Source organism: Apiospora aurea, assembly GCF_038362705.1.
Source record: "Apiospora aurea strain CBS 24483 chromosome Unknown utg000005l_segment0_segment0, whole genome shotgun sequence".
Lineage (NCBI taxonomy): Eukaryota > Fungi > Ascomycota > Sordariomycetes > Amphisphaeriales > Apiosporaceae > Apiospora > Apiospora aurea.
The window spans coordinates 3,296,809-4,141,841 of record NW_027117392.1 but is presented as its reverse complement, the minus strand read 5'-3'; the positions used below and the strand labels follow the sequence as shown (position 1 = coordinate 4,141,841).

General features: G+C 53.4%; 274 protein-coding genes across 274 annotated transcripts; 133 read left to right on the top strand and 141 right to left on the bottom strand.

Moving 5' to 3' along the window:
- Positions 1 to 1,374: 1,374 nt before the first annotated feature.
- PG986_007839 (uncharacterized protein) lies at positions 1,375 to 2,181 on the top strand (the record flags this gene model as incomplete). Its single annotated transcript, XM_066844061.1, has 1 exon — positions 1,375 to 2,181. One exon carries the CDS (start codon positions 1,375 to 1,377, stop codon positions 2,179 to 2,181), a length of 807 nt encoding a protein of 268 aa, XP_066700173.1.
- A 1,047-nt stretch (positions 2,182 to 3,228) lies between these two features.
- PG986_007838 (uncharacterized protein) lies at positions 3,229 to 3,532 on the bottom strand (the record flags this gene model as incomplete). The annotated part of the gene is made up of 2 exons (XM_066844060.1): positions 3,229 to 3,288; positions 3,359 to 3,532. The coding sequence occupies 2 exons, from the start codon at positions 3,530 to 3,532 to the stop codon at positions 3,229 to 3,231; spliced, it is 234 nt and encodes a 77-aa protein (XP_066700172.1).
- A 1,120-nt stretch (positions 3,533 to 4,652) lies between these two features.
- Positions 4,653 to 5,543, bottom strand: PG986_007837 (uncharacterized protein; the record flags this gene model as incomplete). Its single annotated transcript, XM_066844059.1, has 3 exons — positions 4,653 to 4,984; positions 5,043 to 5,205; positions 5,286 to 5,543. 3 exons carry the CDS (start codon positions 5,541 to 5,543, stop codon positions 4,653 to 4,655), a joined length of 753 nt encoding a protein of 250 aa, XP_066700171.1.
- Positions 5,544 to 6,504: 961 nt separating this feature from the next.
- PG986_007836 (uncharacterized protein) lies at positions 6,505 to 8,302 on the top strand (the record flags this gene model as incomplete). The annotated part of the gene is made up of 2 exons (XM_066844058.1): positions 6,505 to 6,987; positions 7,055 to 8,302. The coding sequence occupies 2 exons, from the start codon at positions 6,505 to 6,507 to the stop codon at positions 8,300 to 8,302; spliced, it is 1,731 nt and encodes a 576-aa protein (XP_066700170.1).
- Positions 8,303 to 8,565: 263 nt separating this feature from the next.
- PG986_007835 (uncharacterized protein) lies at positions 8,566 to 9,402 on the bottom strand (the record flags this gene model as incomplete). Its single annotated transcript, XM_066844057.1, has 1 exon — positions 8,566 to 9,402. The coding sequence occupies one exon, from the start codon at positions 9,400 to 9,402 to the stop codon at positions 8,566 to 8,568; it is 837 nt and encodes a 278-aa protein (XP_066700169.1).
- A 667-nt stretch (positions 9,403 to 10,069) lies between these two features.
- PG986_007834 (uncharacterized protein) lies at positions 10,070 to 11,444 on the bottom strand (the record flags this gene model as incomplete). Its single annotated transcript, XM_066844056.1, is given in 4 exon segments — positions 10,070 to 10,735; positions 10,835 to 11,293; positions 11,310 to 11,377; positions 11,435 to 11,444. The coding sequence occupies 4 exon segments, from the start codon at positions 11,442 to 11,444 to the stop codon at positions 10,070 to 10,072; spliced, it is 1,203 nt and encodes a 400-aa protein (XP_066700168.1).
- A 1,465-nt stretch (positions 11,445 to 12,909) lies between these two features.
- On the bottom strand, positions 12,910 to 14,856 carry PG986_007833 (uncharacterized protein; the record flags this gene model as incomplete). Its single annotated transcript, XM_066844055.1, has 3 exons — positions 12,910 to 13,780; positions 13,848 to 14,241; positions 14,310 to 14,856. 3 exons carry the CDS (start codon positions 14,854 to 14,856, stop codon positions 12,910 to 12,912), a joined length of 1,812 nt encoding a protein of 603 aa, XP_066700167.1.
- A 1,585-nt stretch (positions 14,857 to 16,441) lies between these two features.
- PG986_007832 (uncharacterized protein) lies at positions 16,442 to 17,772 on the bottom strand (the record flags this gene model as incomplete). Its single annotated transcript, XM_066844054.1, has 2 exons — positions 16,442 to 17,604; positions 17,685 to 17,772. 2 exons carry the CDS (start codon positions 17,770 to 17,772, stop codon positions 16,442 to 16,444), a joined length of 1,251 nt encoding a protein of 416 aa, XP_066700166.1.
- Positions 17,773 to 18,543: 771 nt separating this feature from the next.
- PG986_007831 (uncharacterized protein) lies at positions 18,544 to 20,723 on the bottom strand (the record flags this gene model as incomplete). Its single annotated transcript, XM_066844053.1, has 2 exons — positions 18,544 to 20,304; positions 20,373 to 20,723. The coding sequence occupies 2 exons, from the start codon at positions 20,721 to 20,723 to the stop codon at positions 18,544 to 18,546; spliced, it is 2,112 nt and encodes a 703-aa protein (XP_066700165.1).
- A 1,332-nt stretch (positions 20,724 to 22,055) lies between these two features.
- PG986_007830 (cytidine deaminase) lies at positions 22,056 to 22,683 on the bottom strand (the record flags this gene model as incomplete). The annotated part of the gene is made up of 2 exons (XM_066844052.1): positions 22,056 to 22,197; positions 22,316 to 22,683. 2 exons carry the CDS (start codon positions 22,681 to 22,683, stop codon positions 22,056 to 22,058), a joined length of 510 nt encoding a protein of 169 aa, XP_066700164.1.
- Positions 22,684 to 23,815: 1,132 nt separating this feature from the next.
- On the top strand, positions 23,816 to 25,432 carry PG986_007829 (uncharacterized protein; the record flags this gene model as incomplete). Its single annotated transcript, XM_066844051.1, has 2 exons — positions 23,816 to 23,858; positions 24,792 to 25,432. The coding sequence occupies 2 exons, from the start codon at positions 23,816 to 23,818 to the stop codon at positions 25,430 to 25,432; spliced, it is 684 nt and encodes a 227-aa protein (XP_066700163.1).
- A 539-nt stretch (positions 25,433 to 25,971) lies between these two features.
- Positions 25,972 to 27,231, bottom strand: PG986_007828 (Alpha/Beta hydrolase protein; the record flags this gene model as incomplete). The annotated part of the gene is made up of 2 exons (XM_066844050.1): positions 25,972 to 26,871; positions 27,001 to 27,231. The coding sequence occupies 2 exons, from the start codon at positions 27,229 to 27,231 to the stop codon at positions 25,972 to 25,974; spliced, it is 1,131 nt and encodes a 376-aa protein (XP_066700162.1).
- A 1,112-nt stretch (positions 27,232 to 28,343) lies between these two features.
- On the bottom strand, positions 28,344 to 30,554 carry PG986_007827 (uncharacterized protein; the record flags this gene model as incomplete). The annotated part of the gene is made up of 4 exons (XM_066844049.1): positions 28,344 to 29,529; positions 29,588 to 30,051; positions 30,133 to 30,244; positions 30,331 to 30,554. The coding sequence occupies 4 exons, from the start codon at positions 30,552 to 30,554 to the stop codon at positions 28,344 to 28,346; spliced, it is 1,986 nt and encodes a 661-aa protein (XP_066700161.1).
- A 2,760-nt stretch (positions 30,555 to 33,314) lies between these two features.
- PG986_007826 (succinate dehydrogenase flavoprotein subunit) lies at positions 33,315 to 35,651 on the bottom strand (the record flags this gene model as incomplete). Its single annotated transcript, XM_066844048.1, has 4 exons — positions 33,315 to 33,534; positions 33,594 to 34,817; positions 34,873 to 35,201; positions 35,607 to 35,651. The coding sequence occupies 4 exons, from the start codon at positions 35,649 to 35,651 to the stop codon at positions 33,315 to 33,317; spliced, it is 1,818 nt and encodes a 605-aa protein (XP_066700160.1).
- Positions 35,652 to 36,561: 910 nt separating this feature from the next.
- On the bottom strand, positions 36,562 to 39,736 carry PG986_007825 (uncharacterized protein; the record flags this gene model as incomplete). Its single annotated transcript, XM_066844047.1, has 6 exons — positions 36,562 to 37,209; positions 37,273 to 38,295; positions 38,430 to 38,825; positions 38,876 to 39,184; positions 39,329 to 39,483; positions 39,583 to 39,736. 6 exons carry the CDS (start codon positions 39,734 to 39,736, stop codon positions 36,562 to 36,564), a joined length of 2,685 nt encoding a protein of 894 aa, XP_066700159.1.
- Positions 39,737 to 41,583: 1,847 nt separating this feature from the next.
- PG986_007824 (uncharacterized protein) lies at positions 41,584 to 42,684 on the bottom strand (the record flags this gene model as incomplete). Its single annotated transcript, XM_066844046.1, has 2 exons — positions 41,584 to 42,202; positions 42,266 to 42,684. 2 exons carry the CDS (start codon positions 42,682 to 42,684, stop codon positions 41,584 to 41,586), a joined length of 1,038 nt encoding a protein of 345 aa, XP_066700158.1.
- An 833-nt stretch (positions 42,685 to 43,517) lies between these two features.
- PG986_007823 (uncharacterized protein) lies at positions 43,518 to 44,023 on the bottom strand (the record flags this gene model as incomplete). Its single annotated transcript, XM_066844045.1, has 3 exons — positions 43,518 to 43,658; positions 43,723 to 43,874; positions 43,939 to 44,023. Coding segments are annotated over 3 exons (378 nt in total), but the record flags the coding sequence as incomplete, so codon positions are not given.
- Positions 44,024 to 48,594: 4,571 nt separating this feature from the next.
- On the top strand, positions 48,595 to 51,605 carry PG986_007822 (cell wall proline rich protein; the record flags this gene model as incomplete). The annotated part of the gene is made up of 2 exons (XM_066844044.1): positions 48,595 to 50,112; positions 50,142 to 51,605. 2 exons carry the CDS (start codon positions 48,595 to 48,597, stop codon positions 51,603 to 51,605), a joined length of 2,982 nt encoding a protein of 993 aa, XP_066700156.1.
- Positions 51,606 to 53,229: 1,624 nt separating this feature from the next.
- PG986_007821 (uncharacterized protein) lies at positions 53,230 to 53,511 on the bottom strand (the record flags this gene model as incomplete). Its single annotated transcript, XM_066844043.1, has 1 exon — positions 53,230 to 53,511. One exon carries the CDS (start codon positions 53,509 to 53,511, stop codon positions 53,230 to 53,232), a length of 282 nt encoding a protein of 93 aa, XP_066700155.1.
- Positions 53,512 to 54,071: 560 nt separating this feature from the next.
- Positions 54,072 to 55,044, bottom strand: PG986_007820 (basic proline-rich protein; the record flags this gene model as incomplete). Its single annotated transcript, XM_066844042.1, has 2 exons — positions 54,072 to 54,326; positions 54,379 to 55,044. The coding sequence occupies 2 exons, from the start codon at positions 55,042 to 55,044 to the stop codon at positions 54,072 to 54,074; spliced, it is 921 nt and encodes a 306-aa protein (XP_066700154.1).
- A 4,290-nt stretch (positions 55,045 to 59,334) lies between these two features.
- On the top strand, positions 59,335 to 60,492 carry PG986_007819 (uncharacterized protein; the record flags this gene model as incomplete). The annotated part of the gene is made up of 2 exons (XM_066844041.1): positions 59,335 to 60,402; positions 60,472 to 60,492. 2 exons carry the CDS (start codon positions 59,335 to 59,337, stop codon positions 60,490 to 60,492), a joined length of 1,089 nt encoding a protein of 362 aa, XP_066700153.1.
- Positions 60,493 to 61,648: 1,156 nt separating this feature from the next.
- Positions 61,649 to 62,385, bottom strand: PG986_007818 (ubiquitin-conjugating enzyme E2 4; the record flags this gene model as incomplete). The annotated part of the gene is made up of 2 exons (XM_066844040.1): positions 61,649 to 61,986; positions 62,238 to 62,385. The coding sequence occupies 2 exons, from the start codon at positions 62,383 to 62,385 to the stop codon at positions 61,649 to 61,651; spliced, it is 486 nt and encodes a 161-aa protein (XP_066700152.1).
- A 2,288-nt stretch (positions 62,386 to 64,673) lies between these two features.
- PG986_007817 (bZIP transcription factor) lies at positions 64,674 to 65,628 on the bottom strand (the record flags this gene model as incomplete). The annotated part of the gene is made up of 2 exons (XM_066844039.1): positions 64,674 to 65,192; positions 65,464 to 65,628. 2 exons carry the CDS (start codon positions 65,626 to 65,628, stop codon positions 64,674 to 64,676), a joined length of 684 nt encoding a protein of 227 aa, XP_066700151.1.
- A 7,587-nt stretch (positions 65,629 to 73,215) lies between these two features.
- Positions 73,216 to 73,500, bottom strand: PG986_007816 (uncharacterized protein; the record flags this gene model as incomplete). The annotated part of the gene is made up of 1 exon (XM_066844038.1): positions 73,216 to 73,500. One exon carries the CDS (start codon positions 73,498 to 73,500, stop codon positions 73,216 to 73,218), a length of 285 nt encoding a protein of 94 aa, XP_066700150.1.
- A 77-nt stretch (positions 73,501 to 73,577) lies between these two features.
- On the bottom strand, positions 73,578 to 73,820 carry PG986_007815 (uncharacterized protein; the record flags this gene model as incomplete). Its single annotated transcript, XM_066844037.1, has 1 exon — positions 73,578 to 73,820. The coding sequence occupies one exon, from the start codon at positions 73,818 to 73,820 to the stop codon at positions 73,578 to 73,580; it is 243 nt and encodes an 80-aa protein (XP_066700149.1).
- Positions 73,821 to 74,618: 798 nt separating this feature from the next.
- PG986_007814 (salicylate hydroxylase) lies at positions 74,619 to 77,016 on the bottom strand (the record flags this gene model as incomplete). The annotated part of the gene is made up of 6 exons (XM_066844036.1): positions 74,619 to 75,163; positions 75,208 to 75,552; positions 75,623 to 76,015; positions 76,078 to 76,333; positions 76,400 to 76,798; positions 76,858 to 77,016. 6 exons carry the CDS (start codon positions 77,014 to 77,016, stop codon positions 74,619 to 74,621), a joined length of 2,097 nt encoding a protein of 698 aa, XP_066700148.1.
- A 957-nt stretch (positions 77,017 to 77,973) lies between these two features.
- PG986_007813 (uncharacterized protein) lies at positions 77,974 to 79,236 on the top strand (the record flags this gene model as incomplete). The annotated part of the gene is made up of 4 exons (XM_066844035.1): positions 77,974 to 78,472; positions 78,573 to 78,838; positions 78,932 to 79,012; positions 79,150 to 79,236. 4 exons carry the CDS (start codon positions 77,974 to 77,976, stop codon positions 79,234 to 79,236), a joined length of 933 nt encoding a protein of 310 aa, XP_066700147.1.
- A 422-nt stretch (positions 79,237 to 79,658) lies between these two features.
- Positions 79,659 to 80,721, bottom strand: PG986_007812 (uncharacterized protein; the record flags this gene model as incomplete). The annotated part of the gene is made up of 2 exons (XM_066844034.1): positions 79,659 to 80,184; positions 80,264 to 80,721. The coding sequence occupies 2 exons, from the start codon at positions 80,719 to 80,721 to the stop codon at positions 79,659 to 79,661; spliced, it is 984 nt and encodes a 327-aa protein (XP_066700146.1).
- Positions 80,722 to 82,549: 1,828 nt separating this feature from the next.
- Positions 82,550 to 84,376, bottom strand: PG986_007811 (ATP-NAD kinase; the record flags this gene model as incomplete). Its single annotated transcript, XM_066844033.1, has 1 exon — positions 82,550 to 84,376. One exon carries the CDS (start codon positions 84,374 to 84,376, stop codon positions 82,550 to 82,552), a length of 1,827 nt encoding a protein of 608 aa, XP_066700145.1.
- A 2,807-nt stretch (positions 84,377 to 87,183) lies between these two features.
- Positions 87,184 to 88,089, bottom strand: PG986_007810 (uncharacterized protein; the record flags this gene model as incomplete). The annotated part of the gene is made up of 3 exons (XM_066844032.1): positions 87,184 to 87,585; positions 87,671 to 87,828; positions 87,894 to 88,089. 3 exons carry the CDS (start codon positions 88,087 to 88,089, stop codon positions 87,184 to 87,186), a joined length of 756 nt encoding a protein of 251 aa, XP_066700144.1.
- A 520-nt stretch (positions 88,090 to 88,609) lies between these two features.
- PG986_007809 (uncharacterized protein) lies at positions 88,610 to 89,893 on the top strand (the record flags this gene model as incomplete). Its single annotated transcript, XM_066844031.1, has 1 exon — positions 88,610 to 89,893. One exon carries the CDS (start codon positions 88,610 to 88,612, stop codon positions 89,891 to 89,893), a length of 1,284 nt encoding a protein of 427 aa, XP_066700143.1.
- Positions 89,894 to 90,100: 207 nt separating this feature from the next.
- Positions 90,101 to 92,702, bottom strand: PG986_007808 (carbohydrate kinase-like protein; the record flags this gene model as incomplete). The annotated part of the gene is made up of 5 exons (XM_066844030.1): positions 90,101 to 91,091; positions 91,143 to 91,369; positions 91,477 to 91,549; positions 91,612 to 92,288; positions 92,358 to 92,702. 5 exons carry the CDS (start codon positions 92,700 to 92,702, stop codon positions 90,101 to 90,103), a joined length of 2,313 nt encoding a protein of 770 aa, XP_066700142.1.
- Positions 92,703 to 93,746: 1,044 nt separating this feature from the next.
- On the top strand, positions 93,747 to 94,677 carry PG986_007807 (uncharacterized protein; the record flags this gene model as incomplete). Its single annotated transcript, XM_066844029.1, has 2 exons — positions 93,747 to 93,891; positions 93,980 to 94,677. The coding sequence occupies 2 exons, from the start codon at positions 93,747 to 93,749 to the stop codon at positions 94,675 to 94,677; spliced, it is 843 nt and encodes a 280-aa protein (XP_066700141.1).
- An 821-nt stretch (positions 94,678 to 95,498) lies between these two features.
- On the top strand, positions 95,499 to 96,695 carry PG986_007806 (uncharacterized protein; the record flags this gene model as incomplete). The annotated part of the gene is given in 3 exon segments (XM_066844028.1): positions 95,499 to 95,759; positions 95,779 to 95,893; positions 95,953 to 96,695. The coding sequence occupies 3 exon segments, from the start codon at positions 95,499 to 95,501 to the stop codon at positions 96,693 to 96,695; spliced, it is 1,119 nt and encodes a 372-aa protein (XP_066700140.1).
- Positions 96,696 to 97,281: 586 nt separating this feature from the next.
- PG986_007805 (uncharacterized protein) lies at positions 97,282 to 98,423 on the bottom strand (the record flags this gene model as incomplete). Its single annotated transcript, XM_066844027.1, has 4 exons — positions 97,282 to 97,927; positions 97,995 to 98,059; positions 98,117 to 98,310; positions 98,369 to 98,423. The coding sequence occupies 4 exons, from the start codon at positions 98,421 to 98,423 to the stop codon at positions 97,282 to 97,284; spliced, it is 960 nt and encodes a 319-aa protein (XP_066700139.1).
- A 1,247-nt stretch (positions 98,424 to 99,670) lies between these two features.
- PG986_007804 (uncharacterized protein) lies at positions 99,671 to 100,529 on the top strand (the record flags this gene model as incomplete). The annotated part of the gene is made up of 2 exons (XM_066844026.1): positions 99,671 to 99,733; positions 99,933 to 100,529. 2 exons carry the CDS (start codon positions 99,671 to 99,673, stop codon positions 100,527 to 100,529), a joined length of 660 nt encoding a protein of 219 aa, XP_066700138.1.
- A 745-nt stretch (positions 100,530 to 101,274) lies between these two features.
- PG986_007803 (u3 snoRNP-like protein) lies at positions 101,275 to 103,149 on the top strand (the record flags this gene model as incomplete). Its single annotated transcript, XM_066844025.1, has 3 exons — positions 101,275 to 101,570; positions 101,594 to 102,068; positions 102,160 to 103,149. The coding sequence occupies 3 exons, from the start codon at positions 101,275 to 101,277 to the stop codon at positions 103,147 to 103,149; spliced, it is 1,761 nt and encodes a 586-aa protein (XP_066700137.1).
- Positions 103,150 to 103,280: 131 nt separating this feature from the next.
- On the bottom strand, positions 103,281 to 103,773 carry PG986_007802 (uncharacterized protein; the record flags this gene model as incomplete). The annotated part of the gene is made up of 2 exons (XM_066844024.1): positions 103,281 to 103,472; positions 103,561 to 103,773. 2 exons carry the CDS (start codon positions 103,771 to 103,773, stop codon positions 103,281 to 103,283), a joined length of 405 nt encoding a protein of 134 aa, XP_066700136.1.
- Positions 103,774 to 106,547: 2,774 nt separating this feature from the next.
- Positions 106,548 to 110,487, top strand: PG986_007801 (uncharacterized protein; the record flags this gene model as incomplete). The annotated part of the gene is made up of 3 exons (XM_066844023.1): positions 106,548 to 109,054; positions 109,210 to 110,004; positions 110,058 to 110,487. 3 exons carry the CDS (start codon positions 106,548 to 106,550, stop codon positions 110,485 to 110,487), a joined length of 3,732 nt encoding a protein of 1,243 aa, XP_066700135.1.
- A 736-nt stretch (positions 110,488 to 111,223) lies between these two features.
- PG986_007800 (uncharacterized protein) lies at positions 111,224 to 114,765 on the bottom strand (the record flags this gene model as incomplete). Its single annotated transcript, XM_066844022.1, has 5 exons — positions 111,224 to 112,426; positions 112,479 to 112,912; positions 112,966 to 113,509; positions 113,562 to 113,704; positions 113,763 to 114,765. The coding sequence occupies 5 exons, from the start codon at positions 114,763 to 114,765 to the stop codon at positions 111,224 to 111,226; spliced, it is 3,327 nt and encodes a 1,108-aa protein (XP_066700134.1).
- A 2,957-nt stretch (positions 114,766 to 117,722) lies between these two features.
- On the bottom strand, positions 117,723 to 118,491 carry PG986_007799 (DNA replication complex GINS protein; the record flags this gene model as incomplete). Its single annotated transcript, XM_066844021.1, has 3 exons — positions 117,723 to 117,816; positions 117,879 to 118,399; positions 118,465 to 118,491. 3 exons carry the CDS (start codon positions 118,489 to 118,491, stop codon positions 117,723 to 117,725), a joined length of 642 nt encoding a protein of 213 aa, XP_066700133.1.
- Positions 118,492 to 119,125: 634 nt separating this feature from the next.
- PG986_007798 (phosphoribosylaminoimidazolecarboxamide formyltransferase/IMP cyclohydrolase) lies at positions 119,126 to 121,041 on the top strand (the record flags this gene model as incomplete). The annotated part of the gene is made up of 3 exons (XM_066844020.1): positions 119,126 to 119,268; positions 119,349 to 120,828; positions 120,886 to 121,041. 3 exons carry the CDS (start codon positions 119,126 to 119,128, stop codon positions 121,039 to 121,041), a joined length of 1,779 nt encoding a protein of 592 aa, XP_066700132.1.
- A 933-nt stretch (positions 121,042 to 121,974) lies between these two features.
- Positions 121,975 to 125,373, bottom strand: PG986_007797 (uncharacterized protein; the record flags this gene model as incomplete). The annotated part of the gene is made up of 3 exons (XM_066844019.1): positions 121,975 to 124,391; positions 124,469 to 124,845; positions 124,925 to 125,373. 3 exons carry the CDS (start codon positions 125,371 to 125,373, stop codon positions 121,975 to 121,977), a joined length of 3,243 nt encoding a protein of 1,080 aa, XP_066700131.1.
- A 4,560-nt stretch (positions 125,374 to 129,933) lies between these two features.
- PG986_007796 (uncharacterized protein) lies at positions 129,934 to 130,972 on the top strand (the record flags this gene model as incomplete). Its single annotated transcript, XM_066844018.1, has 4 exons — positions 129,934 to 129,966; positions 130,020 to 130,622; positions 130,646 to 130,780; positions 130,835 to 130,972. The coding sequence occupies 4 exons, from the start codon at positions 129,934 to 129,936 to the stop codon at positions 130,970 to 130,972; spliced, it is 909 nt and encodes a 302-aa protein (XP_066700130.1).
- A 505-nt stretch (positions 130,973 to 131,477) lies between these two features.
- PG986_007795 (uncharacterized protein) lies at positions 131,478 to 135,018 on the top strand (the record flags this gene model as incomplete). The annotated part of the gene is given in 3 exon segments (XM_066844017.1): positions 131,478 to 131,543; positions 131,558 to 131,915; positions 131,975 to 135,018. The coding sequence occupies 3 exon segments, from the start codon at positions 131,478 to 131,480 to the stop codon at positions 135,016 to 135,018; spliced, it is 3,468 nt and encodes a 1,155-aa protein (XP_066700129.1).
- Positions 135,019 to 135,563: 545 nt separating this feature from the next.
- Positions 135,564 to 137,460, bottom strand: PG986_007794 (uncharacterized protein; the record flags this gene model as incomplete). The annotated part of the gene is made up of 2 exons (XM_066844016.1): positions 135,564 to 137,248; positions 137,310 to 137,460. 2 exons carry the CDS (start codon positions 137,458 to 137,460, stop codon positions 135,564 to 135,566), a joined length of 1,836 nt encoding a protein of 611 aa, XP_066700128.1.
- An 813-nt stretch (positions 137,461 to 138,273) lies between these two features.
- On the top strand, positions 138,274 to 140,908 carry PG986_007793 (uncharacterized protein; the record flags this gene model as incomplete). The annotated part of the gene is made up of 4 exons (XM_066844015.1): positions 138,274 to 138,414; positions 138,475 to 139,689; positions 139,750 to 139,866; positions 139,922 to 140,908. 4 exons carry the CDS (start codon positions 138,274 to 138,276, stop codon positions 140,906 to 140,908), a joined length of 2,460 nt encoding a protein of 819 aa, XP_066700127.1.
- A 1,132-nt stretch (positions 140,909 to 142,040) lies between these two features.
- On the bottom strand, positions 142,041 to 144,498 carry PG986_007792 (Translation initiation factor RLI1; the record flags this gene model as incomplete). Its single annotated transcript, XM_066844014.1, has 8 exons — positions 142,041 to 142,277; positions 142,324 to 143,679; positions 143,790 to 143,948; positions 143,988 to 144,028; positions 144,097 to 144,205; positions 144,260 to 144,271; positions 144,353 to 144,377; positions 144,479 to 144,498. 8 exons carry the CDS (start codon positions 144,496 to 144,498, stop codon positions 142,041 to 142,043), a joined length of 1,959 nt encoding a protein of 652 aa, XP_066700126.1.
- A 2,272-nt stretch (positions 144,499 to 146,770) lies between these two features.
- PG986_007791 (SNF2 superfamily protein) lies at positions 146,771 to 150,490 on the top strand (the record flags this gene model as incomplete). Its single annotated transcript, XM_066844013.1, has 4 exons — positions 146,771 to 147,193; positions 147,248 to 147,274; positions 147,322 to 147,430; positions 147,516 to 150,490. The coding sequence occupies 4 exons, from the start codon at positions 146,771 to 146,773 to the stop codon at positions 150,488 to 150,490; spliced, it is 3,534 nt and encodes a 1,177-aa protein (XP_066700125.1).
- A 23-nt stretch (positions 150,491 to 150,513) lies between these two features.
- On the top strand, positions 150,514 to 151,781 carry PG986_007790 (chromodomain helicase; the record flags this gene model as incomplete). Its single annotated transcript, XM_066844012.1, has 2 exons — positions 150,514 to 151,487; positions 151,547 to 151,781. 2 exons carry the CDS (start codon positions 150,514 to 150,516, stop codon positions 151,779 to 151,781), a joined length of 1,209 nt encoding a protein of 402 aa, XP_066700124.1.
- Positions 151,782 to 154,415: 2,634 nt separating this feature from the next.
- PG986_007789 (uncharacterized protein) lies at positions 154,416 to 155,035 on the bottom strand (the record flags this gene model as incomplete). Its single annotated transcript, XM_066844011.1, has 2 exons — positions 154,416 to 154,752; positions 155,025 to 155,035. 2 exons carry the CDS (start codon positions 155,033 to 155,035, stop codon positions 154,416 to 154,418), a joined length of 348 nt encoding a protein of 115 aa, XP_066700123.1.
- Positions 155,036 to 155,663: 628 nt separating this feature from the next.
- On the bottom strand, positions 155,664 to 157,706 carry PG986_007788 (uncharacterized protein; the record flags this gene model as incomplete). The annotated part of the gene is made up of 3 exons (XM_066844010.1): positions 155,664 to 156,835; positions 156,957 to 157,205; positions 157,310 to 157,706. 3 exons carry the CDS (start codon positions 157,704 to 157,706, stop codon positions 155,664 to 155,666), a joined length of 1,818 nt encoding a protein of 605 aa, XP_066700122.1.
- A 1,853-nt stretch (positions 157,707 to 159,559) lies between these two features.
- On the top strand, positions 159,560 to 162,918 carry PG986_007787 (mediator of RNA polymerase II transcription subunit 16; the record flags this gene model as incomplete). Its single annotated transcript, XM_066844009.1, has 8 exons — positions 159,560 to 159,741; positions 159,796 to 160,153; positions 160,215 to 160,467; positions 160,515 to 160,951; positions 161,001 to 161,508; positions 161,560 to 161,841; positions 161,897 to 162,112; positions 162,197 to 162,918. 8 exons carry the CDS (start codon positions 159,560 to 159,562, stop codon positions 162,916 to 162,918), a joined length of 2,958 nt encoding a protein of 985 aa, XP_066700121.1.
- Positions 162,919 to 164,748: 1,830 nt separating this feature from the next.
- Positions 164,749 to 165,854, bottom strand: PG986_007786 (Mitochondrial nicotinamide adenine dinucleotide transporter 1; the record flags this gene model as incomplete). The annotated part of the gene is made up of 2 exons (XM_066844008.1): positions 164,749 to 164,975; positions 165,008 to 165,854. 2 exons carry the CDS (start codon positions 165,852 to 165,854, stop codon positions 164,749 to 164,751), a joined length of 1,074 nt encoding a protein of 357 aa, XP_066700120.1.
- Positions 165,855 to 167,353: 1,499 nt separating this feature from the next.
- Positions 167,354 to 168,039, top strand: PG986_007785 (uncharacterized protein; the record flags this gene model as incomplete). Its single annotated transcript, XM_066844007.1, has 3 exons — positions 167,354 to 167,487; positions 167,640 to 167,802; positions 167,944 to 168,039. Exons 1-3 carry the CDS (start codon positions 167,369 to 167,371, stop codon positions 168,037 to 168,039), a joined length of 378 nt encoding a protein of 125 aa, XP_066700119.1. The 5' UTR covers positions 167,354 to 167,368.
- A 1,429-nt stretch (positions 168,040 to 169,468) lies between these two features.
- PG986_007784 (uncharacterized protein) lies at positions 169,469 to 170,934 on the bottom strand (the record flags this gene model as incomplete). The annotated part of the gene is made up of 5 exons (XM_066844006.1): positions 169,469 to 169,752; positions 169,810 to 169,890; positions 169,953 to 170,003; positions 170,060 to 170,688; positions 170,762 to 170,934. 5 exons carry the CDS (start codon positions 170,932 to 170,934, stop codon positions 169,469 to 169,471), a joined length of 1,218 nt encoding a protein of 405 aa, XP_066700118.1.
- Positions 170,935 to 172,787: 1,853 nt separating this feature from the next.
- On the top strand, positions 172,788 to 174,130 carry PG986_007783 (DNA glycosylase; the record flags this gene model as incomplete). Its single annotated transcript, XM_066844005.1, has 2 exons — positions 172,788 to 173,231; positions 173,276 to 174,130. 2 exons carry the CDS (start codon positions 172,788 to 172,790, stop codon positions 174,128 to 174,130), a joined length of 1,299 nt encoding a protein of 432 aa, XP_066700117.1.
- A 6,420-nt stretch (positions 174,131 to 180,550) lies between these two features.
- PG986_007782 (uncharacterized protein) lies at positions 180,551 to 181,810 on the top strand (the record flags this gene model as incomplete). Its single annotated transcript, XM_066844004.1, has 2 exons — positions 180,551 to 180,602; positions 180,663 to 181,810. The coding sequence occupies 2 exons, from the start codon at positions 180,551 to 180,553 to the stop codon at positions 181,808 to 181,810; spliced, it is 1,200 nt and encodes a 399-aa protein (XP_066700116.1).
- Positions 181,811 to 183,208: 1,398 nt separating this feature from the next.
- On the bottom strand, positions 183,209 to 185,063 carry PG986_007781 (uncharacterized protein; the record flags this gene model as incomplete). Its single annotated transcript, XM_066844003.1, has 3 exons — positions 183,209 to 184,092; positions 184,207 to 184,826; positions 185,011 to 185,063. 3 exons carry the CDS (start codon positions 185,061 to 185,063, stop codon positions 183,209 to 183,211), a joined length of 1,557 nt encoding a protein of 518 aa, XP_066700115.1.
- A 795-nt stretch (positions 185,064 to 185,858) lies between these two features.
- Positions 185,859 to 187,736, top strand: PG986_007780 (uncharacterized protein; the record flags this gene model as incomplete). Its single annotated transcript, XM_066844002.1, has 5 exons — positions 185,859 to 186,382; positions 186,448 to 186,472; positions 186,531 to 186,567; positions 186,664 to 187,535; positions 187,644 to 187,736. The coding sequence occupies 5 exons, from the start codon at positions 185,859 to 185,861 to the stop codon at positions 187,734 to 187,736; spliced, it is 1,551 nt and encodes a 516-aa protein (XP_066700114.1).
- Positions 187,737 to 188,580: 844 nt separating this feature from the next.
- Positions 188,581 to 189,204, bottom strand: PG986_007779 (uncharacterized protein; the record flags this gene model as incomplete). Its single annotated transcript, XM_066844001.1, has 1 exon — positions 188,581 to 189,204. The coding sequence occupies one exon, from the start codon at positions 189,202 to 189,204 to the stop codon at positions 188,581 to 188,583; it is 624 nt and encodes a 207-aa protein (XP_066700113.1).
- A 2,038-nt stretch (positions 189,205 to 191,242) lies between these two features.
- Positions 191,243 to 192,661, bottom strand: PG986_007778 (Cytochrome P450 monooxygenase BOA3; the record flags this gene model as incomplete). Its single annotated transcript, XM_066844000.1, has 3 exons — positions 191,243 to 192,171; positions 192,236 to 192,583; positions 192,637 to 192,661. 3 exons carry the CDS (start codon positions 192,659 to 192,661, stop codon positions 191,243 to 191,245), a joined length of 1,302 nt encoding a protein of 433 aa, XP_066700112.1.
- A 3,558-nt stretch (positions 192,662 to 196,219) lies between these two features.
- Positions 196,220 to 198,368, bottom strand: PG986_007777 (F-box protein; the record flags this gene model as incomplete). Its single annotated transcript, XM_066843999.1, has 4 exons — positions 196,220 to 196,479; positions 196,561 to 197,998; positions 198,063 to 198,098; positions 198,150 to 198,368. 4 exons carry the CDS (start codon positions 198,366 to 198,368, stop codon positions 196,220 to 196,222), a joined length of 1,953 nt encoding a protein of 650 aa, XP_066700111.1.
- A 3,739-nt stretch (positions 198,369 to 202,107) lies between these two features.
- On the top strand, positions 202,108 to 203,444 carry PG986_007776 (mitochondrial metalloendopeptidase OMA1; the record flags this gene model as incomplete). Its single annotated transcript, XM_066843998.1, has 3 exons — positions 202,108 to 202,735; positions 202,805 to 203,235; positions 203,304 to 203,444. The coding sequence occupies 3 exons, from the start codon at positions 202,108 to 202,110 to the stop codon at positions 203,442 to 203,444; spliced, it is 1,200 nt and encodes a 399-aa protein (XP_066700110.1).
- An 889-nt stretch (positions 203,445 to 204,333) lies between these two features.
- Positions 204,334 to 204,762, top strand: PG986_007775 (cytochrome b5; the record flags this gene model as incomplete). The annotated part of the gene is made up of 2 exons (XM_066843997.1): positions 204,334 to 204,430; positions 204,605 to 204,762. The coding sequence occupies 2 exons, from the start codon at positions 204,334 to 204,336 to the stop codon at positions 204,760 to 204,762; spliced, it is 255 nt and encodes an 84-aa protein (XP_066700109.1).
- Positions 204,763 to 207,210: 2,448 nt separating this feature from the next.
- Positions 207,211 to 207,834, top strand: PG986_007774 (uncharacterized protein; the record flags this gene model as incomplete). The annotated part of the gene is made up of 3 exons (XM_066843996.1): positions 207,211 to 207,342; positions 207,617 to 207,698; positions 207,752 to 207,834. 3 exons carry the CDS (start codon positions 207,211 to 207,213, stop codon positions 207,832 to 207,834), a joined length of 297 nt encoding a protein of 98 aa, XP_066700108.1.
- Positions 207,835 to 208,091: 257 nt separating this feature from the next.
- Positions 208,092 to 208,423, top strand: PG986_007773 (uncharacterized protein; the record flags this gene model as incomplete). The annotated part of the gene is made up of 2 exons (XM_066843995.1): positions 208,092 to 208,159; positions 208,285 to 208,423. 2 exons carry the CDS (start codon positions 208,092 to 208,094, stop codon positions 208,421 to 208,423), a joined length of 207 nt encoding a protein of 68 aa, XP_066700107.1.
- Positions 208,424 to 209,017: 594 nt separating this feature from the next.
- Positions 209,018 to 210,282, bottom strand: PG986_007772 (uncharacterized protein; the record flags this gene model as incomplete). The annotated part of the gene is made up of 3 exons (XM_066843994.1): positions 209,018 to 209,062; positions 209,143 to 210,182; positions 210,261 to 210,282. 3 exons carry the CDS (start codon positions 210,280 to 210,282, stop codon positions 209,018 to 209,020), a joined length of 1,107 nt encoding a protein of 368 aa, XP_066700106.1.
- Positions 210,283 to 211,397: 1,115 nt separating this feature from the next.
- PG986_007771 (uncharacterized protein) lies at positions 211,398 to 213,638 on the top strand (the record flags this gene model as incomplete). The annotated part of the gene is made up of 3 exons (XM_066843993.1): positions 211,398 to 211,739; positions 211,800 to 213,089; positions 213,195 to 213,638. 3 exons carry the CDS (start codon positions 211,398 to 211,400, stop codon positions 213,636 to 213,638), a joined length of 2,076 nt encoding a protein of 691 aa, XP_066700105.1.
- A 1,229-nt stretch (positions 213,639 to 214,867) lies between these two features.
- Positions 214,868 to 216,882, top strand: PG986_007770 (uncharacterized protein; the record flags this gene model as incomplete). The annotated part of the gene is made up of 4 exons (XM_066843992.1): positions 214,868 to 215,195; positions 215,287 to 215,386; positions 215,446 to 215,458; positions 215,536 to 216,882. 4 exons carry the CDS (start codon positions 214,868 to 214,870, stop codon positions 216,880 to 216,882), a joined length of 1,788 nt encoding a protein of 595 aa, XP_066700104.1.
- A 390-nt stretch (positions 216,883 to 217,272) lies between these two features.
- Positions 217,273 to 218,655, bottom strand: PG986_007769 (uncharacterized protein; the record flags this gene model as incomplete). The annotated part of the gene is made up of 2 exons (XM_066843991.1): positions 217,273 to 218,316; positions 218,608 to 218,655. 2 exons carry the CDS (start codon positions 218,653 to 218,655, stop codon positions 217,273 to 217,275), a joined length of 1,092 nt encoding a protein of 363 aa, XP_066700103.1.
- A 1,263-nt stretch (positions 218,656 to 219,918) lies between these two features.
- Positions 219,919 to 220,191, top strand: PG986_007768 (uncharacterized protein; the record flags this gene model as incomplete). The annotated part of the gene is made up of 1 exon (XM_066843990.1): positions 219,919 to 220,191. The coding sequence occupies one exon, from the start codon at positions 219,919 to 219,921 to the stop codon at positions 220,189 to 220,191; it is 273 nt and encodes a 90-aa protein (XP_066700102.1).
- A 2,317-nt stretch (positions 220,192 to 222,508) lies between these two features.
- PG986_007767 (uncharacterized protein) lies at positions 222,509 to 223,036 on the top strand (the record flags this gene model as incomplete). Its single annotated transcript, XM_066843989.1, has 2 exons — positions 222,509 to 222,677; positions 222,870 to 223,036. The coding sequence occupies 2 exons, from the start codon at positions 222,509 to 222,511 to the stop codon at positions 223,034 to 223,036; spliced, it is 336 nt and encodes a 111-aa protein (XP_066700101.1).
- Positions 223,037 to 223,742: 706 nt separating this feature from the next.
- Positions 223,743 to 224,372, bottom strand: PG986_007766 (uncharacterized protein; the record flags this gene model as incomplete). Its single annotated transcript, XM_066843988.1, has 1 exon — positions 223,743 to 224,372. One exon carries the CDS (start codon positions 224,370 to 224,372, stop codon positions 223,743 to 223,745), a length of 630 nt encoding a protein of 209 aa, XP_066700100.1.
- Positions 224,373 to 225,315: 943 nt separating this feature from the next.
- Positions 225,316 to 225,904, top strand: PG986_007765 (uncharacterized protein; the record flags this gene model as incomplete). Its single annotated transcript, XM_066843987.1, has 2 exons — positions 225,316 to 225,450; positions 225,788 to 225,904. The coding sequence occupies 2 exons, from the start codon at positions 225,316 to 225,318 to the stop codon at positions 225,902 to 225,904; spliced, it is 252 nt and encodes an 83-aa protein (XP_066700099.1).
- A 1,371-nt stretch (positions 225,905 to 227,275) lies between these two features.
- PG986_007764 (uncharacterized protein) lies at positions 227,276 to 228,133 on the bottom strand (the record flags this gene model as incomplete). The annotated part of the gene is made up of 1 exon (XM_066843986.1): positions 227,276 to 228,133. One exon carries the CDS (start codon positions 228,131 to 228,133, stop codon positions 227,276 to 227,278), a length of 858 nt encoding a protein of 285 aa, XP_066700098.1.
- A 4,355-nt stretch (positions 228,134 to 232,488) lies between these two features.
- On the bottom strand, positions 232,489 to 234,206 carry PG986_007763 (uncharacterized protein; the record flags this gene model as incomplete). The annotated part of the gene is made up of 2 exons (XM_066843985.1): positions 232,489 to 233,902; positions 233,956 to 234,206. The coding sequence occupies 2 exons, from the start codon at positions 234,204 to 234,206 to the stop codon at positions 232,489 to 232,491; spliced, it is 1,665 nt and encodes a 554-aa protein (XP_066700097.1).
- A 641-nt stretch (positions 234,207 to 234,847) lies between these two features.
- Positions 234,848 to 237,826, top strand: PG986_007762 (uncharacterized protein; the record flags this gene model as incomplete). The annotated part of the gene is made up of 1 exon (XM_066843984.1): positions 234,848 to 237,826. The coding sequence occupies one exon, from the start codon at positions 234,848 to 234,850 to the stop codon at positions 237,824 to 237,826; it is 2,979 nt and encodes a 992-aa protein (XP_066700096.1).
- A 1,110-nt stretch (positions 237,827 to 238,936) lies between these two features.
- On the top strand, positions 238,937 to 240,319 carry PG986_007761 (uncharacterized protein; the record flags this gene model as incomplete). Its single annotated transcript, XM_066843983.1, has 1 exon — positions 238,937 to 240,319. One exon carries the CDS (start codon positions 238,937 to 238,939, stop codon positions 240,317 to 240,319), a length of 1,383 nt encoding a protein of 460 aa, XP_066700095.1.
- Positions 240,320 to 240,752: 433 nt separating this feature from the next.
- PG986_007760 (Endoglucanase 1) lies at positions 240,753 to 242,091 on the bottom strand (the record flags this gene model as incomplete). The annotated part of the gene is made up of 2 exons (XM_066843982.1): positions 240,753 to 241,442; positions 241,513 to 242,091. 2 exons carry the CDS (start codon positions 242,089 to 242,091, stop codon positions 240,753 to 240,755), a joined length of 1,269 nt encoding a protein of 422 aa, XP_066700094.1.
- A 1,341-nt stretch (positions 242,092 to 243,432) lies between these two features.
- Positions 243,433 to 244,691, bottom strand: PG986_007759 (mRNA splicing factor rna helicase; the record flags this gene model as incomplete). Its single annotated transcript, XM_066843981.1, has 2 exons — positions 243,433 to 244,168; positions 244,216 to 244,691. The coding sequence occupies 2 exons, from the start codon at positions 244,689 to 244,691 to the stop codon at positions 243,433 to 243,435; spliced, it is 1,212 nt and encodes a 403-aa protein (XP_066700093.1).
- A 573-nt stretch (positions 244,692 to 245,264) lies between these two features.
- On the top strand, positions 245,265 to 245,749 carry PG986_007758 (Acylphosphatase; the record flags this gene model as incomplete). Its single annotated transcript, XM_066843980.1, has 4 exons — positions 245,265 to 245,276; positions 245,336 to 245,366; positions 245,440 to 245,522; positions 245,600 to 245,749. The coding sequence occupies 4 exons, from the start codon at positions 245,265 to 245,267 to the stop codon at positions 245,747 to 245,749; spliced, it is 276 nt and encodes a 91-aa protein (XP_066700092.1).
- An 887-nt stretch (positions 245,750 to 246,636) lies between these two features.
- Positions 246,637 to 248,278, bottom strand: PG986_007757 (uncharacterized protein; the record flags this gene model as incomplete). Its single annotated transcript, XM_066843979.1, has 3 exons — positions 246,637 to 247,059; positions 247,105 to 248,004; positions 248,165 to 248,278. The coding sequence occupies 3 exons, from the start codon at positions 248,276 to 248,278 to the stop codon at positions 246,637 to 246,639; spliced, it is 1,437 nt and encodes a 478-aa protein (XP_066700091.1).
- Positions 248,279 to 252,945: 4,667 nt separating this feature from the next.
- Positions 252,946 to 255,874, bottom strand: PG986_007756 (uncharacterized protein; the record flags this gene model as incomplete). The annotated part of the gene is made up of 2 exons (XM_066843978.1): positions 252,946 to 254,867; positions 254,920 to 255,874. 2 exons carry the CDS (start codon positions 255,872 to 255,874, stop codon positions 252,946 to 252,948), a joined length of 2,877 nt encoding a protein of 958 aa, XP_066700090.1.
- A 4,596-nt stretch (positions 255,875 to 260,470) lies between these two features.
- PG986_007755 (uncharacterized protein) lies at positions 260,471 to 261,264 on the top strand (the record flags this gene model as incomplete). The annotated part of the gene is made up of 5 exons (XM_066843977.1): positions 260,471 to 260,490; positions 260,553 to 260,625; positions 260,727 to 260,833; positions 260,887 to 261,116; positions 261,176 to 261,264. 5 exons carry the CDS (start codon positions 260,471 to 260,473, stop codon positions 261,262 to 261,264), a joined length of 519 nt encoding a protein of 172 aa, XP_066700089.1.
- Positions 261,265 to 261,947: 683 nt separating this feature from the next.
- Positions 261,948 to 263,027, bottom strand: PG986_007754 (ChaC-like protein; the record flags this gene model as incomplete). The annotated part of the gene is made up of 2 exons (XM_066843976.1): positions 261,948 to 262,512; positions 262,969 to 263,027. The coding sequence occupies 2 exons, from the start codon at positions 263,025 to 263,027 to the stop codon at positions 261,948 to 261,950; spliced, it is 624 nt and encodes a 207-aa protein (XP_066700088.1).
- A 1,493-nt stretch (positions 263,028 to 264,520) lies between these two features.
- PG986_007753 (uncharacterized protein) lies at positions 264,521 to 265,838 on the top strand (the record flags this gene model as incomplete). The annotated part of the gene is made up of 4 exons (XM_066843975.1): positions 264,521 to 264,561; positions 264,811 to 264,829; positions 264,948 to 265,287; positions 265,375 to 265,838. The coding sequence occupies 4 exons, from the start codon at positions 264,521 to 264,523 to the stop codon at positions 265,836 to 265,838; spliced, it is 864 nt and encodes a 287-aa protein (XP_066700087.1).
- Positions 265,839 to 266,519: 681 nt separating this feature from the next.
- Positions 266,520 to 267,107, bottom strand: PG986_007752 (uncharacterized protein; the record flags this gene model as incomplete). Its single annotated transcript, XM_066843974.1, has 1 exon — positions 266,520 to 267,107. One exon carries the CDS (start codon positions 267,105 to 267,107, stop codon positions 266,520 to 266,522), a length of 588 nt encoding a protein of 195 aa, XP_066700086.1.
- A 167-nt stretch (positions 267,108 to 267,274) lies between these two features.
- PG986_007751 (uncharacterized protein) lies at positions 267,275 to 268,438 on the bottom strand (the record flags this gene model as incomplete). The annotated part of the gene is made up of 1 exon (XM_066843973.1): positions 267,275 to 268,438. One exon carries the CDS (start codon positions 268,436 to 268,438, stop codon positions 267,275 to 267,277), a length of 1,164 nt encoding a protein of 387 aa, XP_066700085.1.
- Positions 268,439 to 270,561: 2,123 nt separating this feature from the next.
- Positions 270,562 to 271,598, bottom strand: PG986_007750 (Citrate lyase subunit beta; the record flags this gene model as incomplete). Its single annotated transcript, XM_066843972.1, has 2 exons — positions 270,562 to 271,481; positions 271,553 to 271,598. 2 exons carry the CDS (start codon positions 271,596 to 271,598, stop codon positions 270,562 to 270,564), a joined length of 966 nt encoding a protein of 321 aa, XP_066700084.1.
- Positions 271,599 to 273,483: 1,885 nt separating this feature from the next.
- On the top strand, positions 273,484 to 275,135 carry PG986_007749 (uncharacterized protein; the record flags this gene model as incomplete). The annotated part of the gene is made up of 3 exons (XM_066843971.1): positions 273,484 to 274,045; positions 274,190 to 274,264; positions 274,384 to 275,135. The coding sequence occupies 3 exons, from the start codon at positions 273,484 to 273,486 to the stop codon at positions 275,133 to 275,135; spliced, it is 1,389 nt and encodes a 462-aa protein (XP_066700083.1).
- Positions 275,136 to 276,179: 1,044 nt separating this feature from the next.
- Positions 276,180 to 276,903, top strand: PG986_007748 (uncharacterized protein; the record flags this gene model as incomplete). Its single annotated transcript, XM_066843970.1, has 2 exons — positions 276,180 to 276,291; positions 276,326 to 276,903. 2 exons carry the CDS (start codon positions 276,180 to 276,182, stop codon positions 276,901 to 276,903), a joined length of 690 nt encoding a protein of 229 aa, XP_066700082.1.
- A 374-nt stretch (positions 276,904 to 277,277) lies between these two features.
- On the top strand, positions 277,278 to 278,267 carry PG986_007747 (phenylacetyl- protein; the record flags this gene model as incomplete). The annotated part of the gene is made up of 2 exons (XM_066843969.1): positions 277,278 to 277,544; positions 277,827 to 278,267. 2 exons carry the CDS (start codon positions 277,278 to 277,280, stop codon positions 278,265 to 278,267), a joined length of 708 nt encoding a protein of 235 aa, XP_066700081.1.
- Positions 278,268 to 279,666: 1,399 nt separating this feature from the next.
- PG986_007746 (uncharacterized protein) lies at positions 279,667 to 280,578 on the top strand (the record flags this gene model as incomplete). The annotated part of the gene is made up of 2 exons (XM_066843968.1): positions 279,667 to 279,769; positions 279,884 to 280,578. 2 exons carry the CDS (start codon positions 279,667 to 279,669, stop codon positions 280,576 to 280,578), a joined length of 798 nt encoding a protein of 265 aa, XP_066700080.1.
- Positions 280,579 to 284,893: 4,315 nt separating this feature from the next.
- Positions 284,894 to 285,401, bottom strand: PG986_007745 (uncharacterized protein; the record flags this gene model as incomplete). Its single annotated transcript, XM_066843967.1, has 2 exons — positions 284,894 to 285,123; positions 285,161 to 285,401. 2 exons carry the CDS (start codon positions 285,399 to 285,401, stop codon positions 284,894 to 284,896), a joined length of 471 nt encoding a protein of 156 aa, XP_066700079.1.
- A 4,064-nt stretch (positions 285,402 to 289,465) lies between these two features.
- On the bottom strand, positions 289,466 to 291,008 carry PG986_007744 (uncharacterized protein; the record flags this gene model as incomplete). Its single annotated transcript, XM_066843966.1, has 2 exons — positions 289,466 to 290,262; positions 290,339 to 291,008. The coding sequence occupies 2 exons, from the start codon at positions 291,006 to 291,008 to the stop codon at positions 289,466 to 289,468; spliced, it is 1,467 nt and encodes a 488-aa protein (XP_066700078.1).
- Positions 291,009 to 298,621: 7,613 nt separating this feature from the next.
- PG986_007743 (uncharacterized protein) lies at positions 298,622 to 298,858 on the bottom strand (the record flags this gene model as incomplete). The annotated part of the gene is made up of 1 exon (XM_066843965.1): positions 298,622 to 298,858. One exon carries the CDS (start codon positions 298,856 to 298,858, stop codon positions 298,622 to 298,624), a length of 237 nt encoding a protein of 78 aa, XP_066700077.1.
- A 4,638-nt stretch (positions 298,859 to 303,496) lies between these two features.
- Positions 303,497 to 306,705, bottom strand: PG986_007742 (serine threonine-protein kinase prp4 protein; the record flags this gene model as incomplete). The annotated part of the gene is made up of 5 exons (XM_066843964.1): positions 303,497 to 303,532; positions 303,647 to 303,859; positions 304,384 to 304,752; positions 304,804 to 305,717; positions 305,769 to 306,705. 5 exons carry the CDS (start codon positions 306,703 to 306,705, stop codon positions 303,497 to 303,499), a joined length of 2,469 nt encoding a protein of 822 aa, XP_066700076.1.
- A 996-nt stretch (positions 306,706 to 307,701) lies between these two features.
- On the top strand, positions 307,702 to 308,073 carry PG986_007741 (uncharacterized protein; the record flags this gene model as incomplete). Its single annotated transcript, XM_066843963.1, has 3 exons — positions 307,702 to 307,723; positions 307,812 to 307,901; positions 307,979 to 308,073. The coding sequence occupies 3 exons, from the start codon at positions 307,702 to 307,704 to the stop codon at positions 308,071 to 308,073; spliced, it is 207 nt and encodes a 68-aa protein (XP_066700075.1).
- An 803-nt stretch (positions 308,074 to 308,876) lies between these two features.
- On the top strand, positions 308,877 to 310,084 carry PG986_007740 (uncharacterized protein; the record flags this gene model as incomplete). Its single annotated transcript, XM_066843962.1, has 3 exons — positions 308,877 to 309,542; positions 309,613 to 309,843; positions 309,926 to 310,084. 3 exons carry the CDS (start codon positions 308,877 to 308,879, stop codon positions 310,082 to 310,084), a joined length of 1,056 nt encoding a protein of 351 aa, XP_066700074.1.
- A 147-nt stretch (positions 310,085 to 310,231) lies between these two features.
- Positions 310,232 to 312,730, bottom strand: PG986_007739 (uncharacterized protein; the record flags this gene model as incomplete). Its single annotated transcript, XM_066843961.1, has 2 exons — positions 310,232 to 311,472; positions 311,524 to 312,730. 2 exons carry the CDS (start codon positions 312,728 to 312,730, stop codon positions 310,232 to 310,234), a joined length of 2,448 nt encoding a protein of 815 aa, XP_066700073.1.
- A 583-nt stretch (positions 312,731 to 313,313) lies between these two features.
- PG986_007738 (Quinate permease) lies at positions 313,314 to 315,762 on the bottom strand (the record flags this gene model as incomplete). Its single annotated transcript, XM_066843960.1, has 10 exons — positions 313,314 to 313,472; positions 313,604 to 313,820; positions 313,886 to 314,022; positions 314,085 to 314,356; positions 314,418 to 314,489; positions 314,636 to 314,754; positions 315,008 to 315,090; positions 315,129 to 315,244; positions 315,381 to 315,437; positions 315,603 to 315,762. 10 exons carry the CDS (start codon positions 315,760 to 315,762, stop codon positions 313,314 to 313,316), a joined length of 1,392 nt encoding a protein of 463 aa, XP_066700072.1.
- Positions 315,763 to 316,466: 704 nt separating this feature from the next.
- Positions 316,467 to 317,632, top strand: PG986_007737 (uncharacterized protein; the record flags this gene model as incomplete). The annotated part of the gene is made up of 2 exons (XM_066843959.1): positions 316,467 to 316,689; positions 316,746 to 317,632. The coding sequence occupies 2 exons, from the start codon at positions 316,467 to 316,469 to the stop codon at positions 317,630 to 317,632; spliced, it is 1,110 nt and encodes a 369-aa protein (XP_066700071.1).
- A 455-nt stretch (positions 317,633 to 318,087) lies between these two features.
- PG986_007736 (uncharacterized protein) lies at positions 318,088 to 319,047 on the top strand (the record flags this gene model as incomplete). The annotated part of the gene is made up of 3 exons (XM_066843958.1): positions 318,088 to 318,307; positions 318,365 to 318,449; positions 318,501 to 319,047. The coding sequence occupies 3 exons, from the start codon at positions 318,088 to 318,090 to the stop codon at positions 319,045 to 319,047; spliced, it is 852 nt and encodes a 283-aa protein (XP_066700070.1).
- Positions 319,048 to 319,204: 157 nt separating this feature from the next.
- PG986_007735 (nucleoside-diphosphate-sugar epimerase) lies at positions 319,205 to 319,393 on the bottom strand (the record flags this gene model as incomplete). Its single annotated transcript, XM_066843957.1, has 1 exon — positions 319,205 to 319,393. The coding sequence occupies one exon, from the start codon at positions 319,391 to 319,393 to the stop codon at positions 319,205 to 319,207; it is 189 nt and encodes a 62-aa protein (XP_066700069.1).
- Positions 319,394 to 337,849: 18,456 nt separating this feature from the next.
- PG986_007734 (uncharacterized protein) lies at positions 337,850 to 338,610 on the bottom strand (the record flags this gene model as incomplete). Its single annotated transcript, XM_066843956.1, has 3 exons — positions 337,850 to 338,045; positions 338,108 to 338,384; positions 338,577 to 338,610. 3 exons carry the CDS (start codon positions 338,608 to 338,610, stop codon positions 337,850 to 337,852), a joined length of 507 nt encoding a protein of 168 aa, XP_066700068.1.
- Positions 338,611 to 339,049: 439 nt separating this feature from the next.
- PG986_007733 (Versiconal hemiacetal acetate reductase) lies at positions 339,050 to 340,202 on the top strand (the record flags this gene model as incomplete). Its single annotated transcript, XM_066843955.1, has 4 exons — positions 339,050 to 339,063; positions 339,139 to 339,475; positions 339,549 to 339,662; positions 339,720 to 340,202. The coding sequence occupies 4 exons, from the start codon at positions 339,050 to 339,052 to the stop codon at positions 340,200 to 340,202; spliced, it is 948 nt and encodes a 315-aa protein (XP_066700067.1).
- Positions 340,203 to 341,556: 1,354 nt separating this feature from the next.
- On the bottom strand, positions 341,557 to 343,196 carry PG986_007732 (uncharacterized protein; the record flags this gene model as incomplete). Its single annotated transcript, XM_066843954.1, has 3 exons — positions 341,557 to 341,638; positions 341,698 to 343,102; positions 343,175 to 343,196. 3 exons carry the CDS (start codon positions 343,194 to 343,196, stop codon positions 341,557 to 341,559), a joined length of 1,509 nt encoding a protein of 502 aa, XP_066700066.1.
- Positions 343,197 to 345,664: 2,468 nt separating this feature from the next.
- On the bottom strand, positions 345,665 to 346,759 carry PG986_007731 (Protein kinase-like (PK-like); the record flags this gene model as incomplete). The annotated part of the gene is made up of 2 exons (XM_066843953.1): positions 345,665 to 346,591; positions 346,733 to 346,759. The coding sequence occupies 2 exons, from the start codon at positions 346,757 to 346,759 to the stop codon at positions 345,665 to 345,667; spliced, it is 954 nt and encodes a 317-aa protein (XP_066700065.1).
- Positions 346,760 to 348,847: 2,088 nt separating this feature from the next.
- Positions 348,848 to 349,234, bottom strand: PG986_007730 (uncharacterized protein; the record flags this gene model as incomplete). The annotated part of the gene is made up of 2 exons (XM_066843952.1): positions 348,848 to 348,966; positions 349,018 to 349,234. 2 exons carry the CDS (start codon positions 349,232 to 349,234, stop codon positions 348,848 to 348,850), a joined length of 336 nt encoding a protein of 111 aa, XP_066700064.1.
- A 2,462-nt stretch (positions 349,235 to 351,696) lies between these two features.
- PG986_007729 (uncharacterized protein) lies at positions 351,697 to 353,561 on the top strand (the record flags this gene model as incomplete). Its single annotated transcript, XM_066843951.1, has 6 exons — positions 351,697 to 351,981; positions 352,041 to 352,254; positions 352,370 to 352,746; positions 352,836 to 352,964; positions 353,041 to 353,213; positions 353,291 to 353,561. 6 exons carry the CDS (start codon positions 351,697 to 351,699, stop codon positions 353,559 to 353,561), a joined length of 1,449 nt encoding a protein of 482 aa, XP_066700063.1.
- Positions 353,562 to 353,944: 383 nt separating this feature from the next.
- Positions 353,945 to 355,263, top strand: PG986_007728 (uncharacterized protein; the record flags this gene model as incomplete). Its single annotated transcript, XM_066843950.1, has 4 exons — positions 353,945 to 354,165; positions 354,269 to 354,617; positions 354,702 to 355,009; positions 355,116 to 355,263. 4 exons carry the CDS (start codon positions 353,945 to 353,947, stop codon positions 355,261 to 355,263), a joined length of 1,026 nt encoding a protein of 341 aa, XP_066700062.1.
- Positions 355,264 to 355,360: 97 nt separating this feature from the next.
- PG986_007727 (uncharacterized protein) lies at positions 355,361 to 355,627 on the top strand (the record flags this gene model as incomplete). The annotated part of the gene is made up of 1 exon (XM_066843949.1): positions 355,361 to 355,627. The coding sequence occupies one exon, from the start codon at positions 355,361 to 355,363 to the stop codon at positions 355,625 to 355,627; it is 267 nt and encodes an 88-aa protein (XP_066700061.1).
- Positions 355,628 to 356,200: 573 nt separating this feature from the next.
- PG986_007726 (uncharacterized protein) lies at positions 356,201 to 357,469 on the bottom strand (the record flags this gene model as incomplete). The annotated part of the gene is made up of 1 exon (XM_066843948.1): positions 356,201 to 357,469. One exon carries the CDS (start codon positions 357,467 to 357,469, stop codon positions 356,201 to 356,203), a length of 1,269 nt encoding a protein of 422 aa, XP_066700060.1.
- An 847-nt stretch (positions 357,470 to 358,316) lies between these two features.
- PG986_007725 (Carboxylic ester hydrolase) lies at positions 358,317 to 360,176 on the bottom strand (the record flags this gene model as incomplete). The annotated part of the gene is made up of 1 exon (XM_066843947.1): positions 358,317 to 360,176. One exon carries the CDS (start codon positions 360,174 to 360,176, stop codon positions 358,317 to 358,319), a length of 1,860 nt encoding a protein of 619 aa, XP_066700059.1.
- Positions 360,177 to 362,549: 2,373 nt separating this feature from the next.
- Positions 362,550 to 364,555, bottom strand: PG986_007724 (homeobox transcription; the record flags this gene model as incomplete). Its single annotated transcript, XM_066843946.1, has 2 exons — positions 362,550 to 364,172; positions 364,229 to 364,555. The coding sequence occupies 2 exons, from the start codon at positions 364,553 to 364,555 to the stop codon at positions 362,550 to 362,552; spliced, it is 1,950 nt and encodes a 649-aa protein (XP_066700058.1).
- An 11,337-nt stretch (positions 364,556 to 375,892) lies between these two features.
- On the bottom strand, positions 375,893 to 376,942 carry PG986_007723 (HAD-like protein; the record flags this gene model as incomplete). Its single annotated transcript, XM_066843945.1, has 3 exons — positions 375,893 to 376,398; positions 376,583 to 376,692; positions 376,836 to 376,942. 3 exons carry the CDS (start codon positions 376,940 to 376,942, stop codon positions 375,893 to 375,895), a joined length of 723 nt encoding a protein of 240 aa, XP_066700057.1.
- Positions 376,943 to 377,717: 775 nt separating this feature from the next.
- PG986_007722 (uncharacterized protein) lies at positions 377,718 to 379,390 on the top strand (the record flags this gene model as incomplete). Its single annotated transcript, XM_066843944.1, has 2 exons — positions 377,718 to 377,742; positions 377,814 to 379,390. 2 exons carry the CDS (start codon positions 377,718 to 377,720, stop codon positions 379,388 to 379,390), a joined length of 1,602 nt encoding a protein of 533 aa, XP_066700056.1.
- A 1,126-nt stretch (positions 379,391 to 380,516) lies between these two features.
- PG986_007721 (uncharacterized protein) lies at positions 380,517 to 383,042 on the bottom strand (the record flags this gene model as incomplete). Its single annotated transcript, XM_066843943.1, has 2 exons — positions 380,517 to 381,058; positions 381,119 to 383,042. The coding sequence occupies 2 exons, from the start codon at positions 383,040 to 383,042 to the stop codon at positions 380,517 to 380,519; spliced, it is 2,466 nt and encodes an 821-aa protein (XP_066700055.1).
- A 91-nt stretch (positions 383,043 to 383,133) lies between these two features.
- On the bottom strand, positions 383,134 to 384,705 carry PG986_007720 (uncharacterized protein; the record flags this gene model as incomplete). Its single annotated transcript, XM_066843942.1, has 1 exon — positions 383,134 to 384,705. One exon carries the CDS (start codon positions 384,703 to 384,705, stop codon positions 383,134 to 383,136), a length of 1,572 nt encoding a protein of 523 aa, XP_066700054.1.
- A 1,873-nt stretch (positions 384,706 to 386,578) lies between these two features.
- Positions 386,579 to 389,563, top strand: PG986_007719 (uncharacterized protein; the record flags this gene model as incomplete). Its single annotated transcript, XM_066843941.1, has 4 exons — positions 386,579 to 387,496; positions 387,544 to 388,280; positions 388,338 to 389,201; positions 389,311 to 389,563. 4 exons carry the CDS (start codon positions 386,579 to 386,581, stop codon positions 389,561 to 389,563), a joined length of 2,772 nt encoding a protein of 923 aa, XP_066700053.1.
- Positions 389,564 to 389,978: 415 nt separating this feature from the next.
- Positions 389,979 to 392,274, bottom strand: PG986_007718 (amidohydrolase; the record flags this gene model as incomplete). The annotated part of the gene is made up of 5 exons (XM_066843940.1): positions 389,979 to 390,617; positions 390,647 to 390,774; positions 391,555 to 391,816; positions 391,855 to 392,051; positions 392,247 to 392,274. 5 exons carry the CDS (start codon positions 392,272 to 392,274, stop codon positions 389,979 to 389,981), a joined length of 1,254 nt encoding a protein of 417 aa, XP_066700052.1.
- Positions 392,275 to 394,250: 1,976 nt separating this feature from the next.
- Positions 394,251 to 395,913, top strand: PG986_007717 (disulfide-isomerase; the record flags this gene model as incomplete). Its single annotated transcript, XM_066843939.1, is given in 4 exon segments — positions 394,251 to 394,397; positions 394,476 to 394,692; positions 394,760 to 395,675; positions 395,695 to 395,913. 4 exon segments carry the CDS (start codon positions 394,262 to 394,264, stop codon positions 395,911 to 395,913), a joined length of 1,488 nt encoding a protein of 495 aa, XP_066700051.1. The 5' UTR covers positions 394,251 to 394,261.
- An 820-nt stretch (positions 395,914 to 396,733) lies between these two features.
- Positions 396,734 to 397,486, top strand: PG986_007716 (uncharacterized protein; the record flags this gene model as incomplete). The annotated part of the gene is made up of 3 exons (XM_066843938.1): positions 396,734 to 396,888; positions 396,979 to 397,084; positions 397,400 to 397,486. The coding sequence occupies 3 exons, from the start codon at positions 396,734 to 396,736 to the stop codon at positions 397,484 to 397,486; spliced, it is 348 nt and encodes a 115-aa protein (XP_066700050.1).
- Positions 397,487 to 398,973: 1,487 nt separating this feature from the next.
- PG986_007715 (uncharacterized protein) lies at positions 398,974 to 400,557 on the top strand (the record flags this gene model as incomplete). The annotated part of the gene is made up of 1 exon (XM_066843937.1): positions 398,974 to 400,557. One exon carries the CDS (start codon positions 398,974 to 398,976, stop codon positions 400,555 to 400,557), a length of 1,584 nt encoding a protein of 527 aa, XP_066700049.1.
- A 989-nt stretch (positions 400,558 to 401,546) lies between these two features.
- PG986_007714 (uncharacterized protein) lies at positions 401,547 to 402,970 on the top strand (the record flags this gene model as incomplete). The annotated part of the gene is made up of 2 exons (XM_066843936.1): positions 401,547 to 402,851; positions 402,875 to 402,970. The coding sequence occupies 2 exons, from the start codon at positions 401,547 to 401,549 to the stop codon at positions 402,968 to 402,970; spliced, it is 1,401 nt and encodes a 466-aa protein (XP_066700048.1).
- A 752-nt stretch (positions 402,971 to 403,722) lies between these two features.
- Positions 403,723 to 404,937, top strand: PG986_007713 (uncharacterized protein; the record flags this gene model as incomplete). Its single annotated transcript, XM_066843935.1, has 1 exon — positions 403,723 to 404,937. One exon carries the CDS (start codon positions 403,723 to 403,725, stop codon positions 404,935 to 404,937), a length of 1,215 nt encoding a protein of 404 aa, XP_066700047.1.
- A 447-nt stretch (positions 404,938 to 405,384) lies between these two features.
- On the bottom strand, positions 405,385 to 407,105 carry PG986_007712 (uncharacterized protein; the record flags this gene model as incomplete). The annotated part of the gene is made up of 6 exons (XM_066843934.1): positions 405,385 to 405,973; positions 406,018 to 406,232; positions 406,327 to 406,637; positions 406,699 to 406,735; positions 406,816 to 406,911; positions 407,004 to 407,105. The coding sequence occupies 6 exons, from the start codon at positions 407,103 to 407,105 to the stop codon at positions 405,385 to 405,387; spliced, it is 1,350 nt and encodes a 449-aa protein (XP_066700046.1).
- Positions 407,106 to 410,336: 3,231 nt separating this feature from the next.
- On the top strand, positions 410,337 to 411,305 carry PG986_007711 (uncharacterized protein; the record flags this gene model as incomplete). The annotated part of the gene is made up of 1 exon (XM_066843933.1): positions 410,337 to 411,305. The coding sequence occupies one exon, from the start codon at positions 410,337 to 410,339 to the stop codon at positions 411,303 to 411,305; it is 969 nt and encodes a 322-aa protein (XP_066700045.1).
- An 834-nt stretch (positions 411,306 to 412,139) lies between these two features.
- On the bottom strand, positions 412,140 to 412,685 carry PG986_007710 (uncharacterized protein; the record flags this gene model as incomplete). The annotated part of the gene is made up of 2 exons (XM_066843932.1): positions 412,140 to 412,428; positions 412,516 to 412,685. The coding sequence occupies 2 exons, from the start codon at positions 412,683 to 412,685 to the stop codon at positions 412,140 to 412,142; spliced, it is 459 nt and encodes a 152-aa protein (XP_066700044.1).
- Positions 412,686 to 414,665: 1,980 nt separating this feature from the next.
- On the bottom strand, positions 414,666 to 415,925 carry PG986_007709 (WLM domain containing protein; the record flags this gene model as incomplete). The annotated part of the gene is made up of 1 exon (XM_066843931.1): positions 414,666 to 415,925. One exon carries the CDS (start codon positions 415,923 to 415,925, stop codon positions 414,666 to 414,668), a length of 1,260 nt encoding a protein of 419 aa, XP_066700043.1.
- A 527-nt stretch (positions 415,926 to 416,452) lies between these two features.
- Positions 416,453 to 418,718, bottom strand: PG986_007708 (uncharacterized protein; the record flags this gene model as incomplete). The annotated part of the gene is made up of 5 exons (XM_066843930.1): positions 416,453 to 416,998; positions 417,053 to 417,916; positions 417,969 to 418,030; positions 418,090 to 418,420; positions 418,470 to 418,718. The coding sequence occupies 5 exons, from the start codon at positions 418,716 to 418,718 to the stop codon at positions 416,453 to 416,455; spliced, it is 2,052 nt and encodes a 683-aa protein (XP_066700042.1).
- Positions 418,719 to 419,742: 1,024 nt separating this feature from the next.
- On the top strand, positions 419,743 to 420,805 carry PG986_007707 (amino-acid transporter arg-13; the record flags this gene model as incomplete). The annotated part of the gene is made up of 2 exons (XM_066843929.1): positions 419,743 to 419,862; positions 419,915 to 420,805. 2 exons carry the CDS (start codon positions 419,743 to 419,745, stop codon positions 420,803 to 420,805), a joined length of 1,011 nt encoding a protein of 336 aa, XP_066700041.1.
- A 553-nt stretch (positions 420,806 to 421,358) lies between these two features.
- On the bottom strand, positions 421,359 to 422,062 carry PG986_007706 (uncharacterized protein; the record flags this gene model as incomplete). Its single annotated transcript, XM_066843928.1, has 2 exons — positions 421,359 to 421,822; positions 421,951 to 422,062. 2 exons carry the CDS (start codon positions 422,060 to 422,062, stop codon positions 421,359 to 421,361), a joined length of 576 nt encoding a protein of 191 aa, XP_066700040.1.
- A 1,831-nt stretch (positions 422,063 to 423,893) lies between these two features.
- On the top strand, positions 423,894 to 426,706 carry PG986_007705 (Zinc finger protein; the record flags this gene model as incomplete). Its single annotated transcript, XM_066843927.1, is given in 4 exon segments — positions 423,894 to 424,026; positions 424,149 to 425,185; positions 425,199 to 426,122; positions 426,176 to 426,706. The coding sequence occupies 4 exon segments, from the start codon at positions 423,894 to 423,896 to the stop codon at positions 426,704 to 426,706; spliced, it is 2,625 nt and encodes an 874-aa protein (XP_066700039.1).
- Positions 426,707 to 431,722: 5,016 nt separating this feature from the next.
- On the top strand, positions 431,723 to 434,117 carry PG986_007704 (Zinc finger transcription factor; the record flags this gene model as incomplete). The annotated part of the gene is made up of 4 exons (XM_066843926.1): positions 431,723 to 432,472; positions 432,536 to 432,771; positions 432,823 to 433,159; positions 433,212 to 434,117. The coding sequence occupies 4 exons, from the start codon at positions 431,723 to 431,725 to the stop codon at positions 434,115 to 434,117; spliced, it is 2,229 nt and encodes a 742-aa protein (XP_066700038.1).
- Positions 434,118 to 435,837: 1,720 nt separating this feature from the next.
- PG986_007703 (uncharacterized protein) lies at positions 435,838 to 436,413 on the top strand (the record flags this gene model as incomplete). Its single annotated transcript, XM_066843925.1, has 1 exon — positions 435,838 to 436,413. The coding sequence occupies one exon, from the start codon at positions 435,838 to 435,840 to the stop codon at positions 436,411 to 436,413; it is 576 nt and encodes a 191-aa protein (XP_066700037.1).
- Positions 436,414 to 436,775: 362 nt separating this feature from the next.
- Positions 436,776 to 437,366, top strand: PG986_007702 (uncharacterized protein; the record flags this gene model as incomplete). The annotated part of the gene is made up of 1 exon (XM_066843924.1): positions 436,776 to 437,366. One exon carries the CDS (start codon positions 436,776 to 436,778, stop codon positions 437,364 to 437,366), a length of 591 nt encoding a protein of 196 aa, XP_066700036.1.
- A 14-nt stretch (positions 437,367 to 437,380) lies between these two features.
- Positions 437,381 to 438,755, bottom strand: PG986_007701 (glycoside hydrolase; the record flags this gene model as incomplete). Its single annotated transcript, XM_066843923.1, has 3 exons — positions 437,381 to 437,557; positions 437,648 to 438,250; positions 438,354 to 438,755. The coding sequence occupies 3 exons, from the start codon at positions 438,753 to 438,755 to the stop codon at positions 437,381 to 437,383; spliced, it is 1,182 nt and encodes a 393-aa protein (XP_066700035.1).
- A 1,211-nt stretch (positions 438,756 to 439,966) lies between these two features.
- On the top strand, positions 439,967 to 441,188 carry PG986_007700 (Protein PER1-like protein; the record flags this gene model as incomplete). Its single annotated transcript, XM_066843922.1, has 4 exons — positions 439,967 to 440,092; positions 440,185 to 440,230; positions 440,313 to 441,072; positions 441,131 to 441,188. 4 exons carry the CDS (start codon positions 439,967 to 439,969, stop codon positions 441,186 to 441,188), a joined length of 990 nt encoding a protein of 329 aa, XP_066700034.1.
- An 852-nt stretch (positions 441,189 to 442,040) lies between these two features.
- Positions 442,041 to 443,392, bottom strand: PG986_007699 (HNRNP arginine N-methyltransferase; the record flags this gene model as incomplete). The annotated part of the gene is made up of 5 exons (XM_066843921.1): positions 442,041 to 442,519; positions 442,579 to 443,020; positions 443,092 to 443,111; positions 443,197 to 443,210; positions 443,313 to 443,392. 5 exons carry the CDS (start codon positions 443,390 to 443,392, stop codon positions 442,041 to 442,043), a joined length of 1,035 nt encoding a protein of 344 aa, XP_066700033.1.
- A 788-nt stretch (positions 443,393 to 444,180) lies between these two features.
- On the bottom strand, positions 444,181 to 445,941 carry PG986_007698 (crossover junction endonuclease MUS81; the record flags this gene model as incomplete). Its single annotated transcript, XM_066843920.1, has 1 exon — positions 444,181 to 445,941. One exon carries the CDS (start codon positions 445,939 to 445,941, stop codon positions 444,181 to 444,183), a length of 1,761 nt encoding a protein of 586 aa, XP_066700032.1.
- Positions 445,942 to 447,231: 1,290 nt separating this feature from the next.
- PG986_007697 (phosphoacetylglucosamine mutase) lies at positions 447,232 to 448,933 on the top strand (the record flags this gene model as incomplete). The annotated part of the gene is made up of 2 exons (XM_066843919.1): positions 447,232 to 448,770; positions 448,838 to 448,933. 2 exons carry the CDS (start codon positions 447,232 to 447,234, stop codon positions 448,931 to 448,933), a joined length of 1,635 nt encoding a protein of 544 aa, XP_066700031.1.
- Positions 448,934 to 449,389: 456 nt separating this feature from the next.
- PG986_007696 (Riboflavin synthase) lies at positions 449,390 to 450,237 on the bottom strand (the record flags this gene model as incomplete). Its single annotated transcript, XM_066843918.1, has 2 exons — positions 449,390 to 450,111; positions 450,207 to 450,237. The coding sequence occupies 2 exons, from the start codon at positions 450,235 to 450,237 to the stop codon at positions 449,390 to 449,392; spliced, it is 753 nt and encodes a 250-aa protein (XP_066700030.1).
- Positions 450,238 to 451,503: 1,266 nt separating this feature from the next.
- On the top strand, positions 451,504 to 454,000 carry PG986_007695 (Anoctamin-10; the record flags this gene model as incomplete). Its single annotated transcript, XM_066843917.1, has 5 exons — positions 451,504 to 451,609; positions 451,744 to 451,897; positions 451,977 to 452,280; positions 452,345 to 452,773; positions 452,828 to 454,000. The coding sequence occupies 5 exons, from the start codon at positions 451,504 to 451,506 to the stop codon at positions 453,998 to 454,000; spliced, it is 2,166 nt and encodes a 721-aa protein (XP_066700029.1).
- Positions 454,001 to 454,550: 550 nt separating this feature from the next.
- On the top strand, positions 454,551 to 457,036 carry PG986_007694 (DNA polymerase IV; the record flags this gene model as incomplete). Its single annotated transcript, XM_066843916.1, has 3 exons — positions 454,551 to 455,059; positions 455,083 to 455,596; positions 455,624 to 457,036. 3 exons carry the CDS (start codon positions 454,551 to 454,553, stop codon positions 457,034 to 457,036), a joined length of 2,436 nt encoding a protein of 811 aa, XP_066700028.1.
- A 556-nt stretch (positions 457,037 to 457,592) lies between these two features.
- On the bottom strand, positions 457,593 to 459,322 carry PG986_007693 (ammonium transporter; the record flags this gene model as incomplete). The annotated part of the gene is made up of 4 exons (XM_066843915.1): positions 457,593 to 458,179; positions 458,253 to 459,013; positions 459,073 to 459,137; positions 459,203 to 459,322. The coding sequence occupies 4 exons, from the start codon at positions 459,320 to 459,322 to the stop codon at positions 457,593 to 457,595; spliced, it is 1,533 nt and encodes a 510-aa protein (XP_066700027.1).
- Positions 459,323 to 462,186: 2,864 nt separating this feature from the next.
- Positions 462,187 to 464,261, bottom strand: PG986_007692 (Di-copper centre-containing protein; the record flags this gene model as incomplete). Its single annotated transcript, XM_066843914.1, has 4 exons — positions 462,187 to 463,398; positions 463,457 to 463,726; positions 463,779 to 463,909; positions 463,976 to 464,261. 4 exons carry the CDS (start codon positions 464,259 to 464,261, stop codon positions 462,187 to 462,189), a joined length of 1,899 nt encoding a protein of 632 aa, XP_066700026.1.
- Positions 464,262 to 466,239: 1,978 nt separating this feature from the next.
- PG986_007691 (uncharacterized protein) lies at positions 466,240 to 466,763 on the bottom strand (the record flags this gene model as incomplete). Its single annotated transcript, XM_066843913.1, has 2 exons — positions 466,240 to 466,534; positions 466,597 to 466,763. 2 exons carry the CDS (start codon positions 466,761 to 466,763, stop codon positions 466,240 to 466,242), a joined length of 462 nt encoding a protein of 153 aa, XP_066700025.1.
- A 3,188-nt stretch (positions 466,764 to 469,951) lies between these two features.
- PG986_007690 (uncharacterized protein) lies at positions 469,952 to 470,854 on the bottom strand (the record flags this gene model as incomplete). The annotated part of the gene is made up of 4 exons (XM_066843912.1): positions 470,759 to 470,854; positions 470,560 to 470,632; positions 470,471 to 470,490; positions 469,952 to 470,357 (listed from the first exon to the last, which is right to left on the bottom strand). The coding sequence occupies exons 1-4, from the start codon at positions 470,806 to 470,808 to the stop codon at positions 469,952 to 469,954; spliced, it is 549 nt and encodes a 182-aa protein (XP_066700024.1). The 5' UTR covers positions 470,809 to 470,854.
- Positions 470,855 to 474,596: 3,742 nt separating this feature from the next.
- Positions 474,597 to 478,386, top strand: PG986_007689 (DNA-directed RNA polymerase I subunit RPA2; the record flags this gene model as incomplete). Its single annotated transcript, XM_066843911.1, has 3 exons — positions 474,597 to 475,058; positions 475,125 to 476,210; positions 476,314 to 478,386. The coding sequence occupies 3 exons, from the start codon at positions 474,597 to 474,599 to the stop codon at positions 478,384 to 478,386; spliced, it is 3,621 nt and encodes a 1,206-aa protein (XP_066700023.1).
- A 2,476-nt stretch (positions 478,387 to 480,862) lies between these two features.
- PG986_007688 (uncharacterized protein) lies at positions 480,863 to 482,575 on the top strand (the record flags this gene model as incomplete). The annotated part of the gene is made up of 3 exons (XM_066843910.1): positions 480,863 to 481,062; positions 481,129 to 481,135; positions 481,289 to 482,575. 3 exons carry the CDS (start codon positions 480,863 to 480,865, stop codon positions 482,573 to 482,575), a joined length of 1,494 nt encoding a protein of 497 aa, XP_066700022.1.
- Positions 482,576 to 483,572: 997 nt separating this feature from the next.
- PG986_007687 (vacuolar membrane protein-domain-containing protein) lies at positions 483,573 to 484,833 on the bottom strand (the record flags this gene model as incomplete). Its single annotated transcript, XM_066843909.1, has 2 exons — positions 483,573 to 484,232; positions 484,309 to 484,833. 2 exons carry the CDS (start codon positions 484,831 to 484,833, stop codon positions 483,573 to 483,575), a joined length of 1,185 nt encoding a protein of 394 aa, XP_066700021.1.
- A 2,321-nt stretch (positions 484,834 to 487,154) lies between these two features.
- Positions 487,155 to 487,403, top strand: PG986_007686 (uncharacterized protein; the record flags this gene model as incomplete). Its single annotated transcript, XM_066843908.1, has 1 exon — positions 487,155 to 487,403. One exon carries the CDS (start codon positions 487,155 to 487,157, stop codon positions 487,401 to 487,403), a length of 249 nt encoding a protein of 82 aa, XP_066700020.1.
- Positions 487,404 to 487,486: 83 nt separating this feature from the next.
- On the bottom strand, positions 487,487 to 488,233 carry PG986_007685 (uncharacterized protein; the record flags this gene model as incomplete). Its single annotated transcript, XM_066843907.1, has 5 exons — positions 487,487 to 487,587; positions 487,661 to 487,788; positions 487,858 to 487,914; positions 487,980 to 488,003; positions 488,196 to 488,233. 5 exons carry the CDS (start codon positions 488,231 to 488,233, stop codon positions 487,487 to 487,489), a joined length of 348 nt encoding a protein of 115 aa, XP_066700019.1.
- A 1,288-nt stretch (positions 488,234 to 489,521) lies between these two features.
- On the top strand, positions 489,522 to 490,406 carry PG986_007684 (uncharacterized protein; the record flags this gene model as incomplete). The annotated part of the gene is made up of 1 exon (XM_066843906.1): positions 489,522 to 490,406. One exon carries the CDS (start codon positions 489,522 to 489,524, stop codon positions 490,404 to 490,406), a length of 885 nt encoding a protein of 294 aa, XP_066700018.1.
- A 758-nt stretch (positions 490,407 to 491,164) lies between these two features.
- PG986_007683 (uncharacterized protein) lies at positions 491,165 to 492,019 on the bottom strand (the record flags this gene model as incomplete). The annotated part of the gene is made up of 2 exons (XM_066843905.1): positions 491,165 to 491,861; positions 491,931 to 492,019. 2 exons carry the CDS (start codon positions 492,017 to 492,019, stop codon positions 491,165 to 491,167), a joined length of 786 nt encoding a protein of 261 aa, XP_066700017.1.
- A 1,659-nt stretch (positions 492,020 to 493,678) lies between these two features.
- PG986_007682 (26S proteasome regulatory subunit 7) lies at positions 493,679 to 495,176 on the bottom strand (the record flags this gene model as incomplete). The annotated part of the gene is made up of 5 exons (XM_066843904.1): positions 495,110 to 495,176; positions 494,962 to 495,053; positions 494,597 to 494,903; positions 494,265 to 494,576; positions 493,679 to 494,236 (listed from the first exon to the last, which is right to left on the bottom strand). Exons 1-5 carry the CDS (start codon positions 495,110 to 495,112, stop codon positions 493,679 to 493,681), a joined length of 1,272 nt encoding a protein of 423 aa, XP_066700016.1. The 5' UTR covers positions 495,113 to 495,176.
- A 512-nt stretch (positions 495,177 to 495,688) lies between these two features.
- PG986_007681 (T-complex protein 1 subunit delta) lies at positions 495,689 to 497,350 on the top strand (the record flags this gene model as incomplete). The annotated part of the gene is made up of 2 exons (XM_066843903.1): positions 495,689 to 495,742; positions 495,800 to 497,350. 2 exons carry the CDS (start codon positions 495,689 to 495,691, stop codon positions 497,348 to 497,350), a joined length of 1,605 nt encoding a protein of 534 aa, XP_066700015.1.
- A 402-nt stretch (positions 497,351 to 497,752) lies between these two features.
- On the bottom strand, positions 497,753 to 498,145 carry PG986_007680 (uncharacterized protein; the record flags this gene model as incomplete). Its single annotated transcript, XM_066843902.1, has 2 exons — positions 497,753 to 497,923; positions 498,122 to 498,145. The coding sequence occupies 2 exons, from the start codon at positions 498,143 to 498,145 to the stop codon at positions 497,753 to 497,755; spliced, it is 195 nt and encodes a 64-aa protein (XP_066700014.1).
- A 591-nt stretch (positions 498,146 to 498,736) lies between these two features.
- Positions 498,737 to 499,594, bottom strand: PG986_007679 (uncharacterized protein; the record flags this gene model as incomplete). The annotated part of the gene is made up of 1 exon (XM_066843901.1): positions 498,737 to 499,594. One exon carries the CDS (start codon positions 499,592 to 499,594, stop codon positions 498,737 to 498,739), a length of 858 nt encoding a protein of 285 aa, XP_066700013.1.
- A 2,759-nt stretch (positions 499,595 to 502,353) lies between these two features.
- On the bottom strand, positions 502,354 to 504,978 carry PG986_007678 (uncharacterized protein; the record flags this gene model as incomplete). Its single annotated transcript, XM_066843900.1, has 7 exons — positions 502,354 to 502,969; positions 503,255 to 503,717; positions 503,815 to 503,891; positions 503,954 to 504,063; positions 504,211 to 504,219; positions 504,305 to 504,466; positions 504,784 to 504,978. 7 exons carry the CDS (start codon positions 504,976 to 504,978, stop codon positions 502,354 to 502,356), a joined length of 1,632 nt encoding a protein of 543 aa, XP_066700012.1.
- A 1,472-nt stretch (positions 504,979 to 506,450) lies between these two features.
- PG986_007677 (L-psp endoribonuclease family protein) lies at positions 506,451 to 506,944 on the bottom strand (the record flags this gene model as incomplete). The annotated part of the gene is made up of 3 exons (XM_066843899.1): positions 506,451 to 506,771; positions 506,829 to 506,842; positions 506,902 to 506,944. The coding sequence occupies 3 exons, from the start codon at positions 506,942 to 506,944 to the stop codon at positions 506,451 to 506,453; spliced, it is 378 nt and encodes a 125-aa protein (XP_066700011.1).
- A 1,207-nt stretch (positions 506,945 to 508,151) lies between these two features.
- Positions 508,152 to 510,616, top strand: PG986_007676 (mannosyltransferase pmti; the record flags this gene model as incomplete). The annotated part of the gene is made up of 3 exons (XM_066843898.1): positions 508,152 to 508,409; positions 508,486 to 510,127; positions 510,183 to 510,616. The coding sequence occupies 3 exons, from the start codon at positions 508,152 to 508,154 to the stop codon at positions 510,614 to 510,616; spliced, it is 2,334 nt and encodes a 777-aa protein (XP_066700010.1).
- Positions 510,617 to 512,160: 1,544 nt separating this feature from the next.
- On the top strand, positions 512,161 to 514,059 carry PG986_007675 (endochitinase 42; the record flags this gene model as incomplete). Its single annotated transcript, XM_066843897.1, has 3 exons — positions 512,161 to 512,705; positions 512,827 to 513,396; positions 513,489 to 514,059. 3 exons carry the CDS (start codon positions 512,161 to 512,163, stop codon positions 514,057 to 514,059), a joined length of 1,686 nt encoding a protein of 561 aa, XP_066700009.1.
- A 353-nt stretch (positions 514,060 to 514,412) lies between these two features.
- Positions 514,413 to 515,289, bottom strand: PG986_007674 (uncharacterized protein; the record flags this gene model as incomplete). The annotated part of the gene is made up of 3 exons (XM_066843896.1): positions 514,413 to 514,840; positions 514,926 to 515,134; positions 515,207 to 515,289. The coding sequence occupies 3 exons, from the start codon at positions 515,287 to 515,289 to the stop codon at positions 514,413 to 514,415; spliced, it is 720 nt and encodes a 239-aa protein (XP_066700008.1).
- Positions 515,290 to 516,797: 1,508 nt separating this feature from the next.
- Positions 516,798 to 517,414, top strand: PG986_007673 (uncharacterized protein; the record flags this gene model as incomplete). Its single annotated transcript, XM_066843895.1, has 2 exons — positions 516,798 to 516,854; positions 516,980 to 517,414. The coding sequence occupies 2 exons, from the start codon at positions 516,798 to 516,800 to the stop codon at positions 517,412 to 517,414; spliced, it is 492 nt and encodes a 163-aa protein (XP_066700007.1).
- Positions 517,415 to 518,521: 1,107 nt separating this feature from the next.
- Positions 518,522 to 519,827, top strand: PG986_007672 (uncharacterized protein; the record flags this gene model as incomplete). The annotated part of the gene is made up of 5 exons (XM_066843894.1): positions 518,522 to 518,625; positions 518,697 to 518,787; positions 518,854 to 519,018; positions 519,158 to 519,559; positions 519,654 to 519,827. The coding sequence occupies 5 exons, from the start codon at positions 518,522 to 518,524 to the stop codon at positions 519,825 to 519,827; spliced, it is 936 nt and encodes a 311-aa protein (XP_066700006.1).
- A 1,245-nt stretch (positions 519,828 to 521,072) lies between these two features.
- Positions 521,073 to 521,830, top strand: PG986_007671 (uncharacterized protein; the record flags this gene model as incomplete). The annotated part of the gene is made up of 2 exons (XM_066843893.1): positions 521,073 to 521,231; positions 521,291 to 521,830. 2 exons carry the CDS (start codon positions 521,073 to 521,075, stop codon positions 521,828 to 521,830), a joined length of 699 nt encoding a protein of 232 aa, XP_066700005.1.
- Positions 521,831 to 522,449: 619 nt separating this feature from the next.
- On the top strand, positions 522,450 to 523,268 carry PG986_007670 (uncharacterized protein; the record flags this gene model as incomplete). Its single annotated transcript, XM_066843892.1, has 1 exon — positions 522,450 to 523,268. One exon carries the CDS (start codon positions 522,450 to 522,452, stop codon positions 523,266 to 523,268), a length of 819 nt encoding a protein of 272 aa, XP_066700004.1.
- Positions 523,269 to 523,861: 593 nt separating this feature from the next.
- On the top strand, positions 523,862 to 526,357 carry PG986_007669 (uncharacterized protein; the record flags this gene model as incomplete). The annotated part of the gene is made up of 5 exons (XM_066843891.1): positions 523,862 to 523,961; positions 524,070 to 524,274; positions 524,355 to 525,511; positions 525,605 to 526,131; positions 526,241 to 526,357. The coding sequence occupies 5 exons, from the start codon at positions 523,862 to 523,864 to the stop codon at positions 526,355 to 526,357; spliced, it is 2,106 nt and encodes a 701-aa protein (XP_066700003.1).
- Positions 526,358 to 526,809: 452 nt separating this feature from the next.
- Positions 526,810 to 527,838, bottom strand: PG986_007668 (uncharacterized protein; the record flags this gene model as incomplete). The annotated part of the gene is made up of 1 exon (XM_066843890.1): positions 526,810 to 527,838. One exon carries the CDS (start codon positions 527,836 to 527,838, stop codon positions 526,810 to 526,812), a length of 1,029 nt encoding a protein of 342 aa, XP_066700002.1.
- Positions 527,839 to 529,150: 1,312 nt separating this feature from the next.
- Positions 529,151 to 530,667, bottom strand: PG986_007667 (ATP-dependent RNA helicase eIF4A; the record flags this gene model as incomplete). The annotated part of the gene is made up of 5 exons (XM_066843889.1): positions 530,621 to 530,667; positions 530,279 to 530,422; positions 529,958 to 530,218; positions 529,859 to 529,935; positions 529,151 to 529,804 (listed from the first exon to the last, which is right to left on the bottom strand). The coding sequence occupies exons 1-5, from the start codon at positions 530,655 to 530,657 to the stop codon at positions 529,151 to 529,153; spliced, it is 1,173 nt and encodes a 390-aa protein (XP_066700001.1). The 5' UTR covers positions 530,658 to 530,667.
- A 1,040-nt stretch (positions 530,668 to 531,707) lies between these two features.
- PG986_007666 (uncharacterized protein) lies at positions 531,708 to 533,530 on the top strand (the record flags this gene model as incomplete). Its single annotated transcript, XM_066843888.1, has 4 exons — positions 531,708 to 532,045; positions 532,202 to 532,764; positions 532,851 to 533,130; positions 533,188 to 533,530. The coding sequence occupies 4 exons, from the start codon at positions 531,708 to 531,710 to the stop codon at positions 533,528 to 533,530; spliced, it is 1,524 nt and encodes a 507-aa protein (XP_066700000.1).
- A 1,126-nt stretch (positions 533,531 to 534,656) lies between these two features.
- On the top strand, positions 534,657 to 536,024 carry PG986_007665 (uncharacterized protein; the record flags this gene model as incomplete). The annotated part of the gene is made up of 2 exons (XM_066843887.1): positions 534,657 to 535,208; positions 535,269 to 536,024. 2 exons carry the CDS (start codon positions 534,657 to 534,659, stop codon positions 536,022 to 536,024), a joined length of 1,308 nt encoding a protein of 435 aa, XP_066699999.1.
- A 2,206-nt stretch (positions 536,025 to 538,230) lies between these two features.
- Positions 538,231 to 540,549, top strand: PG986_007664 (uncharacterized protein; the record flags this gene model as incomplete). The annotated part of the gene is made up of 3 exons (XM_066843886.1): positions 538,231 to 539,168; positions 539,222 to 539,908; positions 539,970 to 540,549. The coding sequence occupies 3 exons, from the start codon at positions 538,231 to 538,233 to the stop codon at positions 540,547 to 540,549; spliced, it is 2,205 nt and encodes a 734-aa protein (XP_066699998.1).
- A 1,224-nt stretch (positions 540,550 to 541,773) lies between these two features.
- On the top strand, positions 541,774 to 543,045 carry PG986_007663 (uncharacterized protein; the record flags this gene model as incomplete). Its single annotated transcript, XM_066843885.1, has 1 exon — positions 541,774 to 543,045. One exon carries the CDS (start codon positions 541,774 to 541,776, stop codon positions 543,043 to 543,045), a length of 1,272 nt encoding a protein of 423 aa, XP_066699997.1.
- Positions 543,046 to 543,423: 378 nt separating this feature from the next.
- On the bottom strand, positions 543,424 to 545,224 carry PG986_007662 (uncharacterized protein; the record flags this gene model as incomplete). Its single annotated transcript, XM_066843884.1, has 2 exons — positions 543,424 to 544,884; positions 545,102 to 545,224. The coding sequence occupies 2 exons, from the start codon at positions 545,222 to 545,224 to the stop codon at positions 543,424 to 543,426; spliced, it is 1,584 nt and encodes a 527-aa protein (XP_066699996.1).
- A 932-nt stretch (positions 545,225 to 546,156) lies between these two features.
- PG986_007661 (Proline iminopeptidase) lies at positions 546,157 to 547,644 on the top strand (the record flags this gene model as incomplete). The annotated part of the gene is made up of 3 exons (XM_066843883.1): positions 546,157 to 546,208; positions 546,265 to 546,999; positions 547,088 to 547,644. The coding sequence occupies 3 exons, from the start codon at positions 546,157 to 546,159 to the stop codon at positions 547,642 to 547,644; spliced, it is 1,344 nt and encodes a 447-aa protein (XP_066699995.1).
- A 922-nt stretch (positions 547,645 to 548,566) lies between these two features.
- Positions 548,567 to 550,559, bottom strand: PG986_007660 (carboxylesterase; the record flags this gene model as incomplete). Its single annotated transcript, XM_066843882.1, has 6 exons — positions 548,567 to 548,572; positions 548,652 to 548,722; positions 548,806 to 548,863; positions 548,934 to 550,139; positions 550,227 to 550,311; positions 550,393 to 550,559. 6 exons carry the CDS (start codon positions 550,557 to 550,559, stop codon positions 548,567 to 548,569), a joined length of 1,593 nt encoding a protein of 530 aa, XP_066699994.1.
- A 654-nt stretch (positions 550,560 to 551,213) lies between these two features.
- On the bottom strand, positions 551,214 to 554,465 carry PG986_007659 (DEAD/DEAH box helicase; the record flags this gene model as incomplete). Its single annotated transcript, XM_066843881.1, has 9 exons — positions 551,214 to 551,248; positions 551,301 to 551,406; positions 551,459 to 551,648; positions 551,726 to 551,953; positions 552,004 to 552,447; positions 552,500 to 552,723; positions 552,779 to 552,936; positions 552,986 to 553,466; positions 553,518 to 554,465. 9 exons carry the CDS (start codon positions 554,463 to 554,465, stop codon positions 551,214 to 551,216), a joined length of 2,814 nt encoding a protein of 937 aa, XP_066699993.1.
- A 4,811-nt stretch (positions 554,466 to 559,276) lies between these two features.
- Positions 559,277 to 564,568, top strand: PG986_007658 (Lid2 complex component snt2; the record flags this gene model as incomplete). The annotated part of the gene is made up of 5 exons (XM_066843880.1): positions 559,277 to 559,284; positions 559,333 to 560,237; positions 560,306 to 560,789; positions 560,853 to 562,716; positions 562,811 to 564,568. The coding sequence occupies 5 exons, from the start codon at positions 559,277 to 559,279 to the stop codon at positions 564,566 to 564,568; spliced, it is 5,019 nt and encodes a 1,672-aa protein (XP_066699992.1).
- A 636-nt stretch (positions 564,569 to 565,204) lies between these two features.
- On the top strand, positions 565,205 to 566,014 carry PG986_007657 (cytidine and deoxycytidylate deaminase zinc-binding region; the record flags this gene model as incomplete). The annotated part of the gene is made up of 5 exons (XM_066843879.1): positions 565,205 to 565,276; positions 565,359 to 565,445; positions 565,529 to 565,622; positions 565,698 to 565,869; positions 565,948 to 566,014. 5 exons carry the CDS (start codon positions 565,205 to 565,207, stop codon positions 566,012 to 566,014), a joined length of 492 nt encoding a protein of 163 aa, XP_066699991.1.
- A 116-nt stretch (positions 566,015 to 566,130) lies between these two features.
- PG986_007656 (uncharacterized protein) lies at positions 566,131 to 567,070 on the bottom strand (the record flags this gene model as incomplete). The annotated part of the gene is given in 4 exon segments (XM_066843878.1): positions 566,131 to 566,614; positions 566,634 to 566,796; positions 566,850 to 566,898; positions 566,984 to 567,070. 4 exon segments carry the CDS (start codon positions 567,068 to 567,070, stop codon positions 566,131 to 566,133), a joined length of 783 nt encoding a protein of 260 aa, XP_066699990.1.
- A 449-nt stretch (positions 567,071 to 567,519) lies between these two features.
- PG986_007655 (26S protease subunit rpt4) lies at positions 567,520 to 569,044 on the top strand (the record flags this gene model as incomplete). Its single annotated transcript, XM_066843877.1, has 5 exons — positions 567,520 to 567,730; positions 567,812 to 568,198; positions 568,263 to 568,719; positions 568,788 to 568,883; positions 569,020 to 569,044. 5 exons carry the CDS (start codon positions 567,520 to 567,522, stop codon positions 569,042 to 569,044), a joined length of 1,176 nt encoding a protein of 391 aa, XP_066699989.1.
- Positions 569,045 to 573,787: 4,743 nt separating this feature from the next.
- Positions 573,788 to 576,177, top strand: PG986_007654 (glucosamine-fructose-6-phosphate aminotransferase; the record flags this gene model as incomplete). Its single annotated transcript, XM_066843876.1, has 6 exons — positions 573,788 to 573,814; positions 573,880 to 573,928; positions 574,010 to 574,241; positions 574,325 to 575,819; positions 575,875 to 575,899; positions 575,957 to 576,177. The coding sequence occupies 6 exons, from the start codon at positions 573,788 to 573,790 to the stop codon at positions 576,175 to 576,177; spliced, it is 2,049 nt and encodes a 682-aa protein (XP_066699988.1).
- Positions 576,178 to 577,503: 1,326 nt separating this feature from the next.
- Positions 577,504 to 580,743, bottom strand: PG986_007653 (cortical protein KAR9-domain-containing protein; the record flags this gene model as incomplete). Its single annotated transcript, XM_066843875.1, has 1 exon — positions 577,504 to 580,743. The coding sequence occupies one exon, from the start codon at positions 580,741 to 580,743 to the stop codon at positions 577,504 to 577,506; it is 3,240 nt and encodes a 1,079-aa protein (XP_066699987.1).
- A 5,070-nt stretch (positions 580,744 to 585,813) lies between these two features.
- On the top strand, positions 585,814 to 587,436 carry PG986_007652 (uncharacterized protein; the record flags this gene model as incomplete). The annotated part of the gene is made up of 1 exon (XM_066843874.1): positions 585,814 to 587,436. One exon carries the CDS (start codon positions 585,814 to 585,816, stop codon positions 587,434 to 587,436), a length of 1,623 nt encoding a protein of 540 aa, XP_066699986.1.
- A 927-nt stretch (positions 587,437 to 588,363) lies between these two features.
- Positions 588,364 to 589,283, top strand: PG986_007651 (Proteasome subunit beta type-7; the record flags this gene model as incomplete). The annotated part of the gene is made up of 3 exons (XM_066843873.1): positions 588,364 to 588,393; positions 588,459 to 588,609; positions 588,676 to 589,283. 3 exons carry the CDS (start codon positions 588,364 to 588,366, stop codon positions 589,281 to 589,283), a joined length of 789 nt encoding a protein of 262 aa, XP_066699985.1.
- Positions 589,284 to 590,492: 1,209 nt separating this feature from the next.
- On the bottom strand, positions 590,493 to 593,517 carry PG986_007650 (DEAD/DEAH box helicase domain-containing protein; the record flags this gene model as incomplete). Its single annotated transcript, XM_066843872.1, has 2 exons — positions 590,493 to 591,572; positions 591,634 to 593,517. 2 exons carry the CDS (start codon positions 593,515 to 593,517, stop codon positions 590,493 to 590,495), a joined length of 2,964 nt encoding a protein of 987 aa, XP_066699984.1.
- Positions 593,518 to 593,588: 71 nt separating this feature from the next.
- Positions 593,589 to 595,733, bottom strand: PG986_007649 (bloom syndrome protein; the record flags this gene model as incomplete). The annotated part of the gene is made up of 1 exon (XM_066843871.1): positions 593,589 to 595,733. The coding sequence occupies one exon, from the start codon at positions 595,731 to 595,733 to the stop codon at positions 593,589 to 593,591; it is 2,145 nt and encodes a 714-aa protein (XP_066699983.1).
- Positions 595,734 to 596,481: 748 nt separating this feature from the next.
- Positions 596,482 to 597,450, bottom strand: PG986_007648 (uncharacterized protein; the record flags this gene model as incomplete). Its single annotated transcript, XM_066843870.1, has 2 exons — positions 596,482 to 597,145; positions 597,272 to 597,450. The coding sequence occupies 2 exons, from the start codon at positions 597,448 to 597,450 to the stop codon at positions 596,482 to 596,484; spliced, it is 843 nt and encodes a 280-aa protein (XP_066699982.1).
- Positions 597,451 to 600,362: 2,912 nt separating this feature from the next.
- On the top strand, positions 600,363 to 602,086 carry PG986_007647 (uncharacterized protein; the record flags this gene model as incomplete). The annotated part of the gene is made up of 4 exons (XM_066843869.1): positions 600,363 to 600,489; positions 600,554 to 600,591; positions 600,644 to 600,723; positions 600,778 to 602,086. 4 exons carry the CDS (start codon positions 600,363 to 600,365, stop codon positions 602,084 to 602,086), a joined length of 1,554 nt encoding a protein of 517 aa, XP_066699981.1.
- A 1,002-nt stretch (positions 602,087 to 603,088) lies between these two features.
- PG986_007646 (uncharacterized protein) lies at positions 603,089 to 603,927 on the bottom strand (the record flags this gene model as incomplete). Its single annotated transcript, XM_066843868.1, has 2 exons — positions 603,089 to 603,639; positions 603,702 to 603,927. The coding sequence occupies 2 exons, from the start codon at positions 603,925 to 603,927 to the stop codon at positions 603,089 to 603,091; spliced, it is 777 nt and encodes a 258-aa protein (XP_066699980.1).
- A 3,649-nt stretch (positions 603,928 to 607,576) lies between these two features.
- PG986_007645 (KH domain-containing protein) lies at positions 607,577 to 609,115 on the bottom strand (the record flags this gene model as incomplete). Its single annotated transcript, XM_066843867.1, has 2 exons — positions 607,577 to 608,500; positions 608,561 to 609,115. 2 exons carry the CDS (start codon positions 609,113 to 609,115, stop codon positions 607,577 to 607,579), a joined length of 1,479 nt encoding a protein of 492 aa, XP_066699979.1.
- A 2,432-nt stretch (positions 609,116 to 611,547) lies between these two features.
- On the top strand, positions 611,548 to 612,582 carry PG986_007644 (uncharacterized protein; the record flags this gene model as incomplete). The annotated part of the gene is made up of 2 exons (XM_066843866.1): positions 611,548 to 611,661; positions 611,716 to 612,582. The coding sequence occupies 2 exons, from the start codon at positions 611,548 to 611,550 to the stop codon at positions 612,580 to 612,582; spliced, it is 981 nt and encodes a 326-aa protein (XP_066699978.1).
- Positions 612,583 to 614,049: 1,467 nt separating this feature from the next.
- Positions 614,050 to 616,160, top strand: PG986_007643 (uncharacterized protein; the record flags this gene model as incomplete). The annotated part of the gene is made up of 5 exons (XM_066843865.1): positions 614,050 to 614,069; positions 614,137 to 614,581; positions 614,643 to 615,220; positions 615,292 to 615,558; positions 615,620 to 616,160. The coding sequence occupies 5 exons, from the start codon at positions 614,050 to 614,052 to the stop codon at positions 616,158 to 616,160; spliced, it is 1,851 nt and encodes a 616-aa protein (XP_066699977.1).
- Positions 616,161 to 616,516: 356 nt separating this feature from the next.
- PG986_007642 (prefoldin subunit 5) lies at positions 616,517 to 617,377 on the bottom strand (the record flags this gene model as incomplete). The annotated part of the gene is made up of 4 exons (XM_066843864.1): positions 616,517 to 616,569; positions 616,654 to 616,881; positions 617,091 to 617,261; positions 617,347 to 617,377. The coding sequence occupies 4 exons, from the start codon at positions 617,375 to 617,377 to the stop codon at positions 616,517 to 616,519; spliced, it is 483 nt and encodes a 160-aa protein (XP_066699976.1).
- Positions 617,378 to 617,871: 494 nt separating this feature from the next.
- On the bottom strand, positions 617,872 to 618,915 carry PG986_007641 (uncharacterized protein; the record flags this gene model as incomplete). Its single annotated transcript, XM_066843863.1, has 1 exon — positions 617,872 to 618,915. One exon carries the CDS (start codon positions 618,913 to 618,915, stop codon positions 617,872 to 617,874), a length of 1,044 nt encoding a protein of 347 aa, XP_066699975.1.
- Positions 618,916 to 619,462: 547 nt separating this feature from the next.
- Positions 619,463 to 621,718, top strand: PG986_007640 (uncharacterized protein; the record flags this gene model as incomplete). The annotated part of the gene is made up of 1 exon (XM_066843862.1): positions 619,463 to 621,718. The coding sequence occupies one exon, from the start codon at positions 619,463 to 619,465 to the stop codon at positions 621,716 to 621,718; it is 2,256 nt and encodes a 751-aa protein (XP_066699974.1).
- Positions 621,719 to 621,927: 209 nt separating this feature from the next.
- Positions 621,928 to 623,388, bottom strand: PG986_007639 (uncharacterized protein; the record flags this gene model as incomplete). The annotated part of the gene is made up of 1 exon (XM_066843861.1): positions 621,928 to 623,388. The coding sequence occupies one exon, from the start codon at positions 623,386 to 623,388 to the stop codon at positions 621,928 to 621,930; it is 1,461 nt and encodes a 486-aa protein (XP_066699973.1).
- Positions 623,389 to 624,074: 686 nt separating this feature from the next.
- Positions 624,075 to 625,303, top strand: PG986_007638 (uncharacterized protein; the record flags this gene model as incomplete). The annotated part of the gene is made up of 7 exons (XM_066843860.1): positions 624,075 to 624,126; positions 624,269 to 624,426; positions 624,484 to 624,586; positions 624,663 to 624,676; positions 624,751 to 624,988; positions 625,086 to 625,180; positions 625,253 to 625,303. The coding sequence occupies 7 exons, from the start codon at positions 624,075 to 624,077 to the stop codon at positions 625,301 to 625,303; spliced, it is 711 nt and encodes a 236-aa protein (XP_066699972.1).
- A 149-nt stretch (positions 625,304 to 625,452) lies between these two features.
- On the bottom strand, positions 625,453 to 628,092 carry PG986_007637 (M protein repeat protein; the record flags this gene model as incomplete). The annotated part of the gene is made up of 4 exons (XM_066843859.1): positions 625,453 to 625,988; positions 626,048 to 626,411; positions 626,471 to 627,022; positions 627,064 to 628,092. 4 exons carry the CDS (start codon positions 628,090 to 628,092, stop codon positions 625,453 to 625,455), a joined length of 2,481 nt encoding a protein of 826 aa, XP_066699971.1.
- Positions 628,093 to 630,277: 2,185 nt separating this feature from the next.
- PG986_007636 (alkaline ceramidase-like protein) lies at positions 630,278 to 631,724 on the top strand (the record flags this gene model as incomplete). The annotated part of the gene is made up of 6 exons (XM_066843858.1): positions 630,278 to 630,373; positions 630,451 to 630,706; positions 630,796 to 630,935; positions 630,996 to 631,200; positions 631,270 to 631,416; positions 631,570 to 631,724. 6 exons carry the CDS (start codon positions 630,278 to 630,280, stop codon positions 631,722 to 631,724), a joined length of 999 nt encoding a protein of 332 aa, XP_066699970.1.
- Positions 631,725 to 632,210: 486 nt separating this feature from the next.
- On the top strand, positions 632,211 to 632,751 carry PG986_007635 (uncharacterized protein; the record flags this gene model as incomplete). The annotated part of the gene is made up of 3 exons (XM_066843857.1): positions 632,211 to 632,240; positions 632,311 to 632,477; positions 632,577 to 632,751. The coding sequence occupies 3 exons, from the start codon at positions 632,211 to 632,213 to the stop codon at positions 632,749 to 632,751; spliced, it is 372 nt and encodes a 123-aa protein (XP_066699969.1).
- A 2,377-nt stretch (positions 632,752 to 635,128) lies between these two features.
- PG986_007634 (uncharacterized protein) lies at positions 635,129 to 636,626 on the top strand (the record flags this gene model as incomplete). The annotated part of the gene is given in 3 exon segments (XM_066843856.1): positions 635,129 to 635,186; positions 635,206 to 636,290; positions 636,390 to 636,626. 3 exon segments carry the CDS (start codon positions 635,129 to 635,131, stop codon positions 636,624 to 636,626), a joined length of 1,380 nt encoding a protein of 459 aa, XP_066699968.1.
- Positions 636,627 to 636,971: 345 nt separating this feature from the next.
- Positions 636,972 to 638,031, bottom strand: PG986_007633 (uncharacterized protein; the record flags this gene model as incomplete). The annotated part of the gene is made up of 2 exons (XM_066843855.1): positions 636,972 to 637,906; positions 637,989 to 638,031. The coding sequence occupies 2 exons, from the start codon at positions 638,029 to 638,031 to the stop codon at positions 636,972 to 636,974; spliced, it is 978 nt and encodes a 325-aa protein (XP_066699967.1).
- A 546-nt stretch (positions 638,032 to 638,577) lies between these two features.
- PG986_007632 (Dor1-domain-containing protein) lies at positions 638,578 to 639,914 on the bottom strand (the record flags this gene model as incomplete). The annotated part of the gene is made up of 2 exons (XM_066843854.1): positions 638,578 to 639,001; positions 639,055 to 639,914. The coding sequence occupies 2 exons, from the start codon at positions 639,912 to 639,914 to the stop codon at positions 638,578 to 638,580; spliced, it is 1,284 nt and encodes a 427-aa protein (XP_066699966.1).
- A 1,553-nt stretch (positions 639,915 to 641,467) lies between these two features.
- Positions 641,468 to 642,748, top strand: PG986_007631 (trafficking protein particle complex subunit 2; the record flags this gene model as incomplete). Its single annotated transcript, XM_066843853.1, has 2 exons — positions 641,468 to 641,950; positions 642,017 to 642,748. The coding sequence occupies 2 exons, from the start codon at positions 641,468 to 641,470 to the stop codon at positions 642,746 to 642,748; spliced, it is 1,215 nt and encodes a 404-aa protein (XP_066699965.1).
- Positions 642,749 to 644,471: 1,723 nt separating this feature from the next.
- On the top strand, positions 644,472 to 645,949 carry PG986_007630 (uncharacterized protein; the record flags this gene model as incomplete). Its single annotated transcript, XM_066843852.1, has 3 exons — positions 644,472 to 645,519; positions 645,599 to 645,750; positions 645,881 to 645,949. The coding sequence occupies 3 exons, from the start codon at positions 644,472 to 644,474 to the stop codon at positions 645,947 to 645,949; spliced, it is 1,269 nt and encodes a 422-aa protein (XP_066699964.1).
- A 450-nt stretch (positions 645,950 to 646,399) lies between these two features.
- On the bottom strand, positions 646,400 to 650,114 carry PG986_007629 (cytoskeleton assembly control protein sla1; the record flags this gene model as incomplete). Its single annotated transcript, XM_066843851.1, has 4 exons — positions 646,400 to 646,425; positions 646,475 to 648,295; positions 648,377 to 649,814; positions 649,917 to 650,114. The coding sequence occupies 4 exons, from the start codon at positions 650,112 to 650,114 to the stop codon at positions 646,400 to 646,402; spliced, it is 3,483 nt and encodes a 1,160-aa protein (XP_066699963.1).
- Positions 650,115 to 651,305: 1,191 nt separating this feature from the next.
- PG986_007628 (uncharacterized protein) lies at positions 651,306 to 654,510 on the bottom strand (the record flags this gene model as incomplete). Its single annotated transcript, XM_066843850.1, is given in 3 exon segments — positions 651,306 to 651,765; positions 651,840 to 653,581; positions 653,596 to 654,510. 3 exon segments carry the CDS (start codon positions 654,508 to 654,510, stop codon positions 651,306 to 651,308), a joined length of 3,117 nt encoding a protein of 1,038 aa, XP_066699962.1.
- A 1,020-nt stretch (positions 654,511 to 655,530) lies between these two features.
- On the bottom strand, positions 655,531 to 657,083 carry PG986_007627 (uncharacterized protein; the record flags this gene model as incomplete). Its single annotated transcript, XM_066843849.1, has 4 exons — positions 655,531 to 655,892; positions 655,924 to 656,167; positions 656,211 to 656,495; positions 656,823 to 657,083. The coding sequence occupies 4 exons, from the start codon at positions 657,081 to 657,083 to the stop codon at positions 655,531 to 655,533; spliced, it is 1,152 nt and encodes a 383-aa protein (XP_066699961.1).
- Positions 657,084 to 658,944: 1,861 nt separating this feature from the next.
- PG986_007626 (Protein phosphatase PP2A regulatory subunit B) lies at positions 658,945 to 660,735 on the bottom strand (the record flags this gene model as incomplete). Its single annotated transcript, XM_066843848.1, has 6 exons — positions 658,945 to 659,208; positions 659,297 to 659,562; positions 659,617 to 660,274; positions 660,399 to 660,496; positions 660,575 to 660,615; positions 660,695 to 660,735. The coding sequence occupies 6 exons, from the start codon at positions 660,733 to 660,735 to the stop codon at positions 658,945 to 658,947; spliced, it is 1,368 nt and encodes a 455-aa protein (XP_066699960.1).
- Positions 660,736 to 663,193: 2,458 nt separating this feature from the next.
- Positions 663,194 to 664,180, top strand: PG986_007625 (uncharacterized protein; the record flags this gene model as incomplete). Its single annotated transcript, XM_066843847.1, has 1 exon — positions 663,194 to 664,180. The coding sequence occupies one exon, from the start codon at positions 663,194 to 663,196 to the stop codon at positions 664,178 to 664,180; it is 987 nt and encodes a 328-aa protein (XP_066699959.1).
- Positions 664,181 to 665,608: 1,428 nt separating this feature from the next.
- On the top strand, positions 665,609 to 668,058 carry PG986_007624 (Dynamin central region; the record flags this gene model as incomplete). Its single annotated transcript, XM_066843846.1, has 3 exons — positions 665,609 to 666,955; positions 667,053 to 667,688; positions 667,756 to 668,058. The coding sequence occupies 3 exons, from the start codon at positions 665,609 to 665,611 to the stop codon at positions 668,056 to 668,058; spliced, it is 2,286 nt and encodes a 761-aa protein (XP_066699958.1).
- A 618-nt stretch (positions 668,059 to 668,676) lies between these two features.
- On the bottom strand, positions 668,677 to 670,044 carry PG986_007623 (ran GTPase-activating protein 1; the record flags this gene model as incomplete). The annotated part of the gene is made up of 2 exons (XM_066843845.1): positions 668,677 to 669,765; positions 669,850 to 670,044. 2 exons carry the CDS (start codon positions 670,042 to 670,044, stop codon positions 668,677 to 668,679), a joined length of 1,284 nt encoding a protein of 427 aa, XP_066699957.1.
- Positions 670,045 to 671,067: 1,023 nt separating this feature from the next.
- PG986_007622 (acyl-protein thioesterase) lies at positions 671,068 to 671,697 on the bottom strand (the record flags this gene model as incomplete). The annotated part of the gene is made up of 3 exons (XM_066843844.1): positions 671,068 to 671,151; positions 671,223 to 671,520; positions 671,555 to 671,697. The coding sequence occupies 3 exons, from the start codon at positions 671,695 to 671,697 to the stop codon at positions 671,068 to 671,070; spliced, it is 525 nt and encodes a 174-aa protein (XP_066699956.1).
- Positions 671,698 to 672,316: 619 nt separating this feature from the next.
- On the bottom strand, positions 672,317 to 673,312 carry PG986_007621 (uncharacterized protein; the record flags this gene model as incomplete). Its single annotated transcript, XM_066843843.1, has 1 exon — positions 672,317 to 673,312. One exon carries the CDS (start codon positions 673,310 to 673,312, stop codon positions 672,317 to 672,319), a length of 996 nt encoding a protein of 331 aa, XP_066699955.1.
- Positions 673,313 to 676,000: 2,688 nt separating this feature from the next.
- Positions 676,001 to 680,638, top strand: PG986_007620 (uncharacterized protein; the record flags this gene model as incomplete). The annotated part of the gene is made up of 4 exons (XM_066843842.1): positions 676,001 to 676,831; positions 676,881 to 677,385; positions 677,441 to 679,254; positions 679,385 to 680,638. The coding sequence occupies 4 exons, from the start codon at positions 676,001 to 676,003 to the stop codon at positions 680,636 to 680,638; spliced, it is 4,404 nt and encodes a 1,467-aa protein (XP_066699954.1).
- A 1,973-nt stretch (positions 680,639 to 682,611) lies between these two features.
- PG986_007619 (uncharacterized protein) lies at positions 682,612 to 684,547 on the top strand (the record flags this gene model as incomplete). Its single annotated transcript, XM_066843841.1, has 3 exons — positions 682,612 to 682,920; positions 683,003 to 684,319; positions 684,461 to 684,547. 3 exons carry the CDS (start codon positions 682,612 to 682,614, stop codon positions 684,545 to 684,547), a joined length of 1,713 nt encoding a protein of 570 aa, XP_066699953.1.
- An 832-nt stretch (positions 684,548 to 685,379) lies between these two features.
- PG986_007618 (amino acid permease) lies at positions 685,380 to 687,519 on the bottom strand (the record flags this gene model as incomplete). Its single annotated transcript, XM_066843840.1, has 5 exons — positions 685,380 to 685,497; positions 685,542 to 686,450; positions 686,517 to 686,726; positions 686,790 to 686,997; positions 687,081 to 687,519. 5 exons carry the CDS (start codon positions 687,517 to 687,519, stop codon positions 685,380 to 685,382), a joined length of 1,884 nt encoding a protein of 627 aa, XP_066699952.1.
- A 1,347-nt stretch (positions 687,520 to 688,866) lies between these two features.
- PG986_007617 (Rad51-domain-containing protein) lies at positions 688,867 to 690,058 on the top strand (the record flags this gene model as incomplete). The annotated part of the gene is made up of 3 exons (XM_066843839.1): positions 688,867 to 688,953; positions 689,016 to 689,163; positions 689,247 to 690,058. 3 exons carry the CDS (start codon positions 688,867 to 688,869, stop codon positions 690,056 to 690,058), a joined length of 1,047 nt encoding a protein of 348 aa, XP_066699951.1.
- Positions 690,059 to 690,910: 852 nt separating this feature from the next.
- On the top strand, positions 690,911 to 694,517 carry PG986_007616 (uncharacterized protein; the record flags this gene model as incomplete). Its single annotated transcript, XM_066843838.1, has 4 exons — positions 690,911 to 691,538; positions 691,592 to 692,951; positions 693,005 to 693,627; positions 693,682 to 694,517. 4 exons carry the CDS (start codon positions 690,911 to 690,913, stop codon positions 694,515 to 694,517), a joined length of 3,447 nt encoding a protein of 1,148 aa, XP_066699950.1.
- Positions 694,518 to 694,858: 341 nt separating this feature from the next.
- Positions 694,859 to 696,194, bottom strand: PG986_007615 (retromer subunit PEP8; the record flags this gene model as incomplete). The annotated part of the gene is made up of 3 exons (XM_066843837.1): positions 694,859 to 695,131; positions 695,202 to 695,713; positions 695,978 to 696,194. The coding sequence occupies 3 exons, from the start codon at positions 696,192 to 696,194 to the stop codon at positions 694,859 to 694,861; spliced, it is 1,002 nt and encodes a 333-aa protein (XP_066699949.1).
- Positions 696,195 to 696,969: 775 nt separating this feature from the next.
- Positions 696,970 to 698,259, top strand: PG986_007614 (60S ribosomal protein uL6). Its single transcript, XM_066843836.1, has 5 exons — positions 696,970 to 697,138; positions 697,275 to 697,348; positions 697,520 to 697,567; positions 697,624 to 698,057; positions 698,112 to 698,259. Exons 2-5 carry the CDS (start codon positions 697,303 to 697,305, stop codon positions 698,163 to 698,165), a joined length of 582 nt encoding a protein of 193 aa, XP_066699948.1. The 5' UTR covers positions 696,970 to 697,138; positions 697,275 to 697,302; the 3' UTR covers positions 698,166 to 698,259.
- Positions 698,260 to 699,560: 1,301 nt separating this feature from the next.
- On the bottom strand, positions 699,561 to 700,679 carry PG986_007613 (uncharacterized protein; the record flags this gene model as incomplete). Its single annotated transcript, XM_066843835.1, has 1 exon — positions 699,561 to 700,679. One exon carries the CDS (start codon positions 700,677 to 700,679, stop codon positions 699,561 to 699,563), a length of 1,119 nt encoding a protein of 372 aa, XP_066699947.1.
- A 2,654-nt stretch (positions 700,680 to 703,333) lies between these two features.
- Positions 703,334 to 704,933, top strand: PG986_007612 (V-type proton ATPase subunit H; the record flags this gene model as incomplete). Its single annotated transcript, XM_066843834.1, has 3 exons — positions 703,334 to 703,628; positions 703,742 to 704,273; positions 704,324 to 704,933. 3 exons carry the CDS (start codon positions 703,334 to 703,336, stop codon positions 704,931 to 704,933), a joined length of 1,437 nt encoding a protein of 478 aa, XP_066699946.1.
- Positions 704,934 to 705,596: 663 nt separating this feature from the next.
- On the top strand, positions 705,597 to 707,391 carry PG986_007611 (uncharacterized protein; the record flags this gene model as incomplete). Its single annotated transcript, XM_066843833.1, has 4 exons — positions 705,597 to 706,118; positions 706,177 to 706,261; positions 706,336 to 706,744; positions 706,803 to 707,391. 4 exons carry the CDS (start codon positions 705,597 to 705,599, stop codon positions 707,389 to 707,391), a joined length of 1,605 nt encoding a protein of 534 aa, XP_066699945.1.
- A 570-nt stretch (positions 707,392 to 707,961) lies between these two features.
- Positions 707,962 to 709,671, top strand: PG986_007610 (uncharacterized protein; the record flags this gene model as incomplete). Its single annotated transcript, XM_066843832.1, has 1 exon — positions 707,962 to 709,671. The coding sequence occupies one exon, from the start codon at positions 707,962 to 707,964 to the stop codon at positions 709,669 to 709,671; it is 1,710 nt and encodes a 569-aa protein (XP_066699944.1).
- A 926-nt stretch (positions 709,672 to 710,597) lies between these two features.
- On the top strand, positions 710,598 to 712,261 carry PG986_007609 (histidine acid phosphatase protein; the record flags this gene model as incomplete). The annotated part of the gene is made up of 2 exons (XM_066843831.1): positions 710,598 to 711,231; positions 711,330 to 712,261. 2 exons carry the CDS (start codon positions 710,598 to 710,600, stop codon positions 712,259 to 712,261), a joined length of 1,566 nt encoding a protein of 521 aa, XP_066699943.1.
- A 260-nt stretch (positions 712,262 to 712,521) lies between these two features.
- On the bottom strand, positions 712,522 to 714,567 carry PG986_007608 (uncharacterized protein; the record flags this gene model as incomplete). The annotated part of the gene is made up of 8 exons (XM_066843830.1): positions 712,522 to 712,592; positions 712,660 to 712,827; positions 712,922 to 713,126; positions 713,197 to 713,309; positions 713,351 to 713,768; positions 713,861 to 714,286; positions 714,365 to 714,462; positions 714,522 to 714,567. The coding sequence occupies 8 exons, from the start codon at positions 714,565 to 714,567 to the stop codon at positions 712,522 to 712,524; spliced, it is 1,545 nt and encodes a 514-aa protein (XP_066699942.1).
- A 1,871-nt stretch (positions 714,568 to 716,438) lies between these two features.
- On the top strand, positions 716,439 to 717,115 carry PG986_007607 (uncharacterized protein; the record flags this gene model as incomplete). The annotated part of the gene is made up of 2 exons (XM_066843829.1): positions 716,439 to 716,525; positions 716,717 to 717,115. The coding sequence occupies 2 exons, from the start codon at positions 716,439 to 716,441 to the stop codon at positions 717,113 to 717,115; spliced, it is 486 nt and encodes a 161-aa protein (XP_066699941.1).
- A 10,757-nt stretch (positions 717,116 to 727,872) lies between these two features.
- On the bottom strand, positions 727,873 to 730,439 carry PG986_007606 (uncharacterized protein; the record flags this gene model as incomplete). The annotated part of the gene is made up of 9 exons (XM_066843828.1): positions 727,873 to 728,159; positions 728,259 to 728,660; positions 728,721 to 728,920; positions 728,987 to 729,061; positions 729,130 to 729,185; positions 729,260 to 729,290; positions 729,345 to 729,475; positions 729,552 to 730,207; positions 730,376 to 730,439. The coding sequence occupies 9 exons, from the start codon at positions 730,437 to 730,439 to the stop codon at positions 727,873 to 727,875; spliced, it is 1,902 nt and encodes a 633-aa protein (XP_066699940.1).
- A 2,464-nt stretch (positions 730,440 to 732,903) lies between these two features.
- On the bottom strand, positions 732,904 to 733,683 carry PG986_007605 (uncharacterized protein; the record flags this gene model as incomplete). Its single annotated transcript, XM_066843827.1, has 2 exons — positions 732,904 to 733,553; positions 733,620 to 733,683. 2 exons carry the CDS (start codon positions 733,681 to 733,683, stop codon positions 732,904 to 732,906), a joined length of 714 nt encoding a protein of 237 aa, XP_066699939.1.
- A 559-nt stretch (positions 733,684 to 734,242) lies between these two features.
- PG986_007604 (uncharacterized protein) lies at positions 734,243 to 734,941 on the bottom strand (the record flags this gene model as incomplete). The annotated part of the gene is made up of 1 exon (XM_066843826.1): positions 734,243 to 734,941. The coding sequence occupies one exon, from the start codon at positions 734,939 to 734,941 to the stop codon at positions 734,243 to 734,245; it is 699 nt and encodes a 232-aa protein (XP_066699938.1).
- Positions 734,942 to 736,120: 1,179 nt separating this feature from the next.
- PG986_007603 (uncharacterized protein) lies at positions 736,121 to 737,464 on the bottom strand (the record flags this gene model as incomplete). The annotated part of the gene is made up of 2 exons (XM_066843825.1): positions 736,121 to 736,851; positions 737,230 to 737,464. 2 exons carry the CDS (start codon positions 737,462 to 737,464, stop codon positions 736,121 to 736,123), a joined length of 966 nt encoding a protein of 321 aa, XP_066699937.1.
- An 89-nt stretch (positions 737,465 to 737,553) lies between these two features.
- On the bottom strand, positions 737,554 to 738,288 carry PG986_007602 (uncharacterized protein; the record flags this gene model as incomplete). Its single annotated transcript, XM_066843824.1, has 3 exons — positions 737,554 to 738,021; positions 738,104 to 738,187; positions 738,256 to 738,288. 3 exons carry the CDS (start codon positions 738,286 to 738,288, stop codon positions 737,554 to 737,556), a joined length of 585 nt encoding a protein of 194 aa, XP_066699936.1.
- Positions 738,289 to 739,648: 1,360 nt separating this feature from the next.
- PG986_007601 (uncharacterized protein) lies at positions 739,649 to 740,335 on the top strand (the record flags this gene model as incomplete). The annotated part of the gene is made up of 3 exons (XM_066843823.1): positions 739,649 to 739,897; positions 739,954 to 740,034; positions 740,141 to 740,335. The coding sequence occupies 3 exons, from the start codon at positions 739,649 to 739,651 to the stop codon at positions 740,333 to 740,335; spliced, it is 525 nt and encodes a 174-aa protein (XP_066699935.1).
- Positions 740,336 to 741,946: 1,611 nt separating this feature from the next.
- Positions 741,947 to 743,130, top strand: PG986_007600 (uncharacterized protein; the record flags this gene model as incomplete). The annotated part of the gene is made up of 3 exons (XM_066843822.1): positions 741,947 to 742,189; positions 742,259 to 742,925; positions 742,997 to 743,130. The coding sequence occupies 3 exons, from the start codon at positions 741,947 to 741,949 to the stop codon at positions 743,128 to 743,130; spliced, it is 1,044 nt and encodes a 347-aa protein (XP_066699934.1).
- A 4,505-nt stretch (positions 743,131 to 747,635) lies between these two features.
- PG986_007599 (l-lysine -aminomutase) lies at positions 747,636 to 749,377 on the top strand (the record flags this gene model as incomplete). Its single annotated transcript, XM_066843821.1, has 5 exons — positions 747,636 to 747,887; positions 747,942 to 748,123; positions 748,198 to 748,385; positions 748,500 to 748,999; positions 749,120 to 749,377. 5 exons carry the CDS (start codon positions 747,636 to 747,638, stop codon positions 749,375 to 749,377), a joined length of 1,380 nt encoding a protein of 459 aa, XP_066699933.1.
- Positions 749,378 to 751,938: 2,561 nt separating this feature from the next.
- PG986_007598 (uncharacterized protein) lies at positions 751,939 to 752,379 on the top strand (the record flags this gene model as incomplete). Its single annotated transcript, XM_066843820.1, has 1 exon — positions 751,939 to 752,379. The coding sequence occupies one exon, from the start codon at positions 751,939 to 751,941 to the stop codon at positions 752,377 to 752,379; it is 441 nt and encodes a 146-aa protein (XP_066699932.1).
- Positions 752,380 to 753,418: 1,039 nt separating this feature from the next.
- On the top strand, positions 753,419 to 755,471 carry PG986_007597 (uncharacterized protein; the record flags this gene model as incomplete). The annotated part of the gene is made up of 2 exons (XM_066843819.1): positions 753,419 to 753,514; positions 753,996 to 755,471. 2 exons carry the CDS (start codon positions 753,419 to 753,421, stop codon positions 755,469 to 755,471), a joined length of 1,572 nt encoding a protein of 523 aa, XP_066699931.1.
- Positions 755,472 to 757,705: 2,234 nt separating this feature from the next.
- Positions 757,706 to 762,372, bottom strand: PG986_007596 (vacuolar protein-sorting protein BRO1; the record flags this gene model as incomplete). Its single annotated transcript, XM_066843818.1, has 2 exons — positions 757,706 to 758,351; positions 758,405 to 762,372. The coding sequence occupies 2 exons, from the start codon at positions 762,370 to 762,372 to the stop codon at positions 757,706 to 757,708; spliced, it is 4,614 nt and encodes a 1,537-aa protein (XP_066699930.1).
- A 1,194-nt stretch (positions 762,373 to 763,566) lies between these two features.
- On the bottom strand, positions 763,567 to 763,752 carry PG986_007595 (uncharacterized protein; the record flags this gene model as incomplete). The annotated part of the gene is made up of 1 exon (XM_066843817.1): positions 763,567 to 763,752. One exon carries the CDS (start codon positions 763,750 to 763,752, stop codon positions 763,567 to 763,569), a length of 186 nt encoding a protein of 61 aa, XP_066699929.1.
- Positions 763,753 to 764,856: 1,104 nt separating this feature from the next.
- On the bottom strand, positions 764,857 to 766,027 carry PG986_007594 (uncharacterized protein; the record flags this gene model as incomplete). The annotated part of the gene is made up of 3 exons (XM_066843816.1): positions 764,857 to 764,864; positions 764,922 to 765,749; positions 765,805 to 766,027. 3 exons carry the CDS (start codon positions 766,025 to 766,027, stop codon positions 764,857 to 764,859), a joined length of 1,059 nt encoding a protein of 352 aa, XP_066699928.1.
- A 485-nt stretch (positions 766,028 to 766,512) lies between these two features.
- On the top strand, positions 766,513 to 767,239 carry PG986_007593 (U2 small nuclear ribonucleoprotein B''; the record flags this gene model as incomplete). Its single annotated transcript, XM_066843815.1, has 3 exons — positions 766,513 to 766,580; positions 766,646 to 766,862; positions 766,928 to 767,239. The coding sequence occupies 3 exons, from the start codon at positions 766,513 to 766,515 to the stop codon at positions 767,237 to 767,239; spliced, it is 597 nt and encodes a 198-aa protein (XP_066699927.1).
- A 128-nt stretch (positions 767,240 to 767,367) lies between these two features.
- On the bottom strand, positions 767,368 to 768,264 carry PG986_007592 (autophagocytosis associated protein- active-site domain-containing protein; the record flags this gene model as incomplete). The annotated part of the gene is made up of 3 exons (XM_066843814.1): positions 767,368 to 767,541; positions 767,649 to 767,870; positions 767,926 to 768,264. 3 exons carry the CDS (start codon positions 768,262 to 768,264, stop codon positions 767,368 to 767,370), a joined length of 735 nt encoding a protein of 244 aa, XP_066699926.1.
- Positions 768,265 to 769,508: 1,244 nt separating this feature from the next.
- On the top strand, positions 769,509 to 771,724 carry PG986_007591 (Mannosyl-oligosaccharide 1-2-alpha-mannosidase; the record flags this gene model as incomplete). The annotated part of the gene is made up of 5 exons (XM_066843813.1): positions 769,509 to 770,061; positions 770,151 to 770,764; positions 770,812 to 771,194; positions 771,272 to 771,488; positions 771,551 to 771,724. Coding segments are annotated over 5 exons (1,941 nt in total), but the record flags the coding sequence as incomplete, so codon positions are not given.
- Positions 771,725 to 772,320: 596 nt separating this feature from the next.
- PG986_007590 (uncharacterized protein) lies at positions 772,321 to 773,106 on the bottom strand (the record flags this gene model as incomplete). Its single annotated transcript, XM_066843812.1, has 3 exons — positions 772,321 to 772,662; positions 772,941 to 773,026; positions 773,082 to 773,106. 3 exons carry the CDS (start codon positions 773,104 to 773,106, stop codon positions 772,321 to 772,323), a joined length of 453 nt encoding a protein of 150 aa, XP_066699924.1.
- A 2,506-nt stretch (positions 773,107 to 775,612) lies between these two features.
- On the top strand, positions 775,613 to 776,756 carry PG986_007589 (uncharacterized protein; the record flags this gene model as incomplete). The annotated part of the gene is made up of 2 exons (XM_066843811.1): positions 775,613 to 775,666; positions 775,719 to 776,756. The coding sequence occupies 2 exons, from the start codon at positions 775,613 to 775,615 to the stop codon at positions 776,754 to 776,756; spliced, it is 1,092 nt and encodes a 363-aa protein (XP_066699923.1).
- Positions 776,757 to 778,643: 1,887 nt separating this feature from the next.
- Positions 778,644 to 779,614, top strand: PG986_007588 (uncharacterized protein; the record flags this gene model as incomplete). The annotated part of the gene is made up of 4 exons (XM_066843810.1): positions 778,644 to 778,845; positions 778,954 to 778,982; positions 779,041 to 779,184; positions 779,240 to 779,614. The coding sequence occupies 4 exons, from the start codon at positions 778,644 to 778,646 to the stop codon at positions 779,612 to 779,614; spliced, it is 750 nt and encodes a 249-aa protein (XP_066699922.1).
- An 834-nt stretch (positions 779,615 to 780,448) lies between these two features.
- PG986_007587 (uncharacterized protein) lies at positions 780,449 to 781,596 on the top strand (the record flags this gene model as incomplete). Its single annotated transcript, XM_066843809.1, has 2 exons — positions 780,449 to 781,366; positions 781,414 to 781,596. The coding sequence occupies 2 exons, from the start codon at positions 780,449 to 780,451 to the stop codon at positions 781,594 to 781,596; spliced, it is 1,101 nt and encodes a 366-aa protein (XP_066699921.1).
- A 260-nt stretch (positions 781,597 to 781,856) lies between these two features.
- On the bottom strand, positions 781,857 to 782,672 carry PG986_007586 (RWD domain-containing protein; the record flags this gene model as incomplete). Its single annotated transcript, XM_066843808.1, has 2 exons — positions 781,857 to 782,482; positions 782,606 to 782,672. 2 exons carry the CDS (start codon positions 782,670 to 782,672, stop codon positions 781,857 to 781,859), a joined length of 693 nt encoding a protein of 230 aa, XP_066699920.1.
- Positions 782,673 to 783,029: 357 nt separating this feature from the next.
- Positions 783,030 to 785,174, top strand: PG986_007585 (pumilio-like proteiny domain family member 6; the record flags this gene model as incomplete). The annotated part of the gene is made up of 2 exons (XM_066843807.1): positions 783,030 to 783,258; positions 783,316 to 785,174. The coding sequence occupies 2 exons, from the start codon at positions 783,030 to 783,032 to the stop codon at positions 785,172 to 785,174; spliced, it is 2,088 nt and encodes a 695-aa protein (XP_066699919.1).
- Positions 785,175 to 786,813: 1,639 nt separating this feature from the next.
- Positions 786,814 to 787,942, top strand: PG986_007584 (uncharacterized protein; the record flags this gene model as incomplete). Its single annotated transcript, XM_066843806.1, has 2 exons — positions 786,814 to 787,351; positions 787,416 to 787,942. The coding sequence occupies 2 exons, from the start codon at positions 786,814 to 786,816 to the stop codon at positions 787,940 to 787,942; spliced, it is 1,065 nt and encodes a 354-aa protein (XP_066699918.1).
- An 852-nt stretch (positions 787,943 to 788,794) lies between these two features.
- Positions 788,795 to 789,505, bottom strand: PG986_007583 (DNA-directed RNA polymerase II subunit rpb4; the record flags this gene model as incomplete). The annotated part of the gene is made up of 3 exons (XM_066843805.1): positions 788,795 to 788,916; positions 789,005 to 789,132; positions 789,321 to 789,505. The coding sequence occupies 3 exons, from the start codon at positions 789,503 to 789,505 to the stop codon at positions 788,795 to 788,797; spliced, it is 435 nt and encodes a 144-aa protein (XP_066699917.1).
- Positions 789,506 to 789,643: 138 nt separating this feature from the next.
- On the top strand, positions 789,644 to 791,068 carry PG986_007582 (trafficking protein particle complex subunit 4; the record flags this gene model as incomplete). Its single annotated transcript, XM_066843804.1, has 3 exons — positions 789,644 to 789,654; positions 790,389 to 790,511; positions 790,639 to 791,068. 3 exons carry the CDS (start codon positions 789,644 to 789,646, stop codon positions 791,066 to 791,068), a joined length of 564 nt encoding a protein of 187 aa, XP_066699916.1.
- Positions 791,069 to 791,501: 433 nt separating this feature from the next.
- PG986_007581 (uncharacterized protein) lies at positions 791,502 to 792,482 on the bottom strand (the record flags this gene model as incomplete). Its single annotated transcript, XM_066843803.1, has 2 exons — positions 791,502 to 792,110; positions 792,192 to 792,482. The coding sequence occupies 2 exons, from the start codon at positions 792,480 to 792,482 to the stop codon at positions 791,502 to 791,504; spliced, it is 900 nt and encodes a 299-aa protein (XP_066699915.1).
- A 719-nt stretch (positions 792,483 to 793,201) lies between these two features.
- PG986_007580 (Borealin N terminal-domain-containing protein) lies at positions 793,202 to 794,379 on the top strand (the record flags this gene model as incomplete). Its single annotated transcript, XM_066843802.1, has 3 exons — positions 793,202 to 793,337; positions 793,398 to 793,686; positions 793,746 to 794,379. The coding sequence occupies 3 exons, from the start codon at positions 793,202 to 793,204 to the stop codon at positions 794,377 to 794,379; spliced, it is 1,059 nt and encodes a 352-aa protein (XP_066699914.1).
- Positions 794,380 to 794,666: 287 nt separating this feature from the next.
- Positions 794,667 to 795,522, bottom strand: PG986_007579 (uncharacterized protein; the record flags this gene model as incomplete). Its single annotated transcript, XM_066843801.1, has 3 exons — positions 794,667 to 795,082; positions 795,170 to 795,360; positions 795,413 to 795,522. The coding sequence occupies 3 exons, from the start codon at positions 795,520 to 795,522 to the stop codon at positions 794,667 to 794,669; spliced, it is 717 nt and encodes a 238-aa protein (XP_066699913.1).
- A 3,480-nt stretch (positions 795,523 to 799,002) lies between these two features.
- On the top strand, positions 799,003 to 802,724 carry PG986_007578 (Rho-type GTPase-activating protein 1; the record flags this gene model as incomplete). The annotated part of the gene is made up of 3 exons (XM_066843800.1): positions 799,003 to 799,356; positions 799,424 to 802,222; positions 802,278 to 802,724. 3 exons carry the CDS (start codon positions 799,003 to 799,005, stop codon positions 802,722 to 802,724), a joined length of 3,600 nt encoding a protein of 1,199 aa, XP_066699912.1.
- A 1,175-nt stretch (positions 802,725 to 803,899) lies between these two features.
- Positions 803,900 to 805,109, bottom strand: PG986_007577 (c-3 sterol dehydrogenase c-4 decarboxylase; the record flags this gene model as incomplete). The annotated part of the gene is made up of 2 exons (XM_066843799.1): positions 803,900 to 804,535; positions 804,615 to 805,109. 2 exons carry the CDS (start codon positions 805,107 to 805,109, stop codon positions 803,900 to 803,902), a joined length of 1,131 nt encoding a protein of 376 aa, XP_066699911.1.
- A 1,630-nt stretch (positions 805,110 to 806,739) lies between these two features.
- PG986_007576 (ubiquitin-conjugating enzyme/RWD-like protein) lies at positions 806,740 to 808,151 on the top strand (the record flags this gene model as incomplete). The annotated part of the gene is made up of 2 exons (XM_066843798.1): positions 806,740 to 807,201; positions 807,267 to 808,151. 2 exons carry the CDS (start codon positions 806,740 to 806,742, stop codon positions 808,149 to 808,151), a joined length of 1,347 nt encoding a protein of 448 aa, XP_066699910.1.
- Positions 808,152 to 809,442: 1,291 nt separating this feature from the next.
- PG986_007575 (uncharacterized protein) lies at positions 809,443 to 810,426 on the bottom strand (the record flags this gene model as incomplete). Its single annotated transcript, XM_066843797.1, has 1 exon — positions 809,443 to 810,426. One exon carries the CDS (start codon positions 810,424 to 810,426, stop codon positions 809,443 to 809,445), a length of 984 nt encoding a protein of 327 aa, XP_066699909.1.
- Positions 810,427 to 812,934: 2,508 nt separating this feature from the next.
- On the top strand, positions 812,935 to 813,402 carry PG986_007574 (uncharacterized protein; the record flags this gene model as incomplete). Its single annotated transcript, XM_066843796.1, has 1 exon — positions 812,935 to 813,402. The coding sequence occupies one exon, from the start codon at positions 812,935 to 812,937 to the stop codon at positions 813,400 to 813,402; it is 468 nt and encodes a 155-aa protein (XP_066699908.1).
- Positions 813,403 to 814,509: 1,107 nt separating this feature from the next.
- PG986_007573 (uncharacterized protein) lies at positions 814,510 to 816,392 on the top strand (the record flags this gene model as incomplete). Its single annotated transcript, XM_066843795.1, has 5 exons — positions 814,510 to 814,689; positions 814,787 to 815,123; positions 815,194 to 815,633; positions 815,688 to 815,775; positions 815,845 to 816,392. The coding sequence occupies 5 exons, from the start codon at positions 814,510 to 814,512 to the stop codon at positions 816,390 to 816,392; spliced, it is 1,593 nt and encodes a 530-aa protein (XP_066699907.1).
- Positions 816,393 to 817,023: 631 nt separating this feature from the next.
- Positions 817,024 to 818,392, top strand: PG986_007572 (replication factor C; the record flags this gene model as incomplete). The annotated part of the gene is made up of 4 exons (XM_066843794.1): positions 817,024 to 817,136; positions 817,202 to 817,296; positions 817,363 to 818,156; positions 818,225 to 818,392. The coding sequence occupies 4 exons, from the start codon at positions 817,024 to 817,026 to the stop codon at positions 818,390 to 818,392; spliced, it is 1,170 nt and encodes a 389-aa protein (XP_066699906.1).
- A 348-nt stretch (positions 818,393 to 818,740) lies between these two features.
- Positions 818,741 to 820,389, bottom strand: PG986_007571 (uncharacterized protein; the record flags this gene model as incomplete). The annotated part of the gene is made up of 3 exons (XM_066843793.1): positions 818,741 to 818,909; positions 818,949 to 819,391; positions 819,442 to 820,389. The coding sequence occupies 3 exons, from the start codon at positions 820,387 to 820,389 to the stop codon at positions 818,741 to 818,743; spliced, it is 1,560 nt and encodes a 519-aa protein (XP_066699905.1).
- An 831-nt stretch (positions 820,390 to 821,220) lies between these two features.
- Positions 821,221 to 827,934, top strand: PG986_007570 (uncharacterized protein; the record flags this gene model as incomplete). The annotated part of the gene is given in 5 exon segments (XM_066843792.1): positions 821,221 to 821,509; positions 821,523 to 823,000; positions 823,021 to 825,210; positions 825,303 to 827,335; positions 827,397 to 827,934. The coding sequence occupies 5 exon segments, from the start codon at positions 821,221 to 821,223 to the stop codon at positions 827,932 to 827,934; spliced, it is 6,528 nt and encodes a 2,175-aa protein (XP_066699904.1).
- A 1,642-nt stretch (positions 827,935 to 829,576) lies between these two features.
- PG986_007569 (uncharacterized protein) lies at positions 829,577 to 831,798 on the top strand (the record flags this gene model as incomplete). The annotated part of the gene is made up of 6 exons (XM_066843791.1): positions 829,577 to 829,730; positions 829,886 to 830,459; positions 830,513 to 830,876; positions 830,929 to 831,153; positions 831,233 to 831,685; positions 831,751 to 831,798. The coding sequence occupies 6 exons, from the start codon at positions 829,577 to 829,579 to the stop codon at positions 831,796 to 831,798; spliced, it is 1,818 nt and encodes a 605-aa protein (XP_066699903.1).
- Positions 831,799 to 833,056: 1,258 nt separating this feature from the next.
- On the top strand, positions 833,057 to 835,112 carry PG986_007568 (uncharacterized protein; the record flags this gene model as incomplete). Its single annotated transcript, XM_066843790.1, has 2 exons — positions 833,057 to 834,724; positions 834,795 to 835,112. 2 exons carry the CDS (start codon positions 833,057 to 833,059, stop codon positions 835,110 to 835,112), a joined length of 1,986 nt encoding a protein of 661 aa, XP_066699902.1.
- A 733-nt stretch (positions 835,113 to 835,845) lies between these two features.
- On the bottom strand, positions 835,846 to 839,532 carry PG986_007567 (carbamoyl-phosphate synthase arginine-specific large chain; the record flags this gene model as incomplete). Its single annotated transcript, XM_066843789.1, has 3 exons — positions 835,846 to 835,953; positions 836,008 to 839,066; positions 839,196 to 839,532. The coding sequence occupies 3 exons, from the start codon at positions 839,530 to 839,532 to the stop codon at positions 835,846 to 835,848; spliced, it is 3,504 nt and encodes a 1,167-aa protein (XP_066699901.1).
- A 4,313-nt stretch (positions 839,533 to 843,845) lies between these two features.
- Positions 843,846 to 844,432, bottom strand: PG986_007566 (uncharacterized protein; the record flags this gene model as incomplete). The annotated part of the gene is made up of 3 exons (XM_066843788.1): positions 843,846 to 843,879; positions 843,967 to 844,094; positions 844,379 to 844,432. 3 exons carry the CDS (start codon positions 844,430 to 844,432, stop codon positions 843,846 to 843,848), a joined length of 216 nt encoding a protein of 71 aa, XP_066699900.1.
- Between the last annotated feature and the right edge of the window lie 601 nt (positions 844,433 to 845,033).

Sequence of the window (845,033 nt, the reverse complement as noted above, 5' to 3'; positions counted from 1 at the left end):
CACTCAGGTAAGATGTAAGTACGTCCATGTATTCAGGCCAGTCCGACTGAGAACATCATTAGCAATCGTGTGGGATAGGCGTAAGGTTTCTCGTAAATGCATATGCAATGCAGGTTGGACCGCATCGTCTTCAAAGTCAAAGTGGACTTCAGTGCCATCTGCCCATAACCCCCTCCAGAGTATGCAGGGTCTTGGCGGGATCTACTTTTGGTGATATCACCCACCGCTTGACAATATCCCATCCCGAAGAATTGGGCTCCGGCAATGAAAGGCGGAAATGGGATTCAAAAAGGAAGAAGATGAATAGAATGATCGATTCAGATTACTCTCATGGTAAATATGGGTGGTGTAAATCCTCGTACACTTGAGCCATTGGGGTTGACTCCTACATATTGTATTCGTACAACTGCGAGGTGCACGCCTGAGGTCGAAATGGACAAGTCCCAATAAGGATTATTGGCCAATCAGGCACGAGAGAGCAAGCGCTAGGCCCATTGCAGCCAAGACGAGGAATTCTACCGGTCTCTGCCGACTAAAAGCCATGCGACCGACGGCGCACGGATGCCTGTTTCCCATCAGTTGAACTTGATCTTCGGAATCGTGGATTGATGCGGGCCGAAAGCTCAGCTGATGTGCAGCAACCTACTGATTGATTGGACCCATTCAATGCTTCTCTGCGATTCCAGGTACGTACATCGGATGCACTAAATTAACCTGCTATGTAGGTATGTAGCAGGCCGCACGGGGCGGCAACGTGCTGCAATCTCACCTCTCAGCCAGGCCCAAGCCCATCATCACGAGCAAAGGGGACTCAGTCAGTCCATCGATGATCAAATTCTTCTTCGTCTCCTTCTCCTTGCCATCATCCATCACCATCTGTTGCCCCCATTTCTGCTTCGACTTCGTTAACACGTACGATTCAATCTGAGATACGCCATTTGGAAGCGCATGCAGCTTGTACAGCGACCCTTGTCTTTGTTACTGTCGTCGGTTGCTTTTTAGGCCTCCGCACCCTCTACTGGTAGGCTGGTTTGAGATTCCTCAATCGCCTACCACCTGCCTACTACTAACCTACTACTGTACCCTACCCCATAACCACCCCCTCCGATTCCATATTCGTGGCCCACCGGATACCCCCAACATCGGCGACGAAAGACACAGCAAGCCCGCCCCCACTGTGAACAACAAGACTTCCAGTCATCGCCGTTTGCGCTACATCACCATTTTGCTTACCGCCACATCATCCGGATTACGCTTACCCAGTCCGACACTATCTGGGCATCTGTACGGCTCATCGCCCAACTACCGACCATTCTACGACCCAAAGGAGACACGACACTTTGGCTTGGGGCTCCCTCGTCAGCAAAGGCAATCATGGACAGCAACATGCGGGGCACGTCGCCAACAAAGACTCCTGCCGCTGGCCTCGATTCGCCAGAGCAACTTATGGATGCTTTCAAGAACGCTGCTTTGTCCGTCACAAAACTATACAAAACATCCGCTGCGGCACAGACCAAAGCCCGCTCCGATGGCTACCAGGACTGCCTCGAGGACCTCCTAGCTTTCCTCGAAAAGCAGAACATCGGCCTGGCCGACGGGGAAGGCCGCCAGATTCGGCTATGGGTCAACGAGCGATACGAGGGGCGAGACAGCTCGTCCCAGCCTGTCGACAGCGAGGACGAGGTGGAAAACATGAAACCCGAGGCTCCTCCGGCATCTGAGCTGCATCGTTCGAGCAGCAACGCCAACTTGCCAGCACATCAGCAACCACAGCAGCAACAGCAGCATGAACTGAGGACGAACTCGGCCCCGCCTGCTTCCACTTCGGATCTCATCAACCAGAAAATCGCTGGCAGCGTCCAAGCAGCTGCTCCGCCGCCCCATTTCGTGGTACCAACCCAGGACACTTTCACGTTTCAGTCTTCGGTGGCCTACCCTTCCGAGTCCGACCTCAATATCGCCAACCTCGACTTGTCGGATAAATGTTCCAACGACGCTGCCAACCACCACCCCGCTACACAGAACTTCCGGCCCAAACCTAGCAGGTCTGGTGCTCGCCCGAAGACTGGCCATATCAGCAAAACCACGGGCAAGCGCAAGATTAACTTGGCCGAGCTGTTCGACGTAGGCAAGGATCTTTTTGGTGGCAACGGCGGAGGCAAACGCAGTCGACACACCTGATGGATATCCCGATTGTCTTTTTCGTCTACGCACTCGTCCGTCCATCACTCATGTTATTTACCTATCTGCGAAGAGATCCTAGGTCTGCCAACGGACCTGGACCTACAAATACGCTTCGGGGCATAGACATGGCACAGCGGCGTACGCGTCTCTTTCCTACTGCATTCACATCTGGCATGGCATGGCGGGGGGGCATTATGTGGTACTAGGGAGCATCCTAGGGGAGTTTTTGAGGACGCCACCAACCTTTTCGTTCTTGGCCGTTTGCATAGGAAAGGGGGGTTTCATGGACTTTATTTGTCAAGGGTTACAACAGATTCATCGATTATATGGCTTGCTTTTCTGCCACTATGTGTCTCTCTATATGGGGTTTCGAACCAATGCTAGAGAGTCCGCGGGAGGTTCGCCTTGTCCACGATTTGTACATAGCGGCATGCGTCCTTACTTCGGTATCATAAAGAGCGAATTTTTAGACGGAGCAATAGTAACTTGTATCGCGACTTCTTTCTAGTTGGTTGTGTATACCTGTTAGACTATCCGGCTGACAATTTTGGTCCATAATTGTTTTAATTTAATTGAGATATGATTTATGATATACTGCATCGGGCAGCAACAACAGTAGCTCATCACAAGTATTGTTCACGGGTTTCTGATAGGGCCAACACACAAGGTTTGACACGAGGGCTGCCACAAGTTCGCGGGGGGGGAACCTACTCTTATATAGACAAATTCTCGGTTTAGCTGTTAAAAATTGATTGTTGTATAACACCAGTCATTAAATCAACGGCAATACTATTAGTTGTGTGGGTGTAAAGTTGTGTTGGGGTATGTTTATACAGATAAACATCGCTCCCATATCCATCTCAGCTCATAGCTTTCTAAGTGCCATCGTAAACATCGTAATTGGTATCATCATATAGTACAGTCCTAACTCATCTCCTAATCTCTTCCGAGTCTCCATGTTGTTGTTATGGGTATCTTCATCATCGTACACTTGGTGTTATACTCCTCATCAGTGTCGCCAATGTAACTGAACTGATCGATCGTCTAGTAGTGGCGATGGCTGCCACGGCCATCAGTCCCGTGCATGCGGCGAGTGCCAGCGGCCTGTGATGTATTAGTGTTATTCCATGAATACGGTAAGTATGAGGAGATAGAGAGTGAAGTAGAATCTCACCTTTTGGCCGGGACGGCGTGTCAGAGAGCCCTTGAGCTTCAGCATGGCTCCGCTGACCTTGTCACCGAGAGTGGCATGGCGCTTCTGGTGGTGGACGACCTTCTTGCGTCCGAATAGACCGCGTCTGCGGGTGGTGGTAGTGTGGGTGGTGCGGGTAGTGTGGTGGTGAGGCATGTTGGATACTTTGTGTCCGTACTTGAGTGTTTTGAGCGAAGGCATACAGGTTATGACCGGTAGTTTGGTTTATGGAACCGATGAATGAGTCAGAGTTGTGGTTAAGTTGTTAATGAGACAGAGACAGAGAGTAGCTATGGACTGTTTAGGTGAAGAATATCAAACACTTCTTATACCCCGTCATCCACAGCAGATGCGTTACAATAAGAGTCTAGACTCTCCCAAATGCCATCCATCATCATCCAGATCTACCATGACATCAAACCCTACGTAGCATCCCGAAGATCGACGTTCGCAGACAAACAGGAAAGTGTTGGTGTAGGAGCGTAATGGCCCGTCCAAGGAACCGCTGTTTGCGATCCAGTGATCTAATCGAGGGATAGACTTCCCTGTCTGTCAGGCCCTGTTTCCGAAAGGACCCCTACTTTCGAAGTCATCCTTATCGGACCCTTGGGGTAACAACGCCTTACAACAGGTTTTTTTGGGCTGGTTTCGATCAGTGATGTGATCAAAAGGCCCAACTCGGTCGCACAATGCACACTACACCACGACAAAGGATGTCGATACAGTACCTAGGTACATGTAGGTAGGCGCGTTAGGGACCGCTATGACGCTAGCAACTGGGGCATTGATTGGCCAGCACTTGACGCAAGGGTCCAAAGGTGGAGATGCTGGCGGCCGCTATGTGGCTGGGCATGATGTCATGGCCGCAAGCCACATATTGCTTTGCTTCTGATTAAACCTGGAAGCTTGTGTTTGGGCGCAGCCAGCACCACAGGCAGACAGGTTCATAATTTGGCTCGCTCTGAATGACGACCATGCCGTCCTCGCAAGCTCTGGGTAATGAGGAGGGTTTTGTTTTGGATTCTGCGGCTAGACTAGGGTATTGGCTCCAGTGACGGCCCGTGAAATATGGCGAGACTTCGTTGGGGTGTTGCCAAACTTAGAGTTGGTCTGCTCCCAGCTGAGTGGTAGGCAAAAGCAAGTACTCGCAGCATGACGGTACTCGTAAGGCTGAACAACATTTCTATCGAACACGCAAATTCACACGTACTCTTTCTGCACCGCAGTATTATACGGTCGGTTCTTGTCCTTTTGAAAAGAAAGGTTCGACCAACACTCAGGAGCTCATTAGGTTCTTCTTGATCGTAGTCACATCCTCTGCTGAAAACCCAAGTTTCTGTGTCACAAACTTCTCGAAGCCACCATAGTCTCTCTGCACGCCGTTGACGAACGCGTTCCAGCTGGCAGCTGTCAGACTGCAGAGGTTCAAGAATCCCGGTTGATCCTCGCTCTTGGCATGAGTCCCGGCCATGGCAAACGCAATGAGCTGCTTTCGTACGGGCTCCGTGCCAATGCGAGAAAGTAAGTAGTCGAGGGTGACGGTATCTGGTGACGAACCAGCAAGGGTGAGGAGGAGACCGGAAATCACGCCCGTTCTATCCCGTCCGGCTGTTGTTCACAGCATGAGCGCTATCCTACCCATGCTTATATGATGTGGGTTTCTTACCGGTGCAGTGGTACATGAGGGGATCTGAAGGCCTGTCTCGAATGTGTTCAAGTATATCCTTCCAAACAGTAGAGTACACTTCGATGACCTCAAGGTACATATCCTCGTAGCCCTCCTCGCCGACGCCTGAGATGAACTTGTCCACGTCGGGTATGGAGTCTGGCTGTGTGTTCCGATGCCACGTGTTTTCGATGCCCTCGATCTCGGGATCTGGACTCCTTTCCCGCTCCTCGGGGAGCGCACATCGAAGACTCGCTTGATCCCCAGCTTGCCCGATATGACGGCCTTGCCGTTGTCTGTCAGCGCGGTGAGAGCACCGCTTCGGTAGATGAAGCCTGCCCGGATGGGGCTGCCCGGTACTAGACCCAGATCGCGAGTGTTGAAGGTCCCGTCGATGAAAACGAATGGGGGATTGGTGATGACGGGGCCATACTGCTCTTCGGAGATCTCCTGGGCAGCGTGTATTTCGGCAAGCTTGCGAAGCTCGGATACGTTCGACATGACGAATTAGGAAACTGTCTGTCGATTGCGGCTTATTCGACTTGAAATATCAATGTTAAGGGCAGGCAATCTCACAAGTCATGTAAGTCGTGTGGTGTTCGTATAGCTTCTTCGAGCATTTTATTGGGGCTTTCACTTAGTAATGAGAGCACATAGAGGGTGTTTACCGTTCGACATAGCCCCCATCTTGACTAACAAGCTGAAGACCCTTGATTTTTGTTGGTTCGTATTACCCCCGCCCCCGCACGACTATCATGATGCTGCTTTGCGAGAGAACTGGCAGATTCACCTGGCCGCAACTAAAAATATAACATCAATCAGTACATATGGAAGATGCGCTCCATGATCCAAGATCGTCATAACCAGAAGAGAGTGGATAGGAGAAAGGAGCAAGCCAAAGGACAAGCGGCCGCGTAGGTTCAACTGGCGAAAGCTTGAAGTCATGTACTACGGTTACGGCCTAGACAACGATAGCCTGACCGGGTGGCCCAAAGTCAAACTCATCATTGGCGTGCCTGACTAGAGTAGCCTAAGAAGTATTTGGTACTTACTTTCCGCACGATACAACTGCGGAACAAAATGTGCAATTGATTATAGCAGAGCTTCTACCATCGATAGACACGCGAGAGGTGACGTGCGTTGATGCATGTGTGTGTCACCATTTACGTGCATCATGCAACACACAATGGAGGCTTGTACGTGTACACGCAGACAGATAGACCCAGCTTGCCAGATTGTTATCAATTCAGGTCAATCAACGATGGGCAGGCAACATTGAACCAAATCTGCAAGCTCTCGGTGGGTCCTGCCGAATTCGGATGCGTGCTGCTTGCTTGTTGGTTGGCCCTTGCCCACATCGACATCACAGACAATCACCAAGATTGGTGGTCTTTTTCACTCAAGACAGCCTCGGCGCCTCAATTAAACGCAATCCGTCTTCGAGGGGCGAGGCATCAACAGGATGGGTTTGTTCGGGTCGTCTCGCTCCGGGGCGGGAAGCCCCCTCTGGCTGTATACCTCGGCCGTGGTGGTAGGCATTGCTGGCTTCGTCGGGTTCCGCCAAGGCGCCGTAGACTACTTCTTTTCCGAGACGCACTGCTACCAGTCCGTCAGAACCCACTCCGCAGCCGAGCCGTATGTCAACTGCTTCACGGTGACTCCATCTGGCACTTTCTCCAAGGTCTTCCGGTCGGATCCAGACTCCTCACTGGCCAAGTCTGCCCAACCAGGCCACGTTATACCAGGACTGTGGGACGGCCATGGGCATCTACTCCAGTACGGAGAGTTTCTGAACTCGGTCGATTTGTTCGGATCGTCCTCCTTCGACCAGGTCAGGACTCGTGTCAAAGACTACCTCGCTGAGAACTCTGGGTCGGGTACCAAGCAGGAATGGATCCGGGGCGTCGGCTGGGACCAGATGGCCCTTGGCCACATGCCCACAGCCGTGAGTAGCGGCTGCAGCTGGGCCACCTGGCTATGATGGTAGATCTATCTGCTGACCATTATTGCAGGCAGATCTTCTGGAGGACAGCGCTTTGAAGGACCTCTATATCATGCTTGACAGAGTCGACGTGCATTGCATTTGGGTCTCCCAGGCAGTGCTGGACCTTCTCCCCGAGTCACTGCCCGACGTTCCAGGCGGAGAGATCGTGAGGGAGCCGGGAATGGGCGTTTTCTGCGACAATGCCATGGATGTGGTCATGGACATCTGGCCCAAGCCGGACAGCAAGAAACAGCAGAGGTTCGTCAAGAGCGCCATGTCGAAGCTCAACGAATACGGCCTGGTGGGCATGCACGATGCCGGCGTCACCCCTGGGAACCTGAAGCTTTTCAGGGAACTTGCGGGGACGGATGACTGGTCAATCCGAGTCTATGCCATGATTGAATGCGATGAGCGGAACACATTCTGCGGCGACGCTGTGGAGAAGTTTGTTCATCCGGATGGGTTCCTCAGTATAAGGAGTGTCAAGCTGTTTGCCGACGGTGCTCTTGGGAGTTGGGGGAGCGCCATGCTCGAGCCCTATAGCGACCGCCCCGACACTACTGGATCCCTCCTTATCAATGCCACTGAGCTGACCAGAGTCGCCTCGGCTTGGGCTAAAGATGGCTACCAAGTCAATATACATGCCATTGGCGACCTCGCCAACCGGAACGCCATAGACTCCATGACTTCTGCCCTGGAGCTAGTGTGCCCTGATCATTCCTTGTCGGAATGTCAGTCACAGAGACGCTTCCGGATCGAGCATTCTCAGATCATCCATCCAGATGATCAACGCAGAATGCACTCCATCGGCATCATACCCTCGATTCAGCCCACGCACGCCACGTCGGATATGGCGTATGCAGAGAAGCGCCTGGGCAAGGAGAGAACAGATAGTGAGGCATATCGAATGCGGTCCTTGTTATATATCCGACCAGTGCTAGGTAGCGATTTCCCTGTGGAACCGTCAGATCCTTTCCAAGGCATCTATGCTGCAGTAACTCGAAAGAACCCGCATACTGGACGCGGTACCGATGACTCCCCGGATGGCTGGCAAACACAGGAGTCCCTGAGTCTCGACCAGGCGATCCGGGGCTTCAGCGAAGGCCCGGCCTTTGCTGGATTCATGGAAGGTAAGGCCGGGGCTATCAGAAAAGGGGCCTTTGCCGATTGGGTTGTGCTTGAAACGCTCTTGGAAGAGACCGATATCGAGGACTTTCGGTCGCTTAAGGTGAAGGAGACTTGGGTCGGCGGGAGAAGAGTTTACAAGAGAAACTGAATTAGAGAGGTGTATACGACGGCGTCCTGCTTTTTGAAGGGGGCGGATTTAGCAAGACAAGATAGAATTATGGCCATCGAGAATCGTGGAATAACGATGCAGAATTAGAAATAAAAAGAGCAACTGCTTGTGCAATGAACTTGATAACAGGCCACAAACACGAAAATTCACACTCGGTCTATTCGTCTATCTGTAGAAGTTTATCGCTCATCCTCCGGCGATCTTGGTTTTTCCCCTTGGAGGACCAGGGCTCCCAAATATCATCATGGCAGCACGTAGCTAACCCTCGAGTTCCCCTTTGCTCGGCTGATCTTCCGCACGTTGGTCTGGCCACACAGCTTGGTGCTGTCGACATGGGTGCCGCCGCACGGGTAGACCTCGGCGCCGACGATGTCGACGACGCGGAACTTCTCGTCGTTGGTCATGCCCATGGCCTTGCGGTCGGGGATGAGGCGCTCGAGCCCGCGGGCCCGGAAGTCGGCCTCGTCCCACCACTCGATCTGGACCGGCATGTCCTTGGCAACGTACTCGTCCACGCGTTGCTGGATCGCCTCCTTCCATTCCCCGTCGATCAGGCCGGCGAACTCGCACGCCGCCGTCGCGGGGAAGTGCGACGCCTTCAGCTCGTCGAAGCCGGCTACCTCGGATTCGAGCAGCCGCCGCACGGCGGCGCCGAGGACGTGGCCGGCGGTGTGGTACCGGGAGTAGAGGAGGCGCTTTTCGGCGTCGATGGCCTGGGTGACCGTCTCTCCTGGCTGGAAGACGGTGTCCTTGTTCTGGAGGAACTGGCCAAAGTGCAGGACCTCCCCCTCGCTCGCGGCGCTCATGCGCACCGCCGACACGGAGAACTTCACGCCGCCGCCGCTTTCCATGGACCCGACATCGCTGGGCTGGCCGCCGCCTTGCGGGTGGAAGATGGTCTGTTCCGCCACGACGACATGGTGGCGCTCTTCGGCCTCGGCGTCGCCCTCGCTTAGGGCGGCCTTGAAGAGCGCCTTATTGGACTCCTCGAGAGAGGCGTAGGACCGTACTGCCGTGACGGCGGCTTGTAGGGTGTGGAGGTGGGCGTTGCGCTGAAAGGCGAGGTATGTGCGCTGCATCTTGTGCGAGGTTGAGGAAGAATGAATGTGTGTTATGGAGTGGGTTGGTCGTTGGGCTTTTCTTTTTCCCTTTTCTCTTCCTCTTTGACCTAGCGTATGGCGCTTTCCAGGGCAGATGTGCAGATTCAGACGAAGTAAAGACGAGTCACTGTTGGCAACTCTGTACGTTGTTGCGGTTGCTATACTCGTGAATGCTTGTTCCCATTGACGGAAACTACGCATTGTGACTAACTATAAAGGGCAGGTGCGATGGATGACATTACAGAAGGGCAGAAGGGCGCAAAGACGCTAGTTCTGGACGCAGCTTCTCTGACTTCTCACCTATATCGGACCAGATCATGTTTCGAAAAGCTCTACACCGCATTCTATTACTTTCCATTGATATCGATGTTTGTACGGCGCACTGACATGCTCGATTCTAGCTACATCAATTGATCTTCCTTTCTCCCATCTGGAGAGGATCTGGTGTACTGCACTGTAGGTAGGTACGGCCAATCCAAAAAGAAACCTGATCTACCCCCTCGGGCCAGACAAATGACAGCGAGACGATCCAAGCTCAGGCCAGACAGCAACAACTTGGTGGAATAGAAAGGGACCATTGCAGTCTATGGTGGTATTGTTGAGGCGCTAAACGGACAAAAGGATCTGGAAGCATTCAGTATGATCTCTATTCATGCGGCGAGGGACCAGCGGTAATCACTGCACGCACCCTCCCAAAGGTGTCGAAAGGATCAACCTGAGACCGGATGAAGGAGTCTCGGTAATGCTGGTTCATGCAACCCACGCGGCAGCATCTACCCTCTGCTCCTGCTGCGCTGCTGCCGCTCGTCATTGTCGTGATGGACACGTCGCTCCATTTGCTACCGGCGCGGCTGCCACGCCTCCCGCCCGTCTGCCACCCCGGCGGCGGCGAGGTAGGGGAAACACTGGAATCGTGCTTGCGATCGCGGTCGCGGTCGCTGTCCAAGTGGTGCTCACATGTGAGCGAGTAGCGGCGACTGCGCTCGATCCGGATATCCCTCGTCACCATGATCCCCTCGGAGCTCAGAGAAGAGGAGGGCGAGGGCGGCGGCGGCGGCGGCGGCGGCGGCGGCGCCCCTGCGAAGAGCGACCCCGCGATCGGGATGGATGCGCAAACCGTCGCGCCGTTCACCTCGAGTACGGCGAGCATTACTGTCGTCGGCGCGTACCACGTTGGATCGAATGTGGGATAGGCTTCTGACTTCGCCCACATGAGTTGGACATGGATAAGGCGCCAGATTGCCATGGAGTTGACACTAGATAAGGCGCGAAAGAAAACCACGAAAATTAGCCTGCCTGCCTGCCTGCTTGCCTGCAAGAAGGTGATAAAAGCTCGGTCCAACTAGCACCGTCCCTCCATCGTTTGGGAACACGAGGAAGAAGAAAGGGGTCATGGCCAAGTGCTACTCACAATCCACCCATGGCCAACATTGCAGTCAGGCCCAATCTCGAACGGACATCGACCCCTTTTGCGAAAGTAAAGCGGGGTGGCGACTAGCAAGATGACGAGGTTCAACACCACATTGGTGCTCGTGACCGTGACATAGGTGTGGTAGAGACCGTCAGCCGTCGGAGCCCCGAACCCGTAGCAGCTGGCATGGCCCAATTCCCGCGACGTGTCCCAGAGGGCCACGGGCGGGAAGCAGGGGAACCACGAGATGAAAGAGATGCCGAGTCCGTAGAGCAGGGTGAAGGCGATGAGGCCCTGGCAGAGCCTCATCATCTGGGGCCTGTCTGGAAATATGCGGAGGTATTGGAACAGCAGCGCGAGCTTGACGCATATGCTGGACACGATGAATGTCCCCATGCCGATGTAGTGAAGCTTGTCATCACGCCCGCGCGTTAGCATCTCCCTATCGCGGCTGGGCCCCTGGGCGATCCCTTACAAGTAGGAAATTGGCAAGTTCCGCAGAGGAGATATCGACGACGTGCTGGCCCATGCCGTGGTCCGTAGCTGTGGTAAACGAAGTCAGCAAACCCTCCCTATTTGCTGTTCTTGGTCGCGACGTACATATGCACATTATGGTCGACCCAGCGATACAACAGATCTGGTTCGAGGAGTGGAACCTGGATGTCAGCTGAGTTCGCGTTCATCCCTGTCAAGCTGAAATCAGGGGCCTGGCTTGACGCACCAGTACTGCGAGGACGAGATAGTCATCCCACCATAAGGATCGCAATATCTTCGCACGCGAGTACAATCTGGCGCCGGCGCATACGCAAGTCAATAATGCCTTGGAGCAAAAGCAAAGTCGGCCTCTTTTTCCTCCCTCCTCCAGGCCTGGGCTCTTAGCGCGGGGCAGCCTTCTAGGCTTGTCGGGGAGCAAGTACTTGAACACTGACAGTGATGCCAATGATGTTGGATCGCCGGTTCCAGGCCGGCTGCGGTTCGTCTTGGTTATCGTAGGCGCCGTTCAGGTTGGTCACCAAGACCGCCGAGCCTACCATGGTCTCTGTTTCGAATTATTTTTTCGAATCCGGCAGCGGTGGGTCTAGCAGGGATATTGCTTTGTTTGGTTTCGAGGCCATATATATATGTCTGACATGATGATGCGCACACCTATATCTGTCAGGTGCACGCCGTTGAGTATGGCGTCTCATGTCGGTCTGGGTCACGACAGAGACAAGCCCTCAGCCTCAAGATTCGTGACTCGCACTCCCTGGGAAGTCATCGCGGTGGATGCCAAGTACCATACTCAGCACTCATTGTCGACGCCGACGCGATGTGTGTTTTGAGAGCTCGTTTCCCAAGAGCCCAGCCGCAGCATCTCTGGTCCCCCGGAATTCGATCCGGCACTATGTTTACGATCGCAAACATCTGGGGAATGCGGATTGGGCCGATAACTCGACGGTTCTAGACCTGCAACTGGGAAACATCAAGCACGTGGGATGAGTTGAGGAGATGGAGCTAGCGATGTACAAAACGCGCATGTATATGCGTATTACATTAAATACGGTAACCCCCGGAATATTGCGTTACGCTATATAAAAGGCGTTTTCCACGTATATATTGTATCGATAATGCAATACATAAGTATTTGGTCTTCCTACTAGGTAGCTCTCGCCGTCGGGGTCATCGTCGAGGGTCATCGTCGAGGGGCCAAACGGTCATCGGATCATTGGTTATTTTCTACGTAGTAGTCCTAAGCGCTGTTTTCTACGCAACAACGTGAAATGCACATACTACAATATACGCATACCGCGTTACGCAAAACGCATTTGTACATCGCTAGAGGGAACTGCGCGACGCCTCGGTCGTCTGGAAAGACTGGCAGTGTTGACTGGCTGCGAATTTGGATGCAGCAGGAGGCGAGTCAAGGCCAGAATTCCCCCGGGTCTTCTTATTCGACATCAGGTACGTCGTACTTCTCGAATCGGACGAAACCAGCCTTTCTCTTCTGACGAAGTAAGAAACAAGAAAAGAGAGCCAACATCTTGCATAGCATCGATCGGGTAGAGCGTCAGCTGGAACTCGATTTGCCCGCCTGCTTAAACTCGTCTCAACTGCACGCGAAACCCCCGTAGATTCAAGCCCGTCGCTACCCCATCCTCGCCCACGGTCGCCACGACGTCGTCGAGCGTGTTGAACTTGTAGATGAGGCGGTCCAGCTCCGCCCAGGTGACGCAGTGGAAAGTGGCCCAGACGTAGTCGCCGTCGATTTCGGCGTTCTGCTGGGGACTGCCGCTGTCCCAGTGAGCCCGCCACGAGACTTGCTGGGGGCCGCCGCCGCCGCCGCCGCCTGCCTTGAGCCCGCTCGGATACAACCGGGAAGGCACATAGGCGCCGTCGGTGAATTTACCATCCCCGTTGGCGTAGTTCACGTAGTTGGCGTTGACGTCGACGCCGCGCACGATCCAGTCCGTGATGCTGAGGCCGGGGCCGGTCTCGTCGACCGACAGCGTCAGCGTCGAGTTGGTCGCCGGATCCGCGTACGTGCCCGCCATGGCGGTCCGCGCCTCGGCCTTGCCGGCCTTTTCCAGGGCCGGCAGCAGCTCGCGAACCGCGTCGGAGCACATTTTGTAGACGGCGGCCGAGCCGGTCTCGAAGCCGCTCGTCAAAACGCTGGCGACGACGTCGTAGTCGGGTACCAGGCAGAAGGTGGCGTCGTAGCCCCAGATGTCGCCCGTCTTGGTGTAGACCTCGATCAGCCGCCCGTCGGCCGTGACGTTATCGGTGCGCAGGATCTCCCAGGGCTCGCCGAGCATCATAGAGGCGGACGAGGTGGCGATTCTGGGCTTCATCCACCTTCGCGTCTGGGCCGGTGTGAGCAGTTTGCTGGACAAGATGGCAGTGCCCAGGGCCAGGAAGTCGTTGGTACTGCTGTAGAAGCCACCGGCCCTGTCCGATGTCTCGTCAGTACTGAAGAAGCAGAAGACGACGGTGTATACAACAACAACAACAAAAAAAAAAAAAAAAAACTACTTACGAGCTGAACCATGGTCCAAAATCGGCATCCCACCAGTTCTTGTCAGGGGTCGTGTCTGGGATGAAGCCCCTTTTCGTGTCACTCGGCGGCCACCGGGTGAAAGTGGATGTCACGCCAAGAGGGTCCAGGATGGCGCATTGGATGTAGTCATCGAACGACTTTCCGGAAACAGCCTCTATCACCAGGGCAAGGATGCCAACGCCCACGTTTGAATACACGACCGACGTGAACGGGGCATACACGGGATGGTGTTTGCCAAAGTCGCGGTAGAGCTCAGGGGTAGTACAAGGCGGAAGAAGGAGAGTACCACCGCAGCCAGGCCCTGGATTGTCGGGCAGGGCAGGCAGCCCAAGTTCTGTCCAGTTCCCCGGGGCGGCGGCTAGATCAATTGGCACTTGGGCCGAGTCAGCCGTGGGACTTTGTACGTTTCACGACAAGTAAGAAGGGGCGTTGACAGCTTACAGTCAGAACCGAGGCCGGACTGATGCGATGCTAGGGATCCCAGTGTGATCTCATCCCAGTCTGGTGTCGTTATCTCATTGACTTCGTCTCCTGGCTGACGCGTCAAGTCCCGTAACTGGGGTAAGTATTTGGTAACCGGATCGTCCATCCGGACTCCGTCCAGAAGCAGGAGGCCGAGAACCGTAAAGAGCTTGGATATACTGGCGATCCTGTACACGGTGTCGGCGTCCACCTTGTGGGTACCCGAAGTGTTGAAGTGCGGAGGGGTATAGTGGAAGCTGAAGAAGGGCTGGTCCTCATGGATCGATTTGACAGCGACCGAAACCGCCGAGGCATTGTAGCCCGCGGTGAGGGCATTCAGGCTACCCTCAAAGGACTTGGCAGCAGCTTGGACGTCCGGGTCTGCTGACGGCCTGACTGGAGCTGGAAGCACAGGGCCCAGAGGCGGACAGGGGCCGAACGATACAGCTGAGGCCACGCCACTCAAAGTAGTCCAAGTGAAAGCTGCTGCCGCAACAGCAGCGAAAAGACGCTTTGAGGGACCCATTTCACCCAGACAAGGCAGCGAGATAGCTTACGGCTGTCGAGTAGAACACGACCAGAAGCACTTGCCACGGCCGACTTTCCTTCCCGTGGTATTTACTTAAGAAAAGCCCAGGGTTATCTTTGGACAGTTTCCACTTCGGGTAAGTGGGTTGTTCTTGGGTGGGTGATTGCATATGCCTTGCATAATAGCACAGCCATGCAATTGGCACAGGACGCGGCTATCGTCAACATGAGGGGGGTTGTACCTTACGCGCATGAGGCTAGACGACGGAGATCGATTTCCTGTTGAAGCAAGCATGGGCAGCAAGGCAAACTGCCGGGTCACGTTAGATTATGGTGGTAACCAATCCGCTGTCTACGTGCGGAACCACAACCTTTGGAGACTTATGCTGGGATTTGCAAGGCCGCCGGGCGACCTTGGGGGGATATCAGAGCCCGGCAGGCATGTTGTGAAGGATAGCCCCCTCGTGATTCTGCATTTCCGCGGCTGACTATAGTGAAATCAACCGGTGAGAGTTGAGACTGTGCCCATGTACCCAGGGCTCTTCAAGCATACATCTGCGCATACGCACATACATGTACAGTACGTTATACGAGCCCGTCAAAGAACATGCCCTCGCTGCAGTGTAACGTGTAGCTGGGACACTTCCGAAGACGGTATAGTCTGCCTCCGCCCCCCAACAACCTTGGATATAGCAACCTAGAGCCGTGGCTTGTCGTTCCCGTAGTATGTATGGTACTGTCGGACAGAGGCCCTGTTTTGCGCCCCGAGGCGAGCAAAGGGACTGAACCAGCTTCTTGCTTTTTCCCGTATCCCCCTCAAGCCACATTGTCTGGGCCTTGCGGTTTGGTACCTTGTGCCAAATAATATGTGAGACTATAGTGAAATGAGCGAGCGGGGTTGCGTAGCAAACATCCGGGAAAGCACACCGGGAGGAGGAGGGGAGGGGAGAGCCTGATGCCCAAAGAGATCTAAAGCCGGTCTGGACATTGTGAGAGCGCGGTAATCCTCTCTCCGACCCCCTAGCCATTCCTTCCGAGGGCGGTCTGCGTACCTCTCATGTACATGAAGGTTTGGAGCTGTCAGCTCTATGCTTTGGGCATAACATGTTTTTATGCCAGGATCAGATGTGCTTGCGGATATGAGCCGGGTGATATTCGACCCTGACCGGCCTTTTCCAGCTTCTCTCCTTCAGAGAGGGAACAACCCGCGAGGGCATTTTCGGGGAAGTCAAGAATACTCCGCGACAGTATATAGAAATAAGTAGACGTATATTACGCCCCAGAGATCATCAACTTATCCGATGAAGCTGTAACATAACCAACTCATTGCTAAAGGCACCATGTATCGTTGAACCCTACTCGAAGGAGGGGGCTTCATACCCATGCGCAAAAGGGGTATTCGAAGCTTCGTAATCGCAACCAACGCTCGAAAGCGGCATAACACTGAATGATACCAAAAACTGAGCCCCCCTCCCCCCTAAAATCACGAAAGTAAAGTTCTCCTTCGTCCCTCATTCATCTCGTCTCTCGTCAACATCTCCCCCTCCCCTTGCATTCAGCTTTGGTTCGGCTCGGGCGGGCCTTCAGACCTCGGAATACAACTTCATCATCCCCGACCGCATCTTCTGCCTCGACTCGGCGTCCATCTTCCGCTGGTTCTCGAGGTCCGCGATGCGGACCTGCTGCTTCGCGATGCGCTCCTCGAGCCTCTTGGCCGCCTGGCGCGAGGCGTCGCGGCCCCGTTCGAGTCCCTTGGCGCGGGCCTCGAACTTCTGGAGCGCGAGCCGGACCTCGCCCCGGACATCGTCGCTGAGGCTCTGGCCTTTGAGGAGCCCCATGACGGTTTCCGTGACATTCAGCGCACCGGCGTGGGAGCCTGGCGTCGTGGCACTCTCCTGCGATGAAGAGGGCGTCGTGGCGGCAGGGCGCGTGAAAGACCCGCCTTCGTCTGTCCGCTGTCTCTTAGTCGTTGACTGAATCTCGGGCTCCGCAAACAACACGCGGCGGGTCGGCTTATCCGTGAGCGAGGGCGTGGCCAGGCCTGTAATCGTGTCCTGGAGCGTCCTTGAAGTCGCAGGCGTCGCAAAGGCATCGCGCTTGCGGCCATGGCCGTCCGTGCCGCGCGTCGAGGTGCTGTCGGTGATGAGAGCGGCCTGTCTCTCCTCATCCGAAGACCAGTCGCCAAAGTCTTCGTCCTCGGACTCGTCCGCGGGCCTCTTACGCTTCGCACTAGCCCGGGTTGCCGGTTGGGTCTGACCCCGAGCAGCAGCGTGGGACGACTGCTCATCATCGCTGGAGTCTTCCAGCTCGCTGTCGGTTTCAACCTGCACAGCTGCGCCGTCGCTTTTATCGCTGGCGCGCATCGTCGCACTGCTGGAACTGGGTGCGGCCGCGCTACTGCCGACACCCGCGACGGGGACTCCGACCTGCCTTCCCAACTCCGCCACTGAAGTGATCGGGGTGGAGCCCACTCTCTTCTCGGACTGCGCTCGGGGTGTCACGGCAGCACTTAGCGTGGTCTGCTTCATGCGCTTGCTCGGGGTTTGCGTGGCCGACGGCTCGGTATTAGAGCTGTCAAACAAGGCGTCCTCTTCGCGGAGTCTGGCATCCTCGGCAAACAAGAAGAAGCCGCAATGCTCGGGGTGCCCGGGGCGCCCTTGGATCGGTCTTTTTGACAGGTGTAGAACCAGCGGCCCTCGTTCTTTGTTTTGCGCCGCACTTGGAACTGGACAGCCGGGAGGCGCGGCTGACAGTTGCCTTCGTTTTCCAGCGTGAGTCAGGATCAATGAGCTTCGTACAGAGAGCATACGTTGGCCGTCCACTTACAGTGCCATTGACCCTTGGTAAAGAAGCCGTTGAGAGGCTTTTTGGTGGGCGTGGCGCTGGTGCCGAACGTCATGGTAGGAGGGCTCATGGCTGTTGGCGCCTCTCGGAGGTTAAACGGCAACCAACGTCTTTTGTTGGTTGGACAAACAAATCCAGGCTCAGTAGTATGAAATCCGAACCACAACCTGGACACCAGGGGAGTACCAGGCCATGGGATTGCCTAGCATCGATTAATTAATTAATCGTTGGTTGGACAGGAGTTCCTTAATCGGACGAAATCAGATCGGGTTGGCGAAGGAACGAATGTCAATCGAGGGGGTTCCAGGTTCCAGGCCGTTCCGCTAAAAGTGGGAGGTTGGGTTGGCCTGGAGAAACAAGCAAACAAGCAAACAAGCGCTGGTTAAAACCAGAACCCAAGACCGGCATCTAGTGGAGAAGGAAGGAGGAGGAGGGATCGGTTTCAGGGACTCTCCAAATCTCCCAAGGATCAGATCAAGTCAATAAGGGTCGTTCGTTTCTTTATTAATTCATCCTCTGTATGATACACATTGACGCGCAAAAATAGGCGGCAGCAAAATTACACCCCAACGGCCCAGCTCATGCATACATACCATACCTACAAACAAAGACGCTTCCTAACCAGGCCCGACGGGGAAAACAGGGATCCTCCACCAGCAGCCTCCTCGTCTCCTTACTTTCCTCATGTCGGGGGTATATCCTTTAACGCAAGTGCAAACCAACAAAATTTACCCCGTCCTATCATCTTCGTGTTCTTCTCGTGCATTTTGTAAGCCGGTTCCTTCCAGGCCGCCCGCTTCCGAGCCAGATGCTTCCAAGGTAGACGATCACCCGAAACGCCCTAGATCTCGTAATAATAATCGTCGTCCAGCCCCTGCCGGCTAGGTACCACTCCGGCCCCGGGAGCCGGTCCGCCATATGCCGCCTCCATCCCCACGTTGAGCAGTCGGATCTTGAGGCTGTATTCTCCCACCAGCGTCACCAGCTTCGTCGTGTCCGCCGTGAGAGGCGCTTGCTCCAAGAGCATCAGCATCCCGTCGAGCCATTCCGACGCCAGGCTGTTGTTGAGCGGGTACAGCGTCAGCAACGGTTGCTCCTTCCCGTCTCCCGTCGGCCGCAGCGCCTCTTCCGCACTGGTAAAGCCAAACATGGTAATCTTCGTGCTCGTCTTGCTCGCACTCGCAGCGCCCATGCTACCCGTCGACGTGTTTGGACCAGACGTGTCGCTGGTTTGCGTATTGCTCTTTTCGTCGTCGTTGATTACCGAAACGTTCGACACCACCGAGCTGATCTTGCTCAAATCGATCTTCTCCGTCAGCGCCTCGAGAGTAGGATCCAGCTCTGTCCGTAACCCGAAGTCGGCATAGTGTAGGTATCGACGGTTGTGCGAGAGCTTGGCATAGCGCCAGGGCGTTGAGTGAGCGGCACGCGCGGCTTGTAAGTTGGCTCCCAGGCTCTCCTTGCGTGGCGCGGGCTTCGAGAACCAGGATCCTTGTAGAAGGCACCTTACGCGTTGTTCTTTGACAAACGAGAGGGACTCGTTCCGTAAGTCTTCTCGGACCTGATACAAATGCTGGCCCCAGTTCTCCTCGAATGACATTTCCAAGAGGTCCATTTGTAATTCTCGTAATCTGGCCAAGTCGTATTCGAGGAGATCCTCCTCCACGTCAACAACGTCCTTTGACCTCCCTGCGCTGCCAACTACTTGGTCCATGAGTATGCGCACGAGCTCGACAATCTTTTCGAAATCCCCTTGTCCGGCGCCCGTGGCCTTCCATAACCGGAAGAAGGCTTGCAGTCCCGCTGTGTGAAGCCTAGACCATTGCAACAGTAGAGGGCGAAAGAGCTTGTCTTGGTGCCGGGTATCAGAAAGTTGATAGCCCCTCAAGTCCTCTATGTCGGACTTATTGCAATCGAACTGGTCGTATAAGGTCTGTGTGACGGATAAACTTGCTCGCGCCACTGGGCATCGCTCTGTAAGTGGCCGGGTTGACTGCTCCAGTAGCAACTTCTGAAAGGCGTCCTCGTTCTTCCGGGCGTAGTCTGTCAAGTCCATCATGCCCAGGAATCCTGCCCCTTCGAATTCTGCTGCTGGGTTTTCGCTCTCGAAGCCCAGCCGTCGCCACTTCTCCGGATTGTGTTTCCTACTCCCCTTCTTGCTGCTGGGCGGCTCTGGTGCATCGTCTCCATTCACCGTTCCATTCAAGTGGTCTCGGCTGGGCGCGCTGGCCAGATGCAAGCCTTTCAGGGCTCGCCTGTGCTCCGGGCGCTCCAGGTCTACCCGCAACTCCTTCCATTTCCGTAGGAGCATCTTAGTCAGGGACTGGAACTCCAGCAAGGGATAGGCCAGGTCCTGTAATGCCGAGCTTTGCATGAGATTGTAGACAGCCTTGATTAAGCCTAAATCCTGCAGCCGCTTGATGAACTTAGGCCACTCCTCCGAGGCGTTCTTGTTGCTGCCGTTTCCATTTGGTTCTGTGGAAACGGCATCCCTGATAAGCGAGTTGATTAACATGAGCGCATTGGCGCACAAGGCGTGATCGGCCGAGTCGAGCTGTTGTATAACCAGGTCGAAGAACTGCGGGTAGACGGCGACGGCTGGCTTCAGCGCACGGAACCCGAAGGTGCCGGGGGCGCGGGTCAGGCCCCGGGGGCCTGCGAATGGCTCACGAGGGCGACGAGGATGGACATGGCGCCTCGCAGGATGTTGACCAGCGGGTTCATGACGATCAGCTCGACGATGCGCTCGACCAGCTCGCCGGCCGTCGGGCCTTCGAAGATATCCCAGCCCATGTCGACCTCCAACAAGCGGGTCAGACTCTGCAGCGAGTAAGCCAGCGTGTTTCCGCCGGTGCCCATGATCAACCGTCGCAGTATTACCAGTCCGCCCGAGGATATGAAAACGTCGGCGAACGAGGGGTCGTTGATGGAAGACTGCAACTTGAAAACGGCCATCTTGCGCGCGGCATCCTCGTCGCTCGCCAGGCGCGAGAGGAGCGCGGGTATATCTGCCTGATCCATCTTGTGCGCCGCCGTGCTGTCCTCGCAGGCTCCTGTTTTTTGTCCGTAGGTGAATTGTCGAAGCTACTCGTCGTTCCCGTGATGTATGCCTAGGTAGGCCGTGTAATCGCACAAAGGGGGACTAGCGGGTGATCGACTTCGTAGGATAGGTTGGATAAGAGGGCCGTTGTCGTCGTCGCGCGGGTCGACTCTCTTAACCAGGCGCTTCACCAGAATGCGGCTTCTCATGCTCCGACGATGTTGTTTATTGGGCAGAATCCAAAGCAACAGAGAAGTAACGACTCGCGGGAATTGTGTCGCGGTGCCGGCCAACACGACATCGGTTTACATTAGTGCACGCTGAAAATAGCCCGCTGAGCTAAAAAGCGGCCCTGGGATTTTCTCGATGGGGGGGGTGATTAGGTGGTGTCTAGGCCTCTTCTGGGTGGCCCTGAATGCAGGCACTAACCTAAGAGACTAAGATCCGTCCAAGCTCCCTATTCCAGGTACCCATGCAGCCTGCAGCCGCCCGTACTTCACCTTCACTGGCTGGCCGATGCATACGAAACATCCGAGTGCATGTAACACAACACACTGCTGCCAGTGGGATGTTGTGTGAAGAGGAACATGCCCAAACCAGTCCACAAACCGTGTCAATAAAAACAACAAACATACGTCGCATGACCGGCCCGTGGCACCGATGCCCGGTTTTTCGGGCCAAATCCATGGATGTTCAGGTTCAGCACATGCAGCAACACCAGCATAAGGGGGCTTCCATGCTCAAACGAGGAACGGGACGGCTCTGACCGCTACGGTATTCTCTCTCGTTGCTAGTTGGGTGGACAAGCCAATCTTCTATTGACCCCCTAACATTAACATTCAAAATATTGTCACATACTATAAGACTCTAACGGCGCTAGAGGGGCCGAGAGTTTGCCCAACCGTTCCACTTGCACCACTTAGTACACGCACCCACGAGATTCCGAAAGGTCGATCGATGCTGAAACACAGCCTTTTCTTCTTCTTTTCTATATGTGTATGATGACGATGATGATGATATATGTGGCCCTTTGCTGGCCTGTATCTTATCCTTCTTCTATCTGACAGGAGTAAAAAAGGTCATCATCCAAACCTTCTGCGCCTATACTCTCTATAGCTACCAAGTACAAAGACGATCGTTGTAGATCCAGGGCGAGACCGTGTGGCCCTTGCCCGCTCAATCTAGATAGGTAATCTGTGAAGCTTAGATGGCCGGCCCATGCCAAGTCCCGGAACAGGAGTCAGGTCCTATGCAGACACCCCTGGGCGGCCAGGCGGTGGTAGTGCCTCTGGGCCGAACGAAAGCGGCAAAAGCTATAAGAGAAACCCGTGTAAGCTGGATGAGACAACCCCGTCATGGGGGTTTTTGCTTACCTCTTCCAATTTCTGTACCAGGTAATCGCCGTTCTTGTCGAACATGATTATGGGCGTCTTCAGGTCACAGAACTCACGGATGCTGCCAAGGGGTTTGTCCCGCAAATCAGCATACGATGCACGTAGATACTCCATGTCCCGATACTGCCGATCCGGAACGGGGTTTACCGGGTTTTGGAAGAAGAAGAAAATGCACTCACAACTGGCGGCACATGCCGCAGGGGCTGGCCGGGGGCGCGATGTCGGTGGCGACGGCGACGGCCCTGAACCCCTTGTGGCCCTCGGTAACGGCCTTGCCAAAGGCCACGCGCTCAGCGCAGGTGCCTACGGGGTATGCGGCATTCTCGACATTGGCGCCGCTGATGAAAACGCCGTCGGCGGCCAGGATGGTCGAGCCGACGCGAAACTGGCTGTAGGGGCAGTAGGCCGTGGCCTTGGCGGCGACACTGCCCTTGTGCAGCTGCTCAAATTCGTCCTTGGTGAGCCCGTACGTCGAACATGTCGTTTCGACGTCGGCCGGGTTGGCGCTCGACGACTTTTGGTATCGGTCGGGGTATGAAGCAGACATGGTGGAAGGTGAGGTTTCCAAAACAAACAGTAGCACAGCACGAAAGTAAGTAGATGTAGATATGGAATGGCTTATCACGCGCACAATCCCGGATGCGGGGCAGCCAGTGGGCGATTGGAATGCCGAATGCCTTGAGCCGCTCGCTGGCTCGCTGGCCCGTTCAGGAAGAAAACAATGTTTGGACGGGTCGGTCAGTCACCGCGACACATACACACAGACCCCACAACCACCCTTTATCAGCATCATCCTCCTTCTCCATCAAATTGCTATTATCATCTTCTTTTTGTCTTGTCATGCCTGGACGATGCGGACACGGGCACGGACACGGGCACGGACACAAGTGACCAATCATGCTTGCACATTAGAAAACGACCAGCTGCGTCACAGCTATTCTCCCGCCAAACAAGACCAGTCCAAGGGGCGACAGAGGCTAGATTGCTAGGCAATGTATACAATCTAAGTGAATATGTAGGTAAGTTGCGAGGCGCCCGGAAACCGTCGGGATATAATTGGTCGGCTTGACGACTAGACGGGGCTCTATTAGTAGCCATATCTGAATCAGCGATGTGAAAAGGGAAGCGATAAGATACATGTCTCGGATACTCTCTGTATGAGCCCCGGCTTTGGGCGGCTGGAAGGTGGAAATTGACCCGGCGTCTCGGGTCGAATACTTAACGACCGGGGACACAAATTCAACCTATGGCCAGTCCATCGTGTCGTGTGAGCCGAGGGAGCTATCTTGGCCAGCCAATCTTAGCCAAAAGCAGCCATGGCGGTACACTGGTCCGAAGGTCTAGAAAACCGACTGCGGCCTCTTGCTGACGAGGCACTGTTCCAAGGGTCATCACCCATGCGACACGGACGCCATGCAAAAATGTAGCCCCTGGCAGTCCTCTCTCTGTTCCCAGTGGGAAGGCATCATGCACATGGGATTCCGAAGGCAGGCCCCAGAGCATTCGCGGCAATTGGGCTGTGGCCGGTATCGTGCGCTGATAGGCGGCAGACCTGTGACAGCCTCGTCGATCCGAGCCGGAGCCAGGGTGTGTGTCTGCTGGCAACAACGGCCGCCATTTTCAATCAGCTCCGGAGACTTGTACGCAGCCAGCGAGCGAGCCGTATTTATGTACGGACAATGGGCTTGTCCAACTGGCCAGACATATGTCTTGGATCCTTGAGTGAGTGAGTGAATTAACCTAGGGAGAATCCCTACTGGTAGCTGGACGGGCTACTGCTTGGTGTACCTGCTTTTCCCATGCCGATCCCTGCACGAGGGTGATATGACATGTTGACACCTGGACGGGCCCCCGGGGTTCGTTACGCAGAGCGGGGTGCCGTCGCACAAGTCTAACGGGCAACCCCCACCGTGAACCCCTTTGGGTACTTACTCACGATGGCCTCGAGTTGGAACTCAACGCCGCATTTAGCCTTCACCAGGACCAAAAGTGTACAATCATGACAGGCCCTTGGTGACTTCCATCGGATTCATCATGCTGTTTTCTACTACTTTGCTAGGGAACTTCGGAATGCAAGTATACTCGAGTTAAGCACAGACATTGATGGAGGGGTCGCAAACCACACGGGGATGTTTTTCTTTTTCTTTTTTTGGGAGACTCCTATCACCAAGACTGATAGCATCCTGAGATGCAACGAGGCTGTGACATTGGCCGCTGAAACACAATCGATCTCTTCCCGACGTCAATACATATGGGTAAGATTTCGGCGTCGAAACCCCTGGAACTTGGAACGACAAGAGACTAGAAAACAGGAATCCCACAGCGCAACGTGACGTCACACTACTGGGCCGCTGCCCCCCTCGGCGACGCGTCCGGGGGCTGAGGAAATGTCACAGTTTCAATCAACCCTGATCGTCGAGTAGTAGTAGTTTGCCCAACGATCTCCTTATTTCGCAGGATAACTAAAGACAGACAGCTGCTGCTGGGTTTTTGGTTCATCTCATCTGGACACCATTGACGAACGCGGCCCCCAACGACCAAAGGCCCAAAACGACGACAACCTCAAGAACACCACCACCACCACTCCAAAGCCCCCGTCAGATACAAACTACCAGCCTTGAAAGAAAATCTACCGATACGCCCACCATGCCCGAGCACCCCTTCTCCCCGAGGACTTCCCCATCGACGAGGACCATGAGTTCAAGCCGGACAACTTCTACTTCCTCAAGGGCTGCGTCCACTTCAAGAACACGGCGCAAATCCTGGACATGACGAACAAGGTCAAGAAGTCGCGGTGGCGGGACTTTTCGCAGTCCTTCCTGCGCGACGTCGACAACGCCGCCAAGAAGGCCGACGAGGAGCAGGAGAAGCCCAAGTACGAGATCAAGTCGTGCGGCGAGATGATGCGCACCATCAAGACCATGGTCGACGGCCAGAAGGGCGAGAAGATCTGCGAGCTCAGCATGACCTTCGTCTCCTTCGACAGCTCCATGGTCCGCTTCCCCGACAAGGAGCACAGCCGCCACCCGCTCGAGATCTGCCCCGTCGAGGCCGGCTCCGAGAACAAGCACGAGTGCTTCGTCCGCCACTCCATCCCCTATTTCTGGGACATGTCCAGCCAGTTCGGCACCCTGTACAAGTGCCTCAACCAGAAGCGCGTCAAGATCGCCAGCATCTGCGCCTTCGGCTTCGGCAAGGACGCCGTCCTCGCCATCGAGGGCGACCAGCTCGACGACGTCTGCGCCCTCAGCACCTGCATCATCCTGCTGAACGGCCGGGACGCCATGGACCACTAGGCGACGGATGGGGAGAAGAAAAGGACATGGGCGGGCAGCGAGCGGGCATTGTTCCCCCCAAATGCGCTCGCCTACCCTGATGCATGTCGGATGACCCACAAAGGCAAGCGGACGGCGTTTTGAATTATTACTGGCCGGTGTACCATGATGTAATGCTATATATGACCTCTAATTTATATTCGGTTACAATTTAACCTGAACCAAATCGATATTCTGGTGCATTGTGAAACCGGGCGTGGTCCCATTCGCGTGTTGTAGTATTGGGTAGACTACGTCTAATTACAAGCATAAGCAACGACGTCTATATGTCTATCTACCAACTCTAAACCCCCCAAGAAATACTCACTAAACGGAGAAGGCCCAAGTATCCCATGGTGTATCGCAATCCCATTCTAGGGGTATCTCATGATCAGCTCACAAAGCCTGAAATCCATTTCCTTGCGGTAGTATTTATGTCTTTCTTGACATTCTCATCTTTCGAAACAAAACTGATAATTCACCTGTCGTGTCCCCCCCCCCCCAGCTTCTCCCCTTTCGAATCACCACCCCCAGAACTCAAAGATGGCCTCCAACGCCTCCTTGGGGTGCGTGAAGGGGAAGTTGTGGCCGCCGGGCACGATGCGCCAGAAGACGTGGTCCTCGCCGCCGACGAGCGGCAGCGCGTCCTCGCGGTAGTCGTCCTTCTGGATGAGCTCGTCGTGGCGGGCGAGGATGATGGCCGTGGTTTTCGGCGCGCGCACGCGCGCCAGCTTGCGCCAGTACGCCTGCTCCGCCATGAGGGGGCCCACCCGCACCGTCGACATGAAGGCCGGGACGAAGCCCTCGTGCGCCCGCAGCATCCAGTGCACGTAGGCGGCGATGCGGGCCTCGAAGGGGTGCACGCTGTCGACCGTGTCCTCGTTGGGGTCGCCGGCGACCTCCTGGGTGGCGGTGTCGGTGAGCGATTCCGTGCCGGATTTGGTGGACGACGCGGCAATATCAATGGGAGCGGTACCGTCCATGGACATCTTGCGCTTCTTGGCCACCGAGTGTCCGATCGGGGTGCGCAGGCGGCGCTTGGTCAGGTGCTCGAGGATGGCTTCGGGGACGATGCCCGAGGTGAAGACGAGGCGGCTCAGACGGCCGAAGTTCTCGGAGCGGATGACGCCCGTGGGCGCGAGCAGCACGAGCGAGGCGACCATGTGGGGGAAGGTGGCGGCGAAGTTGAGGGCGATGCCGCCGCCCAAGGAGTAGCCGACGAGGTGCATGGCGTCGTTGCCGGTCCAGGCGAGCGGGCTCGAGGCCAGCACCAGCAGGACCTGGGACACGAAGAGGCGCGTGTCAAAGGGCAGGTCGCCGACACCGTCGGTGAAGCCGCGGCCAAACAGGTCGAACAGCATGACGCGGCAGCCCTTAGCGGCGATGCCGTTGGCGATCTCGAGAGCGTCATGCACGAAGTGCTGATGCCGTGGATGAAGAGCACCTTGCGGCCGTCTTCGGGGCCGAACTCATATACCCTGATATTGCCATACTTTGGGGAAGTTAACGAGAAAACGTTTCTTTGCGAATGTGCTGCAAAACACACTTACCGGAGTCTCTACATCACGGGCACCGGGGAAATGGTCAGGTTGATACGGCAGATCCTTGATCTCGTCCTTGGTAAGATAAGGCAGCGACGTTGTAAGCGGGCCTGGGAGGATCTGTTTCCGGCGCGGGTACAGCGAGTGTCGGAAGAGGGAGAGACACGCCACCGTGGTCACAATCGTCGTTGCGACGATGGCTGTGGTGTTGCTCCTCTCCGACGTGTGAAAGACGTCCATCTCCCTCCCGATTTGATACGCCTGGTGGAAATTGTAGGTAGTACTGCCCTCCTGGCGCTGAAGTACGTTGGGTACCCAACTACGGCTTTCGCAGGCAGTGAGTGTAGAGAGTGCAATCAATGAAACGAGGAAACCGAATGAATGGAAAGACAAGAAATGAATTATTATGGCTTGCACAGTCTGCTCACCCGTTGCCGAGTCGCAATGCAGCACACGACAAAGTAGAGTAGAGTAGAGTAGAGTAGGAAGAGTTGGAAGAAGGGTCGTCGGTCAAGTGTGTCTGTCAGCTGCAGCTGCAGCCGCAGCGGAGCGCCGACTGGGTGGAATTGGGTTGGATCTGACTACGTACAAGTACGTACATGCACGTACTTGTGTTCGGGCCCGCTGCCCACGTGCGCTGCTATGTATTGACAGTCCGACTATTGCACTTATTAATAAGTCAGCTATTATTTGCACCGTCGTATTATCAACAACTATCGGAGGTGGAACACGTTTTGCAATATCATGATACGCCCCCAGAAACTTAACACTAAGCAATTTGCCTATGATATCAGAGGCATGCTCAGTTCATTATAGGTTAGACGTTGCCCGAAAAAAAAAGGGGGCAGCAATCCGTTTTCGACTGCTCCGTACTTCAAGTATCAACAACACCTATCCAACATCAATATCACACACAGCAGAGTCCTTTGACCAAACGCTCGTGGATAGTCCCTGATCAAGTCAGGCGGGCTTCCAAGAAGCTCCCGCACGTTTGGCACCACGACCTTCAACCAGTATTTTTTGCTCGGCTTTCTCTTCCTCTCATTCGTTCAATAGAACCTTCAGTATATCTATATATATATACTCCCCTAACCTCCGATCGTAGCTTGTTGCGGGAGTTGTGGCTCATTCCGACACAGCAACATGGTCGAGACCAGCATGCAAAACAAAAATACCCCATTATATTCCTACAGCGCCAAAAAAGAATCGCTTTTACAGAATGACCGCCATGGAACCGACCGGAACTCCAGCTTCATGAGCACTTTGCTCAAGCATCGGGGCCAGAACCGCCGACCGACATTTTCCTTGTTACCCCCCGTTTTTTGTCTTGTTTTGCTTTTGTAACTCTTTCGTCACCGCCAGGCACCCTGGCTAAGTGACAACAGCCCCGCGACACAGTCCATATCAGGCCTCTTACTAGGGCTGACCTGGCCTCGCATCATGAAGCGGTCCACCTCATCGTCTGCCTTCGGCCCCTTGCCAGATTTTTCCGAAGGCAGTTTCTTTTGGCCGTTTTCATCCTCGAAGATCGACACGGCTGTCTCCAATCCCGCCTTGCCACCTCGTAGACGCGGCACCGGTGCCGTGTTAGCGCGGTTGCCCAAAAAGGACCGCTTATTGGATGCATTGGGACTTTGCTCTCCCAGTACACGCCCAACGCGTCGGGCATTCCCGATTACCGCCTGTACCGTAGTCTGCTCTTTGGTTGGAGTCGCGGATGGTAAGGGGTGGCGCCGGCGGTCAGGGTTTCCGTCGCTACCGGGACTCCAGTTCTCTTTGTCCGAATCTCCTCCAGGGGACAGTACGATAGCCAATTTTGGCTTACCAGCACTCTTTTTCTCGGGGTCGACATCCTCCGTCACAGCCGTTTCGGGCTTGTCTAAGGAATCTGTTGATGACTGCTGTGTGGGCTGGGCGGGAGGAGGCAGACTCTGCACGCGCGAGATGCTGCTGCTGTTGGAACGGCTTAGCTTAGGCTTCTTAGACAAGGAGCTGCGGCGGCTCGGCGGTGCGTTGCGTTTGCCCGGATTGGGTTGTTGTCCAGAGCCACTAGCTGCCTGCGCAACGGCGTTGAGAAGGCTGCTCAAGCCACTCGATGTTTGGCTGCTGGAGCGCAGGAGCGAAATAGCCGCAACGGCCGAGCCAGAAGACTCGTTCTCTGCCTGCTGTGTCAACTCATCCCGCGTCTCGGCGTCACAGCACGACTCCCAAGCATGAACATCGCGTGAGCGACCGCGGGCCAACTGGGCTGGTAAGCTGGCTGTCAGCGTCGAAATGGGAGGCAATGTAATGCCTGGCAGGGCACTCCGGCTACGCTGCAAAATGCGGGGTGCGCGAACGGGGGCCAGCTGTGTGGTGTCGTGAAGCAACTGAGATTGCGCTGGCCTTGGCGGAGAGGGTTGGGATGATACCAGCTCTGCTTTACCCTCGAGCGACAGGGAGAGACGGAACTGAGACGAGGATGACGAAGGTGGAGGCAGGATGGAACTTGGAGAGTTATCCACCCCAGACCCGGCCGATGGCGGGAAGGAATCGAGTCTAAAATGCTCGTGTTAGTTAAGCCTTGTCAGGCGCGAAACTAAGACAGAGCACCTACCTGAACGACCCATCCCCCGCCCGATCAAGCGTCGAGGGGGACGAGAAAGAGGCGCTTGCATTCCATCTGTTTGATAAATACCCAACCGAACTCGGCAGGGACTGCGAGAACTTTTGAGCACCCTCATTCGCGCTGACGGCGAAGATAGAGTGTGAAGGTGAAACGCCCGACTCCGAGGCCCTTCTTTCTGGATTCGATTGCTCCTTGGTACCGGGATTGGCAGCCGAGGGAGATAGTCGGAATGAGTGCATGGTGCCCACGCTCGCGGGGCTTGGAGCCCGGGGTTCCACCTCCGCCGGACGCGTATCGAAGCTGTCGTCGGCTATGCTGGGGGCATTTCCGAAAGACAGCGATTCACCAGACAGGCCGTGGATTGGTCCACCATACCGCAGCGCCGCAATTTCCTGTGGCGATAGAGGACGCGATTTTCGCCTGTCGTTCTGACGGCGGTTCTGGAACCAAATCTAAAACAACGAGGTCATGTTAGATAAGTCGAGAAACGAAAACCCTCGTGTGCCCAAGGAGCTGCATAGTTCTAGACTAACCTGCACTTCTTTCTCGTTAAGCGTGACGCGATTGACGATATCCTGACGCGCTGCCTTATCAGGCTTCGGGTTCGTACTGTACGCGTTTTCGAGGATGGTTTTGTCTTGGGCACTGCACATTGGGGCACAAAAGGTATTAGTCACGAGCTGCACCAAAAGCCTTCCCACGCCTGCAGGCAGGGTACCGGTGATACGTACGTGGTCCTCTTCCGCTTTCCCTTGGGGTGTCTCTCGTTTCCAGGGCGCGGCACAGGGTAGCCCGACTCCATGTGAAATGACGTCTCGAAAGACAGGGCAGACGAGTCCGGGTCGCTCATGCTGCTCTGGAAACTCGCGTCCTGGCTCGCCCGGCGATCCTCGATTCCGTCGTGGATGCTGGTGGTGGGGGAGGGGCCCGGAGACTGCTGGTGGAGGGAGGACATGGCGTATGATGTTGTATGGCGTGGGCGTGGGCTGTCGATGGCTGGTCGGGTCTACGGGTGCATAGCCCAATGGAGAAGAAAGAGTGGCGTGCTAGACGTGGCGTGTCGAGTCAAGTCGTGTCGTGTCGTCGATACGCCAGTACGTATATGAGACGAGTGGCAGGCAAACGAAGGTAAGATGATGCTCGGCTTTGTGCCCGCAGTCGTCGTCGTACAGGGTCAATTGGGGAGACCTCTCGTTGTGACGTCGAGAGCAGGTGCGAGTGAGAGCAAGAGAGGAAGAAGGGCGTGAGTGTTTGAAGGTGAGGAATGTCAGTCCAGATGAGCCGGGGTGAGGGTATTAACTGAATACAGCACGCTAGCTCCTCGTGAAGCGTAACGTATCGAACTCTACTTTCAATACGTATCGCGACTCCCCGACGCTTGGCGGACGACGACTGTGAAATTAACGGCAAAAACAGAGCAGAGCAGAGCAGAGTACATGCAGACGCAGACGCAGACGCAGACGCAGATGCAGATGCGTGCAGGCGGCCAATATCAAAACCGACCAGTCAAATAGTTTGGCAGCAGAGGCAGGCAATAAATTCAATCGCGTCTTGTGTCTCATCCGACCGTGAGGGTGAGCAGCAAGGTATGGGAAAAGCGCATGGGCATGGGTCGTCGACTCGTCCCCGCCCACTCGCTCACTCACGAGACTAATAAGAAGACTAGACTAGTGAGTAAGAAGCCTAAGAAAGACCCCTGTCCGTCACCAAGTCGCGTCTCCAGTCCGCCGCATGGAAAAGATGCAATTAAGCTGTCTCACGCCTTGCCCGATCCGGCATGGTCTGTGGAAAACTGATTTGCACAAATAAACTGCTCCAAACAGGCGCGTTCATTGGCCAGCAGGGCGCCCGATTAGGTAGTATCCCAAACAGACTCTCAGATGGCTCGCAATTGTTGCCATGGAAAGCCGCGCGCGATGGTACAAGTGTTGTTCCCAACCACCAACCACCAACTCGCAACCCTCACCCCGGTTCCTGCATATATGGGCAGTGTAATCTACAAAGCGGGCAGGCCAGCCGCATCGGTGGGCTCGCGGAGAAACACGAGAGGGCAAAAAAGAACGCCAACTACTCCCAATACTTCCTTTGCTTTTCCGGCTCGACACTGATTGATGAGATGAGACGCGTTCAACGGCTAGATCTATTTTGATCACCACTGGGCACGAGGGGGCGTCTGGGTGTTGACATTAATAAGGTTGTCAGGTTGTGACGAACTATCTCTGTACCTACATGGACTTAGGGTAGTGTCTCTCCATACTTGGTGCCATAGGTTGTTGTGTCTGTAGTGTGTAGGGTACTACTACTGTGGCTCGTCGTCGGTGTTATTCGCCGCTATTCCCATTGGCTGGCCATACACATACTTGATGTCATGACAGACGCGGCATGCTTCACTGTAGGGCCAAAGCTGGTGTCGACACTACATAACTAATGCAATGCATACACTACCAGCTGGCCATTCATCTTCAACACGACCCCTCTCCCTTCAAAGCGCACTTTTGAAATTAATAACATGCAGGCGCATAACATTGAATTCTTCACCAGATGCATCCTGACCAGTGGCGTCTTTCATTGGTCAAACTGGCCAAAGTAAACAATCCAGATCCAAGACAGCCTCATCATACCCCCTTGCCGCCTCGTTCGGAGAAAACGAAACAAATCGATCAAATAGCTTCTGTTGTTCTTTTTCTTTCCTTCTTTGCTCTCGCCCGTCCCGCCGTTGGGCATGTCTCTTGGCCACTCATGACGGAATCGCCTGCCCCCCCCCCCCACCGTATCACGATGCACAAGGGGGGTTGGATAGCCCTGCCTGCCCCCTTGCCTCGACGCGTCTCCAGTTTGCGCGCCAGCAGAGATCGATGCCCCGTGCTTCATCCTGTTCCACAACGAGGCGGGCGACTCAGTTATCAGATTGCCGTTAGCCGCAGTGCCAGGCCGAGAAGCAAGACACGGGCTGACGGGGCTGACGGGAACCGGATTCCATGGTTCATACAGAGTATACTGTAACTACTTGGTAAACATGCTAGGATTGGGCGCATTGCCTCACTGGCTGGCGTCGCTTGAATGGCTGGCTAGTCCTATTTCTATCGGGAATTCCTAAATCACCTTACTTTACATACAGTTAGTCAGTTATATCCATGTTATTCACCGATCGTAAAATCGTAAGCCGGCAACAGCGTGCATGCATGTGGGCAGCTTGAACCTCGTGCCACGAAACGGCAAAATATTATAATAAGCCAGCCAGACGTAAAATAATAAGTAGATCAAGTCATGTTATAGAAAGATGTGCCAAAGCTCGGCTCAGAAGCCATTGTGTCCACATCGCTTCTACTCAGATCCATCTTAGGTAGGTACGGGTCGGCCTTCGTCGTTACGCCATAGCCATGTCGATATGATAAGTACTTACCATATTGGACTCAAACTTGTGAGGCGCACAGTACCAACCCATCGTGTAAGAAATCTTTTCGAACCAAACAAAAAAGCGCAGATGCACTCTTCCTTATGTACAAGATGCGCCATGAAAAGCAAGCCTAGGATACAATGATCAACGGCTGAAACTAAATAAGTTCGCCAAAGCTTTCCTCTCGACACTTCTACCCGGCTTTATGCCACCCACCAGGATATAATAATGCCTGTTTCTCCATACCACATCTCTTGCATTGCCGTACCCATTTCATTACAAGTCCACGCTCGCCACTAGTCTTCCCACTCGACCACTTTAGTAGGTACGCTTGAACGGCGGTACAGCCTTGCACTCATTCTCATCGAGCGTAGTGCCAATCACACGTCGGTAGCCGAGGTCGATCTTGCCGTGGGGGTTCTTCTGCCACGTCAGAGTGTGCTTCATCCAGTTCTCGTCGTCACGTTCGGGGAAGTCCTCGCGGGCGTGAGCACCTCGGGACTCCTTGCGGTTGGCGGCAGCGACTGTCGTTTGGGAACTGCAATGGCATTCATCAGTGTGCTGACTTTCTTAATATAAGGGCTTGTATGTACTTACGCGCAAGTGAGCAGGTTTCTCAGCTCAAGGGTTTCAACCAGGTCTGAGTTCCAGATCATGCTGCGGTCCTTGATACCAACCTGGGGGAACATATTGTCAACCTCGCGAATCTTCTTGACGCCCTCGTCCAAACTCTCCTGAGTTCGGAAAACGCTGACATCCGTCTGCATGGTCTTCTGCATGGCAAGGCGGATCTCGGCAGTGCTCTTGGGCCCCTCCGAGGTGCGGATTTGATCCAGGACCTCAATAGACTCGACACCAGCATCGGCGCTGAGAGGCTTCTGGCTAGCACCCGGCGTGAAGTTGTCACGAATGGTGTGCGAAACAGCACGGCCAAAGACAACAAGATCCAGGAGAGAGTTGGCACCCAATCGGTTAGCACCGTGGACGGAAACGCAAGCAGCCTCGCCGCAAGCGAAAAGACCAGGGACAACCTTGTCGTTTCCGCTCTCGTCAACTGTAAGAACTTCACCGGTGTATCGCGTTGGGATACCACCCATGTTGTAGTGGACAGTAGGGAGCACGGGAATGGGCTGCTTCGTGACATCGACACCGGCAAAAATAGCGGCTGTTTCAGAGATACCGGGCAGACGCTCAGCGAGCACTTCGGCAGGAAGATGGCTCAGCTGGAGGTAAACGTGGTCCTTCTCGGGACCAACGCCACGTCCATCCCGAATCTCCAGAGTCATGGAGCGCGAGACGACATCGCGAGATGCCAGATCCTTGGCAGTAGGGGCATAACGTTCCATGAATCGCTCACCCTCCGAGTTCAGCAGGTAGCCACCCTCACCACGAGAGCCTTCGGTAATCAGGCATCCAGCTCCGTAGATACCAGTCGGGTGGAACTGGACAAACTCAAGATCCTGGTTGGGGAGACCAGCACGAGCAACCATAGCCATACCGTCACCAGTGCAAGTATGCGCCGATGTGCAGCTGAAGTAAGCACGACCGTATCCACCGGTGGCCAGGACGGTGTTCTGAGCCAAGAATCGGTGCAGCGTACCGTCTTCCTGGTTGTAAGCCAGCACACCACGACACTCGCCATCCTCCATAATCAGATCGATGGCAAAGAACTCGATGAAGTAGTTGGTGTTGTGTCGGAGGGACTGTCCGTAGAGAGTATGGAGCAGGGCGTGGCCAGTACGGTCGGCAGCAGCACAGCATCGGTAGGCTTGGCCACCCTTGCCGAACTTCTGGGACTGACCACCGAAAGCACGCTGGTAACTGGTGTGTTTGTCAGCCTCGTCTACATTTTCCGATCACGCGAGGGGGTACCGACATCTTGCCATCTTCAGTTCGCGAGAAAGGACAGCCGTAGTTCTCGAGCTCAATGATGGAGGCGGGGGCCTCTCGGGTCATGTAGTGAATCGCGTCCTGGTCACCGAGCCAATCCGAGCCCTTAACGGTATCGTACATGTGCCATCTCCAGTCGTCCTCGTGCATGTTTCCTAACGCGGCATTGATACCACCCTGAGCGGCAACTGTGTGACTTCTTGTGGGGAAGAGCTTCGATATACAGGCAGTGTTGAAGCCGGCCTCGGCAAGACCAAAGGCAGCTCGCAGACCAGACCCGCCAGCGCCAACAACGAGAGCATCGTAATGGTGATCCTAGAGCACGGCCATGTCAACGACAAAGCTCCTGAATTTCGACAGTCCCGGGTTTTCGTTGGTCGACTTACGATGACGGGATACTTGCTGCTAACATGAGCCGACGCTTCCTTTGCTCGCAAAGGTTGGTTGGCAAAGATTTGAGCTAGGGACACACCGAATTAGCTGCTTTGTCTTACCGCCGACTGTCGGGCTGCTGGGTATACGTACAAACGGGTCGCGTCGACGAGAAGGTCCTAGCCTGCAGCTTTGCGGTCCGTGAGAACTACAATGCCAAGCAACGGGTTAGCAGCGGGTTCTGTTTCCATGGCACGGCAAGGCACACGATTATAATTGCGCAGCGATTGCGAGGCGAGGGCAGGCGTTGGTGCAGCAGAAGACGGTCCAAAAAGAGTGGGAACATACGGCAGACCCGGGAGTCAGTCTCCTCATCGCCATTCTAGAAGCCATGGTGAACAACAGGATTTGCGATCAATCGAGGTGTGTGGATGAGACAAAAGAGCGCGGCGTGGACAGAGGCAGAGCGGCAGAGGGGAGATGTGCAAAAGAGGCGGCACCCAGGAAGGATCAGACGGAGTTGAGGCTCTTGTCCTGCAAGTTCCGATATCCGGGATGGGCAAGATCGGATCGAAGCAATTGAATGTTCGAAGGAGGGAAAAAGTGATGATGCCTCCAACTTTTGGCCTTGCCGGTGGTGAAAGCTGTCGGGTGCTTTGGAGAAACTGGGGACTGACCAATGGGAAGCGGCCTATATGCCTTGACTACTGGCCTACTCTTCCTCGGCTAACGCAGAAACGCAGAAACGCAGAAACGCAGAAGCAAGCGGCCGGCCCACAATATGCCGACCTCATTACTACTGCACACCACTTTCATTCCGTGCCGCCCCCTCCCCCACTGCACGTGCCTCTGGAAGGCTCAACGTGCTGGGAGATCGTCTTCGATCGGGAACAACTACTTACTATCTAGTATCTTGGCGATCGACCGACCATTCAGCAGGTCGCAATGTCGTCTCCTTCTGTATCTGTGCCGGCGTGACAGCGCGATACTTGCTAACCTGCCAAGTACCCCCTGCCATGGTCCTGCAAGTGGCGACAGCTGGAGACTCCAAACACTGAAGGAACAATATCATGTGACGATGGCTAGATCCTCATTCCGATAGAACAAACAACACACGCTCGGTTCGATCCTCTGTAGCACACAAATGTAGGCGTTATAATAATGGTATATATATATATATAAATGAGTGGGTATGTTCGACCACTCTACGCACCCGCCCCCTTCCACATTATCCTCCGGGAGCCTTGTCCCTTTTACCACATGACATCCGAAATATGTTATGTAAAACATGCAACCGTTCTCGTTAATCCGAAAGCACCTGCCTGAGCATCTGCAGGAAATTCTCCTTCAGATGATGCACCTCGCTGACCTCGGGCTTGACCGGCTCTCCCGCGTTACGTCTAAGCCGATCTTGCTTCTTGGCTCTGCGCCGCCGTTCGGCCTCGATCGGGTCGAGCTCGTCTTGCAGCTCCTCCTCGGCCTCGTCCTCCGAGTCTTCATCGTACCCCATCACTTCCAAGTCCATGTTGTTGAGCCCAAAGTCGCTCGCTTGCATGCTCGCCACACCAGGCAGCGCGTCCACGCTCACTTGTCCTTCGGCTGCCATTTTCTGCCGCGTCTTGTCGTGGTGCCACTTCTTGCGAGCTTCTTGCCACGCGATTAGGTTGTTGATCTCTGTAATAGCCTTCTCCTTGTCCACCTTGCCAGTTGAAACACCGCCCTCAAACAAGGCATTGACATCCAGCGAACCAGCCGCCGGCCCCTTGCGCAAGAATTCCAGGATGCCTTCTATCCAACCCATGAGCTGCGTAAAGAGACCGTTGTCGTGGGTGTGGACTTCGTGCACAAACTTGTAGAAGTTATGCTCGTGTCTTTGGCAAAGGTCAATGAATGCCTGAACTGTCTGGTTCGGATCCGCCGAAGCATCATCTTCTCGGCATTTCTCGACAACCTGTGACTTGTATCAGTATCATGGAGGAAATGGTTATTGGGTCGTGTGTGCGTGTGTGCTTACCTGTATCATGTCATCCATAAATACAGAAAAGTCCGTAATGCTGTTGTATACATTGGCAGATTTGTAGACCCGCACAAGCGGCTCGTAGAAGATCGTGAACAGATCTCGTAGTAGCTGCAAGGTGACCGGTTCTTCAATCATATGAAGCATCATGGCCTTGTCACGCTGTCGCGTATAAAGCTTAAGCAGTTGCTTCAGGTATGAGAACAGCTGTGCTCCTTGCTTTAGCTCTTCATCAACGTTCTCGACGGCATTGTTGAAGGCAACGTAGGCATTGTAGAGTCTTCCAATCTGTTCAGGAGTGAGCGGGGGCTCTATCAACTCCGACCGCAACACGGCCACGATCAGATCGACGTCATCCGCAATGGCCTCCTCCCGGATCGAAAGCTTCACCGTTTCGTCTGCTTCCGTGAACGCTTTCAGCTTCTTCACAAACACGTCATCTCCTATCTTAGCAGCGACAGCGTCAATATTCTTCTGAAACTGACGAATGCCGTCGTTGAGCGCCGCCGAGAAGATTCGCTGCATCAGTGACCGACTTCCGAACGGTTGTGCAAGGAAAAGATCGAGAACACTGGCCATGACAGCGGCGGGGTTTGCGATCCTAATGGCGTTCTTCAGAAGAGTGTAAGGGATCAAAGAATGAATCCTCTTCATTTGCGCAAACAGTTCGGGCGAGTTATCCTCCGCAAGGAACAGATGATATACCGTCGCAGCAACCTCGATCCGAAGCCACTCGGCGAACTTCTGGTACTGTATACTCAGATCCTGTATGGTTTCCTTGTCCTTAATTTCTTGGAAAAGCATTGTTAGGCCGTTCCGTTCAACGATGTCTTGGCGGAATTGTTCCATATAGACATCCAGTTCGGCAGCTCGCTTCCTGGCGATCTCGTAGAACTGTTTTTGTTCCTCGACCCGCCTCTCATCGACGGCTTTGCGACGCATGATATCAAATACATCGTCATCAGATGGAGTCATGGTATCGCGAGTCAAAAACTCCTGCATCGCCTTCGTCTGGGCTATCTGGGGATCGTGTAGCAAGGACCGCAAGAATGCCCTCAGGGAGATTCTCTGGTTTTCGCGCCACAACATCGCGTTCTGTAACGATTGGTCATCTGCTGTATATATGGGAGTTTAAAATTCTGGATGCCACTTACCGCAGTCTTCGGGCTCGGTACTGGGCTCGATGATCCGTCCGTGCTAGGGCGAGGAGAAGATCGTGGAGATCTTCCCAGTGACGCTGCGGATAGATTGCGGCGGTGGTCGCGCACGGTGAGGTTCCTCATTGAGTCCCTTAAGCTGCCGGATTCGCCAGCAGCTTGCATCGTCGATACAGACGACTGGGAGGACGCATCAGAGTCACCACCACCATCCGTCATGCGCCCCAAGATTGACGATGCTGCTGTGTCGGACTTATTCTTCTTGGGCACCGGCGGTAGGACCTTTCCAGGTAACTCGATCCGCAACTGTTTGTGCAGCCGGCTGAAATCACCGTACCGCCTCCCGATAAAATGCTCTAGCTCCGATTTCCTTTTCACGCGGAGTAAGAATTCCTGCTAGCAGTCAGCGGCGTGCCCTTGAGATGGCCGGGTTTCGAACATACAGCATGCTTGTGCGACCTGATTTTCCTCTTGACCGAAGTGATGCGCACACCTGCGACGTTCACGTCCCAACCGTTGACGTAGTTGCCTTCGGGTAAAGAATTCAGCATGCCGGTATCAATGGCATCACGATCCACGATCTCCATCTCGGCGAATCTTATTCGCTCCTCGAAACCCGAGGCTGTACGCACACCGGACACCATCATCAACTCGACGACCTTCCTGCATTTTACAGCAAGTTTGCGACGTTTGGTCTCTTCCAATCGGTCCTCGGACGACGAAATGTTCTTGCTCGCAAAGGATTCGAGAAACTAGCACACATGGCACATGGTTAGATCCGCAGCGCTTCGTTGTAGTAGATGAGCCGCCTTCGACCTACCTTTTGCAACTTGTCCTGCCAAAATTCCTTTTCCTTCGCCTTGTCCAGAAAAAGGGAACTCGCGAACATGATGTACAAAAATGTACCGCAAGATTGGCAGCTCGGAATCCAGAGGCGAAACCTCCCCAAGAGGCGAGCTAAACGGTGCGCCAAAGCGGCGCAAGGCTGTAGGCGAGTTGAGTTCGTTGATTTCCCAGGCAACTTGCTCTGAAATGAGCTCCCGCTTGAGATCTGCAGGATCGCGGTGTCAGTTTCGCCGGCCCAAATGCGATGCGGTTCGGGGGCGTCAGCCCCAGAGCCGGCCTCCTTCTTTGTGTTCTACCAACATACAATGTTCTTGCTTCCCCGTCAGCGTCTGGCCAGGCGGCGGTATTGACCTAGTACTCTGCGCCCGCGTCGTTTTCTCAACAGGAGGCTGCGCCGGCGTGGATTCCGATTGCGCAGGCGGGTCGCCCGCCGTCGATGTCCCGTTCGCAGAAGACATGGTCGAGGGCGCGTAGAGAATGCAGAAGGTGTGAAAAGAGAACAACGACAATATTGGCTTGCTGAACTAAATGCGTGTATGTAGGTGGCCCCGGCAGGTAAAGTTCATACGGCAGCTGCAAGTCTGGACGGTGGTGGTGTCGTATCGGTAAGGGGCGGCTTTGCTTTACATGCGTTTGGTGACGTCTGGTCCTGGCAAGGTACAGCGGTTTTAGTCTCTCCCCAAGATCAGAGCTGGCCGTCGATGGCGGGGTTTTGGGGGTCTTCAATCTTGTTGATCGATCTACCTGGCCTCTCACGTGTAGGTACGTACAGTGCACTCAATGGCCACTCCGAGGCAAAGTCAAGCAATAGGACCGATTCGCCAGGCGAGTAGAATGTAGGGAACGATATCTGCCAGCAAAAACGGGAACTCGAGAGAGAAGAATAGAGCGGAATACTAGGCCTAGGCCGTCGCTGCAAGGCGACGAGGGGAGTTTGCTCTTATTGACGAACTCAAATGCATGCCATGGGCGCGCAGGAGCAGGGTTTCACCCCCTCCCAATTCCCAGGGCTGTTGAGCCACCATGGCACAGCGTGGAAGAGAAATGACTGCCTTTAGCGCCCAATCATTCTGGGCACTCAGTGCCGTAGTGCCGTAGTCCCGGATTCGGCAGCGTGGCTTGTTCAACTCGTCTGCCTCTCGATCCGGGCATCAAGGACTATCACGGCACAAGCCACCGAAAAAGTTGATAGCGATGAGCATTAGGCGCCCTTCTCTCCCTCTTGGCTGCTTGGCGGCTGTTGGAGTCAGAGTCACTTGGTACCACTGCCCATGACGACGCGTGTCGGCCGTGAATAGCTCGGAGCCGTGACCAGGCATGACGTCGCCCGTTTCAAAACATGGCCCAAATCAATTCCAAGTATGTGGGCCAGCTGAGTCGGTTGGACGCCTTACTTCAAGTGCAACAAACCATGCCTATGTAGGTATGTAAGCCTGACAGAAGTACGGATACCTGCTCAAAGGCTAACATAGATAATTGTTGATAAGGCCAGGCGGTGCCCGCGGGCACCGCCTGCCTGCACTGCACTACACCTTACTACACATCTACATAATTAACACGATAAGCATGTACGCAGGTAGACAGACTTGACATATCTGTTACTTTACCTACCTACCTGGTACATGTATGCCAACGCAGCCAATGGGCTTCGTCCCCGGTATTCTTGTTATGTACTCGAATGGAATGAAGGAATGAATATGCGCATTCGAAGTCGGGAGTTGGGCATACATGTATGTATAAGAACCCGAAGACCCTGGGAACGTGGGAAAACGACGAGGGGGCGCTCAGGTAGGTTTCTAGTCCGCCTCGGGGAACGAGATATGGAAGAGAGAAACAAAATGCAATCATATGCGCCCACTGGGTAGATGCAATTGGTGGTCTGTAATGTCCGCCTAATGTACCGTCGAGTTTGGGCCATTTTAGCTGAAAATGACACGACAGCCTCAGTGGCTGAGTACTTACGAATCCGTGCACTCATCTCCTGCCTGCCCCTGGCTACTTTCTGTTTGAGCAAAGCCAATTCCAGATGTTTGTGTCTTGGCCAGGCGGTGGAAGGCTCTCGAACAAGTTCTTCAGCTATGGGTGTTATATATAATTACATGGTATAGGGGACGCATATGTACATGAAAGGAAAGCCTATAGTGAACAGTTGGGTATCATGCCATTGTCGTAAGTGAATATAAGGGAAGTCAAGTAGCCGCCGACCAAACACGCCAATCAAGACAGCGCTATAATTCATCGAAGGCCCGTAGGACCGCTTCGTCTGCTGGTGAGCCCTCGTGTCTCGTCCGATTCAATGCGGCCCTCACTTCCTCCCCAAGTGATCGGACGCTCTGGTCGTATTCGCAATACCCGCAGGCACGGACATGTTCTCGCTCTGCTTGTTTCCCGATACGAAGTCGACCACGGCGTCGGGGATGGAGTCCGAGACGATGTCGGATAGCGCAGGCACATCCACGGAAGGGCCATACTGGGCTGTGAAAAATGCACCGATGACAACGAACAGCATGATGGATGTGATGATCCAGACGATACGAAGGCGCTTCCGCGTCCTCTCTTGCCAGTCTTTGTCGGCCCTTTCCCAGTTCTCGACCCGACGATGGACGCGATCCATACGCTCGCTCAAGCTCTGCACTTTCTGCCGGCCCGTCAGGATGCGGCCCTTTAGAGCCTCTATGCGCTCTTCCTGTTCGTCGAACTGGCCGAATGAGTCGAGCTGGGTTTCGACCTCTGTCACCAACTCTAGGGAATCCTTCTTGAAGACCTCATTCATTTCTTGCGACATGCACGCCAACTCTTTCATGGCGACAAGGGTGCTCTGCAGCGTGCTCAGCTTCTCCAGGACGGCATAGTATGTGTCGTCGAGGCGGCGCATCGTGTCGTTTGAGAATGTATTGAGATCGGTAAGAGATTTCTTCAGACCCCTATTTCGATCAAGTTAGCAACAACGCCAACATGGGGCATCCGGCGCTATCATGGCAACATACGCTGTGCGTGAGGCAGCACGATCTCTCTCCACCCGTAGCTGCTTCTCTTTCACCGCAGCCGCGGCCGTAGCCAATGTTCCAATGTCCTCATTCCCCTGTAGGAGCATGCTGGCTCTGCGGCTCTGCTCGGCACTGCTCAAAATGTATGGCGTGACGCCTTCGGAGCGTGGGAAGGGGATGTCGAGTGACGCGCGTGCTGGCATTTGTAATGTCGGAGCGGCGGACTGCGGCACCCGATCGCTGCGGTCACGCTGGCTACGTCGCTGATGGAGGTGCGGTAAGTGGTAATGCTGGTGTCCATGGCGATGCTTAGTTGGCGCGGAAGCATCTGTGATTGAGCGGCTCATCCGATGTCCAGGTCGCCGTGGAGAAGCCGACCTGGCAGACGACAGTTCGAGGGCGGCGCCATTGTTCGACATGATTCGATTGGGCCGGCCCTCGGAAGGCGCATTCCCCCTGGGCCCTGTGGGAAATCGAGCAGTGAGCTGATTGGCGAGAGACTACCCATCTAATTCCGAACAGCCAACGTCTTTGCTGTCAATGGATGTGTTGTCGTCTCCGTTCACAACGATAGCTGAAACGAGGGTCGTGGTGGTGGTACACGGCAAAGAGGGTAGCTCGAGGTAAGTACTGTTTTAGGAGGTACAAGGGTCTGTCTGGTCCCAGACCACCGGGCGCCACATGCCACAGCAACAAGTAAATTTGATGTGTTCTACATGGAGACAGCGAATCCTAATAATAACTCGGTACTCATTAAGTGCACGTCGGGTAACAGGGGATTGCACCATCGCATTGAACCGCGACTAGACCACATGATGGGTAAAACTTGCATTTCGGAAGTAGCACAGAAAGGTTGGGTGGCGTCCTATCAACATACCAACCAGGCCAGCTTGACTCCGACCCTCATTGACATCATTTCTCGTAGGCATCAATGGATTTTAGGTGTTCTAGGGTTTCGCAAAACCTCGCCTACCCTCTTTTGAATATATCGCATTTTCCGTGGTCGAAGCCACGCGGGTATCATTAACATCCCGACCAAACGCAAGGTAACAAACCTGAAGTGCAAGATTGCATTTCGCCGGCTGCGTCAGCCATGGGTGAGCTGAACGTCGGTCCTTGCAGCAAAGGGGACAACGGAGGTACTGGTTTCCCAAGGACTACCTCGACGGCCCCCCAGTCAAGAGGAGTGATGGGCCGTTCCTGGCTGGCTCCCGTCGTCTTGATTCGAACAGTCTGCCATGGGTTAGGTGCCTCAAGAGTTCAGCAGCTTGTTCCTCTTCTCCTTCCTCTTCATCCGCTCAACTCTCTTCTTGTGCATCTTCTCGGCCATCTTTGCGTATCTCTCGCGCTCCTCCTTGGCAGCTCTCTTGTCCTTGATAGCTTGTACACGGCGCTAATTGAGTCGAGTAAGCGTCAGCATAAATACGAGACTCGTTTGCTACATGAAGTGAACGAACCTGTCTCTCTTCCTCTTTCTCCTCTTTCATCTCCTTCTCTTTGGCTTTCATCGCGGCGATAGCCACACGGGCGGACTGTCGCTTCTCGAACGAAGTAGTAGTAAGACCTGAGCCGGGCCGGAACGCCTTACGTGGTGCGTGCCATTGCTTCCCTGTAAAATTGTATTAGCGACAGTACACTGGTTAAAGAGAAGAACGGGTTGGTGCAATGCATACCGTTTTTGCGCATTCCCAAGGCCTGTTCCTGTTGGTGTTGTTGTGACTGCGCCTGCGCTGCTGGCGCCGCAACTGCGGCATTGTCGCTCGACATAATAGTTGAGTAGGTCTCTAGAACCAGTTCCTATGCTGATATGAATCACACTGTCTTCGGTATGCGCCCACGGTTGGCTGTGTTGTCGATGCTGTTCAATAATGGTGTATCGATTCGCAGGTAAACTGTACCTAAGAATCTGAAAATTCCCATCCCAGCCGCTTGGGGCGACTCAGAAATTTAGTGGAGACGGAGTAACAGGGAAGATTTTCCGATCAAGGGTCCATACTAGCAACGTTTATGTGCCAGCTGCTTATGGCAATTTCCAAGGAGATTGTCGAGATGCAATTTGGCATTTCCCAGATTACCTCAAGTAAAAACAGGATATCATGCGAGCTTGCGAGCGTGATATTCTGTTTGAGGCTGGTGGTGAGGCTGGTGGCGCGGGCGCGAGTAGCGCATTCGCGTATTTCTACATAATCGCGGTTCTAGTAGTGGCAGTTCTAATAATGAAGAGAATTAACAATGCATTTCTTGCATTCCCTGTGCCCGGCTCTAGGTAACGGGTTAGAGGTGGGATGACTGGCGTCGAGTACCTAGGCAAGACGGGAGAGGGCGACATTAAACATGTTTGATCCGGCGAAGCTCGCCCAACGAGGCGACTCGCAGTTCGAGCCAAGCCATTCAATGGTTTGGTTGATTTCCATTGAAACAGGAACCGAGAAAACAATTGCGAGAGGCTGAGGCCTATTGGAAATGGGGTCCGGTGCCGATCAGAACAAAACTGTATCCAAGACAACAGTTTTCTTCTGGCGCTGGTGCCGTTCATGCAAAGAAAAGACGAAAAGAGTCGGCCTGTTATGGGTATGGTTGGGCTAACCTAGGTCTGGCTGGGAAATCGGTGCTATTGGCAAGTGGCAGCGCGTTGTAGCCCCGCGATGATATGATCCTCGCAGCACCCACCGGGTCTATCTCTCGTAGGAGGGGAAGGCCCTGTTGCGGCTTTCGTCATGACAGGAACGTTTGCACGTTGGGAATAGCGTCCCCTCTTGGATGGTGGGTTGTGACCTTGCTCCTGCTTGGACCGCCCAGTAGACCCGACTGGCCCCCCCTGGCAGAAGCGTCAAAAAGCAGCAGGGGAAAGCCCCGTCGATTCGACTTTGTCTACGAATTGCCTATTCCAATCCGAGAAAGACCTGAGATTCCGGGCCCCTGTAAGGAAACGAGGCTTAGCCGTGAGTCCATAATACGAACGCATGCCGCGGCAGGTGGTACTGGTTCCTGAAGCGGTCAAATCTGTCTTCACACGTAGCCAAATCCGGTCAACCTCAGGTCACGGTGCGCAAACAGGCGAGATTAGATATTCCTCTGCCGGGATATTCTTAGATCAGCCAGCTGACAATGCCGTACGGTACGTACGAGGTAGATGGGCTAGTCAGCTCTTGATTTTGTTCATCCTGTAGATGCCGTACCCAGATTGGGAACACCATTTTCAACTCCCATCATCCTGTGTGCATGTGTGTACGTAAGTATGTATATATCGAGGGCATACGTAGGTAGTCCATGGTGGTCACACCGGCTATAGTGAGCCGCGAAGGCAGTATGTATCCTGCAGTCCATATGCCCCAAGGGGATTGGTTGATCTTTACCTAGTGCTCGAGCCTCTGCACCAGGGGAGGATTGGAAGGAAACCTGCTGCTTGGTGTTATCTGCAGCAACCATGTCAAGGTGTGGTTTGCGACCGCCAAGAGGCAGTGAGGATTGCCTGTTTAATTGCGCGCCATACACTCCCCACTGCTAGATCTGCCCTTTATCCGGCCCTGATCATATCTGGGCGTCTTCAGATGCTGGGCTTTGATTGGCTGAGGGAGTTGCGCGTACTCCAATCCTGTAGCTGGATACAGCTACTTGGTGTCAGGCAAAAGTTTCGACCCCCTTGTCGTGTACCGCGCACGAACCAGATCTTTGAATAACGCTTAGCATTTTGGCATAACTTGAGCACAACTACCCTGGCCTTACCCTGGCCTTACCCTGGCTCTACACGGTGAAGGGATTGGAACTTACCCATCCCACTAAGTAGCCTCAACTGTGTAGTATTGCTTATTACACAGGCCTATAATCCACCACATGCGCAGGCTGATAACAAAAGAAGCATGTAACTTGAAGTAACATGTAATCGAGTATTGGGATGAAATGTGGCCCTGGGATAACTGGCAACCGACGGAATCGCTGCCGGCCGAGATGTGAAGACATGGGAGTCCAAATAGGTAGGTAGGTGGGTAGGTAGCGACTCGTAACAAGTGTGCGTGCATGTAGACATGCAGAAGGTATGTACCTACCTCTTTTGGGCCTATCTAAGGTGTTACCAGGCAACCAATCGCAATCTGCCCATCTGTTCGCTCACCCCTACATGTAGATATCACGAGAGACGGGAATATAGTTGGCCAATGCTGGGAAACGTTGGTTCGTTGTTTTGTTTTGGAACTCGAACGATGGAAGAAGTAGATTTTCAATTACCACCAACGACTGGGACGAATTCGTATGAAAGCATTCACGCTGTCCGGTCAAGTGTACATCCGTACAGTGATGTAGGTACATCCAGAAGGTATGCTCAGCGAGTGTGGAGAGACTACCTCAAGCGCAAGAAGCAAGGAACCTGGGTCTGTATGCATAATTTCCTGGACGTTTTGATTTCCCCAGAATAGCGCTAGGACTCAGTTCCAGCACTTTGTACGCGCAAAGGGCGCCGGGTGAGAGATCCAAAAGGCGATACTGTCTCCCATGCTAATTTATGTAATATAATAGGTGAACTGCGAGACGATGAGGATTATGCGCACACTTGGCCATTCCATCCAAGCAGAGGTGCGGACTCAGGCTGGCTCAGCCAGGACCGAAGCAAACATTGCAGTGCAGGTACCGGATGCAGACGGCATGCAAGCTGCTTTGGTGGGGGGGTGGTCACAGAGCAGCGCCCATCAGCACTGAATCAAGTTAGTTTAAGCCATCAGCAGCGCCTCTCATCAGCGTGTTTGCTCGGCGCCGAATACCTTCCTGACTGGCCATGTGTCAGCAGACGGCCCTGCCGCTGCTGCTTCGGTGCGCGAGAGAATGATTCGCTGGCCGGCAAGGCCGTGAGAGAAGGAAGCGGTTGGTGGTATGTAAGAAGAAAACAAGCACTGCATCAGCAATCGGTGTGCGCGGTGCGAAACCCGCGGACGCGGGAAACACTGGCCCGTCCATGTCGCACCAAGGTTGAAGCGCCCGTAATCATCCTCAGATGAGTGAGAAGGACTTGCAGTTGGGTTGGGGTCCAGGTAGTTCAATGTTGCCAGCTTTTCCAGGCCAGACCCCTACTAATTTTCGAATCTTTTGCACCGCGCGACAGCAAAGAGTCTCTTTAAGCGAGGGATTAACGAACGCATCCATGTGGAAGAGAGCTGGGGCAGCGCAACACCGGGATGTTCGATCTTGGAGACAAGTTGCCGTCTGCCTCGGATTGTGTAGGCGTTTTATGAAGGGCCTCTCTTGGTACTGACTGCTCTGGCGGTGGAAAGCTAGTCGCGCCAGTCCGGCACAAGATGGAGGATTAAACTGCATTGCATTGGATCTGTACTTGCATTGGTCCTTTCTGAATTTCATGCCCATACCCGCCCCTGGCAATACCGAATACCTTTACTTATACCTACGACAGGTACATCAAAAGCAGGCGTCGTGCAGAGTGGAGTTTTCCTGCACCAGACTCCAGTCAGGCCCGACCCACTTTCGCTCCGGGTGCCTTGTTCCTCGTCGAGCCAGTCCACCACCCACTTACTTGGAGGACTCCTCACTCTCTACTTTCACCTGTCGATTTCAACCTTTCTCAAGCATCCTCACGAAGGCCTCACACTTTACCTGGCTCAATTCCAGTCGCAAGTCTATTCCAATAGATTTGCCCTGGTCTTGGCCGTCCGCTCCTTTCTTCCCTTCCCACCGAGAATTACCATTTCTCAAGTTTGCATTCTGTTGTTGTTTTTTTTTTTTATAAAAAAAAAAAAACCCCATTTACTTCCGTTTTGTTGTTTCCTTACCTATTACAGAGAGAAGCAAGCGACACGGAAATTGGTCGCCTGTTGGGAAACAATAACACCGCGACACACACAAACACCACACACGACGCACCGAGAAATCCTCGCCCAACTCCCGCTTTCTTCGCTCACGCCCAAGCTGACTGTTCAGTTCTCCGGTTTCTTCGCGAGGTAAGACCTTTTAAACTACATCACACGGCGCTGGGATCTATCCGCCAGGCACCCGAAATCCTTCGCGCCAATGTTGCCTACTGCATGACCAAGCACACGACCCGCTTTGGCTCCCTCGCAGGCCATCTACCTTTTGGTCGACGCCGTCTTGCGATCCCATTCCCGGCCTTTGTCACTCTAATAACCTTGCGAAACAGAGACGCCCTCGAACAAGCGTATTAGACGAAACGGACACTGGAACGCCTAATTCCTACGCCAATTGCATGCGTCGGGGTACCCCGAATCGATCTCTATGCTCTCAACCCCGATCGAACGGCGCTCTTGAAGTATCGTGCCGCCGAGCGGCTTAGGGACATTATGACAACTGCGTATGCTACAAACGACACCATGGACTCGACTGTTGTGGGTGCCGTTGGGGCCTTGGGTGGCCTGGATATCGACAGCAGCGAATCGCGGCATCTGGCGCTGCCCAGTCCCCTCGCTTTGGATGGACGGAGGGCCAGTGACTCGACCCTGGCAAGCCCGCAGCCGTCGCCTCGAACGGCCTTGCCGCCACCGAACCCACCCTTCGTTTTCCCTTCGCGGGGCCTACCGTCATCTGCGCCTTCCTCATTTCCTAGAGCCAGTGGTCAGCGCCCCAGATCTGCCATTGACTTGAACCAGAAGACGTTCGACTTGTCTGGCGTGCCTGCAGATACCGGCAGCTGGGGTCGAAGCACACGCCGTTCTCCTGCACTTCCCGACTTCAGTTTCAACCCCGGTTCTTCCCTCAGTCCGAATAGTGCTGCGACCAGCAGATCCCCTCGATCACCATCTTTCGACTTCAGCTTCCACCCCAGTTCCAGTCTATCAGCTTCGGAGAACGCCCCAAGCCCGCCGGTATCGCCCGGCCAACCTACCCCAAATCGCGGTGGTCACAAACGCGGTGGAAGCGAGTTTGTGGGGGGCCATATCAGGAACGGCAATTCTATTACCGTTACGAATATAAGCCCCACCAAGTCAGAAAGTGGGCTTGCGACACCGACCCTTGCTCCAGTGGACTCGTCAACGGCCCAACGCCGCGGCCGCCATGCTCACCGTCGGTCGGCAGCCATCTCCAGCCATGACCTGAGCATGATCCTGAAGCCAGCCAGTCCCAACATATCTGGTGACAGTAGTGCGCCCAGCACCCCGGCTCATGTTGAGGAGAATGCAAAGGCTACAAACGATTCGGCAGCGACAGACGAGACGAAACCTGTTAGCGCGGAACCGGCTGATTCAGCCGACATCAATGGGGGTGCGTCCGATAAGCAACTCGCCGAGGCGCCAGAACTGTTTACCGAAAAGTCGACACCGCGCACGCGAGTTGGCTTTTCTGACAATGTGGAGTTCATACCACGTCCGCTGTCACTGGTGTCTACAGATACGACCAGCACAGTGACAGCCCGGCCAGGTCACTCGGTGTCCAACAGTATATCTTCCATCATTTCTATGTCTAATTCAATAACACAGGAGCGTGAGCAAGTTTCTCTGCGCACCTCACCACAATACGGGGCTGCCTCTGAGTCGAAGGTCGACTCGCGTCCCAGTACTGCGGGTGCTGTTTTGGAGCGAACACCCAGTCTTCATGCATTGGCTGTTGCAGAGTCTTCGACTTCTCCCCGCCGACGCAACTCTATCCCTCTGTTGAATAATCTCACGGTTGCTGGTTCTGACATGCCTGCCGTGCCAAGTCCGTCAAAAACGCCCAAGCGGTGGTCCTTCTTTGGCCTGGAATCCCTAGGGCTGGCAGGGTCGCCAACCAAGCCACGCCCTCACAGTTCAAGCTCCGCAGAAACTGCCCCAAAGGATTCTAGCACAACTGCTTCATCCACGGATAATATCACAACCGAAGGCGCCTATGACTTAATCTCCACGCAGCCTGACGTCAAAAAGCCGGCTGGCAAAAACACAAGAAGAAGGTCAAGGCATGGGCTGGTTCAATCTTGACCCGCAAGACGAAACCACGTCTCAAGTCAAAATCAGGTCGAAGGCATTCAATGACTCCGCCGCCTCCCCCGAAGCTGGATTTAAGTGACGACGAGGATGAAGACATGGCCGATGTGACGAACCAGCCTGCAACCGCACCCACCGTCATGGTTACTGGGCCAGCTGCAGATCCGGCCTTCGCAGATTCCAGCTTTAAAGCTGAGGATGATCCATCGTTTCCCATGATCGACCTGGACGCTGCGTTGGGACCGTTCAATACCCCTTCGTCCCTTGACCCGGCCTGGGAAGCAGCACAGCGTGCCGGAGCCCCACCAAAGCGGCAGCTGCATAGCGCCGCTGGTCTGAGGGGCTTCTCTGGTCCTGGCATGCACTATCACAGGCGCACTGAAAGTGCTCCCGAGATGCCCCCTTTCGAAGGCGCTAGGTTTGGTATTCACCGATTTGGCAGCTCCTCGACCATGGCCGATGTCTTTGAGGAAGAGGAGGAAGACGATGACGACAGCGGTTCTGATGAATCGACTCCTGATGCCAGTGGAGCTTCCATTGCAGATGCCGATGTCCATTCCGCTAGCGACAATGCCTCAACTCCCACCCAAGAAGTTGAAGCTAGTCTGAAATCGTCAAACGACAGTGCTTCCGTCACCCCGTCTGTTGAGCGCAAGGGGAGCGGTTCCAGTCTGGAAATGCTGCCAATTCCATCCAGGCTGAGGTCTGACACTTCGTCTAACTCATTACATGACGATATTATAGCCGAAGAGGCGCCCGTCCACAATGCCGCTGATCAGGAGCGTATCTATGAAACCATATTCGGCTCGAGCGACTCAGCAGCCCCTTCGCCCCGGCGCATCCTCACTAGCAAAGATTCGGGTTCATCGGACGTCAACTCCATGAGGCTGCCAGCGCCATTGCTGACGCCTCTTAGCCCGTTCTCCATGAGCCATTCATCAATGGCATCCCCCCGCTCGCCGATGTCTTTCGATGGGCACCGTGTCTCCACCGCACCCTCGTCAGTCGTAGATGACTCGCAGCGTCTCTCTACCGCGCCCTCGTTGGGCGAGAACAATGATTTCCAGTCACTCCTCATGGGAGAGCCTGGGCCAGAAGTTGTGCGGATTTCTATCGATGTCCCATCTTTGACCAGCAGCAACTCCACGATGACTCGTGAAAGCAACTTTCCGGGCGTGCGGCCTAGGAGCACCCCTTTTCACGATCAGCGCCCTGCCTCGTTCACTTCGTCTGCATTTGGTCGCCGAAGATCAAGCCTTGCAAGCCTCAGCCGGCTAATAAACAGTGCCCACGGAGAACGAAGCAAACTAAGCATGGAGGTTCCTGCAGATAATGAGCCGGATAAAAAGCAGAAGTCCAGCAAAACAAAGCGCCTTAGCAAGATGATGCAATTTTGGAAGCCAAAAGAGTCGACCAGAGCTTAGAAGGTCCTTCGCACTTATCTTTTGGTCAAGCGTCTTGGAAAGCGGCGTTCGACAAGAAGACGCCTTTCAACGTCTAGGGAACCAACTCTTGCACCTTGACATGGCTGCTTCAGCTTACGAATTTGATGGGATATGCGCAAACACACGATATCTCGACGCAAAAGGCTGCGGCCTCGCCTCTAAACAGTGGCCGAGGCCGTCAGAACTGCGCCAACTACGATTGAAGCTGGTTCGCACCGATTTCCGGGCAGCTCTCCTGTGACCTAGGTTGCTGGTCACGGTGGCAGTAGCAATTCGTTTCCACAGGTTTTGGTATTTACGACAGCATGAGCACACTACACCATATAAACACATACGGCATGAATTTACGGTCTCCGGTTTGGGGGGACGGCATGCCGCCTCTTTCGCTCTCCACCCAAGGCGGGTGTCGATGATGCACCTCGCCATCGAAGGATTAGTCCTATTTCTACTTGCGAATGGAATGGTATGGGAAAGGAAGGAGGGGCCGAGTAACACTCGCATCCCACCCTCGGTAGGACACCGGGGTAAAGTTAGTTAAAAGTCCAGGGCGATCGCGCCACGTCTCATCTGAGCGTTCGGTCGATTGGGTTTTGGCAACGCCAGCCACGTTCGATTTGACACAGGATCCCTCCTGCATGTAGACATATAGTAATGAACATACGATACTCATACTTCGAAGCCCCTTAGACGACGTCTGTCCTCTCATTATGAAGCCATCAGGCAGTAGAAAGAAGTCACAGCGAACCACTTCGTATACTCTCAAGGCGGACCGCCCTCGTACAATAATCACACCCGGTCCATTCTCATTTGGCAGACTTGTGTATACAAGTAATGGTAAAGGGGCCGATACATATCTTTTACTAAGGATCACTAGACAAATAATGTTCGGTTTCTACGGTTAGGACGTGCGTGGCAGGGTTGAAATAGTCATTGGGCTATCTAGGACGGTAGCCCACCAATGTTGGAAGGAAATGGAGGGCTTCCCGCCTTCACCACCGCCTCCAGAAGAATATGAGGGCTTGATAGGGTTTGGTGGGCGTGCCCAAGAACGAGAGAATGGATGCTTGGTGCTTTTTTAGGCCCGTGTCGGCACGCATAGACGGTTGGTGCCGGGTACAACTCGCGTGTATGTGTGTGTATGGTTGCTGGGCGTGAAGGGGAAGACGCACGGGTTCCGATTATGGTCACTCACTCACTGGGCGGCGCCCCGAGAAGGACCGAGGGGACAAAATTTGTCACGAGGAAGAAAGAAAGAAAGAAAGAGAGGAGAGAGTGAGTACAAGGGGCAGTCCGGAATACCTACCACTTGGTAGTATGCTATGTTTATTTACCAAACTATCGATTAGTTTTTTACCTCGTTGGCGTAGGTAACACAGGTAGTAGGGTATCATGAGTTCCCTCGACAACAAGGGGAGCTCGGTCCATTTGCTTACTGCGCCGCCAGGCGCTTTGATTTCTTCTTCTTCGTGGCGCTCCTGCCAGAAATATTCGACTATCGATCTTCCTCTTCCTGCAATGTGTAAGTCAGTGGCTTGTTGGTAGTTGGGTAGTTCGGCAAATAGCCCACACGCTGCCCAAAAACGCACACGCCGCCACCCCCATTCTAGTTTCCCCAGGTCAGGTCGGTCGGGCTCCTCTCGACCGCCCGCCCTACCGCCCGCCCGCCGTCTTTCGCCCAAGATAGTGGCAGCACCGGGTCGGCCCACCGCCAGAGAAAGAAGGAAGAAGCCACGGAGAAGCCGGATGCAAGGGCCGGTAGCGCCGCCACCGCCGTCGAGCGAGGGTCTTGGCGGCAGCGAATAAGCCGCCCGCCGCCACCAGTATTCGCCAAAGTGGGGGGGGGGAAAACCACGGACTGGCTATCGGCGGTGGGAATGGGGGACATGGCAGATCTCCCCCATGGTTGGCAGTGTGTCCAGTTAGTTAGTTGCCCGGGGCAGCCCCGTCAAACCCCCTTAATTCATAGTATAGCGTACCCCTTGGTACAGCAGGTCGATCGTTCGTTCTGTCAAGCTGCCCCCAGGCCATGCACGATAGGGAATGTCAGCTCCGAAGACATCCATCGTTGCCGTAGTCGGCCGGCTTTCCTTCCTGTACTCGGCAGATTTCACGTGACAGAGGGTCAAAAAGCCACAAGGTGATGTGCACTGCGAGGGCACATGTTCAATAGATTGATCATCATACAGTGTCCTTGTATCTATCTGCACCCGAAAGGGGGTTTGCTGGGAGGTGAAAATGCAGATGCAACAACAGGGTATCGAACAGCTTGTGACAAAAAAAAAAACGCCTCCTCCGTAGACCCTGGGTCCAAACCAAATGCAAATTACGCTTATAAAACACGAGGACCTTCCTTAATGCATGATATCATGAGTTCGTTTGTGGCCTCTACTGCCGCGCATCCATGCTCTTTCGGGGGGGAAACAGTCACTTTCCGCTTTGCCACGCCTAGTCCTCCCATATGGTCTCCAGGTCGATGTCGCCGCGCCTCTCGGCACCGCACACACTCCATCGCTTTCGCTTGTCCCTCGTGTTTAGGCCCAAGGTCCTGCCGCGCGAGGGAACGTCGAGGCTGGAACGGCCACGGCCATCCAAGGCCGAATCTTCGCCGTCAGAGCCTTCGCTACCCGACCTCGGCTTGGTGATGGTGTTCTTCTCGTCCTCCAAAGCCGCCTCCTCAGCGTCGGGTGAATCCGGAATGGTCTCCAAGCTAGAAATACTCGGACTCCGTGACCTAAGGGAGGTGGGCGTTGACGGGACAGAGGATGAGTAGGTGGGGGAAGCTGTAGCCAGTGTTCAAATCATATCGATAAGACGGAGAGGTTGCGACGGATGATGGCGTAGACGGCAGGGAGACGTATGAGCTTGTGACGGATGAACTTGTGCCCGGCAGAATAGGGTGGTTTAATGGCGACGGCGTTCTCCGGTGCCCGCTGGCAGGCGGGGGGTCCTTGGAGTCGAGAACCGATGTCCGGATGGGCGAGGTGGGCGGGAACATCTCGTCGGCCGGCTTCCTGCGCGGGGGTCGAACGCGGTTGGGCGAGCTTGACGTGCTATCCGAGCGAAGCATGGGCAGCGACAGAACGCGGCCATGGCCGTCCAAGCCAGGCATAGACCTAGTACGCGACATGGATGGAGGTGCTAAGCTTGTGGACTTGGATCTCTGGTGGGTGCCGGATAGCGGCGAGGTGGTTCGGGGTCGATAGGGCAAGGCCAAAGTAACCGGCGTGGCCCATGATGGCGAGCTAGGTGATGGCGGCTCGTTTGAACGGCGGAGCGCAAGTGGCTTTCGAGTGCTGTTGGGGTTGGAATCGAATTCGTAGGTCTTGGTCGAGATGGCGGCGGGATGATGTAGTCGCAGCGAAGGCAGAGGAGAGGGGCGAAACTCCTCCAAACTCTCCGTCTCCGGTACAGGCTCCATGTTGACGGACGGGGCTGCGATTGGTGCTGGGTGTTATCCGATGTAATGACTAGACTATCGTGCTGACGAGAACCCAAATTGCCGTGCAGTATGCATGTGATTAACTCTTTTTCACTTCACACAGACCGAGCCAAACGGGAAAGCTGGTCCCAAGATTGACAGTCGACTTCAACTTCGACTTCAACCGGGGGTATTGGCGTGGCGTGGTGTGGTGTGGTGTGGGAGTGTCGACCGCAAGTAAATATGGAAATGGCGGGGAGTGTGGGTGATGACCACCACAGAGGGAGGAATGTGCAGGGGACACACACACACACATACACACAGTCGATTCCCGATGAGGCTTGGATCGCAGTCCCTCAATGGCGATTGTATGTTATGACGGCTGGGTTGGATCGGGATCAGATCGAGGTGAATGAGAGGGGCCCGGACTGGCTTCTGAAAAGGGCGTGGGATTGAGCTGGTCTTAAGTGCGCCGCTCTTGGGCAGGTGGTGTAAATGTGTGTGGTGTAGCAGCAGGTTCCGCGTGGCCGCGAGGGTGGTTTTGCCGAGCGGGATGGACGAGTTGCTTCCGTTCCTGAGGTTCTACTCCTTCTTCTTTTCTGGGCCCTGTGCCCCTGCAGTGTCTTTTCTACTGCTCCTCCTTCTCCTGGAGTGTTTCTGGGGGGAAACAAACAGCTAAAAATAAGAAGCTTCAGCTTAGATGAAGCCTTGGGAGGGTTTCGCTGTAATGTCGTGGGAAATGAGTCCGATACGTAAGGGGTATCCGAATCACAAATCAATGCGAATTACTTTAGGCCGGATGGAATCTTAAAATCGTGCCGCAGTGCTGGTGCCGTTGCTGGTGTTTCTAGGCACTGCTGTCAGGTAGGTAGGCAGGGACTGCTGCTGGAAGCTTGGACAAGAGCAAACCCGCTTAAAGCTGCCGGCGTCCGCCACCTAAAGGTTATCTAAATATCAGCTAAGACAAGACAAGCCCAAGATGGCAAACAGACGAAGAAATAGAAGCAGAGGCGGAAGCAGAAGCAGAAGCAGAAGCAGAAGACCGCAAGAAGGTAGGTAGGTAGGGATGAGACGGTTTCTACCATTTATGGACGGCCACATCCGAGAGTATTAGTACCTCTCTCTTTCTCCTCCCGCCACGGCAGGCACAGGCACAGGCAAAACACTTGCATGATTGATTTTCGCATCGGGGATGGATCAGGGTCGAGGGATTCGAGCGTCGAGCTGTCTCGACCATCGGTCAACCACCAATCCCCATCCCAATCCCAATCCCAATCCCTATCCCAGCCTGCATCCACCGCGCGCCCTTTAGGCATTCCCCATCCGGCCAGAAACCAGCCATCCGTGTCCTATCAGGCGCGCCAGACGCTCTAGCATGATGGGCTTGACCGGGGACGGAGTAGTATATCCTAGGGGAGAGGATGGACAATAACATTGAAATAAGTGGTCTTGCAAGATAATTTACCCCGCCCCTAATCGCTGTCTCTGGGGCCCGTTCGGGACTCTTTGTTGGCTGAGACCCTGAATCTGCACCTACTGCTAACTCACATACGGCTACAGACAACCACTGCGTGCCCGGCGGTTTTGGCATTGACTCCATGCAGGGGCAAACAACATGTCGGATTGGTCCCGACTAGTTTGGTCTGGTCTGGCCTGGTCGAACCGAGAGGAGAAGAACAGGACGAAGAGTTGACTCGTCCGAACCACTGCTAGAACTCGGCTAGAAGGCCATAGTCTACACCTGAAGGAGTCAGGTCCTCAGGAGTCAGGCCCTCAGGACCTCAAGTCCTCGCCTAGCACGACGGCATCGTGCATGCCACATGCACATCCTTATTTAGATCCCTCAACTTTACAAAGTCAAGACAGTACGTAGCACGAGTCGTCGGCTTGCCGGTACGATCATCGCTTGGGATGGTCGAATTCCAAGAGGAATTGAATGGCTTGAGACGTGGAATGCAGTCAACCCCCTGCCGCGCCGTCTCATGCACCAGCCACGACGACATGCCATTTACATATATGCCTTACGAGCAAAGCAGGTAAGGTCGATATGTACTCAATGAAACTGATGAGTTTGCTCGAGTTGTCGCCAAGGGAGGCCCTCGGACCTCGAGATGCAACACCAAGATCATTCTTCACACGCCTTGGGCAATTGGTCGCCGGCCGTTTTTTATTTTTATTTTTTATATATATTCCTCTTCCCCCTTGGGAGAGAAGCATCCCATAGCACCCGTCACCCCTGCCAGGATCCATCGTTGATGCGACTTGTATGTGGGATCTGCATGACAAGACCCCGTACATACAGGTCGATGTAGGCACTGCTCCTTCGCTCTGCCTATCAAGTCTAGCGCGCTTCTCCCCAATGGGATGCACGTCATCCAGGCCGTTTTACCTGCTGCTGTAAGTAAACAAGCAGGTAGGTAGGTAGGTAGATATAGTAATCGAGCAGCAGGAGGACTGGGTTAGGTTCATGCCTTCTACATATACATACTAGATATAATAAGTGTTCCACCCAGATTCGAATGTGTTCTACCTAGATTTGAAGCGGGCATCCGGGCAAAGGCACACCCCATCCCATCCCATCGCCATCCCCTTTCCCTACTACCTACCTGCCAACCTGCCTACTTAGTGGTCTCAACTCCACGCGTCTGCCGTTCGCCGTGTCACCCTTTAGCCCAATACTACCCAAACACCCAGGTCAATCCTTGCCCCCCCCCACGTTGCTTTCCGACTTCTTAGCACAACATACCGTTGGTGACGAGACGATATGGGATTATGGCCCAGCCGCAGTAAGCCATTTGCATAGGTGGCTGAGGGGATTCCGTATCCACCTCTCTATTCGGCCATGCGTGTCTTTTGGAGCCCTGGGCAAATGAGTCCCTATGCGCATAAGGGGCGAGACGTGGGAGAGGCCGGGGGCCAGGCTTCATTCAATATTACCCACCTCGTCGCTACATGGCAGTAAACACTTCACCGCACTGCCCATGGGCTAGTCGCCGTTGAGTCGCCGTATAGGGAACTCCGGGTGGATATATACGGGCGCAGTGCGGCCTTCTGTAGGTCAAGGTGCGGACGAGCTGGTCTACGCAAGGAGGAAAGCTTCCTCAAGGCGAGGAGAACATGCAAGAACATTCGGCTGGGGATGGACGGCTTGTCCCTGAGTCAGGTAGCACCGAACCCTTTCGTTCGCATTACAGAATCACCCAGTGACGTGAGCACATCGCCTCCGTTTTCTAGAAACATGACGAATTTCCTCCCGAGTATTGGCCGTAAGGCCGGGACGAGAAACTCCTAGAAAAGAAGACTCCTATTACCGAAGGTGTAAGCCTGCGGTATCTTGATGAAGCTGGACGCCTACATGCGACGCTCGTAAGGGGATATCCGCGGGGTTATACCCGTACCAAAACGATGATGGACTTTTGACACATCGAGAGGGGAAGTAGAGACACATGGCATCGGTCAAGGACAGTTTGGACAGACAGACCTATATCGATTGGGTGTGGATGAACAATCATCAAAGCTGTAATATGCACCAGTAAAGCATGCGACAGGTATGAGACACCTGCTCTTATATGGAGGCAGGTAAAACTAACAAGGCAAAGACATGCCAATCGGTTGCTAGACTTCTACTTGGCATCCATTACCTGAAAGGCCGGAGCTGCAGCTGATGGCGAGGCTGCGGTTCGTACTTACTTAGTAAGGAAAAAGAACGCCTGAAGCAGAAGCAAAAGCAGAAGCAAAAGCAGAAGCAAAAGCAGAAGTAGGAGCTGCCCAGCTGGATGTGGGTCGACGGACACTTGACTAGCACCATGTTGGAGTTACAGTAAAAAAAAAGATGACAGACAAGCGCAAACAGCCCGCAGCCTTGCCTTGAGAGCGCGTGCACAGTGGCATTTGGCCGCTTGATGGACGGGTTTGCTCGATACGCATGTGTTTTCGCCCACCTCCGTCTCACGGTGGCCTTTGAAGTAAACGTTGATCAATCTGCAATCTTCCTCGCTGAACTGGCTTTACTGTTGCGATTGATCGAAACAAACAAACGGGATTCCACGGCCACCCTGGTATCCCCTGCACTGGTCGGCTCGGCAGCCCCTATTTCATTTCAATTTGACGGCTAAATTCCCAATCAATCAGCGATTGTACCTATTGTTTTTTCTCCCGGGGCGCCGGTATCTGTTTCCCATTGATGGCCGACACGTTATCGTGAACTACCCTTCCCGACCACCACCGCCGCCGCTACCTATGTCACTGGAAACATAGATAGCTGCCGACCAAGACAACCTTGACGAACCCATGGCGCGCCCCATGGGGCCAGTTCGTCTACGGAGGACGAACCCGGTGACCGTCATCATCGGGATCGTCCTCTGTACCTTTATCATCTACTTCCTCTCCAACTCCGGTTCCGCCACGCGACCGACCACCTCCAAGAGCCGCAACGCCAACTCCAAGCCCGTCCCCAAGTCCAACCTCGCCCACATCCGTCGCGACGTCCAGCGCTTCAACCTCAACCATGTCACCATCACCAAGGACCCCATCGCAAACCACGAGGCTGTCCTCATCCTGACCCCGATGGCCCGCTTCTACCAAGACTACTGGGACAACCTCTTGAAGCTCAACTACCCCCACGAACTCATCACCCTCGGCTTCATCATCCCCAAGAACAAGGAGGGCAACGCCGCCACCACGGCCCTGCAGGCGCAAATAGCAAAGACGCAGAAGAGCGCCACCAACAAGTTCCGGAGGGTCATCATCGAGCGCCAGGACTTCGACCCGCCTCTGGCCTCGCAGGATGAGTCGGAGCGGCACAAGATGGAGAACCAGAAGGTGCGCCGCGCCGCCATGTCCAAGGCGCGCAACTCCCTGCTCTTCACCACCCTCGGCCCGGACACGTCCTGGGTGCTCTGGCTCGACGGCGACATCGTCGAGACCCCGCCCACGCTCATCCAGGACCTCGCCTCGCACGACAAGCCCATCATCGTGCCCAACTGCTACCAGCGCTATAAGGACGACAGCGGCAAGATGGCCGAGCGCGCCTACGATTTCAACAGCTGGCAAGACAGCGAGACGGCCCAGGAGCTCGCCGCCAAGATGGGCCCCGAGGACCTGCTGCTTGAGGGTTACGAGGCCCTCCCGACCTACCGCACCCTCATGGCCTACATGGAGCTCGACGAGAAGGACGACGTGCGGGCCGAGGTCCCGCTAGATGGCGTGGGCGGTACCGCGTTACTGGTGAGGGCCGATGTCCACCGAGACGGTGCCATGTTCCCGCCCTTCCCCTTTTACCACCTCATCGAGACGGAGGGTTTCGCGAAGATGGCCAAGCGGTTGGGCTGGCAGGCAACCGGACTCCCGAATTACAAGGTATGCAACAAGCTCGACACCCTCTGATTGGCCACATATACGAACATACTACTAATATCTTGCGCCTAGGTCTACCACTATAACGAGTAGACGAGACGACTTGGTACCTTGTAATATGATGAATTATCTCATACTTCTTTCTCCCGACTAATTGGAACGACACGGGTTCTTTTAGTGTCGTTCCATTCTAGCAATACGGACATTGCCATTGAAGGGAAAACGGCCACCCAACAGTTGAAGGTCAAACGTCCCAGATGCGAGCACAGAAGCCCCAAGGCGGAGAGGCTCTACTACTGTATATCATTACTCTTGCATTCTTTCTTAGGCATGATTGCCAGTGGCCGCTACCACTGCAGGATGGACCATTGAACCGCAAGACCCGCGGAGGGAGGGAGTTCTTGGTTCCTCGATGGCTGCAAAGAGCTCATGCACAACACGGGGTTTGACGTTATCTGCATTTTGGGGACAGGCAGCATGGCTGGGAGTTGTTTTGATTTAGAACGAATCAAATGTGCTCAGACGACCCGTTTCCTTGTTGTTGTTTCAGGTAAAGATCTCATTCTCACGATATCCGGTGTACGACCATCGTCGTAACTCCGGTGATTTGCGCTGGCAGCCTTTTGTAGAAGAATGTCATGAGGAGGAAAGAGTCCACTCCCTGACCAATGAAATATCATTATTCATGTAACCCTATACATAACACACAGCTGTAATCACCGATATCTCCATGAGCCCCAATAAGTCGTGTCAGTGCCGGTTCGACGTCTGAGCAAGCTCTCCCACATCAAGACGCTTTGCAACCGGACACATTGCATACATTCATTAAGATATAGCACCCCGTGGTTCCCCCAGTCCATGCCGTTTCCCGCCCCTTTCCCATTGCCCTCTTTTCGAGGGTACTTTCCGCATTACCATTATATCATGACCTTTTGTTTCTCTTTTTTCCCTTTGGGTTGTGGTGGTTTCTAGCAACCGGGCGTAGTCGGTTGGTCATTGAATGGACCTTCCACCTGTTCCCATTATTCTGGATTGACCCCGCTCATCTCCAGCCACATGTATGTATGAATCTGGGTTTACCAGATCATCTGGGCTTCTCTGTCCAGCCTTGTGCGGTATCAAGTTGATGTCCGTCTCTTTCTATGGGGGGTACCCCTCACATTTTCCTTCTTAATGGCTTCATCCCCGATTAAGGGACCGTCTCGGTGGCGAAGGGCGGTGTGAAAGGGCAGCCGAGCGCTAGCTCCTACTACCGGCCAGTGTATTTGCCGCCGAGGTCGGCGTCGCGGACCCAGAACTCGACGAGGCGGCGGGCGCCGACGTGGTCGCCGGCGCGCAGCAGGGCGGCGACGTCGACGTTGAGCGGGGAGTCGGTCTCCGGGCAGCTGAGCAGCATGCGGACGGCGCGCACGCACTCGAGCACGCTGTAGGCCGGGGTCCAGGCGCCGCCCTTCTTGAGCAGGTCGAGGCAGATCTCGCCCGTCTGCAGGCCGATGTTGGCGTGCACAACGGGCGTCGCGAACGAGATCTGCGGCGGCTCGAGCGGGTAGGCCGAGGGGATGGTTATGCGGAGGAGCCAGCGGCCTTCTGGAGTTGCCGGGGGATGGGGTTAGCTGGCTGGCTACGGTGAGAAGGGGAGGAGGTGAGGAGAGGGCGGTGTGTGCGTTGTTGCTGCGTCGAGGGTCTAATTCCGGTATAGGTTACACCGCAGGCGATTGAATCAGAGGTCATTGTCCTGCCTTTTGGGCAGAGTGCAGCAGCAATTGAACTTGTTTGTGCATGGGGTTGGGGGTTTACTAACCATCGTATCCATTACCGATGCCCCGGCCATTGATGACGGCCTCCCCATTTCAGCAGCTCGTCTTCGCTGACGGGGCCGAGTCGCTCGATGCCCGAGTCGGCGGGGGCTTCCTTCTCCCAGTTGGTGAGTTCGCGGAGCAGGCGCTTGGTGGCGCTGCGCGAGGATGAGCCCAACGACGACGACATTTTGGTGTTTCTCTGGGACATGTTTTGATGTGGCCGACGAGTCGAGTCTCCTGCTTTCTTTGGCGGGCGATGCATGTGGTGATCAATGGGTGATCAATGGGTGATCAATGGGTGATCAATGGGTGATCAATGGATGATCAATGGCTTGTTTCGTCCGTACGGAGGCAGGTAGGTATACCTACATATGCAATGGCGTTCATTACTTACATAACCGCATCTCGCCACTGCTCCGATCGTTGGCTATCGATAGCGGCCTCGTTTCCTCCGTAGCGACACTAGACCCAGTTTGTCTGGCAATTGTGGGCCGGACTCCGATTATCGAGATAATCTGAAGATCAACTGAACTACATACACTACAACATGCCGCTGGGAAAGGGCAACCAGGCAGAGATCGGGGGCTGCTTCTCCCACGATCTTGGTAGAGTATACCTCAGTGGCTTCAACGGGAAGCAAGACGATATGCTATTCGGCAGTTTCCGGGACGGTCATGGCCAGCAAGGGGGAGGCATGACGACATGGTGCTTCTTGAGGGCCTTGCTGGTGACCATTATTGGGCATCTTACCGCGTTTTGGCTTCTTGCTTCTTGCTTCTTGCTTCTTGCTTCTTGCGAGTAAACCAGAGCACTTTTACGCAAGACCCATTCACCGGTAAATCCAACAGTCCAGCTCAAAGGGCCTCACCAGTAAGAGGATGTCTTGGGAAGTTTTTTTTCCATTTTTTTTTCCATCCCACCCCCGTACGCATGATGGCTGTGCTGGGTCTCCTTCCCATTTCAGACAGCGGCACACCAAGCCGGGTTGCCGGCGCAGCGGTTCAGCCCCGTCGTTGGCTGAATGTATCATCATAAGCACAACGTCTTCATGACAAGGCGATTCCGTCAGTTGGCTAATTGCGTCCAAGTTCGGATTCAGATCGAGCTGAAAAGGGTCCCGTAACACGACATTATGAGTGGCCCGTGTCGTCATTATCGCGTATATCCGTCTCATCCAAGGGCCAGATGGCAGAGACGGCTCTAGGCTTTACCCGTGTGTGTGTCGACCAAAAACAAGGCCCAGCTCGTCTTGCCCCTGACTTTTCTGATAGGTCGCACCCAAGCTGCAACGGCGGAGGGTCAGCAGGCGTCCCCAACCTCGCACGCCCACCGCCGGAACGTTGGATTAGAGTAGGGGGATGGGGATTTGAGTCATGCCCATGGACCTACCGGCTACCGCAACCAAACAGAAACCCGGGACATTCATACTCTGGCGGGCCGGATCATTGGCGCCCGACCAATGGCGCATACTGCGCTCCAGTACGAGGACTCGGTTGGTCCGTTCTATACAAGTTCAACATCCCGCTCATGATCCACCACCCCCGAGCTAGGGCATGGGCTATGGACCAAGGCTCCGATTCTCCGTCGGCAATGCTATTCCCCATCCTTCTAGAGCGCTTATATCAACCGTATGCCCTCGCCCCAGCAGCACTGGTGTATTGCTTCGCCCGTCACTCAAACCACCAGAGACCAAATCACGTACCATTTCACCAGTCGACTGATCCAGAGGCGGCTCCCGTCTGCTGGGTGTGAAGAATGAGAAACGCTGCACGACTACCCTCGAGTCACTGATCAATGGTAACGGCGGCCATGCTTCAGCCTGAGGCTCTCATATATTGAAGCGACTTGGATTGTCCCGAGACCCTCGTCCTATACTATGAATTCCAAATCCCAAGATCCCAAATCCCAAATCCCAAATCCCAAATTCCATAAGCCATCGAAGATGACCGGCGCCAAGTACTCCATTAAACCCATACACGTGATCATATATCATATATGGTCCAAGATAACCCTTTCTCGCAATGGCATCCAAACGCATATTACCACACCAACTTATTCATGCACGGGCACACATGCCACCTCCCTGCATATCACCCTTCAGTACTAACCAGGGGTTGTCCAAGTGGGCAGGTATGTTTCCTTCCGGCTTCCAAGACGACCACTGTTTATGGGGAGTTCGTGTTGGATCCAGTGAATTGGGGCAAATACCATTGCCTGGCCTCCACTGGACCTCATCTTGCCGCAGAGTGCGGCAATTATTAGTGCATACTAACTAATAGACCGGTGCCATTTCTTGAGCGCTCCATACGGGCAAAGTCGAGACGATCGGGGCGGCATGACAACAAGTAAACCCGTTCCAGTTCGACGCTGGTGCTGGAGCTGGTGCAAACGAGCTGCTGGGCGAGGAGAAGCTACGGAACCCTCGTGTCGGAGGGAGCGGCGACGCCAACAACTCGAATGCAGGGTACATGGTGATTATGTGATCTGCCGGGCCGCTGTCGCCAGGTAGTTCTGGATGAACTCGCAGTTGCAGTCTCCATGGCGCAGGATTTCATTCTTGAGCCAGAGTACCTCCTCGCGCAAGCTGGCGGCGTGTTGCGACAGCGACGCCCGCTGTGCAGCCAACTCGCGCTCGCGCTCTCTTAGCTCGTCGACGTATTTCTTCGATTTCTCTCTACATTTGCTGGCCGCAAGGCGGTTCTTTTCGCGATTTCGCTCATGCCTCTGACCCTGCGCGGCGGTGGTGACCTCTAATACGGAGATGGAGGATCCCGTATCACCCCTTCCTATCCGACCTTGTGAGCGAAGAGCGTTCAGTGCTACTTCATGGTCGTCGTTCAGATCCACGGGAGAGTCTCCATGGCTGGAATGGTCGTATTCGAGGTGGGGGGCTGTGGGCCCTTGGCCGCTGAAGTAGGCATGCCCGCTGAGTCCTTGGCCGGTTCCAGCATGCGTCGCTGTTGGTGATAGCTGCTGCTGCTGTTGTGCTAGTGCCTGGTTGACTTGATGTGATAGATTGGCAGCGGAGTGGTCGAACTAGCAGTGCATCATTCCTTGGTCAGCTTACAGAACGATCAACAGGCGGTTAAAGCGACAAGCGGCAGAGAGCTCGAGATGCATCAACAGAACGCTTGCGACGTCGAGGACGGGTATGGCGAGGAACAGCGTATGCATATGTGTATATGTGTGTTTGTGTGTGTGTGTGTGTGTGTACATCTCGATGCAATTGGGCTGTACTATGGTAGAGAAACTGGCGGGGACATACTTGATGCGGGATGTTGTACTGCTCGATGTTCTGGCTTGCTGGAAAGCTGTAGTCGTATTGATCCTCCTCTAATGAATAGTAGCCACCAGAGGACGCTGTGGGTGGACCGAAGTCAGTCGCATTGAAGTAGTTCATGTGGTCGGCTGACATGGGGGTTCCCTCCATGTCAACATGTCATTCTGGTCCATGACGGATATGAAGACTTGGCGGGGGGTTTACCGCAGGCAAGCTTGTTCTAGGTCGTGGAAGTCGAAGCCACCTTTCTCCTTAGTGAGAAACAGACGGTTGCTGCTGACGGACTGACCGGACTGGTGTGCCTTTGGTGGTGGTGATACTAATCAAAGTGTTGCTGGACAAGTTGAAAGGCAAGACAAGGAGTGGGTGGAACTTGGTGTCTCCAGAATAGCCCGTTCGCTTCAACGGTCTGGTCACAGGTTTATCAACAAGACTTTATCTATTAAAAACATATACACATAAAGTAGGCCATATACCGTTCCCGTTCCTCGCTGCTTCGCTGCAGCTAGGGCTGTCACAGTGCCAATGCGTGGCGACCAGGGGTTTAGGCAGCGGTGGAGAGCAGCGTGTAGCTACATGGGTGCGAAGTATACATACAAGTAGCTCGGGAGTTACTGTTCCACATACCGTTGATTGGGCTGGAGAGCTGGAGAGCGTCCGAGGGGCCGCGGCGCGCCGTGATTCGCTGCGAGGGGTCCCAGCCAGCGGCCAGGTGGAAGGATGGAATGAAAGGACCCCCCGCCGCCCAATCCCAGCAAGCCCTGTCAGCTGGATCTTGCACCATACCCTACCTGGGTACGCAGCCCGTATGTGCCGGTAATGTAGCTACAGAGAAAGAGGGGGTTTTTGTCGCATTACCAAGAAATAGCCCGAGAGATATATCCCAGGCCGCTCGGGGTGCCGGAATGACTAGGTCATGATGCTGCTATAGAGCGTGTTTTTTTACTTTGGCCTCATGCCAGTTTAACCTTGACATGGACATATAGCGTTCAGGCTGGGTTCATCATCAATCACCAGGGGCCCCTGTCTTGCCTTGCTTACCAGAAAGCAAGTAGCAAGTAGCAAGTAGTAAGTAGCAGTGGCTTTGCCCGGAAATAGGACTCTGGACATGGGTTATAGTTGGCCGGTACTATAGAACGGGTTTTAGATCACAGACAGCGTTCGTGACAACCGGGAAGAAAGGAAACTTGGGACAGTTTTTTTTTTTTAGTTTTTTTGTTTTTTTTTTGCTTGCTTGCTTTTTTCGTGCCCAACGGACTGGTGATTCCATGGTTTTTGCAAGACACGCCTGAGCGGCCCACCGTGTTCGAGGAGAGGGAGCCGGGCTTCTGCGGCATGGAGGTGCGCATGTATGTATTGCATGTGGGGATAGGTGATGAAGATAAGAATACCTCGTACACATGCGTATCATCATACTCGGGGGCCAAGACGTCGCTGTAAAGAATCAATGCAATGTAAGTGTGCAAGTCCGAACTCGGTATGTGCAGATGGGCGGATGGATGGCTGCCATGCCATGCCATGCCATGCCTGTCATGTCCGTGGAAAAACAGAATGCGGCTTGAAGAGGACCAGCCTGAACGAGGCAATCACGACAGGAATGGACTTGGGGTGACAACCAGGGATGGCTATATGTAATGTAACTTGCACTATATCACTTGCACCAAAGATCGAGATAGTCGCCGATCAATGGGGTGGGTATGCCTGAACAAGTGGGATGTCTAGATCAGTCTGTCAGCCCTGCCCTCTACACACGCCGCTTCGTTCTACTGCCGCCCGCCACCAGCCAATGGATAATACCACCCGGTGTGGTAAGGGTGATTGATCGGTCGGCCGCCCCAAGAGACTACCTACCTAGGTACTGTAGATGGAGACGAGACGGACAAGAGAGATCTTGGCGCACCCTTTGCTGACGTCCGTCTCTCCTCTCCCTCTCCACCAGCTCCCCCAGTCCCCCTTCCAGCAGATATACTGGAGCCGCCCGAGGTTTGGACATACCAATCACCATCACAACCGGTATCGTGGGTCGGGCCAATCAGCGCTCCCCTCAGCGTCGAATGGCCCGGTAGATTTCTCCTCCCATGGGCCCAACTACGGCAATAACCAACCCTAACCCAACCGAGCCGGTCGAAATCAATGAATGAATGATCCTCCCCACCGGAGAGGAGACCTACGCATGGTTACATGCATACATGCATTATGTACATCAATATACTCTATATATTTGCTTATCTCTGCTTGCTGGCTTCTCTATTCATTTCGTGCGTCCCGCCCGCAGAGGGGACGCAGCAGCGCCTGGTGATAGGTCAGTATCGGCACCGCACAATGCGCTGTATCTTCGACCTCTTGTGCGCTCCTCCTTGTGGCGGCTCAGGGGGGCGGCTTTGGCGTGCAGCGTACAGTAAGTAAGTAGCGAGCCGTTGGCGTGCTGCAGATCTTCACACTCACTCACTCACTCGCTTACACTCCTCGCTCCTTCTTCAAGAAATTTGTCTAGGTCGCTGGCGAAAAGAGAAACAACCATCAGCGGATGAGCTGCAGGGGACCCACTAATTGGCTACCGGACTTGGTTCCGGTCGATTTTCTCCTGCCACCAGCCTACATCCTGAGGCCATCCTTCGATGTTCAATTCATTTTCCTCCCTACCTCTAATCTACGTACCACTACTCACTCCACTCACTCCCTTCCCTACACTACAGAAGGTGGCTTGCTTGCTTATTGTATATGTATCTCAGATGATGAGACCGAGTGTTTCCCCGGTCAGACCCCCCCTGTCACGCAGATATCAGTTTCTGACGGCCATCTGGCAAGTGGATCAGTGGATCGACGCTTCTCTTGACATATTTTCCAGGGTTCCCTTGGCCAGATCCACGAACCCAACAGTGTACAAAGTCGGTGACATTGGTCTTGCCAGGCCAGCCATGGTGATTCTGCGTTTGTCGTCGCAATAGACGTAGCAGCTACCGTCTAGTGCCCAGTAGCGCTGCTTCTAACTTTTGCCCTGCTCTCTCGCGTCTGATCTATGTAATTGGTGTAACGTAACGTGAGTTAGCCCTCAGCTTGACTAACTAACTGACTTTGAGGCACAGGACGTGCGTGCGTGCGTACTTATACAGTGTCCAGCTCGCCTTATGGGACCACGGCGAACCAAACTAATGTCAGAACTCTCTGGCGGGAAGCAAGTGTGTGTGTGTCTCTCTAGGGGGAGAGGAGCCTGCACACCCATCTACCACGGTACAGTAGAAGAAGATCCCGGTAGCATCATTGATCCTTGGATCTCCGAGCCTCTTTACCACAGCTACTACTGTACGTGCCAGCCGACCAACTAACTAAATTGCATCCATGCGGCCCGTTCTTGCTCCATCTGATATACTTTGGTCGATGGGCTAAAGTGTAGTGAGTGGTATGTAGGGTCGGCTCCTACATTCATACAGTACAACTAACTAGTCGCCAGCAACAGACAGGTAGCAACGACCTAACTTCGCACCCACCCCGCAAATGCATATCATATTTGGCGTCGCATATTGAAGGCTAACCTAGACGTTGTCGTTGGCATCTTTGCCGCAACTCCACGCCCGGATCAGATGGGCCATGCTTTTCTCGCCTGAGCCTCCAGCGGTGTCCTGATGGTTGCCCGCAAGTACGTCGTCGTCTGCAGGCATGGAAGAAGAAGTCGGGTAGGATCAAGCCAATGAGGCCCGGCTTGGGCCCACCAGCATTATTATTAGTCCATGTACAGTACCAATATGCCCGCCCCTGGTCGAGATAGCGTTACGCTGGCAGAGCATCTTTCGTTCAGCTCTTTTCTGCCCGGGCTGCCAACAGTCAGTCGCATTGCAAGCCCCGGGAGCGAGAGGCCGAGGGTTGCGATGATGGCGCTTTGCTTTGGCGCCGCCTAACAGCAGATGAAGACGCACAACCTGCTTCCTTTTTCCCCTCCAAAAGGAGTCAGAAAGTCGAAAGCAACATTGGCCCCTCTTCCACCCCCCTTGCTATCAGCGGATCCGGACTAACATGGGTATGCTAGTCGGCTTTTGCTTCCAAGTTGGAGAAGTCGCTTCGGAGGAAAAAAACGTCTTGAAGGTGACGATGCAACACACCCGGGCACTCGCAACTTTCCTGATTTAACAGGGTCTTAAAGCACTTACAACTTATCACTGGCAGGGTATCTTGCGCGGTGGCGAAGAAGCTATCCGAGAATAGAACAATTCCTACGTGGCAGCCCGGGCGACGCCGCTGCGATTTCCGAGAAGAGGACTCTCGGCCGACAATATGCATACATAGATTCCGCCCTGATTCCACCACCTCAATCCGCAGCGGGTCAAATGCACGCGCGAAAGGGCCCCTTTTCACTATCTCCACCCCGTGTGTCCCCTCTGAAGCAGAGAGGTAGCTCGCAAAAAACTGCTCAAGTCTACTCCCACATTCCCGGGATGCGGTACGAGTCTAGGGGGTGTGGCCGGGGGGACGTCGCGCTATCGGCCTCACCAACCGAAATCGAAAAGGCCAAGGGAACGAATGGAGATCGGGGGGTTGCATATCCATAGGCTTTCAGGCTCTCAGGCTGTTATCTTTCTCTCCCGCCCTCGGAGCTGCAGGTGCGATGCGGAAGAAAGCATAATAGTTCTCTCGGCTTCGGGACTGGCTGACAGCTCGCTTTCCATCTTGACAACTACGATCCTGGTTATACGCGCACCAATGTGAGCGCGCCTTCTCTCGGCCTTGGCCCCAATGCCCTTCAGAGGGAGGAAGAGGAGGAGGAGTGAACAAGCACAGAAAGTATACATACTACTACAGAAAGTGCTGGTCTATATGCACTACCTACGTTCTGGGTTCATAAGCGTCGAGTCTCGACGGAAACGACAAGCTCCCGCGCATGGGCTGAGCAGTAAGCAGGCAGTACAGTGCCAAAGTCAAAAGCGACACACCCTCTCCGGCTGAAATGGCCTCTCGCCATTGAGCTGTCCAGGGCATCCACTAAGACAAGGTGGGACCGCAGGGCTGAGCGCGGGAGAGACAGACGAAAGACAGACAGACAGACAAGGAGGGGAGGATCGCCCTGAAGTTAGAAATATGGGACGTTGTTGTTCGTCCTTCCATTGCTCTCCGTTTCCAGCTCCACGCCACTGGCTTGTCAAACGTTATTCTGCGGGTACGAAGCTGGGGGGCATAGGGGGAAGACTAGGAGGGGACTAGAAGGACTGGGGGAGACGCCGATGGAGAAGATTGTGTTTCCTGGATATGCTGCAACTTTGGTCACCATGGCCCTAAAAAAGAACCACCGTCTTCTGTTCCTGACTTCATAATGCGCCATAGTCTAGTATCGCGCGAGTCATTATCGGCTTCGCGCTGGTTTACACTATCCTTGTCAACAACCAGAGATCAGACCAGGGGCCGAAGGAGAGGATAGTTGGCTTGCTGGTGGGCATGAAACTTTTTGATATATGCGGTTTGAAACACTCGGCAGAGTAGTTTCTTCCTCGGCACGGCGCTGCCGAGTTGCTCTTGCTCTTGGCCTTGGCCTTGCCCTTCGCCAGTTTGTGCTACAAGGATCTGGCATCACCGGAGGGTGTTTCCCAGCGTCGGGTTCCGCCTTTGGTTCTTTCTTGGCCCAGTCTGCCCGCAATGGTTGTGGGCTAGGGCGGAAGGACGGGAAGTTGGAGCGGGTCCCTCTGGTTTTGGAATTGTCCGCTACTGAGAGAAAGAAGTGGCCGGGGAGGGGAAAGGCAAAGCACAGCTTCAAGACATGGCATGAGTTTGCGAACAGGATCGGGGCCGTCCGGTCGGTTTCTTCTTGACAGCTCTTGTTTGGTAAATGTATCTGTTCCTCTGGCCTGGGTACACTTCGCATGGCAATAAGAAAGCAGCCAGGGGAGGGGGCAGGACGCACCGCACTGTATAGTATCTTGTCCACATACATGCCCATACCTACTAAGCTACTACAGGCTTGCTACCTACGGGCCGGGGCTTGAAACCGGCGCTCTCTTACGTGGCGATGAGAAGCGAACCATCCTGTCACGCTTGCCGGGTTCTGGCAAAAAGCCAACCCGGCTAGTAGAAGGTCTGCATATGTACAATATAGTAAGAGGTAAGCACGGCAATAAACCAACGACAGTTTCGAGAGAGGTTACTACCTCCGACGCGGATCCTTGCCAGCGCATCAATGCGCCGAAGGTGACGAGGGGCGAAGAAGAAGAAGCAGTAGGAGGAGGAGGAGGAGGAGGAGGAGGAGGGGAAGAAGAACAAGAAGAGCAGCAGTAGCAGCAGCAGTAACAACAACTACTACCCCTAGCAAGAGCTATTGCTGCACACCTCGAGTACTTACTAACAAAAGCATGGATGTCGAGATGCCAGAGAGCTTGGCATGGGCCGCACCAACCAAAACACCACTGGCGGCTACTACGGAGGACCTTCCGCGAAGCCATTTCTCGTTGTAGACAGGAGGGGGAATCCGCGAGGGCAAGGGGGGTAAAAGCCAACTCCTTGTCCCATCCCATCCCCTCCTTTCTCATTGGCTTCCTGTCCTTCTTCTTCATTTTCTGTCACTTTACGGGGTATGGGGCACGCCCCGTCCGCGGAGGCGAAAACGACAGGCGCAAGGAATACCATTCGAGGCCGTGCGTTTCATCACATATACGAGCGAGCCCAGAGGATGTACGTGCCTGGATTGGGGTTGGGGAGAGGCAGCCTGGGTTGTCCGGATCCGGCATATCCAGATTGATCATCTGAATTGGCAGCCGTACAGTGAGTAAAGTAAGCAGCAACCGCCGCTACTACATATCACCACGACACACGGGCACATGATTACACGACATAAAAACAAAAAGGGGGCGAATGAGAGGCAGCGGATTGTCCTCCTCTGCCTCGCCCCCCTTCTCTACCTGAAGCTCGGCTGCAACCCTGACTAAAAGATGTGCACTCCTTTCAGACGCATCTATACCTGCCCGTGCCACATATCATGCATGCTGGGGTAGTACCAGGCGACAGACCGACAGACGGCCAGGTCGGTGTGCCCTCTCTCTTCTGGCAATTGGTCGGTCTCCCCTTCTCGGTGAGGATGCAATGCACATGTGCTATTGATTGTTCAGATGCTGCAAAATGATTGGTTGATTGCTTTCGACGCCACCCGCTCATGCCGCCGTTCGTACATGACATTGGGGCTTGTGCTAAAGAAAGCCACCTCGGATTTCGATTGGAAGCCGGGGCTCCCTCCTCCTCTTCCTCTTCCTCTTCCTCCTCTTCCTCCTCTTCCTCCTCTTCCTCCTCTTCCTCCTCTTCCTCCTCCTCCTCCTCCTCCTCCTCCTCCTCCTCCTCCTCCTCCTCTTCCTCCTCTTCCTCCTCCTCCTGCTTTCCTCCCCTTCCTCCCTCCCTCCTCCACCGGTTGTTGGGCTGTTGGTTGAGAGAGAGAAGAAGAAGAAAAAAAAAGGGGGAATTCAATCATGGATTCGCTCCGCGGCCCCAAGAACGGCGCAGCACGCGAACGAAAAAAACTCCCCGGTCTCTTCCCCCCCTTCTTTTCTTCTTTCCTTCTTCCCTCCGCGCACGCAAGCAGAAACACACACCGGTCGAACCACCCGTCACAGCCAGCCAGCTAGCCACACACCCTCTTCCCTTTCTGCTCCCAAACAGCGCCTTTCTTTCTTATTCCCCCCTCCTCCCTCCTCCCCATCTCCTCTCCATGGTTCATTCATGGGGAAGCCTTTCTGACGGGGGTCAGGGAGGGGTATTTCTGTTTCTTACTTAGTTCCCACTCTTGGTGACATGCCCATCCATGTCCCCGTAGTCTTCCCCGAGCAGCCTCTCCCCGCCGCCGCCGCTGCCGCCGACGCGGACGGGCTCGCACTCCTGCAGGAAGTAGAGCATGCGGCACCACTCGGTCTCGCTCGGGTTGCGCCACGCGTGCATGGTGCCGCGCTGGACGGCGAGGTCTCCCCGGCGCATCCGCCGCACCTCGCCCGAGTCCAGCACCAGCTCCACCTCGCCCTCGAGCACGACGCCGTAGTCGAGGCTGACGGTCCGGTGCATCGGGCTCACCGACAGCGGCGGCACGTCAACGTAACGCGCCACGGTGCCGCCAGGGACCACGATGCCCGGCGGGTTCGTCAGAAGGGGGTGTAGGCCGCGATGTCGGCGCCGTCGTTGAGCGCGACGGGGGTCTTGGCCGTCGCGTAGCCGAGCCCGAACGAGGCGCCGTTGTAGATGGTGGTGCGCGGCAGTTCGGTCGGCAGCGCGTCTGAGAAGATGGCTTCACCCGCCTCGTTGTGGTCCGTGATGAAGCGCGAGACTTTGGGCAGGTTGTTCGGGGTCGGCGGCGTCTGCTGTTCCTTGGGTGCGGAGGACGTCATGATGGGTGGATGGGGTAGGCTGGCTGGAGTGAGAGTATATGCTCGCTTTGAAAGACCACGCTTCTGCTCGTTATGTGTGGACAAAACGTCTCTGTTGGTTTCTGATTCAGGTATGTGAGTAGACGACGATCTGTAAAATGGAGTGTTTAGATGTTCGGACGGCGAGTAAGTTTCGTGTCTTGTAGTATCACAATCACGCACAAGGCAATCGCAGCCACGGTGCCGTCCCTATCTTTCCCCCGTTTACCCCACATCTCGTCCGAAGATCCAACAACCGACTCACACACACAGAGCATCGGCATTCATTCATGCATTGCAATCAGTCGTGGAGACCCGCGTGCGTTCCTGGCCAGACGTCGGTCGGATATGTGGAGGAGGGGGGGCAAAGAGCCGGAGTGGGGGGATCGGCTATCTTTGTGCTACCCCATGACGATCAGGGGGGGTCCGCTGTCAGTGACTAGTTGGTTTGGATGTCGTGCCTGGTCAGATCAGTAGATCATCTTATTAGTAATTGGCTTGCATGTGCGATATGCGAAATAGTAGTGCCAAATACGATTGTCTAGTGATCAACTTCTCATGAGATATGTTCGCGCTTACGACATAAGCTCAAGGAAAATAAATACTGGTTGCCCTCGTTCCATACACTCGTTAGATTGCACAGAACTGGAACGTATAAAGAACAAGATAGGTGTAAATTATACACACACATAGGTGAATTATAATATACTATGAGCACATGTAAACAAACCTCAAGAGGCGATCCGCCGTTACACAAAACAACAAAAGCACATAACCTGCCTACTCGATCCTCCGGCAAGACGACACGTCAGGAACCCCCGTGCCCTCCACCACCGTAGCCTCGACCACCCTATACACCGGGATCCCGGCCAGGACCGACGCGACGTGGTGCAGCGTGGGCAGAGTCTGCCAGCTGCCCGCGTCGAACTTGAGGCTCGCCTTGCCCGCCGTCGCCCTCGACTCGACCGTCCGCGCCGCCACCTTGGCCTCCTCCGCAGCCGGCACCACGCAGGCGTACTCGACGTCGGCCTTGCCCGGCTGGCCCGTGGCCGGGATGTACTTGTAGGTCAGAATATCGGATCCTTCCTTGTCCGCTGTCACATCCGTTCCCTCCTGCTGCAGATCGTCCAGCGCAATCTCCATGAACTTGGCGCCACGCCAGGAGCAGCAGGCGTTGTAGGAGGTTCCATCACCACCGCTGCTGCGGTCAATGTCTATGTCACAGAACGTCTTATTGAACCCCAGCTCGTCCCGTCCCGTAATGATGGCGTCCGCGAGGTTCTCGAACAAAACGGGTAGATAAGTCCCGACAACAGGGGGCCGGCCTTCGGGAAGTAGCCGACGCCGTGCAGGTACAGGCCGCAGTGACTGTAGCCGCTGCCGCCCAGCCACGCCATGCCGTCCAAGGTAGTGACGACGACGCTGGCGAGGCAGACGGTGGCCGGGCTCAGGAAGCGGAACGCCGGCGTGGGGAACAGCGACTCGAGGTATGTCCTCGACGTCTCGAACTTGACCGTCGTCGTCACGAAGCGGCTCTGGTTGAGCCCCGATCGAGGCCGGCCGCACACGTCTTGTCGCGGACCGGGAGCGGGCCCGAAGCCGACGGGCATCCGGCGATAGAGATCCGGCTTCTGGGATGAGAGCCACTCGTTGAACACCCGGGTCGAGTTGTCGAACTCATCATGTCCGAAGTTGTAGGCTGTGTACTTCATCACTGCGATTCATGTCAGTACAAGCAATGATAGCAACCAACAGGAGGGTGTTTGCATGATACAAAAACTTACCGTCAATCTGTGGTACACCATTAACCCAATCTTTGCCCGACTGCCTCGAATATTCCTGAATGTTGTGAGCCCTGTCGTATCTGATCCTCTCATACAGTCGAAGCCTCTCGGGGACATCTTTGGGCGCAGTACCCTTGGGCAAAACGACGGCGAGCGCAGCGGCATCTTCCATTGCCTGGCCGGCTCCTTGTCCCTGGTGAGGCGTGAACGGATGCGCAGCGTCTCCAAGCAAGGCCACGCCGCCCCTGGCCCACGACGGGAGCTTGTCCATGTCCAGCAGCTGCCATACTTTGAGCTCTTCCGGGCTAACCTTACTTATCAACTGCTTCACGGCCGGGTCGAAGTCCTTATAGACCTTGAGGACCTGCTCGAGACTGCCTTGCTTGTTCCACTCTGTACCTTGGTCATTAGCACACATTATCCGAAACGCTTATACAAAGGCTAAAGGAACGTACCATCACTCGGCGAAGCATGTGAGAGGTTAGCTGGGTGGATGAGGACAAAGTTCAACGTGTCGTTGTTGTTGCAGGGGTACATGACCACCCTGCGGTCGTCACTAAACCACATGCAGAGGCTGTCGACCCTGTCGACGAGCGGCCTTGTCACGGGGTCGTCGAGCGCGACCTGGCGAGGAAGGAGGAAGCGGAAGGCCGCTTTGCCGGACCCAAACAGCTTGGTCTCTGGCCCGCCGAGCGCCTTGCGGGTTTTCGACTGTGTATCCAACCATCAGTATGTTCCACTTCATACGGGTTGGCAGGAACAAATATAGAAACGTACGTATATACCATCGGCTCCTATTATCAGGTCCGCCGTCCTCGTCGACCCATTGGCGAAGGTCAGCGTCCTGGCATCCGGGTCAACGCCGGTGACCTTGCTTGACGTGTACAAGGTGGCGGGCGGCCCCGGCGCGTCCTGGGCCGTCGCCACGGCCTTGAGGTTGTCGTGGAGGGCGACACGGTGCACCAGCTGCCAGGGGTGTTGCCACATCTTGTTGGGCATGGTGAGGTCGACCTCCTTGATCACCCCTCCCGTGTACGCGAACTCGACCACTTTCGTCGTGTTGCAGGCCCCGAACTTCTCGGCGTAGATGCCCCATCTCCGCAGCAGCCCGTTGCTGTTGGGCGCCAGATGGACCGCGGCCCCGGTCTCGCTAGCCAGCGAGGATTGTTCGTATAGCTTGCATCTCGGGTCAGCGGTCAGGTGAGGAGCGACTGAGATCTCGAGATTCTTCTTACATCTACCATGTGACCCTGGCGACGCAGTGCGATGGCCGCAGAAAGTCCACCTATACCCGCGCCAACCACGGCGATTTTCAGCGGCCCAGGGTAGTCGTGAACCAGCGGGTTAGACTCGGTCGCATCAACCACCGGCGCCGTCGTCCCGTTTGACGCCATCGTACCGTGTGACAATAAGCTCTGGTTAGAGGTACAGCGGAACTCAAACTTGAGCCTAGGTATTCGGAAACCAGAAGAAAAAGGAACGGGGCAGGTATCACAACACAAAGATCAAAGCAAGCGTGTCATAGCCAGAGCTGGGCGAGACGTTGAAGTCGCGACAGTTAACTTACCCTAGCCAGCCCATGGGATATGACAGACAGGCGTCCCGGACAGATTCCAGACTCCGAGGCATGGGGTGTATCATGTAGGCTACACGGAATTAGCCCATGATGTCAAATTGGGGGTTTGGGTACAGGCAGTCTCCAGGAAGCCCCCCAGAAACCCTTCCGAGGTGGAGGGCCGAAATTAGGGCGAGTAGGCGAGTCCGAGAGAAACTCATCTGCCATGCCCCGCTTTCTTGGTCTCCGTCTCTCCGTTTCTCCGTCTCTCTATCTCTCTCCCCCCACGCCTCCAAATGACGACCCCGCTTGACATGTGTAACGTCCAATGATGCATACCTGGGATCTTAGGTAAAGTATACAGACAGCCATGCCGGCGATGAAAAGAGAGGGCCAGAACAGCCAACGGCAGGGCCAATTGTTATGCTCTACACTGCCATCCTTCTGCAAGGACGAGAGCGTTTTCTGGAGTGTACAAGACGGAAGCAGGCGCTGGACAAGCAACTACGACAGGGAATCAAGGATGTGACGTAGAACCTGTGCACCGATCATCCCTTACAGTCAGTCGGGTCGCTTGCCGACTTGGTGAGCCTGTAGCCTGTACGAACTCCGCTCCAACACCGGGTCCCAAATTCCTCGTCGCGTGTGTATCACAACTACTTCTTATCTCCGTTACGTCACAGAGAGAGAGAGAGAGAGAGAGAGAAAGAGATCACCAACGCCCATCTATCCATCTACCTATCTACCTACCTACCCGTCCCGTGTGAGCGTGTGATCATATACAACCATTATTACCATGGCCACCGCCGACGAAAGAATGAGCACCTGGTCCGACGCGACCCGCACCGTCAGAGAGGACGAGGACGCGGAAGGCGTAGAAGGCGGAGACGGCGGAGACGGCGAAGGAGCAGAGCAGCAGCAGCAGCAACAGCCACAAGAAGCCGTGCGAGTCAGCCCTGTGGCCCTCATCACGGCCGGCAGCGCGGGGGTGGGCGCGGCCACGGCGCGGCTGTTGGCCCGGCGGGGGTACCGGGTGGTCATCAACTTCAGCCACAATACGGAGCGGGCGCGCAAGGTGGTGGGCGAGCTGCAGCAGCTGTCGCGCCTGCCGGCCCACGAGATCCAGAACGACGAGCGCGAGCACGGCAACGCCTACCTCGCCATCCGCGCCGACCTCGGCCGCCGCGACGAGATCGGCCGCCTCGTCCGCGAGACCGTCGTCCAGATGGGCCGCCTCGACGTCGTCTTCTCCAACGGCGGCTGGACCAAGTTCCGCGACATGACCAGCATAGAAGGTAGGTAACAAATCTCTCAGAACCCACGGAAGCTACCGAAGTCCATTTCCAAGATTCACCAAGCTGACCGGAAGGGGGTGTTGGGTTGGGCGAACGGCAGACAACACCATCGAAGAGGACTGGGACATGTGCTTCAACATCAACGTCAAGTCCCACTTGTGGCTGATGCAGGCCGCCAAGAAGTACCTCGACGAGACCGAGGGCGCCTTCATCACCACGGCCTCGGCCGCCGGCATCTACCCCAACGGCAGCTCGCTCGCTTACTCCGTCACCAAGACCACCCAAATCCACCTCGTCAAGAACCTCGCCGTCATGGCCGCGCCCCGAATCCGCGTCAACAGCGTCAGCCCGGGGCTGCTGTTAACCGTGAGTATTGTTTACGCTTTCTTTCTCCTTCTACTAGAAAACAACGATATATATATATACGTACGTATACACGTAGCTAAGACCAAGTTCCAGGAATGGTCCGACCGGTTCTCCGAGCAGGCCAAAGACGCTTACCGCCAGAAGACGAAGCTGAAGCGCTTCCCTACCGTCGAGGTAAGTAATCGCAGTTATAAAAGTAGTATGGCGACTATAACACATCACCCCCACCGCCCCTTGTCATAGACCATCTACAGATCTTCCATAAGATCCACCAACTCACGTAACCATGTTGCTCACGCTGCTTTGCACAGGACGTCGCCGAACAGGTCCTCACATTCGCAAAGAGCAGGAGCATGACGGGCGTAAATATACCACTGGATGCGGGGTTCATGGTTTGATTCTTGCGTACGAGAAGGCTTCCAAAACCCTTGAAGCTGCCGCCACATCTTTGTCCAGCATCTCTAGAGCAGATCGGGAACCCATGGAGATACCCTCGGGCTAAAGAGCTTGACGATCTGGGGGTGGCTTGAGTAGCGGCGGCCCGTCGCGAAGGCCGAGAGAACGGCCGAAACCCGTTCGTTTCAAGTAGAGATGGCTTGAACGTTAAGAAACATCATAGCACGTGGGGATATCGAATAGTAATGTTCTTTTTCCCTTTCGCGATACAAAGTTAGCTTCTTAAGTGACGTACCCCTGACGGAGTAGGTGGTTCAGCCTTTGAGTAAGAATTGTTGTTGACAATTTGACTATATTTAGGTATTTATATTATATGCCGTTTTTTCTTTTTTTTTCTCTTCTTTTATTAAGGTATTATTTAGTACTATAAGTCTAGCATGAACTTGTTTAGTAAGATAGCACCGGCCGCAGAGGCCAACACCAGCAGGGTGTTCACGCCTCCGAGGTCGGTAGTAGCCGCTGATGCGAATGGGACAGCGGCCGTGGCGGAGGCGGCCACTGCGCTAAGCGTCTCGGCGCTCGCCTTATCCATGCCCGTGGCGCTCGACGCCGTTGTCTGGGCCGCAGATAAGGGGTCGATATTGGACGTCGAGGGGGAACCGCCGGACATGGTCGCGGTCGCAGTCGCCGACGAACCAGGCGCCGACGAGGAGCCCGTCGGGGCCGACGGCGCCCTCACCTTGCCGCACGCGATGAGGCGGTCGTATCCGGACAGGTACTGGTCCTCCCACCATTGCGACTCGTTCACGAGCGAGTAGTAATTAAATTCGTATTGCGAGCCGGGGTAGTCGTGCGCGTTCTGGAAGTAAGTGGACGAGCAGATGTCGTCGCATTCAAAGTCGTCGTCAACCTCGGCGTGTTCGGTCGAGAATTCGCAGAAGCTACCGCGTCTATATGTGTGAACGTGTAAGCAAGTGGTTCCTTTGGTATGCCGTCAGACTAGGAAGGGGAAAGAAATGAGAAACATACCCGTCCGTCCGACAGCTCTGCGCCAGGTGGTACTGGAAGATCTGACCCACGATGCCCACCGGCAAGTCCTCGTACTCGTAGGGCTTGGTCGCCTTGGTCAAAAGCTGGGCGGCGTCGCCAGCGTCCAACTGGCAGGCGGCGTGCACGCCGGCGACGTACTTCTCCAGCGCGTCCTTGCAGGTGGTGGTGCACATGGCGTCATAGTCCTTGGTGGTGGGCTTGAAGCCCGGGCGCATGGATGCGACGATGCCGAGGAGGGTGTCGGGGCAGGCGATCGGGGCGCTGTAGGCCTGGCGACATGGTTCCGAGGTCGAAGCCTTGAGGTGTTGGTTGTCGGCGACAAAGGCCCAGTCGGGGCCGGAGACGTTGAGGCTGAAGGCCGACGCGAGGGATGGCGCTATCGAGAGCAGCACCAGCAAGGGCAGGAATAGCGCCGCCGCGTCCGAAATTGAAAGCATTTTGCCGGGTAGGGTGGCTTGTGAGAGGAGTGCGCACTCTCAAAAGAGCTTTACCCGGCAGACAGCGAATCAAAACCGAGGGTGGCTTGCCTGCTGTGCTGCAGACAATCTCGGGAGGGAAGACAGCAGCTGGGGGCTGGCTGTAGGTATATGTATGTAGGTGGTAGGCCGGTATGTATGTAATAAGCAATAAGATGTAGTACTAAAATAGGGCAGCAGCTATAAGCCGAGCAGGGTCGTGGGATTAGTCGTGCCTGGCGCCCGAGACATGAAGAATGCAATGCAATTGCCGCTGCGGAAGAAGAATCGGGTATGATGAGGAGAATATTATATTAAGGGCTTGGCTTGGGTTGGCGAAGGCGAGGTGAGAAGCGAAAGCACGAGCAAAGAAGCGTCTGGTCTGTTCAGTCTCCATCTCCTCCTTCTCACATCCGAGATTGTCGCCTTTTCGTGCTCTTGGCACCCAGACGGGACCAGACGGAGACCTGGCCACTTACTTTTTTTTTCTTCTTTCCTTCGCAAAAGGCCCAAAAAGGCCCCAAGGCTCCCCCAAAGGCCCTTGTTGGGCCCCAATCATCAGCCAATTCTGCTCGTCTAGTGCGGGCCAGGTGCGGTCAATCGACGTTCGCTCGGCCGTCTTTCCGTGCCTCTCTGCCTCTGCCTGCCACCAGCTCCATCACCGCGAAGGCCCAGCGAAAGCACGAATGGCCGGAGGGCCCTCCAATCAAGTGTCGAATGGCCGTCCAATTATTGCAACCCCCCTCGGGCGGCCCTGGCGGCCCTGGCGACACATGGAGTCTCCTGGGAGTCTCCTGGGAGCCTTCTAGTATCAGCTGCTGATTCCCTTGCGCTAGATCCGCTAAAGCACTCGCTAGGCCGCCATCCGACTCCACCAAACACCAGGCCCGCCGCTCTTCGCTTTAATTAGGTAAGATTTGGACCTCACTAACCGATATCCAAACTGCGACACTGAGGCTCAACTTATGTCATAGCTCAGCCAACGACACGAGAGGCTCCTTACTTATTGGAAGTATGTAAGTAGGTAGGAAAACATTGCACCTGCGCGCCCACTGTGCACTCAGTCGCACTTCAGTCCTTTGTCCCTCGGCTCGCTCGGTGGACTGCACCCAAGACACATAACACACATGGCCCCTTGCCGTGGGAGTTGTCAACCCACTTGGCGTTTCAGACATCGGAGAAGCACTGCAGGTTGCAGCAGCAAATGGCATCGCCTGGCCCCCTCCAACTTCAGTGGAGCAATTAAAGGGAACTTCGGGAGGCCACTTGCTGAACTGCCATCCAGTTCCTCCGAGTCACCGCCATGTCAGTGCCGCTTAAGCATGGATGGATGGATGGCTGTTGTTGCTAATTGCATGATTGCATGCATGCGTGCATGCAGCCTCGATCACTGATTCATCACTTCAGAGATATCGCTGGAATCTTCGGCGGTCTTATCTCTGGGAGAGATAGGACGGCTCGACGGCACTCGTGGACTTATTGATTTCTCATCTACTACCTAGTGTAGGTATCTATGTAGTCTAACCGCTAATTTCGCTGCAAGTTCGAGCCATCTCGACTTTTGCATCATGGGCGTCAACAGAGTGCCCGAGGGTTCAGGGTTCAGGTGACCAAACACGGCCCACCAACTGTCTTAGCAAGAGACCCTGTGTATACTTGCTGTGGTCCAACAACTCGCGAGAGATGTTCATTCGTATCCTGCCCGTAGACGACGGCGCTGGACATGCTCGTGCCCAGCACCGTCCCCAATAAACAGGACTCTCTATCGTTCTATACTCTAATTGGGCGGTTCATCGTAGCCTGGAGCTTCCTACATGCCCAGGAGAGACATCTGGCGCCGCAGGGGACTGGCGCTGGTGCTGCCATCCTCGCTGGCATAGCAGGCGGAGTCGGTGTCAATGTCCCACTCGGGCTCTTCCTCTTTAGTCATCTCCTCGCCGTCCTTCTTGGTTTCGAACCCTTTCTGGGTCGCAGCGCGAGTGTTCCACTGCAGGGTGCGGGACACGCTATCGAACCACTCCGTATCCGTTCGCATCACCGTAGGCAGCGGGTATTGCGATGCACTGATTGTGACATAGTCGCCCTGCTTCAGCTCGACACGGCCCTTGCCATCAAAGGCACAATAGGCGGTGGCACGCGAGTTGCGTGGGACGGATACCCGGAGTAGCAGGGTATCGCTCAGGACCATGGGCCGGAACGACAGTGTATGCGGGCAGATGGGCGTGAGAAGAATGGCGGGGATGTCCGGGTGGACCAGCGAGCCCCCAGCCGAGAGCGAATAAGCCGTTGAGCCAGTGGGCGTGGAGAAAATACAGCCATCGGCCTGCACAATGGTCAAGAGCTCATTGTCGCCATACAGCTCCAGGTTGGAGACATAAGGCGATGGGCCGCGGTCAATGACGAGCTCGTTGAGAACCTCAAATTGTTCGCCTTCCTCGGCCTCGGCACCATTCGCACCATGGCGATAGACCGTGCATGTAAACCGCATGCGCAGATTGACACGCATGCCCTCCTCGCCCATGATGCGGTTCAGGTGTTGCTTGTACTTCTCAAACTCGAAGCTGGTCAAGAAGCCCAGACTGCCGAGGCTGAAAGACAGGACAGGTGGCACGACGCGCTGGAACAGCCATGAAGTGAAAAGAACAGTGCCGTCACCGCCAAGAGTAAGCACCAGATCAAACTTCTCGGGCTGACTCCAGCACAAATCGGGCGACCAGTATCGCAACATTGATTCAAATCGAGGGTCATCCTCAATTAGACTGGTAGCCCCGAAACGTTTCGACGTTCGGAGTTTGGCGTCCACGTAAACGTTGACACCCACATCGGAGCCGTAGCGCGGAGTGCGGAGCAGCCACATGGCCAACTCTCTAGTCAGGTAGACAAGCTCGTTGTCACGAGCTTTGGTGACAATCATGACATTGCGGACAGCCCGCCGGATGGGCCGGCGCTGAAGCTGTTTCGAGACCTCTCGTACTCCAGTGGCCGTCTGGACGAGACGAGAATGCGACATCCAGTCGTCATTCTTGATCTCCTCCAAGACCTTGTCGATGTCCACATTGTCGTCAAACCGTTGGTGGTAGAAGCAGGGCGACTGGATGGAAGGAAGTGCGGTGGCAGGAGTGTTGCGGCTGGCCAGTTCATTCAAAGCCTCCGAAAGCCGTTGCGACGACGAGGACGAGGGCCGCGCCTCGGGGCCGGAGTGTGCGGAAAGCATGCCGGTGAGTGATAGCGCCTCGGGCTTATTGTTGCGCGCCACCGAGGCCAATGCTTTCATAATAGTCTGTCGCGGGACAGACTCCACTGAGCGAGTGTTCTTGTGGTGGCCGTACATGCGAGGAGAGAAGTGGGAGCTCTTGGACGAGTGAGGACCCGTCAAGCCTGCAACAGATGATTCAGACGGGAACGCATCGCTCTGCTGGTCATTGCTGGAGTGTTGTGCAGACTCGAAAAAGGAAGAAGTCGAGGAAGAAGGTGGAGGTAAAGTAGGGCGGTCCGCCAGAGCATCGGGTGATCCACGAGTCCCGTCAGGAATGGATGATGACTTATTGGACGCCTCGGGGACGGACATAACCCCACCGTCGGACGGATTACTGAGGGCTGGATGGAGCGCAGTGGGAGAAGTAACTAAACCCGCCATTTTGTCCGAAAGGGTACTCGGAGCACCGCTGGGCGTACAGGACAGGGTGTACAGGGAGGCGCAGGGGACAGGGATTCGGTGCCTTGTGCGTGAGCAAATAGATTTGCTCGGCAGAGTTCAGGGCAACAGGACTAAGCTTGCACAAACAGGGATTGTAGCAGCACCGGTTTCACCGACTGTCCAGCAACGATCGGGGATTACTTCGGGCAAGTAACGATCGGTCCTAACACCGTGGGTAGGCTATGCACAATGCACAAGTTGCAGCAATAAGCTTCTGCCGTTGAAGATCTTCCTCTGGGAAATCCCGGGGGATGACGCGAGACCGACCCGAGAGGCTGTCTCTGGTTCACGTTACACCACTGTTCGGTGATTCGGGAAGTCGCAGACTCTCCTCGCTGATGTGACAAAAATCTGGATCCGACGAAGCTCACGTTAGCCAACCCGTCGTCGGTATTTGTCTTGGGCCGAGTGGAGCGAGGGGACAGGGCTAGGTACATATATACCCCGTAAGAAGCATGTATGGCTGCCAAGGGACCAAAGTAACTCACCTGACTGGCTGTATTCCGCAACAATCTAGACCGCGCTAGAAGTTGTGATATCGATGCTTCCGTTGAAATCTTGAAATTGGCTCGCTTAAAAAGGAATAGGAGCGATTGCCGACGAACTGAGGTCGGGCGAAACACCGACTGGGTATCTTCGATAACGATGCTGAATGCTGATGCTGAAAGCTGACAAATTGGATCTCTTTAACGGACAATTATCTTTAGTTGGTGTCTAAGTCGTAACGCGAGTTGAAACAGGGGCCGCAAACAGTCGACAAGTCGAAGAGTCCGAGGAACGAAAAAGCTTGGATGTAGATGGCGAGTTGTCGAACTGACTAGCAGTGGTCGTAGCAGTAGTAGGACGAGTATCCAACAAGATCCAAGAAAGAAAGAAGAAGAAAAAGAAGTATGTATTAGAAGTAAAAGCTCCCAGAGCAAAGATGGACAGTGTTTTGCACTTCGACGAAGCGAGGATGCACACACACACACACACAAAGAAAGTGCTTGAAGGGTGAGTATGAGCAACTCAATGGGTATTGTACGCAACGAAGAATGAGGACAAAGGCAGAAGACACTGGCTGATTGCAAGAACTACCAGAGCTCTGAAGTTGCTGTTTGCGCAAGCGCGGAGGGGGGAGGGGAGGTTGAAGACGTTGGGTCTACGAGACGAAGACTGAAGGACCAAAGGAAGAGAAAGCCCGAGAATGGGACGACAAGCCGGATATCTTTATCTGGCACGCATCTGGCCCGGGTGGGACGCGGGCGCGCTGGTCTTGTTTGCCACGGCCGTAGCAGATGTCGGAGCCAAATCCATATCAGAGTTTCTGCGGTACAATGCCATCGACGAGCCTGCAGTCTGAAGCTGGCGCCCGTCGTTTGCATTGCCGGTACCCGTGTCCAGAAGTGACAGCGGTGGGGTCAAGCCAGTCTCGCATGCCTGACTTAATGACTAGGTTTGGCGAAGAGGCTCAAGCATCTCTCGCCCACTGCAGACGCTCGACGGAATTCCCACTTGCGTCGCGACAGAATAACGTTGATAGGCGCAAGCCCGTTGGCTTTGCCGCTTGTTCGGGGTTTGGTGGCCGTTAACGTTACAATCCCCTACAACGTGGGAATTTCGCTGGCCCATGCCAGCCATGCCCGCAGCCGTACTGCCCACTGTCGGTTTGGTTTGGTCTCATCTTGCGCGTAAAGCAGGGGTCCCTCGGGGTTGCTAGCCTATTAGGGGCCACCTGTAGGGGCTCCAGGGGTCAAAATAGTGCAGCGTCTCGTCTCACATCCTCAGCACGAGGTTTCTAGAGCCTCTCCGTCCCCACTCCCCGTTGCATAAGCTATCCTGTCTACTGTATTTCAGCGACGCGAAACACTCGAGGCTGCTGCCCTACCGAACGAACAGACTGGACGGTTGGCCGCCATGGTTAACATGAACTCAACAAAATGTTCACTTCAAGACGGCCAATACCTGCTCGCTTTTCGTCAACTTGGCATCAGCTAAGCTTTTATCTAAACTGCAAGGCTGCGCGTGGCCTTTGAACCTTCAGCTACCAAGGGCGCTTGTCCTGAAGGCCTCGCAGCTGGGCATTGCTTGCCCAGCCCGGCAAGCTTTGCCAGTGTCTTTTTACCCAGTTCTGGGACAGCATCTTGAAGCCAAGGACATTCAGTCAGCGGTGTAGGATTCATGAGTTATGGGCATTGTAGATCTCCATTATTCGAAGCCTCAACCTGTGTATTACATCTCTGTTCCCCCCATAAGCCTGCAGAAATGACAACAAGCCATGAGGTGAAACATGGCCGTAATCCACAACGGGGGACCAAAACGTAGGCTTGTGGCAGGCCGATCTCAGCTTGGCTTCCGATCCAAGCATTGGCTTCCTGCGGCAAAGCCCATGATAGTTACCATAAGGACCCATTCAACGTCTTTCCAGACGGCGTTTGCTGGGCCACGCCCTACGCCGAGCAGTCGGATTGCTTCCCCGACTGATCCTCGGCGGCAACACGTTGACAGCATTGCATGCACGGACTACCGTTGATCTGGCGAAGCGGAGCGGAGCGCATCCCAGAGGCCAGACATTAAGGCACGCCCATGTTTGGGGTCTGGGAACGAAACCTCCATCCCTATCGTCCATTAACCTTCCAAATGCACCTGAGATCCTCTATTCAGACCCATCCAGGCGAGCTCTGCATGCGCTGTAGAAGGTTTTGAAACCCCAAGACTGTTGGCGTTTGCATGTCGTTGTGGACACTGTAATCGATGCAGGCATCACATCACTTCCAATAAAGATCAGACGCGATCTTGGCTTCCATTACAGACCGGGTGAATGTGCCGAGATCGGCACCACTTGCCGCGTCGTCACCCATGTTAATGTCACCTGAAGTGCTGGGGCAACATTGCCGCTGAGCAGACGCTACTATGTCCTCCCACTCCTGCATGGTGAACTCGCCCTCGCTTTGAGTAAGAATCAAGTCGCCGTGAGAAGTAAATGCGAAGACATGGAGTGAACGAGACTTCTCGATCTCACGAGCCGTAGGGTTGATAATTTCCCTGTTCGACCCGTCTTCGGTGGTGGCAGCGATGACGACGGATGCTAAAGTAGCTGTCAATGGGATCGCGGCCGACATTAATGTTAGGACGGCGGTCTGTATCAAAGCAGGTAGAATCGGCAGGTTCTGTATGGCCCAGAGTATCAGCGTATGTGCCACCGCGCGCATGAACGGGTATTTTGGGGATTCCAGCCAAAGAATCTGAACATACCGTGTTGGCCTGGACGACCTTTGTGTTGACGTATTCGTTTTCGGGTGCTACGGTGATTTGAAGGGTGATTTGGATCAGCGCCCGAGGGAAGTTGGTGACAAGGATGATCTGGCGAAGTGTCGATTGCAGCAAGCCTTCAAGATGGCGTTCTCTCGTTCCTAGTAGACAGTGATGAGCAAATGCATTCGAGCGGCGGCCAGCTCCGTCTATAGAAGACAATTACCTCCAACGCCAGCGGCCGGGCGAACAACAACATCCACAACGGCCTCTTCGGGGATCTCGTCTCTGCGTTGTGCTTCGATAGGACCATTTACTGCGCCGACGATGGTGTAGCCGGCATAAGAAAACGTCGCAGAGCCATCGGCGCTGTGCAAATGCGACAGGAGCGCCTCGGGTCCTGAAGTAGTCGTCGTCGTCATGTTTCTGCAGGCTGTGCAAATGCGCCCTGGAACGGGGTTTGAGGCTGGTCGGGGGTGGTTGTTTGGTGACGTGCGGGTAGCTAGCTGAGGCTCCAAACTCGGTCGTTTTGGAACTTTTTTTCTTTCAATGTTTTTTTTCTTTTTCTGCCACTGACGTTGGAGCTACCTTTCTCCCAAGCTCGGTCAACCCCATAATTAGCGCGGAATTTAGAGTTGTGTATATTATGCAACATTCCCGATCTAGGCGTGACAATCAGGTACTCCTTAGGAAGGAACGAGGGGTGAAAGAAAGTGGCGCGTCGGAGGTGGCGGGGCACCTTTCGGTAGGTCGGTAGGTCGGTAGGTACTCAACCTGCTGTATCTTGATCTTCACCGTCCCAGGTACACCCTACTATCGACTATCCAATATCAACACAGTTGCTCATCCAAATCACTTGCGCAATTCATAACCCATTATAACCATACTTGAAATCCGGCAACACTTGCCCATAGTAACAAGGAACAACGTCCAGCTGCACCCATGGCTACAGGACAGCCGGCAGGCGTTCCACCACCCTCTACAATCCCCAACCTTAAAGACCGCCTTCCCAAACTGGAGCCTAGACGTCGCCGTCCTACACCTTCTGCTCCGGTTCCCACTCCAGAGACGCCGGCCCTCCCGCCGCCGCCGGAGCCGTCAACACTGTCGTTCCAGGTCCCCTCCAGGAGGATCTTGTCCCGCAAGGACCATGAGCTGTTCCTTTCGTCGCCCACCCACAACCTCATCCTCGCCTTCGTCTTCGGCCTATCCGACGCCGTGGTCGACGTGCCTATCTCCGCCGTCAAGGATGAGGACCAGACTCCCGCACTCGCGTCCATCCTCGCCATCCTGGACGAGGCCGAGGCGCTCGTGCTCGCCACGCCCCCGGATGACTCGGGCGGCTCGCGCTTCGGCAACAAGCTCTTCCGCACCTTCCTTGACAAGACCAAGGCGGCCAGCGCCGCGTGGCACCAGAGGCTTGGTGTCACTTCGCCCGAGGCCGTCGCCGAGGTCGAGACCTACTTCCTCCAGTCCTTTGGCAACCGTTCCCGCATAGATTATGGCTCGGGCCACGAGCTCAACTTCATGATCTGGCTCCTCTGCCTCTATCAGCTGCAGGTCGTCAAGCAGAGTGACTTCAAGGCTTTGGTGCTGAAGGTTTTCACGCGGTATCTGACCGTGATGCGCACCGTCCAGTCAACCTACTATCTGGAGCCTGCGGGCTCACATGGTGTATGGGGCCTGGACGACTATCAGTTCTTACCCTTCTTATTTGGCTCCAGTCAGCTTCTGCATCACCCATTCATCACGCCGCTCGCCATCCACCAGGAGCTAACCATAGAGGAGTTCGGCCATGATTTCATGTACCTTGGCCAGGTGGACTTTGTGAACAGCACCAAGACTGTGAAAGGTCTTCGATGGCATAGTCCTATGCTGGACGACATATCATCTGCGAAGAACTGGAACAAAATTGAGGGAGGCATGCGCAAGATGTTTGTGGCGGAGGTGTTGGCCAAGTTGCCCGTGATGCAGCATTTCCTGTTCGGCTCACTTGTACCCGCTGTGGACGGTATGAGCACTGAGGCGGAAGCTGGCGTACGGCCCGAGGAGGAAGAGACCGAGGGTGGTGCGGTCATGGTGGAGCATGATGGCGTTAAGCATCTGCATCAGCTCAACAGCTGGGGAGATTGCTGTGGTATCAAGGTACCTAGCAGTCTCGCTGCGGCTCAGGAAATGAGGAAGAGGAACGGAGGCGAAAGCTTGCGCAGAATCCCCTTTGACTAAAAAGAAAGGTCATAATATGAATACAATCTGCTACTCCAAGATCCTTCAACTACGATCTATGCCAATGTACAAAGCTACGAGACAGTGTCATGCATCTGTCGGGGGAAGCATGTCGCTCGCAAAACGCTCTCAAAGCTAGAACTAATAGCCTGGCTCGTGAAGCAGATGTATGTTACATTAATTCGGAACAATACGAGATTTATTCATCTACTGTTTCCAAGACGCGGCGGCGGCGGCAACAAGTTCGTTCTCCAGCGTGCCCAGATCTTCGCTGACCGACTCTGAGCTCCGCAATGTGAGCACCGCAGCCTTCTGCGCGACATCGATAAGATCCACCGTCCTGCCGCCACGGGCCAGGCCCGCCACCAGCACGCCGAGGAAAGTATCTCCGACGCCGTTGACCGAGACGACGTCAGCGACCTCCTGCGCGACCGGGAACAGCCGCATGTAGACGCCACCGATGCTGGGATGGTCGACGGCGGCACGGGTCAGGATGAAGGGCTCGTGGGCGGCGTCGCGCAGGCGCGGGTCGTCGCGGCCCAGGATCTCGACGAGGAGGGCGCCCTGGTCGCCGAGCTTGGCGACGAGGGTCGGGACGTAGGGCAGGAGCTGGACGGCCTGCTGGGGCACGCCCGCGTCGGCCAGGGCCTTGGAGGTCAGGCGGACGAAGCGCTCGCGGATGCCGCTGCCGCCGAACATGGCGAAGGCGTCGACGACGTCGAACCAGCGCGGGTCGGCCAGGTACTCGTGCTGCGAGGCGGCGGCGTGCATCGCGGCCAGCTCGTACTGATTCGGCGTCGCGAGGTCGACGCTCGGGGCCGGGAAGACGCCGAGGGGCTCGTGGTGGCCGCGGACGGGACCGAAGAGGCGCGCCGACTTGGCGTTGGAGACGGGCTCGAAGGCGATGGCGGCGCCGTTCTGCTTGCCGGTTTTGATCCAGGACCGAATGTCGGACTCGGACCAGTTGGCGTCGATGACGAGCCATTTTGGCTTGGACGCCGTCACGACCGAGGCCCAGTGCGCAGGATCCGAGTTTGCTGTGAAGATGTCCATGTCGGCCATGGCCATGACAAGGCTCTTGTTGGCATCGTTGACCGCCACGTACTGCGCGGTCCGGCCTGCGGCCCCCTCCAGGCGACGGATGCATGATGTATCCATACCGGCAGACTCAAGTGAATTCACGACAGTTGTTCCTGCGCTGGGTATAGTCAGCAACGGTTATGTCCTCGGTTGATGTGCGTGAACTTACACGTCGTTGCCGACCATGCTGCAAAGACGGACACCCCTGCTGCCACTCACTCTGTGGGCAGCGAGAGCCACGTTACGTCCCACTCCGCCTATCGACTGGCTTATTTGGGCTGGGTTTGAGGTATGAAGATGAGGTGATGCGTTTGTGGCGGCATCTGGTCCTGCGTAGTTACAGCTTAGATCTACAGCAACTGAGCCCGCAATGATGACATGGGCTTCTTTGTTGGCCTACGAATACGATCAGCCGGTGCCCAGACGTCATATCAGGGGTTGACCGTAGGCCGTCATGGGCGATGCTCAAACATAAGTGATAGTCAACAATTTAAGAATCATACCTTTTCTTTCACTATGACTGGCTTCTCTGTCGATATACCACTAACTGGGATGTGTACCTGCCTTGACACCGGGCTTTCCCTATGTTTTACCACTGTCAGGATCCAATCCACGCCTGCAGTAACCTCAGTGCTCACTTTCTAGTCGGGATCTCGAGGTCTCCCGAAACAAATCTCGTCGTCGCAAGAGCAATCTTTGCAGCGCGTGCCACGTTGGCGGTTACGAGAGCTACGTTTGCCGGCACACTTCGGCCTTCGGTAAGGTCCCGGATCCTGCCCAGAATGAATGGCGTGTTCAAACTGCCCTGAGCACCCTGGCTTAGCGATTCCGCAACAGCCTGCTCAATGACGGCATCCATCTCTTGCCTGGGGATGGAAGATTCCTCGGGAATGGGGTTGGCGAACAAGATTCCGGATTCGATACCCAAGCTCTCCTGTGCCAGTATCATAGCCGCTGCTTCCTCTTCCGTCTGAACCACGAAGGGGCTCTTGGTGCCGCTGTCACGGGCCCAGAAGGCCGGGAAGTCGACGTCGCCTTTTCGGCCGTCGGCAAAGGTCGACACGAGCACGCCCTGGGTCTCCAAGTACTCGAGCGTCCTGGGGATGTCAAGGAAGCCTTTGCAGCCGCTGCTGACGACGGCCATACGAGTGCGTCCCAGTTCTGTCAGATCTGCTGACACGTCCATCGTGTTCTCCCCGCCACGATGGACACCGCCTAAGCCCCCGGTGCCAAAAATACGGATACCCGCCAGTCGCGCCAGAACCGTGGTGCCAGCAATCGTTGTGCCGCCATTAATCCTTTTCCCCGTCATGCCCTATTGCAGGATGTGGTATAAGTCGGGGATTTCCACTCGTGTGGAGGTGCTGGAACGGGTTTAACTTACCATACCAACAAGATATGCGATATCCCTACGCGATACCTTCCTGGGCGAGTGCTCGACAATGTGAGCCACCTCGGCAGGTGTCAAGCCCACTGTCGGCACGCCTTCGAGAATTCCCACGACAGCAGGCACAGCCCCATTTTGCCGCACGACGTCTTCCAGACCAAGGCTGCCCAGGGCGCCGTGGGTGTAGATGGTTGACTCTAGGGCCACTACTGGCTTGTTCGTTGCCAGAGCATCCGTCACCTCCTCGGAGACTTTCAATAGTCTCTGGAGGCCACCGAGCTGACCTGAACTGCGGTACGAGGCCGACGTTGAGAAAGACGAAGAGATCTGGGCAGGTCTCAACCTGTTGGTAATTGAGGTTGGCCTGACGGATTGGCGCAGGCGGGTGCACTGCCCAGCACAGTTCCAAACACGCCTCATGCTGATGTGTCTGGTTTAATCGCTGGATTATAAAAGAACGGCCTAACGTAGATGATGGATGAGGTTAAGTGGTTTCAGTGACCGATCATCACTTGCTACGAAATCGCTGGTGATTATGTCGCTGGTTTGGCCGGCTTGTTTTCCAAGGTACCACCATAAAGGACTGCAGGGCGCAGGTCGGCATTTGTCGAGCTTATCGCTATCAATGCCGGTAATGCCAGTATCAATTGATTGATGTCTCGTGAATCGCCACGGTCAGCATCGTCGTTCCTCGGCCCATTGTGGAGATTTCCCGATGTCGGCTTCTTCCGTCGTGGTGTGCGCCCCGCTGCGGAATTGAGGTACGCTACCTTAGGTATTGGGAATGGGCTTAACGTATTGAGCCCCGTTCAGACCTGAAACTCCATCGGAATCCCATGGTCATTCTACTCGATCAGACGAGGACACTCACTTTAAGCTGCAGAAGAACCACTGTCAAGTTAAAGATCGGAAGGTGGTATGCCCCAGAGAATTAAGCATCCGGGAAAACTGCATGCCTTTCGATCTGAATTATCCCGCCTACTGATGGCTGTTCTTCCGCTGCCCTTTCATGAGAAGCTGTGGCTTTTGAGATGGACAAATCTGATACCGATAGCACCCCTTGAACTCCAGGCGAATGACCGGCCCCTACGTACCCGAAGATTTGGCGCATGAAAACCAGCAGGGCTCGGAAAACTGGATAAACGAGTTTGATGACCGTGTGCCGCTTTTCCCATGGCTCGCTATATGCTTGAAGCAAATGACCCCCCGTGAGGCGGGTTGGATACTTTCCGCCTGACCGGGTTCGTTTTCGTTTCTTCGACCTTCGCGATAAACCTTTTAGAGTTGTTCTAAATTGTCTATACTTACTTGTATATATATATATATATATATATATATATATTGTAATACGCTGCTGGTAGCCCATTTTCATACAAATCCGACTCAATGAAGACCCATTCGCTGCTCCTGTCGCTTCTGCTCTTGGCACCGCAATCCCTGGCCCTCAGTTTTACTGTTTCCAATGGCCAAATCTTCACTCCTGGCTTCGCCATCCTAGATGCGCCACAGCCAGGGACGCCGCTCGGCGGTGGTAAGTTCGTCCCAGACCGTCCGGGTAGTACCCAGGGTTGGAGCCCCGGATGATCGCGACATGCCAATAATAACACGCGACTATGCAGATACCATCGAGGTAGCACTCGACGTCTCCGCCAATGGCAAGCTCATGCTGCCGCCCTACGGCGCCGACAGCCCCAGCCAGATCCATAATATTAGCATATTCATGTACAGCTATGACACCGGGCGGAACTTCACCATCACGAACGGCACAGCGACGGGCGGGGGCTCGACGCTCGGAGACATCATGATGTCGGAGCCCGGCAGCACCGTGAAGCACGTCAAGTGGCATTGGCCGGAGTGTCTAGTCGGCGACGGCCAGCCTGGGTCGGCGGATAGCGATCGCGGGGCCTACAACGTAAGTCTTCTAGGCCAGTGGCTGGCAACAACAACAACCGTTTCCAACCCACTGACTATAACGCGTGCCGAAAAACAGATATCCATTCGACAAAACTTCCGGTTGAATGGGCAAGAGCACTACACCATATTCGATGTGCCGATTTCGGTCACGAACAAGATCGACTTCACCGGCCTTAACCCACCGTGTGACTCGGTCAACAACCCGCTGCTCACGCCTGAAGAGATCGATGCCGTATCGGCCAACAAAGTCGGCGTCTTGTTTGCGCCGGGTGATGCGACGCAGATTGAACAGACGGGGGTAACTGGGCAGAATGGCCTCGGCGGCGGTCTAGGCTCGCCAAGTTGGAGCAGGACGGCGAGCTGGCTTGCTGCTACTTGTTTATTCTTCGTGGTGTTTACCTGATGATACCCATGGCCGGCTGCAGGTCTCTTACACAGATGGTAAGGTGTTTAGATATACACAGAGTATTTATACTTACTATAATAAGGCATACTGGGTCCGCCTTTACCTAAGAAATCAAGCCTCCCTCCATGGGGCCGGCAGATATACGTCCACACTAACCTGGTGGTGGGGGTGTTTACAAGACAAGTGGTCTCAGTAGAAGTAGGTATGTGATTGGCTATTGGTTCCGGTATTACATCAACCTACGAAAGCTCTTTTATATGCACATAGAGATTCAACTTGCCATCTTTTTTGTTCTGGCTTGTACGTATGCCAAGTCCAGGTCAATTGCCGGGAGTTCGGACAGAACTTCAAACGCGGTGATGTGATGTCGCCGCACGCCAAGTCCAAAGGCCTCCTGGTAATTGCCCAAGGTAGATGGATATCTACTCCTGTCAACTCGTCATCCAACCGACAAAGCATGGTGAAGCAGACACATGCAATGCCAACCTAGCCAGACTTGTTACACCCGAGAACCCATGCGGGGTCTCCTTGCCTAGAGTCCCAAAATGGCAATGCGATCGTCGAGCATTGTCGCCTTTCCCCAATATACCCCCGCACACCGACTGCTGTGCGAGTCTAGTGATCTGGGGTATGCCTCGGTACGTACGTCAAGGGCCAAGCTGAACTGCAGGCGGGCGATGGAAATCACTTAATTACCTGGCGGTGCTCCTCCTTCGCTGCCCATGCTGGACACACCGCATTGATTACGTCTTTTTCTTGTATATACAATATATTGCCACCACTGCGTCTCTCCCACGACAATAAACAAGAAAAGAGACATGCCTGTTCACAATGGCTGGCTGCCCCGCGAGGGCCTCACGGCGGACCCCATCTTCAGCCTCCTAGGCAAGACTGTGCTGAACCCGGCCTGCCTGCTGCCGCTCATCCTGGCCGCCCGGTTCACCAAGCGGGGTGAGGACCTGTCCATACTGCACCCGCTGGCCTTCTCGCGGCTCAAGACGCTGCTCTACGTCGGCCTGGCCAAATGGCTGAGCGCCAAGTTCTCCGAGAGGGGTGGTCAACAACTTCGCGAGCGACACGTACGACTGGCCCAACGAGATCGCCGTGGTGACGGGAGGCGCCGGCGGGATCGGTGGTCATGTGGTGAGGCTCCTGGCCGAGCGAGGCGTCAAGGTCGTGGTGTTAGACATACAGCCAATGTCGTTCGAAACCGGTGAGTGACCTAGAGCGAAAGGAGGTCGACTGACCAAAAAGCTGACCAACTGGTGGCAGGACCCGAGGTCCACTACTACAAGTGCGACCTGACCTCGGTGGCCGACATCAAGGACGTGGCCGCCAAGGTCCGGGCCGACGTGGGCGACCCGACCATCCTGGTGAACAACGCGGGCATCGCGCGGGGCAAGACGATCCTCGGCACGACGGAGCGGGACCTGAAGCTGACCTTTGACGTCAACGTCTTCGCCCACTTCTTCACGGTGCACGAGTTCCTGCCGGCCATGGTGCGGCGCGACCACGGCATGGTGGTGACGGTGGCGAGCTACGCCGCGTGGCTGACGGTGCCCAACATGGTCGACTACGGCGCCTCCAAGGCGGCGGCCGCCTCCTTCCACGAGGGCCTCGCGGCCGAGCTCAAGACGCGGTACGGCGCGCCCCGCGTGCGCACCGTGCTCGTCAACCAGGGCTACACCAAGACGGCCCTCTTCACGGGCTACAACAACGAGGCGCCCTTCCTGGTGCCCGCGCTCGAGCCCGAGAGCGTCGCCGACGCCATCGTCTCCCAGATCTTCACCGGCCGCTCGGGCCAGATCATCACCCCGACCTTTGGCGCCGCCCTGCAGATGCTCCGCGCGCTGCCGCACTGGTACAGCTACCGGCTGCGGTCCAAGGGCGAGAACATCATGTCCAACTTTAGCGGGCGGCAGGTCGTCCAGGACGCCGAGAAGCACTACGAGGGCCGCGACAAGTCCTCGCCCGAGGCCGAGGGAAGCACCGTGCTTGTGCCCGACGAGCAATAGTCAGGCTGGAAATGGAAGATACCCATGGTGGTTCAGTTGAGACTGGTTTCGTTCGGTCACTAAATATAGGCTGCGACATGTTGCTAGCTCTTGAAGACGGCTGGTGTGAGGTCACGATTGTGGAAACGCAAGCAATCCTATACGATGTAGACTCAACTCGCCTGAATTCAGATCATATTGGACGAACTTAAGACTAGTAGGTTACATAGTGAGTGATGGTCGACTGTTCTCGGGCACACCCCTACACAGATTTCCGGTATGCCTTATGCCATACCCGTGTAAGTATAATCGCAATGAAACCACATATTAAACATCTTATAATTCATCGTCTTTATCCAAATCTAACCCAACTTGGTCCCTTAGACAGCTACCAGTTTGAGCAGTTCCAACGTTAATGTAACAAAAGTCCTTTATGCAGTAGTTGGTCCAGTTGCCCATGAGCCCGGATATGGCGGCGCCCTCGATATATATCTGATTAGATACTGTTGGGCTTGAAATACGGATCAAATGAAGAGAAAACCATGGCTATACCCAGAGCGAGGAGCTCTTGGTATTCAAAATCATTAGATTGCATAACCCCATGCACCTATAGCTTAGATTGTCTCTCCTTCCTCCCACTTTTCAAGTTAGGCGAGAATTCCCCCTTGAGCAGGAAGTCGGGGTATTTCATGTTGGCCTCCAGGCCGACAGCGTAACCGCCCTTCAGGCGCCACGAGCCTCCGTCGACGACCAGGATCTCGCCGTTGACGTGCGAGCCGGCATCGGAGAAGATGTAAACCGTCGCGTCGCAGATGTCTCGGCAGGTGCCCCAGCGCCCGAGGGGCACAGTGCTTGCCTTGTCCGCCTGGCTGGTCTTGCTGCTCGCCAGCCGTGCCATACCCTCGGTGCCTTCAATGGCGCCGGGAGCGATGACGTTGGACGTCACACCGTACGGCCCGTACTCGAGACTGACCGAGGCCATCAGGGCGTCAATGGCCGCCTTGGCAGCGGATACGTGCGCTTGCAACGGCATGCCCGTGTAGTGGAAGTTAGCCGAGATGTAGATAATGCGCCCACCCGTCAACATGTCGGCGACCTCGAGGTTCCGATTCCGCGTGGCAGACGCGATGAGATATGGCATCGTCGCCTTGACTGTGTTGTAGGTGCCGATCACATCAATATCAATCACCGTCTTGAACCCATTAGGTGTCAAGGCCGAGATAGGTGCGACGAAGTTGCCAGCTGCGCCGGCGCTGCAAGGCACGAAGACTGTGTTAGTGATCTTGCGGTGGAAGTAGGGCTTGAGTGCATTATACTTACATGACAAAGTCGATGGCGCCGAGCTCTTTAACACATCGCTCTGCGGCCTGCTTCAGGTTCTCCGGCTACATTTGATTAACATTGGAACCCCCCTGCAAGGGGTGCTCTGATTATGGGCTCACATCTCGAACATCGCAACCGCCAATGCCCAGGACTTTTGCGCCCTTCCTAACAGTGGCAATGTCCCGAGCGGCAGCCTCAGTCTTCTCGACGTTGCGCCCGATGATGCAGGCATTTGCACCCAGGTGCACCAAAGCCCTAGTTTGTGCACTGCAGATCGAACCGGCGCCTCCGGTAACGAAGACGACTCGACCATCTGTGAATATGCATTAGCAACTTATCGAGCCTATTGGGTGGGGGATTGCCAAACTTGCCGAAGATGCCATCCCTCCACACGGTGCTGAGATACTCTGACCTTGGGACCGGCATGTTGAGTTGCGTGCTGACGGTGTAGACAACGGACGGAGAGGCGGTCGTCAAAGTGGAATGTGGTGGGTGGGAACCCGTGCGTTAGCAGTTATTTGGGTTTCGGAACCAAGCGAACTGCTACGACCCAGACAGACGACACTGATTCCTGCTTCTGGGCGTTGAGGTGCTGTCACGATGGAACGAGATGAGTCCTTGTTGTTGGTGTTGTTGTTGTTCGGGAACCAAGACGGTGCAAAAAAAAGGAAGACCAGCAACAGCAGAGCAGGTTAGCGATACAAAAAGGGCTGGAATCTCATCTCATCTTCGGCATTGATGTCCCTTCTCCAGGTGGCCAGGGTCTGAATCTCCGAGGCGAACTGGTGACCAAACTCAGATCATGGTTGGAGAAGAATTGTGGGCTGCTACAACCTCGGCTGCAGGCCCGTACAGTAGGTTGATTACCTATTCGCTACACTCAGATATCGACACCCGGGCCTTTGCTCATGTGGAGAGCTGCTCGCTGGTGATGAATGTCGGTGTCGGACATATCAAGGGATACTCATCAGGGCGAGAATAACACCTCCTGCATCCTGTGATTGGATGCAACGAAGGGGTCAGTACATCCCAGGAGCATCCGGAGCTGGTATGCCTCTTTGGGTATGCAATCATACCTCTTACCTCCCGCGACAACAAGCACTACAGTACAGGATGTCCGAGAGCGTTCCAGCATAGGTAGCTGACAGGCTAGCTGATATAGCACAGACAGCGTAGGAGTTCGTTGCTTGCCGAATGCATGCCAATTGATTGGCTCGCCCCGGATTCTTGGGCGAGCAGTGGACCATTCTGGTACAAACAGGTAATCATGAAAATCCCAATGATGTCAAATCGATTCAATATATACACTGGTTTTGACAAACAAAACATGGTACGCAGCCAGCTGGAGCTGTACTGGGTATATTTGGGGCTATCTATCACAGGCATACCAAATGCCAAGAGGGGTCCCTATGTCTACAGCGCCTATTGGGCGACTAGGCAGTAGGTAAAGTTGAGTGGTGCAGACGTTCACAGTAGCGAGCCAGCTGTTGGAGTGACGCAACCACTGGAAGCAGAAACGGTGGCCCGCGTTCCCGAGCCCAAAGCTCTCGTCACCACCCGCCCGTCCTTGACTCTATTCTACCTGCCTTATTATCATGCGACTTCCATCTAGCCGCATCGCAACCCCCAAACAACCTCCGCACTTCGGTTCATCAGCATAGATATTGTCGACTATGGCTACGACTAAGGTGTCGGTCCTCAAGTTCGTGGGAACCGTCTCCCTCGGCCTGCTCACGGTGAGTCGCTCTAGCATTTGATCGTGGCAGTGAACCATCACCCCCACCTTCGGGCTGGCCCCTCCCCTCCCGCCGCCATGACTCTCTGTTCGGGCGCGCAACAGAGAACGGACCTAAGCAGTTTCATTGCTGGTGGGATGGCGCGTTCGAGAAGGGACTTATATCACAGATGATGGATTCTAACATGATGACTTGATAGGGCGTATCCTACACGCTGTCCACCCTAACCATCCCCTCCCTGCTCGACCTCCCATCCGCCTCATCGGCCGCCAAGGCCTTCGGCGGCGTCAGCACATCCGCGACCTTCCATCTCAATGCCCTGACCGGCGTGGCTGGCTCGGCCTTCCTCCTCGCCTTCACGCTGTCGCCGCGCGGGTACCGCCACCCGTACCTGCTCTACACCTCGCTCTTCGTGCTGGGCACCAAGCTCACCGACTTCGTCACCCCGTCCATCTTTGGAGCCGACGCTTCCGATGCCTCCTCCCGCGCCGCGCGGAGACGCAGAGCCGCCGCCGCCACCGCCCGCAAGGAGAAGCAGGCCGCGCGCCGCATGGAAGCTAGCTACGAGGTACTGGGCGACTCCCACAGCGATGAGGGCGCCATGAGCACAAGCGGCGAGGAGCTGGACGAGGATACCAACGGCGAGGAGGTGCGCAGCGAGGTCGAGCTGTTCGTCAAGAACCAGACCATGCAGACCGCCCTTGCCGGCGTCGGTTTCACGATGGCGGTGCTCGGGCTCTGGGGCGATGGAGCTCACAGAGTCTTGGGCGGAGATGCTCTGATCATTGAGCTGTAGTGAAGGACTGTATGCATTCTATGGGCTGGGTATTCGCCCTTGACTTGGAATCAGCATGGGCCCTGCGGCCACGGCGGTGGAGTTTTAGCTGTCACTCTTTATCTGAGACGGGTGTTAGGAGAGATGGAAATGATATCAAGAACATGGAGCGCACGAAGCGCCGACGACCGGCCATACGTACATATTCATGGAGTTTAGGATGTTTGCGGAAGGATTATCGAGCAACTCATAGTTGGGCTCTCTACTCCCACAAAACCTCTTGTCTCATAGAGAGAATGGAAAAGCTGTGATGACCCATATCGTCGCTGGACCAGACATACTACTGCACTGCTTGATTAACTGTTTACATACAGACTCTCTTGCTGTGTCGATACCACCGGTGCTTTGCGTTTTGCACACTTGGGGCCTATCTAACGGTCTTACTGCTTCTGATTCAGGCCCAAAGCTCCCCTTCTTGGATATCGTCTCTACCTGCGTAGTCCCATATCACATCAGGAAATGCGTACTTTATACTCAAAATGAAGGAGTATTATAGCGCCAGTGCATGGCAATTCTAGAACCAATTCTATAGCTGACTATCATCTCCTCGGATAGAGTGGAGACTTTCCGAGGTGCCTGGGCCCTGGCATCGTACCTTATCGACTAGCTTGGTCCCACTAAAAAGTTGAGGTGCGCATTTGCGTACGGTCTGAATTTTTACACCTGCAAACCGCAGAGCTCTCAAACGCTCACGACCCAAGACAAAATGCCGCCGCCACAAAAGAAAAGCCTCCCCGAGGAAGACGTCGATGCCATGTCCGTCGCTTCAGACGATGACACTTCCTCTTCCGACAGTGGCGAAGACTCTGCTCCGGAAGACCGCCAGTTCGTACCCAAAGACAAGGATTCGGACGAAGAGGACCTCGAGCGCTTTGTCCTAGGCGACACCGAGAACTTCAGGGAACAGCTCCGGAAGGACTTTGACTTCGACGATGCCGAGTTGGACTCGGGCGATGTGGAGCACGACGGCACCGGCAGTGAAGAGCTCGACGATGCGCAGCTGTTCTTCTTCGACGCCCCTCCAGCTGGGCCCAAGGACCTTGTGCCTGCGCCCCCGAAAGAGGTCGCTTCTGCGCCCGCCGACGACAAAGACCCCCAGCCTGGCACGATAGCGATGACGAGCGGTTGACCGTGTCGCTGACTACCGCCACCCAATTGCGAAAGCTGCGACTCAGTGAGGACGACGACGTCATTACGGGCACTGAATACACCCAAAGGCTACGGCAGCAGTTCTTGCGGCTCAACCCTCTGCCAAACTGGGCTAAGGCGTCAGAAGAACGGCCGTCGAAGCGCCGTCGCAGATCGTCTGCTGCGTCGGACGACTCGGATGCGTCTGAATTGGGCGAGAGTGACGAAGAAGACGGCGACTTGTCCGCGTTACCTTTGGATAGGTTTCTTCGTGATGCTAGCTCGCTCAAGGGGGCGTCTACTAAATCAAAGATACTTCGGCCAGAGGTTATTGATATCCAGAGGTCTCGAGACATGGCCGATAGCCACAAGGTAAGGGACCATCATATCAAGACCAGCCTAACTGTGACCCTAGTTACGGTTCGATTGAAGTGCCTAAAGAACTTGCTAACTCTGTATCCAGGCCGAAGTTACTGCCCTCTGTTTCCATCCAGAATATCCTGTGCTCCTCTCGGCCAGCACATCCTCCATGCTATATCTTCACCATGTAGCGCCGACGGCGCACCCCACACCTAATCCTTTGCTCACTTCGGTTCAAGTGAAGCAAGTGCCTATACGCCACGCTGAATTTATGCTTCCCGCTGGTGACAAGATCTTCTTTGCCGGTAGGAGACGCTTCATTCATTCGTGGGACATGCCCACAGGAGCGATTCAACGGACATCCAAGATCCAGGGGCACCATTTGGAACAGAGAACGTGGGAGCGGTTTAAGTTGAGCCCTTGTGGAAGATATCTCGGTTTGATTGCTTCTACAAGAAAGGGTGGTGGTGTTATCAACACGCTCAACGTGAACACGATGCAATGGATTGCTGCGGCTCGATTAGACAGCAGGGGCGGCATCATTGACTTCCAGTGGTGGAAAAACGGCAATGGCATGACCATTCTCGGCAAGAGTGGCCAGATCGGAGAATGGAGCATGGCCTCCCGGAGATTTGTAGGAATCTGGAACGACGAGGGCTCTGTTGGCGGCACAGCCATTGCGCTTGGTGGTCACAAGGGCCCCGAACTCCTTGGTGGAGACAGATGGGTGGCCATCGGATCCAACACCGGTGTGATGAACGTCTATGACCGGCAAGAGCTGATCTTGCCTTCTGACAACGATGAGCTGACTCTGAAAGAGCGGCCAGAGCCTGCAAAGAGCTTCATGCAGCTCACCACGCCGGTCACCATTCTTACCTTCAGCCCGGATGGACAGATATTGGCGTTTGGCTCGAAACACAAGACGGACAACTTCAGACTGGCTCATATGCCGAGCTGTACAGTCTTCCGCAACTGGCCAACAGCGAATACACCGCTGGGTCGTATAAAGTGCGTGGCCTTCTCGAAGGATAGCGACATGCTTGCGGTCGGCAACGACAATGGGAAGATCAGGTTGTGGGAAATTAGACGCTAGACCAACGAATACCCTGTTACTATCTATCTCGAGAAACCCATTTTCAAACATGCCCCGTTTTCTTCCATGTTCGTCTTTCAATCGCCTTGCAAGATTCAAAGGTTCCCTCTGGTCATCAGCAATCAGGCCATCTAATGACGAAAAATGTGTGCCATCAGTCTTGCCAGGGGACTGCCTTTCTGGATGTGTCTCTTCGGATACACTCTGCCAGTCTTCTTCGTATAGTGACTTAGCTCAACTTCCGTTTTGAATTGATATACAGGTTTGCCGGCTTTTACGGCGTCGAGGAAGTCGTAGATGTTGATCCAGACTTTCTTCAGAGCCTACACACAGGGGACGCAAAAGACCGGGGGAGAATGTCAGTTACCAGCCGTGACAAAGGCTACGCCCCTGAGCAAAAACATCACTCACATTTCTGCACTGGGTCTTGCTGCGGAACTCCTCTTGGAACCCAAGATCTTTCATGAGTCTCTGCCAGTTCTCCAGAACGTCGTCTTGGAAATAGTCGTCCCATCGCTTGACGATCTGGGGTGATTTGGACCGCTTTGCTTCTCCAGCTCCGAGGCTAATGTTCACTCCGCCGTTGTAGACGGGCTGGCTTGGCTTCTTGTTCTTCTTGGCCATCTTCGTTGGTATGTATGTTCCTAGAGAGGGTTGAAGGTGAAATTATAAGGTATCTATTCTGGAATATATTGAGAGACAATGGCGTGCCCCTGAGGTCTGATATCCCGTGTGAGGTCGAAGACGGCACCCCTTCTTAAGGGCCGGAAAGTCTGACCGAGTAATCTGATCATGATGGAGAATGAGAGGGTGATCCAAACGGAGAAAAAACAACAACACGAGAGCATATCTCATTTCGTTTGGTATACTATATCCTCCCGAGGGAGGCGATCAAATTAAAATGTCCATCTATCGTAAACGGATCTAGCTTTGCTACATGCCCCTTCCCGTCTGATAGATAGACTCTGGGCTTTAAGAGATTAGCACTCTGTGTGCAGTCTGTTACCTTGCAGGTTTAAATGAAGTGGCCAGGTATTGGCTGCCAGAGGAGTAGTGTATCACTTCTCCCGCTTCTATGGCTTTCTCACGGGAAGAGTGGCGCAAATCGGCAAAGAAGCCTGCGGCCAGCTGCAGTTGGCCATGGCCAAACAGAAGGTCTCCTTTGAAACAGGGATGCGGCACCCTCAAGATGGTAAACGATCTGCCGTTTGCGACTCCCTGTTGGCGCTTTCTGGGCAACGGCAGCGGGAGAACTGGGCCGAGATATCCCGCAAGGATTCCTTCGGATTGTCACAATGGCCTCCGACCATCCGAAAACCCCTGTAGCAGTCGTGCCAACTGCGCGTTTGTTATCATTTGGCGTGTGGCCCTGCGATCTCCGTCTGGCGAACACGCATCCCCCACGAGTTTACTCATTATCCCCATGGAACGTTCGGTCGCCGGTTCGCTCTCGCCCTCACGCGGGGCTGAGCGCTGCTGGTCAGCTTTCCTCAAGTAAGGCTTACACACCTGACACCACCCTCCACTCAACCCACGGCGAGTCGAAATCATATGTTCTTTCTTGCTGTCAGCAAACTCGGGACTTTGCCATTCTGCGGAGAGCGCAATGGCAGGATCCGACCGGTGCGCTGCTTTGAAATGACCCCACCATGACCCGTTGTCGTGCAGCTGTCATGGCCCCATGCGACGTGCTCTAGAAGCTGTAGGTTTGATGGTTTTGGAAGTTGGTTGGTTGTACCGTTTGGCAGAGACACAACCGCCCTGTTCGCTGTCTCGGCCATGACTCCTGACAACGAGGAATCCCGGGCTCGGTATGGAAGTGAAAAGAAGAAGCAGAAAAAATGAGAAGAAGCGGAAAGAAAAAGAGAAAAAAAAAACCTCGAAGTACCAACCACTTGCCGGCATACAGGCTCCTCCTTCGTGCAGATCAGCTTGCTAGTGCAGTACCATCGTTGATTTTCCCTCTCCTCTACCCCTCTAATCAAGGCGCCATGGCTACTGTCATAGGCAGCCCCGGGGGCTTTTATTAGTTCTTCCCCAAGGAGCCAAGCAGGGAGCATGTCGGCTTGCCGGTCGGGTGGCCCACCGGTGCTAAGCACGCTACTGTATGTACGGTAGGAAGAAATCTCGATTGGAAGAACCTATCGTTCGCGGGGTTATCTCGAACAACCACACCACTGAACACCGAAGCCAGTCCTGGCTGCCCGTAACCGCCTACCGTAAATCGGTCGGCCTGAAGGCGTCGCATCATACCCGTCAGCAGCATCATGGCGGACGAGTCCGGCTCGGGTACAGCTGTAGGTGAGGTAAGGCGCCTACGTGTCGGTACCTAATGCGATTGAAATTGGTTGATGTAAGATGTTGGGTATGGACCTCTTCTTTGCCTGTTTTCTTTGGTATGTGGCAGTATGTTGGAGTTCCACGTAGTTGACCTACACGCTGTCTTGTGTCAAAGGTTGAAGGGGGTCACCACCTGCCACCCACCCGGTACACGTTACGTAGCTACGTCGCTGACGTTTTGGTGGTGAGAATCCGGTTTTGGGTGGGCATCTCCGGCTCAGAATGGTGGAGGCCGACGGAATCTGGCAGGAGTTGCCGTGACCACACGATCTCACGCGTTCCCATGCTGCTATTCCGATTGTTCATGCGAGTGATAACGCGGGGGGGGGCCTCGATGCAGCAATTTCATCCATCCGTCCACCCACTTCCTGTTTATTTTCTTTCGGCCTGCAGTCTGCTCATCAGAGATTTTCCTCATGATAGCCCGGATGCAGGATAATGCCTTATTCCAGCTGCCACCTGGACAGAGGTTCCTGGCCTACCCGAAGAGCCGGGTACCCTCCACCAGTACTAATAATACTGGGCATCCCGGTTCTTAACACTTGTGTTACTAGCACGCCTTGATGCACCGTAATCGTGCTCCAGTAATATAGTAGCACTTCCTACCAAGTTGCCTGTCTCTTTACAGCAGCACATACCAACACCTACACCCAGACACCCTTTCGTCGCCGCCCAAAGTTTTTGACGCGCAGCAGATGTTGGTAGTATCGGGTCAACGTGCATTCCTTGGCTGAGACGGGGGTCTTTTTTTCTTCTTCTTTGCTCTTTCTGCTCGAGTATACTGGTTGGGTCCTCCTGGCAAACGGTCCTTGGCAATTCTGGGCTGCTGCCAATTAAGCGCGGCATAAGAGAAAGAGAAGCGACAGCTCTTTTTCCGCCAACGAAGAGAGAGAGAGAGAGAGGGAGAGAGAGACAACAGCCAGCCAGCACACCAGCCACCACGCGACACAGCTAGCTGCGCGCAACTACTTTTACTGTTCCACCTTCGACCCTTTCCCTCTGACTTCCCACTTGTTCTTGCTCTATCTTGCCAAAGCCTAGGTGTTCAACCAATAATCATGGCCTGGTCCGCGCCCAAAGGCCGCCCAAAGGTCTTCCAAACCCGCTTGAGGACTTTTGTTAAAACCTTGAGGCGAACAGATAGCCGCAAGAGTGGGGAGACCAGTGACAATGCCTCGACTATCCAGAGCAGAGAGGCTCGTGATGCGACGGATGATTTCCAGACAACGCAAAGTCAACCAGACTTGATCATTGCAGCGTCGCCGGAACTGGCGCAGGAGCAGGGTCTGGTTTCAACGCGCCCCTCAACAGAGGCGTCACTGCGAGAACCTCATCGTTGGGAAGCCGAGGAGGAAGGGCAGGAGAGCTCGTGGGCCATATCAGGGCCTCTTGCGCCGCAAAACAGCGATGAGAAGCCTGGCCTCTCTGTTCGCGTGTCACTGCGCTTTGAGAACCCGCTCGAGTTCACCTACAGTCGGAATTATGACAGCTCTCCCACCCTCCGCGTGACCGAGAACCTCTGCCAGGGGCTTATACGACGCATCGACCATAGCTGCTATGAGCTGATTACTCGCAAAGACCCGAACGCTTCAGCGGCTACCAAGGGGAAAAGCCGGACAAAGCCGAAGAGATTTGAGCTCACTACCCAAATCAGCCAGGGCGGCGAACTTTGGGCTACCAGGACATACACCTCGTACCAGAAGGACCCAGTCACCGCCGAGGCTGCCAAAGAGGTCATCCTCTCGAGTAACCGGATGATCGGGTTGTTCCTGAAAAGGCATGATCCTGATTTCATCTGGAGGATTGGCCCCTTGCACGATGACCTGCACCCGCTCCCGGAGACGCAGAAATCTCCATATCAAATCGGCAGCATCCAGTCGCTCAACTGCGTACCCCGGTCCGAATTCATTGAGAAAACCCAGACTTTCGAGGCAACGCCAGGCTACAAGCTCGACCTTTCCTTTTCTTTCCTCAATCGGCAAGGAGAAGTTCCCTGGCAGAAAGACATCGAGGTTTCCAGTAACCAGACGACGCCGCTAACGCTGGCAGTCGCCGAAAATCTGTTTTCAGATGCGTCATACGCATTAGAAGGGGCTGTTCGATCCAGAAGGAGACATGTTCAGGAGCAACACGCCCAATGCCGGTTCGACGCTGGAACTTGTCAGCATTACCTCGAGGAAGCCTCTGAGATAGCTCTCAGGATTACAAACAATTTTGGTCCGGACTTTGACCACTTGGCCCGCTCCATTCAAAGCAAACTTGTCCTGTTTGAGGAGTACAACGCGCAGGACTGCGGGGAGTTTGTCGATAATCTGCAAAATGCCATTGCTGAGGCACGGAACTCGGCTGATGTGGCCATTATAGAAACCAACGACCTTGATCTCAAGATCGTGGAGCTGCGCGGCTCTGGTTGGGCCCTTGATGAGCCATTGGTCTTCACTATACCCCCCTCGACCTCCTATTCAAGGCGCAGCATCGAGGCCATCCTAGACAGAGTCCAGACTGGAATCAGTGATGTGCTTCGAGGCAATGCGGCCACAGTTCGTTATATCGCCTGGAAACGTGGGCATTTGATCCTTGACAAGACTTTGGTTGCCCGAGAGCCGAAATCTCCAACTAGACGCTGGGATACATCGACTGTGACCAGGTCGAAGGTTGTCAACAAGTTGAGGCGGCGAGTCGAGCAGGATATCGAGATGATCTGCAAGGATACTTGCTCTCTGGGTGACATGGAGGAAGAAGACCCGCCCTCTGCATCTGTCGACCCAGCGCAGCCAACTGCCGAAGCACCCGTGTCCGCAGCGCAGCCTGACGCTGATAATGAGGAACCTTCTTTGCCTTACATCCCATCAATGGGCCCCAGATTGGCGCCCACCGCGAAGTCAGTATCTGTCGCCGATGTGGAATCGAGCGTGGGCTCTCACCAGCTGTCAGAGGAAGATCGGCCTTCCTCGGCTGTCCACAGTGCTACCAGCATGAACTCGCGGTCTTCCCAAGTCTATAGAGATCCCAAGACCGGCCATCGTGCCTTCCCACTCGTGCCCTCTGCCAGCACATACGGGGTCACAGAACTGCTTAAGCAGCCCGATCCACAGCCCGATCCACAGCCCGATTCACAGACAAAAGAAAAAGAACCGGACATGCCAGGTACGACCTCTCCAACAGCGTTGCCCATTGAAGATGTATTGCAAAATTCGAATAGCCAGCATGCGAGCAAAGCTGATTCAAATCCCACGAGTCAGAAGCCGAAAATGCATGATGGTACGGCCGCCGGTGAACACTGGGTGCGAGAAAATGCGGCGCCAGTTACCGAGCCGGAGGACGCGGGTGTGCATGAAGCAGAGTCTGAGCCTGCTCGGAGCCCTGTGTCACCCCAACACTGTACATTCGCCACGCGACAAGGGAGCATTGGTTATCAACCTTCGACGGTACCTTCGACGCCTAGTCTGATCTCCGGCCATGGCCAGTCGCCCAGAAGCAGTATGATAGTAGCCACGCCCCAAATATCAGGTTCCATGTCTAGCGCAGAATTGCAGTTCATGATGGCAAGACGCAATTCCGCGGGGTATGCCGAGGAAGCAGAATTCCCCAGTGAATCAATCGAGGCTGAGATGCAGCACAAGTACAATGGGGGCACACCAGAAGATATGTCCACTGTAAAATATGTCAGGCCCAAGCAGAGACCAACCCCACTACAGCGTGACCTGTTCATGCCTGAAGCAAGCGGTTCAAGCGAGCCAGGTTCTGGGGGGGTACTATCCACGCTCGTCGTAACATACCGCAACCGTCAGAAGAGGGGCATTATTCTACCTCAAGTGAGGGTGCACAAATCAACGACGTCGATGGTCACGAGCTACCAAACGAAGCATCGCAAGATGCCAATGGAACACCCAGCGGCTCAGTTGGAATCCGAAGGAGCAATGCCACGCTGGTACCCTCCCCGGAAAGCGGACTCGAGGCGGCAAGCTCGAAGGAAACCACCCCAGATATAATCGTCGATTCATTCCACAGTCAAGCAGGCACCAGTAAATATGGCCTGAACCCACCCAAGACTCCGAGCGACGCCGGCTTCACCTTCGAGGGCGACGATTTCGCCCAGACACGGGAGGAAATTGATTTCTCGGCGGCTTCGGCGGCGTCGGCGTCGGCTTTCTCATCTCCTTGGTCCACGTCTACCGTCGCCGGTGGTGATTACACCACCCTGCCACCCCCTGAGATGCGCTTCACCAGCATCAATGGCGAGCTACATGACGTATTCGATGATGATAATGAGCACGCCATAGCCGATGACAACCAAAGTAGCTGCATGGGGCTCTCCGCCCCATCCTCGCCGGTCCTGTCGGCCGGGGCGTTTTCTCGGCCCAAAAATGCATCATCATCGTCGTCATCGGCATCCCGCGCGCGCGGCTCCTTCGGCAGCGCAGGCTTGCTCGGCCTCGCCGACTCCCAGAACCTCCTCGGGGTCGGGCTGCGCCGGGCCCTCGCCATGAACAACACCCCGCCGCGTCGCATGGGGTCGACCCCCTCGCGCTGCGCACCGTCGACTTCTTCGCCACGCACCCCCGCAGAGGCTCCACGGGCCGCGAGCTCCAGATCCTGAAGCGCCCCTCACTTCTCAACGTCGACGTGTCGCAGCGACCGGCGAGCTCCGGCCGGGAACTCGAGACGCGGTATCTCCGAGAGGGGCCGTCTTCCCGCCACCACCACCCCGACCACCACGACGCGGAGAAGCCCCAGGCTGATCCTGAAGCGCTCATGAAGCGGTCGCTCAGCTCCAACGTGCTGCAGGACTATCATGTGCGCGAGGTCGTCAGGCAAGACAAGAAGAAGAAGAAGACTTTACAAGATGGGGCCGAGGACGAGCGTGGAGCCAAGGACAAAGACACGGTCGAAGAAGGAGACGAGCAGCGGCCGGGCGCCGGGCGGCCTAGGAGTTCAAGCCTGATGTTCTTGCTCGCCGGGGCCACGCTCGCTTCTCAGATGATGCGGCCGGACTAGAGAGGATACTTGTGTCAACTTTCATTTGTGGATGGAACCATATCGAATTGGGGACATAGACATTCATTCGATGGCACGCATAGAAAGGGAGATCGACACACGCAACAAGGGAGGCGGGGAAGGGATGGGACGGAAGGCAGGGAGGTAGGGAGGGATACACATGAATTAGAGATACCTGCCGACTTTGCATACCAGAGCGAGCACTGCACATTTGCTTTTCACAAGCCATTGGGAGATGACACAAGATTTCAAGGATTTTGCATATAGAAATACAAAAACAAAGATCCTTTTTGCTTATTACATGGCGTCTAAAGCAGCAGCAGGGCCTTGTCCCATGATAGTTACGTCCGTAGAGTTGACATCCTGAGCGAGCTGGTTCGATTCTGACGCAGGCTGTGTTCGGTATTTATTTTATAGCATTCGAGGCCAAATAGGCGCCCAACCGATACAACCGCCACCCCCGATGCATCACCCTTCTCTTCTACATTGCAGACATTATTCAATACTTTTCCGCTTCTCGTACACTAAAACTGATATATATGCAAATCGCCACACCGCCCGATCTAGGATATCAAGACGCATAAACAACAATTTTCGCTTTCCGGTAAAAACGCCATGATTCGAGTTAGGTAACTTGATGATGCAGCCATTCTGAAAAGCCAACATAGCAATTGGTGGTTTCCTCCCCCCTTTCCCCACTTCATCTCTTACTTTCCTCCTGTTGTGTCCAACCCGTTCAGTTGGCGTTGGCCAACGTGTAATTTGTCATGGCATTCATCCGCTCCGTCGTGAGCTTCAGCGAGACCATAAGGAGCTCCTGATAGACATCGTTCTCCTCACGACGCAGGCGTTCCCAGGCACTGGTGTCCATGACCCACACGGCGCAATCGCGGACAGCAAGGACCGTGGCGGTGCGGTCCGTCTGTGAGAAGAAGGGCAGCTCGCCGCAGGTCGTGCCTTGAACAATGGGTTCGGACAGTCTACCTTGGGGTGTCTCGTAGTCGGCGCGCAATTCGCCCCGCTCAAGAAGGTAAAAGCCATTGGCGGGTTCGCCCCGGTGATACAACACTGTGCCGGCCTTATATTCACGCCTCTGGAAATACGGCTTAGCGCGGAACCAGAAGTCCTCATTCTTGTCGCTGATGTCGTGGAAAATCTGGAGCATCAGCCGCAGTGGCTCGCTAATACCACGCCAACGCGATGTTCTCTGCGACTCATGCTGAGTCAAGACAGTTTTGGCGACCTGGTGCAACTGACTGCGCCGTGGCGACTGCGAGAGGTACTCGAGTGGCTGCGACGCCGACTTCGTCTCCGGAACATCCAGGCTGGGATGCGGTAAGGGCCGGGTTACCCGCAATGCTTCCTGCTGAGCATAAAACGTCTTCAGCTGTTCGTTTTCGCAGCTCTCCAACGCCGAGTTGAGATCGGGCATGAATTTGACCTCGATACCGCTTTCGCCCTCGCCCAGGCCTACCGCCCTGAGATCGCGGCCGACTCGGCTATCCGCATCCTTGCCACTGATCAACATGACAATCCCCTTCTTATTCAGAAGCCGGTTGAGCGTCATAAACCCTTCGGCAGCCGAATAATCGATTCCAGTTACTTGCCACAAGTCAAGAATGAGATATCGTATCGGATGTTCGGCGAAGTGATCATCTGCAATTAGCGCCCGGACTTTCTCCTGAACACCGACAATAGTCCCAAAGAATAGGTTCCCAAACAATTTGACAATGTACGTCTGGCGGCCGACCTCTTGGAGAAAGTGATACTGCGAAGGGTTCCGCCGCACCATCGACCCAATCTGGTCTCCAGTGTAGGTTGCTCGGATAGCCGAAACCTGGGACTGATTGACAATCACGGAACCAAATGCCAGCACGATACCAAGGAAAATACCTGCCACAAAGTCGTAGATACCCATGGTCAATACAATGGCGATAATCTTAAGCAAAGTTAGTAAATTGCACAAGATTTCGGATTGCGGGGGCACTTACAGTCAGGTACTCCAGACGCTTCAACTTCCGTCTAGGTGAGATGAGCGCATCCATCAAGAGTTCAATTCCCAGTACAAAAATCAAGGTTCCCACCATCATGACTGGGATAAAGCCAATGATGACAGGCCCAATGATCATAACAGTAGCGGTTAGTGCCGCCAACATGAAACCGGCGAGCCTGCTGTTGCCGCCGGACCGCATGAAGAACAGAGTGTTGGCATACACAAGATAGTTCTGGATACTGCCAGCAAAACCCGACAGCAAGTTCGAATAGCCATGGAGTATGAGCTCGTGGTTCAGGTTTGCGTCGTCCTCTCCAATCGACTGGGCCAAAGCAGGCACATTGATGGGAACATGCAGCAAGCTGAAGAAAGTCAGAGCAAACATGGCCCCTACAGTCTCCAAGATCACCCCCCAGTGAACCAGTTGGAATTCTGTTGGACGGTTAGTGGTCGTTTCCAAGAAGGTCTATCGGGGGACTGCTTACTGTACAATGTCCAGAAGTGCCACCACGGCTCCCCCGCTGGAGGGGAGTCGAAAATCCACCCAGTGTGTCTCAAGTTGTTCGGCTCAAGTTCATCGATCGAGGCCACAAAAAACCAGAAGATCAGGGGTATCATAAGAATGTAAACCGACACGAAATGTTGCGAGTTGATCTTCTTCTGCAGGAAGCACTGGAGAATCGCAAGGGCCAGCGGGATGATCCAAAGAGGTAACGTAGACGGTTGCATCAAACTGCGAAGCGTATCCAGGTCGTAGTGGAACGACTCGAGCCTTCCCGAAACCTCGAATCCAGTGGCGATAAGGAACCAACCCACGCCACCAATGCAACCAATAAGGATGTGGCGAGGGATGAAGCCTATAATATAGCCGAATTCGAACTTTCCGATACAGTAGAAAACAACACCAGTCAACATGGTGCTCAGCGCATAAGCCGTGATAGTAGTCGCGATCACGGCATCCGGCTGATCCTCTCCTATCGAAGCTGTGATAGTAGCAGCCATACTGTGGAAGAAAGGTACAACTTCAATCTGTGGCCAGTAAGCTATGCCCGTCCATGTTACGAATGATTGAGGTACTCACCAGTTCTGACCCTACACCACCCCTGAATATACTTCCACATGAAAAGGTCAACTGTGCAATAATAGTGCTGACGTAGAAGATGGATATCCCAGCCGGTCCGAGGCTAGCAAAGACCGGGTTTCCCAGCGGAAACAGGATCATACCTGCATGGATAGAAATTCAGCATAGTTCTCAAAGCAAAACGAAGTTATAAACCCTTACCGTAAGACAATGCATCCAAGATGTTCAGTAGCAAGCCAACAATGACGCTGGGCAAGCAGCGTAACGGGTGCATGACAGCCTCCTCCACGATAGCCTTCTTATCCCAGGTCTTGGGGTTCAGCACGCCCACAACCCCCTGAAGTCTTTCTGTGGCTGTTCCTCTCATGCTACCATACGCGCTGCTCCACCGTTGGCGTGGCTTCTGACTCTCAAGGTCATCCAGGTCTGCGATCTCGCTCAGGGCTGGGCTATCAATGGGACGAGAACCATTCGATTGCGCAAGCAATAGTGGGGTTTCCTCTGACGGCCCGTCGACACTGAAAACCAATGATCCCGGGGTACGTGGTTCTGGGCGGGTGAAAGGTCTTGTTCTTCGTTCACGGTGCTCTTCCATTTGGGATTCGTCGTCCATTTCCGCCTCGGTGTCTGTTTGTGGAGGTGAGCGTTTGAGCATGTTAGCCAACACAGATGGACCGTCAGGCGGCGTGTAGTCCTCTTCGCTTTCTGGAGAACTAGGTTCCGAGACCTCTTGTATGGCATCATCTGCAGCGTTTCCGGATGCAGCTCCAGAATCATGATGAGGTGTCGTCGGGGCGTCGTAGCCTGGATGTGGCGAGGAAGAAGCCCTTGGCCTCAAAAACGAAGCCTTGCGTTTGTCCTTCTTGTCGGAGAGCACATAGGACGCGAGCTCAGCGGTGTCTTCGCGAACGGTTCGTGCATATCCAGCGCTGTCCACCGGAGCTGAAACACTGTTAGCATAGTACAACGCAGTGGGTGGTGTATGATGTAGTGGGTGCTTGCATAGGTGGTCTCGCACAGATCCCGGGATGAAGGACCTCGTGGGCTCTCGGAAGCCATTCGAGTTGACGGAAGAGGACAGCAACCTTGGGTCAGCGAAGGCAGGGCGAGGGCTTTGTACGGGAATGTCTTCCGGTTCGCGCGGCGAAGGCGCCGAGGGAGACGCCCTCCTCCAGGAGGAGAAGCCGAAGTTTGGAGCAGACATGGGCAGGGATTGGGTCGCTCATTCGACAGCCTCGAGCAGGCTCTGAAGACTACTGGGTTGCTGCAGCCGCTCAATGTAGGTAGGCAGGAAAGACGAACTTGGGAGTTTGCTTGCGGGAGGGGCTCAAGTCATGAGTAGGACCAACGGGGTTTTGTCGTGAACCATGATCAGGCGAGTAAACGCAGGTTGCATTTAAAACGTAATGGAATACCCCAGCAAAATGCAATACAGCACTGGAGAAAGCACGGTAAGGAAGAAAAAGGATGGGGAACCCAGGTTGTGCGCCAATTCAGTTTCCGAGGGCGAGAGCGCGTTAGGGAAAACGACCATATCTGATGAACGAACGCCCTTGACGCGAGGAAAGCTAAAGCCATCCATATCCATACTACTACCAGCATACGTTGGACGATAGATACATCGTCGGAAAGAGTGGCTCTGCGCGCGAATAGGATTGAGGCTAGGTTTAGACAGGCTTGAAGGAGTTCCAGAACGGGCCTCGATCAAATTTGCATGTGGTAGTGATAGGCTGGCTTTGGCTGGCTTTGGCTGGCTGGCGGCGCTGGTAAACGCAAACCGTACCTTAGCAGCAGTTCTCTCCATACTATACCTGCTGTACCGGCTGTACCTACTTCAAGGCCCCACTGCCCTGTCCGTGTGGTTTTTCCCTTGATTTTCTGCGCTACGTCTATTGTGGTACATACGGCTACCTGAGGCACTACCCATTGATCATGCAGCTCTCATCCCTGCAGCGACAGGGGGTGTTATCTCTGAGCAAATGGCAAAAACATCATGGGTAGACAAATAGGTAGATTGATACCTACATAGAAGCACTGATGATGTGAGACCTCGAGGGTGGTTGAAGGAAAAAAAAAAAAAAAAAAAAAAAGAAAAAGTCAGTGACTACCCCTGTCAGCAACCGGCAAACGTTCCACCCTGGTACTTGGTCGGTGATCGAAAGAGAGGCCTGTCCGTCCATCCTGACTCCCGAGTGCTGACAGCAGCATACATACATGATGCATAGTGCTTGGACGCGAAGCTACCAGTGCGGAAGTACGAGCTGATGTTTTGCCAATTGCAACGGGCAGCAACTTACACAAACGCATTACTCATTGCATGCGGGGTTAAACAGCCCATTCCATCCGTGCCGGCAACGGCGAACTTTGAGAAGAGATATCACCTTCTGGGTGCATTGCATGCCCTGTAACCGGGCGGTACAGCAACTATGTCATACTCATGTGCTATAACCTCCGACTACTAGGTAGTCCTAATTGAAGGCTCTCCTTGCTCTTGGAGATTGGACCGAAAAGGAAAGTCCAGGCCTATGGGCGGATGTTAGCCTCCATGTGTGACATCCACGTCAAACCGTTTGACCTGAACATTCAAAATGCCTCCCCCCCAAGGGGCCACAAGAGGGACTCTTTTCTCCATGGATCAATCGATGGCAACCAATCTGCCTGCAGCCAGTGCACCTGTGCTGGGCACCACTTAAAGTTGAGGCTAGGTCTCTCCTAATTTCTCGTGAGAAGAAAACACAACCAATCACAATTACCTATGCAGGCTAGGTAGATCCTTCGGTTGGGAATGATTGAGGATACTCGTCGGCCGTTACGAGCGAGGTGCATGCCGTTGGCGGAAAGCAGGGGCGGGGAGGCATTACAGTGGCACAGATGCATCGTAAGAATCTGCTAACAACCATGTCAACATGGTTCGGTGGCTGCATCTCACCCCTCAGAACATCAAAACATCGTTGGCGCCGAATATGCGACCAAGCAATCAATCCCCCCTATGCGGCTGAACATGGAAATGTGGACTCGTGCTCGTTTTGCTTTTTGCCAGTCCCACGTGGGGATAGGCTTCCGAGTCTGAAACCCACGGCCCTGTACAACATGGACACAGACAGCAGTTATACATACTGTAAGACTGACTGTGCGTAGTAGCCCTCCCAGACTGTATATATATGTCGACGACAGAACAGCGTGGCCTAGTGAAGTACAACCAGATCAATCTACCTAATCACTCGACCCAGCTTTGATGCTTTGACTGCCCCCCAGCCATCCAGACTGTGCTGTGGCAGAATCGTGACAAACCGACCCCCACTCCTATCATTAACAAGTTCAATCTCCAACCTCAAAGCGGCCCACTGTTGCCTAGGGTCGCCAGTGGCTTTACTGACAAAGGTATTAGCAGTACCAATATTGCAACTGAGCCCCCAATTCGAGATCGAGAAAAAAGATGGGTTGCATCCAGCCCGATTCTTTTTACGTACTTCCAAGCTATATCATTGGTAGTTCTAGACACCGGTGGGGGAGCCCAGCGGGCCGGGCCTCCGAGCTTGACAGCGTGTAACGGAGTCGCATCCGATGCCACGGCGTCTCCATCTCGCGAATGGTATAATCGTCATCGGGCGGTCTGTTCTGGGTAGGACATGTGATGGGTATGGGTTTTTGCACTGGTTGTTCAACCGTCCTGTTCAACCGTCCTCTAAAAACGGACTTTGGCACTTCCTTTGTGTACCTCCCCTTGCTGCAGCAAAGCCTCGTCCCTCGTTATCCCATAGCTGCTGCAAGAGTGCATATGCAAGTACCTGTCGCAGCCTGCCCGGTCATTCCAATGTGACGGCGCGTTTGATGCCGACTGGCTAGTCCTTCTCCCGCACCAACGATCCAACCTGGCTGTAAACAACATGGGGTCGGTTGTCAGCTTCCCGCTTGCACGCCCAGAGCAGGCCGTGAATCCATGTCTCGATTTGGCCAAGTGCATTGAGCCGATCCAAGTTGCAATAACGGCCACCGAAGCAAGGCGATCGCAAGTTGGCCGTCTAGCCGATTTACTGCAAATCTCAGGCAGCTGGGTAGTGATTCGAAACCATGCCATGGCCCATGTTTTCACGAATCAATACCGAAGACCACTGCCGGTTTCCCCATTTCATAGTAAGGGGCTAGCTGGTATGGCAGTGTTCAGCCGAGTTTCTGGAGATATCCTTGGGCGATCAACCGCTCCACGTCTCCTTGGCGAACGTAGAATTGACTGTTCTTGGTCAAAGTGATGGCTCTGGATAGTCGAGATTTTAGTCATGGATAGCTCTCGCTCGTTAAGAGGGGTCGACCACTTACCCGTATTCCGTCTGGATCTCGCCGGCATCCTTCAAAACTCGGACATCAATGAATAGATCACGGGGCGGTTCAAGACTGCCCGTCAAGTCGATATCGGTCCATTGGCCCTTGTATGCAGCCAGCAGGTCGCTATACTGGCGGACATAGTCTTCCTCCTGCGGACTCAAGCTGCTTGAGCTCGTATCCGTAGCGGCAAGGTTTGAGCCACTGTTTGACGAGACCTGTTGGCCCGGGAGATCGACAAGGTCATAACCTTTCCAAACAAGCTCCTCAAGCTTATCGGTTCTCGTGCGGTGGTAAGCCAGCAGGCACCGCTTGTTCCTGCGGATGGACAAGTGGTTGACCAGCATAGTGCAGGATTTGGCCTGGTCCGCGTGAGGGTCGAAGCCGCCTTCGAAGGACTCCAACATGTCTGCCAGGTCTTTTTCAAGATCCCGAACCTCACGTGTCACGGCGCGGACCAGCTCGGTCTGATACGGCGGCAAGTGCGCCAGATTCTGGGCCCGTTTGGCATGGTGGACCTATAGAATACACAGTTCAGCTCGATGTGAATGTGTGCGGTGAAAGTGGTAGCATTCGAATTTACCAGCTTGTTTCCCAGATCTCCGTACATTGGATCGTGGTCTTGGTGCGGTCACGAGAATTGTCTTTGCTATATGTTTCCGCCGTGACTCCCACCGGAACTTGATTCAGGCGAGTGAGAGAACGCGAGGGGTTGGTGCGCAGTATCTGGCGGCGAATGGTCTCAGTTGCCGGCTCAGGAACGCGTCGGCGCGTAAATTGGATCGAATGGATGGATACCTCAAGCTTGGTATTACATAAGGAGCCACAGTGCCAGTACTGTACAATACAGGCAAGATTTCTTATCTATTCACTGTCCTTTATACTGTGCTTGTAGCCTCCGACACACGGACAATAGGATGGGGTAAGAAAAACTGCCCCGCGATTCTGAAATTCTAGGGCCAAAAATTATTTGCGCCAGACCCTTCGGTTACCCCGCCATTTGCATCATACCCTGGAAGTCAAGCCAAATCGTTAAGACGTTTGGTGGCGTGATCGGCTCTTTTTTTTTTTTTAATTCTGTATTTCTCAACTGCTTTGGGGAATCTGATTTTTTTCTCTTTCGAATCTCTTATTTGGGTAATTATTCCGCCTATTCATTGGTAAGAAGACTATCTGGTAGCCCAGCACATACAGGTACAGGTTGGTTGACACTGTTGTTCGTCCAGGATTCGATTGAAATCATCATGGCTCAGAGAATTGCCATTGTGTCGGTATACGACAAGACCGGCTTGCTGGACCTTGCAAAGGGCTTGGTTCAGCAGAATGTCCGCATTCTGGCTTCCGGGGGCACTGCTCGTATGATCCGAGAGTCTGGCTTCCCAGTCGAGTAAGTGCCAATATACCCGAGATATTTGTATGCACACACCCGTTTTGTGTAAATCCAGCTAAATCTTTCTGGCCATGAAGGGATGTTTCCGCCATCACCAAGGCCCCCGAGATGCTGGCAGGACGCGTCAAGACTCTCCACCCTGCTGTTCATGCCGGCATACTAGCACGAAACCTCGAGTCGGACGAGAAGGACCTGGCCGAGCAGAGCATCGACAAGGTCGATTATGTTATCTGCAACCTGTACCCTTTCAAGGACACCATCTCCAAGATCAATGTCACCGTCCCCGAGGCCGTGGAAGAAATCGACATTGGCGGTGTCACTCTTATTCGAGCTGCGGCCAAGAACCACTCGCGCGTTACCATTCTGAGCGACCCCAAGGACTACCCCGAATTCCTAAAGGAACTCAAGGACGGCGAGATCCAGGAGACCAGCAGAAACCGATACGCCCTCAAGGCATTCGAGCACACAGCTGACTACGATGATCACATCTCGGCTTTCTTCCGTGCGCGATACGCCGGCGACGGAGCCCAGCACTCAACCCTCCGTTACGGTGCTAACCCCCACCAGAAGCCCGCCGCCGCTTTCATGCGCTCGGCAGATTTGCCCTTCAAGGTTCTGTGCGGTTCTCCGGGCTACATCAATTTGTTGGATGCGCTCAACAGCTGGCCGCTGGTGAAGGAGTTGAAGGCCGCGCTCGGCAAGCCCGCTGCTGCCAGCTTCAAGCATGTCTCTCCCGCTGGCGCAGCCATTGGCGTTCCCTTGACTGATGAGGAGCGGAAAGTGTACTTTGTCGATGACATTGAGGGTCTTGAGACCTCTGGTCTTGCTCAGGCCTACGCCAGAGCCCGCGGCGCTGATCGTATGAGCAGCTTCGGAGACATGATTGCCCTCAGTGATGTTGTCGATGTACCTACTGCCCGCATCATCTCCAAGGAGGTATCCGATGGTGTAATTGCTCCCGGTTACGAGGACGCTGCCTTGGAGATCCTTAAGAAGAAGAAGGGCGGCAAGTACCTTGTTCTTCAGATGGATCCCGAGTACCAACCCGATCCTACCGAGACTAGAACCGTCTATGGTGTGACACTACAGCAGCACCGCAACGACATCGAGATCAAGCCGAGCTCGTTCAGCCGAACCATCACCCCCAAGGACTTCAGCCTGCCCGAGACCGCGACTCGAGACCTCACTGTTGCGACGATCGCCCTCAAGTACACACAGAGCAACTCGGTGTGCTATGCCAAGAACGGCCAGGTCATTGGTCTTGGAGCTGGCCAGCAGTCTCGCATCCACTGCACCCGTCTTGCCGGCGACAAGGCCGACAACTGGTGGTTCCGATTCCATCCCAAGGTCCTCGGTATCAAGTGGAAGAAGGGCACCAAGCGCCCCGACAAGAGCAATGCCATTGACTTGTTGGTTAGCGGCGAGCTTCCCAAGTCGGGGCCCGAGCGCGACCTTTTCGAGGCCGTATTCGAGGAGCTTCCTGCTCCCTTCACCGAGGCAGAGCGCGATGAGTGGTCTTCCAAGCTCCGTGACGTTGCCGTGTCCAGTGACGCATTCGTAAGATCCCTCCCCCCTGACAGCAACCGGAAGCCACCTACTGACACATATTCACAGTTCCCCTTTGTTGACAACGTATACCGCGCAGCTCGCTCAGGTGTCAAGTACATCGCCGCACCCGGTGGCAGTCAGAACGATGGAGCGGTCTTCGAGACTGCCGAGAAGCTGGATATTGTCTTTGTCGAGCAGAACATCAGACTTTTCCACCATTAAGCGAGGGATATTCCAACGATGGCAAAGTCGTGGTGGGCGGACCAAAATGTGTCTTGAAAAGACCCGAAACTCAAAGCAGATGTAACAAATAGCAAAAGAAAGATACCCAGGTCCATGATGAGAGACACAAGTGGTTGAGATGGTGAAGGTTTTAGACGACGGACTATTCGGTGTTGATGTATACTGACCAAAACACCTTTAACGCGCAGGAGGCTGAAAAGAGAAAGGGGTAATAAAAGTTTCAACACTTTACTTTGGGTTTGCAACATGCTTCGGTTCGAGGGTGTGCTCTGCTTCCATACTTGCTTCTTCGAGTTAACAGACACCTCACTCCAACGGCCGGCGGTTGATGCTGGCCTTGTATGGCAGACCTAGTTTGCAATGCGGGGGGGGGTTTCTTCTCTCACTGGGAGGAGGCGACAAGGAAAATTAGTTGAATATGACCATATATCATGGACTAAAGTCTCATTAGACTACTAATACTTCTATGCGTGATGTGTCTTACTCTAGACCTCTTGTGAGTCTTATAGAGCATCAGGCGTGTATGCCATATATGTGTTTGTGTATAGATACAGGGGAGTACTACAATATGAAAACATTAGAGTACAGTTTGTGTAAGGCCTCAGAATATAGGCTGATAAGCAGATCCCAGAAAAAGCCCCCATGGTACAACAGCTAGCCAACAATAGCCAAGCCAAGTTTTTGTGTATGCGGTAGGTAGGATGTATATAGGCCGAATATGATGCAATAAAACCTCCCCATTGATGGATGTTGTTGTTTCAACAGTTGCTCCAAAACTCCCTTGCCAAAAACGAAGGCTTTGTGTGTTGGCAGCCTTGAGCCAAAAGTCCTCCCGTATCAATCCTCCCAGAACCCCGTGTAAATGCTTGCGAAGCGGCCCGAAACTCATGCCGCGAGTTTTAGACTCCCCCTCTAGACTTGCTGCAAAGACTTGAATCGTTCCTCAAACGCGCGAACCTTCTCGGCTTGAAGTGCCTTCTCGAGTTTGCGTGCTTGGTTCACGGCAGCTTCGCGCTCCTCTTGCAACTGCAAGACCTCAATCTGAGCCGTGTTCATTCGGCTCACCACCTCCTGCATCTCGACGTCAGCCTCCGCAAGTGCCTTTTCTAAGCTTGTGACCTTCTCCCGAAGAGCAGCAACTTGTGTCTCCTCGGCGACACTCATTGCGCTACCCGACCGGGTCATATCGAGGCGAGGGGATTTCGCTCCAGCACCCGCGAACAAGGGAGACATTGGTGACTTTGGTGGGAACATGCGAGGTGAGCGAGGCGAGAGGCTGCTGCTGAGACGAGACAGCTGCTGGCTGTGGCTCTCTTTCAGCGTCGTAAGCTCATCCTCGTGGCGAGATACGCGTTCTTCCGAGGCAGTCTGGGCAGCAACAACCTGCTCCTCGAGCGTCCGTAGACGAGCTTGAAGGGCAGTGATGTGCTCGGCATTAGCCTTCTGAGCGGCTTCACCTCTAGAAACCGTATCCGTGAGGCGCTGCCGCAGGTTCTGGTTGGAAGCCAGTTGCTGGCGGACCTGAAGGGCCAATTCCTCGACACGGCGCGCAGACTCTTGAAGTTCGTCGGCGAGAGTCTTCTCGCTATCCAGGTAAGTCTGCTCCTGGGCTTTCAAGGCATCGAGCTGGGCCTTGTACGAAGAAACCTCTTGCACGGCGAGGTCGCGCTCCGCGACCGCGGACGACAAGCTTTGCTGAAGCTTCTCCATGGCCAGTTGAGTCTTCTCATCATGCGTGCTGCCGGAGTCGAGGTTCTGGATACGCTCGAGCGACTGCGCGTAGGCCTCCTGGAGGTCTCGGTAGGCCGCTCGTAGGGAGTCGGACGTGACGGGCTCGGCTGAGCTATCAGAGTACGCGCTAGAGCGCGACAGGTTCTCCGGGATGAGGATATCCTTCTCATCGAGGAGACTCCTCAAAGAGGAGATCTCTTGCTCTGCGCGGTCGAGATCCATCTTGAGTCCTGCAAGGTTCTTCTCAACCTGCCACCTCTGCTCAAGAGCCTCTTCTGACCTACGGCGAAGAGTATTAATCTCCTCGCGCAAGTTGGATACCTCCTTCACAAAACCGGCCTTTTGCGGAGAACCGCTGAGCAGTCGCTCACGCTCGCTTTCGAGAGCTCGAATTTTCTTCTCATTCTCGCGGTTCTGGCACTCTTGCCGCTCGAGAAGGGCCTTAAGAGCCCGGTGTAGCGCATCACGCTGCTCTTCAACGTCCTTTAATCGGTCTGAGAGCGCGTCACGGGATTCAGTAGTCTTAACAGACTTGGACCTCGATAAAGAGGCCGATCTCGACAGAGGAGTCTTCGACACGGAAGGAGGCCGTTGTAGTCGAAAAGATGGTGGTAGACCTGTCACTGAGCTCGAACGCGACATACGAGAAGTGTCTTCGGCGATGCTCCCTATTGACCTTTCTTCCTTTTCTTGTTTCAAATTCGTGTTTTCTGACTTGAGCGACTGGAGTTCTTGTTGCATCTTGGTTGATTCATATGACATTTTCTCCAAGTCGGTGGCTTGCGCCTCGAGGCCTTCGACCCGAGCTCGGAGCTGTGGCACGATCTCATCACGCAGGTTGTCGCGCTCATTGGCAGCAGTTTGAAGTTCGCCTTTGAGAACGGTCAGTAGATCTTCAAAGTTTTCTTTGACTTGTCGCTCCTCGGTCAGCTTGCGTCGCAGAGTCTCGCAGGTGCTTTCCAGATCCTTGACTCTGTCAGAGTCGTCCGCATTGCTGAGCTGTTCCAAGTCAAGCTGAGAGGCTCGTTTTGAAAGGTCTTTGATCTGGTCATCAAGCTGTTGTCTCCTTGTTCTCTCGTCTTGCAGCTTATTCGTCAGTTCCAACCTGACTGAAGCCATTTCCTGTTCCGCCCTCCTCTGTATCCTCTCGACTTCCTCTCTGGACTGGTCATAGTCACTGAATTTGGTGGAACTGTACCCAGAATCAGAGAAATAGTCGCTAGTCCTCTTGTTGTTAGATGAGGATGCTGGATTATCCCTCTCGGCTTGCAATCTGTCTACAAGATCCTCGAGATCCATCTCTCGCCGAATCGACGAGGCCAATTCGGCCGAGATGGCCTTCAACTCTTCTTCCATCTCCTCGATTTCCGCGGGATGGTTTGGTAAGATAGCAGGTGGTGTGGCAAGATATGATTCGCCGGATTCACTAGAGCCAGCGGACCCCTTTGGAGCTTCAAGTAGAGATGATGGTCTGATGGTGGTGACCGGGGAAGCATCTGTGTAAGTGGTGTTTGACTTCGAGGGGGGTATGGCGAAGGTAGTGGCGAGAATTCCGTCGTCGAAGGCGACGGTGATCCCCAACTGAAGAAAGTTCCAAGCTTGGAAGACGAAGACCCAGGTGATTTGGGTAGTGGTTTGTCTGTATTAGGAGACCTGGCTTCGTGATTACTATTACTGGGCGATGGTGTCGTGGCTGTGTGTTCCTCTGTATTAATTTGGCTAAGAGTCAAATGTGGTGGTGCAGGTTTGCGGTTGACGAAGAGGGACATGTTTCTCTCGGGGGTGACGGGATTAGGATTATAATTAGACTGACCAGACGAGTCAGAGTTGTAGCCGTCCAGGACGCTCAAATGATCATCGTCTTCGTCAGCGGGCAACGGATCCTCAAAGTCGGCCGGATCGTTGGGTTGTGTCAGCCCAGCGGTAGCTACTGTTTGAGGAGCTGCAGGGTTGTCGTGGTTGTCAGGAGACCTTGGTTGTTTGGCTTCACCCAGTCCGGCAGCCTTGTCAGACTGCAGAGGCAGGGGGAAATCCTCAAGAATGGAGAGTGTCCTGCTTTAATCGTTTAGCACTTCCTGCTCATGACTGCATCTTGGGTTCGGATGGCATTCCGATGCGACATTTGACTCACTTTTTGCAGTCGCCCGGGGACCGATGCGCCACTGTCTTGGGTGGGAGCTCTATCAGGACCGGGGACTTCTCCAATGGGACGGGAGACTTCCTAATGGCAAGCGGGAACTCGTAGACGGTAGGGCTGTCCAAGGAGAAGGACCTCGAATACCGCTGTTCGGGCCGTTGGAGGTTCCTGGTAACGGCGAGGTATTCACCCGACGAGTATCTCGAGACGATGGGCGAAGCGGTCTTAGACAAAGGCTTGCGGCGAATCGGGGTGTTCAGCGGCGGGACGGTTGCCGAGCTGTCAATGACGAGCTTCCGAGTGTTCCTAGCAGTGGCAACCTGGTCCCGATAAAGACTTTGAGTAGGAGGGAAGGGGACATCAGATGAAGCACCGAGAGTCTCAGAAGTGGACGTCAAGGAGGGGCGCCTCTGGGGAACATATTCATCGTCGACGGGATCCATGTTGGCTTAGGCCCTTGCTTCGATCCTCATGACCTGCCTGGCCTGTTAAGACCAGATAGGAAATGGAATGTGGAGGGGAGATTATTGGTCTTCCAAGTTCCAACCCAACAAGCCTAGCCAAGCGAGGATGGATGTCGCGCGGTATACTTTCGAGATGGGCGCAATCTGCGCGCCAGCGTCCAAAAACAGCACAGCACACACAGCGAAAGTGGATGGTGTCTGGGTGTGGAAGGGAGAGAAAGACACAACGGCCGACCGAAGCGATATGTTGCCCGCCGTCCGTCCCATCTACCATCTACTACGTACGGAGGTCCAGGGGTCTTGGCCAGGGTAGCGTCGCAGTCGGTCAGGCGATGGACAGGGACCAATTTGGCCATTTGGGCCATTGGAATGAGAAGATGGTCGATGGTTTGTGGACGGGGTGGTGGGACGGCGACCTCTGGAGACCTCTGGAGCCCGCTAGTGCAATCTCTCTTCCCTGCGCGGCGCCCCTCCAAGCGCCGTGACTGGCCGCCCAGCCAGTTGCCCCTGCAGACATCCCCTGTCGCTGCAGACCGTTTTGGGGAGCAGGCAATCAAACTAATCAGAACCGCCCAATAACCCCCTGCTTTTTCGCCAAGGTGGTTAGTAGGTCTTTTGTTTGTGTTTCTTTTCTTGTTCTTCAACTTGTTCCAGTGTGTGTGCCGCCGTGTGCGAGTAACTGGCATACCTACCAACGCAGAGAGGCGGCGCTAGCTCCTTTTTCCCGCATGCTGCTTGCCGCCTTGCTGCAGGTACGAATACCACTCTGGCCAGCGACTGGACAATCGCTACGTGCCCTACTGGCACTGGGCATGAACATCACTGATGATGTTATTTTAGAGAGCATGCTGTCCCCCGGACGTGTCGCACCTGACGGCATGGAACTCCTTATCAAGAATGCCTGGGGTCAATCAATTGATCGTGATAGCATTCCTTGTCCTGCGGAGGTATGCAGGGGCACTGCTGCCACTGCTACTTATTCCAGCACTTAAGTGTAGCATTGCAGTCGTAAGCTGGATAGGAGGGCAAGGTTGAGAGATTAAGATGAGCAGGTGCCAGCTGGGCATCTGTGAGCCGTGCAGCTGTGTTCTAGTCGCGTGCAGGGTCTGGTCGATTCTTTCTTCTTGCGGCAAGCCCACCTTCTCCATCCTTTGCATTGCTGCAGAACGTACGTCGATGGCGAGCAGCATGTAGTTAGTGTATGTAAAGAATGGCGCGCGGTAAGCCTTAGTACGCTGCTAAACATTGCAGATTGCTCAAATAGATTGATGAGAGCGTGAGAGGCGCCTCAACTTTGACTTGTCAACCGCACGAGAAAAGAAGGGGGGAAGCAAGTGGAGGCGCGTGACTTGCATCCGTTCTTGTACGCTCATTGGCAGCGGTGTTTTGAGAAACACCCTTGCCGTGAAACAACATGATCCAATGATGGATGCGCGCAAGATTTTCCATCCCGGCATAGCCAGTCGCTCACACATCCCAATCGTCATGATCGTACGGCGGAATCAGGGAAAGGAAGAAGGGGAGACAGACAAGAAAATGTAGTCGTATGAAACTCGACCTCGTCACTCTCGCTCGCCTCATTGTCTGTAAATGAGCGCCAAGGGTCCCCGTCCAGATCTCGACGGTGAGTGTTCGTTGCCGCCGTGCTGGAGATCTGTATTTGTCCAGCCGCTGTAGCTTCATTTACGGGATACCAAACCCAAGCGCTGGAGAGTCTCTTAGACTCGGGGGTACCCGCCTAATACTTGGTGGATGCAAACCGGAGAATCTATCAATCCATCTACTGGGGAGTACTCCATAGCAGTAGTATGTATATGGGCCTTTTGGCTGTCGTGGGTAGACGGGATTTTGCAAGACATCTTGCCAGGCCAGGTGGTTCCTCCAACACGCTGGTCGGCTGGGCGGCTTGCGAGACCGTTGCGATGCACAGACTTGGCTGTGTCACCGAACGGCGAACAGACAAAAGATGTTTGACAGCTCAGAAGACTCGCAGTGGTTGGCAGTCCGAAGCCATTCGTTCGGGGTCAAAGAGACTCAAAGAGCCGTGCGAGGTCCACAAACGAGAACACCTGACACGCGGGCAGGGGGAAAGGTCGGACGAACTGTGAAGGCCCGTCCAGCCGTCTCGACTCGCCCTCTCTCGAACTCTCGTGTCTCCTGTGCCCGCCCGGCCGGCCCCACGCAAGAGCGGCCGTGCATCCATGGATTTATTGATTGGGTTTAGTGCCAGGAACACCCTCCAGAGCCTCATGGAGATCCCAGCCCAGGCTGGTCTTGGTAGTCAGCAAATCTATAGATCCCGCACAGCATCGGTGCACAAGAGCCCTGGGCCTCGTACTGCAAATTGCCAAGCAAGCAATGGCACCGTCAACTGTGCATCTGGAGCGGACAACACTGGCGCGGCCAGTCGCTCAGCCACCTTGCACTGTAGCCACCCTATTTGTGGATTTTTGGAAGGCGGCATACGGAGTACATGTATCGAAAACTGGTGATACGATCGGTAGGTATTGATTGATATGCAGCTTGAAGACAGCAATCAGTCAACGGATCGACTTTGGTCTGCTGTTTCTATACCCAAGGTTGGGTATAAAAAGAACAAACGGCTGGGACATCTCGGGAAATCAAAACGCTACCTGTCTCAGCGCCACGATGCAGAAGAACTCTCTGTCACACAGGCGAGACGCCCACGTTTTTTTGTTTTTTTTTTCAAGTGGCATCTTTGGTGGAACATGCCGCTGAACGACGTCAAAGATGATTGTAGTTGGTCCATTTTAGGGAAGCCGGTCGCTTGTAATGGGATTTCCCGGTATCATCGTCGGCATTGCATCCTTGATCGACGGTGTGTTTGATCCCCGATAAGCCGTCTATAGCACAATCAATGTGACAAGTCGTCCGAATATGCTTGACTGCAATATTGAAGTGGTTGTTGTTTCCAAAAATTCGCTTTGGACACTCCTTTGGGACCATCGGTCCCCCGAGATCCTCTGCATGCCCAGATTGCGGTTATGGGCGCACAGGTTGGTACAATTGGCCGTGCTCGAGTACTTACGCAGGATATCCAGCATATGGTGTTCTTCTTGACCGTCCGGGCTATCTCAATATAGTCGGAGGGCCGCGGCCTGCCTTGACTCGAGAATCACCTTCAACTAGCCCCTTATGACCGCTGATGGCCAATTTCAGCAGGGCGTGCCAGTAGTGCAAAGACGGGCGCAGATAATCATCCGCTCGATTATTCTTATATACGTACGTGTGTTGTCAGAATCAACGCTTTCAGATTGGGTGTCGCACTTCCACATGGGATTTCTCTGGTTCGAGGGTATGCTAGCACCATACACACGTTCCCGAGCTTGAACGACACCGCCAAGTGACACATGATGATGCTTGCACAACGTTACTGGAGCAGTTCGCGTGATTAAACAAGACTGGTTAGGCTAGGTATTTCCTATGATTTGTTCTCAACTTCGAGTTCTCCAATATCGGTACTGGATACGTGCAACAACAACCAATTTTGGGGAATCGATCACATGTCTTCCAGGGATTATTCTGTTCGCCTACTTGCTGTATATATTCAACCTGGAAAGGGGGACAACGCCAAATTTTGCCCATTTTCTCATCCGGCAGCCCACCGTGATGGTCGCAGCTCCCTTCAGTACTCAGCCTTATTCTTCGTCATACAGCTTGGCGTCAGATGAGTGCCACCGAAGAACAGAGGCCAGGCAGCCAAGACGACATCATGTGTTCTGGACCTTTTCAGTGGCTATGGTTCTCGGGGAGAGAACCCACCGATCTTCCTATGCGCGGTTAATCAGTCGGCTGCGAATGCCCACATTGTCCATTCTCAACCTGCCCAGCCATGTGATCGTGCGGCTTTAAGTTTGAGCCCCCCGTTAGGAGTTAACACTCTATCGGGGATGCCGCTTCTGAATGAAACACCCACCTCGATCCGGGAAGATGTGCGAGGAGCGGCTGCTATCTGGGATGGATCAGGATGTCTGTGACAACATCCAGAGCCTGGATAACAAAATGTCAGATGAAGTCTGGATGCCGAACCCCATACGAGAAATGCGTACACTAACAAGGCCGGGGAAATGGACAAAAGGACGTCCGATATTCACGATGTTTATATAAAAACCGCTATCTTTTCGCTGGAAACGCGAGAGCTTCTGAAAGGGAAGTCTTGACGACTACTGCCTCCATGGTTCGAGCTGCGCGAACCGTCATAATTACAAACACATCCGCGATGCACCATCTGGACCCAAGCCTAACTTGTCGCGACTGGCGCATATGAGCTCAGCTGGCTTGGCTAAATGCAAGGGTTACGATGAACGTCAGTTTCGACCAACTCTCCGGAGGCGACCGGACACAGATCGCCTACTCTCTGCCCCCGATAAGCCCTCTTACTGGTAGCCCTTTGGGTCTCGTCGTCGTCACCTCCCTCCTTCTCGCCGGGGTCACATTATTCGTTGCGTTGCGGGTCCTAGCTCGGATAATGACACGAGGCGCTGGGCACCAAGGGGGAGTACATGGGGCTACGACGACATGCTGGTGGTGTTTGGTTTCGTGAGCAACTTGGTCTGTTGTATAACGTGGTACGCGAGGGTAGCTAACGTAGCCATCTGGGTCAGGTCACATTCATACCAGTAACCATATTCACATCGCTTTCTGCGCTCTACGGTGTAGGAAGGCATGACGATGAGCTAAACGACTTCATCAAGCTTCGGGCCCTGGAATACCAGTACTATTGGCAGATCTGCATCGCCTTTACCATCCTGTTCGCTAGATGGGCCATTGTGACGACCCTCATGGGTCTGACCAAGGGGTGTCGGCTGGTCCCTCAGCTGTGGTTCATCTTTGCTTTCTCGGCGGGCGTCTTCATCTGGGAACTAGCAGACGACATAGCAACATGCGATCCCATCGCCGCCACATGGAACCCGGCACTCGGCACTTGCAGCATTGACGCCTTCCTCGCGCGATCGAGCGGCATGTTTGTCAGTTCCGCCGTCAGCTTTGCGCTTGACCTATCGTGCGTCGTGATTGCCTGGCGCCTCCTCCAGGATTTCGATTTCTTGAAGCAGGCTCGGTGGGCGCTTGGAGTCATTTTCGTCTTCGCCATCTACGCCAGCATCGCACCCTTGGCTCGCCTCCACTCCTTTGACGCCTATGCAGATCCGCACGAAAATCTCTGTAGGGTTCCTCTTGTATACCCCTTTCTTGGCCACGGTGCGGCAGTAAGCGAGGCACACACTGACAGGCGAGCCTCACAGACAAACTTGACGACATCATGATCTGGTCGAATATCGAGGCCGGTATGGCTTTGATAGTCATCTCTGTGCCATCTCTCGCGAGGATATCGATGGGCTACTTTGGCGAGTGGAACGGTGACCTGGTACGCAAACACAGAAGGGGTGCTTCAGTAACCAACATTGGCAGTCCTATCCAGGATACCATAGAGTTCTACCAGTCGGATCGACTGTTTGCCGGAGACGCAGGTAAACTACCGATGAACGAACTCGAGGCAACCAAACAAGGCGGACAGCCACGAAGACCAGCCTACTTCACTAGGAACTATAGCTTTTGAGGCAAGGGGAAGCAGTACTATAATATCTCGCAATGCTAGAAGTAATACTGTCCCCGCACAACCCGGCGAGCGGCCTTCAACGCTCATGCCAACCGCTGCGTCCTGGCTCCCGAGGCGTCTTGACCTCCTTTTCTGATTTTTAATTCATTGGCACCTCGATGATCGAGTCCAACGTGTTGGCATCAGTCTGGCTTTGGAATAAATATCCCATTTCGCTTACATGGCGCCATCGCCATCGCCATCGCCATCGCCATCTCTCACCATATTTGTGTGTTTGTGGCTGGCGATCTTACAGGTTGGCAAGCGCGCCCCGCGAAAAATGGTGCGACATATCATGCATGTAACCTCGAAATGCCCCTCTTTATGGAATACAGGTACTAAATAAAGGACACTGCTGCACAGAATGCTCTTTCGTTGCTTGTGAGCTTTCAACACATGTCTTCCACACTTGCAATCATTCCATGCAGAATCCTCCAAGTATCCAATATCATTGAACCAGGGCACGATGGCGGACACATCGTGCAAGTCTGCTTGCTGTAGCGACAAGCAGCCAAAGCTAGATGGGCCCCCTGTAACTTGCAATAGCGAGCGCCCAGATCCTGCTGCTACGGCCGACTGTTGCGCGGGGGAGGAAGCAGGCGGTCGCTGTGCGCCAAAAGCCGAGGACGAAGCAAACAAGAAGCCAGCAGATGGTTGTTGCTCAAGCGAAGCTGGGAACTGCAGTCCTACCACAGACTCCGAGACCACCAAGAAGGCGGACTGCTGCAAGTCGGCACCTGTGCCAGTCCCAAGGCAGTGACCAAGTGCGCAGGAACCGGAGCCTCGAGTACCAAGGATCTAGCCGAATGCCCGGATCCTTGCTGCAAGGACGAAGAGGTGAGGGTTGTCGCCACGGATAGCACTCCGACTTGCTGCGACGGAAAGTCATCACCATGCTGCAATGGTGAGACGGCATAGAGTACAGAAGCCACAGCCCATACCACTAACTGACCAATCTGCTAGATGACTGCATCGACCGCATCGCGTTGCGCGAGTGTGAGAAGACATTCGAGAATGCGACTGACCATTGCAGTAAATCTGCGGCTGGATGTAGGCCTGAACCTACCTTTTATTGTGCTCTATACCCAGCTGACCCCTTCCTAGACACTGCCTGCTCTGAGCCCAAGTCATCCTCTGAAGCTCCGTGCACCTGTCACGCACGGCAGGCGCGAAACAAGTATGCAGATAGACTAGATGCTATTGGCTGCATATGTAGGGCACTTGTCGCCTTGGGGCAGAATTCTTGCTGCGTTAACTCTACGGACACGTCGCTCAAGTCCAGAAACAGTACAAAGCGACCGGCAACCCGTAAAGCACCAGGGAGTTCATGTGTCATCGCCGAGAGCTCTCTCAAGAGACAGGCATCACGGGCTGCCAATGTATCCGCGGCTTCCCCAAAGCCTTGTTCGGGGGATGCGTGCTGCCCCGGGAAAGCAGCTGGTTCACCTGGAAAATCCGAATTGCAAACATCCACCAGGGACTTGCGTAGTGACCTAGACATCGAGAAAGGCCTGCCAGGAACTCAGCATGCTGTTATTTCGGTTAGTGGTATGACTTGCACAGGATGCGAGACGAAACTGGTCCGCGCCTTGGAATCTTTCCAAGGCATAACAAACCTCAAGGCCAGTCTCGTCATGTCCAGAGCAGAGTTCAATTATGACTCGAGGATCATATCCGCCGTCGAACTATCCCAACAGCTCGAAAGAAAAACAGGCTTCTTATGCGAGGAAATTAGCACAAAAGGGACTTCTCTCGACGTGTTGCCGACCGGAGACGTGAAAGCGTTTGCTCAACAAGCACTGCCGTTAGGGGTGACAGCGATGAAGGTTGCGGATAAAGATACGGTCAGAATCAGCTTTGACCCAAAGGTCGTTGGGGCTCGAGATTTGATCGAGAGAACTTTCAATACACCACTTGAGCTGGCCCCTATACATCGGGGCTCGGATCTAGGCGCCGAGAACAAACACGTCCGGCACGAAGGTTACATGACCGGTGTCTCGGCCATCTTGACCATCCCAGTTCTTGTACTGGCTTGGGCGCCTCTGGATGACCGACCCATAACCTACGGCGCTGTATCCTTGGCGCTTGCCACCATTGTCCAGGTTGCTATAGCCGGCCCCTTTTATCCCGCAGCCCTAAAGAGCCTCGTATTTTCCAGGTTGATTAAGATGGATCTCCTCATCGTCCTCAGCACCAGCGCAGCCTATATATTTTCGGTCGTTTCGTTCGGCTATTTGGCTGCTGGAAGGCCGCTGGCCGCAGGCCAGTTTTTCGAGACGAGCACGCTGCTGGTCACTTTGATCATGATTGGCCGGTTCGTCAGTGCCTTCGCCCGCCACGAAGCACTCAAATCGATATCTATTCGATCCCTCCAGGAGACCCGGGCGACCCTGGTGTCCATAGATGGAGGAGTGCCGGAAAGGGATGTTGATTCGCGACTTTTACAGTACGGCGACGTGTTCAAGTTGAAGCCGGATTCCCGCGCACCCACGGATGGCATTGCCGTATCGGGATCATCCGAGGTCGACGAATCCATGCTTACAGGCGAGTCAAGGCCAGTCGAGAAACATGCAGGATCGTTGATCGCCGCTGGCTCTATGAACAGCCATGGAAGCTTGATAGTCCGGCTTACCCGGCTACCCGACGAGAACACCATCAGCACGATTGCTGGCATGGTTGATGATGCCAAGCTCACCAAACCGAAACTACAGAGCATGGCAAACTACGTGGCGAGTCGCTTCGTGCCTGTTGTCGTTGGCCTGACGGTTCTCGTCTTTGTTGTCTGGATTGGTGTTGGTATCCGCGAGCAGAAGCGCACGCCTGCCGAGTCGGCGATTCAGGCCGTTACATATGCCATCGCCGTCCTTGTGGTATCGTGCCCTTGCGCGATAGGCCTGGCGGTACCAATGGTCATCGTGATTGCGAGTGGGATGGCCGTCCGGCGTGGGATCATCTTCAAATCGGCCGCCGGCATCGAGACTGTGCACAGGGTGACGCATATCGTCTTCGACAAAACGGGGACGCTCACCGAAGGTGTACTCTCCGTGGCAGCGGAAGAATACGTTAGGGGCGGCAACCATACTTCAACTGCTGCGGCCATCCTGGGTTTGGTCGGTGATATCAAGCACCCGGTGTCCGTTGCAATGGCATCGCATCTTAGGAACCGTGGCATTGAGCCTACCGTGGTTCGCGGCGTCAAGTCACTCACAGGTAGAGGCGTGGAAGGATTCGTGGGAGAGAAACGCATTCAAGCAGGCAATTCACGCTGGCTTGGCCTGGAAACAGAGGATTTCGTTCGAGAAACCTCAGCTCGAGGCCTCACAACGTTTTGCGTCACCATTGATTCGCACCTCGTCGCAGTGTTCGGGCTATCTGACTCGATCCGCACCGACGCAGTGTCCATCACCAGTGAACTGAAGAAACGAGGTATCGCGTTGTCCATTCTCAGCGGCGATGAACCTCGGGCGGTTACCGCAGTAGCCGAAACCATCGGCATTCCGCCATCGATGGTCAAGGCCTGGTGCTCTCCAGCCGACAAGGCCAAGTATATCAAAGAACTGATCTCGGCCTCCTCACCCGTCACCCACAGCGGCAGCAGCAAAGCACCCACGAACAACGTCATCTTCGTCGGCGACGGCACCAACGACGCGCCGGCACTCGCCCAAGCCACCACGGGCGTCCACCTGCCGCCCAGCACGTCCAGCGCCGCGGCCGACGTCGCCTCGTCCGCGGCCGACGTCGTGCTCCTCCGCTCCTCGCTCGAGGGGCTCGTCGACATGTTCGACATCTCGCGGGCGGCGGTGCGCCGGATCTGGTTCAACTTCGGCTGGAGCTTCGTGTACAACGTCTTGGCCATCCTGCTGGCGGCCGGCGCGTTCGTCGCCGCGCGCCGGGATGGGGGCGTTCGGATCCCGCCCGCGTATGCTGGGCTCGGCGAGCTCGTCAGTGTGTTGCCGGTCATCCTCGTGGCTGTGTCTTTGAGATGGTCCAGAGTTTGGGGTCAGTGATCCGATTAACAAGTTGCCGATATGTGTTGGTTTGGTTGGGATATCCAGCGTGAGGGATGGAAACGTTCGTTTTGGAAGCCTTTGGGCCATTGGAAGGAGTAAAGGAATGGCTTCCTAGTAGCAAGGTCATTTGGTAGAAGAATATTGGATAGTAGTCATTCGTTTGGTAGATAGTTCACGACAGAGCAGTCTACTTAGACAAACATAGCTGATTGGGATACATTATTTACGTTTCTTACTGGCTTCGTATCATTACATTTTGTGCCGGAAAATGCGTAACGTGATGAACCTTGCCAAACAATAATCACAGGCGACAGTATCGTCTCGAAAGGCAAACCAAAACACCCGCCAAACACGACATACGGTACATGAGAAGCTAAGCGAATTCAATGGTTCTGCAACTCATAAGTGTATTACCTATTACAGAAATATGGATATCTTCTACAGAGGCGTGCCCGTCTGGAACAGCCTGTGATATCTCTTGTCTTGGTAGCCGTACAAGGTGCAGGCCTTCCCTTGGATCTCCAATACGACATTAAGCGGCTTTACGCCTCCACTGCTACAGATCTGTCTCCAGTAGCCACTGCGGCTTCCGGCTCGGGACCCCACGCGTCAACGAGGACGGTAGGCAAGTCCCGGATATCCACGTGCTCCGTACTCCCCAGGTCGACAACTCGTATAGCGTCCACACCCACGATGCCCGACTTGAGCGCCATGAACCGAAGCTCGACAACGTGGCACGATCCCGGAGCCAGCGGCCCCACTCGCACATCCGCACTGAGGCAGACCATCTCGGCGTTGTCCACGGCGCTGCTGTGCTGCATGGCGTGCACCAGGCTATCGTCCATGACCGCGTCTGCCACACTGCGGTCGCGTGCCTGTCTAGGCTGGTGTGCCGCAGAGCTCATCGGCAGCTGCGATATCGACGGCGGCCGGTTGATTCTGCTCTCGTTTCTCCGGCGCTTGGGGACGGCCACCAAGGCCAGCTTCCGGGGTGCCGCTGTCGATGCCGTCGCCGACCGGTTGACGACGAATAACGTCCACACAAACTCCTCTCCTGGGCGTATGCGCTGCGTCCGCTGTGGGGCTGAGAAGGTCACGGTGATGCCAAGGTCCGGAAGGGCCGTCTCCAGCTTATTCGCCGCTTCTAGAGACGGGAGGGCATCCGGTCTGGCTACCGCCGGCGCCACGAGGGAAGTCATGCTGTTGATGGATAGCTGACTGGGCCTATGGGAACGTTGGATAGGCTGAGTCGCTGGTCCGAAGCCGGGGTTTAGAGGCAAAGTGAAGTCTAGCGACGTGGTCCATGCCATGAGGAGTTTAGGGGTACAAATCCCTGGTTGAACAAGGGCAGTCGCGGCAATCTCGATGTTGAGGTCGCGCATGGGATTCTTAGCCAATGTCTCCACTTCATCTGGCGAGATGCGATACAGGAACGTGATATGATCGTGCGCAACGCACGACATAGGGAGAGTCATGCCCGATTGCGAAGTGAGGTCGTCGACGGTGCCGTCCGGCACCGTCATAGATATGGACGTAAGTGCTATCTCGCAGTCGAAGAATGACGTGAAGTCGATCTCAAGCATCGCGATGATAGCAGGACTCGGCGGGGTGGTATTTGGCCGCGCGAATCTGATTCGAGAGTGCACAGCAGGGAATATGCGCAGGGCAAGCTGCTTTGGCGATACCTGGATAGGTCGCAATGAATCCTTGCTTTGCTGGGTGACTGGCGCCACGCGTGATACCCGTAAGGCGGACAGCCGCGGTTTAATCCCACTCAGTTCTGGGTCCTGACCGAAGGACTCGAGCAGGTTGAGGCCGGAAGCTATGCCACTTGGTAGATAGCCATCTGCCAGAACCACCGGCAGACCCAGGCTGGCGGGCTTTATACTAGCAGCAGCCGTGAACACCACAGAGGGTCCTTGTAGCCTCATCCTGGGGCGGCCAAGGAGTAACGGCAGCCTCCATATCGCATATATGCAACGTGTATCGCTAGGTTCGGCGTCGCTGTCGCCGCTGTCGTCACTATCGGCTATGATGAAGGGCTCTTCTCCCTGTTCTAGAGTTCCGGAAAATATATTCTCGGAGGCGGGCGGGGAATCGCGATCGGGGTGGCTGCCGTTGACAACGTGTGCCTCTAAAGAGATGACCAGACGTTGCAGAGAAGATTTCAAGATCTGTTCTTCTACATAGGGTGACCTCAAAGAAAGGTAGACCTCAACGGTTTCATCTGGGGATCTACGAATAAGCATGTGAGAGACGGGCAACCAGGTAGTGGGTGGTTAGCCTACCGAAAAACAGAGCCTCGCGGAGCTCAATGGCTTGGATGCTCTCCTGCAGCGACAGCCCGGGTGTTGGGAGGACATCTTGGAGCTTGAAGTCGGTAGCGAGAGGTATGAAGTACGACAGAGTCGCGCCCTGGATGAAATCAACAGTCGTCATGGTGCTACTACTTGAGGTTCGTTATGTAGTCGGGTGAAGCGTAAAGCACTGGCGAGACAAGCTCATTAGAGGCCGGTTGACTCCATTGGCACACGGAAGGGAAGAGGAACGATTTGCAGCCAGTATCGAAGCATCAGGTAGGCGACTGGCCTATATATCCAATCTGGAATGGAACTCGGAATGATGCATTGCCCGCTACGTCCATGTAATTAATGTCGATGCCCGCAGCTTTGGACGCTTTGGAGGTTTAGTAGGAGCTGCCAGGGCCCAGGGGGCCAGTACCCATCAGGCCCGTAATTTAGCTTAGCTTAGCTTAGCTCTTTGCTGGCTGGTCGGGAGTCGGGACCCTCCCTCCATGTTCCTTCCAATTGTTCCTTCTTCTTTTTTTTTATGTATGCTCCAGCCACGCGGAACAATCCCAGGCACCAGGCAACCAGGAAAGCAAAATCAGTCGCCGGGCGGGCTTGCACGCTACCTGCTGTCACCACCGAACCTAGCACAAAGTAACCTAGCTCTTCGTCGCATTGCCGAAACAAACTTCTGTTGGTGCCATCTTCCATCTGCATTGTTTTTGACTACCGTTACTTTGGATTTGCACGTCCACCAATTGACCCTTCTCGTCGATAACCACGGACATGGTGCGGACGAGTCACTGACGGTGATCATTCACAGCCTCTATCCTTTCTCCTCGCCGCATAGTTGATCTCGTCAAATACCACTTTGCCTGGCTCGGCAACGTGTATCGAGGCCGCCGACCCCATTCACCCTTCTCCATCGGCTCCTCTGTTCGCTCCAACGCGAATCGCAGCCAAGATGAACGGGATGAATGGCCACTTTGGCCAGCCAAACCCATGGCAGGAGCACAAGACTCCAGATGGACGCCCTTATTATTACAATCCTTTTACCAAGGTCACACAATGGACAAAACCCGAAGAGATGATGTCGCCTGCTGAGGTATGTAGCAAGAAGCTGCATCGCTTGTGATTAATCAACATGGCTAACTGAATACGATAGCGCGCTCTAGCAAACCAACCATGGAAGGAATACACGGCCGAAGGTGGGCGCAAGTACTGGTACAACACCGAGTCGAAACAGAGCTCTTGGGAGATGCCAGATGTCTACAAAAGAGCCTTGGGCCACGAGAGCAGCAGTCCCTCCACTCCTGCTGCCCCGGCTGCTTCCTTCTCAGGCGGCGGCGGCAACTACTCAAACCAAGGCTATGACCACAGCCGCGACCATCGCGACCACCGCGACCATCGCGACGTATACCCCGAATCGCGTCAGTTGACCTTTGGCAACGACCCTCGCGTACAATCCTTCGTTCCCGCCAGCAATGAACCCGAGTACGACACCGCTGAAGAGGCTGAGGCCGCTTTTATGAAAATGCTGAAGCGCTGCGGTGTTCAACCAGACTGGACCTGGGACCAAGCTATGCGTGCTACCATCAAGGATCCCCAGTACCGCGCCATCAAGGATCCCAAAGACAGGAAGGTCGCTTTCGAGGAGTACTGCCATGACATGATTATCCAGGACAAGGAACGTGCAAAGGAGCGCTTGAGCAAGCTTCGCTCAGACTTCGCAACTATGCTTCGCAGTCATCCTGAGATTAAACACTACACTCGCTGGAAGACGGCAAGACCAATCATTGAAGGCGAAACTATCTTCCGCTCCACCGACAATGACGAAGAGCGCCGCCAGTTATTCGAGGACTACATTCTCGAGCTCAAGAAGGTCCACATCGAACGACAAGCGAGTCTCCGGAAAAGCGCAATGGATGGTCTTATCGACTTGCTCCCGAAGCTTAACCTTGAGCCCTATACGCGTTGGTCGGAAGCCCAAGGCCTCCTCAAGTCAACCACTCCTTTCCAAGTGGAGGAGAAGTACAAGACGCTGTCTGACTTTGACATCCTGACAGCTTTTCAAAATCACATCAAGGCGTTGGAGCGCAACTTCAACGAGGCGCGCCAAGACCAAAAGAACAGAAAGCTACGCATTGAACGTAAGCACCGTGAGGCTTTTGTCGGCCTTTTGCAAGAGATGCGCAAAGCTGGACAGATCAAGGCTGGCACCAAATGGAGCCAAATTCACCCCCTCATCGCCGACGATGAACGCTACATCATGGCAACCGGCCAGCCTGGGTCTTCCCCTATTGACCTTTTCTGGGATGTTGTCGAAGAAGAGGAACGCGCTCTTCGTTCTACCCGGAATGATGTGCTGGATGTCTTGGATGTAGGTCTATTCATCATTGAGCCGTTGATATGCTTGACTCACCAACTAATCGCAATATAGGACAACCGTTTTGAGTTGACCCCCAAAACTACGTTCGACGATTTTATGTCCGTTGTCAAGAATAATCGCAAAGTTGCTAACATTGATCGTGATATTCTTCATCTCATTTTTGAACGGGTAAGGCCCTTTCTAGTTCCCGTCTGAAGACCACCACGACTAACACCATACGCAGCTCCAGGAAAAGAGGACCAAACGCTCGGATGACGATAGACAGTCTGAGCGTCAGCAACGTAGAGCTATTGATGATCTCAGGTCTTTCATTAAGCATATGGACCCTCCGATCGTTCCCGAAGATACTTGGGAGAAGATACGACCTCGCCTTGTGAGGACGGCCGAATTCAAAGCCGTGACTTCTGAAGAAGCCCGCCGCGGTGCATTTGAGAAAGTGCTCCGCCGAGCTCGGGATCGGGAGGAGGAAGATAGGGATCGTCCAAAGCGACGAGAGCGATCTCCAGATCGTGGTACGTACCGAGACAAAGACCGAGGAGACAGATCTCACCGTAGCGATCGTGTGCGCCCTTCTCGCACGAGTCGTAGCCCTGAGCCAGATGCATACGAAGCAGACCGCCGCAAGGCAATCGCCGAGCGAGAGAAGAACTATCGTAAGTCAAGCATGGCCGAAAGCTTACTGTCTGACCGCCGCGCATCGGACACCTACCGAGAGCGTGATACACGCGACGTCCGGGACCGGGATCGAGACCGAGATCGCGAACGCGAACGCGAACGCGAACGTGATAGAGACCGTGATCGAGATCGAGACCGGGTTCGCAGCCGGGACCGGGATTTCCCTCCCCGACCCCGCCGTGATGACTACGCCCGAGAACGGCGAGATCGCGAGGAAGAGCGCGAGCGTTCCTATCGTCGCCGCGTGGAGCGAGCACCGGTCGACGAGTTACCTTACGGTGACGACCGTCCAACTTCTTCCCGTCGTCGCCGGGAAGATGGCGACGACTTTGAGCGTCGGGAATCGCGAGATTCTAAGAGACTGAGAAGAGAAAGAACTCCACGTGAGCGCTCCCCACCACGCGAAGCACGTTTTAAGACTAGGTCACCGCCACCAGCAGTAGCAGCAGCAGCTCCGCAGCCGCCGGCGCCTAAGCCCAAGGTCGAAGAGAATATCCATTCTGGAAGTGAAGAGGGTGAGATCGAGGAAGACTAGGCGACACCACCCGCCGCCAGCGACCACGCGCAATTCTTCGGCCCCGCTGATTACAGACGCCTCGTTCACTCTATCCCCTCTGAAAAGCCATAACAGCATGCCGCCGCAGAGAAGCCGAAAAGACCTAGCAAACGCGGGAAGCTTTCCTTTTCGTACCGAGAAAACTTTGGCCCACTTTGTTCGGGGAGAGACTCTTTTGACGTACGTGTCTGCACCCCGCATCTTGCTATACCTGTTGGGACATGATGACCTTTTGGCACACTCGGACAGAGACGAGAAGGACTGGGGCGGGAAGAGTCATCTCGGGGGGGCGCAACAGCAAGCAATACCACTCGCTCATGCTTGTTACCTTAACAACCAACCTGCCTCCACACGACCGAAACCTCAGGCGCGCACGGCATATCTTTTTTTCTTTTCTTTGACTTTCTCGCTCTATGTCCGTCTTTTACGACACGAGCTGTCTCTTTCTTCTTCTCTCGGTTTCTCCCCCGAAAGGAAAAACATCCCGGAAAAAAGACTCAAAAAGGAGTATGTATACTCTTTTCTCCCCCGTTTACTCAGTTCAGACAGACTACCACGAGTACACCCAAGCACTTTTGTACGAAACCTCTAGATAGCTTAATCGCATAGTGAACTTGGTTCATACTTTTTGAACGTCTTCGTCCCATATAAACCACTGTCTATTTTCCCCTGTAGACCTAGCATCTCGGCCACTTGAACGCCGATCGATATGCTATGACAGCCCAAGTTCTTCTGAATGTTAAATCTAACAGGTCATGATGAAGGGCGTCACTTTGTATGAGAACGGTGACTTTTCTAGAAAGGATATCAGGTAGAAACGACCCTATTTATATTTTGCCACCACCACGCGAGGTTCCCTGTATGGTGGAGGTTGGTCTTTTACAAGAAAAACTATCTACGTCCTCTGCGTCCTTGCCCATCAACTTTTCTTCGTTGCTCTTACCGTTTGGTGGACTACATCGAACCAAAGATCCTCTGTCAACCTGGCTATTCCTCGATCTGCATCCACTTACATCCTTCTGGGCTGGCTGGAGGCCTTCGAGCAGAACCTCCCCGCTTCAAGAATTATGCATATAGAGTAGTCACAGGACCAGGCTGGAACAGGCAGTGACTACTGCAGTCGGATTGCACCCGGCTCGTCTGCATCTTCTTCACCATCCTCCTCGTCCGATCCACAAGGCCCACCCGCGGCGCGGCACTTATTGTCGTCTTGGATAATCAGGCATTTCTTTGAAGGAGGCGTGTGCATTAGCTGGTCATCGTTCTCAGAGCGTCTGTCTTCCCGGTGGCCATTATGTCTTGGGGCGCCCTTCAGGACGATTCGGTCTCCTCCAAGAAGAACTAGATTCTGGTCAGTAACATGCAACATCGAGGTGGGTCGGAGATATGCTTACGTAGTTGCCGTTCAGCTTCTGTTCCTGATCCAACTGACTGTTCATCTTGTTGATACGAGGACGGAAGTTGGTAGGGTCGCGGCGGAAAGTAACGTCAAGGTTCTTCAGGAAACTGTTGCAGCCGGTCAGAAGCGACTCAGGGGTGTTTGCACGGGCGTCGACACCAGGCTGGCCATCGAAGACAATGACTCTGTCAGCCAAGTATGTGGCCATGATGAAATCGTGTTCGACGATGAACGCCGTCTTCTTGGCATGCATGATGAAGCGCTTAATAACTCGGGCGGCAATGATACGCTGCTCAGAGTCCAGGTAGGCAGACGGCTCGTCAATGACGTAGATGTCAGCAGGAATACCGAGGGCAAGCACGATAGCAACACGCTGCAATTCACCACCGGACAAGTTCTTGACTTCTTGGTCAATGAAGTCTTCGAGCTTGAGGGGCTTGACAACATCAGTCTGGAACTGGGGCGACAGGAATGCCGGGCGGATCTTCTTGAAGAACAGCTGACGGACAGTTCCGTCGAACTTGGGGGTGATGGTCTGGGGCTTCATGCTGATCTTCATCTCTGGGACCTTCTGGGTGCCGTCGGGCTTCAAGGCACCGGCCAGAAGTTTACAGAAGGTCGTCTTGCCTGTTCCGTTCTCTCCCATCATGACGATGATCTCCGAATCGGTGAAGTCGCCGGTTTCGATGCTCAAGTGGAAGCCTCCGAGGGTCTTCTCCATCTTGGGGTAGCTGAAGGCACGGGCCTTGTCGGCCATGAAGTCGTCGGCGCCCTCAGAAAGGCGGAAAGTCAGAGATTCTTCGCGGAATCGAAGGTTTTCGGTGGGGATATGACCGTCAAGGAAGATGTTGATGCCTTCGCGGACCGAGTGAGGAAGGGTCACAACACCGTAGATGGCGGGTCTACCGTAGAGCACGCAGACGTAGTCGGAGAGGTAGTCGAGAACAGACAAATCGTGTTCAACAACAATGATGTAGTTGTCGGACTGAGACAGCGAGCGGATGATACGAGCGGCAGCCAGACGCTGCTTAACATCCAGGTACGAGGAAGGCTCGTCGAACATGTACACATCGGCCTTCTGGACACAGACAGTTCCAATAGCAAATCGCTGAAGCTCACCACCGGAGAGCTGGTTAACCTCACGATCCATAAGATGTCTAAGCTCGAGAACATCCAGGACCTCGTTCAGGTTGTCAAGCGAGGCGCGGCCTTCCAGGAGGGCCCTGACCGACCTCTCGGGGCCACGAATAGCCTTGGGGATTTGATCGACATACTGAGGCTTGACGACGGCCTTCAAATCATCCTCGAGAATCTTGGTGAAGTAGTTCTGCAGCTCGGAGCCTCGGAAATACTTGATCACATCGTTCCAGTCAGGGGGTTGTCATGGCGGCCCAGGTTGGGCTTGAGCTTGCCGCTGAGAATCTTCAAGGCCGTGCTCTTTCCAATACCGTTGGTTCCAACCAGACCCAAAACGTTTCCAGGTCGGGGCATAGGCAGGCGGTGAAGCTTGAAGCTGTTGGCCGAGTATCGATGGGTGACTTGAGACTCGAGGTTGGTCGGCAGGTTGATAATCGTGATGGCGCTGAACGGGCACTTCTTGGGGCAGATACCGCATCCAATCTACCGCGTGTTAGTACTCGGCATCGCGGCGCGACAGACCCGGCTTTCGCAGCACGAGACCCGTGAGCTACATGAACTTACTACACGATAGTCAGCATAAGATTTTTCAAGGAGGTTCTAGAATGGAATGGCTTGAGCGCAGACGTACCACAGAGACTCTCAGAGATGAAGGCAAGCTTGGAATCTGGGGCGACTTCGATACACAGCTTGCCACTGCGGACAACGGGGCAAGCCTTCTTGCACTCTTGACGGCATTTCTGCGCAAAAAGATCAGCACTGTCGCGGGTTGCAAAGCAGGAATTCCTTCATACCTTGGGCTTGCACTGGATTTTGTGCGTGTCGCATTAGCATCGTCACATCCTGATGGCGGGGTAATTCAATATTTGGTGGGGTGAGGATTTTACCTTGTCAGAGTTGACAATGGCGATACTGTTATACACGTGGTTAGCAAAGTGCCATTGGTCGTGGGAACTGCTCTGGAATGCGTCGGCCAGAAAGAAGAAAAATCGAGCGTGCAGAGGTAGACCTACCGGGTGAGTTTGTCCGACATGATGCTGGCAGGTTTTGTCAGTCCTGGAGGATTCCGAAGAACAGTCGAATGTTGAAGGAAGAAATGCGCGTGGGCACACTCGGCGATCAGCGAAAGGACAAGGAGGCAGGACTGAGTCACGCAGCAGGCGATGATACGAGCTGTTCAAGAACGAGGAAATCTCTCGTATCGCACAACGGGCCGCAAAGGATGGGAGAAGGTCTGGGAGAAGAATGAAATATGAATCGGGATATCCAGAGCAGCATCCATAAGCCCTAGGCACCTAACTTTTTGGTGTGGGGTGATGTCAGTGTCCAATCACTTTGAATGCATTGCTGATTGGGGATGATCCCGAGAACCTTGCCCGACTCCGCACTGCACTGCACTGCACTGCACTGCCAGCCTGCTTCAAGCGACAGATCCCGGTTTTGTACCATATCATCATTGATGTATCTAATGATACATGGCTATAGTTTATAATAGACATCGCAATAAATAAACACACGTACATACTTAGTAGGTAAGTTTTCTACATTTACCTCCTCGAGCTATAGGGACCTATAGGCACTCAGGTACTGTACCTATCCAGGTAGTGAGCATGTCTTCAATTACTCGATCCATTCGGAAAGTGTAGATGTGTACCACTCTCGCATGTGAGCAACTTATACTCAACCTAAGTGTAGTAAATAAGGTAGGCATATAGCAATATTATGTTTCCACCAAGCTGTTCGTACAACCGTGGAGCTACGACTGTGCCTACTGGCATGCAGGTTGGTTGGTTTGGATAGAATAATGCGAACAACGAACCCCTACCGCAAGCAGTTGTCCAACGGGCAAGGTTGGTCTCTTTGGCCAACCTTTTGTCGTAGGTCCCTGCAAGTGGTATTGTTTTGGGGACTGCTCATGGCTCATTCCCCACGGAAGTCTGGTAGGGTTGGCCTATTTACTAGGTACTCTCGTGGAACCAGAGAGTGTGTCGACGCCGGAGAGCAAGAACCACACATATATGTAGATGAATGCTGGCAATAAGAGTTACTTTCGTTATTAGCCAGTGAGCAGGTAACAGAGACGGCCAAAGCTCTCATCGCCGACCTTCTGGCCACCAAGAGATGAGATCACGTGGACAATGTAAAGAAGAAATGGTAGTGTTCTTAGTAGCCGTGGTCCGTTTTCTGTAGGTAATAACGTGAATGCATCTCCATAATCCGCAAGCCACGGGGATACATGATGGAATCTGACCCAATGACGAGGTATTCTATGGCTGTGTCCTTCTGAGTCTACATGTGTCTACCTGGTAATCTAGTTGGTCGCCCATGGACAATCAAAGAAAACAGTAGGTGCCGGAGAAGGCGAGGGGAAAGATATCGCATAAAGAAGCGACCAGGCGCGTTGGTTACTCTGTGTGTGCGTGTTTTGAGAGCAGTTGACTCGGAAGCGGCCAGCTTTGTTCGGATGGTTGGTTAACAGAGACGGACGGGCATTGTAGAGGCCCTGCTCTCTGCTCTCCCAAGCTCAGAGCATTGGTGCCAGCCCCGCTAGATCGGTTTAGGCTTAGAGACTTTTCCTCTTACCCACCCTGCAGACCTGCTCAATTGATCTGATTGATCCTGCCTGCCAGCAAAAAGATCCAAACCCATTGCCCCCCAGAATTGGAACAGAACGCCCTGGAGTCAGCACCTAGGCAATCTCAACACATCACCACCACACACTCCCTCGTGTCGTCGGGGCCTCCCCTGCCCTACCAAAAAATAAAAATCCCAAGAAAGTCTCGCTCTTAGGCTTTCTGGTATACTTCTCCAGGTGGCCCAGTTGATGAATTGTAAGTAGCTTTCCTTGCTCTGAGCCGATGCGTGCTCGTTCTGGCCGGCAAGGCTGGGCTTTGCTGTTCCGCCTGTTCAGTCCAACATGCGATATCTATCGCGAAAACTATCACATGTAACCCTGCCATCGAAAGCTTCAAGCTCCCTGGGCTCTCTGAAGTGGTCGGACTCGATGGATTCAGCTGTTCTCGATGCCATGCACTCATCAGACACGCTCTGTCGCCCCGTCCTGCTGACCAAAGACCGCGTCTGCCCTCTTCCATCAACCAGCCTCGCGATCCATCCGGTACCATCACTATATGCGCCAGAGACCCTTGAGAGCTTGATTCGCGCTCAATCCCACATATTATGACTCTGATACGATCGCCAGTGCTTGTTTCCCTTGGCTTGTGCTCGTCTGACCGCTCTGACCGTGTCTCCTGCTAACCTAGTCATCTCTTAGGCATCTCGAAAGAGTGCTATCAACTCCCACCATGTCGAGCTCGCCGGAGCCCAGCTTAGCCAATGGCCACGGCTCGCCATTGGAAGAGTCTAGTGTATCGCCCGTCGCAGATGGCGCCCAGAGTGACAGCGATCTTTCCGAAGTTAATGAAACGGTCGTTATTGCCCGGCCTCGCGGCTCCCCGTCCGCGTTCGATCACGATCACGACTCCGACGATGCGAAGCCAGATTCCGAGCCTCACAAGGCCGCCGAGTCAAGCGCTGAGGAAGACAATGATGTTTCCGATGACGCCGACTTTGATGTGGAAGATAGCCCCGTTGCCTCTCACAGTGACGCTGCACAGGAGGAGAGATCAGAGTCCAACGACTCTCATCGTGCCGCGAAACGAAAAGTTGGCGCCGGGGAGAATGAATACATTGCAGCAAACCCAGAGCTCTATGGACTGAGGAGAAGCGTACGTTGATGGAAAAATTTTCTCCCTCTTGAATCTAGCTGACAGAGACTATAGTCTCGCCCGACTAAGCAGCCCAAACTTGTAAGTTGCCCTTCCCGTCGCTGTCCCGACACCGGCTTACATTACAGATCGACTCGGATGATGATGAGGAGGAGGAGGAGGATGAGTCCGAGTCTGATGTCCCCACTAATCGACGTTCCAACAAGAGACGGCGGGTAGAGCAGATCTCTCAACAATGTAAGTCTCGCCACCTAGTCGAAACTACAAAGTATCGACGACCATGCCGTCCTATACAGAAAGAGCTCGACTAACCACTCGACAGCCTCAAGTAAAAACACCCCCATTCGCCAATCAAACGCCGACGATTCCGAATCTGATACGTACGGGGGAGCCCGCGCGCGGTCTTTCCAGAAAAAAGCTCGCCGCGAGCAAGCTCAGTCCCAATCATCGCACCTATACGCCGAGAAGCGCTGGTCAAGTCGAGCTGCCACACGCCAAGTCCAATACCAGGAATCCGATGAGGATGATGACGAGGATGAGCTAACGCCCAACCACTGGGCAGGTGGCGAAGAGATGGCTGACGACTCCCCCTACATCGAGAAGGTTGTCGGACACCGCGTCAAAGACGGCGGCGAACTAGCTGTGGACGCCTCCCGGGATGATTTCGAGTACCATATCAAATGGCAATACAAATCACACCTGCACAACACATGGGACACCATGGACGTGCTACGTGGCTACCGCGGAGTTCGCAAGCTCGAAAATTACTACAAGAGGACTATCGAGTACGAGATTGATCTCAAGTTCGCTGGGGATGACATCCCACCCGAGACTCGCGAGCAGTATTTGCTAGATAAGGAACGTGAACAAGACGCCCTGGAAGACTACACCAAGGTTGAGCGCATCGTCTCAGTACGCAGTGGCGATGAAGGCAAGGAGTATTTTGTCAAGTGGAAGGGCTTGACATACGAATGCTGCACTTGGGAACTTGCTACACTCATTCGCGACGGCGCCCAAGACAAGATTGATCAATTCCTTGACCGACAGGCACGATCCTGGACGTCGGACAAATCCGAGTCCAACCCCAATACTCGTACTCAGTTCTTGAAACTTGAGAAACAGCCCAGCTACATCACCAACGGCGAGCTCAGGGGCTTTCAGCTTACGGGGTTGAACTTCCTAGCCCTGAACTGGTGTCGCGCGAATAATGTCATCTTGGCTGATGAAATGGGCCTGGGAAAAACAGTCCAGACTGTGTCATTTCTCAGCTGGTTGCGCAACGAACGCAAACAGGAGGGCCCCTTCCTTGTCGTCGCGCCCCTTAGTGTCATTCCCGCTTGGTGTGACACGTTCAATCTGTGGTCACCGGATCTCAACTACGTTGTGTACCTTGGTAATGCGGAGGCACGCAGCACCATCCGTGAGCACGAGCTATTGGTCAACAACAACCCCAAAAAGCCTAAGTTCAATGTTCTCGTCACGTCTTACGAATATATCCTGCAGGATGCCGACTTCCTACGCAGCATCAAATGGCAAGCTCTGGCTGTTGACGAGGCCCATCGTCTGAAGAACAAGGAGTCGAAGCTCTATGCCGAGCTGGTTAGCTTCGGTGCCCCGGCCAAGGTTCTCATTACCGGTACTCCGATCCAAAACAACTTGGCCGAATTGTCTTCCCTTTTAGATTTCTTGAACCCAGGCAAGGTCGTGATCGATGAGGACCTGGAAAACATGATTGATGTCAATGCGCAAGCCAGACTGCAAGACCTTCACGACTCTATCGCCCCTTTCATCCTGCGGCGAACAAAGGAAACTGTCGAGACGGACCTGCCCCCGAAGACGGAGAAGATTATCCGTGTCGAGCTATCAGACGTTCAACTCGAGTACTACAAGAATATTCTCACCCGAAACTATGCTGCCCTGAATGAAGGCAACAACGGCCAAAAGCAGTCGTTGCTCAACATCGTCATGGAGCTGAAGAAAGTCAGCAACCATCCTTACATGTTTCCAGGTGCTGAAGAAAAGGTCCTTGCTGGCAGCGAGCGCCGAGAGGACCAAATCAAAGGTCTCATCACGAGCAGTGGCAAAATGATGCTTCTCGACCAACTGCTGACCAAGCTGAGAAAAGACAATCACCGCGTCTTGATCTTCAGCCAAATGGTCAAGGTACTGGATATATTGGGTGACTATCTGCGTCTGCGTGGCTATCAATTCCAGCGGCTTGACGGAACTATTGGTGCTGGCCCACGACGACTGGCCATCAACCATTTCAACGCCGAAGACAGCCAGGATTTCTGCTTCTTGCTGTCGACCCGCGCTGGTGGTCTCGGTATCAACTTGATGACCGCTGATACGGTTATCATCTTCGATTCTGACTGGAACCCCCAGGCTGACCTGCAAGCCATGGCGCGTGCTCATCGAATTGGCCAGAAGAAACCTGTCACGGTCTACCGCCTTGTGTCCAAGGAGACAATCGAAGAAGAGGTATTGGAGCGTGCCCGCAATAAGCTTCTCCTCGAGTTCTTGGCTATCCAGGCCGGTGTCACCGATGACGGCAAGGCTTTGAAAGAAGAAGCCAAGCAGAGAGGCCTGAGAATCGACGAAGCCAAGTCGGCCGACGATATCCAATGGGTACTCAAGATGCGATCGCAGAAAATGTTCGAGCAGTCAGGCAACCAAGAAAAGTTGGAGAAGCTTGACATCGATTCCATCCTCGAGAATGCTGAGATTACCAAGACCCAGTTCAGCGACAAGATGAACCTCAGCACAGGCGGTATTGATTGGGACAACTTCATGCAGTATACCGATGTCAAGGTGGACGATCTCAATCTCGACTGGGATCAGATTATTCCCGCCGAGGAGATAGCTGCTATCAAGAGCGAGGAGGAAAAGAAGAAGAATGCCGAATACCTTGCTAAAGTCGTGGAGGAAAGCGCTCCGAGGCGGGCTGCTCTGAAAGGCGTCAAGAATGACGGCGATACCGAAAGAGCCGAACGTATGGCTAAGAAACGGGAGCGGGAGCAGCTGAAGCAGGATCGGTTGGAGGAGCAGCGTGCTTTGCTATCTGACCCCAGACGGCCGCTGAACGAGAAGGAGACTCGTAACCTCATTCGAGCGTTCATGCGCTTCGGCCACATGGATGACCGGGCGGATGAGCTGCTTCGTGACGCTCGACTAAGCGACAGAGACCGAGACTTCATCAACGACATTCTCCATGGACTCTTCCAGGCGGCTCAAGATGCCATGGACAGACAGATGGACGAGATCCGCGCCCAAGAGCAGCAGACCAAAAGAAAATGACCAAGAAAGACATCAAAGCGGTCATGTTCGACTTTGGCGAGGTAAAGAAGATCAACGCTGAGACGATCCTCGAGCGACCTCCTCAGTTGCGATTGCTCCGTCGCGTGGTCAAGGAACAGTCTGATTTCCGCAATTTCAGACTGGTCGATGCAACCAAGGCTGCCCACTACAGCTGCGAATGGGGTGCAAGAGAGGACGGCATGCTGCTCGTCGGCATCGACCGTTATGGGTTTGGAGCGTGGACTCAAATCCGAGACGACCGCGAATTGGGTATGCAGGACAAGTTCTTCTTGGAGGAGCACCGCATCGAGAAGAAGCAGGAACGCGAGCACACCGAGGTCAAGGCGGCCAAGGCCCCAGGCGCTGTGCATCTCGTGCGCCGCTCAGAGTATCTGCTCTCTGTCTTGACTGCTGTGCACTCTGGCGATGTGAATGCACAGAAAGTGGTTGAGAACCATCACCGGAACAACAAGAAATCGGCTCATGCCATGGCGAACGGATATAGACGCTCTGATAAGACCAGCGCGTCGGCCTCGCCGGCACCCCAAAGCATCAAGAAGATTGCACACCATCGAGAGCGTGACAGCGACCGTGCTCACGCGCGTGGTGAGCATCACCATCGCTCCCGTAGCAATGTGGCCGAAGGTGGTACACCACGTCCCGACTCCAAGCGCAAGCATAGCGGAGAGATGGACGAGCGGAACCGGAAGCACCGAAGATTGGAGGAGCAGAAGCGCTCTGATGACGATATGAGGGATCCGGAAACGGATGACGACGATGACAAGAGAAACGCACCCATCATCGCCGCTCTCATGCAGCCTATCTGGTCGCACGTCGAGAAGGTAGAGTCGTGTACGAAGGTCAACATACCCATCGCCAAGGCCAGAGCCAAGGTTCTGAAGAATGAGATCACGGCTATTGGCAACTTTATTGAAGGCCTGCATAAGAGCTCGGGGCTATCCGACCAGCAGCTCGCGGACTTGAAGCCCAAGCTCTGGTAAGTTCCCTTTGTTTGCTCGTGACGACATGTGGTCGGTCTTGCTAACTGTACTCTAGGCGGTTCGTTTCTAAGAGAATCCCGGCGTCGGACAAGGACAAGCAACCTGGCAAATCGGACAAGGACAAGCCTGCCGGCGCCGACCCGAATAGAATGACAGGTCCCCGTCTTGCTGGTCTCTACCAACAGCTGAAACAGGCTGAGAAGCAAGGCGACGGTCCGAAGGTCAAGAACGGAGAGACGCCTGTGGCCAACGGATCTTCTCGGGGCGAGTCTTCCAAGCCCAAGCACTAATTAACCCAGGCCCGGGCGGAGGATGTCCCGGGCTCCCCTCGTCCGGCTAGCGGCATGGTCGCGGCACAGCAATACAGCATCCCCAGGCGTTACGGTTTGGTATCGTATTGATCTCGTCTTCACCAAGGTCTGGAATTACGACATGACATACCCAGCAAAAGCATCGATTTATAGGACTTGCGGCGTTTTTGGGTGGGATCTGCGACAAGCAGCGGATCCAGCGTTTGATTTCTTGTTTCTACTGTACTGGCAGCCCTGTAGCAGAGGGCCATGGCAAGGCTTGGGCAGCAATGGACTGGCCAGGACGTGGACTACTACCAGCAAGCGTACGAGCTTTCGCCGTCTGAACTTGGTGTCTGTTCCTAGCTACCGGCCGTTGCATGCTCGAAGAGGCCACAAGAACACAGACATACATATACGTGGTAAAGGAAATGTGGTTATGCTAAGCCGAATATCAGTACATATAGTGTGTCTTCGTTCTCTTAGCTGCCGGGCGCGATGCTTTCCTTGCTCTGCCGTCCGTTGGGGTGGCATGCATGGTGGAGAGGTCACTAGAGACGGAGGCTCTGCATCTCGGGCTGGACGGAATCCAGCCTATTCGCTTGGCAAGGGCGATTGACATGTTATAGATTCGGACACTGTCATAAATACATCGTCATCATTAATCAAGATTTGGTCTCTCGACGCCGTCCTTACTCCTTTAGAAGCCTCGTTCAAGTCAAGTCTGTCCAGTCTGTCGGTCACACGACTCCACCTGCCTGTGCCCAGACCGGAAATCAACTTGGGCCATTCCACTCTTGTGAGAATTTTCCCACCCGCCATCCAGTCACAGCTTGCGCTGCCGACGCTTTCTTTGCTTCCGACTTAGACTGTACTAACGCCAAACCACCACATCTCAACAAGTGAAGGTTGATATCCGATGTGGTGTAGTGGCTAACATTACACGCTCTCATTGCAGATCCGTGTAGCCCGGGGTTCGATTCCCCGCATCGGAGTACCATTTAGTTTTTTGCCCTTTTTCAATTTCTCCTTCTGCTTCCTAGTTAGTGTCTGTCTATCCTTACGCCAGTCAGTCAATGATCTCTACATATAGAAGGGGTAGAGAGGTATTATTTTATCTCGGCATTGCATGCAACCAGACGTGACCCTTTTCTCTATTGTCATTTTATCTATCCTTGTTTGTTGTTGCTGCTCGAGCTGGATGTGCAGAGGAAAGGTCTAGCTTTCTAGGCTGCTTTCGGATTTCGGAATGTCCTTGGTTGTTGGCATTTATTAGTGAGTGAGTCCTCTCGTTTCGCAGTACTGTTATAGCTAGATCGATACGGATGCAATGGTTCAAGCCCCTTATGGGCTCACTCTGCCCTCGGTGTACTTGAAAACGCTGCAGAGCAGAGCAGTTCAGTTAAGGGATGGGAACGGCCACGCAGCATGTGATGTGGAAACTTTGGAAATGCAGGTGAAGAAAGCTTGGGATCAGAGCCATATGATCGTGGTAGATTTCAGTGTTTCACTGGTCTAGATATATCGGTTCATGAATGAGCACACACATATCTGTACGTGTCCCGACGCCACGGACGGCTTGGGTTCGGAGGTTTGATACCTGGGATCGCTAATACATGTACAAACCAACTCCAGGTGAGCAATGTGTGGAATGGTGACCTGCTTCTGGACGTGGAGGGACTGAAATAGGTACCTACCTACCTTACTTATAGCGCAATAGCAGCAAGATATCTCAACTAACAGAAACAGCACCGTGGTCATCATTACTTCCTGACATAGCAATGAGGGGACCATGTCCTCCTTATGGATTTCAATTTCATTTCAGGCAGGCCGCCGTGCCTACCACCAAATACTTCCCAACTGTCGGCCGAGACCACGGAGCAGTCGGCAGGAAGTCCAGCAAGCCGTGGCTGGCAATGCCAGGTAAAACACCTGAGAGGAGTAACATCTCCCTCTCACCCGACGCCGATCTTTCCATGCTCTCTTTTGTTGTGTACACCCTTCTCTTCAGGCAGCCTGCTTAAAGCGTAACCACCACATTTATTGGGATCTACGGCACCCACGCTGGCCTTGATGATTCGATCAGTTGAATCTCCGGTGAGACTGAGGAATGCCGTTGGCTTCTACTCAACCTGTGGTTATATGCAGGAGCCTCGTTGTCAGGCTCTGCTGTGTTACTGCTCCGGGGGGCTGTGGTTGGCTTCGCCATGTTGTCGTGTGGTGGGCCTCCAGCATATTTGGAGAAAGGAGGAGGAGGCCATAAATAGCATGCGAGGCTGCACCGCACCAATAGTTATTATGTATAACCCTCCTTCCCCGTAGACATCTCAATGTCGGATAGAAATAAATAGAAAGGCGTTCCCAGTCTACAAGTGACTCAGTCTTCCTCTCTCTTACCCCCCTCCTTTTCACGCAAGCAACCCTTTGCGAAAGAGATTCTTGTCGTGAACTCTTACATGACTGGCTCTCGTGTTATCACATCAATTCCCTACTCATAACGTGCGATCTATCATCCCTTCCAAAGTGTACTCAAGTAAGCAAGCCGACTGAAACTACCTACTCAATAAGCAAAGGACCAACCACCACCACCACCAAACCATGGCCTCCCCCTTATCCCTAGCCAGCCCCTCCCCCCTAGCCCCCCGCCCCCACGACGCCGCCCCCTGCTTCCTCTGCCAGCGCCCGAGCACGCGCCTCGTGACGCGGAGCTCGAACCGCAAGCACAACGGCGGCCGGCCCTACCACAAGTGCCTGCCCTGCGGCAAGTTCCTCGCCTTCGCCGACGAGCGCGGCAACGACCCGCGCAACCCGGCCTGCCCCTGCGGCCACTCGTCCAAGACGCAGCGCGCCGGCGCCTCCGGCCGCCTCCACTACGCCTGCCGCATGGGCACCTGCGACTTCAAGGCCCCCTTCGTCGACGCCGGCGGCGCGCAGGTCAGCGTCGTCGGGGAGGAGCTCGTGGGGCAGATGGCTGGGCTCAGGATTATATGACGGTCAAGGGAGGGAGGAGGACCTGCTGTTGGATTGTATCATGTTCAGTACAGCTGATGGGGGATTATTAGGTCCTTATCGTGACGATTTCTGATGGTGTACGTCATGGTAGGGCTTAGTTGACGGCCTCTGGAAGTCCCGTCGAAGACATGTTCGCCGGTACACGTTGCAGGACACGGATAGGCAGAATGCTGTTGATGTGCTGATTTCCCAATAAGACTAGGTTCTCCAGGCAGACTGATGAACACATACATAGCACACATACTGAATGAGACCACGACCACAAAGCAACCGCAATGCAGGTGCTCGACTTGATCGCTGTCCTCCTTGTGACGTTTCTTCGCCGGCAGAAGTTCTGTGTCATGGCGGGGAACTTGGCCCTGAGGAACCCTATTTTCACTTATCCGCCGGCTCAAAATTCGGCTATGTCGATGTACAGTCACTCTGAAACGGCTTGTCACTTCATTGTGTCATTTCTCACCGCCTCTTGCAACACAGATGGATGACGAATGCCAAGTCAGGTAAATCGAAGGCAGATACCGTCGATTGAAGGAGCCATACGCATTTCGCTCTGTCGTTGGTCTAATAGCTTGCTCTCCTGAGCCCGGATCCCGCTCAAAAATGAATCCCGGGAAAGCAAAACCCCCAGGTGCATGATTGAAGAGCAGGCAGGATTTGGTATCTCCCCTTCGCCAAAAGCCATCTCGGCTCATCCAACGCCAAATAATGAAAAACGCCATGGGATCCTCCTCTAGGATATCGAGGATCCTCTCATGCAATAATGGGACATGCAGAAAGTCCTATGTACAGTACATGTGCTCCGATATATATACGCAAAGATGCAGGATAGCCTCAAGGCCAGTAGCCGAGACGATGAGCGAGCACAGCCAGTCACTCGATAAGGTTCGCCATGCCTCGTGGTTTCGAGGGAGGACTGATAGTAACCTCGGAATGCGCTGATCCCGGACGGGATGACTGGGTAGGCGTAGTCGGAGGGGATTGGTGGGCGTTGGTCTCCTGATGGAGTTGCGAGTTGACAGCGTCCTGGGCCTTCTTAGAGTCGTACTCGGAGTCAACTCGCTTTTGCCGAGTCGTTGTAGGGCGCAGGGTGAATTCGGTACGGGCGTCGTGAGGCCGGGAGTCCTTCGCTTTGTCTGAACCCGCCGAACGCTTGACCGGCAGCTTGGAAGAAGGCACGGCGGCAGCGGCCTTCGTGGCCTTGAAAGAAGCTTTGACCGTTGCTGCCGGTACTGCTGCCTTCTGTGCTGCTTTCTTGGATTGCCGAGGTTTCCTTGGCGCGGGCTTCTTCGCGCCTTTAACGGCGGGTTTGACGTCGCAAGAGGCAGCTGTCTTGGCTCCTGGGAAGAGGATCTGGCTCTGCTTTGATCGCGCGGCAGGCTTCCCAGTCGGTAGAGCGTTCCGCATCTTGGGACTAGCAGTAGGTGTGGGGATGCCCTGGACCTTCTCGATCGACTTGGGCTTGGCCTCGACCGGCGTAACAGCTCGCGATTCGCTCTTGACTGTTTCCGAGGCGGAGAGGCTCGGGGATGGAATCCTGACCTCGAGTTGGGAGCTGCGTATGCTCTTCTCGTACTTCTGGTCATCGACTTTGACATCGTCTCCGTAACTCTCATCCCAGTGTGGTAATCCAACCAAATTGGCCACATCGTCGCATTTCCCCCGTACCACAATATCCCAGCAGCCCCTCAGCTCCGCTCCAGTGGGCTCGGGATCCAAGTTAATCCACACAGCGATGCCGTCCTTGCGCTCCCTGGTGACTTTGCACATGTTCCGGACGATTTGGCGTACACCGGGGATTTTCATGCTGGTGCCCACAACAATAACCGCATCCGGCCTTGCACGCGTGTCGGCCTTGACCACGTTGGCAATGGCTTCCTCATCGGGGTTATATTCGTTGTAGAGAACCATTCTCGGGCGTAGTTTACCGATGCCATGGCTGCGTTTGCCGGCGTAGGAGGTGCGAATGGTGTCCATCTCTTCGCAGTTTTTGCAGGGGAGGCGGCTCAGGCCCACGGAAAAGAGAACCATCGAAAGGGCTGGTACTGTTGCATTTGGAGCATATCATCTGCTCGAGCGCTCCATGAAGCTGAACCGTCTTGGGCCACGGGCCTTTCTCGGGTAGGGGAATTTGAGTCGCCAGCGGCTTCATAGCAGTATCGATACCATCCACATTCTGGCTATACAGGCGTAGAAGGCGACCCTCCTCAGCCAGGGTCGCAAGCATGTGGTGGAAAGGGGTAGGCCGGGCGGTTTTGGTCTTTTGAGCCAACTCCCGAACCATGTCGTGAAAAGACGAGGTGGAATCGTCGTGCTTGTAGACCGAGGCGTCAAACAGCTGTTGGCCAGAGCCCTTGAGTTTCTGGTCTTTGCGAAGCGTCTTGAAAAGGCCGTCAGAAGAACGAAAGTCCGGAACTGTGCACGAAGAAAAACAAGTCAGCAAAGGTGTTCGTAAATGGGCTCGTGGTCGCCGCGGAACAGAGTAGTAGGGGGCGCGCGTGTGGAATGCATGCACTTACTTCCAGCGGACACGGAGATACCAGCTCCAGCAATGACGACGATCTTCTTCTTCTTGCGCAAAGACGATTTCAGTCGATCTATGAGCTCTTCGTCCTGCTGGTTGTCTGTGTAGCCGGCCTTCAGGTTCAGATGCTCCGTGGTCCGGGGCTTGCGCTCCACCTTTCGTCGCTTCGGGGGCGGTGGGCCATCTGGGTTCACGCAGATAGAATCTGCGTCCGAGGAGTTCTTCATTGGCGAGGTGCTCCCCGAGGGCGCAGTGGATATCGGCGAGAGATATCGAGCAATGGCGGCGCGAGGTATGGGAGAGAGCGACGGCGACTTGGAGAGTTCGGAAAGTGGAGAGGATGGAGGATCTGAAGAGGGAGGTTCGGATAGATCTGAAGACGAAGAGTCCATGGTGGTGGTGGTGGTAATTATTTTATGCGTGGTTGCGAGGCCGACAATGGGCCAGTTTTGGGGGGGGTTGATTGTTCTTAGGCTGACAGAGTCGAACAATCGTGCACTAGTTTCAACGGCTGCTGGAACAATCGAAGTGCGCAATAAAGAAGGGCGGGATTCACGTGGGTGCGCCGCTGGATTGAGTGTTTGTTATCCCACCGTGGTGAGGACTTAAAACGAAGGACAGGCCGGTCTTGGACAGCCGAAACCTCATTGGGTCGCGATTCTGCTGGATTGCGGAAAGAATGCACACAGTCGCGTCTCTTCTGGCGACCATGGGACACCCACGCGCATATATAATCGAGGGCGGTTGTTGTCGGAGAGAGCGTTCAGACTAAGCGACGCGAAAAGAGAGAGAGAGAGAGAGAGAGAGAGAGAGAGACGGAGACGGAGACGGAGAGTTGGAAGTTGGTGCTGAGGCTCCTTTGCTTAGGCTTAGGCTTGGTTACATAGTTTGGGGGTGCGAAGATCTGCGTGTTGTGAACATGGAGGAGGTGTAGGTGGAACCGTGGACAGCGAGCAGCCGCCGCTATGCATGGAATTGGGGGGGGGGAGGAAACTCGACTGGCATCTATTTATTGTTGACTGACTGACTGACCCCTTCTTTTTTTTTTGCTCTTCTGCCCTTCTGTGGCAGGGCTGTTCGCCGAACAATTACATAAGAGACGCTGACATTATTTATTTTGCTCCATGGCCGACCCCGTTGATCCCACGTGCTGTTCCTCCCCTATGCCTATGTGCAAAGAACCCTCGGATGGTAGGATTCACAAGAGAATGGTGCTTCCCGTACCCCAAGCCAGAGGGGGCTGTACTCAAGCCGTGGATGTACGAATCGATGAATGAACATTGATTGATAGCAGTGCAGTATTTCAGCCACAGGTCCATGAAGAAGGAGTATAAATTAGGCCGTATGTCTCTGCGCGTGTGTAGGTATTTACCCTAACGGCGGTCCAACATTGACTGAACTGGCTGCACAGTCGAGTCGGTAAAAGCAGTCCATGTATGCAGGCGGGCATCAAAGGTCAAATTGCTAGTCGGTAAGTGATCTTCACCCCATACGTTGGCTCGCTTCGCCAAGCGCCCCAAGGTTAAATGTACGAGACCCTAACAAGCATCTCATGTCCAAACCGAACACCAAACCTTCGGCAGGTGCCCTTTGCCGAGTTGGACTCTGTCAGCTGAGGCATGATGAGGCCGTCCGTCAATCTGAGAAGTGCTGAGTGCTGAGCACAGCAGCGCCGTCGTACAAGCCATGTACCTGTGAACACAATGATGCAATTTGGCGACCAGGGGAAAATCTAGATTGATATGGCCGAACCGACCGCTGGATCCGTTGCTTTGGAAACTGACCCTTAGAAGTGGGCCTCGGGGGGAAGCATGTGGCGCTGATAGGTGTCTATCCGTCTCACCCCTGCCAGCTCCATGTTCCATGTCAGAAGTGGCTTGGCCGCGCCTAACGGACTGCGATACGTACTTACCTGCCTTCCATATGTCTCTTGTCGGCAGAGAGGCCCGTGTGTTTGGTGGATCCATTCTCCTTCAGCCTTGCGCATTCATGCTCGTTGCACACCAGACAGACCTTCAAATATATCAACTTTAGACCCCGAAACCCCCTAGTTTTGGCTCATCTGTAACTCGGGTCGTACAGTCTTGCTTTTTGGATAGCCCCGGTTCTGCCAAGTGCATAGATGTATCTCCCTTAGCCACTGAAGGGCAGGGAGGCTGACCCCCAGAACAGAAGGCTGAATAAACCCAGCAGAACAACATCCGCTGCACGCTGGGTCTGAGCTGATCATATACTCGCCCGATCCATGGCTTCTGAAAAGATGCCTCTAATTCTCGATAACCCAATGGAAGGGGCGGCTATGCAGGTCGACTTGGGTGACGTGGATGACCTGTTTGGCGACTCGGTGCCCCTGAACCTGCAGGCCCGGCCCCCGACCAAGCGCTTGCTGCTTCGCCTCGACGAGCTGAGGAATCGTGGCAGTTGCCAGTATGTAGTCCCGTGTGCTGTCTCGTATCATGGCTGAAGCTGATACCTGTATAGAGGCCTGGCATGGTCCAAGTCCGGCACCATCGCCTCCATTGCTCCAGATGGTCAAGCCCTGGACCTACGCCATCTCCGCGCTCACCCCAAGGACGCAACATGGGGTCTCAGTGAGCCCACACGTTGTGCCGTCTCTCCCAGCCTTTCCGGGGGCCCTATTGTGCACGTCTCGTGGGCTCCCACGCAGTCCTCCGAGCTGGCCGTCATCGACGCTGCTGGACGGGTTCTGATACTCAACTTCAATACCAACCTCAACAAGATGTACCCGAGTCGCAAATGGGACGGAGACCCGATAGATGATCTACACGCTGTCGTGGGCACGTATTGGATGAACCCGATGCCCTCGCATAGGGGTGTGGTGAGTGAGCTCGTCTTCTGTTCGTCCAAACCCCTCGACGTGTCACTGACTGGCGTGCCAGGGTAACCCGTTGCATGCCCCTATCGTGAAAGATGGGCAGAATTACCAGATTGAGACAACGCTCGTCCACCAACATGGACCATTCCATCCGAACCCTACTAGATCTGCTTTCTTCTGTGTTACCACGAACGGATTGCTGAAGGTGTTTTGGGCACAACCAAACGGTAGAATCGACGAGACCCCTCACGAACTAGAGAGTGTCGGCTCGGCAGACGACCTTATCACACACGCTGCCATATGCTCTGACCCGAGGTGTAAGTGAACAAGGTGTCACTCCTATTAAGTTGCTAACCGAGTCCAGGGAAATGCATGTTTGTCGCTCTTGCCACGTCCTCTAAGCAGCTTCAGCTGGTTCAAATGCAACTAGACTGGGGAGCTACCGGAAACAAAGGTGCCCCTCCAGGGAATCTGCAACTTAACCCAACACTCAAGGCCAAACACGTAATAGCCTCCAGCGGGCTTCCCGGTGGAAGCAACGAAACACCTCTCGACTCGTCCATGACACAGCTGTCTCATATCAAGTTGCTGCCCAGCGCCTATGACCAAGGGACTAAGAATGTCTTCCCCCTGATCGTCTTGACAGTGCGGTCTTTTGTGCCACCTTCGGACAGCCCATATAGTCAGGAAGTGCAAAGTATCATCGACCGTTGGGAAGTTGCCTTTGACCAACCGCAAACCCTCCACCCTTCTTTCGAACAGCTGGGATCTAGAAGAAACAGTGTCGGCGCTGCGCCCCCTGTACGTCTCCCTTGTAACCGCTACGTTCACGGCGCTAACCCGCTTGCAGATGGGCCCCGGAATGAAGAGACTCGATCCTATCGTCATCAACAAAATTGTTACAGGCATTCACATGATTCGTATGGGCACGATAATAGCCTTCACGTATCACGACGGGACGACAGAGTACCGAGACCGAGGCACACTGGCCGAGACTTGGAACTCTCACAACAACTTGGACCGCATCTCTTCCGTCCATGAGGCTGGTTTTACGCAGGGCGGAGAGCCGACATGTCTACAAACAGCTATATCCCCAACACATTTCTCCGTGGTGCAGCTATGCGAGGACGGTAAGGTGAAATGGCATCCGATCCATTACACCCTCGCAGACCCCTCTGCCATGAGTGACGGTGAGACTCTTATTGCGCCATGTTCCATGATGATGAAACCTAATGGTCAAATAGCACAACAACAAGCGGTCGTCGCCGCGCTCACCATGTCCACCGCCCAGGCTGCCACGACACAAAGCAACATTGACGACATCCTTGCTGTAGCAAGATATTTTGTTGGTAGAGAGAGTAAGTCGGCCGGCACCCGATTGCAGAACTGGCCCCTAATTAATAATATAGAATTTGCCGAACAATGGATCACAGAGATGTGTCGACTGATGAGAATCTCGGTCGATTACTCGGAGGAGGCACACCATGACAGCCTGGTTCGCAACAACCTTTTGCAGCTTTGCTTGAGTACATTAAACAACCTGGGATGGAACGGAGAGTACCAACCGCGAACCTTCCGCGGCAAGCTATCCATGTTTGCTCTTCATCTACGCAATATTGTTATCCTCATCACGATTGCAAGCAACGGATCAATCCAATTGAAGAATAACACTTCGCCCCTCGACGAACCAGGTAAGTCTCACTCTCCCTTGGGCTGGCTAGACCCTTCTGACGTGGTCGACTGCAGAGGTTGTTGACGCCCTGGCTGGCTGTTGCAAATGGTCCATCGATCTCTTGTGTTGGCTGGCCGACTCGCTCTTTAATCTCTTGGACGATGCCAAGTTCCTCAGTTTCCTAGAATCGCGGCAGAGCTTTGGGGAAATGACGGCATACCTTCTCTCTAAGAACGAGGTCGCTTTGCACATGGTGCTCTCTTCGGCTATCCGGGGGGCTTCTCTCGGCCGTCTGCCGCCGCATGGCTGTGCTGCAAGGCATCTCCCAACGCGCGCTTACCTACTATGAAACGCGCAACGCCAGCGGCTCAAAGGCCGCCAACGGCCCCCGGGAACCAAGGGCAACGGGCTGCCCGCGGCCCTCCACCTGGCGTACCAGAAGATGTACCGCTACACGAACGCGTCGTTGATCAACGTGGGCGAGTTCGACAAGCTGCTCACGACGCTCGGCGCCGACATCCGTAAGCAGTACAGCGACTCCTTCGCCGAGCTGGCTAAGCGCGCAGCGTCGGCCGCGCAGCAGCCCAACAACAGCAACAACCCGCAGGCCCCGAACGCGCCCAAGTTGAGCCCCGGCGAGGAAGCGGTGAAGCGGGCGCAGACCCATTGCGAGCTGACGCTGCTGCTGGCGGGCAGCCCGCCGCCGCCCTTCCTGAACGTGGTCAACAAGTTCTTCAAGACGGACCTGGAGGAGTTCCGGACGCACACGGACCCGGCCAAGCTGTTCTTCGCGGATTACGGCATCCTCGAGGTAGACGACGATCCCCGGGCGCTGGCGGAGCGCAGGCAGAAGGGCACGAGGGTCGACTTGTTCAAGCGCGTCGAGATCTACCGGACCAAGGAGGGGTCGTCGGCAGCATCGGCGGGAGGCAGCGGCAGCGAGCAGGTGCAGTGGCGGAGATGTGTGAGATGCGCCAGCGTTATGGAGGATGTCCCGACGAACAAGCCTGGTATCACTTTTGTGCTCAGTCAGCAGAGGAACTGTTCGTGTGGTGCGCGCTTTGCACTTTTGGGAAAAGGTGAAGTTTTTGGTTAGTTGGAGAGAGGCCTTTGAATATATATTGAATTCCAAGTCGATACAAACTCTGGGTAAAGTAGAAGGGTTGGGCAAAGAAAACGGGAAGGAAAGAGAAAGAGAAGAAAAAAAACGAACCGAACAACACCGTGATCAATTGGAAGGAATAGGGGGAGTTGCTTACTCTAACCAACGTGTTCCTCTTGACGAGACCGAAGTCAACGTCCTAGTAAGCCCGAGGCTTACGTCTCCATAAGTCGTGGGCGCTCCCCCTTCACGACCTGCGGTGTGGGCTGCTCCGTGTTCTCGGCCCTTACCTCCCTTGCCTCCCACATCCTAGGAGGCAAGGGTCATCACGGCACGCGCTTGGAGCTTCACCACTCCTGACTGCACCGTCATCCCCGACCTGCAACTTCACCAGTGTAGTGTTTTTGTGTCAACGCATAGCATTAACACAAGGGACCCTGTTCGATGTCTTTGGGTTAGGAGTTGCCCACAGGCTGAACTTTTCCCATTTGAACCGATGGCCTCGCTAGAGATCTATGTTAGCAGATAATTCAAGTCTCGCACTTTTCCAATTTGACCACGGTGCTGTCTTCGGTTAGATGAGATATTCTACTGCTATTACGACCCAAGTCCCTAGGTTAACAGGTAGGTAGGTGCCTGCCTACTTTACCAACAGGGCATCTAGCTAGGGCACTCACACGTACAGCTCACTGAGGCTTGAGATCCAGCCAGTTCAATAGTAGTAGCTTGTTATAACAACGGCCGATCTACGTTGCCCCATCAAACAGCCCAGGTCACCAGGGCCTCCTCGCTGTCCTCCCACATGGTATTTCACTGGACGGGTAGCAAAATGCGACACCTGGTCGGGGAGGGCCTTCATCACCGCGAGGCAACACCTAACAGTATCTTGGCCATGCTTCCACAATACAGGAATGAATGTATCACGGCATATATGAACCCAACGCACAACCTGGAGACTGTCCATAGCTGACCTAGACATCATGACACCATGAGACTCGGTTCAATTCCTCCGGCATAGATTCCCGAGATGCTCTCCTTATCCGGTTTTCGTGAGATGCAATCTCCAACCCACCGTCGCCTGCTACTTCTCACTTATGCACTCGGCATATTCCTTCACACCAAAGACCACCTGCCAGGAGCATGGCTCTCTGTTCTGCTTCCCTGCCGAGTCCACAGCTAGAAGAGGTTTAAAGACAAAAGGAAACGAGGGGGGAAGGGGATGGAGCGGCCACACATTCGCCCACTCTCTACCGTCTTCTCGTGTCATCATGATGAATATTCTCATTTACTTGAAGGTAGATATCTAACATAACAATTCTGAGATAGACAGGATGATTCCTCCCACGATGTGGAGTACAAGGAGCAGCCACTGCTGCTTCCTATACCAACCCGGTACCATGCGCCGCCCCAATGTTCCCAAGCATCTCCCTCCGAGTGACCTGTGTGTATAATGAAATATTTGGATTTTCCAAGCCGGCCGTATATGTCCACCCATGCTATAGGGGTATCCTATCTTCCAAACCCATCCATACCGAAACTATGCTGTCTAATTATTGTTCGCTTTCCTTTCGGCAACATACAGAACTACAGTGTACGGTATTGGCATTGGGACAAAAAAGGGTGCCCATTGCCATACGGAAGAAGCATCCAAAAGAGAAGGAAGGACTGGAGGATAGGATCAAAGTGGACAAGCACTTGCATACGGACCAACCGCAGGAATATGAGGGAATAATTGCTGAAATAAAAGTCGCTTACACAAATTCACAAACACCTGTTCACCTTCTCTATGCTACCATGCCGTAACGTACAGCTGCCTCGATCTATTCAGGGCTCCATAACTAAAGCTCTCTTTCGCTGACCCTCGCTCTTTTCGTGGTGCAATGTCTTCATCACGAACTCGTAAGTCATCATCGTTACTGTCGCAGCGGGGACGGCGCGCGCCATGTTGACACCCATGCCCGCGTAGAAGGCTCCTGCCCCCTCTTCCACCAAGATGGTGCGAAAAGTCTTGACGATGCCTCTATATTTCGGCTCCGGAATTCCATCAGGGCCTGCCTTCCCCCACTAGCAGTCTCGGAAACACCTAGACCCTGCAGGTATTCTATCCCCGGGGTTGGCCTTCGTTGTGTCTGCAGCCTTGTGCGTATAACTTCGTGGGGATAGGTCGCAGAGCTGGCCATGATTTTCGACATTATCGAAGCCATCAAAACGCCAAACCACTGGTCTTTGAAGCTATCATTCGTCTCGCCCATTCCTTGGCCGGTGAATTTCTTGCGCAGGAACTCGTATGCCGGGAACTGCACTGCAACATGTGTAAGGCCCAGCAGAGCGGGCGCGAGTCCTGAATAGAAGGACCTGAATCCCTCCGTGGAATACATTTTGCGAGCGGCATCTAGCGTCGAGTGATAATGCCAGGGAGAACTGGTGGGTTTCGGCTGCCTGCTGCTGCCCGATTGGGACATGAGCCTCGTCTTGATAACCCATATTGGGTTGGTCACGATGGTGCTGCTTGCACCCGCGATTATGGAGGAGCAGAAGTTGACAGCGATCGGGTTTCGAACCTCTGCCTTCTTGGTAAGGTAGTCTTTGCTTTCGTTGTAGACGGTGAACCATACGGCCCATGTCGGTAGATAGCCTAGCACGATTGGCCCTAGACCTCGATACATGCCGCGCAAACCCTCCTGCTTCCAGATAACCCTTGCTGTGCCGACTAGACCATTGTATATCCTAGGGTGGTGGCCTCCTTTCGACTTGGACATGGCGACAAAGCCGCCTTGGGCCTGGAGCTTGGTTTTGATCACATCGAGGGGGCAGGTGGCCACGCCAGCCGTGAAGCCACCGATGGCGCCTGATAGGGCATTGAACTGCGTGTCGGAGGCATTAATCGTCCAATTCTGCAACAGAGTCAGATCACGGCGGTCCAAAGCCATGGCCGGCGAACCTGCTGTAGGCTGGAAGTTCGATGTAGCGGAAGAGAACAAAATCCCATACTCTGTTTGACCGGGCTCGGGGCGGCGACGGTGCGGCGTGTGCGGGGGATGAAGCCCACACCAGTCCGCTTCGACAGGAAAGTTACCGTGTGACGAAGGCCATTGGCGAAGTGACGGGAGGAGCTGGCTGCACTGCGAAACGTCGGCGAGCGCGTTGCGAGGCGGGAACAGAGAGTGAGGGGGGAAAGTTGGCGGTGGTGGTTGTTGGAGTAGTAGCGCAGGTGAACTGGGTAAGGCAATTGACGGTCGAGTAGAAAGTGCGGAGCGCAACTTCGACTACTGGGCTGGAAGAAGCAGTCCGGACTCGCTCGCGCTTGCTTCTGAGGTAATCGCCAGCACTTTCCCGGCTCTTTTCTGCACCGCTATAAAGTCGATACCAGGGTACCTGATGTATGTATCCAATGTGCGTGCCGGCAGGTTGCGGCGATTACCGGAACGTGCGTGCGACAGTCGAGGAGAATGGCAGGAACGAAAAAGAAAGGGTTAAAAAAAGGACGATTTACTGAATCAGGAGAAGTAGACTTGACGACTGTCGGGCTGTTTTCTAATTTAGCTAGGCTGGTGAGAATTGGTGTTTTCCCAGAGGCGGAGGATTTATTAGGTAAAAAGGCAATCAATCCAAATCCAATCTATCTTACCAGATGGCCAGTTAAGCTTTGGTTTTATCTTGATTCATCTCCATCGGTTGTTCAGCTGGTTGCTGCATACCGAGGTATGTATACATCAATACGACTAATACTATGAATTCACATAGCCCATAGCCCGCACGAGGGCAGGTCCAGGTCTGTGTAGGCAAGTGACCTCATCGTGCAACGGCTCCGCTATCTCATCAAAAAAAAAAAAAAAAAAAAAAAGTCGCATAGCGAATAGTACCTGGTAGCATTGGCAGCATTGGTAGCAACCGGCAAAATTGGCATTACTGGCAGGGACCCGACTTGCTGGTCTTTTCTCTCCGTGCTTACCTCACCCGGGTCGCCAGTGGCGCAGTGCGATAATGGAATAATGCAGTATTCACCGCAGTGCGAGATAATCGCATTATACGGAATATGGATGATAACGGCATACAGAGTACCACTTGGACCTCTTGGTCCTTCCAACCATTCATTCGATGAGCTCCGGACAACGAGGAATAGTCATTATGCAGTATTCTTTTCTGATTTACTTTTAACAATGTCATATAACATAAAACTGAAGCGATATGCACCCAAATCCTTACCTGCTACTAATCAACACCCGACATGCATCTCGGCTACTGGGCTTCAACTGAACTCTGAAAGGACCCCGCCATCCGCCCGCCAGCTGGCAGCATCGCCCAGCACTCAATTTGCGGATCCCCGACTACCCGTAGAAGCTTTGATACGACGCTGCGATTTTGAAGGACCTACAATATCACTCACTCGAACGACGAGACATCAATTCACCCCAACCAAACCATCCCCCCGCCTACCGCCATCATGTCTGCCTACCCGAGTCTCGCGCCTTTTGTCATGAAGCGCCCCTGGTTGCGCAACATGCTCAAGCCCGTCGCCAACTGGTACTCCAACGCCGCCGGCTACCGCCAGCTCGGCCTCAGGTGCGTCCTTTCTACCGAATTCCTCCCCCAATCCGCACCCGCCAATTGAGATCGCCCGCAATGCGCAATCGATGCTGGGACTCGAAAAAGAAATGAGGAGGAACGAGTGGGACACGCTTTGCTGACTACGGGAAATCTTGGGATTGGAACAGGGCCGATGATTTGATCCTCGAGGAGGACGAGCAGGTCCTCAAGGCTCTCAAGCGCCTCCCGCCTCAGGAGGCCTACGACCGCGTCTACCGACTCCGCCGTGCGGTGCAGTGCTCCGTTACCGCCAAGATCCTGCCCAAGGACCAGTGGACCAAGCCCGAGGAGGTGAGACTCGCCCCCTACTATTCCCCTTCTTTCGGGGGATCCGGCAGCAAGTTCAGAACGAGATACCCCCCATTGGAACAGATTGGGCAATTCGGAGGATAGAGAGGGTTCACCAGCATGCTAATTTGGCTCAATTCACAGGACAAGCCGTACCTGAAGCCCCTCATTGAGCAGCTCAAGGCCGAGGAGAAGGAGAAGGAGGACCTCGACTCCCTGACCATCATCAAGAACCACTAAGTCAAACTACGGCCGCCCAGATTTGCAGCGTGTCCAAGGAAGATAGAAGTGGGTTGGAATCCAGCCAGCACCTTGGGATGGGCCCGAGAGAAGATGTAGACTAAACACAGAGAAGCGAGCAAGCAAGCTTTGTACAATAGGCCGGAAATAGAGAACCTACCCGTGACGACATCCAAAACGCCGTTTTTGTCTCGCAAAACACTCCGCAGAAGAAATCCGCAGAAGGAGCTTGCCTGGGTGTGCTATGAGACCGCGCCTTTGGCAGCTGTGGAAGGTGGACGAGGAGAGCTATATACATCAATAGACTGCTTCAACTCCCTCCCTATTCATTCGCATGCGGATATACTCATCTCGCCCCTCAAACCACTCCTATTTGGCTTCCTGCAAACCCTGGGCCTGAAATCGCAAAGCCTAACCAATGGATATGCGTCCTCGTTTGGCATAATGGACATTCTGATGTTAGGGATGTGAGTATTAACCGAAACATGCTATTGTAGAGTCAGAACCCTGTCACCCCGTCTGGAAGACAACTGGTAACCTCCAAACAATCGTGCCAGAACAAGCATTGTCAGATAGTATACAGAAGCAGCAAGACAATGGCAATATTGGTATAATTAGTCTCACCCTGTCTCTCTGTCACATGCGTCTCCCAATGCGTAGTTGGGTTGGCCTGGATTTCCACCGTCCGCCGTATCCTATATACGCCCATGCTCCTCCTCCCATTGCCTCTCACTTTCTCCCTTTCTAGGGCCGAAGGAGAGGCAAGTTTCTCGCAAAGCAAAGTTCAACCAATACACCATGAATAGTAGTAATATACCGCGACCACCACCACCCTCCCAAAATACATGTGCCATTTCGCGCCACCCCTCCCCCCCTTCCAGATCCAAAAAGACACACACAAAACTCTGTTGCTGTATGATATAGCCAAACTCTATCGGATAGCTTTGTTTGTAGCCCCAAACGACCTGTGAGTGCTCACCCCTGGCGCATACAGGAGCGCACCAGGCACATGGAGAAAAAGACAAATCTAATGCGCTTCGGTCTCGGCCGATGAAGAAAACAAAGTGACTTGGCAGATGGGTGTGAAAGATCGACTCATCAGATTTGAGAGCTTGGAGTCGTGGTCATCGACCAGTCAACACAAGAGCGACCATCTTCCCAGTCCAGCTTCATAACCACTGTGGACCAGATTCCAGGTGGTGACAGCGGTTGGAATGAAAACAGAATGCAGTGAGTGCTTCCCCCAACTCCTCTTGGGCTCGACCGCCGATGTGGGTTGCCGAATGCTGAATAGTAGGCGTAGATATGTTGTATGCGTGGATCATAAAGCTTTCGTACAGTAATTACGTTTCCTGTTCTGTCCCCAATCGGACAAACAGGAAGTATAGGATAAGACAAGAAATAGTACAGAAGCAATGGCAGCTCCCGTTTATGCATTACCGGGCTTTTCATCGGTATCAATATGCCAGACGACGTAATTCGGCAGGCCGTAAACTCCATAGCCCGCGCGCTTCGCCATCTTAGCAAAGCCTTCGGTTTCCGCTTGGTTCTCGAAGGCATAGCAAGGGAAGTTGATGCCCGACCGGTGGACATCAGCCTTGACAAGAATGCTGACACCACCGACGCCATCGAGCTCAATTTCGTCGTCCTTGTTGTTTCGCCAGTCGCCCATTTTGGCCATGTACTTTCGTCCAGTGTCGTACTGCTTATAACCTACGAAACACAGCGATTAGCCATATGACGTATCATCTTTCGTACGATATATCTTACCTTCGGCGAGCACGACGTTCTTATCCAAACTGGAAGCAAGCTTCAAGGCCTTCTCGGATTCAACCCAGGAGTTGTAGTCGACTGTGTGATAGTAGGTTAGCCGACTGTTTCAGCCTCATTTTCTTTTCCCCAGCTGGACTTACATCGTCCTTCGATGTCCTCCCTTTTCTCGTTATAGCGGTGGAACCAGATGTCTGAAACATGTTAGCTTCTTTAACCTAACCTGCATGGGGGTCGTGAGTAGACGTACTCGGTACAATAATGTCTCGATCGTGCGCAATGAAATCCTCCAGAATCTTCTCAGGGCTGTCGACGATATCAACATCGCGCCAGTAGACCCAGGAATGGTTGGCTTTGAGGGTAGCCGAGAGGAGATAGTTCCTGGCCTTACCCATGGCCTTGCGCCGCGGGCCTTGGGCTTCGAAACCATGTCTGTCGTCGACATTCTGGCTGAGGTGAGAGCCGAAATCTTTCTCAACGACCACGGCGCTGTTGAAGGGAACCTTATCCGGGCGCTCCTGGATGCGCTTCAATTCCATAGCCAGAACTCCGAGGGTATCATCGGTCGAATCGCCCACAAGGAAACCCAGATCAATCAAGTGGTGGGGATACGTCAGCTCAGCGATGAGCTCAAAGTATTTAGACAGATATGGAGCAGCATCCTTGAGAGGGGTGAGGATGAGAACGCGCTCCTCGTTTGCGGCCCCATTTCGCGTGGACTTGATGGGGTTCAGGTTGACGTGCTCGATTGTAGAGGAGTTGATTTCTATCGGGGCGTGGTGGTTGAAGATTACGGGAGTTTGCATATGCGCATGCCAAGCATGATGTTCATTCGCAGACATGTCCATGGGCGGTTTCGAAGGGCCCCAGCAGTAGAAGCTATCGCGAAAAGGTGTCAAGTCAGCCATGGGGGGTTCAGCGTGTTGTTGACCAGCTGTCGGGATTGTGTTACCTTTGCATCTCATTGGCGCCCGTCCTGATGCCGCGCCATAGTAATAAGATGATGCCCGCGAGAGCGACCGAGACGAGGAAACGCGTCTTGGTCAGGAACACCCATATCGCTCTCGTTGGAGGTAATTGGGACTTTGCGGATTTCCAAGTGATGCCACCTTTGGGGAGAAGCATGGTGGGCGGACTCTTAAGGGTGGCCTTCCGACACGACCCTTAGCCTATCGAAACGCGAATTCTGGAAAGGAGGGAAGGTCGTCGAATCGGACGACTGTCGATCGAAAGGGGGAGGCTCGATTCGAGCCGGCGCGACCTTTTTGTCGGTGTCGATATGTAATGCAAGTAGGTATGCGAGAGAGTGTGGTGTATGGGAGCCGTCCAGTATTGTCGTTGAGCAAGAACTTCGTTTTTCAGGGGATAAATGTCCAAGCTGAATAGAAGGGTCGGATGGGTTGTGAGACTAGGGACAGACAGCACCTGGTTTAGGCCTTGGCCTTTGGCTGCTAACCCTCTAGGGAGGAAGGAAACGGGGAATACGAGTGAATGACCGGGATTACGCGCGGGCAGCCCAGTGTTACATGTATTCTGCCAGATGGGTGTCCCGATTGATCAGTTGCACGCACTCCTCCTCCGGCCGCGCAGAGGGATACCGAAAGTTGAAATTGTCTTTAGGTACTTACCTACCCAAGCTGTAATGATATTGATGAATTGAAGCAAGCAAAGAGACCGAGAGACGAGGTGTCTTGGTCGCCAAGAGCAAGAATAGAAGCGCAATTAAGAGAGAGAAAGAGACAAACAGCCAGTGTATAGGTGGCCTATTTGCAATTGCACCAGAGGCTGTGAAGATAGGTCAATCAATACATAGGTAGGCAGGCAAGTAGAGTTCGTGAACAACCAATCCCTCAACTCCCTCCTCCACTGCGAGGCCCCGGTCCACACGTACCTATTACTATTAGGTGTTAGGCGCATTAGAGCAGTGCGTAGAATAATCTCGAGGGGCCTAAAGGTTGAGCCTTGGCGCCAGGGATTTCGAGATTGAAGGTCTAACTTTGCGGGCAAGATTAAAGATAGATTGGGATGGGGACATTACGGGCTCAATCCACTAATGCAAATGCACCAGCGACCTGGTGTCGTATGCACCCTAATCAACTCCAGTTTCCTCCGCGCCTTCCAGGTCTCGCAAGTCGGTTGGGTACAGACAGTCTTACTACGACATAGCACAGCGGCACGGCGAGGGCAGAACACATCAAATTACTGTTTGTTGTTGTCTGTTTCTATTGATTTAATGAATGCGGTCGAGCCAGGTCACCACTGTACCTACATGGAGTATGAGGTACATTTGATGTAAGTAATGCCTGCCAAGTCAGGTCGTGCGTTGGATGCATTGATCCAATCGAACGCGATGGCCTTGGTATGGGGAAGATTCAGCGAGTTCCTCTACAGAGGGCAGCAAGTTTTGATTGGGTGGCGCAACAGAGAGAAGAAAAAAAACCACCTAGAGCCGGAGGTAACAGAGCCAAAATAAGGTAACAACACCGAGGCACATACACGTACGCATAAAGGAGAGAGGGCAATAATCTTCTTTGGGTCTTTGACCACTGGGCTATTTTTTTTTTTTTTTTTTTGCAAGGACATCGCTGTTTTCCAGCCACAGAAACAAAAATAAACGATCAAAAGGTGGACAGGACCAGAAGGGACAGGTTGGCCTGACCTCGAGCAGCAGTCGATTTAGTGCCTGACTCCCGTTCTGCCGTCAATTGAATGGTGGTTCGGATGAGCCTTGACCTGCCCCAAGCTGTGACGATCTCGCTAGGCAGACATCGGACAAGATCTGCTGACAAAGCAGTGCGTAAATGACATCTTCAAGTTCTGACACAAACAATCCCCAGATGCTAGGTACGCATATAGACTCCCGGTATAGAGGATTACATGCGATGTTGGTATTGATGGTCTTTCAATGTGACATGCCGGTCTAATTCTTGACAAAATCTTGACATTGAAAGCGTCTACGCTACCTGGCTTCATACCTAATGGTTGTTAGCCGCATCACCTCCAACGCACGCACCAGAACGTCATTGAGTATCGCGACTTACAACGCCCAATCGATCGCCGGAAGTCTCTCGTCACCCAGCTTTGAGCACTTACAAGGTCAGAGGGAGCTTCGCTATAGCCGACCAGGCGGTGCGCCATTTGAGAAGCTGGCAATCCGAGTGCATCCCGCTCCAGTCACTCTTGTTGGACCTCGTGTACTCCGGGGTCGACTTACAGCTTCCACGACTCTCCAGGGCGTTTCAACAACTCAAAGGATGTCAACACGCAGGTCTGCTAGGCTCAGCGCAGTTGCTGAAGCTAAAGCTTTGGCTGAAACTGTAGCGCCGCCCCCGATCGTTACTCAAAAGTCACGCAAGAGAAAGGCCGCAGCGGGCCCTTCCGCGGGAACGGAAGGTGGAGGAAGCCCGACAGCTACCCCGGAGGTGGCCGCTCCGTCCACGCCAAACAAGCGGCAGACAAAGGCTAGAATAGCAAAGCCTCCCCAGCGACCCCTACTCCAAGCAATGCCAAACTACTCGGTGAACCGGCTGTCCTTGGAACCACCCCCAAGCCCAAGCCTGCCGCCGTACGACGGCTTGCTGATCCAAATGCAACAAACGCGACCCTCTTATCCCCGGAGACATCCCGGGTCGTCGCCTCAAAAGAGGTGGAGTTCCTCTCGCCCACAAAATCCAGCGGCGTGAAAGCCACTACCGCCAACATTCTGGACGAGGCCTGCACACACCTCATCAAGACCGACCCGCGGATGGAGCCGCTGATCAAGGCCAACCACTGCCGAGTCTTCAGCCCCGAAGGGCTCGCCGAGAAGATCGACCCCTTCGAGTCGCTCTGCAGCGGCATCATCTCCCAGCAGGTCTCGGGCGCCGCCGCCAAAGCAATCAAGCAGCGGTTCGTGGACCTCTTTGGCGGCGATACGTCGTCCCCATCGGACGCCAATACCCAGAACACCACAACGATGGCAGGCGGCCGCCGCCGGTTCCCGCACCCGTCGCAGGTGGCCGCGACCAAGCTCGAGACGCTCCGCACGGCGGGGCTCTCGCAGCGCAAGGCCGAATACGTCCAGGGCCTGGCCGAGAAGTTCGCCGCCGGCGAGCTGAGCGCGCAGATGCTGGCCGACGCGCCCTACGAGGAGGTCCTGGAGAAGCTGACGGCGGTCCGCGGGCTGGGCCGCTGGAGCGTCGAAATGTTTGCGTGCTTCGCGCTCAAGCGCATGGACGTCTTCTCGGTCGGCGACCTGGGCGTCCAGCGCGGCATGGCGGCCTTCGTGGGGCGCGACATCGCCAAGCTGAAGGCGTCCAAGGGGGCAAGTGGAAGTACATGAGCGAGAAGGAGATGGAGGAGATCGCGGCGAGGTTTGCTCCCTACCGCAGTGTGTTCATGTGGTACATGTGGCGAGTCGAGGAGACGGATGTTAGCACTATGGAATAGAGGGACAGAGGCACGCGGATTTACAGTGGCCAACACTCTAGCTTTCGCGCCTTGTGTTTAGCTGGGCATCCATCAATTCCAGGCTCTCTACATGATACTAGGTACACTATACGATTTGAGCCGAGGCAACGCTCTGCTTTAAGTTTCCTACTATCTACTGAGTATGGCTCCCATAGTACCGTGCTACGAAGCTTGCCAAGTCATGTAAGAAGGAACTGCAGTGGCATCCAGCTGCCAGCCGTCTTGTGCGACTCTACAATACACCACGCGTGCCTGCTGTGGCTGTACTCCGATCGGAGACATTGCTGGTCGATGCGAAGGCAATGCGGCGTTGTTTGTTTAATGGGGTCGAGTAAGGTTCTGTTTTCCACTGTTCGGAGGACGGCCCAGCTGTGCATATGTTGATTTCACAGCCCATGACACCACAGGAGCCAGTGACGCGACTACGTGATCCGCTCACTTCAATTGACTGGTCTGTGAGCGGCTGGGGACCTACCACAGATATACGATACGCTCCTCGCTGTGTTTGCTCACAGAGCGCACGCATATTTACCTACCTCATTTGCCACTTGTTTGCCTATCGGGAGGCAGCCTGGTAGCGCGGGGGAAGTGGCAGTGTTCGGTAATATGCCTCGCTTCTGCATGGCCGACATAACAAGCTTTGGGATCGGTTAAGAAGTTGCACAGCATGCCGAGATTCAGGTTTGTGTTGTGGTTGTCGCCAGGACCAACCAGTACCTAGAGGATCGACCAGTAACCGACGCAGCAGCAGCAAAAAAGGAGTCTGCTAGCAAGCAATTTGCATGGCGACTTTACAGATGTAGATACAGATCCGTCCTGGCTGTCAGCACAGCCTCCGGAAAGCCCACATGCGCCGACCGAGCGGCGGTGATGACGGTGGGCCGCAGCGGGACTTCCAGGTGCAGTTCATAGCGCTCTCTACCCACGAACGTATGTTGTAAAATGGTACTCATATAAAGAGCCATGTCTGGCCTGAAGGTGATTGGCAGTTCGGATATAATTGGAATTATGACAGAAATACCCGGAAAATAGACTCCCAATGCGTAAACATATTTTGCAGGTATGGCTTCACCCCTCCCGCAGTCACGCAGCTTGGCTTTGTTGGTAAACATCGGCTTGTCTGGCTGGGCCGCCAAGGCTGGAATGGAAAGTCGGAATGGATGACGTCGGGTAGCCAGGAAGCCCCTTGACTAGGGAGACAAAAACGGGGACGCCGCGAGTTTGAGAAAGAAACACTTGCTTCTTATTAGATAAAAATAAAGAATGTCAAACTCGTCCGAATCTGAGCCTGTGCTAAAGAGACGCCGCCCGCAACCTATTTTCAGGGAAGGCTGGGCCGGCCATTTGGGTTCTTGCTAAGACAGGGGAAGTTTGTTTGACATGCTGTCGCAAGTGTTTGGGGTTTTGACTTATTCCACGATGATCTGGCTTTGTTGGCTAAAAAGTGTCGTCAGTCAACAGGGAATGACCAACCCCCTGTAATATGTATAACGCACCGAATCGTTATGACAAGATCTCGCAAAAAAGCTTATTTGGTAGAATTTCGTAAGACGCTGTGCTGGGTGGCTTACCTACTTCCTACCCAGACAGACAGGTAGAACAGACTCGTGCCGACTTGCTGCGTGATGTGTGAGACCTCGTGTTCGTGCCACACTTCAGGCGGCTTGCAAGGGAGATGCATTACCTACCGGAATAGGCAAGAGCTAACTGGCGTGCAGGTGTTGCCACTGGCTGAAAACGAAGACTTGTCGTACGCCGACTTTAGTTGGTCGATAGCTCGTGTGGTGAGAGGTCGGGCGCGAATAACCTCTCCACGATTGCCGACCGATCCGCCATTTCATTCGTACCTACGGATGCATTCTATTCTAACTCGATGAGAACAAAGACGGGGAGTCGGGTTCGCGACGACAAATATTCGATCCGGAGTATGGGACAGGCTCTCAGACAGTCACGTCCGTGTTTTGATTGCCACAATGCATGCATAATAGACATCATAGAGTGAGTCGAGCCGAGCCATTTGGCAAAGGCTTGGCATTGACATTTGGCAGTTGGCAAAGCATATCTATCTCTTGCTTTCGGCTGTTGGAGATGCATCTGTAATGTACCGCACACAAAAGATCAGAAAGATACCATCCCGTCGCCTGAATGTATCGGATTGAGGACGGCTTAATCAAGTGAAGACAAACTGGCAGAGCAGGTTGCCTCGTTGCCAGCCAACGCAGACCCAAGGACGGGAGGCTATCCTTGGACGCTACTGCAGCTAACCCATGTCATTGAACATCCCCATCTCGTTACCAGAGGCCAGCGGAGCGAGATGGACGTAGGCTCTGGGCTCTCGCCCAGCCACGAGCTAGAGAAGGCTAGACTCGGGCTATATCTGTAGCACTATGGTGATGATCGACGAGTTCCTCCGTCCATGTTGCCCTGAACGCGCGAGAACAAATCTTGATTCAATTGTGGACTTTGTGTACGCATTTTGGATAGTGTCGAGCGCGAGCTGCCAGGCTAGAGATATGTTATGGAGAAGATGCATTACCGGTAACGGGAGGGAAAAAGGGGTGGAGCTGGTTGATTGATGCATAGCCGGGGCTCATATTAGCTAGCTTTGATAGCCGCCACGCCGCATACCACCTCCAGAGGCCCCTAAGCACGTCAATGGCTCGAAATGGTCCAACCTGTGGCCGGGACGTGGATCTTCGTCAGGCACTGGTTGGTGTTGGTGTCTTGCGAGAAGGAAACCCAGGAGGCAGGGAGGATGTGCTGTCGTCATCCAGACCGACGGCTTCAATGCATTCTTCTTCTTCTTCTTTTTCTTTCTTCCACCAACTAGTAAGAGGCCACTTTTTTACGGCACAGGCTGCTGGGAAACGCCAAGCTTTCTCGATATCGGTTCCTCCAAAGCACCGATTGTGTATCAGCAAATACGAACATGTGGGCTGGGCGGGCAAAGAGATCGTATGTGAACAGGTCTCTGGCCCAAGCAAAGAGCATCCCAAACATCTTCTTTGAATGCAAGCATGCCTCCATCCACCCACGCTTGGCAACATGGTCTTGACCAGATTGGAAAATCCTGCATGTGACGTTTACGCGGCAGAGCAGGATGGCTCGGCAGGTGGGGTTTTGACTGGCTGAGGTGGGATATCAGTGCAGCAAGCCACTGCAACGGAGATTGATACCGGTGGCATGTACGGGAAATGGGCTTCTCGCCATAATCTCTGCTGCTAGCCTACAGTATGCTAGCCGCAGTCGATCGTTGCTACGCTACAGAGTATCCCAAGCGGAGTAATGGCAGGCAAGCCAGCGCAAAGCCTCCAAGCTTCGTTTCCTCCAGATAAAGAAGATACAGCAGGTAGGTAGGCATCGTGTCCAAAGATGATGATAGATGGTAGTAGTTATACCTATGTAGTGACGGAGGGGGGAGACAAGCTGTGAGGAGTCGATTCCGGCAGGAACCGACCACCCTATGTAGGTATTTTCCCGGAATAGCAACCGTCCAAATGGCCTTGCTTCTTACATAAGGAGGTGGGTGTTGCAGATTGACGAATGGACGAAAGGCAAAGAGCGCAGACGAGCGAAAGCAGGACGAACGACACCCATTTGAGCGGCAATCAGAACGGACGGAACGAGGTCTTCCCAGCCAGTACGAGATTGTTAGGTGGATTGAGAAAAAACAAGGCCAATTGAAACACGGCGAGCGGGGGCGCATCTGGTCCGGCCAGTCGATCCTCGAGCCAGGAGCTGGCAATTGCGCTGCTCTTCTGCTGATGGTAGGCAGGGAAAACGACCGACGCGGCGATACCATCCAACTTCTGGAAAGTATCGGCAGGGGGTCTAGGGGGTGAGCAGAGTGAAGGAGAGCGAGCGATAAGTGAGTGCGGCCGAAGCTGCTGTTCGATGGGTCGTCGATGGATGTACCATTACTTGGACGGCGCCCCCAGCAACATGGAACCTAGCAACCCTCTCTAACAGACTCCGCTATTTAACATCAGCATGTAATGTATGTCTGTATGTACCTACCCAGACGAGACGGGGGTCGGGGATGCAAGAAGAAGTAATCTCGCCAATTGCAGATGTTGATATGAAAGCTGCGACACTGTGGGAGACCAACACACACACACACACACACACACACACCAGAGCACACGCCCCCGGGCAGGCCTGTTGACTCGACTGCTTCGGCCTTGGCTGTTTGGTTCCTCCAGCCCAGCCCAATGCTTGCCTCCAAAGATGGATTGATGGCCGCCGATACAGTAAAACCGAGCGATTCGTTTTTCTTGCCTCTTTTTAAGCTCGCAGGATGTCGCTGCGCCACCAAACCGCCGTTTTCTGTTGGTCGTTGCAAAACGAACACTGGAGGCTTGTCGGGCCTGCTAATACGACCGCCTGGTGTCAAATCTCGTACAAAGAAAATGCTCCTAGGTGGGCTCGGCAGGATATGTAGCTAACATAGGCAGGGGAGGCAAAGATATTGAAGCCCACCTCGGCCGGGCTCAGTTCAGCAGGGCCAAGGTACAGTGCAACCAATCAGAACAATGTTGCAGTACCTGACCTCTGCTAAAGCACGCACCCTTGCATAGTGGAGGATTAGATTTCATGTGCTCTTATGGGTGGTAGGTAGCGGTACTTGTGGGAGGGCGGCGCAGGTGGTGCGATGTGCAAGTCCCCCAGTCCCAGTGCCCGTCGATTTGCCAGGCCCATTTGCCCATTTCCCTCTCACTCCAGTGACTCCCTCCCTCCCGCCTGCATGTTCCTGGATCCCACCCCCTTTAGACCCGCCCGGTTTATTTTTCTACCCATTGCCTCCCATCCCCAAAAGGCCACTTGAATTCCAAAACGTTTCGGCTTCTCCTGAACGTGACTGACCTTTCCTCCTTCCATAAACCTTTTCTCCCTCCCGTTTTCCCCTTCAAATTCATTCGTTTGTCGATATTCCTGCCAGTACCAGAGGAAGAGCACTCGCTCCATAGCTTCCTCGCTTTAATAACTTGACCTCTCAATCCCCGCCAACGCATCTCGAAGAACCGCCCAACAACCGATACCCCGATCCTCAACTCAACTCAACTCAAAAACTACATCGACCGAACCACGAAACGAGTAATTCTTTTTTGGGGTTGTGAAGTAGAAGAGTCAATTCCAACCAGTGTACTACTTCAGTTCTGGTTTTTTTGTGTAAGAAAAAGCAGCAAAGGTTTGTACATCCATGTTTTTATCTTCACACGCAACTATCCCATCACGGGTTTGCTCTTGCACATACACATACACAACCACATACACAAGGTCGAGAGAGCGATCATGCCTAGTATTCGCAAGCAGCCAGCCAGCAACAGGACGGCGACTTGGAGAGTAAATGGGGAGACGACGCGCGTTCCGCATACTATCCCATCGCAGAAGCTGCTGTCTTGGGGCGGTGTCACGACCTGCAAAGGTCTGGACTGCCATGCCGTGCCAGTACGCGGCTTCGCTTTCCTTGCCCAGGAATGCACTACTGTGGCTCTAATTCTCTAGCGTGCAATAGCTAGCCAGTGGCGCGTACGATGGGAGCTGTCGGTCGGGTTAACGGCCATTGGCGAATGACGGACAGCCAGTCGTCCCATCGTAGCAACAACCACTGTCGAGCTGCCGCCAAGGGGTCTAGTTTCCCTCATACGCTATTGAGTCCAGAGCCACAGTTGAGTTGCGAATCCCAGGAGCAGCCTCCTGAATGGACATTGCTCGTTGATCGAAAATGCGATCTGCAGTCGTCTATTGCCTGGTGGCTATGGAATGCCGTTCCCACATCGCCTGCATTGTCAACAGGACGACTCTGGTTGAAGCAACGGGCTGTTTGGTGGAAGTCTCCAATAACAACTCCGGAACATCCCGACCACCACCGATTGTTGTAGTAAACAAACGGCGGTGCAGTCATTGCTAATCACAATGGTTTGGCTGCTCTTTCTCGCCCTGATCGGCAGCTGTGAATGACTCCTGCTCGTCGAAGCGAACCTAGTTTCTTCAAGCTGTGCGAGCCCGGCGCACCTTTGATTCAATCCTCCTGTATCCATTCCCTCTCCCCCAAAAACATACCCGATCCAGTCGGGAAAGTCGACTGCCTTCGAGCAAAGTCAACATTGATTTTTGGAGCACACTACACTCAACTTTTCGAGATATTTATTCCCACAATCGTTGCTGAGTCTGTTTCCCCAGCGGAAGCTTGCACTCATCAACCGCCTCACCATTCCATCATCAAACTCCCATCACAGCGTCTCCGAAGAAATAAAACTGACCAAGCGTTTTTGACGAACAGTTTATCAAGATGTTCACCAAGCAAATCGTTTCGGCTATTGCCGCCGTCGGCATGGCCACTGGTAAGTCTTGGCATCCCAACCGCCGCCGTACGTTTTCAATAATTAACAGTTCAATCACAGGCGCCATGGCGTTCGACTGCAAGGACGATCTCATCAAGATCTCTTCCTCCGGCGATGCTACCCAGCTCGGTAACTGCAAGACTGTTAAGGGCAGCGTTACTGTTACCCCCGGTGATGCCGAGCTCGACTTCGGCAAGCTGTCCCAGATTGGCGGCGACCTGACTTGCGAAAACAACGGCCAGATCATCAGCCTGAAGGCTGGTTCGCTGACCTCGATCGGCAAGGAGTTCCGCCTTCAGAACGCTACTCAGCTTTCCAACCTGGCTTTCACCTCGCTGAACTCGGTTGGCAGCCTCAAGTTCCTGTCTCTGAACGGTCTTACTGCCCTCAACTTTGGCTCCGAGGGTGTTAAGAAGGCCGACACGGTTATCATCTCCGATACCCGTCTGAGCAGCTTGGAGGGTATCAACGTCGAGACTGTCAAGGATTTGGACATCAACAACAACAAGTTCCTCACCAAGTTCACTTCCAGCATCAAGAGCTTGAGCAACCTCCTCAACATCAACGCCAACGGCCTGAAGCTGAGCGTCGAGATGCCCAACATTGAGTGGCTTGCCAATGCTACTATCTCTAACGTCACCGAGTACTCCAGCCCCTCTCTGGCTACCGTCAACGGCTCTCTCCGCTTCGACTCCAACTTCTTCGAGTCTGTCTCTCTCCTCAACCTCACTGAGATCCAGACGGGTGATCTGTCTTTCGTCGGCAACTCCGAAGTCAAGAACATCAGCTTCCCTCAGTTGACCAAGGTCGGTGGTGGTTTCACCATTGCCAACAACACCGCGCTTGAGAAGCTCACCTCGTTCCCCAAGCTGGAAATGATTGGTGGTGCCGTCATACTCCGAGGCTCTTTCGATGATGTCAAGCTCCCTGCCCTTGACGATGTCCGTGGTGTCTTCCAGATCACCTCTACCGAGAACATCCAGTCCTCTTGCGATGAGTTCAAGAAGCTTGGCAACAAGGTCGCCGGTGACGGTGGCAACATTGACTGCACCAGCAACAACGAGAACGCCAACAACGACACCTCCAGCACTGGCAGCAGCGACGGCAACGACGGCGACGACAAGAGCAGTGCTTCTTCCATGTCCATGAGCATGTCTACCGTCTTCAGCTTGGCCACTGTTGGTGCCCTTGTCACCTTCTTCCTGTAAACGGGATCAAATTGAGTAAAAGTGCTGGAGATTTGGCTTTTGGAGGCGTTTGCAAACTTTCCCTTCCTGTGTATGCAGAACTCTCGTCATTGTCATTTCTTTAGCCTCGTGTCTGCAAGTTGGGCTACGTACAAGGATTCACTAGACTTAATACCTACGCATCTGTAACCGAAGCTTCACTGTTGCCCCTGTGACGTTTCTCAAGTACTCGACTACGCCCAACAGAACGCCTTTCATCCTTTGCGACCTTGGTCCCCAGAACGAGAAATGATATATGAAGCGGAGTATTGCACACTGGCGTTGCTCGATGTTGTATGGTGAGCAATGAATGGGGATGGTCGGAGTTTATATTGATAAGGGAAGGTGAAGAGTGGTGGTGTATTATGCTGTTGTAGGAGGGTAGACGTGTAAATCAGATTGTGAGAAGACAAGTAGACGGACACAATAACATATTGTTCTTCTATACTCCATTGAATCATTGTAACTCGTATGTTCTTTCAAGTTCATCCCATGACTCGTGATAATCTTTAGTAGGCCGATTCTTCGAGTTTCGAATATCACTAATGAAGTTGCCCCCTAGTTTTGTATGTAAGCATTACCACGACCACGAAATTGATCTGCCTTCTACTGTTGTAAAAAAGCTATAGGTATGGCACCAGAACGGGGGCGTTGCTATAAGCTGGAGTTCCTCTCCTACCCCTTCTTGTCCGGGCGACTATTTGCCTGCTTCGTGAAGGGAACTGGGCATTGGACTTGCTGCCGTGGTACTATTCACCATTGTTACATGGGCAGAAACTCGTCGAGTGTAATGTGAGATCCAGCACTTCAGGTGTAACTATCACCCACGAACAAGGGGTACAACTAAGACATAAACCGCCTTCGTAGCAAGGTCGGCCGTTCGCTCGGGGGTCACTACCCAAACAACACGTACATATATACGCATATATTACATTACATAGGCACAGGCACGAGCACGAGCACGAGAGAACCATGAGCGGGTACGGTGTAGTAGCAGCGTGCCATGTCAAACAAATAACGGGTGTGCGACGGAGCAGATACGGAATCGAGAACATCTCAGTTGGGCTTATTCATACCCTTCCACAAACGAACCTTGGGTTGTTTGTTTGTGGACGGCCAGCGATCTGGTGACCACCTTGCATGTGCTCAGTGTGTCTCATCCCAACAGGTTGGTAAACGGGCGGCCTCGCCATCTGGCCGCCCAAGGCTACCGGAAAAGATATCCTCGTCGGCGACGTGGTTCCACGAAGTATCCATGTACTAAAATTGCGGTCAACGCTACCAAAACCCCTTCGCTATCAAGAATAACAAAAAATTGCTTCACGACGCTCGTCGAATATGTGAATCTTGGTGAAGAAACAGTTCTCGTTCCCCTTCCTACTATTCGTAGATGCCCTTCTCAAAGGCCTCCAGATCGTAGTACTGCGGCTCAATGGCACTGCCTGCGAAGACGCGGCCGTCTAAAGCATTGACAGCCCGGAGGGCGCTCACCTGGTCCACGAACTTGATGTAGACATTATGGCCCTGCACGTCGATGTACAACCGCTCCACGCGGCCGTAGTTGTCGCCGCACTCCTCGCCGATTTCCTGGCCCAGCCCCTCCTCGACCTCGTGCTGCAGGTCCTCGATGTTGTCGAGCATGCGGCGCAGCACGATGACGGGCGAGAGGGCGCCGAACTTGCCGGCGCTGCTGCTAGGGGCGTCGCCATCCTTCTTGTTGCTGTTTCGGGATGCGTCGATGATGCGGCCGCGGCCGCCTGGTTCGGCCCAGCCGCCACCCTCCGAGTCGGGACGCTTGCGCCGCTTCTCGACCTGTACGCGCAGGGGCTGCGCGATACCGCTGTTGTCTGCGCCGAGGCCTTGGCCCTTGGACCAGCCGTACTTGGACATGAGACGGGCCGCAAAGCCTCTCTGGCCGGGAAGGTTGCTGCGCGGCGCATCGTCGGCAGCGGCAGCGGCGGCTTCTGGCTCGTCCACATCCATTGATTCCGCGTCGTTCTCCGGTGCTGATGGCACGGGAGGGGGAAGGATCTGGTTGTACATAGCGCACGGGCGCCCGAGAGATGGTAGAGACATCGGGTTCGGGTGGTGGAGGCGGCGGCGCAGATGCCGCGTTTGATGAATTGGACGGCGGAGGTAGAGGAGGCGCATGGGACGAGGGCGGTGGAGGTGGAGGGACAGCCACTCCCTGAGACAGAGCCAGTCGACGCGCATATGCATCGTCACCGGTCTTGTCATCTGGTATCGCAGCGCGTGGTGGTGACCTGGGCGGTGGGGCGAAGGCGTATGAGTTGGGCGGCGCAAACTGGTCTGGAGCAGAGATAACATTAGTATATAGACGTGAGACGAGAGAAGATAATATAAGAGGCCCAACTTACTTGTCATGGGCCTGTCGTTGCCGCCGCCGTCGTCGCTGCTATTCCAGCTGGACTGTCTCTTGGCCGGGCGTCTATGCCGGTACAGTAATGCCTTCCATTCCTGAACCTCCCGTATCCGCTCATCGCTGCGCAGATACTCGTCTACGTTGGTCGGCCTGGAAGGGTCGTAGATCTCGTCCCAATCGGTCTCGACGGGCGCGGCATCCTTGGCCTTCTTCTTCTTCTTCCGGCCGCCCCTCGACCGCTTCTCCTCGCCGGTGTACATCCAGTCGTCGTCCTCGGTCGCGGCCCAGTCGGCGAGTGAGCTCTTGACTGGCGGCGGTGCATTGTTGGCCGCGGCTGGCGCATTATTTGTACCAGCAGCAGCAGTAGCAGTTGCAGCGGGTGGGGCTTTGGGAAAGCCGACCTTGGGCTTTTGCGCCGTCTTCTGTTGCGGGCGCCTGATGGGCTGAAAGTGCAGCGCGGGATTGACGACGGACTTCTTGGAAGCTGCCGCCGCGGCCTCTTGGTCTTTGACTGCGCTCAGGGCTTCGTGCGAGACGACGGGGGCGCGCGAGATGGAGGCAGAGGAGTCGGCCGGGGGTCGAGCAGGTCGGCGTAGAGAGACAGGCCGCCACCGCCTGGTCGCGGCGGGGGAGGCGGTTGTGGTTCCGACATGGCAGGGCAGAGGCGTTGGGCGAGCAGCTGTGCGTAAGTCAGGTAGATATCAAGGCCGTCCGCCGGTGGTCCTCTAATGGGCGCAATGGTGGCAGCCAGTATGACGAAGCCGGAATTGGAGAGCTTCTGAAATTGATTTGTTCGAACGGAGCCTCGTTATCTTGGCAATGGAGCTCAAAGCTTGGGGGTGCAGGGATCATGTGCCCGCCCTCCTGTAGGCCGTTACAACCGATCCCAGCCAACCCAACAGCGCCAAACAGGTACCTAACCCCCCCCCCCCCAAGACCTGCTAAACCCAGGCCTGTCGAGCCCGAGTAGCCGGTCTTGCCTACGGCGCTGCAATGCGCCCCATTCTCGGCATGAATTTTGTTGGAAATGTACGCGCATGCAAGGCCACGCTTCGCTACGTCGGTTGCCCATTGCCGTGCCTTTTTTGGGGGAGCTGACCGCTCAAGCTCAAGCTCAAACAGCAACTTGGGGCCAGAGCAGTGGTATAGGTATTTCCAAGGGATTTCCAAGGGATTTCCAAGGTATTGTGTAACAAACTTACGACGGGATCGTCCGACAGCCGAAGCAGGACCTGACAAGTCTGGACAAGGTCTCATCGTCCCAACTGAGGGAGGGCCCAGTATACTTAACTTACTTACTTAAGGACCCGGATTGCGACATCTTCGCTATGCCGATTTGCCTTCCGATCTGAGATTCCCCTTCCTTCTTATCTACTCGGCCACTGGATTGTTGACGTGTTAGTAGATTAGAGCTCCATCTTCCCTGTTCTGTTACTCTTGTAGACAGACACCCAAGACACCGAAGCTCGTACTGCCATTACTACCTAGAAGGCACAGTCGACTGGCCTGAATCCCCTCCTCAACTACCCCTCGTATACTTGCTACCTACGTACATACCTACTTGTTAGCTTAAGCTATCTGCCGTCTTAGTCTCGAACTGCATCTAGCTAGCCAGGAGCTCTATACAACCCTATACAGACAGCCGCCATGTCGACCAGCCCGACCCTCCGTTCCGAGATCCGCGGCGATGCCAATGCCGTCGCCGTCATAGTTCCCTCCAAACCCAGTGCCCTCACTGTCACCTACGGCGACCTCCAAAAAGAGTGCCTCTCCTACCAGCGCAAGCTGGCCGCCCTCGGCATCGGCCATGCCTCGGCCGTCTCCATTGCCACGGCGAACTCGTACGAGTTCATCGTCTCCTTCCTTGCGACCTCGTGGCAGCGGGCCATCGCCGCCCCCTTGAACTCGGCCTACAAGCAGGAGGAGTTCGAGTTCTATATCGACGACCTCAAGTCCGCCATCGTCCTCGTGCCCCGCGGCGCCTACGAGGCCAACACGGCCGCTGTCCTCGCCGCCAAGAAGTACAATGCGGCCATTGCCGAGTCCTACTGGGACGACGTGAAGAAGGAGGTGGCGCTGGACGTCAAGGAATACGGTCAGTTGAAGGGCAAGGCGGAAGAGAAGGTGCTCGAAGCGCAGGTCGACGATATCGCCCTCGTCCTACATACAAGGTAAACAACCTCCGTTGCGGGAACTAAATTGGCATTGATACTGATTCTCCTCCTCCGCTGCTTAGTGGAACTACCGGGCGACCCAAAGCCGTAAGTCTGGCCCTGATCCTCGAATCCAGGTGAACAGGGACACTCATGTTGGTTCTAGGTACCATTGACACACGGCAACTTGACTCGAACTATGGGTGAGTACTCAGTGCTTTGTTTCTCCTGCTGAAGTTCTCCGCGACCTGTCATATATGGTCGGAGTTGGGGGTCAATGGACTAATACGAGACCTCAGAGAACATCCGTGGTACCTACCAGCTCACTGCCGAGGATCGCACCATGCTGGTCATGCCCCTTTTCCACGTCCACGGACTCCTGTGCGCTCTCCTCGCGCCCCTGTCTACCGGCGGTTCCGTGGTGGTGCCGACCAGATTCTCGGCGTCCGAGTTCTGGGCCGACTTTGTTGAGCACAAGGCGAATTGGTACACGGCCGTGCCCACGATCCACCAGATCCTCCTCAGGTCGCCCATCCCCGACCCGCTGCCGCAGATCCGCTTCATTCGGTCCTGCTCCTCACCGCTGTCGCCCGCCGTCTTTGAGAAGCTCGAGGCCACCTTCCACGCGCCCGTGCTTGAGGCCTACGCCATGACCGAGGCCTCCCACCAGATGACGTCGAACCCTCTGCCGCCGGCGCAGCGCAAGCCCGGCACCGTCGGCCTGGGCCAGGGCGTCGAGGTCAAGATCCTGAACGACGTCGGCGACGAGGTGCCCCAGGGCGGCGAGGGCGAGATTTGCATTCGCGGCCCCAACGTGACCAAGGGCTACCTCAACAACCCGGACGCCAACGCGTCCTCGTTCCACAGCCCGTCGGGCTTCTTCCGCACGGGCGACCAGGGCCGCCTCGACGAGGACGGCTACGTGGTCATCACCGGCCGCATCAAGGAGCTCATCAACAAGGGCGGCGAGAAGATCAGCCCCATCGAGCTCGACAACGTCCTCACGCGCCACCCCGCCGTCTCCGAGGCCGTCAGCTTCGCCATCCCCGACGAGCTGTACGGCCAGGACATTGGCGTCGCCGTCGTGCTCAAGGCCGGCGAGAAGCTAGAGCAGGCCGAGCTGCGCACGTGGATGGCCGAGAAGGTGGCCAAGTTCAAGATCCCGAAACAGGTGAGTTTGTTTGCGTCGCGTGACATTTTCTGCTTATAATGATAGCCCCCTCCCCCTTTTTTGGACCAGAGTGGGAATGACTGACCAGGCTGATTAAAACAAATGCAGATCTACTTCACCGAAGTCATGCCCAAGACGGCCACTGGCAAGATCCAGAGGCGCATTGTAGCCGACACGATGCTCAAGCAGTCCCAGCTGTAAGAGGAACGATGACATTCTAGTGTCTGATACGGCTTTCTTCGTACATGTATAGAATATGAGTAGACTATGAGAAGAGGGAAGATCCTCTCGGATACGTTGCTTAAGAGGTTACGAGTCAAAAGTTACAGATAATGATCACTTTCATGTAAAAGACTTGCAAGATATACGTGTGCATAAATGTATGCTTCATTGATTTGTGTGTGTTTGATGTAATACTACTGGCAAGCAGTAAGAGAGGGAGGGGTATCTTTTTTTTTTTTTTTTTTTTTTTTAGCTTTTACCCCCTGCAAAACTCCAAAAACTCTTGCACCAGACCTTGGGTGCTCCCATGCAATGGTGGCAAGGAAGAGCGGCCCCGGGCTGTGTAAAAGGCAATGGAGGGTTTTTGGATAACCAATACAGGTATGATATGTTCTCAAACAATAAAAATAGAGTCTCCAAAGCCCTTGGGACCATCCAACCAGGAACACCATAATCGTCCCACCACCAAGAAACGCCGCCCCGACCATGATCCAATCGATTTGAAAGGATCCGGGAAAATAAAAAAGTAAAAGAAAAAAAATTGAAGGATAAACTCCCGAAAATGCCTGTGGTTTGGAAAATTGTTGCGCTGTTCGCTTCGCCATTGAAAAAAGTGATTTCGTGTCAGAGGTCGTGTCATGTCGTGTCATGCTGCATGCAGCTTGCAGCTTACAACCCTGCACCACCCTCCCTCAGAAGTGGTGGTGGCTTGATGGTGCCATTGTTGCCGTATAAAAAATAAATCGTCGCGGCAGTTGAGTTGAGAGTAGTACAGTAAGAGGAGTGAAATATGCTGGATCGGTAGAGATGGAGAGAGGGAAAATCAGCCCATGGAGAAAAAGGCGTCCTCGTCCTCATCCCATTCGGCATAAGTGCTGGCCGCTCCTGGTGAGTTCCAGTTGACAGAGTCGATAGTTTCTGCGGCTGCCGCTCCTGGCGTAAATGGCGGCTGTGGCGGGGAGAAGGAGGAGGAGGGTGAGCGCGTAGGAGGAGTAGAAGCAACGGTGTGGACTTCGTTGATCATTGCCTCCTGCCGGCGGACCTCGGCCTCGGCCCGCTGCGTGGACAGGCGCACCGCCTGCTCGAGGGAGGCGTAGACCATGACGGGGACGGCGAAGCCGCTGCTGTAGTCGATGACCTGGAAGGGCTCTGCCTCGTCCTCGGGCGCGCTCGAGACCGAGGAGACGACGGACCCGCAGTCCGAGAAGACAGACCGGGTGTCGTCGTCGTCGTCATCGTACTCAGAATCATCGTCGTATGACTCGTAGGCTTCGTCGTACGACGCGAGTGTGGAGGAGGCGGGATAGCGGCTGTGGGGAATTATGGGCGATGAGGGGAAGGAGTTCGCCAGCTGCAGCGTGGGGGAGGTGAGCTCCAGCGGCTTCGTGACCAAGGACTTGATCACGACCTGGGCCGGGTAGTCCTCGAACTGGTGGGAAATGGCCATGGTGTTTGTGCGTGAGTGCGCGAGAAGGCGATTCTTTCTTTGCGCGGGCGAGAGTGATGAGTGAGAGAAAACCGGTCTAATCTGTACTGTCCGTTGCGACGACGACGACGACGACGACGACAGGTCTCGATATTCAGATGTCAGGTAGGAGCTGGTTAAGGATGAGTCGTATGTATGGCAAGTAAGGTTTCCTGTCAAGAGTGTCGAGAGTTCTGCATGTCTCAGGGGAGGGGATAGACGGGGAGAGGTATTTATGAGGGTTGGTAGGTTGGTAGGTTGGTAAGGGAGGAAGCAGCAGGCCGCGAAGCTTATATCCAGCCAACCACGAGTTGAGCTTGTTGCAGGATGGGGAAGCAATGGGGAAGCAATGGAGGCCAATTGGCCTATGAGATCAGATGACGGGAGCCGTGTCACCACCTTGCTACCGCTATAGTAATTGGTATTGCTGTGTGAGGCTTGCTGGTATCATGGGGTTCTTTCGGCTTGGCAAGTGGGAGGAGGCTGTTCGGCATTACGAGCAGCGCCGGGGGTGCTGATGATCAGGCGCGGTGAGCCAAGCCCGTGATTCGATGATTATTGTTTTTATTTTTATTTTATTACTTTATCTAGCTCCTGTGACATGACAGTCTCTCTCCTACATACTACGACTGTACTGGACTGTAGCTCTGTAGTCTGGCATTCCCGCTGCCGATCTTCGGTGTGCAGCAGCAGCGAGAGGAAAAAAAGACGACATCCACCGTCCCGCCCTTAGGTTAACCTTAGGTAGCAGCAAATATTATGGAGGGGAATGCGAGATGGGAATTGGTCGCAGCGGTCGCGCCCACTCTTGGCACTGGAGTTATTGTATCATAAGTCGTTTGCGCAGCGGAACCTGGCAGGAATCCGAATCAGGGTCCAGGGCACTCACTCCTGGGCACCTCCGGGCACCTCTTGGCTTATTTTAGCATGGCGGCGTAGTACCAGCAGCACCGGTCGGGCGTATCAAATCTCGCTCTGCCTGCTGGAGTTTGGAGATGTCCTGCTGGTGTGGGTGGCTCCCGAAAGCAAAGACGTTTGTCTGTCTGTGCCCGATAACGAGAGATTGAGACATGTCTTGTGCGACATCACTGCGCCCGCCCGCCCGCAACACCCGCAGCGCCCGCCATGCCATGTGAAAAGCACACACCCAGCCAGTGCCCGATGACGCACCAAAACATCACCAGAGCCGATGATGACCGATGATAGCCCTACCAACTCTGACTTTTTTTTTTCCTTTACTGCGCTTTTCTTCTCGATCAAATGGTTTTTTTTCTAGCTGGCCTTCAATTCGCTCGCTTTTAAACTGGGAACTCGGCATCTTCGCGCTTATCTCTGAAATAACGAAGCCACGAGATATCGCCGCTACTCAATAAGTCTGGCATTGGTTGTCTTTCCTGGTGCGTCTGCCAAGGCAGACCCTACCTCTTCTGTACTACCAACTACTTACTACCTGCCACGAATATTTTTTCGAAAGAGTACGGAGTAGAAGACGCAGATCCATTCATTGTCATTGTCATCACACAGCCCCTCGGGTTGCGTTTCGAAACGGTTCGCTACAGAGGCCAGATGCCAGAGGGCCAAGAAAGTTGATATTGGACCGCGCTTGGCGTTTTGAAATTTGTCTGGCCCCCGGCAGTTGAGATGCATTCCGACTATTGGAAGCAAGCGATATGAGCCATTCTAGGCCATGTAGTGACGCCCCCAAAACATTGGCTTGGCTTGTCTTGGCGGTGTTTTGGCACGGGATCCGCATCCCACGGTAGATCATCTAATTAAAGAAACCAGCGAAACAACAACAACCCGCGATGTTTGGGATATCGGACAAACGAACTAGTAAGTCTTCGGGACCAAGGAGTCCCCCGATCCTCCCCCTTCGATGCGGAGGATCCTTGATGAAGCTCAGCTCTGTCTCATGCCCGCGGGGGTTTTCGATACGTGCACTTGATCATGTTGCATTAGGAGGGGGGTCCGACTTAAAAATATATACACAGTACAACCGAGGAATGCCCTTGAGCCTCCTTCATTCTTGGACCGGAACAAAATGCGCCATGAGCTCCGGCTTCTTCCACATGAAGTGCATCTTGCATCCGGCAAGCCAGTCATACCCCTTGGTCCGGTCCGCCTCCAAGACCCAGTCGTAGCGGTATACCAGCTTGGCCAACGTGATGCGCATCTCCAGCCACGAGAGGTTGATGCCCAGGCATGCCCGCGGGCCAATGCTGAATGGCGCCGAGTAGGGCTTCTCCTTCTGCTTTCGCTCGCCTAGCCAACGTTCGGGCTCGAACGCATCGTGGGCAGGGACGCACCGCGGATCGCGGCCCATGGCAAACGGGGCTCCCGTGACCGATGTGCCCTGGGGGACATAGTGCCCGTCTACGGACTCCCCGGGCGAGATGCGAGGGCCTCCTGTGGGCACGGGTGCGAACAGACGCATCGACTCGTCGAGGGCGGCGTTGAGGTACGGCAGCTTGGCCACGGCGTCGCCGGTGATGGCCTGGTAAGACCCGAAGCTCGAGCGGACCTCTTTCTGTAGCTCCTGGCGCGTGGCCGGGTTCGTCGTCAGGAACCAGAAGGTGGCAGCCAGTGCTGTCGAGCTCGTCTCCGCGCCGGCGCTCAAGAGCACGTTGGCCTCGGACGCCAGCTCGGCCTCGCTGAGGTCGCCGTGCTTCAGGGCATGGTCGAAGAAGTCGTCCATGTGCGTGTCGCCCAGGTCGATGCGCTTGCGCACCTTCTCCCTGGTGAGGTCGGCGTGCTGCTTGTTGCTCGCGATGATGGCCTGGCCCGAGCGGGAAAAGTAGGGCACCAGGCCGAGAACGAAGCCGAGCCCCGGCATGCGCGGTCGCATCGAGTACAGCGAGGCCGCGAATAGTGAGTCGAGCAGAATCGAGACCCAATAGTGTGAGCGTGCATCCTTGACGGCTCCGAACGGCTCTCCGAACGTCAGGTGGCCTGCATGCAATCGGTCAGGGCCATGGCTTTCTCTCCATCATACTGTTAGAACTCAAATACGTACCCATGATATCGAATGTCAACCACTCGAAAGCCTTGGTCACGTCGACGCCGCCAGTAGCGCCGGAACTCACCCGCTCCAGCTGGTCCATGAGGAGGTCGACGTACTCGTGGATGACGTGCTCCTGGTCACGCAAAGACTGCGTCCGGAAGGCAGGTTGCATCAGCTTGAGCTTTTGCGCGTGCTTTTCGGGGTTCATCTCGTACGCAATGTTCGAAGGCTGGCCGATGTCGTACATCATGGGGTCCTTGGTGAACAGCTTCCGGGTCTTGGACGGGGCACCGTAGATGTCCTTGAACGCTTCCTGCGTCACAAACGACAGCTCATTCGGGGCAATGCGTACCACGTCACCTTTGCCCATACGTTAGCAGTATACTACCGAGGCATCAGAAGAACAGGCATACCGTATCGCTTATGCGCATCCTCCATGACACAGGGCCACCGGCCTCCGACATACGTCCAGATATACCATAGCTATGTCCCTTTGTTAGTGTCCTGGGGGTTTGGGGGTTGTTCAGGTTGGACCAACTTCGGAAACGGCTGCTAATCTAGGCCCGGGGAACTTGGCCAAGGGATGAAACCAAAGCGAGTAGATACACCACGACGCCCAGTATACAGATAGCTAAGGTTTCTGGTTAGCCTGGCAGTCTGTTTACTACGACAGGAAGGGTGTGCGTACCAGAGACAGTGCTCCGTACGCCAGCGTTGTCCAGGCCATGGCCTATGCAGTAAGTACTCTGCGAAAAGAAACCCGCTCAGGAAGATTCCAAAATGAACGACAACTTCTCAAATCGCATCGCCATTCCCTTCCCCCGGGTAAGATCTGGTTTGATCTTATAAATATGGCCGAAGCGATGGGGATCAGCAGGTTTGCTCACGAGACGGGCATATCTGGGCGCGAGGGGGTATGGGATCACGTCTCCCAGCGGGTTCTGGTTGTATGCGTATCACGGTTGTGTATACCGCTATCTTCTATAAGTCCGGTGCTCCCATCGGCATTGTGCGTCTAGGCGCGCGACATACATGTGAACTATGCCTTACAGGGTGCATACCGAACCTATCAGAGTGGGGTATAGCGCCCCGGGGATGTTTCCGCCCACTCACACCCGGGAGGCTGCTCCGTGATCGATGAGAAGGAGGATGGTGGTATCGAAGGCCCCTGAATTCAATAAACCTGTTCCTTGTGTAATACGTCGCGTAATCTAGCTGTATCATCAGGGCCTCATTGGCTACAGCGATGTGTGTTGGCCACGATAGTTGGGGCGCGGGGAACCGACCAAGGCTGCTTCTTGAGGTCGCTAGAGAGAGGTTGGTATGGGTACCGGTATGGGTACCGGTATGCCAAACATGGGGCGGCAGTTTAGTATGAGATAACCCGCAATCCATGAGCGTCACGAGAGATGTCAAAACCACGCAATTGGTTCTATACTTAGGGTTTGACATCAGGCTGACCGACGGCTTCAGTATTCGGCTTCTTCTTCTCCTTCTTCCAAGCTCTGGCCGGGCATCCACTCTAGATGCAGAGCCTCCCGAATTAGTCGAATACACCGCAGACCAATCGAAATTACCATGCGGCAACGGTTCAACGCATACTCGTCCAGATGCACATGAGTGGCAACTCCCAGACTGATCGAACGGGGCCCCGTCGATTTAAACAACAAACATGAATCATTAGGGTAGGGTGAGATCTCCCCTCCTGACTATGTAAGTATGGGTTACTTGTGAGTCGAGTCAGCCAGAGCCCTGGCGGCATATCTTTCTCGTCGTGTAAGTTTCTTGTGGGCCGATCTACACCCGGACTATCTCATCCCATCTCCTCATTCCTCCCCGCGGCCCCAGTTTCCGGTATATGATATGCCAGTATGTATGCGAGACTTCATCAGAGATCGGGGAGAGTCCATCTCCGTATGTGATATAGCATTACAGGTGACACATGAATGAAGAAGCGTCGGCGCTTAGATCGTTTTCGTGAGATTCCACAAAACCGCCCAGGAACAGTTGTTGCCTAAGTGGTATCTATTCTCATGGGGGCTATGTGGCATGCTGTATTACTCTTCAAGACATGGGAAACTCAGCCGGATGGGGAGAGGAGGGACCAAAGAAGACTAACTCAAAGGCAGGAACCTCATCTGGAATGCATGGAGAGACATGTGCTTATTCAAAACATAAACCCTGGTACGAGGAGTAGCTAAGCTATGCTCGCAGTCTTTCCTTGCATGCACATCTGGTATATACCTATCATACATGAATAGATCATGTGGAAGCCACGGTCCCTAGAAACATGGACATCACAGTGAGTCTCTCCTCATACATGCCCTTCTACGGGTAGAGGCAGAACCGCCGGCAGTGTAGGGGTGCTGCTTAGCCTGATGGACCTACAGTGAACACCAAGTGCTTCCTCAAGTCTTCACACGTCCCTTCCGTGCAAGAGTACTATCGTGGACGGATCATCAAACTAGACAGCAAATTGGGACCAGTCATGCCACCCACCACAATGCATACCGGAAAGTATCGAAAGACGAGGTGCAGCTATGATGGCTACAGGCGTTGCCGCTGACTTCTACCACGACCTAGATGGGCCAGATTTTAGCCCCTTGTTTGGTGTGTTAGGACTATCTGCCGGGCGTTCCCGTCCATCGCGAACCTTGGCCGCCCCGTAGCTCACAACCAAAGAGCAAGTCTCTTCCAAAGAAAGGACCCATACAAGTCATCGTTATCGTCATGGCACGTATGATATATGTGCGGTTCTCTCGCAAGTTACTTCCCCACCACCTGTTACGAAGTCTCGCGAGCAACCGATGGCAGCAGTAAGCTGCATCAAAATCAGACTGTCGTCCAGTTACGGGAAATTGGGAAGGCTGGAAGCAAGAGATATCCGGGGGGTACAACTTGCATGCAACAAACTTGAAAAATTCCCAGATGAGGCAGAATCGATATAGATATATTTCAGCCGTCACAAAGTCTGACGGCCGATTGCGGATGCGGATGCACTCAGCCAATGGGGTGTCGTACGCATGCCATGCATCAGTCGTTTCTTCTCAGCCCTAGTTTCTCCTGGGCATACTCGCCCCGGTACAGTAGGCAGTTCAAGACCTGGCGCCTCGGTAATAGTACATTGTTGCATTCTTTTTTTTTTTTTTTTTTTTTTTTCATTTGGAAATAACCGGCAATGGGGTGAGGGTATAGACATAGCCTCACCGTTCCGTCCTGGGCCAAGCTGTGTCACGACCCATTCTCAATTTACTTCGAGCCACATCAAGCTTGACGATTTCCTCTGGCAAACTCGAACTCGTACTCTTTCCGGAATCTTGCTGTTTGGCTAGTCTGTTATCACACATGACCGTTACGTCTGGTTTCTCAGGGGCCTCGCTATAGCTTGGCGACTGCCTCACGAACAACATCGACTTCGATAAGTCGACCACAGTAGCCAGGTCTCCACACAGCCCGAGCTTTGGCCCCCGAACAATGGGGTAGCAGCACTAATACGAATGGGATAATGATGCAGGGAGATGTTACCGGTAGACAGCAACTTGGCCGCCAAGTCCAATGATCTGTCATTGCTGCAAGCCCTCACACAAACCGGGCGACTATGACCAGGATGAGTATGCACTGGTGGATCATCGCGACCATCCGTCCCTCGCCACCGAATATAAGCTACCACCCAACCTCGCGACATCAGCCGGAGGCATGGAGCCTTCTGTGGAGATGTTGTCGATGATATTCGGGGCTGGAGCCAGATAGGTGACAGTATCGTGACCTGTTGCAGTCAAATTGATGCATGGACATTGCGTCGGAGGAAACAGCGCTTCTCACTTTCGAGTCTGGCTTTGCCGAGACGTGTACTTTGGACGAGTACTTTGTCCGTATAATCATTCTAGTGGCCACTTGCATGGCCCCCCAAAGACGTGGCTGTCCCAGACACCCGAATTTTCTTCTTTATATTCCGCCTCATCATGATACTCCAATCCTAGCACCACACGAATCGGCTTAAACAACATACTGCCCGATGAGGTGCGGGTACATGGCTCCTTCAATCCTGGCCCAGACGCTGGGCCCCTCAGTGTAGATAAACGTATCAGGCAGTACAGCTTCACTCGGGGCTCCGGCACGTAAGGAGTACATGTCGACGGCCCCTGATGAATTTCGACTGCTACTCCCGCATGTCCCACTGTAATCCTGGCTACGTAGAGCTTTCCCATGGTATCCAGAAGCGAATAGAGCTTGGCCGTATGCTGCCTCCCGCCTTCCTGCACATTCATGTGCACTGCCCCCTGAATTCGCGTGTGCTTCGGATAAAGCCACCAGAGAGAGGTCCCCGCTCCACGTACTCGGTAGCTTCGCTGCCGGGTCGAATGACATCCAAACAAGGACCTTGAGGGAGGTGCCCGTGCCCCCAGTGGCGTAGATAATCGATCGCTCGTCATTGACCGCCTCGATATTCCCTTGGTGATCCTTGGGGTTCATAATGCGAGATATCCGCTCCAAGGCCGGATCAGAACAGGGGTTCTCAGGCTCTTCTGGCCACATGATGACACGGTTGTACACCTTCTCTTCCTCTCCATTTTCCCTAGCCTCCTGGGCACTCGAACTTGTCGGCACTGCCGGAAGCTCTAGACATTTCATTGCCATCTTTTTGCCAGCCCGTATACGTAGTCGCTGCGTGCATGCCGCTGATGGCGAAGGGTCGTCCACCAGATCAAGGAATGTTCCACAAGAATAGAAGTAAGAACGGAGGTGAGTTTTACTCAGGCCGAATATTGTACCTTCATCCCCGACGTGGACACCGCGTGGCGGGCGTAGAGTCGGGCGCATGTAGTTCGGATTGCTGCTCGACTCGAGCAGCCTTGTCAAGGGGTCGTCGGGAAGATTGTTTTCGATGTTGTTTTCTACTTCCTCGTCGGCTGACCCTTCGCATTCGTCTCGAAAAACCACGTTGGCTGTGTAATAACTTCGTCGGTTTCCAAACTGACCGGTCAGCCATTCCTTGCGGGATTCTACGATTCTTACTTGTCCTGTTGTTTCGTCCTTCTCGAGCTTCATAAAGCCCCATCGATCGTCTATAGGGCCCTCGTCATGTTGCCTTCGCCAGCTATCCCGTTGCTTCATAATCTGTGTTTTTTCAGGGTCCGGTTCGTCGAGCCGAAAACGAAAGCAGTAGTAGTAAGATGTCCAGTCAATTTCCTCTACTTCAAAGGCTGTTTGGTTCGACAGCCCATATAGATACCCGTCGATAATCTCAAAACAGACTGTGGAGTCGATCTCGTAACCGACAACATTGGATAGATGAATTTTTCTTCTCGACAGGTGGCCCTCGGTAAGGTCGAAGAAACGAAGGACCCATTTTCGAAAACCATCAGGTCCATACTCGGAATGGGTACCATAGTAAAGATAAGATTTGCTGTTTCGGACAAACAATCTTACTGTAGACTCGAGAAGAATTGCGCCGACTAGCTCTTGTGTTTCTGTGTTGAGAATCAGAAGCCAGTTTTCCGGATCCGGGAGGGCAAAGGAGAAGAGACAGCTTGTGATTCCTTCGGCACTATGGATGACGTGAAATGTGTATTCGTGGCAATTTTTGGACTGTGGGACAGCTTCGGTTGTCAGTCTGGGGATGTCGACTACAGTTTCTCGGCCGGACGGGTTGTGTAGATCCAAAATTCTGAGCCATCTCTGTGCCTTATCCTCGTAGACGTAACACAACTTGCCGCTTGAGTACAGATATGAGTCGGCAAGCCCGACCATAGCCACGATATAGGGGGCGAGCTTCTGCTATCGCCCGTCGCCTTTTGACCAATCGTCTCAGCGCTCTTGCGTAGCGGCCGTCACGCACTGCTTGCTGCGCCTCCAAAGAGCAAGGTGCTTTTTCCTAGATAAGATCAGTAAGCTGCACCCGATTGTTCCGACCGAATGAGCTTACACAAATAATGACTTTACAGAAGCTGTTGTCCGTGATGAGGTACTGGAAATGCCGACAGCAGAGGGACAAGTCAAAAACCTCTTCAATGGTGAGGCTCATGGCGATGTTCGCCATCAGCTCGTAGGGCAGCTTTTTCAGCCCCGAAGAAGGTGGCCAGACCATCAAGGCACTACTTCTCGACGAACTTGCGTCCGCACCTGAAGTGGCAAGCCGCTTCATCGTGCTGGAAGAGACCAAACCCGCGCACCGAAGCCAATGATAACTGGCCTGAGTTCATAGCGAGGATCCGTATAGCTAAGCTGATCCTGGTCCAATCAAGCTGGAGTGGCCAACGACCAAAGTAGTAAGGGTGGCCTGATAGGATTGCCTGGGGGGATTCCCCGACTGCCTTATTATACCTATAGGATCGTATTTGTCTGGAACAGGCTGTGGAAGGCTCCCCTCCTGACCAGAAGGCCAGGTCGGCGGATTGTCCCGATGAGGCTCCATTGATTAAACGCAAATCCACATTGCGTCTTTTCATATTTGTTTTCTGATGGGTATACGGCCCCTCCTACAGCCTTGTTTGCCGACATGTGTTCGATGCCCGAATCCCATGAAGTCAGGTCTCCCCTGTCTTAGACTTGTCAAAGTGCAAGTGGCCTGACTGTTGGTATGACTAAATGGTATCGTGCAACTCAGCACCTAACCGAAATGAAGGCGTGCGGGTTTGATTGGGAAGGGAAGGGGGCAAACCCATCAACATTGAAAGCAGCAAGATGGGCCGCAGAGCCGCACCAAGAAATTAAACCAGGTTCCTCGGGAATCGTGGTGTGAATCTTGTTAAATGCAGCAAGGCAAGGTTGGGCTGGTGAACGACGCCATCAATCATCACTCGCTGCAAGCAGACGGCTGGAAAGTATATCAGGGTACATGGGTACATGTCTTGACTTACACCCACCCCCCAGCTGCCCAGGGAAGGAGCAGAGCCTCAAAATTCGGGGGTCATGCCTTCCCCCCCCATTCCGTTGGCTGTTTCTGCCCCCTTGCCTCAAGCTGACCCTACCATTGATGTACTTAGTATCAAGCCCCTTCGTACCTTCTTGGCATAGATAGCAAATAGATCTTTGCTCACACTATATCAATCTATTCGACTTGCATGTGGTTTCTTGGGTACATGTGGAGTCTCATTTTGTCACTCCGATATCTTCTCGCAAAACTGGTATTTCTTGTCCCATCCGGACAACGCCCCACCCCCTATCCAAAGCTTGCCTCCGGGTTGATAGGTCGTCGTTCCTCTTCAGAGTCTTGATATAACATGATGTACGCGGCTCAATCTCACTTGAGCCGCATGCATGTATGGTTTTGGTTGCATTTCGAGCCTTGACCCTCCACTCCAGCCCTGGCCACTTCATTTGCCCAGCCTTTCCTGGGAAAGAGCCAATGGTTTTCCATAGAACGCTGCTTTATAGACCAATGGCATATTTGATTATCGTCCAGAGTAACACCCACAGCAGGTAAGCGTAACAAGCTACAGGTCACAAGGCTGTCGTAATCGTTGGTGTTTAGTCTGCCAGCATATCGTGCCTGACAGGAGACGAGGCTCAGCCTCACGACCCATTCATTGCTCTCACGACCCATTCATTGCTTTGGTGAGGCTGCGGGAACAAATCTGCCAACCCCCTCTCGATATACTCCTCGGCTATGGATGTCGCCTGTGCCACCTCATTACGAGTACTTTGGGTATAGCACGAATGCAACATTGAAGCTGAACTCGATGCAAGGCTCGAGACCGTGGCATCTGCACTCGGGTCAATACGAGGAATGTTCATATCAACTTTCAACCTCCATTTTAGGGAATCAGGTTGTATGACAAAGACCCTAGTACTATCAAGCAAAATCGGGCCGTAATTATACAACCTGAGCTGCAATTACATGCTCGATGGTACGCCTGGTTTGGGGGCTGAAGCGTCACATGCCGTCTCCAGGTTCTGGGAACCGAAGTATCACTACAGAGCCTTATCAATGACAGCCTGGGTTTCATCCAGTTGATATCAGCTCAAGCGAAGAGGGCTCGGAGCGGCCCTATGAATAACAAACAGCACCCGATGAAAGCCTTCAAGATTGCTACTGTCAAGTCAAGATATGACCGCCGGTACCCCCTTTGGGTTTTTCACTTCTGCATCAGCATGAAAAAAATACGATGTTTTGCTGGAGCTGAGGCCGGCACCGAGAGTAAGCGGCTCGCAAGATACTACCAAATTTACCCTCTAAGAGGAGTGTAAGACGTTTCACTGCCTGGTTCCAAAGCAAGCCAATGGACTTACTTGGCAGATCACATGCATATCAGTTCCCCGTTTCGAGTAGTTTTGCATCTCTTGTCGTTGAATCTTGCTAACACCAGGAAGACAGGCTACTCTGTAGGGGATATAGGCCTATCAAACAGTCTCTGCACCCTCTGTGTTCCTAGGCTTGGGGGCTTCCAGCTCATATTGAGATGGTGTGCTTCACAACGTGCATTGGTATATTATTGGAGACACTGCCTCTTTTGCCCGAGCCGAGAATCAGGGTGACAGGAAGGCAGGCCCGTCTGCCTCACAGTGAAGTGCGATGCTTGAATAGCCTATGGAAGAGCATGCCACGTTCACGCCCAGAGGACTGATTATATTCTTATCTTTTCTGTAAACCAATAGAGAAGCAGCATGGACCCTTGGGCTCATTTCTATGGCTGCAGTTACCGCGCAGGACTACAGGACGCCGCCAACGATCCGCTCCGGCTACTGCTGCAGATGCCGTGTCAAGCAGAGGTAGGATATGCCTCTTCAAGGAAAAGATCGATTTCTAGTCAGGCTTGTCTATCTCCCACGCTTATCTTCGGAAATCTGGGCTCTGCGTTGTCAAAGCTATTGCCCATGTCTTTCCAGCCGTCGCCCGACTGCTGCTGTGTATAACCTCATCCGCATTGATTATGGTGGTCATGCCTCGACGCAGCAGGAACCACGTGCACACAACGACTGCCGGTCGATCAACGTCGTGCAACCCACTAGCTTGTCACAAGACAGAGATGGGTTGCCATTTGCTGCATGAATCCAAGGCGAGGCTTGGCGAGACGACATATCTCCAACGGGCTGAAGCGGTATTCGAAGCAGTGGTATTTAATATATACAGTACTACCTGACACAACAGAAACCTTGCTTCTGAGGGCATAGATCGCTGGAAATGTTCAAGTTGTGAATCATGCACCGTGTATGCAAACATGCCCTATTTGAACAGCCCAAGAGTAACGTAGCATGGCCTTTTGGTACAATCATCGGGCACTACATAAGGCTCCAACGATATTAATCCTCTACCAAGAGATGAGTATAAGGCTGAAGGCACTACCCTTGGCCTTGCTATTTGCGAGGCCAGTCAACGTGGCTGAAGTTCTAAGGGGGTTTGTGGTAGACAGGTTGGTGAGTCGTCAATTGGACCCTGATCTACATGCTCCTTTCGTGTGGCTCCACGAAATCTTTATACATCGAGTAATAGGGTACATTCTGTACCGAGGGTCGCTCTAGGTATTGACGATTCACAATGTGGTCTCGTGATCACTCATTTGCGGAAAAAAAGGAAAAAAAAACATATATACGTGGAAGTTATATGAGTAAATACACAGATGAGCGACATATCAAGTTACTATCTGTTACTCATCATGGTGGGGCTGTGTAGCTCTGACTTCAGCTCTCTTTGTTGGTACGTCATTCTCTACGCCATGAAAACTGATGGGAAGTCAAACTGCCCAGTCGCTAAACACATTCTGAACCCGAACCCCTCTTGACGATGGGAGGATGCGGCACTAAGGGATCTGCGAGTGATGGTGACGTTGTTTACAGAGAAACTCAGCTATAGCGCGTTTGCAGCAGGCCCGGGTTACCAGTAGATCCCTAGAGACGACGAGACCGAAACGAGCGCGCGTGCAACATCGACAGGACCGGACAGAATGGTAGCGGCCCTCACCGCGCTCAATAGAGCCTGCAGTCGACTGCCTCGCTCGCCGAATACGGCCCTCTTCTTCCCGGCTCGCGCCCAGCAGCTATCTGCGCGTATCCGACAAAACGCCATCGCTGCGCCATCGAGATTCCCCGTCGTTGTAGCGCAACGGCAGAGCGCGCACGCGGCCCCGCGACGGCTCTTCTCGCAAACGCGGAGTCGACCATATCAAAACTACAACAACTACAATAACAACAACCCCCATGACCCCCACGAGCGCCTGCGCCATGCGAAGCCGCTGTTCACCGAGGGCGGGCTCCGCGGCTTCATCCGCTCGCCGAGCACGCACACGGTCGCCGCCCTGGCCTTCCTCGGCGCGGTCGGGTTCTACTTCTACAACCTGCAGACAGTCCCCGTCAGCGGGCGGAAGCGCTTCAACTGCTTCACCGAGGAGTCCGTCGAGGCCGTCAGCGAGCAGCAGGTCAAGCGGATCGAGTGGGAGGTCGAGCGGCAAGGCGGCCGGTTCCTGAGCGACTGGGACCCGCGGACCCGGATGGTGAAGAGGGTCATGAAGCGGCTCATTCCCGTCAGCGGCATGGAGGATTCGGACTGGGAGGTCCGAGTGATTGACGATCCACGTAAGATCGAAACAGAACCGTCCCTTGGGATAGCCGAACAGCCTGTATGCTAAGACATTACTCTTCTAGGACAAGCAAATGCCTTCGTCCTGCCGGGCGGAAAGGTCTTTGTCTTCAGCGGCATCATACCCATCGCGCGGAACGAGGATGGTCTGGCTGCCGTGCTCGGGCACGAGATCGCTCACAACCTCGCGCAGCACATCGGCGAACGCATGTCGGGGCAGATCGGCATCAACATACTGCTGGGTAGCTTCGTCATGCTGACAGCTTTATGGGGCGGCGCTATCCTCGGCACGCAGCTGTTCGGCGGCACAGTCTTGGATTTGCTCTTCTCGCGGCCCATGGGTCGCAAGCAGGAGACCGAGGCTGACTACATAGGACTACTGATGATGGCGGAGGCCTGCTACGATCCCGAGCAAGCTCTCGGCTTCTGGCAGAGGATGGAGCACATGGAGCAGCAACAAGAGGCGCCACCGGAATGGATGAGCACACATCCTTCTGTAAGTTGCCTTTTTTTTGTCTCTCCCCCTCTCAGAATCTACTGCTAACGAACTTGGGGACCACGCAGAATCATAACCGAATCGAGAAGATCAAAAAATGGCTACCTGAGGCAATGGACAAGCGGGCGGAAAGCGATTGCTCCGGCACGGCCGCTTTCGCCGACAGATTCAGAAGGGCTCTGGCGCAGGGCCTCATAATACCGGTATAGTAGTAGGCAACAACCAATTCCTTTGTAAACGTACATATTGATTAGACGTGGCGCGATGGCGAAAGCATCCGTCCATATTCGTTCGACATTGAATATACGCAGCTCAGACCATCATCCCAGGCTGTTAGTTGTCAGATCGCAAGTAGACCAATGCATGATTTCATTTAATATCCGTGGAAACCGAGCAGCCGAGAGATTCCCGATGCACGAGAAAGCTTGTTAAATTAGATACTACCCGCGACAACGGCCATGCTTATTGCTGTAGTCTGAATGTTATTGCCTACTTTGCCCTAAGAAGGAACCCTGTGATGGTGCGAGCCTATAGCGATTGGTTACCTGTAGTTAGTACCTGCATATGACATTGGTATACTGATAGTCCCCTACGAACAGACCTAGATCCAGTGTTTGGGGTGAGCAGCCACTGTCGCAACTCGGCAACCTTCCAATGGCGGGGCGGCCAAAGTGACGCATGTCGCAGCAGCCCAGCCCAGCCCAGCCCAGCCAGGCAACCAGGCCAGTCAGTTGCTAGGAGTCATGACCCCCGACCCCGGTTTGTCCAACGCCCGCAGGCGGTCTACTGTGCCGAGGTTCATTTCGGCCAGAGTGGTTCCAGCCTGTCCTATCGCATTGAACGTGATTCCAAACGTCCATGTCCGGGGGTCGTCGCTCAAACGATCTTTGGACTTGATTCCTCAACTACCAACCTACTTACACACAGAAGATACCATATCCATCTTTTACGGGTCAAAAGGAGGAAATCCCTTGACAGGCACCACTGTTGCGACTAGAGCAGAATCCAAAACCTCCTCCAGACCGAAGTCTGAATTCATTTGACCAGCCAATCAAGCCGCGGGCGCATTTCCATTCACTCTTAAAACCAGCAGCCAATATGTCCCAAACGTTCACGAAGAAAGATGTCGCGGCGCACAAGACCGACGAGCAAGGGATTTGGATCATCGTCGATGACGGCGTCTACGACGTAACAAGTGAGTGTGCAATGCGCCGAACCAAACCCGTGACAGTGGCAGCCGGTCTACATACGTTGCGCCGCTCCCGCTCCCCATGGCAATAACAACAATACCCCTTAGCTACATGACGACGTTCAATGTTTGTTGATCTCGAGCGGTCGGTGACTGACATGCGGTGTCCGCCCTTGACAGAGTTTATTGACGAGCACCCGGGAGGTTCCAAGATCCTCAAGCGCATGGCCGGCAAAGACTCAACCAAACAGTTCTGGAAGTACCATGGAAAGAGCGTGATGGACAAGTACGGCCCGCGATTCAAGATCGGCACAGTCCAGGAGGAGGCCAAGCTATGATCCGACCACATGCGATGCTTGGGCAGTCAAGGGGAGGAATACCTATGATAGACAGAAGAAGAACATGCGAAATACATTGCTGCGTTTGTCTTCGGGTGCAATATCAAATATACATCTCAGAGACGCGGTCCATTTCATTGCTGTCAAGCGGCATCTTTCGCAAGCGCTTCCTAGGCTCCCGAGTAAGTGTGGAAACACGATAGAATGGCTCCCCACATTCAGACGGATGGACCGCTTCTTCCTGGCGATCCATAAAAACAAATAAAGATAGGATTGCGGTAAGTCGGAAAGTCTTTTGTCGGGGAAGTATGCAACGGTGCTGCTGCGGCTGCTGCTGCTGCTGCTTGCAAGAATGCAAGTAATGCGGGATAGAGATATTAGGTAGATGGCGGTCGCCAATCCCACTGACGTCCATCTGCCCTCATCATTGCACATGCCATGCAGACCTTACCGTACATACATACAGTACGTGTCAAGAAATGTTAGCCCCCCTCCACTGTTTACCGAAAAGTCAAAGTATAATGAGAAAATCTATGCCTACAAAGGTTAACTTTTGATCAAACTGGCCTAGAATATACGGTAATAGGCATGGTATTCTATTGCCTTTCGGGAAACAGTGGGGGGGGGCTAACATTTCTTGACACGTACTGTACATACTGTAGCATCCGCTGACTGGTGTGGCATGTGGTCATAATTCGGCAGTACCGAGCCTGCCCTCTGCTCGCGACGGAAGGTCGGGAGCAAGCGTGACTCCCAAATCGCCAAGTCTGGGGTCCCAGCCAACTGAATTGGGGAGGCGCCCATTGGCTTACACCGTAGTCTGCCTTGTGCGTTCCACCCTGGAGCGGTGACGTTGAGGCTTTTACTAAATGTTACCAGGCCGCTTTGGGCTCGCGCTTGTGAGTGCAAGTATCCCCTTGGGCGCAACTGAGCTCGAACGAAATGCCTCTTAATCCTTTGCAGAATCAGGTGACTAATAAGAACAATGCCGAGCATTGCCCTTCTTGACCGATCCCTCGTTCGAGATTGAGTAATAAGCGGCTATCCCCTTTCCCTTGGCCTTTCTATTACCTTGGCCGAGCTTGCAAAGAGACGGCTCGACAGCGGTTCATTAGTGCTCGATGAAGCTGCATCACAGCGTTGGCGTCCTGGTGAGGCAATATCTCTTCAAGCTTTTATCTATTTGCCGGTTCCGAGTCGACTGCAAGTCAGCAATTGACTTGCGAGACGAATCCGGCTCTTCCCATAGGGTAGTAGGTAGGAGGATGCTTGCAACAGTACCAGAGCGCACACACAGTATTGCTGTAGCAATCTTCTCCCCCAACACACCGAATCCTTACCGTCCGGAGATCCTACCCTAGATGGGGAAGACTTTTTTTCCCCCGGCTCTTTCTTGGAGTACTTAGTAGGAGTGCACGATACATGCACGGCAAGGGGAGAAAGTGGTGTGTACTTGGTCAGTAGGCGGGCAATGCGAGCAGAAGCAGGTACCCTGATATTGGGCAGGGGTCTTCTCGTCCTTCGACAATCAATGCTTGAGTAAGGTAGTGGATGGGTGTTTAACGCTGTATCGGGGAAGCTACTAGCTCGGTTGCCAGGCTGCGTCTTGGGGCATCCCGCGGTAAACAGGGCCAACAAGGGCCTCCGGAGAGCCAGGCTTCTGTACACGTACTGAGGCTTTGCAGCTACGGGACAGCAGCCGAGAAGCTTGCATCTTACCGCGCAACATTTCGCTGCAGCTGGCGCCCCGATAAAGTGCAGACTTAAAGCTGCGAGCCTGCAATCCTTCGATATTAAGAGGCCGACATTCCATCCATCAACAGCAAGCAACCTGAGCAAGCTTGCAAGGCGAACATGCAAGCTAATGCTCGACCCTAGCTCGTTCTAGCGTCATCACTGTGCTAGGCTAGTGGACACTGGAGCTGTGGGGCATCTTTTTCTCGGACGGCTGGGCCATTTGCCAGCAGCAGCAGCAGCAGTTTATCGTTCTTCTTGCCCTGTCAATCAACACATCTGCTGGACAAAACAGAACTGGAGCTCCGCCGTCTCCGTGCTGCTAGTCCCCTTTCAGATTCGGAGAGTGGGTTCACAGTCCTGCGCGACTTTTCATTGCCTACATTCATCGCGAGAAAGAAAGCCGTCGCTCTCCTGAATTCCCAAAGGAGAAGAAGAAGTAATAGAAGCCATTGACCGTGCTGCGATTTGGAAGAAGCTTCGTCATAAGATCACGATATCCCCTCGATCATCGACAGCAAGCTCGGGCCCAGACCAGGTGAGCTATGGCGTTTCCTTCTCCCACAAGCACACACAGTCGTTCCCTCTGCCAGCAGAGCTTGGGTTTGCCGCACGGTGGTGGTGATATGCCCATGTTATGGCTTGTTATGGAATGGGTTACCATCTTATGGTGACAATAATTCCCGCCGTCACTCCATTTCCCGACCTCTATCCATGTCCATGTTATCCACCCCCGAGCGATCTAGCAGCACCCTGGCCTCTGCTATGCGTCGTAGTGGTGCGTGGGACGCTGCCGAAATTCGCGCAGGCGAAAAAGACGAAAAGAGCGAGAAGAGGCCTGGCCTGGTATTGTTGTTGTTAGCTACCTGTAGTGGTTTAGTTACTTTACCTACCCTGAGAGCTGCGAGCGCGCGCGAGGCAGAGCTTGCCGTTTCCCGTAATAGGTCAGCCAAGCTTTTCCTCGTTGATCTCTCTGACTCGGGCCTTACATATTGTTTTGCTCCCCGCTAGCTACATTGCATCTTCTTCCTCTTCTTTTCTCTCTCTTCAACCGCTCGTCCTTGAACAAATCTCCCCGATCGTTGTGTGTCCGCTCAATACTTCGACAATTTTTGTCAAGGCGTGTGTCGTTCGCAGCCCGCAACTCCAAGCTCTGATTCTCATCAACACAACAGAAGAGCCCAGCTCCTCCACCTCAGACGGTACGATACGGCATTTTTCTCTTCACACTGGCCTCTATCTGCCAATTCAACAGGCATGCGCCCAAAGCCAAAATCTCCATTCCGCCGCAACTGCTCGCCGACCAGCAATGGCCTGCCTTCGCATCTTCTTTCATAAGCCGCCTGGTGGGGCCATTGAGGCCTTACACGCCCGGGAAAGATTACGACGGACCTGCCATCGCGGCCGTGTTGATCTGGTAGCCAAGGCACTTGTGTGTTAGCCACATGCGACTTTTTCCAAGTGGATGGTTACTACCGCGGGCTTGTGGAATGGCGAGAACCCTGGCGTCAATCGGCAGATAGCCTGCTCTAAAACATGGCCTACATTGCTTGCATCGTTCTTCATGCTAAAACTCGTCTCTCTTAGACCTCAAAATGCCTGCCATCAGCAACACCATTGTCGCCCGCGAGGCCATGAGCCACATCGCCAAGCGCGAGAACTGGTAAGTTTGAGACATTCAAATCCGCGGCAAAGCATCTTTGGTTGCTTTCTCCAGCATTCAACCGTGCTGTCTCTGGGAAACGACGTGGCCGAATCTTGAATGATTGCTAATGGCTATTTATCTAGGGCGAAGCAAGAGGCCGGTGTCATCGTCGTCTTCTGTATCGTCTTCATCGTCGCAGTTGGCTTGATCGGTCTCTGGATCAGCAAGTGCCTTGCCTCCCGCAAGGCCAAGAAGGTTGCCGCCTCCAACAACTCCGCATAAATACCGGCTGGGGATAGGCGGTGATGGCTGGACGAGCATGTTGATGACGGAAAGGAATGGATGATGGGAAGACCTTACGATACCACCTGCGTTCTTCGATGAGCGCATTCACCCCCTGGACACCAAGGTGTTGGTCTTCTAATAAAGCCACACCATGGCACGAGCAACCAAATCTGCCAGCGGTCGAAACAGACGATACTACATACCGTACTGGATCTTCAGCAAAGTTCGGGTCAACTGGCAGCTACGCGCCCATTTTATTATGCCAAATGGCAGATTTTGGTGGAAGAGGGTAGCATAGCCTCAATTGGTGCACATTTACGTTGTACTCTAATTTCTTTAATGATGATAAAAGTCAAGTTAAACCACCAGATGTTCGTGTTTGTTTGCATGGAGAAGCACTCCAGTGGATCACTGTCTAGATATAAACTGTTTATGCACCCCGGATCTTCACTTCTTGGCATGTTTCGTTTCCGAAAGAATACAGGGAGTCCCCCTAATTCTATTCGCCAGCGAGGTTTACGTGGGACGGGGCATTCCATCTCAGCAGTTGTAACTGAATGAACTCCTGCAATTCTATCATGAATGTTTACACTAGTAGAGATTCATCTTTTCTAGGTGAATCAACCCATTGGCAGGCTGTTGAGAAGCAGTCAGCAAAGCGATTTGCGTGAACGGATGGAATGCCCGTCCCTGGGGCTGACATGTGTGAAACTTACAGGCGAGAACTGACGGAGCTTGATACCAGCGCTCCGGAAGACCTCGGCGGTCTCCCCGTCCATGCTGTAGCCCTGACTGTAGACGACCTCGCTGATGCCCACCTGGACGATCTTGATGGAGCAGGTGAGGCAGGGGCAGGTGTTGCAGTAGAGGACGCTGCCGTCGCGGATGCGCTCGCGGCCGGCCTCGAGCAGCGCGTTCTCCTCGGCGTGCAGGCAGAGGCAGGTGGCGAGGGCGGCGCCGGAGCCCATGCCGGCGTTGCAGCGGGCGCAGCCGCCCTCGCCGCAGTTGCGGATGCCGCGCGGGGTGCCGTTGTAGCCGGTGCTGATGACGCGGCGCTCGCGGCCGACGAGGACGCAGCCGACGGCGCGCTTCATGCAGTTGGAGCGCTGGGCCGCGAGCGAGGCGAGCGACATGAAGTAGTTGTCCCACGAGGGCCGCAGCCGCTCCGGGTTCGTCAGGTCGAGCTTGCCGAGGGTGGCGTACAGATGCGCGAGCGAGCTCGAGGTGTTGAGCAGCCGCACCGTCGCGCGCGAGATCAGGGGCAGCACGCCCGAGGCGTCCGAGTAGAGGTGGTCGTCGGACTCGGCGATGAACTCCTCGAGCGAGGAGGCCGTCGGCGGCGAGGAGGACGATGCGGAGGAGCTGTTGCTGTTGCGGGCTTGGTACCGGCGCCACCTTATCACGATGGGCGCGTCGATGCTGACCAGGATGAAAAAGGGCCGGCGGGAGAGGACGTCCAGCACGGCTTCGTCGTGGATGTCCGTCGTCACCCAGCGGGACCGCCAATACTTGGTCACGAAGTCCAAGAGGTCGGTTGCGGAGGTGAACGAGTGGGCAGGCGGTGAGGCTTTGCCCCGTACCGCAAGCTGGGTTGCGAAGCCATCGTTCTGCAAGGAATCTGATGATACTGATTCCTCGGTAGGTTCAGAGGCCGAGGCTGTTCCATTCGAGACCCGGGGGACTGAGAGATGCAGCCTCTGGAAGCCGTGGTGCTCGACCAGGTATTGAGCCACTGTGCTCTTGCCAGCGCATTTTGCTGTATGTAGAATTAGTAAAAGAGTATCCCAAAAGAAGCAACCAGGAAAAGGGGTTGGCTGTCATGTATGAGACTTACAACCACAAACACCGAGTAACATATTGGACAAATGAGTATCTTCTAGACTATACTCGGTCAATACTGGCTACGCGTTTGCCTACTGTACCTCGAATTCGCCCATAAGGGGTCTGCTATCTGGTTATTTGCTTATAGGCAGGTACTTTGATTCAGGGCAAGACAGCTGGCGATTTGCATGTATCAACCCAACTAACTGATCTTCGAACGGGCCTAGGTAAAAATTGGATTGGCGGGCGGGCGCGCCGCGTGCTGGCAAGCGGGCAGCAGCTGGCGTCAATAGCACTACCGCACTTTAACCGACCCATCTTCAGGCTTGCTGGGCATACATACACTTGCGACGCCTAATCCATGTCAGCTCAGGCACGTGCAGGTAGTGTGGGAGTGAAGCGGGTGGTTGCCGTCATTATCCAGGGCGGGCAATGCAGGTCAGTGGACATCCTTTCCAGCGGGGAGAGAGAGCTGGCTAAGGACCTAATAAGGTTGCTGGCTGGTAAGGGTACGAGTCCGAGAGAGGACCAATCCTAGCACTCTCGCGCCCATCGCTCAACCAGGGCCTTCTACTAGCAGAAGCTGGGGAGGGCAGTTCGCTTGGTGGTGTTTGGCTGTGGTCGCCTGCCTGGGAAGCATGTAAGTCATCATCAGCTCGTCACCCGCAGATGACTACGACTGCCTTACCTTACCTTGCAAAAAGGAAATCACGAGGCTCAAACTAGGCATTCTTTGTTCCCATCCACATATTCCAAACTGACCGACTTACTGTACTCTTCTCTATATAGTGCTGTGAGCTGCATCGAAGACATACTTTCCAAGGGAGTCCAGCTTACCTACTTACTTACACATTTGGTCGCATTCCCGATTTCAACTGTAATAGATCACATTTGTCCCTCGCAGAACCGCCCCCGCTTGCTGCATTGCCCCCTCCTTTTCCACGGGCCTAGGTAAGGTACTTGAGTCTTGGTAGACTCTCCCTCCCATACTTGCCAATCATACGACCGACACAACAGGATCCTACCATAGAACCGCCGCGATTGGCGTCTCCTTGCGCGAGGACCGTTTCGTTGTCGCTGTCGCTCGTTCGCATTTCGCAGGGTCAAGACCACCAACGCCACCGCATCCCCGTCGCCACCTCTCACCACCATGGCTGGACCGAGCGGGGCAACACCGCCTGCCGCGACGGACCTCAAGTTCGTCCCCTTCTCCTCCGAAATCGAGCTGCCCTTCTACTCGGCCTTGTTCTCCTCCAAGCTCGAACATGACAAGCTCGACGAGTCGGCGCGACAGGTCCTCGGGGTCTACGAGCCGCAGCCGGGCATCGCCCCAGAGGACAGCGCCAAGATGCAGGTTCTGGGAAACGCGCTCACGAGCCGCTCGGTCGGCTTGAACGCCGTGCGAGCCGAGGGGATCATACGGAACAAGAACACGATGGAAGCTTTTAAGAATGCGGACAGAGCCGAAATGATCCAGAACGCTGGCAGACAGGTTTGTGTGCTCGTGTATCCGCGGCAGCCCCCTCGTCCAGTGCGCTAACGTATCTGCAAGATCTGGGAAGCCATCAAGGACGGCACCATCTACTCTGTCCCGTCCCTTCTTTCTTCCTACGTCATCCTGTCCTACGCCGACCTGAAGAAATACCGAATGGCGTATTGGTTCGCCTTCCCAGCCCTACAGGCTACCCCGCAGTGGAAGAGGAGTGGCAGCATCGGTCGGTTGACCCCGGATGAGAGCTCACAGCTAGTCGAGCGTATTGGGACATGGCGGTATAGTGCAGATGACCGGGAGTACGGCTTCTTTCTCGCCAAGAAGGTGCGGGGAGGAGAGGCGCGGTCGACTTTGGACCTGCAAGAGGACGACCTTGGCTTCAAGTGGGATGTTGCCTCACTTGGGGAATTCGAAAAGGGCTTCTTCAAGGGCATCCCGGAGGCAGACCAGTATGTCGCTTTTGTCGACCCTTCTACCTATGAGGAAAACCCCGGCTGGCCACTGCGGAACTTGTTGATGCTTATCCGCGAACGCTTCCGCCTTTCCAAGGTTCAAATCCTCTGCTATAGAGATATGCAGTCGCGCCGACATGAGGCGCGAAGCATTGTTCTACCCTTGTCCATGGATGCTGCCGAGGTTACCGAGCTCACAGAAATGCCGAAAGTCACCGGGTGGGAACGCAACCATGCCGGGAAGCTCGGGTGGCGATCGGTCAGTCTTGCTGAATCGATAGATCCAACCCGTATCGCCGACCAGTCCGTCGACCTGAACCTGAAATTAATGAAATGGCGGATCGCTCCCGATCTGCATCTAGATCGCATCAGAGGGACGAAATGTCTCCTCCTTGGCGCTGGTACGCTGGGTAGCTACGTCTCGAGGCTTCTACAGGGGTGGGGCGTTCGGAAAATCAGCTTTATCGACTACGGCGCAGTGTCATATTCGAATCCTGTACGACAGCCGCTCTTTAACTTCCAAGACTGCCTCAATGGAGGCGCGCCAAAGGCTCTGCGAGCAGCCGAGGCCCTGAAAGAGATTTATCCCGGGGTCGAGAGCGAGGGTCATGTACTGTCAGTACCCATGCTGGGTCACCCCGTAACGGAAAAGACACGGGGCGATTTCGAGAAGCTTCGGAGCCTCATCGAGGAACACGACGCCATATTCCTCCTCATGGACAGCAGAGAGTCGCGGTGGTTGCCCACAGTCATGGCTAAGGCCGCAGGCAAGCTGGTCATGAATGCGGCGCTCGGATTTGATACATATGTAGTCATGAGGCATGGGGCTGAGCCTAGAGATGGTGGTATTGATACTCTAGGCTGTTACTTCTGTAATGATGTGGTGGCTCCCGGCGACGTAAGTTATTACGCCTTATTGGGTTGTTTTATTTCAAGATATTATACGCGGTCATATGCTAACTCACATTTGATTCCAGTCACAAAAGATTTAACGCTTGACCAGCAGTGTACAGTAACCAGGCCGGGAGTGGCAGCCACAGCGTCTGCTCTCCTTGTCGAGTTATTCACGAGTGTTCTTGAGCACCCGCTTGGTGCCCACGCCCCTGCTCCTATGCCTAAGGACGCTTCCGGGACCACGTACGAACGCGACCCGCCCAACCATGCCCTTGGCCTTGTGCCCCATCAAATCCGAGGATACCTGGCCGACTTTTCCCAGATCAAGGTCCGCGGCGTTTCTTACCCGTCCTGCAGTGCTTGCAGCAAGCCCATTCTTTCAGCCTACAGAGACGGCGACGGCTGGGAGTTCTTAAAGCGGGCGCTCAATGATAAAGAGTATGTCACCGAGCTGAGTGGACTGGCGGAGGTGCAGAGGAAGGCACTCGACTGGGATGACTCGGAGGAGGAGGAGGACGGAGCGGCTGGAGACGATGAGGCGATAATTCTATAGGATAAGCTGATGATTCCGCTAATGATACCCACCTACTTATGTCCGGAGTCTACTTATGTATATCGGACACTCTACGATACAAATTCTGGGCACCTCCATCCATGGATCCTAGCTGCCAGTGAGTGACTCGTGTTCGTGTCGCAGATTGCATCTAGGCGAGACTGCTGCGGGCCAGCTCAGGAGGATGAAGCAGAGGATGGGGTTGGTATTACCAATCTCTGTCACCATTTTTGGGCTGCCAGGTGCCTCTGTGACTAAGAAGTCATGCCAAACGAAGTCTGGCAGCCATGACGGGCAGCCATGGCGGATGATTCCCGTCAGAAGGGGCGGTCCAATGACAGCGACGGGAAAAGACCAGGTCACTGGGACGGGCTTGGCGCATTGGGATCAACCGCGGGGGGGTTGAACTATGGGACTCATGTATCGAGACGGTTTACCTAACAAGAGCTTACGTACGAGTCTGAACGGAATCATCTCAGCCATCCAACACAACACGTCGCAGGAGTTGGTTGTTCTGCTACTTCCCCTTCTTTATCTAGAGAGAGTGTGTACCTATAATATCTTTACCAAGTTTCCCTTTGTCGCGAACAGAGAAGAGCAGGGTTCCAAAGAGCCAGCTGAGCCAACAGAACCTTCCCCAGTGTAGTACCACCCACAAACCAATCAGCGTCTCTTGTCGGGCGCCGCCTTCTCCGACTTGGGCCTAAGAATAATAAACCGGGGGTTAGCTCGCTCGCCATCCGGACACACTGGACTCGACTCCAGCCATTTGTTGCTTTTCTCCCGTCTCACACCCATGCGTCCCCAGCCAGATACTTCCTGGAGAGAGAGAGAGAGTGAAAGTATGTATGGGCTTGAGATTGTCTCACTATTTCAACTTCTGAAGAACGAAAGACATAATAATCACGTGGCAGCCACGACTACGAAGCTAGAGGACTTTGGTGATTTCCACCGTTTTCAGTGCTGCTGCTAGCTATTACCACCAGAAGAGAAGGGAAGAACAAATGACCTAAAGCGTTTACATTTGTTTCATCGTTTATTCTGCCTCTTCCTCTTAAAACACCCAAGACGACACAAACACAAGGGAAAAGCAAATCCACCATTATTCATAATTGTATTCAAGCGGCGGTTTTCGACATCATTGTATAGGAGCATATCCTATATATATATAACGACCAGGGGAGCAAAAGGGAAGAAGAAAAGGAGGCGGAGTGCAGTACTAAGCGACCATGGTACGACTTCTGGGCTGGAGATTCCTCCAGTACCGCCCCAAGTCGGTCCACGACTACGCCGGCGTCCTGGTCCCGCTCGAAGAAGCCCATCTGCACAGCCACTCGGCGCGGTCGGGCCGCACCGAGTTCGAGGAGCGCCGCAATGAGGAGGACGGGGAGGGCGCGGACGCGCTGATGCAGGCGGACGACGACGAGGCCGACAAGGACCGCGAGAGCGGCGAGGGCATGGGCATGCTGCAGATGAGCGCCGCCGAGTATACCATCGAGGGCCTGCGGAGGGAGATGAGGCAGGGGGAGAGGGGCCGCGTCTGGACCGAGTATGAGTGTAAGTTTACGACAAGAGATCCATGCGATATGCTAATGGCATGAGTATATTGCAAACTTGCGTGGGAAATGGTCGCTAATCGGGGTCGCAGTAAAATCAAAACTCATGAACAAGGCCATCCAGGATATAGGCATGGGCAGATACAACTGGCAACTCTTCATATTGTGCGGGTTTGGCTGGTTCGCAGACAAGTGAGTTCATCACCCCCTACCACCAAACCATATCGATTACTTATGCTAACCCTCGGCAGCCTATGGTTCCAAGTAAGTAAATCATGGCAATTATTCCCATAGGGAGTGGGCGCAACAACTTTGGAAAGTATTCTAACCACCGATATTAGGGCGTCTCTCTGACGTTGCCATCCTTGACAGGAGAGTTTGGCGTTCCAGAGAAGACAGTGAGATACACGACAAGTGCGCTATATGCAGGACTGTGTGTAGGAAGCTTCTGCTGGGGCCTGGGCTCTGACATATTGGGACGCCGCATCGCCTTCAACGCGACTCTCCTGATCACCGCCGTCTTCGGCATCTGGTCGTCGTACGCTTCGAGCTGGGGGGCCCTGTGCTTCTTATTCGCGTGCGTGGGCACGGGTGTAGGTGGTAACCTACCGGTAGATGGCGCGCTGTTCTTGGAGTTCCTGCCGGATTCGTCGAGCGCGCTCTTGACGTTGCTGTCGGTATGGTGGCCCGTTGGCCAGCTCGCATCGTCCTTTGTGGCCTGGTACTACATCTCTCGCCAGCCAATCGAGCTCGGGTGGCGCTCGTTCATCTTCGCCATCGGGATGATCACCTTGGTCATGTTCTTCATCCGCTTCTTCGTCTTCCATCTTTTCGAGTCCCCAAAATACCTACTTTCGCAGGGCCGCCAAGCGGAGGCTGTGGCGGTGGTGCACGGTATCGCCTACCGGAACTCTTGCAAGACCTGGCTCAGCGAAGATATCCTTGATGCAGTAGTCGACATGGAGGCCGTCCAAAGGTCAACAGCCCGCCTCTCGACCAAGGAAGTCCTTAAACAAAACCTTGCTGCCTTCTCGGGCGAACACATCCGACCCTTGTTTAGCAATCGCAAACTGGGCTTGGCCACAACCCTGGTGTGGCTTTGCTGGGCTACTATCGGCATGGGCTACCCGCTCTTCAACGCCTTCCTGCCGCAGTACCTGTCCCACGGCGTCTCCACGTCGCCCGCCGACGGGGGCGCCGCCACCATGACCGAAGCCAGCAACGCCGAGACGTACCGCAATTACGCCATCATCTCCGCCGTCGGCGTGCCGGGCAGCCTGCTCGCCGCCTACACGGTCGACCACCCCTCCCCCTTCCTGGGCCGCAAGGGCACCCTGGCCATCTCGACCCTCGTCTCGGCCGTTTTCTTGTTCTTCTTCGTCACCTTCGGCACCACCCCCAACGCTCAGCTCTTCCTCACCTGCGTCGAGGCCTTCACCCAGAACATCATGTACGGCGTCCTCTACGCCTTCACGCCAGAAATGTTCCCCGCCCCCGTCCGCGGCGCCGGCACCGGCGTCGCCAGCTTCCTCAACCGCGTCATGGGCCTCGTCGCCCCCGTCCTCGCCGCCATCTTGCCGGGCGACGGCACCGTCCTGCCCATCTACCTCTCGGCGGCGCTCATCCTCGGCGCCTTTGTCTGCATCTGCTTCATCCCGATCGAGACCCGGGGAAGACAGAGGCTATAAAAGAGCTTTTGCTACATATTAATTGGTTTTTTATCTTTTGCTGATTTGATTCAAATAAGGCTTCTTCATAGAGAATGTGTTTGGGAAAAGTTGCTACGTTTGAGTCATTAGATTGTATAGTCGTGGTAGATGGGCGGTATACCACTTGGAACTACGTTGACGGACATCCTGCTCATTGCTTTTTCAGGCATGACATTGGCACATATTGCATGTGACGTACACGTAGCAGGGAATGGCAGGGTGTTAAGGCGCATGGGTATTCTATTGTTGCGAGAAAGGATAGAGAAAAGAGAGGGATAACTCTCTGGTGTCAAACTACATCTATCTGATCTAATATTGGTCTATGATCTATTGCACTTTTCGAAATGTTGCTTCCTTGCTTTCTCTATCTTATCTGGTGCCTCGCGCTCCTGCGGGAGCGTCGACTCTTCTCTTCTGCAATGATCTGCCCAGCGCGTCACGCACCATAGGGTCGGAGCGAATCGTGTTCTGCACCAGCCACTCCTTAAGTTTTGTGCGCATGTTCATGATGGTCTCAGGGTCGCCGGCGAAGGGGGTCATCTCGAGTTCGAGGAGGCGGCCGGCATCGGCGTCCATGGCGCGCGCTGTCTGCTCGAGGCGGTCGAGGTTCTGCTTCAGCTGCTTCTCGGCCGTGGTGGCGACGCCCTGCTGCTGGGGCCGCAGGAGGGGCCCGAGCTGGCTGAAGGCGATGTAGAGGGTGATACTGCACTTGCGGGCGAGGCTGATGACCTGAAACGGCAGGTAGGGCGGGTGGGTCGTGAAGCGGACGAGCAGGGGGTTGATGACGGAGCCGACGAGCCAGGGGAAGCGCGGCCTTGTCACGGCGTACACCTCAAAGACGGCCAGGACCACCAGTGTCAGCCACCGCCAGTAGCGCCCCCACTCGAGGTAGCCGAAGAGGCCCAGCACGTACATGACGACGGCAGCGACGCCGTAGTGAGGGACCAGCTGCTGTGCACCGCGCGAAACGTAGTCGCGCACCGTCGCGCAGTTCTTCCACGACACCACGTCGGGGCCAAAGCGCTCGTAGGCGAAGCGCTTGGCCGGGTCCGTCAGGGTGTCGGCGGCCGTCTTGAGGTGGATAAAATAATCGCCAACATTGTTTTCGCCGTTATCGCCGATACCGTTGTTGCCGATCTTGTCCGGGTGGTGCAGAGCCGCAAGCCGTCGGAAGCGCGACTTAACCTCGCGCTCTGTGGCGCGCAGGGGCACGCCGAGGTCCTGGTAGAAGGTCGAGGCGCCCCGCAGCACCCAGTCGGCTTCGTAGAGGGTGTAGAGGAGATAGGCGGACACGACCAGGATATGGATGCGCCGACGGTGTTCGGCGTACTTGGGGGAGCCGGGCTGCGGGCGTGGCGAGCCAGCGCGGATCGTCACGCCGTAGTAGATGGATTGTACCCAACCGGTTACTAGCTAGAGGCGAGGGAAGAGAGGAATCATGTCAGTTTTCTGGTCCTTATGCAGTCTGGCACAAGTGCTTGGCGGTACGCGCAAGCATTCAGTGCATGCACTCGTATTCGCATGAAGAGAAAGAGGGGCCGACGGTCTTTGTTTTGTTTGGGCGGCATGCTCTTTCTTTCCGCCGGTGTCTCCTCTCTATCTGCGCTGCATCTTCATCTGCATGTTTTAGCGCCCACCTCTTGATGGCGCGCTGCAAGGAGATCGACGGGAATCGAGAAGACTGGGGGGGGTCGGACGGCTTACATTGGGGAGGAAGGTCCATCCCAGGAGGGACAGGACGTTTGAAGACATGCTGGGCAATATAGGTCGTGGTTCGATGGTCGGCTAGAGCATGATCTTATCCTGCATGCGAGCTCGAAAGAGGGCGCTGATACGAGTCGAGGCCCGACGGCTATCGATGCAGCAGGCAGAGGCAAGCGACCGCAGATAGGCCGATTAGGCGTGTAGGGTAGCTGCAGAGAGGGGCGTCGCAGGTGGTATCGAGGATGTTTCCTGTGACAATCCGTGCTTCTTAAATACTGGAGATTGCGGTTTGGCTGGGGAGCGGGCGGCGGATTGCGCGCGGGATGGGATGACAGTGGTGACAGTGGCTTGAGTGGTGAGTGGTGAGTGGTGAGTGGTGGGTGGCTCTGGGAATGGACAGGTGTCAGTGCCGTCAGAGGTCCAGAGGTCCAGAGGTCGGAGATGGCAAATGCAAGGTCGCACGGCAGCTGGGATGATGAACGGGATAGTGGTAGCGCTAGAAGCGATGGTGCTTGTACAGATCAGGCGTGGTGCCGGCACATGAGAGCAGATGCGAGAGGCTAACGGTCAGGGAAGGGGTCCATCCATGTGCATATCCAGATTGGTGGTGCAGCAAACGTGGGCTGAGGAAGTCGAGGAAAAGTCCTGAGGAGTCCTGAGGAGTCGTGAGTGAAGGTCGCGAGGGTCGAGGAGCAGAGCAGTCCAGAACTGGCCAACTGCTAAACTTAGCTGTAGGGTCGAGGTAGGGTCGAGGTAGGCCCCGTCCTGGCCCAGGTAGCAGCCTCAGTGGGTGCCTAAGGCCCTCTGAGCAAGAGCGATTGGTTGGTTGGTTGGTTTAGGTACGTACTGCCTGCAGCCTCCAGTGCTTGTGTGCCTGGGCCCCGCGCCGGGAGCCGCCCGAGTCCCGCCCTGGGCCCCCGCCCAAGCTGATTGCCAATTCTGAGACTGGCCTGTTTATCATCTCAGAGCATGGTCATTCCATAATGAGCCAAACCTCATACCGACCCTCACTTGCGACGCCAGCACTCATCCGCATAGGCTTCACTCTGCGAGCACAATCGAACCATTGCAACGGCGACCCTCTGCAACCGCCCGTCGCCACCGACTTATACTCTGCTGCACCGTAAGTTTGGCCCTCGACGACGCCTCTATAAAGAATGCCCGTCCATCCCCTTCAAGCTGCTGTCTATCATCTCATCATCACTCACATCAACATCAACAACAACAACAACAACAACACACTCTCCACTCAAGCTCAAACCATCTCTACTCTATCTATCTCACTCACCACCTCTTCCCATCTCTAACAAAATGGCCCCCCAAGGATTCTCTGCTACTTCCGCCAAGGTCTTCACCCCCAAGGCCATCACCACCAAGCTCTTCACGCCGGCTAAGATCTTCACACCAATGGGAGGCGCCGTCACATCCAAGAAGCTTGCAGCTCCCATCGCTGCCTTCACCATGGCCTGTGTCCTCCTCGGCTGGACCCGTTCTTCCATCCGTGAGGCTCGCCGCAGTGCCCAGATTGAGCGCCAGATGAACCGGGAGCGTAGCTTGGCTGTTGTTGCCAAGCACATCAAATAGATGAAGCATCTAGATCTTGCAACTTAGACTAGCACACACCACACGCCCCCTTCTCTCCTCGGTCTAGCTACCTACCTCGGTAGAGATGGGATCTAGTCAGATTTCACACTTCACTTTCACAAACAACACAAATCTACGGCCTAGCACACGCACACACACACACATGCTTCCCCTGGTATCGAGAGATGCATGCAGGGAGGACGACAGCCATCTTACCTTACTCCGGCTATTCGGCCGGCGCGGGCGCTTCCACAGTCCTCTATGCCTGCCTGTTCTATTTCGAGAAGGCCCGAATCCAAAATAGGGACCGCAACTCTCGACTGATTCCTACGGGACTGTGTGGCAGGACCACTACAACTACTACTTCGCGGAGTTTATGGGAAAACACCGGATCAAAACACCGGATCGGATTGGGGAAAACAGTAACGAACTTATGAAGCCTCTCAGCCACCTTTTGAGTTTGAGGCTGAGGCCATTATACCACCACACTTGCATTGCATTGCGCTGGACCGCCTGTCAGCCCCTCTTCGGCCTTGACGCCCTGGAGCTGGCACTCGGGAAGCAGATTGTATGGACGACACCTCACTTGTCATCGACAGCGCGTCATAAAATGACATTTACATATATAGTACCTTACACATCTATGAATAACATATCCTTTTTGTTCAACAAACACAACCAACCGTCTCTTTGCATTATGAATGTTGTGAATGTTATGCATCGTGCTTGCTTGCTTCTTCTTCGCGAGTCAGGGGGCAGACCCCCCCCCATATCGTATGATGATGGTCAGATGCCCGAGTCCCCGTTCGAGTGTGACCTTTGTGTACCAGAAGCTGAGCTTGGTGGCTTTCTCTAAAGCGAGGTGTGTTCCACACCGTCCGCCGCAACATAGCACCAACTACGGCTGCACACCTGCTGTTCCCCGGGCGTTGGCTATATCGTAGAATCAGGCAGCGATCTGAAACAAACTTTTCAGTCGCACAGCACTTGAGGCCAGGCCAACGTCAACCTCGGACAGTGTTGCCTCTTGAAGTTTATAAGCTCTCCCTGACCATACGTATCTATGGTACGCGTGTAGTGTATGCTTCTAGACGAGTTCTCGGAGACTCGCGAGTCGTGTTGCGGCTGTATCTCATGCCTCACTGCAATAAGTCATATACTATTGAACTGATCGTCCATTTATAGAATAGTTTCCATCTGTAAAATAGAGCATTCAACAATAGACAGACATCACGCAATGATTTCAAATGACGATTGTATTTTTAATGACCAGTGAAATTCAGGGCCTATAATCTGACACCGAAATGTCGGCTATCGAGCACATATACCTCTCAGGAGTCGTCACCTTCTTAGCGGCTGATCTTACCCGACCTTTCCTCACTGCCACCATTCTTCTGGCAAGAGGCTTACTCTTCCGGCAAACGGCAAACTGAACAAGTGCCCGAGATCGGATTCCTTCGAATGTGCCGTCATTCCTATTTGCGGGGGATGGGAGGGGGAGGAGGGGGAGGATGATTCGGCTTCGACTTGACAACACTTTCCCCGTCGGTCTGATTCAGCTTACACATCATCACAGCAAGTAAGCCCTTATATGGTAGTGGCTCGTACAGAAGGACCAGAATACGCCCGTCGCGAGAGTAAGCCGCAAACGTATGCGTGCATATACTGTAGCGAGGCTGAGGCAAGAGGAGGGCGGGAAGCTGAGGCTTGGATAATCCGGAGATCGAGCCTTCGACAAGTCCTATCGTGTTACCCCATACGCCCAACTTTCGATAGGTCCCCATGGGCTGAGGGAGGGGAGGGGAACGACGTCGAGCGTCGCCGGGGACGAAAGTACGGACAGCGACTGGACGATGAAGTGATGCCTAGCATCATCGTGGCTTTCACCTCCGCCATCAGCAGACCACAGGAGTTTTTTTTTTTTTTTTTTTTTTTTTTTTTTGGCTTTCACTTGCCGGGCTACCCCGAGCTGAACGATGCGCGATCTTGTTGGTTCTCTCCAAGATATGCCCGAATGCGTATGTCTAAACACGAGCAGCGAAGTAAGCAGTTACGAGATGGGAATCGACGACGGGAGGGAACCAGCGGGAGGAATATGGAATCATGGAGTCAGGGGCTGAGAGAGCGACGGCGATGAGAAATGAGGTTCTGTGGTTATAAAAGGGGGACGACGACCTCCTCATGATGAAGACAGAACAGAACAGACTCACACTCAGCATCCAACAGCAGATTCAGACACATTCCCAACCAGCCTCACTTGTAAAGCACTTCACCATCTCCGTCCCAAGAGACCATCAACACTCCAAAACCTTTCAAAATGCAGTTCTTCACCTTCGCCGCCACCACCCTCTTCGCTGGCCTCGCCATGGCCGCCCCTGCTCCTGAGGCCGAGAAGAGCATCCTCACCGCCACCGTCAAGTTCGAGGGCGCTGCGGACGCTTCCTACACCCGCACTGTCGCGGTTGATGGTCACTCTCACGACACCTGTAAGTTGACAAATAAAACAGACAAAATACTTTCCTCGTCGGAACTTCCTCTTCCTCCTCCAAGTGCATAGAGGAAAAGACAGTCCCTTCCGTTTCCTCCTATGAAGCCCCCCTTATCTCGCCAGAGCCCCTGAAGCTGTCTACGTCATGCCACAACAGACCAAGTTACTAACTAACCATTCACGCAAACAGACAACTCCCTGAGCATCTCGCACATCAACGTCCAGGCCCCCAACTACGTCTCCTGCACCGCCAAAGGCGTCGACGGCAGCGTCACCACCGTCCGCGGCGGCGAGACCAAGGACGTCGGCCCGCCCCAGACCCAGACCAGCATCACCTGCAGCCTGACCACGGCATAAGCAAGCTCTACCTAGCTAGCTTTCTCTCTGCTGTTCCCAAGGCTACGCCTGTGCCTTTCCCCCCGGTTACTCCCCTTTAAGTCAATGGGTCTTGATGGATAGACGATGATGATGATCCAGAAAGGAGGGGGAGGACCCGGGGGACAGGACTACGGGCGGGCGGAGAAAGTAGTGGGCGGACAGGTATTCGCCAATGGGTTGGAAATGGGTAGCTGGTTTTCGTATATGATGTGTAAGCCAGTGGCGTATCGGGGAAGGCAAGGGGGGGAAGACATTCCTTTGGCACAAATGGATGGATGGATACCGCGGTATAGGGTATTGGTTGTTTTGCTAGCTTTCCGTCGCTCCTGGCTTTCATCAAAAGAATCTGTTGAGTGCTCTCTAAACCCTGATACCACGATCGATGACCACTGCGAAAGATTGAACACTGTTTTTACCAATTTTAGAATGTTGCCCGCTCTCGTGACATTGATGCACGGATTGCTTACGACACTGGTCCAGCTTCCACTTGGACAGTAAACCTGCCTGCTTCTGCTCTGTGGCTTGTTTCTCATGTCGAGTCGCAGGAGCCCCTTTTGAGTTGACAGCAGCACTGAGATAGTATTCTGCGCACGTACATGTTATTTCTACCAACTTACCGGTGAGCATTTACCTACGCTACCCCTATAACTTACCTGTTTCCTTCTTGCTTCTCATCAGCACCTTCCTACTCCTCCTCCTCCTCATCGGGGCCGATCACAAAGCCAGCTCCCTCGATTGCGCCTCCGTCCGCCCCCAACGCGCTCACGTTATCCGGGCCATCCCCAGCCTCGGTAGCGCGATCAGAGCCGCAGTAGTCCGACCCCTCATCTGAATCCTCGCCGTCTTCATGAAGCGACAAGGAAGAAAACTTCGCCTCGTCTGGGAGATCCGTCAGCACGGGCTGCAGCACCGCCGTCATCGGCGGCGAGGGCATGAAGCCCATCGGCATGGGGGACAAGGTACGGAACTGCAGGGATCCTGAGGAGCTGCTACCATCTTTCTCTTCCTCCACCGGCAGCTTCTCCTTCTCTTTCCCCTTCTCCCGCCGTCTCTCCTCGCTCCGATCCTGCTCATCCATCTCGACCCTGTCCTCCTCCTCCTTCTCCGGCGGGAACCACTGCTTGTCCTGGCTCCGGAGCAGGTCGCGGATGCGGATCCGCTCGGGGATGCTGGCCGTGGCGAGGCGGGCCTCCATGCCGCGCCGGATCTGCTGGTACTCTTCTTCGAGCTGGACGGGATCGAGCCGGTTGCCCTTCTCCGCATCCTCCTCCTTCTTTTGACGGCCGCCAAAGCAGCACCTGAGGCAGTCAAACATGTTGGAGGGAGTATGGTAATGTATCCTTGGTAAGTAGTCCGTGTAGTAAGCAACAATGGTTAGAGAACCAATGTCAAGTTTTTTATTGAAAGAATAATGCAATCGGTGTAGTCGCTTGAAGAGGTCGCAAAAATGAGTCAGAGCATGTCATCCCAACTGCCACGGCCCCTGGTTCTTATCAAGGCCACTACGTCTTTGTTTTGGGGTTTTGACACAATGTCATTCTAAACGCCATGGCGCTTTCATGACCCTACGACTGTGGTGGCATTCACAAGAAACAAAGAGTGCCATGAAGCTGGGCGCGTCCCACCGGTGAGCATTGTAGGCCATCTCTTTGTTCTTTGACATGAGAGCGACGGGACGCCCGAGATCTAGAACACTTCGCTGGTGGGGATAAGTCTGGCCAAAAGGGGCCCACGAGGTGTGCGCTGGAAAAGGGGGCTAGTACCGGATGCTGGTATCACATACTGAACCACGGAGATACATTCAGGATCTTTAGCCGGCGCTCTGACAGCTTCGCAGTTTGTTGAATCATTAGCGATGCTTGCATCCAGGTGATATGGGCATAACTTGCCGCACCATAAGAGCATATGTAACTCGCAGAATCATTGGGGGGGGCGGGCGAAGATATGAGAGCCTCGCTAATCATTGGAATTTGTGCTGCATACTCTAAGACTGTATACAGATGATTGATTTCGGAGAGGTATGCTTGCAACGCAGCACTCTTGAGGCCTTAGAAGCCCTGATATCCTTTTCTGAGACAAGATGGGATTTCCCCGCGTCTGACAGGTTGGAGAAACACGATGCTTGCTGTCAGCAGCTTGAGTCGAACAAATGTGTCAATTGTGTTTAACTGTGTACAACTTTACAGATATTAATAGACCCTCTAGAATCAACAACCAACCGCTCGATATGCGCTGGTCCAACACACATGGCATCTGGAATGGACGAGGATCCGAAACCGAAACCTGGTGCTTCGGACTCGCTGGGTTGGGAGATATTTTCGCCCAACGCGCGACGCGCGCGCAAGCCCAAGAAGATTCCACGATCCCGGTTAGCTACAGACAGCATCGTCGTGGTACGACAGTGTTTCGTTAATGGTGTGCAAAGCCTGACACACCACCACTGTCTCGACGATGGGTATAAAGAAGTATGGGAAACACCATGGAATTGTCAGCTTACTACCCACTCGCGCTCGCCTCGCCTCGAAAATCTGGGCAAGGAGACGCCGATGTTTTTGTGTGACGGCTGGCTGGCTGGCTGGCTGGCTTGTGGTGGTGGTGGTGGTGGTGGTGGTGCAAGACGGATTGATGGGGAAAGCTACAACCATTCACCACCATGTCGTGCCATATTGCCAACTCTCTGTGGTGCAACGTACCCCCAACACTTATAGTCTGCTTACTTCATATCTCAAGTCGTTTGAGTCGCCCGTCGTCTGTCTACCCGACCTTCTCAACCCTTGCAAGAAGAAGGGACAACCAACCCATTGCGAACCTGGATTTACTAGGAAGGATCGCAACCCTAAAGCATAATGACATCATTGACGTCGCTACAGAATTCTACGACATTTTTACGAGCACTCGCTCGAAGGTTTGTTGGCATGTAAATGATGGATTATGTCTCGGGGGGCACGGAACGATCCTTTCCAACCGCTTATGCCGCCGCCAAGTCATCCCTCTTCCTTCCATCAATGTTCGCTTCGAGTCTTTTTCTCGGTGCGAAAAAAAGAAAAAGAAGCTGAATGCCGACAGAGTGCATGCAGTAGTAGTACGTACGTTGATGAAACTACCTTATGTACTTAAAGTACAGTAGGTAAACGAATCCAAGTGCCGCAAACGGCCGATCACACACCCGCCGTAGCAGATTCCATCGCGCGCTCTCTCTCTCTCTCTTATCGTTACCCGGGGCCCCAAGCATCATGTCCCCCGGCTTCGTGCATCCCGTTCCCAAGAATGAAACTTCTCCGGCTGAGCAGCCCAACCCCTGGTGTAGATCATTTTCAGGTGGGGCGCGTCTATGTAGACGGCTCAATGCGACCAGCAGGACGGTCCATTTGCCATACAGCTGCTATCTGGATTCTAGATAGGTAGTAGATTCAAAGCGTGAATGGGAGTAGCATGTATACGTGGTATATGCACCACGGAAGCTGGGTCAATCCTGGCATCTCGCTATTCTAGCTTATGTGAGAGTGCCGACTAGGGCTGAACGGGAACTCTCCGTCGCAGCCGTGCCGCGTCTTGGATTCTTACTAGCTGGCTCTCTCACCAACGTCGTCTCCTTGCCTGTCACTCTCACCGAAACCCGGGGCGTATTGCATATATTGGGGCTCAAATCTACTAACAGCATACTTCGTGTGCATCACATTAGACACGAGGCCCATTTGACGCATGAACGGTTGTTTGGTCTTTTCTAAGGTTAACTATGACACCACTCTAGGTTTCAGAGAAACCCAGAAATCGAAGAAGCTGTCTCGGCATACCGAAAGAAGGGAAATGAACAAGTATCAAGGTCCAAGTCCCATTGCTACCTCCCTTCCATGGTACGCACGGCCTTCGCCAATTATTCCTTCTAGAAAATGCCCATCAGCCAGATACTTTGCACAGAACAAAGGGAAGCAATAGCCTTGGGCCTCGGCGGATATGTCCAGCTCAAAACAACCCCAAAAAATCCCTAAATAACCCTCTCTCAACGCCTCGTGGATGCTCGTCGCAAAGTACTTCCAATCGCCCAGTAGTTCATGAATCGACAATGTCGCAACTCTTTTGGTTGGCCTTCGGGCCGCATTGGAAAAAAAATAGAACGTCGTATAAGTATGTACAGTGAAATGTCGTAAGATAAACTGCCTCTCAGAATCCGGAAAAGAGTGGATTGTGAGTATTGTCGAGGCTCCGAATCAGTGTTTTCTAGATCCAGATCTCCTGCGGGCGATATGGCTCTGGTTGGAAGAACGTCGTGAAGAGACTCTGCACTTCCGCCGCGTATTCCTCCGCCTTGAAGCTGCAAAGGCCCTTGGAGGCGAGCTCCTTCTGCTCCTCCCTCACCAAATCCAGCTTGTCCGACACGCCGTAGTCCTCCGCGATCTCCGATACTTGAGCCAGCTCTTGGCCGAAGGGGTGGTTCGCGGGCGCTATGTCATGTCTCCTCATGGATCGCTGTCGAACTGGCGAAGAGATGGTCTTTGCTGGTGCGGTGGGAGACGCAGGCACTGCCGGGGCTACTACAGGCTTGCTTCGGCTGTAGGAATGTGATGAGACTGACGTCGCCGTAGTCGATGTGGACGAGGACCGGGACAGGGAGAAGCTGGCTTTGGAAGAGGCCGTGTGCATGGACTGGTTCGAGTACCGAGCAGCAGCCTGCCTTTGGGCCAAATTGTCAAAAGATGCCTTCTTGGTGTGAGAAGGTGCTCGTTTGGGGATCGAAGGCGCCTCGTTCACGCGGGGAGGGGGCTTTTGGCCAGGAGCAGTAAAGTAACAGGACAGGTGGTTTGGCTCCGGGTTGTTGGATCGCTCCTCGACCGAGGCAACGTCGGGGCTGGTAGGAGGCGAGGATGTGCTGGTACGAGCCTCGGATTCATCATCGGAGGTCTTGGATGCCGATGACGATACGGAGCGAGCTGAGAGGGGATTGAGATCTGGCGCGTTATACGCGAGCATGTTGGTCGTGTGGGTGAGCTCCATGGGCGAGGATATCTTGTTGCGAATAGATCCGGAATACCCGAGGCCCCGAGTCACCGTGTTGCTGCGCTGGGGGGGCGCCTGCATCTTTGAGATCTATCGACTGTTTATTACGCCGGGTGGTGAAGGCACGGGCGAGAGACATCTTGAGGGTTGCTGGCGGTGCGCTCAGGAAGTCGGCCAACTTGAGGGGAAGACTGATAGATTGCGAAAGCTCGAGCGGGTGTCGAGCGTAGCTTATCAAAGGATATAATGCGTGAGAAATGCAGATGACGACAGATCTGACAGGTGACTTCTGAACGGTCTGGTATGCCTCAAACGAGACAATAGAGGGTTTGACTCTGGAGGCTAAAACCTGCAGGAGCGATGCGATTTTCTGGTGGTGTGGGCAATGTGACAATCCTTGATCCTGTCAGAAGCGCCCAAGAGCTGCAGCAATAGGCGGCAGACTGCAGTTCTGTATCGTCGCGTGTCGCTCTGATAGCTCCCTCCTTTAAACTTGTCCCACAGCAGATGTCACCTTGATTTGGAAGGTGTTTTAGCGGTTTGGGGTCAGATGGGCCGCTTATTGGTGACAGCCTATGAGGTCCCGGGAAAAACAGCACCGTGACACTCGGTGTTAGTCAATGTCACTCGAGGATACACCAAATTCCAATGGTCCAGTGCAATGTTTGCCTTGTCCAACACCGTTCGACTGTAGCGATGGATCAAGATGCGCGGGTGATCCCAAAAAGTGGTCGCTGCAACAGCTTCGTTTCCTGCCGTAGGACCGAAAGTAAGAATGGCCGACACTGGGTTTGATGCGCAGCAGAGGCCCCTGATGGACAATGCGGTTAAATGGGCGGCCTTGCTGAGAGGCGGTAAAAGCCAACGGGGAAGAAGAATCGAAACGTTGTTGGGTCGACTGTTGTGTTGAATCCAAGCCAAAGGTCTGGGCCGAGATCAAAACAACCGAGACTTGATCGTAGTCTGAAGGTCGTCTTAAGGAACCGTTCCTTTCAAAGGTACGGACGTGGAGTGAAGTAGAAAGACAGAGAGAGAAAAAAATGCCGTGCAATTTCGACGGCGTGACGTATTGCGTTTGCTTGTGTTGTGTAAAGGAGTGGTTGCTTCTGCAAATTTGACCGAATGCAGATGCTTTTTCGCGTGTGGAATTCTGCGGTCGTTGCGTGTTGTTTTTGCTATAGCCAACTTCTTTTGGGGATAATGAATAGACCCGCCCGACTATATCAGTTTGCCGGATTGGTGGTGTGCCAGACAGGAAACAGTGAAACAACCAGGTTTCTCAGGGATTGTGGTGAATGGTAAAGTTTGGGTTGTGAGAGAAAAGAATGACTTCACGGGCCGGCGAGCAAGGTCGAAGCAAGAGACCTGCGTATCAAGCGACTAAAGAGAGTGACTTGTGGGAGAGGAAGTTGTGCAAAGTCGCGGCAACAGACCAAAAAGAGAGTTGGAATGTGAGGTGGACAGTCGTCGACAGATGCATGGACGACTTCGGGGGAGGGGAGATGGAGATGGGGACAGTCTAGGGTAATAAAATCGCGAGTGGGCCCAAGGATAGGTAGGCAAAGGAACCAACGATTTGCGGAGGGCTTCCAAGGTAGCGCCAGGGGGATCCTGGCCTAGAGCTTTCCTTTGATACTACACTAAGCAGGGCCTGGGCAGGGGTGGGGGAGAGGAAAAGGCGAAAGACTGCAAGTCTGCAAGTCGGCGACGGCGATCACAGAACTGGGTCAACTGCGTAGGCGGCGGCACACAATACCAACTTGATTCATTCTCGACTCACCTCCCTACTAATACTTGTCCTACAGCTCCCTAAGACTTCCATTAAATGCTTCCTTTTCTGTTTACTCCTGACTGAGCATTGCATGTGCCAGCCAGCCAGCCAAGAGAGCCCCTGAGCGCTGATATCAACTACACAAAAACAAATAAACATTCAGAGTGATCATGCTGTTATGTGTATGATTCACAGCTTTGCCGGGCTGGCCTCCTGTCAAAAGAAGCACCATCGACCCACGATGCACGCCACCCACCACCACCAAAGGCACTTACTGCTACATGGCTCCCCAAATAGGCACTTGCCTATCTGCTCGCTACAGCAGATTAGCGCAGATTAGCGGCAGGGGAGACGGCGAGAAAAGGGATGGCTCTGACGACGAACCAACAGACCAACACCTCATGCATGCACTCTAACGACGACAGCACCTGGCACCCCTTCAACCCGTCCCTTGTCCGTCCTCCCACTTGTCTGTCGCGCCTGCTCTCTGCCGGACCACGACGCTTTTTAGGCTAGAACTGGGACTGGTGACTGGATTCGACTGGACGGCGGACAAGCAAGCGCATCAACTCGGGCCTGATAGGCCTGTCCGTTCTGCGTGTGGCCAATCACGTTTGTTTGTTTCCCTGCTGCCCTCTCGTTTGCTGCCCACCCCTTGCTTGCCCCGCCTGGCTGAGCAGGGGTGGGTGGTTCGGTGCAACGCTGAAGGGGACTCACTGGACTCACTGGAAGGGAGAATGCAAGCTGCAAGTGCAAGCCAATTATTACTACTAGCATCTCGCCATGCAGGTACAGCAGGGCAGGTGCAGGCGGCTTGTACTACCGTGGCCGCGAACAGTTGCCGATTGGCAAGCTGTAGCCCCTTCCAGTTCCCGTTCCTGATTGAACCCTGACAAAGCCGAACGAAAAAGAGAATTGTACTAGTCGGTGGAAACGATCGTCGTCGCTCCATCTGCAGGTTAAAGAGGTGTGTGTACACTCGGTACATGGCATGTATTACGTGGTCGTCGTCCATTGTTTGTCGCACCACAAATCGTTGCTTCTTTCGCATGAACCGGCTGGCTCCCCTCAGGTCGAACGAAGACTAAGTCAAGTGGTTTGGATGTGCTGTGCGTGCGTCAGTTGGCCTCGGCGCTCGAAATTGGATCTGATTGCCAGGAGCCAGATGCCAGGGAGATTCATCTCAGGTCAAGCATTGCTGGAGCCGCCATGCGCTCATCATCAATGCGCCTGAATGGAGTTCAACTTAGGGACATGCGTGATGGCGCACCAGTCCGACCCATGCTGGGAAAAAGGGAAGCGGCCAAGCCCGATTCTGCCCAGTGCCCAGGGTCTGCCTCCACCAGGCGAAAAAGATCCCTCTTGGCCAACTCCCTCGCATTGGCCACGACCAGTTCCCGGCCCACGGCCGGCCTGTAGTTGAAACGAACGAGGCGTGGCTTGCGGGCGTAGTGATCGGTTGGCTGTTCCAGGGCCTGATTGGATATCTCCGATCCCAGTGTTTCATCACCCGTCACCTCTTGTCCAAACATGCATTATCACCACCACCCAGAACACCACCCAGAACACCACCCGCCATCATCGGTCGGGAAACGTCTGTTAAACATCCGGCAGGAGTGTGGGAGCTACACCGTCCACATTTACCGACAACTGACAACTCACTACCACCCCCCCCAAAAACGGTATCGCGCGCGCGAAGAGGGCACCTCGCTAAGCCTCACTACAGCACAAAGGCAGGCCTCTGGCTACTAACTTACTACCCGATGGTGTGTAGGATCACACAGGAAGGTCTGTTCCTCGACGGGGTGGCATCTAGGCACAGGATAACCATTCTCACCTGTCAAGTCTCCTCTTTCGAACAATCTCGACTCTATTGCCGAGTCGTGGCACAACGCCAATCGATGGCAAAAGGTGCACCCTCCCCCCACCAGCTACCGATCACATTATTCATGTCATGAACCACAAATCCTCACTATGGTCAGCCTGTTGCCTCTAGCGTTTTGAAAACCTTGCGAGTGAGTTCGCAGTCGTACGAACAAAATAGTCAACCCTAATGGCTGTACCGGAATTACACTACCTGTTTTTTTATACAGAAATTAAGAGTAATTGGAATTGGATATCTTGTTTACATTTTCCTTGTTCCCTTTTCCTATTTCTTATTCCTGGGTAAGTCGGTGGAATGAACTATAATCACTCTGTTTATTCGGCTGTATTGAAGGGTTGGCTAGTTTATTCGTACGACTGCGAGGTGAGCAACGACGTTCACGTTATAGTGACAGCTGTTCAACAAAGCCGAGTCATGTTCTGCACATGCAGTTTCTACGCAACCTAGGAATATGTGAGCACGTTGAATTGAAATTCCATCGGCACAGGTCTCTGGCATTCGAGTAGCACCATTCTTTTTATCTAGCAGTGGCGGATACGTCACACCTCGACACAACCGTATCCTGCGTGTCTTACTCGGGGTTCTGATTAACATACGATAGTGCTGACCGGTGGTATAATCCAGCTCCCGCTGCTATAAGTCATCTTTCACTGGTTCATCCCAAATGCACATTGGTTTAAGTGTCATCCAAAAGCTTGGATTGTGAACACGGATGATCGCTAGCTTGGGATTCCTAAAAGGGGTGGCTGACACACATGCCAAACTCAAAACTTCAACCTGCTAATCCTCATCCATCGAGTCCGCATCGTTATCTTGATCGTCCTCCTCGTCATCGTCCTCCTCATCCTCCTCATCCTCATCTCCCTCGTCCGAATCAGAGCTGCTGTCATCCGCAGCGACACCCACAAGTTTGTCTTCGACAAACTCCGCGTCAGGCTTGTTGGCCATCCTGCTGCCAAAAGCTTTGCGCACAGAGGCATTGGTGCTTGTGTCCCAGATGTGCATGGTGCCTTTACTTCCCGCTACGGCAAGGCGGAACGCCACATCGACATCAGGCGCGAAAGTTGCCGAGAAGACACGGCCGACGTCTAGGTTGCGTGACACTACCATCTGGGGGCCGGTGGGCGTTATGTTCCACAATTTGACGGTTTTGTCAGTGGAGCCAGTAGCCATGAAGCCGGGAATTTTGCTATTGACGTCAAAAGACGAGAGAGACTCGTCGTGAGCTTGCAGGGTCCACAGAGGCTTGCTCTCTGATGGGCTGGAGGGCGCATTCCGGGCGTCGTGATAGTGAATGATACCATTTTCGGTCGAGACGAAAAAGCAGTTCGGATCATGCGGATCCCACCTGACGTTCTCGACATCGCTCTCGACACCCCATCGATGCACTTTGGCGTCAGGGGCTCGCATATCCGCCGCGACTATCGTTCGATCATAGCTGCCACTCAATAGCACGGTCGACTCTACCGTGTGCCACGCAAGCGAGCAAACTTTGTCGGTATGGTAAGAGTAAGACTTGGCACACTTGGTGGTGTTCAAGTCCCATAACTTGACAGTCTTGTCGGCCGAGGCGGATGCCAGGAGGTTTCTGTGGTTCCTGTTGGCGGCCAGAGACAATACTGCATCAACATGGTACTCGTCGTTGGCCTTCTTCGACTTCTTCTTCTTCTTCTTTTTCTTTTCATCCTCAGGATTGCCACCCTGGCCCAAGATGGCGTTGGGATACATGCAGTCCACTGTGTCGAGGTCCCAGATTTCGATATCGGGGTCCATTGTGCCTATCGCTACAAAGTTGGCGGCTGAGCTCTGCTGCTCGACGGACTGCTTGCCAACAGCGACGTCCAGCCACTCAACGCAGAGCGGGATGGCAGGAAGCATGATGTCGTGGTGTACGTAGAGGTTATCTGCTTCATCCTCGTACACGTAGACCTCAAGATGCGCCAGCTCATCCTCGACCTTGGCGGCTAACAAGAGATTGTCCGTTGCCAGAATTTGGAGGTCCTCCCGGTCCTCGTCTTCGTCGTCTTGGCCGTCGGGTATCGTGATGTACGGGTCCTCCTTGTTGGATTCATAATACGCCAAAGACTTGACGTTGCCGAACATGTCCATCTTCTGTCCCTCCGGTTGGTCCTCTTCGTCGTCATCGTAATGTTCCAGATCGTACTCTTTCAGGTCGTCGTCATTAACGTCAACTCTGTGGTGGTGATTAGCGGAAACTCGATCTCTTGATTGGCACTTATTGCATACTCTTCCTCGTCCTCGTCCATTGCGCCATCTTTGGCTGCGTTCTTTGTGCTGGCGCCGCCTTCTTCCTGGACCTTTGCGCTGCCGTCTTTCTCCTCCTGGGCCTCTTCCAGGTCAACGTTCGCGTCGTCCAATTGCAGCTTCGCAAGCTCTGCGATGCGCTCGAACTCGGCCTCGTCGAAGGTGTACTTCTTGGGGAAGGGCGCCGCAAAGCCGCGCGGCACCCAAGACGCTGTTGTAATCATGGAAGACATGGCAGGCGATCGCTACTTCCCGGGCGACAGAATATTGGACACAGAACTCGAGACAGTTCTGTTGTTGCTGCCTTTTCGTAGAAAAATTACAGTTCCTGAGCTGAAATGCCCCGCTGTGACCGCCGAAATCAATACCTCTGGCGAACTTCCAAAATTTTGAAAAATTTAGCGGGGCTTATCTTATCTGCGATGCCCACCTACAGTAAATCAAAGTACTTGGTACCTACGTATTTTCAAGCTCAGCGCTCAGCTTCAGGGGTATCTTCTGCAATCCATTCAGCTAGCAATGGATGCGTGAAACAACAACATCTTGTCTGCAGTGTCTACATCTAGATCTTATATATTTGCATAGTTATTCACTTACCTCACAAACAGCTTTCATTTATGATGTCGCTGAGCAGGGAAAAGGCACCTATGAAATACATGTAGCTTAATATAAGGTTCTGGTTGGCTGTTACCTGGACCACCAATCAGCACCTCAGCACTAGCCACTGTCAGATCCAAACCTCCTTGAACGCTGCCCAGTCCGTCTCCCCCAGGTACCCGCGTACCGTACCGGAGTTACGTTACTGTTTTCTTCCCCTACTTGCTGGCAGCTTTCGGTGGACCCATCTCTCATCAACATTGCAATACTCGAGGCCATGGATCGCGACTCACGAGATTTCAGTCCCAAGCGACGTAAGGTCGACTTCAACCCCCTGCGGTCCGACGACAGATACTCATCGCTCCCTAAACGACCCCATCGATTCGCAAACGACGGCAACAATGGCTCCGCAACACCACGGAGGAATTTCGCCGCAACGCCACGGCAGGAGGAGTTCGATAACCGGAAGGAGCCCACGGTGAGCGCTGAGGACGAGACGGCACTGGACCGAGATTGGTACCTGGGCGACGAGAACGGCCACACTTTCGGCGACGAGTCGCACGATCCGTTCGGCAGCTACGACGCGACATGGGTGGACCAACGCCAGCGCGAGGAAGCCCTCGTCGAGAAGAAGTCGGGGCAAATGCGTCACATGAATGCACGGCAAATGCAGAAACAGAAGGATGTCGATGCTTGGGAGACGAACCGAATGCTCACCTCGGGTGTAGCCCAACGACGGGGACTCGATGACGACTTTGCCGACGACGACGAAGGCACCAGAGTCCACTTGTTGGTCCATGACCTGAAGCCGCCCTTTCTCGATGGCCGAACCGTCTTTACGAAACAGCTGGAGCCTGTACCCGCCGTGAAGGATTACCAGAGTGATATGGCCGTTTTTAGTCGCAAGGGCAGTCGTGCCGTCAAAGAGAGGAGGCAGCAAAGGGAGCGCCAGCGGCAGGCCCAAGAAGCTACAAACCTGGCAGGCACAAACCTCGGTAACATCATGGGCGTCAAAGAGGACGAGGGGGACAGTGCGCTGCCAATCGCAGCCGAAGAAGAGGCCAAACCAGCAGGGAACAAGTTCAGCGAACACCTGAAGAAGAACGAAGGAGCGAGTGATTTCAGCCAGAGCAAGACGCTCCGAGAACAACGCGAATACTTGCCCGCCTTTGCGGTGCGGGAAGATCTACTTCGCGTCATCCGCGACAATCAAGTCGTCATCGTGGTAGGCGAAACCGGCTCAGGAAAGACGACTCAGCTCACACAATTCCTTTACGAAGATGGGTACGGAAGTCTGGGCATGATTGGGTGTACTCAACCCAGGCGAGTCGCGGCTATGAGTGTAGCCAAGCGAGTGGCCGAAGAAATGGAGGTGACCCTAGGAAGTCTTGTTGGGTATGCCATTCGATTCGAGGATTGCACGAGCAAGGATACCGTGATCAAGTATATGACGGACGGTGTTTTGCTCCGAGAGTCCCTGAACGAACAGGACCTTGATCGCTACTCCTGTGTGATCATGGACGAGGCACACGAGAGAGCCTTGAACACCGACGTCTTGATGGGTTTATTCAAGAAAATCCTACAGCGGCGGCGGGATTTGAAGCTCATTGTCACCTCTGCCACGATGAACTCGAAGCGATTTTCCGAGTTTTTCGGCGGAGCGCCTGAGTTCTTCATCCCCGGGCGAACATTTCCGGTGGATGTTATGTTTCATCGATCGCCGGTTGAAGATTATGTTGACCAAGCCGTGCAACAAATCCTAGCCATTCATGTTTCCATGGGGGCTGGGGATATCTTGGTCTTCATGACAGGCCAGGAAGACATCGAGTGTACTTGCGAGTTGGTCAGAGAACGACTGAGCGCTCTCAATGATCCACCCAAACTTAGTATCCTGCCTATCTACAGCCAGATGCCCGCAGATTTGCAGGCCAAGATCTTTGACAGGGCAGAGCCTGGCGTGCGGAAGTGTATCGTCGCTACCAACATTGCCGAGACTAGTTTGACAGTCGATGGTATCATGTATGTTGTCGACAGTGGTTATTCGAAACTCAAAGTATATAACCCTCGAATGGGTATGGACGCCCTCCAGATCACTCCCATTTCCCAGGCCAATGCCGGTCAACGTGCAGGACGTGCGGGTCGTACCGGACCTGGAAAGGCGTTCCGGCTTTTCACAGAGAAGGCATACAAGGATGAGCTCTATATCGCGACCATCCCGGAGATCCAAAGAACGAACCTGAGCAATACAGTACTGCTCTTGAAGTCACTTGGAGTCAGGGACCTTCTCGACTTCGACTTCATGGACCCCCCGCCCCAAGAAGTCATCTCCACTTCTCTATTTGATCTTTGGGCCCTTGGTGCGCTTGACAACATAGGTGAACTGACAGACCTTGGCGCTAAGATGAACGCATTTCCAATGGACCCGCCCCTGGCAAAGCTCTTGATCATGTCAGAACAATACGGCTGCAGCGAGGAGATGGTGACTATTGTGTCTATGCTCTCAGTCCCCAACGTCTTTTACAGGCCAAAGGAACGCCAGGAAGAGTCGGACGCTGCTCGTGAGAAGTTCTTCGTCCCTGAGTCGGATCACCTGACCTATCTTCACGTCTATTCTCAGTGGAAGTCCAACGGTTACTCTGACGGATGGTGTACCCGCCACTTCCTCCATCCGAAGTCTCTCCATCGTGCTAGGGAAATCCGGACACAGCTGTTGGACATTATGAAAATGCAGAAGATGGAAATGACCAGTTGTGGCACTGATTGGGATGTAATACGAAAGTGCATCTGCTCAGGTTACTACCATCAAGCCGCCAAGGTGAAAGGAATTGGCGAGTACATCAATCTGCGCACATCAGTTACGGTGCAACTGCACCCAACAAGTGCTCTGTATGGCCTAGGTTTCTTACCCGACTACGTCGTGTACCACGAACTCATCTTGACATCCAAGGAGTACATGTCTACCGTCACTTCAGTGGACCCCCATTGGCTCGCCGAGCTCGGCGGCGTCTTTTACTCAGTGAAGGAGAAAGGCTACTCTGCACGAGAGAAACGCATAACCGAGGTGGAGTTTAACCGGAAGATGGAGATCGAGGCAAAGATGGCCGAGGACAAGCTGAAAGAGGAAGAAAGGATACGGAACGAAGAGGAAGGTTCCAAGCGCGTTAAACCGGCTGCAGCTGAGAAAGCAGGCAAAAAGATCGTCACTTCGGGTGCTGTGAAGAAACCCGCCGTCAAACGGAAGGCTCGGGGATTCTAGCAAAGATGCTGCCAGCACGTCCTCAACTACTGTCTTGGGGTAAGACAGCCTCTAGCTCAGCATGCCTAGTCATCAGGAAGCGGCCTGCACTGAAGCCAATCTATATCAAAATCACCAATATCGGATTGAAAAGAATTCTATCTCTCAAGTACCTGGGTCTAGTTTGGGACTGGCAAACTGTTCCGGGTGCAAATCGCAGTGTCTGGAAGGTAGGGGACTCGCTGGTTCCTCCCCTCACGCCAAGAAGCTTCCCCATAAAGATGGCAGACGGGGCCCCTTGCTGTCATTGGGCGGGAGGTGGTAATACGGCCAATAAACAAGTGTCCTTCCGAATGACCATGCCCACGATGCAGGAAAATACGGGGCTGTCTAAGACTGGAGGCTGATACACCAAAGTCACACTTGATACCTACATTGGAATCATCCGACGACGAACAACCTACCTGCTGACCTCGGATATGCAAGGCTAACTTTGACCCGGCAGCTGTCATTCAGCCATCCACAGGCTGACTTGAGGGGGTTTTCTTGTATATATTACACGGTCAAGTCCCCATATTACAGATGTGGGCAGACGATAGCATAGAACGATCCAAGGTTTCTCGAAGCGTCATTGCTTACTCTCTGTTTCTTCATTGTGCAAGTTCGCGGCGCAAGCAGCACGTCAAGGCCCTGGTTCTCAACATCAACCTTATCCAACTTACTTTTTCGCTGCGGAAACTTTGCACACGATCCTCTATCCCCCGCTTCGGTTCACTGCTGCATGATTTCAGCTCTGCAGGAAAAGGACGGGGGTTCGGGAAGGAGAAGAGGACCCGTGTTGCAGTCCGCACACTACGAAATGTAGGTGCGAAAGGGAGAACTGCCCATATTCTGGATAGATACCTAGCCATGACCAAAACGACGAAACAATCTTCTGAACCATTAGTGCGACAAAACAACCATAGTTACCAAGTGTTAGCTTCACGGACCGAATCAAGGTTGGCCACCATAAGCAACGAGAGCATGCCTGGAATGCTGTTGGAAGCAAGAAGTATACCTGTCAAGCTCCCGAACGTCTCTACGTCAGCCCCGGCACGTGTCAAGCCGGGCCTAGAAAACTCGCCCATCATCATGGCCGAGGTGCTCCAGCCAACATCATCATCATTACGCCCTTCTTGCGAGACTCGCCGTCGCCAAGAGATGGTCTCGTCTTCGCTGTCCAGAAAGCGGCTGCAGCCGCGTCAGCAGCCGCAGGCCAAGGCCGGTGCTGCCCAGCGGCCCTGGCAGCCCTGTAGGAAGTGCGGCAAGTCGTACGTGCAGCTACCCCTCGAGCTGTGCAACGAGTGCGACAAGAAGCTGTACTGCACGGATCCGCCGCAGAAGATCCGCCTGGACGACAAGAGGCCGCGGCTCGAGGCCGAGCCGCTCGTGTTCCCGTCGTCATCGCCACCGCAAAAGCTTAACGGGGGCTCGACAAAGTTGGAGAAACGTGGGAAGAGGGACGCGAAAACTCTACCGAGCATTGAGACGGTGGTCGGGACCCCCGTTGTAGTCAGACGGTCGAGCGTGGAATCTGCGGGCATAAGCGACGGCCAACGCAGCTCCAATGATAGTGCTGTGAGAGAAAGCAAGACCGTCGTTGAAGAAGGGAGTGTTGGCGACACTTCCATGCCCCAGATGCTATCATCGCCGAAGCCGAGCATACGGCGGAAACCAGTTGCCACGCCGATGAAGGAAAATGGTGGACCTGTCTACGAGCTGCCTGCCGAAGTAGCACTGGCACCAGTCGAGCAAGAAAACCGAGGCCGAAGCATGCAGGGTAGGGACGACGGCCCCCTCCTGGTTCTACAGCAGGCACAGCAACAACAGAAGCGGCTATCACCACCAAGACCAGCACCAGCACCAGCACCAGCACCAGCACCAGCACCAGCAGCACCAGCACCAGCAGTAGCAGTAGCAGTAGCAACAACCATAGAAGCGAGCCCACCGCCGACGCCGCCACGGCCGCGGACCTACCTGCTCGCCCAGCCGACGCGGGACCCGCAAGCCAGCTTCGCGCAGCGCGTGGTGCGGGACGCGGGCGGCCCGCTGAGCGCCGAGCGGCAGCGGGTGCTGGCGCAGGAGCTGGGCCGGGCGCAGGCGGAGCTCGAGTGCTCGCGGCGCGCGGTGCGCAACCTGAACGAGGAGATGGCGCGCGTGGGCCTGCGCAACTTCCGGGCCGACGAGCTGCGGCGCCTCCAGGAGGAGAACCGGCGGGTGCGGGAGCACATCAGCACGAGGGCGTCGGCCCATGCCGGCGCCGAGGTCGTGGAAGAGGAGCGGCGGCGGCGGCGGCGGCGGCGACTGGACTCGAATTTTAGTCATCAGGAGCATCAGCATCAGCATCAGCAGCAGGGCCTGGACCTGGAAGTGTTCTTGGAGAAAGGCGCGACGAATCCGGAGTCGCTATCCCAAGTATATGGCCAGCTTTGCGGACAGTGCCGGGGTACTGTCCAGGGTTTTATCGAGTCTTGAGTCGAGAGAAAAGGTAGTCGAAAGACAAGGAGGGGCACGGCGATCATTCAAAGATGAAGGAAGGGAAATTGGCAAAACAATACAGTAATTCTACGTACTGGTTCTGGTGGGCGGGATGTGTGTAGTGGCGAAATGTGCGAACTACTTCCGGGATATACGACCTACCCCTATCTGAGGGATGATAGGGGTAGGTCGTACATTGGAGAAGATTACAAACACGTAGACTGTAACAAACCTCGTAAAGGTGCGCAGTTACAATATGAGATTCCCGTTTCTACAATAACATCCATCAACTTTATATATACATATATACAAGAATAACAACGTTGAAAGTTTGTGCGTGTGGCTATATCGACAAGCTCGGCCACATCTATATACATAAAGCCACAAACCATCAAGACATACACCACCCCCCCCCATGAGCCATCCTCGCCTAGTTCCTCAAGGCCCTGTGCTTCCGGGCGGGCACCGCGCCCGCAAAGGTCGAGCCAATCTCGCCCCACTTCATCTGGGAGAAGACGACGGTCGGGTCGGGCTCGGCGGCGAGGATGGCGTCGGGCTTGTCCTCGTCCTGGGTGCAGGGCCCCGCGCCGTTCTGGCTGCCGTCGAGCCAGACCATGGCGCCGCCGGCGTCCCACCAGATGGACATGGCCAGCACCATGCCGCGCGCCATGGCGTCGCCCATGCCCTGCAGCGCGCCCAGGTCCATGAAGCGCGCCGCCCCCGTCGCGCCGCAGAACTCGTCCGTGATGCTGTCGACGGCGGGCGTGCCGGCTTTCGCTACCGTCTCCGACTTGATGACGACGCCGTCCTGCACGTACAGCCGCTTGATCTCGAGCAGCTTGCCCGACGCGTCGGCGGGGAACTGCGTCACCACGGTGAAGGGCCGCGTCGTGTCCACGGTGAAGTCGCCGCCGCGGCCGTAGTACGTGGGCTGGTCGAGCCGGTAGTTGTTCCAGCCGCACCCGTTCTTGTCGCACACGCCCTGGGCCTGGCACTCGGCACCCTCGCAGAGGTACAGGGCCGTCTGGTTGCACGTGTGCGGCGCGATCTGCGTCGCGCGCGAGTTGGCCTCCCAGATGTCCATCTCGTTGCAGCAGACGCCCTTGGCTTCGACGTTGCCCTACGGGAGCCAGAGTCAGTCATTGGAAAGCCAGCTCAGCTGGAAGAGACAGTGGTGACGAGGTACTTACGATACCGTTCTGGAAGGGCGTGACGTAGCACTGAGCGTCGCAGTAGCCAGTACCCCAGTAGGCACCGCCGGGGTTGAGCTCGCTCTTGCCGCCGGCCGCCTCCATCTCGGAGAGGTAGAGGGCGCCGTTCATGCCGCAGGGCAACTTCGAGACGTCGACGTCGAAGCTGTACTCGCCGCCGGTGAACTTGGTCATCTCGTACTGCTGCTCGGACTCGTCGAGGAGGTAGACGCGGGGCGACTTGGTCTGGCCGTCGACGAGCAGGGTCATGGTGAGGGCGTCGGCGGCGGTGGTGACGCCGACGGTGGCGTAGTCGGACACGCCCTCCATGACGCAGGCCTCGGCGCAGGCCTCGACCGTCGGGCACGCCGTCGCGTTGGGCCCGCTGCCCCAGTCGCCGCACCCGCTGCCGTCGGCCTGGTGCACCCAGTGCGACGACGAGTCCAGCACAATGTAGTTGGTCGCCTCGGTGCAGCCGCCGGCCACCATGCACCGGTACGTCGTCAGCTTCGGGTGCGTCTCGGTGCCCACCGGCTTCTGCGCGGCGGCGAGGCCGGCCAGGAGCGCCGGCAGTATCATGTTGCGCGCCATGGGGGAAGAAGGCCTTATCAGATGGGAATGAACTATTGGACAAGGACGGATGGACGGACGGATGGCGAGTCACTGGGAAGGCTGCTGAACAGGCAATGTATGGCGATACGCTTGTTTCGAGCCAGCCTCTCGATGACGGGCTACCGGCTTTCTTTTTATATTCCTGCATGGCTTTTCCATTCTCGCCCCCCTCGATGAGACACGGCTGGTGGTCTCCGTTCACGACGTCTTCTCCACAGCCCAGGCCCCGACGTGCATGCACGAAAAGAGAGAATCTCCGTTGATTGCCCCCCCAGATCTGGCCATGATGCGCCTATTCTCTCGCCATGGCTGTCCCGATAGCGTAACGACGCCCGCGCCGCCAAGTCCATGCGCACCCGCAGCGGTTCTCGTTGCGGTGGTCTGGAAGCAGACGCGCCGTAGCCAAAGCGGAAAGCGGGAGTGGGTGGACGGGCCGGCGGGTAGAGAAAGAGAGGGCTTGGGCTTGGCATTGGATGGGCCTCGCGCGGTGTGCATCGTTTGATTCTTCATTCCTGCTCTTTCTAGCATCCACCCTTCTCCCTTCTCATTAGATTAGGCATCGCCGTAGAGCCAAGTCCCACACCTCCATCATGTCATTCTAGTCAGGCAAACGTCAGTTTCTGTGCGTCATTCCGTGCCCGTCCTCGTCCTGGGTTTGGGGCGCTATTGCCATTCATTCTGCAGCGGCCAGTGGTGCCGGCCCTTGCAGATCACTGCCTGCGCGGGTTGAATCAGATATATTGCAACCCGGGAGTAGCTTGGTGAGATTTCACCGCTCCCGGGGCCAATGGCATTCGATGGGGGCTCGGCTGTTTACCCGACGTAGCTGAAGAAAGGCACCAAGTACACAACAGGACAGCGAGTACCCAGCTTTTACATGGGGTTTTGTCGCCGCATTCGGGGTACGAGACCAGGCAGCTTGGCAGGCGTCAACTGTTCCCATCAATGAGATCTTACGCTCGCGTCCAGCTGCATAGCAGTCAATACCCGGAACACCACCGCCTAAATCGTGACTATCCAAAGCCCTGCATAATGGTCCCCATGCAACAGTTTAGTATAGGTAATAGAATATGGATCAGGTGGTGCACAGGTGTATAGTGGCCACCTATTGTGCTATGTGTATATTTCAAGGATATACACATCCGTAACAGGCATAAAATCAAGCCGCTCGTGATGAAGTAGATAATGACCGGAAGGAATAGTGACAGTGAAAGCGCCGAATGATAGACAGCCAGCCAGAACATGGTGCAGTCTTACACCTGGCAACCGCTGAAAAGCTATAGGCGAGTAGCCTGAAGCCATCACACATCAGCGCTTTTCCTTCTCCTGTTTCAGCAGAAGATCCCGCATAGCCGCCCGCGTGTTTCTGCTTCCTCCCAGTTTCGGCCCTCGGAGGACGTCCTCGTCCTTCTTGGCGCCTGGCTTGGCAGCCGGCGCCGGCGCCTTCCTCCTCTTCTGCCTCGCAGCCATAGCGTCCATGAACTCTCTCCGGAACTCCTCGGCGATGCGGTCATCGGCGGCGGCAGTATCCTCCGCCGAGGTACTGGCTACAGGGGGCTTTCGGCGTCTCGTACATGTCGACTTTATTGGAGAAAGAAGGTTAGTTTTGGCACTAGTTTGTGTCGCACAAAGGAGGGGAAACCACTCACGTCTGTTTTCACGCATCAACTCCTCCACGAGCTGATCCCGTTTCATGGCATCACTATCCCTTCGGTTCCGCGGCCTCCAGGGCTTGCCGTCGCGCCCCAAGCGGACCTTCTTGGGCGGGCCGGCCGGCTCTTCGTCGTCGACCTTCTCGCCCGCCAATAGCCTTCTGGCCCGTTCCGTCATGTTGGCGTTGCGGTTGCGCACTTCGTCGCCGAGGTCGACTTCCAGGAGTTTGCCTTGCATGGCGATGTGGCCTTCTGGTTTTGGCACTGTATGTGTGCTGCCATTCGCATGTTCAAGTGACCGAGATTGCGCGGCCGAAGGCGACTCCAGCGAAGTGGGCGCATGTCGTTTCGCTAACTGGGCTGCTATATAATCCTCCCTTGCTCCATCAGTACTTGTAGTAGGGAGGCCGTGAGAAGACGGGAAAGAGGGGCGACTTACATATGCTTGTTCACGAGCTCGCCCACATGGCCGGTCTGGGCCGAGAAGCGCTTGCTCATGCCACCAGCAGACACATCTACGGCCGCCTTCTGCTCCTCCTCGCGGATCATGAGGCTCAAGTCGTCTGCGAACGAGGTGGGCACGTCGTTGCCTTGGGCATCCTTGGGCGCAAAGCCGACCCCTCGTAGACGTGACCTTCGCGCATTGCGCCGGCGCAGGAGCTCAGCAACGGAGACGCCCTCTTCGGCTGCGGCGACTTGCTCCTCGGACTGTGTAGGTTCGGTTGGCTGTTCTGCCGCAGAGGGGGTATCGGCCCCTTCTGCTGGATCGGCGTTGCCGACGTTAGGGCTAACCTCGGTCGCTGGTGCTTGTACATCATCGTCTGTCGCTCGTTGCCTGTAGTGTGCCTTGCGTTTCTTGCCACGGAACAGGACCTGGGTTTCGGGCGCCGCTTCGGAGGGCGCGTCGGGGTTCATATTGTGTGTGCGATTGCAAGTGCTCTGACGGCGAAGATTGTCGTGCTTGGAAGAAACAACTGCGTCGGTATCTGCTGTTGCAGATGAAATCATCAACGGTGGTTTAAGGGGATGGATGGATGAATGGGGGTGGAGGGATGATTTCCGTTACGCGATTGATTGACTTCTGTTCCCGGTTGAGGCGTTCAATTTTGATTGGCCGAAGATTCCCCGCTGTTTGTGCTACCCCGGCCACTCGGCAGGTGAGTTTTAGTGCAACAAGGCTAGGTAGGTACTTACCTACGGTACTTTTAGAGGTGCCCTGTAAGTATGTACTTTGGGGGCGCTGTAGTAGTAGTAGTAGCTGCCTAACACTAAGTAAATAGGTACCTGTAATTGAGCTCATCAAGCTCAGCTCCTCCTGCTCCAGTGAAAAGGCCCCAGCCAGCCCAGGAATGGGGGAATGCAACATTGAATTGAATCCAGCAGCAGCGCATCTGGCATTCAATCTCTCAGCTTCCCATCCTGTCTGTCCATCTTGAACCTACCAAACACCCTACCAGATATATTAGTCTCGTCCACAAAAAGACAGCCATGGCAAAACGAGTAATTACCCAATCCATCTGAGCAAGACAGCCGGTACTGACCACATCTTTTGCCAATAGGTCTATTTCCTCGTGCACGGTCGAGTCCAGGGTCAGTAACTCCTCCTGTCAGCAGTATCAAGTCTCTGACGTCACCTGACTGACCATCTCCTTCACCATCACAGGAGTCGGCTTTCGTTACTACACCCAGAAGAAGGCGACGGCTACGGGCATCACCGGATGGTGTCGCAATACGGATAATGAACAGGTATACATTACTTTTTTTCAGCCAATTTAAGAGAGAAATGGTCCGGCTGACTGACATCTTCTACCCCGTGCTATCAGGTCGAGGGAGAAGCACAAGGAGATGAGAGCACCCTCAAGCAGTTCCTCAAGGACATCGACCAAGGTCCATCACACTCCAAGGTCATGAAGGTTGATCAAGAGGAACGCGATGTCCTCGAAGGCGAGTCACAGTTTGAAGTCCGTCGGTAAAATTCGGGGCATCAAAGTGTGTTCGTCAATAGCTACATTACCTAAATACATATCTATGTAGCTCACCACAACATAGGTAGCTACTGAGTACTGAGCTCAACTAAGACGACGGGAAAGAAATGAAACATTCCCCCCGCCCCCTCCCTATCAACTCGTATGGTTTATGTTTTGAATAGTGTATTCATCAAGACATGTCTATATAAGCGAATCAACCGCAGCAGCTTCTGCTCGTAGCCCAGTTCATACCCCGTATCCATCAAAATATCTCTAGCAGATGGAGTGTCGCAAAGCTGGCCGTTTCCCTAACAAAGGTGGAATATCAAGCCAAGATACCGCAAGTGCAAACATATAAGCGCCCGTACCGTATCGCAAGATCCCTGTGCAGTGATTTCCATGCAAAAATTGAGTGAAAACATATGTGGTGCCAAGCCGGGCCGTGAAGCCCAGGGGAAACAACGCCATATAACCTGCCCCTTTTATAACGCCTAAACCTTTCGGTCTTCATGAATTCAAATCGTGTCTGTCCGACACACAACCATTATCCTTGATGCAAGATCTGCAACTTCAGATTCAACGTATAAAAAAAAGTAATGACCGATCGTGGTCTATAGTGCAAAGAAGAAAGCTCGAGGCCCTCTATACCAGCTCGGGGCCGGGGCTTGGATTTCGGTCTGCAATTTGGCCTCGTCGTAATGACGGTCGCTGAAATCCCAATCAACACAGTCGATTAGCGCGGTCGAGAGAGAGAGACTCATGCTTCGAGGAATGCCGGTTCTAAGTTCGGCCAGGTTCCCGAACACGTATCTGACGGACAAATGTCGCTGTGCAGTACATGCCGATGCTTTCGTCGTTTTGATTGGTGAGTCAAAGTGAGGTCAGCACAAGAATCACCGTATTTCAAGCTGGAAAGGCTTGAACCTGCCACCAATAGTAGCACAGCGAGGACATTTCCGCCTGGCCCCTTGCTCCTCCATAAGCACGTTCACACATTCCCTGCATAAACCGCAGATACATTCGGTGCATGCATACGACTCCTTAAGCCTGGAAGCTCTCTGGCAAGCAGCACAATAGATGTGGACATCCTGTGCTGAGTAACTTGGCGACGAGTCGGACAGCCCGGCAGCTGCGATGTGGAAGTTGTCTCCGCTCTCTCCGCTCTCCACAGAAGGAAACGGCTCAGGCACCTCTTGAGCAAAGGACGGTGGGGTAAGGGCTTGTTGTTGAAGAGGCGAGGCCTGGTAACCTGGAAAGCTCTGCTGTGGGAAGGGGGGTAGAGAGGTTCGATGGATGGAGATGGGGGATTGAGGTACCTGAGACGTTAGGAGAGCAGGATCAATTCGTCGATAGAGACTTACGGGAGTCCTGTCGTCCTCTATGTCTTCCGTGGCGGATGCAGCAGCATCAATCAAGTCTTCCCACCGCTTCCCATAGTCCGCAGTGGGTTCGACCGAATGTGCCTTGCGATCAATGCCTCCTATTACGCCCAACTTCGACCGCTCGTCATTCTGAATCCTTCTGAGCCAGTCTGAAGCGGTCCCGCGCGATTTCTGCTTCTTATGACGCTTGGTGACAGACTGTTTCCTCGGCCGGTTGGGGCCAAGGGATCTGTGCAGAGGAGGGAGGGTGGAAGAGCGGCCGGGCGGGGAGTTGGATAAAATTGAAGGGAGAAGATCCATCTGCTGCCTGGCAGAGGAGTTCAAGTTAGGAAAAGAGTCACTTGGGTGGTCAATCTGGATAGGAGGCAGCTCAATGGTGGTCCTCGGTATCCTCCGGGCATCATTCTCAGAGTGCCAATCCTGTAATGAGGGATCAATCAGATGGCTATCTGCCGAGACGTGAGGCGTGTTGTATACTTCACCGGAGTCCCAATCCGGCTCCAACTTGTGCATCTGCCCCAGCTGTGCTAGAGCGGCCGCTGCGTTTGCAGTTGGCAGCAGGCCATTGCTATAGTCTTCTGCGCGCCTCGGAGTCTCGGGGGTAGCATTTGGGTCATCGTGGGAATAGTTGATTCGGGGGTCGGTCAAGTAACCTCTGACCGGGTCGCCCGGGCCTGGGGCGCTTCCCGGTGGTCTGTTGGTGTGGTTACTTTGTTGCTGCGCGCTCCCGGCTGATTGGTTTTGGGGGAGCTGAGAACGGTCTTGAGGTGGGGTGTTGACCATGAGATTGAAGCTTTCCTCGGTCGCTGGCAGCTTGGAGATGTAATGCTCGGGGTGCGCCCTTCGAATATGCTCCTGCATTGACCGGAACCGTTTCTCCTACAATTGCGTAGAGTTCCAGTTAGATCCGGGGTGCATGAAAAGGAGAACCACATCGCATAGATCCATTTTGCAGCAAGGTGGGCAAGCTTGTACTTGCAGCCGATCCGACACAACCAGCGCCGACGGGCGAGATAAAAGGAGGCCGAGAGCTACTTACACCGAGGCAACGCTTGCGGCAACTCGAGCCATCTTGATTCCGCAGCGGGCAAACGACCTCATTTGTGGAATCGGCAATGGAGAAGGAGGACGTGAGGGAGGATCGAGGCGGCATCTTGCACTCTGGCTCTAGGTGAGGGCAACCCCACCATGCGCTTTCAAGTTCCTTTCTGTTTGTCGAGAGTGGCAGGCGGGTCGATTGGTATTGGAATGGAGGGGTCCCTTCTGGCGATGGTCGATAGTTGATTGACCCGTTATCAGATTGCTAAGGTTGCGATAGGTCGCGATAAGAGGTGCAGGTGGGATGTGTGGATGTCGAGGAAACGATCAATTGACAGCGGCAGTAGCAACGGCAGCGGCAGCGGCAACAGCAACAACGACAGCTTGGGCCCAGGTATCGTGAAGGTTTCGCATTGGGTGTTGAGCCCAGGTTTCCGAGTCTTGGAGCTGAACTGACTGAAGGTTGCGGTACAGTAGCTTTGAGCTTGCCTTATCGAAAGGTGCAGTGGGTGTTACAAGAAGCGTTTGGGATGGAATGAGAAGTTGGGATGGGACTGGAGGGCAGGTGAGGTGAGGTGTTGGCTGGCTGGCGGGTGGGTAGTGGGTAGCGGGCAGTAGGTGTGGGTGTGGGAGAATGGAGGGGACAAGGGGGGAGCCTAGGTACTTGGTAGGAGGGTACCTAAGGCAGTAGGAGGGCGAACTAGCTCTCTCTTCGCTCCCTCTCTCTCTCTCTCGCTCACTTCTCACTTTCCAGGGGGTAGGTAGGTAGACTGGCTTAGTTCATTCAGTTCGACTGGAGGCAGGGCCAGGAGCAGCAGAAGACGTCAATGTAAACCGGCCGGTTTAGTGGTTCAATGATCGAATCAAAACCAAATGATTGCAGGCAACTGTGGTGTAAGTGTGCAAGTAGCAGGTACTAGGTTAGGCACGTTCTGGCACTGCATGCACGCCTGGTACTTGAATACGACGAGACTGCAAAGGGTCGGGTCACCGAAAACAGCCTTTGATCCAGCTGCTGGAATTGGGGCGCTGGATCCAGACTGGTGAGTGCGGGCGGGCGTGAGGCGTGGGAAGAAACTTGATCCTTGGAAGGCTTTTTAGGTTGATTAGAAACAGTCCACTATGCTACCTTCCATCCGTCTTGTGTTATTGACCCCAGGGCAGCAGGTGGCAGGTAACCTAGTAATGAATATATGACATGGAAGCATCTATTCGCTAATAAAGGAAGAAAGGTAGAAAACACAGGTAGCTCGGGTGGCGGTACGTTTTGTTCTTTGCTCTGCAGTTGATGTACCGTACATGGCCCCGACGACAGTTTAACCATGCCGGGCCTGTTACATGAGCTCGCAGTCCATTCAGCCACATACCCATCAAATACCCCCTGCCTGCCTATAGACTTGCTTGGGTTGTTGGGCTGGGGACTCCGGGTCTTTGAAAGGCTTTCTTCTCTTTCTCTTTTTATCCTTCTACTTTTTTCTTCTCACTCAGGAGCCACTGGCCCCCTCAGCTAGCCAGTGCTGGGCTGATGGATGCATTGCAAACACGCTGGAGGAATTCACCAGTCTGACTCGATCGATGATCGGCTGGGCGGCGCGCAATGGCTGTTTTCGGGGGTGGGGAGTGTTTCTACCAAGGAGTGGAGGAGGATTTAGCAGCTTGAAAGCCAGTCCCATTTGAAGTCCGGAGCTCTCAGGCCAGGCCCGTCAGGGAGCTCTTCAGCATGGCTTCTCTGTGCAGCCAATCCGGAAGCTCTGTCTGAGCCCATGTTTGATACGGGCGCATCGATTCCGCTGCAAGTACCACCGAGAGCTTCCCTTTGGCTTGGAGATCCAACCGCTTACAATAGCTTGTTCCGTTCCCCTTGCCTGGAGCTCGCCGCACGAACGAAAGGCGCCTAATTCGATTCAGAAGCTGTCACGCTTATCTTGCAGGGCCTTGTCTATGTAGGTATGTACATTACATACATATATACCAGTGGAAGGGCACCGTCCTGCAGACTACCACATGCCCTCACTTGCATACGGATGCTTGCTTCTTTTTTTCTTCTTTTTTTCTTCTTTTTTCTTTCTTTTTTATTGCTGCTGCTACTTGCTGCTTACACAAAAGCCCGTGGAAGGGGGTGTTGTTGATGGGGTCTTTTCTCCATTTCTGGCCCGAACCTCCACTATTGTCACCACCCTTCCAAGCGCTCGCATTGGCTCAACTGAAGCTGAGGTGAGGAACGGTCGTGAGGGGTGCCCTGATGCCAGGCGCAAGAAAAAGAGGCTTGCAAGTACGAACTGAAAAGAGGGCGGCGGGGCCACGCACCGCACAGAGGGAGAATCTGTTTACAGGCATAGCATTGCCGACTGATCCCAGTCACTCGGATCATGCCTTTCCTTGCTTGGCCCGTGGATGAGGGTAATGCGTTTACATAGCCGCTTCACATGTCCGGCCACCCTGGACTTCCCGGCCACAACATCACCCCATACGTGTAGCTGTGCCACCTCTCGAGAGCAAGTGCCAATTCGTTTTGCGACGACAGCTACCAGTCAGGTGGGTTTTCCGATCTGATAGTCGTGAACTTGTCGTCTCGGTGACCGACCGCCTCTGACCCGATCACTGACTGATGCTGCCTGGCTTGCTCACGGGGCCAAGGCAATGAACCTGTAATGAGCTCGGGGCTAGAGAAGCACGCCCGCTGACCCAAGGTGACTTGGGCAGTGGCGCCGTGCAGGAACGGCTGGGCTGGACTCGGAGAGTCAAGACACACACTACATAAAAAAACATGCAGGCGCTTGTGTGGATAGGGGCCCCGGTTGTGTGGGAATCGTGGAAGAGAAACGCAAGTCAGATAAAGATGCCGCGATGTTCTCCGTACCTGGATTGCTTGACTTCGGGGCTCGGCTCCATTGCTGCTTGATCAACCTCCAGTTAATGCTGCAATCTCGCATTTGGGGCTGCAGCTAATTTCGGCAGCAGACACTCGAGTCGTGTCTTTCGGGGAGAGCGATCAATACACTTGACCGGTCACCTATATTTGGTGACGTGCCAGCAGCTCGTGACGAGTATACACTCGCCTTTCGCCAGCTAAACCTTGTTGCGACGACTCTTGACTCCCTTCCAATCCAACAAGACGGAGTCGGCCTCGTTTCTACTTTACTTTGCCGTCAGTGCTTTTACCAATAGGTAGCAGCATTCGAGAGCAACTGAACTACCCAGCTTAAGTACTTTCAATCCGCCAAACAAACAGGAACTGATGCTTCTCAACGGCCGTCCACATGGTCGGTGGGTCGCATGTTTCTACCTACTAGGACCTTAGCTCCTGCAAGTGCTACTCCTCCAGTCCCTCTAGCACACCCACTTTTCCATCAAATCTGGGGGGCACTCGTTGTTTCTGTACATAGGTATTGGTATCTAGCTCCTGCATTTCCAGCACAGCTTGGCAAACCTCTTCTCTTGGGTAGCGTGAAATATCCTGCGAGAGTGTCGGAGCATGCCAGATTGGAGATGGGGCCTGCTCATACGAGCAACTATGGAGCCCATGCATAGGTGAATGAGCCGAGGCGCAATAATGGAGAGAGGGAGAGGGAGCTCTGCGATAAAGCTTGCTTGAAAGGCCGATAAAGCTCCCTCTGTTGCGAGTGCGGGATTGGCCACTGCCGAATCCACTCTCCCATTCCTCCGGTGGGTTCTGTCTCCTCACTTGAGCATGTACCTCGAGTAAGGTAAAAAAATGTATTTATTCCAGGGTCCAAAACATTAGCATCAGATTGGATAATGAAATCTTCAATGTTCCCCTCCATGTCATGTCCAACACGAGTTTCTTCCAGAAGTTTTCTTATCGATAGACATACACCACAGGTCAAGTAGCCAGCAGTACCTGGCAGCATTTCCCAATAAGAGATGTTTTTCGCTTGCTTTTCTTCTTCTTTTCTATTTCCTCATGTAGGTATAGCGGAGCATAAACTTACATCAGTTGGTTCGGAGAGGTGAAAAAACTGATGATGAGAGAGAAAAAGGAAACTAGTTGCTCCAAGTGTACCAAGCGATTTAGATCTCATTGACCCATAATGGCTTGTGGGTAAGCAGTTTATAGTCCTTGTGATATAGTCGTTCTCTTGGCATTTTAGTTCTATAGACTGATTCGAGCCGAAGTATAGAACACAGACTGAGCGGTGAGTTGACAAGTCGAGAACAAGGCGCCTGCAGCTCCCTATGTCCACATGACACACGCATACTAGCACAGTCATCTATGGAATCATCCAGGGCGGAAACGGCTTGCAGACATACAGGTCAATACATATGATGGTACATAATGCTGGTCTTAGTATAGACCATTGAGCATACTTTGCAAACGAAGAAGCAGTGTCGCAGTCAAATCTGCCCCTTCACGCCATTTGCAATTTCCAATGATGTACCATATCCAAAATTTCGAACCCGAACACTTTTAGATCAAGTAGGCTTTCGAATTCTCACAGGAAGGCGACTATGCTAGCTGATATCGAAAAAGAAAAATGCAATGTCAATGACCCCTTATCACCCGAATGGCCCTCCCACCAACGTACGCCAATTGGCCTGCCAATTAGCCCCCAAAATGCTGAACCTCCTCGCCGAAGCCACTAATTACTCTCCAGTCTTAAAGAACCCAACTGTCTTCTAAGTATGCGATCTCAGGATCAGACACAGTCGAGTTGGATCAGAAAGTAAGAAGAGGTGTCAACTAGTGAAGTTGACAACTACTGCTTCACGCCTACACACCTAGAAGTCAACTCCCATGACGGAACAAGCATTGGAGCAGGGTCAAAACTGCATAAAATTATTCGGGCCCCAGAAGGATGATATCTCGAAGTCCTTGTCGTCACTTAGCCTTCGTTGGTTTAGCGTTCTGGGCAACTCCAGCCCGTTTCCCGTCCTTCCTTGGTAGTCATATTCACTGCGAGGACACTCGTAATTTGCCACGTACACGGTCTTTTCGAGGTCTCGAGTGATCAGTCGTCCTTCATCCAACCAATATGAGGCTCTTTCAGGCGGCAGACGAAGGGGCTGCTTTTCGGGTTTCAAACTTGACGAATATCCCATACCGCCATCGAAAACATCACCAAAGTCTGTGCTCTCGATCTCTGCATCGCCCTCGCCTACAAATCTCGTATCGGGGGTAGACGAAACAACTTTGCGCGTCTCGTGGTGTCCAGGCATGGGCGTTGGTGAGATATCATCAGCCTCGCGTTCAATCCTCGCGATAAACTCTGCTATGCTTTCTTGAGGCTGGGCTAGTCTGACCTGGCTTGTAGTTGAAAAGGGTCCTTTGCCTACTGGGTGGTGAATATCGCATGGTGGCGTCGAACTCAATCTCGAGATAGTAGTGTCAGTAGTCAAGGATGGGGTGGGAAGTTTGGGTGAAGGAGCCACCCAGGAGGCAGTTTGTAATGGCGTTATCCCATACTGGGAAGAGCGCCCAGTCAACGTATCACGACCTGCCCCGTCCAGAAACTTCGAACCCACGTTTTCATTGATGTTTGCATGCTGTGCAATCACTCGAGCAGCGGCAGATAACTCCTTACTGGTGGGATAGTACTTTGTATCTGGTCCAGTCGCGGTGGTTCTCTTTTCCGTATCACTAAGCCAGGGCCGCGATAAGTTATGCGGCAGTGGCGGTGGGGGCATCAGGTCTCTAGATGTGATTGATAACTGATCATCGTTGGCGGATCCTGCCAAACAGGCTGTATGGCGATTGGCATTTTCGCTGGGACGACTGCGACATTGAGGATCCCGTCGGCTGTCTGTATCTCCTTGGGCGAGACGCTCATTGCGCAGTTTTATCTTGGCGGACTTCGCAGCGTCTTTCCTGGAGTCTTCAGTCGTTGAACGGAGATACTGACGCTTTTCCGCAGGGTCACGGACGGGGCCAGGGTCATCCTCAGGTAGCCGCTGCTTAGACGGAAGATCTTGGTCCGTCTGGCCGTGGTCCACACGCCAGGCTGGTGGTAGGAGTACTTCGAGACGCTTTACTATCTCGTGTCTTCCCATATCGTCTTCAGAAGGTGTATCTTCATTCCCGCGACTTTCAGTCCCGCTTCGGTCTTCGTCGGCGGTTGCTTTCGAATTGGCGCTGACATAATCCTGGTCGTATGCAGCAATGCCAGTGCCACGAAAGATACCAGAATCTACCAAAGCTCTTCGAACTGTTTCTGGGGTTGTTGTTCGACGATCGTTCATTCCAGACGAATATTGTGAGGTGGATCCATTTGTTCGTATTGGTGACCTTGGTGGGCTTGTAGACCAAGAGAAGTATGTACCTGGTTTGCTGTCCCTGCTTGATATTGCTCGATGATGGCCATCCTGGGATAGCCTAACCCTATCAATGTTCTTGCCCGAGGAATCGCAATCTCGATACCGTTGCAACACCTGCTCGCCCAAAGAGTGTTCTCGACTCGCACTGGGCTCAGACTGAGAAGACATCGATGCGCTGTAGCGTCGAGCTGACGAGGCGGAATTTTCCTGTAATCTTCGCAAAGTTTCTTGGTTGAGCTCACCGGGGTGGCCACCGTCTGCGTCAGGAAATTCGACCGGAGCTGCGGCTGATAGAAAGAAGGAAGAAACCTCCTTCATCTCCTTTTGTTGGATCTCAAGTTCTCGGAGCCGCCTCTCAGATAGGGGCTTCGGTTTTGTGCTACCCTTTCTGTCCTGAAGAAAGTGCATGTCCGAGAAAACAAGATCTTGAACTGGTCATGGTCAGCAATGTGTAATGCTTGCGTCTTATCAGTGTGGTCATACCCGGTTTCCTATTTGCCTCACGGCCATTCTGGAAAATGCCAGGCTTTAGGGGTTGCTGAACTGGATTGTCAGTGATCAAGAAGAGGATGTTAAAGGGCTGACAAACCGTGATGCGATCGTTGAGGACTGCTTTCGAGGCCCAATTGCTCATGACATTGTTACTAGACGTCAATGCTCTCTTCCTCTCTTCTTTCTTGCGCTTACTTGATTTGGGCTGTGGCCGATCTTCAACGGGTTTACTACTCCGGTGTCTGTCCTTCTTGTGTTCATACTTATCATCCCGTGTCTTGTTCCGTGGCTTCTTTGCCCTGTAAGCTGGTGTAGGAGAAGCTGATTCGTCCGAACCAGAGCCGTCAACAATCACTTCCAACCTCCTCGACAGCTCGGCTGGTGGCTGCCCATAGAATACATTTGCATGATAGGGGTCATTCTGACGATCCTTTGGAGGTAGTCTTTGGTTCTTGCCTACGCTGAGTATAGAGCTGTCGGAGAGGGCTCGCTTGTGGGAGTTTGGCGGGCGCTCAAAGCCTTTGGGAGGACTACGAAGGTGCGCACCTGCTTCGAGAGGAGAAACTGGCGGCCTCAGGAGAGCAGAGCTACGAGAATGGCGTTGCAGGGGTCTGCTATGTCTTTGTTCGTGAAGGTCGTGGTGCCGGTGGGTATTGCGTGGTCCTATGTGGCCCTCCGATACCGTGGGGTAGTCTTGGGTTGCAAATGTGGACTGGGCGAGCCAGTTTTTGACCATGTCGCTACCGGTTCGTTGACCCGAGGCCCGGCTCAAGTTGCCCAGATCCAAGTTTTTGATAGCTTTGTCATGATGATGGCGATGGTCCTTACGGTGCCCACGGCCGGATCTGTACTTGTATGCAGGGTCCCTGTCGGCGGGTTCGTGCCCCTTGCGATGTTGACGAGACTTTTTCCTGGCGGCAAGCCGAGACGAGTTGTTGGTATCCATCTACTGGGTCGATGTAGGTTGAAACCGAGGGCATCCTGACCGCAAGGACTTGGGTGACTCCGTCAATTCGTGAGCAATGGCTGCCGTGCGGTCATGCGGGATAATCACATACATATGCAAGTGCGAAGCTATGAATAGAATTGAAGATGGTTGTCGAGTTTAGCAAGCAATGGATGCCTGCAGCTGCATTGTTCCAACGTCCTGTCAAGCCCCCACAAGCAGCCCCATTTGCCCAGCTCCGTGCAGGCTCGTGCTCAAGTGTTGATGTACGTACACTTGCAGAAAGTACCTACTGTACGTAACTCGAGTGCTGCAAGTGCTTCGAGTGGAATCAACATTGATTCCACGAACGATGCTACCACTTTGTGCAACTGGAGATGCGCTTGGAGTCTGGTGCTTCGATATGGACAGGTTCCTAGTTCCTAGCCTACTTCCTAAAGTACTTACCCAAGGTTTAGCTCTGGTGGTCGGCTAGCGAGGGGTTTACTACCAAAGCTACCTAGCGTTTCGGGGTCTAACGCGATGCGTTTGGAATCGCTCACTTACATTGGTGCACAAACCCCGTGCTGTGCGTGTTGTATTTCGAATACTCGACTTTTTATAGCAACATGGCTGGCTACAACCAACCAACAAAATCTCGGAAGATTGTTTAGGTGTTGTCATATGTAGGATTTACAGGCGCGAAGTTTTTCCACCGGGCAAAATACCTCTAGGGCCGGCGATCAGCATCCAGGGGAATCGAGGGATGATCCGCTGCGGAAGCACACCGTGTTCAATGAGGCATTTCTCTCGGGAAGCTACCCGCATAATTTCGGCATCCCTGATACAGACGAAGGGGGACGAGTTCGGTTTACGAAGAACTGACTAATCGCACTTGGGGGACTGATAATGTAGGAGGCAAGATAGAGTCATGCGATGCCACTGCTCGAGTCTGGAGTGGTATGGTATTTGGTGGGTTGGTTGCTGAGGTGCAGAATCCGCTACCCGCTGCCGCCAGACCGTACTACAACAGGTACTTCGAGGTTGTGGGCCAGCAGCTAAAGCCAATCTCGACCGGCTTTGTGTTTTGTGTAGGTGCCAGTCCAGATCTTACGGACCTCAGATCGGTGTGCCTATTACACACAGCAACCGCAATTGAGTTGCGGATTGATTAATTGGCGTTGCAACAGCCCCTCTCCGACAGGACGGTAGTATGTCACTTCACCCAGCGCGCCGATCAATGCTACGCAGCATGGCGTCCTTGCCTAGAGTAGGTATTCGGCAGTTGAGCAAGAACGCGCTACTACAGCAGGTCTACAAATAGTCTCGATCCGAACATGTCGGAGAGCCCTGCCAAGCTCTGTTTGGGGGTAGGCCGAAGACCAATGATATCTGCCCCCTTTCTCCCATAAAGCCCCTGAAATCAGGCCACGCCGCCACAGGCCATGGCCATGGCCAGAAATGGAATGGCCCAAGCTCCTCGCATTGGGAGGAGCCATGATGCCATCACGATAGGATAGGTACGTCACCTATTTACCTTTTTCTTTGCGGTGGCACCGTGCAGGGCAGCCGAGCAAGCTATTTTGTGATATCTCTTGGCAACGAAACGAGCCTACTGGACCCCCGAAGATGATTTCACGGTGGTCCTGTTTAGACTTCAATGGTCGCCTGTTGGGCTGCAACGCAGATGGGGATGATAACCGCAAGGTTTACTGCTGTCACTTGGATTTCATGGCACCTTGGTCAGCTATCAAATACATACTTTACAAATACCCCAGATTGGAATACGGTACAACACCAAGAAAAGGCATGAATCAAGGGCCCAGAATAGGAGATGTTTGTTCTGGATGAAGTCACACGAGAGGCAACCAAGCAAGGAACCGCCATGCCAAATGTACATGTGTTCTGTACAGTGAGACCTCCCGTCATGCCTGAAGAGAGATCACCATGTCATGCTCGTAATCGCCCATAAAAACCGCGGAACAGTCCGTGTGTCGAGATGCAGCCGACTCCTCATTAGGTAGCCACTGCCCGACTCCTCCGGACGGACAAACCATGGGATATATGTATGATGGTGATTAAGTAGGTAGGCAGTAGGCATGTAGAATCCATCACAAATCATCTTGTGTGCGCTCAATGATTTCTCATCGTGTTTCATCTTGACCCGTGAGTAATAACATCTTAATCGAATCTCGCTGGGCTTCCGAGATGAGCTTTGGGGGCCAGGTCTGCGAAGGCCACTGACTACCGCAGAATCTCATCTCATGCGCTTGCTGGGCAGGGGCTTCCTTCATTGGGTGCAGATCGACCGTTGGGTTCTTTTTTTTCCCTCTGGCCCACTTCGAGGTTACTGGGTATGGAAAAAAAGTCCGATGTAGTATTCATCACCACAGGCGTAGGCGGGCACGTGGGCGCCCGAGATCCCCGCGTCTTCTCCTGGCGCCAAGACACGACCGCGAAGAGTCGCAATTGGGCGCCGGTTTACGTGCATGCAACCCTACGAAGTCCACTGTATAGCAGGTTATGGTATACTCGACACATGAAGCAACAGCGTCTGCGTTGCGTGCCATCGCTTCAGTCTCACATATGGTCAGGGTGCTCGCTATATTTGTGAAATTGACAAGGCTCCCGGAGGCTCCTGGAGGCTCCTGGATCCAGGGGTAACTGGCTTGGGGACAAGGGGACAACCTAATGGCTTCAAACAGAGTAGCCCCACCATGGAAAGTGCGTTAGTGGCTTCTAGTGAGGGGCAGCGAAGGCAGCTACCTCGGAGGGGCATAGCTTGACCCCGACCAGTCGTTACATGTTTGTTCTTGGTTCTTTGGGGCGAATGCAGTTGGTTGGAATCGAACCAAATCAAATCAAATCAAACACCCATGAGCTCGCCTGCGCTTTTCCAGCCGGGCGCGAGGATCTCCTGGTGCGCGTGCTCACTCAACGAGGCTTTCCCGGCCCATGTATGTGCCCTTTCGCAATATCCCATGACTACACTTTAATGTTCGGATCAGGCCCGAGACGACTGGCCGAGCAGCGCCGGAAAAACAAGCGCATGAATAGGCCGCCTTAATCTTCCCAACCTCGGGGAGGCCTCCTTATCGATATGATGCCGCGCAGCGTCGTTCCAACGCCACTCCATGTTAACCCGGAGATCTCGCGAGGAGGGAGAGGTACGTAAGTAGGTATGTTTGTATGCGTAAGTGACCGTTGCATGTGAGTGAGTGAGGTGAGTGGACTGCATTCTCTGTCAATGCCGGCAAAAGATGCCCTTTTCTCAATGCTTTTGGCGGGCTACTGTACCTGCCATACTCAAATCACTGGGAACAACCAACAAGGAGGGAACGGGGCTTCAGGGATCGTCACCCGCCGCCGTGGTTGGTTCTGCCGTAGTAGCATCGATGCTCTGCTCACAGCACTGTAGCCTGTACTAACGCAGGCAGGTATTTGGGTGATCGATACTTGCGGATACTGACAGGGGTCCGGAATCTTGAGACAACCCCCATCCCGGCCACGGTCTCCCAAGGTCGAAAAGACTGGTTCTCGATCCAACTAGACATGCCCGGTTGATAGCAGTGGGCGTTGTGGATTATCACGATGTTTGAGCTGAATCTTAGCAGATCATCTTGGAAGCACTGGCCCTTCTCCCTGACGACGCGGCCGGTGACAGGCGGGTATCTCCCTGGAATGGGTGCCCCCCCAAGCCCCCCATCCAGAGGATCCCAATTTAGCAACCGACCCGCCAGTCCTGTCGTGTGGAGTTGCTCACTTCACGCAGAGCTCTATTCCAGTACACTTCTGGCGCACGTCTTTCGGCCTCGTTCGTTTGATGCTTGTTTTCGACCCTGCCGGGATGCTCATGCTTGCCAAACACCAGAGCTTTGGTCTTCGTCCCATTATCAGATGAAGAAAAAAAGATTTCACGGAGACTGACCAGAAGGGCGAGTAATGGAGCTGTTGCTTCTGTTCCCTCAGCCAGGCCACGGACGGCATATATAAATCAGACGCCTCGCCACTAGTGAGTAGCCTTCCGAATGTTTCTTGTACCATGCTCCTAGTTAGTCAACGACAAGGAATCCGGATATCTCAATAGGCCTCGACCCCTGACTGCCTCCTTCGACTTAGCCACTTAGCATACCCGGCTATCAACCCCGCTGTCTTTACTGGTCCCTGTTCTCCTCTTCATACCTTGACCACAATATTATCGACTACTTTGCCCGGCAATCACGTCTTTCAAATTCCTCGTCCAAATCTTCACGGTCTACTATTTGCTTTTCTCAACTACTCCAGCCAACCATCGAGCTGCTCCTGTCCATAAAGCACTACTTGTCATCTGTTATAATGTTTGTGTGCCTCCTTCCGTATCTCTGCCGCTACCAAACCTCTGTCTGGCTCGACTCTCCAGCAGGGTGATGTAGTTGCTGGTCTTGTGGTTGTGCCTCTTGGCCAGTCCACAATCTAAAGACCATGACTATCGCGACATAGTCTACCAGAATGCTCCTGTCCGCAGAGCGGGAAATCTGCAAAGGTCACTAGTGCCGGCAGAGATACATTGATTGTTCAAGTGGTGGGCTAACTTGAAATCACCCAGATCGTATACGGTGTTCCCAACATTTCAACAACATGTCTAAGCTCTTCATTGGGTTAGTTCCATCTTCCGATATGCGCCAAATCACCATCATTGCTAATGCTTACTGCGATACAGTGGCCTTGCCTGGCATACTGAGGATACCACTCTGAGGCAGAAGTTTGAGGAATTCGGTGCCATCGAGGAAGCGGTACGTCTCATCCGAAACCTCTCCAATACTCGAACTCGGCTGCCACCGCCAGATCAAGTTTATGTAGTCGAATCTATACTGACAGACGTTCGTCGCACCAGGTGGTCGTCAAAGATCGTGATACCGGCCGAAGCCGAGGCTTTGGCTTCGTGCGCTACTCTCAGGATGCCGATGCCCAGAAGGCGATTGCTGCCATGAACAACGTCGAGTAGGCTACAAGGCTCACACAGTCCACCATGTTCAAAGACTGACTGCTGCCAGATTCGATGGACGAACCATCCGGGTTGATAGAGCTTCGGATACCGGCCCCCGTGGTGGCGGTGGCGGCCGCGGTGGATTCGGCGGACGAGGTGGCTACGGGGCAGCTCCGATGCCCTACGGTGGCCAGCCCGCCTACGGAATGCCGCAACAAGCGATGTATGCGCCTGCATACGGACGGGGCGCATACCCCCTCAACAGGCTGGATATGGCACGCCTCCCCCGCAGGGTAGGTGATCAGCCCATGGAGGACTTCCGCCGATCTTATGCATGCGCTAACTGTGACACCTAGGCTACGCTATGCCAGCTCCCTATTACCCTGACCCGCAGCAAGGCCAGCAGATGCCTCAAGGACAACCTCAAGGTCCTCGGCGGTACTAGTCGCCGCAGTTGTTTCGGTGTCCCTTTGGTACTATCGTAGTGAATAGGGTGGTTGGAACAGGCTCGGAGGCTTTCAGGTGCAAAAGCTATGAACTGGCGGTTTTACTTGCCGGGGATAAGAATATGTCGATGATTGTGTCAGTGGGTGGCCAAACAATCTGGTGTGATTGGCCAGCCAGGCAGTGCCGTTGGGCTTCATGACTGGTTCTAGAGCTATCAATGGACATGCCGGTCTAACAGCGATGGAAACTGGGCCCCAAGAACCGCCCGCTCGTTCTGAGGTGCCGGGAGGAGGAGACGGGGCATTGGGGAAGGTGGTGAAGCCATCTTACACCACTCAGCAGCAATTGCGGTGGTTTCTTTTTCTTTTTTTCTTTTTTTTTTTCTCTTCTTTCAAACAAGGGGCTTTTCTTGTTTCACGTGCTTACGGCCGCGACACGATCTTTATCATGACATTTCGTTTAGGGGGGCAAACAAGGCTTAGGTGGGGAATGCAGATGCAGACGAAGACGCCGATTACCAAAAGGGGCATGAGGGGATGACGGTCTGGAGGAACTCTTGGTAGCAGCTTTGTATACACCAATGCGACTACTTTGTTGGCTGATATTGCCTCTTGGGCCCGCATGCTATGCTCTAATAGTAACATCCGTCTTATCATGAGTAAACCGTGAAGTAGTCTACTACTAGGATTTCTCGGTTTCTTCCTGCTCGTCGATGCTGCTAACCTTGCGGAATTCGTGCGATGCTGGCTCGGTGTGCGCTGGCCCCTTTGCATCACTGGCCTGGATCGCTCTCACCCGGTTCGAGAGGTCGGTGATGTGGGCGTCGCCACTTTCCGGGCTGAGCTCGTCCAGCGCCTTGTCCAAGCTCAGGAGGTAGTCGCGGTTCAGACCGCTCGGCCCCTCGCTCCGGTAGATGTGCTCCGCCAGCGCCTGGGGATCCTGGGGGCCGGTGAACTGGTCGTTGTCGGGCGTCCCGATGTAGACGAGCGTGCGGATGGGCTGGCCCGCGGCCCCGTCCTCGGCCGCCGCCGGGTGGAACGGCGTGTAGTGGATCGTGTACCCGTTGATCTCCCGGATGTCCAGGTAGTCCTTGACCTCGGCCACCTTGTCGGCCTCGATCCGGTACGCGACCCCCCACACCTTGTCCGGGGCGGAGTCGTGCGCGTCCACCAGGCTGGCCCAGAACGAGCGCTCGATCAGGGTGACGACGCGGCCGGGGGCTTCTGGGGTGCCGCGGTGGTCTTGGCTGTGATACAGTGAGGGTTATATTAGTCTCACTTGGAAGGTGGTGATATGGCTGGCCCCAGGAAGAACCAATCAAGAACGCCTAGTAGATAGAGAAATACCTTGCCTATATATATTTATACCCAAGTCAACAATATGAGCGGAATAAAGACATGGATGCACACTTACTTGCCAAAACCGCCGAACGTATCCATTCACCCAGCCAGGTATCCGCTGGTCTAAATCACAACATGAGCATCAGACTCCTTCTTGGGGGACAATATGGAGTCGCATGCATACCGAAATGCGGCGGGGGCTTCCAGATCAGACTCCTGTAGTCTTGGGTTAGCTAGGAAGCGACGTGCACCTATGAATCTATGAGGTGCCAGCAAGGCCAAAGACCAGCAGTATAGGGGTAGGTACATGTAGTCTCATTTCAAAGGGGGGGGACGGCGACGACATGCATGGAAGAACTTACCCATAACCGAATAACCAAAACTCATCTGAAGTAGTAGCTTTATCGCCGTTGGCCGCCATGGTGTGTCTCTGTCTCTCTTTCTTTTCCCACTCAAAAGTACGTTGCTAAGCGGCGTTCCAGGGGTTCGGGTTAAGGAGTCGACAGTTGATACATACACCGCTGTCCAGTCCCTCTCTCGTTCACTCTCTTTCGGCTTCTCGGCTTTGTCAGCGGATTAGTGGCTCAAAGTGGGGGACGCCCCCTTCGAATCTATCGAAAGAAGAGCCCAACGCCATTCCTAAAGATTCTATGGTCAGATAGAGCCTGGAGAAAGCCAGATGCCAAGGCCGTGCCTTTTTTCCCCGGCAGCGGCTCCGAACGACCATTTAGCGCACCGCGGCTGCGATCGTCAAATGACCTATCTACGGTCATGCGTACAAGTCACTTCCTACATCTGAGTACCTCTTGACTTCGTATTATTTGAGGCTTACCTTTTGCGCTAAAGAGGCTCTGCCGGGCTGCGGTTATGCGGTTATGCGGCTATGCGTAAGGTATGCACACGCATATCTCTTTCAACATTGAGTAAGGGCTGCACTCCATACTTACAGGGTACGGCATATGCACTCACTGCATGCTGTCTCTCACTGTCCCGTGCTTCTCCGAGGCGATCAAAGCCTCCAAACGTGAACATCGACGCTGAAACGACGTGGCGCCCCCTGAGCTGCAATCATCGTCCTACTCGGACAATCCTGTCTCGGGGGTCACCTGCCGAGAGACGGGTTGCTAAGGTTGCCTGTCAACCGCATAGGTCAAGGTCGTCTTCAATGCTGGGTCTGTTGTTTGCACTGCCGGTTCGACAACACACGTCATTCCTCATTCGTGCGCCCCCCTCCGAGACCCTGAATTCCACTCTGCCTCGCTTTTAGTGGCCTTGCCAGCTTACCTCGCCTCAGGCCTTAGCACCTGCCCCACGTACAAGCTGTACATCAGTCAGTCAGTCACGCCTGCAGTAGGAGTAGGAGTAGGGGGAGCACTATAATTGCTTTCCCCCAAGGCTTTGAAACCTAAGTACGCAAAAGCAACTTGGTGACAGAGACATCAATCTAGCGACGCTAATAAGCTTGAGTTAGAAGTCTTGATGCGTTTACTGCAAACCCCCCTATATATGTCGCTAATATAACGAGGGGTAATTGCAGGCTCCATCTCCTCCATCTGGAAGGGCACAGCTAATAATGCTCCAGACGGTTGATCACTAAAGAAGACGGCTAAACGGCCACTAGCAGGCCCTCAGCGTGCCTTGGCTGCGGCTGGAATCCCTGGATCTTGGTTCGCCAGGGGACCAAAAGTGGACGGGCTTAAGTTTAGCAGGCCCAGTTCGCTGTGGCAGCCTGGGAGGTTGCACATGGGCAACTCGACTTCCAACCTGAACCTGGGTCAGATAACAAACACTGCCCTGCAACCCAACCGTCAATTCCTTGGAAATCCCGTTGTCCAACTCTTGAACTTCTTGTCTCGCAACCTTCTCTTCGTGCCGTCGGTTGTCGCTCTCTCTATTGCATCAACCTGATCCACGATGGCCTACAACCGACCCTACAACCCCGACGAGCTGCCTAGGTACGTTCTCATCCAACCCGCTTGTTTTGTTACCCCGCCATGAAGTTTTTGGCTAGGTCAAGTCAGGCCCGGTCTGTCTGGACTTTGCGCACGCCCGAGGATGGGTAGAGACGGGGGGAATAGACATACGGACTACCTGCGGTCGCGATGTTATCCGTACCAGCCTCTGCCCATGCACGTCGAACCTGCAGTACACACTAGTTGCGCATCCAACAAAGACATCGCTAACAACAACATCGTCGAGTACAGATTCGCGGAGCCCGACGATGTAAGCCAAAAACCACAACCACCCAACTTCTCGCAAACTCGACCTTCCCCCGTGCCCACCACCCCACTCAGCTCTTTTCATCCCCCCTGCAGGACTGACAATTTCACCCTCACAATAGGGCAACGCTCCTAGACCGGCGCAGCAGTATAGCAGCTCCTCCGCCTCCAAATACAACAGCAAACCCCCGCCGCCGCTTCCTCAGCAACATGCGGCTCCTTCACCCTACCACCGCAACTCGGACGGCCGCGACCGCCTAAACCCTTCCTCCCACGGCCAGAGCAACTACGGTCGCCACAGCCCGGTGTCCTCCGTCATGTCGCCGCCACCTATGGCTTCAGGCCCTCGTCCCACAGCCCACAATCGCCCTCCCCCCTCGAGCCGACCGCCCCCTTCGCCAGCCCCGTCTGAGGGCGCAGACCCAACGCTACTGCCCCTATTCCGTGCTGTGGACAAAGATGGTAGGTCCCTCCTTCCCCTTTGTCGCGCATCTGGCTTTGGTGCTCGCCTTTTGAATGCAGGATGCTGACGGATGATCTACTCCCCAGGTACCGGCCAGCTCTCGGAGAGGGAGCTCTCAGCGGCGCTCGTGAACGGCGACTGGACAGCATTCGATCTCCACACTGTACGAATGATGATCCGGATGTTCGACAGCGACCGGTCCGGCACGATCGGCTTCGACGAGTTCTGCGGGCTCTGGTCGTTCCTTGCGTCGTGGCGCACGCTCTTCGACCGCTTCGACGCGGACCGCTCGGGCAACATCAGCCTCGACGAGTTCAGCAACGCCCTGGTGGCGTTCCGGTACCGCCTCAGCCCCCGCTTCGTCGAGCTCCTCTTCTCCACCTACGACAAGCGCAACGAGGGCGTCATGAGCTTCGATCTGTTCGTCCAGGCCTGCATCAGCCTCAAGCGCATGACCGACGTGTTTAAGAAGTACGATGAGGATCGCGACGGCTACATTACCCTCAGCTTCGAGGACTTCCTCATTGAGATCCTGAAGCAGATGAAGTGAGAAAGGGGAGGAGCAGAGCAGAGCAGAGCAAGTGCTATATTATATGTAGGACCTCAGAGAAGTGAGGCGAGATATATCGGTTTCATTTGACCCAAATGGCTTCTAAGGGATGGGATGTAAAAGAAGGAGATAATTTGCTTCAGCTTGCGTTCAAGCGACTGAAGTAGCATAGCAGTAGTATAGTAGGGACCTAAAGAAGCTTTACGGCCCGGAAGCAGCTTTGCTGGAGTTGGCTTCAGTAATGAGTTATACCCGCGATGCTTTACCAAATTTTAATCACTACATCTCGGGTCTTCAGACTTTTAGGCTTCGAAATCACCAGGTCTTTTGCATGCCACCGATTGTGAGCATTATTTCTTTGAATGTCATATTCCGTAGTGTGTTCGCCCAAGAAAGGCTATATATGTGTGTGTGTATGTATCCTGGCCTCCAAAGGGGTATCCCATTCGCGTAACGCCCGAAGAAAAAAAACAAGGAAAATTCCGAAAATTATGTGAAGGGAAAATAGTCCCTCCTCCATCTGCGTGTTGGCAGCGGTTCTGTCGTCCAGTTGCCCAACCCTAAAAATCTCGCCAAAACGCCATTCTCGTAACTTTCCATTTCCTGATGGTTTTCATAACAAATGCGAACAGGAGCACCAATTTTGAAGGTATTTCCGCCATCAAGCCCATGAATCTCACGTCACGTTTCATCCACGGTGATCTTGGGGAGCGAGAGGGTGTCACAGAGCTTCTGTGGCCCCCAGCTCTCTTGCGCCATCGTGGTTAGACGAGGAAGGTGAGGAGGTGTGGTGGCACTAGTTGTGTAGTAATGGTCGTTAACGTGATCGCTCCGGGTCGTTGGATCCTTCTTCGTTGGTTTAATATCCCTCTTCAATGGATGGATACCGGCTAATATCTCCTCCGTGGGCTTCATTTCTCTCTGCGATGGATGAATTTCGGCCAATCTCTCCTTCTCCATTGGTTTGGGTTCCCTCTCCAACGGATGAATATTAGCTAATATCTCCTTCTCGCTGAGAGGGAGTTTCAGATCTGACATCGGGTTTGCGGCCGGCGGCGGCGGCAGAAGCATCGTGGTAGTAGTGATAGTGGTAGGAGCAGCTGCCGCGGCGGGGCCTTGATCGCAACCCCCAACTACACCGACCCTACACACCCGACCGTCCCCGCGCACGGTCACTTCCTCGCCGCTGCTGAGCCGAAAGACATCGGTCGGATTCGAGACCGATACGCTCTTCACGCGCTTGAGGAAGCCCGGCTCGCTATCCTCCATCACTTCGCAACCGCAGGGGTCCCCCACCGGCATAGTGCTGTCACTGCTGGTTGTTGTTGCAGTCCTCGTGTGCCAGCTACTGCTACTGCTGTTGCTGCCGCCACCACCGTCTCGGTCTCCCGGGCTGACCACCTCCAGCACCTCGTCCCGCCCGTACTTGCGCGTCTTCAGGAGGCCCGTGGCGAGCCCCCCCGCACAGTTTTGTCGCCGTCGTGCGCGCTGAGCCAGACCCGCGCGCACAGTCGTCGCGCGATCTCGGCGCCCGCCGGGAGGCCCGCGCAGATGTTGCCGCCCAGCCACCATGGGTTCGAGATGGAGTCCATGCAGTGCAGCAGGGCAGTCAGGGGCAGCGCCGCCTCGGACACAAGGTGCGAGGACGCGTAGGGCACCAGGTGGGCATAGTTGATGCCGTGAGGAGAGAAGATGAGAGAGAGGGGGCGCGTCGTGTTGCCTTGTTCCTTGTGCTGTGCGGCGGCGGTGATGGTGCCAGACGCGGAGGAGAACGGCCGGTATGCAGAGTATGCGGGCGGGGGAGCGGTGCAGTCCGTGGGAGAAGCGGGCAGCGCTGTGGAACCGGCTCGCGATAAGTATACCGAACTTGTTGGGGAGATCGGTGGTGTAAGCGGAGCTGGTCGTCTCTTTGGGTCCGTGGACGCAGACTTCTGCACCTTGGGAAATGGCGGCGCGATACTCCTAACGGACCGCGGTGTTGCAGGCGGGCTGATAAGTGGCGGCGCCAGAGTGTACTGCACCGGTGGCGTGAAAAAGTCCGTGGACGGCGGGCGGTAGGTGAGGGCGATGGCACTATGCAAACATGCCAGGTCGCGCTTCTGAGGAATCCAAGCCACGGTGACCTCGCCCTGCTGGCCCCCGGGCGTCACAGAAGGCACGGGCACCCGGACCACCGTCGACTTTCCCGTCGTGCGCGGATCCTCCCACTTGGGGATGGTCCAGATCTTGTCGCTGTCGAAGTACTTCCAACTCTTGATGACACGGGCTGCAGCCGGCTCGGCCAGTATTTGCGTCTTGGTGCCAGTTTTAGGCAGCTGGCGCAGCGTTGTTTCATTGCAGTGGTCGCTCTTGTGCTGGCTGATGATGACGAGGTCCGGCTCCGGCAGCTCGGACAAGGAGCTGATGCAGGCCGGGTTTTTGTGAGTAGAGACGGATATCTTGGAGTGGAAAATCTTGGACGGCCCGGTGATCCACGGATCGAGAAGGATGATATAGGGCTTCGGCGCCGCTGCCGTCCCTCTAATGTGAGGAGGGAGGATTGGTTCTAGGGAGAGCATAAAGGAGGCATCCTCATTGAGATGCTTGAGAGTCAAAGCCATAATGCCTGACAAGATGAAGAAAGGAATATGACCTCGTGGTCGCTCAGAAGCCCCAGCCTTTCCAGTAGACTGGAGGAGAAGTTCATCGGACTCGAAACAACACTTCTCGGCAGATCCAAAGTATATTAAGCAGTTAAGGGGAGATGGATACCCAAACTGCTCAGACTAGCACAAGAGAGTGGCGGCTCCGGGTCGACCGGTTGCGCAGATCGGGGCGTGTTAGATGCAAGACACGAGTAAGTGAGGGACGATATGAGATGACGTGAACGAAGAGGAGGGTGCAGGGGAGAGAGAGAGAGAGAGAGAGAGAGAAAGAGAGACGGAAGAGAGCTGGAACCTTGTCGAGAAAACAAACAATCGTGACAATTGGTGCCTGCATTTCATACCAAGAGGTGAATTGCTCATGGAGCATACTTTACTTTACATTGCACCTGATGCTCTCTACCTGGGGTTGCTTCTGTGGCTGGAGGGGTCGAAAGCAAAGACAAGACCAGCAACTGACGAGGTGAGGTGGTGGCATGTTGGAGCTAAGACTGCACACCTGGAACGAGACAGACCAAAACCAAGCATTGAGATCTTCATCTTGGCTCGCCTCCAGTCAAGGCTTGGCCGACGAGGATGAATGGGCTGGCCTGGGCCGGCAATCTGGCCCAGAGAAAAGAAATGATGTTTCAACGAGGGAAGGTTGACGCGAGACCAAAGGAGAGAGGCTGTCGACAAGTTTAGTCGGGCGGACGGACTAACAAGCGTACGAACGACAATGATCTGGGGCGTGACTTGTTAGCCTCCTGCATGTCTGTCCGGCTGTCTGGCTGTCTGGCTGTCTGGCTGTCTCCTGCGCATGCACGCAAAATTCGTAAGAGCTGGTAGTCAAGTAGGCAGCTTCCAAGGTTAATAATATGGATACAGAGTGAGATTGTCGGAGGACCAGTCGAATCATAATGTGTGGTTGTTGTTTTTGGGTGGAAGAAACTGCTGCTGCACAAGGGTCACAAGCCAAAATCTGCCAATGCTGTATTGTTGACGCTGTTGATTCATTCGGCAATCGCTGCAATCGAAGACCAGTCGACCCCTGCAAGGCACGCCAGAAGGAAGCCTCGCTGGCAAACCTTGGCGGGTTCGGCACCTGGTGACGCCGGCTTTTCGTAGTGCCGACGACATGAGGTTGACAAGAAAACTCGAGACGAGCAAACGAGGCTGTGTTGCTGCTGCTGGCTTCTATGGATTATGCATCGTCAGACGACAGAAGTGCATCAGAAATATCAAATACTGTTATAGAGTCTTGGCCAAGAGCAACTCGTCGCGAGTGGCTGACCGAGACTCGAGACGGGAATGCTATTCTGGGCTGACTGCCGCCCAGACCACCCGCTACAGCTACAGTGCACACTTCCAACCTCTGAAGCCTCATCCGCACCTACACACACACACACACACACACACACACACACATAAGTACACTCGTTTATTTGCGTCTGTTCACCTCTCAACTCTCCATGATTCTCTCAATTTTAATAGAAACCCGCTACGCCCAATTCTCATGTCTCGTGAAGTCGTCGCCGATGGGGAAGATCGCCATTATTGCTATGTGGTATTAGAGTCTACAAAGACCGGGCTTTTGTTTCGCATGGCCCGTGGTGGCGCACTTATACGTAGGGAGGACCCTGTTTGTTTCATCCACCGCATCATGGGGGGGGCCACACGTAATTGAGACAAGCACGAGCCGGCAATCCTCATCTGCATGGAGCAAGAGCTCGTACGACAGGGCAGGTTGACAGAAAACAGAAAACCGTTGCGTTCGGTGCGACTCGAGTGTAACCAAAACGTATTGGTTACTTTAATCAAATCGATCCCTATGCTATGCCTGCTATTGGGCACGCACAGATGACAGCAACATGTGCATACAGGATGCCGAAAGTTCACGCTTCCTGTTCTCCTGACAGAATATTGCAGATCGTCAGGTCTGCGGCGAATTCAAGATTGCACATTGCACATTGTACTGCACTGCATACGGCGGGCGCTCCGAAAGTAGTACATAGCAACAAAACGGGGGAATATACCTATGTAATTTATGGCTGTGCCAACAACAAATGGCCAGCTTCTCGTGACACACTCACAACAAGCTCTTACTCTGGCTCCTGCCCCTTCCATTTCTCTTTGAGACTCGCAACGTCCATGCCGCAGCTTTCTGCCTTTTGCACCACCGCTTTGGCCTTGCCAGCAACTGGCGCGTCGATCATGGTGCCATCCAGCGTCCACGCGCCCCTGCCGGCACTTGCAGCCTTCTCGTCGGCGATGACGACACGCACGGCCCACTCCACCTCCTTCTCGCCGGGCGCGAACAGGCGCTGAACAACGTCGACCTGCGAGGGATGGATGCACTGCTTACCGTTGAACCCCATGGCCTTTCCGCCCCGGCACTCCTCCTCGAGCCGCCGGATGCCGTCTTCGCCCTTGTAGGACGTGCAGACCAGGTCGATGGTGCTGGGCAGGTTCGCCGCCCGCGCCGCCGTCACGATGGCGGACCTTGCGTAGAGGAACTCGCTGAGCGAGGGCGTGCGCGTGATGGACAGGTCGAGGGCAAAGTCCTCGGCCGCGAAGATCAGCCCGCTGAGGTACGGCGACGCGGCGCAGATCTCGCGCAGGTTCATGACGGCCTGCGCCGACTCGATCAGCGCGATGATCTTGACGGGGTTCGCCGCCGTTGCCGTGCGGTGCCGGTCTGCTGCGAAGCGGCGCAGCGCGTCGGTGGCGACGGTCAAGTCCGAGGCCGAGTTGACCTTGGGGATGACAATGGCGTCCAGGTGAGGCGAGGGCACCAGCGCAGCCAGGTCGTCGAGCGCGTAGGGCGTCGATATGGCGTTGATTCGCACGGCCAGCTCCGAGATGGACTTGGGGCGCGACTGCAGGCCCGCGAGGTGGTCGCGGAGGGCAGCGCGGGCGTCGGCCTTCTTGGTGGGCGTGACCGAGTCTTCGAGGTCATAAGTCACGTTGTCGGAGGTCAACCCAACAGACTTGGCCAGCATGCGCGGCGAAGAGGACGGCACTAGTTAAGAATCGTTAGTATCCGGGTAGCATGCCATTTGCACACAGCTGTGATGACTTGTGATGACTTGCCATAGAGAAGCGCCCGGCGGAGGATGGATGTCGACTTAGCCGCCATGGTTAGAGAATAGGCTCAAATCCAGAAGGGCCTAGCTGAACTGAAGTTGCTGCTTTGCAACCACTTGACTGGCTGCTGCGGTGTGCAGAATCCTGGTGGCAGTTGTTCATGGTCCTGACGTAACCCCACGAGTTGACCAAGTTCCCAGGGATGAAGCTTCTCCAAGCTCCGAGGTTCCCCAATTGATCCTCCCTTGATGAGGGGCAGGCGAAGAGCTGGGCTATTTTTGGATGCAGCGTGCAGCGGCTTTGGTGCACGGGTCGCACCTTCTTTAGGCCTTGCCGCAGCTACTTACACCACCCTGACATTATCATCTTACCTTCGTTTTTCGTCCCCGGAGCTCGACCACGATCGAGGCCCTTAGCGTTACCTTGGAAAAGGTCTCGCCACGTTCTTGGGAACTGGTTACTGCAACATCGTCCACCTGTCCACCCGTCCATTTGTCGGACACGCCAGGCGATACTGCGTGCTGCATTGGCTGCATGCCGAGTGCCTGGAACCCATGTGATGCAACTTCCACCAAAGGGTCCAGCCCGAACTGATGGGTATCTATCCTCTGGGCCCAAAGTCACCTTCCTGAAGTGAACAGGTTTTCACGGAACAGATGCCAGCTCCAAAAAGAGAGCAAGGGGTCAGTTCCTGTGGAAGCCGGATTGCAGCGCCGTGCCGCAACCTTGTCTTTTCTCTGCCTAGCGATGATAAGGCCAGAAACATGCGTGGCGCGCGACAACGCCAAGTACGACGAGTCGGACTTATGGGAGTGTTTCCTACGATCCACCGGACCGGTTAGCTATCTGCCCCTCCCTGACATCAAGGAGGCGAGAAAGAAGCACATTATCTCATGGGTGTGCCGCTGTACAGGGCGGTGAGCTTCGTGCTGTCCACACCACTTACCATCAGCTTCAGGTATTCGTACGAGATGACCAAGCCAAGATAGGCTCAGAACACGCCACCGAGTCATCCCATATGTGACCCAGTGGTGATGTGATGATCACAAGTTCAACACATTACGCCAATGAGTATTCGGTCGGTACCATATATGGTTATAACCATCTGCCAGAGGAGGTTCTTGGTGTGAACCTTGCGAACCCCATTTCCACTTCGTGAGTCGCCAGGTCGGAGCTCAAATTATACGTCTGATATGTTTGGTACTATCCACGACAACGTCGTACGTTCATGGCAGCTTCGCCCAAAAGCATAGATATCTGCTGATATGCAGACTCGATGGCAGCGAGCAGGCAGAAGCAATGCAACTCCACTATCGAGTTGCCAAAAATAACTCTGTTTAGACGAGTTGCCACAGTAGCTCGATTCTACAGCCGTTATTGTCGTTTTGGGTCGGTTTATCTCTGCAAACTTCCTTGGCCAAGCTGGACGTAAAATCACTCAACAGCCCAGGGAAGTACAAGAAGCACAAGGTGACATCTCCCGGTTGCATTTGCTGTTACGAAGTAACTGTTTTCAGCGAACTATGAGTAAGGGGCAGCTTTACGGCCTTGTTAGTGGTCCAGTGCCAGATTTCGTCCCGGATAATGACGCCGGGTATATCAAATTTGGCACCAAATGATATCGCGACTCATCTATTTGCAAATTAAGCTTAAATGAAGTATTGCCTAGAATCTCATGGTCTGTAGTATGCCCGTGGCTCGTTATCTGCTGTGAAGAGGAGACGCCCGAAAGCTGATGTATAAGTATGCATGTTCGAGCTGAGTCGATATTACAAGGACATTATAGTTGTTTCCATGATGAGTATAGTATATTGAGTGACTATTGCTACAAACTATAATACTCGACCATACAAACATCCATTTCAACCCCCTACTGTACCTCGAGACCTGTTGAATAGTCCTCCCAGGGCGAGTCAAGAGTCTTTGTACGCATCGCAATGATCCGAGCGGGAATCGCCGCGCTTGCCCTTGCGGCGTTCATACAGGCCTCTCCTATCCCCGAAGAGAAGCCTGTCATGGAGGAGCGGCAGTTCCAGATCGGCAATCCATGGACGGGTATATGGCCACCCGGACCGCCGGCGCCCACCCCTATCATCGCTTTCCCTGGTGGTGATGATGACGACAGCTCTGACGACGCCATAGAGATAGGATCATCTGCCATCGAGAAGAGACAGACGCAAATTGGCGGAAGCGAACCCAGCGCCATCAAGAAGAAGCTTACTGCGCTGGAGCTCGAATATGAGTCGCTAGCGCAGAAATACGGCAGCCACCCCCCTTCGGATGTAGCCAGGCGGCTGAAGGAGATCGCGGCGGAGCTGAAGAAGTACGGCATCACCATCGTGGCGACCCCCGATGGCACCAGCACCGTGATCACGTTCGGCAAGGCCAAGCGGCAGTTCACCATCGGAGACGGCGGATACGGCGACCCTGCGTTCAATCTTATCGGACTGGAGACGACGCTGGAGCAGTTGATGCAGGAGTATGGTCCAAACCCTCCACGTAAGCTATAGTCTGCTGTCCTTGCCCCTTTCTCCACCATGCCACATGACCGACTCGAGCTTCGAATCAGTCTGGAAACTGAGAATGGATTCAAATACGTTCTCGGATATCGTGCATACGAATATACACTAACGCCAATACCAGACGACATTTACATTGTCGAGGAGAGGATTAAGAACATCTTGGCCGCCTACGGGATCACTATTATCAGTGTGCCTGGTAAGCCACCCAGCCAAGCAAACCCATCCCCAAGCTGTGGTCTGATCTGACCCATGATTCCCTGGATGGGGAATTCTATACATACATGTAAGAGCTAGCTAATGTTATGACTTGTACAGATGGTACTATAACCATAATCACCCCTTCCACCAAGCGGGCGGCAGCCGACTATGACATCGAACCCCTGAGGGTGATCTTCGAATCCTTCGTGCAGAAATACAATGGGGAGCGACCGCTCATGGCCGACTGGATCGTCATCCAGGACATGGCCGCGATCCTCAAGTCGTACGGCATCGCCACCAGCGTGAAGACACTTGAGGAAGCGACCCCAACGAAGCGGGCTAACACCATCGGCCTCGGCGATAGCGTCAACACGGCGTTCTTGCAAGCGCTCTATTACCTGCTGCAGGGCGCCTACGGCGGGAGCGACGACACGCCACGCGACATCTTCCTGGTCCAGCAGTCCATCGTCACCATCCTCGGGACGCAGGGCATCATCGTTCCCGGCTGGAAGGCGACGGTGCCCGGCGGTCCTCTCATCCCCGATCGCACCGTCCCCGGCGGCCCCCTCGTGCCGGACGCTACCGTCCCGGGTGGCCCCATGATCCCCGACGTCACCATCCCCGGAGGCGAAATGAAGCCCAGCACCAAGACCAAGACCAGGCGTGATGACGCTGCCCTCGAGGGCCTCCAGACCGCGCTGTCGACGCTCGAGTCGCAGTATGGCGCCTTCACTTCCACCACCGTCCCTATCCCTATCCTACTCATCATGCAGAACGTCGTCACCGTCCTCCAGGCGAGCGACTTTGTGATCCCGGGCTGGCCGCCTCTGTTGGGTCCGGGCACGGTGGTCATCGGTCCTTCTACTTGAGGCTGTGCGATGGGCTTGGGATGAAGTGGATCAGCAGTAAGAGAGAAGCGGTATACGGAAAAGAGCATGTGTGTTGGCGGTAGGAAAGGGGCCAGGTTCTCTGTAGCTTCATTTTCTCTCTTATCTCTATTGTATTGACAGGAAGATTCCCTCGGCTATTTTAGTTCTCCTATATCTCTACACCAAGAATTCAAGGCTTGATTGAGTTAAAACCCTCTGCTTGACGATTTCTTGTGCTCTGTCGTCCATGAAGCGCGAATCGTCACCCCCTCTTCAACTTTGAAGGTAAACGGAGTAATACGGAACGGAAGCCCCGTTTCCTCGTATGCACCTTCCCGTTGGGCATGTAGGGACAGAACAACCAGGGACTTGTGTTTCCTCGACAAGTGCGTCGTGTCTCACGGGCACTTGCCAAATAAAAAAAAGTCCTGAAGAAGCGGCATGACAATCTTCTGTACTTTTGACAGCTGCATTGCGGGGAATTGCCGTCATTTCTCAACACACCAACAACAAAACCTCCTTACTTACTTACTTACCTAAGTACTTACGAAGCAAGCAGCAGCACAGGCATTGCGCCGAGCGTACCGAGGCCCTTTTCAACGTTGATTAATCAAGAATGCATTCAAGTTGGCGTCTTCAGGCAGGCTGGAAGATCGAGGGATATGCAGCCAAAACCGCATATCTTAAGTCAGCTTACATCCCGCCCGTACAAGGCTCTCTCAAGAGTTGTAACCTCTTCCCCTTTCGCGTAATGTTGCCTCCCATGGGAATGACGCTACTCCAAGCCAAGCCGCACTGCTTCTAAAAAAGTTTTCCTTTCTTTTTCTCCCACGCTTCCAATTTGCCCGTTCGTTCTTTCCAATCTTCTCTGCTGGGACTGTACCTGTCATAGAAAGGGAACTTTTGCGTGAGACAGCGTTAAGAAAACGAGGGTAAAAGAGCGGTACCGAGTGAGGCGGGCGCATTTTCCTGGATGGTACGCCTTCCGCATGCATTGATACCCTTCGCGCACAAGCGAACGCGTGCAACCAACACCTGCCCAAGATGGTGCTCGAGTCGCCGTACCCGCCGTTGCATATACCGGATGCGAGCATCTGGGACCTGCTCTTCGACGACAGCGGCGACGCCAAGCAGCAGACCGCTCAGCCTGAATCCGGTCGGTTTTGTTGCATCATCATGTGTCTCATTAGAACGGCCCAAATGGGTTCACCGGCATTTCCCTCGGGGGTGGTGGCTAAACGAATCACGCAACCAAGTAGTACCAGACAAGGCTCTGCTGTTGTCGAACGAAGATGGCACCCAGACTTATACGGCGTCTGAGGCAAGAGCGGCCGCGCTCCGATTCGCGAGGGCACTCGAGACGACACTCTCTTTCGGCTCGGGAGACACCCTGGCCGTGATCAGCGCCAGCACAGTCCACATGGCGCCAGTGGTATGGGGAGCCCTCTACCTTGGCGGTGTTGTGTCGCCGATGAATCCGGGGTACGGCACAGAGGAGCTCCAGCATCAACTGCAGGACCCAGGGACCAGCGTGGTAGTCACTCAGGAGTCTCTCCTCCCTGCAGTCATGAGGGCGGCTACGAAGTCGGGCATCGCTCACGGCCGCGTCATCGTTTTGCCAAGTGCCAAGCGCTCTTCTGTCTCACCTCTGCCGTCACTTCTCCCGTGTGCTCGTGGTAGTACACTGCACTTTTCGGATATCGTGGCAGAGGCGAAAGGCCGCGCCAAGAAAGCGACTACATTCCCGGCAAGGATAATGCCTTCTTGATTTACTCGTCTGGAACGTAAGCAAGCCGTGTTCCTTTTCTTTTTATCGGAAGCCGAGGTTCCTGTGGGTTACTGACGAGTAATGGGGCTTTCCAGCACGGGACTTCCTAAGGGTGTGCAGCTCACACATCGCAATATTGTCGCCAATATTCTCATGGCTGATGTCGTGTCGTCGATGAGTCACAAAGATGTAGTACTTGCATTTCTGCCACTGTTTCACATACTCGGTCAGTCGACTGATTTCCCCCATGAGATCATATCGTGGTAGGCGCAAGCAACGATGCTTCAGCAAGATGCTAATACGCGGGGTGGGTATGAACAGGCCTGACGATACTACTACATTATGCATGTTACAAGCGCGCAAGGGTCGTGGTGATGTCACAGTACACACTGCCGCTGTTCTGCAAGACGATAGAGGCTCACAAAGTCACTATCGTGTATCTCGTACCTCCGGTCGCCTTGGAGCTTGCGCAGTCGACCCTGCCGTCACAAGGCGGTATCAACTTGTCGTCGATCAGGTTTATGACATCAGGGGCTGCACCTCTGAGCCCTGCCATAGTACAAGCCCTCCTTGCTCGGCACGGCATCAAAATCCTCGAGGGTTACGGTCTATCCGAAACGAGTCCCGGCGTCTTCCTGATGGTACGTAGTCGGAACCACACTTTACCAAACGGGCGTCGTATGGCTTTTCCAAAAGTATTAGCTAAACAAACCCGGCTCAGTCCATCAAAGAATACCCTGCCGCCATAGGCACCGTGGGGGAGGCCCCTTCCTAACCAACAAGCCAAGCTCCTCGACGTCGATGATTCCAAGCGCGAGATAAATCCTGAATCTGGCCAATCAGGTGAGATATGCATCAAGGGCCCAAACGTGTTCAGGGGTTATCACAACAACCCGAGCGCAACCCGGGATGCCTTCACGTAGGACGGCTACTTTCGTACCGGCGATATTGGCGTTTTCGTGAAAGTGCCGCGCGTGGGAACATGCATTCGCGTCACGGATCGCCTCAAAGAGCTGATCAAGTACAAAGGGTTCCAAGTAGCACCTGCGAAGCTGGAGGGAGTCCTGCTACGTCACGAAGGCGTTGCGGACGTCTGCGTCGTGGGTGTGCAGGACCAGCAACAGGCGCTAGCGACCGAAGTGCCGCGGGCATATGTCGTGAAGGCGCCGGGTTGGAAAGAAGGAGAGGAGGAGCGGGTTGTGGCGGCCGACGAAATCAGGCGCTGGTCCGATAAGAAGTTGGCTAACCACAAGAAGCTTCGAGGGGGCGTCGTATTCGTGGACAGCCTGCCCCGGACACCCAGTGGAAAGTTGCTCCGGAGGGTGTTGCGAGATACCAACTTCGGCGGAAAGGCTAAGCTGTAACCAAAGTCCTCTTCTGCTGGAGGATGCCCTCGACGCCTTGACACATCCGGTCTAGACAATGGAGCATGTTAAGACTGAGTAATCCGAATGACAGACAGGAGGGGCCATGTGCCCACAAGACGGCCGGCGGTTGGTTTGATATCGCCTACAGGACGGTATCTTGGAACCCGAGACGCGCTTTGATTTGCCAACTACCCCGCCTTCTTTATCATATACCTACTTAGTCGGCTTAATAATGGTTGGGGGAATGCTCCGGTTCTAAGCGTGTCTAGGGAGGATGGCTGTTGTATTGGGGATAAGATCATGAAAGCACCCAAAAAGACCTGGGTGATACTCGGGATCAAGATGGTGGCGTGTGGAAGGACGTGGCCGTCGGGCACCGACTTCGCGGCGTCGGAAAGATATCGACCGCGGGCAAGATTGACACATTGACGACCGATCTGCAAGGGTTTTTATTTCCGGTGAAAATTAGTGGCATGAGCGAGCCAAAGATATGGCCATGGTCGGGATAGGAAGTACATACAAGCTTTTCCTGCAGCACACCCCCCAACCCTGGGAGCACACCGAGGGCGCTCAGCCAATGGGCCGGAAATTCCCCACGTTTGGTCACCCCATATCCCCAGATATAGCACCGGATTTATACATGGTTTGGGGTACGGCTGACATACAGGCTCTCTCTCTCTCTATCTCTCTCTCTATCTCTCTCTCTCTCTCTCTCTCTCTCTCTCTCTATCTATCTCCTCTCTTCATGTTCTCCGGTCCTTCAGGTCTGTCAGGTCCGTCAGGTCTTTGTCTGCCCCTCTTTGCTCAGGACCCAAAACGGGGACTCCTGCCAGATTGGTCTTGGGGGGGGCGAAAGTGGCGGTGATAAGAAACGGCTGCTTAGATGATATCAAAGGGTAATAGTCTGGTCGACTGCCAGCGCCCGACACGGCCAACCCTCATATTCAACACACCATCTCGCAGCGTACCTACGTGCCTGCCAAGTCGCTTAGTTCTTACTGGGGTTTCATTCCAGCCGGTGACCGTCCACTCCCTTACGCTAGATTCTCTGTCCTGTGTGAAGTCGCCCTTCTTGCCGCTTCTCCGGGAAGTCAGTCGTGTGCATATATACACATGAGTATGTGGGGGTTTCCCTCTCTTTTACGGCCAGGCTTTTGAGTCGCTGCCGGATACGAGAGTTGCAGACGGGGTAAGGTGAGACGCGGATCAGCCCAGGGCTAAAGGGGCAGGCAACCTGTTATATGGCCGGAAGCCCGCTTGGCACTGCTGTTGGCATCCTTGGCTTCGCATTTCTTGGTCCTCTCTAGGCCGTGTCTTAGCTTTCTCCAAGCAACCAAGCCCTGGCAGCAACATCTTCGAAGCCACTAGTGTGCATATTCGCTTCACTCATCATATCATGTCCATTCCCACTTTCGAGGTGGAGGATCCAGAGTTGGGGAACCAGCAGCGCCTGGAGCGGCGTCGTGAATTGAACCGCAAGGCTCAAAGACGGTTCCGGAGTAGGTGACATATCCTCCACGGTTCGATTACCTATCTCATGGCGAGGTCGAGCCTGTCCTCCGACCGGTCATCCGTTATCCCTCTGTATTTGGCTAACACCTACGGTCGAACAGCGCGTAGGAACCAAGCACGCATACGACAGATAGAGCAGGACAATCACTTGGCCACTGGCTGGTCGAACGACTGGCCGTGGTCTAATTCTCCGCCCACCGTGCCTTTGGTTGCCCGGAACCAGACCGCGGGGCAGATACCGTTCGAGGTGGACGAACCGCCGGCCTTGGACATATCCGCGTTGGATTCTATGCTATACCCAACCCTACCACAGGGGGTCCCGCTCATAGAACCCCCAGCTTTAGCCCCTTTTCAGAGCTCGGCTACGACAGTCCCCACCGCTGACAGCCAGCCTCTCGCTTCGCACACGGCGGCTTTCGCCAGTCAAGATGGTGAACATCATACAGCAGCCGCCCAGCAGTTCTACCCATCTTGGGGAGCCGCCGATTTATCCGGGATGACGCTTGCGAAGTCACCACAAGAGACCATCGTCACCAATACCGGAAGCCCCTACATGCCAGGAAATTCGGTCTGGCCCGGTATGATGATGGACATGTCGCCCTCCCAAAGCCCTGAAATGCTATTGCCCGCCTGCTTCTTCCCACCCACGATGGCATTCGATCCTACGACGATACCGGTAGCCACGACAGAGACTACGTCGCCCATGGACAGCCAGGAGGCGCTGAACTGGGCCGACATGGAAAACATGCAAGCAGCGTTCTTGTGGTCACCTGTTCCGGGCACGTACATGCAGTAGGGCCTAGGCGGGCTCCGGTTGAGAAAGGGGCTGGTCAGGGCTTGACGGAAACGACACCGATGGCAGTTTGGCTATTGTTCACGCATTTCTGGAAAGACATGATATACACGCCTTCTCCCTCTTATCGTTCCAAGCACAAAAGCCCCAAAGCAGCGTTTCTAGCCTCTGCCTCGACCTCGACCTCGACCGCCTGGAATTGCTGCCTGATCATATTTGTAATGGGAGCGCCAGGGTCCCCCACCTCGAAGGGTCCTTGGCCTGGACAAAACAGCCTGTGATCTCTGAGCCCGGGGTACCCGGGAAGCAGAGGATGGTCAATAATTCCGGTTCGGAGTGGATATAGACCCCTCTTGGTAAGCCATAAGTCGGAGACAGAAGTGGCGGGGACGACGTAATCTAGGGATGTTGACTCAGCCAGGGCGGAAGAGGATAAAGGTTCTGGCTTGAACAGCACCGCCTGTATCGGTCTCCCTCGGATCTGCTTTTAATATGCATCCACACTTACACTCTTGGTCATGTAAGACGCTTAAGTCGCTGCAATATCGTGAACAGAATGTTTGAGCGCTCTAAATGTAGAACATCGTCGGATCCCGTAACCTCTGGTGCTGAACCTTGGAAGACATCGATCTTGATGAATGTCGGCTCTGCCTGATATTTGCTAGAACACAGCCGCATGGAGGCGAAAGCCAACGCGTAAGTGACGGGGACGATGCTTCCCCTTAAATTAGGACTGCAGCTGATTCCATGAACCTATGCAAACCAAAAACATGCACCACGCCGTTTCCAGCCAGGTTGCCCCTTTTGTTGAAATTTCCGGTACACCAACGCCTACGACGACAATAGGATCAGCACTCACTCGTGCATGTCTAGGATCGCCTCGAAGATGGCCTCGCGAGTCATAGCCCTGCCTGAAAGCGACACACACATCTTCCGACACCGCGTGCGCGTGTTAGGGACTTCCGAATCTCGGGATCGAGAGCTAGCTTCCTGTTTAGGCGACGCTGGCTGCCCAATGGCGCTCGGATGTTGAGCAAGCACTACTGCGTTCTACGAGATACTACCTGCTATCAAAGTAGGAGCATCGTGCTGGGTGTTTTGAGAGACAAGACGGTGTCGATGCAGATTCCGTCATCGTTGCTCCAAAGGTGTGGCCCAGCCAAGATGTTGCGCATCACTGTTGTTTGCGGTAAGAGTGTTCAAGTTGGTCATACATCCATTTGCATATCAGTAAATCGCGTGGGGCACTTCATTCTTTCGGCCCACGCGGGTGAGGTCAAGATTTCCACCCCTGGAGCGTGTCATTTGGAGCACACTCAGGGGTAACGTAACAGCTGTGAGATGTGCCAACGAATAGCGGAATCGTTATCCTACATCAGACGAGATACGAAAAGACTCATGAAGCCAATGGAAAACACCAGAAAACCAAAAGTATTCACGATGCAATTCCTGGTCCACCTCCCTGTGCGAATCGCTGGAGGTGGGATTGCAAAGGAGATGGACGGCAGTCATCGTCTGCCCCTGGCCGAATCTATCAAGGGAACTACTCGAGGCTTTCTATGCTCTCTACTGCCTGGCGTTCTGAAAGGGTGTATGTTCAATCATCTGTATTGCTTCATATTCTGGTATCTGGGCTGCCTATTGTTGGTATGTTGCCTGTATCCAAACATCTCGCGGACAATCGTACCTGTCGTCATCATACCATGAGCGTACCTTGACACAGCCAAGGACAAGTCGGACACGCCTAGTAGCAAACTTCACGCACATAACTCCAATTGCCGAAACCCGGTATCACGGTGATCCAATCTATTTCAAAACGGAGCCATCCGTATTGTCCGGCTCATTCTCGACACACGAGGTCTTGCGCACACGCACGTGTCCCGACAGGGGGCAACGACGACTGCCCATGCCCAACCAACCGCCAAGGCCGTACCGACCGCGAGATCTATCTTTAACTTTCGCTAAATCGAGATTCATGTAATAAACTAACAGGTTCGCGTATCGCTGAGAAAGAAACAGGGCGAGCGTTCGCTCCACTCAGCCTCCGTGGGCCCAGGAAGATATGAGTGAGCGAGAGAAAGTGGGCTTGCAGGCAACCCGGCCCAGCCAGTTGTCAGGAGAAAATAAGAATACGCTATCATTACCGAGCTACGAACGAACACGCCCCCGGAGATGTGGTCAAGCCCACGGGCCGACTGGCGGTGTTGATCTGGCGCCCCGGATAGGAGGTGCCGCAAGGCCGCTGGCTAACTTAGGCAATTCCTAAATTTGTTAGACAAGCGGCAAGCACCTAAAACAATTAGATGGACGACTAAAATGGCAACCTTCGAGCTGGCCTCGGTGCTAGCAACAGGACTAACTACTCACAGGTAGAAAGACGAGGCGGGCAAGGATCCGCCGAATTATGTCAGTTCGGGGTATCAGTGCGGTCGGGTCGGTTACAGTAGTCGGTAATCAGTCCCATCGATGCCAACAGGATAATTTCCTTTTTATCTCCGGGAGAGCTGAACACCACAGCCTCACTGCTGGCCCGGAGATGATGACTGATTCAGCGCGTACCGTAGACACGCGGGCGCAGTCGGTTCCAACTCAACCGACGACCATCAAACAAGTCACACACTACTCAGCCAAACAGCAAAAGATAGTTGCGACCATCACCCCTCCAACCGCGCGTGTGTTGGACTAGAGGTAAATCGGTAGATCATGTTTGGCATATGCGCCATGAACACCACCTGCCACCTGGCTGTCCATCTCGCCCCTGACGACAGCCATGAGTAGTAAGCAGGTGGGGGGACCCGGCAAATGGGACAATGTTTCGAAAGCGTGACGTGACCCGGGGGTCCTTTGAGACACCGAGCAGCCAGCGTGTCGGTATCGCCCTTTTCTCGCTCTTGCCCAGAGAGTCCAGAACGCCCAATCGCTAGCTTTCTCGTGTTGGTCTGTGAACACATGAACACATGAGCACATCACACGCACACGCGCCTCAGAAAACCTAGACGTGGCTTCCATGTCCTTCTCGAACAACCTCGAGAAGGCAAAACCGAAGAGAAAAACGAAAGGGAATTAGTGGGCTAAGCTGGGGCTTGGGCGTTGGGCTGGGCCGAGCTGAGCACGTAAAACCTTGCCCGGGCGGGTGCGCATGATGGCCGAGGATGATTCACACGAGGCTGACTGAACCTCTCAGGACCCTTCTCTCTCCCCAGCCGCCAAGCGCCTGCTTGCCCCCTTCGTCACTCCTCCAGCCCGCTTTCGTGTAGTGGACAGAGCTAGTAGGGAATAAGGGAGGAAGGAAGAGGCCTTCGTGTTGGCCATGACAGCTACTGCCAGAAATGGGAGCCTTGGGGGTCTTCGATTGGTCCGTGGTTTCGCCCCGGCGCCAAACCCTAGCTTTGGTCTACTGACTAACATGCTCCCTCTCAGCCGCGCCACATGCTCGTAGTGCTTGCTACTTGCATATTCATCTGGGAGAACGGCGTGTTCTTCTCAGAAGCCTCATTCGGGTGGCTCATTAGTTAGTCAAGCTGCTGCATAACTGCGCAGCCCAATCGAAAGTAGTATACCATGTGGATGCTGTCTGCCCATACAAGTGTTAGTCACATCACAGTGAGCCGCTGACGAAGGGCATGGGCATTAGTATTATGTCATCACAGCATAGTGCAAAGATAACAAACTCTAATGCCTTGAAAAGTACCATGCGCCAGCATGCCGCTTATCAGATGCGATTACGCTTCAGGCCAGTCTTGATGGTGAGTAGCCATAGTGTAACAGAACATGAGTCGAGTGTTTGTCTTGGCTCTACGAGGCGATGAGCTCAGAAACCGTTGAAAGCGGCAATGCACGCAGGCAAGCTAGGCAGGCCTCTTGTCAGCGTCACTTGTCCCAAAGTATACACAATCCTCGAGGTACTTATGCCACGGGGTATCCATTCGCCTGCATCGCGGACTCGACGGAAAGGCATGTGCAATGCCGGTTTGCAGGAGATTGCCATATTACTGTACATACGACGTCGCACTATTGGCGACTCCTGCTCTTGCCTCTCTCTGCCTAGAAGCCGCATCAGAGTTCGTCACTAGGGGCGATGACAGGAAAGTATAATAGAGTACACGCATACTCAGTCGAGGCCAAGCCCGTCTAGATGCTACGAAAGGCAAACCTGACCAAGTCCACATCTACATGAAACGAGTCTTGCGGCCTGCATCGTGTTCCACCAGCGCAAAAATGGTTGAATGCCTATTGGTAAAGGCCTGCCGGCGCCCATCCCATGGCATGAGCGGCATGAGCTAGGAGAATCCTACGCTGTAGGTGTGAGCTGATGGTCCTATACTATTCCCGGCGTATTGCGTAGTAGTAGCGACCTCTTCGTCTGAAATGAAGTGCCGTGCGTAGTCTGCAGGGTGGGAACTGCCTGCGCTGCAGATTGACTGCTTCCAGGCCAGTGAGTATCTGGTTGGCCAGATGCAGCTCGGACTATTCTGCTGTGAAGGGCTGCGCTGCCTGGCGCACCGCGATGGAGGCAATGTGGGGATGGATGAGGGTCATCGAGATGACCTGCAGTCGGTTAGCATCAGCTGGTTTCTGTGCTTACCCATGGCGGCTGCCTTTCCGGTACGCTGGCCCTGCTGCCGCGAGAGATCGCAGGGAGAAATCTCGAACAGGCAGGCCAGCCAATGAGGGGCGCCGCCGGCCGTTGGACTGAGATGACCGACCCGTTGCGCCATATCGGGGCCTTCCACGTCATGGCAGCCACTCTCCACACCCATCCATTCCCACACCCACCTCGACACCTTGCGGCACTCGATGATAGGCCGGGCCAGTCGCGACCCCATCCCGTCCAGTCATTGGACTCAAAAGGGCAGCCAGCTACACAATGACACGCATTGGGGATGAGACAAGTCGGCACACGCGAATGGGCGGGGGGGGGTGTGTGTTGGTGGTGGTGGGATCCTCCTGGAGTCCTGGTCCAACTTGCGCCCGGCTTCCATGCTAGAGCGGCTCGAACGGGCAACTATTGCAGACAAGCCGATTCCTAAGTGGCCCCCCGAGTGAATGGCGCGCACGCCTTGTCTCGCCCGCGGCCGATGGGCCCCAGCCCATCTCTTCACACCATCCCCCCTCAACCCTCAATCCCCTCCGCCGCGTTGCACCGGCGCAGCCCTTCGACAGAGCTAGCCTTACTTTGTTCGGTGGTCCAATACTATAACGAGTGTACTACGTGAAGCAGGCTAGCTGCTGCTGCTGCTGCTGCTGCGAACGAGTAGAGCATGTAGTAGGAGCGCATAATGACATAGTCCAACCCCGAACCGCGAGTGAACAAGAGATGGCGATATTGACCCGAGACCGAGACTGAAGGGAAAGAAAGAGAGGCGCAGAGGGTCGTGACTGCGGGAGAGGCAGCAGTGACTGACCACACGGCTCACCGCCATCATCCCCTTATGCTCCTCAGCCGACGTTTCCCCATGCCCCTCGGCCAGGATGGATCTGGAGAGGGACATGGGTTTTCTGGAATTCGCTGCTGCTGTGACTCGGCGATCCATCGTTCCATCACAACAGCCTGCCGACCACAATTTCGGCATCGGGTGGGTTCTACCCAACGAGGTGGAAGCCGGAAGGGAGGCGGGCAGGAGGGGCTGAGCAAGCGAAACAACGGTACATGCCGTGGGACAAGAAAGTCTGTCGAAAAGTCCGAGAGAGTCTGAGCAGAGTCTAGTGCCCTGGTGGAAGACGACGGAACAGGACAAAACGCATAATCCATCCTCCATCGACGCAACCAGCAACATGGAGATGGAGACGGGGGGGCTTGATGCGCGGTGCCCCTCGCTCGCCCCTCTAAAGAGAGACGAGGAACGAACGAACCTGATCTCACCGCCGTGTGCCGCACCCAGCTCGGGGCGGGCCAATCAGAGCGGCCCCTCAGCTTTCTTCTTTTCCTCTTTTTCCATTAGGATCTCAGCCCGAAGGAGAAGGGAAAGAACTGGTCACGTCGCATCGCATGGATGGCATGGATGGCATGGATGGCATGGGTGGCCAGCCGGGCGGTGGGCGGCGGGGGGGGCGCAAGAACAGAACAAGAAAAGAGGAAAAAGGTGGATAGAAGAAACATGTTTCTATTTGCCCTGTTTCCATCCCATGCATGGCAAGTGGAGCCGGCTTTTTGTACAAGTAAGTATGTACAAGTATTTCCCCTCCAAGCCTTGGTTTTTCTGGGCCTTTGCAGCTTTGGAGGGGTCTTGGCCCCAGTCGTTACCTGTCTCGAACCTACACGTACAACAGAAACTCCATCCATCTATCAAATCACCAAATCAACCACTGTCGCTTGGACCCGAGCGAACACACTTGACCAGAGTCAGTCCGCGGCCAGAAGCAGGAAACGACAGGAAATACAGGGTCACTTGCGCCTGGCCTGACCTGACCAGCAACACTTAGTAAGAAAGTGGGTATGGTGAGATTGCTACCGCAACTGTGCTGTATGCGCTCTTCTTTATTTTATTTTTCCACGATGCACTGCAAGCCTCCGTACAGTAGTAGCAAACCAAAAGGGACCACTAGCAGCCATGGCCAAGCGAGCAATACTACTAGCAGGAGCCGTAGCAGTTGTGGCCGTAGCAGCGAGTGAGGGAGAGAGAGAGAGAGAGAGATCCGCATGTTCAACGGTCACAGTCGTTTCTTTTTCCTGCTCTCGGGTCTTTGGTCACCTTGCATATCCCACCCACTCTCGGGTACCTATCTCGATCCACCGCCAAAGGCAGGTTAGGTATGTACATGTATGTAGCTTGTGCTTTGCAACGGGACGGGGGTCGGCCAATATCAGCCAAACAGATGCGCCCATTCAGTAGTATACGTACGCAACCGGCTTACACGTCGAGTCGAGGCCCTTTTCTCCTGCATCCGGTACTATAGTTCGTCGATCAGGCAGGCAGTGCTGCTGCTGGGCATCGTCGAGAAAGAAAGAAGGCAAGCAAGCAGGAAAGGGGCGACGAAAAAAAAAAAAAAAAGAACAGGCCTGGACTCGTTATGGCATGTTGTGCCGCGCCCGGCTGAACCCGCTGGGCTGGGTCTTCTTCTTCTTCTTCTTCTTCTTTCTTTCTTTCTTTCGTTCTTTCGTTCTCCTCGCCTCACACTCTCTCCCCGGTTTCTTTTCCCTTGGAAGGTGACGCATCCCGCAAGTTGCGATGGGCGCAGCGGAAGCGCCACCGTACAGGGGGAAAGGCAACTCATTCACTCATCTCATATGCACATTAGCTGTGTTGGGGCTAGTGCAGTAATATACATAGCGCTCCGCTCGTGATTGGCTGCGGTGCAATCAGTCTGACGGGATCGTCGAAATTATTGGGAAGGGGGGTTGCGTGGGTAAGCAGAGACGTGGTACAGATTGGGAGGAAATCCATGCTTTGGGAGGAAGAGGGTGGTCGGCAGTTTCGGGACGATAGATGAGCAAGCCCACCGGGCCTGGCGACCATGTACCTACTCACTCACTCACCACATCCCATTCATGGCCCATGTAACATGTAACCCCAGGAAGCGGCGGTTACCTTTCTGGCCTCAGGCCTCAGGTTGATTAGCACCGAGTATGTGTAAGCCACATCAATGTAGACATAACATATCATATTGCGGAGCAACTACTGCTACCATGCCATATCACACGAACTCTATCCCATCCATCAGCTCGGGACGACGGCACGCAGCACGGCTGGGGGAGCGCGAGCGAGTTTCGCCAGGAATAGCGATCGGAGGGTAATGCAAATTGCAAGACCGGCATCCATGGCATGGCGACAGACCCTGCCGGTGCTTGTGACCAAGGCGAAAAAAGTAAGGCGGGTGGCGCATTGGGCGTGCGCCCAATCAGTTGCCGCCTGCCTGCCTGTCAATCCGATACAACCCATCGAAACCAAGCAACATCAAATGAAAATGACGAGTGTCAAGACAAGAAGTTCTGGAATCACGGGCATTCAAGAAAAGGCAAAAGAGGAAACAGTCAGGAAGTGCTTGGTACTGTTGTTCTGGTTGCCCAGACTTGTATATTTGTGTATTTGGGTAATGAAGTGTCTATCATCGATGACCTCAATCCCAGGGGTCACCACCAACCCTGGACCATGTCATGTCCTGGTTGCTGGTGACCACCACCGTAGAAACGTATAGTTGCGCGCGAGTCGACTCGGCGCATGCAGGCTTTCCGCCCGGCTGTATCTAAACTTCGTATTTCCCGTAAAATCCTCCCGGCTCCATTTCCAGAATCCGTTTGAAATGACGCAGCAGGTCTCTCTGCCTATCCTTTGTAAAGATCCAAAGAAAAAAGGTATCATCCAAAGCGAAGGTATCATGGGCCACTCCTCCCCCCGTCTAAATGCGCCCCCCGCTGCAAGCAATTAAGATGACAGTTGTAAGTTTAAAAAAAAAAGAGGCCATCCAAAAACAAGAGCAGTGTGCGCCGTGTAACAATGCAGTGGCTCTGCCCGTGCTCGCTAAAGCAAAGTCCTTGGCTCCCCAGATCTTTTGTGCTCTTGAAACCAATCAATCCACCAACTCCGCGCTGATAATAAAAACAAAAGAGAAAGACATAATTTTTTGTGTCCAAGTAGGTACAATCCGAATGTGCGCAAATGCGCAAAGTCCCAGGCTTTTTTGGTTTTGGTTGGTCCGATAAGGCGTAACGAAGAATATCAGAGTCCCAATATGGTAAAATCCGGGAAATGTCCAGGGCGGAATCCAAGAAATGGGAAGATGTAATTAAAAGACCGACGGTGTAGATCCCTCGAAACTCCATGGCTTGAGTCCAGAAAATGGTAATATGGTATAATGGTATACAGGAAGTATACACTTGCGTCGAAGAAAAGCCATGTGGAAGTGCGAACTTGGCCTTAGCCCGAGACGGGCTGCGAATGGAGTCCAAGTTCTAATAGCAGCCTTGCAAGTTGAGAAGAGGCGCCGGGTGATGGTATGGGTTCGGTTGGCTGTACCGGTGGATCACATCCCAGAAGTTGTAAGGAAAATGGGAAAACTTCCCCTGAGCCGGTGGGCAAAGGTTGGGAACCGGGTTTGGTAGAGTGACCGGGCATGGGCATGGCTGGCACGCATCCGCGGCCAGGTTGTGGAATTGCGGCACGAACTCCTGTGGAAATGAAACCTTCGGCTCCTCTAGATCGTACATGTCCGGCTCAGGGCAGGAAAGGTCCTCTGGAATTTCATCGTCGTCAAACTCATCAATGGTCGAACAACTCGAGATCAATGACCCGGCGTCGGACGAGCAGGTGGATTCTCCATCTGAGTCCGAAGAGGCAGGCGACAATGGGTAGTTGTTGAAGTCGTCCTCGTCCACGGCAGCGGGTTCACAAGCGTAGTCGATGTGCTCCGGCGAGGCAGGCCGAGAGCAAGGCTGAGCAGCGCTCGGGGCCTGCATGGTGAACTGAGAGCATCCGAGGATGCAGTTTCTCAGTTCGGGTAACGTAATTCGGTCCTCCGGGTTGCGGGTGAAAATCCGGCCCAAGATGTCGTTCAGTTCATCCGACAATGGCAAAATAGTTTTAAGGAAATACGGGCTCCTGGTAAATGCACGGTAGGTTGAGTCCTCGAAAGAGGCTTGTTTCCATGGGTTGCGGCCGCAGGTAAGGTTAACGAGCACGACTCCAAGGCTCCAGACATCATTGGGGGCACAGAAATAGAATGGTCTCCTAGAGGAAGGGTCCAGGCATTCTGTAGGCGAGAAAGAGAAAAGGTTAGTACATCCAAACGGGAGCATGTATGCGAGAGCATGGTTGGATGGTCCTACCTGGCGACATATAGAACGTCGATCCACAGCCGTAGTCCTCGGATCGGTCTGATGAAGTGGCCAAACCGAAATCGGCCAGCTTGATGGTTTCTCCACCATTGGACACGAGGATGTTCTCCGGCTTCAAGTCCCTGTGGTAGATACCCAGAGCATGGCAGTGCTCCACAGCGTCCAGGATCTGCAAGAAGACTCGCTTTGCCAGGTCGTCCTTACCCACATATTGGCCGCATTCAGTGATATTGAAGAAAAGATCTCCCTCGGGGCAGTACTCCAGGACAACATAGGTGCAGTCCGGGTCGTCTACAATCTTCAACATGGAAACGACGTTGGGGTGCGCCGAGGCGAGGTAGTGTAAGCGCAGTTCCCGGTGCTGGAAAGCCACCTGCCGTCGGTCCAGCGGCGACCCGTCCAAGTTGAACTTGCTCAATGTCTTGACAGCATATCGAATGCCGGTCTTGATATCGATAGCGGAGTAGACAACACCGTAGGCTCCCGTTCCCAGGATCCCTATTAACTGCAGGCTGTCGCCGAGGAACTTCCCTAGCCTCTCCTCGGGTGCAATCGGGGTGTATCGTTGGCTCTGGCATACCGGCGGCATGGCAAAGGGTTGCTGGGCGTATGACGGCGATGCCGGTGGCGTGGGATATCCGTACGCTGGCACATGCTGCATGTTATAGGTCGGAACACGGTCCGGTCCCGAGAAAACCAACGGCTTGAAAATCCAACGGGAGAGACAGAGAGATTGTAGGAAAGAGGAAACGGCCTTGCTACGACAGTCGCCTCAACCAAAATAAAAAGAGTAGTCCTGGGCTGGAATCCTAAAAGTGGCCTGGTATGGATGGTAGTAGTAGTATGTCCTTGGATCGCAAAGTTGGTGACCGCGAGTCAACGGGTCAGGCAGGCCGGGTATAGTGTCGCCGGTGGGAGTAAGGAAGGTCTGGAAGGTAAGGCGTGCGTTGGGAGAATCAATGGTAGGTGAGGGCGACGAGATTGGAGGCGGAACTCCAGGAGATTGGTGAGGTCGGAGAGGGGATGCTTCGGCAATGAGGGAGTGAGGTGAAGTGATGTCGAAGCAAGATGCGACGGGGTAGGTTGATGTAGATATTGAGATAGCCTTTGGGTACGGAGGGCGATGTACCCAGGTATACTCCCAGACACACAGACCAGCGAAACGGCCTTGAGTTTCTCTCTCTCTCTCTCTCTCTCTCCGTCGCAGTCCCAGTCCCAGTCGCCCTCTCGCATGTCAAAAAGGGCCCCAGGGCCCCGTCTTGCGTGTTTGAGTGGCTCAATCAGACCCCGGCCAGGTTAGCCTGAGTCTGCAGCAGCCAGCACCCACAATGAGTAGGACGCTGAGGAGCCACCTACCTGCTAGACCCTGGCCGCAACTAATAATGTAGCCAAGTAACCATGTACATGCCCTCTCCCATGATCCACCCTCCTACGTCTGCGCGCTATTCTTGAAATCGGGTGCCGCTAAGGGCGAGGGCGGCCTGGGCGCAGTGGAACCGTAGGAGAAAGGGAGCAAGGGAGGGTGGAAGCCAAGGACTGGATCCTGTTGCTGCAATGGCGTCCACTAGAGTGGTAAGGATGTGCAGCCCAAGAGCAAGGACCGAAATTCGTGACGCCTTAGCCAATATACGAACAGCAGGGATATGTCTGACACACGAAAATAAGTGGTCCACTCGCAGCCAAGATGGTGTGCCACTGACACGCCCCGGCTGGGAAAGCGAGACAGTCAGTCCATGGGCCCATGTTGTTCCTCTTCTCCTTCGGCTCACTCACACACTCACAAGAAGCTTGGAGCTTTTGGAGGGGAAAGGGAAAAGGCAGGGAGAAAGTGTGCGAGTGAGGTGAATCTGGGCACGGCTAATAACACCCCCTCCACCAACCAACGCCCAGCTTCGGCCCTGGTCGAAGAAAACGGATGGAAAAGAAAGGCAGAGCGACAGGGCGTGCGCGTGTGATTTCCCTTACACTCCCACACTTCCACACTCCCTCACTCCCTCAGTCAGTCAGTGAAGTGTGAAGTGCGAAGTGCAAAAGGGCATAAAAAAAGGGTGTGGCTGCTGACTTTTGCCCCACCGCCGTCTCTCTCGCCCATTGATTGACTGACTGGCTACCGCCGGGGGGTGCGCAAATCGTCATGATGGACGGGCCCGTGACTCGCATGCTTTTCCTCTTCATCTCAAGAGAAGCTCTCCCACCTGTGGCGGCATGGTCATGGCCATCGGGCGGTTAGGAGATCCCTGATCGGCCTCTAGCAAGAAGAAGCAGAGAGCCGGATGTTTTGAATAGACTCTGATTGAACACACCCCCGCAAGCGCCAATCGATAGATAGATAGCGCCTGCCTGCTGCTAGCTGTCCTGCGCAGGCTGTACTGCCAGTAGTCATCTTTGGGGGACAATAGACAGGCACTTGAAGGCTGTAGTGCGAGGTGATGGTTTGGCCTCGGCGTTTTGATCGAGATTACTCCGTACAGGCCCTGGCTATCAGCTACCTAGGGAAAACACCCGTCGTCATCTCCATCATCATCATCATCATCCTCCTCCTCCTCCTCCTCGCCATTGCCATCACCGCCGCCGCCTCCTTCGTGATTATTTGAGCACAAGTACATAGATATTGCATGTCTGGGTCACGGCAGTTTACACACATGTAACATTCAGGGCGGACAGGCCACAGAGGGCCGATGACTGCCGTGTACGTACCGACCGCCATGCAGCAGCAGCATAACAAATACATACTCCTCCCAGGCCCCCCCCAGCTCATCCAAATGACCGATGGGCGACACCCTGGCATGTCAACGGACGAGCTTCTGGTCCGTGGCATTGTTTGTGCAAAACTCCCGCAAACGGCTTGCATGAAGTCACCCCCAGTGTATGTAAATTGCTAAGGGCAGAGGCAAGAGACGGTACGCTCCGCCAGCCTCCCCTCGGCTCTGTCACAGCAATTGCTTCGCGCCCTGTTGGTAGTTCATGCGCAGGCAGACCAGACCAGACCGACCGATGTGCCCCGTTGCAAGATCGCCGCGGCCGTCTGACAACCATCCAAGTATGGGGTTGATAGGATCTGCCAACGATGTGGATTGGCCATGACGCTTCCGATATACACGTACAGCGGTTTATTTGTGTCCCTCCCCCCTCCTCCTCCTCCTACCTCCAACTTATCTATCTCATCGTTCGTTGTGCGGCAAGAGCCGTGTTTACAGGATTAATGGCTATGATGTATGTACACACTCGATACGATGGAATTCGGCGTCGGGGAGAGCGATACGAATAGCAATAGTGGTCGCGAGAAAGCAGCCGCCTGAAGCCGCGTCATTCACAGCCCGTTTCGGCCGCGGACAGAACACTTGCACAGCGATGATATGCCAAACAATTTCCCACCCCAGTTGGTCGCCCATCAGGTTCGCCGTGGTGGATGACTTCCTCAACAACGAAGCAATGACAGCCCATTTCCCACAGCTGGCTGGAATGGACGGAACAGTTGGCTTGAGGGACCCTACGCCTGCCCGCACGTACGCACGCACGCTCGCCCGCACGCAGTTAGAATACGCGGTGTGAAGATGGCACTGGCAACTGCGGCGCCGTCCAGCCAGCATAGGTTAATTGCTGCAATGACAGGCGGCGTGGGTCCTCTGTGACTGTGACCACTAACTACTACAAGTACTACTTACCACAGGGACTGGGGACTCGGAGCATGGCGGGGCACCTCCAATATTGGAAAGAATAGATGCCGGCCTACCCAAACACTAGCTAATGTTTTGGGATCCATCAACATTACCTACAGGCGGGCCACCTCAGGCAGACAGGCAGACAGACAGACGGACAAGACAGCCTGATGGGAAAGCCATCTGCCATCGGCAGCAGAAAGTCTCTGCCTAAGGTTTCGAAGGGCCTTCCGATCAGAGTGGTGCCCGTCTGATACGCTGCCCACCCAGTCAACCTCGATTTCCACTTGGCTGGGAGCTTCAACGACCAGCGGCCCCACCACTAATTAAATGACAGCCAATAGACCATGTGCGCTCGACCAGGAAAAAGAGTACCGCCTTCGAAGACGGTGATGTGTTCTTTCTTTTTCCCTCTCGTGCTGCAGCTGACGAGACCAGCTTTGTAACGAGATTGGTCGGCCACGATCCCATGAGGGATTATCTCCGAAGTCAGGGTTGGTGTGGGTGGTATCGGCTCTCTTGTGTTTCTGGCAATCCCCCCTTCTCATTCGCCCAGGGGCCTTCTCTCATACATTGAGTCGCATCGCACCGCATCGCACCGCATGGCATGGCATGGGCATAAGCATGCCCTGCAACAGCCTCGTAAAGGATACACGGGCTAGTAGCAGGGAGAGAGAGGCGGAGGCCGTCGTCGAATCAGGCAAGGGATGTGTGGGAGAGAGAGGCTTCAATCAATCAGTGACTGGGAAATCATCAGTGCCCCCCCCATAATTTAGCGCCTCGCAGTTCCAAGCGGCAAACGGCCCAAAAAGTGAGGCTGCACCACGCACGCACGCTCGCACGCACGCACACGCACACGCACACGGCGAAAAGCTGCACGCTGCCAACCTCGAGACGTACTTTGCGATTACCACCACCACCACCACCCTTGTCGGTTACATACTAGGTCCCCAGGATCTTGATCTACTTCTATCTAGGATGGCATAGCAGAGAGCACTGTTCCCTGTCGAACGACAAATTGCTCCGTGCCCTCAGGATTTAGAAACGGCCGATCTATCGACCCAATAGGAAATCTCGGCCGGCGTTCTATTGCAGCACCCCCTGACCGACCAATGGGTAGCATCGCCTGTCGGTGATTATTGCGGCTTCACCCATCACCAGCTTCATCATCGCCGTCAATGATCGTCCATCGGCAGCAGGCAAATCTAAAAATGAATGTTGCAGCCTTGCCTGGCCTTGCTGACCTTGTTCTTTCCGTCGTTACATACGGCGGTTGCTGCATGGGCTTCGATATGACACTACTCAAAGTTCAAACGATAGGTTGGTCTTGAATATTAGGATATCCGGAGACCCAAGCGAGCGATACGCAGGCCTACTGGCCGACATTACTAAGTAGGTACTTGATCTGTGTACAGAAGAAACGCAAACGGCAACGAATGATATGTGTGTTCTATTTTCGCTGAACCCAAGACAACTATCGATTGTATCACCACCGCACACCACCCGGCCTACCACGAGCGTCTACGAAACGTTCAAGCTGGATCATCAAGGCTTCTGATTATAGACTGATCAACATCATTCCGCCGTCCTTTTCTTCCTGCCCCCCTTCTCTGCTCACTTTACTTCTCCTCATTGTCGTACCATGACGCTCACCCATCGTTTTGCTTCTGTGACGGAGACGTCTTACTCCAGACCCCAAGTCGCAGCTTATTCCCGGTGCCACCTGCATCTCTTTTCTACTTTCCGCCTGTCAGAGTCCAAGACGGGTAGCCGTGGTATGAAACCGTGTGCCGTGTGAGATATCGATAAGAGATGGGACGAAGGGCTTGGGGGGGCCCGGGCCATGGCTGGGGAAGAGTGAGTGAGAGACCACGAAACTCACCGCCATCCCATCTCCCATCGAGTTGTGTTTCTCCATGTGGATAGCTGCATCTAACATCTTACCTACATGGCTCAATTTTGCTGACACATGCTACTGCTGCCTCTCCATCTCGGCTGTGTGTGTGTGTGTGTGTGTGAGTGTGTGTGGTGCGCAAGTGCGACAGGCTTGTCGGTTGCAACCACCAAACCCGTCCGGTCAAACAAACAATATGGAGAGGAGATGAATATGTGGCTTGGTAATGCCCGCATCATCCTCGAATGCCACGATCATATTTGCATGCTCATCGTCTACACCGCTGGTGCAGAATTAATGCACTGCATGCATAGCATACTTGTTCAAGGGTAGACCGAGAGGCGCTAGTCTCACTTGCTCGTCTTCTATTCGCAGCCCTCGATATTGCTTGTTGATATTGAGGCAACATCGGCAGCTCGTGTCCAATGAAACCAGGCCCCCGATGCAGTCAACAACAACAACACCACCACCATTCCTCATCTTGGCCGCTGGAATGATCGCTAGACACCAGACAACTGGAACTCGGTTGATCGAGTTCTGGCGACAATCTTGCTGCGCGGCTTTCCCATTGATTGCGGCCCATGTCATATCAGATCATGTCGAGGAAGCCGGCATCATCATCGTCCACGTCTGGGATGCGCCTTGCCGGTGAACTAGTTCCCAGACAGTTTCCAAACCTCGCTCGGACCACCTGGACCTGGCATCTTTCGGTCGATGGGTTGATGGGAGGATGTTTGAGAAACGCTAATAAACATGCCCTTACCTTGCGTTGCCTTGCGCTGCCTTGCCCTTGTTGTGTGATTGATTCGGGCCTCGGTCGGCGCACGAATGTGGAAATCTCCTTTGCTTTTCGCCTCTCTTCCTTTCATCTGAAGCCGGGAGGTTACGAGGTAGGCAGTAGGTTGGAGATCTTTCGAGGCTGACAAGCTTTCAGGACCCTGGGTCCGAAACGAACTTCCAGGGGCCAAAAGTGGTCGCTGGTGGTCTTTGCCCATCATGCAGCAAACCGTGGGGGAGGGGAAAAAAAGAAGGCGGGAAAAGCAAGCGACGACAGCAGGAGATTCATGCTTCCCCTGCTACGGACGGCCCTGCTCGCTCTCCTCTGCTCCCCCTCTTTCCAGCTGACGATGTGATGCTGAACTGTTTGATTTGCAGCGGGGATTACTGGGCAGGCCGTTCAGGTCATTACCGCACCATGCCGCGTTAACGACCTCGCGTCGATCTTATGATCGATCAAGCATTGACACAACACCCGGCCGCTCGTCAGTTACAACTACGACGGCAGCGTAGCAAGCACGTTGCGAGGTTGCCTCCTGCCCTCCTCCGCCCAGGCAGACAGAACGTACGGCCTTGGCAGTGCGGCCGGGCGTCGGAAACATCCAACAGGGTGTTATGTTTTGTACCTAGCTATGACGAAACAGCTGACTACTGGCGAATTAATGCGCGGGGAAGAAGACGGGACGAAGTGGCTAGAGTGTCTCTCAGACAGTCAGACTCTCTCTTCTGGCCGTTAGACTTCCCATCCGAGATGCAGATGCAGATGCAGATGCAGATGCAGATGCAGATGCAGCTCTCGGAGGTACCTTATGTAGGCGGAATGGCCCAATCACTGGCACTTCTCTCGACGGTAACGCCGAGCCTGCCAACCCAATGCAATGCAATGCAATGCATTTGACGAACTCGTGATAATAGTGTGTCGTAGTATGTTTGTGGGGTCGAGGGGCCATCCTGACTCCTCCCTCCCGAGTCTGTGTCTGTCCCTCTCCGACGACGTTGTCGCCCGTGATATGCCAAGAGCGACGACCTCCAGTACATTTGATACCAATACCTGCCTGCCCTGTGTGTCAGTTTCTCCTCCAGCATGCACACGCGCACCCGGCCGTTGGAAGTTGGGCTAGTTCCCGTGATGACTGGTTCAAGACTAACACGGATCTGGCCTAGCCAATCCCACGGGCTCGAGTCCTCGGGACCTCCCCCAAAAAGACGCTTCCTGGGTGAATCGGAAACATGCCGGCGTTTTGGCAACGAGATGCATGCCCGAATAACCTTCAGCCGACGTCTCTGCCTTGTGAGTAAGACGGTTTGTCCTAGTAATATCATCTTTTCTTCCGTGTCCTCTGTGGCTCTGGCGCTGCGTCGTTCGGCGTCGTTCGCCGGATGGACCCGTCCGTCATCCCCGAATCCTTCCACTCTCCAAAAGTCAAGTCGCTGTCCTTTTGCCAATCACAGTCAGCCAATGACTCACAGGGCCACCTACCCTGGATGACGAGTCTGAGAGCGATGGCTCCGGGGCGCTCCTTCCAGCACAGCCGCGAGATCTATCGTCTGTGCCTCGTATCCTCCCGGGTCAAGCAAAGCAAGGGTGGCCAAAAAAGCACAGTCCATTCTCGTTGTTGTTTTGCTGTCGACTATCAGACCAGCCACTCGCCCCTAGTAAACCAGTGGACGGAACAGAAGAGGAAGAACGAGACAATAGCAACCACCACGACCATGTACTGTATGTAAGCTGGAACCCGATACGAAGAGGCATAACGCCGGCGCAAGCGCGGTTGGACCCCACGATTCCCGTTCCACCTGATGCATATCGTCCGCACATTGCCCGGCCAATAGAAACGCATCATGATGTCAAGCCGGTCTATACACGCGCAAGCGGCTGATGAATCCTGTTTGAATATCCATCAGAACCTCCCACGCAGAGATAGGCGGCAAATCTCCCTCACGTCACGTCACGTCACGAGAGCCAATAAGCTCTGGCCATGGCCCGTCCGGCGCTCCCGCCGCCGACCCTGTGCCGCCGTGCCTAAAGGGAAAACCGCCTCGACTAAAGAAGTCTCCGGTCTGGCGCTTCTGGTTCTCGTTGGCACAGCGGACGAAGAAGACGCCAATCTTTTGCGTCAGGATCGTCAACCGTGTGGTGGCCGAGGTCCTGGCACCTGCTGCCGGGGGCTGACCACGCATTATTGAGTGCGCGAGTGTCATGATCTACCTACCGTCTGTGCCCTCTTCCCATCCCCCTTACGAGGGGAGAAGATCAGATGACGAAAGCTAACTCCGGTCGTACAGGTCGACATCACGTCGGCTGCGCGGCAACGTTTTGGGTTTTGCCGCGAGACCTTAACCTACACCTTTCTCGTCTCCTGCTTTGTGTCCTTCCGCTTGCCCACAGGACCCTTGATCTGCACTCGGGGGCCCCCTAGCAATTATTGCCAAATTAGGGGTCTGACGCCGCATTAGAAGAGAGGCGGAGAGAAAGAGAGAAAAAAAGACCTCATACGCTATCATTTCGTCATTGTTCATCAATTGAGTTAGATATTTCCACCCATGAGCTCCATGCAACCCACAATCTCGATTTTGATTCTCGTCGCAGCCCGTCGTCCATCGTGCTAGGTAGATTACACATCCGCATTCGTACTTACTTGCATGGATTTGTACCTATGCTACATTGATCAGGTGACCGAGTGACTGATAATATATGCCTCTGCGCCAGAGCCTCGACCAGTCGATTTACACACGGACAGAGGCGGCGGCCACCGGGCCAACGGGCGCAAGACCTTGACACATCGCGTCTCAGCCGAACCTCGTCTTAGCGCCCTTGCATGATGGTGCGCGGCGACAGAGGCATCGCGGAAGGGGGTGAAGGCCTAAGACGGGGGCGCTGTCGACTGTGTCAACTAACGCAACCCGTCCCCGGGTGCCCGTCCGTTACCCGCCGTCCAGGTGCGAGTCACGGCCACGAACTCAAGTACTCAAATCATGAGTGCTTGAGGTAAGGGGGTGCTGGTTCCTACTACCGTCTAGACCCCCTCCTTGGTTGCTCACTAACCTTAGGCTGTTCATCCGAAGAGAAGAAGGGACGACGTAGTCGTAAGGAGGTGCGCCGCGGCGGTGGCGATTTTCTCGGCCTTTGTTTTCTCCCCCCCCTCCTCTCCCCGTCGTGCATATTGATAAGGTTAATACCGTCCGAAAGGCGATTTCCTTGATATCTGCCACTGCCTGCCTGCCTGCCTAAACGAGGCAGTGTCCCTCACAAACACCCGCGATCGCGCGCGTGATATTGACAGATTATGGTCCCATCCCTGGCGACCAGCATCGCCCTTATCGAAAGAGGCGAGGATAAGAGACGAGTCAGCCTGCGCTTGATGGGAATAGATGAATTGTAGTAATGAGAAGTGACGCTCCATCGATCGAACGAGAAAAAGAAACGTGGGACTCGGTGGTACAGGTCTGACTGGATTAGATCTCGTGGTGCATCGTACTACAGCTACAGCGCACCTCCGTCTCGGGCTGCGAACAGCCTTGTCTCCATCATGATCCATCACGGGGGGGTGGTCCCTTCTCTGGCTCGTAAATATCTAGAAGCGGCTGTCTGTCTCTGTCCCCCGCCGCCGCCGCCAAGAGACACAGGGGCCGAATCAGTGTAGATCCCGGAGCCTCCGTAAGACGTAGCACGTAATCTGCAGTCTATCATTCTCTCTCGTGCGCCTTAGCGCCGGCAGGCCGCAGCGCGGGCCCGAAGGTTGTCTCCCCCCCTCTTCCCTTTCTCCTATCCCCTGCGCCACCCCGGGCGGGCGGCAAATAGTACGACAAGATTTCACTCTGCTCTGCGTCTTCCTCACCCACATCTGGGGGGAGAGGTTGGAGGGGCTTGGCAAATGGTGTTTCGGCTTACATTCTGTCCCTCCCTTCAGCCTTGCCTTGTGTTTGTCTACATGCGCAACCTCGGCCTGCCGCTCGTATATTGGATCTTATGGGAATCCGTGACACCGCGTTGATTAGGGCGCGCACTACGGGCATTGGGTACATTCGCGTCCTTGGCACGATCTTTCGATCTTTCTTCTCCGTCATCCTCTATGGCAAGAAGATGGTTGAACAATCTCCGCCATCCTACACGCGTGGTAGACGGAGTGAGTAAGATCCATCAGATACATCGAATATGATGATGCATCCCCCTCCACATGTACCTCCAGACTGGCTGTCTGACTGACGTCCCAAAAATAAACCGATGCCCATGCTTGCTAAGGGGAAAACAAGCAAGCGAGGAGGGGATACACACGACTGCACTACCCGTAACAATCAAGCATGACACCTAAACCCTGGGAGAAGGATACAATGTCTAGGACAAGCAGGAAAACACCACGCGAGAATTTCTTCTTTCTTGCCGGGTTTCAGAGACAAAGTATGCCTACCAGTAACCACCACCATGACCTCCTCCTCCCGCCCCCAACATACTATCAAACCGGCAGGGCAGATAGATGATAGAAACCCAGAAAGCGACCATGTGACCAACTGCAATAACAACACAACAACATCAGGGTCGTCCGGCCCACACAAGGAAGAGAGGCATGAAATGACATGGTATCCGGTACGGCGCCACGGCACGAAAAGAAAGTGATGTCAAATCTAGTTTCTATCACAGGAGACATGACATGTTATTTGCGGGGGACGGGCTGGGACCTAAAACAACCGGGACGGGTGCCTGCAGGGAGACCCGTACGCTAGACTTTTGCTTCCCACGCTGACCAGCATCTTGACCTGTCGTGTCTCGCTCGCGCGAGGATGCCGCAGCCTGTCATCCCCGGAACTTGGAGGAGGAAGAGAAAAAGCTGACACAGGCATACATACATACATGCTGTGCGTTGTGTGTGGGATGACGACGTAAAGGCAGGGTACCGACATGGGATGATAGACATCTTTGCCGTGCTACTTACCTGCAGCCACTGCTTACTGCTTTTACCAGCCGTCAAAGACCTGCCTGGACCGATCGAAACGGATCTTCCAGACAGCCAGCCAGGCCGCCCCCTTTTGGCTTTTCATTCGCTCGTCATTTGGGGTGGGGGGGGCAGCGTTGCGGAGAGGCCGCGACACCTCGGAAAGGAGGTGAAGGACGTGGCGCGCACATGACCCGCGAATGGGAGAGCATTTAAACTATATCTTGCCCATCAAGCGGTCAGGAATCATTTTGACCTCAGTGTACGCCCAGGGATCTGATGTGTGTGTTGTGTCGTGTTATGCTGTGTTGCCGTCGCTGTGCGATACGGAACAAAAGGGGCGTTATGTATGGACTTTTGCCACAACTGACGCTTCCAGTCTCGAACGGTTACCGAAACCGTCGACGGTCATGTTATGTCGTTGATTTGGATACATAAATCTAAGGGTGTCGCCCTATCACAGCTTATACATACTGGAAGAACCTAGGCCATGCCGTGGGTGCCGGCTGCGGCCTGGAATAACTTCCTGGTCAACTGGATCGACGACCTTACCCGGCCAGTGGCTGGCAATCCTGCGACCTGCATCATACAACATCTACATATGCCGAGAGGCCCAAGTGCTAGGCCCAAGTCAAACGACGGCATGACATACCCACATTGATGATAAGAATGAAAAATTCCCGAGGCGTTACGTTGTTTGTTCCAATAATCCCTCCTTTCAGGAGCGCCGGCTATGCTGAGTATCATGGAAAGACAGGCCTCTGCCGCGCAGCAACTCGAAACGATGCGGCGCGGCGTCTAACAATCAACCGTCTGGCCCATCTTTGTTCCACTTGCATCGACCGAGGCTCAGCATGTTGTTGTTGTTGTTGTGCCGTTGCTATTTCGAGAAATCCTGCTTTTCGGGCCATGTCTTTCGTTTGGACAAGATTGCGGCTTGCTTGGCCAATCCCAGCTTGCTTTTGCCCAGGGCTTGTTGGCGCGCCTCATATCAAACGTAGTGTAGATGGGGCTAGTCGCTCGACGGGGAAGAAGGAAAAAAAAAGAATACACTGCCACGGTTTATCATGGCATGTGCCGTTGAGGCTGAATGTTTCAGGAATCTCGGGGTTTTAGCCAAGTAAAGCAGGCAGCTAAGCCGTAGGCATGGATATTGGAATTGATTGATCACGTTCCTTGTCAGCCAAGACGCGCAACCCATGCAAGTGACGCAAGTACATTCTTGCGTAGGTTGGAAGATTAAGAAGATGCCAGTGTATCAGGCGGAGCGGTTCGTTTGCTTACCCAGAAGAACCATGCCCTGTCAAGGGTGGTAGTTTTTTTTCTCCATTTTAGAACAAGACCGTGACAGCGCCGTTAGTAGGGCCTCCCTTCCTTCGGACCATCAGCAAACACAGTCAGAAGGGCGGAAGGAAGACGCGGAGTAATTTTTGAATGCATATCATGATGTTGCCACTGGGCAGTGCACTCCCACGCACCCTGCGCTCAGGCCAGGGAGAAGCGCCGCTACCACTATCCGAGTCAGCTTAGGAATGCGGATGAGGCCCAGAAAGATGTCATCGTGATGCGGCCGGGAGCCCCTCGCGTACTTTGGATAGAGTGCGACTGACTGTATAATATCACTAAGAGTCCCGGGAGATCTTGGTTTGATTTGCTCAGCTTAAAATCAATCACTGTACTGGCGCTTTGCACCCGCCGAGGTCATCCAGAATAGCATCTGCGGACTCAAAGGGACAACCTTTAGCTGTTGGCCAGCGGAAACCGGTAATATAATGTCAAAGTACGTGTAGGAGTGCAGCAGGACGCCTGTGAATCATGCATTCTGTCACTTGATTTGATATTCTTGAAGCGAGGCTTTCCATGAATGGGTATCTGCTTCTAAGTCGGGCTATCGAATGTACTCGGCTTGATCCAGAATAGCCGTCTAACACAGATTGTATATACTTAGTTTATTTTGATGTGCGATAGGCCAATGGACGTCGATATCCGAGTCTAAGTGTGTTGTTCCTAGGCGCCTTTGTCCGGCTGCCTACCTCACCGGCATAACCATTTTGGTCGTGAAGAAAGGATGTTTCAGTGCCTCTAGAGGTGTTATCCTCTTGTCCGGATTAAGCGTCAAACATCGTTCCAGCAGGTCGACAAATTGGTTGAGCTCTCGAGACTCAACATCGCTCATGCCACCAGAGGCAGCCATGAGGCGTGTGCGCAGGTCCCGAGTCGGCTTCACGATGGCCATGGTGCGCACAGTAGTCTGGAGAAACAGAAGTTAGCGTCGTATACTCAATATAGCCAATGTTGAAGAAACCACGAAACAAGGAACATGGCATGAGCTCCAACTAGCACAAGCAATATCATAGGCCCGCGCTGTCCAACGACTTGCTCACGCTCAGCTCAAGCGCCGGAATAGTTCTGCAGCTTGCAGAGGATGCTGACGGTTCAGAAGGAGGCCGCATGCCCTGAAACGACCGACTATGCAAGATGCTCGGGGGAACGAACATCCATGGGACTGGAAAGCCACCCCAGATCTACTCCAGTGGGCTAGCGTTTCGGCCGGCATCCACCCGAACGTCTCGAGCGACCCAACGGTCGGTGCAACCACAGCTTGGCGCTTCTTCGCAGCCGCATAGGATCGCTCCAGATCCCCACCGCCGAGAAGCAGCGCCTGTATAAATAGAAAATACAGGGATCATACTCATGATATGCTGACAGTTGGTGTTGGGACATAACAACAGGAGCAACATTAAGAAATGGCAAGACCAATAAGAAACGACGTACCTTCCCAAGCGTCTTATCGTGCTCGACGCTGACAAAGTTGCCCATGTCGTCAAAGTGCAGATGTGACAATTGGCCGCGTTTGAACAGCTTAGCGCTAAACTTGCCTCGGATCTCCATGATCGCTTTGAGCATCTGGTTGTTGCTGTCGCCCGTGAACAGAATCTTGCCCGTGTAGAGCTCGTACAGGGTACAGCCGATGGACCACATGTCGACAGAGTAGTCGTAAGGCATCCCCAGGATAATCTCGGGCGCTCGGTAGAAGCGACTGACCAGATAAGGGGTAATCTCGTTGTGTGCAGTCGCGGCATCTGATCGGTCAATAGCTGTACCCAAGTCACAAATCTTGAGAACGTTGCGAGACTCGTTGACCTGTACACAGTTAGTCGGGAGTCTGACGTTGGGGAGGCTCGGTTAACTTACCAGGATATTGTCAGGCTTGATGTCCGCGTGGATGATGGTGCACTTCCGCATGTGCGCCAGAGCAACAAACATCTGATGAGCGTAGGCCCTCGTCGCCGGCAGGTTGATGCCCACATTGTTGCCAAACTTCCTCAGGACTTCTCGCAAATTCAGACTGAGGTTCTCAAAAGCGAGACATAGATGACCCTTGTGTTCGAAATGGCGCTCAAACTTTACGATATGCTTCCGGTTCTCAGGATCAGCCTCGTTGAGCTTTTCCAAAATGGCGATTTCGACATAGCCTCCCTTCCTGAGCGCATCGTTGTTTCGCATCATCTTGATGGCAACCGAGTTCTTGGTTGTGATATCGATGGCCCGCGCCACTCCAGAAAACATTCCCTTCCCCAGAGTCGACTGAACTTGGTAGCGACCGTTCATAATCTCTCCGATCCGAATCTTGTAGTAGCCGTCTTTATCATCACCTTCGAGTATTCCCCCTTGGCTTGGCTCCGCTAGAGTTGCGGGAAGTTTACGATCATCTGCAGACACATCTGGCTGAGCATCAGGTTTAGGGGCAACAAACTTGTCCTCGTCGAAATCTTCGGCAAACATATCAAGGTCATCATCATCATCATCATCACCTGAAGCTTGCGCAGGAGGAGCTTGTGGTTCTTCCTTGGGCGCGATCTCCGCCTTTTCTTCAGGTGGCAAGACCTCGCCATGAGGTCCAATATTGCCATTGCGAAGTTCGTCCCTCATTTCGTCCTCTCTCATGTCTGCCGTTGGATCGTAGTCCGCAGCCGAAGGACCATCGTCTTCGATATCTCGTGTCTTGCCATGGGTGTTGATGAGGTCCTGGTCAGTAGCGATATCAAGCGCAGCGGGCGACATTCCCTCTTGCATTGCACGGCCTGGCGAGGCGGGAGACGACATGACTGTATGCCGATTAGTAGGCACTCGCAACTGTAGATCGGACCTGGGCTTACCTGAGCGCGGAGTATTGGGTTCTGTCACCAGAGGTGTACTAGACTGTGTATGAGCTGGAGAAGCAGCAGAGGCTTGTACAGCCTGTACCAGCATGGGGTTAGGCCCGCTCGTCTTAGCAAGGAGCTCTGCACGTCGACGGCGCCGGCGCTCGAGCTCCTCTTCCTCGTCAAGAATGGGCTCGGCCGGTTCCTCTTCAGGGCCACTCGCAGCTTGCGAGGCCGAGGCCTTGGCAGATTCATCATCGTCCGGGTGCCCTTTAGCAGATTTAGTATCATGTTTGGAAGTACTAGTAGTTTCTACCGAAGTAGCCCGCTCGGACATGACACCGTTTTGAACATGCCTTGGGGAGCCCTGATGACCATACTTGTCGCTCCTGCCGTTCTCTAGCGGTCGACTGAACCTGTCGCCGCCCCGGCGCGTACGGTCGTCTCTATCTCTTCCGCCACGGGGCGGGCGGTATGGTGATCTGGTGCGGTTTCGTGGCCTTTTTTCGGGATAGCTGTCTCGATCCCTGCTGCGATTGCGGCGTCGATCTCTAGCTCTTGGACGGTCGCTGTCATCATATCGTAAACCAGCTGCTGCAGATCGGTGTGGCGGGCGGTCATCGTCATCGTAGGACAGGTGGGAGCGACGGGCATCGTCGCGTTCATCTTCGTAGTGGACTCGGAAGCGTCGAGGATCTGTGTTTACGCGCCCTGATGATTGGCTGTCGCGCTCGTTCCGGGGGCGTTTGTAGCCTCGTGGGGAGCGGCTGCGCCCGCTGTTGTGTCTCGAACCGTCTCCATGATCAGGCGATCTTGATCTCGAATATCTGACTCGATTTCTGTCCTGACGGTCAACACCAATCCCATCAATCTGAGGCAGTGAAGTTGCCTTGGAGTTCCCCACACCGTTCTCCAGGATCTCACCCTCGTCAGAGCTAGCTGGGCTACCCATGATCAAGGTCGATCTGCTCTCTTTGTGACCAGGTCAGCTCAAGGAGCGGGTCAGTGAAAGGCTATAAGGCTCGTGTCGAGTCCTTCCCTGCCTGGTAAGACAGAAGAAACAGTGTCAGCCAGAGGTACAAATAGATATCGAGGCGCAGAAAATGAGCCGAACCGGGAAGTCTCTTCTCAGCTCCTTCTCATCACGGCGCGAATGCTGCGCACGCAGGTAGCGTCCGAAAAATAGACACGAGCGAGTTCCGGAGCGAGTTGCTCGTCTAGCAGGGCAGAGTGCTTGCTTGCTTGCTTGCTCGCTCGAAGAACTTGAACGGTTATAAATGGGTAGATGAGCCAAAGAAGAAAAGCAATTGGAAGATTTGACGAGTTGTCGTTCGCAGTAGTATAGTAGTTAGGTAGATATGTAATGAAAACGTCAGTTCCGAGGCTGAACTGAACTCGACGGAACCGTGGAAGTGACGAAGGCATTCAATTAAAGTGACCACAGCTGCTGCTGCTGCTGCTGCCATCCATGCTTGCTTTGCCATTGGGTCCCCAATCAAAGACAGCCAGCAACGGTCCAGCCCCACCTGTTGGTGCCCAGCAGCCTGCACGCCAGGTGGGCTGCTGGGGAACGGAATTACAAGGTGCCGTGCCTCCGCGGCTGTCCCCATCCCAGGCGTCTTACTGCCTCAGGCCCAGCTAATCTTATCGGCAGCACCCACCATGGTCCCATGAGTCGCCTGAGAGCCGAGACTTTTGGGGGGCGTGCTTGAGTCTTTAGGCGCTGATGGACTGGCCGAAGGACCCTTTTTCCCAGTGGAATTTGCCCCGCGGTCTGGCAACTTTTAATAGCAATGCGATTTATTTTCTGACCGACCGTGAAAGTCTTTCCCAGGACATTGCCATTCAAGATACCCAACAAGTGCACTTCATACCGAAGGCACTTTGCCCACCGCGTTCCAGTTTTCTTCCACCATCCCACTTGACATTTCCTGCTCCCTTCACCATCATGGGTGGCGCAAACAGAGAAGGTACGTTTGGACGATCTGGAATCATGCCCCTCCATGATCAACATTCCGCAACAAACGTTCGTCTGCTGACATGGCTTGTTGCATCCAGGCGGCAAGGTCAAGCCCTTGAAGGCTCCCAAGAAGGTCGCGAAGGACCTGGACGACGAGGACAAGGCTTTCCAGGAGAAGCAGCGAGCTGGTTCGTATTGCTCTTCCGTGCCCCTTTTTCTTGATTCGTTCGCGATAGTCTTGTCCTGACTGGAGTGCTGTATGCAGATGCCAAGGCACGCGCCGAGATGGCTGCTAAGGCGAAAGGAAAGGGTCCTCTGAACGCCGGCACCCAGGGCATCAAGAAGAGCGGCAAGAAATAGATGACGAGCTACATACATGCGACGCGGCGGACGACGACCAACCTCGCATCCCGGGTATGCTACTGCCAGCATAGGCGGTGCATGAGTGACGAGGGAGAGAGTCCGGTCTGCTGCGATCTGCGTATGCTAGGTGCCTCACGCGATACGACTGAATTACATCTATACACGATCACACGTTTCGGGGGCGTTAATACATGCTCTTTGCTGAATCAATTATACCCACTCAAATTTGAATCATGCCAAACTGTGCCTCGTGCTGTCTTGTTCCAATGTAATTCGCTCGCTGTTTGTCCAAATCACGGGCGCTGTATATAACCTTTTGTTCAGTTAAGTGCTTTGAGTAGTTTACTAAAGAATGATCTCACAACAGCGACCATAATATTTACTCTTTCTGCAGGTGGTGGATGTGGGCATAGGCCATGTTCGAAATCTTCTTCCGATATTCAATCGGCTGCTAGCAGCCAAGTGACGAATGCGGCCTCGGCGCAAAAATCCATGGGAATGGTTACTTGCCTTTTTTAACATGTGCTTCTAACAACAAAAAAAATCCCAGAGGTTTTTCCCAACAGAAAAGGAACCACAGTAATTCCCGCGCCGGTTAGACCGACTGACACGTAATAGTGGGCTGTTCCGACGACGACAAGACCATTGAAAGGATCAAAGCAGGGAGGTATAAGTGTGTATAGGTGTGTCGTCCACTTGTGCAATCGAGTTTACGAGAAGAAACCAAGTCTATACCGCGCAACAGACGGCTTGATCCAACACCACGTTATTAAAGTTCCCCTTGTCAAAGTACCAAACCAATGTCCGACACTAAGAAGGCAACCGGCCGGGAGCCACAGTTCCCGGGGGCATCCTCCCAGAACCAGAACCATCACCAGCACGCAACCATAGGAGGAGGAGGCGGAGGCGAGAAAACGCTCCGCCAGCGCGGCCGCGCCGCCTCGGCCTCGCTGGCCTCGACGGCCAAGAACGTCGAGGTCCAGGTCGAGCAGGCGCTGCGGCGGCTGGTGCACTGGGACGATCTGCCGGCGTGGCGGCGCGACAACCAGTTCCTGCTGCGCGGGTACCGGCCCGACAGCGGCAGCTACCTGGGCTCGCTCTCGTCGCTCTTCTACGTGCACAACGAGAGCGTCAACATCTGGACGCACCTGCTGGGCTGCGGCGCCTTCGCCGCGGGCGGCGGCCTGGCCCTCTACCACGGCTTCGACGCGCTCGTGGCGCCGCGGTACGCCTCGGCGAGCCGCAGCGACCTGCTGGTCTTCGGCTGCTTCTTCGCCGGCGCCGTCGCCTGCCTCGGCATGAGCGCCACCTTCCACACCATCATGAACCACAGCCCGGACGTCGCCAAGTGGGGCAACAAGCTCGACTACTCGGGCATCGTCTTCCTCATTGTCGGGAGTTATGTCCCCGCGCTCTACTACGGGCTGTTCTGCTTACCCGAGCTGTTGACGGTCTATATGTACGGGGTAAGTTGTTCCGATCAACGTTTCCGTTTCCTGCTGTTGGCCTCCTTGCTAACATCAATACTCTGTAAAGATCTTTGCGCTCGGCGCAGGCTGTGGGATAGTGAGTTGGGTCGAATTCTTCAGGACACCAGCTTGGAGGCCGTATCGAACCATGATGTTCGTAGGCCTAGGTGTATCCGGTGTGCTTCCCATCTGCCATGCTCTAACAACATACGGCTACGAGGGCCTCGACCAGCGGATGGGTCTGAGCTGGGTCTTGCTGGAAGGTTTCTTATACATCTTCGGCGCGTTCCTTTATGTTGTAAGTGCTACTCCCTTTCTAGTCGCTATCATCACCAAATCAGCCTCCCAAAGTCGAGTTGTCGCTAACGAGAACACTTTAGGTACGGTGGCCGGAGAGAAGCTTCCCTGAAAAGTTCGACATCTGGGGCAGTTCGCATCAGTTATTTCATATCCTCATTTTGTTCGCTGCGTTGTCGCATTTGATTGGCATGGCGAAGGCGTTCGATTATCACCATACCATCTTGGGTGCCCAGTGTTAGTTACCACTCAGCACTCGGCACTGTCAGGCTCCATTGAAGACCTACAAAGACCATTATAGACTTATAGATAGACAGAATAAGAGGCGAGGAAGACATAGATCGAACTGGTATATTCCTCATGTCCCTGGCATCGAGGTGATTATAAGATTATCTGCTGTTGACCGCCGTCCATCCGCCGCCACCACCCATCATGTTGGGGTCATCAGTTCCTTCATCGCCGAGAATTTCACCTTCCCCGGAGTCGTCCTCTGCATCCTCCATATCCTCGTCCGGCTGGAAGTCTTGTCCTATGTCCAGCCCCGGGTCCTGTTCGGCGTCTCCGCCCGCAGGTGGACGCCGATCCGACCGCATATCAACTCCCAGATCCATGATCCTTACCAACCCGGAGCCCATCGCCGCAGCAGCCCACCAGCTGAAGTCAAGATTCGGGTTCCAGCATACAGAAGTGATGCGACTCAGGGGTGCGTAGACAGCTATCTCACCCGAAGGCACTGCAGCGTCAATCTGATCCCCAGCCCGGTTTGCCTCCTCGTTATCTGCGGGGTCATTGTCTTGGGTGGTGGACTTATCCTTGCTGCGACCCTTTTTCTTGGCGGACGCAGCCTTGGCCTTCTTTCGGTTCTTCGCTTGCTCAATCTGCGTTTGTCTCATCTTCAACCCCCGGCTGGCTTTCGGATGGCCGTTGTGCAATGGGCGGAATCCGTGCAGAATTCGGCAGACGCCTCGTGAGGTCGCCTGCTCATCTTCACCGTTGGTGGGTTCCGTTGCAGTGGGTGTTTCCTGGAACTCATGCTGGAAGAGCTTCAGCTTGTGGGAAGCTTTGCGGTAGAAAGTGACCTTGCGAAATATGTTGACAATCCATAGTGAACCATCTGAGGAGCCGACCAGAACGTAGGGGTGACATGCTCCCACACCGAGGCATGTGGGCTGACCATCTAGGGAGAGCACAAGCCGGGCTTGGGGGAACACGCGGGCTGACATAAAGGAGATGCAGCCGCTGGCAGGAAAAGCAGAGGGCCACACGCCGACGAAACCCCGCATGTGCTCACACCAGGTAAGCAGGTTCGGTTGAAAATCGATTATGAGATTTGGATTATAGACCATTTCTCCATTGGGTTTACTCAAGTCCGTGATGGTAGCCACGCCGCCCACTGGCAATGTCGCAATGACGAACGGATGAGAAGGATAACTGGAGGTGATGTCCATCACAGGGCTCGAATGAACAGGGTGGCGTTGAAGGATTATGCATGGAAAGATAGACCACACTACCACGGAGCCATCCGTAAGTCCGGTTGCGATGCGGTTGGTGTTAATCCAAGTGAAGCAGGAAACCTCTACGCCCTGCTCGTTCCTTATCTCCATGAGAGCAAGAGGCTCTTGTATCTCTTCTGAAAGGGCGTCAGTGACGACGCGTCGGAGGGTTTAGCGAAAGAACTTACCATATGTTGCTTTGCTGCCCTGCAGCTGAGGCTTCCGCACTTCAATCACCCTCAGCCTACCGTCATTACAAAGAACTGCGAGCAGGCTAATTTGATCATCGACAGGCAGCGGAACCGGACACCATTGCATACGTACGACGCGACCCCAGTCAAAGCATAGCGCTGTTGCAAGTCTTGGCGGGGCTCTGGACGGGCGCGTTGTGCCCCTTTCTGTCTTTTCGACTTGGATCTGCCATATCTGGACACTTCCTTGCTTCAAGGTAGACTCCTCGGGGGCCTCTTCCGGTGTGTTATAATAGGCTTGGTCGCTAAATGGTATGATTGACATAGCCAGGAGTTGATCGCCATGTTTCTTGAGAGGCGCCCATCCCATGGCCGTAACAATGCCTCCGACATCCAATAGGAACCCCCCTTGCTCAATGCCATCTTCAGGTGGGTCATCTTCAACGGGCAATGAGTTCGTCGCAAGCGTGATGGATCGCCCTTGTTGGGTTTTGTATTCTTTAAGGGCATCGAAGGGGCCAAGTAGTGAAACCAGGGGGTTCGCCGCCTGAGGAAGGTACCAACGTAAAGCGGTGCTGTCTGGCAGCAAAGTAGATTTCTGGCCACCAGCGCGACTGGATAGATGGCGAATGTACCACTGGAGAAAACTATTCTCCTGTTCTTCGGGGAAGCTGGCGGGCATCCAGGGGTTTCGAGCAGTACTCAGCTGCTCGGAAGACAGAAGTCTGGGTGGAAGAAGCTCGTGCCTGGCCCACATAGACAAATAAACATCAATCACTTTCTGGTATTCGGTTCTATCGTCAAACCAGTATTGGCATAGCTCGGGGAAGCGAGACCATCGAGTTACCGGTCCTACGTAGGCTCGCGTCCACCTGGAGGCAGGGTCGGAAGGGTAGGGCTGGACTTCTCCTGGTGGCCTCTCCATCTCAGGCTCGCGCAGCTTGCTCTTAACCACAGTTCTGCGGGATCTGGTTCTCACACTCCCGGGTTCGTGTGACGGTGCATTGTCGGACTCCGATGTTGGATCTGGTTCTACAACATTGTCGTCGTCGTCTTCAGCGCCAGGTGCGTTGATGAAGGCGTCATTAGAGTCCTCGTCAGCAACCTTTGCTACTCCATCAGCTTCATCGTCCGAGGAACCCAGACTAGGAATGTAATCTGAGGTTCGGAAGCGTTTCTGCTTGTTAGTCGCACGAAGTCTCATGTTGAACTTCAGCTGTAATCCATCCCCTTGGGGTGGATTGGTGATGCTAGATTTGCGGTTCACGAGCGCGACTGCAGCGTCTCGCTTTCGGAACAAGGCGACGTCACGTTGCCGCAGTGCTCATACTACGGACTCCTCATGTGTCGCAAGCAATCCTCGAGAACATGATACGACGTGGTGGCCTGTTGTTGTTTGGAGCGAAGTGAGGCAAAGTAAGTGGTTCGTTCATTCAATCAAGGTCGATGCTGATTTTGGTGGATGCAGCGCAGATGCGGGAAAAGCGGGACCAGTTCAGATCAAAATCGCCGTCCAATTCACCATCACTGCCCTTCACTTCATCGGAGATACAAATGCAACACTGTCGATAAACTATTCCAATTTGTATATCTCTAGGTATCGAATGCGGGAATCAGTATTCATTACACATATCATTCATAGGGCGAGAAGTATATATGGTTCGTCGTTTTGATGAATTTCTTACGCGCCGCGATTTGCTTCACCACCAACTGCCATCGATGCTTACTTAACGCCTAACAGTTAAATACATCTAACATGAACAGTATACTTCCTCACTCCCATCATCTCACAGATTTTCTCTGTGCACGACTGTGGCTTCATCGTGTTTCTTGTCAAACCCTGCCTCCTCGTCTTTGGCCATCTGGACTGTCTGGTCCTGGACATCATGACGGACCTTGTCTTCTCCAGTCGGATAAGCGTGGCGCCACATGGTCCAGGTAGAATTCTGGAACAGGTCGTCCATCGACTCTATGGATCTTCCCTTGAATTCCGGGAACTATTCCAACCCTTGCATGTCAGCATCGTTCACTCTACAAATAATAATTTCGACTCAATCGAGCTTTCGGTTAGACTTACGCGAAAGAAGATGAAGGCGCAGCCAATGCAAGTCAGTATGGCATATAGGAGAAAGGTGTCCCATCCGAGCTTCGTCATCATGATGGGCGTAGCCTTGGTGATGCCGTAGTCCACGATCCAGTTGATAAAGAAACAGCAAGACATCGAGAAGGATCGGATCCTAGCGGGGAATATTTCCGCGGTGGTGATATAAGGTGCAACACTGTGGCCGAATGACCTGTTCACATTTTTGTAAGTAGTCGTCTCTATGTATAACAAGTATCGTTGCAGAGATTAACATACCAACCAAACGCATAGATGTAAACCCAGATGATACCAACGATACCGCTAGCAGGAGTTCCGCCTGTAGAGTCGGGCTTGCCGAATTTCACGTAAAGAGCAATATATAGCATTGCGGTAGCCTGGAGGGTGGCACCAATCTGCACAAATATCTTCAGAACATTTGCAACCGTCAAGGAATCGGATATGACGCAGGCCTTACCCGCAGTGGCTTCCTCCTGCCTACTCGATCGACAATGACCGTCACATATACGATGGTCGTAGCGAGTTTTACGAGCCCGTAGACGCCAGTGGTCAGCAAAGAGAGCGAGCCTGCTTTCACGCCAATCATTTGGAAGACCTCGGGGGCAAAATAGTTGAGGCTGTCGGTGCCCGTGAACTTATGGAAGACGAAGAGCGTCGTGGCACGGAAGAGGCGGCGGGTGTTGGAGCGAATGGTGAATATATCCTTTATGACGACCCAATAAATCGTGCCTGGAAGCGAGTGATTCATTAGACATCCATCAGTGTGAAGACAAGGGATTGGTCGGCCTACCTTTGGTGAGCTCTTGTTCTGCGTCGACCTGTGCGCAGATCTCGCTGTACTCTTGGTGAACATATGGATGATCTGCCGGGAGATTTCGCAGCTTGCACAGATTCTTGAGGCCAAGCTATCGCTTGCCCCGCGATATCAAGCCCCTCGGGGTATCGATGACAACTGTATCATCTCGAGTTAGTACCACAGACCATCCAAGTCTTTACTAGAGAACTCACCAAACATCGACAGGAACATGGATCCTCCGGGGATGATCTGAATGGCGAGTGCCAGCTTCCACTGCAAGTCGCTGGAAGAAGGCCAAAGCGAGATGCCATAATTGACCCAAAATGCCAGGCTATACGACAAGGTCAGTATATAGTGAAGGTTGTAGTGGTATGGTATACCTGCCAGAGAGACAGGACAATGCAGAGGTTATATGGCGTTGTTAAACTTCCGCGGACACTCTTCGGTGAGTTTTCTCCCAGGTACTGTGGCGCCAACATACTGGTGGCTCCTACAGCCAAGTCAGCAATCAGCCTTCCGGCATAGAACACACCAAGATGGGCAATTTCCTAAGAATTGGAATATCAGTTAAGTGCTTGATATACCCTAGAGTCTCGGTCTGGTAAGAGACGGAGCAGTGCAAGTAATGGTGTCTGGATGTAGGAGGGATATGAAGTGTGTAGCCCATCTGCTACAAAACAGCAGTCATGTAAACGTCGTTCTTACCTGCATGGTAGCACCTATGAGAAATAGAAACCCATACAGGATCATGCTCTTCTTTCGGCCTAGGAAGTCGGCACAAGGCGCAGCCAGCAGAGCGCCAGCAGAGCCTCCCGCCGCCACTAGTTCATCGAGTTAGGGGTTTGTTTTTGATTCGGGGGTCGATGGTAAGGCAATTTATACATGGCCGCCATGTTTCCAGCTTTTGGGACAGATCAGTATGATGGATTTCGAGTAGTTCCATTTGGGGCTTCTTACCTCGCTCGTCTGCATCTGCCTCGCTCATGACGTCAAGGCCAAACGCATGTCTGAAACCTGTAGCTTGGGGGTCAGCAATTCCTCTAGAGAATAGGCTCAAGCAAGGCCCAAGTAAGGGGCGCAGTGGTCATTGGGGGTCGTATACTGCTAGAAAGCAGTTTCGTACCTGGCTTTTTGTCGACAGGTCACGGATTTTGCTTGATAAAGGGGAGAATGGCTTACTCTCGAGGGTCAGGACCCCTCCAATGCTCCCCTGATCAAAGCCGTAGGCGCAACCAGCAAAGGCGACGGACGTAGTCAAGTAGAACATCTTCCAGTTGAAGATCTCCCCAGGATCGGACCGCCACTCAGGGCTGGCCCAAATTGAAGTACCCCCACCCATAGTGAAAGATTCGGCCTGTGACTCCTGGTGAAAAGCCTATTACTGAATATCCTCGAGGCAAGAGAAAACAGTAAGACGTTGAGAAGTTACTAGGTTAGAGAGGTATGTAGCACCGTATTATATAAACCACGGGCCCTGATGGTACAGACATGAACCGTTGGCGAACCTAGATGCCCCTTGGCGCACCCCCTCGTAGATGTCCGGTACGGGATCTTCTCCTAGAAAACTACTCGAATTCAATCCCCCATATTTTCCCCGGTTTACCCCAGACTATGTTGCCATGATTTCAATACCGGTGGACATACACTTGTGGGGCCAACTGGAAAGCTTGTGCTGCAACGTGTGGGACTTCATTTTCGGCCGACTAGACCACTGCTTGCATCGGAGAGAACACCGAGATTTGCATGGTCATGCAAGCCGGGTTCTTCCCCGCATATACCGGAGCAGCTGACTCGCACAACAAAACGGGGTTGGTGAGGGGCCTTCGGAGAGAATGCAGACACCGGTGACGTGTCTGGCTGGGGACGACGTGGTTTATACCATCTTAGCTATAATAGCTCTGGTGGTGAGCGCGAGACGTTTGGTTGGCTCTGCTTAAACATCTGAGAGAAGGCATGTGCTAGTGATATTTCGAACAACTCTAGGTGTTTGCTCCAACAATTGCAACCTCAGAGTCCTCTGGCATCGAGGGAACTCGAACCAATATGGCTACGCCATTAATGCCCAGATCCAAGCCGGGCATTGGACGAGTAGACAGCATAGAAGCGGCGACAGTGCAATGTCATGCATCTAACCTACTCGAACTGCAGTCAACACACTTCTCTGTGTCTGGTTTGGAGGGACTCAAGAAGGTTGTTCCGACATATCCATTTATCAGTCTCGCCTGCAGCCCGGTTCACCTTCGTGGGAAGCCCCGAGGAAGATCTCGTCAGATGAGGGTTGAAGCTGCCAGAATCCTATCTTATTCCGTGACCCAACAACAGAAACCGTGTGGCTCTTCCACACTGCACAGCCCGCAGGCAATCAAGACGAGGCGGTCATTCTAGCGCGGACATCAAAGGACGCAGCACAGACATGGTCCGGATCATTCGAACCTTTTCCAGGCAAGAAGGGCGCATTTGTCCGCCAGCCGCTTGTCGTGCTTTCTGACGGAACCTGGGTTCTTCCCATCTTCTACTGTCGGGTGCCGCCGGGCTTCCGCTGGGTTGGCAGCGATGACGTATCGGCAGTCATGTATACCAAAGACAGCGGCAAAAACTGGTCGGAGAATAGCGTGCCTGGATCGACCGGATGTGTCCACATGAACATTGTGGCTCTGCCCAAAACGCAGTCCTATGTCGCGTTCTTCCGGAGCTGCTGGGCCGACCACATTTACCGTTCAACGTCCGAGGACGGACTCGACTGGACGCCTCCGACAAAGACGAAGCTTCCGAATCCCAACTCGGGAATCTGCGCGGCAGCCCTTCCTAATGGCTCCCTGGTCATCGTCTTCAACGACTCGAGCGCCTCGGCAGACATGCAGCGCAGAGAGGGACTCTATGACGATATCACGCCGGCTGATGACACCAGGGTGCACCAGCCAGAGGTGGATGGCAGGACAGCCATCTGGGAGACTCCACGAAAAGCGCTCTCGGTTGGTCTATCCGAGGACGAAGGCAAGACGTGGCAGTATCGGGTGCTCGAAGATGGTGATGGGTTCTGCATGACCAACAACTCCATGGAACGATCCAGTAGGGGGTTGAGCTATCCTAGCATATTCGTCGAAAGGGAAGCCTCTGGGAGGAGCGTCCATGTTGCTTTTACCTATCATCGACAGAACATCAAATATGTCCATATAGAAGACGTAGAGGCGTTCGCCCGGGGTTTTTGAGGCTAGTCCTTGAGCCACCTGGTCAAACAGGCATGGTACAACAAAAGCCGCACTTATTGTGTACACCTTTCCGATGCAATAGGCCGATGGAAAGTGGCTGGTTTTCATGGAGCGCGCCTGACCTCAGTTGGGGTTTCCTGTCCTTGCATAAGTACGCTGACTTTGAGCAGGCAGGGGCGATAGTCAGTTTCTCCGCATCCCCCACCCTCCCCCCTCACAGCTGCCGTAACCGAAAACCCTGAACCTGACTCTGCCCCAGACTCTGGGAACGAAACCCCGCGCTAATCTTGGGGTACAGTAGGCGAGGAGGGGGCCTGCCGTCCCTGCGACAACGGGGATCGCCTACAGTTTTGCGACTTTCTTTCCTCATACCCAGCCATAGCATATCAAGCGGTTTTTACGAACCCTACCTGACCTAAACAATTCATTCACCAAGGCTGCATCATGAGAGAGCCATGTCGAAGCGCTCCTGGGAACAAGAAAGCCACGAGAGCTCTGGCATGGAAGCCGACGGCTTAGGCCACTCTCCAGTCTCCCTGTTCGGCACCGTACAGCCATCACCGCCGCCACAGAACGGCAATGGATCTATCCCAGCTTCGCGGGCTACAGAACAACACAATGGCAACAACGATGGCGCCCCAAACCAAATACCCACCATCTCCCGCAAGATCAAAGGTACGTCTTCCTTGGCTGAACGCATACGCTACTGACTTGGCTGACATTTCGTTGAAGCATGCGCAGGTCTATGTGATGCAGATCTCTGGCTTCTCGAGACAGCTGGACCAATGGCTGGCCAGATGGTCAGCGGCCATTATACGTAGGTAAAACTATTGTCTTTTGTCAATTGGTATAAACTGACTCTGAATAGAGCATCACGAGAGAATCCGGGGGTCCCCAAGGAAGGGTGCTCTTCTTCACCATCACTACGCCAAGCTCATTCTGTATCCACACGTCTTCCGCGGGCTACACGACTCATCAATACCAGCACATTTTCTGGATGCAGCAACATCGGCAGTAGCCGCGGCGACGAACACAGTGAACGTACTGATCTCGGATCCAGAGATCCAACCAGCTTTGGTGGGACTCCCTTCGTACATGCATTTCATGACTGGCTACGCGTGTATGTTGCGAAACTAGCTACGGCCCATGGAGATCAGCTCATCGAGAAGGGAATGGTAGTCGACTTGACCTCGCGATTAGCGGCGCTCTATCGATCAATTTCGGTCGGTAAATTTCACCTCATGAATTTAATGGCAGACGGCTTAGACAAAGTGATCGTGGCGCTCCAGAATAGCCTGGTAGCCACCGATCGATCGGAACCGAGCTCGATAGATGCCGGCACGCACCACTTTCCCCCAGCCGCTGCCGTTGATGACATCTTCTTGGACATAGATTCAAGCTTCGTCATGGGTTAAAATATCGCCATGGGTGCCTCTCATCTAATGTATCTGGGCGGAGGCTCTTCGGTATTTGACACGGCTGATCTCAGCCCGACCTTTTTCTGAACCACAACTCGGGAATTGGTTCGACGACACGCTTCATTTCTCCAGACGCAAAGTACAAATCAATGCTTCAGACTATAGCAAAGGCTCTTATGGTGTCCAGCAAAGCCACATCTGGCTCCATACCAAGCCCTTTGGCGTAGCTCGTGTTGAAATTGGCCGGCCAAGATTCCACGATTCCAAACACTTCAGGATCCGGGGACTCGTCGATGAGGCTAGTCGCTTCAGCCCCTTCCACGGCTTCCAAAGCGTCGAGCATTTCCTGGACAGTCACCGTAATTCCCGGGAGATTCACAGACCTAGCGATGCTAAATGCATAATCGTTTATACCTTTCACGAGCACAAGATTCTTGACAACAGTCTCGGGGCTTCAGACCCACAACTTCAAATCCCGCGGCACCGGAAGTTATCGCACGGCAGAGAGCGTTCCGATGGTATATTAAGTGCTAAAGTGCTGTTTAAAGGAAAGAAAGAAAGGATAAAAGAGAAAGGTGCTACTATGTTAATAAATATATAAATGAAATGTTTAGCGTAGCGCGCTAGGCGCGTTAAGGGGCGACCCTTTATTTTTATTCTCTTACGATATACTCCTTAATTAACTTATTAAGTAAGTTAATTATTTACGTAAGTGAAATTAAAACTATTATAAGCTAATAATCGTAAGGTAAAAGTGCTTTAATAATTATTATTTAAAAAAAATAAAAGTCTTAGCTTATTAAAGTAAATATAATATAATTTTTTCGTAATAATTATTAATATAAATAATAAGTAACGTGGTTTATTACTACGCGACGTATATTACTTAGCGACGCACTTTTTTTACTTCTTAACTTTTTTATATAAATTAATTTAATTATAACGCTTAAAATTAATTAAAACTATTCGCTATTTAATTCCTCGCTTAATTTTATATTTTTTTTATATATTTATATATTATAATCTGTCTCGCCGTAAACATTACAACGCCTTTTACCGGTCGCTCTCCGTTTCGACGAACCCCTATTTTTACTTTTATCGGGCGCTAAACGCTTTTTTTTGCCTTTTCGTTTTATAGCTATTAAAATTCCTTAATAATAAAGGCTTTTTTAAGTTAAATTCGCGATTTTTTAGCTCTCCGGCGCTTAAAAAGTATTAAATTAGCCTCCTTTAATATATATATTTTATCGCGTATAAGGGTTATTTTATGGGCTATTTTAATTATACTCTTCGTTATTTAGTCTATCGTATTTAAAATCGGCGTCGAAAAGCTTCCTTAATAAGTAAACACCTTTTTTTAATATAAATAGAGTATTTAGTTATTTATTAAGGGTTAAACGGCGTTTAAAAATCGTAGGTACTAGCCGTCCCTAAACGAAATAGGTTAAATGTAAACGTCTAAAGACGTATATTTAGTTTATTAATTACCTCGTTAAGGTTATAAGGTATTAAACTAAATACGTTAAATTTAGATTTATTATTAATTTCTATAAAAATAGTAAAATACGCGGTTTTAAAGGCGATAAAAAACTCGAGCTTAATAATATAGTTTATAAAAGCCTTAATAAATAGCTCGATTTCTTTCGAATAAACACGCTTTAAAAGCGAATAAAATATTATATCGAAAAATTAAAATAAATATAATAAATAAAGAAATATATTAATAATAATAATATCGTTATTTTAATAATATACCTCGAATTCGGCCGAAATATAGCTTTTATAGCCGTCGAAAATTAAAAAGCGGTAGCGACCCTTCGTTTACGATTTAATATATTTATCGAAGTATTTAATTTAGTTTAAGCTTATTTCGTTATTAATTTAATTATTAAAAGTCGGCTTAATTACTTAGTCGCTTAGTAAATCGGTTTCGTAAGACTAGTTCGCGAGGTAATATTAGTTTTAAACGATTAAAAACGGCGAAATATACTAGCTTTACGAATTAATATATTTAATCGCCGTTGCTTATTTTCGATTATTAGGCTAAACCGATTTCGTTTTTTTACGCCGCTCGGCGCGTATTACGACGAGTATTAACCCGATTATGTTTATTATAAAGCCGGTCTCGTCGAAATTCTAAATATTTTTATTAATAATCCCGTATTTCGCCTTTATATTCGCGATTAATATAAATTAAATAAAAATAACTTTAAAATCTTTATAAAAAGCCCTTTAATAATCGTACCGACGATTTATTTTAGTCTTTAAATTTAAATTACGATTAATAAAGCGCTTAACTTAATATTTATTAACGCGGTCGCTACCGCGCGACGCGGTAAAAAAATTAGCCATATTTTCTACACTAACGAAATCGGGAAACATCCTTTAAATATTTAAATTAATTATATATTTACGAAATACCTCTTTTTTAATTAAATTTATTTTACGTCGTTTCGGTTAAATTTCGCGTTTTAAAGTTCGACTATAAATTCGATAGCGTAAAATTAATTCGGGTATATTATAAACTTTTATTATTACTCTTTAACTTATTTAATTCGATTCGTTTCGTATCGCTTAAATTATTAAAACTATCCGATCTTTTTAAGATTAATTAGGCATTATAATTATAGAGGTATTACGCGTTAAAGTTTAATTATATTAAAATTAAATTAAAATGCGTCGCTAAGTAATATGCGTCGCGTAGTGGTAAACCACGTTATAGCTTTAAGTAAATAATTAATTACCTCGTAACGTATTATAAAATATTTTTAAGCGTAGTTAATTAGCTTAACTTTTTTTTTCGTGTTTTTATTATTACGTATATAAAATCCCCGTGTTACGTTTCGCTTATAAATACTTATTAATTACGAAATAGTTTATAATTATTACTTTAAACTTATTTTATAAAAACTTTTATACCGCTCGATATATTATATTCGCCGGTAAGTTAATATTACGCGTTTAAACGGCTTTACGATATTAATTTTAATATATAAAATTATAAACTTTACTTTTAACTTATACGTTATTAGTGTTAATAAAGGAAGAGGTAATAACGAGCCTCTTTATAGCTTTATTAAGTTATTTTATTAGTATAAGAATAATAATAAAATATTTTCGCTTTTAAAGGATTTTAAATAAATTATCGCTACGAGTCGTGTTAAACGTAAAAAGGCCGCGAAAAAAAAGGTTTAATATAAAGCTAAGCGTATTAAGCGCGTTTTATAGCTTAATTAATTTCCCGCTAAGTATATTAAGTATATTAAGCAGCTTACTATTTTACTTATTATTATTACTAAGGACCTTATTATTACGCCCGTTAAACCTATTATTAAGCTCGCCGTTAAGCTCGCTAAGCTTATCGCTAAGCTTATTAAACTTTTTAAAACGCGTGCCGCTTTTATTACTATAAGTAATAATTAACGTTAAGCTATTATAGTTTTTTTAAATACCGCCGTTATACGCGGTAAGGTATTTATTAGCGTTAATTTTTTAATATAGCTTAGCACCCTGTTTTTTTTAATCGTCGAGCTTTTTAAAGCTCTTTAAGTAAGAGTTAAAAGTCCGTTTAAGTTAATAAAGTACGCCGCGATATATATATAAATTATTTATACTTAATGCTTTTTAACACCGTAAAAGCTTCTCGTTACCGTAAAACCCTCGGCTTTAATATTTTAAGTATTTTAATTATTATAAATATAATTATATATACGTATTTTTATAAGCTATTTAATATATTTTAATATATTAATATAATTTAATTACGAAAACCTTACCCCGGTAATTATACGCCGCGTAGCCCGATATTTTATAAAGGAAGCCGTTTACTACGTCACTTAAAGTAAAGGTAAAACTAACGTAAACTTATTAAAATATTAAGTAACGTGGTTTACCACTACGCGACGTATATTACTTAGCGACGCACTTTAATTTAATTCCAATATAATTAAACTTTAACGCGTAATACTTTTATAATTATAATACTTAATTAATTTTAAAAAGATCGAATAGTTTTAATAATTTAAGCGATACGAAACGGACCGAATTAAATAAACTAAAAAATAGTAATAAAAGTTTATAATATACCCGAATTAATTTTACGTTATTAAATTTACGGCCGAACTTTAAAACGCGAAATTCGACCGAAATAACGTAAAATAAATTTAATTAAAAAAAGGTACTTTATAAATATATAATTAATTTAAATATTCAAGGGATACCTCTCGATTTCGTTAATATAAAAAATATAGTTAATTTTTTTACCGCGTTACGCGGCGGCGACCGCGTTAATAAATACTAAGTTAAATATTTTATTAACCGTAACCCGAACTTAAAAACTAAAATAAATCGTCGGTACGATTATTAAAAAGTTTTTTATAAAGATTTCAAAGTTATTTCTATTTAATTTACGCTAGTTGCGAATATAAAAGCGAAATACGGGATTATTAACGAAGATATTTAAAATTTTAACGAAACCGGCTTTATAATAAGTATAATCGGGTTAATATTCGTCGTAATACGCGCCGAGCGGCGTAGAAAGGCGAAATCGGTTTAGCTTAGTAATCGGGAATAAGTAACGGCGATTAAATATATTAATTTATAAGGCTAATATATTCCGTCGTTTTTAATCGTTTAAAGCTAATATTACCTCGTAAACTAGTTCCGCGAAACCGATTTACTAGGTAATTAAATAATTAAGCCGACTTTTAATAATTAAACTAATAACGAAATAAGTTTAAACTAAATTAAGCATTTCGATAAATATATTAAATCGTAAACGAAGGGTCGTTACCGCCTCTTAATTTTCGACGGCTACGAGAGTTATATTTTAATTAAATTCGAGGTATATTACTAAAATAACGATATTATTATTATTAATATACCTCCTTATTTATCGCATTTACTTTAACCTTTCGATATAATATTTTATTCGCTTTTAAAACGTACTTATTCGAAAAAAATCGAGTTATTTATTAAGGCTTTTATAAATTATATTATTAAGCTCGAGTTTTTTATTACTTTTAAAGCCGCGCATTTTATTATTTTTACGAAAGCTAATATTAAATTTAGATTCAGCGTATTTAATTTAATACCTTATAATCTTAACGAGGTAATTAATAAATTAAATATACGTTTTTAAACGCTTATATTTAACCTATCTCGTTTAAGGACGGCTAATACTTACGACCTTTAAACGCCGTTTAACCTTTAATAAATAACTAAGCACTTTATTTATATTAAAAAAAGGGTGTTTACCTATTAAAAAAGCTCTCCGACGCCGATTTTAAATACGGTAGACTAAATAGCGAAAGGTATAATTAAAATAGCCTATAAAATAACCTTTATACGCGATAAAATATATATATTAAAAGAGATTAATTTAATACTTTTTAAACGCCGAAGAGCTAAAAAGTTGCGAGTTTAGTTTAAAAAAGCCTTTATTATTAAAGAATTTTAGTAATTATAAAACGAAAAAGTAAAAAGAAAGCGTTTAACGCTTAATAAAAATAAAAATAAAGGTTCGTCGAAACGAAAAGCGACTAATAAAAAGCGTTATAGTATTTACGGCGAAATAAGTTATAATACGCGAATATATAAAAAAGATATAAAATTAAGCGAGAAATCGGATAACGAGTAGTTTTAATTAATTTTAAGCGTTATAATTAAATTAATTTATATAAAAAGGTCGAGAAGTAAAAAAAGTGCATCGTTAAGTAATATACGTCGCGTAGTAATAAACCACGTTAATTTAATCTCATTTATTAATAATATTTATAAAAATAGCTTAAAGAATACCGCTATACGTTTTATACGTTTATAAACGTTAAGGTTATAAACTAAGCTTATTATTTTTATAATAATATTAACGAGCCTACCGTTATTAATACCTAGCGAAAGATTAATAACCCGTTAAATACCTCGCTAGTTTTAAGCTTTTCGTTTACCCCTTCGCGTAATATTAATTTTAATATACGTAGTCGCTCGGTTAAAAAACGTTTCGCCTTTAAAAGCTTTTCCCTTACTTCGATAAAATCCGATTTTAAGGATCCCTTCGCTAATATTAATTCCGAGTTAAATTAAACAGTTAGCCTTTTTTTATTATCGTTAACGTATTACTTTTAATAATAATAAATATTTTATAGCGTTTTTTATTTTTTCGCGTTTAAAATATATAAACTAATTAAGCCGGCGTGTTTATTAAAACTTTTCGCGGGCTTTTATACTTTAATAGTTTTATTTTTTCGGGGTTTAATTTCTTAAATTAATAGAAATTCGATAGTTATAATAATTATTTCGTTATCGCTTCGTGCCTATTCTTTTATAATATATAATTAAATTACCGAATATTTTATAAGTTTAAAAGTCCTTTTTAATACTCGAATTTAACGCGTAAAAGGGTTTTCGTTAATTTATTTACTAGTATATCTTTTATTATAAGGTAAGTTATTTAAAAAGTTTATTTTTAGTATTTCTATTATAGCTAAAGGTTTTAAATATTTACGTGCCTTAGCTTCGTAAAAATCCTCTCCCCTTAATTAATAACTAGCTTAATAATTTATTAATTATCGTAGTATATCGAAAACGAGGTGTTAAATATTAGCTTTAAGTTTTTAAATAAACGCTTAAATATAATTAACTCTTTTACTACTTATTATAAAACTAATAACTTTACCTTTATAATTAATATAATAATCGTGTTTTACCGAGCTGTTTTTTATACGATTAAACCACCGAATAATATAATAATATACTCGTAAAACGATTTACGCGTCTTTAAATTATCCGTAAAAAAAGCGTCGTTTATTATAATTAACGCTTAAACGCTATTTTCTTATTTTTTAAAAGAGATTACTATAAATTTAATACCGTAAATATATTGAATATATTAATTAACGGCCTTAAAGTATTTCTCGCTAAGGTTTATTGAAAATTTTAATAGTTATAAACACGTAAACGTAATATTAAAGCGAATTATAATAAAACTATAAAATAATAACTTAACTCGCTTTTAATAAGCTTTAATCCGCGATTTTAATACTTCGCTAATATACTTTAATAGCTCCTCGATTAATAAAAGTATTACTATAGCTCGTAATGCTTTTAATTTATATTTAATTACTACTTTCTCTAAGTAAATATCGTAAAATAGCTAAAATCGTTTATTAATTTTATTTTTAATTATACGCACATTAAAATGATAAACTATATTACTTTAGTTTTTTACCTTATATATTTACTTAATATTAATTATTAGTTTATCGGCTTTATTTTACTTTAATTTTTAATAATAAACTAAAAAATTATTTATATAAAAAACTACGAATATCGTACGCTTTTTATTATAAAATAAACAGGGTTCTTTTTTTAAACCGATAAAACTTAGCTTATAAAAAATATTAAAAAAATCGTTATATTATAATAACGGAGACTCTTTTAACTCGTAAAAAGCTTTACGAAACCTAATATATATCTCGGCTTACTCGTACCTTAAAAAGAGTTCACAGTATACCGGTAAAAATCCCTTAATAAAAATCGTATTAAGAAATATATTAATTATATCGAATTGCTTCGTTTTTAAGTTAAATTTTATAATTAAAACTATTATAATTTAAAAGGATCGTACGGTTAATATTACGGTATATATACTCGCGAAAAAGTTTATATTTTATTTATCGCCTCGTATATAAATCCGAGCTTTATATAATATATAAACGTTATTCTTATTAAACTTATCGGTAAATACTTATTTTAACGGTAGTAGGGTATTATTATAGGGGCGTTTAATAATTTCCTAAGCTTTTATTTTTATTAAGTTATTAATTTTACGCTTAGTGACGGCTATAAACTATTCCCTTTTAAAATAAATAGTTATTTTATTTTAAAAACGTAGAGGTGATTTTAAATAAGGCTTAAATGCCGCTTTTCTAGCTATGCTTTTTAGTAAATATACTTTCGTAACGGTAATATAAACAGTGCGGTATTTTCTATCTTTTAATAATAACGCCTTATTAATATTAAGAAAATAAGTAGTAAAGAACGTATATAAAACTATCGTAAAAACTATACGGAAAATTAATCTATTATAATTATTACAGTTGCAGTAATTCGGGAGGCAAAGCTATAAGTTATTACTTTATTATGGAAAACCGAAAAAGATAGGGAAAAAAGGAAAAGGTTTAGCCTTGCCGGGACGATTTCTTTATTTAAATAGGTGGGGAAAAGTTAGGTAGCGCTCGGGCCATTTTTCGTATACCCTTACCCTACTCTGGTTAGTAAAGTTACTAGAGGCCTGTTTTAAAGTGCGCCGTAATATTACCCCCCTTTTAAAATAGCTCGTCCCAAGACATATTAAATAAAAAATTAGTACTATAACTATTTAAACTTATTCCCTTATTTAAATTACTATCTTTTTCGACTTTTTCGTTATACTGTTTTCGTTTCGAAGGCGGCCGGTTTATTATTATTTTCGTATAGCTCGTTAAACGTATCGTTCTCGGCCGCTTATAATTAATACTATAAACGCATCGAGGGATTAAAAGCCTCGGGATTTTATTCGTAGTAGGTTTATAATTATTTAGCCGTATTCTTAAAGTTCTCTACGGGATACTAAGTTAAATCGGGATTCTATTTTCTCTATTTAACCTAATATTATAATTTTTAATAATAAGTCTTTAAATTAATAATACGGTATACCTCTTATTTTTTTTTCGCTTAGTTCGATTACTTCGTCGTTAAAGTTTCGTATCGCTTATTTAATTAAGGGGTTATTCGGGTATTTCTCAAGTCGATTTATATAAAAAACCTTAAAATCTATTTATTTTTTTAAAACTTTTAATAAATACGAGTAACCGATTTTTCGTTCGATTTTATAATATTGTCGAGTTAAAGGATAATCGAGCTTATCGGCAAGCTTTATAGAAGACTAGGTTTTTTAATAATAAATACCCGATCCTCGATATCGAAATCCGGTTATCGTTAGTACTTATTTTTTTAATTACATATTCTTTATTAAGCTTTAGCTATATTTTCTCTGGCTATTTTATAGTAATTAACGATTCGCTTTATTTAATTCTATACAATTATTCGGTTAAGCTTTTCGCGTTCCTTTAAATTCGTTATGTTTTTAATCCTAGCCTTTTAATTCTAAATAGATTTTATAGGGAACTCTATTTCGATTTCGTAGGGGGAGTACTTTATTAAATTTTAAAGTAACGTAGCCTAGGCGGTATTTATAGCCGGTAAAGCTTCGTTTTAATTATCCTAAAAATAGTTAATAAATACTCGCAGTTTTTACTCGAGGTATTAAATCGTTACTTTAGCTTATCCCGCCGTTTAAAAATAATTTACCGAGGATAGTTTTTATTTAATTCTTAGGATTTTTAATACCTTATTTATAAAAACGGAGGTAAATTACGGTTTTCGGTTTAAAATTATTATTAAAGGGTAATTATACGTTCGGTATAGTCTTTTATAGTATAATTAAACTATTTCGGTTACGGTAATAATTATTCGGTAAGCGATACTTTATGTTCGCTTCCCTAATTTATTAACTATTAATATAATATTATCGTTCTTTTTTTTATTTTTAAACATTATTTTAAAGTTTACCGCGATAGCGTCCTAAGGTTGTAATAGAATTAGTAATAGGTATAAAAAACTTAATGTTTTATCGCGGGGAACCTTACTCGGTTTATATTTTATATAGTTAATTATAAATATATTATAATTTTTATTTAATCCTGGCCATTAATATTTTATTTATATTAACCGCTTAGTTTTATTCCTTCCTAGGTGTGCTGTAAAGGTTCGAAAGTGAACCTTATCGATTATACGGGTTCGAAGGTCGCCTTCGTTAAGCATAATAAAGCGGCTTTAAAATAGGATAAACCGTTCGTTAATAGTTTATTCTTATGTTTTATTTTCTTAAACTTTTTATTTATACATTTTTAACCCCGGATATATAATATTCTCGTATAAGAGGGTATCGGTAAGTTTATATTTAAAGCGTTCGGGTAACTCCTCGATTAGGTATAATTAAAAGCTCGCTTTTTTTAATCGGGTAACGCGCTTTTTTTAAAGCTTAAATAACGTTTAAAAAGGCTAGCTTAAATAAGGTTATAGTTCGTTAAACGTCTTTTTTATCTTTTTAAGTTTTAAAATTACCCGCCTTTTTAAAAAATGTATTAACGAGGATATTTTCTCCCCCGGTTTATAGGTAATTATAAAATTATATTATAATAACGTATCGGCTTAAGCCGTTTATTTTACGTTAAATAGTTATTTAATACCGAAATATTAAAATATTTCGTGATTAGTGATTACGAAAAATAGTTAAGATAGTTATAATCCTATTAATTCCGCTCTTTAATATTTAAACGCTTTTATTATTACTAGTATTTTTTATCCTAAATAAAGTAGTTATACTCGGCTCTTTATATTATTTCGGAGTAAAAATATACGGGATATTATTTATCGTTAGGTCCCTCCTTTTAAAGCAGGACGCCAATTAGGATACTATCCGATATATCGGTTTTAATTCGGATTTTTTTATCGTAAAAAAAGTATATTAATACGGGCGCCTTTAAAAGTAAGTTTTTTAGCTTTTCGAATGCTTTTTAATATTCGTCGGTTTACGCGAAAGTAAAACTTTTCTTAATTAAGTTTATTAAAGGTTTAATAATACGGTTATATTTATATACGAAACGTTAATAGTAATTATAAAATTTAAAAAAGAACTAAACGGCTTTAATATTAATAAAGGCGTCTTAATTTTTAACGGCCCTAATTTTCTCGGGGTTAATTTTTACGCCGTTTATACTTATTATAAAGCCGAGGTATTTAATTCTAATAATATAAAATTCGCATTTCTTTATATTAATTTAAAGGCCTGTTTCCTTTAGCTTTTATAATATTTTCTTAATATATTCTACGTGTTCTTCCTCGCTTTTTAAGTAAATTAAGATATCGTCGAGGTAAGCGCTATAAAATAAATCTAAGTACTTTATTAAGATTTCGTTAATAAACCGCTGGAATGTTACGGGGTTATTAATAAGTTTAAAGGGGAAAACTTAATATTTAAAGGATTTATACCTAGTTCGAAATATCGTTAAATTTTAATCTTAAAGTTTTATACGAATTTTATAGAATACTTAGCGGATATCGATTTTAATATATATTTTAGCTTTAATTATTCTATTAAAAGTTTTATTAATTAGCGGCAGCGGATACCGGTCTTTTTTAATAAATATATTTAATTTATAATAATTAACGTAAAAACAAAGTTTTTTATTAGCTTTTCGTGTAAATAAGATAAGCGCTGCCTATAAAGCAGTATTATTAACGATAAAACCCTTTTTTAAAGCGGCGGTAACGTATTTTTTATAAGCTTTAAATTTTTTAAGGAATATTTTATAAAATAGGCTAAATTTTAAGTCTTCGGGGTTTTTTCCCTTTTTTAGGTTTATTCGATAATCGTTTACGTTTCCCCGGTACGGCGCGATAACGTCGAATTAAGTTTTATTAAAAATATTGTAGTATTTATAATAATTAAGGGGTATAGCTTTTTTAATTTTTTATTTTAAAGTTTCCTCGTCGTTTAATAAAAAATCGCTTTTAAAATTAATAACTCGGTTAATATCGTTTAAACATACAATTTTTATAACGTCGGAACTAATATCGCTAAAAAATCCGTTTACGTTTAAAGTTTATATTTTAACGGGCCCTAATTTATATTATTCTACGCCGTTTCGTTTTAACCCGTAAAGGGGGTTTTTCGAAGGACGACCCCTTTTAAATAAAGGTTTTTTAATTAAGCGTAAGGGTAATAATTTATCGAGTTAACGGTTTATTTTAAAGATCTCGGGATTTTTAAACCGGTTTTTCGAAGGCGGCTTTAATATAACGTAACGGGGTAATATCGGTCCCTTTATTATTTAGCCTTAGTTATCCGTTTTTTATTCCTTAATAAACTATTCGATACGTTATCGAACTGCTTTTATAATAGCTTAAAAAACTGCTTCCGGTTCCTTAGGTTAATTTAAAGACGGGCTATTATTCGAGGCTTTCGGTTTATTTATTATAATACGCTATTAGTAATTAAGTTAAGGCTTCGGAGAAAAAGCTTTATTCCGCTTTCGTTTATTTTTAATAGACATTTTTTTTGTTTTTAAATAACGTTTTAATTATACTCGGGTTTTTTTAAAAGCTATCCTGCCTCCGTAATATCGATATTTCGGGTTTAAGCTTTTTATTAATCTTTTAAAAAAACTAGCCGTTTCCTCCGATAATTTATTATAACGTTATATTTTTTAAACTATTTTCGTTTAATAATAAGGTCGTACTTTATATTAATTATAAAAAAGAGTATAAAAGGTGTTTTATATTTTTATATTTTAAAGTTTAAGAGGGCGATATTAATTAATTAAAGGGATTTACCGTCGTATCCTTTAATAATTTTAAGTTAAAACTTAATTAATTATCGAAGGTTTAGTCGCTTTATTACTTTACGGGCTAATTTTACGTTTATAAATAGCTTTTCGTTAACTCCCGTATCTACGAGTGTATTAATAGTAGTAATAGATAATTTATTACTTATTATAATATAGGTAAAAATAAAAGAGTCCCTTTTAAAATAAGTTTATAAGAAATTAAAAAGTATATTCTATATATTTAGCTCGGATAATATCCTTAGGAGGGAGTTAAAATTCCTTAAGGTATTTAGTTTTCCGAGTTATTAAAGTTTTTTCTTTAAACGGGTAAAGCTAAACGGAACGGTCGATTTAAGATTAATAAAATTATATTTTATTAAAACTATTAATCCGTTAACTCGCTTAATACGCTATTAATCAAGGGTTTTTTTATTAAAACAGTTCCGGGAGAAATATCCGGTTTTTTTATAATTAAAGTATACTTTTTTAATTAAAAACTTTTTTTATTTTAGCGGCAGGGATACGACGAAAGATATCGGTTTATTTAAACGATCCGGTAACGGAGCTACCGGCGAAACTAGTTTTAAAAACAGTGCTTCGTTTAGTACTTTTTTCGGTGGTTTTAGCGTTATTTTTTTTTACGCCGTTACGTTAAACGTAGTTACGATTTTATTAATAATCGTATTAAAAAATAATAGAGTAAAATTTATCGAATAAAATATCGTTATTATAATAGTCGGTAATTACTTTTTTATTTAATCGGGCGGGTAATTTATTATTAAGCTTTCGTTTATAGTCGTTTTTTTAACGTAAGCGTATCCGGTTAACTTAATAAACTCGAGTCGGAAAGTTTAAAAGCTATTACTAGGCTTTATAATTAAGTCTCGGAAAGCTTTACGGGCTTTCTCGTAAACGTTAAGGTTATAATATTATTCGTATAAATAATTTAAAAGGTTTTTAAAAGTTTTAATTAAAGGGTTATCTTATTCGTTAATAACGAAAAGGTATAAATTCTTAACGGCTTTATCGTTAACCCGGCTAATAATATAAGTACACTTATCTTTATTAATAAAGTAATAATTAGTATTCGTTTTTAATTTACCTTTTAAGGTTATAAACTAATAATTAAACTTAATTTTAAAGTCTTTTTTATTAATAAATAAAGGGGGGTTAAATATTTTAATGCTCCGCTTAAAGCTATTAAACAACGTAACGCCGATATGGGTCGTCTTTTTTATTTAAACCGAGACTCCTCGGTTTCGAATTAAGAAATTAACGATGTATTAATTTAATTACTAGATTTCCTCGTTTCTTTTTGCAACGATTAGTATAAGGTTTTTTTCTTTCTCGGTAAGCTTATTGTTTTTATTTAGTTCTTTATTTTAATTATTTTCTTAGTTAACGTTATTATTTAAGTTTTTTTTCGTTAAGGACGGCAGTTTATATATAGCTTTTTTTTAAGCTAATATTAAGGTTTTTAAAGATTTTTATTAAATTAAAGGCTTAGTTTTTAAAGCTTATTATAAAAAAGTTCGTAGTTTAAACTTTTTTAAATAGCGGTCGGGTTTTTTTATATATTTTATCGAAATATTTTTTAACGATTAAGCTTTCGCGTTTAAACTATTAAGTTTTCGCGGTCTCGATAAAGACTACGAAAAATATCGCGGGAATATTATAATAAAGATTATATATAATAATTAATCGTTTAATTTTTTTTTCGATATTTTCGTTTATAACGTTAAAAAAGTTATTAAAAAAGAAAAACGCTCGTAGTTTAAGTTTAGCCTCGACTTAGTATAATTAATAAAATAATTCGGGGGCGGTAATTTTCTGTTTTAAATCGTTTTTAATATTAAATAGTAAGTTTTTATCTTCGCGCTTAGTAATAGCGCTTTAATTATTTACGTTTATTAGGCTTACGTTAAAATAAACGAAAGATACGCGTTTAATTAATAAGGAGTTTCGCGCGGTACGTTTTTTTAAGCTCGCGAAGGAGCGGTTAATATTATTAATATTAAAACGTACCGACTTACGGGCCTATTCTATACGCGTATCGCGCTTTTTTAAGCCGGCGGTTATCTTAATTAATTACTTTATTTAATCGAAATTAATCTAGGTTTTAATTTCTAAAAAAGTGGGATATTCGTAAAGCTTTTTTAAACTTAATAAATTAAATCTTTTTCGGTAATATTATAATTATAATAATTCGGGAAGTAAAATTATAAATTATTACTTTATTATAAAAACCCGAAAAAAATAAGGAAAAAAAAAAGGTCTAGCCTTGCCGGAATAATTTCCTTATTTAAATAAATAGAAAAAAGTTAGGTAACGCTTAAACTATTTCTCGCATACCCTTGCCCCACTCTAATTAATAAGGCCACTAGAGGCCTATTTTAAGGTGCGCCATAGTAATAATCCTTTAAGTTTTATAAGCTATTCGGTTTTATTTCGCTATTTAAGACGAAAAACGTATTTTTAATATTACTACTTTTTTATTTCTTTAGCCGTAATAAGCGTAATCGCTCTTAATTAAACTTTTATAATCTTTTTATACGCCTTTAATAGCGCGTACGCGGTTTATATTTAAATATAAATATTTCTATTACTTTTAACGGTATAATTATAATAATTTCGTTCTAAATCTTTTTATCGTAGAAAAAATATTTTTAAGAGTTTATTACTTTTTTTCCCTATTAAATTACGCTGCTTTTCGTTCTTCGAAAGTTTTCGAATCTTTAAAGCTTTTTATATTAATAAGCTCGCTCGTTTAATATTTTCCAGAAATAAATAATAATATTTTATTTACTTTAATTCTTTTTTCCGGGCTTTTAACCGGCTTTTTCGATTCGAACTCTATTTTCGGTTTAAGTATACGGCCTAGTAATAAAAGTTCTATATTACTCGTATTATTACGCTCGGCTTTATAATTTTTCGAACGTAATTTAAATATTAAATTTACCCTCGAGGCCTCGTCGATAAACGTATTAAAAGCTGCCGCACCCTTTTAAATTTAAAAGGATTAGCTTTTTAAGCCCTTTAGGATAAGAAATAAGATCGATAAAATTATTTAATTTCTCTTATAATATTAAAATTTAAAAACTAAAAATAATATACGGTAATAGTTTAAAGCTCGAAAAAAGCGTAATCTCTTCGATTTTTTTAATAAGCTCTTTACTTCGGTTCGGCTCCCTTTTTCCTTTTTTCGATAAAAAAGGTCTTTATTAAATTTAATATTACACGAAACGATAACTTTCGCTAGTTTAAGAATTTATATACGGTAAATATTAATAGCTTCGTAGTTTACTAAGTATTTTATATAACCCCTTAAAGATACTTTAAACTCTTTATATAACCGGCTTTTAACTCTATTACGATCGAATATATAAGCTTTATACTCGGATATTTATACGCCGCTTTAATTAAGCTTTAAATCTATTTAAAAGGTTTTAATTTATATAGGATTATATTATTTAAAATAGTTCGTAAACTACGAGTTTAATACTTTATTAAAGCTTCGCCACCGTTAAAATTAAGTAAAATATATATTTAATAGCTTAATAACTATTTAAATAGCTTCGGGCTATAAACTCTTTAATAAGTTAACGCCTACCTTTATTTTAAAAGTAACGTTTATTACCTTTTATTCTACTCGCTTTTAATTATTTATCGGCTTTTTAATGTTTACGAGCCCTTATTTTATAATAATGCCTTTCTCCTCGCATTAAAAACTATATTAAGTACTTCTTTAAATTCTTAGTAGTCTAGTTTTTTTATTATACTTAAAATAATATATAAAGAGATTATATTTACATTAAATATACCGTTTAAATCTTTTTATTACTTTAAATAGCTTCGTATATAAGCGAAATTTCGTGGGGTACGCTTATACTTTATTATTATAGTTATTTTTTAATAATAATATATATTTTAAAAGCTCGTACCTTAAAAAGTACTCGAAAAAGTCTTAAAGTATATAGTAAAAGGGTTTAAATACTCTTTTAATAAGTCTTTACGAAATAACGCGTTTTATAAGCGATATTATATACGTTTCGCACTTTAATTACGTTAAACCTTTAATTAAAACACTTTTAACTATATATATAAGCTTTACGAAAGCCTTTAAACTTAAATGTCTTATTCTCGTATATTTTTTTTTTTAAATTTATTTTTATATAAAACTTCTTTACGGGCTTTTTATCCGCTATAGAGCGTTTTATTATTACGTAAATATTTATTACGCCGGCTATATTCGTTAGTAAGAAATTAGTATAAAAAGTAAATAAAGGTTTATATTTAATAAAAACCAAGTTACCCTTTTTTATAAGTTTTTATATTACGATACTGTTTTTTAGCGATCTTATTTGTAACGTATAGTCTTTTTTATAATATTAAATATTAACGTTTTTTAAAAAAGGCTCGGAAATAATATTAATATAAAAACTTTTAATTAACGTTACCTTATTAAGCTTAAAGTTAGTTAACTCGCTTCGCGCCGTAAAAGTATCCTTTATAATTTTTATTTTATACTTTTTAATCGGAAACGTAGTTATATCTACTTTTATAAATTTATTAGCCGAGGTTAGTATTAAAAACTTTAATATTAATAAATTCTCGCTATTAATAATATAATAGGAGCTATAATTATTAATTAAAGTCGACTATAAAAGGTTATATAGTTTTTAATTTTAATAAATCGATATATTAAAGTTTTTTTTAACGTTAAAAAGAATATAATTAATAATCGCGTATAATACTTTTTTTTATATAGAACTACTTAAATTAATTTAACTAAGCTTAATAAACTATTAACGTAGCGAGGCCTATTTAATATCGGAGTTTAATCGATGTTTAATTTCCGCGTACACCTCTTAATTTAAATAAATTAGTCGGTTAAAGGGTTTATTTTTAGTTTTTTTAATAAAAGTATACTTTAAAAAATAATAGTTCGTTAATAGCTAGCGATAGCGTAATCGAGTTTCGAAGCGAAGTTTATAGGGGTAATCGTAATTTAATAAGCTTTATAATTTACGATTATTAATTAATTTATACTCCTTTCGCTTATTATTAAGCGAAGCGTAAAACGAATATTTTCTCTTTTTTAACCCGTTCCGCTTTATTTATTTTTTTAATAACGAGCTTAATATAATTAAACTTATTAACGTATTTTTATTTACTTCGTGTAGTTAAGTTTTTTTAATCGACGTTAATTTTATCTTAATATTAATCGTTTATTAATCGCTTTAAGCTATATACGGGTTATTAAGTATCTTTATACTTCGGGGATTCTTTTAAAAACCGCGTTCGTATAAGCTTTACTTTATTACGTTAATTAGAGTTAAAAATTCTTTCCTTTTAATTTAACTTGCTTTAAAAGTTTATTATATTAATTTTAAAAGAAAGTAATATATAAATTCGCGGAAAGTTTAAATTATTATTTAAGTTAACGGATAATATTTAAAGCGTAAGTAATTAATTTAACTTATAAATATTATTATAAGCTACGTTAATATACGTTTTTAAAACCGTAAACTTAATTTATTTATTAATAACAATAAAAGCGCTTTTCCGTATTATATAGCGGTATATTTTTATATTTTATTCGCTTTATTTAAGCTTAATACGCTTTATAATATCGTCGGTAAGCGTATTATATATTAACTTCGAGTTCTTTACCGTATATACGCTTAGTATAGGGTTTATTAAATTAGTTTCGTTTATTAATTAAAAGTTTTCGGTTAAACCTTATTTAATTTTATCGATTATACGTAACTTAGGTTTATTATAAAAATAAGCGTCGTTAAGTATATTAAGATCGAGGTGTATTTAAATGCTACGTTTAAAAACACTTATTTTAAACGAGTTATATTAATTTAACTAGTTTCGTTTAATTTTAAGCTTAATATTAATTAACTTAATAAAGGGTTTAAATATTATAGGCGTTATAAGAGTAATAAGAAAATAAAAAAGTATAAAAAAATATAGATTTAATATCGTTTTTTAATACGTAAGGTTTAATAAAATAAGCGGTGTAATAATAATAACGAGCTTATTTAATAAAAAACGCTAGGCTTATAATTATCGCACGGTAAAAAACGTTCCGATAATATATTAAGTGCTAAAGTACTATTTAAAGAAAAAAAGAAAAATAAAAGAGAAAAGTGCTACCGTACTAATAAATATATAAATAAAATGTTTAGCGTAGCGCGCTAAGCGCGTTAAGGGGCGAACCCCTGTCTCCATCCTCCTGCGACAGAAGTACTCTTCGTTGTCCCTTCAAAGGCTCGCGGATGATACCGCTGGCAAAGGAGCTTGCCGCGGCAGATGGTGCGCCCGGTCGCACGATGACTGTTGGTAGCCGCACAATGCGCCCATCAAGCAGCTGCTTCCGAGAGAGGTTGTTCAAGTAGGTTTCTACCATCAACTTCTGGGATCCATAGTTCGACATCGGTATGGGACAAGTCATCTCGGTAATCACTTCGCTGGGTGACGCCGGCTCGTACACTGCGAGGGAGCTTGTGAAGATAGTGACGACTCCGGGGTTGTACTCCTTCGAGTGGTCTAAGATGGCTCTGTCGAATTTTTATCAGAATGCCCGCGACCGAGTATATCGCCCGAGATAAACGACTCACCGATGGCTATCCCAATTGACCTTCCAGCCCAGTTCCATCTGGGCTTCTGCAGCCCCGGGCATGAGGCCATGGAGAAGATAAACGGCAGTGGACTTCGTGGAAAGTAAGGAGGAAATGGCTTGTGTGTCGGTCAGGTCGCTTTTGGCGGTAGTGATGCGGCTTGCATGTTGCGATGAGGCAGAAGGAATGGGAGGCTCAATGACATCAGTCAGAGTCAATTGAAGTTCGGCTGATGACTCAAGTAGGGCTGTTGCCAGGAGTTGGCCGATACATCCGGCTGTTGTCGGTTAGCGATGAAAAGGGGCATTCATAAGGACAAGTCAACTGTACTTGCCAGCTCTGGTAATGAGAATGTGTTGTTTGGACATATTTGCAGTATACGCCGACAGACTTGTCAGACTGAACGAGAGATGGTCCTGTATGGATATTAGAATCATATGCCAAGATCAAGCCTATATTCGGTGAATACTGCGGTATCCAACCGGAGCGACAGCGACAAGCATGACTACGGTCATGAACTCGGCGTGAGTCAATCCCCGCCCTGATACAATACCCCGAGTACCCCGCGCTTACTACGTACGCTGCGAGAGAACATCGACTGCGGATCCGACTTGCCAAAACGGGACTGAGGATGCTGTCTTGGCCAATCAGAACTGTCCTCTAGCATCACGGAGAGAAAGCCGATGTACAGACATGCATACCCCAAACCCCCAACTCCAAAATTGACCTGCTGGTAGGTATCGATACGCAGCTTCATATGTAACACGCATTACTGGTTGGAGAGGACTTTCCCCATGACCATCGCGGATTCAGTCGGTTCTGATATGTTCTAAAATCAGAATATTGTGTATACTGGCACCAGAGCCGTTGCGTCACTCATAACAAGACTCAGACAGTTGCACATTGTCATTGTGCATCGGGTATTATCTCTCTAATTCAATCATGGAGTACACTCAGTACGTTGTCAGACTGCCCATTACACTTATTACTGGTTTTCGCATTCCTTCGGCCTCCTAATGTTGTTCAAACAGCTTAGGGAGCAGCGGGCTCAAGGCGTCAAAGATCATACTCGGGTGCATGACCTTCGGATCCTCAACATGGGAAGGTAGTCCCTGGGTATTGGATGAAGAGGAGAGCCTCCAGGTGATCAAGGCGGCATATAACCATGGCATCAACACATACAGCAACGGAAGGAGCGAGGTCATCGTCGGAAAGGCGTTGAAGAAGTTCAACATCCCCCGCAGCAAAGTGGTCATCATGACCAAGATCTTCAACCCGGTCATGGATGACGACTCGCGGCCTGCGCCGGTAAACGACGGCCCGCTGGTGAACCAGATGGGTCTGAGCCGAAAACATATCTTCGAGGCGGTCGGCAGGTGCCTCGAGCGGCTGCAAAACCGACTACATAGGTAATTTCGTTCGCTTGTTAGTTCCGTAAAAGCTCGCTGCTGATACCAATATATCGTCAGACGTCCTCCAGCTCCACCGCCTGGACCGCGAAACGACGCCCGAGGAGATCATGCGCGCCCTGCACGAGGTCGTCCAGCCGGGCAAGGTGCGCTACCTGGGCGCCTCGTCCATGTACGCCTGGGAGTTCGCGCGGCTGCAGTAGACGGCGCGCCTCCGCGGCTGGACCGAGTTCGTCAGCATGCAGCCCTTCTACAACCTGCTGTACCGCGAGGAGGAGCGCGAGATGCTGCCCTTCTGCCGCGCCACGGGTGTGGGCGTCATCCCCTGGAGCCCGCTGGCGCGCGGCATGCTGGCCAAGTCCCGATCATCGTCGGCTGCTGCTGGCGCCGACAGCGAGGGTAAAGGTAGTGTGCGCAGCCAGTCGGGCGTCAAGACTAAGAAGTGGTTCGCCGACGCCAATCTCGAGATCGTCGACGCCGTCGAGAAGGTCGACAGGGACAGGGGCATCAGTATGCCGCTGGTCGCGACGGCGTGGGTCCTGCATCAGGGCTGCTGGCCCATCGTCGGGCTTAGTAGCGAGAAGCGGATCAAGGAGACCATCGAGGCCCTCCAGGTCCAGCTCACGGACGAGGAGTGTAGGTTCCTCGAAGCAGGGTACCGGCCGCGAGATATCGAGGGTATGTGAGATTGATTGGGTAGGTATTTGGCACTTTGGATAGATTTCAAGGGATACAAGAACCGAAGACAGCGTAATGCAATAACTTCCTTGGACCGAGTTGTTGGCGCGGTGGTGCACCTCTAATGATACTTCTCAGTTATGCTTGACTTTCTAAGGGGCCCTTTGTTTATACATATATACCTCTGTGCAGCCCATTTCTGTCACATACGACCATATCCTGCTGAATACTAGGGATCCCGTCCGCTCTCCCATATATAAGCAGCAGAGAGGTGTATTACTGACAGGAGACGGAGCTTGACCGTTTTACCTATCCGGCCTTCTGAGACGGTCATTGTTTTGTACCTTCTGCCCACTATCTTCCCCTTATCCTCTCATGGCCCCACCAACATTCAGCCTAGCTGGGCGCGCATGTAGCGATTCTGCGTTTATGCATCGGCCAACGGCCAATTACTAAAAAGCTATCTATGTAAAAGGGACTGTATAGATTGCCTATAAGAGCGTCGAAAATGATGCGACTAATCGGATTAGGTGTAACTAGTCAGGCCGCAATGACGATCAATCGACCCAGTTGGCGCCGACTGTGTTGGCAGGATTGGTGCTGGGTTATTTGAGCAGTCCAGTCTCTTAAACCGTGACTCACTGAAGAGCAAGTCAACGGTGCGGCCCGCAGCCAGGCGTTCTAGAAGGCAGACTGCAGATGATAAAATAATACAGCACTAGGCTCCGCACCCCGCCGTTTGTTTTTCATTAGCCACAGCGCCGGGATTGCCCGCAGTGTAGAACGGCATTTATGGTATCTGAAGATTGGTGGTCACAGCATTACCGTAGGCCGGGCGTATATTTCAGTATTAACGAAGACGTAAACCAGGCTCGTTGTTTGCAAAAGCAAGTCCAAGTATACTGTTTAACGCACCGCCGTACCCAAGTAGTCCGGCTATGTTTTACCCAACCGTGGACTTATTGCGTGCCAATTCGCAAACCATCCAATAAGCAGTGAGTGCAGCCTTCCTATCTAAGGTCGTGTTCGTGCAGGCAGCAGGGTCAAATATTCTGAGGTCCTTCCCCTCACTTCTCGGTGCAGGCCTTCGTAGCGTCTGTCGTGGCCTGGCCAGGCCATTGTAGCTCCGTTCCGTAGTGGGTCTGAGCCGCATAATTAGGCTAGGTCTTAACACTCCTGGACCATTAAACAATAAGAATTTCCTCGCTTCGGCATTCCTGAAGAGCGCCTGCTAATACCATAGAGAACCCTAACCCCACGCGCCGGTAAGTAACGTCTGTAAGGGGCTGTTTGACCAAGAGGAGACCGAGAAAAACGTCCTTAAACGTATTGTAGGACAGGTTAGCCAGTGTACTGCATGCACTAGTCGCTGGGATCAGCACCTACATATAGCGCCTCATCATAAGGTAGATCTTCGACGTTGAGTTGAAACAGGTTGATTTGACTGTCGATCAAATCAGCGTTATGTATTGGCCGCGCGATCGAAGCTGTTAGAGTCCATACTTTCGGCAGTCCGCAGCAGTGGTAGTCATTAGGGGAAGGAACTGCATTATACCGCAATGCCCTCCATCAAAAATAGCCACAGCTTGCATTCGTTGATTGCTAGAATGAGGAGACTCGGCAAAGCGAAGTAGCGGCTGACGCCGACCATTGAACCCCGAAAGGATCCCATATATATTCTGAAGGCCGGGAAATATTGCATTTGGCTTAAAACCGTGCTCGAAGTTGGTGTCGGCGGAATAGCAGGTTATTGTTTTGCTTTTGAGCGACAATACACCGGACTCCGTTATGTGAATGCTCCTGTGGTCAATAACAGTTTGCAACTCCATGCTCTGCGTGGTCCAGAAAACCTTTTCGCCACCTTTTGATGCCCATGCCCAAGAGGGTATTTCCACGATATCTTCAGAGTTGGGTGCACGTTCATCAATCGACCAGAGAAGCTGACCGGGAAGCTCAGACTGGAAATATCCCCATTTATATAGATCCCCAGTTTTCTTTTGTAGTTCCATGGCGTATCCTCGTAGAGCAATGAGACGGTCCGACTTGTACGTATGTTGCCTTCGAGAATACTCCTGGAGTATATGGTCCCATTCCTTATAGAACTCGAGTTCTACTCCATGGTTGGCTTCGTCGTATTGGTTCTCTTTGCAACACCACACTGGGCCTACTGACGTGAAGTTGATGGTCCTCCTTGCGAAATGGGCTTCCTGTAAAGTCCAACCTCGCTTTCGGAGGGGGCAATCACTTAGAGGAACTTCGGTCGTACGAAGTATAGATGCGTGGATCAAGCCTCTCCTATCGCCAGTTGCTGAATAGTATGGGAGGTCCAAAACTGCTTGATTCCAGGGTCTGCTTTTCGCAAAGCAACCTTGGTGTACGTTTGTCGACGCCGATGCGGCGATCACTAAGGAAGCGTTTTCGTATACAGTTCCCATTTTCTCAGCTTCTGACTGCCAGTCTTGTTCATCTCCTTGGATAATGCAGAGTCCGTCAACCCAGAGGTACCTAAATCCAAGCGCGCGAGTTATCTGGACCGCGTCTTGGAAGGCTTTCGGTAGATGTTCAAAGTCGATCCCATCAAGACGGTCTTGAAGGCTCCCCTTGGTAGTGAGAAAGGTCTGCGTGTTTGGGGGTCCCCAGCAATAGCTAAGCGCGCAGTACTGCCCACGTAACCCCTTGCTTTCCAGAAGAATGAGATCCTTGGCTGTTGTCTTGCCAAGATCCAGAACGCGAGTAGGCAATTCTGGTCCCGTCATCTCATCGACCTCGCGTCCGGATACGGTACGTTTACAATCTTCGTCTAACGTTAGACAATCGTTATACCAAGTCTTGTATAGAGACATTGCCTCCAGGCTGTCATCTGTAGACAGTGGTGAGTTGAGGCTGACAAAGGCAGCAGCCCAGGTTCCTTTAAGTTGATCAGTCTTGGGACAACATATACTAAAGCAGAGAAGTATTCATAGATTAGGGAGAGAGGTACTTTCATCAGCCCAGACTCGCATCTCGAACCCGTGTTTTGATTGCATCATGCCTTTCTCAAGGGTCAATGTCACATGAACACGACCAAGATCGTTGTCTAGACCAAATGATGGAATCCAAAATTCGACAATAGCAGTCCCGTCAGCAATCTCCCGTGACTCATGATTGATACTGCCCAGTAATTCATTATACCAATAGTTACATAATCGGCATGTGCTGTGGTTTTGTAAAAGATTTAGTTCCGCTCGGAGACGTGTTTTGCTATATTTGTCGTCGTTATTTGCATAATCACGCGCTTGTTCAACAGTAGAGATCCATAAATGATGGCAAGCCTCGCACAACTCCGCTGCTTGTTCAGTACAATTGCACAAATGCTGGCAAGCCTCGCACATCTCCACTGCTTGTTCGTTGATGTGTATTGGGGACAGTCGGAAAATTTGATTTAGATGGAAATTGGTAAATACCACACGTATTCACTGGATGCCTTGATGCGAGGACCATCTGGTGTTTTATAATTGATGATGATGATGATGAATGTCAATTTGTTGTCCGACCGGAGGCCCGGGCCGCATGTAGACGTTGGCCCCAATGGACTTATTTCAGCCAGAAAGGCAGTCATGACTCACCACCAGCCGGCGGGCAACCACCATATGTCCAATACGGACGAGTAAGAAATGCCATGGCTGCAGGCTGTATGCCGAATCCTGGATGTTGGGTGTGATGCAAAACAGGCTATTGGTTGGGAGCGAAATGGAAAAACACAGAAGAAGGTAGAGAAGGCGGGGTTCATAGTCTCTAACTGATCCTCGCATAGCCCTGCCACCGAATCGAGTGTCAAGTTATGAGTGCGGGCTATGAAAAGACTGGGCGTATTTTTATCAGGGCGGCTGGTTCAAGGTTGAGCGTGATTGGGCTACTCAATACCTGCGAAGCGAAGGTACAAGGAGAACGGTAGGAGAATCTGTAAATCGTAGAGGATAATATACGGTACTAAGTACCGTTTTAATCCGTTTTGCTTCAATCTAGGCCTTTTTGGCATGGCTCGTGCGGCGGTGCGGCGTCTTCCCTTTTGGAACACTTTATTGTGTAAGGTCGGCATCCGCTCTCCCCCCAGGTAAGAGCTTAGAGAGTCATTTTACAGACAGGAGAACGGAACTCGGACGGTGCTGAGGGGCTGTACCCTCTACTCCGCACCGTTTTCCCTTTCAGGCCGTGTGAGACGACCGTTCCTTTGTACCTCTGATTTACCATTTCCTTCTACAAACCAAAATTCGGGGTGCGTATAGTAGTTCATAACTCGCCTCGGTTAAAAACGTCAAAACGCCATCCAAGAAGGTAGCAAGCCGGGTCAGTTAACCCCGATCGCGTAAGTCGGGGATGGAATACAGTGTTAGAGCGATAGCACATTAATCCCTTTAAGGTAGGCGTGCATTTGTGCGCCTGCTCTATAGCTCTCACCCATCTCACTTCTCTTACCGGTGTTATCTGCCTCTTTCTAAGGTGAAGGCAGTACTGCTTACACATATAGGTAAAACCGTCCGCTGCCGCGCCCGTCAAAAGAGCCTGGAGGAACTCGGCAGGTGGAGGCAGATGGGCGACAAGTAGTATAAGTATCAATCGATGCCAAAAGGCAGGTTAAATAACCACCAGCCCCGAATTTACCGCAGTGGCTATATCACCCTCTGGTTTTAGTACTAAAGACAACGGATAGGGTTACCCGTATAGTAGTTTCTTCTTTCCCGCCATCGTTCTCTTCGTCCTGCTGGGCGTGGAAGACGTGGAAGACTCAGGGGAGGCCGGTCTCAGCCTCTTCCGGGCGGGGCTATCGGAAGGCGAGGTGAGTTGGTTACTAACGAGGTCGTCCACATCCGCTTTATCGTCATCTAGTACACCGAGGTCAGCTAAAGCCAATGGGGAACCATATCACGGGCGGTATACAGGTAATATAATGAGTGCGTCGTCTTCAGGTTCTATTACTACAGTCTATCTGGGAGTCGTAACTAATATGACAAGGATGTAGCTCAAGTAGCTACAGTTCTGGCTTAGGCAGGAGACTATCAGATATACCAAATTAGAGGCTCGGTACAGGGTTTCGGGAAAATCCGCAGGAAGGTTTGCGTAGGGGTCTTGTCTCAACATTCGGCTCGGTGACCCAGCGCCGTGACATTGCCCGATTTGACGAAGGCCGAACGGCTAAGCGGTTATGTGACGAGGCGCAGTTCGATATCACAATCCACTAGCGATTAACAGCGGGCTCTCCAATCTCTCTTTCTACAGAGCCATTGACACGATCATTGGTTTTAACGGTGGAAACCTAGGACAGTTCCTACATACAATAATCCCAGAGCTGGCGTTCGGTTGCTAGTTCACTCTCATAGTCCCTATATCGTTTAAAAACCATATCGACAATCCTTAACCATCGCCGATGAAGTTTCGTGATGAAATGGGCTTTAGTATAATCCCAGTATTCCGGATACCATCCCGAGTTTTCCTAATCCACGATCCCAGAAAGCCTGCCGTTACGCACCAGGACATTCCGCATGTTCAAGTCCGAGTGAGTAAAGACAATCTTGTGGCCGCTACAGTGAAATACATCTGGCAAGGCGGGTGTCTGGAGAGTCTTGTTGAACTGCTCCTCGTTGACGAATGGCCCGACGAAATCTCCTCGGTCCTCGTCGTAATCCAAACACATGTTAACTCGGTGATCATAACATGCCTCATCAACCGCATTGCTGATGGCATATTTGGATAAGGCGTCCTTTGGTATCGCTCGAAGCTGTTCAATGCATCTCTGCAGATCGTAGACCAATAAACGTTCCTCATCTTCACTAAGCGTATCAATGCATGATCCCAAACGAACGCCCGAAACTCGGGAGGTGAGGAGGTAAGACTTGTCCGAGTCTGATACAAGATCGATGGGGCAAGGAACTGGCATATGTGTATGCTGTCTTATGAGGCGCAACGCACCATACTCGTTGGCCAAGCCTTCGTGCCATGTCAAGCCCGCCGTCTTGAGATACATGCCGAACGGAAGTTGTTGGACTTTCAAGCTGCATGATGACCCGTACACCTTCGCTCCGATAAACCCCAAGCAGCGATAGATTAGAATACGGAGAGAGGCTGGCGTCAAGCGCCAAGTCGAGATGAGAGTGTTCACGAAACGCTTGGGGAAAAAGTGCTGCAGCGAAGTATGCGGCAATTTAGTGGCTGGCTGTAGCTTTTTACCAGCGATCTCCCGAGCAACACAACTCCATCGGAAAGGATTAGCAAATCGTGACAAAAGTTGCAATGAAGAAATGTCTGGAGTGACCATACCGGAAGCCGAGTGGTCTGTAAAATAGCTTTTCCGAAGCTCTGGTGTCTTGTCATGAATGGAAGGCCATGGCGGACCTCCAATGCGGAGTGCAGCAACATAGTACTAATTCTGTGCAAGCGAAAGTGCAATTTTGATAAGCGGGTATGCGTGCTTCCGGATAGGGCGACGAGAAACTTACAACAGACCCTTGGTTAAATGTAAATTGATAGAATCCTTAGGATAACGCCGTTGCAGCGGATTTACGGACAAGCCAATATGTTTGGTATGCATCGTGAGATTCTCCATTAAGAACCCACTGCTGTAATTCAGGGCCAATAAAAGCTTTAAGAATATCGTGTAAAGACTAAGAGGAGCTCTATTAGCTAAAATTAGATGGTAGAGGAGACGGCGAAAAGACGATATAGTTACTTTTTCGATTAGCTTCTTAATTAAGAGTAAGATGTAACCCCCTCTGGCTAACCCCCCCTCACTAACCCCCTTAAAATAAATATAAAAATTAATAATAACATTAATAAATAGGTTAATTAAGTAATACATACTATATTTTAAGGTCTGTTTTAGCTCGTGCGTATTATAATAGAGTTACCCTTATTACTAGCTCGATTTACATTAATTTTTACCACTTTACCGGCGCCCCTTTTCGGCTTTTTCTTAGCCTTCCTTTTTTAACGTTCTCTTAAACCTCCTTAATGTTTACTATATAAATAAAGCCCTTATTAGGGTCTTTATCGACCTTTCTCTTTTTTAAGCCCTTATTTTCTTTAAATCTGCCTTTAAACCGGCCTTTTCCTACTTTAACCGGCCGATTTAAGCCGTTAAATTATTAATACTCTTGCCGAGCTTTTTCTATAATAACTTTTTAATTAAATCACCGGTAGTAACCTTTACATTAAATATCGCAGCCCTTAAATTTTTAACCTGCCGGCTATTTTTCGGCGTCTCGATCTTTTTAGCTTTCGGTTTAGCCGGCTAGCGCGTATTTTCGGCGGTAATAGCCTCGTTAATAGTTCGTACTATATTAAAACGCCGGAGTTTATTATTTATTAGCTTTTTAATATTAAGAGGGTAAATATTAATTATTACCTATTTATTAGCGATAATTTTAAGGGTAAAAGCTACTTTACGTACTTTAGCCTAAGCTTAAAAAAGTCCCTCTTTTTAACGTAGCTATTATTAATAATAGCGTATATTAAGTCGAGCTCCTTTCGGAACCTCCTTTTTAAGACCTTAAAACAGTTAATATTTAAGGGCTAGAGTATATGAGAATTATATAGTAATAAGTAAAGGAGCTATACTTTAACTTTTAACGCTACTAATATAAAGTCATCGTTAATATAACTTTTATATCCATTAAAAATTAAAAGCCTCTATTAGTTAAGGTTATTAAGCTTCGTTAAGAGGATAAAAAATTTTTTTAACTATTTTAAAGTTATAGGATTAAAAATCTATTCTTTTAATAACGCTTTAAAGGCTTAGTCTTTATACTCGTAATTAACCTTGTCTTTTTTTAAAGAAACCATTATTATTAAACTAATTAGCTTTTAAATATAATTAAAGGCGATAGAATATTATTAACAGTATTAATATACTCTAAAATAATTACTTACTCGCGATTAGTTAAATCGTTTCGTATTAAACTTTAATAAGCGGTAAGTTCGATTACTATAATACTTTCTCTTATCGTTATCGTAGTTCCTATTTTATCGGCGTTAAATTTAAATCGAGGGGGTATATTATTAATAATGGCAGTATTAAACCGATTAAAAAACCCTCGTATAGCCCCGTTTAATATGTATACGAAACGCCGGAAATCTATCGCTTTAGCACGTATAGTTTTAAAGGCCGAATAACGTTTTAAAAAACGGTGCACTTATCGTTTATCGATAAAGTAATCGACTTTTTTATAAAGAGAATACGCTAAGTGTATATACGAAATAACCGATGCGTTAATGCGTAGTTTAGGCTGGCTTAAAAAAAAGCCTATTTAATTAAAAAAGTCTCTTCGGTAGGGGGTAAATAACTGTAAAGCCTCATACTTCTTTTTTTTATTAGGGTTCTCCTTAATTCGGTTGCGAAGGGTGCCCCTGTTAACGTTATAGTCTTTAGCCGCACGGTTAATACTTTCGCCGGCCAGTACGGCCTGGACCGCCTACGTAATACGTGCTTTTTTAGTTATATTAGTGGTAGTAAAAAGAGGAAAAAAAGAGGAAGAGATTAATCTACTTTAATTGGGAGACGAGTGAGATTTAACCCCTTTATATACTGTTATTGCTTAGGGGCTTTAGAATCATTTAAAATTAGGAGGGGTCAGTGAGGGGGGGGTCAGCCAGAGGGGGTTGCATCTTATAGGAGCGACAATTAACGGATCAAAGAGGGAGTTTGGCAAGCCGGTGATACAACACTTGCCCCCGTCTCTTTCCAGATATCGGCGGCGACAGCTCTATCAGGCTGCTGGTGGAAAGGGACCTCGTGCGTAACTTCTATTCATTAGTGTAGGTTCCCATATGATAGCTATCTCTAAAACTTACCAGCAGCGATCAATCGTTTCCAATCCGACAGTAAAGGCGTCAGATCAAGGCCGCCGACTCTTGTGGCGGAGCAGGTCTGTAGCGCATAGCGAGCGGCATATTCAGAGTCTATTGAGTCCTCGAGGAAGCTTTCGAGCAGTTCCTCGTCTGGATACCGCAGATCAGCATTTCGAATGGCTGCAAAGACCCGGTCAAAGTCGGTTGCGCTGTGCTCCATGTTGTCGACCTTCGCATATTAATGCATAAAGCGAAACACAGTGGTAATGGGTTGGGGAAATGTCTGGGCTACAGTTTTAATTGAAAGTCGAATATTAAAGGTCGGACTAACCCTACTACCTATTGCTGGACTCGGTCTGGCGTTTGTGTTAAGACCGTTACGCGCTATAGTGGGGGAGTATCCCCACCGGCTCCTCTTTCTAGAGTGTAACACAATGCTTTAAGTTAATATACTGTCGATATTTATCAGGGCGTCTAGTTCGAAATTAATCGTAATTAGGCCACTCGAAATAGCAACGCCTGCGAAGCGAAGGTTGGAGAATCTACGATTTATACAGAATACTGTACGGTACTAAGCACCGTTTTTATCCGTTTTGCTTCAATTTAAACCTTTTTGGTATAGCTCGTGCGGCGGTGCTGCGTCTTCCCTTGCTGAGACACTTTGCTGCATAAGGTCGGCATCCGCTCTCCCCCTAGATAAGAATTTAAAGAGCCGAATTAGTACTAGGGTCGGTGACGACCTGGGAATCCTCGGTGTTGTATGTTTTGTTTTTTGTTTTTTTGCTGGTTCTATCTAGCCTTTCAGCATGTGGGAGAGCGGACGCGCCAACCTTTTGTCGAGGGACTCGTATCACTGTCATGGTTATGGCGGCATGTGCATAGAGTTGGGTTCCTCTCTTTCGTCACATAAGAGTCTCATCGTCTATAATAAGACGGAAACCACCCCAAGTAAGTAAGGATTGCGACAACTAGGGAGACTGCTCATGGCCACCGGTCGGTACCGGCGTGGGAAAGAAAGGCGCCCGAGTCTTCCAAGGTGGCGTTGCCGGAGATCTTGAGGGCACTGGGACTGGCGACATCCAGCGGGTCAGGGTCTACGACGGAAGGACGCAAGCAGGGGTGGAGGGGACGATGAATGGATCAAACGCAGAGGCGGACACTCATCCTTTTGTGTTCGAGCGTCTTATCCCATGCCCTACGCTGTGCTGTCTAAGCGAACTGAACTGCCCCTTAATTCGTATTGACTCAAGAACCTTTCGCGGCCACCGCTGGAGCAGCTTGTAACGCATCTCTGTCTGATCCCAACCTTATTTTTCATAAACGAACCTGGTGCGCACCAGACGACAGACAGCCCATATATCCCATTGGTCTCGCCACACTTAGTGTCAGGCTGTGACACGGCCCTTGATATCTCGAGGTTGTTATTTCGATCCTGCCTTACTATACAAGTATTGAAGCTCGAGCACTTATTCTTATTCACTTTCGGCACGCCTTCAGATTCCAGGCCCTGCCCCGTCTGTGGTTATGGAGTGCATCGAATACCCTATTGCATTGATGTACACATTGTAATGAGTCCTACTGTGACGTTCATGGATCCATTCACAGTGCCAGGACTGAGGAAGGTGAAGCTGGTGTCGGGGCCGCGTATACATTGACGACGTGCAGAGGCTTCAATCCCGCTCGCTTTACGAGACTGGCTGCGGCGACGCCAAGTGCGAGCCGTTGCGACTTCGGCTTATCATAGGAGGTAATAACCATAATGTCGTAACTATAGGTTGTCCGAGGTGATTCCGTATCTGCGATTTGTCCGGTCAGATATGGACCTTGTACTACCTCGCTTGCCACATCCAACGTCAGCGTTTGGGGCGGGAAGTGATGACCGTCTGCACTGTAAATCTCCACGCTTACAGGCCCATGTATAAAGAAACATGCGAATTACTGCATTTCCATGCATTGTCCTTCAACAAGTTGCTTACATCGTGCGACAAGCACCCACGCTTCTCTATCATCCCCGTCGAATCCCTCCTATGCATGGTACGGCAACATACGACTCCAATTCATCTACCTAAGTACGAGGACGGTCCTTAGCACTCCTGTTTTCCCCATTCCGAGGGATTCGGTGATCAATCGTTACACAAGCCTGCGACGGACGCGGTCACATATATTGCGTTTCCCGGCCTTTGCCAGGCCGGGACATTGGGTACTGCGATGAAGCCTGTGAGGCATAGCCGTACCCGAAAGAGTGGAATCCAGTCTTTACGTGCGTGTTCCGAGCACCCCGACAATATAGATGTTTGGACGAGAGTTTTGGAAGCAAAAGTACCGCGTACCAGAGACCTCGGTGGCGCCTCATTCTGACGCTTAGTCTAGCTGGGACTTGATTGGCCCTTTTGGTCGTCTGCGGTGAGCCTCTCCGAGATTTTTCGGCTCCTATCCGAGGCTGGCTTATTGGGGCCAGACGAGGACTACGCGGCCTGATGAGCACCATGAGGTGGCCGACCTGGTCGAAGGAGCTGGAGGCGCCGCTACCATGGAGGTTATTATACTTTGGCTGTAAATAATCACTGGCGAAGGGGAGAATGGAGGAATATCCAACGTATATATAAAGGGGTGACAGTGTAAACCAACAAGATGCGTTAGGGGCCAACTGCCATCCGATCCAAAGTGCGCCCTCACCAAAAAATGGCCCCTATTTCCTCCCTGGCCGTATATGGCACCCTGCTTCTGCAGTCGTTGGTAGCCGCAACGCCATTCCCTCGCTATTTCCAAAACAACCCCCTCACTCGGCGCAACCTGACTACCGCTGTGGTCCAGCGGGAGTTGGGACACATCCTGTCCAACGATACACTCATCTTTGGCCCCGAGAGCCCCGAGTTCCCCGAAGCGTCTTCGAGATGGAATGAGTTCGTGCAGCCCCATGTCGAGATCATTGTAGAACCGGCCCAAGAGGCCGATATTTCCAAAATTGTAAGAACTGATGATGGATTTCTAAAGCCAACGGAACTGAAGGCTAACAAGGGACGCAGGTCCGATATTGCAACGACAACAGTATCGAGTTTCTGGTCAAGAACCGTGGCCACGGATTCACTACGAGCCTCAATGCCTTCAAAGGTCTGCAGATCAACATGATCAAGCTCCAGGGCGTAGACATTGCTGCCAACGGACAGACGGCCTTGCTTCAGGGCGGAGCCTTTGCCGACCCAACTGTCCGAGCCCTCTGGGACAAGGGATATGTCACGAGTGAGATGCCTTTCCAAGGGCCACCCCCCCTCCTAGAATACGCATCACTGAGATGAAGTCGGCACTAACGTCAGCGGGCTGGTAGGCACTGGAGCTGCTCAATGTGTTGGTCTAGGAGGGGTTACTCTAGGCGGCGGCCATGGCCGCCTGGAGGGCCTCTATGGCCTCGCCGCGGATGGCGTCGTGCACCTCAACGTCGTTACGTCCGACGGCTCGGAAATAGGGGTAAACGCCACTAGCCACAGGGACCTCTTCTGGGCCATGAGAGGTGCCGGTCATAACTTTGGTATCGTGACAAGCTCCCGGATCAAGATCCATCCGCGGCCGAAGAGCACGTGGCACTACCATAGCTACACCTGGACGGGAGACAAGCTGGAGGCCGTCTTCGAAGAGATCAACAAGCTGCACAAGAGCGTCAACGGCTCCGCGCCCGTCTTGCTGGGCATGGATGCGGGCACCTACACTCTGAACCAGTCCATTAGCAAGACCGAGGTACGTCACGTTGTGATAAACCCGCGATCCCCCCCTCCCTCGTGCCGATTCCTCGCGACATCGCTCGAAAAGCGACTGACCTCTTCCAGCCGGTGATATTCTGGGACTTCGCCTACAACGGCCCCGCCGAAGAGGCCGAGGCGATGCTGCAGCCCTTCAACGCGATCGAGGCCGTCTTGCAGAACGTGCGCGACGTCCCCTACGTCCAGATCCCCGACGTGGCGGGCACCGGCCTGCACGACCACCACTGCGAGCCCGGCTCCAGCGTGTTCGCCAACGCCCTGCTCCGGGGAGTACAACGTGACGACCCAGCGCCGCCTCTACGGCCTGTTCGCGCGGACGCTGGCGCAGTACCCCGTCATGGCGCGCGGGACCCTCCTCGCCCACGAGGGCTACGGAAACAAGGCGGTCCAGCAAGTCCCGTCCCACGCGACGGCCTACCCCCACCGGGAACAGAACTTCATCGTGTACGTCCGTCCCACTTGAGTACTTGGATATAAGCACCAATGATGCGTCACATACTGACACCCCCCGGCTTGGGCAGCTACCTGAAGGCGACGGTGCCGGAAGGCTCCGGTCTGTTGGAGCCGGCCCGGGCGTGGGCCAAGGAGACTTTCGATCTCTTGATGGAGGGCCAGGGCCCGGGCCAAACCCCAAAGACCTATGTGAACTACGCCTGGGGCCATCCCTGGGAGACCGCCAAGTCCATGTACGGCGACGAACCGTGGCGCCTGGCCCTCTTGAAGAAGCTCAAGGCCAAATATGACCCCTTCAACCGCTTCCGTTTCTACAATCCGCTTGTTGCCGCCAAATAAGAGGGGGGCTATCAAGAAGGAGATCTCCGGGACACGCTACATTGTAGATTTACATTTTCCGGCTCATCTTTTTGTTATATGTGTATATATATATATATATATATATACTCCTGTCCACCTTTTCCATCAGTCTCTTTAGGTCAAAAGAAATTAAAATGCACAAAATGCCCCATCAGTCCCTCAGTCCCTCTGGCATGGGGTGGTAGGATGGTACAGTGGCGCCGGTGGTGGGGTCGTACATTTGCCCAATCGCGCAATAGCAACCATCGACGGTTGGAGTGTAAGCGGCGTTGGCGGTCGGGTAGCCAACCTTGCCACCCGTGATGGCCGGCACCTGTTCTGCAACCGCCTGGGATGGATAGCAAATACGTCAACGGGCTAGTATGCGAATCCCCCACGCTACCGGCCAGAGTCTGCATCTTCCTCGCGGAAACAAGAGTCTGCAGGCCAGCCGTGAAAGCCCCGGAAAGTTGATGGGTGTGGTGGGGGTGATCGGCTTTCTCTCCGATCGGGGTTGCCAGCACCTCCAGGGCATGCATGGCAAACAGAGGAACCCGGCCCCGATCGCAGGGAAAGACCTGGCGCATGAGCTGCTCCCAACGGAGTGTGTTCCCGGGTTGGATGCATGATGCTCGGTGATATGTACTCTTCTTGGGCTTGGAGCTGCTGTTGTTAGATGCATCTTGGCTTTGAGCATCTTCGCATAGTAACGCAGTTCTGCTCCAACATGCCGGCACCAATGCCACGACAGTGTACGGTGAGGTGCATGCTCCCGGTATTCTGGAAGCAAATCTGTCCGTCGACAAGTTCAAGGGCCTGCTAGAGGAAGCCAGCAGTGATGTGCCATCCCCAGGCACCGTGCAAGAAGCGCGGCAGGAACAGGACAACAAGGCAGCAGCAGCATCATCATCATCAACAGAAACACATATCGAGGGAAGTCCGTCGGCTGAAACAGCACATCCGCCGCTATTCTCGTTGATCAGCGCCGCCGACTTTGAGAAGGCGGCTAGCCAGGCCCTGCCCCCCCCAAGACCTGGCTTTGGCGAGAGCTGCGGCGTCGGAGGGTATCATCCAATGTGTAAGTCAAGGAAAGGGGTAAAAAGAAGAAGGAAATAACTGACGAAACGCTGGTCTAAATAGATCTCCAGTAACGCCTCGTATCCACTCGGCAGCATCACCGAGTCCGGCGACCCAGCACAACCCTGCTTCTTCCCGCTGTACGTCAACGCGGACCGGCGCAAGACGGCCGAGCTGCTGAGCCAGATGGCGGGGGCGGGCATCAAGGCCATCTTCACCAAGCTCGAGGTCTACGTCGACGGCGGCTTTGAGCGCGGGACCGACATCCTGAAGGCCATCGCATCGGGCGCATCCGCCGTCGGAATCGGACGGCCGTACTTGTACTCGTTGGTGTACGGACAAGAAGGTGCCGAGCATCTGACTCAAAGTGAGTAGACAGATCAAATATGCCGCCCTAGTTCAGGCTCCCTCTTCTCTCGAAAGTTTACAATTCACTGATAACTCATCGCTCTTCGTTCCCCAGTTTTGAACGACGAGATCGAAGTCTCGATTGCGTCTATGCGGCATCACGGACCTGGGCCAGGCTGGCCCGGATATGCTGAACACGTCGGATGTCGACTACTTGCTACGCGCATCGACCAAGTTTCCGGATATCCCGGGGCCACGAGAACCTGCAAAACTATGAGCAAAGGGATTCAGGGTTAGGGCTAGGGTTAGGAGTGAAAGAACGCGTCGGATATAGACTGAACAATCACTGCAGATCGAAGTCTCTGAACCTATTAATGTTTCCCTCATTAGAATATGGCCTGCCGCTCCTCGCGCGCCAGCAGCGCCAGCTCGCCGTTGGTGCCCAGGTACATCAGGCCGTGCATGCCGGATCGCACGAGGTGCTGGCAGTGCCGGTACACCGGTACATGGCGCCGTGGTCCACGCCCTGCGCCGGCGTGTCGTCGTACAGCGTGATGACGGGCGTCCAGACCCCGGCGGGGAGGGGCTTCGCCTTGGGCTCCGAGGCTCGCGAACTGCTGCTCATTGTGAGGGAACAATAGTACGTCCACATAAACACGACGTCGCCCCTCACTCCTGAGCCCCCTTGAGTTACCAGGAGGCCGGCCCATCGTCTTCCTCCGCATACTACCCCGCCGTGGGGTACTTTGGAGAAGCCCCCGTTCTACTGCGTTGTAATGCTTGCCCCCCACCGGCGGCCAATACGGGCAGCTCGGCATTCTCTCCGAACTCGACTGGGGTAACGAAGACTGACTTGCATATGTTGACAGAAGTATGCCGATCGGTCGTATCGCTGGACAGCCCATGGGGAATTCGAATCAAAACACAGCGAGAAAACAACGCGAGCGTGAGTTCAAGTGTGCCACATTGGGCACAGCTCTCATCGCCTTACTAACAATATTATAAGAAACGACGTGAAATAACTCTAGATTGGAGATAGCGGCGTCCTTACGATCAATTAACCCTGTGTACCCAACAGGGTGACTATTCACTCAGTACGGAAGATTTCAATGCAGGAGCAGGATAGGCGAATAATTTCACTGTGGTTTTTACTACTACCACTATAACTTCATCTCATTCACGCCTCTCCTGTTCTGTGTAATTAGGTAGAGTATCTACACGCTCAGCTTCTCTTCCTCCTCCTCCTCCTTCTCTTCTTTCGCCCTGTCATGCACCGCATTAACATCGTCCACGCCCTGGTCCCTGCCCGGCTGCAGCAGATCATGCCGCCAGACAGCGCGCACATGCATGGCGGCGCAAAGCAACCAGAAACAAACAAGCAGGACCGTGAGCGCCGCCGCGAACACGTTGACGCCATTACTACCGAGCGCCTTGCCGATCTGGATGGTCGCCATGGCGAGCCCGGCGTTGGGGAAGACAAAGGCCCACCACTGCAGCGAGAAGCGCATGCGGCGCGCGTCGCGCGCCACGTGCAGCGTCGTCACGCCCGCGAACCAGATGGCGACCATCCAGAGGAAGAGGCCGGCCGGCAGCGCCGCCGCGAGCCAGACGTCGCCCACGGCCAGCGAGGTGATGCCCAGGAAGCCCGCGGGCAGCTGCCGGTGGGCCTGCTGGCCCAGGGCGAGCAGGCCGGCCGCCGTGTACGCCGCGGGGCCGACGGAGACGTACATGCCCGGCCGCACGCTGGGCTGGGGCATGTCGCTGCGGATGAGGCGGGTGAAGTAGACCGAGTACATGAGCAGCGCCAGGATCCAGCCGAGGCCCTGGCCCGAGATGCCGGCCACGATGATCTGCAGGGCGGCAGTGGCGTCGGGCTGGGTTTTGGCGATCTGGGCCGCGAGGGGGCCGGACACGAGGAAGGGGTAGGCGGGCAGAATCCAGGCGGGCATGGCGTCGCTGACGTGCAGGTGCTCGGTCTGGAAGATGATGTAATACTGCAGCACGGCGACGAGGGTGGCGCAGGCGAAGTAGACCCAGAACAGGACGCGCAGGGCCGCTACCAGCCAGGCGCCGCCCCCGTCCGCGCCGCCGAGCCCCGGGATGCCGTAGGAGGCGGCGCAGTTGAGGAGCAGGGCCAACGAGACCCACCAGGCGCCGAAGAAGAAGCTCTCGGAGGGGTGGTGCAGCGAGGCCAGGATGGCGTGGCGCTTGAGCACGAAGCGCACGGCGATGAGGGACGAGAAGGCGAGGAACAGCACCATGTCCAGAATGAAGAAAAGCTTGCCAATGGTCGTCAGCCCCGGGAAGGTGAAGGGCTGCTGGCCGAGCAGCGACGCCAGCGCCCCCGTCGACATGGTGCTGGGGAACCATTGCCAAGTGATCCGGGTCACCCGAAGCCGGAAGGGGAGGTGTCGGTGACGGGGCTCATCTTGTGGCGACTCCAGCTCGTCCCGGCAGGCGTGATTCTTCTTTCTGTGTAGCATTTTGTTCCTGTGGTGATGCGTAAGTGTAAAAGACTTTGGTGAAAACCCGAAGCCCCGGGTGGCTAGTATGAAGTGTATGATACGGGCAAAGGGAAGGACATCAACGCCATGGTCCCGATGAGAGGTGGACTACTGGATAGAGAGCCCTGACTTCCTCTCCCGCCCCAGTCGCCCACTCCTCCAGTTCTTGGGGTTCGTCATCCATAGTCCACACCACACTCGCTAACTCCCCCGTTCCAAGGCGTCGGACTCTCTCCATGACCCATGATGATTTCCAAGACATGAGCAGAGAATTCGCCGAGGAAATCTAGGTGTTCGTCGGACGCAGCCCCAGTGCTTAGCGGCAGGCTTAATGATCGGCGGTTACATCATACTGGGCCTGCCCGCAAGCGTGTCGACAGCGATAGACCCGGGTATGGCGGCTAGAAGCCTACTGCAGAATCACACACACGACCGTCTTTCGTCAACGTGCCGATTTACCCAGCAGGCTGGCCAGAGGCAGATGCCAAGCCTTGGATCGATCGTGTTTAACCTGAGTAGCTCGATCTCATGATTGACTTTGCGTTAGGTTGACGACTAACTGCGTTCCTGCAGCTTCTGCCAATCTTCGTTGATTGTTGTGCAAACATCTGCTGAATTTTTTTTGTCTGGTCCATACATCTTTTACTTGATTTACTATGTTCAATAGGATTATCTTTTGAATGATTATGCATATTACATATGAGAACACCGTAGACCGATTTCTCTTGCAGATGGCCAAGTGAAAGCCCCATACACATTAAGATTTGAAACGGGCCATCATTAGCAGCCATCCATTCCGACAATCGTCCCCGCATCTTCTTCTTGATTAGGAGCCAAAGACGGTAAGACTGTTCTCAATTATCCAGTTGATGGCCTCGGCGCGGTAATCGTCAATCTCGGCGTGCGAGCCCTGGCCCTCGACCGCGAAGACCATGTTCTCGCCCACGCCGCCGCCGGCCGCGAGGTCGTAGCGCGGCCACGCCGGCTTCACGTTGTCGCCGTTGGGGTCGAGCCCGGTCACGAAGTTGATCCACGCCGACGAGATGGTGAGGGCGAGGTCGCGGTTCGCCGCGATGCCCGGCGCGTCCGCCGGGAACGGCTTCTGGTCCTCGGTGTAGCCGTCGCCGGCCAGGTTGTGGAACACGTACGCCACCTCCTGGAAGTGCGTCGCCGAGACGGAACCGGGCGAACCGGGCGTCGTCACGTCGAAGCGGAAGCTCCACGACGGGAGGCCGGCCTTGGCCCACGCAATGTTGGCCCGGCGGCGGGCGAAGTGCATCATGACGTCGCCGAACAGGGCGTTGCCACGGCGGTACTGCAGACCCATCGTCTCGACTCCCTCCGTGGTGGAATTGATAACCTCAGGCCACGATGCAAGGGATGGGATGCCCAGACTCTGAATGTTGGGATACAGGGCCATCAGCTCAGAGGTCAGCACGTCGATAGACTTGCCCGAGGCCTCGGCAGCCTGGGAACCCAACAGGCCATTCCTAATGGACCACTCGAAGTCGGCATCGGTATTGATGGGACCGCCGTTGGGGCCCCTACCGCTACCAAAGGCGGTGCCTTCGTCCGTGTTCTCGCCAATCAGGATTGGGATCTTGGGGAACTTGCCGTTATTGAGCTGGTTGAGGGGATGGTCGGCGAAGAAGTCGCCGTCGAACTGCGGGGCCCAGGGGCCAACGCTGCTGACGTTGAGAGCATGGTTGATCTCCTCGAAGGGCGCGGTCCGGAGGCAGGGGATGGCATCGGCAGTACCAACGGTAGAGGCGCACGAGGTCACGTTCTTGACAAGGTTGTCAAAGGTCTCCTGGCGCTTCACCGTGTCGTTCAGACCCCCGGGGAAACGGAATATACTCTGGCCAAAGCCGGACTGGGCCATAGCTCCTCGGAACAGACCATCGTCGCGTCCTGAAGTAAGATCAGCATTGGCTTTGTACGTATATACTTGAATGGAAATATCATCGATGATGACGTTGCATGACTTACCGTTGAAAGCGAAAACCTGGGCATGGACAGACTCGGCACCGGAACTCTCTCCGAAAATGGTCACCTTTTCAGGCGAACCACCAAAGGAAGCAATGTTCTCGTTGACCCAGCGCAGGGCCAGACGCTGGTCATGGAAGCCGATGTTGGATAGACCGGCATCCTGGACCTCCTTGCCCGAGAGGAAGCCGAAAGCGGAGACACGGTAGTTCAGACTGACACCAATCATCGGGGTGCCCTGCTTGACGCTCTGCTCGACCATGAAGCTCATGTTGTATCGCTTGTCGGCAGATCCGCCCATGAACAGGCCGCCGCCGTGGATCCATACGGCCACGGGGAGATCGGCCGTCTCGGAGAGCTCAGCGGGCCGGACGACGTTGAGGTACAGGCAGTCCTCCGAGAGCTCGTAGCCCACTTCGTCGCCACCGTAGCCAACGCAGTGGCGAGGGTAGGCAGTCGCCTCCTTGGCACCCTCCCAGGTGCTGTTGAGCGACTCGGCCTGGGTGAAGCGCACGGCCTTCTGGGAGTAGGGCATGCCCAGGAAGAAGTCCTGATCATAGCTCTCGCTGTGGATGCCCGAGTACGTGCCGTTTTTGACAGTGACAGTAGGTGCAGCCGAGCTGGCGTCGCCGGTGACAGGGGCGGAGAAGGCCGGGCTGATGGAACAGCCAACGGCCGCGAGGAGGGATAGGCGAAGCATGATGACGGGCAGGCAAGCACAGAAGATCGGCTTCGGGGGGGGGCTTCGGAACCCTACCAGAACTCGGGGCGGCGAGGACATGATCTATTTATCCTGCTCCATCCGACTCGTTCGCTCGTTCGCCCGTTCGCCCGCCCTTCTCACTCTTTCCATGACGTACCGCACGCTCCCTCCCGCCTTTCACTCCGCACCGGCATTCTCCAATGCCTGCCTGTTTAATTCCGGCCTGGCCTCGGAGTCGAACGCCTTGCGAAGCCCCATGACTGACGACTCATAGACCTTGCTACCCAGAGGGAAGCAATCGGACCTTCTGCCCAAAAAAGTACTGAGCAGGTGGAGCCAGAGCTGGAGCCAGAGCAGGAGCAGTTGGTCACACAGAGGCACCCGTTAGGCTAGGAGGGAACGGATTATACCCATTGCAACTGTGCCGGCCTAGTCGGGCTTCGGCGCATGGTGCGGAGGGGGGGCCCTGGGGCTGCATTCAGTGCGGGGATTTCCACGTTGGGTGTGGGGGAGTAGGAAAGGAAGCAGAAGAAAAAAGAAAAGAAGAAAAAAAAGAGTCGCTTCCGATCATGCCACGCGCCCAAACGTGGAGTCAGATTGGCGAGGCTGATTTTGCCATGCTCCGCACGATGCAGCTAGAGCGGACAGCCTGTCTGTCGGGTAAACAAATACCTATGCGTCCAACTCATGGACTGAAACACACTGGCTAAGGTTCCTCCAGGCAGCAGACTGGGCGAGATACGCCATCGACAAGTGCCTGTGTGGCCGGGAAATACGCCTAGTGCCTGCCAAGAAAGAAGCCAAGCAGGAACTCACCGAGCTTTGAATCATGAACCATGGTGACTGAGCGAGATGTCAGCATGCGGGTTTTCCCCCCTCCTTCCTCCCTTCTTCTCCCTCCTTCCTCCCTTCTTCTCCCTCTTGGCTCCTTCCACCACCTGCTGTCATTTCTTTAGATACCCGCTTATGGAGCCACGATACCACGTGAGAAAATCCTCCCTTCTGTCACCTCGTCCCATTTCGAGTAGCGGTGGGCAGGACAGCATGTTTGGATGGCCCAAGTGCCGGGAACGCAGTTCTCGAAATCGTCCTGGAATTCTCCTGCTTCCCCACACCCGGCACTACGAGAAGGATGGTGACCAGGATGCCGACCATGCAATGGCAAGCTACTGTGGGGAGACCTAGGTCCAATGCGGCAAGGAATGCGGAGTGAGAGCTGAGAGGGCGTCAGCATGTCGGGATTTGTCCGGCAAACCTGCGATGGCCTGGTCCAGAGGATCGAGATATCTCGGCCGGTTATGGAGTGGTGTTCGTCGTGCAGTCGCATGACTGGCGTGTTGGATCGAAAAACGAGAGAGGCACGGGAGTGGTTCGGAAGAATAATAAGCAGAACAGGAAACAGGGGTATGCCGAGGTACGGGAAGTGGACAGCAGCACAAACGAAAGAAAGCACCAGCTGGAGCAGCATTAACAGGATCAGACGAAGTCCACGGGCCAATTTCTTCTGCAACGCGCTCACGCTCATTCCAAGGCGACGGGTGCCACCATTCCCCATAGTTCCGGGAATGTGCTCTTCATGCTGCGAGATTGATTGTTCCGTAGCAAATAAACAAACTGCACCACGGGCCCGGTCGTCGGAATGAAGGGCCAAAACAAAGTTGGGTCAGACCAGAAATTGGATGCCATTTGATGCTGTGTGCTTAAATACATGTGCGTGCCTTCTTCTGAAGAAAGCTGGGTTGCAACTTCAACGGGAACGTCCTTGATTTTTTTTTGGTGGCCCCCTGGCCATCGTCGCATTATATGAGGAACAAGCGCTACAAAGTCCACTCGACTAGATTACTTCTCAGCCTGCTGCGTATACAGTTCCCTTCCAATTTCTCTGATGCCCACCACCCAAGCGCGACATCCAAAATGCGCCCCATCATGATCCTGAAGACGCCGAAGAAACATTTTCTGGGGTATTGAAAACGGACCGTGGGAAAAAAAGGACAATCCTCTCCTGGACCAAACCGGCCTGCCTGAGAAGGCGCACAATTCCAACCCATGCAATCCCGCCGCTCCATTCCCCCTTCACCAAATGGGGTATCAAATTATCGCACAACGTTTCGACACATGAATCTGCTCTCATACATTACATTATGGGACCCCCCTAGCCTGACGACTGTATGATGAGCAGGGGAATTCCAGGTATGGTCTTATTATATCGACATGATGACTCGCTTCAAAGCTGAAATGCAAACGCTGGAAAAACGGACCAATGCAATTGCAAAAGAGGCCACCTAATTGTACATATCACGCCTGCGCCTGGACGCAAGGCGACGATGCCCCGCCAGAGACGCTGGCGGAGAAGTGGTCGCGCTCCGCCCGTCAGTTCTCCTGTAGGTTGTAGTCCTGCGGAGTCATGTTCTGGGTGAAGTGAATCTGCTTGGATCTGGATTGGCCGGGCGAAGACCTCGACGAGCTGATCGACTCGTTCGTCTCCCAGTCGAACTGCTGGTTTCCTTGGCCGACGCCCGCGTACCCAAGGGCATCGGGGGTGCACCCAGCCATATTGGGGTACAGCGGCGTTGACGGAAGACTGTTGTCGTTCAACTCAACGTAGCTCGGGACGTTGTGGTGCATCGACAAGTCCGGAAACTCGGTTTGGAAGTGAGGCGTCAAGAGCGGTTGGTCGGCCGAGAAGTCCAGGCCAGCGCTTAATGGAGGGACTCCGAGGCTGCTTGATGTGAAGTTGCCAAGCATACCCGGGGTGCCTGGCGGGGTCTTCAAAGACGCACCGAGCCCAAAAGCACCGGCATGAGCGCCCAGCATGAGTGTTTCGTCATCGGAACAGTTCGACGAAACTGTGGGTTCACGTAGCCCTTGCTGGTTGTACACAACTGGTGTCATTGGCGTCGGGGGAGCGCCAGCCGTAAGGTTGGACATCATGGAACCGACAGGAGACCGCGCGTGGTACTGTAGGTACGTCTCGGTGTTTTTACCAAAGAACATGGGTGACCGCGGGCCTGCAGTCTGCTTCTGTATTCTCCCCGGCATGTTTCCGCTGGCTGAAGCGATCCTCCGCATGGCGGTCGCGGGACTGGAGGGATCGTTTCGCCTGGGGCCCTCCATCGACGTCTTGGGTCCATTTTGCAAGTTGAACGGCCGTGAGCGTACTTGCAAAGCAGCTGGCCTGGGGATATTGCGGCGCGAGGCAATATTGGCAGGGGGTGGGGGTGATTTGAAAGAATCCGATGGAGCAGGTGCGTCTTGCGGCGAATGCAACTGCATGTTTTCAGGCACTTGCATGCTACCTTGGGACGGTTCTGTCGAGGCGTCATCAAATTGCTGTGGTTCCAGAGGTGACACATTGTCGCAGACTGGTAAACCGTGCTGCATCGTGTTTATCGCTCCCATTTGGAGACGAAGGCCAGTGCGGAAGTCGGTACCCGCCATGTTTTGTTGATCTGGCGACAGGTCCTCAACAGGACTTGCTGACACGGCTTCTTGGTTTATCCCGCATGCCAGTGGCTGCGTCGGCTGCGGTACAAAGTTATTGTAGCCGAACATTGCCCCTTGTTGGGTATAATCTTGAGCGAGGTGCGAGTAGTTGAAGGCCATCTGGTCTGGGGGAGAAAAGCCAAGCGACATCGGCGATTGCATATCCCCAGGGTTATTTTCTTGATCGATCTTGATGGGATGAGAAGCGAAGTGCGGCGCCATTCCTTCCGAGCTAGGTGTAGGGTTCTCATCGTGCTGGTCTGCCTGGTCATCCTCGTCATCCTCGCCGAAGGACTCGGTGGAATCGACTGCCGAGTTCATGTCCGGGAATGGCGCCGATGATAGTCTGACGCTCTGATGGGGGCTTTCGTCATACACATCGGAGGTCTCTGTCCTGGAGCCCTCAGGCGTGCTGGACTCGGAAGCCGACTTCTCGGCCGCCCGGCGGGCCTCATACTCCTCCTGCTTTCTCTCCTGCTTCGCCTTGGCACGCCGGTTTTGAAACCAGTTCTAAAAAGAGTTGTAAGTCACACTGTTACATGAGCGAGGGAATGGGGGTCTTTTACGTTGATCCTAGGCCGCTCCAGTCCCAGCCCGTCCGCCAATGCGGCCTTCACCGAGCTAGATGGTTTCGGGTTCTCTTGGAAGACCTTCTCAAGCTTCTCGACCTCCTCTTTGGATAATCGAGGTTTCGATTCCGTCTTCCCATCGCTCATGGAGTTTCGGTCCGATCCAAGGTGACGTGCCTGCTGAGCATGGTACATATACTGAAGGCCATGGAAGCCTGGGTAAGCCGGATACTGTTCCTCGGGGTACTGCATAGGCATTCCCGGGCCATGAGAGAAGTTAAAGACAGGCCCGAAATTAGACTGGGCGCAGTATTGCATGTCCATGGTGGATAGTGGTGAGTGACTATCACTCGATATCTCGTAGTGTGTTGGTGAGACCCCGAATGGCACAATAGGCACTCCGATTGTTTGGAATGGAACCAACAATGGAAGAAAAAAAGTTAACGAGTCGATTAAAATAGCTTCCGAAGTATGGTCTCGACGATGTGTTGGCGGTATATACTGGGGCGGGTGGATTAGACGTATTTGGTAATGAAAAAGAAGGACTGTAGGTCAGATGATATGTGGTATTAATTCGAAGAATGCTTGGTAGAGAACGAGAGTAGTAGTCGGCTTGGGAACAAGGCGAGGCGGGAGGAGGGTTTTGCTGTTGTTGGACTACGGCTTGTATAAGAGAGCAAGCAGCCAAGCAGTAACAGGCCAAGGGAGTTGATCTGTCCGGGTCCAGGTGAGACAACGCTCACTTTGGCGACCCAAGGATTCGTGATGCCGACGAGAGACACGCAGAAGAAACAGACGACGTCCGGGATGGATCAAAAACAACACAGGATCACGAGAGAGAGAAGGGAGGGGGTGGGCACGTAGTAAAGTAATGCTGGTATGGATATGGGCGTGGTCCGGCCATGTCTGTCTAGTACACAGTACAGTAGGTAAGGTAGGCGTAGTAGCGGCAGTGGGCCGCCGCCCCATACGCTACTTTGGTTGTGATGTGCGCGCGAACTGCCTTGCCCAACACAACAGCAGAAAAAGGGAACCGTCTTTTCCGCCCTCGCAACAGCCTGTCCGTTACCACCAGTAAAGAGTGGGCGCGCCTGGGCTGCTGGGCTGGCTGAGCGAGCGAGTAGGACCTAGCCTAGCAGCGACAAGCAGCCTTTAGCTGGGGCTTTTGGGGGGAGGGAATCCAAGAGCGAGTGGGTGTGGAGGCAGTCCATTCAAACAAAGAAAAAAAAGAAGGGAAGCTGTGGTTGAGTGGGTGGTTGAGGTGAGAGAGGGCACGCAACGAGAAAGAGAGCAGCAGCAGCACGCAAGTACGCATGTACTGGCGAGGTACTTGGCTCAGCCGGACGCAGAAGAGATCATAAAAACAGAGTGCGACGAGAGCACATCAATCCAAATTGGAGATTATGGAGTGGAGCAGCTGGGAGAGAGGGTGGTGAACGATTGGACGTGTGCCCTGACAGAAAGTGGTTAAGCCTGGTAACACTGGCAGCCGTAGCTGTACCCGGATGCAATTCCCCCTCCGCGCGAAGCAGCAACAGTGCGCTGGATCCTGATGGATGCCCCCCAAAAGAAACGAAAGGGCAAAAACAAAGGGACGCCCTGGCTTGGTGCAGACACGGACGATTCCTTTGATGAGTTCGACAGGGGTCATGGATGCTGCTGCTCGCTGCTGGGCTGCCTGTTGGCTGGGCCCCCAGGGCCCCAGTCGTTTGTCGTCCGTCAGTCGTGGTGCACTGGAGCTTGAGCCAGCCAGCTACTGCTAGGTACAGTAGCGCAAGCAAGGTACCTCCCGTGTAGAGGGAGAGCCAGAGGGAGAGTTCGTCCCTTGTCTCTTGACCCTTGACCCCTGGCAGGGCTTGGCAGAAACGAACTCCAGCATTTCCAGCTATCAGGAACCCTCGGTTGACTCCCGTTTGTGGCGGTCGTTTGACACTTTCTCATGTTACCTGGTCTAGACACCGACGCCAGACAGGCACTCTAAAATCGCAGGGAACCTAATTGCGATGGGCTAGGCCACATGAGAGGAGAAAAGGTACCAGCAAGTCATGTAATTATGTTGTTGTTCCTGTACGAGTAAACGAGCGCGAGAGGAGATCACGGTCATTTTAGGACGAACATGTCATTTGCCTGACCTCGCAAATTCTTAATCACATCAGTCAGGCCAGTCAGGCCAGTCAGGCCAGTCAGGTTCAGGCCGGAGCGCACAGAGCAAAGACTTGCTACATACATCATGACCTGACTACTGTGCACTACAGATTTCCCTTTTGCGGCCGAGCAGCCAGCAGCCCGCCTTGTCATGTCCAGTAATGCGAGGGAAACAGAGACATCCGTATTTCATGGCATCCATGTTGATTGACCGATCTGATAGGATACATACTGTACGTGTACATCCAGATGCGCTAAGGTAAGGTCCCCTGTCTCCTGTCTCCAGCCAAGAAAAAGCCGGCCAGACTGTGCCCCAAGCTCTCTCGCTCAAGTGGGCCAGAGACGTGCCATGCGCCAAAAGGCCGGACAAGGGGGGTGAACAAGAGACTCATCAGAGAGAGAGAGAGAGAGGAGGTATGCATTTGAATTGCTGCGTGCAAGTAGTAGCTGGATCCTGGGCACATGCCGCGGCACAGTACAGCCAACTGGCGGTACTTTCCAGTAAGGAAAGTTAGCGACCCGGACTTTACTCCCTGCGAGCTGCTGTCGCCAATTGTGTTGGCACAGATGCAGAGCATGGAAAGATGGAGGGATAACGGTTACACTTGGTATAAGATTATTGGGGGTGGTGGGATGGAATGGTTGAAAGATGGATGGATGGGATTGACGAATGGACGACGATTGCTCTAGGCGCTGTACCCAGAACCATTAAACAGCAACCACACCCCCTGCGCCTGCTGGCACCACACATCGCGAGGGATTCTCAGGGATCCTCAGGGTAGGGTACATCCGTTAGGCAGGGCGGCCGACTTTATGATGACTCCAGTCACGTACGTGTATCCTAGGACTCAGAAGGGCCCGGCAGTGCGGGGAACTCAGCACAGCGGGTGGATCAGGGCAGATTCTCACGATCCCTTCCAATGGAATGGTGAGCGACATTCAACCAATGTGGTGTGTTCCATGTTATCGCTGTTCTCGAGAGGAACCTGCCCACCCTGTAACGTTCGCCGTGACCGGAGGCTACCGCAACATCCCGGCCTGGCACCTCTTTGTTCTTTTGTTTCCTCCGGCCCAGACAGAAGCCGTCGTACTACGCATACGATAGGCCCCTAGCCTCGCTTTTCTCACAAAGCGCCCGAAAATAAGATACCCAATGTCTTTCTTTGCCCAGGCCGACCGACTTGTGCTGCACAGTGTGCCAGATCGCGGCTGGGCTGCCCAATTCACCTGTACCTGCCTGGCCTGGGTGATACGCACCGTCAAGATCAACCTAATTAGGTAGGCTTCCTAGGACGGACATGACTGGCATAACAGCATAGCCCTTCGTATCCTCTCGCGACGGCCTCATTTGCTAACAAGTGGCCGCGCCTGGGTGCGCATACGCCAAGAGGCTCTCCCGAGCCATGCCTTTTGCTACCAATCCATATGGCGAGTTTTCATAGTCGTCTCATGGAGTTATGATACCACAATCGCCGCTTGTCACCCGGGAGGGTATGGATGTTATGCTAGCACGTAGGTATTATGTGTCTACATGTAGATGGATGGTAGGCAGGGTTGGTAGATCATACTATGCTGATCATCGCAAATATAGAGAGCTTGACCTGCTTACCCGGATCCTACCTACCTTTCATGGGATGCTGTCTGCATGTAGATGAGCATACATCCATACTGTGCAGTATACATACCTACTTTCCTGACATATTATGACCATGTCGACTTATTACATTATGTAGCCTTTCTTGCATACGTAGATCCCGAAATCAACCATCCCGACGGCCGATCTGACTGTTCCCTGGGCTGCTAGGTCCCAGTAGCCGACAGGGTCTCTTTTACGTCACTCCTTACATGTAAGCTGTAAAGAGTCATTGCGATCATCGACATCCCCAGGGGGTATCGTCACATTTCAGGCAGTTGTCGATACCGCCGATACGGCCCCATCGTAGCCTAACCTGCGGCTGCTGCTGCTGCTGCTGCTGCTGCTGCTGCTGCTGCTGCTGCTGCTGCTGCCGCCGCCGCTGCTCCCATCGCTCGTATGCACAGGGGAGAGACAAGTGGCTTGAGTGTCTCAGCGGTTTCTCGAACTTGAGCCCGAGTGGTGGTGCACTGGACGAGGGCTTTTAACGGGACCGGGAGGCACTTTCGTTACCGCACTTCATCATCATCAATTCCATACCCCTGAAGCTACTTGATCGTGGCGCTGCGCTAAACACGCCTTCGGGCAGTCTTTTTGGTCACATCCCTCTCATCGCATCGTCTGTAATGCATGTAGCCCACTCACTCGTTTCTTTTGGGGGGCTTGCGCGACCGCAGTTCTGGCCGCACCGTCGTACATAATGGCGTGACGCGATGCGCCTCCCTCCGGAGGCGCACCCTATCCAGTTCTCGCCGTCGGAAAGCCGCGACATCCTTTCCTGAAAAAGAAGGATACTGCTGTCCGTCAATCATAAGCACTTACTCGCAGTAACGTCACTCTTAAACACTTGATACACATGTAGGCGATGTAACAGGGGGAAGGGGAGGGGCTTTCGCTCACTCACTCACATTTGTCTGCAACCTCCAATTGCATGTGTTGGAGATTCTATAGCAGTATGTAGTCTCTACATAGGCCCGAATTTAAAGGCCACGGAGATGCACCGGTTTCTATAGCCCCCAAGAAAAGTAACACTTCGAGGAGCTACACAAATCCAACAATCTGGGACAGGCGGGAAGATCTTTATCGCCTAGCTGCGTGGCGGCCGTCAGATCACCTGCTTGTCACCTATCCAAGTGGAAATGGGACCATCATACTACTACTTTCTCACTTTACCTACCAAAGGGCGACAAACAGTCAGAAGGCCCAAGGGATCGGGAAGCTACCCGACGGTTTGAACGGCTTGCGAGGCGTCTGCCAGCCCATGGGACGGACTAATGTGAGAGCTAGAGACGAGGTTTTCAACGGTTCTAGGACTCAAACTGTCATGCTCAGCATGGCGTGCCTAGCGACAAGCAACGGCCGGCCCGGTTAGGCTGCTATTTACTACTTAGAAAGTGCCACGGTTGTCAAAAAGGGGTCCCCCTCATCAGTAAGCCGCGGTATATAGCGGTTGACTTTATCCGCGAAAGCCATGCCGAAGTCTCTGCCATTACTTGTAGGTCATGTAGGTCATGACTGCTCACCAGTCAAGACAGACGAAGGCGGGCGAGTGAGCAGGAGAGGACCGCGCCGCAGGGTTACACCGCATGTAAACTGGGGTTGCATTCAAAGTGGACGTTGCTGTTGCTATTTCAGTCCCCAGTTCTTCTTGTTGTGCAAAGGCCGGCCCCAGAGTAATTATTCATTGGTGGACTTGACAAGCACTTTTATGCAGGCGTAGTGGTACTGCATCGCGCAGGCTCGCAACCTGCAGCAGCCAGTTACCCTATCAAGCTGCTGGCAGTGGCTTCGATCCCGGCGCTCAGCCGTCAGAGACGCAGTCGGTGTTGGGGGCCGAAAGGAACAATGCAGCATAGCCAACAAAGAAGGCGCAGGATGTTGCATGTGCTCTGCTGCTGTAGAAAAGTCGGGATTTGGGGGCGGATATGGTATGGACGAGGAAGCCCGCTTGGGTGGGAAAGGGCCCGGTCGGCGGTCGGTGACAGGCGACCCGAACTGATGTGATCGTGAAGACCAATTGATGCACTGGAATTGACCGACTTGTACCTAAAGTACAGGCTTACTGCACTGTACAGCTGAAGTGCCCTGGACGCGCCTGGGACGCTAACTACCCGTACCAATGTTGCTCTCAGCTACAGTATCAGCTTCCCAGTCAGCTGTCAGCTGTGGACGACGGGTATCTCAGAGGGTGAATCAGAGCTGGTCCTGCGTATATTAAAAGTAGATAAGATTTTCTTAAGATGTGCAATATAGGTGGGCGTCGTCGAAGCGACCGCTTCCATTTTTGGGTGGCCATGGTGGGGTGGAAGTCGTCGAAGGTCGACTACCGGGTACCTCTTCCCGCCTGACCGACCGAACCAAACATCCATACCGACTTCGAATGCTGCTACCCATCGTCAATCTGAGCACCCGCGCCCAGCTTTGGACAATGTTGGTCCTGGGCCCCTGGGCATACCGCCAACGGCTGCCCCGGCTTGGAGGCCTGGCGGTGACATCTAGACGTCATCTGTTGGCAGTCTGCTGGCGGAAACCACTCGTTCCGGCGACCCCACGCCCTGTCGATCCGGCCAGAACAACACACAGCGATTGCGTGTATATCACAGAGCCAGAACCACCGACTCCCCCAGGTGCCAGGTGCCGGGTGCCACGGGGGTAAAACCCTCCCAGCCTGCTTTCGGGTAAAGGGGCCATCTTTCGCACTGCCTTATGTAGGTAGATACACCCAAGCTTCCAAACCCTTTCTCGGGAAAGAGATTGCCATGCCTCAGGCAACGTAGCTTCCATCGCAGAAACGCGTCGTCCTTTCGTTGCTTTACAAGATCAGGCTCTACCTAACTCGCCAAGGGAGGGGGAGCCTCTCGAAAAAGTCAATTGGAGGGCCGGGCGAACCCCTACCTTCCTGAACCGGACTGAATCTGTCTGTCGGCGCCCATCTGTGCAACAACCTCCCGAACGCGATGCGCAGCTTATTTGCCTCCGATGGGTAGTGGTAGAACAACCCCATCCCATCGGGCATCAGGGGGTACTTTTGGCTTCCCACGATAGCCTTGCCCGATTTAGACAACCTCGCGGACCTTAGACTGCCTACCTACGCTTTCAGCTCGGCTCTCTACATGATTCGTAGGGCTCCCCGGCTTCGAGTCAGCTAGACTGGTCGCATCTCTGCGAGTCTCTACTTCGCTCCCGAAGCTCTGGACGCCGGCTGTCAAGCTTGTGGGTCGCGCCATTCGGGGCTGCATCAAGACAGTTTAGCGGCATCCCATCCAACAGACATCCAGCTACGTTTTTTCTTTCTAATCTAGTTCCTGAACGGTTAGTTCTAACGACTCGCTCGACCTTGCAAGTGCAACCGATCTGGAAGCGACTCAGAAACGCCCACCTTGTGGTCCAGGGCCTTCCCGGGGAGTTTTTGGGAGCTGAACAGCTTTTCATCTGAAGCCGCTACCTAACCACAGTACGCACGCCTAGTGCTCAGATGCGAGATGCTCTCCCCCAGAACCCCTGCATGCTAGTCATTGGATCTGCTCAACTTCGATACTGACCCGGGCGAATACATATACCTTTCCCATATATTTCCGCGCCGTTCCGCTTTAGCATGGTGATCTGAGGCAGCGTCAGGGGTAAGGTAGGGCCTTTTTTGCTTAGCCATACCTACGGAAGACACAACGGACAACTTCTGCAAACCGCAACCCGAGATAGCGTGCTAGGCTGTCGAGCCGGCGTATCTGGCGGATTTGCACTCGAACGGTTCATGGTACCAATATAGCCACGCTTAGGGTATCATATTAGCAAAGCACTCATACTTGCCAGACTCACCAGATCGTAAAGACAGAAGAAGAAAACAATGCAGGTTGCGCAACGAAACCGATGAGTTTAACAGGCCGAGAGTGGTTCATCCGATGATGAAGACGCTCCAAAGGCTTGGGTCAGGCCGATTTTAGGCCCTTCGCCATCCTGGTCTGGGGGCCACGTGGGTTTTGGGGCCATCATCGACATACTTGTAAGCCGGCCAGCACTTCAGCACAACGCCCAAGGGTCATAATTTTAGGTAGTCCCAGTATTTTTCTCGGCAAGTACCTGTCAAGTACCAGCAGCAAGACGCCCAGAAGGAGACTTAAATACGTGCAGATGTACCTTCCCCGTACCGCAACTGTACGTTGGCAGGATGTAGGGAGCCCCCTGCCCCAAGGGCGCCTTCATCACATCCAAAATGCATTGCCCATTCCCAATAACATCCGAACGGGTGTTGGATATGTCCTGGACGTGGCCATACATGAATAACAGCCGGCTAATTCAACGAGATCGCATGCATAGGTACTCACTTGCAATGCAGTCCATGGCGAGTTTGGAGATTTCCGCACCGCAGCCCGCGTTATTCAATGCGCAGACAGGACGCAGGGCGCCATTTTGAGAGTCTGTCCTGTCGGCGCATACTAGGTAGGTTAATACCACAGCTCAGCTATCAACTAACCGCTATTAATCTCAAGAGATTGCAAACATGGGCCCGATGGAACTTTTTTTTTTTTTTTTTTTGCCATTTCGGGTACCATTGGGAAGAAGAAACGAGAAAAGCAAACGAGCAAAAGAGCAAATAAAAGACGATACATGCTTAATAACGGGACGCACTGTACGTCGGGCCTTGCTTCACCTCGATTCTTTTGTCATTGCTGACAACAACACCGGTGGTATGCAAATGATTTTTCGCGGGCGATAGCAAGAACCGAAAAGCCGGTGCCTACTTGCCCGCCAAGAACGGAAGCACGATAATCATGAGGATGCATACTTGCTATCTCTCTGTGCCTGCATAATGATGATGATGGCAACGATGGTGATAGGATTCAATAGCCCAGCCATGCCTGTATTCGATCTTAGTTGCCCTGTGTTAAGTGCAGGGAAGCCGGTGTTGGCTTGCTTTACTGTTACTCTTTTATCTTCGTATCTTATTATTTTATTTTGTTCTTGTTCTTGTTCCTGCAGTGCCTGGTCAGGCGCCCTCCAATGCAGTAGTAGATGCAGTAGATGCAGTGGATGCAGTAGATGCAGGGGCCGCGGGATCATCAACCAGCTTGCTTTTTTCCTGTCATCCTCTGTCTTGGTCTGGGTAAGCATGCGATGCTGTGAAAGGGAAGATAACAGCCCTGCGGTAACGCCGGCATCCAAATTCAGCAATTTGGTTGCATGGACCCATCGAATACGACACGGTAAAAGTAGCACAATACGATACTACAATACCCCAGTGCTGGTCTGTCTATCCTCCTCATCCACCTGGTATGTATGCATGTATGTAGGTACGCCGATGATGAGCGAGCAAGCCTGCATGCGCATACCTAGCACGAGACAAACAATCTCTTCACTTACCTTGGGGATACATAGCAGCCAGGAGTAGCCGGGAGAGCAGCGAGGGGTTGTTCAGATGACGCCCTCTTCGCCGCCGTTGGGGCCGTGATTGGCCAATGAGACAAAACCTGGAAGAGGGTTACTCAGGTCGGCGACCTCTCTTCTGGGGGGCTGTACGACGATTGGTTCTGCAGACGCCTCCTCGGAGACCTTTTTGCGTCCTTCCGTCATGATTCCGCAGATGCATGTCTTGGGGATGGCTTCCCAAGCGCTCCCTCCGAGCAAGAAGCCTCCAGTTTGCGGGCCCTTGCAGTTTTGTCCATCTTTTTCTTCTTCTTCTCCTTTCCCCGTCTTCCTAGGAGAAGGAATCTCGCAGACAGACTGAGGTCACACATACCACTACATGCCGTCCCCAGCCCAGCATACAGGCACAGGCACAGGCACAGGCACAGGCACAGGCACAGGCACATTGATGTATATAGCCTTTGTGAAGGTTGTGTTGTGTCTGGTTTAACAAGGTTCGACTACAACCAAAGCCCCGGGACCCCGCGGTACGTCGCTCCCACTCTCGCTCGCCGTGTGTGGTGGTCTTGCGTGTTTGTGAACACGACCACTTTCGTGTCGGCAAATTGTAAAAAGCCAGAGAGTAAATAAACACGACCGGCCCGTCGCGTCTCCTCTGACCCTCGTCGACCGTACGGCTGGCTTGATCTGGTGTGACCGCAAAGGAGGCCAACCAACCATGAATACAGCCGATGAATAGGTAGTCAAGCGATGCTTCGCTCTCAACCACCGCCGCCGCCGCCAACAACGGCAATCTACCTGAGCTATTGAACCTGTAAACACGAGCTGCTTCTCACCCCGGCCCGTTCTCTTTTCTTCTCTTGCCAATTATGTAGCTAGCTGTACCTGTGCTGTGCCGCCCGGTAGTCGCTTGGGCCCTTATCTCTCTGTCTCCTCTCTCTGCGTTCAACGGCGTTGCGCCACGGCGATCATGATTGACGTCGATGTTCCACGACCACTCGTAGACCAATGTCATTTCCAAGCACGTCCTGTTGCTGATCTCGGGGGAGGGGAGGTCTTAGATCTGATGCGAACGGACCGAATCTGAGTCTGTCATTTCTTCCATGGCAACTTTCTAGAAGCGTGCACGACTCACACGCGAGCCCCCCCTTGTTGTGTTTGTCGGTGCGGTTGTTGTTGTTGTTATCGCTGACGATGGTAATGATATCCGTGGCTTGTTCCACACACTGTCTCTTCTTTTTTCGGGCTGCTTTGCTTTTCGCCTTGCCTTGCCTCCCCCCCGGTTCAAAGGTCTCGAGAGCCCCGGCGAAAACCGAGTGGGAACCGAAGAGTGGGATGGCAATCTTCGTCACCATCCAAGACAAGAAAGACATGTTCGCGGGGTGTTTCCCAAGACCGCCAACAACAACATCATCATCACCGCCGTGGAGCTGGGCATACGTACTTAGCAGCCCAGAAATTACAGCTTTCGTGTTTGACAGACTCCTCCCCAGTTAAACATCGTGGGGGGTAACGACCTTTTCCCTCTCTCGGGGGGCTGCTGTTGCACTCGGGATATACCCAGTCAATAGTTCTGGAGATCCGAATCCTGACCCAACTTGGGTCTAACGACACGGGTGCCCTGAGGTAGTAGGTTCATGTAATAAGAACCAACTGCATACATGCTGCTATACCTAGTACGAATTCCATTCTGCCTTGTTGCTGCTCTCCCCTGCCAAACGCCCACCAGCCCGCTCGAATATCACCCGTATGCGTATGCACATATGCACGTATGTAGCGCCTTGCTTAAAATTACTACACACGCAATGCATACTTGGCTCTGGAGCCCCAAACTTCAACCGACTCTGGTACGGCACAGCAGGGGGTGGTGCGGTACGGTACGGCACACATACGAACAAAATGAACAAGCGGATGTATGGGAAAGGAACTATTGCCAAACTCGGAGCGGTCGCCGTCTTTCCCTCCCCTCCAACCACGCACCAATCTCAACTTTATCTGGGATCTATTTGATTTTCCTGCCATATGCCGAAATGGCCCCCTTCCCTTCCGTCTCTCCGAGGGCCAAAGGGCTTGCCAGCCCATCACCGCCAAGTCTATAACGCCGCGTCGCTCGGCTCATCCCGACCGCAATATTAGGTGCCTCTTTTTTATCTGTTGGGCCCATTACGGCCCCCCGATGTGCATACGCTTCTGGCGAAGCTACTGGGCTCAGCCTTATCACAAGCTAACACTTTCATCCTGGCTCTATGCCGCCATAGCATCGTAGGCTGTTGCTACTCCTGCTGCTGCTGTTGTTGTTATTCTTTGTCTACTGTATATCCATTGCGCCCCCTGTTCCCCATAGAGGCCGGCAAATCTTATCTACTCTAGTAAAGCCAGAGTCCTGATCCCGTGATCATCCAAACATCCGATTTCTATCGTTTCTCACTTGTGGTTCCATTCCTAAACTATTGATTTTGTAACTGGTGCCCCCCCCTGTTCCCCTTGCCAATCCCCCATGGCCCAATTCTCCCTGTCCCTCCTCATTGCGTTAGAGCGTTGGAAATCTGCAGCGTCACCACACCGCCAGCACACTCAACCATCTCCACTGATCGAAGATCTTCAACTATCCAGTCAGGCTGGGCGGCAACCACCTGGTCCAGAGTGTGACTTGTGACCAAGCCAATCACTTTGCAACCCGCAGCCTTACCGGACAAGATCCCTGCGGGACTATCCTCGAAGACGATGACATCTGGCGATGATGAGTCGTCGCTGCCGCTGCCGCCAAGGTTTAGTCGCTGCTTGCCAAGGTTGTAGCAGGCCGGGTCCGGCTTGCCGTTCTCAACCGACTCCGCGGTGATCAGGTGTTCCGGGTGAGGCAGCTGGAGCCTGTCGAGCCAGCCGTTGACGAGGGGCTCAGTGCCCGAGGTCACGATGGCCCAGGGGGCGCGGGCGGCGATCAGGCTGTCCAGGAGCGCTCGGGCACCAGGAATCTCAACGGCATCCTCACCGTGGAGCTTGGGCAGAAGTCCCTCCATATGCCGGACGTCTGTGCACTCGGTGTGTGAGTAAGTCTCTCTCTCTGTGTGTGTGCGTGCGCCTACGGCGGCTGGTTGGTGACAGCAAAGCCTCCCCCCCCCCCCAAAAGGGGGTGAGTGCGGTGGCATGGGGATTGGTTGGATGCGGGGGAGCACATAGGGAGGGAGGGCAGGGGGTTAGAAAAAGGCGCTCACATTGCCAATTGGCCTTCTCGGGAGCAAGAACCTTCAGCATGTCTATGCTCCTCCTGCCGTGTGAAGTCTGCAGGATGACCTGGGGGTCCACGCCGATCTCTGCGCCGACGCTGTATGTGAACGAATCAGTGGGCGAGCGAGAGCCAGGTACGCAACGATCGCACCAGCGATCGATGAGCGTTCGGTGGTAAGGGGGGACGAGCCGTATAACAGCACGCCCCGGGGGGTAAGTAAGTACATATAAGTAACTTACGTGTGCCAGTGGTTTACGACGGCTGCCGTGGAATCAATAATGGTACCATCCATGTCGAAGAGCAGGCCGCGGAAGCCTGCCTTCACCGGAGGAGCCGTATAACTCATGCTTGCGGATTCTCTTGTCAAGCTGCCACACAGGAAGGAGAGGAGTCAAGTAGAAACAAAGGGCAATGAGCGAATGTTTTGCTTTAGGTGAAAGCCTTGAAAGTCCAAGTAAACGGATTATACCTAATGGTCTGTCTGTCTGTCTGTCTTGCGCCAAATGATCTGCTCGATCGAGTGAGAATCAACGTCGAGCTGCGCCTATATGTACAATATGCGTAGGGGGGGCCTTTCCAACCGGATCGGGAAACTCCGACTGCGCTGGCCCCACCCGCCGCAAGAATAGCATGTTCAAGGTGTGTTCAATGTTCGATTCGCTCTTACTGACTAACGCCGACGACCTTCGAGTCGCTTGACAAACCACATACCAGTTGATGCATGCATCCATCAATCGATCAATTGATGAATACGATGGCCAAAACAAATCTTCATACATAAGTAGAGATCCAAGAAGGGAAATGCCATAGAAACAGAGGCAAATCGCCTGAGAATCAATAAAGGTAGGCATCATTAAACTTCCAATCAACGCCCTACGTTCCGTGAGTTGAGTTCAGACTGCGAGAAGCTAAAAAAGTACTTGCAGGAAGTACCCCGGGCGGTGAAGCCGTATCAGTGGGGCAGCACTAAAGAGGACGCTGGAACAATGGCTCTGATTGGCATTGGGCCGGCAGAAAAGTCCATCCCACTTCCTGTGCGATAAGATTGGAAATTTTGGGATCCTCAACACCATACACCCGCAACCAAGGTGTTTTGTATCAAGTCAATCTACGGGATCAAAATGCCGAGCATTAACAAACCCGGAAGTATGTACTCTGCTCCTATCTGTCCTGCGACAATGCAAAGCATCCCCAGTCTGACCAACCCCGTGCTACAGAGCCCAAGTCCAAGCGGACGCCCACTCGCCTTCGACACAAGATCGAGAAGGCATCGTCGGCGAAGCAACGAAAGGCCAGAAAGGAGGCCAAGAAGAACCCAGAATGGCGGTCCAAACTGAAGAAGGATCCTGGTATTCCTAACCTGTTCCCCTACAAGGAGAAGATTCTCCAGGAGATCGAGGATGGCCGGCGCCGCAAGCAGGAGGAGCAGCAGAAGCGCAGGGAAATGGCCAAGGCCGCAAAGACCGGCACATCCGCACAGGATCAAACCATTGAGGTCGATATGGACGGTGACGCCGATGACTTCGAAGGTTTCGCAGAGGACGACGACGCTATGGATGAGGACGACGAGGGCGACAGCTCCAACCCCATGGCCGCCCTCATTGCCAGTGCAAGGCGCGCTGCCGAGCAGTACGATCGCGAACTACAGAGCGGCAGTGATATGGATGACGACGACGACTCGGACGACGACGACAATGACGCAGCAGATCTCCCCGGTCCCGATTCGTCCAGAAAGCAGCACGACAAGGTCTTCAAGCAAGTCATTGAGCAGGCTGATGTCGTGCTCTACGTCCTCGACGCTCGCGACCCCGAGGGCACCAGATCTCGCGAAGTGGAGCGGACCGTTATGGCTGCCGCTAGCGGCGGAAAGCGCCTGATGCTGATCCTGAACAAGGTCGACCTGATCCCGCCGCCTGTTCTCAAGGAGTGGCTCAACCACCTCCGACGCTACTTCCCCACGCTTCCCCTAAGGGCTTCTGGCTGCGCACCCAATGCCCAGACGTTCAACCACCGCGATATCACTGTCCAGAGCACGTCCGCAACCCTGTTCAAGTCCTTGAAGTCTTTCGCCGCTTCGAAACAGCTGAAGCGTGCCATCTCGGTTGGTGTCATCGGCTATCCCAATGTTGGAAAGTCGTCCGTTATCAACGCACTGCTCTCTCGAATGGGTAAGAACGGCGCGGCTTGTCCTGCCGGAGCCGAAGCTGGTGTTACAACCAGCATCCGCTCTGTCAAGATCGACAGCAAGTTAACCCTGCTCGATTCGCCTGGTATCGTCTTCCCTTCTACCAAGGACGGCGAGTCCTCCAGCTCCAAGAAGAAGGCCATTGACCAACACGCCCATCTTGTGCTCCTGAACGCTGTCCCACCCAAGCAAATCGACGACCCGATGCCGGCCGTAAGCCTCCTCCTGAAGCGCTTGTCTTCATCGCCGGATCTGTTCCAAAAACTTATGGATGTTTATGATTTACCGCCACTCATCTCATCGGGTGGCGACCAAACGACCGACTTCCTTGTCCAGGTCGCACGCAAGCGTGGCCGACTCGGGAAGGGCGGTGTGCCCAACCTGCCCTCGGCTGCTATGACGGTGGTGACGGACTGGCGTGATGGGCGTATCCAAGGCTGGATAGATGCGCCCAAGCTGCCTGTTGCCACCGAGGCCTCCAAGAGGGCCGAGTCTGGTGACGCGCCTATGGTGGATCAGAAGGAAATCGTAACGGAATGGGCCAAGGAGTTCCAGCTTGACGACCTCTGGGGCAATGACGCTACAACCCAGGATGCTATGGAGCAGTAAATAAGGTTACGAGTTTCCCAAGGCGTATTTGATCTTCTTGCTACCTCAACCCCGAAGCTATAGGTAGAATGGCGTTTTTGGCGTCTTGAAAAAATGGATCTAGAGAGTAATGAATAGACTGATGAGTTCTCGATTGCCAATCATATTTACTACATAAGTCCGAGTCTCGTTAAAGCAGCTGATGTAAACCATACTGACCCTATCTTGCAAGTACCCAAAATCAAGTGCTAGGCAAACAGGATGTCGAAAGAGAGAACTAATTGAACTGGGAGATTGTCGATTCGTTGCTTCTGAAGTATTATGATTTACCGCTATTTTCGCTACACATTTCATACATGAGCGTAACCTATCTGCCTCTTCACTCATCATCAACCTCAGTCGCTATCCCCGCTGCCCACCCACGGAAACATTTCCATTCGGTTGCCCTCCTCTCCCCTTTCCACAGGCAGGGAGACCAGCAAGGTGCAAGTTCAAATACGGCGGCAAATGAGCATTTGATTGTGTCGCGCTCTGCGTTTCCTTTGGACTGGCCGGAAAAGGTTGAAAAACGATCGATTGATTTTTGGTTGATTGATGATGCATGCGCCTAAAAAAAGGATGTTGTTGATAGATAAAATTGGACTGAAACTCCGCCGCTGATGCTGGATAATATATATAAAAAAGGGGGGAATAAGGGGCAGAGAAAAAGAAAAAAGTGATCGTATGTTCTTCATGTACTGTGTCCATCCATACGTTATGTTCTAAACGGCGAAAAACCAGCTGCATGTGTATGTCTATAATCGCAACCCCCGCCCTTGCCACCCCAGTTTGCAAGCTTAAGACCAACGTTGTTTTGCATCGCCGTGACGCGAACCAAGGTTTGGAGTTCGATGTTCGCGGAGTAAAATGAGCTCGCCCAGAGTTGAGAATGGGGTAGGCATCCCGGGCTTTTCTCAAGACGAATTGCTTACTCTTCTTGATCGGTGGCTTCTGTTGAATTGGTGCCTTCTGCCGAGTCGGTGCCCGCCAGACTGCCTATTGTTAAGACGCGACCCGACTCAGTGCGTTCGATCTCCATAGCCAGCCGCTCTGCCTCTTCTTCGGTATGATTCACAGATGAGAGCACGCCGGGCGAAGAATGATCTCCCTAAGAAAATTGATCGGCACCTTGGCGGCTCCCGGCTGAGTTCGGGTGAGGCGTGTTCTGCGCCGAGTTGCTGCCCGAGTCACTTGGTGTAGCTGGCTCCACGACCTGGCTGCGGATGGCCATGATCCATTCGTGCTGCAGCAGCTCGACAGCACTCGCGCGGCCCCGCGGGTCTCGGACGAAGCATCGCTTGAGGAAGTCGATGCCTTGTTCGCTGAGCTGGTCGGGGCCGGGAAGCTGTGGCGGGTTCCCTTGAGCAATGTTGTACATTATAGCCCATTCGTTGTCAAGATTGGACCACGGTCGCCGACCTGTAACCATCTCCAGGATGACACATCCAAGTGACCAAACGTCAACGGCACCGGCCCTACCTGGATTCTCACCCTTGATGACCTCGGGTGACATGTACATTGGCGTACCGGTCATGGACCTGTTGGCTTGCATACTGGCAGCGTTCACCAAGGTACGACCCTGGCGGGCAATGACCTTCGCAGCGCCGAAGTCGACATACTTGATCACACCGTTATGGTCGAGAAGAATGTCTAGTGACGGGGTTAGCCTCCAATAACACATGAATGCCGCAGATGGATATTGTTACTTACTTTCTGGTTTGATATCGCGATGAGCAATGCCGCTCTCGTGCAGGTAGGCAAGACCTTCAAGGAGCTGCAGCGCGTAAACCATTGTGACCTGCTCGTCTTCGATACGGCCGTGCTCTAGCAGGTTGGCCAGAGATCCACCCGAGCAGAATTCCATGAAAATGTACACTCTGTCACGGTGGACCTCGATACCGTAGTATGATACGACGTTGGGGTGATCAAGTACCTCCAAGACACCCATCTCATCCTTGATCTGGGTGGCGACTTGGGGGATCAGCTTGGGATCCTGCAAGCGAATCTCCTTCACCGCCATCAGATGCCCGGTGTCCAAGTTCATGGCTGCGTAGACATTTCCGAACGTTCCTCCTCCGACGAAATGACCTTGTTGCCAGCGCATAGATATATTGGTGGCCGAGGAAGAGAGATAGGCAAGCGATCGGTCGACCTCGTTGGAGAACTCGAGCACGCGGCCCAACCCCTGTCTTTCAGAAATGACCTGCCTTTGAAACTCGTCGACTTGAGCGACTTTCTCGAGGCGTTGTTCTTGGATGAACCTGAAAGCTTCTTCGTCATCGAGCATGCGATTCTTGTCGATCCTCTTGAACTGCCCGACGAGGGCCTCTATGCGCTCCCGTTCTGACTGAGCGGCCTGGTTCGACTTGGCTCCGAGGATGTCGAAGTGCGAGATCAGCAAGGACATACACCCCGAGACCTTGGCTCGCAGTCGGGCATACTCGTTTGGATCTAACCCTAAGATATGGCGGCCCCTCGTCATACCCATGGCAAATTCTAGAGCCGGGACTGCCCAACGGAAAGACTTTCGATCGGTCACCGCACAATCGTCGCAGATGAAGCTCACCCAGTCCAGCGCCAGTTTGGTAAGCTTCATGTTGTTCATCTGACGACGGTTACTGTCCATGCTGAGCAGAGATCGCTGGCCAAACTCGGTGGCAAAAACGAAGCAGGTCTGAATAAGCTCTGCACAGTCAAGCCCCTGGGTCTGTTTTCGGATGGTCTCTACACTGTCCATGAAAGTATTGGACAGCTTGAAAGCAACCTTGCGTATCTCCATCAGTCTGGCATTGACTTTATGTAAGTTGGAGCGTTGTTCCACCACCAAATCCAGATGCATGTCGATCGATTCCAAGAATATCTTTCGCGCGTTGATCAGAGGGTATTGCGAACCATCGGCAATCAACCGCATTTGGCCAACTTTGAGGTCAGTCGAGTCAATGTTCAGCGGTTGGGTGCTCCGGTTACCGAACCAGTGCAGGGGCGTTTCGGGTCGCAGAATCAGCACGTATGGATCGGTGCGGTCTGGGGCCAGCTCGGGGTCATGGAAACACGTCCTCAGGATCGTTTGAATTTCGTCATCCCGTCCCACGAGGGCAGGTGACGCGACAATCTGAATACCCTCAAACTCATCAACCAGAAAATGGCCGCTCACCGAGAGACGCTCGTAGAAGCTTTGGAGGTCGTCGGGGGCAAAAGCGATGCTCAAGTCGGAAGCATTTTCATAGTGATCGCTCAGTTTCCGTGAGAACCGTTGCAGCATTCTCTGACGTACCCGAACAGATTCTAACACCTGTTTGTATCGTTTACTCATCGCGTCCACGGACTCTTTGGGCTTTCGCTGAAGCTCACGCTCGAATGTCTGGCTAAGACGGTTGAGTGCCTTAAACGTCAGTGTGCTAAACTGCTCAGCAACCTCGATATCACCTCCTTGCAGGTTCCTGCCAATTTCGTTGGCAAACCCCCATTCCTGAAACAGGACCTCAGCTTCTTTGAAAGTGTTCTTGTTCCGACTCAACTTCCAATTCAGCATCTTGAAATAGTATTTCAGGGCATCTAGGACGACCTGGTCAAATGAATCGTCGATACAGGGGGCAGCTGCCAACCCGGTTGTGGTTGTAGCACAGTCAAACATTCTTGCTTGATTCGGATGGCCAGCTGCAATAGAAGCTCAAACTGTGCGATCATCTGATCCTGGAGAATCGAGTTTTGCTGGGTAGTTTCCTTCATCTTTTTGCGTACGCGAGTCGGACTTTGATAATTTCCTCGATCAGACGGGAAGGGAAGCTGATGAGAGTAAGGATCTCCTCGATATACGGTGGAAGGTGGCGCTTTTTGAATGCTGCCGAGTTCACAATAAGGGTCTCCTTGGCTTTGGCAATGGTCGTCGAAATGGCTGACAACATGCTGCGGCGCACAAGGGTTTTGGTTTTCGCAGCATTCCTCTGTTTTTCCTCGAAACTGCCGCCATTATCATCATGCAGAGACTTGAGGCCGTCCTCTTTCATGAGTCGGTCCAAGAATGAAGTCTCGTCGCCAAGACCGTTGGTGCTTGGTGATCGCTGCTTTTTCATGTGAAAGTCGAGGTTTTCATTGCCCACCCACTTCTTCAGAATCGAGAGCTCAGTATTGATCATCTCGTTGGTGTTGTACCAAGAAAGAACCGCATCAGAGGCTTCCAAGAATGCCTGGGACTTGGCGGTTTTGTGTTCCGCGCCAAGAGCATCCCAAGATGGATACAGACTCTCGCATTTTTCGATCTTTTGCACCACATCCCGTATTTGATCGATTGGGGGCTTTCCAGCTTCGCTTTCTCCTTGGACCTCGAATCGGATGATCTCGTCGATGACTCTGTCCAGGTTCCCTCGGGCCTCCTCGACCATGCGCCTCTGGACCGCAAGAGACCGGCCGCAGACTTTAGAGCGTATACCAACCCAGAGCTCGGCCTTATGAGCAGTTTTGCCGCCTTGTTGCTCCGAGGAACCAATAAGACGCTTCTTTTCTTGCCTTACGACATCTCCCGTCAGAACAGCGGCAAGCATGCCATGCCATTCCAGCCTCTCTCGGTTGACAGGATCCTGGATGTCATCTTCCGTAGGCTGCAGATCGTTGTCGTCGTTATAAAACATGATGGTCTCTTCATTGTAGCGGTCATCGTATGCGCCTTCGGAGGACGGCGTTTCCTCTTCGGATTCGTCGTCTGTATAGTCTAGGCTCGGGGTGTAGGGGTCGAAATAACCATTCATGTTCGGCTCCTGGCGCATCATACGAAGATAGGCGGGCTCCTGGTGGCGGAACTTGTCGGCAGGATCCTCGCCGCGGCGCGGACGCGAGCCGGACCGGGTGTTGATCGGGAATGATTGCGTGCTGATACCAGGGCCTCTCTGCGGCGCGTACGTACCCGAGGGCGTCCGGGTTAGCGGTAGGGGCCTCTGTTGAGACTGGCGGGTGCTGTTGCTGACCGCGCCAGACGGCGTGGAGGTGCCATTTGCATCGCTGGGGAGAGCCATGCCTCGACGACTGTTGGTGCTGTTGGCCAAGGAGTTGGGTGCCAGAGAAGCCACGGAGCTAGAATGACTGCCCGGATCCGCGTATCGCGCCAAAGAAGCAACTTCGTCTTGTCGCTCGAGTTCGGCAGGGTCGTTGGGGTCGGCAATATAGTCTCCAGAGGAGCCAGACGCATCCGAATCTATTGTTGGCGGTAGGGGGCGCTGCGGCTTGTTGTTCATCTTATCGCCGAGCAGCTCGTGCTCGCCCTGGGAGAAGCGCACCGCCCGGGGCGATGTTTCTGAGGACATGATTGGATAATGCTGCAGTTGCTGCCACTGCCGAAAATTGGCGTGGTTGGCTAACAGTGGTGACCCAAACAGTGGTGGCCGAGTAAGCAGCGAGTTGGGAGAACCGCAGATCTGGTTCACGGGGAAGGACACGCTGCGGGTTGCGACAAGGTCGGAGATGTCTCTCTAGTGTAGATGAGAAAGCAAAGGCAGTGGCGCCGTGATTGCCAGCCTAGCTTTTCGATGGAGCCTCACCCACGATCTTCTTTTAGCTTGGACCGAGAAAAGCGGGATGCCAGGTAGGGTATCACGAGGTGTCGAGACGGAAATCCATTTGGGCCAGGGAAATCAGAGAAATCGGAAGAGGTTGCCAATCAGGGCTGAAGGAGAAAAGAGAGCGACTGGTTACAGCAGTACTATCGGCTGTCTAGGTAATAGTAAAATCCTGTTGTTGTTTTGTCTTTTTCTTTCTTCTTGTTTTATTCTTTTTTCTTCTTCTTTTTTTCAGCTCTATGTTGGCAGTGGTCTGGGCAGCTTGGTGCGATGCAACCACAAGCAAGCAGGAAAGATGCGTGGACGATCGCGATGGCCGTTGGAGACACGATATCAAAATGATTGAAGAAACAAGACTTGGGACCTACATCGGAATCTGCCAGCGGGATCAGCGTGTATGCACCAGGCTTGGTTGGTGCACTAGGGGAGGAGGAGACGCCCAGCACTCAGGCTATTGGCTCCGGCCTTGGGCGGGCGGGCAGGCGGGCATGGGGACTTTGTCGAGACTTTCACGGGCCAAAACCTCCAGGCCCCAGTAACTTGTGGCGCCCAACAGCCCCCCTAACAGTTGTTTCATTAGGTGCCTACATACATATGTACTCACTCTAACGCCACGTGAGACGACTTGCTGTGAGTATCATTTGATGGTTGACACCAGTTGAGCGCAACATAACGACGAGAACAACATGACCGTCACGGTCTGGTTCTTACCAATAAGATGGCCGTCTCATTGAGCTGGGCCTTCAATGGTGTGCGAGCAGGCCCAGCTGGAGCTTTCCAACCCTGCAATCTGCAATCTGCATGTCGTTGATGTTGATAGCACTGCAACACAATCAGACCAACTAAATTTTCTGACGGGCTGATGCTTGCAGTGTTCGGAGATTGACGCCACCGGAATGGGCCAGGCCGTCAGGTTGCACAAGTGGTTGCCATAAAAATAAGATGGGATGCCAAAGTGTCGAACACGCAGCCGGTTTCCGTATCCTGTGATGTGATCCGGTAAGATGGCCAGTTCAATGCGTTGTATGGAAACGCATTCACCAATGCGGTACCTGCCCTCCCTCTCTGCCTGCATGAGCCACTTCTAGGTCCTCCGATCGACGATTCTTTTGCAGGTGAACTGGGAACCATTGGAACAGTCCGTGGAAGAGGGCATCCATCCAGTCTGGCCAGTCTGCCAGTCTTGTTTTTCAGCCACATGATACCTGCATCCAGTGCTAGTTAGTGTACCAAGGATTGGCCTTTTAGCTGCTCGTGCGACCGTGCGACCCTTGCACCCGGCTAGACCCGAAGGAGTCAAGCATGAGGTCAAGGAAGCTGCATGTTCGTTCGGCGGTCGGTACTCAACGCGTCGTTGGAAGACGCGTCGAATCAAGCCTAGTGGCGTGCGTAGCTTGTCGTTCTCATGTGGTCGGGGCTTGTTGAAACTCACCACCTGCCTTTGGTGTACCATGTCACGGTAAATCGATGGGCCGTCAGATTGATTGATGCACTGCTGTCTGGTACATGGATAGGCACCTCTTAGCCACATCGAGCCATTGTACAGTGCCCTATCCTCGATCAATTGACAGCATATCCTACCTCCCTCAATCCCAATGGAAGGTCCATTGTCAGTCTCCTTATGTCTATAAAAACGCCCGGCTCGAGCGCGCCGAGTGCCAATATAGCGCCCGGGTCTGACAGCAGGCCAAGCCAACATGAGGGCCTCTCTCCAAGCATGTCTGCCAGGAAGCGTAGGCACGACGATGGCCACGCTATGGAGGAGCTCCTAAGGCCCTCGATCGTTGTTAGGGTGAGTGCCGATGGGATTCCTGTCGTCCGTCTTGATGCCATTCTAAGCCATTGTCTTTCCAGCCTCACCCCCAAAAAGCTTTCTGTCAAGCCCCGCAGTCTTCAGCCTCTTATGCTTCTGCCTCGAGAGCATTTGTCTCTTGCCTCCCTCGATCTTGCTTCGCCGCAGGGTGATTTTGCATATGCCCGGTTCTTTGAATCGACCATCAAGATCCTGGATCTCGAAGGTCGCTTGGGAGCCCGGCCTGTAGTTTTGATTGCACGGCTCGAAGGGGACAAGTCTGTGTATGCTTTGGAGCGACAGGACAATGGCCTCTACTCCCTATGTAAGCTGGGCAGCTGGGTCAATCTGGAGCAGCTCAGCGGTTATGCCACCGTGACGAACACCAAGATGGTCAAGCAGCGCCCGCAGAACGCAAGCCAGGACATGGACTCAGCACCACTAGTCACTCCTCAACTACACAAGGAGACTAAGAAACGGCGGCTTGCCATCGAAGCCATACAGTCGATGGTGAAGAAACCGCAGAGGTCCGCATCGGTTGCTGAGACTTCAAATGCCCCTTCACCAATGGACCCAGCTACGAACTGCCAGACTGCCAGCCAAGCTACTCTTCCGGCCCCTGAAACGCAGGCGGCAGCTCAGCTAACATTGCCAACGAATCCAGAAGTACCTATAGAGCAGACCACGGCTGACGACATATTCAACAACATCCGCAATCAGTATATCGAAACACTGTATCATTCAATGGTAGGTCGATGTATGTCACATTTTGTAATCCACCTAACAATAACCAGGGTTCCCTAGCCTATTTCGCGAAAGGTCCTCTGTCTCGAGCACGAGCTGCGTTCCATCTGGACTGTGATTCAAATCTGGACATGAACGACCTTATAGATTTCTTGAAGAGTCTTGTGCTGTCAACACAGCAAATTGACACCAAGTACAAAAGCTCTGTGCCGGATATCATTGCTCTAGCGAAAACAGGTCTGGCAGACTCTGGCGATGAACAAACACCCAAGGCCAAGAAGCGAAAGTCGAAGAAAATGAAACTCGGGAAAAACGTTCTTTATCCCGATGAGGACGAGCACGTTCGGAAATGGTGGTCGTTACGCAAGCCACAACGCAGAGAAGATGACGACTCGATGAAATTCGAGTCTGAGGAAACTCGATTACAGATCTTGTATCTCCGCACAAGGGAAACCCAGCTTCAAATCATTATCATCCTGGAGATTTTGGCCTTGGAGTCCTCGAGATCTGGCGACAACAGTACCAGCTCACAAGTCCCTACCCTCCCAGGCGATGAATCCACTCTAGACTCTTCAAAGCAGGCGCCAGTCAAGAAGCGAAACAAACATAATTTCCCCGTCCTCCTGGTTGTACAGGCAGACCGGTTGTCTATTTGGCAGTCGACAACAATGGATGGGGTTGAGCTTCCGGGCGACTCCCACGCTGCGGACTCGGATGGTGCACGCCAGTCGCAGGGATCAAGTTCTGACCCCCTCCGGGACTTTTGTATCGACATAATAGTGCCCTTGTAAGAAACAATGCCTTGGGGCATTTATTTCATGAAAAGATGCTGACGTAAAGCTAGCTACTCCGCCCGGCTTCCTCAGCAATGCGACGAGGTTAACCGGAAACTCGGCGGTCCGGTGATGCCATCGCCGCCAAAACCGAGGTCAAGAAAGACGGAACCAACCGCTAAGCCAAAAAGCAAGCCCGGTTCTTTGGCGAAACGACCGAGTGCCTCGAAGTCGGCTCATTCGCTTGAGCGGGTTCTATCCAAGGAAACCGAGCGCAACCGACGCAGCATGTCGCGTGGCCCTAGCGGGATGATCGCGCTGATGCGCTCCGCCTCGACTCCAACATATCCAGTACTGAAACGAGAAGCTAGCGAGTCTACAACGCTATCAAGCGTGCCCCGGCCAGACTCCAAGGATTCCAGTCATGCCAAAGGCAAATCTTCTGCTGTCGAGCAAACGCCAAACAAGCGTGCGCCTACCGAGGACAGAGCAAAGAAGGAAGCTCAAATGCAGGCCGAACTTCAAGAGGCCATATCTAGCTTGCGAAAACCCAACAGGGAGGTGGCGGTCGGGAAAGCGTTGGAAGAAGCAGAGGAGAGACGCGCAACTACCACTTTGGCCCAGCTAAGAAAGTCGCGGAAGCCGACTCAGTATACTCGTTTTCAGGATGTTGTTCAAGCGACACCAGTGGGTCACCGGTTCCGAGATGCGCTTGGCCGAGCACCTCAAGGCAGATCAACAAGTAACCGTACTCTCGCTGATTCGGTTGAAAAGATGCACATATCACCGTCTGCCTCTTTGATATCATCATCTGCCCCAAGGAAGCGCGACAGGGATACAGCGTTCTCGGCTAACGAGTCTCCTGCCTTACCCAGAGCAACCAAACTTCCAGCGAAGGAGACGGTGGCCACGCCAGCACGCCCGTCCACACTGAAGTATGACGCATTACGAGTATCGGCGCTGGACGAGGGGGTTGTGCTCGCGTCTTCGCCTGTGCTGTCTCGGCGGTCCCAATATCTTGAAGTGCCTGGTAGCCACTTGAAGCCCCCGCGACAGCGGAGTTATGTTACCGTCTTCGCCTGGCGGTATTAACTTGGCCGAAACACCTGTTAAGAGGCCTCGCCTTGGACGAATGGTCTCCATCGAGAACTACGTAACCGTCACACCAGCCAAAAAGCGAACAGTGGATTATGTCGACGTTACACCTGTCAAGGTTGACAAGAATAACCAAGATGAAGGGTCGAAAACGTCGGTATACGAGCAGCTTGGTTGGGATGATTATGATGATCTTTTCTGATCTGGTCGTTGGCCTGCTTGCTAAACTAGTCGGTACAGACTGGAGGCACGATCACCTATCGATTTAAATATTTGTATTAATGTGCCTTGCGAGCTCTCCCACCGGGAATTCTAACACGAGGAGGGGGAGGGGGCGTCGGAATGAATAATGAAACGGCATGATTGCATCGACCTGGCGTTACATATACAAGATAGCTTTTGCTGGTATTGCATATTACGAGCCGGCTTGGGCAGGTATTCACTGGCTTCCGGCGCATGTCCAAACCATATAATTTGACTATATAAGATTTGTGCAAACATATATACCTTGTTTCATGCATTTCGGAGACCCGAGTGTAGCTGATTCAACTGCAAATTGACCCTATCGACTGACTGTCACACATGGATCAATGACAGCCACATCAAGTGACACTACATCAGTCGAATACATAGTTCTCGCCCCATGGCCCGACGCCTGGCCCCTTGAAGAGCACACCGCCTTTCCAGACGTACTTGGTGTTTTCTTTCTGCTGTAGAATTCTGACGTCCTCGACCGGGTTCTCCGTCAGGCCAAGGATATCTGCCTCGTAGCCGACCTTCAGCTGCCCCGTCTTCGGGGCCTGCTTGCCGAGCGTGAGGGGCCCGTTGGCCGTGGCGCATCGGATGGCCTGCAGGTTCGTCATGCCGCACTGGACCGCGAGCTCGAGCTCCAAGGCCATGTTGAAGCCCGGGGGCGTGTCGGTCCCGAGCGCGAAGGTGACGCCGCCGTCGGCGATCGCCCGCTTGTAGCCCGCGAGCGCGGCGTCGGCGATGCGCAGCGCCTGGTCCCAGCTCTTGCGCGGCACGCCCTCGCCGCTCGAGTCGAGGAGCAGCTGGATGACGGTGCGCGTGGCCACCCAGACGACGTCCTTGGCCTTGACGAGCTCGATGACCTCGTCGTCGGCAAAGGAGACGTGCTCGAGCGTCTTGACACCGGCGTGGAGGGCCTGCAGGATGCCCTCCTTGGCGCTGAACTGGGCGCAGTCGACGTCGTCGTCGAGCGACAGCACGCTGCCCGACGCCAGCACCTTGATGCACTTGGCGCCGGCCGGATCTGCAGCAGCACCGCGCGCCGGCACTCGTCCACGCCGTCCACGATGAGGCTCATGCTCGTGCCGTGGTGGCCCGCGGCGATGTTGCCGACGCCCAGGTTCAGGAGGGCGTCGCCGGCGGGGAGGGGAAAGACGTCTCCGTCTGCGATTATATTTATATCATTAGCCAATTTCGGTGTTATACTCTAAAACCAAGTGTGCCGATACTATTCCACCAACCACGCAGTGAAAAGCTGAATAAACATCTGAAATTGTATAGGGTAGGCGGACAGAGGGACAAAAAGTGAAGATCCCTAAAAAAAGAGAAAAAAAACAGAGTGCCCTTGGAGGGGGTTCGAAAAAGTGACCGCAGAGGGAGTTGGACCCTCTTGCCTTAACTATAGGAATAAGAATACTACCGCTAGGCTACCCCGGCCCGGTCATTAGAGGGATGTATTACTTAGACATAAATAGGAAACACTGGTAGTGATTGCAGCTTTGCTTTCTTGAGGTGTGTGTGTGGGTGGCTGGGTGAGTGAGTATTCAAGCTTTGGTGGTGCCATGGTTGAGTTTGAGCCAGAAAAGGGGGAGGGTTCAACTCGACGAAAATACCACTTACGACCAGCGAGCTAGCTCAAACAGCCTCCGCTACTGTAGATGTTTGGTCCTACAATACTGCCATCCTCGACAGCCCTGGCAATCTGTTTTTGACTGTCAGCGTCGGCTGATTGTTTGATGGTGACACTGCGACATAGAAGGCCTCACCTCACAGCCGTAGCCAGCAACGTCTCGTAATGACGTCTGTCGTCGGTTAGCATCACTCAGAACCAAAACCTGGGCCTCTTTCATAGTAACGGGCCATCAGCGCGACGGTCCTCGTTTACTACATGTATCTGTTAGTTCTTGTAGAAACGAAGGGTTTGATCTGAAATAACATCCATACCATATCCTCGCTGCAACGATTCCCAGCACTGCCGCGCCAAGCGAGCCCCCTGAGAAGTCGGGTGCTCTGTGGCAAAGCCAAGATAACTGGGCAGCTCCTCGGGCCCGCCGCCGTCAAAGTGGGTGTGCACGTTCCAGAGTCCCGGCATGACGGTCGGGACGGAGAAGACGCGATGGTGGCCGGCCTCGACGTACTTCGCCGGCAAGTCGGCGGCGGCGCCGACCCAGGCGATCAGCTTCCCTTCGACGACGAGCGCGGCGTCCTCGAGGGGTCGCCGTCGCCCGGGATCAGGAGGTCGACCTTCACGATGGTGTAGAATACCTTTTTCTTCGCCGCCGCCGCCGCCGCCGCCGCGTTCGCCTCATCGTCACGTCGTAATGAGACGGGCTGCCAGTTCTTGGGTCTGACGGCAATTCCTAGACCGGTGGAAAAAATGGGCCTGGTCAGCCGTTCCGACGGCAAGGATGAGGTGCCCGAGGCATCACCGGAGCGACCCCCTGTATTTGCGAGTCAGCTCCGCCGTCGTGGCTCAGGACAAAGTGTGTGTAAGAAACTGGAGAGTTTCTAATTATAGATGTATAGGTCCATAGCTAACTATACGAACCTGCCTACTGTGGTAGTGACCTTGATGCAGCTTGGCTATCATCAAAATCCCACCTAAGAGATAGAGTTAGAGAGAGATGAGCACTCACGACGTTTACTAACTGTTCTGATTGTCATCTTGTCTCTTCCAGAGTCCTGCCAATAGCCGATATATTGTGATATAATAGGCAGGGAAATAAGAATCACCCTCTGTTAACAGGCGACAATTCTTAAATACGTTACATGCTGCCCATGCCGCTTGTGCCGTTCGGGAAGGTCCTTCGGTTGAACACAACGCGGTGACGCAGCCCGCGGACAATCTATGGATCACTGCCGTAAGCACACACCAAATATTACTTTGTTGGATAACCGCTGAATTCGGCCTGGGCTAATAATTACTTAAAAAGGGCTGGGGACAGTACGGCATGTCAGTCGTGTAAGCTGATCGTATAATTAATACTAGAACTAGAATAATTGGATTAATTCTGTATGGCCATTCTCTATGCGTGTGATACTCGTGACAAGAGTCTGGCTCTCTCCGGCTACCAACAGCTAACCATCGGTTATAAATATGCATCCCCGACTCGAGGAACTCCTTCCGGGGCATCTTGAAGAAACCGCAGTAAATGGAGATGGATCTTCCGGTGGGAGGAGCCATGTGGGTAACGTCCAGGTTAAGAACGAGACTTATGCAGCTCCCCCGTGGGTTCTCGGGGTTCTCTTCGTGCAGCAGCTCATAAGTTTGCCTGTATGTACTCACTCTATTCACCTTAGCTACTGACACCGACCTATCCATTCAGCCTCATTGGATCGGGCCCAGTAGAATTTCAGCAAAGTAAGACTTGATCTATGTGTTGTACGATTCGCAAAAGATGTGTCCTTTTCTTCGGGAATCCTTACTAGGAACGGGATTGGCTCCTTCTATTGGAGGGGTCATTGTGTGCCGTTCATAGACTTGCTTACTCCCTTGGGCAATAAACAGGGCGGAGGCGGAGGCGGAGGGCGGCACGCATTGGACCAAGCCCAAGCCCAAGCCCAAGCCCAAGCCCATGCTCAAGACAGGCAGTTGTGCAAGGAACCGTGTGAGGCTGGATCTCGAGAAGATCTGCATTGAAAGGTGTGCCGCGCCGTCCATACCTGCTCACCTCACCGGACTAACCTGGCTCGGAACCGGGGCCAAGCATTCAGCTGAATTCTTTTGTCCGTGTATTCTTGCCATATCGAGGGATACCGTGCCTTTGCAGGCACCTACTTAGAACCAGACGGCTATCGTATCATTCATTGCACGACAGGTATCGTATCTCCCTCGACAGGATGTTCGGGCGGCCCTGATGGACGATATCGAGGGCTATCGAGACACACAGACAGTGGACTGGAGATGGGGCACGACCCTTGCACCGACAGTAGTAGTACCTGGCGGTACAGTTGGAGTAAACTCAAGACGGGTTGGCAACTTGAATCCCTGGCTAGCGCGGCCCGGGACTCCAAAAATACCTGCAACTGGCGCAGCAGCGATGTGTGCCTGGAAAAAAAGACAGAGTGTCAAGTTCAAAGCCGCCAGCAGCTTAGAAATCGGCGCTCGACGTTCAACGCCACCTTCAGAGGGGCCAATGACGACACCCCATTCCGACTTTTTGGTGGGGGGCCGGCCCTGTAGGGTGCGAAGGGTGGTGCACTGGTGCTGCTGCATTGGGGTTGGTTATAACAGCATGTACTGTACTCCAGGTACTGTACTGCAGTGAAGCTGGCGGAATTGAAGACAGACTGGCATCTATTGAATGCATCAGCTCCAGTCGCCAGCCCAGCTCCAGGTCCAGTATTCTTCTACATAGACTACTTCAACTCCATTTAGTCTGGACCACTTCCTTCTTTTCCCAGAACTTCTCCTGCCCATTCAGCATTCTGTCTTGTACGTTGAACAGTTTCTAGTTACAGAAGTAAGTTGCTTGTCGTCTCGGCCTCCTCTCGCCACTTAGCTCATGCTTGTCTTTGGCAATTGTTTGTCGTCGCAGACTTACAAGGAAGGCCCTGACAACCCCAATCGCCCTCTTGCGCAACCGGCACACCCTTCCAGAAGACGTGACAGTAGCTAACAGCCTTGCTCGCACCAACAGTCGCTTTCACCATGTACAAGAAGGTCGCTTTCAGCCTGCTGGCTGCCGTTGCCGCTGTGTCGGCCGCCGACAAGTCGGATGTCCACCAGCTCACCAAGGACACCTTCGACGACTTCGTCAAGACCAACGATCTCGTTCTTGCTGAGTGTAAGTGCCCTTGAAGAAGAAGAAGAACCACACAAGCGTCCTCCGCCCGACTTAATGCTAACTTGCTCATCTGGACAGTCTTCGCTCCCTGGTGCGGACACTGCAAGGCTCTTGCCCCCGAGTACGAGGAGGCTGCCACCTCCCTGAAGGAGAAGGACATCAAGCTCGCCAAGGTCGACTGCACTGAGGAGGCTGAGCTTTGCCAGAGCTTCGGTGTCGAGGGATACCCCACCCTCAAGGTCTTCCGTGGCAAGGACAACATCACCCCTTACTCTGGCCAGCGTAAGGCGAACGCGTAAGTCATGCCAATTCCCACTACACTGGCTTCTCCTAGGCGTTGAAATTGACTGGTATCCCTGTAGCATCTCTTCCTACATGATCAAGCAGTCCTTACCCGCCGTTTCGATCCTTACCTCCGAGACCCTCGAGGACTTCAAGACCGCCGACAAGGTCGTCCTTGTCGCTTACATTGACGCTTCCGACAAGAGCTCCAACGAGACCTTCACTGCTCTCGCTGAGAAGCTCCGCGACTCGTACCCCTTCGGTGCCAGCAATGATGCCGCTCTGGCTGAGGCCGAGGGTGTCAAGGCTCCCGCTGTTGTTCTGTACAAGCAGTTCGACGAGGGCAAGGCTACCTTCACTGAGAAGTTCGACGCCGAGGCCATTGAGACCTTTGCCAAGACTGCCTCTACTCCCCTGATTGGTGAGGTCGGCCCCGAGACCTACTCCGGCTACATGTCGGCCGGTCTTCCCCTTGCCTACATCTTCGCCGAGACCCCCGAGGAGCGCAAGGAGCTGGGCGATGCCCTCAAGCCCCTCGCCGAGACCTACCGCGGCAAGATCAACTTCGCCACCATTGACGCCAAGGCTTTCGGTGCTCACGCCGGCAACCTGAATCTCAAGACGGACAAGTTCCCTTCTTTCGCCATCCAGGAGACGGTTAAGAACCAGAAGTTCCCCTTCGACCAGGAGAAGAAGATCACCCACGACGCCATCAAGGCCTTTGTTGAGGAGTTCAGCTCTGGCAAGATGGAGCCCAGCATCAAGTCTGAGCCCATCCCCGAGACCCAGGAGGGCGCCGTTACCGTTGTTGTTGCCAAGAACTACAACGACGTTGTCCTCGATGACAAGAAGGATGTCCTGATTGAGTTCTACGCCCCGTGGTGCGGTCACTGCAAGGCTCTCGCCCCCAAGTACGAGGACCTTGCTGCTCTGTACGCCGCCAGCGAGTTCAAGGACAAGGTCGTCATTGCCAAGGTTGACGCCACTGCCAACGACGTGCCTGATGAGATCCAAGGCTTCCCCCACCATCAAGCTGTACCCCGCCGGTGGCAAGAAGGAGCCCGTTACCTACAGCGGCTCCCGCACCGTCGAGGACCTCATCACCTTCGTCAAGGAGAACGGCAAGTACAAGGCCGAGGTTTCGGAGAAGTCTGCCGAGGAGACCCCTGTGGCTCCTGCCGCCACCGAGTCGACCAGCAGCGAGGCTGCCGAGGAGACGCACGATGAGCTGTAGAGAAACTTATGAGTTAAGCGAGACCATATTTGACGTTATACAATTGCACTTTGCGGCTCGGCTCGGATGATTTGAGCTGGGGCAAACTGGGTTGCTCGGAATGGGGACAAAACCAATGACTAGGATAAGCCTAGCTTACCTATAGGAATAATGATTTTATGCGTATTGATAACAACTACCTATGGCTTTGCGTACTTCTGTGATGGTAACTAAACTTTTAGATGATATCTTGCCGATTTGCTACGTAGTGGTTAATACTTTCTTGACACACGGCGTCAGTCCAACCAATCATTTCCATACGTAAAACCCGAGCCGGCCGGCCCGTCTGTGGACTTGTGGAAAGGACCGCAGCCTAAGCCGACCAATAAATATTACCTTTGAGGATCTCATTGCCATGCACTCTAAAGAAACGAAGGAGCCCCCTGCAATTAAAAGGTATATTATGTTTGTATGAGATGTATATAACATGTATGCGTTGCCACATCTGTAATTGATAGCTTCAGGCGGTTGTTCGCTGGAGGCCACTTTAAAAGACCGAGCTGCCGCCGCTATTTGCTGGGAGGTACACAGCACACAGCACAGCAAGACCTTAGACCCCTGTCCCAGATTTCGGCAAGCCAGCTCCAGCTCCAGCCGGCTCCAGCTAGAGAAAGCTCTTGGGACAGGCCCGAACAGCTCCTCCAATTGAGCCGTCCATTCGTCGTCACCGGAGTCTAGAAACAACCCCCTCCACTCTTCTCTTCAAAAAGCTGCCCGACAGACAGCCAACATTCGCAATTCCCGACTGCACGCCATACGACAAGGTTGCCCATCCCCCAACATGTCCATGCGAGTACTCTCCTCGTGCGCCCGAGGCCTCTCGGCCCTGTCCCCCGTGCGCGCCACTGCCACCCGCAACTTCTCGGCTTCCACCCGCAGGCTCGCCGATGCGACCGTCCTGCCTGCACGAAAGCCCGTCGGCGCATTCCGTGGAGGGTAAGCCTTTCCTCTCCTCCAGACCAAGTCACGGCCTGGCTGGGGCTGCTTGCTTCACAGGAGGCCCATTGCTAACCCGATTCCTAACAGTCTCTTCGGTTTCCTGCTCGGCTCGACCCTCGCCGGAGGCAGCGTCTACACCTACGTCCTGCAAGAATACAAGGCGAGCAACGAGCTGTTGACAGAGGACATCTATGTGCGTTACTGCATCTGAAAAACAAAACACACCCTGGCGATCCGTCACTTGTCATGGGCCCCCAAGAGATCATTGCGATTGCGGGGGAGGCCCTGCGCGTTCAGTCTTCGCAGCGTGGGCGCGGGAATATTCTCCAAGAGTGATTTTACGCCATCCGCCTCTGCTGCGAAAGACTGTGACTGGAATCTCTCCCCCTCCCTACGATGTGTACACCCAGGGCGCAACTGCATGACATACACACATCCACGCTCTGCGTACCCTTGGGTTTTAAGAGGAATAGACTTGGCTAATTCGGATTTTTCTAATTTGTAACAGGCTCTGCAGGCCGCCTGCCAGCGTTTGAGCAAATACGTTCGGGAGTTGGAGGACAAGATGGACGCGGCGGAGCGTAAAAGGAAGTAATGGTTAAAAAAGGCATAAGGATGAGGGCTGGGTGGGAGGACATGGGGATTTCTGGAAGCTGGAAGCGATTTCTATTCCGATTCCTCGTTGCTATGTCTATCGTTTTCGGAAAGCAGGGGAAGGGAGCAGACAGCAATTATTCGGCGAATCGCGAACTCTACGGATTTCTGCTGCTTTCTTTGTTTGTTGGTGCGGCAGACTATCAAGGCATATAAGACTGTACAACACTGACACACAACTCGCTGATTGGGGTGTACAATGGTATCGTATTCACACACATGGAATATAACTGTGACAAATGAACTACAGGCTACTATCAGGATACCAGGTACAGCATCACGGGGATATACCGCCCTGAGATCGATTATCGGCAGTGGTCCCTGGAAGTCCCTCGAGTCTTGTAGTACCAAGGCTAAAAGATCACTGCCTGTGGTGAGGATATGTTCTAAACCTGCCCCATACATTGCGAATTCACGATAGTCTTTATTAAAAGAGGCATGTGTCTCCTCAAGACCGGGGTCATCCTCGTCTTTCTTCAGCTGAGGTGCCCTGAACCCTTGAAAGAGGGACCAAGGTGGATGCAGATCAATGCTGACGGGTTCGCTCACTTCCCGGCAGATCGACCTAGAAGAAGCCAGAGGCCACAGAAGATCTCGCGTTAGTCAAAGCCCCTTCAGCCATATTGTCCATTACTGTCTTATAGGGAACATTTCTCGGCCGGGACACTGCTCCTTGTCCTTCAGGGGATGGGGTAGCACCTCCCAGAGGAGACCGGGGCTATAAGTATGTGTATATGTACATGATTATAACAAAGTATTTGTCTTACTATACTGTTCTTGGAAAGTTGCCTCAGAAACTCCGAGTACTGACTAAGAAACGAGCAATGTAGGCAGATAGACGCGACCCCTGGGTGCTCGAAGGATGTACCTAACTTCACCCGACCTCGCCTGTCTCTGCGATATCTAGGCTGACACGCCAAAAATCAACTGTTACTTAGAAGTAGTTGTCTAAGTGAGAGACGCATCGTCGCTATGGGTATATAACGGGGCCTGTTGGCCCAGTTTAACCGCACCTGTTCTCTTTCTCTTCTCACGACTCATTCACGACAATAGAGAGTTGTGTGCCCTTATACAACCTCATCCTATCTGGCCCGCTTTACTCGACAATCCATTTCAGATAGCACTGGTTTATTGTTCCCCGTTCACCAAGACTAACATCTTTATCCTACTCGCATCCCCTCCGGAAAGGAACAACCTCGGCGAGATGGAACTACGATATGTCCCAGGCCTGTCTGGCAGCAAAAGTGACGGCGACATGATCCCCAGTCAAACAGATGACGGCGCTGCCGAAAGGCCCTCGCGAGGCAAGAAGGCCACGCCTGTCCCTGGGGACCAATCCACGGCTCCTTCAAGTCCCGTTGAAGTGCCGTCTTCTCTCCCGCCGCTTCCGCCCTCCCCCAAACAACAGCTAAGAGTTGTGCCAATGGCATGATTGATGACCCGGTCGAGGTCGGTAACCCACGCCCTGCGATGAACGGCCATGCCCAAGGCCACAAGTCGACCTTTTCTGGAGCCAGCACTTTGATATCTCACTGTGGGTGTGAAAATACCGGCCGAGACGACCAGGCCCGCGACAAGGACCACGAGGCCGAGCAACTCTGTTCCATCTCAAAGTTGGACCCGGCTAAAGATGCGTACGAGCCTGAGACAGATTGTGATGGACTCAAGCGAGTGCAGCCGGAGCATCAGTCGCCTCCTCCCGGCAGTGCCCGAAAGCACCACTGCTCTACCGAGTACGCCATCGGCGAGAACCGGCGCATTTACATTGGCAACTTGACGTTTTCGTTGGAGCGCAGTGACATCGCGAAGCTCCTCCACGAGAAAGGGGTCTACAAGCCCGACTGCTGCTGCATCTACGTGCCGCCGCCCTCGCACCGCAAGAACCCCAAGACGACGCCCGAGCACCGGAACCGTGGCTACTGCTTCGCCACCTTCCGGGACTCGGACAGCGCCAACATCGCCATGGAGAGGCTCAACCACATCGAGTTCGCGGGCCGCAAGATCGTCTGCCGCCAGTGCCTGCCCAAGGGCCTGGCCTACAGCGAGTTCCGCGCGCGCGTGGAATTCGCCAAGAAGGGCGGTGCTCTTGGTCTTGCGGTGGCATCACAAGAGGGGGAGGAGGGGGTACCGGGAGGAGTACGACAACAGGAGCATGACCTCCTCCATGATGATCAGGGCGCTTCTTATGATGAAGACAGCCCTTCCCAACTTCCGCGCCACCATCGACGCCAGCATCATTATCATCATCCCCAATCTTCTTCTTCGTCTGGAAGCGCCACTAGACAACAACACCATGAGCGCCGCGAAAGTCCGGGCCGGCCTCGCCCTAAGTTCCGAAACCGCTTCCACAAGAACCGACCGGCTCGGCAAGATATCAATTGGCATCACCACGATGATGGCCGGCACATGACCCCTGAACAGCGAATCATGCCGGAACCCATGTTCATGCCAAAATACTACCAGAACGTTTACGAGCAGCCCCCTCCTGCTTTTGGTCCCTTTGCAGGTTTCTTCAGCGACTACGAGCGAGAACGTGTTGCCGAGAACGCTGCTGCGGCTAACAACTACAATGGTGGAGGTGGTGGTGGTGTCGTTGTTGAATACCCATACAGACCACCTCACGATTCGTCCAAGGCCGACGACAGAACGATCGAGCTGCTGAACCTGCCGCCCGCCCGCGGCGGCTACCCCGGCTTCAAGGCGTACATCGTGCAGGTTCTGGAGGGTTTCAACGTGACCGGCGTCAGCGAGCCCATCTACCAGTACAATCCCAACCGGCCTCCGTTCCCCCTGATTCGGGAAAACCGCGGCCCCGTCGCCTCGTACTACTACGCCGCTTACTGCCCCGAGTTCCCCCACCAGTGCCCCCTGTTCTACTGCTACGTTCAGCTCAGCTCCAAGGGGGAGGCAGTGCGCGCTTCGGAGAAGTTGAACAGCAAGGACTACATTCACGGCGGCGATGTCCGGAAGTACCGAGCGAACACGGAGTGGAAGCTGCATAACACCGACTGAGATGCCTGGAGTTACGCATCGTCTTTCTTTCTATCTGGGTGAGGGCAATATCTATCACTGGGGACTCTATTCATACGTTGGGGAGATGATGCTTACCTCGCTTGCCGATGAATGGCTATTTATCTACATATTGGACAGAAGTGAGCCTCTCTGTCGAGACGACACGAAATTGAGCTATGGCACGGATGGCTGCTTGACTGATTGCGCCGCACGAGGACACTTGGAGTTCCTCCGCTGACTATTGTCTTCTGGGAAGCGGCTGGATATGGCGGCGGATTGAGCGAGACTGCTTACTTGGGACACTCGTGCCCAACAACGTCTGAGAGTTATTGCTGAGTGTTTACCACGAGTACAAATAGATAGGCTACCAGCATACCTTGGCTGGCTCAACAAATGGATATGAATTTTTCTTACGGGTGGCCCATATGCGATGCTGTAGTAGTCAACTCACCTAGTAACTAACGATCGTAGATATCCATGTAGATAAATGGCCACGTAAACAAAATGCGCAATCACCTACGAAGTAATACGATATTGTTCCGGTTGCTGGTTCGTCTCTGGACTGTAGATGCCATGCTTTTCGATGCTACTGTGACTTTCTAAAGACACAGATAGACACCTCCTTCCTCATCAGGCCGTCTACGCAAGCATGATGACGGTAGCTTTTGCGTAGCCAATCATGGAGCCGAAGCCGATGTCGAGAGGAGCAAAGCATCCGGCGCAATCAGCAACTTGCCCTTTGTTTTCCCCTCTACCTCAAGTGCTTACTTAGATGCGACCGCCGCCATGTGACGAGTTCACACTTGGTGCTTGATACATTGGCCACAATAAAGTTCGGATCAAGATCGAGCGCCGAGAAAATCATTATATTCAACCTGAACCAAATCAGTCCCTGCGTAATCTATCCTCCCCCAACATAGCAGCAGACCTTGGCAAGCCAATCGACTCCGCCTGCCAGCGAATCCTCTCTCTCTCTCTCTCTCGGCACCATGGGCGGCGGCGAAGCAATCCCCGGGTTTCCTCACCCGAACCCCGTCACGTCCTACTGGCAAGTGCCCCCGCACCCCATCGCGGACCACCGGACCACCGCGGACCTGCCCACCGCCACCACCTGGGACTACGTCATCATCGGCTCCGGCATCACGGGCGCCGCCGTGGCCCACAAGCTGCTGACCCGCGACCCGGCCCTGAAGATCCTGATGCTCGAAGCGCGCACCGCGGCCTCGGCGGCCTCGGGCCGCAACGGGGGCCAGGTGCGCGCGGGCTGGCACCTCAACTTCGCCAAGTACGCCGACGCCTTCGGCGAGGACGCCGCGCTGGCCTTTGACCGCTTCGAGGCCCAGAACGTCGCCGACATGGCCGCCTTCGTCCGCGCGCACGGCGTCGACTGCGACTTCCGCGACGTGCAGACGGCCGACGTCTACACGGCGCCCGCGGCGTGGGCCGCGGCCCTCGCCGTCGTGCGCAGGCGGCGCGAGGTCGAGCGGCGGCGACCCGGCGCGGGCGGGCCCTTTGTCGAGCGGCGCGTGTGGGAGGGCGACGCGGCCCGGGCGCGCGTCGGGCTCCCGTCCGCGGTGGGCGTCATCACCTACGCCGCGCACACGCAGAACCCGTACCAGCTCGTGTGCCGGATGCTGGAGCTGGGGCTCGGCAAGGGGCTGAACTTGCAGACGAACACGATGGCTCTCAAAGTGGCGCCCCTGGAGGGCGAAGATGGTGAGGGCGCGGCGAAGTGGGAGGTCGTCACGGATAGGGGCACCGTCAAGTCCCAGAAGGTCGTCCTGGCGACCAACGGCTACACGAACGCGCTGCACGCCAAACTCAACCACACTGGCTTCCTGGTACCAGGCCGCAGCCAACTCAGCGCGATCCGTCCCGGGTCCAACATGGCGCACCATCCGGTCATGGAGGGCACGAGTGTGGGCCTCAACGACATCGGCAACGGCGACTACTTCATGGTGCGCGACGCCGACCTGCCCGGCGCCGGGGACATCCTCTACGGCGGGGGGCGCAGCGTCGCCAAGTCGCTCCACACCGTCGACGACTCGGTCCTGAACGAGAAGGTCGTGGCGTACCTTCGGCACACCGGCCGCCAGGTGTTCGGGTCCGAGACCTGGGGCGAGGAGGGCGCGGCGGTGCGCGACTGGGGCGGCATCACCTGCTACACGCCGGACACGTTCCCGCTGGTGGGCGAGGACACGGCCACGGCGCCGCCGGGGCGGAAGGGCCTCTGGATGTCGGTCGGGATGAACGGGCACGGCATGGCCCTGGCGCTCCGCTGCGCCGAGGCGCTGGTCGAGATGATGACGACGGGGAGGCGCCCGAGTGGCTGCCTGAGCCCTTCCGGCTCGAGCGCGTCTGGAACAAGGAGACGGTTCACCTCAGTGGCCTGAACGCCTGGGTCAGCGTGTAAGCTCTCCTGGGCAGGCAAGGCAAGCGGCTCCTTTCACTTACTTTGGAGAGGTTGTGAACCTCTGCAGAGCGCAGACACGGAGCCAGATGCGGCAAGGAGAAGCCGGACCACTATCCCGAGAGTATACCAGGAATGGAGACGAGTTCTGCGGCCAAATTCAGTTTGTGTATTGACGGGGTCACGAAAAGGGGGCGAATGTGTATTTATTTGTCTTTGGATGTGCCAACCATCATCCGGAAGGCAGTCAGTCAGGCAATTAATTACCCCTCGCCCCTCGCTTAGTCGTCGTCGCTCCTCACTTGATCGCCCCTCATCGTCAACGAGGTCTGTCTGACTGAAAGAAATAGACAGACACCTCAAATCTAAGGGGGCGAGTGGGATTCAGAATTGATTTACACTCCGGACATGGGATGGAACCTCCCAACTTTTACCCACCCCAATCAAGACTACAGATAAACTCTGCAGAGCAGAATTACTAGATGCTCTCTATATTCGCACCCAGATCTCCATACACTTCACTGCATTCGTACCCTGACACGCTCGGGAGAACTCGAGTTGGGAAGCCGTTTGAGCCACCCTTTGTCACTCGACAGTGGAAGCGTCTACAAGCTGCCATTCGCTTTTCTTACTTCTCCAGCACACGCAATCCGCAACAGCACTTGTGAATTTACTTTAATACCTGCTTGGATTACATCCGGCAAACCCAATGGACGCAAACCGAGGGTGCACTGTTGCCTGAAGACACGATAACAATGTCAGACAACTCCCCTACCCAAGAATCACTGCCCTCCGGAGATACGACGGCAATGCCGGACAACGCTATCACCCAAGGACATGGTCTGCCCTTGCCCAGAGAGACTTGTCTCATCTGCCACGAGGAATCCTTACTCTCGGAGCTCGTTGCCTTCGGATGCTCACACATCTACCATCCCGAATGCATCACCACGTGGTGGAAAATGAGTGCCCCAAAGTCATGCCCCTACTGCAAAAGGACAACCCACTTCTACGGGCACGCCTGCGGCAAACCTGGCGCCTGTACCGCCTCTTCTCTCCCTCGTTGGACCGACTCTCTCCCGGCCGGCCCGCTGCCCGTCTGTCTGCCCTGCAACGTATGCAGCCAGGTAAACGACCTCCTCGACACCCTGCCCGATCGGCACAAACAGTTCTCGCAACTTCTCGAGGCCGTCAGAAAGAACCAGACTTCGCTGCGTGTTCTCCTCGACCCCAACGACGGGACGGACCTCAGCGACTACGACCTGTGGCAGATGCTGGACCAGAAGGAGGAGACGGAGAAGCGCACGTTCTACTACTGCCAGCGTGACCGGCCCAGCCCGTCCGTGGCCGTCCTAGCTGCCCAGCGAGCGAGCGGCCGTCGGATGACCGTCTACCGGGAGCAGCCCGAGCCCGAGTCCGAGGTCGAGGATAAAGACGACAGCAACGGCGACAAGGGCGAGGCTACCACGGCCACGGCTCCTACTGCCTACCAGCACCACCTGCGCCACGGCGAGCGAATCACGCGGGCCGAGCTGGCCTACGCCTGCGACATGGACGACATCACCCACCTGGCCATCGCCGTCTCGGGCCGGCGCGGCGGGGCCGAGTACAAGCAGTGGCACGAGGAGGAGCTGCGCGACCTACGGCGGCGCCAGAAGGAGGTGCGGATGCACGGGAAGCAGCCGCTGCTCAAGGTCCCGAAGCTGTACTTCGACTGGCTCGTGGCCTTCGAGCGCCTGTGGTACCGCACCCGGACCATGGACCTCGCGTGGGAGACGGAGATGGCGGAGCAGCAGCAGCCGGACAAGACGGACGAGGAGCGCGGCGCGGACGCGGAGGAGCTCCGCGGGGAGCTGGCCGACCTCGCGGTCGAGTATTCCCGGCGGGTGGCTTGCCTGGTCCATGTGCGAGACTGCATCGCCGCCGATGTGGAGTTGCAGGAGCGCGGCGAGGAGGCCCAGCAACCAATGTAAACCAGTAGGGCTTTTATTCTTTCTAGTGAGGCCCACCAAGAGTTAATCATGAACGAGCTTGAAACACCATCACTTTCCTATTGAACATATGTTATTGAGTTGCGTAGTTGTTGTAAGGCGATCGATAGATGGTGCTCTTTCGAGTCGGCCGTTGTGCATTTCGAGGAATTTGCAGCGGGACGTCACATAGACTGGTTAACAAGCTTGACCGGCACGGTGAATTATGAAAACAAAATAAAGCTATACTATATAGGGTATCGAGTACTAATACAAAACAGTGCGGGCAGCAGTACGCAAATGCAAAATCAAGTGTCATCGTTATCTTCATCCCACCTGCTCATTCGTCCGCCTGCGCCATGGAGAAAAAAATCACATCTGGTGTGCGTATCAAGTCCTTTGTCTTCTTCTTCTTCTTCATCCAAAGCCGAAACACCAGTTATTATTAGTTTATATCCGCTTCCAGCCGTTCTTCCGGCTCGGCGCCTGAACCGTGGCCTCGTGCGAATTCAGCGGCGGCTCGTCCAGGGGCGGGAGCGCGAGCGGGTCCATCGACTTCATCGAGTAGGACCCCGTGAAGCTCGTCGCCTGCTTCGAGTCGCCATCGTGCTGCTTCAGCTCGACCTCGCTGCCGGTCCGGCTGTGGGGCTGGCTTCCTCGGCCGCCGGCGCCGCCATTAGACATGACGACGGGGCCGTGGCTGACGCGTTGGCCGCCGTCCAGCCCGGACTCCGCGTCGTCCATCTGGAAGAAGCGCGTCTCGCGGCGGATCTCGATCTCCTGCGTCACAAAAATGCCGCCGAGCTTGTTGCTCAGCACGGGCCAGAAGATGGGCACGCTCGCGCACACGGCCGCGGCGTCCACCTCGAGCACGGCAAGCAGCATCGTGATGGGGCCGTACCAGGTCGGGTCGCGCGTAGGCACCGTAGCGGCCTTGTGTTCGAGAATGGTCTGAAGGCGCCAGATTGCAAGAGCAATGACGCTGTAAGTGAAACTCGCGTTAGTACAATGTTCAACCTCAACGATACTTGTTGTGTGCCTATAATGTTTATGCGACGGAGACGGAGTTTATGTGAGACGTACATGTTACCCATGAACAGCAAGGCACCGATTCTGAGGCGCTGTGCGCTCCCAGTGCCTTCCTTGAAAAGCAGCGGCATAGGGATGATCAGCACGATGACGTCCAGGATCATGTTAATCGCTGTATGGCTTTCGTATGTGGCCGAGAACTCGGACGGTCTCGACGATCCGTAACCATAGCACTTCGCGTCCGGCTTAAGTTCCCAGACATGGTTGACCTGTTGTGTAGCTATGGTTAGCGTCTATGTGTACTGATATATCCGGATCGTGGTCCGTCGATGTAGAGATGACGGCAGGGTACTTTGTACTTACAGGGAAGCACGGAAACCAAGAGATGAAGGAATACACCAATCCCCAGAGAGCGGTCAATCCCACAGTCGCCATGCATGCCCGGTGCATGAGAGATCCCTTCGGGTAGACGCGAAGGTATTGAAGCAGCAATGCAAGCTTGATGAACGCCGTAGATGTGCAATAGGCGGCGTTCGCCACATAGAAAGTCTGGCGTTGCTTGTCAGTAATCGATCGCGGAACCGGCGCAGCTACTATCACACTGACCTTGGACCATGTTATCTTGTCCTCGAGCGGGATCGTAAGAAAGTGTTTGCCGAGCCCATATTCTGTGCCTGAGAGAGTGTAAGCCACGATACTCTCTTTCTCTAATGTGTATCAAGATACGGCACCTACCGACAAGCAACGAGACACTCCCAGACGTAGTGGTAAGCTGTGCACATCCACCGTGTTAGTCCCTGAGCTGTTTGCCTGCGGCGTCTCCGTTTCCCGAGGTTTTTGTTGCCCACATACCAAGTACATCACGACACAGAAGTCATCCCAACCCGGGTCCCGGATGACCTTGAATCGAACCCATAACCGACTGGCTACACAAGTCCAGGAGAAAAACTGCCACGGCGGTTAGAAAGAGGAGTCCGGTTTTGTTTGATACTGTTCTTGCGATAACACGGGGTTTGCAGGCAAGCTGCCGGCTCTCGTACCATAAACGTGATCACGACGGCCAGGATGGTCGATCTCTTGTTTGCTAGCGGCTCCGGCTCACCAAAGTTGATGGTCGAGTAGCTGAAAGTGTCGGACGACATGATTACAATAGAGTAGGTAGGTAGGTAGGTAGGAGCACAGCAACGAGAACTGACAACACCCAAGATCCGGCTTGGTAACGTGGGGGAGGCGAGGATGAAAAAAGACTTCTAGAAGTTATTAGGGTATTCGATCAAGACTCGACTGAAGCTCCTGGCCTAGGAAGCAAAGGTCAAATCCGGAAGCCAAAGCAGTGACGGGGCCAAAGGGTCTTATTAGGAACAGATGGGCGGGTTGGGCGATCGATGTTTACGGCGATACGGCTGCGGGTTGACTGCGGGTTGACGCTGACGGTGGAGTTCTGTAACGTCGTTCATAAACAACGAACCGGCTGGTGCATTTGATAGGACGTTTCCCCCTAGCTGAGGTGCGAGGAAGTGCTTCCTAATATGATGGCAAGGAAGGCAAGGTACAGAGGTAGAACATGGCTCTCGTGACCCAACTTTCTCTATCAGAAGTTGACGCCCAGGCGATGGATATAATAATCACACACATATGCCGGGGCGGTACCGCACATGGCAAAGATGGCGCAAGTCTCTGCTTCGCTTGGGGTATTTCTCAGGGGCTAAGATCAAAAGAAGCCATGAAATCCGATTCAGTCCTGCCAGTCTCGAAAGTGATTCTGCTGGTCCTTGCCGGATGGGGTGATTGTCATTGGTGATCCTCCCGGATGTATCATTCTGGCTAGGCGGATATAGCCGCACGGTCTATATCAAGCCCACAGTTTTGTCTAGCAGTTTGGTTCGGTCGTCCTCCGCCCTTGTCTCCCTGCCATCTCGGTGCTGGGCAGTGGGAGTGGAGAGAGGCTGAAAAAGCCTATCCGGGGTGTCGAGGTAGCATCGTGCAAGACACGCCGAGCTAGGCTGGCGGCCGGGTCCCTCCCTGGTGAATGGCGAAAAGGCAGGCCACTCCCTCCTATGATGAAAACAGTATGCTCGTCGTTTTTTACTATGTAGCCCAGTGTAATATGCAGGGGGGTTGCCATCGAACTGGAGTAATCTCCGGATTGTTTTACCTGGCCTCTTGGGTTTCTGGTGAAAAAGGCCTCGACGAACCTCGGGTCTGAAACAAGGGAACCGCCTGCATATCTATCGCCTCGGAGGATTAAAAGAAGGAAAGGCAGGCAAGAAGAAGCAAAGAAAGAAGCGACGGGTGAGGCCTGTGCCTGGGAAGTGCCGGAGCTGTCATGGTGTCGCGTAAATGAAGTCATCCACGTGAGGGCCAGGATGTTGAATACCATCGAACATATCCTCCGCTTGGACGGGGCCAAAGCTCAGGAGCCCATGCGAGGCACATAATTCATCATTAGCCTCCCATGCCACTTTTGCCCGCTAGCAGCCTTGTTGGTGACAGCCCAGATGGGGTACAATTCGTATACTGTAGTCGCTCGACTCCTTTCCTTCGGGTCCAACGTCGTGTCGTGTCGTGTAGGAATATTTTCCCGCCGTCTCTCTTTTTTTTCTCTTACTTTTTTTGGCTGGCGTCCACATCGGGCCAAAGTGCCTTTTGATTCCGAGAACGGTGGAGCCTAGTTCCGGCGGTTGCAACGGCTGAACGACTTCATTATTATTTTTCTTCCGCTACCTGGTTGGTATCCTCCGCTGTGCCTCTCTCCCCCCCTCTCTCTCTCCCACTCGGGCGAGTTAGAGCTCCAGTCACAGCGGCCGACCATTAGCCGTAATGGTAGGAGAAAGCTGTGGCATAATCCAATGTCGATCGATAATTTGATAGTGGGTTGCAACCCAGGCTGGTAGCGCCGGCGAGCAGTGGCCCCCGACCAGATTCGCCGCATACCCATTACCGATTGAAACTTCAGTGGCTCTGCCCAACTTCTGAGCAAGACTGAAACAAGCGCATCAGCGCATGCTGTCTCTGCCGTTGCAGGTCACACTCCTGGGGCCTGGCTTCCAAAGAAGCAAGCTGGCTGTTCCCTGGGCCTTCTTTTTTTTCTTCCATTCTTTGCTTCTTGGTCTTTGGCTTGAGGGTGTCGAGCCCTCTCCCGATACGCAAAAGCAGATCGATCTGCGCTCATGGACCGTGTACTATGTAAGATGCATGCACGATGCTCGCCAATGGTAGGCAATATTTGACACCCGTCTGCTGCTGTTTTCATCTGCACCTCCCTGGGAACCTTAATAGTAGGTCCTCCCGTGCGGTTGATTTCTTCATCCTGTCCCGGGTGTCTTGCCTGGGTCGCCGCGGCCGGGTAGGTCGAAGCGCTGGGCAGGTCGTGGAGAGCGCCAACGACGGACCCGAGGGAGCCAAGGAGCAGGCCACCTCATTGTTCGCTCATTCAACCGTGTGAGTGAACCCTGGTAAAAGCGCCTTTTTTTTCCTTCTTGGGATGTCTTAGTGAAAAGTGGGATGAGAGACAGCGGGTGAGGTTTAATGTTAGTACAGGACGTGAGGACCCGGCAACCTGGTCCCAGTTCGGTCATTGCGAATGTGCCTGGAGTCGGCCTGCTCCAAAAATAATATGGCCTCCCGGGCTTTTGCGTTTTTATGTACTTGCAGCTTCTTTAATTCTTCCGTCTCGATTCTCCCGAGCAAAACGGTTGCACTAAAATTCAATACCATGCTGCTGCTCGCCGAGTCAGGTCCGTCCAGTCCAGAAAAAGGCCCATCACCTCTGCTCCCCAGAACCCAAGCTGATGGACCGGCCGCCTTGCTCGAGTCATGTCGCCCCAGATGTTATCATTGAGGATGGGTCGGAAGAGCAGACCCCTCATCTGGTTCTGACACAGGCGCCCAGTACCCAATGTAAATCGTTGGAGGAGGGAAAAAACCGTTGATCACGAGGCCCAATAATTGATCTACGCACATTCGTAACCTACCTAATGTAGACGTTTGTTTCAAAGCAGGGTAAACAGCCTGTCGGACGAATGATTGGCTGCAGAGCAAATAACAGGCCGTGGCTGACTCGCGAGAAAGCTTCCATCTGCGTTTGCATCTGCATCTGCATCTGCATCTGCAACTGCAACTACATTTGCGTTGTCGTACCGAGCGCCCAGGCTAACCTACATGTAGTGCCAACTATAGCTACGGGCTACTGTATAGCTGGCTGCTTGCCTGCCAAACCCCACGCCACGTGCTGAGCAGCGGCTAACGACGAGCCACCAGCCAGCCGCAACAATCTCGCAACCCACATGACCTAACCCACCTGGTACGCCATCACTCACATACCACCACCATAACCACCACATTCATTACCTCCTCCAATCCCCGTCCCAACCATGAACAACTTCGGCGTGATCGAGGTTGCCAGTGCCAAAACCACCAATGCGCCGGGCTGGGCCTACGTGCCCGACACGGGCCCACTAAGCCTCTCCCACCAGCAGGGCAAGAACAGCAAGAACCGCAAGCGCGCCGCCCGCAGCGCCGCCGGCGGGCCCAACCTGAGCTACGCGGACCTGAGCGCGCGGCAGGAGGCCAAGGTCCGCAAGGAGCTCGAGGTCCTCGACCGCGACAATCCGCGTGACGTGTCCATCCCCATCCCGCCCAAGCCCAAGGGCAGTAGTGGCCGTGACGCGGCCGCCAAGCACACGCCCAACGTGCGCAAGATCCTGCAGTCGCAGAAGACCTTCGCCAACCACCTGGACGACTGGCTCGCGCTCAAGGAAGGCGGCAGCACCGCCAACACAGGCGGCACCGCGACGCCGGCCACGGGCGGCGGCGGCACCTCGTCATCGCGTTCTGCAGCGGCGGCGGCGGCAGCAGCCCTGAGCGGGAGAAAGGGCAGCGCGCAGCAGCCAAAAATGTCTGAGACGCCCAACTCGCGTGGAGGAGCCTCATCAGCCAAGCAGCAGCAGCAGCAGCAGCAGCAAACGAAACAAGATGACATCGAGATGACCGACGCCCCCGACGTCGGATCCGGCGGCGAGGGCGCCAGCACGATCCTGTCACCTTACAGAGGTCCGCTCCCAGCGCCACACCCCCGAGATGACGACCCGCTGCTCGTGTCGCGCGTGCCGCCCATGCCCACCGACGAGGAGCTCAAGGCCCTGCTCGCGGCCCCGCCCCTGACCTACCTCGAGGCGCGCGCGGGCTGGGGCGCTGAGGACCGCAAGTACCCCGTGCGCGTCTTCTGCGAGGTTTGCGGGTACTGGGGCCGCGTCAAATGCATCAAGTGCGGGACGAGGGTGTGCGCACTGGACTGCCTGGACACGCACCGCGAGGAGTGTGTTACGAGATACGGGCTTTAGCGATTTGGTTCGAGCGAAGGTGGCTCAATACAAACTAGGCGCATGTCCATGGTTAGTCGTTGGTAGTAACGTGCGTTGCTGTTTCATGGAGTTATGGTTCTAATTCCGACGCAACTTGGCCTGGCTTTCGGTAATTGGCGTTTAAGACGAGCATCGCATGTATTCTGATACCCCAAAAATTAACAGGTTGGGCGTGCTATAATAAGGGAAGCTGGCTGGAGCCGTTGAAATGATACACGGACCAGGATACCTGCCAGTGTCAACGGGAGCCCCAGAGGCTCAGCCGACAGTTCCAGGGGCATTATGTGGGCAAGGCCGGACCAACTCCCAGCTATGGTCGAGATCGTCCCCGTGAGGCTCGGTACCAAAGATAGCAAGCAGCGGGTGTCTGACCCCCTCGGTATTGAGCCTCAAGAAGGGGATGGCCATAACTCACGTCGGCACCGGCAAATCAATAGGGCATGAAAGTATGGCCTGGGCGGTCCGTCTTGGCCAGGACGTCATTTGATGGCATGTCTCCTTCAACGCGTAGTCTAGATCGACGATCAGTTCGTGTCCCGGGCAGATCCCGCCTTGGTTTCGCAGGCTCAAGTGGTTTGGCGCCAAAATATAAATTGCCATTGGATCATCTAACCGGTAAACGTCCCCCCTTTCCCCCTCAGTCTGTGCTGAGATGCTAAGCCCAGTATTCCTAGGTCTCCTTGGTATCATACAATTTCAAACACCCCGTCGTCATATGTACATTTCCCTTTTAAAGCGTAGTGCCTGCCAACCGACTTGCCTGCAACAGAATCAAGCAACTCCAAATTCACCCAAGTGCCTGATGCTTCTCCCTTAGGGGTTGTCCAGGGTGAACTTGATATCGCCGTTGGAGGCACCGCCAGCACACGTGGCCGACATGCTGCCCGTGGGGCAGACTGCACGGGCGGCACGAATGCACTGTTCCCAGCGTCCCTTGGAGACGTTGATGGTGCCTCCGCTCGTCGCCGTGTTGACTGTGAACTTTGCCGTACCGGATTGGCCTACTGTGCTTGCCGGAGCGCCGCCACACTTTTGGATCTTGCCTGCAATGCCTCCGCAGATGCCCAGCTGAGCCACGTTCTCGTCGTGGAAGGCGATGTTGCTGCAAGTATTATTAGCCACTGGCGTCCCATGTGGTGTGGAGCCATCAGTTGGTTGGGCCAACCAACAGGGATGTGTAAGTACTTACACTTTGGAGTTTAGGCATTTCGTGTCGACGACAGCGGCAGGGTTGACGCTAGTGGATGCTCGCATCTGCAAGACCTCCAAGTGCTCCGGGCCAACGGTATATCTGGGCCAGACGGGACCGGCAGCGGCCATACCGGCCAGCAAGAGGGTGAAGACGCCGGACGACAGCATGTTAAGTGTTGAGAGAAGGCCTCGAGGGATGAGGTGATTTGGATTCCAGGTGAAGATGGGATGAAACAGGAATGGTTCGTTTTCTGCCGGGAAACGAAAGACGGCGGTGAATAGGAAATCGAAGGGAAATTGACCACCAGGGAAAAAAATGAATGAATCAGCTGCGTCGAGCAGGGTGTCGCAAAGGAACGTGGTTGTTCGTCTGAAGAGGAAGAAGGAAAAACGTAACGATCACAGATCGACCGGGTATAGGATGATCAAAATTGGCTTGACGATAGGGAAGGAAGAGAACAGAAAAAGAGAGGTACAAGTCTAGCCTGGACTTCGACAGCCTTTATCAAAGACGAGTGTGAAGCGAGAGGAGCCGCACTTGCGGCGATGCGAAGAATAACCATAACAGAGTCGCAGTCACTTTGAACGTTCATACCTTGCAGAAAGCCAAGGCCAGCGTTTGGACATAAAAAGTCTGGATACACGGAGGTATGCACACGTCTCAGATCGAGAGAGCGCCTTCCCAAACCAACCAGCGCAGCTCCAACCCCATCCAGCTGCTGTGAATGTTGCCCGCGCTAGGACACAACTGCCACCTATCATGTAGTTCTTCAGTTGCTAGCCAACTGCGACTACCTGCTCAATATGATCCGGGAGATTGAGGTTGGTGCACTACCAGTACCGCCCTACATACCTGACTTCGAAATATTTGGTTGTGTTATTATACGTACATGCTGGGTTCGGCCTACTTGCCGGATGTGAGCTGATCTACCAGGACAAGGCTCCAAGACCGAGAACCAGGATTGCCCCCCGGGGACGATGGGACGATAGGACGATGGGACCAGGGGACCAGGGGATCAGAGGGGGGGATGAGCAGCCGCCGTCGCTTCCACTCGCGGGTGATGGCATTGGATGTAAGGGCCTTGTAGCTTTGACCTGGTTGGCGGTGTTGTTGTTGTTGTTGCTGCTGTGTGTGCTGTTCGTCTCAATCAGTTGATGCCATTTACCACTGAGCCAGATTCCCCAGTTTTTGGTGGTTGGAGCTTCATTCATTCCTCTTGGCAGGGCAGGGATGCCAGGTCCTGAAACAGGAACCGTTGCAACTCAAGCTTTTTGGCCCTTTCCTTTCCCATTTCGACTAGACTTGAACCCGATTTGTCTCTGCGGTAAGCGGAAGTTGGAAGCTAGGCTCCTCGTTATAAGGGGGGAAGCAGTGGAGATAGAGAGCGAGAGAGAGGAAGAGCGCGCACCCTGAAGTGAAGCGAAAGTCAACGTTCCTACCGCGGGGACCTCGCAAGTCGTGCTTTACCCGGTCGTCCCCTGTTCGAACCTGCCCGACAGATTCGCGACTTGCTTGAACACTTGAAGCAGGGTGCACTGTACTCTAAAAGCATGCATATTTCTTCCCTCAGAGTTATGGATCTCGTAGTTTGAAACCAGATGCAGATCTTACCGAAACGAAACTGCACATGTCTGTCTGTATACATAAATGTGCCCATCCCGGAAACCCGACGAGAGTCAACTGTCGCGGCTTGTAGCGCTTCCCTAGGTGATTGCTGCAATAACCCAAACAAACAAAAAAGACATGCTATATTCAAGCCCGATTAACAGTTTCGAAACTGAGAAGGCCTCTAAATACGTCACGACCATTGTGACAGCTCTCAAACGGTCGGGGCTGTGTAAATATATTGCACTCCGAGAGGCTGTGTAATCTGCGGAGACCACGACCCCCGCCTAACCGAAGGCTCTGGCAGATATCAAAGAATTTAATCGACACACATATTGTAGACTCCAAGTCCATATTGGGGGGTAAGTTTGCTAACTAACACGAACAGTTCTGCGAACAGCTTGCACTGCCCTCTGGTATCTACAATACCCGTCAAACAGCGGATAACCGACAGCTGAGACGGAACGAAGATAGGGGGAGAAGCCAAGGTCCAATTACGTTATCCATCCCTATAAGGCTATAACAAGTCGAATATGAGCCCGTCATGCTGGCTTTCTCTCACCGCATACTCCACACAGGGAGCTATCTCCGGCGTTGAGGTACTGGCTGTCTTTGCAACGCGCATCTGAGCACTTCCAAGCGCTTGGGTCTTTCCGCGGGTCCAAGACATGAGAGCAGATGTTGCACGTTATGGAGTCTGCGCCATTCTCGAACGAGCACATAGGGCAGGCCCCCGGCTTCTCCCGGGGAGCGGCTGGGTTATGGAGCGCAGCCGGCTTGCTCTTTTCGCTGCGTGCCGTTACATTGGGCAATCTGCCGTCTCCCAGCTCCGCGGCCTTCCCGACGGACCCGCCAGGTGTGCTCTTGGTAACGATAGCAGTAGGGTTCTTGGTGGTGGCTTTGGTCGTAGCCGGAGCAGCATGGGCCTTTGGAGCCGGTCCCATCGAAGACTGTTGCAGCTCTCGTAATTCCTGCTGTGCGTCGTGCGCGTCTGGGTTCTCATCCCCGCACACCTTCACCATGCGGTGGCCCTTGCGGTCCAGGATCTGATGCCCGTTGACATCGGTATCTGCTGGTAGATCGTCCTCGCTGTCACTTGCTGTTTCTGATCCATTACCGCTGCTAGTCCCGTCGTCGTCGTCCAGGTCTATGACGTCCTCTTCCTTCTTCACCTTTGGCTCCTCCTCAGTCTTCTTCTGCTGGTCGAATCGGGCGAGGGCAGCGGCAGCCCTCAGCTCGCGACCCCGTTTGCTGCCAGCCACGCGGGGTTTCGATGCCGTGCGCTTGCCCTTTTCGAGTTCGGCCTTGACCTCGTCGTCTTCGCCCAGTGCCACGCCGTTTGCGCCAAACTTCTTGAGTATCCGCCTCTGCTTTCTCTCTTGGTATGACAGCTGGGCCTTCGGCTTGCGCTTCCGCCTTCGTGAGCGGTAGGTTCCTCCACAGAGGTGTTCCGGCAGCCCCTCGCCAGGCAAGACCGCATTGTTCTCGAACTCGCCGGTCTTGAGTGACGCGCCCCGTCCCCAGAGGCCCTCTCCCGTGTAGCCGTTGGACCACAGCGTCCGCATCTCGTCCGCGTAGCCGTTCCGGACCGCCCAGAAGGCCTTGGAGTGGTTCATCTGCTTGCAGTGCGCCAGCTCGTGCATCATGACCATCTGCACGTAGTGGAAGGGCAGCCAGCGCCCCGTAGACGGCGACTTGAGCACCAGCTGTATGACTTCGCCGGCGTTGAAGTTGCGCCCGACGAACTCCCGGTTCGGTTCGTACTCCTCCAGCGACATGACCGAGAGGTGGTTCTTCTTCATGATCGGGAGGCATTGCGCCGCAATCCGCTCCAGGAAGTCCTGGGCGACTGGCTCGTCCGGGCCCTTCAACGGCTTGATGAAGACGACATGTGAGTTTGGTTGCGATTTTTCGCGTTGATGCGCTGAATGCCTAGAGGCATGATGGCCAAGCTACCGCATACAGCGTGAAAGTTGAGAAGAATGTGGCATTCAGACTTCTAGTAAGACAAGATAAATATCCGTAGTACAATGATCCTTTATTTGTTCCAATGATCTGCGCGTCGAGATGGTGACGCACTCTGACAGACGGACGTGGATTAAATAGAAGGTTGCCTGGGCGTCCCAAAGTTAGCGGGCCGGGCCGCGTTTATCGGGCATTTTGCCACCCAAAAACTACACAAGCATAACCTCTTTATGCAACTCATTAATACCAATCCCTGCGAGGGAAATCTGAGTAAGTTTCCAATCGCCTGGGCGAGCTTTGTCATTGTGCAATGGATGGTATATGTATTCCTCTACAGAGATATATCGCAGCGATCGGGTATTCATCAGCGTCTTCTGCCAGCTGCGCCAGGACCCGCAGTGCCCTCGCCCCTATCCGCAAGCGACACAACCTCGCCGATACCTGCGGCCTCCTGTTCGTCTTCGAGGGCTGTGATCTCTTCTCGGCAATCCCACCACTTCTCCTCGCTCATCTCGAATGCCTTCGCCTTGATCTCCTTGATAGCCAGAGTTTCAGGCTGGATGCCTTTCCATCGCAGACTGGTCATGAGAAGCTCTTGCCACTCATTCGACGTGCGCTGGAAGAACTCCCTCCTCGATTCAAACGGCCTAGGGTGAGGCAGGCCGTCGTCCACTGACGTTGCAGTAGTGTCCGTTTCGGTTTCGTCGTCCGCCGACGTCGTGGTCGCCTCCGAGGTAGACTCTGAGTCGGCCGTCGACTGCTCGTCTGCCTGCTTCTTGTGCTTCTTGTCACGCTTGCTTGGGGACCGTATCTCGTCGACCATTTCATAATCACCATACTCGTCTTCCTCATCTTCTTCGTCGTCCTCCTCCTCCTCGTCATCCTCATCGTCATCCTCATCATCAGATCCCTGGAGTTGACATGTTAGCGAGTAGTCTACAACGAGTCTTGGAGCAATACGTACCACCCAGTTCTCGACCTCTCGGTTGAACACCTCCTTGCAACCATCCATCTTGCCCAAATCGATGGCATATAGATCATCAAACGTGAATTCGCGGTCTCCCTTCTCGAATGTGCCGCCATAAATGTACAACACGTCATCCTGCACAGCTAGTTGGGCATTGAATCTGGGGTGAGGAAGTTCCATCGATACGGGCATTTCGCGCACCGGCTTGTCAGGCTCGTCTGCAACTTCGGCTTTGCCTACTTCGATTTCCATCTGGTCTGCATCCTCGACAGATGACCCTGCTTGGAGTGCTGCCAGATTTTTCAGCAACTCCTCTTCGTTAGCTTGAGCTCGACCACGTCTGCCAACGCGCTGGTCGGCATTTGCATTCTTCTTCTGCACTCGAGGCTTCCGAAGTCCCAGGGGGAAGAAACGGTTGCGGTCAACGTTCCAGGCAAACAGTTGATTGAAGAACTCGCTGTCGATTCCCTCCTCGCTTTGCTCAACATCGTGTACACCACCGAACATAAGGCCACGGCCTTTGTGGTAGGTCATGGTCGTGCCAGCCCTTGCCGGTGTCGGAGTGTTCGCTGGCTTCTTGCGCTTTTCCCACCGGACAGTCGGAGGCGTTCCAGGATTGGCATCCGCCGGAGGCTGTGTGATCCGCAGGAAGAAACAGTCTTGGTGAATCATTGGCTTGAGGATATTTCTCTGGCCCTGAGCTGTGCCCTTGCCGGCCTTGTTTACCGCGACAGTTGCTTTCACACGGGAGTATCCACCGTACAGCACAGCACCTTGCTCGTGTGGCAGGAAGGTAAAGGATGATCTTGCATCCGGCTTCAGCTGTGCAGGGGGCAGAGTTGGGTTGAACCAGACGAAGTTCTAAGGATATAAATCAGTATTTTATCCAATACTCTTTCCTGTGTGCACTTACCTGTGTGTCGTATAGCCAAAGATCGCCCATATACTTGGTCTGATTCGACGTATCTTGGAATCCTGGAACCAAATGTTAGGGGCGGGCTGGAGGAATTCCTTGCGGAACGATCTTAACGTACCTCCAAAGAGAATGATGTAATTCTTATAGTAAGTCATTCGGTGACCGCTCCTAGCAGGCGGCGACTTTCCCTTCGTCTCTACCTTCTCCCATTCGCGGCTGCTGGGCTCCAGTCTCCAGAAGTCATTATAGTGGTAGAAGGTGCCCTGTTTGGGACTACTGAACTCCCCACCAAAGAGGAAGACGGAGTTACTCTGGTTTCCTCCACGGCACCACGCATGGCCGGAGCGCGGCAGAGGGGCATTCGGGGATGAGACATGATGCCACTCGTCTTTGTCGGTATAATAGATGTTCAGGTCATTATAGAAGTGGGCTACAGCGCCGTTGTAGTTCTCTCCGCCAAACAGTAGCAGTTGGTTGCTATTCGAAGGAGAAGCTAACAGGGTGGCAGACGAGCGTGGCTTGGGGGGGCACGTCGGAAACAGTTTCTGTGACCTTCAGGAACTGCTCCTGCTCCTTTCTGTACTGCTCAAGCACCGCTTCCAGATCAACATCTTCGGCATCGCTGCCCTCGACCTTGGCATTCTTGACCTTTTCCTTCTTCTGGGCCTTCTTTTCCTGCTTTTGCTTCTTCTCAGCAAGCTTGGCCTTCTTGTTCTCGGCTTTGGCCCCTTTCTTGTCCTTCGCCATGGCCGTGGTTTCTAACACTCGCTCAGATAGGGCAGAACTTTGTGAGATAAGATGAGATCATGCGCCTAGTCAGAATGAAATTCCGGCACTCCAACATACAGTGAAGCTCGTGGGGCAACCCGAACAAGAACCCTCGCGCTCTCGGAAGCTGCAGTTCACCAGGGGAACATCAAACGGATAGGAGATTGAAATCAAATACCAGGAAGGGTATTTCCAGCTGGTTCCCTCTGCTAAGATTCGTGACAAGCTGGAGGAACTGAATGAACTGTAGGCATTCAAAAAATCGACCCCTCTATTTGGGTTTGGGTATAGCAGCCCCTCTAGGCTCTGACCCCACCCCCACTAAGAAGCGTTTTGCCAGGGCAGACTACAGGGCAGACTACAAGGCAGACAAGCAGACCAGGCGCGTCACAAACCTCAACCAAGATCCCCCGCCCCCATCACACCAAACCCAACTGAGTATCCCCAACGGGTCTATCGCCTATCGATTGGTGATAGCTCATGAGAAATTTCCCAGGCGACCAGCGACCAGGCCATCTAATTCCCGCACTGCTCCAACGCCAACGCCTCTCTTTCCCGTCTTCTCAGGACGATGGAAGTGTAACTGCATAGCATTGCATATTCCCGCTTCTTCTCCGGCCACCCGACATGAACCTGGCAAGCGACGGCCCCATTCGAACGCACCCCGCCCAGCGGTGACAACGACCCGACATATCAGGTTGGAAGCTGATAGCGGAGGCAGGGTCCCAACCCAACAGCACCCTGGCGCAGCCGTCCCCAGTTCCTCCAAGGAAGAAAAAATCAAATCGCGCCAACATCAGCTCTGTTCTGAAGCTATGATTTAAGGAAACCTTCAGCTGTCTTTGATTATCGCTATATAACTGCTGAAAGCCAAGACTGCTGTTGGCTGCACCATCGCCAAACCTTGTCTCCTCCCGAGGAGCTCGGTGCCTACATATACCACACAGGCGCTACTCGTTGTTGGACGCCATTGACAGGAGCTTACCAGCACTTCACATTCGCCATGGCCACTTCTACAGAATACGTTACACAGAGCGCAGCCTCTCAGTCACAAGCTACGCAATCCGCGGGCGAAAAGAGGAAGGGCGGCATGGAGGCTATCGAAGACATTGTTTACGGCTCGGTACGTCGCATACACTCCTTGTGTGATTAAACAAGTGCTTACCTTATCGCAGGCTGCCGGCGTTATTGGAAAATATATAGAGTACCCTTTTGATACTGTCAAGGTTCGGCTACAGTCTCAGCCGGATCATCTTCCATTACGGTACCACGGTCCCTTGGATTGTTTTCGACAATCCATTCGGGCGGACGGTGTCTTGGGCCTTTATCGAGGCATAAGTGCACCTTTGGTCGGAGCTGCCGCCGAGACAAGCAGCTTGTTCTTCTTCGAGCGCTTGGGGAGAGAGACTGTATATGCCAGTGGGTTATACACTAGGGACACAGTCCTACCATTGCCTGCCTTATGGTTTACCGGGGCTTTCTCTGGGACCTTCACATCATTCGTGTTGACGCCTATCGAACTGGTGAAATGCAAGATCCAAGTCCCAGCCCCGTCTACTAGCGGGATCCGACAACAGCCCCCAGGCGTGTTATCCGTCATAAAGGATGTATACAAGCATGATGGGTTTAGGGGCTTTTGGCATGGGCAGATGGGCACCTTCCTGCGCGAGGCTGGTGGGTGTGCCGCATGGTTTGGCTCCAAGGAGACGACCACGAAACTCTTCTATGTGCTGAACGAGCGTGGAATCAAAACACAAGCAGAGAAGGACGCGCTGCGCACGGAATCATTGCCCCTTTGGCAGCAAGCCATTGCTGGTGCCTCGGCGGGCATGTCCTACAACTTTCTTTTCTTTCCAGCAGACACCATCAAGTCGCGCATGCAAACAAGTGCCGTCGGGGGAACTGCTGTGAAGAAGACGTTCATGCAGGAGGGTCGAGCTTTATGGCACCAGCATGGTCTGCGTGGAATGTACCGTGGCTGTGGTATCACGGTGCTCCGCTCTGCACCGAGTTCAGCATTCATCTTCATGGTCTATGATGGGCTGAAGAAATATTTCCCTCTCTAGGCAACAATGCCTTGGGAATTGAACGAGATGCAGAAACTTGCCACGGGAAGATGGCTATATCCCCTTCACTAGCATACAAACTTCATCGGGTCGCTACAACATATGTAGGAGAAAGGCTCCTCACTGCAAAACAGCCAGTAGCTACATGCTCTAGGCCTGGCAAATGCTTCTCTAGGGACCGAGGGATTTCCAGGTCTTTATTTCAAGGTTAAGGAGTGACAAGTCGATCCTTTCGATTATGAAAGGACCGGGGTACAGCAAAGACTGGATCCGAGAGACGTCGCTCGATGATGTGTGATGACTGTTGGCGTTCGTGGCGTTGGACGCAGCATAGACAAATTAGGCGTACATGGCGTATTTTATAGCATTATGCAGGATATCCCCAATATAGGTCATATAGAGTATTAGAATAAATCGCTTTGGCTTTCCTTAAAATTGTCATGTTGGGCTAGAAAATCATTGGTGGAAACTCATATCCTGCCCCTCGAGTTAAAAGGGGCAATAGTAGAGCATGAATCCTTTCAGGCCCCGAGGATCAACACACAAGTCCAGTTTACTCATTGCGCTTCTTCAGCAGATCCTCATCCGTAATCCTCCAGTTGTTCATGTAGCCCACACCCGTGTTCAGGTACGTGGCAAAAGACAGCCAGGCGACGTAGGGCACGAAGCACCAGCCGGCGACGGTGTCCATCTGGAAGAACTGGTAGGTCAGGTACGAGTTGAGGCCGAGCAGGGCGACGATGTCGACGAGGGCGGCGACGGGCTTGCGCATGCCGAAGAAGAGCGGCATCCAGGCCAGGTTGAGGCCGAGCTGGACGGTGTAGAGAGTGGCGGCATGCTTGGCGTCGCGGACGCCCTCGACGCTCGACGTCAGCGGGTTCAGGCCGGCCGTGATGGCCCGGTGCGCCGCGTAGCCCATCAGGCCGTACAGCGTCGTCCACGCGGGGCCGAAGACCTGGGGCGGGGGCCGCAGCGGGGGTTGCTTCATCAGGCGGTAGGTGTCTTGGGTTTTGCTGGCTGCGACGGGTATACGGTTAGGGGACAGGACTGCATTGAGTATACTGCACACACAAACTAAAGGAGCGCGCGCGTGCGCAGTGGCTCAATTGGCTTGGCGGAAGCTGAAGAATGGGTTCATTGCTTACGGCGAGTGCTGAAGCCTACGCCTGTGCCCAGGGCGATGGGCAGCAGGACCGAGGCTGCGGCATTGGCGAAGACCTGGTGCGGTATCGTGATCTGGGGGATGTAGGTCGTCATGGCTGCGGGCGATTCTTAGACTGGGCGGAGAGATCTGCAATTGGCCTGTACAAGTTGGATAGTGGCTATGGACAATGGACTGGATTGCCAGCGTGCTGCTGCTACTTTAAGTATCGTCGAGCTCGGCAGTAGAGTGCGGGATGGGCAGCTAGTCATACGAGGAGAGCTTCTGGAATCTGGAGCTGTCAGTTATGGATGACGTATAGCTAGCTCAGTTGGGTGACTTGGGCCCTGGCTAGAGCCGCGGTACCTGCAGTCGAGCGGAGCTGGCTATGGATTCATGTCCAATGCGGACATCGGGCTTATAACGATATTAGCCAGCATACTGTAACTACGGCGATGGGGTATGTGTCAACGAATATCAAGCAGAGCCTGAGAGGCTGCGCGCGCATGTCCAATTTCCCATCACATCGAGATTTTGCTACCGCAGAATCAGCGAGGCATGGGGGCTTTATACATCAATGCATCATTGGAAGTGTTTCACAGGTGTGCCGGGTGCCGGATAGAGGGCGTCCAAGTAGCACCGACGAACAGCAGAGTACTCCGTACTAGGCATCCGACTATCCACGATGCTCACTGGGAACCCGTGTTTTACCTCTCGTGGAGCCATTGTGATAGGGACAAGGTAGGCAGGCAAGCAGGGTCTCCATCTGCTATTTCCAGCAAGAGAAGGTAAAGTAGCTAAAGATTTATGCTTCTGTCAGGGTCCGGCAAGGGTGACGGTGGAAGTCAATCGATAGATGGCCAACAATTTTCAATCACCAATGCAAAAACCGACATTGATGACAATTGAATTTTGAACCGAGGCACGCTACCAGCTCCTCCTTCGGGAAGTTACGTTTCTTTTCTTCTTTTCGTTACCATCCGTACTCCGTACACGGAACTTGTACCAAAGACCAGACAGGATCGATTGGTTTCCGGGAGCGCCGAGCCGACCGCTGGCAACGGCGTGCGCGCAGGTGACACAGCTGCCAGCCAGCCAGCCAGCCAGCTACCCAGCTACTACCCAGCCTCCACAATTACTTAGGTAAGCGGACCAACGTCGATCCTCCAGAAGCCGTCGGGCCTGTCGCGTCAGCCTCCACCCTTTGTTCTCTCAGCAAAGACATCGTCGCCTCTTGTCGATGTTCAGCTAAAAGGGACCGATAACCTCCATACTCTTGGGACCTCGCGCCCATCTAGGTGTGCTATCGTATTCGACTCAGTTACCATTACAGTTCGTCTATCCTTTCCCGTCAAACCACCCTTCTCAAGTCATTCCATTACCAGGTCACGTCGTTTTCCGTTGTAGCGTGCCTATCTGCTATTGAATGCTCTCCCCGGCTTCTGGACCTCTCTCTTCATCATCACCAATCAATCAATCAGCCTTTCAATCAATCACCATGACGCTCCCCCCCAGAAACAAAAGCCTTCCTCTGCACAGTTGCTCTACTTCCCTTCTACTTCTCTGGCTATACATGAGATCGATTGCCTATCGCATAGCTTGCGTTTTTGAGCCCTCTCATCCTTTTATTTGGCTTCCCATCAGCCAAGCCCATCTTCGTTTTACATCTTAGAAAATGCCCATATTTGCCCTTCTTATCATTATTTCTTCTCTTGTCACCCTCAAACTTTGCTCAGGATGATTTCTCTGACAGCAGTCGCTTTGCCAAACAGCAGGCATCAAGCTCCTTTGTCCCGACAATCCCGTCGCTTCACTTGATGAGCAAACCATTCCGATCGCCCAGCGAATTGCGAAGCTACCTAGCCTACGAACAAGACATACAAGAGAACTCCCCAGGAACGAAACGCCACGTGCCGCAGAGGCTCCTGAAGCACCAAGCGCAGCGCAATGGACTCCTACAACACCTACCGAGACCGCGAGCGCGATGCTCCAGGCCGGTCGCCGGTTCGCGACTGGGACAGTCGTGATGACCGGAAACCAGAACGTGGCGGCGACAGCTTCTTTCGCGGTCGCTCACCTGGTGCGTAACATGAAATCCTTGCCTCCATGGCCGCTCGATTGTGGTCAATTGGCTGCTGCCACTCCCCTCCCTTCCCTTTTCACACCGCATTTCTCCAGTGCGTGGCTAATTTACCTACCTAGGCTACGATCGTAATCGTCGAGGGCGATCTCGTTCGCCTATGCCTGTAGACCGCTACGAACCCCGCCCTCGAGGCCGGGACGACTATGCCGCCCCGCGCGACCGCGATGAACGGCCCCGGCGCGTTACCTCGCCACCCGCCAACATTGACCGTTATGTTCCGGGTCAAACAAGCGCTGAGCCTCCGGCACCGACGGTCAACCCTCTTACAGACCCTTCCAAGCTTCCTTTCCAGGTCGGCTTCTCTTATTTTGGAGAATGGTGGAGAGCAAACGAGAAGATTAAGGAAGAGAAGGAGCGCGCCCGCACTGGGCGCCGCCGAGAATCTGAGCGTCCCCGTGGCCGCGAGACCCAAGAAGATCGCGACAAGGAGAAGGCTAGAATCCAGGCGGCGTATGACTCCTACCGAGAAGACCTGCAGGCAAAGATGGCTAGAACCTTCGTGTCTGAGCATAAGAAGGAGCAGTGGTTCAGGGAACGTTACGTCCCCGAAGTTCGAGACGCATTCCGGGCACAAATTAATGAGTTCCGCCGTGGAGCTTACAGTCAATGGGAGCAAGACATAGAGTCTGGTACTTTTGACGATTTCTCCCTGGAAGGCTTGCCAAAGAGTGAGACCAACGGCGTAGGCGGTCTGGTCGAGAAGGAGGAAGGTGAGGCCACAGCCTCTAATGAGGTTCTTGGTGTTGGTGACTTGGCTCCCGCCAATGGAAACGATATTCGCGACGAGAACCTTTACCAACCAACCCTTCTCATCAAGACAATTGCTCCTCACGTTAGTCGTCAAAATTTGGAGACTTTCTGCCGAGAGAATCTTGGCGAAGAAGAAGGGGGCTTCAAGTGGCTCTCCTTGAGTGACCCCAACCCCAGTAAGCGGTATCACAGAATGGGTTGGGTTATGCTCCACCCTGCGTCTGATGCGGCTGCTCCTGTGGAGCGCAGCGACCCCAAAGACGATGACGGCGATGTGGAAGTAAAGTCTCCTGCGCCGCCTGTCTCAACAGCCGACAAGGCGCTAGAAGCCGTCAACGGGAAGACTGTAAAGGATGAAGTGCGTGGTGATTTTGTTTGTCATGTCGGAGTTCACAACCCACCAAGCAATCCTCGCAAGAAGGCTTTGTGGGATCTTTCTCTCAGCGCCGGAGAGGATTGAGAAAGATCTGAACCTCGTCAAGCGTCTGGTGAACAAGTTTGAGGAAGATTTCGGTTCCGATTTTAACGCGACACTTAAGATCGAGGAGCGCACCGAGGATCTCAAGAATGCCGGCCGCCTCCAACCTACCGGCCCTGTGTCTCCGTCAAGGAAGGTCAAAAAGGAACGCAACCTCGATCTGGATATGGATGAAGGCGAGGAAGGGGAGATGGAAGACGACGAGGACGAGGGCGCTGTCGATGATGAGGTCGATGATGAGGATCTCCTGATGAAGAAGAAGCAGCTCGACCTGATGATCGAGTATCTCCGACGAGTCTTCAACTTCTGTTTCTTCTGCGTGTTCGAGAGTGATTCCATTCATGAGTTGACTAGGAAATGTCCCGGCGGCCACCTCCGACGCCCCCGCAGCACACTTTCTTCGGCTGCCAAGAATGTGGCGAGAGCGACGGTTAACGGTGAGCTGTTCCCCTCCAAGAAGCGCGAGATCAAAGACGAGGAAGAAGGCGAGGCTCCGGAGCCTGACCGCAAGCCTCGCGCATCCAAGTCAGAGCAACAACTAGAGCGCGCCTACAAGTGGGTTAAGACGTTTGAGGACAAGATCATGCAGATACTCGAACCTGAGTCGGTAGATATTCGCAAGCTTGGCGGAAAGTCCACAGAAGATGCTCTGGCTGAGGAATTGTTGAAGTTCGTCAAGCAAGAGGATGAGCACAAGTGGAGATGCAAAGTCCCAGAGTGTACCAAGCTGTTCAAGGAAGAGCACTTCTGGAAGAAACACGTCGAGAAACGCCACGCTGACTGGCTGGATCAGATCAAATATGAGGTGAGTCTTTTACCAGCTACCTACTTATCAAAGTGCCCAACTAACGTAAGCAGTTCGACCTCATCAATGCATATGTGCTTGACCCAGCACACATCGCCCCTTCTCGGACAGACGCCAACTCTAATGGCCACTTCCCGCCTTCCAGTGGCCAGACTCAGCAAGGCACCCCACGTGGGTTCAATCTGCAGAACTTCTCCATGAACAATGTGATGCCACCCTTCCCTGGTTTCCCTGGTCTGCCGGGCATGCCTCCGTTGTTCACAGGTGGTCACCCTATGCAGGCTCCTGGTTGGAATGCCGGGGGTGACGACCGCGGTGCAGGACCTATCCGTAGAGGTGGCGGTCCCGGCGGTAACCGTTTCAATAACCGAAGCGGCCCGTATGACAGGCGTCAACAACCAGGCCGCTGGGGCCAAGATAGCCTAGGGGCTGGCCGTGGCCGAGGTGGTGCAGGCAGATGGGGAGACGGCGCGGCCGGTGGTGCAGCTGTCGGCCCCCGTGAAGCTGTTCAAGGTCGCAGCCTCAAGAGCTACGAAGACCTCGATCACGTAGCAGCTGGCGGCGGCGGCGAGTTGAACTACTAGAGAGGTTCCACTCCCCAAACCAATGTGTCGCGCTCGAAGGCTCAATCTTCAGAAGCCAACAGTGGAACTTGAGTCCAAGGCTTTCTTGATGTTGGGTATGGCGGACTGAGTTGGAGCGGCGTTAAATCGGCCCTTGCGGCCTTCGACGCATATGGTTTAGCTTGCGTCGATTCGGAGAGAAGCAATTGTTAGATGGCTTTTGCGCCATGTGTATGGGAATAGGGCCGGGCGTTGATTTTTTGAGTCTTTCCTTTCTACTGTGATCGAACTCCCAGGGCCAAAACTTGTCAACCCCTGGAGACAAGATTGGTGAAAACATCTCTTCATATCAAGATTGATCACCGCGCGGGCTGCGTAGAAAACGCCTAATTGTAGCATATAAACACATAGCTTAGAAAATAAGCTGAGCATTTCTTTAACAGTCTCCTCTAGCCACCCCTGGTGCATTGTCAGAAGCCTACTACACACGTTATTGTATGTGAGTTGACTAGATCCATGTGAGTGCTGGCCCATTTAACAAAGAATAAGCTGCGTTCGGCTCTCGAGGGGTTAGTTGTAAATGAATATACCCAGTGCCAGTTCCTTCTTCTACATCCAGCACATATATATTTCCATTGGCCAAACACAAGATGCTTACAACATCCCTATTCTTTTAAGGCTATTCATTATCATAAGCCGTAAGGCCTCCGTCCACTATTACGATAAGGTTGTTGGATTAGTCGCTACTCAGTCGGCCATCTGCCGGACTGGTAAGACTGTTGTAAGTAGCAGACAATCACTCCATACAGAAAGCCGGGCATGACAATCGACAAAAAAGTAGCCAAAACATACAACACCGGGGATTCCCAGATCGTCACCGACTCCAGTACTAATACGGCGCTTCCCAGCTTATTTAGGGGAGAGCGGACGGGATCCCAAGTTGTCTGAGAGCTGTGGTCGTATGTAACCGTTCTCGTGTTGTGAATGGTTATAGCGAGACTGTGCTTGTAGCATACACCTACTTACTTACCCAGACGGACGGGGACACTCGAAGCGTAGAGAGCCCTTGCGGGAGAGAGAGAGAGAGAGAGAGAGGTATATGCATGGTCGGTGGCATGATCACTGCATTGTCTTCTCAGTGGTGGCAGAAGCCTGCTGTACGCGAGCGTAGATGTGCTTCTGTCGGTCGTCGAGCTGATACAGACGACAACGACACTGTCGAAACAACTAATAAGTTTGGCAATTTGTAGGGTTCCTAATGACTCCAATGGGGGTGGGAGCAATGTGGAGAGAAGGGCATGCTTGACAGGACCTTGGGCTGACAGCTAGAGCGGGCGAATGCCCGAGAGGATGAGGTCTCCAGCATCAAACAATATGTCACCTTCAGTAGAGGTCATTTCGAATTGGCTAGCAGAGGCGAAAGCAGAAAAATGCCAGTGCAGATATGCCCGTAAGTCTCGGGTCGAGACGGGATAGGGTTCCGTCTGCCGGTTACACCAGGTTGCCGGAGTCTCTGAGAAGAGTGGGTTGTTACTTTCTGTGAATCAGTAAGTGGACATAACCGAAAAGGGGCTACGGCTGTGTACGGGAATCACCAACAAAACGGCGAGTGCTGGTTCGTGGTTAGCCGTTGATGACGAGATGATCAGTCCTTCGGCTTGTTGAGAGGATTGGATGGAGCTGCATCGTTGACTTGGCCCATACCCTGTCAGCTGGGGGACCCAATGAGAGAGTGGCGTGGCATCGAAAGATGCTTGCCTGTCAGCCGAAGCTGCCTCGGTCTTGAAGGCAAGGGGTGAGAGAATTAGATAGCAACCAGCGAGGAGCTCCGATGGTGTTTGCTGCGGCAAACAAATCACACTGGCGAACTGTTCCCGACTGCCTTCTAGTCAGAAACAAGGTATGATGCGGAATCGCAAATGATTGGCCGAGGACACCTGAATACACATCGCACATACAACTTATGCAAAGTAGGTAGGTAAGTATGGAATGTTTCGTAACAGGCACCTGTTTTACAATTGGGTGCGAACTTCGGTCTGACGCGCCGCCATGTCTCATTCCCGGCTTCGGTCGTTCACGATGTGTGGCTCCGGCGTTAAGGCTCCTGCATTCTTCCACGGCTCATTGGTCGGATTGGGGCCTCCAAAGCTTAATGGAAGGGGGATCGATAGGGCTGAACCAAATCATTATCGCATATTCTGAGATGGAGATTCGTAATTAGGTAGTAGCTGTCGTGTATGCGCGTGCTGTTACGTGTCCCGAGAGAGAGGGGAACACGATTCGTGTTTTACGATCTGTTCGTCACCACGGCCGGGGAGATCTAAGCTTCTGGTATGGAGATGAAAATGGAGAGCAAGGTCAGCCAGACACTGCGTAACACAAAGTCACCCCAAGACACTTTTCCAAAGTCAAAACCCATTGGGAAAATCTATTTGGGTCACGACCGATTGGTCCCGTTGGCGGACGGACAGAGCAACCTCCCTCGCATAGCCCTAATTGTGGAGGACAGATCTGCACCGTGATACAATGGCCAAAGCTCTTGCTCCGGATTGGACTGGCCAGATAGGAAACAGATGACAATACGAACTGGGCCCAAGAACTTGATTACGTAGAGAAGGGCGATGCATAGACAGTCATGCTGTAGATCCTGAGGCACGGAAGCAATTCGTTCAGCGGTCTCAGTCCAAGCTGACCTCACAGGTAGGCTAAGCCGTTAGCACATATTAAGGGCCACCAGTCTGCCAGTATATGTGAGGCACAGGCAGACTGGTGCAGCACCAAGGGCCCCTAGCCACCATGCGCATTCGCCATTGGACACAGTAATCACCTCTTTGGCCGGCGATGTGATGGGGGTGGCTGAGGCCAACAGCCCGATTGCGGTTCGCCAGCCGGAGGAATTGTTTCGGAGGGATTCCAACGCATTCATGTCGGCTTCGACTTTTGTTTTGACCAGAAAAGTAAGCAAGTAACACAAGTGTGCTGGTCGCTTGTGTTCTTATTGCTTCGCCAGCAATTTGTTATTTCGCATGGCTACACACACGTACACTTTTGTCCCTAGGGTCGGAGACATTCCGCCCCCTCTCGACGAGTCGGCAACAAGTATAGTTAGTATTCCAGTCGTGGCCAAACGCCCTCGGCTTCGGTCAAAGACTCATACAAGTGGAAACGGGCTAATGGGGGATGGAAAACGGGCTGTTTAATTGCCCATGACTGAGCTATCTCGCACCTTGTACCCAGCACACCAAAAGCTTGGCGCGCCACCACTCCAAACTGAATCAAAAGTGGACAAGGGCAGCAGCACCAGCAGCACCAGCACCAGCAGGACCGACCCAATGCAAAGGATATTGGTAAGCATCCCTGCAGTGACGTCCCGTCCGTCTGTCGCTCGTCTCTTGACGCGTCGGCCGCGAATCGCCCTCTCCCCCCTAATTGATTGATGTAATGGCTGGAGCGTTTGAGGCCAGTTTGGAGGGGGGGTCCCTGGTACTAATGCGAAAGGAAACCTGGGGGACGCATCATCGCGCCGAACGTCGTGCGAGAAACGACGCACATACACACAGATGGAGAGATAAGCAACACCGCCATAGGGGAATGAAACAAAAAGCGTGATGGCCCGGGCCCGGGTCAGCGTCCGTAAAGTCCGAGGGAGAGGGCGAGCAGGTTCAGTTGGGAATATGGGAACTTTCAATTTCGTTGTCGGGGTGGATTGGATTGGACTGAACCGATGGGTACATACATATGTATGTATTATGGGATGTTTCCTCTCCAGCTCGCTCTCGCTTACGGCATTGGCATTGGGCCAATGTTCTCTGTTAAGGCTGTGCCTGCAGCAGCACATACTACTAACTACCTGTACTAACCACTAGAAGCACGGGGTGGAGATGACCCCTTTGGCGCTGCTAGCAGCTGTTTAGCAGGAACTGAGGGTATTGCAGTCCTGGACGCGATCGCAACAATCGGAGCAGGGCTGTTGGCAGAGGTTGGTTCTAAGAATGGTCGGAGGATCAAGAGCTCAGGACTCTCTCCACACATTTAGTCTGCACCACCTCCGGGGGGGGTCAATCAACCAAAAAAAAAAAAAAAAAAAAGTCCTAGAGGAAGCTCACAGCCCAGCTTCGCCGTCGACTAGCGCCGTCTGCATGTCCGGGCCCCTGTCGGTACAAAGGTACAATTCTAGGCAGCAACTCGAGCAATCCCAACGACGGTTGAAGGAGCACCTCAATTCATCATTCCCATCGTTCCCATCCTACCTCCAACCTGTTCCTCTCCCACGACACTCCCGTATCTCACTTGTGTCCTCTGAACCTCCTCTATTGTGTCTATCGTCGACCCCGAGGCTCTCAAGGCTGCCACACTTCCTGCATTCTAGCTGCCCATCACCTGGAGAGGGCAAAGTAAGCCATACCAACCTCCAGTCGTTAAAGCTACTCAGCCCCGTCATCTGCCGTTGTCTGTCTATCTACCCTCGTTCTCCTTTTCAGACTCGACCCAACTGAGTCTATATCTTTGAGAGCAAACAACCTACTCCTGGTATACCGAGATATTTGCTGTTCTGCTCATTGGCGGCATGCCCTCGTGAGACCACGTGGATCCATTTGAGTTTCCGGTTCATCTGGATCTTCCCACGTTTGCTTCGAGGGGCATATCTGGCTTGTGAGATCCGGATTATCGAATCCAACGCTGCAATACTCGAGCTCGTTGCCCAATTCGACCTGCCTCGCTGGCGCCCCTTGGAAAGTAAGGACTATTATATATCCCCTTCTGTTCCCAGTTCCTCCGCCAGCCCTGTCCTATACTTCTTGGCCCGCCGGAGTCCACGGATTGACCAATTACCCCCTGCCGGGCAACTGTGATATCATCTTTGGAGTCCTCAGGCCATCCAGTTGTGACTCACACACGCCGGGCGCGTCCTACTGCATAAGGGTGCTGACCATTCCGTCTTTTAACACAGTCTCCACGGGCCATTATATCCCACTCATCTCTCGACTTATCTATAAACTACCCCACTGTCCTTGACTTGACCTCACCGAGATCAACATGTCGTCCTTCTCTAACCCCCGAAGGACTGCTCGGGTGACTCGTTCAGACACTGATGGTAGCAATGGCGTGAGACTTAAGACCAATCTTGCCCTCAGGAAGGGTGCTACCTTTCACTCTCCTACCACTCCCCCATCTTCTCCCCCGGCCTCCACCTTCAAGGTACCCTCACTTCCTCGTCGTTCTCAGACGAGCTTGGATGATGTTATCGACTCTCATCGTCGACGTGTGATGATGACTCTGGGACACATCGAGGACACACTCAGTCTCAAGCCTGAATCCTCAGCATCCCGCCGCTCTTTCCCGGACGATAGCCTGCCTGTTCCCAAGGGGTTTCTTGACCACACTGTCGCAGAGCCATCATCCCAGGAGCCCGGAACCATGGAGACCGAGCACGGGACCGAGAGGCGCGTCTTGCGCCCTCGTGCCCGCCGTTCGTCACGGCACCACGAATCTGACAGTGGTCTCGGAACATCGGTGGCCTCAAAGCAGTCAAGAGCCAAGGACACAAAGCCGTCTGCGACTGCCTCCGCCATTACACGATCTGCAACCTCCATCAAATCGGAGAAGATGCCCCGCCTCAGTCAGCGTGCTGTGAACCGCATTCATGAGCATACGTTGAAACCATTGTTGGCCAAGTCTTCCTTGAAAGAGTTTGAGTCCATTATTCTCGATTGTCCTAGAAGGATTCAGGAAAACCAGATTGTCTGCTTGAGAGACCTAGAGAAGACGCTTATCTTTATGGCACCGGTGAGTCAACTCCTAAAGGATACTGGCGTTTGGGGAAATACTTATCGGGCGTTGTGTTTGAAGGAGAGGGCCAAAACTTCCGAACTGTACCTCGACTTCTGCCTTACTTCGATTCGATGCATCCAAGCCACCGTCGAATACCTCAGCGACCGCGAGCAGACCCGACCTCACGACCGACCGTACAACAACGGTTACTTTATTGACCTAGTCGAACAGATTCGCCGCCACGCCCAACAAATGCAGTCTGCCCGTGAGCGTCAGGACGCAGGTGAGGAACTTGACGACATGGATGTCGAACCGTACGCAACCCGATTCCCGTACACAATGAACCATGATGCTAACTTGACCAGCACTGATGAGGTGAAGCTCATGGGCGGAATCTCATCTACCGGCCGGCCTGCCGAGCTGGTACGTGTGAAGAAAAACGGGAAGGCCATCTCCATTGCCACTGGTCAGCCCGTCGAAGATCTCGACGAGGACCCCAAGGCTCCTATTCGGTTCAAGCGTTCCATGAGCGAGCAACTTGAAGACGAAGAGGAAATCATGCGCTCTATGGCTCGCCGTAAGAAGAACGCCGACCCATCGGAGTACGCACCTAAGAAATGCAAGGAGCCTGGCTGCAACAAGGAGTTCAAACGGCCTTGTGATTTGACCAAGCACGAGAAGACACACTCGTCGTCCTTGGAAGTGCCCACACCCCACGTGCAAGTACCATGAGTACGGCTGGCCTACCGAAAAGGAAATGGACCGCCATATCAACGACAAGCACTCCACTGCGCCACCCATGTACGAATGCCTATTCAAGCCCTGCCCGTACAAGTCCAAACGGGAGTCCAACTGCAAGCAGCACATGGAGAAGGCGCACGGCTGGACGTATGTCCGCACGAAGGCCAACAAGAAGGGTGGCTCCGAGAAGGGCAGCAGCTCCGCAAACCCAACCCCCATGATCCAAGGCATTCCCACACCCAGCAGCGAGGGGACCTCGATGATGACGCCACCTGAGGAGCCTTTGATCAACTACCCGGACATGGATATGGACATTGACATGTCCAACTATGCTTCTTCGGAGGAGTTCAATGCGGCTTTTGACGATTCGGGCATGTTTGACCCGGTCCTCAGCTCCGTCCCGTTCGACGCGGAAATTAGTCTGGACTACTCTCCCATCGAGAACGGCACCCCTTCAACTGACGCTGGGCAATTCACAAGCTACAACGAGCTGAGCCCCGACGTCACTGGCCAGTTCGAGGACATCTACGGTGCTCACGTGCAACTGCCTACCCCAACCCATTCCGTCTACGACTGCAACAAGATGCTCACTACCACGTTTGCCGACGAGTCGGTACCCGCTCCGGTAACTCACATCTCGCCTGTTGGACACGGTAATACCATGCTCTATACTCCATTGTCGATGGCCGACGTCGACGAGGGCTTTGATGAGTTCCCCTCGGGCGATTTTGGCAATGACTTCCTGCTCTTTCCTCCCACCGAGATGGGCAAGGCGAATGATTTTGACGCCAGCCTCTTCCTCACCACTCCGAGCGCCGCTGCCGGCTTCAGCCAGCCGTCGTCCCAAGACTTTAATATCGACTTTGGGCACTCGATGGACTGGGCCAACGACTACAGTTCTTTTCAGCCGCAAAACTAAGAGATTTTCGGGGCCATGTATTACGACATTGATGACGAGCGATGAAATGATTTGGAGAAAGCAATAACTTGGAGAAACCCCACTACACAGTTAGGAGCTTTGTGTATAAAAATATCTTTAGTTTTAGCGATTTACTTGAGCTTTCTCGGCAGTTTCCTTGGTTTGTTTCATCCCTCACACCATCAGAATGAACACACAAAGCGCAACAGGACACATTTCGTCCGTTGGATTCTGGCGTTGGAACGTGGTAATCAGATATGTAGTTAGAGATGGAGAATAAGCAACTGTCAATGATCCCTCAATGATCCCTCAATGATCCACAAGAGCTTCCAAAGCGACAACGTTACTTGTACTGCCGGTTAGGCACAGTGGTTTTATATGGCCGAACGTTATGTAGTTTGTCTACCAACTCGGGTAAACATGGGAATTTAAAGACATCCAATGCCAGACATAGCTCGGGTTGCCGCACACTTGTCTCCTATCATGGTATCATCACTGCACGCACTCTGGGCCAGAAATGCAGTGGTAGTGGAACTGGTGGAGCCACCCATCAATTGATCCATCGCTCTCAGCTGCGGGCGGACCGGCGTAATGTAAGGCCGACGAGACCCACCCTTGCTACAAAATTAGCAGCCAGGATTTTTCTACGTCCAAGTCCTTCCAGCACGCATCTGTCTGCCTGCCTTGCCTGCCTGCCTTGCCTGCCTGTGTTCTCAACAACACTCTTCGCTTCGAGTCGCGGAAGAAAAAGAGGCATTGCTTCTGGTCGAGGCAAGATTGATTGACATGCAACTCAATGGATAGTACACCAAACTCCTAGCTTGGACTTCTGACATTCATTTCAGGTCCTAGCCGACGACGGTAAGCTCCCGCATTTCTTCTTCATCGTCTCATCTCATACCGCCACCACTCTCGCATGATGACCTTTCCGACTATGCCTTTTGGGCTTGTCAACATAACCATTCTTAGCTTAGGAAGAGCCGTATTAGGCCGTCCCCGGGGCCTCGAAACCCTCTCAGCCGAGCCATCTATGGCCTGTGTTGCTCCGTCCTGGCCGAGTTTTGGAGGCGTGCGGGATCGTCATATGCTGCCACGCTTCCCGGTGCCGGGATGGACGACACGGTGTCTGGTGGTGAGGTGGGGATGAGCGGTGCTTATAAAACTTGGTTTCTGATCTTACGTTCCGTCGTAATACCTTGTGTGGTCTTGCGTTATCCGCTCTCACTGGACATCGACGTTGGGATCTTCTTGCTAACGGCAGACAAACACAGGTTCTATTTCACTTGGGACACACGGCGCATATGGGCCTGGAAGAAGCACACGATGTCTACTGCACTTCGAATGCTGATGCCAGCATCGCTAGAGCTCAAATGCTACCTAGATAGTTCGATATTAATGCAAACCTTGTGCCACGAGATATGCATCCCCAACCTGACCCAACTCTAGTCACGCTCTATTGCATGTGCATCACTGTATCGAACCCTTCCTATATTCATGGTTGATGTCATCGAACAGTAAGTGCAGATCATGTTCCGAGACGGCATGTCAATGCTTCAATGCCTTGACAGGGGTAGTCTCAATCCTGGCAGCCTATGATGTCGTTGCCACCACCGTAACATATATATTGGCTCGTCTGGATAATGCCGATCGAGTACAACGATCCCTACCTTATTGTAGTAATCACATTGAAATTTAGACTGCCTACAGATGAGCCGAAGCCATGGCCAAACCCGACACCAGAAAACGTGACAACCACGACCTTGCCGACGCGTGTGTTCCAGCGCCCAAGCGTTGCCATACAGAAGCTGCCCATGGACAACGACAGTTCAAGCAGGGACCCCATGCCGAGTACGTTGAGAAGAGGGGAGTGCCGCATGCGGTCTACCCGAAGGCTATAGTTGCCATCGTCGAAGCGCTCGACTCGGCCTTGACGGAAACAGATCAGGCTGGCGGAGGTCTACCTACTGATTCGGTGTGCCTCGTCCTACGCAGCGAAGGCGAGCAGGTCCGCTGGCAGTCCGAAGACGGTGCGTATCCGGAGATTTTGGGTGTGTGCCGGAACGTCGTTGGCGCAAACTACAAAGCCCTTAGGAGCTTCGAAGATGTGGCACATTACCAGGACGAAATGGAAGACGGCGTTCCGTTCTCCAGGCAGATCAAGGCTGGACCGGAGGGTACTGAGAGCGGCCAGGGCGGGTGGTCGATTGGCCAAGGCGCTTGCTTGCGCCTGCGTGCTGGAGTCTACGTCGACGACGAGACGGAAGTGTGGGTAGAGAGGTGGGAGTTGGAAGATTGAAGCATTGCAACTGGTTATGGGTTTATACAGGAAGCTGTAGAAGATGAAACCCTTAAGGGCCAAACGTTTATTGCTTACGGGGGGTGTTGGTTTCGATATCGTATGCTTTATTTGTTACTACCACTATCAAACGCCGGGCGCACGGTAACGAAGGCATGGCATGTCTTGTAGATCCTCGCCGGGAGGTACCTGCGCACAGGGATGATGTCAATCCCTGGGGCCTATGATGTTGTTGCCGCCACTATGGCGCATAAGACTCGTGGGTTTGTCCCAATCTCAACATCAACAAATTTCGACAAAGACTTATTTTCAGCAAGTTCATACTGCATAGTGGGATTGATTGTTATCAAAGTACCTGCACCATGACCACCCTCCAGACGCGGAAACGTGACAGCGGCGAGCCTGTTGACGGCTGCCTTCCGGCGCCCAAACGCACACATATGGAGGCCGATCACAATGAACAACAAGGGCCGCACGCAGAGTATTTTGAGAAAAGGAAAGCAGCCTATCCAAAGGGTGTAGTCGAAGCGCTCGACGCGGAGTTGGCTGAATTAGACGAGAGCACCGATGACTCCGCTGATTCTGACTCGCCTATCGAGGCCGTCTACAGTGTACTGCGTATGAAGGAGAAGGGGGCTAGTCGTCTTGCCAACGAATCATTCGCAACTACTGTGGGCATGTACCGAAGCGTCGTCAGCGCAAATTGCAAAGCCCTGCTAGAATTTGACGGAACGGTGGACTACTCTGAGGAAGACGGCAGGACCAGCAACAGAAGCGGTGATCTCGAGCACAGCAGCGCGACATTCCTGCATATCAAAGCACCGCCCTTTTTTCCCGAAGAAGGCGAGGCCGGGTGGTGGATCGAGGCAGACGCTTGCTTGCATCTGTCCGCTGGAGACCCCGTTTGGGGAGATGAGGAAGTATGGGTAGAGAAGCGGGAGTTGGATGATTAATGCATCAGCAGTTATCAGAGGGCTGGCGCAGGACAAGGCACGGCGGGTAGATCCTTGTTGGAAGGGATCTCTGTCCCCTGACTCATAGCAACGAAGTGCTTCCGAATTAGCTGGATGCGGCTGTTGGTATAATTGGAGTTTGTAGGATTGTTGTATTGTAAGGTGAAGCCATCCGAGTGGTCGACAAAGCTCTGCATTGTGTGCGTTAGTTGTGGTAACCTTTTGCATCCCTACACAGATCTGAAAGCAAGTAGAAGCCGGAGACTATGATCTTGACTTACGTCGCAGTCCGGTAGATTGCGCCCGAACAGGCTCCAGAAAGCATCACCAGCCGCGACAGTACTCTTCTCGACGATGTCAAAGAAGGCCGTCATGTTGTTGGTACCGGCATCATCCGGCCCAACCCAGCTATATTCGCCCGCGAAGTAAGCCTTGCCGGCGCCCTCCACGAGGTCAAGATCGGCCTGCAGCTTGGCCGTGTCGACGGGGTAGTAATGGTTCGAGACGATATCCACCTCCCCGATGCCCAGGTGCGTCCGGTTGACGCCGTACGTCCCGTCGACGAGGAGCTTCTGCGGCGCCAGCGCCTTGACGAACCGGGCGACGTCCGCGACCCAGTCCGCGGGGCAGTCCATGTCGCCCCAGACGGGGCCGAGCAGCTCGTTGCCCGTCTCGTACGCGAAGATGGTCGGGTCGTCGGCGTACGTTCGGCCTGTGTAGGGGTTCCGGTGCGTCGCGACTTGGGCGATGTAGTGCTTGAAGGCCGCGACGATGGTGGCGTTGGTGTAGAACTGCTGGATCGCGGGGTTGTTGGCGTCCGCGCTTTGCGTCAGGTTCAGGCCGGCCCAGCGGAGGAAGGTGTACTTGCCGCCGTGGTAGTAGTCCTGTCTTTGGCGTCAGTAAACCTTCATCTTCCAGATCCGATACACAATCCGTGTACCGGGAGATTGGGGGGGAACAAAGAGGGCCAGCATTCGCAGCTCTTACAAAGTTGTCAATCAACGGCACCATGAGACGGATGCCGTACTGGCCAGCCTGATACACGGCCCAGTCGATGGAAGCGAACGCGGCCTCGTTCAGCACGCCCGGCGCCGGCATCACGCTGAGCGGGTTGCCCAGGCTGATGCCCAGAGTGTGCGAGCGGATCATGGTCCCGCCCAGCGCCTTCACCGTCGCCAGCACGTCGGTGATGCGGCCCTTTGTCGGGTAGCTCGACTTGCTGGCGGGGTCGTACGGTTCGCCCTCGGGCGGCACGACGTTCTCGTCCAGGCCCAGCCAGTACACGTTGGGGCCCACGGCCTTCCACGGCTTCCCGTCGACCAGCAGGGTCGAGCGCGTACGTGTCACGGGGGACAGGGGGGGCGACAACGGGACGGCTCGCGGCAGCATCCGCCATTGTTGTTGTTGCTGCTGCTGCTGCTGCCGCCGCGGCCAACAGGCAGAGTGGCCGCATGCAGGATCTCATGGTTCGGATGAGAGAGAGTTCGGACGGATAGGATTCATGAGTAAGTAGCAATACTACTGCTGGGTTTCGGGTCCTGACATTGCAAATACTGCTTGCCTGTTTGCTTTATATGCCTACATAATCGAGACCCTTCAGCGGAACCTACGGCTGTGCATGTAGGCCAAGTGAGGGGTAAGATAACTGCACGACTGGAAGTGCATGTCTGGTTCGACTTTGCGTCGTTAGAATGAGGCTCTCGAGGTCATCGATGCAGGGAGGCGGGAGATGGAGGCCCGTAGCCCGGCCCGGGTTAGCCAAGATGCCCGTCTGCAGCCATGCTGTCTCGGTTGGGTACCTGTTATTGATGTACCTGCCTAAATCAGACGATTGCAAGCTATGTCTGCAGAGCTCGCATGTTGACATCGTACCTACCTGCCCTGCTGCACCGAGCCGACATGCCCATGTACCGAAGAAGCCCCTCCTTCAAGGTTCGCTTCAATCTGCCTCTTCCGCATCACGGCGGGCGGCCAGCAAGCAGCATGTGCTAGGGGCGTTGGAGAACTGCCTAGAGCCCAGAGGTGCCAAGGCCGTATTTCCTTTGATTACGGTAGAAGACGCCGCGGAAGGGGTCTGGGGAAAAGCACGGTCACCTGCATCTGGCGGCGCGACGGTACCTAAATAAGAAAGATGCTAGCTAAGCCGATGGCAATCAATCAATCAAATGGCAATGGGCGATGACGAATTACTGGTTCGGCTGGTGGTGGAGCACGGCCTTTTCGGGTTTCCCTGACGGGCCAAGCCAATCAATCAGCAGGGCCTGTTTCATCGTTAACATGAGAAGAAGCTTTGTGCTGTAACCAGCCGGTGATCTTACCTAATAAACGCAAAGGGCCCAGGTCGTCCAAGGTCCAAGGTCCAAGGCAAGCAGCAAGGTCCACGGTCCCTGCCCAGCACCCGGGAACGGTACATGTCGCCAGCCAGCCCTGCATGGATGGATCTGGATTTGCTACTACATACCTGGCATGATTATTTACATGCAGATGACCAATCCCGTCGTCTCCTTTTTTTCCGCCTTCTCTCTCCTTCAGAAAAGACCAACCCATCGCCAGCGCCAGCTCCAGAGTTCCCGTCGCCCGGCATTGCCAATGCGTGCATCATGTTGGCACGATTACACGCGAGGATCCCCCGCCTTATAGCGGCGCTCCTCGTGCTCTGTCTGCTGCTGAACACTGCCCAAGCTTCCACCGGCGATCAACTGCCCGAGTTTCGAGAATGCGTCAAGGTACGTACAAACCAAAACCCACCCCCGTGCTTGCGCATGCCGCATAACGTCCCGAAATGGACCAGAGCTGACCTGACCTCCTTTCCATTTAGATCTGCGAGAGAGAGAACTGCTACTCCGCGAAGCCGACCCCAATCCGTAAGCCTGCAATGCCGCCAACGCCTTGCCGAACCCGAGGCTTCCGATCCCGTCCCGCGAAGCTGACCGGTTGCGATTCTAGCTCTCCATCGCCGCCTACTCCTGTGGACTTGCCCGCAAGAATGCGACCATACCTGCCAACACATCGTCACGGAGAAGCGAGTCTCCCGCGGGGAAAGGGTAACCCAGTTCCACGGCAAATGGCCCTTCGTCCGCGTGCTGGGCATGCAGGAGCCCTTCAGCGTGCTGTTCAGCGTGGGCAACTTCCTCGCGCACCAGAACGGCCTCGCCAAGCTGAGGGCCCAGATCCCCGCCAGCTACCACCTCCGGCCCTACTATGAAATGTTCGCCTACTTCGGCATGGCGGCCTGGGTCTTCAGCACCATCTTCCACATTCGCGACTTCGCCGCGACCGAGCAGATGGACTATCTTGCAGCCGGGGCCGATGTCCTGTACGGCATGTACTACACACCCATGCTGGTGTTCCGCGTCGAACGGCCATCCCCACGCAGACGGAGCCTGCTGAGGCTCTGGACTATACTCTGCTGCAGTCTGTACGCATGTCACGTTCTCTATCTTAAGATGTGGAAATGGGATTATGGGTATAACATGACTGCCAACGTTATAGTCGGCCTGACACAGAACTCGATATTGACGTACTGGAGCTATCGGCAGTACAAGGAAATCCGCCAGCTTTGGACGATCCTGCCTGGTCTCTCCGTGGCCTGGCTCATGATGGTTATGAGCTTGGAGCTACTGGACTTCCCTCCGTTATGGGGCGCGATCGATGCGCACAGCCTGTGGCATCTCGGAACTATCTTCCCCGCCATTGTATGGTATCGGTAAGTCTTGATCGGCCATTCTTTGGTGTATTTCGTAATGGCTAACACGAGAGTACAGCTTCTTGGTCAGGGACGCCCAAGAGGACATTGCAAGCAACGCGAAGTTGAAGTTCTGAGGCTGTTGTCTTATGAAAGAGATTTTGTCAGCTGCGTCCCAAAAAGCGCCGGGCCGGGAAATGCTTGGTCTACAATGGATCAACCACGGGTTCATGAGGAGTCTCGGTCGTTATAATATCCCTTTGAAGTTTTACGATCAGGTTTATTGGAGTCAACATGGAATATAGACAATTGCAGTTAATGAAAACCCAATTCCACTGCAATCAGTTATTATTACTCGTCTTGGAGGCTAGACCCTTGAGTTCAATGCCCTATGAAGTTGGTTGTCAATATGTCTCGGCTCCAGAATTCGCAGATCTACTGCCCCGGATAGCTTACACGTCTTGAAGTGTCCTTATTTCTATTTAATTGACCACCGTCAGCTATTTCATCGCCAATTATCCCATTGGTAGATGCCCCGTTACTCGGAACCGACTCCTGGTTGTTGTAACTTATGCGAATGGCGAGTTTGGGGGTGTTACTCTACGTCCAATGGAAGGCGTTGCATAAGAAAACAAGTCTATTTTTCGTAGTAGTTTCACTCTATAGATCCACCACCAACTGACCCATCAACCTCTGAAAAAATGGTGGTATCTCTCGAGGGACGTGTGGGAGTTACAGTACGTCGTAATCTTCGTCAGTCATACGGCCACTCGCCGTTCCCCCGTTTAAAAAATCCCCCAAACTCCCGCCCTATGCATCTACGTGATGCAGCTCTCGTCGGAGTTGCATAACAGTGTTTATTACGCAAAAGCCATGCGTGTAGGAGCTACGCACAGAACCCCGCGTTATTCGTAAAGTCTCGCCGATAAACCAACAGCAGGCAGGAGTCCAGACGTCGCAGTCTCTCGACCCGGTGTTTATATCTACGTTTAGCACATCTTATACTCGCACTCGCCCTGAGCGTTGCGCGTGGGATCAGGGGTATCGAGCTTGTACTGGATCTTAATATCCAGGTCGCGGCGGTTCTTGTCGTTGGGTCGGACATCGAGGTTGCACTGGAACTCCTCGCCCTGATGGAGGGTCAAGACGTCCCTGAAGTAGAAAACGGTTTGCTTCCAGTGTGTGTACTTGGTGTGAGGACCTGTCGAGAATCGAATCGGCACATGGCAAGCTGTGAAATCGATATCGAACCAAGCCACAAGGGCATGGACAAAGTCGTCCCGACGAGCGGTCAGCTTGAAGGGGATGGAGAAGGCAAGGTCCTCGACGGTGCACTTGTACAGATCCAGGGTCAAGATCGATGTAGGATCAGTCACGGCCGCCTTGACCTCGACTGTGTCAACGAGGGGCTCCGAAAGGGCGGTGTGCTTCAGGGGTGTGTAGTCGAAGCCGTAGACGTTGTCCCAGACTATAGCGGAAGGTTAGCTTAGGCCCGAGTCGGCGCAATTCCTCAGCACGAAGACTTACATCCTATCTTCTCGTCTTTGTAATCACCGTCTTCGATACCACACATGAAGATGGTCGCCTTGTCGGGGAAGATCAGGCCATCCTTGTTCAGGTACCTGTCACGGGCGTAGAGGACGGTGTCGAGCATGGACTCGTACAACAAGAAGTAGCCCATCCACTCGGAGATGATGATGTCCACCTTGGGGAAAGGCAGCTCAATCTCCTCCATCTTGCCCTGGATAAGGGTGATCTTGTCAGACAAGCCGTTCTTCTCGACAATCTCCCTGGCCTTGAAGATGATCGTGGACATATCGACACCGATGACATGCTTTGCGCCGGCCTTAGCGGCGAACATGGACAGGATGGCGGTACCGCAGCCAACATCCAGGACGACCTTGTCCTTGAAGAGATGCTTGTTCTGGACGATCGCATTCATATACGACTTTGTGCGGACTTCGTCTTTCTGTGGTAGGGGAACATCGCCTGTTAGCTGGGCTGCAAGTCGCAAAGGGCGAAGGAGTCGCAAGTACATACCAACATCTCCTCGTGGATTCCTGCAGGAAAAATTCACTGCGGTTAGCGCCAAATCGAGAAGAAAGCATCATTCCGTGCCGGAGACCGAGGGAGACCGGGGCTTACCATGGTGGTTGTAGCTGTTTTGCACCAAAAGTCAGTGATCGTATTCCGTCTGGAAGCGCAGTACGTGGGACGGACCGCGAGGAGGGGCAACGGGGAGTCCAAGGACGGGAACTTACCTGTTGAAGTAGTGCTGCTCGGAATGGGCCATGCCCTTGAGCGCAAGCTCGGCAGCGGCGACGTCCTCTGGGGCAGACATTTTGAAATGGTCTTTTTGCAGGAGGAAAATGGGGGGTGAGAAGGACGAAAGGACAAGGCAGAGATGTCTGTTTGGCGCGCGCAACTTTACTATGCGGTCGTCAGGCACAATTTTTCTTGGAGGGCACCTGAGCCGGGGTCTAGTTCGAGTTTCCGCTTGGCAGTAACCAAGTCTCCTGCCCGCAAAACTGAGACGCCCCTCCAGTACCCAGGCCACCTATTTTTGCCTACACCGCCTGCCCCGCCGGAGCATCGGCCGAACAATCCTCCAATTTTCACAGGACGACCGTCGTCCACTGGCCAAAGGCATGACTCGAATGTCTCAATCAGTTGGTAGAAATGAGATCGGGTGCATGGTAGGTACCTATTCAATCTAGATTATTACTGCATGTAGCTAGCAGTGGAGTAAGCACAAAGAAAAGCCGGCAGCCAGGTGCCCAGGTGCCCAGGTGCAGGATAAACATGAAGTGACAAGTAGTGGCGACAACCATCGATCCAATTGGCCGGCAATGGAATATATATGGGCAACAGCATAACTGCCAACGGGATGGATGTTGTCAAGGTACATCTCAAGAATACAGGAACCAAAATTTAATGGATTAATAGTCCATAGGGCCATCATTCGAGCCCAAAACTCAGTTACAAATAAGTACATGCGCTTCGTTATAATATACATGATGCCGTGGAGCTTTCGAGTATAATGGTTGCATCGTCCACTTCCAAGCCGTGCCTACGCATAGTATTCTCCATGCAACACTACTAGACTATTACTAAACCAGCCGGTATGCCTCAAGGATCCCCCCACACATCGGCAATCTTCTGGCTCAAGGCACCTGCAATCTTCTTCCTGCCGTACAGCTTGCCCATCTCTCCAGCGACCAGCTGATGTTTTCGTTTTTTGCCGACGTCTCCCGTGCCGCCGCAATTCTCAAAGGCCTTGACGAAATCATGAGGCGTCTTCCACCGCTTCTGAATCTCGATGGCCTTTTCGCCCGTGACGCCGCGGGTGCACATGAGCATTTTCAGGTACACGTCGCGCAGGGTCATCGTGTCTGACTTGGAGACCAGGGACGCGAAAGCCGGATAACTGATGTGGTGGTCCATGCCGGGCTCTTTCTCGCGCAGATGCTCCAGCAGTGGCAGGTAGTTCTGTGAGGTCAGGATGCCCGTAGGGATAACGTAAAGTGGGCGTGGTTCGTATTGCTTCTTGAGGAGTAGCGTCATGCGGGTCAGGTACTGAATTGTGTCATCCATCTTCTGGGTTTTCTTGACGATAAAGCCGTTGACCACCTGGGTCGATGCGATGGCCGACTGGACGGCCTCTTCGTACTTGTCCTTGTTCAGCGGATCGATGTTCATCTCCTCGACAATGTAGACAACACGTTTGAGGCCGGAGCGCTTGAGCCGGAACTTCTGCTCGTGGAATCGCCCGTCTTTGATACTGCCAATCAGATCGTCCAGGCGCTTGCGCTCGACGATCCAGTCAAGAACCACCTCGTCATCTTCAGCCCCAGTCCTGGCGAGAAAGTTGGCGTCGTGGCACTTGGCTACCCACAGGGCATCGCCCAGCTCAAGCGAGCGGACAATCGGTGGTACGCCTTTCTTAGCCAGTTCTTGCTGCATGTAGTCTCGATCGGTCTTTGCTCGGATCTCTCGCACGTCCAGGACCAGCTGGACGGTGAAGGAGCCAGGGCGCAAGCAAATGGGTCGGAAATTGGGAAACGCTGGACTATTTGACGAGGAACCGCCCGCGGTTGGTACCAAGTCTGCATAAGCCGATTCTTGCTGGAGGGCTGCTGGCTCAGCTTCAATCTCCACGGATGGCGATCTATTCCTTTCAAAGTAGCCTGCCCTTGGGGCTGGCTCTAGGTTTCTGGGAAGTGCTGTTGCTTCTGGGTTCTCCGTTTGGTAGATTCGCGCGGCGACTTCTCTGCCATCGTCAGTCAGGGTATAGCGTTTGGTTGGTCCTCTACGTTCGTGAACCAGGTCCTTGTCCAGTAGGGTCTTCATGGAATTCCAAGCGGTGTAGAAGCTCGTCGGGTCTGAAGGAGCCGAGAAGGAAGAGTCACAATACGGTTGTGCCTCTTCGATGAGCTCGGACTTAGTCATTCCATTCGGGGAAATCGACTTGGCCAGTCCCATGATAAGGGCATAGGCACCAGACCGTAGCTTCGGCACATATGGCTTGGTCTTTCTGAGTTTCTTGGCCGGCCTGGCTTCAGCGGCGTCATCATCTTCGCCATCATCGTCGCCAACGCCGTTCAACTGTCCCATGCCCGGCGCGCGGCGCTTCTTCTGCGGCATGGGTAGGCCGTTGGCCTCGCAGTGCTCTTGCAGCTTCTGGGTAAGTCTGTCACAGAGCTTGGGGCCGAACCCCTTGAGCGCCTGGAGCTGGCAAGGGTGAGTGAAAGTCATAGGGCACGCCTTCAAGGAGTTGTAGGCATTCTTATATGTCAGAACACCCTTGGAGTTGTGCTCCCGTGCTTTATCCAGCCACTCTTTGACCCAGCTCAGGTAGAGCGGGTTGACGCTCTCCTCGTCGGCTGGCATATTGGCATCAATCAATGCATGCAATTTTGTGGAAGAGGTTTGACTCAATAATCAATCACAAGGAAACTCAGCAGCGGCTGAGTTGCCCCTATAATATCCCCGCACTCGTGAATTGGGGGTAAGGCTGTGTGTCAAGGAGTTGGGGACAAGCGAAGACGCGACGAAAGCGCGTCATAGACTTCGGGTAGAGTACGCCAGGTCATCTGACTGCGTCTCTTTCGTCGAGACCCCTGGTTTCCAGACGGACCTAGGGTCCAAAGAAAGCCGAAGAAGAAGCGCGGAAAGGAAGAAAAATGCAGAGTTCGACATGGGAGCTATTATGTAAGGAGCCGTCGTAGGTGCAGGTGCCGGCGTTTTGAGTATAGCGCCGGGCGTAGTAATACGATGTCTTAGACTCTCTAGTGGCAGGGAGGTACTTCGATGTTGTGTCGCTAATAGGATGGCGGGGCAGGTTGAAGGAATAATACGTGCAGGTGGGTGAGGAGCAATGCAATAACAACAGTGCAGCACCTGCAGGGAGTCAGGGACAGTGTTGCAACAGGCTGACCAGACTGGTCGGAATGCCAGAATGTCGGAATGCCCGCGTACACTCAACTAAAATCACAGCTGGACTGTACCTACCTGGCCTACATTCTCCTCCTTGCTCGTCTCGTATCAATGCTTCAGTGTTAGCACGGCCAGGTAAGGTGCACCGAGGAAGAGAAGGGCCGGCCCTGTAGCGCCCTTCTAGATACGGCTGGAAACTTCAATCCTAATGTACCTGCTTAACCTGCCCAGAGCTACCCGGCAGCTAAAAGGTTCTCCTCTCGTTGCCGGGTGACATTCTGAGGCAATAACTGGGAATAGAAACGCACACCGACTTGCATTGGATGCAAGCTTTGGCGCAACGTGGCTTGGGTAGATCGTCTCTTTTTAGCTGTGCTTTCATCCCACTCTCTCGCTCCATACAGGATCCCGTTTTCCCAATTAATTGAGGCATTGATTAACTGACCTGGCCTGGCCTGCATTTGAGAGTTCGCGTGATTCTGGTCCCTCTTCTGCGAGCACTTGCTTCTTCCTCCCGTCTCCCGTCTTCCTTCTCCTCACCCAAAGCACCCTTCTTGGAGGCCTCCACTATTCTGTCACGTTGGTATTCCATTCGGTTCGTCATAATACATTCTTCCATCTCGACCAAGATCGAAAAGGTTGACTTAGCTATTCCCTCCCGGTCCCCAGTCCGGACAAACCCCAGTCCAAGCTAGCACCCTCAACCTCGTCCTACCAGCTGTCGGTTCTGTGTTCTGTCCCGCCATGGAGCGTGATTCCATCATTGCCGCTTCCCAGAAGCATGACATCGCGGCTCTGCCCGATGGCAAGCTGTACACCTACGGCACAGCCGGCTTCAGAATGGCTGCCGATCTCCTCGATGGCATCACCTTCCGCGTCGGCCTACTGTCTGCCCTCCGCAGCCGGAAGCTGAACGGCCAGGCCATCGGTGTCATGATCACCGCCAGCCACAACCCGGCCAAGGACAACGGCGTCAAGATTGTCGACCCCATGGGCGACATGCTCGAGCAAGAGTGGGAGGTTTACGCTACCCAGCTGGTTAACTGCGCCACCCACGAAGCCGTCGCCGACACCTTCTTCCAGCTGGCCGAGCAGCTCAAGGTCGATCTCAAGGCCGGCGCTAAGGTCATTGCCGGCCGAGACACCCGTCCTTCGGGCATCACCCTCCTCCAGGCCCTCTCCGATGCCTGCTCCGCCACCCAGACCTCCTTCGTCGACTACAAGGTCCTGACGACGCCCCAGCTCCACTACCTGACCCGATGTGTCAACACCGAAGGCACCCCGAGTTCGTATGGCGAGGTGAGCGAGGCTGGCTATTACAAGAAAATCAACAGCGCCTGGGAGCGTGCCATGAAGAACAAGAAGGCCAGCGGAGCCTTGACAGTGGACTGTGCCAATGGCGTTGGTGGACCGAAGCTCAAGGAACTCTTGAAGCTTATGGACCCCTCCAAGACCGGTCTTGAGTGCAAGGTCGTAAATGACGATGTTCTCAAGCCCGAGGTTCTCAACCTGGACTGCGGCGCCGATTTCGTCAAGACGAGACAGCGAGCTCCCCCGAACCCCAAGCCTCAGCCTGGCGGCCGATGGTGCTCCCTCGATGGCGATGCTGACCGCCTTATCTACTACTGGATTGACCCGGAGACGACTCAGTTCTTCATGTTTGACGGTGACCGCATTGCCACTCTTGCCGCGTCTTTCATCGCAGATCTCTTCAGAACGGCTGGTCTCGATGGTGAGCTACGCATCGGCGTCGTGCAGACTGCATACGCCAACGGTGCCAGTACCAAGTATGTCGAGCAACACCTTCAGCTGCCTGTTGTCTGCACCCCTACCGGAGTGAAGCACCTGCATCACGCTGCTTGTGCCTTCGATATCGGCGTTTACTTCGAGGCCAACGGTCACGGCACTGTTCTCTTCTCCACCGATGCGGTCCAGACCTTCGAAAAGAAGCAGCCCCAGTCTCCCGCCCAGAAGGAGGCACTGGATACTCTTCGCGCCCTGGCCGACCTCATCAACCAGACGGTCGGTGATGCCATCTCCGACATGCTGATGGTCGAGGTCATTCTGGCGCACAAGGGCTGGGGTCTCCGAGACTGGGCCATGACCTACCAGGATCTCCCCAACCGCCTCGTGCGCGTCGAGGTCGGCAACAAGGATCTCTTCCAGACCACGGACGCCGAGAGAAAGCTCTCGCAGCCTGCCGGATGCCAGGACGAGATTGATCAGTGCGTCAAGAAATATACCAACGCACGATCATTTGCACGTGCCAGCGGCACAGAGAATGTAAGTTCAGGAGTGGAGTTGCGCGAAATTGCCTTTGGAATCGAATCTAATACAACATCCTTCACAGGCTTGCAGAGTATATGCCGAGGCGGCAACCCGCTCAGAGGCTGACGACCTGGCCAACAAGGTCGCTCACATTGTGAAGACTTACGGCGGAGCATAGGAAGCTGCGCTTCTCATGGCGGAAGTTAAGGGAGACGCAGAAAGAATTGTGCGGTACGGAGTGAGGCACGGAATGAGGCTATTATAGGACCCTCTTGTCCTAGAATACGCATGCTGGCTGACAAGGAGAAAATGGACTGGGTAGTGGAACGATTATACCCACCGCTTCCAATGGCTGGTGGTAAGAAGATACGATATTATGAACACGGTTTTTTCTAGCTTCATTCGTAGTAGGGAATAAACAAAATTCTTCTGGCTTTTCATACCAGAGCTCATTTATATCCAAAGAACTCGGGAAGATGGCATTGCCTACGTTGTTTTCAGTGGTTTGAGAGGTGGGGGAGCTTCCTAGAGCCTAACTCAGCAGAATGGGAACGGACAATTTCGAAAATCAACATGGTAGAGCTCAGGGCTGCATTCGTTTTCACTGCTCGTATATACTTGCATCATTATCTTCTCAAGCAGAATGAGCACCCATGGCTTGAGCCACCACGTTCTGCACCATCTTTTCGACGATAGACTTGAGGGCGGGCTCGCTGCCGGGTTCGCCACCAACGCCGGCGCCGCCGACCTTGGCACTCATGTAGCCCTGCATGCTCTTTTCGGCGTACTTGGCCAGCACGTCGACTTCGATGTTAACCGTGTCCCCGGGCTTCTTGCCGGCCACGACGACCTTCTCCTGCGTGTAGGCAATGAGCATGACCTCGAACCAGCCGGCGGCGTCGTCGACCTTGGTCACGGTCAGGCTCGTGCCGTCAATGGTGACGTAGCCCTTGAAGACGATGTAGCGCAGCATGTCCTGCGCCTCGGGCCGGAAGCGGAAGGTCAGGGCGTTGCCGTCGGGGGTGACGGACTCGACGGCCGCCGTCGTGTCGACGTGGCCCTGGACGAAGTGGCCGCCCATGCGGGTGTCGGCGCGCACGGCGCGCTCGAGGTTGACGCGCGAGCCCTGGCTCAGGCCGCCCAGGTTCGTCAGGCGCAGCGTCTCGGGGGCGATGCCGACGGTGAAGCTCGGTTTCGGGTCCGCGGCGGGCGTGAGGGAGGTCGCGGTCAGGCAGACGCCGTTGACGGCAATGCTGTCGCCCAGCTGGGCGTCGGAGAGCAGGGTCGAGGCGGCCGGGAGGCTGATGGTCAGGGAGGTGCCGCCGGTGGCATCTTGGGGGTTGAGCTCGGAGACTTCTGTAGGTTTGGGGAGGGGAGAGCGGGAGTTGAGCTTTGGGTTCTTCGTCTCTTCTGCTAGGTGGCTTCTGGGGCGGGCATGGGAAAGAACGTACCCCCTATCTCCTCGACGAGGCCGGTGAACATTGTGGTGGTTTGCTGGCGACGATGGGTTCCAATGGCTCTGGATAGACAGCCCCTTGCGTACGTAGTAGTACGCAGTCGTGGTGATGACGGTTGCTAAAGGGCTCAGTTGCTCTATGTAGATATGTACTCACTTACCTTACTCGCGCCGCCTCTGACGGACCCCACCGAAAGTTGGTGATGGCCGTACCACTCCACTTTAATACATATTCCCATCCCATTGGGAAGTGAGTTTGGGCATGTGAACGAATTGGCGGCAGCCTCTTGATCTACTGTACCTTGCCGTAGCTAATGTAGGCCTAGGTCATCCTAAGTTCCAATGGTAGCTGGGGAGCAACCTAGCGTCCTCGCTTGATACTATGGTGTAGCCTAGTCAGCATCAGTTGCGAAGTAAATATTGACAGATATCATTTTAAAGCTGCATAAAAAGCACTACTGCAATGCACAAGAGAATTCAAGGATCGGGGAGTCGGCCACTGTGAACATGGACATCGCTGTTTCAAACCCGCCCCAAAGGTCCCCCAAAGGTCCCCCAAAGAAAGGTCCCCAAAGGTCCCCATCCCCATACCGACAAATATGAGGATGCTAGACATCAATTTGATCCTACCTATTGCGTGCGTACCGTACCCGTACCTCAGCTGCAATTTGATGCCAGGTGTTTGTTATTCGGCCGGCATCGGACCAAACTCCCAGCTGGTTGGTTCATGATGTAGGCAGGTATCCAGATATTACAATTGATGCCTGCCTGCCTCATTACCTGCATCCAATGCCTACCACGTAACCATAGGCCGCACCCGGGAGGATCAAATTCCACGACCACTGTGCCACTGCTGTCGCGCGCTGCCGGTTTAGCCGGGGTGACGTAAAGGGTGTGACTGGCAGTTGGTCCCAGTTGGCTTGGCTGAGCCGGCCTATGGCATTGTAGGGCTGACCGTGCGTCGTCTTGCGGTGCGGCTCTCGAAGTGGACCGGCTTGCGTATCCCCCAATTCTCAGGGTCCTTGGGTCCTTGGGTCCTTGGGTCAAGTCGGAACGCGTGTGAACAGACTGCCGCAGCGTTGCTTACCTTACCTGCCGGGCTTCCTCTGCTTTAGGTTACCAACAACCTTCCTTTCATCACCTGCATACTGCCTAACCTGATCCATTCTCGACGGTGGGCTGGGCTATCTCGGGCAAGACATATATAGCACCAGCAGCACATCGCAGATCACGTTCACCGCTTCCTTCGAAGCGGGGAGCCTTCTATTCTTATGTCGTCGTCGTCGTCCGAGATGTTTTTGTTCAAGAGGCAGGGCACCTTTGGCGATCGGGACCAGACCGTCTTGAACAGGACCTTTCACGACAAATACGTAGTTCACTACGATTTCAGTGACACCGGTTCGTCTACTCCCATCCGTCCAGCCATCCATCTATCCATTCATCCAGCACCCCCACTCCTGCCGTCGGCGGAGATACAAACATGCACACCACACCTATGTTTTCGTGATCCCGATTCCTAATGCTCTTGGCAGACGATGAGACGGCCAAAGAGGAGTTCCAGACTCTGATCAGTGACCTGGAGGAGGCCGGCCTGCAGACTGAAGTCCGTGCTGGCGCGGACCATTCGCTCCTGGTCTTCGTCAGAGTCCCTCAAGAATTGCTCAATGATACGATGCACAAATCCAGGTAAGCATGCATCGGGCTGAGCCCTCCATCTCGTTCTGTAGTACACTTGCAGTATATTGACTGAACGGGGGGACTATAGAGTCAAGGACTGGCTATGGGGAATCACTTCGGAGCGGCCTGAAATCGGCCAAAGGCAACAGAGAGATGCATTGCCAGGCACTTTTGAGGCCGAGGGTGTCCTCTCCGTCTATCATCTTGTCAACTGGCAGAAGGAGCAAGGCGGTGCTGCTATCACTCCTGGCCTCGGCAAGTGGCAGAACGTCAAGGCCATCTTCCCCATCCACAATGGGCCAGCCAACAAAAAGTTGCTTAAACACTTGAGCCAGAAGATGTTCCTTGATAAGGAGGACTTCGACCAGATACGCAATTTGTTCGGTGCCAAGGTCTGTCCAAGCTGCTCTCGCGTTCTTCTCTTAGACCAAGACTAACCTTGTTGGATGGTCCTAGGTTGCCTTCTACTTTGCTTACATGCAGACATATCTGCTCTTTTTGACCTTCCCGGCCGTCACAGGCGTTTTGGCCTGGGCCTTCCTACCCAAGTACTCTCTCGTCTACGCCATTGTCACCCTTCTCGGGTGTACCATCTTCCTGGAGTACTGGAAGATCCAGCAAGATGATTTGAGTATCCGCTGGCACGTCCGTGGGGTGGGCTCTCTGAAGCAAAACCGGCCCACCTATCACTACGAAAAGGTTGTCGTGGACGCAGCAGGCAGAAAAAAGCATCTCTACCCCAGGTGGAAATCGATAATGAGGCAAATGGCCCAGATCCCGTTCTTTGTCCTCGCCGTCCTGGTACTTGGTCTTACCATCACCGCCGTCTATGCTATGGAGATTCTTCTCTCGGAGGCGTACCAAGGCCCATATCAGTCTTACCTGGTAAGTCGCTGTCAGTCTCCCGCGTCGAAAGGGACAGCTAACTCATGATTACAGGAATATGTCCCAACTCTGGTGCTGGCCGCATGCCTGCCTTACACTAGATCTTTTCTGGAGGACTTCGCCACCACACTGGCCGACTTCGAGAACCACCGCACGCAAGATTACTACGAGATGTCCGTCACACAAAAGACCTTTGTCCTCAGCTTCATCGTACAGTATTTCCCCATCTTGCTCACTGCGTTTGTCTACGTGCCCTTGGGGGGTTCGCTCGTCCCTTGGATGCAGAACCATCTGCCTGCCCATGTAGGAGAAAAGCTCAACGTTGAGCCGTTCGAGGAAGACTCAAATCGCTTGCGGAACGAAGTCATTGCCCTTACGGTGACTGGGCAAGTGTCGGACATGTTCGAGGAGATGGTTATGCCGTACTTGATGCACAAGCTGCGAGGGTGGTGGCACCAGTACAAATTCTGGAACTCCAACCATGGTGCCTTCCAGGCCCTCGCACCCGATGATCCAGCAGAGGAGGCTTTCCTGCGAAGCGTCCGTCAGCAAGCCAGCCTGGAGCCGTACAATGTACAGGACGACATATCCGAGATGGTGATCCAGTTCGGGTACCTTGCGCTATTTTCGCCCGTGTGGCCACTGGTGTCGGTGGGCTTCTTCATCAACAACTTGATCGAACTCCGGTCCGACTTCCTCAAGATCTGCCTTGAACACCAGCGGCCTCATCCCATTCGCATGGATGGCATCGGCCCATGGATCAACTCGCTCGATGCGCTAACCTGGATGGGGAGCATCTGCACGGCAGCGATTGTGCACATGTTTGGTACACAGCACCACGAAGGAACCACCATGCTGGAGCGGTGGGGAGGGGCGTCGTGGTGGTCACTCCCGATCACCATCTTCATCAGCGAACACACATTCCTTCTGTTGCGATGGGTCGTGCGCTCGGTGCTCCAGAAAGTCGGGTCCGAACAGATCCGGCGCGAGCGCGACGAACGGTATGCTCTCCGGAAGAAGTATGTCGAGGAGCTGGAACAGTCGAGCAAGCAGAGGGACGCACTGGACGTGGGCTTGATGGAACGGCGCAAGTCGGTACGGATGGCCGACCCCGACCTCTTCTGGACCAAGCAAGCGCGAGAAGGGGTCAGCGACGTGGTGGGCATCAAGCTCATCGAGGCGTTGGGCCGTACCAGGAACGGGGGTCTGTCTACCAAGGAGGACTGACGGCACACCCGTACGCCCAGTGGCAGTCGCAGCGGCGGTGGCAACGCAAAACAACTCAGTGAAGACCTAGTTTTGTACAACCTGACCAAGGTACACATTGCTTGAATTTCCTTTACTAGTCATCATCCATTCGAAGCAGCCTATGCTGCAACTACCGCTTTGTTACTATGTACATATGTTCTAGATAGACACATGTAGGGATTTGAGAAAAAGAGGCCAATCAATAAATCACCATATATATATATATATATATTTTGTTTTTTTGGCAAAAAGGGGATGAACAAAGAAGAAGGTTTCAGTAATGGAAGCAACGAGGCAGGTGATGGCTGCCTATACTGAGATAAGTGGACCGGACGGAGTAATGGAGTAACGGAGTAATGGAGTAATTACACCTCCAAAAACCCCGAGCGTCGCCGTGCTGCTGACGGCTTACATCCCTCCCGTCAAAGCAACGTCGTTGGCCACAACTTGCTGTATAAGTACGTCAGACTGAATGTGTAGGTATTCAAGAAGATGGTTTGGCGTGTAATCGCTGAGTGACTTTCCAGCAATGGAGCCCACGTTGGGCGACAAGGTCGCCTTTTTCCAAGAGCTCAAAGCCTTCCAAGCCGAAGATGGCGATGAGAATAGCTGGGTCAAAGAGGACCCCCATCGCAACGCGGCCAAGGCCTTCATGAAGGCTGCTGCGAACAACCCTTTCCTCGCGTCCACGCCTGCCAGGAGCGCGTCGGATTCCGTCATCCAGAGAACAAAGAACCACGAACCCAGTGGCATCATCAAAAGCACGCCTCCCAACTCTCATCTCGTCCCACACCTCCGCAAAACAGCCTCGGAAGTGATTGATCTGTTTACTATTTCAGACACGCCCATTCCAGACTCCACAAAGGCAAGCACCAAACATCAGCCCCAGAGGAGAGTGTCAGACAGACTACTTCGTCGCCGTGCTTCAGGCTCCCCATCCGCATCCGTGCAAGAGACCCCCTCCTTCAAGATGCCCAAGCGCAAGAAGGACGCGCCCATCAAGATGGTGCCGGGAGCCGACCGCTGCTTTGCCGGCCTGTCTTTTTTCTTTTTCCTAACAGCGACGCCAACGGTGTACGGAAGAAACGCATCGACAAAGCGAGGGAGTACGGGGCGATTTGGACCCGGTCCCTCAAAGATGCGACCCATGTCATCGTGGACAAGGGACTTACCTACGCAGACCTCGAACCGCTGTTTGAGGGCGACGGCGATCCCTCCAAAAAGATTGTGGTCAACGCTGACTTCCTCATTGACAGCTGGACGCACCGGGTACTGGTACCGCGTAACCAAGACAAGTACCAGGTGCCAGGAAAGCCTGCTTCACAGCAAGACAACGCTGATCCTCCTGAGCCTTCCCAGAGCTCAGGCCAATCCTTAGTCTTGAAGGAACGGCGGTCCAAGAGGATACGTCTGTCATCTCAGAACACTACTCGGGGTAGTTACTCGGCCTCTCAAGCAGCTGCGCAGTCCACAGAAGATGTAGTTGTACCATCTACGCAGCCGGTTGCGGCTTCGAGATCTCGAGCGGATCCAAGCGGCTCAACCACGTCCGATGAAGGCAACCCTGTCGGCAGTGTACGTAAAAGTCAGAGAGGCTCTCAGTCAAGAATGGCATCTGAGGTGGACAGCGAGAGGTCTTCGTTTGAAGATGAGTTGTCTCAATGCATAGGCCACATCATGGAATTTGGCGATGACGTCGTGATTCCCGGCGAAGACGAAGACGGGTCACCTGAACCCGAGGATGGTGAAGAATCCAAGGGACCTGAAGACATCGATGATGGGAAGGAACCCTACCGCTCCGAAGACGAACGGCCGGCCAAGAAAACTAGGACTTCTCGCACGAGCGCGAAAGCAGCAAAAGGTGCCGTGGGCTGGCAATCATCGTTCGCTTGCATGAAAGGGGGCCTCAGGGGGGTCGAATCGAAGAACCCCAACGCGGAGACAATCAACGTTCTCTTAGAGCTTGCAGATCAATACGCGAAGATGGGAAGCGAGCCCTGGCGCACAACGGCATACCGCAATGCTGCAGGTGCGCTCAAGCAGCAGTCTGTCAAGATCCTTACATTTGCGCAGGCCATCGCCATAAACAATATCGGAGAGTCCTCGGCCGAGAAGATCGAGGAGATCGCCAAGACAGGCCGCGTGCAAAAGCTCCAGAATCTCCAGAATCTCCTGAACGACCCTATGATCAAACTGCGGGGGTTGTTCACCAATATCTACGGCGTAGGACCCAACCAGGCAGACCGCTGGATCAGGCAGGGGTACCGAACGCTCGACGACATCCAGGAGAAAGCGCACTTGACAGCCAACCAGAGGATCGGCCTCGAACGATACGACGACCTCAACACGCGCATCCCGCGCAAAGAGGTGGAAGCTCTGGGGGCCCATGTCGTGCGAGCTGCCCGGGCGATAGATCGCGATGTGCAGCTGATCATTGGAGGGAGCTACCGCCGCGGCGCCGACAGCTCGGGCGATATTGACATAATCATCACCAGGCAAGGCACGTCGAGCACGAGTCAACTCGTCGGCTTCCTGGACGAGCTCGTATCCAAGCTTACCGATGAGGGCTTTCTGACCGTGGCCCTGGCGGCGCACAGCAAGAACCGCGTTGACGATGGCCACGGTAGTAAATGGCACGGTTGCTGTGTGCTGCCCAAGGACGATTATCCCGGTGATGCCAGCGCCGAGGTCGACGACAACGATGGCAACGTCAACAAAAACAAGGAGGAATGGCATCCGCTCTGGCGTCGTATTGACCTACTGCTCGTCCCCGAGTCCCAGCTTGGGGCCGCCCTCATCTATTTCACCGGCAACGATATATTCAACCGGAGCATGCGGCTGCTGGCCCAGAAGAAGGGCATGCGCCTCAACCAGCGGGGCCTGTACAAGGACGTGCTCCGCGGCAAGGGCAACGTCAAGATCACTGAGGGCGAGCTTGTGGAAGGCGAGGATGAGCGCAAAATCTTCCGGCATCTAGGCGTGCATTGGCGCGAGCCACACGAGCGTTGGTGCTGAGCGGATTAGACCGAACGACGGATCAGGGGCTATTTTTGTTTGTTTTCTGGCATGCGTTGGTTTCCTTTTTGGTGGAGATTTGAGAGATACCCCCCCCCATTAGACAGGAGCAGTCCCAAGGTCTAAGAGTGTTCTGAACAACATACACGAATTCTCTTCGAGTGTTACCTAGGTAGACATCATCATAAGAGGGTCGTAGCCAGCGACGAAATAGATGCATACAGTATTATATGGTAACTTTTGGAAGGCGCTATACTACATACAGATGGTGAAGCCGAGAAAAGAAATATATAAGTCCAGAAATCCTCCAACTCCCCCTATATATGACACAAAAGACCTGCAGGCCTCATGAGCAGGTTTCCTAGTTGCCCATGTCGCAGTATCCCACCTTTTTCACTTGGCCTATACCACATGCCACCCCTTGAAACGACGGTTCGGGCCACACACAGCTGTCGTTCATCCGTCATCTGGATAGATTTTATCATACCATACTCCTCTTAGCTGTGGGCGATTGGTTTATCGGACTGGGACTAGACCGCCCCTGGTCCATAGATAGTCACCGGGCATGCGGCTGCTGTTGCTGCTGCGCCGATGTTCCGGCGTAGATGCGCGTGTCCATGAGTGGTATCGAGTTCTTCTCGCGGGGGTCAAAGGGGTTCACGTCGGCGGAGTAGTGGCTCGCGGCCTCGCCCTCGGCATCAGCGTCGTTGGGCACCTCGCGGGTCAGCTCGACGTAGTCGTAGGCAAACTCTCCAATCTCGGCGTCGTCGATGCCCAGGATCTCGGCGTCCTCGGTGGCGCGCAGCTGCAGGCCGGGAATCAGGTTCAAGATGAAGAGGATACAGCACGTGCCAACAAACGAGTATGTTCCGCCGGCGAACGAGTCGGCCAGCTGGTATGCCAGCTGGATCCAGTGCTGGTTGAGCCAACCGCCCTCGATGGTCTGGATGTTGTCCAGGTGGGCGATGTCGGCACGCGCGAAGAATGCTGTGAGGATGTTGCCCACTAAACCCCCTATCCCGTGCACGGCGAAGATGTCGAGGGCGTCGTCGATACCGATAAGGAACTTGAGCTTCGTAGCGTAGTTGGCGAAGCCAGCCCCGAGAATTCCGTACGGAACGGCCGCCCACGAGGGTACGTAACCTAAAATGGTTATCATGTCAGTACACCTTCTCAAGGCGACACATCGGTGCTCTCCATCTATATAGAAACGTACCTGAGCCTGGCGTGATGGCGACAAGCCCCGCAACGACACCAGAACAGAAACCGACAGTGGACCACTTGCGCTCCAGTCGGTAATCGAGGACACACCATGTTATACCCCCCACGCAAGCAGCAAGGTTCGTGACGAAAGCAGCCATGACGGCGCGTAGGTTGGCCGAGAGAGCAGATCCGGCATTGAAGCCAAACCAGCCAACCCAGAGGAAGACGGTGCCGATGACAATGTGCGTAACATTGTGCGGTCTATAGTTGAGCTCGTGGGTCCCGTGTCCTCGTCGCTTTCCCAGCATCATCGAGTAGGCCAGGGCCGCAGCGCCTGATGCGATATGCACAGGAGTACCACCAGCGAAGTCAAGGCCGCCCATTTTGTTGGACCAGCCGCTCGGGTTCCAGGTCCAGCAGGCAATCGGATCATAGATGATAGTGGCCCAGACAAACATGAAGACAACGCAAGGGAGCATACGACCGCGCTCAGCAACAGCGCCCGTGGCCAGGGCTACCGTGATGGCGGAAAACATGCCCTGGTAAATGGCGAAAAGCAGATCCGGGATCCTGTCGGAGCCAACAGAGGGTTGGGCGAGGACATCCTTGAAGCCAAAGTTTGCCAGGTTGCCAATATAGGGGCCGGCCGTGTGTGAGAAGGTTAGGGAGTAGCCCCAGAAGAACCATTGGAAGGAAGATACGGCCGTGGCCATGATGGAGAGCCAAATGAGCGAAAGTGCCGACTTTCTTCGGGCAAGACCCGAGTAGAAGAAACTAGAGGGGTCGTGTTAGTTGCTGCCATGGCGATACTGTCTGCTATCCGGTGTACCTACCCAACACCCGGTATCATCAGCAGAACGAGAGCTGTTGCTGTGATCATCCATCCGATATCGCCGCTCTGTCATCACCAAGGTCGTTGTCAGAACACAGGACTGTGGCGGTTTGGGGTCAGGTGTATCGTACCTCATACCAGATGTTGAGATTCTCCGTCATGGGATCACCGCCTTGTGCGCCTGTGCCATTGTATGGCGCCTTGACGACATAGTTCAATGCGTCCAGGTCGATGCCCTCGAGTACCTCCATGCCGACGGTATTGAAGCCGGCCAGGAGCGAAACTTCAAGAATGAGAATATACAGATCGGATTTGGCGTAACAACAAGGAAGGGGGGGGTACCACGGTTTCTTATGACCAAGAAGGAGTCCAGGTGCGTGGGGTAGCAAGACTAATAGCCTGGCTTGCTATTGCTACAGTAGCCTAGGTGAGGGCCAAGGACGACAAGGTAGCTTGCGGGATGGGCTGATGTCGTAACGGGCGAGGCGGGCGTAGTGTGTGAGAAAGGTACTCGCGCTGCAGAAGAAGCAACTTCTCCGGCAGCCAATCACACCTCACACCGCTCTCGCCGTGTACAAGCGTGGCCGAGAGAAACACTGCACAGCACTAGCTGCTTGGGAGGCGTTGCACAGGAGAGTGACGATGGAAGAAAAGGACGGCGGGACAAATTGTTTCGGATGGTAACGGGGAAGGATGGATGCCCAGGAGAGCAAAAGGACGGGAGACACAAACTGCAGGGGTTTTTTTTCTTGATATTTCTAACTCTTGGGTAGTATGACCATGATGGAATCTCACCAGACAACATTATTGCTTACTTCCTCTCTCCTGACTCTGTCGCTCACTCACATCGAAGGACGAGCACTGCATGGATTATTGCAAATTGCCGGATCAGTACGATCGGCTTCTGGTTGGCACTGCGCTCTTGGCCCACCGCTCCCCAAGAGAATGGAAGATTGAGAAGAAGGCTTGCAGACGGTGTCATTGGCCGACAGCCAAAAAGGAGACTCTGTCCTGGGCAGGGAACGTCGGTAGGCAGTGGCCAAGAGCCCATGGCATGAATGAGAGAAAGCGAAAACGGTCACAAAGTGAGGGCCCAATGGACAATGAAGATGCCGGATGCGCAGCAGGAAGGATCGACGAGAGCCTGTTGCCAATGGGGCTAAACCCGACTGGGCAGCCCCAAGACTCACCTCGCCGTGTCACAAGATAAGACGGCGCAGCCCCATTGGCCAGAAGGGAGCATGGCCCGACTCGATATCATATCCCATCCCATCTCGCCTCGCCCTCTCGTCCCTGCGTCTTCTTGCCCAATTGAGCAATTGAGCCGATTGTAGGGTCCGGATTGCACCCAGCGCATGGAGGAGGCCATCCATGAGTCCAATTGACTACCTACCTTGCCATCAATTGAACTCTCCTACTGCAGGCCTTGTGTGGTAATTGCGGCAGTGTCACCGTAGATACCACCTAACGAAACATGCATACAAGCATATGTACATACTGTCATCTATATATATATACATATATATATATTACATATGCATACTTCCCAGGTAAATCCCCGTTAAGGTTAGTAAGGGTAGAGTAAGCCCAGTCCATCCAAAAAAAAAAAAAAAAAAAAAAAAGACAGAACGGCCGTTGTACTACCACACCCGTGGCTCTGCAGGAGACGAGAGAAGAAGGAATTAGAAACCGTAAGACTATAGACTAGAAAAATAGAGAGAGGGAGGGAGGGAGGGAGATACCATGCCACCTGTCCGGAATCACTTTAACCTTATTCTTAAGGTCCCCTGAAACCGTTCCTGGCATGCCGTGGCAAGCAAACTTGCCCGGGCCGTTTACAAAAGACAGGTCGGTAGAAGGGTCCAAGCAAACTGCAGGTCGTGCCTTTACTTCAATCCATCCACCCTAACCGTACCTCACCTCCGGCTCAGGCACATGCATTGCATGGTATGACGCTTCCTCCTCCCCGAGGTAACACGATACCGAACTACCTACATGAGCCACTTCATTTATGCAGCCTACGCTCCTGGTAGGTTTTCTATCGCCGGCTGTTCCATCTCGCTTACTGTCTATGTAAGTATATATCCTCGCCGTAGACCAAGATTAAACCCATTACGAGTAGATACATGCTGTTCAGGAACCAAGGGCTCTCCAGCGGTGCATACCTGCCAAAGTCCAGCTTACTTTCCCCCTTTTCAACTCATTCATTCCCGGTACCCAAGTCCTGCCACGGGCACCCGGCCAGTCGGTACTCCCGTCGTTGCCCTTGTCCGGAAGGTGTCCATTCGCGAACCTCTAGCCTATATCGTACACATATATACCCCCGGGAGGACGGAGTACCTTGTCTGATCTAGGGGCTCAATAGGTAGTGTCCAGACCAGTCCGGGCCGATAAAACCCCCCTCGTCCATTACGAACCTGCAGGGAAAGGGGTGGTTTCCGGAGACAAAATCTGGAAAATTGATCGCATGCTTCTGGCATGATTCTGACCCTACCACCAGAATTCCATGTGTTTATCCTTTCCCACACGTTCGACGCTCTCATGTCTTGTCTTGTTTCACAAGTGGCGGGTGGCTGGACCCGTGGGGGATCGATTACATGCTGCCCCCAAATGATGGATCAGAACTACCCAACAGCCGCTGCTACTTCACCTTTGCAGACAGAACGAGCTGCGGCTTTCGCTGAAAGCGTTTCACTCACTTCTTGTCCAATCTGCGTCCCATGTCGACTGAATCACCCATTCTTCTACTTCGCACTCTTTCCATGCATCATATGCGGGTATGGCCAAATTATGGAATATTATTTCCTATCCCAGAGGTATACACTTCAAGAAAAGGCATTCCTCGTAGTTTACACGGACTCGAATGTGCATAATTCTAAGTAAGGGGTCAAAATGAAACGCAAGCTATGTATGTCGTTTCAATGTTATCGCATCTTGCAAATAGAGAAGGGAAGAAGCTCATTACCTCTCCTATTATTACCAACCCATCGCACCAATCGCCGTTGTATTAACAATGGGCTTAGTCTGGGGATTATTATCTGGCCATATTGGCCTATAGGCGCAACCGTGATGTTGCGTAAATACTACCACTGGCACACTCCTTTTAAGGAATACCTCAGAGGGCGTAGAGGTCAAAATGTGACGTCGCTCTGCCCCAGCTTGCCAGCTCGGCGTTGCTCTTGGCAGCCTTAACGTAGGAGCTCACTATGCTGATCTTCAAGCCGTCTACCTGGCTGGGTTCCACGACCGTTCCGTTGCTGGCAGCAATGCGTAGCTCAAGGTTATTTCGCAAGTATGCCTCAGCATCCGCCGAGTCAAGACTCTGTAGCTTCTCGTCATAGACACGGTTAATGAGCGTCGAAGTCAGAGGAATAGTTCCAGTTATCAGTCGCCTTTGCTTGCCAGATCCCGCCATGTGCCCAGCGAATATTCCCAAACTGCCAGCGAGACCAGGGCTTGAACCCCATGCCGAAATATCATCGGGAATTCTTCCCAGGAATAGATAGATTCTGAACGAAGTGCCCATGGCGTGCTTGTTCACGACAATGTTCGCAACCCAGTCGCGATAGCGACCGGCCTTGATGATTCGGTTAACGAAAGGCACATCAGAACTGCCCTTATTCCAAATTGCCCCTTTTGTGCGCTTATTAGGTCCCATTCCCGAACTGGTCGAGTTCATAAAACCTTCTCTTCTCAGATGGCGTCGGCGCCCGGGGTCGATGGACATTGTGGCCGCGCTGAAGTCTGTGTAGAGTTTGTTGATGGCCATGATGACCTCCGATCGATTCTTGGAGGCGACCTCGGAATACGTATAGTTGAAAACTTGGTGATCTCGTACCATATCCGAAGTCCAAAACTGACCATCGCGGGCAAAGAACGGCGTTAAGTTTGTGCTCGAATTTTGACTGTCCCCATACGAGATGGTACGAGTAGGTTCAACGGCCGCCATTGGCTCAACCCACGAGTCGTTGTGGAGGATCTGCCACATGGCAAATATTCTGTCCACGTTGGCATGGTGTAAGAAGAAGATTGGGTCAAAGGCTGAATAAGCTATGATGGCCATATGACCCGAATCACCACCAGCTGCGAGGTGGATAGTGTCATGGAGAGACTCGATCGAGTCGTATGAATGGTTGCTAGCGTCCGGTATCCAGGCTTCATTGCTCCATGTGCTATAGTTTCCGTTGTTGGCGAACAGGTTGTAGAGGCGAGTCTGGTATTGGGGCAGCCCTGCGTCCAACATGCGTGCAACATCGGAATTATTCGAGATGGCGTTCGGGCTGTTAGAAGGGGTTGGAGCACGCTTCGTGTTGTTCCATTCAAAGAACTGAGTTGTCATCAGCGATCGTTGCCTTGGCCCTGGCGAAAACAAAGATAAAACTTACTGGAAATTCGGGGAATACCGAAGGGTCCAGTGGCTTGAAGGTGAAGGTGAACAGGGGGTTGGCAATAAGCTGCAGTCCATTGGGGCCGTCTGCCACGATATCGGGTTGACCACCGACGCTGTAAGGAAGCAAACTCTGGTTACTAGGCGGCATGGCCGCCCAGTCCCAGTAGGGCATGCGGAAGGTCTGGGCAGCTTGTTGGAATCGAATCTGTCGTGGGCCTGCGGGATAGAGAGACGCGATGAACTGGATAATGTTATACATTACTTGCTGAATATCACATGTCAGTATTGTGTAGACATTGGTACATGACAATGCTAACCTCGAAGTAAGCCAGATAGGGGCGATGCCAAGTCGGGAAGAGGTTGGATACATGGGTGCAGTAGCCGTTCAGGCCGCCATCTGGCAGTGCCTGGACGCCGCCGTAGTCAACAAATGGAGCTGCGTGTATGCCTGCGAAGCGTCAATTACGATATCACACACAGGATAGGATCGATCAAGTGCCAGGGCTTGACCTACCAGCCATGCGGTACCACGAGTACGGGTCGTCTTGGCTGGTGAACTGCATCCAGTCCAGGGCCAGAATGTACAGACTCCATTGCTCGTGGTATCCCTGAAACTCTCGAATCTCCTTTCGGAGGGGAATGGTTCCGTTGGAACGCGGCACGCCGGTCGTAATTGCTGGTTGGGCAGATTGGCGCTTCTGCAAAGCGTGACGAACATCACGACCATAGTCGTACTTTGCATCAACGAAGGGTATAGTCAAGGCCGAAAGAACCAAGAGGAAGAATAGAAGGAAATCCATGGTCCTTCTCGCAAAAGATAGATAGATGAGGTCGATCGTTTTGGGATGGGGTTGGTAGCGAACGTACGAAAGGCAGCTTTCAGAGATTATGAGGGAGCGAGCGAGAGAGTAGCAGTCATGGGTCAATCCAAAATAGAAACCAGAACGATTCTATCAGGGAATTGAATACAAATGAGGAATCAGAAAACCAACCGCATGTCGAGCGTGGTGACAAGCAAGCTCCGGATAGTTTTGAAGCATTCACCGTCGAGAAGACCGGAAGTGAATAAGTGCAAGTGGTTCCACGAGAACCAATCCTTCCGCGTTAAGAAGGAAGCAGTCGAAATTTAATGGGCCGATCTTTTCAACAGCGCCCGTACGTGTACTTTGGATACGTGCCTGCCTGCCTGCTCTGCCCGCCGGAGAATTTGAAGCTCATCTATCAGGTACACGAGGGAGGTGCGAACAAGACCAATGCTGCTTCCCTTCAAGTTACTTCGAGTATCTGCCATGGTATGATTCACGTACACACTCGTCCATTGATACATCAGATTTTGATGTACGCATATGGCAATGCGCCAGCTCTGCCTGCCTACAAATGATACACACACCTTCGACAGGCTTTCTTCGCTAGCTACTACCAACAACTAAGACTCGTAGCCGCCTCTTCGTTCCAAAAGATTCGCATGGTGATTCAAAAAGACGCCATCAGATACACCACGCTGTCCGACATATGAAGTCCATATTTCCACACTTTAAGGGGGGATATTACGGTTGACCAACTCGGTCTGCCTCCAACGGCTGGCTGCATCTCGGTTTCACCTGTAATCAAACACTTGGCCAACTTGCATCGTACGCCGAAGGGCCACTCCATCAGTATTTCAACATGACTGGGCTATTTCAGCCCTAAGACAGGCCCTCGAGCTCATGTTGCCCTACTCAAGGCTCGGCCGTACCCAGTAGCATGCGAATGTCAACTTCCTTACAACGCAATTTGTTGCACCAGCTGGCATTCGACGACAAAGTCAAAGTAACAACCTTCCAGAATAGCAATCGTATCACCCGCAGCAGAACCCGCAGGATCAAGCCCGGGAATTATCAACCCCCGTAGACTGTGTTTATAAATTTCCAAGAGCCTCTTCTGATAATGCCTGAGGTCCTTTCCTTTATCACATGACCTGTAACTTTGGAAATGGGCCAGGTTTGCCCACTAGGAGATATCGATTTTGTTTGCTACGAAGTTTATTAATTAAACTCAGAGACGAGCAGTTGGCTGACGTATTATTGAACATCGATCACTTATATGGCACGGCTGAGAAAAGAGACACTGTCAGATCCCCAAGACAACGCCAGAGGATTTGGTCGAAAGAGGTAATCTTGGTAGTAGTTCGAAAAACTGGCTCCTGTCCTAGTCCTCCCCTAGTCCTCCCTCAATACTTCTTTGCCAACATAATCTACCTACAGCAACAAGTGAAACATAAATATGGAGTTAAGATGTCCATTGGGCCCTTCCTGCTATGCGGCGTGGAAGATGCCATCTTGTTTCTATGAACCACCCTGACAGAGGCCATAACGAAGACGCCCACCCGAAGACGCAGTTGGCAAAAGGAAACCTCGCGACCACTATGTCGGAAGGATGATGCCGCTTGGGACTTGGCGAGGGAGCGAAAAGTGGCTATGCTTGCTGGTGTAAGAGGCCTCCTACCCACCGGTGCAAGCCAGCTTCATTTTACCGTTTGCGAACTTCAATGCGATCCAACATGCAACGAGAAAGGTGACCACTACGATAATTGAAGAGAGTCTCGCTGTTTGCTTCAAGTGTTTTATTACGTGGGATAGCTAAGCGCCGTGCTCGAATCCCGAGTCATGTAGGCTGTAATTCCTAATAGGGTATCCGTTTCTCGTCTCCATGAATATGTGCATTACTAGCATTCATCGCCTCGCACGGAGGCGGGCCCCGTCCAATTCTCCTTCCTCATCATCGTATCCTGTAGCTTGCTTATTTGTTGGGCGGCGGGCCCTCCGGGGGAGCGTATGTGGCGTTGTTCGCGGTGCTGTCATGCGGGTAGACATTCTTAGGCGCCTGCACGCCCTCATTCTGACCGCTGTAGTAGCCGTTCTGCTGGTAGTTGTTCATGGGATAGGACTGGTTCTGAGCCCCGTAGGCCGGGGGCGGCTGGTGGGCATAGGCCTGTGGGTTGTTCTGGTAGTTGCCGGCCCCGTTACCTGCCATCCATCCAGTGCCGTACATGGGCTGCATGCCGCGGCGACGGCGACGGCGGGAAGTGATGCATCTGTAAGTAGCGCGGGTTAGAGAAACCGTCGGGAACGAAAACTCCAGAAGGGAGAAACTTACGCCAGGATGAAGAAAACGAAGAAGAAAAACACCACTACTATCGCTGCGAAGATCCATCGTCCATAATCACCCCATGTCGATCGGTAACAATCTCCTGCCGCAGCCTCAGCAGCTGAGCAGTAGTATCGTTTGCCGAGGAGCCTGTCTTGGTCGATAAAAGGTGGCATTGATGGATGATGTTTGTTTTCTGTGAAGTCGATTGAAGGAAGGCTTAGGGTATGTTGATTGGAGAAATATGCAGGTTGGTTGAGTTGCGTTGAGTATACGATTATGTAGGTAATCTTAGGCAATTGCAGGGTTGTTTTGATGAGTGACGTAGATGGAGTGTTTGTCGCGTCACAAATATTGCCAGTGCCGGGAGGTTGGCAGAAGACGGGTCTCTGCAAATGTTTTCTACCTGTGGATTCAGGTTCGTTCAAGACCGCAGAAATGTTGGGCGGAAAACAGAAGTGATTACTTGTCGTAAATGGAAGGAGGAATTGAAGAAGGGCGTACGGCACTTATTAAAATACAAGCCCAGCCTTTTCGACGTCTCATATTGTCTCTTCGCTAAGGCAGGATGGCGCGGCGGGCGAATACCAAGGAAACAATCAGGGGGCTGTGCGGGACTTGGCATCCGCCGACGGAGGCACGAAACGGAGTAAACGGCATACGCGTGTGTGTACAACCAGGTAGGTACATGCATCCTGAATCCATTTTCAGGGCTGTGGCAGCTGTAAGTGAAGTTAGCGGTGCTTGCCTAGGACAGTCATTTGGAATCATGGCCATCCCTTGATGGACCGGCAAATGACCAGAACTCTTCCATTCTTTCGCTAGTAGATGGATTGATCAACTGCATACATGTGTATTTGTCAACAAGGCACACCAGCTTCAAGACATCTCCTCTAGCGGCAATTAGCGTCTGGCGAACCTATGTGTGTACATAGGACATGGAACAATCTCGCGATCCTCCAAAGTTGACAGATACTTAAGGCAGAGCGCCGCCGTCAATCGGCGGCGCAGCCCTACCTGACATTGCCCCGAGTTCTTTGGAGCAGGATTCGTCCACCTGCACCGACAAAATGAAGATCCTGTGAGCGCCGCCTCGTCAGCGTCTGTCAAGGTTCTGGTCGACGCGGGCAGCGTGAGCGTGCAGCGATGCCGGGCACTTCCGATCAGCCCTGACCGAACCTTAAGGGGCGTCGAACTACATCGTATTGTTTCTTATGTCATGTCAGTGACGTAGGCTGTGATTCTGTTCAGGACTCACAAACCATATTGCAGAATGTTACAGTACAGATCGTCTAAGTCAAGTACCGTCCCCAGTGGAAGCGGCTGTTGGGTGTTTCGAAACCTTCCTGACCCGTCCATCAGTGTGTATCACCCACTGATTTCCGGAAACGGACTGTAAACAACCCGCAGAGCCGGCGTATGTAGTTTCAATACGGGATATCCATGCATACATGCAAGCATCAGAAACCCTCGCTCATTAGAAACTTTGACAAGGTCCCAATCCTACGGCTCTGACTCCGCCCTGCGGAGCCGTGTGGGTTGAATAGTTCGTGAGTCAGGAGGGAGCACCAGCCCTGCTGGCGGCGGGTCTCCAAGTTGAACGTCCGAATCCCGTATTCAGATATAGGGCCAAATAAGAAAAGGCCGGCTGGATCGTGGAGAAACGCAGCACGTCAACGATCGTCTCCATCCTCCATCCTCCGACCCCCGAGTGCCGAGGGAGGATGGGGCTGGTGAGTGCAGTTGATAACTATCTATCGCCCGGCCTAGCTATCCGGCCGCGCATTATACGATACGAGTGTATTTACTTCCGACTTACCTCGATTTTGTCAGGGTCAACCTGGCCGCTACGAGCGTGTGGCACTAGCGATGCGCGGACACGTCAAAATTCCCCGACCACACTACCATTGGCTGTACTTGGATCAGCGAAGGGAGCGGCAACAACGGGATTCTCTCTGCGCAGTAGTCACCGTACACACCTCTCGCCTAAGTTTGCGTATGTAAAATTGGCAGATTGGCGTAAGAGAGCGAGCGCACCACTCAGACAGGTCCTGCTCTCCTCGCTGCTCCTCCCCTCTCTCTCTTCCTCTCACACACACTCTGGCAAATTGCCCTCAGTGACGGGGGGCAGCAGACCTGTATACTACTTACGGTAGATAGGTGGCCAAATCCAACATTGAAGAAAGGAGCCAAATCACGCTCGACGCAGAAAATCATGCAAGAACCAGGACCAGGACCAGGACATGCCCAATCCCCCGCATGGAGAAATCTGTAGTAGCAGTAGAGACAGCAGAAACGCAGCCAGAGCCGGCCTATGATTTGACAGAGGCGAGCCGTCGTGAGCCCGGCTACGGGCCAATCATTGACGGGGCGAGGCCATTTCGAACAACGCAACGCTCTGGTGAGCTTGCCAACGCATCACCGCATTGCGAGTGGTCTGTGTGTAGCCATTGAAGTATCCTTCACATCCTACTCCCTCGCACCATTGCCTTCTTCCCCTTCTTCCATTCCACTCCTACAATTGACGTCTCTCCCACGGTCTTATCAATCGTCTACATAAACATCTTTTTTGGGTCCCCCCTTTCTGTGGTTCCTGCTGCGAGCTGTTGAAGTCGAAGCTCAATACAACACCGAATTCAGCTCTGCTCCCGTGAAGCGACCTTCTCCACCTGCACCTTAACTGGACCCTCCCCCTGGCACGCACTGGTTGCTACCGATGTCAACAAGGGGGATCTTGGACTTCTCCCATCGTACCGTCTCTTGGCCCCAAAGTGGACATCCGAGCTGGATTCCACACATGCCAGTCTACAAGTCAACCTGATCGAAGTCATGCCTCGAAATAAGTCGTATCGTCATTAATGAGCTCTGAGAGCCGCCTATCATTTGCGCCTAAATACACCGAGGCCTCATGCCTGCTATGGTATCCGCCCGTACACCCACAAAACTAGACACACCTGCTTAGATATTCGACCCATCTACTAATAAAAGTCGATTCCGAGCCGTTGTCTTCCAAGCAAAACCCTCTCAGGCGCTGGAAATAGCACCACCACTACTGCACCGCCATGTCTGGCCGAAAGCAACGGCAAACTCAATATGGCGGGGTCGGTAAAGGAAATATCAATGCCAAAGCGTGAGTCTCCAGAAAGCTGCACTGACTTTCAGCGGGTTTCCCAGCTTCCACTCGCGAGAGAACTTATATATTATGGATCGTCGCCGAGGTGAACCGTCTTTATATCGCAAATCTCATAATCGTCGTTACATGCGCCATGGCCGTTACCGAAAATCTTCCGGGTGCTGCTGATCATGAAAGTGACACAAACAGAGACCGAGGGAATATGAAGTCGCAGCGGGCGCTTGAGGGCGTTCATCTCGCAAACTTCATTAACCATTGGATGACAGCATCGAGGTTGGTCTCCTCTTTGGCACTGATGCCGTAACAGGACACCTCACGGTTGCCTATGACTTTCAACGACAAGGCCTCGATCAACTCGTCGACACTCAACTTGTTGGGCAAGTCCGACTTGTTACCGAGCACGAGCAAAGGGATTCCCTGAAGGCTAGGCTGCGACATCAGCGAGTGCAGCTCGTCCTTTGCTTGAGGAAGGAGAGCCTGATCTGCGATATCGACAATGAACACAATGGCGTCTACGCCACGACAATACCGTTCCCACATCGGGCGAAACCGCGGCTGGCCTCCAAGATCCCAGCATTTCAGTGTGACATGGCCGCGTTGTACCTTTTTCATATTGAAGCCCACTGTGGGTATAGAGCTATACGGCCGTTCATTAGCGCCAGTTCTGAAGGATAGCACATGCGCGGGGACATGGAAGCGTTGACATGGACATGTCTTCGCCTCAAGAGAACAAGGTGTGGTCAGGCTTACTCGATCGTGAACTCCCCACCCTGCAAAAAACCAATCGGCAACGGTCAGCGGCTCGGCTCAAATCGCCCAACAGGATCATTTCAACTCACCGATAAGACGCGCAGCAAGGACGTTTTGCCGGCGTTCTGCAGACCGATCATCGTCACGTCCATCTCGGTTGCCCTATGAGAAGTCAGTCAGAGTCGGCAGCGTCTTTGGCGACTTGGCAGAGGTCACGATGTTGCAGGCGGCGGTGAAGACTTTTGTGCCATGTGACGTGACCCCGCGACGCAGATTCATAGTACTAACCAGAAGGTCCGGAGCAACCAGTCGTACACCTTTCGGAATAAGCCCGCCATGGCGAAGAGGTGACGTAAAATGAGCCTGCTGGTCTATCTGGAGATGCAGGCGAGAGGCAGAAGTGTAATTATCCTTTTTTTTCTGTTCGAAAATGAAGAACTTGTATCAATGAAGGTGTTTCTCGGTCAAGGTCTCCGAGAAATCGGTTTGCGCCTGTGTGTGTCGTTAGGCTGGATCCCAGGGAACGCGCGGTGGGGAAGCGCTGGCAAATGCTAGACGAGGTGTTCGCTAGACGAATGTTAAATAGCTGCGCTCGGTTGCTGTGATGGCGTTGGAAATTAGGAAATCAAATGTCTTGTATGACGAACAGATAATGAAGGCATGCAACATTGAACATTCTCTTTCGCAGCGGCCGCTCAGCAGGTAGGTATCGATGAGGGGTGGTGAGCAGGCCCAGCCCAGGAGCGACCAGTTCGCGCGCAAAAGCGACCCTAGCCCGAAAGCTGTGGTGGTACGTACGGGACCAGTGACAGAGTACCGAGTACCCAGAGTAGCCTATGTAACCTGGTCGCTGATCGAGCTTGAGACCTGTCCGCTTAGGACGACGGGGGGTTGAAAGTGAAATTGCTAGGTACTGGCCATCAATCGTGACGAGGTGCGAGTAGCCAGAAGTCACGGGAAGAAAGAGGGTCGTATTGGGAATCCCCACCATCAGCTTCGCACAAGCAGAAAGATGAGCCGTGCTCCGGGAAGCCCAGATAGTCGTCGAGCGGGAACTGATGGAGTTGGCCTGGCACTTGACGAAGCAAAGCGGCGGCTAAGCCAGTGAAAATACGTACTGCGATGGGACGGGCTGGGGTTCTCATTCGCTGCAAGGTTTCACCGTGGCCCCGCTGAGCTTGATGGATAGGTGGTGATGTATGTGCGTTAGTTAGTAGGTTAGGTAGGTAGGTGCTGTTGTGGGAGAGGCCCAGCAGCAGGTGGCAGGCCGGACAGGCAATCAGGCCCAGGTGGGTGTGGTCAAATGTTTACCTCCTAGCGCGGGAAAGGACATGTAAGGGCGGTTGGAACCATGCTTGGAGTCCCTCTGAAGCCCGGCGAAGGGTGTAAGCGAAGAATCTCTTCAAGAAAGCAGTGAGGCCGGGGTCCCCTTGCGGTTGTCAGTGGCCCGGCGAGCGGCGGGCGGCGGCGGTGGCTGCAGTAGATAGCCTTATGGTTCGCTGTGTCTTGGAGGTAGCTTGCGACTCATTAGTTGGGGGTTCGTGGAAAAGGAACCTGTAAATGATGGTTGGATGTTTGGTGAAAGGAACCGGTATGATGTTCCATCCCCAAGTCCCTTGCGGCAAGAGCAGCGGGTAAAACGACCGTTCGGCAGAGACAGTACACCTCCGACCATCAAGAAATTGGACAAATGGTGTAGACCAGATATTGCTGCTTATTGATTGTACTCATCTCGAGGTCACAAGGAATGTGGCAGTTCTGTGCTTGCATGCAGGGACACGGCGATCAAGTCTTTTTTCTTCCCCTAGTTGGTCTCCGACTTGCTTTCGGCTGTCAAGGATTCTCCGCATCCAAGAGGCCTCTCGGGGTGTATCGTCCACTTACACAAACGCCAATAATAAGCTTGCCATCCATGGAATGCAATCTGCCTTGCGCTTTGGAAACCGGCTCTGGCCTGACTGGTATCAGGCTTGACACTATGTGAGATTTGGTCGCACAAGGAGAACAGACGAAGGTGACAGGTACCCAGTCGTGCAAGAGAACACAAGATGTTTGTCCGTCCGGGGAGCCGGCACCAGATAGCGGCGGCCTGCACAGGCGTCCCAATGCCAGTACCTAGTACTGTACAACCGAGAAGTCACACACTGCCTGGGGTAGGGTTAAGGCCCAGGCAGCCAGGCAGCTCTAGATTGATAGGTTGGCGTTCGCTCGTTTCTTAAGGTCTCAATGTTGATTGCGACTGAGGCAAGGCAGAATGGGCAAGAGATGACCAGACATGTTAGCATCTTTCAAACACGGCCACGGTGAGAGGGGAAAGGGGTTGGCGAAGGTCGGAGCGGCCCTTGGGCTCACGAATTCCAAGCATCATTCACCTTTCAGAACGCCATCTCGACACACAGAAGAGAGAGAGAGAGAGAGAGAGAGAGAGAGAGAGAGAGAGAGAGCCGCAGCTGCGGGCCAGAGGTCAGGTATCACTACAACAACCGAGATCCATGCATTTGTTCCCAATGGCCATACTTGCTTGACCAGCAGACCACACTCTAGGAGGCTTATAGACCACTCATCCGTGCGAGACCCTCAAGCTACGACGTACAGGCATACTGCAAACATCGCGTGAGATTGCAGCCCAATGACGCCTATGTACACTTCCACAGCCTATGCCGGTCGCGCATGTTGCCTGCTTTGCCGAGATACCACTAAGGAGGCTCAGATCAGATCATGGGCAACATTCGTAAGATGGTGGGGGAGAAATTGATAACAGCCATTGAAGTTTAGGTGGGCTACCCCAACACCGCGATATACATTGGCATGAGGTCAACGCTAGGCAGCAGAGGAAGCTTGATTCGTAGATTCCCCGGGAGCATCTTGATTCGACTCTCCGAATCTTGACTACAGACCTAAGTGTGTATGTATCTATGTCAGCCCTCGCTGCCTGGCCCTCCAGACCACGCTGCCAGCATCTTGGTTGGCTCAAACTCTGCCCTTCAAACTCCCAAGAGCTAGCAGCCGTTTCTAGGTACATACTGGTGCATTTCGGGATGCCATACTTGCTGGCTCGTAGCAATTACCCTCCTATTTAAAAGGCAGCTTTATATATCGACGTGACGAAGAATCTCTAGCTATATGTAAGAGGGCGGTAGTGAAAAGCCACATAGTGGCATCCGAAGGAGAGACTTCATAGAATTTGCCTACCAACACTGGGTATCGACAGGTATGGTTTTCAAAATTACGTCCTGTAGAAGCCAACATGGTATGCATCATTGAGTGCATCTTGACTTCTGCATCAATTAATACCTGCTTTTCCTCATGCTGCATCGTAGGCGATGCCGTAACCACAAAACTACTGCCACTACTAGTAGGCACAGGCCATGTTACGTGCCTACTGAATTGGAATTCAGTAGGCGTTAAAACCCTGGGACACACTAAAAGTCCTGGGACAGTTGATTTAGGTGGAAAATGGGCCCCCACTCGGAGCTCGGTCGAAATTGACCAGATTCGGATTTTGGTAACAAAATATGCTTTTATTAAATATTAAAATAAGTAAAATAGATAAAAATAAGCATTATCTATATAAAATATTCTATTTTAAAAGAGCTATTTAAATATATTCACAGTTATTTTATGTATTTTTTATTCATTAAATCATTCTATTTTTTATATGTTGGAAATACGAAATATAAGCGTTTCCCTGCTAAAATTAACTGTCCCAGGACTTTTGGCGTGTCCCAAGGTTTTGACGCCTACTGAATTCCAATTCAGTAGGCACGTAACATGGCCTGTGCCTACTAGTAGGCATGTAGGCAATGGGGGTTGCCGACTTCGTATATCCACTGGCCGTAGTGAAAAGACTACCGCGTTGCGGGGCACTTTCCCGGCAGCGTCGGGGTTTAGATAAGAGCATTTACATTGGCTTATCGCAGGAAACTTTTTATTTTATTTTTCGGATGGTCCTTGGAAGTTGTACCCCGAATTGCCAGAGACTCCAGATACCAAGTTCCGACTTCGACTCCGCAAGCCTTGCCATTGAAAGTCCTAGTGGCCTTTCTTCATACTGCATTGGATTCGGATGCATGTTTAAGCTCCCTGCCTGAATCATCTCGGCGCAATTCGCCGACAAAACATCACCATGGCGCCCGCGCCGACCAGCACAAGCTGGGACCACGAATACAACACCCTGCGTCGCCAAAAGCTCTTTACAGACCCGCCGACAGATCGCTCTGCCTACCCTCTGCTCCAGATTGCCGTCGACCCCCATATCGAGTCTTTTGACGCCATCTTTGAGGAAGGCGGTCTTATCGACAAGGGCCTTGCCGATATCGACACAAGAACATACCTGGACGGTGATGATAGATCACCCTTGGCCTCAAGGAATCGACTCTCGATCAAGTACAAGGGCGTACACGTGCAAAAGTCACAAGTTCCGCCCTCCAACAAGTTTGCCAAGAACCGCGAGATTCTCCCTGCAGAGTGTAGGGAGCGGCACGTCACCTACAGAGGGAAACTTGCCGCCACGTTTGAGTACAGAATCAACGATGGCGAGGCAAGGGAATTCACCCGAGAATTGGGCCAGATGCCTTTGATGGTCAAGGTAAGATCAGATCAAGAGAGAGTTTGTTGTGGGCAATGCAGTCAGTACTAATGCGCTTTCGACTAGTCCAAGTTCTGTCACCTCAGAAACAACAGTCCCGCACAGCTTGTTGCACGAAAGGAGGAATCCGAAGAGCTAGGAGGATACTTCATCGTCAATGGCATCGAGAAGATTATTCGACTTCTTCTTGTGAACCGAAGAAACTTTCCCCTGGCCATTGAGCGTCCCAGCTTCCAGAACCGTGGTCCCAGCTATACCTCTTACGGCATCATTATTAGATCTGTACGCCCCGACGAGACATCTCAGACCAACAACCTTCATTACCTGAACGACGGCAATGTCACGTTCAGGTTTTCTTGGCGCAAGTCCGAGTACCTTGTCCCGGTTTTGATGATCCTCAAAGCTCTTGTTGAGACAAACGATCGCGAAATCTTCGAGGGACTGGTTGGCTCGCCTGACTCCAAAGGTATCAAGAACACCTTCCTTACAGACAGAGTCGAACTCTTGCTGCGAACCTATAAAACGTATGGTTTGTATACCAAGGAGCAGACCCGGGCCTATCTTGGAGAAAAGTTCCGACCCGTTCTTGGTGTATCGGAGACTCTATCCAACTATGAGGCAGGAACCGAGTTCTTGCGGAAGATTGTACTGGTCCATTTGGGCAACGTCAACGTCACCGAGAAGCAGGACTCTGACAAGTTCCGTCTGCTTCTTCTCTCTATTCGAAAACTCTATGCCCTTGTGGCCGGCGAATGCGCCGTGGATAATCCCGATGCTGCACAAAACCAGGAGATTCTGCTCGGTGGCTTTTTGTACGGTATGATCATCAAGGAACGCCTTGATGAACTCCTATCAACTGGTGTGCGGGCCTCGCTGCGGGATTACTTCAGGAGGAATCCGGCAAGAACCTTCACGTCGCAGGAGTTTGGCAAGGACTTCCCCATGAAAATATTCCAAAAGACAACCGAGAATCTTGGTGAGATGCTGCAGTACTTCTTGTCTACTGGCAATCTGAACTCTCAGTCTGGCTTGGATTTACAGCAAGTGTCTGGTTTTACGGTCGTGGCCGAGAAGCTGAACTTTTTGCGTTTCATCAGTCACTTCCGCATGGTGCATCGTGGTAGCTTCTTCGCCCAGCTGAAGACGACCACTGTCCGCAAACTGCTCCCCCGAATCTTGGGGTTTCCTTTGCCCTGTGCATACGCCTGATGGATCTCCATGTGGTCTTCTTAACCATCTGGCTCACAAATGCAAGATTATGACGAAAGCAGTCGATGCCTCAGCCATTCCAGCACTTGCTGCAGAGCTTGGAGTTGTTAGTACCTCTTCGGCTGCCACTGACGAGAGTGTTCCTGTCATGCTTAATGGTCGAATACTTGGGTGGTGCAAACCTGCCGAATCGCGAAGAATTGCTGACACTTTCCGATATTGGAAAGTGGAGGGTTCTCATGGTGTTCCGCTGCACCTTGAAATTGGCTACGTTCCTGCCTCCAACGGTGGCTCCTATCCTGGCATTTACATGTCCTCAGAGCCGGCCAGGATGACCAGGCCTGTCAAGTATCTGCCTCTTGAGAAGGAGGATTTCGTCGGTCCACTTGAGCAGCCTTACATGTCAATTGCTTGCACAGAGCCAGAAGTCGTCTCCGGCGAATCAACCCATGTGGAGTTCGATCCGACCAACATGCTGTCCATTCTGGCCAACATGACGCCGTTTTCAGACTTCAACCAATCGCCCAGAAACATGTACCAATGTCAAATGGGTAAACAAACCATGGGAACTCCTGCTACAGCGTTACGCTACCGAACCGACAACAAGATGTATCGCATTCAAACTGGACAAACACCAGTTGTCCGTTCGCCCTTACATAATGCTTACGGGTTCGACAATTTCCCTAACGGCTTCAATGCGGTGGTTGCTGTCATCTCCTATACTGGATACGATATGGACGACGCTATGATTATCAACAAATCGGCCCACGAACGCGGCTTTGGCCACGGCACTATCTACAAGGTGAAGAAGATAACTCTGAAGGAGGAGAGCAGATCGAAGAACACCAAGGGTGTACAGAAACTTTTTGGATTCGCCCCTGGAGGTCCTGTAAAGGGTTCTGCTCAGACCATGCTGGACAATGACGGTCTACCTCACGTTGGAAGAATGGTGCAGGAGGGCGATGTCATTTGTGCCTGGCACACCGTCACAGCAGATTACAGTGGCAACTTGGTGAACAGAGACGGCCAAACGCATTTCGAGAAGTACAAGGATTCGGAGGTCGGCTTCATTGAAGAGGTCCGCCTGCTTGGCAGCGAGACTGGCAACGAACCCGCGCAGACCATCTCCATCAAGTTCCGCATCCCTCGATCTCCTGTTATTGGTGACAAGTTCTCCTCACGTCACGGGCAGAAAGGTGTGGCTTCTCAGAAATGGCCAGCTATTGATATGCCGTTTTCGGAATCGGGCATTCAGCCGGACATTATCATCAACCCTCACGCTTTCCCTTCTCGTATGACAATTGGTATGTTCGTGGAGTCGCTGGCTGGTAAAGCTGGCTGTCTTCACGGCTTGGCGCAGGAGTCCACCCCGTTCCGGTTTGACGAAGAAAACACCGCTGGCGACTACTTTGGCCACCAGTTGAAGATGGCGGGGTACAACTACCATGGAAACGAGCCAATGTATTCTGGAATTACTGGCGAAGAGCTTGCTGCAGACATTTACATTGGTGTTGTCTACTACCAACGCCTGCGACACATGGTTAACGACAAGTACCAAGTCCGAACGACTGGTCCCGTTGTGTCCACCACCGGCCAGCCGATCAAGGGAAGAAAACGCGGTGGTGGTATCCGTGTGGGAGAGATGGAGCGCGATGCTTTACTCGCTCACGGCACTGCCTTCCTTCTCCAGGACCGTTTGATGAACTGTTCGGATTACTCGCGGTCATGGATCTGCAGGAAGTGCGGCTCCTTCCTGTCGGTGCAACCGACGGTGTCGCCGTTTGTGACCAAGAAGAAGATGGTCAGCACGGTTCGCTGCCGAAACTGCGCGGTCCGGCTGGATCAGATGAAGGACGGGGAAATGGCCAAGATCACGGGTGAGATCTGGGAAGACGGCCAGGGCAACCAGTGGGTGGGCGGCGAAGACACGACGCTGGTGGCGGTGCCTGGCGCTTTGAAGTATCTTGATGTTGAACTGGCCGCCATGGGGGTGAAGCTCAAGTACCGCGTTGATCCCAAAGACGCGACACGAAGGGGTCCTCTGGTTCAGACAAAATGGGATGGACTCGCATCGGGCAGGAAAGCCGACAGCCAGCAGCCCGCACTTGTTGCAGCATAATCGGGAAGTGTATGTGTCTTATCGGAGCAGCATGAACAGGCGTTGAAAAAGAGAAGGGTCATTTAAGTTTGGTTTTATATCACGATAGAATTTTACGTAACGTGGTTTACTACTGGGTCGGTTATATCACTTCGCCGGTCACTTAAAAACACACGTAAAAACGCCCGTGCGTAACCGTGCACTTTAACAGATTTTAATTAAAATAAAACGAAATTTTAATATATAGTTTACTTTAATGTAAATAAAGGAAAGGTATTTTTTATATTTTTCTACTTAATTTATTACGCTTTAACGTATTAACTCTTTTAAATTAAATAATTAAAATCTTTTAAAAAATATATTAAAATAAATTATATAATTAATATTAAAACTTTTAAAACCCGATTAAAATTAATTAAAAATTCATCGAAATGCACGCTTTTTAAAAATCGTAAAATAAGTGTATATTCGAATGACCGGCGAAGTGATATGACCGACCCAGTGGTAAACCACGTTAGCCCAGCCTTGTAGATTTAGAATAATGAATCTACCATGGCTGAAGGTACTTGAAGAGGCAGCCATTGCTGCAATCGCTTACGAAGTCTCTCGAGATCATCTAATGACAGTATCCAAGATCGTGTCTAGCCTAGCCTGCGGAGTCGACTCTTGCTTGCGGGGGCCGAATGCGTAATCCTTGCTATCGGGTAATGTTGATTGAAACCCCTGAAAAGGATAGCCAGAGTATAGGAAGTCGAAAATCGGAAGTCGGAAGCGGGATCCAAGGAAGTAAGATTGCACGTATGCATGGTCTTAGGTAGGTACTATACCCAGAATATAATTGATAGTCTTTCGACAGTAAGTATCCATAATATATATACCATCGATATCTCCACGACGGAGAGCCCAATACCAAAGAGTGCAACCCCTCGGCCGGGCAAAGATCCACATGGGCAGCATCTGATGGCGATAATGAAATATGCAGGTACACATGCATTGGGATAGCGCAATGGTTCCCGGATACGGGGCTGGATGCTTGTGGTTTAGTGGGCTTCTGGTTCTGTCTAGCAGCTCGCCAGGACGAGACGGCGGGTGGGTCATACTCATAATAACGGTTTGAGCGGGATGGACAATTGATGTCAAATCGCACTCCCACGCAGCGTCGCAGCAGTGCTGCAGCACTCCCACCGTCGCAGCGCACAAGCTGACAGAGGCTGGCAATAGTTGGGATGAACCCGACTAGCGGGCTCTTCAACCGATTGTTATGTTATGTTTCTTAGGCGCCCAGGCGTCTTGGAAGGCTTACACAGCCACGCTGCCCTGATACTTTTCGGTTTCAGCAGCCTTGAAAGGCTTGCCTCCAGCCTATTTGCAGCGTACGGAATATGCCTGGCGCACCAAGTCGTAGTTAGCATGGAAAAGGTCCCCGAAAGCCAGCTGCCGCTAGTCACGATGGTCACTTGGCTCTGAGGGCCCCCCCAGACGGCTCTTGGAAGCCTTGGCGCCTCTTCACGCAGCTAGGGGAGGTCGAGGGAGCTTGGCAAAAGGGAGCGTCCAGGCAGATCAAAGCAGCATCCTGGTCGCTCCGCTCCAGCTAATTGCGACCGCCCTCAGGATTCGGTTTGATTGTGGGTGGTACAGCAGATTGATGCACCGCTGGCTGGCTACTCTCTCTCTCTCTCTCTTCTCGCTTTCTGTTTCTCTCGCTCACAATCCTTTTTTGCCAAAACAAAAGAGAGCCTATCGTGGACCCCCTCCCTTCTCGTGGCAATTCGGGGCTACCGACTCTCTTTTATTTGTTGTTTGTTATCTATTTTGATTTTTCGTCCCGAAAGCAGGCCCGGACTGTCGTCGAGGTTGGGCTCGTGATCTTTTAAAGTTCTCGTAATTATCGCTACGGTGTTTACCCCTCGACGGGAGTAATCAGAAAGACATCTCGGCTTACAAACAAACCAAAACGGTTTTATCTCCTTGGTTGGTCTATGGCCAACAGTCGCTCCTTTTACCCTGCCCCCTTCTCGATTGCGACTTGCTGAAGGCGCCTTTGTGTGTGCATTTTCCGCCAATTCCTCGCCCGACGCTCATTACGTGCATCGCCTTAGCACTCACTTCCTTCGACCACACGTGCGCCTCCTGGTCTGCACTTTCGGTTGGATCCTATTGCTGGAAAAACGCCGCCATTCGCTTGTTTGCTTCTGGGCACTCCTTGGCCCATTACTGGCTTTGGCGCATCGGCTTGTCCCACGACCTCACCAACTTCGCAGCCCGGCATACCTTGTTCGCTGCATGCGTTACTTCGCGAGTAACCCGAAAGCCAAATCCCGCGCTCACGCCACCCGTCTCTCAACTCTGACGGCCATTGGAGGATGGAGAGGGAGCGATCGATTTGAATTTTAACCGTCGAACGCGCAACTACTACCGCAACATTCTTGTGTATTCTTTTTAACCGACTTCGACATCTTCTGGGAGACCAAGCGGTACCCACGGGTTCGACGACACCATGCCTCACATAGGCTCCGTAATGGAGCGGAGCCTGGTGCCCGAGAGGAGCATCGGGGAGGCCCTGATGAGCTTGGCGGCAAGGAGTGTAGCAGCCGGCTTCATGAAACGGGATGCCATAGGCGATGCGAAGGGCCAAGTCATGGATGTGCAAAAGGCCTTCTCGAGCTGGGACAACTGCATGGCGGCAGTATACTGCAAGTAAGCGCTGCCCCTTCGACAAACCTATTCTATGTGCTTCGGTGTTGACTAACATTATGCGCGCAGATGGCCCGTGATCGGAGTTATCATATTGGGGGGCTTGATCCTTTTCTCCATCATTTGGTGTTGCGTTCGGTGCCTGTGCTGCGGCCTTTCGTGCTGCTGCTCATGCTTCCGGTGTCTCAAGTGTTGTGGAAACTGTTGCGGTTGCTGCGATTCGCCCCAGCAAAAGAGCAAATACCTCGACGATCCTTTCATCCCGCCACATCACGCCGAAAACCAGGCCTACCGATCCCAGGCTCCCATGTACGCCCCCACAATGGCCCCTACGATGGTCCCCGCAGCCGCTCCGTCTTTCGACAAGTCTGAGCCACCGCAGTACGCCGAATTCGACTCCGGAAAGAAAGGCGGAGGCGACGAGTTGCCGCAGATGCCCAGCTGGGAGGGAGCATCGTCGAAGCAGGTCCTGATTGAAGAGGACGCTGTCGAGCTGGAGACAATAAAGAAGCCGGAACCAGCGCAAAACGCTCCCATGATGGCTGGTGGTGGAGTCTCTCTGGGCGGTGTTTCCCCTGCTAACGGCAACAGCCCGTACGGACCGCCCTCGCAGGTTGGACCCAACGGGTACATGGGTGCGGCCCAGCCACAAAACAACATGTATGGCATGAACGGAAATGGAAGTGGCCAGGTTTACAACGACGGTTACAACAATGGGAGTTACGGCCAAGTGCCCCGCGACAACATGAACCAAGGCTATGGTAACCAGCCATACGGCGACCAAAGCGGCAGTCAAGGCTATGACCAGGGCTACGGGATGCCGGCCGGCGCAGCCGCTGCTGCAGGCGCCATGGGTCAGGGGAGACGCACACCGCACCAGGACTACAACAACAGCGCTGGTGGCTACGGCGCTCCGCAGGCTGCCCAGGGTTATCCCCAGTCTCGAACCCCTAGGCCGTACGAGGACTACTCCCGTAGTATAACGCCTTCGAATGCTGCATACGGCACTGCCCCTCCTGCTCGCCACCCCACACCGCAAGGCAACGGGCCCTACGGAGGAAGTCCCGCCAGGTTGAGGACTCCGGCGCCGCAACAACAAGCTGACGGTTACAACAACCCGACAGGGTACAACCAGGGTGGATACGGCGCCACAGACCCACGTATGAGGGCATCTCCCGCGCCGCTGCAACAACAACAGAGTGGATATAGCCAGGGCGGTGGCTACGGTGGTTACGGCGAGAGATCGCAAACACCCAATAGCTACGCCCGCCAGCAGCCCGGACCCGGAGCTCGGCGGCAGAACACATATGATGTGACGCCGCAGACAGCACGCGCCCCCCCGCAACGCTCCTACACCGACGTGCCGCCCCCGGTTTCGCCCTTCCAGAACACGGGCGGCTTCGACTTTACGTCGTCGGGCTACTCGGGCACGGGCGATAGCGCGAGCCCGCCGCCGCAAGCGGCCAACGGCGGAACAGCTTACCCCGGATATCGAGCTTATAAGCCCGCAGTATAAACACAAACAAAAGAAGAAAAAAAACAAGACGGGCCTACTAAGCGACAGGAACGCAGGGCGTTTGTTGGGCTCTAGGACATTTCCCATTTTCCCCATTCTGTCGTGATCAGGGGGATCGGGCTCCTCGAGACCAGAAATGTTATGATATCTAAATAAATAAAAGAAAGAGAAAGAAAGAAAAGATAAGCCCGTGGCTTTACCCTGTTGTTGATATGTTCGAATCGCAACCCCCTCCTGCTTGTTTTGTTTGTACATTACCTCCCAGGGCTTCTGAGGATGGATCTACGGGAGCAAGGGGTGACTACGGGGTTTTGGAAATCAACGGAAGAAGAGGCATCTTTCAGAAGATAACTTGGCGTTCTTGGGCGTCCTGGAGTAAAAACGCGGCTGGATGATTGGGTTACGCATACATACATACCTACCCAAGGAGGGTAGCAAGGGTAATCTGGTGGGTGTGCTCGTTTGTCTGGTTTCTTCGATCACGTATCCGATTTGGGGCATTGGCTTCTGTTTCAATATCTTTGCATGGGCACTTGCATGGAATCCAGCATTGCCAACATACAACATAGCATACATTCTTAATAAATATGCTAACATGTAACATTTGTATTTGCATTTCTATCGTGGCATTGTGGTCTTCTATATAGTATATACCCAGCAAGATATTGACTAAGCCGAACCCCCTATTCAGCTATCAGAGAAAAGGGGCATATCTAGAGCACATTGAGGCTTTGCCGTAATAAAGGAGACCCTGTACCTACAAATGCTTCAGTATTTCGACACAGGTCCTGCATCGCTTGGCAAGTGCAGCGATAGCTTTGAGCCGTCCAATTTGGTTGGACTGTTCCCGAACAAAAATGTGCAACTTGTGATAAACTCCCCTATATACAATGACGCAGTAATGTCATAATACCAAAGCCTCCTGCCCAGGATAAACGAGAAAACTACTGAAACGCCTTACTGTATGCTGATGAAAAACGCAGATACACCCCCTTTTTTACTCATGCGGGACCATCTCCTTCTGTAAGAGCTTTCCTCTACCCAGATGTGTCCTGCTGCTTCCCGTTATCGTGTGGCCATCCACGTCCGGGTTGTACTCATCACTGCTGACCTTGGGTCCCTTCTTGGGCTCGTTTCGCTTAGATTCCTGGGCCCGCTTAAATTCCTGAGACCGTGATAAGCGGACATCGTCACTGTTCTCGCTGCCTGACGCCACGTCGTCGTCGCTGTCCGCCAGTGCGTCGTCGAATCGGCTCCTATCATGGTCGGGGTCCTCCGTAGGCAGCCTCTCGTGGTCGGTTTCCTGCTTCTTAATAAACCCGTCGATAATGTAGTATTGCATGCCGTTCATGATGAGCGGGAACAGCATCATCACAAAGACGATCTGCAGGCGCTCATTGCCCTCTGTCCAACCCAACGCCCAGTCGCCAATACGAGATATCCAGGGCAGCACCAAAAAGAGGATCAGGACACAGATCTTCATGCCGAAGAGCCCGCAGAAGTATATAAGCGACTGCTTGAGCCACCAAAGCGCATTGGGCGGACGGCCATAGTACCCCGACTGGATAGACTCGGCCGGCTTGCCAAAGGGCGTGTACGACGCAAGGCCAGTGATCACACGCAGCAGGATGATGAGGATGGGAATGCCCACTGTTGTCTAGTGTCGTGCGAACATGTTAGCTAGTGTCCCTAGGCCGAAGGTTATGCCCGGTGTCAATGCATATGCAACTTACGTCAATGGCTAAATTTAGCAGGTAAAAGGAGCATGGATTGGGCGTATAAGGGTCATCATCCCTCCTCAGCAGCCTCGCGACGGTCTGGACATTCGTTGGCTCCAACTTGACCGAGAAGCGGCCGCTGGTGAGCATGGACATGAATACATTGGCGATGTGCACCAGGACGCTGCCAAACACCTGCTTGGACGCATCGAAGAACCAGATCTTGACAGGCCGCTGGGGCCGCTCCCGCCATCGCTTGTAGACCAGAGACATCAGGGCCAGTCCACCCAGGGCCAGTTGCACCAGCAGTGCGAAGGGCCCCAACAGCCTGCACTCGCCTTGCCCGCCGCTCGGCTCGTCGGCGACAGCTGCGGATATCGCCGTGGTCGCAGCAGCGGCGAGGGCGGTGGTCGTCGCCGAAGCGAGCATGCCGATCGCTTGTGAGGTGGGGTGGCCAGCGGCCAGAGTTGCGGTGGCTATCGCGGTCGCGGCATCGTGAAGTGCGGTAGGAGGGCCGTCTACCATCAGATTTGGTGACATTTGCAGGGAGTCGTCGAGGCGACTAGCGGCTGCAGCGATAACGAGAATACACGCTATATAGTTGCAGAGCTGTAGTGTCAGGAATGATGAGGACAAGACGAGGCGAGACGAGACAAGACAAGACAGGAGTTAAGGAGGGCAGTTCGGACTGGACGTCGATCAGGCAGACTACTGTATGGATGGGAATGTGGAATGGCGGATCGACAGGCAGGCAGTGGTGGTGACGGTCCCGCGCGTAGTTGTAGCGGCAAGTGGCGTCCTAGATCTGGAACTGGGGGGGGGATGCAGCGCTGCGCGATGTCGGATTGAGTTGCCACTGTCGTCAATTCAAACGTTGGACTCCCGTGACCCGAACGAAACAAACAATATCCAAGTACCAGATCGGTCAGAATAAGGATTTGGAAAAAGAAGCAGTTGGCGAACTGAACAAGAATAAGAGAAAGGCGATGCAATCTACTACCTAGCCTAAGAAGCATGGGATATGGGATGACAATGAAACATGACCCGGGGGGAGAAGTCTTAGGGAGGTGGGCTGGGTCCGTGGTGGTACCTCGAGGTAGGCAGTAGGCAGCCAGGCCTGCCTGCACTACAGTACAGGTACCTACTTTTGCTTTCGGGGGGCCCTTACTCCAGGCCACTCACCAGACACTCACTCACCTGCGGCCTGCCTGCCTGCCCCAGCACATGAAGAAAAGGCACGAATGAGGAAGCGAAGGCGTGGAGGCGCCACTCCATGCTCAATGCTGTCATGGCGCATGGGGCCTCTGCTGGCCTTTCTAGCCTTTGGGGGGCGCTGGCTTTGCACTGCTTTGGGGGCGCGGTTGGCGGGCGGGTAAATGGCACCGTGTTGACACCGCCGCCCTCCAGCCTGAAACCACGCCCAAGAGCTGCGAGGGTACTGTATGCTCCATTGGTGGAGAGGTAGCATGTAAGTAAGTACCTACCTACCTACCTACTACCTACATAAAATGCCCCGACTGGAGGAGCCTCAGCCGCACACAACCCGAGACAAGGCAATCAGACGGAGGGGGGGAAAGAAAAAGACTGTGCAAAAATGCCAAAGTTCGGTTGAAGGAATCTCTTATTTATTAGCGACCCATCCGTTTGGATCAAATGGGACGGCGTGGTAGCTGTAGCTGTAGCTGCTCTCCTCAAAGCTCCTCCTCGTATCGCACACATGCATCACTGCACACACCACACCCCAAGTGCTCCAAATTCAGCATCGACCGCCTGCTGCGCTGGCCACCTGCTGCTCCAAATTCCGATGCTCAAACTTACTCCAGGAGGCGGGCGGAAGGCAATTTGAACATGCCGGAAACTCGCTCATGGCCAAACCTTACCTACCTACTGTACCTATCAGCTGCAATACTCAAAGTCGAGCACGTCTGGTAGGCACAGCCAGTACCCAATACGGGCACACTGGTCTACACCAATAGTCGCGACCATCACGTATCACACGCGCTCTCCTGCCGTACCTGATGGCCGCACAAATCATGCGCTACGCTGCGCTAACCTGCCCGTTTGTAACGACTTACGTGAAGTCTATGCACCTATATCCCCGACCAGCGCCTTACTAAGATATATTGGCAACGGATTTCAGCATCACCCCGGTTCCACTTGCCTGCGCTACACCGCCAATAGACTTGGCTGGTTTCGGGCTCTAGTCGCTGCGCAATCATTCATTCCGCGCTGCCGTGGCCGAGAATGCATAGCTGGCCTACCTGCTTGACCTGCCTAGCTAGGTAGGTACAGAGCCGGCCGATGCCAACCACGATATCGGGCCTCGACAAGCCAAACAAACAACATTGAAACCATGTAAACACCGTATCAATCATGAACCACACGCCACATACAGCATCACTGGGAGCAAAAAAGGTGACAGATGACCTTAGACAAGTCATCTGCAAGCAATAGATAGCCCTATTTCTTCTCTGGCGGGAGTCGCAGCCTGCGTTCAGCTGTGCTCATCGTAACCGAATTGCATTCCGTAAAGTAAACCATGTGTGCCGTAACGGCCTTGTAGAGTTGTAACGTCATTCTGCCCTTTAATAAATCCATATGAAACCGTTGCAAAGTGAAGAACCGTCTGACAACGAATGCATTGGGCCTAAAGCCTTGTACTTGTACCCCTGTCGAAAACATACGAAAGAAGAAAAAAGTTAATCCATTGGCCTTGGCGGGAAAATGCGCACCCGGACTAAATGGATTTTGGTAGTTATCGTGAAAGAGGCCAAGGCAAAGTCAAAGCCGATTAAGTGTGCCAGGTCCTTCCATACGCTTTAGTGAAACGGTCGAATTGCCCCGCGGGCCACAAGTCTGCGATGCCGGTCCATCGTCGTACAGCGACTCCTTGTCAAGTCATACACATCTTGTTCGAGTTCCGGGGAAGAAACCCTCGCACGAATCCCATCAGCGTGCTACGCGCTTGCTCGGCGGAGTCGTCGGCCCTGTTCTTCCTAATAACAGGAGTGGCAGTAGCCATGGTCGACTTTGCTGGCTTCTTGACAGGAGACGGCGGTGTCCTCGGCGTCCTCGTCATCTTCAGCGAAGGGACCGACGACGAGGTGTAGGTGCTGGTTGGTGATAAAGACGGGGCTGCAGACGTGCGATGAGAACGGGGCGTCTGAAGCTTATCCACAGACCCGTCTAACTGTCAATCGATACCATGCTGTTTCTTGAGCTGAGCTAAATTCTCCTTGCGGGCCTCGAGGTCCTCTTTTGACTTGACCATCTTCTCGGGCTGATGATATAATACTGCGCCAAGGGATCTACGTTAGCCTTGGTACACACGTCATGAGGAACACCGGCTGGGCTCGGTAATACGTACCCACGAGGTAGCGGTTCTGGAAGTTGAAGCCGTTCAGCTTGTCGCAGGCTTGCTTCGCATCCATGACATCCTCATAGACGACAAATGCGGTACCCTTGGTGTTGGTGGCAATTCCCTGTCGGACCTGGCTATAAGAAGGGGTCAGTGACAGTCCCATCTCGCGACGGCCAGGTGATACAGGAGTCAAGGGAGCATACCGAATAGGCCCGAATTTTCCGAAGAGCTCGAACAAGTCTTCTGGCGTGACGTTGTAGCTGGAGAGAGTTTTGTTAGAGCCAATGTTAAGACGGGTAGGGCGACTGGGTTTCCCGAGACATACCTTAGATTCTTCACGAATAAAGCTCTGTTGTCAATTGATATTAGCATGCGGTGACACATCAAGACGTAATGCGAGGTGCATGGGGGTCTTGCCGCCGCCGCCCAAGGCCCGGCACGAAGGGCGAGGCGAGGCAGCACGGGAGCGGGGACCTCGGGGCCTCGTTCGGAGGGCAAGGCAAGGAAAGGAAAGAGATTCGACAGCTGAACAGCCACTTACCGATTGACCTCCGGGGCAAGCTTTCCGGCGCGACTCATATCTCGATGGCTTGCGGGCGGTAGAAATCTCCGGGGGAATGTATTATTTCGGGTGTTAACCGTTCGATGGTATCGTGTTTGGAGGTGGTGAGTTGGGTGTCGGGCTTGGCCGGCGGTTGGGGTGAAGATCAAATGGGATTCGATGTCAAATGAGCAGGAGGATAAGGAAGTGAAATGCGCCTGGCCTGGGGGAGAGACTGGGTCACCAGGTGCCAAGTCGGGGGTGGGGCCAGGTAATCAGCACGTGACCCAAGGCGTGCTCGTGCCTGCCTGCATTCGCTTGCGAAGCAATTGCGACGCTGCCTTGGAACGTTGGAACGACGATGAGGCTGTCCGAGTCACGAGCTCGTATGTTGCCGGATCAATGCCGTCGCTTTGTCGCGTGTGCATTCAACAGCTTCGCAGATTTAGCCGCCGGATATGACACAGCCAGCCTTCGGGTGATACAGGCAGGCAAAACACAGCTGCACCGAGTTGAGTCAGGAAATCTAATTGTACTTGGGTTGGGATGGACCTGCCTGCCGCTGCCACGAGGTAGTTCTAGACCTCAGGCTTCCAACCTTGGCCAACCGTTGACAAGGCCAGTCCTCTTCTGGGCGATTGGTGGTGTAACAACCACATCGTTGATCGGCCATTTCGTTCGCCTTGGCTGCATCTTCCGTTTCCGCCCAATCAAGCACCAGGGTCTCGTTAACGTTATTAGACTTCCCCGAGATCCCTCAGCCTTTCTCGTACCTGCATCAAGCCATCAAACTTCACCCGCAACGACCTCACCTTGCATATCTAGGCAGGTACTTACTCGTAACATCCATGACTCTTCTCAAAAGTGTATGCCGCTTCGACGGGATATTCTAGCCGGGGCCGAGTTAACCAACCCGGTCGTCAAAATAAACACTGATCAAAATTGACTAGATCGTGGTCGACGAGCAGCTCTGCACATGCATACCTACCATCTCGACATTGTGGTGCTTACTTAAGTATAGGCCTCTTTTGAGATCCTCTCGATGGGTCTCTCACTGAAATGGGCACTTCCAATCTCGGTTGCCAACTAATGATCGTACGACACAGACAGGGGCATGATCCAGCAGGCAGCCATCAGCCATGGGTTTGAAGAAGAAATCTTACCTTTTTGTCTGTCTGGGTAAGTAACCATCGCCATGCGGAATGGATTTTGACACTGCAGAGAGTTGAGGAAACAACGGCGCACCGGCAGATTGAAATATCTCCGATCTCTCTGCACGCCCCCTTTTTCTTGTGTGTGTATATCTTCCTCCTTTCAGCCAACAAGATGACACCATCGCCGTCGCCGTCGCTAGGCCAGCGCGCTCTCACCACCGTCCCCATAACCTCCCATCTCCCCGTGACGGACGTGTTTCAGCTGGGCCCCGTGCCGGCGAGCCTGGAGGCCTCGGTCGTCTTCAGCACCGAGGGCGTGCGCGACGGGTATCTGGGCTACGGGCTGGAGCGCTACGTGGTCGACTGCCCGGCAGCACGCTCGCCCGAAAACGACGCTTGCCGCAGCCTGCGACTCTACCCAGCCGAGGTGTACCGCGACCAGAGCACGATCCAGGGCGGCGTCCAGACCTTCCGGGATGCCGGCGTGACCATGACGTGGCGGTGCGAACTGAGAGAGGACGCTGGGGACGACAGCGGTGTCGACGATGCCAGCACCGCCGCCTGCGACCGGACGCTCATTGTGGCGCACTCCAAGACCATGGAAACGATAACCATCACCACATCCCTGGACAAGTGCTACATCGAGCAGCACTTTGCCCCCGTCGTGGTAACGGCGGGCGCAGAGAAGCTCGACGTCGAGTGGATGAATGGAGACCTGCCGCCCGCGTACATTCTCGACTGGGCCGACGAGCTGTCATCTATGGGCTGCCCCCCACGACCCACGCTGACCTCGGGGCAGGTGCCGGTTCTACCAGGTTTCCAAGCTTTGGAGACGACCTCGTCGCCGCCCATCACGAGTGAAGCCGACGGGGTTGTAGCAGCAGCAACGACTACAAGCGTGGCGAGCCAAGGAGCTTCCCCGCCGCTGTCGCCAAACCCTACCACGGCTGCTACTCCTGATAGCAGCCAGAGCAATGGCTCAACGCTTCAAGTGGCCCAGTACACTTTTGCGGGCCTGAGCACCGTAGTGTATATCATTTGGACACTCATTCAGTGAACGACGGGATATTGATATGTAAAGGGGGGCTTTCAAAGCTTCACTAGTTGTATATATAGAGAAAGGCACCAGCCATACGCCCTCTGGATATAAAAATAAAGCTGGGTATTAACCAAGAATAGCTCAATTAATCTCACGTAATGAAAATACCTAGAGGATGCTCCAGCAGTGATATACTTCGCAACCAAAAAAAAAAAAAAAAAAAAAAAAAAAAAAAAGGCCTTGATCGAGGACCAGCTTACTTTCACGTTTCTCGTTCATTTTAAAAAAGCCATAGGTAATATGTACAATGTGCCATCGGCTACTTCTTTATTTCATTAGGCGAGTTGATACTACAGTGGTACTTAGTTGTAGACATCTTGCCGGATGAATAGTATGCATCTCCTGGGCGGTTTCCTTGCTGTCGCTAAACAAGAGAAGTACGCCTTCCTGACCGGCCAGAGCTTGATGCCCATGACATATACTGATGACACTCCTGTGAAAATGCAAGGGAACATGAATATAACGCGTATGCTCCAAAACATATGATATATCCCATTCCTGAACGCCTTGCTAAGATGTGCACGCTGCTTCCCCGTCCTATAGAGGCTGCAACCAGCGGATGCTCGCCGATTGGCGTATTGAAAAACAATCCCTCCCTCCCACTGCCTCATGGCCCCTGGTCTTCGCCGCATTAGTCGTAATGGTACTGCCCCCTTTCAGTATATGCATCGGTTCTTTCCCTATCGTACAAAACTCTTCGTTGTCCTGGTCATCTTCTATGCCCCTTCCAAACCGGCCAGGCAGCCGAGACAAACGACCTCGCCCTCGCTGCCCCGTTCGACGCAGCAGCGGCTGCAGACCGTAGAGTGATGGCCATTGCCCACCCAGCCGTCGACTTTGCGACCGGTTGGTGCGCGCCCATCTTTATATCCTCCGTTCTCTGGTTCGTGATGTTCTTGGTCGTTCTCGTCGTCCACATCCTGCATGGTGAAGGAGGCGGAATAATCTTGTTCCTCATTTTGCGGAGTGTTTCCGGCTGGAGTCAAGGCCGAGGTCCAATCTCGGCAGGATCGCATGCAAATGTAGCAAGTTCGCTGTCCACAACCCTGGCAATCGGCGAACGAATCCAAGTCGGACTTTTTGGTAGGCTTGCGGTGGCAAATATGACAAGGACTGAGTAGTGCAGAAGAATTGGTCCGTGATACGACCGGTTTGACGCCTGCCTGGTGGGCTTCGTCTGTTGCTGGATGAGCGTGAGAGAACTGATGACGGTGCTCTTGCTGCAATCTGTCGTTGATGTCGGGGTAGCCATGTCGGGCCCCTTCGTCGTCGTGGATCACACGAGCTCGTTTGTTGGACGGCAAGGGGATCATCTTTCTGGAGAAGCCGAAGCCTATGTTCGGGTTGGCTTGCTGGAAGAGCGGTAGCTCATCATTTTTGTCGAGGGTGGCGATGAACCCGTCGGCGGAAGTGCTGTGGTTACGGATGAGTAAATGGGCCGTAGGGACAGGCAGGCAAGCGCCGAAAAGAAAGAGAACTCACAATGGCACCTGAACTTCGGCATTATCATCCAGTCTACGCTTCTTGCCCGACGCCAACAAAGGCATTTCGGTGTGCGTTGCCGAGGGCATCGAGGGCGCTGATCAAAGGCTCCGATTCCCGGGACCTGTCTTGGCGATACGGCGATGGATCATGCAGATGATTGGTGGTGGAGGCCGGGTTCAGATATTGGAGAGAGCGAGGTCTCCAACATTCCTGAAGTGGACGGAAGCTGAAGGAAGGGAGCTTATGGCATTGGAACAAAAGGTATCTGCCGTTTAGACCATGGCGGCGCGGAAGAATCACTCGGAGGTCGAGAGTAATAAGTTATTCAGATAAGCAAGTACCTGACCTGACCTGACCTGTGGTTCCACGGCGTGTGCCAGGGCGCCTTTCCAATGGTTGCAGCGGCTGCAGCGCTGCCTAGATCAGGGGTCTAGGGTCTAAATTGCCTGCCAGCACAGGCCTACGCAGCGCTAGAGCCGCCGCCAGCCAGCCTGGTTGTCGCCTGATAGTCACCTCCCTTCCCCGCCCTTAATACGGCATCCAGCCACCCACACCAATGGATGTTGTGTATTGCTTCATTGCCACGAAGATGCACATGGACGGAGATGAATAATAACAGCTGTCTTCTCTGTCTACAAGCATTAATTATTCCTCTGCATTACCGCAGGTATGCCTAGTGTGTACAGCTTACAGTATCTTCCAATGGTGCGTACTCTGATCGTATGTATGGACTGCCTAAAACTCATATAAACAGGTTTGGTGCGTAGCGCTTGAACAAAGAGTCACTCTCACTGATATATGCGTGGCCATTTGATCTGTCATTGCCACTTCGTTGAGACTAATTTGATGTAAGGAGAAGCGTGTTTAGTTTCTTTTCTTTGTTGGAAAGGATTGCATCATCAGTTCATGACTCTGCCCACCCGATGTTTTGGTTCTCTCCAGTGCCCCCCGAAACATTGTACGGCCAAAACATGCCCGGCACTTGATTCTCTGGCTCATGGTGACACAGCATGTCCCGCTGCTTCTCCGGGGTGGCTTTACGGCCAAATCGTGAACCTCGCCGAGACCCGTTGAAAAGTTGTACAGCTCCCGGCGGCCGGGCCCATTGGGCGGGGGTTTGGAATAGCGCCGAGCAGCCGCCTGCGCATATCGAGGTGAAGGTCGGGACACAACGTACTCGTCTATGGCAACTTGGTCGTCCCTTAGGCCTACTGTGATATATTGACTAATAGCAAAGCTGTGTTGCAAGTTCGATCCGTGTTGTAATTGCAATCAATTTTAGTCCGCAACGGACGTCGACATTTGACATCTAATCCGGTGACTGTTCCTAGGGCAAGCGACATGTCACTTTAATATGGCTTAAGAGATGCATCAACACACGACTAACTGTATATTTGTACGAGATCAGAACTTTGGGGGGTGGGAGCAAAGCACCTGTCTTACAGGTGCAGCAGTCGGAAGAAGGTGGCATTGTCTATCACTCATACTGCGCATTACGCAGACTGCCTGTCTAATAAGAGCGCGATTGAACATCCCACGCCATTGTACTTCGGATACCACGATCTGTCCAAGCATCAAATGACTTCAACGCCAAAAAGCAATGGAGTACGGAAAGTGTCGGACTATCAGAAGTGGCAGCATGACTGCCGACTGCTGCTTCGACACCCAGTCCATATTCATACAGATAGTACAGCTCAGCCCCACCGAACCTTCCAACTCCCTATTCATTATGGCATCAACCTCCCTTAGTTGTACTGCATGTATGTAGCCGTGGAGTTGAACTTCAGGTTGCCCTTGATGACCTTGTCGACTGCACTTAAGAAGTCCTTCTCGCTGGCCACCTTTCTCCTCGCCCGGATGGCAAACATACCAGCCTCCGTACATACACTGCGGAGCTCAGCACCGGTAGCGTTGGGGCAGAGACGAGAGATAAGCTCCCATCGGATGTCACGCTCGACGCTCATTGACTTGGCGTGGATTCGGAGAATGTTGGCACGTCCCTCAAGATCCGGGAGAGAGAATTCGATCTTGCGGTCGATACGGCCAGGTCGCATGAGAGCAGGATCCAGCGTAGAAGGTCTGTTGGTGGCGAACATGACCTTGATGTTTCCACGGGCATCGAAACCGTCGAGTTGTGTAATCAACTCCAGCATGGTACGTTGCACCTCGTTGTCACCACCTGCGCCGTCATCGAAACGGGCACCACCGACAGCATCAATTTCGTCAAAGAAGATAATGCAGGCCTTCTTGGTCCGCGCCATCTCGAATAGTTCTCTGACCATACGGGCACCCTCACCAACGTACTTCTGCACCAGCTCCGGAACCAATGACGCGGATGAAGGTCGCGTCTGTTCGGTTCGCCACGGCTCGCGCGCAAAGCGTCTTTCCGGTACCCGGGGGACCGTAGAGTAGAGCGCCCTTGGGCGGGTCGATACCGAGATTGACGAATCGTTCCGGGGAGAGCAGAGGCATCTCGACGACCTCTCGGAGCTTCTCTACCTGTTCCTTGCAGCCACCGACGTCTCCGTAGGTGACGTCGGGCTTCTCCTCCACCGTCATCATGGTGACGCTGGCATCGATCTTGGGCGGAAGAGGTAGCAGAATCTGGTACTTGTTCCTGTCGACGCCCACTCGCATGCCCTCCTCGATATCGGTGGGGAGACGCGCTCGCCCAACTGCACGACAAACTTGGCGATCTGTTTGACATTGATGACGTATTTGCTCTTCTGCTCGTCCTTCTCATCCGCAATGATCTTGGTGCACCGCGCTACCTGAAGCGGTTGCTCCTCGGACATGCGTTGTCGATCTGCCGCGATATCCCAGAGATGTGGGGGAGCCAGACCGGTGTCCGACTCCTTGACGCCGATCTTCTCATCTACACTCTGCTGCTTCTCTTTTATTTGCTTCTCGAGGTTCTTGAGAGCGTTGCCGTAGGGCGCAGCGCCGTAGGTTTTGAGGACTTGGATATCCCTGGAGGTGGGTTAGCTAGCTCGGGCGTGGCGGACATGCTTGGACCAGGGAAACGGACTCGTCGGTGAGGGGTGTGATCTTCTTCTCTTCTATCTCATCGTCGGCAAACTTCTTCTGGTACTTCTCCCAGTTCTGACCAGTGGCGGACGGCTACGCGAAGGGCGGTTAGCAGAGGCCGAGGCGAAACGAGGCTATCACAAACGTACCATGGTGCCCAGGGAAGATGTGGGAACCGGGCGGATTAGAGATGGGACAAGTTGATGGGCGTATCCAACCAACCTGCGGAGGTAATTCGGGTTGGGATGTCGGAGAGGGAAATGAATGCGGTATCGGAAAGTACGAGTGCCGCTGGGATTGTTGTTGAAGATTTGACGGGAGGAGGTTGATGATGGTTTGATTGAGGCGATCAATGAGTGACCGAATGCACTGCGGCTGCTGGCTGCTGTTGCGTTGCTGCTGTACTGGACTACGGTTAAGGCCAGGCACGTCAGCTAGCTCTTGCCTGGGCTAGCTGCAGACCACCCCCGGGCGTGAATTTATCGGGCTTTTTAGCGGGCCAGCAGCCTTGCAGCTACCCCCCGGTCGGATTTTGGGTTGACCGTCAAAAAAATAATTGGGATGGTAGTGGTAGCCTTCAGCGCGGGGGGATCTCGAGAGGGTCGCTTGTACCTGGAAGAATCAATTTCGTTGTTCTGCTCTACAACTCCCAACTCACGCAGAATCTACGTGAATTCGTCACCGAAGCACCAGCTCCACCCCCAGAACAAAGCCAGGCCACTTCAAACATGTCGACAACAGCGGCACCAGGGTCGGGCGCCCACTCCAACAGCACCTTCAGAGTAGGTTGAGCCACACCGAGTCTGCCACTGCTGCACTTGAGCTAATGCCGTATCCAGGACAAGGAGAAGCCGATAGCCGTTCGTTCTGCCAACATCGTCGCCGCCAGGGCCGTCGCAGATGCCATCCGGACCTCGCTCGGCCCCCGTGGCATGGACAAGATGATCCGAAGTGGGAGGGGCGAGACCATCATCACCAACGATGGAAACACAATGCTCAAGAGCATGTCCGTCATGCACCCCACCGCCAAGATGCTGGTCAACCTGTCGTCTGCCCAGGATGTGGAAGCCGGAGATGGTACGACCTCCGTCGTCGTCATTTGCGGTGCACTGCTCGGCGCTGCCGACAGACTGCTCGGCAAGGGTATCCACCCCTCAGTCATATCCGAGTCCTTCCAGAGGGCAGCCGCCGCCGCTGTGCAGATCCTACACGACATGTCCCAGCCCGTCGCCCTGACCGATACTGCCACCCTCCTCCAGGCTGCCAACACCTCCCTGTCCTCCAAGATTGTCTCGCAATATTCCGGCCTGCTCGGTTCCATGGCTGTCCATGCCGTCACCAAGACGATTGATATCAAGAACGCGGACAACGTTGACCTGAAGAACATTAGAATTGTGAAGAAGGTCGGAGGTACGATAGAAGACAGCGAGCTGGTGGACGGTGTGGTTCTCAACCAACCCGTCATGAAGTCGGCCGGTGGTCCCGTCAGAATGGAGAAGGCCAAGATTGGTCTCATCCAGTTCCAGCTCAGCCCGCCGAAGCCCGACATGGAGAACAGCATTGCTGTCAACGACTACCGCCAAATGGATAAGATTGTCAAGGAGGAACGTCTGTATCTGCTCAACCTTGTCAAGAAGATCAAGAAGGCCAAGTGCAACGTCCTCCTGATCCAGAAGTCCATTCTGCGCGACGCTGTTAACGACCTGTCTCTTCACTTCCTTGCCAAGCTGAACATCCTGGCCATCAAGGATATTGAGCGTGACGAGGTTGAGTTCATCTGCAAGTCTACCGGTTGCAAGCCGATTGCCGATATCGACTCTTTCACCGAGGATAAACTTGGAAGCGCCGATCTGATCGAGGAGTCGCAGTCCAGCGGTGCTCGGATGGTGAAGATTCTTGGAACCAAGAGCGCCGGCAAGACCGTCAGCGTGGTCTGCCGCGGTGCTAACGCTATGATTCTCGACGAGGCCGAGCGCTCTCTCCACGATGCCCTCTGTGTCATCCGATGCCTGGTCAAGAAGAAGGCTCTTATTGCTGGTGGGGGTGCCCCAGAGATTGAGATCGCTGCACAGCTCTCCAAACAATCTCGGTCGCTAACGGGCACCGAGTCTATTTGCTGGAAGGCTTTTGCAGACGCTCTCGAGGTCGTCCCCACGACTCTTGCCGAGAACGCTGGCCTGAACAGCATCAAAGTGGTGACGGAATTACGTCATCGCCACGAGATGGGCGAGAAGAACGCTGGTGTCAGTATCAAGAGCGGCGGTGTCAACACCAACATTGCCAAGGAGAATGTGTTGCAGCCTCTTCTTGTGAGCACAAGCGCGATTGAGTTGGCCGCAGAGACAGTGAAGATGATCCTGCGTATCGACGATATCGCCCTGACCCGGTAAAGTCGGTAAATACTGAAAAACAGGGGCATCATGTTTCGGGGTTCACAAGCTATGTATCAATGTAATTTATTCTGCCAATGTAGACGGTGGAATACAGGGGCCTTTGCGGACCTTGAATAGAGCCTTACGAAATCAATGCATCTAGAAGATAAAAACATGCTTGTAGTGAGAAGTCCGTCGAATTGTTTGATTAGGTTGAGCGACGAGCACTGATTCTTGGATTGCGTAGGCCAACTTGATATAGTACACACGACTCTTAAAGCTCATGGCAGTCTTTGGGAAGAAAAGGGGGTGCGTGTTGCCGAGCTTGGCTGCAACCAACGGATAGCTATTAAAGGGAGACAGTTCTTGGTTGCTGATTTGAAGATAACCCTTCACTAGGGGCTAGCCATTCCGGAGCAACTACCAGGGCGTGGTCTCGCCAAAGTAGAGCAGCAGCTTCTCGCCGCGCTTCTCCTTGGCGGTCTTGTCAAGCACCTTGAATATGCCGTCACAGGACTCTTCCACCCCGATTCTGAGCTTGCCACGCATTTCTGCGTCGACATTGATGGCGTCGGCGCCGAAGTCCCCGCGCTCGTTGTCCACTCAGCAAGGGACCAGCGCCATCGAATCCAGCCAAGGCCCTCCGGTGTTGATCTTGAGCGTGTATACTAGGCTGTACCACCCTTGGATGGGCCATAGGCAGCATAAGGGGGGAGGGCGGAGCTAGGTCAGTATCCAGATCCTGCGAACGAGAGACTGTGTCGAAAATCAAAGCTCCTGCTGACAAACCCTCAGTAATGTCTCTGAAGTCATGTTTGGGAACTCTGGCGCCAAGTCTATTGGCGTAAAATCTAAGGGGGAGATTCACTGCAGATTGGTTGCCACCAAAGCAGGGAACTCCCATAATGATTTCCATCAAAGATCCAAAGGGCACTACTCGTTCAACTGAAGGTCCGAACAAAGAAGGTCAACAACGGGACGCTCTACACCGCCTTGCGTCTGGGTATGTTGAAGTGAGGCTCTACACGGTCAGCAGGTCGCCTGATATACGTCCTGCGATTTTGAAGCACGGGTGTATTTGCCGTCGGAGCCTGGCTTGGATACATGAGTCAAAATCCTATCAAATTCCTTGTTACTTGACCCAGACGAGATGTCAGCAGCGGAAACGAACGCTACCTTCATGGTGGGAAGTGGGTTTATAAGGCGGTACGAGGAATATGTACACGTAATTAATTGGTATTACTAACAAATATGTATTCTGGGGCAACGTATATCTGCGATATGATATACAGACGTCGCCTATGGGCGGTTATGTACTTCATGATTGATGCCGCTGGATCAACCAGCAGACAATCTATAGCGGGGAGCCATCTTCTCCCTCGGGAGCTGGAGCTTGGTTTTTCTCTAACGAGCATGGAACGTGGCATGCAGCGGGGACGGCGTCGACGGGTTCCTGTAGTCGTCCTCGTCATCACTTCCGCATTCGGACACACCGTTGCTGTCTCGCCGGATCGGCTTGCGGAGGGGCTGCGGCGCCCTCTGCGGTGCCGCATGCCTGCGAGTACTCTGGCGGGCCGGCGGCGGCGCCTGCAGTGGCATCCTCTGTGCCGTTGTCGGGTGTTGCCGCATGTGCCGGCTGAGAGACGGCGCTTGGTTCCGTTGGATTGACGACATCTGCGGCTGCCGTGGCTGCGGCTGCGGCGTCGGCGGACGCTGCTGCCTTCGCTGGCTGTTGTGGTGGTATGACGGTGGTGTTGGGTACACCATTGTCGCGCTCATGGGCTGGGCCGCGACGTAGCCCCTCTGGATCTGGGGCCGGTGCGCGGCCTCGTGGATGGACGGCATGCTTCGGACGACGGGCTGGCGCTGGGGCGCGTCGCGGGTGCGGCGGCCTTGCGGATAGTACGCCGGCTGGACCGGCGGCGGTTGGCGGCGGCGGGTGTCGTACGTGCCCATCCCCGGCATCGCCGCGACGCCCCGCATGAGGTTGGGCTCGACGATCGAGTCGCTGCTGCTATTGTTAACCATACAGTTCGCGCCACGAGAAGAAGAATGACCATGTCCATACCAGCCGTTCTTCCTTGCGGCCCGGGTCGCCGCTTGCTTTGCTTGGCAGTCAGGGCAGTGCTCGTGCGTCGTCACGTTCGCGTCTATGCCTCGGCACCCGCCGCCCCCGAAGCAGCAACTCGCCTCTTCGTACTTGGCCGCACACTCCTTGACGTACGAAGAATGGCTGCAAATGTAATAGACTCTTTTGCACATGGTGTGTGTTGATCAAAGTCCGTATCAGGGGTTGGGATATAAGTGAAAAGGGGGTGGTGGAAGTAGGAACTGAATAAAGAGGGGGGGATCTGTAGGGTAGAAGGATATCGTAACGAGCTGTGCCTGACAGGTGTAGAAATAAGTCGAAGAAGAGAAGAAAAAGAAGTCAAACAATATATCTGCGAGAGCAGACGTAAAAAGGAGCGTAAGGTACGTGTATGTGTCGGTTTTGGTCTGTCACTACAATTTGCCAACAGGCTTCAGAGCCTGGGGGTGCTTCATTATATCCTCCAGGGGCATTATTGACCAGCAACAAAGAAGGCGTGATTCGAAATGCCGCTTAGCCTTTGGTTTATCAAAGGAGACAAAGACTTCTTGACTTCAAAGACAGCGACTTCTGCAGAGGCCTCGTCGTTGGTATGAGCGAGTACTCTCAATCGGTATCATTGCCTTCCAGATATTCGGTTTCTCATTGGGTTCGACCTCTCATGGAATACCTGGACTGCCAACGTTGCGGCTGCATCATCTGCATGATGCATTGCCGAGACTGGAATATCAGTTTCTTCTCACATCGTTACTACACAACCCGCCACCCAGCAATGGCGAGCAGAAGTTTAGGCACAACTGTGTATATATTGGACCGATAGTTTACATGATCTCTATGCCTGGTCGTAGGATTGTAGATGAGTTTCCCAGAAAACGAATATTGCGTTGATCGTAGATCCGGATCACGGCTTGAGCCTGCTCAAAGACACCCTAGACCAAGCGATATCCGAAAATAGAGGAATACAAGGCTCTATTGTGAGAGTCTATGAAAGCCTTCTTTGAAGATATTCGCTCGAACCATGCGGTTGTCATGTCCTTTCGCAGGAAAGGCTTTCAACATAAAGATACTATTATCTCCCGCACCCTTTCGCGACCATGAGAAGGCAGAAGAAGAGCGAGGGATGTATCATTCCATTTTGAAACCTGCAATACCATTTCGTTCTTTCCTTTCCTTTCCTTTCCTTTCCTTCACTTATTATTATAATACAATATGTTCTTTCAATGGGACCCGAGGAGGTGGAGGAAGGTCCACGGGATACTAATAACTGTTTCTTTCATTATAACCGTTTACCTCGACGCCCTGTTGGCATGGGTGCTGGAACCTAGGTCGCAGTGGGAGGCAGTTACCAACCAGACGACTGGCTCAACTGGGGTGACGACCACTGGTGCTGACGAGGTAAGTGCCCCTGGTGTTCGGGAAATACAAGAGGCAAGCCGCCCTCCAACGTCGACGCCTTTGAGCCCCGAGCAGAGGAGGACACTGGACTGGGTGCACCGCGGATCCCACGACGACTCCTCGTATACCTTCGAATACGCTCAGGATGTTCATCGTCTCGAAGCCACAGTTCCAGACAGGCCGCAGAGTGAGGGATCAGAACCAAGGCAAACCGAGACGGAGGAGGCCGTCAGTGCGGACACCGTTATTACCCTCGATAACAACGGTGGTGAGGTCGAATCGACATCTCAGGTTGGTTTCCCTGAGGACACTACAGAAGATGTAGTAGAAATAAGCCGAGAGGAGATCCAATACAAGGGCGCGTCGTCGCCCACGGACGGAGAGGAGGAGACAGATCCAGTCACAATCGAGAGACCGACGACGAGCCTAAGCTTTCACCCCGAGGACGAACGGTCAGACGACGACGAGGAGGTCGCTGCAACAAGACCGACGGTCGACATCGACAAGGAGTACGAATTACCACACCCTGATACCGAAGAAGAAGAAGAAGAAGAAGTGGTAGTGGCGGATGTCCCTGAAGAGCAAGCAGTAGAGGCTGCCCCTAAAGAAGAAGTAGTGGAGGATACCCCTGAAGAGGAAACCGCAGAAGCCAACGTGGAGATCGTCCCAGTCCTTGAACGAACGACTCAGAAGCGCCCCCATCGAGACTGCCGAGATACAAAGCGCGATGAGTTGATGGATCTAAGGTCGAAGCTGGTGCTTCTGCAGGCACTAAGACGGAGGGAGAAGGAGTCTCGGGCGGTAGCTTCCTCTTCGACCACTACCACCGCAACACGGCAGCAACAGAAGGTGCAGCAGCAGCAGCAGGAGGATGAGGAAAAGAAGGCCAGAGGCAATCATGTCGTCCATGAGCGGCCGCAGCTATCGGAGCAGAGGCGTGCCGAGCTCGTCGACTTGCGCAGTAAGCTCATGTTTTTTGTGAAAGTGCAAAAGCAGCAGCAGCAGCAGGACAGAGACGCTCCTGTCACCAATAAACGACCGGAGCTACCGGAGCAAAAGCGTGCCGAGCTTGTCGATTTACGCAGTAAGCTCATGCTTTTTGCGAAAATGCGAAAGCAAGAAGAGGCAGCTCCATCCGCACCAGCAGAGTCATCCATCCTTGCCCCAATTGCAGAGGAAGAAGAGGAGGAGGAGGAAGCAGATAGAGACGAGCCTCCCAGCAAGTCAAACCAGGAGTTTCCGTCTCAGTTTGATGAAATCACAGACTCGGACCCCGAGACAGGCGCCGATGAGATACCGCCACCCCCGCCATCCGAGGAGCCACCACGAGAGGCCTATGGCGAGGACGATGACGGCGAAGGCTTTGTCGACCCCTTCTCCAGCGAGGGGGCGAAGCCCTGGCATTCATCAAGGACTGGCTGCTGCTGCCCGACGAGCTGAGCGCGCTCGAGGTGCTCTACCAGGTCGCAAACCTGCGCGACACCCTGACCTTCGTCCCCGGGTTCGTGCCGACGAAGCACAGCCTGGTGCGCGACGACTAGCGCCTCCTCGTCCACAGCGAGCCGGTGCCCTCGAAATCAACAGGCACTTCCTCACGCACCTGCGCTCCCTGCGGTGGCGGACCCTGCTGCGGTCCAGCGGCGCGCTCGTCGGGCCCGCGGACCGGGCGTGGCTCGAGAGCTTCCTGCGCGAGATGGCGGCGCCCGGCTTCAGCATGGGGGTGGTGAGGGGTGGCCAAGAGAAACCAGCAACGAAACCGGGGAAAGGGGAGCGACGACGACGACGCAGGTGGCGGAGCACGCTGCTGCGCCAGATCGAGGCGGCCGAGCCCCTGCTGCCGCACGAGGAGCAGGCCGTCCGCGCCACGAACCAGACCCTCTGGACCCGGCACGCGCACAAGGCCGCGACGACGGCGGTGCGGGCCATCTACGATAATACCGAGGAGCGCGCCGCGTGGATCGATGGCCGGGCGGACGAGGTCCGGAGCGAGCTCGAGGAACTGGAGCGAAGCCTCCTGCGCCTCCTCGGCAATTTGACCAGTCTCGAGTCGGACCTGGGCTCGACAGTCGAGGTCCACGGACAAGAGTATGCACACCTTGCTGGGAGGATACAATGGCGCTTGCCGTGAGACGGTGGCAGCGGTTGCGGATAGGCTAAAACCTAACTTGTTTGATTTGCATTGCTTTTTCGGTATATAAGCTCTGAACTATACATATATTTATATATATGTGTTAGCCAATTCCAAGAGGAAGTGCTCACTTGATATATATATCTCGTATCCGCATCACCTCCTTAATCGTCAGCCATGTCGTGCAACGGAAACAGGGGAGAGTTGAGACTCATACATAAGGGTAATGATGAACGCCAAGAACTTTGTTTGATGATTAAATGCTAATTTTACTCGTTTGTTGGAGAGGCCGAATCTCTGCTACATTTACGACTTCCTCAATATGCCCTGCAACCCCAGCGAGAGGGGTCTCTCGGCACGAACGGGACCGAGACTCAGGGGTCCCGCACTGCGCCGTCCCGTCCGCGCCGCCGCCGCCGACGGCATGATGTTCAGCCCCATGGGAAACGAGTTCCGGAAGGCCGGGTGCTCCCTGCTCAGACGGCCCAGCTCCAAGTCGTCCTGTGCGTACTTGAACGACCAATTGGACTCGGCGTGGTTCAGGGGCCGCGAGCTGTCTCGCGTCCACCCCCGGCTGCCGCGGCTGTCCGAGCCGCCGGGCGGGTAAGCGCCTCGGCCGGGCGCGTTGTTGGTGCTGATGCTGCTCGAATGCTGCGTCTTCCGGGCAATGTAGGCCGATGCCATGCGGATCAGCGGTTGCAGCGTAGGCAAGCATGCGCACATGATCGCTATGCCCACCTCGACCGCGCTCCATATCGCCGTGCTGACGACCACTACCAGGGAGTTAGTTAGGATGCCCCCAACAAGTATGAATACGATAAAAGTCGGAAAGATTTCGAGAGAGAAAGAAAAGGTAGATAGATGGCTCACTTGTTCCATCCGCTCTGGGGTCCACGTTGACCATTTCGGCAACGAATTTGAGGCGGATGATGCTGACCAGGGAAACACTGCGCCACGTAAGTTTTCTCGTGCCTCGTAAACATGTTTAGGACTCGATTCGTCTACTTACAATCCACCAAGCAGGAACATGCCGCAAACCGCCGCCTTTTGCCAGTTGACTATCTGGAGGCGACGGACTTCTCGTATTGGAAGCGAAAGTATGATTATATCGATAACAATCTGTTGTAGTGTAAGAAATGCGAAGTCCTATGGCCCGGATGTGAGATGTGGCACAGAGAAAAACCTACATGAGGAACTATTCCGATGGGCGTCTCGTTAGTATACCGGGTACACCGAAACTGGAGCATAGGGAGGTCTTTGACTTACCAGCAAGGCCTGTATAATAGCTGTAGTGGTCTATACAGTGACCTTCTGAGGTGGCTCCCCATGAGCGAGGGATTGGGTCACACTGGAAGATTACCACCAGTATCACGGCAAGGTACCAGAGCATGGCCACTGCGGCGAGGCTGACGACGGCTCTTCTCATGAACTTGGTCGGGAAAAGCCGGTCGTACATCGCCAGTATTGAGAGCTTGACTGAGGTCATCGTCGCGCCATACATGATCTCGCTGATGAATGTCCACTAGAATCAGGTCAGCATCTTATGCAAAGCTGCGCCTCACAAGGTTTGTACAAAATTCCTACCAGTTGGATAATCTGTATAGAGCCAGGGTCTGTTAACATCACAACTAAAAGGTGCTTCCCTAGACCATTTTGTGACACTAGTTATGAACCCAGTTAGTTTTGGCGTTCGTTGTGCCAGCGAAGCCTCGCCCCCGGTCCGGTGATGCTCACAGATGAATGTGGTTGTGAGATAGATCATGGCGGGTATCTGTACTCGATGGTTAGGGCCTCCCTTCGATAATCGCCCATCCCAAGCTAGTATCCGGAAGAACATACCAAGGCGGCGAGGATGATCCAGTCGTCCAGGCCAAGACGGGCTTTCCTTGTCGCACGAGCTGCCAGGCGCAACAGGACAAAGCCGCCCGATAATCCCATCATCGCCGCGGCCACCCTCTCGGCGACCGGGCCCTGGTTGAAGGTGACAAAATCGACGGGCAGATCCTCCAGCCTAGTGTCGGTGGTGTTGGCCATCGCTATACTACACTGTATGTTGCTGATCCGGTTCCTGATAGGTCGCAGGGAAGAAGCGATGGGAGCGGGGGAGGGAGACTAAGAGGAACACTCTACAGGGGTAGTGCCGGCGCCCATGCAGGCCTTAAGAGACCCGGGAAGCGCAATCTGCTTGCTTTTGTCATGACGACACGAGGACCCAGGTCGCGAACTCTTGGGGGTTCTCCAATCTTGCATAGTCTGCCAATGTTCCGAGGCGTTCTCTTAGGGTTCGATATAGTTCCAGGGCCCAGAATCCAGGGAGGGCAGGTCGAATTGAGCAACGGGATTGGTCGAGAACGAGGGCGGAAATGCCGGTCGTCTGCCATTGACCAACGACAGTGGTGCAGGTAGAACGCTGGATGCATCGCTCGGGTCCAGCAATTCTCATGCGCACACGCACTTTCCGAATGTTGCGCATATCTTGTGTCTCGGAGCCCGGGCAGCCAGAAGAAGGGAAGTGACACAAGGGTGCGGAGCCGGGCCCCCGGGGAAGTCTCAGCCTGCAGGAAAACGTGCGCTGCATGTATCCATTGGCCCTTCACCCACCGCGGCGATGCTGGACTGTTATCCGTGAGTGCTGTCTCCAACTCTATATTCTCGCGAGTCTTCCACTATCGAAAACCTACATGAGATAAGCAATAAACACATTGAGACAAATATCAATCTAAGTCCACCATCTCGGCTCAGCCTCTCTCTGTCGCCTGAATAGTTGGCCGCTTTGAACCTGCGTTGCGACATTACTGTTCTGACACCATCGATTGCCGAAAAGTCAGGAGTAAACTTCATAAGCAAAAGGCGCCGACGCAGCGCTCTGATGCTATCAAGAGGTCAGAGAAAATACGACATGACGGTAGACCGGGCCTGTTCAAAGGATCAGCATATGTGTTTATATCACCTGCTCAGGTATGGGAGGTGAGCGGGTATTGCGTACTTATGTTGCCCCAATAAGGGATCGACCAAAGACCTGCCTGCCGGGGAAAACGTGGACAGAAGCTAATGCTGGTGACTGCAAACCGACCGGCTTGTGAAACAAGGACATGCTTTTCAATTCGACCCCCGTTCTGACAAGCCATTGACACATACGAGGTTATTCTTAGCCAGCTTACCAGAATAGTCAGCCAGGATAATGTAAAAAGGCACAGGTGCCCTACAAGTACGATGATGTAGATGTGCTTTTTCGGCCGAGAAAACTCGGCTGGTGTTCTCGTCCGTCGAAAAATGCGTGCATCCAAGGACGAGTTAGATTGGCAAACACCGGACACTTTGTTGCTTCTGCGAGTAGAAGGAAACATGGGAAGTAAAACATAGAGACCGGAAGTGAGGAAGCAGATGATGGCGTCAAGTTTTTCTTTCATTATTAACTCGATCGCTTGGTAACACTCTCTGAACTGGTCGACTATTTCCTTGGCGGCAATAAGAGCAGTTCCCCCAACTCTTCTTTCTTGGAGAGTCTAGGGGAGGGCAATGCACTCGATCTCGACATCGGCATTCTTGGGCAGCTGCTTCACGGCCACACAGCTGCGCGCCGGCTTGTGGACCATCCACTTGGCGTACTCCTCGTTCATCGCGGCGAAGTCACCCATGTCAGCGAGGAAGATGTTGACCTTGACAATCTTCTCCATGGACGAGCCGGCGGCAGCGAGGACGGCCTTCAGGTTCTGGAAGCAGAGGGCGGTCTTCTCGCCCACGGTGCCCTGGAGCATGTTGCCCGAGGCGTCCAAGTGGATTTGGCCAGAGCAGTAGATGGCCGTAGGGGTCTTGATGGCGTGGGACTGCGCATTGTGGTCAGATAGAAGCTATGGCCATCACAGCCCGAGGGTAATACATACGTAGGGGCCGGCAGCTGCAACATGTTAGTCGATGGACGACCTTGCTCTCGCGAGTGGTTTGCATGTGACTTACGCGGTGCTGCGTCCTTGGCGAAGACTTGGGTCATTTCGGCCATTGTGCGTCTTGGTGTTAGCGCTGGGCGGGAGATGGCGGCTTTTCTGGAAATCTGAAAGAGGGAAGAAACACTTCGAGATGGCGACAAGATGGATCGGACTGGCGCGACTCGGAGACTCAGTGACATTATGGAGTTGAGGTCTGGAATGAGGTCAAGGACGAGAGTCTTGGTTGAGTTTCCGTGCCTGCTAGAGAGTCGTCGGGCGGAGGTGGGATGGCTGCAAACCTCCGTATTTCGGACGTCTACAAGCTGGGGCTAGGTACTAGTAGGCGAGCAGCGAGGTACAGAGGTCCGCTGCGGGCCCGGGCTGATGGGCAGCAGGGTTGTTGTGTTAGGCTCGTTCCGACTGCTACGGACTCAAGTGAGGTCATTCCGGATATTCTTTTTGCGCTTTGTTACTGGAAATCTTGAAAATCCCATCTATATACTTCAATATAATTTGCAATACCGAATAATGCCACAATAGTATACGTCAAAGGTAGGTATGCATGCAATTCGCCGTACTACTAAGAAGTAAGGCTATTTTGGTACGGGCCTGGCCTGTCTGTCTGTCGCCTTAATGCCAGGGGTTCAGCTTTCTATGGGTCCAAGATCTCAATTGCGTTGAAGGGCCAAGTGGCCTGAAGAGGACAGGTAATGTGTAGTGGCAGTAAGACAGCAATAAGAGTGGCAGTAGTACGTAACCCTGGGAGAACAACCCCCTGCAAAGAAAGTCAGCCGCGTAGCGTACCGTGGGCAAAGTACTAAGTAGGTAAGTAGGCTGTAGGGTGCACCCTCCTATTGACTTGACGAATAATTTATTTTACCCTTCCTCTTTTTGTTGGATTGTCGTCGCTCTACAGTCCAACGAGGTAGACGACAACTACCATTTCCTTTTGTCCAAGTAAGTACATACCGTTCCCTCACTGCTGCCCATTGGAGCTACCGGATGCGCCTGAATTGAGTTTGCCCCCCGCGAGCTCTCCTGCCAAGCTGTTCGTCGCTGTGCTGTGCGGTGTCAAACTACATAGCATAATGCAGCGACCTCGATGCGTCTCGTGCATGCATTGAATGGCATCCTCGAATCCGTCTGGGCTTTCCCCATACCCCGTGGCTAGACTCGCCTTACGCTTGGAATTGAAGCGCTAACAGTACTGTTGTCCCTCCCACAGCACTCTCGGCCGACACATTTCCTTGATATCACGTTGTTTTCTCCTTCTCGCGCAGCATGGCGTCAACTGCCACTCCCCAGGGCAGTTTGCGCCAGCGTAATGTGCCGGGGTCCAAGAAGAAGGTCGGCACCGGACCTGGAGATGATACCGAGCTCGACACTCTGGTGAGGTCGGCCAAGCAAGCCTCCGTCGCGGGTTCGGAATGGGACTATAAGATTGCCCTGGCCGTCATCACCGTCTTGGCCTTCGTCTCCAGGTTCTGGGGTATCAGCCACCCCAACGAGGTCGTCTTTGACGAAGTCCATTTTGGCAAGGTAAGAAGTCCCCCGACGAACCAGTCTTTGTATATCGTCAGGAAGAACTTCCAACTGACCTGCCTGCACTCGCTAGTTCGCCTCGTACTACCTTGAAAAAACCTACTTCTTCGATGTCCACCCCCCTTTCGGAAAACTCCTGTTCGCCTTCATGGGCTGGCTTGTTGGCTACGACGGCCACTTCCATTTCGAGAACATTGGCGATTCCTATATTTCGAACAAGGTTCCCTATGTCGCCTTTCGTGCTATGCCCGCCATTCTGGGCTCCTTGACGGTCACGGTCACCTACCTGATCATGTGGGAATCCGGCTATAGCCTGCCCGCTTGCATTGTCGCAGCTGGCCTGGTCCTCCTCGATAATGCCCACATTGGCCAGACGCGACTCATTCTCCTCGATGCCACCCTCGTCCTGGCTATGGCGTGCAGTCTGCTATTCTACATTAAGTTCTACAAGCAGCGACACGAGCCGTTTGGCCGCAAGTGGTGGAAGTGGCTGATCTTGACCGGCTTTGCCTTGTCTTGCGACATCTCAACTAAATACGTCGGTCTTTTCGCTTTCGTTACCATTGGCTCGGCTGTCGTCATCGATCTGTGGGATTTGCTCGACGTTAAGCGACCCGGTGGCGGCTTGAGCTTGCCTGACTTTGGCAAGCATTTTGCCGCGCGCGCTTTTGGACTGATCATCATACCCTTCATCTTCTATTTGTTCTGGTTCCAAGTCCACTTCTCCATTCTCAGCCGCTCTGGCCCGGGTGACGATTTTATGTCCCCCGAGTTTCAGGAGACACTTTCGGACAATGTCATGTTGGCCAATGCGGTTACAATTGACTACTACGACAGCATTACTCTTCGCCACAAGGAGACCAAGGCCTATCTTCACAGTCACGACGCGAGATACCCTCTCCGCTACGATGACGGACGCGTCTCCAGTCAGGGCCAGCAGGTTACTGGATACCCGTACAACGACACCAACAACCACTGGCAGATTCTTCCTGCCGAAGTCGAGACTGAGCAGCAGATGGGACGTCATGTGAAGAACCATGATCTTGTCCGTCTCCGACACTTGGTCACAAACACGATCCTCCTTTCTCATGATGTTGCGTCTCCTTTCTACCCTACCAACCAGGAGTTTACAACTGTGCCGCTTGAAGATGCGTACGGTGGCCGATCCGCCGATACGCTCTTCGAGGTCCGCATCGAGGGCGGCAAGAACGGACAGGAATTCAAGAGTGTCTCGAGCCACTTCAAATTCATTCATAACCCCAGCAAGGTTGCCATGTGGACTCACACCACCCCCCTTCCTGACTGGGGCCACCGCCAGCAAGAAATCAACGGAAACAAGCAGCTTGCTCCCAGCTCCAACGTCTGGCTCGTTGACGATATCCCTTCGCTGCCAGAAGACCATCCTCGGCGTGAAAAGCCCGAGAAGCAAGTCAAGACGATGCCATTCCTGAAGAAATGGTTTGAGTTGCAGCGATCCATGTTCTGGCATAACAACCAGTTGACGAGCAGCCACCCGTACGCCAGCCAGCCTTACCAGTGGCCATTCCTGTTGAGGGGTGTCAGCTTCTGGACCCAGAACGACACGCGCCAGCAAATCTACTTCCTAGGTAACCCGCTTGGATGGTGGCTTGCAAGCAGTCTTTTGGCTGTATACGCAGGCATTGTTGGAGCTGATCAAGTGTCGCTGCGCCGTGGCATTGATGCTCTTGACCACCGTGAGTAATTCACCTCCCCTGCTTCTCTTTGAGCAAGCCCACTAACTATTCTTAGGCACCCGCTCCCGTCTGTACAACTCAACTGGTTTCTTCTTCCTGGCCTGGGCTACTCATTTCTTCCCCTTCTTCCTGATGGGCCGCCAGTTGTTCTTGCATCACTACTTGCCTGCTCACCTTGCGTCCTGCCTGGTGGTTGGTGCATTAGTTGAATTTGTCTTCAACGCGGACCCCTCATCCGAGGAGGCCAGCTACCAGGCCATCAAGTCGGGTAAGAAGCCGGCCCCCGGCCCTAAGCGACATGTTACTGCCCGAGAGCGATTCTCTGGACAAAGCATGGTGTCCGCTTGGATTGCATGTGGCGTTATCATGGCGGTCGTCGCAGCATCGTGGTACTTCTTCCTGCCGCTTACCTACGGCTACCCTGGTCTCAACGTGGACCAGATCGTGCGCCGCAAGTGGCTTGGTTACGACCTGCACTTCGCCAAATAGAGGTGAAGAAGAGGCAAGCTATACATGACTGAATCTCGAGAGAAGATGGTCGATCGTGTACGATTTAGAGACAGAAGTGGAGTAAAATAGGGGAAAGCGACGTCGCGCGCAGGCGATGTCTTTTAGAGTGCACGGAAAATGGCGCCGGCAGAAAGGGGTGGATTTTGTTCTATATATAAAGAATCGATATTCTCTCCCTATGATCTGGTCATATGACCGTTGCGGCGAGACCCTTTATCCGCAATGTTCATCATGTAACCCCTAGCTCGAAATGCAATATACGCAATGTGTACTAGCATAGGTCGGCAGGGGAATTAGTGTCTGGCCTGAGATGCACTCACTTATGATAACTTTGAGCAATTTCGAGCCTGCGTAGCCAATGTACCAATGCCGAAATGAGCCGATGCAAAACATGCATTCAATCTTACTTACCACCAGTGCCAAGTTGGTTGAGGGGCCGTCGGCTGGTAGGCAATCCGCCCCGGTGTATGTTGTGTTATATATATAGCATCCGGGAAGGAACGCAGCCAGTTGGATTAACCGGTTCGCGGATTGCACCAATCACGGTCGAACAAAAAAAGTCGTGCCGGGAGACGGTACTATTCGCAGCGGAAAAATGAAAGGCACATGAAGCTTGTTATAGCGGACCGGAAAGTTGGGAGCAGAGCAGGACCAGGAAGTGTTCATTCTTCTTTCTCTCTCCTGCTCCTGGGCAAACAAACTTGGCACGCATCTATACAACGCTACACCCCAAGAGATGGCACAGTTGGCCAATCGGGTAGTCGTCGTACAAATTGCCTTGCCTCTTTCCCCCTTTTTACCGAAAGCAACCTCAACATGCGCCCTGCATGCCCAGGCCCCAGGAGGCCCCAGGCGGGAAGAACCATTTTATCCCACAGTAGAGCAAGGCTCCGACACGCGAGCCACGCATTGCTGATCGTTTCCTGATGTATGCCGGGGTTTTGTGATTCGGTGCAAATCCAATGCTACCACCACCCTGCATGCGTCTTCTCAACTACTATAGGAAGCGAGAAAAGCAGGCACGACACCACGTTCTCCATGTCCATTCATACCCCTGCCGACGGTCCGAATAGAGCCTTGTAGGCTAAAACGAGAAGCTCTAGATTGGGAAGCCGCATCGCCAATGCTCCATGCCAATATTCGCGAGCATGTCCTCTGGCTCCTCTGTTGGTCAATGGGCAAGACATGCCGCGCGCGGGTTCATGGGAAGCTCCTCCAACACGGTAGTAATGATGGTGGTGGTGGTGGCCCCATTACCTGGCCATGAGCGCGTTCATGGCTGGCTGCCCCTGATATAACTCGTCTTATGTCCTGCATACCCGTCTATAAGGTGTGTTAAAGAGCCGACCGACGACCTGAAAGTTTGAGTCGGACGATCACCCTCCCATCTGATTTATATCATGCGCGCTTCATTTGACACTAACTAAGTGTGCTTAGTCTGCTGCTGTGCCATTCCCATTGGCAATATTCATACCGTGGGGTGCACAGATCGCTCACTTAGTCGGTATATTCTCCAGACAAACATGCGTGGTGTTCTTGTACGGGCCTCGGCGGCCCCTTTCGTGGTCGTGGGCGGACTGGCCGCCGGTGCTGCTGCTGCTGCTCTCGGGCAGAAGAGAGCGGAGTGTTCCGCCTCCTTCACGACGACGGTATACATGCCCACAACGGTATATGTCACAGCCTCCGAGCCGCCGGCGTTGTCAAATAGCGCGCCTGGGACCAGCTCTGGTGTGGTAGCGACGTCGACAAGCACTTCGGGCGACGCGGTGCCAAGTACGCCATTGTCGGCGACTTCGTCCAGCGCCGGGCCATCCACTGGCGTCTCGCCAAGTGATAGCGGAACAGCATCCTTCACCGTATCGCTGAGCACATCGACTTCGGCAGTCGAGGAACCAACCTCTACCCAAGTCCCAACGAGCGAGCCAATTTCCAGTAGTGTCACCAGTGACATCATCTCCAGTTCAGTGACAAGTGGCGCTCCTGGTGCTCCTACCGTGAAGCCCCCAGGACCTCCGTCGCCACCTCCAATATTCAGGGGTTATAAGAATGCCATCTACTTCACGAATTGGTAAGTCAGCTCTGACCAGATTCAAGTGATCAGTTCTTTACAGCAAATGTTTTCATGCAACGACAAGCGTTTGAAGGAAATGACTGGATCCTAACACCGATTTTCCCTTCTTGTCATTCAGGGGTACATCCGGCAACAGCAGCTACCTACCACAGGAGCTCCCCGTGTCCGAACTGACGCACATCCTGTACGCCTTCGCCGACATCGACGCCAACGGCACGGTGAAATCGTCCGACGCCTTCGCCGACGTGGGCAAGCGGTACGCGCGGGACGACCCGCTCAACCGGACGCGGGGCCACCACGCGTACGGCGCGGTGAAGCAGCTGTACCTGTACAAGAAGCGCAACCGGAACCTCAAGACGCTGCTGTCCGTCGGCGGCTTCGACTACTCACCCAAGTTCGTGCCCGTGGCCGCCGACCCGGGGCGGCGCCGGACGTTTGCCGACTCGGCCGTCCGGATGATGGCCGACTACGGCTTCGACGGCATCGACATCGACTGGGAGTACCCGGCCGATGCCGACCAAGCCCAGCACTTTGTGCTGCTGCTCCAGGCGTGCCGCGAGGCCCTGGACAAGTTCTCGTTCCGGCACCGCCTGCCGTACCGCTTCCTCCTCACGGTCGCCAGCCCTGCAGGGCCGGTGAATTCGCATAAGCTGGATCTGGCTGGGATGGACCCATACGTCGATATTTGGTCAGTATCCGTCTTATTTCCTGCCCCTCTCTTTTATCTTCGTCCTAGGAAGTTCCCCCAGAATCAGCCAGTCGGCTAACGAGAATCCACAGGAACCTAATGGCGTATGACTATACCGGCAGCTGGGACAACACCACAGGCCACCAGTCCAACTTGTACCGGAGCCCGCGCCACCCGAGCGCGACCAAGCTCAGCACCGACGACGCCGTGCAGTACTACGAGGGCCTCGGGATCCGGTCGAGCAAGATCCTGATCGGCGTCCCGACCTACGGCCGGTCCTTCGAGTCGACGTCCGGTCTGGGGCAGGCGTACGCCGGCGTCGGGACCGAGGGCGGCGGCGTGCTCCTCTACAAGACGCTCCCGCGCCCCGGCGCGCGCGAGCTGTGGGACGACGGGGCCAAGGCGTCGTGGAGCTACAACGACGCGACGCGCGAGCTCGTGTCGTACGACACGCCCCGGAGCACGCTCTACAAGGCGCGGTACGTGCGCCGCAAGAAGCTCGGCGGCGCCTTCTTCTGGGAGGCCACCGGCGACCGCGCCGGCGCCGCCAGCCTCGTCAGCACCATGTCCAAGACGCTCGGGTGGCTGGACGAGAGCCCCAACCACCTGTGGTACCCGATGAGCCAGTACGAGAATATACGCTGGGGTATGCCGGGGGCCTGAGCGGATTGGCTTTATTTCTTTCCTGAATTCGGCGATATGGCGGTATCTTATATATAAAAGGGGCAATAAGGAAATACTCGACTCTTGTACACACCACATTTGAATTTTCTTGCTTTTCGTTCGGTTCGGAGAGAACAGTCTGATTCTCTCAAGTATACGTGTAATACCCCTTTATAATTTGAAACGGGAATATATAGTATATTCTTCCTGGGTGGGATAATCGTATGGTATATATGCATATACTATTAATATCCTATAGGCCAGTCTATAAATATCCAAATCACTTGGCTGGCTGCCTGAGTTAATAATAGGTAGCCTGATCGTAGTTCTAGCAGGGGCTAAGGTGGTGATCCTTAGGTCTCGGCATACTCGTAAGAGCTTGTGGATTCCTCGACCTTGACCTCAATCTTGGCGTCCTCGAGTTCCTTTCCGTCGACCCTGATGCCGGCCTTCATGACGTCACCGGGCACGACCGGGCCGACGCCCTTGGGCGTACCGGTCAGGACGATGTCGCCCTTCTCCAGCGTCATGACCTTGGAGATGTCCGCCAGGATCCGGGGGACCCTGAAGAGCATGAGCTCGGTGGAGTCGCTCTGGTGAACCTTGTCGTTGACGGACAGGTACAGCTCGACCGAGTGCGGGTCGGGGATGGAGGACTTGGGGATGATGTTTCCCATGGGGAGGAATGTATCGAAACCCTTGGCGATGGACCAGGGAAGGCCCTTCTTCTTGGCCTCATTCTGCGTGTTCCTAGCCGTCATGTCGATGCTGAGAGCATAGCCTTTTTGTTTCACGTTACAGTCAATAAATATAGCTAACGGGTTTGGGTATGCATGCACGGTTGGCTTGGCTTTTCTGTCACTCACTCTCAACTGCGTCCAAGGCGGCCTGGTCATCTCCAGAGAAATCCTTCAGCTGCTTGCCCATGATCAGGGCCAGCTCGACCTCATAGTGGAGGTTGACGCCTCGGGGCCGGACAACGGGACCCTCGCCCGGCAACAAGATGGACGAGGACGGCTTCAAGAAGAAGAAGGGCTGCTTGGGGCGCGCACTGTTCAGCTCCGTGATGTGGTCTCTGCAGGTGTATATCTTGTGTCAGCAAGCAGGTACACACGCTGCCGCCAATTGGATGAATCAGGTGTCTCACGCATAGTTCCTGCCAATGCAGACGACCTTCCGGGCCTGTTTCAGAGTTGACGCAGAAGACATGGCGCGTCGAAATACGTTCATATCGTGCTTCGGCAGGAGTTAGTCAGGTGTGGTTGCTTTTCGCGGCCTATGTGAAGAACTCACCAATTGGGTGTGACACTTTGTCACTACTGCTACGAAGGGCTCAGGGAAATTGCGGGATAGAGAATTGCAGGCAAAGCGGAGGTTGTTCTGGATCCGATGGTCGGCTTCAGATTCGGCGACAGCTTTTTGGACTCGGGAGGTTCCGACTGAAGGGAAAGGGCGATTCGCGAATGGCCACGGAGGCCGAGGGTCTGACTGTCTCTCGCTCGTAACACGGTAACACCTCCAATCCCCCGAGCGAGCGGGACCTCGTCTTGCTCAAGCTAGTCGACTGCTTAGGTAGGTTAAGCCTGCCCGGTCAAGAGCGCTAGTTCGCATCTTGACGTTTCTGTGATCCACTACCTAGGCCAGGACAGCCTAAACACCAAACATGACTACATCGCTTGCGAGTTGCGACCCCTCCAAGCCCAGCCGGCGCCGAGCCTGCATTCCTGCATCTTGGTATGCTGCTTAGTTGCAAGGGCATTTGCTTGACGTTCAGAGCTTCCCGGATCTACTATTCCGTCTTGATGCTCCCGCAGTCCCCCATTTTTATGTAGTGGAAACCGGATGCATAGTGCTTGGTGTAAAAAGTAAGTGTATCCATATATAGGTACCTATGAATAATGTCGTCAGTGAGACGGGCCCGAGTATTTTGGTGAATTTCCAATTTGTTATCTGCCAGCCTGTTGATGTGGATGGTAAGGCGAATTATAAACATGCAGAAAAGAGTCCGGTATTTCCGGTTGACTAGGTGTGACTGGACTGACTGGACTGACTGGACGGACTGCCGTGTTACAAATCGCGGGGTTGACAAGAACAGAACTGACCAACACCAACCAACCCTTCTAGACCTGCCTCTTCCGGGCAGGCCAACCAACCGTTGACTCTGCTCCCCGAGTCTGCTCTGGCAAAAGATGTGCAAATATGATGTACACTGATGAGCATCTCCACATACGGGCCATGTAGCTGCCCTCGCCTCCCTGACCTGGAAATGCACACGCGACTTTCCCCACTATACATGCCAAGCTCATTAATCTTCGGTAAATGATACTTATGCTATACTGCCCGCTCTTGACCTACATCAATACTGTTAATTGGTGATATTAACCTCCACGGCTATGCTGCCTGTCTTCTGACCTAGAACCTTGAACCCGTTGCTTTTCCAAGCTTGCCCAAGGCCTGGGCCCCGAGTGTCAAAGTAAAAAACAGCACAACACACCAACGCAAGCCACCCCCGTTTCACGCCCAATTGGTCCGATCCTCCAGAGCTAGAGAGTCCTGCCTCCCTCCCTCCCAAACCAGACCGGCCAGACCGACCAGACGCACCTTAAAACCCGAGCGATCCTTTACCTCCAGTGCCTTTCAGAACCCCCCTCCACTCTACTTACTTACGTGTACCCTATCTGAAAGATCACCAATTTGGGATTTCTCTCTCGCTTCCAACAACTCCTACCGAGTGCGCCATGGAAGCTCTTCAGCTGGCTCAGATGCTGGCTGACCTGAACGATCTTCAAGCTGCTGTAAGTGACGAGCGTCTGGTGGTATTGCAGCCGAGGACAGTTGCATCATTGAACTCCACCCCCAAACCTCCCAAGTCCAAACAAAACAAAAAAACTATGCTGACCCCGCAATCGCGCATCTCTAGCAGGATCAAGGTGCTGCGAAAGCTCTGGTATCGGTCAACAAGACCCTCGATCGCAAGGACGCCATCCAGGCCCAGACATTGTCAGCCAAAACCTCCTCACCGGAGAGCAGGGCTGCGACAACCCCCGCTGGCCGCCTCGACAAGTTCGGCCGTCGTATCTTCACCCCTCCCCTGTCGCGCACCAACTCGGCGACACCAGCCTCCTCCATTCCGGGTACCCCGAGGAATCAAGATGGCGCCGACGGCGACATCGATCGAGCCTCGACGCTCCTCTCCCTTTACGAGATTCGCGCCAAATTGAAGGACCAGGATAACAGTAGTCTGATGAAGGCGCGTGAGAAGATCAACGCCCTCGCGGCCAAGCAGGAAAGGCTGGCTAAGGAGCATCAGTACAAGGACCCCCAGGGTCCCGGCCGGATCAGCTACCCGAAGTGAAAACTGTATGACGGGCGTTTCACGGTTTCTTTGCATCGGCGGCGTTTTGGGGGACGGGGTCACACAGTCCGCCATTGGGGCTTTGGGTTTTGTTCTTTTTGTCTCTGGGTTTCGACGTGGCTTAAAAGGGGGAAAAGTTCTCAGTTCAGCAGTCCGACCTGGGCGTTCGCAACGTAATGCGGTAACGACGGTATTATGAGATACGATTGCATTATAATAACTCGATTCCAGGGGAGATGGGATGCTGATCACCCTGGCCTAGGTATTCCTCGGGCCTCGATTCAGTTGATTAAATAAATCACCATTCTCAAGCTGCAAAACCCGACTTCAAACTCGCAAGGATAGCGACAGAACAGCTTCATATTGTGGATATTAGATGCGAACACTGAAGGCCACCTACCCATGCAAAGACGTATCGAACTCTCTGTAAGCTCCTAGGAGGTAGGTATGGAGATATGTGTGTGCATTTTATTTTGAGCATCTCGAGCCACGTGCCTCCGAGCGTCGGCCCTCGATGCATGTATGTGCATGTTCAGGCAGAACCTACTCGATGCTAATGGTTTGATCACGTACAAGAGAAATCACCAATATGACCATATGTACGTCAGCGGACAATATCCTGCTATTTCCATATGCCTACACGCCTCATGCCTGGGACGGATAGGCAAATGGAAGTGTTAGCACCTGTGGGGGTGAGCTCAGCAACCCCGGACCTCCTCCCCTGCTCCCTAACTCAACCGCCCGCTCTTTTGCCCTGGCTAAGGTTACTGGCTTTAGTGCTAGCGAGCCCCGCTCTACAGGGCCTAAGTCCATGTTCTATTGCAACCTTGCACTGACAGTCTGAGAGCAGATAGGTTACCAGGTGGTGAGGTGACCTGGGCTTGGGCTTTTAGAAATCTTCTCGGAGCGGTTCTCAGAAACGTCACTTTCCTTCACCTTTCCGACCCCGGCCACCACGCTACCCAAACACTTCAAAACCGTCGCCGAGATCCTCTATATTTCCGACACTACATCCCGCGTTTCCCGAACACAAGAGGCCCGTCCCTATTGCGTCGGCGAACGCGCAAGAACCCGCCAATCTGCCACGAGCCAGGACAGTACCGGAAAATGGCTTCCAGTGTGGACATGAAGCTCTTACGAGCCACCAAATTCCCGCCCGAATTCAATCAGAAAGTCGACATGCAGAAGGTGAATCTGCAGGTCATGAAGAAGTGAGCGCGTCTTCCAGCTATCCTGCACACCTTTTACCAGTTACTAACCACCACCTCTCTCCTTTGTACAGATGGATCGCAAGTAAAATATCCGAAATCCTCGGTTCTGAGGACGACGTGGTCACCGAGCTCTGCTTCAACTTGGTCGAGGGCTCTCGTTACGTATGCGCTCCCTCCGCCTTCCAGACATGACTGCGAGAATACCGAACTGACAACCCGCACCAACAGCCGGACATCAAATCAATGCAGATCCAGCTTACTGGATTCCTCGACAAAGACACCGCGCCTTTCTGTAAAGAGCTCTGGAAGTTGTTCTTGAGTGCCCAGGGTAGTCCCCAGGGCGTTCCGAAGGAACTCCTTGAGGCCAAGAAGGCCGAGCTCATTCAAGAGAAGGTAAGTTGCGGCGAGCCCGCGTAGTAAAGGCCTACCGGTTAAAGCAAATACTGACTGTCGCCGTAGATCGAAGCTGAGAAGGCTGCGGAAGAGGCTCGCGTACGACGCGAAAACCAAGAGCGACGCGATCGGGAGCTAGCTGATATCCGAGAACGGGAAAGACGCGATCGAGGCTTCCGAGGTGGCCGTGGCGGTGACAACTGGCGAGGCGGCAACAGACGGGGAGGCGACAGGGCTTTTGAGGATCGCAACCGAGGCTACGGGCGTGGCCGAGAGCGATCTTTCTCGCCGCCTCGTAGAGGCTCCTACCGTGGCGACCGTGACCGATACGTCCCACAAGACCGACGTGGGGGTCGCCGCGGCCGTTCACCAACCCGATCAGCGTCTGTCGACTCCCGAGACACGGCCTCGCGGTCTCGATCGAGGTCTCGATCAGTTTCTCGGAGTCGGAGTGGTAGCAGACGGGCGGGCGCTCGGTCGGTTACTCCCCCACGACGGACTCAGCGAACCCGTGGATCGCCAGCTCGTCGCCGAGATGTGTGTAAGCGGTCAAGGTCCAGAGGCAGAGACGACAAGGCCCGAAGGGGCAGCCACCGGAGGAACTCGTCGTCACCTGATAGCGCTTCCGATTCCAGCAGCAGCAGATATTCACCAGCACCCAAAAGACGCAGATATTCCAGCTCAAGAAGCCGATCACGATCTGTCGCTCGGGGCAATCGCCGACTGTCGCGCAGGTCCCGGTCTTCATCGTACTCCCGTTCACGCAGTCGCAGTCCTCGACGTGGCAAGCCCGTCCGGGAGCTCATTAGCCGCAGTCGCTCTCCCGGTCGACTGAGGCGCTCCAGCACTCGCAGCAGAAGCAGGAGCAGAGGCAGTGATGAAGCGGCATCAAAGAAGCGGAGACAACGTTCCGAGACCCCTCCTACCGGTGACAAAAAGCTGATATTTCGGAAGATGGCAATAGCTCAACTCGACCTACGCAACCCGACGCGGCCGCTCCAGCGACAGAGGAGGTTCGTTCTTCTTAATAGGGCTTCTTCATATCTATGCTAGGTGCTTGGAATGAAAAGAAAGAAAAAAACTGACCTTTTGATTCTGTCTGTCAGACCAAGAACACAAAGACGCCTCAGCAGCGAGCCAGTGAACTGCGCGAGAAGCTTTTGAAGGAGAAGATCATGAAGATGAGAAGAACCTCGAGCAGTGGTAGTATAAACGGTTGAGGCTAATCAATGACTGGCTCACAGAACTCATCGCCCCTTCATCCTTCTGATGTCACTGTCAGCTTCTTGGTATAGGTGGAAGCCACCAAAGCCTACCCTGGTATGACCCAGCTTGCCCTTGTTCACGAAATAGACAAACAATCAATGGAAAAACACACAGCTGAATTGTTGACCGTTTTAGTTGTGTCCATGACACCCTGAGTCCCTGTTTCCCGCCTAATCTTCTCTTGTGGCAGTTGTGCCACTCCATGCTAATAATAAGCCGTATCTCCTTGAAGACGAAAATGCTGTAACTGGTATATAAACCTTTCCGTCAATGAGCGACAGGTCTGTTTACCCAGACACGAATTAAATACGCAGTGAGATAAGCATTATGCCAATAGCATTAAGTGATCCCCTGATTTGTACAATTCGGCATAACATAGTGGGAGTTGCTTTCGCCATCAAAGGGCTAAGGTAGATCGTAGGCTCTGTCACAAACAAGGTGTATAAGAAAAAAAACCCAAGAAAAAGAAGGATCATTCCTGTAGGAACTTTAGCATCAGGTAGAAACTTCTCAGCACTGTATAACGTGTGAATTTCGCCATATGTGCCGGTAGAGATGCGAATGGTGGTCTTCCCGGGTACTTACTTATACATGCCGATCTCGGTCTGCTTTGCCCCCGTGCATGATTAAAGTGGACGCTGGTGCATTTAAGGTTGGCCCCATAAGTTTGGTGAGCCTCTAGAAACGCGGCCGCGCTGATGGCTGATGAAGATGATCGATGCAATTGTTCAGCTCTGCCTTGTGCCTCAATTTTATGCGCCCGTCAACACCACACCACCCTTGCGACCATGACCGAAACATCAAACACTGCTGCATCGGCTGCCGGCAACTCCGGTGCTAATGGCAATGAGTCCTTCAACCGGGAGAAGGAGATGGCCGAGTACGAGAAGGAGAAGCAGGCAGTCAAGGAACTTCTGCAGCGCCGGAACCAGCTGAGTCGAAATATCGTGAGTCTCCTCCTTTGTCGCATCTGACCCATCCAAGATACTAATATGCCCTCTCGCAGCTGGGCACTGATAACCGCATTGCCGATATGGAGACCAAGTACCTGGACAGCACCCCCGTCGGCAACATCCTTACGGGCTTCGATAACTACACCAAGGGCGTGACGGCCACCTCTGCCCAACGCCGCAAGGTGGGTGCTATTGAGCAGAACCGCGTCTTCTCGCGCTCCTCAATATCCTACAATCCCAATAATGTACGTGTACTCCCATGGCGAGGCGCAATCTTGAAATTGCTCTTCTCATTAATTGAGTTCTGTACTGACATGCATGATGCTCCTTTTCCCTCCTCTAGCAAGCCGCCGATACGCCCTCTGGTGCTTCCACCCCCCGCGGCCCCCACGCCCGCCTCGACGTCGTTCGCCAACAAGGAGAAGAACGCCGCTTCGGATGCCCCCACGCCCGGCTCGGCCACCGAGAAGAAGGGCGCAGGCAAGAAGAAGAAGGCTGCCGCGGCGGCGGCCGCCACTGCTGCTGAGGACAGCGAGACCGATAGCCGCGAGGTTAAGAAAGTGCGCACTCAGTTTGGTGCTGCTCGGAAGTAGCTGGTTGTATGATGCGTCGGATTATCTTCCTCGTGGTGTAGCAAGTGGTTGGTCTGCGATCTGGTTGTACCCCAACTTTGTGTATATGGCGTCAGTATGGCATTAAAATGATACCCTTTTGAATTTGGCACACACTTGGCGTTATGGAAAGGGGACCGGCCGAGTTGGCGGAGCGGGAGATTTTTGACGTGGCTACCATATGATGATTGTCTTCCCGCTTTCTATACGAGCTACCCCTATTTGGGGCTCAGTAGGGGTAGCTCTTATAGTTAGATATCCCCTCTATGGTGACATCGATCTCTTGCCACCATATAATGTGATGTATCATATTATGCAAGCAATACTGCGTAAGTCATCGCCACCATCACCCTCCCGCGGTGCACAAAATTTGGGTTGAATCGTGGCTTTACTGTTCAAGAGCTCCCAGTGCTACGTCAAACTATATCGCAAACCTACTCCATTCTCGCGGCCTATTAGGTATAGAATCGACCAATGGATAAAGTAACGGAGGTAGGTGAGGGCATAAGTGCATACAAGACCACCTGAGTACCAGCCACTCTTGAGTCCCCAACTATCCTGGAGAGCTATTTGCAATTGCAAGATGCAAGACAAACACACGATGCAAGATCAGCTTCTCCCAGAGCCGCTCTCGGAGCATCCGCGAGGCACTGCAAGGAAGAAGGAAGAGGAGAAGGCGGAGGAACACAGCAATGTTCCTGCCTGGAGCCCTGCTATCCTTGCCGATAATAGACTTGCCGCAGAAGACCCTCCCTCCAACGCACCTGCAATTGATACAGACACAGCGTCGAATGCCACGTCGGAACTGCCACCAGCCTACGAAGATGTGTGCCTTCGCCCCGTTGAAGCCAGCCGCGAAGCCGCGCCACTTGCACAATTACAACAACTGCCCAGAATGTTCGAGATCGTGAGGGAGCTGATGAATGAGCATGTGCTTGACGAGCTATCCGAGGTGCTCGATACCTATCCCATGCTTGCTCTGATCGACAGCGGCATTTATCACCGGATTCATAGCATGTGCGTACATGCCGGCTGCTTTGTGGCTGATGGTTCATCCATAACATTCCTGGACAAGGACAACCAATCCACCCAGGATACGATCAGGACGCCGTTCAACGAAGTGGTCGAAATGATCCAGCTGGAGCGACCCACCACGATAGCACAAGTCGCCGGTATCATGGCGAATGCCGTTGCGAAGACCGTGGGCCAGGTTGTGGCGAAAGGGATGTACAGAAGCTACCTCGAGGCACAGGCATGGGCTCACTGGTCTGTATCGACAGCCAACCGCCAGGCAGAGCTGGTGTGTAGCCGCCTGGCCGAGGGCAAATTGCCAACGGCGGAATCGGAGGCGGCACCTACGACGGTACAGGAGAAACGCAAAAGTACGATCAAGCGTTTGTTTGAGAGGGTCTTGGGGTAGGTACGGTCTTGGGACAGGTACGATTCCGGGCACTGTTTTTGATTGTTGCTGTTGGATTTTGGAACAACGCAGGAGTCTGTCGAGGTTCTTGCTCTTATTAAAGGCTCCTTGTTAATGAACTTGGTTCATGAAGGACCCCCAACCTGACATTAACCACTAATGCATACATGTACAGTATGGCATAATACATAGATGCATTGGGCCCGGGACCACAGCCAGAACCACGGCTACAGCGGGTTGACGGGTTGGTTCCACTGCGGGGGAATCAAGGGACGAAGCGGAGTCCGCAGTCCGTCTCGTGTGGTGATAGTCGCACTCCTACATGCACATCTTACGTTGCAGATGCACTGCACTTACAAAGCTAATGTTGTTTACTTCTGCCTGCAGTGATTTGTTTTGTTTTGTTTTGTCTTGGCTGACCCCTCCTCCCTCAATCGATGCTTCGTCGAACCTCTTCCTTGCTGACTCAGTCATCTCTTCTGACCCGGCACCTAGGAAGCAGAAGCAGAAGCAGAAGCAGAAGAAGCAAAAGCAACTGGCCGCCGCTCTCTCCTCATTGCCGTCTCCCTCCTCGTGTACTGCATCACTCAACCATGACCATCATGGCCAAGTTCACACCCGAGGCCATGCTCTCGGCTCCGCGCCGCTCCTCGGCCACGCCCAACGCTACTGGCACCTTGGCCCTCTACACCGGTTAGTAGTAAACATCAGCATCCACCTATCAACTTTCAAGCCTCTACTGCGTCATCATTGCCTGTTACACTGCACAACTTGGAACTGATCATGTTCTGCCACCTCCAGTCTCGACCTATTCCTTCGAGTCGCAGGTGAAGAGCTCGGCCCTCAAGGTCCTCGACATCAAGTCGGGCCAGTCTACCACCTTCTTTGAGGATGCGGCTGCCTTCAGCGAGCCGACATGGATCTCGGACTCGGAGTTCGTCCTTGTCAAGAAACTGGACAAGGGCACCAGTCTGGTGGTGGCCGATGCCACCAAGCCAGGATCCGAGTATGTGAATCACCTTTCATTACCATGTGGCTGGCCACGGGATCAAAGCCCGGCAGACAGATCCTGACTGACGACTACAGGACTCGTGAAATCCAAGCCTTCGATGGTTCAATCTCCAACCTGAAGGCTCACAAGATTGGCCAGGACACTGTGGCCATTGCTTGCTCGGCACTCGCCACGCCCTCAGGTGAGATGTATAATCCGGCCAATGACAAGAAACCATTGTCCTCGGCTAGGGTATATACCAAGCTCTTCGTGCGCCATTGGGACACGTATGTAACCGAGAACAAGTCGGCCATTTGGTACGGTGCCCTCAAGAGAGACGATGACTCGTGGAAGCTGCAGGAGCCGGGCCTGGTGAACGCGCTGGCCGGCACGCAGCTCGAATCGCCTTTCCCTCCTTTTGGCGGTGCAAGCGATTACGATATCGGTAGCTATGGGCTGGCTTTCGTCTCCAGCGACCCGGATATCAACCCGGCGATTCACACGAAAACGAACGTGTATTACGTGCCCCTGAAGACCTTTACCGAGAAGGCCCCCGCAGCTCAGGAGATCAAGACCGGCCAGCTACAGGGCTACAGCATGACGCCTGTCTTTTCGCACGATGGGAAACAGCTCGCGTTCAAGCGCATGCGCCACCAACAGTACGAGTCGGACAAGCCTCGCCTCATGGTCGTGCCCGACATCAAGGACCTTAGTAATATCCAGGAGTTCTACAAGTCAGATGACGGCGAAGGTAGCTGGGACCAGCGACCGGATGCCATTGTCTGGAGCAAGGACGACTCCGAACTGTTTGTTTCGGCTGAATACCACGGCCGGACCCTGCTTTACCGACTGCCATCTTCGCCCTTGAAGGCTGCCCAGAAGCTCCCTGAGCAGATCACCAAGGAGGGTTCGGTACGAGACGTCGTCAACCTGGGAGACGACTCTGACCGGCTTCTGATCCATTCCAACTCCCTGATCGATGGTTCGGAATACTCGATAGTGGACCCGCAGGCCTCGGCCGTGTCGCTGGTCTCGTCAGCCTCTAAGCAAGGCAAGTCTTTCGGTCTGTCCAAGTCGCAGGTATCCGACATCTGGTTCCAAGGCGACGGCGACTACAAAGTACACGCGCTGGTCATGAAGCCCTCCAACTTCGACTCTTCTAAGAAGTACCCGCTGGCCATGTTGATCCACGGTGGTCCACAGGGAGCTTGGGGAGACTCCTGGAGTACACGTTGGAACCCAGCCATCTTTGGTAAGTTGACGTGCAAAGAATTCAGCTCGCCTTTTCCGTTCCAATACCCCAACCCCCCAAAGAGCGTACCTGCTGACATCCGATGAACTGCAGCCGAGGCTGGCTACGTGGCTGTGATGCCGAACCCGACTGGTTCCACTGGCTACGGCCAGAAGCTGACGGACGCCATCGCCTGTGACTGGGGCGGCCGCCCCTACAAGGACCTCGAGAACTGCTTCGAGTACATCGCCAAGAACATGGACTACGTCGACACGGACCGCGCCGTCGGCCTGGGCGCCTCGTACGGCGGCTACATGGTCAACTGGATCCAGGGCCACCCGCTCGGCCGCAAGTTCAAGGCCCTCGTCTGCCACGACGGCATCTTCTCCACCATGAACGACTGGTCCACCGAGGAGCTCTTCTTCGTCATCCACGACATGGGCGGCACCATCTGGGACAACCGCGCCATGTACGAGAAGTGGGATCCCGCCCGCTTCACCGGCGAATGGGTCACGCCCCAGCTCATCATCCACGGCGAGCTCGACTACCGCCTGCCCATCACCGAGGGCCTCGCCGCCTTCAACGTGCTGCAGGCGAGAGGCGTACCCAGTCGGCTGTTGATGTTCCCCGATGAGAACCACGTAAGCTTTTGCCCCTCTTCCGCTTTCCTTCTTTTTCTTATCAAGAATATAATTTCCACACCGAGACGACTCAGAAGCTGAAACTAACGAAAACATTTTGCGACAACAGTGGGTGTTGAAGCATGAGAACAGTCTCGTGTGGCATAAGGAAGTTTTGGGTTGGATCAACCACTATAGCGGATTGGAAGAAAATGCGGATATCGCAAGGGGTATCCCGAGGAGATGATCATGCTTGCGGCATTGCGGTGTATACTTAAATTGAACAAGAGAACGTTGGTGGTTATAATGCACTGTCTTGGTCTATATCCCGTTAATGGCATGGCTTCTTCCACTACGTTATGATGTACTGTAGGGATCAGTGGTTAGCTGGTGCCACTGGCGTATTGTCTATCCTATTAGACGATATCTTGATTGTACTGGATATAAATTATATGTATAGGCACCAAGCAGTAGTCAAATGACAACACCAAGCCACGAATGGCATGAGCATTGCAAGACTGTTGATTCAGCTCTACTAACACTCATTTGACAAAGGATGACCTTGTCAGCTAGCTAACGATTGATATTCGTGATCAGAAACAAGCAAACTCGTCGGTACATTGCGCTCTTCTGCCTATCATGTGTAGATGTAGATCCGACATCTTCTTCACAACATGTGTCGGAATACATCGTCGGCAGTTATGTCTCGCTGTTCTCCTTTTCTAGCAATTCCATGGAGACGAACCTCATGTCCATGCTATCTAGTGCTCTGAAAAAGATGTCGCCTGTAAGGGGTTTGCCGGTGATACCTTGGAGAACGATAATAGGAACCACTCCACTCTTGGGATGGGGCTTGCAAGGCTCCTTGCGAAGCGTTACGTACTGAGGGCAGCGCTTTATAAGCGTTTCTTGCAGGAACTCAGCGATCAAGGGGTGCAGTAGCCCAAGGAACCCCCACAGGAAATCCTCCTCGCTGTGAGGCTTCCTCTTCCCATAGGCATCTTGATACCTGTCGAACTGCCTCAGGAATCGTCGAATGGCCTTCGATGGGTGCTTGAAATGATCTGGGGCATTCGTTGTTGCCTCTCCAGGGGTCGGTGTGACTGTCAGTGGGAATGTGGCTTCTGTGAGGGGCTGGTCAGTCTGCAGAATCCCAAAGAGCTTCGTGATGCGTAGCTTACCATAGAGTCTTCTCTCCGCCTCGATGGCCTGCAACGTATCGCGCATACCCTGGCATCGGACCTCCAACTGTTGCATGTTCATTCGATTGGTGTCCAACTCTTGCTTCACTCCCTCCAGGTCTATCTGATACTTCACTCTCTCCGCATCCCAGATACAACGGTCATTTACGATTGTGCTTCGTAAATGTTCGAAGTCTCGTGACATGGCCGCGAAGCTATCGTCCAGAGTTTGGGCAAGCGCCTTCTGGCGCTCTTCCACCTGGCCTGCTTGGCTTTCGAATGACTTCATCCGGGACACGATATCTTCCTGCCGCCTAGTTGCAAGATTGACCATGCCATTGAGAGCTTGCTGTTGTTTCTGGAGCGAGTCCTCCAATGCGTGGATCTTTGAGTCGGTCAGGTTGGACCTGCCTTGCAACGCATTGATCTGCTGGGATTGGCCGACTGATACCAAACCCGGCAGTCTAACAGACTTGGCAGCACTGCCAGTTGCCTTCCTTACTCTGTCCAGTCGACCAGCGGTTTTGCCTCTAGTGGAAGAAGCCATGGCGTATGAGTGATGCGAGCAGGTACAGACGATGAATGAAGGTGTTCGCCTGAGGAGGAAAGACGGCGAGATGAGAAGTGGGAGGTGGGAGGTCACAGCCTAACGGTTTGCTTCCTAACGTTAGAAGGAGGCAAGTGCTTCAATGTTCCTTGGGAAGGTACACATTGTCACCTGCCTCCCTACCTCCTAGGTCTTGCCCACTTGCCCAACTTGCACCTTTCATACCAACCTTGGGAGTTGGAAGGTGGAAGGTGGAAGGTGCCAGTACCAACTGTTTCGTGGCCGACTGGCACCTTCCCATCAACTGAGCAAAAGGCGGGTAATGTGCCTCATGTGACAAAAAATAGACCTCGACTGGACGCACCTGCCATCAAATGTGATTGGCATGTAGCATACATTGATTGCATTGCAAATACGGAAGCGTCTCCCTATAAACCAACAGTTCAGCGGATAGGGTGTCCCGTTGGTGAAAAGGCTGGGTCTGATCAACGTACACACACCGATTGCAGTTCAATTGGACACTGCAATAAACGCTTTCCAAATTGTTAACCGTTGGCTGAGAATCAAATAACATTTGTGACATCATGTGGACTTTGAAGCGTTGAACAAGGTTCCGACATTGATGCTGTTTTTGACGCGAGTCGGACGATTGGACGGTCACGGAACGTCAACTTGGTGTAGAAATATTTCCAGAGGTTGGTACTGTAGCCAAACACTGGATTTTATCCGGCCTACCCTGCTAGGTACAGTCATGGTCATGTCTGGTATAAATACCAGTCAATAGCAATGGCAGACATGTTAGTGGAATCGGCCTCACGTAGACATTGGCGGAACGCAAGTGGTGAGAGAGTTATATACAGGTAGCAAGAAACACTCAGTCAACAGTATCGATCACTTGTGAGCAAATAGGAGGGAATTAGTTTTTTAGGACATTTATTCGCAAAGAGAAAAAAGCTTCTGGCCTAGGTACAGAGACAAATGAGAAGGCAGAACGATTCTAGTCGGCAAATCCTTGCAGGACTATAGATCGTGCTTCCCTTGTGCATTATTAAGCACCCAGTACTTTGGCCGAAAGCTCCAGATGCATCAAAACTTTTTCTTGCCCGTCACCGACCGTCATTCATTACTGGAAACTCCCCAGTATAACGCCCGAAACACAGACAAGACATCGCCCATCGTCTATCAAATCACCATGCAGTGGCCCCTTCTCAAAGAGGGGCCACCGCCAATGCGCGCGCAAGAGTGAAAACTGTATCCCTTATGCAACTAAGACTGAGATGGACTGTTGGGTATCGCCGCGTGCGTGCCGGGTTTAGATGAGGTCGGCAACGTTCATGGGCATCTCCTCGATCTGGGTGCTGTAGAACTGTTCGATTTCGCGCATCATACGGACATCATCAGCGGTAACGAAGTTGATGGCAACACCCTTTCGGCCGAAACGACCACCACGACCAATGCGGTGGATGTAGTTCTCGCGGTTGGCGGGGAGATCGTAGTTGATGACCAGCGAGACCTGCTGGACATCGATACCACGGGCCAGAAGATCAGTGGCGATCAGGACACGCGAGGAGCCGGATCGGAACTCCTTCATAATCAGATCACGCTGACCCTGGTCCATGTCACCGTGCATGGCCGAGACAGTGAAGTCACGAGCAGTGAGCTTGTCCGTGAGCCAGTCAACCTTTCTGCGGGTGTTGCAGAAGATGACGGCTTGCGTGATGGTAACCGTCTCGTACAGATCAGACAGGGTGTCGAGCTTCCACTCCTCCTTCTCAACAGCAATGTAGAACTGCTTAATACCCTCCAGGGTAAGCTCGTCCTTCTTGACGAGAATACGGACGGGGTCACGCATGAACTTGGTGGTGACCTCGAGGACGTCCTGGGGCATGGTAGCGGACAGAAGGACGACCTGGGTAGACTGGGGAAGGAGCTGGAAGATGTCGTAGATTTGCTCGGTGAAACCACGCTACAAGCAGGTTAGGATATCTTGGTCATTAGGAAATGCGCCGGGACAACTTACAGAAAGCATCTCATCAGCCTCGTCGAGGACGAACATCTTCATGCTGTCGGTCTTGAGGAAGCGACGCTGGATCATGTCTTGGACACGACCAGGGGGTACCGACGACGACCTGGGGACCATCCTGGAGGGCCTTCATGTCGTCACGGACGCTGGTGCCACCAATGCAGGCGTGGCACTCAATCTGCATGAAATCGCCAATAGCGATAACAACCTTCTGGATCTGCTGAGCCAGCTCGCGAGTGGGCGCAAGAATCAGAGCCTGGCACTGCTTAACGGCGGGGTCGATCTTCTGGAGAGTCGAGATGGAGAAAGTAGCAGTCTTGCCAGTACCAGACTGGGCCTGGGCAATGACATCGTGACCTGAAAGCAAACCACGTTAGCATGTGACATGATCATTTCGGCAATGCGGTGTGTTCTTACCCTTGATAACGGGCATGATGGCGCGCTGCTGGATGGCAGAAGGGCGCTCGAAACCGTAGGCATAGATACCACGGAGGAGCTCGGCCTTCAGGGCCATCTCATCGAAAGAGTCGACAGTCTCATCGTAGTTGGACTCGATCTGGGCTGGAAGAGAGCATAGATGTTAGCATGGAGTAGACAGTGAGGTGTTTGTTCTTGTTCATCAGTGGCCTCTTTGACCGCCGACCGACCCCGCGGCAAAAATGCCACGAACCACCCACCACTTGGGCAGAGGAGAGTAGGTGGCCGAGGATCAATCACGGAGGGGGAAATTGTGTATTTTTTTTCTTGGTGACGACTTACTGTCCGGAATATCCTCCAGACCTTTATCGGCAGCCATGATTGCGGTTTGAGTGAAGAAAGTGCTTGATCCCGACCTGCTGGATCAAGCGACTGGTGGTGATGAATTTGTGGTGGCGGGGTTAGATTGCGCAGAATGTCCCGCTTGAAGCGAAGAAGGTCCTGCGACAACAGTTGCTGAGAACTGAAAAGAGCTGGAAGAAGTGAAAAGAACCAGAAGAGACGCTCTCGAATAGTGAGAGCTGTACAAATCTAGTTGGGGGTATGTCTTGTCCTTGGTATTTCAGGTTGTTGTTGGGTAAGAGAACTTGTGAAGGGGGGGCAGACAGAGGGAGCAGCAAAAAATTCTCTTAAGATGCCTCGAATATTTAGAATTCTGTTCAGCACTGGGCGAAAAGCTCCAGTCAATGGGCCTTGGCGCCGTGCACGGACCACAGCCTCTCTGAATTCAATGTTTTAGTGGGAAGATGGGATTTTTCTGGTTGCCCCCACCTTGCACGAATGCCACCCTGCCACCCTGCACCCTCACTGGACGCTTAGGTGTTTGGGCACTCACTCTCAGGCACGCCGCACTGCGGCAGAGGGCAATGAATGCTGTAATTGTGGTGCGATTATTCTTGGTTGGTGGGGTCCGAAAAGTTGGAAAATCGACCAGGTCTTTTTTCCCTGGTGCTGAGACGGTCCGAAAATGGGCTCATGAGGCCGGAGTAAAGAGAGAGAGGGCAGATACAGAGAACAGCAGTCACAGAACAAACCGCGGTCAACTCATACATGCAGTATCTTTTTTGTTCAGTTGGCTGTGTCGTAGTCAATATCATTTTTGCTTAACTCTGCTGGACGTTTTCATGCTCGCCGAGGCTTGGTCGCACCACCGACTCTTAGCAGCACCTTCCTTCTAAGCGGTATACATCTTGTAGTATACTGTAAGCCATTCATTCAGTAGAGACCCAATTCTCCTACAGTACTTGCAGTATCGCCGGCTCCTGCCCTGTGGAAATCTACCACCACCACCACCTTCGCTTGGTGCTATTCAACAACACACGGGGGCAAACAACTCCGTCTCTAAACGCGCCCCATATCCCGACATAGAATGCTGCTGTCACAGGACTCGGGACTGACCAGTGGCGGCCATGTCACTGCGGTGCCTAGAGAGCCCAGAATTGTCACCTTACAAGAGCCAGAAGTTGAGTCAACAGCGGAGTCTATTCCTGTTCATCCTCTGGGTGTCAAACCCCTGGGCAACCAATACTTTGCCACTGGCCCATCGGCGCGGGCCTCTCTGGGCTTCCTGGGATGTCTGCCGGATGAGATGATCTTACAGGTCCTCGAACTGCTGGACACGCAATCGTTGAAATCCGTTGGTGCCACATGCCGTTTTCTTTACGCCTTCTGCCACCTGGATGACCTGTGGAAGCCGATTTTCTTGGAGTAAGTAATTTGTGTTTGACTCTTGGTGCAGAGTCCTGCTGCGATTCGTCGCAGTTTATTGTCCAACAATGAGTCACGCAGGAACTCTTGCTCATTGGGGGCTGCACCAACCCCTTGAATCATTGTCAGCATGCTCAGGTGTTGACTTTGGTACAGATCGTATGAAGACAAGCCATCTTCAAATTTGCCGAACTGGAAGGGCACCTGGAGAAGCACGCTGCTTCAGCTGCCCCCAAAAGCACTAGCAACAATTGACTGCAGTAACGTCTTCTCTGATGTACTCCATCGACCATTCGCCTGCAGCCAAATTGTCCTGCAGAATTACGTTTCTGCTATACCCGCTGGAAATCAAATCACCAGACTGAGGGATCTCACACAGAAGGAGTACCTGGAGAAATGGAGCGAGAAGCCATTCATCCTCACCGACTTCATCCAAAAATGGCCAGTCTACAATCATTGGAGCATTGATACCCTGAACAAAATGTACCCGGATGTCGAGTTCCGCGCCGAGGCTGTAGATTGGCCCTTCTCTACATACAATACCTACATGCAGAATAGCAATGACGAGAGTCCGCTATATCTGTTTGACAGGCGGTTTGCAGAGAAGATGCAGTTGCAGGTCGGCCAAGGCGAGAAATCTGCCTACTGGCCTCCAGAGTGTTTCGGAGAAGACCTCTTCCATTTACTCGGACAGGAGCGACCAGCATACCGTTGGCTCAGTAAGTAGAACCCCTTGGACGTGTTTCTTGTGGTGTATCACAAGATCATAGTGCCATATAATTCAATACTGATATGACCTGAATAGTCGTTGGCCCGGAGCGCAGCGGTTCGACTTTCCACAAAGATCCAAATGCAACGAATGCATGGAATGCTGTTATCCAAGGATCAAAGTACTGGCTCATGTTCCCTCCCAGTGTTGCGACTCCTCCTGGTGTCTTTGTTTCCGAGGATAGCAGTGAAGTGACGAGTCCTCTCAGCATAGCTGAGTACTTGCTCACCTTCCATGCAGATGCCAGAAGAGAAGCAGGTTGCATCGAAGGCATCTGCCGCACAGGAGAAATGCTCTACGTCCCAAGTGGGTGGTGGTAAGCTCGATCTACTGTCCACGACCAATGTACTACGTGATGCTGACCTCCTTATAGGCACCTGGTCATCAATCTCGAGGCGGGGATTGCCCTCACTCAGAACTTCGTCACAAATTCGCAAAAGCACTTGGCACATGTTCTGTCATTTCTGAAGCACAAGCCTGACCAAGTCACAGGGTTCGGAAAGGAGATTGAGAGCCCATATGACTTGTTTGTTGAACGCCTTAGAGCAAAACAACCTGAGCTTTTAGACCAGGCTCTCGCCGAAATGCAACGAATCTCCAATGGAAAAAAACGGATATGGGAAGAAGCGGTTGGTCTTCATGATGATCAGTCAGGCACAAACGGAGGCGGCTTCAGCTTTGGGTTTGGTGGGGGCGATGACGATGAAATTCCCTGAGCAAATGCCTCAAGCAAGCTGCCTGCCTGTGGACTTAACATTGCACAGTTCTTAAGCCGTTAGAGAACGAGCATCGAGGGATATGAACAGAGTTACCCATGGCTACTGAGGCTCTACCGGTGTGTAGTGAATAGGCCTTGGCTGAAAGCCAACCATTCACTGCCGTGCGCTATCCCTGCACTGACGAGGTAGTGAATACACAATAACGCTTATAGCTTCCGACAGTGCAGTAGAACTACAATTGCATGTTGGAGCGAAGAAACATCCACAATACGATGGAATTGACAGGGCCAGATGAGCCCATTGGGGCTCAGTAAGCAATGATGCTGTAATGTCAGCAGACGGTATGATAAAATACTCCCGGGACTTCGTCCGTCGTAAGACTGCGAGTAGTTGATCAAGACGGCCCGACAACGGCTCTGAGCGGACTAATTCTTACTCTTGCATGAGCCCGCATTGGGCAGACTGCTGCATTTCCGAGGTGGTGGCATGACTGGGCCGGATGTTGGTGGTTCCTCAAACGATGACGATGGCCGCTTTTGGCCCTACGAAAGTGGCGCCTGCATAAAGGGGGAGCAAACCAATTTTATGACTTTCCAAACCAGACCTGAAATATACTGAATATAAGAGTTATATTATATAGATATCTTGATAGTATTCGATGAGAATAACCACTGGTCAGTTTCTAAGCGAATGTCTCATTAGGACATAGTCGTGTTACTGTATTCTATAAATACATCACCGATACATGCAGCTGACTATCATTGACCAATCCCTGACCAATCCCTGAAGCCTTGCCTTTCAGCTTCAGCAACGCGCAAAATTTCTCGTAAAAAGCAAGTACGCGGAAATGAGCCGTCCGCAGGCTGCATATCGTCATCGATCAATGGCTACATTAGGAAGGTAACAAATAGCTGCAATGTAGTAAGCAACAACAGAGCGACGCACCATTACTCTGGCTCTACATTTCTCTCTGCTCGGATGGAAAACAAATCCAATGGGTCTTGATAAACATATAAATACGTAGCCTAGGTTCGACTCTGAGGTTGTGCATGTTGAAGGGACACAAGACAGGACTTCTAACCATCTCTAGAATATTGACTTCTTGCTGGGTTGGCTCGATACAATGAGGTCTAACGCTTTCTTCTCCCTGGTAGTCGCAACGGCGGGCGTTCAAGCCTGGCTACCATGGGAACGCGACCTGGAGGCGTTCAACAGGAGCATCGCCGGCCTTGACAAGCGGGCGAATCTTCCGTCCAAGATCCGCGGTGTCAACCTCGGGGGCTGGCTCGTCTCGGAGCCGTGGATGATGTCGACGGAATGGAGTGACATGGACTGCGTCACAAGCACACAGCCGGGGGCATGCCAGTCCGAGTTCGACTGTGTCTCCAAACTGGGCCAGTCCAAGGCAGACGCAGCATTCGACAAACACTATCGGGATTGGATCACCCCGACTGATGTCCAGAAGATCCACGATGCAGGTCTCAACACCATCCGTATCCCCATGGGGTACTGGATCTACCGGGATATTGTAGACTCCAGCGAGCATTTCCCCAAGATTGACCTAAAGTATCTCGATGCCGTTATTCAGAAGGCTGCCGACCTCGGCATGTTCGTCATTATCGATCTTCACGGTGCACCAGGCGGACAGAAATTGGTCGATGCCTTCACAGGTCAAGTAAGTATTGGTGTTCTGGTACGGGAAATGAGGTCGTAGGCTTACTGATATCGGCGGTAGTGTCTTACGCAGCAGTGGTGGCCTGGCTTCTTCAGCCAGAACAACTACGACCGAGCCTCCAAGTTCTTGACCTGGATGACGCAGCGTATATACAACACAACGTCGTACAAGAAGGCGGTCGGCGTGATCGAAGTGGTCAACGAGCCGGAACGGGGCAACGACCGATCCCAGCAGGAGAAAGACACTTTGACTCAGGTCTACTATCCCCAGGCGCTGCAGGCCGTTCGGGCCGTCGAGGACTCGATGAGCATCAACCAGGCCGACCGCCTCCACGTCCAGTTCATGGATGGCCTCTGGGATTCCGGCGACCCGAACTCCGATCTGCCGTCCGACAGCCGCGTCATGTTCGACGACCACAACTACGTGGGCGAGGCCATCCCGCAGAAAGACAACGCCAAGCAGGCCGACTATATGTGGTACACGTGTAAGGACGACAACCGGCTGACGGATGACGACACGCCCAAGGCCGTCGGCGAGTTCAGCCTGACGGTCAAGGGCAGCATCGAAAACAACTCCGAGTTCGACCCGCACAAGGGCCAGAACTACGCCTTCTACCGGCAGTGGTGGGGAGCGCAGCAGCGGTTGTATGAGAAGACCAACGGCTGGATCTTCTGGACCTGGAAGACGCAGCTGGGAAACCCACGCTGGGACTACCAGCTGGCCATCAGTTCGCCGTACAACTTCATCCCCAACAGCGCATCAGGGTTGGACGCATCTGCTGGCTCTGATGTCTGCAAAAAGTACTTCGGGAAATAGTGGTTGGAACAAGATGATGAATAGGGGTGGTTTGCATCAGCCGGCTACTGCAGCCCTAATATCCGTATACGGCAACAGTTCAGCCGCATAAGAAAGGTTCAGGCCTCATCTCATGTACGATGTCAAATAGGACGGCGCAGATCTCGCAAGTACGTAGGCATTATCGTGACCCGCCCCATGCCATGCTTGCGCAGAGCTTACGCAGAGCTTGCGCAGAGCTTGCCGGGTTGCACCTATTCTCCACGATACACGGATGTATCGCCATGTCCTGCTGACCAGAAAGGCTGACGACGTGGGTGAGTTGTGCAGGGAAGAGACCAAGAATGTGGGAGGACGACTTGTGAGCCAATCAAACTCTATAAGCCTTGCGGTCTCTCTGCTGACCGGATTTATTCACGGGGTTGTGTATACCGGATCGTCCTATTCGCTCCAAGATGCTCATCGGCGATAAACGCAATAGGCGAAACCTTGGGAGCGCCATGGTGGTAGATTAGTGTGTCCATTCCTAAGTAGGTACATAAGGTACATACCTACCTAGCAATCTGGTGCACTTGGGCAACCAGGCGCATCAGGTAAATAAATAGCATGTAGGTACACAATCGACTGGGAGAAGGTATTTCATTGATATAATTGGAAACTCGTATGACGGGGGCCCAGCTCCAGTCCCCCGTTGTTGACTGCATGCGATTGCATGTCGGTCATCGCGTACCGTAGTGCTTTTCGGTGAGTGCTTTTGCTTGGGTTGGCCAATGGGGAGGCAGAAAGCCGGCCCCCAAAAGTTGTTGTGAGTGGAATGGAATGGAAATACGACCACCTATTTGATCATCCATCTGCCAGTTCGTCATGTACAAGCAGCGTCGAGACGGCTGAGACAAGGCGGATGGTGGCACACTCTACGGACTAGGTACGACAGAGCGAAGGAGCTGAGCTGGGATTGGGTGGCACTGGCTGGTCAAGTGTTTGAATGTCGCGACAGTCAATATAGCAAGTGTAACGTGTGTAAGTGACTTGTAAGAATATACCAGGTATGCACTCGGCATGTCAATACCTACCTATCTACTGAACTGAACACCAAATACTGGCTGGCTGGCTTATGTCCGACAGGTGGTGGTGGTGATTGGCGATGATGTTTCGTTGCCTTCGTTCTCGGGCGGACTGACATGACATTGACAGACAGTGAGAGTAGCACAGGTCTCGGCCAACCTAAAAAGGGTTGAAGGGGGGGGCCCTTGGGTCCTTCGTCTCCCTCCCCCACTCGAGGCGTGCATCATAAGGTTTCCTTCTGCTCTCCCACTCCCAATCACACATATAGTAGTCCAATCTCCAGTAAAAGACTGGCGTCCCAAAAGGAGACGACCCACGAGCAGCCCCCCCTAAAGTAGCGGGAAAAGACCCCGCCAGGCTGCCAGAGCTCCCAACCTGGTTGCCCCGTCATACTACCACCACCCTGACTTACTGCCTGGCTCTACAGACCTACCGACCTACCGACCTACCGACCTACTGACCGGCTGTGCTACGACTACTGTACTACAGCTACTACTACTACTGCTACCACTACTGCTACTGCCACAGTTTCCGACGATAGCAGCAGCAGTCAGCAACCCAAGGCAAGCACCGATCTGTGTCTCTCTGTCTGTGTCGCTGTGTCGTCAACTTGCGTCGCAGCTGAGCAACGACCGCCAAAAAGAAGCCATCCCCAGGCTTCCATCGCACTCGCTACCTGGCTTTTTCTCTTACCTCACACTCACCAACCCCCAAACTACTTCTCTGACCTTCTTGGAACCAATCATGCACCTGTTGCCGGCCTTCAGCTAGCATTCGTGTCGTTCCTTTCCCGCCCCTGACCACGGCTGCTTCCTCCGTTTCGCCGTTTCGTTTCTTCGGCGGCATCCCTTTTTTGATACAGCCCGCCCGTCTCGACACTTTCGCGACCGAAACCAAACTCCCTCACCACTTATATACATAAACATTACACTAGATTTGATCCACCATCAATTCTTTTGCTTACCAGTTATATCGAGCCCTTCAGCGCCTATGATTCGTCTTACCCGTCTTCCAGAAGCTACCCTGCTAGACATACATCTCCATCGTTTTAAACCGACCTGACCAACACTCGCCTTAATCTCCTTTTCCTTCCGTTTCCTCGACCCAACACCTACACCACACGTTCCTTGCTTGCTCCGACCGAGCCCCAGCTCGCGCCATCATGGTCTCGGACGACACGTACGAGATATGCCTGCCGGTCCTGCAGGACCCTTCGCTGGAGGAAGAAGACAAGACGGACAAGCTCGAGGAGCTGCTCAAGAAAGAAACCTCCCTGACCGGGAACAGCCTAGAAAACGTCGTGCTTGACGTCCTATGGAGATACCGCGAAGGCGGAGGGACTGCCACCTCGCCCCCGCCCATTAGGCAGACTATACTCCGACGCCCGTCTCCCGCCTCCTGGAGGGGAGGCTCGTCCGCAACACCTGTCTCCGGCTCTCCGCGTCTGGGCGTGAGCCCTCTCGCCCCGCCGGGCTTTGTGCCCAGCACGCTCAGTAGAACAAAGTCGTCGACGGTATCTCCGTTCTCGTCTCCCCGACCGTCGCCGCGCCTAGCATTTGCCGCGCCCGTGATCCCGCATAGTCCGAACCTCAACGCGTACGAGTTCGCAAGTGACACCAGCCCCGCGCAGGAAATCTATGGTGACTTCCAGTCGGAGAATGTCGACTGGCTTGTCAGCGACGATGCCCTCAGTATCTCTTCTTCCGTAGGCACTCCGAGCGGCCTCAACGCAGCCGCGCCCGAGTATGTGTCTGCACAGCAGTCGGACATGACACCTTACGACATGCTGCGCTCTATATTGGGGCAGTCCAAGACAGATGACGAGATTGAGGAGGCTCTTGCTCTCCACGGCTATGATCTTAGTGCTACGGTTGCTGCCATCATGGACAGTCAAGGGTCCGACTCCACCAGTGCTACGCACCTCACTCCGGAAGCCAAGAGCATTCTCATTGGCAAGGCTATGACGCCCGACGGCGGAAGGCCCGTCACGCCCTCCAACCAACAGAAGTCGGGCATCATCTGCAAGTTCTACTTGTCTCAGGGCCAGTGCCTGCGCGCCGACTGCCGGTTCAGCCACGACCTGAGCAATCATTTGTGCAAGTAAGTGGGACCTCGATGTGCTTGAAGCTATTGCCACATGCTAACTAGAACAGGTACTGGGTCATGGGCAACTGCCTTGCAGGCGCAACATGCATATTCTCCCACGATCCGGCACATCTCATGAACAAGCTATCTGTGGATGAAAGCAGCACGCCGCCCCAGAAGAACCTCTCGGTGCAGGACTTGACTTCTTTCCCGGCGCTCCGTCCGACCACGCCAGAGCTCAACCCGTTCGCACCCAGCTTCAGCTTCTCGACAAACGGACTTACTCCGCCTCCAGGGCTTCGGCCGCAAAACCTTCATGCTAATGACCGTCCGCGATCGCGACCTAACAGTCGTCACCAGCCGCGGGAATCACTGGCTGCGCCCGCTATCGACGATAATGATGCGTTCCCCTCGTTGGGGTCGGCTTCCGCGAAGCCAAGCAAGAAGCACCATGGAAAGAGAGGTGGCCATGGCCATGGCCACAAGGAGAATCTCACACCCAGCTCCATGGCCGATATAGTCAAAATGTCGCCATCGCCTGCACCATCTGTGGGAAAGCCCGATGGAAAGAAGATTGGGCGCAATGGAAGTTCTACTAATATGAGGGGTGGTGAGAACAGCGCTGCAGCCCAAGCGATTCCTAGCCCCAAGCACATTCCTTGGTTGGAAACCGGAGAGAAAGCCAACAAGGCGTATCTCAAGGCTCGCCAGGAGGCCATCAGACACGGTGGCCTCCGCAACAAGTTCCTACAGAGGTAAGTCCCTCGTGAAACCATGTCTTATGAAGAAAGGCCCTTGCTGACCCTACTGATTCAGTGCTGCTCAAGCCTGGAACCGGAATGATGCCCGAGCTGCGAAGGCGCTCAGCCTCCGGGGTCAGAGTGAAAACGACCTTATGAGGAAAGCCCACCGTGACGCCGCGCGCGAGCTGTATGAAGAGCGCAATAAAGCCGGTACCGGCGGGAACGAGATCTACGTGGATCTTCATGGACTCCATCCTGAAGAGGCGGTCGAGTATCTAGAGCGCGTGCTCCTTGACAACAGCAAGGAAAGCCGCCCTGTTTACGCCATCACCGGTACAGGTCATCATAGCAAGAATGGCAAGGACAAGGTAGGCAAAGCGATTCGCAACTTCCTCAACGAATGGCGGTATGCGTACCGTGAGTTCTCGGTCCCTGGCGACCGTAACAACATGGGCGGGATTCTGGGCATCGACGCACGAAGCTGGGACAAGTCGCTGTCGCGCGACAGCGATGGCGGCAAGGAGAAGGACGAGGCAAAGGAGAAGACGGACATCCTCAGTCAAGGAAAGGAGATTGGGGACGGCACCGTCCGGCTTCTAGTTAGAGATCCCCCGAAAGGCCCCAGCAGCGGTGGTGGGAATAGAGTCAGGTGACAGATAGAGAAGACAAAATAAAGAAAGGAACCAATAACTAACCATGCGTGTTCTGCATGCACACCGGGCAGTTGCAAAATGATGCACTTCTGATGGGCCTGGCTAGGTAGACTCTGATTCCGAGTAAGGCTCCTGCTATAGTAGTATTCTCGCGATCAGCTACCTGCCTTATTAGATTGGCGAGCTGTACTATGCCGTGTTGGACTTACCTAATGGAAGGCTTTTGGAGGCCGATCCGGGATGTAGGGGGGTTGGGGGGAGGGGTCATAGCTCCCTTAGAGGCTTAGCCCCTGGGTTAGTTAGTTGACTTGGAGGCTGTCCTGTCACCGGGGCCGGAGCTGTCGAGGAGCTTTGGGTCCTTTTGGGGGGGTATTTTGGGGGTTGTCTTGGGGGGCTCCTTGCGGCTTTGAGGCGGCTTTGAGGGATTGAGGGATTGCGCAGACCCCAACTTCAACAAGAGTCCAAGACCCCTGCATGATGTAATCCACTCGGAGCTGCGTCTAGGCCCTCGTCCTCGTGTTAGACTGATCAGGTAGGTCGAGCATTGCTACCACTGTACCAGTCTGTGACATGGGCTGAACCAGATGAAACGAGTCAATGGTTAAATTTGGGCAAAGGGCTGTTTCCTTCGTCGCCCGTTTCTCGAACATGTTCCTATACAAGCAGCGGTTCTCCCCTTGTTGATCCTCAATAGTCGGGGCCTGGGCTGTACAATAGATTTCCATTTCCACCACCATTCTTTTTCCACCGTCCGTTCAGTCAGATTGTGGCTGAGCCTCCGTCCATCTTACTACGACATAAAGTACATAAAACGAACATACTTGTCTAGCATTGGACAGCAGCATACGTCGCTGTGCCTATTGGGGGAAAAAAAAACCCCAAACCCAAAAAAAGACGATTGCCCCGACCGAGAACATAGCTATTGAGATGGAGGGATAGTTTCGGCGCCGACAATTATCCAATCCCAGTCACTGTTTGGGGGGCATCGTTGATTCAGGAAGAAGGCCCTTTGGTTGCTCTAGTCAAGCCAACCCAGCACAAGCACCACTCTCACCTTCGTCCTCTGGGGACCGGAGAGAGTAGGTACCTAGCCAGGAAAAGGAGAGAAGAAGAAAAAGACTGTATATCCTTTAAGAATCAACACCTTTTTTACGCCAAGCATCCTTCCTCATCCTATCCCATCCTATCCTATCCTGTCCTGTCCTGTCCTGTCCTGTCCAAACAATGCCGGCCGACTACGCATCCACCGCGCAAGCGCTCTCGCTGCCCATCTCCCCGATCGGCACGCCCTCCCCCACGACCGGCCGCTCCGAATTCCTATCCTCCCCGAGGAGTCCCTCCTCCCAACAACAGCAACAACAACAACGACCGCCGCCCTGGGTGCGCCCGAATCGAGCAAACTCGAGCGCGACCCGTCTCTCGACCACGTCCTTTGTCCGTCGCACCAACAGCGGCGGCGGCCCCAATGGCGAGAACCACCGGCCCCTCGGCGCCCGGATCCTGCGGACGAGCACCAACGCCATGAACTGGGTCCTGCGGCTGTACGCGCGCCTGTCGTTCTGGCAGCAGCTGGCCGCCTCGGCGGCGGGCGTCGGCGTCCTGGTCCTCGGCGTCGTCTTCCTCGTCTTCTCGCACCGCATCTTCGCCTGGCTGACGCCCTTTGCGCAGGGCTGGCGGGACCTGCCCGGCGGCTGGCTCATCGTCTGGCTCATGACCTTCGGCTGCGCCTTCCCGCCCATGATCGGCTACAGCACCAGCATCACCATCGCGGGGCTCGTCTACGGCTTCCCGGGGGGCTGGCCCATCGTGGCGACGGCGACCGTGGCCGGCTCAACCACGGCCTTCTTCACGAGCCGCACCGTCTTCAGCAGCTACGTCGACCGCCTCGTCGGCAACGACACGCGCTTCGTCGCCCTCGGCCAGGTCCTGCGCCATGACGGCCTCTGGGTCCTCGCCGCCATCCGCTTCTGCCCCCTGCCCTACAGCCTCAGCAACGGCTTCCTGGCCACCATCCCCAGCATCAGCCCCCTGAGCTTCGCGCTGGCCACGGCCCTCGCCTCCCCGAAGCTGCTCATTCACGTCTTCATCGGCAGCCGCCTCGCTATGCTCGGCGGCGACGCCATGACGGCCGGCGACAAGGCCATCAACTACCTCAGCATGCTCCTCAGCATGGTCGTCGGCACCGCCATCGGCCTCGTCATCTACCGCCGCACCATGGCCCGCGCCAAGGAGCTCGCCCTTGAGGAGGCCGCCGAGACGGGCGGCGTCATCGACCCCGAGGGCGAGGTCCCCTACGGCGAGTACGGAGACGACGACGGGGACTTGGAGCAGGGCGTCCTCTCGTCCACCCTGGGCGGCGGCGGCCGGTCCTCGAGGCGGGGCGAGTCGGATGCGGCGGCGTTGATGGACGATGACGATATCTCTTTGTGGGAAACCGACGCCATGGAGCATGGGTACAGGGACGACGACAGCCCAACCGAAAATACCGATAAATAGACTGTACAGTGGGTTGGGTGTATGACGGTTATAGACAGGCAGGAAGGTCCATGGGATGGCGGCGTTTTGTCTGGCTAGGCGTTCAGGAGCACGACGAATTCAACAATCTAGGAAGGGGTTTTGGTTTGGGTTACCCTTGTGTGTCGCAATACATGTCATCGCTGATAAAAAGTCACATTGGACACGGAAAGATACCTAAGATTATCGTAGCGACGAGGCAACGGCAATGTTGTGTTTCAATTAAACTATCAAAAGCAGTGCATCATCAAACATTCTTTGGGGTATCTTGAGTCTCGCCAACCAGTGCAAATAAACTTAGAAATACAAGTAACCAACGCCATGCCGATGTTCGTGAGGCAGAAAACGCCATGCAACAAATCAAAAACCCAAAAGTTCCAACTCTGTTGCTGGCTCAAAAGCAAGAGAATCAATGTTCAGTAAGCACCACCAGGGTAGTAGTGTCGCGTAGGCTACTACTGCTGTTGCCCCTGAAAGTGTTGCATGAACTGTACAGCTTGTTCCATGGGATATCCAATAAAGACTGGTCCTGTAAAGATCATCTGTGGTGTGTTCGCCGGTGCAGGGCGTGTAAATTGCTTGGCATCTAGGGACGTGGGTTGACCAGGGGTCGTCATGGGAGGTGGAGGGAGCATGGGTCTGCGTAGCAGGACTAAAGGGCAGGTTGCTTGGAGGGCCGTCGAGTCTGTCTGGGCATTTGTCTTCCGGGGTACGCATAGGCGGCGGGGTCAAGCCATTCATCTTCATCTTGGTATGATCGAAAGGACATTTACCAGTTTTCTTACCTGGCGTCTCAGGATTTGGCACAGGCGAGGGCATGTGGACTGGCGCAGGTGGCGGCGATTCTGGACGCTCAGGGCCGTCGCCTCGCTGCGACAGTGTGTCGTAAATCGGCACAGATATACCCCACGGGCGGCTAGGAGACTCGCCGACGCGGACCTCCTTGAGTGGACGATCAAAGTGGCTTTGGCGATCCTCCTCGGCTGACGAGTGGTCCTCCAACGCGGTACGGTCAGGGTCATCAGTAATGGCACTGACAGTCTCCGCCCACGTCTGTACTCGGTCGTCCGAGGTTCTTTCAACATCACTTTGGGGTCTCGTATCCTGCTCCGGTAACATGGGTTGATGGATGCGGCTGAGTCCTTCGACCATATGAACCAGACTGCCGTACTTGGCATCCAATTTTCGGATGTGCTCCTCGTTCTTTTGATATCTGCGCACGCACACCTCATGACTACGTGGAAGCTCATGCTTATGCGTCTCTAGATAATGAGCAATCTCCTCGGGCGAGTGTTGATCCATGTATCGTATGGGACACTTGGAGGCGCCGCCCTGGGCTGAGGGAGCGTGCTGCGAGCCGGTCTCCTCATACATGGCGGCGCAAATGGGGTCAGATGACTGGTGAGGTGTGGAGTCTACGTTGGCTTGCTGGCTGCCATCTTGGGCATCATGTTGCACGTCAGCCTCTTCCGAGATTGGTCTCGAGAAGGGGCAGTCCAGTGTGCCCTTCTTCTTGCCCTCGACGGTGAAGTCTTGTTCCAGAATTGTGGACATGGACGTCATAGTGGTGGGGGGCAGAGAGTCGTCTCTGCTCGAGTGACTGCTCCGGCTCAGTTCGGTGAGTGAAGAAGCCACACGCCTGCCCTCCCTGATGAGCAATGCGATCTGGTGCTTCGAGTCGGACGGCTTGCGCTTGGGGAGAGGCACAGGGTTTGTGTTGGCTAGTGCAGAGTTTTCCAGTTCAGGAGGCAGCTGCAGCTTCACCAGCGTCTCTGAGATTTCTGTCGAAGCCGGCGCATATCTGTCGGCAAGCCGTTGGTACTGTAGTTTGGTGGTCGGGTTAGCTGGGCAGCTCCAAACACGGGTTTGTAGGCAAAAAGATGCGGGAGTAGAAGGGTTGAGTCAGACAGTGGTAAATGGTTGTCAATCTTGGCTGCAACGAGCAGCTCTTGATCTAGAGCTAATGTGTATCATCATACAGATTGGGAGGCGCGAGGAAGAGAGGAGGAGGCGAAGGAAGGGTGTTTAGGGTGCTTACCTGTTCATGGGCGTAACGGAGCTTGTGCTCCAAGATGGTCTGACGGTCAGTTAGGTTCTGGACTTCATTTGCCAAAGCGCTGAAGGAATCAATCAAGGTCTGCGTGAGGCCCTGTTGATTCATTTCCTGCAGCATTTGAGTCTGCTTGTCCGATTATGTATATAGCTGGGGGACGAAGCAGAGATTTCTTTGTTCTTGTTCTTGTTTTGATGAAGATGGAATTGATGAACGGAAGCGGAAGCTGGAGGAGAAGAAATAGTGCTGAAGGTTTCCCGGTTCTGCAGAAATGCAGCTTATGCAGCCTTTTGGTCGGGGACGGTACTCATTGGCCGGGCAGCGCCGGAGTTTGGAGCCTTCAGGTAGGTACACACTAACAGGTAAATGAATAAACCCTCGCGAGACCCATGCAACTGTAATTGGCATGGAATGGGGATATATCATCACTCCATAATATCATTCATTCAATAAGTTGTAGACGGACGTTTGGCTCAGCATACATCCATTGTCTCAGCCAGCATCCGGCAGGCGGTAGGTAGTCACCAGTCAGAACGCGTTTGTAAGCATTTAGGTTAGCATCCGCCCTGTGCCGCTCCAGCTCGAGTTGTCTTCCCTTTTGGTGTACTTAGCAGCACCTATTGCGCCTAATTGAACATTATCCCGTCCCCATTTGAAGGCCTACTCGAGGTTAATGCTGCGCAATGTTGCTTGATTTGGTTGACACACTTGAGGAGTACATATTTATCTGCACTCTAGGTATAATCCCAGCAAGATGGGAGGCGTGGGATTCCAGGCTGGTTCCATGGGTCGTATCACCATTCGCTGCGGTGTATTGGAACGAGGGGTTTGCATGCAGTAGACAGGGCACATGTTCAGACAACCTTATACGGACATCCAACGTCAGTCTTCGCCTCAACCAATATATTCATACCCAGTAGGTGCTTAGGTACCTATAGCACACAGACAATCACATCAACCAGTAAACGTTGCTGTGCTTTCTTTCTGCAGTCGTCACTTCTTGTCTCCGCATTTGTTCCGGCTTCGCTGGGCTGCTCATCATGGATTACGTCGCCAAGCTTGTCTCCAAGAGCCAGCCGTTCCTAGTTCCCGGTATGTTACAAGTCGACTTGAACCTTGTACGCAACGTAGTCAACGTAGAAGTTCAGCTAATGTGAGGCAAAACCCAGGCAAGATCCTGGTGACCGAGCTATGGTTCGAGGTACCTCTGGACTACTCCAACCCCGGTTCCCGGAAGCTCAAGCTGTTCGCCCGCTCGGCCGCCAGATACGAGAGGCCGATAGTAGAGCCCGCCGCCGACGACAAATCCCGCCAGAAGCCGTACCTCGTCTATCTCCAAGGAGGCCCTGGCTATGGCAACCCTACGCCTCAGGATAGTCCCTTGTCGAGTTACATGCTCGACAGAGGCTACGAGCTCCTCCTGCTCGACTATCGTGGCGTTGGCCTCAGCTCCACCGTCTCCGCCGAGACGCTGCCTCTGATCGGGGGACCTCAGGAACAAGCCGACTATCTGAAGCAATTCCGGGCCGACAATATCGTCAGAGATTGTGAGGCCATCCGCAAGTATCTGACCAAGGACTACCCGGCGGAGAAGAAGAAATGGTCAATCTTCGGCCAGTCCTTCGGCGGCATGACCAGCCTGACGTATCTATCTTTTCGCCCAGAGGGGCTGCGCGAATCCTTCATCACGGGTGGACTGGCCGCCTTGGACAAGGGCCCGGAGGAAGTCTACCCTTTAACTTACAAGAAGGTCATCGAACGCAACCAAGCTTACTACAAGAAATTCCCGGGTGACGTTGCGGCTGTCAAGGAAGTCGCCAACAAGATTCTCGAGCTGGGGGCAACGAGGGAGTTCCTCTCCCCGGGCGGGGGGCCACCTGACAGTACCGCAACTTATGACCATTGGCCTCAACTTTGGCGCTCATGGGGGTATTGACCAGGTCCACGATACCATTCTGAAGATGAAAGCAGACCTGGATCAGTTTGGCATCTTCACTCGGGCGACACTGAACTCCTTTGAGCAGGACCAGGGTTGGGACAACGCTCCCATCTACGCCATGCTGCACGAGCCCTGCTGGATATACGGCCCCGGCATAGCGGCGAATTGGGCGGCTGAGCGGGTGGGCAAGACTCTGAGCCGTTACCAGTGGCTCAACAAGGACTGGGCTGGGCCACAGTCGCTGAAAGAAGACGAGCCCATGTACTTCTCCGGGGAAATGGTCTACTCGTTCTACTTTGATGTCTGCGGCGGCCTGAAACCGCTCAAGGAGACTGCACAGATTCTCGCAGAATTCGACAAGTGGCCGCCTCTTTACGACATCGATCAGCTGCAAAAGAACGAGGTGCCAGTCTACGCAGCATGCTACGAGGACATGTACGTCGATCCCGGCACGGCTAGGGTCACCGCCTCCAAGATCAAGGGTATCAAGGTTTTCGAGACAAACGTCCTTTACCACAGCGCTCTCAGAGGCCGGTCGGAAGATGTATTCCGTGAGCTGTTGAGGTTGCGTGATGATACCATCGACTAGTTGCACGGATACCCCATAGGAAGCGCTGGAATTGTGGTGTGCTAGAAGATGGCTACGCATGTCAACCGAGTCGACCAACTCGAAAGAAACACTAGTTTGGGCGTGGTACATGTATTTGGTGTTGATTCAGTGTCGATTCGACACGTTTAAGCTGTCGGGTGCATGGACTGTACACTAGGTCACCTGTCCCTATTATCCGACTTCATATCTTACAGACATTCGCCAGCCGGTAGCTACAACTGTTGATTTACCTCTTTCCCAATACGTGTTGAAAAGTGCCACTTGTTAGTAGATGCCTCGCGTGTATGCACTGAGGTGAGCTGGTTACCGTGTCCTCCCCTCAACGATACATGTCCTTCTCTGGTCCTCCCATCCACGCATTCCCCCATCCCAAGGCCAACCAGACAGTCGACATGCCGGAGCGACGTTGCTCCCCTCCTCCTCCCCTTCGTCCCCCGAAGTTGGTGATGGTAACCGTCCGCCGTTCGGACGCACCCTCTCCAGATCAAGGCGAACTTGAGCTGCCGGGGGATTCACTGGACGACTTTGCACGCTTCGTGGCCTACGCCCACCGAACCCTTTATGGATATCTGCAAGGCCTCGCCGTTTACTTGACTTGGCCGTGTGAGAGAGCCGGTCTTCCGACAATCAGGGTGCGCTCGTGGATGTGGGTTCGTCTCTGCAGGAACCGGGTATATATAAATAACATGGTCATGGGATTCTGCCGTACCCTTTGGATTCTCTACCTCTGGATTTTACGTGTCATTCGAAACGCGTGGTCGAGACGGCACCGACGACCAACCTGATCTGACTTGACGTCTGAAATAAAGGAATAAGAATAAATATTCAGCTATGGGGGAGCTGAAGACATATTGCGAGAAGGCATTATATGGGTACATGAGGTGCCATGCGCAACCAAAAGTTACATCTTGGAATTTGGCGAGTCTCGCCGTTGAGAAGCCCCGAGCATCAACCACATATTCTAGACCAGACTTCAAGGGTGGTACGTCGGGGACGTCTTCAGGGGTCAGCTTCATAGCGTTAGGGTCTCCGGTCATGAAGAAGGAATTCATCGCCCCTTATTATCGGGATGTCAGTCAGGATTGTATCATAGAATACCCATCAGACGCCTTTGGTGGCCAGACATCAGTTATTACTTACCGGCATAGCCCTCATAATGTATACAATCTGTTTGCTGGGTCGGGTTGACCGAATTCCACTATGAAGTCACTGAAGTTTAGTTTATGTGTTCGTCCAATGTGCAAACCCCCCCTTGCGCGCGCACTTACCCAGTACACGTCGGAGGCATGCTTGGCCGGTGCGATAGTGTATTCGCCTAGCCATGCACCCTTTGACGCCGGACAGGCAAGCACCGAGTCGCGATACACTATTCCGGCCCTGGTATACGTGTCATTGTAGCCGCCGCCGCCGCCGGGCGAAGCGCCCGTACTCCCGCTTTCGGGGTACAGCTCCTCGAGCCTTTGGCGATCAGCGGTGGAAAACCCGGGCAGGTAGCCCGCAACCCACTCGCGAAACGAGGCAATAGACGCGTTGAACGGAGAGTCTCCCGTTCCCTCCGCGCTTCCGAGTCCGGGCGGGATGAAGCTTTCGCCCTCATGCGTGTTGTACATGGCGAAAGCGAACGGCAAGGTGCTGTTCGTCCGACGCGGCGAACCGGTGGCGGCAGCAGTCTCGGTGCCGACGGCAATCTCGGATAGGGTCTCCGGTAGGAATATCCCATCGATCACGGGGACCCACGAGTAGTACGACGTCGAGTACTTGTTACTCTGGGCGACCTGCAAACTCGCCTCACGGAGCGTCTGCATATCGACCTGCTTCAGGCACCGCAGACTGTCGACGGTGGCTGCGCCACCGCACCCTGTCAGGTTGGCGAGCCGGTCGTAGCGCCACTGCGCCTCGGGCGCCTCGTTGCGGTACGTCTTGGGCCAGAACGGGCTCGACGCCAGGGCCTGCCGGAAGAGCGGGTTGGTAGGAGAAAGAGGGGCTGGGCCAGGGCCCGAGCCTCGCAAACGACGTCGTTGTCGCGCGGCAATGGTCTGCGCCACCACGCTGCCGCCTCCGGCCGACTGGCCCCAGATGGTGACGTGCGTCGGGTCGCCGCCGAAGTGGCGGATGTGCCTCTGCGTCCAGCGGAGCGCCGCTTCCTGGTCCAGCAGGCCGGCGTTCGGGTCCGAATGGAGATCTGCGGCCACCTGGCGTCCGGGCAAGAACCCGAAGGCGTTGACGCGGTAGTTGGGATACACGAAGAGCATGCCATCGTCTTCACGTTCCTTAGCGTGGGTCTGGCCACTGCGGTGACCGGAGGAAGACGAGACGTTGAGAATCGGGTACGCAGGGGGCGGGATCGTGAACGAGGCCGAGCCCTGGACAAAGCCACCACCGTAGAAGGTCACAACAACGGGGCGTAGGGGCTGGCCCTCTGTCCAGGGTCGGCTATATAGCCCAAGGTATAGGCAGTCTTCGGAGCCATTGACCTACACACGCATTTACATCAGTTTCACAGGTCAGCAAAATGGATTCGGCGAGTCGAGCTGCTCAATATAACACAAAATAAAACTGACCGTTCTCTGGGGGCACATGTCAAATGGCTGGCTGGAGTTATACACTTGCTCGCCGACAGGCTGCGGCGGTTGCGGCGCGCGAAACCTGGCGACGCCGAAGATTCAGTCACCCGCTACACATATGTAGGCCCTAGTCCCGCAAAGGGACCGTTCTTAGTAGGCATACCTGTTCTCTCCCACGGGCGGCGCCGCATAAGGGATCTTCTGCCAGTACGAGATGTTATACTCGGCGTTGTATACGCCTTGAAAGGTGCCATAGTCAAGGTACGCAACCAAGCTCTGGACCAGAACGAGGCGGGCCAGAGACAGCGCCACAACCAGTCGATATGCCATCATCGGGTATGTCCTTATCTTCGACTCCCTTCAAATAGGGCTTTGTCGTAAGCGATGACAATCCCTCTACCTATATATCGGGCATCACTGCTAGACTGCATCACCCCAATACCCCGCGCATCCCCATCCCGGGGTATTCCTCCACCAGCAGTCTGGGCTGCCGTTTTCGGCAGGCCAGGCCCGCCATTCCTGGCAAGCCGGAAAGATCCCCGACAGGTGCGTCTTGGGTAGCATCGTCGTGTAGGTCTGGCGCTCCTAGCACGAGCCCATGGGCAAATCGACGATAACAGATGTGCATGTACACTCAAGCAAACCGGGCCTGCGTTGATGGCCGACATCTTTATGATCCTCGATACCGCAAAACACTGACAGAATGATGCGTTGCTTCTATTGCTCTTGAGACAGGACTTCTCTCTTACCTAATAGATCTTCATGTCGGGTCCTCTTATACCTTGCTCCAATTCTTGATCACAGGGTCGACTCTATCAACATCAACCCCTAAGTTCTAGTACACGACAACTTCAAAGTGCCTTTATCCAGTCATTCACCGACGCATCGAAGCACCGGTCTAGCATCAGCTCGCACCGGTCGTTACTGCGCCAACCTCGCTAGCGGTGCCAATTCCATACTGGCCTCCCAGGATGGTGTCGACCCCTACTCCTCGTCGATTTCTTGTTGCATCTCGATTTCTATGATGAATCAGTTCGTGACATGTTCTGTACGGAAGCCGTAGACACTTACGCCATAGTCGATTCGCAGAATCCGAGATCACATTCGCCTTGGCCAACAGTTTCTCTTCGTACTTCTGTTCGTCCTTCTCTTTCAGGCGTAGCTTTGTCGGTTGCGCCTGGTGGCTTGTCAGCATACAGCATCATATACTCTGAAGTGACGATCCCTACCTGCATCAGAACCGGCACAAGTTCTTTGGGGTCAGCGTTGGCAATAGCCGCAACGGATTTGTAACCGTTCTCGTAGAAGACTCGAGCGGTCCGACTTTTGACAAAGGTGATTTGTGCGAGCGCCAGCAAGTCGGCCTTAGCTCCAGCCTTAAGCCTGTCGGCCACATGGTCCAGTACTGCCGCCATGACACTATTCCCATGTTAGTTAGCCAAGGGACTGCTGAATGAACAGCCGCCGACGAGCTGGGAAGGAAAGATGTGGCATACCCCCAACCCATGAGTTGGCAAAACTTGATCATTCCTGCCGCAAAGCCCTGGCACGTTTGGGCTAGAGTCTGGACTGTACCCCTGGGCACGTCAAACTTCCGTGCTACGATATGTATGGGCACTTCGTTGCACAGGTCTCGAAGCTGAAGAGCCAGGTAGAACCTGCTGTACACCCGCGCTAGTTCCTTCTCTTCGGGCGTAGATACCTTCATTTTCCCTCCTTGGGCCCTGTGGAAACGTCAGCCAAGGGAGACGCGTCAACCATGCATACCACTAACATGCGATTGATCATTGTGGGCTTCAGGCCGAGGAACGTAAGGACTCGTAGACCACTTTCGTCCAGCCTTTCCAACTCGTCTCTGAAAACCTTCCAATTAATAGTGATGGAAAAGTCCTGCACTGGTGTGAAGGTATAAAGAATGTGCATTTCGCCATCCATTACAAAAGCCCGCAGAGCCCTTTGCAACTCACGATGGACAAAGGCACCGTCTTCTGGCTCCAGAGAAGAAGCCACGACAGCCTTGCCTAGTTGGGTGGCTTGATGGTTTCCCGAGTCGTCAAATTCAATAAAGCCCATCTCGCTAAGGTCCTTGAGACCTGATTCGACATGGCTTTGTACGGTGCTTGAGCTCTCTGTTTGGTTTAGCAAGGTCCTGCGCACGAAGTCCTCGAGCGAATCTCTCCCCGTCGCGAGGCGTATTGCAACTGATTCCAGGAGTGCGCTGAGCAAGCATCAGTAATCCCGCAACATGGAGTCCATCGGCCAGCACTTACCGTTGAATTCGGTGCTTGTCCGTCATGAGCCCACTGGAGACCTGAGGCAATTCGGCATGCATCAACCCGATAACCTCCTCGAGGTCGGCTTTGCGACAACAAAGATAAGTTTCGCCAATCTCGTCCTTACCCTTCCGTCCCGCTCTCCCACGCATTTGCCGCAACATAGAGGGGCCAACAAGATCGCGGCCCATGCGTGCATTGTGTAAGATTACTCGCCTAGCCTGAAGCACCAATTAGTCACGAGGTTGCGGTTTCAGGAAACGGCATCGAGCGTACAGGCAAATTTATACCGGCGGCTAAGCTACAGGTAGCAACTATAACCTTTAATACGCCACCGTCGTAGGCATTCGCAATAAGGTCACGCTCTTCAATCGTTAGGCCCGCCTGTATCCCTGTTAGACTACGATGGAGACAGCGCGGTTCCATACTTACATCTGCAATCATGTCAGCTCCATGCTCGCTCACAATACGTCAAATACATACGATGAAAAGCAACGCCGAAAGGTATGGTGTCGGCAAGACTAGGATCTAGCCCTGTGGGTAAACTTCGAAGCTCTCCTAGGAGATCCGACCTCTGCTCCGAGATCGATTGGTCGATCTCGTACACATCTGGCAGGACGCGGGCAATCAAGCGGGCGTCTGACTCGCAGCCTGGCCGACTGCTACAGAAAATGAGTACGCCATACCCAGAACGCACCGTCTCGTTGGCAAGAGCGACGACGGCATTGAGGACAGGGTCTTTGAATTCTTTGTGGTCAGAGGGACGAATCAGCCTCAGGTGTGCTGACGTGGACTGAGAAGGCAAGACATTGGGAGCAAGCTGGCCAACTGCTTTCAGCAAAGAACCCGTGGCTGATGCAGCATAGATCTTTGATTCGTAAACCAAGTGTTCCTCAATGGGAACCGGCCGGTAAAATGTTTGGTAAGTATGGGCATCGAGCCATTTGGCCAATATGTCGATGTTCTGGGAACATTAGCAGCCCGCAGGCATATCCTAGGACACGCCTCTACTTACAGACAGTGTTGCGCTCATGCCAATAATCTGGACATTTTGCTCGAGACTCAGAAGCTTGGTGGCCATGAGCTCCAGAAGATAGCCACGATGGTCATCGTCAATCATATGCAGCTCGTCGAGCACAACTGCTCGAAGTTTGACAATGGAATAATCATCTATGGCGGTATTTATCAGGGCATTCGCCTTTTCGAAAGTACAGACCCCGATATCGAAATCTGCCCAAGTTGCTCTCACCTTGCCGCCACCGAAGAAGCCCACAACGCGAATGGTCCCTTCGTCTGCCCGCTTGCGCCACAGCCCGGGTTCCTTCTCGGAAGCTCCTTCGGGCTCCTTACGCCGAATTCCCTGTACTGCGTTTCGAAGCCATCGGACCTTTTCCTGAACCAGGGCAACGTACGGAAGGATCAGGAGCGCCTTCGAGTCCGAGTCTGCAAGAACCCTCTTGAGCATGAGCACGTCAGCGACGAGCGATTTGCCGCCACCCGTTGGGGCCGTGTAAACAAGATTTTTCTCTCCCGTCAAGATCCCAGGTCCCATGAGACATTGTTTTTGCCAGGGATATATGTCCTTGATGCCAAGAGAAGCAAAGTTCGTGATCAGACTCTCTGGAAGGGCATATCTGGGATGCGACAGGTGAAGCGCCCTGTCTACATACGACGTAGGCGTTGACGATATCGCTTTCCTCTGAGAATACTCGGATATCTCTTGGCCGGCCCCGGGGTCTGTGGCATCTATGGCACTTGCACGCAACCTGGGTGTTGCTGCGCTGACCGAGGATGTTCTCTGAAATCCAGTCCGGTCCACCAGCGCTTGGGGGTTGCTGCCATGCACGTCGGCGGTAGAGAAAGATCTCTTGGTTCCAGTGACTGCAGTGGTGTGATATGTATTGTGTTGCTGAGCTACATTTTGCACAGTGGTGTGGTGGAATACACCCTGTCGTGAAGCCATAATGTACCTTCTAACATGGGGCAAGACCGGAAAGTGATTGGAGGGACGGGCCGGGCATGTTTGTCTAGGATCGTCAGGGCCCAACGCGTGACTCGCCCGCAGCATGGAATCCGGTCAACGGAAAGCAACGAAACCAAAAACTTATAGACTGCCCAAAGACCCGCCGAGACCAAAGCGAAGCTATTCAAATTTCTGCCCACAGCCGACAACAGTAAACGACAGCCTGACGCGACGCGAGGTGCAGAGGAGGGGAAATCCAGCCTCTACCCACTGCACGAAGTCACGTGGTCTGCACCCTCGGGTCATTTAAGTGGTTGCATTGTATTGGCTGGCTCGTGCGTTTCCCCCTGGTTCCCGATCCAACGTCAGGTCCGAAGTTCGTCAATTTCTCAACTCACTAAATGGAGAAGGTTGGAGCCTGACGCTGGGAATATCCGGAACGCCAGCCTGGTTGAGATATCCGACAAGACAAGCCCTCTCTGTCCTTCCCACATCACCGATATGTGGGGAGGTACTCGTTCTACAACGCTGGCCTGGCCTTGCCTGACCGAAGTGTTCCTTCGACATTTGAACCCAACCAACATTCACCCACATGTACATATCACATATGCTCGTGTTGCTGCTATGCTTCACTCGAGACAAGGAGTTTCTTGACCACTCGACCAAAAAACAAAAATGGCATGGGGCAAGTAGGTATGCTTATTTCAGGTGACGTCTACAGGATGGTCTATGTTCCTCTTGACTTGATCGGGTTGCTGCGGCCCCTCCAGCATACAAGACATTCGTAAGTCATCCGCTGCAAGATTTGCTTTCGGCACCTGGGCCGGAATCGCTAGTCTTACAGGCCCTCAAAGCATCAACATGCTTATTATGGTCCGTATGGAGAACCTTGATTTCCCAGGCGACTACGACCTTCGGATATAAAGCATCGTACGTGCAGTGTAGTATATCGCGATTTGTTTACCGTGCTGCTCTTCCTGTCAAGATCCTTTTTGAGGGGCGAGCATGGCCGTCTGCGGAACCTCTCCTTTCAGTTTCGCCTTCGCTTCTTGTGCTGGTCAAACACGATCACGGTGCTCGATAACCAGCGACAAGAAGACGGGGCCAATGACTCGGGGTAGATGTGTGAGCGTAGCGGGCCTCACCATATATCCCTGGGCAACACCATGTACACTATGACCACCGGCACAGACAGCGAAGAAGCCTGAAGGAGCCGCCACGCCCCCTAACATTCGCTGACTTCATTTTTTGGACCTGAATGCCGGGTTGTTGTCTGAGATTGTGTGCCTAATAATGCCGGCCTACGAGATCGCACTTGATCTGGACGTGTGAAGGATGCGTTGTTTAAACCATTTCGTGGTTAGTGGCACGTCTGCACGCAATCCCTGTCTGACAGACCCACACTAAGAGAAAACCGCCTCGCTTCTAAGCCCAGTGGGTGCATGCTGCAGATGCACGTATAGTATGTGTGGTGGTAGTGGTAGCAGGCAAGGTAGCTTTGACCGTGATGAGATTTCGGGGCGACTTTGATTGAATTGTTACCCTCTTACCGACCGGAGAGCTGTGTACCTACTGCACCCAGATCGTATAGGGGGCTATTGACGCGCGAGCGATAACCGTCGCGAGACGTGTATGCCATTGTACATGTCGCCGCTGGATCGTGAGGTCGCGCACAAACGTTTGGCACTAGTGTCTGGGTGGGCAGCGCGGAGGCATAGGAAGGGGAGAGGAGAGGTAGGGTAAGGAGATATCTGGATGATGTATCGACGCAAAAGGCTTCCGACCTTGCTGAGTTGAGTTCGATCGGCAGCCCTACTCCAGAGGTACGCGGAAGCGATCAGTTACACATGTATCTTCAATTGGATAGCCATCGTCATCAGATGTGCTTGTCCATCATTCATCGCCATCACTAGGAGGTAGTGATAGACGGGCTAATAACCAGTGCAGCTGAGAAAACGCTATGGCCGATTCCAAATGTCAGGTACCTATCCTTGCTGCTGCTGGACGGTGTGCCCTCGCTCCCTATCCGGTCTTCCTACTCTTTATTGCCGTGTGCACGTTTTAGAACCGCATGCAATATCATCAATGGCCACCGGTCAAACGCTCTCTTTGCCCGCACCGCAATCGTCAAGTGACCCCTGTCTGTCAAGCTGTGTGTGTGACCTTCCATAGAGGGTGGGGGCGTTTCGGTTTCATCAGGATTCGAAAGAAGACTTGGCTGGCTGGGGGGCGCCGGCAAGCCAGACTTCAACAGTGAATTGGGTTAAACATTCTACTGTCTGCGTAGATCCCACTCGGCAAGCAAGCAATCGTCAGTTCACCAGGTATTGTCCTTGCACTATTCCGGCAACTAAATGCAGCGGCCTATTATATACTTGCTTACCTACATCGTACGGTACCAACGAAGCGAATAACTCAATGGGTAACGCGGGTTACTCACATTTACCAAGAGAGGGCGCATGCAGGTGCTCGGTAGGTATTCCTGTGTGTCCCAGCCTCAATGAGGAAAAAAAAACAGTACGTACCTCCGATCAGATTGAGAAGAATTTTGGTGCCGAACAAGTGCTGGCCTATTAGGCGATGGGATGGAGTTCGATTGCGTAGCGTCTCATTGGGAAATCAGAATCCCCAATATGCGGAGGGCTGGCAAGCCCAGCGGCGATCTCTGACCGACCGACTTGCAAAGAATGAGCGAGCCCTCGCTACGTACAGTAGGAGAGCCCTCACCACCAGTTCCCGTACAGCCCAATGGGGCGATTGTTTGTTGGTTCATGTTCCGTCTTATGTCTCTCGACGATCTGACATCGGGTTCGAATTCCTTCTGCTAGTCAGTAGCGGCCATCTTTTGCAACCTCAGGAAAAAACAAAGCACCTGTGCATGGATGGTATGCATATTCGTAGCTGTATTGGACTATCGTACTGCCGGTGGCAGCAGCAGACCCTTTGCCATGTCTTTGCCCATGGATTGTTGACCCGGCTTCGAACGGCCTGGCCACTAGAACGTGACGCTATTGCCCCAATCAAGAAGAGCACTGCGATTTGCTCTCACTTCTTTGCCAGCTTGCCAGCTTGCCAACTCAGTTCAATCAGCTCAGTACACAGATACGCCACAATTCTACGTAGGTGGATGTCAGTACGTGAGATTTACCACCAGGATGGGATCCCGCCCAACGGGGCTTATATCGTACAAAGAGGCACTCGCCCTCCCTGTACCCTCCCTCTACTAGCCGGGGGGATTTGGGAGTGCCAAGCTGTGAGGACCAGGTGGGTGAGTCAACCTTTACAGATGCGGCTGTGGATGTGAGGTTCAAGGCATCGTTGTATCGTGTGCTTCCCACGATACACGTCGGCTTCCGTCCCTATTCGGAAGTAGAGTGTTGTGTGGCATCCATAACCTCGGATATACACAACGAGTGTTGATGTATTGTGGTCGCCCCAGGGTAGTAGACGTGCGTAGTTGGGATATCCCAAATATTGGTATGGGTTGGTGGTATACAGGAGCCCTAACATAAGCCTCTACGGCCAAGAAGCCAGACCGACCAGACAGACCGACCGACCGACCAGCTTCATGCCCTTTTTCCTACGCAGGCAAAGCAAACGATATAGACATATGTACCTACAAATATTCCATCTACACAAGCACACGCATTTGTATATATACACCTACATGGAGTATGGCTGCCAATGCCGAATAGCGAGCGTCCGCGATGAAGGCAAGGTACCTACTGGAGGAGGTGAGGTGAGCGCGAGAGAGGGTGTGTGTGTGTGTGTGCGTGTGGGAGCGCGCGAGGGAGTAATAAGAGTGAGAAGAGACATGGGGCTAGAATTGGGCTTGGGCTTGTTACCAAAATTGAACCTGGGCAGACAATGGGAGACTAGACCCTTTTCTAACATTAACTTAACTTGTGGAGCCGCTCGACGGTACACTTGCATTACTAGCATGCTCTGGGTACCTCTGCCCATGTACCTTATTAGTCTTCTGCCTCTCGTTTTTTGCCCTTGCCTTTCCACGTTCAGACCAGACTGCCAGACAAGACACGACTGGACGGAGCGGGACTGGACTGGACAGACTGAAATGCCATGCCATGCCATGCCATGCCATGCCAGGCTGCTTGACTTTGCCTACCTCTTTTACCTACTTTATCACTCGACTCTACCGTACCTGACCTTCAACTGCCTTGCCTTACCTTTACATTGATGTCCCGTCGGCCTTAATCCTCTCTCTCTCTCACTCGCGCTTGCGCGTGCGCGCCTTCTCTCTCTCTCTCTCTCTCTCCTTCCTGCCCTGGGCTGGGCCATCCGTCCATTACCTCCATCCATCTACCAGACCTATATGACTTTAGTTTTCTCGAACATATACGTCCATAATCCACTTCTTCCCTCCCTTCTATCACACACCCCATTTCCCACCGTCTCCCGTCTTCTCTCTCTCTCTCTCTTCCATATTGATAAACCTGGCCATTCTCCATCGAGGGATGACCAGGTATTAGCCCTATATCAAACTATTTTCTCTCCCTCCAGTCTGCAACCCCCGTCCTCCTTCCCATCCCGTCCTTTTTCAAGGACGACATCCCGCAACGCCCTTGCTCTCGGCATACCTTGGCTGTCTTTTTGGCGGGCAGCTTTTATGACACCGGCATTGGATTGCTAACCCAACCTCGAATCAACCCTTGAAACGGTCACTTGCAGCTAGTCAGCTCATGCCTGTCGTGAATCCAGGACAGCCCAGGTCTTGAGTATTGGAATGCATGTAGAGGCCGCTTCCTAATAGAATTCATGGCTGTTGCTTCTCGTCGACTTGGGCCCCCCACATGACACTGTAAGTTTTCGGTGTTCCACCACGCCGATTTGTATGCGCCACCTCTAGATATCTCGACATGGCGCCAAAGTCCCAAAGCGTGAGCAGTACCCAGGATCAGCCAAACCCTGCGTCATCCTCCACGAAGGCCACCCCGGACTCTGGCTCCCATAATAACTCTTCCTCTCACAACACCACCCACTCTCCAACCGCACAACCAACAACAAACAATGCCACACCTGAGCATGTCGCCGCCCCGCAGCCCATGAGCAAATCTGCGGCCACTGCTGCGGGTGCCAATTCGGCCACCAAAGACAACATGTCGTCCTCGTCGCAGCCGTCGCCGTACGGCACGCGCTCGAGGAACCGTGGCCAGGCACGTCCCAACTACGCCGAGGACAAAGACGCGGACATGGAGATGTTTGATGCCGCGCCGGAGAAGAAGGAAGAGGAACCAAAGAAAGCATCGCGGCAAGCGGGCAATTCAGCAAATGGCAACTCAGATGCTCCACGAACTAGCATTCCCAGTTCTCGCAAAGGCACTGCTGCCACTACCGCTGCCACCACCACCACCACCACCACCACCGCGACGTCCGCCACTTCCACGGATGACGGCAAGCCGAGCACAACCGCAACAAAGGACCATCAATCTGCTGCTGCCGGCTCTGCAACCGCTATGCCTTCAAGTGCATCGTCATCCTCGTCAAAGAAGCGCAAAGCTGCAAATCAATCTACTGCCAATGGCGCGCATGCGCACACAGCAGCAGCTACTACCACGCAAAGCTCAAATGCGTCTACAGCTACCGCGAGCACAAGGAGGAGCACGGCCAGCGCAGCAGCAGCTCCTACCGCTGCCTCTGGTGGTACCGGCGCAGGTTTCCGGGAGACAAATATGCTAAGCTTTGAGAATTGTGGCGCAAAACCGAAGGACGGAAAGATGATCGCAGATGATGGGACTGTACTACAACACAATGGTAGGACCTCGCGTTTTCGACGGTGCATTACGTTTGTGCTGGGGTGACGATGCTGACACAATCCATAGATCACGTCTATCTGGTATGCGAGCCGCCCGGGGAGCCATATTACCTGGGTCGCATCATGGAGTTCCTGCACATGCAAAATGATAGTTCGAAGCCGGTCGACGCGCTGCGAATTAATTGGTACTACAGACCCAAGGACATTGGCAAGAAGGTAAACGATACGCGACTTGTTTTTGCAACCATGCATTCAGACATTAGCCCATTGACGGCACTGCGCGGCAAGTGCGAGATCCGCCATAAAGCCGAAATCGAGAGCATGGACGCATACCGAAAAATCCCCGACTGCTTCTGGTTCGAAAAACTGTATGACCGCTACATCCAAAAGAACTACGATGTTATCCCCTGCTCGCAAATCGTCAATGTTCCGGGCAAAGTCAAGAAAGTGCTGGATGAGCGATGGAAGTACATCTTGGTCGAGCAAGGCCGCGCCAAAGAGTTTACCAGTGCCGTCAAACTCTGTAAGCGATGTAGTGGTTATTGTGCCAAGTAAGTTGACCACGCTAATCCCCGGCCCTCAAGCCAAATGACCGGACGTCACTCATACCATAGCAGCAACGATTCCGTCGACTGCGCAGTCTGCCAGCAGACGTATCATATGAACTGCGTGAGGCCGCCTCTCTTGAAGAAGCCGTCGCGTGGGTTCGCTTGGGCTTGCGCAGCCTGCAGTCGCGCCCAGGAAAGGAAGCTGGAAGCACGGAACACGCCAAGCCTTTTGGACCCACATCCCGAAGCTGAGGAGGAGGAGTACTGGGACGAGGAAGACGACGAGCATGGCGCCAACACCAACGGCACGAGCCCGGCCGACGGCATTGATGACACCCATCAGCCTGCGACGGCCGAGCAGATGTACCATGCTAGTCTCTGGCCATATCGATACCTGGGGATACATTGCAAGCCCGAAGACGCTCTCGACTACGACGACCGCATCTATCCCAGAGCTGGGTCACGCCAGGGCCCCAAGCATCAAGCCAATGTTCTGCCATGGTATGGCCATGCTGTGAGGCTCGTCAAGCCACTGGAGATCAAGAAAGGCAGCAGGAAAGACGGCAAGCACTCGAAGGAAGTCCTCGCGGCCATCGAAGCTGACAAGCTGGCCCGTGAAAAACGGCCGAAATGGGTACAGGATGAACCTGCAGGCTATGTTGCACGTGGCGAGGACTATGACAATGACGACCCGAATAACACGGCGCAGTTGCTGTACAAGCCAGCGGAGGAGTGCGGCGCATCAATCACATCCCAAGAGATTGACAAGTACATGACCAGCGCCGAAGCTTTTGCGACATCTTTGGATCTCCCCAAGCGCTCGACCAATCTTCAGGACGTGGCACGAGACGAGCTCTTCAAGAACAAGTTCAATGCCACCAAGGCCCTTGAAGCGACCAAGAAGACAGACCATGCGGTGTTCAAGGAGCCTCAGCTGAGCGCTACAGAGCTCAAGAAGTTTGAAGAGGCTGTCAGTAAGTTTGGATCTGAGCTGCTCTATGTTACACGGCATGTCAAAACCGTCAAACACAAAGACATAGTCCGTTTCTACTATACGTGGAAAAAGACGGACAGGGGCAAACAGATCTGGGGCAACTACTCGGGAAGGAAAGGCAAGAAAGAGCTTAGGAAGGCTGAAGCCACCGCCAGCAAGTTCCAGGATGATGTGGCCGACGACCAGGACGACTCCGCTTTCGATACCGAAAAGGCTGTGGAACGCAAGCGGAATTTCATGTGCAAGTTCTGTACGACAAAGTCTTCGAGGCAATGGCGGAGGGCGCCTAACGTGACTCAAGCCATGGTGACTGAAGGCAGCGGCAAGAACAAGGACAAAGGCGTACAGTATATTGTTGCCCTCTGCCGCCGCTGTGCCGAACTCTGGCGACGTTACGCCATTCAATGGGAGGACATGGAGGAACTGGCAAAGAAGGTGCAGGCTTCTGGTGGCCGCGCATGGAAACGACGCGTGGACGAGGAGCTCCTCAAGGAATTGGCCACAGCAAATGAAATGATGAGCGCCACGGTCTACAGCACGCCCAGTGCTTCGGCCACACCGAGTGCGTCTGCTCCTCCGCCGAACGGTACAGTGGAGCCTCCGCCGCGGAAGAAGCTTAAGACCCTTGCAGACAAGGAAGCTGAGCTAAACGCCTCCGACTCCGGCAGTATGTCTGGTGTTGTCGCGCCTCCCAAGAAGAAGGAGAAAGTGGCGGTCGAAAAGCCGGCGCCTCCTCCCGTCCCGGAGATCCCGAAACCCCGAACTTTGCCCTGCGCCGTATGTGGGCAGCTGGAGCCTGTGGGAGACCAAATTGTGGCTTGTAGAGAGTGCCGTCTGAGCGTCCATCGGAAATGCTATGGCGTGGTTGACAACCGACAACCTGGGAAGTGGACTTGTGATACATGTCTGAACGACAAAAACCCCCAGGTCTCACTTGTAAGTGGCAGCACCAACGTTTTCTCCAACGTCCCAACGATACTAACTGGCCCCTAGAATTACAAATGTCTGCTGTGTCCCATTGAGACTACAGAACACGACTTTGTCGAACCGCCCAAGAACACGCATAAGAAAAAAGACAGAAAAGGACCGGGAAAAGGACCGCCAAGAACGTGAAGCTGCGCAGAAAGCCGCAGATTATTATCACAAGAAGCAAGAGGAGCTGAACCGTCCTCTGAACCCCAGAGAACCGTTGAAACGTACTGCTGACAACAACTGGGTTCATGTCTCTTGTGCGGTGTGGGCACCGGAAATCCGATTCGGCAATCCCAAGGCTTTAAGTCCCGCCGAGGGCGTCCCGCTGATAAATCATGCCCGATATCATGAAGTATGCCGGGTCTGCAAAGCGAAGGGTGGTGCATGTGTGCATTGCCATCACTGCAAAGCTCCGATCCATGTTGAGTGCGCTCGGCAAGCCGGGTACCTCCTAGGCTTCGAGGTCTCGCCTGTGAAGGGCTCGCGCCGCGACCAAGCCACCATCGTTAACATCAACGGGGAAACGGGCTCGATGTCAGCCACAGTCTGGTGCAAGGAACACGTCCCAGTTAAGACAGTGGTCCACCGCATGCACGATACGGTCAATCAAGAAGGTGACGACAACACAGGCTCTGCAGGGCTCAATGCTCTCCAACTTTTCGTGCAGAACTTCAAACAGGCAGATGAGGCGCTTACCGGCACTGTGAGGAAGGCCAAGCTGCTGGAAATCATCTCCAACTACGATGGCACCTACAAGCCGTCGTATGCAGATCGTCCCAAAGGCGACAAGGTCTGCATCACCTGCGGCGTCGACATCAGCCCGAAGTGGTGGCCTATTGATAAAGTGCACGAAAAGGCATTGGCCAATGGCCACTACGGTTCCTTGGGCACCGAGGCGCAGAAGTTTGTCGATCAACGGACTTTCCAATGTCACAAGTGCAAGAAGGCTGGCCGGAAGCCCGCCCCTCACATGCCGTCTCCCCCAGAAGAGACTGCACCGCCGCAGATTGACACTGCACGAGCACCGCCGGCTCTTGCCGCGGCGCTGACAAGCCCTCCGGCCGTTGCTGTTGCGGCCCAGTATCCGCCAGCTGATGCGTACGAGCCACGTCCTTGGGCAGGCCTTGCGCCGGTCGCACCTCCCGTTGCGCCGCCCCCCATGCAAGCTCCTTCAGTTATACCCCCTGCGCCGCAAGCCATGAATGCTCCGCATGTCGCGCCCAGCCCCATGGCTGCTCCGATCACCCAGCCGCCGCCACATCACTACCCTCCTCCGCCCCCGACCGGGACATCATACAGCGACTGGCATCGTACTGCAACACAGCACTCACCGCCTGCACATCATATGAATGGCGGTCCTGGGGGCCACAGTGGGTTGCACCCAAATCATCTACGCGACCTCCGTCCCCCGCCGATTGCACCCATCTCGCACCATCCGGGGCCGTCTCATCATCACAGTGTGATGGGCCAACCCATGCCCAATGGTATGCCACCTTCACCACCTCGACGAGCGCCTACTGTGCCGAGCGGCCCGGCGCCGTATCTCCCTGCTTATCACCACCCCACGCACCACTCACTACATAATCTTACCAACGGCGGACCACCGCCGAGAGCTGGAGACCATTCGTTTTCGGCGGGACTTCTGGGCCACCGATCGCCATTTTCAACACCGCATGGCAGCCCCCCAGTAGTGCGAGACGGCTTGCCAATGAGTCGTGAACCAAGTATGTCGAACAACAACCCACCGCGGCCGAGCGATGGACGTGCGGCCAGCGGAGCCAGCGCAAGTCCTTCTCTGCGCAATCTCCTTTCGTGATAGAGCATTTACAAAACCGTGTACTGGGTTCCATGGGTATTTTCAAGCGAAGTGCTGTGTTTGAAAAGGGCGTCAAAGGGCGATCATGGATGGTGTACGGGCGGAAGCCCTGTTAGCATATTGGTATTTTTTCAGCGTTCTCGGGTCGGTTGACTTGTATGCATTGTACAATTAGATAATGGGATTCTGGTCTGATGAAAGCGTCGTTGCTGCAATGCTCCACGATTCCTATGAGTACGGGTATAGATGGAAGCCATCAAACCTAAGATAGACAAAATGAAGCGCAGAACTTTGTTGGTATAATCTATTGGTCTCCATTCATTTCGCTATTTGTGATTTCCGACCTAGCATCTGTATGATACAGTATAGTATAGTATCTATCCCCCCTGTCGTAGTCCGTTCGGGCCGGGCCAGGAAGAGAGGGCGGGGCATCCGCACCAGAAGTCCCGGCTCGAAGAATACCTTATCAGTTAACTGATAAAGAAAGCCTGGCGATATAGGAGCGGAGCCGAACTGATGCAAAACATGTGACCCAGTACGAATACCAGTTTGCCACCTCAAGCTTTTTGCTACCTCTTTTTCTTGATACAAAACACTTTGTTGGTACAATCCGCCCTTGGTACAAGACGGACGAAAATGGATGACGCTAAGGGGCTCGCTATAGCCTTCGAGGAGGCCAAGATCTCGTACGATGAGGGTGGCATCCCGGTTCGTTCCCTATCCCCCCACATCCAAACTTTGTAGCACATGATGGATCCGAAGGAGCATATTGGGCTGATGATTTGACCAGATCGGAGCGGCCCTGATCGCCGCTGACGGCACGGTCCTTGGCCGAGGCCACAACATGCGAATGCAGCTTGGAAACCCGATTCTGCATGTGAGGACGATCGACCGGGTGCACCGCACCCTTCCAGCCTGCTCATGAGCATTCTAATCATATGGGGAAACGTTTCCGTGCAGGGCGAGACATCGGCGCTCCAGAACGCTGGACGGCTGCCGGCCACTTCGTACAAGGGGGCCACCATGTACACGACCTTGTCACCCTGCGACATGTGTAAGTTTCTGCCTCCACTGTGCCGTACGAAACTCTGGTTGTATAAACTAAACGATTCCGATCGAAACATGTTAGGTACCGGGGCCTGCCTGCTCTACGACATCTCCCGTGTCGTCATTGGCGAGAACAAGACGTTTCTTGGCGGGGATGGGTACTTGAAGCAGCGGGGCGTCGAGGTCGTTGTGTTGGATGACGAGGCATGCCGTAGCTTGATGGAGAAGTTCATCGAAGAAAAGCCCGATGCTTGGTAAGGCGTACACCCATCTCCCCTCAGTCTACTGTATGATTTCCATGTCGCTAATAAGTGCGCCGTTTGCACGTATAGGAACGAGGATATTGGCGTGGAAGAAAGAGTGTACTCGAAAGAAGGCATCAAGCGGCCTTCGTCGTAGATCTTGGCAAGAATTGTACAGGGTCTAAAGTTTATATATAACAAGAGAGCAACAAGTTCCCTAGTGCGATACACGAAAATGTGTGTAGTAAAGTTGAGACCGGATTCCGCAAACCATCAGGTATCAAATCGTGTTTTCCTCTTGCTTGGATTTGACGCAGCACTTGTAGCTTGCTTCTGGCCGTCCGTCCCCTTCTGCACAGGTGTCGTCTCTCGACTGCCCCGAGACGCCGCCACAAACTCCACCGGGGCACCTTGTTTCCGCGCCCGTGCCTGGCTTATATCCGCCTGGCTCTGCCGGAGCCCTTCCTTGTACGCCTCCCTCGGGAAGGCAGCGGGATCCCACAGGTCCGGCCCCAGCGTCGTCTGGTACTGGCCCTTGTGGTCGATCTCGACGAAGTTCATGAGCTTGTCCATCAGGCCGGGGTTCTTGAGCGCCGGGGACTGGGCGATCTTGGAGTTGAAGTGCACGCCGTTCTTCTTGAGCTCGAGGAACTGCTCGAACTTCCTGCTGATCCCGGGCGGCGGCGAGCCCGGCGGCGAGGGCGGGATGTCCATGTTGGGCACCCGCGGCAGCGTGAGGTTCCGCAGCAGCGCCCGGCTCGCCGAGTAGGGGGAACCGGGGGGGCAGGACCAGGGCGGCGGCCTCCTCATCTTCTGTGGGCGCGTCCTCCAGAGGCGGAAAGCTAGGGTTGGCGTCTCCTTGCTGCGGCATGGGCCCTATCACGCCAGACGGCTCGGCCAGCGCAGACTGAGCTGCTGGCTCGGCCTTGGGGTTTGTATCTGCAATTATTTCAGTAATTTATTCTCACGGTTGAGGGCGTATATATAATTACCTGATGCATGTTTGGGCTCGGTGGGTGCTTTTGGGGGTGATTTCAGTGGCTGGCCTCAGAAACAATCAGTGCTGCCCGCTGTTCCGTTCATGAAAGGTACTCTCGCGTGTACTTTTCCTTAGTGTGCTTCTTACCTCCTTTGCAGCAGCAGCAGTTGGTGGTTGTGGAACTTCAACTTCATCTTCCTCATCGCTGCTTCCGTATGCAACCAGGCCAGCCATCTTTGAATAAATAAATAAAACGAGACCAAGGCTCAACCAGAAACCGCAAACGAACCGAGGCAGGTGGTGAATTCACGGTGACTAAATATTATTCCTGAGGGAGGTGAGGTACAAGGTGAAGGTCGCGTCGAATAGTTGAGTGAACAAGGTTGGACGAATGGATTAGGTAACCAGGCAACCCACATTAGCGCCGGAGTTAGTCAGCTGGCCAGAGGAGGCCAGGCAACTGGAGCTGCATCATTCGGGCCAGCCTCATCATCGAGCTCCGATCTGGAGCTTCTTCAAACGACGCCCGTCTCGACGCTTACCTTGCCATCGACTTCCACCATCTCCATCTTCAATTCGTTTTGCGCCCATTCTAACGGCCGGAACAAGAACGACCACGCTCAATTTTAACTTGTGCAGTCTACCTACCACACGAACCCGACCGCTTTCGACCGCAATACGTCATGGCGTCCGACCAAGAGCGTGACCACGCGCTGCAGGCGCTCCGGAACAAGCTTATCGAGTCGAGAGAATGGGAAGCCAAGCTGAAAGCACTGCGACTGGAGATCAAGGGCCTGGCCAAGGACTACGACCAGACCGAGGACAACATCAAGGCGCTCCAGAGTGTGGGACAAATAATAGGCGAGGTGCTCAAGCAACTGGACGAAGAGAGATGTAAGCCATGTTGCGCTTCTTGCTTCATATCCCCAATAACGCCATGATAATATGCTGACCACAAGCTCTTCTTCCTAATAGTCATCGTGAAGGCGTCTTCGGGCCCTCGTTATGTCGTGGGATGCAGATCAAAAGTCGACAAGGCCAAGCTGAAGCAGGGAACCCGGGTGGCGCTAGACATGACTACCCTCACAATCATGCGCATGCTGCCGAGAGAGGTCGACCCGCTCGTCTACAACATGTCGCTGGAGGACCCCGGCCAGGTCAGCTTTGCCGGTATCGGTGGTCTCAACGACCAGATTCGCGAGCTACGAGAAGTCATCGAACTTCCCTTGAAGAACCCCGAGCTCTTCCTCAGAGTGGGCATCAAGCCGCCCAAGGGTGTCTTACTCTACGGACCTCCCGGAACCGGCAAGACCTTGTTGGCCAGAGCTGTGGCCAGCAGTCTGGAGACGAACTTCCTAAAGGGTAAGCATTTGCTACTGCCCTGCCATTCTCCGTTTGCCCGTGCTAACCACTATCGGGAGTACAGTCGTTTCTTCAGCTATCGTGGACAAGTACATAGGAGAGTCTGCCCGGTTGATCCGAGAGATGTTCGGCTACGCCAAGGAGCACGAGCCTTGCATTATCTTCATGGACGAGATTGACGCCATTGGTGGACGCCGTTTCTCCGAGGGAACTAGCGCAGATCGAGAAATCCAGCGAACACTCATGGAGCTGCTGAACCAGCTCGACGGTTTCGACTACTTGGGCAAGACCAAGATCATCATGGCCACCAACCGGCCCGACACACTCGACCCTGCGCTTCTCCGTGCCGGACGACTGGACCGCAAGATCGAGATTCCGCTGCCGAACGAAGTGGGCCGCCTCGAGATTCTGAAGATTCACGCCCAAAGCGTCGTAACAGATGGCGAGATCGATTTCGAGAGCGTGGTGAAGATGAGCGACGGACTGAACGGTGCCGACTTGCGAAACGTCGTTACTGAAGCGTAAGTACCCCACTTGACCGCGGCTTTTTGGGGTTTGCTGCCCGTTCTTGACTAACATGACGATTCAGGGGTCTCTTTGCCATCAAGGACTACCGCGACGCAATCAGCCAAGACGACTTCAACAAGGCTGTCAGGAAGCTAGGAGAAAGCAAGAAGCTCGAAGGGTAAGTGATTCTCTGCCCCAATTTCTTACGAATGTGGTGCATCTCGGAAAAGCCCTTGCGGCTTGACCTAGAGTTGCCTACATCCCCTTCTGAGACATACTATTGCATCAAAGACCAATACTAACGTATTATATAGCAAAATCGAGTACAAGGTCATTTGATTCTGAATTCGAGGAGTTGAGTAGGGGAGAAGTCAAGTTTGCGGACTTGCGAGTATCAAATGATATCATTAGGAACGACTCGTCATGTAACATAGATAGCTAGCTAATGTCCCCAATGCCAAAGAGAGCACCATCACCAGTATCGAAAAAGCCCACCACTCCTATGTGCATGCCGTCTTTCATCAACGCATACTCCTAGGAATCGACTGGAGCAAACAAAATACGGTATTCTCCCCCGCCCCCAACCCCCCAACCCGACTTCACCTCTTGTACGACGTATTGGGGCATGCTTTCCAGGAAACGCAAATCAACCACCTTGTCCTGGATCACGGCGCTCTTCCTGGCAGCGTGCAGGCAGCTAAGCCCCTCAAACAATACCTCGAACGTACCGATATTGATTTGGACGGCGCCCAAAGTCGGTGTCTGCTCCCTCCAGGCTTGGTCAATCTGATGCCATATATACCTTACTTATATCACTAGAATGACCGAGCAAAGGTTTCCAGTCAACATACCTTGCTCCCAAAACAGGGCAAAAAACGGGAAGGAAGGCGCATGTTGTTCCCCCTAAAGCGCCCCTTCCCGAGCTGCCATTGCCCCATCACTACTTTCATCTACAGCAAGTGCAATATTCTGCGAGGATGAATGAAGTGGGCAGGGGCAATTATTCGAGGTACCACAGGCAGTTCTTAAATTCCCATTTGAGAAGCAGTCGCCTGGTTTGGATCTGTTCGTGGTTGTCTGTCTTATCCTCTCGCCTTAGTTTGTAACTCGTCGAGGGGCACTTCTCCCGTTCACTCTCACCGTCCGCCGATACCGCTTTATTCTTCTCAGTCATGCTCTCTTGGACGACGTCCACACGCACAATTTATGCGCCATCATCATTATTGACGATGTCGCCATTGGTCTCCCTTGCCGACACGAGCCTTATGCGCATTGGCGGTGCAAGGAATAGGCGGTCAACATTCCACATAAATGTACTCCTGACGACCAAATATCCCATTGGCAGTCTAGGATTATCTGTCAACTCGGAGGAACACCACATACTATAAAAATCGTCAAAACCAGGGGTATGGTGTATGTGCAGTACCGGCGTACTAAAGAGTCTGGCCTGCTGAAATGCAGTATAATCAAGTATATTCCCATGATGAGTTCTTACCAGAGAGACATACACACTTGAGAGCTACTTCTAGTTTCGAACATTTCATGAATGCGGGAATACGAATGTAGGTAGGTAGATAGGGGTGAAAATGGATTTATCCCTGAATTATATAAGCACACAATAGTGGGTCATTTTGCATACGTGGTTTATGCAACATCCTTGACACCTACCGGCCTAGCAGTGTTGGCTTGTTGTCGTCGACGTTTTATTTTAATACTCGACATTTGGAATTTATTCTGTTCGTATTTTTACGAAGATCGAATCTATTCTATTCCTATTTTTATAAATATTAAATACGTTATTGCGACCTAGATATAATACTTGATTGATACGCCGAAACTGTTATATATGCATTTTATCTTTAAATGCAAGTACAGCTGCAGCATTGCGTTACATGTACCTAGTCTCAAGTGCGGTATCCGACCCAAAGGTTTCGGTAGACACGATACTGCGCCACCTCGGCTTGCAGCGTCGGGAGGAAGCGCTCCTCTGTAAGGCTAGGCTAGAATCTGAATACGACCTCGTTGGTTGGGTAGCGATTTCTTCAGCTTCTTGATTTTGGTGTTTGCTCGACTGCCTTGGCGGGCATCATTGCGATATACACAGTCAATGCATAATACAGGTTGACATGCCACAGACACACTCGGTGCCGGTCGCCGACGTCACATTATGGTATTTGCATAATAGTGCCGGGGAATATGGGCTAGAAGCGAGCCAGTTTTGCCTTGTTTTGATGTGCAGTCCTCTGCGATCAGATATCGAGTTCGGGGCCGGCCAACGGAAGATACTTCCACGTCCGGCAGCCATGGCCAATGGCGGGTGGGTGTGGGTGGGTGATGGGCGATGATCTTCTCTCCTCTCAACTCAACGTTGACCTGCTGCAAGGTTCCATGTCTTTCGTGTTCAAAGCCATGGACGAAGGAAGGAAGGAAGGAGGGTCTGGCAGAAAGAAATACCGGCCCATTCCCAAAGCAGGTTCACTTACTAAAAATAAGCCGTAAACCCTCGATTTCTCATCGGCGTCCCCTGAAGATTGAGGCTGTGAAGCTGGCCGAGACCGCCCCCACCGCCGACTGGCTGCTAGTCAGTCTAGTGCTACCGAGCGTGTGCAATGTGGTTACGGTGGTTGCTGGTTTGACAGAAAGCCCGAACGCTAGAGTTCTCGCTAAGGGCGAGGACGACAGAAAACACGAGTCTTGTTCTGCAGATCGCTCGAGAGAAGAGAAGAAAAGAGAAATCCGAGACAGCAGAAAAGGAGGGCGAGAGAGAGAGAGAGAGAAGACAAGCAGAAAGAGCAAAAAGGAGGCCCGGCTACTGTTGAACAGGTTTTCTTCGGGTGCATCGCCTTAACGGAAACGTGCTTGTGTCACTGTGAAGCTCGTATGCCGGAAAATCGAGTGGGGGAAGGGAGAATACATAGAGATGAGATGATGACAGGGGTCCAGGTAAGCACTGTAAATGACACCGCATCTACAGCCATCCCAACCAACGTACCTACATGAATACATCTGTACTTGCTACCTGCGATTCGCATGTTGAGCTCGAGTGCTATGTACGCCCATACGAACATGAAGACGCTCCTGGCGGGGGTTACGTAACGAGAATTGCGCAAGTGCTGAAGAAGGCTGAAGCAGGACCGGCCAAATTCCCAAGTAGAGCTATCTATGTCTACCTCGGCAGGCAATGGGATGCATCGTAGATACATGTATATAACAAGTAAAACATACTGTGCCTAAGCTATGTCACCGTACGAATTGGATGATGCCATGTTGTGGTGGTGAATGGCATTGTTGTTGTGTTGCTGTGTTGATGGGATGGGATGGGATGGGATGGAATGGAGGGGCTGGTCCACAGCACGTGCGGTGTGGTAGTGGTGCATTCAGGTGCAACTGCGGTTATGCGATGCGATGCGATGCCCATGCCCATGCCCATGCCCATGCTGGTGCTGATTGAACCAATCCAATCCAGGCCAACGGGATGGGGCTGGGCATTGGTTAGGTATTGGCATTGGTTAGGTATTGGCATTGGCATTGGCATTGGCATTGATGGCAACAGCTTACCTAGGTATGTACATGCCGTCCAAAGATATTCGCGACATTGGCATCTGAGGAAGAAAAAAGATTGATCAAATATCGTTGAAGATCCAACAAGATCGGGAAGAAGCGACCGACCGTCAGGCAGGCCCACGCATGGCATGGATCAGTGGATGATAGATAGGTGTGTTGATGTGTTGTTGGCCTCAAAGCTGGATGAAACAGATCAAACTCAGCGCCGCCAGCCAGTCAGCAAGCAGTCTAGAAGAATGGACCCCTGGGCCCAGCCGGGACAGTGGACAGCGAGCGGGCTGAGATCCAGTAGCACGTCGCGGCTTAGCGTACGTAGCGCTGCGAATCGTCACCGCCCGGGTCGGGCCCCTGTCTGCCTGTGTGTGTGTGTTCTCTTTGCTTGCATACTGATACTGGCATAGACAGATAGTACCTACCTACCTATGTTGGCTTCTGTTGTCTTTCGACAGAGCCATCTAGGAGGAAGAAGTATGGATGTATGTACATACACAAGCTAATGATGTAGCTACCTCCTTCCTAAGCCTCTTCTTAGGTCGGGAGGCCGGTACCTCTTACTCGGGACAATCTTGACGACCGCCCAGCCCCCATCAAAGAGAAGGCTCAAAGAAATCGAAGCTAAGGGACTGGAGGTATCCATGTGTTTTACGAGGTAAGGTTGGGGACTGTAGATCCATGGAAGCAATGTGTCCGTGTGGTTACCTTGGCCTGGTGTACAATGTGGTGGGAGCAGCAGTAACAGCAGCAGCAGCAGCAGCAGCAGTCAAGAGTAAGCAGGCAGAGATGCAGACCGTCAAGCCAGTCAGTAGGTAACCTAGGTAGGTAGGGGCAGTGAGAAGTAGGTGATGGATGCAGCAGTAGTAGGAGTAGTAGTCCTCCTTCTACTAGCAAAATCAGCCAGGGGTAGGCAGCAACCGGGGTGCCAAGTCTGCCTAGTGCACAGTAACTGACAGGTAAACTGACTGACCAGCTTTCAAAGCCCATAAAGACAAAGGGCATTCCCCCCCCACACCACCCTCCTACTAGAAGAATGAAAGACAGTCTACATCAGCCTGCCTCCTCCCCCTTCCTCTTCTTCACTTCTCCCATCGTCCAATCCCAGAATACCTTCGTTTCTCTCTCTTGATACCCTCTTTTTGCTTGCGAGCGAGAAAGCAAAGATCTCGGATACTAGTTCCTACCTGCCATTTCTTCCCCCTCCACCAACCCGGGTCGTTTCCTGCCGTGTTTCTCAACTAGACTGCACAATGTGGTACGTTCACCAACTACCCCTCTCCCACCCGGCCAGCCGGTGCTTGCATCCCTCCCCAGCTTGCGCATACTCGCTCTCTTACGCTCTCGCTCTCTGACCCTTTCTCCCTGCGCCCTCGGGGAGAAAGAGATGAAAAACTTTGCCAATCCACTCAAAGGCAAGACCTAACCATGCTAACTTTTTACCTCCTTGCAGTGGAATTTTTGGATACGTCAACGTAAGCGAATTCGCCTGCTCTTGGCCGACCTCGACACCTATACTGCCCGCCAATGGAGAGGGCGAGCGGCGGTCGAGATGTGCCCCTCTATCCAGATGTCGGTGTGCAAGCAAGCGCAATAGCTAACACGACTTCCTCGTCTAGTACCTGGTGGAGCAGTCCCGAGGCGACATCACCCAGTGCTTGATCAACGGTAAGTGGTCAATTCCAACCTTTGGCTAGCCCATCCAGTCGAGTCCAGAATCGTTGCTAACATGCCCAACCCCTTCTACAGGCTTATCACGCCTCGAGTACCGTGGATATGACTCGGCCGGTCTGGCTGTCGATGGCGACAAGAAGAACACCGTCCTCGCCTTCAAGGAGGTCGGCAAGGTCGCCAAGCTCAAGGCTCTGATCGACGAGGAGAAGCCCGATATGACCAAGATCTTTGATTCGCATGCTGGTATCGCCCACACTCGATGGGCCACCCACGGTCCCCCTTCTCGGCTGAACTGCCATCCCCACCGGTAAAAGATCCTCGAGCTAGACTTGGCAACCAGCTTGCGAAGCCTTTAATCTAATGGCATGCTAACCCCCTTTTCCCGTGCAGCTCCGATCCTAACTGGGAGTTCTCCGTCGTCCACAACGGTATCATCACCAACTACAAGGAGCTGAGGACCCTCCTGAGCGCCAAGGGCTTCCGCTTCGAGACCGAGACGGATACCGAGTGCATTGCCAAGCTGGCCAAGTACCTGTACGACCAGCACCCATCCATCGACTTCGTCGACCTGGCCAAGGCCGTTATTACCGAGCTCGAAGGTGCCTATGGTCTGCTGCTCAAGTCGGTCCACTACCCCCATGAGGTCATTGCTGCTCGCAAGGGTTCTCCCCTTGTCATCGGTGTCAAGACTCAGAAGCGCATGAAGGTCGACTTTGTCGATGTCGAGTACTCCGAGGAGGGTGCTCTGCCCGCCGAGGCTGCTTCTCAGAACGCCGCTCTCAAGAAGACCCCCGGTGACTTCTTGTCGCCCAACAACATGCTGGGCGCCCCTGACAAGTCGCTCCTGCACCGCTCGCAGTCGCGCGCCTTCATGACAGACGATGGCATGCCCATGCCCGCCGAGTTCTTCCTGTCTTCCGACCCCTCGGCCATTGTCGAGCACACCAAGAAGGTCATGTACTTGGAGGATGACGATATTGCCCACATCCACGAGGGCTCCCTCAACATCCACCGTCTCAAGAAGGCCGACGGCACTTCCAACGTCCGTAACATCCAGACCCTGGAGCTTGAGCTCCAGGAGATCATGAAGGGCAAGTTCGACCACTTCATGCAGAAGGAGATCTTCGAGCAGCCCGAGTCCGTCGTCAACACTATGCGTGGTCGTCTGGACGTCGAGAACAAGACTGTCACCCTCGGTGGTCTCCGGTCCTACATCGCTACGATCCGCCGATGCCGACGTATCATTTTCATTGCTTGCGGCACTAGTTATCACTCTTGCATGGCTGTTCGAGGTGTCTTCGAGGAGCTTAGTGAGATTCCGATCGCGGTCGAGCTTGCCTCGGATTTCCTGGACCGACAGGCCCCCGTCTTCCGTGACGACACCTGCGTGTTCGTTTCTCAGTCGGGTGAGACTGCCGATTCGCTGATGGCTCTCCGATACTGCTTGGAGCGTGGTGCCTTGACCGTCGGTATTGTCAACGTCGTCGGTTCTTCCATCTCCCTCCTCACCCACTGTGGTGTCCACGTCAACGCTGGTCCCGAGATCGGTGTTGCCTCTACCAAGGCCTACACCTCGCAGTTCATTGCCATGGTCATGTTTGCCCTGTCGCTCAGTGAGGACCGCGCATCCAAGATTCAGAGACGCCAGGAAATCATGGAGGGTCTCGGCAAGGTCTCTGAGCAAATCAAAGCGATCCTCCAGCTCGACCAGCCCATCAAGGAGCTTTGCCAGAGGACCTTCAAGCACCAGAAGTCCTTGCTTCTTCTCGGACGTGGTAGCCAGTACTCTACCGCTCTGGAGGGTGCCTTGAAGATCAAGGAAATCTCTTACCTTCACTGTGAGGCCGTCATGTCGGGTGAGCTGAAGCACGGTGTTTTGGCTCTGGTTGACGAGAACCTCCCCCATCATCATGATCCTTACCCGGGATGACCTCTTCAAGAAGTCTCTCAACGCCTATCAGCAGGGTATGTATTCTTTACCCCCTTATACTGTATGACATAACGCTAACTCGGTTTTAACAGTTGCTGCTCGTGGTGGCAAGCCCATCGTCATCTGCAACCCCAGCGATGAGGAGTTCCAGTCCCAAGAGGCCGAGAAGATTGAGGTGCCCAAGACGGTGGATGTGCTGCAGGGTCTCCTCAACGTCATCCCTCTGCAATTGATTGCTTACTGGTTAGCAGTCATGGAGGGTCTCAACGTGGACTTCCCCCGTAACCTGGCCAAGTCGGTCACGGTCGAGTAAGCAGCGCCCAGATGTGGCGTTTCAATATATTAGGTCTCTTCACGTTATGGAGTTGGCTGTAAAAGGGATGCTTTTGGTAGGCGATGGGGTTTGGTTTGGGAAAAGACTACACGATCAAAATGTCCTATCAGGCATGGGGCGGCACGAACCATGATGACAAGAGGAACAGTCTCTAGGCCATCTTGGCCTGTTACATGTCTATGAAGGAAATACAGAAGAAGGTAGATGGACCCAACTCTCGAGCTTGGATTCACACGATAAATCGTGGGGTCTTCCGGGGAAGCGAGAGGAGGCTTACACAGCTTATGTCGGACTAAATCTTGGCCAATGTAGCATTCTAAATGAACTGTCAACCGATCACTTGAAGTACCTTCATTCTGCTTCCATGCACCGTTCAAGTGACATACATGTAACCGGATCAGATGAAGAGCAAGTTTTGGGACTATATGGCAATTCGTTATCATATGGACAGGCAGTCCCTTGACTATTTAATCTATGTACAGTGACAGAAGTCGCGTAGCTCGTGGCCCAGCAAAACGTCTAGAAAGATGGGTATATCTCATTCCCTCGTAGAACCAGGTTTCGTCTGCCCTTGGCGTACGCTCCAACTCCTGCTTTCCTCTGCTTACTCGACTAACGATGCCGGATTTTACCCCTCTCAGCCTGGCGACGACAAATCCCTGGACGGGGGTTTTCCATCTTCTCGCGTCTCGGCCAGAGTTGTGTATGTGTGTGGGTGGATGGTCGCGAGCGAGTAAGCAAACAAGCAATTTCCTCCCAACCCCTTTTCGTAAGAAAAAAAAGGTGACATCTGAGTACGCCACGCAAAGATTCTAACCCTAACCTACCAATTTCGCCTTGCTTTCGTGTCGGAGGTGTGAACGTTTCGCTTATGACATCAAGAAAGAACGAGTAAAAGAGAAAGAAGATGAAATAAATAAGAGTAAACAGTGGAAGAGAAAAGAAGAAAAAAGGACTGGAATTAAGTGGTTGCATCTCTACCGATGCAATCTCCTTGTTTTTTCCGTCATGGGTATATTTCGCGCAATTGAAATGATATGATTGATCCGTGGCTCGGAGCTTGTCTCCGACTAGCTGCTGTGTGGCCATCCCTTCCCGTAGAACATCTCTCCATCGTTGTATGTATTCGATCCTTCTGACGTAAATTAATGGTGGCATTCACGCCCACTCCTCGCGCTCTCGGTATCTACCGTGTCCGAGGGAGACGGGCCGAAAGGAAGAAAGTGCGGTATGGCAGCGTTGAAGAACTCCTTTCGCTATAGAATTTCACTTCCGAAGGGGGGGCTTGCGTGTCCTCTAGACCGCTCAAAAGCGCCACCTTGGCTTGTTGTTGCCGTCTTGGTCGGAGCCAGTACTGCTCACATTGCTCAGCTTGCGTGCGGTCGAGCGCAGGCCAGAAAAGCCCGCCTGCAAGCCTCCTGGGCGCGCGCCACTACTGGCAGACGAAGAAGTGCTCGTCTTCAAGGAACTAGGTTGAGGAAGCATGCTGGTGCGTCGGGAAGTGGCCAGGGAACTAGCTGACCGCCTCGTGTCGGCCGTCTGGCTTTCGGGTCTGGGTGGGTGAAACGAGGCACGGCGGTTGCTCAGCGTCGACATCGAAGCCTGCGTACTGAGGCGAGGCCGAGCCGCCAGCGTCTGCTGCGCGTATGGACCTGGCGAAGATAGAATACGCTCTCGGAAGCTTAGCCGTGATCCGCCGGGTCTTGGCGGGGTAACCTCAGAATTAGGCGACCCGGTGCTGTCTCGGCAATGGGGTGTCCGTAGGGTGGGAATCTTGGAGCTTTGAGATGTGGGCGTGAGGGCAGTAGAATGGTGTGAGCGAACCGGGGTAACACTCCTCTTGGCATACGGGCTGGGGGTCGTGAGAGTCAGGGGCTTGAAGTTGTGACCCACGTCCGAGTCTCTTGTGTTGACCACGTTGTTCCACCGAGGTCGGTTATCGGCAGCGTTGGAAGCCGACCGGGGTGCGCGACTGCCGGCGCCAACGGGGGTAGCGGAAGCGCTCCGGGGCGGGGTGGAAAAGCTGGGCGACGGGGAGGACAGTGTAGAGACGCGGGACGTTACCGGCCTCCTGGTAATATGAGACGGCGGAGCGAGCGAACTCCTCCGAGTAGATGTGGGTTGCGGAAGATGGCTTCCCGTGCTTCCAGACCGACTCTTGCCTCCATAAGGAGTAAAAGGCTCCAACCCGAGGTTAGACATGACGACAGATGACGGTGGAGAGCTGCCAGGAGTCTCATTGCCGCTAGCAATGGTGGATCTGTCGTTGGACAGCAGGCTGGAGATGGAATCACGAAGAGTCTGCCCCCTTTTATCGGTTTGAATTTCTTCCAGTATGGCATCCAGCTCCTTCATCTGCTCCTTGACATCTTGCCACTTTGTCTGCATCTCGGTGTGTAACCGTAGAATCTCCCCGTTCACGGTAAGCCGGTCTTTCACGCCCCTATCGATGATAGAAAGGACGCGCTCAATAGCTGGCCCATAGTGCATCTTCTTAGCCTCGTAACTTTCGATTTTCTTGCCCAGCACGGGTGGGTTAGTCAAGTGCATTCCCGAGTCCACAGATTCCCGCAACTTGTCGGCACTCCTTTCGACTGACTCGATCATCTTCTCTGCTTGACGGCCAGCACTACGGAAGACGAGAATCCACTTGTCCTCTCCGAGTTCCTTTCGCAAAGATTCGGCGTCCTTCTCCAGTTTCTTGTAGGCAGTCTCAAGTGTGGTCCTCCGCTCTTCCAGCTCTTCGCAGGCAGTTGGGAAGGACCTCGACGCTCGGGTCTCGAACACGGAGAGCCGCATCGGCAGGAAGTCCAACGAGGCTCGCAACGGCTGCATCCTAGCAAACAGAGCAAGAAGACTCCCGTCGTCCTGCGTCATGGTCGGGGTAGCAGGCGTAGCTGGACTGGCTGAGAAAGGAAGCAGGCTGGAGCGTTTGTTGCGGGCTGCTGCCGTTGGGTTTTCCTCAACTATGGTCTCGAGATCACCCAAGTCAAGATTATCCCCACTGGCGGCTGCCATGATTGACTTATGCCTCCGTTCCTCCATCTCGAAGACTAGGCGGGTGAGGTCGTCCATCTCGTTCTGAATTTCGCCAAGAACGGTGTCCCATAGCTCTTCCCATTCCATTGCGATCTCGACCTGGCTCTTGGCAGTTTTCAAGATTGTGCGTACTTTGGCCCATTCCATAAGAATGGACTCCATCTGCGTCACTGCTCTTTGGAGATCATCGCTCGAGACTACGCTGATGTCATTGCGGCACTGAAGTTCCTCGATGGCGCTAACATAGACATTGATGAGCTCCTCGAACCTGGCGATGGCGTTTTCAACATCCTCATAGCCCTCTCTGCCACCTGCGGCCGCCCATTCGACGTCGTCGTCACTGTCCAGACCTCCGATTACATCGGTAGCTTTATGTATCCACATCCGGATCTGTTCAGCCGCGCTGATCAAAGCTCTGGTAGCTGTCTGGGCTGTTGGGATTGCCGATATCTTCCCCGACAAGGATTCGGCATCTGGCAACTGCAGCGACGTCAGCTGCGCTAGCTGGTTGGCGAAGGATAACCTGGATATGGTATATATGGATCCCGGGCGCTGCAGACCGAGCGGGTTGAAGTAGGAGGTGTCATCTCTACTGAACTCGGCAGGCGCAGCTCCTCCGGGCGGCGTGTCTTTGGGCGGTGGCGGAGGTGGCACTTCGCGCTCGAGATGTTCCCGCTTGGTGTCTGATAGAGCCTTTGTCCCGTTGCCATTGGTGTGGTCGGGCAGTCGGTACTTGTTCGTATCCATGTCCAAGGGAGCGGCGGCAACGATCTCCGGTAGGAGGTCGGGCTTCGCAGCCGAATCGTCGGCCTCGGGCGGCGGGTTTTGGGCGTCGGTTTCCCTTTCTGTTGGCTTCTCTTCGTCGTGGTCTTTCCTCGAAAATAGGCTGCTGCGGCTCGACTTGGATCTCAGCAACTGAAGAGGGGCACCCGCGCCCTTCCAGGGGCGACCGCGCCGTTCAACGTCAGCCGCGGAGCTGTTAGCCTGGTGCCTCTCGTCGAGCAGTCGCAGCGTGTCTTCAGGGAGTCGGCCGACAGGGGCGGGCGAGGGCGATGATTGCCTATCCGCCGATCCTCCGCCACCAAAACCAAGGGCTTTGAGGCGCGCAGCTAGGCCAGGGGAAGGTTTGCGCGGGTTGTTGTACGAATTGTGGCGGCTGAGCGGTGTCGGCTTGCGGCCTGATGGTGGTGTATTCGGAGCGAGAAAGGCGGCAGTGTCGTCGAAGTGCTGGGGTTCTAGATCAAGCGGACCCAGCTTCAGCAGGTCGTTTGGCACATCGGAGAAGGTCAGGGTGCTTGGTTCTAAGGCTAGGTCGGCGTCGGCATCTTGGTGACCTATCACATTGGGTTTTTCGGGGTATCCTGGCGGCACCCTAATGGAGACGTCCGTGGGTTCTTCCTGTTCTTGCTGCTGCTGCGTCTGGAAATTAGAAGAAGGAGTACAATGAGCGAACGCCGCTGCAGACCCAGAAAGAGTCGGGTCTGCCGCGTGAGGTAGGCCTGTCATTTACACTGGACCGCCCGCCAAACTGCGGGCCAATTTGGCAGCCTCTGAGCGATCGAGCTGCGGGCTTCGAGTTGGACACTGGTACTGTAATCCCGATATGATAGGGCCCAGTTTCCCTGGGCTCGCTGCCTAACGCAATCTCCAGATACCTACGAACCCTGGTCAGCGACCGGGTAGGTAGGCTGTCAGTCAGTTCGAATCAAGGGAATTTTCTGCGTGCGTGCCGGTACTGCTTTCAGGCCGTTGTACTGGAGGCAATAAATGTAGACGACACGCGAGTGTTGGCCCGCTACTGCTGCAGTGCAGTGCGGTTGGAGGAGGAGCTTCTACGTTGGCGAAGCTGACTGGATGCTTTCGCGTCCGTCTGCAGCATGCAAGGCGCATGGATTGCAGGAGGGATAAAGTGTAGGGAGTGTGTGAGTGTGTGAGTGTGAGTGTAGTGTCAGTGTAGTGTCAGTGTAGTGTCAGTGTGTGTGTGTGTGTGTGTGTGATGATGCGCGACGTGGCTTACCACTGGCCGGCAAGCAGTAGTTTTTGTCCAGTGGAGTCGGGGCGTCTAGATGACGATATCAGGCGCATTTATCCTACGGCTACGGATGCGCAGCTGTGTCGGATGGGTGGTCTTTTTGGGTTTCGCTTCGTCTCAACTTAAAAGGAAGACGTCGTACGTAGTCGGGGGACTTTTAGTTTTATACGGAGAAAATGAGGTAATCCGTAAGCGTAGAAGGTCGACAGTTGCAATTGGTTCCGCGTCGAGAAACACTTGCAAGACAAGACAGCCAGACGGGCGAATAGGAAAAATCCAAAGTGAAACAGGTGTCAGAAAAGAGCGACAAGAAACGGAGCAGACAAGGGGAAAGAAAAACAAAAAAAAAAACAAAAAACAAAGATATATCACCGTCGGCCTAACACATGGGAAGGAAGTGTTTGGGGGTGTTCAATCTTCTTCTCCAAGTACTTATTAGATAGCTGGAGAGCAGCCAACCAGAATGACCCGACTACATGAGAGGGGAAGAGAGAAGGCGTATGGGCATGAGTTATGCGCTGGCGACGACGAGAGAAGACGCAAAGGAAACAAGAAAAACTGCGACACACGCTGTAATAGCTTTTGGGTTTTTGGTCTTTTTCGGGGCCCTTCTCTCTTGCTTTCCGCGACGGCGACACGTTTACGTTGCATAGATGTTTGCTCCAAAGCGACCTACCGAGCCGATAGTCAATAGATTCGTTTCTCGCCCGTCTGGCCCCCGGGGAACGAAGTACATACGACGCTATCCAGGCGCGCATCAACCTTGGGTGGGCTTGTTACCAGCGAGCGCGAGCCAGGCCCTTCTGGCCAGTCACATCGTCGACTTCGCTCTGCTACTTCCTCATCCGGGTGCTAGATAATGTGACAATGCATTTGCTCCACGGCGGCCACGACCCTACCAGTTGAATCCCCCCGGACTAGGAGGGAAACCAGGAACCAAGGATCGCCCGCCATCGCTAGGGGTAGTGCGCAATCGAAATTACACTGGCCAATACATGATCAGGTCCGCCCGCAGTCGACACGTCGCGAGAATAAAACAAGACTGCTGAGACACACGGTCCATGAGAGGCAGGCAAACCGGCTTCCTTAACACGATCATCCGAGATCAAGAATGGTGTCTATAAGTGTGCATGTTGGGTGGGTAGGTAGGTAGGTAGGGAAGCTATTCCACTGCTGTAATTTCATGGTTGATTTCTCGCAATAGACAGCTACTGAGGGCACTACGCATGTCCCTCGACGGAGAGCATCTGCTAGGAGTCGACTGCAGATGCAGATCATGATGTGTCATTGGATGGATCATGGATCTCTACCGACGACTGCGACATCGGTCTTTAGGGTTTACGTTGTAGATCATTGATGTGATATATGTATGAAACTGCCAAACGTTAGAGAGGTGGAAGGTTGAGTAGGCGGTCTCTCTCTTCCTTTCTTTCTCTATCCCAGTTGCCTACGCGGGTCGGATCGACGCTCCAGCTCTTGTGTGCATACTTACATGTACATATGCGACATATCAATATTGGCATAAAGATGTTGTATGGATGGATCACTTGCAGCAGCAGCCCGACACGACACTATGTTCCATCAAAGATGCTGCTGAGTTCAGGGACGACTGAACTGTAGCTTAGGTACTTCTTGCTAGGAGTAGCATGTAAACTAAGTAGCGTTGGCAAGTGCACGGGTGAGAATGGTCGTGCGTCTCGGCTAGCAGTGGACCCTTCTGGCGGAGAGTGCGATACCCCTGCGGGCAGGACGGGCAGGGCGGCGCTGGCTCGTGGGCAGGCTGGCAGATTGCCTATTCTGTTTGGATGCACTGACGCCATTTCTATTAGCTGACAGCGTCATATGTAATAAGATCACCCAACCAAGGTGGCGGGAAAGCTCGAAGACGTAGGAACGCATGTAACGCTACATACCTACCTTACCTTCCTCTTTCTGTACCCGGGGACCATCGTAGGAGGAAGGGTCAGTGTAAGGATAACCATGCCATTGGTTCGTTTTAAGGTTTCTTGCCCTTCCTTCCATGATCCATCGAGTGCTAGATGCAAGTGAAACATTTCGAAGTCCTCGACCCGAGAGCGAGAGGGGAGCACTCGATATCACCGCTGATGTTCGTTACCCGACTCACACAAGTCAAATGAACTAACTTATGGACAAGTCTCCAGCTTGCAGCCCCTCCCCTTTGTGCAGGACTCGGAGAAAGATGCTGGATTGAGTCGAGTCGCTATGGGGTCCCGTCCTCACAAAACAGTACTGTAATGTAAGAGGTGAGATTACGTTGCTCCCACATCTGGCTGCATGGTACCTTGCATACCCGAGGAAGAGGTACCCAATATTCCAACCCATCATGGCCTTGGTGGCGCAAAATTGGGAGATGCCATCCATCCTTGGCAGTGCGCCCTGACAATACATATGTATGTATGCGTCCTGCATGCACTGCAGAGATTCGGATGCCGTGATGTGAACACCTCTGCATCAGGTTGCACTATTGGACTCAATACGGCACATGAATCTCTAGATAAAAGAAGAGCCGCAGGAGGCAATGAAGCTATACGTACTGGTTTTGTGCTGGACATTTAGACCGATGCATATACATGCATTTGTATATATGTGCATGTGGACGGATAAACACCAGGAAGTCTGTTTATTAGGTACCGTCTGTCCGGTCCTCTCGGGAGCAATCACCATGTACCTACCTGCCTTTAGCTTCTAGACGACGACCATTGTCCTCTCTAGCAGTTCCAATCTACCCATTTCTCATCTTGGTCACTCTATCGCCGTTAGTATAAGATAAAGCACATGTCAGCACGCGACGTTTGGCTGATGGCAAGAAGACGAGTACGAGCGTAATGCTTGCAGCAGTGGCAAGCCCCGTCCGGCTGGTACCACTGCTTTCTTCCGTCGTCCTGTCCTGTCAGCCTGTCCTGGTGCCTGGTGCCTGGGTGCTCGTATGGATCGCTGGGAGGAAAACGTCGCCGGCTCAATTTCTAGGGGTCCACAGGGTTCTATTGGAGTTGCACAGATGGGCAAATTACCACGTGGGAACACCGTTTCTTCGTGCTGGGCAGTGGAGGTGTGATCATCACTCGTTGCGAGAGGGCCAAGTGCAGCTTGAGCAGAGTGACTCTGCAATCATGGAATGTTCCCTCACATTGGGACGCCAAACCTTGCTGCCCGGACGGTCGGGACTACCGTAACACAGCGCTGGCTACCTAGGTAGGTTCTCAGTATGATATCAATCGTCTCTCATTCGGCACCGGCCATGGCTTGAGTGACAGAAAACGGTGCGTTGCATGCAACTTGCTTTTTCTTACATTTGATTTGACACGGCTATAGCCTCCTCCAGATCGCCCAACTCCAATGTTTCTCGTGTATGTACAGGTCCAACCCGACTCGACTCGACTCGTATCGCATCGGCGGCAAAACATTTTTTCTTTTAAGATTGTGATTTGTTCGCAACGAACAGGCATGGCCGGATCAAAATAGAAAAGCAGCCGTTTCATTGGAACTCGGCTCCCTCCCCACACTCCATTCACTGCCCATGACCTGACTACTGTGACGGAGCGCAGCGGCACACACTGTAGTGGCAGGTAGGTAGTCAGGGTAGTGCAGTGGCAGGGCGCAACAGGCGTGTGTAAGTAAAGTACATAGTAGGTTTATTAGAGCCCGGCCCAATTACAGGAATATGCATGCATGCACCACCACCACCCATTCTCGAGAGGGGTCAGCCGGGCGTGACTCTGCCACTCACATCATGGCATGGCCTTGCAGTGCCTTGTAGTGTCTTGCAAGAGTCGGGCCAACCCCTGACCCTGACGCTCTGGAGTCTGGTAGAGGGTGTGCGTGCGGTGGTGCTGCAGATTGACACATTGACACATTTGACACCGGCAGACCAGGCTGATACCAGACCAACTGATCTCGTCTCATCCAGGTACTGTGCTGTTGGTACCTAATGAACAGAGCAGCCGGAGGCCAGGCTAATCAGAAGGTACGGGACGCAACCTTTTTGAAGAAATAAATATTGTATGGATTGCATTTGCTTCCACTCCTGGTCGCCCGTTCGTTCTCCTGCTACCTACTTCCTAGTTTCGATTCCCACGGTTTCCCTTTCTGCATGCTGCATTTGTATTTGCGTAGCGTAACGTTCGTTGTTGCCAATGGCCATTCTTCCCATCCACTCCTTAGATTAGTTTCCAAGTAATCACCAGCCCACGCTTCACCTCGACGACACCTTTCCCTCCTCTTGTTCCAACACTCCGCTTCAGGCAAGAAGCGGAAACCACCCGAACAAGACAAGCCTTTTCCCATCCCTCCCCTTCTACTCTTCGCCTTCTATTCTGCAAATACCGTTACAAACTTGTGGTTCTTCAACCGATACTCGACTGTCGTTTCATTTTCTTCCCATATTCATTTTCTTCCAAGTCCTCCAGTACCCCGAGCGCTGTATCTCTGCCGAGCTCGCCGGTCCTACCTACTACTGCCTCACTAGCTGCAGCGTCGTATCGCCACCAACCCAACTAAGACATCTCGCATAAGCTCCATCCCACATGGCTGCCACCTCCGGCCAGAACGCACCCCCTGTCGTGCGCCGCAACTCGCCCTCGCCCGAGTCGAGCCCCTCGAAGGCCATGAAACAAAACCCCCGCGTTGTATCCAACGACTCTACCACCTCTCGTGGCTCCAGCACCGACGGTTCGTACCGCGACTCTCTGGCCAGTCCATCGCTCTCGCGCCAGTCGTCAGCCAGCTACGGCACCCCCAACCCCAAACCCAATCCCAATCCCAACCGAGCTTCAATGCAGAGCTTCATGGACCGCCCTGTCCGGCGGGGGTATACAAGACCCGAGGGCACCGAGTTTGCCGCCAGTGCCAAGCACAGAGAGAGCGTCTTGAGCCTGGGAAGCATCGCACATCTTCAGTACTACTTCGCTAGAACCGGGTTGCTGGAGGGGAAGGGAGGTCAGCTTGCCAGAAAGAGGAACCCGAGGGCCACCTTGGATCTGTCCTCGGTTGATTCATCCTCGTTTCTCAACCCCAAGGGCACAGGGTCGGATGGCGATTCATCGTACCCCTCTTTGGGCAGCAGTCCAGACTATAATGGACACAGCATGGCAGGAGGACCGATGGCCGAGTCTCCTACCGATGAGCAGTCCGGGTATGACTCGGATGATATTGAGGATGCCGATCCTAACGTGCTACCGCCGACTGTGAGCACCTACAAGCATCGGGAGAAGGTGATTCCCAAGCCGCCCACCATGGCGGAGCTCAAAGCCGAGTTGAACAGCACTCTGGATGCCGCCAGTCGGGTTTTGAAGCAGTCCATGTCCCCGGCTCCCTCGCAAGATACCAGCCCAGTGCCTCCCATCCCGTCACGCTCGCCAACCCCGTCCAACCCGCCAAACTCACAAAACCCCAAGCAGGGCGTGGACCAGGTTCAAGGCATGCAGATCCTCGACACAATGACGCTGGCGATCCGGGCAGCTAAGAACTTCTACACGTCCCACGAGCAGCCTGAGATGTTGGATACTATCAGATCCGAGAAGGAGATTCGGGCCGACCTGCTGGCGGTGATGGAAACGCTCAAGCACATGGCCACGCGCAACTTTGTCGGCGGCCCGCGCGTGGACGAGCGGTCCACCATGACCTCGTGGATTGAGGGAATCCGCGACATGCTGAAGAAAGAGGAAGAGATTGAGGAAGCCGAGCGCGTCGAGAGGCAAGGATGGGCATGGCTCAGGGGCGACTGGACGGGACGGGAGATTGAAAGGGAACTGGCTTTCTTGCGGTCTATGGAGCCGGACGATGAGCCCCTTCCCGCCTACACGCCGGCCGCCCAAGCGGCAGAACTGCCGACGCCTTTCCTGGAAAGCCTACAGAACGGAGTACGGCTGGTCAAGCTGCACAATGCGACAGTACGCAAGTCCAAGAGACGATTTGGAACGATTGGGTCGTACCACGCCGACACACAGAAGCCGTACAGGCGTGCTGACAACCTCCGATACTGGATCAAGGCTGCGGAGCTCCGGTGGGAGGTGATGTTGAAGGTGGACGTCCTGGGTGTTGTGTACAACAACAGTGGCGATGTGTGGGTGGAGCTCGAGGAGGCGTTGTGGAAGTGGTGCCGCAAGGTGCGCGAGGAGATCACAGCCGAACTGGTGGCTTCCGAGTGAGACGGGGAAGAGGGGCTTGAGACAGAGTCACGATTCATGGTTTTGTTCTAGAAGAAGCTGGCGGGCATTTCTGGTCTGGCGGCTTGTTGCAGATAAGATATATATATATATATACTTAGGGACAGGCGTGGAGTGGGGGGCATTCAGGGCGACATCCAGGGAGATATCCGGCGATACATTCAGGGAGACGCTTCTCCGAGGTTCATTAGGTTTTGAAACGATATACCCCCGATGACTGCAGCAGCATCACCGAAAGAGAGCAAGGAACATCTTGGTCTCACATGTATTTTGTTTTGTTTTGTTTCTGGGTTTTTTTTTCTGTTTTTTTTTCTGTTTTTTTTGTAGAGACCATGGACACATTCACATAGGTAGCCCCTTGGTCGGGTGAATTTGATTAATAAAGGTTTTCAGCTACAGAAAAAAGAATATAAAAAGAAAAGAAAAAGACTTCCAAGTCCTTCAATGTCAGCTTCATTGCATTCATTCCATGCTGACTGACTCTGACTGACTGACTGTCCTGCGGGCGGGTGTGGATCCGCTTTGAGCGTGGGTGGCCCAAGCTCCAGCTCCAGTTCCAGTTCCAGTTCCAGCTCCATTTCAGGGCCTCTCAGTTACTAAGGCGAGGGTCCGGTCGGTGTAGGTGCAGGTGGCCGGCTGCGAAGGCAGAACCGTGACGACGTTGTTGCAGTGCCTTGCCGCCTGTGGACTGGACTGACTGCCTGACTGTAGCTACACTACAACCTTCCGATAGACTTCCTTCCAACTGAGCCTCACTTTCCCAACAGGCCGGCTATCGACCCGTTTCCCAGACCGTCTTCGTTTACTTGTTCTTTTGACCACCGCTATTTGCAGTAATTAATTGAGCGACGCATCGTCAACCATCGTTCGGCAACACTCACCCTCCCGCACCCTTCAGCATCCAGCACCATGGACCACCGTCCGCAAGCCTGGGGTCGTGTGAGTTCTCGACGGGGATTGGCGACGCTCTGGAGACTCCTCGCTAATTCTTGTGTCCTGCGTAGCCTCGTGACGATGTGTACGGCGCCTACGATGCTTCCTACATGTCAACAAACAACGGCCCGACACAGCACACACAACAGCCCATCGTGACAGGAACATCCGTCGTCGCCATCAAGTTCAAGGATGGTGTAGTCATTGCTGCCGATAACCTCGGTAAGTCTTGTCCATGTTCCCTCGTTGTCCTCTGCTGACCCGGAATCTCCTCCCATCTGTGAACAGCCTCGTACGGTTCCCTCGCCCGCTTCACCGACGTCAAGCGCCTGCGCAAGTTCGCCGGCACCTCGGTCGTCGGCTTCGGCGGCGACGTCTCGGACATGCAGTACCTCGACCGCCACCTGACGGAGCTCTCCATCGACGAGGCCTACAAGTCGGACCCGGGCCACTCGCTCAACGCCCGCAACCTGCACAAGTACCTGTCCAAGCTCATGTACCACCGCCGCTCCAAGTTCGACCCGCTCTGGAACTCGCTGCTTGTGGCCGGCCTCGACGACGACCAGAAGCCCTTCCTCGCTGCCACCGACCTGCTCGGCACCACCTTCACGAGCCCCTCGCTGGCGACGGGCTTCGGCAGCGTCCTGGCCCAGCCCATCATGCGCCGCTACGCCCCCGACGAGGAGTCGGCCGCCCAGCTCACCCAGGAGAAGGCCGTCGAGGTCATCAAGGAGTGCATGAAGGTCCTCTTCTACCGCGACGCCCGCAGCATGGACAAGTACAGCATCGCCGTCATCACCAAGGACGGCGTCGACCTCAAGGAGGACGAGAAGCTCGAGAACCAGAGCTGGGCGTTCGCCGACCGGATCAAGGGCTACGGCACCCAGACGGTCTAAGGATGGGGGAGGGATGATGGAAGGATAACTAGCTACACACCGTGGGCTTATGTATTTCTCGTGACGAATTAGAGGGAGAGCTCTTTGACGATGTACGATACGCGCCCAAGTACTCTCCGTAGCTGCGGCTCGTGGCTAATTACACGAGGACCCAAGGGAATGCATCATGGACCTCATTTACCCTTGGAATAACTTCTCTTCATGCCGCAGGCTGATTATATCGATCAACTTAGCAGTTTGCGTGACGATCTCGTGATCTATATGGGCCCGGCCCTGAGCCGGCCATTTATCTACTCGAGATCTCATATACATACCTATTCGTGATTTGTGTTCAAACAGCCCATCTGTAGTGGAAGTGGACGGGGTTGATATCTCCCTCCTCACTCAGAATTCTAACACAAATACACGAGCATGTTCCTGGTCGAAAGCCAGCGAAGCAGCGAACCAACAATATCATGGGCGGGGAATGGAGAAAAGGTCTCAAACTCGACGGCTGCTGTAGTACATTGCTACCATATCATGTGGCGGCCATTGGCAAGCATGGGTACGGGGATGAAAACAATGACAGACTCTAGAGACATTTCCACCGCAAGAGATTGTTTCTCCCCGCCCAGGTGATCACGTAGCAAGTAACAGATTACGACAAGGACCCGAGGAAGGTCTTTTGGCATCACAAGCAGGTACTGAAGTAGTTGCCGCCGCCGTCTCAAGACATGCCATCTTGGTAGCAGCGATATCCTCTCATGAGACCGATGTCCTTTCTATTATGTCTACTGTATGTGGGTTATTTTGAGGGTACCCTGCTCCAAAACCAGGTGGGCGGAGTGCAACATTTATCGCATTACCTCCATCTGCCTCCCACGGAGAGAGGCCATCATCTAGTGTATTTCATGCTGTTTCTAAGCAAACTCATAACCCCCTGACGTCGTACATGCATATATGCCCTGTACGCCGACGACAAATGCTAGGTATCGTATCAAAGCCAATCCACAGTACGCCAAACCATGCATGCAAGAGCTCCTATTTCAAAAGAATCGTAGCGAGGAATCAACTTACCATCACTCAATGTGATGTCTCCCCGTCTTAGCACCTTCCGACCTTCCGTCTTCCCTCGCCCACCCCGTCTTGCTGTTGGGTAACAGGTGCTGCCCCGGCCGCGAGAAAGATCCTCTCGAGACGAAGCTCCTACGTTTTGCCCGAGTAGGTCAGCTAAAGTGGCATCAGATCGATCCTCTGCTGAGCGCCACCTCCGCCACCGCTGCGTCCACCCCGATTAGACATGAATGCACTGGAACCACCAGACCGGGATGTTCCAGTGGAAGACCTTTTGCCTGTGCTTGCTCGTTTTGAGACGCCGGCACCGCCAGATTTGCCTCCACGAGAATAGCTGCCCGAACCCTTGCGCGCGTACGATCGCTTGCCCTTGCTGTAGGAGCCCTTTCCACACCGCGACGATGACCCCGCAGATCGCCTTCGCGAGGATGATGATGTGGCCTGTGATGCACGCATCATTTCGTCTAGCTCTTCCTCCCACCTCTCATTGGGAGGCGCTTGACGCGGAGGACTTCCGAAATATCTCGAATCTTCTCCAACGTCTCCAAAATCGATCATCTCGTCGTCGTCGCTGGACACGAGATCCACAAAGCTCGTGTCCATGACATGTTGAGGTTCGGGGATGCCTATTTCCGTTCCCATCATGCTCTTGTAGCGCTCTTGGAACCGCTTCACCAATGTAACGAATCTACGGCCATGTGTTCCGACCTTAGAGGGTTCAGTGCCCGGTATCCGCTTCATAGATTCCAGATCTGTTGTCCATCCCAACACCATGTCGCGGAGCTGCTGTACGGAGAAGATAGGCTGCCGCAGATGCTTAGAGTTTTGAATCTCTTCTGCAAGGCGGGTGGCCTCTATTTGGAACTCCTCAACCAGTGCCGCATGAACTTCATTCAAGGGGGCAAGCTTGGCGTCCTGACGTATTGGTGGGCCAACTGGTGTCCGTTGCTGCTGCCTTCCGACAGCCCTCCTTATTTCAAAATCATCGTCGGATTCGTTGTATTCGTCATCATCATCGGACAAAAGTGTAGCAATAGCTTTGCCCTTGCTCTTGGACTTCCGTGCCTGCATAGGGGACGAGACAATAGTCGATGGAGGAGCGGCCGCGGCAGCCGCCGCCGCCGTCGTTTTCTTCTTTCCCTTCGGCGCAGAAACTTGACCGTCACTGCCTTTAACTTGGACAGCCAGAATGAGCTTCTTGCGCCCTCGCATGAAGGCGTCGGCATCCCTTCCAATCTAGAGAGAATTAGTTAGCTCTGCATCAATGATGAATGGAGATGCCTGCGGGATCATCTACCTGAAAATATTGGACGGCCATCCGGTTATGCCGCTGGAAAACATTCCTTTCGGCCAGTGCCCCTTCAGCTTGCAATCTGTCAATAACGCGGTGTATCTCATGCTTGGGGTTCTTCTTCGCAATCCCCAAGTACGGCTTGGCTTCTTCGTCCAGTGACTCGAGGGCTTTCTTCCTGTTGAGTCCCATGAGCAGCTCGGTGCATTGGTTGAGCGTAAGTTGACGTTGCGACCTTGTGATTTCTAAAGCAGCAACTGCGATATCCGTGAAATCCTTCCAGTCAAAAGTAGCACCCGTCTGACAGTTGTCGCATGTCTTGTTACACTCAGCTTGGTTGAACGTTTCACCAAAATATCGTAGGATCTCAACGCGCCGACAATCGCTCTGGTTATCAGCAAAAGCAGTCATTGCTGCCAGCATATTACGCTGTCGCTGTTTCTGCTGCTCGTTCCCTTCGCCATCGTTGATCATCTTGCGGAGTTGGGTTACGTCCCCGAAATTGAAGTACAGATAGCATGCCGACGGCTTACCATCTCGCCCAGCTCTTCCCGTTTCTTGGTAGTAGCCCTCCAGACTCTTGGGCATAGATTGGTGGATGACGAAACGCACGTCCGGTTTGTCGATACCCATACCAAATGCGATAGTAGCAACAACAACTTTGATTCGGCCTCTCTGCCATTCGAGCTGGACTTTACTTTTGGCCTCTGCAGGAATCGAGGCGTGGTAGTGATGAGCAGCAATGCCATGGTCCCTCAGCTTTTGCGCAGTCGTTTCCGCGTTCTTCCGGGATAACGTATACACAATACCAGTTTGCCCCTGATATGTGTTGTTGATCAGGTCCGCAATCTCTGTTATGGTGTCCTTTTCTTTCCGCCTTACTTCATAGAAGAGGTTTGGCCTGTTGAAACTCTGGGAGAATTCTTCGCCTTCATCGATACCTAGGTTGTGTTTGATATCAACCATGACGTTCTTAGTAGCGGTGGCGGTAAGAGCCATAACAGGAACTCTGGGGAAATCCTGGCGGAATGCACCGAGCTCTTTGTAATCCGGTCGAAAATCGTGCCCCCATTGACTAACGCAATGCGCTTCGTCGATAACAAGGCGAGCTAGATGATTTCCCCTATATAGAGTACCGAGAGCCGTGTTGAAGGTGCTGCTGTTTCTGATCATCTCAGGTGTGACGTAGAGAAGCTGAAAGTAATGATCCGGGTTCGGACCCTTCAAGGTGGCGATGATCTCTCTGCGTTCCTCTGCAGAACATTCTCCGTTAAATACCCTTGCGGGTATATGGAGAGCCTGGAGGTGATGCACTTGGTCTTGCATCAGACTGATCAATGGGGACACGACAATTGTAACTCCTCGAGTTTTTCCAGTCTTGATCACGGCGGGAAGTTGGTAGCAGAGGGATTTCCCGCCACCCGTGGGCATGAGAATGAATGCATCTTTTCCCGCCAGAGTCGCGTTGATGGCTTCGAGCTGATTGTGACGAAAGCCGCTCATACGAAACCGATCCTTGAGCGCACGCTTGACCTCCGGCGACCACGGAAACTTCATGAGCTCAGGGGGTATTTTTGACCTGGCAGACGTGCTAGCAACCCTCTTGTCTACACTCCTCGTTTGTGAGGTGGTGCTGGTGTTTCCAGACCTCTCTGACAATGCGGGCCGGCTACGCTTTGGCGCTGTGCTCTCCGAGGATGACTGGTTTAATTCAAACGTCGCCGCAACCTCAAGCATGTCGACGTCATCGCCATAGTCGCTATCGCTCGCGTAGGTCGCTGTTCGCCTTGTAGAAGCTTTGGAAGGACTCAAACGTCCTACGTTGTTTGAATTGGCTGAATACATGACCGGGGCAGGCTCATTCAGATCATCGTCAATCATCAACTCCATCTCGTCCCAGGTAGGTTCCGATGAATGAGCTGCAGGCACTCGACTCTCCCTGGCAAAGTTTTCCCTCGACCTTAAACGTTGGCTATTGGCGATAGGCGGCCTGGGGTAAGAAGCATCCTGCGCAGGGTAGAGATGGGAAGTTGATTCGGAAGAAAACCCCCTTGTGTGGGCATTTGAGTCTGCTTGATGACTTGGCTATTCCTGGCAGATGCAGAAACGGGCGCACTACCCCGGGACATTGCCCTTGTTGATTCATGACGAGCCGGCTGCGTAGCCTGAACAACGAAATCGGATGGGTCGGGTGGTATTTGAGTATTCGATCTGGACGTCTTGTGCTCTGTGAAAACATCAACGCTGCTGATCCCAGCCCGTAAGAGCGAGTCTATCAGTGGCGCCTCTTGTTGAGCAAGTTCCATTTCTACCCCTTCAAGAGCATCCTCTACCCCGGAGTTGCTCTCTTCGTCATCCAGTTCGTCGTATTTCTCCATTATTTGCGATATTAAACCATCTCTCCTGGCGACTAGATCCTGATAGGTCTGATGCTCGGTGGCTACTTGATCAAGCGCAAGCCTTTGTTTCATCAGCTGGTCCTTTTCCCGCTTCAAACTGGATGTTTGTTCGGCACGCGCATGCCTGTTTACCAAGGCTGCACGGTAGGCTTCCCGGTTCTGCCGAAGCTTCTCTTCTATTGAGGCACGTCTGTTTTCAGTTATGGTTGGCAATTTCAGGAATAACTCCAAAATTTTGTCTTTAGCACCTTGGCTCAGCACAGGGAGCGCTTGGCTAGATGCCGGTGTCTGGGAAAGGCCCCCGCGATCGTTGTTACCCTGAGTCATATCTATCACAGAAAGCTCAGCCTGTTCATTTACACCCTGTTGAGAAGAAGAGCCCGACGTCGTTCGTCGCACAGGCGATGGGTCCGAACGGGGTTTCGAAGGGGTGTCCGGAGCAATAATGGCAGTTGACGATTCGCGACGCCGCCGGCTTGAGGGCCCTTTTAGATCTTCTCCATCATTTGTCGACGGAATTGAGATAATTGATGAGTTGTGTGTAGCTGGAGTCGCAAATTCGTCATCTGAATCCTGTATAACGCGACTGTCACGTCGACTTTTCCGCGCCGGGTGAGACTTCTCCGGGGTAGTATGGTCGAAATCAACCTCCATCACATTGTCAGCTTCGATGGGGCTTCCTGGCACCTTCGGGGCCATGGCTGTTGCTTTTGGGTTCTTCTTCGTCGGTGACTTCTTGGGAGATGAGGCGACCGCCCCCTCTTGACTTTCTTCGCAACCCTCAGATATCCTCGATACCGTTTGGACCTTGCCTCTCCCAGTTCTACAGCTTGCAGATGCTCTGGAATCTGCAACCCGCTGGCTCATTGGCGTTTCCGGCCTCCGTTTCTTAGTGGTCTTTGGAGTGGCATAGTCTTTAGGGACGATGCCAAAGATATCGGGAAACTCATCGTCATCGTCCAGTAAGTCGGGTGATCTGGGGGGCTGAGCGATCTCATGGCTTTTGCGCTTGGTTCCACGTTGCTTCTGCGCCGGCTCTGGGCGTGATGCATGGTCCTCAGTCCACAATCGGACATCGTCGCCAAACCCCACGGGGTTAGAGTCGGAAGAGGGGTTATCCTCCCCTATCAGATCCAGTGCCTCCAGGTCATCTTCGTAGTCGTTCAGCGTAGGCGCTGGTGTTTCGGGTTTCTTGTCAAATAACCTCGAGCGAGGCGGGGATTTTCTCGTTCCTGTACTGACGGTTCTCGAATTCGACAAGGAAACCGAGTAAGCTTGCTGTAGCCGACCGACACCGGAGGTTGAAGCCGGGGTGAGCAACTGATCCTGATTGAAAAGAAGCCCATGTTTTTTTGAGGTTGAGGCCGGCGCTGCCACGAGACGACCCATATCGTCTATGTGGCTTCCTCTTCTTCCCTCTGATCCCAAACCCTCCTGCGACTGTCCTGCCGTGGCCGTGGAAACATGGGCTCGCGTGACTTTGGTACCAGAGGCCGCCCGGCTCAAAGCTCTGGATTGGCTGACACTGTCGGATTGGGAAGTTCCATTACCATCGAGGGGCGGCAGGGTAGGATACAGGCTGGGTCCGCGTATTGATAGTTGACTTGACGTGTCGCGGGCCGGGGGAAGCAAAGGCGCGTTCGGGGCAGACAGCGCAACGTTGGCCAACAACCAGGTGAGATGATCGCGGAGGTTGTTGCGAGTCATGAAGCCGGCTTGGACACGAAAGCCACAGGCACCTCCATGGACTTATCGTGGAATGGCTGCTCGGTTTTATCGTCGAATCGAACTGAGCATCGCGCTTCGCTTCGTTGTGATTTATTGGTGGTTATCAACCGGTCTTCGATTCTCGAGCTTCCGCCTGGACGCGCCACTGCCCCACCAAAGACGCGATTCCCTCAAACTGCCCGTGTCGCCCAGTCAGGTGACCACAAAGGAGACCTTCAGTGGGTTCCGATTGGCTTATAGCGATTTAGCCACGGATGTCCCCTCCGCGCCTTTTGCAGCAGAATATTAACTAGAGACTCGCCATTTTATCTAATTGCAAGTGCTTGCTGGCACCTACTTCATGCTAAGCCATGTTATACTTCATGTCAACATTGGCATTTGCAAGTATTGCTACGAATCTTCCAACGATGTAGCACGAGGTCTTCTGCGATCTATTCCTAGGTAGATGACCGGAACGGACGAATCAGCGTATTCGAAGTTTCTCAATTTATTCGGTCCCCTGGTGCCGTCTGGTGATCGTGCCGGGATCAGCCTCTCTCTAGGTAGTCAAGGAATTTGAAACGATGTGCGTTGTCGGGGATGTTCCCGAATCAGGCAGTTATATTGATTACATATGTATCTATCTTTACTGAATTTAAAAGGGTCTAAGCCAGTTCTAGTACGACACCAATGCTGTTTGTTCTCTTGTATGCCAGCAACCCAGATCCAATTGCAATTGCAATTGAACTCAGAGAGAGCCGCTCTCGGCATCCTCCTCCTTGGGCCGCTCTGCCCCATTGAATAGGTACATGATGGTGACCAGCATCTTGCCCGCAGCCGAGACAAAAATGGCCACGGCCGAGCCGGCCGTCTTGTAGATGCCCGCGCCGGCGAGGCAGCCGAGGATGAGGGCCAGCAGGAAGCTGACGCGGCGGTCGCGGGGCCGGTTGCCCCGGACGCGGAACATGCGGGGGTCCATCATGAGGTCGACCCAGGCGGCCGTGGCCATGGCCGTCGAGATCTCCGTCATGGCGAGCGAGCGGGACTGGACGACCTGGCTGCCGGACGCGAAGGCCAGCAGCGCGACGGCCGTGACGGCTGCGCTCCCGCGCAGCTCGGTGCCGTACACATGCTGGATCGCGGCCGCGGCGAAGACGAGGCAGGCCTGGAAGAAGTTGCACAAGACGAGCCACCACCGCTGCCGCGCGCCGACCAGGTGGCTCAGCTGCCCCGTGAGCCAGCCCGCGGCCAGGAAGAACCCTAAGGCGGCGCCGATGTTGGCCGTGATGAACATCTCGCCGTCAAAGCTGGGCATCACGATGGCTAGCATGAGGAAGACCGTGTTTCCCGTCTGGTTCGACGCGAAGCAATGGTAGTCGGGAAAGGACACAGCATCTTGTATACCGGTGCAGCTACAAATACGATGAGACACTTAGCTTTGGGACTATAAGGCAATATGGCAGCCCGATTCTCTTTTGCCAGCACTTGACTAGCTTTTACATGAGTAGCCGGCGACTAGTCCGATGGGGTTTACTCACAAGGTAAGTAGTAGGAGTTCGAGCTCGGCATAGCTCGATGGCCGGACTGAATCATTCATATGGCTTTGTATCTTGGAGAGGGCTGAAGAGGGTCCGGTTCGTTGACGTTCCGACGGCTTAGGGTGCGTCTCAACATTGTTTGAGCAGGTTGTAGGCGAGGTCTCTTTGGAAGGATCCATCGTAGCGCGTACTTTAGCCTTGAACAGCGACTCGAACTTTGAGTGGTAGGCTATATGTATTCAAAAGTAATACTCAACGGCGAGACTCTTATTGAGTTGAGAGACTTCGAAGTGATAAACTAGTAGTTAACGGAGTGTTGTACATGACCGACTACACTGCAGACTAAGAAATACCAATTCTAAAAGAGTTGCCCGGTCAGTTGATTCTTTTATGTACTTCTAGTCATAGCCATCGGGTCTCTCCAGTTTTGCGCTGTCACCGACAAAGTTTGTTCCAGAAACGTATTCTTAACCGTCGAGTCGGCCACTGCACCCGAGCAATGACGAACCGATAGCCGCGACGTCGAGAGCAACATGAGTGGAAGTGGGTCGTGATCTGGGAGGGTTAGTCCTCCACGATCGATATTAGCTCGTTTGTTGCCGAGAGCTGAGATTCCGCCTCATAAAGCCTATGGTTTGCCGATGGCAAGGCGTGGCGGCACGGCATACTGGTTCCCCAGATGTTGATTGGTGATGCCGGCAGCCGAACTTTCGGTAGATTGGGGGTCACTCCATTGCGGCTCTGTGGATAAGTCGCTGGGTTTCCCGCTCTTAGCGCTCCGGCTTGGCAGGCAACCCGATATCCGGGCCCAGCCGATCAAGCCGCCTTCAGAAGGTATCTGGCTTCTGGCTGGCCGGTTGGCTTTATTTTGACTTTCCCATTGCCGCCGAGTGAATCAATTTCCGTCATATTGGGCTTCACCGATAGAATGCCCCTGGCTGGAGACTATTTGCACCATTCGCAAAGCAGATGAGTTGGGATGATTGGCGCGAGCGAGCGTGACGCGGCTGGTAGGCTGTCGTAAACTTCAGCCATGCAGCGTTGTGTTGATGCATAGCCACACATTCCCCTCCCACCGCATCCTCCCACGAGTAAGAGATTGTTGCATGGATGTCTCGTGTTGTTGACTTCGCCCAGAGCTAGAGGCACGCCGTTAGTAAGTCAACAAATAGCAACCCAAATCACACAAACACGTATGTCCGTAGTCTGCCGGGTGGTTCAATGCCGCGCTCACCAGATGTGCGTGCATACGAATCATGACCACACAGGCGTGCTTTGGCGGGGTGTTTGTACTGTCGCAAGTATAGCCAGGGCGGGCGTCACAGTTCTGGCAATGCCGGGATACGTTTTGGTGTGTGATAACCCGTAAATTTGAGAGCCATATGTGTGCTTATTTGACTATTCCACATTTGAGTCGCAGTTGAGATGGTCCAGGTGAAGCCGATGAGGCTGATATTGATAGGTATTGCACCTGACCCGGGGGTCTGGCAGGGACGATGGCATCAGTGGGGGCCGTGTCAGGGGTATGTGCTGCGGCAACTGTAACTGGGCAATTAAGCTCCACGCCAGCCGGTATCTACCACCTAATTTTTAGTGCATCTGGAGTGGTGTAGTCCATCTTATCTGGTGACAAATGCGAATGCCCATCTTGGCTCCTATTATCTTTAATGGGGAGAATGCGCTCTATCATAACCGGAGTCTTCTCGTGTGACAGCATCCCGACTCGACTCGACTCGACTCGACTCAGACCTGCTCCTACTCCTGCTCCTGCTCCTGCTCCTGCTCCTGCTTGCTTTGGCATAGCAGCATATGGGGCATGTCCTCCCGGTCCCTCCTCGCTCTTCCCTGCGGTGGAATCGCCTAGACGTATGTGTGTTAGTTACACAACACAGGAGCTACCAAAGATGACAGCGTCACTGACGAAGCCTGCAGCTGCAAACCGCAGCATCATTGGCACAGCGTCCTACAGCATCGCGGGCTTATCCGAACTCGCCTAGCCGCGGAGATCTGCAAGGGAGATAGGGTAGGTGAATGCCAGGTTGCGCAGGCCAACGACATCGTGTGCGCTTATCTCTTGCGGGTGGGTCTCCGTCCTTCCTTTCCAACGTCGCTGGCCCGTCTTGATAAGGACCGCCGGCAAGGGCAGGCACTAAGCCTATTCCGCGTCCCTTCAATGTTGCTCTGTCCCGTCCTCCTTGCACCCTATACTGACTGTCCTTGCATTGCCCACTCAGTCTGGCCTCTGGGCAAAAGTCCGATAAGAAACGTCCAGATACAGCATGCGCCGAGTCGTGCTAGCCGTCAAATACATTGGCCGGCCCAGGCCGCCTAGGATAGATTGGCCGTCAGTCAGTGCTCCCCAGGCCACGAGCTTGCGCTTGGATACTCAGCAAGCTCGGCTCGATATTGCGGCTGGTTAATGTTCTGGCTTGTGCCTCCAGCTATCGCTATCACATACCTAGGTGTCGCCCCATACTGACAACCATTGGCCTACTACAATATTACCCTTGAACTTGCGTGGCTGCTCAACCCCCACCGAGTCGTCGATTGTGCGAACTGCTCAGAAGGTCCTGCTCAGAAGGTCCATGTCTATATCGAAAGAGATCACATCGGACAGTGCTTGGCTATAGGGGGCTGGCCCTCACGCCACGGTATTCAGGCTCGTCTGATAAGAAGCTCAACCCGGGAGCAGAATTTCCGTATCTTCCGGGCCCAACTTGGCAGTCACTTGGCTTCAGCTTGCTGAACTCGAGCATCTCCGGCCAGAGGTCCTCAGCTACGCCCACTTATCAGCAAGGGCTACCCGCGGAGAATACAACAACAGCATTAGCGTCAAGGCCCGAAGATCTGGTCCACAAAAAAGGTTACGTCCGGAGATGCACATTACGTCCATGGCCTGACGTAGAGAAAGACTTACATGTATAAGATATCTGAACCTTCCGCCTTGATGGTGTATCGTGAACAAATAGCCGCATCCATCACTCCACCACGGCGTTGACACAGCAATAAACGAGGACATATTCTCAGGAACATCACCCACCATAAATCGCACTGGCGACATAACCCCTGGAGTGCTGCTCGTATAGTCAGGATGAAGCTCTCTTACCTTTGGGCCGCCCCAGAGATCAACCCGATCACCGGAAAAGCTCGCTCAATCCCAGTCCTGAACGTCTTCAATGTCTATGGGCGCGTGTTCTTCTTCTCCTGGTTTGGTTTCAGTATGCCCTCCATCTGTGTTGTATGCCCCTTGTCGCGCCGTTCATCCGCTGACGTACTCAACAGTGACTGCTTTCTGGGCGTGGTACACATTCCCTCCTCTCGTAAGTATCGACCGCCGTTCTGATCAACGGTTAATCTCTAACACAATGGCAGTTAACCCATACCATCAAAGCGAACCTCGGCCTCAGTTCAGCACAAGTTGCGAACTCGAACATTGTGTCGTTATGTGCGACGTATGTAGCGGAAACCAATATGAAGGTGTCTGTTCGTTGCTAACTTTTCCCCAGTCTACTTGTCCGTTTTGTCGCTGGGCCTCTGTGTGATCAGTTCGGGCCTCGCTGGGTGTTTGGTGGCCTGCTTCTCGTTGGCGCAATTCCTCTCGGCCTGGCCCCTCTGGTACACGATGCTACAGGCCTTTATATCAGTCGCTTCTTCATTGGTATCCTTGGCGGGTCGTTTGTCCCGTGTATGGTCTGGTCAACTGGATTCTTCGACAAGAACATAGTTGGCACTGCCAACGCTCTGACAGGCGGCTGGGGAAATGCTGGCGGCGGTATTACCTACTTTATCATGCCTGCCGTTTTCGACTCTCTGATCGGCCGAGGCTACACACCGGGGGCAGCATGGCGGATGACATTCGTTGTCCCTCTCATCATTACCATCCTCACAGGGATCTCCCTCATTGCCCTATGTCCCGATACTCCCACAGGCAAGTGGTCCGAACGCCACCTCCATGCCCAGCAGAACCTTCATACGCACGGCGTCAATGGTGTGGTCGGGAACAGTTTGGTCGACGTACCTGGTAGCATCGTTGATAAGGTCAGCTCCAAATCATCTGATGCCCAGAATGCCAAGGAAGACGCAAAGCCGCAGAGCCCACCTCACCATCAGAACTGGGATCACGAAGCCGCTTGCACCAAGGAGGAAATGCTGGAGACGGCACATGGCGAGACCGTGGTGAAGCCCACCTTGAAAGAGAGCATGCGCGTGTTTCTCTCTCCACAGTCTGGCTTCCACATGTTCACATATTTCTGCTCCTTTGGCGGTGAACTGGCCATCAACTCCGTCCTGAGCTCCTACTACGTCAAGAACTTCCCCTCGCTCGGCCAGACCAACGCGGCCAACTGGGCGGCCATGTTCGGCTTCCTCAACTTCGTCACTCGGCCCTTGGGTGGTGCCATTTCCGATTTCGCCTTCAACGCTCTCGGTCGCAGCCTCTGGGCCAAGAAGATCTGGATTGTGGTGTGCGGCTGCCTCACTGGCTTACTCCTGGTCGTCATCGGCCAGGTCGACTCCCACCACCAGTCCACCATGTTCGGCCTCGTGGCCCTGATGGCCATTTTTCTCGAGGCCGGCAACGGCGCCAACTTCTCCCTCATCCCCCACGTCCACCCTCATGCCAACGGGGTCCTCTCGGGCACTACAGGTGCGGTGGGTAACCTGGGCGGCGTCGTTTTCGCCATCGTGTTCCGCTTCATGGATGGCGGCACCAACTACGCCAAGGCGTTATGGGTCATTGGGCTCATCCACATCGGTCTCAACCTCATGCTGTGTTGGGTACCACCGCTGCCCAAGGGGCAGATTGGTGGCCACTGAGGTTCAACCTTAGGAAATGCGATGTTTTTACTTGATATGGCGAATGTCTTTGGCACGGGATTTTACCCAAAAGATATCCAATTGGAGTTGGGGTGTTTACGAAGCGAGGCAAAAATGATCTGCATTTACCCGTGCATTTATTGGTTGAGACTTTATATACTATTTATAACTATCAATGGCCGACTGAGGTAGAAATTACTAGCAAGTAATAGAGTTCAATGAATATACCAATGGTATGAGCACATTTCAGATAGACCTGGACCTTTCTACTTTGACAAGTGACATCAGCCAATACCGGGCGCGAGTTGTCAAAGTAACCCTTGTTTTCGCGACTCATCTCAAGAGGCAGGAGCTAGATGTACGCCACATAAGAAAACACGTGCCTGCTACCGATGAGCTTAATTGCATGTATGTACAGGTAGTTTATGTAAGAATGCGTTGCAAATGAAGCTCTGTTATTGGATAGCCGTCAGGTTACGTACATTTGAGTATACAGTATCTATGTATACGTTAGATCTACCATCCCTGCTCCACAGCGGAGCCACTGGGATGAGTTGAACAGGAACTGCAAGTCGTGCGTCTTATGTAAGACGGGCGGACAATCTAGATAGTCAACCGGCATGATCGTATGTAATCCGACATGTCGATCATAACCAGGTTAAGTAAAAGGAAGGGCAGGAAGACTTAGGTCACTCATATACAACACACATATGCAAGTCAATCACCGAGATGAGGCAGAAAAATGGTAGGTTTGGGGGTATATGTGCGCAATCAGAATGTACAACCGTCTATATGAACCAAGCGAAACAGGGCCAATGATGCAAAAGAAAAGGCATCACGTCCTCTGCCTCCCCTGTTTTCCGTCACATACTCGGTTCGATCACTGAGATCGCTTTCAACAGTCGACTCTCGCCCTATCTTTCATTCGTTCTTACAAACATCCTTTCATCCAAACATACAGAAGAAGTCTGTCCCTTTCCACGCGGATTCCTCTAAAGAAACCTACAGGAAGAAGTAGGCAGCACCAGCGGCAACGGCAATGAAGGAGCCGGTGGCGAGGCGCGAGGCACCAGCGGTGGGGATGGGAGAGGGCGCACCAGTGGGCTTGCTGCTGTTGGTGGCAGGGTAGCTGGCCATGGTGGTGGGGACACCGGCGCTGTAGCTGGCGCTGCTGTTGCCGGCAGGGGCAACGGTGGGGTAGGTCGCGGCAGGGGCAGACGAGGTAGCAGGGACAACAGCCTTGGAGGAAGAGACAGCAGGGGCCGAGGAGACCTCGTAGGCAGGGGCGGAGCTGCTGGCAGCAGCAGTGCTGGCAGCGCTGGACAGGCTGACGGTCACGGTGGGCATGCCGGAAGCCTTGTAGCCACCAGCAGCCTCGCTGGTGGCGGCGGCGGTGCTGGCACCACCCTCAGCGGGGGCGATGTGGAAGGGGAAACTGTACTGGAAGGTCTTGGGGTCCGACTCAAGGGTGATGGTAAGACCGTAGACGGCCTTGTCACCCAGATCCGCGGGGACGGCCCACTCGAAGGCACCGGCCTGGTTGTCAACACCGGCTGCAGTAGCTGGTTAGTATATTTATCTCATACCGAGTCGCCTACGCACGGAAGTTACTCACAGGAGATGGTGGTCAGAGGCACCTGGGTGTTTTGGGTAGCACCACCGATCAGGGCGATCTTGACGGAACCAGTGACGTCGCGGGGCTGCCACTTGATGTTGAGCTTCTCGCCGGCAACGACCTTCTGGCCGTCGGTAGGGCTGACGATGGCGTCAAAGCCATCAATCTGGGCGAGGGCCGAGACGGCGAAGGTGGCGACGGCGGCGGAGACAGTAGCGAAACGCATCTTGACGGATTTGTTGGTAGATGGATTAAGGATACTGGGAAGGCGAAAGACAGTAAAAGGTACCGTATAGGGTCAAAGAGTGACAAGAAATATGTATTAGAGTATAGAGAGCGACGAATAAGCAGGGCCTCTGGAAGGAGGGATTAAGGCTTTTTAAGATGGAGTGGTAAAGAGTGTAATGGCCGTGAGGCTGAGAGAGTGTGGTAGACGAAGTGGTCTGAAGCGTGGATGAGGAAAAGAGAAGGAGGAAGAGGAGAGGTCAACCAACGATGGCTTACAGGAGGATAAATCCATTCTGAGCGAGCGGCACAGCGTCCACCCCTACCCAGAATTACTGCCCAGAATAACTGACATGTCCATCCTGTGCTTTGGTTGTTCCAGGATCGGACGAGCTTGACCAGGGTCTGGCAGGGTCTGGCAGGGGAGCCAGGGTCAGGTCAAATCATCCGAGCAAGCGTTACCCCGTAGCATGGCCGAAGAGGCATCATTCCCATCTCGTTTGCGCGCTCGCCTGGCGCTGACGGGTTCTGCCCCTCTGCAGCCAGGCCATCTTCCCACTTGGTTTCTTCTTAGGCAATGGGGATGGGGGGGGAGTCGAACAGGAGCAGAGGCCTCTACTACAAGTACATACGGGCGAGATCCGCAGGCCATCGCTGCCGGATGGGAGGCAGAGTGCCCCCTCCCGGTGGCCCATCTGGACCTCCAAGCCCACCAGTTAAGCCTATTGGAGCTACTGGTACACCTTTCGAGACTGCTGGGGAGGCGCTACGGGCACGAACGCGTTCCTTATCTCGTGGACGAGTAGCGCGGCTCCTCACTGTGTGTTTGGGACAGAAGGCCGCTGGGTTCCGAGGAGGGTGCCGGCGCCCGCTGCTGGTCCAAGTCTGCCCATGGTGGAGCCTTTTCTCAGTCGAGGTAATTTCCAGGGCCAGGGCCAGGATGCAAGAAGATGGAAGATTGCATGCAAAAGAAAATTAGGCAGGCCCAAAAAGGGGCTTGGTGGCCAGCTAGCTGTGGAGCGGGTCGGGCTAGGCTGGCCAATCCGTTGGCCAGCTGCTGGAGCTAGTGCCGCAAGAGGCAAGAGGCTATTAAGGCTGAGCATCCCCGTCCAGGCACGCGTTAGGTACCGTCGCACACTAGGCACAGCAGCTGGAAGCGGCAGCGGCAGCAGCAGCACCCGCTCTAACCACCACTATCGGCCAGTAGAACTGGTAGCAGCCACTGGTCCGTCCAATGATAGCTGACTGGCTGACTGGCAGCTATGTACCTCCTAGCAGGCAGCCACCACACACCCAAATTTTGGGTATTGGTCGAGACTTTCCACTGCGAATGCTTCACCATTGGCTGCCTGCAGGGCGGTCAACGAGCGTGAGCGTGAGCGTGAGCGTGAGACGTTCCTGGATCAATCCCCCGAGTAATGTAATGTGGCAGTACAGTAGGTAGTCGGGCATTAGCGCGCGACTCACGCATCGCCAATCCAGCACACTCCCGTTGCCCGTTGCCTCGTCTGAAGGCAATGCGACTCCTCGTCGTGGTACAAGCACATGTAGTAAGAAGCCTCCTCCGATCCATAACTCAACGTGCGACACAAACATCACAGGATCTGGTGCCCTTGCTCCCCCATCTAATTTGATGCCGCGAATCTAACCAAGGTCCCTCGTCCGGGGTTGCGTTGGTGTTAGCCAGGCCAGGGTGCGGATGGGCCGATCCCAGAAGTAAGGCAATGCCCTGAGGTCCGTCCAGGCGAGCAGGGGCAAGGCAAATGCCTCCCAGCGCAAGAAAATGCCGTCTTCTGCCTATGGCCTGGTCATGCGTTTGAACTGGCTGATTCAACGCGTCACACAATGTTTGCTTCATTTCGCTGGCTCGGTCCAGCTGAACGGCCTCTGAAACGGCTGGCTGAGATACATGTTCGTGTTGTTTTATTTGCCAGTGCATGACCTCTCTCCACGCTGGGTCCCCGACTGCCGACCATGATCTTGATCTCCCAGATTTGGGCGACCTGCGAGCGTTTTTGCTTTGCACCTTTGATTGACTTCTTGTTGAGCGTCGCTTACTATATCCACCAACGACTGCGCTGTGGAATGGATGGATGTCTGGTCTGCTCCGTGCCTGCTCCGTGCCTGCTCCGTGGGTGCATGTATACCCCATACTCTAGCTCTTTTCCGAATGTGGTCACGCCTTCGGCCAGGGGCACCAACTTCCGAGTCAGGAAATCTGCTACATTGTCCCCTCTCAGGCATCTCCCGAAATAAATCAGACCCAAGGTTCGCCAAGCCTTAAACCTTAACTAATGAGATTTATAAGCGCCTATGCCCGCCCGTTCCCTTCAGCTGCTCTTGTCAGATATCGATCGCTGTGTAACCGCTTGGAACACATAGGACGGGTACGAACCATCAGCTAGCTCGTAAGGTATGACGTGGCTGACCTTCTGTCGCCAGCCGAGGGAGAGCAGTGTTTGCTGAGGTTTGCTTTTGGACGTAACGTTCCAGACTCTCCAGACTCTCCAGACGCATGTCAGCCTGCATGTACGGCCCAATCCCAGAACTCTTGGCCACTTAACAGGTATCATCCTCATTTGCCCATGCATGCCACCTGCCTGCTTATGCTGCTTACTGCAATGACCTTTCGTGCCCCCCATATCCAGGAAACCGTTGAGGTTCAACCGTCTACCTGCTTCATCGTATTGGGTGGCACAATACTCAACCTCACCAAGGCGCAGCGACAAGCAACGAATACGACCTTCTGCCAGCTAGGGGCCAATGGTACAGCCGCACAATGACAATGATATGATGTTTGCCCACGTACACACACCTGGATGAACGAAACGAGGCCGGCATGCCATAGAGTGAACCCCCGTCTTCAGTGGTTTTGGATGAAGGTGTCTACTCCTGGGCAAGCTCCAAAGGGCATCAAGTCTCAATCACAAGGTAGGCCTAATACGGCGCACATGACGGGCCAGTTGTCAACAGTACCGCTGTCGCAAGTCGTCGCAAAGTAAGCGGTCATTCGTTTCCGTCGAGTACACCGCTCATGCGACGTTTCCTGTTTCCACATCAGCTTTCAGTGAATGCTGCTCGAGGGCGCGCATCCACTCAAGAACAAGGTCCAGAAGTTGAGCAATATGAGAGTGCAGCGGAGGGACGGGAATCAGCAGTGCATGATTGAGGGGGTAAGTACACCCAACAACATCAATTTGATGATGCAGGGTGAACCGTCCAAGACGAGGAACAGGGTACGGCGAGGAACAGGCTGTGCAAAGGTACGGCAGGAAGAATCGATCAGATCATGCATATTAAATAGAATACCTCCAAAATGTATTGGCCAGTTTTCATTCCTCGACCACCAGATCTCAGTTGCCAGTCTAGAAATAACAAACACCCCTTTTTTGTGACGACGACCGACACAACTTTGGTGACCGAGCCTGTACGCCAAACCACCAAAGAAACCATTCCACCCTTCCGAAACGACCGGCAGATGTAGTCAGTCAGTATGCGTAGGCAGCGAGTGCTGTAGATGCGACAAAGCTTGGCCCATGAAGGCCAAGTGGTGCTGCGTGTACGTGAGGGCGCAGACAGAGATCGTATTCGTCGTAACTCATCAAATTCGGTGTTTCTCGCTCTCTATCAATGGAAAGCAGTGTCAGTGTTCATTTCTTCTCGGCTGCGAATTGGTGCTTGAGCTCACCGAGTCGAGAGTACAGCATGTAGAGTGCCATTCGGTTGCACTCTTCTGTCCCAGTGATGGTGACGAGGCGCTCGTTGCTGTTGTCCTGCGGTTCATTGATCTTGATGACGCTCCCGCTAATCTGGCGTATCTCGTTGATTTTCTGTCCGCCCTTGCCGATAATCGCTCCTACCATATCATTGGGGATGTAGATCTGCTGTGTCAGGGGCGCACCCGCCATGGCGCCGGGCATGGGCTGAGCCTGAGGGCCTCCGTGCGGTTGCGGGACAGGGTGGGCACCGGCCTGATGAGGCGGCATGTGAGGTCCTGCGCCATAAGCGGCAGCAGGCTGAGGAGCATAGTGCACAGGAGTGTTTGCCGCAGGTTGGGGCACAGGGCCGCCATGATGAGGAGGATAGTGCTGGGCATAGGGATTAGGCGGCATATGATGAGCACGAGGATCTGGCCGGCGGCCGTAGTTTTCACGATTGCCGAAGTTCCCAGCAGCGGGCTGGGGAGAATATGGCACAACCTGCATACCACCAGGGACTACACCAGCAGGGCCGCCACTTCTTGTGGCGTACGCAGAAGCTGCAGGGCCTCCGAAGCGTTCGTTGAGTTGTTCCAGGAGAGTACTGCCGACATAGTAAGTAGCGATATGAACCGCATCCGCAACACCCATCACGACAAGAGAGCGTTCGGTGGATAAAGGCAAGCACGAATCAGACGCATTGAGCCTAGCTCCAGATGCATCTTGGATCTCTCGGATGCGGGAGCCACCCTTGCCAATGATGGATCCAATGAGGACGTGGGGGATCAATAGGCGCAAAGGATACGTCTTGGACTGCGCACTCGATGGCTCGTTCAGGGGCTCATTGTTTAACGTCCGGATAATCAAACCGAATGCCTGCGGTGTATCAGTATCTGGGTCATGCTAATCGAGAAGAGACGGGGAGTGGAAATTTACCTTGGCCACCGCATCTACTACGCCACTAACGGTGAGGATGCGCTCTATGGCGCCTTTCTGATAATCACTGACAGTGCACTTGGCACCAGACTGCTTGCGAATATTGCTAACATTCTCCCCGCCCTTACCAATGACTGTGGCAGCCTCGGGACTGGAGATGACGGCGCGGATGTGGATCCATGCGGTTTCGTCGTGTGTGTTGCTGCTTGTGGCGGTGGGGACCGATGCAGTAGGCGCAGCAGTAGGCTGGGAATCCGGCTTGGTCTCGTTGATGTCAGGGACGATGGTATCGCCTTGCTCATCTTTCGACTCGGCCTTTTCTTCGCTGTCCGCAGTCTCTGACTTGGGCTCGGTGCCGTTTGCTTCGGCGGGTGGTGGGACGCCGTTGCTCTCGTGGAGGGGAAGAGTCACCTCATCCTCGTCATGGCCATTCTTTATAACCTTGTCAAGGGCCGGGCGCTTGGCGTCCGGTTGGTCGTTGGCTCTTGATGGTGAAGAGGCATCTTCAAGAGGCCGTTTGGCCGGGTTTGTGGTCTGAGTTGGTGAGGCAGACATTGTGACCTAGACACAGCAGTATCACAAAATGGTGATTGGATGAATCACTGAGTCGGAATAAAGTTGATTGAATTATTTTGACGTTTCTTATCTACACCTAGGAGGTTTCCGAAGGAAAGCGTGTAGGTGCTGATGTAGTGTTCGGGGACGAATAGACGGGAACAGATCGAAGCTTGTGAGAGATGGCAGCTGCGGTGCTGGATGCTGGATGAGAGGTCGGATGGGGTGTGATGATGTCGATGGAGTGGTGATGAGCTGGATTCAGAACTCAAGATCGCTGGAAGTGATCGTGATGGGACACTCGGCGTACGGAGAGAAAACACCTCTGCAGTGCTGTGCTGCTTCGCGGACTTCGGCAAGCCGAGGGCGGAGAGGTGAAGGTGCAGGAGGCGGCGGTAGATTGCTTTGCAAAGCGGAGAGGTACTTGATTGTGATGAAGTGATGAAGAAAGTGGTGGCAGTGGTGGTGATGATGATGATGATGATGAGGATGCCGCGAGTGAGGAAGAGAGAATGGACGACAGCGAGGTTCGGATTAGAAGATAGGGTGTGCCTTCCGTCGCTCAAGAAAAAGAAGCTGCAGGAGTCTCAAGACGCATGTAGTCGCCAAACCTTTTGGTCTGCTCAAACAGAAGATGGCAGCGACACTGATTCCTTTTTTTCTCGCTCTGTCTCTCTTTGTAATTCCTGTTTCCCTTCCCACCTTGCCGGGCAAATCCAACAGGTTCAAGCCGGATGGAATGGAGGGTTACGTATGTCGAATTGTGTGGTCAAGGCTTGAGGAAGCTTGCTAGACGACTTGCGACACACCGCAACGAAGAAATGCTCAATCGGCAGTGGACTTGCGGCGGGTTGATGCTGCTGCTGCTGCTGCGGCGGCGGCGGCGGCGGCTGCGGATGCTGACGGGAGAAATGAAAAGTCTGAAGCTGCGATTGAATTGTGATGTTTGAAAGCTGCAGAGCGCGGTGCAGATTCCTTTCGCCTTTCAAATGAGAAGTTGTGGGGAAAAGTAAAGCTTAAAAAGTAGGTGCTTCTGGGCTTCTGGGCTTCTGGGCGGGAGTTGTGGGAAACGCAAACTCTGGACCAAACGCCAAACGTCGAACCTCACCCAACCCGGAGGGACGCCTGCACTTAGTCGCTAGAGTCGCAGTGGCCTGCAACTAGCCTGGTAGTGCTCTGCAACTTGGCACGGGGCAAATGAGGAGGGACCAGATGATCAAGCAACAACAGGACGGGACAGCAGCCCCGACCGGACTCCAAGGCATCCAATGGCTATTGCCTACATGCCTACATGCCTACATGCCTACATACGTACAGACAGTCAAACGCCAACAGTGCGCACAAAGTTGACACAATTAAAGGACGATCGTTCATCAATGGGAGGCCATGCCATGCCGTGCCGTGCCGTGCCACGTCCTGGTTACACAAACAAGAACCTCCAGCTCAGGGAGAGGGAGACCGATCAATCGATCAATCAATACATACATACGTATTGCCTCGTCAAAAGATTGATTTGATTCTGGCCGCCGTGATCTGCGCGTCGCCTGAAGCCAGGACCAGGCTTGGCATCAGATTCGTGGCTGCATGGGGAAGCAAGCAAGCAATAGAGGCCCTAGCGCGCACATTGAATCCCGTCCGCCTCTTTCTTGCCTACCTAATTTCCTACTCACTCGTGCTGTTCTTATGTATAGTGAACTACGTACTTGCTTAAACTGAGGCATCTATTGGGGGTTCTCATCGTCAATGTCCAACAAGGTGAATTAAATAAACGAAATTTGGCCAGATGCGCGCCGATGAAAGCTGCAATTTGATCGTCGGTAGGTACAATCTCGGTCTGTTTGGTTTCGCGAGCTTCACCACGTTGTCCAATATGTTTGGTCGTGTTTCAATCCACAAACGCGGTCCACTGAATTACTCGGGGCGCATGGCTACATGCACATCGTGCTACGTCGCATTGGGGTATGGTAGCTGCTGCTGCTGCTGCTGCCATGGATTTTGTATAGTCAGTCAGCTTCAAATTGAGCCTCATCCTGATTCGTTGGTTAATAACAATCAGTCCCTTGGGCACGGCTTCCCCTTGCCACTTTCATCTTTTCCTCCTTTTCTTTTTTTCGGCAATTGCCATCACAAAGCACATAGTATCCCGACAGGAAACTGGTTTCTGTTTCCGTTCAGAGGCGCCCTTTTTGTACTGTCCGGACGGTCTGTGGGAGAAGCCGAGACACTGTTCGTCTAGGGGTCGTCGCTGTGTTCCACACTATCCTGGAAGTCAAGTGTAACCGCCAACCCAGACTTACGCGGCTCGGGACTTCAGCGCGCGCTACGCCCAACGAAGCTGCATTGCAGCCCTCCCAGATCTGACGCGGAAGGGGGACTTGAAGGTGGGAACTTTCAGGGTGTGGCCGGTGTCGGTTTAAACCGACCACATTGCCATGGATGACAACGAACTTCGTGATGATGTCGGCGCCCTCCATGCCGGACATGTCGAAGAAACGCTGGCAGAGCTTCAACAGCTTGTGAGAGAGCATGAAGTGGCTCTACAAAGGGTATTATGTTTGTGACACCCTCGATTGGCGATCATATTACTCATGTCATTCTAGGCGCGAATGTCATCGACCCGCCTCCAGCGCGACAAGTATGGGCCCGAAGCATCACTTGGTGTTATGAGATCAGCTTATGAGGAGTTATCGACGGCTACGCCTTTTCTCCCCTTTCCAGACTCAGTTCTACCGGCACTGGTCGCCTTGCGGGAAATCTCTCAGACCGCGGTGGAAACCAAAGCCTTTCTGACTTCTCATCAAGAGTCGGCGCTGGGCATGAAGAAAAAGCTCGAGTCAGAGAGGTTGAAGCTGAGGGACCAGGAAGCACTCGCAAGAAGCCTCCGGAGCCGTATTCATTCTCTGCGTAATGGCATTGACAACCGAATGGAGACTGACGCAGACGACATTGCCCTTGAACGCATCAGCGAATTAGAACAAAAGAAAAGGCGCTACGATAAGGAGACGTCCATGTTTCTCAAATCTCTCCGAGGCTTCATTGATAGCCACCTTGCCTCGATGCTGGCCGCCGAAGATCTTGGCGGTCCCGTCGTAGGAGACATGATGGACCTTGATGATAGCGACCTCGCGGCAGGTTTCAGCGCGCATGGGAAGCTGAAGAAAGCAAAAGAGAAACCGGACCAGGACAAACGGCAACGTCGCATTGACGAGATCTGGGGTGGTCGTGACGAGCCAGAGGCCCAGTCCAAGGGCGAATCTGCCGCTGCAGCGTCAGACTTGCGCGATCTGACAGAAGAACTACTCAACCAACTCATGGAGTCAGATGGGGACAGCTCAGCTGCCTACATTCAACTCGAGAAAGAGTCGGCAGCAGCTAGATTCTTGGTTAGGTCGAAGGTTGCACAGCTTCATCCTCGCGACTCTACGAGACTGCGCTTGGTGGATTTCGGCAGAGACTTGGACGAATAACGCGGGCACGTTGACGGTTTGATCAATGACCCTTTAGTACAGCTGCTCTGAATGTTATCTCGGTTGCTGTAATGGGTTGTGTTCAACGCTCAGCGGCATCTGTTTGCTGTCTTGCTTGCTACTAGAGCAAGGGCCCCAGCCAGCACAACAACTGCGGGTGAGAATCATACCTGCCCCAGATGTGTGCAAAGCTGAAACAAAGCACCGCAACACGAGGATCCCGCTTATAGGAGGCCTTGACGGGCCGTCAACTTGGGCTTTGGAAGCCTGCCCAACCGCATCACACAGGGATGCTTCTAGCATCAATAGTGTCCTCCATCTCAATTGATATATCTGACAGATTCTGCCACTGGATGTTGGGGCACCTTTTATACAATAATGGTCAACGTGGCTTCGTTCCTTTCAATATGTCTTTTCCACCGGATAGTTGCGTGACCTTCCGCCTTGGTGGGCCAGCAAAACTGTGCTGTGTGTGTACTCTCAGAGTATCTAGGTATCTTGGTGGAGCGAGCCGGGTAGAGACATGTTGCCTACCTACATACATGGATACATCCAGCTTTAGGAAGGGAATGTGTATCTCGTGCAGCCTGCCTCCAGGCCCTATGTACCTACGTGTAGTTGGGCCCAACATTGAATGCTGATAAGCAATACATTGCGAGGTAGATACGTGCAACAAGCACTCGCACCTGCCCTTTATACCTACCGTGACTTGTATTAGACCAAATGATGAGACGAAATGCCCGCTTCGCTCCTTCCCAAATGGTCGATAGAAGTGCCCTCACTTGACTGCTCGCCATGCTACCATGGAATTCAATATCTACATGTGCCATTCCTTATTTCGACATGTAACTATCAGTCCAATGATTCTATGGCCGGTCAGGTTCTTTCACGTGTTCATAGCCTTACTTGGAGCACTGCATAAGTACCTAAGGAAGGTACATGTGCGTCTGCCGCCAAACACTTTGCTTGCAGAAGTGAACAAACTACACGTTAGTTGGCGACCCCTTTTTCGTCCAAGGTACAGTTCACCACCCAAAGCTCCAATTTGGTACCTGAGGTAGGCCACAATCACACGTGGGCGTTTACATCAATGCTTCTTTGATTCATTATCCACCACATGCGATTGTACTGACCTCAAAAGTCAACCAGACCATGGGTATGTATGGCATTGGCTGCCTGGATGCCTCACAATCACTTGCATTGATCTAAAGATACCGCCTTAGATCCTCAAAGTAAGCACTTCTCTTATTCACCCCAATAACCGGCTGTGCGAGAAAAGAAACAAAAAATAACGGTGACGTCGCTATTCCTTCCCAACTACCTACCAGATCTTCAATCCACTCACTTTACATTCTGAACGTCTGCACTCCAATCTCTGTTTGAAGTCACTGACCTCGGACTAGAAATCGTTTGTCGCATTTATACATAAACACAACACCAGAAGGGTTGCGTAAAAAGTGCCTACTGATGGACGATCTCATTGACTTGTAAGTAATAGCATATGAACATCCTACACTTAGGCACCACAGCCAGACCCTGACCTTGGAATACCAGTGAGCGATCCCCTCGCAAAGACGTTGCCGGTCTTAGCAGTGGAGTTCCTCTCATTGCTGAGCTGTCAATTCTTGATGAGCCATGTCCAGATAATGTACTTGGTCTCGCAATCGAGGCTATCCACAATTGTGACGAGAATGATACCCCCGCCGAGGACAATACCAGAGCTGGTGTTACCCCGGCAGCTGCACACCCCCAGGATTCTGTCGATTCTATCGTCCGGATCCAGCTTCCCTCCCCAGGACCGTCTGCTGATGTAGCACCGGAAGTGCCTGAGGCTTTTCTACTCCAGACTCGCCCTGCTCGGCGTCCAGCACCCGGCCCGCGCCCTTGTCGACGGCCTGTTGGGGACATCTGGGGCACTTGGACTCAAAAGCAGTGGGCTAATGCCAAAACAGATCGTCGGCAACATCAGGGAGACTCGGAATTGTCCGAGATAACGGAAGTAAGTGGCCCATTCAAATCCTCAGTCGTGTTGTCATCGTCCTGACTAGTACAAAACCCAGTCGAGGTATCTCATAAGCCATAACCCCGAGCTCTCCAAGGGCGTTCTCGAAGGTGTTTGCAAGGAGCTAGGCTACACAGATTCCGAAGTTAGAATCTTCGGAAACAACCATGTTCAGTTTCTCCAGATCCAATCATCCTCGCCAGATATCAACGTCCAACGTCTGGAGATGGCGCGGACGTTGACAGACGAGTTCATTTCCGACAAGACGGTTACGACCCGGGCCACATTCGTGGAGCCTTCCGGGTGTCCTTTAGCTGGGTTTGAAGTATTTCTGGATCCAGAGACGCAGGAATCCAAGGACTTGGGGGTTCGACCAGTGATTCGGCCCTGTGGCGATAGCATGGATGCACAGCCCAAAGACCGTATTGACGAAAACCCGCTGTATCTTGGGAACTTCTGTCAGCAACTCTCGACGATCCTGAAGCGAGTAGGTCGCCTAAACTCTGGCTACAACCTGAAGGTTGTCTTTGGTCGGTATATTGTCACCACATATCCTAAGAAACGAGACAAATACGACCTGGAGGGCTTCCAAAAACTGATGGGCCAATCCCGATGCCAGGGCAAACTGGTATCACAGTAAGTCCCCCTATTGAGGCACCAGCTGGCACTCGTCTCGTTGATTTGGATTTGGCTAAATACGACTCTAGGCTTGGGGTACCCAACGAGGCCATACGAATTCTCAATGCTTTGAAACGAGAGAATGAGGTTTTCCAACCACCTGGAGTCAACACCAGATCGCTTGATGATATCAAGCCTACATTCGCCTTCGAAGTGTATTCGGCTCAGCACATGTTTACAGCCCAGTTGGCCCATGAAGGTGACGAGACTGTCTTCAGTATGAAGAAGCTTCAGTGCTACCCCCTCCAGGATGAAGATAGCGCCGAGTTCTGCTACAACACACTTTGCCTGGGCAGGTATGTGGTTATTTACCACTGTTTTGGATGAGAAATGGCAGCTAATGTGGAATTTGCTCAGGAACTTCGATTGGAAAATCCAACTCATGAATGAGGTGCCAGAATCCGACGAGTCATACCAAACTCTGACGTCGTACCTTGCAACTGCACAGATCACGCTTCCGCCAGCCACTTCGGACCCGAATCCTGACTTGGCCATCTTTCCTCATGTGAAGTTATGCCTCCAAGGCAATAAGCTTGGAAAGGCGCTGATCAGCAACATCCAAAAGACAGCTATTCGCAGCGTGTACAGTTTCAGATATGGCCTCACGGATTACATTCTGGATTTCGTCATCCGGCGAGAGTGGGAGAGTGTTCGGGACATGACGCTCCGTCATCAGCCGTCTTCCACGACTTACTCCATCATTCTCAAGGGCGAGCACTGGGGAGATTACAAGGGGAACAGAGCAACCGATTTCAGTCGAGCTGGACGTGGCTGGGGGGCCGAGCTTGAATGTTTGCTACCAAATAACCTGGGCCAGGCTGCAACTACTGGCGACCAAAGAGTCCAAGCCCTTGTCCATATGATCAACGACATCCACAAGATCTTGGTGGCGGCCTAAGCGATACCGATGCGCTTCCATTTGACACCCCCGGCCGGACTTTGCGAGAATGTTTGGCAAATGTCTCTAGATACATCGCGCATATTTATTGTGCGACGAAGACAACTCCTTCACTGCGCATCATATGCCTCGATGGACTATACCTCTCGACATCATATCTTCTCGGTGGTAGAAGGAATTGTACTAGTTGTTATCGCAACTGGCTTGGTTTTAGTCTGCTGTGACTTATTGTGTCACAACACAACTGCATCCCGTCCAAATCTGTCGGGTCTGGGATTGTATGATACAACATGGCTCAATGCTTAGATCGAATCTAAGCATGCCGTGGGCGACGGAAAGCTCTACGCCAGGTAAAGCTACGCCTGCGGCGCCTGCTGTTGTGGTGCGGCAGCCATCTTCTGTCTCAATACTAGATAAGGAAAAAGCGACCAGTTAATTTGTGATTCATGACAATTGAGTTGATATAAAGAACCAAGCTTGGTATGCGTCTTACCCTCTTCGATGACCCGCACGTTGTTGGTCTTGCCCTGGATGATGGAGTCGAGATCCTTGACGTTGGCGCCAATTTCATTCGTCTTGTCCTCGTAGAATTTCGCCGCCGATTTGACGTCCTTCTCGACGTAGAAACCGGTGCCCACGTCCACGATGACATGCGACGCGCTCGAGAGCGATCCCTTCACGTACAGAGAGTTGGTAAGGGGGACCAGAACCTGCTTGCCCTCTACCGTCCCCCATTTATCCATCAGCCAACATATTCATCATCGTTTGTCTCCGGCAGCAATTTCCCCAGGTTGAGCCGGAAAAGCCTCCCATGCCCTTGCGCCTGCCTCCGTGGTACACCTTTCCTGCTTGCTGCCACGGAGAAGTGAACAAGCCACGGAGCGCGGAGGGACGCCGTGAGAGAGATTCGAAACGGTTATAGAGGCGTACCTTGGAGGGCGGAGGACTTTCCGTCTTGTTGCTGGACGCACCGCAGGCAATCGCGGAATTTGGACTGGGCGGCATGGAGCTGCGTGAAGGACGTGGTGAGGTGCTCGAGTTCCTCGTCGAGCTGCTTCTTGACCTGACTAAGCTGCTGGACGCTCAGAGTGTCCAGGTTGACTGTCGGACGACAAGGGAAAACCCTATGCATTAGTCCCCTCCCCTCTGACTTCCTACTACCCGTTGAGACCGGCGGGACACGAACCTGTTTCTCCTCCACCTGCTTGGCCCGACATCTTGGCTGTCTGGCGCTGCTGTCTTGGCTTGTTGTTGTTTCTTCGGGTGTCGGGGCCGTGGCAATGTATTGACAGGCTGTGGGTACTCGGGAAAGCTGTATGCGTGCTTCGTTGGCGCACAAAAGACACGAGAATACGAAGTTGCCGCAACGACCAGGAGCCTGCGAGTATACAAATTTTGGGGATTGTTTGACGGTGTTTCGATTGCTACTCCGGTTTACTTGAAGTGGGGGGCGGGGCACAGGGACTCGCGGGAGAGCTTTATCCATGTCGACTCCAAATCGTAGCTCCCAAGCTGTCGAGGCCTACGTGCTTTTTGCTCTCTTGTGTTGCCATTTTGATTTACTGTTTTAACACCACGAAACCCGTTCTGGAGCTGAAAGAAGGTTTTATTTACTTATTAGTGGCCTACTATGGTGGCCAAGACCCTCAAATAATACATGTTTTGGTGGGCGCGGGTATTCGTTTCTAGCAATATCGCTAAGGTTCTCTCTTTAGGACAGACCGTCGTGCTCTCCGTGCTCTCGCTGGATGATATCGTCCCTCCCCAGAGAGTGCGTGCCGTCGTTGAGCACAATAGCCTCGCGGTGGCGTCTCCGGCGCCGCTGCTCCTCGGCGCTCTGCTCCAGAACCCGGGGCACGAACTCGGTCTGGAAGTTCTCCTGCTGGATCTCCCCGTTCTCGTCTTCATTGGACATGCTAATCTCCAGGATGACCTTGATACGGCTCCCAGCAGCGCGGTCCTGTGGGCGCAGGCGACCGGCCGAGTCACGACCGATCAGCTTCGCGTTGCGCAGAGCCCGCCGGCCGATCCGGGCCAGCTTGAGGCGGTGGCAGATGTCGGCGATCCGGTTCTTTCGGAACTTCATGTAGTTGGCGAAGTTGCTCTTGCGCTCCTCTTCCGTCTCGCCCCAGTTCTGTTTCACGAGCCACTTCTCGATGAACTTGGCCTTGATCAGCTTGTCCACGCCGTGCTTGTGCAATAAGTCGTGCAGCAGGAGGATGCACCGGCGCTCGCCGATGTCGCGCAGGTAGTATTCGTCGTAGAGGGGGTCGTCCAGCTTGTCCTGGTTGCGCCCGGGGAGGTCGAGGCCCAGCTCGAGACACCGGACCAGCGCAGAGTAGGCCTTCGGGGTGTCCAAGATGCTGAGCGGGTCCAGCAGTACGTCTTTCTCCTCCACAGCGAAGGTGATGGCCCTGAGGGACCTCATGCGCTCCTCGTAGTCTTCCCTCGTGATTCCCCAGAGCAGCTGGTCGACAATGGCTGGGTCGTTAACCGCACGGCCGGCCGCGATCTTGACGGCGGTATCCCGGATTGAGAAGTTGTAGTGCGTGATGAGCGAGTTGAGCGTGTCGATTTTGAGCGCATCTTCTGTCTCCTGCGTGATGTATTGCGTCTTTGGCTGTTGCGGCTTGATTTCGGTTTCGTCACGGTAGTACTCGAGGATGAGGTGCATCATGCCGACGACGCTGACGGCAGCGGCGCCCAGCCCGGCGAAGACCAGGCGCTCATCGCGAGCGAAGGAGAAGAAGCTCATCTTCCAATTTTCTCATATTGTCAAGAGGAGAAAAGCCGATGCTCCAGCGCCATCAAGTTCCTCGTTGCCGATAAGTGCAAGAGGCAGGAGGGTGATGCGACCGCGAAATTGGTAATTGCACATCAATTTGAAGTCCGGCTTTGCGATGCAAGGATGCTCGAGGTAAGTGCATAAGGGAATCCGATGTAAAAACCACTGCTGAATTGACATGGGTTAATTGGTGAGCTGCCTGCATGGAGCCCACTAATTCGGGGCGCATTCCAGCACCAAATGGCGTCACTACAGCGCTGGATAGCGCTGGAACAAAAAGAGTTAATGGCTATCACGTGCTGTCGCGATTCGACAAGATGGCTACGGCGCGAAACGCATCCCCCTAACGCGCTGGCTGCTCAACCAACCCATCGACTTCAGACCCGGCAACGAAACCCGAGACGGTCTGGCCCTACAACCCTCTGGTCCCTGTCTTTCTTTGCTCCAGCATCCAGCCCATCCAATCGACATACAATCACACCAACCCATACCCTTGATTGCCTGTGTTTATCAGAATATGTCGCGCCAAAACCCTGGCTCCCGCTTGGGAGGCGTTGCCAGGGACGACTCCGACGACGAACTGGGAGTCGACGACCACCCATGGGAATGGATATACGAATCAACAGACGAGACACAGCCAACCTCGGACAGGGCCGAGCCAGCGCGGAAGCGCAAGCGAGACGATCTCTCCGGCAAAATCGTCGGGGCGCGCATGGGATCATTTGAATGTGGCATCGGCGACTGCGTGTTGCTGAAAGCCGAAGGGTCCTCGAACGAAGCATGGGTCGGCATCATCAGCGACTTCGTGGAAGAAGACGAAGATGGCGACAAGGCGGCCACTTTCCTGTGGTTCTCGACCGAAAAGGAGATCCGGAATCGGGACAAGAAGCGGACGGATTCCCTGTGGAACGAGCTCTACATTACACCTTGGTCCGACGTGAACCCTCTCGCCTCTATAAACGGAAAGGCGATCATCATGTCGCAGCGCAAGTTCACGGAGAAGTACCCAGGTGGTAAGATACCGCGCAGCTCTTCGGAATATAACAAGACTTTCGTCTGCCGCCGAGGGTGCAACACGAGGATCACGAGCTATACGGAGGAGTTTACCTGGGAGGACCTGTATCGGGGCCAAGACGACCTGCCCAGGTTATTGGAGTTTGTCGAGACGAAAACAAAAGCAACCAGGAGGCGGCCAAAGAAGGTCGTAGAGGAACCCGCATACGTCGCAGAGCATGACGCCCACGACGAGGACGAAAAATGGATGGACGACAAGCCTCGAAGCTTGACGGCTACGCCGAAGAAGAGACAAAAGACGACGAAGGTAGTGACTCCGTCGAATCGCAAACTTGTCATCAAGAAGGCCTTGGAGTTTACGCCACTTGGCACTCGCATTCTATCTCCCGCTCATCACCAGTCATCCCCATTCCAGCTTGCACGAGCACAGCTCCATGTCGCATCCGTGCCCACCAGTCTCCCATGCCGCGAGTCCGAGTTCTCTCTGGTGTATTCCCATCTCGAAGCAGCTATTACCGACGGATCTGGCGCTTGCATCTACATCTCCGGTACCCCTGGCACAGGGAAAACCGCTACAGTGCGCGAAGTAGTGTCCAGGCTGGACGAGTCGGTGCGGTCCGATGAACTGGATGATTTCATCTTCGTCGAGATCAACGGCATGAAGATCACGGACCCGCACCAGTCCTACTCGCTCCTCTGGGAGGCGCTGCGCGGCCAGCGCGTGAGCCCGAGCCAGGCCCTGGACCTGCTGGAGCGCGAGTTCAACAACCCGAGCCCGCGCCGCGTGCCCTGTGTTGTGCTCATGGACGAGCTCGACCAGCTCGTGACCAAGAACCAGAGCGTCATGTACAACTTCTTCAACTGGCCCGGCCTGCGGCACTCGCGCCTCATCGTGCTCGCCGTCGCCAACACCATGGACCTGCCCGAGCGCACGCTCAGCAACAAGATCAGCAGCCGCCTCGGCCTGACGCGCATCACGTTCCCCGGCTACAACCACGAGCAGCTCATGAAGATCATCCAGTCGCGGCTCGAGGGCGTCCCGGGAAATATTGTCGAGCCAGACGCCGTCCAGTTCGCCAGCCGCAAGGTCGCCGCCGTGAGCGGCGACGCCCGGCGCGCCCTCGACATCTGCCGGCGCGCTGTCGAGCTCGCCGAGACCGAGGCCAAGGGCCTCGCCGGCGGCGACGCTGGGGGCGACCCGGGCACGCCCAGTAAGCGCGCCAGGGAGAGGGAGAAGAACGGCGAGCCCGAAAAGAAGCCCAACGCCAAGGCCGGCCGGGTGACCATTGCCACTGTCAAGCGCGCCATCAACGAAGCGACCACGAGTCCCATGCAGCAGTACCTCCGCGCCCTGCCGTACGCCTCGAAGCTGGTCCTCGCCGCCTTGCTCGTCCGGAACCAGCGGACCGGTCTGCCCGACACTACGTTTGGCGATGTGCAGGAAGAATTGAAGAAGGCGCTTGCGCTCGACTCGACGAGTCGGCGCGTGCGTCTGCTCACCACGGGACGGCAAGGCGACGAGTCACAGGCGGACGGCATATCAGCAGCGGCGGCACGGCGCAAGCAGGACCTCAAGGGCATGATGCGGCCAGCGGGCATCAGCGCCGCCACGATAGATCTCACAGGCGCCGGTGTCGTCATTCTAGAGGGGCATCTGCCGGAGCGGCCTAGCAAGATCCGGCTGGCTGTGGGCGATGAGGAGATCAAACTAGCATTCCGTGACGACCCCGAGATCAGAGCGTTGGGTATAATGTTTTAGTCCTTGCGTAGAAAAAATTACATGAATGCTAATAATGATGAACCGCCCAATCGCTGTATAAACTCTTGCATTTTAATAATGGACCATCCGTGGCCTTAGCTGGTGGCAGGCCTCGCTCTCCCTTCATGATTGATTGCCATATTCCCATAGCATTCTCATATATCTATTTATACAACGCTCCTCACAAGTAGGAGTATGCTCTCTCACCTCTAGAACTTCCTTTGGCCTAAAGTTGGCTTCCACTCCAACGGATGAGTCTCTTCCGTGGCCTTCTCGTCCTGCTTCCAGATCTTGATGGTCTTATCGGCCTCGCCCACAATCAGACGCATGCCCGTAGCGTCGAAGGTCGAGCTCATGATGCCGGCCTCGGCGTCGAGGGAACCCGGCTGGGCGATGGAGTCGAGCGACTGGAAGCGGTGGCCCGTCTTCCAGTCCCAGAAGCTCATGGAGCCGTTGTCGCCGCCCGAGAAGAGCACGTCCTCGTTGCAGGCCAAGCTGTTGATGATGGAGTTGTGGCCCTCGAAGTTCTGCATGAAGGCGCCCTCGGGGCACTTCCACTGCTTGATGGAGCCCGTGCTGCCCGTCGCGAAGGTGAACTCGGACGGGTGCAGGGCCAAGGCGCGGACGCCCTTCTTGTGATGCGTGAGGACGCCCATGGTCTTGCCGGCCGCCAGGTCCCATAGTCGTACCGTCGAGTCGAGCGACCCGGTGATGACTTGGGGGTCGGCTGCCTGGCACTTCAAGTCTGCCACCGTGCCCTTGTGGCCTCCAAGGACGTGGATGTTACTCCTGGTCCGCATATCCCAGACCCGAGCAACGCCGTCTCTTCCTCCAGTCACCAGGACGTCCAGGGTAGGGTGTAGCGCGAGTGTGTAGACACCACTCAGATGTCCGTGGTAATGTCGGATGACCTTGTTCGTTTCCAAGTCCCAACACTTGACCATCTTGTCTTCGCCGCATGAGAAGAGGTAGGGATGCCGGGGCGAGACGGCCAGACCACGAACCGTCGAGATGTGACCGGTGAGGGTCAGTTTCAGATTGCCCGAGGCCAGGTCCCAGATCTTGATGGTGCGGTCGCCCGCACCACTGGCGAACCATTGATTCCCCGGTTCCACCGCCAAGCTCCTCACCCAGCCCAAGTGACCTGATATGACTCTCATCAGCTTCCATGGCGGGTGCCAGTCGGGTTTGGCCATATGCGCCTGGGCTCGAGCGACGCTCAAGGCTGTGGATGGGTTGTTGTCTCCCCTCGCCGCCTGCGTGAATGGCGTCTTGGTCCTCTGCACGAGCGCGGTCGAGTTTGTTGCCGAGCTCGGCCCGCCGCCCACCGTCTTCTTCTCCTCGATGCCTTCGATCAGCTTCGTCGTCTTCTGGTCCTCGGCGGCGCCTTCTGCTGCGGCTGCCCCGGCGGCGCCCTTGCCCTTCTTCTTGTTGCGGGCCGCGCTCAGGGCGTTGGCCTGCTTCTGCGCCAGGGCCGGGGGCAGCTCGCGCACGTCTGCATACTCGGCGTTTAGGCGGACGGACAGGGCCGTCTTCTCGAGCTCGGTGTCGGTGCTCAGCTTTTGGCGCTTCCGCGAAGAAGCGCCCTCGGCATCGGCGAAGAGCGATTTGGACTGGCGCGCGTTGTTGTGCACCAGCGCTTTGAGGTCAGGCTGTGCTGCAACCTCCATGGTGGCTGGATGGATTCGCCCGTGACGCGCGCGTCGCTAGCTCGTATGGCAGTGCTGCTAGGTTGACCACAGTTAAACTTCGTATGGACAGGAATTAGGGTTGACGGGAAAGGGTGCAGGTCGGGCGCGCTGAAGGGTATTAATGGCAAAGATGGTGTTGGAGGGCAGATTGTTGAAGATTGAACATTCGAGGACCCCCTTCGTAGCTGTCGGCCACAGGCGTCGATGTACATAAAACTTCATGAATCTAGCACTAGGTCGGCGGAAGGTTCCTGTCTCCACTAAAGCTCCAACCTAGGTCGGTCGGAGCTTGTGGCCCCCCCCACATCCATCAAATCACCGTTACTTGCATGGGTGGCCATTGAAGGGAACATTCGCTGATTAAACCACTCGAGTCTAGAGCAAATGCTGTACGTATGAGTGAGAGAGCCTTGGAGTATTCGACTCTGCACCTCAACCTATTTATTTATCTTGGCCAATAGTTGGTAAGTGAAGAAAGAATGTTGGCGTGGCCCGCAGCTGCCTGCGGCTGACTTGACTAACAAACGGACGGGCGAAGACGTCCTACTAAGTACTTACCGCACCGTAGATGATCATCGGTTGGATTGGGCTTTCACGAATAAAAAGAACACTCTTCGGCCTCTAATCAGATTTGATCATCGAGTGACCTTTTCCCGTCGCCCATCATGGACAACGACTCGAAATTCCCACTGCACGCTGCTGCCCGCGAGGGAAAGCGTACGTTGCCACTTTCCCCCCTTCTTCGCCCTCTACTTCGTACATGTCGATGTTGCCACTAACACGATTTCGTAGTGAGGGTCGTGGAAGCCTTGTTGAATGTGCGTATGACAAGCAGACGGGGAGACTTTCCTTGACCGAGTGCTGAAATGCATCATCATCAAACAAAAGGCAGACCCAAAGCAGGCACGGAAGAAGGACGACGACGGCCGTCTGCCCATCCACTGGGCCGCTTCCTCCAACCAGCGCGAGATCGTGTTGCTCCTGTCACAGCAGAAGGACTTCGACCCGGATGTAGAGGTAAGCCCCCTACGCCTATCTTTTGGCTGGCTTTGATTAACGGAGCCGTGCCGCCAGGATGATGTTGGCTGGACCCCCCTCATGATTGCGGCCAGTGTCAAGGATAACGAGAAGCTGGTCGAGCTTCTCCTATCGAGAGGCGCCGATGTCAACCAGACTAGTAAGTCCTTGCCCTTACGTACTACCTTGGTGGCAACATTGGAATCTTGGAGGAACTTGAACTGATTAAATCACAGACCATAATGGCCAAGTACGTTCTTCTCGTCATTCAAAACTGAAAGGCGGTGGCAAATGGACACTGTTGCTTACGCACCACCATCGCAGACTGCGTTGCACTTGGTGGCCTCGAAAAGCAACATGGAAGTAGCCCGCCTGCTCCTCGACAGCAAGCCCCCGGCCTCGGCTCGGGTCCGCGATAAGCGCGGCCAGTACGCGCTGCACCGGGCCGCCGCCGTCGGCTCCGTACCCATGGTGAACCTGCTCCTGAAGAACAAGAGCCCCCTGAACGCCACCGACAGCTCGGGCTACACGGCATTGCACCACGCCGTTGCCGAGGGACACGGTACGTGAAGAAAACAACAAGTTCAAGCCAACTTGACACGCCAACATCTAAGAACCCCTTTTTTTCGCTGAGACGTCCCGTGATGTAAATGATATAGGGGCCACTGCCGTAGCGCTGCTGAAGACAGGGGCCGATACCGATAAGCGCGACTCCGACGGCTTTCTAGCTCTTGATCTTGCCCCAGACAAGGAAGTAAGTTTTGATTATGATTATTACCCGCACCCACTATCAATCAAACGAGACTGACGCTCCTGGCAAATGTAGGTGCGCAAGTACATCGAGCGTGAGGCGGAGAATGAAGGCATTGAGATATAGGTGATATGTAGCAAGGTATATGATTAAGTGCCGCCTGGGGAAAACACCATAAGCGCATCGACCTAGCAGGGAGATGCAGGGTGTATAACAGGTAGGATGAAGTCAGGTATCAAGAATGGCTATAATAAACAAAAGCACCTTTACTGCTACTATTTGATCGTGCGCTCCACTAAGTCCCTGTACATGGCCTTGACGTCCTCGACATCCGCCCGTAGCTCCTCGACCAGCTCGCTCTTCTCCCCGAGCATCTCTAGTGTGGTTTGGTATCTCTCGTTGATCTCGGTCACCTCCTTTTCCAGATCCTCCACCTTCTTGCTCGCCGTCTTACCGGACTCGACCTCCTTGATGAGCGTCACGATCTCGGCCCTCGCCTCGTCGCGTTGGGCCGATATGCGTGCCAGCTCCTCCTTGGCCGCCACCCGCTCGCTCTCCAGGCGCCGCACCGCCGCACTCATCCTCTCCACGAGCTGCACAGACGGGCCGGCGCCGGCGGTAGAGACGGAGACCACGTCCTGCATCATGTTTTGCGGGGACATCGGCGTCTCCAGGTTGTCAAAGGAGTCTTCGCGCTCGAGACCGGGATGCGGGGTCCCGGTAGGCGACCTTACAAGCTCTTCGCCGAGCATCGGCGGTGGGGTCCCAGTGAGCCGAGGGGGCCTGATAAGATCGAGGGCCGTGAGGGAGGCTGATGCGAGGGCCGTCGAGCCGATAGCGGGCGCTCAATCGGGAGGGGGTCCCCGTTACTGGATGGTGCAGAGGGCTTGCGGAATTTGGTAGGCAGACTTTGCAGGCCGAGGTAATCGGTGCTGAAGGTTCTCTGTGTTGCTGATAGTAATGGCGATGCTGGCCGGCTGTTGTTGTTTCTTAGGGCTACTTCGTCCAGCCATGGCCGGCGATCCGTGCCTGGCCTATCCAGTGTCTCCTCCTTCCAGGACGACTTTTGCTTCTCAAAGTCGGCTTTCGCTTCAGCCAAAGCAGCCTCGGCTTCCTCTGCCCGCTTACGGAGGGACTCTATTTGGGATTGGTGATCTGATAAGTCTTTCTGCACACTAGGGAGCTTCGTCTTCGCTTCTTCCAGTTCTTCCTCCTGGCGTTTGGCGCGTGAAGCCTGTGGGCAAGTTAGTTGTTGCATGAAAGAACTGAACGAGTCTGATGTCTTAGACTCACTGCTTCGCGAGCCTTCCTCCTCATCTCCGACTCACGTTTCAACGCCTCGTCTCGTTCCTTTTCTAGACTGGCAGCTCGCGCTACCAATGATGCCTCCATGCCCTGCCAGTTCTCACTTGCTATCGAGTATTGCGTTTGCAATGTCTCGATCTGACGCAGTAGCTTAGCCTGCGCGTCGCCCACAGCCCCTGAGGAGGCTTCCTCGGCCGTGGCGCGAAGAGCCTCGAGTTTGCTCTCAAGCACCTGCACCTCGCCCCTCAACTCAACCTCAAGAGCACGCGCACGCTCAGATGCCCTCTCGGACTTTTCCTTCAGCTCTGCAGCTTGTGTCTTTGCTCTATCCGCAGCGAGGTTTTTCTCTACTTCTAGAGTCGCCACTGTCTCCTCTAATTCTTTAATCCTTGACTCGCCTGCTTCTCGGACCTGGTCATTGACCTTTGCTGCCATGCTCTTGGCACGCTCTGATTCTTCTTGAACCTGAGACTTCAGTTCTGCTATCGTCGTATCCTTGGAGGCTATGGTAGATTTCAGCTTGTCAATGTCCTTCCTCAGCTGAGCGATGGTCTTTTGCGACTCGTCATTGGCCTTTTTACGCCGTCAGTAGCCTGCAGGGCTTCGCGGAGGTTAAGGAGTTCCTTTTCTGTTTTCGAACGCCACATCTTCTGCTCGTTGGCTTCTTTCTCGTCCGCAGCTACCTGGACACGGAGCTTCTTGATAACAGCGCGGAGTTTTTGTTCGTTGGCCGCAAGTTTCTGGCCCTCCTCCAGTAGGCCTGCGATCTGCTGGTCTTTCTCCGCCAGTTTCTTCTCCGGGCTGCCGCCTGGCGCAGATGACGCATCTTTTCGCGCCGACTCGGCTGCTTGGCGGGCCAAGTACTGTAGTTTGGCTTGCAAGGCGTCTACTTGTTCGACTTGGCTATGGAGCTCCTCTTGGTGTTGTGTTTGGGTCTCCTCCAACCTGTTTTCTAGCTCATTTATTCGCTTCTCATAGAGATCTAGAGACGCTACCATCTTTTCGCTTGCGGCAACGCTAATGGAAACCGTCTCGTTTCTCTTATGGGATTTAAAAGTAGCCGGTGTCCCGTCGCCTTCAGAGCGGTCTTCTTGGACCGACGGTCGCGGAGACTGTTGCGGGGTTGTCGCGACATTGGATGCCTGTGTTGCTGGTTGCGACTTGTCTTCCTCCTTTTCATGTTCGGTCTCATCCTTGGCCGTACTGGAATCTTCCTTCGATAAACTGGACCGCGGCGCTTGTGAAGCCGCATCGGTACCGGCAAGATCGACACTCGCACGAGGGCTTTGTTTCGCGGAAGAAGCATCGAGGCTGGCTCGTTGCGTTCGAGCAGGCGAGGCCTCTGAGCGAGGGCTTCCAGCAGTTGAAGAAGCATTCTTGGCGGCAACTGCTCTGGCCAACCTCTCCTGTAGTCTATCATTGGCCGACTTGGCCGTGGTTGTAGTCGTCTTATTTGTCGAAGCGGCGGAGGCAGGGCGCGAAGGTGTTTGCGACGGGGGCTTGCCGTCCCCATCTTCCTCGTTCAGGATATTGTCGAGTCGCGATTCGACATTGGCGACGGCCTGGCTCAGGAAGGAACCCCATTTTGAGGACTTGGCGGGGGCAGACATTGTCGACGATCTATGTCGGGACCAGACGGGGTGTCTGTATGGTACTGGTAAAGTGCCGTGGTGTGTGCGTCGTATTAGTAGGCGTCATGTGCAAGGATGTTTCGCGAACAAGGTCGATTGCAATAGCGACGCATCGTTTATGGGAGCCGGAGCAGAGGCGGGACTCGAAGTTGGCCGGGTTCAGGTGGCTCGGTGTGTGCAAGGCCAACGTGTGTCACGATGATCTGAAAATGTCTTGCTGGCCTCTCAAAGTTCTGACGAGCAGGTGCACTTGAAGTGGTCTTACGTTGCGGCCGGGTGCGCTTGCGTGTCCCAAGAACCGGTGCCGAGAAGAGGCTGCGCACTCCCCCCTGCCGTCTAATTCGCTGGCAGGCAGACAGAGAGACAATTGGATCAAGGCTCAGTTCGAGCCAGAACGAATAAGGGAATGCAGTGCAGTCCTTCCATAAAGCTGCCGGGGCGTAAGTAAGTCGGATCTTGAACCAACCGACTTGATCTCGGTCAACACCTTCTGGGCTGACGTGCCTTTTTCCCACCTGAATGGATCGAAATCCAACGTTCGGTACGTACCTGACCTACAAATGGGTACCTGGGCCGGCGGCGGGCTGAAGACGGGCGCACTCAATTGATTGATCAATGGACTGGCCTGGCCTGGCCTGGAGGCTCACTGCTAACCTCTCCAGCTAGTCTAGTTGTCTAGGTAGGCTGACGACTCTGAGAATTCCTACCGAGTAATGAGACCCAAGTATGGTCGTGCGTATTCAAAACACAAAAAAAGTGCAATCCTTTTCCCATTGCTGTGCTTAGCATGCATAGAATGCTCACCAGCACGCATCACCGATGATTTATGCCCTGTTCGAAGCGTACAGGACAGGCGACGGGGTTTGGGCCTTCGAGACACCAGCTCGCACCTGCCTTTCGCAATTCCGCTACATGCTCCGGATGTCAAGCCGAGTATGTATTTAAATGTAGGCTAGACACTATTGAACAGCGCTATTATGTTTGCGTGCCTGGGTCTTTCCTTTGGCTAAGGACTTACCAACAGATCGACACTGTTGCCTTTTCATAGCAATCAGCTGGTGTTCATGAGATGCATAGGATCTGAGGTCTGGATGAGCGTACATATGTGTAAGCTTCAAGGTTATATATGTACAGCATATAACGCCCGATTTGTCGATACGTCGGTGCAATGTATCACGTGGGTGGTGGAATGACGCAAAATCATCCACCCAGACTGAGTTCCTGGTCCAGGAGTAGGCTAATAAGGTGACCTACCCGTTTGGCGGTTGGTTGCATCCGAAAAGTAATCGATGCACAGTAGCATGCGGCTTGGGTTCCATCCTGGTGTAAAGAAGGGAAAGGGAGAAAATAAAGTACACACAAATAGCAATCCAGCGAATGATCGTGGAAGACACAGCTACCTACCACTTGCATTTCCATGTAAGCCTGACGCCAGCAACGACCTGCAATGAATCAATCAATCGGCCTTCTCCCACGAGAGTCATGGGTTTGACAGAATTCCCTTGTCTTTTCTGGGAACCCGGGCTAGAGACTGGAGTCTGCTTCCTGGCCGTACGCAATCCATCCATCCGTCAATCCAGTTTTCCAGCGCGGGTCCCGCCACGACCAGACAGACACTGGTCTATCTCCCTATCAATGTATTGACTTACCTCATATGCGACTACAATACATGTGCTCTCGTCGGATACCTCGGTCCATAGTCCATGCTCATATATATTGTTTTCTGATGCCATACCGGACACCTGACTTGTCATGCACTCACGGCCCTTGTTTTGCCGAGTAAATGGTCCCGAAAGCCCAACGAAACCAGAGCACATAAACTGTAAAGCCAGAGAGAGCCTCTGCAATCCTTCGGGGCGCATGCACGCATACCTTACGCGCACTCGCTCTATCTCAGCATCGGCAGCAGCAACCCAGGCCGACGCAGAGGGAAACTCTCTCTCACCCCCCAAGTCCAAAACCAAGCCAGCACTCGAATCCCAGTCTTGGCTCTAACGGCAGTGCTGTTCAGCCTGTTCTTGGCCGCGTAGAGACTGGCTCGGAAGAGAAATAGCAAGCTTACGCTATCAAGCTTCTCTAGGCTTACGGCTCACGCAAAAAGCCACGCATCATCTCATCTACGCCTTTGAGTGGTGGCGGGCTCTTCCCCAAGCCGGCAACTGCAATGGATGCTCTTTTCTCTCTTGGGATACCCTACCGCGAGCCGGGGCTCGAGGGCTGGTGGGGAGAGAAAACGGTGACTCTGAATTTTTGCGAAGAGGTGAGTGGCTCGACTACACCTACATGCTACTACTAGAATGTTATGTGTCCCGACCGGGTCCTGATCATCCTTTGCAGGACTACGTGATGAGCCATTATGTCGCCGAGGTTTGCAATGTAAGTGACCTGACCTGGCCAACCGACCAGCAGCACCCTCACACTAATCGAATTGGCCATCGCAAACAGACGTTGACGAATGCGCTTTTCATCTGGCTGGGGTACAAAGGCATACGAGACTGCATCAAATATTCCCACCCTTGGATATTCTTCGTCGCCTTCATGGGCTACACGGTGGTCGGTATGGGCTCTACCTTCTTCCACGCCACCCTGAAATGTAAGCTTTCTCCCCACCCCTTGAGTCTCACTCATAATCTAGGGCGAGTTGTACAACGGTAAAACCCTTGTCTAACCAGCCGACATCAGATCCTATGCAGCTGGTCGACGAGCTGGCCATGATTTATACGACATGCTTTATGTGTTATGCTACTTTCTCCTACGGGAGGAGCAGAAGCATCTCGGCTGTGCTGGGAGTAGCTCTGACTGGTCTCTCCTACTACATCACGGTACGCACCTCGCCATTTAGTGTCTTCGCCAGGACCATCACAGCTCACTAGAGATTTCAGGAGAGGTACTACCGCACCAAAGACCCCCAGTTCCACCAGGATGCTTACGGCATCTTGACTGCCATTGTTGTATTTTCAAACATGTACATCATTGAGACACAAGTACGGCCAGCTCTCAGAGCGCGGCAAGAGAAGAGGGCCCCGAATCCCGCCATTCTGCCCGCGGACGCCATTGTCAAACAGATGTGGGCTATGGTTATTACGGGTTAGTAATCTGAAGAAATATCTACCTACACCTACACACTCACCCATCATACTGACCTCGTTGACATAGGTCTCGCCATATTCTTGGGAGGGTTCTTGATTTGGAACTTAGACAACATATATTGCCAGACCATCACCAGATGGAGACGCCAGATCGGGCTTCCCCTTGCCATGCTGCTGGAGGGCCACGCCTGGTGGCATGTGATGACAGGAATTGGTAAGTGCTACCCGTTTTGCTCCATTCGTTGTACCTCGCTAACCGTTTGTAGGTGGTAAGTAGAGACAACTTCGCTCTGGTCATCGCTTTGTCGAACTCCCCGCCCAAATTCCATCCTGAGCGTGTAGATTACTGACTGAATCCGATGACCAGCTTACTATTATATCACCTGGCGTGTATGGATCCACCGCTGCCTGGACGGAGACGAGGACAAGTTCCAGCTGAAATGGCCCACCATCTGGAGGATGCCTGAAGTTGTGGCTATCCAAGAAGTCCAGAACGGCAAGGCGACTAAGAAGCACCAGTGAGAAAACCGCCCAATCGCCGCTTAAACAATTGAAAGCAAGGGGCAGACTCCCCCTTAAAAAAGAACACCAGCATGCTGGTGCACACAGCAGACACAAAAGGAGTCGAAGGCGATACCGCTATAAGCCGTTTGCAGGCTATCTATCCGGTACAGGGACGAGGAAAGAGATAGATACATAAACCAACGAGAGAATAGAAGAGCTATATACTCGTCTATAGATTATCTAGATACTACCTAATTTTATAGAACCCGGTATATTGTTGAAGTTTTACGATGGGAGCCTTGACATCAACACAGTGCGCTGAGTAAGACAGACGGTGTGATTCCCACTGTCTGCAGCAGCTTAGCTACCACATCATCAACCCCACCACCAAAACCACCACATGCATCATCATCTGCCTCGTGGATAGGATAGAGCCTCATTCTACCGCCCTCCCATCCTACATATACCGTATATCCTACTCAGATATCTGGCCGTGCATGCAAGATGTCGATCTCCAACGAGGCTCTTCAGAAGGTACGAAACACGCGCCCTCTGATGCATGTCGAGAATTTGGCTGATTGTGTGTTTTCCCCGTGAAATCCAGCTGGTGCGGGAGATTGAATCCCAGTCCATCGTGGCCCAGCAGCAGATCGCCCTCGTCCGCACCCAGCAGGCCTCCAAGCAGCGGGAGATGCGGATGGCGCAGCTGACGCGCAGCGAGATCGCGTCGCTGCCCAAGGACACGGGCGTCTACGAAGGCGTTGGGAAGATGTATGTTGTGAAATCCAAACCAAGAAAACATCTCCATCTACCGACCTACCAATCAAAATGACAAAATACTATTATTAACCACGAGAGCGAGCACAACAGGTTCGTGGCGCTGCCAGTCTCGAATCTCAACGAGAAGCTGGAGAGCCAGATTGCGAATGCGCAGAAGGAGGTCGAGGGGCTCGGTAAGAAGCTGACCTCGCTCGAGATCACCCAGAAGAACAGCAAGGAGCACATCGATAGGATGCTACGGGGCAGTGCCGCAGCGGCTTCGTGAGGAGACGGGCGTGCGCAACTGAGCCAGGGCAACTGAATCAACCCTCAACACCCATCACCTTTTCTTTCTCTCAAGCAAGCAAGCAAGCAAGCAAGCAAGGAGAACAGGCAGACAGACACCTGAGCTCCTGTCGCTCATCACGTCACGCCTCAGCCAGCGATACATTGACTGTCAAAACCTTCACAGCACCTGCTGGCATGCACGATGAGATTGAAGAAAGCAATCGGGCCGCACTCGCATGTGCAGCAAACCAAGGCCTCGTGGCAGAAGGAGGAGTGAAGCAAGCAGTTTCATGACGCCGTCAGTCCATTGCCGAGAGGGCACGAAGCCTTCGAGAGCCGGGGGGGGTCTCGCGATTGCATACCGTAGCTCCTATCAATCGAAACCACCAGTCACTGTGTGCAACAAGCAAATGGAGACATCCGTAACAACCCTTGCATCTTCCAACGCGATTCGCCCAGAAAACCACTGTATTTGTGCAAGTGCTTATCTTGTATAAAGGATGGCATGACGGCTACGCGGCACGTGGACTACCATGCAGTCGGCGGGCAGGTCTCAGATCCGAGGGACACAACGTTGGGCAGAGAGAGGGCGGGAGAGTCAAGCAGTATCACCACAAAGATACGGTCTAGATTTCTGTGTTCCGTACCCAGACAGAGTAGAATGTCTCCCAGCCCAATCTTTGATCTTTTGGGCCACCAGCGAGACTTGTTGCATTCGTTTTGAGGCGAAGTGGTCACGGGCTCGCCGACCTGGGACGCCGTTTGAACTCTGCATCAGCCCTGCGAGACGCTTGTTCTGCCCCCAACTACATGTAACCTAGCTAACTGACTGACTGCCTGGTCTGGCTTGACAGGCACGTTCACAGTCCATCCCGTTGATTTGAGCGGTCTGCATTGGTAAAGTCGTAAAACTCCCCCCTACTCATACGTTTGTTACCGGGACATGCGATCCTGGCCAATTCGGTCCTCACTCATATCCATTATTAATCATCGGCATTACGAGTCATTCTGGAAATCGTGACAGGTAAGTTTGGTCAAAGAATGGACGGGACAGGAACAACTCAGCACATGCAGAAAGCCCCTCCAAAGGACTCCATGGACTGACTCCATGGACTCCATGTCGCGACACGCCAGAGCCGGAGAGCTCTTCTCTCATTGCTCACGCCCGTCGCTTTTTGCCAGCCCCCCAAATTTGACCCCTCCATCGATTGGGTCTTGGCTTCTTCTTTTTTTTTCCCCCTCGCTGCCCGTCTTACGTCCGTCCGCTTGCCAGAGATTCCCCACTCGCCGCGCTACCGCAACAACTCAGCCCTTCCTTCCTGCTGGGTTTCGGACGTTAGTGCTCACGCAGGACGAAGCTATTTTTGGCCCCCAACTCCTCCTCCCTGGCCTCCTCTACATATCCTAGGCCTAGCTATCATGCCTAGGTTAAGTACATGTAGCCAGTGACTTGGAAGACTCAAGCCAGTCCCTCCGCGCAGAGGCCCTTACGAAGGTACCACCTTGCGCCGCCTCTTCACTCTCCTCCCGCCCTTCTGATAGGATAGCCCGCCCGCCCACCGCCCCCTGCCCGTTGCATTGTCTCCATTCCCGCCAGCCAGCGACGCTGAAGTTTTGGGCGTCGTGTGTGGCAGGCAGGCATGCCATGTAGGTGCGTCGGCCACCCGATCGCCGCCCCACACCCTTTTGCTCACTCGCCTATGTAGGTCTGTCTGTATGTATGCATGTGTGTATACCGGCATTGGCAGTTGGAGTGAGAGGCTAACCGCAGAGGGGGAGGCAAGGCCAGGCGATTTGCTCTGTCGCCCTTTAGACTCAGGCGCCAGCCAAAATCGACCACCCATAGTACCAGTACCGCTATCATCCTCCTCATGCAGGACAGTAAGATGAGGGCCCGTCGGGTGCATGTCAAGTGGCGCAAGATGCCTGCCGTCTCCCTCCCCTCCTACTGGGCAGTAGACCAGTCATGGAGATGGCGTAAGCGTGTCGAGTATGGGTATGTAAAGTGTTATGCAGCTTTTGTCCGCTGTTGGACCCGGGCCTGATAAATGGGCAGAGGCAACCCCCGCTTATGGTAAATCTGACCCTATTGCTGTGCTGACATTCTTTTCTTTCCTTTCTCTCACAGCCACTCCCCCCAAACACCTAAATCTCCTCTTGGCTGGCTAAATTGGTCAATCCAAGTGTGATCCTGAGCTTCAGCTCCAACTAGAACGTCTTTTGATTCGGCTCGGGATAGCTTCCCCCCTCATACGTATACATATACTTCGTATATACACATACACACCTATACCGTGTGTGGATTTGTGTGGGGCACCACTTACACATATTCATACTTACTCACATATTGGCTGCTGCTTCTGCTGCTGCCCGCCATGAGCAGATACAGAGGCTACTCCGACTCGGACTCGGACTTTGACGTCCACATCTCGCGTGAGCGCCATCAAGCCAGGTCGCCAGCGCCGCCGGTCCGAGCCCCCTGTCCACTATGTCCAAGCCAGGCCTGAGCGCCGACCCTACTGGGAAGAAGATGATGATGTTCGCGACCGGTTTCTGGTGCCGACGCAGGAGCGGACCGTCGTGACCACCCGATCCCGCTCTCGGGACCGCCGCTCCCGTCGCGACAGTTCTCCCGTGTCGTCGCCGCCGCGGCCGCCGCCCCAGCAGGCGGGCCCACCTATCATCATCAACAACCGCATCCACAACCACTCGGACGAGTCTGAGTCCGACTCCGACTCGTACTCGTCAGGCTCGCGGCGCCGGCGGATGCAGGTGGCGCGCCCTCGTAAGTCGCGTTCGCGGGCAGGCTCGTCCACGTACTACCGCGAACGTGAGCGTTCGCGGGAGCGAGAGCGTGACGGGATCGAGAACGCACGCCGCGAGTACGAGCGCGAGCTGGAGCTGTCGCGGCACCAGTACGACCTGGAGCACGCGCAGCAGGAGCTCAAGGAGCTCAAGCTGAAGGAAAAGATCGAAGCCGACGAGCGGCGGATGCACAAGTCGATCAAGGAAGAGGAGGAGCTGCGCACCGCCAAGAGGGAGCTCGACGAGATCCGTCGCACGCGACAGCGTGAGGAGGAGGAACACCGCATCAAGCAGAAGCTGGAGCTGCAGCGCCTTAAGGAGGAGGAGGAGGCGCTCGCCGAGAAGAAGCGGCGAGACAAGGAGGCCAAGGAGGCCGTCGAGCGCTACAAGAAGGAGGAAGCTGAGCGCGCGCTCCGGGAGAAGCAGGAGGCCGAGGAGCGCGACCGCGAGTACAAGCACAAGATGCAGGAGCATCTTCTCAAGTCGGGTCTGAGCGATAAGGAGATCAACGCCATCCTCGCCGGCAAGAAGATCGAGAAGGAGAAAGAGAAGAAGGAGGAGAAGAAGGAGGAGGCGATGCAGATGCAATCATACCCTCAACAACAGTACCCTCAGGCATACCCCCAGCAATACCCTGCCCAGCACGAGCGCCCAACGTATACCAAGATGGCGCGAAGGCACTTGTCGCTGGAGACGCTGCGGGTGTACGGTATGGACTATCAGTTGGACCATGTAAGTCGGAAACATATCCCTCGCATCCCAACTCTTCGCGATATCTCGGGGAGAAACCATAATTGCATCACCACTAACGTGTGTTGTCCCCGCCCACAGGACCCTGAATACGTCCTCATCAAGCGGTGGGTGCCCGAGGCCGAGCAGGATATGCTCTGGCGCCACACCAAAATTATTCGCGAGGAGCGATCCGGCAAGCTCATCATGACTATCAAAGACAAGGAGCACCGCCACAAACACCTCGAGCCCGAATTTGAATGGGTGCGAAAGAAGGAGAGAAGACGCAGCAAGTCGCCTTCATTGTTGATGTATCTCGCCGGAGGCAAGCCTGCATAAAGAAAGAAAAGGGGCAGTGGATAAATTAGAATGAACAACCGGGCCAGGTTTTGGGGGGTTGGGGAACAATGTTATGATTTTGGTTTTCTGAAGCACTTGACGGCTAGTTTCTGCTTCTTCTGCTATGCACGTATAGGTATATGCCACTGTTGGTGTGGGATTTTGGTGATGAAGAATTTATGAGAGCTGAGAAGCTTGGGTATATATTGATTGTGGAATATGTCTTCTTCTGAGGCTTCTCATGAGGAGAGAGCCTAGCAGCAAAACCTTAGTGGGAAAAGGGTGTGTGCAAAATGTATGGCTTCGCTTGGTCTCGATGCTTTATAGTGTTGGTTAGTACATTTATCATACATGTCCGCTCTTTTCTATTCGCCTGTGACTATCCCAAGTCGTCTCGGCCCTACGGACCAGCTCTTCGTACAACATCCAAGCGAGTGCTGAGCTGATGGCTTTGCGAGTCATGCGCAGCGCCAGGCCATCGTATAGGGCTCTCACCCCTTCCTCGGTCACCATCTTTCGTGCTGCCTGTAGCGTATTCCGGTAGTCGTGCGGCTGAAGTTGAATGCGCGTCTTGACGGCATCAAATGGGTTGGTGAGGAAAGAGCACGTTGCGCTAGCCATGGCCCCCGAGCTGAAATTGATCGATGCCGAGAGGCTTGAGCCCATTGTGGTCGCCGCTGTCGCCGCCAGTCCTTTCTCGTCCCTACCTGCCTTGCTATAGAAGGCACTAAGATGCTTCTTGAACTGCTCGTAGAACAGGACATAGAAGCCGGCGTACGGGGCATCCCGCACCGCCGTCGCGCCGAACCCGGAGAAGAAACCGCGGAACCGCTCTGTCCTGTAGATATCACGTGCCGCGCCGGCCAGGGACTTGTACGCGTATAGGTTCGATTCGTAGCGGACCTTGAGCACGGTCAAGGGCATCAGTACGAAGCCGGCAAACGCCCTCGCCGCCGCTCCTGACATCAGGTTTGCCGAATGGGACAATTTGGGGAGCGATGAGGAGTGCGAGCCAGAGCCCGAGATCGGCGCCGCCGCATGCTGGCGGATGGTGTTGAGGGTGGTGAAGTAGACTGCGGACCCGAAGCCCGTACGCAGCGTCGATGGTACCGTACCCCTCCAGAAGGCGGCTACGGCATTGGGCGACTTGGCGATCTCGCGGATGGTCGCACGTATCGACTGCGACCCAGACTGCTGGACACGGGTCTTCAGAAGGTCGATGGGCTGCAAGAGAACAGCACCGGATGTACCGGAAGACAGGCCGGCGATGAAATGGAAAGCTAGCAGAGGTTCAGGTCAGTCTAGGCGCTCTCTGGTCGAGAAGGCCATGCGATGGTCGGCCGCGGTCGACGGAGGACTCACTTTTACTCGAAGAAGACCTGTTGGTGCCAGGGCTTTGCGACATCTCGGGCTCAGTCCTGCCGAGGCAGAGGTCGTTCAGAGGAACAGGCCCATTCGTTTCACAAATCCTGGGGAGAAGGTGGCAAGGAGGCGGCGTTCCAGATCCGCATCCCAACAACGAGCAGCTGAGCCAGTCAGTGGAAAATGGCGACGGTCAGTAATAACTTTGCGAATATGGCAGGTGTGATGCGGGCAGGACGCACTTTAGCTTCACATTCCTCCCACCAACTATCGAAAAGTTAAAGTGGATCCCAAAAGCTGATGTCATGCATTGCACATCTCGTCCTAATGCACACATACATACTGCATAAGTATCAACGAATCATGTAAACCTGCCCCCTTATAGGGGTCTGGCCGTTATCAGTATAGGCATTACCGGCAGCTTGATCGATAACCAGATTCTTCACAGGATTTGAAGCGTAACCATGCATGTCGACTGTGACAGCATCGTCGTGGCATAAGACGACATTCTCCGAGGTTGACGCAAGCCGTCAGCCATCTTTAAATCGCATCAAACAGCCAATTCTTGTTAATTAACTATCCGTATTTGTTAGGCCTTGATGGCGATGTCTGGGTTGCTTTTATTGTCTTTGGAGCCTACTATGGACTCCAAGCGGCCGGCCATGATGCGGTGCCGCTTGACCACCTCGACCCATTCCTCTTCTTGCTCCTGTCCTACGTCCAAGCTGGCGAGCATTACGCCAAAGTCGCCCCCGAGTCTGCCTAGACTCCCGGCACAGTACAGGACCTGGGTCAGCAGGCTGTCGCGTGATGTCTGGTCCTTGACATTTGGCAGGTATATACGTAGAGTTTCCATGAGCATCTCTACCAAATGGAATGGAAAGGTAGAAAGCGCCGACGGTATTGGCTGTAGCGGATCAAGCTCTGTTTCCTTCGCCGCCCTTACGCTCGTGGATGCATTGTTGGCAGGAAATATGCTCCTAAACATGGACACTATCGCAAAACTCTGCTCCCTGAAAATCTCAATGTAGCGTTTGAGATAGCGCTCCGTTTGCTGTCCCCCGACCACGCGCTGCCGCCACTGGAGGACTGCTGCTGGCGTGTCTTTTCCTGGTCTGCCAGGTCTCTTAGCGGTTCCAGGGCAGCCAACATGTTCATGAGGGTGCCTAAGCGACACACGAGAAACAGCGCTCCAAGGCCACCGCCGTTGCCTGTTGCACCGGCGGGGTCCAGTTCTGGGATGACTCGGCGGAGCCAGCTGATGGTGCGCAGTGCAGACGCAAGCTTCAGGCCAGGAGCTCGTAGGCTAGAAATCAGGTTCGTAGCCATAGTCTGCATTACCTCTTCCGCCTGTGTCGAAACCGAAACAACCAAATGAGACTCTGGGTACAAAGAGTGCAGCCTCCTGATGTGCCCATTGAGATCTAGGGCAGGTGTGTAGTTAGCTGCAGCAGACGAGGAGCCCGTGGTTATGGCCGATGACAAAAGGGTGGGCAGCTCGAGCACGTCTACGAGCCGTTCGACATTTCTCGAGAGCAGCAGAGCACGTTTGCGGGAATTCAGCATCTCATTCTCGCCAGACTTGTGGTAAGTGGTGGAGAAGCGTACGGCTTCATTGTCCAGCTTCGGTATTCCCGACTTCAAGTCGCTCGTAGAGGTGGCCAGGGCCGGCAAAGCAGTCCGTAGATTGGCATGATTCGAAGCCGATTCTATGATGGACTTGTGCGACCTTTTTGACAAGGCTTGCAAAGAGAGCAGCAGGGAATGAGAGGTCTGAGCCAAGGCTTGTGGTTGCTCCGACTCGATGGCCTCGAGCGGCGACGAAGCCAGGCTGGTGAGATATTCCAGAGCAGCAGGCTCGGCGTTTGGCGTGGAGCTCTGGTCACGCCCGGCTGGCCGCAGCAGATCATACAACAGATCCGCCATACTGTGGGATCTCAAGTCTGGACTTGGTGTTGCGGTAGAAGCTTGAGGATGGCGATATCCTGGAGTCGTCAAACGGGCAATACAGCCGCGCCCCGATGATCCAGCCCGGCGGCGCTGGAGCAGAGGCCTTCCTAGCAGAAGTCAAGCAGCCGTGACCGCCAGCAGCAAATGACCTCGTCGAGAGACGGCGCGGTGGGTGGGGCTTGACAGCGTCAATCGACGCAATGTGTAATGCGCGAAGGGTCTGGCCGAATGAATTACAGTTCTCCCCGGGGCGGCATAAATGCACCGTTGCTGGTCTCCTGATGGGTTGTCAAGCGATATGCCGCAATCGCGAGGTTGTAACGTGATCTGGTCTACGCTGTGTTTCAAGGGTCATCTGGGATCTACAGGCCAGCTAACAGTTCGGCCATCCAGAACGGGATGACAGCTAATACCTGAGCCATGGATTGGACTGGGAGAGCGCCATGTAACCCCCACTTTGGCGGTAAAGGCTACCAGGACAGCCGCCATTTCTACCTGGCCCCTCTGCGCCGACGCCTGGCAGGCAGAGGTACTGCCAACGGCCCTCGGCGTACCGTACACCTCCGGTCCCCTAGGTCCCCTACTGCCTCCTAATAAGTAAAGACCCCTCTATACAAAGTAACCTACTAAGCTAGAGGTTAGGGGACTGCTAGCGGGTAGCGTCCCAACAAAATTCACATGGGAAACTGTGAACTGCAGGTGGCAGCTTGCGGGCAGGCGGGTGCAGTGCAGTGCAGTGCAGTCATTCGGAAATCAGCGAAACATGCTGCCAGCTTGCTGCAGACAACTCTAGACAAGACAAGGTACCGCCGCGCCCAAATTGTTTGACATCACACGCAACATTGAACGTTTGCTCTAGAGGTCGGCTTGGCATGGCATGGCTGTGAATTGATTCTGCCGCGCTTCTTTTTCTTCGCTTCGCTGCCCGCGGCGCCATGCTTTAGACTTCTTCCATGAGTGGGCTTTTGCACTTGTCCTTGCACTTGACCTTGTCCGTCGTGGGTAAGCTGTGGAAAACCCTACGCACGCGATCCACGTCTCAGGGCCTGCTGGTACATACATGGCATGGAATAGAGTCCACCCTCGAGACCACTCGTCCACCACTCGTCCACCACTCGCCGGCTTTGTCTTACCTCCCAACGGCCGGCTGTCCAACTTCTTTTTTTATTTTAAAAAGTCATCATCGCGGTCGCAACTTCCCACCCTGCGCCGACCCCGGGAGCTCCCTCTGTTTCTCTCTGGCTTCTGGACGCTACCTAGGCAGACTGAAGTTCCACGCCTGCTTCCGTCAGGCTTCTTTCTGCTCGTCACGTCACACCTTGCCCCGGCCGACTCATCCAACCCAACACCTCCCCCCCCCACGTATACTGCCTATCACCTACCTGCCTGCCGCGTGTACTACGTGCCAAATATAGCAAGTGTTGGATCGCGGGACCGACGGCTTCTGCGGTGGGCGCACAATCCCCACGCCTGCTTGAGTACGACACCACCGACGAAATAACGGTTCGAACACAACCGCACATTCCACGATGCACGATCCGTTCCCGATAGCGCCTTTTCCGGCGCTGTCCCAGGCCGTCCAGCCTGTGGCCGACTATTTTGGGCTCACGACCTTGCCTCTGCACATCCATGAGGTCATATTAGCAGCCATGCTGTACCAGTTCGTCTACTACTTCGTTGCGCCCAATGTGTCGAACGCTCTGGTTCCGGTTCAATACAATGCCCTGTCAAAAAATAGGCAAATGAACTGGAATGTCCATGTGGTGTCTTTTGTGCAGAGCAGCATGATCAATGTCCTGGCGCTGTGGGTTATGTTCTCGGACGACGAGCGCTGGGAGATGGACACCCAGGAGCGTGTCTATGGCTATACGGGTGCTGCCGCCATGATCCAGGCTTTAGCTGCAGGATATTTCCTGTGGGATCTCCTGATTACCCTCTCCAATGTGCCAGTGTTCGGCGTGGGGATGCTTGCTCACGCCATTAGCGCCCTGCTTGTCTATTCGTTCGGATTCGTAAGTGTTCACCCGCTCCTTCGACTGTGATTCTGCCTCGGTGCTGATACGTGATGTCTCCCACAGCGTCCATTCGTCAACTATTACAGTACCACCTTCATCCTTTGGGAGCTTTCGACAGTCTTCCTGAACATCCACTGGTTCTTTGACAAGCTCGGCTTGACTGGCACCAAGGGTCAGCTCTACAACGGACTTGCTCTCATCTTTACTTTCTTCTGCTGCCGGCTGGTCTGGGGAACATACCAGTCATACCAGGTGTCCAAGGATGTCTATGCTGCAGTGACCGGCAAGGTCTCCTATGTTCCCACAACCTCCGAAGTTGCCCAAGATCTCACCGTTCCTATGCGGTACGAATCCACCATGCGATTCGTAACCGAGGATTCCCATGTTCCTGTGTGGCTGGCAGTCATCTACTTGGGCGCGAACGTCACGCTCAACTCGTTGAATTTCTACTGGTTCTTCAAGATGATCGATGCCGTACGTAAGCGATTCGAGCCCAAGGCCAAGGAAGAGACCGAGGAGGCCGAGAAGACCCAGAAGACCGGCAGTACTACGACTGGCGTGGAGACGAAGGCGGAAATCAAGGGACGCCCTCGCAGACGAACGATTCTCGATGGTGAGGAGGAAGGCGAGCACCCCCGCCCGGAATCTGACGTACCGACCCTCTATAAAATAGTTGGAAAGTACGGCTTGTGGGGGAGCATAGGGTTTACGTGCCAGTTGGCATTCGCTCTTTGCGGGGTCATTGGTCGTTTCGAGTGCGGAGGGTGGTGTCTATTCGGTGTCAAACTCGAATAGAATGTGATGGGGGGTTACAGATGTAGCATTTTGATGCGATCGGCGCGAGTTAGCTGCATGGCTTGGTCGCAAAGGCTTGTCGGCCATAAGGCTCCATTGGAATATGAAGCGGAAATATTGCCGGATCTATCGGGTATTCTATGCGATCTACCTCTTACCATGACTGCTATAGCTTTTGGTACATAATCAAATTCAAAGTAATATCTGGTATCAGAAATCGTACACTGCCACGAGCGCTTCATATGCGAGAGGCCCTCACCATACCCAACATATTCTAGACATATTTGCAAGACCTAGAAAGAATTGGAGTCTCCGGATTCACACCCACGTAACATGAATGAATCGCTGGAGCTTTGATGCATAAATATCTAGAATTGAGTGAAAAGACTTAACATCCCTCTAGTATTCCTCCGAATTCGCAACCTTCTCTAAGTAGTACAGGTACGTGTCCAGGAAAGCAAACAACCCAATTCCAAGGTGAAACGATCTGAACATGGCAATTGGCCACCACTGGCCCCTATTTCACGGAGCTTTACTAGTAGTCGGCAGCAGCACCGACACCTCCCTTGCCACCAACACCTCCGGCTAGACCACCGGCACCTCCGCCCAGACCCTTATTGCACGACCACCTGCGGCGCCTCGGTCAAGTAGATCATGGTTTGTCGTTTGTGCGGGCGCTGGGAACAAAAACCGGGATTTACCCCAGTCTAGGGGTTAGCAAGTCATGAAACTGGCTACCCAGACGGGCAATCAACCGGTTTCCTTCGTCTGATGTCGTGGCCGGATGGTGCAACATCGCATGAACCGTTCTCTCTAGGCAGCGGGCGCGGGATCACCATCACCATCACCATAGCAAGTCATGCATGCACGTTCAAGGCAAAACTTATTCCGGTCCATCTCATGTATATCCAGCTCGACTAGCCCATTAGGGTTGGCAGGTTGGTGGAAAAGAAGATGAGCCTTGCGATGCCGAGGCCGGAACCGTCCCAACTGCCATTTGAATGAGGTTTCCACTGGTCTGTCTACTAACTTACTTACGCATGTGCTTGTTGCCCAGATGCGCCGACGATGACCCCGAAGACTGCACACGGTCACTGGACTACATGCCACCGAAGAAGCAACCTCTGTCGCGCCATCGTTCATCGAAGACTTGAGGCCGGGCAGGGCTGTATCTGAGGTTCCGGCAGGGGCGTCAGCCTCTTCCCCGGCTGGCAAGCTGACATCAGCTGTACGGCCCTACCTAGTATTTGAAATAGACCCAGTGGTAGTTATTATGACCGCCGATTTCGTCGTCGTACTTTCTCCTGTTCGAGCAAGTGGCTATAACCCAGGACTTGTGTGTCTAGTGATTGTGGCCTCGTGATGCTCACCGCCCAGAACACTAAGGAGCGCACTAGAAGCTGTAGACTAACAGCTTCCTAGGCTGGTCTTACAAGTACGATGTCTGACAAATAGGCGATACTCAGGACCAAACCAAACCAACTGGGTGTCTGTACATGACAAATTTCCAACATTGGTGCTCACGGCAGCAAAAGAACTTGTTCGCGAAACCAAGGCATCTTACAAGATGAGCCCAATTCGCAAGATGGGAAAATGTGTATAAATAGGGGCTCATGCTGAACATAAGGGTTTGTCCGTCACCACCTTCCATCAACCAACAGTTCATAGAAATCCATCTATAGCAAGCCCCTCTATCGGCAGAGATACAACAGAGTAAACCAGCATGCCTCAACTGCGCAACCTCCTGGCCCTCGGTGGTGGTGGTGCCGCTGCCGCTGCCGTTGCCGCCGCCGCCTTCTTCCTCGCCGCCACGGCCCTTGTGAGCCCAGCGTTGGCCGCCCGCACCTGCCGGAACCTGACGATCCCCGTGCACATCACGGCCGCCAACACGGACCTGGGGGACTTCCCGACGCCCCAGGCCGACGTCGAGTTCACCGACTTCTTCCTGTCGAACCTGCCACACGGGCGCCAGCCCCCGGACACGACCACCCCGCCCAAGACCAAGAACGTCACGGGGGACTACCAGCTCGCCGCGACGTACTGCGAGCCTTCTTCTTCTTCTTCTTCGGGAAGTGGCAACACCAGTACTGCTCCTCCCAAGGTGCTGCAGATCCTCACGCACGGCATCGGCTTCGGTCGTGATTATTGGGACTTCGCCTACCACGACTACGAGTACAGCTACGTCAACCACGCGCTGGCGCACGGGTACGCGACCCTGGCGTGGGACCGGCTGGGCCTCGGCGAGTCGACCCGGCTCGACCCGGTGCACGAGGTGCAGCTGCCGCTCGAGGTGGAAGCGCTGCGGGAGCTGACCCGGCTCCTGCGGGCGGGCGAGGTCGACCTGCATCTCGACGCCGACACCACCAAGACGAGGACGAAAAAGTTCGACAAGATCGTCCACGTGGGCCACTCGCTGGGCTCGACGGTCGTGTACGCGCTCGCGGCCGTCGACAAGGCGTCTCTCGACGGCCTCGTCCTGACGGGCTGGTCGACCGTGACTGACTTCATGGCCGCCGGCTTCATCGGCCTGCACCTCGAGCAGGCGCGGCCCAAGGGCGGCCACCTGGCCGGCTACGCGCCGGGCTACGTCGTCGTCGGCGACCTCACGGCCCTGCACACCAACTTCTTCGCCCCGGGCGCCTACGACCCGGACATCCTCGCGCCCGCCTACGCCGCCACGCAGCCGCTGACGGTCGGCGAGATCGCCACCGGCAGTTACATGGCCAACACGAAGCTCGAGGTCACGGTGCCGTCGCTGGTTATCACTGGTCGTAAGTCATGATGACTGCATGCCATCCCCCCTCCTCCCCCTTGCTTGTCATGTACTAAAATGCTGCAACAACAAAACAGAAAAGGACCTGATCTTCTGCGGCACCGACTGCTACGGCACCAACGACCCGAAACTGCATTCGCTTCTCGAACTCGTCAACTCAAGCTTCCCTCTGGTGAACCCTCCCGTTTGGCCTATTACCGTGCCCGGATCGGGCCATGGCCTGAATCTGGTAAGTTTGAGCAGCTCGAACCCCCCCCCCGAAACCCCCCGATTCTTTCTTTCCTGTCTCCCGTCAATGGGGAATGTAGATAGAATTACTCCCTCGAAGACCCGGTCTAACCACGTATCAATCGGCACAGGACAAGAACCACGAGTATACGTATGGCAAGATTTCCAACTTCTTGATGTCCAACGGGCTTTCGCCATGATTTGACAGAAACGAGCAATGCCGTTTTTTTTCTTTTTTTTCTTACGTAGATGTAGCTGGGTACGTACTGGGGCAGGGTGCCTTGTTATTGCCTGACGTTTGAGGACATCTCGACAGTGCGAGACTTGGCTGGCAGTGGTTTCTGTGCATGCCATGGGGCAACACAGGCAAGTAGCAGAAGCTTTAGAGTGTTACCATATTCATCTTTTATATGGAAAAACGTACTTACAATGGGTTGGCTGTATTATGTTTATGGTGTTCTGAAGGTGTCCAATTGATTGCTACCTCATCTCAATGGCCCTTTCCGCTAAGTCTTTCCCCCTATGTATCGCTTCCCATGCAGCCCCTGATCCGCTCCCTTGTCTCATAATCGTTTCGCTCCAAATAATACCATGTACTGCTTTTCCTCCGTAGCAACAGGCAGCGTAGAAAGGAAGGTCCCATTGGTTACTTAAAAGCCAAAGGGGTTTTCGGGAGCTGGACAATGTTAGAAGACGAGCGCCCGGCTGAGGGCCATTTGACTTACTAGCTTGTGCAAGGTTTGCACGCCGTCCCGTTGCCTGAGGAGCAATCTTGTCTGCGACCCCAAAGCGGACTGGGGGCGCTGGGCCCGTCTGCTGGGGCACCAGAGGCGCAGCGGGAGCGGGTTGAGACTGCGGCGGGTTGTTATTTGTGTTGGGGTTGAAGCCAGAGTTGAAGCCAGAGTTGAAGCCAGGATTGAATCCTGTTGGCTGCTGCTGCAACGGAGGCATGCCCGTTCTCTGCGGCTCAAGAGCAGGAGGCAGGAACGAGTTGACCCCGGTGGCTTGCGGGAACTGCTGCCCGGGGGTGAACCCACCCTGGAATCCGGTAGGTTGAGACTGAACAGGCCCGAATTGCGAGGCCCGAGGATCTGCGAAGGGGCTCTGCATTTGCGGCGCACCAGTCATCTGTGGCTGCATGAATTGGTTCTGCCCGAAGCCGGTCTGCTGCGGTTGCATGCCGGCACCCGGGTTGTAACCCATCATTCCAGGCCCTGTTGGCTGGGGCTGGAAGCCTCCCATATACTGCGATTGCATCCTCTGTTGGCTCAGATCGTTCAGGCTTTGCCCAGGGGGTGCCAAGCCCGTCATTTGTGGTTGCAACGGCGGCGGCGCGAATTGACTAGGTTGCGCCGACTGTGGTGCGGAAAGGGGCCGCGAAGGCGGCGGCGGCATCAACGCTCCTTGGCCCTGCGTCATCTGGGGTGCTATCGGCCTTTGACGGCTAGCCAAACCAAGGTTCAGAGGCTGGGCACCGACAGATTGACCTGTAGGCATGTTCTGGAGCCCGGTTTGTTGTTGTGCGAGTCCAGCAAAGAACGCCGGGCTTGCCCCAGGAGCCTGGGCTGCGGCTGGTTGGTGTTGCGGCGCGGGTTGCGGCGGGGGCTGAACAACTTGGGGCGCTGCTGTTGGTTGAGCTTTAACTGGCTCTAAAGGCTGCGACAGCAAGGAGAGGTCCAGCATCCCTTGCGTAGGCGGTGCTTGAGGGGCTGCCTTGGGTGCCTCCGGCTCCGGTGTAGGGGCTGCCTTGGGTTGTGGCTCGGGTTGCTTCGACGGCTTTACGTCCCATGCATCGTCATCGAACCCGCCGCTGCTCTTGTCACCCTCCTTGGGTTTGGCAGCACTAGGCGAAGGAGTGGAAGTTCCTTCGGCACCGGCTTCCTTTTGCTGAGAGAAGGCCTTCGGGTCAATAGTATCGTTGGTCTGGGTCGCTGGCGCAGGCCGACCCTTTCGGGTGTTGTTTCGGAGCGTCCCTCCGGGGCCCGAGAAGAGACCGCCCTCGCCTTCTTCGTCTCCAGCAAAACTGACACCCTTTTTCTTGCCCTCTCGTCCGAATCTCTTGTCCAGGTGGCGCATCACTTTGATGATATCACCTTCTCTGAGTCCAAGGCTACGGAGCACAGTAGCGTCGACATCAGGCAGAACACTTTCATCCATGGAGTCCTTGTTGAACGCCTGCGCATACCGCTCGCAAAGTCCGACGGCAACCTCACAAGAAAGGAAGAATTGAAACCAGTCGTAGTCGTTACCGTTACTGATGGATGCGCCGACAACTTTGGGCTTGACCGATGTCGATTCCTTGGGTGGCCTCGTGGACTGCGCGCGCTTGACTTCGGATAGGGGCTTATCCTCATCCAATGAAATGCCCGTGATTAGCTCCACGTATTCGAGATCTTTGACTGACATCTTATTAACAGGCACGGCAATTTTGACGCCATTCATCTTGTGCAGGTTGATCTTCCCGTCCTTTAGACCAAGGAATTGGGCTTCGACGCTGAAAGATTTGGTACGATCGGTCCACACCCGAATCTTATTAGGGTCGGGTTCTGGGTGCAAATGATGATTAGCAATTCTGCTCAGGTGGGCTTGGAGTTAAGGGGTGTCAGGTAGCATAGCAGCGGACTTACTCGACTTGGAGGATCCAGAGCGGCCGCTCCCACTGCCTTCGGCTCGACCGTTCTCTCGTTTGCTTCTCTGTTGGCCATGTTGGTTACTACTGTCCGTGGCTGATAAACTACTATGTCTCTCAGGCAAACGCATGCCAGGTCCTACCTCTGCTACTTTTTGATCCCTCTTCATGGCCTCCTTGGTCAGCCGCTCTTCCTCGAGGCGGTTTTGTGCGACTGTTGATCTGCCTGAATCCAGGCTTGGTGGCGTGATTGGCGACAGGACGGATTCCTTCACCTCAATATAACTGCTGGGGACGACGCCTTCTTTTCCGTTCTTCACTCGTCGCACTTGCCACCATTCTTCGCTCTTAAGATCGTCAATGATGGTAACCTCGTCTCCCACGGCGACTGTCACCTCGTCGTCGCCCTGTGCCATGAAGTCATAGAGGATCACTCCCCGTTTCTGACTGTTCTTGCTGGTGCCGGCCAAGATGACCTCACGAAGTCCCTCGGCCTTGACGGCTCCGGACAACTCGCCCAGAGCACTCACGATTTCGGCCGCCGTGTCCTTAGCACCAGCATGAAAATCGATGCTTCTACTAGGGCGGACCAGCTCCAAGAACACGTGCTTGCCCTCGCGAGAATAGTGAGTCATTTTATCCGCAGTCCACTCGTTAGTCGGGCCGTCATGGGCGCGCTCGGGAGCAATCAGAATGACACCCGTCTTGAGGTTGACACCCAGGGTGGTTGGCATCTTCTTTTTCTTGCCCATGACTGAAACCATCTCGTTGATGTTGTACATATGGAACCCCCCGGGCGCGATGCGGCCTGTAGTACCTGCCGGGACTTCGTCATTGCGCTCGCGCCGACTCATTGTTCGCTGCGGCGGTGGGGATTGAAGCTCAGAAGAAATGGCCGAATGCGAACGGGGCCGGGTGGGCAGGGCCGGGCTTGGTTCCTCCTCCGATTCTTCCGAGAAATACTGCTGACGGGGCGAGGGGACGGCAATCGGAGGTGGCGTGGGCGCACGAGTTGAACTTTTGCCATGCATAACGCCAGCCAGTGCAGCTTGTGGGTTGGCGGCTCCACGGTTGGCGTCCGAGGCAACGGATGGCTGCCGGGTAGGAAGAGGAGGGCTTCGGGGCTCTTCAGGCTCGGCCGGAGCAGCCGAGCGGGTAGGGAGTGCTGGCGGAGGTATGGGCACCGGAGCGGCCGGCGGTTCTGGCTCTGGCTCGGGTTCTGGCTCGGCAGCTCTTGTCGTGTCCGCCTCCACAGCATCGCCCATCTCAATGTAGTTGGCGGGGACAAAGCCAAAATCGCCATTGAGTCCTACCAAGATCCAGTCGGGATCTGAAGTATCGTAGACCAATAATTGTGCATCTTCGGGGAAGGACAGCTCTTCGTCGGTTTGCCTGGTGTATTCGTACAGTGCACGAGCTTGGGCAACAGCCGGGGCCTAGGGAGGAGTCCAAAGGTGTCAGTCCATGCATGGTATTGCTGGATGGCTTAGAGCCGAGCAACGCTGCCGGCGGAGTAGGAGATTGGGGGGGATGCATACTTCCTCGACGTAGTTGTTGGGTACCAAGCCCTCGGGCTCGTCATCTTCGTCGGCGCTTGCTTTCTTTTTCGCCTTCCACCAGTCATCCTCCTGGCTCTTTTCTAAAACATACAGGACATCGCCTTCGGTGATGGCCAGCTCTCCTTCTCCCTGGGGCGCATAGTCATATACGGCCTTGTAAACGCCGAGGAACCCCATGACGGCGGTGTTGGTTTATCGATGCAGTCGCAGCAGGGATCGCGGCGGGTAGTAGGAGAGACGTTGGGTTGCTGTCGGTGATACGGGGAGAGTAGATTGGCGAGTGTCGGGTGCCGCTGCAGTTAGGTACGGGCTCTCGAATGACGGACGCGTTAACTGCAGTCGTCAGACCATCACGTTCGGGTCGGCGCAAGCGGCAGTCTCCTTGGGCCGGTAAGCTGCAAATGAAACTGCAGGTGTGTGTGTGTGTATGGATGGATGCACGTAAGGCAGGTAGGCAGTGTAGGTATGTAGTTTAGGATGTAGGTAGTTGGCAATCCCGAAGTTCGGGTTGAGTGCTTGCTGTCTGGCCTGCACGACCGGTAGGGGGGTGCCAGGCCAAGGGTTTGATTGGTTGGTGGGGCACGAGAGGACAGTATTGAGGGGACTGTTGAACGACAGCCCAAAGGCAAAGGGGGTAGATAGGCTTGAGGGGGTAGGTAGATTGAGACCTTGCCGGACAGCAGAAACAATAATGCCTATATGTATATGGGTTCTGGAAAGCAATCAATCACAGACAACTCCCACCACGCAGTTGAACCCTTGGGGCCTGGGTCTTGTCTTGGGCCTTGGGGGTAAGATTGGTGGCCGGTGGACTGGAACCTATGAGGTAAGGGAGAAGTGGGGCCACTTCATGTCGGCTGCTCGCTGCTCGCTCTATAAGTACCTTTATTGTACCTACTTAACTTAACTTACCTAGTGTGTACGGTCCATAGTGCGTGGCCACCACTACGCACCGTCCTGATTATGTCCTCTGAAAGGGGACAATCTTGTGTCGTGTATCCGTATGTGACCATGATCCTGTGCCATCGACACAGAGCTCGCTGGCTAAGTAGATACTTATTCATTGATAAGGTCTACGACCAACTATATGTCTCAGGTGTACGTACTTAGGTAGCCAAAGTGGGTAAACAGATAGATGCCTGAGTATAGACCTACCTACAAGCGTGCATCCATGCGCCCAACGCGAGTTGATCCAAGGATGACCTAGCTAGGTATGCAGCCATTGTCTGCCTTCGATGGTCCTCTACTTCATCTTTTGTCGGCTCTCGACCAGGACAAGGACAGACTACCACCTCGAATTGTGACTATCCATCCTCGGCCGCCCGGAGTTCTGCCCATCCGCTGTGCATAGCTCCGTCACCTGCCTGCTTACGGTGCTTCGTCCTTCGGGACGCTCCTCTTAGGGGCGCTGCGAACGGAACCGACACCATCATCAGAGCCGTTGACTGAACTTTGTCGCCTACTAGCGCGCCTCGAAGCTCGTGCCATCATTCCCGGCAGATATCGGGGTTCGTGGCCCGAGAGGTGCATCTCCCTCTCCGTCGGCCACTGCCCGTCGCGCGGGGCCGTTGCTGTCAACAACGGCGATCCTGATACTGTAACTTGCGGAGCAGTATTGTTGGGATCGGCTGCTACTGGTGCTGGTGCGCGACCGAAGCGTGGCTCTTGGGCGGAGACTCCGATAAAACCATGAGACTTGGTTTCGTGGAGGGTCGTGTTGCTGGCCAAAGTGGTCTTGAGCGACGATGTCGGGGAATTAGTCATTGGCTGCAGGACCGCAAGGCCTTCCGACGTAGAGCCCGTTGCGGTCTCCTGGGGCGCAGCTGAGCTGTAGCTTGCGATCCTAACAAAAAGAATTAATCAGTAATGTCTCCTGAACAACAAGACTTGATGCATGCTCACAGGCGATGTTCCTCTACCCAAGTGTGATATCTGAATTCCTCCCGGCGATCAGGTACATTGGTCTTGGCCATTTGATTGCCCTCCTTGCCTGGTAGGTTGAACTTGGGCCCGAGCCACTGCTGTTTGATCGAGTGCTCGTACCCGCTCTGTTTGACAGAGTTCTTCGCCAACTCACACATATCTACCGGGCTGAGCTTGTAGATCTGCGCAGCTACTGCGTACTCCTCGATGAGTGGCTCTTTGGTGAATGCAAACTGCAGGGGGTCATCCGTCGAGAGCGACACGTTCAGGCCCCGTTTGAAGTATTGATGAAACGGGTTTCTCTCATACGCAAGGAATAGCGCATTGTTACTGAGAGGTGACATAGCTATGCCAATCTGTTCCAAGTAGAAGATATACTGGAGAAGTGGCACTTTTCTCAACAACAGCCCATGGCTAATGCTATGGCAGCACAAGAGGGCGATGGCGAGGTGTTCACTATCACCTGCTTCTCCGCAGTGTGGACGCAGCAGCAACGTGTTGAACCCACGTTGCCGGCGCCAGAAGTTCAGCGAAGTCATGTTGGCGAACAAGTAATAGATCCAATAGCTGTAGGGCGGGTTTTGCTTGGAGTCCCATTCCTTGGGGACGGGGAACTTCTTATACAGTCGGCGTTCGACCTTGCTCTCGTCGTCAACACTGTCGAATCCGATGACACGCTGGAGGAAGATGTGCAGCTTGGGATGGCTCTCGGGATCTTTGGTTACTTCGAACAGGGGAAGGAATACGTTCTTGACAACCTGCTCGAAGCTCCCCATCAAACCAGTCGCTTTGTACACATCGTACAGCCGTGGAATCTGAATAAGCCAACGGACGTTATGGGAGATCAGCTTGTTATCTACCACCCAGGCAGCAAGCTTGTCCCACTCATCCATCGACTTTCCATAGATGGATATACGCCATTCCACCATTTGATATTTGCTCGACTCCAGATCGGCGATTACTTCCTTGGTGATTTCTGCGAGATATCGGCCTTGGATATGGTTGTCCGTCTTCAGAAAGATCGTTCTCAGGCGGGACTCCCCTATGGGGTTATACTTCAAGTTGAACTTGTCGAATCGGTGGAAGGAATCGGTATGGGCATGCATATCCAGGGTATCAATACTCAGGTCGTATGCTGTGAGTTTAATACTTTCAAAAACCTCGGCAAGGGTGAGGACCTTGCCATCTCTGATCAGGACCTGTTCATTGGGACACTTCTTCATTTTACTTTTGATGAAACGCAAGAGATGCTTTTGGTTCATACAGGCAGAGTGGTGAACATGGGTATCGACCTTTCTCACATTGTAAAAGTCGCGATGCGGGACTTTCTTGCTGTCTGCAGTCTCCTGATACTCGTTCAGAAGCGTGTAGAGGTTAAATTTGCCCTCGAGGTATTGCAAGCGCCGGAAGGCAAAACTCTTACTGGGTCCATCTGACGATATGGCCAAGATATTCTCCAGGTCCATGTAGTAATCCTTGATGGTTGGGACGCCGACGACGGGCGTATTGGCGGCTTCTGCCTCGGCGTTTTCGAAAACCTGGTACACCCCGTTCTCGTCAAGCCTGAACGCGAAATCGCTGGGTGGGGGCAAAGGCAGCAGGTCCTCGATTTCGAAGTCTTCGCCAACGTCGTGCCCAGGCTTGCGCTTCTTGGACGTGCGCTTCGACCTGGCGTCCGCAGCGGCCGCGGCAGCTTCATCAAGCGCCGTTTGGGTGTCAGGCTGGGGGGAAGCACCGTGCTATTGCTGAGACTGTTCACTGCCGTAGGGGCAACGGTATGCGGTCCGACCCAGGCTGGTTCCGGGGGCGGAGGATAAATGTCCCAGCTGGGGTCGTCCTTGGGATTGTCACCATCACGCTGCACCGAGAGGCGGATGTACTTGTGACGGGTGTCTAGAATCTTCTGGATATTCTGAAAGATGGTGCTCAACTCGGCGGCAATGTGTGGGTCATTGTCCGCGAAGCCAGTGCCCAACCCCATCGGCACCTGACCATCTGGCAAGGTCATGTCCGGTAGGACCTGGTTTTCGCTGCCGCCGGCGCCCATGTCCTCTGTGCCCAGCAGCATGTTTGGGGTTTGGCCAGGATTGCCTCCGAGGGATGGTCGAGTGGCTGTTGGCGGCGCGGGCTCTTGACCCAGACTAGAACGGAGAGGTGAGGGGCCGACGTAGGGTAGCTTATAGCTGGAGGATGTAGTGGCAGTTGTGCCTATGCGGGAGGGTGGGAGCGAGCTCGAGGGAGGAGTTTGGCCCTCGACTCCACCATGGGCACCGAAAGTCTCCAGCGTTCTCGGACCTTTCCCGGCAGAGACCACAGGGCTCTGAGGGGTGGTGTGCGACTGAACCACTTCCCCGCCATCTGCCCTCTGGTATTCCTGCTGATGTCTCTGGTAGAACAGCTTAGCATCCGTCTGGCTCATCTGCCGCTCGTCCACAGGGTCGTAGAAGGCCGTTCTCTTGGGGCGGTCTCGATAGAGCATACCCTCGGCGGAATGCTCGTCCGATAGTGTAGGGGCCAAATGTTGCTGCGCATCATGACCGCCTTCTGTTTCATTGTCGCTTTCGACTGCATATGCATACCGCTCATCCTCGTCGGTGTCGACATCCTCCTGGAGGAAAGCAGACGATGGGCCCTCGAGGGGCGTCTCCATTTCCGGCAGATCGTTTACTAATGAACAGCCTGGTCAGTTTCCGGGTAGCAACTCGCATTCGTTCGCTCAGACATGGCATGGGCATGGGCATGGGCGTAGGACACGGGAAGTATATGGCGGGGTAAATTGCGACTACAATGAGAGACACGGGCGCACTTACAAGGCATTGTTTCGCGAGGCAATCGCCGTGCGACGGTGACTCGAAAGCCTGGGCTGGAACGAAGCGAACGTGACTGGAATGATCAGATGATGGGAGGCAGAGGTACCTGCATCAAAGAAAAAGAAGCCCAAGAATGCCAGGGCCGATGTGCTGTCACCACCGGTACGAGTATCGTCCTTCAATGAGGGATGAGTCTATCCCTCGCTTCTGCGCTTTATTTTTTAGCCTGTAGCTTAAGTCGTCTTTGAAGCTACTTGCCCGCTTTAGGTACACACCAAGAAAGAAACCTTTTTTTTCTCGGCCTGATCAATCCGGGAGCCGGTACCTCCTGACTAGGTGTGTACATGCTGCCTTAAGTATGCAAGTTGGATACGACCCGACTCAAGCTCCCCCTGGTCCAAAAACTAGCGCTGCCTGTCAGGCACCGATTACGTCGGGTTTCTTGCCAAGATGACAGTGTAACAGTGGTGCTGTGCTGTGCTTGCTGGTGGGCATGGATTAGGTAGAGGAGGGGCAGAGCCTGAACCCGTCCCGTTCCCCGTCCCGAAAGCCAGGAGAGCAGAAGCGCCAGCCAACGATAGACCCGCGCGACATTGGCATGGGCTGAAGATGCAATGCTGCTTAATACGACATCCATCCGATATCTAATCTGCAATACAATACACATGCATACATGTACGTACGTAGTCGTCTAAGGTAAGTCACATCGGACTGAGGGTGGTTTGCTCCCCGCGCAAGTACACAATACAGGAAACCCGTGCTCGCAGTGTAGGTATTGATGATTTGACAGCTTCTAAGAAGTAGTATATGTATAATAACTCCGTTTTGCATTCCATCAAACATATCTCCTGGACTCCGCCTCAGCCCTCTTTCGTACTGGGCACTGCGGTTGACTTGGGCCTTGCCGATGGAGCCTTCTTCTTGCCATCCAACGAATACAACGCACCGGCAGAGAACACCACCACGGCCCCTAATAGGGTCCCTGGCGCAAGCCTATTGCCGAAAAGCCAGATGCTCAGCAGGAGGCTGACGAGTTTTCTGATGTTAAGAACAATCGTCACAGTGAGTGCCGAAGATGCGGCTGCAAGCAGGTTGACTCCGCGAATGCAAGCGTACTGAGTCAAGACATTCAGTGCCAGGTAGACCACCTGACTGGGTATATGAACACTCTTGATGTTGGCCCGCATGGCCTCCGAGAGGTTGGAGACAGCCGACAGCTGTTCTGCGTAAGCAGGCAATGCCAAGGGGGGCACTGTTGGCGAGCCGCATGAACTGTCTGTACAACGATGGCATGAAGGGTAGGAAGAGTGGCAACGAAAGCAGATGCGAGTAGAAGAGATTTTCCTTCCAGTGGGGGCCATACTTCTTGTATGTCTCTTCCGTGTATAACCCCATGATGGCCGACATGACTTGCGCGACGAACAGGATGACAAGGCCGGTACTGAAACTGGGCGCGGAGCTGTGGGAATCCCCCGACGAGGTGTCCTTCACACAAAACTTAGCAATCACATTCGAGGTGGGAATGCCACGCATCGCTTACCTTAGTCTGCGAATCCGACCATGCGGCCGTGATGACGCCGACAGTCAACAGGAGCACGGCAACAATCTGAATGCGAGAATATTTCTTGCCCCACAAGCTCCCGGCTATCATAGTTGTAATGCTACCTCCGGATCGTAGGATGATGTGAACAGGTACAGATATATCGTAGCTGAAAGCATGGTTGTTGAGCACGTTGATGCTGAAGAACAAGACGATATTGATAAGCCAGCGGCGTATAGGCACTCGATTCGGCGTGAGGAAAAACGGCGGGCGCGTCGCGTCGAACTGCGATACGTATCCGGTGACAGCAACGAAGAGGAATTGGACAAACGTCAGAAGCGTCCCTTGAAGCAGATTAGTATGTCAAATCGACCCAAACTTGGACTTTCTCGTACCGCTAGCTGGTTCGATCCTAATGGTTGGAAACGTTAGCTGTGAGCTGGCTATGGCAGCAATTGGTACGCTGGCACCGCGAGTCTGGGCATTACTCACTTGATGATTGCTTCCAAAGCGAACACCTGTATAGAATCGTATTAGCACACCACACGCGTCCACGAAGCGACGAGCGCGCGACAAGGCACTGGGACTGCCGAGGGCACGTCAAACCCTTACATTTGAGCAGCAGCCACCGAAAATTAGGCCCAGCATAACCCCGATGGCCAGCCATTGCGGAATGGTTTCGATGAAGATGCGGCCGGCGAGTGCCATGACTTTGGAGAGAGTCGGACGCTGGTCGTGTATGCCGTACCGCTCGGCCTGCTCGAGGGAGGGCCCGGCGTTGATGACCTTGGGGGTTAGAGGAGCGCCATTGCTCTGCGCAGCATGCGAGTCTCGCAAGGTTTGGCGCTTCCGAGCAGTCGATCGGGGCGTCATGTGGATGTAGTGGAGGAGGCTTGAGGGACGGAGGAATGTGAGTTCAGTCCAGCAGTCCAGTCAGCAGATTCCTGTCGGGACAACTTGACACGTGGGATGCAAACCCCACAAGCCTGGGCAGGGCAGCGCGGGCACCGCGACAAGAACGTCTGCGCAACACCGGAAGGAGTCAAGAACACGCCCGCCCGCTCGTATGGCTAACTCACCAACTCAATGGGAAGAAGGGAGCCAAGATTCGCGTCGTCTGGACTTGGGCGCATGCGAGCAGAAGAGATTGTAACGTGTAACAGAAGGGGGAGACGGCGGGTGGTCAGGGCAACGATCGATTTATTATTAGTAGTTTTCCTTGATATGTCATTTCAAGTGTAAAGCTCTAGCACATGTTTTGCTCTTTCAAGGCTCGGAGGTCACCCTTCCATTGATAAACCAAACCCCACGCCTAGCCTACAGGGAGGAGGGACGACCCCGTTTTGGGGCGGCCTGCCAGCTTGTCTGTCCGTATGCTGATTTGATGGCTGTATTCATCTTGCATACATAAGGAGGCAGGTATGCAAAGGAGTGTGCAGCAAGTGCGTCAGGCAGGTGCACAAATGCATCGATACAAACATAGCTCAATAGGTACAATTGATCAATGTGGCTTACGAATTGTCTAAACAGGGGCCGTCACCCTTTCCCACCGTACTGCACAGATATCTCCCTGCCCCTCCCTGCCGCCCGTGGCTCGAGATGTACGTCTAGGTAGGGGGAAGCACCAGGTTACGCTCCGGTTTGTACTGGAGATGTAGAATGCCATGCATGTCAAAACGGCTCGATTTGCCGATACCCAAGGCCGTCTCTGGCGTTGTCCACTAATGGCTTTTCGCGTCCCCGACACGGGAATCTTGAGAGATAGGCGCGCATGGACATGGACCCCTGGAGATATGCTGCGGTCCAGCGATCGGCCCGCCGCTACAGGGCTGCCTAGGGGCTAATGTGTCAGCGCTGCCAAAAAATATCCCACCACCGCTTCTTCCGCCACAACCCTCCTACTTCTACCACTCCTACTATGCCTCCTACCCCTATTACATACTTCCCCAATTGTGTCGGTGTTGAACGTAACCAGGTATATCCAAATATATATATATATATATATGGACTTACCATGTAGCATGCGTCAGGTCCTCTAGTCTGATTCTTATGGACATGCCACCGAAGGGCCAGGGTTCTCATGCTCGACTGTTCACGCTGTCTCTCAGCTTCGTCCCGGCCCTCGTAGCGAAGACGACGATATCACACAATCACACTTCGTATACACAGAGAGCACTTGGTAAAGTCGTAGTTTGTCTTGCATGTTTGTCTGTAATGTCTATGATGTGGTATGCATTTCTTGTCACCAACTCAATGGCGCCCGATGCTTGTTGCGACCAGTCCGGTACCTGCTCATGCCAGAGACTTACACCAACGCGAGAAGCCTCCCCCTTTAACACCGCAGATTGAATTTGAGAGCCAACCTGTCATATGTGTCTTCAGCAAGGTTGCCATGCACTGGGTTTGTGAGTATCCTTGTTCGGTAACGAGACACCCACTGATGCAAATGGCATCCTCGGAGTAGCCATCTGTTGGCCAAGGCACCAGCATGGCCCGTACAGCACCAAATCCAAAGACCCATGGATCTCTGTGAAGAAGACACAGAGATGTCTCTGGGCGACCTAACAAGGCACAACAATGTTGAGCTATTCTCGCTGAAGCCTAGAGAACCCACATTGACAGGAACAAAGCTCGTCTGATGTGGGATGGGTCTATCCCGCGCCATTGGGATTTCTAGAGCGCCGAAAAACGAAAAGCTAGGGAACGTGTAAGCATAACGATACCAACCATGAGATTACCTCATACGGAGCAAAACAGCGAGACTTACGTTGTTGGTTGCAGCGATTGCTATGCTGTCTTCGAATGGATGCCAGCTCATGTGCAGAATCTTCTTGTTGAAGTCGATCTGGTCCGCATCTGTCTCTTTCCGCATGCGCTGACCCTGAGCACCCGCCGGGCTTCCAGCACGAGATCCGTTCTTCTTGCCACCATTCGCTGTCGGGCTAGTGGATGAGTTGATAGGGGTGGCCACGCCAACCTTCTTCGCCTTGAAAGCTGACTTGTCTGCTTGCAGAACAACTTCTGTCTCCCTTCTCGGGGTCGGAGGGATAGATCATGAAGTTGTTGTTGTAGCTGCCCGTCATGACATTCTTGGCGTCTCCCGAGAAAACCACCTCAAACTTGTCGAATATGCTGTCGTTCTCGTACGTATCGCACAAACGCGGACGGAGGTGCTCGTGGATGGGTATGGTCTTGACCGGTTGGCGCTCCATGTTAACGTCCCAAATCTTGACCGTCAGGTAGTCCCGCGAAAGTATGTATCGCCCATCGTGTGAGAAGCGAACATCCGAGATGGATGAAATGATCTCCGAGAAGAAAGAACGCGACGAGGGGTCTTCCTCTTGCTCGAAAACTGTACTACTGTCAAAAACAATTCACACAAGGACCGCAGGGCCGGTTGACGTACGTTTAGCGTGCTGGTCACAGAGAGCGCTTTCACGCATGTCGGCGAGTTTGATAGTGCCTTTCGAGCTTGCATACATGAACCAATTGCAACTGGTGGGGTGGAACTCGGCTGCAGTGATGACCTCGGTCAGCTCCTCCATGTTCGCCGGTTTGATATCCACGATGTTGAAGCTCTGGTCTTGTATGTTGAGGTTCCAAAGGTTGATGCGAAGATCGTCACTGCTTATGAACGTCTCTCCATCGCTGTTGACAGAGATGCTGTTGATGTGGTATGCATGGGCATTTGCGTAGGTGCGCCGAGGTACGGCGGCCACGACCGTATCGTGATGGGTCAGGCGCGGAAGCTTCAAGTCCTCGGCATTCTTGAAATGGGTGAGGCCTGGGCTGGCACGCGGAGCTCCGCCCCCAGCCCCCAGAGCATTGCCGGGCGTAAGGTCGTGTGATAGATTATTCTCAGCTACGACCTTCAGCGACTTCTCGAAGACCTTCCATAACTTAATCGTCTTGTCGTTTGTCGACAGTAGGTAGTGTGAGGCGTTCTGACGGCGACACCATTTGATCTTGTTGATCTTCTCCTCGATCTCTAGCGACTTCAAGTAGTCGAACTCGGGCTCGTGCGACTGGAATTCAGTATGGAACTTGTATTCACACGTTTTTTTCTGCAGGCCCGTCATAGTCAGAACAACATCACAATGAGATATGGCAGTCCCAGCGCCGATGGGGGGGGGTCTCCTGCTTGATGGGACGATGGGTGGGCTTCCAGCGTTGTAGGTAGGAACTGACCGTTTCATTCCTCTCGAATAGCACTACCCGTCCGCCTTTGTCTCCTGTTGCCAGATAGTTGCCTGTGTGGTCGAACTCTACAGTCGAAATAATATCGGCTACGTGGCGCCGTCAGCATGCGGGCCCCAAAATCTTTTTCAAGACGGGCTAGGATTGGAGGAGGAAGGACAACGCACCTTCTGTGATGTCTTCCACATCTCCCTTGTCTCCGAAACACCTGGGATAGGACGAGCAGTTAGTTGCGAGAGCTCAAAGGCAGCGTGGGGTCGGTCGGGGTGCGACAGGACGGGACATACTGGGTGAACTTCCAAGTCGGCCCCTGTTCATCAAGAGCCATCTTTGCTGCACTCCTGATGGGCGTGGTATAGGGAGATTCGAAAAGTGGCAAGCTGGAGAATGTCTTTGGTGGTGCGGGAGGGCAAGGCTTCTCGAGAAGGTAGCGGGGTGGAATTTGGGGGCGGGCGGCGGTGGTGGGCAAGGGCGCAAACGAAGCGTCAGCGGGCAGCAGTGACGGGATATGTGATGAAGAAAAAGTCTGACGATTACTAGGTAAGGGTAAGTCGCAGGGCGGGAATGGTGACAGTGATTGTGACGATGTTTCTTGGGTTGGGATTTGACATGTACAAGGACTACGTTACGACCTAGGCGGGCAAGAGTGAATGAAGAGCCTAAGGTTAAGGTGTAGCAGCAGCAGTGACCGTGCCGTTCAATGGATGGGTGGCTTTGGTTACCTGAGAGGGCGAGAGCAGGCAGAGAGAGCACGCCAGCCAACTTGAGACCAGACTGGAGTGAGGTAAGGTACCTTTTGAGCCCAGCCCAGCCCAGCCCAGTTCAGTTCAAACTTGAGCCCAGCAGCCAGACCCCAGCCTTGTATCTACGGAGGTAGGTACCGACGTACCTCCAAACCCTTACGTGCCAGTGCTAGACCAACTCCCAGACCTCCCAGACCACTGACTACCTGCAGCACAGCACGCAGAGCAGAGCAGAGCGAGCGAGAGAGAGAAAAAGAGAGAGAGAGAGAGCACATTTCAACTCAAATGTTGCGTGCGCTATCACCACACACCACAATACACATTGCTGCTGCTCAATTGATGCTTGCTCAATTCCATTCATCGGCCCCACACTCTGCCACTTCCAACTCCCCCGACAGGGCTCTCAATCATGGATCGTGGAAAGTTACCAAACAAACGAGAAGAAAAAAAGTACACGCTGGATCGGGTACTAGACACGACATGTCACTGCTGGGATTGATGCCTACACACTGCTGCATACTTCATCTCAAAAGTCTTCGAACAGTGACATGTTAGCCACCCTGTGCATCCGGCTGGCGGAATGCATCCTGATCCTGCCCAGCGAATTGGCTCAATTTTGTATCGCTGTTTTATGCATGTACACCAAACAACACACTTCCAAGGTTAAAGGGCTGGAGTGTTCCAACATGGTATCTAGTGGTTAACAGATGATGCAATGCTAATCCATCGAATTTTGGCATGGACGTGCTTTTGGGCAAAGGCTTGGTTTGCGTACCTAATAGATCTTATCTACGATACTTACTACCTAAGGTGCTGTGCTGCTGCCAGCAGCGAATACTTGACAGAACAATCAATTGATTGATTCAATGCTATCGGGACTTTCATTGAATCTATCGATCAATCCCGAGTGCATAAGTCTGTACCTCTTAGGAATGCATCCCGCCAGGAGTCTAACCTCAGAGGGCAGCAACCCAACCATCTCCATCCAAGTCTCAATGGTCCGTGTCGGACTCGATAATGACATAATGCCGCATCGCACCTATCGTGCAGAGAGCTTATTTGGCCACTCCCTTCAATGCTCGCCTTCCCACTCGTGCTCGACGTCTTCCTCGTCTCTGTCTTCTATTCAAATGCTGTTCTACAGCTACCTATCTGACTCGACCAGGTGGCACCCGAGGCTGGACACTGTTGGCTCCAGTCAGAACACCTGCTGACCGTTGACCACGCCTTTCTTGATGCACCCAGTTCTCCCAACCAATCTTGGTCGCCGGTCCGGATCCGGTCCTCGTTGTTCCCTGACCAAGAAGGTGGGCACGTGACGTGACGTGGCATGCACAGGACCTCAGGAATTGGTTCTTAACTCGAGCATAAGGTCGATTTCTACCAAATGTACGTACATCGCAGGTGCTTACTATTAGTGCAATGCTGTTATTCGACGTAGTACCTCACTCTAGGTACCGCTAATAGCGGGACAGACCATTGAATAAGGATGTCGGGACTTGGTATTCGAGCCAATGATGCTCTACATACTTCTCATCACCTACATCACTATAGATATAGGTCGCCCATGTGAAGTGGAACAGTTATGCATTAAAACAAATTGTCTTCTTACATCACCTTGATATACTACTGCTGGTACCGTTGTAGACTCGAGAGCACTCTTACGTGGTACCGCCAGTAGAGATCGTAGGCTCGTAGCATCATATCCTCAAACCCAGCCCGAGGTTACGATGTGCCTGTCATGTGATTATCTAAGCAAAGAGGTATTGCCGAGCAGGTGCGTCTCCAACATGAACCAACACTTGGATCGGCCATGCTCTTCGACAGCTAGAGACACGAACTACAAAGTACAATTGCTATCGAGAAAGGTTGGAGCGCCAGTGTGGTATTGCTTATACCCAGAGTTTCTTTGACCTTGTTAGACAGCTCACATCGTCACATGCCCCCAGCCCAACTTACATTGCTTTATAAGTACAACGGAACTGTCTCGTCCCAAGTAAGCTATCAGCACATCGAAATTACTGATCGCGGACTTGTATCACTATGGACCCTGGAGAGGCTGGATCTGCAAAGGAGTATGGAGATATGGGTTCCGACTCAAAAGGGAAAGGCAAGGCGATTGAAGCAACGCCTCGACCGCAGGAGAAAAGCCACGGGAGTGACGGGCCATCTACAGATAACTCAATCGCGACACGAATACTGGATTCTGCTGTCGCTTTGACAAGAGATGTGGCCCGGAACCCGTCCGGTCCAAGTGACATGAGCAGCATGTCTCCCGCAGACAAGGCCGGACGTTCGAACCAGAGCACCATCCCTCCAGACGTTGCAACATCAAGGATGGTATCACCAGCAGGCCATGCGGAACCCGGCGCATCGTTCAAGTCGGCACATGTGGAAGCGCATGTTGCATCACAAGAAGCTGCCTTTTCCGCGTTCCTAGACGGGGAAAACACGCAACTATCGACATTCCCTCCGACTCACCACCAAAGCAGTGTAGAAGATAGGTTGAGCAACAACCCTTCTATGTTTGAAACAACCTCCATAGCGGAGCATGCCCAGAGAGATGGCATGGACGTAGTAAAGCTTCTGGACAGTGCCGAATACAACTCGGTTGCCGAGCTGGACGACGCAGGCGTTGCTTTGTCTCCGGATGAAGCAGCAGCGTTGAAAAGAGCTCTGTTCCAGGACGGAGACTCCAAGAAACCAAGGCAGCATGCTATCGACTGGAACATTCTGAATTTCTTCCCCAACTTCGTCACTGACAGCAGTCCTCGGTGGGGCTATAACGAGCTACCTAACCACATGGGGGTCACAGACCCCATTGAGGCCAGAGATCTTTGGGTCGATCAGTGGCAGCACGTCTTATCAGATTATACGGGTGAGGTATGGGGAGATCTTGGTTCACTAGTTGACGAGGCCCGGCAGGAGGTGGAGGAGGCATCGGCACGGGCACCCAATGCAGCCGGTCCTCCAGAGATGCCGGCATTGCGAAGACTGCGGCAGGTCCTCAATCATGTCCGAGGAGGCTAATGGCTGGGATGCATGCTGCGCTATAGGCGCCAGGGAGAGGGAAGGCTCGTGACTGTTTCTACCATCTATCATCTATTTTAACCACTTTATGAGAGAAAGGGGTGAGCGGATTCATTTCGAATAAAAGGCCACCGACTGTATCGGATCAAGGTACAGCCAATGCGTTCCAGGAGGAGGGCCCGGTGTTGCGATACTTATTGTTGGAGTATATTCTTGGACAGTGTGAATGGTTGTTGGTCCTCGTGGATACCTACTTACGCACATACTTATATACGCGAAGACATAGCGACGAAAACACACACCTATGCAATTATGGCCATGGCATCAATAGCAACGCTGGAAGATATACTGTCGCCCTCCGGTGCGTGAGAGCTAGACTGTACTCATTTTGCTAGTTGCCCGTCAGGCTCTTGCTTGGGCTGAACGAAGCATGTTGTAATTAAGGTAGGTACATGAGCTGTCAATTACAAGGTAGGTAGGTAGTTATTTGCCAAATGCCTGCCTACCTACCGGACCGACCATGATGGTTGCACTCGTTCCACCTTTCGAGGCCTGGTCGTTGGAGGTCGGAGGCTGGAGGCTGGGGGAGTCGAAATCCCCAAATATGCCTGATCAGTGTGCCCTCTGGACGATGCGGCTGAGATTGAAAAAGCCGGCGATAGTCGGGCACGCATTGAGCGAGCCCGGTCAAACAATTGCAATGCTTGCGGGGGGAGCTAAAGGGGGTGTGGATACCAGCTACCAATCGAATACCTGCATCCACGCAATGGAGCAATGGGCGGGTGGTGTTTGGGCATGTCGGCCACGGCCATGTACCTTTGCACGCAATAGCCACCTAGTATACTTCCAGTATGGCAAGATATGTAGGTACAGCTAGCTGGCAAGGTCGACGGTAGGCCATCCTGCAGTAAACCCGACCACAGGCGCATAAACTGGGCAATTTTTCGACATGGGCTCGGATCAATGCTGTGTTGTCGATTTTCCTCAAGATTTTGACCTCCTCCCCTTCCAACCCCGGGCTAAGTACCTCTCCCACCACATTTTGACCGCATTGCTGTTGTTTGTCCTTCCCCCCCCCGTTGTTGCTTCTTCGCCTGCCGAGTGAGCCCCTCCTCGACCTAAGCTTCTTCTTCCCTCTTATCGCTGAAGAGCTTGTGTGGTGGCGGAACAACCAGGCTGAACCTCTCGCGGCAACTTTAACGGGTGACTACGGGAACTGCACCTATCGGCAAAAACATTGGCAAGGCCCCGTTTACGTAGCAGTGACCTGAGCTGCATGCAATATCCAACACCTACATCACCATCGACTACGTGAGACGGCCCGTTCGCTTCTGTTGCGCCGCACTCGACTGCCAACAGATCCCGATCTACCTGTCGAGAACGAGACTCCCGTCCTCCTCTCGCCCAGCAGCCTCATCGCCAAAAACCATGGCCTCACTAGGAGACGACCTGCTGAGGGTTGTGAACCAGCTGCAAGACCTGGTCTTCAACACAATTGGCTCCGATAGTCTCGATCTGCCCCAAATCGTCGTCGTCGGCTCCCAGTCCGCTGGAAAATCCTCCGTCTTGGAGAATATTGTCGGTCGTGATTTCCTGCCGAGAGGAAGTGGTATCGTCACACGCCGACCACTCATTCTCCAGCTAATCAACGTCGACGAGGATGAGTCCGAGCCCGACACAAACGCCGCTTATCGAAACGCATCCGCAGCTAGACGATCCGAGTGGGCTGAGTTCCACCATATCCCGGGCCGGAGGTTCACAGACTTCGGTGATGTCAAGCGCGAAATCGAAAGCGAGACCTCGCGGGTGGCTGGTAACAACAAGGGAATCAACAGACAGCCCATCAACCTCAAGGTCTATTCTCCCTATGTCTTGAACTTGACATTGGTTGATTTGCCGGGCTTGACCAAAGTTCCTATTGGGGACCAGCCTGCGGATATAGAGAAGCAGACCAGAACTCTTATCTCGGAGTTTATTGCTAAACCAAACAGTATCATCCTGGCGGTGTCTCCAGCAAATGTGGATATTGTCAACTCGGAAGCCCTCAAGCTTGCGCGGCACGTCGACCCTCTTGGTCGAAGGACCGTCGGGGTGCTTACCAAGGTGGACTTGATGGACCATGGCACCAACGCCCTGGACATTCTGTCGGGCCGGGTCTACCCCTTGAAGCTTGGATTCATTGGTGTCGTCAACCGATCACAACACGACATCCAAGGCAACAAGCCCATGGAGGAGGCCCTGAAGGCAGAGAACGAGTTCTTCCGCCATCACCCCGCTTACCGGAACATCGCAACTCGATGTGGCACCCATTCCCTCGCCAAAACCTTGAACCAGACCTTGATGTCCCATATCCGGGAACGACTCCCAGATATCAAGGCGCGGCTCAACACACTGATGGGACAAACCCAACAAGAACTAGCCAGCTATGGCGACATGCATTTCAGTGGCAAGGAGCATCGTGGCTCCATGATTCTTCAACTCATGACCAAATTCGCTTCGGGTTTCATCTCCTCTATCGACGGTACCTCTACTGAGATCTCCACCAAGGAGCTGTCTGGCGGTGCTCGGATTTACTACATTTTCAACTCCGTATTTGGAAGCGCGCTGGAAACCATTGACCCTACCTCGAACCTCTCCGCCTTGGATATTCGGACTGCCATCCGCAACTCGACCGGGCCTAGGCCTAGTCTGTTTGTCCCAGAAATGGCATTTGATCTGCTAGTCAAGCCCCAAATCAAGCTCCTGGAGATACCTTCCCAGCGATGTGTTGAGCTCGTATATGAGGAACTGATTAAGATTTGTCACACTTGCGGTTCCACTGAGCTATCGCGTTACCCAAGATTACAAGCTAAGCTGATCGAGGTGGTGTCAGATCTGCTCAGGGAAAGACTGGGCCCCCGCCTCCTCATACGTGGAGTCTCTGATATCTATCCAACGCGCCTATATCAACACTAACCATCCGAACTTCCTGGGCGCTGCTGCTGCCATGAGCCACGTTGTAAGCAACAAGCAAGACAAGGAAAGGAAAAGACTAATTCAGGAGGAGCGTGAGAGACGTGAACGTCGACGGATGAAGGAGCTGGGCGAGGCCAACGGTGCCGAGACGCCTGATGATAACGAGGACGCAGCCACTGAAAAGGGCGAAGCTGGCCCTGCTAGGAAACAGATTGCCAAGGGTTCCCGCAGCATGTCACCCGCTGTTCGTGAGAACGGCACTGGAAGCCTGTCAGCCGCGGTGAACGGTAGATCCGCATCACCATCCAGGCCTGGCCCTGGCGGTGCACGAGATACCTTCCTGACGTACTTCTTTGGCAAGGATGGCGCCTCGCCGCCCGGCGGTGCCGGGGCTCCCTCCTCTCTGCCGCGCCACGTTAGTCAGTCAGTCGAACCTAGCTTCAGCCAGAGCATTCGAAGTCGCGAGGAGAAGCACAGGCCTGCTCTATCTTCATCTCTGATCCGGGAACCCGAAACCCCTATAACTGGAGAGTTCGGTTCCGTCACCCCTTTTGTAAGTTGAAAAGAGAGAGAGAGATAGAAAACTGGATGACTAGATCAATTCGCTAACTGTTTCGCAGAGCGAAAACACCGAGCCTGCCTTGACAGACCGTGAAGCCATGGAGACGGAGCTCATTCGGGCGCTGATCTCGTCTTACTTCAACATTGTACGCGAATCTATTGCGGACCAGGTACCCAAGGCGGTCATGCACCTCCTTGTCAACCACAGCAAGGATGTGGTGCAAAACCGTCTCGTCAGTGAGCTCTACAAGGAGGCACTCTTTGAAGAGCTCTTGTACGAGGACGACGCCGTCAAAAAAGGAGCGCGAAAAGTGCGAAAAGCTACTCCAGACCTACCGCGAAGCCGCCAAGATCATTGGTGAGGTGCTATAATTTTAAGGAAAAAGAAAGAGGGGGACTGTACAATCTTTTGTATTGCTGCTGTTTCTTCCTCTTGTATTCATGTAAAAGAGAAAAAGCGTCGATAAATCTCCCACCGCGAGCCACTCGATCGGGGGGCGGAGTATGGGCAATACGAAGGCAAAAAGTACCCACGCCCCCTGAGATGTAGGCTCGCACCTCTCAACCTCGTTGAAACTTCTGTTTGTTGCCCTTCTGTTCCCCCTTGCGAGTGTACAACTAGATATAGGAGGGAACTCACCTGTCTCTGTGTCGATACGAGAGCATGTGTGTGTAGGTATGTGGTGAGGGTGGGGAGGATAGACGTTGGGTGAAGTCCGTAGAGCGCATCTGTACATAGCCAGTGAGGGGCCATGCGACTCGTTTACTTATACTAGTATATGGGAAACATCGGCAATTCTGAATTAGCTGGAACGAGTCACATTTTTGCCGATTGCTTTGCCAGTACGTTGAGTTGTTCTTTCATTAACTTCTACTTTCCAGACCACTCCAGTGTGGCTGTCCAGGGTATCGATCGTGGTCTCTATGTTTCGTCATCATATATCCCATCCGCGCCCTAGTCTTACGCCTCAAAATCACATTCAGATGTTCGTCTTCTCCAGCTTGGCCGCCAGGGCATCGACATCCTTGTCCTTGAGTTGGACAGTGGGTTCCTCCTGGGCTTCCTCAGCCTCTTTGACCAGTTTCTCAGCTCTCTCCTCGGGCTCGACTTCCTCCTCTTCCTCCTCTTCCTCCTCTTCCTCTTCCTCCTCTTCCTCTTCCTCGTCCGAGTCGAGCTCCTCGAGGTCGCTCAGGCTGTCGAGACCCCAGGCATCCTCGTCCACGACATCACCGCCGAGCTTCTCCTTGCGCTCCTCAAGAAGTTCTTTCAGGGCAGCCACCGACTCGTCCTCTTCTTCAAACTTGTTGCCGTTCAGCTCGATCTTCTTGAGGGCAGGAAGACCGTCCTTGGCAGCCTCGGCAAATGCCTTGACGCCAGGTGCCGTGATATCGTTGTACTGTAGGCGCAAGATCTCGAGCTTGGGGTTCTTGCCCAGCGCGAGGGCCTGTCCGAGCAGCACGGCGCCCTTGGCGCCCAGCAGGGAGTCGCCAATCCCGAGTTCCTGGATCTCCGACCATTTCGAGACAACCCTAGCCAAGGCCTTGGCGCCTTTCAAGGTGAAGGTGTTGTCCTGGAGATCAAGAACGTTCAGCACAGTGGTGTGGTTGAGACCTTCGCTCAGGAGGTGGGAGATGCCTTCTTGACGGATGCCATTCTGGACCATCTTGATCTCCTTCACCTTGTTGTGGAGGCTGAAGGTCTTTGCCCAGGCGAGCATGCTGCCGTTCTCCAGACGGTTGCGACCGCAAATAATAGTCTCGAGGTCGGGAACGTCCTTGCCCTCCTTGCGGGCTGCCTCCTTCTTGCCATGGAGCTCGGACAGCGCGTCAGCCACGATGATGCCGGCCTGAGGACCCAGGCCGTTGTTGTTGAGGTAGAGGTGTTGCAGAGGCACGTGGCTCGACAGGAACGGGACGAGGGGAGCGACAGTGTTGACTCCGAAGGCGTTGTCGTTCAGGTTGATGATTCGGAGGTTCGGCAGGTTGAGGATGGATGTGAGGAGATAAGACAAAGCCTCGGGAATCTCGTTCAAGAGCCGGCCTGTGAAGATGTCGGCGAGGTTCGCAGACTAGTAGCGAGACGAAAAGGGAGACGTCAGCATTGGCTGTGCCCAAGCGAGGGGCGCGGGAAATATGTATTGGCTTGATCTTACCTGGAGCGACTTCTTGGTGGCAAGGACCTCACCGAGGCGCTTGCAAGCGCCGATGCCAAGGGTGTTGCCGAGCATCTTCACCTCCTCGACATTGTCCATGGACTTGAGGTCGGCGATGTGCGCCTCCAAGTCGTCGGCAGTGTCGAGCTTCAAGCCCTTGCCCTCGAGCGAGAAGACCTTTGTGAAGGCAGCCATGGTTGTTTCTCTTGTGTGAACGCGGCACAAAATGGAAGGCGAGCAGCGACGGCAGAACGTAAGGAGATAATATAGAATACAGAAGACCAAATTGCGAGCGTGGCGAATCGACCAATATAAGGGTTTCAAAACAGTAGAAGAAATCGCATAGAGAGAGGGCCGCCCGAGAAGATTATCATGGTACAATTTCGAAAGTCCAAATTAGCGGGTTAAGGCGGGGGAGGGGTCATTTGGCCCTCTGCTTTTGGGTAGCACCTGGCAACGCGCCCGAATTTGACGTCCTCGTTCTTAGCCCAGCAGGCTATAGGTTTTATGGCCAAATTACCATTGGGTTGGTTGGGTCGGGTTCAAAAGGAGGCCACCAATCAATCAATCAATCAATCAATCAATCAATACCTCGAATCAATGTGTGTGTGTGTGTGTGTGTCATGTTTGTTTGGCTCAATGGATGCCTACCTACATAAGGTACCGAGTGTATATATATGCCTTGCTCATTGATAGGTCATGCTGGGAAATGCCCAAGAGATTCAGGAACACATTGCTGCGTTGGAAATTCAGTTTGGCTACGTCCGGCGGGCTTTGCTTTCCCTTGCCGCGCAACCTTTTCTTGTTCCTGCAGGGGAAAATGTTGCCTACGGGACTTTGCAGCTTGTTACCAGCTTTTTTTTCCGATCTTAGATTAGCACGTGATGGACTATCGCCCGTTCATTAAGTGTGCATGATTTATTTATGCATAAGAAAGGGTCCCGGACGCATATAGATTTACTATTTCCCTTTGTTAACATGTGAAAAGGGTGCAACTTCCGCCCCTTTCTTAATCCGCAGCATATTCATCGAGTACAGAGATATCGTGCACTCAGAGATATATATAGCCAATTTCGGTTCGTTGCTTCAGTATAACAGTCAGCGAGATGCTTCAAAATCCGATCAAACCAGTGTTTTCCAAAGTTGCCAAGAATACTTTTTGGTACATAGTGTAGGAGTCGTTGGTCACTCCAGCAAGCCTCTTGGCTTTAGATCCCATTAAGACAAGTCCATCTCATTGGACGTTGGATGTGTCAGGGGATTCATGGCCGGCTTTTCCGTGGGAAGAACAGCACCGAGGAACTGTATAGCATCGTCTGTCCCGGCCGACGAGTTAAACCAATGGCCCCCTGGGGGTATTCTCTCCATGCAACCTGGGCACCGAAGTTCTGCAGTGTGTCTCGCAAGTTCCGGCCGCCTCCCACCAGTACTACAGGATCATCAACGCAGTGCTCGAGCAATATAGGGGTGTTGCGAAGGACCTCATCGTGATCAGGGACGTCGTCCAAGTCTAGCGCCTTCCTAGTGTCCGCCAGCGACCTCCCAGGAAAGGGCATCCGGCATGAGAACCCGAGGAAAGCACCCAGGCGACGCGTCCCAGTTTGGGCCGTCGACTGAGGCAGGCTAAGGTTCAGATTCAGGAGCGTGTGCACGCTGGTTGCGGCGCCTTGGCTGATCCCGGCCAGCACGAGGAGCTCTCAACGACCGCCTGCAGATGGCCGCCTCGCGCTCCAGAACGGCCCGCAAGCCGACCGCCTGTAGATCCTCTTGCTCTGAGAAGTCGGCCGTGTTCCAGATGTCGAACCACTGCGTCATCTGCTGCCCAGGGAATGCCGCGCACGGCCGCATCCTGACCTGTGGGAACACCCAGCGGAAGGAAGGGAAGGACCTCCAGCAGCGTCCGGTTGCGCGAGTCTCGTGAGTGATGTAGTGATGATAGGAAGTCTTGCGCGTGGTCTCCCCGCCCATGCAAGAACACCACCGTGTGTGTATGCGGTGTCGTAGGGGGGGCTATTTGAACCGGAAGATCCATGGTGAATTCTCACAGGAAGTTGAGGCCTTGCTGGTGGGGAGCAAAGTGATAAAGATCTATTTCCACTAATTGCTTCGAGTGAATTGGTTTTGATCGGTGGTTGGACGTAGTATGGATGGGGAAATGGAAAATGGCCGCGTGAGTGCTGTGCAAATACAGGTAACCTTGAAGGCATCGAAGCTCTTCTCTCCTTTTATTCCAAGCCGGTTGGCGGTTAGCCGTCCGAGAGGCATTCTACGGTTGCCTGGGGCCTTGCTGAGGTCCGCCAAACAGGCCAGGTTAGGTGCGTGTTGGCTACCTGGCCACCTGGATCGGCCAACCACCTCTTCAAGTGTGCGGGAGTTACGCGCCATCACACAGCAGTGCCCCTACCCCAAAATCTACATGCCTTCCGGTGTAATCCTCGGCTATGACACAGGCTTCAATCCATATAGATTACTGTCCTTGCGGGAAGTGGGGGGGGAGATGGATCCCGTAACGGGTGATATTCTCTTGAATGCCGGATAGCTTAACCATATTCCGTGCTTTCAAGTCCGCATGCGTAAATACGGTATTGTGCCCTCTGCGGCCTGGATCATTTGAGTTGCGCAGCAACTGGCTGAAGCTCGCCTCGTCCACAAACGGCCCTACCGGGTTTCCATCCTGTATTCGCGAGTCTCTGCGTGGCCCACCAAGGGTATTGCAAATGGCATATTCCGGGCCCACCGTCTTGGGGATGGCTCGGAGCTGGGTCAGGTAGCCCTGCATTTGAACGACAAACTCTGCAGAGTCTTCGTCCGATAGCATTTCCTGGCAATCGGAAAGTGGAACGCCGGGTATGCGAGTCGTGAGAACATACATGTCGGCACTATAAGGCCGATCTTTTGACTCGTTTGGACTGGACACTATATCCAGGGGCCGGGGAACAGGCACCGAAGAGTACTTGCGTACCATTTCCAAGGCATTGAACTCGTTGTGTAGGGCATCAGGATCACCCAAGCACTTCAGGTACAGCCCGAACGGGAGTATTTGGACCAGGGAGGAGCCAGAATGTCCATAGATCCGACGCCCTACCTTTGGTAGGAGTATATAGATCGCTATTCGGAGCTTCGATGGGGCCATGCGCCAAGTTGCGAGGCAGATACTACTGAAAGCCCCCATAGAGGAGGAGCCGCGGCTCTGATCGACATGCCGGTCAGTTGTTTGCTGGTCCGTCAGAGTGGCCGAAGGAGTTGTTCCGGTCCGCTTGTTCGAAGATGCATGTTTGGCTACATCCAGCCACCGAAGACTTGGGGCCAGCCGCGCATGAGTTCCCACGAAACGTGCGTCAACCTTTGCGGTCCCTGATCGAGAATGATCACCTAATAGCGGATAAGAGCCATCGAGGTCGATGGGGGGTTGGCCAGGGTACCAATTAACATTGGCCCGATCTCGTACTATTTGGTGGTACATCAGTATATATAAGACACACGGCGCACTCGTATAACTCACTTCGATCATCGACGGTTGCAATCTATTTAGCCTAAGGAGTCCGCGGGCAAAGACGCTGGCTGCGGAGCTTCTGGCGAGCGTATGGACTCGCGTTCTAGAACTGTCGGGCATAATCAAGCCACCAGTCAGACTCACTGTCTTGCCTCGCGTAACATACTCCGGGACTGTGGTGGTCAACTACGGTCTCGGTGACCCCGGTGGCCCGTTGCGGCGGAACCGCCGGACGGGATGCCCGAAAACCGAGTAGGGCTGTTGCCTGTGAACACCCTTCAGCGGCATCAATATCGCAGTCTTGTACCCTTTCCCGATTGCGAGTTTCAATTTTATGCTGTTGGTAGCAGAACGCAAGATAACTGTAATCATATCGAATGATCTAATAACTACCTGGCCTCCAGGCCAGCCAGGTGTAAGACCATGGGCGGCTAATTTTTCTTTCACACTCTGGGAAAGAGACATGGCCCTTCCAATCTATATGACCTGTGAAGGATATATAACTCCATGTTGCACAGCATGAACACGGGGAATCCAAGTAAGAGTTCTCTGGAACCCTATTACACTACCCAGTTCCAACATCACCAGCGTAAATTTTACCTTATTTCAAGTCTATATACAAATCCTCTCCAATCCATGAGTGCCAGAGGCACGGCCCAGTCTATGGGTACTGGAGGTGCTGCTCAGCCCAAGAGCAACGGGGGTACTACCCAGACCACGAGCGCCAGGGGCAAGTCAAGAGCATGGAGTAAACAAATATGTAAACCCGTCACCTTATAGGGTACTTGAACAGCTTGTTAACCAGGTGTAGCACTGGAGGTTATACGCCTCCGGCGATCAGCCACCCAGCGGTACCCTGTTTCATGCCACTGATTACGGGAGGCAGGCATTGGACCTCTACTATGAGACAAAAGGCATCTCAGATCCCACAAGATCCAAGAGGATGGTTGTGTGCCTGAAGATAGCCAATGTGGTGTCACAGAAATGATTGAAGCCTGGTGCCAGAATACGGCCGATAGATTCATGCCATGCCGGATCAGCTCTAAGCCACAATTGAAGGCTCTAATGATATACAGCAACTTGGAGTGGTTGAAAGAAGGCAAGCAAGCCCAGGCGACGACGTATAGTAGGTAGTAACCAATGCGTACTGACCCTACGCCCTACTATGGGCCAAAACCGATGGCGACTGATCCCATCCCCTATCATGGGCCAAAGCCCATGGTTACGGACAAAACCACTTCCCGTGGAACAAGACCCGCCCCTTATTATGGACCAAAACCAACGGTCACGAGCAAGACATCATCTTACGGGCCGAAGCCAATGGTCACAGATAGAACCTCATACCGTGGGACGTCCTCTTACTACGGAACAACGCCGATGGTTACGGACAGGCCATCATATTCCTCCCGGCGCTGAATACTATACATGGGGACTGACTGATGATCTTTTGATCTTGCTTTACATGAACCATATAATGTTGGCAGATATATATTCCGATAGGACAAGGGTGTAGTCATGGACTAGGATGGCGATCATATTTACACATCGGTATGGTGTTTGAACGTTACCCCTGGTGGGAACGAACTGTTAGGGTATGGGCTTCGAGGGATTGGCGTTGGAACAGCGATATGTTATGCTTCGAAAGCTATAGAAATAACTTCAATTGTTACAGCTGTCCTCTGATTGTACATATAAATAAGAACTCTCCGAGCCTGTCATATTGCTCAAGAACGGTGGCACGACTGATATAGTATTTTATGCATATTGTGCAAAGGCGAAGGTTTAGTTGGGGTCCATCCATTGGGTTGGTGTGGATCCCATCCTGTCATTCGGCCCAGTCGGATCAACTTTCTGCCCTCGATTGGAGATGGGCTTTACTTGCCCACCTAACTTTTGCATCCCAGACTCCCATGCATTTCAATCGAGTATCACCGCCACCACGGTATCATCGCGATTCATCCGGGGAACGACGCAGACGAAAGTTCATGGCCAATCCTGTATGACCCCCATCAGAAAACACTCCCACAACCCATTTGAGCAACCTACTAGGGAGGAAGTTTCTGTCTTCGCCCAAGAATTTCAGCCTGGGCGAACAGCGACTGCTCCCGCGTCCCACAAGCTTATTGCTCGTCGAAGCGTTGCCTTCTACTGCGAGACAGAGTGCTTGACATGCATATCCCAAGTCTCTCCAGCCAGCCCCTCTTGCCACTCTCATACTCATCTCCCAAAATAGAGAGGCGCATGTAAACTCACAGTCATATCAGCCGTGGTCAAGTTCACTGTGCTGAAGCAGTAATCCGCTTGTTAGCCCTGCTAGCTTATCCCTTCCCTCTTCTTCACTTTCTTGTCCGTCAAGTAAAGGCACAACTATTCCATCAACGAGTTGTGACTTGCCTTGCCGGGCATATTCCCCGCACCTGCTTTGACTACAAGGCCAAAGCCATGCTTTAACCTTGATGACAAGTGTTCATTGAGGATATATTGGTTGTGTACTTATATATCATCAACCTACTCCACCAGTTTGTTTCCTGCTTCACATATAGCCATTGGCTATTATTATCATCGCGGGGCTTGTCACTCCACCAAGTGCCAAGCTCAGGCGCGTCTGTTCTTTCGTGTCAGATCCAGACACTGGCAGGTATAAGGGGCGGCCTCGGCATGGCTGGCATCAGCGAACAAGCGTCGTTAGACGTTGCCCCTGCTTCCCTCAATGCAGAAAGGGAGGATTGGCCAATGACCACGGAAGTCAACAGCGGCTTCGGAAGGCCAGACGACACTTCTAGTCCTGATATCTTGACGACATCTGAAGCAGATGTCGGTGGGCGCAGCTCCTCCGAACAACACAGGATGACCGATGCTGTCGGCGTTGCATCTCCTACTATCGTGAATCACTCGAGTGAAACCAACTCGGAAACAAGGAAAAGGAAATCTTCTCACGATGGACATCTTGCTCAAGCTGCAGAAGAGTCGGTTAAAAAAGCCAAGGTAGAAGAAGCTCCGGCTGGCACTTTGCTGCAACAGTCAGCATCTCCAGCTGGTTGTCATGAAAGTGAAAGATATTCGTTGCCCGCAGAGATCTGGCAGCATATCTTCACATTTGTCTCTCCCAGGGAACTCGGTAACCTCCTGTTGACCAACAGAACCTTTCACTCCTACCTAGATCCTTCACCCACTGTAAATGGGCATACGACTTGCCCTTCAGTGACGAGCAAAGGCCACCTTCCCAAACTGAAGCCGGACGTGATATGGCAAACATCAAGACGACGATGCTGGCCGAGAATGCCTGCCCCTCTGAGGAATCACACTGAACTACAGATGTGGAGACTTGCTTGCTGCAGAAAATGTCAATTCTGTGGTAAGCGTGAGCCACCAAGCCCAGTCATTGCAAATCACAAGGCACGCTCTGGCCCAGGGGAACATGGCATTAGCATTATATGGCCGTTTGCAGTGAGCTCATGTGGCCCTTGCCTTCTTGACAAATCTCTTAAGGTGTGTATCGCCCGGCGTTGAAAGAGTTCAGACCTAACACTTGGTGCAGGAAATTGACTTGCTTCTATCATCAACACCCTCTCTTATCATACCCGCTCTGCCTTCTGTGCTTCTCACTGAGGAGAAAAATATATTATCTCCAGGAGCCCTTCAAAATGTTCAAGGCCACAGTGACGTAAAGCTCACCAAATTGTTCTATACGAAACATGTTGAGGAGCTCAAGGATGAATTTGCCACGGTAAAAGCCATGGGCCTCGCTACGGTAGAAGAATGGCTGAAGGGCCTCGATGACAGGGGCAAAGAGCTTCGTGGTGATTCAAGTCGATGGGAGAAATGGGAGTCTGCGGGAGGAGTTTCGCAAATGCGGAAGTCGCTACGCCAGATGCAAGTTGAACCGTCGCCTGACACAAGTCACGAGGGCACACCCTCGGGGGCACATAATAAGGTATCCCATGATGGAAAAATTCAGCCATCAAGTGGTCTATCTATCCCGGTATTTACTACAGTACCAGTGGATGCGCATACAAAAAATACTGCATCGCATTTGGCCCATAGTGAGTTAAACGCACAACCCCAACTAGCCTTGACTACTGCTTACTCGCGATCCAGACCAAGAACCTTTCTCCTGCCCTGTGCCAAACCGTTCTAGGACTCAGGAAGAGATCCAAGAGATGAAGGCAGCCCGGCGGCTGGAGATAGAACGCAGGGCTGCACTTCTTGAGCCTCCCCTTCTACCCAACGTCTTGGCACATATACCATCATTCCAAGCTGCTCTTCAAATCATCCAGCCCCTAGATGACAACGCGTGGGAGCTTCTGAAACCGCGCTTGCTATCGCAACGCGAGGATGCAGATATACGAGCTTCACAAGACCGGAGACTCAACGCCCATCCAATCGCTGCTCAAGTGAAGACGGAAGATCGCTCCGATGGTCATGGGACGCAACGTGGATCAAAAGAACTTGTCGACAAGGACTGGGATGATGCCCAGGCGCCTTTGCGAGCGAAGATCTCCGAATATGCCGACGAAACCATCAAGAATGCCTGGCACAATGGCCACAAAGTCAAGAAGGACAGCTGCCCAAAATTTTCCGCCGATGTGCTATTGTACGTCCGCAAGAGGTTCTATGCGGAAGTGGCCAAGGACGCAGTTGCTGCTCGTGCTGCTGGTAAAGACCCGATATGCGATCCACCCGAGGGACCTTTTACGCAGAAATTGACCTTGGAGAATATGAAATGGCTCTTCGAAGTGAAGATTAAGCCGCTTACAGAATCATATCGAAAGGAGCTGTTTCTATGCAACGGATGTGACGGTAACTCGAAGGCTTACGGGTTCGAAGGGGTCATTCAGCATTATGCCGCCAAACATACAAGCTCCCTAAGTCAAGGAAATATAGTTGTTTATTGGAGGTCTGAGTGGCCTGCAACTCCCCCGTTTCACCCGGATCCTCTGTCCAAGTCTACGACCACTGCAACTGGCACGCCTACTTCATACCCAGGGATCTACCAGCCACAATACCCAGCGCAACCGCCGATTAATCCCTTTCCTCAACCTCGTCCGTTCCCCCATCAAGGTGATCTGGGCTACGGAGCTCCATATCGACCTGACTTCGGAGCCCACCAACACCCACATTATCCCCAATATCCAGCATCTCAGCCACCATTTTCGATCCCGCCATCTTATGATACGTCGTATCATACACCCTTCGAGCGGCCAGGGATATCTCAACAGAATATGCCGCCTATTGTACCATCTTATCAGCAACAGCATCACTTTCCTAGTCCGCACGAACACAATACTGTCGCGTACCAAAGAAACCACATTGATTATGGCCTCTATTCTGAAGACAAAAATCGCGCACAGCTCGACGATTTGGCATTCAACTCGCGCGACGTCTGGATGGCTTTAACGAGTTTGAGGGACCTACCGGGAAACATTCGGGTCTCTATCGTTATCTTTCATTTGACAAAACGGTACAGATCACGGTTCTCTGAGAGCCCCCCATTGGCGATGTTCATTGACGGGCTCTCGAATAAGAAAGAGATGCGGCCTGTCCGCAATACCAACGGGCTAAAGTGCAAGGCTTGCTGCTTGCATCTTGATGACGGGGCCGAAATGGAGCTGAGAGCTTTCTCGCTGCCACAATTGGCGAACCATTTTCAACAAATCCACATTGGCCCCTTTCAAAGTGCCGGTGCGCCCTTCCTTGATTGGACAGTGGATATGATACATGTCCCCGACTTGAGTGGTTTGTCAAACCTGCCTGGAATGGATGCCCAAAAAGAGGCCATAATCACCGAGGCATTTCCCATTTCTATGGTACCATTTTCGTATGGCCAGCCTCAAGAGGTACGTGAGACAATCGCGGAATGGGTTGGTACTGAAGGCTACCCCTCTACTGTCACTGGCACCCGCCATGAGGGGGTATGGCAACGCAATCACAGTACCACCCTCTGTGACGGCTGATGTTGGGTACATTGATACGTCAAGTTGTTACGAGAGGGGTCTGGCCCCAGAAAACAGACAAGTCTCAACCCAATATGAGCGTGATCAGGAACACCAGGCCGTCCCTATCTCACACCCGCCTCAGCCGGGAGCACCGTTAAACCCGTCACCTGATTATGGTGCTAGGCCATCCATGACTCCCAAACAAAAATCACACGGGAAAAGTCGTGATCAAAAATCTAGTTCAAAGGAGAAGCGAAAGGGCCACAATCACGGTAATTTAAAACGGAAGAGCAATGCCAAGTCCAATGACATTGCGGCCAAGATGGGACGTAGCAGTCACGACGAAAGGGATGGAGAGGCAGAAGCCGAGGAGTCGCGCCAAGAGGAAGCTATCCGGGCAATGTGGGCTGCTGAGCGCCGAGAAACTGCTCGTTTAGCCTCGGCACCTGGAGGACTCGAGGAGAAAAGAGAGAGTCCAAAGAACGGAGGGATGCCTACAGTGACGAAAGGGGTTGTGGAAGTATCTCCTCTACCCATGCCAACAGAGACAGAACCTGGTGACGACCTGTTTTCTGGCCTGGAGTCGCATCTGAACCAACAAGCTGGGTCAGACCACAACGTGGCGGGAAGGGAGGCGATTTATAGTCGACATCCTACTGACGAACCACACCAACCTGTTGTTTTGATGCGTCCTGTTAGTCAGGCCTTGCATTCGGAGTTCATTTCATACGGACAGATATCGCCAACAAGAAGTGGCAGAGAAGACGATCGTCTACAGGTGATACACCATCGAGAGCCGAGTTCTCAGCTCCACCAGGACCGTACGCTGTATATTCCACCCACTCAGACACCAAGTTGTAACGAAGTTCGAACCGTCAGGCCAGTGGCGACAGTACATGACGTGGCGATTGAACAAATACACCGCATTGATTCATCGCGGAGCCATCTGACAGGCGAACGAGGTGGCCGAGTATTTCGTAGTCCCAACGCAGAGGAGTATGCGGAAGAGCCGGGTATACGTAGAGAGCAGGCACGCATCCAATACGTGGAAACGTACGAACTGGTCAGGATGCGCGATGCCGAGGGCGAGTACTTTATCCGCCGGCCGGTCAGACGCGAGATGGATACCACATATGCCGGCCCGAGACGGCTCGAGCATCGTGAAACGGGGTCTCCCAGCCTTAACTACGGACACGGGAGTATTACACTATCACCGGCCCACGAACCATCACCAGGCAGCGAGCGTATTATACGGCGTCCTTTGCGGGAAGAATTCCGTGAGCCCGGGTCTCTTCACTATCAAGAGTACGATCCGAGATTCGGCTCAGCCCCACCAAACTCGGAGGCACCTGTTCGTTAGTAGTAATCGTCGGCTATTGTAATAGGAACGATGTGAGCACCGAGCACTGTACCATATATATATCCCGGAAATATCATAAGCCAACCAGGAACGAAAGCCCCCGATTGCGCGTTCTTCTAGATTCTACAGTGTCGCGACCTAGAATTCCGGGCTGTAGCCGGCGCTCAGATACTGTACGGACAATTTGGGAATTTGGGACGTAGCCCGTTGACGGGCTAGTCCCGATGGCTGAAACCGACGATCCCTGCCACTGAGATGAAACATGCTGAACTCGTGGGCCCGTTGCGCTCTTGGGGTAGAAATGGGCACCGACGCATCTTAAGCAGGAACTACTCCGCCCAGATGGGCACACGTGGGGTCTTACACTCACTAGAGTCTTCTGACAGTCGTGACATTGGGAGACGCTTCATTTGCTCAGCAACGTACAATACGTACGGAGCAGCACAGCAGTAGAAGAACAGAAGTGAAAGCAATACAAGTCGCGCGTACCAATACGGCCGGTAGCAAATGTGACAGACATGCTTCATTTACTGCCGCCAATGAGGAGGAGCCGGACAGATCCTACTCGCCGTCTGTGATTTCTTGACTCATCAGCAGATCTCTTCTGTTGGCTCTGCATGAATGTAGCAATGCATGAAGGAAACGGCGATTTGCCTGCCTGCTCTGGACTTGAGTGACTGTCTGTCTGCTTTTTCCTTGCTGCAGGGGGCCGCATTAAACTGGCTGCATGTAGGTAATAAGCTGGGCGGGGGGGGGGTTCTTTCTTTTTCTTTTTTATTCCTTGCTGGGAGCGGGGCCTCATCATCAGTCCCCCAGGCAGGTCCTCATAATTTTAAGTTGGACAGAGTCCGGCCTGGTCACTGGCTGCGCGTCCACTGCATCTTGCATCTGATAGGATCGTATGCGCGTCGGACGGGGCCTTTGTTGACGCAGAGGCCGAATCAGGAAGAGAGGGAGGGAAAAGGCAGATGGCCAGACCCGATGATCAACAAAAACAACTTTCCGAAGCCGTGCAGCCAGAAAGCGCGTCGCATGGCCGGCTCCATTCCCGTCCAGAAAGAAGTGCGCCTGGCCTGCGCAATACAGTTGCATGCATGTATATTGCACCAGGCTGGCGGCAGTGAATTTGAAGTGCGTGCATTAACGTATACTGTGCAGGGTATATATATAGAAGCTGTAGGTTAGGTATGTATAGAGCCAGAGCCCGGGATGCAGGCGACACTTCCTAGTCGACCTCCCTGTTTTAGTATGCAGTTTAGCAAGGCCGACTTGCAAGGACTCAAGGAGCCTGGCTCCCTCGCTCCCTGCTAGGTAAGGAAGTAATCGGCTACAGGACAGGCCTAGAGACGGGAGGTACCTTGCTACCTGCGTCTTGTCACATAAACATCGAGGTCGAAGTCTTCTATACTTGCCGGGACACCACCACCACCACCACCACCCTTAATACCAAGAGAAGGTGGATTGTGCCTGGTTCAATGTTGTACTGCCCTGCTACTCCCGTCCGGACTCCATACATTCGATACTGCCATATTTCTTTCTGCCCTTTGGGTGATCCCTCTTTCTTCCTGCTACCACCACACCATCATCACATAGCAACAACAACAACAACAACAACAAACGCCCAGCAGCATAGATAGGTGGTTTCTTGCTGTGATTTCCACCCCCCAAACCCCAAACTCCGTCCTGCCACTTTGCATTGGTTCTGGGGGATTTTTTTGAGCAGGCTACTTGACTAGGCCAAGACTATCCTAGGTACATACATACATAAATTACCTACATAGTGTGGGCGTTGCTTGGAGTAGCGAACCTCGGCTCTATTTGCCCATCTCACCCCTCCCGCCATCCCATCCCACCTCCGGCGCATTGCGGTTCTCACGACCAAACTCTGTCGCAAACATTCGCACAAGCTACACCACACTTTGGGACCCAGCCGGTGTACAGCGACAGCAAGGCAATCTTCTACACAACCCACCATGTCGTTGCAAAGCGTCTACAAGCAGTTTCTTGCTGCCCCCAACTCATCCCTGCTCGCAACCGATGCGACGCTACACTACATCACCACCACCACCACATTCAAGACTGCCGCCGACATCATCAAGCACCTGAGCAGCCAACGCAACCAGATCAAGAAGAAGAAGGAAGACGTCCTCACTGCAGTCGAAGCTGACAATGTCGTTGTCCTCGAATTTGACACGGCCCTCGAGTTCGTCATAAGTGGCGGCACCTATCTGCCCGGACTCGATGACAACTTCCTGGCAGACCGCACAGTTATCCTGCCCATTGTACGTAATTGGCACCATGCCCGTGTCTCTATTTGTCCTTGGCCCTGCAATTGGACACTTCACTAACGAATCCGGCTTCTAGCTACACATTGTTACCTTTGACAACGACGGCAAGATCGTACAGATCCGCCAAAGCTGGGACCAAGGAGCCATGTTGAAACAGGTTGATGTTATTGGAAAGACGGGGCGCAACTGGCCCATTCGTGATAGCCAGGAGCAGATCAAGATGATCACCAACGCCGCCAAGTCGGTCAGCGACACCGTTTCAGCCCCGAAAAAGGCGGATCCTGCCGTGCGCCCCCGTGGCGAATCCAACAACTCGCCTCTCTTCGGAACTCGTGAAGAGAACAACCAAAGTATCGCGTCGGTGATTTCTCCCAGGGGTGGAGTAAAGCCCAAGCAGCGCGGCTTCGACGAGATTTTGGGAGAAGAGCCTGCCGGGACTGCCGCCGCGTCGGTTGTTTCCCCTAGAGGCGGAGCACGACCGACACAGCGGAGCTTCCACGACATTGTTGCCGAGGAGTCAGACAACGACGAGGAAGGATCCCCAAGTTCGGGCCGTGGGCGGTCTCGATCACCGAGCAAAGCTATCGCTCCCAAGGCCGGAGTAGAGAAGAAATTCCAGCCCAGTCGCTTGTTTGAGAGGGAAGAGGAGTCGGAGGCGGCCAGAAACGCAGAAGCGCATGCTCGTGAGCGTTCCGAATCGCCTTTCAAGGCCATTGCCCCGAAATCGGGCGCGGATAAGAAATTCAAACCCAGTCGTTTATTCAACGAGGAGGCCTCCGAGAATGACGCAAACACCGGAAAGGGCCCCGAGCTTTTCTACCGGCCCAACCCCAAGAGGTTCGATCACTTCGAATTCGGCGACGGCTCTGATGCCCCAGAGGAACCAGAGAAGAGTGAGCCCAAGCCTCGCGACTCGAAGCACGGCAGCCAGTGGTCTTTTGATGACTTCGTTACTCCCCAGAAGGTTGCTCCTACTCGAACTCTGCAAAGAATCAACCAGGACTCGCGCCATTGGGGCGCCGGCGATGACGTGGCCGAGGAGAACGAGCACCCTGCTCAGCAGCGAACCCGCCCATCCGCCGAGGTTCATTTTGAAATGCAGGATGACGGCACTCCTGTCGCACCGCGCCAGACCGTACCCCGCGGTGCCTCTCAGAACGCCAACTCCAAACTGTACAAGGACAGGACCACGGGCGAAGAGGACGAGGACGATGCTTCTGCCGAAGCACTCGGTAACATCACCAACTTGAAGAACAGAAACAAGGCCTTTGGGTCCCAGTTCGCCATGAGCGATTCTTCTCCTGCCCAAAAGGAGAACCAGCCGACTAAACCTTCCAGCAAAGGCGCCGCTCCTGGTGGCCGAGGTATCCGCATTGGCGGCGATGGCATGGGGGTGCCAAAGGCACCAACCGAGATTGGATGTTTGGTGACGGCGGCGATGAAGAGCCCGAGCCAGCCAAATCCATGCCTGGCCGGAAGCAGGGGGCCAAATCAGGGGGGTTCAATTGGGATTTCTAGGTAAATCCCCGCTCAGGGCGGACCAATCCACGACGACGATGAAATCTTCCTCATAACTTTCCACGGTGCTGCACGTCTCAGGACGCCCACTTACGAGCCATGACCTTGAACAGAATGGAGATTGCAATCCTTTCCTTGTGCTGTTGGACTTGGGAGAAGTGGAAGAAGACGACGGATGGAGCGCACACAACGGAGAGCTGAACTACATAGTATTTGTATCTTGGAAGGTTGGTGAAAGGTTCGTGCAGGAACGCTTCATGGCTGCATGTATACGTGTCTGTTCAATATCAGGGGGTGTTTTCACAGAGAGAGAGAGAGAGAGAGAGAGAGAGAGGGCGCGCGCGGTTGTATACCCCCTCTGGATCGCAGATCGCAACTTTTTAGGCGCTCTGTTATTTGGTAGATTCTACAGATCGAGGAGAGCCACCATGGTCCGATGTCAATATATCTATGTATGTTTATTGCCAGACCTGGTGTGTTACATTGAAGGAAATACAAAAATCGTGTTCCTCACCCATGCATGCTTAACAAACACCATTTCTGGGTCAGTTCGCGTAGTGTTGCGATCGTGACGCTCCGACCATAAGAGCCACCCGATTCACGTCGATTTAGATCTTCGAAATCTCCATGGCACCACTGGAGAATTGCACAGGCCATCAATGGCCCCTTTCGCATAGAACAACTCCATTTACAAAAACACTCTAATGCCACATGATATCCCGACTCTGGCCCTATGACGCCCCGCTGAACCAAAACCCAAGAATGAACAAACCCCAAGGCTTGCCTTACTTAAGAGGGACGCCTTTTGCAATGAGACCCCTTGGTTCATCCGCAAGGAGAGCACTCATCCCCGTGATCATATTGGATCTTTATTTTCGTCATCGTCATCATATGCTATATAGATATGCGTACAAGCTCCAAACCGGTTTCCGAAATCAGCAGAGAAACTTGTACAGTTTCTTCCACTTGGGCCAACCCCGGCGCTCCTCCGCCTCCTGCGCCACGAGGATGGGCAAGTTGAAGTCGCGACGGCCCGTGTCGATATCGATCTGGCTGGTGCGGACGATCCCAGAGGTGCGGAAGTAGAGGCGGTGGACGCCGTAAAGACCATGACGATGGGCACGGCCATGTACTGCAGGAAGAAGTTCTCGGCGAGCTGGCGGGGCGACTTTTCGCGCCAGCCGACGGGCCAGGCGCCAACCCAAAACTGGGTGACGAGCACAAGGAGGTTGAACCCGAACCCGAGCCAGGAGCCCCAGACGCCGCACTGGGAGCGGAAGGCGAGCTCCGAGAGGCTGTGGCCCTGACCGGCCCAGGCGCGGCGGAAGCGAATGTGGGCCAGGCAAATGGAGGCCCAGGTGAAGAGGGACGAGAGGCCCGAGATGGCGAGCAGCCAGTCCAGCACCGTAGACTGGGCGCCGAGGTCCGCAAGAAAGGCCAGCAGGCCCATGGAGGAAGCGACGATGATGGCGACGAGGGGCCGCCCCTGGCGGTCGACGTACGCGAGCACCCGAGGCGCCTGCTTCTGGTCGGCGAGAGCCGCGAGGGTGCGCGAGGACCCGAACACGGACGAATTGCCGACTGAGAGAACCGCGATCAGGATCACCACGTTCATGACCGAGGGCAGCACCTCGATCCCCGCGTTCTCGATGGCAATAACAAAGGGCGACGCCGCTGCCGTCATCTTGTCGTTGCTTTCACCCTGCAGTAGCCGGTGATCTGTGTACGGCACCAGCAGGCCCACCAGAGTCAACGCCACAATGTAGAACAGGCTGATACGCCAGAAGACCTGCTTGATCGCGGTAGGCAGCGACTTTCGCGGGTTCATGGTCTCAGCGGCGGCAAGGCCGACGAGTTCGGTCCCGGCAAAAGCAAAGGCCGCCTGCACAAATACGGTGCATAGGCCTTTGAAGCCGTTGTGAAATGCGCCAGGGCTGTGCCAATATAGAACACCGATATAGCCGCCATTGGGAGTGCCGCCTATATTCAGGACAATGCCTAGTAATCTGGGAGAACATGTGTAAGCTAATAAGACTAGCTGCAAGGCCCAACATGTCATTGGGGTGGCTTACATGAAGCCTATTACGGCTATTACTTTGATGATAGCAAAGATGAATTCGGCTTCTCCGTACCCCTTTACACCGAATAGGTTGATAAAGACAATTATTACAAGGAATATGCTGACGAATATCGCTCTATCAATATTCGGATTCCAGAACGATATCGTTATGGAAGCAGCAATGATCTCCAAGGGAAGGACCACAAGCCATTGTAACGCATAGCTTCTCTATGGTTAGTGGACTGGGTTACATGGACGTGTCTGTTTTACTGGACGGGCAACTCACTTCCATCCCATGGCAAAGCCCCATGACGGATCGATGAACCGCGTAGAATACGCCGAGAACGAACCAGCGACTGGGAAGGCAACTGCCAGCTCCCCGAGGGCTTGAACCGTAAAGTACAGCATGGTGCCGACAAAAAGATAGGCCAGTAGTAGCGAGCCGGGGCCTCCTACTGCCAGAGACCTACCCGAAGCCACAAAGAGGCCGGTGCCTGTGTTGATATGCCGAGTCAGCTAGCTGCGCTTGCAAAGTTTCTACTGTTCAAACCCAAGAAAGCCGTACCTATCGACCCACCGATTGCAATCATTTGCAAATGTCTTCCCTTCAGCCTCCGCAAGAGACTGCTCTGCGCCGTCGAAAGAGCTGCCATGCGCATGTCATAAGAGTGCCCTGACGGGATCCTGCCGTTGTGCGATGTCTGTTGCGTCAGCAGTGAGCCGGACTCGCCCGTCATGATGTCGGATATCGGATCCTTGGGCGTGATGCGCTGGTTGGGGTCGCGCCGAAAGCCATCAGCCCAGCTGCGAAGGAAGCGCGGCGGCGTCGCCGAGGGATGGTGCAGATGATGGTGGCCATGCAGACCGCCGGATGGGGTAGCAAAGTCGTCGTATATGGGCTCCCGCATCGTGCCGTTGCTTCCCTGCGCGATCGAAGACGAGAAATCCTCCTTGATGGGGAACAGCTTCAGCTCGATGTCGTGATTGTTAGGACTACTCTGGTTGGAGGACGGCATCTTGCGCAACGTTGCGCCGGCAGCAGTGCGGCTGAGTAAGTGGTGGCGGCGCAACGACCTTCTGCCCGTTCAAGCAAAGGAAGCAATTGATCAAAGAGTAAGGTAGGTAGGCAAGTATCCGTGACTCCGATCAAGACACGCCAGTTCGCACAGTCGCACGAGTGTGACCTCGATCAGTATAATGGCCAGCTCGAGATATCCGAGTGATCGCATGCGCAATGCGAATTGTGTCACTGTCGCATCAGGGCTCGCTAGGACGGCTGGGGAGATTGCACCTCGACGTTCATGGCGCTGTGGTGCCGATTGACAGGTGTAATGATGCTTGCAAACTTGGTATCTGCCAAATATAATGGATGGGCATGCATGCCTTCAGACTACAAATGCGCATACGACCGGTGGTGGTTGAAGACCCTTGGGGACGACAGTCATCCCAGACCATCATGTCGCTTATCAACCCCGACAGCCTCCAGTGCTGGCGATCAAGCGACTCTGGCGATATCAGTGATACAACATACCTACCTTGCAGCCCTGCAGCGAAAACGTATTGGATGTCTCTTCCCACAGGGATGTCAGAGTCCCACTACCCACTCTGGCTGCGACCCCGACACTGCAGGAGCTGCCTTCGGGGAATGTGGGGTTTGGGGATGTCATCATGCTGATGCATGTGGAAGCCCACCTGTCCCAAGGAACACAGGCTAGATGTAAATATATATACTCACCCAGTTGCCGGCTCATGCTGCTGGGCTTGACCGCCGACAGTCAGTAAATACCTAAGCATGTACATAGTGATACACGCTCTAAATCCATACATAAGGTCATGAAAGGGCAGGGAAGTCGGTCCATGATCCGCCGTCGATAAGGACTCTGGAGTCGGTGGAGACTGTGCCCCCTCCCAGACTCGCGCTGCGTTGAGATCATGCATGGATCAATTGATCGATGAGAAGGAAGAAGTCGGGCCTGATGTTGTTCCAATGCTTCATCACCATGGCCTGGACAAAAAGCGGTGCTGGTGCCTAAGTAGGTACTTACCTAACCTTACATGTAGCTTTAGTCCAACAAGTGCGCTAATGCCAGACCCGAGTGACCCGTACTTGCTGAAGCCGTGCACAGGCTGGCTGGCTGCCGTTAATGACCAGAAGCCTAGCACGTGCCTTCGCGTTTTCGATTTTGTTGACTTGCCACCGAGTCGCGCTCCCTCCAACACGCCTCCGAACCCATCAACTTTAGTTTTCGAGGCAATTGTCTTCAATCCTCTCATCTTGTCGATCTCGGCTCAGGCATTCTATAACTTTCTCTCAATTGTCTGGATCATTTTGTCGGAAGACCAGACGTTTCACGACATTCAAGATGTCCGAAGAGTACGAAGACGTCCAGAATGGAGACGATAGTGGCATGACTGGCCCTGGCGCACCCACGCCACTTTCGGCACTTGAGGTGTGTATCATCATTATACTATGCTTGTATCAGCCGAGCCGATACTGACTTCATCATAACAGGGTGTCGCTGGCCTGACAAAGCGTGACATCCAGTTGATCACGGATGGCGGTTTTCAGACTGTCGAGTCTGTTGCTTATACGCCGAAGCGTGTACTGGAGCAGATCAAGGGTATCTCTGAGCAGAAAGCTACCAAGATCTTGACTGAAGGTATGTCTCTGTATTCGATGCCCATAAAATCTCATAATCCGTTTGAGAGGCGAACGAGAGAGATGTACTAACGTGTGCTACAGCCTCAAAGCTGGTGCCGATGGGCTTCACAACGGCAACAGAGATGCATCAGCGGAGAAGCGAGCTGATCTCCATCTCCACGGGTTCCAAAAATCTTGACACCCTCTTGGCCGGTGGTGTCGAGACTGGATCCGTCACTGAGCTCTTTGGCGAGTTTCGTACCGGCAAGAGCCAAATTTGCCACACGTTGGCCGTTACCTGTCAGCTTCCCTTTGACATGGGTGGCGGCGAGGGCAAGTGTCTCTACATTGACACCGAGGGCACATTCCGACCGGTGCGCCTGTTGTCTGTCGCCAACCGGTTTGGTCTGAATGGCGAGGAGGTGCTTGATAACGTCGCCTACGCACGTGCTTACAACTCTGATCATCAATTGCAACTCTTGACTCAGGCGTCGGCCATGATGTGCGAGACGCGATTCTCGCTCTTGATCGTGGACAGCGCCACGTCACTCTACCGAACTGATTTCCTGGGCAGAGGAGAACTGTCTTCCCGCCAGACACACTTAGCCAAGTTTATGCGTACATTGCAGAGGCTGGCAGATGAGTTTGGCATTGCGGTTGTCATAACCAACCAGGTCGTTGCACAGGTTGACGGTGGACCGAGCGCCATGTTCAATCCGGACCCAAAGAAGCCGATTGGAGGTAATATTATTGCCCATGCCTCGACCACTAGAATCAGCTTGAAGAAGGGTCGCGCAGAGACGCGTATCGCAAAGATTTACGACAGCCCGTGCTTGCCAGAGAGCGACTGTCTGTTTGCCATTCACGAGGATGGCATCGGAGACCCGGCTCCTAAGGACATGGAGAAGGAATGAGTGGGTGGCGGAATGAAGGTCATCGGCAAGGATCTTTTACTAAAACAAAATAATTCCATGATGATGTTACGACATGGGAGGATGGATACATTAGCATAGCTTTGGGCGTTGGGCGGTTAGATCTGCATTCTTGCATTCTTGCTTTGAATCTGGCACCTTGTTTGTCCCTGTATAAGCAGTATTGCAGTTAGGCGTTGCAAGCGCAGTTCGAGTGAATTGGTACTTGTCTTGACATTTCATGTTTTTGTAGTTGACTGTTCCTCCTTTCCCTTTCCCAAAGATACATCCTATTTACCTGCCTAGGTACCTTACGCTCATGAATGGGGTTATACGATTCATTGAAGCCTTCTGGGAATAAAACCGACTCATGATTGCCTCGTCAAGCTCCTTCCATTATGGTATAATGGTGAGGAATTGCAGCTACCCCGTTTATAGCCGTCTTCTTATTCAAGAAGAATTGGTTCTTGTTAATTAATCCCATACCGGACTGATTCAAGGGACATTTATCCAGATGCCAGGCACGGAGGTCTTAGGCACGTAGTTCTAGTGCTTTAGCGCTGTACGTCAACACTTCTAGGCAGTAAGTAGCTTGGGTCCCACTAAAACCAACCTCAATCGCCTTTGGCGCCAAGCCAAGCCTAAGCCAGCCCGAGCTTTGACGGGCGGTTGCCATTGTGTAGCATAGCAGCGTGCAAACGTCGGCCAAACAAATCCGTTCGACAATTATTCTGAAAGCTCTCCATCACCGCGTCTGGCAGAATATCGCATCCCGAACCGCGCCCAACATCGCAACCACCCCAACACCACCGAATACACTGCGCGCTGCCAGAGCGCAGCCTTGATGGGCTCGGCATGGCTTCCAGGGAACTCTTGTATCTTCACAAGGAGACAAAACTCAACCTTGAACCAGCTTCAAGCTCCTACCTCGTCGATGTGAAGCTGCCATCCGTCAACTCTCAAGGCCGTCGCGGCCCCATCCGGCCCAACAACACAGAGGACGAGAAAATCTTCCGAATACAAAACTGCGCCACAGCTTCCTCCATCTATCACCGAAAGCACCATGCTGGCCCCAAAAGTTTTCTGTGGAGGGTTCTTGACGACAACACCGTTCTCAACCTGCGCGCCGCCGATGTTGGCAGGACCAAGAAGGGCCCCGATGCGAACGTAATCCTCAATCTCCGCTTCCCGCATCCCATTCGCCCTTCCTGCGTCGCGTTCGCCGACCCCAAAGACCACGATGCGCTCACTGTTTTCGTGGTAGACCGGACGAATCATCTCTACACCATAACTTTGCGACCCGATCATTTCCGCAGACCATCCGCATCAGAGGCTGGTCTGGCCGAACTGTGCAAGATATACACGTCTTCCGGCTTCAGCTTCAAGCATCCACACAGGCTGCTTGCTGTCAGCGACGATCTTCTCGTCGTGACAGTGCATGATGGCGGTAACATTCGCCTGGACCGCAACAAAGCCCATGATGGTAAGTTCACATCAATAACTACTGCCGCCCTTACATGGCTAACTCAATTTCAGCCTCGAACCATCCATGGAAAGAGACATTTTACAACTCCAAAGGATGGACCCAAGGCTTCAAGAGCTTCCTTAAAGGCAGCCATACCGTCAAGTACGGCGGTGTCAACATGGACCTCGCCGCCGCAACCTCGGTAGCTGTGTCCGACTTCGGCCTCAACAGCAATAATTTTTACTTGTTTACAGTTTGTCTTGATCACCGGCTGCGTACTTGGGACCTCAAAACCGGGCAGATTCTCGAAGCAAGGGACTTGCTGGATGCAGAAAGAAACCCCCAGGAAGTCGGCAAATGGACTATTGATCCCTCTCAGAGCAACCTGATTCAGATTGTCGGCACGACCGACGGCAAACGCACATGTGTTACGTATTCCCCCATCGGCACCGGAGAGTTCAAATTCTGGAGTATCGAAGCCGACCAGGAAGGTCTGACGATCCGCGACTTATTTCCGCGTGCGCGGTTGATTCCGTCACCACCCTCTGGTTCAGATGTGTGGACCGTTGCCGATTTTGTGGTTGCGCAAGATGCATCACGGGAAATGCAGATTTGGATACTGTGGAAGAACAACATGAACCACCAAGTTCAGCATCTCGTATTCCAGACTGTGGATGTGGAAGAAGCCTGGCAGTCGGGCTGGACGGCCACTGTCCCTGACCGGACAAGCCCTCGGGCACCAGAACCCAATGCTTGTGACCCTACCGACGTTTCGGAGAAGTGGTTGCAGGTGATACTGTATCCTGGTAGGTTCACACGGGCCACGCTTGAAACCGCTCTTTCCATATACGAGCGAGGTCTCGGGGCCCGAAAAGAACCAGCTTCACGCGCTAGCCAGGGCTTGGCTGAGGCCATATGCTCTGCCATCGCGTCAACCTCAACGCTAGATCGAAGCTCGTCGGGCGGCATGGATTACGAATTATTCCGGAACTCGAGCGATCAGCAGTGGCGATGGTTTTGTCGCTTGGTCTTGGAACTGGACAAGCAACGTGGAGAGGCTTTGGCCTTGGCATTTGATGCCGGCTCTGACTTGACCTGGGTCGTTTGTGCGGACAGCTTGTCTGCCATTCGGGAATGCAACCAGTTGGAGCAGATCTCCCACAATCCTACCGCTAGCTACGAAGGCCTAGACCTCGTAGCGACCCTTGTCACCACTGGCTTGACATTTTTCGACGGGTTCTCGGACAGCATGCGTGATATATGCTATTCAGTACTTCGCTCAGAACTATTTGAGGACTCGCCCAAGACAGATCGCGAGCGGATCCAATATTTCTCAGACAAAGCTGGGTTCTGGCGACAGACATCTGATGAGGACTGCGCCGTGGTCACTGATGCCTTTGGACAAACCTTCCAGGCAGTGGTTCCTGATCTGTATCGGAAACTTTCTGAACTTATGGACCCCCTGCGGAATCGATGCGGGAAAGCCAGGAGCCTTTGACCGAATTCGGACGAAAGATGGCCGTGAGAGCAATCCAACAGATGGCAGAGCTGCGATGGAACATTTGCTTCAGTCAACTGATCCTTCTAGTCCATATGGAGTTTGAGTTTGATAACCCAGAAGACGCCTTGAGCAGAAGATTCGACATTGGCACAGTTTACCGATACCTAATAAAATGCCTGCGGAGGCTTGAGCTAGTCCGATGGCTGGCGAAGACACAGATTACGGTGCCGCTGGCGAAGACAGAGAGATCGAACTCTGTGGGAAGCTCGCCAGTTGCAGCGAAGCGCTCAGGGGAAGATGGCCAAGCCATCACAACGTTAGAATGGAGCACGGGGCACCTCTTGGAAGTTCCAGACATGACTTCCATTCCTCTTGGCATCACTGAGATTGCTTCCAACTTCTGCACCCCAGACAGTATTCTTGAGGTACCTTCGCAGAATCTACAATGCGCCCTGTTGGTCCAGAGCAGGTCGGACTTGGCCGCAGAGCTGGCTCCCTTTTCAGAACTTGATCCATTTTCTACTTATGTGCAAGGGCGAGTCCACCTTGCGCAAAGGGACTTCACCACAGCTGCTACCTACTTCAAGAAAGCAGCTTATGGTCTCAGTAAGGCTCGTCAATCATCCCCTTTCATTCATTCGCTAACCTCGCTCACAATAGGCGTCGCCCGAAAGCATCCTAACAAGCAGAGTAGTGGCTTGCTTGACGACACGGAATGGCGACTATTCTACTCGGGACTCCCACGGTATTATTCACACGTCGTAGCCCTTTTCGACAGACAGAGGGCACACTCATACGTGGTAGAATTTGCTCGGCTAGCACTTGAGTTCGTCAATGCCAAGACACCCGATGCCGCCGAGGTGCGAACGGAAATCCAAAGCCGCTTGTTCAGTGGTGCCATCGGCGTCTCTCAGTTTGACCTGGCCCATTCCACGCTAGTAGCCATGTCCGATCATGCTCTACAGCACTCGTGCCTGCGCACACTCATCCAGAAGATGTGCGACAACTTGCATAATGCAGAGCTTGTCCAGTTGCCTTTCCCCAACTTGGAGAATGCGGTTGACGACATTCTCGCCCAGAAGTGTCTGGCCACCCAAGACGTCGTTACCGGTGTCCCCTACCATCAGATCCTCTACGCATGGCGCATCAAGCGCAACGATTACCGTGGGGCCGCTGCCATCCTTTTGGACCGCATTCATAAATTACAACAGCTCGGCGAGTCGGATGAGCAAAATGGCGATGATGTCCTGGATACGGCTGTGACGAGACAGTATCTCATGCTGATCAACGTCCTGAGCTGCGTGGACCACAAGCAGGCGTGGATCGCGACGGAAGAGCCGTTGTCGAAAGACCAACCAGCAAACGCTACGCCGAAGAGGAAGGTGGTGACGTTGGCGGATATCCGCAGCAAGTACCAGACAGAGCTGGACCGCGTTGCTGCCATACAGAACAACCAATTCGGATTTGCCACAGGGGACGAGATGGATGTTCTGTGATGAAAAAAAAAGCGAGAATGAATAGAGAAAGGACGGGTAGTTTCTTGCTGGCCAATCTTGCGAGATGATGTATAGTAACAAAACGTCGTTGCTGATTAATGATATCTTTCGGTGGTCTCATATGGTATTTGGTCTCTTAACTTTCAGAACTAACAGGGAAAAAGCAAGGGCGACTGAGGGGCCTGTGGTGCATAATGATTTGGATATTGCCCGCATTTTATTACAAGAGTGCCTCTAAAGACCTATAAACGCCATGCCACCCATGCTCAAGAATTTCGCCAGCAACTAACTGCCTTAAGTACAAAAAGGGGGATATGTAACCCACCACCAACAACCCAGCTCTATCCTTCAACGGGCAGAGGCATAGGCCGTGCGGGATCAGGCACAGCAGTGATTTGTGATTGTCCCTGTACGACATCAGGTGCTTGCCGGTATAGGATGATTTCAGATTGCTTGAAGTATCGTCTGGCATCCTCATCAATCAGCACCAGACTAAGGTAGTATCGTGTAGAGAACTTCTTGTTAACGTCTCGGAATGTCGGCGTCAAGTCGAATCCGCCGAGGAAGAGGCGAATAGGGATTGTCTCTCCTCTAGATGGCGAACCGTCCATGATCTGCAGGCCGCGTCTGTCAGTATGGCACCTTTTACACGAACGCTCCCCAGGAGGATAAAGGGGGGCTTACCTCGAAGCGGACGAGTGTCTCGCTCTCGTTGTATTGGTTCGGGGCGGCGCCCGTGGTCTCGCGCCGGATGATGCTCAGTTCCATGTGTTTGATCTTCAATCGGACCAGCAGGAAATAGATGCGGCCAACGATGACATCCTTCAGATGGTACTTGCTCTTGGAGTACTCGAATTCGATGTGGAGGCAGTCCTCGATTCCGACGTCCATCTTGATGCTGCTATTGATCTCGGGGGGGATTCGATAGCTGTAGACCCAGATGTCTTTTTCGCGAATGACGTCGGCCATGCGGCGGGAGACGGTGACGCGGACGAGGTAGCGCAGCTTCACGTTGATGCCGTTGTAGGACTCGTACTGCTTCTCCACGTTCTTAAAGTTGAAGTCGAACGTCTGCGGGTGCTGCAGCTCGCCGGGCGCCGCGAGCTCCTGGTTGAGGGAGAGGAATTCGTAGTGGTTGCCGCGGTCGAAGAACATCTCTGAGGGCCGTCTTAGTTTCTTCTTCACCGTGTCGATGCCTGTATAGAAAAGAGGACAAAGATAAAGTCAAGGGCAAACTGAGGGGGAAGGGGGTTGGTGGGTTGGTAGGCTATCGTGACAGTTCGCGCAGGGTACGCCCGCCGAGAGGATAACGAACGAACGGACGAACGAACGAACGAACGGGGAGGGATGTGTGTATGGTAGGCATCATTGCTTGCTTGTGCTGTTGTAGTTGCTGCTGCTGCTGCTGCTGCTGCTGCTGCTGCTGCTGCTGCTGCTGCTGCTGCTGCTTGTCGACGTACCTATCGTGCCAATAAACTGCACCTTGATGCCTGTGTGCTCTAACCTCTTGCCGTCCTTGGGCCGTATCGTCACGGCGCCCTTGACGCTCTCGCCGTCCATGTATAGCGGCGCCTTCTCCCGTCGGTTCTTGTCGAGCTTGACGTCGACCATGGAGCGCTCGTCGGCATCTTCGAGGACCACGTCGATGTCGACGGGGGTGGCAAAGAAGTACGACATGGCTGCGAGGCTCAATTGGATAAATGGGCGGTGGTATTGGTATAGAAATAGAAGTTGCGACGTTCGGCCGTCCGGGCTCTTGTCGCGACGCAACCAGGTAGCTTCAAGAGAGTGCCCGTGCCTGTGCCTGGGGGAGAGGTGGAGCTCGGCGGGAACTCTTGCTGCAATCGTCACTAGAGTACGTACGTATGGAAGTACTAGGCGGCGACTCATCGGCAGGCCGCAGTTCAACGCGCCGACCGATACATGTGGAGATGTCGGTGCTCACTACATGCCCTAAGAAGGCCAATCAGCTTGCTGGATGGTATACAGGTGGAAGTCAGCAACAACAAATCAACGATTGATCCAAATACATGGAGACATGGTCCTTTTACTCAGGCAGCGACGCGTTTCTTCGGGGACGCAGAACTGCCGCCAAGTATGTAAGTAGGCATGTATTTCCGAAGATCCTATTCGGCCTCCTAAGCCCCGCGCAGCTATTCCAGCACATGCATGCTTCAGGGCCGAACGGACGACATACTCAATTACCAACTTATAGGCGTCAAGAATAGGTACCTAGAGAAGATCACCACGTAATATGTCAGCGATGGTGAAGTACAATTGCCCATGCCCATGCCCATGACTGCGTAGGTCAGGTAGTCGTTTATCCAGTACTTGCATGTAACCGAAATAAGCCTTCGGTGGCAGGGGATCAGATCTGGACCTCAAGTGCTTAGCCCGAGGGTTTCTGGTGGGGTAGCTGTGGCTCCAGCCACGCTTGTCAGCCACAGCTCGATCCGATAAGGTGCAAGTGTGCCCTAGTGTGCCTCGCCTTTCACAATTTTTTACGAGTAATTTTTGGTGCGGGCTAAGCACTCTCCCTCCGAAATTGATTGAATCTATCTCGACGTCTGGCTTGTGGCCCCGAAATTGGACTTCACATCACCGCATCTCAACTCCTTCAGGTATGCACATGTCCCCAGCCATTTCACTCCCGACCTCCCTTGCCGTCGTCGACACTCTCGAGATCCGGTTTTCTCGAGAATTGCTGCAATAGCCCGGGCATCAAATAACTAACCTCGGCCCTTTCTGAACACACAGGTCGACATCCGCCAACCCCGACGACAAGATGCGTTACATTCACAGCGAAGAGACCCTGGAGGTGCCCGAGGGCGGTACGTGATTCTTTTCCTTGGAGGATTCCGATTTTTGGCAGCTTGCGCGCAGCATGGGCGGCATTGGAGGGGAAGCAATGGATTTTCGACATCCAACAAGAAGAAGAAAATAACAACGAACGCGGCAACCACCCGTCGATCATTGTGCTGACCAGATTTTTTTGCGAATAGTCTCGGTCCAGATCAAGGCCCGTAACGTCACCGTTACCGGTCCCAAGGGTATGCAATCTCCCAAAACCCAGCGTCGATGTGAGCTCGTCTAACGGAGGAAACAGGCAAGCTGTCCAAGGACCTGAGCCACTTGGCTGTCAACTTCTCCCACCCCAAGAAGAACGTTATCGGTATCGAGATCCACCACGGCGCCCGCAAGAACGTCGCCGCTCTCCGCACTGTCCGCACCCTCATCAACAACCTGATCACTGGTGTGACGAAGGGCTACAAGTACAAGATGCGTTACGTCTACGCCCATTTCCCCATCAACGTCAACATCGACAAGAACTCCGAGACCGACTGCCACGAGGTCGAGATCCGCAACTTCCTTGGCGAGAAGATCGTCCGTCGCGTCGTCATGCGCCACGGTGTCGATATCGAGCCCTCCAAGAACCAGAAGGATGAGTTGACGCTCACCGGTATCTCCCTGGAGGATGTCTCACAATCCGCTGCCGATATCCAACAGATCTGCCGTGTCCGCAACAAGGATATCCGTAAGGTAAGAGAAATAGGCAATGGACTATCTAGGAAATTCTTACTGACATGATCCCAGTTCTTGGACGGTCTGTACGTGTCGGAGAAGGGTCACATCGAGGATGATGCTTAAAAAGGGCGGAAATGGATCGGACGTCATGGTTTCTTTGCTGCTTTTGGGTCTCATTAAGGAGTGACCGGGGTTCTACATTTGCATCACTTACGTGGCAGAATTAGCTACGAAAATGGAACGGATCCTTTACGAAGCACATTTCGATCTCCCCAAATGTGACACCAATGAGCCCCCCTTGGCCCACGGAGCAGTCGACTCGACTCCAGATTGGATGCTCGGCATCTTGCGAGGACGCTTGCTAGCTGAGTTCGGCACAAGAAGGTTCATCTACGTATTGATCTTCTCGAGTTATGGAGTCTAGTATGGGTGACGATGTTACGATTGTAGCTACTCGTGGATCACCGAGTTCACCGGTAATACACACAGTTAAACCAGCCATTCTTTCAAGAAGGCTCCAATGTCTTGTCAAGGATGCTTCCTGTGTCGATGATGCATGCTCGTAGCTGCAACCTGATGGAGCTGAGCTCCAGAACACTGGGTTCGTATGCAAGGTGTAGTAGATAAGTTGCAGAGCATAAGTCTGGGGAGCATCTGAGAGCATGACGATCGAACGTGAGTATAGCGAGGGTATTTATTGTATCTTTATACCAAGTCTATCTTGACAAAGTGGAGTCTCAAAATACACAATAAAGCAAGATGTTTCTGGGGCATCATATGTCCACAAGAAGAGGAAACGAACGTATATTCCTTTATCATTTCTCGGAGCATTCAAATTGCATCTCGTTCAGTCCTAAACTTGGATAATAATTCATTGGGTCGTGTATCCTCATTCCGTCCATCCTTCGCGTTCCATTCGCCAACGAATAAAAAGCCCGGTTTTTTGTTTCCAATCTTCTTTTCCAGAAGAACATAACCTTACGTCTCATCTCATCTCATATCATCTCATCTTATCTCGTCCCGTTCCGTTCCGTTCCGTTCGTCTCCCTCGCGGAAAACAATTACTCGTGAAAAGATGCCAGAAATTCTTGCAAATGAGGAAAATAAAAAAAGACCACTAACAAGTCTTCTCTTCCTTTCGATACCAAAATTCCAGAACGCCGGGGGGCCATGATCTGTGTCGCGTGATGTGGAAGCAGGGGGGTGTTTGTAATCTAGTGTTGATATGTGCTGATTCGGGGGGAAGTGTTTATTATAGACAGATCGGTGGTGTGTGTGTAGGGGTGTGTCAAAGAAGAACAAATTATCGTTCATATGAAGGCGAGAAAGTATGTTGTGTATGTATATATCAAAAGGTTCCGGGGGGGGTGCTACCAGCTTACGAGCGTCTCGTATGCCGCGACACACGTGAGTGCGATGCCCTGGTTCCCCTGGAGTGTCGAGACCTGCGCGTCCTGCGGTCAGAACTAGCGCTACCTATTTCAAGCAGTCAGTTATCTGTTCTCATTCATGTCTCGGTCAATGGTGGGGGGTAAACTTACTAGGGCTGCTCGCAGTGTACGAGTCGGTATAGTACGAGCTGCTCCAGTTACTCCTGGGCGGCTTGTGCATCTTCTCCTCCTTCTTCTTGTCGCCCCGACGAAGGCCGAGAAGTAACATAGCAGCGCCGCCGGCAGTGGCGAGCCATCCTGCACCACTAGACTTCTCCTTCTCTCTCCGCGAGCTAACAGTCGCTGGGCGGCCACCACCACCACCACCGGCACCGCCGAACCATGTCCGGTGAGCGGGTCGTCCGGCGGCGGCGGCACCACCGCCGTGGCGAGTATAGCGTTCCTCAATAACCTCGACCCTTTCGGTCTTCCTGTCCTTCTTCTTGCCGCCGAAGAGCGTATGCCACAGGCCGCGGACAATGCAGAAGAAACAGAGCAGCAGCAGCAGGATAAGACCGGCGATGGTGCCTATCACGATACCCGCAATGGCGCCTCCGCTCAGAGAACTGTTGGTGGTGGTGACAGCACCCTCGTCGCTCGTGGGTTCGGCGGTCTGGCTAGCCGCGGTACCCGTGGGATCATAGACGGTCGAGCCACTGGTGACGCGATAGGGCGCGGAGTACTGTGTTGTCATGACACCCACGGTCGTGCCCACGGTCGTGCCCGTGGTCCACAATCCACCGCCCGCGTTCGGCATGCACTGGCCACTATGCTGACAGTACTGCTGGTTGGTACAGCAGATGGGCCCGCAAGCGATCTGCCCTGTGCCCGGCTTGGGGATGCAATCGGCGCCACCGATACCGGCGCCGGCTCCCTCTGTGGCGCCGGGCGCGTAGGTGCTGAATGTGCTAGTATATGTCTTGGTTTCGGTCCACGTAGTCGTGTGGAAATCGAACCCTCCCCCGTTTGCGGCGGTCGCAGCGCAGCCCGCTATACCGGCCGATGTGTAGCACTGCTGGCCTTGCGAGCAGCAGTATTGGTTGTCGGCACCGCAGTAAGACGCGCAGGCGCGCTCCATGATGTATCCGTAGCCCAAGTCTCGCAGCTCATCTTTGGGGTAGGGCGACGCGGCGGTCAGGCTGGAGGTGAGCAGCAGGGCCACCAGGGACGAGGGAAGTGACGGCTGATGCCGCCGTGAGAATCGCATTGTGACGGTGTAAGAGCTCTAGCAGGCTCCGAATTGGGCTTGCTTGCTGGAATGTTGGCGCCCACGATGGGGGGTGAGCAGTGAGACAAACTGGCCTCCTCCTCACTCTGCGCGCTCTCGCTCTCTCCGTACGGGAGCGGCCACTCTGGACAGTCAATCCAAGTCGCAAATGCTGTGTGAGGTTTTACTGAACCGCGGTGTAACAATTGTTAAAACGGGGAATAAGACGAGAAGCGAGGCCGGATCGCCAGCAAGCTTCGACTCAGCTCAGGCGGTGTTAACGTGGTTATTAGTGACAGGGTATGAGATGACGGGACGGGAGACCTCGCCAGTTGTGAGAGTTGAGTATGGCGTGTAAGTAGGTATGCAAGACAAGACTTGCAAAAATGCAAGACAAGATAAGACAAGCAAGACAATCCGTAGGCAGAGTAGGATGGGATGGCAGGATGGATGAATGGGAAAAAAAGATACAATCAAGGGTCAGTCTGAATCAGGATACTACTAATGCACGACTTGCGTCTTTTTGGGCCTCGATTGGGGCTTTTTCTTTTCCCAACCTCTTCTCTTATGGCCGTCTGCCCAAAAAGTCGCGGGGTCGGGCAGTTCGCGACGCTGGATGGTGGTGTGTCATAGGCGCCTTCGGCCAGGTCCTGCCAGAAAAAAAAGCGAGGGGGCTGGTCACGGCCATTGGCAGGGGTGTTTCTCTATTCGACCCAGTACAGCAGTCAGTCAATCAGTCAGTCAGCCCGTCAGTCTTGTTCCAGTTCTTGTTCAAGTTCTTTTCAAGTTCAAGTTCGGATGATTCCAAGGAGCACTTGTCCTCTTTTTGCCGGCTTCAATTGTTCCAAATTCCAACCCAGGCAAGCTCTCGGTTAGGTACTCGGTGGCATGTAGACGCATCAACGGACGTGACCCCGGTGGTGATGATGGCGAGGTGAGTTGGCATGCAGCACCCGCACCAGCGCTGCAGGCAGAATCTGGGACTGTTCTATGTAGGTGTGCTTGCACTCACAGCGACCGGGATGGTTGACTGGCCGACAACTCATACCCAGATTCGAGCGCGCGACAGGGGTCTCTTTGGCAGCGCTCTGGCTGTAGCGCGTAAGCCTGCTAACCGATCGGCTGCTAAGTGCGACAGGTAGCTCGTATCTCTCAGCTGGGCCTCACCGTTCCCAGTTCCAATCATGCGCAATCGTCCCTCGCCACTCCATCAAAGTAACTCGGGCTCCGTCATTACAGATCAGACTATGGAAACCATCCATTATTCAGGAACCGCCGCCCTGCTATAGGGCATCCGCACGGTAGCATGGCATGGACTCGCGATGGAGTCAGGTATACATACGGAGTATACTCGCCAAAAATAAACCCGTCCCGCGGAACGGAGCGGACGTTTCAAGGTTTTGGTACCTTACGTCTCTAGCTTCCAGAGAAGTCCAACCTTCTTCTTTTGCAAACAGCCTGCTGTCGTGTATCTACTGTCGCGTACCTAGGTATGATCAAACTGCCTCGGTGCGATGACGTTCAAGTCTGCAGCAGCAAGCTTTCCTGTCACCATATGTCGCGAATCAAAGAAAAGGGTCCCTGGCAAACACAAACTACCTACTTAAGATCAATAATCACACGTGCGGTCGCCTGTTCTTCGTGCAACGTTTCTGTCCGCCTACTTGCATCAATCGGCTGCGCGAGAAAGAAGGTCCTAGATCTGGTGCATGCCTGTCATCTGTCAATTGCGAAATAGCAACGCCCCCCCAACGATGAACGGTTGCCGTACAACGGGAAGCCCAAAACAACTTGAGCAAACTCCTGTCAGTCCCTTGGCCCTTAGTACGCTATCGACCGCAGGGTGTGTGTATTCGCCTTCGAGTGCTTGGGGAGTAGAACGGAATGGCACCTCGTCTCATTGAAGGCCTTCGGGGGAGTGCACTGCATGCTGAAACCAAAACTCAACACGTGCAGATGGAGCTGTATGGGACTTTCTCATACCCAACACTAGCGACAAAGGCATATTCTCTTTGCTATATATACTTAGGTAACCATGCATGGGTATAGGCTTGTATGTAGGTAAGGCAGTATGTGCATCTTAAGCCAGCGCACTGGTTGGTGTTCTTCTCGCTGCAGCACTACCGATACTCAAGCCCAGGATCTCTTCTTACTTACCGGCTGGCAATCCGTTGTCCAAGCATATCAGATACTAGGTATGTGTGTACTTACCTTGCCGATATACACGATAAACAAGACGAGATATAATAATTTACCGTACAGCTCTTTTTGTAAACGATACATTGATGGGAGCTATGGCTGCACCTGCACCAGAGTGATCAATTGATCTCAGATGCGCCGCCCCACTAAAACGTCGGTGCTCCAAACTGGAAAGGCCGCAAGCAAGGTCCAGCTGCTTGACGTACTTGCGTAACCTAGTTACTTGCGTGCTGCTGGAGTCGGAGCTTCAAGTCGGAATAGCCACCATCGATACCACACCTCAAACATCAGACTGCACCACCCGCCTGACTCGGGCGACCTCTATCCATCTTGCGCCATCGCAGTCAACCTCCCCTCTTTGCTACCAAGCTCAACTCCGCCACTTGAGAAATTGCTCACCGAACACGCCTGAAATACGCTGCTCGATCGTGTGAGGCCATTACAGGCATCATATCATGTCTCTGGATCCGCCCCCGTACCTCGGTTCGCTCCAGAACAACATCAGACAGCGCCCCATACCTTGGGAAGGCGCCGTCCGTGTTGGCACTGTCACCGATGCTCAGCTCGCCAAGATCCGAGCCGTAGACAAAGTCAGAAAGGAGCAGAGGAAGCAAGTGGTCGAAGCTGATCTGGATGGCTACCGCATACTGTTCGTCGGTGGCAATGGCGCACCCGGGGTCTTCGAGTCGGCAAGCAAGCGCTCCGAAGTGCTTCAGTACATCCTGGTCTTGCTGAGTGATTTGCTGGATGGTAAGACTCCCTCGTTCCTTCCCTCGTTTGTTGCATTGCCCTAGTCCCTCCCTCTCGTGCTCTGCAACTGCCAAGTCGGCATGCTGGTTTCCCATGCTAACCTACCTGTACAGCTGTGCCTTCACTGGCAAAGGCCTTGTTCAAGGACGCAGACCCCTACAAGCATTTTCTACCGCTCCTGGCGCACTCCAACAACCCCGAAGATCCTATTCCCTTACTGACCTCGACCGTTCTGGCCACCCTGATGGCGAGATCGCAAGACGAATCTGCCGCAACCGAAAACGCCCTGCCTTTGATCTTGAGCTATCTTTGCGGCTTGGCCAAAAATTCAAACGACGCAGGACTACAAGACATCGCTGTTACCGAATACTCGGCCTTGCTGTATGGGCAGTCTTCTAGGCAGCTGTTCTGGAAGCAGAAGAGCGAGACCGTCACCCCACTCATCGAGATCCTCAGAAAAGCCGCAGGAATTGGTGCCGACACATCAGCCAGCCTGTGGAGCGGAAGCTCTACTACTCTCAGGGGTAGCAGTGGCTTTGAGGGCTCGTTGGGTGGCGGCGTTGGGCTCCAGCTCCTGTACCATGTCCTATTGGTTATGTGGCAGCTAAGCTTTGAGGCCGAGGATATCGGCGACGAGATGAACGAGTAAGTCGAAGCAGCATTCCCCGGTGGTGTCGGATACTAATATGCTGCAGTGAGTACGATATAATTCTTCTATATACCCAGCTACTGCGCCTTTCGCCAAAGGAGAAGACGACACGCCTGCTCGCCTCTACGCTTTACAACCTACTCAGCCCCAATTCGAACTCGTTACTCCCGACAGCTGTGCTGGCGAGGCTTCCTGGGGTCCTGCAGAACGTGAGTGGGCGTCACTTGACAGACCCCGACTTGCAAGAGGACCTCGACAAGCTCAAAGAGATGCTGGAGGAATACACAAAGACCAAGACTACTCTTGACGAGTACGTTGCCGAAGTGCGGTCAGGCCATCTGCGATGGTCGCCTCCTCATCGAAACGGAACTTTCTGGACGGAGAACTCCCGCAAGATCCTCGACTTTGAGACTGGCGAGATCCCACGCCAGCTTGCCGAGATCATGAAGAAACCTTGGGACAACGACAAGGGAGTGCTGGCTATTGCCTGCAACGATGTGGGCTGCCTCGTTAAAGAAGTGCCCGAAAGAAGATATCAGCTGGAGAAGCTGGGCCTCAAGACACGCGTCATGGAGTTGATGCAAGATCCTGATGAGAATGTGCGGTGGGAGAGTCTAAAGGCTCTTGGCGGCTGGCTGAAGTACAGCTTCGAATAGGATTAGGTGAAGAGCCGGAGCCCGTGTATTAGGTAGCTAGTTTCCCCTTTGATCGAATTCGGCCCGGGACAGGCTCCGTTACGATAGCATCGTGTAAGCAGACAGACAGACAGACAGACACTGAATGGATGGGTGGCTATTACTGCCATGATGTTGCATATTGCACCGAAGCTCACGGTGTTTGCTATGAAGTGTAGGTAGTGGCGGGCGATGCCTCATTCAGCTACCGTGCCTGGCTTTCTTTTGACACTTTTGTTAGGTAATGAATACATCCATGTACGGTGTACCTAGTGGAAACGAGACGGAACATTGAGCGACCAACAAGCGCTGCGACTGTATCCGCGGCTCCTAGTCTACCCCAGATCTCGGTTTACAGCGGAAGCGGACAAGTGAGGGAACTACCCCACCTCGACCTCCATCAAATCTGGGGCAAGAGGTTGGCACCGAAAGCGGCGCCTTGGCGAGATAGGAGAGGCCCCGGCTACTGTAGGCCTGACAAAGATCGGGTGTCGGTTATCCAATTGCAACTGTACATACATATAAGACAGATAGCCTTTCCCCCGGGCTGGCTATTGCTTTTTGGTGGTCGTCCCCTATCCAAATCCGACTTGGTGTTGCTTGCTAGGGATCCCCTTCTCCTCCTCCTCCTCTTCCCTCTTCACAATGCAGCGACTGCCCGTCTCGAGAGGTATTAAAGTCAGCGCCGGCCGCACTGCATCTCGCTTCCTTTTCTCCCCTTCTGTATCGATCCTGTCCGCGAGAATGGCCTCTCAAGACACAGCAGCGCGCCGCTTGGCCGCTACCGCGCAACACATCCGGCCCTACAGCGCCATGTCCTCCACGGCCACGAGCTTCCCCCAGACGCACGAGAAGATCGCCCAGCCCCAAGATACGCCCTGGTTCGTGGAAAACGAGTTCAAGGCCTCGCAGGCGGACCAGTGGATCGACCTCTACGACCCGGCCACCAACAACCTCGTGACCCGCGTCCCGCAGTCGACCGACGCCGAGCTCCGGGCCGCCGTCGACAGCGCCCAGAAGGCCTTCCCGGCGTGGCGAAACACCAGCGTGCTGGCCCGCCAGCAGATCATGTTCAAGTTCGTCGGCTTGGTGCGCGAGAACTGGGACCGTCTGGCGGCCAGCATCACTCTGGAACAAGGCAAGACGTTCGCCGATGCCAAGGGCGATGTCTTGAGGGGGGCTGCAGGTGGCCGAAGCTGCTTGCGGTGCCCCTGAGCTCCTCAAGGGTGAGGTGCTCGAGGTCGCCAAGGACATGGAGACAAGGTCCTACAGAGAGCCACTGGGAGTCACGGCCGCTATTTGCCCGTTCAGTAAGTCAATTCGCCCGATATATAAAAGCAATTCCAACTACGTAGGTGGGACTGACTGGCTTGTGCCCCCCCAGATTTCCCCGCTATGATCCCATTGTGGTGTATCCCCATCGCCACTGTGACTGGAAACACCCTGGTCCTTAAGCCCTCGGAGCGTGACCCCGGTGCCGCCATGATTCTCGCGGAGCTGGCCCAGAGGGCCGGCTTCCCATCTGGCGTGATCAACATCGTCCACGGCGCCCACCGCACTGTGGATTTCCTACTAGATGCCCCTGAAATCAAAGCTATCAGCTTCGTTGGTGGCAACAAAGCCGGAGAATACATCTTCTCCAGAGGCTCCGCCAACGGCAAGCGTGTCCAGGCCAATCTGGGTGCCAAGAACCACGCGGCAGTCCTGCCAGACTGCAACAAGAACCACTTCTTGAATGCGGTTACTGGTGCCGCTTTTGGTGCTGCAGGCCAGAGATGCATGGCTCTGAGCACGTTGGTCATGGTCGGGGAAACAAAAGAGTGGCTGCCTGAGCTTGCAGAGCGTGCCAAGGCCCTGCATGTCAACGGCGGCTTCGAGGAGGGGGCTGATCTGGGCCCCCGTGATCTCGCCCGAAAGCGAGCAGAGAATCAAGTCCCTCATCTCCAGCGCCGAAGAGGAGGGGGCAACGATCCTGCTCGACGGCCGGAACTTCAAGCCGGAGAAGTACCCTAACGGCAACTGGGTCGGCCCCACCATCATCACCAACGTCAAGCCTCACATGAAGTGCTACACGGAGGAGATCTTCGGTCCGGTCCTGGTCTGTCTGAACGTAGAGACTCTGAACGAGGCCATTGAGTTGATTAACGAGAACGAATACGGCAATGGCACTGCCATCTTCACCAAGTCCGGCTCGACAGCCGAGACATTCCGCAAGAACATCGAGGCTGGGCAGGTTGGTATCAACGTGCCGATCCCCGTGCCCCTGCCCATGTTCTCCTTCACGGGCAACAAGAAGAGCATTGCAGGTGGCGGTGCGAACACGTTCTACGGCAGACCGGGCATCAACTTCTACACGCAGCAAAAGACGGTCACGGCCATGTGGTCGAGCGCCGACGCAATCTCACAGAAGGCCGATGTGGCAATGCCTACGCATAGCTAGGCTATATCTACAATGTAATAGGGGAAAATGTAGGGGAGCGCTGAAGTGTACATCAGAATGACTCGGGACCTGGGGGCAGCTGCATCGCATCCAGAGGGGATAAGTTGGTCAGTGTCGTAATTTCTGCTGTTGTAGTTGTTAATACAAATAAATACTTATACATTGATGCATGCTCCGAAGCCCGGTAGCGGGGTGGCGATCTCTTGCCGCGAAGGCCCTCCCAATTGAGTAAGCGTTTGGCAATCACATGGGCTGCTGTTGTTGGAAAGATGCAGAATTTAGATCGATTCCGACTGACAATTAAACTTGAACCGCGCTTCGCAATGGTGTCACAAATTCAAACTGGCAGGTACCCAGACAAGGCACGCATATCCAATCAACAGGAGTAGGCGTGATTACCTGGAGTGTATCCCTACTTGGATAAGGCAAGCAGGGCAATACCTTAAGGACCGGGGCATGCCCGACGCCCGACTCCAACAGCCTCTGCTGACCTCATTGGCATGTCCAGCACCTAAGCAAGCTTACCATACCGGCATGTATGTGCAGATACCGCCCAGCCAGCCAACAAATATGGCAGTCGACCTAGCCGGAAGAAATGGGCATGCAGCGTCGTGTTCTTCTACTGCCACCCTCGCCAAAGACTTTACAGATCTACCCCAGGACGTCTTTTTGCTCATCATCACCTACCTGTCCTCCCGCGACAGTGTCGCCTGCCGCCGCATCAGCCACGCCTGGCACGATGCCTTCACATCCGAACATGCATCTCTGCTTTTGCTGAGGTGGCATTTTCCCAGGTCCAGGGAAGCCCGGGCCCTGGGGTCGGGCTCCAAGTCGCCGGGCACAAGGCGGGAGTCTGCGGCGGCCCTCTTCGCCAAGGTCGCTCGGCGTTATCATCATCTCCGACAGGCCAAGCCGCGCCTCATCGAGAAGATTGACGTGGTCCAGGAAGCAACTCACCGAGATTTGCATCGAGGCGTCGCGCCGTGGGATCGCTTCCTGCGATGGAACGACAACAAGGCCATCTTCCAATACAGCGACCCCACCTGGTGCATGAATGACGGGCTGCTCATCTACCCCAGCGTCGAGGACGGACAGTACGTCGCGTACGACCTCGAGACGCAGCGGCGATTCCACGTCCCCTTCAGCAGCACGGGCAAGATCGTCAGGCGGGTGCGGCTGGCCTGTGCCGTCTTGATCGTCGAATGGTGCGAGCGGGAACCCTACCACCGATTGAACGAGCGCGAGGTCGTCCACCGGACCTTCGCCACGGCCTACGACGTGCAGCGGGCCCAGTCCCGGTCGTCTTCGCGGTCCCCGAAGCTGGCCATCGTGCGCTCATCTCCGGACTCGTCGGCCTGGAACATCTCCTTTCGCTCCGAGTGGAGGATCCACTTCCTGGGACTGCCGCTGAACGCGACGGACCGCTTCTTCTCTACGCACAGCAACACGCATTACGCACTCTACATATGGCAACCGCACCGCTCGCCCTGGGGCGACGATGACCCCATCGAACAGCTCGCCGTCTGGAACATATCGTTTCCTTCGGCCTACCAACCCTCGCTGGACCCGACCGGCACCAAGAGGCCGGACGCCGACTTGGGCCCCTCGGTCATTCGGCGGCTTACGTGGCGGGAGCTGGAAACCATCGACCTTCGCCAGCGGCACACTCCGGCTATTCGGGACCTGGCTTTGGACGAAAACAACCTCTATATACACGAAGAGGAGCACCGCTGGCTCGCCGGCACGCAGTCGTCCATCTTTCCTCCGCGGCACCATACTGTGCGCTGCACCGGTCTTCCCCTCGTCGGGTTCGGTCCCATCTGGTACGATGAGTGCTGCGCCGATGGCGATGTCCACATGTCATTCTGTTCTCGATCCGGTTCCGCGGCCGGGCCGTCCTTTGCTGACGAGACGGACGCGGACACGAACAAGACGGCAGCCTCGATGCTTCCATCGCCATCCTACAGCAAAAGTATCTGGCCGGGACATGCACCTTGCTGGCGTCACGAGGAGTTCCCGTACCTGACCGTCAGCGACATGAAGGACGCGCTGGCCGGTGTCCGGGTCGTGGCCAGACAATGCTTCATGGTCGAGGCACTGTCCGTCTTCGTCATGCCGCGGATCAGTGTCGAGGACGAGGACGCCGACGACGAGAACGCCGAGGCGCGGTTCGCCGATGAGATGTGGACCGAGCTCATGGGCAAGGGGCGGATATACGGCGACGAGCGATGGGTCGTCGGAGAAGACGCCGAGGGCAGGATCACTATCGTCCGCTTCTGATATGTACCCTGGCGACGCTGTTCTTTCGCTGGCAAGAGTGAAATATCGAGGTGGCGAATAGTCAATGTTACTATCTACCTAGACGACGCCGTGGCCGAGGATGGATTCTTTCAAATACCAAGTCTATCACCAAATTACTAGTACACGTAGCCTGAGCTGTACAGAGGAGAGCAGTACTATGCATAGCAAATATACCATCACGCAAGGAACTGTTGCTGGGGGGGGCAGACACATTCACTGACCGGCGATGCGTCGGCATCTTGGGTTTTCCGACTGAATAATACCGCATATAAAGGCCGAGCTTGACAGTATACAGCGAATGGTGACGTGAGCCAACAAGGTCGGCCTGCGCCTCCCCCACTTATAGGCCTCCGCTGGCTTGCGAAGCTAACGAGATATAGAAGTCAGGACTTTGTGTGGACTTGGTGAGCTGCCTCCCATTGGCAGAGGCCTCGTTACCATGCAGGCCTAGCCATTCAAGCTTTCCCACTTCCGGGTCCGTTATCGCTCAGACCGGTCCCGAGCGGGATGCTGCGGGCAGCAGCAACAGCAGCGCTCGATTGGTGCAGTCGTCGGTAGCAGCGAGAAGGGGAAAGGCCTCGGCCGCGGGGTCGGTCGATTCGATTCCCTGGTGTACCGTATTGCAGTTGCATGCTGTCTTATCAGCGAAACAACCGGGGCTGGCTGGTTGGTTGATCGGTCGGTCGTTCCTTTGCGGAGATGCAAAAACTCGATCTGATTACGATCCCAGCCATCGTGGATTCTTGTTATTTAATCGAATCGGGTCGAAAAGTGGTATTAGTTGACCATCGCCCGCAACCGCCAACCACTTACTTGACTGGCCTGACTGAGTGTTCGTAGATACTCCAGTCACTCGAGCATCCGACTTTGGACCCGTCGCAGCAGCTCGTCGTCAGTTTCCCATCATGGCTTTGAAGCTCACTCTGATGGCCTTGGCCTCCCTGCCGCTCGCGCAAAGCGAGTCGGTCCTGGGCGTCTACATCTTCCACCGCCACGGAGACCGCACGCCCAAGTCGCACGCGCCGGCCAACTTGACGTCGCTGGGTGCCGAGGAGGTCTTCCTGTCCGGCAGCTACTACCGCAGCCGGTACGTTGCCTCGGACGCCAGCTCGCCCATCCGCGGCCTGAGCCACGACGTCGCCGTGCAGTCCCAGCTCAGCGTCACGGCGCCCGACGACGCCGTCCTGCATAACTCGGCCCAGGTCTTCGCGCAGGGGCTCTACCCGCCCGTCGGCCGCCTCTCGGCCCAGGAGCTCGCCAACGGCACCGAGGTCGAGACGCCCCTCGGCGGCTACCAGTACGTCCCCGTCAAGGCCGTCGCCGCGTCCGCTTCGAGCACCCGCGCCGACGCCGAGAACAACGAGTGGCTCCAGGGCGGCAGCGGCTGCGGCAACGCCATGGTCAGCTCCAACAACTACTTCGCTTCGAGCGAGTACCAGCAGACGTACAGCGACTCCAGGGCCTTCTACCAGAGCCTGCTGCCCGTCATCAGCGGCACTTTCGATGCCGACGAGGCCAACTTCAAGAACGGCTACACGAGTAAGTCTGAGTCTTTCTTTTATCTATACCCCCCCCACCTTGGGGATTTCTTTCCATCGTTCGATGCGTCCGGAGTAGCTACTGACAAACCCCCGCAGTCTTTGACCTGATCAATGTGGCCAGGATCCACAACAAGACGATCCCTTCGTCGGACCTCCTCACTCCAGAGACCGTCGCCAAGGTCCAGGACCTCGCCAACATCCACGAGTGGAACCTGGCCTTCAACGAGTCGGAGCCCATCCGCGCCATCGCGGGCTCCGTCCTGGCCGGCCAGGTCCTGCAGCAGCTCCAATCCATCCTGGACGGCAAGAGCAAGAGCACGTCGCCGCTCGGAATCCAGTTCGGCGCCTACGCCAGCTTCTCGTCCTTCTTCGGCCTCGCGCAGCTGCAAAAGCTGTCGGCCGACTTCACCGGCATCGTCGACTACGCCTCCTCCATGGCCTTCGAGCTCGTCACCAACTCCACCTCGTCGCCCGTGTCCGAGGACGACGTCTCGGTCCGTTTCCTCTTCTCCAACGGCGCCGCGGGGGCCGCGGGGAACGTCCCCGTCGCCTACCCACTCTTCGGCCGCTCCGAGGTCTTGCTGCCCTGGTCCACCTTCGCCGGCGAGATGAACAAGTTCGCCATCGGCGACACCAAGAGCTGGTGCACCGCCTGTGGCAACTCGACGGGCCAGTGTGCCCAGTATGCCTCCGGCAGCTCATCTGGAGGTGATGCCACCGCAGCCTCAAAGTCCGGCAACGGTATCTCCACCGCTGTCGCTGGCGTCATCGGTGCTCTGGTCACGCTCGTCGTCATCCTGGGTATCGAGGGGCTTGGTCTACGCCCTGGCGGGCCTGCGCCTTGTCAAGAAGTCCTCACTGGCGGCTCAGTCCACCAAGGTCGAGATTTCTGGGGCTTCCAAGGCCTAGAGCTTCGTGTCCACCACTCACCTTCGCTCTTTCACAACTTCCAACTGGGCGGTGAATCAAGAACATCGAGGCAGAACTTCAGAGGCAAGTTGTTCTGTTGTGGATCATGTTACGAGTAATGAATTACGTGCTCAACTTTATGTCACCCAGCAAAACGACTATCAGCGTCAAGAGAATTATAATTAGCATTAGCAGCTACCGAACTGGGAATCTGACCCTATTTCAGGAGACTTCAAAAAGCATATATCGTAGTAAGCCATCACGTGGTGTGAGTGTGGTTTTTATATGGCCGTGATAAATTGTTCCCATCGTGACAACGTTATCCAAAGATGTCCATGGGGTTATCTCGCCATCACTATGGTCAGCGTTGCCTCAGAGATCAACGTAGACCAGTCATTGCCAACATGTCATGTCTGTAGAAGAAGGCGCGATTTCGTTTCCCGTAGATATCTAGTCGTCCAGACGTATTAGCAATCCAATTTCTCTCTATGCAAACCACGGCGGAGAGAATACTCACACATTGGAATACTTGTCAGACAAATAACCACCTGCACAGAGGCCAGGGCGTAGAACACTGGCTCTGTACCACCCTCCACCAACCAATCGTACGCCTTGAAGGTGAGTCCGAAACTGAAAAAGTTCTTGAAGATGATGAGGCAAGTGAAGCCCTCGATAGCCAGGTCCCCTATACGTGGCACCGACAGTATTAGCTATGGGAAAACCAGATACTCGAGATCTGAAGACAGTTGCTCAACATGAGAGGTGGGTATTCAACTCACGGTACGCATCCACGATGTACAGCGAGCTCGCGACAGCGCCAATGACCATGCCACAAACTTCAAATGCAAAGAACATGATGGGTACGACGTAATGATAAGGGCCCTGGCTGGTGAGGGCGAAGCCGTAGAGGCCCATGCAGCCGAAGATGAACTGGGGGATCACGAGGAAGATGCGGAACTCGGGCTCGTAAACACCGCCGTTGCGCTTGGTGAGCCAGGTGGCGCTCCAGTCGGCGAGGCCCCCCGGCGATGGCGAAACCCATGACGGCACCCACGAAGGGCCCTACGTAGGCGTAGCCCGTCTCGACCTCGCTCCACCAGCGCGGCGGGCCCAGGAAGACGGCGGCGAGGATGACGCCGATGAAGACGGTCCAACCGATCATGGTGCCTTGGATCAGGCAGGCCCACAGAAACGCGGGCTGGGCGAACAGGGGAAGGGCCGGAAGAGCAGCTTGGAGAAGCTCTCGTCCGTCTTGCGGTCATCGAAAAGGGCGAGGGACTCGGTGTATGTCTTCTTGGGGCGGGAAGAGGCAGTTAATCCCGCAGAGCCAGCCTCGATCGCGGTCGTCTGGGAGTACGGTCCTACATCCTTCTCGGGTTCGTCCTGCGAGGTGCTTTCGCGCCCAGAGTCGGCCGCCATGTCCGTGTTGAGCCGCGTGTCCCGGCGAAAGGAGGTCTCGGGGCACAGGAAAATGACACCGAACAAGGAGATGGCGGTGAAAATGGCCACGAGGTAGAAAGTCCACGACCAGCCGATAGTGTGCGTTATCTTACCAACTACAACAGGGGTAAAGAAAGCTCCACCGAACACAGCCAAGTTGGTAAACGCCATTCGCACACCGCGTTGCTATGCCACATACAAGTTAGCACCATCTTGGCAATATCCCTCTCTCCCCTTTCCCACATCGCCACACAGCAATATAATCGAGCAAGACTTACATGCACGAAGTACAAATCGCCAACAGCCGCGTTGACCAGCGACTCGAACGGTGCAGTGCCGACGCCTTGGATGATGCGTGCCCAGAGCAGACTCGTATAGTTCTTGCCCGAGGCGCCGCCCCAAGCGCTCGAGAAGATCAAGATGATGGTGCCAACGATGAACAGATGCCGCTTGCCCCAGATGCGGCCCGAGGGCACGAAGAAGATGGCAGCGAAGCCGACCCCGAGAAGGTAATAGCCCGTTAGCAGGGCGACGTAGGTGAAGTTCATATTGAACCAAACGGACAGGGTCAGCGTGTTGGCAGCGAGGATTGGACCGAGCGCCGTGGCGAAGATGGCCGTCATGGACAGCACGAACGTGATGAGATCGCGCTGCCATAACGGCCAGTTCAGGGGGTCGTTTGGGTCATCAGACGGTTGCGGATGCTACACCAAAAGTGGCATACAAAGGTTAAAACCCGAATGTCTGTTGTGCAGTAGATGTTAAGGGCAAGGCATACTCACGAGAATAATGCCATTCTTATCGCACTTGAGACCCCGAGTTTCCGGGGCGGTGTTGGTTGTCCGCGGGCGTTGCGGATCATCGTAGTATCGCGTAGTGCCTTGCGTGAATTAGTTGAGCAATATACCCCGAGGCAATCAGGGGCGGAAACCAACTCACCAGGCACATGCTCCATGGCCTTGGATTCGAGAATTCCGAGACCCATCGTGAAAAACAGTAGTCTTCACTGCTTAAGGTATTGATGCGTGGTGGTATATCTGCGTGGCAGAGAAATTACCGACAACGCCCAGAGGCAGGTACGGCGACTCTGTATTAAGTAAGTAATCCGGACATACAGGATGAAGCTATTGACGCAATCGACAGCAGACGTTGGGGGGTCAGTGCCGCGGTTGGAGACCAAAAAGAAACAACGTTCTCCCGTGCAGCTGTAGCAGGTGAGGGGGATGCTTCGAAGCGGCAAGGGTCTGGCCTAAGGCTCCAGGTCATTGGTCAGGTCTCTGAGGTACGTAGGTAGGGAGGGAGAGTGACAGCTACTGCTCGTTTCTGCTGTGTACAGAATCCAGATGTATGAGACGGCACGGGCGCAGCGGGAACCCGGGGAATTCCTGGATTGATATAAAATCCCCAGCGGAGTTTTATTGAAGCAATGTCACCATCAAACTCAATCCCGGGGCCATGAATGATGAGGTCCGACCGATGGCTGCTTTTAGACTGACCGGTTCTCTCAATGCCGCCATCTACTACCAGTACCTATACTTACAATATATGTACGTACTACCTGACGTACGCACATGCGCTCCCGCCCTCTCGCAACCCGCGGGCCCTTCGTCGATAGAGTGCAGAGGAGAAGAAAGAGACGAGGAGGAAACTGGAGCAAACGCGCGTATTCGTATGTTAAGTATTGCTGAAGACTGCTGCCATGAGTTGAGGCGGTTGGGGTGTAGCAGCAAATAGCAGCACCATCGTACGGCAATCAGCCTCTGGTAAGGTTATTGCCATTCGACCATTTCGCCATCAGAATTTCCGACCACGGATCACACATGCCATGCTCACGCTCGGCTTGCACCACTTGCACCAGACCACTTGCAAGTACAGTACGACTACCACCTCACCCGCCCGGAGGGGACGCGCTAACAAGTACCTGCCGCTAAATAAGCCGACCGCACTTTCCCTTACGGTCAAGTCTAAAATGCGGGAACGTCCCTTGGAAACGGCGATTTGGTAGGCCCAGGGCGCCCAGCGGTCCCACTTTCCCTGCGCAAAGATCTGGGGGAGCAACAGTAGCACGAGTAGCAGAAAGGTAGTGCCTGCCAGTAGTGCCACCCTCAGTTTCTAGGTTAACCTAGTACCTGTCACGTTCTGCCAGGGCCTGCCTCGTCGTGAGGTAGGTACAGGTAGGTTTATGTAATCTAACATACCCTGCCTGAAGCAAACAGAGGGAAACTCTGATTGATTGAGACTAAATGACTGTTGAGTGGCATCTACATTGGATTGTGCTCGTCTCGCTTCGTCTCGTCTCGTCTTGTCCTGCCAAGGAAGAATACCTAAGAAGAAGAAGAAGCAGGAGGAAAAAGAAAGAAAAGCCCGCCCAGCTGAACAAATTGGTACTGCGAGGTACCCAAGGTATGCATATACATGTAGGTAGTGCAATGGAGGTAGGTACATACCTGCATCTTACCTACCTTGACTGGTAAGGGCGAGTGGCTGTCTATCGTATCGGGCACGCATTTGCTCGGATTCCATGGCGTGTTAGCGCCAATTTACCCGCTCCCCTGACATGCAAGTTGGAGCAGGCAGCTTGGCAACAGGCCCGCCAATCGCATCATTCATTGGTCCTTTGGAGTCGACAGTTGGAGAGGAGAGGATAATAAGAGCAATAGGTCGATCTGGACCGACCTCCTCTCCTCGTACGTCGCAGCCGTCATCGTCCCTGCTTTCCTCCTCTCGACTGCTCGACTGTCAGTGGTCTCATCGGTATTACTTAACACCCACGCTCTCGGCATACTCAACTTTCCAAAGTGACACGTCTTCCTTTAACAACCATCAGCGCCGTGACAACACGCACCACCGTCAGCCATGAAGTTCACCACCGTCAGCATTGTCGCATTCGCGGGCCTAGCTGCTGCCCAGCAATCAGGACTCGGCTCCCTGCCCGAATGTTCAGTAAGCCCACCCCTTCGCTCCCTACGGCTCCTGTTTCGTACCTGCCCGTCCCATTCATACACACATGATAAGCGACAAGTCGACGACCGGTTCTTGCTCTTTCTTTCTTTCTTTCTTCTTCTTCGTCTCTGAGGTGGGTTTGAGTTGAACTGGGGCCAATCACGACTGACTGATCACGTGCACTTCAACAGAAAGGCTGCCTGACCAACTTCGTCTCGGGGTCGGGACAGCAGATCGGTGGGTGCCCTGCCACCGACGCCAAGTGCATCTGCGCCAAGAAGGAGTTCATCGACGGCATCGCCTGCTGTGTGTCCGATGCCTGCAACAAGGTCGACCAGGACGCGTCCATCCAGTTCGCCTCCACCTTCTGCGGCACCCTGGGTGTTCAGGTCCCCAACGTCGTGAGCTGCCCCTCCAAGTCAGCCGCGGCCAGTGGGGCGTCGGCCACCGGCGACAGCAGCTCGCCGAGCAACACGGCCCCCGCGGCGGCGTCGCCCACGCCCCCTAAGAGCGCGGCCGGCACGGTGGTGGTGGGGGCTGCAGTCGCCGCAGCCTGGGCCGGGTTCGCCGGCGCGCTGGCTTTTCTGTAATAGCCATCTTCCGAGTAGGCTGGCGGAGGCGACGAGAGAATACTAAAGGGTTTCCCCTCGCGTGGTGAGAAACCACCAGGCTGGTCAATACTGGTCCGGGAGAAACATGGGACACGTCCCGGCGACCGCTGTTTGCGAACACTTGGGACACGTCGTTGGTTACGACCATGGTTGCGTCCAGAAGGGGAGAAAGCACTTGCATGTACATGTATCTGTGTATGTTGTAATATTAATGTCCAAAGGCCTATGCTACTAGTTTAACCAAGGCCATTGCTCGGTGCTCCGCCCTATGCTCCGCCACTAAAACCTGTCACTTGTCACGGGTTTTAATGCGGCGCCGTTCTGAACGTTACTACGACGTGACTTGCTGACCGGACGCTTGATGAGAAGTCCCCATACTCCTCCCTCCTCTACCAGCGAGGCATGAGGGGAGAAATGTCCGAGTAATCTTATTATATTCATGTGACAATCGGTGTCATAGGCCATCGTCACTTAGACGCCTGGGGCGGACCCCTCGGCGCTTGGTTTGCTGCAGGCGAACAAGCATGTGTGAGAGCCCCCTCAGCCCCCGCCCCTTGGCTCCTTTTGGCAACCAGCTCGGGGGACTGGGCGGGAACGACTTTGCTGAATCTGGAAGCCGCCGCGGCGTGAAGGAGGAGCCTGGGGCTGGAGGGAGGAAAGAAGTACGCCATGCTGCCCATTGCATTTGCTTGCTCAAGATCCAATGTGGGACGCAGGGGCAGACGGACGTGGACGTGGACGTGGACGTGGACGTGGACGTGGACGGAGGGGGAGGGGGAGGGGGTCGCAATAACGTGAGCTATAGTGAGGCGAAAGCGGTCCGCTTCGGGGTTCATCTGAAGAAAAGGGAATGGAGATGGTGAGATGTGATATCTTGCTCGACGTGCATATCTCAGTCTTGCTAAGCCCCTGGCCCAGCTGGGTGCAAAGTCGATATGCCCAGGGGTGTTCCCAATAAGACGGACATGCTCCGCGACGGGGCTTGACGGAAGCGATGCTGCAGGTCCTCTCTTGCGACTTCCGGCAGCCGCTAATCCTGCTTCTGGCCGGTTACATCGAACGTACATGCAATGCACATAGGTAGTTTTTATGCAATGCGAATTGACGTAAATGCAATGGAAATTCATTGCATGGACGCAGGCGATTGGGCATGTCTATAGGTGACGGCGTATATCCTATATGTATCCTCTTCCTTCTACTCCTCCATCCATCTTCTCCTCCTCCTCCCCAATCCCACTTATGTTGTTTTAGGCCCATAACGATCCCCCCTGGGCATCAAAGCGTTTTGCGCATGAGCCGGCGCGATGAATTTCACCTTTTCGAGCCCCACGTTGGCACTGTGTCGAAAGTAATCGCCGAGCTACAGTAAATGTCCGTCTTGGACAGCCCGTATTCCCCAGCTTCGTTGGACACGTCAAAGACGACTATCCAACGCTAGATCAGAGCCAGGCGAAAACGGCAGCTACTGTGCAGAAGAACCACGCTGTCGGGGGAGGGACTCTGCCCATTCGGTGATGAATGGCCCTGTTGTTGTTAATCGCCATCAAAGAAAATAACCTAATAAGATTCAATAGGTCACTACGAGGTGTGATCGGACCTGCTCGGGCCCTATGCCGGCGTCCGGCGTCCCAGACTTTGGCAGTGAGTTGGCCTGATAAGGACGACAGCTGAGGCTAAGAAAAATACACATTATCTGCCACTTGGTTCAAGCCAGGCCTACTCATTTACTTCAAGTACAGCACTCGTTCGTCGGGTGTTCGAAAGGGCAAAGGGGTGTTGAAGACTGGGACAGCAAACCACGGTACGTGCCGACGACGCGCCGCCAACCAGAAAGGGTTGCCCAGCATCGGCCAGGAAAGAGCGCTGATCAGATGAGAAGAGAGAAACCATTGGTTGCGTTTGGTTTCCAAATGTCTGTATTTAGCAAAACGGGACGGGCAACGGGCACTGGACGGGGCCTGTCAACGTTTCGGCCTCGTTGAAACCTTCAGGCAGACGCAGCTCCAGAATTGTCGATCACCAACCTTGGCAGTTTCCCGAAATCCCCGGTCTCCTTGGCCTTGGGTGCGTCGGTGCGGTGGCCCCCTCTCCCGCTGCCGGGGTGGGTGTGGATGGCATTATTGGTGGGCAGGACGAACAGACAGGCAGGGCAGGCAGGAAAGAGAGGACAGACTCGTGCGGGTTCTTGGTTCTTGAACAGCAAGAAAGCTGAAGTACTATTGACGTTTGTACCATCAGTACGTCTTACCCAAGGGCACAGGTTGCTAGCGCCCGACCATGTTGCTGTGTCCTGTGCCCCCTGTGCCGCATAGCATTGGCTGGAGAGCAGCAGGCACGATGAATGGGCAAATATCGCATGAGACGAGGTGTTTTCGGCGTTAGAGTAGACCCAGGCGGAGATGGGAGATGGCTCGGCCGGCCAATCCTGCTGTTGGAAAAGGGCCAGTTTTTAAGAATGAAAAGGGCAACCAGGTAGCAAACACCGAGGGAGATCAGATGTTATTTTCCGGCTGCATCTCGAAACAAGAGAGGCTCGCTTAGGTAGGTAGGTGAAGAGGACAGGCGCATAGCACACAGTGGTTTGTTTAGGTGGTGGAGGGACAAATGGCAATTGAGGCTCAAGCTATCCCGTGCACTGGATCCAAATGTGATGAACCACGCCAGGGGGAATTGGTGTGATTGGTTGGGTACTTCAATGATGGCGGAGGAGCATGGCCACTGTCACGACGACCTGACCCGATCGATCGAGCCAGGTACAACACAACACACATCGTCAAGAGGTATGTGCCGACTGAGGCTGTGTCCAATCGGCTTCGGTTTCAAAGCACACAAAGCACGCAACGCCCGGGCAGGGTAACAGCAGCATCGGCGACTGTGCAACCGCCAGCCACTACACGGTAACAGACCCGAAATGCGCCATCCCGTTGCACCAGTCCGCCAGCGCCCTCTCTTCCCTCTCCCCTCCGATGCGATGCCACATAGCACGTCCATCGCAACCCGGAAAAGGCAGTCATCGCCTGCATTGCTTATGGCGCCTTCTATACCCACCCAAGGCTTGGCCTGTCAAGTCGGGGCGCCGGGTCTGAGTGTTCCATGTCTCCTAGTCTAGTGCCCGCCCCGGACCCAAACCCTGATGCCAAGTTGATAGGTAGGTACGTGTAATGTAAATATATCCCCTTGTGAACCCAATATCAGAAACTGGGAACCGGTTGGGCAGCTGGGCATTTTGTCGAGTTGATTTCAAATTCGTCAGGGGCCACGTGGATATATGGATATATAGCGATAAACAATAAAACGTTAGATCTTGAGCAGCAAACAGCTGCTTGCTATTTCTCGTCCCCGAGAACCCTGAGGGCCCAGATTCGATGTGCCACTCTGTGACAGGACGACCGGACAGAAACCAAGATTGATGTTTGCTAAGGTATTAGGCGAACCCGGCTGGTCGTTGCGAACCACTAATTGCTTCTCCATTTTTCTACGTATAAAGTAATAAATAGTATTGAAGTTAGGTAGGCGTGTTTTATTATTAGCCTCGACCGTTGCGATACCGGAAATATACAGCTTTACAGCTTGTAATGCAAACAAGTCGCTGGTGTATTCCGCATACTCATAGTGCAACTGAGTATGAAAGAAAAGGAAAAGGAAAAAGAAAAAGAAAAAGAACAGGAAGAGGAAGAAGAAGAAAAAGACGTCGCGAGAATAGAAGAAATGGCGTAGCTGAAAGGGAAAGACAGGGAGGGGGGGATAGAAGAGAAGAGCCCAGGTGAAAAGAACAAACCCACCTACCTACATGTAGGTACATGTGGTCAAGTTCGGGGATCGCCCAGCTTCCGACGGCGGGCAACGATGACGCGGCGTGCGTGACAACTGCCGATTCCAAATAAGCAAATATGGTGTTCGTGTTATTATTACTTCCGCCAATGCCACATCGCAGCCTGCCGGCTGCCCGGCCGTTACCTACTGTACGTAGTCAAGTGAAGCCGTCGCCTCGTCAGGCTGTCGCGCCCTGATACAGGGGCTTGTACCAAGCAGCAGGTACTACTACCACCTTGGCCACCTTAGTCCCCGGCTCACCCACTCCAAGTCTCCAACGGCCGCTGCTCGGACCTCTAGACAGCGATGGAAGCACCTTAGCAAGTTCCACCATCTTGCGCGAGGGCTCAAAGCGAAACAACAGACAGTACGAGCCGGGCGTGGTCGGGGTCACCGTTGCTGTCTCATTCCGGGCAAGGAAGGCTTTTACATCAAACAGCCCATTTCTTCCTTTTTTGTTCTTTTCCCTGCCCATGGAAGGAAACGGGTCTGGTGGCTGGCCTGGGTTTCAATCCATCCAGTTTTTCGACTGGGGGCCGACGGCCCCACAAAACCGGTACGGTACTTTTTTTGTTTGGCCGATCTAGCATTTCTTGATCTCTCCGTGCCGCGGGCTGCTAGAAGGTTTGATGAAAGGATGGCCGCAGTTCCGGCATCTGCTCTGGGACATGATTTTTCAATCAGCCCAAACGTAGGTATTTTTCGACTCTTTCCGAGGCCGTGACGCAGGGCGTGCGGATGCGCACAATCACGGCCCGCGAGTTGACTCTCTGCATTTGTGGCGGCCGTCTCAAGCTTCGGGGCATTGACTCGAAGGACTGACTGACCGACTTTGTCCGAGTGCAGCCAGCTGCCCATATCCATCCATTTACTGGCCGCGGATGTTTGGTAGCTGGATGCCGGAGATCCCGTCCGACCTTTGGCCCGAAGCAGGCCTAAGCAGGGCACAACTGAACGGGGCACAAGTGAACAGAACACACATATCGTAATGTACGCCCGTTGCTCGCGTGGAGTGAGTCGGCAGGCGAGCTATGACAGCTGGACAACCGAGAGCGCTCCTGGCATGACATGAACCTGGAGCACTGAGCTGCCCGGTATCTGATTCAGGTCTCATCAAAGTGGACCGCAGCGTTGGCAAAGCTGCCCCGTGTGCTATATCCTGCCGGAAGGAAATGCAATACAAGAGTGCGTGCGTATTACGATAGTTATAGGTGGCATGTCGGACACAGCACGAGAGCGCCCGTGGCGACAAAAGAAAGCATACAATTCATACCGGATCAACGCGTGCACACCTCAGATGTTGATAGTTACAGATAAGCATAAGCACGAAGAAGTCGTCGGGTAATTCGCGGACTGCTTGTAAGTTGTAACAGTAGCCAGGCCTTGGTTCGACCATTGGAGGGCTATGTGGTTAAGGTGCAGTCTTAGCTGACCGACTATCCATTGATTGAAACAGAAGAAAGAGCGACTTGCCCGCTCTAGGCATAGGCTCAGGCTCAAGCTCTTGGTCCTGGTATTTGGTATTTTGGTATTTTGGTATTTGACTGCGCTAAGAAGGCAGGCATATCCTACAATCCTTGGTATGTAGTTTCGGTACTTGGCCCAAGGAGCCCTGTGCCGTAACCAGCTTGATCAATTGAATGTTCGTTCGCTTCCCCTCCCCCCACTACTATCAATCAACCCTATCAACGGTCGTACCTACCCCGTTGTCTACTTTTCTTTTCTCCTTCAGTATGTACATGTCAACATCGATTCCTCGTCGTCCAATGCGAACAATGCTTGCCGATTCACATGGCCGGAATAGGTGATGTGCTGCGCGCAAGATCGTTGCCGTTGCTGCTGCTGCTGCTGCTGCTGCTGCTGGTAGTTGCATGATGCCAATTTTCATTTATGCGAGTGCTGCTACCAGATGCAGATGTAGATGCAGATGCAGATGCAGACACTTGATACACATTCATTCCGCCCACCCATTGATACACACTCCAGGTGCTTATGATCTCCCACCATGGCGATGGATGCGATGTGCTTCATGGATCAACACACTTGCTCTCACGTCAGTACCGACTCATTGAACACATCGGTATGTAGGTAGGGAACAGGGAAGAATCCGCAAAGTACCTGCATACCGCTTTGATCTTAGTCTCTCCCAGCGAATATCTCTTTTTTTTAAACTCTTTCCTCGTCCCTTCGCATCCCAGTCGCAGACCCAGACAGACCTACACACAGACAACGTCCTCCGTCCTCCTCCTCCTCCCTCTCTCTCCCTCTCTCTCTCTCTCTCTCGCTCGCTCTGCCCGGCTCCTCCAGAAATTTCAACTTCCCATCCATTCATCCATCCACCCATCCACCCATCATCGGCGCTGCTCTGTCCTGTTACAGGCTACCGGCCGTCATGGCTCTCAGACATGCCCGCCAGCTTAAACCTGGACAGGCGGACCATGTCCAACCCACTCCCACCGGCTTCCACTGCGCAGCACCCCTGCCCCCCCACGGAGCCTGTCGTCCCCATCTCTTTAATAGCAGACACCCATGCCCTTTAATACTTGTCATACCACGATGCTTTTGCCTCACCCTCACGAAACCCCCCGTAGCCTACGTATTATTGCAAGTGGGTGTGGGAGTGTGATGCGCCAGATGCCTGAATTGGGAAACTCTCGAGATCCACCGCCCTCGACAAACAACCTGGCTCCTTACCGTGGCCTCTGTTATCCTTCCTTTTTGGCTCGACAGGGGGAAGCTAGGTACCCTTTCCTGCTTTTCTTTTTCCGGGGTAAGGCGACACACGCACAAGACACCGCAGCAACTGAGGGTTTGCTACGGCCGACTATATAAGCTGCCGCGACATGCTGTCACCAAAACTCTGCCACTACTCCCTCCTCAGCTCAAGACGCATATCCGACCATCTTCTCTCGTTGCCTGCTTTCTTATCTAATCCTTACGGCGTGGCTCGTCTACCAGAACAGAGTAATACACAGCATATCCGTCCATGTAAGATGACCGTCCTGCTACTTCAGTCGTATATACTAACCCGAAGACCGCCAGCATAGCTTTTGCCACTTGTTCGGCTTCCTCAATATTACCTGCCCGGTACTTCTCGGTCACATATGCCCAGCCATCATGTGTGACTTCATCAAGAACTACTACATCTATACGTCGTGTGTCGATCCTGGTGCACACTACTTTCGGACGTCCATGGACGGCAGTAAGAAGCACGCGTGTCCGCGAGGGCCTCATGAACGATATATCGTCCTGCCAGGCCAGTGTCCACTATGCGGCTGAGAAAGTCGTCGCATATGCCATGGACGCGCAACCAATGGGGCTCTATTCTTTCCCTTGCAGCCACGATTGGTAGCCATACGACAGCGAAACAGCGAAAAGCCCGGTACTGGCTCTTTTGGCGTTTCGGTTGATTATAGCTCAAGTCGTGTGAAACACAGGTTATGTGTATTCTCTCAATGGCTACCTACCAGTCCGTCCTGGTTCAGACATACAGGTACGCTGTGCCTCTGCTGGGAGACCACTCAGAGGACTAGATGCCGCTGCGGAGCGCTCATGTCTCTATGGCAGCGGACTGTATGCAGAAAGGCGCAGTTTCCTGTCGAAAGAGGTTGGCGTTTTCCACATGCAGCAGCAGCACTACGCAGTTGGGCTCGGTTAGGTGTTTGTGTGGGATGGCAATGAGAGGGCCGGAGGCCGGAAGTTAAGCCTCAATCACGGACGCACATGGCTTCCACGATGTCAAGCTCTATGCCTCACTCCTATTGGGGGAGAGGGGGTTGGTATCAAGTGGGTTTTAGCGAAGCGTTGCTGCAAGGCGTCAGGGATACGACAAGAGTCGGATCTCGCTTCTGGCGCTGGCTGGAGGCAGTGGCAATCTTGGGTTTCACAACAACATGCATTCGAGTCTGCATGGTAATTAATAGTGACCCTCTCACATGTGCGGGGCGTTCAGGACCACGGCCGCCCACTAGGAATCCGGTATTTGGTGCGTTTACGGTGGTTCTGACATTGTATTATACGCTGTGTTATAGCCCATTGAGGGGCACCATGGTCCCCGTGATGGATTTCGTCACGAACAGCCCCAGGCCCCAGCTTCCCTGGACGATGTGCATTATATCAGCCTCGCAGATGCGACCATTTGAGCAGCAACTTTTGGCGACTTAATATATGACTTAGATTGCTGAGCTGTCATGCTCAGCCATCCACCATGGCCAGTCTATCCCTTCATTGGCCTTGCTCTTGCCCACAGGCAATGGTTGTGGGAGGATGAGACCTCAGCAGTACTGGCTAAAATGAAAGGACCTGGGAGTCATGTGAACAAGTGCAATACAATACCTACTCCGCCCTCCAGTTTGGTAGAAACACCCTTACGGCAACAGGCACGGCCAGGCAAGGCGGTACAACAATAAACGAGCGTATTACGTGTTTGCCTCGGCGCCGAGGAAGGAACTGGAGTCAATAAACCCGACCGTGAGCTATCTTTGCTCCTGCATAGCATCCCAGATTAGTGTCAGATCTGTTCTGAGATCACCATCGAATCAGGGCTGGGAATAGGGTATGTCTCCAGCCTGGGCCACCACCGATGGACAAACCCGACATCTCTCCATCCATCCCTCCATCGCACGCAGGTTGGCCGTTGTATGCACGAAAGGCAATGGGTAGGCAAACAGCGTCTTTGCTTTGGCTGATACTACAGTGGGGGATGAGAGGCTCTGTACTGTACACGGCCAGCTCTGGCAGGCTTGGCTCCTTGAAGACGCAAACTAGGGAACCGCCAAGAGGAAGTACCTCGCGGGTCATACATGTACGTATATGATAGTCCATAACTACAGAAATGGACTTCTCAGCATCCATCCTAAACTCACTCGCACACACGCACGCACGCACTCCGGTTGGCACAGACGCCCGAGCTGCATCATCCTCGAGCCCAGCCTTGCCAACCCTGTTCATCCTGTATGCACGCACACACGCACGTCTGTGTCTGAGATGCATACACCGGGTGCTATTTGGGCTGGGCTGGTCTCTGGACGCATTGCTCCTCCTTTTCTGGAACCCTTTAGGCCCTTCGCTCTTCCCCTCCTAAGCCTATTCCCTTTCCGAAAGGCCTTGGCAAGTCAGACCAGGGCCCCGGTAAGGTGCGAAGTGTAGCCAGTCGACACAATGACCTAAAGTGCGCACCCCAGTAAAGCACGGGAGGGGGCTCTGCATCTACTGCTGTAGCAATCTGCAGTTAGGACGGGATTAAGGTGCCTGGTTGCAACCCAAGAGTCCGAGGGCCGGCCATCGTCTTCTGATGCCCCGCCGCCGCCGGGCTCCTTCTCCCCTTCATGGCCAACCAGAGTGGCTCTCTTCCCCGCCCCCTTCTGGCCAGGTACGTGATCCAAGGGGGCATGCCAAACAACCAGGAAGTAATACTCCCGAGGAGACTCATATAATCTAAAAATAAGAAGAGCCCTCGAGCCTTCTTGGGAGGACCCAGCCCCGCCGACCGCATCATGTTTCTGGGATCGACTAAGGAGGCGAAGTGTGTCCATCAAATGCTTGCCTATGTATATAGGGTTACCAAATCGGGCAATGGGTGGACAGAGAGGGAGAGAGACAGAAACAGATGGGATCTATGTACCCACCATTAGCCGTGCCGTTAGTTAGCAAACCATGTAAGGGCCACAATGCCGCCGAGTCGACCACTGCCGTCCCAGCCGGACGGTGCCGGCGCTTCTCGCGATTTGAAAAAAAAAAAAAAAACAGAAGGATTGGGAGAAGACCATACCACCTATCCATCCCATCCATCGCCGCAAAGCAAACAAGAAGCAGGTAAAGCAGTACACAAGCCCCCTACTACGTACGGCTACATGGTTTGACAGCAACAGGGCAGGCTCGTTCGTGCACCCCTCCGGGACCAGGGAAGATGTGCACATCGTGGTAGCTTATGTAGCGGAGTGGGAGTGGGGTGAAGTGGACGGACGGACGGACGGTAAGGGACAAAGGACAGGGGGTCACTTATTAACAAGGAAGACAGACTGTTTCCCACCGGAGGCGTCTCCGCTGCTCAAAGATTGGTGCTTCAGTAACTATCTACTTACCTAACCAACTACCAGGGGGGTTGAGTGATCTGTAATCCTATAGGCTAACCATATGTAGTGGGTTATATATGTGGAATGAGTGAGTAAGGACCCCATATGTCGTCCTCCATGGCTGTGTCTTGTTGCTGTTCTTCTTCTAGTCGACCAGTCTCGGGGGTGAGCGGAGGGGCTGGGCACGAGACACTGCCACATCCACGTAGCAACCCGGGAGCTATCAAAGGTAATCGGCGAATGCAACATGGCGTCGAGGACAAGTCACTAATAGTCACGGGAGATGATGTTGTTTGCCGCGCAACTGGACTTCTGTTGCGCTGTGCCCCTCCCCTTGCCCGATGCTGCCCTGCATCATCGTCCGTGAGCTTGTATCAGAACCTTCCCCCCGCCTCTTGAAAAGGGGGGTCTGGATGTTACAGCATACCGGGTCCCCGACCAAATCCCAAACACAAATGGCTGTGTGAGGATTAGAGATATAGTCAATCTTGCGTGCGATGGTTCTTGTGTTGCAGTGCCGTGCTCGGACCCTATATCACGCGCTTTGTATACGTTGAAACACGCCGTTCACTCTCGATTTATCTGCCTGGAATAATTGCCATCTGATAGAAGCGGCGAATGGTGCTATCCGGGGAATGGCTGTCTGCCACATACACAAGGGGTACGACGACACTGCATATGATACACTGAACATACCTGAGTGGCATCTTCAGGATACTGCAGTGTCGACCCTCTCCATATGGAGCCATACGCTGAGGGAGGGGAAGGAGAACTGTGACAATAGATCACGTACACACTTGCCATTCGACCAGCGCACGAAGGATACTACTTCCCGTTTGATCCCGACCGTCACTCTTTCAGCGAATAGACCTCCCGCAGGACGGACCAGCACCAGCGGGCTGTCGGGTCGACGTCCTTCAGGTCTCGTATCCAATCGATGTATAGCGCCGTCGTCTGCTTCGCGTCGGCATCAAAACGGTCGCCCAGGTGGGTGGCCCGGATGCGGACGAGAACCGGCACCTGCTGCGACAGGTGCAGGATCAAGAGCATAGCGAGGAACTTCTGGGACCAGCAGTATAGGAAAGGGATGAGGCGCTTCTGGTTCCGTACTGGTGATGTGGTGATGGGCCAGGATACTGCATGAGCAAGGTAGTTCGTTGGTCAGCCACAAAAATAAGGCTCTCCCCAGATATATATATATATATACCCATTGGTAGTGGTGGTGGTCGACTTACAAGTGCTCTTCAGGGCGATGGCGACCCCTTCGGCATCTTCATGTGTTATGCTCTCGGGGTAATGGAGCGCCTTGAAAAGGAACGGCCGGTGCAAGAGAAACCTGACGTAGTAGTACCTTGTCCTCAAGATGGCTGCCTGGATATCCGCCGCAAAGGGGTATATTACCGGGGGCGCGTCGAGGTCCGCCGTAAAAACGAAACTATCGTGCATGCTCGGCACCGGCGGCGGGTAGGCATGGCCACGGGTTGTGTAGTCGTCTTGCCAGCACAGGTGCGAGGGGAGCATTCCACGCCACCGGTCCAGCTGCGCTGCGAATTGCTTAATAGTCGGACCGGGATTCGAAGAAGCCAAGGTGTCCGCGGCTTGTATCGACGCTTGGCCCGTTTCTGCGACTCCAAGCGCTATCTTCTGATCAGCGGCTATGCCGGGGGATGGCGAGTGACTATGAGGAGGGGACATACCACTGGTCAGGCTTGTGTGGAACTTGACTAACAGTCTTCTCAGGACAATCTGAGACGCAAAGTGCTCCTGGAAGTGCGAGGCTTGGTTTCCTATATAGTCTTCTTCCGAGAAGGATCCGGCGCTAAAGTCGGGCAGGCCGACCATGTCGGCAAACTTCTCCAATCCCGTCAGAGGAAGATTGAATTCGAGGTTGAGGTAGCTAGATACCAGACGTTAGAGAGACCCAAGCGGCCCTCTCCTCGGATAGGAGCAGCATAGTACGTACGTCTCTGTTATGATGCAGTGCCAGAACATGCGGCGGACGAGGTCGGCGCGATGCGATTTCAGCTCGTCTGGATTACTGTGGATTTCGCCCGTCGTTAATATGCTGATGCCTTTCTCTGGGGTCTGTGTGCCATCGTGTATTACCTTGTCAGGAGCGCCTGGCACGCCAGCGAGGCCGAGGTAGCCATGCGCCAGAATTCCTGCACAGAATGCACAGTAAGCTAGCTGTCCGTTTTGTCCCCCTGCTCCAAAGATGGTGGCTCTCGGTACATACCACGTGGTGACAACAGGTTTCGTAGTATAGACTTTCTAGTCGTCAGCTGGTGAGCCTCTTTCCCCGTTGCGCGCGGCTGACTTACGAGGCAAGCGAGAAGACTTGCACGTTTCCGAGGCTGCATTGCGTTAAATTATACCCCATGCGTTTTCGAGCCTCGTTGAAGAAGGCGAGTCCAGGCGGTCTCTCGAGGGATCCCCCTTTATCCCGCTGGGTCTTCCCATATGGGTTGTCAGCGGATTGCCCTGGACGCCGCTGATAGCAACTTCCCTAACGCCAGCACCAGACACACCAGCGTCGAATTCAAGCTCTCATCGAATCCGTTCGCAGCTACTGATGAGAGTATTTCCGTCTGGAATTGTGCGCGATCCATGAAGGGATATAGCAGGTTGAACGTATCGAAGTACGCCTTGCTGAGACGGTGCATATTCTCCCAGCTAAACGACATGGGGTCCATATGCAGACCACCCGAGGGATTCCTGAGTGGAACCTCGAGGTTCGGAGCTGCCGAGCCTCTTCTCGACTCTGCCATCTCGAACGTGTCCTGTGGTAGAGGCGTTGCCCGTGCATGCAGGTCCAACATGACCGCGGCTCCATTCTTCTTCACCAGCGGTTCCACCATGGCTTCTATCTTCTTGGAAGGCCCTAGGAACTGCTGTACGAAGGGCCAGGAAAGCACCTTGTAAGTGGCCGATGAGTAGCTGTAATGCGTCTGTCGTGGTGCGCCGTGGCCCATGGGGGCCGGCGAGTGTACACCGCTCGAGTTCCATGGGGTTGCGCGGGATTGGTCTCGAGTATCGGGTGCTATGGTAGCTGTCGTCGGCCCCGGAGGGTTGGGGCTGCGCGTTTCATAGCCTGAAGCCTGGGGGTAAGTGCTTCCAAGACTAATGTTGTCAACCTTATTCTCGAGACTCTTAAGGCGGTCTAGAATCTCGACCAGCGTCTTGTCTTTCCTATCATCAGTCAGTTGTCCGTGTTCATATAAGCATCGATCCACTGGAGCTTGGCCGCCCATGGAAGCTTCTTACTTCGTTGGCTGAGGTTCTCGGTACCGACAATCAAGCTGTCGGAGTTAGCAGATCTCCGTCAACGTCCATCATATGACAGCCACCTTACATTCATCCGCTGGCACGACGTGCATCGTGGGCGATCTTCCGAGCATCTTTGCTTCCTCTGGCATGACTTCAAGTTAGCTCACCGCGATTCCCCTGATGTGTAGCCGGCTGCTAGAGCCAGTCATGTCGACCATAGAGCCGTATCAACATTATCCGAGTATCAATAATAGCATAGCGTAAAGAAGGTCTGGGAGGGCTAACCTGACGACAGTTCTCGCACTACACCCACGGGTCAGCACCTCTTCTCGAGTTCGGATTGGAGCTTGGGAGGGAGGGGCGGTCGGTTCTTGCCACAAGCTGCCTGGAGCCACAAGGTGACCCAGTATCGGTAGCTATGTTGCAGATGTAACCCCCCTTTGTCGTTACGGGAAACAGGAGAAGGCATCAGCTTACAGCCTGGGCGGCAATGGGCCCCCTTTCTTTTCTGCTATTTATTGGCGTGGCTGGGCCATTTAAGCTAGAATCTCTGGAAACAGACTCGACGTTCATTCTTCTTGGGGACTTTTTGGCGTCCTGGTAGCAGCCCAGTGAGAAGGCTGGCGGTGTTCGTATTCAAGAAGCTTGGCGAAGGCCCGTCCCGAGTCAGCTCGTCAAAGCGCGACCAAGACCCCTCGAGTTGGTAGCGAAGACAGTCAAGATCGGCCAAAAAGGCCTTCTTTAGCTAGCTGACTGATATCGTGGCTGAGGTCCTAGTCAGGGTTCAGACAAGAAGAGTCGCTGCTGCTGGATGCAATCTTAATCGGCTTTAATAGGGACTTTGGGTAGTGGCAGGCACCCTTCCAACATGCCCGGCGCAAGATCCCGTGACCCGAACTTGGTTCCTGAGGTTAGCGAGCGGATCTTCTGTTAGAGCACTTACAGTTTGCTATGATGACTGTCGCGACGCGAGTTCCACAAGAGCACAGAAAGAAGGTGGGGACTATATCCAAAGTTTGAGCAGAACCGGTACTCACAAAACACCCCTACGATACGCGAGATGCACCCCTGCCCCTGCTGGCGATGGGCTTGGGTGGATTGCATTCCGGCGCGTGCTCCGGCTCCCCGCCCTCAGCCCAATATCATCGCCCATAGCCCTACACCCTGCCTCACTCACCAGGGTCGACCGGGGGAAAAGGACAACCGTGCGGGACTCGGTAGCAGGAATCGCCAGCGGAAGACCAGTGACAGCCCCTGGTTTGCAAAAAGCTGGCTTGCTCGCTTTGACCTGCGAGTGAGAGTCTCGAATGCTTCGAGCACATCTTGGAAGTGGGAACGCGGGTACCAGCGGACGGCGTCAGTGTTGTTTGCAGGGTTCCCGGGGCTTCCAGGGTCATGGAGACGATTTACGCTTCTGCAAGAAAGTGGCACCAACAGATGAGGAGATCTTATCCCCTCGTGGATCTCGTGACAGTTGGCTCTGCCCACATGGGATGCAATGCCTAGCAGTGGTAGTGTAGCGAGTCCCGCGGCTGTGACCGACTAGTGATCAATCGGATGAACCCAACTTGCGAGTGAGTCCTTCAAAGATGCGAAGTGCTGTGTTCCGAGATACTGGCACCACCGCTACCGTGTGGCTTGTAGGCACACCTTCTGACGCCGGTATGGTGTTTCCGCCAGAAAGGAGCTTTTTTTTGTTGGGCGATTCAAAGTAGACGACATGAAAGGGACTCATTAAGTCACCTGGGAGGAGTCGTGGTCTCGTAAGGGCTTGAGCCAATGGCAAAACGGGAGGAGCAGACGCCGGCAGTTGTGATTGGCTGTTAACGATGGCCCGACCCAGACGTGAACATTAATAAGAGAAGAAGAAGAAAAAAAGAGAAAGCGCCACCTAATGTAGGCAGCCACTCGAACATTTTCTACCCGTGACGTTTCGCAACGAAAATGCAAGTACACAGGACCTCAAGGCCGGCCATCAGTCATTCAACGGTGATCAAATCGGTATTCGTCTGCTCCGGCTACATGAATGGCTAGCTCACTGTTTGTCTGCTTGTACTAAGCTGGTACTGAGCTACTGAGATGCGAAGCCGAAGACAAGTCTGCGCCGTACCGATGATACCGCACGTGAACAACACAGCACACCATGTCATTCTTCCAAAACGCTCACACCAGGACCAAATTAGCCAGGTGGACGGGCGGCCGTCTTTCTACCCTTGCTCGACCGCGCGACACAGTACCGCCTCTGGGAAAAAGCCCCGGCGGCCTACTACTAACTAATACACATGCAGGATAATAAACGGTGCCCCCCGTCTTCGGCCAGGAACTCTGCCAGCCTGATGCTGGATTAAATATGGAGGCGAAGGTCTTTGCCCATTTCCAGCCCCTCGAACCCACTTGACTTGTAAACTTGTTACTGGGAGAGAGTTTGGGCACAAGCATATGCCGGTCTTGAATCGGACATTGCATGAGAGACCCATCCGACTTCCCGAGTCGACCGATGACAATCCCAAGCGTGACCGGGACGGGACGCGTGCCACCACCCGACTTTTTACACTCACTCGGGTATTTGACCTGTCCTGTGGGCAAGAGCAATGCAGCTGAAGCGAACGTTGCTCATGTCATTGCCCCTTCCAGTTGGATGACTCGCTTCAGGCCCATGTCGAGAGCTCGCCGACTCAGGACGTCCTCGTCGTCGTTCAAACCACCCCTGTCTATGGGGCCTTTCCTAGAGCCCTCGAGCTCCCACAACCTCCCCTCGGCCTTGACGAACGTGACAAAATGCTGGCCGGAATGACCCGTCGTCCGCGAAGCAGATGTGTCGCCGAGGCTCTCGACCGACTTGTGCGCCGCCTCGAATGCCTCGTTGTGGTAGAGCACGTTCGCTCGCTCGGCCATGCCAAGCGGCGTGGCGCGCTTTCGTATCACGTCGAGATCAGAACCCGGCCGAACAAAAGGAGCAGCTCCTCCGTTGATGGCACAATGCAAGAGCCCGATCGACCCACAGGCGTTGCCAATGGTCTGCTTGAACCAGGTCACTGGTTCCTGAGAGCCCGCCCCGGAGTAGTCAGGCTTCGCATCGTCCTCGGCTTGGCGGTCGGCCTTCCAGGTTTGTGTCAGCGGGATGATGGCCAACAGCGCCAGCGCAGGACGCGGGATGTTCTGCAGGAGCTGCGGCTCGTCCAATGAATAGACGTCGTAGAACTGCAGCTCAGGGGACAACCCCAGCTTGGTGGCCAGCTCGTTCATGACGTCCGGGGTGTTTTCTTTGATTGGTCAGACGGCCTGCCACTCCGCAAAGCACTGAGCAAACAAAGGGGGGGCTCTCGTACCTAGCATGATCCAAGTCTTTTTCTCGGCTGTGCCGGTTTCTGGCACCGGCGGATCGGCCTCCATGATGGCTTGCTCGTCCAAATGGACTGTTCATATAATGGCTATATCGGGTGAGTTGAAGTTGTTCGGAACAAGAAGCACTGAACCAGCATGCAAAGTTCAAGAGTCTGGCATGTTTGCCTGCATGGCTCGTCTTATTCGACACTAGGGGCAGGCAGCTACAACCCCACGTCACCCCCCAAAAGCAAATAGCTGGCGACCGCGTACATTACAATTTGCATGCATTTGATGGTCTAGTGGCTTCACTCTAACTTGGAAAGGCAATGGCGAATGCATTTTAGACGTAACAGAACATCGTGAATAAAGGATGGAAAGGAAAGAAAATTCGCGATTGGCCAGGTTCAAAAGTTGGAAGTTGCCGCATTATATTTTCCCATTCTCCCATTCCTACCAACCCACCTACCTACCTTGTCTCCTTTCCCCGGCAACCAAGGAGCATAGTCTTAAGAGATACATGTTAAAAGTCCGAACAGGCCCTTCGGCCAACGCCCCTGGATCCATATGTCACAGAAGAACTTACTCCCTACTCAAGGAGCAGGCTTGTCTACGTCCGCAAATGACCTCACTTTCTGCCAAAGCGGGCCACGGCCTTGAAGAACTTCTTCACCGGCCCGCGCATGGATGCTGGCTTCGGCAGCTGAGCAGGCGGGGTGCCTAAGTCAGATGTCAGCGAACTCGGAGCTTCAGTAACCACGACCTGACCTTGTTGGATTACGACCGAAACTCCGTAAATCACAATAGGAGCTTCACGAATTGCGACCGGCGGGCGAGGTCGTGATTGTGGCCGGGGCTGTGTTCGGGGCCGAGGTCGAGGTCGAGGTTGGCGTTGAGGGTAAGGACGAGTATGTGTAGTCACTGGCTCACGCCTCTCAACTTCCCGAGTCCTATCATGATGCTGAGGGGGCGTCTGTCTCTGGGGTCCCCTACCCTCCAAAGCAGCCAGGGTTGCGCGGTGGCAATCCACCCGCCTAGGCATGGGTCTGGGCGGGCTCGTTAGTCGTGTCTGTCTTTGCCTTTGCCTTTCTTCTTCTTCGCGACGCTCATAATAATACTCGAGACTGTCTCTCATGGGCACAAACTGGATGCCACTCTGGTCCCTGTCAAAGCAACGTAGGGACTCGAGCACGCGTCGGTACACCAGCCGCCGACTGTTGTCATCTGCGACTTGCGAAGTACTTCTGCACTCAAAGATGTCAGGAGCATACTGAAACTGCTCTGCCAACGAGCCCAACTCTGGCGTGTCAGTCCTAGGGCAGTCCATTTCGGCTAACAAATAATGCGAGGTTCTCTTTAGTTATTGCTGCGAACGATGACAATGCAGTCGGTGGTCTAGAACAGGCGTGGACCGAACGGAGTTGCCAGAAAAAGCAAGCTGAAGCGGACAGTCTCCTTTTATATCGCCTTCAGCCACCCCGGGCCCGACGTAACGCCATAAAGCTATTATGTGCCGAACAAAACAGCTGTCTACGTACAACCTGGACACATCCATTGTGCATGATTGCTTTTGTTACATTGTGTAGCAAGACATTTGTTTCTCATGGCAAAGAACATCAAGTCGATTGTGACAGGCACACAATGTGTACAACCCCCTTTGACATTCGAGAGCGACGGGGATGGTATAAGGGCATTGAAGTCCCTGCGCCGTGGCAAGGCACTCCTCGAATTGGTCAACCAATATCAACATATTCTGTTCTGGTGAAGATCGCTGTTGACAGCTCCTTGACGGATTCGCCAGAGTGGAACATCCAGCACAGCTCAGATTCTGAAGGCTATATAACTATAGCAAGGTAAGGCGGTGGGAAACAGGAGCAACAATAGCGACAGCAGGGAGAAGCCATGTGCATCAAACTCTCCATCCACTACAAGGGGTGCAATTGCCTCCGTGAGTCGCTGAGCCCCCTGTCCCACCTTTCAGAAGAAACGATCGGGTTTTTGGGGTAGTCTCTTCGGGGCGTTCAAGCACGAGAAACACTGCGGAAAGGTCCGTCGGTCTCGGCAGCAGGCCGACAGTGTATGCGATGACTGCGCCATCAAAGCGCGCGGGCTGCGGCCTCACCGGGTAGGTGATGGAGCCAACCTGCCCCGTCGCAAGGTGGCGGACGAGAGCTTCCGCAAGGAGCGCCCCGACGGCGGCCGTAGGTCACCCAAACACAAGAGAAGGAACGGCGAGAGGAAAAGGCACAGTGGGCACAGTCAATACACTGCCATCCCCACGAACGCGAACGCTTGGATCCCGAACCTCTATGACGAGGCCAAGCAATTACCCTCGGCGCCGCCGCCCGAGTATGGTCGGAAATACGCCCCCGCACCACCGGTATGTCCGCCCCGTCCCTCCAGAAGCGCACGGGAGCCTGCCAGGTCAGCTTCTTCATCATCTCGTAAACACCACGAGAAGAAGAGTGGTGGTGGTAGCAGCAGTAGCCACGGTCGTCACGGTAAGTCATCCACTAACGACCGTCACGGTAAGTCGGCCACGCACGATCGCCGCGGTAAGACGGCCACTCACGATCAGCACGGTAAGTCGTCTACTGGCGATTATAGCACTCGCGAAGACTGGCCACTCCGCGCCCCAGCCGAGCCAAGGCCAGCCCTGAGGGCCGGCGGCTTGAGGAGTCAGGGGCCCAATGGCCCCCCTCCCAATGTGCCTTTGCCACCCCTGCCCCAGCAGACGCTCGCGCAGCACGCTGCCGCCGAGAGCAGTAACGGCCAAGTTCCATCCTATAGCCGGCCCGTGCGCCCCGAGTACTACACCCGCCAGCGCCCGGCCGTCCCGCCGGCGCCTCTCGGGGGCATGAAGCAGCAAGAGGCCTTCGCGCACCCGCTTCGCCGGGAGCAGCGCCACGTGCAGCGCCACGCGCCACCGCCGCTCAAGATCCGCCCGCCACAGCGCCAGCCCCTGTGCATGGAGTATCTCGAAGAGCAGAATTCGGAGATGGCGCAGCGGTACGGCGGCTGGAAGCCACCAGCGCCCCTTCCAACGCCGACCATGAAGCCGAAGCCAGCCGAGGCCTCCAAGGGAGGTAAGTTGCGGGACTTCAAAGCGGCTCTTGGATTTGAGTCTGCCGATTCCGACTCCGACGTCTCCTTTGCTTGTGTCGATGCCAGAAGGGTCGAGGCAGGCCAGAGCGTGAACCCAATGGCTGACCCTTGTCATTCGGCGCCTCGTAGACGCTGAGCGTTGTTCAGCCCCAGCGCGAAACCACACCCCTTTTCTTACACTTAGACGATGCAACAATGGTAAGGAGGTAGATGAAATGAGGTCCAAGGGATATTGGCCAATGACTCCCGCATCGCAGTGCCTGGAGGTTTTTAGTTTTGTGTCATCGTATTTACAGCCTAATTCAGTATATAAACATTCTATTGAGCTCTGTCTGGCTCAGTAACTGAGCTTGCCAAATCCTTAGATCGGTGTCCTCGATCAACCCTGTGGCCCGACTCTCCCCATGGCAACTTAGTCTCAATAAAACATGTCAAAGGGGTATAACAATGAACGGGGCACAAAACCCGACTGCTTTCAACAAGTGCTTCCCGGCTGTTTTCGGAACCTACTGGTTAGTGCAAGAACGATGAATCTTGGTGAGATGTGATTTGTCCGCTTGCTGTCTTGGTGAAGCGTGTCAGGAGCGTTTCCGCCGTGAGACACGGGATCTTCGGAGTCCTCATCTCTGATTGCGATGAGAATTGTGCCAGGTGTGTTCGTCCCTGCTGTGATTGGACACATAGACAGGCTTGTGTCAATCGCATCAACCGCTTGAGCATGATAATGCTGCCTGCCGTTTTCCATATTGCCGTCTCTGCCTTACCGACATCTTCCGAATATGACAAGAATATTAATATCCTGCCACCTGTCACTTCTGGAACCGCCGATACTGCTTATTGGGCCTTTCCATTCTTTGCGGACTTTTCCTTCTGGGCTCTGAACTTGGCGATCGCGACTTTCACTTCCTTCTCGACGCGATGCTGCAACTCGCGACGGTAGCCGACCTTGAAGAGCAGCTCCAGCCACACGAAGAGGGGAGCAAGGAAAATGGCCTGGAACAGATTATCCAGCAATGCTGGCGCGCGGCCCTCGAATGCGCCATGGCCCACAAACTGAAGGAGCCAGCAGACGATGTGCGTACCGATAGCAACCTGGTTTGTCAGCACCGAGTCCAGCGCCAAGGCAGCATTTGCACCAGCCGCGCCTGCAAGGCAAATGACGGCCAGTGCAGTTCCGGCCACAGGCTCCAGTAGGACGTATAGTGTACCCCAGGTGATGGCCGCGAGCGTCCCCAGGTTCGGTGGGAGATAGGGGATCGTCAATGCTTCCGGGAGAGGGATCAGGCTGCCCGAGTTTGCGGCCTAAGATGCAGAGTTGAGCGAGTTAGAGTGTTGTTGCGCCATGCGAAAAGAAGAAGTTGTGTGGTTTGGAGCGTAGACGTACCATAGCGAAACCGGAGAACAGAATCAACGGCACGCACACCATGTGTATGCCGACATTGACGGGGTTGTCATGATAGGCCCCGTACTGTAGGAATGGTCAGAAAGCTGGAAGCAGGCGTACGAGAAATTAAGTGGTGGGCGATCCAGGCTTACGAAGGTGAGTTGTTTTTCCAGGTTGAGCGCCATGGTAGGGCGATACCGGTAGGAGAGATGTATTATTGAGAAGTAGCCGGCGAGTGAGAAGGAAAGAAAGAAAGAAAGAAAGAAAAAAAAAAGCAAAGGCCCCCGAGCCGGTCCCAGGGATTTGCGACGCAATGAGAAGTAGAGGGAATCAGTGATGGCTAGAAATCCCTACAGATGGGCTCATTACTCGGGCAAGTGGGAATACACGAGAAGAGAGTTGGAGGGTCGACTGGGCTGGCTTAACATGTGGATGGCCGAGGTGGGATACTCGGAATGGACAATTGTATGGTAGGTAAGAATGTCTTGGGTTTGATGAGGTGCAATTGGATATTTGAGGTAAAGCTCCCTCGAGCTAAGCCTAAGACTGAAGGACCCTCCCAATATTGACGGATTAGAATCCCTTATGCAAAAGGCCCAGAGCACAAGATACATAATACCTGTGGTGGGGGCATTTTTGGGCAGCTACGGCTCGACGGCTGTCTTCTCATTTGTTCTGTGGCAGTCGGGCAGGGGACAAGACGAGAGAGCAAACGACGGAGACGGAGAACGGAGAACGGAGAAGTCACCCTCATCAGTCAGCAGTCATCAAGTGCCAAGGGGGCCGGGTGCAGGTGCATTTTGCATAGCACTGAAGGACTTCTAGAGTTATTTTTAAGCCTCATCACTTATTAGTACGTGTGTACATGTAGGTCCTTGACTAAAAGGTGGGTGGGCTAGAACTAGCAGAGTAGGCCTGGTCTGGTGTGTCAATGTGCAGTGCATGCAGTGCAGCCAGCCTTGTATTGAATTGAAGCACGGGTGGACTGGCTGCGCTACACTGCAAATACGGTACCTAGCCTGCTCTACCTTACCTAGTTGCAGTGCCATTACTTCTGTTCGAACGACAGCCTTATCACCCACGCTTTGGAATGCGTGCCATTGTCTCGACAGCTGGTTCATTCTTTTTCATCCTGCCGGCTCTTTGAGAGAAGAGGGGAGAAGCATTTACTTGTCGCGACAATCAACTGCAAACGCCCCGTGGCACAGGCACCTCGCGCTCGAATCTGCCAAATCCTTGGGAATTTACCTGTACCTGCACGCACGCGCTCGGCCTGGGATTCGGCGGTCCATCGACATTTTTCGTCCTCGCACCCCATCTGTCTCGACCGCGATATCCCGCCGCCAACGTCGAACCGTCGCCATCAAGACCAGATTGGACTCTTGGGATGGGACGAGCTTGGTGATCTGATAGCGAGTGTCTACCGAGGCGAACGGTCTGCCACCGTATCTCCCGCCTTCTACCTCTCGAACAAAGCCTTCTCTCTCTCCCTCTCGAGACGACGCGCGACAACTCTGCGCCGACCTTATACACCGTGTTGCCATCATGTTTTTCCTTTATAATCTCGAGCGTCGCTTGACGCTTCATCCCTCGTATTTCGGCAAGAACATGACAGAGCTTGTCACCACCAAGCTGATGAAGGACGTCGAAGGGACATGTACCGGCAGCTACTATATCATATCGGTCATGGACAGCTTCACCATTTCCGAGGGTCGCATCCTGCCTGGCAGTGGACTCGCAGAATTCACGGTCGGCTACCGTGCCGTAGTCTGGCGGCCTTTCAAGGGCGAGACGGTGAGCGCAGACTCGCAACTGCTTTCACTAGTGTGAATCACTTGCTGACAACTCAGATCGATACCGTAGTCGTGTCGGTCAACCAGCACGGTTTCTTTGCCGAGGCAGGGCCTCTTCGCATCTTCGTATCTGCCCACGTGAGTTTGCTCCTCCTGTCGACTGCTAATTGTCCCCGTTCTACCACGACGCCCTTTCACTCCAACCAAACATTGGATCCTTGCGGGCTGACACCTCGCTTCCCAGTTGATTCCGGGTGAGATCAAGTGGGATCCCAACGGCACGCCGCCTAGCTTTCATGACGAAGAAACCACAATCCAGGTTGGTACGCACGTGAGAGTCAAGATCATCGGCACCCGAGCCGAGGTGGGAGACCTGTGGGCCATCGGTAGTATCAAGGAGGACTACTTAGGGTACTTTCTCCATCTCCTACCTCCGTGAATCTACGCTCTCGTTTGCTAACAAAAGGGCTTGTAGACCTCTGAGTGAGGGCCTTCCAGCGTAAGGTGCGCTCAACTCCATTTATCGCACGGTGTCCTTCATCTTTGAATGGAAGTCCGAGTGTCACCGTGCAAACGGCTGTGCTCAGTGCGTCAGGATGAGAAGAGAACAATGCCATACATACGGTCACATGAGCTATGTCTCATTATAGAACAGGATGAAAATGCACTTCAACGAGGCCATCCATCTCCATCCAGTAACAAAGGAAGGCAGTCTGGTTCGTGCTGTCCCCGTACCGGCATGCTTGATACTGGGCAGTTCCCGACTTCGTATTACCAGGACAGCGTCCCGGCCTACCCAAATAAAGAGTACGGCTCTGCGCTCCGGTTGCTATAGAATTGCTAGTGTTGCTGATTGCCACAGAATGACTGGTGCGCAAGCTCACAAGGGGATATTTTAACACCGCCGGTCATGAATTAATGAAGTCACTCTCACGGCGCCTCATGACTTGCCTCGTGTCACTGCAATACCATGTGAGAAGCGATCTGAATTGGCTAAAATGAGGCCCAGCTGTAGGTTATGCGAGTCGCGGGTTGAAAGCCTTCGTCGCCTGTGTTTCTGTCAACTGGCGTGTGAGATTGGTCTGCAAATGCGACAGGATTCCCAGCTCGACCCCCTCCAATGAACACACGCGGGTGCGGAGGACATGCGTATTGTATGTACAACATGCTCGTTACCCCGGCAAGTTTCTAACAAGACTAAGTATATGCATGTAGTATATATCCTTCCGACCTGACTTAGAATTGGACATGTCCTATTGGCTGTTCCTGCAAATCTGAGTAAGGCCGGGTTTTTTACAGCTAAGCAATCGTCCAACCGACTGAAGTGTAATCTACCTCGTATATATAGTGCAAATTACTTTGAGGGGTGCAAGCCACATGTGAGATATGCACATGTATATAAAGTTGTATATAAAGCTGGCGTGCATCAGTGCTCTGTGCAGATGGGGGCATTGATCGGCACTGCGGCACGTCTTCTCACTGCGGTACCAAACAAACCATGTGGCTCTTGGAAGCCTGGCACGCGCTTTGACAGTTTTAATACACACTTCTCTAGACTACCAAACCACGCATTGCAACGCATCTATTTCTCAACCACTAAATGTAGGAAAAAATCTAGGAAAAATACTAATAAGTATAGCAAGTTGTTATTACTATAGTACCAATTTTTTCTATTTTTTAATACTCGTCGTGGCTTCGTAAATGCTCGTTGAAAGTAGAAAGGTCTCAATGTGTTTAGATGTGTGTATTTAAACTGTCAAAGCGCGTGCTGGCTGGCTGGCAGTAAGTATCTCGTATGCGTATGTGGGCGTATCGTTCGTTGGACCTCTTTTGGCAAGGATGCTAAAATTGCCCACAACAGCATCCATCGTGCTGTGCCCCCTTGGCGCACTAGGGAGCCATTCTTTAAGTAGGATGTTGGTCGCAGTTAGCCTACTCCGTGGTTGAAAAGAAAACAGTTCATGTCTGCCAAATACCTACATCATATAGATGCCGTGAATGGCGTAGGCTTCCTTTTTTTTGTCATCCCTACAAGGCCTAAGACCATACGATGCCGAATTCGATGGATGATGTATGCCCGCCTTATGGTGCTGAGGATGCTGGGGGTGCTGGGGCCAGGCCCAACGAACAATTGCATTTTACCAGACATGAAAGAATCGCCATAAACACACGGCTTCTCGCCGGCGTGGCAGCCCTGCAGGCCCTGGCCATGTCGCTGTTGATCGCGATCAACGTGGGGGGTTCCATGGGATCTAACGGCTCAGTGCTGGCCGAGGACACCTTCATTCTCACAGTACGTTGACTCTGCGCTGCGTCTGCAAGCCAGACATGTGATGGAGAGAAAGATTGACAGAATTTGTAGTGGACTGGGTGGTATATCGCAGAATCTTCGGACAAGACCATGAATCTGTTGTACACGTTTTATTTCTATTTCAACTCACTTTGTGTGCGCCATATCAACGGGGCCAGTTGCCTTTATCATAAGGTCGGGCACTCTTTCGACGACGTCCTCATTGACAAGGCGCTGCGTAATCATTTCAACGAGACATACCAAGCCGATCTCGACGATGGCGCCTTCAAGTTCGCGTCTTGGGCGGGGATGAAGCGCAAGGGCATCACGCTTGGCCCCTTCGTCCTAATACTTCTCGGCATGGTCATCGGCCTGAGCTCCTGGCTTCTCGTTCTCGTGAACGAGCGAGCCAAACGGGCAGGCCTGCGGAGGGTGGCGCGAATCGGCAGCGTCGTGACGCAGATGGTATCGGGCGTGGTCCTTTTAGTCGCAGGTGTGATGCTGCGAGCCGATTCCGAAAACGCTTACAATGTCTTGAAAAAGGCCACAGTTAAGGACGAGGGGACAGGCTGGGGCTTCTTCGCGGCCGTCTTCTGCGCAGCCCTTGCGCAAATCCTGGCCGGAGTCATCCAGTGGACCTGGGCCGCTATGCGGCCCTCGCTAGACAAGATCGACCAGGGAAACGAGGCTGTGGGCATGTTGCCGGCGAATGATGATCAGCTCCCCGCGTACTCGAGGTGTAAGTCCCCTGGTCCGTGACCGTCCCTACCTCTGGACACCCTTGAGAGACTAAACGAGTATAATGTGCAGATGACCCGATGGGCCAACCGCCCAGTTTGGATCCCGGCTACAGCGGAGACTCATTCGAGCTACAAGATATGAGCAGACCTCATTCCCGTGACAGTGACAGCCCCGAGGCCGCCACCATCAATCGAGGAAATTAACGGAATGTGGAGGGGGCGTACAAGCCCGTATGGCAAGAGGGCTGCTTGCCGAGCAAGTTACGGTCAGTATGAGATGGGTAGCACAGCATGTATACTTGAGAACCTCTATATGCGACAATAGGCCATGCACGATGATGCACATAACAGCGTCCCATTGCGAGCAAGATACGGACAATGTTGCATTAATTCATTTTGCTTCTGGAGCCTTGCCATTGGACGGTATCTTCTGTCCCCTCGAAAGGATGCTTCCGCAATTTCCACCGCATATGACTACTGCTCTATGTACTGCCAACCCTCATAGAATCTCTGATATAACCTTCATACTAAAGGGAGGCGAAGAAGGTAGTGGGGGGGGGTGCAAAACAGGATATCGAAACATGTGGAAGTACGACACTACATACATACACCTAACACCTCTCACCCGGTATTTGCCGGGCGACAAAAAGAACCTAGATCCCAAGCCGAGGTACCTACTGATGAAAGATATGTTATAGAGGTATATATACAGATCTCAGCCTTGAACCGACTCCCAAGCTCAGGCAAGAGTCGAGCTAGCCCAAGCAGTGTGGTAGCAAGCAAACGTGGAAATATCCTTGCGGCCGGCCGGCAGCTCGACTGGTTTTTGATGTTTCAAAGACGTTCTAATTACATCCAGACAGTACCCGGATAGAGGCCTGGCCCACCCACAGCTGTTTCTCGGTTCAAAGGTCTGCTATGCTGATTCCCACTAACCGCCTAAAACCTTCTACTTCGGACAGGGTGAAGCTGAGCTCGTTACATAAGGTAAATACGAATGCGAGAAGTGAGCCAGCCATGTTGCGGCAGGATGGCCGGCCGGTCTCTTCTGGATGGGTGGTCTACATAGCTGGCCGCTCTTTCGCGATTGGGCATCGAGCTCATTGTCACTTTATCCCTACGGCCAGCATCACACCGTATATCAATCATACCGACATGATCGAAGCCTCAGAGCGAGCACGTCGCAACCTTTCCCTGCCCCCAAAAGCCTCCCTCGCTTTTCCGGCGCCGAGTTAATGTTTGCCCCCTTCATGCTACTACCAAGGATGCAAGCGAGCAGGAGGGGTGGGAATTTGTTGCCTGTCTGCCTAGAAGTAAGTAGGTACCTTCCTTATCTTCATGTTGCTAACCTTCGCACCTTCCGAAGTCATGCTCTGGTCAGAAGATTCCAACATCGCGGGACCCAACTGACCAACAGCATCAAGTTCCAGACGCCATCGATGCATCTTCCCACCTCTAAACCTACTATCCCAATGTTACTTGACAAGTAACACACCCTCCATTCCGCTGCACACCGAGGTTACGTTACGCGTGGCACAGCTTCTTCATTGAGAATCGATCGCGGCCCGCACCGTCGGGTCCTTCTTCCCAGAATACTCTGGAATCATCGGGCCTGAGTGGAGATGAGCTTCGAACGCGGCACTGGTGCTTTCACCCCCAGCCAGTTGACCAGGGCCATCACCCGAGAACGAACATGGCGGTACTGCGTTGCTGAAAGAGGGTTAAACATATACCGATATTCGTTTGCAGCAGTCTGGTCGCCCGCAGATCTGGGTACGACCAGGCTACGTGGACCATGAGTCGGCCGCATGTTGACCAAGTCACCTGGTCACATCCCGAGCTCTCATGCTCTCGGAACCGCGAGTACCTTCTCTCGACATCGGTTAGCCCTGCTCATCTGTAGCGTGTCTTTCGGCAACAGGAGTTTGCCACCCCAGATCCTGTCTATCACAGCCGGCGGGAACCAAGACGAGCACTATCACAGTGCGACGTGCAGGACAACAGACCGAAAATAAATCCCCTGCTAAACCCCTACCCTGATATACCCTGTTGCCACGCGCCACTCTCGTCTGGAGCTTGTCCTTCGATTTGGGGGTTCGAGCGGGACAAAACAGCCCATTCCAGTCATGTTGACCATTCGCCGGAGCTGGGCAATGCAGACAACTTTGCGGATCAGGTTCGAACAAGAGGTCTTCAGATTACTGTATCTGGTCTATAGAATAGCCCAACCTGGACTTCAGAAAATGCCGTGGCGACCAACGATCATGCAAGTGACGGGACGGGTAAGAGGAGCGCATATCGTGCAAGCCTAGTTTCGCAGCCGGACGGATCCAGAACCCGAGCGAGTTTGTCTACTTACGAACCCCAAGCTCTGACGGAGAAAGGTGTGCAAAGACGATCCTTGGCCATGGCCCCCTCAAGTAAGTGAGCCACGGGAAGCCGAGTAAAAAGACATAGCCCTCTCCCGAGGCCGCATGAGGGCGGCCGCATCGGGGGCCAGCAACCTTCTCCAAGGTCAACCCAGTAGACGAGCGCGCTTGCGACTAGGGTGCTCAGGGACGCTCAAAATACAATCAAGCCTCGGTGAATGGTGAACCCAACAACCAACTGTACTGACGGACCCTTCTGGACTGTAAGAGTATCATTGGTTCTCTTAAGCGCCGGCGGAGTCCCAAGGCGCATTCAACCTCTCCACCGCGCGGTAGAACGGCGTGCTCCCCGACACATGTTACGCAACTCATTGTTGCCCGAAAAATGACACAACGGACAATTACCCGGAAATTAGGGCGCTGGGCAAATCAACAATTCCAGGCAGCTCTGGGCTCACAGGCGAGTTGCTTATGACGCAAGTCGAGGCTGCAGTGGATCTACTGGCTGAGTCCCAACCCGTTCTGTTGGTAACCAATAGCATCTCACGAAGTATAACACCTAAACCGAAGGCCTCCAGACACGATCCCTCACCATCCACATTCTGATGCTCGGTGCTCAGATACAGGGAGTGTCACTGATCTAGCTCTAAAAACGTCCAGCTAACCCATTAAGCAGGGCACCGTACATTTGGCCCTGCCGCTAAAGCCTTGATCTTGACGCAGGGGAAACGCTCAAAAGGTACTAGGCAGCTTCCTGATGTGAGAGGGACGCTGGCTTTATCTACAGTTGGAAGCCAAGCCTAGCTGCAGTGGGTAACTCGAAGTGGCCCCTGAGAAACCCACCTGCTAGGCTGAGATGAAGCGAAATAACAGCATATCCGAAGCTCGCAGTGTGTAATAACTGGACCTCGGCCCGCTGACTTGAAGGTCCGCAGTCTACTAGGCAGCCGTCCCTACTGTACCAATAGACGCCAGGCGACAAGGGTCGCAGTATAGTTCTGTCATGTTGGTTGATCATCCGCGCTTCATTTCGCGGCAAAGGAGGCCATACCCCGGGTCTATCGCGTCTAAAGAGAGACCAGGTCGAATAAAGGGGCAACGCCAACAAGACAAGACTGGGATGGGAATATCGCAAGTCTCGCCGCGATTCGTACAACCTAGCCCCCACAAGGACATGACTGCATTATGCTAGCGGTCTAGCAAAATCCATCGCCGACTTGGCCAACAACCAACCTGGACGAAGTCTGAGAATCTCGATTGGGCACGACCCATAGGAGCAGCAGGTAACGAAAGTCAGCATGGAAGTTCCAGACGTGCTGGTCAGGTAACTTGCTGTTGATTCCGCCCCGCAACCCTTACGCCTTTTCTGCTTGCATGTAGCCTCTTACCCGACGACGATGGGGATACAGACTAGTCACCCATTGGTCATGTGCATGGAATTCGATGCAGAGCCTACATGGTTCTCGAGCTAGGGTCCCAGTTGCGTGTTATGGCCGGCTTCCCTCCCCTTTCTCCCGGGGGTATAGGAAGAGAGTGTCCACTCATGTCGAAGGCATCTCCCGTAATTCCATCCCGGTGAGTAGAGATATCGAGAAGGCAAATAACGGCGTTGGTTGGTGCATTGCCATTCTGGTCTTTCTCTGTTGTGTGTCTACTATCCTAGTGGCTTCGGGACATGTGTGTATATAGGACTGGATGAGACCGACAGCGCAGAGTCTGAAATGTCTCTTCCACCGACATCTCCAATACCGATGAATGCCAGAACGAACTTCTAATTAGTTCTACCTGTGAGTATCATCTTTCTCTTATTACACTCCAATATTCAAGACAACCTCCTACTTGTTGAGAAGCAACACTTACTCCCTTCTTTCCGTCGATGATTCACGAGCACATGTTACATAAAAAAGCCAAGGTGCTCCTCCCAGTCTTGTGCTCAGTGCTGATAACCCTTTGACGTCGATGGTCAGCTTTCCTACAATTGGCAACACCATACAGGATCTCGCCCCAATACCCTCGAATCCCAGGCACTATTCTGCCAACAAATACTGCAACCGGCTCACGAGATCTATACATTGTCATACAAACTATTTGTGTGATTTGGCGAGAGGACTAGCATCTCTACCACCGACATTAGTAGGTACAGACTCGAAATCCTGTTGAGCTAGATCACTCGTGGGCTAAACATGACTGCGGCGAACGCAGAAACAGCACGAGACAACCCTACCCATCTTCAGACCTACTTATATCCCCACAACAGACGCAAAAGCCCGAGGTTCTCTGTCGACGCCGAACGAAGGTCACCATCTAGCCCGCTCTTGTCAGTGTACTAGCTTCGTCGCCATGATGAGACGAGCCGACCGTATCCAGAAGTCGTTGCCTGGGGCTTTGGCCGCCAGAAGGCTAGCCTTACGAACTTCTATGCTACTTCACAGCTCTGTGGCGTCAAGGGCGCAGTACAGCCAAGCAGTCGCCCTGGCAGGGCCAGCTGCTGAGGAGCCCTCCCCGCCTTCGAATGGAGTAGACGAGTTCTGGCGAAAAGTGCCCATGTGGAAAGACGTATCAACTGATGAGTTCATCTCATGGAGCTGGACTGTTCGTCGCCATGCTGCCCCCATACATGTGTTACTCAACTAACAACAACATCAGAAGAAGAACGTTGTGGAGCATCATAGCCGCTCAGCACCGGAGAATCTCAAAGGGATTCTTGCAAGCGTGCTCCCTGATCATGTGCCCTTCACCAGCAATGCATCACTTGTACAGAGTCGAGAAGAGTTCATCAATGACATCTTCGGTGGTATAGCCGAGTCGTCGATGTCACTTCGCATAATGTGTGTTGACATTCCTCGACCCACTGCGGCCCCCCTATTCGGTTTCCCATGGATACAAAGCTGACATATACAAGGCCACATGTCTTTAGCCGGATCAATTGGCAGGATCCTCGACACGACCCTATCTTCCGGCAATTCATCCCACTCAAGTCCCTGATACAACCTGACCACCCCAAGAGCAACTATGATTCTCTACATGAGAACCATGACTCTCCTGTCAATGGTCTTGTGCACCGCTATCCAGACAAGGCACTGTTTCTTCGTAAGCGTATCTCCAACCCCTCTGCATGGTATCTCGGCTGACAAGAAGGAACGATGGTAGCGATCTCTGTTTGCCCTACCTACTGCTTATACTGTACGCGATCATACGCCGTAGGAGCCGACACCAGCGATGTATCGAAGCAACAGATGAAGCCGATCCTGAAGCGATGGGAGGCGGCCTTCAAGTACATCGAGGACACCCCACAGATCACCGACGTTGTCGTGTCGGGGGGTGACGCTTACTATCTGTCTCCGGAGCAGCTGGCGTACATCGGCGAGCGCCTGATCAAGATTCCCAACGTCAAGAAGTTCCGGATTGCGTCCAAGGGCCTTGGTGTGGCGCCGAATCGCATCCTGGACCCGAACGACCAATGGTCCGACGCCCTCCTCTGGGTACACCGGCTGGCCCTCAAAGCGGGCAAACGCGCGGCGCTGCACACCCATATCAACCACCCCGATGAGATATCGTGGATGACGGAAGAGGCTTGCCGGAAGCTGGTTGAAGGCGGGCTGACCGTTCGCAACCAGTCGGTTTTGCTCCATGGGATCAACGATAATGCCCAAACCATTTCGAAGCTCATCCGGGCGCTTGCGGAGGACCTGCGGATCAGTCCGGTAAGTTGACTGTCGACGTCGTTGCTCTTCCCAACTATACTCCACGTCAAATCGAGCGGTATAGCTCTTCCTCATGATCGAGAGTCCGGCTGACAAGTGAGAAACCTGCCCATCGTCCAGTATTACGTCTACCAATGCGACATGGTGAAGAAGGTCGAGCACCTTCGCACGCCGCTCCAGACCATCATGGACATTGAGGCCAAGATCCGTGGCTCCATTGCGGGCTTCGACATGCCCCAGTTCATTGTCGATCTCCCCGAAGGCGGCGGCAAGCGGCTCGCGGGGGAGCTACCTCTCGTACGACCGGGACACGGGCGTGTCCCGGTACATGGCGCCGGCTGTTACCGGCGGCGGGACGAAAGAGAACAAGGTCTATGAATACTACGACCCGCTGCCTCCGACAGCCCAGATGGACCTCACCCTCCGCTCCCTGGGGGGGTGCCGACTAACCGCTTATCACCTCTTGTTCTCGTGGCGTAGGTTTTACGAAGCTGAGAGGCAGCTCTCACGCGCGTGTCTCGTGTACTTCAAAAGCTACCCTCTCGTGATAGGATTGCAGGGACGGAGCGGAAAAAGGATTACGGAGTCGACGAAATTGCATGTCCATGTTCTTCCCGAGTCCATATCTCGGGCAAGCGAGCCGAGGCCCGGGGTTGGTTCTGGGATGACCTTGGCTTAATACGTGCTATTATTACACACAGGTTAATCGAGAGGGGGACAGCGGGCATTCCTTGACGCAATTTCACGAGAGCCGGGGTCGAATCCAAGACAGAGGCAGGCAATCATGTGGTTTTCGTTCCTGGCGGATAAGAGGGATGTTGTTGAATCGGGTTCCGTTTCCTTTTTTTTTTTTTTTTTTTTTTTTGGAAGTTTTCCCTAGTTTCTTCCCCCCCTCTCTGGTTTTCTTCGCTATTCTCATACCTCTCTCTTTCTATATAATGCCACTAGGATTCTTGTATATACTATTTCGGATGCAATGTTATCAGTCAACGAATCAACCAGCTGGTATTGGTTGTCACCGTTTCCCTTCTGGAGATGAATGTTGACTAGTTCGGCGCGCCAGTTGTAAGGGGTGCTTACGTAGAATTATGGAGCGCGTCAGCGGCGGTTGAGTGGTTGCTGGTCGGTTTTGGTGTGTAGTTGACGCCCATTCTAACCTATATCCTTCACAACTTGGGGCGGGGTGTGCATCCATTTGGGCGTGTGACTCCGGAGCGGGCTCTGCAGGAAGGAGGCGAATAAATGAATGCCCACGACGGCCCAAGAAAGCACGCCTGCACAGAGCCAAAGAGCCCGCACGCCGCTGCGCAGGTGGGCAGCTCCTAAGCCCAGAAGCTCAGAAACAAGCTCCCTGGCTCGTACTGCGAGCTGCACTCCCGGCTGGGACGGCCGGAGCACACTGGTTAGGCCGAGAGTGGTCGACTGGCTGACTGGATCTCTGAGGGGACGACAGGCACGCAGGCACGGAACCAACAAACAGCTCCACGTCAGAAAATAGCGTGACAGGCACAGGTAAAGCTCGGGTGGAAACAAGCGCCGATCGCTGCCTCTTGGGACGCTGTCACCATCACGCTGGAGGGCCCAAAGGGGAAAGAGAGCGTTGAACCTAGACCCCTGGGGGATAGAGCAGAAAGGGCAGAAAGGGGGGGAACCAATTAGCGCTGGCATTACAGGCAGATTGGCAGATTTGCCCTGGGGCTTACGGGGCTTACGGAGCCACTGGCCCTTGGGGTCTTGGGGCCTTGGGGCCTGTACCTGGCCTGACCCTATTCGTACCGCACCTGTTCGTCCCCATTCTCTGACCACACGCCGCCCGCCGCCCGCCGCCCAGCAGCCAATCAGGGCGGGCGGCCTGAGCCATGCCATTGAACGCAGGCTTCTGAGTGGCATGCAGAGCCAGCCGAGCAATTTGATCTATCGTACCAATCCGCGCTGTTTGCTGGCTGTCCCTTGGCTAAGGTCATGTCGCCAGCCGGCCTGGAACGCCCGGCGACGGGCGACGAGTGCGACGAGGGGTGGGAGAGAACGTGGCAGGCAGGCAGGCAGGCACGAACACCCTTCTCGAACCTCCGAACCTTGCGCTGTGCAATGGTTCAACATGGTTGGTCGGCTGGCTGGCTGGCTGGGGTCCTGGTTGGGGGCAAGGGTCACGGTTCGGCCAATAGACGTAGCTTCGGGTCCCTAGGTGATGAGCAACACTAACTGTAGCTCGAGTCGAAGTTCTGGCTGTTCTGGATAAAAGGCGGGCAAGGTAGGTAGGTAGCAAAGTATGTGGTTTGTTGGACGTCGTTTGCTGTGTAAACACATCCATCCATTACGCGCTGCCGTGCCGTGCGCATACGCATAAACAGCGACTTACTTGGGTTGGCCTTACAGACGCCAGGACTTATTTGCTGAGCGAGCTGGAGGCATTCCGCAAGAACCTCAGCAATCTTACCTCGAGCTTGTCGTCGTCGAATGGAGCAAGCGACATTATTGGCCAATCTTGTCCCCTCCATCCAATCCATCCACCCATCCCTACTTACCTACTTTGTTCGTTTCGTGAGCTGTCCGTACCTGCCTTGAACGAGAGAAAGCCCGACGACGGACCTGCATATCTACATACCTTACATGTACATACATCCATTCAATGCCTACTGCTGCTGCTGCTGCTGCTGCTACCACCTACATGCATGCGTGCCAACCTTGGCAGTTAATCATTTTCATTTTCTATTCCACCTCGATAACTTCACTCTGGTCTTTTGTTTTCTTTTTCTTTTTTCTTTTCCTTCGCCTCTTCTTTTCCTTTCCCAAGCACCCGGGCTCTGGTTTGCTGGCTCGCCTGCTTTTCTTTTCTTCTTTCTCTCCCGCCCCCGACTTCTTGTGTTTCACAAGCCCCTGGCACCTGGCTCAACTATTAAGTTGTAAAACCTACGAACAGCGCACGTCCGAGAGCTGTCATGGCTCCATCATCCTACGTCAAAGGGGGTTTGCAGCTGTTTCCCCACGCGACGAGCCTCGACACCACCGCCGATTATCATTCAACACTGCTCGACCAGGCGCAGCAGGCACAGGCGCAGGCAGCACGGACGCGAGATGCAGACCAGCTCGGCCCTCCGGCGGCGGCCGACAACAGCAACAGCATCAACACCAGCATCGCGCGGCCGTGGACGGCAAAGAGACCCGGCAGCAGCAGGTCGATGAAATCATTCAAGTTCACCACGCGCAGAAGCCAGGAGGAACCAACGCGCGGCCCTCATGCGGATTCCATACAGCCAATTGGCTCCTACACCGAGATATCGAGCCAGGAAATGGAGGTGTTCAAGGCGTTGCCGACCACCATCAGGCGCAAGGTCAGTGGTTCTTTTTTCCTTTCGGGTCTCCTCCTTCCTCTCGCTTGAATTTCGATCGCCGTCGCCTTTTCTTTCTTTCGTTCTTTCTTTCCTTCTATTTCGCCCAGTTGCTCCATTCCTCAGATAGACCCTACCCATATGAAGCCCTTTGGCATTTACCTATCCTCGTTTCATTTCCGAGGGCCAAGAATGATGGCACGGAAAAGCCACGGTTATGCGTGTTTATACATGCCTACCTACACTTGGCAAGTTGGCTCTTGCTCGCGGCGAAGCGCCCACGCTACCCAGAAAAAGACTACCGCCTACCGACTGCTGCCCACTGCTACAGTACTACTTCACACTTAATCCTACCTACCGGCACTACTGCAGTAGCTTGCTTGTACGTGCCTGCCTGCCTGTACCTAAGAAGATACCTTGGGTACGTAACCTACAGGTTCTGATTGAGTCCAAGAAGTGTAGGTACGGTGGTACGCAAGTAGGTAGGTAGGTAGGTAGGTAGGTAGGTAGGTAGGTAGGTAGGTAGGTTGTAGTTTAGTGTGGCGATCGCTCGACGTCAGTCAGCAGACGCCAGCAAGGAGCCCTGTCTCTGAAGCGATAGCTTTGCCTTCGTTTTGGTCTGCATTGCGTGCATGCAGGACGAGGTTTCTTCTCTGCCGTCTCGTGCCAAGCGCAGGCCGAGCCCAGGGATATACCTCCTCCTATCCAAGTGCTACCATCATATTTATCCCACTTATCTTACCACCACCCGACAGCTGCATGCAAGGCCATGCAGCACTGTGGTAGTGGTCGTGGTGTGTGTGCCATGTGCTATGCTTGCTATGCTTTGCTATGCTATGCTATGGTGCAAGGGGGTGGGAAGTGGCGGTAGCGGTAGCGGTAGTGGCAGCGGTAGCAGTGCACGGCGATCAAGTCTGGTCCATGCCCCCGAGCCACGAGAAGAGCTGCGACCTAGCAACCCAGCGACCCCCTTATTAGTGCTGCCGATAGTGGTACTATGAGGTAGTTGGTTGGTTCCGTAGTAGCGGTACCTAACCTACCTACTACACTCACAGCGCAGCACACGCACACGCACACACAAACGCACACTATGGGCTGGACGCTTTGGGCGCATCGCAAAGGGCCAAGTTGCCCGTCTCCTCGTCTGCCCCCAGCACGCCAGGCCAGGCATCAAGAGCGATCCAATGTATGATGGAGGTATCCCGATCAATGGTCGGATTGGATCAAGCGGATGGATGTCTGTCATCACTGTCATCTCGCCTTGTACCTGAAGTACTTGAACCTCCAAGGCCCTAATGCAAGGTCCCACGCTTTGCGGGCGTCTCAGTATCCATCTCATCCCATCCCATTCACCCATCCTTGATTCACTGCACCTGCTGCACCGGCTGCGCCTTTTGGTTTCTTCCTACATGTACATTACATGGCTACTCTCTCTCTCTCTCTCTCTCTCTCTCTCTCTCTCTCTCTCTTCCCATCTACCGCGCTAGCTCTTGTCTTGACTTGCCTTGATTTGCTTCTTCCCTCTCTCTCTTTCGTGCCTGAAACTGTTGCATTCTTCCCGTCGGCACTGCTTATTTATACCTGACCCGCGCCTAAGCAACTGCTCGCTTTTTGCTTTGCCTACTTTCCGCTCCTCGCATCATCGGCTAAAACTTGCTTCTTATTAGTACTTCTCGACGTCTGAGCAGCTACAACTAGTGCAGTCAACGTCGGGCCTGCACGGCAACAGCGGCGTCAACAACACTACGACCACTTCTAATGTTGCCGAGCTGTTGCTATTGAATGAGAAGGCCCTAGCAGATCAAAGTGGCCGCGCTGTTGGCAGACAGGTTTATACTCGGCCAAGCCCATTGTATCAGACTGCTACTAATGCAGCTTCGGCGGACCGCTTGCCGCTGAACCACTCTTCCCTGCCTCCACAAGACGGAGATACCCTTACGAGAGGGGAGCAAGTGGCATTGGCCAGGAAGTTGCGGCAGAGTGTAATCCTTGAAGCTGCCGACGAAGCCCGGTGTAAGGCTGGTCAACGCCAAGTAAGGCGCTTGAGCCCGCCGGTCGAGACTCCCACCCTGTCATCCTGCCGCCCCAGCATGGAGTCTCGTGCCAGTGACTTGCAAGACCCCCCCTCTCAGCACGCAACCGCTCGAAACACGTTCTACGACAGCTTCCGGTGGCTCGAGGAAGACGAGGATCTGGATCTGAGTCTCCATATCGACGACTGCCACGCCAACCTCCGGGAGCCAATGGCCACACCTACCAAAGAGCGCCGGCCTTCCTTTCGCCGTCGCCTGTCCATCGGCAAGATGCCCTTTGGAAAGACCCCTGGCTCGTCGAGCCGGCCGAGTACGAGGGATATGTTCAGGGCACCAACCTTCCCGACTGGAACTGCCGATCCGCAGAACCAACACGGCCGAAGGAAGTCCCGGGCACTGTCACTTATAACGCCGAGGCACGCCTCTCATGTGTCGACGGCTTCTATCGACTCTGCTGCTGCGCATTACCAGGACCCCGAGGCTCGACTGAAGCTACGTGCGTATCTGTCGACGCCTCAGAAGTTTGACGAAGCTGTCCAGTTTGGGTTCCCTTCCAATGATGCTGGCGCCCCCAGGCCATGTCCGGAGTCGCAGCAACCGAACAAAGGCGATTTGCGGCACAAGACCTCGGATGACTCGGAGAAGCTCAAGACGTTCCTTTCAGACGACCACTCCTCCATATACAGCGACGATGAGTCTGTTGCGGACCCGGATACACCCATGACGCCTAATTCCCCAGAGAAGGAGAAACAAGCTGCAAAGAACGCATGCTCCCGCCTCGAAGCCCCGCCGACGGGGGATCCAGAGAGCTCGATGCGGGACCCATCAGCCTCGCGTGAGATGACGTTGCGAATGACGCTTACCCGACCGGACCTGCGGGCCTCGGAAGACCAGATCTACGGCTGGCAGAGGAATTCACACACACGTGCCGGTAGAATGTCACAGTCTGCCCCGCGCGGCGATGTTGCCCCCAACCAGGCATCTTGCGTTGCCGATGCCAAATCCAAGGCGGACTATGAGAGATTCTTCAGCGAATTGGACGGGTCTGCGGCGCCGGCCTGCGAAGGCGGTGCCATGAAACGATTCTGGCACCGTGTCACCCGAAATTAAGAATGGCGATTTCCATTATCCATACTTCGATGACGAACGAGCACCATATCTATTGGAGCCGGACACAGGGAGCGAAGAAGGGCTGGTCATCATTTCTCATTTGTAAAATATTTATCGACGGGGGTTCTCATTGGTGGGCATTTCCCCGTTGCCAAGCGACCATTACCTGTGTGTCACCAAGATATCATTTGAAATTCATAGGCGCTACCGCATGCATGGCTACGGCGTTGGTGTTGGGAGAAGAAGGGGAACAGTTGGTTCGGCCAGAATCAGGTCATAGAGTTGCTAACATTTCGGATCGTGGGTCATGCGAGCCACGGCATCATCAAGACCAAAAACATCGCTTCTTCTGTTATTCGTCGGTCCTATCTGTAGTCCCATTGCCATGTTTGCTGGCCGATTGCGGCTGGCGGATCAAGAGAAGAGCTGGTTGGTCCCTTGATCGACAGAACGTGACCAATTCGAGACGCAGCAAGCAGGTCGAAATCTGGACTGTCCGTCAATCCTTATTTTGCGTCATGGAAACTACCGTTGCCCCTGTCCCTCTACTAAACCCCAGCTTGGCAAGGCACGGGTTCCCTGGTCTGGGACCGGGCCCTCCGCCTGTCTGCCTGGCCTCCCATTGCTGCAGGTACATGCATGCCAGCATGTCCAGGGGCCCCTCGTTTCTTTCTTTTTCTTTTCTCTTTTTTCCATTAGTGGACGCTCAGGTTCCCATGGCGCGGGTCGGTCACCGAAAAGAAGGAGACGGGTCCGTTTTGGCTGCAAAGATGATTGGGCCAGTCCAGGCTGCTACTGGTAAGCGAGCCCATTAGCAGCAACATCCGAGCACATCAAAGAGCCTCTTAGGTTGTCGGAGTATAAGTAGGCATATGCACGCTCAAGCGTCGGAGGAGGCATTAAACCACTCCAACAGGGCACACGTTTCAGCGGACCTCTTCCCAAAAACTCGATGCGACATGGAGGGGTCGCAGTCGCAGTCGCCTAGCGGCCATGCCGGTCCCCGTTTCCCCATTTTCCCTTTTCCCTCTGACACAGGCCGATCGGCACGCCGATTCGAACATTACCTAGGCATGCCTATTAATCGCATGCGCCGCCGACCTGTAGGAAAGGCACGATACGAGCAACTGCGGACTGCTGGCTGCAAACTAGCAGCTCTGCATGTCTCAGGGGAGACAAGACATGCATATGCCATTAACGGACATGCATACGGTCTACATGGCGATGGAGGGTACAGTCCGTTACCGGGTCTTTGTCCTAAAACATTTGCCTACATCAACATACATACACACATACACACATGTTCAATGCAGGCAAGATTGGTTAGCATCAAGAGAAAGGGGAGGGAAGAGAAAAAAACAACCGTAAAGGTCACATTCTCAGCTCTTGCTGCTCTATCATGCCCCAAGGGAACGAACCAAAGAGACATGATGGCGTTCGGGGGCAGACAAGAAGACATGGTGTTGCACCGTACACACATAGGTATAGCTGAGGCTCTTATACATAACATTGCAACCCATTCCAGGCTCCGAATTACGCATGCCATCCGTTCCGCATTCGCATGGAGATTGGCATGTAGTCATACGTATGCATGCTCGCCTGCTCGTGTATGCCTTGCTGTTACTGAAGAAGCACAAAGGCAATGATAGGTCGCAGTCGCATGCCTAATGCAAGCCATGCCATGCAGTCACCTACACCGTCCACGCAGAATACGACAAATCGCCACGCGGCAAGCATTACCTTCCCCCCTGGAACTACTCCGTTGGACAGGCATCGAAGTTGCGCCGAAACTGCTCAATCTCGCCTTCGTCTTCAGCGACAGGATTGTATGTATGCATATATAATCATATATACTTCTATATATATATATATATAGAAGGGGGAAAATGGAGAGACAGGGTAGATGTAGAGAAACCAATTGACTTATTCGTGACAGAGTGTCGCAGCATCTGCGCCCGCGTGCCTGCCTCCCTTAGCCAGAAGCGCCATGCAAACACCGCCGTCGTCCCACCTACTCTAGTTTGTAATACAGAAAGAAATGACATGTCCGTACCGATGCCAACCCCCGTTCCTACGCCTCCTATAAGATAAACGGCCGCATTATCCCCTTGGTACAGACTTCACACAGGATTTGGGGGTACGCCTCTACACAGCCCACAGAAATAACCATATAGAACAAAAACCTTTGCTATGTATGAACGACACCCCATCCTCCTGCTCCTCCTCTAGCTGCTTTAAACTTCCTCGTCGCTGTCGTCGCCCAAAAGCTCGCCTTCATCTTCATCCACGATGGCGTAATCGGACCTCCCGCGCGCGAAGCTGTCGCGAGTCGTGAACCTCCGGGGCCCGCCGGTACCCCGTAGCCAGCTGTAGCTGGCATCGCCGCGGCCCGTGGCCTTCTTGACCAACGACCCGGCGCTACGCCAGAGGCTCGACGCCAGGAGCGGCAGCGCGCCCGCCACCGCCACCACCGCCGAGACCGCGATGACGGGGTACTTGACCCACGGCGCCTCGTGGTCGAAGCTGTTCTGCTCCCCGAGCCGGATCTGCCCAAACTTGCTCTGCCAGTTGTTGTACACCCACCACCCGGCCGCGGCCGCGATGCCGATGGGGATGATGACGGCGAAGAAGATGGCAACGCCAGACACCCCGTGTGCCCGTTCAAACTCCTCCTCGTGGCCGGGGCAAGGCTGAGGCTCGCCCTGTTTGTCAAGTTCTCGGCCACCACTACAGGTGGTGAGAGGAATACGTCGGAAGGCTGATGCCTCGTAGAACTCTTTGGCGTCAGGATTGTCTTTGCAGTATTGCTCCAGTGACATGGGTTCAAGCCCTTCCACGAGCTTGCATTGCTGGTGGCTGTCCAGCTCATAATTGTAGTTACTAGGGAATATCAGCAGAGAATTCGCGAGACGTTGAAACCGAGAATGACCTACCATTCGTAATCCTGCCGGGTGCAGGTGCAGTTATCGTATCTGGTAGTACTAAGCAATGGTCGCTCGTTGAAGCATTGTCGGTCCGGTTTCTTGCGCAGATATTGCGTCCTGTGTCCAAAAAGGCAACCATCACGTTGCTTGGGGTGCGCAGGAGTGAAAAGGTCATAGTCGGACTTTTCCAAGTCATCGTTTACGCGGCAGGGTTTATCAGTCAGTCCAGTGAAGTCCAGGTTGATGGTGAGCAGTTGATCCCCTTGATGACCCCACAGCAAGAAGTTGCGCGAGGAGCCGGACCGCAGTGTTGTCATATCGTTGATGACAATCTCTTTGTCAGAGAACTGGTGGTCTTTCCACGTTTCTCCTCCGTCGACCGTGTACGAGACGGTCTTCGTCTGCGTTTCACGCTGCGCAAGGACGATTATTGATCCCTGGTCGCCAAAGGTCCAGATCCAGCGCCCTTTCTTTACCACCTTCCAGCTGATGCCGGCGTCGGTGGTCATGAACGTATCTGCATCCTTCGCATCCCCCAGGACCGGCCCGACATTGCCCCAACCAAACATGATGCCAACAGCTGACTCCGACGAGTACGTTTTTCGGTGGTCAAGTCGCTCGGTGTAGCCATGGATGTGGAGGGCACACTTTTCGTTGCCCTCTCCGCCTGTGAAGCAAGAGAAGTCCTTGTCCTTAAGAGGTTGTCGTGGCGGCGGAAGGAATGACCATTCGGCGCCATCGTTGTGACTGATTTTCGTCTGCAAGAGTTTCTTCTCGGACAAATCACCCTTTTGGTTTTGAACGACATTGACCAATACGACACCTTGCAAGCCCAGCATCTTCTCAAAATCCACAAAATAGTCATCATCGCAGTTGACGCCGGAAATGCTCATGACATAAGACGTTCCGTTCGAGTTACTCTTGAGTATCGAGCCGAATTTCTGGTGTTTCACGTCATGGGTTTCGACGAAGAGGTTGACCGCATGTGTCGAACTGTCCAGGACAGTATAAGCATGCTGGTGTGGAACTTCGAACCCGTATGGGAATTTGGCCTCTGCAAACTGTCGTCCGTCCACACTTGCCGATGCCATGAGCGTCTTTGCCGTCTGGTTTTCACTCGCCACAACAATGAATTCCGCCATAGTAGCGAACTCCTTGACGTTCTCCTGGCGAACCTTCTCCTCGGATTCGAAGGCGTTCTCGCTCCAGACGAGCTGGTTGGGGGTGGTATCCTTGTTATCCTCGTGGGCTTTCTTGAGGCAGATCATCTCCTTTAAGTTCTCACGACCATAGTTCTTGTAAGCTTTATTGCCTGTGAATTCACACTTCTTGACATATCGAGCTACAGTTTTCCACTGGTCACCACGATCGCTAGAAACAGATGCCTCAAGATGACAGTTGTCCTTCGAGCCCGAAGGACACTTGAGACCATGCCAAATCAGCCAATCTTTGTTGTCAGGATGAAATGCGAGCGGTGCCCTCGCCCTCGCCCCCGTGTCTGGAGGAAGAGGGGCTTTGAAAGTGTCGAAGGTTTTGCCATGGTCAACTGAGTAGATGATTTCACCTTTGTGGCTGATGAAAAAGACCATATCTTTGACATAGGGGTGGCTCGTGATGGACCACACAACAGCATCCTTGAGCATATCGGGGGTTTCCCACTTCTTTCCATGATCGTGAGTGATCATGATGGGCCCGCCTTTGCCGGAGCTGGCCTTGAATGGTCTCATGATGATAGTCTCTTCTTTGTCTTGAGAGGTGTCACCTCGCTCGAGATAATGTTTGTCGAACTTGTCATAATCTCCCTTGATGGCATTCTGGACGTTGGTGATGTTTCCGCTGGCTGGCGGGCCCGGCGGACCCGAGGTTGCATCCGAGCACTTCCATTCCTTGGTGTCGTCTTTCTGTGAGCCGCTCTTGCGCTTGCAATCGTTGCCGGGAATGAGGCGCCAACCAGATGAGCCTTTGAAAACCTCGTCCGGGTCGTTCTTCTTGCAGGCACCCTCCGGGGCCACCACGGGACCGGCCTTTACACACTCTCCATCCTTTCTGACGAAATTGAAGTCGCACTCGAAATCGGCGTCCGTACATTCGCATATTTCGGATTCTGGGAGCGGCATTTTGAATTCCTTCTTGATGAAACATTCGGCATCCTTCTTGCGCCTGTGGAATTTCTGTTTGTGGCCCATGACACATGTTGGCTCGTTTTTGTCATTCTTGCGTGCATACCATTCCTCCATGTCACTCTCCTTGCAGGTAGCCTCGTGCATGCCTTCAAAATCGATGGCAATGAGATGGTACTTGGTCGAAGATTTGTCTCCAGATTCGCCGGTGAGTATAAACCTGAGACTGGTAGAGTCTGGTGTAGTGGTCAAGAAGAAGGGCCTGATTTTGAGCTTGTCCGGGAGCGAAAGAGTCTTCCACTCTTTTCCGTGGTTCAGTGAGTACTTGATTTCACCAACATCGTCCTTCTCGCTGTCGTGTACAGCGAGGAGAATGGACCCCTGGTCGCCGAACTCGTACTTGTGTGGGCCTTTCGGACCTTTGACCCAGGTCTTTCCGGCATCATCGGAAACATAGAGGCTAGAGTCTTTCAAGTAATCACCAAGGTGTTTCCCTTCATTGCCGTTGCCCATAACAAGTCCTGGGGCGGGACTTGAGAAGATGCGACCGACATTGTTTGGCTCTGTGATCGAATGGAGGTGAAGTTCATTATCGCCCTCTTTGACAGATTCGAAAGTCCGCCCGTCATCAAAGGTGATCTGCGTCTTTAGCTTTTTCTTGGCTCTGACCTCAGCCTTGACCTTCTCCCAGTTGTCAATCTGGTTTACCATGAAGATCCCCTGGATCCCGGAGATCTTCTCGAAATCTACATGGCCGACAGCATTACGGTTCGTGTGCTCCAAGTTCCTTGTGAAATATGTACCGTTCGAGTTGCTGGTAAGCATGACTCCCATCGGATTACCTGGACGCCCCGTCATAACGTCAACTTGAATGCTGTAGTTGGTACCCTCGAGGACGGTGTATGCCTCCTGAGTAATACGTTGGTCGGATGGGAAGACGGCTCGGTGCCATGTGTTAGTATCGTCCGTGACGAACAGGGCCATCTCGTCGGTATTCTTGGCATTCGTAGCAACAAGTAGGTACTTTTTGACGACTGCCAAGTTGGCAATACCACGCACAATATTGAGGCCGTCTATCTTGGGTTCGAACTCGTGTACGACACCATCGGAAGTGACGCCATCTTTAGAGTCTGCTTTGAAATAGTTGTCGGATATGAGAAGCCGGTTATCTTGGTGGAAAAGCGAGAATTCGCCCAGGACAATGCATAGAATCCTCGAGTTGTCGTGGTCCGCGCTCGTGGTAGAGAAGAGATCTGAAGACTTGGCCCACCAACAGTCCTTGATACCGCCGCGGAGGAACTTTGCATCTGTCTTGAATCCATCTGTGGTGTACATGACCAACTCATCGCAGAAAATGGCCGGGCAGTCCATGGCATGGAAGAGGATGCGGTCTGGGTCGGCAGCGTGGAATCTGAGCCATTCGCCGCGGTAATCGACGCGGCTCAGCCTTGAATCCGTGAAGAAGGTCTCCCACGTTTTACCGCGGTCATGCGTCCTCCAGTGGGTGCTGCCTGTGGTCAGGACGTAGGCACGGGTCGGTTCGAATTCGTGCATGACCAGCGCGTAGGCCTTGCCTTCGCCAATCTCGTCCACCTTGGCCCATTTCGCGCCGGCGTCGGTGGAACGGTAGATGGAGCCGGTGTCCTGGTCTTGGAAGAGCACAGTATCGGAGCCCTTGAAGTAGTTTATGTTCATTGGGTTGTGGTCGAAGTCGGTGACGGTTATGGCGGGCTCGTCCTTGGCTTCGGCGGCCGGCACCAACAGGACCTGCAACAAGGAGACGGCCAGGAGATAGAAAATGGCCGTCCGCCATTGCCAACGTCCCGGCGCCGGCAGAGCTCTGCTGACTGCCCTCATGATCGCGTACTGGTACTCGGGGACGTGGTGATCATATCAAGGCGGAGGAAGCTTCGAGCTTCGGTAGTCGATGTGGGTTTCAGATAAGCGTCAGCTGCGAATGGACGAGGTAGTAGCTCCGGAAACTCGAGGATGATGCAGTGCAGGTGGCTACGGTTGATGAAGGAAAGAAGAAGATGATGATGATGGCTTGGCGGTACAGGGGTAGATAATACGACCAAACGAAGGATTATCAGAGTGTTGGCGAGGGAAAAAAACCATGAGAGTAGAAGTGTCGTGTTTCAATCTTATGGGTTCATCGCCTCACTGGCGTCTTCTAACTGTGCTGTATCAACGGATGGCTGGATGTTGTACCTTGTCCTAGTTGCGACACAGTGGCACAACCCGCAGGCCCGTCTCAGCTTGGCTCCTGGGGGGTGCCTGGGGGTGCAAAGGTGCTAGCAAAGGTGCTAGCGTGTAGGGCGTGCGCAATCGCCCCCACTCCTTTTGCCGTCTTGGCCGTCCAATGCACTATGGTGCCCTCCTACATACCTGCTGGCCGGGCATGGGATTGGGATTGTACCTAATCCTTTGCCTTGCCTCAACTCTTTCTCTAAGTAATCTTCGTCTTGCAGCAACATGCAACCCCAAAGCCGAAGCTTGCAAGGCTGGTTGGCAGTACGTACATTGGCCAGTCAGGGCCATTCCTTCCTCTTCTGTGCCTGATGCCTCCACGTAGAAAATAGTTGAGATTATTATGTATCGCCTGCATTTCAGGGGTGCAGCCATGTCGTCATTCAATCCCCAGATCTGAAGAAACAGTACAAGTAGTGGACCCCACCGCCGTCTACATACATTTGACACGACGAACAGCCCCGGTGCCAGGAGCACATAAACCCGGCATAACAGTACATAGCTATATGTCGCTGTGTCTATAGTTGGCCGCGCCGTGTTGGTAGGTAATGTTGTTACTGCCTACTCTCTATGTCGTGCCAGACTTGGCGGCTCTGCATCCAGACACCCAGTAGCCGTTCCAGTGGATCAATGTTCCCGTACGACCATACCTTGCCGTCAACACAGCATAGTTCCCCGCGCTTTTCACAGGTGCAATCTGGTGTGTGACAAAATGAGGAGCTATGTGTTCTCATGACGATACACTCACCCCACTCCAGATTCCACCACCACCTTCGTCGGCCAACTGTGTTTCCAACTTGTTCATGGCGTCGATGCTTTCTTGGACACCCAACCAGTCGCAGAGATGGCGACCAGCACGCACAACTCTCCAAAAGCATCTTCCCCTGCCAACGCCCACTCGTCATAGTCTCCGAGGACCACCGTCTCGGCCCATTCCAGCAAGAGCGCCATCGTCTTGGCTGCCTCGCGCTCCACGTTCAAACACATCTAGCCGATCGCGCTGCGAGCCCACCCAGAGCTGGTTGCAGATGGCACTGACATTCTTCAACAACGAGCTGGACGGCTGGGGAACCCGGCGGTTGCTGTCGCCATCATCGGGGCGACCAAGCGGGTCCGTGTGGTTAGGTGTCTGGGGGATGGGAGAGCAGCTCTCACGAGCGCGGCGATTGGCGTCAAGGGCGCCGAGATAGGTGCTTGTGGCTCGCAGACAGATTTCATGGATTTTTCCGATGGCAATATAGACTTGCGGTATTTGATCAGATTCACCGTTTGCAACGCTTCCCGCACTGGCAACGGAGCTGTGGCTGGTGCCTGGTGTAAAAGACGTCGGCTGCTGGCCACCGAGAGGCTGATCACCATCCATCTGGTAATTCATATTAGTCTTGGGCCTTTGGGCTGGAGTGTAGTATGGCAGTGGCGGAGGAACATAAGCCGGTGATTGCCAAGCGTTTTGTAGAGTAGATCGGTAGTATGCAGAGGGCTGCTGCCTCGGTTGAAATGCGGTAGGGGAAAAAGAACTGGCGGACCAATAAGGGCTGTCCCTCGGGGAGATTTGACTGCATGTAGTGTTACTCGGACGTTGTTGCAAGGCATCATTGTGCCCCTGAAATCGGATATCCTGCTCAGTAACAAGCGTACTTCCAACACCCTGCCCTTTTGGGTGACTTAGATCGCTTCTCATGCTCAGAGGGGTTCCTGCGGCCACAGGTCCAACATGGTGAGGGAGAAGGTCTTCTCTTTGCTTGTAGATGAATTCACTTGGCGATTTGTTAGCCTGCATCCTTTTCTCAAATCGTCGTTTAAGATGCTGAGATTGGTATCTCGGGCAAGAGAAACTGGGGGTTGGAGTAATCTAGATATACATATTGAGAAAGCGGCCAGTTCTTCATCGCCATCTGTATCTTGTCTTAGCTCCTGCCTAAGTAAGAAAGAAGCGGCTAGTAGATCGGCTGCCTTACAGTCACCCTGTTTGCAGAAACATAAGAAGTGCTGGGAATAACTCAGGCGAGCAGGTTCCTTTTCATTTTTAATGTCTCACCATCTATCTGGTGGGGTGCTCTCTCTAAAGGGTCCAAATCACAAGTCTTCCATCTACTCCGCTGGCTTTTGTATATGTTAGTATTATTTGAAACAAGGGAGCAGCGGTCAAAACTTACTGCTAAACTGGGTAACGTTGCCATCGTTAGACTCGTACGCTCGCACAGTCGAAATGGTGTTTTGATGGACAGTCTTCAGCTGCGTGTCATCCTTTGCTTTGCCCTTGAGATCCATCTGTTTGAACATATTCAAAGCGGATTCTTCACGCTCGTCACCCAAGCCAGGTCTGCCCTTGGACTCCAGAGTACCGCTCAGTTGCCATCCCGAGGCATCGCCTTGGAAGCGGAAGGCCTCGCAATCGTAACCGGCGGCCACAATCTCGCTCTCCGAGGACCAGATCAGACTCATGAAAGGCAAGAGCTGCGTGTTGATGCTAATGACTGCACGTGGCGGCTGCTCCGGAGCAGTAGGGTAGACAACAGTGATGCTGCTGTCATGAGCTGCAAAGGCTAGAGCATCGCCGCTGGGAGAGAAGGCGACAGAGTGGACCCACCCAGCCGAGTTGTTCATGAACTCGCCGCAGACGGTGTTGAAGGGCAAACGCTCGCCCCAAACACTGGGATCAGGACGCGCGTCGACGCCCTTGATGAAGCTGGAGAAGACCCTAGCATGGGCATCGGTGGATCCGGCAGCCAGCAGAACCCCGTTGGGATGCCAAGAGACAGTAGTGATGGTACTCCTGATCGGCTTCTTCAGATGCTTAGAAACCCACCAGTCGTTCTCTTCCTCAAAGTAGCAGACAGCAATGACTCGGTCTCCGGATCCAACAGCGAACTTGGTCTCGGACGGCGACCATCGAACAAAAGTGGCGGCACGGGCGATCCGGAGCAGGACTAGCGTGGGCTTGTAGCCTGTAGGAGACGGCTCCCAAACGAGGGCATTGCGATCTATTTCAACGTCAGCACTGGCACGGAACTCATAGGAGTACAACCTAGTCCGTACCTTGAGAACAAGTAACGATGCGACCGCTGTTGGGGGAAATGTCGACACCTGTAATGGTCTTATCATGTCCCTTCAGCTCGTCCTTGAGCTTGAAAGCTCCAGCAACCTTCCCGTAAAGCTCGACGGCGGAGTCCTTGGCGACGGCGAGGATCTTGCGGTCGGCAGAGAAGGAATGGTCGGCAATTGGCCGATGGAACAGATGGTGCACTTCAGGACCTGGCATCGTGAAGGCGTGATAGGAGGAGCTCTCGACTATCACTTGGCGGAGTATTGGTAAGAAGGATGTAGGTAGGTAGGTATAGATTGGGAGCTTCAGAGGATGTACGTAAGTCGGGCGCGGCAGGTGCGGCTCAGGAGAAGTGACCAGACCCCCACCCGTGGCAGTCAGTCGCAATTGGCGGGGTGGTTGCTATGGAATTGTGGCAGTAGCGGATACGTGTGGCTGAAGCGCCAGGCAGGTACGTACCCGCTCCAACGGAAGCTACTACGTACCGTCCCTGCTATTGATCAAAATTCCGCCTGCTTGAGCTGGACCAGTCCGACCTTGCAATGTGATAGTCGCGTGCTCTGTCAGCTTGCAGCCATTACCAGACAAACAAGTACTCGGTTCGTGATTGTATTGTACGCCATTCCGAGGCTATCGCGGATCATCTAGCACCAGTAGCGGTATTGCGCGCCGCTTCGTGGTCCTACTCCCCTTCTCTCGACATGGCCGCTCGACCACCGCCAGCTTCGAAGGCTGGAGGGGCCAAGGCACCTATTCCACCCAACCAGACGTAAGTCACTCATCCGAGTCGCCGACGATATATACAAGGGGCACAATGCTCACACAATGCATCAGATTATACGTCACCAACCTCCCGTCTGCCAAGATCCAGAAGGCCGACCTGAAGACGGCTCTCTACATGTTGTTCTCGACCTATGGTCCAGTTCTAGATGTCGTCGCGCTCAAGACGACGAAGATGCGCGGTCAAGCACACATAGTCTTTCGCGATATGCAAGCAGCCACGCAGGCAATGCGAACTTTGGAGGGGTTCACTTTCCTCGGAAGGGAGCTTGTACGTTGCCGCCCTGTTTTCCCCTTTGCTTTGTCCAGCAAACATACTAATGTATGTCTTGGTAGAGAATTTCATATGCCAAGTCCAAGTCGGATACGGTGGCAAAGCTTGACGGAACATACAAAATGCCTGGATCTGCAGCCGCCAACGTTGAGATGTCCGAAGTCCAGCAGAGTATCTTCAATGCCCCCACGCCCGGATCCGCCGCTGCCACCGCGCCTGCGCCTCGTGGCTTGCCCTCGAAACCTCCGACTTCTGAGCCTTCGAACGAGACATCTGGGGCTGATGCTCGGGGACAAAAGCGCACGCGGGATGAGGAGGAAGAGGACGATAGCGACTCCGATGTCGCCATGGAGGAGGAAAGCGACGACGAGTGAACTAGCTCGAATTCGAATACATGATACCCACAAAGAGACGATGGCATTCACGATGAACCTCAATGACACGACAGAAAATAACTGGTCGCTCCCAGGGAGGTACGGATTTCGGATTTGGCTTGAGTGGTTCAGGCCTTGTTGCTGAAAGCCATCTCTTTTGGGACCCATAGGCCAACGCATCCACCAACGAGGCCGAGCCAGACCATAAGGTAGTCCTCCTTTGGGCAGTCAAAGCCTGCCATGGCATCGCTGAGCAAGCATGGATGAACGAAGAATGAAGGTACACCCGTTAAAGGGTGATGCTGTGGAGCCAACATTAGCCACAAGGTAGATCAATAGACTCCCGGGATGAGGACGAGCCTGACGTTGACTCGGTTTGCAGCTATAGTTGAATTCGAACACGACTTACATCTGCTGAGATGCCACCTATGGTTCCCGTTCGTCGGAGAGCGTCTTTGTACTGGTCAGGTACTAAACGTCGGAAAACGGTGTCAATATCGAAGGCACTCTCGTCCCCCGGCAAGTCATGCAGGCTGAACCAGAGACACGGTGCACGATAGGTTGGATGCCAGTGAATCTCGTATCGGACATATCCAAACTTGGCTTTGGAGGGGTGCCTAATGATGATTTCCTGTAGTAGTTGAGCGTGTGTGGTTCATGTGTTGGGCGGTCTCTGTATCTCTTACCTGGTCGTCCTCGTCACTGTCCATTACCATGTCAACTGACATTGCGTCATTGCCCGCTGCTTCAGTCATGGTGAAACTATTTAAGGTCGCCTCTAGGTCGCCTAGATTTGCGGTGTCCTCCAGTGGTCGGGAGATTTGGACAAAGGTTGCATAGCCGGAATCCATCCCAAAGGACATGTCCAAGCCACTGTGCACACCCAACCTCCATTGGCGGCGTAGAGGGCCAAGCCGGGCCTGGCAGTACTTACTATCCAGGAAATGACAGGCTTCAGCGAACTCTTCCTTGTCCAGAAAGGGGTAGTTGCGGTAGGTTGATCGGTGGTCTGTCGCATGACTCATCTTGACGCTGGTCTACAGTATAATGGGGTGGAAGGTAAAATGTAGGCCTGGCAAGCCCAAATACACTTGAATGTCAGTGTTATTCAGTAGGTATTTGTCTAAGCCGGGAAACGCTTCGAGTGGTTGTAGAAGAATCAAACCTACTTGCCTAATTTCTCAGTTATCCATAGGATATGCGAGCGTCTGCCTCACAGCACCGTCGTTTTTTTGCTGCCGAATTGTGGGATGACACGCATAAATGTACAAACGGCCTCGGTCAGCATCTGGCTCGTTCCATGAACTTGGATGAAAATGCGTGAACGATGCAATGATTCCTCTGTGTCGTGGAGAGATTCTATAGAGGCAGGCAGGAGGTGTGATTTTGCAGTGAGCCAATATGGTGGTACCTAACATCTGGTGGTGGATTGCATCTGCGTTGACTTTTATGGCCAGCATTTCGGACTTCAAGTGCATTCAATTGATACATCCATCTTAGGTACCTTGGGTAAGTATGCTATATCACGAGCACTCCTTCTTTCTAAAAGCACGCTTTGCAGTCCCCAGATATACTCAGCAGTAGATCACGAGTTTGGAGGAGAACACAATATCTGAATCCATGTCAATGATCAATGTGCATGCACACCTGCCCGAGATTAAGATTGTTGGTGTAGTGCACATGCGGTGGCCGGCAGAAGGGATGCCGAGCCTGGCACAGACGACGCGACGCGGGCTTGTGCTGATCTACTTGTCCACCTACTACCTAACCTACATCTTACCTAGCAAGGCCCGCCTGCCCGCCAAGAACGGAACCATCCAGCCATTCCACATCCAAACTGGCCTCTGCAAGGTTCAGTTCAGCTCGGTTTTATGGTTCAGCGCAAATGGCTGTCGATCTTGACAGCATATCTGCCAGCACCATGGTACCGTGCGTGTCTCCCATCTCGCTGCGTATTAAGAGACTGTTGTAACATTGTCGAATTTCCAGTGTTTGTGTCGACATTCTGTGCCGGTCTTGGTATATCTCGGTCTTCATCATCACACATACCTGCATACACTGGCACATTCTCCCCCCGTGGTCCTACTTTGTACATTGCCAGCTTGGCACGTAACTAAAACTGTCCGCCTTGTCGTGTTCCGGAGGTCGCGTGCCCCCTGTTGTTTGACGTATAGCCCGAATTGACAACTGTCCTGTAACCTAGGTAGAACATCGCCGGCTTCCAGTAACATAGCTCAACTGGAAGAGGCGAACCGGTCATGCTGCGCCGATGATTCGCGACCCGTTTAATATCCACCGAAATCCCGCTTCAGGCCTTGCGATTATTCGGACTGCGGCCACACGCGCTGCCACAGACCTCGGCGAGAAGGCTGTCGAGGCCAGCATAAATGCCATAGAGAAGGGCAAGCAGGCCGTCGACGACATGGCCTTTTCAATCCCCAAAAACGTCCCCTCCTTCTCCAACCCACAACGCCAACTAGAGGACCGGGTCTGGGGGAACGGCGGCCGCTCTTCCAACTTCCTAAATCCCGACCGAAACGCCCTGCCGATGTACAAAGACAAGCCCTACGCGTATCCGCCCTCGCAGCGGTCGCGTCCCCTCTGGCGCCGCAAGCGCGTCATCGGCCTCTTCTTCCTCCTCGTCGTTTTCCTCTACCACTTTGGCGGCTTCTCCAAGCACCACGATACCTTCACCTCGCGCCCTTCGTGGAGCTGGCTGAAGAAGACCGAGTCCGGCGCCAACGTCGACTGGATCGAGAGACGGGAGCATGTTGTAGATGCCTTCAAAGTGAGCTGGGACTCATATCACCGCTACGCGTGGGGTAAGGCAGACCACCCAGTTTGAGAGGGAGGGAGAGAAGCCACTGCTGTAAGAACCCGTCGCAGACTAACACATGCGCCTCGCTTCTAGGACACGATGAATTCCACCCTATTACGAAGAAGGGTCGGCAGATGGTTCCCCATGGCATGGGCTGGATCATCGTCGACGCGCTGGATACTATGATCCTTATGAACCTCACCTCTCGCGTCAGTGAAGCAAGAGAGTGGATCTCGAAAGACCTGTCCTACGACCAGGACCATGATGTGAACACTTTCGAGACGACCATCCGTATGCTTGGCGGTCTCTTGTCGGCCCATTACCTTTCGAACGAGTTCCCACAGCTCGCGGCTCAGAAGGACGATGACCCTGGCGCGCCGGGCGAAGACCTGTACCTGGAGAAGGCTAAGGACTTGGCGGATCGACTGATATCAGCATTCGATTCCCCATCCGGCATCCCCTATGCAAGCGTCAATCTGGCTAAGTACGAGGGCTTGATCTCTCACGCTGACGGCGGAGCTTCCTCCACGGCCGAGACAACCACCCTTCAGCTTGAATTCAAATATCTGGCCAAGTTGACTGGCGAGAAGTACTTCTGGGACAAGGCCGAGAAGGTCATGAAGGTTGTGGATGATAACGGTGCCGAAGGCGGCCTTGTTCCTATCTACATCTATGCTGAGAATGGCAAGTTCAGGGGGAGAACATTCGTTTGGGCAGTCGTGGAGACTCATATTACGAATATCTCATCAAGCAGTACTTGCAAACATCCAAGCAGGAGCCAATCTACTTGGAGATGTGGGACGAAGCTCTGCAAGGAGTGCGTAAGCATCTGGTTACTTATACCGAACCATCCGGGTACACCATCATTGGAGAACGTCCCGAGGGTCTGGAGAAGCCGCTGTCTCCCAAGATGGACCACCTCGTGTGCTTCATGCCTGGAACTATCGCATTGGGCGCGACGGGTGGTCTTACAGAAGCGGAAGCCAAGAAACTCCCGACCTGGACCAAGAAGAACGAAGATGATATGCGTCTTGCCAGAGAATTGATGCAGACTTGCTGGGGCATGTACAAGTGGATGGAAACTGGCCTGGCTGCCGAGATCACCTACTTCAACATCGCCGATCCCCCGCTGCCGGCGTCGGCGCCCCACAACCCCCTCTTCATTTCGACCCGGATCCAAAGGCCGAGTGGCGGAAGGACTTTACAGTCCACAGTAACGATGTGCACAATCTGCAGCGGCCGGAGACTGTGGAAAGTTTGTTCTACATGTGGCGCATCACGGGGGAAAGAAAATACCGCGAATGGGGCTGGGAGATGTTCAAATCGTTTATGAACTACACTGCCCTCGACGATGAAGGCGGCTTCACGAGTCTTTCCAACGCCAATACCATCCCTCCTGTCACCAAGGACAACATGGAAAGCTTCTGGCTAGTAAGTGATATTCGTTTCTTCGTGCCGTCATGGCGGTTTCCATTGCTGACCAATCCGTATAGGCGGAGACTCTCAAGTACTTCTACCTCCTCTTCTCGCCCAATGACCTGCTGCCGCTGGACAGCGTTGTCATTAATACCGAGGCGCATGCCTTCCCTCGGTTCCAGATGTCGCCGCTGTTCTCTACAGGCTGGGAGCGAAAGCCTAGAGACAAGGATGGGAAGATAATCGAGCATGTACATTAGAAAGGAGATGACGGTTTTCATGGCCGGCGTTATCTGGGAATTCTATTACGCTTTTTGGCTTCTTTAAAGGCGCGTTCCATAGGCCCGATATAGTATACGAGCTCGTTTCGCGGGTATGATCCTGGAATGGAATAGAACCAATCGTCCTGCGCCCCTTGATCCTTCTACTTACTATCTCTTCCGAGACTGTAGTTGGGATCTAGTGGTCGCTCTCGGGGAAACATGAGCGACAGGACAGGATGGACGAAAAATGCATAATGCCGCCTCATGCCGCTTCGTCCAGGACATGCTTCGGATTGTGCCAATCGTATGGCGGAAGGGCATTTAGCTACGGCTGAATACAAATAATTATTTCAGCTTTGCCTGCATAGCGAGCCGCTGATCACCCGCCAAGTCGGTGGATTATGCTCATCCCAGTCTGATTGTTTGCCGAGCTAGATGTAGTGAAGTTTCAGGGGAAGATGCTGTCTCGTTTGATCGAACCCACTTCTCCGTGAGACAATCCCCTTCTTGGGCCGTTAGTAGTTCTCGAACCTCCAGACAGGTCCACAATCCCGCATGCACAGATCGTAGCAAGCTGGCGCGATTCAGAGCAATGGAGCACGCTTATTACAGTAAGCTACTGACCAGACGTGCCTGCGGGCACTACCCTTAGTAGGGATAGGAGGTGTAGGCGCCGAGTCGCGGTCGATATCGATTGCAGTGACCAGCTGCGTGTGAACAAGGATCGTTCCGGTGGGCGTTCGCTCGTTATGCTCGCCATATACGTCGGCTTGGCTTCGTATAGGCAGATTACCAGGAAGCAGACTCAGCTCTCTCTGCCCGGTCAAAAAGCCGGTTGTTCGTCGTGCGCTCAGCAGCCTCTGTTCTCCCTTCTGCATGAAGACAGTCATGAAGAAGAAGGAAATGAGACCATCAGGCCATGTCGTCTTCGGAAAAGCATTGGCTCTCAGGTCCATCGCACCATCAGGCAGTGGTAATCTGTACAAAGGCGGCGGTTACCGAGCTGCGTGCTATATTTGTCCCCCTTCTCGGTCAGAGCCAAATGGCTCCCGCTATTCAAGTTGAGGGGCCTTGCCGGAAGAAGGTAAAACACATGGGCTAGTATCCCAGATGCGACGATGGCCTCCGACGTTGAACTTAAGATCTCAGTTGGCGCCCACTAGTGAACCCTGCAGGGGTAGTAAGAAGGTTAGACCTTCATTACCTTAAGTCGACTCCTCTCAGTAAGCCCTCCCCACGCGCGGGTAGGAGGATCGCCAGGGGCCGCCCAGGTTGCCAGGCTAGCTCGATCTGTAAATGCTACCCTAGGCTCCGTAGGTGACAACATCCCATCCTCTGCACTTACGTGCAAACGTGTAGTTGTTCGCCATGCTGATACCCTGTATGTTGAGTGCAGGTTATGTAGATATAACGCTTCGACCAAACAGTGAATGATGCGTGTGCGTTTCGCACGATCTACTTGTATTGACGCACTGCCAGTATGTGCCGGGTACCGCGAACAACTGCATCATCACGATTGCTAGCACATTAACGGTGAGGCTCATTACCCAATCGATGCAGCCAGCGCACGGCAAGTGTCGGTCCCGGAAAACTAGGCGTCGAAAGCTACCGTATAATGCAAAGATAATAGTGATGTTCCTTCCATAGCTTTGCCGGCCCAATCAGAGTGGACAGAGCCCGGCTGAAAAAAGAAACGTCCTCGTTCTAGAACCGGCATCGAAGGTGGTGACCCAGTCGATAGCAGGTTGCATCTCGATATTAATTGATGGCTGCAGTCTGCACAGAGCAATACTTTGGGCTGGGCATTTTTGGCCGATTTCCCCGAACGATAACACCGTCTTCCGATCAGAAACGGGTTTTCTTCGTGTCATTTCCACTTGCCGCTTCCTTTTTCTTCCACCCGGCATGCGTCTGGAGGCGAGAGAGAAAAAAATAAACGAAGAAGGACAGAAAAAGCAACGTACCCCAAGAAAATGGTGCGGCAATCCCGCCCCCACCAACAACCTGAGAAAGACCGGTCTGGTCTGGCCGCTGGGTTCTTACCTGTCGCCTGTTATCCAGGCCCGAGAGGTGCCTGCATCTCTTCCAATTGATCGGCGTATGATACCAGTGGCTTGGGTGCTGTTGTTTCGCATATATCGTGGCCCTGACGGGGCCGTTGGGCCTTGTCTCGTTGTCTGCTGTCTCTTCGTATTCGGCCGCCCCTTGTGTGTGCAAAGCCTTGGTCCGCCAACGCCGATGACGAGGGCGTGTTGGTACGAGGCAGCGTGTGGGACGACAAAATAGAGCATGTACCATGTAACGGGGCAACCCAGCTAGATCGCCAATGAGCTGTATACATACATACATACATACATATACACATACATACGAACCTCCTTGCCTGCTTAGCGAGCTTGGGTGCATACCTACCCACTGGCTCGAACTCCGGGCTGGGTAAAGTGCCAACACCGATACACCTGCTGCAACAAATCCTTGGCATTGGATTTTCTCTACTCTAGGCCACTGGCTACTGTGTAGGCTGCAGATACGACCTACTACTGCTCACATGTACCCCCGTTTGCCCTTCGGCGACAAGGGCAGCCCTTGTTCAGACGGATGCACGCTGTGACCTCTGCCTGCAAAGTCCTGGCACCGAGGCTAAATCATGAGTTGCCCAGACTCCTTGTCAATCCATAGGTATCAAGTCTCCTTTTTTGATGTGTGCGGTTTGCACCTTGGTCGACCGTGGATCTTGTTGGCTAGCAGGGGATCTTCAAGGGTAAGTAATGTGTATCAAACTGAAGCTCCATGGGCCCTCATCGTTAATAGGTGCGAATTCAGGTACAGTAAGTTGCTGCGCTGCTTCTATCCGTAGCAACCCTGGAAGTAGCATCGTATCTTATAGAAGACCATTTCTAGCTCGAGAGAAACCTGCGTTTGCTTGACTGTACTTTGTTTTATTTTGCTTTCTTTTTCTTTTCTTTTTCTTTTTTTCGTCATACCGAATTTCTTGGCTGGCTGGCTTCCTGGCCGTCACTCGCTTGCTGGGATCTCTTGGTCCTGTCCGTTCGCTGGAAAGCACCTCGTGGTCAAGAACCCCGGCTATATTCAAGCACCTGCAGGGTGAATTTATTATTGATACATTGATGCCCCGTCACACAACCCATTCGTCACGTTTCCCTATTTTGCCGGCGTCTCGCCCTACACTCCATGGGAAGGTCCGGAGAGATACCTATGTATGTAACCCTGCAAACGAATTCCAGCTTGACCACCAGACCGACATCTCATGATTGTGAGCTCCACCCCTGCAACATCTATTCTCTCGCTCTCACTTAAACGATCCAACCCGACAGCAGGCGGTGTTGGGGCACACCTGAAGGTCTTTGAGATTCTGCAGTCGCGGGTCGTCGGTACCAGACAAGTCTTTTATTTTAGGAAATCGTTTGCTTATATCCCCATCCTTCCTCATCTGGTCGTGACGCGGGTTCAGTCTGCACCTCATTTCGGTGCCGCTCCTGGTCGTCTACAAGCGCGCCTCCACATCATTACCCATTCGTATCTTCCCAAGAAAAGCTGCTGTCAGTTCGTCGAGATTGCATAAAGCCCCTGTTTGCCCTGGCTACTTCTTTGTTTTTTTGTTTTTGTTTTTTCTGCGCTCTCTTGGGTCGGCCGCATTTCATCATAAGAACTGCCCTGGCCGGAGATCGGGAGTGAATACGGGCTGCACTCTTTGTGACACCGGGGTCACCGCAAGCGACGTACTGCCTTAGTGCCATATGATCTTGACGGCGCTGGTATACCCTATTGCTTGAGCACGCCTGGAAATCTTTAAAAGCCGCCATCGGTACACCACATCTCAAGGGATTTGTGTTTGTCAGATCACCATCAGTCGCCATGGGTACTATCAACTTTTTCGTTAACTGGGAGTTATGGGAGCAAATGACCTTTGTAAGTGTACATCCCTGGTTCCTTCTCGGACATCTTACTCATATGATCGCAGGTTTTGGCGGGTAGTATAGTCCTTGTGTTTTTAGCTGGGCTGTTGAAACTATGGTGGATTAATAGATCGGTGAGGAAACACGAAATCCTCGATGAAGAAAAGCGATCGAGATTGTCAGAGATGCGGAAAACCGGCCTGCCTGTGGGGAAGAAAGCCGACATCCCGTTCGGCGTCCGGGCGATCCAGAGTGGTATCCAGGTTGACGGCATTTGGATATCAAGACCAGGCACTCCCAACTCCGGGACACTGGCAGCATCCATGACTTTAGGAGGAGACTCGGATGATGAGCCGAGGGCGAAGGAGAAGGCCATGTCGTCAAAGATTGCTACACCTTCACCAGGGCAATCTCAACGACCCAGCCCGACTGCGAGCACATTTGAACAGGGTCATTCGCCGCCGTTAGGCCCTCAGTCGACCTATAAACCAAAGCATGGCGGTATCAGGCCCAACAACCGGCCTAGTAACCACTCTAGCGCCGACTTGCAGAGGAACAGCGATGCCCTCAGAAACCTCGAAGGGGCGAATGCGCCTCCTCGGCCCGCACCCCAGTCCTATGTCCCCACGACTTCGTTCTCGCCGTCCAGATCTTCCGGGGTCCCGGCACAGGGCGAGCGGACGTCGACCTCCTCTGACGAAGGCATTACCCTGGCGAACACAAGACACAACAGCCGGATGGCGAGCCCGCTCACACAATCACCCCTGGCGTCGTCTTACACGAGGGGAGGTGAATCACGAACCAGCTATTTCACGGCGCGCCAAGCGTCACCCGACGACGCACAGCAGCGAAGACCTATTGTTGCAACAACGCCTGAGACCGAGTACCCGGGCGCTCCGGCGAGATCATATTCGGGCGACGCCCATGCCAACCGATCCACACGACGGGTTAATGCCGGCTTTGAGGTGTTGCCGGCTGGGACCTTTGGGACACCGCCAGTCAATGACGACCAGAGCGACTTGGAAAGTGGCAACAGGTTCCCACCACCAGTGACGAGCAAGTTGCACAAGAAAGCACGAAGCAGGTCATCCAGTCGCGCCTAAAATCAAATGACAGGTCATATCATTATCAAGAGCGCTGCTATCTTCAGAGGGAAAAAGGAGTTAATGTGGGGTCATGGGACTTGGGGCATATAATACATCTGCATAAATCGGTGTATAGTTAGCATCATCATGAGCATGAAGACTTCGATTTTCTGGCGATAGTTTCTTTGATCAATATTATCTGTATTTGGCAAGCCTGGTCCAATGGATCCCTTGAATAAGAACCGGGATTGGCGGAGATGAGTCAGCATCATCCCTACGTCCCCAGCATCTCGTGGGTTGTTGAGCTGTTGGTTCAATATGGGAGACTGGGGGAGATCGCAACGGCATTCGTCCACACAAGAAACAAATCAGCTTCAGACATACATACATGAATGAGGTGTGAGGTCTTCTTTCATCATCCTATAAGCACTAAAATCCGGGTACTATGGACAAACTCCACTACTCGTCTGTACACGATGAGTTAGCGACGTGGTAGCATCGCCGTGAAAATCGCACCGCATCGGGCCGTCAGACACAAGGCGCTGTTGGTTGTTGTTTGCCTCGCAATGCGATTTGCTCGCGCTGTATATCCTCAACCCACAAGCCAAGGAGCACGAGCTTAGCAAGCTTCGGCCTGGATATCGCAGGGTCTCTCCTAGTCGTATCGTTACCAAGTTTGCCGGATTCACTGCCGCTTGCTTCCCTCCAATCTATTGTGAAGTGGGAGAGAGTGTGTGCTGTACTGTACTCCGTATCGCTCCACCAAATAAAAAGCGCCGGGTAAGGACGAGCTCATCAGCACTGACTGGCATTCCCGACGCCCGGCCAGCCCAGGTCAGATCTGACGGAATCGATGCAGGTCCGCACTTCCGGAAACGGTGTAGACTTGCTTATGTATTGGTATGTAAATCCAGAAGATGGCGCCAATGCTGCTAGCAGAGTCGGGGGCTGTGTTTGGTTGATCGTCACTGGCGATGCAGTTTCTTGGCATAGATCATCCCCGCAAAAGGCATTTAGCTCGGGGCTGGCAGGCTGGAGAAGGAAAATGCGTCAATGTTCAATGTTCCATCTTGAGCCCAGTCCAACCAGCTGTTCGGGAAGTCGGAACCCCCCCCGCCCTCTCGTTGAATCGGATCGAAGCTCGCTCAATAGCACCTAAGGTTAATAAGGTGTTGTTGTATGTTCTGCCCTTTTCTTCAAATATCTGCTACACAATGTGCCTGTATTAGTCGATTGATTCAATGGATGTCTCTTTTCGCACCCAATGGAGTGATGTGACAATCATCAGATGAACTTGCGACAAGGGCACAAGCTCGGAAGCCAACAACAGGCCCGTCGTGTAAATGAATGGAAATGGAGTTCACAGCTGATGCCGAGTTCCACGGCCGAGCTAGCAGTTACCTATTTCGTGCCAAGTACGCTTTGTACCTCTCCTACCGTCTACGGCCAGAACACAAGCCTCGCCCTTCGTGTATGTGGTGCTACGGGGGGACGATCATCGCTTCCTTGGTCGCTGGAACTTAAGAAGCCGGCTTGCGCTTTTAAACCGTGTTCGCTCTCGAGTCGCAAGCCATTGCGAAACCCAACCCGAATTCGTCAAGACCCGACCATAACTACCTACTCACAATAGTGTTCCCTTCGCCTGCGGATTCAACCATCCAGCACCGTTGCAGCCGGGTTCATGTGTTTGGATCAAAAGAAATTCCTACCTTCGGGCTTATTCGCTTTACTTGCTTGCTTACCTCCCGCCCTGCCCGAATCATCAATTCCTACCTGGAGAGGCAGCTGATAACCCGCTCTCTTTGTGACTTGAACTCAATTGCATCCTATCGAGCCGGCCCACGCGCAGTCCATTTCAAATACACTCACCACCACCTTGTAACCCGAACATCCGAGCATCCAACAATGCCTATCCGCAATCCCTTTGCAACTCTCGTCACCAGGCGCCCCGGCAACGACGAGAATCTTCGCCCCGACCTGCCGCCACCTCCCAAGGATGCTGCCCATCCAGGCTTTGAGAGGGTAGATACGGTGGGATCCAAGGCCTCGTCGGCGCTGAGCATGCGCAGCGCCAAAAATCAGGACAATGGTGACTATAAGATGAGTGGTACGACACACTTTCCCCCCCCAATGCGACAGCAGCTACAACATCAGAAACCCTCTCGAGCTCTACATGGTTCTACCAAGTGTAGCTGATTCATGATATGTGATTTAGTCGTCAATGACAGCGGTGTCTATCTACCGGTACTTGTCCCCCCTTGCGTCCAATTGGCGCCCGTTTCGCTGACGTTCAAACATCCAGCCTTCTCCTAGTGAAGAGAAGGGTCTCTGGCCCAGGCGCCCAGCTGCCCCATCGCGGACATCCATGGACACCCGGAGTAGCATTGGCGACATCGAACACTTCTCAATCTCCAGGGAGTCGTTCGACTCCTACCGGCGCTCTTTTGTAAGTCGCCGACAAGGGTCAACCTAGTCCGGGCAGGCATTAACATACCATGCAGGATATCTCGGCCAGGTCTCCGGTAATCGTCCACGACCCTCCCCGCCAGAGCCTTGATTCTGCACGTTTCCCGCGTATGCCGAGGTCATCTGTTAGGGATAGATTCTTCGACCCCGAGCCGCCCACTGCTGAGGAGGCCTTCGAAGAGGTCGGCCTGAACGACGACCAAAAGCAACCGCCTCAACAGCAGCCAAGGAAGCGTGGCTTCTTTGCCAAATTTTCGGATGCCTCAGAACCTAACGCCCACAGCCATACCCAGGGCATGTCGCGCTTCATCCCAGGACGCAAGCGAGCGCAAAGCGGACAGGGCGCGGAACTCGGCAACATGGAACGTCCAAAGTCGTCGCATTCCCAAGAAGGAGAGGAAATGCAATAGACCAGACGCTATGCAAGCCCCAATAGCACCAGAGGGTTTCTCCTGCCCCGGGGCGAATCGATTCGGCTCATTTCTCGGCGTATAGGCGCAAGGCATAGAAGGTTCGGCGTTATTTGGAGAGAGCAACTGCTTGCTTCTTTTCTGTCGGTGGCTTGCTTTTGATAAGTCGCCTCGCTACTGGTGTGCAGGTTCCTTCTTGAAGCACATGACCAACTCTGTGGGACGGTGGTATTTATCACCACTCGAGAGACCTTTCCAGAACTCTAATGATAATGAAACTATAGAAACGAGTCAAATGCGAAATATCATACCGTGGCCATGCTTCAAAATGGAAGCCTCTTGATATGAAATACACAAGCAATGGCACCCGTATCCAGGTCTTTGGTAGGCATCGCTGAGCACTAGTGGCTACATCAGATACCATGATGTGCTCAGCATTCTCGAGATAGAACGCGCATAGCCCAGATCCTCTGTTTTCAATGAGAACAGTATAAGACATAGATGTCCATCGTGCCCAAGGCAGGTAGGTACATGTACTCGAACGGGACTATGCAGTGTATTTAGCATCACATTGGTTCTTGACTATGTTAATTAGCTCCACCATAAAACGTCTCCGTCACTCACAAGCACAGGTACCTACCCCTCCAGTGCCAAGTCCTCTGCTCCCTTATCGATCTCTTATCTCAACGGTCGTCACCAATTTTTTTTTCGTGTACACCCAGAAGTTGTCGAGTGCTCGGTCGATTGTGCTCCCAATTCAACCCCGGCATTACTCGACAAGGTCACTGTTGAAGCGGATCACGCCACTACACAATCAGCTTCTCTGCAATACCGATGGCGCCCACAAGACCCAGCAAGAAGGCGAAGAAGGGCGACAAGAACGCTGCTTCGGTCGACGACTCCAAGGTTTCCCCACTCCTCTATGTCAAGGCCGCCGAAACCCAACTGCAGGCAGGCAACCCTTCCGATGCTCTGGAGTTGGCGCAAAAGGCTCTGAGCCAGTCGCAAACAGGTAGCGACAGCGCCCTCGCTGCGCTGAGCCTGCTGGGTCAAATCAACATCGAGATCGGCGAATTCGAAGCAGCGCGCGCCTTTTTCCTCAAGGCCGTCGCCATTGATCAAGATGGCAGTAGAAGTGACGAGACGGGCGGTGGACCGGAGAAGTTCCTGTGCTTGGCGCAGCTGAGCGAGGAGGGCGGCCAGGACAGTGTCAAATGGTTCGAGAAGGGAGCCGCGGCGCTCAAGGCCCAGATCCAGAAATACGACGACCTCAAGAAGTTGACCGACGAACAAGAACTCATGGTCGACGAGCTCCGGCAGAAGCATGCCATGACGCTCTGCGCCGTCTCGGAGATCTACATGACGGATCTATCGTGGGAAGCAGACGCCGAGGCGCGCTGCGAGGCTCTTGTCACCGAGGCCACCATGGTCGCCCCCGACTTTGCCGAGACATGGCAAACCCTGGCCAGCGTGCGCATCTCCCAGGAGCGTTTCGACGATGCCAAGGCTGCCCTGATACGGAGTATGGACCTGTGGAAAGACTTGCCGACAGGCGATCCCTCTGTACCTGATTTCCCCAGCCGAGTTGCGCTGGCTAGGTTGCTTATGGAAGTCGGCATGGAGCAGGAGGCCATCGAGGTCCTCGAGAGATTGGTTGGAGAGGACGATCATAGCGTCGAAGTCTGGTATCTGGGAGGCTGGGGTCTCTACGTCATGGGCGAGAAGCAAAAGCAACAAGATTCGACTGAGGGGGTGAATGGAAATCAACCTGGATTTCGAGCAAAACTTGGCTCAAGCAGTGTCTCAACCTGTTCAAGCAACAAGAATACGAGGACGAGCGTCTGGGCGACCATGCCAATGAGCTCCTCACGGCTGTCAGTAAAGACCTTGGAGATGTACCCTCGGACGATGAAGACGACGGAGCCGACGGAGACGAGGTGTGGGAGGACGAGGATGGTAGCGACGAGGAGATGGACGGTTGAAGGTTCGGTCCCTCTAGATTTGCTGCTTTTGGCTGGTCACGTATGGGGTGCTAGATGTGACGACAACATCTCGGCGTTTTGGTCTGGCATTTAACGGCGTTAGGAGACAATAAAAAGGGCTTCGGGCAGCCTTCCTTTGCGATATGGATTGCTGCATGCTAGTGTCAATCAGATCTACAATCGTTCATCCATTCAACCAAGAGAACAAATGCGCCTGAACTCCATGCAGTGTATGCGCATATAATCCCCCTTGTCTGTAATCACGTGGCGACTTTCAAGGACTCGACGCCTTCGGCCAAGCCACCGTCCTCATCGTCTCCCTCGTCGACCTTGCCAACAAGACCACGCTCCCAGAGCTGCTTGCCTGTGAGCTTCTTCTCCTCCTTCACTCTGGCTTTCTTGAGCTCCGCGAGACGCTCTTCCTCCTGGCGTATGCGCTCATCCTCCATCTCCTGCATGAAGCCCTCGCGCCACTTGATGAACGTCTCTCTTGTGACGGGTGTGCCATGGAACTTCTTATTTTCCTCGCGCTCAGCCGCCAGCAGGGCCTCCTCGTGCTCACGAGCCTTGGCCGCCCGGCGGTCCAAGATGAGCTGCTCCGCGTTCTCCTTCAGAGCCGTCACCAGCGTGAACACCATGGCCATTCCCAGGTTCTCCTGTATCGTGTCCTCGAGCCCCGACAGCAGGGTTTCCTTATCGTTGGCGACGGAGAAGAGCGGGTGTGGTGCCGCGTTCTGCTCGGGCGACAGGTCCAGCATCGGCGCTTCGTCCGGGTACGCATCCGGGTACCGCACGTGCAGGACTACGGTTGGCGGGTCGTTGGGGTCTTCCTCGTCCGGCGGGAGATCCAGCAGGACCGAGACCCGGTATTCGGTCTCGTTGATGTCTGTGAATGTCGGGCAGGCTTGGGGTCAGTGGACTGAAGAATTGCGGCACTGCACTGCGATACATGGATGGCGGGGTATATAACTGCTCCCGCTCTCGCTCGGGCTGGACCGGCGCAACTCACCTGTGATCTCTTCTGGGAAGATAGAGTCAAGAACTTCACGTTCCTCTACCTGTTCTTCACGACCCATGTTGGAAAGATGCTATCCGAGATCTCGCTTCCTCTGGAGTTCTTGGGCAATGCGATGCGTGTATGGTGAATGCAATTGAAGACTGATTACTGGTCAGGTACTTACACGCCTACTAGCTGGGCATAGTGGGCTTACAGGCGTTGATGGTGGGGTGTCGAAAGATTGAGGGTAGCTGGATGCTGGTCTCACCGCCCGGCAGTAAATAAAAATTACCAGGCGATAACGCCAAAAGTTTTGGACGTTATCTATCAGTAGTACTGGAGCTTGGATAATTGATCTGGTAGCGCTTGACCCATTGACTTTTGAAGATCATATCCCAACTTTTTTCGCTGCCATTCTCAGCAGCCAAAACTCGAAATGGCTCCCAGAGACGCTGCCGCCGGCGCAAAGCGCAAGAGCTTCAACGGCCCCAAAGACAAGTCCAATAAGAAGCCCAAGTTCGAGAAGCGCCCGGCTCCTAAGGAAGAGCCCGTAGTCGACGAAAACGACGATGACTTCGAGGCTTTCTCAGACGATGCAGAGGATGGGGGCGCCTCGTTAGACAACAAGAAGGCCAATGGGTCCAACGGCGCAGAAGCGTCAAATGGTAAGTCAATCTGATGTGCACACGCTACCACCCCATAGTACTCACCCTCTTTGCCAGGCACGAATTCGCGGGAAGCACATCAGAAGCAGAAGCAGATTGCGCTCGAGCGCAGGAACCAGAAGCCTCTGGCCGACGAGTCCCTACGCGCGAAGAAGCTCTGGGAGAGGTTACGAAGGAAGTCTCATGTCCCCAAGGAAGAGCGCGACAAGCTTGTCGACGAGCTGTTCGCCATCGTTACCGGCCGGATAAAGGAGTTTGCGCTGAAGCACGACACGGTTCGTGTCGTACAGACAGCCATCAAATACTCCAACCCTGAACGACGAAAGATGATTGCGAACGAGCTGAAGGGCACATTTGCGCAATTGGCCGAGAGCAAGTACGCAAAGTTCTTGATCGGCAAGCTCATCGTGGAAGGCGAGAAGGAGGTCCGGGAACTTATTGTCCCCGAGTTCTACGGAAAGGTTCGCAAGTTAATCAACCACCCGGAGGCGTCTTGGATTCTGGACGATATCTACCGCGGCGTTGCTACGCCCGAACAGAAGGCGGTGATGCTGCGTGAGTGGTATGGTCCCGAGTTTGCGATTTTCAGAAGCTCCGGCGATGCTGCCACCACTTCCGATCTGGCCACGATTATCGAGGAGCAGCCGAGCAAGAGGCCAATCATCATGAGGTATCTGCTGGATCTGACAAATCAACTTATCCAAAAGAAGATGACTGGTTTCACTATGTTGCACGACGCCATGCTCCAGTACTTCCTGAACACCAAATCCGGCACCGAGGAGGCGAAGGAGTACACTGAAATGATCAAGGAGGACGAGAGTGATCTGCTAAAGAACATGGCCTTCACCAAATCCGGTGCCCGATTGGTCTGCCTTCTTCTGGCACATGGTTCTGCAAAGGACCGCAAGCAGATCCTTAAAGCCTACAAGGATACATTCCAGCTCATGTCAACTGATGCGCATGGCCATCTCATCATCCTTACTGCTTACGACGTTATTGATGATACCGTTTTGACTTCCAAGTCCATATTCCCTGAGATGATTGGCAAGGGCGAACAAGACGATGCCAACAACTTGCTCGTCCTTGCAAATGACCCGAATGGTCGTCTATCTGTCCGGTACCTGTTCGAAGGTCCCTCAAGGGCCCTCTTCGATGGCAGCCATGCTTACGATCTAGAGCTTCTGGCAGAGATTGGCGAGATACGGAAAACTACCAGTAAGAAGGACCCTGAGATACGGAGGAAAGAGCTCGTCACGGCGGTGTCTCCACCCCTGATCTCTTCCATCGAGTCTTCGGCCCTGGACTTGGTATCTACTTCATTTGGCTGCCAAATGGTTGCAGAAATTTTATTGTCTGCTGTCGGTGACAAGTCCGAGGCCCTACAAGCGGTCGCCAGTGCAGCCGGCGGTGACCCGAACGCTGAGATGGGAATGGATATCGATGACGAGGAAGCCAAGCCTGAAGGTGAAGAGGAACCAGCACAGGTCCACATATCTAAAATGCCTCATGGCGGTCGTCTCTTCAAGACGCTCATTGCCGGTGGACGTTATGACAAGGCCACTAAGCAGATCAAGCCGGTGGACCCACCGCTGCGTTTTGCAGATATACTCTATCCGGTCATCAAGGACTACATTGTATCGTGGGCCACCGGTCCCAGCTCCTTTGTTGTCCTGAGCTTGCTCGAAGCCGGAGACTTCTCGCATGGCGATGAGGTAAGGAAGATCCTGAAGAAGGAAAAGAAGACGTTGGAGAAGGCTGCCTCTGAAGAGACCCCTGAGCAACAAGCCGCTCGGGAGGCCGCGGAGACCAATGGAGATGGAGATAAGCCGGCCAAAAAGGGAAAGAAGGGACCCAAAAAGGAGAGATCGGTTGGGAACATGGGTGCCAAGCTATTGTTGGAGAAGCTTACGAAGTAGTATACCGAGCTATACATCTGAGATAGCTGCGAAGGCGGCAGTGCCTACCTGCCAGCACTTGGAGCGGGTTTGCGTCTGGGTTTTGGGCGGAGTAATTCACTGTTCTAGTATCATTTTTATTCATGCCATCTCACGCTGTGGTACGGCTAACTGTTGTGCTTCGCAGACGCGTCGCATGAGCCGACATGTGTTGGTGACCTGTGAGGACAAGTAGTTCAAAGGGAAATGCCCTTGCCGGGAACCGTGTTACGATCGTTTGTGTGGCCACATGTATCTTTGGATAGTGGACTTGACATATGCGGTTCTCCGGAGGCATCCACTGGGATCACAGGCATATGGATATCATCTCGAGGTCCGGCAGTAAACCCGATGTAAGATGTAAGTGGACTGTGTATCCTGGAAATGCCAATGCAAGCAGTGCGGCATGTTCAATGTACCTTATGTAGGTAGCCGGCCGGTTTTGGATCCATCGCACTGTACTGATGGAACGACACCATCGCCACGCTGTATACGTTCAGCAAGAGCACGACATGGTAAGGACGGCCTTTGCAAAGGGCCTCCCAACACTGGCTGCTGGCTGGACATGGTCATCATGACCACGTGTAAGCAGGCAGTCGACCTCTTGATCGTTCAAGAGCAGACGATGCAGTGCTCGTCTCTTACAGCTCCTGTCAAGGTGGGCTGGTGCTCTTCATGGCAAGATGTGGCCATACAAAGTATCTACCTAATACACTTTCAATTGCTCTACCTTGTGTACATGCACCTGGGATTCCATAAAAGCCCTTCCTACAGGAACCAGATTCCGATATTCTGCATTTATCCCTACGAATTTGAGAAGTGAGCTCGTGCTACTCGAAAAGTCTGCAGCACACACACCAGGCACACTAGGTACTATAAAGGTGTTGAAGCTTGCTTGTGCTTGGTTGGAACCAAGATCATTAATGTCCTGCTCTCTTGCGTGACTTCCTAAACAGGAACGTCTGATGGCACAAACACTTCGTTTGTGTGCTTTGGGCCGTCAAACCTGTCCATTCCCTTCCTCTCGACTGATTGCGTGCGGATGTCCTGTCTTCCTTCATATTTCCTAGGCCCTACATCTCTCATTCCTCTAGTCCCTTTTTTTTTCACCCTCTTTCGTTCCCTTCTCCTCTCGTGGACATCTTGTGCCCGCTCCATGATCGAGTTCACATCACTCCCACCTGAAGTCGCCAACCAACCAATCTTCCACCGCACATCGTGGCCCATGCAAACGTGGTCAGGTCAAAAGACCAACAATCAACGCTCACTGCCGCCTTCTCATGTTCCGCCGTCACTGGGCTTGATCCGGGCTCCAGCAGTGCATCGGTGTCTGTTCCCTACCTACATTGTTGTCACCAAATCCACCATTGACTTCAACGACGTTGTCTACAGTCACTATGACGGGCGGAAGAATGGAAATTAGGCAGCTTCTTGCATCAGACTGTCCGCGAGGTTCCTCCTACTACCATTGCCAAAACCCACAATTCACTGGCTGTTGTTCGAGTAAGTACGACGAGCCCGAGCCCGCTTGATCCCACCTGCCCAGAAAACACACGACACTTATGCCCGGCCCTCGAACCTCTTGGGTTCGACGATGGATATCGATCATCTACTAACGCACATGACCACAGCCGACCCATGCAAGGAGGGAGGCTGCGATGACACGTTTGCCACGTCAACCAATGACCCAGACCCCGATCCTACAACCACCCCGTCAGAGATTGCGTCCGTAGGCCCGCCTATGACAGCGGCCCCGACGGACACAACAACTTCATCGGCGACAGTCTCTTCGGCGGAAACGGCCTCCACCGAATCTACCAGCGCCACGCCGTCACCGACAGCAACAACCATCACGGTCCCCCCTCCACACCAGACTGGCCAGCCGACCTCTGTACCGGAAGGCAATGATGCCGGCGACAGGTCGACGCTTGGGCGAGCAGAAATCGCTGGTATCAGCGCGGGTGGTGTCGTTGGAGGGCTGTTGTTGATCTTCGTCGTATTCTTACTGATCCGCCGCCGCAAGTTGGCCAAGCGTATGCCTTCTTTTGTCGATGCGCGTGGCGATCAACTCGATGAGAAACTTATGCATGACAATCAGAGGGCGGCAAGGGGCGTTCGCACTGAGAGCAATGGCGAGGATGTGTTTGCACCCTTCGGTGGTGAGTATGATAGTGGTTCAGCTCCTGTGTCGTAGGTCACTCCAAATCTAACCCCCAGCTACAGGAAGAGCGGCATCTCCGGCAAAGCAGACCGAGCAAGACAGCGCGGAGCTATCCGAGAGGCTCGGAACCCCCCATAATAGCATGCGAAGTATGGGAGGCAACAGCTCCCTTGTGAGTCCCATCACGCCCACCAACACAGGATCCGGTGCTTGGAAGGACTTGCCTGGCGGCCGAGCACATGACACCATCGAGGAGGAAACATCAGATGTGCCCGCTCAACTCGACAGCAGTCCAGTGTACATCGAGTTGGATTCCAGAGACACGGAGAGACCTGCCCCGGCAGAACTGCCCTCCGCGTTAGGCCCCCCCTCGATACCACGACCCAAGTCTACCAACGACGTTCTTAATCACCCGCGTTTGCTGACCCCGGGGTTTTCGCGTACAATGACTGGAACCATTATGCAATCCGATGCAGCTCAGCATGGACGAGCCCGTTCTGATTCGGGCAACCCCCTGAGAGGAACGCTCAATGCGACTTCCGCAGAATGGGAGTCCAATCGGCATGTCAATAGCTGGACTCACCTCTGAAAGTACTTTACCTTCAAAGCAAAATCCTACGCAGGACGAGTACTTGGTGTCGTTTGCCATGCCTTGCAGGTGCAGTCCCTCACAAAAGCATGGAGCAACATGAATTGCATCTAAGGCGACCGTCAGCAAATTGGAAGCCCTGGGAAATCTTGGTGTTTCACGAATGTGATTTCCTTACTTGCTCAATCCCTAGATACCCCCAAATACCTCTGGATGGGTGCTGTGTGGCCAATGTCGTGGTCCAAGAATCGTACCAAGTTAAGTGTTCATACGCCACAATGCAGAATACTTGGACAATGTAAACATTAAACTGCAAGCTGCCTGACCTTGAGAGTTAACTGATTGATGTTATACGCGACATTGGACTTCTCTAAACCCCGATCTATATAGTTTTAGTGGTGTTGACACTTGCCAGAAAGCAACCTGTGCCGTTTCGTCATGGGTTGGGAGAAGGGGGGGGGATTGCCCCGATGCAGCCTATAACCCGCAATCCACCGCCATGAACAAACAGCACATTCCGACCACTATGATCCACGGTATCTGCGTTGCCTGAGATGGCAACGAGGCCTTCTGAATTCGAAACCTATCCTACGCCATGTCCATGCAAAATACAAAATGTAATCATGTATGGTCTCCCCGGCCCAGACCAACTGGATCGTGATGTCCCTTGGTCTTTATGCAATTCTAGTAATGATGATGCGGGGGACTCGTGGAGGGGATAACGCCAGTTTCTGTGGTAACGAGAACGAAGAACACAACGGCCATGACCGAAAACTCAAAAGAAACAACCTTAACCTGCCAAACCCCTGCTTTTCATACTCGACGTTTCCTGGTAAACAGTCTGCGACCTTCCTATTGGTTCATGAACTTGCCGACCTCATTTAGCAGGTCGTCGAGCTCGTTATCGCTGATCTTGTCCTGGAGCGACGGGATGAGCGTTTTGGCTTCCTCGGCATTATCGCAGCATAGAGACCCTATATAAGTGCAGAGTTTTAGCTGTCACGACACGGAGAAAGGGACCGAGTCCGTCTGTATGGAGTCCCAGGTCGTAATTGAACGTACCGAGCTGTGCGCGCTCAAATTTGTGGAATTGAGGGTAGGCGCCCAGGAGTCGTTCCACCGCCTCGACATTCTCCTTGTTCTTGAAGCGTGAGAATGCGTCCAGGTAGTCGATCGTTTTGCTCAGCATCCTATTGGTAGAGAAAGCGGCCTGTTGTCAGCTACTAGAACAGAAACAAAGGCTCCCTCCCGGGCAAGATGCGCCAGCTGCACGCTCTACCGCTCTCCCTCGCCCCGGGAAGAACCCGTCACGTTCCCTGTTTCTTTTTTTTTTCTTCTTTTCTGCTTCATGATGGAATGGGGGACCGGTTAGACGTACTCAGTCTCGTGCGCTTCGCCCTTACCCTTGCGCCTGCTTTCCGAAATGGCGTTGAGGAGGAGCGACGCCTCGGACAACGACAGCGTATCGACGTCCTGGAATTCTCCGAGATGGAGCTCGGATGATGCCTCCTCGTTGCCGGCGGGCACGGGTTTCGTACGCGAGGTTTGCTGGTTGGCAGACATGGTGGTGGATGTGGTTGGTTGGGCGGTTGGGCGGTCGGGTCGGGCAAAACCCTCGTTTAGCGAAGGTTCCTCTTGTCTTTCTTTGTCTCTCCCTCGTTCGATAGGGACGGGGGGGTGCGCGATAGGCAGCTGGCGATGATGGGCGGTCGGTGTGCGATATTGGTCCCCTCCGCTAGAAAATGATGTCGCGTGAGGACGAAGAGCCCGTGGGGGGAAGCTGCAGCTGCGAGAGCTTTGTGGTTGGGTGGCGCGACAGGGAAGTCGCGATGGGCAGGCAGGCAGACAGGCAGGCAGGCAGGTGTCTGTCTTTGGGTGGTGCGGTACAGGTATAGGCAGGTAAGGTGATCTTTTTTAAGGTTTCCCGGATGCGGCTCTGGCAGACCAAAAGGACCGTGGACCAAATGGTTCGGAGGCTAAAGCTGGGGAAAGCTCCCTTCAATCAGTGCTGTATGTACCCAAGTACAGCACAGTGCAGCAGGTGGGATGAGTCCCTGTCGGAAGGCAGGCCTGAGCTGGTCTAATTGGAAGAAAAAGCCCGACTTGGGCGTGCCGGAGAAACCTCGGTGGAGATCCGACTGGCAAGTGCCAACTACAAGCAAGGCAAGGCTCCTACACCACGTCGCATTGAATAGGAGGTTGCCGGCTAGCATACGGGGCAAAAGCGTTGTATGCGACGAGAACTGGAAGAAGAGAAGACCAGAAACCCAAGTATTGTCGCCTTTTGGAGACCAACATGAGAAGGCCTTGAGATATCGACTCTCGTTTGCTTTTCCGTGGCCTAGTCTTAGGCCTTGGGGACAGATCTTCCACGCAAAGATGTGAGAACGCCGCCCCTGCCAACCCCGATCCTCCCCCAAACGGAGCATACTAACACACTTCACAGGGCTGTCATTGCACTTCTCATCATCAACAAGGCCGGAGGTCTGATTTACAACCGGACTTTCGGGGAAGGACTTAACCAGCTCAATTCGAACGACTATCTGGTCCTTGCGGGTACCTTTCATGGGTTCGTCTCCCCTTGAGCCGCCCCCCTCCCTCCGTTCTACATCTTGCCAGCTCTGGCCGAGATGACGGCCCCTGCCCCATTTCTCTCCTTTCCAGAAAGAAGGCGTATGCTGAGATATCGTGAACAGTGTCCACGCCATCACAGCGCGTCTGAACCCCCTGCGGGAACACCAGGCCGCGCACTACTACGCCCAGCAGCAGCAGTACCAGCACTCTGCCAGCGGCAGCCTCGGCGGCGCTTCGTCGTCGGGAGGGGGAGGAGGAGGAGGAAGCCAGGGAGGCCCTCTGCCCAGCCGGCCGGAGCCGCCCTCGGGGCTCGAGGTGATGGAGACGGAGAACTTCCGGCTGCAGTGCTTCAACACGCAGACGGGGACCAAGTTCCTGCTCTTCACCGACACCATGCAGGCCAACGTCGACGTCGCCATGCGCAAGGTCTATGAACTGTACGCCGACTACGTCATGAAAAACCCCTTCTACCAGCTCGAGATGCCCGTGCGCTGCGACATGTTCGACCGCAAGCTCAACTCGTACATCCGGGAGATTAATAATTCTCGTTGATGGACGCTCCTCGAGGTTGTAATATGTCGGCGTTTAGAATGGGTGCTAATGGTGATGATCATGCATCGGGCGACCGAAGCGGAGATGTAACACGCTTAGGATGGGCAGCTGGCCTATACTCACCCCAGAGTACCCAAATACGAGAGCCAGGCTCCCAAAAGGAGCAAGGCTTATGGACTAGTCAAGGTTACCATGTGCTTGGCAGTCGAAGGCGCAGTTGACTTAGTAGGAAGGGCTTTTCTCTCTCTCACGATTGTGTCTGCATGGGACGGCGTTAGGTGTTTACTTGAATGCAATGGGTTTTCGTCACTATAAGAGAGCTATTCGTAGAGAATAAAGACCTCTTCGCTGTCATGGCCCGTTCCTCTTTAGTCTATCCCGTCGGTATTGTACAGGTACAAAGTAGCATACGAGCATCGAAGCCCAAGGCCATTTATGAAGTGTCCATCTTATCATCGCCATCCTTCTTGGTGTCCTTCTTGCCAGAAGATCCGCTGCCACTCGCTTCGCCATCCTCGTTCAATAGAGGTTGTCGCTCGTCTTCCTCCTTGATACCCTCCAGGTTTGATTTAGCTCCATCGCCGTCTGCTTGGGTTTGCCGCGCTTGTCTGGCGTTCTCTTCCTCCATACTCATACGCAGAGCCAGGGCCAACTCGGGGTCATCAGTGGGATCAAAGTCGAACCCGCCGAAGTCGCCGCCGCCACCGGACTCGACACCACCAGCGCCTCCGGCACCCGAAGCACCCTCTCCGAGAAGGATCGGGGAGGATATGAGCTGGTCGCTAAGCAGCCGGCCGCTCGGGGGGACCACGACGAGATGGGAGCTGTCGGGGCTCTTGAGAACGTTGTTGAATGCCTCCAGCTTCTTCTGCACCGCGTCATTGTCCAGATCCCCGAATAGCACGAAATCGATGTCCAGGTTGCTCTTCTTCATCTTCTTCGCTAGCGAAACAAGCGCCTTCTCCTCATCGGCGACTGGTGAGCAGACGAAGGCAATGATGCGTTGGCGCTGGGACTTGTTCTGGCGATGCTTCAGGGCTAGCTGTGGTGGATGTTAGCTGGCACTCTCATTGATATCTGGACAGCTGGTCCCATCTATCAGGGCTGCATAGGTAGAACGTACACTGGCGATCTGGATACCGGTTGCGAGGTGCGAGGTGCCGGAGATCTTCTTTCTTGTGCGATGCAGACCCTCGAGCAGCTTGCCTCGTTCCGTTGTGAGCGTGGACAGGACCTCTGGGCCCTTGCCGCCCATGCTCATGAGGCCAACTGACGACTCGGGATTGGACTGGGTGATGTTCTCGAAGATGATGTTGATGGCGTCGGCCTGGGCATCGAATCGGTTCGGTTGGTAGTCGCCATTTCTGGAGCTCTCGCTGTTGTCGACAACGATCATGACCGCTTCCAAAGGCATCTTGGCGGTCGGGTTGTCAGCCGGGAGCTGACTTGTTCAGAACGAATTGGGTATTTGTTTCCTGGAGGGGACGGGGAGGACGAAATCTGAGTTCGTGCGGGATGTGGTTGGAGGGTGCGCAGTGTTGGGACGCTGGAGAAGGCTGACGATAATGGAGTGCAGCTGGCGGGCGTGAGGCAGGGTCGGGGAGCTTAATAAACGTCAGCAAGCCAACACCAGGTACGTACGTAGCTGAGGTAGCCTTGGGCTCAGGCCTGCGCAATCCAGTCCAAACCAACTTTACCTAATCCAATGCGGGATGCTGAGTGTCCAGCTCCAGGTACTTATTTTTTGGCTGGAGCTCGGGCCAAACAACTCCCCTGCGCGCCACCTTAGGGAGAGAGTTGCAATGCTGTAACCTAGCCTGTAGGCAGGTAGGCACCGCTAACCTAGCCCGCAGGGCACTTTGTTTACTTTCAGCAACACTCGTCCACTGATCTGGAGTCCCCATACGGGCACCACACTACTACATGTACTGCACATTGCCGGCAGCTTCACCAAACCCCTTCGAGACGCCAAAAACTCGCCCACTACCACTACCACCACCACCAAACGCGGCGCGAGCAAAGCACGACAACCCGGAACCAAAAACAAACCGACATCCTTCACTGTAGCACGTTTCGCCCTACCATTTTCGCCAAATATACATTCACCCGCCGAGCCTGGAGGCAGCATACAACATGGCGCCCGTGCAACCGAGAAAGCGCAAGTCGTCGACGCCTACAAGCACTCCCCAGAGAAGCCCGATCAAGAGGAGAAAAGTAGGCCTCTCGCTTGCCCAGAAGCAGGCTCTGATCGACAATTTGCAACTAGAGAGTATGAATCCCGTCCCGTAACTAGTATAGGCAGAACGACGCGTCTAACCCTCCCTCTTAGTTACCGAACGCGCTCGCAGGTTGAGAGCCCAGTACAATGTGCAGGCGCAGCAATTGCGATCTCGGGTGGAGATGCGTGTTAATCGCATTCCTACTTCGCTCCGGAAAGCCAAGATGGGCGAACTCTTCGCCAAGCACTCAGAACCGCAACCTTCGCGTGCAGCTCGCTCACAGTATGTTACTCGACCTCCACCTGTACCAGCCAAGGACGGCACATTGCCCAAGCCTATTCCCCGGAAGCCTGTGTCTGCAAATGAGGCTCATGCCAGACGTCCTCATAACCCTGTGAGGTAGGAAGGCGATGTTTCTGAATGGGCTGCCATGCTTGAACTTTACTGACCGTCTATAGTGACGACATGGCAAGCGTCTACGACAAGGAAAACTCGGCGGAACCGATCGCAATCCCTAAGAAGAAATCACGCGCCGGCCTTGTGGCAGCTGAGGCTTCCGTCCAGCCTAGTCACGTCCTGTCGCCCACATCAACGAATGCGCGTGTTGCGCCGCGGGCCACCGAACGCCCGACCTCACCTGTCAAGTCTGGGATAGGCCGACCTCCCTCTCCGTCCAAGAACATCACGTCTAAACCGTCCTCCAATATCCTATCAAGCATGGTCGAAAAGGCAAAGGGATCACGCGCTGCAGCCGCATCACGGAAAGCTGCTGCACCACCAACAAGTGGAGGCGCTGCCAGCTCGAGCACTCGATCAAGGAAGCCCCCGTTACCCGTCGCCGCAACTACGGCCTCTACACGTGGAAGGCGGAAGGTCAGCGGCGCCAGCGAGTCGAGCGAATCAAGCACGTCTACGGTTGTCAAGAAGAGCACAGCATCCCGAGCAGATGCTACTAAACCCCCGCCGCCGGCCAAACGCACAGTCATGGGAACGATAAAATCGGCCACTTCCAAGAAGGCACCGGCGTCTAAAGCGACAGCAGCACCTGCAAGCACAACTGGCACTGGTAGGACATTGCGAAAACGAGCTTGAGATATCTGCAGCCAACAGCGCTTGCAAAGCAGGAATATGGCTCGTGCAAATGAGGTTCATGACGGATTGGGACGGCGTTCTGGTGGATCACGGAGTTCTGGGTTAGGTTACATCACTATGGAATTGCTAGGTATAATAAGATGGTGCCCAGTTGGTCTTCTGGGTAATCTGTCGGTTTCTATTCGAGCAGTCTGCCTCGGTGTCCTAGTCTACATGTTACACTGCGTGCATACATGATACGAAACACAACTTTCGGATCCGATCCATGCCTGATCTGAGCAGGCCTCTCAAGCAGCAGCACTTGACTTCTTTTTCTTGTCGTCAACGAGCTCAATGTTGTCCTCGGGTATATCCTTGTACTTCTCCAATAGGAACTCCTCGATCTCGTCGCTGACATCACCCTGGACGACGATCTCCTCGCCGCCGCTGGGTAGCTTGGTGACGGATGCGCCCGTAGCGAACTTTTTGCCGAACTCCTTGGCCACCTTCTTAAGCTCAAGCCCGAATGCTTCCAACCCCGAGACGGCCGTCACGAACTTGCGCTTGTTTCGCTCCACTCGCTTGATCGTTACGACGCTGTTGGCCATCTTGTCCGCCTGCTTCTGCTCGGCCTTCTCGGCCTGGGCCGCCTTCTTCTTCGCGTCCTTGGCGGCACGCTCCTGGGCCGCGACGGAGAGGTTTGCCGTGGCGGCTTCTAGTGCTTCTGTAGAGAGAGAGAGAGAGACCATGCGTTAGAGAGTACCTATTGCCGGGCGCCGTGGGGCGCGCAAAGAAAGAGGGATGGATATACCTGGCGACCATATCTGTTCGTACATAGAGGGATGGGCCTTCTGTAGCCAGTCCTGGCATTTCTTGGCGGTGCCTCCATATTCACAGTACTGTTCGATTCTATCAGTTAGTCCGAGGTTCGACTCTTCGAAGGCCATGGTGTGGGAGGGAGTTTCGCCCTGTTGCAACATACCTCTGGGGGAAGAGTACAGACTGCCATCACCGTACCATCGCCAATCGTTAGCCACCGACCGCGTCTTTTGACGGGAAAACCATGCAATGCTGGGAGGTAAAGGCGTCTTGCTTACCGCCGCAATAAGTCACATGGCGTCCCTGGGGCTCGCTGGGAGCGTCTACTGTTTCTGTATCTGCCATTTGAGAAGACTGATACAAGTGACGCGGGGCTATTTTCTGTATTGAGAGTCGGAACGGGATCGATAGCTCTCCTTCAGTTATCAGTCCAGCATTGGATTGCGGGGTTGTTGATGGAATTCCTGGCCTTGAGCCTTTTGGTGGGGCAGGCAGGCGAGGAGGGACGGGGACGAGCGAGGCAAGGCATGGACGTCAATTGATGTTTGGCTGATACAACCCCCCCCAACGGTCTTCGAAGAAGAAACGCCTACATTGACAGAAGTACATACCTACCTAAGGTACATGTAGGTAGGAACTGTACATGCTTTACAGAGTGACTGGAGTCTGGCTTGAGAGTTGCTCGGTTACCTACTTAAGGTAAGCTCTATCCGTCACAGAGTCTATCATGTTACTGCGCTTGCATTTGATGTCGCATGCATCATCATCGAGAATGCCATTCTAACCGCCTGTGGAGCAAGAGGAGAGAACTCATGCTGCATAATGTAGAAGAGATCGACATCGCCTGTCTGGCACTTTAGACAGGTCGCTGCATGCATGTGACTTCGACCATGATGATTGGCGGTCAACGGTAAAGCCACCACGATGCATTGCTCGTGCTAGTTCAGCCTCGAGACACACATGAAGGGAATATCTGCAAAAGGATGTGGCGAGCGGTACTGGAAGTCACTGCATCGTTGAAATACTTTTCCCCCCTTCTTTTCTTCTAGGCCTAGAGGTTTGAAAAAGGCCGTTACCACTCATGTCAGCCCCAGCACATTGGCCTAGCACACTTGTGGAGGAGCAGCAAGCCTTGGCGCTGAAGGAAGAGAGTGCAGGTAGAGACGACTGTTGGCCCCTGATTTGACCTGACTTGATTTGCAGGTAGGCTCCATGGCGTCAGAGGGATGTGAGTTGCAAGTTATGCATAAGAACGAGTGCGGCCTGTGTTCACGCATGGCAACAAAAGTCACAGGTTGTTTTACCCGTCCAAAACCATGGACTTCAGGTACAGAATCTTACATATGTAGGCTGTATGCTGTATGCATGCAACTGTTGGGCTGGATGGCCCACCTGGAGGCGACGCTGGCGGCGAATGCTCCAGTCGTATATTTCATAGGAGCCCCTGTATGTAGGTTGCGGCGGTGAGATCTGTATAGGCTTATTTTATAGGTCACCACGTCTGGGCATCCGATCTCAAGAGGCCGATCTTGGAGGCTTTCTCGGGTATACACAACAACAATAATAACAACAAAGAAGGAGAAGAAGAGGGAAAAACAAAGCTGGCTGGCTGCCTAGGCAGTTAGCTTGTAAAAAGAAAAAGAAAAAAAAAACGCGACCAGCCTCTAATTGCACTTCCATACTATCTCGCGAACCAAGGACCAACTTGTGTGCATTGATGTTTAGAGCAATGCAATGGTGAAATTGCAGCCCACGTGACTTTAGGATCGACATGAATTTGCTGGTCTGATCTGAACAAGCAGCAAGCGGCAAGTAACTCGAGCCGGCTGGATTGTCCTCTAACCTAGACACTTAATGGGTCAAATAGGAAAATGTACTCCGTACCTACCTACCTACCTACCTACATACCTACATACCTAGGCCATTGAATTAGGGATCTACGTGTACGACCGAGCTGGTCGTGGCAGCAGGGCTGGTGAAAGAAAAATGCTCATTGGTATATCTATATAGAGAGGTATATATACATACATGTGAACAATCTTCCGCCGCGGCTGATGAATCTCGTTCTTTGTTTGGTCCCCCCTCCCCCCCCTCCCCGTGCCCCGTCTCGTACTCGAGTCGCATCTCCTGCTTCATCTCTGGTTGTTGGAGCACACTAACTGTCATGGACCTCCACCCACACACAAGGTTCCTGGGCTGCTTCCACGTTGGAAGCTCGCTCGTTGGCTTCCAGGCTAGTGTGCCTTAATGGGCAAGGAGCATCGCTCATTCATTCCACCCCCTGGCGCCGCCCCAATCCGCACTAAAACGCACCCGTGCCGTACCGTCCAGCACAGCGACAGGATGGAGACCTCACCATTGATTGATGGTCCTGTTTATTACCTACCTACTCACATACATCAATACATGTACATGTAGTCGGTTGGAGGTATGTAGGCTGGGCAGGTACCGGCGGCTTTCAGCCAATTCCACTATCACTTCCACTAGGACAGTGCTGTTCTGTCCAGGCGGTACATACCTACTTCCCTGTCTACCTAGCTATGTACATATTTACCTCTTACCGTACCTGATTATTACCTCTTCCTAGCATCGATCTAATTGCTCGCGGGACCCAGGTCCAGGTTGGACCTTTTTATCGTCCTCCATTTCATCCTCCACCACCCACTTGTTCCCTTTCCGCCTTTTCAATTTCCAGCAGCGTGTACTTACTGAGGTTACACCTGAATGATCCAGCTAGGGTGCTTATCCCCCTCTGGACCCCCCTACAACCCTACCACCTGGCCAGCCAGTACCAAACCTACTTACCTACTTGGTCCCAAAAGTTGCAGCACTTTGTACCTACAGTACATACCCGACCTCAAAACCAGCCCAGCGCTATTGTACCGACTGTGCTGTTACTGCACACATGCCCAACCTGGCTCGCTGGGCATAGCGCATACACCTACCTACATACATACCTACTTACCGACCTACCTGCCTGCCTGTACATACCTACACGTACTTGCCTACATGTACGCTTGATACATACGCCTGCTACACTGTTGCAATAGTTGAGCACCCGGGAGCGCGACGTCGATTTTTTTTTGACCTGATACCCTTGTTTCCCTTGCCGGTCACGATATCTTCCCATTTCCTTGTTTCTGCCTTCCGAGCTCGACCTTCTTTGATTCGATTGACAGGTACGTGGACTGCAAATTGGCACGCTTCCCGGCCCAATCCGCATGGTTGATTTCATTTCGTGAAGCCCGCCGGCCCCAGCTATTTTCTGCCTGTCACCCTTTCTCGGCGGCATCCAACTTATTCCATCTCCTCCTACTCCTACTAGCACACACACCCCCCGGCCTGGCTCCCCCATTCGATGAGGAGAAGGGTTGTCGCAGGGTCCAAAACATCCCAATCTCCAATGCACCAGCCTGCACTGCACACTTTAGCAACCCAATCCAGTGCACTCAAAGTCATCCATCTCTAAACTTACACACTTAATAATCCGAATGCAGAGACCAGAACCTGCTGCCGCTGCTGCTGCTGCACGACACCGATAGCCACTTGAGCAACCCGTCCGGTGTCCCCCTCCCTCGTCGCACGCACTATCCTATCCGTTGTGGGAAAGTCAACAGTGTCGCCCGCCCAATGCCCAGGTCTGACGTGGGACAGCACCCCCAACCGCCACATTGCCGTAACCAATAGACGCTGCGACCGCCCTGTCCTCTGTCAACTAGAAACAGTCGCCATTGAGAAAGGACCACCACCACCACCACCACCGCAATCCCGGCGTGAAAGCATCGCGCGGCGGCGACGTGACAGGCAACTCTCTCGGTCGCCAAGATGGGCTCGGAATACGGAGGCGGTCTGGCTGGGGACCGCATTCACGGTCACCCTCCGCCGCCCGTCAACGTCAACGACAACAACGAGTACCAGCTCGACAGGGACCGCCTGCACATGACACCAAGTCCTTCGTACCAGAATGGTGCCTTCCCTCCCCCGAACCGACCGCCCGGCTCCCCTGCCCTCAGTGTCGGCAGCGAATCCCGAAAGAGCAACGAGAGAAACAGGTCAAGAGGTCGCGATAGGAAAGCAAGTGGACAAACGCGAATATGCCACAAGTGTGGAGAGCCTTTGACAGGCCAGTTCGTAAGGGCACTCGATGGCACATTTCACTTGGACTGTTTCAAGTGCAGAGTAAGCCCCCCCCCTCCGAACCAGGTATGGCCAAGACGGCAACACTGATACGTGTTGTGCAATTCAGGACTGCGGCCAGATCGTCGCATCCAAATTCTTCCCGGCTGAAGACGAAGAAGGCGGCGGCCAATATCCGCTCTGCGAGACGGACTACTTCCGAAGGCTAGGGCTACTCTGTCACCAGTGCGGAGGTGCACTCAGGGGATCTTATATAACTGCCCTCGACCGCAAGTACCACGTCGAGCATTTCACCTGCTCGCTCTGCTCGACTGTTTTCGGCGCTCAGGACAGCTACTACGAGCACGATGGCAACGTATACTGCCACTACCACTACTCTACCCAGTTTGCCCAGCGGTGCAACGGGTGCCACACTGCTATTCTCAAGCAGTTTGTCGAGATATTCCGCAATGGTCAAAATCAGCACTGGCATCCCGAATGCTACATGATTCACAAGTTTTGGAACGTCCGCCTCACTCCCGCCCAGGACGGCGGCGAGCCTTTCCCGGAGCCCGAGGATACGGCCGAGAGCCGCGAGCTTGTGAAGGTCGAAGAGGAGAAGATGGAAGACAAGGTCTATCGCATTTGGAGTGTTCTCTCGACGTTTGAGGAGTCGTCGGCCGCTTGCATCTCTGATATGTTATTGCATGTTAGTAATGGCGCCTACATCGACGGTGTCATGGTAGCCAAGAAGTTCATTCTTCACGTTGAAGTTCTCTTTACGGCTGCGGACAGACTGGACGACTCAATGAAACGGTTTGAACTGAAAGGTGCTCTGCCCCTTGACGTGGATGCCGGGAAGTCCCAAGCTGACCCAAGTACAGGGCTCTCTTATGGGCGTGAGGCAAAACTACTCTGTAAAAAGATAGTATCCTTCTTCTCTCTCCTTTCGAAAACCCAGGATACGGGTGTTCGAAAACTAGGAGTCACCCAGGAGTTGCTGTCGCTCGTTACAGGCCTCGCCCATTATCTTAAGCTGTTAATTCGAATCTGTCTGCAGGGAGCTCTGAAGTTCGAGAGGGAACAGCACACTCCCGATGGACTCTATCAATTCCTCGAAGATCTCAGCCTGATCGAAACAGCCAAGAGCGAAGATAGCACGCTGCAGATAACAAACGGCATAGCGCGCCTGTCCGCCAACGACTCGGATCAGTGTACATTATGTCGGAAGCCTATCGAGGACCAGTGCGCATTAAGCGGAGACAAGAGGTGGCATGCAACTTGTGTTTCTTGCGAGAAGTGCAGCAAGGAGTTGAGCAAAATCTTGGATCAGGCACGTGTTCAGCGCGATCTCAAGATCCTCTGCGCCGACTGCGACGTGCAGTCTGGCAGTATGGGACAGCGGGTCGAACGCATCTCCAAACTTCAGCAATATGTGTTCCTGCTAAGGGTGGCACTCGCAAGGCTGCTGGAGATACTCAGGAATAATGGCGCTCTTTCTCATACACCCGAAGATCCTAATGCCGGCGAATACAACTCGGCCGACGGGCAGAAGCCACCAGCCGAAAGCAGCCCTGCCCCCATGTTGACCTCCGACTCGCGGTCCAAGTCGTTTGCGGGAGGTGAGTCGGAGAGGCATCAGAGAGAGTCGTCTTATGAAAGCACTCTCAACGATGTTCGCCGACTTCGAAGCACCCGTCTCGATAAACATCTATCTTCCAGCCTTAGGAAGGCTCGAACTTCGAGGATAATGGACGGGCCTGAAGGACAGGGGGTCAGACCTGGCTCTGCAGGGGCCGACATGATGTCTCGAAGCAGAGACATTCCAGAGGAAGAACGGGAAGGCGGACTCGGTGGTTCAACTGAGCAGTACTTCGGACATCAAGACGCCTTGACTCTGGATGACATCCCCCGTATCGTGGCTGTGGAACAGGCTAAGGAGAAGCAGACAGCACAAAATAGGCAAAGCCGCCAAGAGCTGTTCCGTTCGCCAGCTACGCACCCTGTGTTTGGCGCCGGCGGTCATCAGAGATCGCAGTCTGACGGGCGCGATGATCCTCGTCTACAGGCTGAACCCTCGCCGCAGAGAGGCACAGGGAAGTTCTTCTCAGAGCTCTCAGGCTTGGAGTATTTCATTGTTCGCCACGTCGCTGTGCTCTCGATGCATCCATTGCTTGAGCCAGAGTTCACGCTCGAAGATCTTTTGAGCCTGATCGAGGCGAGGAAACCCCCAACATTCTGGAACAAGTTTGGAAAAGCATTCGGGAATAAAGAGAATAAGAAAAACGTCAAGAAAAAGGGCGTCTTCGGTGTGCCACTTGAAGTCATCACCGAAAGAGATGGCGCAGACTCAACTGATGGTGTCGGCCCTGGCGCTCTCCGCATACCCGCCATTGTCGAGGACACGATTACTGCCTTGAAAAATAAGGATCTCTCGGTTGAAGGTGTCTTCCGGAAGAATGGAAACATCAAGAAGCTGACCGAAATGGTCAACGCAGTTGATCGTGATGGCTGCGACGCCGTCCGCTGGAATGACGAAACGCCTCACCAGCTTGCAGCGCTGCTGAAGCGGTATCTTCGCGAACTTCCTGATCCTCTCATGACTCAGAAGCTCTATCGTGTGTGGACTGCCGCAGCGAAGATCAAGGATGCCGACAAGAGGAGGCATTGCTTGCATCTGATTTGCTGCCTCCTTCCTCAGCTCAACCGCGACTCCTTGGAAGTTTTGTTCAACTTCCTGAAGTGGACTGCCACTTTCCACCAAGTTGACGAGGATACTGGTTCAAGGATGGATGTCCACAACCTGGCTCGTGTTATGGCCCCCAACATTCTCTACATTGTCAGCAAGAACCCCACCTTCTCAGACGAGCCAATGACTGCCGTTGCTTGTGTGGAGGAGATGATTCAATACAATGACGAAATGTGCATGGTAAGTGTCCCTTGTTGCAGTTGACTAGTTGTTCCCGATGCTAACTCTCCAACAGGTTCCCGATGAACTCATGGATATCCTAGGCGACTCCACGTTGTTCAGCAACAGCACTGATATTACCACCAAGGAGATCCTCAAGCGTATTGGGGATCGCTCCGTCGGTGGACCCAGACACTATGATGCAGAACTTGTTAACAGACAAGACAACATCAGGCCCATGGCAACCAGAGTGGACACGGACCCCGGCACATGGCATAACGAGCGAAGTGTCCCGGTTCAGGAGCCGTCCATACCGTTCCCGCAAAATCAAGGGACACCTCCACAGCGGTATCGAGTGCCTGATCACGGGCCTTCGCCGTACCCGGAGCAGTATGGCCCGGCTGAACAGCGCCCTGAAGGTGCAGAGAATGGGCAGCGCCAGCAGTGGCGGAACTCGAACTCGCAAGCGAATCCTGCTGCATGGGGCCGACAGAACAGCTCCATTCCTACAGGCACTGGTTAACACATGTCATCAACCTTCGGTATATATACCTCCACCTCCACTGCGTTTTGAGTTCTATTCAATCATGGAGCGAACCGCAGTTTCCTGCCATTCCGCAGGAGCGCATTCACGACATAGCATGATTCTGGTGTAGACAGACTTTGACAGCATTTTCGGCCGGCGTTTGATGAAATCGATTCGACCTACAAAAAGATGACGGTTCTGCGATACATTCAAATTCATGTTTTTTTGCGACCTCAGCGAGACTTCGTCTTCAGGGGCAGCTATTTGATGCCCCTTTCGTTCTCATATTGGCCCAGCCAAGAACTGCTGCGCTACCTTTTGTTTTTTAGTTGCAAAGCTTGGAGTAGTGTGGATTTATGGCAGCCATTTTCTTCTTGGCTGGTCTTCTTCGATGCTAAAGAGACAGGGCGCTGGAGGTTACATACTCTACGTGACCAGTGGGCCAGAATCGCCGATGTCTTGGTTTGATGGAAATTGTCTCGGTGCGACTGGTGGGGAAAGAGGCTTGGGTATTGGCCCAACTATGTCTCCTACGCATTCCTGGTTGGCAATACCGGCATCTGTGGAATGCGGTTGCTCGTCTGCGTACCCGATCCTGCCTTCTAGACATGCTGCCACCACGTTCCTTCCCAATAAATCAACGCCCAAGCACAGCATCGAATGGCCAAGGCAAATTATCAAGACAACCCCACTAGTCCGTTGTCCTGAGAAGGAATGATAGGCCAGCAGCGCAAAGCAGATACGGTTACGTAGTTAAGGGATAGCAAAATGGTTGGAGTCGAATCAAGATGAAGGGGTCTCGAGCAGGGGCGCCCATAATTCCAAATCAAACTCGTCCTGGGAGTTGATCTCGCGTTGTTCCAGCCTGTCTGTCACATACTGCTTGCTGTGTGCTCTTTTGTAGAACAGGAACCTTTGGTTTCTGAAATTTATGGATCGATGTGTGTCGATTCGTTATTATTAAGATGCCTAATATCTTACAAGTCCGGTGTCCACTTTTGACTGTATTTACTCCGCAGGCGTTTATTATATACTTATGGATATCTTGCTTGTCATTATTCGGCAACGACAGGTGTTCCAACAACATCCAACGACAACAATGTTCGTGGATCCTTACTACTAGGTGATATATTAAAGTCCATGCTGCGCATGGAGACTGTCATTATGCCCGCTTATGCTTTCCTTTCCTTCTTCTTCTGCTCCAGCGTCCAGGCCACAGCGCGCTTGACGCCCACGTCCAAACCGACAAGGGGCTCGTAGCCGAGCCGTCTCCTGGCCTTAGTGATGTCGTAGTAACGGGTCATGCAGCTGTAGATGATGCGCTGGCGGTTGAAAGTGGCGGGCTTCCGGACGAGGCCGAAGTAGACCTCGCTGAGGAAGCCGAGCATCAGGCCCGTCTCCCGCGCCATGACCCAGGCGCTGCCGGGGCCTTTGTCGCTGCCCGCGGCGTGCCACACGGCGCGCGTGAAGTCCCAGAAGTAGACGGGCTGGCCGTTGGTCACGAGAAAGGCCTCGCCGTCAACGCGCTCGTGGTCAAGGGGCTGCGTCTCGGCGGCGGCGGTCACGAGTAGGGCGCGCGCCGCCAGCAGGTGGGCGTGGGCGACGTTCTCGACGTAGGTGAAGTCGAACAGGTTGTGGTTCTCGCCGATTTGTACGTTGTGCTTCCCTTGCTCGTAGATGTTCACCATGTGGTAGATGGCCTGCATGTCGCCTTCGCCAAAGATGCCCGAGGGTCGGATGGAGGCAGTCAGGAGATTGGGCGCGGTCTCGGATCGGTTTGCGGCAAGGGTTATGGACTCGGCTTCGGCCTATTTGGAGCGGCAAGGCGTCGTTAATTACAGTGCGCGCGTCCTGGTAGCAACGGTCGTATGCGATCGGGCATCATACCTTGGTCTCCGAGTAGTACTCGCTCTGCATCTTGCCGCGAATGATGGGGTATGTCTCGTTCGCATTGATCAGGTCGTTTACGTTGTCGCTCATGATGCTGGCCGAGCTGGTGAAGACCAGGGCCTTGACGCCCGTCTGCTGGCATGCCGTGACGACGTTCCGCGTGCCTTCGATGTTGACGCGGCGGAAGAGATCGTGGCTGACGTTACCGCTGCCCTGGGCCGGGGGCGAAGCCGTGTGGATGACGACGTCGGGCTTGATGCGTGCGAACTCCTTGACGAGCTGGTCGCTGTCGGTGATGTTGGCATCGACGTACTCGACTCCGTCCGAGTCGGGCCGGCGGTTCTTGGTGCACTGCATGTCCAGGACGCAGACATGGCTGCAGCTCCAGCTGCGGAGAAGCAGGTTGACGACGTGGTGGCCTAGGAAGCCGCAGCCGCCGATGACGACGACACGGCCAAGACTGAGCTTCTGTTGGGGTTTTTCGGTGGCCATGGTCGCGGGGGCGGCGGAGAGTGGTGATAGTTTTGGCTGGATGGCAATTTACAGCTGGAATTGGAACCGTGGAAGTGTACTACTTGGCAGCGGAAACGACACCTTTTGGCTCGACCTGCAGGCCAGCTTTAGTGATGGTACGGCGCCTGGGGTCATTTACTCGCCGGGTTTAATGGGGTGATCGGCCAGGGGGCCCTCCCTTATTGACTGGGCTCACCGCCCTGCAATTTACTGGGTATTTCGGGAAGTTGGACGGATCAGAGCCGGTGCGGTAGCGCGGCACTGGACTGGAGCTCCATCACGACGACGAGACGACCTCTGTTATATATATTAGTTGAACACAGCAGCAAGCAAAACCCCACAACACTGCCGTTGCCTGGCTCTGTTACCTATCTGGCTTTGTTACCTACCTGGCTACGTGTACATGGAGGGCCACCTTGACGGTTTAGGCAACGTACCATCGGCATCAAGGCGCAGTCTGACGTGACCGACGAGCTGTAGGTACACATGCAGTAAGGCGGATGGAGTTGATCGGCCGGTTCCAGGCTCGGGCCGCATGACGAGGTTGTTGGTTACGGGGAGACGCGAAGGACCCGTCCGTGCAGATGACATTCAGAGGGCGAGCATGCTACGAATGGATGCAACGTAAAAGAGAGATAAAAGAAACAGAAAAAAAAAAAAAAAAGAAAAAAAAAAGTCTTATATTGGTATGGTCTCATGGTCTCACAGTTAACAAAAAGTACCTTTGGATAGGTACATATGTAGACAATGCTGATTGACATCGACCAGAACACGTGTAGCGTAGATCCATGAGGGTGAGAGGCATTTCAACATGAGTTGAACTGCCTCAGCCTGTCAGGGACCTCCAGCTTGGATGCTTTGGGGTGCCTAAGGCAAGCGCGTCGATGCCCCGCACTAGGCTCGGTTCAAGACAGTCTAACTCCAACCCCACTGCCCACTGTCCACTGCCCACCTCCCCGCCCCGGTCACGCTACGCTCGAGGACGCTACATACTTGAATCCCATCTTGAATGACCTCAACTCTGCTGCCCGTCACTGAGAGATCGCAGGTACCGTGTTGTATGTGCCGGATCCGGATTCGTTGGTATCTAATTGATCAAAGTAACCAGGCCGAACCCTTCTTAGACTTCCCGTCAGCTCCATCGTTCCCTGCCCAAGGCACCTGAATCCGCCTTCTATCGCTTTGGTCCTGGGCGTGACTGCGAACCTTCTTCCACTGGCAACCCCTCCTTTCAGCTGCTGGATCGACGTGGAATAACCTCAAGTCTTGGACCCGCGTCCCATACACACACGGCGATTCACCCACTGATTGCTCCGTGTAATCCATTGTTTACTCTGTTTGTTCCAGCTGCTCACTCCGTTTGCTCCTTTGCCCGCCACTCACTCCAACTATTCGTTTGTTCACTCCGTTTATTCAACTGTTGCCTTGGCGGGAGCCCAACGGCACCATCCACCAAAGAGGGGACTGACTGACCTTAAGGCTGCTCACCCCCACCATCGCCCTCCCCAGCACAGCCGTAATCACTTATTCCCCTTGTACTTGGATGCGGTATATCCTATGGTCTTAACCGACGTGACCAGCAAGCAATTGTCTCATCCGGATCGGCACCATGGCTGACCAGTCCATCATTCGTATCACCAAGGAGATTAGCGATCTCCAAAAGAATTCGGATCTCTCACTGGCGGTGGCTTTTCGAGATCGAGATGTGCGCAATGTGAGGACCATGATCATCGGCCCCCACGAGACCCCCTACGAGTTCGGCTTCTTCGAGTTTGCCGTCAAGTTCAACAAGGAATACCCGCGTAAGTCGCCTGCGGTTACCGCCATGACCACGAGCAATGGCCGTTGTCGTTTCAACCCAAACATATACGCCAACGGCAAGGTCTGCCTGTCCATCCTGGGAACTTGGCGGGGCGAGCGAGGCGAGGAGTGGTCTGCTGCGCAAGGTCTAGAATCCATCCTTCTCTCCATCCAGAGTCTCATGTCCTCCAACCCGTACGAGAACGAGCCCGGCTTCGAGGACGCCAACGAAGAGCACGACAAGAAAGCGCAGAAGGAATACGTTGCCAAGGTAAGGCATTCGGTCTTCTTGCCAGCCCGAGCAGTGTGGCGCCCCTTCGACTGACACGTCCGCAGATCCGACACGAGACGCTCCGCATTTCCGTCATCCAGCGCATGGAAGAATACCTTGGCATCGCTGGTAATACCGTCCAGCCGACATCGACTGCGAATAACGACGACTATGATCTCGACATGGCCGACGAGGACATTGATGAGTCGTCAGTGCCCTGGGAACCATTCAAAGACCTGGTCAAACATCGCTTTCTGTGGTACTATGACTCGTACCTCGAGGCCATCGAGAAGGCAAAGACGGAAGTCAAGGATGGTCAGGCCTTTGTTCGTATGCCCTTCGAGGGATCGAGCAACATCATGGACGGCAAGTTCAATTACACCGAGCTCGAGCGCCGACTTCGACATATTAAGGCTACCTTGGAATCGGAATCAGACAGATGGGCGTCGGAAGGCCTCAATCCGAAGGTCAAGGATGGCACGGTGGCTGTTAATCTCGCTCGCCAGTTTGAACAAATTCGGGAGTCTTACAAGAGAAGTGAGGTGCCTCACAGCGTCGAACTGGAGAACGGCAATCCGTTTGTGTGGAATTTGACGTATTTCGGGCGTCCTATGACGAACCTTGATGGAGGCTCGTTCCGTTTCAAGCTTCGGTTCAGCCCTCGTTTCCCCGAAGAGCAACCCTCTGTCAAGTTCGAGACACGAGTGTTTCACCATCGTATTGCGCAAGATGGCACCCCTTGTTATACCCCAAACCCTTCACGTCGTGAAGACATCAAACAACACATTGATGCCGTCATCAACGCCCTGGAGGAAGAGCAACCGCCCTACGACCCACGGACAATTGTCCATCCCGAGGCCTACAAGCTATTCTGGGGAACTCCTGAAGACCGAAAGATGTACAACCGCCGTCTTCGCCGGTCTGTCCAGCAGAGCATAGAGGATCTCTGAGAGGGCCTCTTGGTCATCCTTTCTCGTCCTTTCGATGTGTACTTTACGAACCAGACGCGTATTACGACATACGCTTTTTTTGACGTCCACAACAGCAGATTCCCAGGGTTTTCTTTAATGTCCATTCGCGTTTTGCAGCTGATGGGCGATACCATGAGGCGTTTGAGGATAGCGGATAGCCACCATCAGGGAACACGGTCACTGGCATGGATAAAGGCATCACTGGTAGATCCAGATTCTGCTTTTTCAGGGGTGCCAGAGCGTGCATGTCTATTTGGCATGGAAGGTTGAAGGAACAACCGACAGTTCCCCATAACATGAATGAATAGCTCCTGCTAAGATCACTTCCTGATATCCATGCCAGATCCAGTGACAATCAGTCACGCATCGACTCCTGGCGTTATAGTTATCCCAAGAGGAATAAAAGTGATAAAAGTATGCTCCAAAGGGGAATAAGCGTAGCCAGGAATGAATGGTGTATAAACTTTTGGTGCTCATCCTTCAATCTATCCCCGCGGTATCCTCGGCATTCCATTGTCTCAGAGTAATACTTCTGCTGCCTATTGCAGCTGCGCCTAATCCCTTCCTCCCCCAAGGCATCTTGTTTTTCCCCTTGGAAGAGTAGTATTTACTGCCAGTCGATAGGGATAGTCATGTCAGGCTCTAGACCCGAGCTGTGAAAGAAATAAAGATCAAGTGCCCAGGTGCTTCAAGTAATGATTAGACGAGTTCGTTTCGTTCCACGTATCGAAGGCATGGCCAAGTAGACTGACTGCATAGCTACATGTAATGACCACAATGGCGACTTGTATCTATGATTGTCATGCTAGGTCAGATGATTTACTCTCCGCAGTGCATACATACATATGCGGAAGCGAAAGTTGGCAGTCTAAAGTTATCCAACTATTCCGTGATAATTGCTGTTTATCATCCTTCGTGGTTGGTGTATGAATGCTGTTAAGGCACGGATGCTGACTTAATCCGGTATAATACCTGGGTTCGTCTACTCAATTGCTAACATATCCATGTCATCATGCGCTTGTTCCACACGTCCTGCACTTCTTGGGTAATAACGATCTGGGCGAATATGATATCGCCAGTCGGACCTATTACAACGAGCCCAGGCAGGCAGTCTCGGACGCCGCAGTGGCACGTTGGCAAGCATAACGGGGCCACGCTGCGCGAGACAATTACTAGTAAGACTGGTCGGTTTGCGCAGCAAGGCTTTGTTGTATAAAAAGTTTGCAGCACAGTTTGCATGCATGCATTTCAAGATCGGACGAACAAGCCTTCATCGAGGTGGACCTTTTGGTTTCTTCCGCTCAATCTTGTCGCGCAAGGGATTGTACGGCGCTGCTACGCCGACCACTTCCTCCTGTTTGCCAGCCCCTTTGAACTCGTAACGGCCGTCGGGTGCGACCGTAGCGGGCGCACCTTGACTCGGCCGGGCCAGCTGCTCGTTGTGTAATCTGTCCAGCGACTCACCTGTGACTGCGTATTGCGACCAGTTGATAGGCGGGCACCGATACACATTCTGCGCAGCGGGTAAGGCTGACCATGGCTTTGATTTAGGCTTGGTCGAAGTCTCGCCATTTTCGTCTTTGATTTGAGTGTCGTCATCCGCCCCTGACGAGGATGACGACGAGCCAGGGCGTCCTGCGCCGGCCGTGTCGCCTGCCATACGCACCCCGCCGCTCTCGAGGTCGGCGATGAAGGCGTCCGGGTCTTCCAGGGCGGCGTCTTTGGCCTTCTGCAAGGCGACCATGTCCTTCTTGGCATTGTTGCTTTGCATCTGGAGGATAGATATAGCCGACTTGAGGGCCAGGACATCGGGGTTTGTATCAAACTCGATGGGCTCCGGTGGCGGGGACGCAACCACGGTTTGCGCGGGATGCGAAGAGTAAGCATGCGACTGGCGCGGCGGGGGGAACTGAACCGGGTTGAGCGGAGGTGTGATTGGGCTCACGGGTGGGCGCGGCGGCTCTGAAGGCGCCGTGCTCTGTGCGGCTCTGGCGACGGGTGTCGTCGCAGCCGGCGACGCTCTCTGTGGAACGGCGGGTATTGGGACTGGACTCTTGGTCGCGGCGTTATTTGAGGCTGGTTGTCCCGAGAGAGATGCAGTGGGCGCCGAAGATGCTGAGGGAGCACTCCGAGCTGTGGTGGCAGCTGAGTTGTTTGTGGTTGGCGGCGCATAGCCGGCGATGTTAGGGACTGGAACGGGTACTGGCGTCTGGGGGATGCCAGTCCCGTCCGTGTTGAGGGTCAGACCCGGCATCGCAATCGCAATCGCCGCGGCAGATGCAGATGCAGATGCAGATACAGATGAAGTTGCGAAAAAGGGGCGGAGGAAAGTTGGTCTGCCACGGGCGCATGGAGTTAATATCCCATATCCGGCATTGCCAGGCCGTCAATCAAAGTCACTGGTCGGTCGGTGGGAGACTGTCATGACGCCACAAGGTCGATAAGTCGAGAGGTCAACAGCACGAAAGCGGGGAACCCCGAAGGAGGCTAGCCCCTGGCGCGCAGTGCCTGGTGCTGTAGCCTGTAGGTAGCTAAGTACAATAGGACAACAGGACGATAGGACCTCGAGGTTCGGGCACGAAGTAGGGGAGAAAAAGAAAGGACGAGACGACCTAAGGTTAGGGGTAGGTATGTACGTGTAGGGAGGGAGGTTCGAGGATTCGTCCTAGAGTGCAACGACCGACTGAGTGAGTGGGTGGGTGGGTCCTGCGCCCAACCTCCAGCCTCCAGCCTCCAGCCTGCGGGCAGTCCTCGGAACTTGGAAGCCAGACACAGACACGCCTCGGGGCCATAAGCTGCAAACACCCGACTCGACGGGCCAGCGTGGGTGGGTCCCGAGATCTCCACACATCAATCAATCGATAGGTCTTTGGATGTGCAAGTATCCATCTCCATCATCCATGCACGTGGGGGAGAAGGTTAGATCGATCTGATGCTCCTTCACGACGAAAGCGTGCCACTCCGGATTCATCTAGACTGCAGCGCCTCAGCTGCTGCCTCTTTGACTTGCTTCTTTCTCAGCCCCAGTGAGCCCCCCCCCACCCGTCACGATCAATACTACCAAACGTATGGGTGGCAGGCCGTTGGCTGGACCCTGGGCATGGCGGCCTGTTTCAGGTACCCAAGTACATGTAGATACATCATTGATGCAGCTGATCGATAGTGGACGTCAGGCGTAGGTATAGGGAACAAGACGCGGCTGGCTGCCACCTGACCTACATACATGTAGATACCGACAGAGGCAATTGCCTCCCTCATATACTCTCCCCTCGTTTGCGCCTTCCGCAAGTAATCTTGGTAGATTTGTCGTACATACGCGCCATGCCAGGCCATGCTTAAGTAGATTACCATGTGCGACTCGCGTGTTTCGGCTTCCTGCAGCATTTGACTCTCCCCTAAACAGGTATAAGTCCTTTCAATCCAATCCCCCTCGAGGCCTCGGAGCTTTCGAAGCCCTCGAAGCCCCCAAAACCCTCGTCTCGACGATCACCATCACACAATAATATACCCCTGTGTCTCCTGTGTCGTTCACGCCACTGGCAACACGGCACCTGTCGGGTTCTACCTGGCTCAGCCATCCCTCCGACCAGGACCAACTGTCATCTCAACCAAGTAGGTAATGCACAGGTTCCTACATCAACCCCATCTGCGAGTGCTCAATAGTGCTCCGGCTTCTTGTGCGATCGCGTTGTTGCTGTCATACACTCAGCTGGACACCTGCTCTTCGAGGAGGGCGTGAGTGAACTTTACAGATGCCCACAAGCCTCGGGCTTCTCGTGGCACTGCAACGCATCAAAGTCTAACTAGTGTTATTGCAGCTGACCCTCGGCCTTTTCAAGGATTTGCCCCTAAGGTTGGACTGCCAGAAACCTGGCGGCACTAGGTGCAACCTTCGTGGCTAGCACCCGGAAAAGTCTCCGGTTACCATGGTGGCTTTGGGCCGTCTACGGAGGTCGAAGCCGCCCACCGTTCCTGGATCGACAATAGCAGACGATAACCCACCGCCACAGAGCTCAGTGAGTCCACAACTGTTCACCGCACCCACCCCCCGGAACTTCTCCTATCCCACGAGTATATCCACCGGCTCCCGCGCACAGAATTGGCTAGATACATCGAACCGGGAAAGCTCAACCTGTAAACAATTGGGCGAAGTCCTCATTTCCTCCCCATACTCTGGCCCGAGAGGCCGCACGTGGTCAGAGGAACTATCCTACCCCAAGAGTGGCCAGCATCCAAACGCCCGACTACACAAGCACAACGGAGAGTTCGCAACCCAGCGCCATCTCGGTCAACCGGATTTGAGTAAGCCTACCTTAGAGCAGAAGGGGGACACCAGGAAGAAGCAGCGTAGAAGCACATTGCTCACCCTGTCTTCATCTTACATGCGAAGCACAACGTCGATAGGAGACGTTTTGGAGCCAAAAGGGGCTAGAGAGCCAAGTTGCAAACCAAACACACCAAATAAGGCGTCAAAGGCCTTTTCCTTTGGCGACTATACCTTACCTCACAGGACCCCACGATTCAAACGCACCTCCCTGATTCAACATAAGACGGCCTCATCTTTTGACGCATCACAGCTGGTTCGAGTCTATACGACCAGCCCGCAGCGCCCGGTCTCAGGCTCACAAGATTGTGTCCCTTCGACCAGAGCACCAGAGCCGGCTCTCGAAGCGTTCCCAGCATACCACTGGGAGCATACCGGAGGAACAGCACACCTCGAAGTCAGCTCACTGAGCACCACCCTGCACCCAAGCTCTCGAAAATGAACCCCGATAATAGCAAAGTTGTTGCAAGCGAAGACCGCCGCTCTAGCAACGGCGAAAGGAAAAGGGGTAATTCAACGTCTGAAGTCGACAAGCGGAAAGCGAAAGAGGGGAAAGGGCGGTGGTTGTCCCAGCTGAAGGAGTGGGTATCGGTATCTGAGCCTTCGACCCAAGCACTCAAGCAGCACAAAAAGGACACCTACAAGCAAGCTGGGATCGCGCTGGATGACCCCCAAGCTGGAGCGAAGCTCCATATTCCCACCACGACGCTGCCGCCAAATGCCATCAAGCCTTCTGGCCGCGGCCCAGAGCCCGAAGAGGTTGCCAAACGATATACAGAGAACAAAATGAGACTTCGGCAGTCGTTCAGCACCACCGGAGGCACATCGCAAGGATCGCGCTCTAGTACGAGCCAGCATTCGTCGATGAGCAGCCTTCCCATGCATTATCTGAGAGAAGAGGCCTAATTGGAGAATGACCAAGTTTACGTCGCGGGGCTCTTTCTTAGACCTGTACTACTGCACACTGTCAATGGCCGTTTCCAGCGACCCTTACCTGACTGCGGTCGATGCGGAGTTGGCTCAACAGGTCTGGCCAGCTGCAAGCACGAATTCTTACAGGCTGGCTCTGTGTTGGACTGAAAGATTCTCACGCCATGCGCCTGCGATGGCATAAGGTTACGATTTAATGAGATGGTGGCTGGGCAGGGATAGACTATGCATGGGGTTTGGAGTTGTCGTCTTGGGATTGTATGCACTTAGCTTCCGGATCTGGAATGTTTCGAAGGCCAAAGTCAACCACCAATATGTCAGCAATGAAGAGTCGGTTGCTTACATAACGCTTTCTATGCCTGACTGGCTACACGTCAACTAGTAGGTCGAATGCTAGTTTCCTAATATAAGCCTAGATGGGAATCCTTTGCTGCGCGCTCTCGAACCGCTCCCGCGCCTCGCTCCTCTTTGCCTTGGCATGGGCATGGGAGTAAAACTCATGTGGGGAGATGATCTGCCGCCTGAAGCTTAGCGTGGGGTGGTCCTCCCAGATGACGTAGTTGATTGCTTTTTCCGGCTTTCGCTATGTATGCCGCCATTCTCGCACGAGCACCCTCGAATCTGGGATCGAGCATGGTATCTCAGCCAAGACGCTCTAGGGGGCATGGGGGTATGGGAATTGGGGCAAGCGCCATGCTGCCAGATGGGAATCCGGACCAAACCCTCCTCTAGAAGCCAGCCACGAGCCCTTGCGAAGTGCTTTTGGGGAATTACTAGTAGAAACATACATGTGTTTCCGCCTGGCTGGAAGTGGGCGGATTGGCCGCCTGTTCTACAAGGTTTCTTCTGCTTGTTCTGGTGTAGGTAGGATCTGCTTGCGTCACTATGGCCTAACCTCGACGTTGTACATACATACTGTCCTTTGCTCTGCGACTCGGGACAATCCCAATCATTCTCCCTCTCATTCCCATTGTTGCATCGTGCTCTAGACTCGAAAACCGGTTGGTTGCCAAGCACGAGTTTCCCGAGGTTTGGTTTTGATGGTATTAGCTCACATCCCTGTCCTGGAAGCTTAGGTGCACAATGAGCAGTCTTTGGGGCTCGTCCAGGAAGGACGACGATAACAACAACAACAACGATGCGGAAGACGCCGACAGCTCAGTGCGGGAGTCGCAGGACTACAGTCGGGTAGCCAATGAGCACACCCGACTGCTCCCTAACAGGGTTGAGAGCACGAGATATCTCAGCCCGGATGATCCAGCGGTACGACGATGCCAAAATTCCCATGAAAATGGGATGGGATGAAAACAGCTTATTACCCGAAGGAGAAAGAGCTGACCTGATGAAACTCTCTTATTAGGTATCCCCGTATAACCTGTGGTCTGTCCGAATCGTCCGATGGATCACCATTTTCCTCACCCTCGTCACCTTTGTCTGGTGGATCCTTCAGCTGGTCGGCCAGTTCGTGACGCCCCCGGGCTTTCACACGCGCGGCTCGGGCTTCTTCGCCTTCAGTTACGCCAGCATAACCCTGGCCAATCTGCTCTTCAGCCTTGTGTTTTTCGCCATCCCCTCCAAGTCCATGCGCATTCTCAGCATCGTTATGGGCGCATTTCTGCTGATCCAGGCGGTCCTGCTGCTCGCGGTCGAAAAGACTCGGCATGAAGAGGGATGGGTAGGCATGGTCTCGGTGCTATGTAGGTGATAACCATGGAACCAGAAGTGCGGCCTATGACAAGAACGCGACTAATACTTTATGACTTCTAGGGGCTTTTGTGATTGCTGTATGGGTGCTGGCCACAGACCGCCTGGTGCTCTGGGGCAAGCACGAGGAGGAGGAGCGACTTACTGGCCGGGCCGAGACGCGACGGAGCCTGGGCGAATGGACGGCGGTCTTCGTTTCTTCGCTTGCCATGATCGTTCTGACCGTCGCTCTCTTCTTGACAGCTTGCACCCTCATACTCCGAGCTCTCGATGCTGGCCTCGCCCCTCCTGGGACTCGATACTGGGTTGATGGCGACAAGTATCTGGTTCATGTGTACTGCCACGGTAACCAGACAGACTCCAAGGGCACCAAATTGCCAACAGTACTACTCGAGGCTGGAGAGGGTACGGTTGAAGACGGGCTCTGGCATTTCGCGGATGACGCCGTCAACCATGGCTCCATAAACAGATACTGTTTTGTCGACCGCCCTGGCTTTGGATGGGTAGGCTGGATTGTCTCGATACTCTGAGGGAAAGTGCTGATCGAATTTTTAGAGCGACACCGCGCCGTCCCCCTGTCTGCCGGTATGGCAGTTGAAGCTGCCAGCGAAGCTTTGGCTCGAGCTGGAGAAGAGGGACCCTGGGGTAAGACAAGTCTACCAATTCTCGCGCTTCTTACACACGAGGTAACCAGCTAACTGAATGCTGCCACAGTCTTGTTGAGTGCCGGAATCGGCTCGGTTTATTCACGCATCTTCTCCTCGCGTAACGGGGAGCAGGTCAAAGGACTCTTGATGATTGACCCCTTACACGAAGACTTGTTGTACCGAGTTGGCGCTCCTGGCCGTGGTTTCTTCCTCTGGCTGCGAGGTATCCTCAGCCCACTGGGGCTGGACCGGATCCCGGGCGCCCTGTTTAAGGGCCGCAACAAGGAGGACCGGGTCTGGGGCCAGTCGGCCTACCAGACGGGCAAGTTCGTCTTCGCGAAGCTGCAGGAGAACCTGGTGGCCGACACGCTGACCAAGCGCGACGTGTCGAGCAGCGGGGCCATCCAGTACAAGGACACGCCACTTACCGTCATCAGCTCGGGCGAGGAGATGCGGCGCGACGACGCCTGGGAGGACGCCCAGCGGGACCTGACGGGGCTCACGCACAACCTGAAGCACTGGGACATTGTGAAGGAGGCGCCGCACGAGGTGTGGACGACATTGGAGGGACGCGATACCATTGAGAAGAGGCTGAAGCAGATGGTCTATGCTTAGGTCTTTTCTTCCTTTCTTCCCATCTTTCTTCCTCGTTTCCTCTTTCGTCCTTTTTCGAGGGCTGTCAGTTCTGGATGGAATTGCTTGGTTTTGCTGCTGTGAGCTTGATAGTAGTAGATTGATACCACCCTGCATTAGCATGGCAGCATGTTTTGAATTGGAATTGTGGTCGTTTATGAGTACATGTACCTGATTTTGGTAGTTGAGGAAAATGATCCGAGTCAAGATGGCATCAATTGAAGGATGTAAATGTAACAAGCCCTTTGCCAGTATTGAATATCGTGCATATGCCTGTCTTGGGCATCTCCATCGGTATCATCTGGGAGGGCTGAAGAAGCAGAATGAAGGAAGAAGCTTACAGGGCTACATAGGTACTTGGTAGGTACCTGATGTTAGGCCCACCATCGCCCGTCGCCCGACTTTTTGGCCTGCAGGGATCTTAATTGATTTCTCCAAGGCGCGTCACAGACGCGTACTTTTCCCAGCTCCCGAGGCCAGAAGCTTGGTCGTGTCATCTGAATGCCGGCATCTGCAATCGACCACACCCACTTCAAGCGATCTTGACGCAAGGCTACTTCTCAATACTGCGTGATAGATCCTGCCCCGTCTTCATATCACCAAAGCCGCTGCGATGGCAAGCTTCTTCGACCTCAAGGCGCGCAAAGCCGCCGCTGCAAACGGCTCTGCACCGAAAGCAGACGACAAGAAGCAGAACACAAGACGGCAACCTTGGGTTGAGAAATAGTCGGTTGCACCCAATCATCAGAGAGAACTGCATATCAGATGCTGACTGTGGTCCTTTGCTATAGCCGTCCCAAGACATTGAGCGATGTCACGGCCCAAGACCACACCGTCAATGTGCTCCAGAGGACATTGCAAGCTTCGAATGTAACGCCAACCATGAGTACTGCTGGAGGAGTCGCGGGAAAGCAGTGACTGACTTACTGACTGACAAATGTTATATCTGTAGCTTCCACACATGCTCTTCTACGGCCCTCCAGGTACCGGCAAAACATCGACGATCCTTGCACTGGCCAAGGAGCTTTACGGGCCCGAAATGATAAAGTCACGCGTGCTCGAGCTCAACGCCTCGGACGAGCGTGGCATCTCCATAGTCCGCGAGAAGGTCAAGGACTTTGCACGAATGCAGCTCACGAACCCGCCCGCCGGCTACAAGAGTCGCTACCCGTGCCCCCCTTTAAGATCATCATCTTGGACGAGGCCGACAGCATGACCCAGGATGCCCAGAGCGCCCTCCGACGTACAATGGAAACCTACAGCAAAATCACACGCTTCTGTCTCATCTGCAACTACGTGACACGCATCATCGACCCGCTGGCCTCGCGTTGCAGCAAATTCCGATTCAAGAGTCTGGACCAGGGCAACGCCAAGAAGAGACTGGAGGAGATCGCCGAAAAGGAGGGCGTGGGCCTAGACGACGGTGCGGTTGACGCCTTAATCAAATGCAGCGAGGGCGATCTTCGAAAGGCGATCACTTACTTGCAGAGTGCCGCGAGGCTTGTCGGTGCAATCGAGAAGGACCAGGATGGCGGCGACAGTGCCGACGATGCCATGGATGTGGACCGTAAGACAGTCTCCGTGGCGATCGTGCAGGAAATCGCTGGCGTGATACCTGAAGATACCATCGCTGCACTCCAGAAAGCCATGCAGCCGCGGTCTGCACGTGCTACGTACCAAGCTGTCGCAAAGGTTGTTGAAGACATGGTGGCGGACGGCTGGAGTGCCGGCCAAGTAGTTACGCAGGTAAGGAAGGCACAGGCTTCGCTGCATTGGTCTGCTTTTCTATTTGCTGACAACAGACTCCCTTTTAGCTTTATCACTCCGTGCTCCAGGATGAGACGATACCAGATCTGCAGAAGAATAAGATCACACTGGTGTTCTCCGAGGTGGATAAGCGACTGCTTGATGGTGCCGATGAGCATCTCTCGATCCTGGACCTGGCCCTGAGAATTTCGAACATTCTGAGTGGAAAGGGCTGAAAGTGTATTATTCGTATGTCTGAGTATGACAAGGGGGTAATCTCATGGTCTGAATTGCGGGCAAGCCGTGCTTTCTGCGTCGAAAAATTTGTTTCACTACATCTCTTTCGCTTAGGGGCCAGAGTTATAGACGTTCAGGCATAAAAAGGGCGGGTGCTAATAGAACATGCTTTGAGTCGTCATCGTATTGGTTTGAGACTACTACTGACCTCCAGAACACCCTATCAGAGCAACCTTAAAAAGGTGTAATACATTTCTTGTCCCGTAGTCTGTTTGTATGACGATTCGCCATACTCCAATCCCGTGGTATACATTACGTTGAGGCCTATCAGGAGGACTTCCAAGGCCCTATCCGTTAATGGCACCCAAGTTCCCATCCAGAATAGACCATATGGTTTTTGGCAGCTTCTTCTGCTCTTCCTCCTCTCGTGCCTTCATCTCAATCACCCTCTTGGCAGGACTTTTGATAGTCTGCGTATCTTCCCGCAGCAGTGTCTTTCTCTTGCTCTGACCGCTGCTGCACCTCGTCCACGTCAATAATCAGTAGCTTGCAGACCTCGTCGATGGCGCCGCGGGCCTCGTCGATCGAGGCATGCCCTCCTCGACCTTCTCGGCCACCATCTCGAGGGTGGCGATCTTGGCCGAGTCGGCGGCGTAGATCCAGGGCTCGACCTGCTTCGCGACCCCCAACTGGGACACGCGCGTCGCCTCGCCGAAGCTGAGGTTGCGATGCGCGGGGGACTTGTTGCGGGCGGCCGCGGGGTACTTGGGCAGCAGCTGGCTCTCCTGGGTGAGGTGCTCGAGGGCCAGCTTGGCGTCCTCCTGCTGCCGCGCCAGGCTCGTGTTGATGTGCGTCTTTTCCTCGATCGCGGCTTTCTGCTCGCGGGAAAGGGCCTGGATCTTCTCCAGGTAGGGGGTGAGGAGGTAGGCGTAGGGCGGTGGTGGTGCCGTCGTCGACGACGTCGCAGCAGCAGCAGATCTCGCTCCGACCCCGGGTTGCTTGGGGTCGGCCCCCGACGAGGAGGCTCGTCCAAGTCAGACGGTTTTACGCTGTCGCGCTTGGCCATAAGGGCTATGATCTCTTTGCGAAGTTCCACATGGCGCGCGTACTGCTCCTGGATGCCGGCCAAGCGCTCATCCAGGTTGGTTGTGTGGCTTCCTCGACCGGTATCTTTTAGCGGTGTCCCGCCAACGGCGTCCCCGTTGTCGTCGCCGGCCTTGGTCAGCTGCGATTCTATCCAGTTGATCAGGGTGGTCTTGACGGCATTGAGAGCTTGCAATTTGGCCTCGGGGCTGAGAGTCTTGGGGTCTAGTGGATCTTTGGCTTGCGCGGCGTTGTATTCTTGCTCAACCTTTCGAGCTACTAACTTGTTCCGCAATACGGTCTTCTTCAGTTTCTGGAGAAGGCCCTGAAGTTCCTCTTCTGTCGCCTCGTCGTGGCTCATTGTGAAGCCGTCGATCAGCTCCCTGGGTACTTCTGGTAGCGGCTTACAGTCCTTGTACATGGTTTCCGGATCCAGGAAGTCCGGCGTCCCAGCGGGCTGTTGTTGCAGCTGTTCCATATACTTTTGAGCAATGTCCAGCTTCTCCGACCGTTGCCGAAGCTCGGCCACTTCCATGTGCAGATCGAGTAGACTGCTGCCGCCGCTTTCGGCATCCCTCTCTGGGTGATGCTGCTTTTTGAGCGGCGCCGCAGTGGGTATGCTCCGCAGCTCGTCATGGGCTTGGGCGAACTCGAGGCGCGCCTTCAGGTTCCGCCTCACGGCTTCCACGTAGCGCCTCTGCAGGCCCTGAAGATGCCCCGACTCGGACGAGACCTCGATCGTGTCCGGGTCCACCAGCGAAAGCGGCGCGCTGATCTGGTCTTCGCCGAGGCTCTGCCCGAGCTGCACCGCCATCAGCCTCTGGATCATCAGGGCCTCATCGCGAGGCCGGATGCGGTTCGCCAGGCCGTCGATGAGCTTCTGCCTAAGCCGCTCGGTCTTTTCCTCATCCATGGCGGCTATGTTGTTGTTGTATGCGCCGACGGTGAAATAAATACTTGTTGACCGCAAGTCTCCGATTGGGTTTTCTGAGTCGCGCGTTTAGACTGTTGGGTTGTTCATTGCATACCTAACCAATGGAGAACGGAATCGACCACCGAATCAATCGAACATGAATTCGGAATATATTTCACAGAAGAAACCAATCTCATCCAAGATACTTACACCTTGTAATTGTTGTCCTAGTGAATCGCCATCAATAGAGCATCACCCGACTCAATGACACTGTGGGCAATGGACCAATCAAGTGCTAGCTACGGAGCATTAGCATTTGGCATGGGGGATTTGTGGCGCTGTGGCTCAGCTTGAGGCGGCAAGCTGCAGGTCCAGCCTCCAGGTCCAGCTCTCTAGCTCGCGACGTGAACCAAAACTTTTTGATAGTCAAGGCGGAAGCTCTAAAGATTAGACACGGACTAGGTAGAAGACCATTGCAAAGTGGACGTACCATCCATTCCTTTCAGGCATCATCAACGCAAATTTGGTCAACAACCTCGGCTTGACTCATTATTCCAAACAGCCGTACCTCCCTATTTAATATCCAGGCCGGGCTATTTGATCTTAACGTCGCCGGCAAACTCAGATGCCATCCACCTAGAGCGCGCAGAGAAGAGGGCGTCGCCTCACACCAACCACCAAACGACTGCCGTGGCAGAGTCCTCCCAACAATTGACGATCTCGGCCCCTCCCCTGCGAATACAGCTTCTAATAGACCGCGCCGTTGCTTCTTTCGTTGTCCATACCAACTCCAGCCCTGTTGCTGAGGAACCACTGGAGTAACCCGGCAAGATGGGCGACAACCACGCGCGGGATGTCTCGCAGTACAAGTACTCGGCCATGTCCAACCTGGTCCTCCAGGCGGATCGCCGATTCGTTACGCGTCGTACCGATGAGGCCACCGGTGACCCCGAGTCGCTGGCTGGGCGTCTCCGAATTGGCGACATGGGCGCTAACGTAGGCCGGGGTGCTGCGCCGAAGCCAAAGAAGGGCCCTCAAGTCGAGAGAGGCAGCGCGCAGGAAGGCCAGGACATCCTAGCACGAGAACAGCGCAAAAGGGAAGGCGGAACAGACGAGAGGTGTTGGCATCCTAGGCCAATCCGATCTGCTGGTCGAAGGACTCAGGTACCGACCGCGCACTCCTGCGACAAGGGCGACATTCGAACTCATTCTCAACGTCGTCGCGACGAATCTTGGCGATGTCTCCCACGAGATTGTTCTCAGCGCAGCGGATGCGGTTCTGGAGTACCTGAAGGACGAGGACATGAAGGATTTCGACAAAAAGAAGGAAGTCGACGACCTGTTAGGCGCAACACTTAATCCTAAGCAGTTTAACGAGTTGGTCAATCTGGGCAAAAAGATCACCGACTACGACGCCCAGGACGACGACGAGATGGATACTGGAGCTGGCGCCGGAGACGACGACGCGGACATCGATGATCGACAAGGTGTGGCGGTCGTATTCGACGACGAGGACGAGGACGAGGATGCCGCAATCCTGAATGAAGTCCGCGACGAGTCAACAGATGATGAGGCTGGTCCTGAAGACGACGACGAGGAGTTATCTGGCACCAATGACCGGGCTCTGACCGGCGAAGATGACGAAGGCCGCCTCGTTGATGGAGACGAGATGGTACTTGAGTCTGGCCCATCTGTCGGTAAAGCGAATGAGGAGTCAAAAGGCAAAAACTACATACCTGCACGCGACATCGATGCCTACTGGTTACAGAGAGAGATCGGAAAGCTGTACCCTGATGCGCATATCCAACACGACAAGACTACTCGGGCGCTACATATACTGTCCGGCGAGCCAGATGAGCCAGGTGGAGAAGAGAAGCAACTCCGAGAAATCGAAAATGACCTGATGGAGCTCTTCGATTACGAACATCACGAGGTTGTCCAAAAACTCATCGAGAACCGTGAAAAGGTGGTTTGGCTCACACGCCTTGCTCGAGCTGAAAACGACGAGGAACGGGGAGTGGTCGAGCGTGAGATGGCATCAGAAGGCGCCCGGTGGATTCTGGACGAGCTACGGGGCAAAAAGGCGACCGCAAGCCAGAAGAAGATCGAGATCAAAATGGACATCGACAAAGACTCCTCTCTTGCAGATGCCGCTGCCCCTAAAACCGAACAGGCCGAGGGTGGACTTGTTGGTGGCTTGCAGCCGAAAAAGCTCATCAACTTGGAGAACCTCATATTCGAACAGGGCAATCATCTGATGACCAACCCCAAGGTCCGTCTGCCTGAAGGCTCAACCAAGCGCACTTTCAAGGGCTACGAGGAGATCCATGTGCCCCCGCCGAAGAAGAGAAACGACCCCAACGACCAGCTCATCCCTGTCACCGATATGCCTGAATGGTCGCGGGTCCCTTTCAGCTCGTCTGGCGCGAAGTCTCTCAACCGGATCCAATCCAAATGCTATCCTTCCGCATTCCAAGATGACGGCAACATGCTTATCTGTGCTCCAACCGGTAGTGGAAAGACCAACGTTGCCATGCTAACAATCCTACGGGAGGTCGGAAAACATCGCGACCCGGAAACGGGCGAAATCGACTTGGATTCCTTCAAAATTGTTTACATTGCCCCCTGAAGGCTCTGGTCCAGGAACAAGTAGGCAATTTTGGAAAGAGACTGGCTGACTACGGCATCACAGTTGCCGAGCTGACGGGAGACCGCCAGCTCACGAAGCAGCAAATTGCCGAGACACAAATCATTGTCACCACCCCGGAGAAATGGGATGTAATCACGAGAAAAGCAACTGATCTGAGTTACACCAACCTTGTGCGCCTTATAATCATCGACGAGATTCATCTTCTGCATGACGATCGTGGTCCGGTCCTGGAGAGCATCGTCAGCAGGACGATAAGGAAGACGGAACAAACTGGTGATCCTGTCCGCATTGTCGGTCTTTCTGCAACGCTGCCCAACTATCGAGATGTTGCTAGCTTCCTGCGAGTCGATGTCAAGAAGGACCTGTTTCATTTTGATGGCTCATATCGACCGTGCCCCTTGAGGCAAGAATTCATTGGTGTCACAGACAGGAAAGCCATCAAGCAGCTTAAAACGATGAACGATATCACATACAACAAGGTCATTGAGCATGTGGGAACTCACAAGAACCAGATGCTTATTTTTGTCCACTCCCGAAAGGAGACTGCGAAGACGGCACGCTATGTCCGCGACAAGGCCCTTGAGATGGAGACCATTAATCAGATTATGAAACATGATTCTGGTTCCCGGGAGGTCGTCAAGGATATTGCCGAGAACGCCACCGACAAGGACGTGCAGGACCTGCTGCCATACGGATTCGGCATCCATCACGCAGGTATGAGCCGTGCAGACCGACAAGATGTCGAGGTTCTGTTCGAAAAGGGCTTTATTCAAGTGCTCGTTTGTACGGCCACTCTTGCCTGGGGTGTAAACCTGCCGGCCCATACCGTCATCATCAAAGGCACGCAAGTATACTCCCCGGAGAAAGGTAGCTGGGTAGAGTTGAGCCCCCAGGATGTCTTGCAGATGCTTGGACGTGCCGGACGACCTCAGTACGATACGTATGGTGAGGGCATCATCATCACATCACAGAATGAGATGCAGTACTACCTGTCGCTGCTGAACCAGCAATTGCCCATTGAAAGTCAGTTCGCAAGCCGGCTTGTCGATAATCTCAATGCAGAAATCGTCCTGGGTAATGTCAGAAGCCGAGATGAAGGTGTCGAGTGGCTTGGCTACACGTACCTGTTTGTCAGAATGCTTCGGTCGCCAGGCTTGTACAGTGTTGGTGCCGATTACGAGGACGACGACGCTCTGGAACAGAAGCGTGTAGACCTGGTGCACTCTGCTGCTGCGGTATTGAAAAAAGCCGGCCTCGTCACCTACGACGAAAAGTCGGGCAAGTTAAAGGGTACCGAGCTCGGCCGGATTGCTTCGCATTACTACATCACCCATGGCTCCATGGATACCTATAATAAGCTTATCCAGCCCTCCATCACAACGATCGAGCTCTTCCGCGTATTTGCGCTGAGTGCCGAGTTCAAGTACATCCCCGTCAGACAAGACGAGAAGCTTGAGCTGGCCAAGCTGCTTGGCAAAGTACCTATACCCGTCAAGGAAAGCATCGAGGAGCCGCATGCAAAGATCAATGTTCTACTCCAGGCGTACATCTCCAGGCTCAAGCTCGACGGCCTTGCGCTCATGGCTGATATGGTATACGTGACACAATCGGCCGGTCGTATCCTGCGCGCAATCTTCGAGATCACTATGCAAAAGGGCTGGGCCAGCGTTTGTAAGACTGCATTGGACCTTTGCAAGATGGCCGAGAAGCGGATGTGGCCTACTATGACACCCCTGCGGCAATTCCCCTTGAAACCTGCCGAACGTGGTATCGTCACCAAGGCTGAAAGAGTCGACGTGCCTTGGAGCAGTTACTTTGACATTGACCCCCCGCGCATGGGACAGCTACTCCAAATGCCGAAGGAGGGTCGCAGAGTGTGTGAACTCGTTTCAAAATTCCCTCGAGTCGAGGTCCAGGCTCAGGCACAGCCCATGACACGCTCTATGCTCCGGGTTGAGCTCAGTATAACACCCAATTTCGAATGGGATGATGCTCTGCATGGTGCGGCCGAGAGCTTCTGGATAATGGTCGAAGACTGCGATGGTGAAGATGTCCTCTTCCATGACCAGTTTATTCTCCGCAAGGATTACGCCGTTGCAGAGTCTAACGAGCACCTGGTTGAGTTCACGGTGCCAATCACCGATCCCATGCCGCCCAACTACTTCATCTCAGTGATCTCGGACAGGTGGATGCATTCTGAGACCCGGCTGCCGATCTCCTTCCAGAAACTGATCCTGCCGGAGAAATTCCCCCTCACACACAGCTGTTGGATCTTCAACCTCTGTCTCCCTCTGCTTTGAAGGCTAAGGACTATGCAGCGATTTACAACGGCTGGGAATACTTCAACAAGATCCAAACGCAAACTTTCAATACCCTCTATACTACAAATGACAACGCTTTCATTGGCGCGCCCACGGGTAGCGGTAAGACTGTGTGTGCTGAGTTTGCCTTGCTGAGGCACTGGGCCAAATCCGAGTATGGACGTGCAGTGTATATTGCACCATTCCAGGAGCAGGTAGATGTTCGTCACGCAGACTGGGAAAAACGCCTTGGCTCTGTACGGGGCGGTAAGGATATTGTCAAGCTCACCGGAGAGACTGCAACAGATCTCAAGCTTCTCGAGAAGGGAGACCTCATCCTTGCGACTCCGACGCAATGGGATGTCTTGTCACGACAATGGCAACGCCGCAAGAACATCATGACCGTAGAGCTGTTCATTGCGGATGAGCTCCACTTGCTGGGAGGTCAGTCCGGCTATATCTACGAGATCATTGTCTCCCGTATGCATTATATTCGCTCTCAGATCGAGGAGATGAGCCTCCGTATCATTGGCCTCAGCGTGTCACTGGCCAATGCCCGAGATATCGGAGAGTGGATTGATGCAAAGAAGAAGGACATCTACAACTTCAGCCCTCATGCTCGACCTCTACCGCTCGAGTTACGCATACAGTCTTACTCGATCCCCCATTTCCCCTCTCTTATGCTTGCCATGGCCAGGCCGGCATATTTGGCTATCACCGAAACATCCCCTGATAAGCCCGCTATGGTCTTCGTTTCCAGTAGGAAGCAGACCAGGTTTACGGCTCGTGATATACTTGCCGCATGCCTGGCCGATGAAAACGAAGACAGGTTCTTGCGAGTGGGCTTGGATCAACTTCGCCCAATCTTAGAGCGTGTCCACGAGGAAGCTCTGGCTGAAGCACTTTCTCACGGTGTTGGCTATTACCACGAAGCCCTCAGCCAGAGCGACAAGAGAATTGTCAAGCATCTCTATAACCAAGGAGCCATCCAAGTCATGGTGGCGTCTCGCGATGTGTGTTGGGAGCTTGATTGCACTGCACACCTCGTCGTTGTTATGGGTACTCAGTACTATGAAGGCCGTGAGCATCGGTACCTTGACTACCCCCTCAGCGAAGTCCTTCAGATGTTTGGCAAGGCCCTCCAACCTGCCGATGGCCGTGTCCGCGGTGTCCTGATGGTACCTGGGACCAAGCGAGAATACTACAAGAAGTTCCTCAACGAGGCTCTGCCAGTCGAGTCGCATCTGCACAACTTCGTTCATGATGCTTTCGTTACGGAAGTTAGCACCAAGATGATTGAGTCTGCTGAAGACGCCATCAACTGGACAACATTCACCTACTTTTACCGGCGATTGCTTGCAAACCCCAGTTACTACAGCTTGACCAGCGCCACCAACGATGGCCTCAACGCGTACCTGTCCGATCTTGTCGTGACAACGCTTAATGAGCTTACCGAGTCGAAGATCATCGACTTTGATGAAGATGATGGATCCGTTGCCCCTCAGAATGCGGCCATGATTGCGGCATACTACAACATCTCGTACATCACGATGCAGACGTTCTTGCTGTCTCTGAGTGCGAAGACCAAGCTCAAGGGCATTCTTGAGATTGTGACCTCGGCGACAGAGTTTGAGTCCATTCAAATCCGGCGCCATGAAGAAAACCTTCTACGTCGCATCTACGACAGAGTGCCTGTCAAGATGGCGGAGCCGGTCTACGACTCGCCCCACTTCAAGGCATTTGTCCTTCTGCAAGCCCATTTCTCTCGCATGCAGTTGCCAATCGACCTGGCGAAGGATCAAGAGATGATCGTCTCCAAAATACTAAGCCTATTGAGTGCCACTGTGGATGTTCTGTCCTCCGACGGCCATCTCAATGCCATGTTCGCCATGGAAATGTCACAAATGAGTGTACAAGCTCTTTGGGACCGAGACAGCGCCCTGAAGCAGATTCCTCACTTCAGTCCGGAGGTCGTCAAGGTGGCGAACGAGTTCGGGTACGTACCAAAAATCTCTTGCAACTGACACGGATGCCGAAGCTAATACTATACGCTGCAGAATCAAGGACATCTTTGACTTCATGGAGGCCATGAACCCCGAGGAGAATCCCGACTACGCCAAGCTGATCCAACGTCTCGGTCTTTCGCAGCCGCAGTTGGCACAAGCAGCAAACTTCACCAATACGAAATATCCCGATATCACTCTCAACTTCGAGGTTCTGGACGAGGACAATATCCGTGCCAACGAGCCGGCATACCTCAATGTGCAGATTGAGCGCGAGGTGGAGGAGGACGAAGAAGTCGACACTGCAGTGCACGCACCCTTCTACCCCACCAAGAAGATGGAAAATTGGTGGCTGGTTGTGGGTGAGGAGAGCTCCAAGACCCTCCTGGCCATCAAGCGTGTGACGATTGGCCAGCAACTCAAGGTCCGCCTCGAGTACACGGTTCCTACGGCTGGCAAGCACGACCTGAAGTTGTTCCTCATGAGCGACAGCTACATTGGTGTCGATCAGGAGCCCACTTTTTCCATCACCGCAGCAGAAGGCATGGATATCGATGAAGACGAGGATGAGGATGAGGACGACGAGGAGTAACTCGGCAGCGCATTTGTGACGCATGTGAAGGTGGGAGCCGATAATCCTTTTGTATGATGAGCTTACTGTACTGAAATAGCTAAGACGAGAATGGCATTTGGAAGAATACTAAGATACCCATGCGTTGGAAAAAAGGGGGAGCCTTGTTGGCTGCTCGATTTCTTGTCTTGGAGCAATTGCGTTGGTGGACGGATGTGATGAAGTGGGCTGGCCACACTACGCTATGCGGATGGAGTCAGCTTGGCGATGGTGCTGGCTGCCTCCCAGGTCCCAGGGGGGGCGGCCCCAAGGCGGTAGGCTGCAGGCAGGTAGGTAACGGGTGCGGACAGCAAAGTGAATAAATTCCAACACTCGCGTACGAAGGCTGGATAGCGTTTGCGGGACGAAGACGGCGCGGGATGCAAGATGGTGAGCGCATTCCAGTGAGGATGGCTGGCGATGCCTGGCATCGTCACGAGAGAGTTGAAGGAGTCGTGAGATGAGCCACGGCAGTGGGACGAATGGGGGTTGAGGGTTGGTGGTGGATTTAGGAGCACTTGTGTCGTCGTGAGAAGGCTTGCAGATGGGGCAGAGACTGTCTGTCGCTCTGGACATGTTGGGGTGTTACCAGATGTGTGTGTATGCTATGCTAGTTATGTGGTGGTATTGGCGGTGGTGTGTGTTGTGGTCTGGTCTGGTCTGGTCTGGTCAGGTCAGGTCTCTCTTGCCTGCCATTGATCCATCTCTCCCGCCACACGTACACAAGACAGACAGACAGACCGACAGACAATCAATCACAAACCCGGCCAGGCTCACTTATTACGCACCGCACCCACTCCCTCACTCCCTCACTCACTCACAGTACAGCACAGCACAGCACAGCACAACACAACAGCTGCCAACGCCGGTTCTCCTCCTCCAAACACACATTCTCTCCCCCTTCTCCCTCCTCTCATGCCTGCCTGCCTCTGTACCCCTACCAACCGACTGCCCATCTAGCACAGACACGACGCAGACGTAGGCGATCCTTTCCCAGTGGCCCACTTAATTTCACTTTCGATTGATGCCAACTAGTAGTCTCCCCGTCTGATTTGGGTAAATTTTACGTCGCCTCTCTCTTGGAACTTTTTTTCCCTCCCCCGGTCACCTCGAGATCCTTCTCTCTTCAATTCCTTGCTCAGTCTATCTATCTCTATCTCTCTGTCTGATCTGAGACCTGGCCCCTCCGACGCTCCTCCATTTCTACGCGTCCAGCCATCAGATTCCATTACGAGGAGCCTGCCAATGTGCACGTATTAGGTTGAGAGTATCTGAATCGCCGCCGAAGCGCGTGTTTTCGTCCTGCTCTTAAGTCGCAGTCCCCTAGGCCGAAAAGTAGAGTACTTGGGTCGGGCCAAATCCACATTACGTCGCGTTTTTTCTGAGCTCTGTTCGTGACGGGGAGCGTGACCCACCTCGCATACAATTACTACTTTACCTAGCACTTTCTACTACTGCTGCTTGTTGCTTCTACTACCTCAACCTCTACCCGCCTCGTCGTATTCGTCGCGACTTTCCTCCCCAACCTTAAAAAAATAAAATAAAACCCCAAAGGCCCGGCGACCCGTCCCCAACCAACCACTACTGCAATCCACCCGCATCCTCTAATTCATACTTATCCGCAATGGCCGACACCGAGAAGTCTGTCGCGGCTCAGCAGCCCGACAAGGTCGAGACCGCGTCCGAGTCAGCGGTGCCTGCTGCTGATGACGTGAAGATGGACGACGCGCCATCCGCCTCCAACGAGGAAGCTGCGGAGAAGACGGCCGCCTCTGAAGGTAAGAAAGATGCTTCACGCCCTGCTCCTTCCTCTTTGTTCAGAAACACGCCCGAGGCGCAAACCCGGTTCATCGCCGATCCCTCCTCCATCTCCATCCATCCTGGTTTAGACATCTCGCTTACAATCGCCTCGCGTTACTTTCAGATACTACAGCTGCCGCAGCCAACGACAAGGCAAACTCCGACGTCGACATGAACGAGGCCGAAGCCACGAAGGAGGCGCCCGAGGCAGGCGAGAAAACGGAGTCGGGCGCGTCCGCTACCAATGACGACTCTACCAAGCCAGTCGGCGAGTCCGCCGAGACGAAGGAAGATTCGGCAAAGGACAAGGAGCAGAAAGCCGAAGCTGTCATCAGCGAGGCTGCTGAAGGTGCTGCCGAGGGTGCTGCCATTGAAGCCAATGGTGCCACCCCATCCAGCTCCAAGCAAGCGGCGCGCCGCAAGTCAACAGGCACCCCTGCTGCCAAAAAGCTGAACAAGAAAGCCAGCAAGGCCCGCATGCTCCATTTGGACTGCGTGCCCGGTGACCACTTCTTTGCGAGACTGAAGGGTTTCCCCCCGTGGCCTGTCATCATCGCAGACGAGTCGATGCTCCCGCAGACTATGCTATCCACTCGACCTGTCACAGCTGCTCGCCCCGATGGATCCTATCGTGAAGATTTTGCCGATGGAGGCAAGCGCGCTGCCGACCGAACTTACCCGGTTATGTATCTCCACACCAACGAATTGTAAGTATTGACAGCTTGGCCTTAATTCATGGTTCATACTGATAGCCCCCCAGCTCGTGGACAAGAAACACCGATCTCGCGGAACTCGACCCCGAAACTGTTAAGGACTTGATCTCCGCCAAGATGCGAAAGGACCTTCAACAGGCACATATTCTGGCTGCTGAGCAAAACGAGTTGGAGCACTACAAGCAGCTCTTGCTTGACTTCCAAGAGGCCAAGTTGGCCGAGGAGGAGGCAAAGGCCGCTAAGGCACAGGCCAAGAAGGAGAAGACGGAGAAGAAGTCCAGCAAAAAATCCGAAGCTACCGCAGTTGACGAGGACGACGACGTTGAAATGGCGGATGCGGGTGAAGATGACGAAGTCCCCGTCAAGAAGCCCAAGTCTGCAAAGAAGCGCAAGGCGGAGGAAGAAACAGCCGTAAGTGATTTCAACCCAACATTTGGAAGGTGCAACGACTGACAAACTGCAGACCCCTCAGCGCAATGAATCGGTTAAGAAGCCCAAGATCAAGTTGACGACTTCTTCCACTCCCAAGGCGGCTGCCAACGGTGCACAATCGCCCAAGAATGGCAAAGAGTCAACCACTAAAGCCAGCAAGCCGAAATCAAAAGCTGCGAAGAAGGATGCAGAGGAGAAGCCCGCAGCTCCCAAGGAGCCCGAACTGACCCCCGAGGAGCGTCATGTGCGCAAAGAGGTACGTTGCCCAGTCATTCACCCCACCCTGATTGTAGTGCTTGTCAATCGGCAAAACTAACTGGGATCGCCGCGTAAAGAAAGAAATCCTTTTCCTACGACATCGACTGCAAAAGGGCCTGCTCAACCGCGAGTCGGAGCCCAAGGAGGACGAGATGAAGTCCATGTCGGAATTCCTGACCAAGCTGGAGACGTTCCCCGACCTGGAAGTCAGCATCATCCGCGCGACGAAGATCAACAAGGTGCTCAAGGCCATTCTGAAGCTAGAGGGCATTCCCAAGGAAGCCGACTTCCAATTCAAGCCGCGGTCGAAGAGCTTGTTGGACAAGTGGACTGAGATCCTTGCCAACGACACAGGAGCCGCGCCTGCAGCCGGTGTAAACGGGAACTCGACCAAAGAGCCGGCAAATGGCGTCAAGAAGGAGGCCTCAGCCGAGGCTCCGAAGGAAGAGGGCAAGGAAGATGGCAAGGACAGCGACAAGGAGGTCGAGACCAAGGCTGGAGTTGATGCCGAGGACAAGCCCAGCACAGAGGTAAGGACTTATCCGGGTCGCTCATGTTGCTCTTAGAAAGCGACGGTGCTAACTCATATACGTAGGAGACTACTGCTGCTACTGAGGCCGCTGCGGTCGAGCCAGTGGCGTAGAGGGCGTTTCGTTTCGCCCTCGCAGCGGGGACGACAGCAGACACTGGCGGAGCCATCTGAGCTGTAGACAGATCAGGATGTGCTACGAGGTCGCCCTGGGGGGCGAAGTTAGAGGGCCAAGAAAATGGACATTGTCGGGGCCATTGGCGACTCGGGTATACCGATGCTTGGGCGCAATGGGTTGTAATTGGTTTGTTTCTATGTAAAATACAGCGTTTTCGGGTTTTCTTCATCTCGAATTTCACATGAAAGTTGGCAGGGTCCTCTCGCGACCTTTCCGTTGCGGGCGGGACAAGGAGAATGGGGAGGAGAAAGGTCTGCGATGGCCCGCGATCTCCTTGGTGCTTGCGTGATAACGACGGGGAAGAGAGAGAGAGAGACTCGAGATGCTTGGTTGCTTGGGCGTTTTAGGCATGGGACTACAAGTTTGGCAGCTATGCGGCACCATTATTGCAAATAAAAAGTTTCACAGAACGGAGGGTGCGAAGGTATTTCGGAGCTGATGCCATGATTAAGCCCTTTCCCAGAAGAACGTATATACCTACTGAGCCATTTGGAATAAAGTAGAGGCAAAGTCGTGGTGTTGTTGATCTATTTGCTGGGAAATGGGTGCTTTTCCGGGATAGGCTGGTTGATGCTTGTCAAGCAAGCTCTATCTAAAGGCACTGGACCTGTCACAGCACAGCTACAGCCAATGACGAGACGAATACTGCACAGAGGACATGGCAGCTACGCAAGCTGAGTACCTACGCTAAGTACCAAGCGGGTAAGAAAAGGTAGGTATGTACCTCAAGCTGCAAGTACTTAAAGCTTAGGTGGGAAGGTACATAAGCGCGTCATCGCTTCATTGCCTGAGCCTGAGCCTGAGCCTGAGCCTGAGCCTGAGCAGTCACTGGATGAATGAATGAACGAATGAGCCTCATCCAGCGATTCAACTCCATTCACGTTCACATCCCACCCAGGCATAAGGAATAACCCAGGCTACTCTGGTTCGGCCTCAGGATTGAATTACCGCCGAAAAAAACAAACAAAACAAAAACAAGACAAAAATCGGAGAATGCTCTGCGATTCTTGATTTGAAAGCCTATTTATTTATTCCTGTCCCCTCGTCCCCTCTCCCCTCCCCCCTCTCCGCTGGGAACCCCAATCAAATCCGCAACTTCTTCGCCGCACGCATCCTACGCACGCATCCTACCGACCAAACCGGGTGCCAACCAATCCCTACCTCCGCCAGCCACATCCGCCCAGATACGACAATATGTTGCTGCGATTCCGAGGGCCAGATGGCATGAAGCGCATCAACATCGACGGCAACGCCACCTTCGCCGAGCTCGGACAGCAGCTCGTCCAGGAGCTGCCAGACACGGTCCTGCCCGAGTCCATCTCCATGTCCAACTCCCCCACCGGCGACAGGAAACTGCTTGCCGACGTTCAGAAGTTCAAGATCAGCCAGATAGGCCTAAACAATGGCGACCTCATCTTCCTCAACTACAAACACCGATCCGACGTCCCCGCCGGCGGCCAGGCCGACTCCCTCATATCCTCCACCACCAACAGGCTAAATGGCAAGCCTGTCACCACCACCGAGGACCACCCCATCCACCCCTTGCCTCTGAAGTCGCCAACCCTCATCCGCAATCCCTGGGAGGTCGTCAAGCAGTCGCCCTTGGATGACCGGTTAGACAAGAAGGACGGCAAGATCCCGCGCGGCCGCGACCACCGCATGTGCAAACACGGCCCCAAGGGCATGTGTGACTACTGCATGCCGCTGGATCCCTTCAACGCCGACTACCTCAAAGAAAAGAAGATCAAATACATGTCCTTCCACGCCTATCTCCGGAAAATCAACTCGGCCACCAACAAGCCTGAGCTGGGAAGCTCCTTCATCCCGCCACTGAACGAGCCCTTCTTCAGAGTCCAGCGCGACTGTCCCTCGGGCCATCCCCAGTGGCCAGAAGGCATTTGCTCCAAGTGCCAGCCCAGTGCCATCACGCTGCAGCCCCAGCCGTTCCGCATGGTCGATCACGTCGAGTTTGCCTCTTTTGATATCGTCAACAACTTTATTGATGCGTGGCGCAAGACGGGGGCGCAAAGGTTAGGTCTGCTCTATGGTCACTACGAGGAGTACGCCGAGGTTCCTCTGGGTATCAAGGCCGTGGTGGAGGCCATCTATGAGCCGCCCCAAGTCGACGAGTCGGATGGTATCAACTTGAACCCTTTCGAGAACGAGCCTGCCATTACTCAGGTGGCCAAGCTGTGTGGACTGGAACCGGTCGGCTGCATCTTCACCGACCTGGTGGATTCTGGCAGTGGTGATGGATCCGTGCTCTGCAAGAGACATGTTGATTCATTCTTCCTCTCCTCGCTCGAGGTGTGTTATGCAGCGCGTCTGCAGGCACAGCACCCAAAGATTAGTAAGTGGAGTGACACGGGCAGATTCGGCTCCAACTTCGTGACTTGTATTATCTCGGGCGACGAGACCGGCCAGATTGCCATTTCGTCGTACCAGGTCTCCAACGAAGCCGTAGAGATGGTCAGGGCGGATCTCGTCGAACCCTCGGTCGACCCGTCGGTGATGTTGGTACGCGATGAGGAAGAGGATGACGGCTCTACCAGCCGCACCCGCTACATCCCCGAGGTCTTCTATCGCAAAATCAACGAATACGGTGCCAACGTCCAAGAGAATGCCAAGCCGTCCTTCCCTGTCGAGTATCTATTCGTCACATTGACTCACGGTTTCCCCGACAGCTCAAAACCCGCCTTCAACACTTCGTCATTCCCCATCGAGAACCGTGAGGTCATGAGCGAGAGCCAGCAACCGGGGGCAGTAGCCAAGGCTCTTGACATCCGAGGCGGCAGGAAAAACCTGTCACTCTCGGACTTCCATTTCCTTTGCTACATCCGCAATATGGATGTTCTGTCCAAGGTATGTTGTTTACGCCCTTCTGTATTAAGCCTGTATAAACGTGTTTGCATGTTATTAACCCCCTACCCAGGACGAATTGGCTCTCCTCTGCCAGCTAGCCACAACGCACGACCTGTCCAACACCTACAAACTATTCTCGATGCCTGGATGGCAAACTTTGGAGGCCATCGTGGAGTCGACTGGTGAGACATACCCCATGAACAGCAGCGGGACCAAGCGCAAACACTCCACTGGAGGCGATGGCGCAAACTCTGCTGCTGCCCCAGCTGCTACTTCTTCTTCTTCTGCGCAATCTGCAAGAACTTCTTCGGGTGAACCAATCGCTAAGCATTTCGCCAACCTTAGTGTAAACGGTGCGCAGAAAAGCGATAAGAGACGTCGATATTGATACCCCTTTCAAAAATAATGAAAGAAAAATAATCCAAAACGGAAAACTCCTGAAGAGTGGCCGCTCTGCATGGATGGACTGGGGTCTCGATGCAAGGGCGGTATGGCACAGTCATAGCCGGTCTGCCTTTCGGTAGAGTGAGATTATCTGGTATGATTCTATGCCAAACGCATGAGAGCCAGATAGCTGCAGCACACACTTAATCTCGTTGTGTCGGTACAAGGAAAATAGGGGGCACTGCCTTGACCGGAGCCTGGGTCTCTTGCTTTCGGTACGAAGGGACGACACAGAGCCTGGCATCGGTCGTTTCTTCTACCTACCACCGAGTCGCTTGGCGTAAGATAGCATACGATGGCCTCCGATGTGCATGCAATAAAACACTATTAATGACAGAACTATCTCACGTCGAGCTGGATAAATATCACAAATACCTACCGCCTACGCCGATTGGTTTGTACTTGTCTCACAGATAAAATGACTTGACACGTTTAAATTGCATTTTTATTTTCCCCTTCCCATGAGCTGTTCACTAGCAATCGATGAACGTACCGTCCAAACTACTGAAACGTCTTTAGACCAAAGAATAGCATGGCTGCCTAGATCATCTGGCCGGAAAGCCACAGAGGACCATGATCGGAATGACGCACAAGCTTTTCTCTACTTCCAGGAAAGTGAAACCTCCTTCCCCCCGAAGGACGTGATGAATTATCAAACAAACAGATTGGATATGTATTTACAGGGGCTTGCCTCCGATGAAGTCGGACCATCGGCGGACTTCAGAGGGAACACCCTCGTTTCGGGGCAGCTTTTCGCTCATGCATTGCGCGAAGAGCATGGCAGTCTAGTCAATGGTTAGCAGTGCAACATAATCATGATTGATGCGTTCTTAACATACCTGGGGCTCCATGAATAGGGGCACGCCGAAATCAACGGCGTTGCGGCGCATCACATAGTCGACATCGGTGGTCGTCTTGGCCCGCTCCAGGGCCAAGTTGAAGACACCGTGGATGTCGTACTTCTTGAACACCTCGCGGAGGGCACGCTTATCCTTGACGGGGAATTCAATAACCTCGACCTTGTCATGGTTCTTGGTCGTCTTCTCAAGGAACTCCTTGACATCGTCACCAGCAGCATAGAACTTGTAGCCGAGCGGCGACAGGTAGTCGGCAATCTTGGTCAACCAGGGGCGGGAGACCTCACCACCGAACAAGATACCCTCACCGGGTTCGGGGACCCGGAAGTTCATGGAGGATTGCATAGACGTCCAGTAAGCCTCCACAAGGTCCTTTCCGAAGCAAGCCATCTCACCAGTGCTGGCCATTTCCACGCCCAAAAAGGGATCGGCACCAGCCAGACGAGTCCAGGAGAACTGAGGGACCTTGGTGGCAAGGTAGTCGCGCTTGACAGCCATGAGATCAACAGGCTCAGGGACATCCTTGCCAACGAGAGCCTTGGCAGCAACGTCGATGAAGTTGGTTCCAAGAACCTTGCTGACGAAGGGGAAGGATCGAGAAGCACGCAGGTTGCACTCAATAACCTTGAGCAGCGGCTCGCCACCCTCGGGGTTCTCGGCCTTGATGATCTGCATGTTGAAAGGACCGGTAATGTTCCAGGCCTTGGCCACCTTGTGGGCAATATCCTTGAGACGCTGCATGGTCCTGTCGTCCTGGTTGGTAGGGGGCAAGACCAGAGTCGCGTCACCTGAGTGGACGCCAGCTTGTTCGACGTGTTCACTAATGGCGTGAACAAGAAGCTCGCCCTTGGAGGCGACACCATCGACATCAATCTCTTGGGCACCCTCGATGAACTTGGTGATGACGACGGGGTGGTCAGGAGAGACGTTGCTTGCGGCCTCAAGCTTCTCCTTGAGATCCTCCTGGCTTCGGATGACCGTCATGGCAGCTCCGGACAGGACGTAGCTAGGGCGGACAAGCACGGGGTATCCGACCTGTTCGGCGAATTTCTCAGCTTCAGCAACTGAAGTAAGTTCCTTCCAATCGGGCTGATCGACACCAATGCTGTCGAGGATTTCAGAGAACTTTTGACGATCCTCAGCCTTGTCAATATCCTTGGGGTCAGTACCCAGAACATTGGCCTTGCCAGTCTCCTGGAGGCGGAGGGCGATGTTCTGGGGAAGCTGACCACCAACAGACACCACCACACCCGAAGCGGTCTCGAGCTCGTAGATATCCATCACACGCTCGTAACTCAGCTCTTCGAAGTACAGTCTATCGGCTACCTCTGTATCTGTGGAGAAGGTCTCTGGGTTGTAGTTCACCACGACAGTCTTCTTGCCCATGTCACGCAGGGCCTGGATTGCCATCACGGAGCACCAATCGAACTCCACGGAACTTCCGATTCTATACACGCCGCTTCCCAAGACAATGGTACCCTGGTCTTTGAAATCGATGTCGTGGGAGCTTGCATTGTATGTAGTGTAGAGATAGTTGGTGTTGGCAGGGAACTCGGCAGCCAGTGTGTCGATCCTCTTAACCCAAGGTCGGATACCCATACCCAAGCGGTGGGCGCGGACGGCGTCTTCATTGCTCTTGACGGCTTTGGCGATCTGCTTGTCGGAGAATCCCAGCTTCTTGGCCTTCATGACCAAGTCCTTCTTGAGATTCTCCAGGCTGCCCGCTTTTTCCATCTCGCGAGTGCAATCGACCAGGTTCTGGAGCTTGTACAGGAACCACTTGTCGATCTTGCTCAGTTCGTGAACACGCTCAACAGTGTAACCCTCGTGCAACATAGCTTGACCGACTGCCAACCATCGACGGTCAGTTGGGTTGGCGAGTTCGAAATCGAGATCATCGAACTTGGCACCCTGGAAACCAACGAACCCAGGATCAACTTGTCGAATGGCCTTCTGGAAGGACTCCTCGAATGTACGACCGATAGCCATGACTTCACCGACAGACTTCATCGCGCTGCCGATGTCTCGCTTCACGTGCTGGAACTTGGCCAAATCCCATCGCGGGATTTTGGTGACGATATAGTCAAGCGAAGGCTCGAAGTTGGCTGTGGTGGTCTTGGTGACGGCATTAGGCAATTCTGGGAGACTGTGGCCCAATCCAATCTTGGCGGCAGTGTAGGCCAAGGGGTAGCCCGTAGCCTTGGAAGCGAGCGCAGATGATCGAGACAAACGAGCATTCACCTCGATGACTCGGTAGTCAAGGCCATCGGGCTGCAGGGCATACTGGACATTGCATTCACCAACAACGCCGAGATGACGGACAATCTTGATGGCGGCGGATCGCAGCATATGATACTCTTCATCACTCAGGGTCTGACTGGGCGCAACGACGATCGAGTCGCCGGTATGCGTACCCAGGGGGTCAAAGTTCTCCATGTTGCACACAGTAATGCAGTTGTTGTTGGCATCGCGAACGACCTCATACTCAACTTCCTTCCAGCCCTTGAGCGATTTCTCAACCAGGATCTGGGGTGAAAGGGTGAGAGATCGAGCGGCCATGTTGCGCAGCTCCTCTTCGTTGTTGGCGAAACCGGAACCGAGACCACCCAGCGCATAGGCGGCGCGAACGATGATGGGATAACCAACCTTCTGGGCAGCGTCAAGAGCCTCCTCGATCGTGTGGACGGCAATGGAGTGAGCAATAGGAATGTCAATCTCGTTGAGAGCCTTGGCGAAAAGGTCTCTGTCCTCGCTAAGCTCCAAGGTGTGGACACTGGTGCCCAGGACCTTGACTCCATAGCGCTCAAAGATGCCCATGCGCTGCATCTGCACACCCAGATTCAGCGCGGTTTGGCCACCGAAGGACAAGAAGATGCCATCGGGCCGTTCGCGCTCGATGACATAGGTCACGTATTCGGGGGTGACGGGGAGGTAGTAGACCTCGTCGGAAAGCACGTGAGCGGTCTGGATGGTAGCGATATTGGGGTTGATGAGGACGGAGGCAACTCCGGCCTCCTTCAGGGCCTTCAAGGCTTGGGAGCCTTTGTAGCAATCGCGTCAGCAGCTGAATGCCCTGGAGTATGCTGCAACACGACAGCGTGGCGCATTCTAGGCGGCCTCGAGCTCTCGAAATGCGATCGGGGTCTGGGCTCAAGAGAGATGCGACCTACCTGAATAATCGAACTCTCCGGCCTGGCCAATGGCAAGACCACCACTTCCGATGACCAAGACTTTCTTGACATCGACAATGTCCTTGGGCTTGATGATGCCGCTCTCAATGTAGGCCTTGGAACTGGGGGCCTCCTGGATGGTGGCGGCGCATCGCATGGCCGAACACGACAGGGTGCGCTTCTGAACCAGCTCCGATGTTCGGCTTTGGGCCAGCAACTTGGAATAAGTGGGAGCAGTGACTGTGGTCAATTGCCTTCGGGGAAGAGCCGTGGGCAGTCGGCGGCCGTGTCGAAGCAAAGCCGGCCCCCGGCCAGCCAGCTTGGTCGAGAAGGCCATGGCGGGAGAAGAGGGTGTGGGATAAAAATACAACGACTCTCTCTCTCTCTCTCTGGGAGCTGGTCAGGAGCTTGGGTCACCGAGATGTGCTAGGAGGGACAGGGTCTCGAGCGACCGACTGGAGACGCAATTGCTCCCAATTGAGGTCAAAAGTTAGGGAAGAAGAGAGTTGAGGTGTTGAGGAACGGACAGGAAAAGGGATCCTCTCCTCCTCCGACTATAAATTTAGTGTAGGTATGAGTCGACGGCCGATTTCCCAGCCCTGGACAGGACTGGATAGGACGAGATAGACTTCGATGTGAATTTTGGTGGGGCACGATAACGATAGTGGTTCTTGTCGCGGTGCAAGTAGGTTCGCCAGGGCCCTCCTCCCTCTACGAGTACTACTAGGTCCCAGCGCGGCCAGCATGCCCAGCAGGTGCCCAGCAGGTACCGAGCGAGGCCTGCCAGTTCGCCTAGGATAGGGGAACAGGTACATGTCCAGCATCAGTCACGTCGGGTCCGATTTCAAAAATCTTTCTGGCGCAATGGCGCTAGGTAGCAAACCCCCCCACTGCTAGCAGCAGACAATAGCTGGGCTTGCTGGGGGTAGCTACCCGCAACGCAGTGACCACAACAGAACTGCTGCATCCGAAGTGGGATGGATGGGGGAATCACTCGTGCCATTTCCCCATCATGACTGGTCAGTTGTCATTCCTCCCCAAAGCTCTGCTGCGATTGCGGAGCGCGCAAGGCTGATCGCGCAGCGAGATTTTTTTTTGTTGTTTTTTTTCCCCTTCTCTCTCTGTCTCTGTCTCTGTGCTCTTCCCCTTCCACTTCCACGTCCAAGGTATCCTTCCCGTCCCTGGGTAAAGCGGCTCGAGTAGGTACAACCACTAATTCGCGCACCTGCTAACACTAGAAGTGCATTGATGGTTTTGATCGTTTTTAGATTTCTGCAAGTGACGAATATTTGCTGGCGCCACAAGGTTCCAAGGTTACCTACCTACATGCACCACCATGCAATGCAGCCCAGTACCTCCTGGTTCAAATTGTGCTGCTGTCACTACATACTTCCTGTACCTGGCAGTTTCTGGGGCCACTAGGTCAGGGCTACGAGTTCCCGTGCCTGCTGCAAGATGTCTACATACATAGTCTTACACCTATTTACGAGTATAGTGTCATTAATCTGAATCGTATCGAAGCTAAGAGCTGTATACCCAGATTCAGCGACCCCAGCACTGAAAACAACTACGTAATCCAATCCAGGGTTACATTACATTGGCTAGCTCCCCACAGTCTATCGTGCTGCTGACTCATCAAGTGTCGCCTCTCCGCACCGTCAGTTTATATCCCTTTCTTTATCACCAGCCTAGCCTTTTGAGAGGCACATCATTTACCATAGCCATACAAGGACAAGGGAATTCGGAATCCAATACCATGCCAGATTCGAGTGCCTGGCCGCTAGCCGCTTCAACTCTTGGGACTGGCAACACTGAATTCAAACACAAGAATGAATGATCAACATATCTTGAGAATCAGGACATTGCCAAACTCGGAGTGAAGAGATTTCCACTTGGCCTTGATGTTGCCATGCAGCAAATTGCATATCGAATTCTGGAACCTTTGCCCTCCTATGCCTTAGGTAATGGCCGTGTCCTCGGACTTTCATCGGACCGAGGCTTAGACGTGCCACTTAAGTTGGGCGCCCGTCACGCTTGACACCTCCAAACCACTCCTCCTGTCTGCATGGTGTTGTTGCCTCTCCTCCTAAGATGACTCGGGATGCTGCAGCACCGTAGCCGTTGGCGCTATTGATCCTCGTCAGTATCCCGACTCCATGCGATAGGATCGCTGCAGCCGTCGTGGACATCAGTCGCCATGGCGGCTGGGCCTCAACTCCCGTCTTGGACGTGGGGCCTACCTTCCCCTCGATTTGTCCCGCTCGGTTCATCCCGCCCGTTTTGCATCAGGGCCACTGTCGATTCCGAGCATTCAGGGCAGGATTGTTCAACCCGTTATTGGTCGTGTTCAGACATTCTCATGCCAGCAGCATAGTACAGCTTCACTGCTCCGGAGTGGGTATTTCCATACGCCTTGTTGGCACCGCATTTGCTACCCACTGATGCCGGCTATTTGGGCAATGGCTAGTTCTCTCATTACCACCGCTTATCCAGGAACCGACTATCGCGAGCCTGAGAGAAAACTCTCGCTGGAATCATTAGTCGTTATCCAGGGAGCAACCTCGACGTGTCCTTCGTCCTGGGCAGGACGTTAAAAGGCCCGGCTTGTTGCGATGGGCAACATGACGGCGGCAACGGATGTTTATGAGATGATGATTTGCACGATCCTGTACAATCCACGTTGGCTACTCGGTCTCCCCCATAGCTGCGGCGTGTTGGTGTTTATCTTTCTTTTCATATCACTCGGTATGTCTCTTTGGCCATAACCACCCCCCTTTCTTTTCTTTTCTTTTTTTCCTTTTTTCCGTCGCTTCATCCTCTAACCTGAAGACATAGCTTTGCGATCCCTGATGACACGGTTCGACACATCATTGGACATACAGGCATTGGAGTTTTAGACATTTCCCCGTTTACGACCAGATTCGGGCGTTGCAGGTATACATGGCGGCTGCGTCGTTTATCTCGAGGTTGATTGGATGCGAAAAGCTAGTAAGTATGGGCCAACCCGGTTTCTCGGACGTTTTGTGGGCAGCTCTGACCGTACTAGAAAGCGAACATGTATTACTTCGGCTGTTGTCCTGGGCAAGACGGATTGATAAAAGGCCCCCATGGTTCCTTCGGCAGACTTTGGACGTCTGAAAGGATTTGCATCAGTAGAAACGGCGTTGAGATTCCTTCCTGGGTTCATCGATATGACGATGAAGGATCACGCTTCCTGATGAGTCGATGACTGGAGTTCATTGACATTTTTGTGTTTAGGGCATTGTGGCGGTCGCAGTGCCCGCCGCTATTTGAGTACATGGCATCTTTGCCTTTTTCTTGTGTTTAGGTGGTCAACTCTAGCGGTGCTGGTATGCCCGCTCCAGTTACCACCCGGGCTAGCTGGGCCATTGACGCCAGCTAGCCTGCTAAAGGATTGAGCTGTTCGACACCACGCCTGTGTCTACGCTTGCATAGTCACGGGCCTGGGGCGGTTCAGATGTCGTTTACAGCATATGGAACGAATCATGCCATGACTGCCTACGTTTTCTGTTTCGACCGCCAGTCACCACCAAGCTTGAGTTCTTTCTGAAGGAGATAAGCGCGATAGTAAGGGCCATATGCCGGAGTGGACATGGCCGAACCTCTCTCTCCCCCCGCTCTGTTCACAGCAAGATTGAGGCACGCACGCACATCCACCTGCCGCGGCAGAAGCGACTTTGCTCCGGAGCCAGCGTCTGGGACTCGGCCCAGGAGAACTCTGCCCCTCACTCGCGACAACGGTCTGCCTTCTCTGCGAGTTGGAGAATCTGAAGGAGGTGAGGGACGAAAGCTTGGTGGGTAAAAAGGACATTAGGTTTCCTGGGGCTGGGCTGGTCGCGTCTCCCAGAGTTCGTGGGGGGACCCCCTCGGGTGCTTTTCCCCCAGTCTCAAAGCCCCCGGCTCGATCGAAATGGTCATATCCATCTTTTCAAGATGTCTTGCATTCCTGGGGCTGGGTTTCTTGAAGCCCCAGGATGTTGAGACAGGCGGACATACTCTTAGGACAATGGGGAACTACAGGTTGTGGATCATGTCCAGGCGGGATGCCTTGGGACTCTCGTATCATGCCCAAACTCGGATAGCTCTGAATTCAAACCTGGCCTAGTTCTCAAGTTGTTGGTGTTTCTGTACGCGTCCTGGACTTACGTAAGATGGTGTAACGAACGGTAGATATGTTACAAGGACTGTGAGTATCGTATTGCGTACGGCCATGTTTGCTTGATGGCCATTCAAAGGTCGATATGTATGGATGTCGTCGACCAACGCCCAAGCACTATCTGCCAGCACGCAAGCGCAATACTGACTTTATGTCGAGCAACGGTTAATCTTGTTTGATTTGGTTATGGCACATTAACTTGTGCGAGGATATGAGGAATCGATTCAGCTCATTGGTAGATTCTTGCCTCAAGTAGTATAATCCACTTAAACAGACAGCCTTGAGCCAGAGTTCAGCATGATAGTTGATACCCTCAGTGAAAAGTGCCAAACCACCAGGTTCTAGTCATCGTTGATGACCGCGTGCCTTCATCTCATTGTAGTGGAAATCTTCCGCAGCTAATGGCAATCTTTAACACCGTCCGATCTCTGTGGCGAGCAACATTCATGGGTTTACTTTGTGCCATCCGTCTTCTACTTGGATGCGTTGTCGTGGCCACGAGTGAAGCTGTTATGGTAGCTTGCGGTCAGCTCAAGATTACGATACAAGGACGATATGTCGGGATAGAGGAGATATAAGTTTGGAGGTGCTTACTTGTGCCACATCTGGCCAAAGAAGCCCGCCTGGGGTTTCTGGTCGTGGAGGCTGTTGCGACGGGCCTGTGATGTGGGGTCGTTGGGGCGCTTGGATGCCAACAGACCTTCAAAGCCGGGTCCAGAGCTCTGCAGTGGGGAAAAAAGGGGGTCAATGTCAGTGCAGTGGCTTCTGGCTAGAGCTGGCTAGAGCTGGCTTGAGCTGGCTTGAGCTGGCTTGAAATAGGAACGACAACGACGTGTTTGGTACGTCATGATGACGGCGACAAGGCCATGTTCGCTACCAAGCCAAACGTATGTGTGCGCCGGTGTAGAGATGGGTAGAGGTGTGTAGGTCTATGTTTGGATTTCCGTCTGTGCGTATAGAGACGGGATATACGGATGGAGGTTGGATTCGTCAAGGTAACACTTACTCGGCGCTTGGAGAAAGCATTGGGCTGCTCGCTTCCTGATGTGGTGCGGTCCATGGTGTATGGAGGGTTGGTCAGGGGACTTCTAGTTGATTGTTGGGTTCGGTTGGGTTCTACGTTGTTGACTTTGAGCGTATCGTCGTTCTTGCAAGTATGGATATCTTATTGGAGATGGAGTAGGAGAAGTGTGAGGTGAGAGCCGGAGATGCGGGGGAGAAGGGAGGGCTATATGTATTGTAGAGTTGTAGCAGGTAGCATAGGCTGTGTTTAGTCTAATGTAGGTGGTGATGACATGACAACATCCCACCCGTTGTTCCTTCCTCCGATTAGGAATGCCCCCTTTACCCTACTACTTCAGAGTTGCGCAACCGTCAAGCCACCTACCTACCTACAATCTACTGGCCGCCTATGAGCCCATGACTCTGTCTCGACCTTGACTAATTACCCAGATTCCGAGGCGGGGCAAAGAGATGCGCCCACTACGTTGATGACTTGGGTTCAGGTCGAGTTTCGATTCCCAGATACGGCAGCCGATGTACTGATCATCAAGCCGGCATCAGGCCATCAAAGGAGAGCTGGAACCAGCCGCGTCTTGTCTAACATAGTACGAATTCGGGAGGACGATGACGCGCTGTACAGTACCTACTGCGAGTTTGGC

Coding starts and splice junctions, on each gene's coding strand:
- PG986_007614 (XM_066843836.1), top strand. CDS start 697,303: ATGCGTTACATTCACAGCGAAGAGACCCTGGAGGTGCCCGAGGGCG. Junction 697,349..697,519: donor CCTGGAGGTGCCCGAGGGCG/GTACGTGATTCT, acceptor TTTTGCGAATAG/TCTCGGTCCAGATCAAGGCC. Junction 698,058..698,111: donor GCAACAAGGATATCCGTAAG/GTAAGAGAAATA, acceptor ACATGATCCCAG/TTCTTGGACGGTCTGTACGT.